Genomic DNA, 1,004,882 nt, shown 5'->3' on the forward strand with positions numbered 1-1,004,882 from the left:
AAAACCCTGGCCTCTGAGCGGCCCGCTTGGAGGCAGGCTGTGCAGCATGGCCTTTCCCAGTTTGAAGAGACACTTGGCCAACAGACTGAGGCAAAGAGGCAAAGAAGGAAGGCCCATAGCCAGGGAGTCAGACCAGGGACAGATTGCACTTGCTCCCAGTGTGGAAGGGATTGTCACTCCTGAATTGGCCTTTTCAGCCACACTAGATGCTGTTCCAGAACCACCATTCAGAGCGCGATACCATAGTCTTTCGAGACTGAATGTTGCCAACATACAAAGGTAATTCATTATGATTGCAAGAAATCTTCTGACTTTTAATAATACAGCATAACAATTAATGTTAATTTAATGCACTGCCACCTCTGGCCTGTTAATCAGGGGACATGGAATTGCCTGGTGACATCAGTGTTCTGGGTTCTAATTCTCCTGCATACTCAAACACTGTTTCTTCTAATGTCTCCATGCTTTTCCATTTTGCATAATCATTTAAAGAATATTGATAAATGTTGTTAGCTGAGGACAAGGCTCTTGCTAGCTTAGACACTGACAGGCAGAGCTGTCAACTTTTCAACTGACCACTGTAGTTATGCCCTTGTAGTACTTGCTGTGCAGACAGCAGCAAATTCTGTTTACTTGCCCCACTATGGTAAATTTTACCTGCTTCTGCCTGTGCTGCTGTTAAAGGAATAAAAGCACTGCAGGCTAGATTTTTCTGATCAGTTGGCAACCCTATGCATAGGTGCAGACAGTGTTCCTGTAACAGCCATCTCGATTAGACCATAGGATTCAGCTGATAAATTTGTACAGTTTAGAACTCATCCAGAGCAGTTTTTCAAGTCGTTTGGACTTGAGTTCAAGTCTTTTTGAGAAACAAGTTGAGTCATAGAAGTGGCAAAAAAAAAAAAAAAAGCAAGCAAGCACACACACAAAAACAGTCACAAGCACACAGAAGTGAGTGTTGACTTGAGTCTATTCAAATTTTTTTCATTTTTAGGGTAAAACCCTGAGTTTTTGACACATGTGACTAGAGTTGCCATGAGTCATGAAAAACACAGGTTTTGGCGACTTGAGTCCAAGTCTCTGCCCATCCTTGGTAGATAGCCCTCCCCCAATTGATCTGCTGCCTGAGGTGACTGGTTCAGTTGACCTTGTGGGTGGGCTGGCCTTTTGGGTGAAAATGGCCAAGGCCAGAGGCTTGGGTTGGAGGGTGCTTGAGGAACTGGGAAAACTATAACAGCCCAATCCTATGCATGTCTACTCAGAAGTAAGTCAATTAGAGTAAGTCAGAAGTAAGTCCATTAGAGTCAATAGTGTTTAGTCCCAGGAAAGGGTGGATAGGATTGGGCTGTAAGCCATCTACATCAGGACATAAGAGCCCTGCTGGATCAGGCACAGGGCCCATCTAGTCCAGACTCCTGTACCCCACAGCAGCCCACCAGATGCCTCAGGGAGCACACAAGATACTTGCGTCTCACTGCCAGTCCCCTGCATCTGGCATTCTATTTACCCTCTCACCCCTTCCAACTAAGACATCAGACTGCACTTGGGCTTTTTCAGTGGGGAGGCTCTGCCTCTCCTGCCTCCCCTCCTCATGCCTCACAGGCAGCTGGGCTTTTCCAAGGACCCTGGTGGGGAGGCTCTGCCTCACCTGCCTCCCCGAGTGCTTGGAGAAACGCCACCACCACATCCAGTGGCAGGGAGTTCCACAGACCAAGGACTCTCCTGGCCGCCCCCTGACTGGCGCTGTGTGGGGGGAGGAGCGCTCCCGCCCCCCGCATCATCTTGTGCCTCAGCGACGTCCCCTCAGGGCCTCTCCGGCCACGAAGGGGCGGGGGCGGCGGGAGGAGGCCGAGGAAGACCCACCCCGTGCCTCAGTTCCCTCGGGCGCCGGGCGCGCTCTGCGCGCGAGGGGGGCGCGTGCCCGAGCGCGGGGGCGCGCCGAGGAGCTGCAGTCGGCGGCCATCTTCTTTCGGGAGCCGGCTGGTTCCTCCTCTCCCGCCCGCGAGCAGCCCTCCCTCGGCGAGCCCGAGTCCTGCGGGGGGAGAAGGCCGTTGCTCCGGCCCGCCTGGAGAGGCCGTCCATGGGGAGCGGCTGAGCGGGCGGCGGCACCATGTTCAGCTTCGAGGGCGAGTTCAAGACCAGGCCCAAGGTGTCCCTCGGAGGGGCCAGCAGGAAGGTAGGCGGCCGGGCGCCCCCCAGCCACGGCGGCGCTGGTGCTGGGCCGCCGCGAGGCCGGCGTGACTCAGGCTTCTGGAGGGAGCCTCGGCCCCCCCCAGACTTCCTTCGCTCTTCCTCTGCCTGCGAACAGCCCCCAGCACCCCTTCAAAGCCCCCCTCCAGAAACACCTCCACAGTACCCCCAGCACCCCCTCAGAAACAACCCCCAAGCATCCCAGCCCAAGCGCCCCCTCTAGAGACACCTCCCCAGCACCCCCCAAAAACACCCCTCTCTAGAAACACCTCCAAGCACCCCCTCCAAAAACACCTCCAAAGTTCCCCCCTATAAACACCCCTTTAAAAGAAACACCCCCCTCTTTAAACACCCTCCCTCCAGAAACACCCTCCTGCGAAAGCACCCCCTTCCAGGAACACTCCCAAGTCCCCCTTCCAGAAGCACCTGCCTCCAAAAACATCTGCAAAACACCTTCCTCAAAAACACCCCCAGGCACCACCCACCAAAACACCCTCCCCAATCATCCCCTTCCAAAAACACTCTCCAAGCACCTTCCAAAACACGCCCCCCAATTTAGATCAGAGGCCTCTCTCCTTGCTCTGATACCTTCCAAAAATGCAGGTTTTCTGCTTCCCTCTGCACAGGGGATTCATTCATTGCTGGGGGCGTGTTTTGTGTGTGTTTTTAATTTGTTTGTTTTTAGAGCAAACAAAATATTTCTTTACCCAGGTTGTAATTAATCTGTGGAACTCCTTGCCACAGGATGTGGTGGCATACTATGTATCCCTCCTATGTTAAACTCATCTCTTGTCAGCAGTCCTTTATCTTTGGAATTCCTTGCCACAGGATGTCACTGTCAGTTGCTTCTGGGGTTGGGGGGGGCAGATTTCAAGCCAAACAACACAGGGGTGGGTGGGTGAGAGGGAGGGCCAGCCAGCAGTGGTGCTCTGATTGCTGCATGCCATGCCAAGATTCCATGCATGAGGGGGGACATGATTGAGACGTACAGAATTATGTAGGGGATAAAGTGGATAGGGCAGTGTTTCTCAAACTGTGGGTCGCAAGCCAATTTCAGGTGGATCACCATTCATTTCAATATTTTATTTTTAATGTATTAGACTTGATGCTGCCATGTTATGTGACTGCATTTGGGGAACAGTACTTTCTACAGGCTACTATGAATATGCTTGTAACAATGTTATTAAATGGGACTAACTCCAGGGTAAGTGTGGGTAGGATTGCAGCCTAGGATTGTTAAAGTTTTTCCTGCTTGATGACATCGCTTCCGGTGGGTCCTAACAGTTTCCCATTCTAAAAAGTGGGTCCTGGTGCTAAATGCTTGATAACCCCTGGGATAGTGGGATGTTCTTTTCCCTGTCATACAACATCAGAACCAGGGGACATCCATTAAAATTGAGTGTCAGGAGAGTTAGGACAGATAAAAGAAAATATTTCTTTACCTCGTGTGCCATTAGTCTGTGGAACTCCTTGCTGCAGGATGTAGTGATGGCTTTTGGCCTAGATGCCTTTAAAAGGGGACTGGACAAACTTCTGGAGGAAAAGTCTATCACAGGTTATGAGTTTTGATGAGTATATGTAACCTCCTGGTTTTAGAAGTAGACTACCTCAGAATGCCAAGCGCAAGGGAGGGCACCAGAATGCAGGTCTCTTGTTATCTTGGGTGCTTCCTGAGACATCTGGTGGGCTACTAAGATAAAGGAAACTGGACTAGATGGGCCTTTGGCCTGATCCAGCAGGGCTGATCTTATGTAACCTGTGGATCCGGACTCCAGTGGGGTTGTGAAGCTTCACTTTAGGGGGTCATGGCAAACAGGGCTTTTTTTGGGGGGGGGAGGGAAGAAGGGAGACAGCATTGGAATTTAGTTGCTAAACTGATAAAAAGTTCTATCTGCACAGGGAAATTCATTGGTGGGGTGGTGTGTTTTGTATGTGTGTGTCTTTTTAGAGTGCTCCTATAGGAAGAGGGTGTATGGAAAGAGAAACTAGATTGGGGCATGTTACTGATGCAGAATTGCCCACACATACACAGCAGAGAAAAAACCTACTGACAAACACTTTCTTCAAGTTTGCGAATTGTCTCCTTGTGCATTGTCAAGTCATGGTTGTGTCACCTGCCACCAACTTTGCATTAGCTACCACAGGGCAAAAATGCAAGTCTGCAAATGGGGAGGGGAGCCAGGGGCAATAGGTAGGCCTCACTACTGTAAAGCTTAGAAAAAAGTTACATGGGTTTTTTTGGGGGTGGGGGTGGGGGAGAAGCAGGGGGATAGTAGGAATTTAGTTGCTAAATTCCTGTACAGTACAATATCAATAATTTAGGAAAGCCCAGGCTGGGTTCTAAAGCAGACTGGTGAGCAGCAGCTGTATTCCCCTGCTCCTTGCCCCCAATTTGAATTTTACTAGCATCATTATTAAAAGGGAAGTTACTGTTTATAGGATGTAATATGAAAACCTACTTGAAATATCCTTGCATAATATTTTTTTAAATAAAAAAGCATATTTGAAGCAATAGACAAAGAGCTAACGAGCCTGCAACTTTTACTTCCTATAATATGGGTTAAATATGTATGTATTTTAAAAGCATTGCAATTCAACAGATATAGAACTGAATTTGACTTGATTTCACATCCCTTTTTGGTTCTGAAGTCCCTCAGAGGCCATATGCCAGTCAGTTATAATGTGTAATGAAATGCATTAATGCCTACCTCACAGGATTGTTTTACATAAGAAGCAAGATTGTCATTTCTCGAAAAGCAACAGAAAGCCAGTCATTTGCTTTTTTCCCTTGTGTTAACTGTGACTACTTAGGTATTTAAATTTCCCTATCCTTTAGGATTGAGGTTGACCTAAAACACGAACGAGTGAGACTGGTGATACTGGTTTGAGGTTGACACATCAAAGATTTAATAACGTTATAGTGTCAACAGACAGTATTTTGCAGGTTGAAAGTAATATATTGTATATTTAACCTAATAATATTTGTGGAGATGTTCTGCTTTATGTTTTGTTCTGAGCTTTAAGGATTTGTAAATGTATATAATGGGAATTTTCAAGAACAAATTGTCCAATCTGCAGTATTGTCCAAGCCACATTTTCATGAATGAGATGCGCATCAGAAATATATTAAATCTCTGTAGCTATTCATCTGAATTATGGAGCAACTATCTTTTTCTGCTGACACATCTCATGGCTAAAAGCTATTTGTGCTCATTAGATCACATACATGGTTTTACATTGTTTTGTGCACTGGAGGTGAAATAAATCTTAACATATAAAAGTGGCAATTGGCAGATCATAGCCTGCCCTCAATAATGTATTTTAGGTGCCTTACATCTTTTGGCTTCAAATTATGAACACTAATAGTTCCACTTACAGATCATGCTTCTTCTTCTCAGAAAATCTTGGGATGGAGTGGGGTGGGGAAGGGGAAGAGGTGGCATTATAATATATTTTGCTGTTATGATGAAACTGTTGTTGGATTTTAAACAACAATTAAAGGTTTAGGGTGTATCCAGCTCAGGGTCTGCTTATCCCACTTCCATGAAGCAGCATGTACACTGCTGATTTGATTCTGCAGATCTGCCATTTGCTATTTCTGCATATTGAAACTTAACATCAACAGGTTTAGGCACATCCAACTGTGCATATGACTGCAGCCTAGATGTGGCTACTGTTTAGTGCAGGGCGCTCCAGACTCTGGCCCACGGGCCAAAACCAGCACCCTTCCAGATCCCTCCCCTGCATGAATGGTGCTTACCATTCTTCAGGGAAGCCTCCGCAAAGCACTTCCTTGTGCCCGCATTCTTTGTGCCCAGATTTCTGGGCAGAAGCAGCTGGTCATGGCAAGGAATAGGGTGCACAGAGGATTTGCAGAGGTTCCCCTGCAGAATGGTAAATGCCATCTGCACCAGGAAGCCTTTGGAGACTGCTGGTGTAATGCATAGCTGCTGTTGTTGTTGGCAACCTTCAGTCCCGAGAGACTATGGTATCCGCTCTGAAAGGTGGTTTTGGAACATCGTCTAGTGTGGCTGAAAAGGCCAATTCGGGAGTGACAATCCCTTCCACAACGGGAGCAAGTGCAGTCTGTCCCTGGTCTGTCTCCCTGGCTATGGGCCTTCCTTCTTTGCCTCTTAGCCTCAGACTGTTGGCCAAGTGTCTCTTCAAACTGGGAGAGGCCATGCTGCACAGCCTGCCTCCAAGCGGGCCGCTCAGAGGCCAGGGTTTCCCGCTTGTTGAGGTCCACTCCTAAGGCCTTCGGATCCCTCTTGCAGATGTCCTTGTATCGCAGCTGTGGTCTACCTGTAGGGCGCTTTCCTTGCACGAGTTCTCCATAGAGGAGATCCTTTGGGATCCGGCCATTATCCATTCTCATGACATGACCGAGCCAACGCAGGCGTCTCTGTTTCCGAGGTGCATACATGCTAGGGATTCCAGCGTGTTCCAGGACTGTGTTGTTTGGAACTTTGTCCTGCCAGGTGATGCCAAGAATGCGTCGGAGGCAGCGCATGTGGAAAGCGCTCAGTTTCCTCTCCTGTTGTGAGCGAAGAGTCCATGACTCGCTGCAGTACAGAAGTGTACTCAGGACGCAAGCTCTGTAGACCTGGATCTTGGTATGTTCCGTCAGCTTCTTGTTGGACCAGACTCTCTTTGTGAGTCTGGAAAACGTGGTAGCTGCTTTACCGATGCGTTTGTTTAGTTCGGTATCGAGAGAAAGAGTGTCAGAGATCGTTGAGCCAAGGTACAAAAGTCATGGACAACCTCCAGTTCATGCTCAGAGATTGTAATGCAGGGAGGTGATGCATAATGCATAGCTATGACATCAGCTTCAGTTTAAGAAAATAAGAATGTTAAGTCTGTAAACATGTTAATTTTGCAGTATGGCTTATACAGGCCCTGTTAAAGGATGCATTGGCTTCTATCAAGGCAATTTAAATATTCAGGAAAATCAGATCAGTTTTAAAGCATACCAGTTCCTAAGTACGCATACATTGTTGCTGTGACAGTTAAATCATAGTGATTTGCAACTGCAGTAAATAGAACCTTTGTAGTACGTATGAGAATAACCCAGTACCATTGGTCACATATCCCACAGATACTGCAGAGGTATATCCGCAGCAGTAAGAGGTTTCAGTTTGGTATTCAAGATCACTCTTCTTGAGGTTAAGATTGAAATACTATGCATGTATTTGGAAGGAAGTCTTGGGGCTCAGATTATCTCAACTTTCCTGCATGGATGCAGCCACAGTGCAGCCCCAAGGTAAGGGAACAAATGTTTTTTTACCTTGTGAACACCTCCGTGACTGACCCCGATCAACACAGAAGGCAACACATGCTCCACTAGCATGGCTGTATAAGTGCTGAAACACTGGATAGGATTGGGCCCTCGTTGAACTGTCATACCTAATTAAAATAACAGAACCATTTAAAAAGTTCTGTTTTAATTATGACCCTTACAGCAGCATAAACTTGGCAAAACAGCAGCTGTGCCAGTATAAAACTGTATGGGAGAACCCTAATGCCTTTCCCAAATGTCCAGTAGAACTGATGTCTCAGGTAAGCATCTGAAGACTGAGCGAGCTCAGGCAGTTTAGTCTTCCTGAGAGAGCGAGTTCCATGGCATCGGAGCTTACATTGAGAAGGCTCTGTCCGTATGCTTGGAAACTAAGCTTCATCCTAGTGTGGGTATGTAGAGAAGAGCCTCACCTGCTGATCAGGTGGAGGCTGGTGGAGTCGTAAGAAGGGATAGAATCCAGCAAAGTAGAGATTGAAGGCGGGTCCGACTCCACTATAGAATCAGTGGGTTAAATTACCAGGCCTCAGGAGCAATGTAATACTGGGGGCGTACTATCGTTCTCCAGACCAGAAACCAGAAGGGGACCTTGAAATGAGGAAACAGATCAGGGAAGTGACAAGGAGGGATAGGGTTGTAATCATGGGGGACTTCAATTATCCTCATATAGACTGGATCAATTTGTGTTCTGATCACGAAAAGGAGACCGGATTCCTTGACAAGAGTACCTTGTCAATACCAAACCAAATACCTGAAGAGACTGTGACTTAGAGCAGCTAGTCATGGAGCCCACCAGAAGACAGGTGACTCTGGATTTAATATTTTGCGGTACTCAGGACCTGGTTAGAGATGTAAATGTTATTGAGCAATTGGGGAACAGTGATCATGCTGTGATCCGTTTCGACGTGCATGTCGGGGGAAGAATATCAGGAAAATCTCTCACAAAAACCCTTGACCTCCGACGAGTGGACTTCCCTCAAATGAGGAGGCTGGTTAGAAGGAGTTTGAAAGGGAAGGTAAAAAGAGTCCAATCTCTCCAGAGTGCATGGAGGCTGCTTAAAACAACAGTAATAGAGGCCCAGTGGAAGTGTATACTGCAAAGGAAGAAGGACTCCACTAAGTCCAGGAGGGTGCCCGCATGGCTAACCAGCCAAGTTAGAGAGGCCATAAAGGGCAAGGAAGCTTCCTTCCATAAATGGAAGTCTTGCCCTAATGAGGAAAATAGAAAGGAACATAAACTGTGGCAAAAGAAATGTAAGAAGGTGATATGGGAGGCCAAGTGAGACTATGAGGAACGCATGGCCAGCAACATTAAGGGGAACAATAAAAGCTTCTTCAAATATGTTAGAAGCAGGAAACCCGCCAGAGAAGCGGTTGGCCCTCTGGATGGTGAGGGAGGGAAAGAGGAGATAAAAGGAGACTTAGAGATGGCAGAGAAATTAAATGAGTTCTTTGCATCTGTCTTCATGGCAGAAGACCTCGGGCAGATACCGCTGCCCGAACGGCCCCTCCTGACCAAGGAATTAAGTCAGATAGAGGTTGAAAGAGAAGATGTTTCAGACCTAATTGATAAATTAAAGATCAATAAGTCCCCGGGCCCAGATGGCATCCACGCAAGAGTTATTAAGGAATTAAAGAATGGTTGCTGTTCTCTTGACTAAAATATGCAACTTGTCCCTCAAAACGGCCACGGTGCCAGAGGATTGGAGGATAGCAAATGTCATACCAATCTTTAAAAAGAGGGGGAACCCGGGAAACTATAGGCCAGTCAGCCTAACTTCTATACCGGGTAAGATGGTGGAATGCCTCATCAAAGATAGAATCTCAAAACACATAGATGAACAGGCCTTGCTGAGGGAGAATCAGCATGGCTTCTGTAAGGGTAAGTCTTGCCTCACAAACCTTTTAGAATTCTTTGAAAAATTCAACAGGCATGTGGCTATGGGAGAACCCGTGGACATTATATATCTGGACTTTCAGAAGGCGTTCGACAAGGTCCCTCACCAAAGGCTACTGAAAAAAACTCTACAATCAGGGAATTAGAGGGCAGGTCCTCTCATGGATTGAGACCTGGTTGAAGACCAGGAAACAGAGAGTGGGTGTGAATGGGCAATTTTCACAATGGTGAGAGGTGAAAAGCGGTGTGCCCCAAGGATCTGTCCTGGGACCAGTGCTTTTCAGCCTCTTCATAAAGGACCTGGAGACAGGGGTGAGCAGTGAGGTGGCAAAGTTTGCAGATGACACCAAACTTTTCCGAGTGGTGAAGACCAGAAGTGATTGTGAGGAGCTCCAGAAGGATCTCTCCAAACTGGCAGAATGGGCAGCAAAATGGCAGATGTGTTTCAATGTAAGTAAGTGTAAAGTCATGCACATTGGGGCAAAAAATCAAAACTTTAGATATAAGCTGATGGGTTCTGAGCTGTCTGTGACAGATCAGGAGAGAGATCTTGGGGTGGTGGTGGACAGGTCGATGAAAGTGTCGACCCAATGTGCGGCGGCAGTGAAGAAGACCAATTCTATGCTTGGGATCATTAGGAAAGGTATTGAGAACAAAACAGCTAATATTATAATGCCGTTGTACAAATCTATGGTAAGGCCACACCTGGAGTATTGTGTCCAGTTCAGGTAGCCGCATCTCAAAAAAGACATAGTGAAAATGGAAAAGGTGCAAAAGAGAGCGACTAAGATGATTACTGGGCTGGGGCACGTTCCTTCTGAGGAAAGGCTATGGCGTTTGGGCCTCTTCAGCCTAGAAAGGAGACGCCTGGATAAAGTGGATAGAGAGATGCTCTTTACACTCTCACATAACACCAGAATCAGGGGACATCCACTCAAATTGAGTGTTGGGAGGGTTAGGACAGACAAAAGAAAATATTTCTTTACTCAGCATGTGGTCGGTCTGTGGAACTCCTTGCTGCAGGATGTGGTGACGGCATCTGGCCTGGATGCCTTTAAAAGGGGATTGGACAAGTTTCTGGAGGAAAAATGCATTATGGGTTACAAGCCATGATGTGTATGTGCAACCTCGTGATTTTAGAAATGGGCTATGTCAGAATGCCAATGCAAGGGAGGGCACCAGGATGTAGGTCTCTTGTTATCAGGTGTGCTCCCTGGGGCATTTGGTGGGTCCGCTGTGAGATACAGGGAGCTGGACTAGATGGGCCTATGGCCTGATCCAGTGGGGCTGTTCTTATGTTCTTAAAAAAAGCTTTGCTGGATCAGGCCTAAAACCCATCTACTTCCATATTTGATCTCCCTTAGTGTCACCCCAGCTGTCTCTGGGACGCACGCAAGTAGGAGAAAAGGCATATGTCTCATCCATCATTGCTGTCTTGCTACTGGTATTCAGAAGCATACTGCTGCTGAACTTGAAGGTAGTGCACAGTGAATAGTAGTCATTGATAGAACTGTCCTCCGTGAATTTGCCCAATCCCTTTTTGTAAGCCGTTTAAGCTGTGCATCTCGACATCTTGTGTGGCAATGAATTCCTCAAACTATATTAGCTGCAGTTTAATACCCTAACTGTGTTCCATCTTGGTGCCTGCATCCATCAAATGTTTTCCCATACATTATTCCTCTGGAATCTTCTCTGACACTGGGACAGTTGCTTAGAAAAGATGGCTTTTTGAATTTTATTGAGAAAAATCCTACTAGAAGCATGAGAATAAAATACTGCAACATAGAGTGTCCTTATGGCAAAGAAATTTTTAATACCACATGACCTCTTCATTCACTAAATTTTGTGCATGTGAATGGTATGTCAAAGCAAACAGGTGTATCAAATACTCATTATTTTAGGTGATTTTTTGAGGTTTGTATTTCAGGAAGTTGGAAAGTATAATGTTGTCTGTCCATCTAGTGTTTTTCTTACTTGAATATGATGATCATTGAGACACAAAACTGTTAAGCTTCAGTAATTGGATACGTCAAATGATTTGAGTGCAACTAAATCAGTATAAACCTGAGAACTCTGCCTTAACCAGAAATTGAAGTGATAAATATACTTATGTCAGAGGGCCATAAGATAGACTATGAATGGGTAAGTGATACTGTTGTGTCTGATTGTTGGATCTAAGCACATAAAGAGAAAAGATGTACATACTTTTCCTATGTAGTATTGCATCCAGAACATTTATTCTTTTCAAATACAAAAATTTTATCTTATGCTTTTTAAGTTTCAAACATGCTTGTTCAAATGGAAATAGCACATCATGTTTACACTTTTCCAGGAAGAGAAGGCATCCCTGTTGCATCGTACACAGGAGGAAAGACGGAAACGAGAGGTATGATATTGGTAGGGCATAGCAGTTGCCAGTTGACATTAATTCAGTATGATAAAAGCTAAGAAAGTTCAAAACTCACATTATTTGAGTTAGCAATGAAACAACCATTAGACTATGGTTTCACATCTTGGTTAAACTGAAAATCTGGTTAACTACAGGGAGGGGAGACATTTCCCTTAGCTGCTATTTCAGGTAAAGCAAATGATTAGGGTTCAGTTGCGCATATTGACAGCAGTTGGAATATCCTTATATCTTCAGCCTGATATCTTGTTGTTTTTGTAAGTGTTGATTTTTTGAAGGTTAAAATTATTTCTTTTGTTATGTTATTGTATGCTGAATTTGTGTTTTGCTGGAATTGTTTGTGCAAGTGTGTCTCCCTAAAATTGTAATCTTGTACACTTAAGTTCCCAAGTTATGTCATGGTTCTGTTCTGAAGATCTGTCCAGAAGTTGGAGCATGCAGAATTCTAAACAGCTGACTTGCTGGCGCAGTGATATAACAGCTATGCAAAAGCAGCAGAGTAGAAGGACTGTGCCTGAGCAAAAAAGTGCTGACAGGACCATCCGTAACTCAAAGGCCCAATGTATATATGGTCTAAATAGCAGAGAACCAGTTTAAGAGTTGATTCGAATACATGGTTTCCCTGCTAAAGCTGTGTATACAGGATGACCCAAAAGTAGGTGGACAGTAAATGATAACATTTATTCCACCTACTGCCCACCTACTTTTGGGTCACCCTGTATATGCTGTATCAGTATTTTCAGGGATTTGTATAACACATGGTGATTAGGCAAGCTAGATGCAGTTATGTGCACTGTATTTGAAGTGTACATATGTGTAATTATGTAAGTGGTGATCATAAATGTACTATTGCTGGTGTTGAAAGAGTATGATGGTCTTGCGATTAGGTTTCATGCACTCACTGCAACTGAATTAACTATAATTATGGAAATTGTCTTTGTATCAGCTCAAAATAACAAGTAGTTTATAGGTAACTTGGAAATAATTTTTTTCCATTCCCTTATCTGTAACACTTCAAGACAGAACTTGTGCATAACATGCACTTTTTGTATTTATAGGACAGCATTCTGTTACCCCAAATGTTCTTTTGAAACACACATAGGTTGCATGCGAAGAAAGTCGCTCCCAGCTGAGTTCTTTTGAAATTAAAGGAACTTAACTTAGTCATAACTAACTTCAGTGATGGACCTGGCGGGCATCTTGCCTGCCATGCCCCGCTATGCCACCTCAGCGCTGCCCGCCTGTTGGAGTCATTCCGTGAACGGCTCCGCAGGCAAAGGAAGCCCCACAAGGTGCTCTGAAGCACGCGAAAAGCCTTCTGAGGCATCTAGTGCACTCTGAATGAGTACTTCTGGTTTTGTTAAACTGGAAGAATCCTTTAAGATTGTGCCAGAAGCCTCAGAGGGCTTTCCGAGCACTGCAGAGTGTCATGCAAGGCTCTGTTTTGTTTGGGTGAATATACCCTTGGGTGGGTGGTGTACCGCAGGGGGCCAGCATGTCACGGAGGGGGCGGTGTGCTTTGGGGGGCAGCATGTTACTGCCTAACATCTCATTTATTTCAAATAAATGACTGATGGGTTGACATTTTTTGGATACAACCACAGAATGACTCTACATATTATTAATTTTAAAAAAATCAAATAAAATCACGCAGGATTAAAAATTAATGTAGTGAAATTGTTAATTAGTGACCTTAACTGCAGGAGTTTGAAGCCTGAGGTCAGTGCTGCAGTTATCTATTCTTGGATTGACCCATGCCTTCAGAGCAGAAAAAGAGAACGATTTCATGTTGCAATTTAACTGGAAAATCAGCTGTTTCTGAAGATGAAGTATTTTCTGCTCAAAAACAGTCTAAGCTTACCAATACCCCTCTTTCTGGAATCTGTCTTGTCTGACTATCATTTTGTCTCTTGTTGCTAGGCTTTTCCATTTGGGACAGCTTCTCTAGGCTCCCAAGGTTCTTCCTTGCCTTCAGGAAAGAGCTGACTAGCGACCCTCATTTCCCTGTCCCTTCCAGCCTCTTTGGCTGCAGCTGGGGTTTTTAAATCCTTAGCTGTATTTTGCTTAGGCTCCCCCCAAACTCCTGCAGCATTTCTACTGCTGTGGAAATGGTGATGCTGATTACCCTGCATGAAGTTACTCAACTCTGAATGGCTCCTGTCACTGCTAGCTTTAAAGAGAAAGGTGGGGATGGTTAGTTTTCAGTACCATGATCTCTGGTAATAATTGGTAATAATAAATGCACTGATAGATGTACAGACCCCCAAAAGCCCCCCAAAAGATGTACAGCCCCCCAAAAGCCATAACAATTTATGTGCCATGTGTTCACGTATGGGTTTGCAGGGCAAATGTAGGTGTAATTTGAAAAGTGTTCAGAATCTTTCAACTAGGTCAGCATCAATCCTATTTGGCCTTAGCTGTGCTTGAACTGTTGCATTGTGTAATGCAGTGTCCTTCTCTGCCACAATTCCCACCACTCATGTTGCACTATGGTTCTAACATAGAGATTAAAGAAAGACAAGTTGAGCAGCGACTGTATATTCAATGGATTCAAAAGTGCTTCCATTCTAAATTATTTTTACAGTTGTTTACAATTTTATATTGACGTTTGTCTTGTCTCCTTAGGAAGAAAGAAGAAGGCTGAAAAATGCAATAATAATCCAGTCCTATGTACGAGGATTCAAGGACAGAAAGCACCAAGTAGGCATTTTGGCATAATTTTGACTTTTCTAAATACTTCGAGTTTGTTTGTTCAATTTGTAATGCACCCTGGTAACAGCACAAGAAAATATATATTGCTGGACTCATACATGGTCCCTAAAGTCCCTAAACTGAAACAAAGTCCCTTTTTTGAAAAAAATCCTAGGTTCCTAAGGTCCCTAAAAATGGGTACAGGAACCCCTTGGTTACGTGAAACCATGGATATGGGTGAAAGCCTGCCCCCCCACCCACCAGAGCCAAGGCGACCTCTGCCCCCCTCAGCTCCAGAGAGTCCTCTGCCAGGCTCAGACTGAACCCAAGAGTTTTTAAAAAAGCAACTAAAAACACAGCTTTGGGTTTCATTGCTTGTAAGGCTTTAGGAGGCCTGGGGAAGCTGTGTCCACAGCTCTGCCGGCCTTAGAGGACCCTCACCTCCAAAGGGGGTGCAGATATGTGGGGCCCGCTGACATGATCCGCAGATAAGTGAATCCGCAGGTATGGGATTCATGGATATGGGAGCCCCCTAATATATGAAACTTGAATAATTTATGTAAATTTTATGGTTTTCAGTATAATTTTTTTAGGCAATTTGCAGCAATTCTGGTCTGAAGTTGCATTTTTCCTGGAGGTATTTTCCAGACACAGTGAAGTTTCTGAACTTTTGACTTGAAGCTGAGGGCTTTCACTCAACTCTAAATCCCCAGATGACATCTCCCAGAGGTTTCATATAGATATTAAATAACATGGGGAGGCCACATAGAACCCTGCAGCACCCCACACCCCAAGGGCTAAGGTGCTGAACAGCAGTCTTCTAGGACCACCTTCTGGGATTTCTTGGCCAAAAAGGACTGGAACCACCGCACAATGGTGCCCCAATCACCAATTCGGCCAACTGTCCCAGAAGGAAAGCATGATCAATGGTGTTGAAAGCCTAATTTCTCTCTGTTTGGAGGACCAAAAAAGAGGTTTCAACAATGCAGCTTTGGGAATGGTGTGCAAATGTACCACCTTGGGGGGAGGATGGGTTTAATAGGTTATGTGGGAGCTGGTATGTACATAGGATGTCAATACTATTTATTTACATATGATAAATGACTTTTGAAATTAGTAGAAATGCTATAACTCTGTATTTTTGAGTTCAGTCTTACTTTCTTCATGTACCACCTAGTTTTATTACAACATTTATGCTTGTACAAGCACAAGCATCACGGGTTATGAACAAATATTGACACTGAGAAAACCTGTACAGTGTAGTTCTATGTGTGTTTGGGATTGAGCCCCATTAGCACAGTGGGGCTTACTTCTGAGTAAGCATGCATATAGTTACATTTCCGATCACACTTCAATAGATTGGGCCCCTGTGAGGTGAGGTTGTAGTTTCAATTGAGTATATTAAATACTATCTGTGTAATCTAATGGCCAACAGTACATTTCACTAACTTTATTTTTGAATTTCAGTATTCAATTCAGAGAAGTGAATTTGATCACTATGCTAACCTAGCACAATCTGGAGGAGGTTTCTCTACTGCCAATGGAGCAAATTTGACCCTTTTAGTTCGTCAACTTCTGTTTTTCTACAGACATAATGAGGATTCTAAGCGTTTGGTAAGTACTGAGCTTTGTTAAGGAGATTGCTTTCAGGTACTTGCATTTTTTAGTAATTTAATTTTGAATTGTTTTTGTTATTAGAAGTATATGAGTGGCTTCTTGTTTGTTCTCTAGATAAGGGGTATCCAGACTTTGGCTGGAGGGCCACATCATGTCTCTGACACATTGTCGGGGGCCAGGAAAAAAAGAATTAATTTACATTTCAAATTGGAATACAGTTACATAAATTTAAATAAATGATGGAACTTTCATGAATGAATGAATGTCTTGCAATAGCTCAAGGCCTATAAAAGGCCATGCACAAAGCAAGACTGGCCTTTCCTTCGCTGCTGCTGCTGCATCACAGATGTGAAACAGCAAGCAGTGGAGGGAGCCCTTATCCCACAGCTCATGTAAGTGGTCAAACAGTCACCCTCACGCTGAGAGCAGTTGCGTCAGGCCAGCATGGGATCCAGCAAGTCTTAGGGGGGCCAGAGGCTCATTGGAGACTACGGGCTCCCCAAGGGCCTTATTGGGAGTCCCTGAGGGCTGCAAGTGGTCCCCAGGCCAGGGTTTGGGCACCCCTGCTCTAGATCATGGGATTGGATCAAGTCTTGGGTAAGATTGCTTCCATTTGTACAAGGTGGCCTTTCATTTCTCCTCTTCTGGCAGCAGTACCTTGAAATATCCTCCATGTCAGGGGCCTCCAGAATGTCATCCTGTGAGGCACATGAGAATGCTGCCAGATAGAAAAGTCACCCTGTGTTCAAGTGGAAGTGCTTTTTGTTCAGTGGTGGGTGGGTTTGGATCCAATCCAATGTCCTGAGACCTAGGAGAGTTATTTCTTATGCTGCCTAATGAATATTCAACTTTCATAACATCAGTATGACTAGGTTTACAATTACAAGGCATGTGTACTAGGCCAGAATGAGGTCATAAATTGGAGCGAAGGGTGATGAAATGGTAATGATCCCCCAAAGTTACCTTCAAGAAACTGGCATTGTTGAAAAGCTTGTCAAATAAAACCTTCCTGCAATGCTCATAAAATAATTCTGAGTGACTTGCTGCTTCTTCTGAGCTTGCATGCAAACTCCAGTGGTTTATAATCTTAATGGGATTGGCCCACCCATGACGCCGGTGAAGCAGCTATTTCAGGAGGCAAACTGTGGGAAGACAGTTAACTGGCAGGGGATAGTGACTTGAACCTGCTCCTGCCCTCCACTGGCAGAGCTGCCTGTTTCACCTTACCACTGCTCCAGTCCTCCAGCACTGTTGTCTTGGGTGATTGCAGCAATACTGGAAAAGTTGATAGGTCTGTCGTGATTTTGTTTCAAAAACTCTCCTATAGCAATTGAAGCAGAATCATGTACACCCTCGCATGTTGCTGCTACTGTTGTCTTCTTTCTCTGCTGCCCAGGTACTTCCTTAAAAGACTGACCAGGAGGAGCAATCTCTTTTGCTCCCACATCTTCCCACACCAGCCTCTTTTATGTAAGTGACTGGGCAGTGGAAGACGTGGGGATGGGACATTTTAGGAAAAGGAAAATAGTGGTGGAACCTTTGAGTATTGCTTCAGATGCCTGACTGACTGGTTCTGAACTTTAATGTGTAGAAACTTTCACTTTCTTTCACTTTCCCCACTGTTTGAATACAGCTTGTCTTATGAATAAAACTTGGGAATTGAACCTTATCAACTGTCAAAACTGTTGGCAAAGCTGGTTTACACAATGTTTTTGGGAGACCTCTGTTAAGAAGATCACTGCTAGGCTTGTGTGAAGGAAGTACATAATTGGTTGAGAAAGACAGAAAACACACTTGTTTAGCTGAGCATCTTGGGGGAGAGAGAGAGAGAAATGGAAGGAAATCAACCTGATAATAGTAATCTGCATACTAAACTTACTGGGAACAAAACAAACAAAATAAGCTTTATAACTAGCTATATTGTCCCCTTTAAGTGCAGGGTTGTTGCACATCTCTTCCAGCAAAAACATTGTACAGGCAGATTTGGGGTCACTTCATTATGGTAAGACAAATTCATCAAATAGAGATGGGTTACAACTTGACCAAACTGGAAACTTGCTTTGTGTTGGATGTTGGTTGGACTACTTCATGAATGAAGATGATGTGATCAAACAACATCCAATAAATGAAAGATACTTTATACATACTGGTGTTCTTTTTTTAAGTCTATGTATCTTGGCCTGCTTTGTTCTGTATTTGTGTTTTATTGCCATTATAATTTCATAGTATTGAATTATATGCTAAAGTGACCATTGCACCATTTGTCTGGGTCGTTTAAAATATTGAAAAAATAAAAAAAATTTTTTTTTAAAAAACTGGGAATTTTCATCACCTTGTGATTGGCAAGATCTTTGGGGCTAGAAAAATTGTTTAATGGATAGATTCCTGTCTCCTACTTTCATCAATTAGCAGCTGCTGCAAAATGGTTGGTATAGAAGTATTTTGTAATAGTCTTTGTTTTTGGTACACTGTAGCATTGGCTTAAAGGTGCAGCCAATAAGCACTGCAGCCTTAAGTTATTAGCTTAGGGTTCTCTTTGTTTTCTTCTAGATTTCTTCTTAATTTAATTTACATTTGCAACATTCCCTGTGACAAGTCTATGTACTACACATTTAAATATGTTCTTGCATTTTGTGTAGCTTTTACTGCTACTTCTTGTATGTATTCTGCTGTGTGTTTATTTTCTGATGTCTAAATTGTTTCTCTAAGGAAGACAGTCCCATCATCTGTTTTCACACAAGCGCATACAGTGTTATCATTATGAACATTGCTTCAACCATCAAGACTCGGGATTAAGAGTTTTTCCCCTCTAGGATTTTTGCACACTGTTCAAAATTCTCTGTTCAAAATCCTTTTGCACAACCCCCAAACCCTTGTATTTTTCTCTCAAACTTTATCCAGCATGTGACATTGGCTCTGCTAGGTCGATGTATCCTGGCCATAATGACTGAACCATGTTCATGAAGTGTGTGTCTTCAATCATTTCAAAAGGAGAGTTGTGTATACCAACCAAGCTTTTTTTATGCATTACTTGTAATTTGCTGGTTCTTATTGCAAGCTTATCTCTGGTAGTTTCTGGATTATGATTTTTTTATAACTACAGGTGACATACTGAATTAATGTAGCATGCATGATATTACTAAAAATGGTCCTTGTCATTAGTGGATAACTTTGAAACCATAGAAGAACATGATTATGGTATTAAAGAGGAATAGTAGTCAGAATCCTGCATGTTGAGAATGAATCCTCCTAACCAAATAAATCAGTGCAGTTAATTATCACACTTCTTACAGCATGCTTTACTTCTTAGTAATATTCAGTACTAAGGGTAACATTATGAAAAGATCTGTCTATTTCAGCTACTGTTATGTAGAATCATAAAGCAACTACTATATTTTTACTGAAACATGAGAATTCAAATAGTCTGTTTGCTCAAAAGTTAAGGCGGAGACATTAAGCAATTTCTAAGAGGTATGAAATAAGAAAATTTATGAACTAGAAGATCCTGTATATTCTTTTTATCATCTTCAAAGCAACATCCTTCTGAGAAGGAACACTTCTGAAGATTTTTCATTTGTTTAACCAGGGCATGCATTTCCTTATTGTATTGTTTACATTTTGCATGGATGCCTATTGTACCCAAAGGTACAGGGACATCACTGAAATATTCCCAAACACAGTTTCTCTTCCGACCTACTGCAGTTATAGGTTTTCCCTACTAGTAAGAGGAAATGGTGTGGTAGATCTCCAAAAAACAGAGAAGACACTCAAAAGACTTCTAAAATATTCTGCTCACACACTTTCACTTTTGTTTCTGTTGCCTGCCCCTCCTTTCTTGCATTGATCTCCAGGCTTCTTCTTCTTGTCCAGATTGACTCCACTTCCAGTTATCCTCAGTTTATTGACCATCTTGAAAGTGTGCACTTTCAGAGAAAGAGGTAGGGGCCTGTCTACAGAAAGTTGCAGAAAGACAATGTTTAATTATTTAAAAGATGTATATGCTGCCTTTCCTCTTAACTAAGATGCCCAAGGTGGCTTACAACCAATAACATACAGTACAATAAATAAAGCACAATAGATAAAATACAGTAAAAAAAAAAAACAACCAAGCAGATACAGAAACTAAAAATACAATGCATATAAATGAGAGTAGAATAAAAAACAGGGGGAACACACCATGAAAGGGAGATGGCTAAGTGAAACAGAAAGGTCTTCTCCCCTCCTTCCCCCCCCCCATGGCTCACCTTACACTTATTTGCCATTGAACTGCATTTGACATTTGACTGTCCATCCAGCCTGGAGAGAGTGTTTGGAGCTCTTCACAATCTGCTTTGGTTTTAAGTCCTCTGAATAATTGATGTTATCTGTAGACTTGGCCATTTTGCTGGTTACCCCAAATCCAAATTCTTATGAGGTGTCAGTCCCATGACAGAGAACAAGTGTGTTCTTAGCTGAGAGTAGAAATAGATCAAATGGGTACAAACTGCAAGAGAGGAGATTCCAGTTGGACACCGGGAAGAAATTCCTGATGGTCAGGTGGTTCAGCAGTGAAACAGATTGCTGAGGGAGGTGGTGGATCTTCCCTGGAGATCTTCAGGTAAAGGCTCGAGAGGCACCTGCTGGAGATGCTCTAAGACAGGGGTCCCCAAACCCCGGCCCGGGGACCAGATGCAACCCACGGCGAGCTTCTGTCGGACCCGCGGCCAGTCTCTTGTCTCCTGAAAGTCTCTGGCCTACTTGGCCGAACATGACTGGAACTGTCTCTGGTTGCATCTGGAGGGTGTTCTAAGGGTCAGAGAGGTTGAGTGAATGAACCCATTCATTCATTCATTCATTCATTTATTCACTCATCTAAGTTCCATCTCTAATTTATTTATATACATTTTATATTTAAATTTTTTCCGGCCCCCAACACCGTGCCAGATATTTGATGCAGCCCTCTGGCCAAAAAGTTTGGAGACCCCTGCTCTATGACAGCGGTTCCCAAACTGGTGGGTTGCAACACACCATAGGAACTGGAAGTGGGCCATTCCCCCTTAAGAGGAGTGACTCAGAAATGGGTGTCCTGATGGGAGCAAGGGGTTTTAAAAGTTTCCTGGGGGGTTGCACTGGCATCCAGGAGGGTTCTGGAGGCTTACAGCCTGTGCAACCCTCCGCACTGCTCCTAATTGCTCCAATCTGCGATCGAAGCTCACTTTCAGTTTTTATACAAGAACTGGAAGTGGGCTCCGATTGCAGATTGCAGCGAATAGGAGCAGTATGGAGGCCCGCAGAGGGGGCTGCGAGCCTCCAGGACCCTCCTGGACGCCAGTGGGACCCCCCCCCCCGGTAACTTTAAAAGCACCTTGCTCCTGTCAGTGCTGCAGGTGCTGCTGCACCATCGGGGCCTAACCCCTGTCCCCACTCCGACCTGGCCCATATTTACAGCCTTCCCAGAGTTTGACTAGGACTTTGGGAACTGCTGCTGTAGGAGGATTTCCTACTGAGTTGGATTGTATGACCTTGTGGGTTCTTTCCAACTCTAGGATTCTTACTCCATGACTCCTAAGCTCACACACAAGCTTTTGGTGAGGAACTTTGTCAAAAGATTTTTGAAAGCCTAGGGATTCAGTGGCAACTAAGGGGAGTTGCCACTGAACAACATTGAGTGCCTGCCTGTGCTGGAAGAGCTTGACAGTGAACCAACCCTAGAAGAACTTCACGTGGCCCTGGACTCCCTTGCCTTTGGCAAGGCACCTGGAAAAGACAGCATCCCTGCTGAAGTCCTAAAATGCTGCAAAGAGATCATCGTCACTGAGCTGCATGAAATCCTCTGTCTCTGCTGGAGAGAAGGTGGAGTACCTCAAGACATGAGGGATGCAAACATCATCACGCTGTACAAGAACAAAGGTGACAGGGGTGACTGCAACAACTACCGCGGCATCTCTCTCCTTAGCGTTGTAGGAAAGCTGTTTGCCCGAGTTGCACTAAAGAGGCTCCAGGTACTTGCAGAGAGCGTCTATCCAGAATCGCAGTGTGGATTCCGAGCCAACAGGTCCACCACTGATATGGTATTCTCCCTTAGACAACTGCAGGAGAAATGCAGGGAACAACGACAGCCACTCTTTATAGCCTTCATAGATCTCACAAAGGCTTTCGACCTGGTCAGCAGAGACGGCCTCTTCAAGATTCTCCCCAAGATCGGATGTCCACCCAGGCTCCTCAGCATCATCAGATCTTTCCACAAGGACATGAAGGGTACTGTTGTCTTCGATGGCTCCACATCAGACCCTTTTGACATCCGAAGTGGAGTGAAGCAGGGCTGTGTTCTTGCACCAACCTTGTTTGGGATTTTCTTCGCTGTCCTGCTGAAGCAGGCCTTTGGAACTGCAACAGAAGGCATCTATCTCCGGACCAGATCAGACGGAAAGCTCTTCAACCTCTCCAGACTGAGAGCAAAATCCAAAGTCCAGCTGAAATGTCTGCGTGACTTCCTCTTTGCCGACGATGCAGCTGTCACTACCCACTCTGCCAAAGATCTCCAGCAGCTCATGGATCGTTTTAGCAAGGCCTGCCAAGATTTTGGACTGACAATCAGCCTGAAGAAAACACAGGTCATGGTTCAGGATGTGGACTCACCTCCCTGCATTACAATCTCTGGGCATGAACTGGAGGTTGTCCATGACTTTGTGTACCTTGGCTCAACAATCTCCGACACTCTTTCTCTCGATACCGAGCTAAACAAGCGCATTGGTAAAGCAGCTACCATGTTTTCCAGACTCACAAAGAGAGTCTGGTCCAACAAGAAGCTGACGGAACATACCAAGATCCAGGTCTACAGAGCTTGCGTCCTGAGTACACTTCTGTACTGCAGCGAGTCATGGACTCTTCGCTCACAACAGGAGAGGAAACTGAGCGCTTTCCACATGTGCTGCCTCCGACGCATCCTCGGCATCACCTGGCAGGACAAAGTTCCAAACAACACAGTCCTGGAACGTGCTGGAATCCCTAGCATGTATTCACTGCTGAAACAGAGACGCCTGCGTTGGCTTGGTCATGTCGTGAGAATGGATAATGGCCGGATCCCAAACGATCTCCTCTATGGAGAACTCGTGCAAGGAAAGCGCCCTACAGGTAGACCACAGCTGCGATACAAGGACATCTGCAAGAGGGATTTGAAGGCCTTAGGGATGGACCTCAACAAGTGGGAAACCCTGGCCTCTGAGCGACCCGCTTGGAGGCAGGCTGTGCAGCATGGCCTTTCCCAGTTTGAAGAGACACTTTGCCAACAGTCTGAGGCTAAGAGGCAAAGAAGGAAGGCCCATAGCCAGGGAGACAGACCAGGGACAGACTGCACTTGCTCCTGGTGTGGAAGGGATTGTCATTCCCGAATTGGCCTTTTCAGCCACACTAGACGCTGTGCCAGAACCACCTTTCAGAGCGCGATACCATAGTCTTTCGAGACTGAAGGTTGCCAATACAATACAAGGGGAGCCAAGGTGGCTCATATAATATGAAGCATTTTAACACAAACCTATAAAAATAAAATAGAATCATAAATGATTAAAAAAAAATCAAATTCAGGGAACAGGAGCAGGGAGGTGTATATGATGGTCAATAAAGCAATTGCACTGCACTTATTTCAGTGCAGTGGATTAAACATAAACCATAGTTTTGCCATAGTTGTTGAAAAAGAAAAACATTGACCAGGCAATGGAGTGACTCTAGTGCAGATTTGAAACTAATCTCCAAAAGCAGGGAGTTCCATAACTACAGCAGAAAAGGGGCTGACCCCCCAACTGAATTTTGGATGGTGGGAGAACATGGAGCAGAATCTTACATGATTATTGAAGATCCTGGGCAGGCTCATAAAGGAGGAGCGAGTATCCTGGGCAACCTGTTCCTAAACAATTTAGGAGTGTAAAGGTCAAAACCAACAGCTTGAATTGATCTCTGAAGCACACTGTCAGTGAGTACAGATGTACTACAGATGCAAGTCTCTGTGCTGCCAGGCATAGGCCCTAGCCAGGATCTGTTGTTCTGCATTTTGGGGCACTTGAAACACATGCACATCCTGCCACTTTTTATTGAATTTTTTCAGCATGTTACAGTAGTCCAAGTTTAGGTGCAGTTAAGACATAATCATAGATTGGTGTTTGGAGTAGGCTAGGATGCTTTTCATGGTGTCTCTTTCTACACATTTGTGCATCCTTTGCTGCATAGATGCATGACCGTGCCCCTTGAAGATGATGAATTGCCTTCTGGTCTATATTAAAAGCTTATTTTTTGAACAAGTTATTTCCTTAATTCTTTTCCTGCAGGTAGCTGTGCTTGTTGCAAAATGATCTTCATAAACACTTCCTAAGTGTTGGGAGGGGAAGCAGTGGGAACAGTATTTTTGTTTGCACTTTATTTGTATTATATACATGTTGTATTAAGTTCATCGCAAAAAGCAACAACGTGAATTTTTAATTTGTGGATGGCTTTTTCTTTCAGATATGGATATGTCAGAATTTGATTAAACAAAATTCTCAGTTTGTGAAGCAACTTGATGGCCCTGACAAACTTACATGCGTATTCCAGATAAAAAGGCTGTTGGGGCTATGTTGCAGGTAAAAAAAAAATTGTTATGGCCAAATAAACCAAATACCTACAGCTTGATTTGTTCATTTAAGATTGCTCATCTGTATTAAATATGTTAAATTGCCCAGTTGAAGACTCGCCTCAGTCAGCAGTATGAGGGTAGTAGTGAACCATCCATATCTGGTGAAGTACTGGCATTGATGCATTCCTGGTGGGAGCTGTAAGGTACCACACTTCATCAGAGGATGCTTACTCTGTGACTGCTAATATTCAGTTTAAGTTTTCTTCACAACTCTGAAATCTGCAAGCTCATCTTGTTTGCTTGTTGGTGTTGAATATCTTTTTTCACAGGGAAAACCTCTAATAGTTGCATAATGGTGGATTTTTTTTGTTTAATTGCAGATTGCTGCAGAACTGCAATGATGACAGTCTGAATGTTGCACTTCCTATGAGGATGCTTGAAGTATTTTCATCTGAGAATACCTATTTGCCTATTTTACAAGATGCTAACTATGTAGTATCAATAATTGAACAAATCTTGCACTATGTGATTCAAAAAGGTTAGTGTAATTGACGTTCAGAATAGCATTGCATTATTATAATGTTACTACTGTTGGATATGTTTCTGGGCTGCATTTTACCTTTACAATCATATTTATGTGTCACATACCAATGTCTGCCTTTGAACTTGCTCCTTTTAATAAAAGGTTGCATGTTAACGTTTGATAGGCTGTTGTAAGTTATATTAAAAAGGTTTTCAAATATTCTGTTGGATTGCACCCAGTTCTTGAATTTGATATTGAAAATTGCTTAATCCCTGAGATCAACTAGGAAATTTCTTTTCATAATCATTAAATTATGGAATACTAAATACTAAATACATAAAATACTAAACCGCATCAGTACTTTAAGTAACATAATAAATAAAAATGAATTTGGGATATGGGCTTGGATGGTCCTGATCCATGATGCAACCACAGCTTCCTTTCCAAAAGCAAGAGTCATATAAAGGTCTTCTTTTGCCTACAAATGCCTCAGATTGACAAGGGGGTTGCTCACTATCCTATTGTTTCTCCTGTCTCTGGGAAGCCTCTCTTAAATTGCTGCTCTTCTGGGAACAAAGCTGTTCCCTCTTTGGGTCATCTCTCCTTGGCACTATCCCCTTTGATATAATATAAAGCAGCAGAGGACACACTATCACAAAGAATAGACAGCCTTCCATGAGCCCTTGCAAGGTTTCCCCAGTCCTTTGTGGAAGCTGTGGCATCCTTGTCACCATGGCAGCTGAACTGACACCAGCCTCCATACTCCCAAGAAGGGAGTAATCACAGGCTACTTTCTCGAAGCATTCAGAGTTCTTCCTTTCCTCTTCTCTTAGGATTAATTCCTGAAGTTTCAGGTGAGTAGTTGGGGTGCCACCCATTCAGGTCACCTCAACAGAATGTCTAGATTAAAAAACAACTTGCATTCTCTTTATTTTTTTCATATTTATCCCCTATTCTGCTTAAATTATAGTTAGCATATCAAAGTCAAGTGAACTCCAGCCCACAAAAGCTTATCCCACAAGACCTGCTGTAAAAGACTGCCTCTGACATGTATTAATATGCTTATTATCAAAAAACAATTTACACCTTAAAATGTACACACAAGATTTAAGCTGTATTTTTCTTTCAGGATACTATAGGTCTCTTTATCTACTAATAAATTACAAGCTTCCATCAAGTATTGAATATTCTGATGTCTCCCGAGTTCCTATTGCAAAAATATTACTGGAGAATGTTCTGAAACCATTGCACTTTAATTATAGCTCCTGTCCAGAAGATGCCAGGTAAGCACAGGATACCTCTCAGTATTCCTGGGTTGAGTTGTGCATCTTTGCACATTAGCTTTGTGTTGAGTTTGTGCTTACTAGAGTGAAGCATTCATACTTTCAAAATAGGTAGGTCTTTGTAGAACAACCACTAGGTCAACCCTTTCTAGTGCCTTCCAGTCTTAAAATTCTGTCACTGCTTTTCAGTGAATGTATTCAACCAAAGGAAAATAGACAGACAATAGTAATAGGGCAGAAGTTCACTTGAGTAATCTGATACAGGCTTAATGAAATGCAGTTTTACAATTTAATTGATGGGTAAAAATATGTTTAGACCTGTAAGTTTGATCATGGTGTGGATGTGCTGGTGAAAAACTGTGTTTACATTTCCCATTGCTGCAGGCAACAGATTTTTGCTGCTTTTACAGAAGAATTCCTGGCAGCACCTTTTACAGACCAGATATTCCATTTCATCATTCCAGCCCTTACAGATGTGCAGACCTGTTTCCCCTATGAACTCTTTCTGAATGCACTATTGTTAACAGAAAGCAGGCGTTCAAGAAAAAGTGAGAGAGCTCCATGGCTTTTTTACTGTGTTCTAACACTTGGCGAAACACATTTAGGTATGAAAAACACATTCATCCATTTAAAGTATCAATTGATTATACATCATGTCTGGAATAGCCTGTGGTGCCTGCTGCTGCTTTTATTCCTACAACTAAGTGCTTAAAAATTATAGGCTATGTTATGACATTTAGGGTGCACTCCAAAGCCCTTATGTCAGTACTTTCCAGCATTGGCATAGCGGTGCCAATGGGACGTGTGCTGCATCCTGCAGTTGGGTGTCACTCACGGAGGCCTCCTCAAAGTAAGGGAATGTTTGTTCCCTTACCTCAGAGCTGCATTACCCTTAAGTCAGTACTGGAAAGCACTGACATAAGGGGTTAGGATTGCACCCTTAATCTGCCTTTCTTCAAGGACTTCAAGGTGGAGTGCATACATTGAGATTATTTTGTTTATCTTCTCAAGAACTCTGGTGATTATGTTCAGCTAACAGTGACTGGGCTAAAGTCATCCAGGGAGCTGGCCTGAAAGGGGATTTGGACCTAGATCTTTCTGGTTTCAGCCTTGAACATCACAGTGAAAATCACAAGCTTGCAGGGCTTTTGGCTCAGACTGGAAAAACTTGAATTGTAACACAAAGGGTGCAATCCTAACCCCTTATGTCAGTGCTTTCCAGCACTGACATAAGGGCAATGCAGCTCTGAGGTAAGGGAACAAATTCCCTTACTTCGAGGAGGCCTCCTTGAGTGACACCAATTGCAGGATGCAGCACATGTTCCATTGGCACTGCTATGCCAGTGCTGGAAAACACTGACATAAGGGGTTAGGATTGTGCCCTAAAAGGACTTGAAAAATACTTAGGAATAATTAAATTTGAGCTATTGCTTTAAAACATTTGCGATTTTTTAACTTTTCAGGATAAGCATTCGTTGTCATTGAGTTTTAAAGTTTATATTGCCAGCAGCAAAGCCTCAAAGCTTTACTGTTTACTCAAAGCTTTACTTAAAAAAAAAGATGGAGAGTGCAGATTCTGAAGGTTTGCCAAATTTGTATTCTGTATGGCCTATAAAATGGGATAAATGACATTTTATTCTGTTCTTTTCTCTCTCTGACACACACACTCACCCAGTGTATATTCTGTATAATCCATTTAAATGTAATATTTTCCTTCATGCAGGATCTCTTTCAGAAGAAGGTCTCCTTGTGTACTTGCGAGTACTCCAGATGTTTCTTTCTCAGTTACCTTTGTCTTCATCGGGTACAGATTGTCAAGACTCAACCAGTGACTCGGAAGATGAGGATGAACGAATCAATAAAGTGACTTCTGTGCCTGTAAGTACTAAAATGGTCCTGAAGAAATTCTGCAAGAGCAACATTCAAGCTTGCGCAGACTTCCTCTGCTATAACTCCTTCCCCTCAATATTTGTAGTCAAATATATAGGATCAGAGCACTATGCTGATACTTATTTTGCTCCTAATAATAAGTGGATAGTTTATAGGTTTATTCATTGGAAAGCATGTGGGGTAGGGGGGAGGGTGTTTATTCCCAGGTGTTTTGTTGCAAGCTGCTTACGGTGGCTTTTATATGGCCAGGCATGTCAGTTGTAGTCTAGTAACACATTACATACGTGGCTACATAATGTACTGTGATTTATTGTGGAATAGAATAGAATTCTAATGGGGGCAGAGTTTTAATGGTTGTTCAGAAAGATCAGCAAGGAGGTTGTATGTAAAAGCCTTGCTGTTCTTTATGTGAATTTATAAATAGAAGTCTGATTTGTTAATTTCGGGTAGTGATTTTACAGTTACTATTATTAGAAAGGTAGTTCTCTGACAAGCAACTATGAACTGGTTGCTACTATTTCAGTTTGTGCCTGTTTTAACAGTTTGAATCTCTAAACATTGTTATGCCTTTATTATGTTATACCTTTATAATGTTATGCCTTTATTTCTTACTACTTGTGCTTTTGGAAAACTTGCCTTCAAAATACTGAAGTCAATAGATAATTGAATTTAGTAGATTAAGATTAGTCTGCTAATCTTAGAGTAGTGAAAACATAATCTTGGGTATCTTCATATAGGCTGGAATTCAAATGGGTCCTAGTAGCTACTCTGCATGTTTGTGGAGGAACTTTTAAACTCATTACTTTTGAGCAACAGTCTACTGTGAAACTACCCTTTACAAAGTTGAGGGCTTTCTGTTGAATGATACCAATTAAAATACGAGGAGATGCTGTGTAAGGGAATTTTTGCCCCTGTGCATGAGAAGAAACTCTTTCTGTTCTGCTTTGGGGTGGGAGTGAGGGAATTTGGTTTTCATCTGTACACAAAACTGATATTCATTACCAATAATCAAAACTGAATTAACTTGTTCAGAAATACAGAGTACTTCACAAATACAGAGTACAAATTATCTTTTCAGTAATTAACCAAAAAAGATTAGGCGAAACTTTTAAAGAGCAAGAGCCACAATGCATTATGGGAAATTCAAATGTTCATCTTTTATATAGACCAGGGATGTGAAACATAAGGCCCGGGGACCGGATGCGGCTCCCGGAAGCTTTTTATCCGGCTCTCAGCTGCTGAGCAGTGCTGATGTGTTACCACTGAAACAGCGGCCCGCATGAAAATTGGGCTTTCCCATATTTTGAAATACGATCAAGACTTGCGTATTTTCTCTTCTGTCATTTGCAGTTAATGAACTTCTATATGAGAGCATTTCTCCTTAATGACATCACTTGTGGCCCTCAGCAGGCGCCAAGAATGCTAACTTCGGCTTTCTGTATGAAACGAGTTTGACACCCCTGATATAGACCATGCAGTGGTGCTTTCTTTTCTCATCCAGGCATACAACATGCTGAGCCACAATCTAGCATTTGGCTAAACAGGTCATTAGAAGCATTTATTGTGTACAGGCTCTTCTGTACATATTTAAAAAACTCAAGAGTGCTTACTTGTAAGATATTTAAATAATTGAAACACATCCAGGGAAACCAGACTGTTGTGTGTTCTGAAATACCTTACTGCAAAATTGTATCAAAGAGCCCTGAAATAGTTCTTCAATAAACAGTATATGTTCCTTGCCTTGAAACTGGAAGCTGGTCCAGCAGATAGAGGGATCAGCATAGTGCCAGTCATGTCTGTGTGTTCGTTCTGTGAGGTTCAGAAGCATATTGGTGCACTTCTAAATCAGCTTGAAATGGCAGAACCGGTGTGTCTTAGTGGTGGACCAAATTATTTTACTTTGTTATAATAATAATATTTTACAATTGTAAATAATGTTTTACATTGTAATATTGTCTTGGATTTGGCATGTCACCTTAAAAAAAAGGACGTAATGAAAACACGGAGTTATAACAATTTGTGCTGTATTACAGGGAGATGGAAGAATATCAGTCCAGTGTATAACTGAAGAGTGTCTTTCAAAGCTGGATACAAAGCAGCAGACAAACACTCTCTTGAATATGGTTTGGAGAGATTCGGCTAGTGAAGAAATCTTTACCCTGATGGCTTCCATCTGCCACACTTTGATGGTGCAGCACCGAATGATGGTGCCGAAAGTCAGGTAAGTGCGAAAGACTGGTGCATTTTTCTGAGCAATGTCTACTAATTTTGGGATGTATTTTTTACAGTCTTCTTCTGCTTATACAACGATGCTATGTTAACTCTGCTTTGTCACTTTGTAATATCCTGTTGAAAGTTTGCCTTCTTCAATATAAATGCCATATTTGTATCATTCCAAGAAGGTGAAAGAACTATCTCTTACTACATAATTAACAGCACAATCATATTGTAGGTTTCCACTGGTGCAGTGGCTACAGTGCTGGCCTAGTGTGTTGCAAAAGTGCAGTAAAGCACATTTGTGTCTAGTGCAGGTAGTTCTGGTGAATGTAAGAAAAGCACTAAGCAGTGCAGGGGCTTGAGGAAGGCAGAATGGAGGTTGGTTGGGGGCATTTCGGGGCAGGGGGAGGGTGGAATGGGGCAGAATTGGCAGAGAAGGCCTCTGCGATATACTATCCTATATCCTGGGCCTGGAAGCTCTACACGGGCTGCTTGAACTGTGAATTAGCTGGTATAGATCTGAGTAGTCCCATTGTGCAGACCAGAGTGTTATTCAGGGTAAGGGAAAAAAAATCCCCTTACTCCAAGGAGACCTCCAACCTGCTCCTTACGTGCTCTAGTCACAGTATGGACCACTTGGCCCAGCTGCGCCAGCACAAGTTTGCTATTCAGAGGGCCAGTTACTGCTTATTTTTTTTTATAGAATTCTGATATAAATCAATGTGACCTCAGTGATATATTAAACATTAATTTGATCTTCAGTTCCTTGAACCATAATTGGGGAATATAACCCCTAATTATTTTCATTTGTAATTTTTTTAATTGTTAAGAAATCTGAAGATTTATGAAGATTTTAATTTATATAATTAGGAATTAAAAAGTGAAACACACTTCCCCCCCCTCTGGTACATTTATAACTTCACTTGAAGATTTCTTCAGGATTAAAATTATTACTTAAGTGCTCTTGAGGCATGGGAGGAATGGGACTGAGAAGCTGGAATTTGCTAAACCCATAATGGAGACAAGTCTTCCTTTGGTGGCAGTTGCTAGGTAGCAAGTTCTGCTGAGGACCAGTGTGGCAAAGGACTGGATGGAAGCTTTAGAACTGTGTAAGTAGTTCTGTGAGCCCAAAAGGAGACTCAGATAGCTACAGCATACTGCTTCAAGCATACTGCGTACTGCTTTTGAAACTGATAGGAATTCCAAAAGCAATTTTTGGTCTAGCAGAGAGTGAGAGGGATAGTTGGCTGCTCACAAAAGAATCAAAACACCAAACCTTTTTTATATGGCCTTCCTTGATGAACACGTGAAACCACCCACTGAATCAATCCATTTAGTTCAGTATTGCTGACAATTCCTTACAGGAGCAGTTCTTCAGAATTTCAAACAGGATCTTTCTCAAACCTAGCTGGAGATGCCAAAAATTTACCATGGGACCTTATACAGTGCAAAGCTGGTGCTCTATTGTGGAACCCTGTGAGGTCTAAAATGTTATATTGTTATGTCTGCATAAAATACTAAAAGGTTCAACTCTCTTGTGTTGAATTACAGTCAAGAGATTAGAAGTGCACCTACCTCTCTGTCATTTTAAATGCATTAGAATGAGTGAGTTGCATGTATTTGATAACATATAAAAGTTACTAATAGTAACACAATACTCTTGGTATTTTTGGAATGCTGTAAAACATAATTAATTCAAGCTGCTGTGTAAACACTGGTATAGCAAACTAATTGGTGCTATCTCTTTAGCCTTCTGGTGTTTATAGCCACTCAAGGAAGTAAGATGTCAGTGAAACTGTGATCATTTGATTAGGGTAATTAGTTCTTTGTCAGCTAATTGCATTAGAGCAGGATGTGAGATCTGGAGATCATAGCAGAAGCTGAATTAGTGTGTCTGCCTTTATTGCAACTTGTCTATTGCCTTGGATAATAATTATGGGATTTAAATGCACCATTGCTCTGGTGGTTTATTGGTGAACTGTTTAGGAAAGGTGCTTAATGAGTAAAGTTTCTATAGCCTTAATTGCATGACTACAGCCTCTGTTTCCTCCAAGGAGCAGTGCTTAAACATTACATTCTTTTTGTGCGACTTTGTTCTCACAAGTTATGAAAGTGGTCAACTTAATTATGTGTGAGATGGCATGTTAAATAGGCAACCTTGTCAATCCCAGGACTTGCCTTTATCATAAAATTGTAAAAAGGAATGCATTTTGAATTCTTTTTACTATATATGCCTATCTTTCTGCTCTCTAAGTTGATCACACAGAAAGGGAGGATGCCATGTCCATTTTGTCACCCAGAGGATGTACCTGTTAAAAAATGTATTTTCTGTGCAATGTTTAAAGGTAAAGAAGTACTGTCCTCTTTCACAGTCGTCCTTATTCTCTATCTGTTTTCCACCTTTTCTGTCTCATCTTCCTATATAGAAAAAACAAATGTTGAAATTCAGCTTAACTCTGAATGCTGACTGAAGATCAGTGTGATAAGTACAGCAACTTAATGACTTGGTTCAAATGCCATGGGATAAGCCTTGGAGAGGGATGTGTTTGTGTGTGCCCCCTTTCTGTTTCATGCAGGGAAGGAGGAGATTTAAGTCTTCTGTTTTGTTTTAGCCTCTTCCTATTATCTGTGTCTTCATCTGCTAATATTGGTGAATACCTGTGTGATGTGAGGGCGCAGCTATAGTGTACATTTAAATGTCTGGGAGTTCAATCCTGACCCATGCTGTATCCAGTGCAGGTTGGGAGGTGGCTGAAGGTCTCCATAAGGGGATATTTTTCCCTTACCCCAAGTAATGCCCCAGCCCAGACCTGTGGGACTACTTGGTTCTCTGCCAGCTATACAGACAGGCCTCCATATCCTTGGGGGATCCATTCCAGGGACCCCCTTAGATATGGAAACCATGGATACTGATTTTGATTGTGAATTTTTGTGTGTTACATCATCCTTCTGTAAACATTTAAGCAGATGGAGCTTGCAAGAGAAGCAGATGACCCAGATGTCTTTCTGCCTATGCTGCCATCTTGCTGCACCTGTTGGTTATGGCATGGGGGCCTTCTTCCAGGCCCTTGCTTAGCATACTGGTCTTGTCCTACAATGCCACACTCCCCTATGAGCAATTGTTTCATTAATAATAATAGCTACTATAAGCGTAACCACCGTCATCATACAGTTAAACTCTATGTAGTCTGACACCTTTGGGATCTCCATGTTGGCATCCTTCAGTCTCGGAAGACTATGATATCGCGCTCTGAATGGTGGTTCTGGAACAGAGTGTCCTCTCCAGTGCACGAAGCCTGGGTAAAGTAGATATGCAGGATAGACTGTTTCAGTGCTTTTTTTGTAAAAAAAAAATAGGTGCAGGAACTCACAACTTTTATTTATTTATTTATTTATTTATTTATAAGCCATTTTTATACACGCGCGCGCGCACACACACACACACACACACACACACACACACACACACACACACACACACACACACACACACACACACGTCCATCCCTTGTGAGCTCCCTGATAGCAAAAGCACTCCTGCCACAGCTGGAGTGAAACACCCCATTTTTTTTTAGGTGGGGAGGTGCTCCATTGGGCTATAGGAATCTCTCTCCATTGGGCTATAGGAAAGCCTATACAGTAGTTAAAGTGTTCAGAACAAATATATAAGGTCTTGAGCCCAGCTGGTGGCCATCAGTGCCTCAAGTGTTAGTTCCAAACACTTTGAGCCTAAGAGCTCTGGTGGCTCAATGGCTAAAGTGCAGGTCTGTGGAGCCAGAGGCTTGGGGTTCAAATCCCTATGAGGAATAATTTTTTTTAGGTGGGAAGGTGCTCCATGGCTGCAAAATATAAAGGTTGGTTGCTAGTTGCCAAAAGGGGGGCCAGTTGAGGCTGCAAAACTCCTCAAAGTTCAGTCCCAGGCAGGCTCTTTTTTGACCTTTTTTTTTTTTTTTTTAAGTTCCAGTTAGGACTTAACCCACAGTTAAGCTCCTGGAGTGAGCCCCCTGCTGGAGGCTGTGGGTTAAGTCCTACCTGGGACTTTAAAAAAAAAAAAAAGACTGACTTTTTTCAACAGCCAATACGGTTGTTTCCAGCGGCATTGCAGGAGTTGCCAGAACATGACTGTGTTCAGCCATGAACTGCCTCAGGGAATCCGGCCCCGGATTTTGCCTCGAGGTTGACTCCTGAAGCCTTTTCCATAACTGGATGTAGCCACAAGGCAGTGGAGGTTTGGGATCAGAGTTTTCCTTCTCTCAGATGAGCTGCCTTCCCATGCTAATGAGTCCCATCTACCCGGCTGTTTAGTCGCCTCTTATGACAAGTACAGCCAAACTGAGGGCCTATTCTTATCCCCAGCCTCCAGGGCGATTTTGGGATCTATGTGGTGTCAAATTATCATATATGCTGGACTGTCAGCAGGAACTCTTGGCTGATGATGGTAATTTATATATGTAACCACTTGCAGAGTTAACAGTGACGCTATTTAGAGTATAATTTAACTTCATGTCAAGTTTTACACCTCAAAAAGAACATTTAATGATCTATCATGAAATTAAATTTCTGACTCTTAATTTCTTGGTACCTTCCCCAGACTATTGTATTAAAATATTTAGAGTGCATTTTGCCTAGTGGAACTGCTTTAACAATAAAAGTCACAGAGGTAGAACAAAAAAACTTTCATTTACAAGTGTGTGGAGTTCAATGGCTCATTTAATGTAATTTAATAGCACTCGCATCTGTTATCTTCTACCTGTGGCAACTTCCAGTTTAAAGGGAGTGTCAAAATATGCTGCCCTTCTGTAGTGACCTTTATCGGATTATATGAGCTTGTCTCATTCTATTGTATTCTCTTCGTTAACTTAAATGGTCTCAGTGGGAAATTGGCCCAATTTATGACCTAGACTGAAAATCTTGCCTTTAACTAATTAACTTATAGCCGTGCCTCAGCTAAATAAAGCTTAATGGGCCATTTAATCTCTCCCATTGTACAAAAGGAATTTGACACCTTTTTTTAAAAAGCCAGGGCTGCCCAATACCCATCTGCCAAATACATATAAATCATGTCCCTTTTCTGAACAATTAGATGCCTGCTTAACAAGTCTCCAGAATTCTAATGAAATCTGTTCTCTTTTAAGAGGCAGAGCTAAAAACTCCTTTGACTTAACAAATTTAAAATGAGACTGCAGAAACTATAGAAATGCCTTTTATAGCCCTAGTAGTTCAAGCTGCCACTGGATACTTTTCCCATTTTAAGCTTAATGTTTTATAGTATTGTCATTAAACAAAAGCAAAAAGGAAAAAAGAAAATTAAACTACTTATTTGTTTTGACATGCATAATTCTAGGTAGTGTTTATATTTACATTTAGAATGAGGTTGCAATTTAAGGAATTGTAGGGAAGTACAGAGTTAAGGATGACAAGTGTATAACTACCCTGGATAGAGAAGTGCATAATTAGAAAATTCATAGAAATGTGACCCTGATTTATAATAGATGCTAGAAAGGAAGAGAAAGATAATGCCGTTTTTAAGAAAATTTCTGTTTTGTTGGGGTGCTTTCAACATTAACTGTTGTAAAGAGGTGGTTATAACAGATTCAAAACAGTGTGATAGCAGCTAAGACTATAACCTTGGAAATGTAAATGCATTGGAAGACTTGCAGGAATTCTGGATTTTTTCAGGGTAGAAGAGGGTGTGAGTGATATTTAAAGTATGGGTTTGCTTTTCCACAAATCTTATCATTGGAATTCTTATGAGGATTTTATGGACTAATGGGGTGGAAAAGGTAGGGGAGGAGGTACAAACTACTGTTAAATATTTCTAGAACATATTGAAGAAGGAATTTGTAAGTATAAGTTTTAAATTATTTATTCTGAAGAAGAACATTTCAAGAACTTAGGCTAATTCATTAACATTGGTGTCAAGCAAGTGCTTCAGTGTACACTATATGCAGTATGGTGCATGTGCAGAACACTCTTCTTAGGGAGATGGGATACAGTGACACATTTGTCGTTGGTACCTCTTGTAGAGTTTATTAATTCTTTAGATTTTAAAAATGCGCAGCTGTATCCACACACACTTCACTGACTTCCAGAGAAATAAAATCTGTCACAATTCAACAGAAGTGTACTGTGTGTTCATCATGACCACAAGGTCATGATGCATGGTTGCCATTATTCCAGATTAGGACCATTATAGTGGCACCTCAGTGATCCACCCATCTAAAAAATGACAGCACTGAAATAAGCTGTTTGTGGGCATCATACTGAGTTTTGATATATGTGTGAATGAAGCAACATCAGTACGTCCTGCTACAGGAAAACAATTATGACAAAGAAAATTTGAATTTTAAGTTTTCAGAGATCACAATAATGCACTCTTCAGTAATGACAAGTGCGTATTTGACCCCAATTCATTAATAAATTAATGAATTAGGTTTAAGTTCTTGAAATGTTCCCTGTTGGCAGCCACGGACCACCGACATTGTTGACTAAAGGATCTGCAGACATTCACCAATGTGTGCTGGAATGATTCCATGCAATTTCTTAACTGCTTCCCTTAGATGTTTGAGTGGTGCAGGTTTTCTGCAATAATGTATGAATTAGAGCTCACTGAAATGTGTGTACATTTTTTTGAGACATCCTATAGATGCCATTTTCTCTAACTCAGTTGTGAGTTATCAAACAGAATTAGTTAACAATTTGAACAGTGTAACAAGCAGAGCACTTTTTGATTGAGCTTGATTTGAAAGAGGTGGAACCATTGGTTTTAAATTAACAATTTGAAAGAGGATGGATGTAAGCATTGAAGAGGCAGCTGGTTTAGGAAACAGTGACACAAATTTAACTGGAAAAGGGAATTTGACATTTAATCAAAACATTATGTGAATTACTTCTTACTTAAGAGAATAGTTAAAGTAAGCCAATTTGTTGATGCTTTAAGTTTTAATAATAATATGTCTGTTGTAATAATTAAAAATTTCTCTTTCTGTTTTAGACTTTTGTACAGCCTAGCTTTTAATGCCAGGTTCCTGAGACATCTTTGGTATTTGATCTCTTCGATGACAACGGAAATGATTACTGGGTATGTAGTAGTTAGAGTAAAAATCTAAATGTGAATAAAGCAGAATGAACTACTGTACAGCGTGAAATAATATTGTGAGAATATGTTACAGACAAATGGTAAAGTAACCATTTTAAGCAGTGCTATAAACATTTCTGCATGTATTATAGTAGACATTATTTTTAAAAAAGCATGCTTTTTTCTTTAGAACTATTTTTTTCCATGTGCAAGTTTATGTAGATTTAGGCTGAAATCTAAAAATTGCTTACATGGTAGTAAGTTGCATAGGCTGCCTTTCAAATGTTATTAAAATATTTACCGTTTTTAACTTGTTTTGAAACATCAGAAAAAGAAAGGTTTGTCCTTTCTTCCCCACCCCTTCTCTGTCATATTTTTGAATTGATGACAGTTCTGTGTTTTTGTTTTGTGTTTATCTCCTAAGGTCTATGGTACCACTACTGCAGGTGATATCTCGTGGTTCTCCAATGTCTTTAGAAGATTCCAGTCGGATCATCCCTATCTTTTACCTTTTTAGCTCACTGTTTAGTCACTCACTCATTTCAATACATGATAATGAATTCTTTGGTGATCCTATAGAAGGTAAGTGTTTTGATTGTCCTCTCTAAATGTTTGTCTAGTTTACCATTTTCCCTCAAAGCTTGTATTACTATTAATGTAGCATTCTGTATATGTAGAATCTAGACAAACAATTGAACCTTGGTATCCACAGGGGATACATTCCTGGACCCCTGTGGATATTGAAATCTCTGATTCTGGTCCATTGGACCTCCAGATGTGACCAAGGATGTTCTGCAGTTGCATCCAGAGATATTCTGAGGCCACATGCCACCTCTGTGGGCCTCAGAAAAGCCTCTGGAGGTGCTGGAAAGACACTTCTGATGGCTTCTGCAGGCCTCAGAAAGCCTCCTGGATGCAACTGGAGAACACCTCTGGTCTCTCCCATGAGCTCAGGTCCAGCGTCCTCTGTGGATTCTGAAGTCATGTTGATTTAAATTTGCAGATCCCAAATCCGCAGATACAGAGGATGTGCCAATATAACATTCATGTTGGGTCAAAAATATAGATTGTGTGTGTGTGTGTGTGTGTGTGTGTGTGTGTGTGTGTGTGTGTGTGCACAAGGCAAAAATTGAATTATTAGTAGTAGGACTGTTTTTTACTGCTGTAATACAAGAAAGATATATTATTGCATTGTTTTGAACCACTCACTTCTTGCGTAGTTTTTTTTAATGTTTCTGAAAATATTGGAGTAAAATTTATCCTGAATTTACAATAGGAGTTTCAGTGAGGCTTGCACAATTTGTGATCTGTCAGGCTAAATACTGAACTTTATTAAGAATACAGCCCACTAGCCATATATACTACCTGGTACTCAGAAATCATTTTCAACAATCTCAAGCAAGCAGCTTGTAAAGCAGACATAATTCTATGCATGTCTACCCAGAAGTTCAATTGTCTTCAATGGGGCATGCTCCCAGAGAAGTGTGTATAGGACTGTAGCCTTTCTGAGCTGTTGTATATGGCACAATGACTTGTTAGATTATGTTGTCTTTGCTTGATTTAATTAAAATGTAATAAATGCCACAGAGTGGAAGATTTTGTTAGACTTTCATTGCTTTTGTAGGATAGGAGAATGCAGATTTTAAGATTAAGTCTAATAGTTCGTGGAAAGGTGGTTAATTCTCAGTTACATAGAAAATGTAGTTGCATTTCTGGGCAGCCTCATTGGTGTTGATCCAGGATATTGTCTTTTGGTTTTTTGGATTTTGCAACAAAAAGAGCAAGAATGAATGCCTTTGATTAGTATTTTTTTAATTAGTTGTAGGTCAAAGACAATCATCAATGATGCCTTTTACATTAGAAGAACTGGTAATATTATCACGCTGCCTTCGAGATGCTTGCTTAGGTATTATAAAATTGGCATATCCAGAAACAAAGCCAGAAGTTCGTGAAGAATACATTGCAGCATTTAGAAGCGTGGGAGTCACCACAAATTCAGAAATGCAACAGTGTATACAAATGGAACAGAAACGATGGATTCAGCTCTTTAAGGTATACATGTTGTCAATAGTATATAGAAGGAATCAAAAGCAATTGCAGAATTTCCCTTTTCATGTATGTTAAGCATGGAGATGCTAACACAGATGATGGAGTATGCACCTGATTCTAAGATGGAGATAATATACAGCAGTGGTTCCCAAACTTTTTCATTTGGGGCTCCCTTGACCTACTGGACCATTGGCTGTGGATTCCAACAGGGCTACAACATTGTATAGAGTGGCAGGTTTTTCATGAGGATTCCGCAGCTCCCCTGACTGGGTTCCATGGCTTCCCAGGGAGCCACAACTCATAGTTTGGGAACCACTGATATTTAGGCATTTAAACTGAGTACATAATATTTTATGCCATGTTATTGTTGTGGACTTTTGTGATTGATGGTTTGTCAATATTTATATAGATTCTGAAGTTATGAATCTTAATACTGTGAGATGTTTGATTGTATGTTTCAACAAGTAGTTTTCTTGAGCAGCAGAGAGAAGAATTGATGTAGAAATTATTTTAATTCATCACCTTTGGATTCAGCTAGGAATGGTATCCCAGAACAGGCACTGGCTGATGTCCCCATTAAAGGACCTACCTAACCGAGCTGATTATGAATTCCTCAATATCAGTAACAGCAATGGTATGAGTTAGCTAGGATACTTGCACTGTCATTGTTCCTTGCACCCACTCTACAGATCAGAGTATCTCCAGAGGCTTTCTACATCATCACATTAGCTGGTCAAGAGGGCAGGACAAAAAGCAACTTCCACTGCAACCAAAAAACTTGGCAGGGGCAGTAGCAGCTAAACAGCAGACACAGACCTGAGAAGCCCTACTGAGCAGGCTGGGGGTTTACTTGCAGTAAGGGGACAAATGTCCCCTTTCCCTTAAGAGACCTTCACCCTGCTAGTATCCTACAAGATACAGTGGTGGGCGTTTTGTGCCTACTGCTCCAGTGCAGATATGATTGGGCTTTTAGAAATTGTTAGTGAGCTTATAATTAGAGCTAATACATTCTCTGTATTTCACCTACTGAGACAGACTTAATCTAAGAGAAATGCACTGGCCTGAGAGGACTGTTAGTGTCACCCTTCCCCCACCTTCCAAGGGTTGGCTTGAGAACTTGGTGCCCTGAGGGTGGAAAGAAGAGATGCCCAGGCCACAGGGAGCCTGTAACACCAGCTCTCATGGTCCAGCACTGGCCTGAGAGTTTTGTTATGTTTTGTGAGCATTTTGTAAGCCGCCTTGGGCATTTGCTTTGGCAAGGGAAAGGTGGGATATAAATTCTTTAAATAAATTATCCCTTGTTCTTTTGGGTCCTTGTGTGATTAGGCTTGATGGACTTCCTTCCAAGCCTAACTCATCTTCAGCAGTTGGAAGCATCACCTCTTCTTATTCATGTATTCCATTCCTCTGGGCCCAGAATATCTGAAGCATCTGATTCATCCTTGGGTACTTTTATGGATCATAGTCACAGTTGAGCACATCCTGGACTCCTGGTAAACCTGCTGCAAAGCCCAGCAAGGAATCTGGAAACTGCTGGTTGGATTTAACCAATTCTGACTACATCTTAAAATGACAACAGCCCCTGTTAACAGACCCAATGTTTGAGACAGTGTAACGGGTTCAGAACTAAGATCACTCAGTTGTGTGGTCTTTGTATTAAACATTTATAATAGCCACCAGTATTCCATCAAGATTGATCCTCCCCAGCATCACAAGGTTGAGGAACACTAGGAAAGTGGGGTAGGATTGAAGAATATAACTGTTGTGCGAGACGGTGTTTGACTTGCCATGAAATTTCTGCAGCAAACACAGATAGTCAGCTAAAATTACTCATTAAAGGAGTGGAAGCAGAAGAAATGCATTTTCCAAATTGAATGCTAGATTTACAGTCCGTTTAATACCAGTGACCTCTCGCACGCTAATGTTCAGTTCGAGTCATCAGCCGTCCCTTCAGGTCTTTTATCACTGCTTTTGTCAAGCTATCTATTTAATTGAAAGAAGTTAATTGAATGAAAATGATCAACTAAGCTTGTATTAATATTGCTAATGGAACTTTCTTCTTGGCCATGTTTGGAGAAAGATGTCATGCTAGACTTTAGGAAAGGCCCATTAATGCTTGCACTTAACCTGATGGGCTAATTAAGGAATGCTTATTCATTCTACAAGTCTACAATAGCCTTTATCCCACCCATTTTGCTTGATTTTTCACAACATTTCACTTATGAGCATGAACATTATGGGCATTACTAGTGATGATACTAACTGATAAAGTTTTGATTGTGTTGAATACTGTACTAAGTGCATCAATAAACTTAACATTGGGCAGATTGATCTCATATGCAAGTGCACAGTTTTAATTTAATAATATGTAATGTCATTATCCAGTAAACTCTGTTTGCAAGGTGTGAAATGTGTTCCGTGTATTGGCTTTTATACAGTAGAAAAATATGCAATGTTGTCTTATTAATTCAGTGTGCTCCCATTGAATTAAATATCTTGCATTAAAATCCACATAAAAGATTGATTCCCCTGCATCAAATTATTTTAATGATTATGTACAGTTTGGTAAAATTTGAAAAAATTTCAGTGCATGAAGTTTAATCTGGATAATGAAACATTTTATGGTCTCAGTCAAAGGGAGGGTGGGGCTACTGTGCATGTATCAAAGAGGATGGACCTAAGTGGCCCCACTCCTAAGGAGACCTCCTATATTTGTCTCCATGGGGCAATGAGCACCCAAATTTGGATATTATATACACCATGTTTCTCTGAAAACTGCATATGTTCTGTGACAATTAAAAATATGATTCCTCTCTGACCTGTTGACCAGTATCAATAGTTTTGTATAGCATGTACATTTAACATGGAGTTCTTTATAATAAATTATCCACCCTTCAACCTGAATGCCTCTAGAATCTTTAACGTTAACAAGAATTAAGTTAAAACAAACTAAAATTAGAAATGTGAAAGCTACAATAATACAGTGCAATACAGCACAATCCTGTGCGTGTTTATTTGGCAGTAAACCCCATTGAGTTAAATGGAATTTACTTCCAGATAAGTGCATATAGGATTGTAGCCTAAAACAGTACTATATCATAGTAGCAAGCCAACAATGATAAAGACAGAAGAGCAGTAAGCACTGAGGTCAGGACAGTAAAATGTCCATTAAATTTCAGGGAAAGAACATTGTTTTTATCTGGTGCTTTAAAGAGAACTCTATAACTTGGGTGCCACAGAAAAGTCCCTGTCTCTGTCACCACCCACGTAATCTCAGAAGTTGGGGGCAGCTAGAGCAGGCCCTCTGAAGAAGATCTTAAGGAACAGCCAGATTTACATGGAAGTGAACAGACTTTCTGATCCCCAGTCTTGAAACCATATACATCTGAGACCAAGGCTGAAATACTGAAACTTCGAATGCCTATTTATAATCCAAGAAAAAAATAACTGTTCGTGTTTCTTTAACATTAATATGAGCAGAGCAATAATGGGCATTAAGACAATTGTTCTCATCTTATACGTGGAGGAGGGCTAAAAGAAAAGGAAATGGTGGCAGGACTCATGGATTCTGCCTGCTTTGCTTTTGAGAGAAGTACATAGCCAGTGAAAAATATGGGGCTGTTATGCTGCCCCCACCTTGAACTGCAACAATGAATACTTTTTTTCCAAAATCAAGTAGAATGTACAGTGTGCTATTGTAAGATGGGGGCCTTTAGAACAACCAGATCTCCTTTAATCATTTTCCTTCTATCATATTCTGTGGCTGTAGGCTAATAAACTAACAGGGTGAATAAGGAATAGTAGTATATTTTTTGGAAAAAAGTATTCATTGTTCCAGTTCAAGGTGGGGGCAGCATCATAGCCCCATTTTTCCCCTTATAGGGCTAAAAGCTTTAAAGTAGCAGTTTATTGTTTGATAAATTAAAGGCATTCATATTGTATCATTAATATATTCATTAAATGTAAAAGTCTGTATTTTATACACAATACATGTTCTTAAATGTTAGGTAAGTTTAGGTCTGATAAGAAAATAAATATTACATGTATTTCCATTTTTCCAGACATTTCTGATTTTTTTTTTTCTTCAAAAAGGGGGATAGGTATTTCTCTCTATGGATTCAAAATTTCTGGAAACTTCTGTGTGTTTGTACACTAAGTTTGGTGATGCAAGGGTAAAAGGTTTCAAGAAATGCGGATTCCTGTTTCAGTTTAGCGCTAGTTTCCTGTATATATAAACTATTTTTTCAAAAAAAGGTATTTTTCTGTACCCTGGCTCTAAATACTTTTGTGGGCACAAGAGATTAGAACATCAGAGATGCAACCCACCCACCACACTTATTTAAAGGGCCAAAGTTTTTGAAGTGAGATTGCTTGCTTCCTTTTTTAGAATCGAAAAGATCCCTCATTTTTTTTAACAGTAGTTGAGTTTAAACAGGTTTCTAAAGACTAAGGGCCCAATCCTATCCAATGTTCCAGCACTGGTACAGTCGTGCAAACAGGACATGCACTGCATCTTGTGGTGAAGGGGTAGTCATGGAGGCCACCTTAAGGTACATTAACGTTTGTTCTCTTACCTCCGGGCTGCAGTACAGCTGCACCAGTGCTGGAAAGTTTAATTGGATTGGGCCCTTAGTCACCTTTGCTTTTTGCAGCTGCTATTTCAGCATTAGATTAATTTCTTGGAATGTCTTTCAAATTACTTTCCTTGGTACTTGAAAGGTTTTCATGCAATATCTTCTTGTGACGTCTGCAGTTGGGGCCTAATGGAATCAATGCTTTAGTGACCGACTTGGCTAACCTGCATTGAATTTTACAAAGGGCAAGGTTGTGAAAGAATTTCTGAGTAATCACGCAGATCTACTAATGGTTTTTCCCCCTCAGTAGTTTTTTCTAATGTGAGAAACCTCACTTAAAAAAACTAGGTCATAAATTTTTAAAAATTCAGCATGTGGAAAGAAAATCCTCTTGAATGTCCATTAAGTTCTCTTGCTGCTTCTTACACCTGCCTGCTAATGTCCCTGTCTGCATACCACTAAAATGATTACAGTACTTGAAAAACAGATTGGTGGTCTTGTACTGCATAGAGCCATAATTCTACTATAGTGCTTTCCAATTTGACATGACTTTCCAATTTGACATGAGGGCCCAATTCCATCCAATTTTCCAGTGCTGGTGCAGCTATGCCAGTGGGGTGCACACTGCATCCTTTGGTGGGGAGGCAGTCAGAGGCTTTGTTCCCTTATCTTGGGGCTACATTGCGGCTGCACTGATGCTGGAAAGTTGAATAGGATTGGGCCCTTAGTCCTGGAATCGACACATAAGTGTGTCTCAGTTTTCAACTACAGTGTTGATCCTGCATTATCATGAGCATGCTTGGACTTTGTGGAAGGTTCTCGAGCACAGAAACATATAGCACTGCCCCAGTGCAATTTTCCCACTCCAGAATGAGCTGTTAATGGAATAGTGATCACTTTCCATTATTTTGCTGAAACCTTGCCTTCAAGAATTGTGTGTACAGTATATCCCCCCTTCTCACTGGAGATGCTAGATAAATGTGCCTTTCCAAATATTAATAGAAGTTTTAATATAAAATAGGCAAAAGTTCAAAATGCTTAGGAATTGATTTCAATTTCTGGCTGTTTTTGTCTGGTTTTAGTGGCATATGTCCTGGCATCTCATGATGAATAAGTACTAAGTAGATCCTGATACAATTGACTTCCCTATTCTAAATTAAAGAAATAAATTAACTAGTGTATTTAACTGAATTAAGTACTCTGATATTCCAGTTCCTATCTTTTTTATGTGTTGTGAAATTTCAGCTGTCTGCATGAGAGGAATTTTAAGTAATAAGCTACTGTGCAGTGAACTATAGCCAAATTCTCAATTACTTACTTAATTACATCACTCAAGAGTAACAACAGTAATCTTATAATTTTATGTATAAAACTGTTGCTCTGAAGCCCTGTTTTATAGTTTAGTGCAATTGTCTGACTTTTGCATAATATGCTTTTATATTGAACAGAACTATTTCTGCCATCTAGGTAATCACTAACTTAGTGAAAATGCTGAAATCTAGAGATACAAGACGGAATTTCTGTCCTCCAAATCATTGGCTATCGGAACAGGAGAACATTAAAGCTGACACGGTAATAATTAGGTGGTTTCTTAAAAAAACTGCTCAACTGTATTAGTTCACTTAAGTTCAGTCTTATAAAAAAACAAAACAAAAACAAAAACTGAATCATGGAATTATTACAGATATTTAAATTAGTGAAGATGAATGCTCGTATTAACCCAGCTCTTGAAGCACTATATTTTTAGGCATTCATCCCTTTACTTTCAATTACCTAAGTACAATATGAAAGCATTAACTGTACTTATGATCAATCCTATATTGGAAAAATGTTCTGCAAGTTTAGTGGGATTTGTCCCAAGTTACTGTGTGTAGGATTTCAGCCTTAATAAGGAAGATATTTTCCCCCCTTTCTTTTTACTCCATGATCTTGTATTCTGAGACCTCTTTCAGCTGTATAATTGAGATCAGGAGCAGATTAATATAAAGTGGACCAGATGTAAATTCTCCCTAGGCACTTGAGATATGAATGAATGAAATTCTGAGCAGAAAATCTGAGCAGTAAATCTGTGCGTGTTTGGAATAACATTTTAATTTCTTTTTATTTTTAATGCATGGTGTGTGTTTTCTAGAACATGCTGCTTTGTAGTATTTTAATGTATATTCTCATTAGAAAACCTGTTTGTGGCAATGATTAAATGTTCAGAAAAAAATTTAGTCTTAAAAAAGCATTTAATTTGCAATAATTAATCATGAGATTTAATAAACTACTAGGTTACACAACTTTATGTGCCATCAGCCAGACATGTGTGGAGAGTAAGAAGAATGGGAAGAATAGGTCCATTGCAGTCTACTTTGGATGGTAAGACACTCCATATTGCTTTGAGAAGGAAAGCTGCCCATGGATTCTTCATAAATGAAGAGCATATTGCTTGAACTGAAAGTTTCCAAATTGTCAGTATAGAATTTGAAAAATATGTGCTCTGGTGGAGATGCTCTCAAGTTGACAGTATTGAAATTGTTAAAATTCTGATTGCCATATTATTTCTGAATATGGGAATTGGGAAGTTTTACAAATTCAATGGTCATAATCTACAGATCAAAACTGCTCATGTCAAGATGTGTGTGTGGTTTGGGTCTCGTGTACCTTTTGTTCTCCTTGTTCAGCTGAGAGTGCATTATGATTAATTCTACCTATATGCTTTGCCAAGTTACAGCATTGCCTTCTCCAAAAGAGATATCCCTTGGCTGCCCTACAACTCTGGAACTAATTTTGAAGCATCACTCAAACCTTGAAAGCCTCTTTCAGAACTGTTGCTTAAACTTTGTGTTTGGACTGTCATTTGATGTTTTATTAATGCTGCTCGTTTATTTAATCTCTCAATTTTACGTGTATATAAAACTGCAGTCCTTAGTTGACTTACAGCCCAATCCTATCCACACTTTCCTGGGAGTAAGCCCCATTGACTCTAATGGGACTTACTTCCGTGTAAACATACTTAGGATTGGACTGCCACTTAGGGAGTAAGTTTCATTGAACAAACGTGCATAGGGTTGCACAGCATGTACGTTACCTACCCACAATTCTGGGATTGGACTTTCTTCAAATGACCAGTATATTTTGCACTATCCTTCAGCTGCTTGTAGTGTAACACTTGGCAAGGCATAAAATAATATGCCATGACTCCCAGAACCATAGGCAGTACCAGGGAGATTCCCCAAGACTTTAGATAATTACAGCAAAGTCTATTGGTCATATATTTTAAGACTTGGGAAGAGTATCTTTGAAGTTATCCTCTTATGTGTGCAGGTGATTGGGTTATATCCAAGTTCAGTCTCACCAGCACTACGTGTCACTTCCCTTTCTTGGTGAAATAAAAGCTTCATTTTCCAAAGGCTGTCACCCTGTCTCCCTTGGTGAATGCCCTTGAAATGAAAAAAGATGTGATCAACATGATTGTGTGAAGACAGGCACATAACAGTGTGCTTATGATTTGTTTAATCCCACTTGACTCAATATGGGCTCAAACCAATTAGTGTGAAAGAGCTACTGAATCACATATGGCCATGTTTATTTGTGCTTTTTCATTTACTTAAATGGCAAGCTCTTGAGTTCTAAATGTCTTGTGTATTGATGACTCCATCCCATATTTCTCTTTAAAGATGGAAACGTTGATGGGGCAATGTAGATAAAATTGACTAATTGACCAGAATAATTGAACTGTCGAAGTTAGATAGTGGTTTACCTTTGCTGTACATGCACTTTCTGTTTAAGAAGCTTTTAACCCTTCGCTTAATAGATAGCATGCATTGACTGTAATTAACAGTATTTACTGAAAGTTAACAGAGCTCTCTTTCACAAATTCCATGGGTTAATAACACTGGTATTTGCCAAAAGTTTCTCAGCTCTGTTCACATTGTTCTCAGTAAGCACTTTAAATAGCTCTAGTTAAAAATAACTTTTGGAGCTTAAAAGTACAGTACCTGTTACTGTACACTCACTGGGGTTACTTTGGTTTCCTTTCCCAACAGTGGTTCCTTACTTTGTATCAGATGTTGCTCCCAATTGTTCCCAACACAAGGAGTGGATAGGGGGCCAGTAGGAAGAGAGGCCACCATCCAGCTATTTGTGCAGACATTCCCGTTTTGTGCAGAGATTCCTTTGCATCCCGTTTCATGTTTGCAGTCAGCAACCTTGGTTCTTGGATATCACCACCCTCTGTTAGGGGTGGTACTTGCACCAACCAGAAAAGAACGGAAAGGTAGCATACTGTATTTTATATATATATATTTTTTCATTTTCAATTAAAGTGGGCCTGGATCCGGCACCTCTTTCTGTGTCTGAGGAACGGCAGCTTGCAATATTGACTGAACTACCTTTTGTGGTTCCATTTGAAGAAAGAGTAAAGGTACATCATTATTTTAACACTTGTATTTTTGGTAGAAAGTGTAAAGCAATGTATTTGCTAAATAATGGAATTGGGTATCACGTTCTGTGTCCACAGAATCCACCTGTGCACTGCAATACAGAAATAAGCAATGCTTTCCTTCATGATCTTCTTATTCAATTTCCCATCTTAAATTAACAGAGTAATGGTTAAGATTTCTCGGTTTCAATTTCTCTTTGTTTTAAAATGGACGTGTATGTTTGTGTATATTCCAGAGAGTGCTTAATTTCTGAGACAATGTCCAGGAACAATGAATTTTGGATGCATATAACCCCCTCCATGTCTTTACATTGGTGTTTTCAAATTGTATACTGTCCCTAGAGTTTCCTTGCATTTTCCAAGAAGGTTTTTGGGAAAATACAGAAAACTATTGTTGAAAGTATGAGCCAGGAATGGAATCCTAACCTCCACTGGTGCAGCCAAGTCACATGGGCTGTGCTGTATCCAGTACAGGTTGGGAGGAGGCTGGAGGTCTCTTTGAGATGGGGGGATATTTCTCCCCTTACCCTGTGTAATGCCACAGCCTGCCGTTTGGGGCTACTTGGATCACCAACCACTATATAGCAGGTGAAATTCCAAGGAGGGGGTTAGAACATAGCAAAGGAAGCCTCCTTTGATCCCTCCCTCCCTCCCTCCCCCTTCCCTGAAATTCCCCTTCCCTGCCACCCTCCGCATGTCACTTCGCCAGTTGGCACAAATCCTACCTCCACTGGTGGCCAAGGGTTGGGATGTGGCATTGACAGGGTGGCACAGGCCTCTCTGCTGGTGCTGTTGACTCTTGAATTGTTGCAAATGTATTTTATGGCACGTTTTGTGATACTCTAGGCCGGTGCAGCAGCCACTGTACTGGTGGAGCACTCCTTTAAGATTCCACTTTCAGTAGGTCTTCTGTAGATAGAGAAGTCCCATTGCATTCCATCCTGTACTTTTTAGGTTAATATTAAACTGGGTTCTTCCACTTCTTCTCAGATAAGAACTTAACATGGATCAGCTCTGTGTATCCAGTTACTGAGAAAGTGGAAAAAAAAAAAGTTTATTACACAGGCCAACACAGGTTTTGCTGTCTCTTAAAAGTTAGACCTATTGCTGGGTATGTTTGGGGTGCTGATTCCAAAAATGGCATCAGTTTTGCCCTAATGTCTAGTTTTGGAGATATGGCATAGCCTCACTAGTGAATAGTTCAAGCAGCTTCCTCGTGAAGAAGACTATACCATGGCTGCTGATAAAGCAGGAAGCTGCTTTAATCATTCACTAATGAGGCTATGCTCTATCATCAAAACTAGATACGATAGAGCAAAACTGATGTAATTTTTGGAATCAAAACCCCAAATTAATATAAGACCATCACAAATTTTGAAAAATGTTTTTCTGAACCTCAATTTTGCAGGCATTTGTTATTATAATTTGTTCCTCTTATACTTTCTGAAGGTGCGCAAACTATCTAGCAAATTATATCTGTCTTCTTGTTGGCCCACTCATTACTTTACAGAGAAGAATTGTTAAACTGAATATATATGCAAGTTTTGCAAATGCATTATTTCTTTGAAGAGGGACTTTGCAGTGCTTACATGTTTGGAGACTACTGAAGGTTTACTGGATTAGTTTCCTTCATTTTGCTTCTCAGGCTCCCTGCCTTTTCCGTGAACTGCAATTCCCATACATAAATCAGATAAAAAAATTCCTATATTTTACTCCGTATGATCACAGCTGTATGCTTGCCCTGAATTCCAAAAGTCATTTGTGGTGCTGCAACGGGGACCATGCTGGTGTTTGAGAAATCCACATCTGAAACTCTGTTGGGCTTGCAAAATGGGTCACACATTTCTTTGCATCCTGGCCTCATTCTATAATTTGGTTATAACTTTGAAAATCATCAACTCTTTGAAGTATACTACAGACTGTCTGTTGTTTAATGGGGATTTTGTTTCATCTTTTTAGTGTTTAAAAAAAAACCATGACTTTCTAAGGTTCTTTTGTTGGCTCTACAGCTTTCAGCTAATTAACAAACTGAATTCCCAGAATTGTGCTCCCATCAGTATGTACTAGTACCATCAAGGAAATGAAAGATAGTTTCTTGGGATAAATAAATCACTGTTTCCCAAAAGGACAATGATAAATGTAGGGAAAACGTGTTGTTTATCTTTGGTGGAAGATGTATAAGCGTTATGGAATAGAATTATAACTTTTAACTTCAATTCATATGACATGCCTGTATCTTAATGGAAGTTACTGTACTTTTAAAAACGCTTTCATATGCTAACTTGCATATTTATATACTTTCACAAAGTATTGAGTATTTTATCATTGTATAACATAACTTTGAATGCACGTTAAAATGTTGTGAAATTGACGTATTGAAAATCCATAGTTAAATGGGATTACTTTTTCTCCTTCCACTACTTACTTTGCAAGATCTTTCAAAGGCTGATCTGTGCTGACAAACAGGAGGTTCAAGGAGAAGGACCATTTTTGGATGGAATTAACGTCACTATCCGAAGAAACTATATTTATGAGGATGCATATGACAAACTTTCCCCGGAAAATGGTAACGTAATTACTGCTAAATCATGTGAATAGTAACATAAGCAGTTATCCTGGGAATCATAAAACTAAGAACTATATACTCCGTTCATGCAAATTTTATATCTGTATTGTGGGTCAGTTGGGTCAGTGAATCAAAAAGTGATGAATAACTTGTAAGAAGCATCACAGTTCATCCTCTAGTACAGAATTCCAGTTGTTGGAAGGATAATTTTAAAAAAATCTACCAAATATCACCGAAACAACTAAATGTGTAAGAATTTTAAATAAAAAAACTTATTTTAAACATTATTGCATGTTAATATCTCTTGGGTTCCTTACTTGTGAAAGGCTGCTTATTTGTGAAAGGAACTTATTTATAGGAACCTGGAATATGGAATTGCTGAAAATGGTCTTTTAATTATACTATATTAATGAGAGAGATTACAGTACATGTAAACATTGTAACCTTGGAACAAGAATTGTCTAAGGTCTTGTTCACTCTTGATTAGCAGAACTATTATAAGTTTAGATTCCATGTGAGCATGTCAGAGAAACCATGAAAGGCAAAACACTTGTGTTAGTAGTAAAGGCTGATCCAAATATATTGTTGGCATTTATTTTAACTGGCTACAGGTAATATTTGCTGGAATTCTTCTACCTCAGTGATTCCCAATCTGGGAGCTGTGACCCACAGGGCAAGTGTTCCCAACCTTTGGGATGCTACCCTCTTAAGGAGGGTAGCAACCTGAGTGAGGACCCGTAGGTGCCATTAGTGCAGCATTTCCAGGTTTTGCTGCTGCCAAATGCATCTAACTAAAAAAAAAAAAACCCTTTTAGAAAGTACTAAAGTATAGGGTTTAGAAAGTATAGGGTTTAGAAAACCCTTTTAGAAAGTACTAATGGCACATATGGGTCGCTGGTCAGGTTGCTACCCTCCTTAAGCCATTTCTGCCCAACATTACATGTACGCAACAGGGCCAAATGCATACACCTGTAAGCTGGGCAAAGGTGGCTTATGGGGGCTGCCTTCCAAACGAAGGATGGGAACCAGTATTCTACCTCCTGTTAGCATGTCTGGTGCTTCTGCTAGCATTATATGAAATCAGTTTGGTTTTGGTCCTCATGTAATTGGTCCTCATGTATATTCGCATGCAATCATAACCCCTTAGACTGAGCATGTGTGGATTTTCTAAAGTTCAGACTAGCAGCTGAATGTGTGTTATTACTTTCTCATCCATCTTAGACAGCTAAAGATGTATAGGGACTTCTAAAGGTAAAGATGCAGAGCAATAGAAAAGGAGAGAGACAGCCAGTGAGTTTGTTCAGCTAAGCCAACTGAATTTCCCAGAAAAAGTAAAGCTCCAGATAGAAGCTACAAGATAAGACATGAAGGCTGGTCAGTGTAGTTCCGTAACTGAGACAAAGAGTAGTGGAGACAAATACATAGGAAAAGTATGAATGGTCTCTTTAGGGTGACTGCTTTAAATTAACTTGAACTTTATCTGTGCATGGTTGTTCTTCTAGAGCAGTGGCTCCTGATGTTTTTCACTTGCACGCTCCTTGGCAGCCCATTTCTATAAATTGTACCCCTCATATTAGCAAAATGTTTGTAATTAATATAGTTGCTGTTATTTCAAATTTATATGTTTTAACTACTGATCCATATCTGATAATATACAATTTGATGACCAAAAGCTAACAGTTGGTGGGGCTTTTGCAGCCAGCTAGCTGCCTCTTTCCTGCCTTACTAGCCCGGCAAGACATTCTAATACAGACATCCCTTTTTCCACTATTATTCAGTTCTTTTTCAAGTGCTCCTAAAGGTCTTGGCAAGTACCCCTGGGGGTATACATACCCTAGGTTAGGAGCACCAAGCTCTGAAGAAATGCTGCACCACAGAAACTGAGATTTGCAAAAAAGTTCTTAAGTGGGGATTATGATGGTGACACTAGACTTCTCCAAGTGGTCCATTGTGTAGTAGTGTCCTGCTGTTAAGAGTGTTGTATTCCTGCTTCAATTTGTAGGGGCAACTGTGTGGAAGTGATGTAGTTTCTTAAAATGTTCAGCACTGACTTAATTAGATTTCTTCAGAAAGTTGTTTTTTAGGGGAGAAGAAATAAGTGTGTGCTTGAATATTCTGTGTGATTTTCTTTTCTTTTTTCCAGAACCTGATTTGAAAAAACGAATTCGTGTTCATTTACTTAATGCCCATGGTCTAGATGAAGCTGGTATCGATGGAGGTGGAATATTCAGAGAATTTCTAAATGAACTGCTTAAATCGGGGTTTAACCCCAACCAGGGTTTTTTTAAGACCACAAATGAAGGACTGCTTTACCCTAACCCTGCTGCACAGATGTTGGTTGGAGATTCTTATGCAAGGCACTACTATTTTCTTGGGAGGATGCTTGGAAAGGTAAAAACAAGCTGCCTTTGTATATCTAAGAATTGGTTGTATATGCAAAAGATGTGGGATAGAACTGAGAAATGCTTGAGGGATATTTTCAGTAATTGAGGCTGAAATCCTGTAAAACTTTCCTGGGAGTTAGCCTGACTGAACACAGTGGAGCTGACATAGTCATGCCTAGAAGTGAACTGTCAGAGCATCCGAAGAAAGAGCTGGAGGCTGGTATTTCATACCAAGGACCTAATAGCATTCAGGATGCCTGCTGAGGGCCTGAAGTGATGTCATTAGGCAGGAAGTGATGTCATTAAATAGGTCATAACAAAAAATAAGCATTTTTTCACGTAGAAACTCATTAGCTGCAAATGACAAAAGAAAAAATACACAAATCTTGATCATATTTAAGGATATGGAAGATTATGGATTATGGAATAAGAATACGGAAGATTGAAAGCCCAATTTTCATGTGGGCTGCCCTTACAGCAGTAACATCTCAACACTGCTCAGCAGTTTAGAGACTGAGGGCTGGATAAAAAGCTTCCGCAGGCTGCATCCGACCCCTGGGTCTTATGTTTGACACCCCTGGTATAGACCTTGCTACTATTACAATTTAAATTATGCAGGTTTAATGGCCAGCAGTCTACTAAAAGGTTGGACACCTAATGTTTTGTCCACCTCTTTGGTGTAATAATAGCAATGTTGGTCGCAAAAGCCTCAGAATGTATGGTATAGACCTTGTTCAAGAGAGAGTCTTCTTGGGTAGATGGCAAAATTGTTTTGATGGTATTGGTACACATGTATTTGCACTTATCATTTTTGACATTCTGAGTTATTGGGAGGGGTGTTTACTTTCTTTAAATGTCCATGCTTAACCCATTTCCGCCCAGCACAGAGGTGTACACATTTGATCCCTGTTGCTTAAGTGCAATGTTGGGCAGAAATGGCTTAAGTGAAAAAGTATACATAATAGTGCCTCTGGTGGCCTCTGCAGGGGTGGAAGGGCTAGATAGAATTATGAGAGGGGAATGTTAGTTTAGAAACGGTGGTGTAGCTGGAGGTGGGTGGAGCAGTCAGTCTGGCAGGTGGGTGGGCGAGCGGCCCCTTCCTTTGGAGCCATTCCCGGCAGGGTGTGTGTGTGCAAAACGGAATTGTACGGCTTCGTAATGGGAGCCCCAAAGCAGAGCACAGTATTGGTTAGATACCATTAGCCTTCTACTTTGAATAAAACAAAATGACAACAACAAAACTAGTCCAGCTGAAAGAAGAGCAGGTGTCTGATGTTTTCACTTGTCTCTCTCTCTTCACTTGCCTCTTGCTGTGAATATATTTCTATTTTAGGCAAATTGCCTTGCTGTCTCAGTACTGTTTGATAATATTGCTGGTTGGTAGAGAAACATAAAGGATGTTGGGAGGTTCCTTGACATGAAACCCTCTGGTGGGATATAATTTCATTCATGGACTCTCAGTCTAGGTTAGGGTGACATGTTTTCCAGAATCAAGAAATAGTTGTTTGATTTCCTTCCTGCACATGCCAGATCTCGTCTGATCTTGGAAGCTAAGCAGGGTCAGGCCTGGTTAGTACTTGGATGGGAGACTGCCTGGGAATACCGGGTGCTGTAAGCTTATACCATAGTCTTTCGAGACTGAAGGTTGCCAACCATTTCCTCCAAGATGACATTGGCAAGACTTCTGTTACTGATGCACGAAACAGAAACTGAAGTACTAAAACAGCATGCAAAGGCCATGATGTGATCAACAAAGGGAACAGGACTATATCACAATCCTTTTACTTCTGTATAATTCTGGTTACCCCTTTAACTTAGAGCAGCATTTCTCAAACTTTGAGGGAGCTTTACTCCCTCAGTAAGTTCTTGTAGGGGAGGGGCTATGGCAGTGATGCGATTCTGGGGGGTGGGGGGGTACTTTCCACTTACTTTGAATGATGAGGGCTACAGGAGGTGCAGGGAGCCCTGCGCAGCCCTCCGCAGCGCTCCCCAACTCTTGGAATATGCAATTAAAGTGAGTGCAAAGCACCTCCTGCAAAACGGAAGTGTTTTGCGCCCACCTTCACTGAAGATTTCAAGAGTTGGGGAGCACTGCAGCTCTACATTCTTCAAAGCAAGTGGAAAGCACCCCTCCTCAACCCCTTAGCGATGCAATCCTGGGGATTGTGTTGCTGCCTCCCTCCCCTTCCCCAGCCCCTTAAAGGGACAGGGGAAGCGTTACACAAACAGTTTGAGAACCACTGACTTAGAGCATTGGCAATTGATCCAGTATGCTCTCACACAGAAACTCAGGCTGCGCTGAATGGTGAAGGTGCAGTAAGACCATTTCTCTATCTTCACTTTTGAGGAGTACACTTAAGATGTTTTAATTGTACATCTAAAATGTAAAGTGTATCACAGGTATGTCTTTGGAGACATATAGGTCATAGATGTACATTTGTCAGACAACCTTGATGGACTGCAGCACCATGTTAAATGTTTATGCTCTGTGATGAACCTGGTTTGCCTCTGTAGGATATGTGAATTTACCCTATTGGTCCATCTTTTGGTGCAAACAAAACCCCACGGAATATCACTAGAGCAGTTGCCTATAATTCCCTGATAAGGCAGGGAATTGAGACATGTGGAAAGTCTAAGTCTCAAACTTAGAGAGAGTTTTTTTTAGCTATTGTTCTTTAGAATATATCAACCCAACAAGTACAGAAGCCATTACAATTTGCCTAGAAGATATTAACTACTTAAAGTACAGTCATGGGATAGGGGAAGAAGTTTGATTTTTTTTTTTTTAATGGGAGATGAGGGTTTGAAAAGAACATAACATCACTGTTCTTACACTTTGAAATCAGAAGGAAACTGATTGTTTGCTTTTTTTGAAAAAAGAGGAATAGTGCTGAATATGTTCTGTGTTTACAAAAGGGACAAAATGACTGTGTTATTTAATAATTAGCTGTACCCAGGTGCAGAAACGCCCTTAAACTGGCATGTTTGGAAAGCTGACAAATTCAACAGCAAGATAAGGCACGGCCTTGTTATTCAGTCCCTGCCAGGATTGTGGTTTTAGTTGAAGACTCCATTAGATACTTATTCATCCATTTATAAAAATGCTTCCATTTTATCTATTTGCAAATAGTTTTTGAAATGCAGTAGTATATTAATAAAAAAGCTTTGTGTAAATAAATGCATATGTTACAAAGGAAGCAGACCTGCATCCTCAGTAATTTCTTATTTTCTATTCTAAAATGCAAAGAGTGTTGCCTTTAATAACTATGTTTCAGTGTTGTAAGAAAACAAATACATTAAAATAGAATAATTTATGACAATCCACAGTGGTGATGTCCAAATATGTTTTCATTAGTGTTAAATATCTCTTACCCAGACATTTTGTGTACGTGCTTGTAATATTCTGAAGAAATTGCACTCAATCCATGCTAATATGTAATTTCATTCTGATGAAATGCTGCATTTTCCTTGAGTTCCATAGGTCCTGATAACTGCTTATAGCTTCGCCTCATCATCCTAAAGTATATATGTGAATTAGACGCAACTATTTAGTGTTCTCATCTTTTTGTGCCATGGCTTCTCCGTATCTTTAAAACTTGTCATAAGTAAAACTTCTAGACAGGAAGAGTTGTCTCTTTGCTGTATTTCTGTGTGGGGAAAACTTGCTGTTTTGAGTTTGTGTCATTCTCCTGTCAAGAAAACTGATGTCCTATTTTCAGATTGTCCTCAGTTTGGAAATACTTTTCAGCATTCAGTTTAACAGAAGCAAGCTTAGAGCAAGCTCTGAGCCTGTCTTTGTCTTTGAAATCCTGAGGTTTTAAATCCTGCAGTTCTTTGTTCTCACCCGACACAAAATTAAGGAAAGATATTAGACATCCTTTATGTAAACTTTTAAAATACTCATTTTTTTAAAAAGACCCGTAGTGCCATGACTAAACTATTGCTGAACATTTGCTTTGCTATTTGCACTAATCTTGTTGATTGAAATAGCTTTCAAAGAAATGTGTACTCCTGACACCTAAGTAATATGAACTTTTTTCAGAAGTCTAAGAAGTCAGTATTGTTCAAAGTAAGTGTAGAGGAAGTTTTTTTTTAAACTCTCCATATATGAATTCATGTTCTTTGTGAGATGAATGATTTTACCATAGTTAATACAACTTAGTCCTGTACATGCTAGTTTCTTTTACATAAACAATTATCTCTTCATTACAAATGACTAAACTTAGTAGCAGCATTATAAATATGTGTCTAGCACTAAAAGAGTACTAAAAGTGTGGTATTTTAACACTAAATCTCTGAGAGGGAAGAGATTGTATTGATTGATTGTGATATTTATTGGGTCATAATGTATTTAAATTTTCTTTAATGCATATGTTAGTGATTGTTTACTGTGATGAAGTGCACAAAGGTCTCTGCAAGCAATTCTACATGGAAAGAATTACCTCATGTCAGTGGTCACTTCTCAATTAAAAGTTCCATTAGCAGATGATTCCAGCTTCTGGTTTGTGTGCTGATTGCATTTTATAGCTCCTAAATCAGCCTTCTAGACAGGGAATAAATAAACAGTTAAAGTATGTGGTAATGGCATCCTGATCTTTTTTTGCCTTTGGAAACACCTAGGTCCATTTAAGTCAATTAAGTTCAGAATATTTACTGAAATAAACAGTTGTGTTTGAACTCTTACTGAAAATGAGTACTTTGCTGATTTGAAGATATTGATTCATCTTGATATGTGCTTCTGTTGGCTAGATTAATGGTAGTAACCTTCAAACCAAAAAATTAGAAATGATTCACATAACAGAATTATGCCTTCTGCTGGTGATGTCCTTCTAGTTGCTCATTCCCTTCTGCATGAGCTTGCAGCAAAATAATTCTTTCCAACTCTAATTCAGGAATGCTCATGTTCTAGAACTGGAGGCATCACTGCAGTCAGAATTGTACAAACCACACAGAATATCTCTCACTCAATGTGGACTCATAGAGGTCAACACTCCTCTATGGGGTATACCAGGCGCCCATTGGTGCCTCTGCATCACCTCCTGGGGCATTAGGTATGATTGGGCTGTTTGCTTCTGAGCCTCCAGGCATAAGCCAATGGGGGAAGTGACAATAGGAAAGGGTGTGTGCTTCGTTCTATTTATTACCTTCAGTGGATAATTTTCACTGGAATGGATTGGAAACTAAAAACAGCAGTGACTTAAACTAATGAATTCTGCTACTAACAATAGAAACATAGGTCTTAGTTCAACTGTTTATATTATTATTAATTTGTTTTTCTGTATATACAAATGCACATTTTCTCAGTGTAAGGAAATAACTAATGGGTTTTAATTGGAAGATGTTGATGACGAAAGCCCGTTTGTATTCATTAGCTACAAATAGCAAAATGATGCATCATGGAAAAACTTTCTTTGAGGGTATTTTTTATTCCTCCTGATCTTTGCATTTCTCCCTTTTTGGGAATATCAGTGAGGTAGAGGTCAGAATGACATATTAGGTGAAGGGCAAGAAAAAAGCATAATGCCTTGTTCCCACAATTGGGATGGCCATACTGCCTTTGGAAATTGTCAGATCAGGATTATCCAGTGTTGATTGTGTTTTAGGAGCAAGAAATTCCATCTTCCTCATTAGGTAATAGTCAAGATCACTGTGTGCCTATACTATAGTTCTTCAGTACTATAGTATTGAAGTACCTTCACTTCTGCAAACCTGACACAGTAATCATGATGTTCTTAATATTCTTTTTTACACTCACCCAACCCCTCACTATCCAGTGGCTCCAATTATTCTCCCATGTTCGCAATGTTCTTGTCTTACATTTTGTTTCATGTGTGTAATCATTGGATTGTGTGATATTTGGTTCTAGTTTACAAGTAGTGTACTAGGGTTTTCATACTTTTTAATAAGCTTTGTTTACCTTCCTGGTTGTGCCTGCCTGATAGAACAGCAGGTGTCCTGCATTTTTAATTTAAATACTACAGTCATGAGGCAGATCAGGTTGGTCAGGCACTGGCTGAGGCCCACTTGACTGGATTTGACCCCTGAAGCCTCAGTGCTGGTGGCAAAGGTAGTGTCCAGTGTGCTGGACCCATGAGGGGATGGGTGGAGATGATATTTGGTGGCCCAGGGCCTTCAGCAACTAGGCATCAGCACTGGCCATAGCTTTATATATTGCTCCAATTTCTGCTAATATGTTAATTCACTCCATACTGGCACTAGGTTCTTGATTTTCTTTGATTAGGTTTATCACAGCTGATTGTAGGATTTGGATTAGAACATAAATAGATATTTAGGTAGGTGTGCCGTTCTGAAATGCATTGATTGACATGAAAATAAGCTTTTATCATGATTTATTTTTAAGTAAGTATATTTTTTTTAGGTTTGTAACCCTGGGGCATGATCCATAGTCTGAATATGCAGGTGATAACCTTGACAGATCACAGGAAAGTTTGGGAGCTGCCATACCAAGTTACCCAATTCCTGTGGAACAGCTGATGGTGATTGCATCAGCAAAATAGAGCCATGTATCATGCGTTTAGTGCTTATTCTGGTCCAGTAGTGTAAACCTAGGTTCTTTTTCTTGGCTTGATAATGAAAGGTAAAGGTGTGCTTGAACTTAACCAAGGAAATTCTAACCAACTGCATTTGAGAGATAGTTGTTAACAAAACTTAGCTTTTACTTTAATTGGGATATTAACTATTCATCTTTACCTTGTTTATGAGTTTTTTTTAATATTTTGAAGAATTTGGCTTCAGAAAGCAGTGTTAATTAAAATGATGATCAAGCTTGCACAATCAAGGTGGTTTAAAAATGCTTTATATAGTTTTTAGATTAAGTTATAAATGTTTGCTATAGAGCTACCTGAAGACTGATAGAGATGCATTTGAAAAGCATTATTTTTTTTATTGATTCTTAATGTAGTAAATTACTAAAGTTATTTGGCAGCAAACAGAAATGGCCTGTGATGTTGTTCACATTTATTCTCCTGATAGCACCACAATTTGCATTAATTGCATTGCTAGTGCACTCACTTATATTAAAAGGCTTCTACTATAATTAATCCTTTTTATTTCAAATCATTTTGGCACAATTTCCAGCAATAAACACTCATAAAAGACAGACACTTGAAAAATAACATGCAGGTTCCTTCAATATACCTATTGCTATTTTCCCTTGACATGGAGTTATTGATAGGCTTCTAGGAGTCACTGTTACATGTGGCTAAGAATTAAGACCTATATGAAAAATGGTAAGTGGATTATTTTGCATAGAAAATAGACAGTTCTTGAATCTGTGTAATTAACCTGTGTTTAGAAAATACCTTGATTTATGCTTACATTTGTATTTCAGTTGCATACATTATGGAAATTTAATTTATAATCCATTTAGCTGATGCGATCATAGTGTTTAGGGCTATCATTTATTAGTGCTGTTATATTGAATGCTTTAAAGGCTTAAACCTGACTTGTGTTTCCAAAAAAAGTAAATACAGAAGCACTTGGTGAGTCATAGGTAAAATTCTGCCTTAATTCAGGTTGCTTTGGAATACTGTGTTTCACAAAGTGTTGGGGGTTTTTGCTGCTAATTCAGAGCAGCAAACAATAATCTTACAGATTGCCAATTAATGATATACTCTCGAAGTGTGTTTTTTAAATTCAGCCACACAAATGAAGGTCTTCACTTCCATTCAATTGTGCATTTAGAATGTCATATTTGACTTTTATCTCATGGTGGTAGGTCTGAAAAGCTACTTGGTTCCTGTGTGTTATCATTGATAGGCAGGGTGACCAGATACAATGGAAGACAGAGTTCTTATAATTTAACCATTGTATCAAAGAGGGAATTTTGACAGGTACAGCTTTTTAAACCCTTCCATGTTGAGCTGCACCTGTCAAAATTCCCTCTTCTCTGCTTTTCCAGGCTCTGATTCATCTTGGTGTTAGGATGCTGTATAGGCATAATTCAGTGTTCACAAAATTTGGAGTGAGAAGTACATAGCAAAGAGATAAGAAACTAAAAGGAGACAGATAAGAAAATCCTCTTCATGCTATCTCCCATGCATTCCTGTTTGTGTGTGTGTGTGGGGGGGTGTAGCTGCACCAACAAACCTTGTGCAGCTGATGATGAGTTGCAAAACCCATCCTCCCATAGTCACTATTTATCTGTAGCAATCAACACTAATCAGGGGAGAGATGCTCCCCTTGATTGCCACTTTAAAATGTTCTAGAGTGGCAGTCATGTGGTGGTTATCTCCCTGCGGTTAGTGGTGTTTGCAGCAGACAAATGCTGATTGTGGAGATGTGGGGCTTCAGACAGCATCAGCAGTAGGGGTGGTCATATCACATTTGTTCTGTCCCCAAATATATAGGAATATGTGGGGGGATAATATATGTGGAGATGACTACAGTAAGTGTCAGATTCCAGTAATGAACTGAAAATTACCATCAGACATGTCTCTGGATACAGACAGGAACATTGCTCCAGTCAGCACATCTCTCAGTGATAGATCTGTGTGCCTGCTGTTAGGTGCATTGGAATTTGAACCCCCATTAGTATACAGAGGGGGAGCTGGGCTTGTCCAGTGAAGAAAAGGAACTGGATATTCTTTGTTCTAGAACAGGGGTGTCCAAACTTTTTGGAAGGAGGGCCACATCATCTCTCTGACACTGTTGGGGGTCAAATTAATTTACATTTCAAATTTGAATAAATTTACATATATGAATATATTAGAGATGGAACTTGTATGAATGAATGATAGTCTTGCAATAGCTCAGAGCTTATAAAGATCCTTGCACAAAGCAAGGGTGGCCTTTCCTTTGCTGCTACTGCTGCGTCACAGATGTGAAACAACAAGCAGTGGAGGGAATTTTCATCCCACAGCTCATGTGAGAGGTCAAACAGTCATCTTCATACTGAGAGCAGTTGCGTTGGGCCAGCATGGGATCCAGCAAATCTCCGGAGGGCCAGAGGCTCATTGGAGATTGGGGGCTCCCCGCGGGCCAGATTGTGATTCCCTGAGGGCCCCAAGTGGCCCCCGGGCTGGGGTTTGGGCACCCCTGTTCTAGAATTTAGAAATTTCCCTGCTGTGAGATGACTAGTTGACCAAGAGACTGTTTTGTGTCTGGGAGAACTTTGCATTTGAAACTGTTAGATGCTTCTGAAAGGAATGGTCTGCTTCTGCTTATAGAGATCTGTTCTTAGTTTTAGCAAACTCAGTTTCTGGTGAATATCCCTATTAGCTACAATATTTTATATGTGATTGGGATTTGTTGCTTAAAATATTTATATATTATGTGTCAACAATAAAACCTAATGCTATAGTTAGGGTGTAACCTTCTGCTCTCTTGAGGATGCAGCACGCAGTATCTGTCTACACTGGATCTTTTCTGTATTCTGTAGTTTAGCAGACTTTTTATGAGATACAGAATTCAGCATCTTAAGGACCTCTGTTTTTAACCCAAACAAATTAGCCCTTGTGAAGGTGAAAATGGGTAGGAAAGTGTGGGAACAAGTCCAGATAGATCATCAAAAGCTAGAGGAGGAGGAAGGAATGAATTGATGTGACTTCCTGTCATCCAGGGTGCTGAGCTTTATTGCTCTGTGTAGCAGAATGAATTGTACACAGTTTATAAATCTACTTAAATTTTGCAATGGAATAAACTGTTCTTGCTGAAGGATTTGCTTTACCCTATTGCAAAATTCGGGGTTATTTTTTTTTAAGAACGCAAGATTAAGTTCTGCTTTGTTGTAGTAGTTGTGGTGGTGGTGGTGGTAATATTCAGACATGAAAATAGTCCAGAGATTAAAATGAATGTTGGAAATTGTATACAACTTCCCAAACCATAGATGAAGAAAATCTTTTGGGTTGAGATGTTCCATGGAAATTTCTGGAATAAAAGAAAATAATTTAATCTTATCTAAAATCTAAAAATATTTAGATTTTATTTAGGTATTAGATTTGTGATATGTAGGCATGCGTCACTTAACAGCCTTCCACTTAACAACGAACCATGGTGGTCGAAGCACAACAAAGAGGCTCTTAATGAGGCAGTCAGGACTCCCATAGCCTGCAGCAGCATGTCTGTTTACACAACAAAGAGGCTCTTAATGCAAAGAAGAGGCAATTGGTCTCCAGTGTGCAACCAGTGAGTGTCTGGCAGGGAGTGTGTTTACACAACAAAGGCACTAGATTGGGTTGGATGTTCACTTAACAACCCAATCACATAACAGGGATTGGAGAATATATCCCCATCTTTAAGTGACGCACACTTGTATTAAAGTCAGTGAATTAATATTCATGTCTTTTATGTTTTTCCCCACAGGCTTTATATGAAAATATGCTTGTTGAGCTTCCATTTGCTAGTTTTTTTCTCTCCAAGTTGCTGGGAACAAGTGCAGATGTGGATATTCATCATTTGGCTTCACTGGATCCTGAAATGTACAAAAATTTGCTTTTCCTCAAGAGTTACGAAGGGGATGTGGAAGAACTTGGACTGAACTTTACTGTAGTGAATAATGACTTGGGAGAGGCACAGGTAAGAGACTAGTTCGTTTTCCATTCCTAGCATAGCTAGTTAACTATTAATTTCACAGTGACTTTTCTGTTCAGATGTCATAGTGATAAGGCACATGTGCAGCAACTGCTGTTTGTGCAACTTAGGGTCAAAGCATATAGACTCTGACCATTTCACTGTTTGGACTGAAACCAAAAAACCAAAGACAACCAGCTGATGTCGCAAGTGGCACTTGCTTTTCGATAGCAAGTTTGACTCTTTAGAAAATGATTTGTATGTCAACAAAAAATGATTGTATGTTAAGGTTCTTGAGATGCACAGCTTGTGGCCACATGAACAACTCCCTGCAACACTTTGTACTGACTTATAATTTTGCAGTCTAATTGGAAGCGCTTACATGTTGGCATGTACTGATATTTCTTTTCCAGTTCAAGATGATCTTTGATATCATCTCAAGAACATCAGTAATACAAAATACAGGCGGCTCTCTGTATCTGCAGGTTCAGTAACCAAGGGCTGCAAAGCACAACTTCTGGTTTTCAGCCAACTTCTGGTTTTCAGCAGGCTGAAAACCAGAAGTCATGTTTTTCAACCCTCTGAAGGCTTTAGAAGACCTTCTGAGGGTCAGGGAGTCTGCACAGTGCTTCCCCAGCCCTCAGAAAGCCCTACGGACATGACAGGTCTGGTCACATTCAGAGGGTAACAGAGTGCCTATCGGATTTGAACATCCATGGGTTTTGTTATCTATCGGGGGAGGGGGGCAATCTGGGAACAGATACCCTGTGAATACAGAGGGATGCCCTGTACTAGATTTGTGGACACTTAGGTTACCACAATTGCTCTAATGACTCTTTTAAGCTTAATACAACACTCTTGGTCTTTCTGAATCAGGCATTGTACTTCATTGTTGTTTTATTTATTTACCAGATTTTTAGACCGTTTTTCTAAAATATCAAAGCAAGTTACGTTGAAACAGTTTAAAAACAAATCTAAAACGGTATCTAAAACCAGTAGCAATGAATCACCAGCATAAGCAGGTATAATTTTTATAGAGAAAAACTTAAAATAGACATTGTTAAAATTAAACAAGCAAAAGGACTGTTCAAATCTCATTATGAAGGGAGTTTCACCACTGAAAAGTTCTTGTTGCTGGCAGATACATTTCTGTCAATGGCACAAAAGGTTCACAGTCACAGATCTCAAAGTCCAGGAAGGTTGATATGAATGTGGATGGTCTTTTAGGTAATGTAGACCCAGATCATTAAGTTCTAACCTTGACCTTTAAAGGTCAAGGTTAGAACTTTAATTTGGCCCAGAAACAAATTGATAACTCCTGTAGTTGGTGCAAAATTGGTGTGATAGGCTCCCAGTTACTTGCTTCTGGAGAACTCTGGACTGTCTTCAAAGACAGCTTCAGGTACAGTGCACTACAGTAGTCTAGCCTGTACATAATCAGTGCAGCTGGGCCTAGGTCCAACTTTTCCAAGTAAGACCACAACTGATGAACCAGCTAAAGCTGGTAAAAGGCATTGCTGGCAACCACTACCACCTATGCATTCAGAGACAGTGCTGAGTCCAGGAGTATGTAATGCTTTTAATTTTTTTAATAAGTATTTGTGCCCCATCCATCTGCCAGCCAGGTTCCCAAAGTACATATAACATCAACATTGGGAAAATAATCACAACAGAAAAGAGGTATGGATACTTTTCACTGGATGTTTTTTCTCCACAGTTGGTGGACATTTTCTCTTTCAGGGCAAACTGCATATTTTCTCTTTCAGGGCAAGTGCAGCCCCCTCTAAAACAGACAGAATTCTTCCACCAAGAGCATCAGTATCCCCCCCCCCCCACAGTATCTCTATCTTACCTGAATTCAGTCTCTGTTGTCCTGATCCACCCGAAACAAACTCCCCATCAACATGCATTTAATACCTTACAAATGCCTAAAACATGCACTGTACAATATAAATTGCACTCTTAATGATGGTACGCATCAGACTTCAAACTGTGTCCTACTGCAAGGAAGGACACAGTCCTTTCAAACACAAACTTTTTCAGTGAGAAGAATTTGAAAATTGGTTTTATATAAGAGTTGAATGTGTGTTTGTGTCGCCTGGAACTTGCTAATAGAATATGACAAGCAATTACCATTTTGCAAACGTTATAGAATGAATGCCTCCTGTCTTGAAATGGCAATATTTTGCTAGGCTATCTTATTCAAAAGGAATAGAGTCTGTAAAGACTTCTTTTGGGACCAGGCAACCTAATATTAATTGTTAGGAGAACAGAGGTTTGATTACTTTCTAGTCTGGCCTTTTCATGAGTACCAGCCCAAAGGGCTATTGGTTTCATTCCCCAAAGAGTATGTAATTTAGGAGGATGGGGCTATTGTGTTCTGATAATGCCTCCAGCCACGGGGTAGATGGCACTCTTAGCCTGGGAAGGCAGCTCATCTGAGAGAAGGAAAACTCTGATCCCAAACGTCCACTGCCTTGGGGCTACATCCAGTTATGGAAAAGGCTTCAGGAGTCAACCTTGAGGCAAATTCCGGAGCCGGAGTCCCTGAGGCAGTTCATGGCTGAACACAGTCACGTTCTGGCAACTCCTGGTCTCTGCCTTTCCATTGGACCATTTCAGCAATGTGGAGAGGGGGGATTTGCTGCATGGGAAACAGTCTATCCTCCATATCTACTTTACCAGGGCTTCGCGCACTGGAGAGGGTACTCTGTTCCAGAACCACCATTCAGAGCGCGATACCATAGTCTTCCGAGACTGAAGGATGCCAACAGTGCCTCCAGGCACAAGCTTCTCCCCGCCCCCACCATGTCCACTGATATCCAGAATGCATGGTGTTGTCCACTGAGAATTTATCCTGCCAAAAGCATACAAATAAGTAGCATGGCCTGGTGATATCCTCAGACCATTTGAAATATGTCTTACATATTACTTCTGAAATGGAATCATAGCTCACTGGAATATGGATTCTGTGTGCCCAGAATGTTTGGGGAAGCTGTTATAAATTCCAGAAGCTGCCCTGGATTTTTTCACTATAGGAGTCTTTATCATTCTCTCGCCTTGCCAAACTTTTCAGATTAGAGTTGTTTACTTTCACTCATCTCTGATTGTAAATTTGTGGTCGGTATGTTTAGTATAGTCTTCACATTGGTCACTTTTATTTTGATATCGCACCATGCTGATAAAGCCTTCTGGTTTAGAGGAATATTGAGCAATGGAAGGTGCATTCTCTCACTTATGTTAACAATGGAAAGGCTTTAAAAAGGGTATCAATTCATGCAGCTATAAATTATGGCTTGTGTAATTTTGAGAAGACTCTCTCTAGTTATGGTATGCCATCTAGTGGTAGAAGATGTCACAGACTAGGCTGTTGCTTCCTTGGTAGATGCTTCTTGATTCCTTCTAAGAGTGGAATTGCCTCCATATAATCACACGGTACTGACAGTAAATTAAGCCTGTACACACCAGCCTTTTTTATGTTGAAATGCCTATTTCTCACTTGGTGATTATGGAGCAGTCACCAGGTGTTGCTCTGTGTTCTATGTTGTTCTTTAATCTTTTTAAGTGATATCTTGGACTGTAAAAGCAGTTGCAGCATCTGCCTTCACAGTGTGGACTGTCGAAGTGCTAGAGGTCCACCTGGAAGGAGAAGTGCTGCTGCTGCTGCTGCTTCATTGCTTGTCTCCTGTATTTTCTGGTTAAACTATTACATGTACTTGGTATGGGCTGTTCTCCCATTTTAAATAACCAAAGTTTAGTCCCTTCACCTTGCTAGGATGAAGCCCAAGTACGTATGCTTGACGTAATTTCATATTCTTCTCTTTTCACTCTAGCATCACTCTCTCTTCTTTGCCCCCCTTGTTGTCTTCCTTGTGTTCATTCTAAAATTGTGAGCCCCTTTGGTTAGGAACCCATAGTCTCCTCTAGTGTAAAGTGCCAAATATGCTGAGACACCATGTAGATAAATGGTGTTCTTGTTACTTTGCATCTTTAACTAGAGAAAGCAAATAAATAAATAAAAATTAAGAATGAACAAATGGTGCAGTTGCTGGGAGATGCAGGAACTACTTTCAACCACCCTAAATTGGTGGGGGGGGGAGAGCTTTGATGTCTGGAATCGTAAGCATATTTTCTAGGAAAAAACCCACTGGGATTGCTCCCACTAAATTAAAAAGAATTTCACTGAACTGAGGAGAGACTCTTGCAAAAATATGCTTAGGATCTTGCTCTCACTTTTCTGCTTGCTCACAATTAGCAGCTCATGCTTGCCTTTGCTTTATGGTTGTTGCTTGACTGTTTTTGGGAATATAGCTCTGTGTTAAAAGGCAAAGAAGCACAGTTTTAATATTGCTTTCAGCTGTAGTCCTCAGCAGCATGAGAGGGGTCTGTTGGGGAGAAAAGTCCACCTGTTGTTGCACGGTGTTCAAATTGGACAATTCCAGAATAGCTTTGCATATGTTTATAACATATTCTATACTTGCAAGTAAAATTATTTAATTTCCAGAGCAGCTTTACCTGCATAAGTTAAACTCAAAATTACTCAAGTGCATCAAGTGTATCATCCCTTTGGATATGAATGTTAGGCTCTCTCCAAGGGTAATTGGACCATTATAAATCCATAATACGAGCCTCTTTCTTTCTGCAGTTACTTTTTGTGTTTTAACTGGAAAATGTCATCAGAGGAGCAAGGGCGAGCTGATGCTTAATAGTTGTCTCTTTGCTGTTTGCTCAAAATTGCATCCTGTGTTTTCCCCTGTCAGGGAAAGAGTATGTTTGGAGTAGACCAGGAATGTCCAAAGTTTTTGGCAGGAAAGCCACATCATCTCTCTGACACTGTGTCGAGGGCTGGGGGCGGGGGGGGGGGGGGAGAATTAATTTACATTTCAAATTTGAATAAATTTACATAAATGAATATATTAAAGATGAACTTATATGAAATGAATGAAGGTCTTGCAATAGCTCAAGGCCTATAAAAGGCCTTGCACAAAGCAAGGCTGGCCTTTCCTTTGCTGCTACTGCTGCGTCACAGACATGAAACAACAAGCAGTGGAGGGAGCCCTCATCCCACAGCTCATGTGAGAGGTCAAACAGTCACCCACATGCTGACAGCAGTTGCGTCGGGCCAGTGTGGGCTCCAGCAAATCTCCAGAAGGCCAGAGGCTCATTGGAGACTGGGGGCTCCCTGAGGGCCACCTCGAGGGCTGCAAGTGGCCCCAGGGCCGGGGTTTGGCCACCCCTGGAGTAGACAAATGGCTGTACAGGAAAGGGTTATGCATCCTCTCCATGCACTGCTTCTCTGTGCTTGAGTGCAAACTGAAAGGGTATGTTTCACTGGTGACAGAAAGAAATGTGTAATTTGGTCCTCACTATCATGTCTTTGGGATAAGTTAATACAGTTGTGAATGGCTGAGGTGAATTTCAGACAAGAACATAGACATGTACCATACGCTGATATGCATAACTGCATGTATCGGTATGTCCTGTCAGATGTCAATATCAGACTACCATGACTGAGGCAAATGTACAGATGTTTGTTCTTGGGAATTTCTGGCATTTAATTTTGATGATGTTTCTTCCATACTCTTGCTTTTGTCTACTGTCTGTTATTTTATCAACAATCAGATCTCTCACTTTTGAAGCATTCTGTAAGATCAATTGCAGTGCTCACTTTGGAAATAAGGTGATTTAATGTTGTACAGCGGTTTTCACAGTGTTTCCTTACATTATCTCTGTTAACCTTGCCTTTTCCCCTGTACCCAGAATTTAGACTGTATGCTACTTTGAGCAGGGCCTATCATTTTTATTTGCTCCATACCATTTTTATTAGGTCTGTGAATGATCATCAAGGCTGAGGGTGCTATATACAAATAATGCATTAATAGTTGATTAAAAGTAACGTGGACTGCTGTACCATTAAAGTGTTTTGAAACATGATACTAAGATTGGGATGACAAAATAAATAAGTTATTTCATAAAGATTTTTGTGTTTACAGGTGGTTGAACTGAAGCCAGGTGGAAAGGATATTCCTGTCACCAGTGCTAACCGAATCGCATACATCCATCTTGTGGCTGACTACAGGTTAAACAAACAGATCAGACAACATTGCCTTGCGTTTAGACAGGGTCTTGCCAATGTTGTAAATCTTGAATGGCTTAGAATGTTTGATCAGCAAGAAATTCAGGTATTGAATTACTATATGGAGAAAATAATCAATTTAATAAAATAAAAATTACAAAGAATTGACATTTCTCCCCCCCCCCCCTCCATCTTTTCTAGGTTTTGATTTCTGGTGCCCAAGTTCCAATTAGTCTGGATGACCTTAAAACTTTCACAAACTATTCAGGCAAGTATATTGTAATTAAGTGATAAATGAGCCATCACTAGTCAAAATCAATGATCCAATCCAAGAAAGTGAGTCACAATTAAGTCTCATTGATTTCAGTGAAAGAGTTAAGGATGTGGTTAATTTTCTCACATTGAAATTAAAGAGACTTGCTTTAGCTAGATCAGGCTGCAAATCTCAAATTCAGAACTTTACTTGATTTGACCCTGTTCTAGTTGTAGTGCCTGATAAATTGAGAGACCAGGTGCCATGAACGAAAAATTGAATATTCCAAGGATATACTGATTCGATTCACAGTACTTTAATGCATTTATATAATGCACATTTTTGATGATTGGGGTTTTAAGGCGGTTTTATACAGTATGGATTAAAAGAAAATATTAAAGAGCACTTTACCTTCTAACATTGGGCTATATCCAAAGAAAGTCAGGACTCTCACATTCCATTGAAATTAATGGGACTAACTTGTCTCATTGATTTCAGTGGTGCTTAGTCATCATTTATTTTCTTTAGATGCAGCCCAATTAGCAGTGACTATTGTTCATTGTAGGCAAGTTATTCTGTGCATTAGGCTGCAGTCCTGTACATGCCTGCCTGGGAGTAAATCCCAGTGAACAATGGGGTTTACTTCTGAGTAACTTGTATAGGATTGGACTTGAACGTGTCTCAAATTTTTGACTAAGTTTTTTGATATGCAATTATATTTAAATATAATTAACAATTAAAACATGTATCTGCTGGTAAAAGGCAGATATCTAATCAATTGAACATTCTTGAACACAAAGAATTTGAACTATTATATATTAGTATTTGTGTTTCCATCCTCTATTCCCCCATGGGCTCAGTTCAAAATATCTGAGTTTACCAGATGTTTCTCCTTCTGGAACTGGACTGGCCCAGACCTCCTTTGTCTCAGAGACACAATTAGCCTTCGTGTTTTCCCTGTTTCTCTTCTGTGTGAACTTGTCTGTGGCTAATATTCATAGGTCTGGGCTGCTTCCAACATGTGTTGAATCTCATAGGTATTATGCATTCATTGCATTACTAAAAAAGCAAACCAGAATTTTCTAATTCTAATGTGGATTGGATGTGCCATTCTGTCGCCATCAATCTCTAAAGTATTGATGTACCAGTGGAATTTAGCACATGTGGTTCTTTGCTGGAATATGTAGGCTGTGCAGCATGCACCTCTAGCTTCCTGCATGAGTATTATAAGAAATGTGAAAAGATAGTAGTGAGATAACTTGCAGCATGGTATGACTGCAGAGTATTTATACAACATTAAAATTCAAGTTTCTCAAGTTCATATATTCCAGGTAAGTTCACATATTTGTTGTTTAACCATGTATAATTGCAGTGCAGTTCAGTTAACAGAATTTGATTTACTTTTGAAAAACTCTAGGTGGTTATTCTGCAGATCACCCAGTAATCAAAATCTTTTGGAGAGTTGTAGAAAGCTTCACTGATGAAGAAAAACGTAAATTACTCAAGTTTGTGACAAGCTGTTCAAGACCTCCTCTTTTAGGCTTTAAGGTATCTGCTTTTCTAAATATTGCTTAAAATTAATCCTACTTCAGTCTGGTTTATTATGGATTCAATCATGTTTTAACTAACAGATTAAATTTTTAGAAAAAGATATAATAAACATATATATTCAACATTTGCACACAAAGCTAAGTTGTGTTAGAAATAAATGTGTCTCTTATAAACCCTAAACTAAAGACTTTGTTACCCTCTGAATGAACAAGCTTGTTTATTTCATTTTAGAACATTTATACCCCTCCTTTCCAGTCCTGTTGAGCAGCTCAAGGAGGCTTTTAAGGTTAAAATATAATACAATATGAAAACAAAAAGAAAAAAATTCCACAACAAAAATGGCATAGAGTAAAAGAAGCTGCAAAAGCCATTAATATAACAAGCAGCTCATCAACTAAAGGCTAAGTGGAACAAAAAGGTGTTAACCCTATCACCTTGGAATGCTAGCAGGAGTAGTTATAATCTCCAGTGGAACTTTTCATAAACTGGGCAGCACAACCTAGAAGGCTCTGTTGCAAACTGTGTCTCCCAAGGAAGCAGCAGCTGCAATAAGGCCTCTCTAGGTGTTTTCATGATGGACAGCATCTTATATAAATAGATTATCCTTTCTTAACCAATCTGTATCCATTATTAAAAGGTACATAGATTTTGTTTTAATACATGCATATTGTGCAGAATAAATTACACTGTTTAGCTGCAAACATCAGCATTCTCCAGTCTCCACCCATACGTACACATCTCCACTCACCTGTTTACTTGACTGGATTTTAATTGTCTTTGAAATGTCTCTTGAGAGTTTGGCTGGCTGGGCCAAACAGTATGATACTATACAGCTATTCTGTATCTTAGCTAGTTCTTCCTAGTGTCCGTGCCTACCCAGAAAAATCCTGTCACTTTAACACATATTATTTGGCATGGGTAAATAGGAAAGAAAAACAGCTTTCTCCATAATACGACTTATGGGCAGTGATTCCCGACAGCTATTACTGCTATGTGATAACTACTTAAGTTGATGAATATGTCCAGTACCAAGAGCAGTTAATGTTTGTCCACCAAAGTGAGGAAGATATACTGTTACCATGTTGTTCCCCCTGAAGATATGACCCCCTTTAAACCACAGAGGAATGTTCAGAAAAATAGTATTCAGTATCTCTAATAAATGCTTCTGCAGTATTCTGAAGATGAAGAGCACCATGTACTGTAAGTAGTAATTAGTACTTGCCATGTAATAAGTGGATTCATTTAACAAAAGAAATGTATTGAGGGCAGCAATTAGTGCAAAATGTCTTCAGTAATTAATTGTACATAGCTGTATTAAAATAGAAGATAATGAAACATTACTGTTAAGAACATAGCTTTCCAATAGCCTAGCTTTGAAATCTTGTCTATGAAATGTTGTGGATCCTTCATCATTGCTAAAGTTAGTTCAGACTCATTTGGAAGTATTTTACTTATAAATAGCACAATCAGGACTTGCAGCATTTAAGAGAAGGGAAAAAAAGGAACCTTCTCTGCCAACTGCCTGGGCTCACAATAACATGTGCTAAAGCTAATTAAAGTTTAATAAGTTTAATAAATGAGATTGTTACAGACAAAAAAAATCATTAAAGTGCAGTTGAAAACTGTTAAGTTACAATCAGGTCACACAATAAATTGATGGTGCTTCTTACTTCCCTACTATTGCAGATTCCCGTTGCATGGTATTTAATTATGCAACAAACGGTGCCCTTGGCGTGACACTTCAATATAGAACTTCATTTTTAACATTTTTAAGGCTTAAAGTAGGAAAATTCAATTAGCATTTGGAAAGGAACACTAAAAATACAGCATTTTAGCTATGACATACATTTTAAGGCCTTCATTTAAACAATAATTTAACTTAAAATCTCATTAACCTCCCGGATTTGGGTGTTAGATTTTTTTTTTCAGTTTCTAAAACTAGACAATCTATTTTCACTCACTAACACATTTGATAAAATTAATACACACTTTACCAATGAAAGTAGAAGTCTGGATATGGCATATAAATGTCCTATGCACTCCTCTTGGGGTGAGATTTGATTTTCTAAACCAGGCGTCTCCAAATTAGAGACCGCTGCACAATGGGAAGGGCGTCCCAGGAACAACCGGCATTGGCCGTTCTGCTGGTTCTTCCTCACCACCATTCTCGTCCAAACTGAGCTCCAGGCCACCGTGCCTGCTCAGAAATCCAGGCACAGTGGCTGCTGAGGCAACGGAACCCAGAAGCGGCGGGCCAGAACTCAGTTTGGGGGAGATCGGTGGTGAAGGATGGCTCCCTCGCAGAACGGTAAGCACCATTCACACGGAGGAGGGAAAAGGCAGGGTGCTGGATCTGGCCCATAGGACAGGGTCTGGAGAACCCTGTTCTAAACATTCAGGGAAATTTTACTTAAAATAGTGGTTTTAAAATTTTAAGTAATTTTAATTACTTAAAATTGCACCCACTTAATTTTTAACACATGCATAATAGCTAAAAACAGGTTAGGTGAAATCAACAGGAGGTTCTTGAGAGAGACTGAGAACTGAAGACCTGCTTAAGCTTACACAAAAAACTTTGACTACCTCAGCAGAACATTTTCCTTTTAGCCACTTACCCTCATGGTGTATCGGAAACTGCTTTTGAAACTCCCTTCTGTCTTAAAAAACAGCTCGCCATGGAAACATGGGCAGGCTGCTGTTCAACAAAAACAAACTGAAATCTCTTCTGGTCTTAAGGAACATTTAGCTGTTCTTTGAATTTTTAGCTGGCTAGACTCTAAAGCAGGCATCATGTTAGTCCATGTTGAACAACTGAAATATAAGAATAGACTAAAAAGGGGGGAACGGCCATTTGAGCCATTGTAGTCACATTTCAGGGTTTTACATGCATTTAAATAATAATAATAATAATTAATAATAACTTTATTTTTACCCCGCCTTTCTCCCCGAAGGGACTCAAGGTGGTTTACAACAGATTAAAAAACATAATTTAAAACAAATAAAAACATATTAACATAATTTAAAACAAATAAAAACATATTAACATATTAACATTCTACATTTAAAGATAACTGCATCTTCACAAGTCAATGTGATAGTTGCAATTACAGTTTTGCTGTTTGAATTTAGGAGTTATTTTAGGAAGATCAAAGGAAATGCTGTTTGGAAATGCCAGTGAAATTATTTTTTCTTTTCCTTTGCTGGAAATCTATTCCAGTTTGTTCATTTTTGTGTTTTTTCTGCCTTGCCAGGAATTGTATCCTGCCTTTTGTGTACATAATGGCGGCTCTGATTTAGAGAGACTACCCACTGCTAGTACTTGCATGAATCTACTGAAGCTTCCAGAATTTTATGATGAAAATCTTATGCGGAGTAAACTTCTTTATGCCATTGAATGTGCTGCTGGATTTGAGCTGAGCTGAAGTTGAATCAAACACTCTGTTGAGTAATCAGTGCCTACTCCATAAGCAACACCCATACTTCATATAGGTTTCTACACCTCACCTTTGCCGTCAAACTCTCAACTAGGTTCCAGTTTAACACAAGATGTTGCTCTCGTTCATTAGCATTTAACTACATTGATGCTACATTGTTCTGATTCAAAATAATACATTTTGTGTGCAATTTGATAGGCTTTCTATGAAAAAGCATATTTGGGCACAGGAACACCTTAGTGAAAATAACCAAAGATAAGCTTTGGCTTTGTGCTATTCAAACACAAATAACTCCACAAGCTGGCGATAAAGCAATGAACAGAACAGCCCACTGCGAAGAAACAGGGTGATGTCCTTGGATTGGGGAGGTGACAATTTGCAGGTTTCCCAGAACACAGGCTAAAAAATTACTGCAATTGCACATTTTTTTCAAGGAATTGTTTACAGATGTTTCTGCACCTGTAATTGTTGTGACTGAACACAAATTGCATTTTTATTACCATGGTAGGCATTGGGGGGAAACGTTTAGTATGTATTTTTAAAAAATACCTTCCAGAACTTGGATGAGCATCACTATTCTTCTTTTACTTCCTTAATCTATGTCATGATCAACTGGACATTGTTGCAATGGTGTAACTGTCCACTTTTTTCTTTATTCTGTTACATTGTCTCCTTTGTGCCTGTAGACTATTTTTAAAATGTATCAAACTTTATTTGGCATATAGAATACATTCAATAGTTGTGACTTTGAAGAACAAAATGCTTGTAACTACGAAAATAAAGCCTGATGCTTCAGTTCTGAATTCTCTCCTGTATCTGAAAGCTTGCAGGTGTTCCTATACCTTCATTAGTTTTCTCCATTCATGATAACTGTGCTTGGTGTAGAAACTGATTTGTTTTTCATTATTTTTCATGACAAAGCAGCTATGAATCCATATGCTCAGTTAGCAGGTCTGCTTGGACACTAAGGAGGGGAATGTGATACTTGACTGTTTGCCAAGGGAAACATTGGTTTCATGTTTCAGAAATGGTCCTAGCACTGGGTCAACACTGTCTTCATGTGCAATTCTCACTAAATTATTTGTTCTAAAATAATTGGAACTTAAATAGTTAACAAGCAGAATCAAGTGTGTCCTTTATCATCAATTGAAAGAGACCTGAAAACTTTACAACTGAAGAAACTATTTTACTGCTGCAGGAAGCTCCTGAATTTCATATTTAATTAGCAGTAAACAGCAATATATTTTAAATGTGCAGAAGAGCTCTGAGTGATTTTAAGATGTTTACTAGTGTTAGTACAAAATGTATAATTTCATGATTTGGATAAGAAATGAAGTGTTAAAAATGCTATTTGTAGTCTCTATGTACAGAAATAAAACAATTGTTTTCTTTTTTGGTTTTGCTCTAAGCTGTTTTATTTATAACTGTTACAATACCCTGCTTATTTTGTTCCTGACAGTTGGCTGCTTGTTTTTGTTTTGTTTTTAAATATAGATTATGGAACTTAGTACAGAAGAACTGTAGAACAGGACTGCTGCCTTCTCTTAAAAATGAAATTTGAACCTGTCCTCTTTAAAGTATTTATTTTATATACCCAAGCATTAAATATTTTGAAGTTATTTTCCAACTGAGTTAATTTGTTTTCTTAAACCTGTCATGTTTGTAAGTTGTAAAATGAAAATTACACTTTCTATTGAATGGTAGTATTTTTAAGGTTTCATCAGAGTTATGCCACATTATTAAATGGCTGGTAATTGCATTTGCTCCTATTGTGCACAAGACAAATAGTTTCCAAAGTGGCATCACAATACCGAACTGCAGAGAACCCAAGATAAGTCTGAGATTGCAAAATAGCACGGAACTAGGTCTAGAGACCAATAGTTTGCACCAGGACAATGAAATTCTTGACTTTTTTTGGGGGGGGGGAGGCTAGAATACCTGACTAACTCATATCACAGACTTAAAAAAAAAAATCTCAGTTTCAACAGTGATTTACCAACTGGTTGGAGGGCTAGTCTTCAAGAGATATAAGTCCAAAGCACACCTGGGCATATGGAGCTAGCTGCACAGTTCTCTGAATTCTACCCAGTACGCACTGGGTCTGCTTAATAACAGAAGAGATTTAACCTTCTAGAACAGGGGTGTCCAAACTTTTTGGCAGGAGGGCCACATCATCTCTCTGTCACTGTCGGGAGCCAGGAAAAAAATTATTTTACATTTCAAATTTGAATAAATTTATATAAAGGAATATATTAGAGATGGAACTTATAATAACAATAACAATAATAATAATACAGGTATTTCTATACCGCCTTTCTTGGTCCTCAGATTTCTCCTTAGACTTTATTCAACGTGGTTTACATAGGCAGGCAATTTAAATCCCCGTAGGGATTTTTACAATTTGAAAGAAGGTTTCTATCTTTCAAGAAATCACAACATTCAGATGTTTCTTTCTTGGTCTGGTCGCACATTCTGGCCTCCATCCTCCCACGCTCAGAGCAGATGGAATAGCTCAGCTCAGCTTGTCAGCTGCTTCAAGGTCGCCTGGTGCCGGTGGCCTCGAACTGGTGACCTTCGGATGTTATCTTCAGGCAAATGGAGGCTCAATATCTCAAGGCCAATAAAAGGTCTTGCACAAAGCAAGGCCAGCCTTTCCTTCACTGCCACTGCTGCATCACATACATGAAACAAGCAGTGGAGGGAGTCCTCGGCCTACAGCTCATGAAAGAGGTCAAACAGTCACTCTCACACTGAGAGCAGTTGCTTTGGGCCAGCGTGGGCTTCAGCAAGTATCTGGAGGGCCAGAGGCTGATTGGAGACTGGGTGCTCCCTGCAAGCCGGGGTGGGAGTCCCTGAGGGCCACAAGTGGCCCCCGGGCCAGGGTTTGGGCACCCCTGTTCTAGCAGACAGCTATTGCATCACTCCTGCTAACTGGACAAAGAGGTTTTTTCAAGTGATGCTTATGTTTAGTAGGGGGAGAGTAACATTCCCTCTTTACTCCAGCCTAGTGTCTTTTCTGGTGGCTGTTGCTGGTATTTCTCCTGCATCTTTTCAGAGTCCTTTTGGGGCAGGGAGCCAGTTATTTGGATTTCTTTGTAAACTGCTTTGTTAACTTTTGTTGAAAAGTGGTACATAAATATTATCATCACCATCTCCTTTTTATTGGTATAGTAGATTTGTCAGGTATCTCCTGCCATCCTGCACCCTTCCAAATAAACCACAGTATAATTACTAGGAATGGTAGAAATTTACACCTGGTTCTGAAACTGTTGGGAACTAAATTTCCAAAGATGATGCCTGTTCCGAAACTGTCCTTTGTAAGTGTGTCAAGTTCAGAGGGAATTGTACAGAAGGCTGAATTTTAGAAAATGCACATTTTCCCATTGTGAGAAGCCACACCTGGGGAGAGGGACTACTCTATCATAGAGATTCATGAGGCTTTACATCAGTCATTTTCAACCACTGCCATGGCACATTGGTGTGCCGCAAGTGGTCCACAGGTGTGCCACAGGAATATAGGGGAAGGTCATTTATTAATAGGGCCAATGGGAGATGTGAGCCCCCACTGGTAGCATGGTGTGCCTTGTCAATTGTCAACAACCTGGTGGTGTGCCTTGACCATTTCAGTGCCTTGTCAGTGTGCTGTGAAATGAAAAAGGTTGAAAATCACTGCTTTACATAATAAGCAGAATTTGTTGTTTACTTCCCAAATCTTACCCAGTTACAGCTGCATTTCTGATGGGGATGATAATATATATTGTAGTTTGGCACAAAATAGTAACAAGTTTCTCCAAGCAAGCAGAAGTTCTAGGGATGGCATTACTTGGTAAGTATCAGGAATTAACGGAGAGGGGAGAGATTGAACACCACTGCCTGACTTGGTCTCTTTCTGGAGTGTCTTACAGCCACAAGGTGGCGCTTAACAGGCTCTTTTTCTTCATTACTCTCTTGCTAATGCATTACAGTTTGTGTTGCCTGTCTAGTGGAGGTTAGAAATATGTTATATCCACACTACCTGGGATAGTGTTGCCTGTCTAGTCAATGGATTGCAGCCTTAGCAACAAAAGTCAGTCAAAGTATACACAAATCCAAGCCCAAATCCAGTGATTGTGTATAGAAGCTTGTGAGTTCTATTGGTGTGCATGCTCAGGTCTGTTGCACCCTAAAAAGGTTTTTGAGAATGATCAAATTATTTTTTCAAGTCCAATTTGAAAAACAATAAAAAAACAATCAAATTATTTTTCAAGATCAAATTAATTTTCAAGTTCAGAGGGAATTGTACAGAAGGCTGAATTTTAGAAAATGCACCTTTTTCCATTGCAGTGTAAAATTTGACTTAGAAAAGTTTGAATTCCTCTCTGTTGGTAGAGAGACACCTGGGGGGGGGGGAAACATGGACAATTGCTGCCCAATCACTTCTAAAATTTTGAATTTCATCATTGATTTCTATGAGCAGCTTTCATTTCATGGGATAGGAAGAAAAAAAAGTATTTCAACCAGAACTATAAACCATGTGAAGAGGTGTTTGAAAATGGTGTTATTTATTTTACCTAGAAGTAATCCCATTGTGGTCAGTAAGATTTAGGTTGCAATTCTATCTTGCAGGAAACAAGCACCTCTAACGATGTGTCAAGCTGGGTTTTTTTCCTACTGCTGTGGGGAAAACCCTGCAAGAGAATATTAGATGCAATAGAAACCAGGAAATCCTTTTCAGACACATAACAGGAAGTTACCCTGCACATGCCTGATCTTGTCTGATCTCAGAAGCTAAGCAGCGTCAGGCCTGGTTAGTACTTGGATGGGAGACTGCCAGGGAATACTGGGTTCTGTAGGCTTATACCATAGTCTTTTGAGACTGAAGGTTGCCAACCAAGTTTCTCCAGGAGGGGACCTTTTGTGGAAAAGAGGATCTAACTCCTTTTAGTTTGTACTGTGAACCTGTTCCCTAATCAGAACTTTTTAGCCAACCTTTGTTTTAAAGGAGCAAAAGCTCTAAATTCACCTCCCATCTATGATGGGGTGACTGGCTACAACTGGGGTAGAATTTCAGCCTTGGCAAGTTTTAATTGTGGAATAGTTGCCTTCCAAATACAATCCCTGTTGCATCTCAGAAGATGCCAAGAGACAGATGTCTCAGGGAATTGTTCAGAAGTTAAAGACAGACAAAATGCCCTGCCTGTTGTGAGGAACACCGCATATTTTTGTTTCTAATGAAAGGTTTGAAATGCACAGAACTTCTGAGCAAATTGATTCAAACAATCGAGAAAATCATCTATACAAGTGTTCTTCAACCTTGGTGTCAGAACCCCAACAGGGTTGTGAAGCCTCAGTTGTAGGATCTCTGTAATTTATGGGAATGAAAAAGACTACTACACTAGACCACTAGAGGTAAAGGAGGAGGCATTTGGTGTACCCCTTCAGGTACCAGGAGACAGTGTTCCAGTCCTGTTCAGTTTCTTAGCAATTGTGTTAAAATAACTTTCACTAGTGCCACACTTCATGGTAACTTTTTCTGCTCTCTCTAACAAGAACATTGGCTATAGCAAACAATGCTGGGAAGATGTAATGGGGGTTAAGAGTAGGAAGCGGGTGGGGTGGGTGTGTAGTGTCCTGGGAGGAGGGCAGGATGTATGGTGGGTGCCCAGTCTCATACTTTATTGAGGTTAAAGACCACTGATCTATACCATTACAGATACTACTGTTGTAGCAGGTGCTGTAGAGTGGACAAGAACCTAAGAGCAATAGCTTCAAATCTTCACTCAGGTCTACTTAATACTTTTCAGTCTCTTTCACAAAGTTCTCAGGATAACAGAGAGGGAGAGAACCACATACACCACCCTGTGTCCTTTGGACAAAGGGTAGTGGGATAAGTGACTTAAAAAGACACATAACAGCATAAGAAGAGCCCTGGTGGATCATGCCAAGGGCGCATCTAGTCCAGCTTCCTGTATTGCACAGTGCCCCACCAGATGCCTCAGGGAATACATAGGACAACAAGAAACCTGGTGCCCTGGTGTCCTTTACATCTGGTGTTCTGAGGTAGCCTATTTCTAAAACCAGGAAGTTGCACATACCTATCATGGCTTGTAACGTGATGGATTTTTCTTCCGGGAATCTGTCAAATCCCTTTTCAAAGTCACCTAGGTCATGCCATGACCACATATTGTGGCAAGGAGTTCCACAGACTATTACATGCAGAGTAAAGAAATATTTTCTTTTGTCTGTTCTAACTCTCCTGCATTAGACCTGCGCCACCCAAGTGCTGCTTGTTTTCATCCTTGTTGCATGTATGCCACGTTGGCAGAAATGGCTTAAGCAGACCTAAGCACAGTTGCATTCTTAAGAAATGCATTAGTTGCATGGATGCTAAAATACATGCTTCCAGGAAAATGTGGATAGGATTGTAGCTGAGGAGCCCAACCCTATGCATGTCTACTGAGAAGCCCCACTATAGTCAATGGGGCTTACTCCCAGGAAAGTGTGGCTAGGATGGCGGCCTCAGAGCCCACTCCTAGGCAGGTCTACTCAGAAGGAAGCCCCACTAGAGTCAATGGGCTTACTCCCAGGAAAGTGTGGCTGGGACTGCAGCCTCAACCTTTCACCAGCCCAGGCGTCCTGGAGGGGGGAGCAGGAAGGGCCGGGTTATCTGGGGGAGGGCAGCTGTGCAATCACAGCATGGCCAAGGTTGGACTCATTTTGCCCACCGCAGCGCCCCAGTCATGGCACGTGGGGATTGTTGCTGCGTGAACTTGCATGAGCTGCCGGAGCGCGGGAGACCCATAGCTCTGGACGGCCCCCTAGCGGCCAAAGGAACTGACTGCAAAGGGTGGCACGGCGGCGCATGAGCAGAAGCCCTGTTCTAGTGGGCGTGGCTGCGCATGCGTAGAAGAGAGCCTGTTCTAGAAACTTCGGGAAAGACCGAGCGCTGGCGGAAAGCAGAGCTAGGACTTCCTCTTTCCTTCAGGCGACGTACAAGCGCCGTGACGTGTGCGAGCGCGTGACGCACTTCCTGTTTGCGGCCCTCAGGGTAGACTTCTTCAGACGCTGTCACCACCACGGCTGTTTAAGTCTCCGAGGAGAGAGCGGGAAGGGAGAGTCACCGACCCAGAAGGAGAGCCCGAGCGGGTGAGCGAGTCTCTGAGGGGCGGCCGGCGAGCCGTTGGGGGGTCTGTCAGGGCGCGCGAGGGAGGGGCTCCTCAGAAGGATAGCGCGGGCGTCCTCCTCCCCTCGCCTCCAGTCCTCGAGCGCGCTCCTGATTGGTTGAAGGGCGCGCGAGAGAAAGGAACGGCGGCCATGCATTGGCTGCGGTGGGTGTCAGTCAGTCCTTGCCCCGCCTCCTCGCCCCTTCCCCTCTTCTTTCTCGAGCGCGCTCCTGATTGGCTGAAGCGCGGCGTGAGGGAGGCCGAAGGGCGCGCGAGAGGAAGGAGCGGAGACCCTCCATTGGCTGCGGTGGGTGCCAGTCAGTCCTCCTCTCTCCTCGCCCCTTCCCCCCTCTGTTCCCCTCCCCCCCATGATCCTTGTAGAGGTGGGGGAGGCACATAGTCGGTGGCACCAGAGCAACGCAGAGGGCGCTGTGGGGGCTGGGAAAGGCCCAGTGGAGGAGCGCAGGCAACAGGGACCCTGGGTAAGGGGGGTAGGGGGAGGAGAAGCTGCTCCTGTGGCCAGGGAGAGTGACTGGTGGTGGGGCCCCAGGAAGTGGCTGTGAACACGCACACGTATTTTCATCCCAGGGGCATGCGGTGGGTAGTGAGGCAGAGCCTCCCCACTGCAGTCCTTCAAAGAGATAGAGAAGAAGCTGCTCTTGCGTCCAAGGAGAGTGGCTGGTGGTGAGGCCGCAGGAAGTCTCTCTCTCTCTCTCTCTCTCTCTCACACACACACACACACACACACACACTCTTTCCTAGGGAGGCAGAGCCTCCTTGCTGAAGACCTTCTAAAAGGAAAAGAAGCTGCTGCTTTTGGGGTTCAAGGAAAGTGGCTGGTGGTGAAGCCTCAGAAAGTGGCTCTGTGAACCCACACACATTTCCATCCCAGGGACATGTGGTGGAAGGGGAGGTAGGTGAGGCAGAGCCTCCCGCTGGAGTCCTTTGAGAAGAAGCTGCTCCTGGGTCCAAGGAGAGGGGCCAGTGGTGATGGCACAGAAAGTGGCTCTGTGAACACCCTTTGACTTATACATTATTCATTTATTTAAATGATTTATACCCCGCCTTTCCTCTGCTGTCAAAGATGCCCCAGGCAGCTTACAATTTGTATAGATTAAGTTATACAATTTATAAAAACAAAGACAAAGAAAAAAAATAAACAGCCAATTGGAGAAGGGCAAAAACTATTTGCACTCAAGGATCTGCTGTACAGGCACAGGAGGCAGAAGAGGTGGTTGGGTTGGTTGTTGAGAGGTGCATGCCTGTGTTGCTTGTACGAAATCAATGATGAAGATTTTTAAGTTTCTGCTTGCCAACCAGATATAGGTGTTTTGGGGGCAGGGATGAGATATCCAATGCATGTTGATAAGGCTTTTATTTTAACAAAGCCATTGATAAGGGTGTTTGAAAATGGGTTTTTTTTACCAATTTTGTGATTTGAGAGGCAGAAAGTGGTGGTGTGTGTGTATTTGTTTCAGGTTCTTATTTTTGTTAGTTTTTTAACACTTTAAAACATGTGCTAGGTAGGTGATGTACTGCCAGTAAATGCAGCCAGTTTTATTTTCTGGAAATATGAAAAGAGTAATCTATTAATTTTTGGAAGGTAACCAAAATGTGGTGTTTTGTGTTTTAATTCAGTTATTTTAATTCAGAAGGTGGTGTTAACAGAAATACTCTAGCCATCAGCTTTTGTGGACTGCAGTCCAGTCTGACTGGAGACGTGTGAGGATAATGGCTGCAGTCAACTTAAGTTTATACTAGGCTAAATGTGCCACAAGATTCTTGTGCTCCACCACCACCCTTGGGATGTTTGTTTTATTTCTGGCCTGCTTTCCTTCCTTGCGACCGAAAGTGGGTTATGTAGGGCTCCTAGCAATCTCTCATCCAGTTGGTATCCCAGACTGCTTAGATCCTGCAAAGTTCTAACCCTGAAGGCTGTTGTGTATGCTGTGACAGATGAACAGTTTATTCTTATATATGCCTACTCAAAAATAAGTTCCATTAAGTTCATTGGGACTTACTCCCAAGTAAGTGTGGCTGGGATTGGAAACCTTCTATAATTTATTCCTGATAGAAATTGTCTTATTTGAGCCATAACATATAAGCAGAGGCAGGAAGTTTTTTTGGATTTTTACCCACTTCCAGTTTTTACTATCTGCTGTTAACTGGAAGTTGTCTTGTGTTTCAAAAAAGAAAAATGCTTGCTCTTTGTCCAAAATAAAATTGTTTGTAAAACAAACAAAAAAACCATTCCCGAATGTCACTGATACATTTTCATTTTAAGTTGTGCAGTGAGTTGCCAGCTGAAACCTTTTAAGAGGGAAGTGGAGTGTGTGATTAATAACTGATGGCCCTTTGTACACTTACTTTGTAAATGCCGTTGAGTTCAGTGACATTTACTTCCTGATGCTTGTGGTTGAAGTTGCAGTTCAGTTTTATTTAGGGACTATATAATAATATAACTGTAGTATATTCACTTCAGTTTTGTTTCTGTTTCAGCTGCAAAGCATAACCAATATGGAATACAGTGTATTTTAAAAAACACCAGAAGACCTTTGTTCATAATCTCTTAACTATTCAAAAGGGGTTGTGTTATGTAAATCACATTCTGGAGCCTAAAAATGTCTAGTATAATCTTATTGTTCCAGAAGCTTTGAAATGGTAGTAAATATATATAAAACACTGGTTTGATTTCTGCTTTTTTAGTCAAGAGTTAATGGAAGTGTTTTTCAAACCTGAGAGAAGTATTGCATAGGTTTGAAGTATTGCATCTGTCTCAGGATCCTGGGACAGTTATCATTACCTTTTCCAGCCAAATAATACACCTTGGACACTCAGATGTCCTGTCCATATCCTCTTTAATGATAGTGATAAATTAATGCCCCAGTCCAAAAATTTTCACATGTAGGAGCAGACAGCAGATGAAGATCTCCATGCGTTCATCTCTGAAGCAGGTTATTGGTATTGGGAAGGCAAACAGATACATTCAGAAATTTGTGAGCCCTGGTATAATCGTTTGAGAAACAGACCGAAATCTTCAGTATCTCCATCTTTATATGTTTTCACAATGTACTGTTGTGTAATTTATCTTGTTTTAATAGGGGCCTCTAAACTTTTTGGCCGAAGGGCCACATCAAATAGCAGGTACAGTGTTGAGGGCCGGAAAAAAAATTAAATAATAAAATTTAAATAAACACATTAGAGATGGAACTTAGATGAATTAATAAATGAATGGGCTCAAATGCCCAGGATTTCTCCAAGCACCAACACAGTCCAAGAAATAAAGCACAAATGGTCCCCATTTCCCCACCCAGAAGCACAACTCTAGTTGTGTCTGGTCAACTGGACCAGAGGTTCTCAGGGGACTCAGAGGCTGTCCGCGGTCTGGATAGAGGCTGGCCGCAGGCCATATCTGGCCCCCCGACCGGGATTTGGAGACCCCTGAGTTAGAACATAATAACCGATTTCTTTAAAATAGCAATAGCTGTTGAATAGTCCAAGCTCATGAGTAAGTTGCAGGGGGCGGGGAAGAACACAAAAATCAACTAACTGGAGCAGTGGGTCTCAAGTTATTCCAGAAAGCATTGTTCCCTGCTTGAAATAAGTGATTCAGAGCTGTTCCTGAAGTTAAATTAAACATTTAGGTAACTGGTATCCTAGGAGTTTTCCAGCCTTATTAGTAATTCCATAAGTTGTAGCGAAGGAGATTAAACAGTCAGGAAGGGATAAATGCTATTGTACTTCATTTATATTTTAACAGCTAGTGCTTTTAAGACAGTTTGCAGTGGAAATTATTACAGAGTTTGTTTTCAGTATTGAGGAGTTGTTAATGTATACCTTCTATAATGACTGAATGGTCCAGGGAGGTTGTAGGGAAACATAAAAACTTATGTTTGTCATAAAATTCATTCATATCATAATATTCCTTACATGTAAAAAAGAGACTTCTAAACTGTTTTTGAGAAAATAGGTGTATTGGTTTAGCAAAACTTTTTGACTGAATTTCTTTTGGAAAAGGTGCTACACTTAAGTAACAGCTTTGGGGGCTAGGAAGTGAAAATAGGCAGATAATGTGTTACATTGGTTTCTTTCCATTTTGTTCTCACTAGATTATAGTGGGCTTAAAATAAGTCTCCTGTCTGTTGTTTAATATTTCCCGGTATTTTGACCATGAGTTACATGAGGTATAGGGAGCTGTCTTGTACAAAATAAAGTCATTAGGCCATCAGTGTCTAGTCCCAGAGTTCCCAAACTGTGTGCAGTGGTGCCACAGTGAATTCAGTGGGGTGTTCTAAATTTTTGAGGGAAACACAGCTGTTGGGTATTTCTTTTGGCCAAGGCACATGGTGAAAAAATTACTGAGATAGTAAGGATGCTGTGAACTGAGAACTAGTAGTAGTTCTCCTTTCACTTCTGCTGTCCAGAATCTTTTCACCCTTGAAAATTCTGACTTAATCAGCCACAGTGTATCAGGTATTGAATCACAGTACATAATGGGGAAAAGGAGGCTAAGGCTCTAGGGCATAAAGTCTAGGTAAAGGTTCCCCCAGCATTAAGCCTAGTCATGTCTGACTTGGGGTGGTGCTCATCTCTTTCTAATCCGAAGAGCTGGCATTTGTCCATAGATAGTTTCCTTGGTCATGTGGCTGGCATGACTAGATGTCTAAGCGCACGGAACGCTTTTACCTTCCCATTGAGGTGGGAATAGACTCCAGCAGATGTTAAAAAGCAGAGTTGTTTAGCCAGCTAGAAAATATTGTTCCATGAGTGGTTGCAAAAAGGCACCTTTGGATACAAGCCATTGAACCTAGGATTCTGTTAAACATGTAGTCTAACAAATCCTTAGTTGGTAGTTCAAGCCAGAACAAAAACAGATGGGGCTGGAATTTGAGCAAACAAGCTGTGATCAAGAGTAGAACTACTTAGGATGAGATGCAGAGCTCAGGCTTCAGTCTCATTTTGGTGAAATGTTACAGTTCAAGAATTGGCATGGTGTATTAGCATTCAGAGAATTTCTAGGGTTTCCTTGCAGAATGCCAGCCTGGTTCTTTACAAAGCTTTCTATCATAAATTTTTTACTATGGGTTAGCTAGAAAAGCTACTCTGGAGTGAGATCCTATGCCAGTTGAAAAGGGGGCAGGAAATAAGACAAAAGTGAGTATTGCAAATGTTGAATTTAATGCCTACACAACTGTATGGTCAGTTAGATTGGTGTGGTGAAGTGACTGAGCTATGAGTTGGGGTTTCCTTGTTTTGATTCCTGCCTCTGCCATGAACTCATCTGGTGGCTTTAAGCAAGTCACTTCTTTGCAGTCTCTGCTCTCCAGCTGCAATATGGTATCTTACAGTGTGGTTGTAAGGATAAAATCAAGATAAAGCATGTGAAGCTTTTTGCGTGCTTAAAGTGCTATACAAATGTCAGATACAGTACATATGTATTTTGCAATCAATAAAAAGACAGTGTGCCAGAATGCTGCTTTCCAGTTTAGCCAGGAATCTATATGCTTTCAGGCAGAATTAAGTAATGAAACTCCACCTTAAAACTTCAAAAATACCAGAGGATTTGGGATTCTGGTGAAGGTGGAGATTAAAATGATAAGTGTGCTCAATGAGGGATATGTTTCCTTGAAGCAGTAACTTTTAGGGAGAGTTGGTGGCATTCGTTTTCGTTTGGTTTTTTCTATCACATTGAGGTCTAGAAATCCAGTTTAGAGTTGCAGCATATGAGAATTTCCTGCTGTGTAGTACATTCCATTGCTGGAGGTGAAGTGTTTAAAACAATTCAACTTCTCCTCTCTGGCAGTTTAATGCAGTCGTGTGCTGCTTAATGACAGGGATTGGGACTGCGATCCTCATCTTCAAGCAGGACTTGACGCAATCCGGACCCTCTGCAGGGAAGGGGATGCTCCCCTCCTCTCCCCTCTGGAGGGTCATCTGAGCTTCCCAGAGACAGTGCATGGGCGTGCGCTGTGTCTGGGAGGCTCAGACAACTCTCTGGATGGGAGGTGAGAGAACATAAGAACAACCCCACTGGATCAGGCCATAGGCCCATCTAGTCCAGCTTCCTGTATCTCACAGCGGACCCACCAAATGCCCCAGGGAGCACACCAGATAACAAGAGACCTCATCCTGGTGCCCTCCCTTGCATCTGACATGGCCCATTTCTAAAATCAGGAGGTTGCACATACACATCATGGCTTGTAACCCATAATGGATTTTTCTTCCAGAAACTTGTCCAATCCCCTTTTAAAGGCATCCAGGCCAGATGCCGTCACCACATCCTGTGGCAAGGAGTTCCACAGACCGATCACACGCTGAGCAAAAAAATATTTTCTTTTGTCTGTCCTAACTCTCCCAACACTCAATTTGAGTGGATGTCCCCTGGTTCTGGTGTTATGTGAGAGTGTAAAGAGCATCTCTCTAGCCACTTTATCCTTCCCATGCATAATTTTGTATGTCTCAATCATGACCCCCATCAGGCTTCTCTTTTTCTAGGCTGAAGAGGCCCAAATGCCGTAACCTTTCTTCATAAGGAAGGTGCCCCAGCTCAGCAATCATCTTAGTTGCCCTCTTTTGCGCCTTTTCCATTTCCACTATGTCCTCTTTGGGATGTGGCGACCAGGACTAGACACAATACTCCAGATGTGGCCTTATCTTAGATTTGTACAATGGCATTATAATATTAACTGTTTTGTTCTCAATACCTTTCCTAATGATCCCCAGCATAGAATTGGCCTTCTTCACTGCCGCTGCACATTGGGTCGACACTTTCATCGACCTGTCCACCACCACCCCAAGATCTCTCTCCTGATCTGTCACAGACAGCTCAGAACCCATTAGCCTATATGTGAAGTTTTGATTTTTTGCCCCAGTGTGCATGACTTTACACTTACTTACATTGAAACGCATTTGCCATTTTGCTGCCCATTCTGCCAGTTTGGAGAGATCCTTCTGGAGCTCCTCACAATCACTTCTGGTCTTCACCACTCGGAAAAGTTTGCTGTCGTCTGCAAACATAGCCACCTCACTGCTGAACCCTGTCTCCAGGTCAGTAGTCGTAAGATCACTTAATCAAAATTCCATAGAGTGGTGTTTCTGAAACTTTGAGGGAGCTTTACTTCTTCAGTAAGCCTTTGTGGGGGAGGGTCTAGGGCAGCATTGCAATCCCCATGGGGGTACAAAGGGTGGGTGCTTTCACTTAATGCTTTGTGCCTGCTGTTACTGACAATTCCAAGCCTCAGGGAGTGCTGTGGAGGCTCCCTGCACCTCCTGCAGCCTGCTGCAGCCCTGCCTATATAAAGTAAATGAAAGCACCGCCCCTTCTTCCGCCCAATAGGGATGTGATCCTGGGGATCACTTCTCTGCCTCTTGCCTTCCCTGTCCCTTAAAGGGATGGGAAAACCTTTACGCAGACTGGTGGTGGGCCAGGACCATAGAGCATTTAGCAGCTAAATAGCTTTGTAAGTGTAATAAATGTAAGTCTTCTGGGGATGGGGATGATGGGGTATTAGTGTCTTTTTTTTGTAATGGTTTAACCACACTGGCAAAAGCTTCCCCTGCTCTCCTATACCTTGTTATGCATGCCTTGTTATACATTGAATGATTAATCTGTGGAATTTCTAGCTACAAAATGTAGTGAGAGCACCTAAACTAGATCTGTTTAAAAGGGGTTTGGACAGATTTATGGAGGAAAACTCCATGACAGGTTACGGGCCACAATGACTATATGCACCCTTCAGGTTTTAGAAGTAGCCTGTCTCTGAATGCCAGAGGCAAGGGAATGGCAACATGTTGACAGTGACAGGTATTCTGTTGTCCTGAGTGCTCCTGGAGTCATTTGGTGGGCCATTGTGAGATAGAGGGAGCTGGACTAGATAGGCCCTTGGCCATCCATTGAATACAATCTTCTTATGTTGTTAAATTCTCTGTGTAATCTCTTGTGTGATTTCACACATCTCTTGTGTGTAATCTCTGCGTAATATCTCTGTGTAATATGTAATCTCTTGTTTGAACGTTTGCCACCAATAGTCTATCCTGAAAGGCATGTAAATACAAACAAAGGATCTCCTCTATGGAGAACTCGTGCAAGGAAAGCGCCCTACAGGTAGACCACAGCTGCGATACAAGGACATCTGCAAGAGGGATCTGAAGGCCTTAGGGATGGACCTCAACAAGTGGGAAACCCTGGCCTCTGAGCGGCCCGCTTGGAGGCAGGCTGTGCAGCATGACCTTTCCCAGTTTGAAGAGACACTTGGCCAACAGTCTGAGGCTAAGAGGCAAAGAAGGAAGGCCCATAGCCAGGGAGACAGACCAGGGACAGACTGCACTTGCTCCCGGTGTGGAAGGGATTGTCACTCACGGATTGGCCTTTTCAGCCACACTAGACGCTGTGCCAGAACCACCTTTCAGAGCGCGATACCATAGTCTTTCGAGACTGAAGGTTGTCAATACGATTGCAATTGAGATGGAAGAACTGTTGCTTTTGTTTTGAGTTGTAGTCTAGTGTTGGCAACCTTCAGTCTCAAAAGACTATGGTATCGCGATCTGAATGGTGGTTCTGGAACAGCGTCTAGTGTGGCTGAAAAGGCCGATTCGGGAGTGACAATCCCTTCCACACCGGGAGCAAGTGCAGTCTGTCCCTGGTCTGTCTCCCTGGCTGTGGGCCTTCCTTCTTTGCCTCTTAGCCTCAGACTGTTGGCCAAGTGTCTCTTCAAACTGGGAAAGGCCATGCTGCACAGCCTGCCTCCAAGCGGGCCGCTCAGAGGCCAAGGTTTCCCACCTGTTGAGGTCCACCCCTAAGGCCTTCAGATCCCTCTTGCAGATGTCCTTGTATCGCAGCTGTGGTCTACCTGTAGGGCGCTTTCCTTGCACGAGTTCTCCATAGAGGAGATCCTTTGGGATCCGGCCATCATCCATTCTCACAACATGACCGAGCCAACGCAGGCGTCTCTGTTTCAGCAGTGCATACATGCTAGGGATTCCAGCTTGTTCCAGGACTGTGTTGTTTGGAACTTTGTCCTACAGTAATTAAAATCTACAATCTTATACACCCTTTCCTAGTAAGCCACATTGAATACAATTTTTCCTTGGTAGACATGCATAGGATTGTGCTGTAACACATATCCACTTGTGCTTGACAGACTTCGTGTACTCCATTATACATAGGATGTATGCTTTCATTTATGATGATGATCAGCACCAAGATTTTAATATTAGAAGTCTGTGCTGGTAATATTCTACTAATTAATGAATGTTCTGCTAAACTGAATATTCTATGTTCTAGAATATCTGTTAAACTGTCACTACCAGCAAATCTCTTGTCTTACTTTTTCCAAGGTTCTTGTAAGTTTGCTGGATGTTTTCCTATTTAAACTTTCTTGCTGATACCTTCTGAAAGTGTCTGTGGCAAATATTGTAGAGTTGTGCATCTTAAAAATAGGAGAACAACTTAGAGTGGTTTATGATTGCAATTTGTTGGTTTTTCTGCAGCAGCTAAGGCAATACTAATTTGACTTATTTTTAGTACACTGCAGATAGTTATCTTGTTTTGTTGGCTATAAAACCTGCTGGTATTATATTTGCTAGCTTCATGCACTGCTGCTCTTTCTCTCCCTTTACTGCCTTCATCTCCAATATCCTCTGACTTTTTAGACATAGTAAGGAATTTCTGACATTGGTGAACTAGGATTGAAACTGCAAATTGTAAGACACCTTTCATCACTGCTGCTGTGTTTTTCTTCATTGTCCCAGGATAATTGTCTGCCTGAACACCTTCCAGTTGTCCCTTTCCTCTTGTTTTCTATTTGCGTATTTTCTTTCATGACATTATACTGCTCCATCCTTGCCACAAGCCATTAAAGTTCATTTTTACTGTTTTGAGGATGGAACCTGGATAAATTCCTTCTAAGTAGATCCATATATTAAATGATATGGAGAAGGGGAGTGTAGTTTTAGCTAGGAGTTGTTTGGTAAAAGTTTAGGTTGGTTCAACTCCCAACATAATCAGTCACTGCTGATACAGTGGCTCATATTTTGGCTTAAATCTTGACAAAGCTGAATTAAAAGTAACAGCAAATTATCTTCCAACTATGGAAACAATGTATAATATAGTTTTTAAAAAATATATTGTGTATTATTGAAGAAAAAACTGTGTTGGTTATAATCTTAAATCATGTAATCCATGTAAATAGTTTTCAGTGCACTATTTCTTGATGCATAAATCTTATGGTCACTATTGCTGTATTGTTAGCTTAATAGGGCACTGAATTGTTTTAAATTTGCAATTGTATCCTACATGTATTAGATGACAACCTGAGATTGAAATGTTAGGAATGACCAAAATGAATGTCGTTATTGCCATTCTTTATACTGTTTTTGAAATGCAGTATGGATGACTTGTTGAAAGCACTCACAGTTTTAAAATCTAATGAAGCAATCAGCAAGTATTTCCTTGATGACATGAATATAGCGTGTTTACAATGGTAGTTTTGCATATAAAGAGCTCCCCCACTGTTAAACTACTTAAAAAACTAGTGTTTTAAATATGGAACACTTTTTAGGAACCCTTATGAAGTGCAGGGATACCCAGACTGTTCAGGGTTTTTTTCTGAAATCCATTATGTTTACTTGAAGTGGTTGTTCACGCACACTGTGACTATTTGTCTTTTGGTATAGCAAATTAGTCACTGAATTGACTTGGTTTTTTGAATTGGGCCTTGGTTTTTTGTCTGTTTGCTTCCTTGATGGATTTTTTTCCTGATTGCATTTTCCAATATTTTCTGACTTGATGCTGAAATTATTCCCCATAAAAAGGGGAATAAGGCTATTATAGTAATATAGAAAGGATGATTAGTTTCACCAATGCCAGTAAAGCACATAGACTGGAGGCCACTTGGAACTTTGGTAATGTTTTACTTGTACACATTTATGTATTTTCAGCATGGCAATCCTAGGTCTTGTGGCTGTATGTGTTTTTGTTTAAATCTAAAGTAATCTACCGCTGTGGCATGCTTATTTCTAGTTTGCAGGGTGTTCTGTTGAAAACATTTCTATTTCTATATACATTTGCAATGTAAATATTAAAAAACCCCTTTTTTACAGGATTTATCAAAGTGATTTAAAACATGGTGGATTATTATGAAATCCTAGGAGTGCATAGGCATGCCTCGCCGGAGGACATTAAAAAAGCGTAAGTACTAATCTTGTGAATTTTTAAGGTGATACCTCTCCATCGCTTTTACTATTTTTCTTATTATATTTATACCTTCTTATTCAGTCATGTTTGGCCAATAAAGCATTTTATTTAAAATCTTCATGAAGGTATAGTGTAATTTGGGGTATGGGTGGAATATCTTGTGGTCTCTGACAATTGGTGGTAACAGTCCATGTTCCAAACTCTTCCCTCCAGAAGAAGGGGGCAGAAAGAACTGCAGATAGTCTTGGGGGCTGACTGATTGTAATTAACAAAAGCAGCCCTTCCATTGAGCTGTAAAGTTATCTAGTTCCTGCATTTGGTGATAGAATTCTAGTTTCTGCATTTGAACAGTAAACTCCTGGAACAGAGAGAAGTGCATGATGAAGATAATGTTGTGCTTCTGTAAATGCAACTGAAATTGGTTTCTGTAGGCATATTTTACTTCAGATCCAAATTTATTACCTTACAGTTAAAACGTCAAGGATCTTAAACATCAAGTACAAATCTCTGTTTGGCCTTATTGCATGCAAAATGAGAAGTTGATGTTAAAGAAAATTGGCATACTGAGGTCAATCACTTATAATAATTTTTGGTTAAATGCAATAAAAGTAACTTGGTTTGAGATCAGTAATTTCTTTTTCGTTTAAGGTACCGTAAATTGGCACTAAAGTGGCATCCAGATAAAAATCCAGACAACAAAGAAGAAGCTGAGAGACAATTCAAACAATTAGCTGAAGCATATGAGGTGCTGTCAGATGGTAAGTGTTAAGAGATTAAGGGCCCAGTCTTATCCAATTTTCTAGTTCCAGTGCAGCCATACCCATGGGACATACTCTGCATCCTGTGGTGGAAAGGCAGTCACGGAGGCCTTCTCAAGGATTGCAAACATTTGTTCCCATATCTGGAGGTTGCACTGCACCTGCACCAGTGCTGGGAAGTTGGGTAGGATTGGGCCCAAAGACAGCACATTGCTGATTGCGCTTCAGAAGAAAAAACCCTATAGCAGGGAGATGTGAGTTTAACTTTGGAAATTGCCATGTGTCACAATATTTGTGATAAGCATGTTTGTTAAAATGCCAAGGATTGGAATCTGCAGTTGCTGACAGGTGGAAGTATAAAGCAGGAGTTGTGATCAGCAGCCACCTTCAGCCTGGTTTGTGCCATCAGTCTCTAAGCAGCAGCAGCAGCAGCTTGTGAACATTTTCCTCTCACATCCTTTTCTCAACCAGCTTTCTTCCTGTTCAGTCTTTTTTTCCTACTCCCATGCCAGTTTCTCTTGCTGAGATGTTACTTTGTCACTTCTCATGAGCTACCATTATTCTATTACAGAATTCTGCTTTGTATTGGGTAGAAAATACCAGTTTTGTTTCTAAAGGGGCATATCTTTAGGTAGTTTTCAACAGTCATGTCTTAACAGTGCTTCTTAGACAAACTTTTAAAATCACATTAACAGGCCATAAAAACAGTAATCAGAATAAAGTCAGAATAAAAAGAGCATAAAACAGCAAATCATAGAGGAATCCAGCCTGTCAAAAAGAAACTAAAAGATGTATAAAAGTGTTAAAAAGGCCATGGAATCAGAAGGCTTGTTTAAAGAGCAGGGTCTTCAGGCCTCGCCGAAAAAACTCAAGAGAGGGAGCCATTCTCAAGTCAAGGGGAAGGGAGTTCCACAACATTGGTGCCACTACTGAGAAGGCCCTATTTCTTGCCGCCGCCCCACGAACCTCCTTGGGCGGTGGCACTTGTAAAAAGGCCTTCTCTGATGACCTGAGAGGACGAGCCGGATTGTACGGGAGTAGGCGATCTCTAAGATAGCCTGGCCCAGAGCAGTATAGGGCTTTAAAGGTCAAAACCAGCACCTTGAATTGGGCCCGGAAACGAATGGGCAGCCAATGTAGTCCCCGGAGAAGCGGACTGACCAAGTCAAACCGCCTAGCTCCAGTGACCACACGGGCCGCCACATTCTGCACTAATTGCAGTTTCCGAACTGTCTTCAGGGGCATGCCCCACATAAAGCGTGTATGTCCTGTGACAAGCCATTCTTGAAACTAAATGAATCTTTAAAACTTCTTGATATGGGAGAAGAAAAGTCTGACCTTTCTTATGTATGAATTATGACCATTGTTGCAAGTAAACGTTAGCATTTCTTTAACCAAAATATTGAGAGGGATAGAAGAATCGGTAATCTGTTGTGGGCAATGGTGCGTGTTTTACCTTGGGTAATGTGAACTCTGAAATAAAGTGTTTCTACTCCATCTTGAAAATTTGAGTGCAAGTTTACTCAATCCTACTGCTTTGCATTTCACTTTTTTATTTTTAGAATTTCTTACCAGCAAAATATATCTGTGTCAAAATAGTTCTGCATGCTTAGAACTAAACAGTTCCTTCTTGCTCTTGAATAGGACTGTACTACTTGCCAAATCAAAAGCTGCTGCAAATCTGAGCTAGTAGTCAGATGTGCAAGGAAAAAATGAGGGAATGGGCAAGCGGGTGATGAGTGATTGGCAGGCACAGGATGCAGGGCACTCCTCACCAGTTTTCTGCCACCTCCAGCCCACCACTTGAAGCTGATGCTTCAGGCAGCCTTGGGGATGGACTGCTGCTGCCCAGAGCCTTAGAGTATGAATTATATATACAGGAAGATTAAGAACCTCATGAGTTTATTGGATCCCTTGTAAATTAAAAAATAAAGGTGTTGCTTGCTTTTTGTAGATGGGTAACTACTGCAGAGCTATTTTTTAGTTAAGTGGCAAGAGATTGGTGTCTATTCTTTCACAATCTAGTTGATTTCCCAACTGTTCTAATAGCACATGTATCCTTCTCTCAAAGTTATTGATCTAGTATTGTACGTTTAGCTTAATACTTGTTAGGACTGACTTAAGTTGTGCATCTTGATCACTTTATAGTCTTTAATACTTCAGCTGAGTTTTATGGAAGTCTTCATGGAAAATGATTCAACCATACAGATGCGATGTATAGATTAAAGTCTATTAATATAAATGTCAGACATCAAAATTTTGGTCATATCAAAGTTGTCTGGTAACTATTTCCTGTTTTTGTAGCTAAAAAACGTGACATCTATGACAAATATGGAAAAGAAGGCTTAAATGGAGGAGGAGGTATGTTAGAATTTAACATGTTTCTTCCTGATTAATGATTTCCAAGTAAATATATTTCTACAATGTTGACATAAAGAAACACTAAAAAACCAAAGAAACACTTTGTTACTAAACAAAACAAAGAGCTATTACATTTACTGTGATAATAAGAACAGAAATTGGACAAACATTTGAGGGTAGGTTTATTGAGCCTGAGGTGTTAGAAAAAATGAAAACAAAATAAATGGGTAATTTGTTGAACAAAGTGTGAATGAAGAAGTTTGCTATGTTTAGCATCTGAAACCAAACAAAACAAAGTGGCTTAAATACTTTGGTTTGTCTAAAACCTATATTCATTAGGTTCTTTGGTTAAGGCATGTAAAGAACTGTGGAGAACCTAGAAATAAAAGTAATCTAAACTTATCTGAATCTTGTTCTTTACAGCTCTCTAGTAAATATTGGTAACTTTAAAAGGTTCTTCGCAATAAGTGCGCAGTTAAAGCATTATAAAAAGAATGAAAATGTTGCTCTGAGAAATGTTATACTGAATGTCTTCCTTTTGCAGGTGGAAGTCATTTTGATAGTCCATTTGAATATGGCTTTACATTCCGGAACCCAGAGGATGTCTTCAGGGAGTTTTTTGGTGGAAGGGACCCATTTTCATTTGACTTCTTTGGTGAGTATTCATTAAATTTGGGAGGATATTGGTATGTAATGTGCTAGAATTCCTGTTATAATGTATACTGCACTTTAACTTTTTATCTGTAGGGATACTTGTAGAGCTGTGATGATTAACCTTGTCACATTTTATACTTTCTGTTTCAATTTTTGTCATGTTTTTACTGTTGGTGTTTTCGAAGTATGCTTAATCTTGTTTTATTGCTTTATGTGGTTATCTCCTGGTTGCTGTAAATCTGATTAATAACAGGATTGTATATGTAGATAATACTTCTAAACTCTGCATAAACAATGCTGCTTGCATTTTATCCTTTAAATTGGCTTTACCATTTATTTACATTTTGAAAACATAAGAAACAAGATCTCAGTCTGGTCCTCTCAAAACTTGGTTTGGCATTTGTTTAACCTTGGTGGATAGTGACGTGGATAGGAAGTAGTATTCCGTATAATGAAATATGTTTTGCTTCCTAAATACTGTGACACTTTTCTTCAGTGTTTAAAAAGTGCAAACTAAATCTTATTGGCAACCATGCTTTGAAAGAGTATGCTTTGAAGACTAAAAGTGTGGAAAATAGGCCTGCAAGGTGCATCTGACTTTTATTATTTTTCTCTAGTCTCTCCACTATCTTATCTGGCCTTAATACATGAGCCAGAAGTGCTTCAGACTGCTCATGCTCTTTACCTTCTGACACACACAGCAGGGAGCACATTCTGATTCCCTCACTCCTGGAGCCTGCCTGCATCAATGAGGAAAATGTCTGTGGGCCAGTTTTACTGTCTTTCTCTGTATTACATACCTGTAAAGACAGGAAGATGTCACTTGCCTTGCTTGTACAATAGAGATGGAGAAGCAGTGTATTAAACCCTCTTCGTCTAGTAGGCAACAGACTTTTATCATCTGAAAGCTATTCCCTTACGTGTGGAAAGAGCAATGCAAAGCTATTGTTCCTTTCTATATCTTGTATCCCTCTTTGAGAAGCCATGCATTATGTTTGCTTCTGGATCAGAAAGAAGCAAGGAAAGAAATAGGTATGAAAATTGATCCTCAGTGGTTCTGCAATCAAAATTCTTTTTCAAGAAAAGGGGTTCTGTTAAGCCCCCCTGCTTCCCTGTTTATGTTGTGGCTTATCTTTGCTGTGTTTGGGAGAAGATAACATAATTCAAATGGCAACTATTGCAGTATGTTCTTAGTGACGAGTTGAGGTTTTGTTTGAGAGCAGATGGTTAGAATAACAAATGAAGAAAGCTACTTGAATTTGTCTTCCATGTAAGCATGGCATGTTTAGATGGGTCTCTTGAGGTCCTTCCCAAAGAACAGAATGGGAAAGGTGACCTACATCTCCACTTGCAAGCAACAGGAGGTAACATGAAGATCTCAAACCGATACGCTAAGTGAGATCAGCCAATTGAATCACATGCACAGAAAAATTCAAGCTGTGAAGCATAACCTTAGTATGCAATGCTATGGGACTATGCAGTGTACTATAATTCATTTGAGGAATAATAGCATTTTCTGATAACAAATCTCGGTACTGAAATGTCTTTTTAAAAATTTCTACTCATGTGATCAAATTGGATTTAATTCAAAAATCAGTTTGAGAGTATTGCAACTCAGGATGGCTTAGGTTGCTCAGAAACAAATTTATGAATTGACCTGAGTACAATTCATACTTTTCTTAGATATCTACTCAGTGACTTTCTGTAGCCTGCCAGAGGAGTCTGAAGGATCAGAAGAAAGGTCTGTAGAAGAGATAGTGGAAGAGTATAGTAGTGAGTCAGTAGGTGAAGTGGCAGAGGAGGTAGAAGAAGTGTCAGAGGAAGAGCTCTATGAAGAATATAATGAAGGTTCTGCTGAGGTGTTTGAAGAATATGATGGTCTGGTTGAAGTGGAGGAACTGCTAGTGGAGGAAGAAGAATATGAAGGAATAACAGAAGAAATTATAGAGGACGTGGCAAGTTTTGAATCAAGTTTAGTGTCAGAAGAGTGGATAGAAGAGTCTAGCAACTTAACTTTGGAGCACCTGGATGAAGAAATAAGTATAGAATCAGAGTCTGAGGAATTCTACTAAAGAGAAATCTTGAAACTAATAAATCTATTTAAATCTAAAATGCATCTTTACTGTTCTGAAGGGAACTACAGAGTGCAGAGATCGTTCTAGCCCCTGTTTTTTGAAAAACTCAGATTTTATGCTTTTACTAGCTTTTGAGAGCAGTGTTAATATATCACAATTAACTAGCAGAATGCAAATGCTTGTTTTATGTATAGGGGTTGAACATCACATAGGCAATAATTGAAAATGGGTCCTTGGAGAAGAGGTTACAGAAGACTGAGGCAGCAAGATAGCTCTACAAGTCTTTTCAGAGCAGTCATGAACAATGTCTGTCAATCTGAAGAATGACCCTGCCTTTAAGACTATTTGATTGTTTTCAGTGTGGAAATTAAGACTCCTGTGATCTACATGTTCAATTATTCAGATGTTTAAAAGTAAGCAAATTAACATTAATGAAACCGAAATCGTTCATTACTCAAACAGCCAGAAAATATAATATGTATTTAAACTGAGGCATTTATAATTTATTTATAACCTTATTCCAGCTGTTAGTTGAAACTGTTTCTGTTTGAGTTGGGGACTATTTAATCATCATCATGTTGAATGCATGTTACAGATGGGCAGTGTTCCAGCTACCTTGGTTTAACTGCCCATAGTTCTTCGGGAAAAGAACTAGCTCTTAATTTGAGTTTGTTTGGCTATTTCACAGTTAGCTGTTACTACTTGTTGCTTTATTATTGGAGTGCAAGCATTTCTTGTTTCCATGTGTGACTAAGCTGTACATACGCTTGCAGTCACATTCTTCAAACTGTAATACTGTGTGTTCTGAACCATTTTAACCCATTTCTTCCCAGCCCACAGGTGTACACATTTGATTCCTGTTGCTTTTAACATTGGGCAGAAATGGCTTAAATACAAAGCAGTATCTGTGCATTTGCTTTATTATCCCCAATATTGTCCATTTTGGCACAATGTGTTTCTGAATTACCCAACAAATATTCTAGGTGAATGTCTTAAAAATATTACGATGTGATTGAAGGAAGTTGGATTAAAGCTGATGTGTGCTAAGTGAGGTCAAACAGTGGAAGATATGATGGTCAAAGATTTCACTGGTGCCAACTGAGTCAGTGTTCAGTGAGCTATCAAAATTCTTAGTTCAGTGAATCTGTTAACTGGCAAGCATATATTGACGTGTTTTGTCCAACATCTTGCCAATGAGCCCTTAGCATAATAGGCTCATAAATGGTTAATTGTCCATTTCAGAGTCTAAAGGCATTTTCGTACACCCTACTCATAAAAGGGGAAAACTGACAAATAACTTCTTTCTCCTGTAATTAAGGAAGAACAATCTCAACTGACCACATCTGAGTTCATTTTATTCTTTTCAATCAAAACCATGATAATGTTAAGGGTTTACAATATGAATGTACTTGGTTCACGTTAATACATAGAGAAATCATTAATGTTGTTAAAGGGGTCTGATGCTTGTACTTACTGACCTGTGTAACTTGAGCATCCCTGTTCTCTATGCAATATCCAGGCAAAGGTAAAACTAACAAGTAAAAGTCGTCCTAGATTTTCATAATAGGAGTTTCAACTCTCTTCTAGTTTCTGTTCTTCCCTCATTGGCTAAAATGGCTGTCAATCAACCTAGGATAAAGAGCACTGTAGCAAATCACTAAAGGAGACAGCGCTATAGAAGGCATATTATCAGACTAGGTGTAGTGTAGGTAGAGAGAGGAGGTCAGAACTCAAACTAGAAAATGAGGATGCATTTAACCAGTGTGGGATAGTGTAAATGACAATGATAGAATTGCCTGGAATAATGCAGAAATCTGGCAATGGCAGATCTTCCCATAGTTGAATGGTGATATCAGAAGATAATTAGGAATCAGTATGAAACTGCTGAAGGCTTGGGTTTTGTTGAACTGTAGTAAACTGAATAAGGATGGCTGTGCTCCCTTCCTTGCTAGTTTCTTTATTCTTGAAATTCGGAGTACAGTTTGACTTTAGTTTTGTTAAATGCCCAAGTAACTTTAAACAAAATTGGCTATATATAGATTCATAATAGTGAATAGTAATGTAATATAGCCCATGTGTACACAACTGACCTTCATAGCTTGCTTGTGAGTCATTCTTTCAGCTAGCTGAAATAAATTGGGCTGTTAACATTTTTGGTTTACCTGGTAAAGTGTCAGGCTAAAGAGCCATGTATTTTTGAGTATTAGAATACAACTTTTATTTGTCAGCCTTTGGTTTAATTTGATAATTTTGAAAACTTCACATCAAAAACACTGGTCCATACTAAAGGTGAGCTAGCTGTGTTAAAATGATGTATTATAGTCTAGGATTTTAACAGATGGATTTCTTGATACTTTAACTGAGCACTTACAGAACTGCGATGCAGAAATAACAAAGATTACATGTTTGTGCACAGAGACATGCACAATCAAAACAAACCCCTCCTTAGGGATTCCAGTATGTCCTTTAGATGAGTTTTATATTCATGATTACGGATGCCCCCATTACTATGAAGTATTAGAGATCTTTCCTTATTCTCTTGAGACGGCGAGTAAACTTAAAAATAGTTTGGATATTCCTTATCTTTGGATGTGCAGCAAAAACTTGACTTTTTGGTACATGTATATTATCCTATTATAATGGCAGTCAAAAAGGGTGGAGTAACTATTGCAACTCTCTAACTTTCATCCTTGTTCACATGCACATCTTACTTGACAAAGTTTTGAAATGTGCATTTCTTCAAAACAGGTCATGGTAATGGGGAATTCTTCGTAACTTTATTCAGGTGATTAGATTTTTCCTTTTGCAAATTAGCAGAGACTTGGTATAATTTACCTTGCATTGATTGAATTGTATACCCAGTAATGTTCTTGGAAACTGGATTCAGGAGTGCTTGATACCTTGCGCTCCAAAAATACTTGAGCTCTTTAGTGTGTTTGTCTGTCAACTCATGTACAGCTGCTGTATTTCAGGTAGCTAAAGCTTCATTACAGGCACTCCCTGACTTACATAAGTCATGACTTATATGATTGAGTTTACATAAAGCCTGGGCTGTATGAGAGGAGTTTATGTAAAGTCTGGGCTCTGCCCCTCTGTAATGCTTGCCACTTCTTGCTCTGTAAACTGAGGTTGTAAGCTGTAAAAAAAAAAACATGCACCTCCTGTTTCCTCTTTTGCCCCTTCTTCCATGAAGGTCTTTGGAACAAGATTGCTATGCTCCACAGATGAGAATGCAGCAATCTCACGCCTTGCTCGGTGTACACCTTCTAGATGGAATAGGATCTGTGGGATGAATGGGAACAGTCCCAGTTTACAGAGCAAAGTGGCAAGTTTTACAGAGTGGTGGGAGTGGGAGTGGGTGGTTCTCCTTGCACAGCCCAGTTCCAAGTTAACTAAAACTCTTATGATAAGGGTGTTGAATAAGTCAGAAAGTGCCTGGGATTTCCAGGTTTGTAGTAAAACCAGAAATTGACCTTCCCCAGCTAGAGTTATCTGCTATGGTACAGGGCCCTTTTCTTTCTTAATTGTTTTAGAAAGCAGGAAGGTATTTGAGTTGCAAGGAGTGATGTGTGGAAAATGTGTTGAGATTGTCATTACTTTTGATGCTGCCATTGAACAGTTTTCCAAACTCTCAAGGGGCAGGACAGGGACAGCAGCTATGAAAGAAACCCTTTGTGCCTAAGGAAGGCCCAATGATGTTAAATTTTAGGTTGCATTAAGATAATAGCTATTATTCCAGACTGAATGATTCTAAGTTACTACTCCCTTGTTTGCTTCACTCTTCTGACAAAGATGAAGCGAAACTTTCCTACCTGTGAAAGGATTGTACTTGGGCCAGGTATTCTGGTAGACTCAACTGTGTCTAGCTGTCTGAGTAATTGTGTGTATCTACACAGATTTATACATTAATCATATAAAGCAGTGATTCCCAAACTCCTAAGTGAGAGTTGGGAACCAGGTAAATGTGTGTGTGGCCAGGGAGGAGGAAGTGAGAGTGTTTCAGAGATCACAGTGCTGCTGCTGCCAGGGGGCTTTTTTACTTACCTGGCGGGCAGCACTGGCCTCCTGGAGGCTTGCATTCTCCTCTGATATCCTCTGCAGCTTGTTTACAAATTTCTTATCTCTGATCTAAAGCTACTTGCTGTTTTGGGGGAAAACCAGAAGTAGCCTTCAGATGGATTAAAGGCACCAAAACAGCAAGTTGGGGTATCCTTGGGGGGGGGGGTGGTTTCTAAGAATGGGTCCCTTACAGATACTGAGGCCCCACCTGTGTTGTATATTTCCCATGATACAAGGATTCTGTTCAACAGCTCCTAACATACTGACATGCTTTTGTTCACTTCTGCAAAAACTGATTACAGTAAGTTTTTTGGTTGCTATGATTGTATGAGTGCTGTACCGAAAGAATTGACAAATTCATGTAGCCATGGTGACTCAGTATTTCTTCCCAGTGCCTGGGGAGTGACTGTAGCTGGTGGGTATTGTTGAGCTGGAACAGTTGCATTTCATCATAGAAAATAACAGGAGGCATGTATAGAGACTTACCTTCGTTCTTGATGGAGTTTCTCTCGTACTTGTGGAGGGAGAGGTTTTGCTTGGGACACATTTTTCCCTCTCTCCCACTGATACAGGGGATCTTATCCTGGGATCAGTGAATCCCTAGGGTACATGGCTTTCATCAGATTCTCAAAAGTTTTATGACTCAAAAAGGTTAAGAACATTTTTGGTTGTACTAAGGGCTGAAGAATACACTACAAGAACGCATATTTTTATGACTTTGTTTTTTGTGCTGTGGAAAGCTAAGCACTAGATCAGTGTTCTTCATCCTTTGTGTCTGGGTCGGGACTCCAATGAGGTTGTGATGCTTCAGTTGTGATGTTATGGCAGCTTACAGGAGTGAAACAGGTTGAAGACTACTAAACTAGAGCACCACCAGGTAAAGGGGGAGGCATCTGCTGTAACCCTTTAGGTACCAGGAGGTTGTGTCCATTCCTGTTCAGGTTCTTAGTAGTTGTGCTAAACGAGCTTTCACTAGTGCCAGGCTTCATGGGAACTTTTTCTGCTCTCTCTAATAAGAATATTTGGTTACAGTGAACAGTGCTGAGAAGGTGTAACATGGGTGGGAATTGGGTGGCATTGAGGGCAGGAAGTGGGTGGATAGGGTCCCAGGAGGGGGCCAACAGTGGGTCCCCTGCATCAAACTTATTTATTGGGGTTGTTGCATGAAAAAGGTTGAAGACCACTGCCCTAGGTATCACTTTTTAAAAATGCATATTATATCAAAAAATTTTAAAGGCAATTTTACTAACTGCCAGACATTTCCATTCTTGGCATTTTGGGGTTTTTTAAGTAATTTATTTTGATAGTCTTTATTTAGAATCTTCAAGTACTTTTATAGAGGTTTATTGGAAGTTAAAATCTGATTAATAGTAAACTAGTCACCTTAATGTAATTGTTAAATACCATCTTAGTCTAAAATATTTTCGAATGTATGACTGTTCAATATACTAAAATATTTGATACACATAGGTTTTAATGCACTGACACTAAGCAATTTCTCCACTAACTCAGCTGCTTCCTATAGCAGGAATGGATGTAAAAGCAGGCAAATTTTAAGTGTTTAAGAGAAAGATGTGTGCTGTTTAAGGAGGAGAGTTGATGACCTGCAGATATGTTACTATTAATAGTAGCAGTAGAAGTAGTATTACATTACTGTCATTGTTAAAAAGGAAAACTTGAATGCTACTCAAGGTTTTTAATTGTGTAGCATTTAGAGCGTATGGATTTGTTGGTATGGAAACTCTCTTGCTAACTTCTAAAACTTCTTTAATTTATTTACAGAAGATCCTTTTGATGACTTTTTCGGTAATAGACGAGGACCTCGTGGAAACAGAAATAGAGGAGGTGGATCCTTTTTCTCTGCCTTTGGTGGATTCCCTGCCTTTGGAAGTGGTTTTTCTTCATTTGATACAGGTAGAAAATTCAGTATAGTAATTAAAAATTTAGGTCTGACATCCCTTTGAATACATTCTGGATAGTTTTTGAGCAGTGTCTCCTAAATCTCTTAGCACTGTGGCCAGCTTTTTAAAACAACATTTTATTGGGACCCACCTACCTTTATGAGACTTTTAAAAGGTTCTACTTTACCAGCTGCTCATGCCTTTGTTTTTATCTCTATTACTATGAGGGGGCACCTTCTGGAACATTTGTTGAATTCCATATTCATCAGATCAGGCCTATTCTTGTGGCCTTGTTTCCTTTTGCCTTGCCTTCAGTAGGAGCCAAGACGCGTTTGCCTACTTGTGAGTAAACACACATGTAGCTCAGTTTCACTTTCCATATACCTCAGCACATTTTCCTTATAAGCTTGTCAGTTTCAGCTTCACGGCCCACCAACAATCGGGTTGTGACCTACTGGTGGGTCCTAACCCACAGTTTGGGAAACACTGTTTAGAGCAATGTTTGATTTATTTAAATAATTTGTATCTTGCCTTTCCTTCTGAATGCGGTACCACAACCTGTATGCTTTTTAAAGGTGCTCTTGTTTTTTTAATTTAACACTTTTTCACCTTTCAGTCATGACAATTTTCAAAGTAAATAACATTAATGCAATTTAGAACAGGTTAAAAAAACTGCTAGTAGTTTTTGTGTCTGGCTTGTTGATATGAGCATAAAACTGTCCTTGAGATACATGATCTCCAGTTGCAAAAGTCAAACTTGGAACTTTTGACCATTGGACCTGGAAGTGGATAGATAGCCAGCACAATTAGTGATCAAGGATGTAGCATGCTTCTTCTGAGGTGCTTGAAGTGCTAATCTGATGGCAGCATTTTGCACCAATGAAGCTTCTGATCCTTCTTCAAAGGTAACCACATGTACCAGTTAACCAGTATTTTCTCACCTGACTGGCTTATTGCAGAAGGTGTTGGTAGGGGACACCTGTTCATCACCATGGCTGTTGGCATATAAGGTGCCACAGGGTTCTATTTTGTCCCCAATGTTTAATATTTACATGAAAATCCTAGGAGAGCACATCCAAGGGTTTGAAGCTGGGTGCCACTGATATAAAAGTGACACCCAGCTCTCTTGGCCAACCAATGCTGAAGAAGCTATTGAAACCCTTGCTACCTGGAGGTATTGGAGGATTAGAAGTGGATTAACAAGCCAAAATTAAATGCAGACAAAATGGGAATTTTTAGTTTGGCAATCCCACAGTGTGAGTACTGGATTGCCATCATGTTATGAGTGGTATTACACTCCCTCTCTCAGGGAGCAGGCTGAACCTGCTTACAGCCTGGTGGTGGTTCTAGATTCTCCACTGCTCCTGAATTGTCAGGTAGCAGTGGTGGCCGGGAGGGCTTTGTGCAGCCACAGCTGTGGGCTTGCTGTGTCCCTGCCTGAGTCTCAGACCCAACCACGGTTGTCATACCTTGGTGAAATAACAACTTGACTACCTAATGTGCCCTCCATGGAGTTGCCCTTGAAATAGTATTTCATTTACTGCAGAACATGGCCACCCATTTTGTGTCAGGAGCTGGATGGTTTAATGCAGACAGCTGCTCCTATGGCTACTTGCTGGTTTTGACCCCTTTAAAGTTCTTTATGGCTTGGGACCAGAGTATCTGAGGAACAGCCTCCTTCCATATGAATAGGCTGAACCTTTGAGGTCATCTGGGGGAGGGGGCCTTCTATTTATGCTGCCTTCCTCTGAAGCTCGGTTGGTGACCGCAGGGGGTAGAGCCTTCTCTGTGGCAGTGCCATTATGATGGCACTATCTTCCAATTGTTAGCCTTCTGGTGGGACCTAAAACCTTACTTTTTTGGTTAGCCTTTTCTCTTTAGTTTATTGGTTTGCCTTATAGTTTGTTCAGTTTATATTAGTTTGGTTACGCTGTTGGTGGTTGTCTTTCTAGGCCTTTTTTAATGTTGTGAATACTGTTTGCACCATCTCATACTACTTGTTTTATTATGTATTCTATTTTTAGTGTTATGAGCTTTTTGTAAGGTACCTTGGACACCCTAGTAATGGGAAGGAAGTGGATATAAATTTTTAAAATCTGGATATGTTTTGGATTAATGTGGTGCCTCCTGCCTTAATAAGTACATTCCATTGCTTTGATTTCCTTAACAGGTTTTACTTCATTTGGTTCTTTGGGACATGGAGGTCTTACTTCATTCTCCTCCACGTCGTTTGGTGGCAGTGGGATGGGCAACTTCAAATCTGTATCAACTTCAACTAAAATAGTTAATGGCAGAAAAATTACTACAAAGAGGTACAGTAATTTAAGTTCAAATTCATCAGTAGGTTATTAATATTTTTCATAGTGTTAATGCATTTTTTAAAAATACAGAAATGAGTCGATTTTTTAGTGCCACTTCCCCAAGTAGGTTAGAAAACAAATGTTTTACTCATCAGAATAAACTAGAAAGGATGGGAATACGCCACTTACGTGCTTGTTTAAGTGACACACAATTCCCCATAAGTTTGCTACTATAAGGCTGTCTTTGTTTCTTCCAATCTGTGTACAATGCTGGGAGATTTGAATTAGCTCTGTTTCTGTGGTTAAGGTGCTTGCCATACCATAATATTTAAGAATAAAATTTAGTTTGATAACACATAGTATTGAGTTTATGCTAAAAGTTATGGTTTATCTGAATAGGATTTTGCAAGAGCTTGGGCAGCATAAGTAGTAAGTTTTTGTATGAAATGAAAGTTTTCTAATTCTCCAGTGGTCCCAGAGGTGACTCGGTCTTGGCATCCGTAAGCCCCTCCCTCTTGGGCAGGTAGAGTCAGGTGATCCTATTCTTCCTGAGGGGGAGGGGATCCCAGTGCTTCCTAGACAGACAGTGCCTTGCTACTAGGCAATTGAATTGCTACTATTTGATGCAAATAATTATTGTATTGACAAGAGAGCTTTATGCCACTTACCTTAACTACGCAGAACACTTCAAAAAGACTATTAAATGGATTTTTATCTTGCAGAATTGTTGAGAATGGACAAGAGAGAGTAGAAGTTGAAGAGGATGGCCAGTTAAAGTCTTTAACAATAAATGGTAAGGAGCAGCTGCTACGCTTGGATAACAAGTAATTCAACGCACGCATTTAACAGAAATTTTAAGCTATAACAAGCACCCTTTGAGGATTAACGGGAACATTTTTTGAAGATTTCAAATGAACTCTTTCATTATACTATACGTAATCTAAAGTATTTATAAACAGCTCATCGGAGCTCATGATACTGTCAGACTTTGCGTTGATTGCTGGGACCACATGAATAGGACCATTTTTTGTCCTTTAAAATGTTGTAAATTTCTGTACGCACTTTGCTTTTTATTAAACTTGGTTCTAGTTAACCTGTGTCTAGTGCTAGGGCAAAATTGTACACTAACACTAGCATGAATCCTGCTTTTTGATTTTTTTTTTGTTTTGACATGTGAGCCAACTCGTAGTTTACATCTACTGTGAAGTTAACATTTCTGAGGCAAATTTGATTTCAAGCTTTTAATATTTAGTAGTGAATAATGTTTATGTTACTGATGGTGCATTTCTGGTTTAAACAAAAATTAAGGATGTTTTCTAGTTGTGCATGAATGCTGGCAATTTAGTAAGTTTTGACATTTAAATGTGTAATGTTTAAACCTAGGCTAACAAAAGTTAAACCTAGTGAGCTTGGGTACTATGTCATTTTGCTAAAACGTTCAAAATGAATAAATACTGATGTTTGTGGTGCATTCTTTTCTGGGTAACACTTGTAGCTTTTTTTGTGCGCCTATGTAATTTGGTTTATAGCAATACTCTGCTTTCAGACCTGTTTCCTTGTAAACTTCTCTGAGTGAATATTTCTCGATAAAATTGACTGCCATTCAGATATTGACCACAACATTCTCACTTAACAGAATTAATCTTCTGGATTGGATGGAATGAGTAGCACAAGTCAGAATTCATTTTTGTGAACTGAACAATTAAACTGCAGTTTTCTAGGCCAAAGCTATCCAAATTTAATTTTCTAGTAAGCAGTGCTGCTTGAACACACAAGATTAGGAGATGGGCATTCTTTGCCTATTCCCTTTTACCTGTGGAAATTGCCTCAAAAAGCACATAAGGTATGTTCCTAAAATTTAAAAACCATAGCCTAAAGCATTTTTAAGGTCACCATCTCTCAGAAAAGCATATTCAAGATCCCTTCACTGAAGATACTAGGAAATACTGTGAGGTCAGATTGTCACTGTATATTGTGCAAAGACAGAATGCAGTGTAAGTATGTGTCTCTGTACTTTGTTTAATATGTGGATACATATTCTTAATCAAATTTGTATCTCAACTTTCAGGAACCAAGGCTTCCATCCTATGCACACTTAACTGGGAGTAGATACCATTGAATTCAATGAAGCTTGCTTCTTGGTCAGTGGCGTCACTAGGGGGGTGCAGGGGGTGTGGGCCGCACCGGGTGATGCGCAAGAGGGGGGTGACGTGCACTGGGAGGGTGATGCGCTAAAATCATGGTGGTTAGGAGTAATACCATCATGTTATATACAGTTGGATGCGGAATTTCGAGCAGAATGCAATGCAAGAAACGGGAGTGAAATATCTGCTTTCCATCAAAAGTTATTGGTAAAAAACCGGAAAACAAAAAATGCATGGAGCCCAATGGAAAGAGAAACTAAGGGGTATCGCGTGCTTACTCACGAGTATGTGAACATGCCTTAGTCCATCTGAAAGGGCAGGCTGAGAGGAATTCAACAACACCAGAATGGTCCTGATCCAATGAATGTAGCCCAAAAAAAACACCTGAGAAGGAGGTCCCTCCCTCCAAGCGGGGGAATGTATTGAGCCCTATGTAAAGCAAAACTAAGCCACATGGTCACGTTTACTCACGAGTAAGCAAACATGCCTTAGCTTCTGGGCTGGTCAGGCAAAGGGAAATGTGAGGCCACTGGAATGGTCCTGATTTGATGCAACTGGAGCTCAACAAATGCTCCAGAAGGCAGCCCCCCCCCCAAAAAAGAATGAAACAGGCTTGACAGGGTAAGGTGAAATTTTTTTCTGTTTTAGGCTGCAGTCCTATCCACACTTTCCTGGGAGTAAGCCCCACTGAGTATAATGGGACTTTTGAGTAGACAGGCATAGGATTTGAGCTCCCAGACTTGCAAAACCAGTTGGGTCCTTATAGTGATATCCCTGAAATATAAGAACTTAAATTGAACTGGGTAGGGGTGAAAATCTTACTGATTCTTTTTGGGGGGGGGGGGATGTTATTGCAGGCAGGCTACAGAGAGAATTCACTTGGTGAAACAGGGCTGGCTTCCCCTTATTTATTTTACTTTAATTTATTTATAATTATTTATTTTAATTTGCTTTATAATGGGCCCTGGGCGAATTGTCATTCTAAGAAGTGGGTCCCAGTGCTAAAAGTTTGAGAGCTGCTCCAATAAGGAGTTAGTAAGTTGACACCCTGGGGGGAGGTGACACCACTAGTGACCAAAATCACTAAAATCAGAGTTTGGAGGAATAATACCATCATGTTATATATCAATCAATGTGTAATTTCATGCCGAATGCGATGAAACAAACTACGTTGAAATATCTTTATTCTATCAAAAGGTAAAGCCAAAAAACCAGTGGGGGTGGCGTGATTGTAGATCACCATGCCCACCACCTAGAGTGTTGCCCCGCCCACTGCAGGGGGGTGACGCACTGACCTCTTGCATGGGGTGATGCAAACCCTAGTGACGCCACTGTTCTGGGTACAGGTGCATAGGATTGATCTGTAAATCCTCAAAGGTAATTGTATCATTGCAATGATTAGTATTATAAAACACAGGAAAAATGATGTACTTGGATAGCAACCAGATACAAAGTTTTATCACATTCTGAAACTGCCTGGCTTTGTACATCGTATCTTACACATGCCTAACTTTGTACACTTTACATGGAACATTATTTTTAAAGTTTTATCCCTTTAAAGACATTTTCTCAAGTCTTTGCATAATCCAGGCTTCTGAATGGTTGCCTATATATTATGTCATCTATAGGTCTCCCATAAATAAATGCCCTGGAGGAAATGTTAAACTTATTGAAAGGACATATGGTTTCAGTCAAAGGGAAAAGAACGTTCAGTATAAACAAACCATCAAATGGAAACATAGGGCTGAACCAACAGACTGTCTTTGGCTCAGCAGCTGAAGAGAGTGGCAGTAATAACTTCTGCTGCTAAGGTACCTGAACAGTGCAGGGTCAAGCTGTTGAACCTTCCACCCTTTTTGGGTGGAACAGGAGGACAGAAGGGGATTGTTCCAAGCCACACTGGAGGTGCAGCACTAGGTTTAGGACAAGAGGCGGGAAGGACTCTGGCAGCCACAATTTTTGACTTGGCTCCCAAGACCAGCCAAAAACTGTGGTTACCTGAGTGAGGGTAAATGGCATGGAGTTGAATGAGGCAAATCATCACATTCCCTAAATATTCAAGTCTGTAAATGAAACAAACTAGCAGCCCTGTTCTTTGTTAAATGAAAGCATTAACTTGTTCTTAAATAGTCAAATCCTTGGTATCTTTACAGCATTTATAACTGAAGACCTATCTGCAGTACTGTTCTGTCATAAGGCAATTAGAATGTAGAACTGTACTATAGAGAAAAACTTAACAACCAGAATACTAACCCACTAATTTCTGTATAGTATTAGAACAACACTCTAAAGCAGGGGGTGCCCAAACCCCGGCCCTGGGGCCACATGCGGCCCTCTAGGCTTCTCAATGCGGCCCTCAGGGAGCCCCCAGTCTCTAATGAGCCTCTGGCCCTCTGGAGATTTGTTGGAGACCGCACTAGCCCGATGCAACTGCTCTCAGCATGAGGGCGACTGTTTGAACTTTCGCGTGAGCTGTGGGATGAGGGCTTCCTCCACTGCTTGCTGTTTCACGTCTGTGATGCAGTAGCGGCAGCAAAGGAAAGGCCAGCCTTTGTGCAAGGCCTTTTATAGGCCTTGAGCTATTGCAAGACCTTCATTCATTCATATAAGTTCATCTTTAATGTATTCATTTATGTAAACTTATGCAAATTTATTCAAATCCCCCCAGCCCCCAACACAGTGTCAGAAAGATATGGCCCTTGAACCAAAAACTTTGGACACCCCTGCTCTAAAGTATTGCACAATATTCCAGAAACTATTGTTTCTGGAATTAAAGTATTTGATACTTGGCGACTTTAGGTAGTTGCTGTATGCCAGTATACTCGAAGCTCTGTATATACCATGGTTCAAAATACCAGAATTTTTTGTATCAAGAACAGATACTATATTTTGTACATGGTATGCAATTTGATGCATTTGCTTGTTTTGCCTGTGCTGCTCAGGAGTAGAGGAAGGTTCAAGAAGGTAAAAGGATAATAAAGTCTCTTTCCTGTTCCCCAAATCACAATATTTTGTGAAACATCAGCAGGCATCAGAAATACGGATTGGCACATCACCCACCTTCAGTGCTATTGTAGCCAATATGTAATATAATTCAATTGTAGTCAGCAGTCATAGCTGCCAGACATGCCTTGCGCACGTCCTAGACCAGGGGTGCTCACACTTTTTTGGCTCGAGAGCTACTTTGAAACCCAGTAAGGCCCGGAGATCTACCAGGGGGGAAGGGGGGAATAGATCTACCAGGGGGGAAGGGGGGACTAGATCTACCAGGGACTAGATTACCAGGGGGGAAGGGGGGACTAGAGTCTAGTCAGTTTCGTCGGTTTTGTTGCTGCATGCCTGAAGAGCAGCTAAAGTGTCAGTTTCAGTGTCAGTTTAGTGTCATCTAAATACGTCAGTTTCGTCTAGTGACTAGACGAAACTGACATATTAATAGTTTGGAGAGACAGGGCTCCGCGATCTACTCATTTTGCCTCGCGATCTACCAGTAGATCACGATCCACCTATTGAGCACCCCTGTCCTAGACCATAAGGAGCTGACATTTTGGGGCTGTAGAATTCTGTGCCAAACAACATTCGTTGCACTTATACACAGTCTTGGTATACTGCTTGGTTGACAGTTCTATCTTTTCAAATGTATTGTATTGTACTTACTGCCCTTCTAGTCATTAGGAAGTCTTAGCCTTAATGGCTACCTTTTAGTAACACAAACACAGCCACAACTTTGGTTGGTATGTACTAGGTGCTTAGATCTTATCTGTGGTGACACTGGTTTTTAATTTTATAAGTAATGCTGAGTAAGAAGCTTTTCTTCCACCTTGCTAGATGTTTTTATTCAAAATTTATACACACTGAGTAAACCTTTTGCTACAGCCATATGAAATGAGCTAATAGTGTGACTGTAATACACTTTCTCTGTCACATTCATTGTAATTGCTGCCAAGAAGCAGTGTCATTGGCTGGCATATACATCTGTGGCAATGGGACTGCTTGGTGCGGGAGAACTTTGAATATATGAATGGTTGCAAATGCACATGCAGATGACTGACCCAACTCTAGTTTACATACTCCTGGAGCAGGAGTTTTCAAACTGATCTACAAATGTAGGTCAAGCTGTAGAACGTGTGGAGTGTTTCCTGATATGGTCGCCCATCAGTGCACTTGTTGACTGCCAACTCTTTTCCATGCAGATCAATGGAGTTTGATTTGTGTGGTAAGAAGATGAGGGCAGTCATGGAAAGCAGTGAATGGGATGTAACTTTTCCCACCTCATAGCTAGTGGTCCCCATTGTCCAAGAGGGGAGGCAAGTCCTACTCTTGCTTCTACTGCCACATGTTGCTGCTTCCTGCTTGCTTTCTATGTATCATTTCTTGCTCAAATGGAATTGAGGGGGTGGGTGAGTACTACTTGATGTACTTTATAAAAATGTGACTGGAACTACTAATGTTTCTGGAAGTGAATGGCTGCTCCCTCCTTTCTTTGAATAAGGGAGTATGCAAGTTAGTAAGTTCTGCCCCTTGGCATACTATTATACTCTTGAGTGCTGGCTGTGCCTTTATCACTTATGGGTTTTATTGTCATCATCTGGCTGGTGTTGCCTGTCATCCAGTCCTGAGAATAGATGGTGGGTTACATTTGTGATTGCTGTCAGAGGGAGAGCAGGCTGGTTAATATGTCTGTCCTGAACAAGTGGGTAAGTAGCTGTGCTCTGTAATTTTCTATAGTGCTTTTGCTTGATGAAAGTTTCACATTTTTTAATCGCACTTTTGGTAAGTCTCCCGCCATTTTTCAAGAGTAACTGCATGCTTTTAGTACTGTTCTGTTCAGGTATAGTTCACAGTGGCTGCAATCTTGTACATTAAAGTACTGTATGAAGTGTTTTGAAATTGCATTTCTTGGGAAGCTGGTTCAGTTTTTGCAATCTACAATCATGGGATTTGTTAATATTTATTCTTTTTTTCTTAAAGTTTTTCTTTAAGTGCATTGCATTAACCTGTCCTCTGTCTAGTCACTAGATTGAATGCTGTCATTGTACCTTGGGATTGCTTTCCAACAAGGTATTGCTAAAACTGTTCTAAACCTTTGTTTGTCAAGGAAGTGTTTTCTACACTCTGAGACTCGTGGCTAATCATGAAATATTTGACATTGTCAGTCTTGTGTATGGGTCCTTCTCTGTTGCCTGTCTGCCTGGCTAAACATATAGTTTGTCTGGTTGTGTTGTGCATTGTTGTGTTCCAGTATGTTTGGAGTTCCTTTTAACTGACCATAGTTCTGGGTTTACATTAGACCCAAATTCTCAAACACAAAATTGATCTATTTTTAGATCTAGTAGATCTATTGATCTACTAGAAGAGTCACTTTAACCTCAGTTTCTTCATCTGTAAAATGGAAGCCATTTTTTATATCTTTAATAACTTAGTGATATGTTTTTAAAAAACTGAACTGAGTTTGCAGTTATGTATCTATTTGCAGCATATGGTAATTGCTTCACAGTAATTGAAACTTCATAGAAATGTTGCTATGCTGTCAAAGTTGGAGTTTGTTGTCCTGGTCTGTGTGCTCCTTGCTTGCCTTTCTTCAGGGCATGCAAGCCTTTCAATAGTGCCATGAAAAGAGGAAGAGAGCTGCTTCAACAGTTTTCTCAGGCCATTGATGATCTTTTCAGGAGCCACATGCACAGCTCAGAAGCCTCTAGCCATTTGGTCAAGGGCAAGGCTTTGTGTATCTGCACTAAGATAATTTATTGAAGTTCTGTGGTAAAAAACCAAATTCTGCTAAATTTTATGCCAAGTGTTTACGTTCATTTTGCATAACGTTGCCATTGCTAGTATAAATCAGAATAAATACCTATGGAGGGCACTGAACCCCACCACTTGGTTGTTTATAGTTGTAGTCGGGTCCCCCTATGATGCTTGAAATTTCATCAGGTAAAGTGTCTTGAGCCTGTTCTCGCAGCTGTAAAACTAGAAATCACACTTAAAAGAAAAGCTTTTGATTGTCAAGCTGCAATATTTTAAACCTTAGAAAACTTCATTTTTTTGTTTGCACATGAGTAGCATAACTGACTGCACATAGTCCTGCCTTTAAGTGGAAAAAGTACAGCACATGGGTATGTCTGTCTTCTTGGAATAAATAAAATGGATTCAGATAATCTAGGAACAACCTATGCTTATGAGAGTAATCTGTTTAGAAAGGAGCTTAACTTTTGATAGCTACAGCTTTAAGAAATGGAAAGAGTATCTTGAATACAATACCATTATAAAAGCATTGGATTATTTCAGGCACAAATCATGAAGGGAAACATGCAGAGAAATGGAATGTTCTGTGAGTCTTTCTTGTGGGACTTGTTAGTTACAAAAATTCCATTTAAAAATCAGCTAGTCTGGTGGCTAGTCTGCCTATGTAAACCACCTTGAATATAAGAGAAAGGTAGTCTGAAATAAACATAATCTGGGAACCAAAGAGTTATTTAGACCCATGCAAGGGGCTCTCCTTTGCCCAGTGGGATTTCTGTTTTGCTATTCCTTTTTGAACAGATGACTCCTGTGCCATGTCACAAGCTGCTTTTGAAACTTCCCTTGCTTTCCAAAGCAGTTGCCATGTGATACCTGGGACTGCTGTTTCAGGAAAGACGGTAAAGCTTGTTTGAATTCATGGAAATAATTTCATGGTTTTTTGAATCCTGGCCTTTGGTGGCTGCAGCCGTTCTTGATTTTAGTTGAGCACGAAAAGATCATTATGGTTTGTTTATTCAACCTGACTTTCAACATACCAGTCTTGGAGAAAAATGCTACTGTTCTGTAGTGTCAGAAGTCCTATATAGTCTGGCAAAAGCTGCTCATACATATAATTCAGTCATGCAAGTAAGTCCAGAAAAGATTTGCCCCACTACATTCTTATATTAGCTTCTAAGCTCATAAATACCTACATTTACCATTTATGGTATATCCAGTGACCTGAAACAGCAAAAATGATTTTTTCAATGTGCAAAAATTTTCCCTGCATGGTTCGAAACAATTCTTAATCACCAAAGGAAGTGCTTTTTTAGGAGTTTTGCTTCATTAGTCTTTTGAAACATAACTTTTGTGCTGTGTCTGCTGCTTGAATTTGACTCTTGTTCACAAAACCTTGCTATAATCTTTGCCTTTCAGTCATCCTGTTACTGACTAGGATGGTAGCATCTTTGCAATTTAAAACTGCCAAAGCAAAGTCATGACACCCTGTCATGGAGTATCCTGCAGGGTCACATGCAGTCTGTTGGTAAACCACTGTGGCTTTTGTACCACAGCTACTTTGCTCTATATGAATGTGCTCCTCAAGTTCTTGTTTTGGACTTGCCTCTAAAGATTTCAGTTGCCACTGATCAATAGCTGTATTTGACCTGTAGAACTGACTCAAATACTCTGTTAATAATAGGTGACCTAGTCGCATCTTCAGATAGGCTTTTCATCCATGAGGTGCCATTGGAAAAGATCTAGATGACATTTATTTGATTACTCAAAGAATAGTGAAAAATTTATGGACCATTTTGAGGGCATACTATACAATTCAACATCTTCTATAAATCACTACACTTGGGTTGCACGAATATGCTGTCCTGAGTGATATGTTGTCTCCTCCGGAAATTTCTTAAAAGCATTGTGGCATTGTATCTCATGTATATGCCAGCTAAATAGTAGTAGCCTGCTTCTGTCAAGATCTGGATGAAGATCAAAGTTCATTACTAGGTGCGGTGTTAAAAATTCCCTCAATTGCTGCTGTCTCAGGCATCAAGTTTAGACTTGTCAATAGCAGACAAGCAGTGTAAGAATTTGAAATATGGTATTTAGAGTGGACAGTGTAGTTCGGTAGTTTCTAGTTAACTCAGTCCCTTGGGCCAATCTAGGTTGTAATCTGTGTATACTTCCTCCTTACTCCATGCACCTAGTTGAGAGACCCAGTGAAGAAGCATGCTTCCGTATCTGGTAAAATGAAGGAACTTCAGGAAATGTTTGGCACTTTCTTCCCAGCTAGATGAAGTTGAGACTCAAAGCTTTTTAGTTTATGGCACTGGTTCACAAACTGTGCAGGTGAGGATGCCACAGTGAACTCATAGGGGTGCCACAGGATGTCCCGAGCAACCTCTTCTTCTTGCTTTCCTGGCTGCTGCCATCTTGGATTGCACGAAGTCTCATGCAATCCAAAATGGTGGTGCCCAGAAGAGGCAGAAAGAAGAGGCTGCTGTGAAAGAAGGATGCTGTGATCACAGTAAACTCGGGAACATCTGAGAGAGACGATTGCAGAGCTAACAGACACCATAGATGTAGGTGACGGCACTCTGCAACTCTCAGGATTTTTGGCTGATTTTTATTTGAGTGTTGAGCATGTGCGTTGATGTGTATTCACTGAAACTAGAACAGGAATTCAGTTTGGAAAAAGAACAAAACTGGATTTTTGGGTGCAGCCATAATATCCTGTTACTATCCTGATGCGTCCACCTTCCCTTTTGGCTACCTTCCACAAAATGACAGCATTTTCATTCTGGAGCAAAAAAGACCTTTAAAGGATTCATTTGTGTTTGCTTTTTGATTAAATGAATAGGTCTCTTGGTTTCTCCTGCCCATTCCAAGAGTCCTGTTCCTATTCAGTTCCTTCTAATTTTAGCTTGAAAGCTGTATATCTGCTTATAATCTGTGGTTGAGAGAGAATGGGGATGTGTTAAGCTAAAAGCTGCTGGTGTATTCAGTAACCTCATTCTTATGACCTTGATCATGTGGAAAAACTATCACACATGTTCATAAGAGTAGAGTTTTGCTTTTATGAGTGGTGCACGAATGTCAGTGGGAACAAGCCTCTGTATGTAGTTCCCTGCATTCTAGTTGTCACACTCAGGTTATGCAAATCCAGACTAGACACCGGTTAGGGAGGGCAAGAGGCAATGCTTTGGATGCATTGCCAGCATATCCCCCCACCACCATCACCCATCCCCCCTACTAACTTCACCAGGGCCTGGGATCAAGCTTTTAAGATGACAAGCAGTACATTCCCAATGTGCCTTCATTCAAATTGGGACTATGAAAGAGTAAGGCAATGCATTGATTAGAGTGCAAGGCTCAAACAAGACATTTACAGTGCTGGAACAGGGAAGCTGGCAGGCCTGTCCCATTTCCAGCACAAGTTTGGGGCTAAATGTGGCTCAACCTGGGGCAAGGGGAATTGCTTCCCCTTACCCTGGGGAGAGCTGCTGCAGCCCTTATGGGGCTACTTGGATCTGCGCCACCTAAGAGGTGGTGCAGATCCGAGCTGACCCAGGAATGGGGCTAGGATCTGCCTGCTCTCCTGCCGCCCACCTGGAATGCCTCCTCCCCACCCTTCTTAGAACCCTGTGCTGGCCAAGCTCGGCTCATGCACTTACCCCATTCCATCACTGTGGAGGCTGAATCTGGGCTCTGCGGGCTGGCTGACCAGAGGAGGCGTGAATGTGCTTTATGGCACGTTTGTAACCCTCCCAGGCTGGTGCAAGGGACATGCACTGACCCAGCACGATCTTAGGATTATGCTCTTAAAGATTTAAGGCAATTCTTGGATTTCTTTGCACTCATGCAAGGTGCAGACCTGGCAAATTAAGGATAGAAGGTATTCAGAAATGTTTTGGTTCTATGCGAAGTGCAGAACGTTTTTATGATTCTGTGGTCATCTTTTCAGGCAAGAAAGCGATTTTTATAAATGCACATCATGCACATGCATATATTCACTAGGATATCTTTCAATAGGCAGACAGTTCTCTTCCATACTACCCTTCCCTATCCTACTACATCTTCAGCTGTACATGCAATTAGCAGGTTACTGGGACAAGCTGTCATATGCCACCAAACAAATAGCTATTAGACTTGCACAACCTTTAGGTTAGGACCTATCAAGATAATGTGGTCCTATTTTTGTGTGTTTGCAGAACAAGCAAGGTTGTATACCTGGTCAGCATTACTGATCTAGGACAGATAGTGCAAGAGAAGACATGCTGGCTTTGTCAGCTAATATCTGGCCTATATAATATAATAAACCTATTAAAATAGGCTTTCCTAGGCTAAGTGACATCTGCACTCTGTATACTGTCTCCTAGAGCAAGAAGAGCTCTGTTTCCCTTGTGGGAATATTCTTGTTTTTTTCAGACTGATAGCTGCCTGAAGAGTAAGATTTCTTCTAGAAGTAGGAAAGATTGTGTAAACTTGTTCCCCCCTCTAATTTTTGGAAGGTAGGAGAACATGTTTTGCATTGTGCTTAGTGCAAACTGCCTGCACATTGAGTGAACCTGTGGCAGGTATCACTGTGCACAACTCAGATGCTTGTCTGTAAAGCAGTCATTATGAATGTAAAAGGCAATCATGATAACCATCTAGGTAGGACAATAAAAAAGTGAAAATAAGTAGTGCTGCTGAGTCACATTTTTAAGAGGCTGTTTTTAAAGTTGTCTGACTAAATAAAGACTGTTTGGTCAGTGGTAAGGCATTGGCTAGCCTGGTCTTCTAGCTGAAGCAGAAATCTTTGATAAGAAGCCAAGAACTTGTTTCCAGCTCCTGATGGCCTCTACCTTTCCTAGAGCCTCCAATGTTTGTGTGTTGGCTGTGCCACACTTCCTTCCCATGCCAGCATTGCTCCAGTTCCCATGAGGGGCAGCACTAATGTGGAAAGGAGCCACAGTGCAGACTCTGCATGCATGAATTTTCAACATTGCCAAGTAGCATAAGAAGGAACGAACTGCTCCTATACTACTAAAAGATGTCAGAGACTGTGGTTTACCTGAGCTCTGTGCAACTTGCATTGTAAACTATTGACTGGATCAGTAGATCTTAATTCTCTTTAAGGAAAGCAGCAAATAGATTATGTGTGGCTAACATGATCACTGACTGCATAATCTGAACTCAGGATTTTAAGCAACTCCAGTTTAAAACTGCTAACTTAATGCTCACATACTGTTATCTGGAAGATCAGTTGCTACTTAAATTTTCATGCAAAAGTTTCTCGCAGCAACCTTTTTTTTACACAATTCCTTTTTATGTAGGAAAACATGCTTATCCAGTTCTTAAAGCAAGGAAGGGTTTTGCTTATGACACTGTAGTTAACACACATTCTTATACAGAGGTTCTTTATCTGGGGAAGAAACATCCTGCTAACACTTGACAGTAGGTAGGGCATTCTCCATTATGCGTGTAGCTTCTTTCGGTGCCTCTTTTATGCTCTTCCTCCGTTAATAGAGAAATGCATGCTGAACACAGGATAATAAATTTGAGGGTTAAGGAACCTGAAGTAGTTTGTTAAAAAAATATGGTTGACAGCCAAAAACTCCTTTTTTTCTAAAGGAGTTGAAAAGCTTTGCCACATAAGTCCCATGTCTGTGTTTATAGTAGCAAAATAGAAATCAAAGGCACATCAAAGGTGCTTCTGGGACACGTATTTGGCATATTAACAGATCAGCAAACTCTGCAGTTTGCTGAGTAAACTTAGAACAAGTTTGGGCATACTGATATGGTGATGAGCAGTCATTTGAGTGCCAAATACCAGTCAATGAAATACCTACTGGAAGTGGAGCGTGATCACTCCACTTGCATTTTCTCTGACCTGGGGACTCTTGCAGATGCTCGACCTCAGGGCTGCTGCTGCAGGGACTGGGGAATGCATCCCAGTCCCTGCAGCCCCCGGAGCAATGCGATCCTGTGCTGCCTCCTCACTGCCTCCGCCCTTTAAGGGGCCAGAGGCCAGGGCCTTCAGGCTGGGCCTCACAATGCCCTAGTTTGAAAACCACTGCCCTAGCCCCTTCACACAGGGGGAGAGATTCTAACCCAGCTTTGCCTACTGAGCTTCATTACTGAGTTGCAACTTGTATGCAGCTCTCCTGGTCTGACATCTACCACAACACCCTGTGGGCTTTTGGATGCTAGGTAGGAGTTTGGTCCTGGCACTGCTGAGGATGCCAACTAAATTTATTTTAATGTTTGTTACCATTATGAGTTGCTTTTGAGTACCAGTTGAAAAATGGTATACAAACCCACTAAACAGCTAGAATTTCCCCACTCGTGTCACTTCCATTGTGCACCCAGCTGAACTTCAAACTGCAGATTTGCACCCACGGGGCTTGTGCAGTTTGGTGCAGCTGCCATGCTTTTGTTCACTGGCCTTCTGGCTGCTTTGCTGCAAGCTGGAGACCTGTATCACTTCAAAGCCATGTAACTCAGCCTTGACACTGGATAAAATAAGGGCCCCCTAGGATGTATTGTCTTCTAGAACTGCAAATACCATACTTATTTTGTATTTGTTGCTGTAATCTGTTCAGTGTGTTAGAAGAACACCCTGCAATGAGACTCATCATGTTCAAGCCATGACCTTTGACATGTTGTATCTCAAACTGCAATGCATTCATTGGTTCCATAGAGTTTGTTTGGCAAACTGTTATGCATTCTTCAATGGCAAGCTTTAGCTAGGTTTCAAAATAGCTTGTCTAAGGCTTAGGGCCTATCAGATCAAATTTTCCAAAAATAGGAGCCTATTGCAGCGAGCGCTGGGAAATCCATTGGAAGGACCCAGCTCTCTGAAGTAGTAGTATCAGTTGCTGTTTATTACTGAACAACTCTAATAACAACTCTTTATAACCATCCAGCTACCCCTTTTACCATATAAAGCCTTTTCTGGCTTCTTTATTAAAATATGGTGGCTATGTGTGAAAATCACTTTCTGGAAGCACTTTCTTTAACCTGTATTTGCTGAAAGGAGATAGAATGGGAATTTCCCAGTTTTTCCCAGGGTTGCTCAAGATGGTAGAAGCACAGTGACTTGGCTTGGAAGCCCTACAAAGTGAGATTACTGGTATGTCTTCAGCCAGAAGACCCATCAGTTGCATTTCCATTTAAAGGACAGTTGTGTTATTTCCCCTGGTTTGCTATCCCTTCACCATCTGCCATCCATTCTTTGTTCTTTCCCATTCCCATCTCTCTTGCTCTTCCCATGTAGTGCTGCTTGTCTTTTGTCTTCATATTGAATAGTCTTCATATTGCCACTGGTATTTAGAGCCCAGCCTGGGATCACACAGTGCTTTTGCTTGTGTAGTGGTAGAACAAGATAATATTGGTTCCAAAGCTCTTGTAACACTATATCCTCTATTGCAACATCCTTAATGTGTACAGGAGCTTCAGGAACATGAAGAGCCAGTGCAGTGAAATGAATCGTGTAGACTAGTACTAAAATCTCCCAAAGCTCACTGTGTAACCTTGAGCCACAGCCACTCTTTCTCGGCCTAATATTCAACGTCACTACTACTCAGTATACATACATAATGTATGTGACGGAGGTGGACTCTGTGTGCTGTCCTCAGTTGTTTGGGGTTATGATAAAAATAATTTTTAAAACCCCAAATTGAAGCAGCATTGAAAGTTAATGTAACTTTGTCCCCTGTCCTCTCTCATGGACTACACAGAGCTTGGAAGAAATAAACAGGAATTCTAATGTGCATTAAATGAGAGCCCTCAGAATGCAAGGCCACTGATCTATTGTACCAGGAAAGGATTGCACAGTCACTGTGAATATTGGAAGGTGTTCTCTGTGAATACTTCCCTGAGGCATACTGGAAGGCAGAATGGGCACTGGATTAAAAATGTTTACGAGCTTCAGCCTATACTTGAAGGAAAGCATTTGCTTGCTTTTATGAGGCCTGTAAGAACATAATAGCCTTGCTTGATCAGGCCAAGGGTCCACATAGTCTAGCTTCCTGTGCATCAATAAGGAGATGCAGCATTTAGAGACCATGTTTTTTTGCACTTAATGCTGTTCAACATACTGATTTTCCTAAAGGGAGACTCCTGCTCTTCTGTTGCAATAAAGGCATAGTCAGTGTACTAGGGGCTGGCGTTAGGGCCACTGCATGATTGGCTTGAAATAACCCCTCCCCAGCAGTTGGAGGTGACACTGCTGCAGGGTGTCTTGCTGCTGCTGCTCACCCTGGTAGGGGCCCCCCCCCCCCACAAAAATGTTTTGGGCCTGCAGCCACTAAAGCTGGCCCTGAGTGTATTATTGGGGATTTAAAAGAGCTCAGTAAGCAACTGCATTGGACTAATGATCAAGAATTAGTTTTCTTTTGTATGGAGTTTTCTTTGCCCACACCTTACAATGCCAGATATCAACAATTGCTAATCTAGCCCCGCAGTGAAGAAAGATCATGGAAAAGTCTAGCTTTGTGTTAGCTGTAGCTAAAGGAGACTACGTAAAGCAGCCAGCAATTCCACACCAAATTTGTACCAGGGAACTTGAATATTTGTGCTGTGCAGTGTAACAGCCTAAATGCTATTCTGAATTTGTAAGCCCCTTTGTGGCTGGTAAAATGACAGTTTAAACATGCCTGCCTTAACAGCTGCTCTGACATTCCAGAAATGGTTCATCTATGAAACACATTTTTTGTTGGAATTCTAAAATGACTTTTTTTGCATAATATCAAACGCTGGAATGTTTTTCAAAGTTTTGTAGGGTTAGCATATATAGAAATATATTTACAAGAAAGTATCTCATTGAGCACGGCATAGTTTGTGTGTGTTAAAAAACCAAATGATGTTTTATTACCTTATTTGGAATTGCTGAAGTCTTGTGGACTTTCTTGGAATTTCAAACATTAGCTGACGAGAGAAATCTTAGTATTCAGAAGCATTTGCACAATCCATGGGTGGTATTGCAAACGCTTAGGGTCATTGGCATTTGCTTGGACTTCAGATGCTTGATCTTCTCCCAGATCAACAGAAGTTGGTTGTGTGCTATGTATAAGAGCAAAGCCTCACAAAGAGCAGCCCTCCCCGGTTTTTAGTTCTCTAGAAGTAATGCTAAAAATTGGGGCTTGTTCCATGTGGGAGTGTATTTTTACCTTTTGTGCTAGAGCACTGTTTCTCAAACTGTGGGTCAGGACCCACTAGTTGGGTCATGAGCCAATTTCAGGTGGATTCCCATTCATTTCAATGTGCATTTTATTCTTAATAGATATAATGCTACCATAGTATGAGGCTGCATTTGGGGAAATGTTACTGCTGTGTACTTTTAACAGGCTACTATGTATATGCTTTTAACAATGGTAGTCAATGGGGCTTACTCCTGTGTAAGTGTGGATAGGATTGCAGCCCAAAATGTTTGGGGAATTTTTTTAACCAGATCAGCAACTGCTTGGGAGGATCAGGAAGCTTCTTTATTTTAAATAAATCTTTAAACTTGTACTTATTGTAAACTTTTAATTTACTTTAATTAATTTAATTTGATTTTGTTATATGGGGGGGTGTTAAAAATTTTCCTGCTTAATGTTGTCAGTTCTGGCTATGACATCAATTCCAGCTTAATGACATCACTTCGGGAGGGTACTGACAGCTTGTCATTCTAAAAAGTGGGTCCTGGTGCTAAAAGGTTTGAGAGCCACTGTGGTAGAACATGGTAATTCCTGTTGCCTGTTTTCAGGTATCTCCCAACATTAATTTGCCACATGTGTAAATAAACATTAAAACCAGAGTATGTCTATGTAGACTTGTTGATTATAGACAATTGCCCAGGAATGCACATTGGTACACTACGCCATGCAAAGGAACTGTAGTACAGTATGTTGTGGTTTAAGAATCTGAGCTGACCTTTTTAAGAGTTTAGGTCTAAGGCTGAAATTCCACACAATTTACCTGAAAGGAAGCTCTACTGGACAGATGGGATTTACTTCTGAGTTGAAAAGCAGTATATAAATAATAATAATAATAATAATAATAATAATAATAATAATAATAATAATAATAATAATAATAAATAAATGAATAAATAAACATGTTTAGGATTGCCCTGTAACCTTTCTCATCTTTTGAGAGAAAGCTAAAAACAAGTAGGTATTATTTCCTGAACACCTTGTGGTTTCCAGTTAGATAGCATATGGTGGTGTATCTCCTCATGCACTCTGATGGAAATGAATAACTTCATTTGGCTTGGCTATACTGGGGTGTGTGTAGAGGGTTTCTTTGTTATTGTAGTATATGAGCAAAATATTCTGAACTTGGTTAACAAATCCCAAATAGTGCAACCACATGGAAAGTGGAAGTGTACATACTTACCACTCTTTAGCACCTGGTCTTTCCCTGAGAGTTCATCTGATGTATGTTGATGGTCATTATGTCTTAATGTGGAGACCTAAAGCTGTGGGTCTCTTTTGTCCCAGTGTACATGCCATTGGTCTCCCAATTGTGAATCATCTACATCCAGCTAGTTCTGTTGCTACTTAAATGAAATTGTAACAGCTAGTACAGTGACCAAGAGGTAAGATGTAAGATGGCCTTTTTGTACAGAAGAGTTGCTCTTGAGCTCTGCTAGGATGCATTTTGGTAGAATTTTACCAACATTGCTGGTGCATCAGAGTGGGCTCAGCATCCCTTGACAATAAGATAGTTGCATAACCCATGGCTGTTCATGGCTGTGTTTGCTGTGAAATGACCCTAGAGTAGTTGGGTGTGGGTGTGTGTGTGTGTGTAATCTTGCAACAGCTTGTACATGGCACCAACCCTTGATGCCAGTAGACTAACTTGATGCCAGTAATATAGTAAACTATATTCTGGAATTGCATTTCAGGTTGGTTGAGACATAGGAAATTATTGCCTGAATGTAGTTTTGGAAGTGCATGGCCTGCTGAAGCAAGATGGGGCAGGGATTGCAAAATGACAGTCATTTCAAGTCCTGCTTCTTTTGTAGTCTAATGAGGATTGTCAGTAAGGGTGAGGATTGTATGTAATTCCTGTGAGTTGAGGCATGGGTGCTGTCCTTTTGCATGTAGGGTCATGAATTGTAAATGTGGTGGCAGTTCCTGAACAGATGAGCTTTTCATTCATAATCAGGATTAGTACCCATTAGTCCATTTAGGCTTTGAGTGAGATATATACAGTTGCTTGGAGGGAGACTTCCAACTACCAATGAGAGCCTCCTGTTTGAGAACTATGGTAATGTCTTGGGCTCAGCCCTTCTTTGTCAGTCACTTGGTTTAACAATGGTTTATTGACTTGGTCTTAATGGGTGGCCAACAATGATCAGAGAGATGGCATATCTTTATGGCATCTTTGTTGAGAGGAGAAAGGGAGACTATTAACATCTTTGTTGCATTGTAAGGCATCCCCTTCAGACATGAATCTTCTCCTCAGGCATGAACATAATACCATAGCATAATTGGAAATCTGCCACACTTGTCCCTCAGAAATGGGAATATATAATCTATTAAAACGTTCAATTAATATGCTAAACAATTGTGTATTTCCCCTTTCACTGGACTGCACAAAAGGGTTTTTTGTACTTGGAATGGCTCAGACAGGCACACTTTTCCTCTACCCAATATAATGAAATGAGATGCACCCTCAAGATAGGGTGTGGGAGAGGACGCTTTGTGCTATTTGGTGAGAACAACTCATTCTGTCCTACTCAGAGCATGTTCCTGCTTCTGTCATGCTTCTGCCTTGAGCTGGGATGAATTTATTACTACTTTGTCCATGGGATTGCAAGCTCAGTCTTGCTTTGTGACTGTACCTCTCTTATTCAGATTTCTAATGCTCTGGAGAATATTTCTTTGTGTGCAGTTCTAGCATTCAAAATATTGCCACCAACCTGTATGAAACTGCAGCTCCCCAAAGCGTATGTTGATAGCAAATGTTTTTGAACAGTCACTTAGTTGCCCATGCTAAAAATACTCCAAGGAGTGTAAACTTGGCGCTTGGTTTATATCTTCCCGCCAGGCCATCTTGGTGATGTTTGCCACATCACAGATGCATGCAGAAAGGAGGATGTTTCTAGGTTTGGTGGTACTGATCACATCTACCTTTCTCCCTCTCAGAATGCTTCTGTGATGCCACTTTTCTTGCTTCCTTCAAATCCCTTTTTAAAATTATTATCATTATTAACAGTATTTATATACCGCTTTTCAACAAAAAAAGTTCACAAAGTGTTTATAGAGAAAAATCAAATGACAAATGTCTCCCTGTCCCAAAAGGGCTCACAATCTAAAAAGATACAAAAGAACACCAGCAGACAGCCACTAGAAAAGACACTGCTGGGGTGAGCCCTGCTAAAATGCAACTTTTCTGTGATGACTTTGGCACAGCTCCTTATTTTATACCTGAATATATTTTGACTAAAACATATGTATGTGTAGCTGAAATAGCACATTCTTCCCCCTTTCCATTTCCCTGCCTTTCCTCGGTATAATCTTCTGTTTCAGGATTATTCACAGACCTGTCCTTTCATTTTCTGTTAAAGTACTATGAGTGGCATCTAGAGTAACACTTTCATGAATGTAACCACACTCTGAATGGAAACTCCTGAGAACAGAAGGAGCATTTTGCTTATGCTGGGCAAGCATTATACTACAAGCTATCTCTGTACATAGATGGTCCTATATTAATATAATTTACTACTTATCAACAAAAGGTAGTTCATAAAGCGGTTTACGTAGCAAAATCAATAAATTGTTTCCTGTCCCCAAAGGGCTCAGTCTAAAAAGAGGTGCAGAAAAAATAATGGCCACTGGAAAGGCGCCATGATGGCACGAAAAGGGACAGTTACTCCCACTGCTAAATATAAGACCCTCTCAGAGCAGCTGAAATTTGTATACTTATTAAATGATGGCCCAGTAGATCTGCGTTGCAGGGCACTGCTAATTTCCTTTTGTCAGTTGTACAAAAGTATGGAAATAGTCTGGTGTAATATGGCTTATTTGTATGGTTTGTTTGTATTTTAACCTTAAAATTTGTGTGTGACAAATTTTTTATATTTCTTTTTATTTTACATTTTATTTTAGTGACTTATTCATTGGAACACAAGTTAATGCCAATAAAGGTCTCTCTAGCTCTATATAAGAGACCACCACTTTAAAAGGTGCCTCCTTGCCTACTTAGTAGGGATTATATATAGATGATATATGCTCAGGATTCCCAAGCAGTTCCTCGCCATATTAAAATGTTAAGAACATTAGCAGTCAGTCTTGCTGTTCAGACCTTTTCCTACTTTTACTCATTTGTCCCCTCAGACTTGTATAGTGCTTATAGTCCTTATCACTGCTGCCTAAAGTAGCCATTTTACAGATACAGAACTGAGACCCACCCAGTCACTTTGTGGCTATACAGAAATGTGATCCCAAGAGAGACTACTGAGCAGTACTGACACTTCCTAAGTAAGGCCTGTTCTGGCACAGACTCTAGTGTACAGACAGCCCATATCAAATGTTAGTTTGGAGTCAGGCAACCGGTTATTTCTAAGCATTGTATACTGTTGAGCTGACGCTCTGTATATGCAGACTTCCTAGATCTATCCTCCATGCATTGCTTTAATCCATCTGTAAAGCTTGAGGCCATGGCAACTTCTTACAGTAATACTATTGTGAAAAGACCCTATTGCTTTGCAACATGTAGGCAGCCAGACTTTGCTCTCAATAAGCAGTCAAAACAAAGTCTGGCAGCCAACTGTCCCCTTTTCGCAAATGTTCAGAGTACAGCTGATGTATGTGTAGTGGCTTCTGATAATGTGGAGCTGTTAATGAATTTTGAAGTATGTATCCCTTACAAATGTGCTCTCAAACACCTTTTTTAATCTTTCTTAGGAATACATTTTTAACATATACCTATTACAGATTTTTCTTAGTGTGCGATATTGCCCCCTGCTGTCTAGGATATATACCACATCCTCTTTTCCTCTAAATAAGGGGAATATGGAAAGCAGGGGATTTGGATGTTATACTGGTTGTGACCTTTAAAAAGGGTCTAAAGTTTAGACTCTAATAACATTGTTGTGACTGAGAGTGCAATTCTAGGTGCTTGCTGGGCTAGTGCAAGTCCCTTGCGCCAGCCCAGGGGTGTTGCAAATATGCCTTAAGGCATGTTTGCGCCTCCTTATGAGTTGGGTAGGCCAGTTCAAGGCTGTGCACTGGCCTGTGGAGGCCAGATCCAGTCTCTGTGCTGACACAGGCAGGTAAGTTTGTGCTGGCCTCCTTCGGCTGGCATAGGGGTTTGGGGAGGGTGGAATGGGGACATCCTGGTAGGTCAGTGGATGGACAGGCCTGAGGAGGGGGGTGGGACTAGGATCCAGCTGGATCTTCTTATCTTACCTTCTTAATCAAGGTTTGGGACATCCTCCTTAGAACCAGCAAACTGTGGTTTAATGAAGGCCTCCAAATCATAGTTTGATCCACCTTTGGAGGGCTTGTGCAAACTAGAGTTTGTCAGTTTAGGAGTAATGGTAATGTGCCAGTTTTTAAAGAGCAGCAAATATCCCATTAAGCTGAGCACTTGAGAGGAAGAAGGAAGGGATGGGGAGACCGCAAGCACCCAGCTTGTTTCCAATTCTTCAGATCCTTGTTTGGAAGATCAGAAACATCTCAGTGCATCCATAACTGTCAAGTATGTGACTAAGGGACCAGTGTAGTTTTCTTAGTAACTAGGTTGCAGTCAGAGCTCATTCTAGGTGTAAACCTTATTACTAGGCCATTCTAAATGACAATATGTGACATCACATTAGAGAAAAGTCAGTATCGATGACAAAGAACTCCATCCTGAATAACAGCATGTTCAGTGACCTCCAGGAGCCCTGAAATGTTGTCAACTGTTGTCAAATATTGTCAACTGGAGAAGCAGTAGCTGCAGAGGAACCTGGAGGATGTACAGAAAGGAAGAATTTGCCTGCTTGACCCTACTGGGCTTTGGTATTGAGGCTATGTAACATTTTGTTACAGATCCCTTTTTGTAGGTTCCTTTTATTTTCCAGTATTGTTAGAAATGAATTGATGGATTCTACAAACTTTTTGAGGAGAGGAGGGTGTTTCCTTTGGACCTTCTAGACTTTTGGTAAACCAAGCAATTTATATCCTCATAAATCAAGACATCAAATTGGAGCATATACGTGGATATTGCTGCTGCAAACTACTCCCTGCCTATTCAGAATTTCTGCCATGCAAGTAATATCAAATGAATTAGTCCTTCAGGTGATCTTGGTGAAGAACATGTTACCTCCAGTGATGCCTTCCTATGGGAAAAGAGGAGCAACTTCTCACTGTTTTCCTAGAACAGAGGAGGACTTCTGTTTTAAGAATTCCAGAAATTGGAGAGAAGCATGCATCTTTCAAATAAGCTCAAACATTTCTTTACTGCTTACTGTTGTTTATTTACTTGTAAGTGCTTTTCAGTGCTTTGCCGGCTTCTCGGTGATCTTGATTGGTAGATCACTTATTTCTGTTCAAAACTGAGGGTGAGAGAAGATGCCTTATGCATTCAAGTAGTCTCTGGTTACAGAGCTAAACTCTGGTCTCAAGGTAGGATGAGGATTAGACTAGTTTTCCATGTAAACCTCATTGGAAAAACATGAAAGTTTAGTGGAGTTTGAGAATTTTAACATGCCTATGCTTTTCAGTACTGTGGTCCAAAAGCATCCTATGTTTTAGTGCAGGGGTGTCAAACATAGGGGGCCGGAGGCAGCCCGCAGAAGCTTTTTATCCAGCCCTCATGCTCTCGGCTGCTAAACAGTACTGAGGTGTTACTGCAGAAAGGGCAGCCCACATGAAAATTGGGCTGTCTTGTAACTTGAAATATGATCAAGATTTGTTTCTCTCATTTGCAGCTAATGTGTTCCTAAGTGAGAAAAAGCGCTCATTTTTGATTATGACCTGTTTAATGACATCACTTCCTTAATGACATCACTTCTGGCCCTCAGCAGGCATCACAAATGCTATTCTGCCTGCTGTATGAAACGAGTTTGACAACCCTGTATTTTAGTGTATTTTTGGAATTTATATTTATATCTTGACTTGTGCAGAAATGCACAGTGACTCCCAGAAATTAAAGCACACCAAAGGAAACAGAACTGCAAACCTAAAACAACTCCACAAACTCCACAACAATAAAACAGTAGCTTGATAAAATTACAGATTCAAAACCTTCTGAAATAAAACATATCTGCCCCCACTGGAAGGGCAGCAGTGTGCGGGCCAAGGAATACCACTCTAGGGAGGGAGAGCCAGGGCTGAGGAGCTCTCTCCCAGGCCCCAGTCAGATGGGAAAGAGTCTGAAGGACCTTGCTATCCTTGTCTCTTAACACCCAGTTTCAGTAAATATGGGTAGATGCTCGAGTATTCAGCCAGTGTTGTTCTAGCTACACTGGTTTGCTTCTGGACTCATTTCCAAGTGCACATTCACACCTTTTACAGCCCTTCACAGTCTTGGCCCCACATGTTCTGTTTTCCTGCTGCTGTCCACTACCTCCTGCTCCAATTCCATCTGCGCAAGGTGTGAATGTTTCCAAACTAACTGTAGAAGAATCTTCCCAATTCACAATTTTCATTCTTAAGCAGCCTTTTGGAAGGAGTACAGAACTCACTCCTTTTTGTTGGCATGGCATGTCTAGTCTTGCTGCATGCTTTCTGCACTGTTCTTATTCTGTAGAGATTTATTTTGTGTATGTAAGCCCCCTTGGGCATGAGAAGGGCAACTCATACTTCCATTTTAATAACTAAGGCTACAGTCCTATCCACACTTTCTTGTGAGTAAGCTTCATTTACTATAATGGGACTTCTGAGTAGACATGCATAGGATTGGGCTCTGAATCCTGTGTTTCTATGAGACTTCATTCAAAGTGACTAACAGACTTTAATGCAGTTCAGTACAACATTATGGTGGTGAGACAGCTAGGAGAGAGACTAGGGCGGGGGGAGGGCATGGTATGGAAATATCTTCCCTGCTCCCTGGGATTCTGCTACTGTGGCAGCTCCAATATAAGGCTGTCCAGCCACCAACCCCATCCAGTCCTCTGAACCTGTGAGCGCATGAGTCAGGAAGGAAAACACCTACATAATGTGGCACCACCTTCAGTGACACCATGCTTAATGGGCACAGTTTTAAACATGGTTAATGAGTTAATAAATAAAACATTATTTAATAACTAAATCATGTGATAGAATTCCAAAACCTCTTTTGCTTCTTCTAATGTTTCTACATCTAATGTTTCTACGTTTCTAATGTTTCTGGAAATGGAAAAGGTGCAAAAGAGAGCGACTAAGATGATTACGGGGCTGGGGCACCTTCCTTATGAGGAAAGGCTATGGCGTTTGGGCCTCTTCAGCCTAGAAAAGAGGCGCCTGAGGGGGGACATGATTGAGACATACAAAATTATGCAGGGAATGGACAGAGTGGATAGGGAGATGCTCTTTACACTCTCACATAATACCAGAACCAGGGGACATCCACTAAAATTGAGTGTTGGGCGGTTTAGGACAGACAAAAGAAAATATTTCTTTACTCAGCGTGTGGTCGGTCTGTGGAACTCCTTGCCACAGGATGTGGTGCTGGCGTCTAGCCTAGATGCCTTTAAAAGGGGATTGGACAAGTTTCTGGAGGAAAAATCCATTATGGGGTACAAGCCATGATGTGTATGCGCAACCTCCTGATTTTAGAAATGGGTTATGTCAGAATGCCAGATGCAGGGGAGGGCACCAGGATGAGGTCTCGTGTTATCTGGTATGCTCCCTGGGGCATTTGGTGGGCCGCTGTGAGATACAGGAAGCTGGACTAATGGGCCTATGGCCTGATCCAGTGGGGCTGTTCTTATGTTCTTATGTACGTCAGTTAAGCTTTCATACTGTTATATTCCATCTGGCTCGATCCTTTCTACTTTGTACTTTATATCTTGCTCTGAGGAGTGATTCATTCCCTAAAACTGGGGCCTTTTGGGAGTAGGGTGGAGTGTCTTCTGTGGATAGGGCATTGCATAGTCGAGTGCTTTAGCATTTGTGGCTTCCTCCATGAGAAGTTGATTCCTAATGGTACTAACATCTGAGTTCTGTAGTTTTACCCTTCCTGCAATGTTCAGCCCAAACAAGGGCTTGTGCAGCACCTTATTAAGTCAGAAGAATTCATGCAAATAAAACATCCTAAAAACAAATATCTAAGAGCTACAATATTATTAAGGAAATGTAAAATACTGACATTAGGATTTTTAAAGTGGGAGAAGTAGAGGGCTTCCCTAAACTTTAAACCAGGGCACATCTGAAAAGCCCTTTGCTCGTCTACTTAGCTATGGCTAAATGCACTTACCTGGGGCAGAGTGTTCCAAAGCTAAGGTGCCACCATAGAGAAGGCCTGAATCTTTTTCTCCTCACTAATGCTTCCTTTAAGCCATTTCTGCCCATCGCATATACGCAACAGGGACCAAATATATACACCTGTGGGATGGGCAGAAATGGGTTATGAAGTAACTACCAGCAAGGCCTCCTCTGAAGATGTTGGATTATGTGGAGAACTGTATGGGATATATTCTGTGGCTATGTTGTAAGGCAATGCTGCTTTCTTAGTTGTACACATTCATGTGCAAAAGCATGAAACTTTCTTCTTGCCTGGGATAATTTCCTTATGTTTGTGCTGTCTTTTCCTTTGTGTTGTGAGTGGCTTCAGCTTCGTTTATAAAACAAACTCAGGGCCTCGCTGGGTGCATGCAGTTTCTTTCTCGAGAGTTTTTACAGTTTAGTTGAGGAACCCTCAATCCATTTGTGGTACCAGCTTCAAATAAAACTGTTTGCCACATCCGCGTGAATGAATAACCTCCTTGAACGATGTTTGAATGGCTGCTGCAGGGCAGAAACACACTGAGACTGCGGTTCTTAGGATTTTGGTTTCAGCCACCGCAGTGTATGTGTTGCTAGTGCCTGAAGCTAGAAGCAGCTTTCTCCCACCAGTTTCCACTTGTGCAGGAAGTCTTGGCAATGTATTATAGTTGTGTTGATCCAGCAATGTGGAAGGAGAGACATGGCGTATCATGTAACTTCTTTACAACCTATCAGTCCTAAGAGAAGCTAAAAGCTCCAGTATGAGTTGTGCAAATTGCATCGTTCATCCTGCGTCATCACTGACCTTTGAGTAAAACATTAGAAACTGTCATTTACTTGCTTCACTATGAGACCTTTCAATGTACTGTCTGTTGGAATTGTAGGTGGTGGTAGCTATGTGGGGGGTGGAGACTACTGACTTCTGAGGCACAACTTAGCATTCAACCATCATGTAACCAAATATGTAGAGACAACATGGTTGCAAGTTTAGACTCATGCTCCATAAGAACCAGAGACATGACTGAAGCGTACAAAGAATGGCTTACATCTCAGTCGCCACCGCACCACCACACTCACCACCCAGCCTGAGTCCGTGCCTGGGTCCCAGTGCTCAAGGGTGTGTCTGTTTTAAAGGGGTAATGTTGTGTCATCCTAGGAATTGTGTGCGGTGTTACAAGAAACCATCCTACCAAAAGGCTCATTGTTCTATTTAATTGCATATGGAAATGATGATGAGTTTACATATTTCTTTGAGGCAGCATTAATGAAAAAATTCCAGCTCTGAAATGCAGTTATTCAGAGCTGTCTTTCTCTAATGACAACTTTTGGGGCCTAGTTTGCCATGGCCCTTAGCTTTCAACTATGGTACTCAATTTCTATTATGTTGACTTTTATATATAATTAGGAACGTTAGGACCACATGGGATCTGTCCCTAGACACCCCCTATGAATATCAAAACCCATGGATAATGGAATCTGCGGGTTTGGTCCATCAAAGACCTCTGGGCGCAACTGGAACTATACATGACCTCCAAGCACTTCAAAAGGCTTCCCTCTTGAAGCAAGCAGATCTGCTTCATATGAGACTTAGTTCTCCCAATCATCCCTTGATTCTGCAGTTTTCATTTGCTGCAGTTCACTTTTCTTTAAAGTCATAACTACTATCTTACCTGTGTTGACTTGTAGTGTTTCCTCATAGCAGACCTTGTTTCTTAGGATCCTTCAACTAATCCTGCAGTCAAATGACTGACCTGTTGACTCTGTTTACAAATGCTCAAAGGAATGGGTTGCTTCATCAAATCTTGTAAAGTTTCTTCCTAGCTAAACTTAGCAGGGAAGATGTAAACATTTAATGTGACTTTCTTCTAGTTTCATTGCATTTCCACAATTGGGGGGTGTGCTCAGGCCATGGAACCTTTTGGAGAACAGTATCCACTGACTTTCTCTTTAACTCTTCACTATTCTGTACACAGCTGGGTAAAAGTTTAATTAAACGAGCAGAGCACCCAACTGTCCCATTCCCTTCAAAACAGTATGTAATAAACATGTGTGGGAGTCTTTGCCTAGAAACTTTACCTACAGATTTTCTCTGTAAACAAATTTTTTGTTTTTCTTTACTGCTCCAATGCAGCAGAGATTTAGCAAGGCAGTTCCCCAGTCATTGTTTGTGGTAAATGAGGAGGGTAAAGCCCATATACCAGCTAGAGAAATATTGTTCCTCTATTACAAATGGAGAAACTGAGATACAAAAAGGCTTAAGTGACTTACTTAAAAGAATTACAGTATTAAGATTGGGTCTCAGATTTGATTGCTTCTGATGTTTGTTTTCCATGGAAGAGAGAGCCTTTCTGGGGAGCCAGTTTGTTTCTCTTTTGAATGGTCTGCTTTTTCCCCCCACCCGCAGGTGTAGCAGATGATGACGCTTTTGCAGAGGAATGCAGACGCAGAGGACAAAACGCCTTGCCTTTCCAGCCAGCCAGTGTCCGCTCTCCAAAGTCCCTCAAGCCTGCTGCCTACTCCAAGCATGTCTTTCACTGTAATAACGATGAGGACGATGACTTGGTTATGACCAGCTGGGAGACTCCCATTTATTCATCAGGTGTGCACAGACGGGTGAATGAGGAGCCTGTTAGCCAGAAGCCCAAATCACAAAGCCCAGCAAGAGCATGGTGCTGCATCCTGACCTAATGCTAGCATTTCCAGTACTCTTTTTGCCCTGCATTTGGACTAGTTTACAATGTCCTGGACCACATTGCCCTACCCATTTCCAGAAGTTATGCAACTAAAATGCAAATGCCTTTCTCCCCAGAATGCATTAAGCTCACAGCAAATTGCAATACTGGGTTTAGTTGCTGACGTGTTGCTTGCTTCCTGTGTTCCAAATCCAAGGTTTTAGCAGAAATTGCAGTACCAATAATGGATTTTCCGCCCACTATCAAGTAACTGGAAATTTTCATGCTAGGAACTGATGGCAACGTCTTTACAGAATGTCACCTCCCCCACCCCCACTTCATTAGCAAGTTGAGGTGCTGACGTGGGTGCAGCCCATTTAGTATTTTACTCATTTCAATCAGTGCCAGGTCTAAAGCTTTTAATGTGCAGATTAATACTGCAACATTCACACTTTTCTTGGTATCCAGTATTAACAAGCACCTTAACTTGAATAATCCATTGTTCATACCATACTTGTTTTTACTAGCTTCCATCAAGGAGGTCACTGACCCATCTGTTTTCAAGTGCATGTTTAAAAAACAAGATGCTGCAGTATTCTAACACTGGCTGCGCAGCTGAAACTGTTTGTTTTAAATTAGTATTGCATATAATCCTTACTGAGAAATGTCATTTGACATTTTTAAGGAAACCATAATTGTCCTTGCAGGTGTACCTGTCCCAGGGACGTGCGGTGAGTGAGGAGGCAGGTGAGGCAGAGCCTCCCACTGGAATCCTTTGTAAAGCACTGCTGCTTGCACACCTCACGCAGCAGCACTTCTCAAAGGACTCTGGTGGGGAGGCTCTGCCTCTCCTGCCTCGCTAACCATTGCACGTGGCTGACCTGTTCGTTCTCCCATTGTCTCTCCAGACTTCCTTTTTGAGCTGGAGAAAATGATAAATTGTGTATATAGCAATCCCACAGGCAAATTTAAATCAAGAGCAGCTGAAAGTGTGAGGGACATATCACAATTTTAGGTGTATACCTAAAAATGTGAAGAGTGCAACTAATGTGCATCGAATTGATAATGCTTGTCCAAGATCCAGATTGGCTGATTTGTTTGCCTTGTATAATGTGAGAAACAGCCTCTATCCTGAGTTCAGTGATAGCTTATTTTTAACTTATCCTTCATATAGGAAGGGCAATGAGTGCTTTGGACCTTCCTAAGGTCATACAGGGCTATTGGGGTTTTCTGTGGGGTTTCTCCCACATTTTTCCTTGCCTGCAGTCACCTCTAGCTTGGTTCATCTTGTTCATTGTATAATTTCACCAGTGCGTACAATCTGTGAGGTATAAGGGTTCACACATTCCAAATCCTTTTTTAGTTCAAGGTATGAACTAGACAAATCTTTAGGAAGCTTTCACTCCTTTTGATGCAGTTTACTACAGTGGCAGTTCCTTGTATGAATTCAAAAACAAGTGGTAGAAACTCTGGTGAGAATTAAGCTCTCGAGCTCTTTATTTGTTCCGTTTCCCCTCTTCCACTGATTGAAACTGTAACTTCCCTGCTGCTTGCAGAGGCCAATGGTACTCTCAGTCTGCCATGGTTGTTTCTGATACTGCATTTATCAAGGACCCAGGGTAGCCTGGACTGGCATATGCCAGTTGGGGCAACAAATGTATGTACAGGTGATGTGCCTGGTAATGGAAAGCTGACCCTTCCCACAGTTTGAGTAACATTGCCCTTGTACCCTGCTATTTTTCTATGCTGGATGCAGTAATCATTCTTTTTTTTTTTTTAGTTAGAATTTTTCAACAACACTAATGGATCTTCAGTTGCTATGCCATTGTCTTGTTGCTGTTTGTGACCTGGCAGCCTAGCATCAAGCCTCTGGGTGTGATTTTGCTTGGCAAGTAAAACAGTTGTTGTCAAATCTCTGCCTCAGCCCAACTGCACATTGTTCTGAAATTATAGATTAGGTTCAAAGAGCAGTGCAGTTGGGGCATGTACAGCAGCAAGTCAAGGACTGCCTGTGATACTGGGAGGTAAATCAAACTCTAGCTATTACTGTCCAGTGTACATATATTTATCATGGGATTTTTACCTTTCAGCTCCATATGACTTTGTTCTCCTTCTGAATGTGAGAAGAACCAAAATAGCATTTTTTAAGTTATGAATTATTTTTTGAAGGGAATAGAGTTCCAGACTAAAAAATCATTTTGTTTGTTTAGCGTTTTGAATCTTTAAGCACTTTGCTTTATCAGGTAAGTTTCATTGTTCCTGTATTGCTCATGGTGGACGTAAGCTCAGATCAAGACAGTTCCCAACACTGGGTACAGAAAAGTTAAATCCTTGCCATTGGTGTTTTTACAGAGAAAATCCTATGTGATTATTTTTTCTTGCCTAGGAGATCCTGCTATCATACAACCTCATATCTGTGAATGGACCCACTCTGTTACATTGTCAAAACTGCCCTCTTTGGGCAGCCTGGGACCCTTATCCTGTATTCTGTGTTGCCTCAATTCTGTGATCTCATGTTTTGCTGAATATCACAGATGAATGGGTGATATTCCAATGATGCTAGGTGTGCTGCCTTGAAGCTTGATTGCCCTTGTTGGGTAGCTGACTGCAGTGATGAGTGGCAGTGGTCCAGAAGAGTAGAATAGCTTACACATTTTAATGATATCAGAAATTAATTCAGTAACACAACAGGTAATGTTACCTGTATATACAACATAAGACAATGATACCTTAAAGCAGAGGTGGCTAACTGGTGAGCTGTGGGCTGAATGTAGTCTCTAGGAAAACATGTGGCCTCTGGTGACCCTAACAAATTTTAACCAAGATGACTTGAATCAGAGTTTATTCATAAGGATAAGCGAGTTTGTTTTAAGGTCTTGATTACAGTGGACTTCTCAAATGCTGATCATTTGTTGGATTTTGTATGTCTCTCTCAAGCCAACAGTTTGAAGTTTTTACAATAGAGCCTGAGCACTCACAGAGGGGGATCTGAAAACAGAACCCTCTCTGGAGAATAGAACAGCCCCTGAGAAGCAGGTATCTCTTCTCTGAATAATTTTCTGGGGTACAGATTTTAGCAGAGTTCCAATGGAATCCACCTGGTCTCCCATGTATGGACACTTCCTTGAAATAAGGCCTGCCTGGCTTCACTCTGGTCCTTAGGCATGGGTGGCACATAGTGGCTCAGCTTAAGCTGTGACACTTGTATAGCACAGGACATCCAGGAATATAGGAACATAACTGCTTAAAGCTAATGGACAGGTTTATTTCTCATCTTGGCACAGCAAATACATGTCACGTTTATCATATTCACTATTGTGAACCATATAGATTGTTTTTAAATGCACCTCTCTGTCTCTCAAACCACACAATGATTTTGACTTGTTCCCAGTTTATTAGAAAATGAGTTAATCCTGAATGGCTTTGAAGTCCTTCAAGTGTTTTGTTAGCTCCTTTCTGAACTTCAAAGGCATACCTTTTTGTTTTCTTTTTAAAAAAGGGTTTTAAAATGGCTTTAATGAAATTGATGGTAAGAGTAAAGTCAAATTAACCAGATGAGACAATTTAATTGAACAAGAGTTTCAAGTGCTGCTGATGGCAGGGGAACAAGTAGATCACAGGAGAAAGAAAGAAGGAACTGGAGCTCACAAGATAGCTTAACATCTCAGAAAGGAAGAACCACATGGTGGCATGTAGATGCCCAGTCTTGGAATGGGGGCTTCCCCTAATGGAGCTGCCTTGCAGATGCAGCCTCAGTTAAGAGAAGCTAACCCATAGATCAGTTGTTAAGGAAACGATGAGTGGGTAACCCTGGAGAACCTTGTGTTTTTCCCAGCAGTTGCTCATGCTTCCATCTGGGAGACTGCTGGTTTTTAAATCTAAATGCTTCTACTTTAATGAAGGGAAATATACTGTATGAACAATGTTTTACCAGCCATGTCTCCTCAGGACACAAAGAAGGCAGCAAGCGGAAGAAGCAGAAGCTGAGGGAGGAACAGAAGAAGAAGAAGTCGGCCAAGGCACCTTATTAAAATGGACTCCAATGCCCTAAAACACTGACCTTGTGCTGTTTTACCATTTAACCCCCTGCCCAGATCCCTGGTGCTTCTTTTCTTGTGGCTACTCTCACTTAGCAAAGGAGATGACGACTCCTGTCTAAAGTACATCACAGTTGCACTATTATGCTTGAGCCCGACAGATTTGCTTAAGTTTCAGTGATATGTCCCAGTCGGAAGCATGCTCCTTAGAATTCAGATCCGTTGGTTTCAGGGGGATTGACTTCTATGTAACATGTTTTGGATCAGGATATTGGAAGCATCAAAATGAGCAGATCCTGGCTAGAAATGTGGTGGGTTTTTTTCCTTTTTTTAAGTTTGGAAAATAATAACACTGGAACCTTTGATCTCTTCCATTCTCTGGGACTAAAGCTATGGTAGGCTAGTGTGTTTCTTCTAGGATTTAGGAGGTTATTGAAAAATGTCTTTAATTTTTAAAAATAATTATTTGATCAGAGAATATGTTGACATTTTTTGAATAACTTAAATAAGCCTCAAATGTATTTCGCCTTTTAAATTTTCACCAGCGAGAACAGGATGTTTAAAACCTAACTTGAACAAAACTGCTAAGTGACTTGATCAGTCTTCTGCATTTTTCCCAATGGAAAAAGTGGCTCACTTTCTTGCCCATTATTTATGTACACCTCATCATGAAGATGTCCTATCTTGTAATGATTTGAGAGAGCTGGGTTTCAGTGAGCCACTTAGTGAAACTGGTTATTGTGGGTAGATAGTTCTTCAAATTCTACTAAGCCAACTATACCAGTTGTACTTTGAATACTATGCTGTTTTCATTGACTGCAGGAAATAAGGCTCACAAGACCATATCTGGCTGTCAAACCTCTTTCCTCCTTTGGCCAGCATGTTGGACTAATAGGCTGGGTGGGGTCTTGGGAAGCCAGATAAGAACCTATGGGACTTATACTGCTTGATTCGAAAGGAATATATGTAAGTATGTTAGAAAGATATATTGTTGATAGGTTCTAGTTTGGGTTAAATGGGTGAGAGGCACATGTACGCTTGTCTGAAAAATTGATTTGAATATAGTAGGATTTCATTCCCCCTCCTCTTAAAGTGCATGATACATGACTTCCATTAACTTCATAACTGAATACTAAGTTGGAGCCTTCCATTGCCTTAACTTCTTTCAAGCATGGTTATTGTAAGTTGCCTTTTGCTGCTTAATCCATGAAGAGAAGTTGTAAGCTGCTTTGGTCTCAAATGGTTTTTTAATTATTTTGTCAATAAATAATATGACCCTTTCTCATTGGCACTGTTGGAAACCCAAATTTCCTGGATCTTTTAACTCATCCCTGATAGTGTAGCTCAGGTCAGGAAGAAGGTGATGCAAGAGGTTTTGGGTACTATGTGGGTTCGTCTTTAATGCTTGTACTATGAAAATATAATCTTATGCAATTCATTAGGGTATTTAATACAGTTCGTCTGAAGTAAGATGCAGTACCTTTCGGTTTGTGACAAAACAAATGCCACTGAATTGTGTTGTGCAGTGTTAACTAATATTTAAAGAAATAAAGTACCTTCCCCTATTTTATGGTGTGTGTGGGTGAGTAAATTCAACAAGTCCAAAATGAATTCTGACACAAGTGGATAATATTCAAGGAACTAAACCAGGGGTGTCCAAACTTTCTGGCAGGAGGGCCACATCATCTCTCTGACACTGTGTCAGGGACCAGGAAAAATAGAATTAATTTACATTTAAAATTTGAATAAATTTACATACATGAATTTATTAGAGATTGAACTTACATGAATGAATGAAGTTCTTGCAGCCTTTCCTTTGCTGCCCCTACTGCATCACAGATGTGAAACAGCAAGTAGTGGGGGGGAGCCCTGGTCCCACAGCTCAGGTGAGAGGTCAAACAGTCTCCACATGCTGAGAGCAGTTGCATTGGCCCAGCATGGGCTCCAGCAAGTCTCTGGGGGCCAGAGGCTCATTGGAAACGGGGCTCCCTGAGGGCCTGATTGGGAGCCCCCTAAGGCCGCAAGTGGCCCCTGGGCCGGGGTTTGGGCACCCCTGCTCTAAACTGAAAGGAAGTTCTTCATATTCACTTCAAAGAAAGGGAATATTCTTCCTTTGGGTCACAAGATGCTGGATGTTTTGTTGGGTTGTTGGGAGAAATAGGAACAGCTTTTGGAGAGGTAGAATGGGCAACTGGGTAGAAAAAACTAATAGTAAAGATGGCCGTTTTGGTTGCAGATCAGATCTTCAAATTCTTCAGAGCTATTGTGCGAAAAAAGATAACTGATTTCAAAGAATTGAGTAAAATAGGCTGCAATACTACACAATGCAACACAGTTTGAGATCCAATGCATTTTGAGGCTGCTACTCTTCCTCAGGGTAATTATAAAAACAAACACATCATATATTAATACAAGTTACATGAACATTAACATGAACATAGAAAATCAACAAAACCTTAAGCATTTTAAAGTTGAAAAACAGTGGTCTGCTGTGGAGCCAAACCAATGGGATTTGCTTTTATAAGGAGACATGCAGTATCTCTGAGCTGATCCTTGGTTGCAGTTCTTGGATATGCTCCCCTGTTGAGGGGCTGCTTTCAGGTTTCTTAGTCTTGATGTCCCTCCCATGCTTTTTAGTATTTCACCTGCTCCTCAGTCTGCTAAAGGCCACCCTCCCAGTCTGGTCGTCTTTAGCAAATGCCAAATATGTACAGTTCATTCTGTGGGCAACATTCCAGCCAACACTGATGGGCATTTATCAGTTCCTGACTGATCACTATGTCTTATTTCTCAATGTGCTGTGTATAGACTGCCCCAGTGTAGGGTAGATCTCCTATAACCTCTAAGAATTGCTGTTGAACATTTCCAACGATGATGTGATAGTTTCCTGCTGACAAAGACATTTTTTTAACAAACCAAAACAGGAGAGGACTTCTGACAAGTCAATATGTGCAGGTAATTAGCAAGCTGGAAAGTACCTGTGCAATGCTGACCAGCAGGTATTACTTGATATTACCAATGTCTTGTACTGTGCAATGGCATCCTGACACTTCAAGGAAACATCAAACTAATTTGAAACACAAAACAAGAAATCCAGGGCCTACACACTCTTTGTAAATAGTAGTGGATATGTAATGCCTCAAATTGGTTTGCTCTTGGGTTGGGGACAACTTACCCATGACTAACGTTCTTTATGAATGCACTTCTCTATAGGGAGTGTTGTGAAACTTGCATGTAGGTCACTGACCATTGCATAGTTGTGTGTTCGTCAGCATATCAGACACTGCATTTGGCCTTCACTCCACCTACTTCACATGCAGTGAATGATCTGTGTCATACCTCAGGTCATACCTGAGGAGCCACATGTTCCTTGCAGTTTCTTATCTAGAAGTGCAATGGTCTTTAGAATATGTCCAAGTGGGTATGATGTAAGGTGGTAGAAGTGTGTGTACGTGTGAGAAAAAGGGGCTGACTAGTGAGTCTTGGCAAGGATGCCATTTTGGATTTGGTGGCTTAGACGAAAGATTCTCAGCAGATTTTAAGGCCAAATGAAACTCCAGGATGAGAGAATTCCACAGAGGCACACAATGTGATAAGACCAATGATTTGTCTGTTAGGAATAATTGCACATGGTCTCAAATGCAAGGAGTGGAAGGGCAGCCATGTCTCTCCCTAAATGGCATTCCCTGGAGCCCCAACAGGGCTGGGATCTCTATGGGCACTGTTGTCATTGATCCTGAGGGTTCAAGGGTGCTGCCTGGCCTCCTTCTCCATATGATGGAAAGCAAGAGGGTAAACACTGCACCTGGGCTGTAAGGGAGCCTTGTTTTCATCAGCCTCTAAGTGTTTTGGAATTCTTGCTTTTTCTGCTGTATTAAGTTGTTGCTGACACAAGCAATGAGACGGGAAAGAACAGGCAAGTGAGTCAGTCTGGGATTACGTCTTGAGAGAGCACTGAAGAGATGGGTGTTTCTATTTACCAGCATCATAATTCTGCTTGTCTTAATAGGAATTTCCCATAGTACGTTCATGAGTGTGTCTTTTCTATCTGCGGTTAGCACAATGGAAAAATGGCAAAGCACCTGAGAATGAGTCACTGCCTCCCCGTCAAACACGGAATTCAGTCAAAGAGAATTCACCTTTTTGAATCTCGTCAACCATTAGAGTTAGAACATAGCCATGCAGTCTTGCAAACAGTTTCTCCAAGATTGCATAGGGGAAATTTCAGCTAAGGAGTTAATTTGCTTACTGCATTTCTATCCTGCAAAATAGAACTAACCACCAATATACAATTACTTTATCAGCCCCAAAACAGCAGCAGGTATTATTAATTCAGCCTGATATCTTAAAAGCAGTGCTTCCCAAAGTGTGGGTCGAAGCCCACTGTGGGTTGTGAGCCCAAGCACAGTGAGTCATGATCTGGGCACTTCCACCCACTCTTGTGCTGGTCTGTCTCCAAATAGGAGCTGCTCCAGAAGCCCCATAACTTAGTCCTCCATAAGTAATGGAGAGGCCTCTATAAGCAGTGGAGTTTCTGGATTGGCTCCTATTTGGAGACAAACCAGTGCAAGGACAGGAGGGCCCAGATCATGATCTGTCCTTTGAAAACTGCTGGACTAGTCAAAATCTGAGGGTTTTTTGGTGGTTTTTTTTTTTTTTTTTTAAACCAGGAACATCCAAACTTTGGTCCTCAGACTGAATCCAGCCTGCCAGAATATTCTTTCTGGGAGTGGTGTGGCAGAGTGTGATTGTGCTTGGGAGTCACTTCCCCAGAAAATTGGGGCACAGAGCTGCCTGGTGTGATCAGCAGTGGAAGCAGCTCCCTGGAACAAGGCACTGCAATTACACGGCGTGAAAAGGGGTTGCTGCATGCCACAATGGTAAGGCTTTGCCACTGCTGTGACATACCTAGAATGAATATTCCAGTGGACCATGGGTCAGAGTTTGGAGAAGCCAAGTAGTCCTATTTGTTCATTTTCCTTCTGAAATGAAGGCATTCCTCTAGTCAGGATTTGTGGCCGTCAGTTGGGGTTGATGTTAAATATGCATCTCTTCCAGGCTGAACAGCACAGGGTTGGTTTCTTCTGGTGCTCAGTTTTTGTAATAGTCTGCTGGCCAGGATCAAAAAGGTCAGAAGAATCATGAAAAGACTTGTGAGCCCAAGGCGGTGGGGTCCTCTTTCTTAAACAGCAATCACCCCTGACAAATGCACCACCCCTTCCTTCCAAATCTCCTCGCATATAAGATCCCTTGGAGGAATGGTTGCTTATAAATTACTGGCAGTCAACCATGCTCTGCTAGAATGTCCATGACTGCGGCACTCCAAAAACACAGAGCAATGATAGTTTGTGGTCAGGTTGCATTTCTCTGTGTGGGATCCTATAGCCCAGGAACATTTGAAAGGAACTGTATAAAGAGGAAAGGGTTTTTTCTCCCCTTCTGTCACATGAGATCCAGCCCTGAGTGCATTTCAGCTTGTGCTAGAGCAGCACATGTATGTTGCCTGCTAAATTATGGTCTTGACACCCCTGATTCCATGAAAGGAGAATGAGATAGCTGTGAGATTCCTCTGCTTGTTCTCTTCCAGGTTTAAAAAAGAAAAAAATTCAGCAGCATTTCTGCTGTTCAAAAGGGTTGTGTTAATGCGCCCCCGTGTGGCTAACACACATTTCAGACAATAAGTCCACAAGGAATGCAGGATTTTGCTAGGAAAGGAGAGCCAAAGCTCCCAAGCAGATTCCTTGCTGTGCTTCCAAAAGGTGATATTGACAGTCCCTAGAGCAGGGGTGCTCACACTTTTTTGGCTCGAGAGCTACTTTGAAACAAGTAAGGCCCGGAGATCTACCAGAGTTTTTTTTTTACAATGTTCGCGCCATCATAACATATAACATTTATGTGTACAATGTATGTTGGTGTACCTTGAGCCCCACTGAGTATAACAGGACTTACTCCTGAGTAGACATGCCTAGGATTAGGCTGTGAAGCTGCAATCCTAGCCACACTTACCTGGGAGTAAGCCCCATTGAGTACAATGGGCCTTACTCCGGCGTTTCCTCCCAGAGGCACCTGAAGGGGGGGGTTGTCGGCACTCCGAGATCTACTCATTTTGCCTCACGATCTACTGGTAGATCGCGATCCACCTATTGAGCACCACTGCTCTAGAGGGAGGAATATGTAGCAAATGGAGCTGAGGAGGGAATTTTGGTGGTGTTTTAAGGCTCTTTGTCCGAAACAATCTGTACAAAATGCATATTTTAGCAGATCATGTCCCAGAGGTTTTGATACATGAGAAATAAGGAGACATTAGACAATAAATTAGACATTTATTAAACCTAGGTGAAAATTGGAGGCATATTATGCTCCAGTGGGGGGGGGGGGGAACGGGACATGCATCAATAAATGCAAAGAGAGCTAATGCAAAACAGTACTTTTCAGAATAACAAGGGGGTGTTCACAGAATGCCCCCCCAAGCATTCAGTGAACATGGGAAAGGGGAGCAGCAGGATTACACTTGTCAGCAGTAGCGCTCAACCCCACACCCTTCTCTTGGTGGTGGTGAGCAGTAGTGTAGCTAGAGGGAAGGCAAAGCATTAGGTTTTGCATAGTGCCTCACTGTGACGTGCAAGTGGCCTCTCCCCTTGGGAGCCATTCTGGGCCACTTTAGCAAGCCTGGAATGGCTCCATAGGGGAGGGAGAGAGATTGCTTGCTCATCACAGTAAGGCATTGTACAAAACTTAGTGCATTGCACTAAGTGCTTTGCCCTCTAGCTACGCTACTGGCTGTGAGTGATAAAGAGGCCACACGCAGGACTGTATGCCACTGGGCTCCACCAAGCCAGCACCAGAGCTGATTGTCTTAGCTGGCACTCTGAGATGCTTATAACTCTTCACACATCTTATGCATGCCGGATGTGTAGCCACCAAGGGGTATGGCTGGTAGACCCAATTTCACTTTTCCCTCATGCACTGAATGCATGGGGCGGGGAAAGGCTTTGTTTGCAGCTCCTCATATCAGTGTGGCATATGAACAGTCAAGACCTAAAAATTGCCATGGAACCTCTGGAAATTTGGTTTAGCTGCCTGCTAAGTTGTTTTGGAATTAATGATGCTAGAGCAATGACTAGTATCTGCACTTCTGTTTGATGATCTTGCGATAGAAAACACCATTCTTTCCTGAGGGGGGCACTTTTGCCCTTCCTATTCTAACAAAATCCATGCCTAAAAATGTGTACTTGAATGTTCAAATGTGCAACGAGCAGAATTTTTTCTTAACATTGAATGGATGTTTCTCCACCTCTTCTGGCAACTTAGGGCTGAGATTGGTGTGCATACATTGAGCAGTGATCCCACTATATACCTGTAGTCACCCCTTTAAGAACATATGTATAAGCACAGATTGCAATGTTTTGGTGGTATAATTCATGTTTTTTCACCAGAGCTGCACAACAATTCAACTGGCTGCCAAATTAATTTTACCAAAATGGTAAGGCACTTGGTAAAGTGCCTCTTTACAAGGTGGCACTCTTTACAAGGTGACTCTTGTTGGAACCATAAAATATAGTCATAGTCAGAAGGGCCCTACAAGATCAGTGAAGCCAACACCCCTGCCAATGCAACGCTCCCAAAAGTATTTGGATACCTATCTACTTGACCTCCATTGATGAAGAGACCACCCACCTTCCAAGGCAGACTGCCAAACAGTTTGTTCTGTCTGAAAACTCTTCCTGCCATTTAACCAAAATTGCCCCTTGTTGCAATTTAAACTCATTTACCCTGATCTTACCCTCCAGAGAACAACTGAGACCAAATCAACCCCATCTTCCACATGACATCCTCTCAGACATTTGCAGATGGGTATCACATCTTAACTGTCTCCAGCTCGTCAGTATCCATCTTAAGTTTGGATACTGTTGCTCCCAAAACCGCACAAGTATCTCAGTTGGGGTTTGACATAAGCAGACACAAACAGTATCATTACTTTTTGGAATCTGGATACTGAAAATATGAACACAATTTGCACATTTTCTCTTCTATCATTTGCAGCTAATGAGTTTCTACGTGAGAAAAAAGTGCTTATTTCTGGCCATCATCTGCTTAACGATGTCACTTCTGGCCCTCAGCAGGCACCATAAATGTTAACTGCAACCCTCTGTATGAAAGGAGTTTGACACCCCTGACCTAGATCATTTTCACGTGTACTAGTGCTCAGGCAAGCAGCCCCAGTCTTATATTTGGCTTCTGAGGTTTCTTACCTCAGAACTTTATCCCTGTTGACATCCATTTTGTTTGTGTTTGCCCACTTCTCCATCCTGTCATGATCAACTTGGATCCTGTTCCTATCCTCTTGGGTATTAGTTATTCCTTCCAATTTGACGTTTTCTGCAGATTTGATGAGCACCCCTTCTACTTCCTCACTCAATATTTCCACTAGCCATATTATATGTCAAACAGCCACAAGTGGCTCATGGCCACAGTTTGGCCAACCTTGTACTGTTTTCTTTAATTGATCTGCTCTGGCTCACCATACAAACAAGACTGAATGAGGTGACCCTAGCAACCAAAAGTCTGGGAACGTTAGTGTCTACGCACTGATTGGTGTCTGCAACCTCTGGTGTCAGCCAGAGGTGCTTCCCAGCCCTACCTGGAGATGCTACAGGAACAGATACTGGACTTTGAATGTAAAGCAGGTTCTCTACCATAGAGCCACCTGCTCCTAAAAAGGAGTGCAGGTGCAGTAGTGTAGTCAGTGCCTGTGCATTGCTGTGGAAATGGAAAAGGTGCAAAAGAGAGCAACTAAGATGATTACTGGGCTGGGGCACCTTCCTTATGAGGAAAGGCTATGGTGTTTGGGCCTCTTCAGCCTAAAAAAGAGGCACCTGAGGGGGGACATGATTGAGACATACAAAATTATGCATGGGAAGGATAGAGTGGATAGAGAGATGCTCTTTACACTCTCACGTAACACCAAAACCAGGGGACATCCACTAAAATTGAGTGTTGGGAGGGTTAGGACAGACAAAAGAAAATATTTCTTTACTCAGCATGTGGTTGGTCTGTGGAACTCCTTGCCGCAGGATGTGGTGATGGCATCTGGCCTAGATGCCTTTAAAAGGGGATTGGACCAATTTCTGGAGGAAAAATCCATTACGGGTTACAAGCCATGATGCGTATGTGCAACCTCCTGATTTTAGAAATGGGCTATGTCGGATGAAAGGGAGGGCACCAGGATGAGGTCTCTTGTTATCTGGTGTGCTCCCTGGGGCATTTGGTGGGCCGCTGTGAGATACAGGAAGCTGGACTAGATGGGCCTATGGCCTGGTCCAGTGGGGCTGTTCTTATGTTCTTAACTACAATTCCCAGGAGGCCTTGCAGGTCTTCCTGTTGTCTGGTGTGCTCCCTGGGGCATTTGTTGGGCCGCTGTGAGATACAGGAAGCTGGACTAGATGGGCCTATGGCCCGATCCAGGGGGACTGTTCTTATGTTCCTATGTAATGGCTCTGATAGTGAGTGGGTGGGACAGCTTACATGGCACTCTTTACAATAAACTCTTTACTGGTTAGGGAAGTAGGGAGCATGCAGTAGTACAATCCAGTAGTCGGGGCATTCTGCCACCATCACTGAAACCAGAATGGTCTCAAGACTAGCCAAGTCAGTTGCTGAAACGGCTCCTCTTGCATAAATGTCCTAATGCTGGGGTCTAAAGTTGTACCCCAGCTTGCTGTGAGACCCAAAATGTTTATGAGCAATCGCAGCGCTATGTATAAAGTCCTGTTGAAAGCATTGAGGTTGGCGAAGGGGGACCAAAAGTTGTAGGCCGTCCATATTTCTAATGACTTTCAATACACAACTTTTAAATAATTCTTTGATTGCAAGGATGTTATCTGGCCCTTTCATGTCTTGAACCATTCATTAAAGTTGCACAATTATTTAATCGTGGCCTATTTTCTTTTTTTAAAAAACCCCTCTTAAAATCAGAATTAAACAGAATGATTAAAAATTCAATTTCTCTGCCTCACTAAATGGCCACATTCTCTCTTTGTCGATTAACATTGCAAAGTGTATCCTCCCTTTTGTAAGATACAGGCTGCTGCTCTCTGAAATCACATTTACTTTCTGGATGATAAGCTACGTTGAGTAGGAAGGGGAGCCAGACACAGAAATGAGGGGTTTTACCAACATAAAAACAGAATTGCTGAGGTATGAAATGTCCATGTGAATGAAATGTCCAAATGAAAGACCTTCTTATTCCAGATAATGGGAAAAGAGGTTGGTGCCAGCAATTTGGCACCTAATTTTTGTTGCTAGTATCTTTGGCTTTTAAGGACAAGATCCTAAGCCAGTCAGTAGGCTAAAATAATCTGATCCTCTTGTACTGGCCAAGGTAGACGTGGTGTTGAACTGCGCTTGAGTAAATGATCCAGAATCCCTTTCTACATGCTTAGACTTACAGGCATATTTACAAGCTATGTAGTACCTGCTTTTCAGGGATAATTCACAAAACCATTTTAAACACAGAAAATACATGGTAAAGTTCTAACACGGCAATTTTCAACATTATTCTACTCACAGCATACTATGGTCTCCTTTACTGATTTCTGTGGTCATCTTTATGGCCTTCACTTCTTTTGATGTCATTTGCAGCTTCCAGAAGATTCTTCCAGGTTCTGCGGCTCTGTTTCTAGGGCATCTCTCTATAGCAGGGGTCTCCAGACTCCGGCCCAGGGGCCAGATGCAGCCCGCAACAAGCCTCTATCTGGCCCTCAGCCAGCCTCTTATCCACTGAAAGCTTCTGGCCCATTCAACTGTATGTGACCAGAGCTGTGCTCTGGTTGTGTCTGGAGGGTGTTCTGAAGACCAGAGAGGCTGAATGAATGAGCCCATTCATTCATTTATTCACTCATCTAAGTTTCATCTCTAATTCATTTATTTAAATTTTTTTCCAGCCCTCAACACCACGCCAGATATTTGATGCAGCCCTCTGACCAAAACGTTTGGAGACCCCTGCTCTATAGGAACGAATTGTCTCTCTTCCTCCACCAACTGGTGAAGGAAAAGGGTCAGATAATTCTTTACCACAGACAATTGCCCTAGAAACAGAGCCACAAAACCCAGAAGATATTTACAACTATTTTAATCCACAGTTTTCTAAATTCCTGCGGCGCACCTGTGGACCCTTTGTGGCACACCAATGTGCCATGACACATCTGTTGAAAATCACTTATTGAAAATCACAATCACCTATTCCCTCACCAACTGGTCCTACAAATACTTTCAGGCATGACAATATGATGGATCACCACAATCTGGAAAAGCCCTGAAGTGAGTAGAATTCCCCAAGAGAGCTCTGTCTGATTGGACCATGTGGTCCAACATTATGATTCCAACAACATCTAACCCAATGCTACCAAGCAGGGTATGAAATCAACAGCCAAGGTGTGCATTGGTTCTGCTGAACAGGATGGATAAGGCAAGACTGAGAGAGGCCTGGGCAGCCTTCAGTGTCCGAACCACTTTACCTGAGCACTGAACATGTGAGTTTTTGCATAGTTTTTGCATGTGCTGGCCATGAGCATATCACTTATTGCTCTTTCAGAGCTCCATGCTCTGAAAGAAACAGCTCTTCCTCACTGGTAATGGCAATCAAACAAGTATGATTCTTTATTATTGGTCAACTCTTCCTTGAGTTGGTCAACTCTTCCTTGATGGAGGGGACGTTACCACTCGCTTTGAAACGGGCAGTGGTTCGCCCCCTCCTGAAGAGGCCCTCCCTGGATTCCACTGTGTTAGATAACTATTGGCCAGTCTCCAACATCCCGTTTCTGGGCAAGGTAATTGAGCGGGTGGTGGCATCCCAACTCCAGAGGGTCTTGGATGAAGCGGATTATCTGGATCCTTTTCAATCTGGCTTCAGGCCGGGCTTTGGGACAGAAACCGCCTTGGTCGCCTTGGTGGATGACCTATGTCGGGGACTAGACAGGAGGAGTGCGTCCCTGTTGGTCCTGCTGGACCTCTCAGCGGCTTTTGATACCATCGACCATGGTATCCTTCTGGGCCGATTGGCCGAGTTGGGAGTTGGAGGCACTGTTTTGCGATGGTTCCACTCCTACTTGGAGGGTTGGTCCCCGATGGTGGTGCTGGGGGATGCCTGTTCGACACCCTGGCCCTTGAGGTGCGGGGTGCCACAGGGCTCAATTCTGTCCCCTATGCTATTTAACATCTACATGAAACCGCTGGGAGAGGTCATCCGGGGGTTTGGAGTGGGGTGCCATCAATATGCCGATGACACCCAGCTCTCTCTCTCCTTTTCTCCAGACTCCAGGGTGGTGGTTGAGGGCCTGGAGCGCTGTCTGGAGGCAGTGAGGATCTGGATGGGGGCTAACAAGCTGAAATTAAATCTGGATAAGACATAGGCTCTCCTGGTTCGGAAATCCTCGATGCAGGTGCTGGACTATCAGCTTGCGCTGAATGGGGTTGCACCCCCCCTGAAGGAGCAGGTCCGCAGCTTGGGGGTCCGCCTGGACTCACAGCTGCTCCTGGATTCCCAGGTGGCGGCTGTGGCTGGGGGGGGGCCTTCGCTCAGCTTCGGCTGGTGCGCCAGCTGCAGCCGTACTTGGATCGTGCAGAACTGGCCATGGTGATCCATGCCTTGGTGACATCGAGGTTAGATTACTGTAACACGCTCTGTTGGGCTGCCCTTGAAGACGGTTCGGAAACTGCAACTAGTGCAGAATGTGGCGGCCCGTGTGGTTACTGGAGGTAGGCGGTTCAACCCTGTCAGTCCGCTTCTCCAGTGGCTGCATTGGCTGCCCATTCGTTTCCGGGCCCAATTCAAGGTGCTGGTTTTGACCTTTAAAGCCCTATACTGCTCTGGGCCAGGGTATCTTAGAAATCGCCTACTCCCATACAATCCAGCTCGTCCTTTTAGGTCATCAGAGAAGGCCTTTTTACAAGTGCCGCCGTCTAGGGAGGTACGTGGGGCGGCGGCAAGAAATAGGGCCTTCTCAGTAGTGGCACCAACGCTATGGAACTCCCTTCCCCTTGACTTAAGAATGGCTCCCTCTCTTGAGACCTTTCGGCGAGTCCTGAAGACCCTTCTGTTTAAACAAGCCTTCTGAGTTCTCGGCCTTTTTAACATCTTTTTAACATCTTTTCATATTTTTTACAGGCCTGATTCTTTTATGATTTGCTGCTGCTCTATGCTCTTTTTACCTATTTTTTTATCTGACTGCTGTTTTTATGATATGTGTTAATGTTTTTATTTGTTTTAAATTATGTTTTTTAATCTGTTGTAAGCCGCCTTGAGTCCCTTCGGGGAGAAAGGCGGGGTAAAAATAAAGTTATTATTATTATTATTATTATTATTATTATTATTAGAACATAAGCTAGAAATTGAAAGGAACAAGAAAAAAAGTCTAAGGATGGTGTCTAACTCCATCCCATGATAGAAGTTCTAACTCATTAATGCCCATGTTGCTACATGAATGCTGAATGAAGAACTTGACTGAGGAATCTCCTGGACGGGTTCTTCGGAAGCCGGACAAATCTCCAGTCTGTGGCCTTTGCACTGGTAAAGCTCAAAACTCTCATTTAGATTCCTAGCATTTGTACAGATATTGGCTCATGTGACTGATCCAGTTAGCAAACTGGGATGTGACAACCCTTCCATCTTCTTCCTTTTCTGTTGGAGGTGTAAAGCAGCAGAAGCTGCACCGAGACTGGTGAAGCACACCCACCTGTTGCTCCATTAAACATGTCACAATATGAAACCAGAAATGGAAGAGGACTCGCTAGAAGAGGAAGGTACCCTTTTCATCTGTTGTGGTAAGAGGAAGCTGATCGTACCAAGTACACGCCTGGGCGAGTCGACTCAGAGTGACTTTGGGAATTGTGGACATGGCAGGCAAGGCCGGGAAGTACAGGAGCCTCACACTTCTGTTCCCCCTGCATCACCCTGACTCAGCTAAAATGGAAGCTTTGCATTTCCCTCATGGTGATGTATTGAGACAAACAAGGAAGAAAAGCACAGGCAGAGGCAGCCCAAGATCTAGCTCAGTGATAGCATGCCAAATGCCCCCCCCCAACTTGGTGATGTGCCAGCCTCTGCTCCTCCCATACCCTGGACTGAAATGGAGCAGAAGAGGAAGTGTGGAAGAAAGGATTATAGTGGCTAGAGAGACTCATTAGCCCACCACTCTCTTGTTCTCCACACTTCCTCTTCTGTCCCTGTGTTCCTTTTCCAACTAAGGGAGTGGGAGGAGAAGCAGCAGCTGAAGGCAAATGAGTAGAGAGGTGAGGGCCCCCTGCCAATCTGATGCCTAAGGTGACCGACTCAGTTGGCCTCGTGAATGGGCTGGCCGTGAGCACATCACTTATTTTCTTTGGCTGCCTGTCCAGTGTCATTCCAATTGTACTTCAAGCTTAGGAAGCTGTTCCAAACCCATTCAGATTTTGCCTGCTTGTGCCTTTATACAAAAGACAACACCTCCCCCCCCACCCCAGCACCTATAAAAGCAGTTTGGAGAACTGTTTGTATTCTTTGCTTGTCAATCAAGGCCTAGTGCGGCAGCGGCTGACCTAACTAAATCTTGCTGTTAAGATCCACCGAATACTTTGGAAGTCTGAAAGAGCAAGGAGAAACCTTAACAAAAGCAACATTTAATGGAACTGTGTAGCTTATCTAAATGAGTAAAAAAGTAAGGGGGGAAATTATTTCTCATAGCAAAAAGCTGATCCTCTGAGATTTCCCTGGAGACAAATTCAGCACATAAAAAAAAACAAGAGCCTTCCTTCCGTAAAGCCAAAGGGAATTGTCGCATCTAAGGCAGAAATTGGAGAGCCCATTCAGGCAAGAAGTGGATTAGGCGATCGCCTATCAAAACATGGTGTCTACTGGCTTGTAACAGTGACTGGCAAGGTTTTCTGCTTCCTCACATTCATTTTCAGGTGTGGTAAAGACTGAGCAAAGAAATGGATATATATTTTTTTGCAATACTTCAGACAGGTTCTTCCAGATGGGGCCATCTTCTAAATTTAGAGCCCGCAACCTCCATTGTTAACGGACTCCTTCCTGCCCTGAACTTTGAAGAGTCCTTCTTTGCGGACACACAATCAGGTTGTGCTCAAGATGCATCATGAGTAATTCTGGGACAGAGAACAGTGCAGCCCCTGAGTAGGGTGAGACTTTTGACCTGCAGGCAAGGCTAAAGAGACGGGGAGTTCTTGGGCTTGGTTTTCTTCATTGCTGTAAGTGGTTTGAAAAGCAGATGAGGGTTTGCAGGGTTTTGAAAATGTACATACAATGAGCTCTTTGACCAGAGCAGTGGTGTAGCTACAGGAGAGCCAGCATGGTAAATACCGCAGGTGCCACAATGCGCCATGTAAGTGCCCCCACTCACTGTCAGATCCATTCCGGGCAGCGATGGTAATGCGCAGGCTGAAACAGGCCTAAATTGAAATGAAACCATTCCAGGCTTGCTGTGTTCTGACTTGCTTTACGCTTGCTCTTAGCAAGCGGGAAGCAGATCAGAGTGGCTCCCTGCATGATGGGCTGCAGAGGCAGCAGCTGACTTGGGGTGAAAGAAACCAAGTCTTTTGCTGCTCCCCACAGCTTGCCACTCAATGCCAGCTGCAAGTCACCTCACCCTTTGGCCGAGTTTTGACAGACAGCAGATGAATAGGTAAGCCTGTCTCTCGATTGTGCCACACAAACTGCAGCTATGAGCTTACGCAAGTGGAAGTTCTTCCCTGATACATCATAAAGAACACATGCATATCAGGAAGGAGACTAAAGGCCCAATCCTATCCAACTTTCCAACTCTGGTGTAGCCACAACATAACCTCATGGTAAGGGAACACATGTTCCCAAACCTTAAGAAGGTCCCCGTGACTGCCCCTCCACCACAGGATACAGCGCAAACCCCACTGGCACAAATACACCAGCACTGGAAAATTGGATAGGATTGGGCCCTAAATCAGAACGCTTCTCCTGAATATCTAGTTTTCTAGGTGAAGGAGGTTCTCTGTGTGTGTGTGTTACGTGAAAGAGCATACAGTCATGTGACATGCTCTTGAAGTGGTACAGCCCTGAAATGGGATTGCTTCCTTTTATGATAACTAGGTTGCATTACCTGGAAGTTGTAAACTAGATGACAGAGTTGTGTGACTGCTGGTACAATTATCTCTCTGTGGTCATCTGCCTGGAATCAACACAGTCTCTGAGAGAAGGAAGTATCATCCTCTACCATGCTGTTTTTACTTTCCATGTACAAAGTTTCTTGCAATCTTCCACTTCCCCCTAGAACGGGGGTGGTCTTACTTAGTGTTATCAGATCTGAAGAGGGGCAGAGTGCCTATACCTTTAAGCATTGTATAGAACACTCCAAACCCTGGTCTGGGGGCCAGATGTGGCCCGCAGCAAGCCTCTTCCTGCCCCATGGCCAACATTGTCCCCTGAAAGCATCTGGCCCACTCAACTGAACATGACCAGAACTGTGCTCTGATTGTGTCTGGAGGGTGTTCTGAGGGACAGAGAGGTTGAATGAATGAGCCCATTCATTTATTCACTCATCTAAGTTCCAGCTCTAATTTATTTATTTAAATTTTATATTTAAATTTTTTTTCCGGCCCTCCACACCATGCCAGATATTTGATACGGCCCTCTGGCTGAAAAGTTTGGAGACCCCTGGTATAGAAGAGGGAATGTGGGCAGGTGCAGCTCAACATGGAAGGATTTAAAAAGCTGCACATTCCCACATTCCCTCTTCTATACAGTGGCTAAAGGTATAAGCACTCTGTTCCCCCTTTGGATCTGGTAGCCCTAATCTTACTATCTTGAAAATCTCTGCTTGTAAATTCAGCTTAGCATGTACAAAAGAAGAAGAGGCACTGGTGTCACTAGGGGTGTGTGGGGGGTGTGGGCTGCACCAGGTGACATGCCGGGGGGTGACATGCCGGGGGGGAGGATGCACTAACATCGCGGGGTTAGGAGCTACTGTGTCTTGCCATACACTGTTGGATGCAGAATGGCCAGCGGAGTGCAGTGCAAAAAATGGAATTGAAATAGCTCCTTTCATTCAAACGTTATGGCCAAAAAACCGGAAGGAAAAAATGAATCTATGGAAAGTGAAAGTGAGTCGTATTGCGTGTTTACTCATGAGTAGGCAGACTTGCTGTAGTCCGTTGGAAAGGGTGGGCTGGGAGAAATCCAACTACACCAGAATGGTCCCAATCCAATGAATGCAGCCCCCCAAAACACCCGAGGAAGTCCCTCCCTTCCTCCCAGCTGCAGTCTATGGAGCCGGAAACGAAGTCACGTGGTTGCATTTACTCACAAGTAGGCAGACGTGCCTTGGCTGGTGGTCAGGCCAGGCAAAGGGGAATGTGAGGACACCAGAAGGGTCCTGATCTGATGGAGCTGAACAGAAGGCAGTCTCTCCCCCCCCCCCCCCAAAAAAAAAGAACAAAAAAGAGGCTTGAATGGTAAGGGGAAAGTTTTCTATTTTGCACTTGCAAAGCCAGGTGGGTCTTTATCTTGATATGCCTAAAATAGAAGAACTTTAAGCTGGGCACTGGGGAGGGCTGGAAATCTCACTGATTCTTTTTGGGGGGTTGTTATTGCAGGCAGACTACAGAGTAAGCCCCATTAACCACTATGGGACTTACTTCAGAGTAGACATGCATAGGATTGGGTTCACAGGCTGCAATCCTACCCACACTTTCCTGAGAGTAAGCCCCATTGACCACTATGGGACTTACTTCAGAGTAGATTCACTTGGTGGAACAGGACTGGCTCCCCCTTATTTAATTATTTCTTTTATTTTAATTTATTTATAATTAATTTTAATTTTATAATTATTTTAATTTGCTTGATGATGTCACTGCTGGCCATGACACACTTCCAATGGGTCCTGGACAGATTGTCATGCTAAAAAGTGGGTCCATGTGCTAAAAGTTTGAGAACTGCTGCAATAAGGTGTTAGTAAGTTGACACGGGTGTGTGTGTGTGTGTGTGTGTGTGTCTGTGTGTGTGACTCTACAAGTTATCAAAATCACTAAAATCAGAATTTGGAGGAATAATACCTTCATGTTATATATCAATCAATGCGTAATTTCATGCAGAATGCAATGAAACAAACCACATTGAAATATCTGTGTTCTAACAAAAGGTACAGCCAAAAAACCAGTTGGGGCAGGGCGATGGTACATAACCACCCCCACCACCTGGGGCATTGCCCCGCCCACTGCATGGGGTGATGCACAGGCCTCCCGCACTGGGTGATGCGAATCCTAGTGACGCCACTGAGAAAGGTAAGGTTAATAACCCTCCTTCAAGCCCACAAAGGGCTTGTTTGACCTTGACAACTAGCACCCGCACACCCTTCTGTTCTTTTCCAACATTGTGAAAACCAGAATTTTTCCATAATGCTGTGACCATACACCTTAGCTACCGGAGGGCTCCATAACGCTGCCAAAGATGACAGTAGCAGTCCTCAATGCACAAATGAAACTAGAAAAGGGGGATATGATGTGTTGTTCAAAAAAAGTTTTTTGAACCCCAAAAGATGCAAAGCAGCACAGCACTTTTTGCGATGGTTTCTTTGATTGAATTACCTTCTCTCAGTACCACACTCCTGAATTTCAGGCTCACACCATTAGCCAGTGAATCTGAATGAAAAACTCTAGTTTTTATGTGGAAAATTCCATAGCACTTCATTCCCCCCCCCCCATGCAAATAAATATACAAGGTGCATTATTTTATGTTGCAGTATCAGAAGAGGCCACTGGAGGGACATGTTTACTGCAGAAAGGGGGGGGATCCAGCTGCATTCAATGGTGGAAAGGAACGCTGAGTAAATCCTTCAGTTTTTGTGTTACACCCTGTTTTTAAACAACCTTGGTTATTTTCTGAATACACACAGGGGGGCTAGAACATAAGTTGGTGAAATGCTTCCATTCTCTTGCCAACTGTTAAGATTTCCAGCTTTGTCAGTATTTGCCGTGCAAAATAATGTGACTCTTTGGGGTGATCTTTGTTGATTTGGCCCTATTTGAAAGGGGAAGGGTGCATACATGAGGAAAATTTAATTACGTTTTAGTGGGTTAATGGTTTCATTATGGGCTTAATTATTCTGCCAATAACTTGCCTACTCTGCAGTCTTGGGATAGGATTGGCTAAATGATAAATTCATTAAAATAAAGTGAAAGGTGCTCAGCCTCTGTGGGGAAGCAACATTTCTGAACTTCAGAGGATCTCCTCTGATCCTTAATGTGCATATGGTAGTTATATGTACTGAGTGGCAGTGGGGGGAAAGCACTGCACACATGCTCAAAAGCCAGTCCCTCACTTCTTCATACATTACAAACAGCTTTGCCAATTAGCTAGAATTTTACAGACATTTTGTATTGGCAACCTTCAGTCTCGAAAGACTATGGTATCGCGCTCTGAAAGGTGGTTCTGGCACAGCGTCTAGTGTGGCTGAAAAGGCCAATCCGGGAGTGACAATCCCTTCCACACCGGGAGCAAGTGCAGTCTGTCCCTGGTCTGTCTCCCTGGCTATGGGCCTTCCTTCTTTGCCTCTTAGCCTCAGACTGTTGGGCAAAGTGTCTCTTCAAACTGGGAAAGGCCATGCTGCACAGCCTGCCTCCAAGCGGGCCGCTCAGAGGCCAGGGTTTCCCACTTGTTGAGGTCCATCCCTAAGGCCTTCAGATCCCTCTTGCAGATGTCCTTGTATCGCAGCTGTGGTCTACCTGTAGGGCGCTTTCCTTGCACGAGTTCTCCATAGAGGAGATCCTTTGGGATCCGGCCATCATCCATTCTCACGACATGACCAAGCCAACGCAGGCGTCTCTGTTTCAGCAGTGAATACATGCTAGGGATTCCAGCACGTTCCAGGACTGTGTTGTTTGGAACTTTGTCCTGCCAGGTGTTGCCGAGGATGCGTCGGAGGCAGCGCATGTGGAAAGCGCTCAGTTTCCTCTCCTGTTGTGAGCAAAGAGTCCATGACTCGCTGCAGTACAGAAGTGTACTCAGGACACAAGCTCTGTAGACCTGGATCTTGGTATGTTAATTTTATCCTCCTGCTGGTTGTCCAAATTGGACAGTGGAAATCCAAAAGAAGGTCCCAGCCAAGTCATTTTAGCATGAACAGTGGCACCATTCCACAAAATACATATAGCTATGCTACTGCACTTAGCCAGTGTGTTCATGACTTGTTCAGGGACACTTTTTATTTGATCCTTTAAAAACAATCCATTCCATTTCAGGAACTCTGTAAATAGTCGTCACTTGTCCAGACATTATAAACAAGTTCTAGACTGAGTCCTAAGTCAGGTGAAGCTCTGAGCATACAATCACAGTATTTCAGGGTGGTAGAATATTGGCAAGTTAGTCATCTTTCAGTAATGAAGCTGCATTTCTGCTGATATATACTGTAGCTACTTTTCTCCTCTTCTCAATCCCAATAAGAATGGTGTCTGTCAAAAAAAAAAAAAAATGCCCAGATGTTGCTATTCCTTCCACACAGCAGAATGTATTTACCAAATCTGCTTCATCAATCTGATACAGCGAACATAAAAAGGTTCTTTACACTGGAGAGAATATTTCTGCAACAAGGACTTCAGAATGTTTCATTTTAAAATATGACAGAGAACCAAATATTTGAAGATGTGTAAGTTTCTAGTCAATTCATCTTGCTTTCTGTAAACATAAATACACATTCTTAGCTGCTTAGTCTCTCCCTGTCCCAGTGTTGTACCAAGACCTGGGCAGGAGGGGCAGTCCATCCTGGGTGCAAGCAATAAGGGGCTGCATACTTGTTGATCTGGGTGCTGGCCGGTGAATATCTATATGTTAGAAGCTCCAGAGCTTGAAGGCAAGCCCAGGACCACCCATCACTTCAAATATCAGGTAGATCTGGCCTCACTTAGGGAACTAGAGGTGGAGGCCAGATTTACCCTTCACTTCAATCAGCTGGTAGCCTCGGCCTCTCCTGGGGGGGTGGGGGAATCTCCGTGAAAAGGCCTGGCCTGCCTTTGGCTTCAAGCAGCCAAGGGTGGAGCCGTGGGAGCATTCTGCCCCCAGTATCAAATATGCTAGGTATTCCTTTGCCGTGCTCCCCAGCTCACTCAAGTGTATGGAGCCAATGGAACTCCTAACACAGTGTCCCACCCCAAATATAGTTTTCATTATCCTATGGAAAGACTGCCGTCTAGCATGAGTTTTTACTGCCAGATATAAACATTTCAGATTTTCTTAGTAACTAGGAAACCTTGAACTACATGTGCACCAAATTTCAACTTTCTGAGTGGCATGGAAACATTGCCCCCATTTTGTGGTACAGGCAGTTCTGCCATACTAGGGGATGAGTTGAATAAATAAAGGGGTTGAGTAACAATGTTCAGGTTTTTTTTTAATGGTACTTAATATGTCTTGAACTATATGTCAAATTTTATTTTCTCAAGGGTCAAAGTACAGGTGACAGGCAGCTCTGTGATTTTTTCCCCCCAAGTTGATTCTTCAGTGTGGATAGAAAGAATGTTTTTCCTCCCTTTCTCATAGTATGAGAGCTGGGGGGGTGAGGGTGTGCGTTCAAGTACATGTGTCACTCCATTCAATTGATTATCAGTAGATTCAGGACAGCCAAAAGAAAGTACTTCACAGAAAGCATCATTGATGTACGATACTCACTGGCACAAAATGTAGTGATGGCCAGCAGCCTGGGTGACTTTGGGTTTGTCAAAATCATGAAGGAGCAGAGGTTCAAGATTGCTTACCAGTCATGATATAGCCATGTGAAACTTCCAGGTTGAAGAATAGAATACCTTTGAATACCAGCTGCTAGAGCTGCAACAACTACTGCTGTCATGTATTGGTTGAGGGCCTACTCTAGGCATTTGGTTGGCCATTCTAAGCCAACCTTCCACAAGTACAGGAGGAGACAGAATTAAGCAGCTCCTCTCCCGTTCTCAATTAAAGCCTCCAGTGGATGTTTTTCATTTAAGAAAACCTGAAAATCTTGCTGAGAAAAATCACAGGCCTGCTTGTCATGTGTAGCTGGACCCTAAGCCACCTTGACATCCTGATACCACAGTGAGTAAGTGAAGCTTCATATACTAGATAAAATTTCAGTCCCCAAATAAACTCATTTTTTCTTTGAGACACGGAACAAAATACTGGCAAATATCATCATCTGCAGAGCTAATCAATATTTGCAAAATTCATTGTTATAATTCTGAAGCTATGGTGATTATGCTGATTTTCTTCAATTAATATTTCCTCTATGAATAGTCTGCAAATTAATTAATGTGCACTCATTGTTCAATTTCAGTCCCTATGCTGTAAAAACAACCTATATTTGCGCAATGCAAATTTATATAGTGCATAGAATTTTTAGCTATCATCTTGTTTCATTTCTATTGCCTTGAAGGTAAGTCAGAAGAGAGCCAAGTGTTGTGTAATGGCAAAGATGTCTGACTAGGTCTGGGGAGACCTGGGTTCATGTTTTCACTCAGCCATGACAGTCACTGGGTAACTGTGAGCCAGTTGACTCACCTCAGTTTGACATACATCACAGGGTTATTGTGTGGATAAAAGAATATGTGGGAGAAAAGCTATATAATACTGGTCCAAGTTCCTTGGAAGAAGGGCAGGGGAAAAATGACATACTGTAAACCTGTAAACGGGGTGGCCAGCCATTTAACTTTAGTGTTCCTGGACCTTTAACAATTGTGTATTTCAGCAGATGCAGCACAAATATCAAGCTGCACCTGTTGAAATTCCCTCTTCTGCACAATTGTTAAAGGTTCAGGAACCTTAAAGTTGAAATGTTGGCCAACCCTGACTTAAACTATAGTACTGGACAGCAAAAAGCAGTTAGCAGGCAAGATGGGAGCATGTTTTGTTGGCACCAGTAGCTGCAATGCAGCCATAAAGCACTGCTGCCGGTGTGCCAGCAGGGAGGCTAGAGTCTTCCTGTGTGCACTCCATCAGAAGCCCATTACTAGAGCAGGTAAGCCTAGTGCAGGGGGTGGAATGGGGCAGAGGGCAGATGGAACAGGAAGGAAGTGTGGCAGGGAGGAGGGTGGGTTTGGAGGTGGTACACATCAAAGCCGACCCCCCCCCCTTCCTGGGCCTGATCTACCTGCTTGGATCAACTTGGACTTGTGCCAGCTATAGAGCTTGCACAGATCTGCTCAAGCAGATCACCCTGGGGCAAAGGGGCAAATGTCCCCTTACCTCAAGGAGATCTCCAGCAGCCAAAACTTTTGGAGGCTGCACAGGGAATTGGGTAGGATTTAGGCCATAACTTTTAAGAAACACCCCTAGTTTCTATTATTTTTAATTTTTTTTGTTTATTTATCATTATATATCTCCTTTCAGTAGGAACACCTAAAAAAATAAAAATATAGAAAATTCAGCATTAATGGAATATTTGTCTCAGGAGTCTATGTTAAAATTATTCCACTTATCCTAAATATTTTATCAAGGGCATCTGTTACAATAAACCATCAATTTTGAGCAAATGCAGCATATACCATTTTTTTTTTTTTACAAAAACCTCCAACAACAACAACATAATAATCTTCAACTTGTACAAAACCATCTGTTGCTGTTATTTTAGTACAGGGTTTCCATTTCACTTAAAATGATGCTGTTCTATGAGACATTTGTATGCTTCGGCCCTGTTTCAAAAGAAATCATTTGGAAAAAAACTGAAAAATGAGACTACATAACCAACATTTCAATCAGATATTAAAAAAAAAAAATACTTTTTTCACCAACCTACCTGTTAAGAAATATTATCAAGAAAGGGGATCATTTCAATGTTTTATTATTGAGACTGTGGAAATATGATTGGAAATATGCTTTCAAAGGAAGTCGGGCTCATCAGCAGTGAAACTTGGAAGATGAGAAGTCCAGACTGTTTTGTACAGTCACTAGGTAGAATTTGTATTTTTCAGTATGTGATAGGTACTTCCATCCAGTGGCATAGCTAGCGGGGGGGCAGTCTGCCCTGGGTACCACCCTTGGGGGGGTGACACCACACATGCCCCAACATCACTAACATTGCAGAGGTTAGGTGTAACCCCCTCATGCTATATGCTGTTGGATGCAGAATTCCCAGCAGAATTCAAAACAAAAAACGGGATTGAAATATCTCCATCAAAATATTGATTGAAATGTTGAAATATTTCTATCAAAAGTTATGGCCACAAAACTGGAAACAAAAAATGCATGGAACCCTATGGAAAATGAAACTGAGCCATATAACACATTTACTCGTGAGTAGGTGAACTTGCCATAGTTAATCAGAAAGGGCAGGCTGAGAGGAATCCAATTACACCAGAATGGTTCCTATTCAATGAAAGCAGCCCCCCAAAAATACACAAGAAGGAAGTCCCTCCCTCCAAGCAGAGGAATGTATTGAGCCTATGGAAAGCGAAAGTAAGCCACATGGTCGTGTTTACTCATGAGTAAGCAAACATGCCTTGGCTCCTGGTCAAGTCATGCAAAGGGGAATGCAAGGCTAGCTGCACGGTCCCAATCTGATGAAAGTGGAGCTCAACAAATGCTCCAAAAGGCAGCACCCCCCAAAGAATAAAACAGGCTTCAGCTGGTAAGGTCCATTTCATTTGTTTTTAGACCTGTAAAGCCAGGTGGGTCCTGTTAGTGCTATACTTGAAATATAAGAATTTACACTGAACTGGGCACCAGGGAGGGCTGAAAATCTCACTGATATTTTTGTAGGGGGGTGTCCTTGCAGGCAGGCTACAGAGAAAATTCACTTGATGGAAGAGGGCTGGCTTCCCCTTATTTAATTATTTGTTTTTCTTTAATTATAATTATTTATTTTATTGTGCTTGATGATGACACTTCCAGCCATGACTCAAGTGGGTCCCTGTCATTCTAAAAAGTTGGTCCCAGTGTTAAAAGTTTGAGAACCACTGCCTTAACGCAAAACAGGTCAATTAGACATTCTCAGGGGTGGGGGTGACACCCTAGTGATCAAAATTCTGGAAATCATTGCTTTTAAGAATAATATCATCATGATATATACCATTTGATGCAGACTTTCATCCATTGCTTATGGGGAAATATTCACTGCATTTATTTTCTGACCATTATTATTATTCATTTCAAATCCTGAGCTACTTAGAGGAAGGGTGGTATAAAAATGTGAATGAATTAATTAATAATTAATAAATTAATAATTAAATAATTAATTATGTCCTATGGGGTGACAAAAATTTATGGGCTCCGGGTGTCAAATGACCTAGCTACGCCATTGCTTCCATCCAATGAGAACTTCTTTCTTAAGCACCTAATTTAATGTTCGTTGTGACTAAGGCTTGCTGCAAGCCAGGGGATATAAATTAGTCCCAACTAATCAGTTCATTTGTCTGTTTATTCAGAAGTCCCACTAACGTAAGTGGGACTTACTCCCAAGTAAACATGCACAGGATCTTTGCTATATAGGCGAGTTTGCTCAGAAATTGGTTTAACTGAATTTGGTAGGATTTTCTGTCAATTGTTTATAGGATTGCAGCACTAGTCACCACGGGAAAGGGTGAGGGAGAGCGGAACAGCATGGTAATAGGGCGGGGAAGGGCAGGTCAAATCAGAGAAAGAGAGATGTTCTTTACAGTCTCACATAACACCAGAACCAGGGGACATCCACTCAAATTGAGTGTTGGGAGGGTTAGGACAGACAAAATAAAATATTTCTTTACTCAGCGTGTGGTTGGTCTGTGGAACTCCCTGCCACAGGATGTGGTGACAGCATCTGGCCTGGATGCCTTTAAAAGGGGATTGGACAAGTTTCTGGAGGAAAAATCCATTATGGGTTACAAGCCATGATGTGTATGTGCAACCTCCTGATTTTAGAAATGGGCTATGTCAGAATGCCAGATGCAAGGGAGGGCACCAGGATGAGGTCTCTTGTTATCTGGTGTGCTCCCTGGGGCATTTGGTGGGCCGCTGTGAGATACAGGAAGCTGGACTCGATGGGCCTATGGCCTGATCCAATGGGGCTGTTATTATGTTCTTATGTATAGGGCAGGACAATTCAGATCTGTGCCTGCAAATTCGCTAACACAGGGTCCAAGCAGACCCCTCTGTGCTGTGGAGGCTTACCCCCGTGTAAGGAAACAAATATTCGTTTCCTTACCCAGAGGAGACCTCCACAACTGCCCTCCCTCGGCAGGATGCAGTGACAGCCATTTTGGCTTTGCTGCATGGGGAGGGGGTGAGAATAGGAGTGGGCTGAAGGATTTTCAGTTTGATTATTGCTATCTGTTTTCTTGTGTGCATTCCTTTTCTTTTCACATTTGGCATTTATTATTTTCCAAAACCGAAGTTCTAAACTTTATATGCTGGAACAATTTAGTGAAGCCAGTTTAAGCTGTGCTTGGATTAAGAAATGACTCAAATGCCAGTCCATTAAATGAAATTGATTATAAGGAAACTGTGCTCTTTAGCAGGCAGGTCTTCTCCCAGATGAATATGTACCAAATTGCAATTGCTGTAAAATATTAATTTCTTCTTTATACTTGCTTTCAGGGACGTTGTACCCGGTTCCAGTGAAAAGCTCCAATTTTCTAATTTGATGTGAATGTTAACACTCAGATCGCAAGACCGAATTTCTTTTAATCTCCAAAGCATGACCGAAGACATATTTAATTTGCATTGTATATTACTGATGAATATACTTTTAAAATAGCTTTTCTTATTTACATTTCAGTTTTATTCTTCCATTGTGGTTTAAAAAAAAAGACAAAGAATGAAGGTAGACATTTTTTAAAGCAAATAGTGTGGGTTTTTATGCTATTTTTTGTGATGGTGAAAAATAAAACCATCTACTATCTATTGCGTTGTACTTGTGACAATGAAGACTCAGACAGCCACACGGAGTGGATGTGCTAGTGCGGTCTTACGGAATGCTGACAGACATTCCAGGTTATCAGGGAACAGAAGTGTCAGCCACAAAATGTTCACAGTGCGGCTTCTTTGAAAGGGATAGTTGTCTCCTTGCTTGGGATCAAAGTGACCAGTCCACAGATCCGAACAGGTTGTGAACTGGGAAGGCAGTGATGGGAGGTGATCTCAGAAGGTAGGGAAGCTACAATACAGAGTCTGAGGGTCTGCTCATCATGCTCATGAAATGGATGATGTGGTTTAGGTCGAGCTGTGAGTGGCAGTGGGACAGCAGATTCCGGGTGCTTTAGACCAGATGCAGACCTCCACAGCCCCATGCCTGGGGCAAAGCTCTGCAATGGAAATCCACCCCTCCCTACTCACCAGAGACTCACGGAGCCTCGCGCGACCGCAGCCCACACTGGAGAAACCTCTGTGAGGTTCCCCGGCACTATAAACTGTGCTTCCGGCAAACCAGAAGCACAGTTTCCGCCCCCATTGGGAGCCTCAGAGAGGCTTCTGCGGATCCCTGCGACTGGCACCTGAGGCATTTGTCCCAGGGTGGCCAATGGCATGCATGCAACTGCTTTATACCCTGAGGCTGTCACCACGGTCCTCCAGCCTACCACAGATTGAGCTGCTTCCTTGATCTGCTTCCTGCTTGCTAAAAGCAAGTGGTAAGTGGATAATCCGCAGGATTACCTTGTTCCTTCCTTGTGCAGTTCTTTTCCAAAAATAGAAAGTGCAGGACTTCCTGTTTAATTTAAAGGGACAGTGTGAGGAAGGAGTGAGGTGAGCAGATAAAGAAGTGGATCACTGTTTTCTGAGCCTGAAGAAAACCACACAGGCAGTGGAAATTTCACTGGCTATCTCTTTCAAACCCACAGGAATTCCCACACTTCCTCTTTTTGGTAAGAACCCTGTGAGGAAGAGTGATGTGAGGAGATAAGGGGCTTTTTGGGGAGGGGGTGTACACATTTGCATATGCTCCATGATGGTGGCAGCAGCAGCGGATCAGGGAGGCACCGGGTGGTGGACTTGGTTGGGCTAACCCTAGTAGGGCAACTGAAAGGGTGGCCAGGGTAAGCTGTAGTGTGAGATGTTTGAACTTAGTAACAGGGAAGATGGAAGACGCAGAGGCCACAAGCAAAATCCTGGTGTTGTAGGTTAGGGATCTGTAATGGCGAAGTTTTTAAAACCATTTTTGCCCTACGTTGCATATATGCGACAAGGATCAAATGTGTACCCCTGTGGATGGGGCAAAAATGGGTTAACTGTGTTTTTAAGTTACATGCAAGGGAACATTCTGTCAGGCAGTAGTATAGCTAGGGGGCAGGGGGTAGAGGGTCCTGGGTACCATGCCTGGGCACGTGAAGGTGTGAGATGTTTTGAAGGGTGGTGCAGGAGAAGGTACTGCAGCAATGAGGAGTACCTGCAGCCACTTGCGCACCGCTCTGAGCAGCCGAATCTTTTTTTGCCAAGTGGAAAAAGGATTCAGCTGCTCTAGTCACGCACAACTGCTCCAAGTGTACCCAGAAGTAATTGCAGTGACATCATCACGTCAACACAATTACTTCTCAGTCAGGCACGGAGGGTGACATTTTGAGTCATGCCCCTGGCTTTCAGAGGGGCCAGCTACGCTGCCAAGAATTACTTTTTCAGTTGCTGTTCCATTGTGACCTGGCAATCCTAAAGTGGAGGCCAAGAGAGAATGGGATTGCACAGGGTGCTGAATCTGAACCAGCTCACCAATTATTTGACTGCAGGCTTCTGCTGTTATATACCTTTTCTTTTTTAAATTCTGAGGAGTCGATAGAGATTTCATTTGCTCCAGTAATAAAATGTCCTCAAGATTCCAGGCATGAAGGAAGATATAGCAAGGGGAGCAAGCCCAGACACATATGCTTCCCATGACTGACAAAAAAATCCCCCCCCCATTAATTCACTATGCAATTCTACAGTCTCTCTATCAATCAGTTAAGATGACTTAAGTAAACCAAAGCATCAACTACAAATGCTGAAAAAGCACATCAACAAAATAAAGAAGTGAAATTTAAAATATATATATTGGGCAGTTTTTTTTTCCACTTTATCTTTTGTTTTTGTTCCTTTAAGCGACATTGCAATCATATTCCCCTAGCTCTATTTGTTGCCGAGATAGCTAAAGCATCAAATGAATGCGATGGTGTATCTCCAATCTTGCATTCCAAGGCTTTTGAACCCTCTCCCTCATTCCTGAGACTTTAGATAAAAATCGCCAAGCCTGGAAAGCTTGATAGAGTTGCAAACTAAAAGCAGAAAATTGCACATGGGCAAGAAGGATAATTCAAGTGGGAAGCAGTAGGTCCACTTGTTCCAAAGGGGGGTAAAGCACTTGTTCCAAAGCAGTCCCACTGAAATCTGGGCAGACTGTGGCCACAGGGTTTTGCTTGAGTCAGGGTCTTCTGTGATTAGACATGACAACATGCTACTCAAAGCACAATTTGTCCCTGCAAGATTGTTGTTTTTGGAAAATGTATTGCAAATAAAATGCAGTTAAATCATCTTGTAGAAGAAGACTGTGAAAGACTACACCTGGGGAGAAAGTGAATTCAGGTGTGAGGCTGCAACCTGGAGGCAAGAATATTTGTTACGATCTCCTTCCCCAGACAAGAAAAATAGGGTAAATAGTTATGGCTGCATCATAGCATGTGCTGATTAAAACAATAAGTAACCATCAGGGTTTGTTTAGAGCAGGGGCGCCCAAACCCCGGCCCTGGGGCCACTTTTAGTCCTTGAGGACTCCTAATCCGGCCCTCAGGGAACCCCCAGTCTCCAATGAGTCTCTGGCCCTCTGGAGACTTGCTGGAGCCCACACTGGCCTAAGGCAACCACTCTCAGCGTGATGGCCAACTGTTCGACCTCTTGCATGAACTGTGGGAAGAGGGCTCCCTCCACTGCTTGCTGTTTCACGTTTGTGATGTAGCAGCAAAGGAAAGGCTGGCCTTGCTTTGTGCAAGATCTTTTATAGGCCTTGAGCTATTGCAAGACCTTCATTCATTCATATAAGTTCCATCTCTAATATATTCATTTATGTAAATGTATTCAAATTTAAAATGCAAATTAATTTTTTTCCCCAGCGCCCAACATAGTGTCAGAGAGATGATGTGACCTTCCTGCCAAAAAGTTTGGACACCCCTGGTTCAGAGCCTTGTCAATAACCAGTGAGAATACAGTAGACAACAGGATGACAGGTAGTGACAATCATGGTTTTAGAGCATTCTACATATTACACTGAATAAATGGGAAGATAGACTTATAGACAATATCACTTCAGGCTGCAGGTGGGGGAAGATCATATCTGAATGCTTTTCTGCGTGAAAAACTCCCTGCGTATAGTAAATGGCACGCCAGAGAAAGTGCTACATTAACATCTAGAGGTAATGTAGATAAATGCATCAAAATTGCAACTCTTCCCATTTGCAGTCTGAAGTAGAACAACCCAAGAATGCTCCCATGTCATTCTGTCTCCTTATTCTGCAGAACATGTGAACAGTAGCATAGCCAGAGCAGGGGCAGTGTGGTAAGTATTGCAGGTGTTACAAGTATTGCAAGTGGTCCCTACCACTTGCTCTCAGAGACACATGGCGAGGGCTTGTGCATTACCATTGTTTTCCCAATAGCAAGTGGGAGGCAGTGCTTACATGGTGCATTGCGGCACCTGTAACACTCACCGTGTCACACCCACTCTGGCTACGCTACTGTGTGTGTAATAGCTGACTTGTACAAAAGGCTCCTCTTCCAAGCATCACCATTCAAAAAGACACTCCATTTTAGTAATGTTGTGCAGCTCTAATTGACGCCTGCAACTCCAGGACTCCATAATTTCTAAATTACATTAGATTAAGTAAAGAAGCTAACCAGCATGGGGTTGTGGCCAGAGCATAGAACCATGGCTGTAGAGATTCAGATTCAAATTCCTGTTCAGCCATCAAGTTCACTGAATTACTATATCCCAGTCTAATCCTGTGTGTTTTGGGAGGATAAAATGGTGGGACACACAAACCTGCCTGGAGAAAAAAGTGGGATAGAAAGTTAATGATTTGTGGTACATCTAATTCTGTACTTGAATGCTTTCTCTGTGGGGGTGGGATCCCCCTCCCAACAGAGTTAAGAACTGCTCCTCTCTTGACTTTCCGAGGGGGGGCTGAAGACCTTTTTGTTTGTTGGACTTCCCCCTTGAGTGGTTCCCCCCCACCTGTTCCTCATTTTTAATCTGCTGTTTTATATGCATGTAAATATACCCTGCATTTTAATGTTTTTTGTGTTCTTGATTTCTACTACATTGTATTTATTGTATTGTGTTTTACTGACTGTGAACCTTAGACATCTTAAAAGGAAAGGTAGCATATATATCTTAATAATAATAATAATAATCCCAAACAACATTGAAAGGAGAATGTCTGCTAAAAAGTGTATCTGTTCCAGATGGTATTTTCTTCTGATCAAAACAGAGCGTACTGTAAATAATAGACAGTAGGGGTCTCTCTGCCTCCTTCAACCAAGGTTACCTATTAATTTCTAAGCTCAGTTGGAGGCTCTTACTTTTACAGCCCTAACGTCTGAGGACATGAGCATTTTAAGGATTCCAGATGGGTTCTCCTGTACCCTTTCTTTGACATTTGAGGTTCTCATTGAACTAGGTGGGTGGCCGCAAGAAACAGTGCCTTTTCAGTTGTGGTGCCAGCACTTGTGAGATCCCCCTCCTGGACCTCATCACTATCCTGCTAGTGCCAACTGAAGACGATGGCATAGCTAAGGGAGGGGACATGAAATACATTGCCCCAAGTACCAGGCCTTGAGGGGATGTCAAGGGAGCTTGACACTAGTGACCAGATTGTGGAAATCTTGGTAGATATCATTCAATAGGTAATGCAGAATGCAGTGGAACAAACCACATTGAATTATGGAAATACTAACGAAGCTTATAGCCAAATAAACCAGAAAAGGAAAACGCAACTGCCTTATGTAACAAAAAGGGCATTTTCTTATCTCAAAACTGACCAATAAGACTGATTGTTCCAAGAGCCAATGAGGTGCTACTATGATACAGCTTGGAACCAATAAGGTTCCAATATGAGTCAGCTCTCATTTCCATGTATCATAATACAGTTACCCCTCCTAACTGGGTAAAGAGGCACTTTTCCAAGTGGTGCTCCTCTTCTATTTAGCAAGAGGAGAATAACTGTCCCTCTTCACTCCAGTGCAGTGTGTTTTCTAGTGGCTGTTTGCTGGTGTTCTTCTTTGTCTTTTTAGTTTGTGAGCCCTTTTGGGACAGGGAACCATTAGTTATTTGATTTTGTCTGTAAACCACCTTGTGAACATTTTTATTGAAAAGCAGTGCATAGATATTCTTATTCTTCAACATCATCATCATCATCATCAGAGCTAATACTAGAACTTCTATTCAGTTGTTTGAATGTCATCAAGTTGGCCACTTTTTTTTTGTCGGTTACCGATTTGTTGGGTGATCTGTGCGCCCCTCCCTGGCTTTTTAAGGAAAAAAAAGTGGAAAAAGCCATTGGCTAAGAGCAGCGTGCAACCATTCTGAGCACTCCATAACCCAGAAGTAATTGGTGATGATGTCATCAAGTACTTCTGGATTTTGTCGTATGGGAGGGGTGTAAAAAAATTTGTGCCCTTGTGTGCCAGATGTCTTAGCTACGCCACTGACTGAAGACCTGGCTCTTTAAAAAGACCTGGGATCTTAAAACAAAATTCTAAAAGGTCAATTATTTTCTTTCTTTAAAATGGTATTTAGCAGCTCTGAGTTCCCTAAAATGTGGAGATAATTAAAAAAAAAACACACACAATCAGATAAGGGAATCTCTCTGTAAATTCACTTTCAGTGTCCTGGCACCAGTTTTCCCAGTCAACAGGATCAAATGGCAAAGCTTTGCCAGGATTGTACCACTGTAGGTTTGTGCTGGGACATGCCACAGTTCACAAGGGACTGCATTGGTGCCTTGTGTGGTCAGAGCGTGCACCCTAAAATGTGACCCAGAATCCTCTCCAACACAAAGGGGTTCCTGGTCAGGAAGGTCATGTGGAAAGTGTTTTTGAAAGCGGAAAATTTGAAAATCACTGACCTAGGTAATGGCTGAAGTTCTTTTCCCCGCCCCCCCCCCCAACAAGTCTTTAATTTAAATAAAGCATGCATTCTTCAGCATCTTAAGATGCAGTTCCTTCAGGGCTGTTCAAGTAACTTGTTTTGCTTTTATGTTCTTCTGTGGTACCCATTACCTGATAACATTTTTTCTTCCATGACGAGCACCCTCCCTGAAAGACCAGCAGAGATAGCCATCTATTAAGAAAGAAATGCTACATGCGATTATTCTGGGATATTCTTTTTTTCTGACCTGCTATAAATTGGGGACAGAAACGCCTTTCATGGCTGTCTTTCTGTTGTTATTCTCCTCTTTCCTCTTTTGGGATAAAGATGTCTGTGAGATGTGGGCTCGAGTAAGTTCAGGAGCAAGAGACTTATGTGGTTCGAGTACATGAATCACAGCTGCAGTGCCTTTTTCATAAAGAATGGGGATTTTTTTTTCTCCTGTGAGGCACAGCTTTTTATATCAACACAGTATTTTCAAGAGGAATGAGATTGTTGATTCCAGGCTCTGGTAATAACGAAAAGGTTTTCTTGCTTTGGGGTTCATTTTCGTTTTATGATTACCTGCCTGAACTGGGTATCAGTCATATTTGCAGGATTTCTCCCTCTCGCACTCTCCCACCTTCCCTCTATTCTTAGACTGGTGCATTACCAGCCTAAGGCCTAATTAAGGCCAATTGATCATCTTTGCCACATGGAAATGGGGGGAAAAAAAAAACCAACAGGAGACGGGTCACTGTGCATGATGGACTCAACAAGGCACATGGCTGGTGAGAGAGCTTTGCTTCGGGGGTTAGTTGGCCCACACAGACAAGTCTATCAAGGAGAAAGGTGTCATATACCGATTTCTGTTTAGTAGACCTTTCTGTCTCGGGCTTCTCGTTTATCATTGTCTCCCTGACAGGAGCTCTGCCCTGTTATCCTGACTTGTATGTCATTTATCAGTGTTAAGTACAACAAAAGAACATCCCTTTAAACCCTCTTTAACTTTTCACGTGCTTCTACCTTTGAATAATGGTGGCTGTCTCCACAGACCCAAATGCCCCATTTGGTTGCTTTCCTTTCGATTCTGCTCAATAATGGATTAAAATGGCCATCAGGGTTCTCGGAAATCTAAAAAGGTTCACAGTTCCGCAGGAGCTGTATGTTCCCTCACAAAGAAAGACAGATTTAAAAAGAAACACATGAAGATGGCCTCCTTTGGGGGCATCTGAATCAAGTTACATTTCGTAGTCCTAGCTAGAGGTGATTTATTGCAATCCTCTACAGTACTGTACATGTTTACACAGAAGTAAATTTCAATGTGTTTAGTGGGGGGTATTCTCAGGAAAAGATGTCGGCCTTACAGAGGAAAACTGAGGTTAGGGGTAGAGCAAATGTGACTTCATATGTTAATATGTGTTCCTATAAAATATTATATAATATTATTATTATTATTATTATTATTATTATTATTATTATTATTATTATTATATAACAGTAGTATGAATTGTCCCAGCAATACAAAATAGTCTTCAGTGTGTGTTGGATAAGAACATTAGAACAGCCCCACTGGATCAGGCCATAGGCCCATCTAGTCCAGCTTCCTGTATCTCACAGCAGCCCACCAAATGCCCCAGGGAGCACACCAGATAACAAGAGACCTCAAATGGATAAACATGGATAAATCAAATCCATGTTGGCATCCTTCAGTCTTGGAAGACTATGGTATCGCGCTCTGAATGGTGGTTCTGGAACAGAGTGTCCTCTCCAGTGCGCGAAGCCTGGGTAAAGTAGGTATGGAGGGTAGGCTGTTTCCCATGCAGCAAATCCCCCCTCTCCACGTCGCTGAAATGGTCCAATGGAAAGGCAGAGGCCAATGCGGTTGGTTCCAGCGGCGTCGTAGGAGTTGCCAGAACGTGACTGTGTTCAGCCATGAACTGCCTCAGGGACTCCGGCTCCGGATTTTGCCTCGAGGTTGACTCCTGAAGCCTTTTCTGTAACTGGATGTAGCCACAAGGCAGTGGAGGTTTGGGATCAGAGTTTTCCTTCTCTCAGATGCGCTGCCTTCCCGGGCTCATGAGTCCCATCTACCCGGTGACTGTTTAGTCGCCTCTTATGACAAGTACAACCAAACTAAGGGCCTATTCTTATCCTCAGCCCCCAGGGGAAATAAAACAAATAGAGTTGTGGTATTATGGAATTAAAGTCTTTTTTAAAAAGACTATAAATTGCCACTCCTACTATGAGAAAGTGCACATGAAATTCTTTCCAGGTCCTGATGTTCTTGCTTACTACTGAACTTTCCTTAAAGGATATTCTATAAAGTTTTTCCTTCATATTAGCACCCAAACGCAAAATATAGGAAGCAAATTACAACAGCAAGCAGTCCCATAAGATATACATTATGGCATTATTTTTCTCTTTCCCAGCCAGAAATTTCCTATACTCTAGCCATGTTTTATGACCTCCTATTATTCATATGCTCTGTGGCAATATTATAGAAAATGAAATAGTTTTACCTGTGAGCATGGGAGAAAATGCATGCCAATGAGGGCTTCCTCTCTTAACTCCCCAATTGACTGAAAACCTCCTTAGAGCCCAATCCTATGCATGTCTACACAGAAGTACATCCCATTATAACAGCCTCTATCTGGCCTGCAGCCAGTCTCTGATCCCCTGAGAGCCTCTGGCCCAGTTGACCAAACACAACCAGAGTTGTGCTTGTGGGGTGGGGGAATAGGAAACAAAGTGTGTGCTTTATTTCTTGGGCTGTGTTGGTGCTTGGAGAAATCCTGGACATTTGTGCCCGTTCATTCATTCATTCATTCATTCATTCATTCATTCATTCATCTAAGTTCCATCTTTAATGTATTTATTTAAATTTTATATTTCATTTTTTTTCTGGCCCTTGACACCATGCCAGGTATTTGTGGCCCTTTGGCTGAAAAGTTTGGAGACCCCTGCATTATAGTCAATAGGATTTACTCCCAGGAAATTGTGGATAGGATTGCAGACCTAGCCGTTTTCTCCTTGTGATTTGTAAGATTAAGGGTGCTTTGCTATTAGCACCAACCAATGGAGAGGCTTGCCAGCATTTCAGCTGATTCTTGTTACTGTGTCTTTAAGGGTGATCAAATCTATCCCTGTGCTTGGAGAAGCTTTGGCTACTCATTCTTGCATAGGAAGCACAGCTGCAGGACTGGTTGAAAAACTAGGACATGATCAGAAAGTGCTGGTGCCAGGTTGCTGGGAGTCCTGAGGCAGTCTTGCACCAGACCCCCACATGGTGCCCTCAAGGTGGGCCTCCTGATCTAAGGATGCCAACTTTGAAAATATTCCTGGAGTCCTTTTTAAATTTCCAGGATTGCATTCAGTAGTGAGCTGCAGACTGGTGCTGATTCCTGGAGCCCCCTGGCCAGTCCTATAGGGTTGACAACCCTCTCTGATGGGCATAGGCACTTGGCCAGTATCCCACCTGGCCAGACTGACCAGATGTCCTCTTTTTCCATGACACATCCTCTTTTTTACCCTCTTATCCTGGAAAAGAATTTAAATGTCCTCCTTTTCCCTGTCAACAGGCAGCACATAGCCTTCTTGCAATTAATAAATTATATGTAAGAAATTATACAGTGTTTCTCAAACTGTGGGTCAGAACCAACTAGGTGGGTTGCGAGCCAATTTCAGGTGGGTCTCCATTCATTTTAATATTTTATTTTTAATATAAGAGACTTGATGCAACCATGGTATGTAACTGCATTTGGGGAAATGTTATAGATCTGTACTTTCAACAAGCTACTATGTATATTCTTTTAACAATGATAGTAAATGGGACTTACTCTTGGGTAAGTGTGGGTAGGATTGCAGCCTAGGATTGTTAAAAAGTTTCCTGCTTGATGATGTCACTTCCGGTCATGACATCACTTCTGGAGTGTCCTGAGAGATTCTCATTCTAAAAAGTGGATCCTGGTGCTAAATGTGTGAGAACCACTGATATCTAACTGAGGCTGCAATCCTAACCACACTTTCCTGAGAGTAAGTCCCACTGAACAAAATAGGACTTACTTCTGAGTAGACCTGGTCAGGATTGTGCCCATCATTTTAAATTTAAGAATAAGTAATGCAGTGTTTAAATGAAACACATGAAATAATATATGTGTTTATTAGCTTTTATTTTGTCATGTTCTACATTTTTATTGAATGCCCTACATTTTTGGGGTGCCTTGCCTTCTTTTGTGGTTATGACATCTGGTCACCCTGTACCTGGCCAATCTCTGACACCACTCTTGCAATCACAAAAGTTGCCACTGTTACAGCTCCTAGAGCTGGGGTCAGCAACCTGTGTTTTCAGAGCCGCATGCGGCTCTTTCAGTCCTCTGATGTGGCTCCCCAGTGGGGGCTGGAAGCGGGGCGCCTTCCCCTTGGCTGCCACCCAGCCAGCCCAGCCCCGAGGGCGCCTCACTCCGGCGCGATGTGCTGCGGGCGCTGGCTGCTGGTGAGTGCGGGGCTGGGGCGCCGCTCCTCCCTGCAAAGCTGCAGCTCCTTCCCTGCAAAGCGCCCCCCGCACGCACAGCAGCTCCTTCCTTGGCAGGCAGGGAGGGGCAGCTGCGCTCTCTCCACGCCCCACTGTGAGCAGGTGCCCGCAGGCGCCCCACTGCAAGCAGGTGCAGGGGGCAGCCGGGCACTTCTTCCCTGCGCTCTTCTTTCCTTCACCCTGCAGCGGGCAGGGGGCTGAATGGAAGAGGCGAGGCTGGTCGAAGAAGCGTGGGAGAGGTAGCGCTGCTGAGGTGATGGGCAGGAAGGAGCGAGGTGAGCTGCACTCTTGTCCACACTTCCCTGGGAGGAAGCCCCATTGACTCTACTGGGGCTGACTTCTGAGGAGGCAGGCAGAGGAGCCTGTCCACACTTCGCTGGGAGGAAGCCCCATTCACTCTACTGTGACTGACTTCTGAGGAGACAGGCAGAGGATGTCCCCTGGTTCTGGTGTTATGGGAGAGTGTAAAGAGCATCTCCCTATTCACTCTGTCCATCCCCTGCATAATTTTGTATGTCTCAATCATGTCCCCCCTCAGGCGCCTCTTTTCTAGGCTGAAGAGGCCCAAACGCCATAGCCTTTCCTCATAAGGAAGGTGCCCCAGCACCTACAAGGGAGCTACAAGAAGGGGCTACATTATAAAAATGGGACCTGTAAGAGGGGAGCGCATTATAAAAGTTGCATATACAAGAGGGGAGTGCATTATAAATTGGGACATACAAGGGGGAGTAATAACTATAAATCTCTTTATTGTATTGAAAAATACTAGTCATTAGATTTTGTATTTCATTGTACCTCTTTTACATTACTGTGGAAAAGACACAAAGATGACTATTTACTGTTGGTCAGGATTTTCTGCTAGGGAGGGCACCAGCCCAAGTCTTGCCTATAGCACCAAATTGGCTAGGGCAGGCCCTGGGAAAATAAATTAGTATTTAATTTAAATGTATTTTATTTTAGCTCTTTTGTTTTTTATATGTAATTCTAAATTTAAGATTATGGTGATCTTGTAACATTAAAATATGTTAAATATTGTTTTCTCTGTAGCAGTTCATTCATTTCAAAAATGCAACACACTATAGTTTTTTTATACATAGCATAAAGGTAAAAAAAAAACTATATATGCAGTGTTATCTTCATTTTAGATGTCAAAAGGGTTTTGTGGCTCCCGAGGTTTTCTTTTCTCTGGAAAACGGGTCCAAATGGCTCTTTGAATGTTTAAGTTTGCCGACCCCTGGCCTATACCATTAATCACGCGACCTATACATTTACCCATTGCACATTTATACCTATACCTTTAACCATTTAAAAAACCCTTCCATGTTGAGCTGCACCTGCCAAAATTCCCTCTTCTATACAATGATTAAAAATATAGGCACTCTGTCCCACTTTGTATCTGGTCACCCTTCATTAGGGGAATAGAAGTGCACTGAAAGGAGATTAATTTCTATCCAGCCCATAGGTGAACACATTTGATCCCTGTTGTATATATGCAAAATTGGGCAGAAAAGGCTTAACAGCATGAAGTACAAAGAAGGCTGGAGTACAGAAGAGAAAACAAAAAAGAGGAGGGGGAAAAAAAGGAACCAGGAAAAGGCCAGGCAAGTTTATTTCACCTGGGGTTTGTTTCAAAAATTATCACATAGTAATGAGGGAGATAGTGAAACCGAGTCCTTGGATTTCCTTGCATTATTAGAAGAAGAAAAAGTGAGTACTCTGCTGAGGTAGAAGAAAAGAATTCAGCAGCACTACTCAAAGTAAGGAAATTATCTCATTCTTATAAATATTTTCATTTCCTGTAGTTTCAATCTCGTTTGTGAGAAGTTAGAATTGTTGATTAAAAACTTGTTTCAAAAATGTAGTATCATCTGGTTTGTAGGAAAATGTAGGAAGGGGTGCCCAATCAGGCATCTTGCCCCAGGCTCAATGCCAGCTCTCAGTGGCCCTGGATATAGATATTACACCTGCCTCATACTGTTGTGTCTACATTCTCCAAAATTGATTTGATTGGTTGATGTTTCCAAATCTTTAAAAGGTTGTAGTTTGTTTATTCAAGGAACTGGTTGCTGCCTGTGGCCATGTTGTCAACAGTCTTGTGTTACCATTCATGGAATCCAGTTATTTTAAAAGCTTGCTGCCTGCTCCTTTACAGAGAAAGGTAAACTTTCTGAAAGCTCTCTAAAACCCAGGGTACCCATAAGTAAGTTAATGAAAAGGGTATACATCCAATCTAATCATAGAAATGTCACAAGGAATTCCTTGTATTACAGTCAGTTTGGGATTTATTTTGTTGGCAGTTTTGCTGTGTGAATTTCAGTCCAAATCAACTAACTGCATTTGATCAGGCAGCTGAATCACAGGTTGATTCTTCAATTTCTTGATTGCAAAGACTTCAGTAACACTCCTGGATTGAATAAACTTAACAGGGAACTCACTTTTAGCTGATCTATGCTGAAAGAGATCCTCTTTGAGGAACTCTTACTATTATTACTATTACTGTTTAGTTCAGCACCAAGTTTGTTATATGCTATACCTAAATATAATTTACACAGAATGGCAAATTGACAGCTACAGCTTGTGCTGCAGTTCTAAAGACGTTTGGAGAAAGCCACAGAACTTAACGTTGTTTGCAGTATTGTCTCTTTCAAATTTCACTTTCAAAGGAGCAGGTTCTAGTCCTCACCATCAATAGTCTAGTAATAAATTTTGAAGTGCAGAAGATCATTGTGACAGTCTCCCTGGGTATCCCCCCACCCAGCTATTGCTCACTAAGATTATACAACAGAAAAATCACCTTTCAATTTATTTGTTAGATTGTTCTTCTCATACCACTTGTCTCTATTTTGAAAGTTACTCTGATACATCTGTAACAGCCCAATTGTACCCAGGGCTTATGGTGGAAGCCAAGAAAATTTTTACATACCTCTCCCAGGTCATCTGGTTGCCTCCCATAATAGCATGTAGTATGTGTACTAGCAGTGGTGCTGTATGCCATGGATTGGCGGGGGATAGGATTGGGGGATTGTTTCCTTTTAGCCCTCCATAAAACTCTCATTCTGCAATGAGTGTTCTCAGACCTGTACAGCTCTGTAACTGGCACAAGTCCAAGGAGAAGGAAGGGATGGAGAGGTTTGAAAAAGAGGGGACAGGATCCAGCACACACTATGGCCTCTGCATCAATTCTCTCCTGCCTCCTCCTGCCTCCTCCACACCAAGTGTTGCCCCTCGCCACCCCACCATCCAAAATCTAAAAGGCTTGCGAAAGAGTGCAAAGAATAAGTTGCACACCATGGTCTATCTGGGGAAAGGAGATGCTTTTGACCTGAGCCAGGAATCTTGGAGCAGCTATGCCTAAATTTCTCCTTCAAGGCCAACTCTGTGACTGAGGGGAACAAAAGTGCTCTATGTCTCTGGTTAGACTCGCTAGAGATCCAGTGGCCCCAAAGGACCTTAACGCAGCCTTGTGAAGCACTGTGAACCTAAGACTTCTGTGACTTGTACAGTGTTTTAAATGGAGGTGTGAACCAGGACTGTGTTTGTAGCAATGCTTAAACATTTCTCATCTGGCTGATCCTTTGGAAGACGGCTCTCCAAATGAGGACACTCCAGCCCCCCATATTTCTCAATCCACACTGTGGAAAGAAAGCCGAAATAAAGGACAACATATTTCCTTTCCCCATCTCTCTCTTTCAAATTTGCTGCCTTGGAGGTGCAGCTGTGAGTGGGAACACTGGAAGCATCACCGAAACAGGAGTGGGCAAGCAACTTTAATTAAACACCACTAGGCTGGAGTGCTGGGTTTTGTTACTCATGCAGTTTTATGATGCATTTTCATTTCGCCTACAAAAGAAGTAAGGCGCATGCAAAAATAGAGGAAGAGAACATTGAAGGTTATGAACCAAGCCAATTAAAACCAAAGTGAGGAAATTCAGACATTTGAAAAACTAACAAGTACTTTTCATCTTCAAAGTGCTGTATGAGCTTGAGCTAATTATGCCCAGTCACGTTTTCTGCTGGGGTGGGGAAACACTGTCTTATAAGATAGTGAAGCTAAAGAGCTTTTTACGCAATCTAGAATCCCAGGACAAAAGCCTCTGAGCTCCCTTCAGCCGCAGACTTTGTTTGCATGTTTGAGGAGTGGATCAGAACCGAGAGCCAAATGAACCTGAACAAAATCAGGAGATCTTACCTCTATGATCAGAAGAAAGATGAATCCAGAAGAAGACTTTTTGAAATCTCTGGAAAAATCATTGTTGCTCAAATACTCCAGAATTGGGTAAGACTGAAATGGGGGTCACTCAGAAATTCTATTGGTCCTTGTAAATGACTCCTGTTTGCAGGAGACAGACTGCCCAGTGGCCAAGGTGCACTTGGACCCCTGTACCTTTCATAGTGACACAGAAGAAGGAACTGAAGCAGATGTGGCTTTTTGCATGCCCATGTGAGATGCTGCATCTGGCAAAACTCACAACAGTTAAAAATCACACAGGTGCTTAGCACCTCTTTGCCCTAAGTAGGAGAACTGCTACATTCAGCTGATCATTGGGTCGATGAAAGTGTCGACCCAATGTGCGGCGGCAGTGAAGGAGGCCAGTTCTATGCTTGGGATCATTAGGAAAGGTATTGAGAACAAAACGGCTAATATTATAATGCCGTTGTACAAATTGATGGTAAGACTGCACCTGAAGTATTGCATTCAGTTCTGGTCACCACATCTCAAAAAGGGTGTAGTGGAAATGGAAAAGGTGCAAAAGAGAGCAACTAAGATGATTGCTGGGCTGGGGCACCTTCCTTATGAGGAAAGGCTGCGGCGTTTGGGCCTCTTTAGCCTAGAAAAGAGACGCCTGAGACATGATTGAGACATACAAAATTATGTAGCGGATGGACAGAGTGGATAGGGAGATGCTCTTTACACTCTCACATAACACCAGAACCAGGGAACATCCACTAAAATTGAGTGTTGGGAGAGTTAGAACAGACAAAAGAAAATATTTCTTTACTTAGCTTGTGGTTGGTCTGTGGAACTCCTTGCCACAGGATGTGGTGATGGCGACTGGCCTGGATGCCTTTAAAAGGGGATTGGACAAGTTTCTGGAGGAAAAATCCATTACGGGTTACAAGCCATGATGTGCATGTACAACCTCCTGATTTTAGAAATGGGCTATGTCAGAATGCCAGATGCAAGGGAGGGCACCAGGATGCAGGTCTCTTGATATCTTGTGTGCTCCCTGGGGCATTTGGTGGGGCCGCTGTGAGATACAGGAAGCTGGACTAGATGGGCCTATGGCCTGATCCAGTGGGGCTGTTCTTATGTTCTTAACTACAATTCCCAGGAAGCCTTGCAAGTCTCTTGATATCTTGTGTGCTCCCTGGGGCATTTGGTGGGCCGCTGTGAGATACAGGAAGCTGGACTAGATGGGCCTATGGCCTGATCCAGTGGGGCGGTTCTTATGTTCTTAGAGACAGGATGCTTCTGGATACCATGCTTCTGAGTGCCAATGAAATGTTGTTATGATACAGCATGGAACCAATAACTTTATTTATTTACTTAATTAAATTTGATTTTGTCATTCGGGGGGGGGGACTACAAAATCTTCTTTGACCCCAGGTAGCAGATGTATGCCTTGGCTATGCCACTGATGGGGGGAAGCAGCAGAGGAAGTGGGTTTTGAGCTGTTGGATGGAGAAGGTGGGTTCCTCCCAATTTTTACTTTTTAAAAAGCATGGGCATGAAGTCACTTCTGGTTGTGACATCACTTCCAGGGCAACATTTTGAACTTTGCACCGGGCTACATGATCATTAGCTACACCACTGCCTACACATCCTGCTTCCCAGAAACATTAGAGACTATTGCGGGAGACAGTGCTGAACTTTCACAGCCCAATCCTAGCTTTCTAGCCCTGTGCAGATGTGCCAATAGGGCGCACAGACTTTATCCTGCCCTGGGGGGGGGGTATCATGGAGGCTTCTTGAAAGTAAGGGAGTGCTTGTTCCCTTGCCTCAGGGCTGCATTGATCCACACTGGAAAGTTGGTTAGGATTGGGCTGTTAGTCTCGTGTAGCAGAGCCCTTCTTATTGTGAAGGCCAGGCAGGAACTGCACATTCTTCATTTTACAACATTTGTGTACAGCTTTTCAGTTACAATGGGATTCTCAAAGACATTTGCAATAACCAAATCAGATGGACAATGAATCCTGTTGCTTTCATGCTCAGGGCCAGCATTGGGGTAATTTGGCCAAATTGGGCCCTGTGCCTGGAGTGGCCCAGGCCAGGCTACTGAAGCTGTGAGTGGAGGACCCACTGCCGCAGCTGACACCTTGCTCTGTAGGTGCCTCTCTAGCATGAAATCTTCCGCGCCAAGGCATCATGAGGAGAGGGCAGCTAGCAGAGCATTGCAGCTAGACGGCGCCGCCCATCCACCGCTCTTGGGTTTGATTGGTTTGAAATTGAACCCCGGAAGCAGTTGGTGGTGCTGCTGCCAAGAGCCTCACCACTGCCTCTCATCCCGGTGAGTAGGGGGCCCAAGAGGGATGAGCACTGAGTCCCACAGCTCCTAAGGCTGGATATGCTCACACTGATAGACCTGGAAAAATGGGTGACTTTTGTGGTGTCAGTGATGGGATCAGGTGACTCCTGGCTTTGTTGCCTGAATGGTGGGGTCAGCAAAGGTGAAAAGGGGGTAACTGGGCAGCAGATATGTCTTCCAGGGCCCCCTCCCCAGTCCAACCACTGTCTCTGTTGCCACTGCTACCCTGCCAAGTTGATTGTATAACAGTCTCCCAGCCCTTAGAACATCAGACTTGCCCTCTATGAATTTCTCTAATCCCCTTTTAAAGTGATGTACATGTATACATGTGGGATAAGAATAGGCCCTCAGTTTGGCTGTACTTGTCGTAAGAGGCAACTAAACAGCCACCAGGTAGAGGGGACTCGTTAGCCTGGGAAGGAAGCTCATCTGAGAGAAGGAAAACTATGATCCCAAACCTCCACTGCCTTGTGGCTACATCCAGTTATGGAAAAGGCTTCAGGATCAACCTCGAGGCAAAATCTTGAGCCAGAGTCCCTGAGGCAGTTCATGGCTGAACACAGTCACGTTCTGGCAACTCTTGCGACGCCGCTGGAACCAACCGTATTGGCTTCTGCCTTTCCATTGGACCATTTCAGCAACGTGGAGAGAGGGGATTTGCTGCATGGGAAACAGTCTATCCTCCATACCTACTTTACCCAGGCTTCGTGCACTGGAGAGGACACTCTGTTCCAGAATACTATTCAGAGCGCAATACCATAGTCTTCCGAGACTGAAGGATGCCAGCAAGAACATGTACATGAAATGCTAGCATATTCTGCCATGGGGAAGCAGCTTTAAACCTCTCCCTGCAGTGGCTGCCACCCCCATAGTAAGGACTGCCATTTTCTCAATGCCCCTACAAATTATAAACCAAGCAAAAATGGCTTGCAGCATCAGCTCAAAGTTGGTTGATCAACAGTATCAAAGCTCTTTCTCCATTAGATGGTCTGAATGTATTATAGTCAGACTACTATATGGTATTTTCACATGTGAGTCTTGCTCACATTTCCTTTGTTAATGATATGCTAACACTATTTTAACACGCAAGCCTTGTTCAGAAGTGCTGAAACTGCATGAAGGGTCTCCATGGTTGCTGCTATTCTGTGAGGGTCCTCATTGACACTGTGCTTGTTTTATGCACGTGCACTAAGACATGCACCTCACAGGGCTAAAGTTTGTCAGAAGGGGCTTCCCGTGGAGACAATATCCATGTAACTCAACTGCGGGGACCAGGGCCAGCCTGGGAGAAATTTGGCCAAATTGGGCCCCGTGCCTGGAGGGGTTCCTACACTGGGGCAGTGAGTGGGGTGCCTGCAGCCGCAGTCGGCACCTTGCTCTGTAGCTGATGCTGAGGTATGGAATCTTTCATGCCGAGGTGTCACAAGGAGACTGCGGCAAGCAGAGCATTGCCACTGGATGGCCCTCCCACCCTCCTGCCCCCCCAGGGTCTGATTGGCCTTAAACCAGCCCCCCTCTCTAGAAGCAGTTGGTGGTGATGCTGCTGCTGGGTGCCTCACTGCTGCCACTCAGTGGGGGGGTGGGGGGAGCAGTCTGCAAAAATGCTTTACATTGGGCTCTGCAGCTCCTAAGGCCGTTCCTGGCTGGACCTCTTCCAACACTCTTCCCTGTTGAGAGTTGGAAGGGGTTGAACTACAATGTGTTGACTTCGGGGCTGTGGCTTGTCAGTCCACTCATGGAAGTCCTGTAATGGGGAGCATCTCCATGATTACAGCATTTCCGATCAGGACTGTGTTTAAAAGCCAATTATTTGTTGTTTGCAAGACTTTAGAAGACAATTACGCTGTCAGCGTGTGTACCTCATTTTATAGATTTTTGCTCCTTTGGATGAGCTTTGTTGGAAATGCAGAGGGTGCTTGCTTCTTGGAAACTTAATACTTGTATCTCTTGCCCCCCCTCACAATACCCCAGTGAGGTTGCTAGAAGATCCATTTTCTTTTCCATATCATGGATGTTTCATAGAGGTTCATTCATGCCATGGAGTAAGTTTTGCAGAAAGCTCCACTGCAGGGTTGCATGGGGCCCAGAATGGAGGTGTATGCCTCCATTTTGCTCCCACCGCCGGAGATGGCTCCGAGGGAGGGCCACTTGCACACTGCGATGACGCTTCCTGCAAAACTTGGTGCTTTGCACCCCTTCTAGCTACGCCACTGAGCTCATGTTAAATATATGATACCATGACAATAGTACAGTGCAGGAGTTCTATATGCTTTCTGTGTGTTGCACCGGGTAATATGATCCTTCTTTGAAAAGCTGCCATCATGCTTACCAGCTGCAACTGCTCTTTCTTGCTCTGTCCTTGTTTGGAGAACTCGGGTGACTGTTCCTGGAACAAGGTCAGTGATAAGAGGTGACCCTCATTTCCTTTCTCATCTTTTTTTTGGAAGTGAGAGATTTGCAGCTAATTTTGGAGCAACTTTCACGACGAGAATGCCAGTTTGCTGTGCAAAAATATTGGTTCAGTTGGACGTCTGTCCTGGTTCCACAGTGACTTGTCTCATTAGTGACCTTGCAGCAGTAGCTTGCTGGCCGGTATTGACCCAGTGAGCTGAAGGTCTTCTCTACTAAGCCTTTATATGTCTGGGATGCTTTCAGCAGCACGCTGCTTATTGGTATACACAATGCTTTTTTTTAAAAAAAAAAAAGGTGCAGGAACTCACGACTTGTTAATCTTTTATTTATTTATTTATTTATTTATTTTTAAATTTATTTAAAATAAAATATTTTATTTAATATATATATATATATATATATATATATATATATATATATATATATATATATATATATATAATAATTTTTTTATTTAAAATAAAATAAATCTTTTATTTATTTATTTATTTATTCATTCATTCATTCATTCATCTCATTTCTCTCTCTTTAAATCCCCATTCCCCAACTACTTAAGAACTAGAAAATGAGGGGAGATCTTCAAGAGAGAAGAACAAAAAGAGACGGACCACCTCTGGAGCACACACCAAGGATTATATCACGGCTTGTTGCATGTATTTGCAAATATGTAACAACCAAAAAAATTAATTAAAACTTTTAAAACATTTAATAAATATTGGTTAAAACAATTGATGAAGGCAAAATATAAAAAATGATTACATTACATCACTCTACAGATTTGTTTGAACCCAAATCAATTGGCACACAGAGGAGAGGGGGCACAAAAGATGGGTTAATGAATTGATTAATAAACAAGTTATGGATCAAAAATCATGTGGTCACATACCCTCTATTGGCTCAAGACATTGAAACATGATTGGTGCAAAAAAAAAGAGAAATATGTGATCAGATAACAATGAATGCGCAATATAAGCACACAAGGGGGGAGCAGAAGAATAAACACAAAAGATGAGTTGTAAAATAGATAAATTATATAATACCGGAATATAATCTATTTTACAACTCATCTTGAACCAATAGAGGGTGTGTGACCACATGATTTTTGATTCATAACTTCATAACTTAATCAATTCATTAACCCATCTTTTGTGGTTCCCCCCTTTCCCCTGTGTACTATGTCCCCATTCCCCATTATAATAATAGTGATTATTAAATATAGTCTAAAAAAACCAAAAATTAATAGACAACAATGATCTGACCTACTGCACAGAGGAATACATATTTCCTAAGGGTTGTTATAATGCAGCAAGGACACTTAAGCTTCCCCATTTATAGTTAAAAACCTAAATCTCCTGTTGATGACATTACAAAGCTACTAAATTATTAGTAATAATTTTTGCTTAATTAATTTAGATCAGCCAAGCCTTATATTAATAACTATAAAAATGAATGAATTACTTGCTTCTGAGTAGACCTGCATAGGCTTGGGCTGCAATCCCATCCACATTTTCCTGGGAGTAAGCCCCACTGAACACAAGGGGACTTACTTCTCAGTACACCTGCATAGGCTTGGGCTGCAATCCCATCCACATTTTCCTGGGAGTAAGCCCCACTGAACACAAGGGGACTTACTTCTCAGTAGACATGCCTAGGCTGTCTCAGGTGCAGGGGCTGCACCAGCAAGCTTCCTTCCCCCCCTCCTCTTGCCAAGCCAGTACCTGGGTGCTGCAACCCGTCTCCCTGGCTTGCTGTCCCTCGTCATCCTCCTCCTCAGCACATGTCCCCACGCCCTCACCAGCTTGGTAGCTGAGCGTGGGGAAGCAGAGCGCGGGGAGAGGAAAGGCGGGCTGGGCTCAGGTGAGAGTGCGGTGAGGCAGGGGCAGTGCTTTTTTTGTAAAAAAAAAATAAAAGGTGCAGGAACCCACTTACAAGAACAAGTTTAAGATTAACAAGTGTAATCTTTTATTTATTTACCTCCCCATCTGAAAAAAAAGAAGAAGAAAAAAAATTATTCCTTACTTCTGGCTCCACAGACCAGCACTTTAGTAACTGAGCCATTGGAAGTCTTAGGCTCAAAGTGTTTGGAACTAATACTTGAGGCGCTGATGGCCAGCAGCTGGGCTCAGGACCTTATATACTAGTTCTGAACACTGTAACTCTAGGCTTTCCTATAGCCCAATGGAGAGAGTGCTGGGCTTTGGAGCACAAGGTTGGAGTTTCGAATCCCTCCCTAGCCAGCAGTGCTGGGTGGCGCAGGGAGGGAAAAAGGTGGGGGCCAGGAGGAGGGGAAAAAAAAGGTGCCGGAACGCCAGATGCAAGGGAGGGCACCAGGATGAGGTCTCTTGTTATCTGGTGTGCTCCCTGGGGCATTTGGTGGGCTGCTGTGAGATACAGGAAGCTGGACCAGATGGGCCTATGGCCTGAGCCAGTGGGGCTGTTCTTATGTTCTTATGATGCTGGAAAGCAGATTAGAGGGACACCCCAAAGCATGAGGTCTGTCTATGTAGGTCACGCTGCATATGTGTTGTAGACAGGTGTCTACCTGTTGTAGACAGGTATGGTGCTATCTTGTCATGCATTTACCTCAAGGTGTGGCTAACAATGATGTGAGAGCTAGTGTAGTGTTGGCCAAGAATCTGAGATGTGAACCAGGAAGTAACTTGTTCAAATGCAACATGACACCCTTTCAGAAGTTCACTTGTGGGGGATGAGAGTGGGATTGTGGTGACAGGCTGTAGTTGTGACTTTCCTACATTTCTCTGACAGCCTGTAGCAAGCCCTTGTGCATACAACTATATGTATGTAGGGCTTTCTCTCTTTCCAGTGGAAACCCTGGAAAAGCAGCGTTCCTGATCACAAATAGAATAACATCCTTCTCTGCCTGTGGCCATGCAGGAATAGAACTGTGCAGAGCTAATTACTAGGAATACTGTCTGCAGCTGAGCTTGGTTTTTGAGGTACTACTTAAACCAAAATGCAAACCAACATGTGCTCAAACCAAAATGTATCTGCAGTATTGAGAACTAGAAACTTGCTTTTAAAATGTATATGAAGGTTGTTAGGGTGTCAAATTCTGTACCGGGTAACAGATCCTCTGCATGGGTAGCAGACCCCCCCCCCCAGTACACAGAATACTTGCAGCATCAAGCAATGGGGTGCACTGATCAACTCAAGTCATGTGCTTCAATATTCTGTTACTCTCTCGTAACTGATGCATCATGTAAGGCTGATGAGCTACTTTCTTTTGGTACTGAATACACTGTGGGACAGGATACTTCCTCCCCTCTCCTCCCTATTGGCAAAAGAGAATGTCCTGTATATCTATCCAGGCCCCTAATGCACATGTGTTGCACTCGGCATAGTAAATTATTCAGCTAATATTTTTCTTTTCAAATCTACCCTGCATATCAAAAGGATGTGTTTAACTGATAGAAGCCTAACAGCTCCTTTGGAGTCAATTATCAGCGATGTACAAAGTATTTTCCAAATTACTACATGAACCATAATGCATCCAAGGGATGCCTCTAATCTCTCTGTTGTTGGAAATCCACTTTGAATTGAATTGCCTAAATATGGATTGACCGGGGTGATAGCTTGTTCTGTAAATGGTTTGCATTTGGATAGCATGCTCTCATACCAAAATGCATGATCAAATAGGGGGCCATATTGTGTTATTCTGTGCTGTTATGGTCTATTAGGCAAATATTATCTTCCTTGCGGATTTGTTGTAGCTATATTGTATACACACTTACCCGATAAGCCATATGGTCTTTCAGATAAATAAAATGTGTCTCTGAAAATGAGAAAGTGGTGCAGCCCCAAAGTTGAATTGTTCTCCTTAAGCCAGGGGTGTCAAACTCATTTCATACAGAAGGCCGAAGTGATGTCAGGGCTCCAGCTGAGGGCCGGAAGTGATGTCATTAAGCAGAAAGTGACATCATTAAGCAGCTAATGGCCAGAAATCAGACCCTGTTCTCATATAGAAACTCATTAACTGCAAATGACTGAAGAGAAAGTATGCTAATCTTGATCATATTTCAAGATTTGGGAGAGCCCAATTTTCATGTGGGCTGCCACTTCAGCTGTAACACCTCAGTAACTGAGAGCCTGAGGGCCGGAGAAAAAGCTTCCGGGGGCCGCATCCAGCCCCCGGGCCTTATGCTTGACACCCCTGCCTTAAACCATAATAGGCCCAAGGAAGCCATTGCTTCTACGTATAGTGACCTAAAATATTCTATAGATTAAAAAAACCACAACTTTTCATATTGTGAATTTACATATTCCTAAAACACATGTCTGTGTGATGCATTATATAGGTTTCAAAATTCATTTCTTTCCAAGAATCAGATAACCTGCTGTGAGGCAAGGCTGTGAAGAGCATCAAGACATGTGGTATGATTTTATTAAGTTGTGGTAATCGGTCCTATGGATTGGGTTGAGTGTACTAGTCTTTACTTTATGAAAGGATCAGAATCATTTATTCCAATTGTGCCTTTTTACCAGGGATTGTTCTTGATAAATTGCTATTCCCATTTTTGCCTTTTGGGAAAGGCTTGTTAATATTTTTAATATGAATTGCTCAGTGGCGTAGCTAGAGGGGGTGCAAAGCACTAAGTTTTGCAGAGAGCCTCACTGTGCAAGCAGCCACTCCCCCCTCCCCTTTAGAGACGTTTTGGGCTGCGAGAGCAAAACCGAGGTGCCTGCACACCACAGTGAGGCTTCCTGCAAAACTTAGTGCTTTGCTTCCCTTCTAGCTACGCCACTGGAATTGGTAGAGCTCAAGGATCAGCTCTCCCCCCCTGCCCCGGCAAACTGGATATCTCTCTCTATCTCTAAGCATGCAGCTTAATGCTCATATCAGTTAGGCACCCTGTAGTGCACTGCCTGCCATTTCACCCTGCAGCTCTGAGGGTTATTTTGAACCATTGCTAAGACAATGGTAATACCATTTGTTTTTCTAGCATATCTTGAATCCAAACAACCCCAGCCTTGTGTGGCTTCGGATGCGAAAAGAAGACATGGAAAGCTTTGTCTTATTACATTACACGTGAACTTGGGGACTGTAGTTTACTTTAAGCAACAAGCCAAAGTCTTGTCTTTCTGTGTTGTGCACAATACATGATAGTTCTTTGTTTGCTCATCCTTTTTAGTTACACTTTGACCACTAGCAAGCTTATTTGTTAGAATTTTTGTAGTGCCCTAGAAGATCATTTTCCTTTCTGCCTCTATTAGGTATTCACCTTCACCTGTGATTGTGTTTTTATAAGACTGGCACCTATTGCATAGTGCCTATATAACATAGCTGATGATCAAGCCTTCCTGTCACATAGGAAACTGCCTTATAAGGGTCAGACCATTGGTCCACCTAGCTCAGCATTTGTTGACATTGACTCTCCAAGATTTCAGATGGGAATTTTTCTCTGCCTTACCTGAAGAAGTTAGCAGTGACAACACCAGTGGACATGGGGTCACCAGGATGTAACACCAAAGGAAGAGAGTAAAGGGTAGAGCGAAGATCAGGAGGCCAGATCTACCAGGTGGGAAGACCTGGGCTGTGCAGCAGGAAACCCAGTAGACCTGGGCTCTGGAGACTTTTCTGGCTGACACCACCCTCCCCCTCTCTGTTTCACCACTAAGTGACACCAATCCTAGTGACACCACAGGATGTCAGGATTTAAGTGGGGATCTTCTGCATGCAGAACACTTTCCACTGGACTGCAGCCCCTCCTCTGCTCGTGGCAATATTGAAATGGCTTATAAAGGTTTTCAAAGCAATTTTTAAGTTCAGTAAAGCAGGGGTGCTTACCTGCTTCACTATATGAGAACTCATACAGTTCATATGAATGGGGAAAAAAAGACAGTTGCACAAGGCACCTCCCTTTCTCTAAGCAATGTCCTATTGTTCCAGCATCTTTTCCGTTTTTTCTTGAAGGATGTGTACCTTATGAGGGGAAAACACTTCCAGGAAACGGCCTCTGTGTGTGTGGGTGGGTGTGCTGGGGAAGGGGTAGGGGAGTCAAGCCAGGGGCAAATGGATTGCTTAACTTCGGCTTGGGAGGTAAAAATCTTTCTGCAATAGTTTCTGCTCCTTTCCTGAATAATTTCTGAACAGTATCTTGGCAAATATTCTGGGCTTCAGCTCGGTTCATGTTCTTGATACCACTGTTATAATTTATAATTTATATGCACAAAACAAAAGCACTCAAGAAGATATTAGCGCTCTTCTTATTCCGTTGCTACTGAACTTCCAGGGAGCACTCATTATCTTGGGGGATTTTAATTAGGCAACAGACTGTTTAATTGACAGGAAGTCCTTAAATTCTCCCTCTTTGCTTTCTGAAAAGCGTAAGAGAAGTTTCCTTAAATCTGTAACAAAACTGCGAACCGCCTGTGTGATGCAAGTGCTTCACCAGAGAGGAAAGGCTTTCACTTTTCAGTGTATAAATGAGAAGGGCACCTTTCGGTGTTATGGCTGATCTGAACTAAGGGATTTCCAGCTCATCGTCGAGACTGTATTCAGAAATAAGACAGAATCCCTGTGCTAAGGCAGTTTGTATGCTTGTGCATTTTTGTTCCATGGGTATACTTTCCAGTCGCCTTTGTCTATCAATAGCTATATTGATGCTACTCAGCTGGGCACTTCCCTTTCATAATTTTTTTTCCCCCTTCAATTTCAAAGGTGTCTTTGTGCATGTACGGCTCAATTAATTTCTGCAACACATATTGCTGAAATGTAAACATAGTGCTACTTTGATTTCCCATGAAGATAGAACACATGCTGTTTCAGAAAAGAACATGCAAGATTGCAGGCAATTGTGGAAATCAAATGCTAATTATGAGTCCAGATGGGGAAGATGGAGGGAAAGAGGAACAATAGGTGGATAGAGGGACAGAATACCTTACTTTTTCTGACCGTACAATGCAGCCATCAATCATTTCTGAGTATCTAAGACTGAAGATCTTTTCTTATTTTTTTTTTCAGAGAAGTGTATAGCACTTTTCACCTTAAGGCCTCAATGTGGTAAGCAACAAATTTACAATATAATAATACAGTAAAACAAATGAACACAAAAATACAAGCACTGATGCACCACCTTTTGGATTAAGCACACCCAAATAGTTGAATCTGGTATGCAGAGCTAGAACTCTGATGAAGTTAACCCTGGCCCTTGAAAACTTATGCTACAATAAACTTGGGGTCTTTAAGGGGTCACTAGGGATGGTTGTTTTTTCTGTAGCTGCTATGCTTATACACCAGTGATTTTCAAGACTTTGCATAGCACATTGTCGTCTAAGGCAGTGGTTCTCAAACTTTTAGCACTGAGACTCACTTTTTAGAATAAGAATCTCTCAGGACCCACAGGAAGGTATGTAGTGACCAGAAGTGACATCATCAAGCAGGCAAATTTGTCACAATCCTAGACTGCAATCCTATCCACACTTACCTAGGAGGGAAATTTACCATGGGAAATGGGAAATTTACCCATGTACTACAGTAAAAAATATACATAGTAACCCGTTAAAAGTACAGGTCTGTAATATTGCCCCAAATGCAGTCACATACCATGGTAGCATCAAGTCTAAAAAAAATATTGAAATGATTGGAGACCCACCTGAAATTGACTCACGACCACCTAGTGGGTTCCAACCCACAGTTTGAGAAACACTGCTCTATGGTCTTCTCTTGTAATGTCACTTCTGACTTCTGGGAAACTTCTCTGGGTTCTGTGGTTCTGTTTCTAGGGCAACTGCCTGTAGTTCCAAATTGTCTGTCCCTATTCCTCCACTGGCAGAGGGAACAACGCTTTGTTACAACAGACAGTATCCTTAGAAATAGAGCCGCAGAACATGGGAGACTTTTTTTTTTAGCAATCTTCAACTGTTGCGCTCCAAACTCCTGCACCATACCTGTGGACATTTTGTGGCACAACAATGTGCCATGGCACATCAGTTGAAAATCACTGCTATACCCACTTACCTGAGAGTAAGGCCCATTGAATGAATAGGAATTATTTCTGAATAAACATGTCTAGGATTGTGCTGTAAGTCAGCTACTCTTCAGACAGATATGGCTGTAGGTGATTTTGGGGCTTAAGTACAGTAGACAACCTTCCTTAGGAAAGTGCTGCTTCAACTTTATGTTAACATTTGCCACTCTCCTTCTACTCTGATTTCAGCAGAGTGGGCAATTCAAGGAGAAATTCTGCCATGTGATACCAAACTGGCCCTGAACAACAGGAAGGTATGTCTACTAATTTATTTTTATTTTTTAAAAGGTTCCCACGCCACCTTTCTGCTTTTAAAAGATAAGTGAACATTTAAGATAGAGAACAAAATAAAAATGCAGACAATAATTAAAAATCCAAAACCTAATTATCATAACATAAATCCATTATGGGGTACAAGCCATGATGTGTATGCGCAACCTCCTGATTTTAGAAATGGGTTAAGTCAGAATGCCAGATGTAGGGGAGGGCACCAGGATGAGGTCTCTTGTTATCTGGTGTGCTCCCTGGGGCATTTGGTGGGCCGCTGTGAGATACAGGAAGCTGGACTAGATGGGCCTATGGCCTGATCCAGTGGGGCTGTTCTTATGTTCTTATGTTCTTAATTGATGCAGTAGCCCTTCTAAAATATATACATAGCCTGCCCAGTCCATTCCTACTAGTATGTCTTGTTAGAATTTGTACTGTGAACAACTGATAGTGCTTTAGACTGAGAGAGACCACTGGCCCTCTCGGCCAGGGGTGTCCAAACATTTTGGCAGGAGGGCCACATCATCTCTCTGACAGTGAGTCAAGGGCCAGGAAAAAAATGAATTAATTAACATTTTATTTATTTATTTTATTTATTTTTCACATTTTTATACCACCGTTTCTCCAAAGACCTCAGGGCGGTGTACACAGCTGCTCCCGTCCTTTTATCCTCACAACAACCTTGTGAGGTAGGTGAGGCTGAGAGAAAGTGACTGGCCTAAGGTCACCCAGGAAGCCTTGTGGCTAAGGGGGGATTTGAACCTGGATCTTCTAGGTCTAAGTCCACCTCCCAAACCACTACACCACCCTGGCTCTTTAAAATTTGAATAAATTTACATAAATGAATTTATTAGAGATGGTACTTATATGAATAAATGGTCTTGCAGTAGCTCAAGGCCTATAAAAGGCCTTGCACAAAGCAAGGCTAGCCTTTCCTTCGCTGCTGCTGCTGCTACATCACAGATATCAAACAGCAAGCAGTGGAGGGAGCCCTCGTCCCACAGCTCAGGTGAGAGGTTGAACTGTAGTCATCATGCTGAGAAAAGTTGCATCGGGCCAGCATGGGCTCCAGCAAGTCTCCAGAGGCTCATTGGAAACTGGGAGCTCCCCGAGGACTGAATTGGGAGCCCCTGAGGGTCACAAGTGGCCCGCGGGCCAGGGTTTGGGCACTCCTACTCTAGGCCAAAGCTTTTTACTTTGAATGGCTGCTGCTTTCCAAGGTGCATCTTCGAGCTGGGGGTTGCAAGAGAGACAAAACTACTGCTCATCTGAGTCTCTTTCTCTGTCTTCCTAGCTTCAAATGTAATCCTGCAGCATTTCTCAATGTGTGTGTCCCCCTTAGCACGCCCCCCTATTGGAAATACCACCAGAAGTAACTGGCGATGATGTCATTGCCAGGTACTTCCAGATTAGGAAGCCAGGCTCAATGCGACAAACACTGGCAAGAGACTTTGGGTAGATGGGAGGGATTATTTGAGCTTGCTAAGACACTGGAGCTTTGCCCACCAAACCAAACCTCCTACTGCTGCTTTGCTGGTTTTGTTGCCTGCTGGTGGGGGGTCTGAAAGTCCTGCATGTACCACCAGACACCACCTCAAGTATTGCCAGTGGTTCAAGTACCACTGGTTGAAAAATGCTGTATTAGTGTATACAGGGAATAAATCTTTTTATAACAGATTTGGAGCACCAAGAAGAAAACTAAATTAAACTTGCCCACTACTGCTGGATAGTAGAAGAGTCCCATTATATTAATCAGAGAAAGTCTGTATGTATTTTTGAACAGCAGGCAGTTTTGAACAGTTTGAAGACTCTGCTTCTTCCCTTGAAGTCCAATTATACACTTTGATTATTGTATTTATGAAAGCATTGGAATCAGATTATAAAGACATGGTATAAAAAGCAAGTGCTCAGAAGAAAAGCAGTGTCTGCCCAAACAACCTCATAAAGAGCACCATGCCAAGTTAGTACCTAGGACAAGGGATGATATGCACATTGAACAATACAATACTTGCACTGCAGTCAGATATCAGGGCCTCCGAGAGGAATTTTACCAGGGGGTACAAAATTGCTTTGGGGTCCCTTTGCAAAGGGTGGTGGTGTGTGAAACAGAGCAGGGTGACAGGTGAGCAGAACAAGGGCAGGGAGGGGTGAAGCATGGTGAGGGGAGGGTAGAGACAGCTGGAAAAGTCTTTGGAGCCCCGATCTACCCACCCATGTGGCAACAGTAGTGCTCCAGCATCCCCAGTCATGGTAATGCCCCCAGCATCCCATACAGGCAACCAGTCTGAGAAAGTAGGAAAATGTCAGTTTCCAGAAAATTTTTGGGCCCCCTCCTTTGGCTAATGGGCCCCCCTTTTTACCCTGGGCCTGGGTACAAACTACCCCCTTTACCCCCCTCTTCTAGGCCCTGTCAGATATGCATCCCCCCCAACTCCCTCCCCCAAAACAGCAGATCTAGATAATTCAAATGCCCTTTTTGCTTTGTAGGGAGATGCACACCTTGACCTTGTTGAAATGGCTGTTGTGTTTTTAAGGCTTGCTCTACTCCGTGTTTATTTACCATAAAAGAACTGTGCCTTCTACTCAAGGTTGGACAATGCAAATATATGGCCTGCAAGTAATTTTTAGAAGAGGCCACCTTTTTATTGGAGCTGGGAGGAATGTTTAGCAATAGTCTCTGCTCACCAACTCACTTCTGCCTTCTGCAAAGGCTGCCTAACAAACACACCCTTGCTGCTAAGGAAGAAGGAAGGCTTTGGCAAAGTTCTCCCTTTCTGCACCTCAGGAGGATCTTCCCATGAATCAGAGTTGGAAGGGACCTACAAGATCATTAAAGACCTCTGGTGATGGAGAGTTCACCACCTTCCAAGGCAGATGGTTTCACTGCAGAACCAAGTTCTTACCATCTTGCTTGTGTCTCATCAAGAAAAAGGAGCACTTCATCTCATGAAGACTCCTTGGATCAGAGGCAAGGCTTGGGTCCACATTAATATTCACCATTCCTCATTTCTTACAATTCAGAAAGGGAAATTTACATTCTTTCTGTGCCTTCATACTTTGCATATTCTAATTATTACCACTATTAATTAGATTTTTTTTCCCAAAGAGGAAAGAAACCATATCATGATTAGAAAACTTCTCCAATTGTTTCTGTTTTTTTTTAAAACAGAAAATTAGAATCAAGAAGCTGGTTAATTATAAAGAGGCATTTGCTTAATTACGTACTTGCAAGTGGAATGGGGGTCCCTCATCTCGCCCACCTCTCTTTCAGAGGAGGAATAGGAGGCTCTTGCTAGCTCTTGGCTATTCCTCTGGCTCCTGTGCACTCCCACTGCATTTGCTGGAGTATGACGGGAAGACACAAGGTATTTTGTCATGTGGGAAAGGACTAGCAAGACATTTGTGCAACGACTAATTCCCCCCCCCCCCCGGTTGGATTAATTTGACTTGGTCAGTAATTATGGTGGGCTAGCATCTGATTAATTTATATTTACATTTATTATATCCTACCCTTCCTCTAAGGAATTCAGTGGAAGTATACATGTCTCTTCCCCTTTTTGTGCTCACAGCAACCCTGTGATTAGGGATAAGTTTAGGCTGAGAGATGGTGACTGGTCACCTGGTGAGTTTCATGACTGAATAGGGATTTTTTTTCCCCTTAAATTTTATTGTTTTACATAAACAGAACAAACAAACAAAAAAAGAGAATATAACATTGATACGTGCTTATGAATTGCTTAAAAAAAAAAGAAAAAAAATATTTATACATATACATGACCAGAGTATCTACATATCAACACTTCATGCAGCTTATGTTATTATGTCAAGGAATGGCCTCCAGATATCCTCAAATAAATCCATATGCAGTTGACGCCTATAGGCCATTCGCTCGAATACTGATAAATATCAGGAAGGAATCCAGCTGGAATGAGGAATTCTATGAAAGACTAGAACTATTCAATTGTAAAAATCCCTATGGGGCTTTAGAACAGCCTGCCTATGTAAACCGCCTTGGATTAACGTCTGAGGAGAAATCTGACGACCAAAGAAAGGCGGTATATAAATACCTGTATAAATAAATAAATAAATGTAAAATATCGTTCGTCCATCAGGCATATGTAGGTGGGCATCTCTCCTTCCAATGAAGTAATATAAGTCTTTTTGCTACCGTGAGGGCACAGAGAGTTCACTTCAATTGTCTAGGTGTGAGTCTCCAGATAACGGGTAGATAATTAAGAATTACATACATATCCGTAAAAATTAAAGGTTGCTGTAGCACTATCTTTATAATATTAATTATTTCATCCCAAAAGCTTATAATAACAGGACATGACCACAACATATGTGTAAGTGTAGCATTCAAACTCCAGCATCTCCAACATCTAGGTTCCTTACTAAGTCCTTTAAGAAGTAGCCTCTGTGGTGTCCAATATATTCTAAAGAGTATTTTTTGCTGTATTAGGCGTAATTTAAGCTCTCTAGATATTGCCTGTATATTCTTAAGTGCCGCAGCCCATTGCTCACCCAAGATAGGGCATTCCAATTCAGAGTTCCATTTAATTCGAAGTAAATGTGCATCAAACTTAGTACATGACATTAGATATTTATAAACAAATATTACTGGCTTCTTTGTATCAACAGACTGCATAAGTACATCTAGAAGTGGAGGAGTTTGTGAAGCAGAGGGACTAAATTTAGAAACAAATAAATGTTGCAACTGTAAATATTGCCAGCTGGCAGACTTTGGAAGGTGATACTGTTCACTAAGTCTATCAAATGAAAAAAAATTCCTGATCCTGATCAATAAGTTGATCTAATGTAAAAATAGCCCTATCAGTCCAGCTCCTCCATAAAAAAGATTCCCTATTAATCTCTAAAGTTGGATTCATCCATAACGTTAATCTACAGTGGGAATAGGGATCAAATTCAAACTTCCGTGCCATCATATTCCAAATATACCTAGCTGAGATTACTGTCACAGGTACTTGTCGATTATTAACATGTTTAGACCCCAATGCTACCCATTTACACAATGGAGCTAATGCAGACATTTCTAACACCACCCATGATGGTATCTCACTCTGCTGACTGTTCCATCTATTACAGAAAGTAAGCAAGTATGCAAAATGGTACAGATTAAGATTCAAACCCTCCCTCCTTATGCAACAATTGCATCCGTTTTAATGAAATTCTTGGTGTTGCAGAACCCCATAAAAACTTCCTAAACAAAGTATAGAACTTATTAAAATAACTTTGTGGTATATATATAAAAAAATTGCATGTAGTACATATATAATAGGAGGAATAATATTCATTTTTAAAGTATTCACTTTTCCCCATAGAGACAGATTTAGGGATGTCCATTTATCAAGATCCAATGAGATATCAAGTATCAGCTTATCAAAATTCAATTTAATCATCTGCTTGATATCTCTGGGAATAAGAATTCCCAAATAACTAATAAACTCAGGACACCACCTAAAATTCCATACACTAAATATATCTTGCAAAACACTGTCTCCAAGAGGCAATGCTTCAGATTTGGTCCAATTAATAGTGTAACCAGAAATATTATCATGACTGAATAGGGATTTGAACTCGGCTCTCCCTAGTTCTAGTGCAGTGATTTTCAACCTCTTCCATCTCACGCCACACTGTGGCTACCTGATGACACTTAGCTCCAAATTCTGTGAGGTGATTGCATAGATGCTCTGGGAAAACAGCAGCTTGAGAAACCACCGTTTTAGTCATCCATAGCTCCACTTTAGAGGAGCAAGAAAATTACAGCAGCTGCTCCATGAGTAGCTCATGTGTAGACTGCTCATTGACTATTCAGTTGGGTTTGATTGTTTAAGGCATTCATAACTTTTGATTGCAAGAGCTCTACAAGGTTGTTTACAATAATCTAGCATTGCAGTGAAACAGTCTCAAAAGGATGACAACCAGAACAGAGTGTAAAGCCACGGCAGCTGATAACACAGGACAACACACATTTTGCTTCCTTATACACCAATTCCTGGGTATATTTAGGGTGCAGATTCCAGAAATGGCATCCGTTTTGCCCTCTTGCGTCTACTTTTGGAGACATGGCATCGCCTCTTTAGTGAATGGTTCGAGTAGCTTCCTCCTGAGGAAGCCTACACCATGGCTTCCTCAGGAGGAAGCTGCTTGAACCATTCACTAATGAGGCTATGCCATATCTCCAAAACTAGAAGCAAGAGGGCAAAATGGATGCCATTTCTGGAATCTGCACCCCAAATTCATATCAAACCACCATAAAGTTTGGGAAAAACATTTCTGACCTTCAATTTTGTAGGCCTGTGTAATCAGCCAACACAACCCACAAAGATCACTGTAGTAATTTTCAGTTTTTTATGTCTTGATCTGTCCCAAATGCTCTTGAAAAGGACAGCTTTTCCTTGAAATCTAACTGCTAACAAGAGCAATCAAGCTGGGATTTCCTAGAAAGGAAATTAAACAGTCTTGGTGCCACTGTCAAGAAGGCCCTGCAATCACCTACCATATATCAGATTGTAAGGGAATGCGAGCATTTTCATCAATACATAGGCAAGCTTGTATGAGACGAGGTGTCCAGGCCCCCAGACAGTTTAGGATCAAAACTAACACTTTGCATTGGACCTGGAAACCAACTAAAATCCAGTAAAGTTGTCATGTGCTCCAAATGGCCAATCCATGGCCTGATAGAGGTTTTAGACTAGAACTAGGAAGCCTGATGGCCCTTTGTAGTTTCCAAACACTTTTAACTCTCCTGACCAATCATATTTAGGGCCCAATCCTATTCAATACTGGTGGCACACTTGAACCGCTGGCACCAGGTGTCGTAAAAGCGCTGTAAGGCACTTTACTTCCGGTATTAGAGATTCAGTGCCAAGAAGATGCACCAAGTGGCAGCCAGCAGTAAGTTTCTCCATTGGGTGATGGAGCAGCTTTTTGGGGTGGGGGGTTCTGCTGCCGAATCCAGTGCCCCCTCACTGGCTGGAAAGCCTGACATGGGCCTTCTTGGTTCTACACTCACTAAATAGCAGCCGCAACTCTGATGAGACCCATTGCCACCAGCTGCATTCTACTTGGGGCAACGGAGCAAATGTTCACTTATCCAGAGGAGAATCCAGCATCTGCCCTGGCCGCATTGGATACTGCAACTGCTATTTTGGCGCTGATGTTTTCCTGGCTGCCAGGGCAGCAGAGGATTGGCCTGCACATCTCTTAACTAATATAAGTCATCTCCCAAGAAATCCTAAATGATAAGAATAAGAAACTGGTGCATGCGGGCAATGTCCAACCCTCATAACTTTTGTCTCTCAAGGTAGTTTTCAATACCAGAGGTTCTTCCCCTAGCACCAATCTCTTGTTTCTGCTGTGTAGACCAGAACATAAGCAAAAGACTCTTTAACCCCTTCCACTCCAGCGTGAAGCTTTAGCAGATTCAAGGCTTTTACTATATCCCTTAATATTCAATCCCATTTGTCTGTGACTTGGTTTGTGCACAGACGGGTGTAGCTGAGATGCAGAAGGGAAGAATTTTGTTAAAGCTTCTCCTGCTCTTCATGATGCAAAGGGTTAAAGAGTCCTTCATTTATGCCTTAGCTTTGCTGGGAACGAATTAATGGGCTTTCAGAACTTGCTGGAATCAAAAGATGACTTCATTAAATATTAGCTGTTGAGCAGGGCTTTAAGCCTTGTCTAGTAAGCGAGGGACCTGTACTGCTGTTGTGGCAGCAATAACTCTTTATGAGGTTAGCGGCTTGCTTGATTGGATTAGATCTGGAGTGCTGTGCATCATATAGGTTGTTAAAAAAAAATTCATTCAAAAGCATCTAGGTGGCATCATCAGTTGATTCCCATCAGGGAGCTTGAGCGACAAAGACTAAAACATAGGTGTGGATTGGAAGTTTTAATTTGTATGCCCTTAATGATAATTTGCCTTCAAATAATCCACATTTCCCCTTTAGTTGATGCCACATTCAGCAAAGACAAGTGGAAGTACTGTGGAAAAGATCAGCTCATTAAACCAAAACTGCTCCACTTCAATGTGAGCCATTTTCTTTGTGCAAAACTATTGTGGCTGATGGCTGGGAGTCTTGATTACATCTCTTCAGCAAGAAGACCCTGATTTTGAACTACAGGCTGGATTTCTTCCCCCGCCTTCTTGTCTTTGTCCTGATTTGTGGGTCAAAGAGTTGAGACACATTCTTGCTTGAAACGGGTTTTCTTGGTTCTCAGTGGCAATTTTTTTTCCAGGGCCTGTATGTAAACACACCACCTTCCCTCCCCCTCCCCCTTTTCATAAGTAACTCAAAGTTCTGTTGATCACATGCTCTTCGGTCCTTGGGTTTTCCCCCCCTTCAAACCCCTGTGGTGAGAGAGATTGGAGCAAGAGTTATTCCTCCTGATCCCTCCTGGGCTCCCATTGAGTTAAAGGGCAGGGGTCATTTTCTCAGACTCCCTGTGGAGGAGCGAATCAAAGGTCATTCCTTCAGCTGGCTCTGAGTGGGATGCAATGGTGTGTGTTTGTGTAAACTTTTTTTTTCATTAAAAGGCCCTGTTCTGTTTGGCTCTGTGCAAAGATCAGAGAATTAGAGCTACAGGCATGCAATCAAACACAATTATAAATGTCAGTGACTGTAGACTGGGGAACCCTTCTGTGGTTGAGAAGCCATATTCCTTTCCTAGACCCTAAAGATATCTTTTGTTCGGAGCAAGTACTCCTTTTCTCCCTTCTTGCTTTTCTTCAAGGGTATGGCTTAGGTCCTGAAGGATGAGCTGTGATTTGTAGCAGTGAGTTACATTTACTTCCAAGTTTTGAGTACTAGGTGCTTGCGGGTCTCATGTCACCCTATTGAGAACCTCTGCCATGCCCCTCTCCACTTTCCTGTCTTTTTTTCCAGCATGAATGGCATCACTTTTAGGCCCACATTTCCCAAGAGGGGAGATGAATCAAGATGAATTCTTTTCTCAAAGAAGTGAATTAAACAAGGTTTGTTTTGCTTGATTCCTTCTCAGTTCATTTGAAAGAAGGAGAGGGACTGTGCCCCTCCCGTTATTTTCCTGATTGAATTCCTTTGCAGAAGGAGGTAGCAAGGGTGATTTCCTCTGATCCCCTCTTACCAAAGGGAAGGGCCGGGCTCTGTCAATGCCAAGGCCTCTTCTGCAACTGAACAGACAGGCGGCTACTCAGTGGCCCTGACCTGTCCCTTGTCCTCCCTTCCCCTGTACCCCCCCTTCCACACATCCATACATGGAAGGAGAGACATATTAGTCCACCCTCTTTCTCTGGCTTCTTTCTCTTCTCCTCTTCTGTGGAGAGAGGAACTAATCACAAGGCATTAATTACCTGAGTTGGCCCCTTCTCTCTTTTTTTTGAAAGGACACAATGACTAAAGTGCAGTCCTTTGTTCCTTCTGTGAAAGCTTTCCTCATTTTGACAGAAGCGGCCAAGGCAGGGAGCTTTTGCCTGGAGTGAGATTGCAGAGGGCTGGGAGTGGGAGGAGGGGGCCTTAAAACCTGAAAGCTGCAATGCTGAGCATACTTACTAGGAAGTAAGCTCAATTGAACTCGGTGAGATTTACGTCTGAGTAGACACCATTAAGATTACACTGCCCCAGTAAAAAATGCAAGGAATTATTACATCGTGCTTTTCATTGCAGCCTCACCACCCCTCTAGCTATGCCACCAGCCTGCTGAGCATCTGGGCTTCTCCCCGGATGCTCAGCAGGCCAGTGGCATAGCTAAAGGGGGCGCAAAGCACTAAGTTTTGCAGGCACCTGAACCAGTGGCAATGCTAAGGGGGTGCAGGGGGTAGCAAATGCACCCGGCTACAGAGTGGGAGGGCTACAATGCATGTGCTAAAAATTGAGGTCCGCACATTGTAGCCCCTCCCACCCTGTAGCCGAATGCCTGTGCGCGCCTGTTGGGCTGCTGCAGGCACAAGGAGGGGAGAGGAGCTTAAGGGGAGGGCAACAGTCGCCTCCTGCGCTCCTTGCTGCCACACCTTACAGCGTGGAAGACTCGGTCTCGCAGTTGAGAGGGTGGTGGCAGCAGCTGGGGATGGTGTGTGCTGCTGCCACTTGCTCGCCACGACTGCCCCAGCAGCACTGCCAGCTGGGGGAGGAGGGGGGAACAGTTCAGCCTGTCGCCGCACACACAGGACAGAGGAGAGAGTAAAGTGTGAGCATCCCAGCAGAGATGGAACTGCAGCACACACCTCCCCAGCTGCCGCCGCCACCACCACCACCTCAGCTGCCCAGGGGACATGTGCTGCTGCGGCTGCTGCTGCTTGTCGTGGGTCCCAGAACTGTGTGTGTGCTTTGCTAGCACTGGGGCCGGCGACTGAGGCTGGGCTGCAGGCACTGCAGAGCAGAGGAACAACAAGAAGCAGTCCCGTCGCCATGCCATGCGCCCCCCTCTCCTGCAGCTGAACTGTGAGCCCCTCATAGCGCACACAGAAGAGGGGGGAGACTCCGGTTTGGCTGCAGGAGAGGGGGGCACCTGACGTGGCGACGGGACTGCTTCTTGTTGCTCCTCTGCACCGTGGTGCCTGCAGCCCAGCCTCATTCGCTGGCCCCAGCGCTAGCAAAGCACACACACAGCGCAGCACACAAACCTGTGGGGGGGGGGAACAGTTTAGCCCTTGGCTCCGTGCCTGCAACTCCCCAGAGCTTCAATGCTATCCAACCTTTCCTGGGAGTAAGCCCCATTGACTATAATGGAACTTGCTTCTGAGCAGTCAGGCATGGGATCAGGCTCTTAAATTCTCTTGCTCCCCTCTTCTCATACAGGCACCTACAATCCTATCCACCCTTTCCTGGGAGTAAGCCCCATTTAACTGGGAGTAAGTTCCATTGACTATAATGGGACTTACTTCTGAGTAGGTATGCATAGGATTGGGCTTTCCAGCTCCAGCTTTCCAGTTCCAATGTAGCCACAATACAGCCCAGTGGTAATTTAATTAAATTAATTAAATTTGATGTCATTGCAGGGGAAGGGGGGCTACGGAATCATCTTTGCACCGGGTGGCAACTGGGCTAGCTACGCCACTGGCCTGAACGCTTCCGTTTTGCTCCCATTGCCTGGATTGGCTCCTAAAGAACGAGGAGGAGCTGCTTGCATGGCATGATCAGATTCCTGCAAACCTCAGTGCTTTGCACCCCCTCTAGTTACACCACTGCAGCAGTCTAAATGCCAGCAATGCGCATCCTAATGCGCTCTGCACATCCAGAAAGCGCTGTACAAATGCTAATAGCAACTGAAAAATAGCTTACTTTTGCTATATGCTGTGTTTGTGAGAAAGGCAACATCCCCAATGAAAATGGAGTGGTGAGGAGGCTGGGGGGAGGGGAAGGAATTATTCTTCTGCTCATCTTCCCTATCATTCTCTCTTTCTTTAGTCCTTGTGGTTAGCATTGGAAGGGAGGAGTACTTTAGAGGTTTTGCTCGACCATAACATTGTTGGAGGGCAACAGAAGATGTCAAGAGTATTATTGAGATCCATAGGTGATATGTTCAACCACTAGAATGGTTGGAATTGGATGCAATGGATTTATTTATTTTTTTGTTTACAGCATTTTTGCCTTGCCTTTCTCCCCAGAGGAACTCAAGGTGTCTTACAAAAGGACAGGTACAAAAACGTAAAAACACAGTTAAAACAATCGTCCTCTGCCCTAAAAATCCATAAAATTTTAAAACATTAAAACAAACATAAAACATAATTTAAACCCAAAGAGCAACAACAGTACCTAAAAAGGTCTAGTGTTTAAAAACCAGATATTAAAAGGCCAAGACTCAGACTATCTGGCCAGCATTTCAACTTGATGGCTCCTGGACCTTTAACAATTGTGTAGAGGAGAGAATTTCAACAGGTACAGTTTGTCGTATATGACAAGTATAGCAGTAAGCAAATACAGCAGAATGAAAGACGAATGGGATGGGGAGAGGGAAGTCTAATGGTGATGAAAAAGTCCTGGCCGTTTGGCTACAAGAATTTGGATGGGTGGGCTTTTCATTAATGCCTTGAAGTAGTTCTGAATATGCCATAGTAGTCCAAATCCAGAGGCCCACATGGCAAGACTGGGAGTATACCCTCACCAAAAGCAGCCCCAGATATAGCTTTCCTCATACAAAATCTTGCACGATCTAGAGGAGGGTAACTGATAGTTCATTTTGCCAAGCAAGGGAATGCCATTTTTCTAGAGCCAGGTGTTTCTTTGGTGAGCACTGGCGCTTGGAGGATGCTTATTTCAATTAGTTTTGATTCTTTTTGAGACCTATTAGCAAGAAGGAGCTTAGCAAGTTTGATTTTGTTGCCACTGGGAAACTGATGCCACTATCCACAATACAACAAAATGTCTTGTAGCACCTTAAATGTTCAGAAATGTGTTGTGCTATACATCAGCATAGCTAGAAGTGCCATTCCAGGGCGCGCTTCCCAGGGCAACTCCCTGACCTGCACCCCTCTGAATGCAACTGGAGCTGTGCTATATATACTCGTAGTTTGTATATACATAACTTTGTAATTTCATATATATAATTATACCAATAAACAATTGAAAAATAAGTTTAAGAGAAATAAGTTTTCTTCTTGTAAAAGAAGTTTAAACTTCTTGGGGCGGCCTCTCAGACATCCCTGCTGCATCCTGGCATGCAGGGCTGGGCCCTCACAAACCATCCTCTTTGAACACCGCAATCAAATCAATGGGCTCAGTGCAGTGGCATCACTGGGGTTTGCATCACCAGGTGCGGGAGGCCATTGAGTCACGCCCATGATGTACCTCCTCCCAAGTGTTGGGCAGGGAAACACCCCAGGCTGTGGGCACAGTGAAGTACCACTGCCCTGCCCCCACTGACTTTTGGCTATAGTTTTTGATATAATAGAGATATTTTAACACTGTTTTACTGCATTCTGCAGGAAATTTTGCATCGATTGATATATAACATGATAGTATTACTTGAAAATATTTAAAAAAATTTGGCTAGTAGTGGTGTCACCCCTCACCCCACTGTGCATGTCACCCGGTGTGGCCCATACCCTTCTAGCAATGCCACAGGCTCTTGGCCCATTTGCTGAAACAAATCTTGGTTTCTCAGTGCTATGACGGACCCTTCTTGTGCCATCATTGTGCTGTGTCTTAGACCAGGGATGTCAAACATAAAGTCTGGGGGCTGGATGGGCCAGCAGAAGCTCTTTATCTGGACCTTGGGCTCTCCCAGTATCACCATCAGCTGCTCTCAGCTGCTGAGCTGCACTGGGTTGTCATTGATGAAAGGGTAGCCTTGCATGATAACTGGGCTCTCCCTTATCTTGAAAATATAATCAAGATTTGCATATTTTCTCTTCTGTCACTTGCAGCTAATGACTTCCTAAGTGAGGAAAAGTGCTTATTTCTGGTTGTGGCCCTGCTTAATGACATCACTTCCTGCTTAATGACATCACTTCCAGCCTGCAGCAGGTATCATGAATGCTGTTAGGCTCACTGGGTGTAGTGAGTTTGACACCCCGTCTTAGATCACAAGAAGAGCCCTTCCTCTTGTCCCCCATTCCCCACTTTTCATGTTTTAGTTATTGCCACAAATCACTTTCTCAGAATTACATTGCCAATTTTATCTGTTGTTGAGATTCTTTTCTCTTCATCTCTGGAACTGAAAGTACAACACTTCAAAAAATGCAGAGGTCTTTCGTCATCTTTCAGAAAACTTGTTATTATCGGTCTCAGAGTGTAAGGAATTCACCGGCTTATGTTGTGTGAGTCTTACCAGCTCATTAGAGAGCCCGGTACTTTTTGGTACAGAGATGCCTCCCAGCTCTGTGCTGAAGCTGTCAAAGTTAAGGATGAAGGTATGGGACCACTTAACCATCCGATGAGGCAATTTCTTATTTTTAACTATGTATACCAAAGGGTTCATTAGATTAGCTTAATGAACAGTCATGGGCCTGATGCACAAACTCCTCCATTTCATTAGTGTCTAATTGCAACCAAAATATGCAATTGCCAAATAGAGGCACCCTAACAGGAAAATAAAATGTAAATTTCAGTTTATAGACAGTAATTATGTTTTCAGAGCCATTGTTCCTGAGTTGTCTTTTATAGGCAGGTGGTGCAATAAATTTCATCCCCTTTGGACCTGTAAGAGTTCTTTAAAAAAAACAAAAAACATGCAAAAAATTATTTCTACCTGGAAATGGAATGATTACCTCCAGAATCTTCAATTCTTTTTCTGGTATTACAAAGCACTTGGTAATCTCTTTTTCATCTAAAAAGTCACTACTTGAGAAAGCACCTTTTTTATAAAATATGTAGAGGAAAGCTGAGAAATTGTATTCCAGTCATCTTTTGACAGCCTTCATGGTTTTGGTCAATTTATTCATCATCTTGAAAGTTCGAAATAGGGCAATTGGTCCCAAAATACATTTTGAAGCATCCTTAGCAAATCTTCTAATCTCAGATTTCACTAGTGGAGGAACATTGGCACTTGAGAGGAATTTAGGAGAGACTTTTAGGCTGTGGGCCAAGGCATTTGGGAAGATAACCTCCAGGATCTTAACTTCAAGTGGTGATGTTCAGCAGAGGACAGATTTATTTATATAAATAAAGATGAATGATTGCTTTTCATTTCCCCCAAAATATACTTGATAGAAGATAAAACCATACAGCAAGCTTTATATACCTAAATTCCCATATCATGAACATGTGTTTATGTGGAATATTGGGGGTTTCCTTTCCAGCCCAATTACAAATGGTCTGTGTGGTACTACAATATTTTCTTATTTTTCCTCTTCTCTCTGATGCAGGGTGCTATGTCTCTGAGATGAGATGAACATTGTACTGTACTAAAACATGTTTCTGATGGAATGAATTCTTCATCAGGGTGGTTTAGAATAATATTCTAAAAAATGTCCCACCCTTTCTGAAGAAAACATTGATAGAGATCACGTGATTCTGCTTGTTTGTAAAATTTGTTTAACCTCCTTAACACTCGATAAAAGGCTGTATTTGTGAAGACTTCAAACTTCTTTTGGTCTTCCCCTGCCCCATTCCTTTCCCAACTCTCCTGTTTTAAATTTACAAGTCCACCCAGTGAAGGCGATATTTTTTTTTAAAGATTCCAGCTTGATTCCATATGCCCTCATACAATTTATTTTCTTTGTTGTCAGCGATGTCATTTCAGGACAAGCTTTGCATCACATGGTGCTCAATAAGCCATTAGCATCCCAAGGAGAATGCCACTAAATTATAATTACTGTAGCAGCTTAATTTTTTAAAAAAATAAAATGAATCAAAGTAGCAAGTGTTTCAAAAGCAGATCTCTGATTTGTACAGTGTTACATTTTGCATTGAAGTGTGACTATTGTATGCCCTAAACAGTACAAGGACATATTCATAACTAAGCAAGCAAGTGATGCAACATTTACTTTTCCCCAAAAAGGAACATTTTCATAGTTTTGTGGCTCAGCATAAACAAATTCTGAGAGCATTCAACAAATACTGAGAGAACTCAAACCAACCTTCAGAGTAAGCTACATTCAATGAAGGCTGTTTCAACCAGTGGCATTGTGTTGAACTCCATAGCAGCAATACTTTGAGCAATCTAAATGTATTTAATTGGTGCACGGTGCTAACCATTTGGGCGTATGTTATCTCTGCCAGATTTCAATTTTACATGATGCTACATTCATTGTACAGCAAAAATAGCTTCAGGTATGTGTGTTCACATATCCTGCTTCTGCTATCTGTGTGTTAGTGTTTAGTGAGCATTCCAATAGCATATTAGTTGAAAACTAGGCTCATTGCAGAATTGCCCGTTGGTTGACAACATTTCGGTCTGATGTTCTCCGGCTTGATTGGCTATGTGGGATCAGAACTCCTAACGCTGGATTGGCTGACTCTGCAGCTGTTGCTATGACTCTGTTGTTGCTAGGATCTGTGCTTGTCTCCAAGCCCTGCAGGAAACATGTAATGAATTATGGATGGTTGATTTTCTCAGAGAGGCCTGATCTGTAATGCAGATGAGCTTCAAAGACCCCCTTTTCTTCTGGGTTCTTAAAAAAAAAAAAAAAAATCAGAGTTTTAAATCAGAATCTGGCATTTGCCTAGTCCCCAGTCACAGTAGTAACTCCTGAATACTGATGTTAATTCTTATGCAAAACGGAGGCCAAAAGGTCACTATCTGTTATTTGTTCAGGAAAAGCTTGTAGGATTTGCACTGAACTCTGAGATCATTTGGGTATTTTATTTTTAATTTAATTTTAGTATTATTATTGCTATCGCTGCTGCAGAAAGCAACATATGGTACAGAACAGGAGTGAAAACGTGTCATGATCAGAGAGAAATACCATTCTTTTATCTTGCAGTGCTATTTTCAGCAGTGGTTCTGAGAAGTGCTTGGTTGAAGACTAGTTAACAGAATTCCTGCTTCCTGGTCATCAAAATTGTTGCCCATACTTGACCCAGGATGTTCATGGCGTATGCTTTGATCATTACCATTTGCAGCTTTTCTGTGGGATAGAAGTGCTCATTCAGATTGTGGATAAGCGAAATATCTGGTGCACACAACGTAAACAATATCCCTGGTGCTTCAAATTCAGGATGTGCGGAACATTGTTTGTATGAATCATTCAATTATCTTGACTCTGTGTGTGTGTGTGTGTGTGTGTGTGTGTGAGAGAGAGAGAGAGAGAGAGAGAGAGAGAGAGAGAGAGAGAGATGCAGCTAATATTGCCCTGTATAAAAATTGTGTTGTCATAAACATTTGCCTTTATTTTCTAATAACAGTAATTCTTATCTTTTATATAGCACTCAGTGGCATAGCTGAAGGGGGGCAGAGCACTTAGCCTGGCAGGGAGATGGGCAAGCGGCCATTCCCGGCAGGGAGGGGAACAGAGCTGTACAGCTCCGTTTTGCCCCCCCCCCCGCCGGGAATGGCTCCAAATGGAGGGGCCGCTCGCCCACCTCCCTGCCAGGCTGAGTGCTCCGCCCCCTCCAGGTACGCCACTGATAGCACTTTTTGAGTGTTCAAAGCACTTCACATACGTTATTCTAGAATGCCTCACAATAGCCCAATAAGGTAAGAGAGAAGCCACAGCTCAGTCTTTTGTATAGAAGATTCCTGGTACAGTCTGTCAGACAGCACCTCCAGGTTTGTTGTTGGCAACCTTCAGTTTCGAAAGACTCTGGTATCGCGCTCTGAAAGGTGGTTCTGGAACAGCGTCTAGTGTGGCTGAAAAGGCCGATTCGGGAGTGACAATCCCTTCCACACCGGGAGCAAGTGCAGTCTGTCCCTGGTCTGTCTCCCTGGCTATGGGCCTTCCTTCTTTGCCTCTTAGCCTCAGACTGTTGGCCAAGTGTCTCTTCAAACTGGGAAAGGCCATGCTGCACAGCCTGCCTCCAAGCGGGCCGCTCAGAGGCCAGGGTTTCCCACTTGTTGAGATCCATTCCTAAGGCCTTCAGATCCCTCTTGCAGATGCCCTTGTATCGCAGCTGTGGTCTACCTGTAGGGCGTTTTCCTTGCATGAGTTCACCATAGAGGAGATCCTTTGGGATCCGGCCATCATCCATTCTCATGACATGACCAAGCCAATGCAGGCGGCTCTGTTTCAGCAGTGCATACATGCTAGGGATTCCAGCTCGTTACAGGACTGTGTTGTTTGGAACTTTGTCCTGCCAGGTGATGCCGAGGATGCATCGGAGGCAGTGCATGTGGAAAGCGTTCAGTTTCCTCTCCTCCAGGTAGTGGTGGGAAAAATCTCTGTCTTAGAGAGTTTGTCAGTCAGTGCCAGGGATGTTCCCCAGACAGTAAGCTGAAGTTGTGAGTTGAATCATGGATCAGTGGCCCCACAACTCAAGTCATGACGTGCAGCTCTTATGACTCTACTGATGAAAAGTTTTGAGTGTTTTGAGTCCTGAGTCTGAGTCATATCAAGAAATGAGTCATGTAGTGAGTCAAGGATTTACATGAGCACAAGAAAAAGGAAGATGGTGGTGATGATGGTGTGTGTGTGTTTCTCCTCCCCTCAATCCCTGCCTCCTGGAACCAACCTACCCTTCTCCCACCATGCCTGCTGCTGCCATCAGTCTGAAGGCCGGCTTCCAGATTGCCCATGAGGTCTTTGGCATGATGCAGAAGTGGTGAAAAGTAAGCAAGAGCACCCACACACTAGGGACTCAAGGTAGGGAGTCAAGTCATTTCAAGTCTAGACTTATTTTTAGAGCCAGTGGCTCCCAAGTCACAAGTTGAGTCGGGGTCGGTGACATCCATGATTTCAACTGTCAAAAGCAGTTTATTTATTTATTTAGTGCATGGCATATAATACATGGACTTGTATATCAGTTAGATTAGATCAAATGTCAGTGTCCAGTTCATGCAGCCATTCAAGGACAGAGCTGTTGGCATCCTTCAGTCTTGGAAGACTATGGTATTGCGCTCTGAATGGTGGCTCTGGAACAGAGTGTCCTCTCCAGTGCGCGAAGCCTGGGTAAAGTAGATATGGAGGATAGACTGTTTTCCATGCAGCAAATCCCCCCTCTCCACGTCGCTGAAATGGTCCAATGGAAAGGCAGAGGCCAATACGGTTGGTTCCAGCGGCATCGCAGGAGTTGCCAGAACTTGACTGTGTTCAGCCATGAACTGCCTCAGGGACTCCGGCTCCGGATTTTGCCTCGAGGTTGACTCCTGAAGCCTTTTCCACAACTGGATGTAGCCACAAGGCAGTGGAGGTTTGGGATCAGAGTTTTCCTTCTCTCAGATGAGCTGCCTTTCCAGGCTGACGAGTCCCACCTACCCGGTGGCTGTTTAGTCACCTCTTACGACAAGTACAGCCAAACTGAGGGCCTATTCTTATCCCCAGCCCCCAGCCCCCAAGGACAGAGCTACCTTCATAGAAAAAGTCAGACCATGGGCCAGTATACGCCCTCAGTTTGCAGCCAGACACAATGTGGTACATGGTTTGGTGGGAGAACCCGCAATCACACTGAGGGGTCAAAGGCAGTATTTTTGTGTGACTCAAGTAGAGTCAACCTGAGTTCAGTGCCTGTCCCTGGTCAGTGCAGACAGTATTGAGCAGGAGGATCTGGTCTAGAGGGTTGAGCCTCCACTTGCCTGAAGATAACATCTGAAGGTCGCCAGTTCGAGGCCACCGGCACCGTGAATGGCGAGACCTTGAAGCAGCTGACAAGCTGAGCCGAGTTATTCCATCTGCTCTAAGCCTGGGAGGATGGAGGCCAGAATGTGCGGCCAGATCAATGAAAGACACATCTGAATGTTGTGGTTTCTTGAAAGATAGAACCTTTCAAATTGTAAAAATCCCTACAGGGATTTAAATTGCCTGCCCATGTAAACTGCCTTGAATAAAGTCCGAGAAGAAATCTGAGGACCAAGAAAGGCGGTATAGAAATACCTGTATTATTATTATTATTATTATTATTATTATTATTATTATTATTATTATTATTATTATTATTATTATTATTATTATTATTATTATTGAGCTAGATGGACCATACAAGGCATGCTTCCTATGTTCAAGGTAAGTCATTTTCTTATCTCCATTTTGCAAGATGCTGGGTTTCTGAAGGCCAAGTAGGCATCCCAGTGCTATATACAGGACTCACATAGGAACTGAACGCTGTAAACTAAGAACATGAGAAGCTGTTTATTGGTCAATTGAAAATTTGGCAGGTGCAATCATGAGGCAAACTAAAGTGTCTTCTTTGAGTGATGGGCTGGGGAGGTGGCAAACTGGTGAAAAGATGCCCTTTGCTTATCAACTGTCTTTCCTGGCCCACTGCTTGCCCAGCCACTGTCCCATCCTCTTCTTGCTTGCCTTCCTTACAGAGTGAGCAAGAATGGAGGGGGGGCCTTACCTCTTCTTCCAGTGCCCACTGCTATGAGTGTCCCTGCAATTCTATTCCTAATCCTGCAGCACAGCAAGTTTGTGAACTGCACCTTACTGGCTGTCAAGATTAACATCCGTTTACCATGTGACACTATCAAGATTATCAAATGACTTTTGGATCATTCATTGTTATACCTTCTGAAGGTAGCAAATGATGATCTTGTACCTACACTAATGTGCATTGAAAGTACACCGGGTGGAACTTTTGCCATCCGTGTGATTTTGCCAGCATTCATTACTGGTTTCAAGGATTAAAAACAATTCTGCTCCTACTAACTTAATAATGGGGTTCCCCCCCCCTTTACAGGAGGCAATTGAAAATTGTTTGTCCAAATGCTTCGTTCTTGAATGCAAAGATGTTTATGGAGCCAAATGTATTATTTCCTGGTTTTTGCCCAGCTTGACCACAACTATTAATTGATTGGGTAGGTTTTCCCAGTTTAACTATCCCTCAATTTTAGCATACAATGCAGTTCCTCTTGAACTTTATCTTGCAGTACCATTGGAACCTTCTGAGGTTCATGAATTTGGTACCTGGGCATTTATTTTTATGCTGAAATGTAGGCCTTGAAACACATCATGGCAATCTGTTATCAGCATCCCACTGATCTTCTGGTTCTCTATTAAACTAACTTTGTACCAAATTTAAATTAGTCATGGCCCTTAGTGTAGCTTGTGTATCAAAATCTACTATCTGGAATTCCAATCGAGCTGTCTTGTCTTTCTATGTGCAGTTCAGACTACATCGACTGAAGATTTGTAGTCTTTTCCAGGGTTGTTATTAATATAATATTTGAATGTTGGAGTGGATTGGGATGGGTGCAATTTTTGAACAGGGTTTGGGAGAGTTTGCAGATTAGCAGCAAAAGCTGCAGTTTTTAAAAATATTTGTTTAAATGTTCTTTTTTTAAAAGCCATTTTAAAAGCAACAGAGATCCTCTTGGTGGCCATCCACTGGCTGTCCCATTATTTTGACCTATAATAAAAATAAATATAGTTGCTCTTATGCTTTCCACATGCGCTGCCTCTGACGCATCTTCAGCATCACCTGGCAGGACAAAGTTCCAAACAACACAGTCCTGGAATGAGCTGAAATCCCTAGCATGTATGCACTGCTGAAACAGAGACGCCTGCGTTGGCTCGATCATGTCGTGAGAATGGATGATGGCCGGATCCCAAAGGATCTCCTCTATGGAGAACTCATGCAAGGAAAGCGCCCTACAGGTAGACCACAGCTATGATACAAGGACATCTGCAAGAGGGATCTGAAAGCCTTAGGAGTGGACCTCAACAGGTGGGAAACCCTGGCCTCTGAGTGGCACGCTTGGAGGCAGGCTGTGCAGCATGGCCTTTCCCAGTTTGAAGAGACACTTGGCCAACATACTGAGGCAAAGAGGCAAAGAAGGAAGGCCCATAGCCAGGGAGACAGACCAGGGACAGACTGCACTTGCTCCCAGTGTAGAAGGGATTGTCACTCCCGAATCGGCCTTTTCAGCCACACTAGTTGCTGTTCCAGAACCACCATTCAGAGTGCGATACCATAGTCTTTCGAGACTGAAGGTTGCCAACTACTACCAGTTGCTTTTACTACAGGAGAGGCCAAACTGTGACTTGTGAGCCACATGCAATTCTTTGACATATAATGTGCAGCTCTCTGAAATATATTAGCTGAGCTCCTTTTAACATCACAATGAACAGAAAAGGTAAATAAGAAATTTTGAAGCTTTATAATTTACTGGCTATAAATACTGGATTAAAACATAAGTTAAATGTTCATGGTGGGTAAATCTACTTAAGAACTTAAATGCTTCTTACATATTGTAGCTCTCAAATATCTCTCGTGTAGCTCTTAAACATCTGAAGTTTATCATATGTGGCTCTTACATTAAGCTTGGCCACCCCTGCTATAGCAAGATGTAAAGCTGTCCTGGGGACCATTCTATGCAAAAAAAAAAAAAAGTGACAATGAGTAGCCACCAAGAAGAACTTGTAAGGGGGGGGGGGAATTAAAAGCATAAGAATGCAGTTGTAAACCCTTCCTTAATCAGAAAAAACTTCTCTTCCCTCCCACCGGCACTCAAAATTGCCCATAGGCTTCTGTCTGTCCCCCCCATTGTGCCTTGTCATAGGCATTATAGAGAACTGCAAAAGACAGGGAGGCTCACAGGCCCCTTTGAATGACTGTTCCAGTTTTGAGTTATTTTTGTCGTCTTGACATCCCTAAACTACGTTTGCTTCCCCCCCCCCCGAAACTTCAGGCATTGGTGCAGCCTGTGCCACTCTGCTTCTGTCACATGAATTTGCCTTGATCAGAAGCCATGCTGTTACATCAGTCATTCCATGGGGAATTGCTTTGCTGTGGTGCATAACTAATCCTCAGCATTAGGTTGGACTAGATTCCCTTGAGGAATCCTTCCAGCTGTCAAATGCAAAAGCATTACAAAATGCTTTCCCCCCCCCCCAAACACTCCTGCAGCCTGTTAGCCCCTACCAATTTATTGCTCTTCAACGTACAGCTGTAAGCTTCGTGCTCTCTTGCTGGTTTCATAGCCACCAGTGACTGCAGCATATTTCCACTGTTAATTCATAACATTTGCTGGACTGCATGTCACAAAACTGTTCCACTGCCTTGTGGTTGCAGTGAATTGTTTGGTTCTTGGGTTAATTTCTTACTTCTTCTGAACGAAGGATTGATTTGACATTGTGAGATGGAAGAGTAATTGGAAGTGGAGGTGTTGACCCTTAACGTTCATGAGTGAAATTATATTGGAAAGTTAGTAAACTCTCATAATAGTGTCTTGGAAAATATGACAGCTTTTCCCCAGACTTACTGGTGTCCTCAGTTTTATGAATGAAACAGGACTCAATTATATCTTGGTTAGACAAATGAGATTTCTTATCAAAATTTGATCTATGGACTTTTGCCATATATATTTTGCTCCAGAAGACAGAGACATCACCAGGGTTGGTGTCACCCAGTGCAAGAAATCATGGTGTTGCACCCTCCCCATGAACCTACTCCTATTCTAGACCATATAGAATTCTTAGTAATGTTGTTTATACTACTGTTGCTCATAAATTGTAATTCCTATGTATCACTATGAGCCCAATCCTATGCACGTCTACTCAAAAGTTCCATTATAATCAATAGGGCTAAGCAATCTAGGTAAGTGTTGATAGGATTGCAGCCTAAATGTAGTGGCAATATTAGTGACAAATAACTAGCACAATTAAAATTACACCTTTAAATTACAATATTGTGGACACATTTAGGATCAAGCTGCACATGTATCTTGTAAGAGGATGCATGCCATCTTCCACTTTATTCTGACTTGTGAAAGAAATTGTTTCCTTGCTACATTTATTTCACGTATGTATTACCTAATGGATTGCTTTGAGAAAACAATAGCTCTTGCGCATTCAGTGAGACAAATTATTTGCTAAATTAAAAAAAAACATTGCTATACACTATTCTGTGCTTTTAATCATTTATTTTAATTATTGATTTACTAAGGGCGCAGTTTTGACCTGGGGTTGGGCCGGTGCAAGTTCCTTATGCCAGCCCAGGAGGGTCACAAACGTGCTGTAAAGCATGTTTGCACCTCCTCATGAGTTGGCTGGGCTGGTGCATGAATGAATCCAGCCTCCATGCCAACCCGGGGATGGAGCCTTGCATCAGCCGGGGCAGGGAGCAGGATGTCGGGCTGGGACCCGGCTCTTATGCCAGATCCCAACCCCCATTCCTGAACAGCATGGAGCGCCTTCAAGCCACTCTGTTCTCAGGAGGTAGCGCAAGTCCGAGGAGACCCATTGGGGCTGCAGTGGCTTACCTGGGGGTAAGGGAACGAGTTCCCCTTACCTCTGGCTGAGCCACTTTGGGACCCTGTCTTGCTTTGGATACAGCACAAATATTTATTGCGCTGTAATTCAGTGTTTTTAACCGTTTTCTACCACTGGTGTGTTTCTGCACCACTGGTAATAAATGCAGTCATTTTGGTGCCACCCCTCCCTGGGGTGTCACCAGGTATGGTCAGTCCCTCGACCTCCTAAAGACACCCCTCCTAGGAGGTGCAGATTGTCTAGTTGTCACTGACTAAGCTCTCCCTCTGAGGACTTTTATTATTGATATTTCTTCTGTACTTTACTGATTTGTAAAGAAGGTTATTTTCTTTTTTAAGCCTTTCATTTGGAGGAAGCTAAAGTTCCATCTGTTCATGATTCTTCTTCAGGAAGAAGTGGATGACTAGTAGAAACTACAAGATGGAGATAAAACCCATGATTCATAAACAGATGATTCATATTTCAAACTTATCTTGCTTCCAGATATATTAAACAAAATGTTCTGTTTAGAGCTAAACTGATAAGCTCTTATACATGAAAACAATGAATGCTGTATGTTAGTGTCTTCTGTGGGTTGAGAATTCTATCTTGTGCAGGTGTTTATGTCACAGATATAATTTCATTCCATTTGCAGTTTTTACAGAGTAGCTTAGGTTGCAAATGGTCAGGAAAGGCAGGCAGAGAGGAAGCATTGGCACTACGCCTTGCTTGGCATTGTATCCAAGCAAGAGCATCTTCTGCTGGACTCCAAATCAGCCAGAAATTCCCAAGCAACTAGTCTGCTTTATTAAGCACCCTCAATTAAGGGCCCAATCCTCTTGCACCAGTCGCGAAAGGCACTCTGACTACACACCATTTGACGCATGAACTGTGCCTTCCCACCTGCTCCAGTGCTTCTCCTGCTGCTTGTAAATAAGGCAGTGGGAATTAAGTCAGTGGGAGAGGTGGGATGGGAGGGTTGTAGGGGTGGGGGTGGGGTGGGACAAGCGGTGCTGATGCTGCCAATATCCTATTCTCTTTCCCATATTGGATCCCAGCTATTTAGCTAGTGTAGGTTCAGGTAGATCTCTCTGTGCCACAGAGGCTTACCGGAAGGTGAGGGAACAAATGTTCCTTTATGCAGAAGAGACCTCTTTGGATTGCCTCCCACCATCGAATGAAGTGCTTGCCATTTTGGCACCACTGCGTCAGTGCAGGGGGGGGAGGGTTTAATGGATAGGATTGGGCTGTAAATAAACTAGGCAAATATTCACAAAAAAGAGCTAAAGAATGGCATAAATAGCCAAGCAAAACTGCTTGTTGTCTAGAGAAAACACCTACCTGCATCTGTTGCAGATTTTTGTATTCTCACTTTGCCCTCTTCTATAGAGCTAATCCTTTTTATAGGATTCAAGCTCCTTTGGTCCCCAGCTGCTTCTTCCAGAAGGGAATAGGACCACACCTGCTTCCTAGATCATAAAAAACAGTGATTCAATAGTCAGACACCCCTATAACAGGCTTTCCTCCCCTATAGGACTTTGGGCTAGCTGTAATATGCTACACCTCTCAAGAGTGAATGGCAACTGTTCATTTATATAGGAATCAGTAGGAGATAGTACCTGGAGATGGCATGAGGGGTACACTTGCCCCCGACCACCAATAACCTTCTTGTCTCCACTTTGAGTCTTCAGAGAGATAGGCAGGGTATAAAATAAATATTCCATCTACATAGCCCCAACTTGGTCATCTCCCACCTTTGTTGGGAACTTGCTTTTTTATGTATAAAATTCCTATGAATACATTGAGGGTAAGTCATAAGCCAAACAGAGAAATTGCTGGTCAATGAAATGAATAGCCAAGTCTTATTAGAGAGTCTGTGATCTTGTATACGCCAACTGTACGTGGAATATGCCCATTTCTCCAAAAACCTTTCCTCTGCTATTGTTCCAAGATGAATAATTACTTTTAATATAATAGATTAAAAGAAAAACCCACCAACAGACTGCTAGGAAGTTATTCTCAAATTTTTGGTGGAGAGCCTTGGTTTCCCTTGCTTCCGTAGCTGTTTTCCATTCCAGGACTGAGTGGGTAGATGAAGCTTTTGAGCAATCTGTAATTATACAGTGTCACAGTTGATGAGATTACAAAGCAGTAAACATGTTGGTATTAGAGGGATATTTTTAACAATAACTGCTTTAAAGGCACACGTTGGCATCCTCTGTGGGAAACCTGCTTTGGAGGCTGCAAAACGCCAGAACAAGCGCACAAGAGCCAGGCTCTTCCATTTGACATTGACCTTGTAGCTACAAACTTGAAATGTAAACTTCTAGTGGGAGGAGTAAGGAGAAGCCTTCAACGTAAGACTAGGCTAGTGGCTGTCAACGTTTGGACATTAGTGATGGAACTCTTCCTGCATTGACTTCTCTGCAGGGCCAGCCTTAAGAGTCGATGGGTGGCTGCCCAGGGTACCAGGCTGGCTGAACTTCAGTCTGATCTCCAGGGGAGGGGGTTGCACCAGACTGGTTGAGCTTGGCAGGGGGGGAGGTGCCAGGCCAAGCATCGGGCTCAGTGGTTTTTGAATGGTCTGCCATGGACTATGTGCTTAACTTTTTTTTTTTTTTTTTTTTTTTTGCAAGTTTACAAAGATTGTTTGGGGGCTGGGGGGAACTAAGTAGAGCAATGACTTCTTCTAGTTCACTTTAACATATTTTTCTTTTTCCATTTCTGTTTTGATGTCATTTGTTTTTTTGATAAAAAATCAGCAGAACACAAGTCAGAGTTTGAGATATTTATTTAGAAAATGTATGGCCTACCTTTCCCTTGCTGAGGCAATTGCCCAAGGCAGCTTACAAAGTTTATTTCATGACAGGAGCTTGAGAAGCTAAGCTCACTGCTGGCAATAGTAACTGGAAGCGTAAGGAGAATTTGTAAAGCTGCCTAGACATTTGGAAAGACAATCGTCATTTTGGTACATGCATGTCCTGCAGGATGTCTTAGGGTGAGCGTTTTCCAGGAGGTAAAATGTGATGGAGACGGCCCAGCTCTACCCAAAGATCTGCACCACCAGTGTCAGAGTGAGTCCCATCAATGAGGGCTAATTGAAGATCCATGCAAGAGGGTAGGAAGCATTTCATGCTGTCCCATTTAAAGGTTATACAAGAGCACCCCTGTCTTCCTATGAGCTTCAAGCTGCTTAAATCACTCTTCAGTTGAGAGACAGAGTACCGTATTTTTCGCTCCATAAGATGCACTTCCCCCCCCAAAAAAGTGGGGGGGGGAGTGTGTGCGTTTTATGGAGCGAATACTGCAAAGCTGCAGGCGTTCTCAGGGCAGCAGAGCCTCCTTGGCAGGTGCTTCTGCCCCTGACCAGGGTCCTGCCTGCGCTCAACGGTAATGCAAATGCAAATTGTTATGCAAATGCCGGTGCTCAATGGAAATGCAAATGTTCAGCGCTTAGTGACAATGCACTTGCAGAAAAATACTACAGTACCTCATTCTACCAGTGCAAGGATGATAAAGAAGAAAAGGCTAGCATATAAAATTCCTTTTAAACTAGAGGTAGTAAAATATGCTAAGGAGCATGGAAACAGAGCAGCGGAGAGACATATTTTATTACACTATTTGGTTCAGAATATTTTTTTTCCTGTTTTCCTCCTCTAAAAACTAGGTGCGTCTTATGGTCAGGTGCGTCTTATAGAGCAAAAAATACGGTAAATAAGAGTGTAGAAGAGCACCCATTTGAAGATTCTTCTGAACTGCTCCATTCCTCGCATGAGTCTGGCACTCGTATCTGAACTGCCTCTCCTTATGGTGCTTCTGCGGGGGGGGGGGGGGTTCCTTGAAAGTGGCATCAGCATCAAGGGCTTCTGTTTATTCCTTTGCAGTGACAACTGTGGTTTCATAACTGCTTTCCCTGTACGGTGTGATAAACCTTATGCATTTCTTCTTGAGGGAGGTAACAGTTACAGTGCCGTAGTGAGGCTTAACATAGTCTTGCCTACAGTAGTCAAATGGATACGACTGAAATCAAGTAGAATGTGAAGCCTATCAGTTGGTCTGCTCGATGCTGGGCTTCATGCTGGAGACCTGCATCAGAGCAGCAGCATACACTTCTTTTATTTGGTATTGAATGGGCTTCACATTATCTCCACTATTGTCTCCATGAGTGTGACTCAATGGCTTGACAGTAAGGTTGGACACTTGGGGCTTTTACTCACGTACGTTCAGAGGCCTACTCACTCCTGCTGCCCCAAGCTTGCAACAACTCCCATTAGCATAGTGCTTGTTTCTACTGTCTGCTACCAGTCTCCTATGTCCAAGTCATATACTGGCTCCCCAAGTTATGAACATTACGGATGGCCATTCTGGCACTCTTGTTGTACAGATGCAAAAACTAGTACACCAAAAAGACTGATTCCTTTGAGATTGCATCTGAAATGACCAACCAGAGGGTGTGACCGCCACAAGGTTGGAATAGACCTTGATGGTTCAGTCTAAGTTGTCTTGTTGAGTCACCTTTCTTTTGTCCCTTCATGCTAGTGCCATTGTTGTAAGCTTGGCCACAGCTGTCCTTAATGTGAAAGTTGTTTTCCTTCAGTGCTCTTATCCAGAGTTCAATAAATAAGCCCTTTTCCAGGTGATTCATGAACTGAAGTATAGGAAGTGTCATTTACACAAATCTTGCTCCATCTTCATCCACAAATCTCATTGTGACATCTTCTCAGAGCAACTTATACCAGGTATGCAATCCACTATGACACTAATCCACTGATCCTACAAAAACCTATTTGGGCCAGCTGCCAGCAGAACGTGCCTTTTGGCACGTTCATAAGAGGTGCTCCAGCAGCATGCAGTCCTAATGCCCTTCTCAGACCCGATCCTGTGGCAGACGTCCATGCAGACCTGCGCCAGTGGTTTCCCTGGTGTTTAGACATCAGTAGGATGGTGACCTGGGTAGGGAGGTGGAGATCTGCATGACCATACTTTTCCTCCACGAGATCACAACAGGCTGGTTGGAACATGATCTGAACTCACTCCTTGAGTAGGCTTTATTAGAGAAAGGCGGGGTATGACGGTCAAAAGAAATGCTTGAATCAAGCTGTCACTCCTACTTAGGTTGATTGCAGGATAGGATGTTGTGACTTTTGAAAGTCTATTCTTGATAAAGACCCAGTGGTTCACTTTTAGCACCCGGACCCACTTGTTAGAATGAGAATCTGTCAGGACGCACCAGAAGTGATGTCATGACCGGAAATGACATCATCAAGTAGGAAAACTTTTAACAATCCTAGGCTGTAATCCTACCCACGCTTACCTAGGAGTAAGTCCCATTGACTATCATTGTTAAAAGCATATACATAACAGCCTGTTCAAAGTACAGAGATCTGTAACATTTCCTCTAATGCAGTCACATACCATGGCAGCATCAAGTCTAATATATTAAAAATAAAATATTGAATGGGGACCCATCTGAAATTGGGTCACGACCCACCTAGTGGGTCCCGACCCACAGTTTGAGAAACACCGCAGTAACCTGTTCACACCTTTATTTTTCCTCTGGAAAACAGGAATGCACAGAATTTGGAAGTTTCAGAATTTCCTTGCTGAAGTTGCATCTCTCTGTTGTTGTTTTGCCTGTCACATTAGGATCCCCCCCTCCTTTGTCTGTTTCCCCCTTTCAGTTGTGATGTCTTTGCAGTCTGACAATAACACCGCCTACGCGCTTTGGCAGAAATGATAAAAAAGGGGATTGTGTAAGGTTTGTGCTCTTGAACAGCCTCTGTTGAAAAAAGCATATTTTGTATGAATGAGGAAGGTTAGGATTAATTATTAAGAGAATGTTTTTTCACGCTCCTCTTCTCAGCTGGCTGACAGTCATCACAAAAGTGCTTTGTAGGAGAGATGTGATCCCGTGGGAGGATTTGCACCTTCCACAAGCGAACATGCCATTCCTTTCTGGGCCTGGCATTTAAGGCATCCTTTAGGTGCCTGAGAAAGAGACTTGAGACCAAAGGACTGGAGGTCCACCTGGTCTCCTCACATACACTTTGGAGAACTTCTCCATAGACAACAAATAAAAGACAGTGACAACATGGCTGCCTTTCTCTTCCCCCTCTTCTTATTGATTGCTGTTGGCTCAGCTGGGTTTTGCCTTCCTTTTCTAACGATAACTTACATTTTAAAGTGGTTCTTTCATTGTGCTTTGGAAGGCTCGACAAAGCATTGGGGGCAAACAATCTTACCTACCTCGTCAAGACTTTTTCTCCCTTTTTCAGCCCATTCTGAAATTATTCCCTTTCTCCATCTGTTGTCCTGAGTGGAGTGTTTTATTATTATTATTATTAAATGGTCTGGCACTTCATTGTATACTCCAGTTTAAGCTCTTATTCTTCCTTTTTCCCGCTGGTTGTTGTCGCCTTGCAACAGTGTTCTCTCACCAGCACCCCTTGATCTTTGCTTACATCTCTGTTGATGTGCATGAAAAGGTTGGCGAAGAAAGGAGGGGGCCCTCCCAAGTTGATCTGGAGCAAAGAAATCTCTGCAAGTTGAATTCAGAAAGAAAATAAATGGCCTTTAGCAGTTTGTTCATTTGAAATATTTCTGTCCTGTACTTTCTGCCCCCAGAGGAACCACCAGAGTGGCTAATGCTATAATTTAAAACAAGCGTTAAAATAGTTAAAAGAAAGTAATTATTTATAGTGACAAGAAGGGAGGCACAAACAAATACACAAGTGAAGAAACAACCAAAAACTGAGGTTTGTATAGCTCAGCCAGCTGGTGCCTGGGGTGGGTGATGTGATGATGCCCCTCACCATCACGTCAACACCTGCACATGCACTGCCACCCTGGCCCCAAAATGGCTCCATTTGGAACCATTCAGGAATGAGGACGGGCGGGGGGGGGGCAGTTTTGCAAAACTTGCCATGCACCTCAAGTAGGAGCAGTCACCGCCCCAGTGGAGACAGTGGAAAACCACCAATCCACCACGGGGGGGGGGGGGTGATGTACCACCCTGGTTCAGCTACATCACTGAAAAGAACAAAAATCAGTGGAATGGTAACCAAAGTAAATGGGTTTTAGCCTTTACAGTTGGGAGGTGAGTGGGGCAGTAGCATAGCTATCGGAGGGACAGCGTGGTAAATATTGCAGGTGCTACAAGGCAACTGTTACCCTGCACATGCCCAATCTCATCTGATCTTGGAAGCTAAGCAGGGTCAGGCCTGGTTAGTACTTGGATGGGAGACCGCCTGGGAATACTGGGTGCTGTAGGCTTCTACCATGATCTCGGAAGCTAAGCAGGGTCAGGCCTGGTTAGTACTTGGATGGGAGACCGCCTGGGAATACCGGGTGCTGTAGGCTTATACCATAGTCTTTCGAGACTGAAGGTTGCCAACCATTACAAGGCATCATGTAAGCAGTCTCTCCCACTCACTGTTGGAGCCATTCTGGATGGCTCAGACACTGAGGGAGAGGGGTCGCTTACACGGCGTATTGCGATGCCTGCAGTCCTTACCACGCAGCTGCCCATGTAGCTGTGCTACTGGGATAGGGGAGCAGCTTAGCGATAGAGCAAATGTTTTGAGTGTTTGTATAAGATCCAGGCTCATTCCCTGTCCTGTCCAGATAAAGGATGTCCAGTACCATCGCCGGAGAAGAATTCTGCCTGGTAACCCCTGAGTCCAGATACGTGACTAGCTGTACATATGAAGTTGCCTCTTGCCATTTATCCATCTCGACCACTATTTTGTGCCTTGTCTGGCCATGAGTTCCCTGGGGTCTTTTTTTTCCTGGAGATGCTGCCAGGAAGGGATCCTGGGACCTTCCGCAAGCAAGCATTGCTCTCATTGGAGCCCAGTTGTACCAGGCTTCCCAAAGCAGAGTCCATGCAGTATCAGCAGCGAGGTACAGTAATATGGAAGGCCAAATGCACTCCTATGTGTCGCTAAAATCTTTTACATATAGAAAATCATTGCAGAAAATTAGCATCATTATATTTAGGCTCACAGTAAAATGGAAAGTGTCCTGTTTGTGCAGCAGCTATAGCCCCACAGCTGTGTCCCTGACATCTTTTACACTCCTTCATGGCAACTGGATCTACACACCAAAGAGAGACTCTAGCAGGCCAGTTTCCTCCCAGATTTGACACTGTGTTAAGGAGTGTCATGTATGCATTCCTTGGCCCAGCCCATAAGATGTTGGGTAGTAGCAGCGGCCCCACAACCAGCATCCCACACAGGTAGTGAGTCCAGGTGAGACAGGAAAATATAAGATCCCGATTGCCAGGAAATTTCTGGGCCCCCTCTCTGGGCCCCCTTTTTGTCCCTGGACCCGGGTACAAATTATCTCCTTTACCCACCTCTCATGCGCCCTGGCAAGAGGCAGGTTTGCCTCTTCCTCTTTCTCTTCAATTAAAGCAGATTTTTGTGATGAATGAATCGTGAGTCTCGGCAGAGGTTATGAAATTGGAGAACTCTGTTTACTGGCAAGTAACCTTCTTTTCTCCTTCATGAGATGCTCTGGGAAGAGGCTACCAGAGAACACTAATCAGCAGTATCACCCTCTTAAGACGAGAAGGGCTTAATTAAATGAGAACTGAAGCGGTTGCCTCAGCCTCCCAACCTAGTACGGGCATCCAGGGAACGAGGCTTTGTGGGAGTGTGAACAGAATGCTGAGTAAGAGTTAAATATAGTTCACAAACAGGCATGTCGAGGCAGCTGAGCTTACCAGATTTCTCACTGAATGCACTCTCAATCCACCTGATGCCAGCACGCCTGCTGATCGCATTAATCTGTGTAATTCACTTGGAAAAAAATGGGTTGAATAGGTTTGCCCTCTGGATTTATTCCTATTAGCTACAATCTGGAAGAGAAGCAGGAGTTTTATAACTCTGTACCATGATCCATTGCATAGACACAGCCCACAAAGTCAGGATTAAGGGTTTTGCCTTTGGCACAAGGATACAGCTGGAAACAAGGTCCCTGTCTCAGGACCATTGTCCAGAGAGCCATTAGAACACAGTGGATAACGACCAGGCCATAAGTGGGACACCAGGAACCTTCAGGCTGCCGGGATGCGTGTAAAACGTGGGGGACATCTCAGCACGTTCTCCACACTGCAAGGTGATCCTTTCCCCCGTCCACTGCGGGTGACTGACTATATTGCATTGCTTCTTTAACGAGTCTTGCAGGAATATTTCACAAAAGGCAGAATGCAGTAGAGGCTCATGTCCTTTGAATCCATATCAAATGCAATGAAAAGCCTGCTGCGTGACTTGCATCTTTGTGTGCATGCATACACTTTAAAAAAAATGAAAATGGCAGCTGTGCAGGTCCCAATGAAGCATTTGGTATATCATATAGTTCAGGATGTGCAAATAGCAGTACTTGACAGCTGCAGAGAGAAGCCCTTTGCACACCTGACACTAAAAAAGAACCCACATTTGTACAATGTGAAAATGATGTTGAAGTAAGTCAAGAAGTGGAAGACAGTCATTTTAGAGTGTATCCATTTGCCTCCTGTCCTCTTCCCTGCCCTATCAAAAGGATTAAATAAAAATAAATATATAAAATCATTTATAAATGTTCCTAACTATTTATTCCATTAATTACGAACAAACAGCAGAGTTGGAATGGAAAGAATACTGGTGCCATAAAAGCAGCCTGTTATCTCACATTTGTGCGTTGTTTTTTTAAAATAATGGACTCTTCTGGCCGGTGTTTAAGCAAAAGGCCATTTCAGCCTCTATTCAGGTAAAGCATCCTTTTGAGGTGGTCCCTCTTTGTGTTTTAAAATACCTTAATTTTGCTATGTTGAAAAGTTAGTGCTTTGGGCAAATGCCCTGATCCAGCTTGGGGGGGGGGGGGGAATGCACATTTCTGGGCCTGATGGAGAATTGCAGGCAGAAATCGCAGCCATGCGTAATTCCCCCACCTAATACCCCAGTTGAGGCTGATTATATGTAGTCCCCATTTGAGAATATGAGGGGTGGGTATTGGCTGTAGAGGATGTCCGACTCAGTCTCCAGCTGGGAATCTGTGTGTGCAACCCTGGCTACTGTGGCCACAGAATTTTTTGAGAACAGTTTTGTGAGCAATACTTTTTTTGTTTTTTGTGGAGGGGGGGGAATATATTGTGGAATATAATGCAACTAAGCCAGCGAAGAAAAGCCTTTCAAGAGAGCGGATCATTGATCAGAAAGACAAAGTTCAATGGCCTTTCCAAAACAGTTTTAACAGTCAGGTAGAAGGAAGACTTAAGAATCCTGAAGGACCGAGAGGGGAGGCTGCTAAAGCTGGCAGGTTAACCTCTGCTGTTGATAAGGAAGGTGTCACAGATTTGAGAGAGAAAACCTGAGAATGGAACCAGCTTCAGGCTTTATCCCTCAAATGATTGGATAGCGGAGGAGAGAGGGGAGAAAACAGAACACTGCTTTCTCTTTCAAGTATCTGACATCCTTGTGGGAGATTTTCTGGATTCTAGTAAGCTATTTTTACCCTCTTTGGAGAAAATAGAAATGGGTTGGCTCTTAGCAACCTGGCTTATTTAATAGCTTTGCAGGCAGAAAACAGCAGATGAGCAAAAATGAACCTAAGAGGGCCTGTCACACGACAGAACAGAGATTCCCAATAAAAGGACGGAAAAAGGAATAAATACTGGGATAATCAATTCCTCTAGGCTTTATTGCTTCTAGCTCTTGGGGTTGCTCCTTGGAGATCTCCCCCTGTAACAGAGACTAGAGCTGTAAAATATTTTGGAGGCACAGAAAAAGCAGAAATTACAAGTATGCAGGTTTAGGAATTTGGCTCTAATATTAGGGCTGCAGCTGTAAGCAGTGATTCCTGGGAAGTACATCATGTTGTTGTCTGTGGGCAGTTCCCTCCCCATTTTTGCTTTGCTTTGGTTACATGATCCTTTAGCAGGTGCTCAGTATAGCAGGTGAAGGTTTGCTTAATATGATGATGATGAAGCTTTTCTCATTGTTTCATTTGCTAAATTATCTCTTTTAGGCACTTGTAAAAAGCATAGGAACTTAAGAACCTGGCCAGTATCGTTAATTTGGCTGACTGTGGCTCTCCAGGGTTTCAGGAGGGCCCTTCACCCTGCCTGGAGATTGAATCTGCAACTTTCTGCACATGCTCTACAAGCAAGTTCTGGCCCCGTCTTAAGTACAGAAGCCTGACCAAGGAAAAGTTTGGCAGTGGTTGCTGATTGGTCTGATAAGGCATTCTGCACAAGCTCAGAGGTGCTCTCTTTTACCAATACTTCACATGAACTAGGACTTCTGGGACTATGTCTTGCTGAGCCCTTGTTTAGGTTAAGCCCAAAGTAGATGATCAGGTTACTTTCTATAGCCCTAACTGAATTGCTCCATGTCTCTTCTTCCTCTGCTACGTAGGGGGAATGTTTAATTGTAACCCTATGAACGCTTTAATGGGGGCAAGTCCATTGAACACTATGGGAGTAAACATACATAAGATTGTGCTGTACGAGTGTATTAGACAGGTCTGGAATTAACGAACATCCTGGCAAGCTGGGCCAGCATGTCTGGGCTTCTCAGTGCCAGAAGGGCCTACCACTGAAGGTGGAAGCACCTCTCCCTTTCCCCCAACCAGCCAATGAATGGGAACATTTCACCTTGATTTACTAGTGGAAGGAGGAATTGCCCAGCAAATCTCATGATCAGTTAGACACTTTCAGGGGATGGCCTCTCAGAGTTCAGTAACTGAAGGTGTTGGAAGGGAGAGGAGAAAGTAGAAGGGAAAATATATGTACCACCACCCAGGCTAGCTGCGATCAATAAAACATGCAGAAGAGCGGAGGCTTGGTTAAGGTTTCATAAGAAATACTTACAGTTCATAGTTGATTACATATACCACCTGATTGTTCAGAGGCCCTAATACTTTAGGAACGGGAAAACTTAGAGCTGTTTCCTTTGTATGGAGGTCTGGAGAGGCTGGACCTGTGGGCACACTGGCCTGACAGAGCACATCCTTCTCCTTTGTTGTCTGGAGAGAAAGAGAGAAGGAGTGGAGAAAGTAAATAGTGTTAAGGACCACACCTCCTGCAAGAACCACAGAGAGGGGCAGATAGATGGTCTCGGTTGACCGACAGTACACTTCCCTGCAGAATTCTGCAGGTGGCATGCATCCAAATTCCAACAGATAGGAGGGAAGACTGGGGAGAAACTGCTGAAGGGGTCTCTGTGTGCACAGATGCCTGGTGCCCCAAGGGCCACTGCAACCTGGAGCTGATCCTGCTGGTAGGCTTAAACCCCAGGTCCTCTTGTTTAGAAGTACTGTTTAAAGATATTTATTCAGCAGAAACTGTTCCATCTTGGGACAGTAATATGTGTATTACTGCAAAACTGCTGCAGAGATTCCCTGAAATGAGTTGATTTTCTGAGTAGCCCTGAAACGTCTTATTTGACTTCACTGTCCCCTGGGCTGCAAATGTGACAAATGCCTTCTCAAACACTCCCTAAATGGTATAAACTCTAAATCCTTGATCTGTATATGAGTATGTAACACTTGTGTGTTGGACTTGCCATCAGGTCTGTGGCATGGCTCACCCTCTTACCTATTCTGCCTGCATCTTTCCTGATTCTTGCACCTGACATGGATGGATGCCAATTATGAAGTTCTTTGCTCCTGTTTTGGTGACTTTTATTAGCCGACATTATTGGAGTTAGAAATAGATTATTTTCTAGTTCAGTCTGTGCTATTATGAGTGAAGTGCTTATGTTTTTCTGTAACAGCTCCAATAATATGGAGACTTCCTCCCATCTGATTAAAAAAAGAAATATATCCTAAAATTGTTTTATCTCCAGCAAAGTGCAAAATGCTCCATTTACACAAATTGAGATGCTCCACGTTTATTGATCTGGAAGAACTACTCCCCGTTCCATATAAACAGTCACTCTGCACAAGACAGAGTATCTATTTCATCCCCCCCCCTCTCTCTGTGCATGTGTGTGTGTAAAGGTCCACATACATCTTGGTTACATGTACAACAGTAGCATTTAATTAAAGCCATGGGAGTCCTAGTAATTAAATGATTTTTAATCAATCACAAAATTTTTAAAAGGGTATTAAAAGCAGTAATTACTTCACTTCAGTGGAATCTCGTATGTGAATATTTGAGTCCCCTGAAGCTAAACTACTTACTTTGTCAGGAGCTACACCTCTCATAGTTTTCCTGGTGATTCTGCAGATGTTTTCAAAGCCGGGGGGGGGGGCATCACAGCAACACCATACATCTCCATTATGGGCCCCTAGTCAAGAACCATGAGGATGGTAGAGTCTGGGAAGGAGGGAGTGATAAACCAAAGACACTCCTTCTCTAATTTAGGAGAGATTTAGGAGATTTTACTTGGGAGTCCTCTGATTTAGGAGAAGTACCCAACATCTGTGATAACAGCCTGAACTCTGTCAACATCCAGGTTTGGAAGACACAGCCCAGATGTCTGAGAACAGGGTGATCATGGAGTATGTCATCCTCATCTCTCTCCCATTTTACTCCTTCCTCCGCAGCTTTTTTAACATCTTCAGATACTTTGTGGTATTATATCTGATCTGGGTCATGAAAAAGTGAGAGAAAAGGCAGAGGGGACAAGCACAGGAGATGATTCTGATGGTAGAAAAGCACTTTTGGTTCTGGGGGATGAATAGGGAGCTTCCCACAGACTGAGTTGAGAACAGGGGGACACAACTTGTAGTCCTCCTCCAGGGGCAAAATGTCTTCAGCCTAACCTGATGTTTGAGCTGTACTTCACAACTGTAAGTACGTACTGTATACTTCTGATCAGACTCTGTCACAAAGCAAATTTCATACACCTGGATTAGAGAGCTACAAAGCCCGGGCCCCGGGAATGGGACTCTTTGTGTCTGTTCTGGCTATTTTGCCAATGCAGATGTGAGAGCCTCTGTGCCGGACCAGAAGGTCCGGCACAGAGTTCAGGATCTGGTGGAGCAGGGTTTCGCCAGTCCCACCCCCCTCCTGCCCTGGTTCCTCCACCGCCCTATCCTTGTTCCACCATCCTCCTGCTCTCCCTCCTCCCCCACCCTCCAAAGGTGGCATCGCTGCCCAGCCGTCTCACCCCCAGCAGCTCCTCCTGCCATTGCTGGGACTGGCACCTGACTAGTGTGGGCCCAGTGCCAGTGGTCCCTACTCTCCAGGTGCCATCAATGTGCTTTAAGGCATGTTTACAGCACCCAGTTGTAAGGGCTCAGCACCAGCACTGGGAGAGTTTAGGATTGGGCCCAAAGTCTCACTGTACCCAATGGGACCTACTTCTGAGTGCATATGCAGAGGATTGAACTGTAATTAGAATGATGATGTGATTAACACTGCATCTGTCCGAATAGAGGGCATTTTAAAGGTCCATTTCAGTTGTATATCTTTTTGAAGGGGAAAAAGAGAATCTCTTAAGGCAGATGGAGCAAATAAATGAAATATAAACATCCATGAACACAACTGTGATATACTTAAAGGCAGTGGCGTAGCTAATGATCATGCAGCCCAGTGCAAGCTCAAAATGATGCCCCAGAAGTTGTTTCACAACTGGAAGTGATGTCATACCCAGGCTTTTAAAATTGGGGAAAAACCTACCTCCTCCTGCCAGAAGTTTGCCACCCACTTGCTCTGCTGCCTTCCCCAACCAGTAGCATAGCTAAGGCTGCTATCTGGGATCAAAGAAGATATTGTAGCCCCCCTCTACGACAAAATTAAATTTAATCAATTAAGTAAATAAATGTGCCCCTTATTGGTTAGAGGTACTATTCTGGGGTGAAGTATAAGACTTCACCTGCTAAATATAAGAGGAACTCCACTTGAAAAAAGTGCCCAGTTAGCAGGGGCAACTATATTATGATGCATGGTAATGAGAGTTGACTCAAATTAACACCTTACTGGTTCCATGCTGTATCATAATAATATCTCATTGGCTGTCAGAACAATCAGTCTCATAGGTCAGTTTTGAGTTAAGAAAATCCATTTTTTGTTCCATAAGGCAGTTGTGTTTTCATTTTCTGGTTAATTGGCCATAACTTTTGATACAATACAGATATTCTAATGAGGTTTATTTCATTGCATTCTGCATTAAATTATCTTTCCAATGATATATAATATGATGGTATTATTCGTACATACCAATTTTTTTTTCATAATTTTGGCCACTAGTGTCATGCTCAGCTTGTTGCCCCCCCTAAAACTTGTTGCCCAGTGCAAGTGCTACCCTCTGCACCCCCTTAGCTACGCCACTGCTCAAAGGTCTCACACTGTTTCCTTCATTGATTGAGTTTTCTGGAAAAGTTTGAACTGGGAACTTTTTGGAAAATGTCCTCATGTCCTAAATAGAGTGTGGTTTGATTTAGCATGTTTATTTGACTTTTATTTAGCAAACAAAACAAAACAAAAAACACAACCCATGCTAATTTTATGCCCAAATAGCCACAGTTATTTGAACTATTTGATTAGAAAATCAAATTAGTTTGATTAGTTGATGAGTAAAAACAGTAAATCAAGAGTGATTTAAATTTTACATTTAAGCAAATTCAAACTTTGTGCAATCTGTGCATCTATCAGCTTTCTTCTTTCAGTGACTTCACTAGTATAATGATGAAGTCATTTTTTCCCCCCTGATTAGGCTTTGTTATGACTACTTCGAAGTAACTAAAAGTGCTAAAAACTTAACAGATGTCATGCAAACACTAACAACTTTCCTCGCTCAAGAAAAGAAATGAGATACTACTCCATGTTGACTTTGCGACATTGCTACATAGGGTATAAGCCTAGCCATTGTATAGGGCAGTGGGTTTTTTCATGTGGCTCCCCTGGCTAGTTTGCATGAGCCACGACTCACAGTTTGGGAACTACCAGTTGCAGACATACTATTGTATTCTATGGGGCAAATGTCCTGGGCACGAGGCTGTAGGACTCTGCATAAGCCTCTCTGAGGCTCCCGACGGGGTTGGAAACTGTGCTCCCAGTTTTCCAGAAGCACAATTTGTAGTGTCGGGAACCTCAGGGAGGCTTTCCCAACACAGCCTTGCCTTGCATAAGGCTCCGTGAGTCTCAGGTGAGGGGAGGCAGATTTGTATGGGGGGGGGGTCGGCAATAGCCCGTAGGGGTGCCATCGCAGACCTTTGCCCTGGGGCGCGGAGCTGGGGAGGTCCGCCGCTGGGAACTACTGTCATATGGTACAATGAAAACAGGAAAAACAGAAGAAAATTGCACCTCCTGCCATCACCCTGATCTGTCCACTCTCCTATGACACAGCTTACTATACAGATGACATTTGGCAGCCAGTCACAGCACACCCACTCCAGTACATAAGTCTCTGCCAGGGAGACTACAGGTCAGATGAGTTGGGGGGGAATATGCCCCCCTTCCTGAGCCACTAATATGTGCCTAGCTCAGGCTCATGGATATTGACATTTTAGTAAACAACCAAGACTGAAATATGCCCACTACTGTCTTCAGTTTTATTTATTCTCTCCTTGTATTGCAGTCGGCACTAATTTTTTCTACTTCCTGCTAGTTGAGAGGAAGAGCCAAGCCAGATTGCAAAGCCTTGGGCTGTGACCCACCAAGCACTCTGGGCTGCTGGATTTCTTTTTGCTTCCAGAAATCCCAACCCAGAAACTGCAAATTGCACTGTTTTTCGTTCTTTTTATCTAAGATGGATTTCAGATACCACTTCTTGTAATTCATGGTGCCTTTGTTAAGGAGAGAAACTGTATTTTCTCATATCGAGCAATGTTTATGATTGCTTCGGTAATTGCAAGGTGCCTTATTTTTTTTCTCGGATTGCGTTATTTGAATCTGTGCATTCAATTATAGTAAGTTCATTAAAAATGTTCCATGCCTCCAACCCACTCTAACACTCCTTGAAATAACAGAAGTTGCCGCTTGGAAGCAGACCTGAATGAAATTGAAGTCTAAGCCTGTGATTAACAAAATTAATTATTAAGCAACATTCCCATAAAATAGGATCTCTGATAAATATTTTTAACATTGTACGTGGCTATTTCTGTAGTTGCACTTCTTAATTTTATTCATTTGCTTTGAATTTTGTAGCAAGGACAAGTGGTGGCCTTGGGGATGCTTCTCACTAAATTTTTTTTCTGTCCCCCCCCACCTCCGCTTTGTGTGTGTGAAAATCTCAGTGAATGGTGGATGGTGGGCCTAATAAAGAGTTCTATCCCATCATGTATTAAGTTTTTGTACTGTACTTGCTATGTATCGGAAATCAAATAGAACCAAGTTTCTGTAGCAGTTACCTATTGGGGAAACTAGACAAGTTCATCATCTGTTTTGTATCATTTTTTTTTTTCAAGCTCCCAAACATATATTGACACACAAACATCTACACCAGGGGTGCCCAAACACCAACCCAGGGGCCATTTGCAGCCCTTGGGGATCCCCAATCCGGCCTGCAAGGAGCTCCTAGTCTCCAATCTGCCTCTGCCCCACCAGTCACTTGCTGGAGCCCACACTGGCCTGACGTAACTGCTGTCAGCATGAGGGCCAACTGTTCAATCTCTTACATGAGCTGTGGGCCAAGGGCTCCCTCCATTGCTTGCTGTTTCATGTCTATGGTTGGCAACCTTCAGTCTCGAAAGACTATGGTATAAGCCTACAGCACCCAGTATTCCCATGCGGTCTCCCATCCAAGTACTAACCAGGCCTGACCCTGCTCAGCTTCCAAGATCAGACAAGATCGGGCATGTGCAGGGAAGCAGCAGCAAAAGGCCAGCCTTGCTTTGCATAAGGTCTTTTATAGGCCTTGAGCTATTGCAAGACCTTCATTCATTCATGTAAGTTCCATCTCTAATATATTCATTTAGGTAAATTTATGTAAATTTATTCAAATTTTAAATATGAATTAATTCTTTTTTTCCCTGGCCCCTGACACAGTGTTAGAGAGATAATGTGGCCCTCCTGCCAAAAAGTTTGGAAACCCTGGTCTACACAAACCATAGTTCATTATGGAGACCTGATAGTGCTCCACTGAAAATCTGTCTCATTCATGTTTTCAGTGTTTGAATAAAGGGTTATATCTATGTGGGTTATAGCCAAAGACTGTGAATTCAGTTTAAAAACTTCCAAGCTGGCTCACAAATTTTAGGAGTGCAGGTGGAGCCTGTTTATCTGTGGTTTTTATATCCACAGATCTGGCTCAAAGCAAGTCCTCTGGACCCGTTTTGAGCCAGACTTTGCCCAACCTGAACGTATGAAGCTCCGGACATCTCCGCAGGTCCTTCTGAAGCTGACAGACATGTCTGCCCACGGCCTGTGTGGGTTTCAGAATGGCCATTACAGTAGAAACAAACACTACTGCCGGTTTCCAGAGGGACGTTCTTTATGCCTTAGAAGGTATTCTGAGGCCCACGGAAGCCCTACTCCAGAAACCAGTAGTGTTTTTTTTGCAGTCGGCCGTTCTGAAGGCCGCAGATGCTGCAGGTGGACGTGTGTGGCCTCTGCGGGCTTCAGAGAGCCCTCTGGAGGTGACTGGAGCACTGCCCACCTTTGGAGGGTTTAAAGGGGCAGAATAAACAGATTTCCTTATCCATGGTTTTTGGTATCTGCGGTGGGTTCGAGAATGGATCCCTTGCTAACACCAAGGCTCCACCTGTACTATTTTAATCCAGTATAAATGATAATCTCCAAAACAGTTTTAGTGGTAGTTAAAACAAATAATTCAGACCAGCAAGACAGCACTATTGGTACACGTGGTGAACAGGACCTTTTGGCTTGGATGAGTCAGCTGGACTTCTCCATTTTGACCCTGATAACGAGTCCATCCACAGGACCAGCTTAACCTGGATGTGTATTGGAAGCATCAGAGTGGGTAACACCTGTCCCTAATTGGAAAAGGACCAAAAGAAAGACACTGACACCCTGGTGAGTATTGGTAGCCCTTGTTCATTGGGGAAGTACTTCCACCTGGCCTTGGTCAAGGAATGGTCCAGGAGGCTGAGCTGTGGTTTTCTGCCTTCCAGTAACCAGTCACAACTATAGAATCTTGATTCCGTCCAAACCCCATAAAAAGAACTGGCAAGTTTAAATTGGTGTGCATTTTGTTCAGTCACCTTGCAGATATCACCTTGACACTGCGGTCTGCTGCTCCAGTCCCTGGAGGTGAACAAAGGAACTTCTAGTCAGGGCTTAATTCCTGTAGTTGTGGGTTTTTGTTTGTTTTTATTTGGTTCTAATTTCAAGTGCCAGATGTTGCCTACTTGACCTTATCTCATTTCCTTTTTCATTCTTGTCTACTTTAATGAACTCCTCTTATTTTTATGAGTTGCTTGTATGTTTCTTTCTGACCAGATCAAAGAACTACAGCATCTTGCCGCTTGACAGATCTCTCAGGGCTAATGTTACAAAGGTCAGGTGTGGGTGTGAAAGCGTTGAGGCTCAGTTGTTCCTGGGTTGTTCCTACAGCATCCGATACCCAAGCTGCAGGAGCCTGGGCAATTGGGCTCACCCACAAACAGGAGGGAAGGAAAAGAAGGGCACACCATTTTTGGACTTTCTCTTCCTGGTGAAAGCATCTACCCTTTTTTTGGATGGCTCCTACCTGCTGGGAGATACCTGAGAGTACTCTGGAAAGTCAGCTGTGTGCCTGTCTTCCCCCCCCCCCATCACTGCACAGTGGGCTGCCTCATCTGATAGCCACAGTATGTAAGCATTTTTAAAGGCCTGGATAAATAAAAAGTCATTGCACTGGGTGCCAGATGAACATCCCGGGTAAGGGCACTCCATAAGCAAGCACCATTACTGGAAAGGGCCTTTCCACAGTTGCCAACTCCTTGAGTTCTGATGGTGAATGTACCCAGGTGATCTTGGGTGATCAGCTTATTAACTGTGGAAGTTATTTATTTTTATGGGTATAAATACGCAGGCTCCAAACCATATTGGGTTTTAAAGTTTAAAGCCAGCACTTTGGATTGTGCCCAGAAATTGAACAGGAATCTGTGAAGCTACTTCTGTGATTGCTCTATAGTTCATTTCCATGCAGCTTGGAAGCCCACAGTCACATGGAAGGCTTCCAAGGGGCAGCGGCTTCTCAAATCAACATTTACCATCCCAGGAGAAGAAGTGTCACTCGCTCCTTGCAGCACCCTTTGACAATAGAATCCTCTAAGGCAGTGGTTCTCAAACTGGTGGGTCGCGACCCACCAGTTCGTGTAACACTTCCCCGTCCCTTTAAGGACCTGCTTCTTTTGCAGGTTCCAAGCATCGGGGAGCGCTGTGAAGGGCTGCCTGCACCTCCTGCAGCCTGCTGCAGCCCAGCATCATGCAAAGTAAGGCACAAGCACCCCCCTCACCCCCCTTCGCAATGGGTTGCTGCCTTAGCCCCTCCCACACAAGAACTTACTCAGGGAGTAAAGCTCTCTCAAAGTTTGAGAAACCCTGCTCTAAGGGATAGGGCATAAGGGATCGGGTGTAAACTCTCCCTTCTGATTTGGCCAGAGCCAAATCAGCACTTGGCAATTATGCAAGCTCTATTAAACATTAGCAGTATCCTAGTGTATATGCATCCCCTGGAGAAATTAAATCTAACCATTGCAGGCTGATGCTATGAAAAAGATTGGTGGGGAGACGAATAAAAAGCATATAGATCTGGAGTGGCTGCATAAAGCCATTTAGAAGAAGGAAGAATACAGATTACAGAGTGAACCAGGGAAATTTTATTGCATTTTTCAAATCTCTGATAAACTTGGCAAGCAAATATATTGATACATTTATTGTGAATTCACCAGCTGTCTTATAACATATCCACACATAAATGAATGCTAAATTATGTTCCGTTGCTTGCACTTATTATTCAGCCTGTGCTCGAATGTCCATTTAAGAAAACCTGTTTTATTTAATGATTTTGGTAAACACTGTACTAATTTCAATTTATTACGTTAAAAAGCATGTTTATAATCTGGTTCTGGGTAAATCCCTTTGAAACTGTCATTCTTGCTGAGAGTTATTGGTTCAGCGATCAAGATGATTTCTGAAACTGAAAACACGGAAGGAGATTTACATTACTGCTGTCACAAAAAAAATTCAAGTCCTTTACTTATTTGTCTTGAGAATTATTTAAGCGTAGCAAGCAAAGTGGCCAAAATAGAAATCAAATGCTGGCGAGAATCGTCAAAGGATGAAACGAGGAAGAAAGCGCAGCCATGGCTTTAATTAGCAAAACTAAAATTCTGATCCAATCCCCAAATAATTGTCATCAGAAATAAAATAGCATTTCAGGCTGAAGCTGTTCCTCAGTGAGTTGTGCTTTTGTGATTGGCAATGCTTTAAAAAAAAATCAGGTTGGTTCTTCCTGTTCCTTTAATTGTGATAGTTTAACCCCACAATCAGTGGGATATGCCAGTATAACAAACCATTTTGACATAAGGGAGAAACTCCATGCGATGTCTGTGTAGAACTGCTACCTTGCGTGTTGGGGGTCAGAGCTACTTGTCCCCTAGAAGTTCCTTCACCAAGACTCTTATTTTTCTGCCTTAAATATAATAGCCCAATTAATTTTCGTATTTGCCAGGCTGTGCATCTAAGTCCATCAGAGGAGATGTCACAGAATAAAATACTAATGGGATATGTGCCAATTTGCAGTTGAAGTAAGGCTGCTTCTAATATAAGCTGGAGAGCTTTTGTATTAACCTCTAACAAAGGAAAAAAATCAACCCGTTGCAGCTGATTACTTAAGCCACCTCCAGATACATTCGCACAACAGATTTGAATTCCAATCATTTTGCATACCATTTCCACCTATGTAATTGTCTGCTGGCCCTTATTATTTATTATGCAAAAGTGAGGGCGCTGCCTCTCTCTCTCCCTCTCCCTCTCTTTGAAGCGTGAAGAATGAAATGATTTTGTATGCAAACAGTTAAAACTCTCCTGTGTATTCCCATTCTGTATGTGTTGATAAATTCACTTACGATGAGTGACAGTCTGAGGGTTTGGGGGGTCAGATTGGTCACTCTTTCCATGACACCGATGAAAATGATAAACTAAATGCCAGAAGTGTCCCTGGTGCATCGCATGATGAAATGTGTAAAATGTCAGCGTCTAGCCAGTGTCTATTAATAACTAAATATGATTGTGTGTAATGAGCAGATATTTTCATGTTGATTGAAGTATGATTTCTTTTGATCTTCCAGATGTTTCTGCTTAGAAATTCATATTACTCTTTTGCTGCTAAATGCATCATGACCTTTTAAAACCTTTCAAACTTTTTTTTTTTTAAATTTAAAAAAACCCTATTATTTCCAACGTGGAAGCCAACCTGGGGAGCATCCTCTTTTCATGTAGGTTTGAAGTTTCTTCTCTCTTTCCTTCAGTCCCTTATCCTTTCTGATCTTGTTTTGCTCTCCTCTTTGCAGCACCGCCGAACCATTACTGTGAAAATGGGTGTGGTTGGGAAGGAGTGGGGATAGTCAGTGCTCCCTAGATCTGTAAATCTGTAGGCAAGGGAAAGGATCTCCATGGCTATGAGCCAAAGGAAAAGATGACTTTCAGTGTAGTCCTATGCATGTCTGTTCAGACATGACATGCAGAGCATTCAGTGGGGTTTATTCCCAAGGAAGTATGCATAGGATTGCAGCCTTGGTTGTATTCTGAGAACTTTTATGCAGGTGCTCATGGAAGACTAGACACTGTGGAGTCGCAGCATATCTGGAGTTGCATTGCAGTAGGAGAAGCATGGTAAATCAGGAACATATTTATAGGCTGTAGCACAGAAATTCTAATGAACCATTAAAAGATTTGAAAAGAACTTGTGTGTACATGTACAAATCCACTCCAGCACCCTGCTCTTTTTTTAAAGCTATTTGGCTCTTTTAGTAAAATGAAGAAGTATAGGTTACTATAGCACAGAAACCTAGCAATGGTTCTTTCCATTCAGCTTCTCTCAGGCATCGATGTCCACTCATCTAGATGTCTCATAGACATCTGAGTCTGTACCTCATGCAAAAAGGAGCTTATTGGGGAGGGAAGTGAACCCCACAAAATCTAGGTTGAACACAAAGACCCATCCCCCAAAAGAAGGACGATTTTGCAGTTGTGGCCTCAGAGAGGTAGACTCTCTTCCACACATTGTTCTGCATTGTGCTTTTAATCAAGTGCTCAGAGACCAGTATCTCCCCTCATTGTCAGGAAACAAAAAAGGTCTCTCTGAGATCACCTCTTTACAACTTTTGCTGGTGGGTGAATTCGAATTTGTGACCCTTCCAGTTGCTAAATTTTTACACTTGAGCAACTTGAAGTGGGCTAAGCTGCTGGTTCTAAGCAACTTGGAGTAACTGTGTAAGCAAATTGTTGTGTTTTAACCCTTAAGAAATAAAAATCTCTCTTTTAATATATACCTCATACACAGGGCTTTTTTTCTAATGGAACGCGGGGGGACGGAGTTCCGGCACCTTTTTGCAGGGGCCCCTCACCTTCGGAGGCATTCCAGGAGGGGGGAAGCAGAGGCATTCGCTGGGTGGGTGCTGGGGGGTGCAGGGTGGGCGGGCACCTGGCCCCTGCCTGACCGCACAACAACCCCCTCCTGCCCCATCTTCAGGCTCTTGCCTGAGCCCAGCCCGCCTCCCCTCCCCCTGCACTCTGCTTCCCCGCGCAGCTTCCAAGGGCCAGCAGAGGAGGGTGGAGGGCGTGGGGGACACGTGCCGACGCTGAGGAGGAGGACGGACAGCCAGCCAGGGAGATGGTCTGTGGCACCCACGGAACGCCCAGGTACTGGCTTGGTGGAGGAGGAGGGGAAGGAAGCTGGCTGGTGCAGCCCCCGTGCCAATCTGCAGCACGAGCCTAGGCGTGTCTACTCAGAAGTAAGTCTCATTGTGCTCAATGGGGCTTGCTCCTGGGAAAGGGTGCATAGCCTTGCAGCCTGAGAGCCCAAGCCTATGCATGTCTACTCAGAAGTAAGTTCCATTGTGTTCAATGGGGCTTACTCCCGGGAAAGTGTCATAGCCTTTAGACATAGAAAGTGTCCTCTGAGTAGACAGGCAGAGGAGGGGCTCTGAGGCTGCAGTCCTCTCCACACCTTCCTGGGAGTGAGCCCCACTGCCTCTACTGGGACTGACTTCTGAGTAGACAGGCACAGGATTGGACTCTAAGGCTGCCATCCTATCCACATTAAGCCCCATTCACTAAAGTGGATTTCTGAGTAGACATGCATAGGATTGGGCTCTTAGGCTGCAATCCTAGGCACTTTCCTGGGAGTAAGCTCCATTGACTAGAACGAGACTTACTTCAGAGTAGACATACCTAGGATTGGGCTCTTCATCCTGGCAGAGATATATATCTGCACCCGTTTTCACCTACTAAGGGCCGGTGAAAAGCGATTCTACATGTGTACAACATGCTGTCCAGCCTTGCCAGAGATCCTCCTCATCCTTCCCCCACAAGCATGCCCTCCGCCAGCCAGCGTTTGCAGCTCCTCTCCAGCAATGCACAGCAGCTGCTCAGGGCAGCAGAGAACATACAATTGCATGCCAAGCACCTTCCCAAAGACACAGAGTATTCTGATACCCGAATTAAACCATATTTAATCGCTTGTTTGCAAATGTAGCTGTTTCTATGTGCACCTAAGGACCCCTCTCATGTAAGAATTCCTTTTTTGTTCTTACTCCCACAGTTGCTTAGAGTAATTTTACTACATGGAACTCATGTAAGCCATTTTTCGGAATCCATTCACTGCTTCCTTTCCTCGAAGTAGTGCCACACTACATACTACACGCTACAAGTGCACCTGTACAGTATTTTTCCCCGTGTGTAGAAAAAGTAGCTAGGGGGAAGGGGATGTGGAAATTGACAGCCCAATCCTATGCATGTCTACTAAGAAGTAAGTTCATCTTTAGGGGGGAAGCACATAAAAAATATTTTATTTCTCCAATAAAAATGGTTTTAAAATAAATAAATAAATAAATAAATAAATAAATAAATAAATTAAATAAAAGATTAACAAGTTGTGAGTTCCTGCACCTTTTATTTTACAAAAAAAGCACTGCTCATACATGACTGTTTGGAGATATTAGTCGTAAAACTATATGCCTAATAAAGGTTTGTTGTATGTATATGCAAAGACCCATCTCTAAAATCCTGGTGTTGAGCTGCCAGTTGGTGTAGACAAGAATCCTGTGCATGGACCAGATAGAATTGGTGTCAGGCAGATTCATGCATATTTTGTGTGGTCAGCATACTTGGAGCCAGTAGCGTAGCTGCGGGGATGGGGGGTGCTAAGTATTGCAGGCGCCGCAATGTGCCAGGTAAGTGGCCCCACCCACTCATAAGAACATAAGAACATAAGAACAGCCCCACTGGATCAGGCCATAGGCCCATCTAGTCCAGCTTCCTGTATCTCACAGCGGCCCACCAAATGCCCCAGGGAGCACACCAGATAACAAGAGACCTCATCCTGGTGCTCTCCCCTACATCTGGCATTCTGACTTAACCCATTCCTAAAATCAGGAGGTTGCACATACACATCATGGCTTGTACCCCATAATGGATTTTTCCTCCAGAAACTCGTCCAATCCCCTTTTAAAGGCGTGTAGGTTAGACGCCAGCACCACATCCTGTGGCAAGGAGTTCCACAGACCGACCACACGCTGAGTAAAGAAATATTTTCTTTTGTCTGTCCTAACCCGCCCAACACTCAATTTTAGTGGATGTCCCCTGGTTCTGGTATTATGTGAGAGTGTAAAGAGCATCTCCCTATCCACTCTGTCCATCCCCTGCATAATTTTGTATGTCTCAATCATGTCCCCCCTCAAGCGTCTCTTTTCTAGGCTGAAGAGGCCCAAACGCCGTAGCCTTTCCTCATAAGGAAGGTGCCCCAGCCCCGTAATCATCTTAGTCGCTCTCTTTTGCACCTTTTCCATTTCCACTATGTCTTTTTTGAGATGCGGCGACCAGAACTGGACACAATACTCCAGGTGTGGCCTTACCATCGATTTGTACAACGGCATTATAATACTAACCGTTTTGTTCTCAATACCTTTCCTAATGATCCCAAGCATAGAATTGGCCTTCTTCACTGCCACCGCACATTGGGTCGACACTTTCATCGACCTGTCCACCACCACCCCAAGATCTCTCTCCTGATCTGTCACAGACAGCTCAGAACCCATCAGCCTATATCTAAAGTTTTGATTTTTTGCCCCAATGTGCATGACTTTACACTTACTGACATCTGACTCCCCATCAGAGCTATTCTGGGCAGTGACCGCAACACAAAGTGGATGCTGTTTGCTTTGGCAACTGCCTGCACGTTGCTGTTGCTGCCCAAAATGGCTCCGACGGAGAGTTGGGGGAGCTGCTTACATGGCACATTGAGGCTCCTGCAATGCTACACACACACCCTGTATTTATGCTACAGCTTGGGTCTCAGTAGGGGGGTCTCAATAGGGGTAGAGAGTTAGGCAGATTCAGAGGTGTAACACCCTGCCCCGGCTCCCAGGCAGTGACATCATGGCATCATATGATGCCATGTCACATGAAACCACTTTGGGTTCTCCCTGGAGGAAGGGTGCTCACTGCAATGGCTTCACACATCCCACTCCTTCTGCTGTGGAGACTCCCCTTCAAGGGGAACCTCCACAAGTGAAAGACCGGTTAGCACGGAACGATCAGCACCTCCTCTGTAACTAGGGCGGAGCCTGAGGGGCAGTCATGAGCCACCCATCTTGGTGTAGCACCCAGGGCAGGTGCCCTCCCTACAACACCAGGTGATAACCCCGATATACTGCCCTAAAGTCCTAGGGGAAAGAATGAGATACAGATATGATAGTTGTGTTCAGCTTTGATGGTTCCGATATCCTTTTTCGGAGTGGGGGCAGGGTATGAATCCAGGCTCCCCCTCATCTTCCAACAGGTGATTGGTGTTGTCACAGCTGACTGTTTCTTAACCAACAATCTGTTTGGCTCCTACATGTGCACAGCTGTGCAGAGCAGAGAATGCTTGGCTGACTACCACTCATATCGGCCTATGGATCAGGACCAAAACAAACACACACATCCAGAATGGCCTGTTCAACCATTACAACAAAAATCAATACATAATTTACACTAAGATTTATTAAAAACTGTTAAGAGAAGAATGCAGTGTTTTCCCCATTAGTAAGGGGAGGAGAGACAAATATTGGTTGTTACACGCTGAAAAGGATTGTTTCTCTGCCTTCTGCCAATGCAGCTATGGGGAAATTTAATAATTGTTAGAGTTATGGGAAACAATCCATGTTTAATTTGTTTCCACAAAAGAACTCCTTGCGGTCACAATTATGTGCAGGACAATATTGTATTTTTCTCTCAGTATTCCCATGAGTGCAAAATGTATTTAGGGGTTAGCTTTAAAAAAGAGAAGAAAAGATTTTAAAGGGAGCATCTTCCTTCTTAAGATGTTCCTTTTGTGACTCTTATGTTAAGGTAAGATTGACCCAAAGGAGAAAACTTCTCAATGCAAATTTTTGGAAAAAAAAAAGCAGCCAGCCCAGGTTGTTTGTCGAGAACTGAGAAAGAGAACCCCTTGGAAGAGCTATATTGGGCGTGGGGGATGCCGATCATTCTCTAGATCAGGGGTGCCCAAACCCCGGCCCTGGGGCCACTTGCAGCCCTCAAGGCCTCTCAATGCGGCCATCAGGGAGCCCCCACTCTCCAATGAGCCTCTGGCCCTCTGGAGATTTGTTGGAGCCCACATTGGCCCGACGCAACTGCTCTCAGCATGAGGGGAACTGTTTGACATCTCACGTGAGCTGTGGATGAGGTTTCCCTCCACTGCTTGTTGTTTCACGTCTGTGATGCAGTGGCAGCAGCAAAGGAAAGGCCAGCCTTGCTTTGTGCAGGCCTTTTATAGGCATTGAGCTATTGCAAGACTTTCATTCATTCACATAAGTTCCATCTTTAATATATTCATTTATGTAAACTTATGTAAATTTATTCAAATTTTTAAATATAAATTAGTTCCCCCCCCGGCCCACGACACAGTGTCAGAGAGACGATGTGGCCCTCCTGCCAAAAACTTTGGACACCCCTGCTCTAGATGTTAGCCTTTGCCATTGAGTAGTGGTGTAGCTAGAGTGGGTGCAAAGCACTAAGTTTTGCAGGGAGCCTCACCGCAGCATGCAGGTAACCCCTCCCCCCCAGTCATTCTGGGTCCCAGAGCAAAACAGAGGCATATGACTTCATTATGCTCTAAGGACCCAGAATGGCTCCAAAGGGGAGGGGCCGCTTGCATGCTGCGGTGAGGCTCCCTGCAAAACTTAGTGCTTTGCACCCCCTCTAGCTATGCCACTGCCATTGAGTGAGTGTACGGTTCAGAAATGGGTAAAGGAGTCTGTTCTATATCATTATGTGTTAACTGTACTCTGAGCGGACACTGCAGTGCCTCACAGGGCTGGCACCAGCTTTAAGCCATTTCTGCCCAGTGTTGCATATATGCAACAGGGACCAGCTGAGAACACCTATGGGCCAGGCAAAAATGGGTCAAAGGGCCCACAGCAAATGTCCTCTCTGGTTCCTGTGCTGTACAAGCATAGAACCAAGCAACTTGGAGCCCTCCTATCCACTGATCTCATTTCTGTGCCAAAGCAGAAGGGGTGTCCTACCCCAGACTTCTACGGGCTGTAAGTGAGTGGAGTGAAGCGTATGTCTCCAGACAGTGCCTTGCACCTATATTGGGCTCCCACCCCTCCTGGCATCAGTTCTGTGCTAGCCAGGAGCTGCAGTGAGATGAGCCGCTTTTGTTTTTTGATTGAGTTGCACAGGATGTTGTGGCTCCTGGTGGAAGTAACTGAATGTACAGTGCAAGTCTGCCCTTGTTTACTTGCAAGTAAGTCCCACTGTGCTGAGTGGAGCTTACTCCCAGGAAACAGTTTCTATAATTGCAGTCTGAACTCTCTATAAGAGTGGTGGCATATATAAAATCAGGTACTGACCGTTTTATTCTGCTTTCTAAAAGAATGGATGAAATCTTCATTTTTTTTGCTCGATGTTTGCCTTTTATGTTCTTTGTTAAATTTCTGTGTATATTGCCATTCGGTTCATATTTCGGGGGCACATCACATAAGAAGATATATTAAAAAACACACAATGCATTAAGCAATAGACAGTCGCATTAAAATATGCCAAAGACCTGGGGAAGTGAAAAGTCTTGAAAGGGCATTTGGGGCAGCACAGGCAAGCCTCTCTGGGGAGAGTGTTTCATAAACAGGGAACTACTTAGAGAAGACCCTTTCCCCAGTCACCGTCTTCCTCAGCTCAGATGGTGGGGCACCTGGAGGTCTTTAGTAGCTGAACAGGTTGAAATGGGGTTAGATTTTCCTTCAGGTAGCTAGCATTGTTAGTGTTAAAATATGTATAGCTACAGCATTGTGGGTGGAACTTTTGATAATGACATATGAAAATATTTTTAAAAGCCACGCCCCTGCCCCAATCTAAGATCCTGATTATATGTCCTAGAGCAGGGGTGCTCAATAGGTGGATCGCGATCTACTGGTAGATTGCGAGGCAAAATGAGTAGATCGCGGAGCCCTGTCCTCCAAACTGTTAATATGTCAGTTTCGTCTAGTGACTAGATGAAACTGACATATTTAGCTAAACTGACACTGAAACTGACACTTTAGCTGCTCTTCAGGCATGTAGCAACAAAACTGACGAAACTGACTAGACTCCAGCAGGGGCTCCATACATTAAAGGGGGTGTCTGTCAGACGCTTCCTTCCCCCCTGGTAGATCTCCGGGCCTTGCTGGGTTTCAAAGTAGCTCTCGAGCCAAAAAAGTGTGAGCACCCCTGTCCTAGAGGTTTGTGGGCATCACAACCAACCTGCATCTCTCTGTTTGCAAGTACACTAAAATTCCAATATTCCGGCATTCAATAGTCTAGCACCCCTAACAGTCTGGCACCTAAATATGTGTTACTCTGCACAGTGGCATTTGTCCCTGCCAGGCTACAGTAGTCGCTTACGGACAACCCAGGCATCTTGAATGTAAAGCAAGGACAGCAAGTACTGCAGTGACCCTGATGTTCTAGTGACAGGGATGCTTGTCTGGGGATCAGGCAGGGTGGGATAGAACCTCCCAATAACACGTTATCTGGCACTACCTGAGTCCCAACAACGTTGGTTTATCAAGAGTTTACTGTAGTTGGAAAACTGCAAAAATAGGATGACATTGTGTGGGCATTTCTCTACCCCCCTGCTCTGCCTCTTTGACTGTTGTATGCAAGGATGGGGGAATGCTCGTAGAATCACATCATTTTTTTTAAACTATATTTTAAAAAAGATGAGATGCATGTGAGCTCACACCTCTCTGTTATTAGTGACAACACTGGGAGTGTCAACAAAGGAGGGAGATCTATAGCGACAGATAAATGTGAACAAACGCAATTGCAAACAGTGGCGTAGCTAGAAGGGGTGCAAAGCAGTAAGTTTTGCAGGCGCCTGAACGTGCCATGCAAGTGTCCCCTCTGCCTCCCCTTTGGAGGTACATACCATGGTGGCATCAAGTCTAATATATTAAAAATAAAATAGTGAAATGAATGGGGACCCACCTGAAATTGGTTCGTGACCCACAGTTTGAGAAACACTGCCCCAGGGGAAGGGGACTTTTTCTCCTTCCCCTGAGGAGACTCCTGGTGGCTTCCTGGCACTCACTGGATACAGTGATAGCTTCTTTGGCGCTGACAGGAAGCTCAGAATTGGGTAGTTAAATCATAACTTATGGAAGCAGAATGGAGGCAATTTGAAAGAGGAAAAAGAGACAGTGAGGGAAGGGAATTCTGAAAAGGAGATCAAGGAATAAGGAGCATTTTAGGAGAATGGGTGAAGTATTTTGGGGTACAGGAGTCTGGCAAGGATGGTCAAGTTGGACAAAAAAAGATCGCGCTATAAAGGTTCCAGAAGGTCTAAATGGTATGAAGGGAAGTATTCATTTTCAGGTGTGCCCTTTACAACTGGAGCTAAACCTGTGCTATCTTGTACTTAACTCTCTGTCCTACCTACAAAACGCCAGTGAAGAAGCCATGCCTCAGAATGGAGCCTTGGTTAATTAGCGCACTTAGTGTGTTTTTGGGATTCATCCAGATATGAAGCTCTCCAAAAACAACATTTTTCCCAAGGACAAATCTGGCCCTGAGGGGAAAAAAGAAGTGCGGTTTGCAACAAGTTCTTCCCATCCGTTTGCCTCTTCCACTGCCATGTTCTGCATGACAAAACTTGGTCCACAAGGGAATTTGAAAGCCTCTTAATTAGACAGAATGCACAAGGCTAGGAAAAAATGAGTGGGTGAAGGTTAGAGGCAGCGAGATGAGAGTACTGTTTCGAGAGTACTGGCTCCAACACAGAGAAAGTGAACAAGGCAAGGAAAGTCCGTCTTGGAATCTGGTGCATTTACTGAAGAGTGCACCCTGTGCATGTTGACTCAGAAGTAAGCTCCACTATGTTCAACAGGGCTTATTTCCAGGTAAGTGGGCATAGGGTTGCAGCATTAGTGAAGGATCTCTTGGGAAGATACCAACAGGGTACATAGAGCAGTTATACAAATCTAATTGTACTGGATGCCATATTGCTTAAACTATAGCACCAGAGTATTGTCCTGAGATGCCAACTGCTTTTTGCTGGTGCCTGTAATACCAGGCACCGAAATACTCACCTCCTGGTGTGAATGTCAAAAGAGGTACACAAGTGTCCAAGCAAAGGATATCTGGTGCAGTCTTGGGGTGGAGACATCTTGCTGTCTCAATACACTAGGCTCATCCCATCTCTGAAAGTTAGTGGCCAAGTGTTTATTTGGGCAGGGACTCTTAAGATTTCTCAGCCACAGGCTCCTGTTTGCTTTCAGGGCTGCTTCACTGTTATGTTTTTAGGTGAACACCTACAAGACACAAAGTGTGAACACAACAAACACATGACAGAAGTACACTCATCGGAGAGTCAGACTGACTGCAGTTCTCTGCAGTCAAATGGGTGCTTGGGGAATACCCAGGTTTGTGGCTACCTAGTATGCAAAATGGCTCTCAGGCCACCATGTTCACTGTTGTATATAATGAATTCCACTCACCCTTGCATATCTGAAACGATGTAGAGAAATCAGAACCCCTAATTATTAAGGGCACAGTATCTTGGTTTTGACTGGCTTTTTCTTTGATTGTTGGGCGGAGAAGGGAAAATAGGAGAGTATTTAGGGCTACATTAGCTAAGGGTAACTATGTTGTGTAGACCAGGGGTGTTACACATAAGGCCCATGGGCTGGATACAGCCTGCACAAGCTCTTTATCAGGTGATTTTTGAGGTCTCCCAGCCCGGCCCTTTGAACAACTCTGCTTCTACCAAGGCTCTGGAGGGAGACAAGGAGAGGGGCCTCAGAAGGCAAGGAATGCTTTGGAGGAAGGCACACACCAACCGAGAGAAGGAGATGCTACCAAGATGTTGGACGAACCCAGTTATCTCACATGCCTCCCTTTCAGCAGAGCTGCTTCTGCTGAGGTGTCACTTTGCAAGCACCTCTTAGCTGCTGAGCTGAAAAGTGCTGCCTCGGCAAAAGCAGTGCTGCTGAAAGGGTGGCCTATGTAATAACTGGGCACTTCCAAAGTGGTGGTTGGGTTCTCCTATATCTTGAAAATACGATCAAGATTTGCATACTTTCTTTCATTTGCAGCTAATGAGTTTCTACCTAAAAACAGTGGTTATTTCTGGCTATCTTCTGCTTAATGACATTACTTCCTGCTTAGTGGTGTCACTCCTAAGCCTCAGCAGGTGCCACGAATACTATTCAACCCACTGTATGAAATGAGTTTGACACCCCTGGTGCAGACAATTGCAGAAGACCCAGAAGAAGTTAGAAGCATGAAGTAGATACCAGTGAGAAGTTTTGCAGCCTCCTGATCAAGCATAGCAGGTCTAATACAGAACAACTTCCTGAAATTTTTGCAGGTTCTGGCTCTGATCATGATGCGTCTCAGTGCTTGAGAGAGCACAGAAGCCGGTGCAATTATAATAGGGAATGCTGTAAGCTAGTTTGCGGTCCCTTCTCCATGGTCTCGGGTGGCTGAGCGCTTGCAGAGTACATGCGCAAGGACTTTTATAGAACATAAGAGATGCATGTTGAATGCTACTACTACTGTGCTTGCTATTCAGGACACATTACCATTTCTTGCTCCTTCCTCTGCTTTGTTACTGTATTTTTTTTTAAACACGCTTTGTCACTACTGAACACTGGTCACAAAGCTGGTTTAACCAAACAGTTTTTGCACGGATATTGGCTACACCCCTTCCCCTTCATCAACAGCACTGTATGATGTTTACTAAAATCCTAAAAAGGGTTGAAATACGTAAGACTGAGGGGAAAATCCTAAAGCTCTTCAGCACCGGTGTTGAGCTCCAGTGCCGGCACTTGGCAGTGAGCCTCAGCGTTGTGTGAAGGGCCAGCCAGCACTCCAGCAGCACCAGCTGACGGTAAGTAGTTTTGGGGTGAGGGAGGAGGTGAGGTGCAATGGGGCTTGAGGTGGGCCGGGTGGGGAAGAACTGGGGCAGGAGCAGGTGGGACTGCTGGAGCTTTGCTCCACCAGATCCGGAACACGTTGGACCAAAGGACCTGACTCAGAGTCTCTCAAGTCTGCGCCAGCAATAGCTGGTGCAGATTTGAAAAGTCCCATTGTGGGGCTTGGAGTTTTCCCCAGTGCAGTGGTTCTCACTCCTTTAGCACCAGGACCCACTTTTTAGAATGAGAATCTGTCAGGACCCACCGGAAGTGGTGTCATGACCAGAAGTGACATAATCAAGCAGGAAAATTTTTAACAATCCTAGGCTGCAATCCTACCCATACTTACGCAGGAGTAAGTTCCATTGACTATCATTGTTAAAAACATCTTCACAGTAGCCTATTAAAAGTACAGATCTGTGACATTTCCCCCAATGCAGTTACATACCATGGTAGCATCAAGTCTAATATATTAAAAATGAAATGAATGGGGACCCACCTGAAATTGGCTCGTGACCCACAGTTTGAGAAACACTGCCTAGATAGAGTAAGAAAATATTGGAAGTTTTTTTATGATTGGATAGATAATTTTAGTTAAACAATATTGAGTGTTTCGCTAAATTTAATTTTTATATTGATAAATATGATAGCCTTTGTATTGATGATTATTGTGTTGTTGTTTTTTTTGTTAATTGAATGATGAATGTTGGAATCTAGGGCCAATATCCTTATGTGTAACCTGTGTTGTACCTACCCTAAGTAAAACCTATTTCCTTTCCTGTATCTGTAATAAATAAATAAATAAAATATATAAAAAAAGAGAAACACTGCCTTTGTCTCCTTCCCCTGAGGAGACTCCTGGTGGCTTCATGGCATCCACTGGGTACAGTGGTAGCTTCTTTAGCACTGACAGGAAGCTCAGGATTGGGCAGTTAAGTCATTACTTAATTCTGGAACGTATGTTAATTGAACATGTGTCAAATGCATGTCTGTATTTACCATGTTTTTACCCAACCACTTGACCAAAAAGGTTTGCAATGTGGCTCACATCACAGTCATATGAACAAAATAAAAATCACAATCAACCACTGAACCCACAATAAATACAGCACAAGCAGCAAAGGTCAAGTGAGAACCAGATAAGTTGCAGCATCTGTGCAAAGAAGCAGAAAATAGCAGCATCTAAGTAGTTTCAAAAAGAGGTTATAGAAGGGGTCTGATGGAGAGACAAAAGGAGGATGTTCTGTGGGTGTTGCCAGAGAAGGTCCTGTTAGTTGTTATGACCAACCTCAAGGTGGGGACACCCTGATAAATGCCAGGCAGACTCATGTGGAGTTTGATCTGATTTCCTTTAGTGTGTTAGCCAAATTCAAAATGGTGTGTTAAGTCAAATTCCATCCTAATTCAGCAGAGTTTTCTTGAGATTCCATTGAGATTCCAGAGAACCTTCCACTTTGTTCCACTTCAGTAGTATTCCCTCCCCCCCCCTCGGCAGACTTCTTTAACACGGCAAAGCTGGAGTTATCAAGACGCCAGTCCCGCAAGCTGCTATTCTCTTTGTGTAGAATGAGCAGTGGGAGCAAATGAATCTTCCTCCATCTTAAATAACTTGCCTGATCTCCAGGTGTGGATTTTGTGTATCTCAGTGTTGCTAAAATGCACCAGTCTCCACTTTGGCAGGACGTGCAAGAAGAGGAAACCCAAGTCGTTTTGTCCTCAGTGCTTATCTGTTACATCCAAAATGGCTGACTTTCTACTGTAACGTCCTGGTCTTCAGGGATAACAAAAACACACGACTGAAAGCAGGGCCCTGTTTTCATGTCACAATCATCATTGTACTGAATATTCCTCTGTTCTCCTCTCCCTCTGTGTGTGCATCCAAGGTTGCAGAATAAAATATGAGCGAATATTAACACAGGTGCGATTGGATATTAACCTAAAGGTCACTTCCCCCTTTGTGATTATTTATGTAATCAGCGAGGGGAGAAAAAAAGTGCTAAGCCCCATAGGTCACTCTGCAATTGCTGTAATTTGGGTGCCGGATCATCAAAATACAGGCGTCGTTAGATGGCGCAGGAAGGAGCTGCAGCGAAAGCGAAGTTGCACCAGCGAGGTGGGGGAGACGGACTCTGCTTAATCTCATTGTCTAAACAGAATTCATTACAGGACCAGGAAAATAATTGCAAAGGTTGTAGATGTGCTTACAATGAAATAATTGATGCTCCGATCGACAGAATGCTGGAAAACAAAGCATGAAAACACCCTGGGTTTCAAATCCAGCGTGTTGTGTCTCCAACGCCCTGCCTCTCATTTACCATTTGTTATTTCATGGATACTTCAATACATATTTTATACAGAGTGGCTGATGTTGAAGCTCTTTGTGTATGTACAGGAGGAGGGGCTGGTGGAGGTTAAGAGGAGGTGGAGAGGGGAATCTCCTTAGCATACGGCTTATTAGTATCATCAATCATCAAGCGTGTCATTTCTAAATTCCCTCTCCCTCACCTAATTTGCTGCACCTAATTCTTTATCACTCCACAAAAGCCGGCATGAGAGATGGAAGTGATAATGAGAGGTGGCTTGCTTGTCCATGCCCTAATGTACAGGAGCAGTGCAACTTTGCGCGAATGAGAGGCGGGGGTGGCAGCCTTGGTTTCTTGCTTAGTCACATCTCTTCGGGAAGACTGCCAAGCCTTGTCTCAGTGAAATCACCAACCAGACCTCCGCTTTTGCTTTGATTGCTTTCCCAGGCAGGTCTGTTCTGGTGGGAGCTGGGACTGTGCAACACCACCACGGGTTGCCATCAACACCACATTCAGTGATTTTCACGTGGGCAGAGAAAGCTGATGGCTTGTTCCTCCTCCACCTGGGACTGTGCTGGATGTTGACAAAGAAGAGGAGAACCATGCCAAAGGTTCTGATTTATTTATATCCTGCTTTGTGTCCCAGATTAGCTCCCAAATTGTCTTCCAGAAAACACAAAACAGCCCAATTCTGTCCCCCACCAGTCCAGAGCACCACCCAAGGGGCATGTGCTCCATGCTATGGTGGAGGGGTGGCCTGTGAGAGGTACAGGAAAATGTTTTTTACTTACCTTTTGGTAGACCGCTGGCTCACCAATGGGTGTCTTCAGACTATGCAAGCTTTTCTGCTGTCATAAGTCTGTGGAGCCTCAGGTGGTGAGTTTGGGCTGAAAGATAGGATCTGGTGTGACAACTGCTAGCAAGTTCTACCCCCTTCTGCCTTAAACTTCCCACCAGCTTGGCCCACTCCCTGCCCCAATCCTTCTTGCACTGCCCTCCTCTGCCCCCTTACCTGCACTGATGGAATTTCTGGGCAGTTTTGCTGCATGCATGGCATTTCTGCCAGCAGGTCTGTAGAATGCGACAGTGGTGCAATGTTTGCACCTCTGTAAGCCCCCATCAGATTGGAGCAAGAATGCACGTTATAGTAGAGCTGAGTGGAGATGTTTATGACATTCCCTTTTGGACCCTGCCACAGTCCAGGTTCACAGCTTTTCCTTCCAGAAGGAGAAGGCGCTGGCCCTGGTTGGTCCCAATTCTGAAAAATAGCCCTTTGAATGATCTGCAGGCGAAGTTGTTTTGGTATCCAAAAGAGAGTAAAGCAAAAGTAAAATTTTACGGACATAAGAACAGCCCCACTGGATCAGGCCATAGGCCCATCTAGTCCAGCTTCCTGTATCTCACAGCGGCCCACCAAATGCCCCAGGAAGCACACTAGATAGCAGACACAACCTGCCTCCTGGTGCCCTCCCTCCCAAAAAGAGGGCATTTTATACCCTCTTCAAAAACTTCCAAAGGCTGTTTATTGATTTTTGTTGAATTTTATGCTTAATTTTATTTGTAAAGAGCAAACAAAAGAAAAGTAACAGTAATAAAACAATGGTACACTGATAGAGAAAGTCTGGGCAAAGACACCTGGTGCTGGAAACACTGGAGAGTCAGTGCTAGAGGAATGGGGCTGGGGCAAAGCACTCCATAGATGAGGCACCACCAGAGACCAGGTCATTGCTGGTTCAACCTCAGCCAAGGGGGGAACCCGACGAAGGCCTCACCAGATTGTCACAAAAGACAGTCAAGTGTGTATGAGCAGTGCCTTCCTCCAGGCCAGAGACAAAAGGGCTTGGGAATGTTTGTATTCAACGCAATGGTCATTATGAAGACCCTGTCTTGATCCGCAAACACGAGTGCCAATATCTAGGCAACTTGGACTCTGCCAGAGTCCTTCAGGCTCTACCAGTGGGCAGCAATTGCTCCATGCAGACCAGAAAGGAGAGCTTGTACCCTGCACATGCCTGATCTCAGAAGCTAAGCAGTGTCAGGCCTGGTTAGTACTTGGATGGGAGACCACCTGGGAATACCGGGTGCTGTAGGCTTATACTATAGTCTTTCGAGACTGAAGGTTGCCAACCAACCGTTCTAACTAGCTTACCAGTTGTGGCTAAAGGTTCACAGGAAGCCTTTTAACGCGTGTCGCTCCTTGACTGATGCAACCCTCCCTCGCTGGGCCTGACAAAGGCAGGTACGCAGCTTTGGCAAGAAAACAGAAACAAACAGAATTAGTAATAAGTCAGGTCCGAGGCTCAGCAGGAGATGACCTTTGCAATCCTGTGTGCGAGTGCAGCCTGCCTCTGCAAGCCTCCTTTGGCAAGAGGGCGAGGCCTCCAACAGTCAGATTTTGAACGCCAACACAAAGCATTGGGAAAGGCGCTATTAATAGGCTTGCTTTTCTGCATGAACGGTAAAAAAAAAATGAACGGGAACTGGAATACAAAGAGGCTGCTAATTAAAGGACACCATTGCTCGACTCTCATCATATATTAGGAAAAATAACTGGGGAGAATGAAAGGTTTCATTTTAATCAAGCCGCTGCCTGATAGCAGATATTAATGGGGGTGGGGAAGTGATTGAAAGGAACACTTGCTTTTGTGTGCTTGTGTGTTGCTTGTGGAGCCTTGCGCCCATTTGGGCATCTGAAGATTGCGTTTTGTTTACCATGATTACTCCTGAGTTGGTTCTTTACCCATGTCCCGTCCCAGCTGAAGAGCTCAGTGATGCATTTTACATAAAAGTGGACCCCCTTTCCTAATTCATGGGGAATACAAACTATGAAAATGACTATGCAATTTCAAGGAGACATCGTACCTCTGTATACGCCTCAACATGCAGTTGGGCCAGATCTAGTGGTCAGGAGTTATTATCGGAACCAACCTATAGCCTTCAATGAATATTTAAGCTCATAACACTTGTTCTGGTGTTACTCGTTCTGAACGAGTAACTCGTTCTCGCAACTGCTGTCATAAAAGGCAACAAGCCATTCGGTGCAGTCTGGCCTCTGCCACAAGCAGTGAGCAGCCAGGTCCACTTACCAGTGGACCAGGGTCTTCCGCGGGTGCTGGTAAGTTGGCACAGGGGGTTGAGGGGAGGTGAAGAGGGGAAGGAATGGGGCAGGGAGGGGGAGGAGAGAAGATGGGGCTGGGAAGGAGTGTATTGGCAGCAGTGACGCATTGCCAATATCCTAGCCCTCCTCCCAGCCTCTAGCCCCTGACCCAGATCCATGCAGACCTGTGCGAGCTTCAAGGAAGCTTCCTCAGTGAATACAATGAGTGCTCCATTCATAGAAGGAGTCCTTGTGGAGGAAGCTTCCATTTGCAGAGGGAGCAGCTGAAGGGAGATGGGCTAGTCAGGACGCCACCAACTTAGACATCACAGACGTCACAGACGCTGAATATGAACTGGCTGCACAATCCTCTGACAAAAATACGGTGCTTTTTTTTTTTTAATGGGCAAGTTTGGTATTACTATATTTCATTATAAACCACCTCGGAGCGGTAAAGATCAGATGACAGCATTTATGTTTAGGCTGACAAATTTAGCAGAATGTGGTGCTGATATTATGATCAGAAATCCCCCACAAACACGTGATATGGCCTGCAAACCTAGGACAATATTTACAGAGGCGTGATGCCATTTTGACACTCAGTTGTGGCTCTCCGAATCCGATCAGTTGCAACTTTGTCAAAGCCTCCAGCTGTTTGTGAGGGTCAGGCGCCAGCAATTTTCACCTTGAATAAAAATTTAGTGACACTCATTGTTTTTAATTTGCAGCTTTTAAGACTTGAAGTCTTCATTGTATGGATTTCCCCTCCTGTTTTTCCCTGCAAGGAACTCATTTGCTTTGCTGTGAGTAACCATTGATTCTCTTTATTAGGGGATTGATAAAACAGATTAGCCGCAATAGAATGTTAATCAAGGCCATGTTTCAGAGTTACTGCTTCCCAAATTTATTCTTTCTTTTTTTCCCCCTTCTGTAGAACATTCAGTGACTGTTTGTTGATCAACTGGTTGTAGTAGAGAAAACTGGGAGCCCTGAAAGATTAATGGGCAAGACAGTAAAGCAAGACAGAGTAATGGGACAATGCAATTACATTTTGCTGTGTTGTGTTCTTGATACTTGTGTCTAAGTGAGGGGTGGCTGGGAGCAAGAACGTCCAATTAGATTTGCAGGCTCTAGAGATGGCCATTTGATTGCTAGATTCATTGTTATATGTTAGCTGAGCTGCTAACATATGGTGGATGAGATGAAAGTGGGTACAACACCTTGAAGCTGTAAGAAAATGCTAGCTTATAATACCCAGTATACAGATACAGTAGTTGGATCCTGGGGACAGTCTTTTACAGTAGGGGTCAGCGACTGGAAACCACTGAGCCAGATCTGGCTTGCCAAATCTAGCAATTCAGAGGTCAGGGATATGTTGGTAGCGCTGGTTGTGGACATGAAATTGCCAGCCCTCCACTCTGGCCTTCCAGTAAAACCTGCTGCTTGCTGGAGTTTTACTAGCTCTTGAGATGCTACTTTAGACAAGCCTTGAGGCTAAGTTCAGATGCTTTGCCATTGGTGGGACCAGGGAGATAGATGACTGAGGGGACACAGAGATAAGGCATAATGTGCTGAATCCTTTGTTGCTGAATGAACTTTGCAGTACAAAGGGAGGATGAAAGAGAAAAGCTTGGCAGAGCATTGGGGTTGGAGTAAAGCTCTTCCATTTCTGTGCCACTGTGAAACATTTTTGAATGCAGACTATCAGTCGCAGTGCTTTGTCGTTGTGCCCCCCCACTACCTTGCAGCTGCAGAAACACAATTGAATGAATGTTATCCAACACTCAGCTATACAGCTCTCCAAGTGGATCCTGCAAATGTATCCTTCATTGGTCACTGTCTCTTCAGTGTGTTGTCCTTACAGTGTGGTAAATCTGCTGATGGGATTCTTTCCAAAATACACTTGCTTCCATATGACCCAACCCAAACGATTATCTTACCAAACACACAGTACATCATGATTATATTCTGTTGAGCTGATCTACAGGGAAGGGTCATTGCTCAGTAGGGGTTTTGTATGCAGAAAGTCCCAGGGTCTGTTCTTAGCCGCTACAAGCAGGGATGGGAAAACCTTGTCCATCATCAAACCTTGTCCAACTAGCACTGCAATCCTGTATATCAGTGATTTTCAACCTTTTCCATCTCATAGCACACTGACAAGGTACTAAAATTGTCAAGGCACACAACCAGTTTTTGGACAAGGCACACCATGCTGTTGGTGGGGGGCTCACACACCCCAGTGGCTCTACTAATAAATGACCCTCCCCCAAACTCCCACAGCACACCTGCAGACCATTCACAGCACACTGGTTGAAAATGGTTGCTGTGTGTACTTACTTACAAGTATATACCATGGAACATGATGGGGCTTCTGGGTAAGCATGCATAAGATTGTACTGTAGATGTACTAACAATCTGGCTGTATATAAGGAGCTTTGTATGTTCACTTGGTTACTGTCTTTGTAACTCCCCTTCTCTAATGCAGGAAAGAATATGTGGGGATTGTCCCCATTTCATCTTTCTAACCTCACTGTAAGATTGCTAACTTGCCAAAGGCCACTCGGGCAGCTTTGTGGCTGAGTAAAAATGTGAACTTACGGTAAGTCTCCCCAATTCAAGTTCATCCTCTTCTTACTACAGCTGTGGCCCAACAGAGTGTGCCCTTCAGTGTTATCAGAATCCAGTGTTTCTACAAATTAAAATTAGTGTTTTTCCTTATCTGGGCTTTGATTGTCCAACTGTAGGCTTTCCTGAATTACGTGATGACATTACACTATCATTCTGGCTTTCCTCTAGTTGCTCAGTGGAGCAAACATGGATATACTCCCCATCCCTGTGCAGTTCCTTTTACTGTCATACCAATCTGTGAAGAAGGTTTGGCCAAGAGATGGTGCCTTTCCCAAGGACATCCAGGAAGCTTCATGGTCAAGTGGGGTTTTGAACCAGGCTAGCTGAACTTTCTAACCATGAGAAAGATTTTTGATTAGATTTTTCTTTAATGTGCTATGGGATTTGTGCTCAGAGTGATTCACAGTAGCAAAAGCCAGTACTTCAATCTGTGCTGCCCAGATCGGCAGAACTGCACTGCCCTGGCGCTTAAGCCATTTGGAGAAACAGAATTTTGTGAAAATGCATCATAAAAATATGGAATACTTAATAGTTCATTTAAAAGAGTACCATAAAACTCGTAGGAACCCACAATGTCCCTGGAGCGTGTGGATCATTAGAGTGGAGGGTATTTTCTTTTTGCTTTGTTAAATGTTTGCCTGTGTATTAAGCTCATGGAATATATTAGTTATTATTTTTGTAACTTCCCACTTGTGACAGATGTTACTTTCCCGAGCACTGAGGGTGCAGTGAACCCAGCAAAGCCTTCTCCGGTGGCTTCCAGAAGCCAAAAGCTTTTGAGCTGTCAGTCTCCACCACCAGCTTTTTGTTAATTTGAGTTTGACGTGGCATCTGGGACCAGGCTCTCGTCTTTGCAGCAGTGAGTGCTCACAGCACGCAGGACCAGCGCAATCGATTGGAGATCCTGGTCACCCAGAAAGAGTGTTAATTGGCCTGAATACTTCAAGCGTTCGACGTTGACTGACCTAATCAGCAGCAAGAGAGAAATCAATAAATTATTGTGGGGAGGCAGCAAGGAGAGTGAGGAACAGGAGCGAGTATGATGAAGTGGCAGTATTTAGCTGAGAAAATATTGAGGAAGGACACACGACTTCCCAGATATCTCTGCGTAGCCAACCAGTGGCATCTGTGCCTTGATTGTGGAGCACATGCTTTGCACGGTCACAGTCTCAGTCCCTGGCAGCATTTACAGCTAGTGCTTGGACAGACTCCTGTCTGAAACTCTGGAGAGCTGTCCATATGGCCAATAATTATTTTTATTGTACATATTTATATCTTGCCTTTCTGTCATGAAAATACAGTGTACCTCAGGTATCCATGGATTTGGAATCTGAGGATTTGACTCCCTGTGGATGCCGTGGATACTGGGGGAAAGCCACTTTCAGTTTGTTCATCAAACCAGAAGTGGCTTTCTGAGGCCTCTGGGAGGCCTTCTAAGGCCTTGATTATGATTTTTAATCTTAATAATTAGTTATAGAGATAGTGTGTTTGTCAAACTGAAAGTAGCCATGGATTAATGTATCCATGGATTCGCATATCTGCGAGGGGGGGGGGGGTCCTGGAATATCTGTTGTGGATAAAAAGGGAGATGGACCAATGGCCTGATTCAGCAGAAATCAGCATCATATGACATAAGTAGCATAGTGGGAACTCATGGCTCACCTAGACTGTCTGAGAGTGTCTGTGGGCCTGGCTGTGGCATAAAGCCAGATCTCACTCTAGGTTGCTTCTTCAGTGCTGTCCTGGTATTAGATTTCCAGCTTCGGTACCTCGTTAGGAGGAATGGGGCAAGTTCTAGGAACAAGCAAAGATGTGCACCACCTGGAACATATATGTATTTGGGATTCATGTACTCACAAAAGACCAGAGGGGGGGAGCAATGCAGGAAGAAAACCAGGGTTGGGAAAAATGGAAGCGGCAATGCCAAGGCGCAGGTATTTATTTAATAAGTAATTCCCATGGAGTTTTCCTTGTTTTCAGCAGTTAGCTAGAAATGGTTGGCATCTCCTGATAAATGTGTACAAGAAATGTGCCTCCAAAAGTGACTGTCTTTCTTTCTGGGCACCACCAGTCATCTGAAAATGGTGGAAAGAGTTTTGGAGCTGAGCAAGAAAAATGATGAGTTTCCAACAGAAATAGGCAGACTTCAGGCTTCCTTAGAATCTGTGTTGGACTTTACACAATACTGCCCCATGTGAGATGGATAAGTCTGTATCCCACCATACACAAGAGGAAAAACCAGAGCCAGGTGCAAACTAGTGGCTTGGAGGTGGACCTGCACTGAGGAACATGGTGCTTTATGTGCTCAGTCCAGGAATTTGTTTTCAGACCCAGAATTGAGCTCTCCATCCCTCCACACAAAAATCCAGTCTTGGTTTCCTCCCCAGCTTTCTTCATTTCAAGACTCTTACTTAGGAGAAAGCCCTTTTTGTTGTTTTGTTGAAAAACTAGGGCTTGGGAACCCTTTGCCAATTTGCTGCAAATCACCTTCTAGATATCTCTCAGTGGATCCCGATCTACTTTCTGCCGATGCCTGGTCTAGAAGACAAATTCTACCTTTGTGATCCATAATTCTTTTATACATCTTCATCTAAGTTGCAGGCCAGTAAAGTGCAGTTAGTTATTTAAAAAGGAATTCCCAGTGCATTTTGACTGTCTTCGTCAAGGGAATTTTTTCGGCAGTTAGCTCTTGTGTGCTTACGGATCTCCAGGACATAAAGGCTGGAGTTCATTTCAGTAGCCAGAATAATGCAAGAAAGAGCTGCAGCCCCCTCTCCTCCTTTGGAATGAATGGAACGGTCCTTGAGGGGAGCCAGCTAGCTGGCCCTTGAGTTCCACTGAAACACGGGTCTTTATGAATGCCTGGAGTATTCTTGAGTTCCACTGAAATACTGGGCTTTATAAATGCCTGGAGCATTCTTAGCCCTGCCCCATTTGGCTAGAAAGTAAACTACAATAGTTTGCTGTTCATTGTTTATAATGATTCAACTGACTTTAAAATGTTAGAAGAACAAAAATAGTAATAGTCTATGTAATTCTTGTCAGTGTGGACTCATCAAGGAAGTCTCAGCACATTGCTGTTAGGCAGATGAGATTAACGCACAGTGATATTTGCATTAATGGGGGAAAGAGGCATCATACGGACAATCATATTTATCACCTCCACAGCACTTCAAACTTGAGCAGGACTTTAAGACCACTCCTTCATCAATTTTCTTATGATCATCCTTGTGACATGGGTGGGTCTTATCCACTGTGCCCAAGAGGGACAATCTGGGGCAAAAATCACACCTTAAAGAGAAATGCATCGAAATCTATCTAAAAAGAAATGCATCAAGTTCATGCCACAGTACTTTTGTTAGGGCACTAACCAGACAAAGTTAAGCACTTTTAGGTCCCCATTGACTGATTTCTGAGGGCATTTTTGGCTCAGACCTTCCCTATTTGTATAATGGGATTGGCTCATGCTTAACTTGTGGCTGGATTGTGCTCTTAGTCTTCCCAGTGTCATAAAACACTCTCAGCCCAATCCTATGCATGTCTACTCAGAAGTAAGTCCCATTAGAGTCAATGGAGCTTACTCCCAGGAAAGTGCGGATAGGATTGGGCTGTCTGTCATTTTTGCTACAGCAGACTAAGGGCCCAATCCTATCCAATTTTCCAGTGCCGGTGCAGCTGTGCCAATGGGGCATGCACTGCATCTTGTGGTGGGGCAGCAGTCACAGAGGCCTCCTTAAGGTATGGGAACATTTGTTTCCTTATTGTGGGGCTGTATTGTGGCTGCGCTGGAGGTGGAAAATTGATAGGATTGGGCCCTCAGTTGGCTACTCTTTTGGAACTCAGACGATGGGAGCTGTTCAGGTCATGTCTCTAAAATTTTGGAAGATGTACCGCCTATCACCCTAAGGTGTCATTGTCTGTTTTTGGGGAGAGGAAGAGTACAGTTTTGCTGGCCACTTGTGTCCTTTCAGACTGCCTCTCCAGAACGCCTATCTGGGCAAGGCTCTGTTGCCCTCTGGCATCAGCCAACACACTCCTGTGAGTGCTTTTTCTTCTAACTCGTCAAACTGTCCGGCTCCATTTTTTTTTTTTTTTTTGAGTTCTGGTTCTCCTGGGAGTTCATTACAGTTCAGAGCAGTCAGGAGCTTATTATATTCCACTGTGTGTGGTGCACTGGATGTGTCAACGCTTGCCGTTTCTGTACAAAATGGTATTGTCTTTTATAAAGACAATAGTTATCAGATTGATTCAGGCTGCAGAGATCTACACATTGACTTGGGAGTGAGACCTATTTGGACACAGTGGGCCTTATTCTTCAAGATGCATAGGATAAGGCATTCTCTTTTATCTGGTCTTGTATTAGGTCATGGTCATAATCTTGCATAGAGGTAAATCTACTGAGCCTAAATGCACTTAACGCTGGGTTGGATTATGGTCAGTGTGTATATGGTTCCTAGTAATATCATGATAGTGATCTTGTAGAAGGGCACTTTGCTCATGAGAATCCTTATCTGATGGTTCCTGAACTGTTATCTTGACAGTACCTCTATACTAAAAAAAACCCCCAACATCATGGCCTGATATACCATCTAATGAATTTAATGATGCTCTCTTACCTTCCAGGTGTGGTGTTACTGCTCTAACCCTCATTCATGTCCCATTTATGCCCATCCTGGGAAGCACGAGCCAAACATTTGATCCATTATACATACTTATAATAAAGGCAACATGAGATCACTGTTGAAAGAATAACACAGAAATCCACGGTCCTCTAAGCAGTAGGCGAAGCTTCCCAAAGGGATGTGGAATTGCTAGTTTGCCAAAGTAGTTGCCAAACTAGTTCCCTAGTTTGGCAACTGCAAAACCTTTTATGAACCTAATCTTAACTTACGAGTGTTTTATAGGAACAAAGTTTGTAATCAGCTGCAGTTTGCAATAGCTACATTAAAATAGAATGTGCTCTTTTTTACAGTTCCACCCACACAATGCATGCAAAGCTTTAGAAGCTGTACAAACTGTGCGTAAGAAAGTTGGGCTGCTATAGTGAATCCCACATGTCAACACCAGATGTACAACTGATGAGGAAGGGAGCACTGTAGGAGCAGTATGACTCTGTGTGCATGCTGCACATCTTAGAGTGCTCTTCATTGCGCATATCAGTGGTTCCTAAATGTTTTGGGCAACCACTCCCTTGCTTCCAAAAACTCATCCCTAGTGTCCCCACCCCACCCTATAAAAAGCATTATTCAGAATACTGGTTTACATGACTCATTAAGAGCTTAATCCGATCTCCTCCCCCTGCTGAAGCTGCTGTGTCAAAAATGCACACACTGCATCCAGCAGGGGGGTGAATCAGGGTGGGGGAAGCAAAATTATTTCCCCTTACTCACCTGCAAGCCCCTTGAACACCAATGGGTCTCCTTGGACCAGTGCTAGCTTATTAGATGGTTCGAATTTGAGTAGAAGAAAGGGACAGGCAACCTCGAAAAGGAGGGAATGGGATGTTGCCTTTGCTACTGGACACACCCTGTGCCCTCCCCATTCCTCCCCCTCCCCACCCCACCCCACAGCTTACTTACCTGGGGCAGCTGCTCCTGACCCTGCAGCTGAGTGTTTCCATACACTTCTGCAGGGCTGTTTATGACTGCCATAAAGCAAACCCTGCCATTTGATTGCTAATTTTGTTGATGGGGGATAGGATTGGACCATAAGAACATTAACAATAAAACTCAAAACAATAACAATTAATTGAACATTTATTAAAAATCCAGTCAAAACTTTTTAGTTTAATTTAGTGAACAAAACTGACGAACTTGCTTCAGCGATACCAGCTTTCCAAAGTTTGATAGTCATCAAGAATGGTGGTCCCCTAACTGGTGGGTTGTGACCCACAAGGGGAACTGGAAGCGGGGCATTCCGCCTTAAGGGGATGAGACCTGCAGCGATGGTAGCGACAGGACCACAGTGATCGCAGTGCCACTGCTACAAGGGGCTTCTTAACATACCTGAGGGGTAGGCGTTGGGGGCTTGAAGCTCCCTCTGTAGGCCTCCCTGCTGCTCCAAACAGCTCTTTTTGGCTATTGTGACCCACTTCTGGTTTTGTGATTGCAACCTGGAAGTGGGTCGCTGTTGACGGAAAGAGCTGTTTGGAGCAGGGAGGAGGCCTGCAGAGGGGCTGGGAGCCCCTGCACCCTGCTGAAGGCCAGCACTACCCCCCCCTTGGTTGCACCAGCACTGCCCTCAGCCCCCACAAAGACTTACTAGGTTCCCAACTCCCCTGTAGGAGTTGGGAAACCACTGATTTAGAAGGCATCTTAGATATCACATTCAGTGACTACTTCACTGTTGGGAAAATTCTTCTTGCGCTGGAAGGGCTTGATGAAGTGGTACCAGTTTCCCAATGTCTAGTAGTGGCAACAGTGAGTGCCAGATCCTATCCCCGTTTCTGAGCCTGCACTTACCCCCTTCTCTCCTCTTGTATAACAAGAGAGGTGAACCATAAGTGACCAGGCAGCCTATTGTGTTTTGCTTACCTTTTGCTGGCCATCGGGTCAACCCCTCCCAACCATGGTATGCACTGTCCACTCCATTTGCATGTTATGGACTGGTAGGCTGTTAAATGCATGTAACTCTATGCTGGGTTATGACCACTGTGATTCCCTCTCCCCCATAGCTGTATCTCAGCTTTTGGAAGCTTTTGGATGGGGCTGCATGATCCAGTGCCTTGGTGGTGCTAGTTGCATTTGTGTGTTGAGTGTAGATTTTACATGTTGGTGGGCTCTTGATAGTGCGTTTTTAATGGAAGAGCCATACAGAAATGCAGAGAATGAATAAAAGCAGCATAATCCCAATGTAATTATTTGTATACTGTGCAGCTCCTTTTCATCCGCTGACCTTTCCGTAGCGACAGTAGCTCTTTGTGTTCGCTGCTTTCCGGCTTGTCTTTTAAAAAGGCAATCTTCTTTCTTTTTAACAAAAACCACCCAATACCGCTCTGTCTGTCATCGCTATCCTCCTAATTTGACTAATGAATTAATACCCCTCTCTCTAGGGCTAAAAGAACTTGTCATTCACAGATGTGATGTTTTCATCTGCAGCCCTCCTGCAGAGGTACGGGGTGAGTGCTGTTCCTCGGTGATCACATTGCTGCCAGCTTCCCATTGTTACAGCACCTGAGGCCTCAGCAATACAGAGGGAGTCCGAGGCTTATGATGGCTGTCTTATTAAATCATCTTATCGAGGTTCCTGTGCCCTTTTGGCTTGTTTCCTGGTTACATTTCCATCCAGGGACTTCTGCTAGGTGGCTTTTGTGTGTGTGTGTGTGTGTGTGTGTGTGTGTGTGTGTGTGAGAGAGAGAGAGAGAGAGAGAGAGAGCGAGCACGTGTGCTTTAGGGGTTTCCCTTGCTGCTTTTTGCTGGGGAAATCTGAATCTGCATTTTTTAAAAATTCTTTGCCGACATCACTGATATCACAAAATGGCCAGAGCAATTTAATTAAAAACACCCAGCTATGTTCCTTCATGATGGACAGGAGGATATAGGATGCATGTCTGCTAGACGTGAATTAGTGTCTGTATCCTGAACCAGGGCTACAAGTAGGCAGTGAGATCTTTGGTGGAACATGAAAACACCTCACTGTCTTGTGGTGGGGACTACCCAATTGCTCTTAACCAATGTCCCAGGCCTCCAAGAAAGAGAGAGGCAGTGGAGCTCTTCCTTGTTCTCAGAATTCTTAAGTGAAAGGGAATCATACTTGGAGCTTCCTAGTGCAGTGGATCCCAAGCTGGTGGGTCGCAACCCACCAGGGGAACTGGGAGCAGGCCATTCCCCCTTAAGGGGAGTGGCCTAGCATGGGCGGCAGCAATGCACTTCACCAATTGTGCCGCCACTGTGATCAAGAGGCCTCTTATGTTCCTGGGGTGGGGATGGCCCAAACTGGAAGCTCCTTGGTCACAATGCCGCAATCACTGCAGTGCCATCACTGCCCCTCACCCCGGCAACTACTTACAGGCTTCCCAATTTCCGAGAAAAAGTTTGGGAACCCCTGCCCTACTTATTTGCAGAAGCTCAAGAAGTGTGGTGTAGTGTTCAGGAGAGTTGCTGCCACAAAGTGGTATATGCAGGGTAGCCTCTGATGAGGCTGCATCTATGGGAGCAGCTGGTATGGAGGCTTTTCCATCATTGGAACTGGCTTACTAGCTTCCTTCTTCTTCTAAAACGCTTGCCTTGTACACAGAGTTTCCATTTGCATCCCTGCAATGCCTTCTTGGTTTGACTTATTGTCTGTTATGGGTAGTGCTTTACCATTCGCATAGCCAGCAAGAGACATCTGCGTGCCCCAGGTGGCTGCAGGAACTACATTTCCAGCAATGTAAAAGATCCTGGGCTCACGAATTGCATGGTGGTGCCCTTAAAAATGTTTGTTACCCCCAGGACTTGTGTGGGTTGCTTACTTCTGCTCTCCCTACCGAGAGATGGGCAAAACTCAAATTTCCCTGTCTATAAGCTTCTCAGTAGAAACCCTAGCAGCATTCCTAGGGCTGGGGAAGACCCCTGCCTGAAACACTGGGGAAGTACTGCCAATCACTGTAGGCACTGCTGACCTGGATGGGCCAATGGTCTGACTTGGTTCTAGGGCAGCTTCATCTGTTCACGTGGACTCTTGGACCAAATGGACTTCTTTGCTTATGTTTTTGATTGTTACACCCTTTTACATGTACCACAAAAGTGTTTCAGCTTCTTGTCCCCTCAGTAAAACAACTGCACTTTGACTTGTACAGTGAGGGGACTAAATATATTGTGGAGCAAGATGCGTTTTGGTGTTATGATCCTTGCAGCCGCACATTGTTTAACTTGCTAGCTAGGAACCTAGGAAAAAACACAGCATTCATCATTTCACTCACCAACAACCTTAGCAGCACGATTTGGTGTCATCTAAAGGTGACCAGGAGCTGAAGATGCTCTGTCTTAATCTGGTTAAAAATTGCACTTGAACAAATGTTCTGGAGACAGGCAAGATGAATGATTAGAAGAGGTTAAATATGTCCCACTGTGGTGAAAATAAAGAGATTAGAACTGTAGAAAGGAGGCAGATGAGAGCCCATCTATCACGTTTCTATGACATAATGAATGGCATTAAAGAGTGCAAGATAAACAAGCCTTTGTTATCTTCTGGTAGCATAAGACAAGTTGGTCCCGAAAACTGTTTTGGTTTTTCCTTAAAGGCACTCCTGGATTGCACGTTAACCCATTTCCAAGTGTTTCAGCTCATAAAGTTGGATCAGAGCGACCCATTGCTACCATCCTGTTCCCCCAATACTTCTGTCCCCAGCAGCAGCAGTGGCAGTTGGGCCAATGAAAGCAGCCAGCTATCAGCTCCAAACTGGGTTACAGATCCTCCCCTTCCCCATATATGGCTTGTGGTTAAAGTCACCGCTGCATTAAGTGCATTTACAGGAACTACTCATGATAGGGGCTATCTGTCATGCATGGTGTACAGCATTGGTTCCTAAACCCCGACAGGGGAGTTGGGCATCAGATAAGTATTTGTGTGGGTAGAGAGGGAGGCGGGGAGGGGGGCATCAACGTCGATGCAGTGACCACAGCTGTTTTCGTGCAAAAACTGGAAATAGCTGCTGATCAGAGATAAGGATTGCCTACAGAAGCCTTGTAGAACATCAGAGAGGACTGCAAGCCTCCAGTACCTTGCAGGAGGCCAGTTCTACCCCCAAGGTAAGAAATAGGCCGTTTGGCGGCAGCAGCACTGTCACTACCATTGGAGCAGGGCCACTCCTCTTAAGGGAAATGCCCTCTTCCAGTTCCCCAGGTGGGTTGCAATGCACCAGTTTGGGAACCACTGGTCTACAGAATACCTCCAAGAGCCTTGGGTTTTTTCTCCCTTTAATCACCAGTGGGTTGTTGCTTTGGTTGTGTGTACACTTTCACAATACCTATTTAGAGAATGTTACAATTCCACCACCCCAACGACGCTTCATGAGAGGCACTGAAAGGCAGACCTATGCTCAATATGCTCCAGTTTTGATTGGAGGGCAGGAAATTTCCCCGAACATACTTAGATTGCAAAAGGGTGGCTGTGGGCACAATCTGCTACCCCAGCAGTCATTTTTCCCCACGAATTACTGCTGCTTCCCTATGTGGTGAATCAATCACAGTGGCAATCCCATCAAAGCCAGCTTTGTGCAGGGAAGAGAATGACACCACAAAGCTCTGTATCCCGAGGAAACTAAGTACATGACTACATCATCGAGGGCAATGTAAATGAATTAGCTAAACAATGACCATAAAAGCAGGTTTTTGTTTTTGTTTGGTTTTTTTTTTTGCCAGTGCCAGAAATGCTTCTAAAAACAGTGTAGTATTTTTGGCTCAGTTCTGGTGAGGTACAGATACACATAAGAACATAAGAACAGCCCCACTGGATCAGGCCATAGGCCCATCTAGTCCAGCTTCCTGTATCTCACAGCGGCCCACCAAATGCCCCAGGGAGCACACCAGACAACAGACACAACCTGCCTCCTGGTGCCCTCCCTTGCATCTGGTATTCTGACATAACCCATTTCTAAAATCAGGAGGTTGCGCATACACATCATGGCTTGTACCCCGTGTTGTACGGGGGATACAAGCTTGTACACACATGTTCTAGTTGTCTTTCTGCCATTTTTTGTAGCATGCAAAAACTAAGCTTGTATCTGACCAAGCAGAGGTGTGTATGGTCCATTTCTCGAAGGTTGCAAGAGCCAGTGGCCACTTAGAGAGCAGCCTGTCAAGTAAGGATATGATTTCTACTGCTATTCTGTTGGTGAATATCAGCAGTCCTGGGCCTTTCCCCTTACAGGAATGGTCTTTTGTATGTCATGGTCTTTCCTTCTTACATGTTCTGAGAGCAGCTGAGAACAGATGAATGATTTCCTGCTTAGTATTTTGACTACGGTTAATATTACTGAGTACCTTTTAATCTCCAGTTTTAGGCTTGGATCCTAAGTTGTTCTTATGCAAAGAGAAGGGGAGGGATTTCTGCTGATCCCTTGCTTACTGCTGCAGTTTCTCTATGCTTCATCACATGTACTTCTAGAGTACTTCGTTCCATGCTCCTGTAACTCTCAGGAAAGGATTTTCAGGGGGCTGCTGTAGGAAACTCTCTAGCACAAGTGCTTTCCATTGTCCAACCCGATATATGTCCAACTGAACTTTCAGGGTTTGGAAGACGTCTTTTTTTCTTAGCAATCAAAGTCTTGGCCAGTATCAGAAAGCTTAAGAAGGTCTGACGGCACCGCTTGTAGTTCCATCTCCGAAGTAAAAGTTGATTTGGTTTGGATGATTTGGCTTGTGATAAGCTGCTTTGTGCTCCTCTGAGGAAGGCTAAGAGGCATGTTTTTATTAGATAGATCTAGGGGGTCCGCTCAGAGGAAGAGAATGGTACACGCTGTAGCACTGGCATGCATGAGAATGTTTGAGAGCTTACATGCAAGTGATTATAGTTGGAGTACAGTAATAAAAAGCCCCTGTCATTAACAGGACTGTATGGAATTTTGCTCCTCACCTTACTGGTTGCAGAAAAAGGCACAATTTAGTGGATTTAGATATGCCCAACTTAGGTTGTCCATCTTGACCCCTGAGTTTGGGGTTTCACCAACATGATGGGAGGAAAACAAAAAAAGCAGGCCACAGATTTTTCAGCTTACTGGAAGCAAAATTTCTAGGCTCCTGGATGAAAACGGAATAGGAAATCTTTGGAGCATCTGAGTGGAAAGTTGACCAGCTTTGTTAGTGATATGACTATGTAAATTGAATGTGCAGCACCCTGTGCTGTAACCGCTGGGATTGTGACACATGGCGGCATCTAGCTTAGCAACATAATGTGTCAAACAGCATGAGACGAGCACCCGGCAGAGCATCCTGTGCCAGGAATGTCAGACATTACTGTCACTCAGAGACTGGGGCTATCATTCTCCCTCCAAAAACCCATGTATTCATTCCTCTGTTCTGGCTGTTGATGGGCACAATGTACTTCCCTTTCTTGTGCAAAATCTCACTTCCTGAATACTAACATTGCCAGGATTTGAAAACGCAAGACTCTCAAGCAATGGTCCAATTACATACTAAAATAGACAGGACTATGCTTCTGATAGTGGGACACAAATCTCCCTTACTAAGTGATGCCAGTGATCACTGCTCATATTGCAACAGGGGCAAATTAACAGTCCAGTTCTAGGCTGCCTTACCGCTGGCCCTATATAGCCCCGGCGATGGCAGTGGGAGGCACAAATGTGCCATCAGGAATGTTTGTGCCACCCTGGAAGGAAGCAGCACTGGCAGGGAGGCCTGTGTCATTCCATCAATGCCACAGAACAACCCTCGGTCACTGCTGGCAAGCAGTTAAGTGCCGAGCAGCGATGTGGGGATGTGCGGAGGGTGGCAGGAGGTGTTTCTGGGCAGGGAGAAGGATGGGACGGGGGGAGGGATTAGCACAGGTGGGTGGTGAGCCCAGTGTATGCCTGCTGAATTCTATCCCCCATGTCAGGCTTGGAAGCCTGACACAGGGCTTCTGGAGTCTGCACCAGCAATCGAGCTAGTGAAATCTGCCCCAATGAGCAGGCTGGAACAAAACAGTGGAGCAAAATGCAATGGAAATTCAACACAGGAAGTTTTTTCTGGATAGCTTTTGAGAATTTTATGAGGATCATGGCAAATAAATAGAGGCAGCTGAGAGGCTTCAGTCCACCTCCCCACTGTAGACACAGAGCACAACTTTTTCTTTTCTGCAGCATTCACAGAACTCCACAGACAGCACAATTTTATTCACAAGTGAGAATTTATGGATCTAGAACAAAATACTTTGTATAATTTTATATTAATTATATGCATTTAATCACCTAGCATATTTAAGTGTGCAATAGAAACCTCTGATAACTTAACACAGCATGTCTTAAACTGTGGGTTGGGAACCACTAGGTGGGTTGCAAGCAAATTTCAGGTGGGTCGTGTAGCACCTAGGTCAGCTGCCATTGAAACTATAGAGCTGAAAATACAGGGCACAGATCTTCTGGCAGGATGGGCTCCTGGTGGGAGAGGGGCCTGGGGCTTTGCCCAAAAGCTGGGACTTTGGAAAAGGGGGAGGGCTCTGTGTTTGGAGAAGAATCCTAGTCTGCATTCTGCTCTGACATCTAAGCTGGAATGTTTGAATTCTGAGCTATGCAAATAACAGCATCTATATGCTGTGTAATGGGACCTTTGGCTGATCGTGGTTTGGGTTTGAAGCCTAAATTGATGATGTCACTTCCAGCCATGACATCACTTCCAAGTTAATGTCATCACTTCTGGTGTGTCCTGACAGATTGTCTTTCTAAAAAAATGGCTCCTGGTGTTAAAAAGTTTGAGAACCACTGACTCTGCACAACAGAAACCTCTGATGACTAGCAGGCTGTGCAGTCATATACTGCATGAACAGCATGCAGATGAACAATAAATGCGATCTGAAAAAAAAGCCACTCTGCAACCTTGCATCAAAGCAAGAGAGATTGCTCAGGGACTTGGCAGATCCCCACTGGAATGATTAAAGGTGGCCTAGCAGACATCCTTGGTGGGTCACCCATTGTTAGATAACTGTTTGCTGGTGTAACTTTATATTAGATGGAGCAAACTTGTGGGCCAAATAACATGTGTGTGGGGGGGGGGGGAGAGACACAATCAGGACAGGAAGCATTGCATGAGGATTGTAACCCTTCCCAGCTACTGTGGTACTGATTTAGTTCATACCGTCTTCTGCTACTTACCATGGGAAGGAAACCACCTGGAGGAATAGCAGCTGAAGGGAGAAATGAGATTGAGACCATGATCACGGGATATTAAAACTCCTTTCTCCCTCACCATCATCCCAGTTCTGATTACACACTCCCTGTACCTGCCACTAATGTTGGAAAAGACTAAGCATGCTCGGCCAAGCAATGCATTTATCTTAACATGTAATTAAGATGTATTTAAGGAACGTATTTAATCGGATGAATTTTATTATTTTCCATACCAAATTCATCACCTATTACAAGAAGCCTAAATTATGAAAAGATTTTCAAAAGTCAAATGAGATTTTAAGATGATAGCAATTTTCAATCTTTGTCATGGTACACTGACAAGCCACTAAAATTGTCAAGGTACACCATCAGGTTTTTCACAGTTGACAAGGCACACTATGGGGCCAGTGAGGAACTCACATCTCCCACTGGCCCTTCTAAAAAATGACCTTCCCCCAAATTCCTGTGGCACACCTATGGACCACTCATGTCACACCAGTGTTCCATGGCACAGTGGTTGAAAATGGCTGTTTTAAGACAACAGCAAAGCAATCTAATTTTCAGGGATGTGCAAAGCAAAATCACATGTAAAAAAGTGAATTGTCACACCTGTTTCCCCAAAGAGGTCTCTAAACATGAAGGCAAAATGAAAATTAAAAAGGCATCTATTGTTCAGTAACAAAACTCATCAAACACTTGTATTTTCTCTCCCACTAAATGGGCTTTGTTTCTTTTTAAAGATTCACATCTATTCCAGTAATTATGAAGTGGGGCTGTTTTATATTAATGTTCTACTTGATTAATAAAGCACAAAACTACAAATTACAGGTAATATTGCTGTCATTCCTCTGTGGGATGTGTTGGAAAAGTATTATGCATGCATTTTTGGAGAGCTGTGTAATCAACATTTTCCCCTAGAGTTTTAATAACCACTGGAAAAAAAATTAAATTTCACTCCTTGGTTTTGGATTGACTTTCATTTGTTTGGTCTTACAACCCATTTAGAACCAGCGTCAAGAGTGGCATTTAGCAGGCCCTGATAAAAATCTGTAGGTTTGTGGAAGTTCACATTTCTGTGAACCCTCACATTTTAGATGTTATAAAATTGTGCTTTTGAAGGGTGGACACAATTCTTTTTCATCAATCCAGTGAGGAAAAATGTGACCGAGGGGTAGAGGTAGAGGGAAAAAAACGATAGATGTTTATAAAACTATAACATAGATCAACATTTCTCACAATGTGCGCTGAGACCCACTTAGTGGGTTGTGACTTGATTTCCAGTGGGCCTCACAGAGCCACGAATGAAAACAGGTTCATGGAAAGATCAGATAACTAATTACCTTAAGCCCTGAGGCTAATCCAAAATCAGATCGCTGCTAACTGCCCTGCAAACAGCAGAGTTCCTGCAATTTGCAAGATAGCCTGACTGATCTAGGAAAAGTCATAGTTCACACCAGCCTAGGCTGCACAAAGGTGTTCTGGGCCATGGTCACCAGCTGGATCCAAGAGTACCCCCGAACTTCAAAGGCTGTGCAACACCATCAGAACAAGCTGACAATCCACCCCTTGGATTGTCTCCTGATGAATATCACCTCTGTTATGTCCAGATTTAATTTCAATGTATTCACTGCAATCCAGCCCATACTGACGCTAAGAAAGCAACTCAGGACTTCCATAGCCCTCCAAGCACTAGATGTAGAGCTTGGTGTTATCCACATATTGGTGGCTTTCAGCCTTAGACATCCTCATTCACAAGTTTCATGTGAATGTTGAACCACAAGCGGGGACAAAAGTGGGAAATCACAGGCCAAAGGCCACAGCCTTGTGTGGAGACTTCAAGGAAGGACCAATGTCACTGCAAACAGAATCCCTAGTACCATTCTAAAGCATTCTAGAAGCCTACCATGGTTGATGTACAAAAAGCCACTGAAAGGCCCAGCAGAACCAATATGTATGTGCTCCCCAACCAGAGGCTGTTTTATGCTGAAATGGGCCCAGAAAAATCACCCACATGATCTACAGTCGGTGACCAGCACCAATGGAGGACAGCATGCCTATACCTTTAACCATTGTATAGAAGAGGGAATTTGGGCAAGTGCAGCTCTTTAAACCTTTCCATGCTGAGGTGTGTATTGGAATTGCAGGAGATAGGTTGTGGTGTCTGCACTGGCCCTTTGCTCTGGTGAATCTGGGAAACATGGGGTTATGACCTGGGCGTTCAGCAAAGGGTGTGCTGCACAGCTGCAACTACTAGAGGCAGTCAGGCTGCTACAAGATATAAGGAGCACCTGGGGCAGGGAGTGTTTGTGGGTTGTGGTGAGTGAGAGATGGCTAAATGGACTTTTTGGCTAACTGACCTGTTAACTCATGGACTGACTCATGGCTCTGCTTATTGGCCTGATTCTCTGGCTAATGACTTTTGGACTGATTAACTGTTAACTTACCAAGGGACTAGTGCAGTGGTTAGCACTGGGACCCACTTTTTAGAATTGAGAATCTGTCAGGATCCGCTGAAAATGATTTCATGACCAGAAGTGACATCATCAAGCAGAAAATTTTTTAACAATCCTAACCACATTTACCCAGGAGTAAGTCTATCATTGATGATCTTTGTTAAAAGACTATACATAGTAACTTGTTAAAAGTATAGGTCTGTAACATTTCCCCCAATGCAGTCACACACCATGGTACCATCAAGTCTAATAGATGATTAAAAATAAAATATTGAAATGAATAGGGGGACCCACCTAGTGGACCCACAGTTTGCAAAACACTGGACTAGTGGATGCACTATGAACTGACTTGTGGATTAACTAATGGACTACCCAAATGCTTAATGAACTGATTGCCTGGACTGAGATTGGTAAGAGCTGAAGAGGCGCACCTTTAAGGACTGCTGCCTCAGGAACTGGGAAGAGGGACCTTGCAGGCCCACAGGCACGCTACCATTTTCACTAGTGCTGGCATATAGTTTGCCACAGCTGGCTGTGGTTAAATGGGGGAGAGAGAGAATGGGGACTAATTAGCCTTAAAGGGGCATTAGGCCAAGTTTACAGCAGGAATTTGGCAAGACAAGCTGCACCTGCCCAAATTCTCTCTTCTATACACTGGTTAAAGGTATTGGCACCCTGATCTCCAATGGATCTGGTCACCCTGTCTACAGCTCTTCTTAGTGCTTTAAAAAACTATGAATCACTTTATGTGTAATTTAGCATTATAGGCTGTGTCTGAAAAGAGAGCTAGCAAGGATGAAGAAATATGAACTTGATTGTAAGATAGGATTAAAAAGCAAATTCAATCTTTTGTTGTCTCTTGAAAAATGATGCACTGAATAAATAAAAAGAGCACCTGTAGGCATGAAGGAAGCTCATTCATATAATAGAATGGTTTGCATCCTTTCCTGCTGTTATAATTTTTGGCATTAACTACATTTGTGGAGAGTAATCTTGGTTTTCTTGTAATATTAAACATAACAACTAGGGCTGCAATCCAGCTGCTTACCTGAGAGTACCACCTGTTGAATGCAGTGAGATTTACTTCTGAGTAGACACGGCTAGGTCTGCACTGCAAATCAGGGGCGTATGTCCAGCTAAATACAGTGGAGCTTATTAAATTATGCTATCAGTGTTGGACTATAAACAATTCTAAAAGTGACTCATATTTTAACTCTTTGCCTTAATATTAAAATACAATTCAGGTGATCATGTAATGATCCTTGTTCTCATAAAGCGGTGTTTCTCAAACTGTGGGTCACGTACCAATTTCAGGTGGGTCCCCATTCATTTCAATATTTTATTTTTAATCTATTAGACTTGATGCTACCATGGTATGTGACTGCATTTGGGGAAATGTTACAGACCTGTACTTTTAACAAGCTACTATGTATATTCTTTCAACAATGATAGTAAATGGACTTACTTCTGGGTAAGCGTGGGTAGGATTGCAGCCTAGGATTGTTAAAAATTTCCCTGTCTGATGATGTCTCTTCCGGTTATGACATCACTTCTGGTGGGTCCTGACAGATTCTCATTAAAAAGTGGGTCCCAGTGCTAAATGTGTGAGAACCATTGTTCTAAAGTACCAGGCTGCAGGATACCAACAGAACTCTCTTTTTTCTCTATGCAAAAACAAGTTTTGTGAAAAACCAATGTATCAGATAGAGTTAGGATGTTTCCAGCTGAGTTCAGAGGAAATTAGCTGAATTCTATTAGAAGAAATTGAGGGTGTAATCCTAACTGCGCCCTGGCCTGCCAAGTCCCCTGCCCCAGCCTAGGAGGGTTGCAAACATGCCATAAAGCACATTTTTGCCTCCTTGGGATTCAGCTGAGCTGGCGGCAGGGAGCTCAGCTGGCAATGGCATAATCCAGCCAGTTATGTTGGATCCTAGTCGCATTTCCAGGCTGCGTGGAGCATCAGGTGGCCCAGATCCGAGTAGACCCATTGGGCTTGTTGCGGCTCTCTCTGGGATAAGGGGAATTTTTTCTTCTTGCCTCGGGCCAAGCCTCAGCCAGAAGGCAGCATCCTGCACGGTCAGATGGAACACATTGTGTACAATCAGAAATAGTGGAGGTGCTGGGGGGAAAAAAAGCTGGTCGCTTTCTCTGACACCCTGGCATTTTATTCTCACCTGGGGCAGCCAATCCTGCAAACTGAACAGCTCACATCGGTCCCATTTAGGACCCTTCATCTTTTTTGATAGTGGAGAATGTGGGCTGAAGCACAGCCTGGACTGTTGAGAACTGAAGCAACAAAACGGTACCCAGTGCGTTCTGGATCCCCAAAATGCAGACTATCTGATTATACCATAACAAGCCACTGCTGTTTGTTTACGGGCTAGTAATGCACTCCTCTCACCAGTAACATTCCATTTAATAATGAAGAGCTGCAAGCCGAGTTTGCCTCTTTAGAATGTACATTTTGATTTGGATATTGCTGGGTGAGCTTGCAGAAACCCATACCATATTGTGTCTCTCCAGTAAATCTAATTCAGAATGCTGGCAGATACCATTCCAACTGATTTTGTCTTCCCCAAACTCCTATTCCGTGCCTGATAAAGTAATAAAGGAAGGCTGTTAAACCTAAATTACCTAATGAAAAGGCTATTTTCTTATTCATATCCCATTACTTTTTGTTTTACTTATTAGTAGAGAAGCTCTAAAATGCTGATGCAATAGAATAAACATGTGGTTAAATGTACAGCAAGTGTATGTACAGAGGAGTCCACTTTAACTGCTCTGCTATTGTTATACTGTGATGAAATGTGCAAACCAAGCATTTAACAGTGTGCAGAAATGTACACAGGAAAATTAACACATCTGGAGCTTTTGAAACAATTCTTTAATTACTAGAAGGTATTATTTGCATTCACGGTTACAATAAAGATTGGAGCTAATAGGTCCAACCTCCAACACTGCTGATATATGTGTTCCTTCTATTTCAAGAGGGCTTGCAAGGGCACTTGCCAGATGACCCATGGAAGTCCCATTAAAATTAATGAAGTGTGCTGAAGCAGTGTTTGGTGGATAGTGCCCAACAACAACATATAAATTTCTTTCACAAGTTGCTGTGTTCTTCCTGTTTTTAGTCATATTATATAGAGCTATTGATTAAAAAAAAAGTTAACTGTTTAGAAATATATAGAGAGAGATCTCAGAATGGAATTCACAATAAGTGCCAGAAGCATGGAAACAATTAGTAGCACTCTGCACAGTAATTCAAGGTTTTTTTTCTTCTTTAATTTAAAGCTCAAGCAAATGAAGATGTGCCCCACAAGCATGTTTAATGGTTTTGAGTTAATAAAAGCCAGCAGCCTGGGACTCTCCTTGCATGCAGGTCTGCAAGGGGATGGATCAGGAGAGGGACGAGATTGTCCTGTTGGTATGTTTAAAGGGAATTATTGGTCCATTTCATTATAGTTACAGGCAGCAACCTTGAAAAAAAAAAAGCATACTGCAAGTAACAGAAATTAAAATAATGAGGCATCTGTAACTTCATAACTGATTGTGAGGAATAATAATTTTAAATATTAAAAAGTAATAGTGCAATCCTGTGCATATCTACTCAGAAGTCAGTCTCACTGAGTTCAGTGGAACTGACTCCCAAGTAAGCGTGTATAGGATTGCCACTGGGAAGGAAGTTAAGTATACCAAGGAACTTACAGTACTGAATAACAGTTCAGTCAGATATGTCCAAAAGCTATTAGAAGAACCCCTTTTCTGCTCTTTAAAAAATAGTTTACATTTTGGGATTTTTTTTTTTAAAAAGGTAAATTAATCTCAAAATATAAGCACAAGGATAGATGCAACTTCTTCTCTAATTCTAAAAGAAAAGAAAGTCAACACTCAGCAAGCTGCCAACAGGGACCTTCGAGAACTTCTGTGTTTTTGCCCTCCTACCCATTAGGAGAAAGTTGTGCTCTTTCGAAACTTGGGCTTCTGCTACTGTGACCGACTTTTCCTCCACAGTCAAGATAACTGTGCAGGCCTATGGACTTAGAGCTCAGATTTGCTTCTATTCATTGCACAAAGTTGAAAAGTAAACAACAGTTAAGAAAAGCATCCACTCGCCAGGGCTCAGCATGAAGTGGCATTGCCTCTTTATGCAGGAAGTCGAACTTCTGTTTACTAACACGCGGCATTGTTCAGTGGGCTTGCTGGCCTTTGTAAGAACAATCCCAAAGTCTTTTTTTTTAATTAGGCCCCCTGCTTCTTTTATTCAGCCCTAGAAAAGTTTCAAAACATAAGAGAACACTATGTTGCCAAAGACACATTGAATGCATTTCTCACAACACTGTATATTTCCTATTAGCAAGGTTTATGTGTGCTTTCAACATGTGAAATTTAGCACTTCAAGGATGTAAAAGGAACTAGAGGGATTGTTCTTGCCACTTAAGCCAAGGCCACCTCAGTGTATTATTATTTCTGAATGTCAAAACAAGAACAGAATATGCATGTTAACTGTTGAACTTTAACTGGCAATAGAAGTTGGTGAAGACCCTATCAATATGCGGTTACAATAGAAGACACACAGTTAAGGTCAGGTCACGGTTTCCAACAACATTCACAGGGACCAAGGATAACAAAACAGAGAGACCCTTTTGGGAACCTCCAAGGGATGAGCTGCTCATTGTGGAAGTGCTTTGAGTATTGCGTTCACTTCTTCTGCGACCGCCGTCAACGCAAACTCAAACTGTTCCTGTGGAGAGAACAGTCAGATTAGTATTTTGGAGTGTTTCCAAGAATCCTGACTTAACATCTAGCAAAACATCCAGGACTAACTGTACAGAACAAAAGGTGGAACAGAAAATGCCCCAAGATAAATTGTTCAGGCAGTGTACTGCGTGACCTCACTGCTGCAGCTCAGAGTGACCTTAATGGCAAATAACTCAAGAAGCACCATATCAGCACATGCAAAATGTCTGTGAGCAGGAATCCACATGAAGTTTCTCCCAATATGTAGAGGGAAATGCAGCAAAGAAGGGAAAACAGATCTGAGGCCTCCTTTTCAGATTAATCTTCCTATGATAAGCTCCAGATACAATTGTATATTTTTATACTTGCATAGCCTCTCCTTTGAGAAGCTCCCAGCAGCTTACCTGGGAATTCCTGTAAGTTCCCATTCAGGTACTCACTGCCTAAGCCATATCTTCTCAGTTTTATCAATGCTTGACCAACAATGCTCAATTATGTATTGGGGAGGTATCTTGAGGATGCACAGCTTTGTTGCTTGTGAATTTTCAGAAGCTTTATTTTAACTTTCAGAAATGGATTCTAGCAACTCACCTCTAACATGCGTATGGGCTAGATGCTAACCTTTTGCACTGTGGTGCTCTGAGGCTGGGAGCATGTACTGTGAAGGGAAGGAGAGTTGTGCTTGGGGTAGGCTCCCTTCCAAGTGCAACACTCATTCACAGAAGGAGCTCCAGGACATGAAGTGCAAAAGGTTAGGATCCAACCCAAAATGTTTTATTTAATGTATGTATATTGTGCCTTATAACCCCAGAGGTCAGGTAAACACAAATTATAATTCATACCTTAAAGACATATCTTACACTCACTTCCTAATACTCATGTTGATGTATGTCAGAACAGGCTCATGGCAAGCTCTTCTTATTGCAGCCAACAGAACCACACATTAAAAATGAGTTCTGACTGAAATTTCAATTCTCTCACCTCTTCCGGATGTCTCTCATTAGTGCATGTCTAGAATTCTAGTTGCAGTTAAACCCAGAAACATAATGGTGGATCAATAATATTAAAGCTTCCAGGAAGAAGCAATGGGGAATGAACAATAGCAACACAAACCTGACTACTTTTGATTCTAGAAATAATTGACAGCTGAAATTAATACAGAATATTTGTGTGTGTGTGTGTGTGTGTGTGTGTGTGTGTGTGTGTGTGTGTGTGTGTGTGTGTGTGTGTGTGTGTGTGTGAGAGAGAGAGAGAGAGAGAGAGAGAGAGAGAGAGAGAGAGAGAGAGAGAATAATCTGCAAAAGAATATTACCCTATCTCCCATTTATAATACCTCTAGACCTAGGTGTAAGAGAAGCAGTAATGACTTCTTTAGTGTGCATGTGTATGTGTTTTGTATATTGTAATTCTTTTGACTACAGAAAAATATTCTTATTGACCTTTCCATTCAGTGGGCAGCAAACATATGGGGCATTGTCTAATCGAAGCCCAATGTCATTGCTGTTTACTTTGCCCACAGATACACTTTAATTGGCTTTTCTAGACTGATTTTTAATCCACTGTTTTAAAATTAGTTCAAGAAGTACATTCCTTATTTGTATTCAACTGAGAGAGAACATAGTTTGTTTAAATCTGCCACATGTACAGAATTCTCTAGAGAATGCACACTGTTGGCACAGAGCCAGATATTTAGAGTTTGCAATGCCCTTGGCACAATAAGTCATTTGGGCAGCTTTAATAAAAGAATGAGAGGCCAAAAAGAGAAAATGAAGGTGAATCAGTGTTGCAGACTAGATAATAGCAGTTTAATGTTAATTATGAACTGTTTTATAAGATCCAAAGAAAACCATAACCTAAAGCTAATACTGTCCAGAGCTAGTACTGGATTATATGCTAGAAAATCAAATTTCTATGTCAAAAATCTGAACTATGCATTTGAAATACATTTTGTCAATTATGCACATCTTCCTAAAGGTCCACAGTCTCCATTACTCTCATTAAGCAATATTCAACTTTTGCAGATTGTGGAGCATTTTAGCAAGAACTAAAGGTTCTATGACAAACTGCTCCAAAGTATATGAAGACACCTAGAGATTTCAGGTTGTATAAAAAAAACTGTGTCCTGCCATTGTACAATTGAAATTAATAGGACTCAAGTTAGTGTCATTGATAACATGGCATAACAAATTAGTCTCATTGATTTCAAGGATGCTTAATCAGGATTCACTTTATTTGAATACAACCCTTTCAGTGCAATCCTATGTGTGTTTACTCAGACGTAGGTACCACTATGTTCTATGGGGCTTACTCACTGCAGCCTTTTGGCCCATTTCTATCCTCAACTGGCCTGTGGGGCGCAGTGACATTGATGCAGCCTCTGTTGCATCCTGTGGGCCAGCCAGATGTGATAGAGAAGTAAGTAAGCAACATTCTTACTTACCTACACTGTGGTGCCATGATCCCCAATGGGTCTACTCAGATATGATGAGTTCTTTGGCTAGCACAAATCTGAGTGGATCCAAGTGGGTATTGTGAGGCCAGGTGGGGGCATAGGATGGTGACACTGGTACTGCTAATAACAGCCTGGTATTCACCTCTGACACATCCCCATTCCAATCCTTTCCCTCCCCGCCCACAGGCCACCCCTGTGCCAACTCATCTCCTCCTCTGGTGGTGGCTGGGTTCTCTGGTGGCGTGTGCATGCCAGCCTTTCATGCTGGTGGTCCCACTTTGCACATTGTTGCTGCAGCAGCAGTGCCAACCAAGTGGCCCTTGTGAGGACAGAATGCTCATTTTGTCAGTGGAAGGTACCTATAAGATTAAGTTGTAAGCCTCTTTGCCATGAGCCAAGTTTACATTTACCAAGTAAATTTTACAGTTGCTGAAATTGTCCATTACAGTTTTTACATATTCTGCCTCCTTGGTGGTGATTGTTAATATGACCACTGGTGCTTGTTGGGGTGAAAGATCAATAATATCTCTGTGGTGTTATATTGCTTCTATGGTCTAGTAATATATGGTTACTGTTACCCATAGCTTCTAACCCAGTGGTTCTCAAAGTCCTACTCAAATGTTGAGACCACGGTATTTGTGGGGGTGGAGGTAGTGGCGATATTGCCCAAAGCTAAATGTAAAAGTATGACATACTATGCTCTAACTTCAGTCTTTGGTGCTGATCTTCAGTCTCCTAACTAATATCCTTAACATATGACTCAGTAGTGTACCAAGAGCGGGGTGGGGTGGTGGTGGTTTGCCCTGGGTGTCAAGTCTGCAAGGGTTGTCAAATACACTGCTGAGTGGCTGGTAGACCTGGGCTTCCCTGAAGATCTTGAGAGGGAGGCCAGGTCTACCCGTCACTTTGAGCATCCTGCCTTGAGAGTCAAGTACCTTTGGTATGCCACTAATCCCCCTTATCAATCCCCCCAAAGAAATAATGCAGACACTCGCCCACAAGTTGACAACACAGATAAGTCGAGGGCAGGTTTTGAGCCAACATCATGGAATTTTCTATGACCCTCGGATAAGTCGAGGGTTAAACTTAGGGGGGTGTCTGACTATAGTTTTGTCTGATTTTACCGAGGCCAGATCCTGAAAAATAACCTACCGCTAATTGTTACCTAAGAACTGTAGTCTCTAATTTATTAAAAACATAGTAAAAGATCATAAGATACATTTTTATTCTTTTTAAATTCTGGTCTTCACCACCTTTTTGTAAACACTATCAGAGTAAGTGCACTGCAAACTACATACCAGCAGAACAGTGGTTCCCAACCTGGTATTCATGTACTCCCAGGGACACTCAACAGGACCTTTAGGGGTACTTGAAAAAGAATGGCATAATGCAGGTCATGCTCCAGAATGCCTTGCAAGACAGGAATGCTTTGCAAGGACCAGCAAGGCAGGAAGGGAGGTAGCTAGTTGACTGTGAAAGCCCCACGAATAGCTAGTTTTTGGTCATCAATTCATGTATGAACCAGTGATTGAAAACCAGCACAGTAAAAAAGCTGAAACGTAATATGGAAAGTGATCAATTAGCCAGAATTTCTCAGCACACTTTTGGTGCAAAACCATGCAAAGGCAGAGTCTTCTGTTCTTCAAACAGATGAAAAGAGAAAAATGTGTGATGAATATATGAAGTCTGGGCTTTCACAGAGAGGAGATGAGGGCTTGTATTATTAATTACAAACATTTTGCTAATAGGAAGGGTACAATTTATGGAAATGGGCTGCCAAGGGATATGCCAGTGAAAAAGGTTGAACCATGAATCAAATCCACCTTTAAGGTGTCTGGTGTGTTAAGCCAGAAGCTCTACGTACAACATACAACCCATAACACATAACTGGGAGTGTGCAATCCACAGCAGAGAGATGCAGCTGCATATATTTGCAACCCTTTTTACTCAGAAGTAGACCCACTGCTTTCCATGGGTGTTCTTCTTAAGTAATGGTGCACTGAATTGTAGCCTGGGAAGGAGGGTCCCATCCCGGTGCTTCCAAAAACAGACCTGCTTTGCAAGCATTTGCCAAGCAGAACCAGGCTGCAGCAGAAGGAAGGAGATTAAAAGGTTAACTTTGGTTGGAATGTCCCAGTTGCCATAGAAAGGATCTGTGCCCCGCCTGCCTGGTGCCTGCCTGCTGCTTGAGAAACTTGGTGCCTGCCTGCCTCTTGAGAAACGAAACTGTTCAGAGTTGAAAGGCTCTGTCCTCTGATTGATCAGGCGAACTGGAGCTCGATTACTTGGCAGAAATTTCACGCACTATACATGAGTATCTATGGTAGGTTTGGAGAACCATATTCTCAGTAAGTTTACAAACGTAATGCACAGTTTATCCAAAGATCACAAAGGTGTTTTTTTTTAAAGCATACGTTTTATTTTGTTTAGTAGACTGCTGTCTTTTATACATTTTAATTCCAACTGACATTAAAATTTTTTACAAGTGAAAGAAAGAAACAGAACCCAAAGAAACTATTCTGGGTTAAATTAGGATGTTCTACTCCCTTCTTTTCTTATGGGAAAACAGCTTTAGTGCAAAGACTTAATATATTGAAACCCAAGCGGTTTATTCACAATACCTTTGTCTGGACCATGCCCGGTCTCTGGTCTCTCAAGTGCTCCAGAGTAGCAGCAATATCAATCTCTTTAGCACCTGCAAAAAAATAAATAAGTTGCCAGTTGGCCTGAGTTCAAAGTGATGATAATATGCGCCGCATCTGTCAATCTCCTACTATTGGATTCCCTTTGGGCTAACAGCCCACTTGAAAATTATACAGTCATCTCTCAGCAGACTTGGCAGGCTGCTCAGAAACTGGCATTCTCCCTCCTTCTCCAAAGACAAAAGCCAAGGATATGTTTGATTAGCATTAGTTATTTAAAAAATAATCAGTGAACATGTTCTTAAACCGATGCCTCCATTGATACTGACAAGGGACAAAATGGATTTATTGTAACTTAAGAACTCCAACTCATTTCCATGGGTGTTTCCAATACATTTGTCATAAGTTTTTATTCTTATGTTTGATATACTATACCACTGACTATTTCAGTGTTTATCAGTTTCTTTGGCATATGTGGGGGGAATCTTTAGTGATCTCTGGCCTGTTCTTTAAATCACACTGTTCGGCTTTGGGCCACAGAGGCCTGCTGGGTCCTTGAGGGGTAGCAGTGGGGCACTGCCAGGTTCAGCCTCAGCACAGACAACCCATCCCCAAATGCCTTAGTAGGGTTGTGAGGGAACCAGGTTGCGTCACCCAGTTCCTCCTCCCCTAGGTTTGTTGGTTGGCAACCTTCAGTCTCGAAAGACTATGGTGTAAGCCTACAGCACCCGGTATTCCCAGGCGGTCTCCCATCCAAGTACTAACCAGGCCTGACTCTGCTTAGCTTCCAAGATCAGACAAGTTCAGGGATGTGCAGGGTAACAGTTGCTGCATTCCCCTGGGTTTGCAGGGTCTCTAACCCCTGTGGCTGCTGGCTTCCACTCTAGCTGGAAACCTAGCCAATACTGACCCTCATCCTCAGCTGGGCTGGGTTATATGTGGGAGGCCAGCCCCCTCAGGCCTCACCCCTTCCCACCACTGAAGTGGACACTTTATGTGGTGGCTCCAGAATGCCCTCTCTGACATGTTCCTGGAGCCTCCTCTGACCCAGCAGTGTTCTTCTGGTGTTTCTCTTTGAGTCAGGCATTTTTGCTACATCTCTCCAATCCCCACCATGGACTTGCCAGGCCTGGGTTACTCCCAATTCACCGGCCTGCAGATCAAGGTATAAGATCAAGGTATAAGAGTGACAAATTCTTGACTAAAATATGCAACTTATCCCTTAAAATGGCCACGGCGCCATATATTAGGAGGGTGAAGAAGATCTTGAAATCCAAACTCAACGCAGGAAACACTATCAGAGTAATAAACACATGGACAATTCCAGTCATACGATACACAGCTGGCATAGTACACTGAACCCAAGCTGAATGAGAAGTGCTACAGAAAAATAATGGCAATGAATCATGCCCTACATCCACACACTGACATTAATAGACTTTATTTACCCAGAAGCGCAGGTGGGCGAGGGATGTTACAAGTGCACCAAATTGTACAAGAAGAAAAAAGGGCATTGCAAGAATGTGTAAAGGATAATGAAGAAGATGCCTTGAAGCTGATTTATCAAGAAAACACACTGAATACCAGTGATCTGGTATTGGACAGTGATACAATAACAATCAAGCTGGCTTATGAAACAGATCAAATGAGCATCAGGAAAGAAAAATGGCAAAGCACTCCATGGACATACACAAAAGTCAAGCAGAAAAGGTTGATTAACAAAATTTGGCACTGGCTAAGAACACGCAGATTAAAGAAGGAAACAGAGGAATTAATTTTGGCTGCCCAAGACCAGGCACTAAGGATGAATGTATACAGAACCAAAATTGAGAAAACATCTACAAACAGCAAATGTCACTTGTGTAAAGATGCTGATGAAACTGTGGACCACCTAGTCAGCTGCTGCAAGATTGTGCAAACTGACTACAAAGAAAGGCACAACAAAGTTGCAACAATAATTCACTGGAACTTGTGTAAAAAGTATGAACTGCCTGAAAGTACCAACTGGTGGAACCACAAAACTGAAAAAGTGGTAGAGAATGAAGAAGTCCAGGATTTTAGAATACAAACCGACAAATATCTGCCACACATCACACCAGACATTACCATTATTGATAAGAAGGCTAAGAATAGATCAGGGGTGTCAAACTTGTCTCATACCGAGGGCTGAAAAGCATTCATGATGCCTGCTGAGGGCCAAAAGTGATGCCATTAGGTAGGAAGTGATGTCATTAAACAGGTTATAACAAAAATAAGCACTTTTTCTCACTTAGGAACTCATTAGCAGCAAATGACAGAAAACACACAAATCTTGATCATATTTCAAGACATGGGAGAGTCTAATTTTCATGTGGACTGCCCTTTCCGCAGTGCCACCTCAGCACTGCTAAGCAGCTGAGAGCCCGAGGGCCTGATAAAAAGCTTCCACGGGCTGCATCCAGCCCCCGGCCTTATGTCTGACACCCTGGTCTAGATAGTAGACACTGTAGTACCTGGTGACAGTACAAGAGAAGATCAAAAAATGGAAAAAATCACCAAGCATAAAGATCTACATATAGAAATTGAAATACTGTGGCATATGAAAGCAAGAGTCCAGTAGTCATAGGGGCCTTGGGTGCTATCCTGAAACACCTGGAAAAGCACTTGAACACCATCGGGACGAACACAAGCACTATCAGGGTGCAATCCTAATCAGCACTTAGGCCGGCATATGTGTCCCAGGAGGGTCGCAAACGTGCCGTAAAGCACATTTGTGCCTCTGTGGAAGGGAGCTGCGTTGGTGCATCTAGATGCGCCAATGCATGGAGGCCAGCAGAAGCCTCCGCGGCGGCTTTCTCGCTGCCTCTTGTGCCTGTGCACCCGCGTCCACACAAGCGTGGGGGGCATGGAGGAGGCGGGAGAAAGGCGTTTCTGGGTGGGGGAGGGCGGGCGATGGGCAGCCCCGGGGGTGGGCGTGTGGGTAGCTGGGGGCGGGTCTGGGACCCGGCGGTTATGCTGGACTCCAACCCCCATCCCCGGGGAGAGCAGAGCGGCTTCAAGTCGCTCCGTCTCCTCGGACTTGCGCCACCTCCAAGAGCTTCCCCTTGCCTCTGGCTGAGCTGCTGCAGCCAACAAACCTGCGTTGGATGCAGTGCAAACCTCCTGGCTTGCCTGCTCCAATACAGGTTTGGATTGCATCCTCAGTCAATTAAAAAAGGCCGCCTTACTAGGAACAGCACATATACTACGGCGATATTTGTAACGTAACAATATAAAAACAAAAATAGCTGCCTATCCTAGGTCATTGGGAAAGACTCGATAGGTGGCTATATACAAAATCCATTCAAAAACATGACTGTGTGAAAGTTGAAAATAATAATAACCATATGTGCAGATTTTGCCAGGAAAAGAATGAGAATGTGTCTCATCTCATGTGCGAATGCAGTAAGATCGTGCAGACTGATTACAAAGTCAGACACAATAGAGCTGAAAAAGTAATCCATTGGTCATTAGGAAACAGTACAATTTGCCAGTATCGAAAAATGTTTGGGAACCTCAAGCTGAGAAGGTGTTGGCGAACAAACAATTCAAGATCCTGTGGGATTTTAAAATTCAAATGGACCGACACTTTGAACATAATACACCGAATATAATAACAACAGAAAATCAGAATGTCTGGCTAGCTGAAATCACAATTCCTGGAAATGCCAGTTGTTGAAAAAACTAGCAAAAATGATAAAATGCCAAGACCTGGCCTTTGAAATCATGTGACTATGGACAAAACATATCTAAGTTGTTCCGACTGTCATTGGGGCACATGGAACAATCTCAAAAAGTTTTGCAAACTACTTTAAACAACTGCAGCTTACTGAAATAACACCATCAGATTGACAAAAAAGGGCGCTTTTAGGAACATCACACATACTGTGCTGATACCTCAGGCTGAAATTTGTATCAATTGCTCAATACCAGTTTACTACTGTGTTTCATGTAATTTGGATAATAATAGCTAACAAATACGGACCAAGTTTTATTTTGCCACTGAGGGAACTATTTCACCCATGTAGGGTCAAGTCTCTTCTCCTGCGTAGCAGTGAAGCAAGGAGTCTGGCATCAAACAGCTGGCATGCCTGAGAATCAACTCTCAGGAGGACTAACACATCTGGTCTGGAGGAAAGATGCCAGCATTGCACACCATGAAACCATGTAGTGCTTTCAGGACAAAACATGTAGAGGTCTGAATGAAGCTCAACGTTGTTTTTAACACTGTGCATTCTGGACAGGAATTCACTACTCCTGTAGCGTTAGGGTGGTGTAGTGGATAATGTGTTGGGGGTGAGACCATAGACCCCTGTGTTCTTGGCCATTCATTGGGTGGCACTGAGCAAGTCACCATCTCTCAGAGCTTCTTGGAGATACTGTGGGATACAAATATATAATCCTATAAATCCTCAGAAGGGATTTTAATTATTCCCCAGTATCTCAACACCACAGATATGGACAGCAAGTAATAATGGGCAGTATGGGAGACTGATATTAATATACCATGATATTAATGCTTCGTAGTCATTGAAGCATGAGTAGCAAGATGCTCAGTTGTGGATTCATCCCTGATGCTGTAACTCATAAAGCCTGGCACTGCTTGGCAGAACCAAGCAGGGGATAACAGGAGATCCAGGGCTTTTGGGGTGTTGCCCATGGGTTCCTCTCACCCAGTCATGGTCCCTGATCTTGACTGGATGACTACTGTATGAAGAGAACCCACCCATCTCATTTTGTGTCAGGCTTCAATTTAATTATTTAGTAGATTTCTATTCCACTTTTCATCTGGAGTCCCTAAAGCGGATCACAAGATTAATAAAACAGATATTTGAAACACCAACCGCAACCAAACAAAAATAAAGTCAGTCCACCAGGAGCAGGTATCTGAGGGTATCTTTGTCTCCCTCCCTGCCTCTCCTGGATTCCAATTCAGAGGGCCCTTGGTCGTTAAATGTTGCATCAACAATGTGGGATGAATCCATTAGTGAGTTGTTCCCACACCACTGCTATAACATAGGGATACATTTTTATTCCTGCTTTGTTTACACAAAGAATATAGAAGGTCCAGTGAGTTACCTATTGTTCAGGTCACATTAGCATTACCTTCTTCACTTTCAAAGTAATTTTCAAAGTAGCTGTGAAGAGTAGACCTGGCAGATGTGGTCCTGGACTCAAAAGACGTAAATTTCAATTAATTCCCAGCTCAGAGACAGATTTTCCCATGTTACCCCGAGGCAGTTGCTTAATCTGCATTTCAGACAGCTGCAGAGCAACAGTCCTAGGTGGGACCAAGGAATCTGCTCTCAGCACAAGTTTTAGTTGAATAACTTCTGTTAGTCTTTTACATTCTTTGGTCAAAAAAGAGAAGTTGTCAAAGAGTTTCTGATTAATGGATTAGGTGAATTCATGGTTTGTCTATTTCTGAAAATTAAAAATCAAGTACATCTATTATTTAAAAAACTGTTTCTGTATTAAAAAGACCATATACTGCATCTATCATAATCACACATTTGTTCCATGTCTTTTCTCCTAGGAGCTAGAAACCTTTCAGTGCTAGGCTGAAAGACAGTGATCAGTTCAAGACCATCCATGGACTTGAAGCCAGGCCATTGGGGTCCAACACTCTATCCATGACATGCAACATACTTGCTGCAGAATTATCTTTAGACTATTCTCAATATACATATAAACACATTGTTCTTGCCCAGTCTGGGAAAGCCCCTCTGTGCTACATTTTGTTTTTCAGGTGTGTTTCTACCATGTTGCAGCCTGAAGGTGATACTGCAAAATGTCAAGAGACAGGTCAAATAAACCCCAATTGCCTTTTTGAACTGACATTCTTGTTGAACCCACCAACTACCTAAAGGTCTAGTTTTAAGGTTTGCTTCACCAGCAAATAAGCTTAAGAACAGAGCTTAGCAGCTATTATATGTTCACAAGTTAAATGTAGGAAAAACATTATATCGTTGTAGTGTATGGTGAGGAAACAAAGAATGGAAAAGTGTCTTTTTTTTCCTGTGTTGAAGACATTATTAAAACTGGGGTAGACTAAATTTGAGTTTATCCCCCTCTATTTGCCTAGTGAACTTTCACCATAGAGCAGGGATCTCTAAACTTTTCAGCCAAAGGGCCACATCAAATATCTGGTACAATGTTGAGGACCAGAAAAAAAATTAAATAATAAAATTTAAATAAATACACTAGAGATGGAACTTAGATGAATGAATAAATGAATAGGTTCAAATGCCCAAGATTTCTCCAAGCACCAACACAGTCTAAGAAATAAAGCACACACTTAAATGAACCCCTATTCCCCTACCCCACAAGCACAACTCTGGTTGGTCAACTGGGCCAGAGTCTCTCAGGGGATCAGAGACTGGTCGCGGGCCAGATAGAGGCTGGTTGCGGGCCACATCTGGACCCTGGGCCGGGGTTTGGAGACCCCTGCCATAGAGGAAAAACAAACCTGTGCTTTTTTCTTCTTCAATAGCCTTGCTTTTTCCTTTTGGTTTCTCAATATACGGAAGCAATATTGAGGAGCCATGCTGCAGGAATTCAACGCAATGATACCCACATCAACCTCTAAAACAAAGATGGTGGGTTATGGTGCTAGAACGTTACCATAGTTCTAAAAATAAGGCTGCTGCTCATGAATAGTTATATAATGTTCTCATGTAGCATGTTCTGTGCCAAGGCTGGAGGCAGTACTACCAAGAGTTTTTATATGGGCAATGATGAATTCCAGTATGTCATGCAGAAAGGCACTGGATGATTGCAAGGAAGGCAGTACAGAAAAATCACTGAAATATCTTCAGAGATACTATCAAAGGGGTCCAGATGATAAAGAGAGCCTTAACATTTCTCTGATATAAAAGGTTTAAGGAGAGATCCTGGAGTTAGCCAATCAACTTAAAGTCTACACCTATTAACCATGACAGCTAAATAGAACCTTCATGATATGCTGGATCCTAATCATTGCTGATAAGACTGGTTTGGTCTTTGTTTGAGGTTTATTTCTCTACCCAAAGCATATACTGTCATGGGTATACAGTCATGGTCTGATCAGGATCAGAGATCTGACACAGAAACATTAATGGTCAGATGATGTTTCTAGTATTGGAGTTAAGAGAGAGTTTCTGGGTACAGTGCTCTTTCTCGAATGGTTGGAATGGAGAACGCCTTCAGAGTCTGGGAAGGTGTCACGTTCCATCTCCAATAGGACTAAGGAGATGGGGCAGGTGTGTGCGTGCTGGCGTCCACGCACACGCGTATGTGAAGGAACAGCGGATCAATGGCCCAATCCTATCCAGGGCTCATGGAAGCAGATCTCAAGCAGTCCAGCACTGCAAGAGCTGTGTTGCTATTTTGCACTTTGGGCCATCACTGCAAATGACTGGAGCCCTCATACACTTCCCACTAGTTTGCCCAGCCTGCACTGGAGCAGGTAAGGTGGTGATGGGGGCAGATGAGGGGTGTGTACTGTGTCCTATCCTCCTTCCCAGGCCTGATCTCTTGACATGGATTAATGTTGAATTGCACCAGCTCTGACTTGACCCATCACAGCTGCTGGGGGCTTTCCCAGGGCAAGGGGATGGGACAAATCTCCCTGTAACCTGAGAAGATGTCAAGCAGCTGCAATTCCCCCATGGGATGCAGTGGAAGCCACATTTTGTTGCTGCATTGGCAGGGGGAATTTAGGTAGGATTGGACTGAAAACCTCACAGGATATATTTTCATGTATATATTTTTACTTATCCCAATTTAGCTACAATTTGTGAAGCTTTAGATGAGACTGATTATGAAGTATTTTTCTAATGCAGGCAATCACTTTTGCAGCACTTTTTCTTAATCAGGTTTCTGTTAGTTTTCCTTCCTTTAAAAAAAAAAAAGTGAAAGCCTATTTATTACCTGATTTCTGCTGGTGCATATTAAGACTTTTGCATGGATGTTTAGGGGTAGGCCACTGGCCAAAGCCATTTTCTCAAGCCAAGCAGCAATACATTTTAATGAATTGCAGCCTTTCATTCTCGTCTGTATGAATAACCGGTCAGCCACAGTTTATTAATTAAAACACACACATTAGGGAAAGGAAAACCACTGTTTTAAAATATAAAATGGGGTGCATATATAGTGTGAGTGCTGCTCTCTACAGTATGGAATTATAAAAATTACTTGCTGTATTATAGATATGATCAGCAAAGCATTGCGGCAAATGTCTAACTTTCTGTCACCCAAATGAAAAAAAAACTGAGGGCAGCAGGGGTGTGTGCCCCTCCGTGCTGCCTGAATCCCATCCTGAATGCCGCCTCTGCTTCCACATACACATGTGTCCTCCCATGGAGAGGGGAGGGTAGGCAGGCAAATGAGAGGGCATGCCGTCATCCTCTTTTCCTTTTATTTACAAGTCTGATGGGCAGCCTCCCTAGTTTAACATAAGAACAGCCCCACTGGATCAGGCCATAGGCCCATCTAGTCCAGCTTCCTGTATCTCACAGCGGCCCACCAAATGCACCAGGGAGCACACCAGATAACAAGAGACCTCATTCTGGTGCCCTCCCTTGCTTCTGGCATTCCAACATAGCCCATTTCTAAAATCAGGAGGTTGCACATACACATCACGGCTTGTAACCCGTAATGGATTTTTCCTCCAGAAACTTTGCACTGCTTCTGTTTTAAACGAAGAGGCACAGCATCCTCTGCTCCTGTCCATTGCAAACAGAAGCAGCCTGGAAGCTGTCTGTTGCATTTGTCGTAAGGGAAGGGAGGCTCCAAATAGCCTTTACCTTCCCACTTTGCTGCTTTGTAACCATCAAATGGGCATGGGGATGCAATTTGTAGTTGCTGCAGTTTTCCCTTCCTCCTCCTCCTTGCTTGCTGTTGCTGCAATCCTCTTCCACCTTGTTCTTAAGAAGTCAGAAGAGGATCGGAGCCCCCAGTGGGCCAGCAGGCTGGAGAGGGAGGCAGACAGACAGGGAGCTCATCCACTCACTACTCCTCTAAGGATGCCATTCTGTGTGACTGTATCATTTTGCCGCTTGGCAAGGTCGGCCTTCCAAGGCAGGGCTATTCAGAGGGGCACAGGTTCTTTTTTTTTTGCTAGTTGCCAATGAATTCTATGGGGCACAGGTGAGAAGCTCACCAGAGGAAGGTTGCAGGTTTAGCCCCATCCTCAAATGGTGTCCCTGACTGAACCCCTTTATTACTTTTTCCCCTCACAAGAAAGAATGGCAGCATTTGGAAGTATGAAAAATAATGCAATAGAGAACAAAAATTTTCCCTAGTATACAATCAGTTGTCAAAGCTATTTCCAAGATGACCGCTTGCTGGGGTGGGGGAGTGAGAGATGTGTATTGTGCATAAGATGTACTGTGCATCTCTGTGTTCTTTGTACTATACAGATGGTCCCTTTTCCACCTGACAAAATGATGAGGATTTCACTAGCACAAGCCAGAGGTGGTCTTGACTGTGGCAAGCAGTCAAGAAAAAAATATAGGGTGGGAAAAGAAACTGCTCAGTTATAATGTAGTCACTGGAAGAGAGAAGAATAAAAATAAATGCCTCAATCCAGATGAGAAATTGTATGTGGATCATTTCCAAGAGCAGGAAACTAGAGGCATAAAATCAGATGTGCTTCAGCAAGTCTACTTCAGTGCTTTGCTTTCAACTGGATGGGCATCCTCACCTATGTTTTGGCACCACTGGGCTGTACTGGGGCAAAAACTGCCAACTGACTAAACTGCCAATCAGTAGTTATGATGAGGTAAGAATGTCACTAAAGGTCATGCCAGGGCAAAAGAACAGTCCTTTCTCTTGTTCTGGCACTGCAGAGTCCCAATACAGAGAAACAGGATTTTGGAGCATGGTGACAGAGATGTGGGGAAGGAGGAGTGCCAGAATGGAAGAGCAATAATCAGGGTTGAGGGAAAGTTTTGGGAAAGGTGGTGAATGAGGGTAAGGGGGAATACCTCGGAAGGGACAAATAGTGAAAGGAGGCTGCGATGTCTATGGTGTTCACACAATTCACATTTTTGTAAACTCAGTTTATGTAGTTGACTTCATAGTAGTAGATACCAGTTGTGGGATTTGGGAGAACTGTGTTATACAAATTACTCCATAAATGCCAGACAGATTCCATTCTGAAAATGTCTAAGTGAAGTGGCCACAGAGCCAGAGTTTGAATTCAGAGATTCCTGCCTTGAGGGTGAGAACTTTTGTCCATGTACTGCAAATCACCATAGGCTGTGCAGATAGCATATACAACCCTCATGAATGGAAGTGTCCAGCAGATCCGATGTAACAAGGCATATTGCCATCTTAGATAATCTATTCTAATCAAAAGGGCCCAGAAGCTCTTGAAAACCTTCCTGAAATACCTTCTCTGCCTGATATCCTCCCAGACCTTTCTATTTTGTATGCTGATATGCTGACCTTCTAAGTCATTTGTCTTGATTGCTCTGCCCCATGACTTGATTTACCTGTTTGTAAAGCATGTCAAAACAGGTTTTGGTGCCAGAATGTTATTGCTTGGTTAGCCTTCACTATGCCTGACAACTTCCCCTCTGCCCTGCCATCTTTTACCAGTAATTACCCATCAGGAATTCACCTTCTCCCAACCTCAGTAGGCCTACAATTATCCCTGGTGTTCAGAGCAAATGTGTGCGATTCCCCATGAGCTGCCACCCAACTCGCTGTGTTAAGGCACCCCCAAGTTGAGCTGCTCTAGGGTGTTCCAGAGCTGAAATCACAAAAGGTATCCCAAGCCTTGTAACCCGTGTAACCTTGGGACCTCTGGCAGCGGAATCTTCATTGTATCAAAGACCCTGAATTAACACTATCAGTCTGAAGGTTGCATGCACCATGGACAATAGCCAAAAGTCCCTAGACATAACTGTTTTGGATGTGTGTGTATAGGCTTTTAAACATGTCCCTGCGCTAACAACTTTTGGTACAGACATTATTTTTAAAAGACTGTCAGTTTGTTGGAAAGCAACTTCCTCATGGATCTTGCTGCCACTTGGCACTCCTCTTTGACAGAGCTGCAGGGATTCTGTGAAGTCAACCAGCCAGCTTGTGGGAATCCTTTGCTTTCAAGAATGCTACTTATTTGACTCGTTTACATAGTGGGTAGCTGAGCTAGGCTTGACAATTGGCTGACTTCAACCACCTCTGTCTAAGGCCCACACAGAGTGCCAAATACGTCATTCCTGAGTGAATTAAACAGCAACCAATTCTGGTTTCAGCAGCAGCGGAGTGCAGCATGTGCTTTGAAAAAAATCAGATTCTTTGAAGAAACTGTCTATGCATGGGGTTTATTCTTCCACACTTGTGATAATGAAAAACACTTGCTTCTTAATAAACGTTATTTGGCTAGGCCTGACATGTCGCTCACTATTCTTAGCAGCCTCTCAGAGTCCACCAGATTCCTGCTCTGCAATAACCAAGTGCATTCATGCACCACAGTGAAGCTCTAGTCCTAGTGGCAAGGTTCTGTTCTCTTAGACTATTTTTGAGCTGCATTACACTGAAATGTCTGCATTTATGGGCCCATTCCTTCCTTAGAGTTTTGAACAACCATTTAGTAGCAAACAAGGAAGGACTACACAAAATATGAAGAATTTCCCAGCAAATACTTTTTCTTTAAAGCCACAACATTTAAAAACTCTTTCTATCTTTTAAGTCTCATTGTACTTCATTAACCGAACCATTAATTTAAAATGTCAGCAGCACAACAGAAACTGCACATTGGAACTACTAGAAGACAAGCCTGAAAGCAATTCAGTGCTCCCTCAATTGTGAATTAGAAGTCTTCTATTTAAAAGAAAAAACCTCTGATTCGCTTCTTCCCCCAAAGTTCTGCGCAGTGACATTTTCGGTTTACTTATAATACAAAATTTCTGCTGCTGGCTTTATTAACTTGCCCACACTCCAGCAACACTTTGTATGCAGAAATGCATCCCAACACAGTGGTTTTCAAACTTTTTAGCACTGGGACCTGCTTTTGAAAATGACACTCTATCAGGACCCACTTAGCTTTGGTTGGCAACCTTCAGTCTCGAAAGACTATGGTATAAGCCTACAGCACCCGGTATTCCCAGGCGGTCTCCCATCCAAGTACTAACCAGGCCTGACTCTGCTTAGCTTCTGAGATCAGACGAGATCGGGCATGTGCAGGGACTTCTTAAAAAAGGTGAGCTAGAAATAAAATTTTTTATTTATTTACAAGTAATTTTATTTACTTGAAAACAACTCAATCCATTTTTCATAATGAGGCTGCCCTAATGAATAGCCTCAAGCTTGAGAGGTGGGCAGCCCAACCCTGAGCTGCCTGGTGCCCAGGACTGCAGCAGCACCAAAATGGCCGCCACTGCCTCTTACAGACACAGGGCATCCACCGGTGGCTCCTGACATCTCCTTAGGGGAATGCCAGTCACATTGATTTGCAACCTAATTAAGCCAACATGTGGTACAAAAGCAGTGTACAGCCACATGCTTGGACTTAATTGGATTGTGAACTTGTGAATCAGGTGGGCAGTCCAGAGTGGGCACCACTCCGCAGTACAATGGCACTGAAACAGCCACCACTGTATCCTGAACATCAGTTTCCTTACCCCACGTCAGATCCTTGCATACCCTATGGGTCTACTTGGATCTGTATCAGCTACTTAGCTGGCGCAAACTGAGGAGACCTAGAGCAACAAGGCCCAGGATGGTGGGATAGGATTTGGCAGCAGCCTCTGTTGCTGTCCCTGCCTCCCTCCCAGGCTTGAACTGCCCCTAGGCTGTCCTCTCCTGCCCAGTTTCTCCCCTTGCAGCCTTCCCCTCCTTTCCCCCCACCCTGGAATGCCTCCCCGTCGCTTGGCAGGATACCCACTGCTGGTGGCTCCCAGCAGTCATCCTATGGCAGGGTGGCCAAGGGTGACTGACACTGGCCTCCATGCCAACACTGCTCCTTTCTTGGCAGCCGCAACGTGCCTTACGGCATGTTTTCAACAACCATTGCCAGGGCATTGAAGACAAGCACTGCCCGGCAATAGGATCGGGTCCTAAATATTGCTCTAGGTGAAAATTAAATACGGCTGGATTAACAGAATAAAGGCATGTGAACAGTAAAAATATTGTTTTGCATAACTCTGTTGCTTGGTTATAATGTATGTGGTGAACCCTATCACAGCACATGGCACCTTACAGTGCAAGACAAACAAAAGACCCCAGCCTTTGCCCGGAGGATCTATTTCAATAGTAGGGAGATAACAAGGGATAAATGTGAGCAAATGTCACGGCACGTATGTAAGCTTTGTCTTCAGCTGGGGATGAAGATTAAAGGTTTATATCAAAGGCTTCATAGAAAAGGTAATTCCCATTCATTTCAGTGGGGTTTGCAGGGAGGGGCATACGGACTGTAACCTTCGGTACTGATAATTTTCTGACCGCAGATGAAAAAAATGAGTGTTGACATTTTGATGCTAAGAGATTTATATTTTTCCAAGACAGAAAAATGTTTATACAGTCAAAATTGTTGAGATTCTCGCCGTGAACCAAATGCAGCCTAATCTGAAGCAGCTCCTTCTGTCTTTCTCTCGGACACTTGCAGAATCTGCCAGAAACCCTTCAAGATAAAAACCCAAACACTCCACAAATGCATTGTGCTGTTGTTTGAGTGACAAAGGGAACTAAGCGGCTGGAATGCGTGTTCTCTGCACAGCTCTTCTCCAGCCACCATGAGATCTGTAAATATACCTTACCGTTTTCTCAAAAACAGTGCACAGGACCAAACACCCGAACACAATATTTCTGCATCCATGATGAAATTTCCTAGGCAATTCACACATTAAGTGAAATCGAGCAATGTATTTTAAAGAACTGGTCAAGTGTGAAACTCGTGTAAACAAAATCTGACATTTCAGTAAATTTTTCTTAAAATTCCACAGAACTACTTAAAATTAAAGATTTCTTACTTGTCTTAAGTGAATTAAATAAGAGGTAGAAATCAAAGGTTAAGAAATACAAAGTTCTAAAAAATTGTATTAGTAAACAAGCATTAGGGCAGCTGTTCTCAAACTTTTAGCACCAGGACTCACTTTTTAGAATGACAATTTGTCAGGACCCACGGAAGTGATGTTATTAACCTGGAAGTGATGTCGTGGCCAGAAGTCACATCATCAAGCACGAAAATGTTTAACACCCTCCCATATGACAATATCGTCAAATCAATTAAGTAAATTAAATGTTTACAATAAGTATAAGTTTAAAAATTTATTTAAAATAAAGAACCCTCCTAACCAGATGCTGATCTGTTTAAAAAAAAATTCCCCAAACATCCCAAAGGCTGCAATCCTATCCACACTTACCCAGGAGTAAGCCCCACTGACTAGCATTGTTAATAGCATATACGTAGTAGCCTGTTAAAAGTACTGATCAGTATGATCATTTCCCCAAATGCAGTCACATACCATGGTAGCAGCAAGTCCAATATATTAAAAAATAAAATACACATTGAAATGAATGGGGATTCACCTGAAATTGGTTCATGACCCACCTGGTGGGTCTCAGCCCACAGTTTCAGAAACACTGCATTAGGACATTCCTTCACTATGAGCATGAACAGGAGTTTTGATAAACTATTTCAAATGTGGAAAAGTAAATTAAGGAAGAAAAAAGTCTCTTTTCCTAAGCACGCACTATTTAAAATACTACTGAAAACTTAGAACTTTTTATTAATTACTGTCTAGTTTTTCCTTGCTGAAAATAAGTGGTCCTCTATTAACTTTGAATTAAAAATACAATATTGTCTACTGCCTGATAAACCACAGAGAGGAACAAGAACTCAAATTATTCTACATTCTTAAAAGTTCTTTAAAACACACACCTTGAAGGCTCTAATCCTTAAAAGTCTTTTTGTAAGACATGATAGCAGATGCTGGCCTTGCAGCTGAGCTTGGATTGAAAGTGCACTTGCATTTTTATGTTTAGCACTGAAAGACTCTAAAGTTAGTGCCTGCTTCACAGAGAAGCATTGGCAATGGTTTTCTTTGGTACTTGTGCAATTCATTCTTTAAGAAAAGGAAATGGAAAGAGAGATTTCATGTCCTGAACTTCAGGCCTTTGATCATTTGATGCACATTGGATCCTCAACCTGGGCCCCAAACTTCTCAGGCCAGACAAAGGAAGCCTAGGCCTCACAGATCGGGCCCAGATTCCTATCAGAACAAAACCTTTGGCTGCCTCACAGTGTGACAGCCTGGGAAAGGCCCACCTCAGCAGGGCTGAGATGCCCGCTCTGCCCTTTGATCTTTCATTTACACTGCCCAAAGCACCAGGTCAGAGATTTCAAATTGCACCCCCCCCCCCCCGTGGCAGAGGGGAGCAGGTCAAGAACAAAATAGGGTTGACCAGTCTTAAAAACCCTGCAACTCTTTTCTTTGGCCAGTTTCACATGACTTGTTTTGCATTGTGCAACACTAAGCCCACGCTTAAAGTGGAATTTGACATTACATGGTACAATGGAGTCGATAAATGGCATTCTTTAGAGCTCTTGCAACAAAGTCAATCCTTGAAAGCGTGAAGCTAGAAAATGCTTCTTGTTTACTATGGCTGTGTAAGAAAATTATATATATCTTCCAAACTTTCTTTCATTGCACTTCCTTGTTGCTGAGGACGGAATTGAGGTTAAGAAATGTTTAATAGAGGTGGCACATCTGTTTTTTTCCTCCATTATAACTTTTATTTAGAGAGATCAAGGTGTCACTTGAAATTCAAAATGTTCCAAGTAGCTGAAATGCCTTTGCACAAATGCAAAAATAAAATAAAATTGCAATTGTTTTTGTAAAAACGAAATGAATAATTTTCACCACAGTGCATGGAAGACCTTGGCATACAACTAGCTAATTCTGCCATGGCTACCAAGATCCATTGACCTGTATATGTGTAACAAAAAAAAAATCCATACCCTTGTGTTTAGCAGGATTGTGTTGCTAGAATCAAAAATAAATAACCCTCCCCTCCACCGCAAATATTCTCTAACAGCATATCCTTTAACATTCCAGAGATTAAATAGGAACACCAGATATATGAGTACTTGTGTGACCCCAAGGGCATGGCCGAGTTGGTGCTGGTGAGTAAGGTGGCAAGTCTTGTTGATCTGTGGGCACAAGAGCAGGAAAGATTCCCTGATCAACCAGTTGATGTAGTTTGACATGACAGAGTATGTGATGAGGATAACCACTGCATGTTAAATAACCTTAAGTTGACATCCTGTGTGCAACTGAACCCTGTGCTCCAGGTTTATCCCTGAAACAAAAGTTGCAGGATTATTGGTCATGAAGAGAAAACCATGATAAAGATTTCAAAACACAATGTATATCATTGGATCAACTTTTGTAGGGTGTCATACTATGCCTGTTTTTGAACTATGCAGAATTCCTCATTATACAAGGCAATTTTTTTTTTTTTTAAAAAACACCACTTTGTTCTGGTTCTTTGTTTGCATAGAGGTAGATGTTTTGTTTAGTTTCCACTTTTACTCCTGCTGATAATGGTGTTTGCATTGGTTTTGAAATGTTATTTAAAAATATTGCTGTTTATTTTTAACAGATTATCCATTGTATGCACATATGCACAATCCTGGGAGGAGGAATGAAGGACCTGACTTAACATTGCACATTAAAATCCAGATTAATAGTATACACACATTGCCCACCTAACACAATGATTTTCAATCTTTTTCATCTCATGGCACACTGAAAAGGTACTAAAATTGTCAAGGCACACCATTTTTTTTTTTTTTACACAATTGACAAGGCACACCATGTTCTTGGTGGGGGCTCACATCCCCCAATGGCCCTACTAATAAATGAACATCCCCCAAACTCCCATGGCACACTTGCAGACCATACATGGCACACTGGTTAAAAATGGCTGAGCTAACATGAAAGAACAAATATGACTTCAGAGATAGCACAGGATAGTTTCTCAGAAAAAAAGAAAAAATCCTCAGATGCACCAAAACAAATGAAAACTTTTAAAAATACCTAATGAAAACTGCAAGTATTTAAATCTTTAAAAGTATATATAAATAATACCTTAACTTGCAAAATCTGATAACAGAGGAAAAACAGAGAAGATAAGCTATTTCTTAGCAGAAGACTCTAAGCATGAAACTCCATAGTTCGAGGAATGCGTTTCTCGCTCAATTCACAACTAATGGATTACCAATGCAGACAACCATCCAATCACATGAAAAGTCTTACCTTTACCTCACATATGGCCCAATCCTAAATGGGCTGGGTGGTAGCAGAACATGTGTTCTGCTGACTGCTGTAAAGCAACCAGGGTCAGCCTTAAAGGAGTTCCAGCAGTGCACAAACCCACATGCTGCTGAAGCTCACCGGAGTCTTCCCATATGCACCAGAGCAGCAGGAAGACTCTGTCAAAGGAGGTAAGGTGGCAGGGGAGGTGGGACAGGGTATGGGGAGAGTGGAATGGAAAGGGGGCAGGTGTGGCATTAGTAGTGGCTGCCAAATCCTAACCTTCTTCCCGGATCCTGTAGAACCAGGACACGGACTGCACCAGCAATTTTGCTAGTTTCGGTTTGAGTAGAATCCCCCCCCCCAGTGCCGTGGAGGATTACCCCCAGTTATGGGAATGATTGTTCCCTTACCAAGATGAGACTGCTGCAACTGTCTCCCCACAGGCTGCAGCCACTTTAGCCCTCCACTGTACTGGTGGTGGGATATGATTTGGCTGTTAAGACATGTAAAAATAGGTGCAAAGAAAAGGTCTGCAACACATTTGTTGCGATAGAGATGAACAAGCAACCATGTAGTAAGTTAGCTGTCTGCATCATCTCAAGGAGCCTAGAGGTATGAACAGAGAAGAAAAAACAGAAGGGCATAGGGTAGGGGTGAAAGGCCAAGGACCCATTCTTCCTCACTGTTAAATTCCACTGCCATCAATGCTGCTTATCTGCTATCCTTTCTGTGCCTTCAGGATTGGCAGCTGGGGAGCCAGATGGTACAGTCCTAAATTGGCACAAGTATGCCAGGTGATGACCCCCAAATGCATAAGAACAAGACAGCATAATGTTAAACATTCCCATTATGATCTCCTTCCCAAGCTGGCCCATCTCTTGTGTCCAGTGGCCCAATCCTATCCAAGGCTGACCAAACGCATGCAGCAGGATAAGCAAGACCCGAGCAAGGAGTTCTCCTCTCTGTAGCTCTCCTCAGACCTGTGCCAGTTTTTTGGCTGCTGTGAGTCTTAGGGCGCAGTCCTAACCCCTGATGTCAGTGCTTTCCAGCACTGGCATAGCGGTGCCAATGGGACATGTGCTGCATCCTGCAGTTGGGCGTCACTCACGGAGGCCTCCTCAAAGTAAGGGAATGTTTGTTCCCTTACTTCAGAACTGCATTGCCCTTATGTCAGTGCTGACATAAGGGGTTAGGATTGCGCCCTAAGGAGCCTCCAGGCATGGTCCAGGTTAGGAAAGGAAGATTCACCATGCATGGTTGCCACCGGGATCCACCTCCTGAACTGCCCCTCACCCAACCTGATCCCCGCCCTTATCTGCCCCTGCCTCAACTTATTGGCAGCGGCGGAAATTCTGAGGCCTGTCGCTGCCAGTGTAGGGCTTGTAGAATACTGTACCATAAGCAGTGAGCTGCAGAACAGCAGAATGGCTCCAGCAATGGCAGCCCCGGCAATATGCTCCTGGGTTGCAAGATCCCATGCAGGGTATTGATAATAGGATAGAGATGCTTGACATACAGAAATGAAGGTGAAATATTCCCTTGTATAAATGGTGAGAAAAACTTCACCTGCATAGTTTCTGTGTGTTGGGTTAGAACATAAGAACAGCCCCTCTGGATCAGGTCATAGGCCCATCTAGTCCAGCTTCCTGTATCTCACAGCGGCCCACCAAATGCCCCAGGGAGCACACCAGATAACAAGAGACCTCATCCTGGTGCCCTCCCTTGCATCTGACATAGCCCATTTCTAAAATCAGGAGGTTGCGCATACACATCATGGCTTGTACCTCTTAATGGATTTTTCCTCCAGAAACTTGTCCAATCCCCTTTTAAAGGCGTCTAGGCTAGATGCCAGCACCACATCCTGAGGCAAGGAGTTCCACAGACCGACCACACGCTGAGTAAAGCAATATTTTCTTTTGTCTGTCCTAACCCGCCCAACACTCAATTTTAGTGGATGTCCCCTGGTTCTGGTATTATGGGAGAGTGTAAAAAGCATCTCCCTATCCACTCTGTCCATCCCCTGCATAATTTTGTATGTCTCAATCATGTCCCCCCTCAGGCGTCTCTTTTCTAGGCTGAAGAGGCCCAGATGCAGTAGCCTTTCCTCATAAGGAAGGTGCCCCAGCCCCGTAATCATCTTAGTTGCTCTCTTTTGCACCTTTTCCATTTCCACTATGACTTTTTTGAGATGCGGCGACCAGAACTGGACACAATACTCCAGGTGTGGCCTTACCATAGATTTGTACAACGGCATTATAATATTAGCCGTTTTGTTCTCAATACCCTTCCTAATGATCCCAAGCATAGAATTGGCCTTCTTCACTGGGTTTCTGTTAAAGATATAGGACAAAAGAAAGGAACAAAAAGGGACTATCTTCATAATATCATCCCGAGAACCTGAAACTTTCAAAATCCATTCAGTAGACACTGCAGTTTCTCTGTTCATGCAAATGGCTACGCTGCAGAAAATCTGTGCTTAAATAAACTACTTGCATAAGGCAAGTGAGAAAATAAGCCCTACGAGCATTTCAAAGGGGCCTACTTGTTCATTTTCATTTTCTGTCCATCTCGATATTTTTTCAAGCAAAATAAGCCTATGGCCAGGAGAATGCCAACTGCTGTGTAAGACACAAAGAGAAAACCTACAGACTTGGGGAACGCTAAACAGTTACTTTGAACATCATAATTTCTTTTCCAATAAAAATATGTAATGGTTAAAATATAAACTTTCGAACGGCATATATAAGGTTCGTTCATACAGAGCTCTAGAGTTTGCAATTGTCCTTTGTTTTTAATCACTGTGGATGGGGAAAAACCTCTGAGATTCACACAAGGGTAAAATTTGCCTCTAATCTATTTGATGTCTCTCTGCAAATACTGCGCCTGGGGTTGCCATGACAATGCCGTTACATCTCAGAACTCAAAAGAAAGAGCCCTTTTGCTTCTCACCTTTGGCCATTTTATTGAGAACCATGTCAATTAGGATGTAGGTTCCACTTCTTCCTGCACCATCACTACAAACAAACAGAGAGAGGGGAGGAACCCGTGATCAATTCAGCACACACAAAAGCCCAAACAGAATTGCAGTTACTGTCAGTGTGATGTTGGAAGTATAAAATGGGGGAGGGGGTTAAAGAGAGCTGATACAGGAGGGAGATATACAACTAGAAATGCAAAGAGGGACAGAAAGGTCTCACTCAATAAGGAACCACATAAGCCAAGGAATTGCATTTTCTGTGAACTGTCCAATATTTTTAAACTGTAGTAAAATAAGTAATTCTAGATTCTGAAAGTCCTTTTCCAAGATGAAGAGCTGGTCAACCCATGCCAGTTAGAGAAATGCTGAAGGACAGAAGCCACATCTCCCCCAAATGTCTGCTCTCTCATCTTGTGCTTGAGCTTATAGGAATATTCACGGTTTTGCAAGCTGACCTTTACATCACCTCATTCTCCTTACACCATAGAAAAACCTTTTATTATTATGGATCATATTATTTCCTTACCAAGTAATTGGATACTAGTAACTTGGGCTTAAAAAAATACAGCCAGCTATTTTTTTTCCTTTCACTCTAATACAGAGGCTGTTGTAAGAAATCAGCAAAAAAGATAACATGCAGGTTGTGAGAGATATTTTTAATCTCCTAAGGGCATTACCTTTAACACACACACACACACACACACACACACACACACACACGCACACGCACACGCACACGCACACGAAATTTGGAGATTTGTGATTGAGCACTGTGAAGAAGTCAAGACCCCTAATCTGAATTCAGTTTCCATTGCTGTCAGAAACCAGTTTGTAATTGGCAATGTGATAGTTTTCCTGTCTGTAGATAACAAACGTAATTAAGATTTTAAGCAATCAATTGTTCTAGCCTCTTTCCTCAGTTTTTTTTCCCCCCAAGGACTGTTTTTGTGGTAAAGTTTGCATGAGAGAGAGAGAGAGGGCGCACAGCTGAAATGATTTGCTTTTAATTTACCTGTGGAAATTATTCAGGTGGTGGTGGGGGGGAAGAAGACACCACAATGTAGCTATAGTTTTGAATGCAGTCTGATTTGAGAATCATAGAATTGGAAGGGACCTAACAGGTCATCTAGTCTAGCCCCCAGAATACTTTAAAACACCAAATTTTTCAACCATATGTCTATTTATGTTCAGAGTAACACTGGGCAAGGGTCTCAATGTCAAGAGAAAAAGCATAAAGAATTTTTTTTAATGCATGCAACATGGGCATGATTTGTATCAAAATAAAAATCCACCTGTGAACTTCCAATGATAGCAAAACAAACAGTGCCATTAAGGCAAATTCAGGTGTTGGTTTCATTGGAGTCTTGAAAAGAGCAATGCCCCGAAGTTCACAACCAACTTAAAACTGGCTTGATTTAATGTTTATAAATCACAGTTCAGGTGATCACCTTAATAGTAATTTCTCAATTGGCCTACTAGACATACCTTATTGTCTTGATTCTAGTAGATCCCTCCCGTGCCACCCATTCAAGGGCATAGGCCATAGTAAAGTAGTACAGCATGTGTTCTGCATGCACAAGGTCTCTCATTCAACTCCTGGTAAGACCCCTATCTGAAGTCCTGGAGAGCTACTGCCAGTAGCTGTAGATAACCTGACCTAGATGGACCAAAAATCTAACTCGAAATAAGCTTGTTTATAAGGATTTTCTGCTACAGGCAGGCGGTTGGACTATTCTATGAATCTATTCCTGGTTAGATTAACCCAAGGCTGTGTTTGCTCGTACTGGGCTGTGGAAATAGCTTTCACCACCAGCAGTTCCTTTGCTGCTTAAGCAAGTCATTTATTAACCATCTGGGTCTCAACACCACTATCACAAAAAAAGAAGTTGAGGCACAGAAGGTGCAGAACTGGGGAAACTCAAGCTGCCATTGACATGGGGTTGGGCAAGTACCTTTTCCTTTAAGCGGTTTTAAGCTGGTTGTTCAGTAAAAGATGTGAGGTTATCCAGGTGTGTTTAATTTGTAATAGAGAGTATAAAACCTATGTGTGGGCTCTCAGTGAACAGAAAAGCACAGGAACAAAGCTGGAGCTAGCAGGCCTTCTGCTGGAAGGGGTATTATGTGATTGACTTGCCTACAATGTTGGTAACTGTTAAGTTAGCTAACCTTTCTTATTTTATCCTGTTACTGTAAAATGCACACATTAATGTTTATGGAGCAACTAGAGCTCCCTTAAAATTTAACTTGTTTTATAATAAAATCCTTCTATTTGAAGATTAAGTGCAATACATTTTATTGACCAAGGAAATGTACTTTAAAAAGAACTTGGGTGCTTATGGTATTATAAGCAGACCACATTAGGGGTCCTTAGGGGTTAGGTGGATTAGGCTGGTGGAAGAGGGTGTGGTTTATATCCTGCCAGGGGTTGGGAATTCCATCTAATCTCTCCCTAACCACAAGGGTGATGGTTGTGACAGCCATTACTTGGTGCCTGAGTACCCTGCCACAACCAATGGTGCAAAAGGAGAGAAGCTTGAGAGTAAAGAAGACTCAGGCTCTCCGCCCCCTCTTGGCTACAAATATCTTTTTGCCAAATGTTATGAATCTGTGTTTATTAGAAACTCACTGCAGAGAAAATATAACATGTTTGGTCAAAACTGTGTTTGGTTATTCAGCAAAGTATTCTACAAAACCATTAATATGTTTGGCTTAGTCTATGCAATTCCCTTATCAGCATCTCAGAGACAAGCTTTAAAATTGTACTTGCCTGCAGTGAACAATTACTGGACAAGAACGCCCCCTGTAGCACTTGTTTACTTTTCTGTAATAAAACAAATACAGACATTAATATATTAATTCCTCAGGAAACTTTCAGAAGCACAGATTGTATGCAGAACTAAAATATTTTTCATTACTCATAAAATCATGATTAGATTAGTGAAGGCATCTCAACCTAGGCTACAATCTTCAAACCAGAGTCACACAATAGAAGTTTAGTAATCAGGATAATGGGTGCAATCCTCCAAACACTGCCTCTACACAAGATCCACTGGAATACGGAAAGATTTCGAGGAAAGCACAGTGCTTGGTGGATTCTGCCCTAGGCAGTCTAAAGAAAAGAAAAAAGACTAACAGTTTTTTTTAAATCAAACACAACTTTCTTTCTGTCTCCATTTGGTCAGGTTAAGCTAAACCCATGCACAGTTTCACAATTCAGACACACTTGCCTTGTATTATTTACATAGACGTAAAAAATTTCATCCTATATCAAACGGACCCACGTGTATATGATTCCTCTCAAATTCTTAAGTTGAACTGAAGAAAGAGCATTTTCCATACATGATAACAACAGTTTTGTTTTTGTTTTACATTTCCCACATCTGTAATGTAAAAGTATGCAAAACCTACACTGCAGATTCATTCCCTGACTGTGACCCAACACAGCATGGGCAGAGCAGCAGTGGCATATTTATTTTCAAAAGCTAAAATCACACCAATCAGACATTTAGCAGGGAAAGAGAAGCAGGGAGGTACAATCCAGCCTGATTTAGGTTTTGAAAGAGCACTTCACGTGCACAATCTTCCTGCAGGTTGGACTGGGAAAGGGGATGTGACGTGCAAATAGAAGCCTAGTTTTAGTCATGTATATTTCCCCCCCCCCCCCCAGCAAGGTCAGGGTGCTTCTTTCTGTCCCACAGCAACTTTTACAAACATGTTCCACAAATAATATAAAAGAGGTTGAACATTGTTTTCAAATCAGCCTGAAAATCAGTTATTTCAGAGTATGTATAGTGAAAGAACTACTTTTTCCAGCAGCGTATCAATGAAAAAAAATACTTTGTGCTCCCCCCCCCCAAAAGATAGTACAGTATGCTTATATTAAAGTAAGATGTTACTTACATTATTCTCTCTAATTTCTTGGTAATCATGTTACAAGTATCAAATGTTTAAAATAAATTTTTGGGGGAAATGGTACAAAATAGATTTGTTGCCACACTAAAATGAGTGGATCAAGTCTGCCCTGCCTTGTTTGAATTGGAATTGAAATTGAGAGTCCAATCCCACCCAATTTTCCAGTGCCAATGCAGCAAATGTTCTCTTACCTTGAGGAGGCTTCTGTGACTGCCCCCCTCACTGCAGGATATAGTGCATGCCCCATTGGCATGGCTGCAGCAACACTGGAAAGTTGGATAGAATTGGGCCCTGAGACCATTTCAAGTAACTGTATTTAAAATACAAAGACTATCCACATGATGGGGAGAGGTTGGACAGGAGCAGAAGCATTGAAGATCATCAATACACATTTCCTTATGTCATTTTTCAGACAGCTAGCCAGAGAATTAAAGTCCAGCGAACTGCAGATTTTCCCACTCCAGTGGGTGGCCTTGGGCAATTCATTCCCTCAGCCTTCTGCAGCAAATTAATCTGCAAAATGGGAACAGTAGTTTGCTACCTTATGAAGTTCCTGCAAAGAGAGACAACAAGCTGAAGATCTTAATTACCATGCAGATTTTAAAATGTTATATAATGATTAATAATGAAGTGTTAATGTGTAAGGGATAGGTTTTAAATGTTACTCATTTCGAAATGTCAAGTGTATAACCATATGTTAAGTAGGAAAGGCAAACACTATAAAAACCCTCAAGAAGGAATATTTGATATGGTTAAAACATTTGCTACAAAAATTGTTTTACAAAAGCAGGAAAGAATACCAAGTGGGAAAAAGGTTATGATGTGGTTCAGAAATTATTACAGGATATTCTACAAGAGTGTGCCTTGGGGGGCATGAAACAGTGAAACAAGGTGAGTGGGTCTAGGACTTCACTCTTTCAGGGCTTTGCTTCTGATCATGCCCTCTTTCCAACACACACACAGTTTTAAGAGGAAAGAGCTTTTGTTGGCTTTCAATAGAAGCATTTTTTTCTTTTCAAAATTGCACGGGGGGAGGGCACAATCAGGACCTATACCACAGCCAGGTCAAAGCCCTAAAGCCCCCCAAATGGTTCTACTCTTATTTTGCAACCTCTCCCCCAGGCTACTATTACAAAAACCACAATAGGCCACATTATGTGTTAAGCATTACATATCCCTAAGTATCATCTGAAATCAAGATAACATGTGCAATTTATGTCAATTTGTAGAACTTGTGTTTGTTGGTTCTTTAAAGACGTATGTTTAATGTGTACTTTTTCCAAGGAATACTAGACATCAGATTTTTCTAGTTGGCAGACCATTAACAGTTACCCAGCATGCAAACATGGTAGGGAACAGTAGCCAGCTGAAGCTCCATGATACTGTCCCATTCCCTCCTTTATGGCAGACATACACTTTATGTGTTTACAATAGCAAAGCTGGCAAAAAGCAGGACCATGTAAATTAGGGTTGCCAACTCTCTAGGATTGGCCTAGAATCTCCAGGAATCAGCATCAATCTCTAGGTGACTATTGAGGCAATCCTGACAAAACCAGGACCTTTCTGGTTTTTGTCATGTCCAAGAAGATCTCCAGAAATAGCTTCAGTCAACCCTAGTGCAAATCTGTCTCAGCTGAGTGGTTTTTCCTCTAAAGAGATCTGGCTGTGGGTGTTAGTTCATATTTCTTTTTATATTTGTGAACCTGATGCTTCAACATGTTCATTAAAAATGTACCTATCTGTTGGTAATCAGTCCTATGGGTAGCAGACATACCTGGTGTTACTTTTAGTTTGCCACTTTTACTGACACCTTTCAAACACCTTAAATTATACTTCAGAAAGTGAATGGAGATAATGAAGTGTTTCAAAGTGCGCTTCACTGAGGAGGAGTTTTAGAACACTGAGAAATATACAGCATTGTCATTTCACCCAAAGTTGAGTTCTTTCAGACCAAGTATAAAACGCATACGTAAAGTTTCTGAATGTTTAATATATAAATAAAATACATACACACACACACACACACACACACACAAGCGCACAGAGGAAAAATTAACTAGGAAAGAACAATTAGTAATACAAACCAACCCTTGGCTCATTGAGTGAAAAAGAAATCATCATGCAAACCATCAGCAAGCAAAGGTCAGAGGTCGTTAGAGGCTCAGAAAAGGGGTTCCCACATTGTCCCTGCAGCAGAGTCACAGTTTCCAATGATCACTTTTGTGACTATGCAACTGGGCTTATATTACTAGCTGCAACATCACAAAAATGACACTGGCAACCGCTAATTAGCTGGCAAAATAAGAATTTGACCGTTTTTAAAGTGAGCAGTGTTAGTAAATGCCATTGCACATTGCAAGCAGTGATAGCATAATATATATTTTAAGCAAAGCCCTTACATGTGATGCTAATTATCTTTTAGCTTAGCAGTGTCTCTTTAAAGTGTAAATGTGCTCCCTCTGGGCTCAAGAAATATTTAATTACACATTATCAGTGCATGACTAACAAGCTAGTCCAGAGTTAAAACGATTGGTCTATTGTTCAAAATAGCTCTAGAACCATTAAGACTGACCAGTGTTCACCTTTCAATCACTGCAGTTTGCACTGATATTTTAAGCTCAAGGAAGAAAGAAAAGTCGGTGTCATCTTTAATCAATTGATACCTGAAGGCATAACACTGTATTTCTAACCAACAAGTTGTTTTAATCCCTTAGGTTTGATTCATTTATGTAACATAATATCATCCTAAACACTGTCTCAGGGAGAGGAACAAAAGAAGTATATGCTCATTGCTTTCGGAGTCCTAAAAAGTTGCTTCTCTAAGAATGAAAATGCCCATATATTTCAACTAACCCTGGGGCAAGGTAATTTTGGGAATCCGGTTTTTCTGGGTAATGAGTTACAAGAATAGAGGGTTGGTTGTGTATATGTGTAGCTTCATATATATGTATGTGAGTATATAAATATACACACATATACAAATATACATATATTTGTATATAAACATGTTGAATGCACATCAAAAACATGGACATTTATAGAATGGGAGTTGCACTTTGCATCACTTTTCCAAGAATCTGGTTGAATGATGCTTATTCTGGGAACTTTATAGCCACAGTTATTTTTCTGAAAATGTGAAATATTTTGGTATCAGGACTGCAGTTGGCAAGATTACTCATTTTACTAATGATGGACTACATTGCTCCAACAATACTATTAGCAGTAAAAATATTAAGATTGCCAAGAAACTTAGATTCCTTTAAAAGAGCTTTTGTTATGTGAAAGAATTTTCTCAAAAGGAGGTTTTACACATCATGTAAAATGGATCGGTAATAATAATAATTTAAAAAACCGGCATAACTGTGCATGCCTTTTAAATGTAAAGCCAAAAAAAGTCACATTAAAAAAATGCACTTGAACAACAGGAAGTACATTCATAACACTATTTACAGATTACATTTTAATTTATTTTGTTTTAGGATCAGTTGAATTTAGCCTACTCCCTCAAACCTCCAGTATGACCACAATTTAGGTCTTTCACTACCCATGGAATTCTAGTGCACACCAGAGCACTTTGAATTAAGGCTTCTGAATTTTATCTCAATGGTTGTAGGAAGACACAATCCTTGCAGTGCTTCTATTCTACAGCTAAGCAACAGCGAAAGATTAGGCAGCTAAGCAAAAATCTGCTGGGGAGAGAATGGGTAATAGGAACATGGTGACAGATGGCAATTGGCCCGCTTGCCAGTGCTGAAAAATGGCAGTAAAGCACAAACCAGAAGACTGTATCTTTAACAGAAACCATCACACAGAAGTCTTTCTGAGGTACTTATACACCATGTAGGACAACCACATTATTTACTTATAAGTAAACAGTTTTCAGCACTCTACAAGGTATATTTTAATTATAGTAAGATTACTGAGAAGAACTTCAGTATAATTAGTACTGTGATTTGCACACTCCAGTGAACTTTGCTAGAGAACCATTTGATACACCTTAAGAGCAATTTCTAATAAAAGGGCATTTCAGAACTAAACTATGTATTTTGAGAAACCATTTCTGCACAATGTTGCAGATACAACAGGGACCAAATGTGTAAACCTGTGTGCTGGGCAAAAATGGGTTAAGGGAGAAATACTAGACCACCCACTCATATATATTTATAAAAGCACTGTTTGTTGCAGTGTCTTAGAACTAGGCAACTGATTATCCATAATCAGTCATTTTTCCCCCTTCCATGTGAGTGAGTGACTGAGTGAAAGAAAGAGCACGCAGCACAATGCTGACTGAAGCCCTGCCCCACCTACTCTGTGATGAGTACTTGTCTGCAGCAGCAAAAGCTGAACACAAGGGAGGGTAGAGGTGGGTTTCCATCAATGCATCAGCCAGGGCTGTACCTAAACAACCCGTTCTCACTCCTCCAAAAGCATATAGGAATGTGGAGAGGGAGGACTTAAGACAGAACTGTTCATTAAGACAGAACAGTTTTCCCATTGGTAGAAAAAGTCTGAAAAAGGTAAAGTATCTCTTTCATGTAGGTAGTGTGTGTTCTAACTTATGGAAAAGCACAGCTCTGAGTAGATTGCAGCTCTTGAAGTAATTTTGCACTTATGTAGCAGTGAGGGGGGGGGCTGGAAAGGAGATAAGGCATCTTGGCAGACTAGCATGTACTGACTGCCACGTTCCTCCTTCCTCCCAGCTCACAAACAAGGCTAGAACCTCCCTCCCTGGAATGTCTCTGCAAGCATGGCATTCCCGCAAGAGTTTCCCTACCTCCATTAGGGCCTCACCATAGCTGCAGTCCTGTTTCAATTGGACTTTTAATGCGATCTAAGCATGAATAACCTGTGTGGGAGAGGCCAATTTGTTAGATGTCTCAAGAGCAATGTGTGGTGAAATGATTTGTAAAGATGGGTTCAGGGTGGTATGGTTTTGCAGGAGAGGTTCATGCATATGCTGTACCTGACGTGCAATGGTTCCAACCTGGCCTACTGAATGCTTTGGCCTATCTTTACCATGTTAATTCCATCCCCCATTTGATGTAAACCTTTGTATTAATAGAATTTCTGACTTAGATTGCAGAATTGTGCATTAACTAAGGTGATAAAAATTCAGAATGCCATTATTTACTCACATTAAAAAATCCTGAACATTTGTGCTGCTACATCTGCTTGTAACTCCAGTGTTAACATCTCTGAAGCACCAGCATAATATTCAAAATATTCATTGGCTTTGGACAGGCTGATTATGCGGGGATGCTGTTTTTGCATTATATCTTAAAATATGAGACCCAGGGCAGCCACCAATTCAAAATTTGAGGTTCTTAGAGCATACTTGATTTCATACACTGTTGTGAATTCTGCAGTCATTTTGTGATGGTATCTAAGTAGGATTTGATCATGTAGAATAGTCCTAGATCTGTGTCTGACTCAATAGCTAACACACAATTTAATAGTTTTAAGGCTACAGTACACTGTACTGGTAACTGTTCTTCACTCTGAAGATTACATTATGAACTATTTGTATTTTACCTGCGAAAATCCAGAAGTGACCTTGTGGAGGCAGGAACTTTCTGGTCATGCCAGGTAAGGAAATGGAATTGTGTCACTGTTCGTGTCTCATTGCTTTGAAGGTTTTTCAAGTAAAAGCTTCTCACAAGGAAATCTTCACACCAGATATGCTCAGAGACCAGATTTACCTATAGTTACATGAAAGGTAAATACAAAATTAAAGAAAGAAGAAAAGCTTAAAAAGCACCACATGTTTTCTGAACTGTATATATGCACCATGGGTACAATCCTTTTGATAATGTCTCCTACATAAGCCTTTCATTTCCACAGAGTAGACTTGTCATTTGAGGATTTGGCTGTATATCCTAGATCAGCATTTCTCAACTTTGTACCACTTTGCATGATCCACCTATTGGAAGCACCACTGGAAATAACGGGTGATGATGTCATAGTCATTGACTTCTGAATTGGGAGTCTAGACATGAAGCAACAAACACCAGTAACAGGCTCAGGGTAATAGGAGGGCTTTCATGAATGCACAAAAAGTGCATGCTGGAGCAATGCTCACCTAGCTGAGCCTCATACTTGCTGCTTGTCACATTGCACTGCTGGTCTCGCTACCACATGGTGAGATCTGGGGATCCTGTGAGTACCAGCAGACATCACCTCCAGTATCACCAGTGGCACGAGTACCACTGGTTGAGAAACACTGTTCTAGATCCTTGACTGAAGTGAAAATCTAGTATTGTTTAGTGCCATGTCATGATGTAGTGTGTTATTCTGGAATGATCAGCCTGAAGAAAACACAGGTCATGGTTCAGGATGTGGACTCACCTCCCTGCATTACAATCTCTGCACATGAACTGGAGGTTGTCCATGACTTTGTGTGCCTTGGCTCAATGATCTCCGACACTCTTTCTCTCGATACTGAGCTAAACGGACGCATCGGTAAAGCAGCTACCACGTTTTCCAGACTCACAAAGAGAGTCTGGTCCAACAAGAAGCTGATGGAACATACCAAAATCCAGGTCTACAGAGCTTGCATCCTGAGTACACTTCTGTACTGCAGCAAGTCATGGACTCTTCGCTCACAGCAGGAGAGGAAACTGAACGCTTTCCACATGTGCTGCCTCCGATGCATCCTCTGCATCACCTGGCAGGACAAAGTTCCAAACAACACAGTCCTGGAACGAGCTGGAATCCCCAGCATGTATGCACTGCTGAAACAGGGATGCCTGCGTTGGCTTGGCATCATCATGAGAATGGATGATGGCCGGATCCCAAAGGATCTCCACTATGGAGAACTCGTGCAGGGAAAGCGACCTACAGGTAGACCACAGCTGCGATACAAGGACATCTGCAAGAGGGATCTGAAGACCTTAGGAATGGACCTCAACAGGTGGGAAACCCTGGCCTCTGAGGGGCCCGCTTGGAGACAGGCTGTGCAGCATGGCCTCTTCCAGTTTGAAGAGACACTTGGCCAACAGACTGAAGCAAAGAGGCAAAGAAGGAAGGCCCATAGCTAGGGAGACAGACCAGGGACAGACTGCACTTGCTCCCAGTGTGGAAGGGATTGTCACTCCCAAATTGGCCTTTTCAGCCACACTAGACGCTGTTCCAGAAACACCATTCAGAGTGCGATACCATAGTCTTTTGAGACTGAAGGTTGCTAACTAACTACTTGCAATTTACTTGAAACTTTTTAAAATGTGGGTCTGGTGCACTGGATAGAAAATTGAATTTGGATGAACCAGGAAGTTGAATTTGGAAGGTCAGGTTCATCCCCTGTTTGCTGAATGGCCTTGAACAAACTATTATTTTTTAATCTCATCTATCCCATTTGGGCAGAGGGGATAAATAAAATGAGAACTGTAAATTATACTAAAGAAATTCAGATAGGATTGGGCTGTAAGTCTATGTTTTTTGTTTCTTTAAACTGTTTTTATCATCATTTGAACATGAGTACTGCCAGATCCAGAAATGCTCCTGTACAAAGCAAACATTCTTTGGGGGGCGCAAATGCAGATAAAATCTAAAATCAGCCTAATGAGCCAGAACTGTTATCTGCACTGAAAAGTGTTGCAACCACTACTGCTTCTGCAGACCTCAAACATGCAGCTGCGCTATCAACTGACAGAGGATTTCTTTTTTCTAAAGTGTAATGGAATTCCTTGTGAGTTTGTGATCATAGAAGACAGACTTGTGGCTCGGCCTTTCCCCTCCTGCCCATAGTAGAAGCATGGGGAGGGGCTGTTTTGTGGAGCAAGGCACCTGGAATTCACAATATGAATACAGCATCCTTAGACCACATTGTTTCAAAAATTAATTAGTTTTTATTCTGAGCATATCGGTATCATTTATAGCATACACCTCACCAAAAACATTCCAACACAGTCATATTAAGCATAGAGCCAAATCCACTAATGATGCTTTTAACACAAATAACAGCTGAATGAGCCAGTTATGCAGCACAGGAATGCTCAGGATGGAGGGGGGCTGGTCATAGGCACATCACTTTGTGATGTTGCTCCAGCAGAACGAACCAACCCAAGACGCCAGTTCAGGCAAGTTACATGGAGGGCAGTGTCAATGCTATTGCAGGAACAACTGAAATATAACCAGGTGTTGGCAATGTGCCCAGTCACAATATGAAGCAGAAATGGCCTGGATTTCCATTAACTTATGGCCCAATCCTATCTACGTTTTATGATAGCGGAACTCATTTTCTGCCAGCTTAAATGGTGCAGGGCAGCTGTAAATGGCACACTGTTGCCAAGTGTGAAGGAGCCACCAGCAGTAACAGCCAGGGGCTTTCTCAACTGATGGCTCACCCAGGTTACAGTGGAGCAGGTAAGATGGTGGCAGGGGCAGGCAATGAAGAGCAGTTTGGGGGAGGACCAGTGTGGTTTTGGAGAGAACTGGGAGGCAGTTCAGGGACAGATCTCAGCAGCAGTCGCATACACCAGATCCTATCCCTGTTCCCCAGCCAGGGTCAGCTCCCTTTGCCTCTGATGTACGTCAGCTGCATAGCTGTTGTATGACAGAGGAAACCTTACAAGTGACCACAAGGGTTACCAAGAGACAAGTACAAAATAGCCTGTGTACTAGTTAGACTTCGAAGGATGGGGCAAGGACTCCCCCCCCCCCCGGGGTAGAAATCATGGTCACCATGGTCTCAGAACAAATAGAGGCAGTGGATATAGCTTAGTAAGTTTTTACAGTGGGGTTGCAACAGCCTGGAAGCAGTCCAAGACAAACCTGTCCTTGCTTGTTTGTGCAGAAGTTTTGCTGTTTGGGGCAGCACAGCTATGCACATCTACTGGTCTGGGTTTCAGAATGCTACATAAAAATTAGTTTAATTATCAAAATGTTAAGTAGGCCTTTTTATAAGCTGTAGAATTCACAGCTGCTGTTAAATATTTATGGGAACAATATTTTCTCATAATGTCTACATTTTAATTCCCTCCTTGTTTGTATTTTAAACTCCTGGAAGAAAAAGCATTCTCATCTGCAAACCTCTTTGGCCATGTATATATTTAGAATCTGCATAAGATTGCTTTCTACTAACCATGCAATCAAGATATGCGTAGAATTTTCAATGAAGCTGAAATGATTCAAGAACCACAAGATTGCATTTTATGGTAGACCTCAGCTCGGTTTGCAGGTCAAATCCCATTAAGCAATATTTTGCTCTATAGGAAATCAATCCACACACTTACTGTCAGGTTTACAAGCAGATATTTTGTTTAAGTACCTCATAGATGTGGTAGAGGTTTGACCCTTCATCTGGCCAATAGTGGTAGCACTGTTTGACTCCATTTTCAGCAAGGGGTGTCAGCATGACAATAACGACACAGCCGTTTTCCCAGACCATCTGCAGACAAAGAAAGACACCGTGGCCACACTGTGACTGCCTAATTACTGCATGACATGTATAATTACTGCACTCAGACACACAATCAAAATTTATTCCATTCACAGGAAATGTATTTCATTTTCATTAGACACTTTTCTCTGCAGCTGCTTCCAACTCTCTGAATAAACCAGCATCATTTTTTGCATGTTCATATGAAATATTAAAGAATCTCCACAGAATTTCTTCAAACACTTTTTAAATAGATTCTATGCCTTTCTTTAGCATTATTTTCAGTTCTTTTTTGCTTTCACACTCCCAATGTACGGAGGAAACAATGGATAAGGCTTTTTGGGAGAAAAAAAAGTCTGCTGCATCCTTTTGGTTGCTTCATGCAAACCCAATATGGATATGTGTAATTAACAAGACCAATGAAATCTGCCATGCTAAGTCAAACAGCACTGCTGCTTATGTGTTTAGCTTCGGATCTTTTTAGCTGCTTGTCATGTTAAAAGAAAGGCAGTTGAGTTGTCATATTAATGGAACAACCATAAAAGCTGCATTCAGATGAAAACAAAAACCAGCAGCCTTCTGGAAAGGTGTTTTGTTTTTTTAATGCTTCATATGTTTTCTCTCCCTTCCATAAAAATCTAAACCATCCTAGAAGTTGTCAGTGGGTCTACACATATCCAAAAATTTAATCCACTGATGTCAGGTAATCCTGAACGTATATTTAAAATAAAACATATATAAAAGTAAATATAAACTATTGTCTAGGTAATATTTTCTAAAAAAATACGCAGACATCATAAACGTACAAGAGCAGGTAACTCAAATGTGGGACTATTTAATAATTTAGCATAGTTCCAGAACAAGGAAACAAGAATCTAAGGCATCTTCAATTTGCTGGATATTGCTCATATAAGCAGCAAGCCAGGATGGTATATCTGTGTTGCTAATATAGCCTGCTGTTGAACAAAACCCTTCCCTGAATTAATATGGAGCTGCATAATCACTAAAAGTCTTCATTATTATGGTGTACATTGATGCTATATCTGCATGCAACTTTCATTGTCTTTCTATTAGCATATAAAATTACCCAGTGAAAAGGAAGCTGATCTTTCTGCAAAGGGTTACATTTATTTCACAAAAATATTTATAAGCAACTGCATTGAAATGTAAATGTGGTAAACAAGAAAAAAAGAGGCATTTGGATAAGAAGGACAGAAACATTACATTCAGTTAAAAGCTTCCCTGTTCATGGCACACAGAGTTATTTTTACCACCATCTCATTTGCTTTATTTATACAACAATGAATCTTGCATTTAAATAAGTCTTTTCATACAAATATTTGATAGTAGTTAGGCAAAGACAAAAGTCATACATATTGCAATGCCTGCGACTAATTTTATACCCTTCTGTTCTCTGATATTTTTTCCTTTTGTTGAAGAGTACAACTTAAGTCCATCTAAAGCACTATGCGCCCAAGTGGTTTTCTGGCTCCAGCGTAATAAATGAGACTAGAAAATTTAGCAATCAATTCTGCACAATACAAAAAGAATGCATTGTATTTAAAGCAGCAAATAATTTATAAAATCCATTTTTCTGTTTCTTTCAGAGGTCTGTATTAATTTAAGGAAAAGAAACCTGAAATCACTATAAGAGATCCTATAATCTCTTATAATATAAGAGATCCTATAATTCCACTTATTCACACACTTCATGGAATTCTAAACTATATATCTTACTTTAAGGTATCTGTACTTAGGAAAGGGGAAAAAATCATTCAACAAATTGGCCATGCTAGTTGGTGCTTCTGTCATATAACCACTTAATGTGCCTTTAGAAGGTACAGAAGCTCAATGAAGCCATTACGAAAATGAGGAGAAACATGGTTTTTATGAGTGCAATAAAAACACAATGATCTAGGTCATAAACTAATCATCTAATAGTTGCTTGTGCCACCCAAGTGTAACATTATGAAAGCCCACTCATTTAGAGAGAGCATGTGGAATCTGTACAGTTTGGCAACCTCCTTCATTGGCTCAAAAATAAGAAAAAGAGCATTTCATTACAGAGGAGCGGACTCAAATCTCTGAAAATTTCCTTTAAGCATAAATTCAAATGAAAGTTAATTTAAACAAACAATTTCGAAGTTACTCGAGGGTACCATATTTCTTTCCAAGTCATTTTATAAAGTACACGACACTCAAGCAGGCTACACAATTGAATTCTTGTAACTGAATTCTAGGATATTGCAGTCTTATTCAACACTTTGATGTCTACAAAACAATATGTGCCACCTTTTGAGCTGCTGTTTTGTTGGTGATTTTTCTGGCAATACTTTTTGCAATAGGCAAAATGACGCTACTCAGGTAGCTATATTTAGAGATGTAGTTTACTTATTAAATCTATAAACTGCTCTATAGTTATGCTCTCCAAGTGGCTTATTGTGTGGGCAGAAAAGTGTGACTACTTTTGGGTTCTGCTTTCTGTAGCATCTGCTTCAAAATGTTTCATACCAGCCCCATCAATGCCCTCATTATAAACATCAAAACAAGTGAGTACCTAATGGAATATTTATTTCACAGCTCATCAGGGCAAATTAACTAGTGAATATGGATACAGAATAGCATATGATGTTGTGCACTCACAATCAACTCTCTATTTTTTTCCTCCCTGTCCCCTCATTATAATGTCCTATAATGTCCTATATATACACGGTGTGGCCATACTTAGATGACTACTACATAGTTCTGGTCCCCAAAACTCAAAAAGGATATTATTGAGCTGGAAAAGGTGTAAAGGAGGACAACCAAAATGATCAGAGGGCTAGAGATTTTCCTTACAAGGAAAGGTGGCATCAGCACTTTTTAGCCTGGAAAAGCATGATTAAGGACATGATCGAGGCTTATAAAATTATGCATGGTGTAAAGCAAGTGCACGGTGTAAAGCAAGTGCAAGGAGGTTTTTCCTCCTTCTCTCACAATACTGGAATGAAAATGACTGATGAGATATTTAGAGCAGAAAACAAGGTGCCTCTTCACACAGCACATAATTAGTCTGTGGAATTCATTGCCACTGGATGTGGTGATGGCCAATAACCTGAATGGCTTTAAAAGGAGAATGGACAAATTCATGAAGGATAGTCTATCAATGGCTACCTTCCATAATGCCATCTGCTACCTCTATGTTTAAGAGCACTGTACCTCTGAATACCAGTTGCAGGGGAGTAATGGTGATAGAGAAGTATGCCCCTTTTGGGGGCTACTGTGGGAAACAGGATGGATTTTTGGCCTGCTCTATTACAGCTTTTCTTATTCCCTCATCTTCTGCCATGTTTTTCCCTATGCCAGGGCTATCTCAAATCTTTGCTTGTCAAGCTGTATATTATGTGGATAAGTATATAGTAGACTACAGCTTGCCACATGACTTCTTGTATATACATAAGGACCTAGTAGTTGGCAACCTTCAGTCTCGAAAGACTATGGTATCGCACTCTGAATCGCTGTTCTGGAACAGCGTCTAGTGTGGCTGAAAAGGCTGGAGTGACAATCCCTTCCACACTGGGAGCAAGTGCAGTCTGTCCCTGGTCTGTCTCCCTAGCTATGGGCCTTCCTTCTTTGTCTCTTTGCCTCAGTCTGTTGGCCAAGTGTCTCTTCAAACTGGAAGAGGCCATGCTGCACAGCCTGTCTCCAAGTGGGCCCCTCAGAGGCCAGGGTTTCCCACCTGTTGAGGTCCATTCCTAAGGCCTTCAGATCCCTCTTGCAGATGTCCTTGTATCGCAGCTGTGGTCTACCTGTAGGGCACTTTCCTTGCACGAGTTCTCCATAGAGGAGATCCTTTGGGATCCGGCCATCATCCATTCTCACAACATGACCGAGCCAACGCAGACGTCTCTGTTTCAGCAGTGCATACATGGTAGGGATTTCAGCTTGTTCCAGGACTGTGTTGTTTGGAACTTTGTCCTGCCAGGTGATGCCGAGGACACGTCTGAGGCAGAGCATGTGGAAAGTGTTCAGTTTCCTCTCCTGCACATCAATTTCCTTGTGTGCATGAAAAGCTAATATTTTAACCCTACATGGGAAAGTTCCAAATTAGCACTCTGTACATGCATTCAAGACCATACTACCTCAGAGTGGACTTGATTACTATCTAAATGAGCTGAATTTATGAACTGACTCCACTTAAAACTCTTGTATTTGAGATGCTACTGTGTTATTTGGAAGATCTGTCTGTGTTGTTAGCTGTAATTACTCCTATAAACATGCAAGTCATCATCTGACATGAACATGGACTAGTGCTAGACCCAGACAGTTAAAAAAAGAAAGAAAAAGGAGCTCTGGGAACTGTGATGATGGTTGAGATCCCCTCTTAGGACTATCTTTGAAAACAGCCACAGAGAGATGTCCTCATCCAGAGATTTTCACAGATAAAAAAAGAAATAACTGATATCTATGATACCTCCACCCCCACTCCTGACATTTCCTTATGAGAGGCATTGAGGTTCCTTCTCAGATCCTCTCTCAGCTCTGTAGATCTCATCTTCACAACTACACTGGTCCTAGACGCAACATAGTCCTATAGAAGAGCACATCTCAGGAACAGAGCATGCCATCTTTAACTGAGAACAGAGCTGCTGAAACAACCCTGTTGCTGCAACAGAACACAGCAAAGCATGAAAGAATGGCAGTGAATAATTAATGCTTTTATCTGGGAGGAAAGAAATCTAGAATCATCTTTAACATGTTGCACAAAAATAAGAAGGATTTCCTTGTGTTTCCTGGCTCATATTTATACTATCACACCAATAACGTACTTGCTAACAGTAGGATAACAGAATGGTGTTATGGGGCTCCCCTGGTCCATGCTGAGGCTTTCGAGTTCAGCTTAAATTGCCCTCTCATCTTCGGCTTCCACAGTGTGCTGTCCAAGGTGCTGAATGTTCTATTCTATTATTACTTATAGAGCCGAAGTCCCTAAGTCAGTTCATGGTTGAACACAGTCATGTTCTGGCAACTCCTGCAACGCTGCTAGAACCAACCGTACTGGCATCTGCCTTTCCATTGGACCATTTCAGCGACGTGGAGAGGGGGGATTTGCTGCATGGGAAACAGTCTATCCTCCATATCTACATTACCCAGGCTTTGCGCACTGGAGAGGACACTCTGTTCCAGAACCACCATTCAGAGCGCGATACCATAGTCTTCCGAGACTGAAAGATGCCATTATTACTTCTGCTTGTCTGCTGGGTCGTCAGCCCATTCCCATTTGAAACTGCAAGTACTTCTGAGACAGACACTTCTGTCTCTGGGCATGGCTCATTCTGGGAAGCCCAACATGAACAGACCTAGCCCCTGAACCAGTCGATTGTATATATACAGAAGTACATCTACAGTTAAAAAAAAAATGAAGCGAATGGATCCAGGATTAATCTAAATTAGACAAGTCAAACCGTGAGATATATTGAGGAGAAAGCATGATCTCTCTCTCTCACACAGACAGACAGACAGACACACGCGCGCACGCACACACACAGACACAGAGAGAAATGAAGTAGTGAAGGTTTTATTTATTTGTTACATTTATATTCTGTCTTCAATAATGGAACTCATACTTAAGTAGCACACTTAAGATTCCCAGGTAGCCTTCCATGCAGTCACTGATTAAAGACCTGCCTAGCTTCAGCAAGTGTGCAACACCATATGCCTTTAGGCTATGGACTGAAAAATATAGGGATATGTTTGGGGCTGCTGTTTTCCATGGAGCTCAAGGGTAACATCAGGCTTAGCCTTTAAAAAAATCAGTTTAACCATCCAAATTAAGGATAATAACTGCAGACCCCAATTTCAATTTCCCAGACTTTGATATTAGCAAGTAAGCAGTCCAAGAGAATGCCACAAGTGATATTCTTTAAGTGCACTTTCTCTTAATTTTATGATTATGTTTTTGTAGGCTTCAAAATTTTTACTGGTCTATATCTAGCCAATACCATAAAACATACATTCTGGTGATTTTTTTTTTTTTTATTAAACTCACACTATTAAACACTTTGCAAAGAACTGGGTAGGGGAGAGAAAGCCCCAGGAATAATGTGTACATTGCAACAAACATAACAAAATGTGATACTAGCTAAAAGTCCATCAGCATACAGGCTGTATTTTGGTTCTCCCATAAACATCTATTTCTTAACCGTTGCATGGTTTCAAGGTGATCACAGCAGGGCTTTGAAGCTGATATATCATGTCTCCTCTGGCTGCCACTGACTTAGCTGCTCTTACATTCATTAGGCACTGGGGAACGTTTTGGGACAAGCGGGGCCTGAATAAGAGGGACGGGCTTCACTTGAACCAGAATGGAACCAGACTGCTGGTGCATAACATTAAAAAAGTGGCAGAGCAGCTTTTAAACTGATCCCTGGGAGAAGGCTGACAGGAGCAGAGGGGCATCCGGTTCGGGACTCCTCATCCCTATGGGACGAGGATGGGGAGGTTAGAGAACAACAAGACAAAGGCAGAGTAGGAGAAGAAATTGGGAATGGTAGCAGACGGTTTGGCACAATGAGAGGATGCAGCGATAAAGGAGCTAATAAGCAGCAGACTTCCCTCAAATGAGGAGGCTGGTTAGAAGGAGGTTGAAAGGGACGGTAAAAAGAGTCCAATCTCTCCAGAGTACATGGAGGCTGCTTAAAACAACAGTAACAGAAGCCCAGCGGAAGTGTATACCGCAACGGAAGAAGGGTTCAACTAAGTTCAGGAGGGTTCCCGCATGGCTAACAAGCCAAGTTAGAGAGGCCGAAAAGGGCAAGGAAGCTTCCTTCCATAAATGGAAGTCTTGCCCTAATGAGGAGAATAAAAAGGAACATAAACTGTGACAAAAGAAATGTAAGAAGGTGATACGGGAGGCCAAGAGAGACCATGAGGAACACATGGCCAGCAACAATAAGGGGAATAATAGAAGCTTCTTCAAATATGTTAGAAGCAGGAAACCCGCCAGAGAAGCGGTTGGCCCTCTGGATGGTGAGGGAGGGAAAGGGGAGATAAAAGGAGACTTAGAGATGGCAGAGAAATTAAATGAGTTCTTTGCATCTGTCTTCACGGCAGAAGATCTCAGGCAGATACCGCTACCCGAACAGCCCCTCCTGACCAAGGAATTAAGTCAGATAGAGGTTGAAAGACAAGATGTTTCAGACCTCATTGATAAATTAAAGATCAATAAGTCACCGGGCCCTGACAGCATCCAACCAAGAGTTATTAAGGAACTGAAGAGTGAAGTTGCTGATCTCTTAACGAAAATATGCAACTTGTCCCTCAAAATGGCCATGGTGCCAGAGGATTGGAGGATAGCAAATGTCACGCCGATTTTTAAAAAGGAAAGGAGAGGGGACCCAGGTAATTATAGGCCAGTCAGCCTAACATCTATTCCAGGTAAGATGGTGAAAGGCCTCATCAAAGATGGAATCTCAAAACACATAGATGAACAAGTCTTGCTGAGGGAGAATCAGCATGGCTTCTGTAAGGGTAAGTCTTACCTCACAAACCTTTTAGAATTCTTTGAAAAGGTCAACAGGCATATGGATGCGGGAGAATCCATGGGCATTATATATCTGGACTTTCAGAAGGCGTTCGACACGGTCCCTCACCAAAGGCTACTGAAAAAACTCCACAGTCAGGGAATTAGAAGGCAGGTCCTCTCATGGATTGAGAACTGGTTGAAGACCAGGAAACAGTGAGGGGGTGTCAATGGGCAATTTTCACAATGGAGAGAGGTGAAAAGCGGTGTGCCCCAAGGATCTGTCCTAGGACCGGTGCTTTTCAACCTCTTCATAAATGACCTGGAGACAGGGTTGAGCAGTGAGGTGGTTAAGTTTGCAGATGACACCAAATTTTTCCGAGTGGTGAAGACCAGAAGTGATTGTGAGGAGCTCCAGAAGGATCTCTCCAAACTGGCAGAATGGGCAGCAAAATGGCAGATGCGCTTCAATGTAAGTAAGTGTGAAGTCATGCACATTGGGGCAAAAAAAAATCAAAACTTCACATATAGACTAATGGGTTCTGAGCTGTCTGTGAAAGAGAGAGAACTTGGGGTGGTGGAGGACAGGTTGATGAAAATGTCGACCCAATGTGCGGCAGCAGTGAAGAAGGCCAATTCTATGCTTGGGATCATTAGAAAAGGTATTGAGAACAAAACTGCTAATATTATAATGCCGTTGTACAAATCAGTGGTAAGGCCACACCTGGAGTACTGAGTCCAGTTCTGGTCACATCTCAAAAAGGACACAGTGGAAATGGAAAAGGTGCAAAAGAGAGCAACTAACAGCCCAATCCTATCCACACTTTCCTGGGAGTAAGCCCCATTGACTCTAATGGGACTTACTTCTGAGTAGACAGGCATAGGATTGGGCTGTATGATGATTACTCAGCTGGGGCACCTTCCTTATGAGGAAAGGCTGCGGCGTTTCAGCCTCTTCAGCCTAGAAAAGAGATGTCTGAGGGGGGACATGACTGAGACATACAAAATTATGCATGGGAAGGATAAAGTGGATCGAGAGATGCTCTTTACTCTCTCACATAACACCAGAACCAGGGGACATTCACTAAAACTGAGTGCTGGAAGGGTTAGGACAGAAAAAAGAAAATATTTCTTTACTCAGCGTGTGGTTGGTCTGTGGAACTCCTTGCCGCAGGATGTGGTGATGGCATCTGGCCTGGATGTCTTTAAAAGGGGATTGGACAAGTTTCTGGAGGAAAAATCCATTACGGGTTACAAGCCATGATGTGTATGTGCGACCTTCTGATTTTAGAAATGGACTATGTCAGGATGCAGGTCTCTTGTTATCAGGTGTGCTCCCTGGGGCATTTGGTGGGCCACTGTGAGATACAGGAAGCTGGACTAGATGGGCCTATGGCCTGATCCAGTGGGGCTGTTCTTATGTTCTTACATCATTGGATGCTTGGGTAGGGCATGCCAGGCTGCTCTTAACTGTGGGATTTGCAGCCCAATCCTATGGTTGGGCTGCACCTGTGGAACATGTGTCCATTGGTGCACACTGTTGCAAAGGCACTGTCTGGTGGTTGAACTGAAGATTGCCTGAAGAATGCTAAGCAGGAGTAGTCCTGGTTGAATTTGAATGGGAGACTGAAAGCCGACAGAGCTGTTGTGAGAGGACAGAGCCAGGAGGAGGTGCTGTTGCGACCTCACTGTGAGAGGGTGAAGGACTCATAAGCAATGCCACAGGAATGTGGAGCATGGTTAGTCAGCTTCCAAGAAAGCATGATTAACAGCTTGGCTAACCTGCTCCTGCTCGAAGCCTGGAGGGCATACCCAGATGACTGATATGATCACCACACTGGGAAGGATTCCAGCTGGAAGTGAAGTGTTCTACAAGTTGCTTATATAACAATTATTGTAAAATCTCACTTGTAAAAATGAGTTTAGTATAGCCTGTCTATACCTACGAGCCTGTAAGACTCCCACAATGTGTTGCAAGAGTCAATGAGAAAGTCAGTATACAAATGCTGTTAATAAATAAATAATAAATTAAAGCAGTGTAAAGCATTTTGTAGGAGATTTAAGGCCCAATCCTATCCAACTTTCCAGCTCTGGTGTAGCCACAGTGCAGCCCTGTGGTAAGGGAACATATGTTCCCATACCTTGAGAAGACCCCAATGACTGCCCCTCCACCACAGGATGCAGCGCACGCCCCACTGGCACAACTGCACCAGCACTAGAAAATTGGGTAGGATTGGGCCCTTAGTAGCCAGGCCACAGGCAGGAAGGCCAGAGCCGCGTGCAATGGTGGCTGTTGGAATGTCCACAGGTCATTGGTGGGGGGAGGGTGGAACGGAGAGCAGAGGGGTGGGTTGGACAGATTGGAGCTGGGAGGAAGGCAGAATTGGTGACCTAATTTGTCTTCTCGGAGCATGATATTGCAGGTGCAGGTCTGAGTTGACACAATGCGATTGCTGGGGCTTAATCTGGGGCAAGGAACAAATGTCCCTTTACCCTGAGGAGACCTCCAGCAGCCAAAATTCCCCTGAGGAATATGGCACAGCCCATGATGGTGCTGCTACTATACCATGCGGGAATTGAGATAGGATTGGGCTGTTGAAAGACTTACAGTTGGAAAGTAAATTTAAATTTGATAAATTTGAATAAGATGTGCCAGGGTATTATAGGCTTCTAAATCAAACCTTTCTATTGTGGACTGACCAGGCAGATTGAGCATTTTTGATGAAAGGGGACAGAAGACCCCAGTATGTAGTACATCTTCCAAGCATTTCTTATAGTAAGGACGCTGTCAGAACCGCCACCCCACAGGTGAAGAATGTGCTCTGTTGGTGCAGCTGCACTGGCAGTGGGGGGGGGGTTAGTTTGGGTTGCTATCTGCTTAGCATACTACCCTTACTTGAATACTAGCCCAACCAATATAAATGGGATGTACTTCCACACATGCATGTTCAGACTAAATGCTATATCTGCCAATGACTGCAGCAGATAATGAAACAGAAAAATATTCCAAATATTACCCACAAAATAAATGTGTGTAAAAACAGCTACTCTGAAATGCTCATTTTTTTATTGACTTAGCAATAATTGTTCAAATTATGCCCTTTTAAGGTCTTGCACTTTTTGTCTAACATAGGGGTGGGCAAACCCTGGTCCAGGGGCCATTTGTGGCCCACAGGGACCCACAATCCTGCCCGTAGGGAGCCCCCAGTCTCCAATGAATCTCTGATCCGTTGGAGACTGTTTGAGACTGCACTGGCTGCAACTTCTGGTTGTGACACCAAACACGACCTGCAGGCCGAGTTAGAGCAAGGTCTTTTATTGTATCCATGTGTTTTCTGCTTTTCCCTAGGAATTATTTTAACACACACACACACACACACACACACACACACACACACTGCCTCTGAACAACTTATGTCTCCATGTGTTTCTGGCTTGGTCTGTATGTTTTCACTGCACAAGAGGTATGTGGCAAACAGTTCACAATTCTCATGGATTTTATGTGCCTGTATTACAGTTCTCATGTGTATTATAAATAAGCTCAGTGAAATTCATTCATTTATATAAGTTATGTCTCTAATATATTCATTTATGTAAATTTATTCAAATTTGAAATGTAAATTTATTCTTTTTTTCCCTGGCCCCTGACACTGTGTCACAGAGATGATGTGGCCTTCCTACCAAAATGTTTGTCCACCCCTGGTCTAATAGATCAGATTGTCCGTTCAGTGTAAAAGGACCACAATAAGAAATATGGTCCAAATGAACTTTGCAACTGAAATGCTCTCATCATCTATAAAAAGATACAGGTACTCTGTCTTAGTCCATTCTCGCTTAAGGATCTGATTTTGCAACAATAAGTCAATGAGAGAAAGCTTAAATCACATTCATAATATGAAAGACTACACTAATTAAAAAGCACCTCTTCTGGTCCAAAGGGAAGTCCCAGTGATGTGTAAATGTATCTGGTTTCCAACAGCTCATTATCAGTCATCTTGCAGCAATATGCTTATGTTAGCAAATACTTGCAAAATTAGAAATCACATTAGTGGTATGCAAATGACATTTTCTCACTTCATACACACATGTTATTAAACAGGTACAATGCCAAATCTAGATTTTAGTAAGAAGTGAACGTGGGCATTCACAGCCTTTATGCCCCATGCAAAAAAGGAAAAAAAAAAGTATATATGCTTACAGAGAAAGCCTGGAAGCAATCCTACATGCATAGAAGTGTTTTTTGTGCAAATATATTTCTGAAAGATAGAGCTGCCATTGTGTTAAAAAAAGAATTTAAACACTGTCTTAAATAGCATGAACTTCTATACCAAGAACAACACATATCCTTAAACTCTGTCCAGCAGCTTACAACAAATCAAACCATTATGCAATTCTATACATACTTAACATGGAAGTAAGACCTATTAAACTCAATATGGCTTACTTCTGAACAGATATGCAAAGGATTGCACTGTAAAACATTTAAAATATCAAAAGGAAAGACCTGTAAAAAGATAATTACTTCATAACATAAAGCAGCATAAAACCATAATTTCAGGCAGTGTTAAAAGCACTCAAGAATAAATATGATTTCAGACTTCTGCTTAAAAGCAGGAAAAGCGGCAAACAGCCTGATCTTCTTTGGAGTCCCACTATGTTTAGGACAGTCATATAAACCCTCCCACCCTGTAACAACTGCCTCCTATAACTCCAAGGTCTGTGTGTTATTGAACTGGATTTGCAATCCTGTTTTGCGATCCTATGGTTTGTCAGGTTCAGCAAAGTAATGACAAACTTTCATGTGCTGCTAAATAAGAAGTGAGAGAGGAAACTGGAATACGTCACCACAAGGCTCAATTTTATAGTACCAAGTCACTGTTTGATCTCTGAACCTACCCGTCTCTCCAGATAGCCTGCAACCATTCTACTCTTGTTCTTGCAGTTACCAAGTATCCTCCAAGGAAATAAAACTGAATACAAAATCCTAGGTTTTCCTGTGCCATTTTGTCACAGCTGTGCAAATAAAAAAGCATGCAATCACACTTATTTTTTTTTAAATTGCACCTATTTACATGCATTTTTATAAACTGCAGTTTATGAAATTTGGCAATTAAAATTTGGCATTTTAGAGATTCTAAGGCAGGGGTGTCCAAACTTTCTGGCCAGAGGGCTGCATGAAATATCTGGCGCAGTGCTGAGGGCCGGAAAAAAATGTAAATATAAAATTTAACATATTAGAGATGGAACTTAGATGAATGAATAAATGAATGAGTGGGGTCATTCACTCAGCCTCTCCGGCCCTCAGAACACCCTCCAGTTGCAATCAGAGCACAGCTGTGGTTATGCTCAGTCGAGTAGGCCAGAGGCTTTCAGAGAACAAAAGGCTAGCCATGGGTAAGATAGAGGCTCGCCGCGGGCCGCATCTTGCCCCCGGGCCGGGGTTTGGAGACCCCTGTTCTAAGGCATAGAAAATAAGACCATTATTCATAATGAGAAAACCCCAAGTGGTTTTTTGGGGTGCGGCTGTTGGTAGTCAGTAGCACCATCATCAGCCTACTGCCCTTGCCAAAATGACTACAGCCTCCTGGATGTTAAGGGGAAGTCTTTCTTATGAAAGCCTTTCTTGTTAAATTAGATTAATATATTAAACATCTAATTGTTCCTTTAAAGCTTGTTCTCTTGTTTTGAAATAACAGCTACAGGGCGAGGTGAAATCCTGTTTGGGATTATGGTGCACTGGGGGTGGGTTCTGAGCCTTTTCTGGCAGGAAAATGGCAGAGAAGGGAGAGCCAATCCTTTTCCTCACATGCAACCTTTCCAATCATGATTTCCCTCCTCCATTGGTCCTATTTGTACACACACACAAAACAACATGGGAGAGATAATTATTTGTTAACATGTTGTCTAGCTTGACCCTAGGATTCTTGGCAGACACAGAATCAGGCAGCTTTACTTCTGAACTCTTTGAAGAGAAGCATCCATTTCCCTTTAGGCCTCAGTGCACTTCCATCAAGGCTTGTGTGGTCACTGCTTTTCTTGGCAAATGCTTTCCAGATGTGCCCTTCCTGGGTCTTTTCACCTGTGCTGCAGGACTTATAATGGACTGTGATGTTTCTCCCACAAGGCCACTGCTTTGAAGCATCTCTACCCTCCCCATGACCTGGGACTTTCCTTAGGATTCCTTCACAGTACATCCTGAGTAGACCCATTTTTCATCTATTCAGATCTTTCCTCCTACTGATATTCCAACTGTCAGCTCAAATTTTCTCCCAACTATTTTATTCTCTTAAGAGAGCATATTTAGAATTTACAGACTCATTCATTAGAGCTAAAGATTCTCCTTGGTCCTTACGGGAAACTTTTTGACCTTTTGTGATCTGTGAGGGCATGTTTTGCTCCACTGCTTTTCCCCCCAATCACACCTGCACTGCACCCAACTAATGTGCTCATATACAACTTATCACATCCAGGCACAAGAGGTTTGATATTACATATATACTACAACCCATTATCTTGTTTTAACATTGCAATACTATGTACAGCTCACTCCTAACCAACTTTAACCTAACTAACTCCTCGGGCATTTGGTGGGTCGCTGTGAGATACCGGTGGGTCGCTGTGAGATACAGGCCCTCTGGATGGTGAGGAGGGAAAGGGGAGATAAAAGGAGACTTAGAGATGGCAGAGAAATTAAATGAGTTCTTTGCATCTGTCTTCACGGCAGAAGACCTCGGGCAGATACCGCTGCCCGAAGAGCCCCACCTGACCGAGGAGTTAAGTCAGATAGAGGTTAAAAGAGAAGATGTTTCAGACCTCATTGATAAATTAAAGATCAATAAGTCACTGGGCCCTGATGGCATCCACCCAAGAGTTATTAAGGAATTGAAGAATGAAGTTGCAGACCTCTTGACTAAGGTATGCAACTTGTCCCTCAAAACGGCCATGGTGCCAGAAGATTGGAGGATAGCAAATGTCATGCCTATTTTTAAAAAGGGAAAGAGAGGGGACCCGGGAAACTATAGGCCGGTCAGCCTAACATCCATACCGGGTAAGATGGTGGAATGCCTCATCAAAGATAGGATCTCAAAACACATAGACGAACAGGCCTTGCTGAGGGAGAGTCAGCATGGCTTCTGTAAGGGTAAGTCTTGCCTCACGAACCTTATAGAATTCTTTGAAAAGGTCAACAGGCATGTGGATGCGGGACAACCCGTAGACATTATATATCTGGACTTTCAGAAGGTGTTTGACACGGTCCCTCACCAAAGGCTACTGAAAAAACTCCACAGTCAGGGAATTAGAGGACAGGTCCTCTCGTGGATTGAGAACTAGTTGGAGGCCAGGAAGCAGAGAGTGGGTGTCAATGGGCAATTTTCACAATGGAGAGAGGTGAAAAGCGGTGTGCCCCAAGGATCTGTCCTGGGACCAGTGCTTTTCAATCTCTTCATAAATTACCTGGAGACAGGGTTGAGCAGTGAAGTGGCTAAGTTTGCAGACGACACCAAACTTTTCCGAGTGGTGAAGACCAGAAGTGATTGTGAGGAACTCCAGAAGGATCTCTCCAGACTGGCAGAATGGGCAGCAAAATGGCAGATGCGCTTCAATGTCAGTAAGTGTAAAGTCATGCACATTGGGGCAAAAAATCAAAACTTTAGATATAGGCTGATGGGTTCTGAGCTGTCTGTGACAGATCAGGAGAGAGATCTTGGGGTGGTGGTGGACAGGTCGATGAAAATGTCGACCCAATGTGTGGCGGCAGTGAAGAAGGCCAATTCTATGCTTGGGATCATTAGGAAGGATATTGAGAACAAAACGGCTAGTATTATAATGCCGTTGTACAAATCGATGGTAAGGCCACACCTGGAGTATTGTGTCCAGTTCTGGTCGCCGCATCTCAAAAAAGACATAGTGGAAATGGAAAAGGTGCAAAAGAGAGCAACTAAGTTGATTACGGGGCTGGGGCACCTTCCTTATGAGGAAAGGCTACGGCGTTTGGGCCTCTTCAGCCTAGAAAAGAGACGCCTGAGGGGGGACATGATTGAGACATACAAAATTATGCAGGGGATGGACAGAGTGGATAGGGAGATGCTCTTTACACTCTCACATAATACCAGAACCAGGGGACATCCACTAAAATTGAGCATTGGGCAGGTTAGGACAGACAAAAGAAAATATTTATTTACTCAGCGTGTGGTTGGTCTGTGGAACTCCTTGCCACAGCATGTGGTGATGGCGTCTAGCCTAGACGCCTTTAAAAGGGGATTGGACAAGTTTCTGGAGGAAAAATCCATTATGGGATACGAGCCGTGATGCGTATGCACAACCTCCTGATTTTAGAAATGGGTTATGTCAGAATGCCAGATGCAAGGGAGGGCACCAGGATGAGGTCTCTTGTTATCTGGTGTGCTCCCTGGGGCATTTGGTTGGCCGCTGTGAGATACAGGAAGCTGGACTAGATGGGGCTATGGCCTGATCCAGTGGGGCTGTTCTTATGTTCTTATGTAGGAAGCTGGACTAGATGGCCCTATGGCCTGATCCAGCAGGGCTGCTCTTATGTTCTTAACTTTCCAGTGCTGATGCGGTCGTGCCAACGGGGTGTGCACTGCATTCTGTGATAGAGGGGGCAGTCATGGAGGCCTCCTCAAGGTAACAGACTGTTTATTCCCTTACCTTGAGGCTGCATTGTGGTTGCATCAGCGCTGGAAAGTTTATTAGGACTGGGCTGTATATTGATTAAACATTTAGGATAGCACAGGAACTCACAAGAAAGAAACACAATTTTAAAGGTACTTACCTGCCAGAAGTCTGTGACAGTAGATGGCACGGCACCCTGAGCAGCTATATATGCTGGGTTCCTAGGATCATGGTCCATCTGAGAAAGGGAAAACCAAACATAGCCAGTGTTCAGTAAAAGTAAAGCAAACCTGTCTCAGCTTAGGGAAAAAGAGTCTTTTTGCATTAGTGAATTATATGAACTGGAATGGAAAGCACTTGCCCTTGTCCCTTCAAAAGAACAAAAATATTTTATTTCCCCCCCTTGGAATAAAAGCTCCTCTGCCCAATGAAACAGGACTAGAAGTCTAATACTAAGATGCTTGATGATCAATGATCTGGGTTTAAAATATGTAATGTGAGATCACTTAAGAAGCATTTGCTCACAAAAAGCATTTTCTATAGGTTTTCCGTCTCATAGCAACTTACAAGTCACTTCAAACATTTTTCAATAAAGGGCATTAGTAATGCCGGGCACATTTAAGTATCTCTTCCATTTCCATCATAGTACTTAAGGGCACATGCATCTAAAAACAAGCCAACATTGAAGAACAAACTGCATCCTGGCCTTTCCTGGTTAGTTCACTGGTTTAAAATGCAGGCTTCTAACCCTTGATAGAAGAAGTTCTGTTTAGAAGACCTTAATTATTACATCTATTTCAAAGAGTGACTGAGCAGGAAAAAAAAATCCTCAGAAACAAAGCCATGAAGAGTAAATAGGATTAGGTAGTTACAATGAGTGTTTTCAAACTGATGGGTGGTTTTTCTAGTCTTAAATCTTTGGCTTCATTCTCCTGATAAGGACAAGATCGGCTGAGGGGAATTTAAAAACAAGAGCAACAACAAAAACCCATTGATTGTAACCCTTGGACAGAATTTTTTTTTTAAAAAAGAAACATGAAAGAACAAGGCCAACATCCTGCTTGCAGTTACAAGAGCACAAATCTCAATTATTTTAACAAGCACTGCACTCTACAGACTAGTTGAATTCCACTTCAAAAAAAAAATCCCACACAGGTTTTACAAAGTATTTTAAACAAAGAGATGGCTACATAACAAGCAATTCCTCATAATTAAATGTTCCGTAAAAGGATTATAAAACTTGGAGTAAACCATTCTAAGGTTAAGAGCCAAAATCTGTGGAAGATCCTTGATTGGCTCTCCCAAACTCCTAGTAGTTCTTAAATTGCAGAACTCTGTCCCACTTGAAGCCCATTTGGACTTCAACCCTCACCAAAACATTTTTGTTCAAAGTGTGTTAAATCTGTCCCCCTCCCACTGAGGTTTATTCCTTGCTACTCTGTTATAGTCTGTTATTATAAGGTCTAACACTATTTTCAGTTGTTTTAACTTTTTGATCTATATTGTGTTTTTATATTTATAAGCTGTCATGGAAGCTCTTTTGAGACCTCAAAAGTGAGACATAAATCGCTTCATAAATATGTGAAAACAGTTGATTGTTTTTAACTGAAATGTATATGTGGAAGGCTACCAATTTGCTTGTAGTAATGGTGCTGGGAGTGGGATTTTTTACTCTCAACCACTGACCAAGCCTAAATGACCCTTCCCCATACTATAGTTTGCCCCAAGAAGGGAAAAATATAGGTTCCTATGCTTTTCTCTTAATCATGAATGGCAATTTTCATTAGAAGGAAGGATTAAAAAATAAATGCTCTGGCAGCATTTGAGGGGGTGGGGATAGAGATCACAGCATTCCTGTGTAATGTCCAGAGTTAGTCCTAATGCAGGAGGACAAATGCAAAAAATAAATGCTCTGGGGATAATAAATGCTCTGGGGATAGAGATCACAGCATTCCTGTGTAATGTCCAGAGTTTGTCCTAATGCAAGAGTAGATCATCCACTAATATTCACATTCACATTCTGTATTTAGAAATTCTCTACATATAGATGGACTCTGCTTGTTTGAGAAATAGAACACTTTACTCAGGAATGCTCAGATCTTAGGTTTAACCAGTTCTGTGAGCTAAAAAAAAGTGCATTTCAGTGCTTTGGTGATTGTTCTGTGTAAGTTCCTGGCAATGTTACATTGACCAGGATCCAAAGATTTCAAGTACACCCAAGGGACTTGGGCATGGCCAGTGAGAATTTTTATTTTTCTCTCTCTTTGAACATTAGAGCCTTATGCTGTATCACAAACCGCTTTTGAAGCTCCCACCAGCTTCTTTGCTATGCAGCATGTGGAGAGGACAGAGGCTTTACTATTCAAGAATCACAAGCATAAAGGTCTCAAAGGGATGCAGAAATAGTTGTGTGATTCTTTGGATCCTAGCTAGCATCTGTCTGAGTCGGCGGCTTCCTCGATTGAAGGAACTGGCCCTGAACTGCTGAACCCACTCTTAGTAATAATGTTGAACTTATCAGAAAATGAGAAATATAATTTGGAACACATGCTGGGAAGTTGCATACACTTCCAGCAGATCATGATTCAAATATTTAATTCCAAGTTTTATCATATGCATATTGGGAGAATGTCATTCACTAATATATCCAAGTTTAATGGCGCTGCATTTTTAAAAATCTACCTTGGACCTTTTCCTTCCCCAAATACATGCTAAAGCACAGGAGCAAGTACTGCACTGTATCACTGACTGTATCACTGTATGTCTGACTGTAGGAGGCAGACTCCATGTGAAAATATTGCTCTGGGGTGTGGGAACCCTACATGTAGACAACTACCATCATGTAGTGAAGGCTAGATTAGAAGCTGCCGAATGGCCAGTGGAAAGTTCTGTCCTTGTAGCAAGAAGTTGAACTATGTGGTGGTTGTTTTATAGTGTCTTTCTAGGATTCTACGTATGTTTCTTAATCTTTTCTTACAAAAAAAAAAATTCCAGATAGGTGCTGACATTTTAAAAGTAGCAACCAAAATAAATGGGCTTACTTTTGATTTAAGAGGAAAGCCAAGCCGTCTGTGCACCACAGAACAGAATAGGCAAAACAGAATCAGCAATGAGGTAAGTGGCGATGTCACAGAAGTACTTCTTAACACTCCACTATTTGATAAATCAGTAAGAGGCCACTCTTGGCCATACAGAATAAATCAACTGCCGTCAGTTAGTTGCTCTTTGGGACACTGCAGACATCATAATGAGAAAATACTGCTCAAATGTGTCACCAAGTTAACAGTGTTGGCATTGGTACTACGTTCCAAGCACATTCTGGTGCACAGAAAACTGCTTCGATAGGACATGTCCAGGTTAGGATTGCTACTTCTCACGAAGAAATAACTGGGCCACTGTCAGTTTGCATGTATTATATAATTTCAATGATTGCAAATTTTAAAATTGCCTGTTGTCTGCTACTGATGTTGAATAAAGTAAACAGGGGAAAGGCTATCAGCTTTGCTTCAAAACTGGCAGCGCCCAGCATGCATATGTTCTCAGAGGAAATCCAAGATAGCATAAAGGGAAGCTTTCTTGCTAATAAATGAGTTTGCAGACTCCTGCCAAGATTAAACTAATTGGAAAAAAATAATGGATTCCATTATTAAACTTGCACACTTTAAAATTCCAAAGGCTAAATATATTTGGGAGGATTTAGTGAGGATCTAAACAGACACACACAGTAAAATCTTAGTAAGCTACTTTAGATCCTAAGACACAAACATTAACTAGAACAAAAGCAGGGGTAGTGGTGGTGTATTCTTGGCATGCGTGGAACACTATATACAGATTTATCCCATGTGGCATTAAGGATTTTTTTTATATAGCAAACAAATCCTCCCACACCATGAAGGCTACAGCACAAAGCTGCTGGACCACTTAAGTGCCTTTAGGATGCTATACACTGTGTTTAGCATTTGACAATGAGCTCTAGCCAGGGCGAATTGATCACCAGCCGCCTCTTCCTGTTTCTCTTTACACCGACAGCCAATATGACAGATACTTCTAATCAGGGAGACTGGGTTCAACTCTCGCTTGTTATTGTTATATGCTTGTTATCTCGCTCATCCATAAAAGCTCAGTGAAGGCAAAAAGTCCCCAAACAAAATATGGAACATAATATACTGTATGATTTTCTGTAGTCTCTTTGGAGAAAGAGCAGGATAAAAATGTGAACAACAATAAATTGGAGAGCAGATAGACAGGATCCAAATGGACTTGCAAGTCACATTAGTCTCAGCGGTGCCTTACCCCTGGTAAACGGTAAAAGTTGCCAAAACATCCTGAGCATCAAAGCACAGCATCCTCCTCTAAATCTGAGAAATTATCGCTAAAGATAGAATAGCTTCCCAGTACATTTTAGGTAACAATATTGTAAATAATTTGCTCACTAGAACAAATATCAACCATTTATTAATCTGCTAAAGTTTAAGTTGCTTAACCCATTTTTGCCCAGGCCACAGCTGTACACATTTGGTCCCTGTTGTGTATGTGCAATGTTGGGCAGAAATTAATCTATATTGAAAAGTTATGCTAAACATATAAATTTGGCTGAGGACAAATATTTGTATTATCAAACTACTACAATGACAAATGTATCACAATCAAATTATCATGTTACGCAGCCACTTCAACAAACAAGGGAATGAGCTAGTGTCCAATCAAGATTTTCACGGTTTCACGTGGTAAAAAAACTGCACAAAAGCACAATGAACTTCTCTAGTACAGCATTTTATATTATTACCATATAAGGGTAAGGACAAATCATCAAAAGAACAGCAGAACCACCACCAGACCGATTTAATGGAAGGGAAATTCTGCAGGGGATAAGATCAAACCACCTCCAAATCTCAGGTGCTTTAACATCAAGTCATTAAGTCACCAAGCCTTAATTAAAGTTGACTGACAATTTCTTAAACTGGAGAACACCACACTGAATATACAATGCTATATCAGTTCTATCTGAATTTTAAAAATAGTTACACCATCTCTTTTTTCATTTTTATGTTACTACCAAGTTAATGCTAATGTGCTAATTCTGATATTTATTTTAAGGGCAGTGGTATTCTGTCATGTTCTAATACATTTCATGAATGTGCTTATGCACAGAATAAAGCTAGGTTTTTTGTTTCTTAAGATACATCTCCTACCATTTATCAATGGAATAAAAGGATGGTATTTACTTTATAAGTAACCAAAAAGAAGAATCCAAAGAAAAGGCTGCTAAACGTTAGGTCATTATTCATCATGATCGAGTGTGATAAAAAGAGTGCATCTTCTCTGAGTCTACTTTCATACTAGTGTAATCCCATACTGTAGTTTTTCAGTTATTGTGCCAGCACGACATTAGATTCAGACCTTTTTTATGTGTCTGGTTTTGAGCCACTAACCAAATTCATTCCTGTATGTGCATCCTTTTACACTTATCCTGACGGAGTCAATGTGCATTTTAAAATCAACACATTTGAAGACTTCTGTCAAATGTGTTTTGGCTCCAACAATAGGCAGTCCCCAAATGCAGTTATACTTCTGCCCTGACAGGGACTGTACACAATCTCTGTAAAAAACTATGATAAAAAATTAAAAATGGGAATTTCCAGAGACTATTGAGTCACCACTTTGATCCCTCCATTTAAAAATGACACAGGATATAAAACAATAATTGGTCCCTGTCCTTATTCTTGAATAAAAAATATAAACAAACAACTTTAAAACCCAATTTTTACAACCCTCACAGCAAAAGAAAATAAATCTGCTTTTGAATGTCATTATGAATTTCAGAGCCTATTCTCAATGATAAAATTTGTATGCTGCATTTGAGCAAACTGTCATGATAATCACATTCCTCAGTCTGGTGGCTTCAATAATAGGCAAGCTGAAGGATAGGTTGGTTTAAAAAAAAAAAAATTTAGATGGGTGACCCTTCCCTTCCCCTCCCCTCCCCAACACCCTAAGAGAAAAAAAGAACAGAATTCCCATTTACTTTCATGACCTCTGATTTAAAAGCAAAGATTGCACATTATTTACTACTGGATGATTTCCCTGAAATTTAATGAGGACTAAGTAAAAATATGACAGATGTAATTATCACAGTTTTATTCTGCACAGTCAGGGTCTCCTTGTGCTGTAATTGCAAGCTTTTTATTCAACTGCTGGCAGCAGAGTTTTTACCATAGTATTTTATGTGATTTCAGAGAACAGGAAAAAAAACTTCCAGCTCAATTTTCTTCCAAGGAATTTATAAACATCCCATTTGTACAGCTCTACATTAGAATAGTAATAAAAAAAAAGATAATTGATCAGGTCTCCTTGCAGACTTTGTTTCATGCTTCTTCTGAGTGGACAAGTCCAACTTCTGAATTTTCATAATAAAATGAAAAAGACAGGAAAATCTCTGTGTGAGAGGGATGGAGCTAAGTAGTTTTGAGAAAGAAAGAAAAAACATGCAGGGAGGTGGCCAAAGCATTGTCTAGGGCAAAGAGAGGGTCCCCCCCCCCCTTAGCATGTTTTCCTTTACTCATTTAGACTCAAGCCAAGGTTGAGTGAGTCCCAGCTGGAGGCTGGACCACTGACCCTGAAACTGGAAATACACAGTGATAAGTACACCCCTGGAAGCTTCCCTCTCCAAAGCCTGACTGTAATTGCTTTACATTACACTCTGGCTTCATCAGGAATCTCACATGGGGAGGGTGGAGGGTGGGGAGAAATAAACTTTCTAGTCCAATTCATACTTTATAGCTCTATTGTTATTAATTCTCCACTTGGCGTATGTGGCAATTCGCACTTCACATCCAAACACCATAAGGTACAAGTATACCAAATATGTCATTTTATAGGCATGATAATACAGAAGGCTATTTAAATAAAACATCACCTTTATAAATGAAAAGAAAAGATTAAAAAAGGAGAGATAAGATTTTTGCTTTGAATAAGATCAAGTCACTGGGTTATTTCAATCTTAAAGGATTCAGGCATCTGGTTGGCCAATTTTTCCATTCTTCATTAGACTAGGATTAATTTTGCAAATATAACACATGCACAAGAGGAAAGACTTTATCCCAAATAATCTGAAAGTTAACACGAACAAGATTTCCACAGCAGAATTAGAAGTGTTACTATTATCACATTTACAAAATATCTTAAAAGCTTAAACACTTAACAAAATGCATTTTTCCAGCACTAAATTACTAAACAGAGATTCAAATGAAATTTAAAGATATTCTGTGAAATTTATGGAACCCAAGTTTTTCTCCTCCCCACAAAAATAAGTTTTGGTTTTAGAAACATCTGCCAAACAATTGCAAGAGAAAGCCCAAGTTTCCACTAAGATGAGACCATATTAAAACACATATGCTTTAGCCAAGCACAGTTTCATTTGTTCAGCACTGTAACGACTAAACAGATTTTGACCTATGTGTGCCACAAGAGATATAGGATTAAATGATCTCAAGGGTTCTAAGCAAACCCTAAAAGGCTGGACCAAAATTCTAATCTTGCAGTAGTTGCCTTCCTTGCAACACTGCAGGTTTTGCTCATTTCTAAGGCTGTTCCACAATGTCCACACTTTAATTTTGGCAATTAAAAAACATGCAGTTGTTACTCATTTGATGTAATGAATCCAAATGCCTTCAAATATAAGTTACCTGCCTTCCTTCAGTGCAAATTACCCAACAGTTCTAGCAATCGTAAAGAACAGTAATGACAGTCAGTAGGTCCTAAACTGTACATTTTACAGAAAGCTATTGCAGGTAGCTGGATATACATGATCCTCCTCAGAAACTGCCATTTGACTAAAGCCTTAAACACTGCAGTATACTTAGCCTAATGATTTAGAGCCCAATACTGAGCTCGGTGCACCGGCTTCCTGCTGGCACATACTGTCATACACGTGCCTTACAGTAACACATGCCTTATCAAGGCTTACCACCTGGCCAGCGCCAGCCCAGTTCTGGCCGGCGCTGGGCTAGCACCGGGCGGGTGCCTGTCCTCCGCCACTTGGCAGTCGCACGGACCGCTGAGCCGCGCACAGTAAGCAGGGGTAGGAAGGGAGATGGGGAGGAGGCATTCCAGGGAGAGGGGAGGCAGGCAGAGGGTGGATAGAGGGTGGGGAGGAGGCCTGACAGGGAGGTGGGAGGCAGGGAGAGGGTGGGTGGGAGGGGTGCCGGGGGGAGGGAGGCGGGTCCAGTGGAGCGTTCGTGTGGGGCTTGGTGCCCTACACAAACGCCTTTACCTTACCGCTGACCTTTTAGTCAGCAGTAACTTGAGAAGCCCCATTGCGGGACTACCTCCCTCACCCGAGAGAAGGGGACAAAAGTCCCCTTCTCCCGAGGTGCCACCCGCGGTAGCCTGAGGCGCGCAAGATCTGGCGGCAGCTGTTTCCAGTGCTGCCAAAGCTGCGTGCCCCAGGCAGCTCAGGATCGAGCTGCCTGCCAGTTCCTGAGAGCTTGAAAAACAACTGTACTATAGAAGCTGATATGTAACAGGCACCCCAATCCTAATGCTGTCTTGTACTAGTGCAGGTCCCCTGTGTTGCCTCTCAAGTGTCACAAACATGCCACAAGGCACGTTTGCACCAGCCTGAGAGCAGGCAGTGCCAGTGCAAGTATGTGCACTGGCCTGCTGGTGCAGGACCCCACAGCTGCACCAGCCAATACAAGTAGGATTGTGTCAGGCGGTGCAGGGGATTGGAGAGTGTGTTCTAGGAGTGGGAAGGAGCGTTTATGGGTGGGGGTAAGGGTGGAATGGGAGGGAATTGGGCCAGGCAAGAGGGCAGGATTGGCAGCACATGCTGGATTCCAACCCCTGTCCCAAGGTCAGGCAGCCGTACATGGGTTGCTCAGATTTGAACCAGCTACATAGTAGTGCAGATCCAAGTAGGGCAGGCTACGGTGTTATACAGGGTTAGGGGTAAAAAATCTGCTTACCCCAAGGTGACCTTCAGCAACCTCCTACCCTATGTTAGACACAGCACAGGTCATGCAGCCAGGCTGTACCTGTGCAAGGTTAGGATTTCACTGTATTTGGCGAACTGTATTTGGTCAAGGCAAGTCATTGCTAGGCAAGTGGAAAAGAAAAAGTGACAGGTGTAACTATGGAAACACACTAGTTGGGTTAAGATCAGCACTTAATGCCTTAACATGAAGAGAAGCCAAGGGTTCATCATAGTTCATTTTCCTTAAAAATGTTTACATTTTTAATCTTACTCATTACCACTACTGATAATATCAAACAGATGCAGGATCGATTACATGCAAAAACAGTTTCTTAAAAGCAATGACTATGAAGAAATAATTACATGGCCATTGAAGCTACTGCTACTACAATATGCACCAGAATTAACCTTTCGTACAAGAGGGAAAGTAGTTTATTTTTCAAATGATACTTACAATTGGACTCGCATTGATGTAGTCTGAACTGTCATGGCTGTTTTCAGCTTTCAAACATATCCTGCAGTGATCATCTACAAAAGAAGAATACAGGTATTTTATTTATTTACCGTAGATACTCGCCTATAGTATGTAAAATTTTTGCCAAGTAATCAAGCTCCAATTTTCACTTTGCCTTATCTCTGGGTAAACCAGAGGGCAGAGCCTTTCAACTCTGAAAAGTTTCATTTCCTTCTCAAGCAGCAGGTAGGCACCCCAGAGATCATTGGTTTCTACAGCAACTGGGACATTCCAACCAAAGTTAACCTTTCATTCTCCTTCCTTCTGCTGCAGCCTGGTTCTGCTTTGCAAATGCTTGCAAAGCAGGTCTGTTTTTGGAAACACCAGGATGGGATCTTCCTTTTCATTTGATACAAAGTTCCAGGCTACAATTCAGTGCACTATTATTGAAGAATAACACCCATGGAAAGCAGTGGGTCTACTTCTGAGTAAAAAGGATTGCAAATATCTCATTTCTCTGCTGTGAATTGAATTACACACTCTCAGTTATGTGTTATGGGTTGTATGTTGTATGTATAAGAACATAAGAACATAAGAACAGCCCCACTGGATCAGGTCATAGGCCCATCTAGTCCAGCTTCCTGTATCTCACAGCGGCCCACCAAATGCCCCAGGGAGCACACCAGATAACAAGAGACCTCATCCTGGTGCTCTCCCCTACATCTGGCATTCTGACTTAACCCATTCCTAAAATCAGGAGGTTGCGCATACACATCATGGCTTGTACCCCATAATGGATTTTTCCTCCAGAAACTCGTCCAATCCCCTTTTAAAGGCGTCTAGGCTAGACGCCAGCACCATATCCTGTGGCAAGGAGTTCCACAGACCGACCACGCGCTGAGTAAAGAAATATTTTCTTTTGTCTGTCCTAACCCGCCCAACACTCAATTTTAGTGGATGTCCCCTGGTTCTGGTATTATGTGAGAGTGTAAAGAGCATCTCCCTATCCACTCTGTCCATCCCCTGCATAATTTTGTATGTCTCAATCATGTCCCCCCTCAAGCGTCTCTTTTCTAGGCTGAAGAGGCCCAAACGCCGTAGCCTTTCCTCATAAGGAAGGTGCCCCAGCCCCGTAATCATCTTAGTCGCTCTCTTTTGCACCTTTTCCATTTCCACTATGTCTTTTTTGAGATGCGGCGACCAGAACTGGACACAATACTCCAGGTGTGGCCTTACCATCGATTTGTACAACGGCATTATAATACTAACCGTTTTGTTCTCAATACCCTTCCTAATGATCCCAAGCATAGAATTGGCCTTCTTCACTGCCGCCGCACATTGAGTCGACACTTTCATCGACCTGTCCACCACCACCCCAAGATCTCTCTCCTGATCTGTCACAGACAGCTCAGAACCCATCAGCCTATATCTAAAGTTTTGATTTTTTGCCCCAATGTGCATGACTTTACACTTACTGACATTGAAGCGCATCTGCCATTTTGCTGCCCATTCTGCCAGTCTGGAGAGATCCTTCTGGAGTTCCTCACAATCACTTCTGGTCTTTACCACTCGGAAAAGTTTGGTGTCATCTGCAAACTTAGCCACTTCACTGCTCAACCCTGTCTCCAGGTCATTTATGAAGAGGTTGAAAAGCACCGGTCCCAGGACAGATCCTTGGGGCACACCGCTTTTCACCTCTCTCCATTGTGAAAATTGCCCATTGACACCCACTCTCTGCTTCCTGGCCTCCAACCAGTTCTCAATCCACGAGAGGACCTGTCCTCTAATTCCCTGACTGTGGAGTTTTTTCAGTAGCCTTTGGTGAGGGACCGTGTCAAACGCCTTCTGAAAGTCCAGATATATAATGTCCACGGGTTCTCCCGCATCCACATGCCTGTTGACCTTTTCAAAGAATTCTATAAGGTTTGTGAGGCAAGACTTACCCTTACAGAAGCCATGCTGACTCTCCCTCAGCAAGGCCTGTTTGTCTTCTGTAGAGCTTCTGGCTTAACACACCAGACACCTTAAAGGTGGATTTGATTCCTGGTTCTCCTGCAGTGGCTGCCAACCTTTTTCACTTGCATATCCCTTAGCAGCCCATTTCCATAAATTGTACCCTTCATATTAGCAAAATGTTTGTAATTAATACAAGCCCTCATCTTCTCTCTATGAAAGCCCAGACTTTGTGTATTCATCGCACACTTTCTCTTTTCTTCTGTTTGAAGAACAGAAGACTCTGCCTTTGCACTGTTTTGCACCAAAAGTGTGCTGAGAAATTCTGGCTGATTGATCACTTTCCATATTATGCTTCAGCTTTTTTACTGTGCTGGTTTTCAATCACTGGTTCATACATGAATTGATGACCAAAAACTAGTTATTGGTGGGGCTTTCACAGCCAACTAGCTACCTCCCTTCCTGCCCTGCTGGTCCTTGCAAGGCATTCCTGTCTTGCAAGGCATTCTGGAGCATGACCTGCCTTTTTCTACCATTATTCCATTCTTTTTCAAGTAACCCTAAAGGTCCTATTGAGTGTCCCTGGGAGTACATGAATACCAGGTTGGGAACCACTGTTTTACTGGTATGTTGTTTACAGTGCACTTACTCTGATAGTGTTTACAAAAAGTTGGTGAAGACCAAATTTAAGAAGAATAAAAATGTATCTTATGATGTTTTACTATGTTTTTAATAAATTAGAGACTACAGTTCTTAGGTAAAAAAAGTGGTAGGTTATTTTTCAGGATCTGGCCTTGGGTAAAAATCAGACAAAACTATAGTCAGACACCCCCTAAGTTTAACCCCCAACTTATCTGAGGGTCATAGAAAATTCCATGATTGTTGGCTCAAAACCTGCCCTCGACCAATCCCAAAACCAATCCCTGTGGGATTGAGTTATAGTCAAGTATCTGCGGTATTTCTTTTTTCTGTATTTTATTTCTATTTCATTTTATTTCTATATCTAGGAATTTATATTCCACCTGTAGGTTTAATAAGGCCTTCCAATCCTAATGCTCAATTAAAAACAAAAACAAACAAACAAAACCAACCCCCCTCCAAAAATAAACAATCTGAAATAATAAAAATAAAGTTAAACATAAAAACTTATAACATTAATACCAACCAACAAATGAGAAACAGAACAACAGATTCACAATTCAACAAAAACAAAGCATGTGTAACAATGGCAGATCTGCCTTCTCTAGGAAGCGGGGTAGTTGTTACATAGATGAAAACTATGCAAAGATGGTCTTAGCCACAGTCATTATCTATAAGACAAGCACCCTGAAACTACAAACCTAGTCCTATAGAGGCAAGTACTGCCCCATCAATAAGAGACAGTATATCTTTACTCAGATTGAGACTGCAATCCTATCTGCACTTAACTGGGAGTAAGTTAAATTGACTATAATGGGACTTACTTCTGAGTAGACACATATAGGATTGGGCTCTCACTTTCCTATTTTCCTACCCCACTTTCCTACTGACCAGCAACAACTCTGTCTTGTCTGGAGTAATAGGCTGTATTGTCCACTTGCAGTCCATCACTAAACACAAGCACTGGTTTGGAACCGCCACTGCCTCCACAGGATTAGATAGAAGAGACAGATATAGCTGGGTGTCATCAACATATTGAAAACATTACAACCCACATTTCTGAACAACCTCTCCCAGCAGCTTCATGGGTACGCTGAGCAACCTGGAACACTCTGGGACCCTGAGGCCAAATAACTGACAGTGTCACCCACTCTCATCCTAGCCAGCATCCCAGTTGTATTCCATGGTCAATGGCATCAAAAGCCACTGGGAGGTTTAACAGAATCAGCAGAGGTGCACTTCTCTTGTCCAATTCCCAGCATAGGTAGTTTACTAGGAATGACAAAGGTAATCTGAATCCCAAAACTGGACTTGAATCCAGACTGAATTGGCTCAAGCGCATCTGTATCATCCAGAAAAGTCTGGAGCTGAGGGCCAGAACAAACATTCCATGATTGTGTAAGAATTTCCTCATTTGGGATTTGTTCCATGGTTGTTTTCCATTTGGAAGTGTGATCAAAACGTTTAGAGAACTGAGTTGTTTGCCATGGGAAATATCAGTCAAGTCCCTCCCCTGTCTGTGTCAATCATTTTGTGGAGGTATTCAGGTTTACTTCAGAGTACACGGGCATACACTGAACAAGTGCAAAAGACTGAAATCAGGTAGGGAGAGCCTTGGGGGAAACTACATGGCAAAGCAAACCACAGATGAAAATACCCATATGGATTTGCCATCAGACCACCATGTTAAACCTGCAATATCACATGGTAAATGCAACTTTTGTTCAGGCTCAAAATTGCCACCACCCACGTTAGTACCTTGTCTAGAAATAGAAACCTGGAGTCTGGGCAACAATTATCATGTACAGCAGCATCCATGGAGGACATTTTTTAATGGCTATACCACAAAATAGACTGTACTTCACCCTTCCCCAAAGTTGCATTCACAATATCTACTATCCACACAGTCAATCTCCCCAGTCAATCCACACAGTAAATTGGCTGCTTTTACCAGCCAGGCTGGGCAAGAATTCAGAAGGGCAGATAGTTGGCTGCAGACCTCCAAGCAATCCACCCATGCTCTCAGACTAAACAAGCTGAAACATATCCGTACTAACAAGATAAAGCAGAAGGCATATCCACAGCCTCTGCTCTCATATAGTCTGATAGCCCGATCTTTCCCTTTCTGCCCAAGGTAGGGCTCCTCCGATGATGCTGACTGCAGTAAAGCAGTTAGCGCCTGTTGCAAAAGGTGCCCCGACAATGTGGGAGTCAGTATGCTGCCAGTAGCTCAAGGAGGAAGGCCTGTGCCTTCCGACTGGCACCCACACTGTTGAGAGAGTCCCTGCTTGCCGTAGAAGGTAGGCTGATGGGAGAAGTGGGAAGGAGTGGCAGGAGGGTGGAACAGAGGAAGGGAGGGGGACACCAGGTGGGGAGAAGGGCATAAAGGGGGTGGGGATGCCATGGGGGGGGAAGATCCGTTCTGAACTGCCTGCGCCAGATCTTATCCCCTCTGGCAGAAGCTTCCCCATCCCCATCCCCTCTCTCTCCTCCCCCTTCTTGCGATGGCAAACTTGCCGGCACAGGTTCAAGGAGACCCACTGAGAGTCAGGGGGCTTATGCAGGGGTAAGAGAAATTAAAATCTCCTTTCCTCGCTGTAGCCTCCTGGCCTGCCCACCTCCACCATGGATTCAGCATTCACCAGTTTGGTGTGGCTGTGATGGTGGTGTGGGAAAGAATAAGATTGGTCTCTAAGTCAGAATGGACACAAAAGTTTATTGGATAAATATTTAACAAACAAGTCACAATGGGCCACCAATGGACCCCTCCTTCCTGTGGAATGCAAAAGGTCTCTCATTACTCAGAACAGATCCACTGGATGACACTTTGCTAACACAATGGTGGCAAAGTAAGATTTCTTTGCCACGGTCACCTCCACAGAGTAGCTATAACGTGTGCATGGACATTGGTTAAGACAGATCTTTCAATGAAACGGTTATATCCAAAGAAGGTTCATTATTGTTGTTCTGCTTTTCAAGAAAAAAGTTCACAAAGCAGACAAAGTAAAGATATTGTGCTAGGGTGAACAGGGGAAAGTTACTCAGTCTAATTCCTGTTGAAGTTAATGGTACTTAAGTTAGTCATGGCTAACTTGTTCCCAGTGATGTCATCAAGGAAAAGGCAGGCTGACCAAGGGGAGTAGAGCCTAGCAGAGAGTGCTAATGCACCCATTCCTGCCCTCTACTTCCCTTTCTAGTGGAACTGCAGCTGAAGGGGGGGGGGAAGGACTGATTTATTTGCTCCCACCATTTCAGGTTAACAGGACCAGGTGGGGGGGAGATTTCTGGGATTTCCTCCCAGGAGAGCACAGAACTCCCAGAAGTTCTTATTTAAAATCATAACTGCAGTAGAGCCTACAACTGATCAGACTGCATTACCTGTGAACATGGACTAGGCAGGCAAAGGCTCAAAATGTTATTGGTTTAGTAAAATGTAAAAGAAAATGCATTGCAAAGCAGCCATACATATTGCAAGCAACATGAGAGGTGTATATGGTGAGATAATAATTATATTAATATTTACTGCTATTTCTTGAAAATTCAAAGACACACTTCTTCACCTGTCTTTTTTTTATCACAAAGTACTTTTCAGCTGCAGACAAAGGTAAAAGTAACCCACTTCATTTAAGCCATACGTACATGCTACTACATCCTGCGAGCGGTTCTTCTGGAGATTTTCTGCCTTATGAGCAATGGTGGCTGCATTCGGCTCAGCTTGATAAGCACAAAGAGCTTCCCACTCTTTCTCCAGACGATTCTTGTTCTTCAAGTGGTCTTCCATATAGGACTGAAATGAGAAGGTTTCCATCAGATGCATGTTCTTTATATGTTTGACACCATTCTATTCCAATTATCATGTGAATGAGCTCAAATGTACTCAAATACTTTCACTTGAATTCAGTGTTTCAGGCCCAAGTAACGCCTGAGCCTTTGGAACCTGACAGTGCAATCCTATTTTTCCACTGTGTTACTGCAGCAGTTGCTGCACTGCTGTGAGCTGTGGTAAAAGCACTGTAAAGTGCTAAACGACAACTCATAAGCAAGTAGTGCCAGTGGGACAGCCTGCACCATACCACCCGTGCTGCATTCAGACCCTAGGCCCCTGTTGCAGACAGGTAAGGTGCCAAGTAGCACAGGCCTGGTAGAGGGTGGCAGGAGGGTGGGGAGGGGGTGTTCCCAGCTTTGCACCAGCTATATCTGGCACAGATCCATGTAGCACCACAGGGTTGGCTGGGGCATTACTCAGGGGAAATATATCCCCTTAGTATGAGAAGACCTCCAGCCACCTCTGAACCTGCACTGGTTATAGCACAGACCATACAGCCTGGCTGTGCCAGTGCAGGTTAGGATTGGGCTGTCAATTGCTCAGACAGCAGCCTACACCGCAAACCAATTCTGAACCTGAGAGGAGTTTCAAAATCAGCTTGTGGCATTCCTAGTGGGTTTGCGTTCTGCTATTCAGAGTAGAAAAATTCCATGGGAAGTGTGTTCAAAGTAAATAATGCCAAAACCCTTGAGCCCATCTAAAGTAGCTCTTCGGCTTCTGGCCTTTGGATGCACCTCTAAGTAAGAATGAGAACAATCCATTGTTCCACTCTGGCAAGATCCATATTCTCTAGAGTTCTTGTTCGGCAAGATTTGTGACATTTGGACATCACAATAGAAGCAGAGAAAAGAAAAACAGGAGCCACTTGCTCTTCTGCTTTCCCAACTTCTATATAATTTGGAGTTACACAGACGCAAAGGTCAAGTACTTAGAAGCATCTGTCAGGGCAAGAGGGAATAAGGCGAGCAAGTAGAAATAGCATGATAAGGTAAAACATAACAAATTGATGGGAAAGATCACATAGTAGGTATTCAGTGCAACAAGTTAAAATCTTTTGGTGGCTCCGAGCAACACAAGAAACTTTTATATCAGCTGGAAGACAATCATATGTTTTCTCCTAGCCAATTAATTAATCTCCAGACTTGCCTACCCTGCACTAGAACCAGGTTGAAAAGCACAGGGTCTGTCCAATCTAGGAAAACAAACCCCTTGAATTACTACAATTAGCAATTACTAATCCCTACGGACTGTTGATACAAGTGTGATGGCTACAGACTTTAGCCACAGACTTTTGTCACACACATAATGTACAAGAAAAGGGTGTTCAAATTAGCTAAAGAAAAAAGAAAGCTATTCTATATTTTACACAAAGGCAAACAGGAGTTAGTGGTTCAATACCTTGTGTTACACCCAATATAAAAAAAAAAATATTATCAAGGTTTACAATGTTAAGAGAGGTGGTTTTGGTTTGCTGAGGTGCAACAGATAAAATAACTTGTCAGCCTTTACTGATGAGAGTTTGAAAATCTTTGAATGAAAACTAACATGAAAAGCAGCATCTAACACCAGTGCAAGAATTAAAAAGGGATGGCGTGAAAATCCAAATGTTCAACAAATACAAAAGTATGTATTGGATTTTTCTCTGATAAATATTCTCAGGAGATTTTAATAGTTTCTCTTGTATTACTTTGTCCAATGCAAAATTCCAACCCTTGTCTAATCTCCAACCACATAATCCACGTCAGTCTCAATAACACCTTCTATTTACTTATTTGAGAATGAGACCGTATTCTCCAACTACAAACCAAGCTTTGTGTTATTTCATGTACTGACTAATAACCAAAAGGAATTACTTTAAGCCTTTATGAAACACTTCCATAAATACAACCATTTCAGCCTTAGTACATCCTCCAAGGGCAGAAGAACTAGAGAAAGAACAGACAGGGTACCAAGAAGATAGTCAATCTTTCTCAGGATTGTGTCACATGTTTTCTAAAAAAGGAATACTATCTTCCACCAGTCCACAGAATGCAGCCACATCTATACAGCCCATGCTGAGTGCTATGATAGGGGAACACACCAAATGGCCTCCTGGTAGGCTGCTTAAGGGCTTGATCCAGAGTGGTGCGTGCTGGTTCACTGCTGGCATGCACTGTCACAAATGTGCTGTAAGGCACGTTTGCGGGCATTACCACAGACCCAGTGCTGGAGCTGCCCCAGCATGACTCTGTGCTGTGACACTGCAGGTCGAAGGCCAGCAATCTGCCACCAGGCACTCCACAGCACCTGACGACAGAGAGATAAATTGGGGTGTGAGGGGAGGCAGGGAGGAGGCATTCCGGGATGGGTGAAGGGCAGGGGGAAGGCATGGTGGGGAAAGGAGCAGGGAAGGAGGGAGCAGGACTGGTGGAGTTCAGCTCTGTCAAATCCAGAGGCCCGTGTTGGGCCATGCAGCCCGACATGAGGTTTCTTAATTCTGCACTGGCTCCACAGAAGAATCACCACAGAGTCGAGTAGAACCACTGGGGGGTTACTTCCCTTGTTTGCCCTGATTACCAGATGATAGAAATTAATGACAGGAGATAGATATTGCCATCATGCCCTCTTGAGGTTCCCCAAGACCTGTGGACAGCCACTCCTGGTAGCTTAACAATTTGACCCTATGCGGCAATTCCTATGCCCTTATGCTTTGGTTGCCTGCCCAGTCCTAAACACATTACTTAAAAGGGTCAGGAATTTTGGTGGTACATGCCTCCCAATAAACATAGTTAGGATTACAGTTTATGTCACTGTCATTTCCTCTCTAATAGAAATGAAAAGATACTGTTTTGTTTTCTTTTCATTTCTTAAGTAAAATTGTGATCTTATCCTTCTAACAGCACAGTGAACAAATCAAGGTGGTTATCTCTTCTAAATCAAACATACATTTGTTGGTATGAAAATGCTTTTTGATGCGTAGTTAATTTTCTGTAAAACATTCATGCACATTTGTGAGCTGGTTTATGGAAATTGTATCTGCCAAGCACATTTGAGTTAAAAATGGCAGCATTTGCAAAAGTGGAAAAATGTGATAGAAGCACACATTTAATGTCATTGAGATATTCTGGATTATAAGATACATTTCAGTGGAGGCAGGGGAAAATGCTGGCACTTGAATACCTCAGTGACAGGTATGTCTTTGGTGATTCTAAAGGTGACACAGAACAGTATTATTTTGATGTGAAAGGATTATCCCATTAGAATGAAAGACACTTGGCACACATAAAAGATGAGACACTTATTAAAAGAGATTTGCAGAGATTATAACACGATCTTTTGTGAAAAACAAGTTTTACATTATCGTCAAATATTAAACTGCATCTGCTTTTTGTTGGGCTATTAAGCTCCTATAACTGCACAGAACTCTGGATTGCTACGAATGAAGGTTTGTGATGGCCAGTGGCGTCACTAGGATTTGAGACACCCGGTGTGGGAGGCCCGCGCGTCACCCCATGTAGTGGGTGGGGCAACACCCCAGGTGGGCGTGGTGATGTACCACTGCCCCGCCCTCACTGGTTTTTTGGCTGTACCTTTTGTTAGAACACAGATATTTCAATGTGGTTTGTTTCATTGCATTCTGCATGAAAGTATGCATTGATTGATATATAACATGATTGTCTTATTCCTCCAAACTCTGATTTTAGTGATTTTGAAAACTTGTAGAGTCTCTCTCTGTCTCACTCTCTCACACACACACCCAGTGTCAACTTACTAACACCTTATTGCAGCAATTCTCAAACTTTCCACACTAGGACCCACTTTTTAGAATAACAGTCTGTCCAGGACCCATTGGAAGTGATGTCATGGCCAGAAGTGACATCATCCAGCAAATTAAAATAAATAATTATAAATTAAATTAAAATATAATAATTAAATAAGGGGGAGCCAGTCCTGTTCCACCAAGTGAATCTACTCTGAAGTAAGTCCTATTGTGGTCAATGGGGCTTACTCTCAGGAAAGTGTGGGTAGGATTGCAGCCTGTGAGCCCAATCCTATGCATGTCTACTCGGAAGTAAGTCCCATAGTGGTCAATGGAGCTTACTCTGTAGTCTGCCTGGAATAACACCCCCTCCAAAAGAATCAGTGAGATTTCCAGTCCTCCCCATGCCCAGTTAAAGTTCTTCTATTTCAGGCATATCCATATAAAGACCCACCTGGCTTTGCAAGTGCAAAATAGAAAACATGCCCCTCACCAGTTCAAGCTACTTTTTTGTTCTTTTTAGTGGGGGGGGGGGGGCTGCCTCTGGACATTTGTTGCGCTCCAGCTCCATGGATTGGGACCATTCCAATGTCCTCACATTCCCCTTTGCCTGGCCTGACCACCAACCAAGGCACATCTGCCTACTCACGAGTAAACGCGACATGAGGCTGCTTCACTTTCCATAGGGCTGCATAGACTCGCAGCTAGGAGGGGGGACCTCCTCTGTGTTTTTGGGGGCTGCATTCATTGGATCAGGACCATTCTGATGTCCTTGGAGCCTCTCATCCAGCCTTGACTAAGGCAAGTCCACCTACTTGTGAGTAAACATGACCACATGGCTTTGTTCCGGGCTCAGACTCACAGCTGGGAGGGGGGAGCTTCTCGGGTGTTGTTGGGGGGCTGCATTCATTGGATCGGGACCATTGTGGTGTCATTGGTTCCTCTCAGCCTGCCCTTTCCAATGGACTATGGCAGGTACGCCTACTCACGAGTAAACACACGATACAGCTCACTTTCACTTTCCATAGGGCTCCATGCATTTTTTCCTTCCGGTTTTTTGGCCGTAACTTTTGAACAAAAGGAGCAATTTCAATTCTGTTTTTTGCACTGAACTCCACTGGCCATTCTGCATCCAATGTATGGCATGACGCGGTAGCTCCTAACCCTGTGATGTTAGCACGTCCTCCCCCCAGGGCGTCACCCCCGGCGCGTCACTTGGTGCGGCCTGCACTCCCCGCACCCCCCTAACGACGCCAGTGGTGATGGCCCAGTCCTATCCTCTCGAGCCACTGATGATGTCAGTGGAAGTGAGTTTCCATTGGTGAGTGCAACAAGGCTGCCTGCACGGGCCAACAGAGAGGCCACTGTTTGCCAGTGCTGGTGAACTGGCAGTTAGGGTGGTTGGTGGGCATAACAGGGCAGGGAGGGAATGGGGACTGGGGGGTAGGAGGCAGAATGGGGCAGAAAATGGAGGTTACTGGTGGCACTTGTATATGCCAGTATTCTGTGCTCCTACTCTCTTGCTTGCCTTCTCCCTTGCTCACCTCAGTCCTGTACCAACAAAATGGCTGGTGCCTGACCAAGGAGACCTATTGGGGAAGTGGAGGCTTTCTCCAGATAAAGGAATAAAAGTTCCTTTACCTTGAGGAGATTTCTGTGACTGCCCACCTGTGAAAATACCTGGATCTACCTTGGAAATTCTTTGTTGGTTTATACAGCTCTGAAAGTAGTTTAACAAGCTCAGTATTCATCAGAATGTCTGTGCTTTCAACAGCTGACCAGAAGAAAGAATGTTAACAAATACTTTACATGCAGCTTAGTATGGTCTAGACAGAAGCAGCAGCACCTTCTGAAATTTTCCCTGTTGGACTCTCTTCTATACTGGAACGATTTTCTATAGTGCATTTTGCAATTCCATTTGTGCCATGGCGCCAGAACACCTGACAGCATTGTGCCTTTGGAGTCACCATAATTGGACTTATGGCAACAGGTGACAAGATCCACTGCTTTAGGCCCAAGATAAGATCGGGCCATAAATGACATATCAAACAAATAGGCCTTTTCTTTGAAGCGGATCACAAAATGGTGGTTACCATTATAATGCTTCTCTACAGAAGTAAGGAAAGGAAAATTCTTCAGGTTGCCTTGTTGAGTCACCTCCTCAGTGACAAGTTGCAACTATTAAAATCCCCACTGTTTTATAGAATTCTTGCTGCAATCCAGATTCAGCTCCTACTATCAAATTGGCTTCAGAAGAATTTCATATTCTTTCTGTTCAATTGTACTGAGACTGGATACAGTGAACCCATGTTCTTGTAACAGTTTATCAAAGCTTACTTTGTGAAGATTTATTGCTTTTCAGAACAAACTAACGATTGTATCCCACTTTAATCGCCAAGATGTATTTATTTATATAGAATCATCAATGTGCATGTTACATTTTGTATTGATACCTCGACTGTAACATATTGCAAGGGGACAGAATTGAGCCCAGAACTATGTTTCTTGCCCTTAGAATAAAATCTTCAAAGTACTCCCAGAGAGAAAGAGTTGCAAATGTCAAGCCCTGGATCTGCACGCCTGACATTCACAAACCAAGCAGGAATAATCTTAAGCCCTATGCTGGTTGCTTCAGCTCCAAAGGCACTAAGTAGGATTGGGAGGCACAGCAACTGCATGTACTGCCAAAACCCAGTGCTTATGAGTACTACCTTCTCTGATGCACCTGTTACATTTCCAGTTTTCAGTACTACCATAAGCTCAAGAGACTGTTTTCTGGAAGTACGCTTACATTTTCTGAGAAGAAGCAGGGCTGAACCAAGCCACTATGAGAAGATTCTGCCCCATTGTATGATGGGAACTGTCCTTGGTACTGAAGTGCGTCATCTTGTAGTTCCTTAAACGCACAGTAGCTCACAATACCCACTCAAGTCAGAGAAGTGCTATTTTTATGGCATCTGAAGCATCAGGTAGTATTAACAGGAAATGAAGCCAAACCACACATTAAAGCCTTGACCAAACTCTCACCTCAATCCTAATGGGCTGCCCCACTGGTGGAGCTAGTGTTCTGCCAGCACTGACTGATGTAAAGCAGCTGTAAAGCATGCTCTGGCAGTATGCCTGTGGAAGGGGGTGGATCCAATAGTGATGGCACACACTGGATCATATCCTCCATTTCTGCAGCCTCCCTGCCCCTTCTCTCTTCATATTTGCACCAGCTTAATTAAATTCCCTTTCCCTTCCAGAGCCTCCTGCCCTGCCCCATGTGGACACCGCATGTGCTTCTATGGCACTTCTGCACTGGTCAGGGGAAAAATAGGATTGGGGCACCTTTTTTTTGTATCTTATCTGAATAGTAATCTCTACTTAACCTTACTTTCATTTAGCTAGTGAGTGTTGAGGACCCACCTCAGAGTGCTGAGGACTGCCCTCTTCTCCCTCCAAATATTTATATTTTTCAATATGAAAGGGGATAGAAAATTCCCTTTTTTAAAGGGAGAGGGTCTTAAGGGAACAATTGTTCCCATCACTGTTTTGGAATTCACTTTACATGGGGATTCCCTTGACAACCAGTAATACAAAGGCTCTATCTGACTCAGAATGCAGTGGCTCACTTTTCGTGAACGTTGCACACAGAGCACATAGTACACCACTTACGTTTCACTTTCATGGATTTGCTTCTGGGAATGATACGAGGCTATGAATTTAAAGCCTAGTGTACCTGAGGAAATATAATCTTTCCTGGTTAAGGCATGACACTGTTTCTTTTGTTATACCACCCAACTGCAGAATGTCTTGCTAAGGCAAATCTAGCTGATGCCTTCTCTCTATACAGCTTCAAGAATGCTGTAAAAATGAATTGCACTAAGCTTTTAGTCATGCTGGGCAGTCAAAACGTTGCAATATAGAGCTCGGTCTATGGGGGTTACTGTTATAAGGAGCTGGATGGCTCTTTTCAAGTCTTTGAATCAGTTGGATGACTTATAGCCCAGTCCCTTCCTCGCTGCCTGACAGCGGTGAGGCTCCCCTGAAGACACTGACTGCCATAAAGCAGCCAGTGAGTCAGCATGACGTGGGGAGCGCCAACAGGAAGGCCTGCGTCTTCCCACTCCCGCCAATGAGGGAATTGCCACTTGTTGGGGGAGGGGGAGGCAGGAGTGCAGAATGGAGGTGGGGAGGGGGGAAATCAGGTGGGGAGGGAGTTGTAATGGGGTGAGGAGGCCACAGGAGGGAGAGGATCCATCGCTGGCCACCCGCAATGGATCTTATCCCTTATGGTAGCAGTCTCACACCCCATTTCTCTCCTTGGACTTGCCAATGCAGGTCCGAAGACACCCACTTCAGATTGGGAGGCTTACAATGGGGTAGAGAGATTTTATAATTCCCTTTTGAAGCTGAAGCTTCCTGGCCCGCCCCTCTCCCACTATGGATGCAGTGTTTGCGGTTTTGGCATCACCGCATTGGTGGAGGGAATACATAAGATTGGGCTCATATTTATGTAACCACCTGCATCTTTCCTAGAGCTTCCATGGAACCATCAGTAATGACCTTTACTGACATCAACCTGTGGTTCTGGTTGGCAAAACTGAAATTCCATCAAATTTTACAAATGATAACTTCTGTATTTTCCATCCACTGAAAACAGACTTTGGTAAAGCAGCCCAGGGATTCATGTAAAAGTAAGTTTGTTGAACTTGCTTTCCTCCTTCATATAAGAAAAGATCGCTCGCCTCTACTGCAGACATAGATCGCCTTAGGTGGCAATGTTGTTGTATTCATATTAAGCTGTAACAGCAACTGCTACATGCTTTGGACAGTACTAAGACAAATGTGCTTATTATATGCTTTAGCCTCAGATGTACAACACAAGATATCAATATCTCATGTTACCAAGCAATGTTTCTGTTTTCTAACGGATTAAGATAAGAGGGACTAGCAATGTTTATTGGGCTTGATGCATCTCTGAGCAGAAGTTGGGTTGAGAAAGAAACCCTATTAAACAGAATTAAAATTAAGATCCATTAGCTCATCTTCTGCATCTCACAGATGAACTCATCTCCCAAAGGCAAATTCAGTAAATTAACACTTTTGTCGTTAAGTGTCACTTCCCCTTCAACATATAATATATGCATTTCATACAAACAGAAAAACCCCTCCCTCTTTCCAGAATTCATGCTTTCCCTGCAAGATTTTCTGACCCTTTTACAGAATACATTAAAGGCATTAAAATGTGTTTCCAGGGAGGTCACAGAGGAAAATTTTATGCACACTGCCTTAATTATCTCTTCTCTGAAAAGCACCATAGACACTCACTGCTGATTTCCTCCTCGCTATCTGGAGAAATAGCAGCTAACCATTCTTCAATTTCATTTTGCCTACAATGCATTATGTTTGATCACATTTAAAGTTCACTCTCAAAATTTGCTGGGCCAACCAATATCAGGGTAGAATAGAGTATACTGATTACTGCATCAGGATACCATAAGCCATTTTACAGCAGAGTTGTAGTTAAAACAACAAAGCCTTGTACGCCTTAAGGACTAACAAATTTATTGTACCCTGAAAGCTTAAGCTACAATAAATTTGCAAATTGTCAGGGTGCCATAAGGATGTTTGTTGCTCTTTCTGCAAGAGACATGGCTACCACCCTGGAAGTCATCAGAATTGTAGGTAAAGTAATAAAGATTTGTGGATATTTACTAAGCTGTACCATTAACAGTGACTTATGTGCTTAGTGAAGACAAAAGGCCCCAACATTCCTAACCAGTCAGTTAGAACACAAAAAGGAGAGTATGTTAACTCTCCTTAACACTTAGTGACATTTAGAGGAGGAGGAGGAGGCAATTGCTAGGCTTCTGGAGCTAGATTGTTTGGCTTAGTAAGTATAACTAAATTTTCAAATATAGTTATATTGGAGAAATAAAACACATAATGTATTAATTGAAGCTATTTATCTTCTGTTGCAAAGGTTATTGAATCAGAAGCATATGTGGAAACCACCATATTGTTGAAGAGTCTTTTGTTTAAAAAGCAGAGATACTAGGTTCTCTAGGGAAATCATATTTTTGTACTGAAGACAGAAATCTAGACTGCCCTCCAGCCTACATGTCATAGTGAAATATTTACACTAAATAGCAACCTGTGTTCTATTTACCTAAATTAATATACTCATGATGCAATGGCTATTGCTGGCTTCACTTTTTGTAATGCTCCAATAATAGTTTTGCAACGTGTAAAAGGATTATTTCAATCCAATCAGCAGGTGCTGAGATCAGTGTGTGTCAGACAAACACTTGCTAATCTCCTTTCTTACAGTTCCCAGCTGCCAAAGGTGCTCAGTGAAATCCAAATGAGATAGCTGGATGCAACCTGGTGGGGACTGATGCAGGGCTTTGTTTCATCTTCTTCCCCAGCTCCTTTGAAACACCTGAAAATTTCATTTTACTCTAAGCATTGTTAGCAGTTCAAAGGGATGGCATCAGATAGATGATTTTTAAAGGGGGAAGAGGGGGAGAGAACTGTAGGACTAAATACTCAAAATGCAAGTTACAGAAGCAGCTAATGCTACATTAATACTGTTAAGTTGGTATGCAAATTATAATCCTGATTTACAGATTAATAGCTATTGTTGCAGTGCACAATCCACCCAGAACATGTCTGAGATTTGCACAAAAAGGATCCCCAGTTCATCATGTCTGGTATCTCTCAGACCTCAAATAATACAAATTATGCAATGAAGTTTCATCCCTGCAATTACTTGGCCTGAAATAAACCCTGAACAAAAAGAGGGGACAATTGTCAAAAGAGGAAATACAATTATTCTTTCATAAGCATTTCACTTTTCCAGCTCTTTTCATTCAACAATGAAGCAGCACAAAAAACAGCACTTGAAACAAAATTAGATATTTTTCCTCATTTATGGAATAGAGCAGCAATGCAGTGTTAAAAAGTTAATGCCACAGGCTTGTTCGGTAACCCCTGGGCCTAGAATAAAATTTCATAAGATTTGGTGAAGTTTGAAGTAATTTTATTTTTAAAAATTCACATCATCCACTGACACGAGATTCTTCATTTTTGCCCAACATTGCATATACGCAACAAGGATCAAATGTGTACACCTGTGGGTTGGGCAGAATGGGTTAAAAACTGGGCTGTGAACAAGAACATTGGTATAAATAGCGGCATAACAAGCGAGGGGTGGGGGCGGCAGCAACACAGTCAAGCATGTGCTCTGGAGCTGTAAAGTGTCTCCAGCAAGCATCTGCTAGAAGCGACGTGATGTCATCCTCATCTTTGCCCTGGGTGCCACTGCCCCTAGCGACACCACTGTGTAAAAATCAAGTTTTTTTTAATGTCATGTTTCCCAAACAAACATGTTTTTAATAATTTAAATACATAGTTTGCAAGCAAATAGAGCCTTTACACAACCTATACTCCAAACCTTTAGATCATGTAACCTACATGTCGAATTATATCCAAAAAGTCAGATTTTTTTTGGCTCTCTTGGTTATATGTGAGAATACCAAGCAAAATCACATACTTGATGATTAACAGTGCAGTCCTATGTGTGTTTTCTTAGATTCCCACTGAGGTGAATCGGACTTACTTCCAGGTAAGTGAGTCCCAGCGCTGAGCTCCAGTGCTGGCACTGGATATTGTAAATGTGCCATAAAGCATGTTTATGGCACCCTCAGAGTAAGCAGAGTAGGATTGGGCTGTAGAATCACAATCTTATATGAAAGCTTTTTAAAAGTAAGTTCTACTGAACCAAGCAGGGCTTATTTTCAACATTTATTGCATTAATTTTCTACCCTTCCTACAAAAAACTCAGTATGGTTTACACCTGCGGTTTTCAAAATCTCCGGGAGTTTGAAACCCACAGTAAGTCTTTACAGGGGTGGGGGGGAGGCGGCAGGGGGAAGGCAGCGATGCAATCCCCAGGATCACGTCGCTCAGGGGGCTGCAGGGACTGGGGTGCAACCTCCAGTCCCTGCAGCAGCCATCCCTGGGTGCAGGGAGCCCTGCACGAGTGCCTGCAGGGCACTCCAGGTCAGGGAAAGGGGGAGTGGAGCAAACTGTTCTATCTCCGCAAAACCGAAAGCCGAGCACAATCTCTCCACTCTCCCTTTCCCTGACCTGGGGCGCCCTGCAGGTGCTCGCGCGGGGCTCCCCGCACCCAGGGACGGCTGCTGCTGGGACTGGAGGGTGCACCCCAGTCCCTGCAGCCCCGTCAGAAGGGATAGTGGAGCGATGGCACTCCGCTTCCGGTTTAGCGGAGGCGAGGCGCGATTGCCCCACTCTCACTTTCCCTGACCTGGGGAGCCCTGCTGAAGGTCATGTAGGGCTCCCTGCACCCCTGGGAGGCTGTAGGAGGCTTGTGAAAGTGTACCCAAGGCCCTGCAGCCCCCCTGGGCTGCCTTCTCCCTGCCTCCTGGCTGTCCCCACCCCTTAAGGGGAAAGAGACAAGGGCCCTCAGGCTGGGGCGTCACGACGCCCCAGTTTGAATACCACTGGCTTACATGATTCCCCCCCCCCATTATAGCCTCAACAAGCGCGTAACACAGCTTAAGCTGAGGGACAGCAATTGTTCCATAGTCACCCAGCGAGATTCATGTCTAAGGTTGGAATTTGACTCTCAGTAAATATGCTGCAAGTATCTAGTATTTTTCAGATACAAGAGTTTGTTTTTTTACAAGACAAAAAGTAAATATCCTATTCAGACAAAATCAACATGGGGTTAACGGGATTGTGTCCAGTAGTACCACATCTGTACAGAGGTTTGCCCTGGGCACCAACCTCCAGCAGATCTCCCAATACTGACAGACCTAGTGCCTGGCCTTAAAAAGACCTGCCAGTGGCTCGGTGGGACAATTGGGCCTGTTCTGAAGACCTGAGAGGCCTGCCTGAGCTCTACTGGGACTAAATAATCATTACCTGTGAGAACTGAAGGTAGTAGTTGGCAACCTTCAGTCTCGAAAGACTATGGTATCGCGCTCTGAAAGGTGGTTCTGGAACAGCGTCTAGTGTGGCTGAAAAGGCCGATTCGGGAGTGACAATCCCTTCCACACTGGGAGCAAGTGCAGTCTGTCCCTGGTCTGTCTCCCTGGCTATGGGCCTTCCTTCTTTGCCTCTCTGCCTCAGTCTGTTGGCCAAGTGCCTCTTCAAACTGGGAGAGGCCATGCTGCACAGCCTGCCTCCAAGCAGGCCGCTCAGAGGCCAGGGTTTCCCACCTGTTGAGGTCCACTCCTAAGGCCTTCAGATCCCTCTCACAGATGTCCTTGTATCGCATGTCCTTGTAAGCGTATGTCCCATCTACCCGGTGAACTGAAGGTACACCTGTTTAAATAAACTCTCCCCAAAGCAAATGTAAGCCTTCTGTCATCCTTTTTGCTCTCAAAGACAGCAGAAAGTGACTAGGTGCCAGGCAAGACCAACCCCAATCCCCTTCAACATGAACTTGCCACCTGACGACAAAGTCGCTGCCCAAGAGGACATGATAGTGGATAAAACATTTTTGGCATAACGTAATCCCATAACCATTTCCCTTCTTCTTGGGCTTAGAAATTTTCAGCACTTTGGATTTGTCTATAATATTAATCCACAAGTGTTTAAAAGAGTACAAAGCTGGGCATTTTGTCAAATGAATATTAATATTGCATATCAATTGGCATATTATGTCAGAACAGAAATTTTATTTTTCTTCAAAAAATGAGCATGTTAATTGCTAATTGTTAATGTTAATAGCTATGAGAGATGTTGGGCATATTCTCATGACCCTTTGATCTAAGACCAGCTGTGGTTTTTTTGCAGCCCAGGTCCATTTTCAACCACAGTTCCATGGCTGCAGGTTTTTGTGGATACCAGCAATATGAGATCACGGTTTAGCATTTGATTCGAACAACTTGAAAAAGCTGCAGCTGAAAGTGAGCACTGGCTAATGAAAAGCCACATCTGCCACAAGTTCCAAAGGTCATGTGACTAGAGGATGGCACATCACACAACTTTGTTTTTTCAATAAGAGATGTTGGTCTCTTTATTAAGAACACCAACATCACACATACACACACACACACACACCTTTTTTATAAATTGTGCCATTATATTTTTTACAAATTGTGCCACAATTACAAATGTTGCCATTGTTTTAAAGTTACCAGATGCCATGGGTGAAAAAAAGGTTACAAAATTATGTAGGACAAGAAAGTCAGAATAATGTAGCAGTTAGTGTGTTAGGTTTAGATAAAACAACCCATAGGTGCAAAACCACTCACCCATTAAACTCACTGAATGGCCTTGGGCGAGTTGCTATTTATCTGCAAAAACTATCTTAGAGGATTCATACACTCAAGAACCCTCATTTGAAATAATCCCCTCTGTGCATCCTCAGCTCATTGGAAGAAGACCAGGATTTCATATATATGATTAATAAAGAGAGATAAATTTGGAGTTCATAAAATGGTTGAAGATGCTGAATATAATTCAATATATGAAACAGAACATGTCTAGACCTGCCAAGTACCTGGATGGGGAATTGGCTCAGATCCCCAAAAAACTGCTCTAAGATCCCTGTTAAAATGAAGGGATAACAAAACAACAAAACAAAACAAAACACAGCAGCAACAACAACAAAAGCACAAACCATCACAAGTTTCTATATTTCAATGGAAAAATGTCAGAGATGTATGCTGCATCATAATCATAACCTGTACTGAATTTTCCCTTAATTTTTGCATATATTTAAGCTATTTAAAATTGAACAAGTATTTATTTGTAAATTCTATTTATTCATCCTGAAAACCCATGTGTTGTTAAGTGTGTGTATAAACACCTGATTCAATGGTAGATGAAGAGTGAGCCACAAACACGCGACAAAAATCTGATTTAGTTACCTTGAACTTACATCAGAATCTTAAAAAGGAATTGAGCACAGCAAAGACTTGTTTCCGCATGCATATAAAAGAACTCAATTATTCAGATTCTTCCCCCACTCTACCCCAAGAGCTCAAAGCTGGTTACAAGGTATTTCTGTCCTCAAAACAATCTGCTGCGCAGGGCAGAACCCTATTTCAGTCCTCAGGGGCTTGGCGGCACGAGGACTTAGACGGGGACCTGGCCAAGATCGCAGGGCCCACATCAGAGGCTCAGCGGCTCGAGGTGGCGCAGTCTGCGGTCCAGCTGCCTTCCCCTTAAGGGATAGACATGGATGAGACGCGCTGTCCCAGCAGCGGGGCGCGACTCGGAGTCGGGTGCATGCCCGCCTGGGGGCAGAGGTTTCTGGTACCGCCCAGAGGTCCCTCCCCGCATCACAGGGGCTTTCGCTGCCTCGGATACTGCAGGTCTCAGCCTCTGCTCCTCTTGTTTAATGTACAATAAAGTGGCCCTTTCTTCCATATCTGTTGTCTCGAGTGTTCACTGGACAGTGCGGAAACAATCTCTATATGAGCAACAGGCACACAGTTCTTTACTTGTCTAAAATCATTCCATAAGGTTCACAGGTAAGCAGATGTTTGAACTGGAGCCATGTCCAAACCCAAACGCCTTTTCCTCACCCACAGGTACCAAGTACCCTTATCCTGGAAGCATGTATGTTTAAATATTGTGCTTTCCACACAGGTCACAGTAAAATAGCTTGGACTTCTATATTAGCAGATAAAAGTTCCAGATTCTACCTCCTAATATCTCCTTAAGTGCTGTAATTGATCAATCATTGCATATAAATTGTAATATGAGCATCAGCCATATGCTAAAAGAACTCCTAATCCAGTGTTTTAGCTCTGGGACCTAATTTTTAAAATGAGGAGGAACGGTGGTGCCAAAATGGAGACCACTGTATCCTGCGGGTGGGGAAGCCGCCAGAGGTCACTCTTGCCTTGCTCCAACGGCCGTGTAGCATCTCCACCAGGTGTTGGGTTGACTGGTGCTGGCCTGGCACCAGCACTCCCTCCTCCCATGGTGCCGTAAACATGCTTTATGGATTGTTTATGACAACTAGTGCCTGCGCTGGAGCTCAGTGCTGGCGCAAAGGGACTAAGATTGGGCCCTTAGAAAATATACCAGAAAAAGACACTCAAACCTTTATCTCTCTATATTTACACAACCTTGCAAACTGCAAGAGCTCAATTCTTTGCAGAGCAATTAGCAGCTATCTGATTTTCTGAATAGCCTCAGGGTTTGAAGCAATTAATTATCTGATCTTTCCCTAACCAATGTTTACATTGAACAATCTGCAATACCCACCAGAAATTAGGTTCCGACCCACCAAATTGGTCCCAACCCACAGTTTGAGAAATGCTGTCCTAACCCCTTAAACCTGCATGACCCAATATTTCAGGTTCATCATCCTATGAGGAAAGGAATCATTCTATCCAAAAGAAAAAAGAGGGTGCTTTCTGTAGAGGCTGCTGAAACAGTCTTTGTTCTCACAAACCTGTGTGAGGTGAAGTGTGTAGTACGATAACTCAGTGATAAGGATACTTCTCTGGGCTGTGCACACCCTAACCTAAGCAGTGATCAAGCCTAAATGTGATCACAGATTAGCCTAATGGTGAAACTGATACATATTAACATGTTGCAGAAGAGAGAAAATAGCGTGTGGCTCAATTCTTCCATTGAAGGAGACTAATGAAATGCATCCATCTTTCTGTTTATGTGAACTGCAATCACAGCCTGTCTTCACATTAAGCCACAAGGACAAATATCCTCCTGGATACAAATGCAAAACTGCAAAAGTAAAAATTATTTTAATGGAGACACAGTTTTGCTTGAGCTTTCTAGAACTGTAGGCAAAGCAGGTACCTGACTAGGCACACACTGTAATCTTGCTTGTGTAGGTTGGTCTCTGACGCATTAGAAGGACCTTTCTACCATACTGCTTTTTTTTTACTTACTACCAGTGGTCACTTTAGTGTTCACTTTGGAAACGCAGAAAGTCAATGTGATGTACACAAGAAAACGGAGATATGGGGCCAGATAAGATACTTGAGGCTACCTTGTGACTCTTAATCATGTGCTAGCCCCACTTGCCAGGAAGCGGTGGAGTAAAAGTTTTTTAAATAAATAGAAGCGAGCAGGAGACAGAGGAAAACCCATCTCCTCTTATCTCACAATGCTCTGTTGCTTTTAAGAATTCCTTCTTCTCTCAGTCTGGCTCCAGTACTGAAAGAGGTCTAAGCAGTGAGATCACTGCTTATAGCCAGCAGAATGCAGTAAGATAAGGTGAAGGAGGGGTGCTTTCCCCACTGCTTTCCCCTCTGCTCTTCTTGGTATAAAAGTTAGATACCACTTTATAGGCAAATGGGGCAGACACACATTTACCCCAAACTTCTACTTTGGCCCTTAGAATCAATTTCATTTGCATAACCAAAGAACCTTATATAAGAGAAACATTAGAATCAATTTCATTTGCGTAACCAAAGAACCTTATATAAGAGAAACACTGCAATCTATGAAGACGACAGCTATATATATGTCAACATAACAAATTATTCATATAAAGAGGATACAGGTTTAGTATCTTCCATCCAGACTACTTGGGCCGCAAAGTGGTCTGGATTTTTGTTTTGTCTGGATTTTGAAATATTTTTCCTAATACATGCATTTTGTGCATGAAACACAGACACCACAGACCAAAGGAAAGATCTTCAGGTGGTACTGGCATAGTATGTGGGAAAGAACACCATGTGCAGTCTCACAGGGCTCGCTCTCACTCAATCTGGCCAGGCTCACTCAAAAACTCTTCTGGATTGCTGCTTCTGGATATGCTAAGCCTGTGCAAAATTCAAATTTGTCAAGTCTGGCTGACTCACACCCCATATTGCTCAGCACTATGGCCAAGTGGAGACATAGAAATTCCATTAGATGCTGGAATACTCTGTTAAATTGACTTCAATACTGTAGTTCACAAAACTGCTTATGCATGAAACACAACTACCTGAAAGCTTTAGGTTGGACACAGAATACTTGCATCCCAGGATGGAATGCTCTTATAATCTACATGTCCACAGGGCAGTGAAAGGGCATATTTAAACATTAAAGATCCATACAGAGGCTTCTGAGAATGGAAGCATGTTCACGCAGGAACTGCAGAACCTCAATTGCATGGAATTCTCCACTTCAAGGGAAGACAACAACTTGCATTTGTATATAGCTGTGGATCTTTTCCTTGCCCTTGATATTCTGTCCTTCTCTCTTTTATATTCTTCGAAGTACATTTCACTGATTTTAAAACTGGGCTTGGGGAAAATGTGCTGAAGATCAAGGTGTAAGAGTCCTGTGCCCTTTGCAGACTTGCATATGCTTTCACTACCTTAATAATTTTGTTTTTCGCTAACACAGCCTAAACACTGCATCAAATCTAACACAGAACAAACCCTGAAATTCCTGATTAGAAATAATAATTTCTCTCTATATAAATTACAACTATAATGATAATTACAAATGTCACTTGCTGGACACAGTGCAAATTATCCAAATATTTTACTACAAAGCTAGAAGCAATACTGCTTCTTGTCTGCTCTTTCAGGCCCTATTAATGTAGAATAAATCATTCTCAGTATTATGAGAATGCTTAAATGATGCTTTGCTGACATTTCCCAACACAAAACCATCATTTTAAATGTTGGATCTTTCTCATCACTACCTTTGTGCCAGAATCTTTACTCTGGATACTGTGCTGCTCTCTTGCTACACATACTAATAGATGTACACCCAGCAAGGAGCTCTGCAGTAGCACACACATGAGCAGCTTCGGTCTCCATAAAATATTCATTCATTTGAAAAATATTTGCACCCTGCTGTCAAATTTAGAAAAATGCGTGCCGCACACAGGAGATGGCTGTTCTACTGGCAAACAATGCTCTGGAAACCTCTTTCAGGCAAAACGCTTTCATCAAAATTATTTCACTAAGAAAGATTTAACAATTTCAACATTAGCCATTAATCCTCTTTCATTTGAAACTATGCTGATAACAATTTTTGCTTGTCATTCAAATGGTAAGTAATAATTATAGATTTGAGGCTTCTATCCCTGCTTCATTAATAGTAAATTGCATGGAAGTCTGAAACGAAGTCAGATATCATACATCTCAAAATGCAATTTCCATAGCTTTCCTTAGCTATGTATAATTAATTACTGAGTTAATAAGGAGAATACGGTACAGAAAGGGGGTTTATTCACCCAGGCTACCTTCTTTTATCAAACTCCTTTTGTGCATTTCTCTCTTTGTACAAATTTGGGTGACAATAAGACCAGAACTGAGTGTGTATATTACTTGCAGTAGCATTCCATAGTTTTTAAATTTACATCCCAATACAGGTATGTGGGGGGGGGGGGGGAGGTACTTTGTATTTGGTTATTCAGAAACTCCATTTATTTATTTCAGTGCATTTAAAGGTATACTTTAAACTGAACTTTTCAGCTTAACATTCAGAAAATTCTGTTCTGTACTGCATGGACCAAATAAAGCTAAATGTTCTTTCTGTGACCTTAACAAAGAAAACATTGCTTCTTTTGGTATAGAACTTCTCGAGTCAGAATTTTCTGTTCATTATGGAATAGAGATTGGCAACTAGAAGTCCCTGCACCAAATTTGATTCCTGCACCAACTCTTGTGGAGAAACATGGTATGTATGGAGCAGTGGTGTCATTACGGGGGTGCGGATGACATGGGCCACGCCAGGTGTCCCTCAGGAAGGGGTGACACCACACTGCCTGAGCTTCCATTCGGTGATCTTTAGCCCTCGCCAGGTCCAGCCATCTTGCGTTCTTGCTGGTGATTGTGTTTTTGTCAGTCTCCAGCAAGAATATAAAGCAACTGGGCCTAGAGCAGGCTGAAGATTGCTGAACGAAGGCAGTCCCAAGGCAGGCATATCGCATTAAAACCAATTCAATAGCATGGTTGGGGAAGATGTGAAGGTTGGGGAAGATGTGATTATATTACCCCCAAAAATCTGGAACGCCAGGCTCAAGGAGATAAGTAACACCCTGGGTGACGCACACCCTTGGATGCCTCCGACGTGGACAGAATGGCAGCTGCTGCAACATTAGCAATAGTACACTGGCAGACCACTTTGGGATCCCATCCACTTCCACCTCAGTCTACCGACAACAGTTGTTGCAGCCAGGGTTCTAGGCTATTGGTTCTACTCTGAGATGATTAATTATTCATTTATTAAAAAATTTTGTGCTCTGTCTTTCATTCAGAGCATTTCATGACAGGGTAGAGGTGCTTCACAGCAAGGGACTGAAGGAGATAAGTGTTTTTTCAAAGGGAGCACTTCTCTCCTTGCCCTTCCCTTCAGCACAGTCTGCAGAGTAATACATTTTAGATAACATCCCATGGGCAACACCTCTCTAGTTCTAACTTCCTGTTCTGCTAATCTTGCTCTCTTCCAGCACATATTTATTCTTACTCTCTTTCTTTTGTACTGGTAAAAACCCTGATGTTGGATTTTTTTTCAATATATCACCATGACTACCTGCAATTTTTCTCTGTAACACAAAAAGTGCAACACGACCACAAGTAACTGAACACAGAGAAATACAGAGGAGAAAACAGTTCTGTTCACAACTTCGTTATTGTTAGGTTAAATGGATAGGAAATGGAAAACACAGGATCACAATAGTAAGCCCAACCTACATACTGTCAGCTGTCTGAGCAGTTTGTAAGCACAATGATTTGTTCACATGTTTGGGAACTCTGCTTTCTGAATGGGTCAAGGTAGTGGATTGAGTTCAGTTAGATCAAAAGGGTTCCCACAATCCCATTCTCCTACAACACACACATTCAGATAATGAGTGAAAGTGTAAACAGGACTAAAGATATACAAGCTGCTTGTGATGAGTCCTATTTCAAAATGAAATGACTTGACACTACTTCCTGCAATCGTAAACATGTTTACTCATAAATAAATCCCAGAAGCAAGTATTATGTAGAACTTCATCCTGTAAAAGCAACCTGCAACACTCTTGAAAGTGAGAGACTGGGCAGTCCAACACCGATCCTGCTCAGTGCCACTCACCCCTGTGCTTCCTGGGCAACAGCTGTCATGAAAGTGCCATAAGGCACTTCGCCACCAGTGGTTAGCCCACAGCATAGGCAGAGAGGGTAGCACTAGTTGGCACTGGGCCTCTGGACTGCCTGGATGCCCAGGAGGAGCGTGGAGCAGTCAGTTTCCAAGATGGGTGGTGGGGAGGTTTTTCAGGGCAGGGGGAAGATGGGGAGAAGTGAAATGGGGCAGGGGGAGGGAAGATTGAGGAGAGGCTTGGGAGGAGACAAGGATGGCAGCAGAGGCTACTGCCACATCCTATAACCCCTCCCAAGCCACAGAAACTGACATGGGTCTTCTTGGTTCTGTGCCCGCTTAATAGCGGGAGCAGATCCAAGTAGACTCATTGGGGCAACCAGGGCTCAACACCAATTAAGGGAACCACTGTTTCCTTCTCCAAGGAAACTTCCGGCAGCTTCCCTAGCTCCACAGGATATAGCGGTGGCCATTTCTGTGCCACTGTCTTCCTGGGCACCAGGGAAGCTTAGGATTGGACCCTAAAACAGATGAGAAATCACTTCAGTGTTTTGTGGGGCTGAATCCAGGAGGTAAGTTTTCTTAAATATAAACCTGCTGAATTCTAGAATGATTTGCCAAGTTTTTTTGTGCACGTAGGGCTTTAAGCAGAAACATTTACCAAGAAACACTCGCATAATTTTTCAATAAGTCTTTGGTCCTTAATTTCTATTCCCAGTTCACAGCACATGGAGCAAAACATAGTGTGCCTTCAGTAATCAAAAACAGAAATGGGAAAATGATTGCTGTTGTTTGACCTTACTGAGTTTTTTGAGTTGAGAGCCAGAGCCACCAGTTCCAAAGAATGGTACCAGTCAATTTCACTGACAGATACAGAAGTGCAAAGAATAATTTATCTGCCAGTATCTTTCTGCTTGGCTATTGAGGTACTGCATTAGAATACAGATCTCTAGTTAACACAAACATTGAAAATGGTCCCCTCCCTTTGAACCAACTATTTATTTTCAAACATCATGACTAAACACCCCCACCTAAAGTAATGAGATTTTAATTCACACACACCATATGTTTAAACATATTTACATTGTACAAGTACTTTCTTCTTAATCTACAGTGAGTCATGTTTTGAAGACAAAGTCACGTTTTCCACTGCAGCTTGTCAAATCTTAAATTTTGTTTAAAAATAAAAATTATTTTTGTATCTAAAATACTTGAATAAATAAGAATAATTATTTCATACTTGTGTACAAGAGAACATGGCTGTTCACATGCTTCTATCCTGTTCACCTAATCTGTGAGACCAACAGTTCCAATGGGCAGACCAATGTTCAAATTACACAGAAAATTTTGGATGCTACTAATGAAATCTACATGACCCATCCCCTCACTCTGAAGTTTAGATAAAATATGCCCCGACGCAGCCTTCTAAAACCTCTAAGTGCTCAATCCTAACTTGCACTGGAACAGGTAAGCCGGCAGGCCTGTGCTGTATCCAGCACAAGTTTTGGGCTGGTTGAGGCTCGGCCTGAGGCAAAAGGAGAAAATTCCCTTTACTCTGGGGAGAGCTGCAGTAATCCCAGTGGGTCTACTTGGATCTGCGCCACCTGAAGAAGCATGTTTACAACCCTCCCAGGCCGGTGCAAGGGACTTGCACTGACCGAGCGCAGGTAAGGATTGTGCCCTAAAAATTCTAAAAGACTGAGGGGATATCACAAAAGGAAAGAGCTTCAACTGGCCCCCTGAAATTCAAGTACTGTCTGTCTGCTGGAAGGGAAGCAACATACACATGTTGCTTTTTTAAATAAAAATAAATAAAATTCACATCCTTGTGCAACTGAAAGCATGGACGTGAATAGACGTACATTTATGAAGAAAAAGACACAGATAGAATGTTGATATTTGCATTGTAACCAGTATGTGAAAATGTGTGATGTACAGACAATGTATGAAAGAGTTAGAATAGTCAAATATGCTTTCTGAAGGGGGCTCACTGGCCATTTAAATATAAGCAGTGTGATTCTCCATAACAAAACAACAACAATGACTTCCTTACAGGTCTTTTGCAATACTGCTGAGAACACCACCATTAGACAAAACATCATTTCTCCAATGTTACATCTAACTTTTTTCTGGTATTCATGCTAAATAAAACCCTTCTAAGTGTTGGTCTTCTTTAAAAAGTGTTATTATTGGCTTCTAACAAGAGCAAATATTTTCTCTTTTTCACTTTCACACGAATCAAGAAAGATCAAGGTAGAATTCCCTAAATTATTATTTTTACTTATTTTATTTTAGGTTTAATTTTCTCATACTTGTCTCTTATAGTTTTAATTTTTAAGATACTGAATCATTTCAACTGCCACTCTTCAATTGCCATTCTTGAACCTAATGCATAACATGTGTGCTAGCTTAAATAAAAAGATACATAAGTTTACTTAAGGCTGAATGACATTAGCTCAATATCAGACAATGTAACTTCCATTACTAGAAATCAACATCATAAACATGCATAAAAGTGTAATCTAGATTGTAATCTATGCCAATGGTTTCCAAACTGTGATCTGTGGCTCCCTGGGGAGCCATGGAAACAAGACATGGGAGCCACAGAATCTTCGCGAAAGAGCTACTGCCCTGTACAACGTATAAGATTGTAGCCCTAATGGGGAGCTGTGGCCAGTGGTATGGTAGGTCAAGGGAGTTGCCAGTTGAAAGGGTTTGGGAACCACTGTCCTATGCACTTACTAGAGAGTAACAGCCCAGTCCTATCCTGCCCCCTTCCCAATGGTACAGCCACACCAAAAACAGGAGTGTTGTATCCAGTGTGGTTTAAAAGTTTAAAAGGCTTACACCACTGTAAGCCTCCTGCTCCACAAAGGGTCTCTTCACACCTGCGCTAGTGATTTGACTTGCACAAATCCAAGGAAAGAAAGGGGGCAGGGAGACTGCACGAAAGGGAGATAGCGTCTGGCTGCATGCCATCATCACCCGGTCCACCTCTCCTGCAGCCTCTCCGCCCCTCTTATGCCTCTTCCCTGCCCAGTTTTGCTCCTTCCCATTCCATCCTGCCCTCCCCTACTCCTTCAGCCTCTCCTACTGACTTACCTGCTCCAGTAGGTGGCAGGAGATCCAAAGACCTGCATGGGAAGTCTCCAGTCTGACTGCAAGTGCCACTGAACTCAGAGACTTACTTCTGAGTAGATCTGTTTAAGGACTGTGCTGCTGGTTCCAACTCCAGTTTGTTTCTTTTGTTGCATTTTATTGACAGATCTAATGTTAATACTGCAAATGCTTTTCGTATGTGTCCTGCCATTTATGCTAATACATTTTGTTTCAAGGATAAAACTTGAGATAATAAGACTGTTTGTTATCCAAGTATTTATGATTTATGATTTAACAACTTCTCCTGGTTGTGGCAAGAAAACAAAGGAACAATATTTTAGTCCTGAGAAATCATCAGTAATATTGAAGGTCACAAATGGTTATTTTTTGCCATGAACAACCTTGTATTTCTGGATGCATTTTTTATAGTAGAATTCAATGTATTACAAACTTAGGAACAAACGTTTAACCCAGTGGTATTCAAACTGGAGCGTTGCGATGCCCCAGCTTGTGGGTCCTGGCAGGGCTCCCCAGGTCAGGAAAAGTGAAAGTGGAGCAATTGCGCCCCACTCCGCAAAACCGGAAGCGGAGCACGATCACGCCGCTTTCCCTTCTGACGGGGCTGCAGGGACTGGGGTGCACCCGCCAGTCCCTGCAGCAGCCGTCCTGCTTTTGCGGAGGCAGAGCAGATTCCTTCAGTCTCCCTTTCCCTGATCTGGGACGCCCTGCAGGCGCTCGCGCAGGGCTCCCTGCACACAGGGACAGCTACTGCAGGAACTGGAGGGTGCACCCCCGTCCCTGCAGCCCCGAGTCATGCGATCCTGGGGATTGCGTCACTGCCTTCCCCCTGCCCCTGCTGCCTCCCCCCCCCACCGCCCCCGCAAAGACTTACTGTGGGTTTCAAACTCCTGGAGAGTTTGAAAACCGCAGGTTTAACCAGTAAAGCTGTGCTTGAACAGGTTACTGAACACTGAATCTATCTTGTTTTGAGTTATGCTTACAACCAAATAACTTACCTAAGTTTGTAAGGTGACTTGGCTTACACTACATTGGAAATTGAGAGTGTGTTCAATTCTAACAGATGGTTGGTTTCTTTTTTAAAAAGTAACTTCTGCCAACAGGGTGTTACTGATGGCAGAGGATACAGACAGAAAACATTTTTAAATGCAGTTGAAATACTGTAAGGAGACAAGAGAGATTCCTCAAAAGAACGTATACAGACCAAGCTGCTGACCTACAGTCTTTTCTAGCCATTTATGGATACAAAGTTCAGTTACACATTCCAAGCATTATGAAAGAAAAAAGCTGCAATCCTTATGCACAGCTACCTGGGAATAAGCCCCACTGGATATAGTGAAGCTTACTTCTGAGTAAACGCATATAGGACTGTGCTGTACATGTAAACAGAACATTTTATATAACAAAAAAAATCCCATGAACGTACACAGCAGGTTCCCACCTATTCCATAGTATCCCAAAGCACTGACATTTTCTAGCATTCAGCCAAATACACTAACAGAGTTGTTTAGGCTGAAAACAGAATTCAAGCCTGGAACCTATTTTCCCCCCCAGTCAGGTACTTCTTTATCTGTTCTGATTTGGTTGCCTACGAACATTAAAATTTGTTACACATCCCTGGATGGAGCTAGTACCAAAAGCCCTGAAGCTACCTCTTCAATTTCTTTTTATTCACCATCTAGAAAGTTATTTTTCCTGCCCTGTTTCTGAGCGTGCTAAGGGAAACTTCCATTAGCCATTGAGGAATAGCTAGCTAGCCCTCACTTATATTCAGGACCAAAAGAAAGGAAAAATGCAACTATTGTACTGTCTATAACTCTCACAAGGCACCATTAAAAAGATTAATTCAACACTGTTTCAATGCGCAATAAAGATATTTTGTCTTACCAGTATCATGTGACCAGTGGAGATGTCCATGTTGGACTGCACTGGTTCTTCACACCAAGATGAAGTGCTGCTTCGAGCAGAAGGACTTGGAATGGGTCCATCACTGAACTGTGAAGATATGCTGTTAATTCGAGAAGTATGCACAGGCTCTGGGTGATCTGATGATTTTACTGCCATACGCTGACGGCACAGCTCCTAGGAGAAAGAGAGAACATGCGTAGGATTAAAACGCAGCAGCTAAGGAATGCATCTTCCAATATATGCTTCAAACACATGTAGCCTCAATCCTGTACACAGATGGACTCCTATCACTGCCCAAGCTGCTACCCATATAACCCCAGGCTGTTAAGATTCTTATATATGTAAGATTTCAAAATGTACACGTTATGGGCAGACTGAGACCATCACAACCTACTTACTTCAGAACACTGACTTCAATTAGACTATTCTGGAATAAAATGATTGTGGAGTGGTGCTTGTAAGTGATCATAGTTTACCACCCTAATTTTGATCAAAAGAAATTTGCTGCTGCATTTTAATTTAGCATAATGCAGATATTCCTGGGTTGAAAATTTATTCTATGCTTTAAGATGGTGTTTCTCAAACTGTGGGTCGGGACCCACCAGGTGTGGGACCCACAAGTCGCAAGCCATTTTCAGATGGGTACCCATTCATTTTAATATTTTATTTTTAATATATTCGACTTGATTCTACCATGGTACACAGCTGCATTTCAGGAAATGTCACACATCTGTACTTTAACAGGCTAAGGCTGCAATCCTAACCTCACTTTCCTGGAAGTAAGTCCCAATGAACAAAAAAGGACTTACTTCTGAGTAGACCTGGTTAGGCTTGTGCCCTAATATGTATATGCTTTTAACAATGATAGTAAATGGGACTTACTCCTGGGTAAATGTGGGTAGGATTAGAGCCTAGGATTGTTAAAAATTTTCTAGCTTGATTATATCACTTCTGGTCATGACATTACTTCTGGTGGGTCTTGACAGATTCACATTCTAAAAGTGGGTCCTGGTGCTAAAAGTTTGAGAACCACTGCTTTAAGATACTGAAGTTAACAAGAGCCCTGTTAACACTAGTGAATCTGTGTATTCAGTACCTAGGTACAGAATCCACAGATGTGCGCACTGAAGCCCCATTTTTGATGCCAACGTGTGGGATGCCAAACCCCCAACGTGTGGGATGCCAAACCCCACCCCACACATTTTGAATGTTTGTCTGAGGATATAAACACTGTACTCAGGGGAGATCATCACCATGATTACCTTTCACTAATGAAAGTGCATCTGCAGGTTCCCTATTGTCCAGGGACTTAACTTCTGGACAGCAGACAAGTAAATAACTAAACAGACAATTTCTCTAATTTTGACACTAGCTGAATTTTTTTGTCATTAAAATAACATGATTGCATTTCAATGTTTAACAATGACTGTGGGCCCAATCCTATCCAATTTTCCAGTGCTGGTGCTGTTGTGCCAGTGGGGTGTGAGCTGCATCCTGTGGTGGAGGGGCAATCACTGGGGCCTTCTTAAGGTATGGGAACATGTTCTCCCCTACCATGGGGCTGCATTATGGCTACACCAGAGCTGGAAAGCTGGTTAGGAGTGTCACCATCAACATGGAATAGACCTCCAGCACAATAAGAGTTTTTAGCAAAACAACAAAAATTCAAACTAACACAGAATGTTCCTACACTATATAAATCTACGCTATACCAATGAGCATAAAAGTACAGAATCGTGTCAATGTCTGCATTGGCAACCTTCAGTCTCGAAAGACTATGGTATCGCGCTCTGAAAGGTGGTTCTGGCACAGAGTCTAGTGTGGCTGAAAAGGCCAATCCGGGAGTGACAATCCCTTCCACACCGGGAGCAAGTGCAGTCTGTCCCTGGTCTGTCTCCCTGGCTATGGGCCTTCCTTCTTTGTCTCTTAGTCTCAGACTGTTGGCAAAGTGTCTCTTCAAACTGGGAAAGGCCATGCTGCACAGCCTGCCTCCAAGCGGGCCGCTCAGAGGCCAGGGTTTCCCACTTGTTGAGGTCCATCCCTAAGGCCTTCAGATCCCTCTTGCAGATGTCCTTGTGTCGCAGCTGTGGTCTACCTGTAGGGCGCTTTCCTTGCACGAGTTCTCCATAGAGGAGATCCTTTGGGATCCGGCCATCATCCATTCTCACGACATGACCAAGCCAACGCAGGCGTCTCTGTTTCAGCAGTGAATACATGCTAGGGATTCCAGCACGTTCCAGGACTGAGTTGTTTGGAACTTTGTCCTGCCAGGTGATGCCGAGGATGCGTCGGAGGCAGCGCATGTGGAAAGCACTCAGTTTCCTCTCCTGTTGTGAGCGAAGAGTCCATGACTCGCTGCAGTACAGAAGTGTACTCAGGACGCAAGCTCTGTAGACCTGGATCTTGGTATGTTCCGTCAGCTTCTTGTTGGACCAGACTCTCTTTGTGAGTCTGGAAAACATGGTAGCTGCTTTACCAATGCGCTTGTTCAGCTCGGTATCGAGAGAAAGAGTGTCGGAGATCGTTGAGCCAAGGTACACAAAGTCATGGACAACCTCCAGTTCATGCTCAGAGATTGTAATGCAGGGAGGTGAGTCCACATCCTGAACCATGACCTGTGTTTTCTTCAGGCTGATTGTCAGTCCAAAATCTTGGCAGGCCTTGCTAAAACGATCCATGAGTCGCTGGAGATCTTTGGCAGAGTGGGTAGTGACAGCTGCATCGTCGGCAAAGAGGAAGTCACGCAGACATTTCAGCTGGACTTTGGATTTTGCTCTCAGTCTGGAGAGGTTGAAGAGCTTTCCGTCTGATCTGGTCCGGAGATAGATGCCTTCTGTTGCAGTTCCAAAGGCCTGCTTCAGCAGGACAGCAAAGAAAATCCCAAACAAGGTTGGTGCAAGAACACAGCCCTGCTTCACTCCGCTTCGGATGTCAAAAGGGTCTGATGTGGAGCCATCGAAGACAACAGTGCCCTTCATGTCCTTGTGGAAAGATCTGATGATGCTGAGGAGCCTGGGTGGACATCCAATCTTGGGGAGAATCTTGAAGAGGCCGTCTCTGCTGACCAGGTCGAAAGCCTTTGTGAGATCTATGAAGGCTATAAAGAGTGGCTGTCGTTGTTCCCTGCATTTCTCCTGCAGTTGTCTAAGGGAGAATACCATATCAGTGGTGGACCTGTTGGCTCGGAATCCACACTGCGATTCTGGATAGACGCTCTCTGCAAGTACCTGGAGCCTCTTTAGTACAACTCGGGCAAACAGCTTTCCTACAACGCTAAGGAGAGAGATGCCGCGGTAGTTGTTGCAGTCACCCCTGTCACCTTTGTTCTTGTACAGCGTGATGATGTTTGCATCCCTCATGTCTTGAGGTACTCCACCTTCTTTCCAGCAGAGACAGAGGATTTCATGCAGCTCAGTGACGATGATCTCTTTGCAGCATTTTAGAACTTCAGCAGGGATGCTGTCTTTTCCAGGTGCCTTGCCAAAGGCAAGGGAGTCCAGGGAGTCCAGGGCCACGTGAAGTTCTTCTAGGGTTGGTTCTTCTAGGGTTGGTTCACTGTCAAGCTCTTCCAGCACAGGCAGACACTCAATGTTGTTCAGTGCTTCTTCGGTGACTACATCGGTGACTACAGTGAAAGAATTTTGTCCCTGCAGCTCCAGTCATCAGCAGGACCTGTCACTCTCATCAGTGCTTATGCACCGACTCTGTCGTCTCCAACAGAAGCCAAAGACAAATTCTATGATGACCTGGCCACCACTGTCAAGAAAATCCCTGTAAAAGAGCCATTGTTCATCCTCGGCGATTTCAATGCTAGAGTTGGTGCTGATAACAGTTCATGGCCCACTTGCTTAGGTCAGTTTGGCACTGGGAGGATGAACGAAAATGGCCAACGCCTGCTAGAGTTTTGCTGTCATCACGGTCTCTGTGTCAGCAACACGTTCTTCAACACAAAGCCCCAACATAGAGTCTCTTGGAGACATCCAAGATCAAAGCACTGGCACCAGCTCGACCTGATCCTCACCAGACGCTCCAGCCTTCCCAGCATCAAGATCACACGCAGTTATCATGGTGCTGCCTGCGACACTGACCACTCCCTGGTGTGCAGCAGAGTGAAACTGCAAACAAAGCGACTGTATCACACGAAAAAGGAAGGAAGACCTCGCATTGATACCAGCAAGACCCGGGATCAGAGAAAAGTGGAGGAATTTGCACAAGCGCTTGAGGGATCTCTTCCAGGCCCGGCCGACGCAAACGCATCCAACAGATGGGAACATTTCAAGAATACCGTTTACAACACCGCCTTGTCCATATTCGGCAAGAAGACCAACAAGATGGCAGACTGGTTTGAAGCCCACTCTGAGGAGTTGACACCAGTCATTGAGGAAAAGAGGAGAGCTCAAGCAGCATACAAGGCCTGTCCCAGTGAGCGCAACCTGCAGGTCCTCCGAACTGCTCGCAGCAAAGTCCAGCAGACTGCCAGGAGATGTGCTAACGACTACTGGCTCCAGCTCTGTTCCGAGATACAGATAGCAGCTGACACGGGCAACATCAAGGGGATGTATGATGGTATCAAGCAGGCCCTAGGTCCAACACAGAAGAAAATTGCCCCTCTGAAGTCTGCAACAGGCGAGGTCATCCAGGATCGGGCGCAGCAGATGGAACGCTGGGTGCAGCACTACTCTGAGCTATATTCCAGAGAAAATGTAGTCAATGTCTGATTTCAACATAAACATGCTATAGTATTTGGAAAATTAGTTTGTAGGAAGTTTTAAGAGCAAAAAGTCTCTGTGGTGGCCACATTACTGGACATGCTTGTTTGAATTTTGGCAATGGCTTGACAGCCTTATTTGTAACCTACTATGTGGCAAGCATGTGATGTTTAGTTACTTGTTCTGAGCTAACAAATATAAATCCTTTCAGGAACAGAGGTCATGACAAGCGTGATCACTGAACTTTTTTTTGCAACAAAACTTTAGGAACTGATCGGATAATTTTAACCTTCATAATCTACTTATGCTAAACTAAAGAGTTTATTTTAAGATGGTTTTTTAAAAATTGAATTCAAAACTTTTAGCTATTTCCAAGTGATTGATCAGGCAGTACCTGGGACTCAAGGCACTGTTGAAGCCTAGCCTGTCAGAGTCCAGTTGGGAGAGCACAGGGAGCAACTCTGAGCTTTCCAAAGAAAATGTTTAATAAATACAGTAACACCTCTCATAACATGGAAACCCATTTCAAAAACTCGGGCACTATATGAAACAGTGCTATAGGAGTTCAATTATGCCAATGAGGCAGGAAACTGGTAATGAAGGGCACTGCCCTTTTCAGAATGCACTGCTTCCATTGGTTAGGATAGTTGTCAGCCATGCTGGAACAAGGAGCAAGGTAATGAGTAAGCGCTACAGGAAGCTGCATTTTGTGACTTTTTTTTTTTTTTTTAAGAAAAAAACTTTCCTACTAGTAACTTGGTTATTCAATTTGTGAGATTTTAAATGTTGTGCAGGTCCATGTGAATTAGTAGTTGACAACCTTCAGTCTCGAAAGACTATGGTATCGCGCTCTGAAAGGTGGTTCTGAAACAGCGTCTAGTGTGGCTGAAAAGGCCGATTCGGGAGTGACAATCCCTTCCACACTGGGAGCAAGTGCAGTCTGTCCCTGGCCTGTCTCCCTGGCTATGGGCCTTCCTTCTTTGCCTCTTTGCCTCAGACTGTTGGCCAAGTGTCTCTTCAAACTGGGAAAGGCCATGCTGCACAGCCTGCCTCCAAGCGGGCCGCTCAGAGGCCAGGGTTTCCCACTTGTTGAGGTCCACTCCTAAGGCCTTCAGATCCCTCTTGCAGATGTCCTTGTATCGCAGCTGTGGACTACCTGTAGGTCTCTTTCCTTGCACGAGTTCTCCATAGAGGAGATCCTTTGGGATCTGGCCATCATCCATTCTCACGACATGACCGAGCCAACGCAGGCGTCTCTGTTTCAGTAGTGCATACATGCTAGGGATTCCAGCATGTTCCAGGACTGTGTTGTTTGGAACTTTGTCTTGCCAGGTGATGCCGAGAATACGTCGGAGGCAGCGCATGTGGAAAGCATTCAGTTTCCTCTCCTGTTGTGAGTGAAGAGTCCATGACTCGCTGCAGTACAGAAGTGTACTCAGGACGCAAGCTCTGTAGACCTGGATCTTGGTATGTTCCGTCAGCTTCTTGTTGGACCAGACTCTCTTTGTGAGTCTGGAAAACGTGGTAGCTGCTTTACCGATGCGTTTGTTTAGCTCGGTATCGAGAGAAAGAGTGTCGGAGATCGTTGAGCCAAGGTACACAAAGTCATAGACAACCTCCAGTTCATGTGCAGAGATTGTAATGCAGGGAGGTGAGTCCACATCCTGAACCATGACCTGTGTTTTCTTCAGGCTGATTATCAGTCCAAAATCTTGGCAGGCCTTGCTAAAACGATCCATGAGTCGCTGGAGATCTTTGGCAGAGTGGGTAGTGATAGCTGCATCGTCGGCAAAGAGGAAGTCACGCAGACATTTCAGCTGGACTTTGGACTTTGCTCTCAGTCTGGAGAGGTTGAAGAGCTTTCCATCTGATCTGGTCCGGAGATAGATGCCTTCTGTTGTAGTACCAAAGGCCTGCTTCAGCAGGACAGCGAAGAAAATCCCAAACAAGGTTGGTGCAAGAACACAGCCCTGCTTCATGCCGCTTCGGATGTCAAAGGGGTCTGATGTGGAGCCATCAAAGACAACAGTGCCCTTCATGTCCTTGTGGAAGGATCTGATGATGCTGAGGAGCCTGGGTGGACATCCAATCTTGGGGAGAATCTTGAAGAGGCCATCCCTGCTGACCAGGTCGAAAGCCTTCGTGAGATCTATGAAGGCTATAAAGAGTGGCTGTCGTTGTTCCCTGCATTTCTCCTGCAGTTGTCTAAGGGAGAATACCATATCAGTAGTGGACCTGTTGGCTCGGAATCCACACTGTGATTCTGGATAAACGCTCTCTGCAAGTACCTGGAACCTCTTTAGTGCAACTCGGGCAAACAACTTTCCTATAACGCTAAGGAGAGAGATGCCACGGTAGTTGTTGCAGATGGGAACATTTCAAGAATGCCGTTTACAACAACGCCTTGTCCATATTTGGCAAGAAGACCAACAAGATGGCAGACTGGTTTGAAGCCCACTCTGAGGAGTTGACACCAGTCATTGAGGAAAAGAGGAGAGCTCAAGCAGCATACAAGGCCTGTCCCAGTGAGCGCAACCTGCAGGTCCTCCGAGCTGCTCACAGCAAAGTCCAACAGACTGCCAGGAGATGTGCTAACGACTACTGGCTCCAGCTCTGTTCCGAGATACAGATAGCAGCTGACACGGGCAACATCAAGGGGATGTATGATGGTATCAAGCAGGCCCTAGGTCCAACACAGAAGAAAATTGCCCCTCTGAAGTCTGCCGCAGGCGAGGTCATCCAGGATCGGGCGCAGCAGATGGAACGCTGGGTGCAGCACTACTCTGAGTTATATTCCAGAGAAAATGTAGTCACCGAAGAAGCGCTGAACAACATTGAGTGCCTGCCTGTGCTGGAGGAGCTTGACAGTGAACCAACCCTAGAAGAACTTCACGTGGCCTTGGACTCCCTTGCCTTTGGCAAGGCACCTGGAAAAGACAGCATCCCTGCTGAAGTCCTAAAGTGCTGCAAGGAGATCATCATCACTGAGCTGCATGAAATCCTTTGTCTCTGCTGGAGAGAAGGTGGAGTACCTCAAGACATGAGGGATGCAAACATCATCACGCTGTACAAGAACAAAGGCGACAGGGGTGACTGCAACAACTACCATGTGAATTATACTTTGGTAAAGTCTGAATACCCTGAATTATTAATGAAACTGAAAAAAAAGGACATGGATATGAGAAAATAAATGGGTATTTTACCATAAAATTCAATGTGGAATCAGTATTCCACAGGTGACCCTCTCTCTCTTGCGTACATCACACAAGTATTCCAAGACAAGAGTACTTTGGTCAACCTTTTGTATTTTTGTCAAAAACTGTAGCTGTCCAAAGCCCATGCAATTCGGCTTGCAAAACATCTCAGACCTTGAGAGCACACTGCATGGATATAAATAAGGGGCCCTGAACTCCAGTGACCTGGTTTTATTTTCAGGTCACCTGGAGACAACTTGTTTGCAACAAAGCGCTCTCAATCTGACTGCAACAAAAGTGACCTATATAGTGGACAAATTGATTGAATTGGGTTAACTGCACAACCAGCTCCATCTCTTTGAAGGCCTATGGCCAGAGTTCGAGATTTGGACTACTTTGGTCACTTTGGTGGATGATCTATGGTGGTTGCTGGGCAAAGGAAACACACCCTTTTTGGTTCTGCTGGAGCTCTCAGCAACTTTTGATACAATCAACATGGTATTCTTTTGGTCCACCTGGCCAGGACTGGGCTTGAAGGAACCATACTGCAGAGGCATCAATCCTTCTTGGAGGATAGGTTCCAGAAGTTGGTGCAGGGGATTTCCTGTTTGACACCATAGCTGTTGGTCTATAGCAGGGGTCTCCAAACCCCAGCCCAGGGGCCAGATGCGGCCCACAGCGAGCCTCTATTCAGCCCACAGCCAGCCTCTTATCCCCTGAAAGCCTCTGGCCCACTCAACTGAACGTGACCAGAGCTGTGCTCTGATTGCATCTGGAGGGTGTTCTGAGGGCCAGAGAAGCAGAGTGAATGAGCCCACTCATTCATTTATTCATTCATCTAAGTTCCATCTGTAATTTATTGATTTAAATTTTATATTCAAATTTTTTTCCGGCCTCAGCACTGCACCAGATATTTCATGTGGCCCTCTGGCCAAAACGTTTGGAGACCCCTGGTCTATAGCATCCCTCGGAGTTCTGTCATGTATCTTGTGCTTTTTAACATTACCATGAAAACACCTTGGTGTAGTTACCTATGTATTAGTAATCTCTAGCCTGAACAATCATAATGTAAGCTACGTGGAACTGCCTTTGAAGGCAGCCCAGATACTTTGATTAGTACAGAAAGCAGCTGCAAGGCTTCTTATTGGAGCATTTCTGAGCAAAATTCAAAGCGATGATTATGACCTAAAAAGCCCTAAATGGTTTTGGCTGTGGATATTTGAAGAATCATTTTTCTCCCACATTACTCTAACCATTCCATTAGCTCACCTCAAATGACTCTGCCTGTGCTGCATCATCACCCTCTGCCATTCAACTGGCAGTAATCTGTGATAGGGTCTGCTCTGTGGCAGAGCCTAGCCTTTGGAATTATCTCTCCCTGATGCTTAGAACTGCTCTCCTCTCTGCTGACCTCCTGCAAGAAACTTAAGACTTCTCTGTTCCACTGTGCTGTTGGCTACTGCTTCTTTTTTGACTCTGTCTGGTTTTAGTGGTTGCTGTTATTGCTTTGTTCTTTATACAGGTTGGCTTATTATTTTATATTTATTATATATTGTGAGTTGTTTTGAGCTCCTACAAGGGTGGAAAGATGGGTTATACATGTTTTTAGATAAACAAAAGACTCCTTCCTCTAAAAAGTCTATATGTAGATATGTGTGAATATTCAGTTTCCTATGTAGGTATCCTGCCATTGAAAACTCTACTTGCCAATGCATCTACAATTTTTATTTTATAGATTTATATTCCATCTTTCAACACATAAGTGCTCTCTAGATATTTTACAAAGTCACAAAGGATTAAGCAGTCCCTTTCTGCCAACTGCAACTGAAAGTATATTCAAAGTCAAGGAAGAGACTCAAGTTTCAAAAGGAGATTCTTGGTGGATCCAATGTAGTGCTGGTACTTAGGGGCAGTGCATGGTTGCCTGGTGCTGCCAAAATCCAAGTAATTGAACCAGACTCCATTTTGAGACTGTTTGAACAAAAGACTTGCGGCAACATGTAAATTTAAAGGGCCCTGCTGTGAAGAGTACCTAATGTCAGAAAGGCATTTGCCTGTGGAATCTTGTATTTTTCCAACTATTTATGCATCTTGCTGCTTTTAACAGTTTTCTTCCTTTTAAAGTTAAACACCACATGTATTCATATTTCCTTTAGAATAAATTAATTTTCTCTTCAATAGCATACTGTGCCTTGGGTTTTTCAACCATCTATTCATGTCACAGCTATGATTCATGTATATCAGAGTGATACCCAGATAATATCGGGACTCTTTTTATAAGGAAATTATAAAGTGTTCTCTAGCAGCCTACTGAATACGTTTCTGCAAGCCTGTAATAAAATACAGTTGATATGAAGCAGTAAAAAGGAATTGATCCATCAATAATTTATTTTAGGACAACTCTTTTCCTCACTGAGGGTCAAACCCAAATTCAACATTACACCTCTTGTTTCAGCTATAATTGCTTGGCACACCCAAGGAACCAAAACCAGTTAGCTGGGTACACAACAGGCAAAATGTAACAGTACAAAATGGCACACTTCATTTTTAAGGCAACACTGATTACAATGTTTACTCTTTTCCCCTTCATTCTTAGCACAAATGCTTCTATTATCAGAAGAAACAAGAAATAAAATAAAGGCTTCCCAGACAATTTATTCCTACCAACTCAATCCTATCTCCCTCCTTTGCTGCTGCAGCACTATCAGTGAGTTGCATTGCATGGCAACAGCTAAGAGCAACATCTTGTACTATGTAGGAGGAACAGAGGGAAACCTCCACCTTTGCTCCTGACAGGGCAAAAGTTGCACATCATTATGCACAAATACTTATATACCACTTTTCCACAAAAAAAGCTCACAAACCAGTTTACAGAGCACAAACAGATAAATGGTCTCCTTCCCCAAAGGGGCTCCCAATCTTTAGAAAGAAAGAAAGAAAGAAAGAAAGAAAGAAAGAAAGAAAGAAAGAAAGAAAGAAAGAAAGAAAGAAAGAAAGAAAGAAAGAAAGAAAGAAAGAAAGAAAGAAAGAAAGAAAGAAAGAAAGAAAGAAAGAAAGAAAGATACAGCTCTGGGGTGAATAGGTATAGTTGCTCTGGTGAGGCAGGCAGACAGACTACTCACTGCTCACTGGGTAAGAGGCATGTTTTCTAGTGGGTGTTCCTTTTTTATTTAGCAGGGGAGAGTAACTGGTCCAACTCACCCCAGCAGTGCTTTTTCTAGTGGCTGTCTGCTGGTGTTCTTTCGCATCTTTTTAGATTGTGAGCCCTTTTGGGAAAGGGAGTTATTTGATTTTTTCTGTAAATTGCTGTGTGAACTTTTCACTGAAAAGCAGTATATAAATACTGTTAATAAGAATGATAGAAGATAGATAGATCTACCATTTTTAAAAGGTCCCTCTTTTTTTCCAGTTAGCAGGGCAGTGTAACTTCTAGCATTGACACCAGCCTACAACCCAACCATATGCCAAAATTTCTTAAAATAGTTATTAAACTATTTAATACCAACATATGCTTCTCTAGCCATTACCCAACTGGTGATGATGTCATTGTTAGTTACATGCAGATTGGGAGGTCAGAAGCAATGTAACAAACACAGGTAAGAGGCTCAGGGTGGATGGGAGCTCTTTTTGAGCACGTGAAAAGTGCACCCTGAAATTCTGACAAGATAAGCTTCCTACTGCTGCTTGTTGCATTGTATTACTGTTTCACTGCCAGGCCATGGGGGTCTTGCCTATACCACCAGAAGAGCACCTCAAGTACCACTGGTTGAGAAATGCTGCACTAAACTCTTCAACTTTGGTACAGATTCTTTAAGGAAGAGATCTCAAATATTTTGGAAATGCTAAAGCAGGGGTGTCAAACTCATTTCATACAGTGGGCCAAATAGCTTTCATGGTGACTGCTGAGGACCAGAAGTGACATCATTAAGCAGGAAGTGAATCATTAAGCAACTTATAACTAGAAATTTGCACTTTGTTCTCACCTAGGAACTCACTAGCTGCAAATAACAGAAGAGAAAATATGCAAATCTTGATTGTATTTTCAAGATAGGAGAGACAGTTCTGCTATCATGTGGGCTGCTTTTCCAGCAAGGCCACTTTTGCAAAGTTTCACTTTGCAGCTCAGCAGCTGAGAGGTGCTCTGCAAAGTGATGACTTGGCAGAAGCAGCATGGCTGAAAAGGCAGTCTACATGATATTTGGGCTCTCCCAGTGCCTTATTTATTTCTCACATTTTTATACTGTCCTTCCTCCAAGAAACTCATGGTAGCGGATATGGTTCCTTCCCTCACTTGGGTCCTCACAACAACCCTATGAGGTAGGTTAGACTGAGAAATTTGTGGGTGAATGAGGATTTGAACCTGGATCTTTCAGGTCTAAGTTCAACAGCAGAACCACTGCACGATCCTTGCTCTCATTTCTCTGACTTCATTTCTGGCTATGTAGAATATCTTCAGTGTGAATCCATTTCAACAACTTAGATTGGCAATGTCAGTTCTACTTTAATTCTGTTTTGAGCTTTCTGCTGCCAAGGAGTTAAGAGTCTCAAAAATCTGTCTTGAAATAGTACCCACATGGTAGATGGAGGGCCCAAATTTCAGCACTAATTTTTTTATTTAAATAGGTAAAAGGCCCAACGTTCTTTGTCCTGATTGACTTCATATAGTAGATTTAGATTTAGAGACTTTTATTGGCATTAAACTTCATATAGTAAAAGCAAGCTCTCTTCATTTATGGTGGTTGGTTTGTCGGAAGACTAACTCTACCATTTTTGCTCAAGCACCTCTGCATCCCCACCCTGTGCACCTTTTTACAACGCCTCAGGCAATTCTAGGATGAAATCTCAGTTTGCATGTGGAGCCACTTGAGCTGCAAGCAGCACGAGAGCCCAGACAGAGGCACACACAACTTGTGTAAAAAAATGAAGGACCACAATGACTGGTATCTGAGTTGGCTTTGTTTATTTCAATATCTCAGATGAAGCAGTATCTAATAGTACTAGTTCTCCCTATCCAACAGAATGTTCAGAACTCTGATGCTCTTAATGCAGTGGTAGCCAACCATTTTATAAAATGTGCCAGAAGTAGGAGATAATGCTTTCCTAATGTGCAGTACATAAGTTGGTATCTGAGTTGGCTTTGTTTATTTCAATATCTCAGATGAAGCAGTATCTAATAGTACTAGTTCTCCCTATCCAACAGAATGTTCAGAACTCTGATGCTCTTAATGCAGTGGTAGCCAACCATTTTATAAAATGTGCCAGAAGTAGGAGATAATGCTTTCCTAATGTGCAGTACATAAGTATACAAGCAGTATATAAGCAGTACACTGTGCCCTGATGAACTTTTGCTTCTGGTCTTCAAAAGACAGGGGAAACATTCAGGGCTGCGCCTACTTGTGCCAGGGTAGAGCTGAACTCAAAGTTCTCATCGGGGAAGCACTATACCTGGGGTCTTGTGGAACACAGGCCTACAGCCAATACAATGGCCCACACAAGTAGATCCAACCTGAGGGAGCAGTTGCAGCAGCCTTTGAGCAACTCGTATTTTTTTTTTATAGCTGACTGATGCAACAGTCAATGGGCTTGTTCCCAGGAAAACCTCTGAATTAATGCAGACAGCCTGTGGTAGTAGCAGCACTGGCACTTCTGGAAGTGACCACTGTTGCCCTCAGAATGCTCATAGGAATAACAGCATATCATCAGGTAGCACTGATTCTGATGAGTATTTCAGGGAGTGTAAAACAGTGTGTGCCAGTTGGCAGCTACTGGAAGAGCTATTGCTGCTGCTACAAGTCTTTGCCATGTCACTGGAAAAAAATGGCTGAATTCCCCCTCCCTATTTTTGCAGCCTACAATTGGGAAAGCAAAAATAGCACATCATTTTGGTCCAGCTTTTGCACCAGGCCCTCATGATCTAGGTCAAGAACGCCATAAACTTCCACTGGCTGTGGCAGCTGTGAAACAGACTTGCCACCCATGTCTTAGTACTAACCTCCAACCCTCACCAAATCTCCAAAGGTTTCCCCAAACAACTAACTTGCAAAGCACTAGTGATGTCCTCAGATGCTGAAGGTAATCCAGCACAAGTATCTGATAAAATGAAGGTAATTTAATTTTCCTATCTGGCTTTGATCACCATTTGTGCCATTCTGGGATATTTCAGCTTGAACTATGAACCACCACTATCAGCATCAGCTCTTCTCTGTCCCAGCTGATCATGTATTGACAACCTTCAGTCTCGAAAGGCTATGGTATCACGCTCTGAAAGGTGGTTTTGGAACATCGTCTATAGTTGGCAACCTTCAGTCTCGAAAGACTATGGTATCGTGCTCTGAAAGGTGGTTCTGGCACAGCGTCTAGTGTGGCTGAAAAGGCCAATCCGGGAGTGACAATCCCTTCCACACCGGGAGCAAGTGCAGTCTGTCCCTGGTCTGTCACCCTGGCTATGGGCCTTCCTTCTTTGCCTCTTTGCCTCAGACCGTTGGCAAAGTGTCTCTTCAAACTGAGAAAGGCCATGCTGCACAGCCTGCCTCCAAGCGGGCCGCTCAGAGGCCAGGGTTTCCCACTTGTTGAGGTCCATCCCGAAGGCCTTCAGATCCCTCTTGCAGATGTCCTTGTATCGCAGCTGTGGTCTACCTGTAGAGCGCTTTCCTTGCACGAGTTCTCCATAGAGGAGATCCTTTGGGATCCGGCCATCATCCATTCTCACGACATGACCGAGCCAACGCAGGCGTCTCTGTTTCAGCAGTGCATACATGCTAGGGATTCCAGCACGTTCCAGGACTGTCAACAAGTAATGATTTTGGTCATGCAGGAGGTTCTCTGTCTGGCTTAGCTTGTGCTCAAAACTATTGTTCATTCTCTCTCTCTCTCTCTCTCTCTCTCTCTCTCTCTCTCTCTCTCACACACACACACACACACACCCCGCTGTGTGCAGTTCATTAATAATATCATTTATGAAGTAAAGTTAAGTCAGATCTTAGAATGTAAAAAGATTTCTTGACCTTATAAGCTATTACCCAATGAATGTTTGGACATAAACATTTATTTAAAATGTGCTCTGAAGTTTATGACATTATTTCCCATTAAATGGGAATTGCTCTCCAACAGAGGAACTTCTTTTTATTTCAAGTCTTGATATTTACTATCAAATGTGTATTATATAATGGAAAATTAATATCATTCTGTGACAAACAACTATCACAACCAAAATAAATAGTCTGAAAAACATGTCCAATGAAATGAGCACACTGCTTTGTTAGTTCAGAGATAGCTTCTATTTTAAATTTGGAAGGTGACAACTGGTGATCATAAACAGGCCATAAGCAATTTTTTTTTAATAAGGACCTAACTCTTCCCTGCCACAACAAAGAGAGCAATTTGAACAATTCCCATTTTTCAGCAAGATGGTGTGCTGAAATGGATTTCTGAAGAATGTGTCAGCAGCATCATGCATTTGTCATGCAATGCTTAACGGAACAGCAGTCCACACTTTTGTTCAAAAATATCACAGCTTCTTTAAGTATGATTGCCTGCTACCCCCTGACCTATGTCAGGTGCAATTAAGCAAAAGCCAATGTAGTTATTTGCACAAGCTATTTCTCAGACTATAAACAGGAAGATAATTGGAGCAGCGGCACAAAAAATTCTCTGCTAGAAGAGGCTGGACAGTACTGGGTAAGGGAACTGTAAGCTACCATTTCTAAAATCCTCTTTTTTTTCAAAGCAGAACTAAGGCTCCCTTAAGCTACCAAAGAAAAGATGGATTAGCAAAAGCCCTTTTGATTTTAAACACTGAATGGATATGTGGCCTGTACAGGACTGGTCAGGTGCTCCTCCATTCAAGTATCCACTGCACAGTCAAAATTCTATGCATTCATTCCCTACGACAGGGCAGGAAATGCAGCGTGTGTGTAGGTTCATGTGTATATACACCTTCTCCTATAAAGTGAATCTCATCATTTCAGCAAAAGTTTCAAGCTCACGCTGGTTTAAATGTGTTGCCTGAATAATGCCACAAGTGCCATCACTTCCAGGATTTCCCTGCTCTGTGACAGCAATATGCTTTTGCTGCCATATGCTTTCATAGTGGGTGACAGCCATCAAGTTATCAGAAAAGTGTGGAAAAAATGAGAGGAAAAAACAGGAGGGAGGGAAACAGAAAAGCATATGCAGGAAAGAGTCAAAAGAGTTTAAATGTCTATTGTCCAGAAAAATCCACTAACACAACTTGATTTACTGTGTTAAATATTTATCATGTGCACTCAATTGTAAAGGATAGGATGGCACTGTAGTGAGCTGCAAAGCAGAACTAAAACCAGCTTCTTACCTCCTTAACTAAGCCTCCCTGAAATCCATGACCGAGGTTCCAAATCACCAAAGCCTCTCTGTCCAATTCCTAAACTGATTAAACCAGAACATATGCGTTTAAACTAATTTCAATTCTATTCATTTAAATGGAACCAAAAACCTAGCAGGGCACTCTGGCTTCACTGGCTAGTAGTTCAGTTTAAAAGAAAGCCTCCAAGAGCCAACTCAGAATATTAACTGTAACGCTAGTTCAGTGGATCTAAGAGACTTCAACTTCACTCTGTTTGGACAACCGTAGAGTAAAAAACAGCAGAACCTTGTGCTCATGGCATGTACCAGTAACACATATTCCTAGGGAAAAAAATTGTTCCTTGACACAGGATAGGAAGGAGTCATTCCATAGGACATTAAACATACAGTTCTTCATATTTTCCTCCAATTCAGATTTATGAGATATTATTATTGTCTTCCTTAAAGGTACCATTTTTGCAAAAATAATTGGTTTTGTGTGTGTGGGGGGGGGGGGGAGAATATCTTGAGAACATGCATGTCCAAGCAGAACTTCTCCTCTGCAAGAACTTCCCAAAGAATGTTGGCTGTTGTCATGAGAGTGTGACACTTATTTTGACTGTATTTGCACAGGACAAATTTTTGGTGATCATGTTAATCTTCCAGTTCCATACACTGTTTATGAGACTTTAATCCCATTCTTCCTCCACAGAGCTCAGGGTGGCATACAAACTGATTTTAAAGTCACAGCAACCCTAAGAAGCTGGTTAGCGTGAGAGAAGGTGGTCACACAATCACTCTCAACTGGGCCCAAGGTCATGCAGTGAACTTCATGACTGAGAACTTATCTATACCAGAATTACGAGGTTACACTGGATCCTTGTCAGTAGCCAATCATTTTTTAAAAACCACACATCTTTAAACTCAACTAAGTTCCTTCTCAACTGAACCAAATGTTCAATTATTATTATTATTATTAACAGTATTTATATACTGCTTTTCAACTAAAAGTTCACAAAGCAGTTTACAGAGAAAAATCAAATAACTAAATGGCTCCCTGTCCCAAAAGGGCTCACAATCTAAAAATATCAAGTGCAGAATGGTAGACGCTCCATTTAAGATTGATGTATTCAATCTATGCCTTAAAAATACAAATCTTTCTTTTTTTAGCAAAACTCATAGCACCACACTCTCTAAAAATACTTCCTGATCGAACAGTAGATAGTGCAGTAATGCATATGCATTAACAAGACAAACTTCAAGACTTTTTCCTCACTCTTTAGTAAATAAACTACTACTGCCCTAACAGAGCCTATAAACTAGAATAAAGTACCACCACAGAAGAGGCACAGACTAAGGAAAAATATTCTGCTCTTCAAAACATGGTCATGATTTGGCAGACTCCAACATCATCGTCATCGTCATCGTCATCATCAGAGCAACATGTACAAGGTAACTGTACAAAATAGCCCTTTCTATGAAAGGAATTATACTACATGTTCATAGAAACACCAAGCTGGAAGCTTTTGGACACAATGTTCACCAAAATCTTGTCACAAAACCAATTTAATCAACCAAACCACTCTCCCTAAACTAGACCATAAGGCACTACTTACAGCCCAGTTTTCTGGGATACACAGAGTATGCAAGGTGGACCCAGGAGCTCCTACCATATGCATATATAGAAACCAAAATCCCATATCAAAAACATTACAGTCCTATCCCATTACTCTAACTTCCTTCTTCCTTTCAAGTTATAAAAATTATGGGTAACTTCCCAGCTGGTAACAAAGGGTGAATTTGCATCTAAGAGTTATAGGGCTGTCCAAGGTGTACTGGACGAAAGGGTATAAGCCAGTAGTAATAAACATATTTTATTTAATCTCTATTTAGGATTGTACTGCAACCATTATGAGTTGAGCAATAAGAGCGCAGTAACTGATCACTAGGGGGCAGCAAAAGAGCATGTAAGGTACCTTACTTCAGATTTTTTTTTTTTTACCTTCACGCCTTATCTTTTAATCATCATGTTGAACTGCATATAGAATTCAAATCCGCAGCATACCTTGGTGGCTTATCCTACTAGATGTAATGTTTTCCACTCCCACCACACTACACATGCCCCACATTACTGAAGAGTATACAGCCTTAATTGTAGTACAGTTGCTTGCCATGCTAGAGCAAAATGTTTTATCCATTTAGTGTTTTTGTATGTGTAATTTTACAAAATGGTGGCCACTTACAATCAATCCCTTGATGAGCAGCCACTTACAATCAATTCAGTAACTAAAAGACAGGAGTGCGTACACAGAGTGCTGGAAAATGGTGGGGAATGCACAACCTCTGGAATTCACCTTTTTAAAGTTACATTATATTTCTCACTCAACTCCATTCAAGATTTGCCTCAAACAGAAGCTGAGTTAAAAGAAACCACCAGAAATATCAGAAATGATGTTAATTAATCTTGCAAAGTCCTTGGCTACCATTTTCCTTGAATCATTTTAATCATTTACCCATTTTGTGCCAAAGCTATGTAACTTACGCTGCTTTAAAGATAACAGAAATGACTGTTTCTTTGCAGAAATGCAAAGCCCAAAGCCAGTAGCAGATGCTACAATCCATCACTAATGACTCCTATGGTTTTAATTAATCCTGCTCAAATCCCTAGTTCCTCATAAAACACACAGAGAGCCAGAGAGAAGCAACTTATTCCCTCCTATTGGTATTACATGTTTTACAGATATCAGTGGGCATATTTCATGATATTTCAACACTTAAAATCCATAGCTACTCCTCCTTCAGCATGAAAAGGTACAATGTTCCTCACAAGCAGACCTACACACCTAGGAAATTGAGAACCTTCAAGATAACTTCTCTCCTGCTCTCTTCCCTTAGAACAGTAATTTTCAAGCTTTTTAATCTCACAGCACACTTACACACAAAATTTTCAAGGCACACCAAGTTTTTGTCAATTGATAAGGCACACCATGCCGCCAGTGGGGGGCTCACATCTCCCACTGGCCCTGCTAATAAATGACCTTCCCCCAAATTCCTGTGGCACACCCGTGGACCACTCGTGGCACACCAATGTGCCATTGCACAGTGGTTGAAAATGGCTGCCTTACAAAGATGCCAAAACAAATTCCACTGTGCTTCTTGATTCTCCCTTTTGGAAAAGGACAACATCTTTTGGGAGCCCAGGCTAATATCTCATCTCCAGCATCGAAACATCTTTCACAGAGATTCCATGACACAGATGCTTCCTCTTCTAAAGTCTCCCCGTGACGACTTCACTATAAACAAAGTAGTGTGAACCTGGCTGCACTCCAAAGAAAGTAAGTTCTTACTGATTAGTTTCTGAAATATCAAAACTTATGCTTGCCTGCTTTAGAAAACCTTTCAAAACAACACCCAGGTGCATGTATGGGGTGGGGGGGGGGAGGGACTGATCATACTTGATCAATAGCTAGGTATTCTGTACACAGTCAAAAGTACTCTACTACAGTACTTAAAAAGTTCCAGGACTGCATCCTAGGACCTGAAACAGGTCCCAGCAGAGACCTGAGATTTTACAAAGGTCAATTTAGGAACTCTATTCCAATCTTGGTGATGTTCTTCCACAACAAACAGAAGCCAAAACAATTTGTTTGCATTCTGGTTTGCCAAGTACTTGGGCTTCTGTCCAAGTGCCCCTGGGAACAAGACAAGATTAAAGTGAGAATTGTTATTAGGACAATTTCTTATCTTTATGAAGAGGAATCCTTGTATTTTTGGTTTCCAAACCAAGAGAAACTTCCCTGGAAAGTTGCAGTTGGCAATATGGTCTCTCCAAGCCAAACTTTCTGTGAGCATTTAGAAACTACCAGGTAGACTGCACAATCCCTCCTCATCGTGTTGCTCGAAGAGTAGTTCCTGCACTCAATCAATTTTCCAGTTATTTTGTTTCAGAGATATTTTAAAGCACATACATTATAAGCCCTTTGCATGAAATCAGAAACAAAGCTGTTATTATCATTGCTCCTGTTGCACATACTCATTTATTTCATCTGGCTTACAGCAACTGTTACCCTGTACATGCCTGATCTTGGAAGCTAAGCAGGGTCAGGCCTGGTTAGTACTTGGATGGGAGACCGCATGGGAATACCAGGTGCTGTAGGCTTATACCATAGTCTTTCGAGACTGAAGGTTGCCAACCAACTGACTATGTTCAAATGGGTTTTGAAAATTTTTGCAGATCTTCATAAACCTTAAAAACCTTTTTTAAAGCACAGATAATAGTAGAAAAAAATTTAATGGGTAACCAACCACAGACAACAATTGGCTCTGTCAAACTATCATCCGTTTTCTGAAGGACCTGCTGCTATCTGTTGTTCTCAAAGCTAACTATGTCAACAGGTTTTAAAAATGAAACACTTGTTTGTGTGTGTGTGTTGTGTATTGAGTTTGTGTTTGTTATGTGTTTGTTTATATTTGTTTGTTTTTATTTTGAAAAACAATAAAAATATATTTAAAAAAACAAGTTTTAAAAATGAACTTGGAGGTATACTAGAAGATGGGGATTCCAACCCTTAGGTAGGAGTTCAAATTGACAAGTGGATAATGAAGCAACTTTTCCAATAGGCCCCTTTGGTATTATATTAAATGCTAATTATTGCTTTCTGCTCTAAAATGTAAACTGATACCTCAGAAGACAATAACTAGTTTTCTATAATCAAGGAAAACCAAAAATAAAATTATTGGCAATAGTAGGATGTTGAACTTGAAAGTACTCTCCTAATTAGCCTAATTAAGACAGACAATCATGAAGGATAAGAACAAATTTGAGGTTTGACAACACCCTCTACAGAGATACAGAACAAAGTGAATAATAACTACAAACAAAAAGCTAAACAGTTACCTTAACAGGACTGGGCTACAAGCACAGAATTGATAGTCATATAACGAAAGGATCACAGCTGAAAGTCCTGGTTTCCCTCATTGCTGAAACACACAATGTGGACCAAACAGAAACAATAGAAGTGTGCATGGTGAAGAAGGGGAATAAAGGAAACCTCCCAGGTTGCAATTGAAGTTCCCAAGCTTTCTCTAATTCAACAGCTCTCTATGCAATTAGGAACATAAGAAATTGCTTCAAAGAGTCATGGGCTGACCTTGTATTCAAAGGTGTCAGTCAAGCTCTACAACCAGCCTGCTCTACACCCCTACTGTGTTTTGTTTTGCTTCTAATTTCTGTTCCATGTTCAGGAGACTTTGCATCAGGGAACCAAGAATCTCACTCGATTTCATAATATGAATTAGCATGAGGATTGCAGTGAGATGTTGAGTTTTCTGTTCTTTCCTCCCCCCCAAAATGTTGAAGATTGTGGGAGTTCCTGTTCTGTTACAAAGTTACACCGCCAACCATACCCCCGACACCCACCAGGCATAAATGGCCCTGCAATTGCGCAAGTATTGCGCCACCATCATGAGCAAAGAAGCCACTGGCAGAAATGGCTAATGACTCTGCGCACATGCCAGAATTACCCAAATGCTCCACTGGCCCACATAAGGAAAGGGGTGGTTCAGGGCAGGAAGGGAGGAGGGCAAGTGGCGGGGAATGGGATGGCGGGGATGGATATTGGCTGTACAAGTGCACATCAGAGCCTATCCCAATTTTCCAGTCCTCCTGCCCCCTCCCTCTCCTTGAACATACACCAGCAAAACAGCTGGCATAGGTCTGAGGAAACCCACAGGTGATTAGGAAGCTTCCCTCTCACTAGTTGTCTGATTGTACCCTCCCCCCAAGCAAGCAGCTTGTGCTCCATTGGTGCAGCTGCATGACAGGGAGTGGCTGGGGATAGAATTGGGCTGTTAAAATCTGCCTTTTTCCCCAGAGTACACAGGAGCTTAGAAAACTATATGGGCATCTAGTATAGGATGTTTACATTCCACAAGGGACCACTTTAAACTCAGCACACTGAACTCAAAGAAACTGCATCCATCCTGCACATGCAAATGACATACAGTTTGTAAAGTAAATAAAGATATAACTTGCTTCATCAGACAAGATTAAAAAAAACATATAGGTATAACCTAATTATCCATGGATATTTTTCACCCATGGTTTTATCTCAACGTGATGAGAAGAGCCCTTTAAAGGAAAAAAAGTTGTTTAACAATAGCCTCCTTAATGTGAGAGAGGGAAGCTGGCTGACAATCCATTCTCTCTCCAGGCACTCAGAACAGCTTCACTCCGAGGCAAGTGACCCCTCCCTTCCCCCTGAGCATGTGAAAGAATGCTAAATGGCAGTGATTATCACCTCCATCCCCCCCACCCCGCGATGCAGCTCCTGGTGAAGTGAGGGATTGCTCCCTCCAAATAAAGCCTTTCTAAGCACCTGGAGAGAGACTGACTGTCTGCTTGATGCATCACAAAGATCAGCAAGGTTGTTTTTAAATCACTGAGCAAAAGGACATTGTTTTTGAAATGGATTTGCTTTAATGCGATTTTTTGCCATCCATTTGAGTTCTGGGGATGGAACCCTTGCAAATAACGAGACAACCTGTATATTAACTTTATACCAATGAGGTTCTGTTCCTCCTGGTATGTCACCAGGTAAACCCTGAGACAGGCTGTGCAACTTATACAAAGTTTTAATTTGAAGAAGATTCCAGAAATGAGCTAAGGCAATGGTTCTCACACATTTAGCACCGAGACCCACTTTTTAGAATGAAAATCTGTCAGGACCCACCAGAAGTGATGCCATGACTGGAAGTGACATCATCAAGCAGGAAATTTTTAATAATCCTAGGCTGAAATCCTACCCACACTTATCCAGGAGAAAGTCCCATTTACTATCATTGTTAAAAGAATATACATAGTAGCTTGTTAAAAGTACAAGTCTGTAACAAGGGAGGGCACCAGGATGCAGGTCTCTTGTTATCTGGTGTACTCCCTGGGGCATTTGGTGGGCCGCTGTGAGATACAGGAAGCTGGACTAGATGGGCCTCTGGCCTGATCCAGTAGGGCTGTTCTTATGTTTTTAACATTTCCCCAAATGCAGTCACATACCATGGTAGCATCAAGTTTAATATATTAAAAAAATATTGAAATGAATGGGGGCCCACCTGAAATTGGCTCGCGACCCACCTAGTGGGTCCTGACCCACAGTTTGAGAAACACTGAGCTAAGAGGTAGGGGAATCCTTTACCTCAGAGCTAATGAGCAATCAATACCAGAAGTCATTGTGGCAGTTCCTGTCAGTTACTTAAAAGCTACAATGCAAAGGTTTCTTGGGCTTGTAGACAGCTAGCTGTAGCCTTCTCTGTCATGGTGGACAGATAAACAGGTTAGAAGAAACTGAGAAAACATGTGAATGCTCAGAACATCTGAATCACAATAGGATCCAAAGTAGAAAGGACTTATGGTCCAATCCTGTTGGGCATTTATGTCAGCGAACTTGGGCTCCACTGTTAGAAATGCCTCTGTGATGCCCTAAATGGCATACCACTGACAATGGTATGCCCAAAATGGCATATCTCTCTGTGGATACCTCAACTCATGGATCTGGAGTAAGCGCCCCCCACCCTTTGGAGGCGAGGGGAGCTGTGCCCCACAGAGGCCTCACACACAGGCTTCCCCGGCCCTCATAATGCCTTTTAAAGGCATAAAAACATCACTTCCAGCTTTTCGGCAAAACCTAAAGTGACTTTTTTTTTGCTTGTAATCATTCTGAATCTAATAGAGGCTGAAGGGAAGCACAGCTCCCTTTGCCTCTAGAGGGGGCATGGGTGGCCCCTTTGGATCAGTGAAACCGCAGATACGAGATCCACGGGTATAAGTCCCCTACCTCCTAAATAAGCCTGAATTTTTGAAAACAATATTAAGAACAAATACAAAAGAAACTGAAAGCACAATCCTAATGCTCAGCCAGCTAAGTCATAGCGGTGGCTGCCACACTACATGGGGTAAGAGGAAATAAATTCCCTAATAAATCCCCTACAAACTGCACAGCAACCACATCCTACCCTGCTCTGGATTCAGTGCAGGCCCGTTGGCCTGCCTGTTCCAGCACAGGATAGGATTGGGCTGCCCATTATCTGAGATGGGAAAAGGCTGCAAATATTCAGAGGATCCTCAACATACAGGTAGGATTTTAAACTGCTGTACAGCTCTTATTTCTCAACAGATTTTTAACCAAATTTTGCAAGGTGGTAGAGGCTATGACCTGGTTATTCTGGGTCAAATTTGAGGACAATTAAATGAAGGATTCAGATTTTAGGACTAGTAGACTGTTCAGGGCTCACAAAAATAGTATGGTGTTTTAAATTGTAAAAATGCTTTCTCTTAGCCCACGCAGCAATTTCTTTTGCAGAGACTTGCTGAAACCATTGTATTTGAGTCTGAACGACGACAACTGAAAAAGCAGCAACAGCCACTGAATATGAAATACAAAACTAAGGCTTCTTGGCCACTGGAGACTGTATTATCCTGGAACATGCCTGAGATGTTTTAGCACAACAGCTATACAAGATATAAAATAGAATACATACTTGGAGGGCTGTAAATGTTTGAAATGAACATTCATATTATTTTATTTGCTTCTTAACATTTTATTTCACAGAAGCGCAATCTTGAACAGCTACAGCTTCCTCGCCCAATTTACTGGTCTCTCTAAAATGTGGAGCGCTGCGGTGATATATTGGGTTGGATTCTTACTTACAGTTCATTCCTCCCTAACAATGTCTGTGTACCAATCTCAAAATCAATCAAACATCAGAGCAGCTCCATTTGTATCACAGTAAACATCCATCTAGGTCAGGATACTGCTCTTAACATTACACAGCCAGGTGCGTCTGGGAAGTTTACAAGCAGGGCATGAAGTCAACAGCCCTGTCCACCCCCCCCTCCATTTCCCTCCAGAATCTGGTATTAGAAAACACAGTTTCTCAAAATGCGGCGATTCTAAAGGAGGATATGCAAAATAAATGCAAATTTCAACCTCTTACAACCACCATCCCTAGTCTAGCAAGGGTTTCCATGAGGACAGGTTTCCATGTACCTTCACAAGCACAACTAAGTACTGTGCAGGGAAGGAGGATTTCCTCTGTCTCCAGCTCCATTCTAGTCCTATGCCCAGGTGAAGAATCAACACACAACTTCAAACTCTTGTTAAAAGAGAAAAAAACCACTTCTGGTTTTGCAACAAAACAGGAAGTGGTTTTTTTGTCTCTTTTAACAGGAGTTGCTTGTAGGGTTGCAAGTAGGACTGCAGAGGGGGTCGCAGGCTCCCCAGACCCTCTGGAGAGCCTTAGAGACTTCCAAGTTAGTTATTAAAAAATCCCTCCTTTGTGGCAGCAGTACAATTCTGTTGTTATCCCTCCCCTGAATATGGGCTCCCAAAGGCCAAGTAGGACTTTAGGAACCACTGCTATATTTAATCCAAAAGCACAAAATAAGAATATAAACCTACTAGCTCGAGCAAAAGGCCTTCCTAGTCCAGCATCCTATTTCCTCCCAGAAGCCAATCAAGAACCTCAGAGAAGCTTGTAAGCAGAAGACAAAGTCATATTTCCCTTCCATCACTACTGCCCTATAACTGGTATTCAAAAGCACACTGCAGCTGAACCTGAAGGTAGTACATCACCATAATAATAACCATTGATAGATCCATCCTCTTACGCACTAGACCCTCATGAGAGAAACGCTAATTTGAACCTGGAAACCATGTACTATGAGGAACAGTTAAAAGAGCTTGGTATGTTTAGTCAGGATAAGACAAAGGGGAGATATGATAGCTGTCTTCAAGTATTTGAAGGGTTTCCACACAGAAGAGGAGGACGTCCTGACTATGGTTCCTGAAGGAAGGACTAGAACCAGTGGGTCAAAACTACAGGGAAGTAGATTTAAGCTGCACATGAGAAAGTATTTCTTAATTGTGAGAGTTGTCGGGCACTGGAACAGCCTGCCTCTTGCAGTTGCAGGTTCTCCTTCATAGGAGGCTTTCAAGTAGACTCAGAGGCTAGATGGCCATCCTTCACGGATGTTAGGTCACTGGGCTGAGCAGGGGATGGGACTAGATGATTTTCAAGGTCACTTCCAACTGTAGTATACTATGATTCTACTAACCGTGAGCAAGCTAGCCATGAGCCACAATTGAAGTAAGAGAACAGTATAGTGAGGCACTCTCAAGCACTGATGCTAGAGTACCTGGCAAGTGTCTTTCATCACTTACTTTATATTCTTATTTATTAAAACATATATATCCTACCTTTTTTGACTATGCACAACCCAAAGTGCCTTACAAACACCAAAATACATGGCAACCAAAATAAAATTAGCAGCTGCAAAAATGAAAACACCAGACACAAAAGGCAGCCCGGTCAAACCCTAATCCATAACAGATAAAGTCTCAGCAATATTGCAGAACAGCCATCACCCACAACTAAACATTGTCCTCCTCCAAAAGGAAAAGGGAAAAAAGGAAAGGAAGGAAAAAGGCAGGTCTTCATACATCATTTCAAGACATTTCAATGGCAGGATAGGCCCCTGCACCACTCAGAACAGCTCCTACTTGCTCCGTAGGGTAAACTCTGGATCCAGCACAGGCCTTCCCACCAGTGTTCCTTACTCCCAGGGAAAGCTCCTTACTCCATGCTGTGCTTTATGGCATGTTTGCAACACACTAGGCCAGTGCAGCACCTGTTATCCTGCTGTGAGTATAGGATTGGGCCATAAGTTATTCAAGTCCCACACTTTTTAGGACTATAAAGATCATAGGACTATAAAAAGATCACTTTTTAGGACTATAAAAATCCCCTGGGGGCTGGGGATAAGAATAGGCCCTCAGTTTGGCTGTACTTGTTGTAAGAGGCGACTAAACAGCCACCGGGTAGATGGGACTCGTCAGCCTGGGAAGGCAGCTCATCTGAGAGAAGGAAAATTCTGATCCCAAACCTCCACTGCCTTGTGGCTACGTCCAGTTATGGAAAAGGCTTCAGGAGTCAACCTCGAGGCAAAATCTGGAGCCGGAGTCCCTGAGGCAGTTCATGGCTGAACACAGTCACGTTCTGGCAACTCCTGCGACGCCGCTGGAACTAACCATATTGGCCTCTGCCTTTCCACTGGACCATTTCAGCGACGTGGAGAAGGGGGATTTGCTGCATGGGAAACAGCCTATCCTCCATACCTACTTTACCCAGGCTTCGCGCACTGGAGAGGACACTCTGTTCCAGAACCACCATTCAGAGCGTGACACCATAGTCTTCTGAGACTGAAGGATGCCAACATGAAAGATCATAATCAGCACGATGAATAGAGTGCAGAAACAAATTTTCTGCAACTCCCACAAAATCAGGGCAACATGATCATAATTGGTATCGCTAGTAATAAGCCTGACCGCTGCATTTTACAGCAACTGAAGTTTTCAAACACTTTTTATGGGCAGCCCAATGTAGAGTGCATTACTGCAGTCCAACCTGAAGGAGATGTACTTATTCATTATAAAATATTTCTGGACTGCCTTTTGGTCTCTGCGAAGGAATCACCAAGGCAACTTACAATCAATAATATTAATATAAAACAAGAAAGAATCAAAACATCAAAAGCTAAACAGGCAAAAAAACACAAAAGAAAAATCAAAAGCCCCCTGAAACTAGGTCATACCTCTCCAGAAAAGGCCACAGCTGACAAACTGGCAGAAGCTGATAAAAGGCGTTTCTCATCATCAAAGGGCACAATCCTAACTCCTTATGTCAGTCCTTTCCAGCACTGACATAAAGGCAATGCAGCTCTGAGGTAAGGGAATAAACATTCCCTAACTTTGAGGAGGCAACCGTGAGTGACACCCAACTGCAGGATGCAGCACACATCCCATTGGCACTGCTATGCCAGTACTGGAAAGCACTGACATAAGGGGTTAGGATTGCACCCAAAGTCACCTGAACTTCCAGGAGAATCTCCAGATCAAGGAGTACTTCCCAGAATGTGAATCTGTTCTTTGAAGAAAGCTCTTTAAATGCTCAGGTTACAAACCATCTCCCAGATTGGTACAACACCCAACTAACACCACCTCTAACTCTCCTGGATTGAGTTTCCATTGTTTTCACCATGCAGTTACTCATAACTGACAAACACGGGTTAATAGACTCTACTGCCTCAACAAGATCAAATGAATAGGTGAGACAGAGCTGAGTATCATCAACATACAACCAACTCTGCAAATCTCCAAATGACTTCACTCAGTGGTTTCTTTTAGGTACTACATAGTGTGTGTGTGTGGGGGGGGGGGGGAATGGAACCTTACAGAATCCACCCAAGTCAAAAGTTCAGGGGATACAGCAGAAGTCTCCTAGCATCCTCTTCTGAGCCTGCCCTTGAGGAATGAGTGGAACCAACTATACACAGTGCCTCTGCCCTTCTACATAATTCAGAAGTGCTTCTCCTGTCTGCCCTTCCACATAATCCAGAAGGATACCATGAGTAATAGTATCAAAAGTCACTGGAGAATCTAGGAAAATTAACAGGGTTGACTATCAGCACAATCCACCCACCAAGATTACCAAAGGTAGTTTCAATTCCAAAACCTATTGGGAAGTCAGAATGAAATGGTCCAGATAATCAGTCTCATTCAAGAAAACTTGACACTGGTATGCTGCCAGGGTTCCAAACACCTTACCTAGAAATGAAATGTTAGATTCAGGAAGATATTTGTCTCCATAGTGCTCAGCACAAATCAAGAAGGTGACCTGCTGCATACCTGGGGCCAGATTCTGGGGTAGACCCATAATTCTCATGGTGACCATAAAGTCCTGCACTGCTCCAGATAAGGTGATTTCAATATGGATGTTGAAGTCTCCCAGAACTGCAAGCCCTGGGGGCCTCAACACTACAGTTGAAATTACCTCTGACTGTTCAGGTAGGGAGACTGTTGGCAGTGACATGGGCCATTATCCTATACCAGATGTTCCCCTGCTGATCTAGGCATTCAAACCTGAAATATTGCTGAACAGGGCATCTAGTAAAGGGAGATAGAATAATAATAGACAATGGCCACACCTTACTGCTCACAGTGCCTAGGTTGCTAATTTAATTTAGGTTTAATTTAAATACTGCTCTCTTCCTCTCTGTCTATTTTATTAACAATATTCAGATGTAACACTAGAGACTAAAAAGTCTTTTTTGAACCTGATCTTTCTATACTGGGTTCAAAGTATATTTGAACTTTATATGGTTTCCATTGCAGATTAAAAATTTATTTATTTCTCTTGGTGTTCAACGAGGGAGGAGGAATCTCTTACAGACCGTTTTTATCTTCTGTTGCTATTTTTATGTTATTGCTTTTATATTTTTGCTGTTTCTATATTTTAATCAGCTCCTGTAGCATTTTTTGCTGTTTTTAGTGGGGTTTAGTGGTTTTTATTCTTACATTTTTATCTGCTGTATTTTTATTCTTATATTTTGCACTGCCTTGAGCAAGGTGGTACGTAAATACGTAGTATAAAGTCTTGCTGAAGTTGAAATTTGTAGTCATTTTTCAAAAAGAAGAAGAAGAAGAAAAAGAAGAAGAAGAAGAAATGCTTCTGTAACCAAAACATTCAAATTCTGAAATACTACAATCCCATAGGGCCATAGCCTCCTGGTAATGAACAAAAGAGTTAAAACTTGGTGACAAGCAACTTCTATGGTTCAGTTCTCTTTCACTTCTTCAGCTGAAAGTGAGTAATCTTGGACCCATTCTCCCTGCCCCCCCAGCGCCTAGAATGCTTCTTGTTCTCAGTACTACTTGGTACAATAAACCAAGCTCCCATAATACTTCATGGTTAGCTTGTTAAAGCCTATGTAGGTTTCCCTAAACTCTTTTAGGATCTGTTCATAAAATATTATAGTTCTACCTCCTCCCCTTCTTCCCCATCACAATTTACCCAATTGTCTCACATTCATCATGCCACTCTCCCTGCCTCCCCATTAATGGTGGGTATGGTATATCAGCATTGTACCAAGTCAGGACTGCGAGACTGCACAAAGGTCAACCAGTGACTAAGAGTTCTCTTCTGCGAGAGGCATGTAAAAGCCTCCGCATCTTCTGGAAGTGGTGAAAGATATTTTTGTTAAAGCTGGCTTTTTGTAGTTAGGCACAAGATAAAATAATTAGTAAAGCTACCTACTTTGAGTTGTTGGGAAAGGATAAAGTCAAATGAACAGAATAAAATCAAGAAACACAAAGATTTGCCATTTTGTCAGGAGTATGTGCTGAAGGTCTAAGGCAGTGGTTCTCGCACATTTAGCACTGGGACCCACTTTTTAGAATGAAAATCAGTCACTAGGGCGAACTGATGAGTAGGTGGTGTGGAACATGTTCCAGGATCCTCCGTGTCCAGAGGGTCCCGGGACAAATTGATCAAGTGGGGAGAGGGGCAGGAACTAAGGGATTCCAAGAGGAACAACCTGATCAGACAGCAGGGACAAGCAGGAACAGCCAAAATAAGTTAAAAAAAAAAAAAAGAGGCTCAAAAGGAAAATGAATCCACTGGCACCAACAATGAATAGAATATCTGCTGGGAAGACTTCAGTAGCGTGACATCACGTTAGTCAATACCCCCTTCTTTCCTTACCACAACTTTGCTACTCTCTCCTTTCCATGTGATGTATGCCTTACTTTATAAATGGTTCCTGTCTGTTTGTAAACACTGAGAGCCCAATCCTACCTCCCTAAACAACGGTGGTATGCTCACGCTACCAGCGTTGAGTGTCATAAAATTGCCATAAGGCACTTTCCCGCTGGCGGAAGACAGCACCGGTGGAGAAGCCAGCATCAGTCAGTGCTAAGCCTCAGCGCTGGGACAACACAGAACTGGAGCTCCAGGTAGCAGGAATGAGCTGGAGCCATGAGGCAAGACTCGAGTCAAGTCCTGAGTCCTCACCCTCTTGTACTTGACTCGTGCTGGTCTTAAATGGGCGGCCGTAGAGACTTGTCCAGAGCCTTTCGGGGACTCCGTTTGACTCAAGTCCGAGTCTTTTCGAGAAACAAGTCAGGCATGGCTACTACCATTCACTAGCAGGAGTAAATTACTGGCCAGTTCACCAAGGGAAAAATTTAGCCATGGGAAAAATTTAGCCATGGGAGGCTAAACCTTCATGATTCAAGTCCAGCATTTTAACCACTACATCATACTGGTTTTCCAGCTCCTGAGACAAAAGAAGCAATTCATAAAGCAGGAAATCAATTCAAAAGTAGGGGGACAGCTTTGCTAAATAAGAACAATCCATTATGTAGTGACATCAAACCTGTTGTGTGTGTGTGTTTTTAAAATTGTGGCTGAATTTCCTGTCTCTCTATAAATGGCTTCTGTTGAAATATCTGCATTTTGGTAGCTATATTCCCTCTTTTTGCTTAGGTAGACACTAGGGCTTTGAATGGCCCAGTGGACTAAAGCAATCGGTAACTGCTGTGTGTTAGTGATGGAGCCACAGGTTCTAATACCCTCTGGTGTCAACAAATAAAATAAGATAAATAAGGCCGCAATCCTAACCAACTTCACAGCACTGACCTAATGCAGTAATGCAATCCAAGGTAAGATAACAGTAATACAGTAATGCAATCCAAGGTAAGATAAAAGGTAAGATAAAAGTAATGCAGTAATGCAAACCAAGGTAAGATAACAAACATGCCCTTAGCTTGAGGGTGCCCCCTTGACTACCTCTCCACTGCAGGATGCAGTGCACGCAACATTGGCACCGCTATGTCAGTACTGGAAAGTTGGAAAGGATTGTGCTCTAAATTGCAGAAAGAGGATTGCATCAGGCAGGGATCATGATACAGTGCAAAGTAAACTCAAGATGCTTAAATTGGCTTCTGGATTGCCCACAAGACCTTTAGGGAGCTGCAAAAGTGGCAAAAAAAAGTAAGCAAGTACACACAGAGAGACACACCAAGCAGAATGGCATCTCGATTTGTTCCCAAGAAAAACTCCTGAGTCCCTTCCGGTTGCAAAACATAAGGCTTCACGAGTCACCAAAAATGCGTGTTCAATGTCCTGAGTCTGAGTCTTCCAAATTGAGTTGCATATCCCTCCCAGGCAGGGAGTATCCCTGCTGCCTTGCAGGGAGGCTTTTTAGGTCTGGAAGAGGGCAGGGGAAGGTGGGGGGAGTGCAGAACCGGGTTGAGAGAGGGCAGTCAGGTGGACAGATCAGGTGGGGTCGGCAGCAGAGGATGTCACCAAATCCTATGCCCCCTCATGAACCCGGCTGTCCAACACAGGCCTCCTTGGTTTTGTGCCTCCTAAACAATGGGTGCAGATCTGAAGAAACCCACTGGCCCCAAGAATACTCCAGCACCTGCTCGGGCTAACAGGATACAGCAGCTTAGGATTCAGCTGTGAGATGTCCTAATTATAAGCAAAATCCTCACTGTGCTGTTTCTTAATACATAGTAGTTCCTGAAACAGTCACACAGAGAGATCAGCAATTAACCATTTATGTCACAATGACAGGGATAGGGGCTTCCAGGAAGCATTAGTGCAATGAACTACAGCACAGATCTGTTATCTAAGTTTCGGCCATCACATCAAGCATAGAAATCAAACTAACAGCTATGACAGAACAAAGTCCCAATGGTTTCTGGCAAAAGTATTTACAGCCAGAACTATATGTTGGCTACTCTGGTTTGCCTGGAGGAGGGAACAAAAATGAGTGCCAACATGTCTAGTACCAGCTGCTTCCCCCTCCTGTCATGAAGAAGAGGCCAAATTCAGAAATATGAATACCAGTATTACAGAAGTTTCGTTCATAAACAAAAAATTCAGACTGACAAGCAGCGAGCTTCACAGGCCAGACCCACAGATCATTAGGAGAATCTTTAATTCAATTTCTACTCCCAATCACTTTCTTTATGACATGACCACTCGGTTGCAATGTAAATAATTATATGTTCTGCAGAATAGCATAATACCCGGTAGGCATGTAATGCTTTAACTATAATTAAATTTCTTTTTTAATTTCAATAAATAAATGATGCAAACGGCAAGGTGTGGGTTAATTACTTTGAAGAGATTGTTGCCCAAAGATCTGGCTCAGACCAATGTGCGAATTCATATCTTGCTCTGAAGAACATCATTAGAATCATTTGTACCTTTCAGTTACCCTTTGAAAAGCCAAGAACATCATTCTCCCAACCTAACACCCACAAGTGTTTCCCTAACATGTTCTAGCATGAACTGCACAGTGATCACCCTGTACACAACAGAATGGCACTAGAACAGGGGTTCTCACACGTTTAGTACCAGGACCCACTCTTTAGAATGAGAATCTGTCAAGGTCCACCAGAAGCGATGTCATGACCAGAAGTGACATCATCAAGCAGGAAAATTTTTCACAATCCTACCTACACTTACCCAGGAATAAGTCCCATTTACTATAATTGTTAAAAGAATATACATAGTAGCTTGTTAATAGTACAGTTCTGTGACATTTCCCCCAAAGCAGTCACATACCATGGTATGGTAGCATCAAGCCTAATATATTAAAAATAAAATATTGAAATGAATGGGAACCCACCTGAAATTGGCTCACCACCCACCTAGTGGGTCCACACCCACAGTCTGAGAAACACTACACTAGAACCAAAAAGGACAAAGTTCTAGTTCTCTTTCTAAGCTAACATACAAGTTCCTAGAGATTTTCTCTTATAATTGAACCTAGAATTCAACCTAGAAAAAACCAGGCTGGTTATAAAGATGGCAGAATCAACTGCAGGCAAAATCTACAGTTGCACTTGATCAGAAATTTTGTTAGCATATCTATGTATCCTAGAACTACAAGTTGCAGGTGACAGGCTGGGATCCATCATGCTGCAGCACAAAAGATTACTCAGGTTCATGAGTAATCCAACATCATGTAATCCAACATCATGTTGCAGAAGCCTTGAATGAACAATGCAGCACAAAAGATTACTCAGGTTCCTGCATCCAGGGACAGACAGACAGACACACAGGAAGGAAGGAAGGAAATGGAAAGACAACATTCTATTGCTGTGCTCACAGAATGTTGTGCCTCAGCAGAAGGTTTGGGAATCACTATGCAAGAAATGATCTGATCATTATATAAATACTGATCTATATAAAATCAGCTTTGCATTTCACTTAAAAACTACTATGCAATTGATAATTTGCAATATAATAGAAATGAGTGGTTTTCTACACTTCTGTACTATGATAACCTATATATTAAGAGGAGGGTTTTGTTTTTGTTTTTTTGTTAAAATGAAAGCAAGCCTGGAAAGATATTAATCAAACTGTTTCCCAAGACACATTCCTTTACAAGGCAACATGGATGAAGAGAATCGTAAAATCTACTGTGCTCCATTAGTTTTAGTACTTTTTATCTACTCTGGTCTGATCCACTTCACCTGAGAGCAACACTAGATTTGACTCCACACAAGCCTCAGGCATGTGCTTTTTAATTGACTTTAATAAAATATTTATGTCCAACCATCCAATGTAAATGCTTCTTTTGGTTGCAGGCAATTAGTCTTAATTTTATCCAGTTAGATTTCTGCACCTAATAATTTGTTTCATTCTTTTAAGCAGGTATAGGAAGCCCCATTTTACATAACAGTATGATGCATTAACTATTGACATGATTCCACATTGAAAACTAACATCATGTATTCATACATATATGGTATGTATGTTACATGTCCAAAGTAAGGGCATTTTAAAAATGCATACAAGAAGAAAATACTTTTAACCCTAATTGGTTTAGATAATTCTTAACATCTCCCAACAATATAAATTCACCTAATAGATTAGCAGCCCAATTCTATGGATGTCTACTCAGAAAAGTCCCACTGTGCTCAATGGTGCCTATTCTCAAGAAAGTATGGCTAGGATTGCAGCCTAATTTATTTTTATCTGACATTTTGGACTACTATAAGTTTTAACACCACAAAGCAAAGCATGGTCCAGAACACTATTATAGGAATAGCTTGTTCCTAGCAGAAACTAGAAGCTAGGAGAAAGCTCCACTCCCATGTCTCAAAGTTCAACTTCCACATGGGCAGCCCAATATGAACCTGATGTTGAGATGGTACAGGCTTCCTGTGCCACCTCCTGAGTGTCACAAAGTTTATTCCGACTCGGGAGTCAGCTGGGCCAGCGTGGAGGCCTATACCAGCTTGGGAGGGCTAGCCCCTGCGCTGGCTGGACAGGGTAAGTTTGCACCAGAAGGTGTAGGGGGTGGGTGATGGGAGGGCATTCCAGGAGGGCAGGAGTGTTTTTGGGTGGGGGAGGGCAGAATGTGAGGCAGATGGGGCCCAGGAGGGAGGTGGGATTGGTAGTGGTGGCACACGCCAGATCCTAACCCCTACTCTGGGCCTTGCAGCCTTATACAGGCTGCTTGGATTTGCGTCCGCTAAATAGATGGTGCAGATGCAAGTAGCGCCATAGGGCAGGCTGGGGATCAACATGGTATAAGAGGAAAAATATCCCATTAGGTGACCTCCAGTATGCACCTAATCTGCGCTATGCAGACAGACAGACAGACAGACAGACAGACAGACAGACAACTGCCAGAACACCACTCATAATGCTTAACTCTTGTATAAGTTTTCAAAGACAGAACGATTGTATTTATCTTATGTAGTGATGCTAGTTGTTTTGAATAGCCCAGCTTGCTGGAAGGTGTTAGTCTCTTCCAAGATGAGACTTGATTTGAATTTGTCTGGTGATTTGATATAACTACAAAATAATTCAGTTTTCTCCTTTACACAGTTTCTTAGATTTCATTGTTTTTACGAAGTTGCTTCTCTTTTATTTTAATATGTTTAATATCACCCAAAGGGGGTGCAAAATTTGCCTTGCTCTTAAAAAATAGATTCAGTGGGTTACATGCAGAAAAATGAAGTTATCTAACATAAAAAGTACTGGTGCCGTATGCAAAGAAATGTATTTGACAATACAAAGCTGGTGAGAAGGTTAAACACAGAACACTCAATATGTATACTATCCTTGGATGAATCATTCTGCACATTATTTGTCAAAAACAATCTGAAAAGTGACAGTTTAGGATAAAAATATTGAAGCAAGGGCAGGCTATTAAAGCTGACAAGAGATTTCCTTTGATTTTGACAGAAGGCAACCCAAAGGACTTAAAAGTAAAATTGTACAAGATAGTCCAAGTTCACTTCCTCTTGTATTTACCAACCAAGCAAAGACTTATGGTTCTGTATCACTTATGGTGCTGTATCCAACCCCACTGTACAGAGAACAATGGCCAATGTCAAGGCTTGTTCAAGACCTCCTGATGCCTGGGGAGGCATGCCAAGTGCTTCCCCCTTACCAGACTCTGCGCCTCCCATGCTCTAATATTCTAGCTCAGAACTCTCTTCCTCTCCACGTTTCCTCTCTGATCACCTCTTCCTTTTTTAATTCCGGGAATGGAAGGAGGAAGAGGAGCAATGGAGGCAAGAAGGCAGGCAGAGATGGGTGCCCCCCCATCTGCTGCCTGAGGTAACTGCTTAAAGCAGCCATTTTCAACCACTGTGCCATGGCACACTGGTGTGCCGTGAATGGTCCCCAAGTGCACAATGGGAGTTTGATGGAGGGTCATTTATTAAAAGGACCATTGGGGGATATAAGCCCCCACCAACAGCATGGTGTGCCTTGTCAAACTGATGGTGTGCCATGAGACAAAAAAGATTGAAAAACACTGGCTTAAAGGCTCAATCCTATCCAATTTTCTAGCGCTGGTGCAGCCATGCCAATGGGGCATGCACTGCATCCTGTGATGAGGAGGTAGTCTCAGCGGCCTCCTTAAGGTATGGGAACATTTGTTCCCTTACCTTGGGGTTGCATTGATGCTGCACCGATGCTGGAAAATAGGATAGGAGTGGGCCCTTAGCTGGCCTAATGAATGGACCAGCCTTGGCCAACATCAATTTTATTGCCTGATATTAACAAGTCCAGAGTCAGCCGCAAAATCCCTATTATCATCAGTGGGGCTATGGTTGAAACATTTATTTCCCCCATTCCTAAGGGACACACTAATCTTGAATGCGGATCCTTGGAAGTACAAAGAGATGTATCTGGTTTAATGCAATGCTCAGAGGCAAGGATTTCCTGGTTTTCATTTCTATTCATGTACTTCCTTACAGGAGTAAATAAACTCATCTTTGCCAAATGCATACAAATATCCTAAAGGGACTATATCAGCATAAAATAAGAGAAATTTAGTGAGTTCAGAATCATTCTGTTTTAACATGGAAACAAGTATCACATTGGAACAAAATTTTACTGATGATTACGATTGACCTAAGAGATTATGCTCACTGATAAAGTTCTTTAATTCAAAAATATAATACAGACAAAGTGACTTGGCATCTCCTTGCTCAGCACAATGGTTTCTCTCATAAGAGTCAACAGCCAGAGTCAGAATCACAAATACATCATCTTGGAACAGAACCACCAGAGCATCCCTAAAGAACAACAGTTACCAATGCAAACTCCCATTAATAAATTGTGCACTGAGGGCATCCAAGACAATAAAAATTTACACGTGGCAGTGTTAACACACACAGCCCCCTTGCACATCATGCTTGAATGCTTCTTCTCTTAGCTTTATATACCAAAGGCTTCAAGCATGTAAGTAAAACCAGTTCAACTTTCTGAAAATAAGGAGAATCTGCTAAAGAGGCTTCCACCACAAAAACACAAAAGGGAAAATGGAATTCACAGAATATTCACCTAGATCCTTCTACTGCCATTGAAGACAAAAAAAAAGAAAAAGAAAAGAACATAAGTAAAAATTAAAATGATCAACATGTGTTAGCGGTGGGGGAAGTAAGAACCCCCACCACTACTTTTAGTAGTCTGAGCTCTGACACAATTTAAATCAATTGTTACATGTGCAATTAAGCAAGGATGTGAAAATATTGAAGTGGACACAAATGTAGATGGTGTGTATCCATGCACATACTGTATGCTCTGCACATGTGATAATTCATACTAAACCGTATTTCACATAAACTCTAAAACAAAAAAAGACATGCAATCAAATGTACAAGTGCACACTTTTTCTCTTCTTCCAAAAGAAAAAAATACGTCCTTCATCTAAATTTTAACTCAAAGCAAACAAAACAAAATTCATAACTAGCTATACCTATCAGTTCTCCATTCCATGAATTCTGAATGTTCAAAGAATTATGTAACTCCACCATTTCAACGGCAATGGGTGACAACTTGAAAGGTTCTTTGATGGATGACAGATTTGGTTTGCTTAATTTATTATTAATAAAGACTTAAATGCCTTGCACCCGATTTCCCAAAGGAAACTGGATCAAGCATACAGTACATATAAGAAATATTCTTGCAAAGAAAAAAAACACAACAGCCACTGATTGGTGCATAGTAAATTAGGTTTCATAACATTCACTATGCCTTTAACAACCATGGGTACCGTAGCTTGGTTATTGCAAAATCTCTTTGATGAGATCATGCCCAGGCTGAAGTCAGAGGATGTTTTACCACTGACTTCAACTGGAGTAAGATTCCACCCGAGAATAAACCTTGGAAGTATAGCAATGCAAGACTACTCTTTCTACGATTTGTTCTTTCTTCCTTTCCTCCCTTCACCACTGCCACAGTACATCAATTAGAATCAAAGCCTCCACAATCTTTAGTGTCTTACACAGGTCATGCTGTATTCATAGGTAAGCAAAGTTTCATGACTGGATTTCGGGTCAATGGATTGATACTGAGGAACTTCTTCTATTTTTAAAGACTGGGAAAAGGTCAGGTTTATTTACACAAAAGTACAAATAGCTTAGTATTTTAGAAGATATGTGAATGACAGACACTAAAACCATTCTTGCCAATTAAGAGCCATGTACTTTCCTTGCCACTCTATACTTTATTCACATCATACGGAAAAAAACAGATTAAACATTGAAGCTACAGTAGACTGCAGCTGTGGATATGAATGTACAATTCCCATTTTCAGATTTACGCCATTAAGACTGGTTAAATGGTGGATAGACCAAAAGAGATTTAAGGTGCATCTTAAAAAGATTTTGTGCATATTTTGCCCCATTTTTAAGATCATTTTCTTGGCACTTTTCCTGCTGCATCTACGCTATCATGCTTCTTCAATCACCTCAGGCAAAAATAAGAGAATGATTACCTGTGCCAGGATTTTTTTTTTAATATGGTAGAAACTCCATTATGCAAACTCTAGCTTTCTTATGTTCCTTGTTCCCTTGCTCACTATATGTCACTCATGTAGCCCCAGGTCAACATAACCCACAGTAAATAGCACTCCCATTAATCCAAACTTCCAATTATCCAAATATTTAGAATGGATCTCCCCATGGCTATTTGAGCATTTAAAGTTGTTCAGTACTTATTTTGATGAGGTGAGGAAAAAGAAACTGTATTCCGTCAATATTTTCAAGAATTTCTGTAAATGGAACACGGTTCAGAGCAAAATCATACAAATTAGCGACTAAGAATGTGTTCTTGCTCATCAACGGGCAAAAGATGGAAATTTTGTCATTAATTTTACCTGGGAACAGATTTTACAGAATATGTAACTAAACTACCACCTGGTGAGGCTAAGGCAGCCATTAAATAGTCTCCCTTTTGATTACAATGCTTCTGTTGTGCTTCTGTTGCTATTGAATTCATAGGCATATGTTATGTTGATTTCAAGAGCACAAAAATCAAGCCCTCAATGGAAGCTTTTCTTTCAGTTCAACCCATCCTGTTCTTAATTCACAGTTATCTTAACAAGAACCAATGGGACTATTTGGGTGAGGTGGGAGAAAAGTTTAGAGTTCAAAATTAGATTTAAATGCTTTTTTTTTTAAAGTATTAGAATTAAGCACATTTTATTCATGCTTAGACATTATTCTAGCCATTTTTAAAAGGTTATAAATTAGCTTGAAAATTGTTTTTTAATTTAAGTTAGCATCTGGATTACAGATCCCTATTAAACAAACCTGAGCTCATTATAAAATCAATATCAACTTAACCAGTGTGTCCCAAGAGATATGGCAAAAAGGTCACTCCCAGAAATTCAAACAAATTTTCCTGGTAGAAGAGTATGATTTTAATTACAGATACTATTCATTAAAACTGTCATAAGGAAGATTATCTTTTACTTATCACATAGAAGAATGTGGGCTTTTTTTTACAGATTTTACACACACACACACACACACACACACACACACACAAAACAAAAAGTAATCTATCAATTTTAAATAACACTTTATCTAAATTCCTAGATAAGATGTAACCACTGACAACTTGTTATCAGTTCATTTTATTTCCAATGCTTCGTTGTTTTTTTGTCACGGCAAATGTACCTGTACTTCACTGAAAATTATCCCTGTCCCCTTTCCTCTGATAAGGTGTTATCTCTGCATTACTACTTTGCTTTTTCTCCTCATGCTTCCAACTAAAGTTGGAAGCTCTTCCTCTGAAGTGCTAATAACTTGGCACATGTTTGAATTCACCACACTTACTGAAAATTCCATCAGGCATGCAATGCTTCCCTCCCCCAAGGAGGAAATCACACTCAGTACAAATATAACAGAGCAGAGAGACAGGGAAAAAAATGGAGGGGGAAAAAAGAGGAATCATATTTTTGAGGTTTTCTAAATTTCAGAAATATCTAAATTTTTGTACACTCGGATCTGAAACCAAGTGCATCTGGTAACCAGAGAACACAGAGGTAAAAATACAAACCAATGGCCTTATCTCAAAAGGTTCACGATGTATTTTATCATTTGAATGCATAACACATTGTTCCAAGAGTGTATGTAAGTACAGTATGTCTGAGTCTCTTTCAACACGCTGGAGTATTTGTACAGGGATACCAAAATTTGAGAACACTAGTCAAGTAACTGTATGATTTGTTTGGTTACATAATATTCAGTATAATAAATACCATATAAAATATCCATACAGGTAATAAAAAATACAGATTGACTACCACAAATAAATCGTAAGTCCTTAGCCAATATATCTGAAACAGCATGCTCATCCTACATTGATTCTGAATTTATTGCAGAGGACTCATCTATAATATTTCTATGTTGCTTGGCACAGATTTGCTGCCACTGTTCTCAGAGAAACAGGATGGCTTTTAACTTCTCGAGCTCCTGCAAATTTATCAGCATTACATTCCAATTTATCTGAATAATGGGAGAAACTGACAACAGTGCAGGTCAAAGGTTCCTTTCATATCAGACCTCCGAGAAGTCAATGATTCAAAGAGACGCCTTTAGATAACTGAAGATCCATGCCCCATAAATTGTAAAGGTGTTTAAAAAAAAAATTACACTGCAGTGACAGATCCTGGATATTAATGTTATTTTTCCAGAGGCACAGAAATTGGCAACTACTTCTTTTAACGTTTCTAATTAGAGGCACATTTACAGCAAGCTACAAGAATAGCCAAGATTAATAACTAGCAATAAAAAGCTGTTACAGTCTATGGGGGGAATATTAATGGAGGGACTCCAAGTAAGGCATTGTTTAAAGAAAAAAACACCCTGCCTCAGCTATAAATAAATAAATGCAGCACTCCCTCGTGTGTGGGATAATAAATAATGGTTTAAGTGTCCAAGGAAAAGAACAAACCGATGGAGTGGAGAAACTGGTCTCTTACCTGATAGGCGGCAGTTGCATCACTGCTGGTATCAGAGCCCAGGCTTGTTAGCTTCTCCTTTAGTTTGTGATGAGAACTGTGACGGTAGCAGTAGATGACCCCAGAAGCCAAAAGGACCCCAAAAATGCAAGCTATGGAGAGCAACGTTAGGATGATGAATTTGGTGGCATCTTCCTCTTCCTGGGCATGGTGGGGCAAAAGCTTCAGCTTGCTTTTCTGTATAAGTATATACAAATATGTATATAAAAAAAGAGAAAAGATGGGGAAAGTGCATGAGTATTTTTTATGACAAAGGTGGAGAAGAAACTTCTAACAATCATCACCAATTTTTTCCAGGAAGAAAAAAACATTTTAAAAAGACAAAATCATTACCACACTATGTAACTTCAATCAAACAACCCCCATAAAGATATTTTAAAGATATTTTGTTGCCTTTTTTTTTTTACATACGTTGCAATGCACTCCAATTCTTTCCGACAGATGGGGTGTGAGAGAAATCTAACAGGCAGGCCAATCTTAAACATACTGACAGAAGGAAATCCCATTGATTCAATGGGATGGATGCGCTTCCTACTTCACACCTTTCAGACTGCAGCCAGACCGCTCAATCTTATGCATGCTTACTCAGGCGTAAGTACCATTGGGTCAATGAGACTTCTGAAACAGATACAGGCTTGTGGCTTTCAATGAACTCCCCTCATTTTTTGAGTCCTCGGCAACACATACCTCGCCGGGGGTCCATCAGATCTATCTGAAAAGCCAGCTGACTGTCCTTGGGATCCTGTTGGGATTGTTGCTGCGGGGGAAAGGAGCACTTCCAAGGACCCAAAGGGTTCGCTTGGTGGCTGTTCCCCTCCTGATGCTCTCCGTCTTCTGCTGGACAGCTCAGCCCAGGCAGCTTCTGCAGAACCGCCTTCTCCATAAAGACGGCACTTTCAGCTCACTGGTGGGGGCTCAGCGAAGGGGAATCCAGTGCGCGCTCTCCCCAGTCAGTCCAGGTGGGAGCCCCCTTTCCAGCCCCCTCCGGGCTCGGCCACTGGCACCAGAGTCCCCCTGGCTGGCATCGCTGGACAGGCAGCCGGGCTGGAGCGCCCTGCCCCTGCCGCGAGAGGAGCAGCGCCGGCGCGCCCTCTCCAGCCAGCCTGGGTCCCCTCCGGCTCCGTCCTGGCCGGGAAGAGGCCGGCGCGCCAGGCACGGCTGCGGGAGCGAGGCTCTCCGGCTGGCGCGCGGGAGCGAGTGGGGCGGGCGCCGGGCAGGGAGGGAGGGGCTCCTTCGCCGGCCACTTTCGCTTCCCAGGCAGAGCTGCCGCCGCCCCTCCGCGCCGCAGGGGGCGCAGAAAGCGCGCCCAGCTCCGTCCCGCCCCTCAGCCAGCCGGAGGAGGCGGCGCCCCACCTGCCCCTCTGCACGCGGCGGGGGCTGCGCCTCCGGGAGGCTCCCCTCCCCCCACCCAGGCAGGTGCCAGCCTGGCCACGCTTGCCCGGGAGTAAGCCCCACTGAGGAGAATGGCGCTGACTTCCGAGTAGACAAGCGGAGGGTCGGGCTCTTGGGCCACAGTCCCAGCCCCACTTTCCGGGGAGTAAGTCCCGCTGACAACAATGGGGCTGACTTCTGAGTAGGCCTGCCTAGGGTTAGGCTCTGAGGCACTTGCCTGGGAGTAAGCCCCACTGACTCGAGTGGAACTGACTTCCAAGACGACATGCATAGGGTGCCGTCCTCCGGCTGCCATCCTAGCCACGCTTAGCTGGGAGTAAGCCCCATTGCCTGGCATGGGGCTTGCTTCCGAGTAGACACGTCTAGGCTTGGGCTGCAAGTGGGGGTGACTTGCCTGTGCCTTCGCCTGACCCGCGCCCGCCTGGCAACGGGGCTGCTTACCTGGGAGTAAGCCCCGCTGAGCACGACGGGGCTTGCTTCTGAGTAGACATGCACAGGGCTGGGCAGGCAGGCAGGGCCCTTTCCCGAGAGCCCCCCGGGCTGGAAAGCCACTTGGGGAGGCGCCGGAAGCAGCAGCCCGAGGAGGGGCGGCGAGGCCGAGATGGAGCCAGCCCGAGGGGGACGGGACGGGGCGCCGCAGCCTCTCGGGCAGCCCTCCCGCGCGGGGCATCCTTTGCTGCGCCCGGCGCGCCCCGCAGCCCCTCCGCGGCCGGAGGCTGCGCTCCTGCCCGCACTTTCCAGGAAGTGAGCCCCACTGACTGCCGCGGGACTGGCTCTGAGTAGACACGGGCTTGGACGAACAGGATCGCAGCCTGAATGAAGGCCACACTTCCCTGGGAGTAAGCCCCACTGACTAGAATGGGGATTACTTCCGAGCAGGCGCCTTAAGGTTGGGCTCTTGGGCGCCAGTCCTAGCCCCCGTTTCCCGAGTGTAGGCCCCACCTGCTGCAATGGGACTCACTTCCGATGCACAAGGCCGGGCTCTGATTCGGGGCGCGCCTGGACCGGCTTGGCCTTCTGCGGCGTGCAAGGACGGGAGGCGGGGGGTCACTCCAGCAAGCCCCCCCAGGCCCGGGAGGCGAGCGAGCCCAGCGGCCTGGCCTTGCGAAGCCCCTGGCGTCGCCTGGGCCTGAACAGAAGGAGGTGCCCCCGTCCTCTGCGCCTGGGCCGACGAGCCTCCCCGCTGCTGGACACGGTGCCCCCGCGCACCTCCGGGGCAGAGAGAAGCAGCGCCGAACTCAGCGCCCCTCTTCTGAGCGGCAGTGGAGATGCTCTCTCGGCCCCAGTGGGGCTGGGATCGGAGCTGGTGGGGCATCCGAAGAGGTGCCTTGAGCTGACCCCGGGGCCACTGAAGGCTGCCACCCTCGGCACCCACGTCCACAAGTCGCCCCTCCGGGCTCCACGCGCTTCCCTTCTGCGTAAAGATGCCCGGCGGGCATCCAGGCAAAGCACCTGCCTGCCTGCCGACTCCCAAGTCCTTCCCATCAAATCCACTGGTCCCAGCAAGGGATGGGGAGTGCGAGGCTGGCCGCACCGGCGCTGGAGGGCTTCTTCTGCAGGAGACGCTGCCCAGGCCCAGCGGCCCTGACAGCCTCATGCAGAGAAGCTCGGGCCCGTTTATGATCGAGGCTTTAAAAAGAGAAGTATAAGGCTGCCATCCTAGCCACAGTTTCTTGGAAGTAAGCCCCATCGGCTAGAATGGGGCTTACTTCCGAGTAGACATGCCTACGGTTGGGTTCTCAGGCTACAGTCCTAGCCACACTTTCCTAGAAGTAAGCCCCATTGACTAGAATGGGACTTATTTCCGAGTAGACATGCATAGGGTTGGGTTCTCAGGCTACAACAGGACTTATTTCTGAGTAGACACGCCTAGGATCGGGCTCTCAGTCAGTCCTATCTCTGCAAATAATACATTCCGTGGTTTGGATTGCTTTGCCATAAATGCAGGAATTCAAGGCCGCAGTGCTAGCCACACTTTCCTGGAAGTAAGTCTCATTGACTGTAATAGACTTACTTCAGAGTAGACATGCCTAGAATTGGGCTCTAAATAACTTCAAACGAAGAAAAACCGATAAATCTGGTGCTTGTCCAGTTCCACCCCTGGGTGGGCGCGCTCCTTTTCCGGGCCTCGGGGTTCCCGATCTGTGAAATGGACCTGCTTCCCGACCCGACCAGGATCCGCTCGGCGCAGTGGCCTGTTGAGGCAGCAGCCCTCCCCTCCCTGGTTCTTCGCGGCCCGCAGGCACACGCTTGCGGCGCACAACGGACGGGTCCTGCCTCGTATTTCTGGCTGGGAGCGGCCCCCTTCGGAGGGAGTCGACTTCAGGCCCCCCAATCGCTTTCCTAGCCGTGCTTCGCAAACAGGTGCAGGGGCTGCAGACCCGGAGGGGCTTCACGCGGTCCGGCAAGCGGGCTGTCGAAAGAAGAGGGCGCGGAGCCACCACCTCCGCAGCATCCTCGCCTGGCCGGGTGGACCCCAAGTGGGGGGAGCCCAGTTTGCCCTGCCAGGCGAGGGGTGGGAGGGCGCCCGGCTCGGAGCTGCTGGTGCAGTTACTACTAGAGTAGCTCGACCAGTGCAAGGAAACGGCCGCAGCCTGGAGGCGCAGCCCGCGAGGGAGGGAGGGAGCCGAGCCGCGCACACCCGGGACGGGGCCTCGATCCTGGGATCGGGCAGCGGGTCTGAGAGCAGATCCAGTCGTGCGGGGGGGGGGGGGCCTTCTGCAGCGCATCGTGGCCAGAAGGCAGAGCAGAGCCTCCCCCCACAAGGAAACCTCCCTAGTACTCCGTTCCCAGAGCGCCCCTTGTCCTGATGCGCAAGGGGAGGTGCAGCTTGAACGCGCCTCTCGCCTCCGACCTGCCTTTTCCCGGAGGCCCGCACCCTCGGGGGCTGCCCGCAGTAGCAACACCCGGGGAGGGCGCAGCCCGAAGCAACCTTCCAGCACTGGCCAGGCCGCAGTGCAGCCCCAGGTCAGGCAACAGACATGCCCCTGCCTGGAGGAGGGCCCCGGCGCCCCATTGGCACGGCTACGTCAGTGCTGGAAGGCTGCTTGGGGCTGCGCCCTAAAACTCCTTTCAGGTGCTTCTCGGAGCGGCCCCCGGCCTGGCCCCCTTCCTGGTCCAGTCAGGTGCAACTCCGCGTCTCCTCGTCCCACTCACTGCCCAGCCCCGCTTTGCACTGCAACCCAGACACAGAGCTCTCTGCAGGACCCCTGCCTGCAAGCAGGTGTAGGCTTCCCAGTCACAGAGCCCTTCTTCACCAGGGCTCTGGGGTGCAATCCCCATTGGTGACGTGGCTTGGTGATCTCCCACTCACTTTGGGACGTCCAGCAGCCTGCTCCACAGTTAAGTCACGGAACAGCACTGTCTCCCACCCCCAAAAAATTCCTGGACGGGGTGTCCTCTTTCCAGAGTTGGTACTGATCATCCCATCTGCAATCCAGACAGGAGGTTTGGTGCACTGGAGAACAGGGACGTGGGGTGGGTGGGGAGCTCCCCACCAGCGTCCTTCAGAAAGTACCGACATCATGTGAGGCTCCCACAACCCACACACTCTGCACTCCCTCCCTCCTCACTCTGCACATGGTTTGAAAGTGCTTGGGCACCTCACTTGACTTTGGCACTTTTTGGAGGACTCTGGTGGGGAGGCACTGCCTCTACTGTCTCCCCACCCACCTCACATCTCTGCTGGAGAGCACCCCCAGCTTGCCTCAGAAATGTTCATTTGCACCCAAGCTCTGCAGGGAACTGAGGAACACTTTCTGGACTTGAGTTTGAAAAGGGAAATCCCCTCTGGGAGGACCATTCACAAGATCACTTAACACGGTTTCCCTACTCCACAGTGGTGGTGTCTTTCTCACCATCAGCTCATGTGGCAAATGTGCATTTGATGCGCATTTATATGGTGCAGTATCTCTGGGCAAACTGTGAACAGAAGGAGGACCTACACAGGAGGAAAAAAGCAAACCTGGTCTTGTCAGGGCAGGGAATTAACCCATTTCTGCCCAGCCCACAGCTGTACACATTTGATCCCTGTTGTGTATATGCAACTTTGGGCAGAAATGGCTTAAAGGGAAACAAACTGGGTTTGTTTTGGTGACATTAATTGGGAGGATCTGCTGATTTTTCCAGCAACATCCCTATGAGGTGACACAGCACTGAACATCATGAGGATTCTCCTTCTCCCACTGGAGGAAAAAATGCTTAGAAATGAAACAAGTGGGTATTCCTCTGAATGCGTCATTCAGCCCAGAAGTGCTACACCACCCCAAACAATCACCCCCAAACCACTATCATTCCAGTTTGGATTCCAGATGGAACTTTGTCTCAAATCAGGCCCCAGAATCAGGAAGGGGGGGGGGGGCAACTGTCTCTAAACCCAGGTGCTCACAATAATCTCCTATTTTGTCTAAGGCTAAGCTCTCTCCTCTCTTCCTTCCATCCTCACTTGCATGCAACAATCAGGTCTCAGCCCAGAACAGAATTGAGGGTTAATTAGAGGCGCCCTGTCAGACTTGACATCAGGGAGGAAAAAAAATCCTTAAATATGTATGAATTTGACATTTACAGTCAGGTGTCGGTTAAAGCAACACACACACACACACACACACACACACACACACACACACACAAAAGTCTGCCTCTGGCTCATATTGAGACTTGGAGGGTGAAGGCAACGACAATAGGTGTTGCACAAAACCCTGTCTTTCTAACCTTAAGGCCTAGCATACCTAGCTAAAATAATAAAGATGCAAAATCCACCCTAAGGAATACTGGATACTCAAGTAGCCCCTAGATACTTATGCACAAGAATCGGGGTGTGTGTGTGCATGTGCGTGTGCGCGTGCGTGCCTGTCTGTCTGTACCCCCCATTTTACCATAGGGTCTTCAAGTTCAAAAGCAGAACTATAGTAAACGCTGGTTTAAGTTGCACTGTCAATGAAATACAATCATAGTATAAATACAGTTCCTATAAGTACACATTATTCCTAAAGGCCTTGCTGTTCACATTTCACTTTCACAAGTCACCCCCCCTTGACTTTTGCCCTCCAAAACTTACAAGCTTTTTCCCCAAGGTGTGAAAAATTGTTGAGCTACTATAATCAAAGTGAGATATGAGCACTCAGTTGTGTTCTCCTAAAGATGGTATTACCATGGCTGCCACCCTCCACACCCTTTTTTAGAAATAAACCCAACTGAGGGCTTCTTCAAGAGGAGGTGTATAGATAACACCAATCCCAGTCAGGCATGAGAGTCCGCAAGGAACACAGATAACTTTCCAAATCAACAACTGTTTGTAAATATTTAATACAGTACAGACTGTCGTTCAGACACCAGTGTTTGGACTAACTTCGGAGAAGCAACTGATTATATTATAGATTCTACCTTAAGACGTCCACCTCACCTTACAGTTTTCAGCATTAAATAACAATTTCCTCTTTTACCCCCTTTAAAAATGGATTTTGCAGTTTTAGCAAGCAAACTTCATTAATGGAAATGCTATTCAGCAAAGGACGACAGAATTTAAGCCTTCAAACTTCAAAAGCTATTGCTACGTTGAGATAAGGACACACGGCTGGCAGTGACTGCACACAGCCTTTCTACTTCTGCGAAGAAAAATGCGTTTCCATTTTTTCCCCAAAAAATATTTTAGCAGTATTTTGCTGCACATATTGCAGCAGAAGGGTTTACTTTTCAAGTTTCTTTAAAAAAATAAATAATTCTCTGTTGATCATACATTGCATTAGATTTGAACACAAACAACAATGAGAACTGAACATCTCAGCAAGCAAAGGTATAAAACTTTAAAATATGTTTTATCTTAAAATGTGACCAAGTTTTTTTAAGCAACGCTTAATGCTATTTTTAATTTAGAATACTCTCCAGAACCTAATAAATGGGAGAAGTCAGGCAGAAATAATCATGTATTAATTCTCTGCATTACAAAATCTTTTCAGAAGCTATTATCAGAGCAAGAGGCATTGTGGTTGAGATTCAGGGTGGGAGAAATCCTTTGTGCAACTGAAAGCTATTGTTCCTCTGCACTGATGAAATTGTACTTGCAAATCTGCCATTCAAGGAGGCCAAAAAAAAGGAAAGGGGAAGAGTCCAGAATAGAAGAAAAGGAAGGACAAGAAAATAATTATTCTTGACTATAAACTTGTATTAATATACATTTGGCCTCAGCAAGACTTTTCTCTTAAATCATTTTTGTAAACTGTCTTTTTGCAAACTTTTGTAAACATTTTTGTCTTTTTGTAAACTGACATGAAAATATAGAAGTGCAGAAATTATTTATAGGGAACATTGTTACCAATAGTAATTTACTATCTAACTATGGTTTCTAGGAGAATTCCATTGAAATTAGTGGACCTTGTTTTCATATAGTGTCCTAATTCAGACCACATTCTTGATTGGGGTCTTGATTGATCTGTACCCTAAATTAACTGTAACTGTCAATAAAAGCATGTGAAAGATCACCTGATTTGGAAAACATCTTGGGATGGTACAAAGGCAGTGTAAATAGGTTTACTGAATTATTTGAATGTCTCTGAGGAGGATACATATGAAATCACCCTTACAATAAATACAAGGAAAATTGAGTTATTTTGATTCTCGTTTTCAAAAATTCAATTAAGCCCTAAACACATTTTTATTTGAAAGTAATTTGTAAACAAAACAAAGCTCATTATTTGTAAACAAAAACAATGCTTTTATTTGAAAGCTAACTCATTAGCCTCAATGGAATCGACCTCCAAGTAAGTTTGCTGAGAACTGCATCAGCTACATCTAAGTAGATGTCCTTAGAATTGGTTGCAGGAGCACGGCCTGGCAATACAGTGCTTAAAAAGCTGTCTGTTTACTGCTGGCCAAAGCCTCAAACATGGAACAAGAGCATTTCTTTTTTAGAGTTTCAGATGAGATCCTTGAGGATTACCAGGATATTTGAATGTAGCGAGGGAGAGAGCATCCTTGTAGCTCTCTGTCCTCCAACAACTCCTCAGATGTGGCTTCAGAATTCCATTTAGCAGATGTCAGTTCATCACCTGAAACAAGGTCAATTTAACACTTTTACTTGGAGACAGAAGGGGGAGAATGCAGCCAGAGGGGAAGGTACTTTCCCTCTTCTTTGAGACTCTACCAAGGGGTCGGGAAGATTAGACAAAATCGACACCCACAAAAGGCAGATGGATTTCTGGGAACTCCAGCTTATTCAAATCATTGAGAAAGGTCACGGTGAGAGCCACAGACCTATTCATCTGGAGGGGCACAATGATCTTTCCTCAACCTTCAACCCCACAAAGCACTCAGGGGGCTTCTCTATACCTTTTAGAAGGATTAATATCCCACAACAATGAAGGAATCAAATCTAAGGATTCAGCCAAGTTTCAAAGATATCAGGATCAATAAGAGACACTTTCCTCTTGTTTCCTAAAGGTAAATAAATTCTGGGTTTTTTGTGGTTGTTTGTTTAATAAGTGAAGAAACTGTGGGCTGCTGCTACAAACCAACATGGTTGGCCTTCCTAAGGAAATGCATCTTGTTACCTAATGAGATGTTAAAGTATTAATAGTTACCCAAAAGATTAAAAGCAGTTGGGATAGAGGGGTGGGGTGGGGGGAGTCAAGAGGAAATTCTGAAGATTTTAACATTCTCCTGAGCAAAAAAAAGTACATGTGTGTATGTATGAGTGTGTGCGAGAGAGAAAGAAGTGGCCTATGTCTCTAATCTCAAACTATCTCAATCTCACAATCTCAAACTAATCCATAATCAATTTAAGCTAAAGAATCTGGATTTCAGGTGCAGTTTCATAGACTTCAACAGAAATGGATCTGTTCAAATCCCATTATTTCCTTCCTAATTGGTGTGCAGCAGAAACTGCCCACAAACAATCTCAGGAAAGGTGACTTTTTTTTTAAGCAGACCAACTTCTATTCGCTGTCTCTCTCATACACACTCAAGCTACATTTTATTTTGGTACGTACAACTGCTTATATGTTAGAATATAAAGGTAATATAACAGTCCCTTTATAACAGTAATGTAAAGGTAACTCATGTGATCTCTTTCTCTCTCTCTCTCTCTCGCATGTGCATATGCACATATTTCATGTAGCATATGTGCTCTTCAGTTTATAAATACATATTATACATATACTATGTGAACATAATGCTAGTAGCTATTGTATACACACTGCACATTTGACACACAGAAAGAGAAAGAGGTGCTCCTGATATCCGCTTTCTGTCATCTTGTCAATATGCTGACTGCTTAAATGTGACTCTTCCTCTTAATATCTCTCTTGCCAAGCATGCATTAAAATTTTTCTTTCAAAGTCAACCTTCCAGCCAAGACGAAACCTGGTAGTTGCAAGATGTGTCTGTGGTGTGTGTTTTATATGCTAAACACAAAGCAGTAGGAGAGATTCCTTGTTCAGAAACACCATCTCCAGGTAGTCTGTTACTTGTGCATTACTGTATACATCCTTCTAAATCAGCCATTTTCAACCACTGTGCTATGACACACTGGTGTGCCGCAAGTGGTCCACAGGTGTGCCACCAGAATTTGGGGGAAGGTCATAGGGCCAATGGGGGATGTGAGCTCCCACTGGCAGCATGGTGTGCCTTGTCAATTGTCAAAAACCTAATGGTGTGCCTTGACCATTTTAATGCCCTGTCAGTGTGCCATGAGATGGAAAAGACTGAAAATCACTGTTCTAAATTGCAATCGTGGTAGGACCTATGTCCACTGCAAGCATGTGGGCTGGATCTGAGGAGGATCCAAGTGTGAGGATCCTCTGAGGAGGACCCAAGTGTGAGGATCTGAAATGGCAGACACTCGTCCAGGAGCGCACTTGTTCTTTGCAACTCCCCGTTTTGCTTGCCATACGTCAGCAGCTAAATTTCAGAAGCAACAGAGGATGAGCTATAAAAGGAAGCAGAGTGTGTCCAAAGTTTGCTCTCCATCTCATGAGTGAGTCACCAAGACAGGCACGAGGCAGTGAGTGGAAGGCACTCTGAAAAAGCGGCCACCTCTCTCCTCCTCCCCAGATCTCCAGCTGGGCTCAGAATGGACCAGAACCCAATCAATCCAGTCCTGGAATGGTTGAACATCAGGGATGCGTGGTGGGTGGGGAGGCAGGTGAGGCAGAGCCTCTCCGCCAGAGTCCTTTCAAAAGGACTCTGCCACCATGGGAGGCACCCAAGCACCCACAACCCACATGCAATGTGGGGTCTGGAGTCCGGGGTCATGTTCTATGTGTGGGTTGTGGGTGCTTGACTGCCTCCAGGCAGTGGCGCTTTCCAAAGGACACCTGCCTCCCCACCCCCCTGGCGAGCAGAGAGTGCTGCGAGCGGGGGGCCACGGCCGGGGACCCCGCACTCCTGCAGCGGCCGGTGGGTCTCTACAAGGCAGGAGCTCTCTCCCGGAGAAGCCCGAGGACTACCCAAGCCGGGCAGGAGCCGCAGGTCCGCCATCGCCCGCGGAACTCAGGGCCACTGGGGAGCCCAGGCACCGGGGCGCGTGTTCAAGCTCGACGGGGCGCCCGCAGAGGCAGCAGACTGGCTGAGAGTCTCTCGGTGGGCCGAAGCACCAGGAGCCGCGCCTGCAGCCTTGCCGGAGCCCGGTGCGCACCGGGCGCGGACCGCGGCGGAGGGAAGGAGCGGGCAGGAAAGCAGCGCCTTCGGGAAGCAAGCGGGAGGGGGGGGGCGGGAGGCTGCGGCCGCCACACACCAGCCGCTCCCGGGAGCAGATCCGGGCTGAGGAGCCCCGCGCACCTCCAGCCACCCCGAGGCCCCCTCCGCCGGCCCAGCACCGTCCCATGCTGGACACGCTTCCCGTTGATGAGAGCGGGGCTTGCTTTCGAGTAGGTAGGCGTAGCACCGCTCTCAGGCTGCAAGCCCCCTTACTTTCCCAAGAGTAAAGCCACTGGCTGCAAGGGGACCTGCTTCTGAGTAGACAGGCGCAGCAGTGGACTCCGAGGCTGCCACCCTGCCCGCACCTTCCTGGGAGTCAGCTGTCACAGGACTTCCTTCTGAGTAGACCTGCCTGGCACTGGGCTCTCAGGCTGGAATCCTACCCGCACTTTCCTGGGAGTAAGCCCCAATGGTTACAATGCGGCTTGCTTCGGAGTAGACCTGCCTGGGCTGGGGCGGCTCGGCCTGCAGGGAGGGAGAGAGCGCCCCTGAGCACGTGCAGAGGACCTGCGCGGCACAAACACACCCCAGCGTGCCGCGGCCGGGCGCCCCTTACCTCTCCAAGGGCGCCGCTTCCCCCGAGGGGGCTCCAGCGCTGCGGCGCCGCCCGAGCGGGCCCTGGCTGGCGACACAAAGGCGGCCTCGGGCATCCCCGCGCGGCCGCCTCCCGGGAGCCGTCGGTCCGCAGGCGCGCGAGGAGCGGCCTCCGCCCCCTTTATAGCAGCTCCGCTCCGCGCCGCTCCGCTCAGCCCTGCCGCCGCCGCCGCCGCCGCGCACATGGCCCGCCCGGCCCATCCAGCCCGGCCCATCCACCGGTTGCTATAGCGATGCTCCTCCACAGGTTGCAGGCGGCAATTGGCTGCCTGGCCGCCGGCTGCAGGAGCCCTCGCCGGCGCCGCGCCGCGCCGGGCCCCGCCTGTGCCGCGCACTGGGAGGGGCTGCGGAGCGGAGCCCTCCCCCTCTCCCCAGTCCTGCGATGGCCCCTCTGCCCAGTGCAGGGGTAACAGTGGGCCTCCCCCGCCCCCAGGAACCCTCTGCAAGGACATGCAGCACCCACAAGGGCTCTTCTGCTTCCTGTGTGCATGCATGTGTGTCCCCACATCATGCCATGACACGCCCGCACTTTCATAACAAAAGACCTCCTATCCTGGGGTCAATCAGGAAGCAGCAAGTGGCTCCCTTGGCAACTGTGGCAGGCAACCTGTCAGACCAGGGACCTGCATGGGGTGGGGAGGTAGGTGAGGCAGAGCCTCCCCACCAGAGTTCTTTAGAAAGCACTGCTCAAGCACACACAGCCCACAGTGTGTGCTTTGTGGAACGCAAAGCACGTGGGTTGTGAGTGCTTGCGGTGCTTTCCAAAGGACGGACGCAGGTGGGGAGGCACTGCCTCACCTGCCTCCCCACACCGCACATCCCTGTGTTAGCCCCAGTGCTTGCAGAACTATTCCACACCATTCAATTGTTCCAGGGAGGGGGAGGCCGGCCTCATTTTATTAGTGCCTTGGGATTGCTAAATGATTGCAAAGTGTTGGGCTAATTTCATTACCATTTGGAGAACTATTAAATAATCAAGGGATGCTGCTATATAATTGATGCGGCACTTTTCTGGAACTGTGAGACGTATTTGAAAACCTCAGGGTGGACCAGAGCCACAAACCACACAGGCCCTGTTAGGAACACAGGAAGGAAGCTGCTTTACACTGCCCTGGGACTTGCCCAGGATGGTCTGCTCTGCCTGGCAGTAGCTCTCCAGGGTCCCAAGCAGATGTCTTGTTCCCTGAGATTTCTCCAGTGAGAGAGGCAGGGGCTGAGCCTGGGGCCTGCTGCCTGCACAGAATGTGTGCTTTGCCCATTCCCAAAAAGCACCACACCTATCTCTCTCAGTGCCCTCAATTCACTCTCAGGTTCAGTGGCTCATCACAAGAGGCAAACATGATTATTGAGAATGGTAAGTATTTGGAGTAGTTGTATTCCACTTTGTAGCAAAGAAAAAAACAACCCTTAAACAAAAAAGCTCCCCAAAAGTTATGGGTTAACAAAATCCCAAAAGGGTACAAACATGCTCACTGATGACTGCATGGGACAGCAATTCAATTCTATCTCTCCTGCTACTTACTTGAGTTCTCCTGAAGCCACATTTGGCCACTTCCTGTTTAATTGTGATTAAAGACCAGAACACCAAATATTGTTTTGGAATTGCAGCCTACTTGTATTCAAGTCCATCTTGGCAAAGATACTCACAGGTAGGAACTGGAGCAGCTCACGTTTTCGGCCTTTCTTCCCTGGAGAGGGTTTTGGGGATAGCTTGCTACCTAATCCACTCTTTGAATACCTCTCAAGAGTCCCTGCTTGTGCCCCCAGCCTGAACCTAATTTTTAAAGCTGTCCCACACTAGCCTTGCATATTCTCACCAAGTGTCCCTGTACTTCTGAATTGCTCTGAAACTGTGTCTAATGCCTCCTGTGGAGCTTTGTAGTGCTCGCCAAACTAACAATGCAGGGGGCTTTGCTCAGCTGCTCTCCCCACTCTGATCCTGCAAACTGGACCCTTCCAGTTCTTCCAAAGACCCCCCATCTCTTCCTAAGGGCATGTTTTGCACAACTGTAGAAAGTTTGAGGTCTCTCATTGTCTCCTTTCAAAGTGTATTATGTCTGTCTCTATTTAAAGGGATTCTGCATCTTGTTTTAGAATCCAGCAGCGTGAGTCTTTGTCAAAGAGAAATAACATCATATAAGGTTTGTATTTTAACACAGAATCTACCGGCCAAATCACAATGATGCCAAATGCCTTATTTCCAAAGATCATTATTGTTTCCTCGAGGCACATGAAAAGTAAACGCCACACCCAGTTATCAAAACAGATTCTTTTCCAAATGTTTTGTGTGCCCTAGATGACCTTGGAGGTGTGATATTTGGCCTTTTCAGTCTGTAGAGTCCAGATTGCCCCTACAATCTCAAGCAGATTTCTGCTGAACAACAGTTCCTGCTATTGGTGCGGATATGAGATGGCTGGTTAAGAGTCATTTGACATGTTACTCAGTACTATGGTTAACTGCCTGTTTTCCTTGCTGATGTCCAGGTACTGGAATGACATTTATGCACCCAGCCTTCCTCAAGTGTCACACTGCTACAACCCACAATGGTGCAGGAGTGAGGGAGGAAGGGAGCAGATCCTCAGGGTAAGCCAAACATCTGTTTGCACAGCGCCTTTGAAAATCCCACAGCTGCAGCAAACAGGAGAAGAAAGGAAGAAAAGAAATGAACCAGGGAAAGGAGCTCTTGTCAGATGCAGATGACAAGTCTTTGGGAGGCCTCTTTAGTCTCTGGTGCTCTTGAAACCACCAGGCTCCCCTCCCGCCTCCCCCTGCCATTGTTTCCCCCCTTTGCTACGACAGCTGGAGATGGCAGGCTCAAGCAGGGCAAAGCAAGCTTCTCCCTAACAACCCCGCTCTTTTTCCCTTTGTAGGCCCCCAGCTGCAGGAGGAGGCAGTGGGCCACCTCCCTATGGCTCTGCCTCACCCTTCACTAAAGCTGCCTGCTGAATGGTCCCCCGGCCCCAAAATGAGAAATTCTACCCTCTCTCATCTCAGCCCCACATTGCCCAAAATAACCCCCAAAGCCTCTTCTAGAAGGGTGGGCAACTCCAATATAACGGGCTGTTTCACAACCAGGTGATGTAACCAGTTATGCAAAAGGATGATGGGAGAGAAGGAGTTCAGGCAAATAAGATGTTTTGCAGGGCTATTTATAGAAAACAGATTTCTGTACCCTTCCTTACTCTTCAGACCCTCCCCCAGCATCCTAGAAAATGAGTTATTAGAATTTATTTATTACAGATAGGCAACTGACGATATGAAAAAAGATGCGATGCTCAAAGCCAGCTAGTGAAATCACAGAAGTAAGCTGGAATCTGCATCCAGATACGCCAAATGCAAGATTAGTTATTAAATTAAAGCGGTCATTAAAAATAAGTATTTAAATGTATCAATAGAAATTATGGAGAGATGGTTCCAAGACAAGTATGGTTTTGTATTTCCTTCAAGAACATTTTTGCCACATAATCACCCCTAGGCAAAGGATTCCAGAATCTACCACTGCCAACCTACACCAAAAAATCACCAGCCTGGGCACAAAGATGAATTTAAAAATGAGGAGATTACACTATTGTGTAATCATGCAGACCTGGACACCTTGATCCATGCCATGGTGACATCGAGGTTAGATTATTGTAACGCGCTCTATGTGGGGCTGCCCTTGTAGACGGTTCGGAAACTGCAGAATGCGGTGGCCCATGTGGTTACTGGAGGTAGGTGGTTTGACTCTGTCAGTCCGCTTTTCCAGCGGCTACATTGGCTGCCCATTCGTTTCCAGGCCCAATTCAAGGTGCTGGTTTTGACCTTTAAAGCCCTATACTGCTCTGGGCCAGGGTATCTTAGAGATCGCCTACTTCCGTACAATCCGGCTCGTCCTCTTAGGTCATCAGAGAAGGCCTTTTTATAAGTGCCGCCACCTAGGGAGGTACGTGGGGCAGTGGCTAGAAATAGGACCTTCTCAGTAGTGGCACCAATGCTATGGAACTCCCTTCCCCTTGACTTGAGAATGGCTCCCTCTCTTGAGATTTTTTGGCGAGGCCTGAAGACCCTTCTATTTAAACAAGACTTCTGAGTTCTCTGCCTTTTTAACATCTTTTCAACATCTTTTAATTTTTTACAGGCCTGATTCTTTTATGACTTGCTGCTCTATGTCTTTTTACCTTTTTACTACTTTTTATCTGACTACTGTTTTTATGATATGTGTTAATATGCTTTTCTCTGTTTTTAAATTATGTTTTTAATCTGTTTTAACCTGTTGTAAGCCGCCTTGAGTCCCTTCGGGGAGAAATAATACTCCCCTGATGTCCCCATCCCATCTGTAAATAAGGCAGGAAAGGATGGGATGGACCATGTGAGAGCGGGACAGAAGTGGCAAGAGGGAGGAGGGTCACACACAGCAGGTAGGAGGCTCTCTAGTATGACTCCATCCTTTGCAGCTCTACTCAGAAGTAGTCCTATTTAATGAGACTTCTGGAGCCTTCTCCTAGTACAAGGGATATTTTGGCGATACATAATGAAGAAAACAGTTTACCATCCCAAAAGCAGTTTGTTTGACGAAACCATTTAAAGGCATTTCCTGTGCAGAAACAAGCCTGGCAGTTCTGTAGGTACTGAGCAGCCTTCCGTAGAAGATTGTCTGACTTAAAATCCTGTTTTTGAAAATTCGTGTTACATCTACAATAAATGAATCACAGCCCAATCCTATTCATGTCTACTCAGAAGTAAGTCCTATTAGAGTCAATGGGGCTTACTCCCAGGAAAGTGTGGATACGACTGGGCTGTCAATTGCTTAATCGATCCAGGCTAGTCAACTGATGCTTTCAGACTCACTGAAGGCAGAGAAGCAAAAGATTTGAATTAACAACATGTGGTACGTGTGTGCATGTCCACATACGCACAGACTTGCTCACCCAGAAATGAAAATCCACATAGAAGTCCATTCAAATGATTGGGGTCAGAGGGAGACAACAGGGCCTTACCTTCCAGCATGTCCAAGAAGACCCATTCCAGAACAGGAGGATTATGGAGGGGAAATAATTCCCCTTTCTCCTCTGAAGCGTCTTGATCCTCCTGTCCCCTGCTGCTTACAGCATGCTGGTTTGTGGCGTAGCTGCATCAGTGGGGAGGGAGGGATAAGATTGGGCTCTGAGACTTCCTCCATTCACTCTCTTCTCACAGCAGATCATGTTGCTGCTGCACAAAGTTCTGACACTGTGTTTTCTTGGAAAGGCACACATACATCTCCATGTTGCCCTCTATGACCAATTTTTACACATGCCACTTAAACCTCTGTTGAGGCAATCTTGCTGTTAGTTTGTATACATAAAAGACAGAAATGCAGTTTTTAAAGTGCTTGTATCTGGCTTCTTAAAATCAGTCGATCACAGCAACAATTTCACCTTCCTAAGAGTTTTGTGTTACCTGGGAAAATATCTTTTTTGAAACCACTGGTGATCCTGGACTTTTTCCCACCCAGGACCACCATTCTGTTTGCTGCCCCCCCCGACCTTGAGCTGAAAGTAATACTGGTGACATCATCATGTCACCACAAACACATCCAGAATCATGCTAGAAGTTCAAGCCTTTCCTAGCACTATTCTCCTGCCACTCTGGGGCGTGTCTTTTGTCTCCTCCTTGAAGGAAATGAATGATACAGCCCAGGCCACAGAGTGGCATGGAACTGTGCTGGGAGAGGCTTGAACTCTTGGTGCAATGCTGCTCTGGGCCGTGTCTTTCGTTTCCTCCAAAGAGACAAAGTACGCAGCACAGAAACATGGCTGGAGCGGCTGTGATTCAGTGCCATTCTGAACTGCCCCCTTTCCTCCTTTATAGGAGGAGGGCAGCTTAGAGTGGTAGCATGCCAGGAGTCGCAACTGTTGGCATGCTGCTGCTCTAGGTCACCTCTTTTCTCCTATAAAGGAGAGGATGGGCAGCCTAGATCAGCAGCATGTCAAGAGATGTAAATCCCAATGTGTTGCCACTCTAGGCCCCAGGTACGCCACTGTTTAAAATACAGTTTTTAGCTCTCCCACTCAGTGGCGTACCTGGGGGTCCCGGCGTCCAGGGCAACCCCCAGTTTTCTACCCCCCACCCCTTGCCCCCCACCCATGACTGGGCAACCCCCCATTTCCGCCCCCCACCCATGACCCGGAAGTAATTGTGGTGATGTCATCGTCACCGCAATTACTTCTGTGTGGCTACCTCCTCCATTCCCCCTATGGAAAAAAGGGGGAATGACGGAGGCAGCCGAGGTCCCAATGGAGCATTCTGCACCGCTTGTAAGCAGCACAGAGTTCTCTGTTGAAGTGCTTAGGGGCTGCTGGAAGCTCGCCTGTCTGAGGCACTGCTTCCAGCAGCCCCAGAGCGCTCCAAAGGAGACCTCCGCACCACTTACAAGTGGCGCAGAAGCCTCTGTTGGGGCCGGGGAAGCCCAGAGCGTCAGCGCGACAAGAGTCACGCTGACGCTCTAGGACGAGCTCTTGCTGCCTTCAGAGGCTTCTCCAGAGGCAGTGAGAGGGGGAGGCAGTGAGAGGGGGAAGCACTGGGGCCAGAGCATCAGCGTCAATGCTCTAGGCCACGCTCTCGCTGCCTCTGGAGGCCTCCGAAGGCAGGGAGAGTGAGAGGCGCCCAGGCCAGAGCATCAGCGCCGATGCTCTAGGCCTCCCTCTCGCTGTCTCCAGAGGCCTCCGGAGACAGTGAGAGGGCGAGAGGCGCCTGGGCCAGAGCATCAGTGTGACATGAGTCGCACTGATGCTCTAGGGCACCCCTGCCCTCCTATAAAGGAGGAGGTGGGGGGGCAGCCCAGTCCGGTGCTGAGTCGCCGCCGGAGAGGCAGCTGCTTGCTGCCTCTCCAGGAGCACTCCTAGGCGCTGCTCCTCTGTTGGGAGGAGGCTTTCTTAAAGGGACAGAAGCTGGCTGAGCTGCCGGCTTCTCTCTCTTTAAAGGAAAAAGCGGGCAGAGGTGGGCAGGGCAGGCTTTAGGGACCCTGGAAGGTTGGCGCTCTGGGCATTTGCCCCGTTTGCCCTCCCTCTAGGTATGCCAGTGCTCCCACTGTCCATTTCTCCATAAATATTTGGTGGTAATAACAACAACAACAACAACAACAACAACTTTATTTTTACCCCGCCTTTCTCCCTGAAGGGACTCTAGGCGGCTTACAACAGGTTAAAACAGATTAAAAACATAATTTAAAAACAGATAAAAGCATATTAACACATATCATAAAAACAGTAGTCAGATAAAAAGCAGTCAGATAAAAAGAGCATAGAGCAGCAAATCATAAAAGAATCAGGCCTGTAAAAAATATTAAAAGATATTGAAAAGATGTTTAAAAGGCTGAGAACTCAGAAGGCTTGTTTAAATACGTAGAAGGGTCTTCAGGCCTCACCGAAAAGTCTCAAGAGAGGTAGCCATTCTTAAGTCTTTAATGGATCTTTAAAAAAATATTTTAATCCCTCCTGCCTGCATACTGGTGTGTCTTTGCTCATTATTAATAGGCATCATATTTTTAAAGTTAGACAACTGTGCCATTATGTTTTTGTCATCCTAAAAATGAATTACACTGCACCAGTTCAGGTTTGCATATTTCTGTAGGAGATGAAGATGGGGGGACACCTCTAAGTTCAGCAAAAGACAAAGTAGTCTAGAGGCAGCAGCCACCACACACTCCCCTGATGCTTGTTCTACCTCCCAGAGGATGTTTTCCACATACACTCTGCTCCCATTTGTGTAAGTATGTGAATGTGTGTGTGCGTAATTCCTTAGTCAACCCCACTGGCTTATTGCAATATGTGGGACTGCCCTTGAAAAGCATTCGGAAACAGCAACTGATGCAAAGTACTGCAGTCAGGTTAGAAAATACTCAGTGACTGAAAGGGGAGAGGGAGGGAGTAGATATCCACTGCTATTTTCCCAGCACAGTGAAATACTTACCTGCTTGCACCACTCACACCAGTAGACATGTGCAATCAGGGGAGAAATCATCAGAACCTGTATCCCATGTCTTTTCTAATTTAAGTTGCTTGGTTTTTTTCCTAACTGCTTAGCAGAGAACAACCAGAGTCCCAACTGGGTCGCCAACTGATAGAGAGATTTCTGGGACTTGGTCTCTGGGTCAAATTGCTAAGCACAGATTCATTTTACAAGCATATAGAAAGTTTATTTCACATGCTATTTACAGATTAGGAGTAGATTAGGGTGGATACAGGTTCGAAGTTACCCCATGGTGGTCCATTGAGTTCTCTCCAAACCACACACAAAACTCCTGTACTTGTACTCTATGAAAAACAAGTGACCCATGTGATATTCATGTCACTTCCCTCTCCTTATTTGGCATACTGATGCATGATTCTAGCCCTATCTGGGAAATCTGTTAGCCAAGTATGGAAGTTCTGGCCTGCAACTTTGATTTCACAAGACCCTGGAATGTTCCTTTTGGGAAAGCTATGACACACATGTTTTTCTCTCTCTGCAGGTCATCTTGACATTTACTACCCTGTTTTTTAACAGAAAAACACTAGTCATGCTTTTTCCTAATGTTCCTCCTCTGAGAGAAGTTAGGTTAACCCTAAAAATCTATATCAGAAACCATGCAGAAGGGGAGGTACCTGAGAAAGACCTTCCCTCAGAGGAAAGCACAGAACTAGCCAGGTTGGTAAGGTCTTGGTCACACACAGATGCTACATCTGAGGAAGACAAGCTGGAACACAGCCAAGGTTCTTTGTGTTTGATCTTAAGAAATCTATGATGATAAGACATCATCATCCAATGGATGAGGGGAAACCACCTGGACACCCCATCTCACCTGCTGAACAGGTGAGCCTGACTCCCTGGTTGGTGGGTAAAAAACAGTCACAGCAGGAAGCTTGGCTAGGAGCTACTGTCTTTAGCCAAGCCCAAACATGAAGACACCAAAGCCACAGCTTGCACATATGGCTTTCTCATCTCACAGGAATATCCCAGAATAATGACTCCTGCATCTAGGATGCCAGGTAGTCTCTTTGGAAGGTCACAGCATCCTCAAATCATCTAGAATAGGGTGCCCAAACCCCGGCCCTGGGGCCACTTGTGGCCCTCAAGGACTCCCAATGCGCTCCTCAGGGAGCCCCCAGTCTCCAATGAGCCTCTGGCCCTCCAGAGATGTGCTGGAGCCCACACTGGCCCGACGCAACTGCTCTCAGTGTGAAGGCAACTGTTTGACCTCTTGCATGAGCTGTGGGATGAGCTCCCTCCACTGCTTGCTGTTTCACATTTGTGATGCAGTAGCAGCAGCGAAGGAAAGGCCAGTCCTGCTTTGTGTAAGGCCTTTTATAGGTTCTGGGCTATTGCAAGACCTTCATTCAGTCATATAAGTTCATCTTTAATATACACATTTATGTAAACGTATGTAAATTTATTCAAATTTTAAATATAAATCAATTCTTTTTTTCCCCGGCCCCCAACCCAGTGTCAGAGAGATGATGTGGCCCTCCTGGCAAAAACTTTGGACACCCCTGATCTAGAAGATTAGAAACGTCCAAAAATAAAGAAAAGTTGGCAAAAGGGGGGGGGAAGGGCATTCATCACACAAATTATCACACCCTTGTACTGTACCATGTCCACCTTTTATACTGTACTACATGTGCTTTTAACAGTTTCACAAGGACAACTGGCATAAAAGAGAATGGTGGGAACAAGAAACTCTACTCTCCGTTTTCTTCAGTAGCATTATTTTATAAATATGCATATATGCAGATCTAATTAATTGATTGATTAACCAACATGTGATTACTTGACTAACTTGATAGCCCAATCCTATCCACCGCCAGTTCAGACCATGCAGTATCGCTGATGGAGCATGTGCTGCATGCTATGGGAGGGCATAGTAAGCAAAAATCTTGTTGACTTATGTGCCCATAGGCTGCCTATCCTCCAAAGGGTCTCCTCAGACCTATGCCAGCTCTTTTGCTGGTGTAAGTCTGAAAAGGGGGTTTAGGATCTTGGCATGTACTGCTGCCATGGAGATCCTGCCCCTCCTACCCCCAGACTTCCCCAGTCTGGCCTGCACCCATTGTAACAACCTGCTTTAAGGATAACAACCAGCACCTTAAATTGCACCTGGAAACTAACTGGAAGCCAACAGAGCTCATATCAGAGTTGCACTCTTTAAGTGAGGGCCCCTGTCCTATCCATTGAAAATTTATCCTAAGGAGCTTAACTACAGGTTTATTTTAGAAGAGAAAAAGGACATTATTTGGCAGCACTATTTTGAAAATGAAAGAGCAGGGTGCTACTTTCTAATCCTTTTGCAGAACAAGTTATGACGTCCTTTCAATGACATGTCCAGCCACTCTAATCTTAAAGGCTGTACCTCAATCATTCTTAGTACCCCAATCTGGCTTCTAAATGAATGAAGCCAGACAGTATGTGTATTACTTGCCTTCACATTATTTTCACTCCTCAAAACACATGTAGTAGCTTTCCCACAACCTGCCCCATAGCTGAAAAAGCAATCTGGGGACAGCAGGTCTGTGCTGAAAAATGCCCCAAGTTGAGAGGGATAAGTAGTTGCCCCCTGCCCACCTGTTCTCCACTCCTGACAGGCAGTTTTCCAAGTCTGTCTTTGATTTTGAAAAAGGACCAACAACAACCCTGTGGAGGAGAATAATGTGGACCTCTGTGCAACACCCAGCCTGGTCCTTTCTTCTGGAGCAAATCCATTGACTTGAGTGAAGATACTCCAAAGAAGAGTCTGAGGACTGCTGGATAATACTTTCAGCTCCATGGTCATTTTAAAAAATGTGACGTTCTTAGGAAATTTATATGTATTTTATTAATTTAAAGCTCATGGTGCTTGTTGTTAGAAATGCTGGCTTATTCAGTATTGAATACATAATATTGACAATCGCATCACTAGGCAGCAAATGTTGTTTCTCTATGGCCAACGGCTGTTTTATTAAAAGACTCCAAGACACCTCAACTGATTTGTACCAACAAGATGTAATTTGAAAGCCCATGGGGTGTAAGCAATGCTCGTGCAATTTAATTGAACAAAAACTGCATGTGGATCTTGGAATTCCAATTATAAGGTCTTTACAGTTCCCCTTAACTGCCAGCTACCTCCCCCATGGTTGCCCAGTCTCCATTTGACATTCGAGCTCCCAAGCCAATGGAAGCCAAAAGGGTCATCATACCTCTGTCTGCCCAGGCTTAATGTGATATCACAACAGTTCTACCACCTGCTGTAACAGCACAATCGTATTCCCTCCCCCCCCCCCCCCCGCCAGCAGAAGTTCCTTGTCTCCTGGTCATCAGAAATATGCTGTAAAGCATGAAATAAAATGAAAAATGAAACGTAAAGCATGTTCATGATGACTTGGGAGGAGGGAGGCCAGCGCAGCGCCTGAATGCAGTATGTCCCAGCCTGAGCAGGCTGACACGGGGTGGGAGAGGGTGGTGGGAAGTTGGAACTGGAGTGGGAAGGGGCTTTTCTGGGTGGGGAAGGGCGGTCTGGGAGGTGCATCAGGCCTGGGCAGGGGGTGGGACTCGCTGCAGCAGCTCAGGCCAGATCCTAACCCCCAGCCTCAGCCAGAGCAGCGTTCCACAGGCTGTTCAGTTTAGTGCCCACAAAATTGCGGGCGCAGATCCAAGTAGCCCCATAGGACAGCCTGGGGCATTTCTTGGGGTAATGGGAATAAAACCCCTTTGCACTCCAGCCCCAGCCAGTGGTCAGCTGCTGTGCCCATGTCTCTCTGGTTTGTGATCCTTCTGTATATAGATCTGTGGATCAAGCCTTCGCTGTACTTTTAAGCTGGATCAAGCTGCATATTCAAGGTCAGCCTTTCCCCATATATTATTTTTCTGGCAGAATCTATAAGTGTGGCAAGATTATTACTTTATTATCACTTTCTTATTCTATGAATATTGGGCTCAGTCAATCAAAGTGCTCTGCTGGGACAGCATCCCTCTCTGTTCTCCCCATCAACACAAGCAAGGGTGCCCTGACAATCTTACTACAGTCCCGGAAACCAGATATTGCCATCATAACGCAGCCACTGACGCTGCTTTGTTCCTGCCTGGGAAGGTTTTGCAACCAGCATGAATGGGGATCCTTTGCAATTTTAGTTACAGATATTCAGGAAAACTGAGGGACAGTCCGGTAACCCTAAGAAGTGACTGTAAGGAAGTTATCTAAGAAGTAGGTAAAGTTTAATTAGGGCACAGCTGAAATTACTTGCCAGGTTTGGTGTTCATAAGTGCTAAAATGCATCCTCCATTTTTAGCAGTTTTCAATAAGAATTGGAAACAGATTCAGACTATGTTGATAATGTTCTTCTCAACATCACATTTCAATTTCTTCTTTGTCCTCAGGCTCATTTGCCCTCACAGCTGCTTAATCCAATTGGCTGTGTAGAACCACATAATTTTTGTTGATAACAGCACAGTGCTGTGTCTAAGATGATGACCCCATGAATTTAATCATTTTTATTATTATTCAATTGTATACACTGTCCTTTAGATATCAGAGCTGCTTAAAATAGTAATAACATATAAAAACAGCAAAAATAGTTAAAGACCAACAATAAAATTGCTTATAAAACAGAACTGCCCAGCAGAAACACCCAAACTACTAAAAAGAAATGCTAAATGCACTTCCAGGACAATCCTACATGTCTTCTGAGCTGTTAGTCCTACCAATCTCAGTGTGACTTACTCCCAGATATGAGACTGTAGTCTTGACATAATTTAAAGCTCTGGTAAAAATGTTTTTGCCTGGCACCTGAAAGATGCTGGCAAGGGTGCCAGGGGAGCTTTCCTAGGGAGGGAGTTGGCAGATGAAGAACCATACGCACTTTTGCAGGTAGCTAGCTGCCCCAACTCTCAGGGTGGGGATATCTAAAGGGGAGCATCAGCAGACAAACACAATATGCATAAGGGAACCAAAGCTGTCACAATACAAAATCCAGTTCAGAAGCCAGATTGAAAAGAGTCAACCAGTTTCACCCTTTAACCTCTGGACAAGAGTTGCCACTACACATTAAAACACCTGGCCAAGACTGCATATGGGCCAGAAATCATCCAACACAGTGGGATTGAGGGATGGCTTATTCAGCAAACACACAAGTCAGGTTTCTATACTAAGGCAGGATAGTAGATTTCCTTGACCAAAGAAGCACCTCTGGCAGTTTTTATTAGCCAGTCTGAACAAGGGTTGTACATGTAGGTGGACAACCTTACACATTCAAGGATCCTGTTCATGTCCTCAGGTGGACAACCTTACACATTCAAGGATCCTGTTCATGTCCTCAGTTTGAACAAGCCAAAAACCCCATAACTACAGAACAAGCAGGTGCCCAAAATGTCTCTTCTGGAACTTCTGCTGATGAGTTCATGTTGTGACTGATATGAGCATTTTGTCTGAAAAGTGCTGCACAAACTGGGCGCAGCATGAAATTAAAGTATCTTCTTCAACCCTTTGCAGACAAAGAGGTAATAGGTCCTGTATCACTTGAAATGGCTCCACTGGACAGTTCCCTGCACTGCAATGGTAGTAAACTACCATTGCAACTGACAGCAACTGACAGCAACTGTTACCTTGCACATGCCCAATCTTGTCTGATCTTGGAAGCTAAGCAGGGCCAGGCCTGGTTAGTACTTGGATGGGAGACTGTCTGGGAATACTGGGTGCTGTAGGCTTATACCATAGTCTTTCGAGACTGAAGGTTGCCAACCAATGGTAGTAAAGAAGCCAGCCTTCTTTGCTGCCATCATTTGCCTCAGAGTGGGCCCAAAAATGCTCTCTAGTCCATGTTCAGTCGAACTTGGCACAAATTTTTTCTCCATCATTGCTTCAGTTGTCTCCTCAATTGTCTCAACAACATTAGCTCCAAGGAAAGCCAAAGAACCACCCTGGATCTATGACTGGCGAGAAGATGTCAGAAGCATTTGTGTCAACACCCCTGGCCATTTCCTCATTCTAGAGGTCAACTTGAGTCTCACTAGGACCATCAAACACACTGACAGAAAATCCCCCACAGCCCTTGGGAATCCATTCAGATGCTTATGTTTCTGAGGGCAGATAATCTGTGCAGCTCTCATTTATACCCTAATCAACTATCAGAAGAAGAAAGGGTCATAGTATGGTGGCACCAACTGTCTTAGGCCTCTGGAACAATGGGAATGGAATATACTACACTAGGACTAGAAAGATTCTTGCAAAGAAATTCCAGGGATCATGGTTTTGCCACTGCATAAAGTTAGGTCACCAGCATACTGTGAACACAGACTTGAAGTACAAGGAAGAAGCTGCTGCAATATGTACCTGTGCTATGTGAACTGCCTAAGCTGCAATCAACACTCTGGTAGGGGGCCACTTCCCCAATATCATGCTAAGATCACTTGATGGAAAAATGGCTGATCACTGGAGCACAAGGGGGGCCAAAGGCGATTTGCTGCCTGACATTGCCTCCACCATATACCCCTGGCCCTTCCCACCATGCAGAAGGTAGTAAGCCTACCTCCTACTCCCTTATTTTTTTCCTTCGTTATGTGATCCCTTTTAAGAAAACAGGAAATGAGGAACATGGTGGGAATGAATGCCTCTCCCTTTCTGCTTTCTTTGCAGGGTCCATATGAAGAAAAAGAAAGGTAAAGACACAGGAGGTAATACATTTGGATTCATTTCCTGCTTGCTTTGAAAGAATGGGAAGCATATTGGAGTCAATCTGTACATTAGCAGGTGGGGTAAAAAGCGACTCTGTCTTTTTGCAGTTCCCCATAGCTCACCATTCAATGCGAGCTGCAACAGTTGCCTCAGCCCTCCCCTCCCTCCCCCACCCTGTTATAACCCCTCCCCATCTTCCCCCTGTCCCTCCACTGCTCCGGTCCTTCCATTGCCATAAAGCACATTGCAACAGCCTTCCAGTGACACTACTAACACCTAGGCTATTGCAACGTGCTTTATAGCACATTTGTGTCAACCTGAGCCAGCAGAGTGCAATCCTGCATCAGGATTGTGCTGCCTTATCTTCATATTGTAGCTGGGAAGTTGAAGTTGAGAGGGAGCGACTTGTCTAAGGTCACCTCATGAATTCACTGCAGGGGCAAGATTTGAACAATTCTGATTTGCTGCTCAATCTCTTAGCCATCAGACAACACCACTGATATTGAATTCACAAAGATTTCTATACCAGAAACTGTGGCTGGGCAGGTGCTGCGGAACTACTCCGAAGTATATGAAAATGAATACAGTTTTTCCCCCCAAAGGTTTTCCCTTACTTGCAGATGTCGGATATAACTCTTAGAAACCTCAGTTCAAATTCCAGATGCACCATGAATTCACTTTGGGGATGTGCCAATATTACTTTTCCTTCTGCAATCATGAGTGGGGAGCCTTAGGCTTTTGAACCTTTCCCCATACAAACATTAATCTCTTGTCAGAAAGGGTGACATTTCTGAAAGCCCCCGAGCATGTGTGTAAGTAGAGTGTCTAACTGGCCATACTGCCAGTATTCAGCATGAGTCAGAGCCTCAAGCGTTACCATTTTTAAGGTGTCTAATACTGTCGTAATATATTATTTCTTTTATTATTGGATGAGAGTCTGAGACACAAGTCCACTCAGGTCTCTTGACACTTATCAATCACAAGTCTGAAGCACGAGCTAGAGAATTTCCTTCTCCCTGTGTAAACCAGTAGACGGGTGGGTGACATCCACCCTTCTATTTCATGGCAATCATTCCTATCATTAATCTAGTTATACATTACAAAACCATTTTTTAAAACCTAAAGTCCATGGAACTGTTCTTGAGAGGGCAGACGTGTCACAATCATCTCTGAAGAAAGGATTTGTCAGCCTAAAAATACCACACTAAGATGCCGATTTCAGAAATGCCATTGAGAGATTGACTTTAAAATTAGATGTCACCATCTCCTCAAAGCTAAATTACTTTTCTTATTCATGCTGGGGTGATATTAGAACCTGACATCCCTTTTGTGTATCCTGCCCTCCCCCGAACTATTAGTAGCTGAAAGTCGAGAGCAGGAATTTAAGCAGCTGAAAAAAAATTAACATAATAGTCTGGAACAGTAAATAAATATTTGTCTTTTACTTTCTCCTGTAATACTGCTCAGACAGTAGCATTTTAAAGATCATTTTACAGTTTCATATGGCACAAATAATGAATAGCTAAGAGTTTGGAAGTAGATGATAGCACTTTGAGGGGTATGAAGTTGGTTGCCTGAAGTTTCTGCTTACAAAAGATTCAGCCATGCAAAATACAGGACAGAAAAGGACATCATATTACTTAGGAAACAGTGAAGTTATATGAACAGAGCAATGGCTGGGGAAATCCTTGTTCACTACACACACACAAACTTGTGTATTGTTGATCATGGCCTGCACTGACCAACAGATTCTATGATGATGATGATGATGATGATGATGATTTACAAACCAGAAAATCTTCAAGTAAGATTGTTTTATGAGTTGTATTATTTACTGTCCAATCCTATAAGCATTTGACTAGCAAGCACTGCCTTATGATAGTCATAAAAACCTCCCTGCCAATGGACACACTGCTGGAGTGCCAGTGGGGAGCCCAGAGCAGCCCCATGTGCATCAGCAGATCAGAGAACGCCACCAACTCAGGCACACGAGCAGGAGAAAGGGAATGGGGCTGTGGGAGGGTGGAATGGGGCGGGTAGAATGGGGGCAGAGGGGAAGGAGGATTAGGTATGGAAAAGGGGTGGGTTCAGTAGAAGCAGCATCCACCAAATCCAAGCCTCCCTCCCAGACTCAATCCTCCAACAAGGGTCCAGTGCTTTTATTGGGAGATAAAATTCATAAATATTTTTTAAAAATTTAAATATCGACCTCTATCTACAGATGCGTACATCAAAATCTCATGTTTTGATGCTCTAAAAGAGGCAAATTACTGTGAGAAAACTTCATTGAACAGGACCTCAGGTCAACCTGGGGAGTCAGTTCAACCCATTGTCTCTCTAGCACTGGGTGTGATTTCCATCTGGTTGATATTATAGATCTTTGAAGTGGCTGCAATTCACCTCTGTCCACTTATGTTTCAACTGAAAATTTAAATACAATAAACCATGAAATCTGGGGTTTATTTATTCATTTCAGCAGTATTCCATTCTCAGTTTCATTTTTCAGCTTCTAATCTTTCTCTTCTTGCACTGAGCCAAGACGTTGGATGATTGGAAATATCAGCTTTGTACAACTGTAATGTGAAATGCTGATCTTCAGTTATAAAACACAAAACGCTAGCTAAAGTACAAAATAAAAACGTGTGCCCAATACTATGCGTGTCTACTCTAAAGTAAGTCCTCTTGCCCAATCCTATCGTCACATTCCAGAGCTGATGCAGCTGTGACATGTGCCCCATCCTGTGGTGGTGGTAGGGACCTAAAATTCAAAAGGAAGGTAAGAAAAAACCATTTTTACTTATCTCCATATATCTCCCTGGGCCTGGTAAGTATATATAACAGCAGCCTAAGACCATCTAATCCAGCATCATGATTCTCACAGTGCCCCAGGCTGCTTCTGGAAAGTCCACAAGCAATTCCCACTGTTTCTTCCCTGCAACTAGTATTCAGAAGCACATCACCTCTGAATTTGGGAGGTACCATTTAGTTATCATGGTTTTGAAGAGTTGCATGGAGCAACACAACAGATAAACCCCCATCTACCACCTACTTGCCTGCCAGCCTGCCTGTCTGTCACCTTCTCCAGTTTGTAGCTCCACTGGGGCCTCCAACCCTCTTGAGTTGCTCTCAGCTGGTGGGGTGGGGGTTGGGGGGGAAGCTACAGTAACTCTAAATGACTTCTCCCTACCCGTCTAGTGCTTACAAGGCACCAAGTGAGCAGGGAGAGGTCACTGGAGCCTGAGACCTTTCCCTCTCTTCTCTTTACTTACCAGAAGTACATTGTGCAGCCTCCTGAATCCATGCCACATCCACATCACTTCTCCCCACCTACTTATGAAGCACCAAGTAGGTAGGGATAGGCAAATAGGAGTCCACCCCCTTCACTTTACAACACATGCTTACTCCCCACTTTGCACCTTTTTGTTTGCAGCAAGCCATGCTCCCATTCATTTCCAGCAGAAGATGCACAGAGTTTATCTTGACCAAGCATGGTCCTTGTAAGGAAAAGGAAGAAGGGATGGGGGTGTGCCTGTTGTTCACTTGCTTGCCCACCCACCCTCCTGCCCTCCAGGAGCATGGTAGAGGGCAGGGGATTCAGGCTGCATGGGAACACTCCTGATCTGAGGGTGCATGATTAATTGATGGTGCTGCTGCTGTGAAGTACATCTAGATCAGGGGTGTCCAAAGTTTTTGGCTGGAGGGCCACATCATCTCTCTGACACTGTGTCAGGGGCCGGGGGGGGCAGGAGAAAAAGAATTAATTTACATTTAAAATTTGAATAAATTTGCATAAGCTTACATAAATGAATATATTAAAGATGAACTTATATGAACGAATGAAGGTCTTGCAATAGCTCAAGGCCTATAAAAGGCCTTGCACAAAGCAAGGCTGGCCTTTCCTTTGCTGCCTCTGCTGCATCACAGACATGAAACAGCAAGCAGTGGAGGGAGCCCTCATCCCACAGCTCACGCAAGAGGTCAAACAGTCGCTCTCACGCTGAGAGCAGTTGTGTCGGGCCAGTGCGGGCTGCAACAAATCTCCAGAGGGCCAGAGGCTCATTGGAGACTGGGGGCTCCCTGAGGGCCGCATTGAGAAGCCTCGAGGGCCGCATGTGGCCCCAGGGCCAGGGTTTGGGCACCCCTGATCTAGATTCATGTTTGAACAGGTGACTTTCTAGAAATCTCCTGCAAGTTCCATAATGGAAGATGGGGGTGGCTGGGGTACAAACGAAATAAATATTTACAAATAGGTGTTGCAAGAACTGCTTAGGACAAGTTTTACTTTTCATACAGCACATCCTGTGCAATTCATCCGCTGCTCTCCTTGCACAGCCCCCCTCCATCTGCTATGGGGCAAAACAGGGGAAGCCCCATGAGAGGAGCAGAGGATGGGCAAAAGGACAGAAGGAGAGAAAGGAGAGCTGTATGATACTATTGTGCACATCATATGGTGTCTTCTGGTTCAGTAGACAAGACAGCTTTAAAGTTCAAGGCTAACTCAAAACAGATTTTCAAAACACAAAGTCCTAAAATACTGGCACCAAACTGAGGGATTACATGCTTATCTTACTCTCAGGAAAGCCTTTGGTTTGTGTTTTAGGCGTTTAAAAAAAATGGTGACTCATTTTAAATTGGGTTCTCAAAATGTGCAAGTCTGGGGTACTGTTGTCTGCTTCGTTGCCTATTCTCAAAAGGTAAAATGTCTTATGGTATTGAGAAAAGGATTTGCATAAATTGCTTTCACCTGCTGGCCATCCCAGGTTAATGAAAGTGAAGGGGGCATGGAGAGGAGAGAGAATCAAGCAGCTTTGTGAGACTAATCTGTTGTAACTCTTTCAGTGCCACAGATTAATAATCATCTTGAATTTGTCAACTCCTGCAACACAAACCACTTGGAGGCATTGCCACTGATCGCATTGGAAGCAAAGGCTGGATTTCCTGTTAAATGGTTCCATGCCAACCTGGAGAGAAGAATTAAGTGGGGTGCCACAAGATTCTGTTTGGGTCCTGTGCTGCTCAACATTTTTAAAATTATCTGAATGAGGGGACAGCAGGGTAACTTATCAAATTTGCAGATGACACAAAGTGGAGGCAAGGGATGCCCTGGAAGACAGAAGTAAGATTCAAAATGATGTCGACAGGCTTGATCATTGGGCCCATGCCAACAAGATGACGTTCAATAGAGACAAACCTACATCCTTCACATACATACATACAAAAAAAAAAAATCAGAGGCTCAACTACAGGATGACTTGGCAGTAGCATGTGTGAAAAGGATACATGGTTGCAATCCTACACATGCTTCTGAAGACAACAACAACAACAACAACAGTATTTATATACCGATTTTCAACAAAAAGTTCACAAAGTGGTTTACAGAGAAAATCAAATATCTAATGGCTCCCTGTCCCCAAAGGGCTCACAATCTAAAAAGATGCAACACCAGCAGACAGCCACTAGAAAAGACACTGCCAGGGTGAGGTGGGCCAGTTACTCTCCCCCTGCTAAATAAAAAAGGAGCACCCACTTGAAAAAGTGCCTCTTAACCAGTTAGCAGGGGTTAAGACACATGCATAGGATTGTGCTGTCAGGGCCCTAATAGACCATAAGCTGAACAGATGACAGCACTGTGATACAGCTGTAAAAAAAAGCAAATACAATGCTGGGTGGCATTAACAGAGGCACAGAGTCCAGATCACAAGAAGAGTCCTACTCTCTTCTGCACATTGTCAGACCAAGCCCAGGTCTGGGCACCACTTTTTTAAAAGGATGTTGATAAGTTGGAAGAGGTTCAGTCTTAAAAACAAAGACAGGAGGAGTCAAGTCCTATGAGGAACGGTTAAAAGAGCTGGATATGTTTAACCTGGAGAAAGAAAGGCAAAGGGAAGGCAAAGGGGAGATATGATAGCCCTCTTCTACGTGACAGATATGTGCTGTCACATAGAAGAAGGGGAGGACCTAGGACCTGATTCTAATGGGCCCATGCCCAGTGTCATAAACGTGCCAAATGACGGCAACATTTACCACTGGGCTGGCGCAGACACTGGCTCAGCTCGCTCAGGGTGAGCCTGTGCTAAGCCAGCACAGGGTGGAGGAGTGATGACTGCCACCCGGAGCATTGGGTGCGCGCCGGGCAGCGGACTGGTATGTTGGAGCAGGGGGAAGGTGTTCCAGGATGGGGGAGGGGTGAGGTAGGGGGAGGTGAGGTGGGCATCTGGGGGAGGTAGCAGGGCAGGAGGAGCAGAGATGGCAGCAGGCCTTGCTGCCATATCCTAATCCCTCTCTTCGCTCAATAGTGTGCACAGATCCAAGAAAACCCATTGGGGCCACCTGGGAATTACACAGTGTAAGTTCCCTAACCCTGACTTGGCCCTGCGCTGCTTCCTAGTACCATGGGGTGCAGCGGGAGCCATTTCGGCACAGCCATCCAAGCACTGGGTTGGGCTGCCCATCTCTGTGGTTACCGAGGACAGGGCTAGAACCAATGGGTTGAAACTACAGGGACCTAGATTCAGGCTAGACATGAGGAGGAATTTCTGTCCGGCACTGGAACAGTCCGCCTTGTACAGTAGTAGGCTCTCCCTCCTCTTCAGACAAAGACTGGACATCCACTTGTCAGGGTTGTTGTAGCAGTTGCCTGCACTGAGCAAGTGTTCAACAAGATGCAGTGATGTAGCTAGCAAGAGGGCAGGGGGCAGTCCACCCTGGGTACCAACCTCAGGGGGGTGACACCACTAGCGACCAAAATTGCTAAAATAATAGTCGTTAGGAATAATACCGTCATGTTATATACCATTCGATATGTAATCTATAGCACAATACAATGAAACAAACTGGAGTGAAATATCTCCATTCTATCAAAAATTATGGCCAGAAAACCAAAATGCAACTGTCTTATGTAACAAAGGGCACAATCCTAACCCGCGCTGGAGCAGGCAAGCCAGGAGGCTTGCACTGCATCCAACGGGGGATTGCAGTGAGCAGCGGCTCAGCCACAAGCAAGGGGAAGCTCTTTCCCTTACCTGTGGATAAGATCTACCTGCTGGTTAGACCTGGGCTCCCATTCTGATTGGTGCCCAATTTAGCTCCTCATCCTGACCGGCTGACAACCTTTACCGGCTGACAAACTAATTTTGTCATATAGGGGGTGACAAAAATTTATGGGCCCTGGGTGTTAAATGGCAGAGCTACACCACTGATTAGATGATCTCCAAGATTCCTTCCAACTCTAACATTCTACAAGTATGATTCTACGATTCTGAATCCTATCCTTGGCTAGCCTGTAGGGTGTAACAGATCTGGTCACCTTTATTGCAAGGAGACTGAAACAGGCATAAAGGTTTAAGAAGAATGCACAGAAAAGCAATGCTCAGGAGCATATAACTGCAATAAAATCCTAGATTTCTCTCACAAGACCATATTTAGAGTTGTCGGACTGTGGTCTGAAGAGACACACTGCACCTTTAAATTCACTTGAGGAAGCAGAAGATTAAGCAGCCCTGGCATTTCCTATCAATTTTTTTCCTGGTTCTTTCGTGCATGTACTACTATCAAATGAACTCATGAAGCTGTTTTAAGTCAGGCCATTGATCCATTCAGTTCAGTATTGGCTGCAATGATTGGCAGCAGCTCTCCAGGGTTTCAGACTGGGGTCTGGCAATCCCAGGGATTGTAATTGGGGCCTTCTGCATGCAAAGCAGGTGCTCTACTGCTGAGTTATGGCCACATCCCCAACACCCACCTAGCTGTTCATCTAGCATTTGCTCACTAAAAGAGGTCGCGGAGGGAGCTGCCAAAAGGGACAGAGAAGGAGTCGAAGAAATAAGTCATGAAAAACCTTGGTGGGTTTAAAATCCCAACACAGATCTCCAAGTGGTGGTCTGGCAACATTAGTCTTTGCTCCAACTTGAGTTGTGAGCCACTTTCTCAAACCAAAGGTCGCATTCAGCTGTTGCTGTGGTGGTGGGTGCATACGAAAATTCTGAAGTCATGAACTTCACTTCAGATAGCAGATTTGATACCTGAGTGTTGAATGTTGTGTACAGGTCCAGGAGCAAGGTTTGCCATCTTTCTCGTGTGGGGGCAGCAGTATTGCTGCCTTCTGGAAGAAAGTTACGTGAAAAGTTTCACCTGTTCTATTGGTGTTGGGGAAGTGACATCCCAGGAAAAAGTCGTAACACAAGCTTGAATACCAATAGGTACCCTCCTTTCCTTCCATATGAACAGAACAAGATGTTTCCAGGATGTAAGCTAATAGTCCCTAAACCCCAAAGGGTTTTGTTTTTTTGTTTTTTTTGCTCTCCATCCATTGCTCTCACAGCACCTACACTGCTTTTCAAAGTTTTATGACCCTTCCACCAATGTTGTTAGACTAGTTGTGCAGTATCATAGGCATTCAGCCAAGGGGGACAAGGATTCCACAAACAAAAGGCAACAGCTAATTTTAACTTATATACGATTGTAACAATTCAACAGGAACATGGATCTGAAGACATGCAACTAGTCAATTAACTGTGTGTGTGTTGCTGTTTTACCATCTGCATTTTATGTATCCGTTAAGCAGGTTTTTCCCCTGGGGGCTGGGGATAAGAATAGGCCCTCAGTTTGGCTGTACTTGTCGTAAGAGGCGACTAAACAGCCACCGGGTAGATGGGACTCGTCAGCCTGGGAAGGCAGCTCATCTGAGAGAAGGAAAACTCTGATCCCAAACCTCCACTGCCTTGTGGCTACATCCAGTTATGGAAAAGGCTTCAGGAGTCAACCTCGAGGCAAAATCTGGAGCCGCAGTCCCTGAGGCAGTTCATGGCTGAACACAGTCACGTTCTGGCAACTCCTGCGACGCCGCTGGAACCAACCATATTGGCCTCTGCCTTTCCATTGGACCATTTCAGTGACGTGGAGAGGAGGGATTTGCTGCATGGGTAACAGCCTATCCTCCATACCTACTTTACCCAAGCTTCGCGCACTGGAGAGGACACTCTGTTCCAGAACCACCATTCAGAGCGTGACACCATAGTCTTCTGAGACTGAAGGATGCCAACAAGAAGATAAGCAGGTTTGTTTCACTGATACTTCCAAAATGATGTGGAAAGTTACGTAATATGTGATAACATATGTGATCTGTTAGTGTAGAACAGCGTGAATCCATGAAGAATGGTGTCTTATAAGCCACCTGCAGCTCTCAAAGCTTTTTTTGTAAAACCTCTAAAGTGATATTAAAATCCAAAGAATCTCAATTTTGTCTGATGCTATTTTCAATGACAAACACATGACCACTTTATCATAAAAAACACTTCACTACCTTTAAAAAAATAAATACTCTGGGTGATTTCTAGTTATTTTTAAACAGTATATCAGAAATTTCTATTTTATCTTGGAATAATATTTGGTGTAAGCCCTGAAAGAGCTCAGGATTCAATTAGAGCTAAAATGGAAAACCTACAGCCCAATCTTCCACCACCCTAGCTCTGGCACTGCAACTGCAGTGCTGGCGGGGAGGCCTGTGCCACCCAGTTGATGCCACAGCAAGAGCCCCAGCTGACAGCGGAGGACAGGTAAGCGCTAAGCGGCATGTGGTGTGGGGAAGGTGGTAGGATCGCATGGCGGAAGTGTTCCTAGACAGAGGCAGGGAGGAACGGAGAAGGGACAGACCTGGGAGGACGTGGGACTAGCAGAGGCCTCCTCCACCGAATTCTATTCCCCGTGTCGGGCTCAGAAGCCAGAACAGGGCTTCTTGAGTCTGCACCAGTTAAATAGCTGGTGCAGACTTGATAAGCCCCATTGAGCAGGCTGGGGCAGTACTCAGGGTAAGGAATGTCCTCTTCCCCCGAGGAGACCCCCAGCCTTCTCAAATCCAGCACAGGATCTAGAGGTGGCCATTGAGCAACACTGCTCCTGTGCTGGATAGGATTAGGCTGTTAGACTTAATTATGAGAGATTGATTGATTGAAACCAGGCGACCTGAATGGAAAATCAGATCTTAAGAACATAAGAACATAAGAACAGCCCCACTGGATCAGGCCATAGGCCCATCTAGTCCAGCTTCCAACTTTCATCTTCAGCTGATGAAAACTCTTCAGAAGCTGCTATAAGTTTTCTCAGTCTAAGTTTCTAAGATAAGAGGTGCCAGGGCTTCAAGAATGATCATAGGGCATACACTTTAGCCTAACAGTTCTTTTACTTTACACCTAGATTCCATTAACAGATGCTCAGGATAATTATTGTGGAAAAGAATAAATACCGTACATACAACATAATCTTCTCATCCCATATATTTAGGTACTGATGATGATCAACCACTGAGGAAGTAGCAGCACTCTATGCATGTTCGGAGGCCTTTTTGTCTTTATTCACCAATTGTAGGACTGACTCCTGCTATTGAAAATACATTCTAGAGCTAAGTCCTAATGATCCCAGACTCACATTTAAACCCCAATGCTTGGATAAAGGATTTTTTTCTTTCCTCGTTCCCAGTTTTGTGTTATCAAGAAATAATACTGTATACTCAACCAGTGCAGCCCATAATTACATCATCTGCAGCAGGAGCATTACATCATATCAGAACTGGCTCTGCAGAAAGGCACCCTGCAGGGAGGAAGCTGTTACCTAGCAACTTCTGCTATGCGATTAACGCCTTTCTTTCTTTTTTACTTTCTTTCTTGCTTTCACTCTCTCTGCCCCCTCCAGAGTCCAGACAAGACATGGCAAGTACCAGTGTACCTTTCCTCTGACATGGTTTTTTAACCAAAAGCAGCTTCAGAAGCCTGCAATTTTGCGTGAGGAATGGTGGCCGGGGGAGAGGGACTTCTTATCCTTTTCCCATCCAGCTGTTTCTTCATCTCAAATTACACCCCAATTGCTTGTCCTCGAACAGGGACAAAAACAGCAGGGGGAATGGATGATGTGAGTGGGGGGGGGGGGAGAAGGGTTAAGCAGCCCCTTCCCTGCCACCCTTCCTCTGAAACTCACAACATCCCGAACTATTTTTACTTAGAGAAAACTTGAGGGGCGAGAGGAAGCTACACACAACTACACGTCTACATCACGTCTACTTTGGCCCTAATCATAGCAAGATTGATTTGTTATGATATTTTCAGCAAAATAGACAGTAAGAATTACAAACTTTGAAATGGATTTGTATTTGAAATTGAAACATGCTCTGCATTTTCTAGTGTGTACGATAAACTGCTGTATTTAAGACATTTACTAAACAATGGATTTGCCTATCTGAGCAGGTCAAGGCCTTTTTAGATAGTGGCAAAATCAAGTCTACTCTAAACATATGCCTCAGAATATGTTTGTTTTGCCTAAGCAAAATGCTTCTTTTGCTTCTGCTTTGGGTTACCTGTGCTGGTCATTATATAGCACAGCAATATATTTGCCTAGATTTGCACATAATCTAAGGGATCAAAAGGCAGCAGTCTTGCTCAATGAAATCAGGTCTTGCTAAATCAAATCAAATCAAAATAAAATCGCACCCACACACTCCCACTCTGAGTCCCATGACGAAATGTGGCTTGGCTATGGATGGCATCCTGAATTTATGCTTGCGCAGAAACCCATCCCCTACAGAAGCCCTTGCTAGGGGTTTCTTCCAGTTTCTGGTATCTCCCTCCTCAGCAGCTCCCCATGCCGTATCTTTTTATGTTCAGGAGCTTCAGTGGGGTGGCAAGGTGACTTGTGGTCATCAATTTGTGCAAGCAGAAACTCGGAGTACTACCCCATAAAATTAACTACTGTGGACATGGTATGACCTGAAATTCCACTATCTCAGAGATACTTGAGGTCCTAAAGTTTAGGAAATATAAAAACATCATTTTTGGTAAGTGTTCAGAAATAAACTGATACATAATCACACAAAGTGGGAAATTGAATTGTGTTGAATTGTGCCATGTTCAGGGTTATTATTTATTGTTTCTATCTGCTTTCATTTCTGTTTCATTTCATTTCATTTTTTCTGTTATCCTCACCATATTATGTCTTTTTGACGGGCAACCTAACCCAACCAAAATCTATGCATCATGATGTCACTGCTGTGAGCTACACTACATCTTGCAGGTGATTTTTGGCTGCTGGAGGTCTTCTTGGAGTAAGAGGACATTTGTCCCCTTGTCCCAGAGTGAGCCCCAGCAGCCACAATGGGTCAACTTGGACCTGGGGCAGCAATATCACAAGTGCAAGTCCATGTTGATCCGAGCAGGTGATCAGGCCTGGAAAGAGCCTTGGGGTTTAGCTCATGCTGGCACCACCAACCCCATCATCTCCAAGGCCCAATCCACCCACCCCACTGTATCTTCTCTCCATTCTGCCCTCCCCATGCAGCCCCCTTCCTGTCCTCCCCCACCCCTGTGCTGGATTTACTTGTTTCAACAGCCTCTGTTGCTCTGCTGGCCAGCAAGAAGGCTTAGGCCTTCCCATCAAGGTGCTTGGGCCTTGCACTGCTGCAAAGAGTTCCTTGCACTGTGGAACCCTTTGCCACAGGAAGTAGTGATGGCATCTTGCCTGGATGCCTTTAAGAGGGAATTGGACAAATTTCTGGAGGAAAAGTTCATTACGGGTTATAAGTCATAGTAGGTCTGTGCAAGCTCTTGGTTTTAGAGGCAGGCTGCCTCTGATTGCCAGATGCAAGGGAAGGCACCGGGACGCAGATTGTGTCTGTTGTCTTGTATGCTCCCTGGGGCATTTGGTGGGCCACTGTGAGATACAGGAAGCTGGACTAGATGGGCCTTCGGCCTGATCCAGCGGGGCTGTTCTTATGTTCTTAAAGCACTTTACAGCACTTTTGTGGCAGTGTATACCAGCAGAACAACAGTAGAGAGGATTGGGCCGCAATATACTTTTTTGTCACTATGAAGAAGCGAGATGAATTTAGTGAACAAGATTTTTTTTTTTTTGTTAATGCTCAGTGGTGTTAAATGCAACTTTTGAAGTGTATGTTTGTAAATAAATTAGCATATGCAAATGAGCAATAACCCTTTCCCCCTTTGGCGACAATATGACATCCTTTCAAGAATTCAATTAAAATAGTTTCACACAGGATTATGATTATTATTTCGAAAGCATACAAAATTGGCTAGGATTTCCCAACACGGATGCCAGTTCCCTGGGGAAGTGAGAATGTGAGAACAAGGGAGGAAAATACAGCTGCCTAGCCTTTGCAAAGCACCAGAAAAGTATATTAAAATGAAGCAAGCGGCAATACCACAGACAAGGAGATGTAAGTTTAATGAACTTTGGGGGAAAGGTAGTGAGTTTCTGAACTGAGGGGAGAATGACTTGAAGACTTAGGCCCCAATCCTATTCAACTTTCCAGACCTTATGCAGCCACAATGCAGGCCCATGATAAGGGAACAAATATTCCCTTACCTTAGGACTTTTCAAACCTGTGAGCCCTGGCCACTTTCCCCTTAAGGGGTCGGGGCAGGGGCAATGCAGGACTGCATCACTAAGGGCGCTGCAGGGACTGGGATGCACTCACCAGTCCCTGCAGCAGCCTTCCGCCTCCCCGAGTGCGGGGAGCCCTGTGCAAGGGTCCGCAGGGCTCCCCAGGTCTTGAAAAGTGAAAGCACAGCAATCACGCTCCACTTCTGGTTTTTCCACTTTTCAAGACCTGAGGAGTCCTGCAGAGGGCATGCAGGGCTCCCCGCACCCTTGGGAGGCTGCTGCAGGGACTGGTGAGTGCATCCCAGTCCCTGCAGCCCCCTTAGCGACACGATCCTGGGGATCACATTGTTGCCTCCCCCCACCCCTGCAAAAACTTACTGCGGTTCAAACTCTCTCTGAGAGTTTGAAAACGGCTGTCTTACCTTGATGAGGCCTTTGTGACTGCCCCCCCCCCCCACTATAGGATGCAGGCCATGCCCTGTTGGCATGGCTGCATCAGTGCTGGAAAGTCTCCTGCAGGTCCGAGGAGACCCATTGGGGCTGTGGTGGCTTACCCATGGGTAAGGGGAAGAGTTTCCCCTGCCTCCCGCTGAGAAGATTCTAGCCTCCTAGCCTGCCTGTTCCAGCGCAAGATAGGACTGCACTGTGTGTCTGAGAACAGATGAAGGGTGACTGCTTGTGTTTTGTTTCAGTGTACCTTCTCCCATGTGCAAGTCCTCCAAGAGGAATTTTATTATAGGGTACAAAGTTTCTTTTGGACCCCTTCCCAAAGGAGGAAGGGGAAAACAAAGTAGGGGGAGGGTGGTGACAGCCAGAAAAGCCTCTGGAGCTCAGGTCTACCAGGCTTCTGATTGTGGAACCCAGGTCTACCTGCCCACGCAGCAAAGGCAGTTAATAGAAAAAACTAAACACAACTTAGCATCATCATATTTAGGTTCACATCAGAATGGAAAGTGTCTGCTGTGTACCAAAACGTACTTCTGTAGCAGCTGTAGTCCCACAGCTGTGCCCCAGAGCTCCTATATAGTCCTTCATGGTAAGCGGATCCACAAGCCAAAGAGCTACTGTAGCAGGCCAGTTTCCTCCCAGATTGGACACAGTGTTAAAGAGTGTCATGTATGCATTCCTTGGCCCAGCACATATGGCTTGTGGTGGCAGCAGCCAATATCATAAGCCCACGATAGCACCCCCAGCATCCCATGCGGGCAGGAGGTCTGGCTGAGATCCCAGGAAATTTCTGCCTCCTTTCTTTGGCTCCTGGGCCCTCTTTTTGACCGAGAGTGCAGTAGTCCATGGGGCAGAAGCATGAGGCTTCTTGAATCTACCACTGAACGGGCCTCATTCTCTTCTTTCGCACAAGACTGCATTTATTTTTCTGCAATGAACGCTATTTTATGTATTGAGACTTCTGCTGGTCTCTCCGCTGAGAGTACAAGCTAAACTAGCAGCAGCCATATTAGACAGATGGGAGCAGAAAGCCTTCAAGGACATTTACTTGTTACTGACCTCCACATGTATTGCAGCATTTGTTTCCCTCAGGATGTTGAATAAAGACTCCTGAGGTGGCTGGAATAGGAAGTGACTGTTTTTCTTTGCTTTATATCACCCAGAAGAAGAAAAAGCAGCAGCAAAAACAGGAAGTCAGGGTCATGGTCAGGAGCAGGAGCCTGCTAGAACATAGGTCATGGTCAGTGCCAAACTCATGTTTTACATACGTAATACTCCAGGTCCCATTCCCAGTTATAGGATCTCTGGTAGCTGAGCTGTTAAGGATATGGGGAGCAGCTACCAGCTAGAGCAGACAATACTGGCTAGATGGTTCAATAATTTGCCTCAGTATGAGGTAATTCATATATTCATAGGCAATTAAAGCCTAGGCTTACTGAGATGAATGGGGGAGAGGAGTCCAACAGGATCAGCCTAGTGCAGGAGTGCTCACACTTTTTTGGCTCGAGAGCTACTTTGAAACCCAGCAAGGCCCGGAGATCTACCAGAGTTTTTTTACAATGTTCGTGCCATCATAACATATAACATTTATGTGTACAATGTATGTTGGTGTACCTTGCATAACCACATGAGCCAATATTGCACAACACAACATAATTAACTATAAACATTTTTTGTAATTACTTGAGTTTACTTTGATGACTTGCACTGAAGTGAATCAGCCAAGGATGCATAGCCCGGACAGTAGCTGCTGACAACCAGCTTCAAGCACACTTCCAAATGTTCATCAGTCATGGTGGAACTGATGAACTTGGACTTAAAGGTCTTCATGTAGGAAAAGGCTCACTCACATAAATAAGTGGAGCCCTTCCTGCCTCAGGTGCTCTTATATCCCTGAGGGCCCTATTGCCTTCAAGTGGCTGCAGCTGTGCAGCACACTCTGCTGGATGCCCAGGCCTTACCCTTAAAGGGGCCACTGCTGACACCACATCTACCTCCCCACCAGATCTTCCTCGATTCCAGTACAAGTGGGGGGGGGGAAGATCTCTATATAGACCAGTGCAAAAACAAGGGAAAGGTGTGAGGGAGGGAAGATCTCTATATAGGCATCACAGCAAGACCAGTGCAAAACCGTTTGCACACAGAACCAACAGATGGAAGTGGAGGGGGGAAGATCTCCATACAAACCAGTGCAAAAACAGGGGAAAGGTAAGTCATCCCCAGGAGAGTCAACGGGGCTCACTCCCAGGGATGCGTGGACGGGAGAGAAGCCTGCCAGCCGCTCCTCTCCAGGACTACTCACAAGTCAGCCCCAGTAGACTACTCACTCCAGGACTACTCACTCCCAAGAATGCGTTTTGCCTGGCGATCGACTGGTAGATCAGGATCAACTTATTGAGCACCCCTGGCCTAGTGTCTCCCTGCAGGACCCACTCTCCTGAAGGGGGCTCCACTTTCTTGTATGGTTAGCTCTTTGAAGAATGAGCAGAAGCAAAACACAACCATATGTTTGCAGACTTTACAAGGTGGCCAAGTTTAAATTTGTGGTTTCATAATTTTGCAGAGGTCTGTTCTGCATAAGCGGAACAAGCAGAAAGAGTCAGGAAAAGCACAGAAGTACAACAAGACTGGAAGCTGAGCAAAAACAAGCAGGACACAAAGTTAACAAGTTCAGAGAGAAACTGGGTTCTGCGAATATACACAGCCTTTGCTCTGTTATACTTCAGAGGAGTAGAAGAAACTTTATAGACAGAAAGTGGTTAATCATGCAATGGCATGATAGGACATAGGAAATGGAGTAGGGCAAGGGGCTAGTGAGGGGGCTTTTGGACCTCAGAAACACATGATCTATAAAGCAAGCAGTGATGGCATATATATATTCATTTTTTGTACACCAAATACCCTCTCCCTCAAGATAAGTCCCATCCTGAATAATCACACATGAAATTTCAAACAGGAGCAGGAGCAGCATCCACATATGAAGGTACTAAAACCACAGGAATCACACCAAGCAGACTTGCCCTCCCACCTTTCCTCTGCAAAATGATGCTTGCAAATGTCCATGATTGCTGGAGAATAGCAGGCACCTTCTGTTTTCACATTGGGTATGCTCTTGAATACCAAGGAACTAATCTAATACCACCTAAAGCTCCATTCACTTGTCAGCTTTACAGCTGTCCAATCAGCAGGGTTTCTTAGCCAATGTCATGCTGCCCTGCAAAGGAGGAAATCAATGGGGGTTAAAAATGCTCACACTGAGGCTTGGTGTTGATCCATTCTGCCATTAATTTAAGCCATTTGGGAAGGCTTAAGAGCAAGCTAATTATTTTCTGTTTGCAATTCTAATACACAGACTAGTTGCTAGTCTATAAGGAAATGTAAACCTGTCAGTTGACTGCTAAGTGACCCAGGTTACATAGCAGCTACAATTAGAAAGTTATTAAGCTAGAGTCTCTTCAGTCAGGGCTACATCTGAATGGCTACGCTGCTAATACAATCCATTAGGCAGCTTCCGTTTATAGCTGGGTTGGAGCACTATCAATTTTTAAGAGTATTAGCCCGAACAATATGCTGGCACAGGTTACTTAGAATACTAACCCTCAGCTTAACACCAACTAATTAAGCACATAGACCATATATAGTTTTTCTGTTGTATCTGCCCATAAGACAATTCTCCTTTGACTAAAGAACTGAAGTCCTCTGTACCATGACACAGGGTGGTATTAGACGACAATGATGACTGCGATGGACTAAGCAAACCAACGGACTGAACTTTTGCACTGTTTTATTTTTGATATGAAAATTCTCTTTGAAGGAGTCAAAATTTTTCGCGTATGGTCAATGATCACTTTCTATAACCTGCATAGCATCACTTAGAATTGCATGGAGCTTCACGGTTGGCAACATCTAAAAAGCTTATTTATTGAGATGATAGGGGGGAATGCAGAGCCTCAGCCTGATCCTACACTGGCTTCTGCTGGCAGGATACGCGTGAACATGGTTGCAAACATGCCATAAAGCACATTGTGGCCACATGGAGGCAAGTGCTGTTGGCAGGCAGCAGGACTGTGCCAGCACTGGTGCTCTGCCCACCAACTAGGGTAAGTAAACCAAGAGGCGGCGGAAAGAGGGTGAGGAGGGGGCGTTTGGGGGTGGAAGGAGGGCAGGGAGGAAGGCAGTTCAGGTCAATTCACTTGAATCAATGGGACCCTACTTGTATTCATCCATGATAGGCTCTGTGCAGAGGCGTAACTTGGGTTTGCATCACCTGGCGTGAGAGCTCATTGCACCATCCCTATGATGGACCTCCTGCCCTACCAGACCATACAGAATAAATTACAATATGATATGCACAACCTACATGCTGTGGCATCACTTGCATTGGTGTAACCCCATTCACTTTTTCTATTTAAATATATAACAATCCAGGTCACCCGACAAATCACTAACCAACAAAAAACCAGCGGCCAACCTGATGACACTCACACAGCTGAATAAGAGTTCTAGCATTAGTTCTGATACATGGAGATTAGAGGTGATATGTTAACAACTTATTGGTTTCCTGCTGTGTCATAATTATACCTAATTTGCTCTCAGAACAATCAGTCTCATTGGTTTGTTCTGAGTTACGAAAATCTACTTTTTGTTACATAAGGCACTTGTGTTCTCTTTTTCTGGTTAATTGACCATAATGTTTGATAGAGAATAGATAATTCAACACAGTTTTTTCATTACATTCTTCATTAAATTATCCTTCCAATTATCTATAACATGATGGTATTATTCATAAATACAAATTTTCCAAAAAGCTTTCCAGGAGGAGGGCAGGAGGTCTGGGCTAGAGGGTAGAGCCTCCATTTGCCTGAAGATAACATCCACAAGGTCGCCAGTTCGAGGCCACCGGCACCGTGCGACCTTGTGAAGCCAAGCTATTCCATCTGCTCTGAGCGTGGGAGGATGGAGGCCAGAATGTGAAACCAGATCAGAATGAAACACCTGAATGTTGTGGTTCTTGAAAGAAAGAACCTTCTTTCAATTGTAAAAATCCCTATGGGGAGTTAAATAAGCCTGCCTATGTAAACCACCTTGAATAAAGTCTTGAATAAAGACCAAGAAAGGTGGTATATAAATACCGGTATTATTATTATTATTATTATTTCCAAAATTTTGGCCACAAATCGTGTCACACATCTGTGTCACCCAGTGCAGTCCTCAACCCCCGAAACCCCCTAATGACACCATTGGCTCTGTGTCATAAAAAGTTACAATTCAGTATTGTGAAGATAGCGATCTGTAATTTCAGAATTTGGAAAGTCAGGCATTTGTTTCTTCCCTGCCTTACAAAACATATAAAAACAAAAGTTTTGCAAATTCTAGTTAAAAAAAATGTAGACTGCTAAAAGACAGCTGCAAAGGAGAAAGATAATTCAAATCCAGTCATAGGGTGAAAGCAAAGGAACTCCTTTCCTTTCACTCCATCCCAGGCACCATCATTCATATATAAAGCATACTTTAAAAAAAAAAATGCAAAAAGGACCACAGAAAATTTAGTGAATTTAAAAAGCAAAGTGAATTCAAAACAGCAGGAGCAATTTACCTCAGGGCCAAATTACATGTTGCAGAAAACACAGAACATGATCTGTTGTTTTCTTGTTTCTTTTTCTTAAACAACATGCTGGAATTTCAGGTCATTTGGCACTAGCATGCGCTGGTCAGAAAGAAGTTTGAAAAAGTAAAAATATAAATATAAATTCACATGTGAATTCGTTTTCATATTACATTGCTATAAAGACAAGGGCATGAGGCCAAAGAACATATGTTTGCCTTTCAACAGTAATTTGAACAGATCTATAAATTCAACTGGGCAACAATGGGTCAGACGGTATTTTAAAATCATAAAATGCATTGTAAAGCTCACTCATATATCTGTGTTACCATTTTCCACAGCAGCCTTAGGATCTAATCCTAATGTGCCATAAAGCCTAATCCTAATGTGCTATAAGGCACATTTGTGGCCCTCAGTGCCCTGGTGCAGCGCTGGTGCTAGCCCAGTGCTGGCCGGCGCTGGGCTAGTGCCAGTGGAGCACCAGTGGACTGCCGGGTAGTGGAGAGGTAGGTGCGGGTGTGGGGGGAGGTAGGGAGGAGGCATTCCAGGGCAGGGGGAGGACGGGAAAGGGTGGAGAGGAGGTGTGCCAAGGGAGGAAGCAGGGCAGGAGGGAGGCAGGACAGGTGGAGCAAAGCTGGACACGGAGGCTCTAAATTCTACACTGATGCTTGGGTCCCATAGGATTGTGGGGTTACGCACCTTACTCAGGGGAAGGGGACAAAAGTCCCCTTCTCTCGAGGACATAGTGGTGGCTGCCTGGGGTGTGCTGGATGCAATGGCAGCCATTTTCGGCATTGCTGCAGCCCTGCATGCTAGGCAGCTCAGGATTGGGCTGCCCATTTTTTGAGTTCCCAAAGGTTTTATATACAGGATATACTGTACTCTGTGTGTGGGGACAGGGGGGAGATGGCCAACAGAAAACACTACAAGAAGCAAATAAAAATATTTGAACATCTTAAAAACTGCAAGTGAAGGAACTGTATGGATCTTTCAACGGTAAGGCTTCTACTCCAAAAGCCCTCCCTATTGTGCCCGCCAACCAGATCTAGGTCAGTAGCAGTTCACAGAGAAAGTCCTCCAATACAAATCTCAGGGGTTGGTCAGGCTGATGTGGATAACTTGGTCCCAGATCATTAAGGGCTTTAAAAGTTAAGACCAGCTCTTTGAATTGAGCTTGAAAACAGAGAATCATGTGTCATGTTTCCTTAGAAGAGAAAAATGCTGGGGAATGGGAGAGGCATTTGTAGGATCAACTTGTGATGTTGACACAGAGAACTGGCTTAAGAATTGCCTGCATTGGCATTATAACCAGGACAATGTAATATGGTGTGTAATTAAGGTTTTACACAATGCATTATGCATTTAAAAAAAACATACAAGAAACATTTATTCTCCACTCAATAGTTTGGCAGCTATCAATTAGAGTCATACATAATCAATTTGAAAAACTAAACATGGGAAATCAAGGTAAGTTTTAGTGAGTAGGGATAGGAGGCAGGCAATAAACCTTTTTGCCATGCTACTAGTAATGCAGTAGAATTTATTCTGAATGAAGGCAGTATGAGTTTAAATTAAATGTCAAATATAATTTAACTTTAAAGCATGAAGTGGCTGACTGTGTTCGTGGAAGAACTGGCAGCCCTCCTTAGTGGTTAATTGCTATCCACCTAATAATGAGCTATAAAAAGATCACCCATTTTCACTAGTAAATGTTCAGTCTATTTGAGGAGAACAATCTTGAATATTTTTAAATCAGGAAAATATTCAGGACTCCAGAAACCTTTGCTGCCAAAAGAATACTCAACAATGCTAACGTTCAAAGATAAATTGAACAGCCTTTAATGAACAAATGAAATGCACTTCTTGGTGCTAGACCGTCACTGCACGTGTGGAAATATACTGATACATCAAGAGGAAAGGATTGGGCCCTTAGTTAAATTACAAGATTCAAAAATACTTTTAAAGTCATGTGTAGATACGAGAAGACCGATCATCTAGGGCAGGGCTTCTGAAACTTAAGTTATTGTGATCCCAAAAGATAATATATTAATTTATAGGATACATTCCTCCATACTACAGCTAGGTGCGACCCACACTTTGAGAACCGCTGAGGGGCAGGATGTGTGGTCTGGAGGTTGCCTTGCCTGAAAAAGCCAAGCAATATCAGCTGCCTGGGAAGGGTGACTGAGAAGGAGAGTCACTGGTTCTGGAGGAGTCAGCTGGCAAGAACAAACAACATTCTGCAGATACCAGTCTGAAGCTGGTGCAACTGCCTTCGAGGGCTTGGAAAGTACAAGAAGCTGGCAGCCAGGACTGCATGATAAAAACCTGGAGAAAGGGAGAGTTCTAGGAAAATCTTTCATGAAGTAATGCTTGTAAAAATCTTGTTGAAAAACTAGGTTTATCTTCAGCCTGCCAATGAAAACTGTGTGGAGCCTAGGAGAAAGGTGGTGTACAAATACTGTGGCTGGCAGGAAGGCAGGCAGATAGATGGGTGCAGATTTTTGGGATTTCAGACAGAGATCTTCCCCTGACTTACCTAGAGATTCCAGGGATTGAACCTAGTTTTCCAGAGCTTTGTGAACCTTTGTGAGCCTCTTCCATGCTGCTTGTTGCCCTCTGGAAGCCATGACCCACACTTTGAGAACCCTGAACTAGGGTATTTAGCATGAGGAAAGGTGTGATGGACAGGATAATGTCTCACCTATCTGGAATGTTTAAGCCCTCCACCCAGGTTTGAGAGCGGCCAATCAGATATTTTCATTCAGCTAGAGAGGCTATAATGCTTACCTGATACTGACAGTTTCAGTGAAATCTGAAGTAAATGTTAAAGCTCTGAATTACACTCTGTGGATTGATAGCTCTCTAATGTAACTCAACAATTAGATTGTAGCTATTTAAGTCAAAGCTGTTTGTGCCCAGCAGGAAGCTGTGATACTGAAATGTTGTGTTAAGTTGAAATAACTGAAACCAAATGAACCATCTACCCCTCCTTTCTAGGGAGACAATAAACTCTGTGTTTTATTCCTTTGTGGATCTTCCTTGGTTTTTTCCATGCAAGTGCAATGAGAGGTGCCATCAGCACTATTTGCATTTTTGAAGTCATAGAGAAGCAATGTCCACAGACTAACAGATGATGAAGACTTTTTTTCTATTTATGCTTGTTTCTCACTTTAAGGGTCTTGGTGAGAGATCATCAGTTATTTCTTCAGGCTTCCGCCCATCTGATGGGTTATTTTTCTGACAGTCAATCATATCTGGGCCTTGCATCCATCAGTGGGCTGGCACAAGTGGAGCTCCATGCCCTCCCCTTTCCCTTACCTTCATCGTCAGCTGCTCTGGGTTTAGATCCTTTGTTCCGCTTGGGTCCTGACTGAATTGACCAAGAACAGCATGCTCCACTCATCCAGGTCATTTCAAACAAGACCCAGGCAGAGCAAGGAGGCTAAACCCGGAGCAGTGAATATGAAAGGAGGGGGGGGGCCTTTTGCTTGGCTCCCTTCCTTCCCTCTCCTTAAACCCCTGGCGGAGGGAGTGGACCTATACACATGCTAAAGCATATGTAAGATTTTGCAGTGGGAGGAGAAAAGCCTAAATTTGGGGCTGGATCAATAGGCAAATGTGCACCAGTGGAATGATGTCCATCACAGAGAGACTCAGCTCGGCCCTGCTCTGCACTTCTTCAGGCATTGTGTGAAAACTCAGTTTTTTCATTGTGCCTTTGGGAGAAGTTGTATTGGTTGGTGGTTGTGCAGTGACTGTTGGGCTTTGGTTGTGGACGGTGGTGTTCATTGCAGCTGTCTCTTTGTTGTAGGTGTTTATAATGTTTTTATTATTTTCTAAATGTAAGTTACCTTGAATTGCCTTTGGTAAGAAATCTTTTAAAATTAAGATAAAATAGCATAAGCTGATACTAAACTCTTAAATACCAGCACTGTACTTTTCCTTCTGGGGCTTTATGTATTTCAACTATCTAAAATGTACAGTCAGCTGCACTCTTAGCGCCCTTTTCTCTGAGGCTGTAGCATCTTTGATCCTTTGTTCCAGCTTTTTCTCCATCACAAATTTCGTTCTCTCAAGTTCAGAGCTTTGCTTCTCTTCCCCCTCCCCCACCCTGCATTAATGTTTTGATGTATTTTCTTTGGCTTTTGTAAATTTCTTTTGAAACTGATGGGTATAAAGACAACAGAGATTAGAGATCAATGTAATTGAAGCCCCACTCTTAGTATAATATAGAAACCTGGATCAAAGCTTTTGCAAGCTTCACTCTACACAAAATATTTTATTCAACCAATTATTGAGAGAGAGAGAGAGAGAGAGAGAGAGAGAGCGCCAGCTCGATGAGTAGCAACATATACAATGGAAGACTAGGTAAATGGAGGAATATTGTCAGGTTAGCAAAACCCCTAGTCCATCAATTCCTTCACATGTCTTTGTAGCCAGGTTGGGTATATCTCTATAGTCAACAAGATAATACATTTGGTTCACCAGTTGGTCCAATTATGGTCAAGTACTGAAATCATTAATTTACTAGAACTGTAATAGAGAGAGATGCTTATGATAGTCACAAAACACCAGTGTAGCTAAATGTTATCACAGAACATTTAAATTATATTCGAGGAATTGATTTATTTATAACTGACAGGATTTAGAAATTTTGAGGAGTATTCAAGAGATTGAACTTCTTGGATCACCACTGTGGTCAAATGCCTGTTGCCTCACAATAGCTATTATTAGTCAAGTAAGCGCAGTAAGCAGTAGGCGCAGTAAGCCGGCAGTAAGCTTACTGCGCAGTAGCCGGCAGTAAGCGCAGTAAGGGTCAGTAAGCGCAGCGTCTGTGTCTGCGCAGTAAGCGCAGCGTGGACCACAGGATTGGGCTCTTAGACAACCAGTTTTGTCATAATTTTCCAGACACATACCATCACTTTGGAAACTCATCATCTCAGCGCCTTTTGTCAGAACCAGCCTGTGATGAGCTGCAGAACCCAGTGCATGAGCCTCTCTGGCTTATGCGGCATGCCTAGCTCAACTCACATGAGGCTTGGAGGTGACATCATACTGTGGTCTCCCCCAGCTGGCTTTGACTGACAGTTTCCTTGCCACTAATCAGCGGGGTGGGCTGTCAGCTGGTACATGGTGGAGATGCTTAAACAACATCATGCTGGAACAGAGATAGGCCACAGGGAGAAGCAGACTGGCAGGGAGGAGGCGGTGGAGAGGCACAGCAGAGAAGGCAGAATGAGTGAGAAGGGTGCAGAAGGCCCAGGACTGGAGGTAGCCAAGGAAAAGAAAGAAGGCACACAGGGGGGAGAGTAGGCAGCAAGAATGAGGCTGGGGGCCAAGCAAGAGGATATGGGGAGAAAGAAGAGCAAAGGGGCCGAGGAGAAGAGGATAAACTCCCCTCAGAGAGTGCTCCATTGGCACAGCTACACCAGCACTGGAAAACTGGATAGGATTGGGCCCTTACCCCCTTATGATGATGGGGAGGGTGGCACGGGGCCAACATAGCCTAAAGTTTTAATAAAATGTTAAGCCAAAGTGTACTGGTGAGAATGTGACAGCTCTAATCCTGTGGATAAGAAACTCAACAAGAGCTTGACAGTTTGCATATTCTTACCAAGGATTTGCCATGAGGAAGCAGCCATTGCTCGGTGGGAGAGCCCAGGTTTCCATACAGAAGGCCGCAGGTTCAGTCTTTGGCATCTCCAGTTAAAGGAACAGGTAAAAGGCTCGATCTCTGCCTTTAACCCTGAAGAGCCACTTCTACTCAGAGCTGCAAATATTGAGCTAGATGGACCCCATGGTGTGACACAGTGTAAGGCAGCTTTATACGTTCAGAACAATTTGGTTCAGTCACATTTCTGATAGCTTTCATCTGATAAAACCAACAAACAAGAGTCGCAAGGTAGCATATAAGAAAGCCTAGAGGGATACTATAAAATCTCTGTTGCAGAGTGTCAGAGAATGGACTGCAGCGAGCTTGATGGAGGAGCAACTTTTACTTTTACACCTCTTTACACAAACTACCTTTCCCCCTCCCAAGTTCCAATATGCTCACTCTCGGGAGCAGAAAAGTCTAAACCAAGTACACACTAGTACAGGGTAATGGGCAGCAAGTTCTTCTCTTGCTCTTACCCAATGCTAGTCTTGAGCAATAAAAGGAGAATTGCAGCCATGAATCACAAGCACTACTGTCTCAATATTGCCTTTCAAGAACAGGAAAGACAAATACCACTAAGACAAAATGAGTCCCCTGCTGATCAGATACACCTCAAAATATGTGGGTTTTTTCCTTAAAGAAACCGCAGCAGAACAACAAAAATCTATATTTAAGTGGCTATAGGATGTATGCAGGGATTCTGATATGTTCCGTACAAACAGATGCAAGCTTCATGCATGCTCACTGTTGAAGTACGCTCTATGCACAGAACATTCTCTGCCACTGAAGAGAAGAGGGCAGTTCTCATTCACATGGACTTGTATGTGCTCAAATATGACAGCCCTGTAGAAGTTTAGAACATTGCATTATGTACACGTTCTCTGATGGAAGGGACTCTGTGTCTGTGTGTGTGTTTCTATCCCATCCCTCCTACCAGAAAGCCCATAGACAGCCGTCCAGACTTCCAGACCTATGGGAGCAGGATCTGCCATGGTTACATTCTTTATTTTGAGCAGATTGAACGTTCCTTGATCAGAACATTTGGAAACAAATTTATCACCAGGTTTGGATCTTGTCATCATCACTCTCTTTGGTCCTTTTGCTTCTGAAAAGGTTGTCCACTCATGGTGAAGAACTTTAAGGGGTGTTTTAAGGTCAACAAACCTCACCAAAAATCTAACAAATTAAGAAACTAGCAGGTGTCATCAAGAAATGAGAAGCTACCTCATGGCCTTCTGTTGAGCAAGAAGCAATACTATGCATTTCCGATGTGGATAAGAGAGCTGGAAAGGAGGGGAGAAAAGCGACATGAACCATTAGTGTGCTATAGACCCTACTTTGATCCTAGCACTAGAATGATGATCAAGGTCTAACTTTAAGAGCATGATGCTCCATCATAAATGCTTCCCAAGGATAGGTTGTCACTATAGCAGAAGAGTCACAGGAACAGTGTGCCAAGTAATGCTCCTAAGCATATTTACTGGCATGTTATTTCACTGGAATTAATAAGACTGACTTCCAAGTAAATATGGGTTTAGGACTGAGGTGCCAAAGCTTTGATGGGGTGAAAGCATTAGGGGACTGCAGAAGATTACAAGGCAGAGAAACACCATTCTGAGGTTATTAAAAGATCTATTCTCTTAGTTTGTTTCTGCAGTAAATAAAACATCATTGGCTCTTTTAAACCATTCATTTGCATCAAAAGATTCATTTGCATTTGTTTATCTAATCCAGAAAGAGCCCAGTATAATAGAACACACTCTCGCCTTCAATAAGGCTATTCTTTGGAGCAGAGCAGTGTGCCTTCACAGCAGCAATGCACTCAAGCTGGATTTTGGCAGTGCTGGGATCTGTTCCATAGATGAAACAGTTTGGTTTTTTTCTCATTATTTACTATGTTTGTTGATTGAGACTGCACAACAGTTACATCAGTGGGAAGCACAGTGGATTGAATGTTTGGGAACCAGAGTTGGGAAAACTCACTTTTACTTGTGGTCACCATACTTCTCAGAAAGACTTCTGAGGGTCTAGACCTCCGTGACATTCTCAGCTATATGTGATGCTAGCCCAGGAAATGCTTTCAGGTGTGACAGGAGCTCTGTCCAGGCATTTGTTTGAAAATGCAGAGGAGGCTAAATTTTAGCAGTCCAGTTGAATGTCACCAGAGCATAAGTGAAAGTGCCCAGATCTGCTGTCTTCAAGAAAGGGTGTAGTTGGGCAAAATCGAGCAAAGGAACTCTTGGTCACAGCCCATGTCAGGGCATCCAGGAACAGCAATGCACCCATCCAAGGTTACTCCCACACCAAAAACCTGATCTTTCACAGGGAGTGCCACCCTTTCTAGACTAACAGCCCAATCCTGAGATGCCCTGAGCCTGGGCTGCCACAGTGCTGAAAATTGCTACTGCAGCAACCTACGTGCCCCAGGCAGCCACCGCCACAGCCTCCTCGGGAGAAGGGGACTTTCATCCCCTTTCGTAACCCCATAATGGGGCTACTTGATTCCACGGCAGCTCTGGAGCTGCCGCATGATCAAAGACTTTTGCGTCAGGTCATGCCGCCCAACACGGAACTCAGGATCCAGTGGAGCTGAGCTCCTAATGGTCCTGCCCTCCTCTGGTGGGCAGAGCTCAGGATTGGGATCCAAGTCTTCCACCTAATCTCCAATCAACTTTTCTACTGACCAGGAGCACCTCTGTCTTGTCCGCATTTAATTTTAGCTTGTCCACCGCATCCAGTTCATCACTGTTTCCAAACATCAATTCAGGATCCCTAGTACTCCCTTAATATCATTTGGAAAGGAGAAGCAGTGCTCAGCATCACCTGCATATTGATGAGAACCAATCCAAAACAAAAACAAAACTGTTTTTGCACCAGGACCCACTTTTTAGAGGGACAACCTGTCGACATCCACTGGAAGAGATGTCATGGTCAGAAGTGACATCATCAAGTAGGAAAATTTTTAACATTCCCCCATATGGCAAAATCTAATCTAAGTAAGTATTTAAGTCTTACTAATCTAAGTAAGTAATTAAAAGTTTACAATAAGTATAAGTTTAGAAAATTATTTAAAATAAAGAAACTTCCTAACCCACTCAACAAATAAAGTCTGGGGACTCACCTGAAATTGGTTCATGACCTACCTAGTGGGTCCTGACCCACAGTTTAAGAAACACTGCTATAAACAATCTCTCCCAACTGTTTCAAAGATATATTAATAAATGCAGAGAGACAACAGAGCCCTGCAGGGTTGATTTTTTGTTTGTTTATTTCCACCCTATATTTCTCCCTTCAATGGGGTCCCCAAGATGGTTTACAATATATAATAAAATCACAATAAAATACAACAAATACAATATGACAATAACACTGCAATATTAGCAATGCTGTAAAATAACAACGCGAGTTGCAGCCACTCTGGGCACGATTCCGTGCCACTCTGGGCTGCCCCCTTCTTCTCATCCTTTATAGGAGAAGTGGAAAGTCACGACCCAGAGTGGCATTGTGCCGGGTATTGCAGCCACTCCTGGTGTGATCCTGGCGGGTCGCTCTAGGCCCTGTCTTTCCTAGGAAGGAAGGAGGACACAGCCCAGAGCAGCGCAAAATTATGCTCAGAGTGGCTGCAAGTTACATACACTCTGGGTGCTATTCCGTGCTGCTCTGGGCTGCATCTTTCATCTCCTCCGAGGAGACAAAGGATGGGCCCCAGAGCAGCACTGCGTGGGGAGCTGCAGCCACTCCCAGTGTGATTCCACGCTGCTCCGGCTATGTCTTTCCTATCTTCTGGAGGGGAGGGGGGTAGCTCAGTGCGGCCCAGAATTGCGCTGGGAATGGCTTCAACTCCTGGCACAGTTCGGGAAGTGACTGCAGTGACGTGATGATGCGGTGATGTGGTGACATCACCACAGTTATTTCAGGCTCAAGGGGCGGGTCTGGGCAGAAAAAGCCCCAGGACCACCTGTGTCAGTGGTTGTATTTCATAGATTAGTAAAAACTGTTCTGTTTGTACTGCTGCTTGATTGCTGACTGTGCTGTTTACTGCCTTGTTTGCTGAATGTTTACTGCTGCAATTTGTTAAACTGTGGGTTTTTAAAATGGATTTTAACTGAACAGTTTTTTTTAAATGTGCTGTACACACCCCTGAGCTTTTTTGTATGGTGGTATACAGAAAAAATAAAAATAAAGAAAAGTAATTGCCTCGCACTGCGACAGAGCAAGCAAATGCAGTTAAAGCGTGGAGGCAGCCTGCTTCAAACCACTTACTTTGGAGTAATCCTACAAACTTCTAACTCTAATTCAGTATGTAGAAAAGTCTTGTTGTTTTATTACTGATCCTGATCGGGTTTGTTCTGCTTACAAGAAAAAAAAAACAACAACACAGGAAGCTTTTGCTTTAATTGCCAGTCTTTCTTCAGTGAACAATGCAAAGTGATTAGAGATGTTTTTGGGCATGCACAGGCCAAAGCCACCTAGTGAGAGTTCAAAGAACAAAGCAAATGCTCATTGGAAGAAATTACTCAGCTAACTAAACTTGTATATCTTGGAGCCAGCCATTTCTCCAGCATCTTTGCCCCATTTATCAATGCACAATTACTGTCACCATTGTGTGGTGTCATTAGGCGTAAGGTTACAAGTGCCAGTCGGAATAAAAAAAATTGCAGTTATGTTGGCATAATTTTTCATTATCATCTTCATTAACCAGAGCTAGTGGGAGTAAGAGTTTATCCTTGCTCTTGTCATCGTCATGACAACGCTTCCAAAGCTCGTCTGCTGAGAGTCCACCCAATACAAAACAACTCTGAATGTCCTCATTATTCCGCCTCTCACACACTCACCCAAGCCAAGGGTGATACGCGTTGCAGAGGGCCCTTGATTTATCCCCTGTGATTTCTCTTGACAGCCTGGTATGGTGTCTTGGCTTAAGGCAATCGGTCTGATTTCACAGTTTAATTACTGCTAATCTGAGGGAGCGTGGCCAATGCTAATGAGCCAGGAGCAATCAAAGCAGTAATGGCTAAACTCACCCTGTTTCATTCTCTTATTCCCCCTTTGCAATAAGCAAGACCTAACCCCACCCTGCAGCATATTGAGAGCAGACAAGAAGTCTGATATACAGTTGGTTGTGAAATCGTTTCCAAAGTGTGGCCGCCTCACTCTGCGTAGCTTTGCTGAAGGAAAGGAGCACATACTCTTGTCAAATGTCCTCCATAGTTAGTGGCACAACTCTTTCATTATCACTGACCCTAACATGGTGAACAATGGCTATTCAAGACGAACAGGATCACAAGGTTTCTTCATAGGGAAACATGAAGGAAATATTCAAAGACACACATCTTTGAAATGTTGGAAAGGCCAGGCACGAAGATGCAGGCATTCTGCATATCTCAGGAACTTTACAGCTGGCCCTTATCTTTCTGACATATTTTCTAAAATGTGCTATTAATATTGGAACAGGCAAAGACTACTTTCAAAGTAGCCACGAGTGAAAATTAATAGCAAAAAAAGCACTTACAAATGCTGTCGCCATTGGAGGGGCGGCAGCAAGAAGCAGGACCCTCTCAGTAGTGGCACCAGTAGCGTAGCAACAGGAGGGCAGTTCGCCCCGGTACAAGTCGTAAAGGGGTGCTAATTCAGGCAGCCCCTCTCCCTTCTTGCTGGTTATTAGAATCTATTCTGTTCATACACAGTAAAACATACAGGGCTGCCCGTATCACTTGGCTATTGGTCCTTAATTGAAGGAATTCAATAAAGGAAGGACCAACAAGCAAATGACATGGGCAGCCCCTCTCCCAGTAAAATATACAGAAAGATAGCAGCCCACTCCTGCCTCCCCTGTGCAAGGCTGTTGCATAGAGGAAGGGGGTGAAAAAATTTTGTCATATAGAGGAGGGGGGTGACACCCACCCTGGCTGTCAAAAGCACTAGGTACACTACTGTGTGACATCAATGTTATGGAACTCTCTCTCAATCAACAAACTACATAGTCCTTCAAGTTTTAGAGCGGGCCTGAAGACATTTTTTTCAGGGCCTGAAGCGAGCGGCCTCACTCTGAGCAGCTTGGCTGCGAGTGAGGGGGCAAGACCCTGGCAGCCATGGCGGGTGTGGCACTGCCTCCCCCCACAGAGTGCCGCCTGGGGTCATAGCATCCCTGTGACCCCTCCTCAGCTACGTAACTGCAGCCTCCTTATCTGCCTCCTTCCTCCTCATGGGCACTTTAAACAAAGCCAGGAAATGCGGAGAGTGCATTCTGTACTTCCTGCTTCATTTAAAGAGCGTTGTAGAGAAAGAAGCCAGGTTGCGGGATTGCAAGGGATTTTGGGGAGGGGGATGGCAGCAGCAGCGACAGCACAGAGGACAGGTTGTCTACAGCAATCTAACAGTTTCAGCCAGAATAACTGTCCTGAGTAATAAAGGGGTTGAGTTATGCCAGGTAAAATGGTGCAAAACAGTATTATTGTCGTGGGTCCAGCTTTCCAACTAAGAGGATTAAGCAAAAATGAAACCCCACACTATAAAAGCACAAACTTCATAAAGAAAATAACATTGAATGGCTTGGCTTGCATGTTTTTGCTTTTGCATGTTTTTGATAAACAAAATAGTATTATTTCAGCACTCAATGTGTCTTAGGGTATATGATTCCTTCCACAAGGACTGCACCTACCAACTCCTGATAGTTTTAAATTACTCATTTTCTTTTATCGTTCCATATCTGCATCGCTAGTCTCTTTGTGACTATTACATGCAAGTCAGCTGAACTACAGTTTTTCATATTTATTTGGATTTCTCTCGATATTCATCAAACTCAAAATTACATGATTAGGTCACAGTAGAATTCTGGATGATAAGAAAAATAAATTTAATCCCCAAAACTGAGTGCAAAATAGAGAGTTTATTAAATAACTGTAATTAAATATTAAGAGGAATAACAATCACGTCTGCATAATGCACAAGGGACTGAGATAACCAATGACACAGCAGAGCTGGAGAAAATGCTAATTAAAATACCTGAAAAGAGCTGGCTTTATGATGGGGAAAAAAGTCATTCAATAAGTACTTGTTTTGTCTAAGGTATTCACTTTTTCATCTCTCTTTGTGGAATGAATTTGTGAGCTTCTCTGTTTTTAAAGCATTAGGACAAATAGCAAAGAAAACTCTGTAGGTCTGTTTCTTTTTTGGCCTAAATAAAGATAATGCATTATTGTCTGTAATTTTAAGTTCCCCACCAAAAGTAGACCTCACTTATTTTTCTTATCAAGTAAAATTCTACTGTGACCTTATCATGTACTTTTAAGTTTGATAAATATCAAGAAAAATACTGCCAACTGGAAGCAGCCAAATATAACAGATAAAATTCAGGCCTGATAAAAGGTGATTCTTCCATGAACATCAGAATGAAAACAACAGAAAGATTTTGCATTCTGGTGCAACATTTTTTTCTGCTATTTGTCCCTGAAGTGTCTATTTGCTCTAAATAGGCATTTTGGAGACAAATAGTAGCAGGGAGGTGATCATCAGGAAACTGGTTCCAAGAGAAAGGGTTAACCTCTGCCTCCCACATGCCATGGTCTTAATTAGGATTTTGCCCCTGATGCTTCTTTTTTTTTGGGGGGGGGGAGGGAGTGAAATAGATGCCTCTGGTTGAAAGTTTGCCTCTTAACAATGTGATTAGGTGCACATCTAGTACTTTGACCCTAACTTCTGATTCTAAAAATTCTGGTACCATAGGTGGTGTTAGCAGGCAAAAATTGGGCAGACATGGCAATACAGAGATCTGACTGAGAACTGGCCTCCCTTGGCCTGGTAGCCTTAGTTTAGATGCCGGGCAGCCCCATCTTGAGCTGCCCAGTGCGCAGGGCTGCAGCAGCGCCAAAAATGTTTTCCACTGCATTCAGTGTGCCCCAGGCAGCTGCCATTGCCTTCTCGGGAGAAGGGGTACCCCTTCCCCCTGGTAAAGCGACAGGAGGGTTAGCGTAGAATTAAGAGCCTCCATGTCAGGCAGGCGGCCTGACATGGAGGCCCAGGATCTGGTGGAGCTGTCCCGCCTCCCCGCCTCCCTCCCTCCCAGCTCCCTTCCCTGGCAAACCTCTTCCCCACCCTCCCTTTGCCTTCCCCCTGCCTTGGAACGCTGCCTCCCCCACACCCACACCTATCTCTCTGCTGCCCAGCAGTCTGCACCACTGCTGAGCAGTAGAATTCTGGTTCTCCATCAGTGCTAGACCAGCGCCAGCCAGCATCGAGCTAGCACTGGAGCACCACTGGTGCTGAAGACCACAAACGTGCCTTATGGCACATTTGTGACAGTGCACACTGGTGGTGAGCAGGCGTGTACTGCATAGGATTGGGCCCTAAAGCAGTAGATGTATTCACTGTGGTACTGACACTATCCCCTTCAAGTTGGCAACCTTCAGTCTCGAAAGACTATGGTATCGCACTCTGAAAGGTGGTTCTGGCACAGCGTCTAGTGTGGCTGAAAAGGCCAATCCAGGAGTGACAATCCCTTCCACACCGGGAGCAAGTGCAGTCTGTCCCTGGTCTGTCTCCCTGGCTATGGGCCTTCCTTCTTTGCCTCTTTGCCTCAGACTGTTGGCCAAGTGTCTCTTCAAACTGGGAAAGGCCATGCTGCACAGCCTGCCTCCAAGCGGGCCGCTCAGAGGCCAGGGTTTCCCACTTGTTGAGGTCCACTCCTAAGGCCTTCAGATCCCTCTTGCAGATGTCCTTGTATCGCAGCTGTGGTCTACCTGTAGGGCGCTTTCCTTGAGTTCTCCATAGAGGAGATCCTTTGGGATCCGGCCATCACCCATTCTCACAACATGACCGAGCCAACGCAGGCGTCTCTGTTTCAGTAGTGCGTACATGCTAGGGATTCCAGCACGTTCCAGGACTGTGTTGTTTGGAACTTTGTCCTGCCAGGTGATGCCAAGAATGCTTCGGAGGCAGCACATGTGGAAAGCGTTCAGTTTCCTCTCCTGTTGTGAGTGACCCCTTCAAGATGCCTCATATAAAACACCACAGGACAGTTTGCTAGCTTTGTACTTCGTGTGCGTGAGAATTCACACAAAATAATTATTTGGCCAAGTTCTCTTAGATGATTGGTCCTTCAATCCAAATGTGCACCTGCACTGTCATCTCTCATTTGATTTTTTCAAAATGAATGTGGAGCATGGCTGCATTAGCTTTCTGTGCTAATGCAAGAGAAGCAAGAGAGCAAGAGAAGCTAACTGAGCAAGAGAAGTTGGAGGAGGAAATATAGTTAAATATGTATCTAATTTATAAATATAAATGGTAGATAAATAAGATTATTACTTCATTACTAAAAGATCACTTGGCAAACAGGAAGTGGTGTGAGCTTTTAGAATATGGAAATGGAGAATGAATAAGTATACAGGTGTGTGCTGCTCAGCAAGCATCCTCCTAACAACAGACCACATATACAACAGGGGTCAAAGCACAACAAAGAGGATGTTAATGAGGCAGTCAGGTCTCCCATCCCCTGCAGCAGTGTCTGTTTACATAACAAAAGGCTCTTGATGCAACAAAGAGACAATCTATCTCCAGACGCTTGTGCAGCCAGCTAGTTTCTGGCAGGGAGTGTCTGTTTACACAACAAAGGCACTAGATTGGGACGAATGCTCGCTTAACAACCTAATCACATAACAACGGGGATTGGAGAACGTATCCCCATCGTTAAGTGGTGCGCACCTGTACTAGATTCTCCTTGGCCACCTTCGTCTTTGGCTGCTCCCTAGAGTACCATGCTATAGATTTGAGTAAGGCAAAGGCAGGCAGGGGATTCAAGAAATCCCGTCTCCATTTGTGGCCTGGCTAGTACCTTTCTTTGACCTGCTACCAAGGCAGAAAAAGAAACAGGAAGAAGCACTTGTTCCTCAGACTTCAGAGGTTGAGACAAGGGACACCTGGTTTATTCTGAGAGGCAACAGAGAGGCACACCTGAAATGTGTTGTTTCTTTGCAGATGTACTGAAAGTGGCTCATGAACAGAATGGAAATATCCTGTGGATCCAATACATGGAGTAATCCTTGTAATCCTTGTAATCCTTCCCCCTCCTCATTTTTCCTTCTTTCAGTGCCTTTTTCTTCAGTGGGCAAATATTCTTATTAACACATTTTGACAAAGCTACCAGGGAGAGCTTTCCAGAGAGGCAGGAAGAAGTCACAGCGAAGTCAAAGAGCAGCCTGCATGGCAGCCGAAATGTGAGCACTTCTGGGAACTGGTTTCAAATTTTGGAAGAGAGGGGGGCGCTCATGCTCTAGATGAGGAGCCAGCAGGCGGGGATCCTTTCCAGCAGTAATTTCTCAAATGATATTCTACTCACTGGCAAGCTCTGGTGTTATTGAAACGGTATTTCTTGAATCGTTTGAACTGGTCCAATTTCTAACCTATAATAAAACTGCCGCCTTCTGTTATTCTAAAGGAATGCTGCTGTTGTTTTTCTCTCCCAGAAAGGGGTGAAATAGCAACGGCCCTGCCTCTCTCCTGAAATAAAGAAATCACAGAAAATAGACAAGGGAAAGAGGAATGAGGTTAGATTTGAGTCAGACCAACTAAAGAACAATATCAGGAGAAAGAAGGAAGTGGGGGAGGGGGAAGAAGCCTTCAGACCAACAAACAAGAAATGTAGACGGGAGCAAAGAAAGGGGAGAACAAAACAGAGTCACATTTCATCTCAGTAGCTCAGAATAATTCTCCCTTCTGTTAGAAAAGGTCTTAATGGATAACGGTACTAGAAAACTCTCAATTCAACTTGGGATAGCAGTGCTAGGATGATTAGGAGAATTCTAATACATTTTCATTCATTGCAATCACTGAAGCCAGAAGTCCATTCGAGTTCGGCTGATATGATACAACTCCTGAAAGGCAGAGAAAAGGATATCATCTAATATTGATATCCTCCACCAATTGCCATTGCATAAAATCACCAGAGTCACACGAGGGCTTGGCTTTCATTTTTACAGGTCACCAGATATCAGGCTATCATTTGCTTTAATTCAGCAAAATAGGTGAGGCGTGGATCTCAAGGAGAGGTTTCAGGTATGTGCTGTGATTAGGAGGTGTTTACACTTAGAGACCTTAAAGAGGTTTGACCTTGTGGACTTGGTTTTCAAGATCTTAAAAATATAAACAAGTGTGGTCGGGATGGCAAATGTACTCACACCTGTGTAAAGGTTATTTTAGGCGTTGTGTTATCACTTCTCCAGTTGGTAATGCCTCTGTTGGGACGGCTTCCTATAGTTCTGCTAAACCATTTGTACACACTAATTATTAGCAGCGTTGCCAACCAGGGATTTTGTTTTGAAGCTCAGTTACAAAACTCTGCATGTATTTACTTATTTGGAAATATTCATATCTCACATTTCCCCTTTCCATTGGGAGGCATCCAGAAGGGCTCACAACAAAATGCAAAAGAATAATACAATAAAAAATAGAGAAGAAACAATAAGCCCAAACAAACTAAAACTAACCACTCAATGCCAAAGAAGATCAGTTCACTTTCAACAGACATAAGAAATATAGGCAGAGGAGGAAACAACTTGATCTCTAATAGCAAGAAGTTCCACATGTGGAATGCCATCACAGAGAAGGGTGGATCACTGCAGTTGACCTCAGGAGGTAGACTGTTTTATAAGCGCACACATGGAGCAGGGGTAGGTTCTTCAGGTACTTTGGCCCTAAGCTGAGTGTGTGCTGACTGGAGAGAGATGTGCGTTCTTGACACAGAAAGTGTAGTGGCCATGTCACCACAGGACCCTGGTGACAAATCTAAACCAAGAGAAAGCATATGCGCTCATGCTCTCTCTCTCTCTCTCTCTCTCTCTCTCTCTCTCTCACTGCATATGCATGTTTGAGAGGGTCAGGAAACATAAATTTGTGGTAGGAGGACCCCATTCTTTTGGTGAATGTGACACTATTAGCACTGGGTGTTCATTATTATTAATACCAATACCAAGAAGTAGTGAAATATCAGGCCAGGCTTTATTGAGTGTAATAATTACAGAAGATCTTTCTTTTGGGACTGGCTGATTTCCTTCAAGGAGCCATTCTAGCCAGTTGTCCACGTGCAGTAAAGGTCCAAGTTGGCGAGTGGCTTTGCAGCCTTCTCAGAATCACCATAAGAGGTGATGACCACCATGCTGAATTGCACTCAGAAACGCTGAGTTTCAGGTCTCCTTGGTCTTGTCTGGATTTCAGTTAAATTAACAGTGCAACCCTAACTTGCTCCCCATCCACCTGCCCCCAGGAACACCTGCCTCCTGCCCTTCTGCAGCCTTGGAACGCCTCCCTCCCGCCTCCTTCTTGTCTCCTCCCTTCCCTCTCCAGACCCCTTCATTGGCCGATGCAAAACTTCCCCAGGGCCTGTGAGGGCATGAAAGTGCTTTGTGGCACTTTTGTGACACTACTGGGCCAGCACAAGGGACTTGCGCCAGCTAAACTGCAGGTTAGGATTGTACCCTAATTCACTTAATTTTATCAATTAGTTAATTAATCAAACTTACAAATGGCAAACCTTCTGTAAAAGTTACATTTTGTGGATCCCAAAGGAAAAGAACAGTTTCTCTTAAGTGTAAGTGAGCTTACAATTTAATAAATTGTAGACGCAAAGATTGGAGCCTTCCTGTACATGCTGATATATGCCCATGGACCCACTGAGGCAGGTAAGTTGGCAGGGGAGGTGGGATGGGGTGGGGGGCAGAACAGGAGCAGGGGAAGGCATAACAGGAGGCAATAGGTGGGGATGTGTGGATTGGGTCTGGGAAGGGGGTTGGCTCGGCAGCAGCGGTGGCAAGAACCGGTGGCACAGAATCCTAGTCCCTTTCCCAGATCCAATCATGTAGCACTCCAGATTCTTACAAAGTACAGACTTTTGGGCCGAATTCATCATGCCTAGTTTTATCTCTCCCCACTTTTTGCTGCAGAAGAATTCTGGAAAATGTGAAAGCTTGCTCATGACTTGCTGATATCTGGTGATATTACCTTGCTTTAGCTGTTTGGATTTTTTTTTTCTAATGAGCTACCTATGATTTTTCAACACATTGATTTTTTTTTAACGCCTGCGTAAAAGCTGTTCACATTTAGAGGCAAACACACATGTTCAAGACCCTAAGCTATTTAGAAAGATGACAGTTACCTATGAGACATATTTCATAGTGAACTCTGCATTATGCTGTTAATGCTGCACTTGGCAAATCGCTGGGCTGCGTGCCATCTTATGACGAAATGTTTTCTTAAGAGCTGTTGTCCTTAAAAGTCTGTCTTCTGAATTTGTCTTCCAAGGACTGACAGAAACATTTCGCAAACACTTGCTCATGGGAGGTACTGATATTACGAGTACCAATGCTCGTACCAATGCTTTCCAAGCAAGTGTATATGGAAGTGATGTAGCCTGAAAGAAAGGTCTGTAGCATAGCCGAGGAGTTCTCCCATGGATCTCTGCATTATGCTTTCACATAAGAGTAAGCACCATTTAATTCTAAAGTAAGAACAGTCTATTTTTTTTTCCTTTTGGCAAAAACTGTCAGTTTTTAGCCAACAGAGAAGAAATCAGATCTTTTAAGTTTGTAGTATCTGTAGTGAGTGCAATAGAAGACTCTGAACTCTATTGTATATATAAGCCCTGAAGGTACTGTTGGGGGTTATTAACAGCCTAATAGCTGCCCCACTGGTGGAACATGTGTTATGAAAGGGGAGGCTTACAGAAGGGAAAGAAAATTTAAACCCAAAGTTTTCTGCTTCTCCTCCTCGCTGGATACAGGGTGTGCTTTTTTGGCATGGCTGCACAAGCAAGGGAGTAAGATAGGAAGGACAGGAGACATTATGAGAATTTGGATTTTCCCTGGAAGGTTTAACTGTGTGGATCAAAGTTCTCTAGTCTTAACAGAACTAGTACCATCCAAAAGTAGATGCAATGTATAATCTTGTGATCCCTTCCCAGAAGCCTCTTTAAAAGAGTATGGGGGGAAATGAGAAATGGGTACTTAAAGAAATTACCCAGAAAATAACTACCAGACAGAAGAATGAACATTATCTCATCAGTGAAATGAGGAAGGGACCAGTCCTATGCATCCCAGTGCCCAGGGCTATATCGGCACCAAAATGGCGACCACTGCATCTAATGGGGCTGAGAAGCAGCACGGGGTCTACTTGGGGTAAGGGAGTGGCCACTCTTGAGCGGATGCAGATTCAAGGAGACCCAGGTCAGGACTCCTGGGTTGGGAGGGGGGTCAGGATATGGTGGTAGGGTCTGCTGTGTTTTTTGCCCCCTCCCACCCCTGCCACACCTTCTCCTCATCCTCCCCCCACCCTGGAACACAACCCCCATGCCCCATCTTACCTCTCTGCTGCCCAGGGCTTCGCTTGGCGCTCCAGGCAGCAGACTGCTGGCTTCTGAATCGTGCTTGCCCAGCGTAGGCTAGCGTAGCCTACATAGGCTAGCGTAGTGTAGGCTAGCACTGGGCTCGCTCTGGCGCTGGGCCAGCACTTAGTCCCACAAACGTGCCTTATGACACATTTGCTCCAGTGCACACCAGCGGTGAGTTGGCGTGCACTGTTCTGGATTAGGCTGTAAGACAGGAAAAACCAAAGCAATATTTTTAAAAAATGGAGAAAAAGAATGCCATGTTCTTTTAGAGTAGAAAAAGGGAAGCCATGAAATGTATAAACAGGAACTTCACAAAACAAAGAGTTTATTTTCATACCACCACGATAGCTTTTTAATCTGCTATTTTTACTGCAGTTTTAGTTTTTCCTGGTATAATTTACTGTTTTTATGTCATATATCACTTATTTTTGTGTATTTTATCTCACGTTAGTTGCCTTAAAGTTTTCAATATAAACTGGAAATATGAGATATATATATATTTGCAATGAATAAATAATTAGATTAGATAAAATGTTGGTGTTATTTAATTTATCACTTCTTTGTTAAGGAGTTGTGGAAGGGAGACAATTGAAGAAGTGGCTTAAATAGTTTCATGATGTCATTAGTTACTGAAAAAATGAAGTAATCTCACTCTATACAGAATCAAATCTTTCTTGAGAAAATTATTGTTTGGTGGTGAGGTAGCAATGTCTTTCAAACTCCCATTTTCAGAGGGAGAGGCAACAGAGGAAATATCTAAAAAAGAATACAATCAGTAAGGAACTGATGGAGGAGGGAGATTCCTGGGAAAGATACCAAAAGTTTGGTAGCTGTTTAATGGCCCAATCATTTCCTCAAGGTATGCCAGTGAACCTTCATATATGCCAGTTACAACAACAGCCCAATGGCATAGAGGTCCGCCTGCCGTCAGATGAACCATGGATGCTGGCTCAAAAAATGCTACACTTATGTAGTTCAGGCATCATTCGAACATTAGTGCAACTGTGCTGGCCGAGAGGCCAAAATAGGAAGGAAATTGGGGTTGGACGTGGGAGGCACGTAGGAGGGATGTGGGAGGGACAAGGAGGAGTCAACATACACTAAACATAAGAACATAAGAACAGCCCCACTGGATCAGGCCATAGGCCCATCTAGTCCAGCTTCCTGTATCGCACAGCGGCCCACCAAATGCCCCAGGGAGCACACCAGATAACAAGAGACCTCATCCTGGTGCCCTCCCCTGCACCTGGCATTCTGATACATAACCCATTTCGAAAATCAGGAGGTTGCGCATACACATCATGGCTTGTACCCCGTAATGGATTTTTCCTCCAGAAACTTGTCCAATCCCTTTTTAAAGGCGTCCAGGCCAGACGCCATCACCACATCCTGTCGCAAGGGGTTCCACAGACCAAACACACGCTGGGTAAGGAAATACTTTCTTTTGTCTGTCCTAACCCTCCCAACACTCAATTTTAGTGGATGTCCTCTGGTTCTGGACATCTCCCTATCCACTCTCTCCATCCCCTGCATAATTTTGTATGTCTCAATCATGTCCCCCCTCAGGTGCCTCTTTTCTAGGCTGAAGAGGCCCAAACGCCATAGCCTTTCCTCATAAGGAAGGTGCCCCAGCCCCGTAATCATCTTAGTCGCTCTCTTTTGCACCTTTTCCATTTCCACTATGTCTTTTTTGAGATGCGGCGACCAGAACTGGACACAATACTCCAGGTGTGGCCTTACCATAGATTTGTACAACGGCATTATAATATTAGCCGTTTTGTTCTCAATACCTTTTCTAATGATCCCAAGCATAGAATTGGCCTTCTTTACTGCCACCGCACACTGGGTCAACACTTTCATCGACCTGTCCACCACACTATATCCTAACTCCTCTTCAGACAATCAATATGCATCCACTGCCAGAAAAATGCTTCACAAATGACAGATCTGGCCCATGTCGGAACACTAGGAACAATGGGGAAGGAAAAAACTGCTCCTTCTGCCACCCCTTTGCCCCACCCACTTTCCTATGATGGAGTATAGGATACAGATTACATTTGGCAGTCAATCATAACACACGAACCTCAGTACTAAAGGCCCTACCAGGAAGACTACATCTCAGATGAGAAGATGTGTGGAATGGGGTTATACCTCCCTGGTCTCTCCAAGATGAACTTCGGTGATTAGAACTATAGTGAAAGAGCACTTGATGCAAAACTTTGCGCAAACAACACAACAGATCCTTAACAACACATATGGCAAGATATTGTATTAACCCCTGTCATCTCAGAATTCTTATTGTATGGACTATGAGCTGAATGCTGGACTCCATCACCTGCAATTCTATGATTCTACAAATCATTTACTGCAGTGTTTTGCAAACTGTGGGTCGGAACCCACTAGGTGAGTTGCAAACCAATTCCAGGTGGGTCCTCATTCATTTCGATATTTCATTTTTTATATATCAGACTTGATACTACCATAGTATGTCAATGCATTTGGGGAAATGCTACAGATCTGTACTTTTAACAGGCTACTATATATATGCTTTTAACAATGATAACAATGATAGACAATGGCACTTACTCCTGGGTAAGTGTGGGTAGGACTAGGACTGTTAAAATTTTTCCTGCTTGATGATGGCACTTCTGGTCATTACATTGCTTCTGGAGGGTCCCGACAAATTCTTATTCTAAAAAGTGGGTCCTGGTCCTAAAAGTTTGAAAACCACTGATCTACTGGAATCCTATATAGTCTATCCATAAACTTGGTGACCAAATAAAGAAGAGTTTGAAAAAAATGGAAGACAGTTTCTTCTTTTTTCCTTCTGTCCTATTTCTGGTATAACATAAAGGATGAGGTATACGAGAGAGCAGGTAGACTAGTAGAAATTTGGAGTCATCGCACCTGTTGTGACTACTTTGCAAGGCTAGGATAGTTTATTTTTGTTTTTAATCTAATGCTGCTTCCATCCCACTTCAACTTTTTAGAATGGTCTCCAAGGTTTTTTAAAATTACCAATTACAGCAACAAAGATGGACTAACTGAATTCCAGTGGAGGAGAAAGCAGCATGAAAAGCCATAAACAGGACATAACCAAAATAACATTTGCTCGAGTGTGAAATAAAAATGATGGATATTTTCAAATGGCAAGGCACATACTTTTATTTTTCTATTGTTCTTTTCCCTTTAATATATAATTTTGGAGACATGAAGCTTGAACCGGAATGGTGCAGCAGTTAGGGAAATCCATGCCATCCTGGTTCCATCTCTTTTCCTTCATGCCATTAGTTCAGCACACGCATTTGTGACTGAAGGGAAAAATGAAAAACCACAGCATGGTTGCACAGACAGAAAATGCACAGCTTAGCCAAATGCTAAGCTTGCCACAGACAACTGGCTCAGACAGAGCAAAAAATACTACCTCTCCCTATCTGGCTACAAGGCTCCAGATAAGACACTCAACTTGCAAAAACATTTTTTAAAACCCTATTTATTCCACATTTTTGCGATTCCAGGATCTTAGCCAAAAAATACATTGACAAAAGCACGGTAGTTGCTATGACCACTGATGGTAAATCTGTATCTTCTGCAGCTTATTCTGATGTGAGCAGTGCTGACAAAACCACAAGCTCAAAACCTGTTGCAGAACTGTTGTTCAAGAACTGAAGTATAACATCTGCCCTCTATTTGTTTTCCCTCTCCCCCCTCCTTTCCTTGTTCATAGACTCCCTGACAGCCAGTTGAATTATCGCTTCTGTTTCCCTTGCCCACAAATTCCCAAGCTATTCAAGATGCTTTGAAAGAAAAATTTTCACCTTGTTAGATTCACTGCCCTGCTTATGGGAACCAACACAATTCAATACACTGGCATGGCTACTGAATCCAAATCTTAGTTATTTCAAACTGCTTACAGTCTGGATTGCTGTGTGCACCCCAGCAAGCTACTATCAAGGTAAGACTACAACACCAGTATCACTTTTTCAAATGATGGATTATTCAAGTGTTTTTGATACATTTCAGAATGCTGAATAAAGCCATCTGTGATAATCTCTTATTTTTTGATCTGAGAAGTAACTCACACAATTCACAGAGATAATTTTCAAGCCAAGGGTGCCTCCTAGCCTAATCATGTGTGGAACAGATCCCTAGCTGTTGAGGCTGAAAATGTAATTTTGCTATATGAACTGAAGAACACCCCTCCCCCCAATGCAGCTATTCAGCTGAGAAACAGCCTAATTGTAGTCACCATAAACATCTACCTAGTCATGTTGAGTGCCCTCAGAATTCCGGATGGGGAAGTGTGGAATGAGGGGCTGATTGGGCCTGGGAGAGGGGTGAGTTCAGCAGAGTCTGCCTCGACCAGATTCTAACCCCCTTCCAGGGCCAACCAGCCCTACACAGACCTTCCCAGATTTGCACCAGCTAAATAGCTGGTGTAGATTCGAGAAGCCCCATGGGGTGCCTGGGTCATTACTCAGGATAAGGGGAAATATATCCCCTTACCCTGAAGAGACCTCCAGCGGCCTCCTAACCTGTGTTGGATACAGCATCGGCCATGCAGCCTGGCTGTGCCAGTGCAGGTTAGGATTTGGCTGTCCTAGTATCCTGAAAGCCTTTGCTATAAGACCAGAGAACCAAGGACTAGGTACATGGGTCCCTCTGATGCTACAATGCCACAACTTCTGGTGCTACACCCAGTCCTAGAATTAAAAAAAAAATACAATTCTAATATGGTTTTCTTAATTGCTGGGGGGGACAGGACACAGGCGGACACAGACAGCTGGTTCTACCTGTCAGGAATACGGGTGATGCCTGTACCCAACCTGCATAGGTTAGAACAGTGGTTCTTACACATTTCGCACCGGGACCCACTTTTTTAGAATGAGAATTTGTCAGGACCCACTGGAAGTGATGTCATGACTGGAAGAGATGTCATCAAGCAGGGAAATTTTTAGCAATCCTAGGCTGCAATCCTACCCACATTTACCCAGGAGTAAGCCCCACTGACTGTCATTGTTAAAAGAATATACATTGTAGCTTGTTAAAAGTACAGGTCTGTAACATTTCCCCAAATGCAGTCACATACCATGGTAGATACCATACCATCAAGTCTAATAGATTACAAATAATATCGAAATGAATTGGGACCCACCTGAAATTGGCTCGCGACCCACCTAGTGGGTCCTGACCCACAGTTTGAGTAACACTGGGTTAGAAGATTGCTTTAGCTGCAATGATGCAAACTACCTTGCTTTTAGAATGAATGTGCTTGAATAGCACTTCTAGAGTAAATGGTCAAAACAGAGTCAAGAATAAAAAATTAAAGGTCGAGAATGGCATGTGTTAGAAGGAACAGTGTGAAAAAGAGATTTGATTAATCAAATTATGCATGAGTCATTACTGTTATCAAGAGAATTCAGAGAGAGGTCTATAGTAATGCTAGCAGCTATACTAGCTGGACAATATGGACCTAGCCTCAGTGATCCATGCTTTCATTACAATCAGATCAGATGACCATAATCACGTTTATGTGACCGCCTTTGAAAAATTCAGTTGGCTCAAAATGTGGTTGCCAGCTTTCTGGTAGGGGCTAAGTGGACAGTGCAAATTACATCTATTTTATACCAGTTATGTTGGTTGCCAATTCTTTTCTAGGTGCAATTCTAAGAGTTGGTTAGTACCTTTAAAGCCTATAGAGCTTAGGATCAAGTTATTTTAAGGGCCACTTGAGTCTACATGAACCTACCTAGATATTAATATCTGCATTTCAGGCTCCAGATCACCTCTCACTCTTGGATTGCAAATCTATACACAGTTACCTGGGAATCGCCCTATTGACTATAATGGGACTTAACTTCTGAGAAGACATGCACAGGATTGGGTTTTTGGAAACTCCAGGGCATGGCCTTTTTAGTCGCAGTGCTCTGGTTCTGAAATTCCCTTCCCAGGAATATATGCCAGACCTTCACATCGGCTATTTTTAAATGAATCCAGAAGACGTTTTTCTTTCTGTGTGTACACATAGGTGCACACATACACATATATTTGTGTACTACTTAGGTTTATATTCTCGCTACAGTTTCTGTACAGAGTCTTCACCTATCAAATGTTTATGCCTAATAAAGGTTTTGTTGACTGTTGACGTTTTTATTTCAACTTGCTATTAATTTGCTGACATTAATTTAAACCCTCATTTTAGGGCTGATTTTAATTGCTTTTACCCTGCGGCTTGTTAGTTGTTGTTTCAATATTTTATTGTCCTGCATTTACCATTTTGTGAAAATTCTATTCTAAGAAGTGAAGTAAAATTAAAATACAGAAATAAAATGCAGACCAAGTAAGGAAGGGAGTCACAAGAATGTGACAATCACACATTCAGGGTTTATACAATTCCTTTGAAGCTTTTTTCTTCCAACAGGTCTGGAAAAATTTCTGAATCATTTGAAAATGTTACACAAGCCAGTTCAACATTTAGTTGTCACAATTTTCATGGCATAAATATTTCAATGCCTACAAAAAGCTCTGAAGGAAATTATAGGAGCTTGGTATAATATACAAGTCATTCACAAGATGTCCTAACACCACAGGAACCCAAGGCTGTGTTGTGAAATGATACATTTGATCTGAACGAAGTTTTAAATAGCGGAGATTTAGAAAGCCAATGAAGTAAGTGACAGTAAGTGGGAGTTTTTCCCCAGATAATTTAATTGGCCTTCAAAAAAAGCCCAAACTACCCTAATTTCTGTTGGTAAATTCTAAATAGAACTTTGCAACATTTTCCCAATGATTTTAGGGACAGGATTCGGAGGGTTGATTCACACAACTTTTGAGGGATGTTAGGAAAAAGGCTGAAGTAATTTAGGGTCCAATCCTTACTCAGTGCCAGTTGACACTGGGCCTCAGCGCCAGGACATTGCTGGAGCATTGGTCGGTAAGTATCCCTGCCAGGTGGCAGAGAGGCTTATTGGGGCAGAGGAGGGTGGGGGGAAGGCAGGGAGCTGGAAGAACTGGGTGAGAGAAGGGCAGGCTGGAAGGAGGACTGGGCCCGGGGGGAAGACAGCAGTAGAGGCTGTCACTATATCCTATGCCTCCTCCCGAGTTGGGGAGCGCTACGTGGGCCTCCTCCTCCACCAGTTCAATAGCTGGTGCAGCTCCAAGGAGACCTATTGGTGGCATCCGGGCTCAACATTGGTTAAGGGAACATTTGTTCCCTTACACCCAGGAGACTCTGGCAGCTGTACCAGCCCTGCAGGATGCAGCAGTGGTCGTTTCATTGCCACTGCACCTTGCACTGCCTCTGGGGCATAAGATGGGGCTGTTAGACAGCTGCTTGTGCCAAACAAGTTCCCTGAATGTGACAGTTTGGTTGCCACATGTGTAGCCTCTGTCTGCTTCCACACAGTTCGGTTCTGGGACCCAGGACTGCTGGCGGTTCACCAAAGTGGGTGTATGTTCAAAAATTAGCAGAGGCCAAGTTCCAAGGCAGCAAATAAGAACCAGAGAGGGCTGTGATAGCTTATCGGGAATGAGGGGATTAAATGAGTGTGCAAACACAATGGGTGGTGTGGTAGCATATTATTGTTTATACTGAATGTGGCATCAGTGGTTGTGATTTCTTAACAGTTCCTTGCCACCCCTTCACAAGTTTCTTACACTGATGATTGTTGAAAAAGCACCTAAAATCCCACACATGCAATTCACTTGTATGAGCTGTCAGAGAAGGGATCCAGAGGCTGAAGGCTGACTAAGGTGTACCTAGTGGACAGCACTCATGCACCCCTTTTTTTGCTCTCTGTGTTTATTGTCAGTTTAGTCAGGCTGAAGGCTGACTAAGGTAGTAGTACCTAGTGGACAGCACTCACACACCCCTTTTTTTGCTCTCTGTGTTTACTGTCAGTTTACTGAGTCAGCAACTGAATGGGGGAGGACGGGAGGACTGGTAGATCTATTTGCTGTCACCATCCCAAACTAAAGAAAGCAAGCAGAGTGGGGTCATCTGATAAATAACTACCCAGAACCTTTGAATGCGAAGTGTTCTAATTTAAAATCAAATTGAAGTAGCACCTGCAGGCAATCAGACGTTGCAACCTACTGAACTACCCCTGAACATGAACTAGGCAGGCAAGGAGTCGGAATATAGTCAGTCAACAGTCAACAAAACCTTTATTAGGCATAAACATTTGATAGGTGAGAACTCTGTACAAAAATTGTAGGAGTCGGAATATAGTTCATTAAATCTCACCCCTTATGCTGAATTTCTCAAATCTGTGTTTCTCCCAAACATAAATATTGCATATATCATTATTCTTGATTATGGTAATAATAATAATAATAATAATAATAATAATAATAATAATAATAATAATAATAATAATAATAATAATAATAACTTTATTTTTATCCCGCCTTTCTCCCCAAAGGGACTCAAGGCGGCTTACAACATATAAAAACAGAATTTAAAAACAAATAAAAACATATTAACAAATCATAAAAAACAGCAGTCAGAGTAAAAAATAGGTAAAAAGAGCATAGAGCAGCAGCAAGTCATAAAAGAAACAGGCCTGTAAAAATATTAAAAGATGTTAAAAAGATGTTAAAAGGCCGAGAACTCAGAAGGCCTGTTTAAACAGAAGGGTCTTCAGGCCTCGCTGAAAGGTCTCAAGAGAGGGAGCCATTCTTAAGTCAGGGGGAAGGGAGTTCCATAGCGTTGGTGCCACTACTGAGAAGGCCCTATTTCTTGCAGCTGCCCCACGTACCTCCCTAGGCGGCAGCACTTGTAAAAAGGCTTTCTCTGATGACCTAAGAGGACGAGCCAGATTGTACGGGAGCAGGCGATCTCTAAGATACCCTGGTCCAGAGCAGTATAGGGCTTTAAAGGTCAATACCAGCACCTTGAATTGGGCCCGGAAACGAATGGGCAGCCAATGCAGCCACTGGAGAAGCGGACTGACAGAGTCGAACCACCTACCTCCAGTAACCACACGGGCCGCCGCATTCTGCACTAGTTGCAGTTTCCGAACCGTCTTCAAGGGCAGCCCCACATAGAGTGCGTTACAGTAATCTAATCTCGATGTCACCGAGGCATGGATCACCGTGGCCAGGTCTGCACGATCCAAGTACGGCCGCAGCTGGCGCACCAGCTGAAGCTGAGCGAAGGCCCCCCTAGCCACAGCCGCCACCTGGGAATCCAGGAGCAGCTGCGAGTCCAGGTGGACCCCCAAGCTGCGGACCTGCTCCTTCAGAGGGAGTGCAACCCCATTCAGCGCAAGCCGATAGTCCAGCACCTGCATCGAGGATTTCCGAACCAGGAGAGCCTCTGTCTTATCCGGATTTAATTTCAGCTTGTTAGCCCCCATCCAGATCCTCACTGCCTCCAGACAGTGCTCCAGGCCCTCAACCGCCACCCTGGAGTCTGGAGGAAAGGAGAGATAGAGCATCTCTCTATCAAAGGAGATGGTAGAAGGCATCTAAATACATCACAACCTCCCATAACTGATTCTTGCTGACAAAGTGAAGTATTGTTTTAAGGTCTGCAAATGCTACAAACAAGGACCCCAAAAAGTCACCAATAAATCCTACTTAAGAAGGGGAAGACAAGTAAGAATTTACTGTAGGTCCCCTGGCAGTAACATTCAACTGTTCAAGATGAGAGTGTGCTGTTATCAGTGGTTAAAATGAAACAACCACTGATAACAACCAATATGAAAGAGAAAAACCTCCTTCCTAGAACACAGGGAAATATTCTTGGCCTATATAACCACTATGTTCTCTACAGGAGCTTTTCCTTTATAGGGATAATAATCCCTTCCATCTTACTTCATTGGTACTTCTCCAGAAGTTCAAGCATGAGCAAAAAGCCAATGGAAAGCAATATCTATGGGCTGAAATAATTGCATATTTAAGATACTCACACAGGTTACAGCTGGGTCTAGCCATGTGAAGCCAATCTGCAGTTTCTATATAGCTGCACAGATTTCTTCCAGTGTGTTGATGCAAAGAGAGGTATCAGGATAAAAACTTGCTTACAGAAGAAAACAAGGACTTATTGACATTGCACGTTGAATGCAGTTTAATGCAGAGTTTAGTGGAGCCAATTTAACTAGCAGCTGTTTGGCTGCATATGTATGGAAAACATGTGGGAAACACTAAAGGCATCATCAGGGAACACTCCCCCCATCCATATGCACTGTTAAAAAAGCCATCTTGATGTGATCGTATTATCAGTTGTACCAAGATTGTTTCTCAAGACATTTTACCAGAACCGAGAAGTGCCAATATGCATCAGTAAAACACCACACAAAAAGCACATTGAGGCAATCATATAGATAGCTGCATTGATTGCTTCAGGGATGGGAACTCAAGACAGGTGACTTGAGTCCAAGTCACAAAGCAGGTGTTTTTTGCTGACTCGTTTATACTTGAGTCGCCAGTGTACATGACTCAGGCATTGACTCAAGCCTGAGGCCACTGACTTAGCACTTGGTCCCCACGCATGCAGACTCTATCGGTGTCTGGGGGTGCTTGCTTACTTTTTTTGTGGTGTGGTAGGCCTTATGGGGCCATCATTCAGACCAGGTGAGCAGCAGGGAAGTTCCAGCCAGGAGGCAGGGAAGCATTAATGTTTTGCATCAAGCAGGAGGGGGGAGGCAGGAGCAGGCTCTCTTTTCTGTCTCTTTTCTGGATGGGTGGTCTGATTTTTTTCTTTGAATGAAGGAAGGCAGAAGGATGAGCCCAAGGGGGTTCTTGCCTTAGAACTGGCTGAGAACCCCAGGGAGGGGGAGGCGGTTCATAGTGGTCACTCTTTCTAACCTCATGGCTCCACTGTGACTTGGAAGCCTCATTGAATGACCTGTGCAAATGGAACTACTTCTGAGTAGAGCTGCAAAGGATTGGGTCATACTGGTAATCCTCCCAGCTGCTGCACGTGACCCTCCTCCTTCTTGCTGGTTCTGTCCCTGCTCTCACACAGTCTGTCCCACCCCTCCCACTTTGTTTACAGATGGGATGGTACAGAAGGAAAGTGGTTAAAGAGAACTCTGACACACACACACACACACACACACACACACACACACACACACACACACACAGAGCCTGGCAGCAGCCCCGTTTTTCTTTCCATGGAGCTGTAGCTGGCTTTTTAAAGGAGAAGACTCATGACTCAAATCTTTTCAAGTTGCGAAAACACTCTGGGCGACTCAGAAAGTCCTCCTGTTAGGAAATGTTTCAAGTCAAACTGCAAGGGGTGGAGACTCGGGACTTGATTCGAGTCAAGCTGTGTTAGACTTGTCCATCTCTGGATTGCTCATTTTGCAGTACTGGTGCCACCCGTATCCATAGAGGATACATTCTCAACCCTGTGGTTACCGAAACATGGATAAAGGGGGAGTTTATACTTACTGTTGACTAAGCACTCGTATCTGCTCCTTGCAGCCTGTTATAGAACATTAGAGGAGGAACAAGAGAAGCAGTCAACTGGAATGCTAGACTGGCCCAATCTTATGGGCTGTGGTGCTGGTGCTCCACCAGTGCTGAATGCCCAACTGTTGTGAAAAGTGCTGTAAGACACTTCTGTGCCAGCAGTACCAGCGCCCACTGGTGTCAGGCCCAACATCAGCTGGCACAGGGCCACCATGCCAGAGGACAAACAGTGAGGTCTTCCAGTGGTCAGTTCTATGGCTGGTCAGTGGCAGGACTTTTGGGGGCAGGGGAAGGGTTTAGAACAGCCTGCCAATATAAACCGCCTTGGATTAAAGTCTGAGGAGAAATCTGAGGACCAAAGAAAGGCGGTATATAAATACCTGTATAAATAAATAAACTGAGTGGTGGAGGTGGGGGGGGGAGGAGCAGGCCTGGGAGGGGGGCAGAGACAGTGGCAGACTCTGCCACCATATCGTAACCCCCCCTCCCAGCCTGGGAAACCTGACCTCCTCAATTCTGCGTCCACTCAATAGTGAGCGCAGATCCAAGATGACCCATTGGGGCTGCCTGGCCACTGCATGGGGTAAGGGAACCCCATGGGGTAAGCTCCCTTACTCCGAGGAGACCTGGTGCTGTTTCCGTGCCCTATTGGATGCAGCAGTTGTCATTTTGGCACTACTGCATCCCTGGGCAACAGGGAAGCTTAGGATTGGGCTGCTCAAGAATGCTAACAGGAGACAGGAAGCATTCCAGCTGCAAAGGAAGAAATACGAGTGCTGGTGCCACAGTAAAGCAAGACAGAGAAGTAATGGGTGCACAGGGGTGGAGAATCATGGATAAGTGAATTTGCGGAAATGGGATCCACAGATACAGCAGGCACCTGTATTTTATCAACTGTGTACAATGCTGATGTAGAAGGGGGATAAAGGCAAATGGACTGAATGAACTAAAAACCAGCAAACTATATACATTTTTATGCTGAAATATTTCTAGAATTTCTTCTATTTAAATCAGAAACTCTTGAGAACAGGAACACAAGGTGGAAAGAATGTACAGAACAATGAGAGAATGGAATGGGGGATGTTGTAAACATCTCATAACTTCCTTTTTCTGAAGACCCTACAAAATTAAAACATGTTGCAACAACAGCCCTGTTGTTTAGAAAGCCGGCAAGTTTACTCTGATGACCAGATAAATATCCTGTCACTTATTCTAAAGACAATTCTAAAGACAAAAAGGCTCTAGGTGAACAAGTCTATTCATTTCAAGTTAACTCTGGTCTCTCATCTTGCTTTGGAAGATTGGGACTGTGGGAATGGGGTATTTTTAAGTCTTTCCCAACAGGGTCTCAATGAAAACAGCGCTACTTAAACTCCTCAAACAGCCCTTTGGTTCCAGAAGGGAAGCTTCCAGTGGGGCCCCCCCCATCACCTTAGGTTGCTATTTAGCTAAATATTTAAATGAAAACACTCACGCACTCATATGCAGGGCCAAGCTACATGTTTAACTTAAGCGTAACCCTGCAATTTCGTAGGAATAAAGACAGATGGAACATTTGGGAGCCTTAAACAATGTGAAGCGTTTGTTTTGTTTTAAGCTACTGCTGAAGCGAAGGTAGCATTCCAAGAAATCCCATACAGATTAACATTCTTCATTCTATAGATATTTACATGACACAAAATAATGGTTCAAGATCATGCTGTTTACATTTTTCTACAGCTCCCATTTTCATACAATTGGTTTGAATAGTAGTCTTAAATGTAATTCACTTGTTTCCATCATTGTACAAAACAGACTGAGCATTATTTAAGTAAATGTGCTGTTAGATGCCAGAACTCTTTAAGATAATTCTGTAGAAACAATCCATAGTTTTGTAATTTAAGTTTATATGGTAGAACTATTTCTCTATTTAAAAAAATTAAGAAAATGGAAGATAATATGCATAGGTTCAATCCTTCCTTTTCGGTATGCATAAGCCAGAATTTTTCTTTAGCACAGTGATGGGGCAAGTATACAAAATGTTCATGATATTTTGTCAACAGCATCATAGAGATCTTGGGAGCCATAAGTCACAGGCTGCAGTAATGTCCTAGTCTTCCATTCATGTTTGTAAAGCACTTCTCCATTGGCCAATCCCATTTGGACACTGTCCCAATGGCACATGGATGACTGCGCAATACCTGTCATTTCCCAAGCCCATTCTGGCAAGCCACACTGACAGCTCACCAACACTGGCACAAGGGCCAAATGCCAAGCCTGTCCTGATAAACCAACGCTGGTGCAACCCTTCCTAGTAACACCTAGTGATACCCCTAATGGAAACACCAATACAGGGAGTGGCATCATGACATTGGCACATCATTGATGTGCTGTTGGGTCATCATTGGCATGTCATCACTGTGTCAGCAGTGTGTGCACTGTGACATTGGTAAGTCACCAGTGTGAGTTCTGTCATGGCCATAATGTGGACACATCATCCATGTGACATGCATGTGTCATTGGTGTGATTTCCAAGGAACCAATTGTTACATCTAATTAGCCTCAACACCGGTAGCCAGGAAGCACCACCAGGGCGAACTAAACAGGGGACAGACCACTGCTGGGAGCGAATGAGTAACACAGCATCAGTTCATAGCAGAACTCATCTGGCATTTAACACCTTGCATAACTGTAGACAGGCACATGTGGCTGGGAGGTTTCAGTAAATGGACCTATTGGAGGGAGAACTGCATGGACCAATCACTGCTCTGACATGTGACACTGGCTGCCCACTGCAGCAGCCCTGGCATCTGACCACATACACACTCACCACGCCCTTTGCTTCATCACTGGTACCTGTTGGCATGGCTGCTCCTTTTATCACCTGGCTACTACCTACCATATTCCATGTCAGCAGAGAACAGGGGGCTCATGAATATTGACAATGGCCCCTCCCAGAGCCAAATAAGTCATGGAACAAGGATGCTATGGACTCTGGGTGCAGAGAGGTTCCTTCCCCTTGAAGGTGCCTCCCTGAGGCCAGCTGAAGTAAGAAACTACTAGGGTGAGAAGAAGGGATCCCTATCTACTAACAAGGTGGCAACTAGTATGATCCAGTTGAGGTCTTTATTGAACTGTATCAGTGATAAAGCAGCACCTGAAAGAGCAATATACAAATTTAGTAGCCAACCATCTCCTCCGAGTAGAACTGTTGTGGCATTGCAAGTTATCCAACAGACAGCCAAGTAATAGATGCCAGTGAAGTCACCCAGTTGGTTCATTATCTGCCACGGAGTTTGCAAAGCTACAGGGGCCTAAATGGAACAAGTAGGTCAGCAAGTAGGTGGTACCTAGAGAGGAAAGGAAAGAATGGGGTTCTGCAAAGGTGTACAATGCCAGGGGATGCATGATGGCAGGGGTACACCATGGCAATGGTGCAGTATTTGTCAGCATTTGGGGCCTTTGCTTGAATTGAGCAGAGCCTGATAACAGCACTATTAGGACCCCAGCATTATTATTAGGATGAGCAGCTGGGACAGAAAAGATCTGTATCCACTGACACGGTTTGAAGCAAAGGAATTCTATGGATAACTGCCCTGTTTTTCAATGAAAAATTTCCATCTTTTTTGCTTTCATCTACTGCTCTTTTAGAAACATATGAACAGGGAAATTTTATTTATGGATAAATAGATAAAAATCTGTGATTTTTTTTTTCTTTTCATATTCAATGCTATTTTGAAAGGCCCATTAGATGGCACATTGCTGATTAAACAACAACAGCAAACAGATCAAACTGAACCAGTAGAGAAAGAATAATCCCCCGGGTCTCCTCTGTATGTATTCCCAGATGAACTGGATGGACTCTAAAGAAAAATGTGTATTTTAATAACTTTTAAATCCCTGTTGCTCTGACACCAGCTTCAAAACAAACAGAAAAAGAGGCTTGAGAAAGCACTGTAACCTTTTCAATATTCTTAATTAAACCCCACCACGTATGGCCCCCAGAGTGAACCGCATCATCAAATCAATGGCACCAAAGTCGACTCTGATTTATGAAAGACCTCCCCACGGAGTCTTCATATACTATTTATTTAAGCACCAAAATGTCTTACCTATAGATCCCTAAGTAATTGCACACTGAGAAGATTCACACAGAGTAGCTTTCCAGCAAAGGAGGTGGGCATTTCAGAAACAAAAAGACTTTGACAACTGAATTCAAGCTTATACTATAGACTTTAGGTACACTTTGCTTTGGGGTTTTCACCAGACCCTTAGCTTTGGAAATTTAAAAAACAAAATCAATCCATGCAGACAGGCTACCCAAAAACAAACAAACAGCATGCTAGCATCATAACAAAATGTACTGTTAAGGAAATAAAAGTACATACGTTTTGTACATTATGGAATATGGACAGTATATACTGTACATAACAGTGTGTACATGGAGTGGAACAGAATCTTGAGTTAGGGGCTACTGTAGCTACAGCATTTTTACATTTGGTAACCCTTAAACCAGGGGTGCTCACACTTTTTTGGCTCGAGAGCTACTTTGAAACCCAGCAAGGCCCGGAGATCTACCAGAGTTTTTTTTACAATGTTCGCGCCATCATAACATATAACATTTATGTGTACAATGTATGTTGGTGTACCTTGAGCCCCACTGAGTATAACAGGACTTACTCCTGAGTAGACATGCCTCGGATTAGGCTGTGAGGCTGCAATCCTAGCCACACTTACCTGGGAGTAAGCCCCATTGAGTACAATGGGCCTTACTCCCAGCGTTTCCTCCCAGAGGCACCTAAGGGGGGGGGGTCGGCACTCCGCGATCTACTCATTTTGCCTCGCGATCTACCGGTAGATCGCGATCCACCTATTGAGCACCCCTGCCTTAAACCCTCCCTGCTCCTTCTTTGTCATTCCTTTTGCCCATCCCTCCTCCTTGATTGTAAATTCTCTGGGAAAGGGGCCATACAACTGTTTTTGTAGCATCTAGCACACCACTAGCATCACCGCACACACTCACCTATAAGTCGACCCCACAGATAAGTCAAGGGCAGGTTTTGAGCCAACAATCATGGAATTTTCCATGACCCTCGGATAAGTCAGGGGTTAAACTTAGGGGGTGTCTGACTATAGTTTTGTCTGATTTTACTCGTGGTCAGATCCTGAAAAATAATCCACCACTAATTGTTACCCAAGAACTGTAGTCTCTAATTTATTAAAAACATATTAAAAGATCATAAGATACATTTTTATTCTTTTTAAATTCTGGTCTTCATCACCTTTTTGTAAACACTATCAGAGTAAGTGCACTGTAAACTACATACCAGTAAAACAGTGGTTCCCAACCTGGTATTCATGTACTCCCAGGGACACTCAACAGGACCTTTAGGGGTACTTGAAAAAGAATGGAATAATGCAGGTCATGCTCCAGAATGCCTTGCAAGACAGGAATGCCTTGCAAAGACCAGCAAGGCAGGAAGGGAGGTAGCTAGTTGGTTGTGAAAACCCCACCAGTAGCTAGTTTTTTGATCATCAATTCAGCTGCATATATTTGCAACCCTTTTTACTCAGAAGTAGACCCACTGCTTTCCATGGGTGTTCTTCTTAAGTAATGGTGCACTGAATTGTAGCCTGGGAAGGAGGGTCCCATCCTGGTGTTTCCAAAAACAGACCTGCTTTGCAAGCATTTGCCAAGCAGAACCAGGCTGCAGCAGAAGGAAGGAGATTAAAAGGTTAACTTTGGCTGGAATGTCCCAGTTGCCATAGAAAGGATCTCTGCCCCGCCTGCCTGGTGCCTGCCTGCTGCTTGAGAAACTTGGCGCCTGCCTGCCTGCCTGCCTCTTGAGAAACGAAACTGTTCAGAGTTGAAAGGCTCTGCCCTCTGATTGACCCAGAGATCAGGCGAAGTGAGAATTGGAGCTCGATTACTTGGCAGAAATTTAACGTACTATACGTGAGTATCTACGGTAAGTACATGGTTTCTTTTTATATAAACAAATTCAAATAATCATTCTGCCTTATTTGCTCTATATAACTAAGGCCCAATCCTAACCAACATTCCAGCACTGACACAACTGTGCCAATGGGGCATGTGCTGTATCCTGCATTTGGTTGGCAGTCATGGAGGCCTCCTCAAAGTAAGGAATATTTTTTACCTGCATTGCCCTTATCTCGCTGCTGGAAAGTTGGTTAGAATTGCGTCCTTAATAGTATACAAGCTCCTAAACTATGAAAATTCAGTCATCTTTTGAAAAATCTTGATGCTATTAGCAGAGGTGTGATTTTTCAGTGATAATGAAATAAAACACATAATGCCACTTTCTGCACATCTCATTTTTGTAAAACAAGAAGGCCTCAAAATCTGCAAAAAAATAAAAAAACCTGGGAAATCTGTGAAAAAATAAAAACATAAATAATGGGCTGGACTGGGGGGTGCATGGCAGCCCAATCCTATGCTGCTTGCCTGCCTCACGGCACAGCAGCAGCAAAACAGCCACCACTGTATCCCGTAGAGCCAAGGAGGCGGCTGGAGGTCTCCTCAGAATAAGCGAACATCAGTTCCTTTACCTGGTGTTGGGAACAGGCAGCCTCTATGAATCTGCATGGATATGCCAGTTCAGTAGCTGGCACAGATTTGAGTAGCCCATGTAGGGCTTTCAGGCAAGGGAGGCTTGGATAGGATGTGGCGGCAGCCAAGGCTGCCATCCCCACCCTACTCCCAGGCCTGGACCTCCCCCCAGGCCACCTTCCCCCTTTCAAGTTTCACCCCCTCCCCACATTCCCCCCACCCTCTCCTGCCCTGGATTGCCTTCTCAATGCTCAGTAGGCTAATCACCGCTGTGGGCTCCAGTCAGGACAAACGCTGACTGGTACTGGCCTCTCTACCAGCGGCTTCCCTTTCCTGGCTGCCGCAAAGTGTTTTACAGCACTTATGCAACAGCCATTGCCTGGGCAGTGCATACATGCTTGAGTGCTGCTGCCCAGGCATAAGACTGTGGCTGTGGTTGCATCTGCTGACACTATACCACCTATATCACCTACCTAGTACATTTTTAAAGCTATATAAGTTATAAACATGAGCCCTTGGAATAAAAACAAATAAGACCGCTTTCTGCTCTTTTCCGCCTTAGAAAAAACAAAATCTGAAAGAAAATAAAAGCATTTAAGAACACCTCCACTCATTAGTTCAGAGAACAGGGTTATGATTTCATCCCTTGCCCTCAATTATATTCCTAGGTGAAAGCACAAACAAATCCAGCCATATCAAACAGCAGGAACAGATCAAGAACTGGATCATGTACCCCTCTAGCATTTATATTCTGCTAGTTTTGCCTATTAAAAATGTGATACATGTTAGAAAATCTTATTTTGTTCTCACCCCTTTCAGCATACCTTCATTTATAATGGGGAAAATATTCTGAACCTCAATTCAAGACGTGTTGATATGGTGTGGGAGAGAACAATCACATTTCATTGCTGAAGTCTGGTGCCATCTTTTTTCTTCCTTCTTAAATTCTTAACTGCATCTATATTTATTCTTCTATCATAATGAAACCATGGTGAAAGGGGGAGAAAAAACTTCCTTAGGTTTGTGGCATAAAACACTGAAGAAAAAACAAATGTGTGTGAAAATGAGGAAAAGCCTCAAGCCTTCTCACATTAATTTTTACTCCAGGCTAATTTGACAGATGGTAATGATAGTTTTATCTACCAAAAACATGAACTAGATGTAAAATTAAAAGGAATTTGAAAACATGGGGTAAAAATGTAAAACTCTTTCTTTCAGGAAATATGACATTGGAATAGTAAGTGTGCGGGGGGGGGCTGTATCTGTTTCAACAGTTTCACATGTCTACAGATTGGGTCCAAAGGGCTCCCGCGCCCCCTCAGGAGGTGCAGAGCTGGCACAGATCCAAACTCAAGACCTGGCACAGATTCCGAGGAGAACCATTAGGGCCAGTGGCGCTCTACCTGGGGTGAGGGAACAAATGTTCCTGGGGCGAGGGAACATCTAGTCCAGCTTCCTGTATCTCACAGCGGCCCACCAAATGCCCCAGGGAGCACACCAGATAATAAGAGACCTCATCCTGGTGCCCTCCCTTGCATCTGGCCTTCTGACATAGCCCATTTCTAAAATCAGGAGGTTGCGCATACACATCATGGCTTGTAACCCATAATGGATTTTTCCTCCAGAAACGTGTCCAATCCCCTTTTAAAGGCGTCCAGGCCAGTCGCCGTCACCACATCCTGTGGCAAAGAGTTCCACAGACCAACCACACGCTGAGTAAAGAAATATTTTCTTTGTCTGTTCTAACTCTCCCAACACTCAATTTTAGTGGATGGCCCTGCGGGACACAGTGGTGGCCATTTCAGTGCTGCAGTAACCTTGCGCCACCACTGGAGCTTAGCATTGGACTGCCATCAGTTAGGAGTTGTATGAAAAGGTTCCTTCTAAACCTCCTGCTGTCAATGCACCTCAGTTGGTGACTTAGGCCCAAATCCTAATCAACTTTCCAGTACTGGCATAGCTGTGCTAATGGGGTATGTGCTGCATCTTGCAGTTGGGTGGCACTCATGGACGCCTCCTCAAGGTAAGGGACTGTTTGCTCCCTTACCTTGGAGCTGCATTGCCCTTACCTCGGTTCTGGAAAGTTGGTTAGGATTGCACCCTTATATACTTATATTGCGAGAAAGGGAGAAAAATGTGTCTCTGTCCACAATTTCATACTCGTAACTTCCTAAGTTTCTATCCTGTTCCAGCTTAGGTCCAAACTATACATTACATAAATATTATGGCTGTTGTTCAAGATGATTTGTTTGTCTGTCCTCTACTTGGTCAACAGCAACCATGGAAGAAATCTGGATCAAAAACCTTGGCATGGGAGAAGAAGCTTTAACTTTTTGCCCGGACCATGGTTCTGATCTGGCCTGGGTCTCTTTACCACTGCTATTTGCTCCAAGAGGAATGTTCTCATTGTCACCAATGGGAAGCTTTCCTCTGGGGGCAAAGAGCAGTTGTGGGTGTGTGAGTGAATTGGAAGCATGTTGGGAGTAATGAGTTAAATTCCACTCCTCCCAACCCAAGGTCAAGAGAAAATCTGGATAAAGTGCAGTGCTTATTTCATGAGCAATAACAAGCATAATGGAACATGGCCCTTATTCATCTTATCAAGCACAGATATGTACAACAAAGGTGACTTCACAGAGCTCTGCGCCTCATCTTATGAAGGTTTAGACAAAATCTGTTCTTCAAAACACAAATCTCCTCTGGGGTACCAGGCTAATCTTTTGATCTAACAGTGGGATGGGAATGAAACACTTTCTGGACTTAGGAGAGTAAGACCCACTGAATATAATGAGACTTACTTCTGAGTAACATGCATAGGACCATACTGTTAATTCTAGTTGGTGTTTTACAGCCCAATTCTATCGAACTTTCCAGCACCGGTGCAACTGCAAAGCAGCCCCAGGTTAAGAGAACAAATGTTCCCATACCTTAAGGGGGCCTCTGTGACTGCATCCTCAACACAAGAAGCAGTGCATACCCCATAGGTACAGCAGCACTGGCACTGGAAAATTGGATAGGATTGGGCCCCAAATTTCTTTCGGAAATTATACTTTTTTTGTTTTGTTACATATATATTCCACTCATTTATTGCTGTAAACTGTCAAGTCATTTTCATCTTTCAGAGGTGGAATAAAAAAGATTCTGTGTTTTCCTAGTGATTATTTCTGGATTCTGTATCCCAGGATTTGTTTTCTTGCTGGCTACTAATGTGCCCCTTCAGTGCACGCTGTCACCCACCATTTTCTCTGCACAGGAGGTGAAGAGCTGTGGAATTTTGCTCTTTTTCCACAGAGTTGGGCATTAAAACATCATGCACTACCACTGTTATACTTAGAGCATAACATCTTGCCTAAGTGGATTAATAGTGCACATTCGTAAGCAAGATAATAATAAACCAATAATAATAAACCAAAGCTATAGTTTGTTACTTTCGCCAATCAAAATACTAAAACATGCTGATATGATAGATTGATATATTTTCTGTTGATTTTCTCTTTTACAGAAACTAGAATGGGATCATTTAATGAGAGAGAAGACTAAATATTAGTTCACCATGCTGGAGCATTGCTAAACTGCATGTAATTCAGACTCATTTAAGAAAACCAAATGATAAATAACTATGCAATTGTCAATAGTTCTCTGTGGGGGGAAACTGCAGACTTTTTGTTGAGTAGGTTGAATATTGCATCTGTTGGAAACACAGGACAAAAGATAATCTACAGATACAGAAATGTTTGAATCCAAATATCCTTTTAATGTACATCTGAGCCTAGTAAAAATTCCTGATTTTTCCACTATTTGGGGGGGGGGGCAGTGTTCCCCTATTTTTGGAACCTTCTAACACTCTTCAGATGTTTCTGCGATGTCTCAGGGCACAATCCTAACCTGTGCTGGAACAGGCAGCCCACAGGGGCTTGTGCTATACCCAGCATGAGTTAGCTGCAAGCTGGAGGTCATCTAAGGAGATATAAGAACATAAGAACATAAGAACAGCCCCACTGGATCAGGCCATAGGCCCATCTAGTCCAGCTTCCTGTATCTCACAGCGGCCCACCAAATGCCCAGGGAGCACACCAGATAACAAGAGACCTCATCCTGGTGCCCTCCCCTACATCTGGCATTCTGACTTAACCCATTCCTAAAATCAGGAGGTTGCGCATACTCATCATGGCTTGTACCCCATAATGGATTTTTTCTCCAGAAACTCGTCCAATCCCCTTTTAAAGGCGTCTAGGCTAGACGCCAGCACCACATCCTGTGGCAAGGAGTTCCACAGACCGACCACACGCTGAGTAAAGAAATATTTTCTTTTGTCTGTCCTAACCCGCCCAACACTCAATTTTAGTGGATGTCCCCTGGTTCTGGTATTATGTGAGAGTGTAAAGAGCATCTCCCTATCCACTCTGTCCATCCCCTGCATAATTTTGTATGTCTCAATCATGTCCCCCCTCAAGCGTCTCTTTTCTAGGCTGAAGAGGCCCAAACGCCGTAGCCTTTCCTCATAAGGAAGGTGCCCCAGCCCCGTAATCATCTTAGTCGCTCTCTTTTGCACCTTTTCCATTTCCACTATGTCTTTTTTGAGATGCGGCGACCAGAACTGGACACAATAGTCCAGGTGTGGCCTTACCATCGATTTGTACAACGGCATTATAATACTAGCCATTTTGTTCTCAAAACCCTTCCTAATGATCCCAAGCATAGAATTGGCCTTCTTCACTGCCGCCGCACATTGGGTCGACACTTTCATCGACCTGTCCACCACCACCCCAAGATCTCTCTCCTGATCTGTCACAGACAGCTCAGAACCCATCAGCCTATATCTAAAGTTTTGATTTTTTGCCCCAATGTGCATGACTTTACACTTACTGACATTGAAGCGCATCTGCCATTTTGCTGCCCATTCTGCCAGTCTGGAGAAATCCTTCTGGAGCTCCTCACAATCACTTCTGGTCTTTACCACTCGGAAAAGTTTGGTGTCGTCTGCAAACTTAGCCACTTCACTGCTCAACCCTGTCTCCGGGTCATTTATGAAGAGGTTGAAAAGCACCGGTCCCAGGACAGATCCTTGGGGCACACCGCTTTTCACCTCTCTCCATTGTGAAAATTGCCCATTGACACCCACTCTCTGCTTCCTGGCCTCCAACTAGTTCTCAATCCACGAGAGGACCTGTCCTCTAATTCCCTGACTGTGGAGTTTTTTCAGTAGCCTTTGGTGAGGGACCGTGTCAAACGCCTTCTGAAAGTCCAGATATATAATGTCCACGGGTTCTCCCGCATCCACATGCCTGTTGACCTTTTCAAAGAATTCTATAAGATTCGTGAGGCAAGACTTACCCTTACAGAAGCCATGCTGACTCTCCCTCAGCAAGGCCTGTTCGTCTATGTGTTTTGAGATCCTATCTTTGATGAGGCATTCCACCATCTTACCCGGTATGGATGTTAGGCTGACCCGCCTATAGTTTCCCGGGTCCCCCCTCTTTCCCTTTTTAAAAATAGGCGTGACATTTGCTATCCTCCAATCTTATGGCACCATGGCCGTTTTGAGGGACAAGTTGCATACCTTAGTCAAGAGATCTGCAACTTCATTCTTCAATTCCTTAATAACCCTTGGGTGGATGCCATCAGGGCCCGGTGACTTACTGATCTTTAATTTATCAATGAGGTCTGAAACATCTTCTCTTTTAACCTCTATCTGACTTAACTCCTCGGTCAGGAGGGGCCGTTCGGGCAGCGGTATCTGCCCGAGGTCTTCTGCCGTGAAGACAGATGCAAAGAACTCATTTAATTTCTCTGCCATCTCTAAGTCTCCTTTTATCTCCCCTTTCCCTCCCTCACCATCCAGAGGGCCAACCGCTTCTCTGGCGGGTTTCCTGCTTCTAACATATTTGAAGAAGCTTTTATTGTTCCCCTTAATGTTGCTGGCCATGCGTTCCTCATAGTCTCGCTTGGCCTCCCATATCACCTTCTTACATTTCTTTTGCCACAGTTTATGTTCCTTTTTATTCTCCTCATTAGGGCAAGACTTCCATTTACGGAAGGAAGCTTCCTTGCCCTTCACAGCCTCTCTAACTTGGCTGGTTAGCCATGCGGGCACCCTCCTGGATTTAGTGGAACCCTTCTTTCTTTGCGGTATACACCTCTGCTGGGCCTCTATTACTGTTGTTTTAAGCAGCCTCCATGCACTCTGGAGAGATTGGACTCTTTTTACCCTCCCTTTCAACCTCCTTCTAACCAGCCTCCTCATTTGAGGGAAGTCCGCCCGTCGGAAGTCAAGGGTTTTTGTTAGAGATTTGCCTGGTATTCTTCCCCCAACGTGCACGTCAAAACGGATCGCAGCATGATCACTGTTCCCCAATGGCTCAGTAATGTTTACATCTCTAACCAGGTCCTGCGTACCGCACAAAATTAAATCCAGAGTCACCTGTCCTCTGGTGGGCTCCGTGACTAGCTGATCTAAGCTACAGTCATTTAGCACGTCAAGAAATCCGGTTTCCTTATCGTGACCAGAACACAAATTGACCCAGTCAATATGAGGATAATTGAAGTCCCCCATGATTACAACCCTGTCCCTCCTTGTCACCTCCCTGATCTGTTTCCTCATTTCAAGGTCCCCATCAGATTTCTGGTCTGGAGGACGATAGCACACCCCCAGTATTACATCGCTGCACAAGCCTGGTAATTTAACCCACAGAGATTCTACGGTGGAGTCGGACCCACCTTCAATCTCTACTTTGCTGGATTCTATCCCTTCCTTAACATAAAGGGCCACCCCACCTCCAACACGCCCCTGCCTGTCCCTCCTGTAGAGTTTATAGCCCGGGATTGCGGTATCCCACTGATTCTCTGCATTCCACCAGGTTTCCGTTATGCCCACTATGTCAATATTTTCCCTTGTCACCAGACGTTCCAGTTCTCCCACCTTTGCTCGTAGACTTCGAGCATTCGCATAAAAGCATTTATACACGGAATGCCCCAGGATGGGCTGCTTATTCGCTCCTTTGTCCCCGCATCCTCTCATTGTGCCAAACCGTCTATCACATCCCATCACCCTACCTTTCCCAATTTCTTCTCCTACCCTGCCTTTGTCTTGTTGTTCTCTAACCTCCCCATCCTCATCCCATAGGGATGAAAATCCCATATTTTCTACCATACACCATGTCAAGCCCCAGCCTGCCCTATGGGGCTATGCGGATCAGTGCCAGGTATTTAGATGGAGGAAATCTGCACAGCCTGTGTAAGGTTGCTTGGGCCAAGGACAGGGGTTAGGTTGCAGCCTGCACTGTGTGGCTGATCCCACACCCTCCCGGGCCTGATCCACCCCCTGTACTTCACTCCCATGCCCAAAAATGCCCCCAACTCAGAAATGCCCTCCCATTACCCTCTCCCATTCCCTGCGCCACCCTACATTGCACTCACCTGCACTGGTGTTCTCCATGGGGTTCTAACTGGTTCTTAGAACCTCCATGGGGTTCTAAGCTGGCGTTGGCAGGCTGGTGCACATCACTGTGCCGGTGCAACCAGCTCATGAGTTGACACAAACAGGTCGTAGTGCTTCTAAGCTGGCAGAGAGGGGTTGCGCTGGCACAACGTGCAGTGTGGATAGGGTTGTCAGCATCCTAAAAATCACTGAGACAACAAACTGGCACCCCCATCACCAGGTGAGGCTTGGCATTATGCAAAGCCTCCGAAGGTGAGGGGAGCCATTTTGGGTGAAAACACACATTTCCCAGGGAAATCAGAAGTCATGTGTTTTTGGCCAAAACAGCCAGTCTGAGCCTTGTAGTGTGCGGATGCATGCTGCCTCTGCAAGGCTCAGAAAAGCCTCCGGAAGCAAGGGGAGCATGGCTCCCTTCGGCTTCAGAGGCTGTGTGGGGGGGTGAATAGGGACTAGCGGTGGCCGTTGCATATGCAGGCCATCACTGATCAGAACATTGCCGAGTGATGCTCACCTGTACTGTAAACTGGCTTGGGCACTTCCTGATAAGGCGAGGAAAAACAGGAAATAAATACTCCAAGTAAATAACAGTTGAACTGGGTTTAATTCACTTCAGATATGCTGTATAGATTTAGTATCCTGAAGGAGCTATCATGACCTGGGGCTGTGAGAAAGGGGAGATCTGGGAATTTTGTCAACTAGATTTTCACTAGCTCACCAGTCATCAATACCACTAAATACCTACTTTTATACCATTTCATAATCACAATTGAAATTTATCATGTAACATCCAATAGCTTAAAAAAAATTGCTAAACCTTGCTTTTACCGAGCAGAAAATAACATTGGTGATTCATTGTTCTGCGAGGTAGTTGTTTGGTTGAAGAAGAATTTATCAATTCTTTATATATATAACATGAGATTGTACTACTCTGTAAATACATTTTAGCATATACTTTGCTTAACACTATTCATAAACAGTCACATGACTCTGATTTGTATTAAGCAGAAAGAATACTACCAAAAAAGTACACTAGTAACTTCTTTTTAAGTGTGGCCTGCCATCTAGCTAATACACTGAAACCTCTTTAACTGCAGGTATGGTACCTACAGATTTGACTCAACGTGGGGGCTGAGTCTGTGTCCAGATGGCCTCAAGGACCTCCCAGATGCAACCTGAAGTGTCCTCCGGATGTTTCGAAAAGGCATTTTCAGTATTTCGTTAATCCAGAAGTGCCTCTTCAAAGCGTCCAGGAGGCCTTTGGAGAAATAGGGAGGCTGTACACCAGTTGAACACAGTGGAACATCTAGGTTAAAATTCCAGGATTGTGTTGCACAATGAACAGGTTTTTCTTAGCTTTGTGTTAGATTGTTCTGAATAAGATATGAAAATATGAATATGTTTTGGAAATTGTAATTAACAGTTTTTTTAAGCTCTGCAGACATTCAGCATATTTTATACTACCACCTCACAGACCATTAAAACCTGAAATCTAGGATATGCATGATTTCAATAATATGTTGCTCACCCCGCCTTACAATGAAGTCTTTTAGTCTGGCTATTTCTGGAGGTGGCAAAATCTCAACTTTTAAAATGCAATTTAGCAAGGTTAGATCTCAGAGCAAAAGGTTTAGCATTGTCTGTAAGCATAACAATATGTGGCATTTTCTGTAATCCTGTAACAGCCATGCTTGTACGGTTCTCCTTGCTCAAAACAAGTTTTAGAGGCTAAGACCCCAATCCAGGCCTAGTGTTCTGGCAGCACAAGATCCTTACAGCAGTGTAAAAGCCAGGCCACTGTTGCGTACTGCAGGGCTACTGCCGCACTCCCTGGAGGTGATTAGTTTCCAGGAATTGTCTATTACCAAGAGTGTTATGGTCTTCTATTACACTAGGGAGTCTGTCATTTTTAACTAATCAAGAAAATGACATTTTGGCAAGTTCACTTAAAAAGTTGATAAATACAGTGCAGTTTCTCTAGTTATGGGTGAAAAATTGCTATTTGTAACGTGATAGACGAGCATGTTAGTAGGTGACATTGTTGGAGTTCACACCCATGGAACCAATTGTTTGAACATTTAAAAAAATATGATGAGACTCAGAAAGAATTTATGGTGTACATATTTCCCTTCTGAAAACATGAAACAATGATCCTTTGCAAACGAAGAAGGAGCATGACCATTCTTGGAATTCTAATATCTTAGATTTTCATAACGAAATCTTTTATGGACTGTTGTGTCTTGAAAACTGAAACACATTTTCATGTATTTCAGTTAATTAAAGTGAGGTGTGAGGTTTGAGGATACAGGTGCAGCCTATTTATCCACGGATTTTTTAATCTTCTGATTTGTCTCAATGCTAATGGGGTGGGGGAACTGAAAGTCAAACACACCTTTGCCCTTCCATGGCATCTCACTCCTTTTCCAGGCAGCCCAAAACACTGCAAAAAGGCTCAGGCAGGGAAACAGCCCTGGAGCCATGGAAGAGGCGCCCCTTGCTAAGGAACAGTAAGACTCCTGGAGCACCTGAGCCAGCAAAGAGGCTGAAGAGGGGAAGGGGGGGGGGGAGAAAACCTCTGCAGCCAGAACACATGCAGCAAGGTGGAGCTCTCTCTCTCTCACTCACTCACTCACTCACTCACAGGGGTAGCTGCAGTAGCAAAAGAGGGGATTGCTTTAAAAAACCCATTTGCTCAAGTGTTTGCTCAATTCCCCCCCCCCCTTTGCAGGCTCTCCATGCTCCAGACTATGGAAACAAAACAGCCCAGAAAGGCTACAATCCTCTCCACACTTTCCTGGGAGTAAGCCCCATTGACTAGAATGAGACTTACTTCTGAATAGAAATGCATAGGACTGGACTCTCAAAAGGTCAGCATCCCACCTGTGAAAGAAGCAGGGACATCTGGCAATGGGGAGGGCTGAGAATGGAGGGGGAGGCAGGAGGGGAAGAGAGGGGATTGCTTTAAAAAAACCCAGGGAGTGTTTGCCCAATTCCCCCCCCCCCCCAATGGTGCAGGCTTTCCTCCTCCAGCCAACACAAACAAAATGATCCACACTTTCCTGGGAGTAAGCCCCATTAACTACAGTGGGGTTTACTACTGAGTAGGCAGGCATAGGACTGGACTCTTAAAAGGTCAGCATCCCACCTGTGAAAGAAGCGGACAGAAGCAGGAGGGCTGAGTACAGAGTGGAGGGGAGGGGACTGATAACAGCTGCCTTAGTTTCCTTCCATCCAGAAGTGTCAGGCTGCAGCATGTTTGCGTAACTCTATGGCATTTAGCACAACGCATTTTTGTTAATCACGCTGAGTCAGGAACGGAACTAACGCAGATAAATAGGCTCCACCTGTATTTGTTGCCAGATAGTTCCCAAAGAATCAGGGCCAACCTACACATTACATGGGAGATCTGTGATTTGATCTCCCAACATACTTTTATTTTTCCAACAGCAGATACAGGGGGCTTGTATTGAACAATGTATGTTTCCCCCTCCATGGCTAGTAACAGCTCTGAGTGCAGCAAATTAGTATTAGGGAACTGGCACAGAGAAAGGATTGAATCAATGCTCCCATGCCATGGTCCAGACCCAAACTGTCCCTCACATCAGTGGCATAGCTAGGTCATTCGACACCCAGGGCCCATAAATTTTTGGCACCCCCATATGACAAAATTATTGAATTAATATTTTTTACTTTCTTACACCACCCTTCCTCTAAGGTGCTCAAGGTGGTGTGTGTGTTTCCTCCCCTTCTTTTGTCCTCACAACAACCCTGTGAGGCAGGTGAAGCTGAGAGATATAGTCATGACATGAAATGAATAATAATGACCAGAAAATAAATGCAGTGAATATTTCCCCACAAGCAATGGATGAACATCAGTGTCCTCCCCTGTAATTGCTTTGTTGCACATAGTACTCAGAGACCTACTGCCCCTGCATCTGGAGGTTCAATGTAGCCATCATGGTTAATAACCAATGATAGACTATAGTCCACCATAAATGTTTAGGATCCACTTTAAAAGTCATTAAGCCAGTGACCAACAACACCCAGCCTTCCCACCAGTGACACCGCTAGGGTTGGTATCACTGAGACTGATAATTCATGGTGCCATCTCCATTAACGTTAGTTATTTATTTTACTATAGAAGAGTACAGGTCACCTAACCAATCAGTAATCAACAAAAACAGTAGCCAACTTGACGACACTCACACAACGGTAGAGGGGTTTGAGTATTAGCTCTGATACATGGAAAAGGGAACTGACTCATAATAACATCTTATTGGTTCCATGCTATGTCATAATAACACCTCATTAGCTCTCAGAACACTCAAACTCATTGATCAGTTCTGAGTTAAAAAAATCAACTTCTTGTGACATAAAGCAATTGTGTTTTCTTTGGCTGGTTATCTGGCTATAGCTTTTGATAGAACACAGATATTTCAATGTGGTTTGTTTCATTACATTCTGCATTAAATTACACATGAAAATGATATATAACATGATGGTATTATTCCTAAAATCCACAATTTCCACAGTTTTGGTCACTAGTGGTGTTAGCCCTTCCCAAGGGTGTCACCTTACTAACGCCTCATTGGTTTCATGCTGTGTCATAATAACATCTCATTGGCTGTTTGAACAATCAGTCTCATTGGTCCGTTCTAAGTTTAGGAAATCTACTTTATGTTACATAAGACAGTTGCGTTTTTGTTATCTGGTTTTTTGGTCATAGCTTTTGATAGAACAGGGACATTTCACTCCAGTTTGTTTCATTACATTAGGCAGTAAATTACACATCAAATGATATATAACATGATGGTATTATTCCTAACAATCACAATTTTTGCAGTTTTGGTCACTAGTGGTGTCATCCCCCTGAGGGTGGCACCTGGGATGGCCTGCCTTTCCCACCCCCACAAGCTACACCACTGCCTCTCATGGCTGCTTTTAGATAAAGAAAAATGGATAGATATTTGGATGGGGAAAAGTGATTTGTGAAATTCCATAAAACCCATTAATTTATGTGGCAATGGCCACTAGTTTAGATGACTTTAAAGGGGGCTAGACACATTCATGGAGAACAAGACTATCAATGACTATTAGTCATGATGACTACATGCTATTTCCAGGTTCAGAGGTAGTCTGTATCTGAAAGTCAGTTCCTCAGAAGCAACTGTAGGAGAGGCTTACTTGCCTAATGGCGTAATCCTAACCAACTTTCCAGCACTGGCATAACTGTGCCAGTTGGGCCAGTACTGCATCCTGCAGTTGAGGGTCAGCATCAGATGCAAGAGCATCCTTAGGGTTTATGCCTTTTGTTCAGTGATGTTACCATTCTGTCTCATTGGCCAAAGAACAGTCACCTGGACATTCTTACCTGCCACTGGGCCCACAGGTGTCCAATCTGGATGTATGCCAGCTCCAGTAAGACTTGAATGGAGGCCTAAACCGATGCCTTCTGAGCTGCAGTCACATCAGTGGTCTCACCCCATCAGTGATCATGGAGTGAATGGGATCACCCCTGTGGTAAAAATCCCCAGATTTTCCCCTTCAATGCCCCAAATGGGCTAATGAGTACTATATGCCACAGCCACTGGGGGCCATGACATCGCCATAGGTGACACAAATTTGTAACAGACATAACTGTTTCAATGTCAGATAGTTTGTTATCATTATCAGTGAGGAATCACTCCTATGTCTAATGGAAACAGGACAGAAAGTAAGAGAGAATATGCTGATGAGGACCACCAGGTTTATGACTCATCTCTTGAGGCTCCAGAAGTTCATGACTAGCCGAAGATTATTGCAAAAGTGAAGTAAACTTTGGTGCCAACTTCAGAGGAGGAAGGCCAGCGCATGGACGTGTGCTGGCCTCCAGATGCTGACCCAAGCCCTGTTAGGTCAGTGGAGGAGAGGAGTCTATGCCGGCCAAGTCAGGCTGCTGCATGGGTTTGAGGGTGGGTGGGGAAGAGGCATTTTGGGGCAGGGGAGGGCAGGCGGTGGGTGGGCCCATGAGCAGACAGTGGATGAGGTCAGTTTCCTCTGATACTGACCAGCGATTTAGGTGGTGCAGATCTGAGTAGGCCCATTGGGGCTGATGTGGTTTTAACTGGAGTAGGAGGAAGTAAGTCCCCTTGCCCCAGCCTGAGCTGTTTTTAGCCCCAACCCTGCATTGAATACAAGGCAGGCCAGCCAGCCTCCCTGTGCCAGTGCAAGTTAGGATTGAGCTGTAATATGTATACAGGTGCATCCTATTTATTCACGGATTTTTTATCTGCATTGATTTGTCTCAAAGAAAATGGGGTGGGGGAACTGAAAGTCACACACACCTTTGCCTCCTTTGGTCTGCGCTGGCCTCTGTGTTCCAGGCCTCCCAACAGCTCTGTTTCCAGACAGCCCAAAACACTGCAAAAAGGCTCTGCCTCACCCAGGCAGGGAATAGCCCTGGAGCCATGGAAGAGGTTCCCCTTGCAAAGGAACAGTAACATTCCTGGAGCCCCTGAGCCAGCTGAGGCCGAAGAAGGGAAGGGGGACCAAAACCTCTGTAGCCAGAACACCTACAGCAAGGTGGGGCACACATGTGCATGCATGCACACACTCTCTCTCTCTCTCTTGCTTGCTCTATCACTCACACTCACACACAGGCAGGTGCAGTAGCAACAGAGGGAATTGCTTTAAAAAAACCCAGGGAGTGTTTGCCAAATTCCCCCCCCCATGGTGCAGGCAATCACCGACACAAGCAAGCCTTTCTAGCAAGCAAAGCATGAGATTTAGCCTACAATTCTCTCCACACTTTCCTGGGAGTAAGCCCCATTGACTAGAATGGGGCTTACTTCTGAGTAGAAACGCATAGGGCTGGACTCTGAAAAGCTCAGCATCCCACCTGTAAAAGAAGTGGGACAGCTGGCAACAGGGAGGGCTCAGGAGGGGGAGGAGAGGAGATTGCTTTAAAAAACCCAGGGAGTGTTTGCCAAATTCCCCCCCCCCCCATGATGTAGGCTCTCCTGCTCCAGCAAGCCTTCCCATGCAAGCCTTGGGAAGCCTTGGAGAGACAGGTGAGGGTGAGCAGAGAGCCAGACTACAAGTCCCAGAATGCTCCAGGGCAGAGGAGCTTCCATGATGGTGGCCAGGGAGGGCTGCGGGAGCGCCAGCAGCAAAGAGGAGGAGAACCTGCAGCACTGTTGGGAGGCCACCTGGGACACAGAGGACGAGGCTTCCCAAGCAAGCTCACCATTCCAACTGTGAAAGAAGCAGGACAGCTGGCAACAGGAGGGCTGAGTACGGAGGGGAGGGGATTGAGAACATCTGCCTTAGTTTCCTTCCATCCGGAAGTGCCAGGCTGTAGCTTATTTGCGTAACTCTATGGGATTTAGCACAACGCGTTTTTTGTTAATCGTGCTGAGTCATGGACTGGAACACATGGATAAATAGGCTCCACCTGCATATGCTTCTACTAATTTTACATTAGAATCAATACAGTACAGTATGTAATTTTAAACATATTTTGTACTTCATATTTATTTGAACATTTTTTTACAAATATTGCTTCATTAAAAAAAGTATTGCTATTGAATTAAAATCCATGGAGCATGATAAAAAAAAAAAATAAGCATGCATAGCTGCTTTTTCCTTTTTTAAAAAAAATTCACTTAAGTTCTCCCTTTTAAATGATGACAGGAGAGCAGTACTTGTCAGTGAAACTTAAATCAAATTCAGATAAATATTTTAACTCATATGTGGCAAAAGATCAAAGATACATAAAACACTTGATGTTAAAAAAAAAAGTACTTTTTTCCAAAACTGAAAAAAATAAAAGTCAATAGATGGTGAATAGATGTTATTTTTGTTATTTTGGAGCTACATTATCAGTAGCACTTTAGACTGATAATTAACATGCTTGAATATTTATTGTGATCTGTGAAGAATTGTGTATGTATTTAAGTTGTCAATTTATCAGTTTGACAATTTATAATAAAAAATCATATTAAAACTATTTTAATGCAAATGAACTAAGGCTGCCTCTCCACCGACACTCACAGAGGAGGCAAATGAGTGTGCTGCATTGGGTGGGGGAAGCTTGCAGCAGAGGAGGCTCCATAGTTCATTTGCTATAATAGTGATGGATGTTCCATGGCCATACAAAGAGCTGTTATTGCAACTTGCATGACAGGCAGCATTGAACAGTTGATCTATTAGCCTCCTGCTCCTTCTGTGGAATGAACAGCACAAGCACCCAGGTAGAATTTTGGAATATATACATATAAAAGTTTTCAAGGGAAAAAAAATCATTAGTGATTTCAGGGGCCTATTCTAATTGTTGAAGCCTAAAAGCAACGTGGGGGCAGAATGGAACGGTATGTTCTTCTCAGCAGGGTACACTCTGTGTGCTGAAAGTCTATTGCCACTTCGTTTGATAAGGCAGCCCAAGCAAAGTGTTTGACCTTTTCATCACAAATTAGAATATTTGTAGATCTGATGCAGGGAACTAACACCAGCTTCAATTTATTCTCTTAAAAATATATGCTGCTCTCTAGCAGTGTTTTATTAACCCTACTACATCTGCCTGTGGCATGGATACCTGAAAATGTTTTTGCATCAGTTTCTAACAAGTTTTCTGAATGGAAGAGAGTCGGATCTGTGCATCTAAATACATAGCTATGTATGTGTACACCAAGGAGTGCTGAAGCACCATAAGAACCAACATGGCCCAATCTTATTCTTACTTGCAGAGAACTGCAAGCTTGCAGTTCCCGCTTCTGCAATGGTGCTGATTTCTGTAAAGCCATGAGGGCCTGTTGCAAAAGGCGCTCCAATATAGCAGGATTTAGTGTGCTACTAGTAGTGCTGGCCTTCCCACCCCCATAGTCAGTTTCCCCTGCTTGTAGGACAGGTAAGATGATGGGAGAGGCAGGAGGAGGTGGTGAGAGGTGGAATGGAGATGGGGAGGGGGTGAAACGGAGTGGGGGAGAAGATGGGGAGGATGCAAGGGATGGGTGACTTGGGTCCCAGGAGCAGAGTCCCAGGAACTGGGGTTGGACTGGCAAAGCTCTGCTTTGGTGTATCCTGAACTCTCAAGTCTGCACTGGCAAAATAGCCCGGGCAGACTTGAGAAGCCTCATTGCGGGGCTTGGGGCTTTCCCCAAGGGAAGGGGAAGAAAGTTCCCTTCCCCCAAGGAGACTCCCAGCAGCTTCCTAGCACCTGCTGGATACAGCGGTAGCTACTTTGGCACTTAAGATTAGGCTTCCTGCTGACAAGAAACAAGGCTGGATTTGCAGCTGCCTGTGGAAACTCGGAAGGCAAGAAATGTGCACTCAGGACAAGACTGTGCTATGAAGGGAAGCTTCTGGAGAAATGGAGCGTTTTGTGAGTTTTGAAGAATAACACTGGTAAAACTTTCATTTGATAAAATGGGGTTTATGGTCAGCCTGCCTCTGTAAACTGCTTTGAGCCTATGAGAAAAGTGGTATATAAATATTGTAGGGAGAGAGAGAGAGAGAGAGAGAGAGAGAGAGAGAGAGAGAGAGCCTAACAGTTTCTAATATATAAATTGCACTGAATTCAGTGGGATGTATGAGTACTGAACTGTTTGAAGAATTGGAATGAAAACAAAACCGTTGTGTATTTAAGCATCCAAACCTATCAATATAATTGGCTAAAATGTGTATTCACTTCTTTGCTAGCTGATCAGAAAGATCAGAAAGATACTTATGTTGAAGCACTATTTATGGGATATTCGTGTTGGAGACTGACAGTATAATCTCTTTTCTGTGCAGTGGACGGCACACACAGAGATGCTCAGCGTAAAGCTCAGTGATGTACAAGGAATTTGTTTGCTATGAGATAACTGGTTCTTTTCTTAACTCTCTCCTGATGGATTGTGGGACGCAGTTGAAACAACAATCTGCTGCCCAACTGATATGTCATTTCTGAGCTTGATAAAAAGGGAAACTAGTATGTTATAAAAGGTAAATCATTTATAACAAATGCCCTTATTTAGGAACAGATAGGAAGAAAGGGTAGACATGAATATGACACATCAAATGAATGTTCCGACAACAAAGGCACAAAGGATCAAAATGTGCATTTGCTTGGGTCCTAATATTAGTAGCTTTTATGTGCCTAAATTTAAGTCTCTAAATTCAAAGAAAATTGCCACAAATCCTTCAAGTTCAAAAGTAACGGAGGATGCCAGGCAACCTCAGTGAATCATGGCATGCACTGTTGCTTAGCCACAAAACAGTTTTTCAATAAGAGTGAAAATATGAATTATGAAGAAGGGAGTGCCTTAGAACATGTACAGAGTGCCTTTTCTTCACCAGTGAGAAATGACCCACAATTCTGAGATGACTCAAATGGATTCCATATCAGAGAGCATGACGTACAGGCTGGCCAGGGCCCAGTCAGGAACGATAAAAATCAGACATTAATTAAAGGTTGTCTTAGTGAAAACCAGAGATGTATTTCTGTCGTCATACATGTATAGATGCTTGATTTTACAAAATCTGAATGTGTTAATCTTCAAACCTTCTCCAGTGAACAAATATGACAACCTACCTCAAAGGTATTTTCTTCTCCACAGGAGCTGTGCTTCATGGCAGTTTCAAAATTCAACTGAAGTACTGAACACCAACATTGCAGACCACCCAGGCTGTTCTTGCATTATTTACAGAAATTATATTTGCACATTGTTGGTTTTATTCTTTTAATTCCATCTATCCCTCTCCCTCATATAATAGAAGGCTCTACATTCTTCCAAATGGGAGATATCCATAAGTACAAAGCATCCAATCCTACATAAATTGTTTACAAAAACTAGGCTCTCATTTAAGGGTAATCAACAAGTCAAACTAACACATTATGCCTCTTGTTAACCTATTTAGGGCACAGTCCTGTCCAAATTTCTAGTGCTGATGCAGCCAGAATGCAGCCCTAACGTAAAGTAACAAATATTCCCTTACCTCTGGGGTTCCCAAAGTATGCAGCACAACACCTTAGGGCATAGCAACACACTCACAGGGGTGCTAGGCTCTTCTACCTGATCTCCTGGGTGCCACCTTCTTGGATCTCTCGAAACTCAAGATGGTGGCACCTAATCTTGCGAGATTTGGGCACCATCATCTTGGACCTCGCAATATTTCAACAGATTCAAGATGGTGGTTTCTGGCTAAGCTGGGAAGAAGAGAGTGTGGGGGCATCATGACCTGAGTAAATTTGGTAAGGTAAGTTTGGTAAGGCTGGTAAGTTTGGTCTTACCATTGAAGAGACCTCCATGACTTACCATAGAGGAGTGCTCCATGGCTGCCTTTCACTGCAGGATGTAGTACATGGCCCATTGGCACAGCTACATCAGCACTGGAAAGCTGGATAGGACTGGGATCTTACACATCTTCCCCTGGTTGTTTCTTATTCTATCTTCCTCTTCCCCTGCACACTATTGTATCTTATATAAGGGAAGGTTATCCATTCTAGTGAAAATGAGGTCATAGAAGAGTTAAAACAAGGATAGAAACAACCTACGTCAGCCACCTCTTGCAATAAAATCACGTTGGCATAAGGGCAGAGCCAAAGGCAGAGTCTAGGTCCATGTGTGTGTGTGGAGCCCTATAATTTTTGGTGGGGCTGAGGGTGGAGTTCAGAGGTTTGAGGCAGATGCGGGCCTGGAGTTCCACAATTCTGACTGGGTCTGGGTGCTGAGAAAAGTACTATAACTAATGAAGCACTCTTCTGCCTTTAGTAGCAAAGAAAGAGAAACATCCTCCCTTCCATGGATAATACCCACCAATACCCTATTTCTTGTACAAACTGCACAGAAGTGAAGGGCACTTGGAAAGAGCTTGAAACAAATGAGAACTGTACCAGAACACAGTCATTCATTTTGATGGGGGAGGCACAGGATAAACTTCCAGCAGGTTGTGACCCATGAAGACTGTACCTATCAGATCACCTTTCCTAGCAATGTGTTTCTGTCATGTCTAATCAGACTGTGAACTCCCTAGGCCAAGTGTAGGGATTATTTATTGGTTGTAGACACTACCCTAATAAATATGATTAAACACATCTATCGGTGGTGTGGTTCAATATCTGTCCTCTGCACTTGAAAGGTACTATATTGAACCATAAAGAAGCACCTGAAAATTGTCTCTGTGCTTGTTGTGTGTGTGGGAGAGAAACGACAGGAAGGATGTCAGGCTGATGCTTGAAGCTGAGATTATCCAGCCACATCTAAAGATTATCCAGCCACACAATAAATCCTTCTTATACATGCACAAAATGACAAGGAAAATTACAGCCCAATCCTATACTCAATATTTGCCAGTCTGAGTGGCATACATCATGGAATATGTCCATGGAGCCCAGCACAACTCTGCTGGTAGGGAGGGCAAAACGAGGATGAGATTGGGGCAGAGCATGGGCCCATTGCTCAACTCTTGCCTTCATTCTGTGCGTGTGGGGCAACAGGGAAGCTACCTGGGCAGAAAGAGTCCAAAGAACAGAGAAATAAATCTCAGAAAGAGATTCCATAGTCCTCCTTTCTTCTTCACACAGTGAGACTATGTTTACGAGCTCAGAAATGATGACCTCAGGCCCACTGAACACTGGAAGCACCTGCAGTTTCCAGTCTCCCAAGTTCATTTCCACTGAAATCAAGGAGCAGATACAGTAGCAGAGTAGTGAATCCTAAATTTCCAGGGATGCAGATGAAAAGGATACTTTAAAAATCTCTCTAAATTCACTTGCCCCCTCATCTCTACTAAATTTAGACTACAGGCAGGCCCCCGTTTCTTGTGGGGTTCCTTTCCATCCACCCCCCCTGCAGATACAGAAACAGCAGATACAGGGGAACGCTATATAGATAGTGGCCCCCATGCACCCCACATGCCCGTTACAGTACCTTTTTATTTCTGTAGTGGAGTTTGCAGTGTGACTTGTTTTCTTGGTCAAAATCCTTGATGAACTGAAGGACTGAGCGTTCAGGTAACCAGCCTGCATGCTACAGAGAGATTAACAGGAAGCAGGAACTCCTGCTTCTTGTTAGTCACCCTCTAGTGTGCAGACTGGTTGCCTGCACGTTCGATTCTTCAGTTTCAGAAGAATGTTTAAGCAAGAAACACTTGCGCTGCAAGCACGACGATGGAAATAAGAAGGTACTGTAATGGTTGCATGGGGGGGGGCCCACAGGGAGCCTCCCTGGATCCACAGATCTGTGGGTAAGTGAATCCATGGATACCAGATCCCCGGATATGGGGGCCTGCCTGTATTTCCCTAAACCCTACAACAGAGATAAAATCCAAGCACAGTATTTTAAATATGTGTGGACTCTGAATAAAGTATAAATGATTTGCTAAACATGAACAATGCAGTTCTCATACCCAGAATGCAAAAGAAAGATCCTATCCTACAATATTATAGCAATGACACAATATTTTATTTCAATTAATACTAAGCTTTTGGGATTCTGTATTCCAGAATCTCTTATGATCCTTGCATTTGGTGGGAAAAACACTACAACACTGACAGGGGAGAAACATTTGACTTAGGGAAATATGCCCCAAGGGCATATGCTCAGATGATATCAACCGCACAACAAATCCAAGGGAATTGTACTGTGAATATACAGAATAGTTATCTGCAAAGCTCTTCTGCTTTCTCCAACTACTGAATAAAATTATTGGCAATGTTTCAAGGGGAAAAGATACACACAGAGGTTATTATTTATCTCAGTGTTTCTCAGCCAATGGTACTGTACCTCTGGTGGTACTTCAGGTGGTGTCTGGTGGTATGCACAGGACCCCCAGACCCCCACTGCCTGGCAGCAAGGACAGCAATACAGCAGTAGGGGCTTGGCGGGCAGATCTCCAGTGAGCACTTTTTGCACACTCAAAAAAGCCCTTGTGTCCACCCTGAGCCTCTTACCAGTGTCTGTTGCATTGCGTCTGGCTTCCCAATCTGAAAGTTACTGGCAATGACATCATCACCGGTTACTTCTAGTGGAACTACCACCATGCAAAGCAGCACAGCGTGCTGTTATATCTGTATTGGAAAAGTCTTCTTGACACAGGACCAAGTACTCGTACATTGTACATACTACATGTTAGACAAAGGCATAGGAAGAGACCCTGATACTAAGGTACATCCTTACATAAGAACATAAGAACAACCCCACTGGATCAGGCCATAGGCCCATCTAGTCCAGCTTCCTGTATCTCACAGCGGCCCACCAAATGCCCCAGGGAGCACACCAGATAACAAGAGACCTCATCCTGGTGCCCTCCCTGGCATCTGGCATTCTGACATAACCCATTTCTAAAATCAGGAGGTTGCGCATACACATCATGGCTTGTACCCCGTAATGGATTTTTCCTCCAGAAACTTGTCCAATGCCCTTTTAAAGGTGTCCAGGCTAGACGCCATCACCACATCCTGTGGCAAGGAGTTCCACAGACCAACCACACACTGAGTAAAGAAATATTTTCTTTTGTCTGTTCTAACTCTCCCAACACTCAATTTTAGTGGATGTCCCCTGGTTCTGGTGTTATGTGAGAGTGTAAAGAGCATCTCCCTATCCACTCTGTCCATCCCCTGCATAATTTTGTATGTCTCAATCATGCCCCCCTGAGGCACCTCTTTTCTAGGCTGAAGAGGCCCAAACGCCGTAGCCTTTCCTCATAAGGAAGGTGCCCCAGCCCCGTAATCATTTTAGTCGCTCTCCTTTGTCAGAAGCAACAGAGAATGACTTCAATCTTGCAATTAATTTTACATTCAAAAAACCAGTGCAAAAACAGCCTTTGCACTGGGTATCACACACATTCTTTCATCTTGATTACTTGCTACATGTTAAACTATTTAGCGTGCAATAACAGCCCCTGGGATGTACAGTGCAAGTCCCTTGTGCCAGCCCCAGGGTGTTGCAAACGTGCCATAAGGCACATTTGTGGTACCGAGTGAGGAGGGAGGCTGATGCAAGGACGTACGCTGGTCTCTGGAAGCCAACCCAAACCCCACAGGATTGGCACAACAAGAAAGGTCATGCGAGCTGAATGGAGGGCGGTGGGCAGGTGGTGGGCGGGCCTGTGGGTGGGCTGTGGTGGAGTGGGTGGTGGGGCCAGGATCCAGCATTTGTGCTGGATCCTAGTCCCAGTCCTAGGTGACCCAGGGCAGCTCTGGGCTGCTTGGATCTGTGTCACCTCTTTAGCCCCATTGGGGCTGCTGTAGCATTACCGGGGTAAGGGGAATGAATTACCCTTGCCCCAGGCTGAGCTGCAGGCAGCCCCAACCCTCTGTTGAATATGGGGCAGGCCAGTCGGCCTCCCCATTCCAGCATGCGTCAGAATTGGGCTGTCAGTCACACTTCCCACTGTGTAGTGACTGAGTTCATGATCACAAACATACTGGACATAAACAAAATGAAAGCAACTGATGGTGCTCTGAAAGTAGATTATCACATGCAAACCATGAGTGTCAGTTCTGCTCCAATTTGCTTAAGCCATTTCTGCCCAATGTTGCATACACTCAACAGGGACCAAATGTGTACACCTGTGGACTGGGCAAAAATGGATCAGTTAAAACATATATAGGAGCCTTGCATCTTTGTAAAATGATAAGTTTGCAGCATACCTATGGATAGTTAGATAAGCCAAATCACTTTCCTGCTGGTTGCAGAAAATGCCAACTGCACCAGCAGAATCTTGGGCATTTGTAATCGTCAGTAGGAAGACGATGGCTGATGCTTTGCTTAATACACTCATACTTGCTTGACAGCTTCAGGAACCATTTCTTTTCATAGTTTTGTCTGACAGCCTGAAGTCTGTATCACTAGATGTCTCCATTATTTGCTGGAGTAACCCATGGCGTGGTGTTAAAATACATTAATGGAGATTTTCAAATATTCTGTATACACATTTTAGTCAACCTGCAGGTCTCTTAGCGCTGGCAATCTCACAATAAAGCACAGTTCTCCAAAATGGATCTGGCTTGCATTCTCTGTACATGTTCAAGTCAATGCACTATCTTTAAGAGCCAGCGTGCTCATTAGATTGGGCCAGACAGGGACATCCTGACGGGTGACACAATGTGTCCAAGACAACAGAGGTGGAAGCTGTCAAGTTTCTTCTGACAACTATAAGTAGCTCCTGTGTCATTTATCATCATCCATGAAAGCACATGGCTGGCACACCTTTATAATGTGTGTTTGGCTCTGGGTAGATTTATGTGAACAAAGTGATAAGAAAGTGGCAAGTCCCCATCCCTCATTGAGTGCAGCTAGGGTAGGGCTACAAGCCCCATAGTATCAGCCTGACAATCCCACTGAGAAGGGCCTGGGTGCTCTGACTTCCTCCCTAAGGAACCTCTGCATTCAGCCTTCTACCCTTTTCACTCCCCCCTGCTTCATGGCCACCTGCTGTGTAAGATGGTGGGGCATACCTCCTGGCTTCCTGCCTCTGCTTCCCCTTCCTGCTTCGTCCATTAGAAGGTGTCACACCCATCCCATCGTTTGAGCCTTAGTATACAGACATTCACATCTCATCTTCTACTAACTTCCCTGGTTCTGAGTTTTTATCCCTCCCCCCCCCCCCCAATTTAATTTAAAGTCCTCTTGAAAGCTCCTGCCAAACACATTCCTCCCAGTCCTTGTGAGGTGCAAATCTCTTGCCAGGAGTCCTTTACTTTAGTAGGTCATGGTCCAAGAAACCAAACCATTCCTGATAATACAACGTTCATAGCCAGCTGTTCACTTTCAGGATCCAGCTGTCTTGCTGTGCCTTGACCTTCTGTAGGAAGGACAGATGAAAGCACTACTTGTATCACCAGCTTCTTCTCTTCCCCTCCCAGGGCCTTGTCCTATCTTGGGATTCTTTTCTGCAAGGAAATGCAGCCCTGGAAACTAGGAGAACATTGTGACTCCCTGTAAAATGGTTTAGACTGATCCCCTATTTCAAGTAAGTGACTTAATATTTTACATATTAAGTAAAATGGAACATATGTCTTTTGGGGATGGGGGTGGGGGAATAGATGACAAAATATTTATTCAGGTACAAAATATTTATAATAATATTTTTTCTTACTTAGAAATTTTAATGCAAAAATTGAAACAGTGGTTTATAAGTATAGCAAAAAGTAACTAAAATCTACAGACCTGAATTCAAAAAACTTTTCTAGAGGTCTGTCTGTCTGTCTGCACATGTGTTTTGGTAATGGACTGAAATAAGACCATGAGGTTATGCTGCTCTCTTGAAGAGTGTTGATAATTAACTCTGCATCATGAGGGTCAGAAACTGGTCCACAATGTTAACCTACTTCTAAAAATGACTGTTACAGAACAATCTGTAACACTGTTCTCATAACTACGGCTAATGATTTATGCAATAATGGAAATGAGGCAGCAAAATGACTCATGCCTGGACTTTGCTTCAACTCCAAAACTTGCCATACTCATGTTTCAAGCCATCCCCAGGCTGGATTAAAAAGAAACCTTTCCATTGGTTTATTCTTCAACCCAATCACTATCATCGCCAACATTATCAACACAATGAATACACAAAATATTGCTAATCACAAAATATTGTGGAATTAAAGCCATCCTTTAAAGATCAGAACAGCTGCAGGATGAAGCAGAATTTATTGAGAAAACGAAGTGAGTCCCCACTGATAAAGGATGGGGGTAGCCCAGCTGTGCTATGGCCCCTTCCTTGGTCTGGATGCAGTTAGCTTGTCCACTGAGTGTCTAATAGTGTGCACAGTTCAGGGGAAGTTATCAGCCTCTGTTGGTCTCATTTTGGGCCTGGCAATGCTTCATCTAGCGATAATGCCATGGGAAGCGACGGAAGCTGCACAGGGACAATCCATGGTCTCTTTTTGGGAATGGTAATGCTAGTGGTCTAGTGGTAATGCCATGGGAAGTGATAGGAACTGCATAGGAACAATTTGGGCCATGCAGCTTGGCACTGAATCAATTAGTGCCTCTGTCACTGTGGCAACAGAGATACTAAATCTGGCTACCCTGGAGTGGAAAGGAGTGGGAAACAGTAGAGGACGCAAGAGCAAGAGGCTGCAGGATTTAGAAGTCCTGCAGCAGGCTGAGGCTCAGAGCTGTGGCCTCTCGGTGGCTGGCCTCCTTCGAGAAAGGGAATCAGCTGCTTCTCTGAAAAGCCATCCTCAAGCCAGCTAAAGGAGGACCTGGGTAACGAACCAACCCCCTCCCTGCTGGATGCTCTGAAGTCAAGCAAAGCCAGCATGATCTCCATTTCTCTTTTCCTTTGTTGTGTTCTCCCATGCCCAGATGTGCATATGGCAACTTTCTCTGCCATAGGCTTCTTTCTTCCCTATTCTGATTTGCTCTACATCATGAATTGCTTCTGTGAAAACTTCACTCTTCTCCACCAACTCAACTACACCAATTGTCTCACCTTGGAAATGATGTGAAAGTGAGTTATCCCAACACAACACAGATATTGGGATGAGGTAGGGATTTAAGACCCCATCACAGTTTCTCACCCCTACTGGAACTGTTAAAGAGTGCTGTTTCCGGGATTTGGGTTTCTGGGAATATAATGTGTGGTATTTTCATTACCAACAAAGCAACAGAGTCATACGTTATCCAGCATGAACAGAAAAAAGAATATTGATGCTGAACCAACCACACCACGAATTATGATAAAACACTTTTTTTTATTCATAAGAATTATAATTTGTTATGTGATCTTAGAAGTCAGTTGGCCTTGAGGACACTTGATGGGGCTGCCTTTGGTTTCATTATAACAACAAAGATGATAAATATTAACGGAACAGAAGAGAAAACAGAAAAGAGAAGCAATATCTCGGTAAACTTTTTAGCAAAATGTTGCATTTTGCATCCTAAAGGCAGGGTACATCTCTGGTCTTTCTATACACTCAACATTACCATACCATTAAATAATGACCTATCAGAACCTGTTCTTTGATTAAAGGCAGCTGCTTTTGATTACAATCAATGAATCGTTAATTTGTGCTCAGCCACAAAACAGTTGGATTCCATCTATTATTCATTCTTGAAGCAAAAAATTCTATTTAGACTTGAGTTCTGAATTTTTACTAAAGCTTAGCTCTCTTGGCTATTATTAATTTTGTTTTGAAGTTGGCTCTCTGAGGTCTCAGGATGGCCTTCTTTTGTTATGCTGAATCTGAAATAATGCATTCAGCTGCTGCCCTGATCACTGCGTCCATCTCCCTGGCCTTATGTCTAACATGGTCTGACTGAAGCTTCTGACAGTCACATGATGCTGTTTTGAGTCTTTAAAATCCCCAGCATTCCTGTCCAGTATAAAATGAGTCACACTTGCACAAGACTTATGCACTTTAGTTTGTGAATCAAACCACCTCAACAAATATCTTGAAATAATAAAAAATACATAAAATACATCTGTAGCATACATCTGTGTCTGCTCCCTTCTGAAACTGATTTCTTTATCTAGTTGTAGTCAGGCTGGCAATCTATCTCACACTGCATACACATGCATCTCAAAATATCATCTTTCATTAGAGGTTTATAACTTTTATTTTTGAGGAGAAATGCTTGAAAATCTACAGGTCATTTTCTAATAAAGGCTGAGAAACCAGAGGGGCCAAGTTTGTAATGGGGAGAAGGTAAGAGTTATTGCATTGAACCTACTGGGTGAGTGAACAGATGGTGAATTATTGTGTGGTGTATGCTTTAGAACACTCCATAATCAAAATGGAGAACATTGGGCTTGGTTTTTTTACTGCATTTAAAAAAATGCAAGTTTTCTGAGCTTAAGTTTATAAAGATGCTACCATTTTATTTTAAATTTTATTTATTAATTTATACCCCACCATTTAACAGGGAACATTTTCAGGGTGGCTTACAAGTAAAACTCATGACAACAAAATGACAATATGATAGAACAGCAGGATAAAAAAGTAGCATTTCAAAAAAAAATTTATTTAGAATTTAAAAAAAAGTTCTTTCAAAAACCTGGGAAAAGAGAAGGATCATCCGGCACCTCAAATCCATCAGGAAAGGCACCAAGCAAGCCTCGCTGGGAAGAGCATTCTCCATCCTACCTAACTTCCCCTGTGCCGATGCAGCCAGGCCAAAAGGACATGTGCTGCATTCTGCAGGAGAGTTTCAAGTCACAATCATCTTCTCTGAATAAGGGAACATTTGTTCCCGACCCTTGGGATAAGCCCTTAGTGCCCTGCTGGGTCTTCTTGGATTTGCAGCAGCTATATAGCTGGTGAAATGGACCAGCACGTTGAAATGCATCCAGGAAGGTAGATTGAGGCTGTGAAGGAGGAGAGGATATCAGCAGCAGCACAGCTTCCTGACTTCAATCCAACCTCTTCCCTGCCCCGTCTCCTCCCTGTTCCACCCTCTCCCGGTTTCACCCACCTCCTCGCCTAGCGCTGTCCAATTTACCTTGCTGGGTCCGGGGGCAGGCACCCCCCACTGCTATCTTTTGAGGTAGTGCTCCTAGAATGATAGGCAGTGGCACACTGTGTGCATAACCCACTTTACAAAAGCAGAAATGTGTTTCATTGTCAAAAAAAGCCTCTGCACACAAGCCCAATGTGCGGGCCGTAAGAGTGAGTGTACATGCACACATGTGTACACGCACACATGTGTACACGTGTGTGTGAGGGGACTACAATAAACAAGGCCCTGTTACCACCCACCTTGGATAGTACGACATCTGGAGGATGGCCTCTAAAAATGAATGTGGTATATAGGCAGGTTTGTGCTGGAGAAGGTGAAACTTCAGGTGCCCAGGTGGTCCCAAGCTAGAGAAGGCTTTAATAGGAAACACCACCACCACTACTACTACTACTACTACTACTACTACTACTACTAATAATAATAATAATAATAATAATAATACTGCTGGTTTTATTGCTGCTCATTTTATTATTTATTTCGTTGTTGAATTTTATAATTTTATGTATTTTATGATTTTTAAATGTCATTAGCTGCCTTGGGTGGCCTTCAGGAAGAAAAGCAGATATCAATAAATCAATCAATCAATCATCATCATCATCAATATTTTGACTGTACAATCCTATACAGATTTATCAGATGCCCTATTGTGTTCACTGGGGCTTATTCCTAATGAAGTATAGAATTGCAGACTGACTTGTGTTTGGAAACAGACTACCAATTCCAAGGAAGACATTAAAAAGAAATTTTCTTTCTTGTCAATAACTCTGTTCACACATTACAGAAAGGATCACAGTCACGAGAGTTGGTCCTGCTGCAAGCCAGCCTAGTTTACCAATCTGTTCAATACTATCAGCCAGCATACATGACACCTTGCTTGAAAGATAAATGATGACTGAACTTAAAATGAAGCAAAACAATCAATAAGTGCCAGCTTACTATCAGCAACTACCACCACAATATTAAATGGTTGACAAAAAGCAAGAAAGTTAATGTAAATTCTGCAGTGTCAAAGTGTCCTGCTATTAGACCGGAGTGTGCAAAGATGGTTAGACTGATGCTTACAGTTTAGGTGGTTGCTTAATACACTCAAGCCGTGTAGAAATGTTTTCAAAACACTTTCCCAAACCATCAGCTTAGACTAAGATTAATTAGGAAGTTATTTTTTACTACTGGCAATAGTAGCAGCAGGTTTCTACCCATTGAACTTCTACCACAGAGTTACATATCTGATCTCAGATCAGAAGAGGGAGGAGATGGGCGAGGTGGAGGGTGTATTGGGCCCAGGAACTGGGTGGATTCGGTGTTAGCAGCGCCCACCATATTTCAATTCCTTTCCCAGTTCCATTCCACCTTCACGGATCCACGTGGACTTGTGCCAGCAATAACACTGGTGCAGGTCTGAGTCAACATGTGGTGGCTGCTGGGACTTACCCAGGGGCAAGGGAACAAATGTTCCTTTACCCTGAGGAGGTCTCAACATGCCGAAACTCCCAGATAGGATACAGCAAGTGCCTTGTTGGTGCTGCTGCATCCTCGTATGGGGAGTCAGGTAAGATGGGGCTGCCTGTTGGCCTTAGAAAGGAAGTCGGCATAAATGCTTTTTGAAGCAAAAGTAACACAGGTCAAGCCCAAATTCCACATGGTCCCACACTGTTACACCAGCAGCATTCAATCAGGTGCCTCCTCTGGGAAGCTCAAAAGCCAAATATAATGGTACAGTCAGTTCTCTTTATAAGCAATTTCACTTAAGTGCGAGGGGCAGAACTGCTACCTACTCTCATTATCTATGACTCTTAGTGGCAAAGAGGTACCCCTGGAACTAACCCTATTTTTCCCATAGGCTCAATGATTTAGTATTCGCTTATTTGGTATCCACTAGGTTTTCCAGGAACCTAACCCTAGTGGATAAAGAGAACTGACTGTAGTAGCCTTTTCTTGCGCTTCGCCACCAGCATCAGGTAACCAGAGGTATAGTGCCTCTGAAAACAGGGCTGGCCCATCTAACTGGTCGACTGTCACCTCAGGCAGCAGATTGGTGGGGGACTCCCTCATCTTGCCCTAATGCTCCCCGCCTCTGCCTGCTTGCTGGGTTGGAAAATAAAGGGGGATGGAACAGATGAGGAAGTGTGAAAGAGAAAAGATGACTGGATGCTGTAACCTATCACTCTCCCCTCCTCCACTTTTCTATTTCTGCTCCATTCCCCGATACCTTTTCCAATCCAACAAGTGGGAGGAGCCAAGGACAGCACATCACCAGGAAAAGGAGGTTGTGTTTGGCTCACTATCTCAGATGCCAGAAAATCCTAGACCAACCCTGTAAGAAAATCAATTTATCTATCCCAGGTAAATGACACTGACAGTCCTATTCTTCATGAATCTGTCTACTTCTTACGAATTATCAACTTATGGTATTGAGCTCCGTAAATGAATTGTGCATTGTGGATTGGTTTCCCAAACATAGGACTAGGACAAATATAGAAAGCTATCACCTTATTGGTGGTGAGAGTGAGCTCTCACACTGTAATTTGTTCATAAGAGCAAATTCACCATTTGTTGAATAATTCTAGAGCTGCTGATACAGGGAATTTGAGCCAATAACATATTTAAGGTATGTGATATGCGCCCTACTCTTCTTCTCATCTCATGGGGACAAGTCTATGTCCTAAGGCTGATGGAAGAATATCTTGGCAAAGATGCATGCGAGAGACATTTGGTGCAGTTTATATATATTTAATGTAACAAAATCAGAAACCCAGCTGGGCAGCAAAACATAAACATCCAGGTCACTTCACTTTCCCCTGTACCTGCAGTTGGCCCTACATCCAACTGTTCCTAAGGTCCCTCAAGTAGAAGCTCTATATTTCCATATGCCCCAAGTGAAGTGGGGAAACCTCAGGTTCCATTTGGCCAGGTGGATGGCCTGGGTCATGGGGTCTCCCCTCTCCCATTGGTGTTGCACTTAGAGGGTACTCCCTCACAAAAGAGCCCCCCTGGCTTGCCTCCCCAGGACCCATGCTTGGTTGGTGCCTACCCCAAGTAACCCGGTGTGTCCAAGGGCTTTGCAAGGGGTAAGAAGCTTCTCTCCTTCCAGTCTGCTTCCCAAGTGTCCCTTTCTGTTTCCTCTTTCCAGCTTCTTTCCTGTCTGCTTTCTTTACCCACCTCCTTGCTTCCCTCTTTTCCTTCCTCCTGCCTTCTCCTGCCTGTGCACTGGTTCAGTCTCCACCCATCTCCTCAGGTCTGCTTCTGGCCTCACTGCTGTCTTCCTTGATTCTGCTTCACTTCTCTCCTGGATCCTTCCTTCTGGGTAGTTTTCTCTATCTCTCTCACCGCTCTGCCTCAGCCTGAGCCTCCCCACTTCCTCCACAGAATCCCTTTTTGAGGGCTGATACCAGTTTCCCTCACTTGAGGTTGATGGGAAGCCAGTGAGCTGTCATGCAGCTGAGTTTCAGAGGCGCATGACAGTGATGTAATCACAAAATGACTCCATAGCAGCTCAAGCCACAGCTCATTCCATGCCACAGAGCATCAGCATGGTACAAATTGTCACAGGTCTCTCTGTAGCACAAGGTACAGAGACAACCAAAGATTCTGCTGCTGAGAACAATAGCTGTGTTGCTAAATGATATTTAACTGTAACACATTGCAAGGAAGAATAAATGCAGTGGTTCAAGGTTCTCTTATTTTCTTAAGGGAAAGCTATGTAACTTACTCATCTTATTGCAAAACAACAAGGGGATGAGAAGAAACTGTGTTGTGTGCTTAAATCACCTCTGGGAAACAGACTGGCTGAACAGAGCTGCACAGTAGTTCAGCTTTAATGGACTGTGGCTTCAAAGACTGCACAGGCACTGCAAATGTCAGATTGCCATTACTGGCAGCGTGAGGTCTTTGCAACAGAGTTGTTTCTATTAAGGCTTCACGTCACCATTTGCTCTAATTACTGCTAAAATACCATCCATCAGGGCAGGTATCTTCAACCTATAAACATAACTCAGGGCACATGCATGCACATAAACAGTTATTGATGATAGTTGCACAACCAGGAAAGGCTTCAAACAGTTCATCAAGTGGCAAGGCACTGGCTATGCAAGCTGTAGACAGATCCACATCACAGCTGGTCCAGATCATGGAGCTTTCATACATCACTATTGCAAGACCTGTCAGTCAAGCCAAAGCCTTGGTTTAACCATAATATTAAAACCATCTTAGGGCCCCATCCTATCCTCCACCAGCCCATAGCATGCAGCACCGCCAACAGTGTGTGTGCTGCATGCTGGGGGGGGGGCAACAACATGATCCAGAAAAGGTAAGTAAAAATCTTTATTACTGCCTGGCCTCCAATGAGTTCCCTGGGATCTACACCACCTGTTTAGCTGGCATAATTCTGGGGAGACTCAGGGAGTGGTTGGGGGAAGGGGGATAGGATTCTAGCTTGCAAAGCTGCTCCCGAGATTCTCTCTATCCCACCTTAAACTGTCCCCTTCTCAGCCTGTTCGTCACCTAAACTGCTCCCAAACCACCCCACTGCTGCTCAAGCTAACTGCTCCAGCAGGGCATCTAGGAGCCACTGTCATGTGTGTGGGGCCTCTGGCCATTTGCACCGGCAGCCCTGACAAACACAACAGCAGCACAGCTTTTGCGCCATTGGTCTAGGACTCATGGTGGTGGATTGTGAATCTGCCACCATAAGCCCTTGAACAGATTTGGCTACTGATGTCCCAATATGATGACCCTTCCCAGAGGAGCCACCTAATTGAATGTTGTTGCTGTAACAATGTGGGATCATGGGGAATTTGGGCTTCATGTTTTTGTTGCTGCTAATGCCTGCTGCTAATGCCTGAACTGAGCCATTTGGTTCAGGGATCTTCCACTGGCAAGAAGGAGCAAGATGGCCATACACCACAAAAGACAGCACCTTCTCCCTGTTTTTTCCCTCAAGGTAGGCCCAACTGGCTCTGATGCCCAACGCCACCCTTAAATCACCATTATCACCTTTATCAGGGGGTGTGAATGCATACCCTTTGAAAAAATCTCTCACTAATCCTCCTCCTCGCTGTACCCCACTTAATGGAACATGTTCCTTTAACCACTGCACTAGTATGGAGTGAGTCAAGGGGGTAGCAAAGCACTCCTTTCTTGCATGGGGTTAAAAGCCAAGGAAATGTGTTTACCCTTTGTGAGGATGACACATGGCAAGAGAAGCAGGTGATCCTCCTGCTTTTAGTAGTCAGGGAGCAGATCCATGTGGATCTGCAGCAGGCTGGAGGGAAGTGGCAGCAGATTCAGGGTAAAAGCACCCTAAATCCCCTGCTCCTCAACTCTCCTACCGTCTGCCGCTGCTGCAAACCACATCATAAGAACATAAGAACAGCCCCACTGGATCAGGCCATAGGCCCATCTAGTCCAGCTTCCTGTATCTCACAGCGGCCCACCAAATGCCCCAGGGAGCACACCAGATAACAAGAGACCTGCAAGGCTTCCTGGGAATTGTAGTTAAGAACATAAGAACAGCCCCACTGGATCAGGCCATAGGCCCATCTAGTCCAGCTTCCTGTATCTCATAGCGGCCCACCAAATGCCCCAGGGAGCACACCAGATAACAAGAGACCTCATCCTGGTGCCCTCCCTTGCATCTGGCATTCTGACATAACCCATTTCTAAAATCAGGAGGTTGCGCATACACATCATGGCTTGTACCCCGTAATGGATTTTTCCTCCAGAAACTTGTCCAATCCCCTTTTAAAGCAACATCAGGTTGCTTCATGAATTCTTCCCCTGAAAGAGAGGATCAGTTTCATCTGCTATACAGTCATCATGATGCAGCTTCCATGTCTCTCCTGTAGAGTGGGAGAGATGGCTGATAAACTAGCGGCCTTCAGAATATTTTGCATCTAGTTTTTCAAGATCTCAGATATTTTTCTCTATTACCATTTTTGTGTTTATGAAGGTTGTTCCTGAATGTAATACTGGATAGGAATGTTTGGAATCATGATAAATACCATTCACCTTCCCACTGAAGAAGCATTTTCAATTATTTTGAAAGTTGTGCGCACTCACACATAATGCCTGAAGATAGTTGGGTGCTAGTGTATGTTCGCCTCTTGTGATACACGGGTGGTCTGTTGCATACGGCAATTTGTGCAGGTCTATGAACAACCAAGAGATTTACAATTTTTGTTGCTCAAGTAGTCAGGCACCGTAAAAGATGAAAGACAAAAAGCAGCAGCCTTAAGAAACAGGACTCTGATAATTGCAAACAGCAAGGAGGAGTCCTGACTATGAGACTGAAAATGAAACTTTAGTACCTTTTCAATGACTGGAGCAAGATAGGTGATATGACAAGAGCTTGACTGCAGAACTGTTTGCAGGGTGAGAAGACGCTGATTGAACATCACTCTTAAGAAGCAACGGCATTTATTTTATGAAAGATTATTCACAACACATTTGGGATTTTACAGCTAATAGCAAGTGAATGAACCATTGCAACAGTTCACATCTTGGTGCAGCAATATCATAAGGAAATCAGTGCCTTCATGTGTTGAGAATTACAGTGCAGGGAAGAGGTGGCGGAAGAGGTGTCAGTGGCATTGGCAGGAGTGGACTGCATAGGGGTGGTTGGCACCTGACAGGAGACATTTGTGGCCACAGAACAGCTCCTGCAATGTTTGCCCAGGTCTGCCCAGTGGAGGCAGAATCCAATCCCAGAAAGTGATGACGTCGGTTTAGGTAGGGTGGATCTTGCAGCTGGTTGCTTTATTATTGTTCACAAAGTTTTCCCCCCAAAATAATAAAAGGTCTTGGTTTCTCCAGTAGCTGGACACACATGATTTGCTTTTGAATAGGTCACATTTACATGATGCTTGCCCTGCCCTTGGAATGTTCATGAGGAGGAATGCAGAATACACAGATGAAAAATAGATGCAAAACATTGCAAGGCTCTCAGTTTAAATTGCTCACAGAAGACCAATTTCAGGGCAAGAGATTTTGCCTCAAACTCTAAAGGGTTTGCCTCAAGAGTTGGCATTTAGGTAATTTCATTAACATTACTGATTATTGTTATTTTGCATGTGTGTGTAAGTTCACATATGATCAAACTTTTACCACTTTTTCTTTTTAAGGTGAAGTATGGAAAGCTGCCATTTCGTGAGTTATTTGTATGCCACCTGCAAATTTGGGATGTACATTCGCCACCTTCACAATGAAACTTGTTTACATTTGTGCTTTTTAATCTTCTGAATATTTGTAGGCAGTAACTTGAAAACGATAAATAGCGATAAAGGAAATTTTCTTAAAAACTGAAAAAGTTGTAAAGGGTGTCAGCTTCTGGACTTGCCCCACCATTGTGGGGACTCTAGCTGAGTGATCTCAACCCTGCTGGGGGATCAGCCACCAGCCAACACATGGCTGTGCGTCTACTCCTCCCACCATCCCTGGACCATCAAAGCACAGAACTGGCTGCTCCTTGCAAACATTCCTCCCAGAAGTGCCAGTGGCAGCACAGGGGTCCCATAGCAGCATCGGGGAGAATTTCTGGTGGGAAAATGGTGCAAAGGAAAGAGGTAAACAGTTCCTACCTCTGTACCATAGTGCCACCAATCCAGGTTGGAGTCCCACATGAGTACAAGCAAATTTCTGACTGGACAGAAACATGTTTAACACCACATCTAGCTTGGCGCTTATACGTATATAACTACAATCAAGAACCCTGACATAATCTTTGGCTGTATCCAAACGGCACAACAGAGACATGAATCTGATGAAACTATCACTGGTAGTGTTGCTTTCCTCCCAGAGTCATTACAGCATGAGACACAGAGCACATTGGTGCTTTTCATTGGGCTAACTTTTTATTTATTAGTGATGAATAAGAAAGCCAGCCATTGTGTTTCAAGGGCTTCGGGAATACAATGTGAACAACATCAAACAGAAGAGAATGCATGGATTAGGCAGCAAATATTGTACGTGCATATTTTATCCAAGGATTAATTTTGGAATTATTTTCATTTTTAAAAATTTCATTGGCCCCAGAAAACCAGCCACCAATTCTATTCCTCTCAACAGAAATAAGCACTCATTGATGTCAAGTTAATATGTCCAGTACTCTTGCCGTTTTTCAGTGTTTATTATTCTATGTGATACAGAAGAAGAGCATTGCTTGTGACTATTATAGAAACTGTAATAAAAAATATGACCTAAACCTGCATCTCATATTTGCTACTTAGTTATAAGCTTTTATTGCAGCTCTTAATTGAGACTCTCTCTGGCCTGTGGTGAGAATACATTATGCTAGCCATACACCATGCTGCACCTCCCTCTACTGTTGACATGGAGGCTGGATCCTTAATGCAGATGTGTGCATGGTCTAAACACAAATGAAGACGCTGGAATAGATAATTAATCATTAACAAACAGAGGAATGTGAGGTGCAAAAACTGCAAATATCATCCCTCTTTTAAAACCCAATCATACCCTCAAGATATGCAAGTGTATGTCCACTGACACCAATGCAACAACAGCTCCACAAGTGCAGAAGTCTATCCACCAGTAGATGTGCAACATCAGAAAAATACTGCATGGATGCAGCTTGGATGCTAGTACAACTCCACCAGAAGAAAGGCCAAAACATGGCAAACATGGGAGCAATGAGGAGCAGCTTCGTACACGGTGTCCAAAGCCCCTCCAGAAAGCCCCTACCTTCAACACTGGAAAAATGCTATCCCAACAAAATAACTACTGTAGGTAGGAGGAAACCCATAAGGAACAATGGGGAAGGGAAAAACACTAGAAAATTGCATCTCCTGCCATCCCCCTGCCTTGCCCACTTCCTTGTGATGCAGCATAGGTATCATGGATATGTACATGTTAGGCCTTGGTTAGCAAGTGAAGCCTGAACCAAACTAAGTCAGTAACGGAGAAGTGGCTAGCAGTTCCCAGCTGCAAGAATGTGAGTAAACAAACAAAAAGATTGTTGTCTCTCCTTAGCTGGCCAGAAAGGACAGACAACAAGAATTACAACCCATTGGAATGTTTAACACCTCAGTAGACTGAGGGGCTCCAGAATGGAATGCAGCTATGGATCTCCAGTTGGGAGGGGTAAGAACTAGGAGGGCTAGCAACCAAGCCAACTTTGGGAAGGTTCTGCCCTCAAAAGTTTCTGATTGGACAGTCTAAATAAGTATGAAGTCACCTCAGTACTATTAGCATAAGAAGTATAATAATGAGTGCCCCAAGGGGTGTGTCCGTTTTCTTCTGGAGCAGAGTTTTTGGGGTGCAATATCTTGCATGCGGTGAGCTCCATTGTCCACTATGGGCATCTGGCCTCACAGGTAGTCTGGAGCTAAAAGATCTACAAGAGAAGCTGAGATCTTAGGTGAGAGTTAGGGATTAATAGAGATAGCCAGCTAGTTTTATTATTTTATTGCTGATATGTTTCCTAGATGTTTATGCCTCCAGCATTTGCTGCTTTATGTAACCTTATGTACTTAATAAGCTAAAATCTCTTTTACCAAGTTGTTTCATTGTCTGTTGGGGACAAAGGTTCAGAATCCTGCCTAGCCATTCAGCAAGCTACCAAGCACTCATTGAGGTCTAGTAACTGGAGGACTGAAGCTTTAATTGGAGAAAGTGCTCAGTGCCTGCAAGGGATAGAATTAAGCCTAGAGGGTTTCAGTGTCCCTGGACTGTGGCACTGGCATATACAGGGTGGTGGCAGTACTACTGGATGGGGGGGGGGGCTTTGAGGGCTTTAGGGTTCGAGAACCAAGAACTCTGAGCTCCCCAAACCCCTTCAGGGTTCTTGGTCCAGTCAGCTGAGACTACGGACGAAATCCTAACTGACTTTTTAGCACCGAGGCAAGGGCAATGCAGCTCCGAGGTAAGGGAACAAACATTCCCTTACTTCGAAGAGGCCTCCATGACTGCCTACAACTGCAGGTGCAGCACATGCCCCATTGGCACAGCTGTGTCAGTGCAGGAAAGTTGGTTAGGATTTGGGCCTACTACTCAGATGGCAATGGGGCTAGACTTCTCTGGTTTCTTGATTACACTTAGACCACAATAAGGGGAAACTATGTTGACAGAAGCAATGGTGTAAGTACAATGGGTACACATTGGAAGCATGTTGCACAAACAACTTTTTGTCCCTCACAACGTGTATGATTTTGCTAACACTATGCCTATCTTTAAATCTATATACGAACAGATTTTCCAGTTTTTTTTCCTGAAAAGGTAATTTCTTTTTCTAATCACCTGGGTAAAGATTTGATACTAAGGACATGAGACTTGAAGTGTTTTAGGCAAGGTTGGCATCATATGACGATCTCAGAGCTGCTTAGCATTGTATGCATTGCCGCAAGAGTGGTTTTCTGAGAGCAGCCAGCAAGATGCAGATAGTTGATCTGGGAAGACTTCAGCACATGGCATCAGGATATAGCTGCCATGGCTGCAAGTGAACACTCTCATGCCAGAAATGATCACAAGAATGGGTCCCTAATCAGTGCAGACATTAGCTTTCCTTATAGTAGCTCCGATGGTCTTCTTACCCTTTGAATTTATCCCTTGACTAAGCTCTGGCACAATTAAATATGTCATCTGTTTTAGGAAAGTTTCTAAAAAAGACAGCCAAAAATGAATGTTTAATTCCAAGTCATCTTCCTGCAAAACAACAGATAACGTCAGATGTACTGAACAAGGCCTAAACCTGTTCCAGGCCAAAAATTCCTGATTGAACTGTAGCCAAATACCATACTGTAAAAAGAAAAGGAAGATTTAACAATGGTGAGACTCAAATCTATGTGTGTAGGTATCTCCTACAAGTTATCAATATGAGAGCCAAAATATCAGGTTAAAAGATAATGTCCAATTCAGACATCACTTTCCACTCCTACAAATTGCTAGTCTTCAACCAAACCTGGCTCTGGAGGTTAGCACTAATTATAATTGCCTGAACGAACTAAACACCATGACAAACGGTATTCAGGAGAGAAACAGAAGTTCGGATCAGCACGTGTGAACCCGCAACATGTTCCACATCCTTCAAATCATGGTTCACTGAGCCAATGTTGTGCGAAACAATCTTCCAGTAAATGAAGAGGGATACCATACCAGTAAGCGCATTGCACTGGCTCCTGGTTTTGGTGGGCCAACATATGGAAGAGATGACACTACAAGATGAAACAAACAGCCCAATAGCTGCCCTGCTGGAACAATGCGCATTCCGCCCATGGTATAGGCTTCCTCACAAGGACGTTTCTTGAACCATTCATTAACGAAGCTATGCTGTATCTCCAAAACTAGGCATGATAGGGCAAAACTGATGCCATTAGCGGAATCAGTGCCCCAGCAGTAGGTTCAACTTTTAAGACAGCAAAATGTGTGTTGGCCTGTGTTACTGGATCAATCAATCAATCAACAGTATTTATATACCACTTTTCAACTAAAAGTTCACAAAGCGGTTTACAGAGAAAAATCAAATAACTAAAAGGCTCCCTATCCCAAAAGGGCTCACAATCTAAAAAGATGCAAATGAATACCAGCAGACAGCCACTAGAACAGACAGTGCTGGGGTGAGGTGGTTACTCTCCCCCTGCTAAAAAGAGGAGCACCCACTTGAAAAAGTGCCTCTTACCCAATTAGCAGGATACCAGATGATATACCAGCATAATAATAAACAGCAGGTTGGGTGTAAATCATTATCTATTTGTCATGATGGTTGCATGCTGCCTCTAGGATCAGAAGTGGTGTGTCTCTGAAATTCAGGTGCAGGGGAGCAACAATGATAGACGGGTTTGTCTTCATCTTCTTACCAGCCACCCGCAGCCTTCAACTGGAAGAGGCAGGCTTGGTGTGGAAAAGAATTTTGAAGCCATACCATGAAATATTGTTATATTCTACCCAGATAATGATGTATAAGGAAGAACAGTCTTTTTAAAGAACTCTCTGAAATATTATTTCCTTCACTGGAAAGGGGCTGAAGCTTAGTAGAAGAACATCAGCTTTGCATGCAGAAGGTCCCACATTCTTTGTTTTACATATAGTCCTTCGTCATTTGGAACAATGGGGTACATATGTATGGCTGTTATTTGTGGATTATAGTTCTACTTTTAACACCATTCTACCTAGCAGGCTGTTTTTTAAAATGACTAGTTTGGACATACAGCAAGACATTTGTCTGTGGATAAAGGACTTTTTGACAAATAGGCCACAGTCAGTTAGGATGGGCTCTTCTCATTCTTCCACTCTGATATTAAATACAGGAGCTCCCCAAGGGTGTGTGCTGAGCCCCTTCCTCTATTCCCTGTATACACATGATTGCACCCCATCACATAACACCAATGAAATTATAAAATTTGCAGATGATACTACAGTGGTGGGGCTTGTTAGTGGGAATGATGAGTCTGCTTATAGGAAGGAGGTACAGGAGTTGTTGTTGTGGTGCAAAGAAAATAATCTCTCACTTAACATCAAAAAAACTAAAGAACTTATAATTGACTTCTGGAGAAAGAGGGATGGACACACACCATTATACATAAATGGTGAGGAGGTGGAGAGGGTTGCTAGTTTCAAATTCCCAGGTATTTACATCACAGAGGACCTCTCATGGACTATTAACACCAGCATGTTGATAAAAAAAGGCACAAAAGCGGTTATATTTTCTGAGGAAGCTTGGGAGGTTAAATTTGTCACAGCAGCTGCTTGTGTCTTATAATCGTTGCACCATTGAGAGTGTCCTAACCTATGATATCTTGGTGTGGTGCGGAAATTGCTCTGCAGGGGACAAAAAAGCTCTGCAGAGAATTATTAAGATCGCGCAGCACGTCATCAACCTTCATCTACCAGCTTTGGAGGACATCTATACATCTCACTGTCTGCAGAAGTCACATAGTATTCTGAGAGACCCATCCAACTCATAACTTCTTTGAACTGTTGCCTTCGGGTACACGATACAGAACTATTAGAGCAGCACCACACGAATCCTGAACAGTTTCTATCCCACAGCCATAATTACGTTGAATAAGGCGATATAGTTGTTACCATGTTCCTGGGCATTATGGTCTGTTATACTGTTTTTATATTATGATGCATGTTGTATAGAATGTGTGGGTGAGCGTGCAGAGTGTGATTGTTGGAATTGTAGTATATATTTATGCTTGTATCTCAAAGGTGCATAAATTTCATTGTGCTGTAGCACAATGACAATAAAGTTACTACTACTTACTACTACTACTACTACTACATTCAATCCCTGGAATTTCCAGGGAGGGTAGGGAAAAATTCATAAGTGACACCTTGAAGAGTTGCTACCAGTCAGTGTGGATAATACTGAGCTAGGTGAGCTAATGGTCTGACTCCACAGAACGCCACTTCCTATGTTTCTATGAAGTGCACATCATTGAGCAAAACAGGCTCCATGGAATATATTGGTGCACATTTTTACTTAAGAATACTATGCCAACAGAAAATATAGAAACATATGATGTTGCCAAAACTTTAAAGATATATACTCCTCTATCACCTTCACCTTCTCTGTTTTAATAAGGAGAGCACTATTTGTTTTCTCAGAAATGTAATCCGGAAAGTCTGGAGTCTAAAGGAGAATCTATTTAAAAGCATGCCAAAAATCCAAGACTTTCATGTTAAATTGCAAAGAAGAGGCTTCCTGAAAAAAACATACTGTAAGTTTTACCATTGATTTTATAAACTCGGCATTTGTGTAGTTGCTTTAAAAGCAGCATTTCCATATCAAACAAATGCTGGCGTGGAACCTTTCCTTCAAAACACAAAAGGCCATAAATGCACCGATTTGGTTTAGATCTTGTGCATAGTAGAAGATTACTTTTATCAGTTGTTGAGCTGCCTTTTCAGCACGAATGCCAAGGACCTCAGGTGATGCTGCTAATTAGAATATTCAGAGGAAGCGGTTCATTGAGCAAGCCCATCAGTACATTGTCCCCATCATACTGTCAGGATAGTGTTGCTCCTCCAACTAGTTTCAAGCTTCTCTATTTCTCTGCCACAGTGTTGCCAGACTGGCAACCTGGCTACTTTTTCTCCTTTGAAGTCAGTGACTGGTGAGGTATAAGGTGGGAGGTAATGAAAGGTCACTGCTGCCAAGCAACAACAGAGAGGGGGGAGAAGGCATCACCATCAGAAGGCACTGAGAGTCAGAGTCAGAGTTGGGGAGAGCTTGGATCAGCATCATGCAGATGTGTTCCTGGCTTCTTCCTCCTGCCTCTAACACCACCTCTTAATAAAGATCTGGGGGCCTCCTCCCCCGCATTCACTACTCAGTGGCATGGTGTGGCAGTCCTGCTCCCCCTCAACCTCCGCCCAAGGGTGGATGTCTACATCAAAGACTGCAAGGAACAACAACTCTAATAGCCGCTTTGCCATGGGAGGTGAGCCCCAGGAGCCTGCTCCACCTGAGAAGACAGCTGTCCCCCACTCCTCTGAATCCGAGAACTCATTCAGAACCACTGCCTGATGAAAGGGTTGCAACACTTTTAAGCCCCCTACACCTTTCCTTAGTGAAGGTTGAATTTGAGACACCAACTTGACTGCATGGCTGCTTAAGCTCACAATCAAGTTCAGCAATGTTCTAAGCTTGAAGCTGTGAGTTGCCTTTATATGGACCGATTCTATATCTAGCTCCACAGTCTGCTAACTTGCCTGGATTTCCACCAGTCATTGCCTGACTCTCCTGTGGGCCCCACTTGGAACAAGGTAATGATTAGTGTCTCTCTGATTTTAGATAATCTGGCACACAGACATCTTCTCCGAGAAGGAACAGAGAGAAAAGGATAAAGGAATAGCCAATTCCTAACCGCAAAGATAATGGCTTACCCAAATCAAGATTTGTTGTTGTGTTTTCCATTGCTGTTATCATTTGCCCTTTCTCACACAGGCCAGATGCATCAGATAGGCCAGTCAAGATAAGGGCTCCTGCATGGATATAAGGGTACACATAACTGGAATGTGTCAACGTTCGCCTAGATATACACACCCCAACACATTAATGGTTGTTCACAACAGACCAACAGACACATACATACACATATATGAACCAAATATTTATTTCTGAAGCTAGGCTGCTCTAAGTCTGGCTAATACTTGTGTAGGAGACTGGCTAGTAACTTCATGTATGCCATTCTAAGTTCCATAAGAATATTATATAAAACACAAAAAGAAACTGATAGCCCAGTCCTAACCTACGCTGGCGCAGCCAGGTCACATGGCCTGCACTGTATCCAGCACAGGTGAGGTAGTGGCTGGAGATCTCCTCAGGGAAAGGGGATATTACTTTACCCTGAATAACACCACAGCCTGCCTTATGGGGCTACTCAGATCTCCACCAGAAGAGCTGCCAGAAGTCCAAGTGACTCCCTGTAAGGCTTCCTGGCCTGGTAAGGAGAACAGGATATGGAGGAGGAGGCCTCCACCAATCCTGCCCCTTCCCTGGCCTGATCTGCCCCACTATGCCCTCCCCCACCCAGAAGTGCCCCTCTCCATCCCAGAAAGGCCCCCCCACCTCCTCCTAGTCCCTGCACTAGTCAGCATAATACTCACCTCTGCCAGTGGCCCGGGACTCAGATCCAGAACTGGTGGGCCAGCGCAGGCCAGCACAGGCCAGCACATGCCCACTGGTGCTGCCTACTCTCATGGTGTCACAAGTGTGCTTCATGGCATGCTGGCGACACCTTCGGCTAGCACAGCACCATGCAGAAATAGGTTTTCACTGTCAGTTTATCAAATGTTCCCTAAGGAGATAATAATGAATCAAGTTTGAAGACCCAGCGAGTATCATCTGTTTTTTTACAGATTGGCCTAATTGTGGGTTGCATCTGGTTTTCATTTTCAACCTAAACTCCCAATTGACTTTTATTTACCAGATTATCATTTACTGCAAGGGGATCCGAGAAGGCTACTTAGAAGTAACTGTTTTGGCCGTTCTTTTCAATTAAATGACACAACTTCTACTTTTCAGCAGTTGTTGAAACTACAACAGAAAAGGTTTTGGTCTCTGCACAGATCAAGGAGGACAAAACGAAAGCACCTTCAAAAGGCAAGCGTGAGGGGTTTGGTTGCTAGGTAACATTTTCCATCAATTACTTTTTGGTCTCAGACCAAGGTATAAAATGCAAAATGCTTCCCTGCCCTTAGTATTCTTCAGTTATAATATGCCCGCTACATAATCTGGACATCATCTCTTTGTGAAGTCAATTCCAAAAACTGCTTCCTTTCTCAGTGTCAAACTAGATGAGGCAGGAGGAAAGCCACAACTGGATCTCTCACAGGTTTGTTAAAACCAGCCATGCCACCTCCACAAAATGTGATCAGGGCTGCAGTGCCCTGGAAAATGGGATGGAGGAAAAGAGTTGAAATCACCCTCCCCCAATGCCATGATCCCAGTCTGATTTCTCCCCTGCTGCTTTTCACTTTTTAAAAATGCAGATCTGATCATGCACTTCTGCCACTGTAACTTGAACTTCAACCCATTTCTGCCTGACCCACACGTATACACATTTGGTCCCTGTTGCGTATGTGGAACCTTGGGCAGAAATTTAATTTTAATCAAGATGTAGCTTTTTCTACATAAACTACTAGACCAGGGGAAGGCAACCTTAAACACTCAAAGAGCTTAAAAGAGCTTTTATTCACTTGAAAAGTTAAACATATATGAATTGATGAGGTGCATAATAGTTAATGTAGCTAACAAAGCTACAGGAGTTACACTGTGCTAGAGTTTAGTTTCTCATTCCCAATAATTTGTTAAAATGGGATAACCCATAATTCCCCCCACATGCTTTATCTTGTGCCCTAAGTACAGTAGTATGTTTGATGTTTTTTAATTTTGTTAATGTTTTTATTGTGTGCATTTTATATTGTCCATTGTTTCTATCTCCTGGAAATTGTTTTATGCCAATAAAGGTCTCAATCAATCAATCACTCAAAGAGCCATTTGGACCCGTTTTCCAAAGAAAAGAAAACCTCGGGAGCCACAAAACCCTTTTGACATCTAAAATGAAGATAACACTGCATATATAGTTTGTTTTTTTTTACCTTTATGCTATGTATAAAAAAACTATAGTGTGTTGCATTTTTGAAATGAATGAACTGCTACAGAGAAAACAAAATTTTATTTCAGCATGCAACAAAAACATTTTGAATGTCGAAAAAAAAGATGCCGGGTTGAAGATAACTTCAACTTTGAAGTTGAAGCCCCCCCCCCAGTATTCCCATCAATTATCCAGACACCCATGGGTGCACGTAGGACGGGGTCAGGGCTGCTTGGGTCAGGGCTGCTTAGGGGAGGGAGTCAGGGTTGCATGGGAGAGGGGGTCAGGGCTGCACGGGGGTCAGGGCTACTTGTGGGAAGGGGGGTCAGGGCTGCTTGGGGGTCAGGGTTCCACAGGGGTCAGGGTTGCATGGGAGAGAGGATCAGGGCTCCATGGGGTCAGGGCAGCTTGTGGGAAGGGGAGTCAGGACTGCATGGGGGTCAGGGTGGTCAGGGTGTTAAAACCCCATTTGTTTACGCGCCCTCCCCCACACGGGCAGGTGGCTGGCACTGCGGCTCGGGCAAGAGGGGACGCGCAGCAGCAGAGGGGTTTGCCCTCAGGGGCGGTGTGGGCTCTTTGGGCAGGAGCTGCTCCAGCGCCCTCCTCTTTGTCCCACCCGCGCCGTCCCTCTCTGATCTGGCCTCACCTGTGTTGAGGCTGGAAGCTCAGCACTTTGTGACCCACCGGGAGAGCTGAGCCCAAGAGAGGGGGAGCCTCCAGGCGCAGGAGCAGTCTATGTCGATCCCGCCTGCCTGCCCGGCCAGCTCAGCTGGGGAGAGGAGGCACAGGGCGGGCAGCTGGGCTACTTCTCCCGCCCTCATCAGCGCGGCTGCATGTGCGGGCACGCCGGCCATTTGGGCCCTCTCATACATTCATCAGCGCAGCCACAGGAGGCATCAGAACTGCGTGCGCGCTCGCTCGGGCTGGTGAGCAGCGGCCACATCACGGGAGACTCTTGTTGGCCGCGTCCGACTCGCCCCTTCAGCCCCAGCAGCCTTGGCACCTGCGGGGAGCGACCCCCTTTCCCCCGGGACAGGTTTTACATAGTAATTAGTTTAGCAAAGGGGGTGACAGAGAGCTGCTGTGTCACCCCCTTTGCCACTTTCACCCGGACTCCGGAGCCGCAGCAGACGGCTGAAAGAGCCGCATGCGGCTCCGGAGCCGCGGGTTGCCGACCCCAGTACTAGACTGTCAAAGAATGCTGTGTCAGTCCCAGGGCATACTGAGTCAGGCAGCTAGGTGATGATAGGATACACTAGTCACATCATCTATGAACAGGTCATGAATGTTTTAGTTCTATCAATAAATAAGAACTCTGTTCAAGTTTTAGTAATATAATATTACTGCTAACAAACTTGTTCTGCTACAGAAACTTTTTCCACTGGGCCATAACAATATACATGACAGAGAAGAAGGAGCAATGAAACCTACTGCCCAACTCTATCCCCTGCCACTCCATAGTATGCAGCTGTGCCAAGGAAGCTCACACTACATGTTATGGTAGGGGGAGGGATCAGGTGGTCGCCTAATCACCCAATAGGCTGTCTAATCACCTATGGCTCTCCTTGGACCTAAGGAAGTTATTTTGCTGGCGTAAGTTTGAGGAGAATAGAGGAACAGGGTGGGCTGGAAAGTGGGTTATAAGTTCCAGGATGTGCTTTTCCTACTGAGATCCACCCCTTCCAGCCCATTCTCCATCCCCCGCCCTCCCTGCCCCAAACTGCCCATGAACCACCCATGCCCTGCTCTACCGCCCTACCTGCTTTGGTGCAGCCTGAGTGGGCTATTGGTGTGCACAGGGAGCCAGCTGTTTCCGCTGGGAGTTCCTTCAAGGTCAGCAGAGGTGTACCTTTACAGTGACACCATGCCATTTGCAACAGCAGAACACAAGCTCCACCATTGTTAACAGAGGATAGAACTGGACTGATAGTCTACCAAAACCTACAGTACTATGCTTTAAGCAATTAGGAATGCTATTCTTTTCTGGAAGAAGGGATTAGAGGTCACTCAACCAATCTACACCAGCAAGGATTCATGCTAAAGCTCTCAAAAGTCAAATGCTGAGCATGGAATTTGAAATGCAAAATCCAAGTTGTCTATGTTTTGCTCAAAGGAGCAGTCTACATGGTCAAAGCCTTAAAAATCTCTCTGACCATCACAGGCTGTGATGAATGCCCTGTTTTCCCTCTTATTGTTTTTTTTTGGGGGGGGGGGGGTTGCCTATTTTTCCTTATTTTTTGACACTTCTAATCCTCCAAAGATTTCTGAGCTGATTCAGCAACCTACTCGTAAAAGCCTCTGGGATATGCTCTTGCAGCAATCTTTGTCCTTTGAAAACATCACTTCCAGATTGCTGTGTGCTGGTTTAGACCTGGTCCTTTTCTATGTCTGGAGGGCCCAAACCTCCTACTGAGACTGGCATACTGACTGGGGAGCCAAACCTGTTTGTCTAGGTAATGGGGAAAGATGTTGTGGCCAGGTAGGTTCCACTAATCAGGTAATTCTACAATGGGCAGCCCAATCCTACCTAAATCCCCATGTGGAGATGCAGCAGCACTGGTGTGGACTATGCTGCATCCTGTGGGGTTTTTTTGGCTGCTGGTGGTCTCCTTGGGGTAAGGCAAGATTTGTCCCCTTCCCCCCAGGTAAAACCCAGCAGCTGTAACAGGTCATCTCCAGCAATATTCCTGGTGCAAATCTGCATTGATCCATGCAGGCAGATCAGGCCTAGGAAGGGAGGTTTGATATAGCACATACTAGTGTTGTTGATCCTACCCCCTTCCCAGGCCCAGTTTGCCTACTCCCATTCCATTCACTGTCCCATTCAACCCTCTCCCCCCACTCCTGCACCGGACGTACCTGCTCTGGCAGGACTCTATTGACCACCATCGCCAGTGGGAAGACTCTGGCCTTCCTGCTGGTACGCCAAGGCCTTGCACTGTCACAAAGCACTTTACGGCCCTTTTGTGACAGCGCACTTGCGGAATGCATGTTAAGTCCAAACACAGGGATGCTTCAGCCAGTCACAGTTATCCATCAGGAAAATCCTGTGAAGAAACTAGCAAATCATTTGGCAGAATTTAGGAGGCACCACCCTATCTACTGTACTGACCCAATATGACATATGTTCCAACTGCTGGCCTGCAAGGAAGCACTTGGCAACTTTTGGCTCTCTTCTGTTCAAAGGAGATCACTGCTTCAAAGAACACTGAGCTGGCCAAAACATCTCATCTAAACTGACGTGACATGACTCTCCCCTCTGTCCTGACAGCCAAGGAGTAAGAGAGGCATGTTTTGCAGCAGAGATTTACTGACAGTTGCATATGTGGTTGTCCATTAGCCTGACGACTTGCTCTGCACAACGTGGGAGGGACAAAGAGTTTGTGATACTGTAGAAAAGGCAATCCAAAGGCTTAAAATTATATAGCTCTGTTTACTACGATATCTAAAATAAGCATATTATGTTACAAAGCGTCACAGAATCTCTTTTTTGGAAGAGCTGAGGAAATATTGCTCATGCTCACTGTAAGATCCTTGCCATGTTCTCAGCAGTTTCAGAGTGCGAATGGTAATGAGTGCGCTTTGAGGGAGCAGATGCTGAATTTAAATTAAAAAGTGGAGTACTTTCCTTGTGACAATGAATCACACATTAAGTGCAGCATAGGTTTGCCATCTTGCCAAGAAAGGCTCAAAAAGAAAACTAGTCAATTATGATGATGTATGTATGTGTGTGAGTGTGTGAGAGAAAGTGTTGCGTGTCTTTCAAATATCTTACAAATCAGGAACGACAGCCAAGCAATCTTGGCCCAGGCATAGAAATGACAGAATGCACGCTGCTTCAGTTTTGAGACAGTAGCTGTTATATTAACACGCATATTTTCCCTTATTATTCACTCTGGAGTAAAACTTTTCATGAATGGCTAAAAGCAAAAGAGCAGAAGGAAAGTATAATTACCAAAAGTAAACCTTGTTTCTGTGAGAAGAATATTCGGGCAGATGTAGCTGACAAAAAGCAGATGAAAATGGCACAAATACACAATCCCTACCTCAGCTGTAAATAAAAGAGCTTTCATACTCCCCACAATTTAAGAGAAAAGAGAATGTCACATTATAACAAGGCATTTAAGCAGCTCCAGATAGACAAACACTTAAATTGTGGAATATCCAAAACTGCTGGTTAATGCAAACATGAAGAGAGAGCAGCAAGTTTTAGAAACTCTGATTATACTAGTGACCTTCTCAGACCAGTTAAAACTGCCATCTCAGCTAGGAGAGTCTTTGTATTTTCTGGCCTGACAAACTTTGCCTCTCTCTCTCTCATGTATTATTCAGCAGTAAGCAGGACAATGAATGAAACAGACTTTTAAAAATGAGAGGTCTTTTTTTGTTTTATAAAGGGGGGAGACAACTAGTATGGATAAGTAAAGGTTCAATTTTTCCCTCTACAATTTATGAAAAAAAATTGCACCTTTCACAGAGCTGGATGCATTCTTACTTGTTATTACAGGAATACCTTCAATTTTGCCCATTTCCCCATGCTGACTTGCTGTCCATGGGGTGCTAGTGGAACAGCATATGGTACAATGTGGCCTCTCTCCCTCAGCTTTTAGAAAGCCAAAGTACAACCTTTGGCAAGCAACCACTGTAAGAATCAACCTCAAAGCCAGGAATTTGTTTCTTGGGAAGCTTCCATGAAAGATATTTTTGAATTCCTGAAGTCTTTATATGCACTAGTTTGATGGATCACTCAGAATATTGAAAATGTACACTGATTTTCATCAATGCCTAAAACTACACACAATATATAGATCTCATTACTCACTTGTAATTATTCAAAGGACCAGGAATCAATGTCCTCAAAACTATAATTATGATACCACACAGATTTTTCATGTTACACAAGGATTTCACTAATTTTTCCTGCTTACTATTAATTATCTCACTTCCCCCTAGTCTATATTAATGCTAGGGAAGTGATGTTTCAAAAGCAGAAACATCCTGCTTTTGATTGTGCTACTTTCCTGATTTGTGCTACTATGAAATGCTAGGAAGATAAATACATAAAACTGACTTTTGTTTTCCTAATTGTAGATTATTTCCATATTTGTGCAAAATTCATTCTACTGCATTTCCATTCTTTAACAACAAGTATGCATTGTTATTTGTGTGTACTGGTTTATAGTCTTCTGTTCAAAGCAGGATTTTTGATCTATATCCTACAAATGTAGCAGTTAGTTTATCTTTATGTAGGCACTCCCACTAAAATGAATTGAGTACGGTTAGTTTTTAATGGTCAAAATGGATTTCAACATATCTATGACATTTTCTCAGTGCTGTGAAATATGTCCATTTTCCTTTTTTAGCACTAGAAGCTAATATTTCCTGAATTTTTATGAACTCTTTTTCTCTGGTTTCTCAGGACACACCACCTGCCACGTTGGCATGTTTCACCTCCTGTGTTTGAACACATGGCCTAATGGTTTGCAAAGTAAAAATAAAATAGCAGATACCATTTTGATACCACAAAAGTTTCCTCTTGCACTGGCAAATATTTCATTTGAACTAATAAAATATCTTCTATTTTAAAGACAATGTAGAGTGTAATGGTCTATGACATGAAAGATACGAATGAACAAGTAAAATGCCTCTACAAAGAAAAAATATCCACCTCTAATCTTGTGTTTTAAACCGAGTACATACACAAACCTTTATTGGGGCTATCAGGGTAAGTTGGAGATGTAAATTTAGGATAACCCTTGGAATATTCTATGCTATAAATGTTGAATCCAATGCCCAGCTTCACTATCTTTGCCAAAGACAACTCATAAATGACATAAGCCATCAGCACACAGTCTGTTGGCGGTGCCCAAACATGCAGCCCAAGGAATTCCTTAACTGCCTGGGGCAACTTGCCAGCCCGCAGCTCTGCACTTTCCACACTCTGCAAAGTGGTCAGGGCTATGCCAACAGATCTAGTTGGGAGGTGTCAGAAAGGACTTCAGTGCTTACTCACATGTGGCCAATTGGGGCTCTAAATGTTGGGGGGCAAACCACACTGGCTATGAGCTCCAGTGTTACAGTTCTGGTGAGTAAACCATCTGCCTAGCAGAAGCTTGTCTGAGAGTTCTTTTGAACATTTTACATCTGTATTGATATGCTGCGATACTAATATGATAAGACATGACATGACGGCGGTGTGGGTTCATATATTTCACACAGGCGCACAACTTTATAAAGACAACAACTAAGCTAGAATAACAGAGCGGCTGGCAATACAAGAATGGCTGGGGAGATGTGACAACTTCAACTAAGCTAACAGACGGGAAATCACTTGATTTGGTCTCTACACATCTTTAAAATCATGCTCTGTGAACATTGTTATGACAGTGAAAAACAAGATTTTTTTCACTGTAAAATTAAATGTCACTCCTGATAGCATACTATTGGAAACATCATCCTTCCAAGTCCACACCAATACGTTACACAGAAAATTAAACTCTCTGTTTATTGAGTGGATAATGCAGTCTTCAAATGTGTGAGAACCCCTGCTAGGTGAGAAATTAAAAAAGGGAGTGCTATAAAGTCTAATGGTATGTATGAAATACAGAAAAAGGTAACTTAATTGGTAATCAGAAGAAATCATAAAACTAATCATGCAATTAGTGTATTAAAAAGCCAGCATATGAGGTGTGTATAATTACCAGAAAACAATGCCATGGTGGCTTCTAGCATTATAAATTAACAATTATGTTAAGGGGTGGGGGAAGAGGAAGCAAGCAAGGAAGAAAGGGGAACCATGAAAAGAAAACACAGTTTCAGGGGCAAGTTTTATCTTCATGCAAATTATTTCCTTGCTTAGTACACTAAATAAATCAATCACAAAATGTGTAAAAGTCAGTTTTTAAAATCACTTTCTTAAACCATTGGGCACAATATAGTGAAAACTTGATCCGAGAAAGCCATGCTGAAGTGAATAGAACTTGTGCTTGAGCCAAGATTTCTTTTGCGTGTACAGAAGAGGTTCTTGGTGAACTGCCCTTTTAAAAAGCCCTGTTCAAACATGATGTTAGAGGCATCTATGCACATCATCGGTATGCAGATGTTTGTTAACCCGGGTAATCCACAAGTCCTGTTCAGATATTGCATGAATGCATTGTGGGGGGAACTTGGGAGAGTGCATGCCTAATCTCCAAACATTAGTGATAAAGTCAGAAAGAATATTATTCCACATATACCGGTGTCACACTCCTTGCCACAGGATGTGGTGATCCTTGCCACAGGATGTGGTATACTCCTTGCCACAGGATATGGTGATGGCGTCTAGCCTGGACACCTTTAAAAGGGGATTGGACAAGTTTCTGGACGAAAAATCCATTATGGGGTACAAGCCATGATGTGTATGCGCAACCTCCTGATTTTAGAAATGGGTTATGTCAGAATGCCAGATGCAAGGGAGGGCACCAGGATGAGGTCTCTTGTTATCTGGTGTGCTCCCTGGGGCATTTGGTGGGCCGCTGTGAGATACAGGAAGCTGGACTAGATGGGCCTATGGCCTGATCCAGTGGGGCTGTTCTTATGCTGTATGGATCCTGAAAAACCAGCATTCCTGATCATATGGAGAGAATTTTACACACTCAGCTATGTACATGGAGGCCAAATGTGCATGATCTGGGTCCCCCTTGCATACATCTGAAAAAGACCTCATTGTTCATAAAGTCTTTTATGACTTGCTGCTGCTCTATGCTCTTTTTACCTATTTTTTTTTACTCTGACTGCTGTTTTTAGTATGTGTTAATATGTTTTTATTTGTTTTTAAATTGTTTTTAATATGTTGTAAGCCGCCTTGAGTCCCTTCGGGGAGAAAGGCGGGGTAAAAAATAAAGTTGTTGTTGTTGTTGTTGTTATTATTATTATTATTATTATTATTATTATTATTATTATTATTATTATTATTATTATTATTATTATTCAGTACACACGTACTCATGTTATTTGTTCATATACAGCCCAATCCTAACCCACACTGGCATGGGAGGCTGGTCCTGTATCCAATGCAGGGTTGGGGCCAAAAGCGGCTCAGCCTGGGGCAAGGGGAATTGCTTCAGCAGCCCCAACTGGCCACTCGGATCTGTGCCATCTCCTGAGGTGCTGCAGATCTGAGCAGCCCAGAGCTGCTCCAAGCTGCCTAAGACCAAGGATAGGATCTGGCATAAGTGCTGGATCCTGGCCCCACTCCCCGCTCACCAGTCACCCACTCATGGGCAGATAGTTACCACACAGTCAACAGTTTACACAACCATATGCACACACAAGTGAATGTGCAACTGATTTATGCAGGCTCTCCCACACGTGTACACGCTTTGAGTATGAACACAAGTACATTCACCCTTAAAACTGCCTATATAGTACATATCTACAGGGCATAAAATGTGTACAATGGAACAGATATATAGGGCTAAGCATGAACATATTTTTTCTTAGAAAATAAACAAAGCAAGTTCAGCCTCTCCAGCCTCTGGACCTGTCTAGCCTTGGACATGAAGACAAAAGCAGCATCTAAGAAGAAGCAAAACCCAAACAAAAGAAATTTATAAGCAGTAAAAACAGATTACCAAAACACAAGAGGAGACTAGCTGGATCAGGCCAAGATTCCATCTAGTCAAGTTCCGTATATCACAGAGCACCCCAACAGATGTCACTGAGAGCACGTAAGATAATAAGGTACCTGTAACCTGTTGCCAATCCCTTGCGCCTGTCATTCATAGACAGGCTTCCTCTAAACCCAGGTGTTGCATACAGTCATTATGACTTGCAAGCTGTAATGGACGTTCTTCCACAAATCCTACTAATACCCTTTTAAAGGCATCCAGGCCGGGTACCATCAGAACATCCTGTGACAAGGAGTTCCATATATTAATTACACACTCGGTAAAGAAGTGTCTCCTTCTGTCTGTTCTGACTCTCCTATCAGTCAATTTTAGTGCATGACCCCTGGGTCTGGTATTGTGCAAGAGGGAAAAGAACTTACCTCTATCCACTCAATCCATTCCATGCATAATTCTGTGTACCACTCATGTCCCCGCTCTGGTGTCTTCTTTCTAGACTGAAGAGCCCCAAACATTGTAGCCTTTTCTCATAAGGGAACTGCCCTGACCCTCTAAGAATTTTGATCATTCTGCACCCTTTTCAGTTCCACTGTATGCTTTTGGAGATGTAACGACCAGAACTGGACACAATACTTCAGACATCGCCTTACTACTGATTTGTATAAAGGCATAATAATTTTGGCCGTTTTCTTCTCAATCCAGTGTCGAACCTGCCATTCACTGAAAGGGGCAAATGCCCTGGGCACTGAGCCTTGTACATCTCTAGGACCATGTGAAAGCCTCACTGAGGCTCCCAACGCAGTCAGAAGCTGTGCTTCCGGTTTGCTGGAAGCAGTTTAAGAGAGCGGGGAAGCCTTAGGAAGCTTCCCTGGTGCATCTTGAAATAGCGCGAGGCTCCATTGCTATCCGGTGAAGGGGGCAGATTCACATCGGAGGGCAGTGGCATCCTGCAGGGGGGGCGCCATTGCAAACCTTTGAACATAAGAACAGCCCCACTGGATCAGGCCATAGGCCCATCTAGTCCAGCTTCCTGTATCTCACAGCGGCCCACCAAATGCCCCAGGGAGCACACCAGATAACAAGAGACCTCATCCTGGTGCCCTCCCTTGCATCTGGCATTCTGACATAACCCATTTCTAAAATCAGGAGGTTGCGCATACACATCATGGCTTGTACCCCATAATGGATTTTTCCTCCAGAAACTTGTCCAATCCCCTTTTAAAGGCGTCTAGGCTAGACGCCAGCACCACATCCTGTGGCAAGGAGTTCCACAGACCGACCACACGCTGAGTAAAGAAATATTTCCTTTTGTCTGTCCTAACCCGCCCAACACTCAATTTTAGTGGATGTCCCTTGGTTCTGGTATTATGTGAGAGTGTAAAGAGCATCTCCCTATCCACTCTGTCCATCCCCTGCATAATTTTGTATGTCTCAATCATGTCCCCCTTCAGGCGTCTCTTTTCTAGGCTGAAGAGGCCCAAATGCCGTAGCCTTTCCTCATAAGGAAGGTGCCCCAGCCCAGTAATCATCTTAGTCGCTCTCTTTTGCACCTTTTCCATTTCCACTATGTCTTTTTTGAGATGCGGCGACCAGAACTGGACACAATACTCCAGGTGTGACCTTACCATAGATTTGTACAACGGCATTATAATACTAGCCGTTTTGTTCTCAATACCCTTCCTAATGATCCCAAGCATAGAATTGGCCTTCTTCACTGCCGCCACACATTGGGTCGACACTTTCATCGACCTGTCCACCACCACCCCAAGATCTCTCTCCTGATCTGTCACAGACAGCTCAGAACCCATCAGCCTATATCTAAAGTTTTGATTTTTTGCCCCAATGTGCATGACTTTACACTTACTGACATTGAAGCGCATCTGCCATTTTGCTGCCCATTCTGCCAGTCTGGAGAGACCCTTCTGGAGCTCCTCACAATCACGTCTGGTCTTCACCACTCGGAAAAGTTTGGTGTCGTCTGCAAACTTAGCTACTTCACTGCTCAACCCTGTCTCCAGGTCATTTATGAAGAGGTTGAAAAGCACCGGTCCCAGGACAGATCCTTGGGGCACACCGCTTTTCACCTCTCTCCATTGTGAAAATTGCCCATTGACACCCACTCTCTGCTTCCTGGCCTCCAACCAGTTCTCAATCCATGAGAGGACCTGTCCTCTAATTCCCTGACTGTGGAGTTTTTTCAGTAGCCTTTGGTGAGGGACCGTGTCAAACGCCTTCTGAAAGTCCAGATATATAATGTCCACGGGTTCTCCCACATCTACATGCCTGTTGACCTTTTTAAAGAATTCTATGAGGTTCGTGAGGCAAGACTTACCCTTACAGAAGCCATGCTGACTCTCCCTCAGCAAGGCCTGTTCATCTATGTGTTTTGAGATCCTATCTTTGATGAGGCATTCCACCATCTTACCCGGTATGGATGTTAGGCTGACCGGCCTATAGTTTCCCGGGTCCCCCCTCTTTCCCTTTTTAAAAATAGGCATGACATTTGCTATCCTCCAATCTTCTGGCACCGTGGCCATTTTGAGGGACAAGTTGCATACCTTAGTCAAGAGATCTGCAACTTCATTCTTCAATTCCTTAATAACTCTTGGGTGGATGCCATCAGGGCCCGGTGACTTATTGATCTTTAATTTATCAATTAGGTCTGAAACATCTTCCCTTTTAACCTCTATCTGACTTGACTCCTCGGTCAGGAGGGGCCGTTCGGGCAGCGGTATCTGCCCGAGGTCTTCTGCCGTGAAGACAGATGCAAAGAACTCATTTAATTTCTCTGCCATCTCTAAGTCTCCTTTTATCTCCCCTTTCCCTCCCTCACCATCCAGAGGGCCAACCGCTTCTCTGGCGGGTTTCCTGCTTCTAACATATTTGAAGAAGCTTTTATTATTCCCCTTAATGTTGCTGGCCATGCGTTCCTCATAGTCTCGCTTGGCCTCCCGTATCACCTTCTTACATTTCTTTTGCCACAGTTTATGTTCCTTTTTATTCTCCTCATTAGGGCAAGACTTCCATTTACAGAAGGAAGCTTCCTTGCCCTTCACAGCCTCTCTAACTTGGCTGGTTAGCCATGCGGGCACCCTCCTGGACTTAGTGGAACCCTTATTTCTTTGCGGTATACACCTCTGCTGGGCCTCTATTACTGTTGTTTTAAGCACTCCATGCACTCTGGAGAGATTGGACTCTTTTTACCCTCCCTTTCAACCTCCTTCTAACCAGCCTCCTCATTTGGGGGAAGTCCGCCCGTCGGAAGTCAAGGGTTTAGGGCACAGGGCTGGGGAGGCCCGCCACTGTCTCAATCCTTTCTTAATTATTCTGAACATACATCTTAGAAATTACATATTACTTTGTAGCTCTTTCAATTCATAGAAGCTGAAATTCTTTAAAAAAAAATACAGATATCTTGTTTCCGACATATATCTTGGGGGGGGGGGGAAGTGATGCTTATTTGCTGATAATTAAATGCAGTAAAATATTAATGGCTTGATTTAAAAAAGGTGTAGAAGAAACTGAAATACAATTACACCTTTCCCCCAACACCCATCCGCATACCAAATCCTGCTTAAACTTTCTAAAGTTCTGAAGTGGACCATTGATGCATGCAACTGACACAGAAACAAATGATTCTGTTCTTGGTATTTACCACCGCACTTAAAACCAAAAGTAACTGGTCTTGGTGAGAATGTATATAGCAATAGATGCAGTTTGGATGTTGGTCTTATTTTGTGAACTACCTTGCTGAATGCTGGGCTGCTTGCATTTGGAGGGCCAAACCTTTTTCTCCCTGTCTACCTCATTTACATTGACCCATTGGGGGGAAATATTCTCAGCTTTGAAAGCAGTGCACTGTGAAGGTTCTGATCTGCCATTGCAGACTCCAACAAGAGCAGCTGAGGCTGTGCTGCCATCTACAGGAGGTGGTGTGACTTCCACCAACATACTGACAGAGCTCCCTACTGCTATCTACATAACACATTCAGATGCTGCTTGCCTGGAGGAGGGTGAGAGCTGGAAATCTGCCACACACCAGTCTGCCAAAAAGAGCAGGATTTCTGTTTAAAGTGGCCTACCTGAGCTGCTGGGCTGAACATATGAAACAACTTTATACTGAGACAGGGCGCTGGGCCATCTCAGTCAGTATTGTCCACAGTGATTGGCAGTGGCTCTCCAGGGTTTCTACCCTGTCTGTACTTGGAGATGCCAGGAACGGAACCTGGGACAGTCTACATGCAAAACATGTGCCCTACAACTCAGAAGGTCCTTCCCCTGGGATTAAAGATATAGTTAGCAGTGCCCCACTGCTATCTTTGTGAAAGGTTTCTACCTGCAACATAGACTCTTCAAATTGATCTCAGCCATTCTGCTGTGGGGAAAACTTGATTATTCCGTTCAAAATGGGAATATAATTTGTTGGAGAGTGCCTGATGTCAAAACAAAAACATGGATATACTATGTGCATGGAAGTATGTTTGATTGCTCAAAGTTTTGATTCTTCTCCCATTCTCTTGCCCTAGAGCAGAAGAAATAGCCACTCCTTTCTTGGCAGCCTAAACCCTGGTTGCTCCAAATGGAGATGCATTTATGATATGAAGGCTTTCAGTTTCTGAACTGGAGCTGCTGCCAAAGTTGATGCAAACCCAGCCTCTGTTGTTGCCAGATGTGGAAGCTGGCATGCTCTTTACCCGTGTACCCCCCAATACACACGCATGGTAGAGAGACTTGGGTTAACCAGGCTACTTTATTAAAATTGATTAAAAAACCTACAACAGGGAAACTAACTTCAAACCCCCAGGCATGCTGGACTCTGTGTTGGGGGAAATGGTGCTAACCGTCTACCTCCCCCAGGTGATCAATGGGTATACCATCTGACTCAAAGCTACTCTCAGTCTGAGACAGAGTGAGCCTATCACTCTTAGCCTATCACAGCCAAGCCTGAAGGGTTGAGGCAGCTGGACAGCACAGATAACCACAGGCCAAGCCTTTGTATATTCCAGCCAGGGGGCTTGCCAGACAGCCTCACCAACCTGGACAAGCAACGTCTGAGTTGTTCTGGCTCACTCCCTGACCTTCCTTACCTCAGAATGGACACCAAACAGAATGACTGCCTTCCTGACCTGCATAACACCTGGCTAATGTGACCAAACAGAATTTAGAGAACAGGGATCACCTAATCAAAAATCACACCATCCAACACCAGTCTGGGGCTGGCAAAAAAACTGCCAGTCCAAAGCCAATCTGACTATTAGCAAAAAATTCCTACCCAGTTCCCATAACAGGGAACCAACAAATCTCAGACTGCATGAAGGACGGATGAGAGGAGGTCAACAGAAGGAGTGCAACTGGTAAGTGTTCTCACTATCCCATCAACACGCTAAGTCCCGCCCCAGCATCGGCTCAGCCAATAGGGCTGAAATGTGCCCTTGCTGAAGCCTGCAGGGTGGTCTGGGTAAAGGCAGTAGCGCACAATAGTGTGCCACTGAAATTCCATGAAAAAAAAGCTCAGTGTAGAATGTGGCTTCAGAGGAACCCAATCTGTGTTGACTTTTTAAAAGTAGCTCTTAAAGCAATGACCCAGGCAGCTCTAACAACCACTGGAGGGGGGGAGGAACAGGCCCTTGCTGCAACTTCTGGCACAGAGGGAGCCTGGGGAGTCAGCAGACATTGCATGGCAAAGTTGTACATTAGATACAGTGACAGCTAGACTTTGGCTGATGGCATCCTACTGAAGGAGACTGCGATACTGGGGATCCATTGCCAGACACCCCCAATCTAGTTTCAGACCCACCTGTCTTTCACCCACCGGTCATAGGAGCAGTGATAATGATGGGCCAGGTTAGGCATCCGGAATTGGCAAAGAAGTACCCTTTTGGCCACCTGAGACCTTGACTTCCTAAGCCTTCCTTGAGTTTGTACCTCAAGTAGGTAACAGCACCCACCAACAACAACCAGAAGCGACAGAAACCCTTCAGTCTTTTATTGCAACCATTGGAGCAAGAGCTCTGTGTAAGCAGCTCGCCATCACTCTCTCCAGTTTCAGTCCTGACTTTATGTGACTCTCTCCCAGCCCAATCCTACTTAACTCACCTGCAGCAATGCAGCAGTATCACCATGGCACCCACTGAATCCCACGGGGGATTTTCAAAATCTAGAGGCCTCCTCAGGGTAAAGGAACATTAGTTGGGGACATAAAAATTCCCCAAACTTCCCTAAGGCTGGAACCCCCATCCACACTTACCCAAACGTAAGCCCCTTTGACTATCCTTGTTAAAAGCGTATACATAATAGCCTGTTAGAAGTACAATCTGTTACATTTTCCCTAAATGCATCATATTTGAAAGCATCGTCTAATATATTAAAAATAAGATACACATTGAAATGAACTGGCTTGCGACCCACCTAGTGGGTCCTGATCCATAGTTTGATAAACACTGGATAAGCCATTCAACTAGACACCCATGTGTATATATCAGTTTGCTATCTGTCTACTAGAGAGGCTTTCCTTTACGCTCCTGTGCCTTCCCCTCTTCTTTGCTATAGCTGTTATGTGCTCCAAGGCAAGGGCTTTCTTTTTTCTTTTTGCATTTGGTTGTGCTTAGAAAAATGAGGCCCAGGAGAAGATGCAATGAGATAAAGCTGCCATACTCTTCAATCAAGTGGGTCTCTTAAATTCCTGTTCTTCAAGTTTTTGAAGTACAATAAAGATCAAGGGCCTCGGTGGTATCAGGTTCAGAACTAGGTCATCTGCCTGCAGGTGAAAACTCAGGGGAGAGTTCATTGCTCCTGTTGTGAAGAGCATTCATCAAGGTGAGGGTGCTTAAATGATCTTGCATGGACACCTGTTCTAACCTGGTTGTGCTCTTCTGAATATCACAGCAGCTGCCAGATCCGGCTCCTGTGGATTCAGGCAGAAAGTGGCACAAGGAGGCTGAGGGCCCAATCCTATCCCACTTTCCAGCACTGATGCAGCTATGCCAACACAGCATCCTGTTGCGGTGGGGGCAGTCACTGCAGTGGTGCTGGACAGTGGGATAGGACTGGGTCCCAAAACAAAGATGATCTGTAACAAGCACAGAACAGCCAGACCCATGGCTACCCTGTTGCACATGCAGGTCAAACCTGGAAGCTGCCATATGGTTAGAAGGCATCACCTTTTGGTGTAATGAGATTGTGGGTTTCGCAGGTATCTCTGCAACTGTTGGTGGTGCAAGAGTGAAAATCCTTGAGATCCCTCAGCTTGCCAATTCAGGTATAACCATGGTTTCAACTCCTCCTGACACCAAAAAGAGCAAAATTTTGCTGACTTCCAGATACTTGTACATTGTATGAGAGCTTGAGACATGGAAAAAGGAACCGGCATTGTGCTAGGATCCATCGATACGCAAAAGGGATGAAACAGCATAACATCTATCATGGCTCAAGACAATCCACAGTTATCCAAATGGCAGCTTTGTTGTAGCAGCAGGAAACCTCAAACAAGAATTTGTGGATGGAAATGTGATTGTCATGGTGATAATGCTTACAGACAATGTATTTGAACTTGTTATACTGATTATATGCTGGAGATTAGCACTTCTGGTTTTTAACAATAAACTTGCTATACAAACATACAAACCAGAAATGGAGGAGTTTGCTGCACATGGAAAGCCACTTCTCTGATGTGACGGAGAGAGTAAACGACACATAATCCGTGCTACGCATCCACTTACACAAGCAGCACAAACCAATTAGTTTAGGAACAGGTGCAACATATGTTCTAAAATGTTGATAATATATTGAAATGGTTTGTTCAAATGAAATGGAAAACTACTGGAGAATATTGGAGAAATACTCAAACAGCAAAGCTGCAATGTAAGTCCTGCCTTGATAGATCAGACCAAAGGTCCATCTATTCCAGCAGCAGGCTGTTTCCAACAGTGAGCAGCTGGATGCCTCTGGGAAGCTTACAAGCGAGGCATGAAGGCAGTCATCCACCCCTGTTGTTTCAGCCCCGTCTCCTGTAATTTCAAAACCGGGTATCATGAACTTAAAGTGCTGTATTTGAATGTAAGTGCAAGAAACAAAAGTGTTTAGACTTGAATGCACTACAAGGTATATTAGTTTAAGCTATTTATAGGTCTAACAGGACTTATTCCTTGATTATAAATATCTGTTCCAAAGCACCTGCTTGCAGTCTAATGCAATTCTGCCTTTATAATTTTTGATGAAACGTCGATATAATATCACATTTTGCGCCTGTACACCGACAGTGTTGTTTTTAGTACACTGCACTCTATGTGTTGTTACTCTATCAGCAATCATGTGCCGGCGGAATCTTATCTTAAGACTTTTGAAAGTATATTTCTGCATTAGCAAACTAATGAATCAGGGCCCAATCCTATCCAATTTTCCAGTGCCGGTGCAGCCGTGCCAATGGGCTCTGCACTGCATCCTGTGGTGGGGAGGCAGCCACAGAGGCCTCCTCAAGGTATGGGAACATTTGTTCCCTTACCTCAGGGCTGCATTGTGGCTGCACCGGTGCTGGAAAGCTGGGCAGGATTGGGCCCTCAATCATCAGCTTCCCTCCACATGCAAGTATTTAAAATACAGTTTGTAATCTGAAAAAAAAATCCGCTGACAACTAAATTGATGGCTACAAGGAATTCTGAGCTTAGCAAATTTAAACATGATCACAGTATTTGGATGGATGGATGGATGGATGGATGTGTCCAGGGTAGTCCTCATCTCTGGCTCCTGAGGGCTGTCCTGGCAGCCAGTGGTCTCTTCTGAGGCCTAATTGGGCTTGTCACCAAGTAGCCCAGCCATGGCGTCCCCCCTTAAGCAGCAATGCAGTTGCTGGCTGGACTCGCTGGGGTGAGATCGGCCAGCGGATGTGATTGGTGTCTGATGCTGTGACCACCTCCAGGCTCACTGCAAAGCACCTGGCTCACAGGCAGCCCCGTTCCCTCCAGATAAAAGTCTGATGGTGCAGCCGTGCATCCGCAGCCTCAGTGACCTCCAGAAGAGCTGGCTGGTCAACCAGGCGTGGAGAAGAGGCTCCCTTTGGTATTAGAGCCTGTGAAGAGAGCAGCGCTTACAAGCAAGGGCAGGAAGGAGCAGGTTGGGCACCAGAGGTGCTTGTGTATAAACATTCCCCAACAGCAAATGCGGAGCTAGGTATCAACTGGTGAGCGTGGCTGCCTGGGATCCCTGGGAGAAAGAGACAGGAGGAGGAAGCCAGATGGTTTACCCCCTCCCCTGGCCATGTCTGAGGCTGCTTGGGTTTCTCTTTTCACTCCTGGAAGGCCCTCATCAATGCAGTGTAGTGGTAAATCACAGAACTCATAATCAGATGCATCATACTTGTGTGCCCTATTCTTCTATAGCATTTAAGGCAATCCAGTGAAATATATCCTTTTAATATCTACTTTGTTGCAAGATTTTATTCTTTGGGATGAACATGGCAGCCATTGCGTATTTGGTGTATTACTATACAGCAAGGCAATATTCAATTAGCAAAGCAAACAAGACAACAAAACAGAGAATTAAAAAAAAACACATGCTTATGATTAGAACAGCACCCATTTAAAATGTCCCCAAGGGATCTGCTACACAGTGTGAACTGACAGTACTGAACCACTGACGTCTCTCCTGATGTGTTTCTATGCAACTCAAAAATGAATGTGTGCAGTACAGTGAATTCCATATGCTACAGAGTGAAGCATAAACTCATGGTAGGCTGAAACCCACCTGTTGCACTCAAAGCTTCTTTTTAATGTCATAGAGACCAAGCAAAATTTTGTGTTCATCAGAAAATGAATCAGTGAGCCACCCTTGGGAGTCATCACTACCATCCTTTGATACATTCCCTAGAAAAATCTAAAGTTGTTCCCCTGTCATATTAATCTGACTTGACCCTTCTAATGAGATCAAAGCATTGAGGCATGGTGACTGTGGTAAACAGTAATTACAGCTCAGTTCTGTGCACTAGATCCCAGTGCCAGGCAGTTCACGCACTATATGCTATAAAAATAATTACACATTTTACAGCATGATGTGTTTCAATATACAATAAATTATATTTTTCTCTAAACAGCAAATATAGTAAACATTGCTAGGTAATAATGTAATTTAATAGTGTGGCACACTGAAATTTGCTATGTTCAGAGTTGCAGGGATTTCTCTAAGCTGTGTAAGCATAGGCCATTTCTCAAAGTGTTGGAGTGTATACTGTCAAAATACAGCCTGCAGTGTTTTGATTATAAATAGGTAGTACAAGTAGCAGTTTATTACAGGCAGTATACACCAATTGCCCAAGCATGTACTTACATTACCTTTAACACTATAGTATAAGGATATTACTGCAAGGGACATCTTTTTTTCTCTTTTTAAAGCACAGTTATGAATAGTCTTTTCTACCTGATAAACAAGGGCAAATCCTAACCCCTTATGTCAGTGCTTTCCAGCACTGACATAACAGCAATACAGCTCTGAGGTAAGGAAACAAACATTCCCTAACTTTGAGGAGGTCTCCGTGAGTGACACCCAACTGCAGGATGCAGCACATGTCCCATTGGCACCGCTATGCCAGTGGTGGAAAGCACTGACATAAGAGGTTAGGATTGCGCCCTAAGGGTACTATAGAAAACATGACAGAATATCAAATGTCATATGCACTGACAATATGGTGACATTTTTGTGTCCTTTGTGATTGAACTTATATGTGAAGATGTTTCCACACAGATGTATATTTCACTATATCCAAACTGCGCCTTGGGCCGATGCAGGGATGCGCGCCAGCCCAGGAGGGTTGCAAATGTGCCGTAAGGCTGGGCAGGTGCAGGGATGCACGCCAGCCCGCAGAGGCTGAATCCAACCTGTGTGCTGACCTGAAAGGGGTAGCTTGCGTCAGCTGAGCTCTGCTGACACAAGGGGCTGGGGAGGGCAGGAGGGATGCATTCCAGAGCAGGGGAAGGGCAAGCGGAGGGAGGTCCCAGGGGCAGGTGGGTGGATGGGCAGTGGGAGACAGGGCTGGGACCTGGGATCCAGCAGATATGCCGGATCCTAGCCCCCGTTCCTGAGCAGCACAGAACAGCTATAAGCCGCTTCGCTCTCCTCAGTCTTATGCCACCTTCTGAGGAATGTCTAGGAAGAGTAGCCAATGAATGTAAACAAACTGTTAGTTTCTGGATGAACAATTCACGTACAAATTAGCATGTTGAAATACTTAGGGCCCAAACCTAGCCAACGTTTCAGTGCTGATGCAGCTGAGCCAACGGCGGTGTGGACCTGCATCCTTCAGTGAAGAGGCAGTCATGGAGGTCCCCTCAAGGTAAAGGAACATTTGTTCCCTGACCTCAGGGTTGCATTGGGGCTGCATAAGCACTGGATAGTTGCTCTGCAGCTGCATAAGCACTTAGTCCTGTTTAGACCACCAATTTGGACCTGCACAGGGAATAAAAACAAAGTGCCAGTAACATGCTCTACACATGGTCACATTTCTATGCATCTCTCATCATGCTATTTTTAAATGGAAGTGATAATCTCAAAGGTAATAAATATAAGAGATAAAAATACACACAGTCCAGACTCCAACAGTCAATGCTTTAAACGAGAACATGTGCTGCTAAAGAGTTCAGCATCAAGAACTGTTTGGGGGTGAAAATCAGGCACCAAGTCTCTCTGACTATAATTGTACAAACCATAACCTGTGATGCCACAGGCTATTAACTAATCACTCTACTTGAACAATTGCCTTGTACAGAGGTCAGGTAATTCCTGATGAGAAGCACAGGTTGGCCGAGTGAGAACTATTAGAGAAGAGTGATTAGTTTTATTACTAACGCCCCTGTGGTAACACTGATTGCACAAGATTTTCTATTCTAGCTGATTTTATACTTGGCAGTAAATGCTGACCACATTATTTCCAGCCAGAAGAAAAGAACTTCAGGGAAGTTCATAACATCTCAAATAAACAATCTCTGAGGCACAATTCTTTTTTTTCCCTTGTGGAGATGCAGTTTAATTTACTATTATGTAAGCACCATCTCAGAGACCTTGAGAGATGGGCTCAAGAAGCAGCCAGGTTTTGTTTTTGCTAGACAGAAGGAGTAAGATGTCCAGGGCCACACTAGATGTGATGCAGGAGATCCATGATCACAACCTCTGCTGTTTTTAAAGAAGTTAACAGCAGTTATTTATGTGAGGGGGGGAGGTATGCATATGAATTGGATCAGGTCACAGTGATGGGGGTTCATCCTTTTTCCCATATGAGTTGCCCACAGAAAATTTCCTCCTCCTAAAATACTTTCCCCAAGGGGAAAATATACAGGTAACTGTATGATACCCATATGTTTTTCCTCTCACCATAGGGTATATCACAGCTTCAAGGGGTGACTTTGATAGGGAAAATGATGTGGAGGAAAAGGGTTACAAAACCTTCCTCCAGGATTCCTACTATGACTACCTTTCTTTTTTTTAAAGCATGAAGTTTTGGTCATGGATCTCCTGTATCAGATCAAGTTTAGTTCACCCAATGTTCTAGATCAGGGGTGCCCAAAACCTGGCCCTGGGGTCACCTGTGGCCCTTGGGAGCTTCCAATCTGGCCCTCAGGGAGCCCCCAGTCTTCAATGAGACTCTGGCTCTCCAGAGACTTGCTGGAGCCCATGCTGGCCGGACACAGCTGCTCTTAGTGTGAGGGCAACTGTTTGACCACTTGCGTGAGCTGTGGGACGAGGGTTCCCTCCACTTCTTGCCATTTCATACCTGTGATGCAGCAGTGGCAGTGAAGGAAAGGCCAGCCTTGCTTTGTGCAAGGCCTTTTATAGGCCTTGAGCTACTGCAAGACATTCATTGATTCATGTAAGTTCCATCTCTAATAAATTCATTTATGTAAATTTATTCAAATTTTAAATGTAAATTAATTCTTTTTTCCCTGGCCCAGAGTCAGAGAGATGATGTGGCCCTCCTGCCAAAATGTTTGGACACCCCTGTTCTAGATCAATGTTGCAAGTTCAGCGTAGTAGTAGTAGTAGTAGTATTAGTAGTAGTAGTAGTAGTAGTAGTAGTAGTAGTAGTAGTGGTAATCATAATGTCATGATGAGTCCAGACTTGAACCAGAAATCTCTGGTTCTGTGCACTCATTACCTCTGTGTTGAGCTATTTGAAACCACAAAGTTAAAGAACTTGAGGCAATCTGGCCCTCCCTGCCTCACATGGCTCCACTCCCCAGCATCTCTCTGGCTTCTTCTGACTTTGACTATCTAACAGTACTTCCAGGTTGAACTAGATTGTTGCTGGGGAAACAGCCCCATTGTGGTGGTGTTGGTGTGATTCCTTATTCTGCTCTGGGAAATGCCAGTTGTCTTCTTCTCCCTTACATTTCTGCCTACTAGCTCTTCTCCCAGTCTGTCTGCTTCACTACCCAGCTCTGTACCCAGGGCAAAGCCGATGGAGAGGTGAAGAGGAGGAAGTGTGAAATTTTCACAATGGAGAGAGGTTAAAAACGGTGTGCCCCAAGGATCTGTCCTGGGACCAGTGCTTTTCAACCTCTTCATAAATGACCTGGAGACAGGGGTGAGCAGTGACGTGGCTAAGTTTGCAGATGACACCAAACTTTTCTGAGTGGAGAAGACCAGATGTGATTGTGAGAAGCTCCAGAAGGATCTCTCCAGACTGGCAGAATGGGCAGCAAAATGGCAGATGCGTTTCAATGTAAGTAAGTGTAAAGTCATGCACATTGGGGCAAAAAATCAAAACTTTAGATATAGGCTGATGGGTTCTGAGCTGTCTGTGACAGATCAGGAGAGAGATCTTGGGGTGGTGGTGGACAGGTCGATGAAAGTGTCGACCCAATGTGCGGTGGCAGTGAAGAAGGCCAATTCTATGCTTGGGATCATTAGAAAAGGTATTGAGAACAAAATGGCTAATATTATCATGCCATTGTACAAATCGATGGTAAGGCCACACCTGGAGTATTGTGTCCAGTTCTGGTGGCCACATCTCAAAAAAGACATAGTGGAAATGGAAAAGGTGCAGCAAAAGAGAGCGACTAAGATGATTACGGGGCTGGGGCACCTTCCTTATGAGGAAAGGCTACGGTGTTTGGGCCTCTTCAGCCTAGAAAAGAGACGCCTGAGGGGGGACATGATTGAGACATACAAAATTATGCATGGGAAGGATAAAGTGGATAGAGAGATGCTCTTTACACTCTCACACAACACCAGAACCAGGGGACATCCACTCAAATTGAGTGTTGGGAGGATTAGGACAGATAAAAGAAAATATTTTTTACTCAGCATGTGGTCGGTCTGTGGAACTCCTTGCCACAGGATGTGGTGACGGCATCTGGCCCGGATGCCTTCAAAAGGGGATTGGACAAGTTTCTGGAGGAAAAATCCATTATGGGTTACAAGCCATGAAGTGTATGTGCTGATTTTAGAAATGGGCTATGTTAGAATGCCAGTGCAAGGGAGGGCACCAGGATGTAGGTCTCTTGTTATCTGGTGTGCTCCCTGGGTCAATTGGTGGGCTGCTGTGAGATACAGGAAGCTGTACCAGATGGGCCTATGGCCTGATCCAGTGGGGCTGTTCTTATGTTCTTAAGTGCTTTCATGCCTACCAGCCAATCCAGTAACCCTAGGGGTAAGGAGAGGAAAGGTGAAGTGTAGGGGAAGGAGAATAGGAATACCAGGCTGGGAAAATGGAGAGAAGGAGAGAGGCCACACTGGTGGAGGGAGATTCACACATATAGAGGTCTGAATTAGGGCCCAGTGCAACCTGGTGCCAGCCCCAGTTTGCTCCTTGTGAAATTTTCTGCGCCAACTGTGTGAAGTATGTCCCTATTTACATGCAGCTCATGCATTACTATTGTAAGTTTCAATAGGCTTAGCTCAAGTTCTTTAACATCAGGATTAAGTATTTATATACTACATTTAGAATAACAGAATAATAGAGTTGGAAGGGATCTACAAAGTCACAGAGTCCAATTCCCTGCCAATGCACGCTGTCTGCTACTACATCCCTCATACCAACTTATGCCAACAATGTAGAGTCTACCACCTTTATCTACAACACCTGTTTCACCACTGAACAATTCATACCATCATAGAGTTCTACCTAGTGTTTAATTGAAATCTCCCTTGTAATTTAAACCCGTTTGTCTGACTCTCATCCTCCAGAGCAACTGAGAACAAATCTGCGCCATCTTCTATTTGACACCTCCTCAGATATTTGTACATAGTAACTCCTCGCAAAGCTAAACACACTCACTCCTTCAGCTTGTTCTCATAATGCATGGTTTCCAACTCTCTCACTATCCTAGTTGCCCTCCTCTGGACTCTCTCCAGTTTGCCAATATGTTTCAAACTGCAGTGTCTAGAATGAGACACACAGCCCAATTGTATTGGGTCGCCCTGCTGGTGGAACTAGCGTTCTGCCAGAGCTGGCTGCGATAGAAAGCACTCAAAAGAGTTCATAGTTTAAAATAATGGCTTACAGTTTGATAGCCATGATAGAAATGTGAAGAGAGACAATGAGGGAAGATGGGAAAATGAGCAAATTCAGACCACTGCATGAGACTGTTCTGGGAGAGGAGTTAAATGGCAAGAAGTCCTAGCCTGGTCAGCAGAGAGGGCCAGAACGTCACCTTTCCTCAGATGGAACAGCTGCTGCTGAAGTCAATTCTGGCAGGGGAGAAGGCAAATAGCAGCTGGTCCCAACCAGACTGATGGAAGGAGCTTCACTGGTTCATCTCTCCCTTGGATGCAATGGTCTGCCCATAGTGCATCACTTTTCTTAAAGACGTAAAGCAAATTGCTAGGGCAGGGCTTCTCAAACTAGGGCATCGTGATGCCCCAGCCTGAGGGTCCTGACCTCTGCCCCCTTAAGGGGTGGGGGGAGGCAGTGACACGATCCCCAGGATCCCGTACTTACCAGGATCCATGTACTCACCAGCGCTGCAGCCTCCTGGGCATGCAGAGAGCCCTGTGCAACTCTCCGCAGGGCTCCCCAGCCTTCTAAAAGTGAAAGCACAACAATCGTGCTCCACTTCCGGTTTTGTGGAGGTGGAGCACGATTACTGCGTTTTCACTTTTAAAAGGCTGGGGAGCCCTGCAGAGGGTTGTGCAGGGCTCCCTGCACCCCCGGGAGGCTGATGCAGTGACTGGTGAGTACATGCCAATCTCTGTGCCCCCTCCCCCCTACAAGAACTTACTGCAGATCAAACTCTCTTAGAGAGTTTGAGAACTGCTGTGCTAGGGAAACCAGGACAAATACTAATGTGTACACAGTGAATGAGATATCCTAGGTTTCTTGGTTCATTTCTGGAGAAAGTTGGGTTGGGACACGAAGAAGCAAGTTGTGAACAATAAGCGACACATTTGGTGTAAAGTACTTTTGATGTCACAGTGGGATTGATTGAAAGGAAAGCTGTATCTCCTTGGGTACTCATGCTCACTGCCAACCAAAAAGGGAACAACATTGCCTGAACTCCTAACAGTGCTGAAGGGACTTTGCCAAAGGACACCCTCTTCATTTTAGTGAAATCTGTGCTGGCAAAATGAACTGAGTGGGTAGAGTTTTTTGGCTACTGTTGTTCACTGAGCAATGCTGTCATCGTAGACAGCGCAAATAAAGACAAGGAAGTTTTCATTTTTGGAGGCAAAGTCACAGGCAATTCACAAATCCTTAACACGAGGTGAATGAGTAGGGAATACAAGGGGGAAAAACCTCTTCAGTCACATGGGGGGGATTTTCTCTTCCTGCAAATTGCACCATCAGCAGTGTTACCCTTGTGCTGCTGGTACTGAATGGAAGATTAAAGAAAGATTGTTTTGTATGTAGGAAACTGTCAGTGTGGGTGTAAGAAACTGAGATTCTGTACTGACTTAACAAGAACATTCAAATTAACTGATAGACATACACTTCAGGATTTGCTTATACAGACAGGAAATAATGAAGTTGTTTCAGGGGTTGCTGAATCATATCTGTTGTCCTAAATCAGCAACCCTTATTACATTAGCATGAACAAGCAAGGTTTTACAAGGTGAACAAGCCATTCACTCTCACTTAGCCTTCTACAGCACACCCTACTTACCAACCACATTTAACAAAATGATGAAGCTGTACTTTCTAAAAGCTGACTTCAGAGCCAGTCCATCCTGGAGGCCAGCTGAGGGGGCATCCATCTTCACTCATTCATTCTTTTCCAGTTCAGAGATAGTGGAGAGGAGGGGCTGAGGCATTGCCAGATAAAGGCAATTTGGCAATGGTGCCTCAGGTGCTAGGGGTCTTGGGGCTGTCCAGATTGACTTCTCTGGTGATGATGGTCCTATTCTACCTTCAGGTTCAATGTGCCTCTCTATACAAATTGCAGAGGAGCAATGGTGTGAGGAGAGTATTGCCTTCACCTCTTGCTTCTTCCCAGAGGCATTTGGTTGGTTTTCCCAACCAAAATGCTTCCCAGAGGCATTTGGTTGGCATCTGGAGTATTACCTTCACTTCTTGAACTTCCCAGAGGCATATGGTTGGTTGTTCAGGGAAACAGGATGCTGGACTAGATGCACTTTTAGTCTGATCCAGCAGCATCCTTCAGATATTCTTTTGATAGTAAGGAGAGGCTCAACAGCCAGGCTCCAAGTGGTTATATATAGCTGAACCACTGCCCAAACCTATTAAAAGGGTTCTGCAGGTGGAATGCAGAGATGCCTGGATTCTGTTGTATTCACAAGCACTGCCCTCTCCGCTGCCATTACACTACTTGATTCTGCGCTAGCAAAATAGCTGGCACATAACCAAAGAGACCCAAAGTGGGAGTAGAATGCTTTTCCTAAAATAAGGGAATGAAAGTTCCCTTGCCTTGAGGAGACCTCTGGGATTGCTCCCCAAATTATGCAGTGTATGTCTCCTTGGTGCACGTGCATCAGCTGGGGGGATTTAGTTAGGACTGGGGCCTCAATCCCACTTCCTGCAAGCCTGTCTATGTTAATATCAGCCTAGCCCAGTGGTTCTCAAACTGCTGCCTGATTTATAAATGCCAAAGGGTGTAGCTATAATGATGATTGGGCAGCAGTGCTCCCTCCCAAGTAGCAGCTTCTTTGAACCTTGGTGCACATAGCCTAATCTGCCCTGTCAATTTCATTAACCACAAAATATTGGGTCATGATCCATTGGTAGATCCTGAACCCACAGTTTGAGAACTGCTGGCCTAGCCTAACTCACAGGACTGTTGTGAGGGTAAAAGGAAGAGTCACATACACCACACTGAGCTCCCTGGAGAAAGGTAGTATATAAATGTGAAAAACACATGAAAAAATTAATCATACCCTATTTGACCTGATGAGGGCTTAGTCAGCTTAGAAGGGTTTACCTGCCCTTCACAGTCTCCATATTCATGAAACTGAGTCTGATCTACTGAGCAAAAGGAGGGTAACTCTATTCCTATTCCCTGACATGAAGATGGTCCAGACAACTGCATGGCGAAAATGAACTTTCTTTGCCCAATTTCAGGCTGGAAACAACCAAAGTTAAGAGAAAAGCTGCACACTAGGAAAAACATATGGAGATGGTACAAGCCAGCCTATTTAGCACTCCTTTCAAAATTCTATCCTCTCAAGCATTAAGACCCTTTTAAAAGAGAGAAAAGCCCATCATTCAGCAAGCTATGATTTAAACTCAAATCTAAAGGAATTTGAGGTATGAAAAATTAAAGAGCAGCAGGTGGCTGGGATTAAGGTCTAATCCAAGCCCAAACAACACAGTGTGCAGAAGGTTAAAAAAACAAACAGAAACTATTAGTGTCATATTAAAGGCCTAAGCAGAGTGCCTTGGCCAAATTTGTCAGTATTATGCTCTTACTAAATGTGATGACTGAGACAAGGATTTATTCATCTCAAAGATTTACATCCCATATGTATTATTATTGTTATTATGAATACTCTGCCTCAATCATGAAGGACTTGAGGCAGCTAACAACTATTGTAAAACACAATAGCCAAGCATAAACTAAAATAATAAAAACAGTGATACAAAAAAATTGTTAAAAACAAGGGAGAGAGAGCGATAACCAGTAAGGAAAGAAAAACGACACATGTCCAGAAAGGCCAAACTGGAGGAAAGGTTCTTCCTAGCTATTCATTCTTTCCGAACTGGACAGCATCATAGCTTTTATTTGGGTTCAGCTGGCATTTTACACAGCTCAACTTGCACCTCCCATACAGCCTGCTCTCTCAACTCAGTTGGGCAGCTCTCTTTTATCACTTTTTTGGGAGCCTAACCCTCAAACAGACTGGACTGAAATTAACAGACCTTTAAACTCCCACTTCAGGTGAATGAACTGGACCAATGACCAGGTGTGAGCTAGGTTTTGGTCAAAGCTATTGTTCTCCAGTGATACAGGCAGTCATGGCAGTATCCATGGCTTTCCATTTCAAAGATGAAGGCTGGGGCTGCAATCTTATACAGGACCAACCTTGTTATACATGGATTCTTAATACACGAATTTGACTCAACACGAATGGCCACTGCAAATGAGAAGGAAAGTGCTGATCCCTGCAGAAGGGGAAAAATGCATCCCTTTTAAATCACAGTTTAAAAAACTGCTTTTCTTACTATTGTAGAGAGAATCATAAAAGTGATTACAGGCATAACTTCATTATCCACAGATTTTTCTATCTCAATGAAATGAGAAGGACCCTTTAAATTAAAGGAAAACAGTTGTTTAACAATAGCCTCCTTTATGCAAGAGAGGGCAGCTGGTTGACAATCCATCAATCATTCTCTCTCCAGGCTTCACTCCAAGGCAAAGCGACACCTCCCTTCCCCCTGAGCACATGAAAGAGATCACTCTCTGAGGGGTGATGGCTTGCCCGGAGAGAGACTGAATGATGGATTGTCTGCCTAATGACTCTGTCAACATCACAGTGGTCAGTAAGGCTGTTTTTAATCAAGCAGCAAAGGAACTTTGTTTTTTAAATTGATTTGCTTTAGTACGATTTTTGCCATCCACATGAATTCTCGCGAATAAAGAGACTCAACCTGTACACACTTACTTGGAAGTAATTCTCAATGAACTCAGTGGGTCTTATTTCTGAGTAGACATGCATAGGATTGTGCTGTAAGTGTGATATGTGACCTAGAGCTCTAACCAGAATGGAGAATACGACAGACTGCTTCCTACGTCAGTCGCAGTGTACACCAGTGGCTTGCACCAGTGTACACCACTTGTCCCTTATATCAGTGGTTCTCACACATTTAGCACCAGGACCCACTTTTTAGAATGAGAATATGTCAGGACCCACTGGAAGTGATGTCACGACTGGAAGTGACATCATCAAGCAGGAAAAATTTTCACAATCCTAGGCTGCAATCCTATCCACACTTACCCAGGAGTAAGTCCCATATACTATCATTGTTAAAAGAATATACATAGTAGCTTGTTAAAAGTACAGGTCTATAACATTTCCCCAAATGCAGTCACATAGTATGCTAGCATCACGTCTAATATATTAAAAATAAAATATTGAAACGAATGCGGACCCACCTGAAATTGGCTTGCAACCCACCTAGTGGGTCCCAATCTACAGTTTGAGAAACACTGGTATACACAAATACCTGTCTGGGGGGGGGGAACATTTTCTTAAGAGAAGAGTTCTTGCATATGATAGGGTTATTGCTTTGTCCTATAGGATGGGAAGGTAGGCAGGATGTTGCACCAAGCTGATGGGCCTCCCTGCTTCAGAAGTTAGCTATCCCTGGCAGATGTCCATGGACAATGGCTTCTGTTCTACTTCAGAGAACTCCTGCAAAATAATCTGGCTACGACGGTGCACCCACCAAGTACAAAATAAAACACCTGCGTGCCAAACACCTGTATGTTAGAGATGCTAAGCCATCTGCTCTACACACCACATGCTTTTATTGCTTTCTTTTTTTCAGGCTGAGTTGTCAAGGGAAATCATTAGAAAGAGAAACTCAGAAAAAAGAATCTAGACGGCGATGCCAGCACAGACTGTACAGTGAAGATGCCAAGCTTGCCAACAGAACATGTTCCCTGTCCCTTTTATCCTGAATCAGCCTACTTATCAATAACTTATTTGCATGACAACCTGAATGTTGACAGAGGTATTGCAGTAGCTATGACAGAAATAATAACACCACAGTGGGAAAAAGATATCCCAACAAGCTGCATTTCAAAGTTTGAAAGCCTCATTTGTATTTTCATGGCCAAAGAGAACACATCTCCATTTTTTCCTTCCCTTTCCTGCAAAAAGTGGCTGATTGTTGGTGATCCTCGTCTCCTTGTACAGTGTCAAACCTGGAAAAGGCTTATTGGGAATAATTACTTAGGTTGTCCTACATCACATATCAATGCTATACTTACCCCAGATTGTTCCATGGGTATGCAAGGGTATGCAGGTCACTCACATGTCTGGTCCTGCAAATCCTACACATGGAAATGTAGCATGCAGCCTATGGAGCAGTTTATAGATACCTCCAAGCACATGGCTTCTCATTTGAAGAACACCATGCCTTACTGCTTTAACTAATCTGTTGTACAAGCAGCAATCTCATAGTTAGTTCTGTGCAGTGCAATCTTGAGATGGATTTAGGTTGGCACAAGGGACTTGCTAAAGTCTAAACTTTAGCCTAAAGTCCCTTGCGCCAGCCTAGGAGGATCGCAAACAAGCCACAAGTCACGTTTGTGCCTCTTTGTGAGTCGGCAAGGCCAGAGTGCGGAGGCTGACACAAGTCTCTGTGCCGATGGAGGCGCCTTGCACCCCTTTACCTCCGGCTGAGCCACTTCAGGCTCTTATCCTGCACTGGATATAGTGCAAGCCTCTTGGTTTGCCTGTTCCAGCACAGGATAGGATTGCACCCAGAGTTTTATAATGTTGTGATTTATATGCAACTTGACAATTAGTGATTCATACACAAAAAAGGCAGGTTGTTATACTTATTATTCACTGCTCTGCTGGATAGAACCATCTAAAACTACTTTGCAGCAAAAAAACTATTGTCTCAGTAAGCAAATAGTTCGCTTATAGATAGCTCAATTGCCTAAAAACGCAACAAGCTATACCCTCAGCTTCTTAAGACAACATTTCGGATAAACATATCTAAATTTAGATACAAGTTGTGTTGACTGCCATATGGGAATTTTCACACTAATTGGAATATTATGGCAATAACCTGTACACTGAAGGGTATGGTAGGAAAGGATAAAAAATAAGGCATGAATTAGAGACCTGTACAAATCCTTCCCTCTGTCTACCAGAAGTTCCTCTGACCCTCTTCCCCTTCTCTTTTGAATAAATGATGACTTTGAAGTCAGCTGGCTGGGCCAGGTTGCAGTGCAACTTGGAGTAAGGGGAATTCCTTCCCCTCTAATCTCTATTTTCTCTATTAATCTATTAATCCCCATTTTTCTCCTTGGTGCAGCCTCTCCTGTTGTTTCAACCTCTATTTGCTCCATTCCCTCTTTGCTATTTTCAAGTCTTCTATCGCAATTGACACAGCTTCACCACACCTCTCAATCCGTCTACAATTTTCTCCAAGAAGGTTGGAGCATACCTATTTCTATACTGAGTGTGGAAGATTGCTTTGTCCCACACTATCCTTACTACTTCTATGCCTGTGTTCTTTCAATTCACTTTAAACTTCCAAGTATGTTTTCTACACAGGGGGATGCTTAGGGCCCTTTAAAAAAAAATCCCCTACAGGACCTCATTCAGTTCTATGGCATTGTAAAGATTCTGCCACGAGGTTCATTTGATGCAATGGCCCACACACGAACATCGTCAAACAGCAGAAGCAATAGTAAGAATAAAAGCAGTGATAGCAAGATTCCCAGCAAATTCAGTGCTGGATTTGTGAATGAGGACACACAGAATATATACCACTTGCCTAGGTAATACCTGACTGTATTGCTCATCATGGAGATCATGATAATTTCATATATATCTTTCTCTATCACATGCCAGTGTCAACCAGTGGGTAAAGTCCTTTCTTGTTGTTGTTTTCTACTAGTGAGTAACGTACTTTTTTGTAAAGTACTTTTATATGCGACTTTTTGTGTAGAAGTATATGTGTCTGATATGAAATAGAAAGTACAGCTTTATACTGTCGCAGACCATGGTTCCATCAGGCCTGTAATGACTGGCAAACAGACTATTTGTTACAGAATAACAAGTCTGTACTGAATGACATACAGACTAATTAGCAGACAGGCAACCCAATCCTAACATGCCCCGGAGCTGACAGGCCGGCTGGTCTGTGCTGCTGGGCCAAGTTGCAGTGCAACTCAGAGTAAGGAAAATTCATTTCCTTACCTCATGTCACAGGGCAGTTACCCTATGAAGCTATTCTGATCTGCACAACCTAAAGAGGTGATGCATATCTAAGCGACCTGAAGGTTGACCCTGCATATGCCTGATCTTGTCTGATCTTGGAAGCTAAGCAGGGCTAGGCCTGGTTAGTACTTGGATGGGACACCACCAAGGAATACCAGGTGCTATAGGCTTATACCATAGTCTTTCGAGACTGAAGGTTGCCAACCATTTTGATGTAAGGCCAGGCTGCTTGGGAGAGAAGTTAGGATCCAGCCTAAGTGTCAGATCCTGGGACCACCACCCTCCTGGGCATGGTCCTCCCACTGGCCCACTTGCCTGGAAACCTAGAAATGTGAAACTCGATCACCTATCCTATGGCCTTGGACATAGCACTACCTTTCAGATTCAGTTAACGCATTATATGTAGGGGATATCATTGTCAAAGCTTTAGCTAAGCTTAGCTAAGAAAAGCTGTCAGGGTGGAGTTAGGAGCTTGGAAATGGGAGCAGGAGGCAAAGCCTCAGTCCAAAGAGGAAGCTTTATATGGCTTTTCCTGTCTAGTAAGGTCCCATGGGCAGGCCAGCACAAAGCCTGATAACACTTTATTCCTCAGGAGATCCTCCAAACTGCAGTCCTGATGTCTCATCACACTGGCAGCTTTGCTCAGAACAATACCTGGTTCCAGCTCCAGTGATTGCTGATTGGTGACCCAACTTTGCAAGGCCAACACAATGTAGAGCAGTTTTTATATTATGCTAAAAAATACTATAGAAAAGTGTTTTTTGTTTTGTTTTCAATGTTCTCTCCCTTCTCTTCTACCTTGCTTGATGGACTGCTTGCTAACCCAGAATATAATTCTCGAAGATTTTGAATGTAAATGCTAAACTAAGGTTTAAAATGTTTATGAAAATGAAGGACAGATGTCTTGAGATGTCCATGAGATTTTTGTATCCCTGAGAATTCCAACATATATTTTCTATCTCTGGAGATAATGATCATCGTTCTGCGTGTTGTGCTATACCAGTAGCCAGACTGATGCATGGGAATGATCATTCATATCCTTGGGGCATATAATTATTAACTATGCTAGCATTTTGTTTGAAAGAGAACCTAAAAAATGTTCTCAAAATGAATGCATAAATCATATGGAGTATAACAGTTTTTATAAATTTGATTTTTTTAAAAAGACTGATCGTCTATTCAATTGCTTGCACAAAAAGCAGTCGAAAGGGTGCAGTTCTTCAGGATCTAGCTGTGTTTGTGTATGGGCACAGAAATGCACAAGCAGACAAAAACACCCCAAAGCGACATATTGCAGTTATCCTCCCATTTTTAAATCATCCATATTTCATTAAGCATCTTGCAGAATGTCTTCTGATTTATGGTAATTGTCAACAAAAGCAGGGTGGGGAGAAGATTCCACAAATAATTTTAACCCTACACTTACACATAGATGGAAAAAGATTAATTACTTGCTTCTGTATTTATTTATTTATTTAAATATTCCATGTTCCTTGAAAGCAGATTCTTGAGAAGTTTGTGTTCTCTCTCCCTCTCTTTGTGTGTGTGTGTGTACACACATACACACAATTTTGTTGTCTGCAATAGCAGATGCCAGCAGCAACATCTGATGAACTGGCCACCTCTAGTGTTATCCCAGCATGTTGATGGCCTGGAGGGCTTGGACTAATTTCCATATCAAACCCAATTTAGATGAAACATCTTGGAGAGAGAGAGAGAGAGAGAGAGAGAGAGAGAGAGAGAGAGAGAGCGCATCAATAGCCCCTTGATTAGATTTTTATCTCCTGAGCAGACAAATATGAATATTTATTACCATGAATGCAGATTTTTTTCTTGCTCTTTCTATTGCTCTGATCTTGAATATTATACACTGCTAATTTTTATGAAAATTTGGGCAACATAATGTTTTCACATAAACTGACAGTTCTCCAGATAATCCCATTATTGTTTGGTGGGAAAATGACAGTTTCCACTTATTCATGTGTTAACGAGGGATTAAGTATTGTTTTTCATCGCCATAATCTAAGATGGACTGGAAATTAAAAATTGAACATTGTAGAGGAGAGCAAAGCTTTTGTGCACCAGAATTTGTTTGCATTCTCTTTGGGGGAATCTATAAATTAGCACCTTTTAACAATCAGCACCTTTTATGCCCCAGCTGAAAGTAGCATCATGAAAACATTCATAGCATTTAAAAAATAAATTCATTATCTTTCCTGCTAAGTTCTCACATGGATGGACACACACATACACACAAATACCATGCATGACATCTCATGAAGGGGGAAAAAATAAAACAAAAACAAAAAGACCCATGTTTCCTGATTGGGAAGGTGTCAAGAATTTTCATGCACACATAACTGATTTTGATATTACTGCCTGAAGTGTATCTTCTTATTGCTATAAACAATTTGGCAGAGATTCTAGACATAATTGCTTGGAAGTAAGTGCCCATGAAATCAGTGGAACTTAGTTAAAAATAACTGCATGTCAAAATAATATGTTTCTTATGGCAAGGCAGGATGGCTGCAAGTTTCATGTGTCTTGTAGATTTAAAAGATGAATATATTTCATTTCCTTAGAACAGCCTATTAGTCTCTCTATCACCTTGTCCTAATGCTTTGTCAAATACATATGAGGGCTATTCGGAAAGTAACCTCTGTTTGGCTTTTAAAAAAATAAAAATGAAGGAAAATTTAATACTGCTCCAAAGTTACATACTATGCCAGCACTACATTTCCACATAATCTCCACTTGAATTAAGGTAAGTGTTATATCCTGGGACAAGCTTTTGACTCCCCTCATCAAGAAAGTTGCCAGCTTGCTGGGAGCTCAGCCAGCTTGCATTTGTGCAAACAACATATATGCTCAGGCACTGGCAACTCTCTTGACGAGGGGAGACAAAAGCTTTGAGTCTGTGTATATTTTGCTTTGGTTGTATGTCTGTTTTTTGTTTGACTACCAATGCCTAATAAAGGTTTTTGAAATTGAAAATTGAAATGGTTTTTCTTTGTTTTTTTTAAGCAGATGTTACTTTCTGAATAGTCCTCGTATATTGTCCCACTCCTTCAAGAACATTCTACAGCATTGGGGCAATTGCTGTAAGGGCCCAGCTCCATGCTGTATATATTCTTTCCTGTTAAATTAGCGGCCAGTCTAATTTTTTTTTCGTATTTTTGCCTATTAATAATGATTACCGCCATTCTTCTGAGGTTCCAACAATGGTATTGGCACACTGGTACAAAAAGAATTTGCAAGGTCTGCATCTTACTTGCTGCTACTATGGACAGGGATGGTGTTACGGGGGTTGGAGGGAAAGCCTAATGGTTCACTCACTCACCTACCCAGCCTCTTTGCAGTGGTGCAAGTTAGCCAACAGACTTGTGCCACCACTGCTTTTGCCACTGGGGTCTTCTTTGGACAACATGAAGTCACCAATGGAGCTTCTGAGTTATTATAGGGCCTGGGATACTCTCCCATTGGTTAGTAGACAAGGCAGAAAAAGGAGAAGCTGCAGTATGACACTCACATGGGGATCAGGGAAGAGGCGGTGGGATATGGGACAAAGTCTATTTCCAACAAATGCAAACCTGCATTTCACAGATCACATTGCATGGAGTTTCTGTGGGGTTGTGTGTAGAATTTTTAATACAGACAAATTTCAGGATCAAGCCCTTTTTCTGCAGGCTCTGGCTACGCAGCAATTCAATATGATTCATAGTTGGTTTAAAGTGAGTTCACTAGCTGGTCTGTTGCACAGATTGATTTTGAGTCTATGATGCATTATGAAAAAAAAGTTATAATACTCCTGATAGTGCACACAACCATAATGCACATTCAACAGGTAATATAGTTAATTTTCAGAACCACAATTAAGCATAAATTAAGAAATATTGAACTCTTCTTACATTTTTCCTTTCGTACTTTTTCTGTATTTATTGCCTAACTCACATATTACCCCTCCTAACAACCCTTGTACTCCACAAGAAGTCTGTTCCACACTTACACTAAAAACTTAAACTGGTAAAACTAATACAGTATAACTATCAAGACTTCCCCCATGGAATTCTGGGACCTGTATGCAAAACACAAGGCATTGGAGGTTTGGGATCAGAGTTTTCCTTCTCTCAGATGAGCTGCCTTCACAGGCTGACGAGTCCCATCTACCCGGTGGCTGTTTAGTCGCCTCTTACGACAAGTACAGCCAAACTGAGGGCCTATTCTTATCCCCAGGCCCCAGTTATGGAAAAGGCTTCAGGAGTCAACCTCGAGGCAAAATCCGGAGCCGGAGTCCCTGAGGCAGTTCATGGCTGAAGACAGTCACGTTCTGGCAACTCCTGCGACGCCGCTGGAACCAACTGTATTGGCCTCTGCCTTTCCATTGGACCATTTCAGCGACGTGGAGAGGGGGGATTTGCTGCATGGGTAACAGCCTATCCTCCATACCTACTTTACCCAGGCTTCGCACACTGGAGAGGACACTCTGTTCCAGAACCACCATTCAGAGCGTGACACCATGGTCTTCTGAGACTGAAGGATGCCAACAAGATGCAAAACAGGAGACCAAGAATTCTCCACTGGAGAACACTTGCTATCCCCCCTAACTACATACCCAGTTTGTGGGGTAGATATATCTCAGAAAACTGCATCTCTGCCTGCATGCTTCCCCACCCTGACGATAGAGAATGCGCTTCAACTCAACTTTGATAACAATGGGATTTATTGCAGAGATCAAAAGCAAAATATTGCCTTAAGGGGGTCAGTTATTTATTTTATAGTTGTAGATAGTTCTCACTGAAGCTAATAGGAAAGGCATATGTGTTCAAAAGGCAGAATAAAGGAAAACCGATCTGACATTCAGAGAACAACGAGACTAAAGTGTGCATAAAGTACAATAGTGCCAGAGGGCCTGGGCAAGGGGGCAGTCGTTTAGTACCACTGGAACATTTTAAATGTATGACGAATGTGCAGGTGAAGGAGTAGGGGAAATGGCATCTACGATAAAGTCGAACCCCTGTGGTGTGCCTGGATTCACTACATATTTTAAAATCATATTCCCAGTCTACATACAGCCCAAACCCATAACCAGAAATTTGGCAGTGAGGACCATAAAGGCGTAGAGGAATCCTTGGGGCAGACAGAATGGAAATGCAGATTGCTTAATATGACTGCAGGTATTTATTTGATATGTTTTAAATATTAATAACATAAATTAATTCAAAACTGAGGCTTGCCAATTTTCACAGTGCCTTTGCACTCACTGACCAGAACATGAGATGCTGGGGGACTATTTTCTTTGGAGTCAGGCAATGTGCTAGAAATCTGGGTGTTCATTCATACTCTTGTACGTATATCCACAAGTAAAAGGACTAGAATCTCCTGCTTCTAACATGGGGAAGGAGCCTCGAATATTCCTGAGGCTGCTAGGCCACCAAGGCCTGCTCTGTAGCTGCGGCCACCCCACAGAGGCGACACATTCTTCTACACCATGCCTAAACATAGTCCATCTTTGAGACTCTAGCTGATATGACATCTTAGTTTTTAAAATAAGTCTATTTTAATTTTGCACTAGACTTTAAACACACTTTTCTTTTGAGCTCTTTGGTTGCTTTCTGCAGGAGGTCATGTCAAAAAACCAGTAGTGCAACACAGCCCAAAGACAAACAGTACTGTACATTAGCATATGTTGCATGCATTTATATTTTTTTTAATTAAATAACCAAACCACAAAACAAAACAAGATGCACACATTCCTACAGCCACAAGGCATGCTCGCCTCAATTTCCTTCCACATGATACTGAATAAAAATTGAATTACTGCTGCTGCCATAGCAACAGCTCAATCACTTGGCAATTCTGCTAGTTTAAAATCACACACTCTTCCCATATAGAGAAATTCGTGAACCAGCATGACACTTCACGTTGTGCATGTTGTGTCGTGACTCTATTGTGCTTTTTTGCAACGTTTCAAGAGTGCAACATGCATCAGAATAAAATGATAGCCTCTGAATTCCAGGTTCCATTTATAACTTTTTATTACAAGGGTTCCCTGTCATTTTCTTATGCAAAAATGTGCACAGAAACAGATGTAAGGATATCGGAATCAGAAGATAAGATGAGAGAAGACGGGAGACAACTAGTTTCAGAGCTGAAGTGGTGACCTGTCAGTCACAACTTCACGCGTCAAAATACTGCTTCTGTGCAGCAGTCAAGAGGGATAAACACGCTGATAAGTGACAGAGACGGTTGTGCTGAATGGGTGCGTTATTAGTATTAATCATAGAACAGTCTTCTGGGAAGTCATTGTCACTTTTGTGTTTAAAATAAAAAGAATTTCTTAGTGTTTGCAGGACTGAGGCAAACGTTTCTGTTTTGAGACATAATTTTCAGCTTTAACCTGCTCCCCTCCCGCGGGATCACTTGAATTTGAACGACTTTAGTCTGGGGATATTCACATTGAAGAAAATTGTACTGATCAGAGTGGGACTTACTCCTAAGTAAATGTGCAGCTCAATCCTAACTTGTGCCAGCACAGCGGGATTGAGTATCCCACATTGTATCCAGCACCAGGAGGATAGAGGTCTGCTGGGGTAAGGGGATATTTTTACCTTATCCCGTGTAATGCTCCAGCCTACCCAATGGGGCTACTCAGATCTGCACCAGTTAAATCACTGGCATAGGTCTGAGCACCCCATGTAGGTCTTTCAGACCTGGGACTGGGGTTAGGATATGGCAGAGGCCTACTCCGCCGCCCCCCCCTCCTGGGTCTGAACTGCCCCTTCCCTGCTCTCTTGCCACCCTGAAACACCCCTCCCTGCCTCCATTCCACCTGCCCGCTGCCCTTCCACAGCCCTGTGCTTCTTGGTGGAGTGCTCACCTCTGTCAGTCACCAAAGACTGGGATATAGCACTTGCAGGCTGACCCAGACCTTCTTGCCACTGCTGCTTGCACTAAAGTAGTCCCAAACATGCTTTACAGCACATTTGAAACACTCTAAGCCAGCGCAGCAGCCACTGCACAGGCAGAAGGTAAGAGGATTCCACTGTGAGATGCACAGGCACTTTCACGTAAGACTGACAGGGCAAACTGTGCATCTTTACTCAGAAGCAAGTCTCTTGTGTTCAGCTAGACTTACATCCATGTATGTGGGGACAAGACTGCAGCCCTCATTCAGTAGCTGTTGCTTAGACCAGATTTTAACCTGAATGTAAAACCCATACTGGGTAAAATGTACATTCAACGTGCAAATCACTCTGTGTTATTTTTTATCTTGTATTAGTCACACTCACATGTAAAACCAGTGGCACAAGAAAGGCTCCAAGCTGCTCTTTACTATCATGCACGAAAGAGATTGAAAGACATGGTTGGATTGGTGTGGAAGGCAGTCAATCAGTCAGCAGATGTTTGCATCCGGAAATGGCATGCTATATTTTAATATTTCAATGCCATCTTTTCCCTCCCCAAGAAAATCTCGCATAGTAAATGGTATATATTTGCATTTTAAATGAATTAATATATATTGTTTTTCAGTCTGATGGATGAAATAAATGACTCAAAGCTCAATCCTGAGCTCTGCGTGCCGCCTTACTGCCGGTGCACACTGTCACAAACATGCCATAAAGCACGTTTGCGAGGCTTAGCGCCGGCCCAGAGCTAACCCAGTGCCAGTTGGCCCTGGGCTAGCACCAGTGGAAAGCCGGTGGTCCGGCAGCAGTGGAGCAGTAGGTGGGGGCATGGAGGGAGATGAGGAGAAGGCATTCTGGGGTGGGGTGAGGTGGGGGGAGGGCGGAGAGAGGACAGGCATTCTGGGGGGAGGATGCAGGACGGAAGGAGAGCAGGACAGGTGGATTTCAGCTCCACCAGATCCTGAGCTCCGTGTTGGGTTGCATGACCCGACATAGAACTCTTTGATTCTGCAGCAGTTCCATAGCTGCCATAAAATCAAGTAGCCCCATTGTGGGGGCTACTTCCTTTACTCGGGGGAAGGGTAGGAAAGTCTCCTTCTCCTGAGGAGTCGGCGGTTTAAGGTTTTTTCAGTTTCATTTTTATTCATGAATCCTAGGTTCAAATATCCATTCAGCGATGAAGTTCAGTGGGTGACCATAGGTCAGGTGCTCTCTTCTAGATAGGGTATAGATAAGTTTCATGAGTATAAAAAGGGCTGCCTTGAGTTGTTTGAAGGAAGAGTGGGCTGAAAATGAAATAAACAACAATTTTCAGCTTCATGTATACTGTGATACTAAAGCTAACTAAAATGCTTGAGTTAAAACATGACCGGTCATGTCCAAATCTTTTTATATGACAGTGGCGCCAGTCCACATCAACTCATGCCAGCGACTGTTCTCTGACACATAATAGTATGCTGCACTACAGCAGAAATGTGCAAGCAGTGCTCACTAGTGCAATCAGTACTGATGGCCGTTGGGGTCATCTGGACCAAGCTCACTCCATTTTTCTGTTGGGATGTGTGAAAGCAGCCTCGCTTGTGATCTCACGAGGCTTACATAATAAAGCACCATGGCATGTCTGTGAATACTTTCCATTTCTGATACTGTTATTAATTTTCTATGAGCTGTAATGCAGAGCAGCCTTATACCTTGAAGATGTGTTTTCACAATTATCTGCTATGCTTCAGATTTCCTCGCTTAATTACATCAGGGTAGATAATAATCTGACAGTCTATCTCCAGGAGGCATATACTCAATTGCAGAAAATTCCCGGCGATATCCTTCCAGCACAGATGTCAATTCAGAAAAGGTCCAAGGAACATTCCTTATTGACTCAATAAAATTAGAAAAGCATTTGAAAAGTTGCTAACCTATTTAAATGCTTGAGGATTAATTAGTTTTCACACTAACACACCAATCCTAAACATATTATCTGGAAGCCAGTCCTATTGATTTCACTGCAATTTACTTCCAAGTAAGCCTGCTTAGGGTTGCAGTCTAAGAGTTATATGCTTCTATGTATATGATAATGAATAACTCCCGAAAACAAAGAACCTCCCATTCAAAGGCATGAAATGGGAGGACAGGCAGATGTTAAAATTTCATGACTTTCAGTGTGCTCCGTGCTTCAAACTGCATTTAAAAGCATGTACTGCATGTACAACTTAGGTATATGTGGGCAAATTAGACACGTGAGGGCACAATCCTGACTCGCCCTTGAGCTGGTGCAAGTCCCTTGCGTGCCATAAGGCATGTTTGCACCTCCTTGGGAGTTGGCTAGGCCAGTGCGTAGAGGCGTGCCGGCCTGCAGAGGCTTGCAGAGCTGGTTCTCTGTGCAGACGGAGGGAGCGAGCTCTGTGGAAGGGGGAAGGAGGAGGAGAGGAGGCGGGAAGGAGGCATTCTGGGGCGGGAGGAGGGTGGACAGCCCTAGGGCTGGGTGGGTGGGGAGTAGAAGGCTGGGCTGGGATCTGGCTGTTATGCCAGATCCTAGCTCCCATATTCGAGCAGCGCGGAGTGGCCGCTCCGCTCTCCTCAGACTTGTGCCACCTCAGGAGATGGAGCAAGTCCAAGGAGACCTATAGGGGCTGCAGTGGGTTACCCGGGAGGAGGGCTTGCCTGTTCCAGTGCAAGATAGGATTGCGCTGTGAGTTAAATGCAAGCACACCATTTATTTGTAGAACCTGTAAATGCAAACTATTACACCTACTTCCCTTAACAAATAAGGGGAACCCATCTAAATGTACAAGATCCCTCCCCTGATTACAATGGTTTCCCCCCACTGGTATCAATCTCTGCAGACTAGGATTGTCCTATCCTTCACTGTTCCTTTGAAAACACTCCTTAAGGCTGCTGTCCAAGTCATCCTTACTTGAACATAAATATTTAGCTCATTAGGACTTACTTTTCAGCATACATCAGCTGCAGTGCAGCAAGCGAATGGGGAATTTTCAAAGGGAGGACATTTGCACTACCTGTCTTTCCTCATGGGCTATCTGCCCTTACTGGAAAGGCAAGATAAGGTCAGGTAGAATAGGTTGAGAGAAGCAGCAAGGTTAAGTCTAGCATTTAAGCTTCCTCTCCAGTTGCAATCTTCTCCTATGAGCCCTGTGTGTTGGCAAGCCAGGGTATTCAGACTCTAAATACTCTAGCATGTTAGAATTGCTTCCAGGTAGACTTCCACTTTCAACTGTCAGCTGACCATGGGGAGTGCCTAGTTCAGACCGTGACAATAATCACCACCAGGAGTCCTTGGCTTACCCAGAAAAGAGCAAAAGAGAATATGGGGGTTTCCCTTTGGCTTGGGGTTTCTCTCAAGGGGTGAGTAGACTTCTGCAGAAATAGCAGAAACAGTTTAGAACTACACCACAATATTTACTTTACAATATTTACATCAGAATCAGCAATCTGCTGCTGTGCATGGCAGGGCCTGGCAGATTGCATCTTCATTATGAATTAATGATGAGCTGTTTAGTTGCATTTTTACCCAGTGATATGATGCTCTTGACTTAAAAGAGTATTTTATTTATACTACAAATTTAAGCAAAAAGCCCAAGAAACAAACAAGGAATTCATCAGCATTTTTCATGCTCCCATCTAGGGACAGGCTACCCTAAATTTAGGTCTCTAGAGATGAAGAGATGAAACACAGCTTCAGTGAAACCAGTTGGGAATAATCAGACACTTCTATTGCTTTGTTCATCTTAGGAGATCTTGTTCATCACACACAATCAAGTTAGGAAATGTATTTCTTAAAGGCCACCAAGCTTTATTTGTATGGTGGAATATGAAACTGTATTATGACAGATGCAACAGTCTGTCTAAAAATTAGAATTTTAAAATTAGAATTTTTAAGTTCCTAGAACGATTAGGGAGTTCACTTACAAACATCCATGAGATCTAGGATTTTACAAAAGAATAATTCAAAGGTTTTAGATGATGTGATGTACTGTAGTCACCTACCTCCCCCATGCCAATCTGCAAAATTTTCAGTCCTGTTGCTTTTTCAAGCTTGCCTTTGTTGTTAGCTGTTAGGAAAATTAAGAATGACAGTGTTAAAAAAAGTTGAGCTCAAGATGAGTTTCCTTCATATGCTTTCACATCACTGCTTTAACATTATCAAGGTTATCAAGGTTAACATTATCAAGCTTATTCATCTATACAGAATCCCTGTGAGGTGGAAAAGTATTGCTTACATTTTACAGTGGGACAACTGAGGTAGTAGCAACATGCCTCAGCGAATCAATGAATTCTTAGCCGAGCATGAATTTGAACCCAGGACCAACTGGGCCCATTTATCAAATAACAGTAAATAAACTAAGTTCATCCACTGGTCCTCATGTAATTGCCTACTAAAGTGCATTGAGCTGCTAGTGGGCTCGCAGTCCATCAGGAATTGCACAGAGCATTCTGTAGCTTGTATGTACTAGGACTGACACATACGGCTTTATCATTTGCACAGTTACAAGAGGCTGAAAGGGGGCTGATTTCAGCAATCATATCCATTGTGACAGTCTGTATAAGTTTGACACAAGGTGGAGGTACTAGCGTATTTAATTGAAAACGCCATGTAATCCACATCAGGTTCTCATAGAACAGTTTCTTCAACCTTGGGGTCAGGACCCCAATGTGATTGTGAAGGCTCGGTTGTGGGGTTGCAGCAACTTATGGGAATGAAAAAGGTTGAAGACCACTTGACTAGAGCACCATCAGGTAAAAGAGGAGGCATCTGGTGTACCCCTTCAGGTACCAGAAGACTGTGTCCCAGTCCTGTTCAGGTTCTTAGCAATTCTCCTAAAACAGCTTTCACTAGTGTCATGCTTCATGGTAAGTTTTTCTGCCCTCACTAATAAGAATATTTGGCTACAGTGAACAGTGCTGGGATGGCATTACAAGAGTGGGGAGTGGGTGGCGATGGAGGGAAGGGTGGGAGGATACGGTCCCAGGAGGAGTGCAGATTGATGGTGGGTCCCGAGTCTCATACTGTATGTATGTATGTATGTATGTATGTATGTATGTATGTATGTATGTATGTATGTATGTAGGCATCCTTCAGTCTTGGAAGACTATGGTATTGCGCTCTGAATGGTGGTTCTGGAACAGAGTGTCCTCTCCAGTGCGCGAAGCCTGGGTAAAGTAGATACGGAGGATAGACTGTTACCCATGCAGCAAATCCCCCCTCTCCATGTCGCTGAAATGGTCCAATGGAAAGGCAGAGGCCAATATGGTTGGTTCCAGCGGGGTCGTAGAAATTGCCAGAACGTGACTATGTTCAGCCATGAACTGCCTCAGGGACTCCGGCTCCGGATTTTGCATCGAGGTTGACTCCTGAAGCCTTTTCCATAACTGGATGTAGCCACAAGGCAGTGGAGGTTTGGGATCAGAGTTTTCCTTCTCTCAGATGAGCTGCCTTCCCAGGCTAATGAGTCCCATCTACCCGGTGGCTGTTTAGTCACCTCTTACGACAAGTACAGCCAAACTGAGGGCCTATTCTTATCCCCAGCCCCAAGGGGAAGTATGTATGTATGTATGTATGTATGTATGTATGTATGTATGTATGTATGTATGTATGTATTGGGGTTATGGCATGAAAGGTTGAAGACCACCGTCATTGATGAACATATGGAACACAGACCATATAAACTGGGCATAACTGTCATGTTGAGTTCATCTGGGTGAGATATTTTGACCCAATGCCAATGAAATGGGGCTTTGCTGTGAAAATTCCACTCTCTGAAGTCCTCTGTTCCTCTTCAAAACTGCACAACCTTTTTAACAGTTCCTTTCCATTTCAATTCCTGTGTTACAGATAAGAGACCTATCCATAGCTTTAAAAAATGTCTTCCTCTTGCTGCTTCCTAATATGCTCAAGAGCTTTCCTGGACTACAGCCTAGAAGTGTAGATTGATAGATAATTCAATTCAGTATTGCTATTTAGTTATTTATATAGTGCTTCACGCATTCAAAAGCTCAACGAACATCAGTCTATTTATCCTTACAATTCTCAAGAGAGATGGCTAAGTAAATATGATTAAATCCCTTTTGTACAAAGAGAGGGGCAAACTGAGGCAGAAACGTGACACAGCTCTCCTCTCACTAGATGCTCAGAATCAATGCTAGAGGAGGGATTAGGATGCAAGGCTTGTTGAGAGTCTGGTTTTCAAACTGCCAGCCTATGAATGCTTTCATGTATTCCTTGTAATGTATATGGATGCATCTCCATCTGCATCAATCAATGGCCACACAGGGTTAGGAAATATACAACTGGTGGAACAATGGAAAACAAGATTTACTTAAATTCCAATGATTTCAAATTTGAAATCCAAAGCAGACCTCCAGTTTTGAAAGCATGTGTATAAGTTGAAAATGGTGCCACCAATATTCTACTAAAGAAAAGATTTAAACATATTTAATATATTTTTAACAAAATAGAGTTACCTGAATATGTTCTATGTCACAGATATTAATAGTACACTAAATAATTATTTGACAATTCAATTTATTGTACATAAATTTTATTTCTATTTCTAAAGATTATCTATTTCTTTATATATATCTATAAATTATCTATTTATAAAGATAAACAATAATAACATAAAATAAAATATTTATTTATATATTTACCTATATTGTAAATATAGGTCGAAGTCAGTTTTGGACAACATTTTATGACACCTTTTATGGTCCTAAAGAGATAAATGTGCAGTAAATTTGTCATTTTTCTCAATATGTCAGATAAACTAGACAAAATAAGAAATCTGACTAAATGCAGATTTAGAATTTGAAGCCTCTATTTCAACTCCTAGAAACAGACTTTGAAACCTCCATTGCAATTTGTTGTAAGAAGGACTTTCATTCAGGTCACTTATCCAAACTGCTGGGGATGAGAATGAATTTGGATTTTGGATTTATCTGAATTTTGGAATAATTGCATAGATATAATGAGAAATGCTTCCTCTTACTCTTTTCACTGTGACCCATAAGGGTGTCTGTTGACCTCTTCAACATTTTTTAACAATGTTTGTGCAGGTACACACCACAGAGCAGAGAACAGAACTTATATTCTGTACCTGCACGGTATGTGGGAATGAGCACATTCCAGTGTTCACACCAAGAAGACAAGTCTTGGACAAAAATGTCTGGATTTTGAAATAGTCCGGATTTCAGACAAGGAATAATGTACATCTTCGGGACTGTTTATGAAAATTCTGACTGCTTAGACTGGGTTTCTTTTCCCCTTAAGAAAAGCTGTCAGTTTAAAAGGTTAAGGGACAATGAAATTATTGAAAGGATGCAGCAGAGAAGGGAGTAAGCAGCACTATCTCAGGAATAGCCCTCGCTACCAGCCATTTTCAACCACTGTGCCATGGCACATTGGTGTGCCGTGAGTGGTCCACAGGTGTGCCACAGGAATTTGGGGGAAGGTCATTTGTTAGTAGGGCCAATGGGAGATTTGAGCCCTCCCACTGGCAGCATGGTGTGCCTTGTCAATTGTCAAAAACCTGGTGGTGTGCCTTGATCGTTTTAGTGCCTTGTCAGCGTGCCGTGAGATGAGAAAGGTTGAAAATGACTGCGCTAGACTATGGCATGAATAGCGTGTATGTATGAGGGAAGTATGCCAACAGGGTGGGTGACCAATGTATGTCTGAGTCTCGCATAGGAGAAGTGTGAATGGGTGTGTATATGTGAATAGGAGTGAAGAAAGGATGAACACCGAAATAATGATGCATACAAAAAGTGAGTGTACATGGGTTTCTACTTCTGCAGTTACAAAGTAGGAAACAGTTGCATTCAGTAGTAACAAACTGAGATATAAAACCACCTGTTCAAAACTTCAGATGTTCACACTCTTTCTTCTCTAGCCACAGTTGCAGTTCACCTTTCCTACATGACACTCAGAGCCATTTACATGGCACTTTCTCATCATTTACTGCATAACAGCCCTATCAGGAAGGTCCAGCTTAAAGATACTGACTTGCCTAATGATACCCGGTAAGGCTGCAATCTTATGCCTTTACATCCAAACTGATGACTGAAAACCACGCAAGGGTGAAAGAGTGACAATTTCGTTCTCCAAATACACCTTGGAAGGCAATTATTTTGTTAATTCTAGCAAACTCCCACACATACCCGAGAAGAAACATGTAGTATAAAAATTTTCTAACTCTTAAACATATAATGGGGTTAGGAAAGATGCAGGACCTACTATTTTAAGTAAAGGCAATGAACAACATATGAGGTCCTTTAAAAAAATCTCCCCATGAGACAAAAAGGGTTTCTGAACACACAAAAAGAAGTCCATTAAAATTAAATTCAGTAGATGAAGGATATGCAAATTACCTGAAGAAGTGGAACCCTATAATGTTCTCAAAATTCTGCAATAGTCTATTTAATTAGTATTTTAATTTATCAGAATAATTCTTTGCACTTGACAATTTATGCAGCATTCCATATAATTAAGCACGTAGCTATAGTGGAATAATATCGCCTGCTCTCTTTATAGCAGTTATTTTAACCTGAAAGAATCTGTAGAAGTCTCTTCTGTGATCTAAATTACAATGGGGACAACTTAATGGCTTTGCTCTATTAAGCAGCATGACTAGAGAGTTACTGAAAATTTAGAGAGGTAGAGGTTGCCATAGCTCAGGGCTTCAGTCCCCTGACAGAGGTCTGAGGCATTTCCTGAACAACACAATTTATTCCTGCTAAGGAGTGGAAAGTCAATTTTTCTGCAAAAACAGCTGAAATACTTAAACACTGTAATTGTACAACAGACTTCAATGAGACAACTAGGAAAGAAGGGACTGAGATAGTTTTCAGTGTCAAATTCAAATGTCACTAGTAACTTTACCCCAGCGGCCAAGCTAATGATCGTGTAGCCTGGTGCTGAGCTCAGAATGATGTCCCAGAAGTTATGTCATGTCTGGGCTTTTAAAAAAGTGAAAACTGGGGGGAAACCTGCCTCCTCTCCCCAGAAGCTCACCACCCATTTGCTCTGCCGCTTCCCCCCAGCCAGTGGTGTAACTGTATTATGATACATGGAAATGAGAACTGACTCATATTAACACCTTATTGGTTCCGTGCAGTATCATAACAACATCTCATTGGCTCTCAGAACAGTCAGTCTCATAGGTCAGTTTTGAGTTAAGAAAATCTACTTTTTGTTCCATAAAGCAGTTGTGTTTTTGTTTTCTGGTTAATTGGTCATAACTTTTGCTAGAATACTGATATTCCTATAAGGTTTGTTTCATTGCATTCTGCATTAAATTACCTTTCCAATGACATAGAATGATGGTATTATTCGTACAGATCAATTTTTTCCACAATTTTGGCCACTCGTGTCAAGTTCAGCTTGTTGCTCGCCTAGAGCTTGTTCCCCAGTGCAACTGCTATCCTCTGAACCCCCTTAGCTATGCCACTACTTTACCCTTTTGGTATATTGAGGCCCCAATCCTATTCAACTGGTGCACTAGCAAAGTGTGCTTTCTGCTGGCACGCCAGGCCTTCACATTGTAGCAATAAGGGCTTTAAATTATTTTGAGATGGTACAAAGAATTGGCATGAGCCTTCCCACCAGTGCCGCAGCCAGAGCAATAGGTGAGTCTGTCACAGGGTTGGGGGAAGGACAGAGGAGGGACGGGAGAAGTGGAACGGGGTAGAGAAAACATGGTGGGCATGGTGATGGGAGCAGGGTGGGATTGGCAATGTCAGCATATGCTATATCCTACCTCCCCTCCCAGGACTGGTCTGCCAAAATGGGTCAGTGCAGACTTGCAGCAGCAATATTGCTGGTGCAGGCCTGAGTTGACCCACTGTGGCTGCTGGCTCTTAACCCAGAGCAAGGGGACAAATGTCCCCGTTCCTGAAGAGACCTCCAATAGCTGAAATTCCCCTGCAGGATGCAGAGGATGTTGTGCTGGTGCCACTGCATCCCTGCGGGGGAATTTAGGTTGGATTAAGCTGTGAGAGTATTGAAACCCACCATGTTTCAAGTTGGGTTACATGACATTTGAGTCTCGGCCAGCTGTAAATCCTGACATTATATGAAATCAGCAGATGCTTTAATGTTTAGTAACCCAAATGAAGCAATACATCATTAGGTGACATCATTGGGTCATGATGCTAAAAAGGAGCTTTCTGCCAGATTTCGTAATGTGTCAACATAATTCCATTTAGGCACTGTTGACATACTTAAGACTCAGATGGAATTCACACTCTTTACTATAAAAGTGAAAAATAGGGTTCCCTCAGAGAGGAGGGAAAGAAATCACTGACATTTGGCATTCTTTGAGCAGGAGAAGCTGAAATATTAGGTATATTTGCTCCTTTGGAGTAAATAGTTGACATTTGTATAGCGCTGTTCATTTTGAATGAGAATCAGAAACCATTTGTCAAACAGCAACCAAGTCTTCAAGTCTCACAACATCCGGTGATAAATGTAATTTGGGCAATGTGAATTTGCCTTTTAAGAGCCTCTAATGTTAAACACAGAAAACAGCAGAACTGCTAGTGGTTCTGAATGGCTAAACACATTTATTTAGAGAATGTGTGGCTAAACACATTTCTTTAGTGTCTTACAACACAATCCTAACTTGTGCTAGAAGAGGTAGGACGGCAGGCCTGCACTATATCCAGCGCAAGTTTGGGACTGACTGCAGGCCAACCAGGGCCTGTTGTTTTAAGCAGCCTCCAGGCACTCTGGAGAGATTGGACTCTTTTTAACCTTCCCTTTCAACCTCCTTCTAACCAGCCTCCTCATTTGAGGGAAGTCAGCTCGTCGGAAGTCAAGGGTTTTTGTGAGAGATTTGCCTGGTATTTTTTCCCCAACGTGCATGTTGTAGACCAGGAAAAAAAAGATGAGGTTGCACTGAGATACAGCATCATATCCGGGCCAAGATGTATCTAAACCAGCATTTCTCAAACTTTGGATTGGGACCCATGGGGTGGGTTGTGATGCGATTTCTGGTGGGTTCCGCAGAACCTCCAATGAAAACACAGGTGATGGAAACATCAGATGACTAATTGCTTCAAGCCCTGAGGCTATTCAAAAATCAGATGGCTGCTAACTGTTTTGCAAAGAGCTGAGCTCCTGCAGTTTGCACGCTTGTGTATATATAGAGAGATAAATGTTTGAGCATCTTTGTCTGGTGTTTTTTTTTTCCAAGTCTGTCAATGAGAGGTAGTGGGAGCAGGTTAAGCTTTGAGGCTATTCATTAGGGCAGCCTCATTATGAGAAATGGATCAAGATTTTTTTTGCAAATAAATAAATAAAATATTAGTTGTAAATAAAATACTTCTTTCTAGATCACCTTTTTAAAAGTCTTATAAAACTAGGTGGGTCCCGATAAGGTGCCATTTTAAAGACGGGTCCTGGTTCTGAAAAGTTTGAGAACCACTGCTCTAAACCCATGGGTAGTTCTAACAATTGTCCAGAACATGAGCTTGTGCACAGTGTCTATAAATGATTAGCAGCCCATCCTACCTGCCATTCACACTGGTGGAACATGTGTTCCTCTGGAGTAAACAGCCTTATGGCCACTGCAAATGCAACCAAGCCAGTGAGAAGAGACTGGGCGCTGCTACAAATGACAAGCAACCAGGTCTGTGCGAGGGTGGATGCCAGGTGCCCACCAGATAAGCTGGTGCAGGGGGTTGAATGGAGGCAGGGAGGGGGTTGAATGGAGCAGGGTTGGGTGGAACAGTGTGGTGATGGGGCAGAGAGGACCGAGGGTGACTTGGGAGGTGGCAAGGTCAGCGGTGGAGGTGCACACCAATACTGAACCCCTTCCCATCTGATCTGCCTTCATGGATCAATTTGGACTTGCACCACCAATCAAGCTGGCACAGGTCCAAGTTAATCCATAGCAGCTGTTGAAGCTGACTCTAGGGCGAAGGAACAAATGTTCCCTTCCTTGAGGAGGCCTCCAATGGCCAAACTTCTCCATGGTATACAGAGGTAGCCACCCCAGCGCCACAGCGTAACTGTTGCAGTACGCAGCCGACACCGCAGCTCCAGAGACCCAAGGTCAGGCAAGTACTCCCGGAAAATAACGAGGCACACGGCAGTGCACCACCACCAGATGTTCCTTTACTTGAAGTATGTACAAGATATTTACAGTTCAAAGGCAGTTGTGCAGGCAAACAGCACAGATAGCTCTCTTTCTCGATACTCCGATCACGAATCACACCAACGTAGCTTCCCACAGACACTCCACATAACATCTCCCACATAGCAGCTTGCTCAGGCTGCAGTATATACTGGCACTGGCCAATGAGAGGCGGGTTACAGTCTGGCGATCCTATGACTCACCATCTGGTGACACATCTGGTGACAAAGTAGTGCATCAGCCACTCCCATGATGCTACACTGTATGCAGGCCAGGACATCAGGGCCTTGCTCTATCCAGCCTGTAAATTCTCTACAGGCCTGGGGCATATAGCATAACAGTAACCAAGCGGGGAGGGAGTTAGTTTGGATTGGCATGTGAATCTCCCCTAACACTTCATTGTTTTCTTCTCATATACAACATTTCCATTTGGATCCAGCACATTGGAGCTTTCTTTTATTGCCCATTTCAGTGCTATACTAGTGAGATTAATAATTTAAAAGCCACCTCAAACTAGCTATACATTACAGACATTGTAGTGACAATGTGGCTGACTTAAATGACCAGGCATGACACTGAAATGCTTCCCTTTTCCATGTCCAAAGGGATTATTTGTCAAAGACAAGGCCAAAAGGTTGCAAAGGGAAGTTATCTTTGCCCCCACCCCTTTCCATTCGAATATAGGAAAATAAGCTAGACCTTTAATGCTCACTTGTCTCCTTTCTAATCTCTTGCAAACCTGCAGTGAAAATGGTGGCACAAAAAGGCTAAGCAGCACTGTAATAATGGTGACAGCCTTGTAAATGTTATGTCAAATCCAATTTTCAAGTCATTTTTCAAGTGATTTTAATTAGATATTGTTTCAATCCCTCTTGCATTCATATAATTTTTCATAGCAATGTTTCAACTTCCAATTCGTTGAAAGGGTTTTAAAAAAAACTATATCTTGATGTCTTGAGCAATTTAAAATGGGATTTTTATTTACAGCAATTTTCAATCCACTAGTCCCATAAAGGCCACTACATTCACAGGATAGGCAGAATTAAGGCTTCTTTTGCTGATCTCAGTGGCACTTATAATTCAGGTTCTCATAGCTCCTCTGGAGACAAGGATAGAGTAAGTAAAAGCTGGAAATTGAAAAGATTTTGTTCATTAGTGTCACCAAAGGTAAATCCACACTGCTAATTTATTTTAGTGAGAACTGATTAAATAAATCTTACAGCCTAATCCTGAGCTGGCCAGGGCGCCAGGCTCAGCGGCACCAAGAAGGGCTCCCACCGGATCCTGTGCATCCCGGGCTGTTGCAGGAGGTGCCTTGGGAGAAGGGGACTTTCGTCCCCTTCTCCTGGGTAAGGTAAGCAGCACTGCAATGGGACTACTTACTTTACTGCAAAGTAAAGGCACTCGTGTAGAGCGTGGAGCCCTCCATTAGCGCCTTGGATCCTGCAGAGCAGAGCTCCATGGATCCACCTCCCTCCCTCTCCCTGGCACGTCTCCCTCTCTCCTCCCAGTACGCCCCCACAAGCCTTCCCCCTCCCTGGAACGCCTCCTCCCCGTCCACTTCCCCGCCCCTGCTTACCATATCATGGCTCGGTGATCCGGGAGACCACCGAGCCACGGAACCTGGGCAACTGCCGCTGGGCTAGCATGAGTGGGAGCCCGGCGGTGGGGCTTACAAACGTGCCTTACGGCACATTTGTGTAGTGCTCGGCGGCACAGAGCCGTGCCGCCAAGCACAGAATTGGGCTCTTAAACAGTTAATATTTTTTTAATTAGTTGAGTAAAAGAGTTACCCCTGCTAATTGGGTAAGAGGCACTTTTTCAAGTGGGTGCTTCTCTTTTTAGCAGGGGGAGAGTAACTGGCCCACCTCACCCCAGCAGTGTCTAGTGGCTGTCTGCTGGTATTCCTTGGCATCTTTTTAGATTGTGAGCCCTTTTGGGACGGAGCCATTTAGTTATTTGATTTTTCTCTGTAAACCGCTTTGTGAACTTTTAGTTGAAAAGCGGTATATAAATACTGTTAATAATAATAATAATAATAATAATAATAATAATAATAATAATAATAATAATAAACTAAGGACAAAATCCTATTGCACTGAAACAGGCAAGCCAAGAGGCTTGCGCTGTATGCAGCGCAAGATAAGGACCCAAGGTGGCTCAGCCAGAGGCAAGGGGAAACTTTTCCCCTTACCCTGGGTAAGACACCCTGGCCCCAATGAGTCTCCTTGGACCGAGGAGAGCAAGTCCGAGGAGAGCAGAGTGGCCCAAAGCCACTCCAATCTCCTCGGGAACAGGGGTTGGGATTCAGCATAACTGCCGGATCCCAGCCCCACCTCCTGCTCCCACCCAACTGTCCCCAGGGCTGCCCTCTCCCTGCCCAGGAACGCCACCCTCCCACCCACCCCAGTGCATTGCATCGGCCTAGCCGGGACAATGCAAGGCTCATGGAGTAGGCTGCCACAAAGGCTGGATGTGTGTCAGTGCACCTCCATGCACTGCACTGCTGCAGCTTACTCCCGAGAAAGAGCAAAGTGCTTTATGGAACATCTGCGATCCTCCTGGGCCAGCGCAAGGGATTTGCCCAACTCACTCTCAGGACTGTGCCCTTAATCTGCATATGGATAAATAGTTCTAAAGAAAAAAATGCCCCTCCCTCTACCTGAACATGTTGCACATAATATCATCTGAGAAAAGGCATTCCCTCCTATATTACAGAGGAGGAGGAATGCTGCTTCTTTGCCAGAAGAAAATTATACACACAGCAAAAGGTCTTCTCAGGCTTCTCAGGTTCTAAAAAGAGCTCAGGATAAGAGCAATGATCTCATATGTGGGCACAGTCGAAAAAGAGGAAGGGAATTATTTTGCCCCTTTTAAAAAAAATACAACACCCACAGTCCCCTCGGTCCAAGAGTATGCAGCTGCCTAGTGATAAAACTGGCACTTCCCCCACTGCACTAGCACCCACCTTTGACAGCTATAAATACCATATAAAACATCAACAACAACAGTAGCAGCATTATACCCCGCCTTTCCCAGGCCAAAGCAAATGTCCAAGGCAGCTTTCAATGTTCCATAATAAATGCACAATGTATAACAACAATGTATAAAATCATTCTAAAAAGTACACACACACACACACAAGCACGCACGCACGCACTAGAGCCATGGGGGGGGGGGGGTCCAGAAAGAAGCAGGCAAGCCACAGCACTATTAGAGAGCTGCAGAAGATAGAAATCAACCCATCACCCAAATGCCAGACCTGTTTCGTTGAATGTTTCTCAGCCACGCTGGTCTCACCACCTGCTCTGAAGCATTTTTCCTTTCTGCTCAGCCAGTGGGCCAAGTTGCATCCGAGCACACGGCTCTAAGCCAGGATTTGACAGAAGAAAGGGGACAGCTGAGGCAGCTCAATGGGATCTGAGAGTGCTCTTGGTCAAAGGGTGATGGGATTCCCTGACCTGCCCAGACCTCACTGACAGCTGACCAAAAGTATGCTGACCTAGGCTAGTGCCCAAGTGGAAGCAAGGCTGCTCTACACACTCAACACTCAGTAATGCCCTACCTTCACTGGCCATTTAAAATGTCCTGCAAAGGATGTGCAGTATGGACAAAGTACGAGCTATGAAGCTACTGCGTCTGAATTTGCTTTATTCCTAATAGTGTAGAACAGTGATTTTCAACCTCTCATCTCACGGCACAGTGACAACAAACTAAAATTGCCAAGGTACACCATCAAGTTTTTGACAACTGACAAGGCAAACCATGCTGCCATTGGGAGGCTCACATACCCCATTGGCCCTACTAATAAATGACCTTCCCCCAAATTCCTGTGGCACACCTGTGGACCACTTGAGACACACCAATGTGCTATGGCACAGTGGCTGAAAATGGCTCCTCCACAGTACAGGTAATTAGCACATCCAAGTGGTTACTGGTGGAATACTTTAAAACACAAAAATGCAGTCTAAAGGAAAGGAACTGTTTTTATAGACAAAGAGGCAATTGAACTCCCACTCATGTTTTACATTTTCATTCAGACTGGAGGGATCCTAATATAGCCTTCTCCCTGAAACTAAGCAAGTCTGGATTAGAGGACATCTGGGAACCCCACGAGGATTGCCCTGAACTCCTTGAAAGAAGGGCAGGATACAAACAAACGTTTATCTGTACATAACAACCATTTCCCAATCCTATCCAACTTTCCAGCACTGATGCAGCTGCATCAATGCAACCTGAGGTGGAGGGGGCTGTCACAGGTGCCTCCTCAAGATACGGGAACAAATGTTCCCCTACCTTGAAGTTGCATTGCAGCTGCATCGGTGCTGAAAAGTTGGGTAGAATTGGATCCATAAAATACTGCTAAGACTGGAGGGGGTAACCCTGCATATGTATCTTCTGGATTTTCAAGTCTACATTTTCATCTCTTAAGAAATATTCTTGGTTTATTCTAAACACCCAACTGATGATATTTCAGATACAGAACTTTTCTGTTCAAAGGCTGTTCCATTGAACAATGAGAATGGGCTACACCTCCTTGGCTCTTATTTTTACATATTACATATATTACTACTTTAGGAAGAACAGTAAAATATTTAGATCATAGCAAGGTTCTTTTGGGAATGCACTGGACCTGCTTCTCAATAAATGAAGGTGTGTTTTTTTTAACCTTTAGTGAACAACAACAACAACAAAACTAACAGTTTTGTTTCGACATTATATTTAGCAGCTGATCTATTTCACACAAATAAAGCCTTACTTTCCAGTTCTATTTCAGTAATAACTTAACCTCTTGTTTTCTATTCATCTCCCAGCCTATTTATTGCCATCCTCCCGGCAGAATCAGAATCAGCCGGACTTGGGAAAACATTTGCAATATTTCAACTGACTGGTTTACTAAATCATGAGTAACACAGCTAATGCACAAGGTCACCCACTTGCAAAATCTATTTGCAATGCCCTCAGGAAGAGAACAAAAATATTTATTACCAACGATGCCCCCAGTAACAAGATCCGCCATAAAGCTTTGGGATGGAAATGAAGATGAGTTGCAGCAACCTGCTCATGGTTTCTCCAAAAACCTGAATAAATTTCCCCCCTTCCCACAGTTTCACCTTAATAAAGACTTAAGAGGCTATTTTGCCAAAGTCAGAAAGATTTATTTCAAATCAGGAGGTAATGAAAGATTCCATGTAAATATCTTGCGGCTCAAACACCACACACATACAAACACACACATGGTCTTGTTCTGCAATATTACATTCTTAATGCATTGTATACAAAACTAGCCCCTCCCGACTGCATTTTTCATGGTCAGGTCATTGAAGCCACTTCTTCATTTCATTGATTTTGGCAGGTTTTGAATTAAGTCTTAACTCAAGGAAAATACACATTTTACCGATTAAAACTAGCAGGTGCAAAGTTGATAGTGTAGAACCAGCACATTCACTTTATGTGGCTGCAGCCTTCAGGACAATTTTCTGCCTTTTGCTTGAAGCAGTGGGAGAGCCGGTTGTCGTCATCCCCCCCCCCACTTCCTAGCTGGTGTGGCAAGAGCTCCCCCTCCTGTTTCAAATTAACATCAATAACTATCTACTTGTATAACTTTCAGCTGCATCAGGAGCATAAGGAAGTTATGTCATCCTGAGACATGGAATTGGACCATCTAGCTCAATATTTTTGACACTGACACTCTCAAAGGTTTTAGACATGAATTTTTCTCTGTTATACCTGGAAATAGGACCTTCAATATGCAAAGGAAATGATATATTGAGCTACAATTCCTCCCCTACCATACCTCCTCATATAGCAGAAAAGCAACTATAAGCTAGGCATTTAAATGGGGATACTTAAGGCCCAGTCCTATCCAACTTTCCAGCACCGGTGCAGCCACAATGCAGCCCTGAGGTAAGGGAACAAATGTTCCCATACCTGGAGGATGCCTCTGTGACTGTCTTCCCACCACTGGATGCAGCGCATGCCCCATTGGCACAGCTGCACCAACACTGGAAAATTGGATAGGATTGGGCCCTTACTCAGCTCCAAACCAGAATTTGGAAACGCACCCAAAAATTATGTCTTTTAAAAAATAAATTGTACCTCTGGTAATTGTTTTCAGTATTTGATGCCAATTCACACTGTCTGAATCTCCCTCTAATGCTACCCCATCCCACAGATGAGGGAGAGGGTGGGTGAGCAAATGAGCGGGAGACATGGCAGTTTTATTCCTCCTTCTTCCAGCAGTGCTACTGCTAAGTAAACTAAAGGGAAGGGAGCAGATGAGTTCCAGACTGGCTCACCCCACCCATTTGGGAGAGGAGATTTGGAACTGCAGCAACTCCCCCCCCCCCAATCTTCCAGCAGCACAGAAAGAAATAAAACCTGCTGCAGGTTCAGATCATTTCTCTCTGCCTGCTCGGGGCTACTTAAGGACTAGTGGATAGGAAGAAGCAATTTGGAGCTGTGGCACCTTTATTTCCTTCCTTCTTCCTCCAGCTGCACCACTGCCATGATCTTCTTCTGACTAACTCTTAGCAAGTCAGTTTGGAGCCCCAAGTGAAGCGGCAAGCTGGAGAGAGCAGTGAGTAGAAGGGTCAGCAGCTCGTCCATACACCATCCCTTCAAGGGTGCTGCTCCACATGACCACTGCAGGTCGCTTCATGGCCAGTCCAGCCTTGTACTTGCCCAGGAGTCTCAAGTGGTCACATGGCACTTTTTCTCCGAGAACTAGTAGCAACATAGTGGTGTGGGCAATTTTCATCAGCATTGTAGCACAGTGAGAAAAAGGTAAATACCCCCTTCTCACACACCAAAGTCCTGATCCTGACTGGGCCCCTGTCTGCTATTTAGGCAAAAAACAGAGGGGCCTCAAAGCATAGAGCCAGATTACTTGTTTAATGTAACATAGTCTGGCCCTGTAGCATAAAAGTTAAAATTAAACAGGAAAACTTACAAAAGTAGCATAAAGAGAGGCAAAATTCAAAACAAGTCCCAATCACTTTCAGGTTTGCACTTGATGAAAGAGGCTCTTGACTACAAAATCTCATACAGCAAAGAGATTAATTAGACTTTTAAGTGCACAAGTCTCTTTATCATTCAGTGTATGTGTATATATATATATATATATATATATATATATATATATATATATATATATATATATATATATATATGTTCACAATCTTTTATACATCTACACATATAGTTTGCTTACCCACTATTATGATAACTTATGACATTTTTATATTACACAAAAATAAAAAGTGCAGAAAGTGGTGATGTTTTTTATTTTGTTATCACCATTTTCTCCCACCTCTAGTAATAAGTCCGTGATTCAGCAAGGCAAATATCAATCATGTACGAAGTATACATCTTTCTGCCAACCAGAGAGGATGTGTACTATTATCCCTTGACCCTCATCTTCATGTTCTCTACCACATTTCTAAAATATTTATGCTACACAGTGTATTAAATTATAGCAATTAAGTCCATAGTGAAGTTTTATTAATATTTCATCACAAATGTTTCTTAATTGGAATTTCCCTGGTGCTGTCCTTGTTGATTTACAGTATAGTCTGTTGCTGGGTGAGGTAGCAAAATACATTCAAAGGCTGTTTTTGATGCAACTGTATTCTATTATTCTTTACATAGTGTCATATTGAACTACATAAGCACTAGTTATTTGCCTGTGGATAACATTAAGGAAGAAATGAGATACTATTTATTCATCTATCTGGCATTCATATGCTGCCTTTCCACATCCTAAGAGGCCCTCAAGGTGGCTCACATTCCTTCAAAAACACAGAATCCAAACATTATAAAACCATAAGCAATCAAGTAAAGCCATAAAAAACTGACGTATTAAAAAACCCTCAAGCAACAAGAAATAATACATACTAAAAAGGTAAGCTATATCACAGGAGGTCAACTAAATGTTTGTGCAAACAAAAAAGTCTTCATCAAGAGGTGGAAGGATAACATTGAGTGGGTGCCACTGAGGCCACTAGAGGAAGAGAGTTCTGAAACCTGGGGGTTGCAACTGAGAAGGCCTGATCACAGATCCCCTGTAATCACTCCTCCAAAGAAAGTGGAACATGAAGCAGGTCACAACAGATAACCAAAGTGGGCAGATAAGGTTCTTGAGGGGAGAGGCAATGCTTCAGATATCTTAATCCCAGGACTTTTAACCAATCATTGTTAACCACTTAAGGCTTTAACCCAGCGATTTTCAACCTTCTTCATCTCATGGCACACTGACAAGGCCACTAAAATTGTCAAGGCACACCATCAGGTTATTTTACAATTGACAAGGCACACTATGCCGCCAGTGGAGGGCTCACATCCCTATTAGCCCTACTAATAAATGACCTTCCTCCAAATTCCTGTGGCATACCTGTGGACCACTCGCGGCACACCAGTGTGCCATGGCACAGTGGTTGAAAATGGCTGCTTTAACCAATCAACATAAGCAACATCTTGTATTGAAACTGGAAGCATACTGGCAATCAATGAAGCTGATGTAGAATGGGGGTGGCGTGTTCCCATGCATGAGCCCCACCAAGGCCTTTCACATTTTATGTCACCTGTAGCTTCCACATATTCTCATGTTGTAAATGTGAAGTGCTGACTCCAAGGTAGGTTCTTCTGCTTTTTTGAGGATTCTCAATCTTGCTTAAGACACTGGAAAAATTATATACCTGTCCTGAATTCAGATGGAACTGAGCAGTGAGCAGCTTGATATATCTCAACCAAATAGTTGTCAAATCAGCCTCAAGATGAGGGGGCTGGGCTTTCGTTTCTATGCACACAAAAGGTGCCCTTGCTCCTGTCTTTCAAAGACGTGCAGTATACTATAAGGCAGGATAATGCAGTACTTGAGGCAGTGGTGTAGCAAGAAGCAGTGGTTTTTGGGGCTGTGACATCATGACGTCACTTCTGGGTCTTCCCAGAAGAGAAGGAGATGGCAGGAATGGCTTTACAATGTTACTGCTGTCCCATTCCTTCTCCTTTGGAGGTTGAGCCTCCAAAGGAGAAGGAATGGGGCAGCAGCAACATTGCAGTCACTGCCTCCTCCTCTTCCTCTGTTCTGAGGGCCATGCAGCTGGTGCAAGTCTGAATAGACCCAGGAAGTAGGATCAAGGCTAAGAGGGGGAATAGGATATTGTCAGTGCCTTTGCCTTGATACTGCCCCCTCCCTACCCCGTCTGCCCACCCCACCTCCTGTCCACCCCCAGGCCAACTCTCCAGCACTGGGGCTCATTTGGAGGCTGCTGGCACATGAATCCAGCCATGTGGATGGCCAGGCTGTGCTGTATGGCATGCCACATTTGGTGACAGCTGTAAAGTACTGTAAACCGCTGGAATGCTAGTCCAGGCAGTGTAAGACCCTGTTCTGATTAGATCACAATGAACTGAAATGGAATGCTTATATACACTATAAGTATACAACTGAGGCTCTAACAAAAATTTTAAAAACAAAACCACATTCACAACGGAGATTTTCACATTACTGGATATTGCTGCTCCGAAACTGGTGATAAAAATTATCCAGTATTCTGTGGCTTTCAAGGCTAGATTTTAAAAGGAAACCAAAGACAGCCTTCAGAAAGTGGTTGGATACACATTCCTGTAACATCAAAAAGGTCAAATACTATAAGCACAAAATGCATGCAGTCTGGAGAAGGTACTAAGGAGAGTTGTGACACGTGTACCATGCTACTGACTGGGAGCTCAATCCTGAGCTCCCGGCACATGCGGCTGCAGCGGCACCAAAAACGTGGCACCTGCACACCCACGGCCACTGCAGGCTGTAACTCAGGAGAAGGGCACTTTCGTCCCCTTCCACCGGGTAAAGTGAGTAGCCCTGCAATGGGGTACTTGATTCACCACCAACCAAAAGGTCAGCGGTGAGGTAAGAGCCTTCATATCAGGTACCGAGCCTGACACAATGGTTCAGAATCTGGTGGAGTGTCGCTCCACCAGTCCCGCCTCCCTCCCTCCCCACTCCCTCCCCCGCCCTCTTCCCGCCTCCCACCTCCTCTCCTCCCTGCCCTCTTCCTCCCCGGAATGCCTCCTCCCTGTCTCCCCCCCGCCCCCGCTTTCCTCTCCACTGCTTGGTGGTCCATTTGACTGCTGAGCGATGGTGGCCGGGCGCCCGCCTGGCACCAGCCAGCACTGGGCTAGCACGGGCACTTGCCCTGCGTTAGAGCTGATTAACGTGCCTTACGGCATGTTTGCAACAGTGTGCGCCAGCGGTTAGCTGGCGTGTCGAGCTCAGGATTGGGCTCTGAGAGCCCAATCCTATGCATGTCCACTCAGAAGTAAGTCCCATTATAGTCAATGGGGCTTACTCCCAGGTAAGTGTGGATAGGATTGCAGCCTTACTCTTCTACAGATCTTCTGCCACTTTCTTCCCTTGACCCATATGAGTAGGGAAATACCACAGTGAGAATGGCTCGCCTTACCCTCTCTAAAAGCTAGTACTGAAAAATGGGATACAAATTGAACAATTGGATAATTTAAAAGTAAGATTTCTTCAAACTTTAAGTTGCAGTGGAGCTGATATATGTGCTCATTTTTCATTATTTGTGTTGGTGCAAAATCATCTTGTGCAGTTTCAGAGGTGGACAAGCAGCCACCCTTATGGCAATTGATGATCACTTTTTGTTGAACATAAACGAATATGCATAAACAGCTCATGAAATTATAAGCACATGATAAACGGCGAGCTCTATTATCCTATATTGTAAAGTCATTAGAGAACAACATATTTCAAATATGTTTTTCATGCCTACCTAAAATATTTTTCCTCTGATTTTTAAATATTACTTTGGCAATACAATGTCAAAGATGAAGAAAGGCAGGATTTTGATAAAGCACTGCAAATCTGAAGAGTCATGTTCACTGACTTTCCAAATATGTTTTTAATGCACAGTATGAATTCCAGTCGTTCAAAGTGAAGTCTCCCCTTTGGTATGGAACATAAAGTACTTCACATAGAAGAGGGACCTGTGACAAAGGAGGACCAACTGTTTGATGGCACAAATTGTTAGTACTGATTTCATATTTTTGAAGGTGTCCTTTATCTCTAACAGATTGGATGCAAGACTTTTTCTCTTTTCAATGGGATGGTACCAAATAGTTTTAAGCCCCATCTAATCTCTGAGAGGCATATTATTAGGGTTCTATCACCAAGCATGGAAAAGCAGTTCAGAAGTATATTTTATGCAGCATGCAGGTCATTTGAGTGGGAGACTCTTAATCCCCCAAAGAAATATTAGGCACATCATACAAAACTTTATAAATGAACTATGTTCAAATGCCTACTTTCAAAACAGAGAACTTGTTCAAATGCTTTGAATATCCAATATTAGCTTTCATCCCCATTCTGGAAATACTGTATGTATGGTAACCTGTTTTCATTTCTGATTACATTTCTGTATTATAATTACAACTTTTTACAATTGAGAATCCATCAAGCAACTAATTCAGAGACAGATTCTAATCCTTCTCCAGATGTGTGTGTGTTTGAGAGTATGTTTTTTTAAGGTAGCTCATATCTTTATTCTTTCTTTTTTATTATTAAATTGCTATGAAGTATTCTAGGCCTTCAAAAGATCTTCAAAGCAGCAAAGGCTTTATTGCCATAATTAAGAACCTAGTTCTATTTTAAAATGGTTAAATAATCACTATAAAATATAAAGTCTGAATAATAAAAAAATCTTAAAAGAAGCTACAGTATCCTGCATATGATAAATATTTTAAATAAATAGTCTCTACAGAGAATTCTTAGTTCAGTCTTCTACCTGCAAATTTAGGTTGCCTTATGGATGAAATTGGATGAATGCCTTATGGATGAAATTTGGTAGATTGTATGAGCTGTTTTGCACAAAGTGTGAGGTATAACTCCTAAGTCAACAAAATGTCACAAACTGTGGTGTTACCCTGATGTCACAAAAAGATCATTAATTGCCGATGGAGGCACAGCAGTTATGGCAAAAGCTTTTGTGTAGCAAACTATTTGCAAAGGCAGGGGTAATATAGCTGGGCTAGGATAGGACAGAATAAATGAATAAACTCCCAGGTTTTATACCATAGCGCTGTTTTGACTGCAATAACTGCAACACAACCATGTTAAACAGCAACTTCAGCTAAATACCATACCAATCCCCAAATAAACATAACTGAAATGAATGCATATTCCCTCTTATCTTCCCTTTTCCTTGCCTTTCCTATATGTTCTCACATGTAACATGTACTTACACATAACTCGTTTCATGACATCATTTTTCCTTACTTCAGAGCAATTTTTTTAAAAATGAAGTGAGACATACTTCTGAGTGAACATACAGAAGCTAGAGCTCTAATATAGCTTGCATATTTATAGGGAATATTTTTAATTAAATTTTATTTGTTTATACATTTGCTTTAAATATTGCAACCTGCTCCAAGAGTTTGGGATAAAATGAGCTAGATCTTTAATGAATTTCAAAGTGTAGTAATAAGTTGCTGAAGAAGAAAACACACTTAAGAAGACTTCTAAAGTTGATTTTGTTGCTGCTGCTTTTGTAGGGCATGGCTATAGAGGTGTCATGATAAGCTCCTGACCTTCAAAATTTACTACTACTTTGTTGCCAAAGAGCCAGCGCAGAGAAAGGATAGGCTACTATTGAAATAGCTCACCCGGAGTATCAACATGCCTATTGTAATTTAACATAGCATAAACCTCTTCTTTATTTATCTGTTCAGTTAAAATTTTCATTTTCTTGATTTATTTAGTCCTTCTGCAGGCTCCCCTCCTCAAACAGCTTCTTTCTCTTTCACTCACTTGGCATTTCCAATTTGGCAATTTTTATCCTATACACATTTTTCCAAACAAGATAAAAATCCATAAATTAGACATCCAAAGGATGCTTCTGCTCTATGTCTCTGTCAAAGGTGATCACAATCAAATATTCTTTTCTGGAGACAGCCTGTCAGGTAGTACAAATACAAAAGCTCCCAACCCTTCCTTCAATAGCAGATACAGTGCTGATAGAAAGATGGCTCTCGTAGCAGCTACTAGAATGCCATACTTATTGATGGATACTAGAAACAGTAATCAATTAATTGGCATGATTAATGAGTTAGTTAATTAATCACAGATCAATATTGCTAATCAGTTGAGATCAAGACTTATCCCTGGTCAAAGTCTTCAGTATCAATACAGCATTGTTTTAAGCAATCTGTGTAGATTTCTTGATCCTGCACATTGGGGCAAAAAATCAAAACTTTAGATATAGGCTGATGGGTTCTGGGCTGTCTGTGACAGATCAGGAGAGAGATCTTGGGGTGGTGGTGGACAGGTCGATGAAAGTTTCGACCCAATGTGCGGCGGCAGTGAAGAAGGCCAATTCTATGCTTGGGATCATTAGGAAGGGTATTGAGAACAAAATGGCTAGTATTATAATGCCGTTGTACAAATCTATGGTAAGGCCACACCTGGAGTATTGTGTCCAGTTCTGGTCGCCGCATCTCAAAAAAGACATAGTGGAAATGGAAAAGGTGCAAAAGAGAGCGACTAAGATGATTACGGGGCTGGGGCACCTTCCTTATGAGGAAAGGCTACGGCGTTTGGGCCTCTTCAGCCTAGAAAAGAGACGCTTGAGGGGGGACATGATTGAGACATACAAAATTATGCAGGGGATGGACAGAGTGGATAGGGAGATGCTCTTTACACTCTCACATAATACCAGAACCAGGGGACATCCACTAAAATTGAGTGTTGGGCGGGTTAGGACAGACAAAAGAAAATATTTCTTTACTCAGCGCGTGGTCAGACTGTGGAACTCCTTGCCACAGGATGTGGTGATGGCGTCTAGCCTAGATGCCTTTAAAAGGGGATTGGACAAGTTTCTGGAGGAAAAATCCATTATGGGGTAGAAGCCATGATGAGTATGCGCAACCTCCTGATTTTAGGAATGGGTTAAGTCAGAATGCCAGATGTAGGGGAGGGCACCAGGATGAGGTCTCTTGTTATCTGGTGTGCTCCCTGGGGCATTTGGTGGGCCGCTGTGAGATACAGGAAGCTGGACTAGATGGGCCTATGGCCTGATCCAGTGGGGCTGTTCTTATGTTCAGATGAATAGAAGAAAAAGAAAAAAATAATTGGAGCCATTTATTCAAATATGGCCTTCAATAGGCTCAGCATTCCAGACTGAGAAATGTTCATATTTAAAGATTCAGGGGTTCAGAGGTGAAAGTGAAGTTTTTCACAGCAGCATCAGTTGCTAAAAGATCATGAAAACTGCAGGAACTTCATACTGGCTTGTGGAGTTCCCAGAGGCATCTATCTCACTGGCCCCCATGGGAAGCCATATGCTGAACTAGACAGACTAGGCCTTGTGCTGATGGAACTCCCACTCCATCACTGCAAGGTCCAGGCTACTAGCATGACAGCTGCTGCAATGGCACACAGGCTTGGGCCACCAGCACAAATGGGTGGCAACCCCTGCTTCCTGTTAAGATTCTGGCTGTTATCTCCCCATTATTCAGGCTGCCTGCCTGCTTGTCTATCTATAAGCCTAACCGCTTATAGCATTCAGTTAAAGGAAGAGACATGCTTCCTTGGCGCCACTGGTAAAAAGAAAAATGAAGGTAATGGGTGTGCAGGGGCCGGGGGGGGGGGAGCGGCCGCAGAGAACAGCAGATAACTGAATCCATGGATACCAAATCCAAGGATACAGGGGGGTGCCTGTACAGTACAAATAGCTAGCACTACATTGCATTGCATTATTGATTGAAGAGCCCAGAGACTGGATCTCCTCAATCTCGATCACTACTTTTATTATACTGTATTTTTATTACTGTTGTTAAAATGTACATTCCTATGGAGGCTACTCACTGAAAAGCAACTAATATATTTTAATACATTAATGAATGAATGAACGAACGAATGAATGAATGAATAAATAAACACAGACCCCCATTGACTGGTAGAAAGCTGAATCATACTTGTAAAGTGTCACAATGTTAATTCCATCTGCTGTTGCTAGAGCAGAAGTGCTGATTCTTTCAAAACTCTGCCTTAGGCAACTGCCTACATTCATTTAATGGCAAGGCCAGGCTGGGAATCTGCACCCCATCCTTGAGCCAAAACTGTGTCTATCTGAAAACTTTCCATAGGTGTGTTGTTATGAAACCAAACACACTGAATATTTCTTTGAATTTCATTTTATGCTCTTGGTGCATTTTTTCTTTGCAATCCCTCCTTAGTTTTGAAGGTCATGGATTCAGTAACTTTCTGACTTTGCTATTTTTTATTTTTTACACAGGGTATGGGATTAGAAATATCCTGACTCGGCCGGAACAGCTTTTACCTTTACAATGCCAGAGTCATAGCTTATTAAGAGCTCAATCCTGGGCTCGACGTGCCGGCTTACCTTACAGCACGTTTGTGAGGTTTACCACTGGGCAAGCGCCAGTGCTAGCCCAGTGCTGGGCAAGCGCCAGTGCTAGCCCAGTGCTGGGCTAGCGCTGGGCGGGTGCCTGGCCTCTGCCGCTCAGCGGTCACATGGATCGCCAGGCCACGAGAGGTAAGCGGAGGCCAGGCCACGGAGAGGTAAGCAGGGGCAGGGTGGAGGTGGGAAGGAGGCATTCCGGGGAGGTGGGGACAGGGCAGGGAGGAGGCATGGCGGGGAGGCGGGAGGCATCCTGTGGGGTCAGTTGGAATGCTGGTGGGCTCCTCGAGGTAAGGGGATATTCAACCCCTTGCCCTGTAATAAGCCCCAGCTGCTGCAATGGGACAACACAGAACTGTGCCTGCTAAATCTGTGTTGCCCTGTATCAGCGAATCTGGCCTGGGAAGGGGGATAGGATATGGTGTGCACCACTGCTGCCGATCCTACCTCCTCCCCAGCCCACTCAGCACATCCCCCACTCCCGTTGCCACCTTCCCACCCGCTTTCACCCCTCTTCACCTTTCTGCTCATCATGGAACTTACCTGCTGCAGCACGCATGGCGGCCTGCAATGATGCTGGCAGGATGGAGCAGGACTTCCTGCCAACACTACTAACATGTGCGCTGTTGCAACTGCATTACAACACATTTGCATCAGCCTGCGCTGGTGCACCACCTGCTCCACTCCCACAAGTATGGGATAGGATTGGGCCATCAATATATTCACTTGCTATTAGCCATTTAACTTGTGCTATCATACAATATTATGTCAAAGAAGTCACTATAATGAGTCACGAAATCTGAATTAATAGAGCCATATTGTTCTAGGTAGAATAAGTAGTATAGTATATTTGTGTCAACAGTCTGAGGCTAAGAGGCAAAGAAGGAAGGCCCATAGCCAGGGAGACAGACCAGGGACAGACTGCACTTGCTCCCGGTGTGGAAGGGATTGTCACTCCCGGATTGGCCTTTTCAGCCACACTAGACGCTGTGCCAGAACCACCTTTCAGAGCGCGATACCATAGTCTTTCGAGACTGAAGGTTGCCAATACCTATATTTGTGTGCATTAAAAAAAATTATAAGCCTAAAACCTCAAAATATAATCTATTTAGCATACTTCACTTGATATTGTCGTAGTGATAAAATGTATCAAACATTCAGAGATGGCTATTTTCTCAGAGAGGAAACTGAGGCTAAATAGCCTTGATTACCAGCAAGCCTTACCAGGAAGCCTGTTATACAATACTTGCTGGCTAAATACTATATTAACATTTTTTTCTGGTACTTGACAATACTGCTATTTAGCATTTATATAGCAAACTGCAATATGCATCACAATTTTTATTGCATCTGCCCGAACTATGATCCTCTAAGGCAGGGCAATATCTTAAAGAACATGAACCAAAGCTGAGACATAGCAAAATGCAATCTGCTACCGTGAGATGCTGAGCTAATGTTGTGCACTCTGCCGCTGCCTGCACAAACAGCTGGACCCACAACAATTATGAGTGGACATATTTCAGGGTATTTGGAAGTCTTTTTTAGATCTGTATGCATAGTGCATTCATTGTTTAAGGATTATGGTCCATAATATAGATTGCTATTTTTGTTTTATTACTATTAACCAATTTTTGTGGGTTTGTTTTTTTTAAATTTGGACTGTAATTGTGTTATTTTGTTTTAAAATAGCTTATTTTTTTCCATTAATAAAGGGTTAAAAAAGAATCACCATGATGGGGAAAACATAGGAAAGAACAGAAGTTGTTTATTGAAAATCAGATACCATAAGTTGAACTGCCCTTATGTCAGTACTGGAAAGTGGGTTAGGATTGCACCCTAATTTTGTTTACTTTCTGTGTTTCATGATTCTCAAATAAAAAGCATTCCTGCTTGATTTAACAGAAAACAAATGATGCACTCTCAACTATATAAAGACCCAAATATACAAACATAACACACTATACTATTAATTTGCAAGGGTGCCCCTTGACTCCTGGTAGAAACAATGGCCCTTTACAAATTGCTGTTTACTGCTTATTACTTCAAGCCTTTGGATGTAAGTGGTGGTTAGTACATTTCACACAGAACAACCAGATTCCATTTCCTGATGTGTTGCTGAGACACCTGGTAACAGTTTTCTTATTCATCCATTAGCTTTTACATTTCGATCGTGGAAGGAACTGATGTCTCATAGTTTAAACAATGCTTCAGGGAGTGTATAAACTGTGATTCTTCCATTGTGAAAATGGGTAGAAAACAGCTGAAGATGCTTCTTGGACAAGAGGATGGTATTGCCAAGAACAGTATTTAACCTAAAACATGAGTTTCCCAGCTGCCTGAAAGGATTTAGATTTCCAAAGGCTGCCCTGTTCAAATGCCTAAATCTAAAACACTATAGATGTCTAATTTTGTAACAAGATCCAAATTTGTATGTCAGAGCAGATGCCCAAAGCAGCGTTCAATTTATAGAGGGGAAAAAATACAATTTATGAAAACAATGAATAAACTCAAAAACAAACAAACAAACAAAACCAATTGGAGGAGGACAAAACTATTAACATTCAAGGAACTGCTATAGAGGCATAGGAGACAGATAACCCATCACTCAAATGCCAAACGAAACAAAAAGGTTTTGAGTCCTCACCAAAATGCCATGAGGGAGGGGGTAGATCTTAATTCCCCCGGCAGAGAGTTCCATAATTGTGGCGCCACTACCGAGAAGGTTCGCCACTGTGCTGCTATCCCCCTAACTTGGGAGAAATGCGGCACTCGCAGGAAAACCCCCTCAAATTATCTTAGAGGGCAGGCTGGAAAATATGGAAGAAGGTGGTCCCCCAGATAATCTGGCCCCAAACTGTGAAGGGCTTTAAAGGTCAAAGTCAGCACCTTGAATTGGACAGGCTGAAGTGAACAGGCAGCCAGTACAGTCACCGAAGCAGCGATCTGACAGAATCAACCCGCCTAGCTCCAGTAACCACCCTGGCTGCCACATTCTGCACTAATTGCAGCTTCCAAACTGTCATCAAGGGCAGCCCCACGTAGAGCACATTATAGTAATCCAATCTAAAAGTCACTAGGGCATGGACCACCATGGTCAGATCCGATCGACTCAAGTATGGCCGCAGCTGGTGCACCAGCTGAAGCTGGGCAAACATACCCCTAGCAACCGCTGCAACCTGGCTCTCCAGGGAAAGCTGTGAGTCCAGGTACACCCCCAAACTGTGCACCTGCTCTTGCAGGGGAAGAGCAACCCCATTCAGAGCAGGTAGATGACTCAGTACTTGTATCGAGGATTCCCTGACCAGAAAGACCTCTGTCTTTTCTGGATTCTGTCTCAATCTTTTGGCCCTCATCCAGACCCCAACTGCCTTCAGATATCACTCCAGGACTCCCATAGCCTCCCTGGAATGAGATGGTAAGGGGAAATAGAGCTGGGTATCATCAGCATATTGGTGACACCTCACTCCAAATCCCTGGATGATCTCCCCCAGTGGTTTTATGTAGATGATAAAAAGCATGGGGAGCAGAATAGAATTCTGTGGCACTCCGAATTGTAAAGGCCAGGGTGCAGAACCGGAGTCCTCCAGCATCACCATCTCGGACCTGTCAGCCAAGAAGGAATGACACAACTGCAAAGCAGTGCCCCCAGTTCTCAGCTCAGCCAGCTGGCCCAGAAAGATATCAAGGTCAATGGTTTCAAAAGACACTGAGAGGTCCAGCAGAACAAACAAGGATGCACTCCTTCTATCAAGTGAAGATCATCCAGTAGGATAAGCAAGACTGTCTCTCCTAAAGCCCAACCTGAAGCCGGATTGGAAGGGGTTCAGATAATCTGTCTCATCTAGGACCCCCTGGTGCTGAGATGCCACCAATCATTTTACCCAAGAACGGAAGATAAGATACTGGTCGGTAGCTGTTTAGATTGGTGGAATCAAGAGATGGTTTTTCCAGGAGGGGGTGCACAATTTTGATCTTCAGAATGCTAAGTATCATTCCCTCCTGCAAGGCCTCCATCAGTCTCAGAAGACTATGGTATCGCGCTCTGAATGGTGGTTCTGGAACAGAGTGTCCTCTCTAGTGCGTGAAGCCTGGGTAAAGTAGATATGGAGGACAGGCTGTTACCCATACAGCAAATCCCCTCTCTCCACATTGCTGAAATGGTCCAATGGAAAGGCAGAAGCCAATACGGTTGGTTCCAGCGGCGTCGCAGGAGTTGCCAGAATGTGACTGTGTTCAGCCATGAACTGCCTCAGGGACTCCAGCTCCGAATTTTGCCTCGAGGTTGAGTCCTGAAGCCTTTTCCATAACTGGATGTAGCCACAAGGCAGTGGAGGTTTGGGATCAGAGTTTTCCTTCTCTCAGATGAGCTCCCTTCCCAGGCTGATGAGTCCCATCTACCCGGTGGCTGTTTAGTCGCCTCTTACAACAAGTACAGCCAAACTGAGGGCCTATTCTTACAATGTGTACCACCCAAATAGCTAGACTAGCCCTGGCAGATCAAATTAGCAACGCTGGGCAAAGGTCAAGTGGGCACGATGACAGTCTTAAACTCCAGAGGACCCTATCCACATCCTCAGGCCGTAACAGTATCCTGTATTTATAATTACATAATTTTAATTATATCCTGTATTAACCTACACACACACTTACACCCATATTCTACCAATATATTCAGTGGCCTTTTTTTCCCAGGCAGCAAATGCTCTCACAGTTATCAGCTCCTAAAGCCAGAAAAATTGTTGCAGTGGCCAAGCTGTCTTCTTGCCTTTAGCCAGCTCAGCTTTGATCTCAGTTTTTGCATGAGTTATGAGTTTGCCCATGGTCCAGCTGTCACACTAAGCCCTGCAAATGTGGAAGGGTTCAGCTAAAGTGCCTTGAGGGAGACAAATTTCAGGTTCAGAGAAATTTGAATAACCAGCTACCTTGAAGAGAGCACATTTAATAATGTGGATAAACAAACTGAAACTTAACACAAAAAAGACAGAAGTAATAATTGAGTGAATCATCAGATATAGAAGAGGTGTATAGCTTGTTCTGGATGGACTAGCACTTGCCCTTAAAAGATCAAGTTTCTCTGGATCCAGGGGTAGCCTTATCGCAAAGCAACATGATCACAGTCAGGTAGAGCAGCTGGAGGAAGAAGGGGGGAAAAAGTTGCCATAGCTCCAGATCACTTGTCCCCACACATTTCTGCCCAACATTGCACATACGCAACAATGTGTATGCCTCTGGGCCGGGCAAAAATGGGCTAACTTAATCTAGTGTTTGAAAGTGGACAAATTGTTTGTCTTCTATACATTAGATAACAGGAGATGTTTTAAAGTACACAGAATAGACACAGGGCACTTGCCAGGTGTGGTGTGCCTCATTTGCCTGAATCTGACTGAGACAGGACATCATTAGGAGAGGACATTAGCTCAGTGATAGAGAAAAATCCCACCTGAAGCTTCAGTGGTTGTGGGGGTCGGAGGAGTTTACACATGTTGGAAGGGACTCTGAGATACTGCCTGTTAGAGCTGCCCCACCTGGAAAGTCTGCAAAGTCAGGGGAACTGAAACACCCTCACTTGTCACACAGTCAACCCAGGGGCACTAGGAGCAGAGACAGATGAATCAAAGCCAAAGCTCAAAGAAGGCATAATGCATGGCTGGAGGAGCCTCTAGATAGGGGTTCCACAGAGGCTTCTGGGAGGCTTGGGCGAAGCAAGCTAATTACGACCTTAGCTCAGGAGTTCCCAGAGTGTGCAGGGGTGTTGTGACCCAGGTTAAGTGTGAGAACCACTGCCTTAGCCAAAAACCTTAACTTGCCTCACTGACAGACAGGAAATTCAAAGTTCCAGTATTTCTAGAAATGGAACACTCTGCATATAGGACCTTGTTGTTGCCCTGTGTCAATGGAGAATGCGGACTATAATATATCCAAAGTTTTTGCATGACGGAGCATTGTATGGAATGATGCTGGACACTGATCAGGCTGACTTTCAGAGAAGATTGTCTGCCAATATTTGTCTTCAATAAATAGAAAGAAAGATATGAGAGTAGGTACATACTTCAGGCATACTTCAGGCATACTGGGTCCAGGTCATATATGACTTTAAATATAATAACCAGAAGCTTAGTTGAGACCTAAATGGCTACCTGATGGAACCTCTGCAAATTGGTGTTATACCATCACAGCAGCTCAGCCACAACTAATCAGGCTGTTGCATTCTGAACAAATGAAGTTGTCTTCAAGAATAGCCCTGCATACAGCACAGTACAGGAGGTCAGCTGAAATGTTACCAGGATATGTACCACTGTGGCAAGATGCCATATATTCACCCAATATATGGGCTCTAGTCCTGCACTCTTTCCTTTGTCTGACCAATCAGGATAGCCCAAGAAATGTGACAGTAAAAAGCACCACTATGATTCCAATTTTTTTATCAGTGTAAAGAAGGTTCCAGGTGAGAGGAAACTTATTGCTGTTGCCCGATAAAAAGCTAAGTATTTGAACTTAATTTGATATTTTATTTCCAGCAGCCTAAGAGGCATTCAGTTAACTAAAGGCCAAGTGATACTCTGGCAGAAGGAAATTAGAAGACTATACAGGTAGAGAGAGGCCTTTTAGTTCTCCTAATACGAAATGCTGTGAACCATACAATTCCAATTTTCAGCCTTCCAGTTCAGTATTCATGTAGATCTCTTTTGCAGCACACTGGGAGAGAAGACGCCAAAGTCACAGTTCTACACAGGCCTTTTCCCATGGCGAAACACTTCAAAGGAAAAGGTTTACAGATCTACTTACAGGTGGTTAGGATCGATTTAAGAGCGCATGGACGCAGCAGGCCTTGACTGACCTCACAGATTAATCATGCTGTTTCATTTCTGCAGCCCTGGAAATCTTTGATGTGGCCTTCTCCCTTTCACAAATCTCATGTCCAGTTGACCAAGCAGCACACGGGAATTGACTGTCAGCAACTAGGTCTATAAAAATCTTTAATCTTTGGATGACTTCTTCATCCAATGCGCACAATATAACAAATACACATTCAGACAAGGGAAGGGACACTCAGAGAAATAAATCACTCCAGTTTGCCCAGTAAGTTTTATATAAAGTGGAGACCTAAGACATTTCACTGCCAGAAGTAGAACACCAAATGTTGCTTCCTTGTTTTCTCCCTTCAATTTTCCCCCTATTAAAATCACACCCTGAATCCATCTTTCTTTCAAATCTCTCCTCTTTCCTAACAGAAAGCTAAGGTGATAAAGAATTGTGCTGCCATTTTGCCCTATTTAGGAGCAGGCTGGCCCATCCATGAGACCAGCTGAAGGAGTTGTCTCAGGCAGTAGATTGGTGGTGGAAACCCCATCTGTCCACTTCCTTGTCTCTACTGCTGCTGCTGCTCCTCCTCCTCCATGGATTGGAAAAGGAAGAGGGGAAGAAAGGAAGAGGAAATTTGGAAGGAAGGAGAGTGCTGAGCTAGACCACTGGATAGTAGGAGGAACAGAAGCTGGCACAATCAGGTAAAGGCGTGCTGCCTCATACATCAAGGGGTCTTGGGTTGGCCCTGCTTAGAAGGTGCTGGATGGGCAGCTGTATGGCCCTATCTGCCACTTGAAGTGGCCCACTTTACCAAGCTAGACCTGAAAAACAACATATCTGTATTCTGTATTCCTTGAAGCTGCCTGACATTTCTACGATCAGGAGCCAAAATATGCAATGGAAATCAGATATGAGAGTACTACGGTCTTTTCTGTAAAAAAAAAAAGTCAGCTGTGGCCCTGTGGAAAAAACAGAGCTGCTGCCAGGGTGTATGTATACATGCTGGAGTTCTCTTTAAACACCCCGCTGACGTCCCCGCCCATTCCATCAGTAAACAAAAGCCATGCTGCTCTTCAAGTGAAGGCAGTAGTGCAGAATGTGCCAATTGGTTCCTTCTGTATGATCCCCAACCCCTGCCTCTGCTTACTCACTGAACATAACATGCCCTACTGCTGGTTGCTGCTGCTCGCACAGAGCTGAATGCCTGGCTTCTGGATCACCTCATATGGTCTTTTGGGTGACAAGGAAGCAGCGCAACATCAGAGTACGCAAGCAACAACCCCAAACTGTGTCTGGGTGACTTGAGTCGTCCAAATCCATAGTGCTTTCCGAGTCATTTGCGCCAGACTTGAGTGTTTGCCTGAGTTTTTGACACGCATGATTCAAGTCTGTATGAGTCAGTGAAAACTTGAGTTCCCACCCCTGCTCTCTGCTCACCTTTCAGTTTCCATCTCGCTCTCTAGTCTCATCTCTGACTCTTCCCCTTGCCTCCTTCCCTTCCTTCTTTAAATGCCCCCACTAGAAACAACCCTGCTCCCTTCCAATGCAGGAGCCTGCCTAGGTGTCTATAACTTCTCTACACTTGTGGCAAAGGTTTTTATACTTGTAAAAACACATATGGGTTTGTGTTTACATGCACACACACAGACATACAAGTCAGCAGCAATGGCACTCATAGGATCCTAGCCTTTCCTTTTGAGGCTGTCTGCCCCTCTCCTTGGCCATATGTCACCAAAGTGGTGGCAGCCCCAAGGCTTACCAGGAGGTAAGTATTTTATACCTACCTCCTGTAATCCCTCGGGTTACCCCCATCACTGGATGCAGCATGGGCGCTTTTGGTGTGACTGTATTACCATGGCTGCTGGAGGGTTGGATGAGGCTGTTACAGCCCTATTTGGACAAACCAGGAAGTGAACTTGGTACCTTCTGTGTGGAAAGTGTGTGCTACCATTTTGCTATTGACCCATCCCCAAATTATTCTCTCTGTCTTGGTCACAGTGAAATCCTAATCTTACTTATGCTGGTACAGCAGCCACTGTACCAGCCTAGTGTGCTGTAAAGCACGTTTGCGGTAGTAGGCTGCACTGGCAGGAAAGCCTTCACCTGCACCAGCCTGCAGGAAGGCCTTCATCTGCACATGTGACTCAAGTCAGGGGTGTCTCTGCCACATTGCTTGAAAGCAACTTTTACTCACCACTGGCAACTAGGAGTGTAGCTATTTTAACACAAGATTTTTTTCTCTGCCCAGCACAAAGGCAAGAGCTTCCGATAGATCACCCTGCACAGCACAGACTTGTTTGGTTTTATGTTCCCTACTCAATAATGTCAATAACTTTCACACCAGATAAAAAACAACTGAAGACAAGAAAGAGAGTAAAGTTGTTTGTTGTTTCAGGTCCATCTTGGCCACAATATTAATTTCCTGACAAAGGAGGTTTGAAGGAGCAAATAATTATGATTTCTTGTTACTACTAATTAGATTTCATTTACTTTTCCTACTTAGCCACTCCAGGCACGTATTATCATTTATTTGGAATTATTTTACAGTACTTCTTCATATGTATCAATAAATTATTACTTAATTAAGCTCACATAGTATTTTTTTGTAAATGAATGTTTGCGATTCCAGGGGCTTTGGGGTTGGGCTGGAAAAAAATAAAAACATTTTCCTACCACTTCTACTTGGTAGACACTTGGATGCTGGTTGGTAAATGCATGCAAGTTTGCAATGTAGGCTTTTTGTACTAACAAGGGGGTGCAATTAAAAAGCAGAGTTATCTTTCACTTTCCATGCTTGAATTGTAAAAATTAGCAGAATAGCAGAGAGGGCAGGCATTAGCTGCTGCTAAAGAGTCTTCTTGAAGTAAGATTCTTGAAGTAAGAAGAGGGTGCAGAACTCCCAAAGCCTCAAAGTGACCTTCAGAATATATATCCTTGAAAGGCCCTCTTAGGCTGAATTAGAAGTTGGGTGCAGTCAATCATTTATTGCTAGAGATAGGAGAAAACAGCTTTCTTTTTTCCACCAATTTTGGTGTTTTCCAAAGTTAGAAATGCAGACAGCGGTGTTATATGTTTTTATACCAAATTTACATCATAATTATAAATTGAAATTGCATTAAAGGTGTACTAGGTAAAGTGATATAGGTAGTATAGTATCAGTAGATGCAGCCACAGTCATTTACCCATGCACCGCTCCCTCATTAAATATAAAAACAAAACAGTTTTATTTTTTTTGCAGATTTTGGTGTGATTCTTTTTTTTTTTTTAACACAAAAATGAGAAGTGCAGAAAGTGGTATTATGTGTTTCTTCCACCTTTCTATCACCTTTTTCTTCCACCTCTATTTATTCCTCTGTTTATCCCTTGGCATAAACTTACGAAGGGGGGATAAAAGCAGATAAGGAACTGGTCATCCATAGTATCTAGATGCATCATGGAGAATTTTACCACCACCCTGCATTTCTGATGTGTTGTGGAGGCATGTTTATGTGAAACAAATAAACAAAAATTTTATTTATAAACAAATTACTCTCACACTGAAGTTCAAGACTTAGGGCCAAACCACTCATTGCTGGAAATGTATAACATGGTCCTTCGTTTTTCATTAATTTTTTTTATTAGTGCACCAAAACAAGACACTCCTACAGAATGGAACCAGAGAGAGGGAAGAGGACAATGAAGGCTTCATGATCAGAAATGCTGAACAAAGAAACGGTTATTGGAAGGAGTTAACACAATTGGCAATAATGATGGAAACAATACTTGAGGTTTGTACAGCTAATAGCAGTATACAGTTACACAAATGGTGCTTAGACAGCCTTGATGGGTAAATTAGTTAACTAGGCGAGTGAATCTAATTGGCCTTGGGGCAGGAAGTTAGAAGACAGATGGTCTGCCAGGGGAATAGTGAAAGAGAATCACAGGGCATGGAGAAGTCAAGTGGAAGAGACTGGCAGAAATCAAGCCCCATTGGGCAGGTTGGGGCTTTACCCAGCATAAGGGGACAAGTGTCTCCTTACCCCAAGCAGATCTTCAGGCTCTTCTAATGAGTGCCTGATACAGCGCAGGCCATGCAACCAAGCTGCGCCAGCGCAGGTTAGGTATAGGCTGCCCAATGGGTTATAATGTCTTTGCTTCCAATACCATCATGCCATGAAATATTTATTGACATGGAGCCTTGAGGAAAGTGATGATGTCTAGATACTTTAGGCATGATTATCCTACCAATATGTAAGAACATAAAAGGAGCCATGCTGGATCAGACCAGGAGTCCTGTGTCCAGCTTCCAACAGTGGCCAATCAGATGCTTCTGGAAAGTCCACATTGCTGCCATCACTGGACAAAATACTTATGACAATCTCTGAGCTCCAATGAGTATCTTCCTCATGATAACAACCAGTGATACCTGACACCAAGCATAGCTATATCCAGGGTTGGGAACTAGAGTCAGTGACTCGGACTCGAGTTGTGAAAATGTGTGATTTTGGGTGACTCTGCAACTCATGAGTCACATGCTTGGAAGACTCTGAAAAAGACTTGAGTCATGTCCCCATGCATGCAGATTCAAGTCTCCCTGTGTCTGGGTGTGCTTGCTTACTGTTTTTGCTGCGTGAAAAACCTCGTGGGGCCAGCATTCCAATGGGCAAGCAACAGAGAAGTTCCAGCCAGGAGGCAGGACATGTCATCACCAGTAGGAAAGGTAAAGTGGGACTGGGCTCTCTTTTTCCATCTCTGATAGGAAGGAAGGAATGGATGATCATTGGACAAAGGATGGGCATTCTCATATTTTCACTGACTGAGGGAGGGCAGGAGGAGGAGCCCAAGGGAGTTCTTGCTTTATAATTGGCTGGGAAGGGAAGGGAGGCAGAGAAGGCAGTACATAGCAATCACACTTTCCACCATGGCTGGTGGGGAGTGGGAAACCTCATTGAATGACCAGCTGAAGTGGGACTACTTCTGAGTAGGGCTGCAAAGGATCGAGTCATCCTGGTAAGCCTCCCAGCTGCACGTGACCTCCTCCCTCTTGCCACTTCTGTCCTGGCTCACTCGCAGTCCCTCCCACCCCTCCCAACAGCAGGGGAGTGTTCAAAGAAACCTCCAACACACACGCAGAGCCTGGCAGCAGCCCCATTTTTCCCCGTGGCAGGCTTCTTAAAGGGGGGGGGACTCGCCTCAAGTCTTTTAGAGTCACTAAAGGGTGACTCGGCGACTCAGAAAGTGCCCCTGTTAGGACTCTTTTTCGAGTCAAGTCGCAGGGGGGCAGTGACTCAGCGACTCGACTTGTGTCAAGCCACACTGGATATTTCCATCCCCAGTTAAATCACATGGAAAGGTATTCTCCAAAGACACTCCCAACACGGTAATGCCTTCCCTCTAATACTTTAAATAATATCTGATTTCTTGGAGGACTATTTTTTGGTGCTTTTGTTTGACTTTTAAGACTTGGGTATAAGATAGGAGAGAAATTAGATTTTTAGCATTTGTTATGTTTTAACCACATTTTAACTGAAAACACAGGGGAATAGCTTATAACCCTGCTTTGGCCATAGCCAGAATCAAGAGTTATTTATTTACTTCCTCTTCAGAGACTTCTGAAGACAGTGACTCTATTCCAGTGGCTCTGTGGAAAAAGATGGTCTCTAAACACAAAACATATGTATATTGATAAAATCAAAAGAAATTTATGGCTTTTAAAGTAAAGCAATCTAATAAATGTCAGAACAGGCCAACACCTTTGTCCAGAGAATTTGTTTTTACCACCCTAGCAAATGCAAGAATCAGAACAAGCCCCTTCTGTCACAAATGCACAATCTAATGAAAAGCAGACACTTCTCTATTAATATCTTCATTTTTTTGCCTCCCCCTCCCCCCCCTCCCCGTTTTAAAGTCTGGCTCTGCACACAGTCCCAAATGAGATGGAAGCGGAAGAATCAAAGCTCTGGATTCATACATGTTTGTAAAGTGTTTCTCGCACAAACAGCAATTATGGGGGAGAAAAATGTCTTTTTGCTATAGCCTTATGGAGTCTTTGCTTTCAGTTACTGAATGAATTGTCAATTCGAAAAATAAATGAATGGACCTTTGCTATCAGGAGCACAAACTGACAAGCAAATATTTGTATTGTTGCAAAGAAAAATGACTACAGTACAGGTAACACATGCCGGGGCTTTTGGGGCTGGCACAAAGGAGATCATAAACCAACTGTTGTTAATCTTTTATATGTCTCTTTTGATGTGCAAATTGCGAGGTTTTAAAATTTTTGGTTTATCCTCACATTAGCTCCCCAGTGCCTAACTAGTTTAAATGCTTCACCTTGTCATCACCATCTCATCCACTCACCAGAAAGATCCTGAAGATCTGCCAGACTAATTGGCTGTCTGAATGGAAAAGGAAACAATACTAAAAATGGACAAACACAAATTAAAACATATTTAAAATCTCCAGCTTACTTTTTCTTCTTGCACCATTAAATCACTTCATTTGTACCTGAAATTTCTTTCAACAGCAATTAATGATGAACTTCATTCACTACAAATAAAATCAATAGTAAAATACTCATTTGTTTGAATGAATTATGGTTGGAAGTCTGAGACTGTCTTTGTCAACCCATGAGAGGTCCACAGTCCAATCCTAAACAACTATCCAGAGAGGATACAATTCAGCCTTGAGGTACGGAACATTTGTTCCTTCACCTCCAGGAGGCCTATGTGACTGCCCCTCCTTCACAGGATGCCGCACGTGCTCCATTGGCACAGCTATATTGGTGCTGGAAAATTAGTTAGGATTGGGCTATCAATGAATTACCCCTAATTTAGGGAGCTTTGCAGTTGTAATCTCTAGGTGTCCCTAGCCTTAGCCAACAAAAATTGAAATTTTCCTCTGTAACATACAGTGGACAGCAGGTGAACCTTAATTTACCTTCTAATCAAGACCTTCTTCTACTAAATAGTGATGACCAAGGGCAGGATGCGTACAATGGCTGTGGGACAATGACATGGCTTGAGAGAACTAAGTAAAATTCATGTTTAATTACCTCCCCATAAGCCACCTGACTGCCAATAGGTCTCCTGAGACCAATGACAGCTATTTAGCTGGCATAAGTTCAAGGAGCCTCGGGGGGGGGGGGGTAACAGGGCTAGGAGAAGAGGAATAGGATTTTGGCATGCACTGCTGCTGTCAAGATCCTCCCCTTCCCGCTCCTTCCTGCCCCTGGTTTGGTCCAGTTCCCGTCCTGATCCTCCCTTATATGGCTCCTGCCACCGTTGCAACTACCTTGATGGGGTCTCCAGGAAATGCTGCTTGGAGCCTCCAGCCATCTGCATCAGCAGCTCCAAAGTACACAAAAGCACAGCTTTCATGCTGCCAGACCAGGGCATAAGGCAGTGGGACATGAGATGCTGCTGCTGTAGGCCATGAATAGGGTTGGGCCATGATGATCTAATTTAAAAGCACTTAACTTTCACTGCATTTCACCCAATATATCTTGCAACCCAATCCTAATGGGCTTTTACACCAGTGGAATACACATTCCGGTAGAGTAAACCACTTTACAGCCATTGCAGACTCAACTAGGCCAGTGCATGGAACCTGGCCACCACCACAAGTGGCAAGTTGCCAGGTCTGTGCAAAGATGAATGCAGGACGCCAGCTGATGCAGGTAAGTCGGCACAGGGGGTTAGAGGGAGGTGGGAAGGGGGTTGAAAGGGGAAGTAATGGGTGATGGGAGCAATGATGGGATGGTGATGGGAGAGGGAGAGGGCAGATCAGTTGCCAGAGTTCACCAGTGATGCATGCCAAATCCTGACCTCCTTTCTGGGTCTGATCCACCTTCAGCAATGAAGCTGGCAGAGGTTTGGGTTGATCCATAATGGTTGCTGGAAGTTAACGTGGGGCAAGGGAAGTAATGTTCCCCTACCTTGAGGAGGCCTCCAATGGCCAAAAGTCCTCTGCAGGATGCAGCAGAAGCTGTGCCAGCACCACTGCGTTGCAGTGCAGGGATTTAGTTAGGATTGGGCTGTGAGACTCAATAAATACAAAATAGGCAGAATATAATGGTACCCTTCACTATCTAGTTCTTCAATCAGAAACTCAGTGTGAAAGATTACAAAAATATATTGTACAGTTGACGTATTTACCCATTTTTAAGAGACAATGAGAAAGAGCCAAACTCCTTTAATCTTCCACTCTCTCTGGTAGGAATCAGTTTGACGTATTTTTCAGTTTGTTTCCTTGTCATCTACAGTACATTAAGAGTCCTTTGGTAAGCTTTTCTTTTAAAGGAAATACTGAATGACATGTTTATAATTAGATCTGCCTGACTACTCCATTTTCAGTTTGAAGGATAGGAAATGTGGACATGTCATGCATTCCCCTGACTCCTGATCAGTGTGCTAAGGAACTTAAACTTTCCCCATTGATGAGTGAATAGTGGAACAAATGACACAATACAAACTCCTTTCAGATGATGGACGTGCCTCCAACCTTGGAAAAACCAGTGACAGAGCTGATGTAGGAAGGGGAAAACCTCTTGTCTCCCCCAATACCAACCCTTCAGAATCTCAAAACACATAGACGGAGGGAGAATCAGCATGGCTTCTGTAAGGGTAAGTCTTGCCTCACAAACCTTTTAGAATTCTTTGAAATGGTCAACAGGCATGTGGATGCAGGAGAATCTGTGGACATTGTATATCTGGACTTTCAGAAGGCGTTTGACATGGTCCCTCCCCAAAGGCTACTAAAAATACTCCACAGTCAGGGAATTAGAGGACAGGTCCTCTCCTGGATTGAGAACTGGTTGAAGACCAGGAAACAGAGAGTGGGTGTCAATGGGCAATTTTCACAATGGAGAGAAGTGAAAAGCGTTGTGCCCCAAGGATCTGTCCTGGGACCAGTGCTTTTCAACCATAAATGACATGGAGACAGGGGTGAGCAGTGAGGTGGCAAAGTTTGCAGACAACACTAAACTTTTCCGAGTGGTTAAGACCAGACGTGATTGTGAGGAGCTCCAGAAGGATCTCTCCAAACTGGCAGAATGGGCAGCAAAATGGCAGATGTGCTTCAATGTAAGTAAGTGTAAAGTCATGCACATTGGGACAAAAAATCAAAACTCCACATATAGGCTAATGAGTTCTGAGCTGTCTGTGACAGATGGTGGACAGGTCGATGAAAGTGTTGACCCAATGTGCGGCGGCAGTAAAGAAGGCCAGTTCTATGCTTGAGATCATTAGAAAAGGTATTGAGAACAAAATGGCTAATATTATAACGCCATTGTACAAATTGATGGTAAGCCCACACCTGGAGTAGTGAGTCCAGTTCGGGTCGCCACATCTCAAAAAGTATATAGTGGAAATGGAAAAGGTGCAGAAGAGAGTGACTAAGATGATTATTGGGCTGGGGCACCTTCCTTATGAGGAAAGGCTAGAGCGTTTGGGCCTCTTCAGCCTAGAAAAGAGACACCTGAGGGGTGACATGATTGAGACATACAAAATTATGCAGGGGATGGACAGAGTGGATAGGGAGATGCTCTTTACACTCTCACATAATACCTGAACCAGGGGACATCCACTCAAACTGAGTGTTGGGAGGGTTAGAACAGACAAAAGAAAATATTTCTTTACTCAGCGTGTGGTCGGTCTGTGGAACTCCTTGCCACAGGATGTGGTGATAGTGTCTGTACTGGATGCCTTTAAAAGGGGATTGGACAAATTTCTGGAGGAAAAATCCATTACGGGTTACAAGCCATGATGTTTATGTGCAACCTCCTGATTTTAGAAATGGGCTGTCAGAATGCCAATGCAAGGGAGGGCACCAGGATGAGGTCTCTTGTTTTCTGGTGTGCTCCCTGGGTCAATTGGTGGGCCGCTGTGAGATACAGGAAGCTGGACTAGATGGGCCTATGGCCTGATCCAGTGGGGCTGTTCTTATGTTCAGTATTGTAAAATGTGACTTTGCTATCAACTATCCTTTTTGCAACAGCTAATAGCTCTAACAAAGTGTCTGCTCTCCCTTGATGAATGCCATAGACTCCAACCATTTCTAATGCTGGCCAAACAAATATAGATGGGCAGCCTGCTGCAGTAGGTGCCTCGTGTCACATGCGAGCCCTGATTGGTTCATGGAGAATTGTTCCTTTTAAGCAACGCAGTCATGCAGCTCAAAGTCCTCTAAAGCTAAGCTGTGTGCAGCTAAGAGTTTGGCATTTCTGGAAACAGGTGAAGATGTATGACATCATCACTGTGCATCCAGAAACACCACCAACCTGCTACACGCCCAGTGAAGGGGTCCATGAAGTGACAGGGACCCCTTAAGGGGAATACAGCCAAAAAGTGCTCCATGTGCCAATATGTCCTTGTGCTATATCCTCCCAGCCAGGAGTGTCTGTTTGTGGTGAAGTGGGATGCTAAATGTTCCATAGAGTTCTCTTTGCCTGCCTCCTGCCGTGGCTGAGTGGTTAAAGAGCAGTTTTATGGATTAGCTTGTGTGGGTTCTAGACTTGCAGACATTTCTTATGTATGTGTGTTTGATTGGTGTTTCTGTCCAGCCAGGCAACCCTCGCGTGGTCAGGCCTTGCTAGATAAGGCCATCCCTTTGGCTGGGTTTGAACTTGTCTTGCCTGTGACCAGGATCCTGCTTTATGGTGTTGAGGCTCCCCTTATGACTCATCATGATCGCTTCCCTGACAAAGAGGCTCCTTCCAGCTGGGGGAGCCAAACCCTCACCACAGAGAGACATCTGTGTTGCCCTCTTCCAAAGAAGCTACCTTCCATATTTTGCTCTACAATGGTCAAAAGGATATTTCTTAGATATGTGTGTTGTATAAGGTGACTTGAAGCTTGGGAGCTGGGATTCCTAGCCCCTGTGTGTTTTTGCCCATTTGCTGCTTATGCCATAGTAGCTCCAACAGGGAGTGAGGATACTGTGGCATCCTTGTGTAATGTGTGTATGGTGTTGTTGGGGCATTTTCTGATGGTTGGTTGTTGATTCCTGTGGTACTCATTCCTAGGGGCCTCCAGGGAGTGGTTCCAGTGTGGCCACCCACTGGACCTATGCCTCCCTCTGACCTCACCTTCAGTTTGGTCCACCCTAGCAGCACTTATCTGTGCACCAGCATTGGGTCTGGGTAGATGTGGTGATTGGCTCCTTGCTCATTGGGCCAACATTGTGCTGGTGTCAGGCTGCTACTCCATGGATCCTGGGCTGTATTGGAGTTTCCATGGATGCTGGTGGTGTTATTGGGAGGGCTGCAACAGTGTGTTGTTGCATAGGCTCTGGTCCTCCTTCCCCTTTGTGCAGGATAGGCTTCGCATATGGTGATTGTCCCACTAATTTCACTGTTGCAACACCAGTGTGACATCAGATTATATGATTGAGACGTAATATAATTATGATTAATAATTTAATTTTAAACGGAATTAGTTCTAAAACAACCTGTCTTAAGGACTGTCTACACAGCAACTTACTGAACTTCACAGGAACGTAGAAACCACCTTCTTCACAAGTAGACCATTGATCTTAGCTTACTACTGTTCTCATAGACTAGCATCTGCTCTCCAGGATTTTAGATAGTCTTTTCCAGCCCTATGTGGAGATGCCAAATATTGAACCTGGGACCTTCTGCACTCTTTGTCTGCTGCCACATCTTTTACTTAGCATCTCTTCTTAGCATCAATGTGCTTCTCAGTTCTATACAGAAAACATTAAACTACTCTGCCAATTTTTGCATACATCTCTCTTCTGCCTTCTAATTTTCTTGGAAACTCAAGTAGCAGTTTTCTCATTACATATCAATTTACAACTCAAAAAATCAGGAATAGATCAATGCAAGTTATCTGCAAGTTATAACACATCTTCCTTTCACATTCTCAGGCAAACTGGAGGACGTTATGCAGAGCATGTGGTCTGCTTTCACAAATAATTTCTATGGAAAATAGCAGTCAGGCAGTAATACAAACCCAAGGTGACCTCATTACTGAAATTTGTTCCAGTTGTCATTAGACATATCACACTGTGTCAATCAAATCAGGAAAGAACTAAGAGATACTGACACGTAGCACCAGTGATTAGAGATGAAAAATACTAAGAATCCCTTGGTAGGAGAAGAATATGTATAGAGTTTAGGATTCAACCACCCCTGATCTGTCCCTTGTATTTTTGCTTCTACTCTGTTTCCCCTTCCTTGGCAAAGCCTTATTAGTTTTTTCCCCCTCACAAAGGAAAGCACTTTCTTCTAAGGTGCCAGGGGGAGTCAGTCATCATATCTGGGATAGCACTTTCTTATGACTATGGGCAAGATCAAGTTGCTAGGATACCAAGGGGAGTGTCTATCTCAGAGGAAGTTTTACTTCAACAGCAGGTAACAGGGATTTGATGGAGCTTGCAGCTGAGAGACAGAGAGACAGAAAGAAAACTTGCAATTTTATTGTTTTGCCTTTTCCTTAGTTCCAAGAGGCTCGAAAAATTCTTCCTAGAAAAAACACAACACTACCTCCTCCCATCCTACTTGTGGCCAGTGAAAGCACATTCCTGAACCGCAAATCAATCATCAAGGTCTCTTTCTTATAATTATTATTTATGTACTGTAATATTTATAATTTGCCTTTCCACTAAAAAGTACCCAAGGTATTTAATCAACTGCAAACAAAAAGATCAGATTAAATCACAAAACAATAAACAATACAATACTTACATAATAAAAGATTATAGAAGATTGCCCATAAAAGACACTCAATTAAAAATATGAAACAGCATATAATTGCTTAAAACAATATATCTTTCTCTATCAAACTTGTTTAAAAGTGTTTCCACTTATTGACTAAAATAAAAGATGACCAGACTGACATTTCTGGGAAGAATATTCCAAAGTCTTGGCACCATTTCTCACCCCATCCCATGGTAAAAAAGAAGCCGCACAACATTCACACTTTCTCCCCACTGTGATTAGGAAAGGTAAATGTTTACGAACCAAGCCTGGGGCAAACCACTATCAGCTTAACTAACCTCTGAATTGTTTGAGGAAAGTAAAGGATAATCTCATGTACACTGCCAGTGGTGTTGCTAGGGGGGTGCGGGCTGCACTGGGTGGCGCACACGGGGGGTGATGTGCACCAGAAGGGTGACGTGCTAAAAGCGCGGTGGTTAGGAGTAACCCCATCATATTATATACCATTGGATGCGGAACGTCGAGCATAATGCAATGCAAAAAACCAGAGTGAAATATCTTCTTTCTATCAAAAGTTATGGCCAAAAAACTGGAGAACAAAAATGCATGGATTACTATAGAAAGTGAAAGTGAGCCGTATCACGTGTTTACTCGTGAGCAGGCAAACTTGCCTTAGTCCATCGGAAAGGGCAGGCTGAGAGGAATCCAACAACACTGGAATGGTCCTGATCCAATGAATGCAGCTCCCAAAAACACCTGAGAAGGAAGTCCCTCACTCCAAGCAGATGAATGTATTGAGCCCTATGGAAAGTGAAACTATGCCTTATGGTTGCATTTACTCATGAGTAAGCAAACATGCCTTGGCTGGTGGTCAGGCCAGGCAAAGGGGAATGTGAAGCTACCAGAATGGTTCTGATCTGATGGAACTGGAGCTCAACAAATGCTCCAGAAGGCAGACGTTCTTAAAGTGAACTGGGCACTGGGTAGGGCTGAAAACCTTACTGCTTTAGCGGGGGGGGGGGTGTTATTGCAGGCAGGTTACAGAGGAAATTCACTTCATGAACCAGGGCTGGCTTCTGCTTATTTAATTATTTGTTTTACTTTAATTATTTATACTTATTTAATTTGCCCTGTGATGTCACTTCCACCATGACATCACTTCTGGTGGGTCTTGGACAGATTATCATTCTAAAAAGTGGGTCCCAGTGCTAAAAGTTTGATAACTGCTGCAATAAGGTGTTAGTAAGTTGACACCCGGGGGAGTGTGTGACACCACTAGTGACCAAAGTCACTAAAATTACAATTTGGAAGAATAATACCATCATGTTATATATCAATCAATGTGTAATTTCTGCAGAATGTGTTCTATCTTTGTTCTATCAAAAGGTACTGCCAAAAAACCAATGGGGCGGAGTGATGGTACATCACCACGCCCACCATCTGGAGTGTTGCCCCACCCACTGCATGGGGGGGTGACGCACTGGCATCCCGCACCGGGTGACGCGAACCCTAGTGACATCACTCTACATTGCCCTGAGGTCCTGCAAAGAGGGCAGGAAACAAACATGATAATTACAATAATAAAATACTGATATAGTATTATCTGTTCTGCAAATTGTCATTGTACAGACTGCTTTAGCTCCAGTGCATGACAATACTAGCAATTTCTCAGATGTCCCTCCATAAAGCTGGATATTGCCTTTTAAAAGACTTTGACTGTAGTACAAAAAGTTCCTGGCATGTCTCCTACTTTATCCATTGTTTGCCAGGACTTTATTGGACAATGAGAAAGTCCTTCTAGGAGATGTATTTCCCAGTGAAAACATCTAACATAAGCACATGTCATTTGTATGCTAGCCATACATTAGCAATTGGAAAAACTCAGAGAGAGAAATTCAACAGCAGTTAGATTTTTTAAAACACTACAGTACTACAAGGATCTTGGCAGCAAACGAATTGACTGACAGTGCAATACTAACTGAGCAGTGAGCACGGCAGAACCGTCCCTGAACCAGCTCAGAGTGTCACAAACATGCAATAAGGCATGTTTGCAGCAACGCATGAGCCAGTGCCAGCCCAATGACCTGCACCAGTTTACCAGCACGACATCCCATCCCAGAGCCAGTTGGCACAGGTAAGGTTGCGCCAGGTGGTGCAGAGGCTGGAAGAGGGTGGGAAGAAGGTGTTTTGGAGGCAAGGGGTGTTTCTGGGCAGAGGAGGGTGGAACAAGGGGGTGATTGGACCCAGGACAAGGGCAGAACGGCAGCAATGGTGCATGCTGCATCCAAACCCCCTTCCTGGACCCGGAAGCCCTGTGGAAGCACAGGACTTCCAAAATTTGTGCCAGCAATATGGCTGGTGCAGATCTGAGAAGCCCCATAGGAAACATTCAGGCATTACTCAGGGTAAGGAGAAGTATATCCCCTTATCCTGAGACGACCTCCAACCACCTCCTGAGCTGCACTGGATGCAGCATGGGCTGCCCATATTGCAACTACAGTTAGTTAGATGTATTTTTTGGCTTCACTATCCATGTTTAGACGCATCCTCCAAGGGAATCCACACTTCATGTTGCCATTCATTTGTGTTTCATTTAAACAGACTCCAGCTTGGAGCAATGTAGTATGGAGCAAAATAATATACGATCGGAATTAAATATCCTCCAGGCATGTTCAAATCAGTTGAAATGTTGTGTTGCTTTGACTGAAACTCTGACCTCAATCATTGTGAGACAAGCAGAAGCCCCACATTATGCATTAGTTGTTGTACCGTATTATTGCAGACTAAAGCTTTGGGGGAGCAAATGTTTGAATACTTTCCCACATTTCTAAAAACAAACAACTCTTTACACATTCAAAGCAAATATGTCCATAGAAAGATTAGCCAAAAGCCTTCTATTTGGCATGCTTAGTTTTTGCAGGCTTCTCATACTGATGTACTCGTACTAAAAAATTTGGCCATCAAGACAGGTTTCTCTTTTTGGCTGATGCCTCCCTATCACTTATTCATATGATGAATCTGATTTACACTATAGTGTCTAACCATTCTTCTATTACTGAAGCCACAATAACTTTTGGAGACTTCTTTGATATTACTCATGCATGCTACTGCACAAATAATCCAATTTGCAGCAACTATCCCATTATAAAGACTTTTTCCATGAACACCTTTGATGGTTTTAAGATAATTTCAAGTTCCTGGTGATTTTACTTACTTTATTGGGGGGGGGGGGGTTGTATAGAATCTTTCTGAGTTTTGGTTTTGTGTATGCTGCACAATGTCTATGCTTATATGTGCCTTTATTTTGTCAGGGTGCATGCAACATTTGTATTTATTTTTCGCAAATAAATTTAGCCAGCTGGATTCAGCTTTGTTACTCGCTGAAAGTCCTTAAATTATAGATTAGCACAGGGGTTCCCAAAAGGCATCATGGCACACTCACAAGGGTGTCATGGGATGTTTCTGATGGCCCCTTCTACCTGGTCTCATGGCTGCCACCATCTTGGATCTCACAAAATCTCACAAGATTTGGGCTCTGCCATCGTGGATCTCGTGAGATTTTGCAAGACCGAAGATAGTGGCACTCAACTAAGCTGGAAAGAAGGGGCTTAAGAACATCCCCACTGAATCAGGCCATAGGCCCATCTAGTCCAGCTTTCTGTATCTCACAATGGCCCAACAAATGCTTCTGGGAGCACACAAAAGAACAAGAGACCTGCATCCTGATGCCCTCCCAAGCATCTGGCATTCTGACATAGCCCATTTCTAAAATGGTTGTACACTATCAGGCTTCAGGGGCAGTCTCATGACTCAGGTAAGTTTGGGAACCACTAGAGTAGTGGTGTGATGTTTTGAAATGGTTTGCTGGGGTTGGTGGCTGAAGTGCAAGAGGTGTTTAGGTGCATTACTTTTCTGGGCATTGCTGGTGAAGCTCTTGCTTCAGGGATGAACATTCCACGTCATTGTTTTCCCTGGCAGCCTACAAGTTAAAACCACTGGTTTTGACACTGAAGTATGTTAATGATTTCTATGTATTAAGAGAATTATATTCTTCAATTTAAGAAAGAAACACATTCCCATGGTACAATATATATATAGGCACCAGACTCTTAAGTTTCAAGTATGAAATGAAATCTTAAGATTTCAAACAATTTTTAAAAGATGAAAAATCAAGACTACAGAGGGAGAATGTTCACTGGATGTAAACCAGCTGCACACTCAACTCAGGCTTCCTCAAGTCTTGTTTATTAATAACTTGGTTTTACTACAGCAATCCAAGCCTTTGGGAGTATATGCAAACCAGAATATTTGTATTTGGCCTTCAGCAATATACCTAGAGCGCGACAGTGCTTTCCCCATGGTTTTGAACATGCTGACAGTCCTCACTAACTAAACCTCTGAGAGAACTTAAAACTAGAACCAATAATAAACCAATGAAAAATTATTATTAGGTATGTATTGGAATAGGAGATAGGAGAAGGACACAGGATGTGGTATCTACAGTGGCCCTTTGCTTTGGTGACTCTGGGAGACGTGGTTAAAGCCTGGGCTTTCAGCAGTGGATGTACTACACAGCTGCAACCACTAGTATTTATTTATTTTTCACATTTTTATACAGCCCTTCCTCCAAAGAGCTCAACCACTAGAGACAACGAGGTCTTTAGGGATAAAAGTAGCACTTGGAGGTTGGAGAGACTGTGGGTTGTAGTTGGAGGGAGAGGGATCTTGCTAGCTTTTTTCTAGCCAACTGACTTACCGGCTTGCTGACTAATGAACTGACTCACAAACCGGCTAATGGATTAACAAACTGGCACACTGACTGGCGGATGGACAATGAACAGGCACACTGACTAGCTTATGGACTAACCAAACAGAGACTGCTGAGTGGTGGAGAGCTGAGGTGGCACTGCTGTACCTAGAAGAACACTGCTTGAAGAACTGGGAGGAGGGACCCTGCAGCCCTGCAGATAAGCCACCTACGAGTCACCTTCCTGCTTGTGCTGGAGTTCAGCAGTAGGTTTATATGCTGATAGAGCTAGCTTGAAGTGTACTGGGGGGACAAATTAGCTTGAAGTGGGCATTAGTTCTCTAGGCCAAGTTTAGAAAAGGAATTTGGCAAAACAAGGTATTAGAAACGACAGCATTATGAAAAGTAAACTCTAAGAAATCCTAAGTTGTCAATTAGCCTATAAGTAACATGGGAAAGAGTTCTGTGTGAATAGCAGCCACAGGAGATTTCACATAAAATTGTGTCAAAATTAAGCAAAATAAATAAGCTATATAAACAATTATAACTATTGTAAGCACAGAGAAAGGGGAGTATTAAGCTTGCTCCAGGGTCTTCATTTCTATGAATCCTCATCTCTTGTTAACTGAATAAATATACCATGATGTTAAGAAACTGGAAGGCTGCAACCTGTTACAGCAATTTCCTACAACCCTTTCAAAGTTCTGGATCAGTTTAAAGAAATTTTAAGTCACAGAATTTTTACAAGTCACAGAAGGTTCTTCATGTGCAGTATGAACAGTGGTATAGGAGTGTGTCATGGCATTGCTCTCAGCCACATTCCCAGAGCCATGCCCCACTAAGACTATATAGTGAGCCTGCCTTATCCGCAGGCTTGGCTTCCACAGATTTGAGCATCTGTGGATGCTGAGCCTGTAGCTCAGAGGTCCTCCCAGCAATCACCAGAAGCCACTTCTGGTCACATCCAAGAGGTGTGCTCAGGCTGGGGAAGGCCTGTGGAGAGGGATACAGGCCTTCCGTGGCCTCAGAAGTCCTCCTTGACATGCTCAGAAACCACTTCTGGTTTGTGTCTGCAACTTTTGGATGGGACCAGGAGGTGTCCTGGCGTCAGAACTCCTCCTGGGTGTGACTAGAAGTCACAGACATAAACTAGAAGTAAATTCCAGTCACATCTGGGAAGCCTTCTGAAGAGACTGGGAGAATGGAGTGACTTCTGGAGGGCTCAGCAAACACACACACCCCGGTGAATCCTTGCAGTGTTGTGACCCTGCTTCCCCCATAGATTTCTGTATTGGGGGGTTGTGGAACTGATACCCCACAGATACTAAGGGCCCACTGTACAAAAAAAAAAAATCAACTTTAAACTTCATTACAGTGTTTTTTTCTACTCTGACACTTACAATACTTCATTTAAAGATCTAGGTTATGTCATCCCAGTTTCATGGAGTCAGTTGTACTAGTTATACACAAATACATAAAAAATTGAAAACAGCATTAAAGGTAGCCCAGATAAATATAAAAGGTATATTAGAGTGCTAGCCTAGTCATGTTTACTTAGAAGGAAGTTCCACTGTATTCAGTAGGGTTTACTCCCAGCTAAATCTGCATAGGACTATAGCCAAAAAAAACTGATCTCAGTGTTCCAAGTAAGTTGAATACGTTTGAAGTTCCTCTGACCTCCAGGAGGAATGTGAGAACCTGACCACACATCGATGGTCAAGGTCTTTGAGGGAGCCAAGTTGGAAAATACACAAGCATCCTGGGCTTGAACTTCAAATGATGTAACTGACCCATTAGATAGTTTACAACCATTTGGGCATCCCTACCTGCCCTCTGTCCTGGTCAAGTGGAATTGGATGGCTTGTTGGCTGATACATGTCAGTTCAAGCAGATGGGCTGGCTACTATCTTAGCTGGACCCAGATGAAGAAGACAGCACATCCACAAAATAACCTGTCTTCTTGGCCATGCAGTTGTTCTGCAACAGTGCTGGTTTCAAAGTGTCTCAGAGAAGGCTCTTTTCTATTTAACCTTATGCTGAGGTGTTTCTTAAGGGAGATGGAGAAAAAGAAAGGTGCAAGGGGAGCTCAATGATCACAGCTTGGATCAAAGCTGATTTAGACTCGGTGACATCAAAGTCACTGATTTAGACTCAGTGACTGAACTTGTTTAAGTTCAAGCACAATGACCTGGTTGTGAATTGTGCTTATGGTCAGTAAAATTAAACTGAGTGATTGGGATTATCATACTGAAGAAGTTTACACTATTTGTGCAAAGGAGCTGTTGAATTATTGTCAACTACTAATTCTCTTCTTTAAAAGGGGGTTCTTTTCCTCCTCCTCTCACCAGAAATCTCTCCAAATCCCTTCTTTCTGGGACACTAGGGTGACAGATGAAAAAACCTTGGCTCCCAACCTTGGCTCCAAAAACCAAGACATGAGTAGTTGGAAAAAACAAGAGAGAAAACTAAGCAATATTCCTCTTATGAAAGTAATATATTTAGCCATGTCCAGACCTGTGTAACCCTCATGGATTCTTTATCACAATATTGCTATAGCTAAAAAGCATTCAGAGAGCACTGTAGAAAACTGTGAACAGATTTGATTTCAAAATACTACGAAGCACTGGCTCATGAGCAGTTTAATAACTTCAGATTCACAGGGGAAATTCACCCAACTGAATACGTCTGTGCCTACTGCTAAACTTTTTCAAAACATATTTCCAACAGATCTTACCAAAAGGAAAAGTCATATGGGACTGGTCTTGGAGAGGTGCATCCGAGGTAAGAAGCACAACCCAATTAAAAGTCTCTTTTTAGTGGTGCATCCAAGAGCTTTGCGGAATAATAGAAATGCTGAAGTATTTGGATGCTTCCAGATCATTCAAACCACAATTCTCTTTGGCCAAAATAAACAAGGATGCGCTTCCACCATGTTCAATACAAATTGCAGTTCAGATAAACTACACAGGTAGTTTAGTTCAGATAGTTCAGGTAGTTCAGATAAACTACACTCAGCCTCCTGAGCTGCCTGGAGCGCGGGGCTACAGCAGCACTGAAAATGGCTGCCACTGTATCCAGTGTGCCCCAGGTAGCCACAGCCTCAGGAAAAGGGGACTTTTGTCCTCTTCCCCCGGGTAAGCTGAGTAGCCCCACAATGAGGCTACTCAATTCTACTCAAGCATTGTCATAGAATTTAGAGCCTCTGTGTTAGGTGGAGGCTCAGGATCCAGTGGAGTGAAGCTCCACCAGTCCCGCCTCCCTCCTGCCCCGCTCCCTTCGCCCAGCATGCCTCCTCCCTGCCCTCTCCCCACCCTTCCACCACCTCCCCCGCCCCGGAACACCTTCTCCTTATCCCCTCCCACGCCCCTACCTACCTCTCCACTGCTTGGCGGTTCACACAAACAGCGGAGCTCCAGTACTCCGTCAGTGCTGGGTTAGCACTGGCACTCCACTGGTACCAGGGTCAGCAAATGTGCTGTAAGGTGCTGTAAACGCGACAGTCTGCGCCGGTGGCAAGCTGGCGCACTCTCATTAGGACTGGGCCCTAACTTCTGTCATATTATCAGATTAGTCTGTTTGTTTGTTTTTGCTTAGATCAAGACCTTAACACAGGTATAAACCCTTCACATCAGAAGAGGAGAGGGGATGGTTTTTGTTTTTTGCTGACTATTTCTTGCTAACCATTGTCCATCTTACTGAGCATTTGTTAACCAACCAACAGAGTTCTCAATAAGCACATCTCTTCATCAGTAGCAAAGACTAATAAAAGTGTTCGGGGATATATCTTGTAGAAAAATACTTCTAGGTACAAATCAAACCACTATATTTGGGATGTAGGTGTGCTTTGTTTTATTGTTTCATTCTTTTTTCCCGTTTTCCAGCCAAACAATAAAACACAACACCACTACAGTTTTGAGGCTATGAATGCAAATTTCTGGATGGATGGCCTGTGCAAACGTCTTCTCAGCAGTGGTGCATCTACCAAGGATGCCCCCCCCCAGGTTCTATTCTGAAGGTCATGTGAGGGGGGTGCATGAGGCCAATCAAGATGGTACATCACACCTGCTGCTGCCTCTAAGTGTTTGAAGAAACACTTAGTGCCAGTGGCAGTACTTTTTAGGCTTGCCGCCATCTCTAGGTGTTTCTTTAAACACTCAGAGGTGGAGTGGCAGAGGGTGCGATCTTGCTGTGCTGCCCCCTTCTATTCAAAGGAGAAGGAATTGAAGGTAAGGCACATTGCATGTCGCCTCTAGATGTTTGAAGGGAGTGCGTGTGATCTTTGCTGTGCCGTTCCTCCATTCCTTCCAAAGGAGAAGAAACAGAGGGGCAACATGGCAAGATCACACCCATTCCCATTCCCTCTAAGTGTTTGAAGGCAGTGCATTTGATCTTCATTGTGCTGCCCCTCTGTTCCTTCCAAGGAGAAGGAACGGAGGGATAGCACAGCGAGACTGCATCTGCTGCCACCTCTGTTTGAAGGCAATGCATGCAATCTTTGCCACCCCTCCATTCTTTCCAAAGGAGAAAAAATGGAGGGCCAGCCTACAGTGATATCACATGCACCCCCTCTAAGTGTTTGAAAGCAACATATGGTCATACGTAACCAAAGATGCATAAAGTCAAGACAAGTAAAATACATGATGTGTAGCAAGGACTGGTAAAAGGTTTGATATCATGCTCCAAATTCCCTAAATCCCTTGTTTTGCCTGACTTCATACTGCATTTTAATACTGTGATTATATGGTAATAAATGGAAGGTGCCTTGAGACCTATAACAAAGGCACAATCAAAATTCTAAAGTAAATGTGCTCAACAGTATACATGCAGGCTTATTTTCACTTGATTTTATTAATATCTGGAAGCAAATAAGAAGCTAACTTTAAAAAAACCCACTGAAACCATGATCTCTTTTAGGCTTCACATTATACATACAAACTAGTTTTACAAACTATGAAACAATATGCTTTTGAGATGTTCTGGCATTAGAAAAAGATTTTATAAATTGCCAAAACTACCCTGTAGAATACCCTTCCAATAGAGGCCCAGTTGACCCTTACCTTCTAGCCTTTCAGACACTGCACAAAGACTTGACTTTTTTGTTTCACTCTGGGGCTGGTGGTGGTTGATATTATTGTGGTTTGGATGTGAATTAAGGCAGTTTGAGTTGCCTTTTTGTGTATTGTTTTGTTTTATTATGTATTTTTGGGTGCAATCTCAACTTGCGCTGGAACAGACAGGCTGATTGGTCTGCGCTGTATCCAGCACAAGGTAAGCATGGGCTGGAGCGCAACTCAGGGTAAAGGGATACCCATGTCATGCGCCAGGTACCCCATGGGGCTACTCGGATTTGTGCCAGTGATTTTACTGACACAATCCAAGTGGTCTGCATAAGGCCAATATGACCAGGGACAGGGATTGCGATACGGCCTAAGGAGCTGTGACTGATTCCTCCCCTTCCTGGGCCCAATCCAATTCCCACTCCACCCACTCCCTGCCTGAAAATGCCCCCTCCCCGTCTGTGTCCCACCTTCCTGCCACTCTCTTCAACTACTCACACCAGTCTCCTGGGCCAGTGTGAACCCAACTGACCGCAGTGAAGTGCTTTATGGCACATTCGTGATACCCGGAAGGTGGCACAACAGCACTGAGCCAGCCGAAATGCCAGTTTGGATTGAGCTGCCCATTTCTTAACAAGTAAGTTGCTTTGAGTTGACTGAAAGGTGGGGTAAAAAATATATTAATAAAACTATGTTTTGAATAACTACATCCTTTTTCTGGGGTGTAATGGAGACTAGCCTCCTCATGGTGCACCCTGGGCAACATGACTTATCACAGCCAAATAGTCTACACACATTGGCTGCTGGACCTAAAAGGACCTTCCAGCAAGAAGAAGCAGCATGAACATCAGAAACTGCTACAAGATTAAATAAATCCTTTTTCCTCTATAGCAGGGAAGACAAGCCCCAGCAAACCACAGGCATACTGGAATTACCACTGGCACTATCCTTTCCTGCCAGGCTGACTGGTCTGACTGGTGCAATATTCCTCAGCCAAGGAGCAGGGCACCAGTGGCCTTCAGGAGGAGCTACTGAAACCAGCCATCCCCGTCATTGGATTGAGCAAGGTTCTAGAATCGTATGGTTTCTAGACTTCAGAGAAGCTGTGGTTATCTAGCACTGTAGTGATGGGAGCATCCTTTGTGTTGCAGACGCAAAAAAGGCTGTGAATTGGGACCAAACAGAATATATTCTAGAGTGTCATTTACTCTGATAACAACAAAAAGGTACTTTATTTCTATGGATGCAGTACTGAAACTGTCTCATATGCATTTGTATTTGTGAATGCATTACACAATCTTTTATAACTAGGCCTCACTTGAAACAGAGATGATTCTTGCAAAGCTTTTGCTATCCTCAACCTCCCTTCCCCATTTTGGCAATTTTTCAAGAGGCTGCCAAGAGGGCAAAGGCAGGAAGCACCATTCTCACTGTGAATTCCCTATATGGCTTCATACTGGCAATATGACCCCTGAATCTTTCTCTGAGGGGCTCAAGGTGGTATACATAGTTCCTCCCCTCTTTTTGTCCTCACAACAACCCTGTGAGGCTGGCCCACAGTCACCCAGGAAGCTTCATAGCTGAGTGGGGATTTGAACCTGGATCTTTCAGGTCTAACTCTCAAACTATCCTAGCTCTCAATACTATTCTACAAATTGAGAACATAAAAGGAATCTAATTATTTCCAAGTCTTGTTTCTTTAAGAGAAGCATTTTGATACCAACAAAAAAATGGCAAAAGAAAACTTAATAATTGGATCTGAACTGGTCATGAGTTTTCCCACCTCTGTCAAAATAAATCACCTTTACTTGGTTTGAGATCTTGGATCAGTTGTGTGTATCTTTCTCCAGTGCGTGAGCAGCTCAAAGTACTTTATCTTAAATCACTAGAGAGCTCCCCCTTCATTTTTCCTAACAGTAGAAATAGAAATGTATAATACATTAAATAGGAAGGAGATGCTGAATAATTACACTTGAGGAGGGATGCAGGAGACCAAAGGGAATAATAACACATGGAAACACCTTTAGGAAGATCTAGCCTTGCATTTTTTGCTACATTTTGAAGGCCAAGAAGGCTTCAGAAGCTCCTCACCTTCTCTTTCCATCAACATCTTGCCTTTAGGCATGCTAGAGCCCTGAACCCTTCCCCCTCCCTTGAGGACTGGCTGTGTGGCAGAGAGTAACTGCTACGATTCTACATCCTAATTTGCTGGAGGTGCTCAGCTGCTGTAGCAAGCCCAGGCTGTACAGCTTCTGAGCTTGTCTTCCCTGCAGGGAAGGCAGGATAACTTGATTCACTGCTGTCAAGGAGAAGGCTGCCAAGCCAAGAGATCTGCCTCTTGCCAAGCTGTTGGCACTGAAATCAAACCTGTGGATCTGTCATGCACTTTTTGCTGCTTGAGTTCACAGGGAACAGTCTATGACTGTTTCCTATCCACACACCACTAGACTGAACCAACAGCTGAGGCTTGGAATGTGTGTTTTTTAAAGAGGCTTCCTGCTGTGTCATGTCACAATCTCTCTTGCTCTCCTTCTATGCTATATATGTGAACGTCTACAGATAACAATGCCTGGGTCTCCAGGGCACCAAGGTCCTTCCTTTACAGACAAAAGCTGAGATTTAGTAGATATTGGACAGAATATCACATAAGCACAGAAACATGACTAGCTGCCCCAACAGAGTTCCTTTCCTTCAAGCCAAGATTGCGTTCAAGTTACTCTGGATGCAACAGACCCATTTTTAGAGCCTCCCAGATAAATCTGAAGCTTCTCCTGCTCATTAATAATTTGCAGATGAATGCATATCTGTATGTCTATCCTGCCTATAGGCAGTCCCTGAGAGGGGGAAGCAAGGCTAACAAATGCCCACCCTACAAAACACATGCTCTGCCAAACTCTGAAATATAAAGTGTAAAATCAGGGGTGGATCCAGGGTAGTTTTTTTTGGGGGGGGGGCATGAGGACTATCTTCTGCCAGAGCCCGTGTCAACCAGGCAGGTAAGACCTGGGCTCCCAGTATGTTCTGGGTAGCCCTCTGAAACTTCTGGTTCTGACTGCCCTCTGAAACTGCCTCTTCTAGGTGGGTAGGTCTGGGCCCCGGGCTGTGCTTGGGTTGCTCCCCATTTCGCCTTTCCCTGCTGGCACAACAGTTTGGAAGGGCCCAATACCCATACCCCCCTGGATTCGCCCCTGTATAAAATACAGAGCTACTTTTGCTTGGAAAGAGGGAATATGCAAAATATCTTCAGCTTCCTAGAATTTATCTTATCTCTTCTTTGTCCACCCTGTTTTTTTTTGTTTGTTTTTTATTAGAGTTGCTTCTGATCACGCTTCTGTTGAAGGTCTGGCAAAGGAGTTAAGAACTACAGTCAGGAAAGACAATGACATGCTTCATGCTATTGTATCCTTTGTATCCACTGCAATGTCTTGTGATAACTGTCTTCATTGGAGGGTGACTGGTTCAATCAGGGTGCATCCAGATCACAGTATCCCTGCCACAAAATAGGGCTACCCCCATATACCTCTACAAAGCTTCTACCCAGTTGTTCACTCATGCTACAGAGTTTCTTTTTTTAGGACTTGACTGGATTTGTGTGCATAGGTCTAGGAGTATTTTTACTGAGAGTAAATCCAAAGGCTTCAGAGGGTGATGAAAAGGGAGCTGAGTAATCACTGATCAAAATACCAGCTCTTTAAAGCACCAACTTCAGCAATGAAAAAACAACATAAACCAGGAAAAACAACCCACAAAGCAATCACTCTGACAAGCTACGAAAGCTGAACACTCATCTGGGCTAAACATAGAACAAGTCTCCCCTCTGCATGCATTTCAATATATGAATCTTCAGAGCAATTAAAAATCAGTCTTGAAAGTTCCTTTGCTCACTTTAAGAAAATCTAGCGTTAGTATTTAGAAAAGAGGAAAGGCACATTTGTATATATCTATTAGATGTTTCATATTATCCAAAAGAGGCTACTGAAATGTGTTCTATGTATAGGAGTCCCAGGTATCCACCAGGTATATGATCCTGCTGCTACTGCAGATAGCCCAAGCCATGGATAGTAGCAAACCCTACTCAAATTTCCTCAACTGCACTCATGACTCACTTTTCTTCATTTGCAAATGCTTTGCAAATTGAAGCTTTTTCTTTGCTTTGGAAGGCTTTGGAAAAGGAAGCAAACTTTGAGAACTTAGGGCCCAATCCTGAAGTGTGGCAGGGCCAGCGTGGAGCACTAGCACTGGCGCTGGGTATCGCAAACATGCCATAAAGCACAGACTTGAGACACCTCATTGTGGGGATTGGGGCTTTCCCTGGGGGAAGGGGTTGAAAGTCCACTTCCCCCATGAAAACTTCTGGTGGCTGCCGTGGGGTCACAGGATACAGCAGTAGCCACTTTGGCAATGCTGCTCCCGATGGCAGCATCACCTTTAGGATAGGGCTGCCTGACTCAGAGCACTGGTGGAGGTAACAGTGAGAATGCTAATAGGAAGCGGACAGCAGCAGGGGCAGACAGACGGCAAGCACCTAGACTTGTAACTGCTTGAGGAAAACTAGAGGAGGCTCCCTCTGCTGTTACAGAACTCCCCAGTGAGTTATATAACAAAACAAATTAAAGTGCACAGACTGTAAGATGTAGATTTGACTAAAGGTGATTTTTTTTATGGATGGAAACAAGCTGTGTCCTGCACTCTCAGCAGTAGGTACTGGTGTCAAGGATCCAATCTGAATCACTCTGCACACACTTCATTAACAGGTGGTGATAGCTGCCAAAACTTAAAAAAAAAATTTAAAAAATCACCATCATAATTTGTTGTGTACTGTCCCTAAAGGTACCATAAGGAATGCTGATCTAATGTATTCACTGATTTCTACAGCTGAATAGAGGAAACACATGGAAGTCAAGAAATTAGATGTGTGTTTCTACTTGTAATACAGTCCATAAATACACTGTTCAGTAAGGTTAACTGAACAGGGCTGCAGATCTCTCACTAACTCCTGAGGATAGAGTTGCCATTCCAAAACAGATGGTAGGTTAAATAGTCTCAGCTGGTAGGGTTTATGGCTCTGGCCTTTTCCACTTTATTTCCCTGTAGACTTCAACATGGCCATGCGGTGATAGGGATAGTTTCAGTAACACTCACAAAGCAACATAGACACAAAAACAGATCCTTCAATCATGGGATCCTCTTCCCTACAGCAAAATCTTAACTACTCCTTCAGTGACAGCTGACTTTCTAACCTGATTATTGCAACTAACTTGCTATCCTGTGTAAATTACAATTTTCAGATTAACTGAGAAATACCACTACTATTTCTTAGCATTTATTCAACGGGCAACCCAATCCTATCTTGCGCTGGAACAGGCAGGCTGGCAGGCCAGCACTGTATCCAATGCAAGTTTTGGGCTGCTAGTAGGTCAGCCCAAGGCAAGGGGAGCCTTTTCCCCTTACCCAAGGGAGAGCCACAGCAACCCCAATAGGGTTATTCAGATCTGTGCCACCTAAATCAGTGGCACAAATACAAGCAGCCTGGGACTGCCTCGGGCTGCCTGGGAATGGGGCTAGGATTTGACATAAGTGCTGGATCCTGGCCCCACCTCCTGCTCCCAACCTGCCCGCCCGCCCCGAAACACCTCCCAAGTAGAAAGAGGTCCCAAGTAGAGAACTGCCCTAGTGTGACACTGGGGGCAGGGGGCACTGAATGGAAATTAGCATGGCATCTGTTCAATCAACATGGCACTGACAGGAGAGCTGTTGCTGCTACCACCATCACCTTGACCCAGTAAGCCTGCAGGCAGGCATCCCTATGTGGATGGGTCTTGTTGCATGTTTGGAGCATCAAATGGTTGTTGCTTCACCCAAGTGGTGGAACAACAACTGCAGGGATTATTGCCTCACTCCTCTCAGTGCAACCATAACTGCTGAGGTACTGTTTCCAGTTTCCCACAACACAGTCTCCTAGTGTTGTCCTGGCATGACGCTATGGTATGGGGTGGGGAAAGTAAACAGTGTGACTCCAGCCATGAAAGGTGTGCTGCTGTTGATACTGTCCAAAAAACACTGCCAAGTAAGCCCCACCGCTCTTATTCATATGATGGTAATGAGAGGAGAGCCACTCCCACTGACCGCTGCTGCTCCCACCACCCTTCAAGCCCATCAGATTTTAGCCATATTGGAGACTACAGGAAGGGCACTGATGTGAGGGTGGAGCAGCAGAGGACAGTTTGCTCAGACCCGAAAAGTCTGAACTGGCCCATTCTGTGGTACATCAAGCCATCTAGCCCATCATTGTCATCTCCAGCTGACACTGGCTCTTCAGGTCTTTCAGAGTCCTGATACCTATGATCCTGTGAATCGGAAATGCCAGGAATTGAATGTGAGAGCACCTGCATGCAGAGCAGGTGCTGTAACATGGCAATTCTCTGCTAAAATATTTTAAGGTGTAACCTTACATTCTTCAATTGCAAGGAGCTGTGCAAGGTAAGACAGAACCGAACCCCAATCATACCTCAAATTCTTACCCACAACTATTACAGCTCTCAGTTGTTTGTCCAACAGCTGCTGGAAACTCCTCATTTATCATTAGATCAAGAGAGAAAGAGAGATATTTAATATTCAGTGTAGTGTGTGAAGCGCATATTATTTTCTCGCCTTCTGCAACACGGCCTGCTCTGTAACCCAAGAGGTCTGAATATTTGGGGCACAGCCTGATAAATGTCTGCTCTGTTAACTGCCTACCTGCCAAGATCGGAGGCTTCAACATATTGCAGTGAACCAGTGTGGTAAGATACAATCTGATCTCTGCATGTCACCAGCCTAAACTCCGAGCAAGCAGTGACAGCGCTGTCCCTGTTTAGTGGGTAGGAGCCGCACGCCGTATTTTAATGCCTCCTCCAGAGATTGATTTTCCAATCTGAAAGAGATTTAAAGGCCCTTAAAGGGAAAAAAGCAGACACTACTCTCCACAGCTTTTAGTTACTCCCAAGTCATATTGGTCTTTCTCTGCTTTATTCTTTAAAACAGGGATGTCCAAACTTTTTGGCAGGAGGATCACATTATCTCTCTGTCGGGGGCTGGGAAAAAAGAATTAATTTATATTTAAAATCTGAATAAATTTACATAAATTTACACACATGAATATATTAGAGATGCAATTTATATGAATGAATGAAGGTCTTGCAATAGCTCAAGGCCTATGAAAGGCCTTGCACAAAGCAAGGCCAGCTTTTCCTTCACTGCCACTGCTGCTTCAGACATGAAACAACAAGCAGTGGAGGGAGCCCTCGGTCTGCAGAGGCTGAAGAGAACCCTCATGCTGAGAGCAGTTGTGTCAAGCCAGCATGGGCTCCAGCAAGTCTCCAGAGGGCCAGAGGCTCATTGGAGACTCGGAGCTCCCCACAGGACAGACTGGGGGTACCAAGGGTCACAAATGGCCCCCAGGGGTTTGGGCGCCCCTGCTTTAAATAAACAGAAAGTTTTCTCATCTTATTCCTATATATAAAACTTTTTCCATAGAGGCTGAGCAACTCTGCAGTATATGAATTCTTCCTTGTCGTCGTCCTGCTTACTGACTGCTTTATAGCAACCTATGCAGTAGCAGCATTTGTCCCAAGCACATTGGCTCTGTGTATCCTTGAAGTTAGGCTCGAACTATCAGACGCCACTTGTGCTTTGGAGTGTTCTCAGGAATTAGCAATGTAGAAAATCACCAAATCCGTACTATCAAATCAAGAGGAAAGATCTACTGCAATGATTCCTTCAGAGTTTGCTGCTGCCTGACCACTAAATATGATGAAGTTCTGTATGCAAATTTGCAATACTAGTGATGGTCTTTTATTAGGTTCCACTGTAGTGCATACAGTACCATAAAAACTAGGTGTAATTACTAACCCAGGACAGAACATTGGGAGTTATCTTACACTGACTTTGGCAGTTGGTCCATCTAGCTCAATACAGGCTGGCAGTGGCTCTCCAAGATCTGAGACAGGTATTTCCTGTTCTTTATCTGCAGATGCCAGGGACAGAATGCAGGACTTTCTGAATGCAAAGCAGATGTTCCACCTCTGAGCTAAGGCCCCTCCCCTAAAGAAAGAAGAATGCCATAAGAACACAGAAAACTGCCTTATATGGAGCTGGACTACTGGTCCATTGAGTTCAATATTGTCTATACTGATTGGTACTGGTTCTCCAGGTTTTTCCCTCTGCCCTACCTGGAGGTGCCACAGATAGATCCTGCAACCTTCTACACATAAAACATGTGCTCTGCCAGTGAGGTATGGTTCCTCTCTGGAACTGATGCTCATAATAGTGTGGCTTGTTCTCTGGGAAGTGTGGCATTCAGGGAACACTTTATAGCTTCATTTCAAAAAAAAGAAGGCTGGAAACTCACCTCTCCAGCACAGGCCCAGCACCAGGTTGTTGGGGCACCTGGGGAAAAGTCCTGTGCTGATTCCCCTGTGACCTTCAGAGCACTGAAGGAAGAGTGTCTGGTCCACCGTCTTTTACCTTTCTCTAGATGTCTTGGAAAGGTAAAGGGCAAAAATACTGGGTGCTCTTTCCTCTGTTTAGGGCAACAATGCAAGAGGTGCACTCAACCACTCCTCTTTTACCTTTCATAGAACCACAGGCTGTTAGACTTGCAAAGGACTAAGGGGTCATCTAGTCCAATCCCCTGCTCAGTTCAGGCAACCCAAGAAAGGTAAGCAGACTGGATGCTCCTCTGTCAATGCCCTGTAAGACTGAAAGAACAGCACCCAGCTAGTAAAAGATGTCACCTCCTCCTTTGCCCTCTACAGCTACCTGCCAGTCCTGTTGGGTCCTGTGTCATCACAGTGGTCTCTGAGGAAATCCATTTGTGGAACGGGAGGGTAAGCGAAGACAACAAAGGAGCAATTCACTCAGATAAGTGCATAGTACCGCCACTCCCTGCAGGCCCCAATATTGGTGGATTTTAGGAATCAAACATGCTCGAAGACTATGGCTTTCAAGGCTCTCATTACTCCTGCCTGGAGTGTGACAAACACGTGAATGCAGCAGAGAGCAGAAAGGTTGAATGAGCATATGAGAGGTGGACAGGGGCCTCCCAGTCTGTGTAATGGGTAGTGCACATACATTGTAGGGTTGACTAGGAAGGAAGAAAAAGAGATTCATTGAACCCTATACCTCTCTCTTCCAGTGCAAGTTTCTATCACATTATTCTCCAGGTTACATATTTACAACTTGCATAGATTTAGGAAACAAAAGAAATGGCTGTATGTGCATGTGCCCTAAAGCAAGCAAGAAATCCCATGTAGGGCTGCATCTCTTGCCAACCTTTCCAAATGTAAAGGAGCTCTCCCACTCCAACTTATTCAAAATTCCACTCTTGATTTTAAAATATTAACACCCTTTCACATATTGAAGGTCCAGTCTCATCCCCCACCATCTTCCACCATGCAGCCATGCTGACAGAGCATGTGCTGCACACAGTGGTGGTGGGAGGCAAGCAGAAGGCCAGTGAGAGGTAAATAAAACTATTTTTGATTTACTTTGTGGTCTGCTGCCTGGTTGTCAGTGGATCTCCTTGAACATATGCCAGCTGTTTTTCTGGCATAAGTCTAAGGAGATGAAGGGGGAGGCTCTGGGCTGGGAGGGGGATAAAATCTGCCATGCATGACTGCCAATGAGATCCACCCTTTTGGCCTCAAACACTCTCCCCCGTTTGGTCCTCTTCCTGTCCTGACCCTCCCCTGAACCACCCACAAACTGCCCCCTCCACCACTTTACCTACACCAGTGGAGCAACCAGGTATGCACGGTGTTCTGGGGCATGCAGGGAGTCTCCAGCCATTTCCACTGCTAATAATAAACTATTTCCCAAGGCTACAACAGAGCAGCAGTAAGCTTCAAACTAAAGCTCCATAACATTTTGTTACTTCTTGTAAAATACTAAAAAGACAAACACAAGCGGTTTGACCAGTTCCCTGTTCAATATCAGATTTGTATATCACTAATTTGAAAAATGACCCAATGTAATTCCCGTGCCAAAACAAATGTCAGTTTAGATTTCTTACCTATCTGCTAGCTGGGTAATTAACAAAACATTACAGAGGTTACTTCAGGCAAAGTATTCTATTAAACATTCACTATGATTTTATGCATACCTAATGACTGGAGCTTTATGACATATATCTAATGAAATTCAAAATTAATAAATGAAAGAAGATATTGTCCATTCTTGTTTGAAACTGGGTGACTTTTATGAAATAAATTAAGAAGAATGGTGATGTTCTGGAAGCTGGGCATTATATTCTACTACCTATAGTAAATTTTAGTTTACAAAAGACCCAGACCTATCCTAGAGATATGCCAATGTATCTCCACATACACCAATACAACAACAGACAGCTCTGCCAGTGAAGAAGCCCACCTGTCCATGGACACTGGTACCACATTGGAAAAACGCTGCACTGATGTTGCTCGGACTCTCAGCAACTCTACAGCACATTCAGTGTCCCCCTAGCATTGGCTGCTCATTGGGCCCACACCAGCAATGCAATGTTTGCACAGAGTCTAGCCTCTGTGAGCCTGGCTGAGTAAACTTCTTGTGATGTGGTCAGGAAAAGCAAATGCATTGTAAGGAAAATAATCACCATCCTGGATAAGGTGGAGAAAGTGCTGGCCAGGCAAGCTTCTCTTCAGATGACAACTGCAGCATCACAACCCAAAGGTCCTTGATCTTATAACTAGCTAGTACACTTCAGAAGGAAGAGACATTTGCAAAAGAGCTGTAAATTCAGGTGATCCAAAGCACATACAGGAATGCACACCTGGCATGGCAATACAGAGAATCCTCAGTTGAAGAGACTAAGGGTGCAATCCTAACCCCTTATGACAGTGCTTTCCAGCACTGGCATAGCGGTGCCAATGGGACGTGTGCTGCATCCTGCAGTTGGTTGTCACTCATGGAGGCCTCCTCAAAGTAAGGGAATGTTTGTTCCCTGACCTCAGAGCTGCATTGCCCTTAGATCAGTGCTGGAAAGCACTGACATAAGAGGTTAGGATTGCGCCCTAACAATGTAATCCAAACCTTGTTTTTGGCCAGTGCAGTGGCTCCTGAGGTGGTCGAGGGTGTCACAAAAAGCATGTTTTGTAGCAGCCAGAGAGCAAGCAGCGCTGGTGGAGAGGTCTGCACCACCTGTCGATGCTGGATCCAGAAGATCAGCTGCTGGCGAAGGAGAATTAGTTGCCAGGTGGCGATGGGGCAGCGGGAGGGTGAAACAGAGGCGAGGAGGAGGCATTTCTGGGCAGGGGAGGCAGAATGGGGTGGATCAGGCTCAGGAGGGGAGTGGGATCAGTGAAGTGGTCCTCCACCATATCCTATTCTCCCTCCCAGGCCTGAACACCCCACATGGGGTTGCTCAGATTTGCGCCAGCAAATTAGCTGGCGCAGCTCTGAGTAGCCCCATTGGGCAGGCTGGAGCTTTACTCAGGGTAAGGGGGAAAATATCCCTTCACACCGAGGAGGCCTCCAGCCTGCTCCCAACAAGCCCTGGATACAGTGGAGGTGGTGCAGCCAGTGCAGCAGGGGAATGGGTTCTGTTAATGTCAAAAGTCTGTTAAATCTAAATGTTAAATCACGGAGACGTGCGTGTGCAAAACAGATATGATGAGTTTTTAATGTAACAAAAAAGTCCATTGTTTGTGAAGCCTATTATACGAAGGTCTATTAAATGAAGGGTTTGCTGCATGTTGCTGCCTCAAGATACAAAGTCCTGCAGGAAGATAGTGATTCAAAGAGATAATATGACACACATAGGGTAAGATACCCACTGCTGAGGCATAACAACACTGATGAAGTACCACTGCTGTTGCAACTATCACCCAGTCAAGGTACATGATCTTGGACTCCCTCTTTCACTCCGCATCTCCTGATTGAAACATCGAAGAATTTGACCAATAGCAGCAAAATATCTCCAGTGCCCGAACCCAACCCAAGTTGCAAGATCATATCAAGCCTACTACTGAATTCCCTTTTGCTTAAAGCAAAATTGCCACAAAGAAACAGGAAACTGTGTGCAGCAAAATATATTTAATTTTTTTAAAAAAACATGCTTAGTGAGACAGTGGGTAACTGGGAGATTTCTCAGAAAGAAAAGGAAAAAGTTTCAACCCAGTTCTCTTTTAAGATATATATTAGTAAATGGAAGCTGACTATGTGGCAGTGTTCCTGTTTAGGTTTAATGTTCAGAAAATAGTTCCTTCACGGATACATAGAAACTGCCCTCTTATGACTTTTTGTTTTTATCCTTCGGATAGAACATTTTTTTACTTTAGTCTCATGTAATCAAAAGGGAGAAAGAATCATTAAAAGCTCCAGACTGAAAACCACAGAGAAGGTTTATGTTACCACTACAAAATACACAATTGGTGATTTATGTTTTATGAGAGGCAGGCAATGGTAATTGGCTAACATGGTCCCTTGATTTGAACAGACACCCCAGGCTGTGGTGAAACCTGACCTTTTTAGACTTCTGGTGCAAAACATTGAGGGAGCAAATATAACTTCCTGACCTTTTTCAATACATATCACTAAAATAACTGTGGGGCAAATGTCTTCCTCTCACATACACCACCACCCAACTACAATGCATGGAGCGTTATAAGTAGCAGAACTATTACAGGAGTCTGTTGGAAGAGAAGGGAGGACTTCAGGGAAAGAGAAGCTTTCAGTCTCTCTGCTGTTCATGATACGAGGCCTGGCGGACAGCAGCATCACATGACTAACAGCCCAATCGTGGATAGGACATCCTGGACTAACAGCCCATTAGGTGGCAAGAGTCTTCCACTGTTGTAAAATGTCTGCTGATGTAGCACGCTGAGCACTGTCGGTGACCATTTTCCAAGCATTGCTGGAAGAGGCAATTCTGTCAACAGACCCCACCATGCCTGCCAAAGAAGATAAGGCAGTGATGGGGTGGGGGGCAGGAAGGCTGCAGGAGAGGGTGGATCTGGCAGGGATAACACATCCCATCCTTTTAACAGCCTCAATGCACTTTCTTCTCCTTGGACCTGCGCCAGCTGCAGAGCTGGTGCAGGCCTGAGGAAACCCATTTTGGAATGGGAGGCTTATGAAGGGCTAAGTAGAAATAATTCCCCTTTCCCCTCCAAAGTCTCTCAATCTGCTCCCCCCCCCCCCCCCCAATACACAGCACACAAATTTCTGGTATGGCTACATCAGCAGGAGGATAGGATTGTGCTCTAAGGGTAACAACTTCCAAAGGTCCACCAAGACACTGACAGTGCTACAGCACATAGCTGCTGTCATCTGGACACAACAGACACTTAACTGACACATGGCCACAAAAAGAGTAATTCTACATGGACCTCTTCAAATGAGGAAAACACTGACTGGACTTTTACATAAAGAGCTTCTGGTGCTGTGTCCATGACAAGACAAAGGGTAAGCAACACTGTCTATTCTACAATGTCAACAATGCCATCCACTGACTCAGAACAATTCTTTTTTTCTGCTTTATTAGTGAATAATAAAAAAATTAAAAGACAAAAAATACACACAAATAAGGGCGCAACCCTAACCCACTTTCCAGCCCCAATATAAGGGCAATGCAGCTCCGAGGTAAGGGAACAAACATTCCCTTACTTTGAGGAGGTCTCCATGAGTGACACCCAACTGCAGGATACAGCACGCGTCCCACTGGCACAGCTATGCCAGTGCTGGAAAGTTGGTTAGGATTTGAGCCTGGTTGGTTGAGGATTGGATGGGTTGGAAGGAGGAAGTCTCTCAGATACCCTGGTCCTGAACCATAAAGAGCTTTAAAGGTTAAAACTGGTACCTTGAATTGTGCCTGGCATTGAACTACCAGACAGTGTAGCCATTGAAGCAGCAGTCTGATATAGTGGAAGCACTAAGCCCTGCGACCAAATGAGCTGCATTAATTGCAGTTTCCTGACAGTCTTCAGGGGCAGTTCCACATAGAATGTGTAACCATAATCAAGATGATATATCATCAAGCATGGACCACTGAGGTCAGATCTGACTGACTCACATGCAGCTGGCGCACTAGACCACAACAGCTGACAGATTCCAGAAGACGGTGCTGGGGGTGTGTGTGCCTGCTTGACATCCTGACCATTGTGTGGGATGCCACAGGGATCCCACACTGCTGAACATCTATATGAAACTGCCTAGAGAGGTTATCCAGGGATTTGGAGTTAGATGCCATCAATATGCTGATGACACTAAGCTCTATCTGTCTTTTTCATCAAGTTACTGAGGTTTTGGAGCACTGCTGGAGACGGTTGGAACCTGGATGGGGGTTAAGTTCAGATTAAATTCAGACAAGACAGATATTCTCTTGGTCCAGAAATCCAGGATGCAGCTGCTGGATTATCAACCTGTTCTGAATGGGCTTGCACTCCCTCTGTAGGAGCAGGTACACACAGCTTGGGAGTCCTTCATTCTCAGCTCCTCCTGGATTGCCAGGTCGTGGCTGGGGCCAGTGGGACCTTCTGCCCAGCTTCAGCTAACACTCCAGCTGTGGCCATATTTGAGTTGGTTGGACCTGGCCTTTGTGGAGGATACCTGACAATGAACCCCTTCTCATCCAGCTGCCTTCCCAGGCCCTTTGCTGAGAACCTCTTGAACCACCACCACCTTGAACCAAGCCAGGCCTTGGAACTGTGCTGATTCCCTGAGGCAGCTAAAACTGAGCTGCTGCCTCATCCTTCATCCTTCATCACCTCTTTCATGTAAATACAGTGCAACCTTATTCATCTCTCAGCCTCTGTTTCTCATTTATATAATTGAAGGGCAGTAACAAGTTGACAATACAGGGAGCTTTTAAAGACAAACATGATCAAGACTATAAAACAAATCAGAATGACTATACATATTATTTAGTGATAACAACAAGACTTTTTAAAAAAGTCAAAATCTCAGCTTAGTGCTGGTACCTAAATTTCCATTTATGGAAAATGCAATTTTTTGTCATGACTTAAACTACATTAATACACCCTCTTATTTTGTTAATTACATATACATTTTCTTCTCCTCCACTTTAGCATGAACAGAAACATTTTCAGGCCCCAGAACTCAACAAAGCAGTAGTCATCAATATACCACTGTTGGATTGAAAGTGTTTTTTAAGGTCAGTGGAGCTTATGATAATGATTATGGAAAGGTTACTACTATTGTTTTCTTTTGCTGATTCCCCACTGCCCCAAAATGTAAAGAACAAAAAGGTCACTAAGCAGTGTTCCTAAGCTGGTTTAGAATTTACTGATGCATCAGTAAGGAAAATAAAGAGGGGTTAATAAAATGCACTCCACGCAGACACAGAAAATAAGATTACAAGTGGCATTTTGTGGGTGAAGACTCTCTAGGTTGCTATCATATTTCAAAGGGGCAATATAATAGTAAGACACTGACCATTACATAAATATTTATGAGCAGAACTTACAGCACAAGCATATGTCTGATCAGAATTAAGGCCCAAATCCTAACCAACTTTCTAGTTCTGACATAGTTAAGCCAATGGGGCATGTGCTGCATCTGGCATTTGGGTGGCAATCACAGAGGCCTCCTCAAGATAAAGGACTGTTTTTCTCTTACCTTGGGGCTGCATTGCCCTTACCTCACTGCCGGAAAGTTGGTTTGGATTGTGCCCTAAGTCTCATTTATTTAAATGGACCTCACTCCCAGGTAAGTGCAGGGCTGGCCCATCTATCAAACATGACATGGCTCACACTGAATAGCAGGCGGAGTGGCAAATTCAGGGAGGTTCCCATCCTGTCAGCTAGTTACTGTCTCCCTCCAGCCACCTGTGGATGAAGCCAATTGATCTGCTTCCTCCTCGAAAAAAAAATCAAATAGAGGTGGTGATCAGGTTCCCTGACCAATCCTCCTAACCCTTCTTTGCACAACCCCTTTAAAAAAATCAGGAAGTGTGGAACATCAGTAATGCCTGGCCCTCAGCACTCAGAGATTATTTCCATGACAGGGAAAAAATGAAATGAAAGGGAAGAAAAATGCTGTCCTGAATGCACTCTAAATGCACTTTTTCACTGAAACCTGGAGGAAAAAAGAACAATTTTAATGTTTCATACGTCACTTTTAGTGTCAAACCAGACAATGTGTGTAATGCATAATGTGATCCAGGATTTTTGTTTTTGGTAGATGGCATGTTGGGATCTGAAATGGGGCAAAATCACAGAGAAGGGTTTTGAGTGCTTTGTCCCTGACAGGATTGCTTCCAACTGCACCCTCCTGACACTATTTTAAATGAAAAACACCTTCCATTGGCTTCAACTGAGATTTTTCCAATTAAAACGGTGCAACAGGAGACACATGATTGGAACCCGGCAGTGACAAAGTCCTGAAGATCCCCTCCTGCTGCAGCTTCCCCCCATTTTAGTCTCCCACCTGCTATTTGCCAAGAAGAAAAACATCTAGTTTGACCCTTACTCTTCTCTCCACCAGAAAACATATCACTATTTTGATTAGGTAGGTAAGTCATAAGGTTGAAATTTAAACATAGAGAAGTAGTAAATCTCTCAGTTGAGCAAGGTGAAGACCAGAAGTGATTGTGAAGAGCTACAGAAGGATCTCTCCAAACTAGCAGAATGGGCAGCAAAATGACAGATGCGTTTCAATGCAAGTAAGTGTAAAGTCATGCACATTGGGGCAAAAAATCAAAACTTCACATATAGGCCAAAGGGTTCGGAGCTGTCTGTGACAGATCAGGAGAGAGATCTTGGGGTGGTGGTGGACAAGTCGATGAAAGTATCGACCCAATGTGCGGCAGCAGTAAATAAGGCCAATTCTACGCTTGGGATCATTAGAAAAAGGTATTGAGAACCAAACAGCTAATAATATAATGCCGTTCTACAAATCTATGGTAAGGCCACACCTGGAGTATTGTGTCCATTTCTGGTTGCCGCATCTCAAAACGTATATAGTGGAAATGGAAAAGGTGCAAAAGAGGCAACTAAGATGATTACTTGGGGCATCTTCCTTATGAGGAAAGGCTACGGCATTTGGGCCTCTTCAGCCTAGAAAAGAGACACCTGAGGGGGGACATAATTGAGACATACAAAATTATGCATAGGAAGGATAAAGTGGATAGAGAGATGCTCTTTACACTCTCACATAACACCAGTACCAGGGGACATCCACTCAAATTGAGTGTTGGGAGAGTTAGGACAGACAAAAAAAAAATATTTCTTTACTCAGTGTGTGGTCGGTCTGTGGAACTCCTTGGCGCAGGATGTGGTGACGGCATCTGGCCTGGATGCCTTTAAAAGGGGATTGGACAAGTTTCTGGAGGAAAAATCCATTAAGGGTTACAAGCCATGATGTGTATGTGCGACCTCCTGATTTTAGAAATGGGCTATGTCAGATGCAAGGGAGGGCACCAGGATGAGGTCTCTTGTTATCAGGTGTGCTCCCTGGGGCATTTGGTGGGGCCGCTGTGAGATACAGGAAGCTGGACTAGATGCGCCTATGGCCTGATCCAGTGGGGCTGTTCTTATGTTCTTAAGGTAAGAATGTGTACTTTAGAGTGCCTTCCATGTGAACTTTACATAAAGAAGCTGTAATACCTGGACCCCAGGGCAGACACATCTTGGTACCATAAATAAATAAATAATATATATAAATATATAGCAGAATTTAGAAATAAGCTTCGGTGCCTCTGACCACAGTTGCACAATAATTCTATCCAGCTGACATCGTCTCTGAAGATCATTAGAAATGAGTACCAATAAACATACACACCACCATCAGATTAGCAGACAAAATGGTAACCGTGGCAACCATGGGTCACGAAAGCTCGCCGGCATTCAACATTAATTTAAAAAAAAATTTCCCGAGTCTCCTTGGAGTCAGTCCCATGAAACACAAGTGCTTGCAGCTCTCTAATCTGTGGCTGCCTTTTAACACTCATCCAGGAGACACTGAAGCTGAGCCAATTAACATTAACAGAATTGGGTGAATGGCAGAGAATCTGGCAAGGCTGTGTTTACCAATTAGCCCCCACCCCACTCCACTGCAATCCAAATCTTGCACACCGTGCAACAAAATAAAACAGCTATGCTGAATATAAAGCTGTTAATTGCATTTTCAAAGACACACAGCTACAAGGTGAAACTAATCATACACATGATAACTGAGTTTTGCCACCTACAGTGCCTCACTATTGCAGCTCACTAATCTGTTTTAAAACAGCTCCTGAATCTGTGTCTGCCCTTTTCCTTTGCCTGAAACCCAGCCTCACATACACATTCTGGAACATTTGGAGAGACTGGAGCTCTGTACTAAGAAGCCTAAAATGACTTTAAGCAGTCAACACAAGAACCCATGCAGCCAGATTCTGTGTGCCATGATTAAGAATGGTTGAATATGTAAACATGCCTGTAACTGAACCAAGAAAATCCACAATGGCATCAGAAGCATGTCATTACTTCTCTGTACTCTTTGTTGAAAGAAGTGCATTCACCATTTCTGATATCATAATAAAAATACTATGTGCATCATGGAAACTACAGGGGACTCTAAAAGGACTTGTGGGATGTCACCTGTTAATAATTCACAGAATCCCTTGATTCACAAAGGCTTCACAAATACATGAACATTTCTTATCCAACCAAGCTCCTTGTAACTTTCAACATGTAATTTGCCCTTAAATTTTCCCTTTCTTCTTTTTAAATATAAGCCACGGGGGTGGGGTTGGCTGAATAGGATCATAACCATGGCATGAGAGGATTCCCCCTCCACTGTATTCTCAACAAAATATTCCCCCTGAAGTTGCTTTTTGCCCTTGCTGGTGCCAACGGCAGTTCTCCAGGATAAATAGCAGCTGGGGAGGAGAATTTTCATTCGGAACACAGAAAAGGGGAAAATGCTTTAAAAAAAATCCCTCCACACACACTGTGGCCCTGAAACTAATTTGATCATAACTGCTATTTTAAGCCGTTTCTGCCCAATGTTGCATATAAGCACCAGGGAACAAATGTGCACACCTGTGGGCCGGACAAAAATGAGTTAAAAGAACAAAAAGAAAATGTAAAGACAAGGTGCATGCTTAATGTATTATGTCACTTGTCTGTTTAATTTCTAACTTCTTTTGCTAGAGCCCTCAGATTACACTGACTTTGGCTTCTGAACTCTCACTAATAATTGCAGTAACTTAGGGCCCAATCCTATCCAACTTTTCAGCATTGATGCAACCCCAACACAGACCCAAGGTAAGGGACCAAATGTTTCCTTACCTTGAGGAGGCCTCCGTGACTGCCCCCCTCACCACAGAATGTAGCACACATCCCATTGACACAGCTGCATCAGCACAGCATAGTTGAATAGAATTGTGCCGTCATGTTTGAATATTCTACATGAATAGGACCCAATATCCAGTAAGAGAGACTGATCTTTGACATAGCAGAGGAAGACAGAATACATTAACCTATTCCATTACATGTTTTATTTCCCATCCTATATGACCAGTGTGAGATTTCATTCTTTTAAAAAGCCAGGTGGTTCTCTTTCCCCTTCTGTAATAAAATGCTCTAACAAAACAAAATCAGATATATGTTCAACTGCAGGAAAAATATTGATTCTTGGCATATTGAAAATGAGACTTTATTTAATAAACTCCTTGAGTTTTTGATATGGCACTGTGGATTTAAAACCTTCACATGATATTCCTCAAATTACTGAACTGAACTGAACTGTACACCAAGGTACCTTGGCAACTAAAAATAACCACGTTTCCCAAAGAGTTCAAGAAAAACAGGAGTATGGGCTTCTATTGGGCAGCTGTCAGTTCAACATTTTAACACAGTTTTTTTTTATTGTAGGAAAAAATACACTTCACTCTCAGCCAATGACAGATCTTTCCCCGTTAGTCATAGTGCAATTTCAAAAGAGAGTAACATAGTAACCTAACTAGGGGATATATATTTACTACAATTGATTTCCTGTACTGGAACCACAGAACATATGAGATGCCGCTATATTATGACTCCATCCTTAATACATCTTTTCTTCCTTCTCTGATGACAGCAAAACTAAAGGACACACACAGGTGTGGAATGGACAGTCTCCCTTGACTGAAGTAGGAAAACCACATCTGTGACACCTGAGTTGCCACAGGGACAATGGAATGGACGCATCACAGAATTGCACAGAATTGACTGTAAGGCAGGGTACAAGTCCTCATGTACCATCTGATGCAGCACATAGAACACTGGACTTGAATGTAAGGAAACTGTGCTCAAACTCCCTTGGCCCAAGCCAGGTAGCTCACTGGGTCAGACACTCAGGCCAAACACTCTCTCTCTCAGTTTCACCTGCCTCACAGAGTTATTGTGAAAGTAAAAGCAGAAAGGACAGAAAATTCAAATACACTGCCCTGAGATCCTTCAATGTGTGCGTCTGTGCGTCACTGCTTGGCCCTCTTTCCCAAAGGGCTGTGTTATCCAAAAGCCCTAAGAGTAATGTTCTTAGCCACATTAAAAAAGGGACCCACTTTTTAGAATGACGGTCTGTCCAGGATCCACCAGAAGTGATGTCATGGCCATGACATCATCAAGCAAATTAAAATAATAATTAAAGTAAAACAAATAAATAAATAATGGGAAGCCAGTCCTGTTCCACCAAGTGAATTTTCTCTGTAGCCTGCCTGCAAAATCCCCACCACCCCAAAAAATCAGCAAAGTTTTCAGCCCTACCCAGTGCCCAGTTCAATTTAACTGCTATTTAAACCATATCACTATCAGGATCCACCTGGTTTTGCAAGTCTAAAAAAGAAAGAAGTTTACCTTATCAGCTGAAGCCTCTGTTTATAACCTTTTTAGTAGGGAGGGCCGCTCCCTACTAAAGCCGCTGTTTTTATCCTTTTTAGTAATTCGGAAGTATTTGCTGAGCTCCAGCGCAGGATAGCGGCCGGAAGTGGTACAGCCAGGGGCAAGGGGAAACTTTTCCCCTTATCCCTGGGTAAGGGCCGCTGGCCCCTATGGGTCTCCTTGGACTTGTGTCACCTCTGGAGGTGGCACAGGTCCAAGGAGAGTGCAGTGGCTTGAAGCAGCTCCATTCTCCCCGGAAATGAGGGTTGGGATCTGGCATAACTTGTGCCGGCCAAAGTCCGTTCTAGGATTGTGCCCTTAGTTTCACTTTCCACAGGGTTTGATACATTCGCCATCTTGGAGGGAGGGATCTCCTTCTCGGGTGTCCTCCTTCTCATCCTGCCCTTTCTAACAGACTAAGGCATGTTTGCCTACTTGCGAGTAAACGCATGATATGGCTCAGTTTCACTTTCTATAGGGCTCCATGTATTTTTTGTATTCTGGGTTTTTTTGCCATAACTTTTTGTAGAATGAGATATTTCACTTCAGTTTTTTACATTGCATTCTGCTGTAAATTCCACATCCAACAGTATATGATTGTATTATTCCTAACCCCCACAATTTTAGCACCCCCCAAGTGTGCTTCACCCCCCTGTGCATGTCACCCAGTGCAGCCTGCATCCCCCACACTCCCCTAATAACACCACTGCATCGCACTCTTCTTTCAGACTTAAATCACTGCCCTCATATACCAGATGTGAATAGAAGGCTGCAAGTTTTTGAAGTGACACTAAAATCCAAGTTTTGTGTTCAAATAATTTGCATTGAACTACATTCTTAATGAATACAGAGCTAGGCATGACGTTTCACATACATAGCATGTTTGCTGAAAACCACCACAAGGATCAAAAAATAAAAGCAAGGAATTGATAAGCAGTGGGCATACAGTCAAACTATAATTACATAACTGGATCTCACAGAGTGATGAAATGCAGTCAATCATTTAAACCTAGAACAAAATTTTCCCTTCATTTTATTTTCCACCATCTACATTGTTCCATTGTCTTTTGTTGGGGGGGGGGGAGTGATTATTATTGACAATGTATATGACATTTTGATGTCAATAGCATTTTGAGGGAAAGCTTCTTTCAAAGATTCTATGCTGCTTTAAAGCAAGCTTAACTGCTTCAGTATGCCAAATGCATATCATGCTGTGAGCCATCACAGCAGTGCACTGGTATTGATTCAGATAGAGACCAGAGGATTGGCAAAGATAGAAAGGGCACAGTGTGCTTTCTGATGCTTATGCATTATTTAGCTTTCATAGTTTCATCTGAAGTTAGTGCCCACGTAGATTAAAAAAAGACAGACTTGTCTATAGGCAAAATGTCTATCGGCAGCATAGCTATATCAGATGAGCATAGCATGCAAGTAGCATGCAACTTGCTTGTTTCTCAGGCTATGAGAAAAATAGTTTAGAATGGTACCTTGGTTTACTTTCCTGAATAATTTACCCTTGGTGTCTGTAGAGAGGGCAAGGTTTTACCCCCAGTCCTCAGATGAGGCCATCTTCCTCTCTACATTTCCCTTGGTTCTCGGAAGCGATATTCACCAATGCAGAGGAGAAACAGTCCAGGTGTGCGGTTACAGCTAAATGTGTCACCATATACACTGCTGACAAAACAAGCCACATTTCCAGTTGGCTGGCTTACCTCTTCAAAAAAAAAAAAAAAAAAAAAACTTATGTAAGAACCTAAGAAGAGCCCCACTGGATCAGGCCAAAGGCCCATCTAGTCCAGCTTCCTGTATCTCACAGTGGCCCACCAGATGCCTCAGGGAGCTCACAGGGAGCACACAAGACAACAAAGTACCTATAACCTGAACTCCCTTGCACCTGGCTTTCAGAGATAGCCCACTTCTACAACCAGGATGATGCATTCACCCATCATGGCTTGTAACCTGTGATGAACTTTTCCTCTAGAAATCTGCCCTTTTAAAAGCATCTAGGCCAGGTGTCATTGCCACATCCTGTGGCAAGGAGTTCCACAAATTAAAGACATGCTAGGTAAAGAAATATTTTCTTTTGTCTGTTCTAACTCTCCCTCCGTTCAATTTTAGTGGATGTCCCCTGGTTCTGTTATTGTGTGAAAAGGGAAAGAATGTCTCCAATCCATTCCATGCATAATTTTATATGTCTCAATCATGCTCCCCTTTAGGTGTCTTTTTTCTAGACTGAAGAACCCCAAACGCTGTAGCCTTTGTGCAGGACTTCATTGCACGCATACACATTGCAGTGTTTGATCACAGCCTACATGTCCTTCCTCCTGACATCTGCTTTAATGGTAGTTCAACATGAAATACATAAACTAGGCAGAAAAAACAGAATAATATCAACTTTGGGTAATCATGTTGGTTCCACAGAAGAAGATACATTAAATGTGACAATGCAGCAAACATTTCCGAATGCATTTTTCATCAACGCTGTTTTTTCACAATGGAAGGGTGAGGTTTCTGAACAAGAAAAGGCCACTTATATATGTTCCACTTCTACCTTCATAGTCTTAAAATATTAAAATATTGTTAATGCATGAGAATTAATGATGTCAGCTTTTTATTTTAGAGAGTTTAAATAAAAGGTAGACACACTATTTCTCCCCCTTGGACCCCCTTCAGGCTGCTGCATGTGTGTATATCTTCCAAGCAGTGTTTAATCTCAACTGGAGGTGATTACTCATTTGTTACCTCTTTTCTTTAACAGGCACAAAATAAAGTTGGCAGTTCCATAACAAAATACGCTGAAAGAGAAATGTGCAGAAAACAAAGATGATGACACTGTTTGCAGTAACAATATTTTAAATGTATTAATTAAATCCAGAGCAGAGCTACAAAAGAGAAAGGTTCTTTGAAGCTGGAAAGCTCTGAATGCAACAGGAAGCTTTGAAGTTTCTTAGCTGCCTTTGTTTCTCACTCAGAATACATGGACACTATGCAACAGCTAAGCTTTAAGATTCAAACGGCCATTATCTATTGGTTCCACCATTAATGAGAATCTAATTTTCAAGAGCAGGAGAAAGGATTATGTGGCACTTGAGGCATACGGCAGGCATATCGTTATCTAAGTGTGCAATCCTAGCTTGTCCTTGGGCTGGCACAAGTCCCTTGTGCCAGCCCAGGAGGTTTGCAAATGTACCATAAAACGTGTTTGTGCTTCCTTGAGAGTTGGCTGGGCTGGCACAGGGATGTACGCTGGCTCCCGGAGGCAGCCTCCAGCCTCCAGCCTCCATGCCAACTCTGATGGGGAGCCTTGCGTCGGCTGAGCTTGGCCAATGCAAGGGTCTGGGTGGGCAGGGAGGAAGTGGGTGGGTGGCGTTCTGGGGCAGAGGAGGGCAGTCCAGGGGCGGGTGAGCAGGAAGCGGGAGGCAGGGCTGGGACCTGGCAGATATGCCAGAGCCTACCCCCATTTCCGAGCAGCGTGGAGTGGCTCTCCTCAGACTTATAGCACCTCCAGAGGTGACGCAAGTCTAAGGAGACTCATTGGAGCTGTAGTGGCTTACCCGGGGGTAAGGGGAAGAGTTTCCCCTTACCTCCAGCTGAGCCACTTTGGGGCCCTATCTTGACCTGGATACAGTGCAGGCCTCCTGGCCTGCCTGTTGCAGTACAAGATAGGATTGCGCTGCAAGAAAGTTAATTTTAGCCATAACGCATTGCTATCTATATCACATATGTATATAATTTTATTGCACTAGAAACAAATATAATTTTGCACATGTGGGAGTTCCTGCCTACCACATGAAATCCCAACTCCCACTCCCAGTTCATATGCTTGACATGTGGAGAGAAAACTAAAAAATTGCTCCATTTCATCTTTATCCATATTTTCTCTTACAATTTCTTGTCCTTTTTCCCCCCGGTGTTCAGTTCTTGTGAGTGGATTTTTTTTGCTTAAGTGACAGATACAGATTCTACAGCATGCATTGCATTTATTTATAAAATTTATCGTTTGCCATTTCACAGCCAGTAGTGCTCAAAGTGTCAGGCAACAGTAAAAATAAAAGCCCTGCTGTAAATTAAAGTTTAGAGCTAGACAGAAAGAAAATAAAGCAAAAAAAGAAAAGGATATTGCATGAAGAAAACTAATTAAACCTAGCTATCACACAATACAGCTCGTGTAAAAACAAGAGCTCAGGACCAGACCAACCATGTGGCGACTTGATACTTCTTGCGTCAGTGGAAGGAAGGTGAGGTAGCAGATTCAGAGTGCCCTTCACCCCAAATCCGTGGCTGCCTCCCTCCAGTTCACCAGAGATACAAGCTGCATTGATCCACTTCCCACTCACTAAAATAAGTGAGAAATTCTATTTGCTCTCCCCTCCCTTTGTTTCTTCCTTGTTTCAGTCCACTGCTACCTACCCCGAAAAAAAATGCCTGAGCAGTGCAAGCTTCTTTGCCACTCTCTCCCCTTGTTCCTTTCTCACAAAGTTGAACCATGCAAGGAAGGAACGAAGGGAAGGGGCAGCAACATGCCAAACCATTATAGCACCATAATTTGACGGTTCTTTTCAGATTTGAAGGCAATGAACACACTGGTGGACAAAGTCAAGCAGGATTTATTACTTAAAATATAAACAGTCATTAGACAAACAGAGTAATACAGACAGGCTTATGCCCTTCTGCAGCAAGGAGCACCAATTCAGTGGCAAGTGAACTCTGAGGCAATCTGTGTTGCACCTGCTGCAGCTTTTGGTCCACTATTATGCTTGCTGATAATGCATTTGGTGCTTTTGTACATATGCTGTTGAATGTAAGTATAGCTACTAAAGTATATATACCTCCATCAATTAATGAAGTAGAAAAAAACAAGTTAGGAGAACACCACAGAAAACAAATGTTCAAACAAACTCATTTTCATGTGTTCAGCCTTGAAACCATGTCCAGTACTTTGCAAAACGAGAGAAACAAGGTCAGACGAACACCTACCCAATTCAAATGCATTTGTACGAGGAAAAGGCAAACAACACTAATTCGATGGGCTCTACCAATTGGCCAAAAGTCATATACTTCAACAAGCTGCACAGTAAGTTATGAACCCCAAAAAGGTGAGAAAGAGTTGAAAAGGGCACTGATTCCTCAAAAGAACAATGAACTTTTGCAATTGCCCACATGATTGTTTTTGGTGCAGTTGCTTCGCTACCCGCTTTTGCTCCTGCCTTGAATGGCTGTTTAAATTTAAAGAGACCACACAAGGAAGAGGTGAGAGGAAGCAGCCACTTACCTGACTCCTGTTGTTCCACACATCTGTAGACTGCCTTTAATACAGGACATGGTATTCAAAACCAAGTTCCCTTTCTCTCCGTACTACTCTAATTTTCATGAGCGCAGGGCTCGTATGTATGAGTGTATGATTATAACACCACACAGCTCAACCCCCTTCCCTTCCCGTTTTAATTGATTTTCATTTCCTCCCATATATTTCCTGCTTCCCATTCATATTTATCTCAATTCTAGCTGAATAAATTTCTCTCTCTCAATTTTCTGGTCCAATTTATTTCCATTACTTCCCTCCTCTTTGCCATTCATTTCTTCTCCACCTGCTTGCTAAACTTATTTCAAAAGCCTCAGGCAGCCTAGTCCTATCCAAACCCCTGCGTGACGGTGCAGCAGCGCCAATGTGGTGTATATGCTGAATCCCTTGGGAGAGGTTTTGCTTCTGGAGGCCTCTTCAGGGTAAGGGAAGATTTGCCCCCTTGCCCCTTGCCCTGGGGTAAGCCTGGATTTGCCCCCTTGCCCATTAGGTCTACTCAGACCTGCATCAGCTATATCACTGGCACAAGTCCACATGGACCCAGGTCAGGGGACCAAGACTGGGAAGGGGGATAGGCAACTGCCACTGATACTGCCTCCTTCCCAGCTCCAATCTGCCCTCCTCCCCACCCCATCACTATCCCCCATCCCCACCCCATTCCACTCTTCTCCCCATTTCCCTCCCTGTGCTGATTTACCAGCACCAGCTGGCATCCTCAATCCGCTGAAGCACAGACCTGGCCACTCACAACTTGCGGAAGTGGCCAGGCCACACGGAATGGCTTGTTACATTTTGCAACAGTCATAAAGAGACTTATGGCACCAGAATGCTTGTTCTGGTGGCGTAAAGCCCAAATAGCATTGGGCCAAAAGTCACAAATAAGGCAGCAAAAGACCATTGTATCAACATATACACCCACCCTGGAAACACACATACACCAAGGGCAAAGAATTTAAAAGAATAAACTGAAGCAACAGCTAAGAAAATAAACTGAAAGTAGGACATCCCTGGTTCAAATCTCATATCTGCCATGAGTTCACTAAGTGGCCATAGTCAAGCCACTCCCTCTTGGCCAGATGGGGATGACAACACTTACAGTGTAATCATATGTGTGCTTATTCCTACAATGAAACTTACTCCCAGGCAAGTGTGTATTGGATTGCTATGTTACAGGGTTGTGGTAAGGATTAGGTCATAATAGTACTACATATGGTGCACTTTGTATGCCCAAAAATTGCTACAAAAATAGGAAGCATTATAAAGCCATTCTGACTATGAGGGTAACAGTCCATTTTTACATGCTCAGTTGAAGGCATTTCTAACCATGCTCATAGGTAGTCATATGCAATAGCCTTTAGTCTCCTCTACATCAGATAAAAAAGAGCAGAAATGCATAGAGGCTGATTCAGGTAAAGCTTCTTTATATCTTTTGGAAAAGTGTAAATACCATTCTCAGAACTAAGAGTGCCAAGAACCACTTGAAAATAATGAGGAACTGCTCTTTGTACTACTAAAAAAGCCCCAAACACTAGCAGATTGAATAATAACACTGGACAGCACTGACGTCATACCTATTTTCAGCTTTCCCCCAGCAATATGGATATTAACAGTAGACTACTGTGCAGAGCTTTAGTCATAACTGGTGCTGTCTAAGCCACAATCCCCTCCACTCCCACATGACGGCATTTGGTAAATGTTTAAAAAAGAAAAAAAAATTAATGTGAAAAAGATCAGAATTGGAAAGAACACAACTTCCTGTATGAGCTGCTATCCTTTGTAGCAGCTTACACAGGATACATACTGCTATTCAGTCAGAAACCCTGGCCTCTGAGTGGCCCGCTTGGAGGCAGGCTGTGCAGCATGGCCTTTCCCAGTTTGAAGAGACACTTGGCCAACAGTCTGAGGCAAAGAGGCAAAGAAGGAAGGCCCATAGCCAGGGAGACAGACCAGGGACAGACTGCACTTGCTCCCAGTGTGGAAGGGATTGTCACTCCCGAATCGGTCTTTTCAGCCACACTAGACGCTGTTCCAGAACCACCATTCAGAACGCGATACCATAGTCTTTCGAGACTGAAGGTTGCCTACTACACTGAAAACCTCTCCAAAATTTCTCCATTGTTTTATATAGGCAGCTATCACTTTTGTCCCAGGAAAGATAAAAAACAATTGGCTTTAGAGTAAACCAGAAAGTATCTTCTTTAGATAATGGATGCATCACTTTAGTGACTTTTGCATTTATGGATAATACTTTTTCTATGGATGTCAACCACAGTGCTGGATCCCTCATTAGTTAAGAAAAATGGCATGCCTATCACAGATGATCAGGAAGATTCCTGCATTCACATTATGCTTCCTTGTTTGGCTTGTGCCAGGGCTAGAAATCTGCTTTTTAAAAAAAAACAAAGCGGAAAGAAAAACCATGAGTCCAGGTCAGCTAATGTTCTAAATGGATAGTAACTGACCTAGAATCTAGGTAGAACATGGCTTTCCAAGTAATATGACAATTCTAATCAGAACTCGATCCATTGGGGGGAAGGGTACAAGACATCTCCTCCAGCCCCTCCCCATTAATTAAACCTTTAGGGTGTTCTAGCCCAATGCTTGTACATGTTTGAACACTAAACAGCTCATTTAAGTCTTTTCCACCACTCTCCTGTCAGTCCCCCCGTCTTCCTCTAGACCAAAACGAACCCCTTTGGAAGGGGAAAAGGTTTAACAGCCGGGCAAGAGGTCTCGCTACAAAACATCTCCTTACCAGTAAAAAAGGTATCAAGTTATAAGAACATAAGAACATAAGAACAGCCCCACTGGATCAGGCCATAGGCCCATCTAGTCCAGCTTCCTGTATCTCACAGCGGCCCACCAAATGCCCCAGGGAGCACACCAGATAACAAGAGACCTCATCCTGGTGCTCTCCCCTACATCTGGCATTCTGACTTAACCCATTCCTAAAATCAGGAGGTTGCGCATACACATCATGGCTTGTACCCCATAATGGATTTTTTCTCCAGAAACTCGTCCAATCCCCTTTTAAAGGCGTCTAGGCTAGACGCCAGCACCACATCCTGTGGCAAGGAGTTCCACAGACCGACCACGCGCTGAGTAAAGAAATATTTTCTTTTGTCTGTCCTAACCCGCCCAACACTCAATTTTAGTGGATGTCCCCTGGTTCTGGTATTATGTGAGAGTGTAAAGAGCATCTCCCTATCCACTCTGTCCATCCCCTGCATAATTTTGTATGTCTCAATCATGTCCCCCCTCAGGCGTCTCTTTTCTAGGCTGAAGAGGCCCAAACACCGTAGCCTTTCCTCATAAGGAAGGTGCCCCAGCCCCGTAATCATCTTAGTCGCTCTCTTTTGCACCTTTTCCATTTCCACTATGTCTTTTTTGAGATGCGGCGACCAGAACTGGACACAATACTCCAGGTGTGGCCTTACCAGTTTTTCGTCAGGAGATCATTTGGCTTGTTTGTTGGCATCCTACAGTCTTGGAAGACTATGGTATTGCGCTCTCAATTGTGGTTCTGGAACAGAGTGTCCTCTCCAGTGCGCAAAGCCTGGGTAAAGTAGATATGGAGGATAGACTGTTTCCCATGCAGCAAATCCCCCCTCTCCACGTTGCTGAAATGGTCCAATGGAAAGGCAGAAGCCAATACGGTTGGTTCCAGCGGCGTCGCAGGAGTTGCCAGAACTTGACTGTGTTCAGCCATGAACTGCCTCAGGGACTCCGGCTCTGGATTTTGCCTTGAGGTTGACTCCTGAAGCCTTTTCCATAACTGGATGTAGCCACAAGGCAGTGGATGTTTGGGATCAGAGTTTTCCTTCTCTCAGATGAGCTGCCTTCCCAGGCTAACGAGTCCCATCTACCCGGTGGCTGTTCAGTTGCCTCTTACGACAAGTACAGCCAAACTGAGGGCCTATTCTTATCCCCAGCCCTCAGGGGAACTTGGCTTACAGTTTTCTAAATCCATCCCATTGTCCACTTGAAGGAAATGATGATCCACACCACATTTAAAGCAAGAAAGAGGCCCTTCTGATAGAAAAGGAGGTTTCTGCTGACTCTCTTCTCTAGGTACAGGTTGGTCCTCCTTATCTACAGGTTTGGGAGCCTCCTTATTTGCAGATTCGGGACCTGCAAATTTGATCCAATGTGAGTCAGGAGCATCTCCGGTCTTCCGGTCATGTCCATGAGGGAGGCCTTCTGCGGCCCACAGACTGTGCAAGGCCTCCCCAGGTCTCAGAAGGCCTCCTGGAAGTCTCTGAAAGGTACTTCTGGTTTTTGGCCAGAAACTAGGCCAAAACTAGGCCAGTGCCTTTTGGAGGCCTCCAGCAGGCTTTATAAGACCTGGGGAGGCCATGCAAAGCCTTGCTGCATCTCAGAAAGCTTCCCAGACTCTTCCTAGGAAGGGTCTTCTGGTCATGTCCAGGAGGTATGGGAGAGCCAACCTGTGGATCTCATTATTCAGTATCCACAGGGGATCCAGGAACGGATCTCCTGCGGATACCAAAGTATCGTTTTTTCAGAGGAAACTCCATGGCTCTCTGTATGGAATCTTACACTAGCTCCACAAAAATAAGGTGAAGCCTTATTAAAAACTTACTGTTTTACTCCTAACTACATCAATTTAAAATTGAGCCATATTCCCACTATTCATTGTTGAGAAAGTTATCTCTAGTGATAACATAATTACACTCTCATTCAAACATGCAAATCACCACTTCTAGTTGTCATGGTTACAAACCGACTTTCCCCCTCAACTTCCTTTTAACAGGGTCCAGAGCTCTGGATTACTTTTTAATGTGTATAAAAGGCAATGCATAAAAAATCATGGACACATATAGTTATTCTTTACAGAAAATGGAATTTTTGCAAAGTCCTGTTAAAAATGCTTAAACATCACACTGTATAACACTATGTAACATCCACTAAAATTGAGTGCTGGGAGAGTTAAGATGGACAAAGAAAATATTTTGTCTTTACCCAGTGTATAATTAGTGTGTGGAACTCCTTGCCACATGATGTGGTGATGGCATCTAACCAAGATGCCTTTATAAGGGGCCTGGACAAATTTCTGGAGGAAAAGCATCACAGGTGTATGACATGTAGCCATGATGTAAAGCCATGACGTGTATGTGCAACCTCCTGACCTTAGAAGTAGGCTACCTCAGAATGCCAGATTCAAGGGAGGGTACCAGGTGCAGGTCTCTTGTTGTCTTGTGTGCGCCCTGAGGTATCTGGTGGGCCACTGTGGGATACAGGAAGCTGAACTGGATGGGCCTTTGGCCTGATCTAGTGGGGCTATTCTTATGTTTTTAACATGTTTTTGCATGTTTATCTGGTCACCGAGTTGCCCGTCTTTCAACTAATTGGGACCAGTTCATTCAAAACCTCAAGGCTGTGATAAAGAACACTCTAGGGCAGGGGTGTACAAACTTTTTGGCAGGAGGGCCACATCATCTCTCTGACACTGTGTCTGGGGGCTGGGGAAAAAAAGAATTAATTTACATTTCAAATTTGAATAAATTCACATAAATGAATATATTAGAGATGGAACTTATATAAATGAATGAAGGTCTTGCAGTAGTTTAAGGCCTACAAAAGGCCTTGCACAAAGCAAGGCCAGCCTTTCCTTTGCTGCTGCTGCTGCTGCATCATAGATGTGAAACAGCAAGCAGTGCAGGTAGCCCTCGTCCCACAGCTCATGCAAGAGGTCGAACAGTTGGCCGTCACGCTGAGAGAAGTTGCATCAGGCCAGTGAGGGCTCCAGCAAGTCTCCAGAGGGCCAGAGGCTCATTGGAGACTAAGGGTTCCCTGAAGGCCAGATTGGGAGTCCTTGAGGGCCACAAGTGGCCCCAGGGTTTGGGTTGGGCATCCCTGCTCTAGGGTGTAAACATCTTCCAAATCACTAGCAGCACTGGGGCAGTAAACTTGTGAGGAAGAAACCATAAGGAAAAAAAGGCATGCATTGAAAAAAGTTTGACAGTTTTGAAAGGGGAAGTGTAGCTTGCCCACTGGCCACAACCCAATATGTAGTTATACATGCAGAATCTTGCTGAGCATTAACTCAGTGTTGAATTGGGGGCAGGGTAAAGACTGGTACTTCTTTGATTCAATTCTTTATATTCATCTAGAACTCCTTATATTTGTGCATTTGAATGAATATAAACACTTAATACAGAGTGTCTCAGCTAGTAAGTTTTCTTTATTTCCCCGCATTCTCACCTCCAATCCAAAGCTATTTAAAAAAAATTAAGAATAAAAGAAGTTCATCAAGGAATCTAATATGTATATTATAGTGACAGATTTTGTATACCTACAGTAAATTTGCATATAAAAATACACATGGTACCATAAACAAACAGACAAGTTGTCCATCTTCAATAAACAGATTTTCACGCATAAGATAATTCAGAAGTATAAAAGCTTATATTTAAATTCCTCCCAATGACTACCTGAATAAAGATAGAAGAGAGGCAGAAAAGGTAATGTTACTCATGCATGAAGTGAGAGATTGAATATAGACATTTGTCTCTCTTTGTCTCTGAAGAAAAACTATTGACAAGAGATTCCCCCATCTGCATATGCAGCTGTCACGTCAGATTAGCTCATCAGGTAATGGAAATTTGGCCTCTGATCCAGAAAAGGTCCCTTTGCGCTAAAGAATTGAGACTGTTTCAAAGAGATTGTATTATCTTAGACAGCAGGATTAAATTACTATGGGAATGACTGCTACTGGAGGAACTTTTTTTGTTAAATATGTCCTAATGGTTATTATGCATAGCGTCCTCTTCTCATAAGTGATCTTATGTGACATTTGTTCAGTGCTTTTTGACCTTCTTCCGAAACTAAGAAAAAACAATGCAAAGTACAATATACCGCAGGGGAAAAAATACAGACAGTAGAAGCTTTTACAAAAACAAATGCTTCCCACAACCCCAGTTTTTATATTAAAATGCCAGTAAGGGGAAGTTGTCCAATCTTATTTAGACTGACTAATAATGAAATTTTTTTTAAAAAAAACCTGATCACCAAATGACTGCACAGTAAAAATATTAGCCACTTCATGCATAACCAGTGCCCTCATAATATATGACAATTGAGGTCCCAGTTCTAAACGTTACCAGAATAAGCCCCAACCCTTCATGTGCCGTACACTGGCAGGGTGCCTCCTGTGCTGGAGCTGACTGACATAACACAGTCAGTGCTAGTCGCAGAAGGAGTTCCAATAACACACCATTTGGTGTGCTGCTGGCAGGACCTGCAGGAAGTGCTCCATCTTCTCACTTCTGCTGCCCAAGGAGGTAAGTTAATGGGAGAGGTGGAGGGCTGGGGAGGGCAGAATGGGGGTGGGGAGGGGCAAAATGGGATGAGGAGAGGACAGTGGCAGGGGATGGGCAGATCAGGCCCCAGTGGCGTAGGACTGGTGCTGTCGACATCCTATCCCCCTTCCCAGACCTGATCTGACCATGCAGGTCCACGCAGACCTGTGCCAGCTATTTAGCAAGCAGACCCTTCCCACTACAGAGGCTTTCCTTACACGGAGGATACCTCTGCACCACAGGATGCAACAGTTTCCATTTTGGTACTGTGGCATCAGCAGGAGGGAATGGATAGGGTATTGAGGGGAGGAGGTGCCATGAAATCCCAGTGCAAAGCTTTGCCCCATGGACCACAAGCACTTTAGCACAGCACTAGCTATCCTATTCACTGACCTGAATGAGGAAACCATCACATGACACTACCCTATTCTCACATCATGGCACGTACAAAGCCTAGGGTGAGACTGACAGTACCTGTTTATGTGCCAGCATGTGGAGGCAAGCAATAAAAGGGACACATGAAAACTAAACTGACAAAAATGAATGTCAGACTCTTGAAGAGATACTGAATACACAATTTACCCTAAAGTAACTGATACTCATCAGCTGCAATTATTAACATTATCCATGTATATTACCCTACCTGCTTTATTCAGTGTATTTTAAAATTAAGAGGTATCTGCATACTGCATTATCTATAATCAGCAATTTAGGATAGTCCAATGCCAAATACCTCATTAAAGATGTGTTTTTTTTGAAAAAAATAATTAATTTCCTTTGAAACAAAAACCATTTTAGAAAGCTTTGGCTGTAGACCTTACTCACTAACAGCAATGTGTAATCAGCAGAAAGTCACTTTTTTAAAAAGGTGACAGGTCCAACATCCGCTTATTGTTGCAGTTCTAATAGCTGTTGGTGGAATGATGACTGTGATAACAATTGCAGTGATCAATGAAGCTGCATTTCTGTTCTAGACCACTGAGCTTCAGCAATTGCCAGATCAAACAGTGGCCCTGCCTTTGTCAAGTCATTTCAAGGATCACAATTTTGGACAATTACTGAATATTGCTCATGTAACAGATGCAAAATGTTATCCATGCAAGCCAGCGGCTCTTGTGGACAATATCCAATGAAATATCCACCAGCAATTCTTCCCACAGTGGGAGGCTACAGAAGTGCAAACAATTGCTAGAACAAACCTAAAACTTTATGTCATTAAATGTCTATATTTCATGTGTATTTCTGTTTTCTTAGGTAGGAGCAAGCTTAAGACCCAGCAGCCCACTCTGTGTCATTCAGAGCTGAGATGCAAATTACAGACAGCTTGGTGGAGAGAAATGTAAATTTGATTCATCTGCTAAGACCAGCTAAACTGGTTGATCAGGTTTCAAGGAGACTGGAGGAGTGACCAGGCAGCCAGCACTCCTCCAATCAGAGACCAGGATGACATCATTCCAGCCAAGGAAGAAAAGCAGTATTCCTGGTCAGAAGCTCTCTCTCTCCTCCTCCTACTTCTCCAGCTATTACAGACTCCTCCAGCCATCACACCAGGGAGATCCAGATAGGGACCACCACCACCTGTGAGAAATGCAAGGAGAGACTGATGGTTCCATCATCCAGATACAAGCAAATAGGAACTGGATATTCGCCTGAAACTATAAGAATTTATATTGATCTTAAAGTTGTCTTCTCTCTCCGCATTACCAGCCTCTTTCGAAGTTCTCAGTAAAGCTCCAAGTTAAAAACCACATGCATGAGATTATGCAGCATCTCAGTGCCACCTGCTGGTCATTCATATGATTGCAGGTGATCAACACTTCCAAATTTCATGCTCCTTACCTTTATCCCTTGCTCATTTGGTTTCATTATCTCCTTTTCTTTTATTAAACTTTTAATAAACTTTTGTACTGTTAACCTTGCATCTGCCTGGTTATGGGGAATTCAGTGGCTCATCACATCTTCTCGCTCTGCGTGTACTACTTACTGTGAGAGTGATTTTGACAGAGACCTCTGAGTTTCAGTATTGTTCGGGGGAGGGAGTTCTGCCCAGGGATCTCCTCTGTCTAACCTCCTGGGCTGGCGGAAGAGGATTCAGAGCCCAATACTGAACAGTGCGCGGTGGCTTACTGCTGGTGCGTACTGTTGCAAATGTGCCATAACGTACACATTTGCGAGCCTTACTGCTGGGTGTGCGCCTGGCTAGTGCTGGGCTAGCGCCAGACAGGCACTTGCTTGGCGGTCGCACAGACCGCTGATTGCGGCACAGTAAGCGGGGGCAGGGGGTAGGCGGGGGGAAGGAGGGAGGAGGCATTTCAGTGAGGGGGGAGGTAGGCAGAGGGCGAAGAGAGGATGGGGAGGAGGCATGACGGGGAGGGCAGGAGGAGGGAAAAGGGTGGGCAGGAGACGTGCCAAGGGAGGGAGGGGGGTCTGGTGGAGCATTCGTGTGGGGCTTGGTGCCTTACATGAACACTTTTACCTTAGCACTGACCTTTCGGTCGGTGGTAACTTGAGTAGCCCCATTGCGGGGCTACTTGCCTTACCCAGATAAGGGTACAAAAGAAGGGGACAAAAGTAGCCCGTGGCATGCAGGATCCGGCGACAGCCATTTTCGGCGCTGCTGAAGCTGCGTGCCACAGGAAATCAGGACTGGGCTGTCCATCTATCAAGGCTTATCCTCTGTAAGCTGTGTGTCCAAACAGAGGAGCGAGGGGAACAGGAAGGGAGTGAGTGTGCTTACCATTAGATGCTACTGTCCTGCATCATATTGTGGTTGCTGACAGCACCTCTTTGGACCTTAACACTTTCCATGAGCCCACTGCATATTTTTCTTTGTTTGCAAAGGAAGAGTTAACCTGACCCATCCATTCAAGCATGTAAGGGAAGACAGGGTGGTGGAGTTTGAGTTGTCTGTCTCAGGGGAAAGAGGTTTAATCATAGGCAGATTGGGTTTTCTGCACTCTCACAGATTCAAGCATACACACAGCCTTGCTTGCATGTTAAGTTCAAGTACGTGGACTAAACATGAACTAAGTGGTGCAATTTGAAAGTGACTGGGTGGAAGGAGCAGTTGCACTATTGCAATGCCTCCAGCTTCTGCTCCATGACATACAGAAATCAAATGATCCAGCCTTACCTAAATCATAATTCTCTCTCCCAAGCAGAGAATGTTGTTAAGTGTGTGAAGGGGCAATTTTTGATTTTCTAACAGCATGCACTGCTGGCTCTAATTTAGGGGCTCAGATAAGCTGGTTCTGCACATCAGAGTCCTTCATGCTATTGAATTAGGCCACCTGCCTATACAAAGGTTGCTTGCAATAAGTTAAGTCAATTCTGAAATAGCAGTACTCACTTAAACATTATGTTTTTGCAAATGAAGATTTGTGACACTTCAAAGACTGAGGTTTTTTGCAAGTAAGATATGAAAGTTCACTACACCTGGCACCTGAAAAGCTATACAAGGGTCTTACCAGACTCAATGGCAATTTAGGAACTAGCAAGATCAATATTGGTAGCACAATTCAAAAGAAGCCACCTTGTTTAAAATGCCTATGTGAGTCTGTCACCTCTTTCTTGTGGCATCATTTTTCTCACCTCTGGTTTATTGCTACACCAAAAAACTAGCTGCTGGAAACCCCTTAAAATCAAAAGGCAGAATTCAGTCAAAACTAAGCACTCTTCTGTTCCATTGAATTCAATATGAAAGAAATGAATACTTGCCTTCCGCTCCCATTGAAATCAATGGGGCTTAAATCTGCCTGGTGCATGCAGAGAAATACAGATTGTGTATGCAACATGTACCTGTCTAACCAAAGTGTTCCTCAGTTTAGTGTTTTTACAATTAAAGCCAAATTAATGAATAATAGATTGGATGTTTTAAAACTGAATTGATATGGGAACTTCTTTAAGGCACTCTTTCTCTATAAAATCAAACTACAATTCGCAAGGACCTTCAGAGAATAACAACTTGTGGATTTAATTACAGATAAAGAAAGAAATTGGCTTCTGTTAAAAACATGAGAAGTCATGACCTAAAAAACATTAAAATGGAACAGAGCTTGAGAAATGATGAAGTCTGTCTTCAAAAAAAGAGTCAATTAGTTTGTCATTTTTCCCCTCTTGGAAAGGTAGACTGTAAATAAATTTACTAAATTTATTCATGAAAAGTTTGCTTATTTTTATAACATGCTGCCTGTATGTGCCACCATTTTGTAACTGTGAATCCAGCTCTGTGTGTGTGTATTCACAGTGTGTATTCACTGGCCACTGCACCATATGCATCACTGGCCCAGACATATGGCTTACATCAGCAGCAGGAAGTGAGGGGGTAGTGGATTCTGGCTGCCCTTCACTCCAAGTCTGCCACTTCCTTCAGCCTGCTGCAGTCATGAACCACATTGATCCACTTGCCACTCACATTTACAGGGTACGAAGAAGCTCCTTCATTCATGTGATCCCTTTAACTAAATAAAAAAATGAAAAATCCATGGATAAACAAGCCCAAGCTGTAGTCTAAATAATGTGTGTCTGTTTTTGTTCTTGAAATCAAAATTGTGTGCAGATATACTGCTTGAAAAGATACCTTACACAAACACACATTGGCAGGAAACTCTCAGAGGGACAAAGTTTTTGCTTCTGATCTGTTAGGTTCTACCCACCCACAGTCCACCATGTTTTCCACCCATTATTCGCTGGATTTTATCAAAGCTGCTAATGACTCACCAGCTTCCACCCAGAACCCTTTCCCAGCTCCTCCACCTGTCTTCATCCCGGAGCAACAGATTTTGTGATCAAATACTAGCTACCAACTTCATGGTAGTTAGTATGTACCATCCAAACCCAGAAATGATTTTCTAATTTCCCTCTTCTTCAAAGTCCCAGTTTTTCTCTGGTGTTATCAACACCTCTTACTTATAATGAAAACACAAAGATCTTTAAGTAGCGGCAGCCACATATATTGTTACAGCTTCAGAAAAAGATTCTCATTATTCAGGAACATTCATTAATTGGGAGTACAGAGGGTTGTTTTATGCCAGAGTCACCTTTTTGTACTTTACAATTGTAATGAGGAGGGTGTTGATAGAGTGCAAAACGTATTTAAATTTAAAAGAAATAATGGCACAATCCACCTTTAATAAGTGTTAAAGTGTCATCTCACACGACTCATCTTATTGATCTGCCTATGTGATGCAAGGAGGAACATGCATGCTAATGTTAGCCTCACAGTGATCCCCACCAACCCTGGGGTGCTCTTGTTCGTCTTACTGAGCCTTCCTTGCTTATGGCTGAATACATTATTAAGCTAGTGCATGTGAGACAACAGTTATGCCATTCCGGATACGTCCTAACAATAAATCAATATATTTCTGCATAAAGCATGATGAGCCTTTTTCCCTGTAGAAAGTGGAAGAGCCAGCTGAACTTTTGTGTTAGGGCTAAAGGGTTCACTGAAACCAGAATATTGTCATGCATATGTTTTGCATTACTTTAATTATTAAATACAGAGGAAAGTTTCCCCACCTGACAACACTGCAATGAAATGATCTGGGGTTAAGCTGCACTATATTGCAGTTATATTGAGACACACTGACAGAGGATGTATCATTTACTATATAAGGCATCTGCAGTGGTTGGTTGGCAACCTTCAGTCTCGAAAGACTATAGTATAAGCCTACAGCACCGGGTATTCCCAGGCGGTCTCCCATCTAAGTACTACCCAGGCCTGACCCTGCTTAGCTTCCGAGATCAGACGAGATCGGGCATGTGCAAGGTAACTAGGTTTCGTGTCGCCGAGCAGTGGTATCCCAGAGGGAGGCACAGTACTAAGTTTTGCAGGGCATCTCAAAGTGCCATGGAAGCTGCCCTGCCCCCTCACCTTTGGAGTCATTCTGGGCAGCGAAAGCAAAGCTCCGCTGGCAAGGGGGAGAGACAGCTTACATAGCTGGTTGAGGCATCCTGCAAAACTTAGCACTGTGCCCCCCACTAAGAACGCTACTGCAACCTGGTGCATACAGTGGCCAGCCCCATCCCTTCTGGCCTCGCTGGCAGGTCACTTCCAGCCCGTTCTCTTGAGCTGAGATTATACAGCCACCATACTTGACTCTTTACATGCAGGCTGCACTTGGTTCTACACAGAAATGTTTTCTGTGTGAAGCAGCTCTAAATATAAACAAATCTTGCAGACAGAAAAAAAATATAAATTCTATCTGCGGACCAAGCATAATATTTAATTTATCCATCATTTTCTCATCACAGAACGTGCTGCTAATACTTTTCTCTGCCCAACCCTCAAGATGAAACAGCCATGGAAAACTATAACAAATGAAATTGTACCATATTAGAGGCTCTATTTTTCTCAGTGCAAAGCTGTAATGAAAACTGGTTTCCACAACTTCTAATTACGAAAACATTAGCTACCTGAATCTTCTCCAGCTGAGCAGATTAGCATAGATCTTATATGCTGACAATTATGACCTTCTCTCCAGCAAACACTTGTCAAAAGTAATTACCTGGATGTTTAGGAAGGAGTAACGGGGGTGCTTCTGCTCACCTTTGCTTGTTACTGATCTACAGCAAGTAGAAAGCTTTGCCAAGTGGCATCCCCTCGAACTTGGCATACAAGGAGTTTTTAATGAGATATTAAATATTAGCCACATGATCTCCTGCCAATCAAAACTGCCATCGTTAAAGCAGATGGAAAGAAACACCCATTAGATGGGTTTTACAATTCAGGCTGTACAGTGCCACGAGTGCTATCATCACGATCCTATCCTACTGAACCAGGGAAGGAAGTGATTCTGGAGCAATTCATGCAATCATGCCTTATGCTTTTGTACTCTACTGAATTATGCCTGCAAATCTTTATTTTTCAGCTGTTTGCCTTATTTATATCTTTTCATAATGACCCATTTTGTATGTCACAAAACTGGAAGGTTGGCAATATTAAGCGAGTTTTACAAAAACATAGTGAATATGGATAGTCACACATTTGTGCGACTTACAGCATCTTTACAGGGCTACACCAAAGTGAATTCCAATAGGACGACATCTCAGATAACTATAGTTTGAATATTGGGAGTATTTCAGGACTTCTTCATTTCAGGTTGCTGTCCAGTTTACCTGTATGAAAATAACCCTTTTTTTGCACGTCACTGTAACCTGCCTTGAATTTCACAGCCCAATCCTAACCTGCAATGGTGCAGCCAGGCTGCAAGGCCTGCACCTGTACTGAGCGCAACTTAGGAGGCAGCTGGAGGACTCCTCAGAGTAAGAGGTATTCTTATCCTGAGTAATGCCACACCCTGCCCTATAGCCCTATAGAGCTACTTGGATCCTTGCCAGCTATATAGTTGGTGCAAATCCAGGAAGCCCAGTGTAACACCAAGAGGGGGTTTAGGATATGGTGGAGGAGGGCTCCACCGATCCCACCCCCTCCCAAGCCCAATTCACCCCCCTTCTGCCCTCCCTTGCCTAGAAATGCCCCCCTCCCCACCTTCCTCCCCACACCCTTCCACTACCCAGCGCACCCTTACCTGTTCCGACCAGTGGAATGCCTGGATTGGACATTGGCAGGGTGGCGCAGGCCTCCCAGCTGCACAGCCTACTCTCTGGGTGCCGTGAATGTTTTTTATGGCATGTTTGCAACACCTCTGGCTGGCACAGCAGCTGCTGTGCCAGCTTAAGCCAGAGTTTGGATCGCACTGTCACTGTCATAATGTCAGTGTTCAGATTGTTAGGGAACAAGATAGTATATAATGTGGTCTTAAACACAATAATAGCCTCAGGTGGCATAAAGGGCAGCAAGAGACAGGAACAGAGTAATGAGCAGGAGACTTTTGGGTCGATGAGAGTGGTTGACTGGGAGAACTGACTGTTCTGTGACAGCTAGATATAATGAGAATGATGACAAGCAGGCAGAATGGGCAAAAGACCACGACGAGCTTTAAGCAGTAAGGTTGGATGTAGGGGAGGATGTTCTGGACCACGTTGCACTTCTGAAATTTCCAGTCCTTCAATGACAGCAGTCTACAAAATAAAGATTTCAGCACTAGCAACACTACACTGAACACAATGCTTCTGCTCCAAAGAAGTGTGCAGGACGATCTGCGCTGTTTAAATAGCAGTTTGGGATGTGACGTAGCAGAGCTACTGTTCAAAAAACAAAGCAAAGCTTCCTCATACCTTGTTCAGTACAAAAGACTACATTGTCAAACCACAATGATTTTCATACAAGGACACACAGGATACGTTCCTATAGCACTTTCCTGAGAGTGAGCCCCATTAAAGACATTGGGACTTACTTTTGAGTAGGCAAACATAGGATTGTGCTTATAGCCAGCAATTCTATACACATTTACTTGGGAGTAAGACAAGTAAGTACACAGTGGGTCTTACTTGCAAGTAAATATGCATAGAGTTGCACATTCTAGAATTGCATGCATTCTATGAATTGCATTCTATGAATTCATAGAATATGCACAGAATATGCTATGTACCAGACACCCTTGGTGCAGACAATGCATTTTTTCACAGTATTCTCATTCTAAACTTTTTACCCAAAGGAGAAAAAGTGAACAGAAAAGCCTCAATATATGTATTTATATCTATTTGCCTCTTACTGGTTGACTTATTTGCCAGCACATCTTTGAAGAGCTCTTAACAATCTTTTTTAAAAAAACACAAAAAAAAACCCCTTTCCCATGTGAGATCTCATGCATGTTCAGATCTGAAAGAAGGCTTACGCCATTCCATCTATAAGAGGTTCAATCCTATGTTGCTAGGGAAACTATTTTCTGTTGTGACAGCAAATGAGAAGTTTCTCCTTAGAGAAGCCCAGTGGTGTTCATCCTTTCATCCAGTGCGCGCGCGCGCACACGCACATGCGCATGCACACACGCACGCACACGGCCTGGTTTTGGCCATGTATTTTGACTTAATGGATGTGCATTATAGGCTAAGGTTTGGAACCAAATGTGCCACTGTGCAAGCAGTACTTACATTCTTGCACAGCACGGTCCACTTGTCAAATCCCCTATCTGCTACACTCTGCTTCTGAGGCACCCTCCAGAGCAACATGGAACACAGAGTGGAGGGAGGCTGGAACAGATAAGGAGAACTGGAGGCCTGACCTTACATGACAGCAACAGCATCTTTGGGTACAATGCATTACATGGACTGTGTATTTTACAGATACTGATTTTTCTGCAAACCACTTTGGATATATGTTTAGAAAGACAGAATACAGAAAGACAGAAAGATAGAGAATCTTAAACAAATAAAGCAGTACACAAAACAAAGTTGAGATAACAGGAATTCAAAGATCAAAAAACTTTAGAGGACATATGTGAAAAGTCCTTTCTGTTGGCCACTCCACACCAAGTGAGCCACTGACCAGGACTCAAGTTGATGACTGTTTTCCTGGAAAGAGCTCCATGGATCCACCACCAATCAAATTATTTTAATGAGAAATAAGGCTTCAGTTCCTCATTTAGCTTTATCATGCTTGTACCAACTGTTTTAGTAACAGCTTGACTGCAGAAGTCCGTTAGCAAATGGCTGTTAGTGGAGCGAAACCTGAGGAAATTGTACTGTGATGCCACTTAAGGAAGGAAACCAAATTAGGCACTATCTCACAAAGAATTAGCAGATGTTATCTATTATTATTATTATTATTATTATTATTATTATTATTATTATTATTATTATTAATAGATTAATAAATTTAATAAATTATTAAATTTATTAATTCAAATTAACTTTCCTTAATTAATTAAAATTAATTAAAATTTCCTTAATTAATTAAAATTTAATAAGTTAAAATAAATTTATTTTTACCCTGCCTTTCTCCCTGGAGGGACTCAAGGCAGCTTACAACAAAGGTTAAAAACATAAATTAAAAAACATAATTTAAAAACAGATAAGAAAACCTTATTTGCAACACATCTTAAAAACAGTCTATGTTTTTAAAATCTATGCATGCTTTAAAGTTGATTTTTTTAATCATTTATTGCTTTAGAGTGCACTAGTTGTTTGTAAAAAAAATTTTGGACACATTCTTTGAAGATGCACATTTACAGGCATACTTCCAAATAGCTACCAGGTGTAAACTACCACAACTCAAATGACCACAGGGTATATCCACTAATTAGAGCTAATAGAGGATCCATTATTTCAGTTAAACTCTACATTAACTATGCATCTTTTTAACAAGAAGAATAAAAATCAGCCTGATAGTCCAATCCTCATCACAATTATTCAGAAGTAAACTCCATACATTTCAATGGAACTTACTTCCAAGGTTTACAGCTGGAATTGTTTGGATTATACCAGTTCTTGGCAATCTTGGTCCGATAAAACCAAATGAATACTGAACAAAATATCATGGACATGCTCGCTATGAACTGCCTCTTCCTCCTCCATGGGCTTCTCCAGCAATGCTAAAGCAAGAACCCCCTTGGGCTCCTCCTTCTGCCCTATCTTATCCAAAGAAAATTATCAGACTTGTACTCCTGTACATAGCACTTCAGATCTGGGGACAAAAAGAAAAGCAAGGCTCCCACTCTGAATTTCTGATCTACTTTTGGAGTGAAAGATGCTAGAAATACAAGTGCAGAAACTCTCACTAGGGTAGCTTAAGGGAGAAAAGCAATAGAGGTGATGTTGGTATCTTTTATAAACAATTCCAGCTCACACAGAAGGAACTGCACAAGCATAAAGGTCTATAAGATTTCAAAGGATTATTACAGATATGTGCCCTTGTAGCCAATCCCTCAAGTTGAATACTCAATTTCTAGAGTACCAGGTAATATTTTTTGATTACAATATTTGCATCTCACCTTTGTTGGTTATTTGCATCTAATATAAGATGGCTAGCAAACCACATTAAAATAAAAAATAAATTAACTTCATTTTTTTAAAAACCCTCCATTTCCATTTGGATACTAGAAATTGCTACAGGATCTTGGAGAGGTAATTCAATACCACACTACAACCCTGGTCAATTCCAAATGCTCTGGTGGCAGAGTTTTATCCAAGGATAGTTTCAACTGTAGACTGCTGGGATGAACATACTCTATTTCTACTTCATACATCCCAGGACTCTAGCTTTCATTGAAAATAAGTTCTAGGATAAAGCCTGATTGAAATTATATCTTGCCTGTGATCCTGTAGGTGCTTTCACTTGACACAAATCCTTCTCAGTGCTCATGTTAGCTTCCCTTGATCTTCTCTTTCCCTGAACAAGTAAGACTGGGGGGGGGGTCCATTTTTTAAAAAAGAGCTTGGGATCAGTATTGCTTAATGTCATGTTCTGGATTGTGTAAGGTGATTGGAGGGATTGTTGTGCTTAGTTTTGCCTGATCTGGTATAGTTACAAAAACGATTTCTGGAAAAACAGTGTTTGATATTACAGGATGCCGTTTTTTCTTTGGGATAATCAGCTGTATTTTTTGCACAATATCTCCTGTACATTTGTAAATAAACAGATTAGTACAAAAAGATAAACAAATCAGTACATGTCCAAAGTTCTTGTCTACAAAGGAAAATAAGCCTGTACAGGCTGCCCTGAACTTATCATTGCCCAGGAAAAGGAAAGTGCAAAACAGTATGTACTCTGAATTCTTATGCTTAAAATGGTTATATTACATTAAGCCAGATGCTTGAAAATCTTTGCCTTACCATCATGGGCAGATGCAGTCCTAGATTAAAAAAAACAAAACAAAAATCCCACATTCAACATTTCAGGGCCTTATATCAAGAATATTTTAATACTGGATGGCAAGATCCAGGAGGGAAAAAGGAAGAAAATCATGGTAGCATTATTTTTTATTATTTTCTTCATATGCTGCCACCTTAATTATCTGTCTATACCAGGGCAATCATAACAAGCCTATTCTTTCCTTGATAGGAACTGCAAACTGGTATGCAGCAAATGTACCCCTAGGTGACACAAGTTTCAAGTCAATATAATTTGCAGATAGGCTATTTAAGGATAGGATTCCCAGAAGGAGCTTCCATATGCAGAACAATTACATAAGTTATAATTAAATTTATGTCTGTGGGATGTGTAGGACTGTCTCATATGGTGAAAAATGTTGTCTTATTATCAATAATCACTAAGTTACATTTCTTCCTAGCACTAAAGTGGAACAAAAACAAAATAAAAGCCACAAGTATTATCAGAGTGCAAACTGTTTGTTTTTACAGTTACCAGCAATATTGTCTGTAATCAGTTCCTGCAAAGGAACAGAGGAGAATTTCCAAGGTTTGCATTTTTATAAGGCCAGCCCTAAGCCAGGAAACTTCCTCTTCTTTTCCCACCAAGTGGGGGAAAGGACAATTTTTGAAGGTATCAGTTTGGTTCCCTAAGTTGTCACAACCCAATACACAATTTGTAGAGGCCAGTAAATAAATCTGGAGCTAGTAAACATCTGAATATAGAAGAGTCTGAGGATTGAGATATTGTCAGATTTTATTTTTCTCCTCTTGGTTGACACTCAGTATTAACATATTTATTGTATGTGGTCCTGAAATATCTTGAATGTTGTCTTTTATGGCAACATCTACCCACAATACAATGTAAATTATTTTCAAGCATTCAGCTCAACGTTGGTAAGATATGGGTTTTGATGTGTTGATGAGATGAAATTTTTCCTGCTACACTTTTAAAATGCAGCCCTTTTTCCTTCTACTGCCTCTGCTGCTCAGTGTAATCCATTCCACAGAAAAGTGGCAGCTATCCAAGATTACAAAAGCAAAGGAAAAATTAACAAGATGCATATAAGTTACATTTTAAATATACAAGGTTTTGCGACCTAAATTTTTCAGCTTCCGGAAAGGTAGCAGTTTTACTTTACAGCAACAAAAAAACTGTGTCTCAATGTGTGTGTGTGTGCAAACACACATGCATGCAGAGAGAATGATGTTTCAAACAAAGAGATGGATACTTTCCTCAAAAGGTACTGTCAGCAATGCCGGGGGGGGGGGGGGAATGGCGATCACCTTCAGAGCAACTGATATTGGGGTGTCGCAAGAGGTCGATGGCCAGACTCTCTCCAGTCTCCCAGCCTGCCAAGGGATCCAGTAGCCTCAGAGATAGGCAGGAGGAGGGGGTTCTGTCATCCACTGATCCTCCTCCCTGCCAGCATCCTACATGCTGGCCAGCCTCCTCCAGACTGTCTTCATCACCAGCTAGCCTAGGATTATATGGAGCATCTCAACCACTTTGCTCCACCCCTTCCTCCCAGCCAGGCTGCATAAGCCCGGTCACACAGCCTCCCAGGCCCCCAGTCCTATGAGCACTCACCACCTCTGCCTCTCTGGAGCCTGCTGACAGTGGCTCCACTCCCCTTGCTCCAGATGTCAGTCACCCAACCAGGCTTCTCCCTCGATTGCAGTGGGACTGACCAGACTGTAATCAAGGAAGAAGGGGCAGGGCTCCCATGCATCTTGCCTCCTTGGGCTGGCCCTTCTGGCAAGGCAGGGAGGCCCCACAGCACTGCTACTTCCTCCGTGGAAAAGCCCACTGGTCTGAAGCTTGGCCATGTTGTGCAACCAAGGTAAGTAGGGTCCCGGGCCGGATCCCGGACAGGTGCCTATCTCACAACCAATATCAAATTCCAGAACCAAGATGAGCAATCATGGATGGAACTAAAACCCAACACAATACTTCATCCTATCACTGCATTTCAATTAGTTTACAACAGAGCTGTACCATTTCTAACCTAACAAGAGTATGCAGCCCACTAGCTATGTGCTGTCAACTGCCAGGTGCTTGACTAGCACTAGCTCTTGCTTTTGCAATCCCAAGGAGATAGTCACAAAAAAGGGGGTTTGTCAAGCCCCTGCTGTACCCACCATATGCAGATGATGGACTGCATTTGCTTGGTACGGATTTGGGGCACAGATAAAGTTGCTGCACTCTGATCCTTTTAGCAGTCGACTGTGGCTGCAATCCTATCCACACTTTCCTGAGAGTAAGGCCCACTGATTATCATGGGACTTACCTCTGAGTAGACATGTACAGGATTGGGTTGTCTGTGATGGAGGTCATCACCTTCACATGGTGGCTGCAACCCACTCCTTCAGTCTGCACATATGCACAATACTTTAAAGAGGATATTTGTAACACACACACACACACACACACACACACACACACACACACACACACACACACACAAATTCAAACTGTCGGGGTAGTATCAGCTTAATCAGGGACTGAGGCTACAATCCTATGCACACTTTTCTGTGAGTGGGTCTCATTTAACACAATGGGACTTAGTTTAGAGTAGACCTGCATAAGATTGAGCTATAAGTCATTCAGTGCACGTGTTTAAAAACAACACCATCATGAGCTCAGTCCAGTTACAGTTAAACACAGTCAAAAAACCACTAGTTGAAACAGACAAGTTAAACACATGTTTAAAACTTTTTAATTAAAGTCCATAGCAATTAAAAACTCACTGCATCATGTTCCATATTTCTAAGCACTATTGTTATGAAAATAAACTATCTACCTTTACAACCTTATAAGTCACACATACTATGGAGAAGAATACCCTATTTACCTTCCAGCTCTCAGTTCACTATGCAGTATATAGTAGCTTAAAGCAACTGCATTACTTATTGTCCTGTGGGCTACAACTGCATCAGTCCGTACACATGCGCAATACGCACACACACTCCTATAAGTTAGCAGCTCAGTACCACACTGTGCAATGTGTACTGCATCATCAATTATTTGTACATCAGCTGTGCGCCAAGCTGTACGGTCCATATCACATAGAACTGGCACAACTGGTCAGGAGGAATCTCTGTATTTATGAGAGGAATCTCTGTATGTATAAATGCTCTGCAGAAGAGCATTTAAGCTGGGCTGTTGCTTGATACAATAACAGCATAATCCTGTTGGCATCCTTCAGTCTTGGAAGACTATGGCATCGCGCTCTGAATAGTGGTTCTAGAACAGAGTGTCCTCTCCAGTGCGCGAAGCCTGGGTAGATATGGAGGATAGGCTGTTACCCATGCAGCAAATCCCCCCTCTCCATGTCACTGAAATGGTCCAATGGAAAGGCAGAGGCAAATACGGTTGACTCCAGCAGTGTCGCAGGAGTTGCCAGAACGTGACTGTGTCCAGCCATGAACTGCCTCAGGGACTCCGGCTCCGGATTTTGCCTCGAGGTTGACTCCTGAAGCCTTTTCCATAACTGGATATAGCCACAAGGCAGTGGAGGTTTGGGATCAGAGTTTTCCTTCTCTCAGATGAGCTGCCTTCCCAGGCTGGTGAGTCCCATCTACCCGGTGGTTGTTTAGTCGCCTCTTACAACAAGTACAGCCAAACTGAGGGCCTATTCTTATCCCCAGCTCCCAGGGGAAAACATAATCCTATACAAGTTTAATCACAAGTCCCATTGTGATCAATGAGGCTTACTCCCAGAAAAGTGTATACAAGTGTTCATCGCTTAACAACCTTCTACTTAACAACAGACTGCATATATGCCAGTGGTCAAAGCACAAAAAAGAGGCTCTTAATGAGGCAGTCTTCCATAGTCTGCAGCAGAGTGTCTGTTTACACAACCAAGAGACTCTTAACACAAAGAAGAGGTAATCTATCTCCAGTAGCCTGTGCAGCCAGCTAGTGTTTGGTAGGGAGTGTCTGTTTACACAACAAAGGCACTAGATTGGACTGAATGTTAACAACAACCTAATCTCATAACAACAGGGATCAGAGAACATATCCCCGCCATTAAGTGACACACACCTGTATAGAATTGCAGCCTAAAAACTACCTGTGAGGAAGTCCCATTGAACTCAGTAGGGCTCACTTCTGAACAGACATGCATAGGATTGTGCTATAGGGCTAATTTGTAAACACCGCGTATCTTGGGATAGTTGCTTATATTTCTTGCTATTACAGAACTAGAAACAGTTTTGCAGCCAGACATTTACTCAGAAACAAAGGTGTTCATAGCATTGCAACCTTAGCAGAATAATGTTGTCATGGTATATAGTCCCAGATTTAGTAAGGCTATGCAAGTTGCATTTTTAAACCACAGTGTTATTCTTTTTCATTAAAATTCCAGGGGTGCCTGCCTAATAGGCAAATGACTTGAAGGTAGAGCTTCTGCCTGCTCTTTTGTAGAAGGTGTATGGGAACAGCTCATGATAGATATAAAACATGAAAGTACTATCTGGGTCAGCTCTTGATTATATATTGTGAATGTTATATTATTATGCTGTTCATTATATGATACAAAGTTGGGTAAGGGGCTTTTATTATTATAATAAAATATTTATGTACTGCTTTCCACAAAAAAAGTTCACAGTGCAGTTTAATTGGCTTAGGACAGCAAAAATAACTGGGGGGTCAGCCCTGCTTAGGCAACTAGAATTCCAAGCACAGTTTTTGGCAAGCAAAACAATTTACAATCAAGGTGAGACTGTAATCCAAAATGACTGTAATCAAATCTACATGCTTTGACATCAGTTTTGTGTGTGTGTGGTTTTTAAGGAGAAGGATTTGAGTTGTCAGTCTACCATGTTTACCAACTAAGGGTCATGAGAATTGTGAAATTAACTTGACAGCACAAACACATTTATAGCCAATTCCTACGTCCAGAAATAAAGCCTTAATTGTAGTAATGCTTCTTTTGTGCCACAGAAATACTAGTTGGGAGTTATTGGCATCAAATATTCATTTAAGAACATACAGGCTAGATTTTCTCTCTTTCAATCACAACTTTGTTCATTCTTTCACTATGAAGAAGGAGGCCTCCTCCTCTTTTTAATTCAGTACTTTTACAAACAAGGAAGTGACAGGCAATTTTAATGAAGTCAGAGATGTTACACTTGACTTTTCCATTGGGGTTACTACCCCTTCAAATGTCTGTTACATTATATGTTAATTTTCTGGTGAGAAAGAGGATTCTTGTTCACTCTCTTTCTAAATTTGGTGGTGGGCAGAGAAAAGGATGCATCAGACAATAAGGTTTCTTACCTGCTGCTTTGGCAACACCAGCAGTAGTGGCATTGTAGACATTTGAGTGTAATTTGAAGGTCACTGCTGGCCCCAGTATGCTACAAAAAAAATGAAATAAGAGATTTTTGGTAAACAAAAAGCACAGCACACAACTTTACAGTCAAAGGATAATCTTATCTTCACTTTGTTTTATTAGCATCAAACTATAGATTGCATTAAAAGGTTGACCTGGCACCTGTGTATTCTTTTTTTCTTTTAAAATAACAACCACAGGGAGGGGAGATTAGTGGTCCAGTCCTACTGGACTACTGCATTGCCAGAACTCAAGTTCATGCCATACACAGCGGCCTGGCCACCACCTCAAACTCTGAATGGCTACGCCTTTCAATGAGCCCTGCCACAGGTAAGTCAGTGCAGGGGGCAGGTGAGAGGCGGGCGAAGGCAGAACGGGAGGATACTGGGTTGGGGGGGTTTGAAACCAGGAAGAAGGTGGTAGCAGCATCAGTGGTGCTGATGATATCCCATCCCCCTTCCCAGGCGTGATTCCCCGACCCAGATCCATTCCAACATGTGCATGCAACATAGCTGCCACAGGTCCAAGTAGATTTTGTTGCTGCAAGAGCTTATTCTGGAGCAAGGGAACAAATGTTCCCTTACCTCAAGGAGGCCTTTACAGCTTGAAACTCCCCCCTGGGATGCACTGCACACCCTGTTGGCATGGCTCCATTAGCACGCAGGGAGTTAGGTAGGACTGGGCTGCACAATTTGGAGCAAGGTTTGCAGAAGAGGGTTTATCCTTTTCTCTCTGTCCCAATGCCCCCTCCCCCTGAGATGCAAATTGCTCCAGCAGCTATTGGCATCATGGCAGTTTTTTCCCCCCCAAGAGTAAATACAACTTCCAGGGATGGGTAGTTATCAGAACCAAAACGCATAGGGAAATGGTTAGCTGAATGTCACATTCCTAAATGTTACAATTCCAGTCCTGAGTGGGCACCCCAAAACGGCTATTTTAAAAGGAAAAAAACCCCTAACCCCTGCTAATTGGGTAAGAGGCACTTTTTCAAGTGGGTGCTCCTTTTTTTAGCAGAGGGAGAGTAACTGGCCCACCTCACCCCAGCAGTGTCTAGTGGCTATCTGCTAGTATTCATTTGCATCTTTTTAGATTGTGAGCCCTTTTGGGACAGGGAGCCATTTAGTTATTTGATTTTTCTCTGTAAACCGCTTTGTGAACTTTTAGTTGAAAAGCAGTATATAAATACTGTTAATAATAATAATAATAATAATAATAATAATAATAATAATAATAATAATAATAATAATAATAATAATAATAATAAAAGCACACGTAATGGCAAACTACACATTGAGTGCAATATATAGTTTGGCCCTTAGACTCCAGTAAAAAGCTTATTATTCACTTCACTCTCAATGCACTTCAAAGTATCCCATTGGGCTTTATGCGTTAACTACCAATGAGACTGTCAGTGCAATGGACTCAACTTACTTTGGTCCATGAAATGTCATGCTTTTCATTTTCATCTATGTGACATTACATACTGAGATGCAGGAAAATCTGTCTTCCATCCTTAAAGTTGGGGTCACCACTGTCGGAAAAGGAACTGAGTTTTCTCCCTACCTGATGGGAAACCATCTCTTTTATCTTTAATCATGAACAATTCCTGTTGCCCTTTATGAGAGAAAGGGGCTCTAACCATAAAGGGGCTCTAACCATTGGCACAGTTGAGATTATCATAAAACCTGCCTCCCAAATGCAGATACTGGTGACCTCTATGTCAGGGAGGAGTGCAAGTTTTGATCTTTCTCAACATTCTTCCTTGCTGCAGTCCTACTCATCTCTTCCATAGACATCAATAGGAGCTACTGATTTCTGGGCCAGAAAGATTGGGCAAAAGAGAATTCTGAGCAACCTGCTGGAAAGGTTGAAAACTCTTCCACACACACACCCTTGTTACATCAAAAATGTTCATATTAGACTTCTAGTGTGCATATGCTGCTTACAGAAGTGTGTGTGTGTGCATATCAGCACTGATATGAAGACCACATCAGAAATGTATCATGACTCTAAGCCAGAGATCTATGCCTCATTTACATGTTTTAGCTACAGCTAACATCATTTGTGCATCATTTTCATTAACAGTGGTTATTAAGCCACAGCTGGTCAATTTCCTGTTGATATTCTCTGGAAATGAAAACAAAGGAAGAAGTGTAAGGCAACTGCATACTGAAAAGCACCACAGATATGGTGAAAAGCAAACACCTCAAGTATTTTTTTTTTTAATTAAGTAATTCCCCCTCCAAGAACAGAGCCTGAAATACTTAGAGAATTCCCAAGTGATTTTAAGAGGGGTAGCCATGTTACTGCTTTGCAGAGAAAACATCAAAGAATTTTGAAGCATCTTAAAAACTAATCAGTTTATATTAGCTGAAGTTTTATGTCTCAGATCCACTTCATAGGATGCATGAAGCATCATCCTCAGTTGATATAGGCATATACACACATATTAGAATAAAGAAAAAAAATGTAAAAGGTGGAGTCAAAGGGCTCTGTGACAGAAAAAGTACAGTTACAGCCCAACCCCCCACCCCAAAAAGCAGAAGCATTCCACCAGAACTAACTACCTTACAGCAGTTGTAAGATTTACTCTGACAGTGCACAAAGTCACATGATGCTGGAGTGCCAGTGGGAAGGCTAGAGACCTCCCACATGTGCTGGAGACCTGCACATGTGAGAAGGCAAAGACCTGCCAAAGCAGATAAGGCAGTGAGGGGGAGACAGGATGGGGGGAAGGGGAAGGAGGAACAAGGCGGCAACAAGGGCAGGGGAGGAATGGGGCAATAGAGGCAAGGGAAGGGCAGATCGAGTCCAGGAAAGAGGCAGGTTCAGTGGCAGCGACAAGGGCAGGGAAGGGCAGAATGGAGTGGTGGGGGAAGGGCAGATCTAGTCCAGGAAGGGGGCAGGTTTCAGCAGCAGCAGCGGCCCTATATCCTAACCCCCTTCCCGAACCCAATCCACAGCATGGGTCCATGCATACCTGAGTCAGCAAATTTGCTAATGCAAGTCCAGGAAGACCTCAATGCACTGCAGAAGCTTACCCTCGGGTAAAAGAATGAATGTTGGCATCACTGCATTGGTGGGGGGCAGAATAGGATTGGAATGTGAGTGACCATTATTATGTAAAAAAGAGTGATGATTCACAACAACAGTAAGCTGGGCAAGGCAAAGCAGTCTGCCTGGCTATGATAAGCTAACTAATGTGGAAACAAATTATTGACAACATTTTAATAACTCACTTTCATGTGTCTGTTTGCAACCCTGAGAACTAGAAACATAATATGTTTTATATAACAGTTGAGCCAGAAATACCCAAAACTGAGTCATTAGCAAATTCTTGACATTTTCACTGTGAAAATTTAACAAAATTTATAAATTTGCCTTTTTTACAGTGAACTCAGTTGACGCCCACAGTTAAAGCAAGCAATTGTTCACAATGGATAAAAGTCAGAAAGCAAAAACAAGCTTCTGAGGTTACACACACACAAACACATATAAAGTGTCATAATTTTCAAGTCTCTAATTCCTATTGCAGCTGAGTCAAATCTTTGAAAGTTTTGATTTTTGTATTAAAATTAAACAAAAGAGATACTTTGTTGAACGCAACAGAAAATCAAATGTCCTTCTTTAATTTTCACCCCAACCTGGATATTAATCATAGTTCAGGTAGAGGAGCCAGTTCAGAGAAACGTCTGAGCCTCAGGGAGCTGTGCAATTCCTATAGTTTAGGCTAAGTCCCTTAAGTCTCTGTGAGCCCTTCACCCAACATATGTGACTGCAGTCTCTACAAGCCTTTCACCCACTGGGTGAGCACCTTCCAGCAAGTAGCTCACAATCCTGCCATCCTCCCCATTACTGGATCCCTGAGGTAACTTGAAAAAAGGTGTTTTTTACATACTCATAGTGCTTTTCTTTGTTTTCCTCAATCAATATATATAAAACTCGTGTGTGCACATATCCATATAAGGTGCACATATGCTCCCTTCTATTTACGCTTAGGATGGCAGCATTCATGTTAAATAAAGTTATATTCTTTTAAAATGGATAATGTCCCATCACCCCAGAAATGCACCTTCCCCTTCCATGCCTCTCCCTCCCCATTTTTTCTAGTGCTTCCACTGGGTCGCCTCCACTGGGTTGCACGGGGTTGGGGAGGGCTTACTGTTAATTCACTCAGTCAGCTTGGGAAACTCTGGTCAGGCAAGGGAGCTGGGATTTCCCAGTACTTTTGCTCTCGAAGCTCAGGACCTTCCCTGAACTGCATTTGTGGACTGCAAAACAGTTTCTTGGAGCTTTACAAATGAGCCCCTGAACTTTTGGACACTTCATCAGCAGCAGGTCATTTAAAAAAAAAAAATTGTACTAAAATTACCCCAGAATTCTTAGTGAATAAACATTTAAGTAAGAATATATGCACTCCAGGGAAAATTAGACCAGTACATACAAGGGGAATATATTAGAACAAAATAATATTGATTGCATGGTCTTGAGAAGGACTCTGGTACTCTGGTATTCTTGACAGTGCCTTGCATTCTGTCATAAATATTGGAACATAAATGCTAAACAGCACTATTTATTTCTTTTTATTTGTAACATTCACAGCTTGTAACCTTCAGCCAAGCAACCCAAAATGGAACAGCCATCCTCTGAATTAAGTGAAGAAAAAGCAATTTATCTGCTCAGAGTGGCTCACAGAGCTTGAGATTTCAACCTGAGTTTTCCACAGCTAAAACTAGCACACTACACTGAGCTAATTCTAGTATTAACAGTCTTCAACTAATAAATATATGAAAAGAGTTTTATGGGTAAACTGTAAAAACAGTACTAAGTGCCCCTTCTACACACACACACACACACACACACACACACACACACACACACACACACACACACACACACCAAGACCTGCTGAGAACAATATTTACAGTGGTAACCATGATATATGAAGCATTGTTCTGACATTGTAATGATAAGTGAAGCCTGGTTCATAATAAGCATGATTGTCTAGACCAGGGGTGTCCAAAGTTTTTGGCAAGAGGGCCAGATCATCTCTCTGACACTGTGTCGGGGGCCATGGGAAAAAAGCTTTTACATTTAAAATTTGAATAAATTTACGTAAGTTTACATAAATGAATAGATTAAAGATGAACTTATATGAATGAATGAAAGTCTTGCAATAGCTCAAGGCCTATAAAAGGCCTGGCACAAAGCAAGGCTGGCCTTTCCTTTGCTGCTGCTACTGCATCACAGACGTGAAACAACAAGCAGTGGAGGGAGCCCTCATCCCACAGTTCACGCGAGAGGTCAAACAGTCGCCCTTACGCTGAGAGCAGTTGCATCGGGTCAGTGCGGGCTCCAACCAATCTCCAGAGGACCAGAGGCTCATTGGAGACTGGGGGCTCCCTGAGGGTCGCATTGAGAGGCCTCAAGGGCCGCAAGTGGCCCCAGGGCCGGGGTTTGGGCACCCCTGGTCTAGACCAGCCATTTTCAACCACTGTGCCACGAATGCCACAGGAATTTGCCACAGGAATTTGGGAGAGGATCATTTATCAATACAACCATTGGGGGATGTGAGCCCCCACTGACAGCACAGTGTGCCTTGTCAATTGTCAAAAAGCTGATGGTGTGCCTTGACCATTTTTGTGCCTTGCCAGTGTGCCGCGAGATGAAAAGGTTGAAAATCACTAGTCGAGACAACAGTCTTAGAGCCCAATCTTATATTCACTGTACCCAGTCAAACATCCTTGGTTCTTCTTTTGAGATGGTGCAGACTGCCATAAAGTAGTCAGTGCCGTATTTGGCACTCGGGGAAAGGACTGTGCCTTCCCACCCACATTGTTGTCCATTCCCCTGATCACTGGAGGAGGATTGGGTCCTGGGAGGGGGTGGGACTGGTGGTGACAGTGCCACCAATATCCTAACCCCTCTCCTGAACTCAGTGCTTCAGCACAGGTCAATGTGGACTTGTGACAGCAAAATAGGTGTTGCAGGTCCAAGTAGACCCCTCTGCAATGGTTGTTCTCTTACCTAGAGGAGACCTCTGCCACTGCCTTCACCATAGGATGTATCAGTTGGCACTGCTAAATCAACGGCGGGTGGAGGGGATAGGACTGCACTGTGAAATGCTAAACCTAAAGGCACACTAGTGTTTATGACCTGATACATTTCATTGTAAACTAATGATTCCCCCCAAACCATCCATAATCCTGTTGGTTCATGAGCATTACCACTTTTGTGGCAGATTACATCACACACAAATGCAACAAATTGTGCAGAATGAAAAAGAGGTCATAAATACGACCTCGTATAAAACCACAAAGCCTAGCTGGCAAATTGAAGTGAAACACCAAAAAAGCATGGCATTGCTATACATTCACAATGATAACTCAAGGATTTAAATCATATTTGAGAATCAGTCGCATTCAGGCAAATCTGCAATTAACAATTTTTTGTTATGGATTTGCACCCATTTAACAAGAGAAAAGTACTGCTTCCTGAAGTACTGTACTCCCCATCTACATAGAGGGGGCTGTAGGGAACAGTGTGACTTCAAGTGTACTAAGAAAGTAACGCGTTATATTCAAAGTGCAGTGTTTCAATGAACAGCTGATCTGTGACACTTGGAATGAACAGTCTAATTACCCCCTCTGTTTGTGGAATTTCTGGGTTTTTCAGTAATGTTACCTTCTGCCATATTTTATTTTTAAACAAAATCATGTGAAACAATTGCAGATTGTCATTCCTATGCATTGCTGACTTATAGTTAATCTGTAAAGGATGACACTTATATTGAAATTATTTCATTCTAGATCAAAGGTATCACACTCCCGTTTTTCTCTTTTTGAACATCACCAATGCGAACAAAATAATTAATAATAAAGTTTCTTTCACTCATTCTAACATGGATTAGAAAGCGTGTGAGTTCTCATTAATGAATGAGCACACTAAAAAACCAGACAGGAGAGGAATGTACGACATAATCAATATGACAATGCCTGTATTGCTTCAGCCGTAAGGCTACAATTACCATTATGAATGAGAACATTTAAATTTGTATAGATTTTGGATTAAACTTTACATGACCACACATCTCCCTCTCATATGTACTCCTTATTTACTGGTTAATAATGAGGAGAATCACAGTGAATGCAGTTACAGTCTTCCATACCCACTAGTGCAAAAAGATTTGAGGAGCACCTGTGGGTAGCATATTTGTTCTCATTGACAAGGCATCCAAAGTATGCAAGAACCAATTTGAGGCTCTACAAATATGTCTTAAAATTATGCACTTGGGATGAACAGATATATAAGAGCACAGTACTGGGTTCCATCTGCGTCTTCAACAGTAGTATAGAAGTTGTACAGGAGGGCTTTCAGTTTACACAGGTCGCGCCTTGTTATCCACTAGGGTTCCGTTCTGGAACCCTCCATGGATTTTAAAAAAAAAAGCATGGAAAAATAGCTTCAAAGACCCACTTTCAGGTTTCTTTCTCCTCCATTGCTCCTAATGGAATCATTTCATTCAATTACATTATTCACTCATTCTATTGGCTGAATGTGATTCAGTGTCAATACCAACGCATTCTGGGATGAGAATGGAGGAGCAAGAAACCCAGGAGTCTTTAAAGCTATCTTTAAGCCCAAGAAGCTTGCAATTGGTGCAATTTAACAGCAGGAAGAAAGGAAACTGGATTTTGGTGCTTTTTTCCCCCCTTGTTACAAGGCATTTAAATGTGGACCCTGGTATCAGTGGTAAGTCAAATCAGTGGATACCAAATCAGTGGTTACAGAGGCATGACCTGTACAGATCTTCTAATCACTGAATGACAAACTACCAACATGCATTGCTCTACACAATTATTACAGTGCTAGATCTTCCTTTGCAACTTGCCATCCTAGCAACATGCTAAAACATGGGGAAACACTGATCAATAGGAAAGTCCTATTAAACTCCAGATTCAGAAAGAGATTATATATGGTATTTGGCACTTTATTACATTCGAATACCTTCAAAATTTTAAAATTCTAAGCTATTACAAAGAAATCAATATGCTAACTGCCTTTAAAAATCAAAGCCACTAAAGCTAAAATAGTTGGACCAACATATTAAATTAGAAGGTACATGTACATAGTACCCTTTTAGTGCACTATCCAGAAGAAGCAGAAGTCTCTTCTAGTACCCTGAAATTCCAAAGCAACATTAATGAACTAAAAATATTAAAATTCATGTGCATAAATACCTGACCTATGTCTGCATCTGAGTGTGAGGATGCACATTAACAAAATACAAATATGGAACTGAAAATTGCTATTTTCAAGTATGCCCCCATGGATGATAAAATTACAGTGATATGTTATCAGTGAAGCATAGGGCAGTCAATAACACGGGACACAATCTACTTGGACTTTCTGAAGCTCCACTGAAATGAATTACCATCTGGGACAACTCTAGCATTATAGCTGAAAGGCTGTACCATCTCTAATCAAAGGTCAGGGGGAGAAACACAACTAAAGATAAATGCATTTCTTCTGTTATTTGCTTTGTTTTTTTGGTTCTCCAAACTAATCTTTCAGGTCAAACCCAAACCAGCAGCCAGACACAAGGGAAAAAGAACCTGGTCTCTTTTTGGAATGTTAACAAACAAATTTCTTCAATGTAGTGAGGTAGTTTTTTCCTAGTTGAAGATTGCTGTCTAAAATGCTGTCTATTAGCTGCCTGATAACTTCTTCACCTTCCCCTTCAGATCTGAAAAGGAAAGCACAATAGCTTTCTACTAGGCTGAGAGACAACAGTACAATGCTTGCTCATTGCAGGAGGGCCTTGCTGCCTGCCTGCATTCCAAAAACAGGGACAAAGCAGCGGGGTTGTTATATAGCTCACTCAGCCTCCCTGCAGCCTAAATTTGAACAGTATATTTGGTTTTGTCTCATCCTAGCTTATGGCCAATCTTATACTAATGCCACACTAGTCCTACTTAGATGACAATCAAATCCAAAGCTCATCCATCACCAAGGGGAAGGGCAAACAGACAAATATACCAGTAACACTGCCAGCATCATGGAAATCCCAACGCAAGGAGCAAAACCCCATATCTACACAGCCCCAATACTAGTGTATTGAAGAAGTACCACCAGAGTGAATCATGAGGGCAATAATAATAATAATAATAACAGGTATTTATATACCGCCTTTCTTGCTCTTTATTCAAGGCTTTATTCAAGGCGGTTTACATAGGCAGGCTTATTTAAATCCCTTATTAAATAGGGATTTTTACAATTGAAAGAAGGTTCTTTCTTTCAAGAACCACTACATTCAGGTGTTTCATTCCGATCTGGCTTCACATTCTGGCCTCCATCCTCCCACGCTCAGAGCAGATGGAATAGCTCGGCTTCAGCTTGTCAGCTGCTTCAAGGTCGCACGATGCCCGGTGGCCTCGAACTGGCGACCTTGTGAATGTTATCTTCAGGCAGACGGAGGCTCTACCCTCTAGACCAGACCTCCTGCCCCAATGGGGCAATGATAGTCACAGCTGGGATCATGTCCTCCCCCTCCTCTGCGGCCCCTAGGAATGAATACCACAACAAAATAACAAAATAACCACTGCTAACCATGAGAGCCATGGTGTGCCTTGTTCCCTTTCTCCATAGGTCATACTACCAAAGTTCCCATATGTGTGCTCTAAGTGTGGACAACAAGGGGCCCAGGGAGGTGTAACCCCATGCCACATGCCTGTGTCTTTCTTTGGTGGGGTTTAATATTGGAGTCAGTGTACTGTGAAAGGCTATGAAATGTATGGTGGAGGGATGGGTGGAGGGGGTTGCAGAAGGTGATTGTCTGATTTCCTACTATGACCCTCCCATGGCCATCCAAGCTGCCTGGTGGTAGAGCTTCCCCCTTGAGAGAAGGATAGAGTGATGATAGCTACACCATAATTAATACAGTGGTTCTCAAACTGGTGGGTCGCAGCCCACCAGTTCATGTAAAGGTTCCCTTTAAGGGGCGGGGAAGGGGAGAGGCAGGGAAGCAATCCTCCGTATGGAGGGGTGAGGGGGGGTGTTTGTGACTTACTTTATGAAGACAGGGCTGCAGCGGGCTGCAGGAGATGAGGGGAGAACTGTGCAGCCCTCCGCAGCGCTTCCCGAATCTTGGAACGTTCAGAGAAAGCGGGCGCAAAGCACTTCCTTTTTGCAGGAGGTGCTTTGCGACTGCTATTACAGACCTCCTGCAGCCTACTGCAGCCCTGTCTTCATAAAGTAAGTCACAAGCACCCCCCTCACCCCCCCTTAGTGGCGCAATCCTGGGGATCGCATTGCTACCCTAGCCCCTCTCCTGCAAGAACTTACTGAGGGAGTAAAGCTCCCGCAGAGTTTGAGAACCACTGATCTAGTGAGTTGTTAGGGTCACCGGTTGTTCCTGACAGCTTTAAAGTTCTCCTGTAATTCCGTTTATAAAAGCTTTGGTTTGTTCACACTGCACTGACTCTATGAATCAACTTCCCATAATATACTATATAAATTCATTCCTTAGTAAAACAAATTAAAAAGGTGAGCAATGCAATAAATTCAATAGCCCGTGCTGTATCCATTTCCAATTCAGTTACACTTATAAGAATGACAGTATGAGATCCCATTTTGTGATGGACTAGTCTTATTGATTGCCGACATTATCACAATAGAGATTTTAGGAATCACATTAGAAAGCAACTTCAGTATTTGAGCCCAAGTACTCCCCTGAGAACAATAATACTGAGTTTCTGCAAAATCAATTCCTCAGAGTGACAAATAAAACAGCCTATTAATAAATAATTGTGGCTATAATTAACCACCTGAGACAATTAATACTAGCCTTATGTTCCTAATTCACTTATTAACAATACACTAGCTCCCACAGCTTGCACTTTTTTTTAAGACTATGTTCCATGGTTGATGTACATTAAATAAAATGATAACCAATACATTCTCTGGAACCAGGGGCCTAGCGGCTCCTGGGAATGCTATTTCCCAATATAGTTTCCCAAGAGCCATTTAAATTGTGAACAATGTTTCAGAACACTATTGAGAGGATGGATGGAGCTCTGCCCGTGGCCAGAATGCTACCATTGATGCTACCAGTAGCCCAGCAAGAAAAGTAGTTCAAAAGGAAAGGGGAAAGCATTCCAGACAATCAAGAGTAGAGGGTAAACTCTACTGGGAATTCTTCTCTGATTCAAATTTTAATCCAATATTATTATTATTATTATTATCATTATCATTATCATTATCATTATTAGAAGAAGAAGAAGAAGAAGAAGAAGAAGAAGAAGAAGAAGAAGAATTTGGGAGTTTCACTTCTTCAAGATTAGTATCATGAGCCCCCAAAGCTCGTATCCGAGCCCAGGCAGCCTCAGATACTAGCATCTGTAATATCAAACAGGTAACTTCCTGTAACTGTGAAGACCACTGTCCTGGCTAAGTACCTAAGAATGAGACAGAGTACATACATACACTCTCTGTTTAGTTTCTTCATAAACTATCTGTACAGTTGTGCTTTGTTCATTTAAATTAACACTTTTTTCTTCCTAAAAGCTTTCTCAGATTTTCTTTTTCAGATTGGTTTTGGTTAACGTGATGTCCATGGATCTTAACAGTAGCATTCAATATACAGGTTGTCCCTCATTATTCGTTGGGATTCTATTCCAGAACCCCTAGTGGATTAAAAAAATCCATAGATAAAAAAAATAGTGGAAAAATAAATTTAAAAATCCACTCCCAGGTTTCTTGCCCCTCCATTCCTCCTAATGGAATAATGTCATGTCTCAACATCCGCAGGGGTTTGATTATGGGACTCTCTGCTGGTACCATAAATTGTGTTAAATAAAAGCAGTTTAAAAAAATTAAAAAGTGCGCCCCTTTACAACTGTGGTTTTAAAACACCTTTTCTTATGGTTGTAGAGAGGCACTCAGCAATTAGAAATGCAAAGGACCCCCTGCCTGAAGACTGGAATCATCGCTTACATGACTGTCTCTCTACAACAGTAAGAAAAGCAGTTTTTTTCCCCTGTGTGATTTTAAAGAGATGCATTTTTCTCCTACTCCAGAGATCAGCACATTCCTTCTCATTTGCAGTGGCCATTTGTGTTGAGTCAAATCCGTGTATAAAAAATATGTGTATAGCAAGGTTAGACCCGTAGTGCCAAGTTGCACTTGACAGCAAATCTGCCTTCTCGGTTGACAAAAAGTTTAAGGGCACAGACAACTTTTTTTGGCTAACTGTGCAATTTCATTTGTAAAGAAAGGTGCTAAATATGGATAGAAAAGAGATAACTTCCCACAATCGACATCCTCATTTGTGACCCTGGAACAAAAAGAAGACATCCAGAGCTTGGAGACATCTGAGCTCAGAGATTAGCTTTAACCCTGGAAAAGTTGCATCAATCTGTGCTGAACATCACCCTCCAAACCACTATATATTTGTAGCAAAGATTCATCAAAAAGAAGCTGCATCCATATTGGCATCCTTCTGTCTCGGAAGACTATGGTATAATGCTCTGAATGGTGGTTCTGGAACAGAGTGTCCTCTCCAGTGCACGAAGCCTGGGTAAAGTAGATACGGAGGATAGACTGTTTCCCATGCAGCAAATCCCCCCTCTCCACGTCGCTGAAATGGTCCAATGGAAAGGCAGAAGCCAATACATTTGGTTCCAGCGGCGTCGCAGGAGTTGCCAGAATGTGACCGTGTTCAGCCATAAACTGCCTCAGGGACTCTGGCTCCGGATTTTGCCTCGAGGTTGAGTCCTGAAGCCTTTTCCATAACTGGATGTAGCCACAAGGCAGTGGAGGTTTGGGATCAGAGTTTTCCTTCTCTCAGATGAGCTGCCTTCCCAGGCTAACGAGTCCCATCTATCTGGTGGCTGTTTAATCACCTCTTACAACAAGTACAGCCAAACTGAGGGCCTACTCTTATCCCCAGCCCCCAGGGGAAGAAGCTGCATCACTGGTTTTCTAATTTGTATGCTGCTTTAAATAAACTGATCTGCAGCTGTGCTACCAATATTTTCTATCAGTGTTCATCTTTACAACCTACAGTTGCCTTATGTCATAACCTATCATGATGAAGTGGAAATATTAAGTACTGCAACAGTATTTCGGTTTTGGATGAGTGGATTTTATTGAATGGCTGATTGGGTTTTCAGGTGATACCAATATAGCAGAAGGAAGCAAAACACAACCACCATCAGCAAAGGTTTCATGCTTCTAAGACACTACTGCTGACATGCCAGTTCAAGTACATGCGGTTCAGGGGTACAAAAAGAGGCAAGGGTAAGTTACTTTTTATCCTGTTGTCCATCAGGTCAAACTAAGTCATATGTGTCTCATTTCATTTACTTAAATGCAACTGCTGTTGATTTAAACTGGGTATTGTTATGCAAATTATTTTACATTCTTATTTTAGTCATCTTCACCCACGCTTGAAAGCAAACCAACATTCATTGCACCACTGCAAAGCTTCCTACAGTGGACTTTTAGAATGCAGTTGGTTTTTTGAACTAGGAATTTTGACTGAATAATTTTATCAGCAAATAAAAATTAAATGCTATCATATCCAACAGACACACACACAAATCATTTTCCTGGAAATGCAACCAGAATGTACAAGGAGAAAAAAAGCAACATTGACAGCATTGCCATAATTGTTCTTTGGTCACCAAGACATAAATGTTATAATTAGGGATACTGATATAGGGCCCAATCCTATCCAACTTTCCAGGGCTGATGTAGTCACAATGCATCCCTAAGGGAACAAACATTTCCTTACTTTGAGGAGGCCACTGTGACTGCCCCCCCCCACTGCAGGATGTTGCACAGGCCCTGCTGGCACAACTGCATCAGTGCTTGAAAGTTGGATAGGATTGGGCCCACAGTTATTAAACCCCAATATTAGCTTATTTAGTGGAAGGCTGAGCTCCTGAGCATCTTGCTTTACATAAAACACATGAGCATGAACCAATTTTGAAAGTCTTGTTAGGGGGGTTACAGGCAGCCCAATCCTGAGCTGACCTGCGCACGGGGTTGCCATGGCACCAAAAACAGCTGCTGCGGTACTCTGCGCACCCCAGGCAGCCACCATTGGCTCCTCGGGAGAAGGGGACATTCATCCCCTTCCCCCAAGTAAGGGAAGTAGCCCTGCAATGGGGCTACCCAATTCTGAGGCAGCTCTTTAGCTGGCACAGAATCAAATAGTCCCATGTTGGGTCATGTGGCCTGAAACGTGACTCTGGATCCGGCAGAGCTCAGTCACACGCCTCCCCCCCCTCTCCCCCTCCCCCACCACGGGGGAGGAAACCTAGGATGCAGACTCCACCCTCTCTACCACGGGGGAGACTTAGGATGCAGACTGAGTTACAAACTGGATGCACAATGACGGAACTGTATAACCATTTCTGTTTGTGGTCAATGACAGTACAGATTCACCCATCCTAATATCAGCACACTGACTTGCTCATGTGACTTCTAACTCGGTCAAGCATTGTCAGAGGCCTTTTATTAGATAAAATTCATAGGATGTTAATCAAAATGTTGACAGTGGGTGAGAAAGGCAATAGCTGAAATACAAGGAGTGCTGCTGTCCCATGCTCTGTTAGCAGAGTCTAATGAAGCTATTGCGAATTTTCATGTTCTGGAGATTACTTCCATGAGTTCTCCTTTTCTGGCTTGTCCCATAGTATTAAATTGATTTGACCAATATATTCGCTCATACAGAACATGCTTTGCATTCCAGGTTCAACTGGCTTTTCCTGTTAGGAGAGAAAAAGACCCTGTCTGAAACTCTGGAGAGCTACTGTGATGCAGAATAGAATGCAGTTGAAAAATAATGCTATAAAAGTTAGAGCCAGAAAATCCAGAACCAACAAAAGAGAATTAAAACAAGCAGATTTTATATAGTGTACATTGTACTTGGGTTTACATCCACTCAGTTTCTTATAAACAAATTCATTCTCTCAAGGCTGAATACTGAGTAAAAGGATATTGTTATTGCACACACTGGAGTAGGAATCACTGCGCATATACAGTATCATCAAAATATCTCCTGACATAGCCACCCACCTTCATCCCCAGTTGTATTAGTCCAACCATCAATCACCAGAGGCCACAGACACCCATAATTGGATTATAAAATCAAACTTATTGTCATTTTATGTCAGCTTGCATAATTATATCAGCATGCTAATATTCTTTTAATGGACCCTAATGATGTAATACAAAATAATAGAATCTGTTTCACATCTACATAACCATTAACAAAACAGATTAAGCATAACTAGTACTTTCATAAAAAGATCTGAATATAGCCAGAGCTGTCACCTAAAATGGTAGACCCTTGTTCTAAACATTATCTTCCAAACTGTTTAGTCGTCAAATATGCATTGTCTGTTCTATACAACAAATGACAGGTTTGCTAGAAAAACTTCAGAATAATCTGAATTCAACAGTGGACAACATATTACAAGCATCAAGTCCAAGAAAATCTTGAGAATCCCAAACTGAACAAAAACCAGTATACTGGTTGCTGACAACCAGATGTGAAATGATCAACTTGTTGCGTGGGTTGCTTCAAAATTACTTTATTGCAAAATTTGGGGTGCCAGCAATAGAAATAGCTAGCCCACAGTCTTCACTCCAACCTCTATGTTAACTATTTGCAACCTCAGTACTCTGCAGCAGATATCTTCTTTTCCCTCTGCTTCTGCTATCTTCAGTGCTGTCTCTCCAAAGATGACCACCCCAGTGTCTCAAATGTAACTCAGGCAAAACCTGAGTTTCAAGTTTTTCCCTGATTGGCACTGCCTTCCGCCTGTTCTTGACAATTCTATTGACCATATTATATATCTATATTTTGTGTTAATTAATCTCAAATGTACAGTATTTAGACTCCAATACTAGATTTATTTACCTGGGTGTAAGTTCCATTGAATTCAAAAAGACTTACTTCTGAGCACATGTAGGATTGCATGATTAGACTTTGCTTCTCTGCTGCAAGCTTTTACAATATGATGACACTGATATGTAAATGAGTAGTGCTTTTCTGGATCAGAATTTCTACCTAGTCCAACACATTAGCTACAATGCTAGCCTGACCAATTCAACCTGGCTCACAAACAGGAGGTGCTGGCTCTGATAATCAAAGCAGCATGCTGCCTTCAAAGGTGGAATATCATATTTAGCTAACATAAATAATCGCTGTTAATAGACCTATCCTCTGAATTTGCCTTAAGCTTTTATAAAGTTATTGGCCATCACATCTTGTAGTCGTGTATTCCATGAATTTTTATTTATGCATTGCATGAAGAAACACAATCTTTTGCAGGTTCTGAACCTACTGGCAATCAATTTCATCAGGTTATCCCATAGAGCTGCGGTTTTCAAACTCTCCAGGAGTTTGAAACCTGCAGTAAGTCTTGGCGGGGGCGGGGGGGAGGCAGCAGGGGCAGGGGGAAGGCAGCAACGCGATCCCCAGGATCGCATCACTCAGGGGGCTGCAGGGACTGGGGTGCACCCTCCAGTCCCTGCAGCAGCCGTCCTTGTGTGCAGGGAGCCCTGCACGAGCACCTGCAGGGTGCCCCATGTCAGGGAAAGGGAGAGTGGAGCGATCTGCTCTGCCTCCGCAAAAGCGGAAGCGGAGCGCTATCGCCCCACTCTCCCTTTCCCTGAACTGGGGCGCCCTGCAGGCGCTTGCGCAGGGCTCCCCACACACAGGGACGGCCACTGCAGGAACTGGAGGGTGCACCCCAGTCCCTGCAGCCCTGTCAGAAGGGAAAGCGGAGCGATCATGCTCCGCTTCCAGTTTTGCGGAGTGGAGCACGATCACTCCATTTTCACTTTTCCTGACCTGGGGAGCCCTGCCGAAGGTTGCGCAGGGCTCCCCGCACCCCCGGGAGGCTGCAGGATGCTTGGGCAAGTGCACCCAAGCCCCTGCAGCCCCCCTGTGGATTGCGCCGCTGCCTTCCCCCTATCTTCTGGCTGCCCCCACCCCTTAAGGGGGTAGAGGCCAGGACCCACAGGCTAGGACGTCGCAACGCTCTAGTTTGAATACCACTGCCATAGAGGGAGATCTTCCTCTGTAACGAAAACAGGAAGAAAACAAATCTCCCTTCACACCAGTTACAACTTCACAAAACAATTCAGAACAATTACGTTATTGTGGTGTGATTTTTGCCTCTCCCACCATAGGATGGATTATAGTGCTGAAGGAAACAAGAAATTAAGGGGAGAGTGATAGAACAGGGTTGAACTCTGTGTACGTACTTGATATCAGCAAAGGCAGTCATCTGTAGCTTCTGAAGGCCTGCAACTTCCTTTATCAGCTCCAAACCCTTTTCCTCACTCAGAGGGCTGTTGAAAGGAAGCAAGAAAACACAGCATCAGGAAAATGGAACTCATCAATACTTGAAAGGCTAAAAGTCCCAAAAGAGTTATCACCTTGGCCTGTTAGGTAGTTTTAAAGCCAACGCTTACTGTATTCCTGTCACACAGCGATTGTGATATCAAGGGAAATGGGATCAGGTGCTTCCTCAGGCATGATGAATCACCTGAATTTTCCAGCAATAAGACAAACAATAAGGTGTAAATGGAATTGTTAGGAAGTGTAATGGGCCCAATGATGCAGGGACCAGTTCATCTTGGTCCTCAATAAAAAATGTAATACAGTTGAAAAAAGAAAGAAAAAAGGTGGGAGGAGGAAGACAGCAAGATGTTGAAAACAAACAATGAAAGGCAAATTGCAGGACTCTATCAAATGGACATGGGAAAACACTTTTTAAAAATTCATTAGCTTCTGAAATGAATTCTTGACAGTGAAAGGAGACAAAAACATTATACATTGAAGAGTAAACAATGACACTGACTACACTTTCCTGGAGGGGATGATCAGAGGAATGAAAGTTAATTTGCCTATATATATGGTGCTTAAGTAATGTGTCTTCAATCCTTCTAATATTCCTAAATACCACGTTTACTTAATTTTATTTTTAATTGGACAATGAGATTTCAATTAAGGATAATAAACACAATCAACATTTAAGAAACATGTTTAAGCTGCAAGCCAACATTTGCACATGTAAAGTTCCAGGCTATCAGTTTGATTCTTTTGCAACCAAAAAGATACACTCTATTATAGCAAATGTCTGAAATTTCATAAACAACAAGAGGCACAGACTTTTGATTATCTTTAAAATCAGAGATAACACCAGTGAATAATGGCAGTACCCTAAATGAACATGCTAGCATTTTTCAGGGTGTGTTCAACACCATTTGCCTAGGATGGTTAACATTCACACGTGAATGTCAACATTCACCAGATTTTGGATGTTCAAAATTTCGGACATTCGAACACACACGATATATCTACCTCATATTTAGATTTTCACACACACACACACACACACACACTTTACTAAATGTATATTGAAAGACCATTTGCAATGATGGTAGTTAAGAAGAACCCAGACCTCAAAATTAAGTTCAAAGAAAGTCACATTTTTCAATTTGGATCACAGGGTGCTTCAAAAAATTAGCATGAAGCAGTCCACAGGAAATTAAAACATTATAACCTCTCTGTCCACATATGGCATCAGTCATCAGATCTAACTATGACAAAATTTAGCACAGTGGTGTCAAGTATTATTTCAGAATTTCATATCAAACACGAACAGTAAGTGATTCTAAAAAGAACAACACCCTCTTATTTATTGCAGAAGTAATTAACCCCTAAGGATGGGTGGGGCTAAATTAAACAAAAATAACACTCACCTGACACTTATAGGCTCTTTTTTAAACTAACTGATGTATTTATACATTGCTTGTAAAGGAAAAGCTCCTAAACCAGTTTACATAGGTAATAAAGAAACAAGACAGTTTCCTGTCTCATAGGGCAACACAATCTGAAAAAGTGCAATTAACTATTAATTAAAATATCTGCAACATGAACCTCTCCCACACTGTCTCCAACTGATTGTCATCCTTAGCGACATACATGCTCCAACACCAGTGTGAGGTACATACTGCATACCAGGCTGAAAAGCATTGTTCATAATATTTAGTTTAAAATGTGTTAAAATAAATGTATACTGTGACCTGAGGGGTATGTCTATTTATATAAACAAGATCTTTCATTTGAATCCCAGTTAGGAGAGTAACACTCTTAGTTCCTTTCAAATTTCATACAGCCCCTACCCTGAAATACGCAAGGGACACTGTCATATATGCAGAAATGGCACACCCCCCGCAGGGCAGTGTGTAAATGTATGACTTTTCTAGATGTGTAATACAGAGATGTTCTGGTGTTTGAAAAAAGAAATTTGAGTATTTCCGCAGGGGGAAAAATGATGTACCTGGGTTATTCATTAAAAAGCCACCCTTGAATTTCAAGGCTTGGCAGTGGGTAGAACTCTGATTCTTCACAAGTCACCATGAAAGCAGGCTGTCACAGTGACTCAGGGGCTTGTGTGTTAATTAGATCCTTCTCTCCTGAGGACAGTTGGTTCAAATGTGTGGGAGATGATAGGTGTCAGAAATTGGAGAGGGCTTTTTTTTTCTAGCACTGCAATATTATTTCTACCCAGAGGTGCAGGGGAAGTCATTCAATATGATGGTGGCATTTCCTTGCTATCATTTGTACACATAAAACTCATAACTATCATAATTCTGCAGGCTACTAAATCAAATGTCAAAATGAGTTGCAAAAGCAATGTTAGTGAAGCTTGATCAGAGCATTTTGGTGCTAATATCTAAGAGGGTTACAAACACCCTCAGGAAGACAAGAGGGAGGGAGGAAAACAAGCACTGTTTCACTTGCCTGAATATTTTGCTCTCTCAGGAAAGTTTAAATTGCTCTTATAAAATCCAGGTAAGTGCAAATTAGCATGCACAAAAATACATACTCTTTCCACAAAAAATCTCAAATGAGGAAGACATCTACTACAGTCTTCAAATGCTGCAGAGCAAACCATCAGAAATTACTCTTACTTTTACAAACCAAACAAAAGCAAAACCTTCATTATCTTCTTCAACACCAGCATTGAGCATATGCCACCAAGCATGGTGGTTGTGCAACCATTACTCATTTCTGCTACCATACATCCCTTGAAATGAATTCAGCATCAACAGATTGTTCACAAATTTGCTGATCATGTCAAATTTTTACTTTATATTTCAGAGGGAAGTAGGGAAGAATATTGTAAATGGTATTTTTCCCCCAAAGAAACATGATTAACAGCCCAATCCTATCCCTCCATGTTATAGCATGCAGTCACACCAATGAAGCATGTGTGACATGCTATGGGGGAAGGCGGTGATTGGAGAGCCAGCTGGAAGAAACAGGATATAATTGGAGCAAAAACAGACATTAGGTCTATAAGAAATGAAGATTAATTAAATAATTGTTTTTTTAATCAAAGGTTTGTACAATATAATAAATATCAGCTCTCCAAATTGGTTAGTTAGCATCAATAAAAACTATGCTGCTTCTGTGTATAATTTTCTTTTCCAGACTTCATCAACTGAAGTGACTGATGAGCAGTTTGAAGCACACAACAATTTTTTTTAGTTAAAAAAAAATAAACCTGGGTACAAGATAAAAAGCGAAGAGGAAGACCTGTCACAAAGCCATAAAATGTCAACCACTACCAGCATGCTAGTTCCAGCAGCAACGTTCTATTCACTGCCTTTAATCCTTAACTGGCACTTGGGGAGCAAGTTGTCCTCTCAACCAATACACCACTGTAGGTGCCACTGGGATCCATGTGTCATTCATGACATGCTTCCACGCCACCAAAAATGGTCCCAAGCCCAGCTGCAAAAGGAGGGAGGGTGGTCACCCTTCCACAGTGACCAGAGCTGAGAAACCACAGAAACCAAGCAAGAAACTGCATTCTATAGCTGTCATTAGCCAGAATATATACTGGTTTGGATGTAATACTGTCCAGCACAAGGAGAGAGGCACTTCTACTTATGCCATTCCTTTCTGAAGGCATCTTAACTCTAAAGAGAGGCTTTTGCCCTCTCAAGAGAGGAAGGGGCAGGAAAACTCCACTGTGCAGCAGCCCAATCCTGAGCTGACTGGAGCACAGGGCTGCTTTGGCAGAGAAAACAGCTGCTGTGGCATCCAGAGCACCCTGGGCAGCTGCCGCCGCCTCCTTGGGAGAAGGAGACGTTCGTCCCCTTCTCCTGAGTAAAGGAAATAGTCCCACAATGGGGTTACTAGATTCTACAGCAGCTCTGGAGCTGCCGCAGAACAGGAGAGCTCTGTGCCAGGCTGCGCAGCCTGACATGGAACTCAGGATCTGGTGGAGCTAAGCTCCGCTGGTCCCGCTCTTCTCTCAACCTGCTCCCACCCTGGCATGCCTCTTCCCTGCACTCTCCCTGCCCTTCCCCACCTCCCCCCATTCTGGAATGCCTCCTCCCCACCTCCCCCAACCTACCTCTCCACCACCCAGCGGTTCAGGCAATGAACCATGCTGGTAGAGCACCAGCTTTCTACTGGCTGCTGCTGGGCTAGCTCCAGCACTGAGAGCTCACAAACATGCTTTATGGCACATTTGCAACAGTGTTCTGGCGGTGAGCCAGCACACACTGTTAAGGATTGGGATCTCAATCAGGTGATTTTGGATTCAAGTCATTAACTGGTTTTTAAATGTACTATTATCACAGCACCAAGCTTGTGCTTTGTTTTGTTTTAAGGCAGGAAGAAGAGATGGGTAATAAGAGGGAAAGAAAAACAATGCACACATATTGATTTTATGATGTTGTAGGAACTTTACCACTTACTATATATATAAAATCACATATCAGTGTTTACCATGTTCAGTAAGACACTCTAAAGTCATCATTCATATTCTTAAAATACATCTTTGTTATTACCCAGGGATCATTATGGTGCAACTTTGTGTTTCACTGCAGTCATGGTTCTTGAACTTTTCTGGCCCGCGGCTCCCCTGATCCTTGTGGCCATTGGCCATGGCTCCCCATTACAACACCTCACCTCAGTTACCCCCAATATGGGGATGAGGGTGTTATAATTATACACTAGAAACAAAAAAACAGCTGCCAGTATTCTTGAGGCTGCAATTCTAACCACACTTACCTGAGAGTAAGCCCCATTGAACAAAATAGGGCATACTTCTGAGTAGACCTGGTTAGGATTGTGTCCTGAGTTTGTTAGCAGCACACCTGGAGAGTTTTGGAAAGGGATGTTTTTTCTTTCTTGAAATTTGCAGGGGGAGGGAAAGACTTTGTTTTGTGTGTATCTACTACTTGCAAACTGATGTGAAACTGAGACCCAGAGACTGTTTGGTTGCAATCCTAACCTCACTTTCCTGAGAGTAAGTCCCATTGAACACAACAGGACTTACTTCTGAGTAGACCTAGCTAAGATTGTGCCTTTTGTCTTATAATAGCAGCCAACATGGGAAGTACCCCGCCCCCCAAAAAGGAGGCAGGAGGCAAAAGGAGGGTGGCTGAAAAGAAATGGGTATTTTTATTTTTCAATCAAATTTTAATTGACAAAGCTCGACTGAACAAGAGCGGCTTTTTTTTCTTTTTTGAAGGGGGAGGAAAAAGAGAAAATTGAAGATCCTTGGTTAAGCTGACAGACCCCAAGCCTATGTAGGTCTACTCAGCAGTAAGTCCCATTTAGGTCAATGGGGCTTACTCCCAGGAAAGTGTGGATAGGATTGCAGCCACACAGAGCAAGATTACAACTCAACCCCCAAAGTAGATGAGGGCATGCTCACACACATACATCCCAACATGTAGGTGCCACCCCTATTCCCCCCAGGCAAGACGGAGGAATGCAGGCTAGGGCATTTGGACACACACACAAACACCCCCACTAAGAGCAGGCTGGGCTCCCTCCTTCCCAAATGGAGGAAAGCGCTGGGTTTCCTGTACTTACTGGTGGAGCTCTCTGTAGGTCAGGCTTCCCTTCCAGTTTGAAGCCTGCCAGGAGCACACCCTGTGCTGATGAGATGCAGCACCTCCACAGCTGCCCAGCCAGCCTTCTCTCGGTTTGGCGGGGAGGCTCCACCACTTTCCCCCACCATGTTTCAAACACCCTCCCCACCTGTTGAGCTGAGCTGAACAGCTATGGCCACCTCTCTCCCCAAGATGCCTCATGACGCCCCTGGGAGCTAGCCACGCCTCCCAAGGGACACACATATTGGATACCTCAGCATTACAGAAACACCACTCTATTATCCTCTAAAAGAGAACTCTGGAGACCCTCTCTTCCTGGCCGGATGCGGCGCTCAGACTTTTCCCTCCCCCACGTGAAGAGTGCTTACCATTCTGCAGGGTTGCGGTCCTTCCCATTGCCAATCTTCTCCAAACCAAGCTCTGGCCCGCTGCTTCTGGGCTCCTTTACCCCAGCAGCCTCTGTGCCCAGATTTCTGGGCAGACACGGCAGGCTGGAGCTCAATTTTGGGAGTCTGGCAGTGGGGCTCCCCGGCAGAACAGTAAACACCAGTCATGCCAGGACCATTCCCATTGCACAGAGGTCTCCTGTTTGGAGACCGTTGCTCTAATACATTATCTCTGTCATCAATAGTCAAAACGTATTTCCAATAGTAAGGCTGAAGACCTGCAAATAATGTATGGTGTACCAACAACTGCATATTTGGAAGCTTTTATCTCCATAATTTTTAAAAAATATATTTCACTTAAACGTAAAGATGGCAAAGCAAACCAGAAATATGTTCTGGTATGGACAGGAATGTACAGGATGTGGGAAACAGCAAAATGGGACCAGTCTTTACCATATTTCCAAGTGAACATGGTTAGAATCAGGCTTTCAGAGAGCGCTCATGTCAAATTATTCTGAAACAAAATATTTGAATGGTCTGTTTTCTATTCATAGTATATACGACACAATTTTATTTTATGCAGCTGCATAGAAATGGATTGAAAACAGGTATTGTCTGTCAGAGGGAAGCATTTTGATTATCTGACTGGAATGCATATACCTAACACAGCCCAAACAAATTCAACCAGTTCCTTCATAACTCACTTGCATCTTCTAACTGACAGAATTTCAGCCCAATCCCATTAGGGCTGGAAACGCCACCAGAATGTATGCAGCCTGTCAGCGCAGGCTGTCAGGACAACCTAACTGTCCAAGTACCTTCTTTACTTTCTTGTTTCAGACAGCAGACGCGCACTCACCATATCTGACACTGCTTTTGAAACTCTCCTAAATTTCTGGAGAGGTATGTCCTATGGAATGGGAAATAGGTCCTTTGATTCTTCAAAGATAAACTCTCCTTGGGCATACAGAACTAATCATATGGTGCTTTGAATCCAAACCAATATATTTGTAAAACACAGACAAGTGCATCCAGCAAGAATTAAAATGTATTAAACCAATGGGAAGGAAGTGTTAAATATCACTGGGTATAGCTAAGTATTAAATTATATTTACAAATCTACCTGATGTTAAATTCCTTCACCCCCCAAGGGCAAAACACGAAACTAAAATGGTTGTCTTATGGGAGATGCCAGTGCATGCATGATAGATTTTACTGCCCAGCACTCAGATTCTAAATAAATCTTACTGAATTATGACAAAAGGGGAAAAGATTAAGTGAGTATAAAACAATGACGACAGCAGCATTTTTCTGCATTTCCCAAACACACTTGTCAAAACCGTCCAATGAATTCATCCATTTGGTAAAAGAAACTCTCATCCAGTTACACAGATGGCTTGGCTCTGAGCATATGCCAGGACTGTCATTGGTCCAACAAGAGCAACTCACAATTCTGAGGAGAGATTCACAGACTAACAAGCAAGGATTCTCATTTGTTTTTCCCACAATTGCCAAGAGACTTTCCAAAAGCTACTTCCAGAGCCATAAAAAGCATCTTAACAAATTCTGAGTTGTCTTTTTCAAACCGTACACAGATAATCTAATCCAGGGGTGTCAAACATAAGGCCCGTGGGCCAGATGCAGCCCCTGGGAGCATTTACCTGGCCACCAATACAATTGGGCTTCCCAGCTTGATAATTAGGCTCTCTCATACCTTGAAAATATAAACAAGATATGAACATTTTCTCTTCTGTCATTTGCAGCTAATGAGTTTCTACATGAGAACAAAGTAGTAATTTCTGGCCATCATCTGCTTAATGATGTCACTTTCAGGCCATCATCTGCTTAATGATGTCACTTTCAGGCCTCAGCAGACACTATGAATGCTAACTTCAGCCCTAGGTGTGAAACGAGTTTGATATCCCTGATCTAATCCAAAACATGGAAATAGAAACTGAGCTTACTTGACTTTACATGAATTTTGTCATACATGCTTGCACCTATAAACTCAGAAAGCAGCTGGGTTACAGTATTTCCATGTGTTGGAATAATATGCCAACTCATCAGGGCCGGCCTAGTTATGAGGCTAGGTCAAACAGCTGCTTTGAGTAGCAGGTTGGGGAAAACAGCAAACTGGTGGGAAAGTCCTGCAGCCTGTTCCTTCCCCTACCTGCCACTCACACAATCACTTCAGCCTACACTCCAATTCTCAGCGAGCAAGAAGAGAATTGGAGAAAAGGCAACTCACCTCATTGCCCAAGGCTGCTGCTGTGAGCCACCAATCATCATGAATGATGGAGAAAGCAGGAGGTTGCTGCTATTTCTAATCCTATTTCATCCACTCTGCTTTCTGCTGCTGCCACCTCGAGTGTTCCCAGAAAGCTCTAATCTGCCTATTTCAAGAAGAAATTTCAATACACCCAATTCAGCAATAAAGAGCTGAACTGGGAATTAGAGATGCACTCATGTAGATGTATACATTCACAAGAAGTTTTTGTATCAGCCACTACCTACAGAATTCAGGTATGGGCTGCATGAACTGAACCTATCACAGGTCAGTTATATGGAAACAAATTCAGCATAAACTCATTTTAAATACCCAGTAACCAAACATGTGAGAGGATTCCCACTTGGGCTGTATACAACTTCATGCCTTGAGGTCCAGCAAAATCCTCTTATGTTTAAAGTTAATATTTACAAGACTAATTGCATGCAGCAGTTCACCTTTAATCAGGATTTGAATTTGGTAACCATGTTGTGCCAGGAATAGGTCTCCTAGAGTTTTACTGCGTGAAAGCTCAAACCAGCCTATTGTAATGATTTTAAGAACACTTTAGCTGTGCCTGGCTCCAAGCCATTTGCTCCAGCCTTATTTCCTCTAAGGCTTTATTAGCTACTGAACATTCATAAGCTTACTTCTGTTTTGACAAGACAGCAAATCTCTACTTGCCACATTTTATGCTCATACCTTTCTTCTCCACCTTCCACACCACAAATAGGTGTGAAATTTAAACCTTTTAGCTCAGACAAATTCAAGTCCAGACCAATTTATAAAGCAGATGACACTTGGAAAAAATCAATTCCAGTGGTCAGACTATGAAGGTCAATGGAGATTACGTATCATGGAAAAGGTAACAGAAATGTAGAAGTGAAGAAGGGATCAGCTCTCCAGAGCTATTATGGAAATGTGACACCAAAGCAGGCTATACTGGGGGTTCTCACTTCAAACACATGCTGGCTCCACCTACGACACTGACATGGTTAAAGAAATAAAAGACGTAATAACAGGGTACTTTATTAATGGAGTTTTCCATTGCATTTATTTCTGTACTGAATGATATACTCTAGTGTTTTCCATTTTTGTTACACAGCAAGAGCCAACCCACAGGATTGCCCTGATCAAGCCATCCACTTTTTGTTCTCCTTGGCAAATCCCTGCTTTTTAGGCAAAGAATCAGACTTTCTTACCATAAATTCCTGTCCTGGGAGGAGAAAGCGGAGCATTACTGATCCTTTAGGTTTGTATCTCCCACATAGGTCAGCTAGCTGATTACCTTCATCTCTTTGGAGGAGCATCTGACACACAGCCCAGGCTGGAAAAGCTGGGAAAATAGCCACTACAACTCTTCCATTATGGCCTAATCCTACTCAACCTTCAAGTACATTTGCAGTCGCAATGCAGCCATAAGGTAAGGGAACAAACATTTCCTTCCCTTGGGGAGGCATCCATGACGGTGCTCCCACCATAGGACGTAGAGCACACCCGCATCAGTACTGGAAAGCTGAATAGGACTGGGCCTTAAGGAACTTAGCTGCACAGGGTTAACATCTTTGGCATAAAAGGAATAAACAAACGATCCAAAGAACCCAGCATGAAACATATAACTTGGGCAACTTCTCTCATCAAAGATCCCCAATTCCTGTTGTGAAAAGCAGAAAATCCCTCCAGAAACAATGATGTAGCTGAGGCATTGGCACCTGGGGGCCCAAAAATTTTTTTATACCCACCATAGACAAATGTGGAAGGAATTACTTCTGGGTTATGGTGTGATTGGAGCAGTTGCACACCACTCTGAGCAGCTGATGCAGGGGATGCACAGGTTACCCAACAAATCAGCAACCAACAAAAAACCAGTGGCCAATTTGATGACACTCACACATCTGAACAGGAGTTTTAGCATCAGCTGTGATGATGATGATGATTTCAAACGACATGAAACACAGTTGTTAACTGGTGTTGAGTAACTGATACAAGTCTCAGCCTAAGCATCAACTAGGTATTGGTGCAGTATGATTTTCCAAAACGCGCTATTTTCTTACAGATCTGATGGTGTTATTTCAGTAAGCTGCAGTTGTTTAAAGTAACTCACAAAACTTCTGAGATTGTTCCAAGTGCCCTGATGACAATGGGGACCACTTCAGAATGTTTTGTTTGTGTCTTGTTTCAATGGTCAGGTCTCGGTATTTTGTCATTTTTTCTAGTTCTTTTTCATCAACTCTGGCATCTCCAGGAATTGCAAAATCAATTAGTCAGACATTTTGATTTTCTATTATTGTTATGTCAGGTGTATTATGTTCAAGGTGTCAGTCCGCTTGAATTTTAGTTACACAGGATCTTGAATTTTCATTCTCCAACACCTTTTCAACCTGATGTTCCCAAATATTTTCTGATGAAGGCAAATTATATTTTTGTACATAATGACCAATGGATTAATTTTGCAACTCTGTTGTGTCTGACTTTGTAATCTGTCTGCGCAATCTGTTGGATACAGTCTCATCTTTTTCTTGGCAAAGTCTGCACTTAGGGTTTTCACCTGCTTTCCGGATTTTAACCTTCCTAACATTTGTTTGCAGTGCCTGTTCTTGTACAGCAAAAATCAGACAAAAATTCTTGTGCAGCAAAAATTTGGTCTCTTTCTTGATGGTATCCAGGTTCAGCCATGACCCAAGTCATTATCCTTCATATTTTCCTTCATTTCACTTGTCCTTCATATTTTCCAGGTGTTTTCCATGCAGTGGTTTATTTTTCCAGCTATCCAACCTGTTTTCCAGCTATTCAACCTGTTTTCAAATTGCTGCTTTTTATATTCTTAGTTTCTATCCTTAGTTATATCCCTACTTTCTTTAGTATTCTCCATTTTTACAGCCTTCAACAGTTTTTTCCGTGCTTTGTTTAGATAATCACTCAGACCTCTTTTTTTCTTCTTCCATTACCTTCTGTACTCGTAGAAGTCCATGACCTCCAATTTCACATGGTAGATATAATCTGTCTACATCACTTTTTGGATGTAATGCACAATGCATTAATTTTCGTGTTTTACTATCTAACTTTTCTAATTCACTTTGAGTTCAATCAGTTATTCTGGCTGAGTATCTAATTACTGGAATGGCCCATGTATTTATGGCTTTGATTAAATTTTTGCCATTTCACTTTGATTTTAAGATTTTTCACATTCTTTTGGTGTATTCTTGCTGTGTCAAATCTTTCACTTCTGCATTCTGGATGTTATCTGCTTTTAAGATTTCTAAATAAGATTTTCATTATTTGACTATGTTTTCACAGTGCATCCATTTCCAAGTTCTAATCCATCTAGGTTCTGAATTTTTTCACATTGCATTGATAAAACTACACATTTGTACAATCAGAACTTCATTTAAATTTTTGTTGCTAAATATTTGCACTGCATTTAGCAGCGATTCAGGTTCAGTGGGGCTTTCTGTGGGCCTTCCCATGCATAATTTTGTTTGGCTCAATCATAAGGGGGGACATGATTGAGACATACAAAATTATGCATGGGAAGGATAAAGTGAATAGAGAGATGTTCTTTACACTCTCACATAACACCAGAACCAGGGGACATCAACTCAAATTGAGTGTTGGGAGAGTTAGGACAAACAAAAGAAAATATTTCTTTACTCAGCGCATGGTTGGTCTGTGGAACTCCTTGCCACAGGATGTGGTGATGGCGACTGGCCTGGACGCCTTTAAAAGGGGATTGGACAAGTTTCTGGAGGAAAAATCCATTACAGGTTACAAGCCATGATGTGTATGTGCAACCTCCTGATTTTAGAAATGGGCTATGTCAGATGCAAGGGAGGGCACCAGGATGCAGGTCTCTTGTTATTAGGTGTGCTCCCTGGGGCATTTGGTGGGGCCGCTGTGAGATACAGGAAGCTGGACTAGATGGGCCTATGGCCTGATCCAGTGGGGCTGTTCTTACTTTCTTAAGGTAAGAATGTGTACTTTAGAGTGCCTTCCATGTGAACTTTACATAAAGAAGCTGTAATACCTGGACCCCAGGGCAGACACATCTTGGTACCATTACAGGTTACAAGCCATGATATGCATGTGCAACCTCCTGAATTTAGAAATGGGCTATGTCAGATGCAAGGGAAGGCACCAGGATGCAGGTGTCTTGTTATGTGCTTCCTGGGGCATTTGGTGGGCCACTGTGAAATACAGGAAGCTGGACTAGATGGGCCTATGGCCTGATCCAGTGGGGTTGTTCTTTTGTTCTGCATATAGTTTTAAATCATCCATATACAACAGATGATTTATTGATTTATTTTCCCAGCTTGGTCTAAAATACGGTATCCCATTTTTTGATTTATTCAGAATCATTGACAGGCGAATAAAGAGATGTTAGAGAGCAACGCTGGCAACCTTCAGTCTCGAAAGACTATGGTATTGCGCTCTGAATTGTGGTTCTGGAACAGCGTCTAGTGTGGCTGAAAAGGCTGATTTGGGAGTGACAATCCCTTCCACACCGGGAGCAAGTGCAGTCTGTCCCTGGTCTGTCTCCCTGGCTATGGGCCTTCCTTCTTTGCCTCTTAGCCTCAGACTGTTGGCCAAGTGTCTCTTCAAACTGGGAAAGGCCATGCTGCACAGCCTGCCTCCAAGCGGGCCGCTCAGAGGCCAGTGTTTCCCACCTGTTGAGGTCCACTCCTAAGGCCTTCAGATCCCTCTTGCAGATGTCCTTGTATCGCAGCTGTGGTCTACCTGTAGGGCGCTTTCCTTGCACGAGTTCTCCATAGTGGAGATCCTTTGGGATCTGGACATTATCCATTCTCACGACATGACCGAGCCAACGCAGGCATCTCTGTTTCAGCAGTGCATACATGCTAGGGATTCCAGCACGTTCCAGGACTGTGTTGTTTAGAACTTTGTCCTGCTAGGTGATGCCGAGAATGCGTCGGAGGCAGCGCATGTGGAAAGCGTTCAGTTTCCTCTCCTGTTGTGAGCGAAGAGTCCATGACTCGCTGCAGTACAGAAGTGTACTCAGGACGCAAGCTCTGTAGACCTGGATCTTGGTATGTTCCGTCAGCTTCTTGTTGGACCAGACTCTCTTTGTGAGTCTGGAAAACGTGGTGGCTGCTTTACCGATGTGCTTGTTTAGCTCGGTATCAAGAGAAAGAGTGTTGGAGATTGTTGAGCCAAGGTACACAAAGTCATGGACAACCTCCAGTTCATGCGCAGAGATTGTAATGCAGGGAGGTGAGTCCACATCCTGAACCATGACCTGTGTTTTCTTCAGGCTGATTGTCAGTCCAAAATCTTGGCAGGCATTGCTAAAACGATCCATGAGCTGCTGGAGATCTTTGGCAGAGTGGGTAGTGACAGCTGCATTGTCGGCAAAGAGGAAGTCACGCAGACATTTCAGCTGGACTTTGGATTTTGCTCTCAGTCTGGAGAGGTTGAAGAGCTTTCCGTCCGTCCTCAGAGATCATCTTCACTGAGCTGCATGAAATCCTCTGTCTTTGCTGGAGAGAAGGTGGAGTACCTCAAGACATGAGGGATTCAAACATCATCACGCTGTACAAGAACAAAGGTGACAGGGGTGACTGCAACAACTAGAGAGCAACAGTGACAAAGAATCCCCCTGAAATATGCCTCCATTGATACTAACCTCCCCAATATCTTCACCATGGGCCATTAATATAGTTTTCCATTTTTTTCATGTTTTCTTTGATGAATTGCTGGAAGTTCTTGCTAATTCCAAACATTTCTACGCAACTTCTACCTCCCAGCTATGTGGCAATGAATCAAATGTCTTTCTATAATCTCTCCATGCCATATTTAGATTTGTTCATCTTTTTGAATTTTTGAGCACCATTTTGTGAATTAGCAGCTGAAATTCATACCTCTTGACTTTTTGAAGTTTACCTTCTGTTCAGCTGAGTACAAGTTGTTTTCAAATAAATAATCATATATTGAACTTGTAATTATATCTGTAAGCAGCTTGAATGTTGTTGGGAGGCATGCGATTGGTTAACAGCTGTTAGGTTCATTGCCTTTTTTGATCTTTCATTATTAAAAATGTGCGACCTGTTGTTATCCAGTCTTCAGTGATGGAATTTTGAAGAACACTGTTGAATTGCACTGCTAAATGGAGTGCAAGAGACTTGTTAGGTGCTTTAACTCAAATTCATTAAGTTCATCCGGCCCAGGTGCATTTGGGTTTTTCACATTCTTTACTAGCTTTATAATCATATCAGTTATCACAATGTCATTCATATGTTTTCCTTTCAGTTCTTTACAAACATCTTTAATCCATGAAGCATTTTTATTATGTTCAACTGGGCTTTCCCATATGTCCTCCCAAAATTTTAGGGTGTCAATTTTGAGTTAAAGAAATTCACTTTTTGTTACATAAGGCAGTTGTGTTGCGAGCTGCGTTGTGCCCAGGCCGCTCCGGAACCGCTCCGCTCTGCTGCTGGAGCTCCGCCAACAGCTTGGCACGGCAGAAAGCTGCACGGCAGTTATCGTTTCTGTGCCTCAAGGTCGGTCTGCCCTCACCCCCGGCGACAAAGAAGACTCAAAGGCAGAAGTTCTCCACCACACTTCTCCTTTACTATGTACAGATATTTACAGAGTCCAAATAGTACAAACGGTACACGATCCACTATTCCAACTAAAGTAGCCTCCGGCTCACAATGCTCTGCTTCTCCCACACACTTGCTTGCCTCTGCTGGACGTTTATACTTCTTACATTCAATCAGGGTGCAGGAAATACTGCACATGCACACACACTCACATGAAGTCACCTGATGCATGTCACCAGATATTGCATCAGCATGAGGCTCCCAGGATGCTGTGCTGCCCTGGTCTGGCCAAGGCTTCAGGCCTGTTATTGTGCAGCCAGCAAATTACTTGTCAGGACTGAGGATCAACCCGTGTTTTCCTTTTCTGGTTATCTGGCTATAACATTTGATGGAATACAGATAATTCAATGCGGTTTGTTTCATTCTGCATTAAATTAGCCATCAAATGATATATAACATGATGTTATTATTCATAAATACCAAGATTTCCACAATTTTGGCCACTGGTGTCTTGACACCCCCCAAAGCCTGGTACTAGGGAAATGGACCTCCCCTGCTCCCCTAGCTACGCCATGCCCAGGGATAACATTCTTCTTCCCTACATGTAGACTTAGACATAGAAGGATAAGACGCTGGAACCTGAGAACTCTGGTGAGTTGATTAGACAAAGGGGGCATTTCTGATTCTTTGAGATGTATTTCAGCAAGAGAAAAACTTTTGGTATGTCCAGGTGTGAGGCTCAGGTGTGTTAGCACCACAACCCACTTTTTAAAACAGCACTTTATTGGGATCCACCTAGGTTTACAAGCCTTAAAAAAAATCTAGAAAGAAATAACCTTTTCATTTATTTACTCATAATAATAACCATGCTCCCTGGGGCATTTGGTGGGCTGCTGTGAGATACAGGAAGCTGGTCTAGATGTGCCTATGGCCTGATCCAGTGGGGCTGTTCTTATGTTCCTAACCAGAAAAAAGATGCTACAACATTTAGCTCCCTATATTTACAAATGCTTGTAAACAGCTGGAGCTGTTTGGAAGGCAGTTAGCTGATTTCTGAAAATTTGATCCTTCCTCACCTGTGCTTTCATTGGGAGCTATGCTTGGCTGCTATGGGACCCACCAAAATTCAGGTTGTGACCCTCCAGTGGGTCTCAACCCACAGTTTGAGAACCACTGGTTTCAGCTTTCAGACCCTTCTGCCACACCCAGCACTTGTTATGTGAAAATCCCCTTTTGCCTTTTAGTTGTTATTTTCTCTCTATCTGGTTATGTACTATGGACTAAACCGCAGCACACAGGCCACAATCAGGTCAAGTTACAAGCTTACACAACCTCTACCTCCCTATGATTACACATTATAGGAGGAAGTCTGGCATCTTAAAGCCACCTCCCTATGATCACACATTATAGGAAGAAGCCTGGCATAGTAAATCATTGTTTAAGTGTCTCCTATTCATTGTACTGTTTTAACTCAATCACTGCTTAAGTACTGTATGCAAGCTGGAACTGCCTTCTTGTGTTGATGATTCATGGTATTGTTTAAGCCAGCCACAGACCCCATTGAATTTTGCTGATAATCCTTTCAATGTTTTACACACTGCCAAGCACCCTGGTGGTAGAAAGCAAGCTACAATCTAGCTCAGCTCTGTTTTGCAAACCTCTTTTTTAAGAGAGGGCTTCCTGCCACATGCTCGCTCTCTTCGCCTCCCCCTCCAAGGACCAACTGATCTGTGTTGTATCAGAGGGTCCTCCACACAGGACTCCCCCCCCCATCCAACTGCTCTACAGGACAGGTAACTATCTTGCATCTGGAACTTTTTCCTTTCTCACCCCCTTTTTTCTCCCCTTCGCTCCCCATCTTTAGTTAGCAACTGAGTCTGGCAGACCAGGGACCCCTAAAATCCTTCCCTTTTCTAATTTCCTCGGATGCACCAAATACTCTCCACACGCAACCACCATGAAAGCTAGGTACACTGGATTCAAGTATTAGGACCAAGAAACATACACATCATTTCTCCATGTGCATTATGTTTACCTTTGTGCTTTTGTAATAAAACTATAATCTTTTATTAAAAGTTATCTTTTTCTGTCTCCTTTTTAAGCTAAAGGGAATTTCTCTGCATTACGCCGTCTTGTTATCCAGCCTACGATCCTAAGGTTCCAATAAGGGCAGTATAATAATTCCCCTAAACAAAACAGCCCTTTTGGTAACACACTGGAAGGCTGCCTCAGCTGAGGTAAGTGGGTGAAGTATCTTTACGGTCTGTTCCTAGGCTAACCCTTGCTTGCAGTTCTCAGTTCAGGTCACAGAGAACTATTTCTTGAATCTGCAAAAGAATTTTAAATAGGTCATTCACTTTGGACTAATCGTGTACATATTTATTGGTAGGAGTCAGAATGGGATTGTTGTGGCCTGGCAGAATGGAAAACCAATCTGGAGCCAGAGATACGTACACTGAAAGTTCTTGAAGTGTCCCCTAATCTTTCAACGAATTGCAGCATTTTATAAAAACCATAATAGGCACTTGGTTTCTATAAAGTATTGTTTTGTGAAAGATCACTTCTTAATTGCATCGTTACCTGAATACAAATGGGGCGGGGGGAACTAATCTCACAAATGGGAGCAAGAAATATGCAGGAAGGAGCATCAAACAAAGGGAATTAGCCATTTTCAACAATTTCTACCCATAATAAAAAGCTGAAGCAGCACTCAAGAGGATTTGCCAAACAATTGCTTGCACTGAAAGTGTCAATTTATTCTTAAGATTAGTGCCCATGGTTAGTATGGATCAGTATAGATCACACTGCTCTAAAGATCTGAAAGGTCACTCAGCAAACAGCAGGAATGACCTATTATTCTCAACACTGACAAGCAGGCTGCCATTTCGTCAAGTCTTTGAACTATCACAAATCTTTTCTTTGAGAACTATAAGGAAACATTTATCTCTGCTCCAAGACACAATTAAAATCTCTAGTCTTTACAGTGAAGGGATCTTAAATATCTCCTTTAACATGACTCTGGAGCCAACAAAATAATGAGAATGCAACAGTGAATGATTCATGTCTGACATATTTCTAACTACACCATTGAGAGCAATTTTTCAGTCACATTTGAGATCACAAGGTGGAAGACCTCTAAGCCAGTGGTTCCCAAACTTCTCCTCAGAAGTTTAGGAAGCACTAAGTCTTTGTGGGGGCAAGGGGGGGTAGCCATGTGAGCCCAGGATCACATGGCTACCAGGAACCAGGGGGAGGTTCACTTACCTCACTCTGTGCCAGCCTCTGAGGGATGCAGAGAACCCCAAAGATGCCTCTGCAGGGCACCCCAAGCCTCAGAGAAGTTAAAAATAATGATTGGAAACCACTTCCGGTTTCATGATTAAAAACCAGAAGTGGTTTCTGATTGTTATTTTTAGCTTTTCCAATGCTTGGGAAGCACTGCAAAGGCATCTTCCGCACACCCCACCTCCAGAGGCCAACACGGGGAGGTAAATAAAATCCCCCCCATCCTCTGCAGCAGTGCAATCCTGGGGATCATGTTGCTGCTTTCCCCCTCCCGATCCTTAGAGAGTCAGGGACAATTACTTCCCAGGCCGGTTGATTGCAACCCACCAGTTTGGGAACCACTGCTCTAAGCTAAAACCTCAGTGCATGAGTATGTATGACCCCTTGTGCCAAGAGTTTTCTCTATCATACACAGCTTTGCTAATAAAATCCTTACAAGTTGAAACCACAATGTACAGTTTTGGTAGGTAAGAGCAGATGATCTTAGGAACAACAGCATTGAACTGGAGATTTTTCAGATGCAGCATTTTTCCCCTCTAACAACAGTAATGGAACATGCTACTTGCCTATTGACAGAACTTGAGGCATACGTGATTCAAAGCTCTGGTGCTCCAGAAAGTAAGGAATGGCTTTACAGTCTGCACCTCAGAGTTATGAACCAGCTCTAGCTGTCAACTCTACTCTGGGATGTTGCAAACTAAATGGGGTCAGGACCGTAACTGGTCAGACACCAACCTCAGCTCAGAAACACCACATCTAGCTCAGCCTTTTCTTCTAGCTGGGCTGATAAGACTGCCAAATTGTAATCTAGATTTTCATCATAATCATCATCAATACGTGCTTTTATTGTTGCATTCAACCATGTATCTTCAAGCCTTCACAGATTTTCTGGTCAGAAACAGGACATGGTGTCACCATCACCTCCAGAAGTATTCCTTATAAGGAAACATTCAGCAATGCTGGGCATAATTAATGAGGAAAGGTGTTTGTTCCCAGTGAGTAAGATAGAATTACAGCCCAAGTCTTACTGAACCAAATGTGCTTACTTCTAAGTAATAGCACCATTTTTAACCAACTCTATTAATGTGTTTTGTTTTCTTAAGCTGTTTGGATTTTCCTTCAGGATCCACTTCACGCCTCAGATGACAAAGCACAGTAGCAGATATGAATTGGGGCCACAGTTTCTCTGGAAACCAAGGTACTATGAAGAAACTCAGAGTCGACACTCTATCTCCATACCTGTCTAAAAGCATAAGAAGACTGAAAAGAAAATCATCAATGACACTGGCATTCTATCTAGTTCAACATGACCAGGGATCAAAAGTTTCAAAAAGAAATGCAGCCTGATCCTTGGGCATGTTTATTCAAAAGGCCACCCCACTGGGTTCAGTGGAGCTTACTCCTAACAAGTATGCATGGGATTCCAGCCCTTGTCTGGTTCAGAACTAGTTCCAATACTCACTGCAGTAAACCAGGACTAGTCATTCTGCTGCACAGCTTTTTATCATATTTTGCACAATAAAGGCTAATACAAAGATCACACATCCATAAAAACATTACAACTGCTGTTGGCACACTGTGTGGGTCACTAGGTAATCAAATAATGTGAGAAGTAGATAAATGGTCTACATTTTGTGTAGTTATATAGGAAATATGGAAGCTCTAACTTTTCCATCAGTCAAGGGAGATGGTAACCAACAAAAAGGTGTTTTGATTATTCTTGACATGAAGATATTCTGATTTGTTTAGGTTTTCATCCTACTGTCAGCTTTGATATTGGTGGTATGGATATATTTATTACTATTTCAGTATTTTTGATATGTTTTACTGTGATGTTGATGCTTTTAAAATTGTTTTTCAGATGTTGTGAGCTACCATAAGAGCTACCTAAGCCAGAATTGGTGGTATATACATTTGAAAAATAAAATGCATGATTTTATTTTTAAAAAGCACTTAAGTCCAGGGATGGAAACACAAGTCAATTGACTCGAGATTGAGCCATGAAAATGTGAAGGGGGGTGGGTTTCGTCACGAATGAGGTGGGATCATACAGAGGGAACTGATCGGTGTGTTCTGCACTACTGCCTTACAGAAGGGATGGGCAGGGACAGCAGGGGAATGCTGAAAGAGATCTCAAAAAAACACACACAGCCCGGCAGCAGCCCAGTTTTTTTTCTGAAGAGCCATGGCTGACTTTTTAAAGGAGAAAGACTCAAGGCTCTAGTCTTTTCAAGTCGAAAAACCACTCTGGGCAACTCAGAAAGTCAGTCCATTAGGACTCATTTTCAAGGTGAGTCATGGGGGTGGAGCCTCGTGACTCAACTTGAGTCAAGCTGCGCTTGACTTGTCCACCCCTGCTTAGGACAGAACAATTTTATATATCCTACATAGAAATCAATTTAATTTCACTGGTATACTTACTCTTTCTCTGTCACAATGTAGCCGTATTCTTCATCTTCAGATGATTTTGCATCTAGTTGTAGGCCTTCTGCAATCTTTTTTTGAGTTTCTTCATAAGTACTTTCATCCTGAATCAAAGTATTCTTAATCCAATGATGAAGCTCAGTCATCTCTTTAGATTTAGGTTCTGGTTCAGCTTTCTTTTCTGCTATCAATTCCCTTGAGAATGTTTCACTCTTCACATTTTCAACTCCAACCTTCATTTCCTCAGAGGAAGAAGAAAGATCTGAATCTTCTGACTTCTTCATTTCTGTTTTAAAAGATTCTTTGGGCAGATTTTCAGTTGCCATATTCCAGTGCAGGAAATCCAGTCGTTCTGCATTCAAATCATTTCCCTATATCAAAAACAAAACCATTATTTTGATTTAACATTTGATTAATTGTTTAATTTGTTTCACTCTTGCTAACTGGGCAAAGAGGCACCTTAAAAGTGGTATCCTCTTATATTTAGCAGGAGGAGAGCAACAATCTCTCTTCATCCTAGCACAGAATCTTTTCCAGTGGCTGTTGCGGGTGTCTCTTCTGTTATTTTTTTAAGATTATGAGTCCTTTGGGGACTGGGAACTATTGACTGATTTTATTATGTAAATTGCTTTGCGAACTAATCTGGTTGAAAAGTGGTAGATTATTTTTATTAAATACATTTTATTAATAAATTTAAGAAATTAATATATTAATAAATTTATATTATTAAGAATACTAAATAAACATCATATTTTTTATTATTATATCATAATAGTAATATATAAATGGATATAGTCCGAGTGCATAACTCAGGAATTCACAGCCCAATCCTAACCCCTACCATTAACGGTGATGCAGCTATGATAACAGAGTACACACTTCAGCCAGTAGAGGTAGTGATCAGAAGCCCACCAAGAGGTAAATAAAAAACTTTTTTACTTACCTCTGTGTAGGCTTCCTGTCTGCCTCTGGGTCTCCTTGAACCCACATTAACTATGTAGCTGGCGTATGTTCAAGGTGAGAAAGGGGGCAAAGCAGAGTAAAAAATGGAAGAAAAATGGAAAATGTGCTGGCCTCGTGCAGGGTCCTGGAGGCTTGCAGCACCCTCTGATTTCTTCCACAGTTGTTATAAAATGCACTTATCTCCAGTCTAAAGCTACTTCTGGTTGTTGGGGAAAGCATTTTTTGGTTTTGATTAGGTATATTCTCATCAAAATGCTTTTAGGATCACATAGAGAAGTATTTGGGTAATTTGATTTTAGCTCCGTTCAATTGCTAAACACTAACCATTAATAGTAGCTACAAACCAATACAGAGTTAGGTGCACTTAAGCAATTAAAATCAATAAGTTTAAGCGCACCTACTTCTGTGTTGGATCATTGGCAGGGTTTCTAACGTAATGTTTCATATAATTTAAATTCAATTATTCGGGACTGTAAATATTTACATTTAAATGTGCACTTTACCTCAACATCAGCTCTGACATCTTCCTTCTGTGCTCTGGGATCTGTGGGAACATTGGACAGAAATTTGTTGTGAAACATATAACATTATGTTTAATACAGAAGACAACTTTATTTTTGTGTAGACTGTGCTCTTTTTATTGTATATTAAACATTAAGATGTTGTCACTGAAAGACAAAAGCATAGATCAGATTTGTCACTCTGACTCCACATGGACAGCTTGCTAATGGAAGATCAATGGAAGCAGTACAGTAAGAGTGCATTATGTTAATTAGTTCAATAGTATGGTTGACAAATTTACCTCTGTTTACCAGCACCTTAAAAAAAAAATCAATGTCTTCCACTAGCAGGAATAAAGTTTGCACATATAAATGAAGAATGACAAAAAATTACCATCAGGCACTTCTCAGAAAAATGGGACTCATCTTTTTATTTTAATAAAGACAGCATTTAGAATGAATATGTTCTATGTGGCAGTGACTTCACAGTCACTCTGAGCGCCCAATCCTAACTGGCACTTGGTCTGGCCCAGTCCCCAAGTTGGCGCAGAGGCTGGATGCAGCCTTCATGGGCCAGCACGCATCCCTGCGCCAGCTCAACCTACTCCCAAGAAGGTGCAAACGTGCTTTATGGCAGATTTGCTGTTACGTGAAAATCTCCTTTTCCCTTCCAAGTTGTGATTTTGTATGTATTATGGACTAAAACTCATGCAGGTCAAACCTCAGAATACAGGACACCCTTCCCCCAGTACACTTTACTAAGGCCCTGGTAGAAGTCACAAGTTTGCACAACCTCTAGCAATGCAGGGATGCCTCCTGATCCAATCATTGTTATGCAAAACAAGCATGCACCTCCAGAGGAAGAAGTCTATAGTTCTATTGTTGTAGCTTTATCACTCTTAAGCACCTTATGCAAACTGCCTCCCTCCCCCAGGAGGCCAGTCATGGCTGATACCCAGTCATCCTTTCCTTACATGCTCCACGTGTTCCACTGTGTATAGTGAGCATGCGCATCCAGGAGGCCACATCTGGGTCATTCACATCCAGCTTCCAGGTCAGCAAAAAATCCTTTTAAGAGAGAACTTCACCACATGTGCTCTCTCTCTCTCTCTCTCTCTCTGGCTGCCCCCCAAGGCACAGGTCCTCCATAGGACTCTTCCACCCTCTCCCCCCAACTGCTTCCCAGGACAGGTAACTATATCTTGCGTCTGGAATCTTTTCCCTTCTATCCTACCTATTTCTCCCATTCTCCCCCATCTTAGTTAGCAACTGGGTTATGCAGACCAGGGACCCCTAAAATCCTTCTCTACAACCTATCCTTTTTTGATTCCTTCTCGGATGCACCAAATACATGGCACATGCAACCACCATAAAGCTAGGTACACTAGACACAAGTACTAGAAACCTATACTATCAATTCTCCATGTGCATTATGTTTACCTATGTGTTTTGTAATAAAAATATAATCGTTGATTGAAAGTTATCTTTCTCCCAGTCTCCTCTTTAAGCTAAACAAGGGATTTTCTCTGCATTACACTGTTTTGTTATCCAGCCTGCTATCCTGAAGTTTCCAAAAGGGTAATATACTAATTCCCCTAAACAAAACAGCCCTTTTTGGTAACATTGCTACCCTCCTGGGTCGGTGCAAGAGGCATGCGCCAGCCTAGGGCACAGTTAGTATTGCGCCCTTAATTGTTCAGAACAACTAAAATATATTCAAACAGCAAAAGCACAATTTACATTCTGGGAGTAACAGTTGCAAGAACATATATTTCCTTCATAGTATTAAAGCAGAAGTTGGAAAGGCAATTGCAAGAGGGTGTTGCTTTACTATACTCCAACCTGCCAATTTTCCCCTGCATGTGTTCCCGCAAACCTTTTTTGTTTCTTTGTTTTTTCCCCAGTCTCCAAAATAAGAAGCAAATCTGGTTGCAGGGTTGGAAGCAGCCTTGGAGGAAAGAGTTGCCAGGAGAAATCAGTGGACAGGTAAGAAGGGCACTTAACTCCTCCTGCATCCATGAATTCTCCCCCATTTGTGATGAATGCCCTGTTTTCCCCTATTTTTTGCATTTGTTTTTCTATTTTGGACACTTGTAGCTCCCCAGAAGCTCCTGTGCAGATTCAGCTGCTGGGGTGTTTTTTGTTTTCTTTATCCTTCATTTGGAAATTTCATTATTCCTCAAACATGTGCTGGATGTGGATTCAAGGTCTGTCTTACTGCCTGGGATAACTTAGCGATAGAACTACTTTGCCCAATGGGAAGTAAACATGTTTGTCTAGCTCCAAGGGGTGGGATGGAAAAGCCAGGTGAGTTCCACTCCTCCAATCAGGTAACTTGTTGACATAAGGAAAGTCATATATTTCCCAGCCCACAGGAAGTGTTCATTGTTGTCTGCTAGTCACTTGAGCAAACCACTCATTGGGACCTTAGAGAGCACCACCCACTTACTCACCCACAAGAGCTAGGGGTGCGCTGGGGTTTCCATGAACAATGTAAGTAGCATAAGCTAGGGATCCTCTACTTAGACTGCAATGAGGGCATTTACTCTTGCATTGTCTGTTCTTTTACATCCAACCTGCTTCTGAGTAGCATCCCAGCACCATCTGCTGGGTGTTAATAGTTAATGTATCCATTTGATGAAAACTTTTCTTTGTGCATTCCAGCCAAGCACTGGCATTTTCCAACAGTCTTTTAGTACCCACCCTTCTCCCTTTCCCCATTTTGTTTAATTCCTCCTGGACTTTTAAAACTAGTTACATTTTGACCCTTGGCCTATCTGGTTCATGCTGATGGGTAATTCAGTGGATCGCCACATCTCTTTGCGCTGCAGATGCTACTGTTGGTTTGATTTTAATAAGAACCCCTGGAGTTCAGTGCTCTCCTGGCAGGGTTTCTCCCCCCCACCCGCCTCTTCTGCCTTGTCTCTAAAGTATGGGATGGTGGCAGTGGATACAAACTACCAATATTCTCTTCCACGTTCAGCTGCTGGTCCAGTAATTGGGAAGTGGGGAGCAGGAAGTGGTGTGTGCGCACTGGCCACTAGGAGGTGGTACTCCCCTTCATCAGTCATTTTTCTCCTGGGATTCACTTTCCTTTATCCTTGCTTTTCAATTATCTCAGCAAATGCAATGTTAAGATCCTGTGTTTGCTGATGTCTGGTTCTGTCCTTAGAGTAAGTCTCCTCAAGCAATTAATTTTACATGTTCTACTGATTTCAATCGAGTTATTTTACCACAAAGATTGATTCCGACTGGGTTCCAACTGATGACACTGCAAAATGAACAGGGAGTACACGTTATCACATCCTTCTGTACTTTCAGAACATGGTCTCATCCGTATCTCCCCAGCAAGAGATATGAGCAAGCTGCAAACCCAGAAACAGCTAGTGCTTCTTTCAGTTGGGAAAAAGGAGAAAAAATGTAATGCAATATGTCTCTGAAAACCTTTGGACCGGAGGAGGAAATTGCACTAATCCGTTTACCTGGGGCAAGTTGCAACTGAAGGGCAGTACCAACACTACCCTCAGAACATGTGTAATGATGACAAGGGGAAAGAGGTGTGCAGAGAAGTGTGAGGAGTCAGCAAGCAGCAGGAGAGTGGGGCAATGAGCAAGCAGTGAAGCCGGGGAGGAGATAACCTCCCTTTGTTTGCAAAGTTGTTTTTAAACATACCCAAACTAACCAATTTCTTTAGAAATACCACAGAAATAAAAAATAGAGGAAATTGACTGTGTTGAATCAAGTACCTTGCACTTGATAACTTTCATCCATTAATCCCATCTCATAATCATCTGTCCTTTCAGCATTCACTCTCTTTTCTGCTCTGTCCCCTTCAACCTTCCCAATGGCATTTTTCTTTTCTTCTTCTGCATCAACAGCCTGAATGGCATCAGCAATGATATCAGCCATCTCATCCAGCTCCAGTGGGTTCAACTTATCTACATCCACATGATGTTTCTTTAGGTTCCTCAGAACATCTTGAATAAATATTTCTTAGGAAGAGAGGAAAAAAAGCATGAACAGTTGATTACTTATAATAAAAAAAAAAACCAATGCTGCGGGCAAAGACGAAGAGAAAGCATTGTATTCTCCGCTCCAATCCTCTATAGGGGCCATTTGATTTTGTAAAGTCTTGACTATTATTATTCAGTGTTAATCTGTATTCATAAAGATATTCCTGGATTTCTTTTTCTTATTCAAATGCATTTATTGAACTGATTCAATTTACTAATTCATAGGATTATCTTTTTATGCAAATCAGTAATTGTCTCACTGGATAAACCATGCCCTGTAGAAGAACTGATTTGGAATAACTTGGTGGTGAAAACAAGAGTCCTTAGAAAAATTGTCCCAGACTAATGTGGTTTATCTAGGTGTGCCTATATTCCTAGAACAAAACTCTTACTTTTCTTATATTACATATAGTAAGGCTGCAATCCTATATACATTTACTTGAGAGTAAGTTCCACTGAAATCAGTGAGGCTTACTTCTGAGTAGACATGCCTAGGAACTGAACTGTAAGTCTTTTTTTTTGTCTTACATTGCTGCAAAACTGACATAGCCTGTAGTAAAATGGCTTGCATATAGAAATCAATAGTGCTAAACCTTAACAAATCTCAGTGTTGCTAATGCAGAGTAAAAATAAATACTACATCACTACAATTACATATAAGGAGCATATGGATATGCTCCTACTTACTTACTTATGAGTAAAAAACCCACCAAAAACCTCTGTCTATGATACATAAACTTAGGGCTGACAAAAGAGTTCCTGATATGTGAGGTGTTCAGATCTGATTGCAGTATAAAGTATGATGAAGGTTTAACATTTCTGAGTAATGGGCTTCTTTTCTGGAAATCGGGTTCAACAACTTCAGTTCAAAGCTAGCTGTCTACTCAAAAACTGGTTGCTGAACTACAAGTTGTGGCAATATCCAGGTCATGTCAATTTCATTCATTTTAAACTCCTTTGCTTTCTTTCTTTAAGCAAGCCTTATCTCTTCAGTTTACTTCCCCGGGTTCCATAAGCTACAGCAAAGCACAGTAACAATCTCAAACAAAATAAAATAATAGGAAAGAAAATCACATAGGAGAAAATGAATGGCCAACAGCTGAACTCCAGAATCTACTAAAAGACTCTCTGCAGGTCTTTCTGGTTCATTAAATGAAGCAGAGATAGAAAAGCTGCCTGCCTTCTCTGAAGTGTGTTGTTTCTCACTCTGGGCGGTCACTGGAATACTGCCCATCAAAGGAACACCTCCAGAAGAAAAGCTTCTTGTTAAAGGTGACTGGCATCTTATAGAAAACCAGGCCTAAAATACAAAACACTGCGATAGCTAACAACCATAGGCTAGGATTGTTAAAAAGTCAAGAATAAGCACAGGCACAAGTTGCAGTTGTTTTGAAAAATGTGGCCTCTAAACTGAATTTGAAAACACAGTAGGTGAAACTGGACTAGTCCGTTGATAACAAGCAAAGAAAAATGTGTTAGTTTGTTAAAAGACCTTATAGAGAAAAGAAAGTATTTAGAAAAATGGGAATTAAAACTTTCATGCATTGTCATGATCTATTAGTGATCATACAATATTCCATGAAGAATGTGATTCAGGAACATTGTGTTTGACATCTTTTACTTCAATTCATCCAGGTAGCTATTTTTTAATTGAAGAAATATTAGCACTGATCTACAGGTTACAGTTCCCCTATGGAAATTCTTTAAAGTGACAATTACATGGCAGTTTTTCACTTAGCAGTTTTAACATACAGTGATTCACAGGCCAATCCTATGCACACTGCCATGGTGCAAAATGCCATAAAGCAATCAGCACCAGTCGCAAAAGGCGTTCTGACAGCAGCACTGGTGGGAAGACATGCACCATCCTGTCCACTCCAGTCAACAATGGTAAGTCAGTGGAGGTGGTGGGAGGAAGTAAAAGAGTGTGGGAAGGCAGAAGGGGGAATGGAGGGGGCAAACAGGACAGGGGTAAAGACAGGGTGGGGTGGGCAGATCAAACCCAGGAGGGGGAAGGATTGGAGGTGGCACCGCTGCTAATATCCAATCCTCCTTCCCGGACCCAAACCAACAGCATGGATCCATGAGGACCTGTGCCACCTATCTAGCTAGGGCAGGTCTCACCAGACGCTTACCCCCTGGGTAAGGGGACCGCTTCCACCATAGAATACAGCAGTCACCATTTTGGTGCAGCTGCATCATCAGGCCAGTAATAGATAGTATAGGCTGTGAGGCAGATTACCAATAAATATAACCAGTGAGCAAAATACAGTATCAAATGGATCTAACCTATATTCTTAATCAGGTTTGTCTGATCTTTACCAAGTTAAACACACATAATACGTGCACATGGGAGAAAACTATCTTGTGGCTGGAATAATGTGTACTGGTAAATGGCATAGGGCAATGGTTACAAGGGGAAGGAAAAGAGAGGTGAGGGCGAACAGTGCAACAACACTAATGTTATTGTAGGGATAACCTACAATAATAGAGAAAGTGAATTAAAATAAAGCAATGCAACGCATTTTAATCATTCACAGCTAGATTTCAAAAACAGAATAAATTCACTCTATTTGAGTGCACATGAGAAAATGAAGAATAATGTGAATTTAAAACAGAACTTAAGGCAGAAAGAGATATTTCAAGTGAGCCCAAACAGCCAGGTAGTAGCATGGATTCACCTGAAGGAGGGAAGCAGGACAAGAGTGGCAGAGCTGCTTTCCAAAAGGAATACACTGCAGTGTGGGCTACAAAGGTGGCAATCCAGCCCACTCTGGCATAGCAGCTTGGGTTATGCTCAAAGAGAGAGGTGGAAAAATGAGGAAAGGAGGAAGAGCAGGATTTACTGGTCCTGGGTGCAAACTTGGCATAGTATCCTTGGATTGTGGCTGGAATGGGTGTGGCTTCATGCAACATCAACGGGTCAACAAACAACTGACTGACTGCAAGGCAGGATGAAGGAGACGAATTGAGATATTACTGTCTACTGAACTTTCATACATTCCCCCCTTTAGAATCCTATGGGATCATCTGTGGGGTAAACCCAACAAGGAACTTTTCTTTGTTGATGGCCCTTGATGGGTGCTGCCTTTGTCTTTGCACCTGGCTGCGGGTGTGGTAGCCGGCTCAGGAGGTCCTTTGGCTCATTAATATGCCTCTTTGATTGAGTTCAGCTACTGCATTGGTGAGGACACCTAGGGTTGAGAATACTTCACGTATTTGCTAACAGTTTGTTTTTCCTAAGTCAGTAAGCTCCTAGGAGGTGGCTTAAATCACAGGATCAAATTTGCTACACCAAAAAGGTGTGGTTACTTATTGGAATATAGAAGCAGGCAGAACTCCATTGGAGTCAGCCTGCTAGAGTGGAGAGGGGAGTGATTGCTCTGATCATTAAAAATGTGGCCTTCCTCTTGCCATCAGTCCTGTAGCTATCCTGGGCCATGAACTCCCCAGCAGACATCCAGCACTATATGCACATGCATGTTCCCTGCACACACTGAAATAAAAATTAAACTAAAAGAATTTAAAAGACCAATCAGAGAATTGGTCATATTACTGTCAAGTACTCAGTAACAGCACACAAACTAAGTTCTTGACAAGCACACCTCAACCCCCAAATTTGCTGCAAGCTTGAAATCCTCCTGACATTCATTGACCCAACAATCCTATAAGGCCTGTCAATGGTATGCTGTTGCCTCTGCCCCCCTTTCACTTTTTCCCACAGGGTAGGTCTATATTGTTTTGGTTGGGGAAGGACATTCAGGGCCCAAACCTAATGAGCACTGATGCAGCTACAATGCAGTCCTGAGGAAATGGAACAAATATTCCCTTACCTCGAGGAGTCTTTCGTGACTGGCTCCCCACAGCATGCCCATTGGCATGGCTGCATCAGGACTAAAAAGTTGGATAAGATTGGGCCTTAGGCTTGAAATGATCAGGAACATTGACCTGACATGTCTTCTCAGGTCAACACAGACTTATGCCAGCAATTGAGCTGGCACAGGTCAGAGTTGACCTATAGTGGATGCTGGGGCTTGACCAGAGACAGGGGGACAAATTCCCTTTATCCCAAGGAGGCCTACAGCAGCCTAAAATTTCCTGTGGAATATAGCAGTAGCTGCACCAACACTGCTGCATCACCGTACGGGGATTTCGATAGGATTGAACTGGGTAGCATCTAAGGCAATGAAAGGGCAGAACGGAATATAGGTGTGCATCACTTAGAGATACATTCTCTGATCCCCATTGTTATGCAATTAGGTCATTAAGCAAACATTCAGCCCAATCTAATGCCTTTGTTGTGTAAACAGACCTTCCCTGGGAGACACTCACTGGAGCACAGGCTACTGGAGACAGATTGCCTCTTCTTTTTGCATTAAGAGCCTTTTTGCTGTATAAAGAGACACTCTGCTACTGGCTATGGGAGACCTGACTGCCTTATTAAGAGCCTCTTTGCTGTGCTTTAACCACCATTGTGCATGCGGTCTGTCGTTAAGTGGTTCGTCATTTAGCAATACGTGCTTGTATGTGTGCAAACCCACAGAACAAAAGGATGCAGATCTTTTAATAAATATGCATCTAAGGTAAATGCTTAACATTTTACCAACACATATGAAGAAGTTACTCCAGGATGCATTATGCTTGTAGAAGCCAAAGTGACTAATCTAATGCATTTTGCAGAATATTGTTCTTTATAAGAGTAAAATACCTGTTCTCTATGAATTCCTCCTAAGAAAGGTGAAAAGAGATAGTATGTGATAATGAAACCAGCATGGGCCCGGCTTCTCTAATGGTAATCCTGTTCCAGAGATCTGCAGTGCCACCTGGACTTGCATTTACATTAAAATTTTCTTTCTGAAACCTATTATCAGGAAGGTGTCTCACTCTGAACTCTGTTACTTTGGGCATATATACACTGGGCTCTCTTCCGACTAAATAAAAACCTTCAATAGGTTTTGTACTTTGAGAGCAAAGGATAAAATGTAGTAGAGGAGGAGATTTTATTTTTAAAAAATACGTTATATACTGTAAATATAGTATTCCAGGTAACGAAGAAGGGATTAAAATGTCATAGCCAATTTGTCAAATTATATTCATATCTATGTCTATTTGAGAAGACTGGTCTGTAAATTTTTCATACAGTCTAAATAGTCATGTCAATCCTTGGTTTAGCTCTATGAGATGTTCTGGTGACCAGAATTTCCTGGGTTCCCTCATTGTGGGGCTGCTTCACACACGCACTACTCATTGTTTGATTTCCCTGTCATTCAACCTGAATGTGTGAAATGTGCTCCTTTTCAAACAAATATGATATCATTTTGCACCAACACTGTGGCCCATCTACCTAAAACTGCCTTCATTGTGGAACACACCTCCCACAAAAGGACTGTTAAGAGCTAGGCTCAGTTTGATTTGACATCATAAATCCTGCTAAGAGCATAATTTATAAGAATGTAAAGGGCTTCCAGACATCTCAATTACTTAGATTATATTTCCTTTATCTGCTACATGATCTTCAAACTTTCTCCTTGCAGAGAATTTCACATCTACTTGTCTGCCAAGGAAACCACTCATCTGTCACAAACACACCTTGTGTGTTTCAACAGATTTTGGGGAGTATTCAAGGTGTACAATCAGTTCACAAAATACACCACTCAGGCTTCTTCAGTTTCACCATCCCCCCATGTGGATTAACAGTGTGCCCAATAACACACCTTGGCCTCCATAGTAGAGCACTATAAAGAGAGGTCAACAGCAACACAGAAACTATATTTTCTCATACAGAGGGATCACTTAAGTGATGGTTTTCTTGTTTTAGCAGTAAGAGGAAAAACTTTCCCTATTCAATCCAGTACAGCAACCTTTCCAGTGGCTGTTTGTTGGTATTTTTCTTGCCATCTTCTTCTTTTTCTTTAAGATTGTGGATCCCCTTTGGGGCAGGAAACCATCTTTTCATTTTCTGTCCTATGTAAACCACTTCATGATTTTTTAAATTGGAAGTAACCTTGATTATAATAAGGATCTTTCCAGAAGGCTCAACTGCCATGACTGGCATTTTCATAGAGGAGCCCCCGGATAGGAATCCAAGGAATCCCAAGGTATCCTAGAACATGAGGTGATTGTGAATATGAAGTAAATATATTCCTTACCATCCACTGGAGTCAGAGGGCCCCCCTGATCACTCTGAGCAGAACCAGGCACCAGTCCAGAGCCAAGCCTCTGTAGAAATGGGGGGCTCATCTCAAAGTTTCCTGGTTTTTCTTTGGACAACGTTCCGTCAAGATAGTCAATCTGAGGAGGCTTAAGCCTACTGGTGTAGGGAGAAGATTCTTTAGTCCTGCTACTTCCATCAAGGTTTTTCGTTGCCACCTTTTGAGTGATGTATGCATTTAATGCTGACAACAAAGCCTTTCTATCAAATTCTTCTGGTTTTAGTGGGAACTTGTCTGGCTGTGTTTGACTGAAGGTTCTCGCAGGGAGGTTATCAGTATATTTTGAAAGGGTTGCTGTTGAGTGAGTCAAAGAGGAGGGTTTTCCTTTAGAATCCTGAATCATGTAGTTGATCCTAGAGTCAGGTGGGAGGTTATCAACCTAAAAGAAAAAGCTAAACAGCATTAGAATTATTCTTATGCCATATCACTGATGGTTCTGTTTTAACTACCAGTAGATGTTAGGCATGGCCAACAAGTCCAAATCCAAGGTAATGCTGGATTCTGCAAGCCACATTAATTTTGTATGATGCCTTTGCTTTCCATTAAAATAATTAAATTATAGGAATAATCGAGGCAGCTTACAAAGGGGCTTTCTCTCAAAGACTGCAGTGATACGGCAAAGGACTCTGGGAGGAAACATAAGAACAGCCCCACTGGATCAGGCCATAGGCCCATCTATCTCACAGCGGCCCCACCAAATGCCCCAGGGAGCAAACCAGATAACAAGAGACCTCATCCTGGTGCCCTCCCTTGCATCTGGCCTTCTGACATAGCCCATTTCTAAAATCAGGAGGTTGCACATACACATCATGGCTTGTAACCCATAATGGATTTTTCCTCCAGAAACTTGTCCAATTCCCTTTTAAAGGCATCCAGGCCAGATGCCGTCACCACATCCTGCGGCAAGGAGTTCCACAGACTGACCACAAGCTGAGTAAAGAAATATTTTCTTTTGTCTGTCCTAACTCTTCCAACACTCAATTTGAGTGGATGTCCCCTGGTTCTGGTGTTATGTGAGAGTGTAAAGAGCATCTCTCTATCCACTTTATCCTTCCCATGCATAATTTTGTATGTCTCAATCATGTCCCCTCTCAGGCGTCTCTTTTCTAGGCTGAAGAGACCCAAACGCTGTAGCCTTTCCTCATAAGGAAGGTGCCCCAGCCCAGTAATCATCTTAGTTGCTCTCTTTTGCACCTTCTCCATTTCCACTATGTCCTTTTTGAGATGTGTTGACCAGAACTGGACACAATACTCCAGGTGTGGCCTTACCATCGATTTGTACAATGGCATTATAATATTAGCCGTTTTGTTCTCAATACCTTTTCTAATTATCCCAAGCATAGAATTGGCCGTCTTCACTGCTGCCGCACATTGGGTCGACACTTTCATCGACCTGTCCAACCACTCCAAGATCTCTCTCCTGATCTGTCACAGACAGCTCAGAACCCATCAGCCTATATCTAAAGTTTTGATTTTTTGCCCCAAAGTGCATGACTTTACACTTACTTACATTGAAACGCATCTGCCATTTTGCTGCCCATTCTGCCAGTTTGGAGAGATCCTTCTGGAGCTCCTCACAATCATGTCTGGTCTTCACCACTCTGAAAATTTTGGTGTCGTCTGCAAACTTAGCCACCTCACTGCTCAACCCAGTCTCCAGGTCATTTATGAAGAGGTTGAAAAGCACCGGTCCCAGGACAGATCCCTGGGGCACACCGCTTTTCACCTCTTGCCATTGTGAAAATTGCCCATTGACACCCACTCTCTGTTTCCTGGTCTTCAACCAGGTCTCAATCCAGGAGAGGACCTGCCCACTAATTCCCTGACTGTGGAGTTTTTTCAGTAGCCTTTGGTGAGGGACCGTGTCGAACGCCTTCTCAAAGTCCAGATATATAATGTTCATGGGTTTTCCCGCATCCACATGCCTATTGACCTTTTCAAAGAATTCTATAAGGTTTGTGAGGTAAGACTTACCCTTACAGAAGCCATGCTGATTCTCCCTCAGCAAGACCTGTTTGTCTATATGTTTTGAGATTCTATCTTTGATGAGGCGTTCCACCATCTTACCCAGTATAGATGTTAGGCTGACCGGCCTATAGTTTCCCGGGTCCCCCCTCTTTCCCTTTTTAAAGATTGGTATATTTGCTATCCTCCAATCCTCTGGCACTGTGGCCGTTTTGAGGGACAAGTTGCATATTTTAGTCAAGAGATCAGCAACTTCATTATTTAATTCCTTAATAACTCTTGGGTGGATGCCATCAGGGCCCGGTGACTTATTGATCTGTAATTTATCAATGAGGTCTGAAACATCTTGTCTTTCAACCTCTATCTGACTTAATTCCTTGGTCAGGAGGGGCTGTTCGGGCAGTGGTATTTGCCAAGGTATTTGCCCAACTCATTTAATTTCTCTGCCATCTCTAAGTCTCCTTTTATCTCCCCTGTCCCTCCCTCACCATCCAGAGGGCCAACCGCTTCTCTGGCGGGTTTCCTGCTTCTAACATATTTGAAGAAGCTTTTATTATTCCCCTTAATGTTGTTGGGCGTGTGTTCCTCACAGTCTCTCTTGGTCTTCTGTATCACCTTCTTACATTTCTTTTGTCACAGTTTATGTTCCTTTTTATTCTCCTCATTAGGGCAAGACTTCCATTTACAGAAGGAAGCTTCCTCACCCTTTACGGCCTCTCTAACTTGACCATTCACTGCAGTGCCATTCACTGAAGGGAAAGGGGCGCTGCTGCTGAGAGACTTGGAAGCAGTGACTTCTGCTCCTCCCACCCCCTCAGTGAGTGGGAAGGAAGGGAACACAGCAGCTCCTTTCCCTTCTCCCATCCACCAAGGTTGAAGAGGTTGTTCCCATCTTCCATCTGCCAAGGGATAAGAAGCAGCTGTTCACCAGATGGTAGCAGATAAGAAGCAGATGGGCCCATCACCATGACCATCACTCATCATCACTATTGACCACTTGCCACCATGTTATCCTCCCTCTCTCCCAATTCAGGTAAGCTGGGGAGGCACAGGACAAAGTGATGCATGGGTAGAATGACAGGGAGGCCAGTGCCACAGACAGCAAAATGCCTTCACCTAGACCTATATAAAGTCTGCTAGATGAAAATCCAATACACACATTGTAAAACATTAATGAAGCATAAGCATGAGAGGTGTCTCACATCATAATCAAAATAGCTGCATGCACAGTTTCAGGTGCAGAACAAGGCTTTTCTCCTGTTCTAACTCTGCTCATGCCCTGTGGCGCATGGGGTCCCCCCAACTCCTCTTGAAGGCCAATAATCTCTCTAGAAAGGCATGTGCAGGGAAGGCTACAGTTGGAAAGGCAAATTAGCAGACTCTCTCCCTGCGAGCAAAAGAAATCTCTGTTCATGTACAGACTTTGAGGGTCAGTCTATGAAATACATTATGAAGGAAGTCCAGTATTGTATACAAAACCTTATCATGCAGTTTGCAAATGGTATAGGCTGGGTAATCAAGGGTGAATTTTAAACACAACTCTTCAAAAAAGTCTGAACAGTCTCAAGTATTGAGGGATTTGCAATTTTCCTGCTTCCCTTGTAAACAAACAAGCCCATCAAGAAGAACAACAACCCAGGCACCTCAAGCAAATTGGGTACAAATATCAATCGCAGGATAAGTTGGTATCAAGAGAGACCAGCAGTCTCTCAGCAGCTTGACAGGTCACAACTCTTAGTGGTGCAGGATGCTGTTGGAACATTCCTAATTAAAAATATGGTATCAACAGCAGTAAGCCTAGTTTGAAAACATCCTCACTTCAGGCAGTCAATCTAAAGACAGATAAAGCTAAAAATCTAGCATTACCTATAGCTGGAACTTCCACTATTAAATTTAAAGTCACAATTGGCCATGATTCTCTATGGATACAAAGTGGTGGTGCTTGACATGTCTATGGGGAGTGGATTTCTACATATTTTCCACTGAAAAACCAATTCAGTTTTATACTGGAAGAGTCAATAAATACTACACTGGGACTGTACTCCTTTGCCTAAACTTGGCCAGGTGCGACATAATTAAAGAACATTACAAGAGTAAAATATCTAATATGTTAATTAGGAAAGGGAAATTTATTATATTTTAAGCAAGGATGAGAGGAAACCACAATATGAAAGCCAGCGTCATTTTCAAAAATACAGTTTGAGTCTTGGCATCCGCAAGGGTTTGTTACTAGAACCTCCACAGATGCCAAAAATCGTGTTAAATGAAATCCAGTTAAAAAAAAAACAATGTCCCTTTGCTCAGTAGTTTAAAAATGGCCTTCTTACCATTGTAATGCAGAAGAGTGGCAGCAAGCAAGCACACAATCAATCCAATCAATAGATCCATCAATCTCTCTCTCTCTCTCTCTCTCTCCAGGCACTTAGAAAGGCTTCTCTTGGAAGCAAGTGACCCCTCCCTTCACCCACTCAAAGGAATGCAAAGCCCACTTTGCTTTCTTTCCCCTGTTCCAGGGGGTAGGGAAGACTCGCTTGCCTCCAAATGAAGTGTTCTAAGAGATGTTCTAAGAGAGGATGATTGCTTGCCTGCTAAGTAAGGCTGTTTTTAAAAGGAACTTTAAAAGGGACTTTTTTCCTTTAATTGAAAGGGCCCTTCTCATTACACTGAGATAAAAATGCTAGTGAAAAATCCGTGAATAATTATGTTATACCTGTATATGGGTTTTTTAATCACACAGTTAATATTTGGCACTTTCCTTTTGTGCAAATGCCATTTCAATTGCTCATTTTATTCTGGTTGAATCTCTCTGAATCTCTCAGAACACAATCCAGGCTTATTTCAAACTTAAATGAGTTTCATAGGGTATACCCAGCAGGGTTTGTTGAGGTATTTTGGAAAACTAAATTTCTACTGGTGAAAGAAATGTGTTAATTCCTCTTGCTGGCAACATTGGTTGCATGAACATGGAAATTGCTAACCTTACTGCATGAGACTGCAAAGAATTAGGAAGGCTCAGGATGGAGGGAAACAAAGATATATGAACAAGAAAGAGGCTTGATTTTTGAGCCAGAGAGTAAAATACTGGGCAAAAGTGGCAAATAGTGAAATAATTCTAGGACTTTCACAATGGTATTGGGGCTACTCCATACATGATTAAAATAGAATCTATTGTTTCTTTTTAACAGAACTAACAGTTCTTTTATTTATTCCCTTTTTAAAAAAATAAGGACATGGCCTCCAATATTGCTGAAACTGAGCTGATCCACATGCAGCCTGGGCCTGGACATGAAAAGGCATGAAAACACTAATATGCTATCTTAAGTACCATGATGGAAGCAAAGGTGAAATGTACTTGTAGTAAATAATAAATGATACACTGTTCAATCAGATTTTGCAACCATTTTAAAGATTTTTAGGGCCCAATCCTATCCTCATGGTATACTGGGGCAAAAACCTCTCTGTCAGCCTGCAGAGTGCTACAGCTGGTACAAAGGCCAGAAAGACAAGCACTAGCATGCAGACCAAACATTGGCATGGTCTGGTGTGCTCCCTGGGGCATTTGGTGGGCCGCTGTGAGATACAGGAAGCTGGACTAGATGGGCCTATGGCCTGATCCAGTGGGGCTGTTCTTATGTTCTTATGGTCATGGCAACTACAGAAGCAGATGGAGGCAGGGACTGGGCCAGGAAGGGGGTAGATAGGGGTGGGATGGGGTGGATCTCAGTGGCATTGGCAGCCATCAAATCCTATCCTTCCATCCCTTGGCCTGACACACACCCTTTGGCTTAACAGATCTACACCATCAAAAAAGCTGTCACAGAACTCAGGAGTCTAACAGGGGACCACAGAGTGGCCAGAGAAGCAAATAAAATGTCTCTTTACATACCTCTCCCAGCCAGCCCACAGAAAGCAGCTGCTGCTACATCAGTGGTCCTGCACCATGCAGGATAATCCAGGATAGGATCGGGCTATTAAAATACTTTGTCATGGCATTTATTGAAGATGAGGTTTAAATTTTTTATTCTAAAGCAGGGGTGTCCAAAGTTTTTGGCAGGAGGGCCACATCATCTCTCTGACACTGTGTCAGGGGCCGGGGGAAAAATAATTAATTTACATTTAAAATTTGAATAAATTTACATAAGTTTACATAAATCGATACATTAAAGATGAACTTATATGAATGAATGAAGGTCTTGCAATAGCTTAAGACCTATAAAAGGCCTTGCACAAAGCAAGGTTGGCCTTTCCTTTGCTGCCGCTACTGCATCACAGATGTGAAACAGCAAGCAGTGGAGGGAGCCCTCATCCCACAACTCACACGAGAGGTCAAACAGTTGCCCTCATGCTGAGAACAGTTGTGTCGGGCCAGTGTGGGCTCCAACAAATCTCCAGAGGGCCAGAGGCTCATTGGAGACTGGGGGCTCCATGAGGGCCGCATCGAGAGTCCTCGAGGCTGCAAGTGGCCCCAGGGCTGGGGTTTGGGCACCCCTGTTCTAAAGAACAGTTCTCTTGACCCTTCATGGATGACACAGGTGACCCAGATAAAATACTAGAAGAACAATCAGAAATCAAACAAAAAAATTCTTTGAAGTACACTGACTATGACACTGTACACAAACTATCCACTGTACACAAACTATCCACTGTAGTTTGGTTAAATAACTGACTCTTCAGAAAGAAAATGTCACAGAAGCGCACATTATTTTATCCCTTGTAGGCTATCAAATATGAGACCATCTACATCAAGTGGGGGAAAAAATAGATTTTCAGTTACTGTCAAAATTATGGTGCTTTTTAGTATAACCGACAGAAGACTCCATGGACCATGCAAGCAAACACGTTTCCACTTAAAATGACTCTGCTTATTTTCATAAGCATTCTTCCCTTGAAATTAGAGATAAACAAATAACATTAGTGTGACTTCTGAGAAAGTATGGTTAGAATCAAACTATTCAAGGAAGGGGCCATACATCAGTTGTACTACCCATGCTTTGCACACAGCAGATCGCAGGATCAAATTCTGGCTTTTCCCGAAGGGCTAGGGGAAGACATATCTGAAACTCTGGACAGCCACTGCCACATAGACATGACTAACCTAGAATGACCAATGGTCTGATTCTGTATCAGGTTCATATCAAGATAGCTTGAAAGGCCTGTGACTTTGAACCAAAAGATTCATGATGTTCCACAAGAGCACTGATTTGATATTTCTTTCTGTGAATTCAATGTGGATGCTGACGTTTTCTTTATCACACATGAGAACAAATTTTCCCACAGTCTCAGACTGCCTGTGGCTCAGACTGCAGCCACCAACTTTCAGTTTAACTTAGGCCCTAATCGAGGGTTTCTCAAACTTCTCAGGAGTAAAATGATTTGTGAATGCAAACCAGAAGTGGGTTGCGATAATTATTTTTTCATTTTCCGAGGCTTGGGGAGCCCTGTGGAGGCTTCCACGGAGCTCCCTGAACCCTGGAGAGCCTGATGCTTCATTATGTAAGTAAAAGACATCCCCTACCCCCCCCCCAACAGCAGCATGATCCTGGGGATTACGTCGCTCCATTCCCCCCTCCCCATCCCTTAGAAGTGTAAAGGCAAAGGGACTCAGGCTGGGGTGTCATAACGCCCCAGTTTGAGAACCTCTGCCCTAATCCTATCCTTTCCCTCCCTGGCCAATGCAGCCATGCCACCAGAGCACATGCTGCATCCTGCATGGGGGAAGGCAGTCCCTAAGTTCTTCTTTGGATAAGATGAGATAAGAGAAACATGTATTCCTTTATCCAGGAGTAAGCCTCTGGCACCAAGTAAGTCTCTAACACAGAAATTAGTCTACAAGGACCTGAGTCAGTGATTTTCACTGCACAGGTCCAAGTGGACACAGGTTCATGGACTGAGACCTGGAAGGGGGGATAGGATATCAGTGGTGGAGCTGCTGCTGATGCCACCCCCCATTTCCACCTGGTCTCCTTATACCTCCCCCTCCTTGCCCAAGTCCACCCCTCTCTGCCGCCCCCTGCTCTGCCTTACCAGTACCAGGAAACACAGCGACTCTGCTGGCACAGACCTATGGCCTCTTGCTGCTTGCAGCAGTGGCCCAGCCCTGTGATACAGCCTTTTACAACAGTAGTAAAGTACGTTTACTAGTTCCAGCAGCGTTAAGGCCTACAAAGGATTGGGTTGTAACAACATAATCCTATGCATGATTACTCAGAAGTAAATCCTATTGTGTTCAATTAGGCTTACTCCCAGGAAAGAGATTTCAGTCTAAAGGCCAAATCCTATCTAGTTTTGCAGCCATGCCAAGGGGGTATGCACTGCATCCTGCAGTTGGAGGGGGCAATCACGGAGGCTTCCTCCAGATAAGGGAACATTTGTTTCCTTTCCTCACGGCTGCATTGTGGCTGCACTGGCACTGGAAAACTGGATAGGATTGGGTCCTAAGTATTTTACTGAACTGGTGCTATAACTACGAGAACTAACATCTAACATGGTTTGTGACTTCACCACCACCACCACCACCCCCCCGTGCCCCCCATGCACATCAACACAGGAAAATGCTGATTGCAGGAACTGGACTAGACTAAATTTTAATTAAGAAGTTTTTCTATTCTTTCGATTTCATGCAAACATTAGGGAGTGGTGTAGCATTAAACAAACAGTCCTATTGACAGATGGCAGCAGGGAGATCATTAATATATCATGAAGGCATGAGGGGCTTAGGAGAAAAGATGGATCCTCATGCTAAGGAACGTACATAACCTCTTTCTGACTAGACACACTGGAACTTTGAAATACTTTTAAAACCTACTTGAGAGAAGCCTGCATGATGAAGGCTGTTAATTAACACCCTCTAGATAAAAGTGTTGTAGAGCATACAGAAGCAATAAAATGGGTCCAAAGACTCTCTTTTGATCAAAACTAGTAATGGTTTTGCCTCTGAAGTCTGATTGTGCAATTGCCACATAATGGCACAGTCTGGAGGCTGATTGCTCATCACTTGGTAATCCACTCTGCTACAAAATGCAGTTAAAAGTAGAATTCAACTGCGTGTTCTTTCAGTTGTGCTCTGGAAATGAAAATAAATAAGTTTCTCTAGATCTGGCAACCCTAAGCTTATTCTGCAACTGGAAAGTCAAAATGCCCAGATGACTCCCCCTACTATTCTGCTTACAACATTCAGGAATCTCCACTCCAGTCTTCTGGGTTGTCTGCTGTTCTCTCACTGTTGCCCCACTGCCTATAAAGCTACCATTTCCTACTGTAAAATACAATTACTGAATGAAGAGTGCATAGTACCTGCAGTTTAGCCAACATTAGAAAGACACCTTTTATATGAGAGCCAAGGTGGTGTAGTGGTTCGGGAGGTGAACTTAGACCTGGAAGATCCAGGTTCGAATCCCCCCTCAGCCATGAAGCTTCCTGGGTGACCTTGGGCCAGTCAGTTTCCCTCAGCCTCACCTACTTCATAGGGTTGTTGGGAGGACAAAAGGAGGGGAGCGCTGTGTACACTGCTCTGAGCTCTGTGGAGGAAGGGCAGTATAAAAATGTGGGGAAAAATATAAATAAATAAATAAATATAGGATTGCTATATATATATTGGAAAACATCACTGAAAATTTGATGACATGACATGGCGTTGGCCCATTCCCAATAACTCAGAGTCAGTGACAATTCATTCCAGTGATTAAATTTGCCCAAGTGCTGGGCTTGCACATGTATATTCATTACTCATTACTGCAGCTATACACTGGCAGAATGTGCATTCCACCAGTGTAGACTGCCAGTCATTAAAAAATACTCCAGGAGTGTGAAGTCACATGCTTCAGGAGCACCAGTAGAGAAGCTGGAATGAGCAATCATTGAGGAGATTACCGCAGGTTTGCTGATGGATGCAGGTCAGTGGGGAAGATGGCACAGGATGGGGGAAACAGAATGGAGGTAGGGGTGGGTGGAATGAGGTAGTGACAAAGTGGGGGAAGGACTGATCAGTACAGGTTGGTGCAGATGCCAAGCTCCCCCATTTCTCTCTCCCACTAGGCTTATCAAGTGGCATCACATGTAACAACTGTTATTTTTAAATTTACGTCATTTTTACATTCCTTCTGTTCCCATCTCAATCGGTATAAACCTAATCCTTCAACAAACTGTATTTATTCTGAAGTGAGATATATTCTTTACAGGTACTAGATCTAGGGTAGGCAGCACATCTTCAATGGTCACAATCTCATCATGTGTCTTTTTCCGCAGCATGTCTGTATTAGTATGCATGGTAAAAACATGATAAATGTTCGGTCTCTTCATGTATTATATTTTATATAGTCATCTAATATAAAATATAAATGTGAACAACACATGTATCATGCAAATATTCTTGTCAGGGAGCTGGGATTGGCTGGGAAGCCTAGATTTATACAATGTCCGAAATGATAAGATTTGAAGTCCTGTGTATTAAGCAGTGTATACACTTGGCTAGGATCCAAAGGAATAAATACCTCCACATGTGCTGTGGCACTTTGGTGCTCTCTCCACTTAACAGTAGACCTATATGGTACTTAATAAGGCTTTCTTGAAACTTGACATAGCCTCCCAAATATCCTCAAATGCATGAAGAAAGTGCTGTCAATACATGAACAAAGTGCTGTCGGGCAATCCAATCCTATCCTCGGTGGCTCCACCAGGTGCAGTGGCACCAAAATGGCTACCACTGCATCCAGCTGCACTGCTGAGGACACCGGAGATCTTCTCGGGGGAAGGGAACCTATTGTACCCCCAGGGAAATCACCAAGCCCCACAATGGTGCTTTTCAAGTCTGTGTCAGCTATTTTGCCAGCACAGACTTGAGAGCCTCCGTGTCTAGCTTTTCAGCTCAACATGGGTTCCACCCCCTCCTGCCTCAGCTCCCTCCCCCGCCCCCTTCCACCCACTCCCTGCCTCCCCCCACCCCAAACATACAACTGGCTGGTGCTACAGGAGTGCTGACCAGCCCTCTATGCCGCACTGAGGCTCAGCATTCACCAGTGCTGGCTCAACACCAGCAGTCCCTTCTCTCTGGGTACTGCAAACATACCTAAGGGCACATTTGCAACACCCAGGGCCAGCGCTGGAGCTCAGCACCAGCCCACAGTTTGATATGAAAGATGGCATAAGAGTCAGGTAGTAGAAAAGAATATCTTATGCAGGTATTGGGCTTGCTTTTTTGATGTGGTAGTGTACAAGTTTTTACAAAATGAACAATTTTGTGTTCAAGTGTTAAGATAAAGATTAAATATCTTTAAAGATAAAGACAACTCTAGGTCTTTATCTTGAGAAAGGGCTCTGTCAAAACGAAGAACTTGGATGCCCTTTCTGATAGTTTTGTTCCAAAAGAATATCATCTTATATTCATTCTACAGGACTTACATGGCAATAGTGATACACACAATACTATCTAATCCTCATGTAGTCTATTTAATAACTGTGCTCTTTGTAAAGGAGGGTATCTTTGATAACATACCTTGGCTCACAGGGGATTTGTGAAGTGTAGTTTGTAAAGTGTTTTGAAGACAGAGCGCTACAGAAAAGATAAGTATGGTAAGTACTAAGTATTAGCTTAGGGTGCTGATTAAAAGTGCCACCTAATTAATGAGCAGCAATTCCCTTGATGCTATTCAGCAGTAATGGCTTGCTTGAAAAATTTTATCCTCCATCCAGGCTAAATCTTACTAAATCTGGCATAAGGTCTCAAAAGGTGACAAATGGCTGAACTGTGCAGTTATTCAACTGCCCCCTTCAATTTCCTTTCCAGAAACAAGAGCTAAATTTAATGTTTAACTAACATGGATTATTGCAATTGTTGAATAGGTAAGGCCAAACAAGTCATTCATTGTCCAAGAATGTTGACTATAATGTAGTTCCAATTAAACCATGCAGTTAGGCACAAAACATCTACCAGCACACACAGGTACAGTATTTATCTGTCCATCATCTGTAGTGGTTAATCTGTGATGGCTCACTGACATACAGGTCAAAAGTAGATGCTACAATTAAAGAGTGATGAATATACATGTGCAAGCCCAGAACATACTGCTGTGGCAAGATTTGGCAAGTTATAGCTGTGGAATGAATTGTCACTTGCCCTGACAAAGTAGTTGAGTAGCAAACTGTAAGACTGAGAGCCCAATCCTATACATTTCTACTCAGAAGTAAGTCCCATTATAGTCAATGGGGCTTACTCCCAGGAAAATGTGGATAGGATTGTAGCCTAAGTTATTGGGAATGAGCCAAAGTCATGTCAAAATTATCCAGTGGTATATGCAACAGTCCTACAGTAGCGCCCCCCCCCCCCAATCTGTGGACTCATTCTGCAGTTCCAGTTACCTGTGGATCGAAAATATTCTACAAAATTTACAACGCTCTTGACAATCCCCAATTTCTCTGCTCATCCTTCTTCTTCCCAACGAGGTGAAAGGATTAGAAGCCGCTGAAACAAAAAATAGACCAGGGCTCCACCATGTGCATCAGGGTGGACTGACCGTTCTAGATACTCATGTTTTTAATCTTGCTAGACATTTCTCTGCTTATTTTCCTCCACCACTGATACAGGGCACCCAGGACCCACTTTGGAATAGTTCCTGCTCTCTTATCGGGTAACTTTGCCCTTCTTCTAGTTCATCAAACAATGTTTCCTTTCATTGGCCATTCTTGAAACCAGTCATAAGAACATAAGAACATAAGAACAGCCCCACTGGATCAGGCCATAGGCCCATCTAGTCCAGCTTCCTGTATCTCACAGCGGCCCACCAAATGCCCCAGGGAGCACACCAGATAACAAGAGACCTCGTCCTGGTGCTCTCCCCTACATCTGGCATTCTGACTTAAGCCATTCCTAAAATCAGGAGGTTGCGCATACACATCATGGCTTGTACCCCATAATGGATTTTTCCTCCAGAAACTCGTCCAATCCCCTTTTAAAGGCGTCTAGGCTAGACGCCAGCACCACATCCTGTGGCAAGGAGTTCCACAGACCGACCACGCGCTGAGTAAAGAAATATTTTCTTTTGTCTGTCCTAACCCGCCCAACACTCAATTTTAGTGGATGTCCCCTGGTTCTGGTATTATGTGAGAGTGTAAAGAGCATCTCCCTATCCACTCTGTCCATCCCCTGCATAATTTTGTATGTCTCAATCATGTCCCCCCTCAAGCGTCTCTTTTCTAGGCTGAAGAGGCCCAAACGCCGTAGCCTTTCCTCATAAGGAAGGTGCCCCAGCCCCGTAATCAGCTTAGTCGCTCTCTTTTGCACCTTTTCCATTTCCACTATGTCTTTTTTGAGATGCGGCGACCAGAACTGGACACAATACTCCAGGTGTGGCCTTACCATCGATTTGTACAACGGCATTATAATATTAGCCGTTTTGTTCTCAATACCCTTCCTAATGATCCCAAGCATAGAATTGGCCTTCTTCACTGCCGCCGCACATTGGGTCGACACTTTCATCGACCTGTCCACCACCACCCCAAGATCTCTCTCCTGATCTGTCACAGACAGCTCAGAACCCATCAGCCTATATCTAAAGTTTTGATTTTTTGCCCCAATGTGCATGACTTTACACTTACTGACATTGAAGCGCATCTGCCATTTTGCTGCCCATTCTGCCAGTCTGGAGAGATCCTTCTGGAGCTCCTCACAATCACTTCTGGTCTTTACCACTCGGAAAAGTTTGGTGTCGTCTGCAAACTTAGCCACTTCACTGCTCAACCCTGTCTCCAGGTCATTTATGAAGAGGTTGAAAAGCACCGGTCCCAGGACAGATCCTTGGGGCACACCGCTTTTCACCTCTCTCCATTGTGAAAATTGCCCATTGACACCCACTCTCTGCTTCCTGGCCTCCAACCAGTTCTCAATCCACGAGAGGACCTGTCCTCTAATTCCCTGACTGTGGAGTTTTTTTAGTAGCCTTTGGTGAGGGACCGTGTCAAATGCCTTCTGAAAGTCCAGATATATAATGTCCACGGGTTCTCCCGCATCCACATGCCTGTTGACCTTTTCAAAGAATTCTATAAGGTTCGTGAGGCAAGACTTACCCTTACAGAAGCCATGCTGACTCTCCCTCAGCAAGGCCTGTTCGTCTATGTGTTTTGAGATCCTATCTTTGATGAGGCATTCCACCATCTTACCCGGTATGGATGTTAGGCTGACCGGCCTATAGTTTCCCGGGTCCCCCCTCTTTCCCTTTTTAAAAATAGGCGTGACATTTGCTATCCTCCAATCTTCTGGTACCGTGGCTGTTTTGAGGGACAAGTTGCATACCTTAGTCAAGAGATCTGCAACTTCATTCTTCAATTCCTTAATAACCCTTGGGTGTATGCCATCAGGGCCCGGTGACTTATTGATCTTTAATTTATCAATGAGGTCTGAAACATCTTCTCTTTTAACCTCTATCTGACTTAACTCCTCGGTTAGGAGGGGCCGTTCGGGCAGCGGTATCTGCCCGAGGTCTTCTGCCGTGAAGACAGATGCAAAGAACTCATTTAATTTCTCTGCCATCTCTAAGTCTCCTTTTATCTCCCCTTTCCCTCCCTCACCATCCAGAGGGCCAACCGCTTCTCTGGCGGGTTTCCTGCTTCTAACATATTTGAAGAAGCTTTTATTATTCCCCTTAATGTTGCTGGCCATGCATTCCTCATAGTCTCGCTTGGCCTCCCCTATCACCTTCTTACATTTCTTTTGCCACAGTTTATGTTCCTTTTTATTCTCTTCATTAGGGCAAGACTTCCATTTACGGAAGGAAGCTTCCTTGCCCTTCACAGCCTCTCTAACTTGGCTGGTTAGCCATGCGGGCACTCTCCTGGATTTAGTGGAACCCTTCTTTCTTTGCGGTATACACCTCTGCTGGGCCTCTATTACTGTTGTTTTAAGCAGCCTCCATGCACTCTGGAGAGACTGGACTCTTTTTACCCTCCCTTTCAACCTCCTTCTAACCAGCCTCCTCATTTGAGGGAAGTCCGCCCGTCGGAAGTCAAGGGTTTTTGTTAGAGATTTGCTTGGTATTCTTCCCCCAACGTGCACATCAAAACGGATCGCAGCATGATCACTGTTCCCCAATGGCTCAGTAACGTTTACATCTCTAACCAGGTCCTGCGTACCACACAAAATTAAATCCAGAGTCACCTGTCCTCTGGTGGGCTCCTTGACTAGCTGATCTAAGCCACAGTCATTCAGCACGTCAAGAAATCCGGTTTCCTTATCGTGACCAGAACACAAATTGACCCAGTCAATATGAGGATAATTGAAGTCCCCCATGATTACAACCCTGTCCTTCCTTGTCACCTCCCTGATCTGTTTCCTCATTTCAAGGTCCCCATCAGATTTCTGGTCTGGAGGACGATAGCACGCCCCCAGTATTACATTGCTGCACAAGCCTGGTAATTTAACCCACAGAGATTCTACGGTGGAGTCGGACCCACCTTCAATCTCTACTTTGCTGGATTCTATCCCTTCCTTAACATAAAGGGCCACCCCACCTCCAACACGCCCCTGCCTGTCCCTCCTGTAGAGTTTATAGCCCGGGATTGCGGTATCCCACTGATTCTCCGCATTCCACCAGGTTTCCGTTATGCCCACTATGTCAATATTTTCCCTTGTCACCAGACATTCCAGTTCTCCCACCTTTGCTCGTAGACTTCGGGCATTTGCATAAAAGCATTTATACACAGAATGCCCCAGGATGGGCTGCTTATTCGCTCCTTTGTCCCCGCATCCTCTCATTGTGCCGAACCGTCTATCACATCCCATCACCCTACCTTTCCCAATTTCTTCTCCTACCCTGCCTTTGTCTTGTTGTTCTCTAACCTCCCCATCCTCATCCCATAGGGATGAGGAGTCCCGAACCGGATGCCCCTCGGCTCCTGTCGGCCTTCCCCCAGGGATCAGTTTAAAAGCTGCTCTGCCACCTTTTTAATGTTATGCGCCAGCAGTCTGGTTCCATTCTGGTTCAAATGGAGCCCGTCCCTCTTGTACAGGCCCCGCTTGTCCCAAAACGTTCCCCAGTGCCTAACGAATCTAAACCCCTCCTCCCTACACCACCGTCTCATCCACGCATTGAGACCCCTGATCTCCGCCTGCCTAGCTGGCCCTGCGCGTGGAACAGGTAGCACTTCAGAGAACGCTACCTTTGAGGTCCTGGCTTTCAGCTTCCTGCCTAAAAGCCTAAATTTGGCCTCCAGGACCTCCCAGCTACACTTGCCCACGTCGTTGGTGCCGACATGCACCACAGCCGCTACCTCTCCCCCAGCACTGTCTACTAGCCTGTCTAGACGAGAAGTGATGTCCGCAACCTTCGCACCAGGCAGGCAAGTCACCATGCGGTCCTCACATCCATCGCAAACCCCCCTCTCTATGTTTCTAATAATCGAATCCCCCACTACAAGAAGCCCCCGACCCCCCTCCTGCCGAGGAGTATCCCGAGTGCGCTCGGATACGGGCCCATCCCCTGGAGAAGGGATCCCCCCTAGGGGATTGTTTCCCTCCTCTCCAGGATGACGTCCTCCAGTCCCGAGACTTCCCACCCAGGCAGCCGAGGAGCTGCACGCCTGAGGTTGGGACGAAGCCTGATCGTCCCCGGAAGTCTCCCCACGGTCCTCCTCTGGCTGCCTGCGCTTCTCCAGGTCGGCCACCAAGGCTTCAAGGGAGCGGACGCGTTCCCTGAGAGCCTGGAGCTCCTTGCACCGAGGACACACCCATGACTTATGCCCCAGAGGCATATAATCATACATGTGGCACTCGATGCAGAACACTGGATAGCCCCCACCCTGCTGCTGGCTGTCTGACTGCATAGCTTTTTTGTTGTTGTTGTTGTTGTTTTATTTATGGGTCCTTTTAAAAACCGTACACTGGATAGCAGCCCTCTTCTCAAGGGAAGAGGAAGGGCAATGTATGGGGCCCTGGCCTCCTCGCCCTGCTGCTGAACTCGCCCAGATGCTAAACTCTTGTGCCTTACCTGGCACTTAGTTCCCAGAGGCACTTGGTTCCCAGAGGCCACACGCGATGGCCCGCCTAGCTTTATACTCCTGGCTGGCTCCTCCCCCCTCCTTCCTTCCTGATTGAAAGGGGGCTGGCCTTCCCAGGTGAGTTTACAAAAGCTCAGGAAGGCAAATGGCTGCTGATGGGCGTGACCTACTCTGCAGGCTCCTGAATGGACTGCTTGGATTAGCCTAATGGGGCTCTTAATGGGTTGGGAATTGGCCCTTCCCAGGTCCTTTCCCTCCTAGTTCTGTTCTCTTAGGCTGGACTGTTTTTGTAACCTCAAGCTAGTTTTTATTTGGGTTTGTTTAATTATTTATTGCTCTCTAGATCCTGTGTCCCAATTTACTGACCTGTTTAGGTTATGTTCTAACTTAGATTAGGTTTAACCTGGGTTAAGTATAGGTTTAATTTAAACAAGTAGAAAAACCTGCTTTCCACTTTATCCTCCTCCCTTCCTTCGATTAAGTGCTACCTTAGGTGCAGCTAACTTTCAACTTTGATTTAAATGCCTGACCCTTGGGCTCTTACTCACGAGTAGGACTCTGCTCTTACTCACGAGTAGCCCTATGTACCTCCCTTAGGTGCTAACTTTCAATTTTGATTTAAGGTTGCTTTAAAGGTAAGATTAAGGTTAGAAGACAGGGAGTTAGAAAGACAAAGCGTTAGAATGAGTACACTTACCTCCTCCTCCTGCTCCTCCTCCTCTCCTTCTCCAAAACTCAGAGGTCTCCTTGCCTTCTCCTCGCCCAGATGCTAAACTCTTGTGCCTTACCTGGCACTTAGTTCCCAGAGGCACTTGGTTCCCAGAGGCCACACGCGTCTGCAGAGAGCCTCACGCGATGGCCCGCCTAGCTTTATACTCCTGGCTGGCTCATCCCCCCTCCTTCCTTCCTGATTGAAAGGGGGCTGGCCTTCCCAGGTGAGTTTACAAAAGCTCAGGAAGGCAAATGGCTGCTGATGGGCGTGACCTACTCTGCAGGCTCCTGAATTGTCATTGTCTGTTCTGAGCCAGGGGTCTCCAAACCCCAGCCCAGGGGCCAGATGCGGCCCTCGGCAAGCATCTATCTGACCCGTGGCCATCCTCTGGTCCCCTGAGAGCCTCTGGCCCAGTTGACCAAACATGACCAGAGCTGTGCTTGTGGGGTGGGGGAATGGGAGTCTGTGTGTGTGCCTTTTTTCCTGTGGTGCTTGGAAAAATCCTGGAAATTTGAGCCCATTCATTCATTCATTCATTCATTCATTCATTCATTCATCTAAGTTCCATCTCTAATGTATTTATTTACATTTTATATTTAAAAAAATTTTTCTGGCCTTCAACACTGGGCCAGATATTTGATGTGGCCCTTTGGCCAAAAACTTTGGAGACCCCTGACCTACACCAAAAATTTATAAGACTGACAAGTTCGTGGTCAGATAACAGGATTACATACCTATGCCATTTTATATGATAAAGGTATAGGGTTTGCTAATATATTCAGTTTCAGGCACCTGCAGTAGGTCTTAGAGCGTATCAGCCGCGCATATGGGGGGACTATTGTATACAGTGTACCATTTTAATTTTGCCTAAACTGCATGAAGTGTGAACTTCACAGTAGACAAAGGTGGCTCTATAGGCAGAGGGATTAGACAGAACACCTGATAACCCAGAAGCCCGAAGTGGAGGTTCCTGAGTGTTGATGATTTACGGCTGTTGCTTTATGGCACTTGACGCTTTACAGCTATTGCAAATGGTTGGAAAGATCCAACAAGTGCAACAGTGGTGAGAAGCAGGCCTGTCAACTTCAGTAAGTCAGTGGGATGGGCAGAACAGGGTGAGGGTGGGCAGAATGGGGGTAGAGGGTGTGTTGGAGGCAGAAGGTGGTGGCACCCAGTGCAGACAACTTACACCAGATGCTAACCCCTCCAGAGCAAGCCACCACATCTCCTTTGTAACAGCCCAATCCTAGCTAAATTCCCATGCAGTGATTGAGCTGTGCCAGCACAGACTACACTGCATCCCACAGGGAAACTTCAGCAGCTGGAGGTTTCCTCAGGGTAGGGGACATTTGTAACCCCTAGCAGCTGCAATGGGTCAACAATATCGCTGGCACAAGTCTGAATTGATCCGTGCAGGTGGATCAGGCCCGAGAAGGAAGTTAGGATATGCTGTACACTGGCGCCACCAATCTTGCCTCCCTCCCAGGCCCAATTCACCCATCCTCTGTTCCACATGGGAACACTTCTGCAAAAGCACGCACAGTGGAATGCATCTTCTGCTGGCGCACTATTTAGTTGGCTGTAAAGAACCTTCTTCTACTATGTCAACTGACTCACCTTCTAAGGTCTTCACCTGCAGCGTGTGCCATTCCAGGCTGGGGACAGCTTGACAGCCATCAAGCCTTCCCTTTACTGGCACCTTCTTCAGAACTTGCTCTTTGAGTTAAGGTCAGCAACCTTCCTGTTAGCCTTCCAGTAAGAAAGATGTATCTGTTGTGCTTGCCGTTCTCTTCCAGGTTTTTCTGCTATTTTCACCACTGTTAATTCATCATTACATTTTTATCTTTTATTGTTCTGTTGTTTTTCATCACTTTTATTATTATTTACTGTTCTGTATGCTTTTCATTTTTGTGATTCTTATCTGTTTTACATGTATTTTAAATTATATAATATAATTATATAACATGGCCACAAGATGCATGTACATACACTGTACGTTCTCCTGCCCTCCCCCTCTCTCAGCCCCAAAACTCCTCTAATCCTCCCCATTTTTCACCTCTGCCACCAACTTACCAAGAGCAGCGAATATCGCTGGCACAAGTCCAAATTGATCCATGCAGGTGGGTTAGGCCCAGGAAGGGGGTTAGGATATGGTGCACTCTGGTGCCACCAATCTTACCCCTCTCCTGGGCCCAATCCACCCACCCCGTGCCCCACATGGGAACACTTCTGCACAGCTGTCCATTTGCAGCCACGGCTCAGAAACATGTAACAGTGTCCAAGCTTTCTCATCACTGCAAAGGGTTTGTGCTGCTGGAACACGAGATCCAGCAGCATGACCCAGATAGGACAAGAACCTTACTGTTCTTAATGATGAGGTTGCCTCAGTAAGGACCTTGCCTTCTTCTTTTAAACCATGGGAAGAAAGCATTCTGATTGAGCTGTGTCAAACACCCTTAATTTATAAAAGGGATGCTCACATCCCTGAAGAAGCAAATCTGAAGAAGCAGACCATAAATATTGAGTGTTATGTAGCTTTGAATCTTACTGGTAAAAAGATCACTATGCCAGTGAGAGAGATGGTATTAATTTTGAAGATAGTTCACCCTTTGTTTTTTTATTTAGATTATTTCTATCACTACTAATACAAACATTCCAGGTATCAGGTTAACCATATGTTTTAAAAGCTCCTCAGTCGAAAGATCCACATAGCTTGTTGCTAAATGTGTTTAGTCCAGGCTTTTTCTTCATTATTCTCTGGCCCTTACGCTTCTGGGTGCTTGTCTCCACGGCAACACACAACCCTGCTGGCGAGTAGTGTCATCACAGAACTCTTCCCCCCAAAGAGTTCAGTCATATAGATTATTTATGAATTCAGATGACATCCACAGCATCATTGATATATCTCTTGGACAATTTCTCATCCCAATAGCTTCAAAAGAATGACATCTTCAGTCGGTCCCTCACTATTGAAAACCTGAGTTTCAAAAAGCTAAGCAAAAACCACCAGAGGCAAATGGCACCATTAATTAATTCCTAAAACTACTTCAACATTTCCACAAGTTTCTTTAACTATAGTAGATACACTGGTGTCTTGTTCCATAAATTTTGAATGACTGCTGACTTTATATAAACAGCTGAGGTAGTTCACATATCTACCAAAAACAAAAACAAACAAAAAAAAAACCTGCTAAGCCTAACTTATTTTTAGACTATTTTGAAACAGTAATGATCAGAAAGAGATCTGAAGGGTTTTCAAAGGGATTTTAGAAGTCATTGATGAACCAATTTAATAATATCAGTACTAAACATAAAAAGGCCCTCTCAATGTACACCTGATCCACATCCTCCATGCCCCAGATTCTGTCTTCACATATCCTGCCTGGCTGTGTACTTTTGCCAAGTTGTGGTCCTGCCCCTAATTTCCATGGTCCTTTCCAGTTCATTCCTACTCTCACATCTGTTGAGCTTCCTTTTCTAGTTTGCTGTAGTCCACCTCCATACACACACACACCCCCCACAGAAGTAGGAAGAGGAAAGCATTTGAATATTAGTGATAGGTGGCATGCAGGATCAGCCCTGAAAGAGGGGCAAAAAACAGAAGAGGATACGAAATATCCACTCCCTGACCTCGACAGCTCCCTGACCTGTAATATACTTTATTCTGTAGCCATTATTTGTAGAAATTTTGCTATTAGAAATAAATGAAAGCAAAATGTATGCAAGATACCAAGTTAAAACAGTACTTATATAACCATTATAGTATTTATGTAGCACTTTGCCTGAGACCCAAAGTCAGCATATGGACTTTCTCTTAATAACTCTGCAAACTGTGTTACAATGTACTGCAAACTGTGTAAGTGTAATAATTCCTATATTACAGTTGTGAACTGACAACCCAATCCTGAGTTGCCAGTTGCGCTGGGACTGCCATGCCAAAATGGCTGCTGTGGCATCCTGTGCGCAACAGGGCAGCCACCAGTAGCTCCTGGGGGAAGGGGACTTTTGTCCCCTTCCCACGGGTAAGGGAAGTAGCCCTGCAATGGGGCTACTCAATTCTGCAGCAGTCCTTGGACTGGCACAGAATCATGATTCTCTGTGTCAAACCTCGTAGCCTTATATGGAGGCTCTGAATGCGGCAGAGCAGAGCTTCAACAGTCTCGCCTCCTTCCCACCCCACTCCCTCCCCCGGAACACTTCCTCCCTCCCCTCCCCCTGCCTCCCCGACCCCTGAATGCCTTCTCCCCACCTCCCCCCACACACCTCCCCACCACCTGGCAATCTGCACAACTGCCGAGCAGCAAAGCACAGGCGATCCACCAGTGCTGGGCTGGCGTTGAGGGCTGTGAACATGCTTTACAGCATATTTGCGATACTCACCTCCAGCAGAGCACCAGTGGTACAAACTCAGGCTTGGTCTTGGAGATAGTTGTTTAACAATACATGAAGTTGAGTTCATGGTTGAACTGAGATTTCAGTCCAGAGCTCTGATTCCAAACTCATGCCTTTAACCATTATGATACACCAAATCCCCCACAAAAAACCCCTGCTAACTGGGTAAGAGGCACTTTTTAAGTGGGTGCTCTTCTTTTATTTAGCTGGGGGACAGTAACTGGTCCTCCTCACCCCAGCACTGTCTTTTCTAGTGGCTGTCTACTGGTGTTCTTTTGCTTCCTTTTAGATTATGAGCCATTTTGGGACAGGGAGCCATTAGTTGTTTGATTTTCTCTGTAAACCGCTTTGTGAACTTCCCGTTGAGAAGCAGTAAATAAATACTAAGGTTGTTGTTGTTGCTGCTGTTGTTAACATTAACACTAACAATAAAAATAAATGGCAAATTCCAGCCTTAGAGTCCAATCCTGAGTTTGGCATTGCCCGCACACACTATCGCAAATGTGCCGTAAGGCATGTCAGCGACACTTACTGCTGGGCTACCACCCGTGCTAGCTCAGCGCCACCTGGCGAGGTGGGTGCCCAGCCTGCACCTCTCGCCGGTCTCACGGACCACCAAGCCGCAGCACGGTAAGCGGGGGAGGGTGGTGGGGAGGAGGCATTCCGGGGAGGGGGAGGCTGGTGGGGGGCGGGGAGAGGGCAGACAGGAGCCGTGCTGGGGGGAGGGAGCAGGGTGGCAGGGAGGTGTGTCCAGTGGAGCTCTGCTCTACTCCACCGGATCCTGTCCGCTCATGTAGGGCTCAGCACCCTACACGAACTTCCTTACCTTACAGCTGACCTTTTGGTTGGCGATAAAGTGAGAAGCCCCATTGCGGGGCTGCTTCCCTTACCCGGGAGAAGGGGACAAAAGTCCCCTTCTCCTGAGATGCCGCATGCAGGTGTGCAGGATCCAGCAGCAGCCGTTCTCTGCGACACCGAAGCTGGGTGCCCTGGGCAGCTCAGGATTGGGCTGCCAGATGGCAACTGCAAGACAAAGCCTCCTTGTTTTTCAAAAGCTATTAATTTTCTCTACAGCTTTATGCAAATAATATCTAACAATGGAGCGAAAGAAAGAGAAAGAAAGGAAATGGGATATAACATTTGTTTAAAAAAAAAACTTTTAAGAGTTTACCTTAAGAGAGGCTTTGTCGCCCTTTATCCTTGAATATAAACTTGGAGCTCCCAACTGGGAGAGAATATCCAGATAGGCAAAGTATTGCTGTGGAGACTTGGCAAAGTTCATGTTTTCCATACCCAAATTCCAGTAGCTATCAGAACTCTGTTTTGTGGTCCTGCATATCAAAATCAAGATAAACAATATCACACACATAACAAACTATGTAATTGATTCAGAAATTAACCATCACCTTTTATTTTTATGTATATAGTACCTAATGGAATACGATTAATACTTTCACGAGAAAAATATCAGCACAAGAAGAGCAAGAACATTTAACACTTCAGCAAAAAGCTCTGATCTCTGTAATGTGAAAATTATTCAAAAACAAATTAGATATTTGTAGCAATTACACATGACCTTCTTAGACAGAACACATTTTTATGCTAAAAGGAAGATAATGGACATTATTAAAAAACAGGAGGGGACCTTTTCACAACACTTTGAAAAGACACATTCCTAGTTTTAAAAACAGTTCCGCAAAATAATCCATAATACGAATAAATGCAGTTTTATCCCAATGAATGAAGAAGAGATAGCCAGGGATTGATATTTCCCCAATACACTACACTCTCACACAAATCCATGTTAGACCCAGATGCAGAACACAAAGAGATATGAAGTATTAAAGGGGATGGAAGTACTGCTCTACTTGTCTTTTATGATGAGAATTGTTGTGAATGACGTATAAATTGCAGTTCATAGCCTTCACCTTTTAATAATCTTAGAGTCCCTGAACATACTTTCTTCTAGGAGACACATCCATATTTGAAAAGAAAACCAGTAGAACCAAGAGAGGAAACATATCTCTGTAGTTATTTTCACTGATGTGCACAGAAACTCCCAAGTTTTTATTCAAACAAAACAGTCCTAAACCTGCTCAGGTAATGCCCATTACAGACTTACTACCAGGGAAGTGTATAAGGAATTGCAGACTTATAACCCAATCCTAACAGGCCTCGGCACTAGAGGATTGTGCACTCGGTTGCTATAGAATGTCATAAATGTATCATAAAGCACATTTTAACAAAGCACCTTGCATGCCCACTGGTGGGGAGATCAAAGCTTTCCCGCAACACCAGCAGAAAGAGCGGCACCTGCCGGAGAAGGTAAGTTCCCCGCTGAGCAGCACAGGGGCAGAGAAAGAGCAGGGTGGAGTGGAACGAACAGGATTGGGCAGCGACAGGGTGAGGAGTTGGCAGTGTGGAAGGAGGTGGGATTGGCCCATATCCTATCCCTGTCTCCAGGTCTGATTTGCTGACATGAATCAACTCAGACATGAACCAGGACTTTTGCAAGTGCTGGTCTGAGTAGACCCATTGCACTGACTGAGACTGTCCCCAGGGCAAGCAGATGAAAGTCCCCTTACCTCAGAGAAACCTTTAGCATATACATTTCCCCCATGGGATGCAGCGCAAGCCATGCTGGCACCGCTGCACTGAAATGGAAGTACAGTATTTGTGCTGGAGTGGGCTATGACAGTGCTTTCTCTACTGTGACCTCAACCCTGTGCAATAACTCCAAGGGAAGCCTGACAATGCACGTCATTACTCATCTCTAGAAAAACAGTGAAGGCCCATCCAGACCTTCTGAAGCCCTACTGATACAGGTGTTATGGGGGACATTTTTTCAGTTTATTATTTTAAAAAGATATTTTCATATTTTGTTTTCATACTGTACATTTTTTTACACATGGTACAGGGGGTTGTTTCCTAGTTACTTCTTCCATTCACAGAAGCAGTTCTAATTTGCACAATGGGGAAGAGGCAAATTTTTGTTTGTCCTTGGGAGTAGATTTTCAGAGGCACAGAGGGCTACAGAGGAAAAGGAGCCCTTTTCCTTGTGCAAACAAGAAAACACTCCTCTCCCTTGTGCAAACAGAGCTTCTTTTGTGAATGGTAAAAACGTTTAGGATACAACCCAGAGCCTTCATTTTTATTTGGTTTATACATTTTTATACAAATAAAATGAATAAACAGTTTCAAGTTGGCAGAATAGAGTAGCAAGAAACAGTGATGCCCAGAGAGGAAATGAACTGTACACTTAAAAATTATTTGTTCAAAGCAAAAGCATTTTTTTCTGCACAGCTTGTCTGTGGCATTCACACTTTTCAGTCAAATATTTTACTGAGATATTTACTGATATTTTACAATTACACCTTGTAGTTTTGTGAGATTTTTATCTGCCAAGATAATCATAAGCAGTATTATGGTACATAATAGCACTGAATTCACCTTGGTGTATCAGGGTCCTCTGATGACGACAACGCAGGGCCCCAGTCATGGATCTTATGAAGATTTGAGAGTTCACGGGCAATAACGTGCTGTGTATAGTCATCTTGCCAAGTAAAACCTGGAAAATGAAGTTGCACAAAACACTGTTTCAAATGGGTGATACTTTGGTAAAATTAAAAAAAAGAACCCCACCACCACCAATTTGTATGCCATAAGCAACCATACTGAATAGATGTTTCAACTGCTGGAAGTTACTTTTAAAAACTCTGCCCTTGTTCCAAAAAGAAAGCTAAATGGCTGTCTTCTCCTGCAAATCATTGTGCTAATCAGACCTTACTAAATACCATATTGTACTGAAATACTGATGCTTTTAAAACACTCTCTTCCAAGAAAGCTGTGGGTGCTATGACGAGGTTTAAAAATAAGATTATACTTAATGGAATTTTAGTGTTGCTTAGTCACTGAGGAGCTATAGACCAGCTTTACTGTGTAATAGGGTTATTTTTGTTTAGTTACAGAGAAGAACAATTTGACAATAGCTGAGGTAGAAATAAGACAGAACTTCAAAGATTAATAACAGGATATAATGGAAAGTTACTTTTCAAAAGGGACAGACATCTTGCCAATCTCTCTCTCTCTCTCTCTCTCACACACACACACACACACACACACACACACACACACAAAGTGCAGGTCTATTCAGCAGCCCTGCTAGAGTGCCACAAACATGCCATGAAGTACAATTGTGACAGCACCGAAGGAAAGGCCTGTGCTGGAGTACTGGTGCTGCATCCTGGCAGCCGCCGGAAGTGAGTGCTCTGCCAAGCAGTAGAGGGGCAGAAGGAGGGTGGCAAGAGGGCAAAACTGAGGCAGGGAGGGGACATTTCAAGGCGGGGACAGTGGGACAGGGACCGATCGGGTCCAGGAGGGGCAGGATTGGCAGAGGAGGCCTCAGCCATATCCTATTCTGCCTCCCGGGCCTGAACACCCCACATGTGGTGCTTGGATTTGCATCGGCGATTTAGCTGGCACAGATCCATGTAGCCCCAATGAGCAGGCTGGAGTGTTAGTCGGAGGAAAAATATTCCCTAACCCCAAGAAGACCTTCAGCTTATTCCTTACCTGCAATGGACACATGCATGGCCAGTGCAGGTTAGGATTCTCCCCCCCTCCCTCTACACACACACACACACACACACACACACACACACACACACACACACACACAAGACAGAACCCCTCCAAATATTATCTCTGCTTTTTCTCAAGAAAAGATGACGATTTCAAATCCCAGAGTACAGCTACCATTGTTCTAGGGAACACAGTTAGAATGGGCTGTAACATATTGTATCTCAGGACCAATTTGTGTTTCCTTTACACTCAACTGTTATGACAGAGAGCTTTAAACAAGGGCAAGGTGTCATCATGAAAGCAAATTCATGCAATTATACATTAATTCCATGCATTACTGATCACATAGTAATTAGAATAATGATACAACTGCAAGAATAATTGTTAGATTTGTAAATGTTATGATTAACACTTTCAGTTTATTTAGGCTTACCACCTTGAAATTTTCTGCAGTTTGTGTGTGAGTGTGAGAGAGCAAGAGCAAGCGAGAGCGAGAGGGCGCACTGCAATTATTGGCACTGTGTGTCTGCAGCGAAGGTCACTGGCCTGGCAACACAGCGCAGCCAGGGAGCCTTCAAGCATGGGCTGCAATCAAGCCCGGCTGAGCCCTGCGCTCCCTGCAGCCTCCTTGCAAGGAAAAACGGTGGGAAGGTGGGAGCACTTCTTCCCACCGCGCTGGGGCTCTCTGCCAGCCATACCCTCCTCAAGCACACAGCTGCAGGAAGGAGGGGGGCCCTTTAGTTGTCCAGCTGGCTCCTGTGACCCCTTTCCTGCCCCCTTGGGCAGCAGTTAGGGGTGCAGAATGGCACATGTGCAGTTCCAAGGCAGCAGAAATGGCCACTGCAACCTGCTGCCTGGAGCTGAAGAAGAAGCAAAAGGCAGCTAAAATGGCTGCTGCAACCTGCTGTCTGAAGCTGGAGGAGGCCTCCAGGAGCACAAAAACAAGGTTGCGCAGGAAGCAGCAGCAGTGCCAGCAGCAAAAGGGCTGCTAGGGACTAGGCTGTCCCCTGGGGAGGTTGTGTGCCCCCCCCCGCAAGAAAAAGAGATGCTGGCCTGCAAGGCAAGCCAGCAAAGAGGAAACCTGACCTGCTTCTCCAGAGGCAAAGGTCAGTCTGAGAAGCAAGGGGCAGCCCCTCCACTCAAGAAGCTTTGCCTGACCCACATATCCTGAGAGGAGAAGCTACCCACCTTAAGAACACTGACCCCGCCATGGAGAACCCAATGGAGAATAAAATAATATTCATTGAAACAGATATTTTGAGGTTAACTTTCTTTGAGCTATTGGTCTGAAGAACTTTTCTATATTTAATAAAGAATTACAACAACATTTCTACCAATCAGTTTTAATCGGCCTTCACAAGCACCTAAAATTACTTGGAAATGCAACCCATTCATTTTATTGGAACTTATTTTCATGTATCAAAAGGCAGTTTTAAAAACACTACACACTAGAGAGTACATCTCCATACATACTACACAATTGTATGGGGGTATACTAAGTTCATCGCCTTTTAAACTATCAGACCATGTAATCGCCATATGATTTCACAGAGTACCATGTATGTGCAATCATTCAGACAGCACAGTAAGGTGTGCTCAAATGAACAGGATCACTATCTAAATATGGGAGTTTTTTCAGGTTCAGTTTCCCCTGGGGGCTGGGGATAAGAATAGGCCCTCAATGTGGCTGTACTTGTCGTAAGATAACAGCCACCGGGTAGATGGGACTCCTTAGCCTGGGAAGGCAGCTCATCTGAGAGAAGGAAAACTCTGATCCCAAACCTCCACTGCCTTGTGGCTACATCCAGTTATGGAAAAGGCTTCAGGAGTCAACCATGAGGCAAAACCTGGAGCCGGAGTCCCTGAGGCAGTTCATGGCTGAACACAGTCACATTCTGGCAACTCCTATGACGCCGCTGGAACCAACTGTATTGGCTTCTGCCTTTCCATTGGACCATTTCAGCGATGTGGAAAGGAGGGATCTGCTGCATGGGTAACAGTCTATCCTCCATATCTACTTTACCAGGCTTTGCGCACTGGAGAGGACACTCTGTTCCAGAACTCCAAGCGCGATACCATAGTCTTCCGAGACTGAAGGATGCCAACAAAATCAGGTTCAGTTGTTAATGCATAAATACACAATTACTTTTTCAAATGGACAATCACTATAAGCAGACTGTTAGCACTATTGGTACTACAAAACTGGCAGGATTAATAGCACTAATATTGTGCTTATTATTACTTATTCCTTCACAGCGTTTATCAGTATTTAGTTACTTATAGTATATACAGATGGAGCCTCTTTATCCGCGGACGGATCTGGCTTAAGGCAGGTCCCCTGGACCCGCATTGAGCCAGACAACTCCACCTGAGCCCTCCAAAGAGGACTGGTGCCGTGGTCCCCTTTAGAGGGCTATCTGAAGCCCAGAGAGGCAGTGCACATACACCTGCTGCCTCTCCAGGCTTCAGAATAGCTCGGAGAAGCAAAAAACACCACTTCCGGTTTCCCATTTTTTTGCCTTTACGATTGTAAACAGGAATTGGCTTTCAATCAAGTTTTTTTTTTTTACTATTACAGAGGCTTGTGGAGACCTACAGAGGCATCTGCAGGGCTCCCTGCATCCCCCAGACGCTGGCACTGCCTGAGGTAAGTGGGGAAAAACCTCTCCCCCCGACAACAGTGTGATTCTGGGGATCGCATTGCTGCCTTCCCCCCTCCCTGCCCCCCTCAACCAAGACAGCTATATGAAACTATCCAAGCCATTCTGAAGCTATTCTGCAGCCAGTCCCCTGAATGCCTCCCTTAGTCCCCAGAACGCCTTGTAGCAGCCAAGGTGTTGACCCAGAATGCTTTGAAGCCTTAAGCTATCTGCAGCCACTCTGAAGCTATCCACAGCCATTCTTAAGCTATTCTGCAGCCAGTGAAGTACTGGCAGACACCAGAATGCCTTGCAGTAGCCAAGGTATCAATCCAGAATGCTTTGGAGCCACAGTCATTAACAGTGTGATGCTAATTTCTTGCTAACAACATAGAGGTCTCACTGTCTGCTTGCTGCACAACTGTAAGTATAGGGTTCACTTTTATCCGCAATTTCGGAGTATCCATGGTGGGAGCGGGAACATATGGGGGGGTGGATGCCTGTTTCTTGAATTCAGGGCTGGTGAAAGATATTTAATTTGCACATTTTAATTATCAAATGCAGGAAGGTAAATCAGTGATTTTTATAGGCTACTGGAGAAAGTAATCATTTGTAAGATAAGAATATTTCCATTAGCATTGCTTTTACAGCCTCATCATTCCTAGAAAATGGGTTCCACTGAAACTAGAATTTCAGCAATGCCTAAAAGCTCTATTGAATGTCAGCTACATCCTTTCATTATTTTAGATCAGGAAAAAAAAAATCTCACTCACACCCAGCTCAACAAAACAGTTCACAAAAGAGCATGAATACAAAGCTTATAACTACAATCAAAACTAAGCTTGAGAAACAGCAAATGACGCTGCTTGGAAATGTCTTGTCGCCTTGTCTATGTCACCACACCTAGCAAATTGCTCTTGGCCCACAACTCAATTATAACAATTTAACACCAACGGCTGAGCAGGATCACAGTAGTGCTGTTATACACATATTATTTCCATGTCACAAATGTAGAACTGTACTAAGGGACACACAACTAGCAATTAACTATCCCTGCTGCAGTTCTGCCTACAATGTACATCTTCCAAGTGGAATTTCCACAGATGGGCAGTGCAAAAACCACTCTCGTACCTTGGGGGTTCGTGTTAAGACCACTGTTCTGACACATTATTAATTGTAACAAAAAAATATTGAAATATTGCATGGTTACAGAAAAGCTAATGATGGTTTGAGAAATGGAAGACTGAAAATAACTCGTAAAGAAAAAAATTTTGTTCCTTGGTGAACTTCTGCATGCACGTGTCCGTATCTGGTCCAGTAAAATAAGCTTGCATTCTGCAAGCACAGACATACATTCTTGGTCACAGGTGGAAATCCCCTTCCCCAAATCCAAACCTGAAGTAAGTGTGTGAAGAGGAAATGCAACATTCACAGCCAAACATTTTCTCCTAAGGTATGCCTTGGTTTACTTTGTGCTGGAATGTTGTTCTCTATTAAGGAGTAAATGTTGTATCCCAACTTTTAGAAGTTGGGCTTTTAGGATTGTTAGGTGTAAACTGACCCCTTTTCAGGTCCTTTATGGACAGGTGCACTCCAGAGGGTAGGACTACCTTGGCAAATGCTGGAATAATAATATAAACTGGTGGTTCCCAAACTTTTTTGACTGGCAAGCTCCCTTGACCTACTGGGCCATTGGCCGCATCTCCCCATTGGGGCAACAATCCTATACATTGTATAGGGTAGTGGGTTATTCGTAAGAATTCCATGGCTCCCCTGGCTGGTTTCCACAGATCCCTGGGGAGCTCACAGATTGGGAACCACTGATATAAACCCTCATTCAAAATTCTAACAGTTTTTATCAGTTTACAATTCATTAGCTTGTGTTCTAGTGCTAGTACAATTGATATTATTTCTTCTTTTGTCTGATTGACCAATTTATAATGTATCATTGCCATTTTGTGATTTATTTATTTATGTATTTATTTTACAAGCTCACAGACCAATCCTAACCACCTTTCCAGCACTGATGCAGCTGCATAGCAAACATTACCTTGAGGAGGTCTCAGTGATTGCCTCCTCCACTGCAGGATGCAGCATGCACCCCACTGGCATGGATGCACCGGCCCTGGAAATTAAGTTAGAATTGGGCTGTCAATAAATAATGCACCAATCCTATTTTTCCTCCCCTCATCAATGAAGCGGCGCCAAAACAGCTATCGATGCATCCTATGGTGAGGGGGGCAATTGCAGAGGTCTTCTCTAAAGAAACAACCCTTACCCAGGGGTAAGCCTCCATAGCGTTGGGGAGCTTACCACAAATAACTTGGATAGGTCTGCATGGACCTGAGCCACAGAATCAGTTCTTGAAAGGGTTTGGATTTGGCAGACACCACTGCCTCCGAACTCGCCCCCTTCCTAGACTGCCCACCCCTACCTCTCCCTGTTCTGTTCCACCCTCCCCTCATGCAATTATATTCGTTTCCAGTTCCTGATACGGTTTTCCTTTTCACCTTGGTAAGCAGTACATAGGAAAAGAATATTTTTTCTTGTAGCTTCTCTCCCCCACTTCAGCCTGCTGCTCTGTTTCAGCGAGGAAACCCTTCGTGCTCAGAGAGTTTCATTTTCCCATACCATGTGTGTTGCAAATTGCTAATGCCCCTGTTAGCTGTCAGAACGCCTGCAGAATTGTGTGTGATTGGCTTTCTTCTCTGTTTTCCAACAAACAGGTCAACGTATAAATGTGACTTTCTGCAGGCTGCCTTCTCAGATTCCCTAGAGAAGAAGAATTCATTCTCATCCTCAATCCCCCCCCCCCCGCTTTTTGGAGCTTAACAACAACAAATCCAATGACATTCACATGTTTTAATGGTCAGCTTGTTTTTAAAAAATGCAGCATTTTTTTGAGGGGGGAGGCTCTTTACATTTTCTATTTCCATATGCACACAAAAAAGCTAGTGTTTCCTGTGATAAATTTTAGCATCTACTAACAAAGAAAGCATTGGAATTTAGCCTATCACTTTATAATTTCCACCAGCAGTACTTCCAGGCAAACCCTCAGTAGAAGCAAAAAGCTTCGAGATGAACAGCACAGGAGCTGCCAACTCTCCATTATAGAAGGCAACTGTTCCAACAGGAATGCTATTTACATGGGATTGCACGGAGAGACAACACAACTATGGAATTTAAAAAAATCTAAATAATCAAGTGTCAGATAATAGGGTTACCGCCCATCTTTGGGACTACCTCATAGCAAGGATAGCAGTAAAGAAAGAGTACTTCTCTATCACCATTGTATCCATAGAGAGTCAGCCAACAGAGTTATTCCAAGTGTTGCAAGGCTTATTACATTGGGACCTGATAGAGTGGAAGATAACTTGTAAGCCCGCTGTGGTCCATTTGCAAGGCACTTTGTTAATAAAATAAACTGCATCTGATGTGATTTGGACTCCACATTGGCAATGCTGGTTGAAGTTCCCTCAACATCCATTTGTCCTGTGTTCTGGGGTTATTATTTTCAGCCTATGAACAGAATCCTTAGAAGTGTTAAGGTCATCTACCTGTATCCTCTATCCTGATCCATCCTGGCAAATAAAAATTCAGGCTGAGTGTTTAGAAGGTAATAAATTAATCCAGTAGTTTAGCACCAGGACCCACTTTTTAGAATGAGAATCTGTCAGGACCCACCAGAAGTGAAGACATGACCAGAAATGACATCATCAAGCAGGAAAATTTTTAACAATCCTAGGTTGCAATCCTAGGGCAGGTGGTCTAGTCTAGAGGGTAGAGTCTCTGTTTGCCTGAAGATAACATCCGAAGGTCGCCAGTTCGAGGCCACCACCACCGTGACAAACCCAGCCGAGTTATTCCACCTGCTCTTTGGTGAGTGAAGAAGTGTCTTGGCCACCCTTCAAGTGAGAGATGAAGGAGCTGCTTGTCAGCCTGCGTGGGAGGAATCTGGAGGCCAGAAAGTGAAACCAGACCATAAAAGATCCATCTGAAATGTTGTGTGGCTCTTGAAAGACAGAACCTTTCTTCAATTGTAAAAATCCCTACGGGGATTTAAACAGCCTGCCTATGTAAACAGCCTTGAATTAAAGTCTGAGGAGAAATCTGACAACCAAGAAAGGCGGTATATAAATACCTGTATTATTATTATTATTATTATTATTATTATTATTATTATTATTATTATTATTATTATTATTATTATTATTATTATTAATTTTAACAATCCATTTACTGTCATTGTTAAAAGCATACACAGAGTAGACTGTTCAAAGTACAGGTCTGTAACAGTTCCCCAAATGCAGTCACATACTATCATAGCATCAAGTCTAATATATTAAAAATAAAAAATATTGAAATGAATAGGAACCCACCTGAAATTGGCTTGCAACCCACCTAGTGGGTCCCAACCCACAGTTTGAAAAAACTGAATTAATCCATTCATGGAGGGTGTGTCACAGGGTTGGGCAAATGGCCTTTTCCTTAAAAAGAGATTTTAAGCTAGTTGCTAAATTGAAGACTGACGCTATTCAGGTATAATTTGGACTACAAAACCTGGTTGTGAGTTTACAGAGAAGGAGGACAGTGAGTGAGTAAGCTTGGGTTAGCAGTCCTTCTGCTGGGGGGTAAGTTAGAAGGAGTATTATGTGGCTGACTGCCCCGTCATGTTGGTAACTCTTAGTATCCTTAGTTAGGTAAGCTAGCTTATTTTTCTTGTTTTATATGCTACTGAAAATGCATGATATTAATGTTTATGGAGCAACCAGAGCCTCCTTAAGTATTCATCTTTATCTTGCAATAAAGCTCTTCTATTTTTAAGATCAAGTGCAATTCATTCTATTGACCAAGGGAATACATTTCAAAAGAACCTGGGTGCTTATGGTGTTATAAGCAGACCACAATATCCTCAAGAATTAGGTGGATTAGGCTGGTGAAAGAGGGTGCAGGTTGCATCCTGCCAGGGTTTGGGAATTCCCCCTAATTTCTCCCTGACCCCTTCGGTGATAGGGTGTATTACAATCTTGCCTTAAGATTGCAATTATGCATACCCTCTGCTGAAGAAATCCTCCCTAGATCTCTCTGTATTGGATCACTACCAATCTTCAATCACCATTGCCAATCTTCCACTCAAATAGGTGATTGTGGTGACACAACTCCAAAGATTCATTGACTTGACAGGATTGTTATTTAGAGTACTGTTTTCCAATGACTCTCATTCTTCCTGGAGGGTAACTTCCAGAAGGTTATGGTGGGGGATTCCTGCTCAATGCTCTGGTGTGATGAATGCCTCACATTTCAATATTTTTGGACACTTCTAATCCCCCAGAGGCTTCTATGTTGGCTCAGAATTCTAAAAGTTGCTGGCACGTGCTCTTTTAGTAGCCAGCTGAGATGCCACTTTCGAACAACCTTGTGGCTGTGTGTAGCAATCCTTCTTCATGCCCTCCAGAGGCAACAGCTCTTAGCCAAGTCTCCACTACCTCCAGTTTACCTCCAGTCTAGGTAAAGGGATGGGATGCAGTGACCAGATAGTTTCCTTGCATCCAGTTAGACAGCCCTATGACACCATCAAGCCTAGGTTTCTTAAGATCAAGGAGAAGGATGCTTGGATGGCAGGTATTTTGCCAAGTCTGTTATTAGAATGGAATGCTAGTTCACTGGAGGCACACCCACTTACTTGCTCTCCAGTAAGTGGAGAAGGGTAAGATTTCTGGGACAATGTATGTTGCTAGAGTAGGAATTGTATTTCTAGTTAGACATGTATAGGGAATTAATTTTGTTTTGTCTGCTCTTTTCATGACAACCAGCCTGAAAACTTTACTGGTTTAGCCAAACCACGGGGGTTATGTGAGCTTTGGTATTCAGGGGCCACCTAGCTCCCTCTGCTGGGTGTTACTAGTTATTCAACCCAATCCGGCCAAAGTATCTTATAGCCCAATTCTATCTCCCTCCCCTGCCGACGTAACTAGCATTATGCTGGTGGAGCCTGCTTCACAGCAATCACAAAGCAGCCTCTGCCAACACATGCTGCCAGCCTGCTGGCACGGGGACCCACCAGAGCAGGGAAGAGTCACAGGGGATTGGAGGGAGATGGGGAAGAGGTTGAATGAGGTGGGGTGGGCAGAATGGAAGAGGGCCGGGTGGAATGTGGCAGTGATGGGGCAGAGAGGAGGGTGGATCAAGCCTCGGAGGAGCAGGATTGGCAGTGGTGCACACCAAATCCTGACCCACTTCCCAGGCACAATCCACCTTCCCAGGTCAACGCAGACTTGCACCAGTGATTGAGCTGGCACAGGTCCAAATTGACCCATTGTGGCTGCTGGGGCTTTCCCTGGAGTGAGGAAACAAATGTACGCATACCTCAAGGAGACCTACAGCAGCCAAAAATCCCCTACAGGATACAATGGCAGCTGTGTTGGCACCATTGCACCGCTGTGTGGGAATTTATATAAGATTGGGTTATTTGTGACCATCCTGGCGAGGTCAGGCATTTTTCACCAACCAGGTATTAGATTAATGATGGCTTCTTAGATGCTACAACACTGATAGTAAAAGAAGCAAACCAATATCTTACAAGCCTTCAATTCACAGGAATCCTTGGACAGTGACGAATGAACCCCCAGGGTCTAATTTCAAGGCAACAGCTGCAGACCTGGGATTCAGTTGCTATAGGCCCTACTGCAGCAGTGTGAAAGCTGAGCCACTATCAGGTCACTGGAGCCGCTGACAGAAATAGCCACCTGTGCTGCATGTACAGCAGGTTCATTTGGATGCTTCACTGGCCCAGGTAAAGCGGTAGAGGGGACAGTTCAGAGGAAATTTAGGGCAGAGTGGGAGGGAGCAGAGCAGGGAACAGCCTGGATCAGGTGATGACTTACATCAACAAAATAGCTAGTGTGGATCCAGAGAGGTCCATAGGCAACCAAGTGGCCTACCAGAGTTAAGTTTTAAAATAAGATTTTTACTTACCTCTTGCTGGCCATCTCATTGCCCCCTCCCCAACCACAGCATTCAGTGTGTGCTCCCTCAGCATGTCTGCATTCTCTAACCACTGGTATGCTGTAAACCAGATCAAACTTTTTAGCACAGGGACTCACTTTTTAGAATGACAATCTGCCGAGACTCACCAAAAGTGATGTCATCAATCTGGAAGTGTGGTCGTGGCCAGAAAGGACATCTTCAAGCAGGAACATTTTTAACACCCCCCATATAACAAAATCAGATTAAGGAAGTAAATAAGTAAATTAGAGGTTTACAATAAGGTTAAAAATCTATTTAAAATAAAGAAGAACCCTCTTAACCCTCCCAAGCAGTTGCTGATCAGTTTAAAAAAAAATCCCCAAACATCCCAAAGGCTGCAATCCTAGCCACGCTTACCCAGGAGTAAGTCCTATAGACTATCATGGTGAAAAGCATATACAAAGTAGCCTGTTAAAAATACAGATCTGTAATATTTCCCCAAATGCAGTCACATACCATGGTAGCATCAAGTCTAATATACTAAAAGTAAAATACACCTTGAAATAAATATGGATCCACCTGAAATTGACTTGCAATCCACCTAGTGAGTTCCAACCCACAGTTTGAGAAACACTGCTCTAAACATGTTAGAATGTATGCCTTGAAATTCAGAGTAGCAGAGGGATTGTAACACTAAGCTTAAGTGCATGAGCACAGGCTATCAAACACCACATCCCTATGCATTTAGAAGCCACTTGATAAACTTTCAGTAGGTACTGTGTGGGTCTCTGTTGACTAAACCCACTGTATGAAATCCTTTGAGGTATGCTGAACCCTGTTATGTGTGTAGTAAGACACCATATTTTGAAAACATTCATACAGCTTCAATAGTAAAGACAGCACCATGGATGTTATTCCCTTCTGAAAAATCTCTGACATCAGCCCAAACAATGAAAAATGGTGCTTATCTCACTTAAAAGAACTTGCTAGATTCAAGGAGGAGACTGGCAACCCAATCCTATCCACGCTTTCCTGGGAGTAAGCCTCATTGACTCTGATGGAACTTACTTCTGACTAGACACGCATAGGATTGGGCTGTCAGGCTGGTCTGTCAGGATTGGGCTGTCAGGCTGTCAGGACCCAGTCCTATCCAACTTTCCAGTACCAGTGCAGCCACAGGAAAATGGAACATTCCCTTACCTTGAAGAGGCTTCCATGACTGCCTCCCCGCCACAGGAAGCAGTGCATGCCCCATTGGCACGGCTGCACCAGCACTGCAAAATTGGATAGGATTAGGCCCTCATACAGCAAAAGGTAGTTCTGAGAGCCTCCATGGACAATCCACAACAAGCTCCTACTTTCCTGTCTGGCTTGTTGCAGGTGGGAAATGCACAGTAGTCTCATCATGTACATGGTGTGGAGGTGACCTGCGGTTGCACCCTTTTGGAGCAAAATCTTGATTCCTATTAATTTGGTATTTGAATAATCTCTGGATATCAAAGATATGCATATATTATTAAGCTATGTAAACATTCCTGCAGGTTATGAATTTTGAATACAGCACATGTGAGGGTTCACCAAGCAGACTGGTTTTAACATTGGAAGGATCAGCATTCCCTCACACTCCAGCAGTGGAATCCAGATCTATACTCATTATCAGCCTGTGAACAGGCAGCTTGCAGAAGGGATCATTTGGACACTTTGTTGGCCTTTATTGACTCATATTTTCTGTGGGTCAGTTTAAAAACTTTATATAACTGCTTTAATTATGAATGTTTTTATGCTGCTGTGGGTTCTTCAGTGGGAGATTATCTGTGCAGTTGTATCGCCATTGGAAAGCTGGATAGCAAAGCAATGCATCCCATCTTCTCTGTATGTTGGGGTTTCTTTTAGTTTTATCCCCCCTTTTCCCTATGAGCAGTATATGCATGAAATTATTGTTGGTGGATTGCCTTGTGTGAAAAGTTATAAAGCTGGAAAAAGAATTTTTTTAAAAAGAATTCCCAGCATCCATTTGACTTTTGAAGCTCATTTTAATGTCAATTTTCTTTTCTTTAGATGCTGTGCAGCTGGTCACATGGTAAGTAAAGCACAATCTCTCTCTCCTGGCCCACTCTGAAGATTTTGATTTATTGAGTGGCACTAATACTTTGTCAAGAGAGCGCTCCATCTGGTCCCTGGGTAGCTGCCTCATTCTAACTTCTATATTGGTTTTCAACTAGCTACTGTCTATTCCAACTGAGTATCAAAAATAAAATGGGACAGTTGCTTTATAACCCTTCAAAGGGGTTCTTTGTTATTTTCATGTAACAGTACCTGTCACTCAGAAATTACTTAAGATAATTTCCCACTGCACTTTATCAACTCTGGGTCAAGCTGACCTGAGCTGTACCTTTTGGCTGCAGTCCTATGCTCATTTAATTAGGAGTAAGACATATTTAACTCTGCGGGATTTCCTTTAAGTAAACATATATAAGGCTGAGCAAGTCATTGACCATTTGTGGAAGGCCACAACTATAAACACCCCTTGTTTATAATAGCCTTCCTTGTACCAGGCTTACTAGAGAACCACACAATTGTGATGTTACCCTGTGGCCAAATTGAGCTGAAACTGACTAGATCAGTGGTTCCCAAACATTTTAGCACCAGGACCCACTTTTTAAAACAACATTCTATCGGGACCCATCTAGATTTACCAGACTTTTTAAAAAAGATCTAGAAATAAATTGTATGTATATATTAGTGATAAAATTTGAGGGTCTTTTTTCTGGTTATCTCTCTATATTTACACCTGCTTGCAAACTGCAAGAGCTCAGCTCCTTGCAAGGCAGTTTGCAGTTACAGTATCTGATTTTTCAGTAGCCTCAGGGCTTGAGGTAATTAATCATCTGGTCTTTCCATCATCCTTTGGTGACCCACCAAAGATCAGGTCACAACCCACCAGTGGGTCTCAACCCACAGTTTGGGAACCACTGCAATACATCATAAATGTCAGAGGCACACAAGTGCCTGGGCAGATGTAAGACACAGTTAACTGTATCTGTCTTTCTGAATCAGTGAGATGTGTGCATTAATCCTAACAACCTTTGATTACACATGGACCTTTTAGAAGTAAGTAGTTTGACTAATGTATTGAAAAGCTGCTTATGAAATTTCATTCTGAGACCAGAGTTGTACAAAAGGTGAAAAGTCCTACACAATCCAGAATAGGTAAGAAGCAAAGATAATCCTATAGGTCAACCCTTGCAAATTAGCCCTGTCCAATGGAAGTCAAAGCAAACTACAAACGAAGATAGCCCATAGCTTACATCCAAAGGTGTTCATTTAATTCCATTTTGGTCCCTGTTTTTTAAAAAGTTGTGTAACACAAAATTACACTGTTGGCAAACCTGCAACAGCTTCTTCCTACTTCCTTAAGTAGGACTCCTCGTAGATGAAAACAAACCAGATAGGCTACACCTGGATATAATGACCATGTTATTACAGGAAAACTATCTGCCCTCAATAGGACAAATGAATAATTATATCCATTTAAGGTTATGGATATACCTTGTACATCTCTTCCAACCCAGTCCTATGCATGTTTACTCAGACGTATGTCTCATTATAGTCAATAGCTATACTCTGAAGTAAATGTGGAAAGGATTTCAGCCTTATGGCTCAGTCCCATTGGGGTCTGCCACCAGCAGAAAGCACGTAAAGCACCTGTAAAGCATGATTCCCAAGCGAAGGCAGAACAGCTGGAGTATTCCAGTGTGGGTCGGGGGTCACTGGCCTCCCACTGGAGTAGGTGAGCCAGAGGGGAGGACGGGAGGGATGGGGAAGGGTGGAACAGGGGCAGGGGCAAAACTGGGCTGGGAGATGGCGGAATGGGAGTAGGAACACACCAGATCCTGTCCCCTCTGTGGGCAGCATCCTAGCCACCTTCTCTCCTTGGACTTGTGCCATCAAAATCACTGGCGCAGATCTGAGGAGACCCATTGTGGAGCAGGGGATTTATATGGGTGTAAGGTGATTTAAATTCCCTTTCCCTTCTGAAGCCTCCTGATCCATACACCCCTTTCGCGGGATACAGCGTACCCATTTTTGGCATGGCTGTACTGAGGGAGAGGAAAAGGATTGGGCTGTTAATCTACTGAGCATTCCAGTATCCCCCAAAAGAGATAAAGCATGAAGCTATGCACCTAATGCTAATTTTTCCCATTGTGTTCAATTGCCTCATTTGTACCAGGTAAGATGGTGAAAAGCCTAATCAAGCATAATAATCTTTAAACATATAGAAGAACAAGTTTTGCTGAGGGAGAATCAGCATGGCTTCTTTAAAAGCAGGTCTTGCCTCGTGAAACTTTTAGAACTCAGGGTCCAACAGGCATGTGGATGTGGGTAAATGCATTGATATTATATAACTGAACTTTCAGAAGGTGTTTGACATAGTTCCGCACCAAAGACTCCTGAAAAAACTCAACAGTCACAGCCTAAGAGGACAGGTCCTCTTATGGATTAGGAACAGGCTGAAGAACAGGAAACAGAGAGTAGGAATAAATGGGCAATTTTCACCATGGAGAGAGGTGAAAAATGGTGGGCCTAAAGGATCGTTCTTGGGACTGGTGCTTTTCAATTATTCATAAATGACTTGGCCTAGACGTCTTTAAAATGGAACTGGACAAATTTACGGAGAAAAGTCCACCACAGGTTAAAAGCCATGATGACTCTATGCAACCTCTGGGTTTTAGAGGTAGCAGATGTAAGGGAGTGGCAACAAGATACAGGCGTTTTGTTATCTTGTGTGTTCCCAAAGGTATTTGGTGAGCCACTGTGGGTCATCTTAGGAGAGAAAGACAGGATAAAAATATGGTAAATAAATACAGGAAGCTGGTCCAGACAGGCCCTTGGCCTGATCCATCAGGGCTGTTCTTAAGCTCTTACCAATGAGGTCTGCTATGCAGATAAAAACATTAGGGAAACTAGTCAAGGCAAATCAGACAACGCAAGCAGAAGATAAGTTAGAATGAAGCAGACAGGCTAAGATAGACAAAACAATGCAGACACACCAACAATTAATCAATTAAAGCAAGTGAATTAATCTGGCAAAGAATGGCACAGGGTGTAAGGTACTTGAGTCGGGTTTTCAGTGTTCCCAGTATGAGTCTTGTTGTACCTTATATTTTGAAATCATGTAACCCTTTGCAATTGACGAGTTTGAAAACAGTTTATACTTGTCAGCTTCATCAAAATGTTAATAATTAAGGGTTCTGAATATTTGACAATTACTCTCCAAACAGGGATTATCTTCCCTTTTACGAATTACAGAAATAATTGCAAACAAAAGAAATTGTTTTCATCTCTGTGGTGTATAATTTCATCATTCTTTGTTAAAAACAGAAGTGGTAAATGCCTTCCAAGGTACAATTAGTATCCCTTGGAGGATAATGCAACATATAATGTAATGATTTAACAATGTCTTGAACTCCAAAGAAAGGTGTGTACATTCTTCCCTCAGTAATAATTTATAAGTACAGTGGGGAACCATTCATCCACAATCTGGCTACATCAACTGTATACCTTTTCCACAAGGTTCTGTTCTGCCTAGAAAGGGAGCAGCTCTGGGGCACCTTCCTTATGAGGAAAGGCTACAGCGTTTGGGCCTCTTCAGCCTAGAAAAGAGACGCTTGACGGGGGACATGATTGAGACATACAAAATTATGCAGGGAATGGACAGAGTGGATAGGGAGATGCTCTTTACACTCTCACATAATACCAGAACCAGGGGACATCCACTAAAATTGAGTGTTGGGCGGGTTAGGACAGACAAAAGAAAATATTTCTTTACTCAGCGTGTGGTCGGGCTGTGGAACTCCTTGCCACAGGATGTGGTGCTGGCATCTAGCCTAGACGCCTTTAAAAGGGGATTGGACAAGTTTCTGGAGGAAAAATCCATTATGGGGTACAAGCCATGATGTGTATGCGCAACCTCCTGATTTTAGAAATGGGTTAAGTCAGAATGCCAGATGTAGGGGAGGGCACCAGGATGAGGTCTCTTGTTATCTGGTGTGCTCCCTGGGGCATTTGGTGGGCTGCTGTGAGATACAGGAAGCTGGACTAGATGGGCCTATGGCCTGATCCAGTGGGGCTGTTCTTATGTTCTTATGGAGAAGTGCCACAATATGAGCTTATGCACCTATTTAGATCATGGGTGTCCAAAGTTTTTGGCAGGAGGGCCACATCATCTCTCTGACACTGTGTCGGGGGCGGGGGGGGGAATAATTAATTTACATTTAAAAGGTGAATAAATTTACATAAGTTTACATAAATGAATATATTAAAGATGAACTTATATGAATGAATAAAGGTCTTGCAATAGCTCAAGGCCTATAAAAAGCCTTGCACAAAGCAAGGCTGGCCTTTCCTTTGCTGCCGCTACTGCATCACAGATGTGAAACAGCAAGCAGTGAAGGAAGCCCTCATCCCACAGCTCATGCAAGAGGTCAAACAGTCACACTCACGCTGAGAGCAATTGCGTCAGGCCAGTGCAGGCTCCAACAAATCTCCAGAGGGCCAGAGGCTCATTGGAGACTGGGGGCTCCCTGAGGGCCATATTGAGAGGCCTTGAGGGCCGCAAGAGGCCCCAGGGCCAGGGTTTGGGCACCCCTGATTTAGATCAAAGCATTACTACAGAGACACAGACATCGGAGGTCAGACAACAAGCATCACTCAGATGGCAGATGAAACAGCAATGTGTTGAGCCCTTGCTAAAGGCAATGACGGAGAGGGTAGTTCTCAGTTCCCCTGGAAGGCAGTTGCACAATTGAGGTTCCACTACAGAGAAGGCTCATCCTCGCATCACCATGCTCTAACTTGGAATAAAAACGGCACTTGTAGGAGAACCCCTTCAGATGACATAAGAGGGTGGACTGGAAAGTATGGGAGAACGCAATCCCTCAGATAACCTTGACCAAAACTGTGAAGGGCTTTAAAGGTTAATACAAGCACCCTGAATTAGGTCCAGAAATGAATGGGCAGCCAGTGCAGTTGCTAAAGTAGTGGTCCAACAGAATCAAACCGCCTAGCTCCAGTAACCACCTGGACTGCCACATCCTGCACTAACTGCAGCTTCTGAACCATCTTTAAGAGCAGCCCCATGTACAGCACATTACCGTATCAGCTGAAGCTGGGAAGCACACCCATGGCCACCACTGCCACCTTGCTCTCCAGGGAGAGCTGTGAGTCCAGAAGCACTCCCAAACTGCAGACCCATTCCTACAGGGGAAGTGCAACCCCATTCAAAGTGGGCAGATGACTCAGTATCTGAATCAAGGCTCTTCTGACTAGGAGGACTTTTGTCTTTGTCTTTTCTGGATTTAATATCATCCAGGCCCTAACCACCGCCAAACAATGCTCCAGGACTTCCACAGCCTCCCTAGAACAAGATCCCCAGATGATCTCCCCCAGTGGTTTCATGTAGAAGTTACAAACAAAGCATGAGGAACAGAATCAAACCCTGTGGCACCCCACACTGTAAAGGCCAGGGGGCTAAACAGGTGTCTCCCTGCAAACATCTGGGATATGTCTGCCAAGAAGGAGAAGAACCACTGCAAAGCAGTGCTCCCAATCCCCAACTTGGCCAGCCAACCAAAAAGATACCGTAATCAATGGTATCAAAAGCTGCTGAGGGGTCCTACAGCACCAGCAGGGATGCACTCCCCTGTCTAGTCCTTGGCAAAGATCATCCAACAAGGGCGACCAAGGCTTTCTCTGTCCCAAAGCCCCGGCTGAAGCTGGACTGAAAAGGATCCAGATAATCCATCTGATCTAGGATCCCCTGGAGTTGAGACCTTACAAACCAAGAATGGTAGGTTAGAGACAGGTCAATACTTGTTTAGATTGGTGGAATCCAGAGTTGTTGTTTTTTTCCAGAAGGGAGTGCTCAATTGCTGTCTTCAGGATGCTAGGCATCACTCCCTCCCGCAAAAATGAATTTACAATGGGTTCCACTCAATCAGCCAGACCAACCCAAGCAGATTGTATTAACCAAGCTGGGCAAGGGTCAAGAGGGCATGAAGATGGTCTCAAGTTCCAGAGGACCCTATCCACATTCTCAGGTCATATAAGGTGAAAAGAATCCACAATGGTGGAATTGACAGATGCCTGAGGGACAACTTCGAGAACTGTTAAACCAGAGTCCAAATCACGGAGAATTTGAGCGATTTTATCCGCAAAGTGCCTTGCAGACTTGTCACGGTGGGCAGTAGAGTATTCCAGCTCAAGCAAGAACAGGCCAAGACAGGTACTAACACAGTAAATTATCTGTTTCAGAAAACGTGGGCATTGTAGAAGGCATTGCACCCAATGAAGAGTGCTCTTGAACAGTGGCTGAATGCCAAGGTAAGGTGATTTCTTTCTTGACTATAAAGTACAACCTTATTATCATACTTTTGATGTAGCAGAACAACTTGACACATTTTATTGCCTCCTTCCATATTGGTACAAGTTTAAGCCACTTTTCCATATTTTTAAACAGTCTTAACCCTAAGCCTTACCCATCTAAATTCCTGCAATGGCCAGTTAGAGAGAAACATTAATAAGAAAGATTATGGTTATGGAAACTACTTAACTGGCAAATTCAGGCTTTTATAAATTTCTTCCTCTCATATTTTCATACACTGTAGTACAGTTACACTGGTATATGCAATGGAAAATAAATTATGAATCTCAATCCTTCGCTTGAATACTGTGAAAGATTTAACACATTAATCTGTTACTTTTTAAGATAAAAGAAATGCTTCTGCCTATTGCAGAAAGAATCTGCTGCCTGGTTTTTGTGTTTTGCTGTTTATATTTTTACATTGTAAATATTTTTCAACATATATCATATAGCTATGATAATATAATTAGAATAAGAACTAATTTGTGGTGCAACTCAGTGCAAGTAGTACGAAAGCCCACCCATAATGCTTTTTCAGATATCTTCCTTTTGTTTAGCTTTTTAAAGCCCTCTGTCTCACAACAAGAATTTGGGACTAGAGATGCCACCAACAGTGTCTCAGGCTAGGCCTAGAAATGAGCTTCAGGGAATTGCAATGCCTGCCTCAAAGAAGAGTTGAGCACTATGAGGCTCCAGATCAGATTAAATAAATCAGAGCTGGAGAAGAATTCTCAGTCCAGCCTCCCAATTCTCAAAAGCGTTCGCCTTTCCCTTCAAACCATATTAGTAGTAGCACTTCACCTGTGATGAGAGAGGAGGGAGGCCCCCCTCTCTCTTTCTCTCCCCCCCCCCCCCGGCCCGGCCAGTGCATGACGCTGGCACATTTTGTATGCTCCATTGTTATTTGGGAAATAGTATTCCAGTAGCCTTGGGATAACTACTTCAAAGGGACAACAGCATTCATGCAGTGTACAAGCACCAGACATTTGTTGGAGAGGAGAAGATGGGTGGGTTAGACCTTCCTTTCACTGTGGCTGAAGTGCTGCTGATGCTGATCCTGCCAGTTTGGGGGACTTAACAGGGAAGAAGGTTTGAAGAAGAGATGGGATGGGTGGATGACTTCTGAACTTGGATTCGCTCAAAAAACAAACAGCTATTTCTCATTTTTAAAATGTAGCTTGGCTTAGGCTGCAATGGGGCTTTCTTCAGTACTTCTTAATTCTTCCGTTGAACTCAACTGAAGACGTGCATAGAATTGCGCTGTTACTTTCTGATCTGATTATGTGATCCCAGGGGAAGTCACCCTTCTCTATTTGTGACCATTCTGATTTTACTGGCAATATGAATGTCTGAATATTAAGTATAGCACAAAAGGGTGACTAACAAATTATTATGTAATTTATCTTTATCTATGCGTACATTTTTGTTATGGCAATAACTGCCCTACATCTCATACCAAACAATAAAACTTGTATTACCAATAAATATTGCTATCTATCTTTAGATAACATTTTACAAGGGCTGGGGCATAACAGACTACTTTAATATTAGTTTTATTACATGTACAAATATTGCAATGCAATAGGAAGACACCAGATGTCACTACAAGTAAAGAACCACAATATAATATTGCTGCTAGTGGAATACATGTCTTTTGCACAAATGGTAGTAAACCTGGAATGATGTCAGAATAGATGATGGTGGGAATGAGTTTCTTTATGGGCTCAGCTAAATGCTTGCAATACTTAGAAAGAAAGAAAGAAAGAAAGAAAGAAAGAAAGAAAGAAAGAAAGAAAGAAAGAAAGAAAGAAAGAAAGAAAGAAAGAAAGAAAGAAAGAAAGAAAGAAAGAAAGAAAGACCCAACCAACCAACCATAAGGAATACTTCTTAGAAATATTATAAAAATTAGATAAATAACAGTACAGGTTGAGACTAATTATTCGCGTGGGTTCCATTCCAAGCACTCACATGGATGGCAAAAAATGCACTATAGCAAATCAATTTTAAAAACAAAGTTTCTTAACAGCCTTGCTGACCTTTGTGATGTAAGATAAGAGTCATTAAGACGACAATCCAACAGTCTCTCTCAAAGTGCTTAGAAAGGCTTCACTCAGACCCCTCCCTTCACCAATGCAAAGTATCTTTCACTGCTCAGGGGGAAGGGAGGGGTTCGCTGGAGAGAGAAGGATTGATGGATTGTCAGCCAGCTGCTCGCTCTCTCTCTCTCTCTCTCTCTCTCTCTCTCATTAAGGAGGCTATTGTCAAAGGACTGTTCAGTTTTTTAAACTAATTTTAAAGAGGTGTATTTTTCCCCTTCTCCAAGGATCAGCACCTCATTTGCAGGGGGCCATTAGTGTTGAGACAAATCCGTGTATAAAAAATCAGTGTATAAATAGGCTGGACCTGTATAGGTTTTGCTGATGACCCCTTTGGGGGCTGAGAAATTTTTAACCTGATTAACCATGATTGGGCAGCTGTATACCTACTTCATATTGTTCAGACTGGAAGATTTTGTGTTTATTTCATAGCTGGCAGGTACAGTGCAGGCAGAGGAAGTAAAAGCAGGATAATATTGGTGAACAACCTGAAGCATTCCTGGGGTGAAAGGACAATTATCCAAACCAAACACTTGAGGCTGGAGGTATATTGGGATAGGAACTTCTTCGGGTATTGGCAGCATTGCCAATCTCAGAAGCTGATGCTTGAGGGGAGAAATGCTGCCTGGTGCTCCTCTGACCCCCATAAAGGCTTGGCTGGGAAGAGCAGGGCAGTGGCGTTCCCAGAGAGGAGGCAAAATGATAAGTTTTGCAGGCACCTCAATGTATCATGTAAGCAGCCCCTCCTCCTTACCTCTAGGCAGTGACAACAATGTGGAAGAGATGCCTCTGCATTGCTTTCACCGCCCTAAATGGCTCCAAAAGCAAGGGGTAGGGTGTGCTTACATGGTGCATTGAGGTACCTGCAAAACACACAGTCCATCCGTCCGTCCCCCTGGAATGCCACTGGAGCAGGAACCAGACTTGGATCTCAGCTTGGAACAAGTGAGATCACCCAACAGGGAGAAGTCAAGAATGTTGCCATTCTGGCTCTTTCTTCCTGAAGTTTATGTCTGCACTATTTAAGGAACTGAGGTTAGCAGGGCCAGATAGACTCTACTGCAGATCTTTCGTTTTTCAATGAAATTGTAGTCCTTTTGAACTCTATTCAAAAGCTCATGCCTTTATGATGTGTGTGTGGGGGGGGGGGGTAGCAAAGTCCCTCATGTTGAATTGATCTGAATTGACTGTTGCCTCTGATTATGATTTCATTCTTACATATTAGAGGTGGGCAGAATCAGCACCCCAGCAGTGTAATTCAGATAACCACTATTACAGATGTAAGGTTGTATTTTAAAAAGTTAATCGTGGTTAAGCTCAATACGACAGTTTAATGACTAACTGAAGTCCTATTATCGTCAGTGGTGCTTCATCAGGATACAGCTGAGCCCAAGTTCAGTTTTATGCACAATTTTCATTTGCACACTAAAAATCTCATTTGTGGTTATTCGTAGTACCCCTCTTAAAATTTCACACATTTTCATCTATATTTAACTGCATAGTCTGTGCTCATATGAAGTGATATATGTAGGAAATCATATTCTGTTACCATGCTGTGATGACACACACTATTTTATTTACTGAAGTTATCACATGAAATGTTATGGCACTCCATTTACAATGTGGTACCTGATCATGAGCAAAACAACTATCAAAACAATCCTATTTCCTGAAGTGATTATCATATATTGAGGCAGTAACTACCAGGGATGGACAAACCAGGTGCTGCTTGACTCAAGTCAAGTCATGAGTCTTTCCCCATGACTTGAGTCAAAAACCAGTCCTAACAGGGGGAACTTTCCAAGTCACCTAGAGTGTTTTTGTGGCTCAAAAAGATTAGAGTCATGAGTCTTTTTGATACATGCATCAGGCACAGAAAAAAATGGAGCTGTGGCGGGGGGGCATGTCAGAGTTCTCTTTAAACACTCCCATGTTGCCCCATCCCAACTGTAAACAAGGTGGGAGGGTGTGGGACGGGCTGCGTAGGAACAGGGACAGAAGCAAGGGAGGAAGGTCATGTGCAGCAGCTATGAGGCTTATCAGGACAACCCGATCCTTCAAAATTATTAAATTTGAAACTCAAATAAAAAAGTGCAATCCTCATTTTCCATTTAAAAATTGAAAAGAGTTGAAGAAAAGTCCCTGAAAAATTTATACAAATCAACACTGAGTTGGAAGACCCTTGCTAGGATGGAAGAACATTACAAATATGACTTACTCTTAAGGTAGCCTGAAGGTTACTTAGGTGTTGCCCAGGGTAGAAACCAGGAATGGGAAAACCCAGCATGGCTCAACTCGAGTTGAGTTTAGAGTCACTGCCACCTTGCAACTTGACTTGAAAAAGAATCATAACGGGGCAGTTTCTGAGTTACCCAGTCACCCTTTAGTGACTCTAAAAGACTTGAAGCGGGTCACCCCTTTTAAAAAGCCCACCATGGAAAAAACAGGGCTGCTGCTGGGGAGTGCGTGTGTGTCATGGTTATCTTAACCACTCCCCTGCTGTCTGCGCCCATAAGTAAACAAGGTAAAGTAAACCGGCAAGAGGGAGGAGGGTCATGTGCAGCAGCTGCGAGGCTTACCAGAACAACCCGATTCTTGGCAGCTCTACTCAGAAGTAGTCCCTCTTCAGCCACTCATTCAATGAGGCTTCCCCCCTCAACAGAGCCATGAGGAGGAAAGAATGATCACTATGAACTGCCTCCCCCACTTCTCTGCCTCCTCCCTCTCCCTGGGCTTATCTAGCTAACTGTAAGGCAAGAACTCCCTTGACTATTCCTCCTGCTCTGCCTCAATTGAAGAATCAGAAAACCCATCTTTTGACCAATATTAATTGGTTCCTTCCTTCCTAAGGGAGATGGGCAAAAGGGCTTTCTCCTGCCACCCCACTTCTGCAAAGAAGCATTAACCCTTCCCTGCCTCATGGCTGGAACCTCCCTGCTGCTCACCTGGTTGCAAGAATGGCCCCATGAGGTTTTTCATGCCACGAAAACGATAAGCAAGCACACTCAGACGCAGGCAGACTCGAGTCAGCAGGCATGGGGATGATGCCTAGTCAGGGGCCCCTGACTCAACTGTTTTTCTGAATCTTCCATGCGCATGACTCATGAGTCAACGAAAAACATGCATTTTCACGATTTGAGTCTGAGTCACTGACTCAAGTTCTCAACCCTGGTAGAAACCTCAAATAGCCCTCTCGCCGTTCCACATGCTACTCAATCCAAAGACAGCCATTTGTATCAATTATGCAGTGTTATAAACAAGCAGAGACTGGGGAAGAAAGAGGGCATATTCAAAGCACAACAGTTCACCCTAAGAGGCTTATACCATGTTAGACTGCTCTCATTAAGGTCCATATTGATGACTGCATTCTCCCCACTCTCATCTTTTATTCTGGGGTAAATACTAGCGTAATGGTAGCAGTGGTGTCACTACGGTTTGTGACATCCAGTGCAGGAGGCCAGTCCATCACTCCCATCATGGACCTCCTCCCCTGCAATGGGTGGGGCAATGCCTGGGCGGTGGGGTGTGGTGATGCACCATTGCCTCACCCCACTGGCTTTTTGGCTAGAATTTTTTATAAAATGCAGATATTTCAATGTGGTTTGTTTTGTTGCATTCTGTATCAAATGATATATAAGGGTGTTTCTCAAACTGTGGGTCGGGACCCACCAAGTGGGTCACAAACCAATTTCAGGTGGGTCCCCATTCATTTCAATAATTCATTTTTATTATATTAGACTTGATGCTACTATAGCATGTGACTGCATTTGGGAAAATATGTCACATCTGTACTTTTAACAGACTATTGCAGTGTTTCTCAAACTGTGGGTCGGGACCCACTAGGTGGGCTGCGAGCCAATTTCAGGTGGGTCCCCATTAATTTAAATATTTTATTTTTAATATATTAGACTTGATGCTACCATAGCATGTGACTGCATTGGGGGAAATGTTACAGACCTATACTTTTAACAGACTACTATGCATATGTTTTTAACAATGATAGTAAATAGGGCTTACTCCTGGTTAAGTGTGGGTAGGATTGCAGCCTAGGATTGTTAAAATTTTCCTGCTTGATGATGTCACTTTCAGTCATGACATCACTTCCGGTGGGTCCCGATAAGATTCTTTTTCTAAAAAGTGGGTCCCGATACTAAATGTGTGAGAACCACTGGACTACTGAGTATATGCTTTTAACAATGACAGTAAATGGGACTTATTCCTGGGTAAGTGTGGGTATGATTGCAGCCTAAGTTTATTTAAAATTTTCTTGCTCGATAATATCACTTCTGTTCATGACATCACTTGTGGTGGGTCCTGACAGATTCCCATTCTAAAAAGTGGGTCCCGGTGCTAAAAGTTTGAGAACCACTGATATAGAACATGGTGGTATTATTCAAAAATACAAAACAATTTTGGCCAGTAGTGGTGTGTCGTCCCCCCCATGTGCATCACCCAGTGCGGCCCACACCCTCCTAGCAATGTAACTGAATGGCAGTCTAGACTGCAAGACACTACAGAGTCCAGCTGATATCTCATGGCATGCTTGAACTAAATTCTATTATGTGTGATAGAATATAGTAGTCAACTTACAGGGCTTTTATTCCTCTTTCAATACAACAGGATGACCTGAATGCAACTAAAATGAAGTGTCAGATGAGTCAGAGTTATTTTTATAAACAGCTGAAAAAACTTTGGAAATATTCCAAACATAGCTAGAAATTTATTCTAAAAGGTTCAAAAATACACACTAAGAACGCATGAAGACTGTTCTGTTCTCCTGAACTATGCCCAGTAACAGAGTCAATACAGTTTGCCAGAAATAAAAGACTACCTTTGCTTGAATATGACCATTTTAAAACATGCAACTCAGCAATTAACATATCATGGATTCACTTCTGTCCACACAGCAGATGTCAGGTTTATCCACAAAGAATGGGGTAGAAATGAAGGCATACCTCTAATAAAGCATTTACTGAATAAGTGCTATTGCATCTTCCTGCATTTAAGTCTGTGGTTACGTGTTAGAGCATAACATTTACTGAAGCAGCTATTCTTGCCAAGGATATATTACATTAATAAATCTTCCAAACAAGCCCTAGTAAATGTCACTTCTGCTTAAATGTTCAGCAGAAATTGGTGACAAGTGACTCTTCCTTTGCCCTTGTGGAGCTTGAGTGTTCAGATGTGAATTCTAATAGAGTTTCTGCCAGAATCAGTTCTAAACATATCGAACAGCCTGGTTCAAAAACACAGACAATAACAAAATAGGAACAATTCTAGGAAGACTCTCCAAACAAAGAACCAGCAAACCTTTAAAAAGGAAGAATTTGTTCTAAAGAGACAAAATGGAAGCCCGTTGCTCAATTCTTTGCAGCAAATGTGAGGCAAGTACGCTCTCAATCCTTTTTTGTACATTAGGAAAGACGTGATTGCCTTCCTATGTAGTATTTATCTGAACAGCCTACAGAGCATCTAAAACATGCACAGCCTGAAACATTCAGGTAAAAAGGAGTACAAGTGAATAGGGTTCCACAGGCATTGAACTGCATGGGGACACAGAGTAAACTGAGATCACCAACCTTATAAAAATATTCTGTTCTGCAAGACCTCCCCTGAATGAGCATTATGTTAAAGATATTACTGTAAACTTAATAAAGATAATACAATGGCCAGTTCTGTCTGGTATTAGAACTGCAATCTATTTCAGAATGAGGAAATGAAAAATTGTACCAATTTAAACTGTCCAGGCCTAATAGCCTTGTTTCATGATTATTAGCTTTTTTGTTATTTTTATTTGTGAGGACAGAAGATGAAAAAGGAAAGCATTATAGGGGAGAAAAGGGATGAAGCATTTCAAACCCACTTTAGCTTGAAAAACAAAAGTCATCCTTCTGAATGTAATCTCATAGGATTTTCTTAAAAAGACCATATGGTACACGACAAGGACAGCCTGAAATTAGGATCATCACACACAGAATAAACCAAAGCATGAAGCAGCATGAATAAACAACACCTGACGCAAGAACAGGCAAATCAGATTGACTATAACAGAAGGCCTGTAATCAAAAATCAGCCAGCACTCACTCACTCTCTCTCTCTCTCTGGATGACATTCTAACATTACGTCCAGCTGACCTGCCTCCATAGAGCCTCTGAATCCAAGGATACTTTCAAAGAGAATACAGGGGGCCCCTGCAACTGCAGGTCTTGTATCTGCAGTTTCATGTATCCACGATTTGGGTCTGGGACCCCCTCCCCATGAGTTCCATATGTGTGCCCCCTCCTGGAGGGGGACTCTCTTTGCCTAATAAAGCATTAAAAATGTCAATTCCAGTTTTTCAAGAAAACCAGAAGTCACTTTTTTAACTCTACGAGTCAGTCCGACCCCAGCAGAGGGTATGTGCAGACACACCCGGCCTCTGCCAGACTTGGATGACCCTCTGGAGGGTGGGGGGCATTTCCTAATATTGGCGGTTTTGCTTAACCACGAGGAGTTCCAGAACAGAACCCTGCAGTTATGGGGGCACGCCTGTACATTCCAACTGGGATAACCACAGGGGGTAAGGCACTTGATCTTGACTGCTAGAGGCCCTGGCTTGGATATATCATCAGGTGCCATACATCCTGTGCTGTTATTGGCAGCTAGAGAGATGCGAGGGAAACTTCTCGGGCCTGGCTATTTCATTTTTCACCTTCTGAATGACTTCATTGCTGTTTCACAGGCTTAGGCCCCGATCCTAAGCTGGGGCAGCACCTGCAGCAGGCACACTGTCCCAGCAACCACAGTCACAAAAGTAAGGCACTTCTGTGTCAGCGGAGAGGACATGGCACTGGCACTGAGTCCAGCACCAGTTGGCATTAGGCCTCAAAGTGGGGAAAATGATGGTGGGGACCGGCCAACAGTAAGTGCTACTGCCAGCTGGCAGTGAGGCTTAACTTAGGAAATGTTTGCAAGTGTCCTAACTGAGCAAAAATTTGAACCACTTTTGCTATTTGCAGACATAATCTCTATAACCAAGGCCAGCCTTATCATGAATTGGCCTGGAATGGTTATGTGAGGTGAAAATACTGGAGAGATGCAGCATGCACTGCTCTTGTTGTTTTGAAGCAGATGTGGTGCAGAGGAGAAGTGGTGTAGAGGAGGAAGACTACAAATTGCACTCTAGTAAGTGAAAGGAAGAATGTGGGGGGGGAGGATGCCTTATTCTTCCCCTCCCCTTTCCTCCCTATTCACAAGGAGGTACTCCCCTCATCCTCCCACCCACTTCCTCATCCTCCCCTTGCTCACTCACTCTCACCCATTATCTACCCAGAGAGGCGTGTACACAAAGGCAGCAAATTTGGGGTGATTCAGGTGGTGGAGAGACATGGGTCGACCCTGACTATACCTGATAGGTCTCCACAGAATCCATGTATAGTGAAATTACAGATCCAACCTTGGTTCCATCCCAGAACCCCTATAGACACTAAAATCTGTGGATAGCGGGGTTGCTATTTAAATGTCTGTAAGGAAGAAAAAGGGACAAAAATAGCCGTTCTTATCATAGTGTGGTGAATCAACACGGTTTCTAAGCTTCTGCAGGTTAAAAATAGTACAAATGACCTACTTCCAGGTCTATGGAGGTTCCTAGCTGCTCCTATGGTCACCCCGTAATGCATTGCTATAGTAGTTATTATTACAGCATTCAGCTACTAGAGTGCGCTCAATGTAATTCCATAGAGTTACATTGGAATTAACTCTAATGCTGTTAGCATTAAATGCTAACATTTAATTCAGCCACTAGGTGGAGCTGAATGTAATTGTAAAAAAAAAAGAAATGTAATTCAGCTCCATTACATTCAGCTCCATCTAGTGGCTGAATGCTGCAATAGCTATACTGATGCATTGTGGGCCAACCACAGGAGGAGCTGGGATCCTCCAGTTGCACCTGTCTTCCACATGTGAACAAAGCTTACATGATGCTTGTGTGTGTGTGTGTGTGTGTTGTATTACAGTGTTCCCAGTTGTGCACAGGGAGCCTATGCGCAAACAGCTTCACGGTACATAGACCCTATGCACACAGAGCTGATCAATGTGTGGGGACTGAACAGGAGGACAATGAGAGCAATCCTGCTCTCCTTCCCACCAACGCAGTGCTGATACAAGGATTTCAAATGTGTGAACCAAACTTGTGATAGGAACTGGAGAAGACAGGAAATTGCATTCCCAGCATTTTGTTTATTACAGTGAAATGCAAGACGGTTATGGGATGCCAGGGAAATGTAAGGGAAGTTAAAAAGAATTAAAGGTTCATTTTGAGGACTTCATCAGCCTCAATTGCTGTATTTCCTCACAATTTTAACTGAATGCCTTTTGAGTTGTAATGTCATTAATGAACAATAACTTTGTCATTCTTAACAATGTGGCTTTGAACCAGCATGACACACTGTAGCAGGAATTCAAAGAGCTGCTCTGAGCAGAATGAGAAGATTTTCCCCATTCTGTAAAATTAAGGCTGGAATTGGAGCAGCATATGCAGTTTGCCTTCGCTCTGAGTTCCTTCAGCAATTGCATTGCTTTTCCCATATTCCTGATGCATATGTTTGCATTGACAAAACACTGTGGAAACGCATCTTAATGTGATATGATCTTGCATCTTGTTTCTTTTTATGTACCATTTTACTGTGTTCATTCTTTCCTGCATATTGATTATATGCTATACAAAATGATTTTGATAAAGCTATATGCACAATCATATCAATGATGCTTTTTTGAAGTGTTTTATCAGTACACACATGTGCAGATGCACATGGATAAAACATCGGGCAAAAAAAGATGAAATCAGGTCACTCCAAGATTATTTTGCAATGCTTTATCAATACACATAAATACACTACCGTATTTCCCTGAAAATAAGACACTGTCTTATAATTTTTTTGGCTCAAAAAAAACACACTAGGTCTTATTTTCGGGGTAGGTTTTATTTTTTTTTAATGTACACAGTCATTCATGTACAAAAATATACCTTACAAAAATATCCCCTCAGCACCCAGGAGGATGCCTGCCTACTCAGAAGTCAGTCCCTTTATAGTTAATGGTACTTACTCCCTGGAAGCGTGGAGAGCCTCAGAGCCTGGTAGGCAGGGTTGCCTCACTTGCTGCTTCCCGCCTCAGCTCCTCCTCAGCATCATCTGCCCAAGGCAGCACAGCAGGCGCCTTCTAGGTGGCACACGGGAGTGCAGTGTTCCCGGTCACGTCCACCCGCCCCGCCCGAGGACCCGTCCCGTCCCCCGCCCCAGCCCTGATCACAACTAGGTCTTATTTTCGGGGAGACACGGTCATAGTAGGGAGGGTAAAAAAAATCAATTCTGCAAGAGCTAAATGCTGGAGCAAGCTGTGCATATCGAGTGCCATATATATAAATAGAAATTTTTTTAAAAATGACAATTCCTTATGTATCTATTTCAACTTGGTAACAAAACCAGAAAATCTGGAACTCCAAAATTTCAGCACCATTCTGTCTTTTCACCTCTTCAAGTACATGACAGATACCGGAAAGAATTTGGCCAGACCCCTAGAGCTGTTGAACAGCAGAATCTGAGCAGCCAGAGTTTAATTGGAACTCATATGGAAGAAGCAACAAATTTGTTCTCAGCTGTCTCCTAAAGCAGAACTAGAGCCAATGGATACAAGCTGCAAGAGAAGAGATTCCAATTGGATATCAGGACGGTTTGGCAATGGAACAGATTGCAGAGGGAGGTAGTGGATTCTCCCTCACTGGAAATCTTCAAGCAGAGGCTCAACAAGCACCTCCTGAAATTGCTCTAGAGCTGCGGTCCTCAAGCATTTTAGCACTGGGACCCACTTTTTAGAATGACAACCTAGCGGGACCCACTGGAAGAAATGTCATTAACCTGGAAGTGATGTCATGGCATCATCAAGCAGGAAAATTTTTAACACCTTCCATCACCAAATCAAATCAATTAATTTAATTAACAGCCCAATCCTGAGCTGCCTGCAGCACCCAGGCTCGGCGGCTCCAAAGAGGGCTGCCGCAAAATCCTGCGCCTCCCGCACAACCGCGGGAGGCACTTCGGGAGAAGCGGACATTCGTCCCCTTCCCCTGAGTAAGGCAAGCAGCCCCACAATGGGGCTACTCTTTTTAGCACCAACCAAAAGGTCGGCGCTAAAGTAAAGGTGCTCGTGTAGAGCATGCAGCCCTGCGCGAGCACCTTGGATTCTGCGGAGTGCAGCTCTGCAGATCCGCCTCTCTCCCTCCCCCCGACATGCCTGCCACCCGCCCCCTGGCATGCCTCCCTCTGCTCCTGTCTATGCCTCTGCCAGCCTCCCCCCCTCCCTGGAACGTCTCCTCCCCGCCCCGTCCACGCCCCCACCTCCTGTTCTGCAGCCCAGCAGTCCAGGAGACCACCGAGCCACAGAATCCAGGCGACCGCCACACACTAGCCCAGCACTTGCCGGCGCTGGGCTGGCACCGGCGGGAGCCTGGCACTGAGCCCTGCAAATGTGCCTTATGCCACATTTGCGACTGTTCTTAGCGGCACAGAGCCATGCCACCGACCACAGGATTGGGCTGTAAGTTGCTAAATTAAAAGTTCACAATAAGTTTTAAAAGATTACTTAAAATAAAGAACCCTCCTAACCTTCCCAAGCAGTTGCAGATCTGTTTAAAAAAAAATTCTCCAAACATCCCAAAGGCTGCAGTCCTAGCTACACTTACCCAGGAGTAAGCCCCATTGACTATCATTAAAAGTATAGACATAGTACAGATGTTACAGATCTGTAACATTTCCCTAAATGCAGTTACATACTATATATCACACACTATATCAAGTCTAATATATTAAAAATAAAATACACACTGAAATGAATGGGGAACCACCTGAAATTGGCTCGTGACCCACCTAGTAGGTCCTAACCCACAGTTTGAGAAACACTGCTCTAAAAGATTTCCCGCTACAGACATGACCTTTTAGGTCACTTCAACTCTCTGTTGCTATAATAATTTGCAGAACAAAGTGAGGCACTTCCCCACAGAGCTGTTGCACTGGCATTGTACAGCTGGCAACTGTTTTGTCAAATATCAGGTGACTGTCTTCTCCTGGATGTTATCTGGGCCCTGATCCAGGTAATGTGCTAGTGATTGCTTCTCCTCCCAAGGAGACCAGTTACAGGAAAGATACAATGGGTTGCCAAATGGGCTCTAGATATAGGCTTCAGAATGGGTTTTATGTGGTTTTAGAGTAATAAAAAGGCCCACAGTTTGGGTAAGTCTTAATGAAGGATACTGAGCCCTTGGTATTGCAGTTTCCGTCATCTAAGGGAGTGATCTCCATCGGTCTTTAAGTTTTTTACTCTGTGGAGATGTGTTGGGTACTCCCTATCTGTGCTGAAGCCACAACTGATCCTGCTCCTTATTGTCAGAGCCAATATCATCAGAATCAGGATCTAAGCATGGACTGGCCCTGAGGTACTCCTATTAATTCTTTAATGCCATGCATTAAATATATTGAATTGTTTCACTATTGCTGAATAACTCTAAAATGAGGGGATCAGTTCCAACTTAATGCTAAAACTACAAAGTTTATGAAGTAATACTGAATATTTTCGACCATTACAGATGCATACATTAAAATTAAATAAGGAAACTGAATGATCACATTCTGTTTCCTATTTTCTTTTTTATAACACCTCCATATAAGACAAAAAAAGATATATAGCAAAAATATATAGATGGGAAGTATTACTTCTTTTAAAGATTAGTTTCTTGATCATCTACTATCAGATGATTGATCTAGGGTCTACCAGCTGGCTTGGTAACAGTCAAATATCAAGCCCAGCTAACATTATTCCAGGAAAGAAAAGAATTGGCTGGGTTGTTAAAGTGCAAACACTGTGCTTTTTTTTTTTTTGTTTGATTTGATTCAATTTATTCTAGTTACAGCTTGATATTTCACAGTGAATTTAATATTCAATGAAAACTGTTAAAAATTTGAGCCAAATTCAAAATCAGAAATATATTTAGCATTCAGCTAGGTATGTGGCTGATTTTACGATTCAGTATAAACTAGCATTTATGGACTATCACAGCCCAATCTCATCCTTGTGATATGCCACCAAATGTCCATAGAAGCTGCCACAATGAAGATGGGGAAGGAATCCCATGCTGCACCTTTATTGATGCTGCACCTCTGTGACCTGCGCCTTTCCCCCCTCCCCAATACTGGTCCTTTAGGATTGTCAGATCTGCCTCTGCTACAGATGGTGTTGCCTAAGGGCCAAATCCTAACCAATTTTCCAGCTCTGGTGCAGCCATGCCAATGTGCTGCATCCTGCAGTAGGGGAACAGTCACAGAGGCCTCCTCCAGATAAGGGAACATTTGTTCCCTTTCCTCAGGACTGCATTGCCACTGCACCAGCACTGGAAAGTTGGATAGGATTGGGCCTTTAGTCCCCTAGAAAAGTAACTCTTTTCCATGTACCTCTCCCACATTGCTGGATTCTATTACGTGAAGGAAATATACTTTTCATAGACTCAGATTGCTTTCCTTTATCAGCATCAGTTTATATAAATAAAAAGAGCTTCCATCTGCTGGTGATAGAAATGGGGTAAAAGAAGAGAACTTCTCAATGATCAAAATCAATAGGACTTATTTTACAGAAATATATTCAGGATAGGAGTGTTAATATGGGCGCGAGGTCTGGTCTAGAGGGTACAGCCTCCGTTAGCCCGAAGATAACATCAGAAGGTCGCCAGTTCAAGGACACCGGCAGCTCCCTGAACGGCTGAGAATGGCGAGACCTTGAAGCAGCTGACAAGCCCAGCTGAGTGATTCCACCTGCTCTTGGTGTGAGCAAGAAGCATCTTGGCTGCCCTCCATGTGAGAGATGGAGCTGCTTGTCAGCCTGCGTGGGAGAACTGGAGGCCAGAAGTGAGACCAAACCAAAACCAGGAAGATCCATTCTGAAATGCTGTTGGTTCTTGAAAGAGAGATTTAGAAACTCCTGCCTATGTAAACTGCCTTGAATAAAGTCAGAGGAGTAATCCGATGACCAGAAAGGTGGTATATAAATACCGAGTTATTATTATTATTATTATTATGAAACATACTATGATTTCTCATTCAGAAGCTGTGGGACAAGTAGCATCCGAAATGTACTTTGTTCCACCTGTGCCTCTCCCCCCTCCCAAATCTTCAGCCTCAAGATTTTGAGTTTAAAACCTCAAAGAAACTGCTGCTCCTTCATCCTTTCTTTCTTTTATTTTCATGACGTCCTTGCAGTCCACAGAAAACATACCAAAGTCCTGAGACCAACATTTAAGAATGAGTGGATTAGATCATTTCATTCAAACTGGGGATGAGAGAATTTTCCCTGTCTTGTTCATTTATTGTTAACTTTGGTCCACTCTGATTTTCACTCCACCTCTCCCGAATTGAGGTTTAACTAGGAGAATTTTGAAAATGAATTCTAGCATTGGAACATGGGTTGTTCATGCAGACCTGTACAACTTATGATCCCTCAACCTGAATGTAACCTACCAACCATGTAATGCAACTCAACAATATCCTACCCTATCCCTCCACACCACTGGAGTGCGCACTGCATCCTGCCTGGTGAAGTCCCAGAGGTCTCTTCTGGGTATTTGTTCCCTTGCCTGAGGCTAAGCCCGGCTTGGGCTACTCAGACCTGCAGCAGCGATTTTGCTGATTTTGCTGGCGCAATTCCAAGTGGACCTCAGAAGGCGGATTGAGGCTGCTAGGGGGGAATGGATATTGGCAGCACCACTGCCACTGATACTGCGCTTTTCCAGTCTCATTCTGCCCTCCTCCCTGCCCCAGTCTCCACTCCATTCCTCCCCGTCCCAGCCCTGTTTTCTCCACGCCACCTCCCTCCTGCTCCCTATACTAACTTACCAGCACTAGGGATTTTTGATGAGCCACTGGTATGCAGCTAGAGGGGCTTGCCAGTTGCAGCAGTGGCCCAAATGCATGATACGGTGTGTTGCATTTTGCGACAGCCATAATGGAACTTGCACTGCCAGAACACTAATTCTAATTAAGTCTATGAAAACAAAGGTCTCTAATGGAGACACTGAGAAACTCATCAGCATACCAGCCAAAGGAATAGTTTGATTGGGCTCTCAAAGTATCATTACTCAACACAAGTGGTTCTCAAACTTTTAGCACCAGGACCCACTTTTTAGAATGCGAATCTGTGAGGACCCACCGGAAGTGATGTCATGACCAGAAGTGACATCATCAAGCTGGAAAATTTTTAACAATCATAGCCTACAATCCTACCTACACTTACCCAGGAGTAAGTCCCATTTACTATCATTGTTAAAAGCATATACACAGTAGCCTGTTAAAAGTACAGATCTGTCACGTTTCCCCAAATGCAGTCACATGCTAGGGTAGCATCAAGTCTAACATATTAAGATGAATGGGGACCCACTTGAAACTGGCTTGCGACCCACCTAGTGGTCCCAACCCATAGTTTGAGAAACACTGCTCAACACCATTCGGCAATTGAAGTCAATGTTCATTCACATCAAACTGGGGGAAAATCCATTCACTGATTGCACAAAAGAGAAGATGGGATCAACCATTATGGAATACAGTAACATCCCTTAAATGTCTTTGTTAATCAGGTTTTTGCAGAAGAAATGAGTTGGATAATGTGTACTCAACATGGGCTGATAATTCATCTCAACACGGGCCGGATCTATTTAACATTCTGAACTTGCTGAGTGTAACTGAACAGCGATTCCCTTTCTGGAGTCCTTTTTTTCCTCCTTTTGCCTTTGAATCTAAGATGCATCACTATTTCCAGTTTCAGAGCTTATAAAGGGCAGAGAAGCTTCAGTATAAACATCAAGTTCCTCTCAAGTCTTGTTTACGAGTATAATGATTTATACATTATATAGGGACTATACCTGCAGTAGCTTTCACAGAAAAGTCAGGTTTTGCTTAGTAATTTAAAAAAAGAATGTGAATGTAAGCATTTGCTGCTGATTTAGAATATAGAGGATTTGATTCTTCTACATTCTTACAAAAGAGTGCATAATGCATTTAAATAAAAAGTGTATGAGGCTAAAGGACAGCTAGTCTCACAATATCCAGGGCATAATTCAACACGATCTTATGACCCAATCCACTGCAACTCCCCACGAAGCAGTGCCAATATAGCATCCACTATATCCCTCAGAGGAGTTTAGGCATGTTGAGGCCTCCTTGGGGTAAGGGAACATTTGTTTCCTTGCCCTGAGGAAGGCCAATGCTGGCCAGAGAGGTCTACTCAGATGTGTGCCAGTGACATCACTGGCACAAATCTGTGTTGACCTGTGAAGGCGGATCAAGCCTTGGTTTGACGGGAGCTGCTGTAACCATATCTGCCTCTTTTCCAAGTCCGATCTGCCCTTCTCCCTACCCCTGTTGCATCTTCGTTCTGCCCAACCACTCACCACATTCCTCAAGCTCCCTGTGCATCCGTACCTCAGGTGGCCCATAAGGGTGAAGTTCTACTGGAGGTAAATTCTCTGTGTGTGTTTTTTTCATTATATACATGCTACTTTTTGATTACAGAGGAGGGTTGTCCAGTATGCAATTAATTACTAGGGTATCAAAGAATGTTAAGAGTTAGAAGTGACCTTGGAGGTCATATAGCATTTTGTGCTCAGTGCAGGCAACTGCCATAACATCTCTAACAGATGATCATACAGCCTCTGCTTCAAAATTCTCAACAAGAGAGACCTCATTACTCCTTGACACAGGATGTTCCAGTGCCTGGCAGCTCTTACAGTTATGAAATTCTTTTCACATACCTAGCTTAAAAATCCTATCCCTGCCCCCTGCTGCCAGTCGAACAAGAGGAGGATGTGGGTGGACCAAATAAATCAAATTATAAATTATGAATGGGATGGATAGATCGGATAGAGGGAGGTTCTTTTCCCCTCTTGCACAACATCCGAACCAGGAGACATCCACTAAAATTGACTGACAGGAGAGCCATAACAGACAAATTTAAATACTTATTTAGAAGATTTATAACCCACCTTTCCTATGCAGGAACACATGCCCAAGGCAGCTTACAATTTTAGAATAAAATACACAGCATTTAAAACAATTTTTAAAATATCAGTTATCCCAGCGTGTAATTAATCTGTGGAACTCCATGTTGTGATGGCACCTAGCCTAGGTATCTTGTTCTCTGGAGTGCTCCCAGAAGCATCTGGTTGGCCACTGTGAGATACAGGAAACTGAACTGCATGGGTCTTTGGCCTGATCCAGCAAGACTCTTCTTATGTTCTTAACATTACTGCCGCTGGCAAGTGCAGTGACTCCACCAGCGCAATTGCTGGCAACTGGGCATGCTGACTAGTAGAGAAGACTCTGTCTACCAGTGTGAGGTGCTTGGCAGTGGGGTCAGGCAGAAGAAAGAACAGGGGGAATGGAGGAATGGGAGAGAATGCGGCAGGGAGGGATGCACTAAGGGATGAGAGGGGTAAGATTGATAGTACCCATATGAGGCCAGATTCTATCCCCCCCACCACCATCATTACATTCCTAGATTCTACACCAGCAAGACAGCTGACACAGGACTAAGGAAACACACAGAGAAAGCAGAGGCTTTCCCCTAGGAAAGGGAACATAAGTTTCTTTTTGCCGAGGAGACCTCTGCAACTTCCCTCTACCCTAGGATGCAATGCATGCTTCATTGGTGCACATGCATTGGCAGGTTAAGTAGAATTGGGCTGTAAATCGACTTCCTGCAATTTCAACCCTCTGGTTCTAGTGCTGCCCTCCAGAGCCACAGAGAATTAGTTCTCCCCTACTTCTATCAGCCCTTCATACTTGAATAAGACAGTTATACCTCCTCTTAATCTTCTCTGCTTGACCATAAACATACCCAGTACTTTTAGCCATTTCTCATAAGACCTCATAAGTTTTCCAGACCCCTCAACCTCCCTTGTTACCTTCTGAACTTGTTGCAGTTTATCAATATAGTGCCCAAACCTGTATACAGTATTCCTAAAAGATGTCTTACTAGTGCTGAATACAGGGGAGCTATTACTTCTCATGATCTAGATATCATGCCTCTGTTAATGCAGCTCAGGATTGCTTTAGCCTTTTTGTGACTACATCACATTTCTGATTCATGTTCAGCTTGTGGTCCACTAAGACACTAACAGCCCAGTCCTAACAAGGGCTGCTAGGAACATAGTTCTGCTGTTGTAAATGGGTATATGGCAGGATGTGTGGCATGCCACCAGCAGCCATTCCGGAACCACTGCCCCAAATAGTGCTGGTGTCAGTGGCCTACAGCCATAGCCAGATACAAGTGGGAACACAGTAAAGACAGTGTGGGGGGTGGGCAGTGGGAAGAAGGAGGCAAAGAGGAGGAAGAATGAGAGAGTGTCTGGGTGGGAGGGGGCAGGCAGGAGGAGGGAGGGGTAGATCCCAATGGCACCAGCCTGCGCCAGGATCATATCCTCCTCCCCCTCGCCTCTTCCCTCGATGTTACTCTCCTTGGTTCTGCACCAGCAGAATGGCTGGTGTCATTTCTGTGGCTGATACCAGAGAATTTAGCAACAGCCATTTAGCATTAGCGGAGACTTGCCCTAGGGAGGAAACCTCCACAACTTCCTCCCCTCCACAGGATGCAGGTCATGTTCTGTTTTGTGCAGCTGCGTTGGCAGGGGGGATGTAGTTAGGATTGGGCTATTTGATTCTTTTTACACATGCTGTCTCCCCCTTCCTATATCTGTGCCTCTGACGTTTTTGCTATCTAGATCCAGAACTTTACATTGGTCTCTGCTCAACTTTTTTCTTGTTGGTATGCCCCTAGTGATCAAGGGCCCAATCCTATCCAACTTTCCAGTGCCAACTGGGTGTCCACTGCATTCTGAGATGGGGACGGTCACATAATTTAGAGAACTTGAATTTGTCTTACCAAATACAGAGAAAATAATTATAAAATAAAAAACCAATTATCTGAGGAAAGCATCCCTAATTTCCATGTAGAGAAAAAGCAGTGTAGTATGGAGCAGGAAAGCTACAGATTAGGAGAGGTGTTGCACAGAGGGAGAATTTCAAGCAGGAAAACATGGGGAGCAATACAAAACAAAAAAGCAAAAATTTAAAAAAGACACAATACACCCCCCCTCCTTTTTTCCCTTTTCTGCTTCTGTTTCCTTGCCATACTGTCTTTCTTTCTAAAACTGGCTTCTCTTCTACAGAAATGATGTAGTAGAGAATTAGAGGCAGTTCTCCTAGTCATCATGCCCATTTCACCTGGTGAAATGTTGACAGGTGCTGTACATTTACGACATGTATTTGGGAAGACACAATAAATACAAGCTGAAAAGGTCAAGTCTCACGCAGGTAACTTTGACTGTTCAGGCAGAATCTCCTTTAAAATATAGCTGAGAAATAGCTATGGTAACATACTCCAGCTCTCTCCCCTCCAGCACACAGAGGAGTGGAATTTCAAGAAACATTTCAATTCCTTGTTACGGATTCTGACTGGGGAATATCTGTTGGTTCATTATACTGGCATGCAGAGATGCAGACTTCGTGCTGTGAGGAATATGCCACTGACTGTTCCATTTGAAAAAGAGGTATACAGGAAATATGCCATTATTCTTGTTCTCATCAAAAGAATTAGATAGACCATCTTTTGATGAGAGAAAATGAGCAATAATCTAGCTGTAGCTGCAAAAAAACTTCACCTACCTCCCTTCATCCCCATCAGTGTATTTTCCATTAGCATAATAACAGAACATTCATACACCAAATACAAAAAGAGGGCAGAAGGTTAAAACGGAAAGGTTAAAATTGCTCCAATTGCATTCTATATTGTCTGGTCACATATTCGCAATATGAAATGATGCAAGGTACTAATTAAAACTCTTGCATATAGTTTCTGCTCTCATTAATTATCTTGGTATTTTCCTTTCTTGTCTATGAATATTTCAGCACTTAATGATGCTACATCTCCTGTATACCAATTCAGTCATGCATATGACCACTTGATTACCTTGCACAGAATGTGTAATCTAATTACTGTTTAATCCACTCTTGAAATGGGCTTTAGTGCCACGTACCAGAGCCTTCATCTCATAGTGGGATGAACTGATGTACAGCCTTGCCAGTTTCCCAGGTTTTCCTACCTGATTCCTTCACACACCTTTTGTGGCACTGCACTCCCTTTTTTTAAACAAACATTCCAGCCCCTTGCCACCCAGCTGATTGGCAGTGATCAAAGCCCACAGGCAGCCTGGAGCTCCAGGCTGCCTTGGGGCTTTGATTGCCACTGAACAGTGGCCATCCAACTGATCAGTGCCAATTTTTTAAAACATCAGCAAGAACACACACACACTATACACTTAGGGACTCTGAGCCAAAAATGGCTTCGAGACCAAAGTCAAGTCTTGAGTCCCTGGCTCCAAGTGAGACTTAGGACCGAGTCATGGGACTTGAGTCCCTATCCCTGCAAAATGATTCTGCATATTAAAAATATAGTATAAAAACATAAATATAGAACACCACATAAAAACACTACCATCTTATAAACTCCAAATCCAAATCAGACACTGAAATATTCTTCCTACCCATATAATGAACAACTGTATTCCACAAATGAATCATTTCTGATACATCAAAAACTTTTTTCAAGGCAGTCAGCTTAACTGATTTCAGTAGTTCCCATAAGGATTTTGCTTTGGGAGGGACTCTAATGAGAGACATTTATACACCTTTATGAACTTCCTTTATCTGCAAAGAGAATCATGCTTGTTTTTAGCTTATATAACAGAAGTTCCTTATAATTCACTATATACATTATATATACACTCTATTTCCTGTATACCCCATACACATGATGATTGTACCCCATCACATAACACCAATGAAATTATAAAATTTGCAGACGATACTACAGTGGTGGGGCTTGTTAGTGGGAATGATGAGTCTGCTTATAGGAAGGAGGTACAGGAGTTGTTATTGTGGTGCAAAGAAAATAATCTCTCACTTAACATCAAAAAGACTAAAGAACTTATAGTTGACTTCCGGAAAAAGAGGGATGGACACACACCATTATACATAAATGGTGAGGAGGTGGAGAGGGTTGCTAGTTTCAAATTCCTAGGTATTTACATCACAGAGGACCTCTCATGGACTATTAACACCAGCATGTTGATAAAAAAGGCACAAAAGCGGTTATATTTTCTGAGGAAGCTTGGGAGGTTAAATTTGTCACAGCAGCTGCTTGTGTCTTACGATCGTTGCACCATTGAGAGCATCCTAACCTATGATATCTTGGTGTGGTACGGAAATTGCTCTGCAGGGGACAAAAAAGCTCTGCAGAGAATTATTAAGATCGCGCAGCACGTCATCAACCTTCATCTACCAGCTTTGGAGGACATCTATACATCTCGCTGTCCGCAGAAGTCACATATATTCTGAGAGACCCCTTCCAACCGGCTCATAAGTTCTTTGAACTGTTGCCTTCCGGTAGACTATACAGAACTATTAGAGCAGCACCACATGATTCCTAAACAGTTTTTATCCCACAGCCATAATTACATTTAATAAGGCGGTATAGTTGTTACCATGCTCCTGGGCATTATGGTCTGTTATACTGTTTTTATATTATGATGCATGTTGTATAGAATGTGTGGGTGAGTGTGCAGAGTGTGATTGTTGGAATTGTTGTATATATTTATGCTTGTATCTCAAAGGTGCATAAATTTCGTTGTGCTGTAGCACAATGACAATAAAGTTACTACTACTACTACTACTACTACTACTACTACTACTACTAATTTTAGGGGAATTTAATTTTATCTGAAAGTTCTCATTGACAGATTTAACAATCAGACTTCAAAATTTGTTGTGTTAAATACATCTCCATTTTATACCTAATAAAGGTTTGTTGTTGTTGTTGTTGTTAATACATCTCCACAACATATGGTAGAAGCCCATGTCTTATCCAATTGACATCATCAATATTTACATAAAAATATCATATACTTTTATAATGTCTATGATTTCAACTGACGCCTTGTAGCCATATTAAAACAATTCTTCCTCTGATTTCAAACTATTGGAAATCACAACCTCCATCCAAAACAAAATGACAGGACCTACTTTCCTGTAGGTCTTTCTCCCTTTTACGCATCAATAATTTGGAATGCAATCCTATACCAGCAACCCCATCATAACTAAAATTCTGTGCAGTGACGCAACAGCACCAGTGCGGGTTTCACTGCATCCCACAGGGGATTTTCAGCTGCTGGATGTCTACATGGGGTAAGGGAATATTTGTCCCCTTTCCCCTGGGTAAGCTCCCGGCCACTATGGATCACCTTGGATCCGTGCCAGTGAGTCAGCAGATCAGGGCCAGGAAGGAGGATAGGATATGGCATGCACTGGTGTCACCAATCCTGCCTCACTCCTAGGCTCAATCTGCCCATCCCCTGCTACCATCATCACCCTCCCCTGCCTTTTTCAACTTCTTCCATGCCCCTGCAGCAGACTTACCTGCTCCAGCAGGCATTCCTGCAAGCATCGGCACACATGGGAAGGTTCTGGCTTTCTTGCTAGTGTTCCAGCTAGAAGCACTTTATGGCACTTTTGTGACAGCACATACCAACAGTAAGTACACTTTGCCAGCACACTGGCTTAATTGGATTGGGCCAAAGCTCACATGGGAATAATTACCACTAAGAAAGAGTGCCTTCTCGGTGGTGGCTCCCCGTTTGTGGAACTCCCCTCCCCTAGAGCTGAGAACAGCTCCCTCTCTAGAATCCTTTCGGCAGGGGCTTAAGACCTTTTTATGCTGACACAAGGGGGCACGGCCTTTTCTTCTTCTTTTCTTGGGGGGGACGGGGGACCAATTGTTTTGTTTTTAAATGTTTGATTTTTATAAATTATATTTTTCATGGTTTTTATATTTTATTTGTTATCCGCCCTGAGTGCTCCTTTCTGGAGTAGAAAGGTGGGATATAAATTCTACTAATAAATAAATATAAATAAATAAACTCAATGAGTCTTTATTTAGGCTGCAATCTTATACACACCTTCCTGGGAGTAAGCCCAACTGAAGTAAATGGGATTTACTTCTCAGTAGACATGTTTAGGATTATGCTGTTATTTATTTTGAAAGATTTCTATCCCACCTCATCCTCAAGGAAAACAGATAGGAGGAGCCACCAGGGATATCCTGCAGCACCCTGTGAGTGTGTCACAACACCCTAAGACAGGGGCATCAAACTCATTTCATACCGAGGGCCGAATGGCATTCATAATGCCTGCTGAGGGCCAGAAGCAATGTCGTTAGGCAGGAAGTGATGTCATTAAACAACTCATAACTAAAAATAAGCACTTTTTCTCACTTAGGAATTCATTAACTACAAATGACAGAAGAGAAAGCACGCAAATCTTTATCATATTTCAAGATATGGGAGAGCCCAATTTTCGTGGGGCTGCCCTTTTAGCAGTAACACCTCAGCACTGCTCAGCAGCTGAGAGCCTGAGGGCTGGCTAAAAAGCTTCCGCGGGCTGCATCTGACCCCTGGGCCTTATGTTTGACACCCCTGCCCTAAGGCATTGCAACACACTACTTTGGGAACCCCCTTCCACATACTTATGTGGAAGTAAGCCCCACTGAACTATCTGAACTGAACAGGTATGAACAGAATTGCACCATAAATTTCATACTAGTTTGCACTGGAAGGCAACAATGAATCAAATTCAAATGCACCCCTTAAACGTAGCCTATTAGTATGGTAGAGCCACTTAATGTTGGAGATATTTAAACCTCCTTTCATATAACACAAACTATATTAATTCTCAATTTCTTTAAATGGTGCATCAAATAAATGAAACCATATTTTGCCAATTTTGTGATCTGAAACATGAACAGGTATATTTTTTAATAAAAATTCAATTTAGGGAGTACATTCATATTCTACATTAATTTAACCTATCAAAGTCAATTTTAGAGATTCTAAAAACCCTATATTCTTGTTGGATCTTCCTAAATAATGGTATATTTTATATAAAATTGTCCTGATTGCTGCCTATTGAAATATGTAAGTAGCAGTTTTCTACTCCATTGCCATTACTAATTGAGCTATGGCACCATCTTATGCATGTCTACTCAGAAGTAAGGAACCATTCAGCATTTCTGGCAGCGGTCCAACAGCCTGCTGTAGTGCACTGAATTTTGCAATGTTCTTAGTCAGGCTGCATAGCCCAACCACAGGATAGGGCTGTTAAGTTACATTTAATTTATAACCTGATGGGTTATATGGAGGAAGGGACTTTCAGGTACCTTGGCCGTAGTGGACACTACAGCCTGTCTTCTCTTTTTGTCTTGTCTTCCCTACAGATCTAGTTTTTGTGCTAATTTCTATTCTCTGTAATTTCAAATATTACTCTGCTTCATCAACTGTTTGCTATTACAAACAGAATTGTATAAAGAATTGTCTTAAATTTCAATACTGCCCACAAGGGGAAATTCCACCTGTTTTAAAAACTTTCTTCCTTGGATCCATGCAAAAATTGAACATCATAAATACATGCTGGTATCACACCCTATTACAAGTTGAGTATAGTCCTTCATTATTATGTTCCCCTCTAAATTACGCCCTCAAATATCACTGCTGCCTTTCTTAATACGCTGCAATCAATAATTTAAATCAATAGTTCAAAGAGACTCCTCTGTAATTGGAAATGTAAGAATACAAATAAGCATGATGTGAAATTTATCATATTATGAATCAATTTAAGATCTTACGACAAAATAATGCCTACAACACGGCTCACTGTACTGCATCGATAGTAGTATTTGGGCTAGAGATTCTATTTGTTGGATGCCTTCCCCTATCAGCCATTTTCAACTTATGGTACACTGGTGTGCCGCAAACAGTCTGCAGGTGAGTCACAGGAGTTCAGGAGAGGGTCATTTATTACTTAGGCCACTGGGGGATGTGAGCCCCCCCAACCACAGCATAGTATGCCTTTTCATTTGTCAAAAAAAACTGATGGTATGTCTTGACAATTTTAGTACCTTTTCAGTGCGCCATGAGAGGAAAAAAGGTTGAAAATCACTGTCCTACATGGATAGATGACTACTGTCTCAAAGAAAGAAAGAAAGAAAGAAAGAAAGAAAGAAAGAAAGAAAGAAAGAAAGAAAGAAAGAAAGAAAGAAAGAAAGAAAGATCCAGCCACCTGAAGTTGCCATTGTCCCTCACCTAACATTTTCTGGGGAAAAGGTGTGTCTGAACCTTGGTAACCCAAATATTTTTGGAGACAGACATTTTTAATAAATCCACAGAATATAAAAGGGATTCCAGACTTCAACTCTTTCCATTTATTTTTCAAAAGAGTCAATACGAAAGATAGTCTATGAAATTCAATGATGGTACCATGACGTTTGGCCATTCTGTAGGTCATGCTTATTTTTGTATATAAAATGTCAGGTCTTTTCTCCCCTGTTAAACAGGAAATAACTTTTTATCACAGCAGCTGCAAAAGGTGAAGACAGAGAAAGGTTTATATCTGAAAATGTATTTGTGCCCACTATATCATTCCCTGGCTGTTTTGTATAAACTATTTCTTAACAGGAAATAAATATGTAAAAGGTGACATCAATTATTAAAGTTTCAATTACAACACACACAAAAAGGCTGAAGAAGCCATGCATAGGGGAAATGACTAATTTGAAAAGGGAATAACGTGTATCTGTTCTGATAAACTAAAAACCATTTCATTTCTGGAGAACTTAGGCAGGATATTTATTCCATCTCAACAAAAGAGAAGCCGGAATCTATGTATGATAAAATCTTTTTACATTCTCTTTCCAGACAAAGGTTTGGTGACAGGGATGCTTTTCATATTCAGATTCCTCTGTTATTAGCTTTACTACCTCCCTATGTGTTTTACACTGCATCAGCAATCAAATATTCGTCAGTGCAGAACAAATTCCTTCCACTTCCCCCCCCCCCAACATTTTTGGCCTATATAAGAGTAGAGGACAAGAAATTCTTCATATTTGTTATAAATAACGGACCCTGAGTCATACTTTCCTTTACAGTATTATCAAAACATTAATGGCAATGACAAGTTCTCATATGCATATGATTTTCACTTGGTGGTAGGCTTTGAACCATAGCAATCTTCTTTCCAATTTTCTCCAATAAAAAGAGTAGCATTTAATATATAGTGGATATAGTCAGCCATCTCTTTTGCCCTCCTTCAAAAGTGTTCAGCTGCGGGATTACATGAATTAAGATGTTGAAAGAAGGGAGGGAGCCAAGACTGGGGATGAGAGAGGCACACAAGTCAAGTGGCAAGCAGAAAAAATACATTAAGGCACGAAGACATGGAAAAATTGAAGAAACAAAGTACAGCATCTAGGAAGGGTGCAGAGGAGAGGACAATGCTCTAGAGCAGGGGTGCTCAACACGTAGATCCCGAGCTACCAGTCGATCGCGAGGCAAAATGAGTCGATCGCGGAGCCCTTAGTCTACTCTAGTCTATAGACTAAGGGCTCCGCGATCGACTCATTTTGCCTTTAGCTGCTAAAGGGTTGGGCTTGACTTTGCAGGACAGCCCTCACTAATCAATTGCGGAGCTCTAGCTAGACCTCTCCCAACCGGGCCACATGGGAGCGGAGAGGTTGCTTCGGGGGCAGCAGGCAGGCTGCAGATTTCTGCCCCGAGGTACGTGTGGGAAGGAGCCTGGCTGGGGCTGCAGTGCTAGCCACTTACAAAGGAGTAAGCCCTGTTGGCTCTAATGGGGCTTTCTTCTGAGTAGACATGCCTAGGATGGGGCTCTGAGGCTGCAAGCTTGTCCACACTTTCCTGGGAGGAAGCCCCACTGGCTCTAACGGGGCTTACTTCTGAGTAGACATGCATAGGATGGGGCTCTGGCTTCGTGGAACTAAAACTGAGCCACATATTCAATTCAGTCCCAATGGAACTGCGAGGTTGTTTTGTACCATCACTTCACACTTCCCTGGAGGTGAATCCTTTGAACACAGATTTACTTCTGAGTAAACATGCAGAAAACTGTACTGTTAATCACTTTCCCCCCCCACTATAACTTTTTCTTTGTATCCGCCTGTGCATCTGTTTGCTAAATGCAGACACTTTATGCATCTGATAAAATGGGCTTTGGAGCCCAATCCCATACATGTCTACTCAGAAGTACATCTCATTATCATCAATGGGACTTGCTCCCAGGAAAGTATGGATAGGATTGCAGCCCTACAACACAGTCCTATGCTTGTTCTACCCTGAATTAAATTCCATTATAGGCAATGGTGCTTACTCCCAGGTAAATGTGCATAGGATCAATCCTTTGCCTGTCTACTCAGAAGTAAGTCCCATTATAGTCAATGGTTCTTACACCCAGGTAACTGTAGTGGAGCTAAACAAGGGTTGGGCTTGACTTTGCAGAGAAGGCTCGGAGCAGAACTTCGGTTGTGCCTTGGAGAACCTGAGGAGCGTCTCCAGAAGGGCTCGGGAGCAGCCTGGGACTGTCTGGAGGAGTTGCTTGGGGCCACTCAGAAGTGCTGCTGATGCAGGGTGGTGGCAGCCTCCGGATGGGGAAGTTCAGCAGCAATTGAGAGATACAGGTGCCCAAGGCTGCGGTCCTCTCCTCGCTTACCCGGGAGTAAGCCCCATTGACTAGCATGGGACTTACTTCTGAGGAGACAGGCTTAGGCTTGGGCACACAAGCTGCAATCCTCTCCACACTTAACCGGGAGTAAGCCCCATTGACTAGCATGGAGCTTGCTTCTGAGGGGACATGCAAAAGATTGGGCTCTAAAGCAGGGGTGCTCAAACTTTCAACTTTAGGGATGCTGGACCTTTAACAAGTGTATAGAAGAGAGATTTTCAGCAGGTGCAACTTGTCATCCCACAGATGACAAGCTGCACCTGCTGAAATTCTCTCCTACACAATTTTAAAGGTCCAGGATCCCTAAAGTTGAAAGTTTGAGCACCCCTGCTCTAAAGCTCCTATCCACACTTATCGGAGAGTAGTCCCCATTGACTAGCATGGGACTTACTTCTGAGTATACACCATAGGGTTGGGCTCTGAGGTTGCAATTCTGTCCACATTTACACAGGAGTAAGCCCCACTGACTGTAATGGGATTTTAAAAAAACTCTGGTAGATCTCCAGGCCTTGCTGGGTTTCAAAGTAGCTCTTGAGCCAAAAAAGTGTGAGCACCCCTGCTCTAGAGAAAGCCTCTGGTCAATGGACTAAAGGTCACAGAAGGAGTAGAAAGCAGCAAGTGTGGGCTACAGACTGTGAGCAGTGCCAGAAGAGAGAACTGCTTTGTGAAGTTTTTGTTTTGCTGAAAAGCAGTATACAAACACTGATGATGAGGATGTGATTTTCAGGTAATGCAAATAATCCACACCAGAGAGCAGATTTTGGAAAAGGCAAGATCAAGAATGTGAGCAAGGCAGTCCATGGCAGTATCCATTCAAGGCTAAGCATCAAAAGAAGAGGACAGAGAAGTGATTTTCTACCACTGTGCTGCAAATGGTTGTTTGATCAAGTGTCTTGTAGTGTAAGGCCGCTGTGAGACACAGGAAGCTGGATTATAGGGCCTTGGGCATGATCCAGCAGGGCTCCTCTTATCATCAGAACCTGTTGTTTCTATTTCCAAGAATACCCTTTTGATCTTCCTTTCTGGTGCTGAACTCAAAATGACCCTTTGGGGCTGAAATGGATTTATAGCCCAATCTTGAGCTGCCTGGTGCTGCTGATGTGCCAAAAATGGCTACTGCAGTATCCTGAGCATGCCGGGCAACCTCTGCTGGCTCCTCAGAGAAGAGACATTCATCCCCTTCCCTCGGGTAAGGAAAGTAGCCATGCAATGGGGCTACTCAACTCTATGGTGGCTCTTTAGCGACCACAGAGGAAAGATGCATAAATTAACATAAATGAATACACTAGAGATGGAACTTATATGAATGAGGGCGCAATCCTAAGTGTGCCTTGGGCCAGCGCAAGTCCCTTGCACTAGCCCAAGAGGATAGTAAATGTGCCGTAAAGCACGTTTGTACCTCCTCTAGAGTTGGCTGGGCCAGCACAGGGACATGCGCTGGCTGTGGAGGCTGAATCCAGCCCCCGCACCAACTTGGGTAGGGAGACTTATGTCGGCCGAGCTGGGCCAATGCAAGGGTCTGGGATGGGCAGGTAGGAGGCAGGGGCAAGGTGGGAGGGAGGCGTTCAGGGTAGGGGAAGGGCTGGGCTGGGACCCAGCAGATACGCCAGATCCTAGCCCCCGTTTCCCAGCAGTGCAGAGTGGCTGTAGGCCACTCCGCTCTCCTTGGATTTATGTCACCTCCGGAGGTGGCACAAATCCAAGGAGACCTATTGAGGCTGTGGTGGCTTACCCAGGGGTAAGGGGAAGAGTTTCCCCTTACTTCGGCTGAGCCACTTTGGACCCCTATCTTGCACTGGATACAGCACAGGCAGTAACTAGCAATTCAGCAGAATGAAGTCAGAATGTGCTTGAGTTACTTGCAGGCCACATCTTCAATAATCTTGGAGCAGATGAAAGCTTTCTTTGGCAGCTGCCACATCAGTATAATGTATGCAGAAATGTTTGGCCTCAAGTCTTGTACAATATGAAGATTTTGCTGTACTCCACCAGTATCTTTTATATTTCAGCATCTCAGAGCATAAGGCCACAACTATACAAAAGTAAATTGAAAACATGGTTTAACTCAATTTTCCCCAATACTGCTGTTACTGGTATCCCACGTCTCACAACAAACCTACATTTCTTGAAGACCCATTTGTTTCCTCAGACCTCAGAGGGTCAATCAATATTCAAGTTTGGTTTAAGCTAATGATTCAACCTCGGTGGCTGAAAATTATTGTTTTTACATAAAGTGATGTCTTCTAATTACAACACAAAAAACTGTACATTAACAGGACAGCCATAAATGCCACAAAGCAAATACATTACATAATAAATGAGCTAATTAGTTCATAATTACTATCTATTATCAACTGCTATAGTGTTTATATGTGTGTGAAATGGAACACTTTTACTCGGGTGTTGATTTAGGCTGTATAGTATATGTTATTTCCATTACTAGCATTGTATACAATTCTGGTAGGGGTAATTAGATGCTTTCAGATAGAGATTGAATGTGTGCTGTACACATTTAGTTTGGCCTAGACATATTAGGAGATCATTAGAGTGACCAGACATATCTGAAAGAGGCACTTTGAAGTAGCAGCAGTAGTCAAAGATATAACCTGCAATAACCAAAGAGTGGTTTATGCCTGCTTACTGCTATCTTTTTCACACTTCAGTTGAGGAATAGCCATGAAAACCAATTCAGTTGTGAAGAAAAAGCAGATCAGCTTTTGTTTATTTTAAGTTTATTTATATCATCAGAAACAAAAGTTGTTTATTAATGGTTGTTATCTTAAATCATTGGTTCCCAAACTGTGAGCCATGGCTCCCCAAAGAGCCTAGGAATCCTCGTGGAAAACCCCCTGCCTATACAATGGATAGGACTGTAGCCCTAGTGCTGAGCCACGGGCAATGTCCCAGTAGGTCAGTAGGAGCCACCAGTTGAAAAAGTTTGGGAACAACTGTCTTAAATCATAATGGTTGTTGAATCATATATCTGTGTTTTTCACAGATAAGAAATTCCTGATGGAAAATGTAAGAAGGATAACATACCAGTTACCACAAACACTAGTTTGACTTGGGTTCCAAAGCATGATCTGAGGTCACATGATACAACCATCTTGCTGAAGCTAGCAGGTCATGTCAGTTCAACAAAGACATTATGCAAACCTCAAGCTTGTGCAATCAACAGCACAATCCAACCAGCTTTGTTTGCCAGCGTAGCAAATGCTGCACCAGCACACACTGTTACAAACATGCCATAAAGCATGTTGCAACCGTGCAGAAGATGGGGCACTGGCAAGAAGGCCTGCACCATGCCTCTGGTGTCAGTGGAAGCCTTGACACATGCCGGAGCAGGTAAGCCGGTATTGGGCAGCGGAGGGTGGAAGAAGGGTGGGGAGGGGTGCAATGGGGAGGCGAGGATGCTTGGATCAGGCCCAGGAACAGGACTGCTGGTGCACACTGTATCCTGTCCCCCTTTCCAGGCCTGAAATCCCGACACAGCTCCACTGTGACTTGCATCAGTGATTTAGTAGGCACAGGTCCAAGTAGACCCATTGCTGTGACTGAGACAATTTCCAGAGTGAAAGGGAGAAATGTCCCCTAACTTTGGGACCTCCTGCTACAAAATTCCTGCACAGAATGCAACGCAGGCATGTTGGCCCTGCAACATCAGTGCTGGACAGGATTGCTGATCTCTGATGGTACTGAAGTTTCTGCAGACATACTTTGCATACTCATTGTAAACCCTCCCCTCATCCTATATGACTGGTAACAACTTCACCCTAAACCCATCGCCAACAAAGCCTACAGTAACATATAATCATATAGCGGATTAGAGGACTTAAAGAGAAGAGTTACAAAGAATAGTACACAAAGAAAAAAATGCCTAAATTTTCATTCAGCTTAGCCATGGATCTTTTTTCCAACCTTGGTCAAATCAAGGTCAAGAATTGCATGGTTTCCATGGTTCCAAGGCTCACAAGCTTCCCTAAACTGTGTTTTGTAGTATAGCTCAGAGATTGCACAGTTCCCTGGAGCTTTAACAATTAGTTCTGAAAGGTGGATTGCACACCTCTGCCTGAGCTGTGATTGGCATCCAGTTCTTGCAATAAAAGCAGATAAACACTCGGGATGTTTGCGCTGTTTGTTTCACTGATTGATGAAATTTGCATGTTCAATGAGGCCTTTCAGCATGAAAATTGTAGCTCACAGCTCAGTTCTAGGTCCTCTGTAAGGACGGGTATAGCAGCGGTAAAGAGTAGGTTAAGTGGCTTTCTACTAGAAGCAATCTCTGCTGATTATTGCTTAAGAGCAGTACTAAAATAACAAAGCATTTCTGTCTCAATGTCTGATGGCATTGTGGAGTTCCTTTGCAGTAGGTTCATTTGAAGAAATCTAACCTATTTGCTTCATATACAATATACAAATGACATTATTTATACACCAGGATCAAAGCCTTGTTCTTCTAAAGTCACCTGGCAGATTCTAAGGAGTGTTGGGTTTCTGATGATGGCACAGTCCACATTGCCATTTCTTGTTTGTGGCATACAAATACTGCGACCCCAAAGGACTTTAGAACCTCTAAAAGTATCCCATGGTTGATGCATCTACTGTATAGAACTATGCTTAACATTGTCAGAGTACTGCTGTTTGGCCCTTTATTTCCAATTACATTCAACTATGTTTTGGTGCTGTGAAGAGAGCATTAGGATTTAAAACAGCCAGATTTTCCAGTCTTGCAATATTGTATTCATCTTCCCTAACACCATCTTTCCCACTTCTCTCATTCCATTGTAGGACCCCAACTAAAAAGCTATATTACTTCTCATTTGATGACAGCTCTCTTTAAAAAAACACCTGTCATCTTTGTTCTTTTTCCCTCTCCCTCACACCAACACCAGCCATCTTTATTTACTAAAGTCATTTTCAACCTCAATTACTTCCCATTTAACAAATGGTTTGAATAAGAGAGCTACTGCATCAAGAATAAAGGTCAGTGTTTCATACCAATCTTTTTAATTCTGTCTGAAAGAGAAATTGTTCAGCAGAAACAAAAACTGATTCCTCAATGTTTCAGCTACTGCACTGTTGATATACAACTTGTCTGTGAAAGACAGATTCACAGGGTTCTACAAACTACAAAAAAAAAGAAGAGCTACAATACTTTTCAGGAAAATAAGATTCAACACAGAAAATGGTAAGGCTTAATTCAAACTTGAATGTTAAAACAAAGAAAAGCAGATGATTCTTTGGGTTGATGCCATATATTTTATCTTTCATGAGCTATTTACAATTTCATTTAGTAATCACCTCAATTCACTTATCTGGCTAGGCAAATGTCTGCAGAAAAAAAAAATTAAGGAGAAAGCCTCTGGAAAATTATGAGCTTTTTTCATCTTGCAATGGAACAAGTGAAGATTACACAGTACTTTATAAGCATAGAATTGGGTGCAGGCAATTCAAATAGTACAGGAGCTAGGTGAAGAATGTAGGAAAATGGGATCAGGAAGCACATGGGAAAGCATTAAAAAACCATGGAATTGAACTAATGTCACCCAAGTGGAAGGCTTCTACTATAAAGTCAAGGCCAATGCAAGTCAATTGCTCTATTACAATTTAATACTTATTTAGTGCTAAACATGAGAACGGTGCTGCACAGAACTAAGAAAAATATGAGTTGCAGAATTTAATTATTCTAATACATATTCAACCAGTCAGAAGTGTGATGTCAGGGGTTGAAAGTAAGCAATGGGTACTGGGGAGAGGATAAATAGACACCAGCTACACTTGGTCACTGAAATTATAATGCCTGAAGTTAACAATTTGTGGGGGAAATTAAGGGCTCTCTTAGCTAGGGCTCTAAGACAGCTCCCTCCAAAGCCTGGCCAGATCTGGGGTTTGGGAGAATCCTTCGCCCCCATGACTGGCGCTTACCATTATGGCATGCCACAGCTCTTCTTTGCACCAGATCAGGACAATGTGACGCTCTGGGCAGTTGCATCTGCCTAGAAATCCAGGCACAATGCCCGCTGGGGCACTGCACCATAGACACAATTGCCCAGAGCATCGTGTCTTCCTGAGCTGGGGCAAAGAAGAGCTGCAGCACGGCAGAAAAGTAAGTCCTGCCTCCCTCCCCACTCCCTCTACCCTGGCATGCCTCCTCCCCACCCTCTCCCCGCCTCAGGAAACCTCCTCACCGGCCCCTACTTACCACACTGCTGCTCAGTGGTCAGTGCGACCGCTGAGCAGCTAAGCACCGGCGGCTGCCCAGCACTGGGCTATCACTGACACTCACCCAGCAGTAGGGTCTGCAAATGTGCCTTACGGCATGTCTGCTAAAGTGCACACCAATGGCGCGCACTGTTCAGGATTGGGCAGTGAGTCTGCTGATGGCATACAGCAACCCCTTTGACATGGAACTGCAGATGAAAAAGAGGGGTGACACAAGGAAGGAAGGAAGGAAGGAAGGAAGGAAGGAAGGAAGACTTTGAAAGACTGCAGGGTATTAACTGAATGAATGGCAGGGTACAGCATCTAACATAAAACATACTATATACCCATGATCTTAAGAACCTCAGAGGTTACAGCTCACATTAAGAAGCCAATTCTTGCTTTATTTATTTACTTTAAAACTTATCATTGCACAACCAGCAATGTTTTCCAAAACAGCTAACATATATACACAAATTAAGTATCATAATCCGTAAAACAGAACAATGTAAGACTAGGAATAATTTAAAAGTGGCCAATAAATTTGCATAGTATAATTAAAAACAGAGGCCTAACATGTTTCAACAGTAGAAGGCATGTAAAAATACAAGTTTCACCTAGTGCTGAAAGGATGATGGCACAAGTGCCAAGTGAACATGATGCCACCAGTGAGAAGGCCCTCTCTCTCATTACCACCCATTTAGACTGGTAGAGGCACCCTAGATCATCTTAATATACTATATCATCTTAATATACTATAGTCTGAGTAGGATTCAAGGGATACTTCTTAATGGTGAACATCAATAGTTTGAGAATTAGGTCTGGAAATAGATTAGGAAGTCCCAAGGAACACTCATACTTCCATGGTGATTTTGACTAGCTGATGCACATGGAGATAATTTAAAACACTATGGTGAGTGCTTCATGCAATGAGCTATTGATATTGGAAATACAGCTGAATGAAAACACCCTCTCCAATTCACCATCTTAGTCGGGTGATGAACAGAAGGATCGTTTTGGCAATGGGGCAGGAGGAAATAACTGAAACGAAATAGCTCCAAGTGATTACGAGAATGGTGAAAACACCACAATTACTTTTTTTTTTTTAAACAACGGCAGGTCTCTTGTCAAAGGAGGGCCTCCCTCTCCACTTGCTGCTGCTTCTACTGCTAGAAGTATGAATGAAGGGCTTGTAGAGCTGGTGGGGGAGGGAGCACTGAACTTTTCCAAGCTTGAACTTGGAAGGGAACTTTGGGAGTTTGCTGTTTTCCTAGAGATGACATTTTTGAACCCCCAAGCTGTTTTTTCAATTCTGAACTTAGAGAATGCCAGCATCTTTATTCAAAAGCGCACCATTATTAGAAAGCTCGGGATCCAAGGAGTTGCTTAGACTTTCATGAAGGGCATACACTAGTCCACTGCAACTTCTGACTCTTCTTTGAACTGATCCACATGGTCAAATAAAAAAAATGTCTGCCACACAGTATGGATGGCAGCTATTTCAGAATAAAACACACTTGTGTCCTCAAAACTAGTTTCACAGTTAATTGGGTCCTAAAAAAAACTATTATTTTGACTCTTTTGACATATTTGTAATTTTGAAAATGTTTTGAGACTATTTGTAATTCCTTTTTTGCGGTATTCTTTGGTATTTGAACTTCACAGTGGATAAATACAGCTCTGCATCTAAACGCACTGTGTCAACAGCATCTTTATTTGCTATTATACATTTCATTTCAATTCTGGCTTTTATACCAGGCACTTCTTTTATATAGCCTTATGGCTTAGCACACCTGAACAGCCCATCCTAATAGTAATTCTTCAGTATGATGCAAGAAAAAAATTGTAAGAGGCTTTTACTGGCGCTAGAGGATTGGAGAGTGGAGGAGGGGGAAAAGTAAAGGTTTTCAGCACCATTCCCAAAATGAGAGGTCCAAAAAAATCAATTTGTAATTATCTGCCAACACAAATCTAAAGGCTTTTCTTTGATAAGGGTGGTAATACACAGGGCTGTAATGTGAATTATTTCAAAGAATAAAAGACTGATTGTCTTCATGACCTATATAGCTTTTAGTGAGCTTTCAATCAAAATTACCTTTTATACAGCTCATGAAAGGCTTTCCTTCCCTTCCTCTTTTAAAAGTCGAGGGTGGGTTGTTCCATTTGGTAAGCTTTCAGGCTTAAACAGGACTCAGGTTTCTTCCTATGTTGATACATTTTTGTCCTCCTGAAAATGAAGGTGCTGGCTTTGCTGGAAAGATGGCATTTTGGCTAAACAAAAGCCTGCCCTTTTAGATACAATCTAAAAGCGAGTGTAAGTTGTCTGGTGATTTATTTTCCTGAAAAAGCTGAATGCTGTAAGGAAATTACTTTCTTTAAAGGGAAAGTGTTGGCAGGTATAAGAATGTGATTTAACAGATTTATTTACAGTGTGAAGTAAAAAAAAAATTCAAAAGAGCAGCGGACAGGAAGCACATCAGTAAAAGATCTCTATCTTTGCATACACTCAATTGAACTCTGATCATTACAAGAGGATATCTAGTTCAGCGTCTACATTCACTTAACTTCTCTAAGCCTAAAGCCTTGCTGTAAGGGCCCTTCACAACATTTCAGAATGACTTTTCCTAATACTCTTGACACTTCTCACTCCCTCCCCACCCCAGTTTACAGCCATACTGATCTCAATAATGGAGCAGAAAGTTCAAAACTTGAATAGTCTTCCCTAATTAGGGCAGAAGAGATGTATGGGGTTCTGGCTGGAATCCTGAACAGCTATGCATAGAGTATGTCATTTGTCATGGAATCATGTCATCTAAATTAAGAATCTGGTTTTTCTTCAGTCATTTCAGTTGCTGACCACGTAATAGTTCCCAAGGGTGTTAGTAACTGAGTTCCGGCAATGATAGCTGTTCAGCGTTTATTTTTTGGATCCCAGATGATATCAAATGCTAATGGCAATGTTCCTGAATCAGACCTCAGCATGTACTCCAACAGCACACGTATCTCTTGCAGAAAAATACGCACACTGAAAAGTCCCTTTGGTTTCGGTCCATTTGTACAGTAATATCCATGTGCACTGGAACTCCTTCTTGAGCAATGCAGTGCTAGGTAGGTGCAAACAATGGATGATTTAGTATTTTGATATTTTTTTACTTAAAAAACTAAAATCATAATTTTTTCCTCTCTACCACTTAATCCCAAATTCCAAAAATAAGACCAAAGGAAAATGATTTTATAATAGAGTCAAAAAATGTTCTGGCAAGCCTCCAAAAGAAGGGAATTCCATAACCATAGGACATGTACTGGCAATATCTACCTACAGGCTTACGGATATATTGTGCAGAGCTGAAACTCAAAGGGGCCATCTAAGTTAACCTAAGTGTTCTCAACAGGAAAAGGGAGAATGCAGGTAAAGCAAAAATCCTCCCATTCTTATAGAAGAAGTGTTAATAAGAATAACAACTCAAAAAGATATTATTTCTCCTCCTCAAAACAACGAAAAGGGTGAAAATATAATTGTGAATACTGCATCTCCGGCATATAACTCCTGGATAATTATTCAGCTACATGAAGTTGGTATTTGCATTTGCTAGTTAAAAATAAACTTTATGAATAAATATTTTCTAAATAAATAAAAGCCATATTCTCAACAGAGTTGAGTACACAGGGGCCCCCATGTTCATGGATCCCACATCTGCGGATTCAGTTATCCACGGATTGAGTGTTCCTCCCCCAGTGCGCCCTCCCTCAGGAAGCAAAGGGAGCTCTGAGCTCAGCAGAGGCCAAGGACCAGTGGCATAGTTAAGGAGGTGCAGGGGGTAGCAACTGAACCAGGCAACCAGCTTTGGGGGGCAACAACCTGAACTTGACACTAGTGGCCAAAATTCTGAAAACTTTGGTACACCATCATGTTATATACCATTTGATGTGATATGTAATGCAGAAACAAACATTTTGACACAGTTTTGTTGTGTTTTTTTATTTTCTGGTTATTTGGTTATAAGTTTTGATAGAATAGAGATAAAATATCTCTAGTCTATCAAAACTTATAACCAAAAAACCAGAAAATTAAAAAAACCACAACATTATGTAATAAAGACTGGATTTTCTTAACTCATATCTGAACGATGAACCGATTATTCCGAGAGCCAATTAGATATTATTATGATACAGAAGGGAACCAATAAGGTGTTAATATGAGTCTGCTCTCATTTCCATCTATCATAATACAGTTACCCCTGCTAACTGGTAAAGAGGCACTTTTTCAAACAGTGTTTCTCTTATATTTAGCAGAAGGAGAATAACTGTCCCCCTTCATCCCAGACCAGTGTCTTTAACCAACATGGGGCACACTATTTATTTACGTACTTATTATTGTTGTTAACAACAGTATTTATATACCGCTTTTCAACAGAAAGTTCAAAGCAGTAGACAGAGAAAATCAAATAACTAAAGTAATGAATTACTTAATTAAATTTATTTCATTGTGGAGAGGCTACAAAATCTTCCTTGACCCCCGGAAGCAGATGCCTTATCTCTGCCACTGGTTGGGGTGAGCTGCTTTTTTTTTTTTTTTTTTTGGCCTTCTTATACGTTATTTACTCATTCGAACAGAGGTTTCGTCAAATACTAATATGGGCAGCCCAAACCTGAACCTGGCGGCACCCAGGTCTCCAGCACCACCTAAAGGGCAACTGTCGGATCCTGTGGGCACCGCAGCTACCGCCAGGGTCTCCTTGGGGGAAGGGCAGGCTGGGCAGACAGCAGCCAGTGGCAATGGGTCTCCTCGGTTCAGCGCCCATGTTTAAGTGGTTGCAGAGTTTAGGTGGCCCATGTTGGGCCAACCAGCTCACAGGGGTCCAGGATGTGGTGGCAGACACTGCTACCATCTCCATCCCCTCATGGGCCCAATCCTCCCCTCCCTCCACCCTCCCTGTGCCCCATTCCACCCACTCCCTGCCTCCTTCTCCACCCCAAAAACAATCACCTCTGGCCAGTGCTATGGGACCACCAGCATTGTCCTTCCAGCACTGAGGCACAGCGCCTACTGCTGCTGTCGCTCGCTCCTTCCCAGGTGCCTTGCATGTGCTTTTTGGCATGTTCATGACCCTGGAGCCTATAGTATGTGTATACCACTAGCTTCAAGATTGGGCTCTAAATTCTCTAAGATATTCCTTGTGACCCATGGTGATGGCATGAAGATTCAGGTGCATTTGGTCCAATTCACATGACAAGGAGCTTGTAACCATTATAGATTCAATGTGAAAGAACAACCAAGCAGAAACAATTTTTGGTGAACTGCACATGGGGCTGTAATGGTTGTATTACAGCCCATGGTCAGGAACTGTGAACTATCATGCTTAACTACGCAATGCACTGGTAAGGTAGAAAAGCAATTTGCCAATGTGAGTTTTAGTGTCCAATTAGAGGTCAGATTTTTAAAAGGAAATCAGTGGAGTTGTCCAGTTTCATGCTAGGACATTGATGAAGGTAGCTCCATGTGTGTTACCCTTGTAGTGTGATTGTGTGTGTTTGTGCATGTGTATTTGCGTGCATGTGTGTATAAATTATGCATATCATGCAGGCACTTGTAAAAGGATCTTATAAATAGTGTCCCCTCAAGGCAAATTATATGAACTCTCATTAAGTAGTATCGATGATGAATGCGGCAAATAGCATTAGGCCTTGGGAGCATAATCTGTGGTTAGTAAAAACTATTAGTGAGGGGAAAACCTCATTTACAGTTTTCAAAAAGCAGCTATCAGTCTCTGCCATGTAAATGAGCTGGAAGTAGTAGCATTCTGGGATGCAAAACATTCTGCAAAGTGTAAATGGGAGTATTTTGCTAATCGTTCTTATCCCCAGTGTGTACTTAAGCTCTGTTGTGAATGGTGTGTATAGTTGAACTGGTTATCTAGTAATAACACTTTATTCCCTCAGAGACACAGGGAATTTAGGAAGGGACATTAATCAATTTCATAACTTTTTAAAATGCACATTTCAAAGATTGGCATTATTTTCTCCATTACTAAGTGTTTAATAAACCTTAACTACAAGTGAAAATTCACAACTACCCAACACCTTCAGTGTAAAGCAGGGGTGCCCAAACCCTTGCCCTGGGGCCACTTGCGGCCCTCAAGGCCTCTCAATGTGGCCCTCAGGGAGCCCCCAGTCTCCAAGGGGCCTCTGGCCCTCCAGAGATTTATTGGAGCCCACACTGGCCCGACGCAACTGCTCTCAGCATGAGGGTGACTGTTTGACCTCTCACATGAGCTGTGGGATGAGGGCTCCCTACATTGTTTGCTGTTTCACATCTGTGGGGCAGTAGCAGCAGCAAAGGAAAGGCCAGCCTTGCTTTTTGCAAGGCCTTTTATAGGCCTTGAGCTATTGCAAGACCTTCATTCATTCATATAAGCTCATCTTTAATATATTCATTTATGTAAACTTATGTAAATTTATTCAAATTTTAAATGTAAATTAATTAATTTTTTTGCCCGGCCCCCCACACAGTGTCAGAGAGATGATGTGGCCCTCCTGCCAAAAACTTTGGACACCCCTGGTGTAAAGTATTGTGTACTTCACTTGTTTAATGGTACATCATTCTGAGACTATGCAGGGAAGACTGAGTCTAGAACAGTGGTTCTCAAACTGTGGGTTGTGACCCACCAGTGGATAGCAACCTGATTTTTGGTAGTTCATGAAACTGACAAGTTAATAGCTAACAAGGAAAATGTATTGAGCCCTATGGAAACCGAAAAAGAACAGCACATGCACGTATACTCACAAGTAGGCAAATGTGCCTCAGCCTACTTTGAAGGGCAGGCTGAGGGAACACAGTGCTACCAGAATGGTCCTGATTCGAAGAATGCAGGCCCCAACAAACTGAAATATTCCCCGTCCAAGCTGATGAGGAAAATGTATTGAGCAACTGTTGAAACCACAACAGAGCAGCACATATGCATTTATTCATAAGTAGGCAAATGTGCCTTAGCTCTTATCAAACGTCAGGCGAAGCAGAATGTAAGGCTATCAGAATGGTTCCAATCTGATGAAAGTGGAACTCAACAAATGCTCTAGTAGGTGGGCCTCCCACACGGTAAAAAGGATAAAAACTGAGGCTTGAGAGGTTGATGAAGTGACACTTTTTTTTAGTCTTGTAAAGCTAGATGGGGCCCAAAAGAGTGTCATTTTTAAAACTGGATCCCGGTTTTAAAATATGCTAAAATATCTGGAAACCACTGCCCTAGAAAAATTAGTGCTACCAGTAAGGAGTAAATATGGGAGAAGGACAAAAGTAGTTTCAGAAGGTTCTCTAGAAAGCTGGAGATTCAATATGTTAATGGCTTTACACACACACCCCCAAACAAACACAGGATTTGGAAAAATGTTCCCACCCTAACTCCAAGCTGCAGATTCACTTGGCAGCCCAAGCTTATCAGTGCCAACCCCAAGAGGTTGAGGAAGCTGAACTGCACTGTCCCTGCAGGCTGGAAAGTATTTCAGGGTAGCTTTGCAATCTAAGTCCAAGTGATTACAAGACAGCCTTCCTGAGCCAGATAGCACCTAGGGATCAGTACTGATCCCCACTCTGACCCTGCTTACTTCAGGATGCACTTCAAAAATCCCTATACCTATTCTCTGGTCTGCACCAGACTTGCCACACACAGGTCTAGCCTGATACATAGCCCCCTCCCCCATCCCATCTCAACCCAAAAGATGCTCAGGGCCCACCACAAATCATATCAGCCCTCGCCTGTCCCCATACCCTAACAGATGCAACCAAGGTATATAAACTCTGGAAATCCACTCTTGGAGGAGAAGTTAAAAAATTCGAGCACAATCCCAACCTGCAGCGGTAAAGCCAGACTGCAGTGGCCTGCACTGTATCCAACAGAAGAGAAGAAGGCTGGATGTTACCTCAGGTTAAAGCAATATTTTTCTCCTTATCCTGTGCTGAGCCCCAACCTGCCTTATGGGGCTACTCGGGGCTAATCTATGGGGCTATTTGGCTGGCATAAATCTGAGCAGCCCATGTAAGACTGCCAAGCCTTGGAGTGAGGGTTAGAACATAAGAACAGCCCCACTGGATCAGGCCATAGGCCCATCTAGTCCAGCTTCCTGTATCTCACAGCAGCCCACCAAATGCCCCAGGGAGCACACAAGACAACTAGAGATATGGCATGTGCTTCCACCACTGATCCCACCCCCTCCCAGGCCTAATCCTCCCTCTGTTCCACCCTCCTCTGCCCAAGAATGCCCCATCCCCAGAACATCCTCCCACTATTCACTCTCACCCTACACTGCCCAGCACAAGCTTGTGGCCGGCACAGGAGCAGGATCTGGGTCAGGCGAGCCGACGCAGCCCTCTACGCCAACTATTTGACTCCCTAGCCTTATGGCACATTTGCAACACTCGGGAGCCAGCACAGCTTTGTACAGCAAAAAAACTTAAGCTTACCTCCTCCCCTCACTGTGCTACCCCCAGCCCCCACCTCCTAGAACCTACCCTCCTCCCACCATGTCTGCTGCCATCCTGGATACCTGCTTCTGGATTGCCCAGCACAACGTGGAAGCAGCAAAGCAAAAAAAGGTAAGAACACACACACAAACTAAATAGGGACTTGAAGTCTTTTTAAGTCCTTAATCAACTTTTGAGACACTGCCCATGAATTGTGAGTTAAGTGCGAGTCAGTGATGGCCACAACTCATGTCAAGTGCAAGTCTTCAAGCGTAGTGATTTAAGTGTGACTCCAAGTCAAGTCACCCAAGTCGACTATCTGTCCCTGATGAATAGCAAATACAGTAATGAGCATATTCTCTTCTTTGCATTATGACTACAGTATCTTTTTGAAGAGGAGGAAAACATCCTATATGATACAACTCCATTCAAACTGGGTATAGTCCTCTCAGTACAGCTGCTGCATGAACTTCATTCAATTCTTTTGGGGCCAAGTGGCTACAAAAGAATCACCTGTGTGAACTGAAAGTTCCAACAATAGTCTCATGACATTGAGAAGGAAAACGAAACATGTATGAGACATACAAAATTATGCACGGGAAGGAAAGAGTGGATAGAGAGATGCTCTTTACACTCTCACATAACACCAGAACCAGGGGACATCTACTAAAATTGAGTATTGGGAGAGTTAAAACAGACAAAAGAAAATATTTCTTTACTCAGCATGTGGTTGGTCTGTGGAACTCCTTGCCACAGGATGTGGTGATGGCGTCTGGCCTGGACGCCTTTAAAAGGGGATTGGACAAGTTTCTGGAGGAAAAATCTATTACGGGTTACAAGGCATGATGTGAATGTGCAACCTCCAGATTTTAGAAATTGGCTATGTCAGAATGCCAGATGTAAGGGAGGGCACCAGGATGAGGTCTCTTGTTATCTGGTGTGCTCCCTGGGGCATTTGGTGGGCCGCTGTGAGATACAGGAAGCTGGACTAGATGGGCCTATGGCCTGATTCAGTGGGGCTGTTCTTATGTTCTTATAGAAAGAAAAAAATGGCAATGGGGAAAACAGAAACGGGGAATATGACAGAATAAACTTCAGTGAAACATAAATGCAGAGGGAGAGCAGAAAAACCACATGTCTGGAAAGGAGAAAGCTCAATGAACTGATGATATATTAATATGCAAGAAAAAGGGACTACAGTGGTGCCTCGCAAGACAAATGCCTCGCACACCGAAAAACTCGCAAGACGAAAGCGTTTTTGCGATTTTTTTCTGGTGAGTCGCAAGACGAATTTTTCTATGCCGTGCTTCGCAAGATGAATTTTTTCTATGGCCGTGCTTCGCAAGACGAATTTTTAAAATTAAAAAGTTGAAGTTTTGTGCTTGAAATTTTTGAAATCCTCTGTACAGTATGTATGCCTTTAAAGAGCACTTAATAAACACTTTGTAAACCAAATTTGACTTTGTTCTGACTTTTTTTGCCCATAGGAACGCATTAATTAAATTTCAATGCATTCCTATGGGAAACCGCGCTTCGCAAGACGAAATTTTCGCAATACGAAACGACTTGCGGAACGAATTAATTTCGTCTTGTGAGGCACCACTGTACTATAAGAGCAGGTGACAGAAAAAGTAAGGGAGCTCTTTCAAGAGACAAAAAGATGTAAGAAAAAAGGGAGCTGAATTCATGACAGTTTAAGATGGAAGAGGTTAAGTACGCATTCAAACGGGGGCAGAAATGAAAACAGAGCTGCACTGACAAACGTAAGAACAGCCCCAATGGATCAGGCTAAAGGCCCATCTAGTCCAGTTTCCTGCATTTGACAGTGGCCCACCAGATAGCTCTGGGAGCACACAGGACACCAAAATACCTGTATTCTGTTGCCGCTCCCTTGCACCTGGCATTCTGATGTGGCCTATTTCTAAAACCAGCAGGCTGCAAATATCCATCATGGTTTGTAACCTGTGATGATTTTTTCCTCCAGAAATCTGTCCAATCCCCTTTTAAAGGCTTCTAGGCCAGATACCTTCACCACATCCTGTGGCAAGGGGTTCCACAGATTAATGACACTCTGGGTAAAGAAATATTTTCTTTTGTCTGTCCTAACTCTCCAAACACTAAACTTAGTGGATGTCCCCTGGTTCTGGTGTTGTGTGAGAGGGGAAAAGAACATCCCTCTGTCCACTGTATCCATCCCCTACATAATTTTGTATGCCTCAATCATGTCCCCCCTCAGGTGCTTTTTTTCCTAGACTGAAGAGCCCCAAACACTAACTTTTCCTCATAAGGGAGCTACCCCAGCCCAGTAATTATTTTGGTCACTCCCTTCTACACCTTTTCAATTTCCATTATATCCTTTCTGAGATGTGGCAACCGGAATTGTAAGCTATATTCCAGGTCCCCTTACCATCGATTTGCACAATGGCATTATAATATTGGCCATTTTATTCTCAATCTCTTTAATGATCCCAAGCATGAAATTAACCTCCTTCACCATCACTGCACATTGGGTCAACACTTTCATCAGGCTGTCTACCAGCACCCCAAGATCTCTCTCCTGATCTGTCACAGACAGCTCAGAACCCATTAACCTATATATGAAGTTTGATTTTTTTTTGCCCCAACAGGCATTACTTTACACTCGCTTATACTGAAACACATCTGCCATTTTGCTGCCCATTCTCCCAGTTTAGAGAAATCCTTCTGGAGCTCTTCACAATCCCTTCTGGTCTTCACCACCTGGAAAAGCTTAGTGTCATCCGCAAAATTGGCTACCTCACAGCTTATCCCGTCTTCAAGACATTTAAGAACAAGTAGAAAGCACCAGTCTCAGGACACATCCTTGGGGCACACTGCTTTTCACCTCTCTCCATTGTGAAGATTGCCCATTGACACCTATTCTCTGTTTCCTGGTCTTCAACCTACTCCTAATGCTTGAGAGGAACCACCCTCTTACTTCCTCTTAAATTAAGGTATTTCTGTGAGTTACATGCAAAGAACAATAACCAGACTTAAAGAAGTTGCTTTAACTTACTGAGGGCACAAACCTAACCCCTTGTCAGTGCTTTCCAGTGGGATATGTGCTGCATCCTGCAGTGGGGTGTCACTCACGGAGGCCTCCTCAAAGTAAGGAAATGTTTGTTCCCTTACTTCAGAGCTGCATTGCCCTTATGTCAGTGCTGGAAAGCACTGACATAAGGGGTTAGGATTGTGTCCTTAAGTAATAAACTTATTATCCAGTCCTATTCCCAATTTGTGTTGCCAAAACTCCTACAGCACAGAGCGGTTTATGGTGTCACAAAATGCAACATGCTGTTGCTTGTTATGGGGCCACTGTTGTAAATGGCAAGCAGTGCTGGCCATGCAGCAGCAGCTTATCTGACTCCCCCAGCACTGATAAGTTGGTGTAGACAGTAGATTGTGGGCAAGGGGGGGGGGGAATAGCACAATAGAGAGGAGGAGGATCAGGGCTGGGACCAGGGCTACCTGAAGGCATGTTGGGGTAGGCAAGGGTTGATCAGCAGCAAAAGTTTTACCAACATCCTATGCAATCTTCCCAGCCTTGCCACAACTCAAAGACCCAAATGCAAAGACCTGGCACAAATCTGAGTAGACTAATAGGGCAACAAGGGGCTTACTTTAAGGAGGCCTCCTGACAACCCCCCCCCCCCTTACCAGGGAATGCAGCATTCTCTTCAAAGGTATTGCTGTATTGGCGAAACTGGTGGTGGGTAGGATTAGGGCATTACAGGTGGGGCCCCATATCCACAGAACCTGTACCAGCAGTTTCAATTATTCAAGGCTGCAGTGAAGGAAGACCGATAAACTTGCTCTACAGACTTAGCAAAGCAAAAATGTCTCGCTTTACAAGGTTGCTATAAGCTTACAAAAAAAAGTAGATTGAGCTGAACAGGAAGCAGTTCCTGTTCCACACCTTGTAACTTCCACATCCTGTTCAGCTCAATCAAATTGTTTTTGATTTGGGGGTTCCCCCCCCCCCCAAGCATCCAGGCTGCCTCCTGGGAGACTGAATGGCACTATAAGCTCAGAAGCTTATAAGGACCTTGTTAAGCAAGACATTTTTGCTTTCTTAAGTCTGCTAACTGGCTAAGAGGCAGTTTTTCAAGTGGGTGCTCCTCTTTATTTAGTAGGGGGAGAGTAACTGGCCCTCCTCACCCCAGCAGTGTCTTTTCTAGTGGCTGTCTGCTGGTGTTCTTTTGCATCTTTTAAATTGCAAGATCTTTTGGGACAGGGAGCCATTAGGTATTTGATTTTCTTTGTAAACTGCTTTGTGAATTCTTTGTTGAAAAGTGGTATATAAATATTGTTAATTATAATAATAATATCTATAAAACAAGTTAATGGGCATGCAAGGGTAGCGGCTGTGGTGATAGGCACCCCCCATATCTGCGGATACCCTGTGGATACCATGGTACACCTGTACTTTATGATTCAAACAGAAAAAAACATGAAGATACCAAACCACTATGCAGTTGCTAATCTTCAGGTAAATTATTATTAATTCCTTTTAGATCAATGTAATCAATATATTGTGTAATCACTATATTGTGGTCAATCAATGTAATCAATATATTGTGTAATCAATATATTGTGGTCAACTGATGTATATTCTGTTTTTTTTTCTAGTTAAAACTGGTCACACATTAGTACTGCCCATGAGGATATTTTACTGTGGAGTTTGTGTTGTGGAGTTTATTTCATCATCATTCAAACTGCAAACTATATTCTGGTGTCACTAGCCATCATTCTACTTGAAAAGTTCAACTCCTTGAGAAAGATGTAAGGCAGCACCAGCCAATTAAAGCAGCAGCGACCTGACAAAAATATTGTCTTATATCCTCAGTTTCAAGCATTGTTTTGTGAGCTTTTCCCCATTGCACTGTAACCTATACAAAGTTGTTTCTCTTCTAGGGATGAAGTGGTGTCAATATAGTGACATTTGGATATGTTTTTGATGCATGCTCTCTTTTCTCCAATAAATCTAATCAAACAGGATTTATTTTATAATGGTTTTATAATGGTTTCATCTAGTATAATGGTTTTTAATGGTTTCATCTAGTATAAATATACATAAGAACATAAGAACATAAGAACAGCCCCACTGGATCAGGCCATAGGCCCATCTAGTCCAGCTTCCTGTATCTCACAGCGGCCCACCAAATGCCCCAGGGAGCACACCAGATAACAAGAGACCTCATCCTGGTGCTCTCCCCTACATCTGGCATTCTGACTTAACCCATTCCTAAAATCAGGAGGTTGCGCATACACATCATGGCTTGTACCTTTTATTCATAACAGGAATCATAACATATAACATAATCATATTCATAACAGGAATACAATCCTTTTATTCATAACAGGAAAGCTTTGCTGCACAGAATTGTATTTTTAGATTTGCCAATTTCTTTCCAAATGTTTGTGTTCCTTTATAGCCATTTTAGAAGACAGGAGATTGTAGAAATTCAGAAGTGATCTACAGTTACCTCTCACCTTACAAGAGGGTTAACAAAAGGGACAGGCAGGAATTGAGATCAACAGAGGGAACAGAGGCGTCATTCTTCAATCTCACACTCACTATCAGGCATGTATTTATTAAGCGGGATCACCTTCACAAACTAAACCAATGGTTCTCAAACTGGGGCGTTGTAATGCTCCAGCCAGAAAGCCCTGGCCTCTGCCCCCTTAAGGGGGGGGAGGGGGGAGGCAGCAACATGATCACCAGGATCACATTGCTTTGAAGGGGTGCAGGGACTTGATTGGACTTACCACAGCCTGCTGCAGCCTCCCGGGGGCTGCGGGGAACCCTGCACCAGCCTACACAGGGCTCCCCAACATGCAGAAAATGCAAAACTAATTATCACGACCCACTTCCTGTTTGCGATCATGAAACCAGAAGTGGGTCGCAATAGTTAGTTTTGCATTTTCCTCATGTTGGAGAGCCCTGCACCCCCAGCAGGCTCTCCCCCCCTCCAGGACTTACTGCAGAACTCAAACTCCCTATGAGTTTGAGAACCACTGAACTAAACTGTTCTCTGGGGTATTGTGTGTGTGTGTGTGTGTGTGTGTGTGTGTGTGTGTGTGTGTGTGTGTGTGTGTGTGTGTGTGTTTGCCACGCTCAAGTCAACTGGGCCTAAGATGAGTGACTGTGAAAGTAAACAAAATACAGTCACTCATCTTAGACCCAGTTGACTTGAGATTGGCAAGAAAAAAGAAAACTGCTGGTTTGGAAAACACCAAACCTCCGTCTATTGGGACTGCAATAAATATTCCATATAGGTTGGCCCTCCATAGGGGATACATTCCTGGACACACACACCACCGCATGGATACTGAAACCCACAGATAATGGAATCCATGAGTGGGCCATCAGAGGAACTTCTAGTTTTTATGGCTGGCAGTTCCAGTTTTTGTGAAAACCAGAAGTGCCTTTCCAACAACTCCAGTGGCATTATGCCTCATTATGCTTCATTCAGCTGCTGATTCAGTAAAGTGGGCAGCAGGAAGGAATGAGTGCACACTAGGTTCTACTTCCCTTGGGTCAGCCTGCCTCCTTCCTGGGCACTCTTCCCTAATGCTACCCAGTGGTATCGCTAGGGGGGTGCAGGCTGCACCGGGTGACGCGCCGGGGGATGACGTGCCCTGGGGGATGATGCACTAAAATCACGGCATTAGGAGTTACCCCATCATGCCATACACTGTTGGATGTGAAATTCCCAGCGAAATGCAATGCAAAAAAACAGAATTGAAATCGCTCCTTTCTTTCAAAAGTTATGGCCAAAAAACCGGAAAGAAAAAATGAATGGATCCCTATGGAAAGTGAGCCGTATCACATGTTTACTCGCAAGTAGACGTTCTTGCCATAGTCTGTCAGAAAGGGCAGGCTGAGAGGAATCCAATGACACCATAATGGTCTTGATCCAATGAATGCAGCCCCCCCAAAACACCCGAGAAGGATGTCCCATCCCTCCCAGCTCTGAGTCTATTGAGCCCAAAATGAAGCCACGTGGCTGCATTTACTTGTAAGTAGGTGAACTTGCCTTAGTCCTTCGGAAAGGGCAGGCTGAGAGGACTCCAAGGATGTCAGAATGGTCCTAATCCAATGAATGCAGCCCCCCAAAACACCGGAAAAGGAGGTCCCTCCCTCCCAGTTGAGTCTATTGAGCCCTTTGGAAAGCAAAGCAGCCTCACAGTCACGTTTACTTGCAAGGAGACAGACATGCCTTGGCTGGTGGTCAGGCCAGGCAAAGGGAAATGTGAGGACACCAGAATGGTCCTGATCCGATGGAACTTGAGCGCAACAAATGCTCCAGAAGGCAGCCTCCCCCCCCCCCACCAAAAAGAACTAAAAAAGAGGCTTCAACTGGTTAGGGGAAAGTTTTCTATTTTGCACTTGCAAAGCAATAAAGAATCTTTTTTGTAGAAGAATAAAGTTCTTCTACTTCAAGCATATCAGAATAAATAAATATCTTTATTCTGATATGCTTGAAGTAGAAGAACTTTAAACTGGGCACTGGGGAGGGTTGGAAATCTCACTGATTCTTTTTGGGGGGTTGTTACTGCAGGTAGACTACAGAGTAAGCTCCATTGACCACTATGGGACTTACTTCAGAGTAGGCATGCATAGGATTGGGCTCACATGCTGCAATCCTACCCACACTTTCCTGAGACTAAACCCCATTGACCACAATAGGACTTACTTCAGAGTAGACTCACTTGGTGGAACAGGACTGGCTCGCCCTTATTTAATTATTTCTTTTATTTTGATTTAATTATTTTAATTTGCTTGATGATGTCACTTCTGGCCATGACATGACTTCCAATGGGTCCTGGACAGATTGTCATTCTAAAAAGTGGGTCCCAGTGCTAAAAGTTTGAGAACTGCTGCAATAAGGTGTTAGTAAGTTGACACGGGTGTGGGACTCTACATTTTCAAAATCACTAAAATCAGAATTTGGAGGAATAATACCATCCTGTTATATATCAATCAATGCGTAATTTCATGCAGAATGCAATGAAACAAACCACATTGAAATATCTGTGTTCTAACAAAAGGTACAGCCAAAAAACCAGTGGGGGCAGGGCGATGGTACATCACCACGCCCACCACTGGAGCGTTGCCCTGCCCACTGCATGGGGTGACGTGCAGGCCTCCTGCACTGGGTGACGTGAATCCTAGTGACACCACTGATGCATGATAATTTCATCTTTTTTTTTGCCATATTCAGGTGAAATATTGAAATTTTGAAAAAGAAAATACCTTAAATGTGATATGAGAATCAGGCCTACTACTCTGACAAGCTAAATAGTAATTTTGAGTAAGTGTCATGGGTATTTGATTAACAAATCTGACTATAGTGTTTAGTATTTATACCACTGAGGTTCTACTGCAACCATCATTTTACTCTTTCTAGATCAACACACTCATTATTTACTAATGATTATAAGCATTTCTAGTATTCTGAAGAATATAAACTGATGCTTGAATTTAAAACAGATAAAGTGAGAGGTACAGGACACAAATCCATCAGCAGGTGTGACAACAAACAGCGATTGAAATTGATTGTTGCTTACTTGCTGTCTCCTATTTGAGTTCAGTATTATCTGTTTTATAGAATATATTGACTCAGTCCCTTGCTTGCTCACTCACACAAATAGAGTCCTTATGATCCCTGATAAAATGCTCAGTGAACAGAAGAGTCCAGTGATTGTTAAGCAAACCTCACAGCAATTTCACCACAAGTGTCAATTTCACAAAAAGGAAAGTTAGAGAGTTTAACAGGCATAACTAGAATAAGGGCCCATCCTATCCAGCACAGATGCAGCCCCAAGGTAATGGAACAAATATTCCCTTATGTTGAGGAGGCATGACTGCCTTCCCCCCATTGTGCCACGTTGGTACAGCTTATCAGCACTAGAAAGTTGGATAGGATTGGGCCCTAAGAAAAACAGTCTCTGTGCAATCAGAAAGTGACTCAAAGTATCAGCATCATTTTCAGATCTTGTAAAGAATTATCTTGGAAACGACAGTCGTCAGATACCTAATAACTGGATATACAGTCAGATGACCAAGGAAGCAGGGATAGGTTTTTCTCAAAGTAGCATCCCACCCAGGCAAAGTATGTAATAAAAGAAGCCCCAGCGAGAAGGTGAGTTGCGTCGGCCAAGCTTTGCTGAACCAGGGGTCTGGGGGGGCGTGGCGAGGAGGCAGGAGGGAGGCGTTTCTGGGGGTCAGGTGGGTGAGGAGCAGGAGTCAAGGCCAGGATCCAGCAATTATGCCAGATCCTAGCCCTATTCCCAGGCAGCACGGAGTGGCTCCTGGCCACTCCTTTCTGCACCCCCTCATCAGGTGGCACAGATCCAAGTAGGCCCATTGGGGCCGCTGCAGTGCGATGCGGGGTAACGGGAAAAGTTTCCCCTTACTTTGGTCTGTGCTGCTTTTGGCCCCAAATTTGCACTGGATGCAGTGCAGGCCCATAGGCCTGCTTGTTTCCAGCGCAAGTTAGGATCACTTTGAAATACTATTCCAGTGGTGGTCATTTTGCTCCATCTGCTTAATTAGATTTTCAACCCAATCCTATCCAGGCCAGCCACCTGCTGGCAGCAACTGTCTTACAGCAGTCATAAAAACAACTTCAATAGCATATGAACTTGTGCATGCCGGACCCCCAGCAGAAAGACCGGAGTGGTCTTGCATGCTGGTGCACTGTCACAGGCCTGCAAAAGAAGGTAGGCCAGAGTGGGAAGCAGGACAGGCTGGGAGCAGGGCACAAAAGCAGCCGTTGGAACAGGGAGACAATGGGGCAGTGGCAGGAACGGATTGGGTCCTTGGAGGGGGCAGGTTCGGTGGCAGTGGTTGTCGAATCTTAACCCTGTTCCTGGACACAGTCCTGCAACCCAAGTCTACACAGACCTGCACCAGTGATTTTGTAGGTACAGGTTCAAGTTGACCCATCTGCACTGCAGAGGCTTAACCTCCAGTAAAGGAACATTTGTTCCCTTACCCAAAGCAGACATCTGAGACTGCCCCCCCCAGATGCTCCAGTAGCCTTTTTGAAACCACTGGCATTGGCGGGGGGAGGGATAGGACTGGGCTGTTTTACTGCAATCCTTTACATATATACCTAGGGTTTACTTTTGAATAGACATGCAGAAGGTTGTGCTGGTAGGATAGGTTCAAGTTCCATCAAACTGAACTGAGATCAAGTCAAAAATGGTGCAGGGGAAAAAAATTATCTAGAGAGAGGAAGATCTAGAGAGAGGAAGAGAGAGTATCTAGAGAGGAACCTACACACACTGCAGAATTGTGTGTGTGTGTGTGTGTGTGTGTGTGTGTGTGTGTGTGTGTGTGTGTGTGTGTCAGTCAATCTTCTATTCCAGCAGTAGCTCCTTACCATTTATAGAATATTGCTCTGAAAGACACCTGAGCTTTGGAATTCTGGAATCATTTAGGTGGGGGAGTCTGTGGTTAGGTGGGACTGAAAAAGCTAACCTTAAGTAACACCCCAGCCTGCTCAATGGTGCTTCTCAAGTCAGCACCAGCAATTTCACTGGCACAGACTCAAGAAGGCCCTTGTTGGGCTTTTGAGGGGGGGATAGTATTCAGTAGATGAGGCCTGTGCTGGTCCCACCTTCCTCCGGGGCCTCTCCCTCCCCGTTCCACCCTCTTTGCCCTCCCCCCACCCAGAAATGCCTTTTATTTGTCATTGTTATAAAGCTTTTTTTTAGCCCTTTAGCTTGTATATGTATTTAGGATACCTTTATCCTTACATACTTAGGCTAGCAGCCAAGAGAAGAAAGATGTGGAGATCAAAGTGAAATAGGTTATAACGGTTTGATAAAGCATTAGCATGAATGAAAGTATAATGATTTTTCCAACGTATAAAAAAATTGAATCTGATCATTCAAGAAATTCCTTATGAAAGAAGTTGATATGAAGGAAGAATTTTTTAAAAGAAGAGTTACAGAAAAGCTGTTTCCATCATAAGGAAACTCACAGAAAGATGCATGGTTGAATTAAAAAAACTAAAAAAAAATGGTTGGTTGGTTGGCAACCTTCAGTCTCAAAAGACTATGGTATAAACCTACAGCACCCGGTATTCCAAGGTGGTCTCCCATCCAAGTACTAACCAGGCCTGACCCTGCAAAAAAAAAAAAAAAAAAAAGACTGAAGAAATTTAGTAATTTTTGCATTTCTACGTTGATTAAAATACCATGGGATATATGTGGCACAGCACTATTATATGTGAAAGAGAACAAAGAGATAATGTATACAGAGAAACAATCAGCTACTGAATGTTTGGGATGAAAATGAAGCATTTTGCACAGCAAGGTGAAAATCCTTTGATAAAAAAAAAGCTTTATTTCAACAGCAGGCAGTACAAGCCTTGTATTATACTCTGCAGTCTTCTAGTATAACCTGCCTAGGTCTTCTAAATGAATAGCAATGTTTTGGTAATATTTTTACTTTATTTTATTGATACTGAATCCAACACCTTTTTGATCTATGCTTTGATCACAGGCATAATTTGAAGATAATCAATGGCTATATAAAAGAGAAAAAAAAACACAAATGGAAATTGTAGTAGCAGTAAAGAAATCAAGGTGACTATGTTATTATCAGAGAAAAATAAATCTAAGCAGAACAGAATGAAACAGGAAGGGGGGAAAGTTCAAAAATAAAAGACTTGCTGAATAATAATGGCAGATGACTGCTTGCCGCATGGCCCGGTTTACTGACTGCATTCCACAGCCATCACCAACAGTTTCCTTTCCCTGGGCCTATTGCCATCTTGCTGGGATATGATGGGGCTGGAGCAGTAGAGCATTGCAGCTCCAAATGCAGCTGTTCCAACTCTCTCCTGCTTCAAAAAGGAATTAATCCTGCTCCTGAGACAGCATGGTGGAAGCAGCATAGCCATTAAAACTGAGAGTATATTGTAGCTCCTGCTCTTCTATAGCTGGGGCAGCAGCAGCTATGCCTACCCTAAAGTCTGACTGGCTTAGGTAGATGGAACAATTTAACTTCCTCCATCCAGTTTCCATGGTATAAAAGCTTGGCTTGCCAAAAGGCAATTCTGAGTTTGAAGCCAGGGCGACACTGTACAGAATTCAGTTTTGCTCACAATTTTGAATAGAATCAGCAGTAGATATCATTAACAATAGGTGTGTGCATGGATGTATTGCTGTTAGAAATGCTTACTTCTGAAAATTATATATTGAGTCCATCCTTAATAAAGAATGTGGCAATTCACTAAAATACATTGAACAGATTTTTATGCGCATTTTTCAAAACTGTAACCCAGAGTACGTTTTCTAGTCAAATATATCTCTGAAAAAAACATTTTCAGCCTCAAGCTCTGGAAAAACTGCATCCCTCTATAACAGTGACTTAACACATTCATATGTTATGGATCAACACAATTCTGTTCAGTACCTCTGTGCAACAGCTTCTCTAAGACAATTCTCAAGCGTTGCAGGGTAGGTGGTGAAACTTCGTATTTGTATACGTCTATCACTGGCACCTGCTGACACCTTCCAAACACTCCATCTAGAAAGGGGAAAAAGAGGGAACAGAAAAACTGGAAAATAAGAATAAAATAATAAATCATATAATTCAATGAAATATCTACTCCACAATGAAATGTGTTGTATCCAAAAAACATTATGGCACAATTCGATCCTCCTTCAGCGTCAAAAAGCACATTGCAACAGCACATCCTTCAAGCACACTGGCAGGAAAGCCAAAGCCTACCCCATGCACTGACATAGCAGAGGATACCCACCAGAGCAAATAGGTCCAGCAACAAGCAGGACAGAAGCGGGGGGACAGCGGAGAAGAGTAGGGAAAGGGTTTAACAGGGCAAGGAAGGTGACGACGGGGTGAGGGTGGGCAGATCGGGTCCAGCAGGGGGTGGAATTGGCAGTGCCTGTGCATGCTGCATCCTATCGCCTTCTCAGAACTGAACCACCAACACAATCAATGAGATGAGGTTCCGAGTTGTCCCACACCAGCAGCAGGGGCTTTCCCCTGGACAACGGGATGAATGTCCCCTTATCCCAAGAAGACGTTTCATCTGCTAAATTCCTCTGTGGGACACAGAGGAAACTGTGCCGGCGCCACTGCATCAGTGCCGGGGGTTTTACACTGGATTGGGCTGGCAATCGTAAGTAAGCTTGTTGGTTAAGGCTAATTTACATTCCATCAGTTTCTATGGGAGATGCAATCAAATGTGTCCTGCTGCATAATAGTTATATTAGATGTACGCACCTGAAAGGAGATGTTGAACATCTTATTGGTACAGGCAGTTTTAAATGGTTTTATTTTTTCGTGGATGGTGGTGTTATTTTAAAAACAAAAAGGGCTGAAAGTGGTGTTATAGCATTATGTGTTTTTATCCAAATATTTTAATCAATTTTAAAGCATTTTATCAAGTGTAATTGCTGTCATATAGGTGGTATATACGTGTTTTATTACTGTAGCTATGTCTGCTGACTGCCACAAGAACAAAATAGGCATAAAATACATCTCTCGCTCACCCACACATACACCCCCATAAAGCACAACTACATAGTCAACTACCTGAGTTAAACTTACAGGAGCCATTTAAGATTTCCATGCTACTTGTATGAACAACTACAATGAACCTAACGCTGCCAAACACAAACAAATGAAAACACTGCCAAATTAAAACATTGAGAAGATAACAACTTGAACCAACAGAATTGAACATAGTATTGAATTGCTATGGAAACAAACTGGTTTCAATGTGCAAGGGGAAAAATAACAAATCAACATAGCAAGGAACCATTAAACATTTGCTTACTCATGAGTAAACACGAACGTGCAGCTCAGTTTCGCTTTCCATAGGATTCAATACATTTATCAGCTTGGAGGAAGGGACTTCCTTCTCAAGTGTTCTGGGGCCTGTGTTCATCAAATTGGGGCCATTCTGGGGGCATTGCATTCCCCTCGACCTGCCCTTTCCAATGGGCCAGTGCATGGTTGCCTACTCATGAGTAAATACGCACTGCGGCTCAGTTTCACTTTCCATAGGGCTCCATGCATTTTCCTTAGCAGCTTCTGAGAATGTTCAGAAGACTCTACAGCCAGTGAAAGCAACAGAGTTGCATGTGGAGTTAGGGGCTTAGAAACACAGTCAGAAGCACTCGGGATGATCCACAGATGCTCTGCAGTCTCTTTAGTTACATGGCAGTGTTATTTCATTAATTGAGCAGGATATCATGTTTTGTCATTTTATAAGCCCAATTTTGTGTTATAGTGGTGTTATTTCGCAAATACAGTTTTAGACTGTCTCTACTTATTGGTCACTTTCCCCTTACAAACTCCTTTACTTTTTGGTATAAAGCTTCCTTTCTTGCAATGAATAGCAAATGAATACTACTAAAGAAAAGCAGAGGGCACAGAAAACATGAATTGTCGTTTGCAGAGACAGTGAGGTCATTTTTCCCTCCTTTTAATACAGGAGCTATGTAGTGGTAAATTGAATCGATAATAGACAGCAAAGACTGGTTTAATGTAGTACCCTCTAATGAATGCAATAAAAGAGAGCTGCTCACACAACAATGAGATATTAATGGAACCTAATTTATTTAGCTCCATTCCATTCGTCTAAAATGACAGGCTCTTCTCATCAAACTCTTTTCATATCAAACCTTCTAATTAATTTAGGTCCTAATTAGTCTTTAGTTAGAGAATTGTTCATTTCAAGACAAGCTTCCTGTGTGGGAAGAAGATAGGCAGAGGAGGGGGAGTTCAAACATTCAAATTACCTATCTCTCTTCCATACAAAAGACTAATTTAGAACCTAGGTGCTTATAATACCCTCTGACCATCTGCAGCCTTAGGCTTCAAAAACAAAAAATATGGGTGCGTTTATTGTTCTTTACTGTACACAGTGATTCAAAGAAAACCATTCAAATGCAACAAGTTTAATTAGCATGCTATTCTTCATATTGCTTGTTTTAATTCAGTAATTACTGCAGATATTGCATTTATAATCAAAAAGGCCACTGCAATTGGACTAGTAGAACATAACATTAAGAATTAATGTACATGTACCTATTTATTTCTATGGGGTTTCAACTAAATGAAAGAAGGCAGAGAAAAACAGCTGCTCTCAAAATCTGAACAATGCTTTAGTGGCATATAACCGTGTAATTTTTTTCACATCATAAACTGGACTATTAACCTATATCCTAACTTGAATCTATTTAAAACAAAAAAAAAACAACAAAATACCTGCTTTCTAGTACCATTTTTGACTCATATTTCAAGCAAAGATGAATACACACTAAAGATTTTTACCAAAAATAAACAATGTTTCTGCATGTTGCGTGGCTGTTTAATCAGATATTTTGCCATGTAGCCATATATTTTAGGTTAGGTTTCATATTTCTCTCTTTAAAATAAATGAGTCATACAATAGCAAGTAAGTGTTACAAAAATGTTATTCTTCCTGAGCACAAACTTAAACACATAAGTTGATCTGATAAAACACTGACAGCCCAGACCTTACCACTACCCCGCTGTTTATGCAGTAATCCCAAAATGGCATCTGCTGCATCCTATACCAGAGGCTACTTCTGGGTAAGGGAACAATAGTCTCTGTGGTGCAGGTGAGTCTACTCAGACCTGCAACAGCTGAATAGCTGCTGCAAGTTCACATGCACCTGTACCACAGGATCAGGTCCAGAAAGGGGATTAGGATATTGGCAGCACCAGTGCCACTGATCCCACACCCTGGGCCCGATGCACCCACCCCATCACCTCCTCATCCTTCCCCACCCCACTTGGCCTGTCCCTGTCACCTTTCCCTCCTGCCACCCCTCCCACCCCTCCTGCTGACTTAACTTCATTGGCAATTGGTATGATACCTTCCCATCAGTGTTTCTAGCAGCATGCTGTGTAGCATGCTGATGGAACAGCTTTTGCAACTAGTACCATCTACTTTACAGCCATGAGGACCAATGGAGGATCCTCACCGTGGACACACAGTAAGTATAAGATGGGATCCTAGATCTATTTTGTTCGTTTTACTCTCTGAGACTATCCCCTGGGGGCTGGGAATAAGAATAGGCCCTCAGTTTGGCTGTACTTGTCGTAAGAGGCGACTAAACAGCCACCAGGTAGATGGGACTCGTCAGCCTGGGAAGGCAGCTCATCTGAGAGAAGGAAAACTCTGATCCCAAACCTCTACTGCCTTGTGGCTACATCCAGTTATGGAAAAGGCTTCAGGAGTCAACCTCAAGGCAAAATCCGGAGCCGGAGTCCCTGAGACAGTTCATGGCTGAACACAGTCACGTTCTGGCAGCTCCTGCGACGCCGCTGGAACCAACCATATTGGCCTCTGCCTTTCCATTGGACCATTTCAGCGACGTGGAGAGGGGGGATTTGCTGCATGGGAAACAGCCTATCCTCCATACCTACTTTACCCAGGCTTCGCGTACTGGAGAGGACACTCTGTTCCAGAACCACCATTCACAGCATGACACCATAGTCTTCCGAGACTGAAGGATGCCAACATCACTCTCTGAGACTAGTCCAGCAAAATCTATCTGTAGCAGCTAATACTGTCAGACTGCCCATTTCCATGACCTATATCAAAATAATAATAATCTTATGTTCAAGCTCTTTCAGTGAATGCACAGGGAAAAGCAGGATCATGCACACTGTCCCTGCATTTGTCTGATGTGAACACATATAACAGTTGCATATACTCTGTGTGGGGTAGGCTGTAGAAGACCTTCAAATGAATTCAGCTAGATAAGGACTACTCCCCACCCCTCCTTATGTGTGCAGTAAAAACATACTGGAGGTCTGAAAAGGACTCTTTGGGTGCAATCCTAACCCCTTATGCCAGTGCTTTCCAGCACTGCCATAGCGGTGCCAATGGGACATGTGCTGCATCCTGCAGTGGGGTGTCACTCATGGAGGCCTCCTCAAAGTAAGGGAATGTTTGTTCCCTTACCTCAGAGCTGCATTATCCTTATGTCAGTGCTGGAAAGCACTGACGTAAGGGGTTAGGATTGCACCCTTTCTGTCATTAAAACACAAGCATGCACACACAAATGCTGAAAAACTTCTTCAGAGTCATTTACACTTCCCATTTTTGCTGGTAGAGGATTTGCTAAGCAACCTGGAGGTCACAGAGAGCACTGGTTTATTGGGGGAGCAATCCTCACACATTAAACTTTAGTGTTTTTATTTTATTTCATCTATGATCAGCAATACAAAGCCTTAGGGGTTGCATTTCACTGTAATCCAATAGCACCAATGAGTGCATTTACTAGTCACTGCATCTTCAAAATTTAGCCACAGCAATACTGGGTTTTTAAAGAAGCGTATTGCTGTGGGCTATGTGGATCACCAGCTACTGAGAAGCATGTCTTGATTATCATGAAGCATTGACTAAAAGAACAAGGCTGAAAAATTATGGGACGTGATTGATAAGAAAGCAAATACGTACACATTATATTCAGAGATCCCCATTACTTTCTATCCTTTAAAACTAATTCCTCTTAATATTGGAGCAAGTAATTCTTGAACATTGTAATCATTTATATACCAATTGTTTATCCTTTTTCATTGCAAGCCAGTCTATCATTAGAAGCTCCATTAGATTCTACTTGTGATTCTGGTTTGGAGACTATTAAACTTGTAAGCATCTTAGCATTTTTCCTTTATGCAAGGTGTTTCAGTACAATTTGAGAAATGCAATGGACATATTTTGTTTGAGTATAGTATTACAAGTATAGAGATTACAAATTGAGAATACATATTTTTCATTTAACCTACACTATCATTTTATCCCAGATTCATTACATAAGATTATCATGTTATTTTATTAAGAATGTTTTGAACATTACAGCAACTTAATGGTGTGTATTCATTTATCATTCTTTCATGTGGTGCACCAGTAAAAAGCAATGCCAAATGATTTGACTTCCTTCCCACAATCCCTTCTCTGATTTCTCCCATTAGTCTAAAGAGATGTCAGTAGCAAAAACAGGACTACCCTGAAGTGAAAGGTTTTAGGTTCAAGGCTTACTGTTGCAGGAGGGTTATATTCTGGGTAAGTCCATTATGGGTTACAAGCCATGATGTGTATGTGCAACCTCCTGTTTTTAGAAGTGGGCTACCTCAGAATGCCAGATGCAAGGGAGGGCACCAGGATGCAGGTCTCCTGCTATGTGGTGTGCTCCCTGGGGCATTTGGTGGGCCACTGTGAGATACAGGAAGCTGGACTAGATGGGCCTATGGCCTGATCCAGTAGGGCTGTTCTTATCATAAATGTCTTTTTATTATGTTCTGGATGAACAACCTTCCCCAAACAGAAAGGTTGACTTTGAAACCAGGAAAGAAGAATGCACTCAATTTAATAGATGCAAAGATTTTTAAGGTACTACTCTAAACACGTCATGCAAAGTTGGTCTGCAGTGAAGCTAATTCTTCCCAGCAGCAGTCATATTTGGAACTACCTAGTAAGGGTGGAAAGATAAGCAGCAGCAGGGCAGCAAAAAGAAGGAGGTTTATCTATGGCAGCTAATCTCCTCAATCAACAGCACTCAGTTCTACTCAACAGCCGTTGCCAAGTAACAGGCCAGGCTTCTCTTATCAGCTTCCTAATGTTTCATTGACTATTCAGACAAGAATAGAAAGCTGTGACACTGAGGGTTATAAGCAGCACAAAATGAAAATGGCACATTATGTGGAAGGAAGAAGAGAAGCCTTTTAGTTCGGTCTTTATCTGGGGAGTCAGGAGCTACAGCTCCCCAAAAGAGGAATTCTCTGCTCTGCTCATGGCAATACCTCAAAAGCAAAAAGGGAAAAATATAGTCATTTGCATAAAGAAGGGTCTTCTACCATCCTTGGTGAATACTTGACAATTTTATTGACACTGCTAATTTCCTGCATTACATGTGACATTGGCAATCTGAGCATTGGCAATCTTGAGCATTGGATCTTGGTACATGTTGTGCTCTAGTTCAGTGGTTCTCACACAATTAGTTCTGGGACCCACTTTTTAGAATGAGAATCTGTCAGGGCCCACCAGAAGTGATGTCATGACTGGAAGTGACATCAAGCAGGAAAGTGACAGGAAGTGACGTCAAAATCAAGCAGGAAAATTTTTAACTATCCTAGGCTGCAATCCTACCCACACTTACCCAGGAGTGTCCCATTGACTATCATTGTTAAAAGCACACACATAGTAAACTGTTCAAAGTACAGCCAAAACACAGTCACATACTATGGTAGCATCAAGTCTAATATAGTAAAAATAAAATACTGAAATGAATGAGGACCCACCTGAAATGGGCTCGCAACCTACCTAGTGGGTCCCGACCCACAGTTTGAGAAACACTGCTCTAGTTGTAATAAAAGAAGTGCAGGCTAAATGGCCATTGTTATTTTATGTGTAACATCTCTCCTCACACAAGAGATGTTTGCAGTGGGGCTGTTAGCAATATAGTCTCTAAAAGCATACTCATGCCTATCTAATCAGAAGTAAGTCCCAATGTGTTCAGTGGGACTTACTCCCAGGAAAGGGTGTACAGGACCGCAGGCTAATTTTTCTTCTTTCACAGTCCAGGTTGGGCACAGGAAATTTCTTGCTTCCTCCCTTGATACTTCATTTAAAAAACTGCTTTACAATGTGGATACATTTAATTAAAAATGCAAACCTTAATTATGAGACCAAGTGTAAATGCAGTAGCTTCCACCATTCTCCTCAGGGAAATAAATAATCAATATTTCTTGTGCATTACTTTTGTTTAATATAGTCAGTTCGCAACTTATGGAAGGATTACGTTCCAAAGTCAGCATATAAGGAGAAAATTTGATATAGTCAAAAATCACTCTTTAATCTGAAAAATATGTACTGTATCTTTAAAACTAAACTCTATGAGAGATACAGAAGAAATGAGACAACTGAGGGAATAGCAGTTTCATTCACCCATCTTATGCTCACACCAGGACATATATTTAAAAAATGGAATGGCAAGCATAATAACCCAAATCCTATCCAACTTTCCAGCACCAGTGCTGGACCACCAATGCAGCTGCAATATAGTCCCAAAGAGGTGGGCAGCCCAAACCACCAGGGCTGCAGTGCTGGTCTCTGGCACACTGCCCTGACAACGGCAGCCACAAAACTACTGGAAAGCACTTCACAGTAGCCAAGGAGAGGTAGGTGCTTGGCAGGTGTAGCTAAGGAGAGGCAGGCGCTGGCACAAAGGCCAGTGTGGGTGGGCACAGGGCCATCGCACTGGTTGGAAAGGTACAGAGTGCCAGTGGTGGTAAGTTCACTGCCAAGCATCCGGCTGAGCATTATGGCATCTGGTCTAGATGCCTTTAAAAGGGGACTAGACAAATTTCTGGAGGAAAAGTTCATCACAGGTTACACACCATGTTGTGTATGTGCAACCCCCTGTTTTTAGAAGTGGGCTACCTCAGAATGCCAGATGCAAGGGAGGGCACCAGGATGCAGGTCTCTTGTTGCTTTGTGTGCTCCCTGAGGCATCTAGTGGGCCACTGTGAGATACAGGAAGCTGGACTAGATGGGCCTTTGGCTTGATCCAGGAGGGCTCTTATGAAAAGCATGGAGGCCTTCTGGAGTAAAATGGGGAAGGGGAGGGTGGGGCGGGGCGGGGCGGGGAGCAGGGGGTAGGCAGAACAGGCCTGGAAGGGGAGGAGGTGGGGACAGTGGCAGAAGCTGCCACCAGATTGTATCCCCCCTTCCAGGCCCTATCCACAGGGCTGCATATGTCTGCACCAGCAATTTTCCTTGTGTGGGACCGAGCAGCCCCATAGTGGCTGCTGGGGCTTTCCCTGGGGCAAAGGGACAAACGTAACCTCAGGGACACCTCCAGTAACCTCGCTGCCCACGCTGAATTCAGCAGTGGCCATTTCAGTGCCGCTGCATCACAGCATGGGCAGTTCAGATACCACTGGACTGTTTGTTACCCCAATAAAGAGACTGGAAGAAGAACCTCTATAGGACCCTATGTCCTTCTACCAGCCCACCAATGTAGATTTGTCTCCTTGGGGGAGAGGATTGTGACTCCAACAGGAACATAAATGGACAAATATTTGAAGAGACAGAAACTACACTGGGATGGGGAAGAGGCTGGGGGACTTATTTCTAACTTAAACATAAAATACTAATGGACTAATTTCTTCCCTGATTGTGTAGCTTCTTCCCAGGAAAGAAATTTGTGCAGCTCAGTAAGAGAAAATGAACATTCCAAACGAAAATGCACAAGAAATTCTTAGTGATCTCAGTTGGATCTGATGTGGTAAAAACAATGTGCCTGTGGTAAGTTTCTGTATTGTTCCCCACAACACATGAGACGCATCAAGCATTTGTGGAAAAATAATTAAGCAGTCTTTTGGTACCCAAACTAGTTCCAGAAAATATGAACTTTTTGCATGAATATATTTGCATATTAATTCTTAAGAGAATTCCATTATGCATGCACACACAGCTACCTGCAGCTTAAAATGCACAGAGTGTATCATCAAGGAAAGCAAGGTGGAACCAGATGTTATCTTAACACACACATCTACCACAACTTGTATTTGCTGAGGTAAGGTGAATGTGGGAGCACTTACAGGGGGCGACAGGCAGCTGGGAAACAGAGATTCTCTCATGCTCACTAATTATTCCTGGAAAGGGTCCTCCAGGCCATTTCCCCCTCAGGTTTACTTCTGGTTTCAGAGTTCAGCTAGGGGGGAAAAACAGCTAGAGTACATTTGTAGGAGAGGATAATGGCAGAGTTAAGCACCTTCTTGCGAGGCAATTCCCCTGTAAGTTCCCACATGCTTGTTGGAAAATAGGTACAACACCATCTGCAGGACAGTAGGGAGCAGTGTATTGTCCAGGAGGCAGATGACTCAGAGGCAGGCTACCTTTCTCAGATATTTTCTCCTGTACTAGCTGACTGAGGGAGCAGACTGCAGCTTCCCAATGTGGCAGCCCATCACACACAGCCTTTCCTCATCTTACACGTTCCATCACAAACTCTGTTCCATATTTTAGGGCAGTAGTTTCCAACCTGTGGTCCACAGACCACAAGTGGTCTGCAAGACCCTGAGAAGTGGTCCACCAGGTCTAAGGGGGAAAAAAAGATTGCCTTTGATCACTTCCAGTGTCTTATCAAACAAGCGCTCCCCCTCAGACCACCAGAGAGGGAGGAGAATGGACTACCCACAGCTGGCACTTCCAGTGACCCGCCAAGTGCTCCCCCACAGACTACCAAATTTAATTGTACTTCTTGTGTGTGGGGAAGAGGGGATTGTTTCTGGTCCCCAACAATTCCAATTTTTGGCTGAGTGGTCTACAGGCTCCTAAAGGTTGGGAACCACTGTTTTAGGGGGTGGCAAACTGGAGGTGCTCCTTGAATCCCCACAATGCATCTCCTTCAAATAATAGGCTAACACTTAAACTATAAAAATAACTGTAGGATTGAACTAACTTGACTATGACCTTAATGCTCACTTGAGGTAACCTGAGCATGAGTTTAATGCTTGTCCTATCCCAATTTTCCTTATCCTGCCGACTACGCCAATTTCTCCCGTCCAAATATTCCAACTCCCTTCTAATGCCCACTTTTTGGCTAATTAACACCCTCCTTTTCCAAGAACAGCAGCTGTGGTGTGCAAAGAAATGAACATAACATAACATAAAAGTTATGTGCAAAGAAATGAACATAACATAAAAGTTGAGCAATTAACAAGAATTTATTGCTACAAATTCATACACTCCCTGCAAGTCCTCGTGTCCAGAGGCTTTCCCTCCCCAAAACTCCACTTAACTCAGTGGGTAAAGGTTTGAAGCCTCCAATCCAAGTCCAAGCCAGTCTCCAAAGCACAGTCCAGTCTTCCAGTTCAGTCTTCTGCAGCAGAGCCCCGCCCCCCGTGTCCTCTCCAGCAGGGTCCTGGAAGTCCTCTCTTCTGTGTCCTCCAGCAGAGTCCTGACAGTCCCCTTCTCCTGTAGGTCTGGGTCAGGTAGCTCTTGGTCAGGTTCCCTCTGGGTCAGCAGTACCATCTGGTCAGCTCTTTACTCCTTCTGAAGTTGTCTTTTATCCTGCAGCCCCTTGTTAAGTCCAAATGCAGCTCAGCTGTGAGTTACCTCATTAGCTCAATCAAAGTCCCATCAAGGTCAAATGAAGCTCAGATGTCCATCCAGGTCTCCATTGGCCTTGATTGATTACAGCTGTGGAGCCAGCCCTGCCCTTCCCAGAGCTGTCAAACAGTTGTCAAAACATGGAACCACTGTCAACACATCATCCACCTGATGATCTTCTGATCTTCCATTACAATGCTATAACTCAGTGGGATTTTTAAATTTTTTTTTCTCTGAATCCCTGACACCCATGCCATCTTGCAAACTTTTTTAAATTTTCCATTAATTAATGTGCAGTTTGAGAACTATATAAACATCACAAGCTCTAGAAGAAGAATGCTTCTAGAACTTGCCCCCCCCCCCCAAACTGTGAACCTGCATCCAATCATCTCCAGCACTGGCAGCCAGTGAGCACTACACACATGCACACACGTATACACAACATGATGCCACAGCCCACCTCTTACCCCATAGAGGTCACAGTAGCATCAGTGACAAAGGGGCAAAAGTAAGGACCTGATGAGGACCCCTGCACTCAGGCCTCAAGTTCTCTCAACCATCCAAAGAATACATTTTAAGCAGAGCACAGAAACAAAGAAAGTCCCTTAGAAGAGGGCAGTCATGTGAAATAAACACACAAGCCCCTCCATGGTAAGGGCTTGAATTCTCATGGAGGCATTTGCCAGCTGTAATGAACCTTTTTGCCAAGGAACAGCCTGGGAAGAGTCACAAGGGGAGCTTCAACAGCACTCAGGTAAAACAAGGTGCCAGTAGCTTGCTGCACAAAGACACAGACTGGGACCCAGGTGAAACAGGTTTGAACCCCATCAAGGGACTTGTTCTCACCAGAAAAGCACTTACCTTTTGCACAACTGGTCAGAAACACCCATGGTAGGAGCAAAAGAAGAGAAGTAAGCAGGTCTAGAACCCGTATTAGCTGCTTACTAACCACCCAATCACAGTAGGAGGCAGGCAAAGAGCACGCTGACTGGCATTTAACACCTTGCATCACTGCAAATGGGCACACCTGGCTGGAAAGCTGTAGCAAATGGACCTATCAGAGGAAGCACTGCATAGGTCAATCATTGGGCTGGCATGTGACACAAGGCTCAAACTGCAGCAGCTGGCCCAACTAGTCACATCCACACACACACACCCTATCCTTTGCTATCATCTGCCAGCATGGCTGTCAGTTTACTGCCTCCATCCCTTGCCACTGCCCGCCACATACTATGGCATCAGAGAGAGAGAGAGAGAGAGATGAGGCATCAAACATTGCAACGTGGGCTTCCTTCCCTCCCTTTGCTTACCTATGTAGGATGCATGGTGCTTGCTTCCCCTGTTGGGGTGGTGAAGTAGAGGTAATAGCTAGGTGCCTGTCTGTAGAGTCCTCATGGGGCAGAATACCTGCTACAAGAATTCTGAGAAAGCAAGTGTTAACAAAAGATCTGCTATATATGCTGTGGGGAACGAAACTATATACACATGTCTCTCAGATGAGAAGAGACATATAATATGTATATATATATAATTCCCATCTGTGAGACAGTCTTCCAGGCAGGGGCTTTAGTATGATAGTAAGTACAATTTTCTGCTGTTTTTCCCTTCTCCGTTGTTTCTTATGGAAGAGGTGTTAGAAAATAGTTTTTTGCTAAATAAATAAATTGAAAAAGGCCAAAAGCAGTGTTATGTGTTTTTAATCCAAGTTATCAATTTTACTTGCTGTTAAAGCGCTCAGATAGAGTATACATGCTCCAGGCAGATGATATAGTGAAAGCAGATGCAGCCCACAGGCGTTCCAAAGCTCCTGTGGAAGCTGAAAGAGGGAGGGCATGGAAGAAAATGCCAATTACACAGCAGCTTCAATACAAGGGGGTATGCAAAACAGAATAAATAAATAAAAATCATACAAATCTAGAACATCCAGGCAGGGACAAAACAGGCATAGTCCAATATTTACAGGAGGGAATCCCCAGCATGCATCAATAGGCAATTTTACCTGGTCAGTCCATAATTCTTTTAGCACAAAGCGGAAGGAGCAACTTTTCATCATACAACCACAGCTTGTGTGCTTGCTTACAACACCCACAACCTCACCTTCTTGAGGGCTTTTCAGACTGGGGCGTCAGGACACCCCAGCCTGTGGGCCCTGGCCTGTTTCCCCTTAAGGGGCGGAGGAAGCCTGGGCATCACGCTGCTCAGGGGCGCTGCAGGGGCTTGGGTCCACTTACCTGAGCCTTCTGCAGCCTCCCGGGGGCGCAGGGAGCCCTGTGCGACCTTCTGCAGGGCTCCCCACAGCTTCAGAAGTGAAAGTGGAGCGATCACACTCCACTTCCGCAAAACCGCTATCACACTACTTTTACTTTTGAAGCTGCGGGAAGCCCTGCAGAAGGTAGCGCAGGGCTCCCCACACCCCCGGGAGGCTGCAAGAGGCTCGGGTAAGTGAACCCAAGCCCCTGCAGCCCCCTTGAGCAGCACGATCCTGGGGATCATGGCGCTGCCTTCCTCCCGCCCCCACTGCCACCGCCCTACCCCCGCAAGAACTCAGAATGGCTCAAACTGGGCTATGAAAATAAGCCCCTGGGAGAGGAATGGTGCCTTCTGAAAAAATACAAGCGGAAGCCACCTAGTGGTGGAAACCGGTACTGCACCAATAAGATGAATGAGTCCATGATGCCTTGCTGGCTCTTTCTAGACTTCAGAGGCCCTGGAGAGGTCTCTGCAACTTGTTTGAAAAGAAACAGGACCATGAGGCAGTGCTGAGGGGAGTAAAATTGGGCTTAGTTCATTTTATTAGTAAAAATTGTTTTATTTCATTTTTTGGTGCAAATTCTGCTTTACATCACATTATTTTGCATTTACCATTTTCACACACCTCTACTTATGCATTTAGTCCTGACTATGCCAGCTGTCATTGGCACAGCTTTCTTTATGTTGGAGGCATGCCCATTCTATGAAGAGGGGTTAGGTCAGATATGGTATATGTCAGTTCCTCCTTAACTCTCCCAGATCCCTCCTGTGTCCTCCCACATCACACCCCAATCTCCTCCCTGTTTTGGCCCCTCTGCTGATGGAGCTGTGCTGGCATCCAAGTGACATCCGAGCTACATTGGTTTGGCATTTTTCTGACATTGCACTGACATCCATCAGCAAGCAGGCATCTTACATAGGCAGGGCTGTTGTTGCACCAGCATACATGGGGATACACTGAAGAATCTTGAGGTTGAGCCTTTACAGCAGTGGTTCTCAAACTGGGGCATCACAACGCCCCAGCCAGAGAGCCCTGGCCTTTTCCCCCTTAAGGGATGGGGGCAGGCAGTGACGCAATCGCCAGACAACAATAGCGACCTACTTCTGGTTTGCAATCACTAATCATTTGGGTTGTGATCGTTATTTTCGCTGTCTCTGCATGTTGGGGAGCCCTGCAGTGGCTGTTGCAGGGTTCCCCACAACCCCAGAAGGCTGCTGCAGGCTGTGGTGAGTCCAGGCAAGCCCCTGCACCCCTCAACAGTGACATGATTCTGGCTATCACGTCGCTGCCTCCCCCTCCCCCACAAGAACTTGCAGTGGAACTCAAACTCTCTGCGAATTTGAGAACTGCTGCCTTATAGCAAAATCCTATGTGTGTTTACTAGAAGTTCCACGGTCTTCAAGGGGCTTACTCTCTAGTAAGAGCCCAATCCTATCCTCCTGCACTGGCAGAACAAACACTCATCCGGCGCAGTCTGTGGCAGACACGCTGTAAAGTACATTGCGACGGCACACCAGTTAGTAGCAATGGCAGGAAGGCCTGTGCCATCTCGTCAGCACCAGCACAGGCAGCAACACACACCAGACACGGTAAGTTCCACATCATGCAGCACAAGGACAGAGGAAGGGAGGGGAGGCTGTAATGGGGCAGGGGAGGGCAGCAACAGGAGAAGGAAGGGGAGATTGGGCCTGGGAGGGGGCAAGATTTGCAGCAGAAAAGTGCATGCCTCCCTGGGTCCTATCTGCTAACATGAGGCAACGTGGGCTTGTACCAGTGATTTAGCAGGTGCAGGTCCAGATTGCCCCACTGAGGCTGCTGGGACTTTGCTGGGGCAAGGGGATGAATGTCCCCTTACCTCACAGAGACCTCCAGCATGCAAAATTCCCATCCTTGAGGATGCAGCTCAAGCCACACTGATGCTGCTTGCATCTGTGCGGTAGAACTTGGATGGGATTGGGCTGAGAGTGCGTTTAGCATTGCAGCCCTAGGCTCCCATTACAGCACTCATTGCAACAACACGACCTGTTCAATCTGTAAAATTTTGTATACTTATTTCTTCTGTTTCTCCTACTTTATGTCAACCTCCTGTGAATGGGAAGATGGTTTTCTGAATTAGAGCGCAATCCTAACCCACTTTCCAGTACTGGCATAGCTGTGCCAGTGGGGCATGTACTGCATCCTGCAGTTGGGGAGCAATCACAGAAGCCACCTCAAGGTTAGGCAATGTTTGTTCCTTTACCTCGGAGTTGCATTGCCCTTATGTCAGCGCTGGAAAGTGGGTTAGGATTGCGCCCCAAGTCTATTAAACACATTCATCTAGACATCAGGCAGTTTGGGGGGACCAATCAAATTATTTTCATAGTATTTTGTGAGAAAATTCATGTGGGATGCGAGATGTTTTATTTTATACAGTACATACACACAACAAGCCTCATAGTAGCCAAATGTCCATTTTAGTTCTGATTATATAAATTCCCTGTATGTTCATATGTAGTACTATGTCAAGACAAACTCACACAAACATCATCCTTGCTTAACCAAACATCTAATTACCTAAATGTTTTCAATTGCTTTCCAGACTATTTGGATTAATGAGTTTGGACTAATATACAAATCAGTGCCATGAAGATATACCAAGAACCGAGAACCAGCAGGTCTGTCAATTAGAATGAAATAATACTGCTTAATGGGAGGATGTAGAATAATGGGGGTCTTTGGATTAGGAAGAAACTATTAAGAAATCTTCCTTTTCAAAAACAAATGAAAACACTTTCTAAAGTGCGTATGTAAAGAAGTGTCTACATATTTCAATTCATTCTAGCTGCACTTTGGGTCTAGTGTTTTTAAACATTTTTGAATAATTTCTGTAAAACCAACATGGATCATCTTTAATTACTGTGTTGCAACTATGGTTATTTAAAACCCTAGTCTCAGAATAGTAGATGACAAACATTAATGAGCAGTAATGCACACATGGTATTGTAAATGAAAGGATAATGAAAGCAATTTATTTGAAAATTAAAATATGATTAAGAATGGCAGCCTGAACTAGGGCCCAGATGTGTAGGAAAAAAAGCAACCAACATACAACCAGATTCTCATTAATTTAGGGACCTTTTGAAATTGCTTTTCTTTCTATGACAGTTTTTAATATACAGTCACTTAACTAGCAGACGATGTATGTAGTCCAGAAGCCCAGTCTTCTTGGAGACATTCAGAGGAGTTGGGAGTAAAATACAAAGCAATTATCTACAATATGGCTTTGGTTTGATTTAAAAAATACATCTGGCACACAGTCCTCCATACCTTTATAGACAAAAACAAATTGCCTAATCCCATGGTTCCCAAACTTTTCTTGGTAGTAGGAACTGCTGTAAGTTGTTGCAGGGGCAGGGTGACAGAACTACAGAGGCTTCAGGGGGACCACAGAACCTCTGCGCCTCCCCACCTCAAAACAGCTCTGCCCTCGTACTGCTATTCCAACCCACTTTTGTTTTTTGGAGGTCTGGTACTGCCCCCAGTAAGTTTTTTAAAAAGCCCTCTTTTGTAGTGGTGGCATGATTGTGGAGGTCACCATTGCCCTATCCCTTAAGGATGCCTTAGAGCAGCTAGTCACGGAGCCCACCAGATGGCAGGTGACTCTGGATTTAATATTGTGCGGTACACAGGACCTGGTTAGAGATGTAAACGTTACTGAGCCATTGGGGAACAGTGATCATGCTTTGATCCGTTTTGACGTGCACGTTGGGGGAAGAATACCAGGCAAATCTCTAACAAAAACCCTTGACTTCTGACGGGTGGACTTCCCTCAAATGAGGAGGCTGGTTAGAAGGAGGTTGAAAGGGAGGGTAAAAAGAGTCCAATCTCTCCAGAGTGCATGGAGACTGCTTAAAACAACAGTAATAGAGGCCCAGCAGAGGTGTATACTGCAAAGAAAGAAGGGTTCCACTAAATCCAGGTGGGTGCCCGCATGGCTAACGAGCCAAGTTAGAGAGGCTGTGAAGGGCAAGGAAGCTTCCTTCCATAAATGGAAGTCATGCCCTAATGAGGAGAATAAAAAGGCACATAAATTGTGGCAAAAGAAATGTAAGAAGGTGATATGGGAGGCCAAGCGAGACTATGAGGAACGCATGGCCGGCAACATTAAGGGGAATAATAAAAGCTTCTTCAAATATGTTAGAAGCAGGAAACCCGCCAGAGAAGCGGTTGGCCCTCTGGATGGTGAGGGACGGAAAGGGGAGATAAAAGGAGACTTAGAGATGGCAGAAAAATTAAATGAGTTCTTTGCATCTGTCTTCATGGCAGAAGACCTCGAGCAAATACCGCTGCCCGAACGGCCCCTCCTAACCGAGGAATTAAGTCAGATAGAGGTTAAAAGAGAAGATGTTTCAGACCTCATTGATAAATTAAAGATCAATAAGTCACCGGGCCCTGATGGCATCCACCCAAGGATTATTAAGGAATTGAAGAATGAAGTTGCAGATCTCTTGACTAAGATATGCAACTTGTCCCTCAAAACGGCCACGGTGCCAGAAGATTGGAGGATAACAAATGTCACGCCTATCTTTAAAAAGGGAAAGAGGGGGGAACCCGGGAAACTATAGGCCAGTCAGCCTAACATCCATACCGGGTAAGATGGTGGAATGCCTCATCAAAGATAGGATCTCAAAACACATAGACGAACAGGCCTTGCTGAGGGAGAATCAACATGGCTTCTGTAAGGGTAAGTCTTGCCTCACAAACCTTATAGAATTCTTTGAAAAGGTCAACAGGCATGTGGATGCGGGAGAATCCGTGGACATTATATATCTGGACTTTCAGAAGGCGTTTGACACGGTCCCTCACCAAAGGCTACAGAAAAAACTCCACAGTCAGGGAATTAGAGGGCAGGTCCTCTCATGGATTGAGAACTGGTTGGAGGCCAGGAAGCAGAGAGTGGGTGTCAATGGGCAATTTTCACAATGGAGAGAGGTGAAAAGGGGTGTGCCCCAAGGATCTGTCCTGGGACTGGTGCTTTTCAACCTCTTCATAAATGACCTGGAGACAGGGATGAGCAGTGAGGTTGCAAAGTTTGCAGACGACACCAAACTTTTCCAAGTGGTGAAGACCAGAAGTGATTGTGAGGAGCTCCAGAAGGATCTCTCCAGACTGGCAGAATGGGCAGCAAAATGGCAGATGCGCTTCAATGTCAGTAAGTGTAAAGTCATGCACATTGGGGCAAAAAATCAAAACTTCACATATAGGCTAATGGGTTCTGAGCTGTCTGTGACAGATCGGGAGAGAGATCTTGGGGTGGTGGTGGCCTCTCAGTAAGAGAAAGACTGTTCGACCTCTCACTTGAGCTGTGGGACAAGGGCTCTCTCCACTACTTGCTGTTTTACGTCTGTGATGCAGCAGTGGCAGCGAAGGAAAGGCTGGCCTAGCTTTGTGCAAGGCCTTTTATAGGCCTTGAGCTACTGCAAGACCTTCGTTCATTCACACAAGTTCCATCTCTAATATATTCATTTATGTAAATTTATTCAAATTGTAAATTAATTCTTTTTTTTCCTGGCCCCCGACACAGTGTCAGAGTGATGATGTGGCCCTCCTGCCAAAATGTTTGGACACCCCTGCTCTAGCTTAATCTAAGACTGATAGTAGTTCAACTGGAGCACTTACATTTAACCCTAGATCAGTGGTTCTCAAACTTTTAGCACTGAGACCCACTTTTTAGTATGACAATCTGTTCAGGACCCACCAGAAGTGGTGTCATTAACCTGGAAGTGATGTCATGGCCAGAAGTGACATCATTAAGTAGGAAGTGCTTTCCTGAGAATGCAGCAAGTACTGAAATTGCCTATGGCAAACACTGAAAATATGCCATTTTCCCAAGTTAGGCAGGCTATGAATAAATTAAAATGAATAAGTATATTCATTTTAAGTAAAGTAAATAAATAAGTAAAGTAATAAGTAAAACAAATAAATAAGGGGAAAAGAGATGGGAAAGCCAGCTCTGTTTCACCAAGTGAATTCTCTCTGTAGTTTGCCTGCAATAACCTCAAGCGTCCCCCCGCCGCAAAAACAAAACTCAGTACGATTTTCAGCCCTATCCATTGCCTAGTTCAATTTTAAGTTTTTAGATTTAAGTTAGTTCAGTGTGATTTGGGATAAAATCAATTTTAAATCCAACATGTTTGTGGTTTGGGCTGGATTGAGATTCAATGCTTCCTTCTAAACAGGATAAAAACCCTAGAATGAGGAAGAGAGGAAATTAGGCTCCACTGGGGGGGGGGGTAGGGAAAAGACAACAACTCTTTTCAACAAGCAGTGATTCTCAAACCTTTTAGCGCAGGAGCCGACTTTTTAAAATCACCACACCATCAGGACCCACCTAAGTTTACAAAACTAAAAAAAGAAAAATGTCTTACCAGATCAAGCCTTTTTTACAGTACTGTGGTGGGGGGCTACCTTCTAGAGCAGGGGTGCCCAAACCCCTGCCCTGGGGCCACTTGCAGCCCTCGAGGACTCCCAATTCAGCCTGCAGGGAGCCCCCAGTCTCCAGAGAGCCTCTGGCCCTCCAGAGACTTGCTGTAGCCCACGCTGGCCTGACGCAACTGCTCTCAGCATGATGGCCAACCTCTTACGTGAGCTGTGGGACAAGGCTTTTCTCCACTGCTTGCTGTTTCAAGTCTATGATGCAATAGTGGCAGCAAAGGAAAAGCTGGCCTTGAGCTATTGCAAGACCTTTATTCATTCATATAAGTTCCATTTCTAATATTCATTTATGTAAATTTATTCAAATTTGAAACATAAATTAATTCTTTTTTCCCAGCTCCCGACACAGTGTCGGAGAGATGATGTGGCCCTACTGCCATAAGGTTTGGACACCCCTGTTCTAGAACACCTGTGGAGCTCCACGTTAATCCAATTGGGAGCATTTTGGTAGCCTTGTACTTTCCTTTGCCTGACCTTCCGCAGGAGCCAAGACACGTTTGTGTACTCGTGAGCAGACATGAATGTGTAGCTTAGTTTCACTTTCCATAGGGATCAATACATTTGTGGGCATGGAGGAAGGCATGGAGGACTTCTTTCTTGGTTTTTGGGGGGCTGTGTTCATTGGTTCAGGACCATTCTGTTGGTGTTGGATTCCTCGCGGCCTGCCTTTCGCAATGGACCTAGGCATGCTCACCTATTCATGAGTAAACATGTGATGTGGTTCAGTTTCACTTTCCATAGGACTAAATGTATTTTGCTCTCTGCTGTCAGTTTGTCAGTATCAGCTTCGCGACCCACCAACAATCATGTCACAACCCACAGTTTGAGAAACCCTGCCCTAGATTAAAAAATGAGATCTTAGGAACCTCTCAGGGCTGAAATTAAAAAAAAAATAACAAAACCTTTATATGAGTCTTCTACCACTCCCTGTTCCAGGTATTTCTTAACTATGATGAGCTAGTTAAAGGCTAGTTGGGTTGTTGACTATGGTTGGCTATTTCCTATTGTTTCTGAATCCTACACGGTGGAGTACTATTGATCCCTATAACTAATGTGCAACTATATTATTTTACTGAAAGAAGAAAGTTCTCAAAGTATTAATTCTCTTGCAAATTAGTCTCATGCTTAATACAGCTCCCAAGTGTTTTATTTTTATGGTATCTAGGGGTTTATGTGACCCCAAAACTGGATTAAGACAAGGGCAACCCAATTCTAACCAATGCTGGCACAGTGGGGCCATTGTTAGAACTGTATCTAACGTTGAATTGAGCAGGCTGGGATGCTACATGGGAGACCTCAAAAGATGCTACAAGAGACCTCTTGCCTGCTCACCTTCAACACAGGGGGAACTTCAGGGGTGAGGGAAGGGTGGCAGGACAGATAAATGCTGTACCCAGGGAGATGTCCTCCACATTGTCTTTAAGATTGGATGCCCACTATACATGGGCAAACTTTGCCCAGTTCATCTTAGAATCCATTAATTTTTTCAACTAAATTTTCTTGGATAATGCTTGAAAAAGTCTTGACTCTTTTTGAGTTTTTCCAAGAAAGTGGGGGAGGGGGGAGACCCAAATCATTCATTGCCCTCCCTCTCTGCCAGTCTCCTCTCCTTTTCTGTGCTTCATAAGCACATTTTTAAAAAAAACCTTCAAGAAAGAACAAGGGGTGATCAGAGAAAGGAGAGGCCTTAAACTCTCCAAAACTGGACATTATGCTTTTTAACATCTTCAGAGTTGTGGTTTTCTGCCAAGCAACGTAACATTAGTTTCCTATGCTTTCAGAACTCAATTGTGATGCAAGGGAAACAACAATCACATACTTTCCATAGGAAATTATAGTCCTGCTATAATTCTGAAGAATTATTCCCAGTTAGAATGTAGGCATCTCTTCTTTCTAGTGAGCCCTTCCTGCCACCAATTATCCTCTCCCTTCCCTAAAGTAAAGGATTTTGGCTTCAAGAGAGGAGATTGACAGACAGCGCTGGCTCACATCAGGGCTGAGATTACTGTTTTTGCCTTACGTTTTGCCTCTTTTCTGTGCTGGTTCTGCAGACTAAAAGCTGCTGGGGCATCCTCCTGCAGTAGCCTTTGTCTGAAAATGTCACTCCCAGACAACCAAGTGCTGGATGTGTATTTGATCCTTTCCTATTCTGGAATAGCTAAACCTCCTACGTACTAAGATCATCATGTGCCCACCAAATGGGCAGCCAAACCTGTCTGTCTAGCTAAAGAGATGGGATGGAGTTGCCAGGTGAATTCACTTTGTCCAAACAGGTGACCCTATGACATAATCAAACCTAGGGTTCTTCTGCAAAAGCAAAGGCTGCCTGTGTGTGTTTTTGCTTGGAATGCCATGTAATTTAAGAACATAAGAACATAAGAACAGCCGCACTGGATCAGGCCATAGGCCCATCTAGTCCAGCTTCCTGTATCTCACAGCGGCCCCACCAAATGCACCAGGAAGCACACCAGATAACAAGAGACCTCATCCTGGTGCCCTCCCTTGCACTGGCGTTCTAACATAGCCCATTTCTAAAATCAGGAGGTTGCACATACACATCATGACTTGTAACCCATAATGGATTTTTTCTCCAGAAACTTGTCCAATCCCCTTTTAAAGGCAACTAGGCCAGATGCCATCACCACATCCTGTGTCAAGGAGTTCCACAGACCGACCACACACTGAGTAAAGAATTATTTTCTTTTGTCTGTCCTAACTCTGCCAACACTCAATTTGAGTTGATGTCCCCTGGTTCTGGTGTTATGTGAGAGTGTAAAGAGCATCTCTCTATTCACTTTATCCTTCCCCTGCATAATTTTGTATGTCTCAATCATGTCCCCCATCAGGCGTCTCTTTTCTAGGCTGAAGAGGCCCAAACACCGTAGCCTTTCCTCATAAGGAAGGTGCCCCAGCCCAGTAATCATCTTAGTCGCTCTCTTTTGCACTTTTCCATTTCCACTATGTCCTTTTTGAGATGTAGCAACCAGAACTGGACACAATACTCCAGTTGTGGCCTTACCATCGATTTGTACAACAGCATTATAATATTAGCCGTTTTGTTCTCAATACCTTTCCTAATGATCCCAAGCATATATTTGGCCTTCTGTACTGCTGCCGCACATTGGGTCGACACTTTCATCAACCTGTCCACCACCACCCCAAGATCTCTCTCCTGATCTGTCACAGACAGCTCAGAACCCATTAGCCTACATGTGAAGTTTTGATTTTTTGCCCCAATGTGCATGACTTTACACTTACTTACATTGAAACGCATCTGCCATTTTGCTGCCCATTCTGCCAGTTTGGAGAGACCCTTCTGGAGCTCCTCACAATCACATCTGGTCTTCACCACTCGGAAAAGTTTGGTGTCGTCTGCAAACTTTGCAACCTCACTGCTCATCCCTGTCTCCAGGACATTTATGAAGAGGCTGAAGAGCACCGGTCCCAGGACAGATCCTTGGGACACACCGCTTTTCACCTCTCTCCATTGTGAAAATTGCCCAGTGACATCCACTCTCTGTTCCCTTGTCTTCAACCAGGTCTCAATCCAGGAGAGGACCTGCACTCTAATTCCCTGACTGTGGAGTTTTTTCTGTAGCCTTTGGTGAGGGACCTTGTCGAACGCCTTCTCAAAGTCCAGATATATAATGTCCATGGGTTCTCCCGCATCCACATGTCTGTTGACCTTTTCAAAGAATACTAAAAGGTTTGTGAGGCAAGACCTACCCTTACAGAAGCCATGCTGATTCTCCCTCAGCAAGGCCTGTTTGTCTATATGTTTTGAGATTCTATCTTTGATGAGGCATTCCACCATCTTAGCCGGTATAGATGTTAGGCTGACTGGCCTATAGTTTCCCGGATCCCCCCTCTTTCCCTTTTTAAAGATAGGCGTGACATTTGCTATCCTCCAATCCTCTGGCACTGTGGCCGTTTTGAGGGACAAGTTGCATATTTTAGTCAAGAGATCAGCAACTTCATTTTTTAATTCCTTAATAACTCTTGGGTGGATGCCATTAGGGCCCGGTGACTTACTGATCTTTAATTTATCAATGAGGTCTGAAACATCTTCGCTTTCCACCTCTATCTGACTTAATTCCTTGGTCAGGAGGGGCCGTTTGGGCAGCGGTATTTGCCCGAGGTCTTCCGCCATGAAGACAGATGCAAAGAACTCATTTAATTTTTCTGCCATCTCCTTTTATCTTCCCTTTCCCTCCCTCACCATCCAGAGGGCCAACCGCTTCTCTGGCGGGTTTCCTGCTTCTAACATATTTGAAGAAGCTTTTATTATTCCCCTTAATGTTGCTGGCCATGCATTCCTTATAGTCTCGCTTGACCTCCCGTTTCTTTTTCCACAGTTTATGTTCCTTTTTATTCTCTTCATTAGGACAAGACTTCCATTTACGGAAGGAAGCTTCCTTGCCCTTTACGGCCTCTCTAACTTGGCTGGTTAGCCATGCGGGCACCCTCCTGGACTTAGTGGAGCCCTTCTTCCTTCATGGTATACACTTCCGCTGGGCCTGTATTACTTTTGTTTTAAGCAGCGTCCATGCACACTGGAGAGATTGGACTCTTTTTACCTTCCCTTTCAACCTCCTTCTAACCAGCCTCCTCATTTGAGGGAAGTCCGCTCGTCGGAAGTCAAGGGTTTTTATGAGAGATTTGCTGGGTATTCTTCCCCCAATGTGCATGTTAAAACGGATCAAAGCATGATCACTGTAACCCCAATGGCTCCGTAACATTGACATCTCTAACCAGGTCCTGAGTACCGCACAATATTAAATCCATAGTCACCTGTCTTCTAGTGGGCTCCATGACTAGCTGCTCCAAGGCACAAGTCATTTAACATGTCAAGGAATCCGGTCTCCTTTTCGTGACCAGAACACAAACTGACCCAGCCAATATGAGGATAATTGAAGTCCCCTATGATTACAACCCTGTCCGTCTTTGTCACCTCCCTGATCTGCTTCCTCATTTCAAGCTCCCCTTCCTGTTTCAGGTCTGGAGGACGATAGTATGTCCCCAGTATTACATTGCTCCTGAGGCCTGGTAATTTAGCCCACAGAGATTCTATGGTGGAGTCGGACCCGCCTTCGATCTTTACTTTGCTGGATTCTATCCCTTCCTTAACGTAAACGGCCACCCCACCTCCAACACGCCCCTCCCTGTCCCTTTTGTAGAGTTTATAGCCCAGGATTGTGGTATCCCGCTGATTTTCCACATTCCACCAGGTTTCCGTTATGCCCACTATGTCAATGTTTTCCCTTGTCACCAGACATTCCAGTTCTCCTATCTTTGCTCGGAGACTTCGGGCATTTGCATAAAAGCATTGTACACAGAATGCCCCAGGATGCGCTGCTTATTCGCTCCTTTGTCCCCGCATCCTCTCACTGTGCCAAACTGTCTATCACATTCCATTACGCTACCATTCCCAATTTCTTCTCCTACTCTGCCTTTACCTTGTTGTTCTCTAACCTCCCCATCCTTGTCCCATAGGGATGAGGCGTTCCGAACCGGATGCCCCTCGGCTCCTGTCGGCCTTCCCCCAGGGATCAGTTTAAAAGCTGCTCTGCCACCTTTTTAATGTTATGCGCCAGCAGTCTGGTTCCATTCTGGTTCAAGTGAAGCCCGTCCCTCTTGTACAGGCCCCGCTTGTCCCAAAATGTTCCCCAGTGCCTAACGAATCTAAACCCCTCCTCCCTACACCACCGTCTCATCCACGCATTGAGACCCCTGATCTCTGCCTGTCTAGCTGGCCCTGCGCATGGAACAGGTAGCACTTCCGAGAATGCTACCTTTGAGGTCCTGGCTTTCAGCTTCCTACCTAATAACCTAAATTTGGCCTCCAGGACCTCCCGGCTACACTTGCCCACGTCGTTGGTGCCGACATGCACCACAACCGCTACCTCCTCCCCAGCACTGTCTACCAGATTTTCTAGACGAGAAGTGATGTCTGCAACCTTCACACCAGGCAGGCAAGTCGCCATGCGGTCCTCACATCCGTCACAAACCCCCCTCTCTATGGTTCTAATAATTGAATCCCCCACTACAAGAAGCCCCCGACCCCCCTCCCGCCGAGGAGTATCCTGAGTGCGTTCGGATACGGGCCCGTCCCCTGGAGAAGGGATCCCCCTGGGGGATTGTTTCCCTCCTCTCCAGGATGACATCCTCCAGCCCCAAGACTTCCCACCCGGGCAGCTGAGGAGCTGCACACCTGAGATTGGGACGAAGCCTGATCGTCCCCGGAAGTCGCCCCACGGTCCTTCTCCACCTGCCTCTGCTTCTCCAGGTCGGCCACCAAGGCTTCAAGGGAGTGGACACTTTCCCTGAGTCGCTGGAGCTCCTTGCACCAAGGACACACCCATGACTTATGCCCCAGAGGCACGTAGTCATACATGTGGCACTCGATGCAAAACATTGGATAGCCCCCACCCTGCTGCCGGCTGACTGCATAGTTCTTTTGTTTGTTTGTTTAGGGGTACTTAAAAATCCTTCCCTGGTTTGCTGCCCTCTTCTCAAGGGAAGAGAAGGACAATATCTGGGGCCCTGGCCTCCTGAGGCTAAACTCACGGTGCCTTACCTGGCACTTTGTTCCTAAGGCACTGGGTTCCCAGAGGCCTTGTGCGCTTCTGCAGAAGGCTCATGCGGTGGCAGGCACTAGCTTTATACTCCTAACTGGCTCCTCCTTCCTCCCTCCTTGCTGATTGAAAGGGGGCTGGTCTTCCCAGGTGAGATTACAAAAGATTAGGAAGAGAAAAGGCTGCTGATGGGTCTAATCTACTCAGTAGGCTCCTGTATGGGGTGCCTGGATTTGCCTAATGGGGCTCTTATCACCTCCTGAAGGACAATGACTATGCTAATTTGCTAAATTTATGACTATGCTAAGCTAAATTGCCCTGGTTTGGCTGGAAATGAGCCCTTCCTAAATTCTTACCCTACTAATTCTATTCTCTTAGGCTGGACTATTTTTTAACTTCAAGCTGCTTTTCATTTGAGTTTAAACTGTACTGGTTTAAGAGTTTTTTGGGCTTGGCAGAACTTACACACTAAAGGTTTAAATCCTGTTTTGCCCTGTTTATAAAACAGACACCAAGTGTACTTTCTCCCCCTATTATCCTCTTCTTTGTTTAGTTTGGGCTCTAGCTTCCTATCTAAATTATACCTCCTGCTTTTATTAAGTGTGTACCTTTATTTAAATTATTTATTTATTTATTGCTCTCACCTAGATCCTGTGTCCCAACTTACCGAACCTTTAGATTATGTTCTAATTTGGATTAAGTTTAACTTGGGTTAAGTATAGGGTTAATTTAAACAAAGTAGAAAAACTTGCTTTCTACTTTATCCTCCTATGTTTTATTTACTTTTCCAAGTGCCTGTACCTTGGGCCCTTACTCATGAGTAGGACTCTGCTCCTGCTCAGAGTAGACCTATGTACTCGCTCACATATATATTTTTATTGCCCTCACCTAGCTCCTGTTCCCCAACTTGCTGGACCTTAAACTCCCTCCCTCTGGTTAGATTAGGTGCTAACTTAGGTAAAGCTTAAGTAAAGCTAAGCTAAAGGTAAGCTAAATTTCAATGTTGATTTAAGGTTAGAAGACAAGAGTTAGAAAGACAAAGAGTTAGAAAGAGTACCTTCTCCTTCTCTCCTCCATCGCACTGGGTGTCCAAGCACTCTCTCTGTAGGCCTCCTCTCTTGGACACAGGGTTAGAGTGTGACTTCCATCCAGGGCACCAATGCAGTTTACAAAGATGTTGGTGCAAAACCCCTCCACAAGTGATGGTACATTGCCAAGCCCAGTGACCAACCCCAGCATGGCATCCTGGATGGCCTCGAAAGGATGTGAGGATGGAGACTGGGTAAGCTGTGCCCAGCCCTTGTCCACAAGTTCCATGAAGCTGGTTCAGCATGTGGACTCTACAGTGTGCTACTTCTGACCACAGGTTGGGGAAGAGGGTGGTATCTTTGAATCCTCCCACACATTTGCAAAGAGAACGATCCCACGTGTAGTAAACTAAACCAAATTCCCTGGGGCATTTGGTGGGCTGCTGTGGGATACAGGAAGCTGGACTAGATGGGCCTATGGCCTGATCCAGTGGGGCTGTTCTTATGTTCTTCTCATCATCCTCCTCTTCATAACTCAGTGTCCTCCCTCTCCTTCTCCAGAAACTCAGGAGGTCCACTTGCCTTCTCCCTCTCTTCGCACTGAGGCTAAACTTGCGGTGCCTTACCTGGCACTTTGTTCCCGAGGCACTAGGTGTCCCAGAGGCCACGCGCACTTCTGCAGTGATGATGATGTCACTGATGAAGTGACTGATGATGAAATTTAAAGCTGGTTTGCGGAAGGCACACCCACTTACTCTCCAGAATTCCTGGGGCAATGTAAATATCTAGCAGGAGGAAGTGTTACTTCTAGTTAAACACGTTTAGGGAATTAAATAGGTTCTATTTGTTGTTTTCATTCTAATTCATCCTTTAAACTTCACCAGTTTAGCAAATTGGGATTTTGTGCACTCTGCTTTTGCCCTCCCTCTGCTGGGCACTACTAGTTACTGCACTACTAGTTACTGGGCACTACTAGTTTGTGTCCATTCAGCCAAGTGCAGACATTTTCCATCAGTCTCTTAAGGTATTTTTCTCTATCCCTTTGCTCCTACTGTTTAATTCTTTTCCTTTAAGATTTTTAATAAACTACTTATTTTTTTTTTACTCCTTGTTTGCCTAGTCCACATTCACAGGTAATTCAATGGGTTGTCACATCTAGTTGCTTGCAGGCGCTACTGTGATTTGATTTTAAATAAGAACCCCTAAGCCTCTGTGCTCACTTGAGGATGGTTTTTTCAAGGTTGCTCCTCTCAACCTGGTGTTCAAAGTTTGGGATGGTAGCAGTGGATAGATCTACCAGTTCTCCCCTCCCCTCCAGCAATTCAGTGATCCAGTGAAAAAGGAAAGCAAAATTTATAGTTTATTACTGTTAATGAGGCAAGTTAAATTTGCAAATAACCTGTGCAGAAAGGGCCATGAAAACAGTAGATGTTTATGGTCAGAATGTTTACATTTTAGGAGAGCATATCACAATGCAATCTTTCTTAATAAAAAATGAGAACATTATTTTAAATTAATTTCAGTTAGGAGTTCTTACCTAGTAATACATAAACAAGCACACTGGGATGTTCATAAGTGCATTAAGTTACCTTGAAAAACCACTATATATAAATTTTTCATTTTCAGCCTCTTGGGTACACTTGGCCTTGTGTGAAATGAATTCCAGGGCATAGTGCAGACTTCTGAAGTGTCTCACATTAAAACATTATGTTTTAAATATTTATATTGAGACTTGTATCCTATTCTGAAAACTCCCTGTCACACATTAAATGACCAACCTAATTCAAACAGAGCAGTTAGCCAGGGCTAACTCCAGCAGCTCATGGATTGTTTTAGCAAAGCCTGCCAAGATTTTGGACTGACGATCAGCCTAAAGAAAACACAGGTCATGGTTCAGGATGTGGACTCACCTCCCTGCATTACAATCTCTGCGCATGAACTGGAGGTTGTCCATGACTTTGTGTACCTTGGCTCAATGATCTCCAGCACTCTATCTCTCGATACCGAGCTAAACAAGCGCATCGGTAAAGCAGCTACCACGTTTTCCAGACTCACAAAGAGAGTCTGGTCCAACAAGAAGCTGACAGAACATACCAAGATCCAGGTCTACAGAGCTTGCGTCCTGAGTACGCTTCTGTACTGCAGCGCGTCATGGACTCTCCGCTCACAGCAGGAGAGGAAACTGAACGCTTTCCACATGCGCTGCCTCCGGCGCATTCTCGGCATCACCTGGCAGGACAAAGTTCCTAACAACACAGTCCTGGAATGTGCTGGTATCCCTAGCATGTATGCACTTCTGGAACAGAGACACCTGCGTTGGCTCGGTCATGTCGTGAGAATGGATGATGGCCGGATCCCAAAGGATCTCCTCTATGGAGAACTCGTGCAAGGAAAGCGCCCTACAGGTAGACCACAGCTGCGATACAAGGACATCTGCAAGAGGGATCTGAAGGCCTTAGGGATGGACCTCAACAAGTGGGAAACCCTGGCCTCTGAGCGGCCCGCTTGGAGGCAGGCTGTGCAACATGGCCTTTCCCAGTTTGAAGAGACACTTGGCCAACAGTCTGAGGTAAAGAGGCAAAGAAGGAAGGCCCATAGCTAGGGAGACAGACCAGGGACAGACTGCACTTGCTCCCGGTGTGGAAGGGATTGTCACTCCTGGATTGGCCTTTTCAGCCACACTAGACGCTGTGCCAGAACCACCATTCAGAGCGCGATACCATAGTCTTTTGAGACTGAAGGTTGCCAATACGAGTTAGTCAGGGCTAACAGAAAAATGCAACTGACTAGCATTCACTTAAGAATAGCCCTGCTGGATCAGATCAAGGGCCCATGTGGTACAACTTCTTGTATCCCAGAGAGACCCACCAGATGCTTCAGGGAGTCCACAAGACAACAAGATACTTGTATCATGTTGCCTCTCCCTTGCATCTGGCTTTCAGAGATAGGACACCTCTAAAACCCAGAAGTTGCATATAGTCATCATGGCATGTAACCTGTGATGAACATTTTCTCCATTAATCTATCTAATCCCCTTTTAAAGGCCATACTTGAATCAATCAGACCTGACCTCAATGGTCCATGCCTTAGTACAACCATTTTCAACCACTGTGCCATGGCACACTGGTGTGCCACTAATGGTCCCCAGGTGTGTCACGGGAATTTGGGAGAGGGTCATTTATTCGTAGAGCCATTGGGGAATGTGAGCCCCCCACCAACAGCATGGTGTGCCTTGTCAATGGTTCAAACACTGATAGTGTGCCTTGACCATTTTATTGTCCTTTCGGTGTGCCGCGAGATGATAAAGGTTGAAAATCACTGCTTTAGTGACTTCACAACTGGATTACTGTAATGCACACTATCTGAGGCTGCTCTTGAAAATGGTTCAGAAGCTGCAGTATGCAGTGGCTCGGGTGGTTACAGGAGCTAGGTCATATGAGAGGACTCTCCTGCAGGTTAGGGGAAAAGCACTATGAGGGCGAGTGCGTTAGCATAGTAAATCCCAGTTCAAACTCCTGTTTTGGTTCTTGGGCACCATTTTAGTACACTTTGGTGCACCTAAAGTTTTGCCTCAGTTATCGTTCACTGCCAAATTACATAGATGTGAATAGGCATAGGATTTGAAATAGTATCCCTGCACACAATTGCATCTCACCTCATGCGTGTTTTAAAAAGCACTGCTGGAAACAGTATGAACCTGAGACTTGTTTTCAAACCTCCTTAAAATAAGATAAAAACACCCAGAAATTAAGCATACCTTAGGATAGTGCTTCCCAAACTTACCCAGTTTGCAACACCCTTGGAACCCACAATAATGTGGTGATGACTGAAATGTGTCACACAAGGATGTCACTGGCACTTACTTCTGGGTTCGGAGGGCACTGCATATCTCAAAACAGCATTAAGAGGGGTCAAGACTGGCAGGCTGGCTTTTCCCAGTGCTCTTTTTTGTGTGCCGCAGCTCTACCTGCTGCACTGAACCTCCTGCTGCTGTTTGGAGGCTCGCATTATGGTCTTCCCACCAGGCAGTAGCCTGTGATGTCCTAGGGTGTCGCGATGCACATTTTGTGAACCGGTGCCTTAGGAGGAAAAATCTGCCCTTGACTTACAGGCAGGTTGAAGTCTGAAATAATTGACTATGTAATTAACAGCTTATTAACAAAAGCTGCCATTCATTGTTAGAAGCAAATGCCATCTTTAATATTTTGTTTGCACTGCCTATTAACAAAACACAAAAACCAGAGTTGTGTCATAAAACAAGCTTAGAAACGTTTTGAATCTCAGCTCCACAAATTATAATTTGCCCTAACCAATTAATTAGCTAAGACTTTAATTGACTAGTCTACCAATTAATTCAATTAATGCTTGCAGCCCAAATCAGAATGTATTAGTTATTTTTATGCCTTGCCACATCAATATGAAGGGTGGGATTAGAGCTCAATGGAAGAGCATCTGCTTTCCACACAAATAGTCCTAGGTTCAATTTCCAAATAGGAGAGAAAAGTATCCCTGTTTGAAACCTTGAAGAGCCACTGCTAGTCAATGACAACAACATTGAGCTAGATGGACCAGTGATCTTATTCGGTACAAGACAACTTTTTCAACCTAAGCAAAATATTTACCATTGTCCCTTTCCCTCCATCTATGCCGAGGGAGAGGGTTTAGCATTCTGTCCAGATTCTCCTCCTCTTGACAACTGCCTCCTAGGTTTCTCTGCCTCTTCAGAGACTACAGCCCTCAGCTATGCTGCAGGCTGTTCCTCGTTGGTGCTTTCTCCCTAGGTTTTAAACCCAGTGCAGCAAGTCATGCATCCCCATCAGCCCCTTCCTCTTGTGAGGCTTGTGCTGATGAGAAACCCTACTCTGGCATCCCTATGCCCTGGCAACAGAATCACTGGAGTCACCACCCCCATCAGACACACTGACTAGCAAGAGTCCCAGGTGCCACTCACATGCTCATAGGAAGCTACTCAAACAGCAGTGATACCAGATACCTGATTAAATAATGTGGCTAGTTTTGCCCTTGCTAGTTCATCTTGAGTATGATGCCTCTCCAAACTACAGAGATGTAGGTCAATCGAATAAAAGAAGATATGTACCATAGGGCTTGTTTCTACATGGAAAAATCTCCCTCTTAGACAACTGCACTTTCCTTCAATGTTCTTTACATTTGGTGAACTCCTTATGATGGATGATAGGATCCATCCCACAGCTCCGTTCATCGCATATCTCCATCATACTACCTAGAGCAGGGGTGTCCAAATATTTTGGCAGGAGGGCCACATCATCTCTCTGACACTGAGGCTGGGAAAAAAATAATTTATATTTAAAATTTGAATAAATTTATATAAATGAATTTATTAGAGATTGAATTTATATGAATGAATGAAGGTCTTGCAGTAGCTCAAGGCCTATAAAAGGCCTTGCACAAAGCAAGGCCAGCCTTTCCTTCACTGCCACTGCTGCATCACAGACATGAAATAGCAAGTAGTGGAGGGAGCCCTCATCCCACAGCTCAGGTGAGAGGTCAAACAGTCGTCCTCATGCTGAGAGCAGTTGCACTGGGCCAGCACAGGCTCCAGCAAGCCTCCGGAGGGCCAGAAGCTCACTGGAGACTGGGTGCTCCCCAAGGGCCACATTGGGAGCCCCAGAGGGCCACAAGTGGCCCTGGGCCAGGGTTTGGACACCCCTGACCTAGAGCATCAAAACAATAGATTTTAGATTTGTACTTTACATTTTTATATGCATATGTGACAAACAAGTGCTGAAAACACATGCAACAAACCAGTACATTCATATCGGAGAACCAAGATTGGCTGTGACTTCCCTGTTGTGAATTAGTTGCTGCATAATTATGAGCACCTACTCACAGAAAGCAAATGCTGTACAAGTAGAATTCACAGGATATCATATTAGAGGAATGTCTTTCTTGCTTTAAGAGTGTATTCAAAAAGAAAAACAAAAAGTTCTCTCTAGTTTTTCAAGTTTTTGCTACTTAATTGATGCTAGCTTTCAGAGTAAAAAAAAACAATTTTGTGAGGGGAAAAATACAAAAATTGTCAAAATGAATGTGACTTAGAATCAAAGTCTTCAATTCTTTTTCTTGTTCAGAATACTTAATTAACATATTTATTGAATTACATTGGCAATGAAGACAGGAATACATTGAAATGCATTGATTTGTCCCCCCGCTTCTCAGCTTAAAACTGGCACAGATGCTTATTACAAAACAGTGGTTTTTCATCTTGTTTTTATCATTCTCCTTTTTAAAAAGCCCCCAACATTGACAATTTCATACTTATTAATTATATACTCAGCATGTACTGTCAATGACATTAGCTACATTGATTGCATCAGAATGTAGTATGTTCAAAAGGAAATCACGAGCTGATCTTACAAATATTAAATCAAACAAGAAGCTCCATAGAACCCCTGACTCTTTAGATTGTTTATCAACTGAGCTCTAGAGATCATTCTGAATGTCATTATACATCAAAAAGATGTGCTTCCCCTGTCATACCTGATGCACAATTTACTGAACACAATTTAATTGTATGTTACAGCAATGTCTGCCAAGAACTACTATCATTGAAGGTACAATACATTGGTGCTGCATGTTGCAGCAGAAACATGTTCAGAGGACGGCACTGAAAATGATGGAACACGCAGTAGCTTCTTCAAGCAAAAAGCTTCAGAAATTCAGTCTCTTCAGTGCAGAACGAAATCAGTCTATGAGCCAATAAACATGAAACATTTAGAAGTAAATAAGGATCAGCTGTTGATCCTTTCCAGGGTAGTTACAGGATGGCACCAATGAAACAAAATGAATAAACAAACAAACACGTCAGATTGCTACATAGTAAACAAATCGCTGGCTTTTCTCCCTTCTTCCTGCCTCATTTTTGTGAGCAAAACTGGACTCAGCTTCATGTAATGTGTACTGGCAGGTACCTGTATAATCTGATTCAAAAAAGGATTTTAGTATTTCAAGAAGTTAAGAATCTCAGCATTAGGTAAAATGGTCACAGTTCATATCCTCATATTTAGATGGTATAGATTGCTAAAGTATGCAGTAAATGGCCAAAAATATCAATACCTTGTGGTCTTCCTGTAATCTCTATCAGAAGCCAATATTCATAAACATAGCTTTCTGGTTCATTCAGTGGTACATTTTGTCCAAGATCTTATCTATAAATGCATCTATTTATGGTTAATTCAAGACTGATAAAAATGCTGGCACAGACCGCCCTGGCAGTGAGGTAACAGAGGGGAATGAAGCTGAGCAGTGGACAGGGTGTAGTGCAGTTATTGCATAAACTTTTTCATAAAAGCTTTAGCATCTCCTATGAAAAGATTTTGTCCATCTCCAACTGGCTGCAGGGTTCTTGTACAACTAGGATTAATATACAATTAATACACAATGATTGATTTTAGGATTAATTATTAGGCTTAATACATAATTCTATATTGTGATTTTAGCTTGATTATTAGCCATCTCTATCTGAAGGAAAAAGCAAGATATAAATGATTTAAATAAACACTAGGCAAAGATGCCTTCTATTTGACAAAACATAAACACTACTCCTACTGCCCCAAAAGCAATGGTGGAGGAACCTCTGCTCCAGACGATCTACTAGATCAGTAGTTGTCAAACCACCATGATCCACTTTGTCAGCTGTAGCAGTTGTGTCACAGAATGCCTTGTGGCTTCTGGGTTGTATCCCAGAATACAAGGCCATAAGACATTCTGGGGCCCAACATGGCCAATGAAGTGGGTCACACAAAGGCGCTACCTGGAATCTGCAAATCATTCTGAGGCACAATGTGACCCACAGTGCCTTGCAGTTTCTGAATAGCACTGGCCCTGCCACCCACCAAAACTGGATTGTGATCCATAATTTGAGAACCATTGTACCTACATGATGGGGAAGATAGATTAGCATTGGGATGAAATGAGCTCCTACTTCATCAGACTATTCAAAGGCAGCAAAATTAGCGGGCATTTTAGAAATTCTGGGAGGGTGAGTGAGGAGGAGAAGAGGTAGAGGAGATGAAATTCACTGGTATCAGCAGCATTTATCTTGGAAGCATTCCTCCGTATCATTTTTTAATCCATAAGCTCCTTAGAAAAGTGGTTCTCAAACTGATGGGTTGCGACCCACCAGTTCATGTAAAGCTTCCTCCGTCCCTTTGAGGGGCAGGGGAAGGGGGAGGCAGTGATGTGATCCCCAGGATTGCATCACTAAGGGTGGCAACAGGGATGCTTTTACTTACTGTGGGCAACAGGGATGCTTTTACTTACTGTGGGCCTAGGCAAGAAGTGTGGGGAGTCCCACGCACCCTGCACAGGACTCCCTGAGTCCCACGCACCCTGCACAGGACTCCCTGAGTCTTGGAACGTTGAGAAACTGTGCATGCAAACCACCTACTGGTTGCAATGCGAAACTGGAAGTGGTTTGCGCACACTGTTTCTCAACATTTCAAGCCTCAGGGAGGCCTGCAGATGACTGTGCGGGGCTCCGCACAACTCCTGCTGCTTGCCCAATCAGACAGTAAGTACAAGCTCACTCCCCTTAGCAACAGGATCCTGGGGATTGCGTCCTGCCCTTGCCCCTCCCCTGCAAATCTCCCTAAACATTTGTGAACCACTGCCTTACAATATTACAAGGTGACACAGCATCACTGTGATCACTACCCTTAGGTTAAAAAAAAGACAAGACACCTAAAACTGTTGGCTGCTATTTGTTTCTCCCAGAAATCCCTATCAGAAAGATACTAAATCATTCTATATCAAATGAAAACCAGAGGTCACTAAGAAGAGCATCACTGATGCAGCTGAACTTTGTTTCCCCTGCTAATTTCAGGCCTCTTTTATTTCCCCAACCTCCCTCCCCCCTATTTTTATTTTTATTATTTATTTATTTTGAGAAAAAAAGTTACCAGGTAAGAACTTTCCTCTCAGTACTAAATAACCATGGTTATGTAAAATGTGATGTATCGAACTCCAGTCATAGAGATGGCTCATGTGCTCCCTTAGCCCCTAATGTAATGTAATAAAGGCTTCCAATCATGTTTGTGGCAAATCATAGTTTGCCATCATGACAAACTATGGTTTGCACAAACAGAATCTTAGGCTGCAATTCTGTCCACACTCACCTGGGAGTAAGTTCCATTAACTATACTGGGACTTACTTCTGACCAGACATATATAGGACTGGGGCCTAAATGTGGCTTGAAATTACACCTGAATTGCTCCCTTCTGTCAGAATATAGTTGGAAATATTAACTGGGAAATGTTGGTATGTTTTTAGAGGACCCAGAAAATTATTTGAAGGTGGCTGATGTAGTTCCATCTTCAAAGCTAAGTGTGTCAAAATCTGAGCATTACATACCTCAGAGGTCCTTGGAAGAAGAAATTATCCAAGATATATTACATGAAACTGAAAGCTGATTTATAGATTTGCATTATCATCAACAGTTTTGTATTGTAGACAACATATTAATGTCAATATAGAATTGAAAGTGTGATCCTTGTCTTGTGTGCGTTATATGGAGCCAATTCTTGGACAACAGAAGAGTCTGATAGTGGAGATGAAATGGTAGCAGTTGATCCATAACATTGACTTTAGAAAGTCAATTAGACTTTCTGACATTAGGAAGTGATCCCTGAGATGCTCATGCTAATTCATATCACCAATGCTGGTGCAGATACAGATGCAAAAAGATTATTTTTTATAGTGCACAATATTTTAAGCAAATCACAAATGATCTTATGGAAAATTAGTGCATTCTTTGACAATGAGTGATTGACCTCCTTTGATGTTATGGCAACATCAAGGATGTTGACAACACATAGTATTGAAGACTCTATGGCTACCAGTGGCTTAGGTGCAGTAGTTCAGAAAGGATCAGGGCACACAACCTAGTGTTATGGGGAGACTGCCTATATACCCTAGATTTTCAAAATATGTTGTGCTGATGCAGAACAGCTGAGCTGTTTCAGAGCCTCTTAAAACAAAGAGAGAACACTTGTTGCTTATGATATGCAATATGGTTACAAAGCATGAAGCCAATGCAATGCAATGAAAACCATACAAGATCTCTATAGGAGCTGTTGCACAGCACTGAATTTGAAATAGTGGCAATTATATGCATTTTGAAAGCCTGTTTCAGATCACATTAGAGGTGTTTAAATTGAAAAAGTATTCTGTCTATAATGCAATACATTAATTTTTTTAAAAGGCAGTGGCACCATTAGTTTAATGTCTTGTCCAGTTGCAGCAAGCTGTTCTGCAGTGACAGCTAAAGAAGCCAGAGATGACAGTCAGATCACCCTACTCTGATTCTCTTGGTTTATGTCATTACCCTAGCCTCATAACAGCCATTCATTTTAACCTCTTTGAATGGATGACCAAAACTAATAAGCAAATCTCTCTATTGATCAGGCTCTCATTTTGTTTTCCCTAAAAACTTTCTTTGCTATATTGTTTCCCCAGGAAAAACAATCAGTCCTTAAAAATGAGCAGAAAAGCAAATTCTGTCAAAAAAAATTGTTTCAGATACAGTAGTTTCCTGAAGATGATGCAACCTATTATACACTGATGCTTTCTTAATTTACATATGAAAAGTCATTGTTTCCAATCTTGAGAAAACACTTATAATTCATATTACAACATTACTATAGCCTTACTAGACTCTTTTTGTATAATTTCTGCAAGATGTGATTTTATTTCATAATGCAGAGTGATAAGAAGCAGGAGCACACACTGTTGTTTACATTGTGTGGTAGGAAAACTAAACTGCTGAAGCAGTGTTTCTCAAACTGTGGGTCAGGACCCACTAGGTAGGTCGCAAGCCCATATCAGGTGGGTCCTCATTTCAGTATGTTATTTTTAATATATTAGACGATGCTACCATGGTATGTGACTGCATTTGGGGAAATGTTACAGACCTGTACTTTTAACAAGCTACTATGTATATTCTTTAAACAATGATTGTCAATGGGACTTACTACTGGTTAAGTGTGGGTAGGATTGCAGCCTAGGATTGTTAAAAATGTTTCTGCTTGATGATGTCACTTCCGGTCATGACATCACTTCTGGTGGACCCTGACAGATTCCCATTCTAAAAAGTGGATCCTGGTGCTAAATATGTGAGAACCACTGTGCTGAAGCAAACCAAAATTGAACTTTACATCTAGTATAGCAGTAGAAGTAGCAATCAGGACACTGTCATTTCAACCCAACCTGGATCCACCTTCTAGGAAAATGTAATTTATTTAACAGCCCAATCTATGTAGGTCTTGTGCTGCTGGAAGGCCCTTTGCAAAAGCCAGGACACCATCACAAACTTCCCAGTCATTGCCACAACTGGAGATGTGGCACACGCATCAGCGGCTCTGAGAGGACCCACTGATGTTGGTAAGTTGGCAGCAGGAGTGGGGGAAAGTTTGCGGTGTCCCAGTGTGAGGAAGGGAAGGGTGAGGGCGAGAGCAGGCTGGAGGAGGTGGATCTCAGCAGCATAAAAGCACAATGGATCATATGAGGACTATTTGGAAAGTAACCTTCATTTGGCTTTTAAAGAAAAAAAAGACTTAAGGAAGACAATTTAAAAGCACACAAAAGCTACACACCATGCCAGCACAACATTTCCATGTAATCTCCACCTGAATTGAGGCATTTTCCATATCATAGGAAAGCTTTTGTCTCCCCTTGCAAAGAACATTGCTGCACAGCCAGCCTTCATTTGTGTAAACAAAAGGCATGATTCTTCTCCATGACAATGCATGTGCTCACTCAGCGCCAAAGTTTTTGATGAAGGGATACAGAAGCTTGTCTCAGGACACCGTAATTGCCTCAATTCAGATGCAGATTACGAATAAATTTAGTGCTGTCATGGTATTTAACTTTTGTGCACTATAACAGTGGTTCTCAAACTTTTAGCACTGGGACCCACTTTTTAGAAGCCCACCAGAAGTGATGTCATGACCAGAAGTGACATCATCAAGCAGGAACATTTTTAACAATCCTAGGCTGCAATCCTACCCACACTTACCCAGGAGTCAGTCCCGTTTACTATCATTGTTAAAAGAATATACAGAGCAGCCTATTAAAAGTAAAAATCTGTAACATTTTTCCAAATACATTCACATACTACTTTAGCATCATGTCTAATATATTAGAAATAAAATATTAAAATGAATGGGGACCAGCCTGAAATTGGCTCATGACCCATCTAGTGGGTCCCAACCCACAGTTTGAGAAACACTGCACTATGAAATTGTTTTCATTCATGCTTGTTTTTTTAAAAGCCAAATGGAGGTTACTTTCCAAGTAGCTGTCGTATCTCTCATTTTCAGCCTGCACTGCCCCCTTTCTGCCCTCAGACTTATGTCAGCTACATAGATGGTACGAATCAAAGGAGACCAATAGGCGGCCAGGAGGCCTACCCAGAGGTAAGTAAAAAAGTTGGCCTTCTGGTTCCCCCTCCCCACCACTGTACGCAGATTGTGCAGCTGGATCATCTTCAATGGTGGGAGACAGAATGGGCTGTAAGAGCAGTTCAGCTGTCATCCAGTGATGCAACTCATGCACAAGGTTAATGGTTTTAGTTGCTGCTTCTGTAATTTTATTGTTTGCAATTTAAAAAACATATTTCATTGTATTTGTTTGATTTTAACATATTAGCATTTCAAAAACAAATCCAATAATTCTCAATGGGAAAATGGAGAATTATTTTTGAACCGCAAAGACCAATTTTACCAAAACTTACATATGCAATTTTAATTTATTCATCCATAAGATAACAGCATTATTCTTGATTATCTATCCTCTCAAGATGGAAAAGAAGCAACATAATTAAACTTTTTCACATACAATGGAGACACTTTAATTTTTTTCTTTCCCCTTTGGGAATTGCTATATTATGGACATAAAACTCTACAATCAAAACAAAATTTGACTTAAGAAAATAATTCTCAGTCTAGCTATTCTCTATACTTTTGTACTGGAACTTGATTGCTACAGTTTAAAAAAAAAGTCAACATACATTTTAATATAGCCTCACCATATGCTCTGTGATACTGTAATAAATGCCTTCTCTTCCTGACAAAATACTCCCTCTGCTGTACAATGCACAGTGTTACAGGAAGATATATACAACCACAGCCTATACAAACATTTACTAAAAATATAATTGAAATTTGCAAGTGCCAAAATATAATAGAAGCCCACACTGTACCCAGTGCTGGATTTGTGCAGATAGGAGGTCTCCTTGGGGAAAGGGAACATTTGTTCCCTTACTCTGTGTAGAGCACCAGTTTGCTCAACGGGGTTCCAAAATGCTCCTGCCCTCTCTGCAGTCCCATTTCAGCTCCCACGGGAGAGGGAAAGTAATGTTCCAAGCCACCAGGCTCTTGTCCCCTACAGAACAGCACTGCATGGACACTCTGGGGGCACCATTCTGCCTCACAAACTCCGAGTCTACATCTCAACCCAAAGAACAGGTGTGGCTGAGGATATTGTCAAATCCTTGTTATTCTTTTTGCTAGGTCCATGTGCTACAGCCTCCTAGCCAAGTATGCCTGTTTGCAATGACGCAAGGTGCTAAACATCAGATGAGATAGATTCACATTGCTTGCCTTCTGCTGTGCCGGGTAAGTAGAGAACAGCTTTGTGGAGTAGCTGGAATGAGCTCTCGACCTGCCTCCCTTGTTCCTTTCGTCTCCACTATGGGTGTTTCTGGCAGGCCATGCAAAAAGTGAGCACCCTGCAAGTTGGGGCAAGTCCCTTGGCTCGGCCCAAACCCGCGACCAGCACTCTACTTTGCTTTTATGCTGCTGAAGTTCCCCTTGCAGCCTGGCCATGTCCCTCCGCTGGTAAATACTGTAGTTTCATTCCAGGTGCTGAATGCCCCCACAGGGACTCAAACCCTCGCCATAGCTGCCCTTGTGAGGCAGAATGGAGCTGTCTTTCTTCTCTTATTCTGCTATGATCAAATAGGTATTCCTTGAATATGTTTCTATGTGTGAGTGCAATTAGGGTACTTGAGCCCTGGGTTCCAAGCAGGTCTTTGCTCTTGCCTGTTCTTTGCTAATGCCACTGTAGCTCCTGTAGAAAGTGGGGGTGGTATGGCTGCCTTTGTCATGTTGTATGTATGCATGCATGTGTGTGTGTATGCTTGGGGCACCCTCACATGACTGCTTGGGGCACCCTCACATGACTAGCGGTGCTGTCTGTTGCTACACTGTTCATTCCTGGTGGCTACCAGGGAGCGTCTCCCAAGTGTTGGCCACTCATTGGCCCTGCACTTGCCCCCACCCCTGGTTGCACTTCTCTGGCCCCTGAGGTTAGAGCTGGGAGGATGCAGTGATTAGCTCCTTTGACATCACACTGGTAACACATGGATGTCACACTGCCAATACACAGACATCACACTGACACACCGCCAATAATATGTCAATGTCAGGACCCTATTCCATGGGTGATAAGCTGTTACAGCAGGGGTGCTCAATAGGTGGATCGCGATCTACCGGTAGATCGCAAGGCAAAATGAGTAGATCGCGGAGTGCCAACCCCCCCCTTCAGGTGCCTCTGGGAGGAAACGCCGGGAGTAAGGCCCATTGTACTCAATGGGGTTACTCCCAGGTAAGTGTGGCTAGGATTGCAGCCTCACAGCCTAATCCTAGGCATGTCTACTCAGGAGTAAGTCCTGTTATACTCAGTGGGGCTCAAGGTACACCAACATACATTGTACATATAAATGTTATATGTTATGATGGCGTGAACATTGTAATAAAAACTCTGGTAGATCTCCGGGCCTTGCTGGGTTTCAAAGTAGCTCTCGAGCCAAAAAAGTGTGAGCACCCCTGTGTTACAGGGTTTCCACTGACACTGTCAGCATTGCTGGGAACAAATGCTGTGCCAGCATTACTGGAAGGGTTGCACTGGCATTTTTTGCCTGACAGGTTTAGGATATGACAGATGTTGCTCCAATGTCTGTCCAGTGTTGGCATGGTGTCTGAATAGGTTTGGGCTGCAAGTTCAGCTCCCTATCCTAAGACAGGCTACTCTATCTAAGCACTTTAGCCAACAGATAGATTCTTAACTTTTTCTTGAAAATTTCAAAAAAGGACATTTCACGACTTTCCATGTAGCTGTTTAATAGCAGAAGTTCTCAAAAATTAAATGGTGTGAAATGTTTCCTAAGGCTTCCTAATCCTACTTTTTTGTGTTTTCAGTCTTTTTTCTTGTATTTTAATTAAATAGGGCAAACAGTTATTTGTCCCTTCTTTCTGAAGGATAGCGTAAAACTATCTCTACTTAATCCACTAAGATTTACTTACCTTTCAATTCAGCCTGATGAAAACTTTAGACACACAGTTATAAACCTTGGTTTGAAGAAGAATACAATGCCATTATTAACCTTCTTTGAGGTCAGGATCCTGTATGGCAGTGTTTTTGTAAGTTTTTGCAGGGGAGGAAAGGGAACAGAGACATGATCAGCACAACTGCACTACCACAGGGAACAGAAGGGTTTTTTAAGACTTACCTGGGGGTTGCTATGGCTTTTCGGAGGGTCCAGAGAGCCGGCAGTCCCCTTTGCAGACTTCTCCCTGCCTCCAAACTCTTGTAAACAGTGCAAAAAAAGCAACTTCCGATTTCGCAGAGAAAACCAGAAGTGGCTTTTTTGCCACTTTGGAGTTTGGAGATGCGGGGAGGACTGCAGAGGGGGTCGCAGGCTCCCCAGCCCCTCCAGAGAACCATAGTGATCCCAGATAAGTTAAAAAAAGCCCTTTCGTTTCCTGTGGAGGCATGGCAATTGCATCACTATTGCCCTATGCCTTTAGGGGGAAGCAACAGAGGTTCCCTGGCTGGGGTGTCACAATGCCCAAGTTTGGGAACCTCTGCTGTATGGGAAAAGATTTTCCATAATGTGCACATACGACTACTTTTGGGACCAATCTTAGCCAACTTTTCAGCACTGAGGGAACCATGCCAAAGGAGTGCGCGCTGAGTCCTGAGGGGCACAGAGGCACCCTCAAAATAAGGGAACATTTGTGATGTCAATGTGATGTCTGTGCATTAAATCTGCATTGATACTGGAAAGTTGGATAGGATTTGGCCCTAAGTCATACACAGAAATGTATTTATCTCTGAAGCATGCCTTCGGAACTGCAACAGAAGGCATCTATCTCTGGACCAGATTAGACGGAAAGCTCTTCAACCTCTCCAGACTGAGAGCAATGTCCAAAGTCCAGCTGAAATGTCTGCGTGACTTCCTTTTTGCCAAGGATGCAGCTGTCACCGCCCACTCTGCCAAAGATTTCCAGCAGCTCATGAATTAGCAAGGCCTGCCAAGACTTTGGACTGACAATCAGCCTGAGGAAAACATAGGTCATGGTTCAGGATGCGGACTCACATCCCTGCATTGCAATCTCTGCACATGAACTGGGGGTTGTCCATGACTTTGTGTGCCTTGGCTCAACGATCTCCCACACTCTTTCTCTCGATACCGGGCTAAACAAACGCATCAGTAAAGCAGCTACCACGTTTTCCAGACTCACAAAGAGAGTCTGGTCCAACAAGAAGCTGACAGAACATACCAAGATCTAGGTCTACAGAGCTTGCATTTGAGTACACTTCTGTACTGCAGTGAGTCATGGACTCTTCGCACATGACAGGAGAGGAAGCTGCCACATGCACTGCCTCTGATGCATCCTTGGTATCACCTGGCAGGACAAAGTTCCAAACACAGTCCTGGAACGAGCTGGAATCCCTAGCATGTATACACCGCTGAAACAGAGATGCCTGCATTGGCTTGGTCATGTTGTGAGAATGGACGATGGCTGGATCCCAAAGGATCTCCTCTATGGAGAACTCGTGCAGGGAAAGTGCCCTACAGGTAGACCACAGCTGTGATACAAGGATATCTGCAAGGGGGATCTGAAGGCCTTAGGATTGGACCTCAACAGATGGGAAACCTTGGCCTCTGAGCGGCCTGCTTGGAGGCAGGCTGTACAGCATGGCCTCTCCCATTTTGAAGAGGCACTTGGCCAACAGACTAAGGCAAAGAAGGAAGGCCCATAGCCAGGGAGAAAGACCCTGGGACAGACTACACTTGCTCCCAGTGTGGAAGGGATTGTCATTCCCAAATTGGCCTCTTCAGCCACACTAGACACTGTTCCAGAACCACCATTCAGAGCGCGATACCATAGTCTTTCAAGACTGAAGGTTGACAACAACATACGTAGAGTGCAAGGCACAACCACACCACTACTAAAGCGGAATTCATGGTAGCACATTACCATTCCACCTTTGTTTACACAATGTACAAGTTAAATAAACCTTGATAATATCTATGCAGTACTTAACAACCACCACTGGATGGCAGAAAGAGCAGTCGATAAATTCATCAGCCTCCTAAATTGCCTGGATGCTAGTCAATGCCTGTTAAACCAGATGTATCTAAATATAGCTGAGTAGAGTTATATATGTATGGCAATGCCAACACTGTGAGGCCCTCTGCTGTGGAAGATGAGAGAATACTGCAGAAACTTGACTTTAAAATAAACTCCATCATTTTTACTGAGATATTTTCTCATGAATTCTGCCAAAAATCTTTTTCCTATGAATTCTGTACTTGTAGTACCTTTCAGGGGAACAGTCACCATTACTACCTGTCTCTAAAATTAAAAGCAAATGAGGAACATTTGGCCTTATGATCCATCTACTGCAAATTCTGTACCACTACTGTACTGTACCAGTACTGCAGTCAGAAACAGCAGCTGTGCACAGGAGTGGACAACTTGCCTCACAGTTGGTGCTTTGCTCTACACCTTCCTTCTGCAAACCATACTTTACCTCTTTCAAAGGGTGAAGTAGCTGCACAATTGCATCTTGCTCCAAAGAGGTTAGGCCAGAAGGAGCAGAGCCACATGGGCATAATGGCAGCGGGGCCACAGCCACACTGTGAAGTACCACTGGTACTTCATGAGGAGCTATGGGGAAAAAGGAGCTATGGGAAGCCCTGGCCTCTGAGCGGCCCGCTTGGAGGCAGGCTGTGCAGCATGGCCTTTCCCAGTTTGAAGAGACACTTTGCCAACAGTCTGAGGCAAAGAGGCAAAGAAGGAAGGCCCATAGCCAGGGAGACAGACCAGGGACAGACTGCACTTGCTCCCGGTGTGGAAGGGATTGTCACTCCCGGATTGGCCTTTTCAGCCACACTAGACGCTGTGCCAGAACCACCTTTCAGAGCGCGATACCAGAGTCTTTCGAGACTGAAGGTTGCCAATACAATGGGGAAAATCAAAGTTTCAGTTTCTCCTTGGTTTGGAAACATTCAGAGCTAGATTGAATATAAGACATATATTCTCAAGTGTCTTGGAAGTGGCTTCAACACACATTTATCACACTTTTTCAGTTCAGAAAAATGCATGCGAACTTCACCATTTAGGGCCCAATCCTACCCAACTTTCCAGCACTGAAGCAGCTTGCCAATGGGGTGTGCACTGGACCCTGAGTTGAAGGGGCAGTTGCTGAGGCCTCCTCAAGGTAAGGAAACATTTGTTCCCTTAACTTTGGGTTGCATTGCAGCTGCACCAGCACTGGAAATCTGGATAGGATTGGGTCCTTAGTCTCCTTATAATTTTACTTGTCTGGTCTGCTTGTGGTAAAGCAAACAACCACTTCATCACAAATTCATTAAACCCACAACTACAAAGTAAGCAACTAACACATTGTGAACACGCTAGAGTAATGTGAATTGGATGTTTAACACACTTATGGCAAAATCCTATGGTACCTCTGCGCTACACACAGGCACAGGCTGTCGCAAATGTGCTGTAAAGCACATTGTAACTGCGCAACAGTTGGTAGAACTGGCGGGAGGGGCTGTGCCATCCCTCCAGTGTCGGTGCAGGGTGCACTGCACACAGTAAATTCCACACCAGGCAGTGCAGGGGCAGGGAGGGTGAAATGGGGTGGCAGTAGGGCAGCGGTGAGTGGATCAGGCCCAGGAGAGCCAGGATCAGTAGCTGTGGCACTCACCATATCCTATCCCTCTTCTCTGCCCAATTCTCCAACACAAACGAATGTGGACCTGCACCAGCGATTTAGCAGGCACAGGTCCGAGTTGCCCCACTGCAACTGCAGGGACTTTCCCAGGGCAAGGGGACGAACATCCCCTTACCTTGAGGAGATCTCCATCATGCAAAATTCCCCTCCAGGATGCAACTAAAGTCATGCTGGTGCTGCTACTTGGCGTGGGGGAATTTAGATCAGATTGGGTTGCCTGTTGACAGTATATATTTACAGTAACTTAATCAAAATATTTTATTATAGTCATGTTAGGATGACTCAAGACAAAACCAAAGCTATTAAAAGGCTTAAGTAGTTGTGTGTGTACATAAAGCAGAACAAGACCAAAAGATATTCAGGCACTATCAAATATGTATTTATACAATCCTATTAAATACCACTAACATTTTATGAAACAAGTGATCAGTACATTTGCAGATATTACCATCTAGCCTTTCCAAAACACCTGACACAATCTGGAGAGGAACTGAGGGAATTTGGCACTTGAGCAAAATGGAAGAAACAAAGTTCATGACAGAGACCGTTCATGTCTCAGCATGATCCATCTCTAAAAGGTTTCAGCAGATTTCATTACTGCGAAAAAGGTCAATTTTGACAAGCAGCTGACTTGTACTGTGAGATGCAAACAACTCAGATACACTAATAAAACCCTCCCACAAGGAACAAATAACAGTCTTAAGGCCAGTGCCCTTAGTATGATCAACATTAACTAACCCAAACTCTCCTGAAAAATAGCCAATACTACAGTGTTGCAATATCAAATCCAGACAGTATAAGAGCCCAATCCTACTCTTTCCCCCCTTGTCAGCAACGGCAAAATGGCAGCAACGGCAGCAACGGCAGCAACGGCAAAATGGATACCAGTGCATCATGTGAGGGGAGGGGTTGCAAAGGTCTCCACCCCATTCCACCCACCACCTTATCTTTTGCAGTGCCAGCACGAAGGCTCAGGCCTTCCCACCAGCGTACCCTGCAGCATGCTATTTACACTTTTACAACTAACATAAGAACATAAGAACAGCCCCACTGGATCAGGCCATAGGCCCATCTAGTCCAGCTTCCTGTATCTCACAGTGACCCACCAAATGCCCTGGGAGCACACAAGACAACAAGAGACCTGAACCTGGAGTCAGGACATGCTATGACACTTAGGTGAGACACCAGCAGATACACAGGTAAACTGCTACAGTGAGGCTAGGAAGCAGCCTGGGCAGACAGACAATGAGAAACAAGACAAACAAAAAGGTATGTAAAGAACAAAAAACCTCATAGATCTGTTTAACCCTTTTGCTTGTGTGATTTTCTCTTGCACAAAAATCAATTCATCAAATGGATGCATGGAATATACAAATCATATATGCATGATGACAAAGCTCAAAGTGCAAACTGCAGATGCCACAACCTCCTTCTGACTGCCACCTATGTGAACTGGAAAGTAGGGCAGCTTCAGGTCAAGTGAAGCAGCCTGGCTTCACTTCAGTGTTCAATATCAATATTCAAGTGGGGTGAGGAGGGCAAGTGAAGCAGCCTGGCTGCAGAAACAGGCTGCTTAATCCTGGCCTTCCCAACCATATGCCCACACATGTGCATTTCTTCATAAATGTTTTTCTTCCCCAAATAAGACATTTAATCTCTCAAGAAGAAAAGCAGCTGGGGAAATGATCTTGAACAAACAGCAAGGATGGAAATGGTTATATAGTTGTCATCCCCCATCAGTCATCCACTCAGTCTGAAGCCACCCACAGCTCCTTTACATGACAGAGGTGAAAAATTATAGAACTACACATTATATAGTTCAGCACAGAGGGAAATGTTCCTAAAGTACAGTATGTCTCTTTCAATCTCTTTGCTGTTTTATGCAAAAAGACAACTATGCCTATATCAGCTCCTGTCAGTACAATTTTGACATAGAAAAATCTCCCTAGTTCTCTTCATGACCTCACCAGTTATAAAGATATACCATTCATAATTTACCTGCCTAAATAATCACCAATAGCTATTAGTGCTTTTGAAAGACCTGAACTGATATTTCCTTTCATTCTTTGCATCTAGAGCAGCCATTTTCAACCACTGTGCTGTGGCACACTGGTGTGCCGCGAATGGTCCCCAAGTGTGCCGCAGGAATTTGGGAGAGGGTCATTTATCAATAGGACCATTGGGGGATGTGAGCCCCCACTGACACCACAGTGTGCCTTGTCAATTGTCAAAAAGCTGATGGTGTGCCTTGACCATTTTAGTGCCTTGCCAGTGTGCCGTGAGATGAAAAAGGTTAAAAATCACTGGTCTAGAGTTACCAACCCTCCAGGATTGGTCTGGAGTCTCCAGGAATCATGGTCAATCTGCAGGTGAAAGCAATTCTGAATACTGAAAGCAATTCTGGGAATTTTAACAGGGGCTTCTTGGCCCAGTAATGTTATGTCATAGTGGGAAGAAAAACCTGACTCGCATCCTCCCTTCCCTCTCCCTTCCTCCGGGCACAACCCCTCCCTGCCCTCTCCCCGCCTCCCCCCTCCTCCCTGATTTCTTGCCACAATGTGCTTCACTTTACGCTTACATACATGGAAGCTCATCTGCTGTTTTGCTGCCCATTCATCTGGTTTAGAGAGATCCATCTGGATCACACTCCATTCTTGGCTTTACCACCTGGCAAAGTTTAGTGTCATCAGCAACCCTGGCCACCTTGCTACTTATCTCCAATTCCAGGAAAAGTACCAGTCCCCGAGACTGATCCCTGGGCACACTGGTTTTCACCTCATTCTATGAAAATTTAATGAAAATTTTCACCTCATTCTATGAAAATTGCCCATTGACACCCACTCTCTGTTTCTGGTTCTTCAACCAGTCCCTAATTCATAAGAGTACATGCCTTCTTATTCCCTGTTGATTTTTTTCTGGAGCCTTTAGTGAGGAACTATGTTAAGCAACTTCTGAAATTCCAGATATATAATATCAATGAGTTCACCCACATCCTCAGGCAACTCAGCAGGAGGGCTGTTGGTTGGCAGACAGAACCCCGGCTGGATGAAGGCCTGAAAACATGACCCTTATCCTGTGTGGAAAGGGGTGGCAGTGGCTTTACATAGACAGCCAGAGTATGACCCCTGCTAATTGGGTAAGAGACACTTTTCAAGTGGGTGCTCCTTTTTTTAGCAGGGGGAGAGTAACTGGCCCACCTCACCCCAGCACTGTCTGTTCTAGTGGCTGTCTGCTGGTATTCCTTTGCATCTTTTTAGATTGTGAGCCCTTTTGGGACAGGGAGCCATTTAGTTATTTGATTTTTCTCTGTAAACCGCTTTGTGAACTTATAGTTGAAAAGCAGTATATAAATACTGTTCATAATAATAATAATATGACTTTATGTGTGGCTCTGACAAGATCTCACAGTAAGGAAAAGCACCAGATTTCCCAGGGGTTAACATGGTCCTTCTCTGCACTATCCTGGAGATTGCCATATCTCCTTACTTTCAAGTAATAATAATAATAATAATAATAATAATAATAATAATAATAATAATAATAATATTATTATTATTATTATTATTATTATTATTATTATTATTATTATTATTATTATTATTATTATTATTATTAATATACTGTACTGCTTTTCAGTGGAAAGTCCACAAAGTGGTTTACAGAGAAAGTCAAACAAAACTAATGGCTCCCTGTCCCAAAAGGGTTCACAATCTAAAAAGATACAAAAGAACACCAGCAGACAGCCACTAGAAAAGACACTGCTGGGGTGAGGAGGGCCAGCTATTCTCCCCCTGCTAAATAAAAGAGGAGCACCCACTTAAGAAGTGCCTCTTAGCCAGTTATCAGGGGTAAAGTACCTGAGTGACCTTTAAGGCACAAGACTTTACATACTGCTGAAACTGAACAAATAGTTGGAAAACAGAAAAAAAGGCAGCAGAAATTACTAACCACCCTACACTTCCAGGCCTCTGTATGGTGCTCAAAGAAGTTTAACACAATTTAAGGAGTCAAATTCAGAGTATGAAAATCTTTGGTAGAAGTTTCAGTTCTATAAGTTCTGTAACAAGCAGGGATCGAAGCGAGGGTTTACTGAATAAAGACATTCCTAATACACTTTAACAGATGGTGTAGTGCAGTGTTCCCTTATGTTTCAGCCACATTTCAATAACTGCCTATATTTTCTGTTCCGTCTCTTTCTACCATTCCTGCAAGACGAGTAGGCAGAATTTGTTCATCCTAAACCATGTTTATTCCACAGTCTACCATTCAAGTTGTCGTTATTCTCCATAAGACAATGATTTTGCAGTACCATTTGGTAAACATTCTGAAATTACTGAATAGTTTTCTCTGGAACCTGCTGAAGCTTTTCTCTGGTGGCAGTTGATCAGGTTTCCAACTGATATTGAACATTATGTTTCTAAGCCAGTGGTTCTCAAACCTTTTTAGCGCCAGGACCCACTTTTTAGAATGACCATCTGTCCAGGACACACTGGAAGTGATGTCATGGCCAGAAGTGACATCATCATGCAGGAAAATTTTTAACAACCTGTATGATAAAATCAAATCAATCAATTAATTAAATCAAAAGTTTACAGTAAGTTTAAAAATTTATTTAAAGAAGAACCTTCCTAACCCTCCCAAGCAATTGTTGATCTGTTTTAAAAGAATTCCCCAAACATCCCAAAGGCCGCAATCCTATCCATTCTTACCCAGGAGTAAGCCCTATTGACTATCATTGTTATAAGCATATACATAACAGCCTGTCAAAAGTACAGATCTGTAACATTTCCCCAAATACAGTCACATACACTGGTAGCATGTATGTTAAAAATAACATTATATGTTATTTTTGTTAATAAAAATATCTATATTATTTTGTTGTATGTTAACAGTAGCAAGTCTTGTATATTAAAACTAAAATACACATTGAAATGAATGGGGAGCCACCTAAAATTGATTTGCAGCACACCTAGTGGGTCCTGACCCGCAGTTTGAGAAACACTGTTCTCAGCAAATGATTCTGGTAACCTGCAAACTCCAAAACTACTATTTAAGTAGTTTGCAGACATTTGATTCTGATAATACAAATCCAAAATGATAAAGGATAAAGAATACCAAAAGGAAAAAGTTATGGAATCCTAGGCAGGTTTTCTTGTGAAACAAGAAGTTCCCTTTTCTCTACTATCAGCTGTTTTCTTTGTGTTTTCACTGTTTGTGAAAATAAGTGATTTTGTGTAAGTTGCACACGTGGCAACGGGCTACACTGCTGCCCCCCTCCAGCAGCCGGCAGAAGACAGGAGGGGGTGGGGAAGCACCTCAGAGGGGGGTTGGGAAAGCCCCGCCCGGGCTGCCCCTCCGGGAAGGGGGCAAGGGGGGTGCAGGGCAGACTGCCCACCCATCCACCCACCCTTTGTGGAGCTGGGAAGGAGGTCGAGGCAGCAACAGCAGGTAGACACTGAGTGGAGAAACTTCCCAGCAGGAAGAGCTAGCTCCACTTCGCCCAAGACCTCGGTGGGTCTGGGGGAGACCTTCACGGGCTGCCTCAGTGCTGGCGCCGCATCCCCCCTGCCGGAGAACCGAGGCCTGTGGGCACTGAGGTGAGGAAGCTTCCCCAGCAGGGCTGCCAACCACCTGCACCTCGCTCACCACTATTGCAGGAGCAGGAGGGAAGGAGGGGGAGGTGCATTGCCACCACCGATGCCTCCTGCACAAACTCACTCAGAGCCAATCCTAGGCAATGTGCTCAGAAGTAAGTTCCTTTATAGTCAATGGGGCTTACTCCCAGGTAAGTGTGGATAGGATTGTAGCCTCAGTCAGTCAGGTGCAGCTTCCTCCCATCTGCCTGTACCAAGTCTCCTCCCCCCACAGTCACTTCGAGCCAGCAAGTAGGCTGGGCAACTTCACCACAGCCTCCTCTCCTCCCCTGCACGAGGCAGCAGTGGGACTCAAACTCTGCCTGCCAAACAAAACAGCTGCCTAGTGTGGGATAGGCATGCCCCAACCTCCCCTCACACATGTGCCGGGCTCACCTCAGACAGACAGTAGTAGGGGTTGAGTGCTGGGGGGAGGTGCTAGTGCTTGGGAGATGTGGCACATTTTTTATTTCTCACTTTTTGAACAAGTGGGTATGAAACCAAAACCCAGGAGTGACGTCACTTCTGGGGCATCATTTTGAGATCTGCAGTGGGCAACAGGATCATTAGCTACGCCACTGCATTGAAGCAGCAGCTACTACGATGGCAATAAGGAAATGGGGTAGATAGATGACGTTTACCAAATACAGAAGAAAGTGACAAGGCTTGTTCTGACCTTGTTCATTTTACCAGAGAGCAAAGGAGGATGACAATGAAGGGGACTGAAGTTTGCACTTTGAATTCAGTGGGACATATTTCTGAATAGACAAGCACAGGAAGATGCTATAACATCAGTGAAACTGACAACACTTTCCTCCCACAGTTCTATACAGGAAGGATAGATTAAAATTTGAAAGGCCATTTCCAAATGTGTATGACTCTCTGGAAAAAACGTGGTTGAAATTGCTGAAAGCTGTCTGAGTAAGCCTGATATTAAATGCAATTTTATCTACCTCTCAATTCAAGTCACACCGAAGTAGTCTGGTAATTATTACAGAGAAAGTGTTATGAGAAACCCACCCCCCCCCCATTTTATTTTAAGCTACTCTCATAGTAAGAAACATTTCACAGGCCTCCATTTATGGATGTCAACACAAGATGAACTCTGACATACAGGCCTTGCTTCCACTTTTGTCAGTTTTGGACTCTTGGTTGTTTTTTTGCATACTGCCCCCCTTCCCCCAGTAACACATCCTAGAAAGAAAACAATAATCTCACTTTGTGTCTCTAGGATAATGCAATTTGGTAATCCTATCATGTACCTTTTCATTGTATCCACAGTCTGTGTTTGCTCTCCAAGATACAATTCTAGTAACCTCTATTTTGTACCAAAAATTTGGATTATACAGGTTGAGTCTTATTATTCCCGAGGGTTTCATTCCCAGAACTCAAGTTAATGGCAAAAATCATACTATAGCAAATCAATTTAAATAACAAAGGCCCTTTGCTCAGGTGATTTAAAAACAGCCTTGCTGACCTTTGTGATGTTAAGATAGAGTCATTAAGACCACAATCCAACCATCAGTCTCTTTCCAGGCCCTTAGAAAGGATTATCTTTCTTTCATGTGTTCAGGGGGAAGGGAGGGGGTCACTTGGAGAGAGAATGATTGATGGGTTGTCTGGCTGCCCTCTCTCTAACTATTGTAAAGGTCCGTTTCCCTTTAATTTAAAAGGCCTATCTCATCATGTTGAGATAAAAATCTGTACAACAGTAAAAAAAGCATTTTAAAGGGGTGCATTTTTCCCTTTCTCCAGGTATTAGCACATTCCTTCTCATTTGCAGTGGCCATGCGTGTTGAGTCAAATCTGTGCATAAAAAATCCTTATATAACAAGGTTGGACCTGTACCTGTATTTTATGTAAACCTTATTTTAAGTTGCTAGACATCCCCTGGCACCAGGGGACTAATCTGTATTTTAGCTGATGCTGCTAGCCCTATTTATCTACATCTTGCTTGATTAAGAGGAATTCCCTTCATTCATACCCAAGTTACCCACTGATATGTTAAAAGTAAACACCCCAAGTTACACATTTATCTCCAAACATTTTGCCTCCACATTAGCAACTTTTCAATATCCTTATATACTAAGGGGGGTTGACTAGTAAATTGCCACCCTTTTGAGTGTCCAGGCATGGGGTCACTCCCTGAGTGTTCAAACACTGGGTCACTCTACTGAGTACCCAGGCAACTGGACAAGTAGCTATAACTTGCCCTTTGAACTCTTGCACTTCTTTCGCCCTCTCCATTTTCCCTCCTCTCTCCCTATCTTAAGCTAGCTTCTGGGGTTGAAAGAGCAAGGACCCCTGAAATCCTTCCCTAGAGTCTTCCCTTTTTCTGATTTCTTGAGCTGCACCAAATACACTTGCACTATACTGCACTCATCACTATAGGACACTCTGGTTAGGGCATTACAGTAGTTACCTATTAATTATATTTTGTATCTATTTTGTGTCCCTTTTAATTAAGCTGTAATCATTTAGTGGAAGATTTCTCCCAGTGTTTTCTTTAAGTAAAAGAAATTTCTGCAGAACGCCGGTTTGCAGCCAGTCTTATGGTCCCATGTTCCAACTGGGCAGTGTAATAATTCCCCTAAACCAGGAGTGCTCAAACTTTTTGGCAGGAGGGCCACTTCATCTCTCTGACACTGTGTTGGGGGGGGGGGTGGGCTGGAAAAAAAAGAATTAATTTACATTCAAATTTGAATAAATTTACATAAATGAATATATCAGAGACTGCAGTTATATGAATGAATTCAAATCAGTTCATAAACACTTTCACACACAGAAAGGGGGTGATCTTCAAGACAGTTCACAAGGGCTTTCACACACAGAAAGGGCAGCTTGAGCGCTCGCTCACCTGCTCTCCCTCCCTCATGTGGCATTTGCTGCTGCCGCCCGCCTGCTCACCCGCCCACCCTCTCTTATGCAGGTAGCATGTACTGCTGCCCACTTGCCCACCAGCCCACTCACTCATGCACCCACCCTCCCTTGTATGGGCAACATGTGCTGCTGCTGCTCTAACCCTTTCCAGGAAAGAAAACGATAATGATTGAAGCCATAATTCACTCACCACCAACAGGGCACCACTGTATACAAACCCTGGCAGCATCACTCTCACAAATACCAAATATGCATTTCAATGCAGGGACATGCATTGCTGATGCTGTTGCCCTCATTTCTCTCTGTGTGTTTCTCTTTGGTCCCAACAGGCAGCCATGCCTCTGGCAAACACACCATACAGACCCCAAGGGAAGCCAACAGCCTACTTGTTGGTAGTGTTCCCTAACACAGCTGCGCAGTTGTAATGGAAGCCCTGAGAAGCTGAAAAAGGTTGCTGTGCACCCTGAGAGGGTAGTGTGAGAGTGAAGGCTGGTGGTCACTGAGCTCAGGTTTGGCCAAGTAGAATTGTCTAAGCAGTGCTGGTGTCTGAGCCCTTGCACCAGTCTTTGCTGACACTTGAACATCTCGCTGATGACATGCCAATGTCACAAAGATGATACAGCAGAGAAACGCTGCCATAAGGACACCACATTCTATAGATAACAGGCTTTGTTGGTGTTTCTATGGACACTGGGGGTGTTACTGGGAAAGGGTGCACCAGCGTTTCTTTGCCAGGACAGGCTTGTTGTGCCGGCACTGGTACACATAGTTTAGGCCATCATGGACATCGCATCTAAGTCTGTGCAATATTGGCACAGTGTCTGACTAGGACTGAGCCGTAACAAATCTTCTCAATTTTATTTCCAAGTTATGTTATAAAAACAATTTTCTTCCATTCCAAATTACATGCTGCATATCTATTAAATATATATATTATTAAAAATTAGTTATAACACCACCTACTTTTGAAGTACATTTTCAGATACATTAATACTCAATTTCACCATGCTGTAACAACTCATTAGAACAAAAGTGTCCAGAGATTAGAATAATTCAATTTATAAATGTAATGAAATAAAACATTTTTTATATCTATGCAAACTTGCTCGGGTAAAAATCTTGTTCCAATTTCTAGATAGGAATCAGATGCTCCAAAGTGAAGACTTTAACCTGCAGAAGCTTACTGAATTCTCCCATTCCAAATGTGACTTGCACAGGATTTAGTACAAGCTATTTTCATTCTAGTGGTGCTTTTGTGAACTTCAGAAACATCAGATCTATAAAGTGGACTTTGATACCTAGTTTAGAATTCTGTATTTCATTTAATGCTTTTTGAATGCTACTGTAGAAGCTCCTTTCTGGCATATGTCCTTCTGTAGAAAATCCTTTAAGCAGAAGCTATGCTGTGATTTGTTCCATTTCAGAAAAGTGAGGTGTAAACAGATGGCTGGGTTATATCCGAACCGGCATTAATTATGCAGTTTTAGGACAGCTGGGGCACTTTTGCAACAATAAGAAAGAAAGAAAGAAAGAAAGAAAGAAAGAAAGAAAGAAAGAAAGAAAGAAAGAAAGAAAGAAAGAAAGAAAGAAAGAAAGAAAGAAAGAAAGAAAGAAAGAAAACCACACAGTTTCAAAAAAACAAAGTTATTATATTTTAAAAACCAAAGATGGCTTAATTTTTTATTATTGTTGCTTGTTTTCTGATATGAATATTTGAAAATTTTCAAATGCTTCATTAAAATGAACAGATATACCAGCCAATACATAAACCAATTATTTGCAGAAGCATAGATGCAGTTACTTTGATTCCCACAAAAATCTGAAGTAATTTAGACCATGGAGATCAGTATTTATGAATTCACTTGGCTCACATCAGCATGACATTTTAAAAATCACATTTGTGAATCAAAAAGTCATGAATTTGTCCAGGTTTCACGTGGTCACATCCATGGATTTCAACTCACATGGGATTTGCAATCACATGTTCACAGCAATCCAGGGTTTTCTTCATGGCCAATGCTGTCCTAGTTCCCCCCCTCCACTGCCAATCATCCTTTCAGGGTTGGCTTTAAGGCAATTGCACCAATTGCTCCCAAATGGGCCCCACGCTAGGATATTCAAAACCTTACATATAGAATCAAAACCTTACATATAGGCTAATGGGTTCTGAGCTGTCTGAGACAGATCAGGAGAGAGCTCTTGGAGTCCTTGTGGACAGCTCGATGAAAGTGTCGACAATGTGTGGCGGCAGTGAAGAGGGCTGATTCCATGCTTGGGATCATTAGGAAAGGCATTGAGAATAAGACAGCTAATATTGTAATGCTGTTGTACAAATCAATGGTAAGGCCACACCTGGAGTACTGTGTCCAGTTCTGATCGCCGCATCTCTAAAAGGATATAGTGGAGATGGAAAAGGTGCAAAAGAGAGCAACCAAAATGATTACTGGGCTGGGGCACCTTCCTTATGAGGAAAGGCTACAGCATTTGGTCCTCTTCAGTTTAGAAAAGAGGTGCCTGAGGGGGACATGATTGAGACATACAAAATCATGGAGGGGATGGACAGAGTGGATAGAGAGACACTCTTTTCCCTCTAACATAACACCAGAACCAGGGGACATCCACGAAAGTTGAGTTTTGGGAGAGTTAGGACAGATAGAAGAAAATATTTCTTTACCCAGCGTGTAATTAGTTTTTGGAACTCTTTGCCACAGGAAGTAGTGATGGCATCTGGCCTGGATGCCTTTAAGAGGGGATTGGAGAAATTACTGGAGGAAAAGTTCATTACGAGTTACAAGTCACAGTAGGTATGTGCAAGCTCTTGGTTTGAGAGGTAGGCTGCCTCTGATTGCCAGATGCAGTGGAGGGCACTGGGACTCAGGTTGTGTCTGTTGTCTTGTGTGCTCCCTGGGACATTTGGTGGGCCACTGTGAGATACAGCAAGCTGGACTAGATGGGCCTTTGGCCTAATCCAGCAGGGCTGTTATGTTCTTATTCCACTCTAGTCTTGTATGCAATTTGCTTAGAGCCATTTGGTCCATTAACCCACATGCACTTTTTAAGCATACATTTTCATTGCTTTCCATTCTACCATAGAGATATAAAGTCTATATTAAATTGTATTTATCTCTCTAAGATTTTACAGACCTTGGCTGTGAACCTGGGGTCCCGCAAAAAAATGTTTCAAATTGGGCCCCACAGCTCCTAAAGCCAAGTCATTTGTCAAGGGCTTGCTCCTGTTTTGTGGCTGACTGTTGCCCTTTTCCAAGTGCATGTTCGACTTCTGCAAGTCTCTATCCTGGAAGTGGTTTAGGGTGCCTGTGAGCTTCTCATTCATTTCCCAGTTTGCCTGCAAGGGCCCCCAAGAGAACTCCAGATACTGCAGCTTCTGTCAGTTCCTCAGATGCCACATCTTCTCCACCACATCCGAGTTCCCCATTGCTTGACTTCTGCAAAAGAGAACATGGATTTGAATAGTGGAGAGTGTAGTGTCTGTTCAATCCTATCACTATCAGTGCGGAGGACAAGAAAGGCCCCCCCACAGCTCTTCCCAATTGCTCCCCCTTATCCTCCACAGGGGATAAGGAGTTATTACCTATATCTTCAGATGCCTGTTACGAATAATTATAAAGCAGCAGGCTACTTGCATTACCCATTGCTTGAGACAACTTTCTGAGATGGAAGGTCCTGTCTATGGAGAAGGAGATTCCTCTGGGTCAATGGGAATGAAGTTCAAGAACACTGAATCCACACTGTTCTGTTCTTCCCCCATGTCCCTCCATGTGGCAATGCATCTCCTCTGCTGAACCATCCCCAATCCACTGAGGTGGATATAACCACCCCAGAATCCAAGCAGAGAAACTCATTAAAGTTGTCAAAGAAGGGTCCGGTTGTCGTGGGGCATCCAGAAGGACTATTGCCCTCCTTGACAAGCTTGTAGTTCATCTAAAGTTCCTCGGCTTTGTTTTTGCATGCCTCCAAGTCCCATACCCTTCAGCTTCTCCAAAATGTAGTAGAATGGATCCACATTTCTGCAATTTTTTGCAAGAGTCATCACGACTGCCTCTTCACACCAAATGCCAATGAAGGCTCTTGCTCTAGAAAGGATTCATCAGATGGCAAAGAAGCCTCTCACCACTGAGAAGAGTAACTTCTAAGAAATGTTAGATTGCATTGGCTCATGATAAAGGGAAGCAATATTCCAATCACTTCCCTTCATCATGAGCCAATGCAATCTTAACAGACCGCAGTACAAATACACATCACTTTCATGCCCTTTTCTCCTACTTGCCACAAGCGGGGGGGGGGGGAGGGCGCTGCCTTTTAAAGCCAAAAACAAGGAGAGGGTGAGCTGTGGCGACGAAGGGCTCTTCAGGGGGAAAATCTAGAACTGGGATGTCAAACTAGTTTCATACAGAGGGGCAAAATTAGCACTCATGTTGCCTCCTGAGGACCCGAAATGAGTGAAATAAGCAGAAAGGATATCATTTAGCAGATCCTGGCCAGAAATAAGCACTTTGTTCTCGCACAGAAACTCAATTGCTACAAATGACAGAAGAGAGAAAGTACAAATCTTGTTTATATTTTCAAGATATGAGAGAGAGATATTTTCAATTACCAAGCTGGGAGGGACCAATTATACTGGGGGCTGGATAAATTGCTTCCACGGGCCTTATGTTTGACACCCCTGATCTAGAATGCTGTCTCACCTACCAAACTCACAGTTTGAGACTTGAGGAAAGCCACTGCTATGTTCTAATATAGTATACATTCTAAACTGTAACTGAAGGGTAAACAAAGCTGACATACAGCCAGTGAGATATGCATACTGGACTAGAGTATTTAGGTAGCAACAATATTTATTGCTATGTCAACTATTGCCATTACCAGCAAATCCGAAATGAGTTCCAGTATGATACAGATATATTTCATTTACAGCGCAATCCTATTCTTCCCCCCACCCCAACCTGGTGCAATCATGCCAAAAACAGGTGCACTATATCCAGTGCAGGGCAGATCAGGAGGTTTTGGAGTCAAAAGAGCAGGGCAGGAGGTCTGGCCTAGAGGATAGAGCCTCCGTCTGCCTGAAGATAACATCCACAAGGTCGCCAGTTCGAGGCCACCGGCACCGTGGGACCTTGAAGCAGCTGACAAGCTGAAGCCGAGCTATTCCATCTGCTCTGAGCGTGGGAGGATGGAGGCCAGAATGTGAAGCCAGATCGGAATGAAACACCTGAATGTAGTGGTTCTTGAAAGAAAGAACCTTCTTTCAAATTGTAAAAATCCCTATTTAATAAGGGATTTAAATAAAGCCTGCCTATGTAAAGACCAAGAAAGGCGGTATATAAATACCTGTTGTTGTTGTTAATAATAATAATAATAACAATATTATTATTATTATTATTATTATTATTATTATTATTATTATTAAAAGAGGATTTAAAACCCCTTACACCTCTGTAAGCCTCCCACTCCACAATGGGTCTCCTTGAACCTGTGCTGGCACAAGGAAAGAAAGGGGACAGGGAGGTTGCAGAAAAGGGGGATAGGATCCAGTACATGCCATTGCTGCCAGATCCACCCCTCCTGCAGCCACCCCACCCCCACACTAGACCCTCCTAGCTCAGTTTCACCCAGCCCCAATAAGACTGGGTCATCACTATCATTAGATCTCCAAGTGTCCATTATCTTTGACAAAGCTTATTATACCAGAATAAATAAATACAACACAAAATATGTACATTAAATAAAAGAGACTAACAACCCCTGGACCCACCAAGTCTTTTGCATTAATTGCAAAATGTTGCCTTCTAATATTTCATAATGAACAAATACAGTCAAAAATCATGCAGTGCACTTATAAATGAGCAACAAAGTCCATATATTTACCAACTCAATTTCTCTGATTATTATTAGCAACAATCATTCTTTATATATTGAGCGCTCTCTTAGGCAGAAGTAGAAGACTGATGAAATAAAAGGTCAATGTGATTTCCCTCTGTGTTGTAATGGAACTCAATTGAGGAGCAAAGAGTAGTGTCATTTTCAGTAATGCAGCCTACTACATGTTGACTGTTCCAGTCAATTATAATGTATTAGTATAGCAAATGCCTCACTGAGCACTACTTTAAACTGAAGCACTCAGTTCTATGGAAAAAGAACATAAATAAGAAGGTCCTAATAAAGTGGGCCCTCCATATCCGCAGGGGATCCATTCCAGGACCTCCTGTGGGTACCAAATTCTGCAGGGAGTGAAATCCACAGCAGGGAGGGCCCGCCAACCAACTGGAAGTGCCATGCGCAATCTCCACACACCTCAGAAGGCCTCCCAGATGCTCCTAAAAGGCACTTTTTGTTGAAAAACAAGTGCTTTTCAGAACACCTTTCAGAGGCCTTCTGAGGTGCAGGAGGCAGTATGAGATCTCCTTACGCCTCAGAAGGCCTCCTGGACATGACTGGAAGGCATTTCTGGTTGCATCTGGATCCTCTGAAGTCCTCCAACACAGGTTTGGGAACTGTGTTAGTCAAATCTGCGGATGCTGAGCCCACAGAGGGCCCACTGTATGCCTAATGCTTTTTCTTCAAAAACCTCCTGATAAAGTAAAATGACAACTTGCCACCACCGACGCAGCTGCAATGCAGCCTCAAGGGAACAAATATTCCTTTACCCTGAGAAGGACTCTATGACTGCCCTTCCACCACAGGATGCAGCACATGCCCCTCCCTTCCCACATATCCCCAGACCTCCACATTGGACTTGTGGGCTTACCTTTCCATCAGCTCAAATGGGCTTGGGCTGGCCTCCTACCTCCAAAGTCTTTGCAGAAGTGCTTTCCAGCACTTTTGCAACAGTCTTCAGCCAGCACAAGAAACCTGCACCAGCCCAGGGCACCTTTGGGATTGTGCCATCACTGACTCAAGATGTTGTGGAGGTGAAAAGTTACTTGGCTTTAAAGCAGCGATTTTCAATCTTAGTCATCTCACAGCACACTTACAAGGCACAAATTATCAAAGCACACCATCAGGTTTTTGACAATTGACAGGGCACACCATGCTGCCAGTAGGGGGCTCGCATCCCTATTGGCCCTACTAATAAGTGACCTTCTCCCAAATTCCTGGGGCACACCTGTGGACCACTCATGGGACACCAATGTGCCATGGTACAGTGGTTGAAAGTGGCTGCTTTAAAGGATAATTTCACCATTGTGTAGGTTTATCGCCCCCTATTAGTCATGGACTGAATGTCTATGTTCAGGGTCAGTATGACATTGAACAGCAGTTGCTGAGCAGCAACAGTTGCGAAGGGCCCTCATACCCTCCTTGTGGACTTCCTAGGCACAAATAGGTAGCCATAATGAGAAACAGCATGCTGGACTAGGCGGACCATGGGTCAGTTCCAGCAGGATGCTTCATATGTTCACCTTAAAGTTGCATTTATTTCAGTGTGAGACAAACATATGCTTATATCCTTGCTTCAAGAACACAACTGCATTTTATACCAGAGTATACAAACTGAATTTTATATGACAATACAATAGACAAGTCCAAACATTATCTATTATACCAACTCATAAACAATTGACACGAACAACAATATAATAAATCCAGTTATGACTACCAACCAGCATTTGAACATGAAAAAAGACTCAGAACAGCTTGAAAGATGAAAATGAAATGCATGGAAGATAATAGTTAAACCATGATGTAATTATCATTCACAATTCATCCAGGTACAGACCAACAATAATTCTTACTCAGAGGTAATCTTCCTATTTCACTCACAACGCAATCCTAAAAAGATGATCTGCTGGTATAGTGGCCCTTGCTCTGGCAGAAGGTGGCAAAAATGTGCTGCAAGGCAGGTCATGACACCCAACGAGTAAGCTGTGTGGGCAGAGCAGCCTGCACTGCCCCACCTGCACTGTATCCAGAGACTTGGCTGCCAGCAGAGGTAAGTACATGGCCAGGCAGTGCAGGGACTGGGAGAGCATGGCTGGAGGCTGTTCTGGAGGTGGGGAGGGCCATTTTTGGGGGGAGAGGGTGGAACAGGGGTGAGACAGGCCCAAGAGGGGATGGGAAAAGCAGAGCAGGCATCCACCTTCTCTTAACCCCTTTCCCAGGCCTTCCAGCATTATTATCTTGGACTTCCCGGATTTTCTAGCACCCCATTAGTTAGGCTGGAGTTTTACCCAATGTAAGGGGATAAAAAATGGAATTCATTACATCCCCTTAACCTGAGTACACCTCTGGCTTCTTCCTAACCTGCACTGGATACAGCGCAGGCCATGTTGCCTGGCTGAGCCAGTGCAGATTAGGATTGGGTTGTCAGTCATTGCCAAAATAGGCCAAAGTAACATTAAAACTTCAGTCAATTACCTGCATCAAATTCACACTGGAAGGTATAATGCCTTTCATACTTATGTTGATTTGTTCCAGGCAAGACCAAAACTGAAATTAAGGAATTTGGGGGGAAGAACAATCAGATTGGGACAGTTTCATGTTTTATGTCCAAAGTTCATGTTCATTTCACCACTTACTATTCCAAGCATTCAAGTTTTAGAACAGTTACCGGTAATGCTGAAAAACATAACACGATTGGAGAGTTCCTCATGACAACTGCCATAAGTTTACCAAGGGGCATTAGCAAATAGTGGATAATCCAGAGAGGAATCATTCCCTAATTGTTAAAGAGGCAGATAAAGAAGGTGCAGAAGAAGCACTAGAATCATATTAAAGATTGGGACTGGCAAATGGGAGTTCGGAGATAACTGGAAGACAGAGCATGTTATGCTCGCTGATAGTCATTTTTTAAATTTCAAAGCATGCATTATACACATATGTGCACATGCACACTTGGTGCTGCTGGATGCCCACTAGGGCAGCATAACCCAGACAATTAATGCAATTATTTCCCGGACCATTAGTAAGAAATGAAAGCCACATTTTTTGTTTCGCCAGGTCAAGGGTCTCCAAACCCTGACCCAGGGGCCAGAAGCAGCCCGCAGCAAGCCTCTTTCCAGCCCATGGCCAACCTCTTGTCCCCTGAAAGCCTCTGGCCCACTCAACTGAACATGACCAGAACTGTGCTCTGATTGCGCCTGGAGGGTGTTCTGAGGGCCAGAGAGACTGAATGAATGAGCACATTCATTCATTCACTCATCTGAGTTCCATCTCCAATTTATGTATTTAAATTTTATATTTAAATTTTTGTTCCAGCCCTTAACACCATGCTAGATATCTGATGTGGCCCTCTGGCCAAAAAGTTTGGAGACCCCTGCGCTAGGTCATCAGTCTGCAAATTGCGGACCAGTGTGTCACAAAACATCCTTCCCCGTCATGGGCAGTGCTTACCAGCCCACGCTGCTGCCTGTTATCTTGCCAGCTGATCTCAACAGAAAGTCACTCCAGGCAGCCGCTTCTACCCTGAAATCGGGGCAAAGAGCCTGCTGGGGCAACAGGCACCAGAAGTGGCTGCACCAGTGTGACTTTCTAACAAGATCAGTTGACAAGATAACAAGCAGCAGCATGGAATGGAAAGCATCGCACATGATGGAGGTTTTTTCCAGGCTTCGGATTCAGGTTTTGGCCCTTGCTGCACTAATTAATCAAATTCCCCCAGTGCTACCTACCTGCCTTACAGCACTGATGGAACACCAGCAGGGAGGTTGCAGTGGCCTCATGCACGGCAATGGTACTGGACCAACCTGCCAACCCAAGAAACTCAACAGGGGAGGCAGGACAGGGCAGAGGAGGGCGGTACGCGGTTGGGCAGAGCAGGGCAGCAAGGGGGCAGAGATGAGGGTGGATTGGGTATGGACAGGAAGTGTGTCTAGTGGCAGCGTCAGCGGCTGAATCCAAACCCCCTTACTGGACCCAAACCTGTGACCCAGGTCCATGTAGACCTGTGCCAGCAGGTGACTATTTTGTGATCTGTGTCACTTTTAACCATCTGATATCATTTTGCCAACCATTTCATCATGTCTGGGGAACCCAACACTTTATTTTTATCTCATACAAATCCATTTGTTTTGAGAGAAGAAGAAAAAACATTTCAAGTGTTGTTTAAAATGCTGAGCATGAAACCTGATGTATTGTACCATCTGATGTACCAAGTCCTATGAAGTATCTGAGGACAAAGAAAACTCTGTGTGTTTTATGAAAGAATATAAACGCCATGGAAATCTGTTGAGGACATGAAGAACAGTTTGTTCTAGCAATAAGTTGGTACTTTCACACATCACAAAGTCTGCCCACCAAGGCAACCTCAGAATGAGTTATGTCACATGAGAAAGCAGGTGTTCCTTGACAGAAGCTGAGCAAGAGTGAAACCGATTAGAGGCAATCTATCTTAATTTTTAAGAAGCAATTGCCCGCATCCAATAATAGCACTGCCCTTTGTTTTGTTTTTAAATTTTAAGGCCTTTGGAATAATAATTGCACCAACTTATTCATTCCAACATGGGAATGTCCAAAATGATCTGGAGAATCAAAAATTGAAACACACAGGAACTGAAATAAGGTCAGGCAATTATATAGGAGAATTCAGGACAATGTCAGATAACTGGCAACAATAAAGTACATTAAACTACTACAATATTTTAATACCATACATCTGAGACAGTTTGGGAGACAGGTGGGAGAGAAGGCTGGCTGGGCAGCCTCAGAGGTGCTGCATCTCATCAGCACGGGGCGCGCTCCTGGCAGGCTTCAAACTGGGAGGGAAACCTGACCCAGAGAGAGCAAGGCAGCACTTTCCTCTGCTTGGGAAGGAGGGAGCCCAGCCTGCTCTTAGTGTCCAAATGCCCCAGCCTGCATTTCTCCGTCTTGCCTGGGGGGAACAGGGTGGCATCTGCATGTTGGGTGTACGTGTGTGAGCAGCCCCCATATACTTTGGGGGTGAATTATAATCTTGCTCTGTGTGGCTGCAATCCTAGTCACACTGTCCTGGGAGTAAGCCCCATTGACTCAAATGGGGCTTACTTACTTCTGAGTAGACCTACATAGGCTTTGGGTCTGTGTCAGGTTAACCATGGATCTTCACTTTTCTCTTTTTTCTCCCCCTTCAAAAATGAGAAAAAAGCCACTCTTGATGGCTTTGTCTCCAAAAATTGATTAAAAAATAAAAATACCCATTCCTTTTCAGCCATCCCCCTTTTTCCTCCTGCCTCCTGGGGGGGGGGGTACTTCCCATGTTGTTGTTGTTGTTGTTGTTGTTGTTGTTGTTGTTGTTGTTGTTGTTGTTGTTGTTGTTAACAACAGTATTTATATACCACTTTTCAACAAAAAGTTCACAAAGCAGTTTATAGAAAAAAATCAAATAACTAATGGCTCCCTGTCCCAAAAGGGCTCACAATCTAAAAAGATGCAACACCAGCAGACAGCCACTAGAAAAGACACTGCTGGGGGGAGGTGGGTCAGTTACTCTCCCCCTGCTAAATAAAAGAGGAGCACCCACTCGAAACAGTGCCTCTTACCAGTTAGCAGCGGTTAACTGTTGTTGGCTGCTATTGTAAGACAAAAGGCACAATCCTAGCTAGGTCTACTCAGAAGTAAGTCCCATTGTGTTCAATGGGACTTACTCCCAGGAAAGTGAGGTTAGGATTGCAGCCAAACCGTCTCTGGTTCTCAGTTTCCATCAGTTTGCAATTAGCAGATACACACAAAACAAAGTCTTCCCCTCCCCCAGCAAATTCATCACTTCCCCCTTCCCTTTCCAAAACCCTCCAGGTGTGCTGCTAACAAACTCAGGGCACAATCCTAACCAGGTCTACTCAGAAGTAAGTCCTATTTTGTTCTATGGGGCTTACTCTCAGGTAAGTGTGGTTAGGATTGCAGCCTCGGAGTGCTGGCAGTTGTTTTTTTGTTTCTAGTGTATAATTATAACACCTTCATCCCCATTTTGGGGATAACTGAGGTGAGGTGTTGTAATGGGGAGCCGTGGCCAATGGCCACAAGGATCAGGGGAGCCGTGGGCCAAAAAAGTTCATGAACCACTGGTCTAGACTGAAGTTTTTGTCAAATTGGGGGGAAGGGTCAGTTAACAAATAGAGCTGAAAGTACTTATCCATTTCACATTTCTTTGCTTCTGTCCTCTGTTTTGCAGTGATCAGTGCTCATCTCAGTTGCCAGCAGCTGGTGGCTGCCATTTTCTCTAGCCTGCAGGACACAGCAGTGCTGACACAGCCTTTGCTGCATCCTGCAAGCCAATCAGGAACATGGCATGAGAGGTAAGTAAACAAAATTCTTACTCACCTACTTCATCACACCATGGTCCCCAATGGGTCTACTTGCATCTGCACCAGCTCTTTCGCTGGTGCATGTCTGAGTGGACCCAAGGGAGCATGGTGAGGTTGGGCAGGGGACATAGAATACTGGTAGTGCCATTAGCACTGATAACTGCCCCCTGCCCTCCCCTGACATGCCTCCTGGTGCCCTGATACCAGCCTCTCTGGCACCCACCCCCAAAACCAACTCATACCCTCCCAAAGTGGCTGGGTGCTGTGGTGGCACACACACAAACACACAATCACCAGCCTTTCACACTGGGGGTACTGCTGCATATATTATAGCTGCAGTACTAATGATGTGGGCCTTCTGCTGACGGAAAGCTCATTCTATCAGTGGAAGACACCCATAGGATTGGGGTGAGAAGCTTATGTAACAGAGTCCTGACACCTCTGCTTTATCGTGTTTAAGAATTGAAGCTTCAGGGGTGGAAAATCTGGAGTGAAGAGTATCCTGGAGTCCTGTGGTGGTGAAGAAAATTTTGGAGTGAGAGCATATGGAGTAGAGAACTGTTAGATATAGAAAAGGATAAGTATCCCTTTCCCCCACCACTACTATGCTCTCATTTTCCCCATAGCTAAGTTTTTCTTCTTAGAAATGACTTTACTCGCAATTAGAAAGACTCAAAATTTTGCTCATGTCAAATCACAACAGCTGCACACTATGACTCACAAGTCAAGGGGTCGCTGACTGACTACTCAACTCACGACCCAGTCTCAGTGCCTGGAGCACATCCTTGTTAATAAATAATATCACCAAAGCATCAGCATATTATGAGACAGGCCTAGATATTGACCTCAGAGCAGTGGTTCTCAAACTGGTGGGTCATGACCCACCATTTCGTGTAAAACTTCCATTGTCCCTTTAAGAGGCAGGGAAGGGAGGACGCAGCAATGCAATCCCCATGATCATGTTGCTAAGGGGGCAAGGAGGGGTGCTTTTACTTACTGTGGGCTTGGGCAAGCAATAGAAGGTGCAGGGAGCCCCACGCAGCCCTCCACAAGGCTCCCTGAGGCTTGGAATGTTGAGAAACAGCACATACAAACCACATCTGGTTTCACATCACAACGAGGAGGTGGTTTGTGCATATTGTTTCTCAACATTCCAAGCCTCGGAAAGCCCTGCGGGGGGCTGTGTAGGGCTCCTTGCACCTCCTGCTGCTTGCCCAAGCCCACAGTAAGTAAGAGCAGCACCTCTCGCTCCCCCCTTAGCAACGCAATTCCGGGAATTGCAACGTGATTCTGGGAATCACATCGCAGCCCTCATCCCTCCTCTGTAAAGACTTACTTAGGGAGTAAATCTCCATAAAAGTTTGAGAACCACTGCTCTAGGGTGCTGTTTGTGTACTGTACTGTACTGAAGAGCTATTGTTCGCTGTAAACTACAATTGGCTAAAAATGCAACCATTTAATTACATTCCCCTGGGCTTCAAAAAATACACAAATGCAGTGTTGTAACAAGTTTGACTCACATGCTTGCTAAGTACTTCACTGTAGCATTCACTGCTCCTGGCTAAATAGTTAATTGGCTGTATACATCCCCAAATTTCAGTATCTTTGGCATAAAAGAATTTATGAACACAAACAATAAATAACACAATTTAAAGCTATTCAATTGGTCCATTGTGAGAGTTACCTCCTAAGTTGTACATATTAACTCTACCTACCTAATGAGTCTCAACATAGAAATGGTGAACATTCCCTCTTTAAAGCAGTTTGCATTTCAGTTTTTTTAATATGCAAATCATGAAATGGAGTGTCTTTTAGATCCAGCAGGTGATTTAAACAGCAGGTTAATGAAACTGGGACACACAGGGGTCTGTTTTTTACTATTAACATTCCCTTCCCTCTGCTCTCCAGTAAACAGAAACCACCTGCTCAGGTGATTAAATGTCTTATAGACCTCTAAGGCACAGTCATTTATATGGAAAGTCAAGAAGAAAACAGCTCCTCTGAGAAGCTTACATATAATGTAACGACGTTATGTGGCTAAAGGAGAAACAGCAAGCTGGGACATTTATACCAAGTGCCATAATTTTACTTGTAAATCATTCAGAACCATAGTATAATGAACCAATTTCAGGCCCTTGTAAAAGAAACAGTATTCCATGTATTTTTCCCATACAGGTTACTCTCTCGTGCTGCTACACAAACAAAGATTATCCACAAATATACACCCAATTCTCATTGTATATCTATGAATATGAACGTATGGAAGCATTCCATACATAGCTCATCTGTACCCCCTACTCAGGTCATACTTTAGAGCCATGTTTAGGGTGCCTGGCACCTCTGAGGTCTGTTGGGCACCTATAACAAGCAGGGCCTTCTCTGTGGAGGCCAGGCAAGTTTCAGAAGGTCCACTTTCAGCATATGAAAATGGCTGGCAGCTGCAGGCACACACCAATGACCTCTGGAGCTCCCACCAGAGGGGACCTGCTGGAGGAGGAGCAGGGTGAGGATAAGACCTGCCCAGGATGTGCCATAGGTGGGCTGTGGGCAGACACTGGTGGCAGTGGCAGCACCAGTATAATAGGTAAATTTTACTTACTTCTCCATAATTTTCTGGTCCCCAGTCAACTCATAGCAGCAAAGTCTGGTCCTGAGGTCTGAGTGCTCTGGGCTAGTCTAGGACATGATTGGACTTTCAGTCACTTTAGCATCCTCATAGCAACTCTATGGGGTTGGGAATTATTCTTTCCATTCAACAAATAGGGAACATTGTCCAAGAGATAATAGCCTGGGAAGGACTTTAACCCAGGTCCAACACTGGCTTCGGGTCCAGACTGAGGTCCAACACTGTATCCATCAGACTACACAAGCTCTCAGTACATGTAATTAAATTGTTTTAAATAGGTACCCATCAGACTACACAAGCTCTCAGTACATGTAATTAAATTATTTTGAACATCAAACCATGCCAACAGCTTATACCGGAAAACAAGATACACACTGCACAGCATGCAAGAGCAGATTTTGTTTAGAAAATGCTTAATGTCATTGTCATGGTTTCAGATATGCAGCTTGCCATGGCATTGCTAACTCTGTCATAAACATATGCCTACTTCCAGCTTATGGAACTTGTATGGAAGTTCATATTGGAATATAATGGTTTACTCCAGTATTACAATGGCAGCAGGAAAGAAAGAAAATAGGTATTGTCTATGCCAAAGGAAAGAGTTACCTACCATCCAGTCAAGCTGACTATACTGGGAACTAGTGCAACTTCCCTTCCCCCAGAAGTGGCATAACTAACAGCCACTCTGCAGTCAGCAGGCAATTGTCAAGGTGCAGCAGCAATGGATGTCACAAGTTTGACAACATCTGTTATCAATGCTCTTAATTCACAAATAAAGATTTTTGTATTCCTTGAATACATGTAAGTGAATTGTAAGCTATTGTTGCTGTACATGTCTGGCTATTTACACATATTTACATAAAAAGCAATACAAATTCTTCTTAAGTTTTGATGACATCATGCTATGACAGATGAGAACAACAAAATAGGTTGGTACAGAGTGAAGCACAGTGGAAATTTTCCTGGGTAAGATAAACCAAATGCGTATGAGTTTTTTTTAACACAACAAAGGAGATTTGTCCAATCCAAGAATAATGTAGGACCTAGAAAAGGTACAAAAGGGGGCAACCAAAATCATCACAAGACTGGAACACCTGTTTTATGATGTAAGGCTAGTTCTTGGGACTTTTTAGCTTGGAAAATAAACAATTAAGGGAGAACATACTTGAGGCATATAAAATTATGCATGGTGTGGGGAAAGTGGATAGAGAAAACCTTTTTTCCCCTCTTTCACAATACTAGAACTGTAGATCATTAATTGAAACAAGTTGGTCAACGACTTAGGATGTGTTGATGGACACTACCTTTGGATGGCTTTAAAAGGGGACTGAACAAATACATGGAGGACAGGTATATCAACAGTATCTTGTCATGATGCGGGGAAACTACCTAGAAGCATGGGGGCATGGCCTACGGGTTCATCAGCACTACACCTTTGAATATCAGTGGAGGGAAAGGAGGTGGGAGAGAAGTATGTCTTTCTTGCCTGTAGGCTCCTGGCAGAAGAATATTGCTAGAGTGTGAGATATGATGTTCCTGCTTGATGATTGATGAAACACTGAAATTATGTCACATGCATGAAAGTACATAAGCTACAATAAACTGGTCAGGAAAATGTGTCATTCAGTCAATGACTTACCATTTACGCAGATTTCAAAAGATTTGCAAAGGTCATCCTCAAATAGACATCCTAGAACGCAATTAAAAAAAAACAACATAAAATCAATATAGTTTCAGGTTGTGCAACTGGATTGCAGTCCAACATTTCAAGGTATAAAACCTCAATTTGAAGGCCAACATTTGTTTGATATTATAATTCTACACTAAGGAATACAGAAACCAAGAAAGTAAAAACAAAGTCAAAGCTGAATAGTGAAAAAAAATTGAACACAAAAATATCTACAACTGAGCACTCCAGTTGAGACATCAAGTACTGATGTCTTGAGGTTGAACCTTCATGGAACAATTCCAGTTGCTATGCTGAGGCTCAAATCAAGGACACCAGGTGCACCAGGACCAGCAAAATTTTGAGAAAACAGCTGCACCTCAGTTCTGATAGACAAGTCTCATTTGAAATAATTCTGACCATTAGCCCTTGTGGTTTAAGATTTCCAAGATGATGACATCACCTTCTCCATTGTTATGCTAATAGTATAAGCTACCTGCCAAAGCAGAAACAAACTAGGGAGAAATGCAAACTGTTAAGGACATATTGGCTATGGCAGTGGTTCTCACACATCTGACACCAGGACCCACTTTTTAGAATGAGAATCTGTCAGGACCCACTGGAAGTGATGTCATGACCAGAAGTGACATTATCAAGCAGGAACATTTTTAACAATCCTAGGCTGCAATCCTACCCACACTTACCCAGGAGTAAGTTCCAATTACTATCATTGTTAAAAGAATATACATAGTAGCTTGTTAAAAGTGCAGGTCCATAACATTTCCCCAAATGCCATGGTAGCATCAAGTCTAATATATTAAAAATAAAATATTGAAATGAATGGGGACCCACCAGAATTAGCTTGCGACCCACCTAGTGGGTCATGACCCAGCTGAGAAACACTGGGCTATGGCATAACATTTTCTAGTAAACAAAAAATGCCAACCTGGGGGTGTCACAAATGTGCCATAGGGCACATTTGTACCAACTTTAGAGTTTGGGAGGCCAGCGCAAGGAGTTGTGCTGGCCTCCCAGCGCTGGATCCAGGTCCGACAGGGTAAGTTTTCATTGGTCAAGCTCAGTCGACACAGGGGTCTAGGGGGTGTTTGGAGAGGGCGGGGAGGAGGTATTTTGGGATGGGGAGGGTGGGCATTTCCAGGGCAGGCAGGTGGGAAGTGGGAGGCAGGGCCAGGATCTTGCAGTTATGCCAGATCCTAACCTTGGACAACATGGAGCAGCCAGAGGCTGCTGAGGTGGCTCAGATCCGAGTAGACCCATTGAGGCCAGTGCAGCATGACATGGGATAAGGGGAAAGTTTTCCCCTTGCCTCGGGTTGCACCGATTCTGGCCCCAAACTTGCACTGGACGCCCATTCATCTCTATTCCATCAGCAAAGAGTCTGCCTGATGATTGTAATCTCTGTCATGACTCCTGCAACCTTTCATTCTCCTGTTGCCTCTACCACAAATTCTACTGCAAAATTAATCACCTCTCGCATAGCTCAGACTCGCATGTAATGCTCCTCTTCAGATCCCTCTCCTGGTTTTCCATCTCCTTCTGCACCCAGTGCAAGCTCTTCATCCTTAGCTTTTAAATTCTCCAAACAGAGCCCTACATCGCTCTCTCTCATGGCTCGTTTCTCATGATGTTTCTACACATGACTCCTGCCTTCACAACACTATCTACCTCAATCAACCAAAAACACTGGGTACGTGTTGACGGAGAATCATTAAGGCTTCTGTAAGGGTACGTCTTGCCTCACAAACCTTTCAGAATTCTTTGAGAAGGTCAACAGGCATGTGGATGCAGCGAACACATGGATATTATACAGTATATCTGGATTTGCAGAAAGTGTTTGACATGGTCCCTCACCAAGAGCTACTGAGAAAACTACGCAGGGAATAAGATGACAGGTCCTCTTATGGATCAGGAACTTAACATCACAGCAAATTGCAACAAAGAATAAACTGTTGTATAAGTTGCATCTCTAATGTTGGGTGAAGCATGCGTAACATTCAGCTTCAGTAATATAAAACCATAACTGAAATATCACATTTTTCAAGGAGATTTGGAGGTCCTTTTAATTTGCTTTTTAACAGCAAGCAAGTATTGAAATTGCCACAAGAAATTTATTCACTTGCTATTCAAGACATTTTGGGTTAATTGCATCAGATCCTCATTCTAATCAGCATGTAATTGCCAACTTCAGTAGAAATACAGAAAGTACAGCATTATATAATTAGTTCTTCCTGTGCATCAATTCTTATTGAGTACATATTAGCTGATAATGCAAAAGAGACTGAGAAAAATTTGAATATGACATTGAATGTACATTTGTTCCAGAACAGTATCTTTAAATGTATTGACTGAGTAGCAAAACAGCAGGCACAAGTGTCAACACAGGGAAGTGCAAAGCAATGCACACTGGCACAAATATTACTATATATATTATTAATTACATACATTATAATAATTACTACATTGTACTACAAATATTATTACATATTTGCTGTTGAGTGTCTAAATTGGCTAAAAGGTCACAGTGGTTCATTGGGTCACATTGCGTCACAGTGCAAAGCTAACTGGAAATGTCAGCTCAGAGTATGTTTGATGTGATAGTTTGGGTAGTGGTGGAAAAGTAAACACAGTTTTAAAAATTATTTGGAGAGGGATTGAAAGTAAAACAGCAAATATAATACCTTTCTATAAATCAGTTCTGTACTCAGGTTATGCATACGTACAAGGCTGTAATCTTATGTACACAGTCCCTTGGGAGTATACTCCACTGAACACGGTGGGACTTATTTCTGAGTAAACATTTATTGGATTGACCTGCTGTATGAAACGAGTCTGACACCCCTGTTCTAAAGGCTTCCTATTCTCTGGCACATATTCTCTGTGCATTGCTCCATAACTATGTAGTTTACCCAGAAGTTTGTGCACTTTAACACTCTCATTGACTTTTGATTACTAAAAGTATAATTTAGTACTTTTTACATGTTCATTCTACCTTTGAAATTACTTTTAGATCCCAGCTTTCCTCCATGATGGAACTCAATGCACCATTAACATAAATGCTCTGGGGGCAGGCATGCACATGCACCCCCATCCTGTGTCTTTGGACATTGGTACTGGCACACAAACCTTACAAACAACTACTAGAAAGGGATGGGGGAGTATCTTAAAAATACTGAAGGAACAGTTTCTTGAGGGGAATAAATACGATTAGCAAATACAGTCAGTTCTCTATATGTGAATTCACTTATCTGCAAGGGGCAGAATTGCCTCCTACAAATCATTATTTGCTATTCTGTTCTCGTTATCCGCTAATACTGTGCAGGTGCACCCAAGTTGGAGGAGAACTCAGCACAGCTACAAGCAGGCAGGTGGGCATGAGAGAGGTTGCAGAAGGAGAAGAGACAGTGGCCTCCTCGCAAGCAGAAGGCAGCGCTGGTGCAGTACAGGGGGGAGAGGAAGAGATGCCTATACAGCAGTGGTTCTCAAACTGGGGTGTCGCAACGCTCCAGCATGAAAGCCCTCGGCTTTGCCCCCTTAAAGGCTGGAGCAAGGCAGAGGCGCAATCCACTAGGTCGCGCCTCTGATCAGAGCGGAGGGTGCACTTCCACTCACCCTGCCTGCAACAGCCTCCCGGGGGTCAGAGGAGCCTGGTGCCAGCCTCAGCAAAGCTCTCCAAGCAGCGCAGACACCTGCAGAATTGCAATTGTGACCACTCCTGGTTTTGCTATCAAGAAACAGGAAGTGATCATGATTGTGTTCTGCAGGAGTCTGTACTGCATGGAGAGCCTTGCTGAGGCTGGCAATGCTGGGTAATGCATCGCTGCCTTCCCCCCACCCCCACTGCCTTCCTCTTGCCCGGGCAAGGACTTACAGAATTTCAAACTCTACCAGAGAGTTTGAGAACTACTGCTATACAGTACACAGCCGATGGGGAGGGATTGTGGTAATTGCGTCCAGTCAATTATATGTACTCATTTTTTAGAAAGTTGTCTGGATTGACTCAATTAAAACTGATTTTCCACATCAAACAGGCACTGGAATTGACCTGTGGAGAATTGTCAGACACATCTGTGTCCACTTGCAGACTTGCTCCACAATCTTGGGCACCATCTCAGGGACTCCAGTTGAACCTTCACAACCCTGGTGATGATGAGAGGCTGATGATCAGAGGGGATTCCATGGGACCATACAATTAGGCAGTGGTTCTTTTGAATGGACCCAGTGCAGTGGTTAGGCAGTGGTTCTGCCTAATTAAGCACTGGTTCTTTTTGGACCCACTTTTTTGAATGACAATCTGTCAGGACTCACCAGAAGTGATGTAATTAACCTGGAAGTGATGTCATTCCCAGAAGTGACATAATCAAACAGGAAATTTTTTAACATTCCCCATAAAACAAAATCAAATTAATCAAGAGCCCAGTCCTAGCCATATCTACTCTGAAGTAAATTCCATTGAAGTCAATGGGGCTTACTCCCAGGTATGCATGGATAGGATTGCAGTCTAAGAGCCCAATCTTATACATGTCTACTCAGAAGGAAGTTCCATTATAGTCAATGGGGCTTACTCCCAGGAAAGTGTGCATAGGTTTGTAGCCTAAATAAATCAAATGTTTATAATAAGTTTTTAAAAAATTAACATAAAGAAAAATAGTCCTAACCTTCCTAAGCAGTTGCTGATCTGTTTAAAAACAATTCCCAAAACATCCCAAAGGCTACAATCCTATCCAAACTTACTCAGGAGTAAATCCCATTTATTATCATTGTTAAAAGCATATACATATTGGCCTGTTAAAAGTACAGATCTGTAACCTTCCCCCAAATGCAGTCACATACCATGGTAGCATCAAGTCTAACAAATTAAAAGTAAAATACCACTGAAATGAATTGGGACCCACCTGAAATTGGCTCATGACCCACAGTTTGAGAAACACTGTAATAAGGAATTGTATTGATTCCTTCGAATAACAGAGTAAGATGCATCCCATATGGATAAACAAACTTGCCACAAGGCTAGTGGCTACATCCAGTTATGGAAAAGGCTTCAGGAGTCAACCTCGAGGCAAAATCCGGAGCCGGAGTCCCTGAGGCAGTTCATGGCTGAACACAGTCACGTTCTGGCAACTCCTGCGATGCCACTGGAACCAACTGTATTGGCCTCTGCCTTTCCATTGGACCATTTCAGCGACGTGGAGAGGGGGGATTTGCTGCATGGGTAACAGCCTATCCTCCATACCTACTTTACCCAGGCTTCACACACTGGAGAGGACAGTCTGTTCTAGAACCACCATTCAGAGCGTGACACCATGGTCTTCCGAGACTGAAGGATGCCAACACAAACAAACAAACTTGACACAATCTTGACTGTGCTCAACCCTGCTTTGCATAATTCAGAAAAAAAAACCCTGTAAGGATGAATTTTTTACTTAACAGCTAATAAGCTCATTCCCAGCCTCTGTGCCTGACTAACCCTTGTGCTGTGCCCAGCAAGAGAGCATGTTCAAAATGCAATATTTATGTATCTTGAAAGGTCTGCAGGAGATTTATTGCATCTTACACTGAGATGCTGGGGTTGGATTACCCTTTCAGATCAACAGCTTTGTGAAAGTGAACATGACTTAGCTGGGATTTGGATGTGTAATACAATCAATAAGGACAGAAGTAGACCCAGATAGCCAGGAGTGAAACAAAAAGTTTTAACTAGGAATAAGATGAGAGCTGAGGAGTCTTCCACCTGGCTCCATCCAGATGCCATACATTGCAAGCTTATGCATATCTACTCAGAAGTAAATCCTATCAAGTCCAGTGGGACTTACTGCCATGTAAGCATGTATAGAATTGCAACCATAATTCATTAACATCAGGCAATAATATAAATAAGTTAAATGAGGGCTTTGTTCTATTCTTTCCCATGTTATGGAAAATATAAGTACAATTGTTTTTCACTGAAATTGTAAAGAGCTCTATTTTGCATCTATGTAGGGAAGAAAAGAAACCAACAAGTATAGTTAACCCTCCCACACTCCTTCTTCTACTTTTCCTAAATAATAGTTCAACTTATTCTCAAGAGTACGAGGCCATCCACCTACACACTTGACCCTCACAAAACAGATCTGCCTGGGGTGGCTGAGCAGGAATAGTGAAAGTTGTTTCACTGTGAAACACTCTGATGGAGTGTTTGAAGTTGCAAAACAGGCTGTGATATACTCCTTTCTGAAGAAACCTATCCTGGATCCCGCTTTGTTGAGGAATTACCGTATTTATCGGCGTATAACACGCACAGGCGTATAACACGCATCTTCATTTTAAGAGGGAAATTTCAGGAAAAAAATAAGGGTAGCTCAGAACTTTTTTTTATTAATATTATTACCACATATAAGGTAAATAATGTAAAAGGACAGTAAAAGCAACTGTTTTAACAAAAGAAACTTGGATATTTTGTTTTTACAAAAGTTTACTCAGAAATCACTATCTGGGAAACCAAGAAACTCTTCATCTTCACTGCTATCTTCAAAATCGCAATGAACACTGCTGCTTTCACTGCTACTATCTTCATAAATCAGCTCATCTTCTTCACCATCCAAAGCATTACTTATGCCACCTCACCTCAATCCCTCCCCCTCCCCTCCCCAAAGAAAGGGTCTCCACTTACCATATTCATCAGCTGCCAGCGGCTGTGATAATATGCGGCGGGCGCAGCGCACGACGCTGTGCCGCCGCTAGGCACTATTGGGAACGGGATCCCTTAAAGAGACATCGCCGTATAACACGCATACATCATTTGCCCCCTATTTTCAGGGGGAAAAAGTGCGTGTTATACGCCGATAAATACGGTATATGTCGGTCTCCAACCTCCTGTTTCTGGGCAAGGCGATTGAGCATGTGGTGATTATCTCAGTTCCAGAAGGTTCTGGATGAAACGGATTATCTAGATCATTTGCAGTCTGGCTTCAGGCCAGGTTTTGGAACTGAAACTGCTCTAGTGAACCTGGTGAATGATCTACCAGAGTGGGTGCACCCCTTTTGGTCCTGCTGGACCTCTCAATACCATCAACCATGGGGTTCCACATGGAAGCCCTATCATGTATGCACTGGAATCCCTACCATGTATGCACTGCTGAAACAGACACCTGTGTTGGCTTGGTCATGTCATGAGAATGGGCGATGGCTGGATCCCAAAGGATCTCCTCTATGGAGAACTCATGCAGGGAAAGCGCCCTACCGGTAGTCCACAGCTGCAATACAAGGATATCTGCAAGAGGGATCTGAAGGCCTTAGGAGTGGACCTCAACAGGTGGGAAACCCTGGCCTCTGAGCGGCCTGCTTGGAGGCAGGCTGTGCAGCATGGCCTCTTCCAGTTTGAAGAGACACTTGGCCAACAGACTGAGGCAAAGAAGGAAGGCCCATAGCCAGGGAGACAGACCAGGGACAGACCACACTTGCTCCCAGTGTGGAAGAGATCGTCACTCCCAAATTGGCCTTTTCAGTCACACTAGACACTGTTCCAGAACCACGTTTTCAGAGTGCAATACCATAGTCTTTCGAGACTGAAGGATGCCAATGCTTTGGGGTTCCACAGAATTCCATCTTGCTCTCCATGTTGTTTAATATCTGTATGAAATTCTGGGTTTGGGGCCAATAAACGGATATTAAATTTGGACAAAACAGGGGCCCTCTCGGTTCTGAAATCTATGATGCAGGTATAGAAATATTGACCTGTTCTTAACAGAGTTGTACTCCCTCTGCATGAGGAGGTCTGCTGCTGTTTATTCTCAACCTCTGTGCCTGACTCACCTTTGCACCCTAGACTCCCTGCTGCTCCTGAATGCACAGGTAGGGGTAAAGGGGGGTTCTGAGTGTGTGCTGGCTGCAGCCATATCTGAGTCTATTGGACCTAAACACAGTGTTCCATTCCTTGGTGACATTGAAACATGACTGTAGTAATGCACTTTATGTGGGCTGCCCTTGAAAGCTGTCCAGAAGTTACAGTGACTGCAGAATGTGGTTGCCTGTGTAGTCTTTGGGGCTAGGCAATTTGACTCAGGCCACCAGCTGTTCCTATGGCTACAATGGTTGCCCATCTATTTCTGGGACCAATGCCAGGCACTGTTTTTGACCTTCATAGCCCCATATAGCTTGGGACTGGGGTATCTAAGGAACCACCTTCTCCCATGTGTACTGACCTGTCCCATAAAAGTCAGCAAGGGAGGTCCTGCTGGCAGAGATCAGATTGATAGCAATGAGGAGTAGGGCCTTCTCTGTCACTGCACCTTATGCTCTAAAGGACCTTTATGTTGGGGAAAGTTATTATACAAGCAAAAAGGTCCTTTGCAGCAGAAAATCGCTAAAAGTAACTTCCTTCTGGAGTAGTTCTTAGACAAACTAATGGGCTGGGGGGGTGCAGATCCCCCGTAATCCTCCTTCCCCTTTAACCTGTCTAATAACTTTCCCAGCAAAAAGGTCCTTTACAGCAGATGATTGCTAAGATCTTCTGTATTAAAGGGACCTTTTAGGGCGCAATCCTAACCCCTTATGTCAGTCCTTTCCAGCACTGACATAAGGCCAATGCAGCTCTGAGGTAAGGGAACAAACATTCCCTTACTTTGAGGAGGCCTCTGTGAGTGACACCCAACTGAAGGATGTCACACATGTCCCATTGGCACCGCTATGCTACTGCTGGAAAGCACTGACATAAGGGGTTAGGATTGTGCCCTTAATGGGCTTAGACTGCAGTCCTATGCACACTTCCCTGAGAGTAAGCCCCACTGAAGATAATGGGACTTACTTTTGAGTAGACAAGCATAGGATTGTGCTCTAAGTTCCCTTTCAACCAGAAAATTCTTATGATCTTCTGCTTTAAAAAACTTTTTGCTGGTTAAGTTCTTGAAGGACCTAATGGGCTTGTGGGGCAAGGGGGTGCGGCCCAGCCAAAAACTTAATAGAAGGAGAAGGCTGCCTCCAGGCAGCCTGGCCCTTTAAGGGAAAAGAATAGCTAGCCGAGGTTAAGATGGGGCAGTTAAGATCCACTTCCTGTTAACCTCCAGCTAGTTATTGAAAAAAGACCAGGTAGCCTGAAGGTTGCTGCAAGATGCTAAGGTTGTAGCAACCTAGTTTAAGCAAGAATTTTGCTCCTTCCCCTGGTAAATTTGAATCGCACTGGGGGGGGGGTCATCCTGCATCTGCAGTTAAGTGAAAATGTGGTTACCAAGGAATGCCTGTACTTCACATGGGCAGTGTTCTTAGGAACTTACTGTATTCTAATTACGAAAGGTCAAAATATTTTATTTAAACCATAAATAATTTTGTTTCAAGTTCTGAAATTCTGAGTATCAAAAAATCTCTAGATTTTGCAACAGGTCTTTAATCTTCTTCTCAGTCATAACAACAACACAATTCTAACATAATAGCAGCAGTGAAGGAAAAGGCAAGGTAATACTCCAAAAATATATTGCTAATTTCAGTTTTGTTTTTTTTAATCAGTGTATGGAGAAGAAACTACATCTCCAAACTGCCAGCAACAAAATAAGTTATAAAATAGCAGGTTTTGATCCATCAAGCTGCTCAAAAGTTAGCCTGTTATTCTGTACACACCATCCGCCTACCTATCATTCACACTTTGCTTCACCACCATCCTTTTGCATAAGCATTAAGTACAGATGTCCTCCAAAAGTAACCTATATAAGGCACATTTACTTTACTTGTACTTTACCACATTAGAATACCTAACTTTGAAAATTATGCTGTGCATGCCTTTCAAACATCTCACATAGTGGAAAATCTGCCTGTTTTCCAAATGTCATGGAACTGAATTGAATGGGAGAAACGAACAGATAGAACATTAGAAAGTTGCTTAGATGAGGCAAGCCAAGAGGAAACAATTGATATGGGTACATGAAATTCCTCCCAAGCAGGTATCATATCTGCTTCCATACTGAGTTCAACACATCCCTTCTTGTTCTGTACAAAACTGCTGGACTCCTAACTCCACTGGTACTGAAGAGAATGTTGACCTGTTTCACGCCTACTTCACTAGAATACTGACTTACAGACCAATCCTATCAAGCAAATGTTGTGAAGGATGCCGGGCCACCAGCATCCAGTGTGCAGCCCTAGGAAATAGGGGTGGGAAGAGGAAATATTTGCAGGCATATTGGCTGAGGATAAGAATAGGCCCTCAGTTTGGCCTCTTACTTGTTGTAAGAGGCGACTAAACAGCCACCGGGTAGATGGGACTCATTAGCCTGGGAAGGCAGCTCATTTGAGAGAAGGAAAACTCTGATCCCAAACCTCCACTGCCTTGTGGCTACATCCAGTTATGGAAAAGGCTTCAGGAGTCAACCTCGAGGCAAAATCCGGAGCCAGAGTCCCTGAAGCAGTTCATGGCTGAACACAGTCACGTTCTGGCAACTCCTGCGACGCCGCTGGAACCAATTGTACTGGTCTCTGCCTTTCCATTGGACCATTTCAACGACATGGAGAGGGGGGATTTGCTGCATGGGAAACAGTCTATCCTCCATATCTACTTTACCCAGACTTTGCGCACTGGAGAGGACACTGTTCCAGAACCAGCATTCAGAGCGCGATACCATACTCTTCCGAGACTGAAGGATGCCAACAACATTGGCCACCGCATGTTCCCCAATGGGAATCCTCAGGTCTATGCCAGCTCTGCTGGTTTAGCTCTGAGGATTCTGCTGGGACTGTGAACAGCCTGGGACAGGGATTTGGAATCTAGTAGTCTTATCCCACCCAATTCCCACCATTTTCCTGCCCCTCCTCTGGTAGAACCCTTCTGACAACCAGTCTGCACTTTATTTCTGAAGGCGCACAACTTTATGGCTGCTGCACTGGCAGCCACGTAGCTGTTGATGGTAAAAAGGCTGCCACGATGGTAGGGACCTTGTTGTCCTGGTGAGTCAATGTGATCAAGGTAGGATTGGACTATATTTCAGGTATCAGCAGGATGCAGAGCTTCAACCATCTCCTGTGTGAGCAGGTGATCTTTGTTCAGGGGAATCCATTTATCTCCAAGCCCATCTGAACACATGAACAATGCCTTATTCATTTTTCCTTTCTCATTATTTTAAAAGTCCACTGACAAGCTTCCTTTTACATTCAGTGCACCATCAACTGATTGATCTTTTTTCCTATTACAGAAAGTTAATTCTTCCTGTATTTTTGCTAAAATTATTCAGTTTTTCTTTGTACTCACTTCAGTTACCCTTTACCATTGCCCTGATGTAAGCAATTTAATGAAATGTTTTACAATTTTTGATAGCAACTAATTCATTATTCATCCCCTCTCGTCCCCATGATCTTGAAAATCTTTACGTTTATTTCAAATTACTTCCACCCACAGTGTTGCTTTATTGTTTTACTATTTCCCAACATTCATTTTCTAAGAGGAAAAATATAATTTTTAAACTACTGGAGGAAATGAGAATGTAAAAACAATATTTGTTGAACAGCAATCCTTTGATAGTATGTTGAGAGAGGTGTTAATTGAAGCTTTGGGAATATATTCTTAATAATAACATTTTCTGTCAATTAGTCTTTGACAAAAGACTGTTATCTACTTTTGTATGACTCTTTATCTGTATGAGTCAGACTATGATCTCCTTCCAAAGCATTAAAGTTATTCAGCACAAGTGTACATCAGTAGAAAATGATGAATATTGTGTGTATATAAATAAAATGTAGCACACATTTGTAGGGGTGTGTGTGCTTGTATGTCTACATACATAGTGTAGAAATACATCACTGATAAGAATATGATGGGAGAAGAGTAGCAATTTCTTCAATTATTTGAGTTTGCTTGTGAAATCTGATCATCAGAAAGGATCAAAGTGTCTGCTAAGTGATACGACATACTAATGTCTATTACTTAGTGAACACTGATTGCAAACACTACACCGTATGTGATGTAGTATACAGTCCCGGAAGACTGAAATTAAGAAACATTCTTAAGAATCGCCATTACAGCTACATTTTCTCTTTGTTCAAGACCACTATTTTCAGTTACAGAGGGAAAAAGGCAAAAGGATAGGACAGAACCAAATTTGAAAAACTCTCTAGTGAGCGCATGCAAGTTCCACTTTCTCCAATGGAACTTATTCTTAGAAATGTGTATATAGCTGCAGTTGTCAAACTCTCCAGGAGTTTGAAACCCGCAGTGAGTCATTGTGGGGGCAGGAGGAGGTGGCGGGGCGGAGGAAAGGCAGCAATGCGATCCCCAAGATCAAGTTGCTCAGGGGGGCTGCAGGGACTGGGATGCACTCACCCGCCTTCAGGCTGGGGCATCACAACATCCCAGGCTGAAAACCTCTGGTGGCTGGTTGGCAACCTTCAGTCTCGAAAGACTATGGTATAAGCCTACAGCACTCGGTATTCCCAGGCAGTCTCCCATCCAAGTACTAACCAGGCCTGACCCTGCTTAGCTTCTGAGATCAGACAAGATCAGGCATGTGCAGGGTAACAGCTGCTGCTGTGAAAACCTCTGGTATAAAGCATTACAATCAAAATTAACTATTAAAAGATTAAAAGAGATTAAAAGAGAAAAAAATCGTTAATATGTCAACAAGCTTTTCTTGGGAAAGTGCTGATTGGTGTGGGAAAACCAAAGCTCTGTTCAGTCCATTTTCTTCATCTCATTCTTCACTAAGAGAAGAGCCATAGCTCAGTGGTAAGGTGGTTTTGAATGTAGAAAATTCCAGGTTTAATCCCTGGCATCTCCAAGTAGGGCTGTGAAAGTCACTCCATCTGAAATCCTAAAGAGTTTTTGTCAGACCATAAGAAGAATTCATAATCTGTATATAAGGACAGCTTCATCTGTTACTGGAAACTTCAAACAATTCTGCTATGAACAAATGTGTGCAGCTAAGCAATTTGCACAAACAAAAATTCCATGGAAAGATCTATGTTACACTGTATCTTTACAAGTGTTACTGCAGAAAAACTCTTTGGTTGAGGGAGTGAGGAAGAAGGACGATCTAATGCTTCACATTATGAATTTGGGTCTCTTGATGTTTTATCTAGGCGTTTCCCAGTGAGTTATACACAACAACAATAGGCAGACTGCCCCAGGCATTCTTTCATAAACGTCAGAACTGTGCTGAATTGAACAGCACTACCTTAATCTCTCATGACCCATATAACCACAAAACAGTGTTGATATTACTGATAAACCTGTACAGTTCTCTGTAAGTTTAAGGACCCAATCTTACCCAACTTTTCTGCGCTGATGCAGCCATGCAAATGGGGTGCATGCTATATTTTGGGACAGGGCAGTCATGGAGGTAAGGAATGGAGGTTTGTTCCTTTACCTCAGAACTGCACTGTGGCTGCATCGGTGCTGGAAAGTAGATTGGGACCAAAGACTGTACTCAATTCGTAGGATCATGACATATCTTATTTATTTTTAGAACAATTATTCTCCAGTGAGCCCAAGCAACAGTAACGTATAAAAGCTATACATGTTTGAGTAGATGTCCTGCATCTAAAGTCAGTGTATGTAGTACAGCTATGTAGTACAACAGATAAAATTTAAACAAGGCCTTTCAGAAGCCCTTGTCAGTGAAGACCATCCTGAGACTTTCACCATACAATCCTGGAACCTGTTTCTTTCCAGTAACTGGTATCTTCTGCCATCTCTTAGCATTAAACTTTCTCTCCCAGCACAGTTCTCCCACCATCCCATATTATTTCTCTCTCCCTCTTCTCCCCCTCCCCCCATGCCCAACTCTTCAGCCTGGTTGTCCCTATCTGCAATCTCCCTTTGGGGAGCTTCTCTTCATTTTATTGTTTGGGCTAAATATATTATCTCCTGGATAATTAGACACTGGATTTGATCCAGATTAGGGATTAGGCCTGATCATGAGGCCTTATTAACCACAGCTTCCTGCTGTAAGCTGCTGAGAATCTTGAACCAGGGACCGTGAAAGATGCCCGATTCCCTGCACCATCATGGTATTTTCCTACAGAGATAGTTGCCAAAGAATCAAGCAAAGCAATACAAGCCTGGCCTGGATCGCACTCTTTTGGCATGCACACAGCACCATGTACACAGGTGCATATACAAGTCAGGCAACAATCTGACAGTCAGTTTGTCTCAGAGGAAGGTAAATCCACAGACAGTTACACTTTCAAAAGCGCTCAAACTCCCCTTCCCATGTAATGTTTTGAGTTTTTAAAATTCTCACTCAGTTCTCCTTAATTAAAATTTTGCTCCTTTCTTCCTCCCTATCTTGTGCATGATATTCTTTATGGATGGTACCTTCCAGCATCTCCACTCTATAAGATCATGTCACTGCACCAGCTGTTCCTGTGGGTCATGATCCAATTTTTGTTGGGTTGCAAAACTGACAGGGCAGATTAGGGTTAAACAAGCTGCTACGGTGGGCAGGGAGCACTGCTGCCCAATCATCATTATAGCCATACCCCTTGGCATTCATAAATCAGGCATCAGCCTCTAGAGACTCTACAAAGTTTGAGAACCACTGCACTACACATTTAGCACACTTGCTTCTTTTATGCCTTCTTGCACTGTCTGCAAGCCAGTCAGTCAGACTGATAAGCTAGTTAAGTCTCCTCTACTCTACTCTCACTACCACTCACAAACTGTCGCTGCTCCAGGAGCTACTTTTATTCCTGTAATGACATGGCTGACTCTAGTGGCTGCAGCTGTGCAGCACACCCACTGCAGAAAGCTCAGGCTTTAACCCTGTGTTCCCCAAATTCACTAGAGCAAAGGACCACTGCAGACACCACATCCTATCTCCTCACAATATCTTCTGTGATTCCAATACATAAATACAATGCACTTTCAGTTCAGGTAAGAGGATAAGCATAGTACTCCCAGATTTTGCTGTTAATTCCTAATTATTTCCAAGTATCTATTTGATACTATTTGAAGTCTGCTGACCATCAACGTGGCAATTTTATCAGGTTAAAAACATGTAAAAATAGCTATTATATAATACCTTACTGGCAATGTCTGTGGCTTTAAAATGGCATATTGCAGAATTCTGAGCAGTTTTTTTGTTCCTCTGTTATTTTATACAAATTCAATTTTTAACACAAAATTGTAGGAGCTAAGGGTCAGCTACCAGGAGGGTGGAGGAAGGAGCTTGATTAGGAACACCTGTGTCTGGACTCTGGACTGACGATTGGCTCCTTTCTTCCTGCAGGTATCCTGCTTAAGCCTCTGGCTTGCCAGAGGCATGAGCCTTTGGCGCGTGCCAAAGGGCTCTTGGCCCGTGGCTCTTAGCCCGGGGCTCATGCCCAGAAGACCAAGGCTCCCTTGCTGGTTGGCGGACAGAAGCTGCGGACAGAAGCAGCAGTCGGATTATTCCTCCCCTTCTGTTTAAGGCAGGGGAGAGAGGAGCAACTTAAACCCTTAGGGCAGCAGAGGATTGGCCTGTGAGACACCCAGTGCTAGGCTTGCCTTGTTTTTATCTTTTTATAAGCAATCCTGCTGGGTGTTTCTCTCTGTATAGGCCAGACTCAGAAGGTGGGCCTCGCCACATGTTTCTTTATGGGAGGGAGCTCAGGGGAAGGGAGGGGTGCCACTATCAAGAGAGTGACAGGCCAGGGGAGATATGGCGGTGGGGGTTGGACAGGCCATTACAGGAGAAGGAGAGTTCATCATAGACAGATCATCTCTCCTTCTGGTCCTTCCCCCAATTCTCGGATCCTTGGTGGTCTTGGCAGTGAGTCCCTGGATCTGAAGCTGCTGCTTTTGAATGCCAGGTCGGTGAATAACAAAACCTGCATCATCCGGGACTTAATCCTGGATGAGAAAGCCGACCTGGTATGTATTACAGAGACCTGGTTGGACATGGCGGGAGGAGCTAGTCTCTCCGAACTTTGTCCACCAGGTTTCCAGGTGTTGCAGCAGCCCAGATTGCAGGGACAGGGAGGGGGAGTTGCAATGGTCTATTGTGAGTCCATCTCCCTTGCCAGGTGCCCTGTCCAGCAGTTTGCTGGGTTCGAGTGCCTGCATGTTGTGTTGAGAGGATCAGACAGGATTGGGATTCTGTTGGTGTACCGCCCGCCCTGCTGCCCAACAGTCTCCCTGCCTGAACTGACCGGGGTGATCTCGGGGGTGGCATTGGAGGCCCCCCCCCGCCTACTAGTGCTGGGGGACTTCAATGTTCATGCCAAGGCCCCTGCTCGTGCAACTCAGGATTTCATGGCCGCCATGGCAACCATGGGCCTGTCCCAGAAGATCTTGGCCCCAACACATACTGCAGGACACGTGCTGGACCTGGTGTTTACAGCTGGGCATGGGGGCAGTGATCTGGATGTAGAGGAGATCAAGATCACTCTGTTGTCATGGACAGATCACTTCCTGGTAAGGTTTAGGCTTGTTGCGACTCCCTACCACCGCAGAGGCGGGGGACCGTTTTCTATGGTCCGCCCCGGAGGCTAATGGATCCTGAAGGTTCCCTGAGGGCTCTGGGAGATTCCCCCACTGCCAAGACTGGCGTCTCATCTGAGGCCCTGCTTGACCTCTGGAACGGGGAAATGACCAGGGCAGTGGATGAGATTGCTCCGGAGCGACCTCTGCCACGTCGCAGACTTGGAGCGGCTCCTTGGTTCACTGAGGAGCTGCGAATGATGAAGCAGCAGGGCAGGCGTCTAGAGCGACGGTGGCAGAAAACTCGGGATGAATCCGATCGGACACGGCGTAGAGCTCATTATAGAGCCTATTCCGTGGCAGTGGTAGCAGCGAAGAGATCGTTCTTCTCTGCTACCATTGCGTCTGCTGACAACCGTCTGGCAGAGCTATTCCATGTGGTGCGGGGCCTCCTCCATCAGGCCCCTCCAGTAGACCAGGAGGAACACACGGTCAGCCGCTGTGACGTGTTTGCACAACATTTTGCAAATATAATTGATTGTATTTGTCACAACTTGGATGCCACATTAACAGTGTCTGACGATGTCCCCTTGGCGACTGCTTGTCCAGTGTTGTGGGATTCTTTTCAGCTTGTACAGCCTGAGGATGTGGACAGACTCCTTTGGAGTGTGAGCCCATCTGCCTGCCTGCTTGACCCTTGCCCGGCTTGGCTGATAAGAGCTGCCCGGGGTGGGCTGGCTGAGTGGACGGGAGGGTGGTCAACTCTTCCTTGATGGAGGGGATGTTACCACTCGCTTTGAAACGGGCAGTGGTTCGCCCCCTCCTGACGAAGCCCTCCCTGGATTCCACTGTGTTAGATAACTATCGGCCAGTCTCCAACATCCCGTTTCTGGGCAGGGTAATTGAGGAGGTGGTGGCGTCCCAACTCCAGAGGGTTTTGGATGAAGCGGATTATCTGGATCCTTTTCAATCTGGTTTCAGGCCGGGCTTTGGGACGGAAACTACCTTGGTCGCCTTGGTGGATGACCTAAGCCAGGGACTGGGAAGGGGGAGTACGTCCCTGTTGGTCCTGCTGGACCTCTCAGCAGCTTTCGATACCATTGACCATGGTATCCTTCTGGGCCGATTGGCCGAGTTGGGAGTTGAAGGCACTGTTTTGCGGTGGTTCCGCTCCTACTTGGAGGATTGGTCCCAGATGGTGGTGCTGGGGGATGCCTGTTCGACACCCTGGCCCTTGAGGTGCAGGGTGCCACAGGGCTCAATTCTGTCCCCCATGCTATTTAACATCTACATGAAACCTGGGAGAGGTCATCCGGGGGTTTGGAGCGGGGTGCCATCAATATGCCGATGACACCCAGCTCTATCTCTCCTTTCCTCCAGACTCCAGGGTGGCGGTTGAGGGCCTGGAGCACTGTCTGGAGACAGTGAGGATCTGGATGGGGGCTAACAAGCTGAAATTAAATCCGGATAAGACAGAGGCTCTCCTGGTTCAGAAATCCTCGATGCAGGTGCTGGACTATCGGCTTGCACTGAATGGGGCTGCACTCCCCCTGAAGGAGCAGGTCTGCAGCTTGGGGGTCTACCTGGACTCGCAGCTGCTCCTGGATTCCCAGGTGGCGGCTGTGGCTAGGAGGGCCTTCGCTCAGCTTCGGCTGGTGCGCCAGCTGCAGCCATACTTGGATCGTGCAGAACTGGTCACGGTGATCCATGCCTCGGTGACATTGAGGTTAGATTACTGTAACGCGCTCTATGTGGGGCTACCCTTGAAGACGGTTCAGAAACTGTAACTAGTGCAGAATGCGGTGGCCCGTGTGGTTACTGGAGGTAGGCGATTTGACTCTGTCAGCCCGCTTCTCCAGCGGCTGCACTGGCTGCCCATTCGTTTCCGGGCCCAATTCAAGGTGATGGTTTTGGCCTTTAAAGCCCTGTACTGCTCTGGGCCAGGTTATCTTAGAGATCGCCTACTCCCATACAATCCGGCTCGTCCTCTCAGTTCATCAGAGAAGGCCTTTTTGCAAGTGCCGCCGCCTAGGGAGGTACATGGGGCGGCGGCAAGAAATAGGGCCTTCTCAGTAGTGGCACCAACGCTATGGAACTCCTTTCCCCTTGACTTAAGAATGGCTCCCTCTCTTGAGACTTTTCAGCGAGGCCTGAAAACCCTTCTGTTTAAACAAGCCTTCTGAGTTTTCGGCCTTTTTAAACATCTTTTAATATTTTTTACAGGCCGGATTCTTATGATTTGCTGCTACTCTATGCTCTTTTTTACCTAACTATTTTTGTCTGACTGCTGTTTTTATGATATCTGTTAATATGTTTTTATTTGTTTTAAACTATGTTTTTAATCTGTTTTAACCTGTTGTAAGCCGCCTTGAGTCCCTTCGGTGAGAAAGGCAGGGTAAAAATAAAATTATTATTATTATTATTAACAAAAAAGCAAACTGTCTTTACAATAGGAGTGAAATCAGTAAAATGATTTTCTGCAAAATATGGTAGATATAGCAGTTTTTCTTTTCGTTAGTATCTTACACATTCAAATTCATTGAATCTTTTGAGTTTATGGTGTCTATGTGCATAAACACATTCTGAGAGCTAGGGTTCATAAAACAATTCAAAACAAATAAGTATAAAAACATTTTAGTAACTTAGACAGACAGAAGGCTGGTGTTTATAAGAAGTTATTTTCAGCTTGGAAATTATGTTTGGGAAAGTTGTTAATCTGTGCATTAATTTACATGCAGCTCAGGTTGTATGTTTCCAAGAAAAGATTAAGTGTACCTTCTGGCAATTTATTTTTCTTGCTGACCACAGAAATAAACAGTTTGTTCAGAATAAATTTAATTCACAGAAAAAGCTTAGCAGCGTTTTGCTTGCTTTTTAGTTTCTAAGGACTCTTATCTTTTGAGTCATGTAAATCATCTTGATTTTCTCAAGCAAGTAGTAACAATAATTCTCTGGGAGCAAAAGGTACACATCCTGTTTCAAAAATACCAACAAGGAAGCCCCAATGTTCTATTGAACTATTGGCTGGCTTTTGACTATTTTAACTGAAGCTGATCCATTGGGGGTTTTTTATTATTTTTTGTTTTAGTATTTATTGTTGTTTATTGCTTTCGGTTTTGAGTTCCCTCACTGGGAGAAAGGTGAAGTAAAAACCAATTAAATAATTACATAAACTATGCCTTCCATAGCATAAACATATGCCTATACGTTCCACAACACCTATCTTGCATAAATTCTGTAATCTTCCAGTAAGTATTCCTGAAAAAAGTTGTTTAATTTTTAGCAGCAATTGTTGCAAGAATCATATTATCTTCTAAATCAGGGGTGTCAATATTAATTGTGATGCAAAAACTAGTTCAGCCAATATATTTCTGAGGGCCACATATTATATGTCAAGAGCCACAGTTTGGACACCTCATTCTAGATTTAACAGGCTAATTGGTTTATAAGATCCTGTCGTTGTCCCGTCCCCGTCCCCCATCCTTATCCTCTTTACAAATCATAGCAACATTAACCTCAAGCCAGGGTTGGTTTTTTGTTTGTTTGTTAACTGTATCAGAGAAAAAGGTTAATAGCTTAGCAGTTATGATCTCTTTAAGATCATACAGCAATTTATCCAGACATGGAGACTCAATTTTGTTTAATGATGAGCAGCACAATCCTGCACTCCAGGCGCCCAGGATTGCAGCAACACCAAAAATGGTTACCGTTGCATTCTGCACATGTCATGGGCAGCGCCAGCAGCTCCTCAGGAGAAGAGGACTTTCGTCCCTTTCCCCCGGGTTAAGGTGAGTAGCCCTGCAATGGGGCTATTTGATTCTATGGCGACCCAAAAGTTGGCGTAGAATTTTGAACCTCTGTGTCGAACCGGTGGCCCAAAACTGAGGCTCAGGATCCGATGGAGTGAGCCTCCCTCTCGCTCACTCCCTCCCCCCGGCACGCCTCCTCCCTCCACCTGCCTCCCCCTGCCCCAGAACGCCTCCTCTTCGCTTCCCCCCCCAACCTCTTCGCTACCCAGCGGTCCACATGACCGCTGAGTGGCAGAGCTCCGGTGCTTGCCCGGCACTAGCCCAGCACTGGGATCGCACTGGCACTCGGGCCCACAAACGTGCCTTACAGCACATTTACAACAAAGACTAGGCCTAAAATAACTTCTCTTACTTCTTGTGGCCCCACTATAGGGCAGAACTCCTATATTCAACATCCCAGTTTTCTCGTGTACAACTCTACTGCTGAAGAATCAAAAATATTCAAGCTGATATATTTGGACAAGGAATTCTGCCTTGGCAATTTTCCCCAGGCTTAAATCCCAGATCTAAGAACCAAGGGCCAAGAGACCTTTGGCTCTCACCATTCAGCATGCTCCAAAGGCTCCCTTCTTTGCCAAAGCCAAAGGTTTTTCTACCTGGAAGAAGGGCACGGCATCAAATACAGTCAGCCAATCAACCACAGCCCCAGGTGTTCCAACTGCAATAACACTTCTGAAAGATATTTCTATAAACTATCAGAAGCCTACAATGTAGAAATTAACCAGGTTAAGATAGATGGGAGAGCCATTATCAGCAACATGTTAGTAGATGACCAGAGCTAGATTATTAATAATGGGCACCATGCAAGTCCATTGATTTCAACAGGAAAGATTTAAGAGTGTGCCTAATTTTCCATTCAGATAAATGAAACGAATGTGCTGAAACTTGGTTAGAATGCATGCTATAAAAGCTCCTCCAGCCAAAGTTATTTCTCTGTCATGGGGTGCATAATACAGAACACTGTAGATCACAATACAGTAGTAAGGCAGTGGTTCTTATCCCAAGTATAGATAAGTAGAACATCCTTCATATAATTTGGGGGGTAGACACCAGGGTAGAAAAGGGAATAATGTGAAAAAGATTGTGAATCTTCAATAAAAAGATTGATGAGTCTCAAGGTCAATCTATATGTTATGTTAAACATCATCTCATTGCATCTCATTCACTACACAATATTTAAGTGTATCTTAAATATCTAAGTATGAAGAGTTTCTGTTTGGAGTTTAGTGCTTCAGCTGTACTCCATGTCCTCATTTAGAAAGACTTATAAAGAAAAGCAGCATCCTAACAGCATTGGGGGAAAGAAAAAACAATGATAATTAGGAATCAATTTAGTATTCACGATAGGTTAATTTGTCAACAGATCGCTGTGTGCTAGAACATGACTTTTGCACGAAGATATAGGTTATTTATTGAATATACACTCTTACCTAGAAGTAAGCCCTATCAAATATAGTAAGACCCGCTTCTAAGTAAACATGCATAGAACTATGGTGTTAGTCTGCACAAATGTGTACAATCAATCTCCCATGTAGTCAACTACATAGATTGCATCCATAAGTTAATTACCAGGACTTACAATGTTTGCTTACAGAAAAATGAGACAGAACTATATGTTCTGTTCAGTACACAGTACCAGAAATAATTTACTATAATCTGTGCTTACAGTTCCAATATCTTTTGAAATGCTAAAACACAGAATGAACGATTCTGATAAATATGTTACAGAATTTTTCATACTCATCACAGTAGCACATTTGTTGACATTATTCATGTGTTGTTTGTGCCACAGGCTATGAACTGACAATTATTGCCCAGAAGCAACAAGAACCAACTCCCTCCTTGCTGTTGTCACTAGCCTGGAGTTGCCATATAGTTTTTCACAGATTTTAGGAATCCCACTTAGTGCAAGCTTTGTCCATTAGCTATCCTGGATTGCCGGTTTCCTTTAATAAAAAAATTAAGCAAGTTTCTAGCTTCTCTAGAAATCAAGATATGAGCCAAAATGTGCACATGGTACTCTGTGAGCTATCTACCTTAAGGTTCTCTTCAGATACAAAAAGGCAGAATTCAAATCTCTAGATAAATAAAATGTCTACAGCATTCTAAAAACATTGGTACACAATTCCAATAATATGCTTTACGTGCTTTAAAATAATTTGGGGAAAATTTAGTATTCACTGAAGAAAAACAAGACTTATTAGGCTGAGGATACTTCCTCTTCAAGACAGACACACTGGAGCCTGAATTTCCAACACCTTGACTCAGGGTCATGCCTAGCCATAGCTAATGGATCAAAGCACTAATGCTAACTTCTACAGGAGCTGATGGAACAATGGCAGATGAATAGACAGAGATCAATAGCACAGCTTGCAATTTTGATTTTGGAATGGGACTGTGTTATGTGCCACAATATTTATTTTTTTCAAAATAGCTTAGGTTGTTTAAGAAAAATGGCTAACGCAAGACAGTTTTCTTTGACAAAGTACATTGCTCTTACTTTCTGAATCCATTTGTGCATTTTCAAAATTCTCACTAGTCCTTAACCAAAAGTTTAACCCCTCAGTAATTTTTTTTAAATTTTTGTTAATCAAGTTGATCTAACTACTCATCTTTCAGTCTAACCTTCACTCTATCCACTGAAATATAGTTAAACTCCTTGTATGTTACAATATTGATTTTTTCCAAGATTCAAGAATGAAAATCCAGAGGTTGTTCTTAGATAACAATCCTTTTCTACATAAATAAGACATTCCAGAATATTTCAGCTATACACCATTTCTGACTTACTACAGCTTCCATGACCTCTGAAAGACAGACCAGTCAAGACCCTTGATTTTGCTATTGAATAGTACTGAGCTTTTTCTTCAAAGAATCCACATGATATGAAATAAGGAGTTACCTTCATCCATACATGCCTTCTCACTCTTTAAGATCTGACACTGCAAATCTTTTAGTGGCACCAAAATCTAAATAGACTGCTGGCCATCACTGAGTGAGCTTTCTTGGTGGTGGCAGCCTCTAAGCTCTGGAATGATCTCCTCATCCTATCTCATCACACAACAGATCTGGTAGCTTGCCTCTTTCAAGAGAGCACTGACAGTTCTTTTTAGGCAGGTTTTAATGGTTAGTAGTTTGATGGATAATGCCAGCTCTTTGGTTTAAAACTCCTATTTTATGACTTCAGGGGGTATTTTAATTCTCTATTTTGTTCTCTGCTTTGAGAACCTTGATATAAAATTTTAAAAATAATATTTAAAAGTTGTCAAAATAAACAACTAGCAATTTAAGGAAGCATGCGGATTGTTAATCCAAGGTTATTGGCAAATATAGTTTCCTGCATATTTTGCTTAAAAGGGACATCATTCCAAAGTTGTGTTTATTCAAGAATCATATGCACATACTCTCACCTGTTTTCCTTCATTCACATCTGACATTATGCCAAATTACAACACTTCTGCTCTTACAATGGACCTATGTTACCTTCACTTAGAAATCAGGACGGGGGGTGCATTTCATTTTTCTAAGCTTTGACAGTTCTGTCACTTTAGCTGACCTTTTCCAATATCTACAGTAGGTAGCAACTTAGCACAATGCTCAGAAGGAAAAAAAAATACAAATACCAAGTAATTATTACATATTTAAGAACAGGTCATTCACCTGTAACTATAGTTCTTTGAGTGCTCATCTGTGCAGACACATACAGTGGAGCTCTGCACATGTCTATAAGTGTGGAAGCTTCCAGAACTCTGTTTATCATTTAGCCTCAACAAAGGAAACCCTGTGCATATCTGTGTGCCTCAGACAAGGGAAGAATATCAATCCCACAGTTCCTTTGAGGACAGCTCCAGGAGTTCAAATTATATCATTTGAAGCAAGATCCAATAGTTCAAGCCAGACCTGCAGAGGGGATTGTCATGTGCGCTGTGCATCTGCACAGACAACCGACTGAAGAACTATAGTTAGCATCCTCTTCTTCATCGTGGTCTCTGTGCAGTTGCCTGGGTGCAGGATGGTTGTTCTGCAGAACAAGGCACTCAAATGAAGCGCCAAGCTCCCCTGTGCTCAGTGTATAGTGTTTGACAGTCAATGATCTAGCATTTCTCAAATTGTGGGTCATGACTCCACGTGTAGTGGGCCTTAACATGATGCTCCCTGTAGCACCACAACACTTTATTGGAAGTCCCTGCTTCCAGGTCACATTGGGTCCATGACCCACTCCACTGCAGGCCCCAGAATGCCCTGCAGAAGCAACTGGAATCGACTTCCGCTTTCCAGAAGTTGCTTCCAGTCCAGTCTGCAGGGCATCCTGAGGCCTGTGGAGTGAGCTGCAGATCCGGAGCAACCTGGAAGAAGCAATTGGGGGGCTCTCAATAACGCATTGCAGCACTACAGAAAGCATTGCATTGTGACACGTTTTAGAGAATGAGGTGGCCTATGGCATTAAAAAGTTTGGGAACTGCTGACTTAGACCATTTTGCAGCCTCCACTGCTCCAGAACAACCCTCAGATCAATGGATGGGTTAAAACCGCTCTGGTGGAATGTGCCCTTTAAAGAGGCTGGTGGCTCTTTTTTATCAAATGATAGGGTAGGGAGAATGTCTCATCCCTGTACAGCTCATTAGGTAACAAAGGGTCCAATCCTATCCAACTTTCCAGTACTGATGCACCCATAAATGCAGCCCTGAGGTAAAGGAACAAATATTCTCTTACCTGGAGGAGGCCTCCATGACTCCACCCACACTGCAGGATGCAGTGCATATACCCTGTTGGTAAGGCTGCATCAGAACTGGAAAGTTGGATAGAATTGGGTTCTAAGACTTACTTGCCCTTGAAGGGCCCCTGGTAAGAGAGAAACAGACTGTTGTCTGTCTGGAAAGATGAAGTTCTGTTAATACAGAACTTGTGCAAAGCCCTTTCCCCCTCTGAAGACAGGTTCTGAAAGAAAACAGTTTTTAAGTTATAATTAATGTGGAATGCTGAGATCACCTCAGGCAAAAAGATAATGCCTGGTCTCAATACTACTTTGCCTGGATGAAATCAGATGAACAGAAGGTCAAAGCACACAGTCCGCACTCTGAACTGAAGTAACAGATATCAGAATCAAAAATCAGAAGGCATAGAGCCACTGAAGCAAAGACCAACTCCAGGCAAAAATTTAAGGTTTGATCAGTAAGTACAAGTTAGACAGGACTTTTGAAGAAATTTTTTATCAGAGGGTATGACAACAAATACAATGGACCCACAGTATCTACTGGGGTCCACATTTAAAGTGCTTGAAAAACACAAACAAGCACCAAATCAGGACTCCTACCATATCATGACCAAACTGCATTTTTTATTTGGAAAAAGACAGTATACAGTTGGACTCATGCACCCTGTTAATGATCTTGGTGATTAGTGGAGAGGGGAATAAATAGGACAAATTAGAAACATATCCCACTACAGAGCAGGGATTGTGTCTGGTTTGGTTGCAACACATCTGGCACCTGGTACAGAGAATTGTGAATGGCACTGATCAAAACTGAACTCTTTTCTGCAAGCAATGCTGGATTCAGCCAACCAACAGGTAAGTGAGAAAGAATGAACCAAAAAAAAAAAAGAGTTCTAGAGGAACTATGTTGGCTTGGGGTAAGAAAATAAAATATTCAGGACTAACGATCACTTAAAGAGGCATTCTGCATCACTATACTGTCATTAGCACCAATCAGGCCCAATAGTTGCACTCAAGGACAAGCCACAGTTCAAAACTGCATCTAGCTTTAGACTGAAATGTCCTTCAGCATATTGCTTTAAGGAAGAATGGATTTCTTAAGATACTTTAGAAAGCTTGTTAACAAGCATGAGGGATGTATGTTTACTCATGTAAACTTAGCACAACTCTACAAAGTTGCCTTATACAATATCAGACCATTGGTCCATATCCATTAATATCACATACATTGACTAGTACAAACTTGGCCAGAAGTCTTTCCCAGCCCCTCCCAGTCAGAAATCTTTCCCAGGGCTGAGTTTGGGACCTTCTGCATTCAAAGTACAGTGAACACTGAACTTGAACCTCTAACACTGAACTACACTGAACACTGGTTAGAGTGAACCTCTAACACTGAACTACAGACTTTTCCCCATTGATTATGGACAGGATCAAGGCTGGGCCACTTACAGGATGGCAGGCTAAAAAGGGTATATAAAAAAAGCTCAGGAGACCTGGGGATGTTCCTCAAGTTTGACCCTTGTGGTTTAGCACAGCTCCCTTTCAAAGGGTTGGGCAGTTTTTTCTGGGATGGGCAGCCCAAGATGGCTGCCACTGCATCCAGTGCTCGCTGGGCAGCCACCAGCAGCTCCTCAGGGGAAGGGGACATTCATCCTCTTCCCCCAGGTAAAGGAGCAGGCTCCACAATGGGGCTACTCAAGTCTGCACCAGCACAGAATTGAGAGGCTGCATGTCAGGCCGGCAGGCCCAACACAGGGTTCCAGATCAGGCAGAGCAGAGCTCCTCTGATCCCACCCCACTCCCTCCTCCTGCCCCGGAACACCTCCCCCTGCCCCCACTCACTTCACCACCTGAAGCAAGGGACGGACTTTGACTGGCACTGAGTGCCAGCACTGAACTAGCAGTGAGTCTCGCAAGTGTGCCTTACAGCACGTTTGCAACACTCAGCACTGGAGGAGGGCCAGCACTGGGTCTTTAGGATCAAACACTTATTCCTTTAGGACTGCCTAGACTTTTCCACTAAGGCTGTGAAAGTTATCTCACATTTGTCCCTTTAGGACTAGTGCTTGGTTGAGACTCCATGAAAAATCAAGTTCGTGCTTGCTATAGCAAAACATACAAATAATTTCAGCTCAGCCGGAAGTTCAGTCACTTATCTCTTATTTCACAAAATAAACAGCAAGCCTTTAAGCAATGTTTAAGGTCTTCTGTTGGCTCAAACTCATCAGGATACTTTCTGGTTTCCTATGGTATATGTGAATATTGTGCACTCTTATTGAGAATAAATCCCACTATAGTCAGTGGGAATTACTTCCAAGGAAATCTTCATACTAATAAAAGCATTCTTCAAGACAATACCCCCATCTTAATAGAACTCATTTTTCTTATTGAAAATCTCACATATTAGCCTCAGTGAACAGTATAATGGTGCTATTAATCTAACTTTCTTTAGAAAGTTACTAATAGTTGCACAACTTTAATGTGATGACACAAGGTTTCTTGCTGTCACTAAGAAAAGGTTATCATAGTAGTCTTTGAAGCACAGAGTTGTTTAAGCAAGTCTGCATGCGATTCGTAACATGAATGAATCTGCGCTTACACAGTAAGAATAAATATAGCATAAGAATACCACTAAAATACTACAATACAAACATGCCTGGATACTTTTAATATCTCAGCTATAGAAACTGAGCTCAGCTATAGAAAAAGTATAAAGAAAGAAATGAGTGATACAGATTTACAAGTTTAAATACTAAAATTTTAGGTGGGAGAATGTCTTAAGTTTCAGTGAATGGGCTATGTTTACCAAGTGTGTTGGGCAGCCCAGTCCTAACCTGCTCTGGCCAGCTGGCCTGTGCTGTATTCAGCGCAGGGTTGGCTTGGGGCTGTATCCAGCACAACCTGTGCCCTGTGTCGTGTGGCAGGCAGGCCAACAGGACTACTCGGATTTGTGCCAGCGAGATTTCTGGCGCAAATCCAAGCAGACCAGGGAGAACTGATCTGGCCAGGGACAGGGCTTTGGATCCAGCCTAAGTGCCAAACCCTGGTCACACCCCCTTCCCCAAACCAGTCTGCCTTCCGGCCTGTCCGCTGCCTGCCCCCCTGCCCCAGAATGCCTTCATTACACCCTTCCCCTGCCCTCCCCAACCCCCCTCCCTGTACCAGCTACCCTGCACCAGCTACCAACTGGCACAGCCTTACCCAACTGGAGCAGTGTGAAGACTGGATGCAGCCTCTACAGCCTGGTATGCACCCTTGCCCAGCCCAGCCAACTCCAGAGGAGGCGCAAATGTGCCTAACATGTTTGTGACAGTACTGGGCTGGTGCAAGTCCCTTGTGCCAGCCCAGAAAGTCCTTAGGATTGCGCTCTAAGACTATATGGAGAATTACTTTAGTGTAGAGATTTGGTAAAGAGTACCCGGTTTGGAAGGCTTACTTACAGCAAAAAATGGGGTGGGGCACTGTCAGAAAGGTCTCTGTGTATTGCCAGTATATTACAGTATTGGCAACCTTCAGTCTCGAAAGACTCTGGTATCGCGCTCTGAAAGGTGGTTCTGGCACAGCGTCTAGTGTGGCTGAAAAGGCCAATCCAGGAATGAAATTGCCGGATGAGTATATTGCCAGGTTGTTCAATAAGATGATAATCTGAGTTCAAAATGAGTGACATGAGGATCAATTTGGCTAGAAAGTCTGACCTACACTGGACTTTAGCTGGGTGAATTAGGTGAGAAAGCAAAATATTCCACAAGGTAAATATAACTATAGAGAATTTCATTTGAATATTGCCAGTAGGGTGGAACTGGGAAATTAATGGGGTTATTTTGGTAGGTAAAAATAAAATGGTAAAGGCCCCACTAGGATGAAAGTGTGCTCGGAGGTATTAACTTTCATCTTGGGGCAACTGAAACTAAGCAATATGAGTTTTGGGATCAGTCTGAGGATGGGTGAATAAGGGAGATATCAAGAGAACTTCTTGAGGAAGAATTCAGCATAGGACAAATCAGGCCTCCCTGGGGAGTAAGAAAATGAGATGTGTCAAATATCTAGGGAGGTTCTGTGGTATGAATGCAGGGGATAGCAGACAGGATGTGCACAAGTCTGCTTAGTTTGTTATGGTACAGAACTTTAGAAGAGGAGGGAAGGTTGTAGGAAGTTCAAGCCACAGCAAGGCAGTTCTATGGGAGGGCTACAAGAGAAGTGCAGGTAGCATTACTAAAGGTATGAGTAAAACTGCAGGTGTTTGCTCAAGGTTTTCTGGGAGCTTTATGGACTTCAAGAACTATAATTATAAGGAGGATGGTGTGTGTGTGCGCGCAGGCATGTGGAGCCTTGGTTCTGCCTAGCAGCTGTCATTGAGGACACTATAACTATGGTTACCAGATCCAAAGGAGGACAGAGTGCCTATACCTTTAACCATTGTATAGAAGAGGGAATTCTGGCAGGCGAGGCTCAACATGGAGGGGTTCAAAAAGCTGCACCTGCCAAAATCCCCTCTTCTATGCTATGGTTAAAGGTATAGGCACTCCGTCCCCCTTTGGATCTGGTAACCCTAACTATAAGGAGTGTAGCAAAATGGGGTCAGGGAATTTGGGCTGGACGAATTAGGGGTCTCCTCTGGTGAGCAGTGGAGCTGGGCTGCAACTGGATGGACATCCTAGCAGATACTGGGGAGGGGGGAGAATAAAAGCCCCACTATCTAGAAGGGGAAATTTGGCTGTGTGGGGCCCTGCCAGGCAGGGAAGCCACCTTGGGTAGGATTCCTGTGAGCAGAGCCAGATGCAATCACTGGCCACAATCCTATCCACTTGCCTGGGAGTAAGCCCCACCGACTATAGTGGGACTTACTTCAGAGTAGATATGCATAGGGTTGGGCTTCCAGGCTACAATCCTAACCACAGTTACCTGGGAGTGAACCCCACTAATTATAACGGGACTTACTTCTGAGTAGACATGCATAGGTTTGGGCTCTTAGGGTTACAGTCCCATCCACACTTACCTGGGAGTAAGTCCCATTGACTATAATGGGGCTTACTTCTGAGTAGACATGCCTAGGATGTGGCTTTGGGGATACAATCCCATCCGTTCTTACCTAAGAGTAAGCCCCACTGACTACAATGGGGCTTACTTCTGCGTAGACATGGCTAGGACTGAGCTCTGAGGCTGCCATCCTCAGCCCCGCTGACCGCAATGGGCTTCCTCCCGAGGAGACGCGCCTGGGCTGGGCTGCCCGCCTCCTGCCGAGCGCCCGAGCCGCTGCCGCCGCCGCCGCCGGCCCTCGCTCACCTGTCGGCGGGCAGCGCAGCCCCCCGCCCGCGCCGCCCTTGCCCGGCCCGAGGCTTCCCTCCGCCGCGCACTCACCCAGCCTGGCCTCGGCGGCGGCCGCGCCGGCGGCGGCGAGCAGGAGAAGCAGCTGCTGCAGCGGGGCGCCGGGCGAGCCCATCGTTCAAGCGCGGCCCATGGCCAGCCAGCAAGCGCCCGCACGCCCGCCCCGCCGCGTCGCCTCTCAGTCCATGCCGCGCCTGCAACACCCCGGACAGCGCCCGGCGCCGGCCCTCGCCTCAGCCGGCCAGCCCCGCCCTCGCGGCTGCCCCGCCTCCCCGCAGTGGGCTGCCCGCTCCTGCTCCTCCTCAGCCCCGGCCCCGCCCCCTCTACTTGCGAGTAAGCCCCACGGCGCTCCGGGGAACAGTGGGCAAGCTGGCAGCCTCAGAGCCCACCCCTGGCCAGGTCTACTCCGAAGGAAGCCCCAGGCTTGCTCCCAGGCAGGTGCAGGCGGGGTGGCAGCCTCAGAGCCCAACGCAATCCCAAGTAAGCCCCACTGTAGTTACTCCCAGGTAAGTGTGGATAGGATGGCATCCTAAGAGCCCAATCATATCCATGTCTACTCAGAAGTAAGCCCCATTACAGTCACTGGGGCTTACACCCAGGTAAATGTGAATAGGATGGCATCCTAAGAGCCCAACCCTATCCATGTCTACGTAGAAGTAAGCCCCATTGTAACTGTGAATGACAGTTACAATGGATATCTGTGAATATGATTGCAGCCTGAGGCTACAATCCTATCCACTTTTTCCTGGGAGTAAGCCCCATTGTCTATAATGGGGCTTCCTTCTGAGCAGACATACCTAGGATTGGGCTCCAAGTCAGGACTCCAGCACTGCAAGCTGCCCTCCTCCTTGCCTCAGGCTCTCTCCTGCAGCCCTTTAAGCTCTGGGGGGGAGGGGCCAGCCTGGTATGCCAAATTCCTGTTCTGGGCTTAGCCTAAAGATCTTAGGCTCCACTCGAAACTAATTAGTTGCCCCTGCTTAACCACAGCCAGCTCTAGCAGTCTGCAAAACTTCCACTGTACCGCAGCACCAGCAAAAAGGGGAGCTTGCCTGTGGGGCTGCAGGGTCCCTCCTCCCAGTTCCTAAGGCAGCAGTCCTTTCACGTACAGCAGCACCACCTCAGCTCTCCACCACTCAGCAGTCTCTGTTTGGTTAGCCCATCAGTCAGGGCTACAGTTAATCAGCCCAGTAAGTCATTAGCCAGTCTGTTAGCAGAGTCATGGGTCAGTCCCTGAGTTAACAGGCCAGAAAGCCACCACAACCTACAAACTCTCCCTGCCCCAGGTGCTCCTCATATCTGGTAATAGCCTAACTGCCTCTGGTGGGTGCAGCTGTGCAGCACACCCTCCGCTGAAAGCCCAGGTCTTAACTTCCCAGGTTCACCAGAGCAAAGGGCCGCTGCAGACACCACCTCTCCAAATGTCCTCTCCAAATCTTCCATGATTCCAATACCTGGCCCAACATGGAAGCTGCCCCTTTTCTCCAAGGGGTGACAATAGAGCCCCATGTCTGTGATTTGGCTCCGCTCATAGATGGGGTGTGTGTGTGCATGGAAGCATCATGGGGAGATTGTGATGTGACATTGTTGCTCCCCCCAGGAAGAGCAGGGTCCAATCCTATCACACTTCCCTGCGCTAGTGCAGCTATAATGCAACCAGGAGGTAAGGGAACAAATGTTCCCTTACTTTGTGGAGGCCTCTGTGACTACCTCCCCACCAAAGGCTGCAACACATGCCCCATTGGCACCACTGCACCAGCCCTGGAAAATTGGATAGGATTGGGCCCTGAGGGAGGGGCAGCTCCTGCGCCTTGAACAGCAAACTAACTTGAGGATAGTTTGTTTGGGAAAGCTTTATCTCTCACATATCTCTGCTGTTGCACCTGCCCAGCCTCCTTCAGCTTTGGAGCACCCAATCCTTGCTCAGCTCCTTTGCCCCTGATGACAGGGCACGGCCTTGGCTGCTGCATTTGGCTGTAGGTGGAAGGTCGAGTAGTCATAGCAGCATAAAAGAGAGGGAGATGAGGGGTAGGGCTCTTGGGTGTTCATCGAGGGTCCTCCCTCACTAAATAGCTACAAAGATAACGTGAGCACATAACAGCCCTGCTGGATGAGACCAAAGGCTCATCCAGTCCAGCCACCTGTATCCCACAGTGGCCCACCAGATGCCTCCAGGGGCACCCAAGACCACAAGAGACCCGCATTCTGTTGCCACACCAGACACACCACACTAGGTCAGGCTCCATCACCAAATCATGTGGCAAGGAGTTCCACAGGCCAATGACATACACGTATTTTCAATGGAACCAGGCATTTCTAATGGAATACAAGCATCCTGGTACCACTCCCTTGCACCTGGTCTTCTGAGGTAGACTACTTCTAAAACCAAGAGGCTCCACATACCCATCATGACTTGTAACCTGTAATGGACTTTTCCTCCTGAAATCTGTCCAATCCCCTTTTAAAGGCAGGCCAGATGCATCACCACATGCTGTGACAAGGAGTTCCACAGACTAGCTACATGCTGGGAAAAGGAATATTTTCTTTTGTCTGTCCTAACTCTCCCAACGCTCAATTTTAGTGGATGTCCCCTGGTTCTGGTGTTGTGTGAGAGGGAAAAGAACATCCCTCTGTCCACCACCATCACCACATCCTATGGCAAAGAGTTCCACAGACTAACTACATGCTGGGAAAAGAAATATATTCTTTTGTCTGTCCTAACTCTCCCAACACTCAATTTTACATACTCCAATCCCCATGTTATGTGATTAGGCCATTAAGCAAACATTCAGCCCATTCAACAGAAATTCATTCATTCCTATCACATTTTAATCAGACTGCTATAAAACACCATCAAATTTGTCATCGCATCACTAAAAGGTGTATTAAAAAATTCATTCCAGCCACTAGACAAACACTGTATATTTTAAGGCTAGCAGGATAGACAAAGATCTGTAATTATGCATCCAACTTCACCATACTAAATCTGAGACAGCAGTGCTTATTTTCTGGATGTCCATTTCTTGGTTAGGAATAAGCTCTACTGAACCCAGTGGAACTTACATCTAAGTTACTATGCAAAAGAGTGCACTGCAGATTTCTTACATCCTAAACAACCATTCTTTCCTTACCTTTTTTAACCTTTACAACAATCATCTTTAAATGGCATTGTGAAGTTTCCCATTCTATTATTTCAACCTCTGATTAAAGAATACTTGTAAAATTGAGTCATCCTGGTTAAGTTTATTATAGGCTATAGACCTCAAGACAGCACTGAGCATTTCTTCTTATTGTCTGAATGGAATGATGAAGTGGCTAAAACAAAATATAATCCATAGTCTCCTTGTCTAAAATTTTAAAGTATATATACCAGACCAGTGGCATAGCTGATGATCATGTAGCCCGATGCCAAGCTCAAAATGTTGCCCCGGAAGTAATGTCACAACAGGAAGTGACATCACACCTGGGCTTTTAAAAAAGTGAAAATTGGGAGGAACTCACCTCCTCCCCCCAGCAGCTTACCACCCACTTCCTCTGCTGCCTCCCTTCAGTCAGTGGCATAGCTAAGGAATCTATCTGCTACCTGGGGTCAATGAAGATCTGTAGCACTCCCCAGACAAAAATCAAATTTCATTAAGTAAATAAACAAATAAATAAGTATGCCCCTTATTGGTCAGAGATACTGTGCAGGGGTGAAGAGGGATGGTTATTTTCCCCTTGAAATAATACAATACCACCCCTAAATACAAGAGGGGCACCACTTGAAAAAGTGCCTTTGTATTATGTTACATGGAAATGAGAGCTGACTCATATTAACACCTTATTGGTTTCATGCTGTATCATGATAACATATCATTGCAACATGTCAATAACATGTAATTGCCTCAGAACAATCAGTTTCATAAGTCAGTTTTGAGTTAAGAAAATCTACTTTTTGTTCCAAAAGGCAGTTATTTTAATTTTCTGGTTAATTGGCCATAACTTTTGATAGAATAAAGCTATTTCAATGCTGTTTGTTTCATTGCATTCAGCATAAAATTATCTTTTCAATTATATATAATATGATGGTATTATTCATACCATCGTTATTCAAGATTTTCACAATTTTGGTCACTAGTGTCAAGCTCAGCTTTCTGCCCCCCAAAAGTTTGATGCACAGTGCAACCGCTACCCCCTGCACCCCCTTAACTATGCCACTGTACCAGACCACTGTTACCGAGGAATATTTGCTGTACAGTTATTTGCTACATAAACTCCTTAGCTGAATGCAGTTGGGAAGGAAGGCAGGAAAGCTAGAAGAAAACTGCATGGTCTCCGAATAGACATGTAACATTATGCTAAATGAATAATTGTATTTCTTTAAGAGCCCAGGGAGAGGAAGCGTTTTTTAGGTGCATGTGCCCAGAAATAATCATTCTTGGAAATTCCTAAAGAGATTACTATGTAGACAGTGCAAGCGCCAAGTTACTGAAGGAACCCTGGGTGTCCCACTTGCTCCCGCTAGCAGCCACATTGGATGCTAGCATTAAGTTTAGAGGTTGGCCTGGCCAAGTGGGCCCTCTGATGTGCATGGGCCCTTGACCAGGGCCAAACTATGTCACATCCCTCACAGTGAGATCCCAAGAATACACAAGAAAATGTACGTAAAGCAACTTGCCAACTGGCAGTCCGATAGGTAGTTTGTAGGAGACAGCAGCTAATTTTCACATTTGACTGCATTTGCACTTGTGGAAAGTCTTCTGGTTTGTCCTGCTTCCCCACAGTTCAACAACAACAACAACAACAACAACAGTATTTATATACCGCTTTTCAACAAAAAGTTCACAAAGCGGTTTACAGAGAAAATCAAATATCTAATGGCTCCCTGTCCCAAAAGGGCTCACAATCTAAAAAGATGCAACACCAGCAGACAGCCACTAGAAAAGACACTGCTGGGGTGAGGTGGGCCAGTTACTCTCCCCCTGCTAAATAAAAGAGGAGCACCCACTTGAAAAAGTGCCTCTTAAGCAGTTAGCAGGGGTTCAGTACGATTGGAACAATTATTTAAAACTCCAAGGAATGCTTTATGGATACATATGAGCAAGCCCGCAGTACAGACACTTCCTGACGTGGAGAGAAACTTTTTCTCCCTCCCATGTTGGAACAGTGCATTGTGCAAAAAAATCAAGTACTTTTGCACACAATGAATTTACTGCCATGAGATACCCAATAGGGTGTGGCTTTTAAAAGGGAGCAAGGGTAGACAGATTCATGGCGGATAAGTCAATCAGTCACATTCTCCATGTTCCAAAGCAATCAGATCAGACCTAGCATACCCAGCTAGCTATGGTGCTGCTAAAAATCTCCATGTTGTGCATAGAACACTATAGAAAATTCCCACCATCACAACCTCCCCCACTTTTCTTTCCCCACATCCAATTTCCTCATTTCACATCAATCTTTTCTCCATCTCTCCCTTCCTCTTATCTCCTCTGCCTCCTCTTCTTTTAGAAACTGGGTCTCAGCAGTGGGTTAAGCAACCGAAGATTTATGGTTTTAAAAAATATACTGTAGCGAGATATGCAATTTCAGAAGAGTAAATTGAAGGTAGCATGAAACAGAAACAAAAATGCAAAGATAGGCAACACAGGAAGGACACAATGAAAAATGTAACTGAAAAGTAAATGGTTGAATTCTCATGGGCTATGCAAACCATATGGCTTGAAAAATTGTAGTAAAGGGGGGAGAAAAGAGGACATTGCGAATGAACATGATGCGCCAAAAAAAAAATAAAAATAAATTCAAACCAAGACAAGAACATATGGAAGAAAGTGACAAGATACAGTGTTTATCATTGGTTACCATTTTTCAAAATATATTTCAAATTTGGTTGAGTCCCTTGTTTGCTACGCTAACTATAAAGCTGACAAGCACTGGTAAGAAAATGTAAAATAGCATTCCACAGACATGTAATATTTGCATTAGTACCAATAATACAAAAATACATTCAGGTCATTTTAATCCTCCTATCCCTTCCAAAAATAAATAGAACTTATTTCAATAGTCTGAACCCTAGTATTTTGAGAAAAGAACAAGAAAGAGGAAAGTAGAATAATTCCCTCTTTTCTCTCTGTGAATTCCAATACATTACATTCCTCCCACATCCTTATTTAAGCCATTTCTGCCCAACGTTGCATATACGCAACAGGGATCAAATGTGTACACCTGTGGGCTGGATTGAAATGGGTTAGATGTGGCTCATTCATCTAACCCATTTCAGAGCTAGGACTAAGTGGTTGATCATATGTCTTTTATACAGAAGGTCCCAGATTCAATCCCTAGTACTTCTGGTTGAAAGATTGTGGCTAGGATGAGTGGAAAAAAACCCAAGATCTGGGAGAATTGCTATTAATCAGAGTAACCTGCACTGGGATGAATCAGCTTGCATCTAGTAAAAGGCAGCTTTTTGTGCTGGTAAAGCTACCCAAAAAAGTGGTATGTGTCTGCATTTGGGGAAATATTACAGATCTGTCCTTTTAACTGGCTACTATGTATATGCTTTTAACAATGATAGTAAATGGGACTCCTGGGTAAGTGTGATTGCAACCTATGATTGTTAAAAAAATTTCCTGCTTGATGATGTCATCTCCAGTCATGACATCACTTCCAGCGGGTACCGACAGAATCATTCTAAAATGTGGGTCTCAGTGCTAAAAGTTTGAGAACCACTGTTTTAAGGTATTAATGTAGACCAGAGGCTAAATAGACCTTAGCTCTAAAGAAACACAATGAACAGAAAATGGACAGTTTTGCCACCCACTGTTTATGTAAAATAATGAAAGTTAGGTGGGGGCAACAATGGAGAAATAAAGATTCATGGATCCAAGGAGATGAGAAATCACCTTCAGTGCAGGTTTTAAAATCTAGTTAGCACTGGTTTGGCAATATACCGTGTATGGACAACTCTCACCTAGTCAAGCAAGTATACAATGCCAAAAGTACTGGAAAAAGACCAAAGAAAAGATGGCTTAATAATATCTTAGAGCAGGGTTTCTCAAACTTTGAGGGAGCTTTACTCCCCCAGTAAGTTCTTGTGGGAGAGTGGCTAGGGCAGCTCCTGCAAAACGGAAGTGCTTTGCACCCGCTTCTTTTGCAGGTTCCAAGCATCAGGGAGCACTGCGGTGGGCTGCACAGGGCACCCCACACCTCCTGCAGCCTGTTGCAGCCCTACAGTGTAAAAAGTCACACACAAGCACCCTTCCTCACCCCCCTTAGCAATGCAATCCTGGGGATCGTGTCGCTGCATCCCTCCCCTTCTCCTTAAAGGGATGGGAGAAGCGTTACACAAACTGGTGGGTCGCAACCCACCAGTTTGAGAAACACTATCCTAAGGGACTTGAAATATGCAAAATGTGGTTTGCCAACTGCCACACGACTTTGGTTTAACACTGTGGAGGTCACTGCTATGTTGTTGCCACAGCAACTTGTTTAATAACATGGCCGCTGACAACATGCAAAGGGGGGGGCTATAAATTACCTTTAAACACCTAAATGGCTTAAGAACAAGGTACCACCTCTCTTATGAAAAGACCCACCTGCTGAGCTCAGCCTGAAGGCATTCCCATGTGTGTTGCAGCTAACTTCAGTTCTCAATGACCCAGAAGAAAACTTTCTCTGTGATGGCATTCTCCACAAGGAGCTCCTTGCCATTAAAGATGAGGCTGACTCCCTCTCTACCCAACTTTTGATGGCAGATCCTTCCCCCTCCCCCCATCAGCTTGAGGGATTAGGGTTTTATGGAGTTTCCCCCTGTCTGTATTGTACTTCCATAACTTAGGGCCCAATCCTATCCAACTTTCCAGTGCCAATGCAGCCATGTCAATGGGGCATGTGCTGCATCCTGTGGTATAGGGGGCAGTCACAAAGGTCTCCTATCTTGGAGTTGCATTGTGGCTGCACTGGTGCTGGAAAATTGGATAGGATTGGGCCCTATCACTACTTGCTACCAAGTGTTTTATTGTGCTATACTATATTTAATTGGGAGTTTACTCCTTGTTTGTATGTTAATGATTGTGCTACTGGTGTAGGCCACCTCCCAATGAGCACGGAACTGGTGGGATATAAATGTTTTAAAGTAAATAGGGGAAGCTCTGCAATGTTTAACATGAGCACTAAGGATCACTAGAAACTGATACAGGCTAGTGAAAGCCATAAGCCAAACACAAACAAAAGTTAAATCATTAGGAAGTTTAATAGGGAAAAATGTTCAAATGTTTACTTATGTTAATAAACCAAATGTTTATGGATGTTTATAGCTAAATTAGTTATTAGTTTCTATGTTTAGGAAATAAGGAAAAGAGTTTATTTGTTTAGCATGCTTAAAGCATTTTTGGTCTCAGTCAGAAGCTGCAGCCAGTAGACAGGTTGTAAATTAAGGAATGTTTCTTAAGAACTGTCAAAGCATCAGATAAGGTAAAAAGGGAGTATGAGGAATGAATGCTGAGTTACTAAGCATGCATACCAAGGACTAGATAAGAAGAAAACACTTGGAAAAAAAGGGGATTTTTGCATTTTAAAACTTTCAGGCTTCCTTAAACCAGAGAGAAGAAGGCTTTTTTGGATTCTTTAAACTTATTATTCTATTAGTTCCCTTTAAATCCAAATTACAGTCATGTATGCATATATTGAACACTGGGAGGAGCTAATATAGCAAAGTTTCACGTCAAAGAGAGTATGATGCCTGCTTGCTTTTAATGTTTAATAGTTAATAGTTATAGAGTGTAACTAACACATGTATGTAGGGATGCAGCTTCAGAAGGGAATTTTTAGCACTCAGAATAGTTTGATCAAAGCATAAATACACAAAATAGTAAAAAGCCATTAAATTAGAACCATTGAGGCTGCTTAAGTCTCAGATGTGTCTCAAAGTAACCTTGAGAGGCAGATGTAGCAAAGTTAATTAATAGAGTCTAACAAGGAGACTGGAATGTGGTATACTCCTCAGATAATTCTTATCTTAGGGCAGAAGCGTTCCTAACTCTGTATCTCCTCTGCCTGATACTTTTAATTGGAACTAAGGAGTTACAATTAGAGACAGATTTACAACTCAAAAGAGATTTAGTAGTCAGGAAGCAGGATGCATTTGTAACAATTAGAGATAGGAAAAGTCATATCTCTTGGAGGTGATAGAACTAAAGGTTATATACAGGTAAGAGACACTTTAATGAGGAATAAGGCCTTGGCAAAGGCAGTAAATCTGTTGCTAATTAAAATAGAGTTTTCCAAGATACAGACATCAGCAGAAACAGCTGAACAGGAACAAGATAATATGAAAAAGCTCCTAATTAGCAAAACATTCCTGAAAACCTCTGTCAGAGGTAAATGGCAGGAGGGGCTAGATTTAATTGAAATAAAGAGGAAGGTTTCTTAAAATCTTTGTTTACAATAAGAATTTAGTTTGGCCTGTATTAAATATATACCACTATACATCACAAATAGAGAATCACACATGAAATGGAAGGACAACCAAAAGGGATTAGTTTAAACAGAGGTTAGCAGAAGACTCACAGTGATTGATGAAACCAGACAGAAGGAATTTAGATAGATAAGCAGATGGCTGTTTGAAACATGTCAGGGTCAGGCCAGGGAGGAATAGCCAGAGATAAGCAAAGACATACCAAAGGCCAGTAATAAATAAGTGAGGAATAGCAAAAGATAAGAGCAAAAGACAGAAAGTTATCTGTGGCCAATCCTGAGAAGGCCTCCATCTCTGATGTCACACATCAGCCAATGAAATGTAAGACTCCTCAAACAAAGGAGCCAGAATCCAATATAAGGGAAAGGTTCACACTGGAAAACTGCGCTCTCTCTGAGGGCTCTGAGAGTTCCCACATGACTCTCATTGCTTTGGACAGGAGGCCTGTTGCTGGCAATGAAATAAAGCTTGCAGACAATCATCACTCTTGCCTACTGAGTTTGCTTTTGAACTTTGCTCGTGACCTTGCAACAAAACAACCACCTGGATTTTTACGAACTATTTTTAAAATGTGAGACTGCTAAGTGAACTACTTTAGAAGGTAGCAGCAATTCTGTATCAGCTCCACAATCTTAGTTTACAGATGTCACTTATATTAAAGTTTACAAGTATTTTCAAGAACAATTGACAGAGTGCAAACTATCAGAATAGAAATGGCTATGATATTAAAGCTCTTTATTAAGACACACACACACTTGTTCAGTAAACTAACTACAAAAGACAACCAAAATCAGTATCAGTAGTAATTCTGGGCCATTTCTCTAATGCATTGATTAAAGAAGGATTTTTCAGAAAAATCAATGTAAAATTAAACACACATACACATAAATAATGGTTCACATCCAAAGACAGAATATAAATATCATGGTAGCAAAACTCTTACTCAGTTGGAAATAAGTTATCATATGATGTAATAAGAGTAGCAGGCAGTATCTCTGAATCTTAGTTTATAATTATAGTATTAGTATATTTATGCATATTTCGATATATATTGGTGAACTGGGCCCGTTTTTATACTAGATGGCTCCTCATATCCAAAGCAATTTTATTCAGCTCCCATTTCCTTGTTTGCAAAGCAAGGCAAACACCATTCCACAATATACATTTGTAGGTTTACAGGGTGTAGGAAGGTTCAGTTTTTGCGGGCGTATACCACAAATATACAAGGATATCATAATGTGCATAGATCCAGGTAGGTTTTTAATAAAATTCACCATTTCACAATGCACTTATTGCCAAAGGAAGTTCAACTGATCTCTTGTCGAAGGGCAGTTTTGAACTTGGCAGAAGAGCAGAGTGTGAAAAAAAACTGACTTCAAATTCAGAGTTCTTTCATTTGTGCAAGCTCTTGTGGGAGAACTTTCTTCATATTCAGTCAAAACTCACCGTTTCTTTGAATCCATTAGCACAAGAGGACCTGTCCTTAAGTTACTCTGACAAGTGCCATGCAGATTCATATGTAATCATTTATCATGTATACTGGACAAGGGGGAGTTCATCTGACAAGAAAGTGTGCCACTGAAGTTAATGGTATTACAGTATATCTTTTAGAAAGAAAACACACAGCGTCAAGAGTTTTACTGACTTAAAACTGGCATGGTACGGATTAAATTCTTATCACTTTAAAAATTACAGTGGAGATATTTTCTCTTCTCCTGCCATTTATTCCTGAGGTTACTGCCACCATGGGGTTTAAAAGTGCCTGTGAACTACTACCTTTTATTATGCAAACAAATGTTATTTTGCAGTGCATGTTGCCAGCATTGTAAAGATTATTTAAACAAATAGTGCTATATTTATATACCATATACATTTATGTGTATAATAAATTGATTTATACACCATATAAAAACCATATTTATACACCAAGTAAATAGTGGGAGGCTTGGAAACTTCTTGGGACAAATTGCCACCATGAAACATAGGGGGATATAAATAAAGATTTTAACTCTTAACTTGCACATGTTTCTAGGTTTCTTAACACAAATTAAAATGAAACTCTTTCCCTGATCAGAAAACATCACAAAATCATTTTCATGATTCAGAAGATTTTTAACAATCTTTGGAGAAGACAGCAGCTTTTAATTTCTGTCTTAACTCATTCAAAATCACAATGGGGCTACATTTAGAATTTTTGTACCCTAGATATTATAGCTAGTTCAATGTAACATTTGTCAAATGCCTGCAGTTTACCAAGGGAAGGGAAATGGAAATTTCTCTAGACCAGTGGTTCCCAACCTATAGGTCAGGACCACTGGTGGGTTGCCAAAGGGTGATGGAAAGATCAGATAACTAATTGCCTCAAGCCCTGAGGCTGTTGAAAAATCAGATATTGTAGCTGCTAATTACCCTGCAAAGAGCCCAGTTCCTAAAGTCTGCAAGTAACCTGCATCCAACCAGACACTCCCCTTTGGCTATGTTATTAACAGTCAACAAAACCTTTATTAGGCATAAACATTTGATAGGTGAGAACTCTGTACAGAAATCATAGAGAGTATAAACCTAAATAGTACACAAATCCTATGTGTACACACAGATACAATGTACATTACATTTTGCAAACAAACATGAATTATTTAAAAGACAGAAACAATCAGTTACTCTGCGGATCTTGCCAGAATGTAGCCTACTCAGTGATTACTTGGTACAGAAAGCTTGGCTCGATTCAGAATACTCAAATTTAGGAACTGTGCGACTGAGAGGGTTGTATGTTCTACATCACCTGCTAGAAGGAATTGAATTATATCTTTCTCAGAATGCCCTGTTTTGGGATGGAGCAAGGGAGAGAGAAATTGCTGCCTTAGTACTTGATATCTGGGACAGTGCAACATGATGTGTGTGGATGATTCTACTTTGCCTAAATTGCAGCTACATAAATGATCTTCCCTGGAGGCTTCTAAATCTGCCATGCAAGTCATTAGAGGGGGTCACATTACAGCATGCCAAGGTAAAAGCCCTTCTCTCCAGGGGGTGTATTAGGAGGGACAGATAATTTGGTTGTTGACCACTTGTGATTTTAAGTTGAAAATTCAGAGGGAAACATTTTTTCTGTGCTGCGCCTAGAATCTCTTGCCTTTCTATATCAAATAGTCTGGTTTTCACAAGTCTGATGATAACCTCAGGAGAAGGAGCTCCTTGTAGATCGACCTCAAGGTCCATCTGTTGGGGTTTTTTTATAGAATAGTACTAGGCAAGGGGATAACTTTTAATCAGTCAAGAGCCCCTTTAGCAGCAAGTCGTGATCAGCCCTAAAAAAAGACTTTGGCCCAGTATTTTAAAAAACTGGACCATGCATGTAACTCCAGCCTGTGGTTATGTTATTAGCCATAGTAAGCAAAGGCTGAGGATACAGATCATAGGGCATCCCTGTTCATCAATATCAATATCCATCACCATCAATATCCTCAGGCTACAATAATTGCAATTAATTCAGGCAAGTCACCAAGAAGGAAGTAAGAAAGTTTCCATACTTGTATTGCAAATAGATGTGGCATCCAGATTGAGAATAGCATTGACATTGGAATAAGGTCAACAATTATTCCATCCAGAACCTCTTCCCAAGTAAGTCATGGTGGACTACTGAGATCTCTGCTAAACCAACAGTTGATGAAGATGATTCCTAACCAAGCAGAACAGGCCTATCAGACAAAATAGCACAGACACACTGGTTGCAAATAAGTAATCTGTCTTCACAGGCACTAGCAGAAGAAGGCTCTAAAAGGTGCTCTAGCCCATGCTCAGTTGCATCTGCTTCAAGCTTTCCTAACCACTTAACAATCTAAGTATGAATTTTTATCAAATTAATCAAAATCCAAGGAGCACAATAAACTTATCACTGCCTTCATCAGCCCAATGCTAAAAAATGCTAGAGAAATTTTCTCCCCAGTTCTGTTCAGGACCTAGAAAGAGTAATTAGTTCTACAAATCTGCAGATAATGCTCCTTCTTGACAGCATGAACAATAGGCTCATTTTCAAGCAGAATGGCCACCATTAGTCATTCAAAAGGAACCAAAACCAGGAAAGGAGAGTCATGTTGCATAGAGGGAAAGGAGGGCTTCAGGCTGTTTTGTTGTGGATTACAGAGGTAATATGTGGCAGATTTCAGGAAGTTTTGTTTAAATCAGCAAAAACCTGAAGGACAAAAATGCCAAGATGACACACAAGATGGCAATGAAATATTTCTTGTTTTCCAGAAAAATCAAGGCAGCAAACAGCCAGATCGGAAGCATGTGTACCAGAAGTCAGTCTCACAAGTTTCAGTGGCAATGGCTTCAAGGCAAGCACACTTTGGATTCTTATCAAAAAGGGTTACTTTGATAGGTTATTTCAAGAAAGACACTTATAAAGTCAGGTTTTTTTCCCCTGCACCTATAACATGAAGTTGCATTGTATAATGCAAATTAGCACATAGCATTCGTGTACAAACGTTAACTGCTACTTTGAAGAATGATGTAGAGAAAGCATCTGTGGTGGGAAATCTTCACCTAAGTTACTAAGTGGATAATACTAGATGGACTAAGGGCCCAATCAGGTTGCTCAGAGCCAGAGCTGAGAGCTGTAAAAAGGTCACAAAGCGTGTTTACAGCACCCAGCGAGTAAGGAATGCTGGTGCAAGGCCCAGTGCCAGCAGGAAGAGGACACACCACCACTGGGAATAAATGCAATCGCCGGGAAGTGGTGCGGCCTCTGGGGGAAGATAGTGGAACCGGGGTAGAATCAGTGAAGTTCTAGCCCGACATGGAATTCAGGACATGATGGAACAGAAGAGCTGACACAAAGTCTCTCAAGTCTGTGCCAGCAAAATAGGCGGTGCAGACTTGAGAAGCCTCATTGTGGGACTTGGGGCTTTCCCTGGGGGGAGGGGATGAAAGTCCCCCCTGAGGAAACCTCCAGCTGCTTCCCAGCACCTGCTGGATACAGCAGTAGGCACTTTGGTGCTGCTGCTTCAGCAGGCACAAGGAAGCTCAGGATTGGGATATACCGTATTTTTCGCTCCATAAGACGCACTTCCCCCCCCAAAAAAAAAGTGGGGGGAAAAGTGTGTGCGTCTTATGGAGCGAATACTGCAAAAAACAAACAAAAAACTCCGCCCCAGCCCTGGCCCTGCCCCCTCGCTCTGCTCTGCTTCCCCAGGCAGTCAGAGGCTACTCAGAAGTAAGTCTCAGAGTCACTGGGGCTCACTCCCAGGAAAGCGTGGGTGGGGTGGCAGTCTCACTGCGCAAGCCCTCGTGTCTACTCAGAAGTAAGTCTCAGAGTCAGTGGGGCTCACTCCCAAGAAAGCGTGGGTGGGGTGGCAGTTTCACTGCCCAATCCTGTGCATGCCTACTCTGAAGTAAGTCCCATTAGAGTCAGGGGGGCTTACTCCCAGGAAAGCCTCTCTCTCCCCCCAAGCCTAGAGCATCACAGCCTCTCTTTCCCCCCCACCCCAATACTGGAGCATCACATCCTCTCTCCCCCCAAGCCTGGAGCATCACAGCTTCTCTCTTCCACCCCCCAAACCTGGAGCATCACAGCCTCTTTCCCCCCCCCCCAAAGCCTGGAGCATCACAGCTTCTCTTTCCCCCCACCCCAAGCCTGGAGCATCACAACTTCTCTGCAACACAAACACTTTTCCCCCTCTCTCACACACACAGGTTGCACCCTTCTCTTACACAAACAGATGCTCTGCCCCCCACACTCACACAGCAGGGGAGGGGCGCTTTCACTCACCTCATCCAGAATCTGAATGTAAGCCCCCCCCCATCACAAAGAAAAAACTGTCTCCTTGGTCAGAATGCCAGTGTTTGCTTATTGCACAAGCCCCAGGTAAGGCTCGGTTCTCACCATAAATCCAGAGGTTTGTTGTGTCTTGAGAATTCAAGTTGTGGTTGGACTTTCCACTTGTTCATTTGTATTGGAATCCTGGAAGAACTGGCGAGGGGGTGTCAGCAGTGGCCCCTTTAAGGGTAAGGCCTGGGCATTCAGCAGAGTGTGCTGCACAGCTGCAGCCACTGGAAGGCAATAGGGCCCTCAGGGATATAAGGAGTACCTGAGGCAGAAAGGGTTTGTGGGTTTTGAAGGAGTGCAGGTTGGAGAGGAGACTGACTGGGTTTATTGAATTTGGAATCTGACTGTGGATTGTGACTGGACTTGGATACCCTGATGGATTTGACTGACCTTGGACTGTAATTTGGCTTATTGGTTCTGGACTCTGATTTGGCAACTCTGATTGATGGGACTGATTTATTTGGCATCTGTGGACTGGAACTGGACTCACTTTTGCTTGCTGCACTGGTGAGTTGTACAAGGGGGACTGATCAGCCTTAAGCGGGCACAAGGCCCAGTGGATTGGGATTTGGCAGAACATCATTGTAGCAGAAAGATAATATGATCCCCTATTTGTGCGCACCTGCTTTTGTGAGCTTCATAAATTCTGACTCTAGCGATGATGAGTTCTTGGGGTTTCCAGAAAACTAGAGTACTCAAACCTTTAAGTCTCTCCATTTGTTAATGACAGTGATAATGGTTCTTAATGCCACTGTTGTTCACTTTACATGGTTCAAATGTTGTTCTGTTATAGTTTATTAAATATTATTACACTACTTGGTTCAAAATATTTTTTCCTGTTTTCCTCCTCTAAAAACTAGGTGCATCTTATGGTAGGTGCGTCTTATGGAGCGAAAAATACGGTAATGGTCCTAACTCAGGATGGCAGCTTCGTATGGAAAAAGTGAACCAGAATTTTCATGGAAGAACGGAATGTAAGAGAAAACCATTTATGTTCTGAACTCCCATTTGATTCTTAAGCTTTGGCAACATTCAAGAGCCCCAAGTGGAAATCATTACAACACTTTCAAAAGATAGACCAAAACGCTTTTAAGTCTATCCTGGAAAATAAAGAAGGCAGGGTTCACTGCATTCCAAGACACAAAATACCCTGGTTGGTTTTGTATTAGCATTATTGTTACATTGAGAATTAGGAAAAATAAGCAACATCACTCTAAATAAGCATTTAGTAGGAACAGCAGTTAATTAGAAACACTATATTTCAACAATTCAATGTGACAAAGCAGAAAATCTAGAGAGCCACAAGAAAGGCTTACAGGACAACTTGTATGGCAAGTGAAACGGAAGGAATTGGTTATGTTTAACCAAGAGGGAGGTATGAAAGCTGTCAACTAAGATAAGCCACCATAAAGTTTCAGAATAGGTCCTCAGTTTAGCTGTACTTGTCATAAGAGGCAACTAAACAGCCACTGGGTAAATGGGACTCATCAGCCTGGGAAGGCAGCTCATCTGAGAGAAGGAAAACTCTGATCCCAAACCTCCACTGCCTTGTGGCTATATCCAGTTATGGAAAAGGCTTCAGGAGTCAACCTCGAGGCAAAATCTGGAGCCGGAGTCCCTGAGGCAGTTCATGGCTGAACACAGTTACATTCTGGCAACTCCTGCGACGCCGCTGGAACCAACCATATTGGCCTCTGCCTTTCTTTGGACCATTTCAGCGACGTGGAGAGAGGGGATTTGCTGCATGGGAAACAGTCTATCCTCCATATCTACTCTATCCAGGCTTTGTGCACTGGAGAGGACACTGTTCCAGAACCACCATTCAGAGCACAATACCATAGTCTTCCGAGACTGAAGGATACCAACAGACAAAGTTTCAGGAGAGGTACCAACAGAGTTCCCTCCCAGTTCTGGGTCTATAAGACTACATTCTGTATATAAAAATACAGTAGATGACTTTAACTGAATATCCAAATTAGAAATCATAGAATATTAGAGTTGGAAGGAACCCTGGAAGTCATCTAGTTCAATTTCCTACTCAAGTGCAGGACACAACTACATAGCATTCCTGACAGGTGGCTGTTTGGTCTCTGTTGAAAACCTCTAATGAGAGCCCAACTCTACATGAGGCAGGCCATTCCAATGCCAAACAGCTCTTACAGATGGGAAATTCTCTCTAATGTCTAGCCTAAATCTGCTTGCCCGTAGTTTCAATCCATTAGTTCTAGTCCTGCCTTCAAGAACCAACACCATCAGTTTACAAAACAAAAATACTATGACTTCTCCATGTCATTGTTGTCCCAACAGTGATATACACCTGTGAGACATGGAAGATGACAAAGAACATCATCTGGCAGATAAATGTCTTCGACAAATCCTAGGCATATCCTATCGAAAACATATCACAAACCAAGTATCGTATCGATAACATATCAACAAACATGTATGCACCCGCTGTTGGAAACCATGGCTGAACAATGCTTCTGATTCACAGGTCATATCCTACATCGACCTGACTCCCAAGGACAACCATGAACTGGATTCCATATGAGAGGAAGCAAAAACCAGGACGTCCAAAGATCACATGGAAAAAGACTTTCATTGAAGGCCTAACAGCCATCAACCTGTCATGGAATGAAGCAGAGGCTGCTGCAATTGATTATGAAAGAGAGCACTTATTGCCCAATGTGATGAACAGCATGGGTGGATCTAAGGTTACAATCCTAACCACATTTTCCTGAGAGTAAGCCCCATTGAACAAATTAGGACTTACTTCTGAGTAGACCTGGTTAGGCTTGTGCCCTAACCACAGAGAGTAAAGACCTCCCATTCTTCTGTGTGACAGTCTTTGAGATACTTAAAGATGGCTACCATATTTCACCAGTCTCTTTCCAGGCTAAGCCTACTAAGCTTTTAAACTAAACCTCACAGGCCTTGGTAACCACTCCTTAATTACATAACTGTTCATTTTACTCTAAAAAACTGTGTTTTCTTTCTGTTTCTACATGGTGATGCCAGGGCCTCAGGCTGCTTTAAGGTTGAATAACAAAAGCTTCCTTTCATTTACTACATTGATGATTTGTATTTTCAAACATTTTATTCCAATTTTGGCAGCTAGCAAAAACCAACACATATATTTGGGTATTGATCCCAAAATGCCCAGCTCACAATCTAGAAGTACCCCAAAACTCCTAGCTCACAATATCGAAATACCCACAAGGCCCAAATTCTGACTAAAAGCCCCTCTCTGACCCTTGTCCAAGAATGTTACCAGCCAGCATCTCACATGCTTCTCAGAAAACAAGCTGGCTGCAAGAAACCTAGTATGGGCCTCCAAGGTGAACAGAAAGCAATAAACAGTGGCAATAAACAAATAAGGATGAAAGAGTTAGGATAAAGGGATGTGATAGAGTACCAGATCCTCTGCACAAATTGTTGATGCACATCTAATTGCCCTTCTCAAACAAACATCCTGAACTGATAACAAATGCCAAGTGTTGTTTTTCTGTCTGTTGGTGTGTTATTTTTCCCATGGATGTTCTTTTCCCTTTGTGTGCTCTGTTACCCCTCCCGTTTAGAATGCCCTATAAAACCTGTATCATTGTAACTCTTCAGGGTCCTCCACCTGTGTGTGTGGGGGTCCCGTTTGCAAACAAGTAAAAGTTTACTTTTGTCAGAAGTCCTCCGAATTCTCCTGTTGTTTGCCACTCCAAAATCCGAACTAACAGTGTGCCCATTCGGGATCAGATCATGCACACAAACTTATGCATTTGCTCAAAAATAAGTCACACTGTGTGTTTTGCCAGATTTCAAGGCTAAGCACCACCTAGAGAATTATGTGTACTTTATGCTAATTAGCTCCCTTCTTTCCCCAAAAATGACCCTGGTTCTGCCCTGCAGTACTGCTGGACCCCACCATCAGGGTAGCTTGCCTGTTCCACCTGCAGAGGCTCTCCTTCCTCCCCTCTCCTGCCAGCAGCTCCTCCCACCACTACAGCAGTGACCTTGGTCCTCTGTAGGTCTTGGGCATGGCAGCCAAACACCAATCTCAGTGTCTCCAGCAGCCTTCAAAGTCCTTTCTTACATCAGTCCATCAGCATTCCAGTAATCCATTAGCTCCTCAGTCCATCAATCCAGTCTCACACTTTTCTCTTTCTACTACCCACACCCAACTGTCCCTTCATCAGGTGCTTTTATGCCTGAGGACCCTATTGCCTTCAAGTGGCTGCAGGTGTGCAGCACACTCCCTTGCTGAATGCCCAGGCCTTCACACTTAAAGGGGCCAGTGTTGACACCACATCCTATCTCCTTGAGGTATCTTGCGCATTTCCATTACAGTGTTCAACAGGATTTACTTCCATGTCAGTGTGTATAGCACTGCAACCTCAGAATGCAACTATTTGCAGCTCCATTACTAAAAATAGGTATATATTGGTGGTTGAATAAACGTAACCAGCACTGCAGTTAGGAAATGGAAAAATGTGGTTATATTATACATGCTATGTTATGTTCTTAAAGGAAGTTTAAATCTGAAAAAGTGGTGAATGTATTTCAAATTCCAACTTGTCAAGTTTCCCACTTTTCATTTTTTTTCCCCTGAAAAACATGTAGCAGCATCCCCCCCCCCCATTTCAAAGGGTCTGGAAATGGGTGTCTATTTCAAACACACCAAAGGACTCTGTCCTATTCCTGATCTTTAAGTTGATTGGAAGTGAGAGGAGGTTTCCCAGTCTTGGCCGCCCAAAGCAATGGTACACCCAAAGTACACATCAGAACCAAAGCTCTGAAAGTAGGTGTGGAATTAGAAGAAAGTGGACAGAAGGGAGGTGGAAATGGAATACAGTGATCAATACACAACACCTTGGATGGCGGTGTCACAGAAGTGTAGTGTCTGCATTCTTCCCTAAAGCTCACAATTGAGGAGATTGGTTTCTCTGTATGCCTATACTAAACTGACAAAATGAGCATAGAGGCCAATTTTGTACTTTTTTCCCTAAAAAGCAAACCATTACCTGGAAATGCAGGTACAATAAATGCTAATTTATACTAATACTCCAAACGCGAATTCCCTTATTAGAGGTAAGAAACAAAAGTTTGAGAATACTTGCTATGAAGATAGAACAGAGTGAGAAGGCCTTTGCCTCAAGGCTGAGGCTCCTGACATCGCTGCATGCAAACAGATCACCACACAAAGTGCCAGCAACTACAGGTAAGAAACCTACTTGTGTGGAATTAGTAAATTAGATCTCACCTCACATAAGCCTGCTGAAATGTGGCTCAAGAAAGAAATGCAATGATCATATGAGAAAGATTTCTTTGTGGTACCCCAAGAGAGAGGAGTCTTCTCTTGTTTCCTGGTTACAGATAAAGTGTCTAGTCTGGCGTTTGCTACACAAAGCAGGCCATGAAGGTTCATGCATATTTTCATGCATGGGCTTCAGCCCCTTATTACAGCAAAGCATGTTTGACATTCTTCAATTATTCTGCATCACCCAGCAGAATATGAGCCCAGTCCTGGGCTTGGTGCACCAGCTCACCACCAGCACACGCTGTCACAAACATGCTATAAAGCATGTTTGCGGGCCCTAGTACCGGACCTCCGCTTCTCAGCGGTCACAGGAACCACGGAGCAGCAGGGAGATTGGTGGGGGAGTGGGGGGAGGAGGGAGGTAGGGGGAGGGCTTTCCAGGGGGAAGGGAGCAGGGCAGGAGGGAGGTGGGACCAGTGGAGCTTTGTTCCACCGGATCCAGGACCTCTGTGTCAGGCTGGCTGCATGATAGAAGCTCTTGATTCTACGCTGACCTGTGGTGCGACAAAAGTCTCCTTCTCCAGAGGAGCTGGCAGCAGCTGCCTGGAGGGTGCAGGATGCAGTGGCAGCCATTTTCAGTGTCGCTGCAGCCCTGAGCACTGGGCAACTCAGGATTAGGCTGTTAGTAAGAGTGTCACTGGTGGTCACATCACCCATCACAAAAGATTATTCACTGTTCAACTGTATAGTGAAAGAATGTGTTGCTATACAAGACCATATGTAAACTATCACCTACAGTATTTTCTACTTCATTAACAGTTACACTGTGTGTAATATTACTGAACTGAATTCACATACCACATAATTGTGTACTACTGTTCATATAAGAACTACAAATACACTGGAAAGAGCTCAGGATATTATTCAAAAAAAAGACTCTTAAATATATACAACTCAAATATACTTGCAATATTTAATACAATATATAAAAATGCTAAAATATTTAGCACAGCTGTACATTTTTATAAAAATATACAATTTTGACTTTTGTTTTTAAAAATTTGTGCCAAGTCATAAAAGCACTATAAATGAAGCATCAAAACAATATTCTTCCATATAAGGCAAAATACTGTACAGTTAAATAGTTTGGCTCTTTAGAAGGCTCCAATGCATCTTCTTTCATGGACTTGTAAATATGTTGTGGCTTCTTTCCTTGACTTGTAAATAGTTCAAGGACTTAGAATTCCATCCAAAACATGCAGAGCTGTTTCATACAGGGTTCTGGAAACAGAAAGAGTAATGAGCAGCTGCATATATTATACAAATGACTGGCAAATAAGCAAATATTGTTTTCCATTAACACACAAACACCTGCTTACTATGACATTTCTGTTCTTGTAAAAGGATGGTTGTCAGATTAAAATGAATGTGATTCACAGCACTTTTGTTGAGACCTGAATTGCTTAGATTGCTCTTTCCTAGCCAAAGATCAACCAAGTAATCTTTCTGTGCAAGAGGATGGCTCTCAGATGGGATGATGGACAGAGTGTGCAAGCAAGTATCCAGCCCCAGATGCTGAATGTACGGGGGGGGCGTATCCATGGTTTCATTTAACCATGGATCAGATATGCACAACCCCCGCTGGAGAAGAGGGGAGACAACGAAAACATCACTTCAGTTTTAAGCTAAAATCTGAAATAACTTATTTTCTCTGTAACAGTCATTCTGAGGCCCCCAGAGGCCATGGGTGGATGCACGCAGCCTCTGCAGGCCACAGAACACCCTCCGGAGGCAAGGATGTCCTTGTGTATTCAGCTATCCGCAGGGGTTCCAGAATGGAGCACCCATGGATATGGGGGCACGTCTGTATTCCACTATTCCTTCCTCGTCCACTGCTGCCTTGCCACATGGGGGCTGGTTCATAAAGAGGCATATACAAGTCAGCTTGTTTCCACATGTACAATGTCCTTGATGGATTCAGAATCTCAGAGATATTAACATACCTTCACAACGAGAAAAACAAGGAAAAAGTGACCAATCTTATTCACTAGGGATGAGCATTATGAACATCATTTGTTTATAAACCATTAAGAAACAATGTGAATATTTTGTGAATACCATTAATTGGAGTAATTTTATAAACATTAAATACCGAACTGATCATGACAACATGATTTTTTGCTTCATGCTACATATTTGACATGGTATTTTCCAAGGCTCTTGCTATTTTGCTTTACTGTTGTCTTGTATACAATTTAACCAGTAAACAAGTACTTGACCTAATAATTTATCAAGCAGTTGAACTTAGTAAGGAGCTGGATTGGTTCACACAGACTCCCCCCCCCCCCCCAATGAACTGGAATCTCCTGTTTGGCATGAAACTGAACCAAGCCCTTAATTTGAAATAGTCTAATAATTTGGAATCTGAAAGTTATAATGAGGGGTTGATAAGGGCTCATATCTGCTTCAGCTATATTTGCAAAGTTTAATTGAGAAGCCGTTTGAAGAGAAGATACGAGACTGTGGTGGTCCTCCTGGAACTCAAAAATAAAGTGGTCGTTCACTCATAGAATAAAGGCTCACAATGAGGCTTCGAGTTCAATCTTATCCAGCTTTCCAGCACTTTTGCAGCTGCAATGCAGCCCTGAGTAAAGGGAACAAATGTTCCCATACTTTGAGGAGGCCTATATGACTGCCTCCCCAACACAGGAAGCAATGTATACTCCATTGGTACAGCAGCACCAGCACTGGAAAATTGGGTAGAACTGGGCTCTTAATTTGGTGGATTCTGGAATGAAGGCTGGAATCTTCCTTGCATGAAAGTTGCTTCTTGTATCCTAAATAGAATAAGTTTTCTTTTGGCAAGTTAGTAGAGTCTTTTGAAAGAGACATATCTCTGAGGAACTGGGGGTAAGACAGATGATCTTAAAAAAAGGAAGACAGGCTATTAAATTGAGTTGCACAAAAAAAAGAGAAAGAAACTTCACCTGAGTAGCTGTAGTGAAAATTATCCATTTTCTGCTTATTTTTTACCTTCTTTCGACTTTTGCCTTCCCACAGTTCCTCAAGTGTCATATTTTTGCTTCCTTGTTTTATTTTTGTTTTCCCTCATGTCAACCTCCTTTGGACTGGTTTTTATTGGCTGGTGACAGCAAGAATTATCATCCCAGTTTAAGCCCAGTTGCAGGAAGAGTCAAACTGGAAGTGGATGCCAAGTGCTTGGTGTTGCACCATTCTGCCTAATCACCACTATAGCATTTAGCAGTTTTAAGCCAATTACTAAAATAATAATTTTGTTACTTTGCTTGACACTTGTCAGGGTGGTAGGAATAAAGCTTTTCACCTTTGGTCACCAGGAGAAGACTTTCTTCCCAGAACAGAATCACTGTTTATTATTTGCTTGGTTATTTGTTTGGGTTTGCAGTTTCTTAGTACAGAAGCCAGTTACTGAACTATGTGCACAATACAGCAAAATAATGAGAGTAAACACAGTTTACTCATCACCATTCCTTAACTTGCTTTTTACAGAATATTTTCCTGGGGTTTTTTTTTATCCCAGTATATATTTTGTTCATAAAATCCCATTTTGAACAATTCAGAAATAAACAGTAAAAAAGATGACCATTTTTAACTGAGCCAACAAATACAATGATAAATTTTACAGTATTTGAAGTAAAAGCATGACATGTATCAGAGCCAGTTACTGAATCTCTTTTAAGAAGTTAGTCAGTACTAATGAACCTGAACTGGACTGAGTTCAAATTGCTAATGGTTTGATTCCCTGCAAATGTCAGTTATATGAAAAGTTAAAATATGCATCAAAAAGCAATTTCACCTCTCACTGTTATCTACAACTGCATACATAGAGATGTCTGGGCAAAATTCCTTATTGCTATAACAAAATACACTTGAAACAAGTTTAAATACTAATTGGGAAGCTCAGAAAATATATGAGGCCAATCAGAAGATGGGATGTATACTGTTTTCTCACTGTGACACTTATAGAAGCCACATCTTACACACAGATTCCAGTACACCTATTAGTAAGTAGACGGGTTTAAGATAGTTCTGTTTCAAGGAAATAAACCTTCCCTCTCAAAAGTTTACCTTTGCACGCCGCTCACATCATCCTTGAGAATCTCACTGTGTAATGTTAACTTCCTTTGAAGGGCAGATGCAATATCCTTTACATACGAAGGCTTATGCTTACCTGCTCAAAAATATGATTATAGGACCAATTAGTCTCACTAAAGTAGAAGCCAGTCTATATATTCCTATATGGTGCCAAACTGAAACCATTACAAATGATTACATTAAAAGCAACAGTTATAGCTAGCTATTAATCCAACTTTCATTGTGAAACAAACGACCATTTCTTCAACCAAAAGCTGAACACAAGAGCTTGCTGAAAAATATTTACATTTATACAGAACCAAAAATGCTGTAATCTGTATGTGATCCTTACAAATCCAATGGAAGTGTTATTCCTAACAAAAGGAAATAAGATTCTTCTTCATTGTTACATGTAACACTTCTGAACCCAAAACCAACACCACTTTTGGTAATTCAATTTTACCTTAATATTATTGTATAAATATTGCTGCTATGCATCAACTAACAGAATTCCAAATTTTAATAAAACACATATGTCAACTGAGCAAGCTTATTCCATATAAACCTTAGAGCATGTGAACAGCACTTGTGCAAATGAATAATAGTAATCTGTATAGCACTTCACATTTATCATCTTGAGGTAGTCCTCACAACAACTCCATAGAGGTGAGTAAGTAGGTATGGCCATGCCCATATTGCAGCTGGGGAACTGGGGTTAGAAGGGAATGGCTTGTCTAAGGCCTCCTCATGACAATTCATGGTGGCTTACTCCACCATCTGTTTCTTGTTCTTTAGTGAGTTACTAATCCATAAAAAGGATCAGTCCTCTTATTCAATGACTAATAGATTACACAGGAGCATTTGCTGATATACTGTTCAGTTTGGTGGTGCAAATTCAGAACTGATGAGCATGTGCAACATTCAATGGGCTCAAAAGAGGACACATTTTTACTCACCCTTAAGTAAAGCAACAATATAAACAGCTGCTGCAATACTAATAATTCCTTCGATTTCATCAAACTCAATGGATTCCATTAGTTCATGTAAAAAAGATCTAAGAGAAATACAAGAATGAAAGTAGGCAGGTATGCTAAAATATGAATTCAGTGAACTAAGTATGACCTTTCAGCATTCAAGTTTTGCAAAAAATACATTCCCAGAGTCAAAATGATAAATATTCAGTGCACGTCAAATGCATCTCAAGCCCATCTTCCCCATGCAACCAGATGGTTCACCACTAGAAAGGACAGATAAGCACTGAGCTAGACCTAAACTGGGCTTTCTAGTCAAAAGTAGCATTTTCATTCAGATTTTGTCATTTTAAAACTGTGTTGGCAGGAATTATCAATGAGCAGCAAAGCAGAAAATCCCAGTTCATAATTAGAAATGCACAATGTACTAGTTAGCCAGTGCACACCAGTATCTGGCAGTGGATAGTAACAATCTATGTGTTGCAAGGAATTAATCTTGCTCCAGTTCATACCTGTACCCTGACAGCTTTTTTTCCTCCAAATACTCTGTTAGGCATTGAAACGGGCACACCTGTATGGTATGGCCCTGCTCCTCCACAGTGAAGCCGTTACAGGGTAACATATAATGAACAGAGAGATAACCCATAGTTTAAACCACTTTCTGCAGACATTAGGAAAAAAGGGAAAGCTCACCTGGCCACATTTGCTGACTTGCTCACTATGGCAATTAAAGTGCTTGAAAGTGGGGGAAGGTCTGAAAAAGTCTTGGGTGGAGTTAGCGCTTCTGGATTTGATGCCTGAGCAAAAGAAATCTCAAATTTAAAATGTGGCAATTAAAAAAACTCACAAGTTAGAAAAAAAAACTTTTAACTCCTAAGATCAAAAAATATAAGCTTGGATTTACAGTGCTGCCTGTTTATGAACTACTATGAAGTAGTTTGAGATCCACATGAAAATGTGTACAAGACATACTCTCCCCATGTTTCTATCCCCATGGCCCTCCCCAAGGTAGATCACAACATATCAATTAAATCAGCACACATTAACAACTTATCTAACATACATAACTAAAATATTACATATCTCACACACACACACACACACACACACACACTAGAGCAGAAGGAAGGGCAATCAAACCAAATTAAGGGTCATCAAAACAACTGAAATAATTGCTAACAAAAAGTACTAACAACACATTAAAAAACAAACACAGGCTAAAGACGCCTTGAATGGAAAAGAATTCCATAGTCTGGAGGTTGTGCCAGGAAGATATATCGTGGGTTTCCTCCTCTTGCCCCAATTCTAACCAGACTTCCAAAGGAGGAGCGCAGATACTGAACATGCTCCATCTAGTCCTTATACAGACAGTAAAACAAAGACATTGTACCTTTTGTCGTAATGTGTAACCTATCTCAACGACTGCTGCAGCTAACAGGGAAGACAGGACTCCATGGTGAACTGCTGGACAAGTCACAGTACAACACTGGACCATGTGTATGAATTCTCCAAGAGTCTCTCGAACCGAGTGAATTAGCTAGAAGAAGCAAAAACAACTGGTGTCAGTTTATGAAAACATTTTTTAAATGTATACAAATGTACCCTGGTATCCAAGGTTTCCATTAACCATGGTTCTGTGGATACGTGGGACATCCTGTAAAGAGATAGTGAGCATAAAAGAGAACATTAAAAATAGCTTTGTTAACTGTAGTGCAGCAAAACTGCTGCATTTTCAGAGCTGCGGGCAACAGTCTGAGCTGCCTGCAACATCTTCCTGGTCGTTCCTAGGCTCCTCCTTTCACTTAATGTTGCCCAAGAATGCCCTTGATGCATTCTCTTCCTGGTCACGATGGGCAATATGGGGGGAAACGGAGGAGCCTTCTTATTTGTGGTATAACCAGGAGGGAAAGTATAAATTGTGCACTCTGTTTGGAAGAAGACTGAGAACTCTATAGCAAAGAAAGTAGGGATAGCACAATGGAGCCAGTATACCCACATCATGTTACTTAAGGTTCTATCCCCACTATCCTCATAAATGAATGTTTGGATCAGCCAAGCCGGCCAACCTTAAACACAACAAATACCCGAATTCCTTCATCCTGCTGTCTTCTGAGTCTAAGTGCCATACATTCTAGAATTTTCTGAAACATCTTCTGAATATTGTCAAGAAGTTCCACGACATGTTCTCCGCCAGTGGTGCTATGAGGTAGAGAAGCTTCAACCATCTCTTTCAGAATACGAAGTAATATTGGAATGAAAATGTATCCTCTGTCTAAACAAAAATAACAAATTGAATTAGGTATCAGAATTTAGACCTCGTTACTCCATCCCCCAACTATATGGGTAATATAATCACAGAAGGCTAATGATCCTGCAAATGTGGTTTTATTGAAAGAGCATTGGCATTTCCCCCTCCCTGTCAGTTTAGTTCTTATATAACAAAAATATCCTGAACTCTCTTGAAATTCAGAGCAGGACTCTGCTTACTTCATATATGCCAATACTCCACACCATATTTCTTTTGTGTGCAAACAGAATGGCTGTTCACTCAGAAATAAAGAGGACTTAAACTGGACTCAAGAAATGACTCTTGGCAATCTAAAACAAAAGCTACCCAGGTATGGTCTTGGGCACAATATATTCAGAGAAGCATAAGGGAGGGGCCTGAGCACGTGCTGCAACACAGCAAAACACATCAATGTTTTTGTCTTTGCTGTATCACAGACATGCATAAATTAAGCATTTTGCTGGAACAAGTTGTAGATTGGCATCCCATTAAGCTGGGATAGCATGGAGATTGGCACCCCATTCTTGTAGGCACTGAACTATGACTTCATTACCATGCTGGATTTGGTCTGTTCAATGCATTAAGGCATAATATTCTAGACTACCTAGCTGCACAATACACAGCCAAAGCCCATGTCTGGAATTCATACTTTCTGGAATTGCCAGTACTTATCACTGGGTACCATCAATTACATTGCACAAAGTGGCAAAATAAAGCTTCTTCATTATTATGACTATAGTAACATCCTTTCAACATTATAGGGAAAATTGCAATGAACTTCTGATGAATGTGTATCATTCAAACTTTTACCAGTTTTTGTCTAGTATGTTCTATATTGTATGTGATATTACAAATTTGGAATACGTAATATGTTGATTTTATTGTTTACCCATAGCCTTGTGGTGGTTCAGCTGTATTTTCAAGTACAACAAAGCCTCAATTGTAAAGTAAAACAAAGTAAAAAGTAAAGGCAAAGGCTTAAATCTTACGCACACTTAGGAAGACACTTCTTTGTACACAATGGGACTTACTTCTGAGTAAATATGTACAGGATTCTGTCGAATACCATCCAACCAGAAACTTCTAAGCTAGCTGCTGCTTTAAAGATAGGCGTCTACAGTAAGAAGAACATACCTGTGTATATGATAATTGCTACCAGGTTCAGAATATTTGCTTGAAAGTCTGAATCACCAAGACCAACTGCTATAAAATCTTTGCACACTGTCAGATAAGTCTATTTGAGGAGAGAAAAATGTGAGCCATATTAGAATGCGCATGACAATAATTAGATATTTCTAACAAAATAACTTTTCAGTGTATGACTCTTTTCTTAAAGATTGACAGCAAATTGCTAAAAAGATAAGAAATGTAAAAATTAGGCCCCAATCCCATCTCCCGCCACCAGCACCAAAGCATGCAAGTCAAAAAGTCAAGTGCTCTATTCTTTGGGGGCAGGGGCAATCAGGCAGCCTGCAGGCGATAAGTAAAAATATTTTCCATTGCTATGGCAGCAGCAACCCATTCTCTCCACCCCTCCCCACTGAGAGTTGCTCTGTTCCTACAGAATGTAGTGGCAGGGGGAAAAAGTTTAAAATAACAAGTTTCTAAAAGAACCAACTAACCACTGCCACCACCAGTAATCAAAGCCTCCAAGCTTTCCAGAGTCTGCTCCCCCCTTCCCCCCCCAAAAATTCCTCCAGTTGCAGCCCTTTTCAACTGTTGGTCAAGAGATAAAGGTGATAATAGGATTTTGCTATTAGACCAATTTTCTTTGGAGAAAGCAGTCTGGAATACTGCAATGTCTAACCTTCAAGCAGAGTTGAGCTAAAGGGGCTGTTAAACAGTTTTTAGTTATATCCAGAAGGTTAACCATCCAGTTACCAATCTGACAAATGTTAAAGTTAAATGAAACTCCAAAAATAAGTTAGATTACTTTTCAAGAAGTCAGACTCCCACTTTAGCACCTAAGGGCACAATCCTAACGCACTGACACAAGGGCATTGCAGCTCCAAGCTAAGGCAACAAACATTCCCTTACCTTGAGGAGGCCTCCATGAGTGTCCCCCGACTGCACGATGCAGCACATGCCCCACTGGCACAGCTATGCCAGTGCTAGAAAGTTGGTTAGGATTGTGCCCTAAGTCAATTCTAGAAGACTTTGTACATTTCTTAATTAGCTGAATACCACTACTGTTTATTTTAATACAACTCCCAAGGAATTGCCCATCATTCCAAGCACCATAAAGGAAAGAAAGGGTCCTGTAGTTCAATTCTGATATTACACCAAGCCATGGTTAAGGAGGTTTAATGATTGTTTAGCATCATGTCTGATCTGAAAAAAAAAATCACCTTTTTGACCAATCCCCCCTGCACTATAGAATGCTGAGTAGATGGAAAACAGCAGGGGAAGAAAGAGACATTGTGTGCTTTGCGCCCTCAGCTGCTTGGAGGAAAGGTAAAAAATGTAAATAAAAACCTGAAAAGATGCTCTAAAGCACGATTTGTCTCCACATCTGCAATCTCAAACCATGATGTAGGACAATTCTAAAAGTAAAGTTAGCACTCCAAATGTTGGTTTACACTGTCTAAAGGGACAAAGACTATCTTTGGTACGGTTGCTCAAAAAAAAAAAAAAAATCACACACACAAACTCCAGACACATACTATGACAGAAAGAGGGCAATCCCAAAACACACACAAACATCTGTTACCTGAATGACCTGCTGAGAAGTTTCACTGGACTGATCCAAGCTGCTCTCCTGTTCATTACTGGAAAAAGCAGGCAGAATGCCGTTTTCTATCCAAACTCCTATTTCCTCTAAAGCTGACAAGTATTCTTGACCTTCAGATGCAAACTGTCAAGACAACAGTGCACACAAACAGTGACAGTAAGTTCAACTCATTTCTTTTCATAATGTTGGGCAACTTAAAATATAGTACCTTGTACTGAAGATGAATACTCAATCTGCAATATAGACTAAAAGCTCTCAGTGCAGTTGCTTGGTGAAAGGCAGAAGACCGTGCATCAGTTTCCCTAATACGAGAATCTAGAACGTCCTAAAATTTCAGAATATTTAAGAAAAAAATTATTAATTCTGCAGTTACACTGGATGAAAGAGGCACATTAATAAGATGTTTAGAAATCTCTCTTTAAAAGCACTCCTCCTACCCACGTATTAAACTCTTATCCCAAAGCAGAGTTACCAAATTTTAACACACAAGGTATTTAGCTCATAGCCAAATTAGAACTGATGTTATATCAAAAACAATGGAACTGCTCCTTCCAAGCATGGGCAGGATTAGGCTGTGTTATTTAATATGCTTAATGTGTATGAATTGCTTCTCGCATCATACCACACCCTTCCAGAAAGTTCCCCTGAAGAGCATCTGGGGGGGTACAGTGGAGAGCAGGGGGCAGAAAACTCCAATGCATAAATGAACACCTGCTGATGCAACTTGGATTCAAGTCACCGCACTGGCATCCGACTTGAATGCAAAGCACTGTGTGCAAGGTTAATAACATAAGAAGAGCCCCGCTGGATCAGGCCAAAGGCCCATCTAGTCCACCTTCCTGTATCTCACAGTGGCCCACCAAATGTACCAAAGGTGGCCCTTTGGCCCCAATGCCCCAAAGAACCAAAGGTTCTGCACACACACACACACACACACACACACTACAGCTTTTCTTTCCCCTCCCACTGAAGCTCCTCTTGCTTTCCTTAAAGCTGCTAGTGAAGATCAAGGGTCATTCAGAACAGGATTTGACATAGCACAAAGAGCTTCTGCAAGATAGATAACTGAGGGCCCAATCCTATCCAATTTTCCAGCACTGGTGCAGCTGCAGTGCAACCCCAAGGTAAGGGAACAATTGTTCCCATACCTTAAAGTGGCCTCTGTGACTGTTGCCCCACCACAAGATGCAGTGCATGCCCCATTGGCACAGCTACACCGGCACTGAAAAATTGGATAGGATTGGGTCAAGTTTGCAGCCTCCAGCCCCCTCCCCCACAATTAATAGAAGAGCCTGAACATGATAAGCAGATTTCTTGCAAATATTGCATGCTTCCCCATTTAGAATCTAGCCTAACAGAGATCCAGGCAGAAAGTCATTTTAACAACATACATATTTTAACATGCAACTCTCTGTCCACTCTCTTCAATGTTATTGTGGAGATCCTACAATAAGTAGCATAGAGACACTCTGAAAAGGCTCTGCAAAAATGCAGACCCTGCTATAGTGGAAGTAATTCTCACAGCAACTCAAATATTAAGTAGCAGCTGCTCCCTTCAAATGCACAGACTTTGGATCAAAATCACACTGCTATGGTAGTCAAAAATCTTTGGGAATGCCTGCCAAATTTTTTCAGAGAATATTGTTTGAATTGACAGAGTACTGTATTTCCACTGAGACACTCCACAGGAATATCGTTTAGTTTGGCCCTCAGTAACTCGAAGACACGACTGTAAAACTGAGCTGTTAGACAGCACTCAACACAAGTTTTGCAACAATCACTGGAATAAGCTGCTTCGGATATTTATTGGGCAAGAATGGCACAGAAAAAGCCTTCTGCATGAATGATGAAATGGCACTAAAAGTATTAATTGCTAATAATAAATTATTTAATCTTACCTTTCCAACTTCTAGAACTTTCAAAAGCTGGTTCAGTGTCTCTTTGGGGAGCGACAGAAGGCAATCGCGATTCATATTATGAGTCATTAAATATTCTATGTAATCCAGTGCCAATTCTGGTTTTGACTCGTGTGTTTCTTGGATACGTACACGTCGTTCAGAAATTCCATTACTCTGAGTAAAGGGAGAAGAGAGCCCCTTTAGTTTTAAGCATTAGAAAGATGCCATTTAAATATTAATTAAAGCAATCAACAGAAAGAGCTGCATAGATAAAACACTGATAAACACATAGGGAATTGAAACAGTTACCACACCTCTCTCGTGCTTGGCTCAACAGTCAGCCAATCAGAGATTAAGTCAAGAACGTGTCCCACTTTTCCCCAACGACACAGGCAGTCCAACAGGGTACCATACTTATTTTCAGTGGCACTATTTTCCAGATTCCTCAGTTTAGAGATCACACCACAACTAGAAGCAATTGTATAAAAAAAGAAAGAAAGAAAATATTGTAGCCATTTCAATGGTTGAACCTATAGGACATCAGCAGAAATGTTCCATATCCCCATATGTTGTGAATTCACCTTAACAGAAAACCCTGGTGCCTGTGTAAAAAGTCAGCAGAGGGCCCAATCCTATCCAAATTTTTTGCAAGTGGCTTGCCCAGTCCTCAACCCTAACAGCTTTTCAAGATAATCACTACTAAAGGCAAGAATGGGTGCTTAAAAGCTGAGGTCAGCTGTACAGCAGCTGGCTTCTGGGCTTGGTGACTCCAAGTTTTTGATTGCTTAACCAATGTGCACCTCAGGATTTATGGGTCCAATTTGCTTTCTAGTGGTAGTGAATCTACCCAGGTTTTTGTGTTGTTCCCCTTCCCCTATCTAGTGGGTCATAAGGCTGCCCTGAATCACCATACCACAAATACCATACCACATATCAAAACATATACAGCAAAAATTTCCATCCATGTCTGATTTTTTTTTAAAGCAATACCTGAAGGCAGGTATAGTAGCAGGTGACATGAAAGACGCTAGGATAATTATTGGAGACATACAACGATCATCCTAGGAATAAGGAGAAAAATTTTGAATAAATTAGTGAACAGACCATTAGAAGAAAGAGTTGCTTCAAGTACAGACTGCCTGTTGTTTAAGAGTACAAGCACCACCTTCTCTCAAGACCTTAGATCAAGAACTGGACTACATTGACAGGATCTGGTAAATTACAGGAAATTATAATTATAGGAAATTTACCTTAAATATTTTTAAGTATTCAGACAGCACAGAACCAAATTTTCTAACAATATGATTTCTGGCTCCTTCATTGCGATCCAGTGCTTTACGAATGCTTCTCCAGAGAATTACAATAACCTCAAGTAACCCCGCCATGGAAGGTACGTCATCAATTGACAACACATTATTTGGCACCTGAAATATAGATATTTGAGAATTAGTATGCAGTTACATTATCCACAAGTATCGCAGGTTGGACTCACAGACTTTTAAAAAATGGAAGGTGTCTCATTTTAATACCTTGGGAGCTGTTAGTTTAATTGCTTTTTTTTTAAAAGCTATTTTACAAGTTTGCTATAAGAGAAGGTCAGCGATCCAGTAACAGAGGGGAAAAAATTCTTTTCTTTTATATTTTGTCATAGCATAGTATTACAATCTACAAAGACAACACTTTAAGGGCTGGGGGAGAATGAGTATAGACAGCAACAGATGGACAATGAAAAAAAAAAGCAGTGACAAAAATGGGAACTGGCATTTTTTAAGCTTCCCGATGACTTAAGAGGAGACCCAAGGAAAACACACATTTATACTAAACTGATCCTTGCTTAGAAAACATAGTCCAATATACGCGTACTAAACTTGCAGTACAGTGATGGGCTTGAATTTTGGCAGAGCTAAGAGGAATTTCCACACTCTAAGGCTGGTTCAGATGCTGACAGCAGCAGCAATATCCTACATACAGCGTGCAGGTGTCAAGATTGTGCTCAGACAATGTGTAACATGAGATTCAGCAAACTTCCGCTTTGAAAAAAGAATGGAACAAATGTGGCAAGTGGGTGAATTGAGTGTAGCATATGTCCTGGTCACACACTGCTTCCTATGTATGCACAAACACAAACACGTCACCAGCTTACCCAGCCACCTGGAGAACATTACTGCAGTTGGAAGCATCTGAACCAGGCCTAAGAATTTCTACACTCTAGCTTTCCACAGCTCGTACTTCTATAATGTTGGTTCACATGGTTTGCACCGTTTGTGTATCTAGCATGCCATTTTAACTGCTGCTAACTAGAGATGATTTTCTTATTTTACACAGCTGAAGATAATACTGTGCCAAGGTAGCTATCCCTGATGTTTTGTGCAAGTGGATCTCTCTCCAGTGTTTCTCAAACTGTGGGTTGGGACCCACTAGGTGGGTTACGAGCCAATTTCAGGTAGGTCCCCATTCATTTCAATATTTTTAATATATTAGACTTGATGCTACCATCTGCATTTGGGGAAATGTTACAGACCTGTACTTTTAACAAGCAACTATGTATATTCTTTTAACAATGATAGTAAACGGGACAGATAAGTGTGGGTAGTCCCAGATAAGTGTGGGTAGGATTGCAGCCTAGGTTAAAAATGTTCCTGCTTGATGATGTCACTTCCGATCATGACATCACTTCTAGTGGGTCTTGACAGATTCTCATTCTAAAAAGTGGGTCCCGGTGCTAATTGTGTGAGAACCACTGCTCTATACAACTGAATGCAGGCCCTCAGTCACCTTATTTATTACTCTTAAAAATTGTTTTTGCATATTATATTGAAATAATTCTATGAACAGCTGTGCTGATCTGCAAAAAGCCATAAAATAACTCACTTTACTTTTTGTTTTTACAGATGAAAGAACGGACTAAGGTAGCTAGCACAAGAGATAGGGGTATCAAACACAGACCAGCTCAGCTCACCTATGGCAACCATGGATACCAAACATAGCATTAGTTGCACACTTTTGTCTGAGCCATTTTTTTCTTTAATACTGCTACATATTTCTCATTTTCAAAGTGGAGTAATATGCCATTTAGAGATTGTGTTAACATCTATGGTCGTTTCCAAGAGCTATGAGTAATACAGATCAACTGTGAACCAAAATACAGTACTTTCAACTCATCTCTGACGCACTGTAAGATTGTACCGTAATTGAGACAAATCCTATCAAAACTGTTTCCTTTTAAACAGAAGGTCACCAAAAGTACCCATAATTACAGGCGGGGGAGAGCAGTGAACTGATGTCAGTTATATTTTTATTCCAAAGAAACATCATAGATAGGACGCATTTGTACAAAAAGAATTAGCATTTTTATATTGGAAACTTTACTATTGAATTCTTACACTCATATTTTCTTTCTCACTGTCTTCGTCACCACTATCAGATGTCTTTAATCCCTGCTGGATGCAGGCATTCAAACAATTCTGAATGGTAAGCATCAGTTTAGCTAAAATAAAGAACAAAGGGTACAATCACAAAAGATATGGAGAAAGAAAAATTTCAGAAGTCTCAACCCAGTACTTTACTAAACTAGCTATTGCTTCATTTTATCAAAAGGCTTAACATTTAAATGTTTTCAACTTAAACTAAAAAATGGCTTAATAGTACAGCATGCTGCTGCTCAGAGTTTAATATTTTATTCATTGTTTTTCTTGTTAGTGATTTGGATTGATTTATAAAATGTTCAGGTCTAAACATTTTAAAACAAAAATAAGTTATTTAAAATGTGGCTGAAGTTAACACCTGGTATCATTCAATGATGAAGCACTGGGAAAAAGTCAAATAGCATCTCCATTTAGAAATAAATATGTTGTGTAGATACTAACTTATATGCATGCAAGTAAGTCAGAAACACAACCCCATAAAGCAGTCTCTTTTCCTCCTCTATCCTGGCATTTTCAACTTGGCACAGAATTCTCCAGAAGTAGGCATTTACAATATTACAGGCCTTTATATAGACAACCTATGTCTGAAGAATTCTATGCCAAATCAAAAATCCTACCAGTAAGAAACCTAAAGGACTATGCTTCCATTAAGCATACTAATACATTTGCAACAGGGAAGAGTGCAAACTTTAGTGCAATTATTGACATCCTTCACCCTTAAAGAAACCTGTCTTGTAAATCTATGTGTGTCTATGAAGAAGTAATCCCAAGGGAATTTTATGGGACTCACTCTCAGGTAGTGTGTACAGGATCGCAATCCTTAAAGGAGCAAACTGCAGAAATGCCCTTAATTTGCCCAAATATCTTTCACAATAGTTTGAAAAACAAAAGCTTTTGAGATACAGTCAAGAGGATTTGAATCTTTTAGAAAGTCCAGCTCAAGATGGCTTTGCATACACTTTGAGCCTCTAGGAAAAAAAAAATATTTTTGGAAGTTTGAATTCAGTGAATTTTATAGTCACTTGAGGACTTCTACTTTTAGGGCTGAGAGCACACTTATATCTCCAATCCCTGCAGTCCAGATGTGCAAGGGATTACAACCTGGGTTGCTTCTGGTCAGTCAAAGCAATTAACTCAGAAGTAGTAAAAATATCACTCTCTGCATGGATCCATGCTCACCACAAAGTCATTCAGAAGAAAGAATTGCCTGTATTTTCCAGACATACTTCTGGTTTGGTGCTGTGGCATACATAGGGCATAACAGCAGTATGTTAACATGAATAACAGAAAACACTTGCCAATGATTTCAACTTAGTATTTCGCAATTTTACCTATGTTGGTTGGACTGGTGTACTCGTAAGCATACTGATAGAACTTTCTAGCTGCTGCCGGATTCATTTGGATTAGCGTAACACAGCGTTCACACCACACTTCTTCTGGCTGATCGATGGGCAAGAAAGAGCTGAACAGAAGATTTACTAGGCGTCGTGACACAGGACGTGAATCAATCTCAAGGCGAGTCAAAAGATGCTCTATTGGACAGATTTTCCAAAACTGATTTGTGGGGAAGAAAAGCAAGTTATTGAGATTACATTTCATAGTTAACCTAAGAACATAAGAACAGCCCCACTGGATCAGGCCATAGGCCCATCTAGTCCAGCTTCCTGTATCTCACAGCGGCCCACCAAATGCCCCAGGGAGCACACCAGATAACAAGAGACCTCATCCTGGTGCCCTCCCTTGCACTGGCATTCTGACATAGCCCATTTCTAAAATCAGGAGGTGGCACATACACATCATGGCTTGTAACTCGTAATGGATTTTTCCTCCAGAAACTTGTCCAATACCCTTTTAAAGGTGTCCAGGCCAGACGCCATCACCACATCCCATATATTTATTCAATATAAAAAGGGTTCTAAAACAAAGGGGAAGAACCCAAAATAAGAAACTGAACAAGAGCTGGTATAAACATTGCCACAGAAAAATGTGCTTTTTTCTGGGATCTTTTTTCTTCATACATGTATTACTTTTGTACTACACAAATATTTAAAAGTACTTGACAGATGATATAGACATAAAGTAATCCTTACTGACTATAAATCCCCTATTCTGATCTTGTTGTCCTAGAATAATTCAAGAACTGTAGAGGTGGCATCCATTAGTCCCAAGTTCTGGTCTGCTATATTTCCCCTCTTTCCCATTTCTGAACCTTCCTAAACAATTCAGCAACATTTCAAACTCCTGCTATCCAATCATGCACAGCTGACTGTTCAATTTTTTTTTCCATTTAGAGGTAGTTTATTTTTGCAACTGCAAACAATAGTCATTCATGACCAGCCTCAGAATGAGGCTAGATTATTTTAAAGAAAGTAATCAGGAGATAAATACCCCTTTTCAGTCATTACTTAATATGACTGGACATACCATCAAGTTAATTGCTAGAAAACCTGAAGTGAAGAAGCTTAAAATTTTTCAAGAACTGATTAATTTAAAATGCAGTAATAGTGAAGAGCTTGAAGTGAAATGTTAATGTTCCTTGCACCCCTTTTCTTTTCAAGACTGTTGTGGTATTGATGAATGTACATCTTTCAGAATAAATTGCCTAGTTCTATACATCCTGTCTGCAGGCTATCAAACCTAATTTATCCTACCTTAGCAGCCCTGACAGACTTGATTTTCAGCAACATATCAACAAAAGCCACTCTAACTTTCTCCGAATTGTCATGGAGATTGTATTTCAGGGCTGGCAGGAGCTGTTCCAATAATGGGTGGCTTAGCACGTTGTCCAAAATTATAGGCAGGCACTGCAGGAGAAAAAGATGCCAATAAAAGGTTATCACAAGAAAACAGAGAATACACAACTGAAACTATTCTAATTGCTAAATGCATGCAGCTCTGAGAACTGGATTGGGAGAATGACAAAATGCAAGCCAACTCATGTTATGAAAATGTTCCATTTAGTGCAAGTGGCATATGCTGTGCTTATAAAATACTCTATTGAATATTCCATGCCTGTGCCACTCAACTGGAACAAACCCAGCAAATATATTTATGAAAGTATAGACTAAAATGTGTTTTTTAAAGGGCACAGTTCACCTACAGAAGTTTTTATTTTGGCTTAAAGTACTGGTTAACAAACATTTCTGCTCTTAATGACTTTACATTGGATTCAAATGAGAATTTCTTTACTAGAAAGATGTATGAATAGTAGACTGTTGTCACAAGCTGATCACTAGCCAGCAGCTCAGCTGTGACTAAATAACCTTAGAAATCACTCCATCACACCCCACTTCCCACCCCAACTTAAACATTTTGTTTTTGCACCAGTTTTCTTTAAAAAGATGGTGGAAACAGCTCTGTAGGAAAGATGAAAGAAGATTCCACTCTTCTGATTAAAAGCAGCTCTCCATCTTACCACCATTCTCCATCTGGTTAGCTTCCACTCCAAACACCACTGAGTGTTCTAGGGGTGGAGAATAGGTGTTTAGATTATCATAAACTAAGGCTTCAATCCTAACCACATTTTCCTGAGAGTAAGCCCCTTTGAACAAAATAGGACTTACTTCTGTGTAGACCTGCTTAGGATAGTGCCCTGAGGCAGTCAACAAGGCTCCACTGGCCTCACCAAACATGTGGAGACAGGGGACAGTGGAGAGTGTAATCTCTCTTGTATAGAGGACATATGTGTGCATATGGGGGATTAGTGTACAAGGCCAGTTGAGTGGAAGGAGCAGTTCAGATACATCTGCTTACTCAGTCAACCTCTCCCCCTCAATCACCACAGATCCACACTTCTTCTATGAACATATTGTTCTGAGAGCAATTTATATTAAAAGCATCATGCCTACCAGAAAACTAGATGACCACAAGGCAAACTTACTTTAAAAACACAACAACGAACGTCAGCTGAAGTTGTATCAAAAGCAAGATCTTCAATAAGAGTTTTTAAGAGGTCAGCAAGCACAGTTGCAGGGATCATCTCCCAATATTTGAATGCTATTTTACTAACACCAAGTACCCCTGTTGAGCGGACTAGAGGCTGAGGATCTTCTAAAAGACTCTACAAACCAAAGAAGTAATCATACATCACAAATTCGTGTTTTTCTTAAGTGTACTGTATTTTTAAAATAGGAAAAATATTTAAAGAGAGGAACAAATACTAAACAACATAAAACCAAATTATTCCATACCATATTATAAATTAACCTTCTTCATACTCTGTAATACTATGGGGAGGGTATTAAAAAAGTTTCATCAAGCTTTTCCTCCTTGATGGGCAGTTCCCCTGTACAGTCTAGTACCCCTTTGGGGGGGGGTGGCTTTCCTAGAACTGTCAAGCCCATCCATTCCAAGCACAAAATGGGCTTTTACAGCCTTTACAGCAAACTATACAAAGCCCATTTCCTTCCCTCCCTTGCTACAGAGTCCAGATCAAGTGCCATGCAATAGAAGCACTAGTCTGGACATTCTCACACCACCCACTCTGTTCCAAAGCAGTTTCCTTCTCCAGTCAATCCTAGGGAAGGAATCTGGTGGCCCTGTGATCTGAACTCTCTCTCACTTCACCTTCATGGGCTAGGTCATGATAAAGTAGTAATTTATCTCACAGGCATCACAATCTTCTTACATTAGAGTTGAGACAAAATTGTGTAACACATTCAACATCCTGTAGTTATTTTAGTACTACACAAAATAACATAATGCCAAAATTTAGACAATTAGAATCCAGTCCTATGCATGTCTACTCAGAAGTAAGTCCCATTATAATCAGTGAGGCTTACTCCCAGAGAGTGTGGATAGGATTGCAGCCTTATATAGGCCAAGTGCATGAATCACAAAAAAAGTTGTCCTGTGCAAGGCCAAATGAATGGGAACTGAACCATGCTATTCCCCTGTTCTGATGGGCAGCTTGTACTAAATTTCCATTAAGTGTATGCACAAAACCTTCTTAATATATTTTTAGTTATAACAGCTTTTAGTCATAGTTCCTCCATGCCTATAACACGAGTTGATCTTGGCTATCAAGTATGCATCTGAAATAATTTATCTTAAAATATTCACAATTGGGAAACACAGAACTACTACAATCTACACCTGTTCTTCCACACATGATGAATTCCTGTGTATCATCTGGTCTGATGCAGATTTATTTGGTCACAGTTTTCACTTTCTATGCATTTAGAAAACAATGACGTTTCCCTTATTATAGTGGAGAGCCCAAAATAAGACAGTGCTACAAACTTGCAAGAGAAGTACCATCACATCACAAGCATGAATGTTCTTACTTCTGACTGTTTTGCCAACCTTAAATTGTCAGTTTGATGCAGAATGTTCGAAGGGAAAACACACACAAAATACTTACAAAGAGTTCATCAAATTGCCTTTGGATTTCATTATCAGTATCTTCTTTGTTAAAATGTGGATCCAAAATAGGAAATGCATCAACAAACAGCAATGCTGCATTTGATCGGACTTCTGAGTTCCTGGCCTGACACAGAGAGGGAGCAAAATTGTCACCTTGACACCTTCATGCAAATTACATATTACAAATATGTATTTGTGTACATATTCATGTATTACAAATGAAGACTATGTAAGAGTTTTAAAGGTGTGAACATTCATCAATAATACTTTTACCAATACATTTAAAACTGCTCTCCAACTGAAATCTAGTACCAGGGCCATCAAAAAGATTTTGACAATGTACTACAAATCAAGAATTACGTGTGGCCAGCGCTACAACAGATGTTAATTTTCTCTGTGGAGTTTATCATCAAAAAGGTAATACTTTGATTCCAAACCTCTAACTCATGGCTATGCTACAGAAACACGGATAAACAATCAAGCTAATTGCTTTTAAGTTAGCAGATACTGGATGCAAATTTTATCTGCACAATAGCACATGACTGTGCACAAACAGTCAATTCTTCCATTGAGCACTTTCTGCTGAACCACCCCACAAGACTTGGAATATGGAAAAAGTGAGTGGGAACCACTTCCTGGTTGCGATGTGAAACCGGAAGTGGTTCGCGCTAGCTTTCCCCCCCCCCCACAGTAAAAGCCTCGGGGAGCCCTGCAGAGGGCTGGGCCCCTGCACCCCCTGGAGCCTGCTGCAGCCCTGAGTAGGTACAAGCACTCCCCTTACCGATGCGATCTTGGAGATCGCGTTGCTGCCCTCACCCCCTCCCCTACCCCTTAAAGGGACAGGGGTACCTTTACACAAACTAGAGGGTTGCAACGCACTAGTTTGAGTACCACCGCTCTGGCTATTGCATGGAAACAGGACATTGTGTTCTTTCAGTTTCAGTTCCCATCACTCAAGTACACTTTCCTTTGACTTTCTGAAGACTTGCCTATCTGCTTTCTTCTCTTCTTCCTCCTTTTTTCCTCCGGGGTCTCTCTTCAGTTTCTCCTTCACCTCAATCGTTACCAACCAGCTTTTCCTCCTCTGGCTCTTTCCCAGCATTCTATGCCTCTCCCACATTTTTGTAACATATTTGGTTCAGTCTGGATTGAGACGATCACCCACATATAATGATGGATGCAAATATGCACATCCTGCTCCCCAGCATATTGTTCCATTTTTCATAACTGAGAATACAGTCTGAACCAGTTCACAAGAGCAGGCATTACAGTAGTCTTGGAGTAGGGCTAGCCAACAACATAATGATAACAATACCTCCCCCCCCCCCGTCATGTGTTTCCTGGAACAACACACATTAACCCAATCAAACCTAGGGAACTCCTGGCTGCACACCCAGGAGATGTTCCAGATGCCATTATCTGCCCAGGAGTGCCTTTGTATTGTCTTTGTTCAGATGATATAAACTATCCCTACCCCAGAAATTTGATGTTTTCATTTCCTTCCCCACCAAGAGCATTCATGCTGGCCATTTTGGTAGTCTCCTCTTCTGTCTCTTCTTCCATTCTATTTCAGAGGGATTGCTCCTGCTTGGAAAGTCTCCCGCCATGGTAGTTGCCCTAATCTCTGGAAGAACTGCATTCCTTGCCAACCAAGAGGCATCTTTTTTGGCTATGTTTTTTCCATTTCTTCCTCAGGACCCAAAATCATGCAGTCTGGCCTTGCTTTCTAGGACAGCATACCTCAGGCCATACTGCAGGTTAAGGACAGGTTAATTTCCCTTCTCTCTCTCCTTCCTACAGTCTCTAACTTCTCTCCTCCTCCACCAACTCCATTCTTTTTCTAAACCTCCTGCTAGCCTTCTTCCCTTGCATTGGGTTGTCTCAGGCTGAGAAAACTCAGCCCAGCTGGCAGTCCGTTTCTCACGCTCCTCTCACTTAACCCATGCCTGTCTGAACAGAACTATTTCCGATTCTCATTCACCAAAACCACTAAACCTCTAAGCCTGTGTTTCTCAAACTGTGGGTCGGGATCCACTAGGTGGGTCGCAAGCCAATTTCAGGTCGGTCCCCTTTCATTTCAATATATTAGACTTGATGCTATCAAGGTATGCGGCCGCGTTTGGGGGAAGTACTACAGACCTGTACTTTTAACAAGTTAACTCTGTATATTTTTTTTAACAATGATAGTCAATGGGACTTACTCCTGGGTAAGATTGCTAAAAGGTTTCCTGCTTGATGACGTCACTTTTGGTCATGAAATCACTTCCAGTGGGTCCTGACAGATTCTAATTTTAAAAAGTCAGTCCCAGTGCTAAATGTGTAGAACCACTGCTCTAAGCAATGGGTAAGTTAATTAGCTTTTCCTATACCTTTTCAACAAAATCTATATTCTTTGGAAACTCTGTCATGGTCTCTAGTCAGAAGCACTTTGAGGTTGTTCACTCCGCTATCCAGTCAAGAGCACCACAGCAGCCATTCACTGACTCCTGGTGTCTCTGGTTACAGAGTAAGAATCTCTCCAACTGGTTTTCAGTCTGGGCTCAGGTCTGAGATTGCGTACACATGCAGTGGTAGACAAGCAGCGCTGGCAACACCTTTCAGAACCACAAAATAACACCTGGTTCAGATGATACTATCTAGGTTTTCAACCACCTCACAATTAAAAATGAAGATGAGCATCTTCCCCCTGCCCCCACTCGCAGCAAGCTATTCTTTGCATACAGGGATTGGGTGGGAAAACTGTAACTAATCACATTGAGGCGATCTCAACATTCTACCCCTCCTGAGAAGTTTGGAGAGTAGTGCACCAAGTGGATGTGTGTGTGTAGGAGGGGGGGGGAGAGAACAATATATGTGGGGCCCAGCCTTTACCTATGTGGTGGGTGGGAACGGTATTATCCAAATACCAAAAATTACCAAAATTTTGTCTCCAGCCTTTGAAAATGCCTGCTACAGAAGTGGGCGAAATGTTAAGTAATACAGGTATGTGCCACTTAACAATCTTCTGCTTAACGACGGACCACATATACAATGGTGGTCATCCTAGCATAACAAAGAGACTCTTAATGAGTCAGTCAGGCCACCCATAGCCTGCACCAGAGTGTCTGTTTACACAACAAAGAGGCGCTAAATGCAAAGAGGCAATCTATCTCCAGTAGCCTGTGCAGCCAGCTAGTGTCTGGAAGGAGAGTGTCTGTTTACACAGAAGCACTAGATTGCGCTGAAAGTTCATTTAACAACCTAATCGCATAACAACAGCGATCAGAAAACATATCCCCGTTGTTAAGTGGAGCACACCTGTAATAAATCTATTCAACCATGGCCCATCAGCCTGGGATAATTCTAACTTTGCACCAAAATTAATGTTAGCTTTAAAAATAACCTGGATATAACATACCTACCAGATGACGTTTTAAAGAATTACCTTTAATGCTCTCCAAAGAATAGGTTGATAAAGTCTATAAAGAACTTCTTCAACTCCCTGGCGACATTTATTTTGTTTGTGGAAATAGCTCAGCAACTGACAAAACAAAGATAATACAGATGGTTCAAGAGGTCATTTCACATGATATTTAAGAAATACAACCTGTTTTAGCCAACTACTGGCTTAGCAAAAGAAGAATTCCTACATTTGTCTAAGGACAGGAGCACATATGTGATTATACATTGTTTTCAAAATGCTATAGCTGAAGCAACGTTTTTTAAGGAGAACTTATATTCATACATACATATTTTTAAAAAATTGGCACCTAAATTACACATCACTACATCCAAGGTCTCCCCTGGGGGCTGGGGATAAGAATAGGCCCTCAGTTTGGCTGTACTTGTCGTAAGAGGCGACTGAACAGCCACCGGGTAGATGGGACTCGTCAGCCTGGGAAGGCAGCTCATCTGAGAGAAGGAAAACTCTGATCCCAAACCTCCACTGCCATGTGGCTACATCCAGTTATGGAAAAGGCTTCAGGAGTCAACCTCGAGGCAAAATCTGGAGCCGGAGTCCCTGAGGCAGTTCATGGCTGAACACAGTCACGTCCTGGCAACTCCTGCGACGCCGCTGGAACCAACCATATTGGCCTCTGCCTTTCCATTGGACCATTTCAGCGACGTGGAAAGGGGGGATTTGCTGCATGGGTAACAGCCTATCCTCCATACATACTTTACCCAGGTTGGAGAGGACACTCTGTTCCAGAACCACCATTCAGAGCATGACACCATAGTCTTCTGAGACTGAAGGATGCCAACAACATCCAAGGTGGTAGAAACACACCACTACACACCTAAGGTAATTTTGGGCTCATGTATCTAGAATGGGAGCCATGATTTGAATCGTTTCCAGTTCTAGTTCTAGCCACAAGCAAAGTGTGGTTGCCCAATTTGGACATAAACACCATAGTTTCTGAGAACTGGGAATTGAGGAAGGAAACTGGGACATGCAAGAGAAGCTAGAAAGCCACTGATGACAGTCAACACACCTCTCGTACTTTAGGGTGCAATGGAGAATTCCTGGGAAGGTGAATTGCATGATGCATGAAATCCTGAATACAACCATGTTCAATCAACTGAAATAAAAAATGTACACATGTCCTAATTAACATACAGCATTTTATTTCTCACACATGGAAATTGATTTTTGCAGCAAACGGAATTAAACTGTATACATTATGCAGTTATAAATTGCTTCAATTTCATTCTGATCTTTTCCCCAATAATTTTTTTCCTTCTCCCTGTTTTCCCAAACTACAATGTAAAGTTACTTAGTCAATTCATATAGCATTTCTTCTGGAAGGAAAAAAAGCATATTTTAAACCATTCCATTTTGGCTGACATTTGGAGGCCAGGGCAAGAGTTATCAGGAGGTCAAAAGGGAATATTATTACAAACCGACTATCTGTAAAATGTTGTCACCTTTCCTGTGTTCACAAAATGGGGAGAATTTAAGCCAAAATAAATATGGAGAACAGATTCTAGGTAATTTGAATTCGACGTGATGCTAAGACACTGGCACCCAGATGTGACTTTCATAAGATATGAAGTCATAAGAATGTCAGATGAACCACTGCCGTCTGGTATATCTGTGGGTCAAGGTTATTTCCCAGTAAGAAATACAAGCTACTCCTATCCTAACCATGTAACGCAAGTAATTTGGTTCAGATCTAGCATCCAAATCCTATGAAGCTACTAAAGATACAGTTCAACTAGGTACTAACTGCAAAAAGTGCCAGAAGACATACTTCATGCGTTCTTTCCCTCCCTTAGTCCATCCAAATTTTGCTGGGTGTGGAAGGTAGGCTGCAATTCTATCCACGTTTTCCTGGAGAGTAAGCCCCACTGAACACAATGAGACTTACTCCCAAGTAGACATGCATAGGATTGTGATGCAAGTGCAACAAGAACCCTTTACCACTAGCACTGTACGAAGACAGAATGACAAGTGCACAAGTTAGGAACAGCCACAAGGACAGAACCCTGAATGTCACAGGGTTCATTTACCCACTGCTCAACAGCAACCTGTTATCTCTCTTAAAGTGCTTCAGTCTGCTCAGAATTCGACTGGAGCAGATACAAGTTTAGGCCATTGTTCCTTCCCATCAATATCTTGTGAACAAGGATTAGACTGCCTAACATCCGTTTCTCAATTTTAATAAAGCTGTTTAACTGATTTATGTAGAAGAGATATTCTATTAACAGTGTATAATAGAATAATTATTATTCTATTCTGTATATGAATTATTTCTGTATATGAAATAGAATTATTATTCTATTATTCTGTATGCCACTGTTAAGAACATAAGAACATAAGAACAGCCCCACTGGATCAGGCCATAGGCCCATCTAGTCCAGCTTCCTGTATCTCACAGCAGCCCAACAAATGCCCCAGGGAGCACACCAGATAACAAGAGACCTCATCCTGGTGCCCTCCCTTGCATCTGGCATTCTGACATATGTTATGCACAACTGTTAGTGCCAATACTTATACAGGCACCCGCTGCTTAACAACCTTCCAATTGATGGACCACATATATGAAGGTGGTCAAAGCACAACAAAGAGGCTCTTAATGAGGCAGTCAGGACTCCCATAGCCTGCAGCAGAGTATCTGTTTACACAACAAAGAGGTCCTTAATGCAAAGAAGAGGCAATGCATCTCCAGTAACCTGTATAGACAGCTAGTTTCTTGCAGGGAGTGTCTGTTTACACAACAAAGGCACTAGATTGGGTTGAATGTTCACTTAACAACCCAATCGCATAACAACAGGGATTGGATAACCTATCCCTGTAATTAAGTGGCGCACGCCTGTACTTGAATTTCAGGTAAAGGCAGCCTTCCACTTAGTAGTCTCCAGCTACCCAACTGTAGTATGCACACAGTTTGTTTACCTTTTCCTACTTGCTTATGAATACTGATATTATTGTGCTGTTAAATGATCTTTACTCTCAACTCTATGCAGGCATTTTCAGCCTTGAAATGAAAACACTGCAGCAGCTTTGAAACAATATACCTCAAGAATCTCTCCTGAAGCTTTCTTCCAGGCTCTGAAATAGATTTCTGCAATGTTTGTCATCAGGGACCTGTGTTAGTAAATTAAGAAAGAATTAAAGCTAGAAAACAGATACATTAAGACGGAGATGGATATTTATTTAGACTTAGAGGCATCTAGGTATTCTGCAGACTCTTCCTCAGGATCTGCAGTTCAAGAGAATATGGAACCAATTTGATTTAAACCTCAGTATCTAGTTTCAAAGGCCTACTGCCTTAAACACAGAAACTACATTTACAGGCCGAGACTCATTATTCGCGTGGGTTCCGTTCCCAGAACTCAGGTGGATGGCAAAAAACACACTATAGCAAATCAATTTAAAAAACAAACTTTCTTTGCTCCAGTGATTTAAAAACAGCCTTGCTGACCTTTGTGATGTAAGATAAGAGCCATTAAGAGGACAATCCATCAATCAGTTCTCTTCCAAGGGCTTAGCCCTCCACTCAGCCCCTCCCTTCACCAATGCAAAATGATCACTTTTCTTTCACGTGCTGGGGGGAAGGGAGGGGTCCGCTGGAGAGAGAAGGATTGATGGTCAGCTAGCTGCCCTCTCTCTCATTAAGGAGGCTATTGTTAAAGAACTGTTCAGTTTTTTAAACTGATTTTAAAGGGGTGCATTTTCCCCCTTCTCCAGGGATCAGCACATTCCATCTTATCTGCAGGGGCCATTCGTGTTGAGTCAAATCTGTGTATAAATAGGACCTGTACTTATCATGGCTAATAGACACTAAAGGACTTCGATGCCATGAAGTTGTTAATATCTCTTGAAGGCATAAACACTTGCAATCATCAGCCTCTCTTGTGGTAGTCAATTTCATTTTGGCTTGTTGTGAACAGCTGACATTTCAGTGAACTTCTGTGATCCCAAAATGATCCCTGGGTAGTCACAGCCAATATTGACCCTATCAGAATATATGTAGTTAGGACTTTTTGTCCAAGTGCTCATCCTTTGCACATAAGCAGAAACTCATCTGTTATAATTCCATTTATTCAGTCTAGTTGAAATGTCACTATTTTAAAAACACACACACACACACTCTCACAGCAGCAGGCAAGGAGCTTATTCCAAATCAATAAGAATATCCCATGCCAGCCAACACGAGCAAAAGCATCCTCTTGCCCCTACACTCAGAATTTCAAATAAAAGGGACTTGTAAGATGATTCTACAGCAAGTAGGGCTTCTCACATTCAACAGAAAAATTCTCCTTTATGCCCCTCAATGTGATGACTGAACCACTTGGCCAACTGTTTAGTGAGGCGCCTTTTAAAGTTGTGTTTCTCTTATATTTAGAAAAAGAGAACACCTAACCCTAATCACTCCAGCATAGCATACCTGCTCCAGAGCTGTTACATGGTTATGCTTCTTTTAGGCCACAGCCTCTTTGGGACAGGAAACTGCTTTGAGAATTTTGTTGTTGAAATGTGAACAATAATGCAAAAAAATGCCACATAGAAAATATGAATGAAGCATGCACAACCAAGAATCAACTGATCTCACGAATAGCGGACCTCCCCAGCCTCGCACCCCAGGGTAGGTTCACAATGGTGCCCCCCAGGGGATGCCGCCACGTGCAGATCTGCGCCTCCCCCCCCCCCACTTACCTGGAGCACAGAGCCACAGAGCTTCTCCGACGCTTTAAACTGTGCTTCTGGCAAACTGGAAGCAGTTTCCAACTGCGTCAGAAGCCTCAAGGAGGCTTCCCCACGGTGCTAGAGATACATGAGGCATTTGCCCATTCATTTAATGGCAGGTCTACCACTGGATCTCACCACACAGAGGAGGCGTATGTGCAGCCATGTCAGATTTGCATTGCTGCATTAAAAGTACAGCCAATATCAATATATTTTGTTCCACCAAGTCCATGAAATTCAAAATGGATATTATTATTAAAGGAATAATGTTGGCCAGAGTGAGTTATAAACAACCCCTAATCAAGGGCAGATACATTACTGCAAAAGAAGTGGAGTTAGCCATTCCATGTGAATCTAAATCAAATTCAGTGTCTTTAAAAAATGCAATCGCTTGCTCTAATCATTTGGTAGTTCCCATACCAGCATTATCTATTGAATATGTCTTGGAGAAAAAAACATGAACTCAAGCATGAAACAAAGTGAGTTCAAAGAAAGTAGATTGATCAACACAGAATGATCAGCTTAAGTAAAACATACCTAGGAAAACACTGTAACTGATTCTTTACAGTTCCATGTATCATTTTAATGAAGTTTATATTCCAGGTGAAAAGAAAGCTCAGGAATCTTCTCCCCTGTAAAAGTAGTCAAATAGTTGTTCCATGAAAAGCTTCACCTATTCTTGTACATGACAAATAATCAGATATTACTCATCAGCACTTCCTTGAACCAATTTCCCTCCCCTTCCTGTTTTATCTTTCAGAATGCAGCCTTGCCCTATGTAAAGTAGCATATAAACAAATGGCAACACACGCAACTAAGTACAACATTTATGTGACTTTTACCCTGCTTACAATACACACTCAAGGCAACTTACACAAGATTTTACAAAAAATAAATTGTGTTTTGCAGTCATGTTTAGTTAGTACATCTACATCCAACCATTCTTCCAAAGAACCCAACATCATGTACAGTGGGCTGTCGGTATCCACACTGTGCGAACATGTTAGTTGTACATCCAGCTTTTTTTAAAATCACATTTAATATCTCTCCCACTCAATTAAGCTTGGCATCCTTTCCTGGGCACTGCTGAAAAATAACGGTTGCCAAAAAATGGGGCTCATAAGGCCAAACTGTGTGAGGATTCAAAGACAGCAGAACTGTGCATTTCTACTGGTAATACTGCCATTACCAGGAACTCTTATATGCCTCTCATTCCTGAGAATGCTTGCAGGAAACAATCGTTCTTTGCCCTGAGATTTTCTTCAAAAGAATTTATCTGTTCTTCATTGTCAGTATGCACTTGTAACAATAGTTTAAAACCATGAAAAAAGGCGCTTACCTCTTCTTTTTTAATATAACTAACACTCATAAAGCACGAAAGTAACAAATCTTTCACTTCGTTACTCTCCTCTAAGTCATAATCAAAGCACAATAAAGCCTGATGAAGATGCCATAGACGAATTATATCTGCACCCTAAAGGAGAAGAAACACTCCATTAGGCTTTTCTAAATGCTATATTACAAAGGAAAGCAAGAGATGTCAGAAACAGAGGCTGAGAAATTTCAGAGAGCACAAACTAATACTCCAATCAAAAATGCATATATTAGGCCCCCAACTTACATCCTCTTTCTGTTCTGAAGGTTTGTCAGGAAACCAGACAATGATAAAAATGATTCATCAGCTTACATATTAAGTATAAATTAAACTTTACATAAGTCTATCTAGATTTGTAAGTATAAAAAAAAGAAAATACCACAACAGTTTTCTTCTCAAGACTGTTTTTCAGAAGCATGACGAAAGCTGTTTTCCCAAACTGTTCTTTTCCTTCAAGTCCCTTCTCCCACCACTGCTCACAGAGACGCTGAATAGCTCCCAACAGAGATTTCTCAGAGTCAGGTAATGCATAAAGAATTCCTATAACAAATTAAACAAAATTAGCTATTACAAGGACAATTCAATTTCCATGACAAAAAAGCCTGTTGGCAACTTCATTGTGCCTCCAGAAATTTCTCTCAAACTGTACACAAAATTCAGACACAAGATGGATTTCTATGGGGATAAATAATGTTTAGTGTCAGATGCACAGTGAGCTAGCTCAGTAATACCAACATCTGTGTCAGTTTCAGTTCTTTGGTAACAATGCAAAAAAATCCATTAAAATTTAGTCAAGTTGATGTTTGCACACTGCAATGAAAGTGAAATAGACAAACCAAAGTTTATACAACTCTTTATACAAACCAAAGTTCTTCTAGTGGTTTGAAAGCAAACATCTTTGAAGGCATTGCAATGTTCAGAACTTAAACTGAATCTTATGGGCTGTGTATGCTTGCAAGAAACAAGAGAATACACCATATCAAGGTCAGCTCACTAGTTTTGGTGAAAGTCATTGTGCAAACCAAATCTTAATTTGGTTTTGACAAGTCCATTCTAGTTGGTGTGCAATCTGAAACCCACATATAACGCAATTACTTCTATCTTCTAAGCATTTACACCCACATACCATTAAGCCATTAACATATTTGCAGGTGCAATATTTGCAGCAACGTATTTTAAATATTGCTTTGTTGCTTTGGAAACCACTACAGTTTGTTATGAGATAAGCAGTGATATGTGCAGAACTTGGGCTCAGTTGACTGCTGTAAATTAGCCTGAGGGGATTGTAGCCTGTGCCTTTCATGAGCCAATAGTCAATCTGAGTTTGTCTGAGCCAATCATTATAAAGTTTTGTTTGAGCCAATGGGCTCACTGTTGAGGAAAGTGAACTGAGTACCTTGTAACAAGCCCTTGAGAGTTGGAGGACCAAATGGAAAACTGCTGCAGGAGAGAAGGCTGCAGTACCACTGGAGGAAAGGTAGAGGCTGCTGTGTGCAGAGCCACTGAGGCTATAAAAGGGGCTGCACCAGCACAGAGGGCAGAGAGAGCACCAGGGAAGAGCTGCCAAGAGGAGCTTCAAACTGCAGGAGGAGAGACCACCAGGAAAAAGCTGCCGAGAGCTTCAAGATCAAGTTGCAGAACGAGAGACCACCAGGAAAGTCCTGCAGAGAGGAGCTGAATCCTGAGCTCTGCGGGAGAGATGAGAGAGCTGCTGGAAGGAGCCCTGGGAGAGAGAGAGCCTCTTGCTGGAGCTGAGAACCAGAGAGGAACTTCCATCAAGCCTCCAGCCCTTGGCCTGCCTCAAGTTCTGCTGCCTCCCTGCCTCAGGTCCTCTTTCAATTGAGGGAATTTGAAATAAGGTCTTTCCATTTGTTTGGTTCAGGTTCCATTCCTCCTAATAAAAAGCCTTAAATTTAGCTTGGTGTCAGTGGTCTCTTTCGATCCTGCATAACAGCAGTTACGTAGAACATAATCAGATTTTCAAGAAGCATCATAGAAGACAATCTCAGGAAAAACCCTATGTAAACAAAACATGTATGGAGAATACTACAAGCCAACAAGGAAAAATTACCTCCACTCATGTAAGTGGCATTATTTTTATCTGCTTGTGCAAAAGACATTTTGCACATAATGATTAAATTAAGCTTTGTCATACTGATCATCTCACTATGATGGATCACGCAAAATGCATACCATTTAATATCAGAGCACATTCCAAAAGAACTTTGATGTTTATATTTTCATCAACTACGGGTATGGAAGCAGCAACTATAGTTGTCACAGCTTGGATCACAGCTATAGTTTGTTCCTGAAAGTAAAAGAGAATTTTTGTTTTCAAAAGGAGACTTATTTATTATTCTGATCTGTAGAAGCTACAAGAGCAAATCACAACTCTTCAAATAGGAAATAAGCTTTTTAATTAAAAAAATGCTGTGAAATCCAGTGCAATACAAGTATACATTCCTTTAAGAATTTTGAGAACAAAACGGCTAATATTATAATGCCATTGTACAAATCTATGGTAAGGCCACACCTGGAGTATTGTGTCCAGTTCTGGTCGCCGCATCTCAAAAAAGACATAGTGGAAATGGAAAAGGGGCAAAAGAGAGCGACTAAGATGATTATGGGTCTGGGGCACCTTCCTTACGAGGAAAAGCTACGGCGTTTGGGCCTCTTCAGCCTAGAAAAGAGACGCCTGAGGGGGGACATGATTGAGACATACAAAATTATGCAGGGGATGGACAGAGTGGATAGGGAGATGCTCTTTACACTCTCACCTAACACCAGAACCAGGGGACATCCACTAAAATTGAGTGTTGGGAGAGTTAGAACAGACAAAAGAAAATATTTCTTTACTCAGCGTATGGTTGGTCTGTGGAACTCTTTGCCACAGGATGTGGTGACGGCGACTGGCCTGGACACCTTTAAAAGGGGATTGGACAAGTTTCTGGAGGAAAAATCCATTACGGGGTACAAGCCATGATGTGTATGCACAGCCTCCTGATTTTAGAAATGGGCTATGTCAGAATGCCAGATGCAAGGGAGGGCACCAGGATGCAGGTCTCTTGTTATCTGGTGTGCTCCCTGGGGCATTTGGTGGGCCGCTGTGAGATACAGGAAGCTGGACTAGATGGGCCTATGGCCTGATCCAGTGGGACTGTTCTTATGTTTGAACTGTTTTCATCACAAGGTTAATTTCCTCGCATAATCAAGGTCAAAAAGGTTGAGGCCCAGTGCTCCTGCTCCTTTCTCTCCAGGTGCTGCTGCACCCTGCACTGGCAGTATGCTCATACCGCCGGCACTATGGAGCTCAGGATTGGGAAAGTGCTTAACTTTAGCTGGACCACACACTTTTTTTCTTGCTGTAGTACGGCAAGTACTGATGTCTTTGCAGGGCTAGGCCAATTGCTAATGCTCATGGTTTGTGTAATTTGTTTTGTAAAAATCAAGAGATTAATCTCTTTAAAGCATAATTTAACATGTTGCTCGAGTCTTTAAGCACATTATAGGATCTAGTTACACATTATAGGATCTAGTTAAATAGATGTTGCGGGCACTGGTACACAAACCATCAATGCTGTATGAAGAGAAACATGGCAGAAATGCCACAAGGCACCACACAATACTGAGAACTGCCAGTGTAAGGCTAGGAGACCATCTAGAAACCCCGCTCCAACCTGACAGTGCAGAATATAAATGAAATAGATGTAGAAGGAATGCATATGAATGGTTTCTGCATAAGTCTCAGGTGAAAGACGCAAAAATGACAAATGAAGACTAACCTTTTGGGGAGCTCTTTCTATTTCCATGTCATCATCAACTTCTCCAACTCTCTGCCATTCTTCTACAGGATCTTCTATCAAAGCCTGTGTTAAAATATGTTTTAACTTATCCCACAAAGCTTCTTTCTGCTTCCTTGATAATTCTTGAAGTAGCTCATTCAAATCAAATGAATCGGTTGCATCCTTCTGAAAAATGATCGAACACGGGTTTGTCACTAAACACAGCATACTTTGTGCCACAGTACAGTATGATCTGTTTTTCTTTAGACATGCCATCCATTCCAAACAAAGAGATTCAACAAACATTTTCACTTAAGGAAAAGCTACTTGTACATAACTCCACCAGACTGGGTTTCACCACATAATACATCTGCTAGGAAGACAAAAAACAAATACACGACATAACAAACCTGCCCTTCATAGTGACAGAATTACACACTAAGCTTCCATCCAACTTTAATTATATGGAGCTGGCTTTGGCAACACAATGACAATGATAGGAAGGGATTTTTGCATGACACAGGATTAGCTTTGTGTTTTTTTTTTATATCTGCCTCATAATGAAGCTTCTGAACAGAAACTGGTTTAGAAAAGATAAGCAGTTGAAAAAAATTAAAGGCTGATAACCGGGGGCTTAAGATGGTCAAGTGTTTGGGTCCTCAAACCAGGCTTATAACTGGAATGAGAAACACATCCCCTAGCGATGGTTGGGGCAGATGGCATCAACCTAACTAACCTCTGTCTTTCACCCTTCACTCAGCCATGGCTTTGCTTAGCACAATGATTCTCAAACTGTGAGTCTGGGACCCGCCAGTGGATTGTGATCCAATTTTTGGTGGTTTGCGAAAGTGACAAAGCAGACTAGGCTATGTACATCAAGGGTTGAACAAGCTGCTATTGGGGGAAGGAGCATTTTTGCCCAATCACCAGTATAGTTACACCCCCTGATATTTATAAATCAGGCAGCAGCCTCTGGGACCTCTGAAATGTTTGAGAACCTCTGGCTTAGTAGATAGTTAATCCAGCAAGTGAGCAGTGTAGTATCCTTGGCACAACACCACTAGGGTCTGTGCATTCTTGATACAAATTGTTGGAACTTCACTACACAAACAAGTTATTCAATAACTTTTTCAGCACATGTGACATTTTTCAGCACAGTTGCTCTTTTCCTTCCCTCCCTCTCTCCTCTGCAGGCAAAAAAGGGCTTGCCATATTTACTTACATGAAGCTGGATAAAATGCAACAACTCACTGATGTCACCATTGAACACAGCCTCTAGAAAAGACTCACGTTTCTTCATGTTGCATTAATTGGTGAAAAACAAGCATCTAAGAGATAAAACATTGTAACAGAAAATCTAATTTTAACTATTGGACAACAATTCAGACAGTTAAACATTATGGTAGCATGGTTTAGGACCAGATTGCCAGATTAATACATGTGTGCGCCAATTGATGGGGATATGTTCTCCAATCCCTGTTGTTAAGTGATTGGACTGAATGTTCACTTAATGACCTAATCTAGTGCCTTTGTTGTGTAAACAGGCACTCCCTGCCAGACACTAGCTGGCAGGACAGGCTACTAGTGACAGATTGCCTCTTCTATGCATTAAGAGCCTCTCTGTTGTGTAAATAGACACTCTCCTGTAGGCTATGGGAGACAAGATTGCCTCATTAAGAGCATCTTTATTGTGCTTTGACCACCATCTTATATGCAGTCCTTCATTAAGCAAACTGTTGTGAAGTGGCGGGCCCCTGTATTTGAAAAATAAATACCACTACAGAATTGTATTACAAGAAATGGACTTTTTAGCACAGAAAAATAAAAAATGTCCAAAAACCTGTTCATGACCTGTGTGCTAAATAAATAATGATAGCAGAATTCATATACTGCCTTTCCATTAAAACAAAGAAAACAGCAATAAATGAGTACATAACACAACAGGTAAAAGACACATACTGTAATTAGCAGGAGTCAAACAGTAATAATAAAATGAAAGGCTTGCCAGAATAAAAATGTTTTGGGGACCTGATGGAAAGCCAGCAGGCATAAGACCATCAAAATCTCCCTAGGGAATCTGAGTGCACCTGCAGGGAAGGCAGTTTTCCAGGATTCAGTTAAACGGATGTCAGATTTTGGTGGCGCACACACAGGAGGACTTCCCCTGCCAATCATACCAGGAAGTCAGGCTCATACAAGAGGCAGCCCTTCAAGTATCCCAGCCCCAGATTGTTTGGGGCTTAAAGGTCAAAACCAGTACTTTGAATTGAGCCCAGAAGCATACTGGAAATCAGTATAGCAACTGCAAAAGCAGATTCACATGGTCCTGACAACCCACACTCAGTTGAAAGTTCTGAATATCTTCCAAACCCAATCTAAAAGAGGATTCATTTGCAGTATCCAAATGACATATCTCCAAGGCATGTATCATTATAGCCAGATCTTACATAGCCTGAACAGGTGCAGCTGATGTCCTAGCAAAAAGTAGGAAAATATTACTCCTGGCCATGGCTGAGACTGTGAGTTGTAAATGTACTAAATGATTAGTAAATCAATTAGAAAATTCCAAACAAGAGCTGATTCACATGGCTATCTCACCCACAGGTTTCATCCAGCCCATGTTAACTTCAAGCCGCATCATCAGTGACAAACTGATGGTGCTGTATATACACAAGCATACACTGAACATAATACCAGATCATTCTGCACACAAGAAATGAAAGCAGTGGAATGCCAAAAATGGATACAGGTTGAATTCTGGAGGCAATGATTGCAGGAACACAACCAACTAAGATAGGCTGACAAGGACAACAGCTGCTGTGTTATGTAGCGCACAACTACTATCAAATAGCAAATGTTCGAATGGTAAACTACTATCAGTTAGAGAAGAGTGGGTCAAGCCACCTTAAAAAGACTAAAACATTTATTGTAGCATGAACCAGTGTTTCTGAAAGTTTGTCCTTCGCTGCACCACTTCACATGACCCACCTATTCTAAGTACCACCAGAAGCAACTGGTGATGACACCATCACCAGTTACTTCTGGGTTGGGAGGCCAGATGCAACACAACAAACACCAACAAGAGGGTCAGGGTGGATGGGAGGGCTTTTTGAGCATGAAAAAGCATGCTTTGGAGCTCTACCCACCAAGTCAAGTTGTTTGTTGTGTCACACTCCTGGTCTTGCTGCTGGGCAACAGGTGTCCAGGGATCCTGTGAGCAGCACCAGACACCACCTCAAGTACCACTGGTAGTACCCATACCGCTGGCTGAGAAACCCTGGCATAAACAGCAGCTAACAGCTATAAACCAACACACACTTATCTGGAAGTCTGGCCCAATTCCTACACACATGGGATTGTAAAGGATAAGTTGTAAATGCAAAGGAGTGAGCAGGTATAGGATTACCTGGCACAGGAATTAAGAGCCCAATCCTAATCAGGTCTACTCAGAAGTAAAGCCCATTATAATAAATAAGGTTTACTCCCAGATAGGTGTGAGGATTGCAGCCTAAGAACCCAATCCTATGCATGTCTACTCAGAAGTGAGGCCCATTATAATCAATGGGACTTATTCCCAGGTAGGTGTGGGTAGGACTGCAGCCTAAGAGCCCCATCCTATGCATGCCTACTCAGAAGTAAGGCCCCTTATAGTCTATAAGGCCCCTTATAGTAAGCCTTTCCTGGGCTTACT

General features: G+C 43.1%; 4 protein-coding genes and 2 pseudogenes across 5 annotated transcripts; 3 read left to right on the forward strand and 3 right to left on the reverse strand.

Moving 5' to 3' along the window:
• Nucleotides 1-2,011: 2,011 nt before the first annotated feature.
• Nucleotides 2,012-76,905, forward strand: UBE3C (ubiquitin protein ligase E3C). Its single transcript, XM_066629053.1, has 23 exons — nucleotides 2,012-2,176; nucleotides 11,713-11,766; nucleotides 14,413-14,487; nucleotides 15,946-16,092; nucleotides 24,571-24,686; nucleotides 25,060-25,217; nucleotides 26,332-26,485; nucleotides 26,870-27,090; nucleotides 28,209-28,363; nucleotides 30,409-30,596; nucleotides 37,587-37,673; nucleotides 38,095-38,252; nucleotides 39,490-39,722; nucleotides 45,761-45,865; nucleotides 46,567-46,654; nucleotides 48,604-48,701; nucleotides 51,153-51,285; nucleotides 53,429-53,676; nucleotides 63,993-64,205; nucleotides 70,193-70,381; nucleotides 70,477-70,543; nucleotides 71,946-72,076; nucleotides 75,331-76,905. The coding sequence occupies exons 1-23, from the start codon at nucleotides 2,111-2,113 to the stop codon at nucleotides 75,499-75,501; spliced, it is 3,255 nt and encodes a 1,084-aa protein (XP_066485150.1). The 5' UTR covers nucleotides 2,012-2,110; the 3' UTR covers nucleotides 75,502-76,905.
• Nucleotides 76,906-82,414: 5,509 nt separating this feature from the next.
• On the forward strand, nucleotides 82,415-142,467 carry DNAJB6 (DnaJ heat shock protein family (Hsp40) member B6). 2 transcript variants are annotated; one of them, XM_066627398.1, is made up of 10 exons: nucleotides 82,415-82,638; nucleotides 93,756-93,843; nucleotides 94,498-94,607; nucleotides 96,912-96,968; nucleotides 97,513-97,623; nucleotides 105,539-105,670; nucleotides 107,828-107,969; nucleotides 108,680-108,750; nucleotides 136,595-136,789; nucleotides 140,811-142,467. In XM_066627398.1, the coding sequence occupies exons 2-10, from the start codon at nucleotides 93,779-93,781 to the stop codon at nucleotides 140,891-140,893; spliced, it is 966 nt and encodes a 321-aa protein (XP_066483495.1). In that variant the 5' UTR covers nucleotides 82,415-82,638; nucleotides 93,756-93,778; the 3' UTR covers nucleotides 140,894-142,467. The 2 variants fall into 2 exon arrangements, with proteins under 2 accessions (XP_066483495.1, XP_066483496.1); XM_066627399.1 differs by lacking the exon at nucleotides 82,415-82,638 and adding an exon at nucleotides 83,035-83,137.
• Nucleotides 142,468-226,543: 84,076 nt separating this feature from the next.
• On the forward strand, nucleotides 226,544-226,665 carry LOC136655027 (5S ribosomal RNA; annotated as a pseudogene).
• A 53,403-nt stretch (nucleotides 226,666-280,068) lies between these two features.
• On the reverse strand, nucleotides 280,069-916,622 carry PTPRN2 (protein tyrosine phosphatase receptor type N2). Its single transcript, XM_066627523.1, has 23 exons — nucleotides 916,598-916,622; nucleotides 916,303-916,353; nucleotides 845,181-845,294; nucleotides 770,124-770,241; nucleotides 767,845-768,004; nucleotides 744,560-745,001; nucleotides 738,144-738,389; nucleotides 734,401-734,441; nucleotides 732,932-733,305; nucleotides 712,353-712,439; nucleotides 695,015-695,094; nucleotides 591,714-591,778; nucleotides 420,153-420,368; nucleotides 378,265-378,459; nucleotides 352,313-352,460; nucleotides 346,082-346,155; nucleotides 336,814-336,891; nucleotides 320,408-320,527; nucleotides 316,675-316,841; nucleotides 309,998-310,051; nucleotides 307,203-307,267; nucleotides 286,966-287,039; nucleotides 280,069-281,896 (listed from the first exon to the last, which is right to left on the reverse strand). The coding sequence occupies exons 1-23, from the start codon at nucleotides 916,620-916,622 to the stop codon at nucleotides 281,825-281,827; spliced, it is 3,066 nt and encodes a 1,021-aa protein (XP_066483620.1). The 3' UTR covers nucleotides 280,069-281,824.
• LOC136655075 (5S ribosomal RNA) lies at nucleotides 683,687-683,798 on the reverse strand (annotated as a pseudogene).
• A 51,466-nt stretch (nucleotides 916,623-968,088) lies between the features above and the next one.
• Nucleotides 968,089-1,002,491, reverse strand: NCAPG2 (non-SMC condensin II complex subunit G2). Its single transcript, XM_066627852.1, has 27 exons — nucleotides 1,002,414-1,002,491; nucleotides 1,001,192-1,001,377; nucleotides 999,603-999,717; nucleotides 997,789-997,949; nucleotides 997,374-997,508; nucleotides 996,572-996,666; nucleotides 994,363-994,432; nucleotides 992,337-992,423; nucleotides 991,289-991,384; nucleotides 987,863-987,988; nucleotides 986,381-986,560; nucleotides 985,152-985,304; nucleotides 983,832-984,054; nucleotides 982,459-982,562; nucleotides 980,326-980,499; nucleotides 980,066-980,136; nucleotides 979,390-979,543; nucleotides 979,076-979,249; nucleotides 977,386-977,502; nucleotides 977,157-977,300; nucleotides 975,581-975,680; nucleotides 974,244-974,431; nucleotides 973,550-973,696; nucleotides 972,853-972,956; nucleotides 972,145-972,242; nucleotides 971,183-971,285; nucleotides 968,089-968,356 (listed from the first exon to the last, which is right to left on the reverse strand). The coding sequence occupies exons 1-27, from the start codon at nucleotides 1,002,489-1,002,491 to the stop codon at nucleotides 968,305-968,307; spliced, it is 3,435 nt and encodes a 1,144-aa protein (XP_066483949.1). The 3' UTR covers nucleotides 968,089-968,304.
• Nucleotides 1,002,492-1,004,882: the final 2,391 nt, after the last annotated feature.

The sequence above is a fragment of the Tiliqua scincoides genome, chromosome 5, assembly GCF_035046505.1.
Source record: "Tiliqua scincoides isolate rTilSci1 chromosome 5, rTilSci1.hap2, whole genome shotgun sequence".
Taxonomy (NCBI): Eukaryota; Metazoa; Chordata; class Lepidosauria; order Squamata; family Scincidae; genus Tiliqua; species Tiliqua scincoides.

Excerpts from the sequence above, each read along its gene's own strand:
- NCAPG2 (XM_066627852.1), bottom strand. The coding sequence starts at position 1,002,491 with ATGAAGAAACGTGAGTCTTTTCTAGAGGCTGTGTTCAATGGTGACATC. Across the intron at positions 986,561-987,862 it reads GGCAATTTGATGAACTCTTT|AGTCTTTTAGAAGATCCTCA; the intron begins GTAAGTATTTTG and ends TTTGGTTTGTAG. Across the intron at positions 982,563-983,831 it reads CACCAGTCCAACCAACATAG|CTAAACTGATGCTTACCATT; the intron begins GTAAAATTGCGA and ends TCTTTATTTTAG.
- UBE3C (XM_066629053.1), top strand. The coding sequence starts at position 2,111 with ATGTTCAGCTTCGAGGGCGAGTTCAAGACCAGGCCCAAGGTGTCCCTC. Across the intron at positions 14,488-15,945 it reads TCAAGGACAGAAAGCACCAA|TATTCAATTCAGAGAAGTGA; the intron begins GTAGGCATTTTG and ends TTTGAATTTCAG. Across the intron at positions 46,655-48,603 it reads ATTGCAGTCTACTTTGGATG|TGGGCCTGGATCCGGCACCT; the intron begins GTAAGACACTCC and ends TTTCAATTAAAG.
- DNAJB6 (XM_066627398.1), top strand. The coding sequence starts at position 93,779 with ATGGTGGATTATTATGAAATCCTAGGAGTGCATAGGCATGCCTCGCCG. Across the intron at positions 93,844-94,497 it reads CCGGAGGACATTAAAAAAGC|GTACCGTAAATTGGCACTAA; the intron begins GTAAGTACTAAT and ends TTTTCGTTTAAG. Across the intron at positions 97,624-105,538 it reads ATTTTCATTTGACTTCTTTG|AAGATCCTTTTGATGACTTT; the intron begins GTGAGTATTCAT and ends ATTTATTTACAG.
- PTPRN2 (XM_066627523.1), bottom strand. The coding sequence starts at position 916,622 with ATGAAGGTTCAACCTCAAGACATCA. Across the intron at positions 738,390-744,559 it reads CCCTCTGACTCCAGTGGATG|AAATATTTATTCAAGATGTT; the intron begins GTAAGGAATATA and ends TCTCTTCCTAAG. Across the intron at positions 336,892-346,081 it reads ACATCAATGCGAGTCCAATT|ATGGACCATGATCCTAGGAA; the intron begins GTAAGTATCATT and ends TCCCTTTCTCAG.